At 35.8% G+C, this 1,126,206-nt stretch overlaps 1 protein-coding gene and 2 long non-coding RNA genes across 54 annotated transcripts; 2 read left to right on the forward strand and 1 right to left on the reverse strand.

Annotated features, from left to right (window-relative positions):
• Positions 1–10,598: 10,598 nt before the first annotated feature.
• LOC147653029 (uncharacterized) lies at positions 10,599–79,624 on the forward strand. Its single transcript, XR_015287019.1, has 4 exons — positions 10,599–10,939; positions 38,777–38,829; positions 63,890–63,941; positions 79,545–79,624. It is a non-coding gene; the product is annotated as an uncharacterized LOC147653029 (long non-coding RNA).
• On the forward strand, positions 11,164–15,781 carry LOC147653030 (uncharacterized). 3 transcript variants are annotated; one of them, XR_015287015.1, is made up of 3 exons: positions 11,164–11,248; positions 15,330–15,373; positions 15,476–15,560. It is a non-coding gene; the product is annotated as an uncharacterized LOC147653030 (long non-coding RNA). The 3 variants fall into 3 exon arrangements; XR_015287016.1 differs by lacking the exon at positions 11,164–11,248 and adding an exon at positions 11,838–11,876; XR_015287017.1 differs by lacking the exon at positions 11,164–11,248 and adding an exon at positions 15,123–15,184 and having other exon boundaries at positions 15,476–15,781.
• On the reverse strand, positions 16,526–860,321 carry TENM3 (teneurin transmembrane protein 3). 50 transcript variants are annotated; one of them, XM_086889894.1, is made up of 37 exons: positions 859,860–860,234; positions 814,258–814,420; positions 611,143–611,300; positions 473,392–473,433; positions 388,083–388,155; positions 366,079–366,327; positions 330,415–330,717; positions 315,564–315,842; positions 189,733–189,942; positions 153,544–153,781; positions 148,552–148,644; positions 134,274–134,512; positions 112,892–113,014; positions 109,171–109,385; positions 102,002–102,212; positions 101,366–101,467; positions 101,026–101,220; positions 99,485–99,685; positions 96,377–96,562; positions 83,061–83,087; positions 80,485–80,631; positions 72,806–73,022; positions 71,621–71,740; positions 70,965–71,226; positions 64,151–64,418; positions 63,441–63,584; positions 59,532–59,781; positions 59,060–59,080; positions 53,626–53,858; positions 52,885–53,039; positions 51,167–52,041; positions 34,981–35,156; positions 34,064–34,299; positions 28,339–28,635; positions 25,524–27,135; positions 23,566–23,696; positions 16,526–19,689 (listed from the first exon to the last, which is right to left on the reverse strand). In XM_086889894.1, the coding sequence occupies exons 7-37, from the start codon at positions 330,644–330,646 to the stop codon at positions 18,934–18,936; spliced, it is 8,451 nt and encodes a 2,816-aa protein (XP_086746020.1). In that variant the 5' UTR covers positions 330,647–330,717; positions 366,079–366,327; positions 388,083–388,155; positions 473,392–473,433; positions 611,143–611,300; positions 814,258–814,420; positions 859,860–860,234; the 3' UTR covers positions 16,526–18,933. The 50 variants fall into 50 exon arrangements, with proteins under 50 accessions (XP_086746020.1, XP_086746024.1, XP_086746025.1 ...); XM_086889898.1 differs by lacking the exons at positions 83,061–83,087; positions 148,552–148,644; positions 366,079–366,327 and adding exons at positions 445,482–445,542; positions 765,734–765,880 and having other exon boundaries at positions 814,258–814,423; positions 859,860–860,261; XM_086889899.1 differs by lacking the exons at positions 83,061–83,087; positions 148,552–148,644; positions 366,079–366,327 and adding an exon at positions 765,734–765,880 and having other exon boundaries at positions 859,860–860,291.
• Positions 860,322–1,126,206: the final 265,885 nt, after the last annotated feature.

Below are 1,126,206 nucleotides of genomic sequence, written 5' to 3' on the forward strand. Positions count from 1 at the left end.
ATGACAAATATTAGCCTCTTCAGTTCTCTGCTATAAATAAAAACCTATATAGATTCAAAGTCTTATTAATCTTTGATTTACTGTAGCCAGTCACCAGTTTAGTAGTTTTCTTATACTTTCATAGACAGCAACTTTCATATACTAGTGATACATTAGTGATTCTGGTTTTGATAATACTCCATCTAATCTAACCTTATCTTTTGAGGGTTGGTTGTAGAAAACTACATGCAGAACAGTGGAGAGATCCTTGGGCTACATGATTTAGCAGATAAGAAAACGCCCTTTGTCTTTGCTGTTTCACTCTAAATAGATCAGACAGCCTTTCCAAGTTTTAGTAATATAATTATGCAACATAGTTTTAAGAGTACAAATAGAGAAATAAGTCTCTGTGTTGTCACATTAGTATAAGAACTGAAAAAAAAAGCTTTCTATCCTCAGCAAGAGAAAGCGTTTTCATTCACTTTTTGAGAATTTGCACTTTTATTAGTATCTAAATCTCAGTGGCCACAAAGGGTTGTGTTTAAGGTGAACAGTAAATGAAATCCTCATGCTTTTCAAGCAGTCTGTCAAATTCTCAGTGACTTGGGAGATCCAGGAATTCGTGTGCCATATGTTAGTCCAGATGAACAATACCAACAGTATATTTTTACATAGCTAACATTCATGTTTGACAGCCTTCCCTAGTGTACTTTCTAGCCTAAGCAATATGTTCTCTAACTCTTCTCCCCCTGAAACTAATTCCTTTGAGTAATTACACTTCTTTTTTCAGTCCTGACCTCTATTTTCTCTTTTAATTTTGTCTGGTTCTTTTCTTTCCTGGAGGGCTCTACTTATTCCTGTGAAATTGTAGTATTTTGTCACCTCCACTGTCCTTGAGTCTTTCTTCTCTTCCTGATCCACTCATCCTTCACTAGTGCCCTTTACAAAACATCTCTCGCCATTTGTGCTTTGTGACAAAGAGGAAGGAAGACCCTTTCCATTTCTGCCCAGTTTGACCCTTGGATGTAAGCAGAACTGTATAAACTCATTGCTAGAACTAATGCCTCACCCCAGTAACTTCTGCAGTTCACGCTCTTGTGTTAAACAAGGTCCTGTAGCATCATTTAAAAAATGAAATAATTCAAAACTGAAACAGGCAGGTACTTCTTGTAGGCATTGTCTAGGTTCTAATTCCAAACTGTATTTCAGTGATTGAAGAATAAAGGAGCTAAATGCCTGACAGGTATGGATGGATCCTCTTGCTTGCACAGGTGTTGTGATGCAACAGACAGCAAAAGAAAACTAAAGTTCTCACATGATAATGATCTTCACACACAGATTTTCCCCTCTGCACAGACTGGAGAACAGCAGCAGCAGCCAGGGCTGCTCACTGTGAGGGCAGAGTGGTTCCAAGATGCTACTTTCTGTGGAGACCATTCCACTGAAATGGATGATGCTCTCCAAGGCTGGAGTTGCAACAAAGTATTTACTTAGCTGTAGAGATCATAATGTTCCATAGTTTATTTGAATTATTAAAATGAAATACTGCACAAAAATCATTATTTCAGAGCTTCAAAACACTTACTGACAATGTAGTCTTGGCAAAGTAAGTATGAGTCTTTCTAATGTATAGTTGTTGCAACAGAGAAAAAGGAAACCTGTGTTTTGTACTAAGCTGTGCTTTGCAGCAAGATAGAAGGCATCGACTCTAATATTGATTCCATGCAGATTTTTGTTGCTTTATGTTTTAAAAATACCCTCCTCCCCCTCCTCTCTCAGCAGATCAGATGTCACTTCACTTTCCTTTTCTTGAAATAACACTGGAAGCAGATTGTTGACAGCTTTGGGCTTCTGCACAGTCAGCATTACAAGAGAACAGTATAGACAGGAACAGAAGTCAAATGGCCTCCCAGGAACTCCAGCCCATTAAAACAATTGCTAAAGGCACAAGAGTACAATAAACATCTGTAGTTTGTCTCCCCCAGCACACCACATGCCTTTCAGTTTGCCTCTGCATGGAAAAAGGCTTGAGTGGTCTGATTGGAGCCAGATGTGAACTTGCAGAGTTCAAGGCTTTCCAGGGCCTAGATTTTGGTTCCAGGCTGAGGCTAGGAGTCCTTGTGAAGTTAGGTTCCAGATCGATGCCTCCTCAGACTTGACAGCCTTTAACAGTACTTTCTATTATTGGCGCTCTTCTGCTCTTTGCAAGCATTCTGATCTACTTGACAAACCTCATTTGAACTAAGTAACTTCACTGCAATGAAGAAAGTAAGCACCTTCCTAAGGTTCCCAGGGCAGGCTACCTACCTTGAGTCAGTCACTGGTTTTAGCTCATTTGGTTTAAAAATATGCACCTTGCCACATAATCATCAAGTTGCTGCTACAGAACATAGGAAGAGGAAAAGAATGCTACCACCAAGGATTTCTTATAACAGAATATATAAGGCAAAGATATCAAGGAGAATCAAGCACTGTCCTGGAGATGTTGCAAGAGAGCATGGATGGAAGCTGGATGACTGTCCTGGATGAACAGTGTCACACACTGGTGAGTTAAATAGGGAAGATCAGTGTCTGCCTGTTCTGAAGTTGCACACTCAGTGCTGCAGCTCTGCCATGCAGAAACAGTGTATCTTTCTCACTAGATGGTATTTCTCATAGAGATGATATTTGCAGGCACTGGAAATGATATTTACAGGTAGTGGAAATGCAGAACCAGGCAGAGTATGTGTGGAGGCAGCAAAGCAAATTAATGTAATCTTTCACTCTGCAAAGTTTTTGGTATAGGAATTGTTCAATCATACGGCTGATTCCCAAAAAACTGTCATGCAAAGAAGACTAGAAATAAAGAAAGAGAGTTTAGGGCTTCTATAAGATGCCCAGTGCAGAAATGAGATGAGTCAGGTTCCTAACTTTGCAATGAGGGGTGAGGGGGTCTTGTCAGCACTGCTGGGACAAGTTTAAGGGGATGTAAGCAGGGAGGGTAATCACAGCACTCTGGCAGGTGGGAAGGCATTGCAATAGAAAGGATGATCTGCACAGAGTGAGTTACTGCCAGATGGCTCCCAGCTGGGGGACTTAAGGAGACTGTGATCTGGTTTAATCAAATACCTGGCACCTTCCCCCTCTGCAGTGTCCAGAAAGACAGTCCTTGCTGCCAGTGGCAGAAAGAATCAGGACTGATGAGACTGCCTTTTACAAACATAGTCTGGGCAGTGCATGTAATTCTTTTTGTTGGCTTCCTCTCAGTGGCATTACCTTGAATATGAGGAAATTAAGGAGAAAAATTGCTATGAGCTTTGTAGGCCCTTTATCGCTTTAATCTCCTCTCCTCTCTGCCTTCTATTTTCCTGTCTCTTGTCATCCATCTTTGCAGAGACAGTGACCAAGTTAAGCTAAACAGCCTTTTAGATTTGTTTGCAATTGATTTCATTTCTGCTTTCAGAAACTGTTTGAAATTTTCTAAGTGTGTTATTTTCACTAGGACTGAATTTTCAATGCAAATTCTGAAAATGTTAGAACAAGAATTCAACACATCTACTGGACTTATACCTACTATACATCTACTGGAAAAATATCTGTCATGTCTGTGGGATGAAAAACTAGATTACATGATTTCTGTGATTCCCTTTATCAGGACACAAAGGAAAGGCAAGAAAGACTGCATTCTGGAGCACTTGCCCTTATAGAAACTTGAAATGGTGGTTGTTAAGCTTTGGTGTTGCAAGAGGCTCTAAAGTAACTGGCTGAGCCTTCTGGATAGTTAGTGCAGAGCCTGCAAGGGCTGTTTGTGTTAAGTTGTATTGATTGTCTTGTGTATAATTTAATAATGTTGAAGTCTGCTTTCTTTCCTTGCAGCTATAGACTGCATCTGTCCTTGTTGGAGTGTTCCCATGGCAATCGTGGGTTGGAATTGTATTAGTTTGATTTATTCAATAAATAAGTAGAAAAATAAAACAAGATAATTACCCAACAATGAATAGCTACCATATGAACACAGTGAAAACTACACCAAAGGCCACTGGCAACAGGCAACATTTCTAGTTTAAATGCAGTGCAGAGATTCCCAAGATAATTTTTTTGGCCTTCATTGGCCCTGTCTCTATTAGGTGTCAGGCTCTGTAGCTTACCCAAGTTTCACTGTGTACTAAATGTCTCTCCTGGCTTCTCATGTCCATTACATTGTTATTCTTGCCTAGGCAGTGGCAGCAGCTTTTATGTGCTCTTACAACTTAGTCTGTAGAGTAGACACATTTGCAGGGAAGAAAGCTCCCTCTTTCCTCCCCAGAGAAGTGGTACAAAATTCTGTGCTAATAAAACAAACATCTGTGCTTCAGCTGAGATTTGCTCTCCTAACAGTCCATTACATGGACATGCAGGCAGGCTGCTAACAGGCCCCCAAATCACTCAGGAAGTCAGCACTGCTGTGGGATGTGGGGATCTGGCTGGACTCTTGATTACCTTGGGGCAGATAGAGACATGAAACAAGGTAACCTTTGCACAGGGTATTGCACTGAAGTTTCTGCTGTGGAAGAACAAGGTAGGCAGGTTACTTAAGAGACCAGGAAGGCTTTGGTGGCAGCTCATAAGGAAATCACATCTGTTACTTAAAATACAGAAACATAGGTCACTTCTTTTACAATGTGGTTTGAGTCAACTTTCAAATCTCTGCTCAGAAATGTGAGGAGCCTGGTCTCCTGCTACAGTGGCACAGCCTTTGATGCAGCACCAAATGGGGAGGGGTGTAAATGCAGCAGTACATTCAACACTGACAATAAAATTTGACTTGGGCTTCCCCAAGTACTTGCTCTAAATTCTGGAAGCTGCTGACATCTGACCACTGCCAAGCACTCTAACCACACTGGAACACTAAAGGATCTTCACCATGACTCCTTGTACGTTTGGGACAGGGGTGTAGAGCAGGAATGGTTGTTTCTAAACAGTCAGTCCAGGGCTGCCTGCAGACTCCAAGGTGTGTTTCAGTCAAGAACAACTTAAAGTACTAAACTGCATAAAAAACGACAGGACAAGAAAAATATTTTTTCTGAATATTCAGTGTGCTGCTGATCAAAATGTGTTTTACAAGATCCACCCAGTGGTGTTCATTCATCATGTTAAGCTAGGCTTTTAATCAGAAGTAGATACTATCATCCCTTTGAAGATCTCTTTGTTCAGAGGAACCTCATGTAAGTGCAAAACTTCCTAAGAGCACCTGCTGACTGGCTGAAGACATGTCCCACTATGAAAGCTTCACAACTGCTGTTTGGAAACTGGCTTGAATGCGCATTGAAAGGCAGCTGTAATATAAGCTAATGTTTGAGGCTCTTGCAGGGAATTGTGGATCCTGCTTCAAACCTCATTCCATGAGAGTTACATCAGCATTCAAGTCTCCCACTGCTGTTGGTGGAAATGTTTTTGGAATTAGTGAAAAATATCAGAGCCTTTGTGGAGATGCTGTCTTTATGAGATGATTCCCATGACTACAGCATCTTCCCATAATTAGGCCTGTATAAACTGGAAGACCTGAGATGGGTTTCTTGACTCTGCTCTTGGCCTGCTATACCTGTAACTCTTACCATCTCTCTGTAAAAGAGAGATAAAGCTTAGCTCCTTTTGTACAATGTTATGAGCACTTCAACGGCACAATGCTTCAAAAGAACTAAGTTTTATTAGGAGCCTCTTCTGTTCTCACCTCCTCCTTGCCCCTGTGGTATGAAGTACTACAAGAGCTGTGGCCTTGGAAGGTGCCTAGGCAGTCTCAGGAGCCTCTCACTGCTGTTTCTGGGGCCAGCTTGACTTGCGAAGCAATGGTCTGGTAATTGTATAATTTCGCCCCAGCAAACTTTCCACCTAGGCTTAGGGTAATACCCCAGACAGATACTGCTGCAGAGTTATTACAGTCTGAAACAGAAGTTTGAGAGGGGGAAGAGTGAACAGTTTCACCTTGGTTTTCCCCAGAAGAGTAGCAAGAGAGTATGTCCTAAAATAAATGGCAAGAAAGCTCTTAGATGGTGCTTCTTAGCCCGAGGAAGTAATAAGTGCTCTTTCTGGGCATGCAGATTATCAAGATACCATTAACAAGATTTATTTGCTGCTCCTGTGAGCATGTGTAGGTCTTCTCAGGCATTTGCAAAGCACTTAAGGGAAAAGCTTGGTGGTCTGGTGATTGGAAAAAAAGGACCTTGTTATTTCCATGGAGGCTTGAGGTCGCTTGGAAATGGCAAACAGAAGCTTGTAACTTTGGTTACAGCTGGAGTTACAGAGATCAGTGATGCCTGGTCTTCAACCTGTGCCTATTCTTTTAACTTCTGGAGACATATTAGAGAGAGCAGACAGTGGCTGGGGGGCAGATGGATAAGAGATCCTGTACAGTACATGACTGCTTACAAGGTCAGGGCCTCCACCCTTATCTGCTCCAACCCATGTGACATTGCCTCCTCTGTTCTACACTCAGGTACAGAGGATTTCCTACTGCTCCTTTACTTGCCACTGGTGTTCTGTTTAATCAGTGACATTTCCTTTAGTTAATACTTCCTTTTATTTTTATTTTTCACTTTGTTTTTCCTCTCCTATTTAGGCTTTGTGTGTCACCAGCCTAGGACATCCTTTGCTTTTCCACCTGACCTGTGGCTTGGTACATACACCACAGCATGATCTTGAGTAATGATTTTAGCTTTATCCAGACAAGCCCTGAAGCAAATTCACAGAGCAAGGTCTTTTGAAGTCCCAAGTCTGCAATGTGGTGTGGAGAAACTGTTCCCCCGAGGGCCAGTGTCGAATCTCTCTAGTCAGGGAGCCAAGCTAAGTGGCTTTTCCCCTTATGTGCAAGAGGCTTCTGGTCTGGAAGACAGTGCAAAGCCAAGGTTATACTGCTCAAGCCATTCCCTCTACAGCCTCAGCCTCTCCTACTGCCTAAAAATATCCACGACACTAACAGTTTCATGGTGGGGGCATTGAGTTGGGATATATCTGACCATTAACCACTGTACTGTTCATGTTAACTAATAAATAATGGAAGGTTTGGACTGTAATATGCAGTTGTCTTTGTTTTTTGTTTTTTTTTTAACTCCTAACCTTGCAACTCTATCCATGAATTTCAGAGGATAGCTTGTCATATCCTAATTGGTCTTACAAATTTTGTACAGTACAAATGTTTTGGCAATGGAACTGTTTTGATCAAAGGTTGTATAAATCCCATTAGTCACAGCAGCTGAACCTGTATGAACCCTTTGATGGGGCTTGTACCACCTGAGTTCCAACAACACGATTACAGCTTGTACCTCCTGTGTACAGATACGCTTTTATTTGAGCTCCTCTGGCTGCATGTTCTGGTGGGGTAAGGCATGATGTGATCTGATGCAAATGTGTGGGCTGCAAGATCCGGGCTCAGCAGCCTTTCTTCACTATGGGTTGCCAGCTCCACATCTCCCTTTCTTTGTCACCTAACATCATATCTATAGCATTTTGGCTCAATGTTTCTTGCCTGCTCTGACTGAGAAATGAAAAAGGGCTCTGGAAAAAATAGTGGTGCTTCTTTACTGAATTGCAGTGATTTATGTATGTGCCAACAGGAATGAGGAAATGCAAACTCTTCCTGCTTCCAGATTTGCACACTAGCCACTTTGAGGGCACTGTTTTATTTCTTGGATTGTTGAACTCATTTGGCCTTGTACCTTGCAGCACCACATGAGGTATATCTTAATAGCCCTGAAAGGTATGGCATGCTGTGACTTGATTTTATTTACCTTTATGTACATATCACCACCATGTTTACTTTAAAATGACTGAACTTCTGCAGTTGCAGCTCCAGGGTGGTAAACAAGTTTGCTGAAAGGACAGTTAGGTTCCTATCATCTAAATCTGGAAGACCATATTTAAAATCATGGCCACTGTTCACCATTCCTTACCTTGCTGAGCTCATTCAGTGAAACTGTACTGGTCTTTTATCTGGTCTGTACTGGCTTCCTGCTTTCTTTGTCCTTTTTTTTTTCATTTTTTTACTAGCTTAGTGACTCTATTTGGATTTCCAGTGACAGAAGTGATAGCTATCATCTATTAATAATAAGAAAAAATGTAATTATGACAAAATACTTAACTTTGAAGTATATTTACTTTCATTTAACTGAAACTCCTCAAGCTCATGGCTGACTGTCCCAGTTCCCTGTGTCTCTCACATCAGCACTCCATCTGAAAAGGACACCTTGACTAGCCAGAAAAGGGACTTCTAAGGCACTACAGGTGTAATGAGATAAGTCAGCTTCTGGCTTATTGTGTAGTACTGGTCAGGCATTTTCTGTCAAAATGTTTTTATTTTCTCTAGTCAGAAGTCACTGATTTGACAACTGTTAGTGGAAATGTACCTATCAGTTTTGGCAGGCGAGTCTTCTCACGCAGGAGAATGAATCTCTGGAGCAGGGCAGACGCCTGTCTGCAGAGCATCCCGCTTCCCCTAGTGCAGCTGGCAACCCTCCCTGGCTCCTTGGAGATTGCAGTGCTCTGACAGCATGGTGACTTAAAACCTGGAGACTTAAACTTCTATCTCTAATGCTCAGATGGGGAGAACTCCAGAATGCTACTCCTAGTATGAGGTATGGCTAACTCAAACCTGAGTTAGTTCTATTTTGTGTTGAACTGAATAATTAGATATTTATTGGGCCACAGAGAGAGCAGGTGACTGAAACTGTTACCGAACATATACTTAAACTGGTTCTGGTCAGTGAGATCCTGCTTACGTCTCTTCTTCACACCAAACCTGACTGCACATTCCTACCTCTTCTTGGGCCTAGAGTCATGCTTGAAGGCATACCAGAGAGAAGAGACCCATGGAGAATGAATCTCCAGGAAGCAGGGCTTTTGGGTCCTCAGACTCCTAACAGGTTGAGATGCATTTAAGAGCTGGCACAAGTGATGGAAGACTTTGGCTGGGAAGAAGTGTGTGAAAGGGATATGACTATCCTTTCAGACAGGAGAGGGCAATTACAGTAGCTTAGCTAAAACCTCTCTAGAGCCTTACCTGGGAGTTATACCAATGTTTTCATTCAGTCTCAGGGGAGTGCATAGATACACCACTGTTGCCAGTAACCACGTGGTTAGCGTGTGAGCTGGAAACATGTAACACTCAGGCTCCGATTCCTGGTTGCAAACCTACATCTACTAGCAGCAAGCCCGAATCAAGAAACAAAGGGCTACTTCTGTATGGCTTGAATTCATAGAGATTACATTTTATCCAGGTGTGGAATCAAGAGGTCCATTTTCAATGTGCTTAGTGCTTTGCTCCCTTGTGCTCTGCAGTCCTCTTTCTCTCCCTTACTGCTGGACAATTGCTCTGTCAAACTAAGCTAAAAAAATCTTGTAAGACCAGGAGACTTGCAGACATGACGAATGGCTTTGCAGACATATTTCCCCAAAGATTTCAGTCCCAGGAGCAGGCATGCAGCTCGACCTTGCCTGGAGACAGTAGAGCGCATTGAGAAGGACTGTGCCTAACACCTTATTTGCAGAATGTCCTATCCCCCACCTGCAGCATGTGCTGCCCCTCATCAGCTGCAAATCACTAGGCACATCTGGTATGAGCTGTGGTCTGTACCTCCCAGATCACGATGAATTCACTAGGATTACTTGTATGTATAAGACTGGCAGATGCTACCATTATAAATATTTTCTTTTTTTAGTTAGGTGAGGTTTTTAGCAAGTGTAGTCTACATATTAATCTGATAGCCTCTCTGCTTCCAGGTACAGGGTGCAAGTGTCTACTGAGTTGCTGCAGAAGGTAGCAGGTATTTTGAGTTCCTTGCTAATTATTGCTTCAGTAAACAACAGCTGTTCAAATGCAGCTCAGCTTCTTGCTTTGAAAAGATTACAGTGCCCAAACTGTAGTCTGGTATTATTGAAAAAAAGAAAAAAAAAAAAAGTTATAATCATTTCACTCCCCTACTGCTACAGATTTTATGGGCCTTGTAGTGTGCTGTTATGTCAGGCATATTAATTGCTAGTGAGTCGATGTTAAGCAAATGAAACAGCTTTGTGCAGCGTTTGGACACTTGGATATAGACAGTTTAACAGCAGTCTTCTGGAGAGACTATGCATTAGTCTTAGATTATTTTTCAGCACTGGAGGAATGGCTCTTTCAAAGTAACTATAAAATGAACCATTGCTGCCATGCAATAGCAGTAATAAGCTGTTAAGGTACATTGCAAAGCATGAGGTCAGAGGCAGTATGTTCTTCCAGCCACCCAAGAAGTGTAATAGCAGCTAATTAGTGTAGTTCCTTCAGAGGCTACTGCTATTGCAATGAGAGGAAAGAAAGGCAGAAAAGTGCAAGGGGGACCCCACTGTTACTATCTGCCCTTTAGATGAAGGAGTTGTTGGTATTAACTTAGCAGAGGGTGAAGGCCTGACCCAGCACAGCACTGAGTGTCAGCGATGTGCTGTTGGCAGTGAAAAGAAAAATAGCCCTGTTCTCTACTCCATGCAGTTCCTGCCCTTCTGCTTCCTTCCTGAGGAGCAGGATTTATAGGGGCATCCGTCTTGATTTATTGAGGAGCAAAAATTACAAATTAACTTTCCAGGCATGCGCACACACATGCGTTGCTGCACAATTGCAGCCTGATCCCTTCCCCTCTGTCCCCCTGGCCGGGTGGCTCTTGCCCGGCAGCCACTGGCCAGGCTGCCAGCCCAGCATCGGTGCGAAGCTGTGGCAGTGTCCATGGCCACTGCCGGCCACCAGTGACCGTGGGCCGAGAAACAGGCTGGGCTTTGTTTGAAGCAATTGTTCCCTACACTGGGACATTTCACTGGCTGCAGATGAAAGCCATCTGAAAACACCTTTTGTACAGTTAAAACCAAAGAAACCCCCCCACCCCCAATGTATTTTACCAAATGCATATATAGTGCAGTCAAGCTGGCACCCTTTGATTGCCTTGGAGAAGGAACAAGGTGGTCCGAGCCTACTACTCGTCACAGGGTGAGCTGCGAGGGGAGGGCTCTGCTTTGGGGCGGCAGGTCGGGACTCGCCATCGCGGTGTGAGAAGGAGCAGGACCAAGCGCCTGCCAGCACCACGAGCAGCACCCGCTTGTGGTGCCGCCCTTGTGGAGCCGCTGCCACCGCCCAGAGCCCGCGGTGGATACTACACTCAGGGACAGGGGCCACTCGGTGGCACTGGCCCGACTGCCAGGCTGCCTGCCCCGCTCGGGTCTGACGGGCTCCGTGCTGCGGCTTGGCACGAGGAGCTGCTAGGGGACACGTATCCTAAGGCAGTATGTATGTACTCAGGTGTGTACGTACGTATGTATATATCAATTTATTTATTCATTTGTATTGCTGGAAATCCACCACAAGGAGCCGCACCCTCGGCGCGCCGCGGGCCCCACCGAGCCGATAAAATGGCGGCCAAGACCCCCCCCCTCCTCCGCAAGGGCCCCGCGCCGGCCTCTGCCGCCCCTCCCCTGCCCGCCAGGGGGCGCGCGAGCCACGGCCGGCCGGCGGTGCCGTGTCCCGGTGGAAGGGACGGCCGGGGCCCAGGGAGCCAGGCGTGTCCCGGTGAAAGGGACGGCCGGGGCCCAGGGAGCGAGGGGAGCTGCCCCGGCCGCCTAGCCCGGCCGCTGCCGCTCTGGGGGCCGAGGGGCGGTGCGCTGCTGGCGAAGGGGTGAAGTGGTTGCGGGAGCGGGTGTCGGTCCCGGGCGGACACAGTGCCGGGCTCGCTGGCGGCTGGGAGCGCACGTCAGTCCCTTCCCTTCGGTGTGGGCTGCGCTGGGAGGCGGGCCAGGAGCGGGGGGAACAGTTCTCTGTTGCCGGTGAGGCAGGACGGCAGCCCGGCTGTAGCTCCCGGTTCTGCACCGGGAAGGGACCAGGCGCTTCCCAGTGCACACCTGGGAGGGGAACGTCGGTCATTGAGGGCGAGGTGCGCTCAGGGCTGGTGCGGACAAGGTTTTACGATTTTAGAATTTTTGTTCGATTGATTTTTTTATTTAACCTAAACATTTGCCTCTGGATGCCTTGAAAACATAAACGTGGGCATATTGGTTCTGGCTATGTTAATAGAGAGTGAGGAGGTTTGTTTTAGTTAGTTTTAATAATCAGCTGCTATAAAAGGTAATAGAACAACATGTCTCTGCTGAGGAAACCGAGGGATGTTTTTAAATGCCTCAGCCTTGTACTTGATGTTTAAAGAACTGAAACTTTTAGGGAAATGTTTGTTGGCTTCGGTCTGTATCGACTTAATTTGGATATTTCAGGGTTGTTAAAGGGGAGGTGATAAGAAGACAAGCCTAAACCCTTTGGACTGGCATTTACCAGTTCTAAAGGTTTTTCTTTGATGTCTCCTGTGCAGCTAAATGAACGGTGCCATAATCTAGTTTAAACTCACATCACCTGCATCCATTACATGTGCTTCTAATAGCTCTTATTTTGCCAAAAGCTTTTGGAGACTACTCCTGTAGTCAGTTACCAGAATTGTATTCCCACCCACCTTCTCTTCCTTCCTTCCCTGTTTGGAAACACTTTGCTACAACGTGTTTTTTTTTTATTGTGAGGGAATTTAGACACTATTGTCATGGCACCCTTTTGTGCCTTTCATTTTTTTTTTTTTTTGTTTATTTTTTTATTTTTCCAAAACTCAGATTTACATGTGATGTCTCCTTGTGCTCTCTCCAAGGTTTTAATGGTGAATGCATCAGGATTGTATGCAAGAGTGGTATTGCTGGCACCATATGCAGAGATAACATTGCCTTCATATTTCCCTTGTTTAACAAGGCCAGTAATCTCATTAAGCTTCTCCACCCCTAAAAGCTCTTCATTGCCACCACTATTGTACTGGAATCTCACAATGACTTATTTATCCATTATGCACTCCTCATTCTTTCCAGTCAGTGCTTTCTTGAAGGCAGCTGTGTACCTTTCATAGCAAGATTTGCATTTCTTATTCTGAGATATTTTACTTTTGGAGTTGCCTGTATTAAAATGCATTTTGTTTGAATGGGCTCACTTCAGCGAGTGATCCATATTGTTCTGTATGACTGCTCTGTCCTAGCCATTATTTGCCACTCCATTAATTTTTGTCATCTGCAGATATTGGCGTGACTGATTTTTTTTTTTTTTTTTTTTTAAATATGTGCTTCCCCATCATTGTGTAAGTTGGTGACTAATACCTGGTTCTGGTATTATGATCTTGTACACCCACACCTTCCCCAGCTCATTTTTCAATATTGGTTCTTATCTGCAAACAACGGATGAACTTTTTCATGCATTTTTCATACTTTTTTTACAGCATTTCTAACATGCCTGTAGTTACACTCAGATTTACATTACTAACTGATCCTTCTACTATCTTTCTTTATGCTGTTTTGGTTTTATTTATTATTGCTGTAACTTTAATTAGTTTGTTAGGTAGCTATTCCTGTAATTTTAGTTTTAAAATGAATCCTGGGCTTGAAATTTGGAAATATTTTATTGCATTGGGATAACAATTTTCCCTGGTGCCTCTGTAATGCATGGCACTCACCCTGCTGTCTCAGACAGCTTAAGTGTGATTGAGTAACTAGAGCCAGTTGAAACATGTTGTTGCCTTCCAGCCTTGTTCTTAGTTTCTGAATTTCCTCCTTTTCCTCCTGAATCCCAAAAGGCTTTATTAAGACAGCTTTGTGGAAGCCATTAACTCTAAGCTGCATAATTATGTTACTATAGCATTGACTTATTTAATAGTAGGGAAAAAATTGTATGCACATCTAGAAATTTATATTCCTCAGTGTTGGAATTTTAACTTAGTAAATTAAAAGGTTTACTCAATTTACCTACAAAGTAATAGTAATTAACAGCAAGAGAGTCTACCTGCAATAAAGCAGGTTTTGTGAAAACATGTCACTTTAATGAGCTGCCATCATATTACACTTACTCTTCACCTTTTAAATTGCATACAAGGCTCTCACATACTTAAAAAAGGGGTGGTGTTACAGTTTAGCTTGCTTTCTTTAGAAATGGGGACCTGTATTTAGCATATTAGTGATGCATTTTATGTCATGCTTGCACTGCTTAGAATTGCATAAATTTGGGATTTGTGGTGTTAGGAATCAGGCCAAGGATTTTTTAAAAAAGACATGCATGCAAAGAATATTGCAGTTGATAATCCTCACACTGCTATTCGTGGGGTACTGCATGACTTCATTCTCACTGTTGCATTTCAGACCACCTAAGGGCAGCTTGTCTCTCTTTTGCTCTTCCTACCATGTTGTCTCCAGCATATCTGTTATTAAAGCAGGGCAGATTGTGCCAGAGCACAAATAGCATGTTCTTGTCCTTCACAGTGCCACCTGCAATTGCCAGTATTATATCTTTTGATTGGGAGAAGGCATGACAAACAAACCTTTCTACCACCTCCTCACCCTGAAAGGCCAAAGACACGTTTGGTGGTCCATAACAAATACTCAGGTTTCCGGGATGGGTGAACAGAAAAGCTGCATTTTTCAGCTTTTCATGGTACACTTAATTAAGACCTGGCATCCTTGTTTATGTTACTTCTGCTGAAAAATGGGCTCAGAGGGATGCACAGGGATTTACCTATTATTAGTATTTTGACTTTTTGAATAGGTCTAGCCTAAGTACTCACCCAGTTAAATTTGCCTTATGTGGTCTGTCTGCCACAAAGCTAAAAACTTCAGAGGTAAAAAATTAAGTCTTAAGCTTTTGAGCATGACAGCTATAGACCACATGTTCCTTTTTTTCTCAGGAGGAAGAACTGGAATGCACTCATCAATTAACTGTTTCACATTTTGTTTTTTATCACTTTTTGTTTGGCTTTTTTTGTTTTGTATCACTGAGCTTCAGCAACTTGTGTGTGTAAAGATCAATTTAGTTGTATAAAGCTTGTATATTTAGTCCTTAGGACTGATTGGCTGTAGATGAGAAGCTGATTAGTTTGGTGGGTTTGGATGTGGCTTTGCAGTTAGGGATATGTTATCACTGTGTCTGTGCTGTTCAGTTTATGCTGTGGGATGATGCTCTGTGCTTTGGCTTATTTTTAACCCTGGCAGCTTCTAATAAGTGTCAAATAAGCAGATTCTAATAAGCTGCTTAGAAGCTGTTTCTAATAAGTGCCTCTGCTTTGCCATCCCCAAAGAATTATGCATGAGTCTCTTCCTCTTTTTTTTAAAAGATTCTCAAGCTGGCCACATGTATAGCCATAGCTTGCCCTCCTGGACATAGCAGTATACCAAGGTATCAACATTTTCAGAAGCTTTTTCCTTCTTTTTTGTCTGAAAACAGAATTCAAACATTTTGTCATCTGATTCTCTGCAAACACAGCTTATTCTCTCATAGACAATTTAAACTGTTATTTTATGCAGTGTTTTTTCTTTTACAGCTTTTCAGCCATCACTCTGGAAATGCCTCAGAAGAGTGGCAGTGGTAACTGGCATTTTTTTCCCCCCCTTGTCAAATGCAAATCTCTCACCTCCCAAGTGTGCACATACAAAGATCTCTTACTGCCTTTTTTTTTTTTTTTAATAGCAAAATTAGGCCATAGTTAGCTAAGCAGTGACCTGATTAGTGCTGGATCAACATGTTACCAACTCAAGGTTGTCACTACAACGTGAGTGTGGTGAAGTCTGCCTGTTCCAACTAAAATGAAAGCAGTCTCTTGACGAAGAGCAGTGCTGAAGTCAGCAGTTTCTGCAAAGGGGCCCTAAATGCAGGTTGAAGGATCTCTTCTGTGTATATATGTAACTACCAGTGCCAATCTCTAATTCTTTATAATCACATACTTTTTGTCATGTTTTCTCTCTTATCCTCCTGAGTAAAAATAGTTCTAAGTGATTTTTTTGTTCTTTGGCTTTCCTTATCTATGAAAGATTTGGCTTTGTGATGTCTATTTAATGTTTTCTGTAAAGAAGACCCCCTGAGAGATCCCATGGAGTAATTCAGTTTGCTGAGTTAGCAGATGAAGCCATTGGATAGAGTCAAAAAAAGATACTGCCAACTGTGAAGCAAATGAATCAATACCAGTGCAAGGGGATCACTTTGCTTCTTCAATATGAGAAAAGCGACAGCACAGATGCAATATCTGACATACAGATTAAAAAAACCCAAATATAAACACACACACACACACACGTTGGGTTGGCTTTTATTGGAAAGCCTAGATGCAATCTATAGTTATCAATTTGTGGAAAATTCAGGACACATATAAAGTTAAGAAGGCAAATTAAAAGAACAATACAAATCAGACGAAATATACATCTTAAAATATCAGGATAGCATTTTGACTGGCATTGTCTAAAATACTTAGAATCTCCTTTCTTTTTTTCTTATTTTTGTAATATGCTTCTTTAATTATGCATATTTTTTCTTTAAAAAGATCTTTTGTTTTTATATTCCCCAAGGTCACTATTTCCTGCAGGAGCATGTCCAGATCACAAGTCTATTTTAGCAAGAAATAGGCTCATTATACCTACTAACAAGGCCACTAATTGGCTTGATTTGACTGTATCTAAAATGATCACCAACAGATACTATAATTTGTTGTTTATTGGTGCCAGAACAAAGGAGAAGGGACTGGTATGCGCCAAGTAGAAGATATATTTCAATGTTGACATGTTATACAAGCTTTTCATATTCAAACAGAACAGAAACATTGGACATAATTTAGAATATGAGCCTATTTCAACAGAGAGCACTTACAGCATGCTAAATACAGTGCTGTGGAAGAGCCACCCAACAGAACTGCAAACACCTAGCATTTTACATCTTTTAAAAAGAATATGTAGATCAATGACACGCCTCTGGGGTCTGACATACCATCCTCTCTAAATTTAGGGCCCTCAAGCTTCAAGGGTAAAAGTACTAACAACTAATCTGTGCTTTAATTCTAATAGATGATTAGCATTCATTATATGTGTAATTAGTTCTGTATGCTCTACCAAATACACACATACAGTAATAGCACTGATACTGTAGATTCGGTAGCGACTTGGCTGGGAGAAATTCGAATCTGTTTATCAAACAATCCTAATGTGCAATTTAGAGTATGTAATACCATAGACTCTCAGAATACAAAGCAGTTAGAAAACTATTTTTATTACATCCACTTGAACCATTCATAGTTAAGACACGTTCACTTACTATGTTCTGTCATTATAATACATGGATAGAAATACTGTGTATAATTCAATGAACATCAAAACCCCCAATTTTGTCTCATCTTAAAAATATTTATTTTTGTGGCTGAATTTAGTGCTCATGAGACTAAAGCTCTAAGAATGGTTTCAGCCAAGATGTAGAACAGATGCCATAGATGCCACCACAGGCTTCCTATAAGGAACCAGCTGCACACTTCAGGTCTTCCTGCAGCAAATATACTGGGCCTTGGAGCAGAGCATGCCAAATCTATGCAGTGGTGTGGAGATGCAGACTAGGCACTAGAACTGGACCTTCCTCTCCATCCCCAGGTTGTGTTCACAGTAATAAGATTTGATCTGCCAGCTGAAGGCCAGGAGATGAACCTACTGAACAGCCTGCCTGCCTAAAGAGCAATTCTGTAGCATCAGGTCAGAGGTACGCTGCTTCTATCTGGAGTTATTAACACCTAAAAGAGCTGTATTATACAGAAGACAAAGTTGACATAACTGGATGAAACTACATCATTTCTTCTTCTTCTTCTACATACAATTTGCCAAGCACCTGAGACACTATTCCTTCATTGTGAAACAAAGCTTCTAAAAAACCAACAGAAACCCCACCTGGTATGAATAAATGTCCATTTATTACATTAGGGCTGGAAAAAGACAAGGAAACCCCAACCTATTAAAGTCTTCCATCATACTAAATGAGACTTATTTGGTTACTGTGCCTTCTAACAATGACTGATGCAGTGGCACTGGCTTGGGTGACAGGAGAAGGAGGGGAGGGAGCTGTGGTCTGATTCAGCCAGCCACTTTGTGGAGTGTCCCATCCTATCAGCAGAGTGATAGATGCACAGCTTTAAACCTAATACAAAAATATTAACACTTTTGGACATTAGTCATCACTGTTATATCTCTACAATATAATCCTTTATACTGTACAGCTATAACATAAAAGGTGCAATTCCTTTTTCTTTAAAAAAAATCACACACAGCACATGTTTTTATCATTTTATTTTTAAGTATAAACTTTTTTAAACACTTTACATAAATTAACTCCTCTGAGACTAATATTTGATGTACAGTAAATTGTAATTCATATAAAAATCCATAAACAACTTGTCTCACATAATTTACAAAAAAATCAGGGTTTCCTTTGCTTATATGCAACAAGGATTCTACTTGCCATTTCCCCCCCAAGGCAAACCATGTTAGCATTGTAAAATCCATTATTAAATTCCCATGGTAGCATAAGTCACTTGTGCCAATGTCCTTTTAGAAAGCAGCACAGTTTAATGCAGTTGGGTTGTCTATAAACAGTAATTTTTGCCCCATGTTTTAAAATTAACAGATATATACCACATCCTATGCAGTGAGAAAGAGAGAGAAAAAGAGAGAGAGAAAGAGAGAGACTACTTCTCGTAAGCAAAGGTCAACAATTCAGTACTATTTGGAAACACTGTATGGGTCTGTATCTTAATTAAATACAGTGCCTCAAAGAAACAGCCTGTTGCAAAATCTGTAGGCCTTTTTATTTTCTTTTTTCTTCTTTTTTTTTTTTTTTTAATACTTTTCAGTCCAACTTGAGTGCAGCGATATGCATATGTAAACATATTCTTTAAAGCAGATCACCTTTAAGGTCATTGAGAAAAAAAAAAGTTTTGTCATTAGCAGTATCATTCTTCTGGAAGGCGCTCTTTTTGTTGCAGAGTCTGGATTGTGCTACAGAAAAAATCTGAGCGAAGATGTAAGCTTAGGCTCAAGTAGTAATGCAGCAAAACAGTTTGGTCTCCTTTTTAGAAGACACTGATACACAGTCTCTTTGGCAGCCTGAGCTAAGCCAGTGTGTTACCTCTTTCCTATCTCACTTTGTCTGAGGAACTGTATATTGTTAGCGCTGTCTGCTAATTCTGGATATTGCTCCACAGAGAGTACATAGTACCCATCGTATCCTTGTACCTTTCCAGCACTTAGCAACTGCCTCTTTTCTCCTTCTGTCCACAACCTGGCGCCTTCCTCTCCATCTCTTACTCTCTGTTGTTCTCTGGCCCAGGCACTGGAAAGAGCTCTTTGCCTGGCTTGCTCCAGTATCCGGGCCTTTTCCTCATCAAGTGTCATGCCATAGCGGACGTGAAGCGCTAGAGCACCATATTGCATTTCAACATCAGCAAACCTACGAGTCCTGCCGTTCACCACAGTGGTGGACTGGGAAACAGTGACATTGATGCCATTCTCCAGGGCCTTACGCCCACTTGTCAGCCTCAGTGTCCCAAGGTCACTCTCAGGGGAGGTGGTCTTGATAAAATAGTGCGTGTCCTTTCCCTCCACAGTGAAATGCAAGTTTTCTAGGTAGTAAGCGTTGTTCAAAACAGCTGCCACTTTTATGCAGTCCTCATTAGCAATGTTGAGCACGTTTGTTTGCACTTTGCCTTGATTGACAGCGAGCATCACCCCTTTGCCAATCAGAGACTTCACAGTGGCAAACCACAGCCACGACTTTTCTCCACTGGATTTCCGTCTGCTGACCTGCACTTCTGCCATCTTTCCCAGGGAAAGGAAAGCCTTTGCTTGTCTCGCCACTTGTTGTTGCACTCCAGAAATTGGCTGTAAACAAGAACAGACAGAAGTTTTACCAGCCATCTGTAGCCCCCTAAATGCCAAACAGCCAGGATTTCTTGGTGTGCTGCCCGTGGACAACAACAGGATATGCCACAACTGACAGTGCCAGGGAGTTAATTAGATCTGCATACTGCTTGTTCCGCTGAGTTACAAGATTATTTTGCTAATGTTCAGTGCTTTTACTCTTTGTCTCCCTGAGAACCTGCACAAAAATCAGCTTTAACTTCAGAGCCTACTTACTGGGCTGCATAGGATAGACTTGCAATGCCAGTACATAACCACAAGAATCACAGGATGGTCTGGGTTGGAAGGAGACCTTGAAAATCACCTAGTTCAAACTCCCTGCTGTGGGACACCTTCAGCTAGACCAGGTTGCTTAAAGCTCCATCCAACCTGGCCTTGAACACCTTCAGTGATGGGACATCCACAACTTCCCTGGGCAGCTTGTTTCAGGGCCTCACCACCCTCACAGTAAAGAATTTTGTCAGAATACGTAATCTAAACTTAATCTCTTTCAATTTGAACGCATTCCCCCTAGTTCTGTCACCACCTGCTCTTGTGAATAGTCTAAATAAACCCCATCTTTCCTATAAGTTCTTTCAGGTACTGGAAGGCTGCAATTAAGTTATCTAAAGCCTTCTCTTTTCCAGGCTGAACAATCCCAATTCCTTTCCTCATAGGAAGGAGAGGTGTTCCATCCCTCTGATCAACTGGGTGGCCCTGCTCTGGACTCATCTGAACATGTTTATGTCCTTCCTGTGCTGGGGACCCCAGGGCTAGATGCTGTGTTCCAGCTGAGGTCTTAGAAAGGCAGAGTAGAGGGGCTAAATCCCCTCCCTTGTCCTGCCGGCCCCACGGATTTTGATGCAGCCCAGGACATGACTGACTTTCTGGGTTGCCAGTGCAAATTGCCAGGACACCATGTCATGTTAATACAGGTTAGAGTCATCTTACTACAGTGTCATCTTACTGTGGTGCCATCTCTTCTTCTGAGCTTGTTCAAGTAAGATTCCTGTCTACCATGAGTGCAGTCAAACTGAGGAGATTTTTGCAGGTCATGAAGCTGTGCTTTAGAACTGGAACAAGCCTTTCTTTTCACTGAGTCAGGAGATAAGAGTCTCTCAAGTAGCCCCAGCCTGAGACCAAGCTGCAGGGAGGCTCTCATAATTCCTCAAGCTGCTAGAGAAATGAGGGAACTCAAACTGTAATGACAGTCTTTACAGTAAAAGAGAGAGAAGTTAATGGTATGGACCAGTGAGGTGGAATACTGGGGGACGGATACCCTTTCTTGCAAATACTTGTAGAAACTGATAAAAGGGGTTGTGTGCAAAGACTGTGGCCAATCCAGCTGTGTTACCTTCCATTTCACTTCAAGTATCAACCTCCTGCCTGAAAGAGCTTTTCCCCAAGAACTTCAGATGGGTGCAACCCTGAATACAGCAGTGTTTTGTCCACAGCTAGCAAAGACAAGGGACAACGAATGAAAAGAACCAACAAGCCAGTCGAATGAAAAGCTAGGAGAGCAGAATGTCATGGAAGAGCTGTGTGTAGCCCACTATACCAGATGCACTCTTGGTAAAAAGAGGATGGCTGGGGAATAGGACCTGTCAGTGTAACTGCAGTGGTTAGCCTGGACAGCTGAAAGAGCAGGAGCAGCTAGCGGGAATGGTTAGCTGGTGCACCTAGATAGCAGGGCAGCTCAAATTACAGGGTCAGCTGTGGTTGGGATGGGACCTCACAACTGTGCAGAATAGACACATCGGTCTAACCCTGGGTCTTAACAGCAACAAGCTGTGAATGAGCTGTACTGATAGAGGTGCAAGCAGACAGCCGCCCTGGCAGTTGCCTCAGCAGGAAACAAAGATCTAAATAGCTTTGGCTGCACTTTTGAAAATGAGTACTTAGTTTTTGATGATGATCCAGTTTATCTTCCAATTGACCCCTTCTCCTTTTAGTAAAATACAGCTTAAACCATTTGATTCACTGCTGACAAAGGAGTCAAAAACCTCTTTTGTTTTCCTAAATTTCTGGATGGGAGACCAAGCAGAAATCATTAAGATTCGTATAACCTTAATTCAGCCTTGCTGCTGATCAAAGCCTGGCAGAAAGTTTGCAAAGGCTTCTCTGTTTTGCCACAAGGGTAGCTTTCTGGAGGGGATAACTCCTGAGAGAATTATGAATTAACTTAGACTCTCCATTCTTCTTGAATGTGGCAGATTTTGGTCTGCATTTGCTAACAAGTATGGATTTCAGCTGTTGTAAATCCTACATGAAAGCTATTGAGCACAAAATATATTGTAGACAGCAATCATCAGTGAGAGCAGCAAGATGCTATAGCAACTTCGTAATGACAAAGTTTATTTTTAACATGTATCCTCAGAGCTCAGTAAAGCTCACTCACTCCAGAATGTTTCAAAATACCAAGTGTTTATTTCTGCATCCTGCTTGCATTTGTTTGTTCACCAGTGAATATCAGAGTTACAGCTTCTTCCTACCTGAGAATTTTGAATCTTTGTTTTCCTATCACGTGCTTCTTGGTCTGTCATGTCACATGCTCCTGGCATTCCTCATGCTATTGAGCTCTCTCCCAATGATTTTTGACAGCTAGCTGTCTGCTCTCATCTCTTTGACCAGACTGGTTCTGTTCCTGGTATGCCTTTGCTGGTGTTAGTGGATGATTTTATACTTTGGCCTTTGAGACCTAACTAGACAACCTCTGATAGTCCTTCACAGCCGTGCCTGATGACAGATCTCTTATCTCCCAGTACGACTGGAGTGCTTGCCATGCTCCTTCTTCACTGCTTTTGTTGCTCATGGGAGACACTAATCTCATGCTGTGCTCTAGTCTTTCCCTATTACTCAATTCCTTGCTGTTAAAAACTAACTAACTAACTAACTAACTAACTAACTAACTAACTAACTTCCTGAATGCAAAGGTAGCTTCCATATGTTCCCTTTTGCTGAGCCACTGTTCTAAGGACTTTTGGTCTACATTAGGTTGTAGGATTTTTAAGGTTTGTATAATTTTTAATTCTCGTAACATTCTCTATCATGGTTCTTGTAAAAAGAGATCTTTTTTTGACTACTTAGAAGGGATCACCCATTTTAATGTCTCTTAATTCTTCCTTCTAAATGAAAAACCATAGGATTTTTGAGGGCATAGGTCTGATCTTTGAGTAAGCCTAATTGTAAATACAATTTTCTTAAATAGCAGACTTAGAATTTACTTCCACATGCATTTCTTCCATTATATAAAACCATAGCAGGTTTTCAGAATGAAAGTTCTTTTTTTTGCTTTCAAAAAACTCTATAAGCACCTGAATTTTATACAATATAGTAGGTTTTACCTTAGGTAATTTCAGTTTCAGTATTTTATCTTTACATATAACACATGGTGTCCATAATGCATGGTTAATATTAAATAGAAGTTAAATTATAGTGGTGCCTGGTATGTGTTTATCACCTCTTCTGCATATTTCACTGTCTCTTTTTTACTACAGTGTTCAGTTACTGTCTTCAGGCAGAATGTTAGTACAAATATAATCTCTGTAGTTTCTGCTATGAAAATGGGACACCTTTAGAGCATTTTAAACTTATTTTCATTGATTATTGTCTTTTAAAATATTTATTATTGCTAAAAGCAAACAAAAGCTTATATAAAATTGTACCTAACTTAGCAAATCTGTAAAAAAACCCTCCACCTGTAATTTCTCAAATTCTTTTGAAACTAGATAAAGGTACTAAGTTTGGATTGAATTTAGCGAATAACTCTGGCTGTCAGCATTATCCATTCCTAATAAGATCTGAATAGAAGGGAACATTCTAGCTTATTCAGGTTGTATGTTTAGTTTTGTTTCTTACTGGTATGTCTTCCCATTGCTGGCTCTTCACAAGTTCATAAGAAGGTTCTGTTAAATCAAATTTCGGAACAGGGAAGCCAGGGATGGCATTGTGCAGATGGAAGCCAAATGTCACCAGCCAGCTGTTAACATCTGAAAGGGAATAATTATTAGAAAAAAAGAGAGAGGAAAAATATTAGAATTGTTCTGTATTTTGCAACCGTACCATTTTTACATATAATAGCTTTTGGCATAGTTGATTTCCTTCTGTATGGCAACAGCAAACCTATACCGGAAACTTACAGTTCTAAACTTAAAAGAAAATGGCTGTTCTATCTAAGATTTGCACTAGGCTCAGCTGAAAGCTATTGCAGGGTTCAGCAAGTCTGATGGCCTTGGTGACTTCTAGAACAATTATGGCAGCTCAATTAAGGAGAGATTTCCTTGTCATACAGCCTAAACCAACTGGAATTTCATGGTCAGGTTAAACATGCTTTATGTCACACCTCCATCATCAATGCTTTAAAACAAAGCCAAAACAAAAAGTACTGCAGATCACATCCTGTCCTTTTGGTGCATGTTATGGTAATGACTTCAAACTACTCCTGAAATAGCACCTATATGGCCAATTACCTTTCAAATGATTTGGCAGATATTTTTTGTTGATTCAAGAGAAATCTGCTCCTCTTCAAGATGATGTGGGATCGATGAAATGAAAAGCTAATGAAATGCATCAGTAAGCAGACAGGATACCAAATTATCATTAGATAACATTATTTATGATACATTTTATGTTCTGTTAAAAATAAATTAGGGGTGCCAGCAATCAGCTAACAATTGTTTGGCAAGAATGAGTGCTCTGCCTTGCTTCTGTTCTTTTACTCTATCTTCCACAAATTCAAAGCTTAGTGGTTGGCAGAGTGCTCCTTACCAAGTCTAATAATTCTTATTTAAGAAAGCTCACAGTATGTGGAATAAGGAGGCAGATTTTTCCAAAAATTAAAAGAATAAAAAAATATTTATCTTAAAATAATTTATAACATTTTCAAATAAATGATATGCCTCATGAGGCGCTGCATCTAAAACTGCGAGTCAGTCAAATTACCAATTGTAATAATAACCTTATATAAGCAGTGTGTGCCTGTGCATTTCAGACATCAAAGATGTTAAGAAAAGAACCAAAACTGTATTTTGAGGGCAATTTCTGAACTAAGTGCATGAAGCAATGTGCAATGCCACAAAGAATCTGATTCCAACTGCATGCCCTATAGCACATGCTGCTAAAAGAGGACAGATTCAGAGGTCTGTTTTTATTCTTACTCCCAGGCAGCCTGTTAGCAACCCACTTAATAGCTGCTGTTTGTTAAATAAATGCATACCCACTTGATTCCCAGGATGCTCTTCTAAGTGGTAGCCTCACAGCTCCTAAGTAAGTGGAGTTGAGCCCTTCCTGTAGACTGCAATGTCTGTGTATATTGGATTATTTACATCTAATTAAAATACAAAATATCAAATGTATCGGAGCCATACGTTTTTCCAAAAATTCTGGTGTTGTGCAGTCAGATTTCTGGTATGTAGAATAATGGAAAACACTACACATCACTAACTCTAGAACAACAAAAAGCATATAGGTTTTCTAAGAGTTGAGATATGAAAGTTAGCACATTAGCACCTTTTTTTTGCCAAAAGAGAAGTTCACTCCTTTTTCTATACTATTCTATTCCTCTGTCCCTGCACCTGGCTGTGTACTCATTACTTTGTGCTAGCCCTGGAGCTTATTGAGCAATTTACATTAGCAGCCTTGCAAAAGTCTGCCCTGGAAAATATCAACCAACTTCCAGCAAGTATTTTCTGTGATGCAGGTGTGTTAAAATGATCACAGAAGGACTCTTCCTGCCCTTGCTACCTACAGTCTCACTCCCTCTAAATTGGATGCCTGTAGATCCAGCATCTCTAAGCTACAATCAAGTAACCTCTTACCTGTGATATAATCCTTCACATCGTGTATTTTACTGGCCGGGTTGTTATTTCTAAACATGTACAAATTAAAAGGAGCTGGATCCTTCCCAATTCTCTTCCAGATTTCAATATCAGGTGTTGTCCACCGGCCTGCCAGTATGTCATAATCTCTTTCTCCAAAGTGGACTAGTTTGGTCAGTGGATCGTATAAGCCTCCATGGAATCCAATTACCAGCTGGAAGTCAAGGTTAGAGTCAAAATAGATCTCTCCATAAGCAGTGTATTGGATTTGTTTAAGCATGAGACCATTGCTACTGAAAACAGCGAGTGGTGTCCCTGTATTGTCTGATGCAATGTAAAACTCATCTCCACTGCTAATTTCCATGGCAAAAAGGTGTCCTTGTAGATCATAGTACAGAGATGTGATTTCAGAGCTTGAGTGGTTATATACATGAGTTATCCTGGTTGGGTAGGTAAGGTCTGCGTAAAAGAACTGGAGATGCTGCCCAAGGCTAGTTTTACTGGAAACTCGTCGCCCAAGTCCATCATAACGGTAAATCACTGTCCACCCACTGCCTTTGCTATAAACTCGAGTAAGGAGGCCCTTTGAACTGTATTCAAAGATTTCGGTACCCCTCTGACGCAGAAATCCATCTTCATCTAACCTGTACTGTACATCTCCTAGTCGAGTTATTCTGTCTCTCAGGTCGTACCGAAGTGGTGTCAAACGGGCGCTGCTGCTGGGGTTGAGCAAGTGCAGGTTGCCATTCAGGTCATAGTTGTATCGCCACATTATTTTTTCATTCAGATAAACTGTCTGGAGCTGACCGTCTACGTCATATTCGTAAGCATATTTTGTGGTGTTGGCAAATGGCCCGATCTTAATTTCTCTTTTCGTCACTCGTCCCATGTTATCATACTGAATTGTAATCCAATACATTAATGACCGAAATATTTCATACTGAATTTCCTTGATGCGCCCATGTGCATCAAAGTGTTTTGTGTACGTCATTACAGCTGTTGAAATGATCTGGTTAATATCGTAATATATAACTCCAAATTTTCCAAACTGTTCAACTTTGCCAGAGATATCATCAAACTGGTAGAGATCAATAGGCAATGGGGTTTCATTGATGACACCTTGCATGCTAGTCACTCTGAAGCTATTGTCATAGCTGTAGTCAAATCGGGCATTTACCATTCCGTCTTCGCTAAAGCGGAAAATCTGTCTGTCAATCAACGGGCCAATTTGTCTGTATCTAATGGTGCAGATAAAACCATCGCTTTGGAGGTTTACTGTTTTCAGGACTCCTGCTGTCTCATCATAAGTAAAACTAACTCTTGTACTATCATATAAAATTTCTGAGAGCTTGGTCTGCCGTCTGTACTTGAATAATACTCTTCTGCTTGTCCCCAGGAAAGCAGTTTGAAGGAGCTGCCCTTCTTCATTGTAGTCCATTATAACAGAAGCATTGCTTTCCGGGGGGTTGTATATATTCCGGTAATAGCCGATGGAGCGGATAGTCTGCATGGTATGACGAGCAACACTGGGCATGGTGACAGCAGAAAGCCGATCCAACAAATCATATTCAAAGATATACTGCCGTTGGCTATGGAGCAGAAGAACCATTGACTGAAAATTAAGAACAGATTTTTATCATGTGACAAATGGTGCAGTATCTCCCCTCCCGCCATATACCGATATTATTTCTTCACAAAAATGTGACATTCCCACTTGAGAAAATTATCTCCTCTTTAATTGAGTTATCATTGACCTTACATGTTGTTAACATCTCCCTGACTAATTTACTTGTATGCTTAATTGTAGGGGGTTCTGTAATTAGTAGTTCCACATTCATAATTTGCTACTTGTTATGACTGTATCACTCTTTTATCAAGCATTCACAGCTAAACAGCAGATTGTCAATGGATTCAGATAAGTAATGTTTAATATGGGAAGAAGTAAAACTGTCTTAGAGCCATTAACTCACGAGGAGAACAACATATGGGAGATACAATTTCTTCCCTACAATTAAGAGATGATTTTGAAGAATTTTGAATAGCCTGAGATCTCTAAATACTGTGTTCTTGTTCTGTAAGCTTTTGAGACGTAGGCAAAACAATTGTTAGATTATTTATATCAAAAGGAGCTACTTGAATTATACTGACATTTTCCTAATGTGTGGCTATTATGTATCATAGGTCTTGATTAAATTATGTCTGTGGTAACTAGTAAACAGTATTTGATGAGCAACATCTTCAACAGAAATATATTTAAATCACTAAAAGAAATGGATTCTCTTTCTGCATAGCAGACATGAGATCTCACATGGGTGACTTTCACAGATATTTCTAGAAGGACAGTTATCATTCAGCAAGTGTTACATATATATTGATTCCTGATCTTTTGCCTATCCCTTATTTTGATGCTACAACATATAGCAAGTACAAATTGACAATTGTAACTATTTAGAAAAAAGAGCTTTTCTTGGTAGTGAAAAAAGCCCACAACAGTGGAGCATTTGCAAACAAATTATTTTCAGTTGAATTGAATTGCAGATAGTCCCTGTACCTTAAGTGTTAAGATAAAAGGTAAATGCAGATGCTTCTTGTTAGTCAGTGGCCTAAATAATTTAGAAACACATCAATTCCTAGCAATTAGCTACAGCACGATTACATATCTGTGGAATGAAATATTCCCCTTGGAATCACATGTTGATACTTAGAATAATTGCAATGTGCTTCTACTACCTATTTTTTGCTTTGTATGCAGCAGTGAGGTGCTGCAGAATTTCTGCACATTCCAAGCATTTTTAAAAACCTGAGTGTTCTTTACCTTTTCCAAATATGTGTAACTCCAGGTTTTCCCATCAGCAAACACTCTAGACACTATCCTTCCCTGTCCATCATACTCTATTTTTTCACTAGTTGTGCCACGCTGTATGCTGCCTATTTGACCTGTGGATGAATAGGTAACATTGACAGCCATCAGCTTGCTGCTCGGGAGCCACAGGGTGGGGTGCCCTGACGTGTCGTAGGCAATCCTCAGCAGGAATTTACGGTGGTCATCGTAGATCTTTTCTGTCTTTGTGGTTCGATCAAAGTCAACTGAAAGGAGGTTTCTGCCATTAACCTTTTTAAAGCAAACAAAATGACACAATAAATCATGCTGTTCAAACCCCAGCCACCTTTTATTTCCCCAAAGTTAGCTATTCTTTAAATTCCATTTACAGTGATTGATTATGTGTAAAATAGCAACTTCTTGATATCATTTTAAGGCACTATATTCGTATCTCCCTCTGAAGGTCTGATTATATGAAGAGAGGACTCAAAATTTGTTGCAATGTGCTCTTCCTTGATGCTTAGTCAACTATTAAGAAAATACTGAAAGACGTGTACTGCAAACTTCTGTAATAAATGGGGTCATTTCAATGAACAAACTACTTCTTTTGTAGGCAGTCTGAAATATATCTAGCAAATTATTGTCAAAATATATCCCCAGCAACTGCTTTTCCAATTCATACAATCATGCTAAGAAAGAACTGAATCCTAGTCCTTCACAGCAAGCATTTTTCAAAATAGTAAATACAAGATCAAGATCTTCAAAAGCATGTTAGATCTTCAAATTAAGGTTAAACAGTTTTTAGAACACAGACATTCCCCTTTTGGATCAAATGAAAATTTAATTCAGTATACCATCCACGGCTGCAATGTATTTATAAGGCTGAAATCCTTAGCAGAGGATTGTATCTTTCTCCTAGTTAACTGACCACTTAATGCCATAAATGACTGAAAGACTACTGAATCACTGAAAAACAGTTAAAAATGCTTTGAAGTTTGTAAGTATTTTGATTTGAAAATAAAGCCTTAGCATAGATACATTTATGTTGAAAACCTTGTTATTGATATATGTAAACTACAGTGATGGGTACTGATTTCTGTGTAATTCATTTACACTGAAATCCACACTCATTCCTTTCAGTGTTCAAAATATGACAACTTTCAAGTTCATTGAATTAGTTGTCATTTTTGAATTTCTAAAAGGAAAATGTCTGGTTTTCTTTTGCACTGAATTAGTGTTCTTCAACAGGCCTTGAGGATTTCTTTGTTCATCTGTAAACCATTTTTGTTATCTGCTGTGTGTTTTTAAAGGTGTTCCAGGTGGGATGAAAAACTGGTAACTGAGTTTTTTTTCAACACTGTATTTTGCAAACATGTGGGAAGTAGGATAGAAATGAAGAGAGAACTATGTGTATTAAGATTTTTTTTAAAATTAATTTTCAAGTACCTCATATATACATTACAAAGGGTGAATAAAGATGGCTAAATAACAGTCAGAAAGGAACTAGAAAATAGATAGGGATACACCAAAGAAATGACTGGAAGATTTTTGCATTTTTTAGGCTGAATGTTCAAAACTCTATATGCCATGGATGTTGGTACTTAGACCCTGAGGCTGATAAACTTCTAAAAGATCAATATAAATTAGATCCTTTGTTATTGGTATAAAATGTATTAAAGTGCTGGTGATAGGTCATAGGCAAATAGGAAAAAAAGTTCCTCCAAATGCTCTGTTTTGCTCAGACTATTTATGTACAATACCTTTCTTTTTGTTAATATGAAATTGGCATGAGAAGAATCTGCACTATCAATTTAGGAAAAAAAAAATCACACTTTTATGTAAATCTCAAAAGTAAAGAACACAAAGTCTAGCAGATGCAGAATAGCTGTTTTACCTATTTAACTATCAAAAGTTACCTAAATAAAATATGAAAAACTAATGCTAAAAGACTGCTTCTAGAAGTAGTTTAAACTTAGCTGTGAAGTACTTCCATTTAACTCCTTTTTTGTAATATGTTTTTTACTTATTTTCAGAGAGTTTTTCTTTAAATTTTCCAACATTTAATATTAGCTCATTTACCTAAATTAATTTTTTAAATTTTCTTTATCTCTGCCTTTTTTTCCCCAGTGTCTCCCACATATGCCTGCACTCATCTCTGCATGTCCTTCCTTGCCTGTTTTGCTTCTTTGACTTTTTTCATTCCCTTTCTCTCCACCTTCCTTTCCTTATTTTACATTTAATTATGATTTTTATAAATTTTCTTGTCCACCTCTCAGGATTAGACACTGAAGTTAAAATGGACAATTCTGATTTCTGGACTGGCAAAGAAAGAAGGGTGGTTTTATGGTAAAGGCAGACGTCCAAGCAATTGTGGTTAATTTCTTGGCTAAGCACATCCTTCCTGTATAAATTGCAACAAAGTACTTAATCCTCTGTCTCACTGCCCTAGCTGCTAACTGGGATGTTAACAGCCTTTTCAGTTCCCATCTGTCTGGTCTGTGTAAGGGCAGGATATGAGGGGAAGGAAAGGAAATACCTCTTCTTCCATCCAGTTTCATGCTTTCAGACTTTGCTGACAGAGCTATTGCATTCAGGCAGGTGAGCTTTTGGTGAAATTCTGGTTGTGCTTGCCTAATCTCAATATAGAGATGGCAATTAGAGTAACAATGAGTTTTGGTGATATAACTTGTTTCATTGGGCAGTGTAGGGCTGGACTAACACAGCTAATGAAGTGCCTTCCTCTGAAGTGCTTCTAATTAACATCTCTGCTAGCAAAATACTTTTAGAGGAAAAGGTGAATATTTTTATTGTGTCCAAGATAACCACACTCCAAATACATTTGAAACCTCTGTATTTCATTATGATAGAAACTGTACTCGAGGAAACTTCCAGTAAAGAAACACTTAATGACACAAAACCGAGTCTTTTGACAGTCCTTACCTACTGTCCTGATATGTTTCACTAATTTATGTCTTCATCTATCCTCCTCTACTTTAATTCCTGTTTTTCTTTCCAGTGAGAAATATGAAATGCTTGATTCCTCTGTTAGGAGTAAAAATATATTGCTGTGTCTTACAGAGAGATTCAAGAGGTAATGTGAAAACTGGGGACCTCTGCATGGCTTGGAGTACATCAGGTCTCAAGAGGAGATGCCTCTTGTGAGCTCCCTTGTCTGTGTTACCTATATACTCAAGGGTGTATCCCTTGAGACAGAGTTCATACCAGCTCCTTTATCTGAGGCCTTTGTGAGATCCTCAGTACAAAGGCCCTATAAAGGTTCTTTCATGCAGAGGACTGGCAGGACCTTTGCCTATGACCAGCTTATAGGCCAAACATACAGCTCCAGACAAGAACTAGCAGATTGAACGATTACAAACCAAGTCAGACCAAAAGCAAGATTGACTGGAGACTGTTGAGTTAAGGAAGGGCGACATAATTCCTAATTAATTTCTTTAGAAAAATTACTAGTACTAGATAGAACTAATACAAGATAGAAAACCAAGCGTACTTTTTAACATTAGATACTGCATGTATATAACAGTGTCACAGAGATGAGTACCTTTACTGGCAATACATTTTGTCACTGTTTTTTTCTACATTTGTCTTTGCAGAAAAACGTTGATGACACATCTGTCTGTACAAAATGGAAATGATGAGCTCCATAAATTATTCCTGTTGTTCTTTCTCTTGTTTTCTTTTTCTGCTTTCCTACATCCCCCCATCCACCCCCAACTGACATTTCGGTAATATCTTTCCATGTAAATCAATTTCACAAAACATTCCTTTTTATTTTTTTTGTTTTCATTGCTGACAAGTTTATTTCCTTTTTTTCTAAGACATTTGTCTCTTATTAGCTCATTCTCCACCTGCCCTACTTCTCCCATTTCTATGTACTCTTTTAATTAGTATTATTTTATCCTTATATGTAATCTTTCATTTTCCCTCCCATCTTGTTAAACCTTTCTATTTTGTAATTTTGTATGTTTTTTTTTTTTTTTGTTAATTCTTCTAAGTTAAAGTTGCCTATGACAACTTCACCTCCACCACTTTTTAACTTTTACCTCCTCTGCACTCAAATGCCAAAACTTAGTGTCACTTCTGAGAGCTGCACCTTGGTTTGTTTCACTGCCAAACCTCTCTTGAGCTTCTTTTGCAAATGACTTGGCAGGTGTATTATACCACTGGGGTATATAATGACATGCCTATGAACCAGAACCACAAGGATGAACTTCAGAATTATGGCTTCTTTTTCCTCTTCCTTATGAATGCAAGATAGCTGCCACAGGTAGTTACTAATATATTTCTTAAATAGCTGCTATTGTGCATAGTTGTTCTTCCTTCTTGGAAAATAAATACATTCCTCTTGCAGAGAAAGTAGTAGAGAGGAATATGACCTGCATAACAGCATCCCCTCCTTTCTTTTCCCAGTGGAAGATAAAAAATATTTTAAGATTTCAAATGGCAAGAAGTCAAGTGGTCTGAGATGACTTACCTTCATTTTATACACTGCCTAAGCCTTATTTTAAAGAACTGAATTCAGTTCTAATAGTAAGTCAGACCTTTGATATGGTCTTGAAATGGTCTCCTGGCAACACAATTTTAAATGCTTAATCTGTGTTGTCTTTACCAAATGGCTGTCAGAAATCATAGTTTGCTTCCTACTTTTATTTCACTCACTATATAGGAAGAAGAAATGCCAACAAAATGGTAAAGACATATGTTAGAGGAATATGCCATACACATGCACACACAATTAAACCCCTTCTACTGGAAGAGTAAGTCTTAGTACAATTTTCATTTAAAATAAAAAAAAAAATAAAAATCCAGGGATCGTGCTAACTTATGGTAGAATAATTTAAAACAGGATTCTGAAATAGGTACATTAATTTAGTACCAGAAAGAAAAACAATGAAGGAAAGCAGCAAATTATTCTTTTTAGCCATTCCAAGCTAAACCAAACAGTTTAAATTCCATGGAGTACTGATTTTAGCTGGGGTATTTCTCCACAGAGGTTAGTACAGGGCTATGTTTTGGATTTGTGCTGAACACAGGATTGACAGCCTAAAGATGTTTTTATTATTGCTGGTCAGGGCTTCCCCAGAGCCAAGGCCTTTTCTGCTTTTGGTACTGGCACACTGGAGAGCAGCCTGGGGGTGCATGGAAGGTTGGGAGGAGACACAGCCAGGACCGGTGACCCCAACTGACCAAAGGGATATTCCAGACCATGTGGCATCATGCTCAGGATGTAAAGTGATGGCTTTGTCCTCCCAAGTCACTGTTACTGTGATGGGGCCCTGTGCTCCTGGGGATGGCTGAACACCTGCCTGCCCATGGGAAGCAGGGAATTCATTCTTTGTTTCACTTTGCTTGTGTGTGTGGCTTTTGCTTTCCCTGTTAAACTGCCTTTATCTCAACCCACAAGTTCTCTGGGTTTTCCCATTCCAATTCTCCCCAATCCCACTGTGTGGGGGAGTGAGTGAGCAGCTGTGTGGGTCTTGGCTGCTGCCCGGGTTTAAACCACGACACACAGAAAAGAGCAATTAATAAATAAAACAGCCAATAAATAAAGTAATAAAAACAAGTACTTCCAGATCTACAGTTAGCTTGTCCACAGTAAATATTCTGTGGTTGCTGGATGGCAATACCTACAGGAATGTATTTACATTTCCTCATTCCTTAATGAGAATGCAGTAGATACCACTCATGCTTGTGTGCTTACCCTAAGCTTTCGGCCAAAGACATTGACTTTTCCCTGGGCTTGCTCCTTCCGGAATCTCCACTCCACCAGGTTCTGCCCGTTCTCCCCTGGGAGGGTCATGTTTCTCTTTGCCATGGTGGGGTTGGCAGTGCCAGCCAAGACGTGTGGTTCTGTTTGGTAGTGTGAGTCCAGGCCGCTGGCGTACAGGATTCTCAGTGAGCCATCATAACCAATCTGGTAGCTATTTCTTAACTGATCTGAAAAGGACAAAAAAGGAATTTCAGGTCACCTACATTGGTTAAGACTTTGCCTTTGTACTGGACACTTTATGCAATATGTGCATCTTGACTTCACGTAACTGACCTAAAGGTAATAAAGAGCCAAGGTGAGATTGTTAAGAATAAGTGTATCCCAGAGGAGCAAAAATGCCTTTAGGACCTTTCATCAAAGTTACTTAAGCACCTAAGAAAGCCTTATCCTCATAGTATATTCTCTGGACTGGCACAAAACACATTCTCTTCTGTTTGATTAGGCATTTTTGGCCTAATCCTGTGCATACTATGACTATTCACTTTTGCAACGATGTGGTTGCTGGGATATTACATGATATTTTTAAGCTAAATACCACTTCATACTATTTCTGTACCTATTTCCCTTTCAATCCATCTCCTTTCCAAGATTCCTTTTTAATACAAGTAAGTATTCTATTTCCCATAGCTGCTTACAAAAGCTATTTGGTTGGAAAACTTAATGCTACTTTTGTTGCAACTACTGCTTTTCCAGAACAGTTGTTTCTGTATAGGTGTAAAACCATGTATATATCAGCCCTTTCTCCAGCCACTATGCCCCTAAAGTTTCACTTCTATTTGGAGCTGCTTGTACCACAAGAAACCAATTTTCAAGCCAGTATCTGCTGAGAAATCTTTTGTTTACAGTACCTTGAACCATGGTATAGAAAGAATCGATCGATGATAAATTGGAAGTGATGCTGACATCTTCCTCTCTGCTGGATGACTCAATGTCCACTGTAATGGCCCTTTCCATTTCCCCATGAAGGTTAGTGACGACTCCAGTTGGGAATGTTACATTTGTTAGACGGCCCTCGCTATCGTAGCTAAAAAAAAAAAAAAAGGTCCAGAAATGATACATAGCAGGAACAAATTGTTTTCACTTACAACTAAAATGAACAAAAACGCCAGCTATTCATATTAAGGCACTTTTGCTTTTTTTTGTGTGCATGGGATAGGCATAGCAAAGACTTCAAACATGCTTTGAAGTACTCAAAAGACTGCTTAACATACAGCAGCGTCAATGGTGATAGCAAGAGCAAACAGATGGATCTTCAGCTCTGCATATTATTCTTTGAAGTGTGACCAGATCCTGCTGCACATCTAATTCAGCATTTCAAAGGAAGCATATTTATTTGTGCTAAATTCTGTAGCATTCTGTACTCCCTCCCTCTTACTGGACTAGATTTTGCTGTTACTGTAGGAATCCACAACATTTTTGAAAAAAGGGTATCTTAATAAGAGTGTCTCTTAGGCCTTTCCTATTCAAGGAATATGCAGGACACCTGTATTCCTAAGTGCTCAACCTCCCATGTATTAAGATGAGCAGAATCTGGGGTAATATTTAATCTACTTAAGCTTCTTGAAGCTGGAAACCAGAACAGCTAGCATCTCTAACTTGTTAACTGCCTGCAAATCATGATTTGAGAATTGTGACACAAACCATGAGGTTTTGTTTTTTTTCTGTGTCTACTGGCATTTATTTAAACCAACAGCTGTATATCCACTTAATAGAAATAAGCAGATAGAATTTCTGTAATTGAAGTAGATCTTGGTACATGACTAGAGACCACGCTTACATCCAAACATCTATTTTGGCCACAGTATAGAGATAGGTAAAACACTGTGTGAGCTTTTGGTCATAAAGCTTGTCTTTAAGATTAGCTATTCCAGTACTAGAGTCTTGATTTGTCAGCCTAGGTGTTCAGCTGAAGGTCCTTGTTTTGAAGTATAGCCTGCTCATAGCTGCAACAGAGAGAAAAAGGCATCTGAAAGATGATTTCATGCCCACATATGACCTGTTTGCTCTCAGGAGTTTTCCATCCTTCTCCTGTGACCATGTAGTGGGAAACTGAACAATGCCTTAGTCTCTTAAAGTAACTAGAACATGACCCTGCAGGTCCTCACAGTGTGCTAGACATTTCATGCTGGTATTTATCATCAAAATTGCTCCTACTGGAAAAGAAAAGCAAAACCAAAAAAAGCCCCCCAAAAGCCCCAAGCATATCACTGAGGCTACAGAAACTCTTTCTGTTAAAATGAGAGAATTAATCCTAACAGCTGTAACCCACAACACTAACTTTCTCTGAACAGCATGAGTACTGCACAGCATTGCTGTAACTGAAAGGATTAAGTTAAGAAATGTTTTCTTCCAGTTTGCTTACTCTGTAGATTTGACAGCTTTTTGCATACAGTCATTTCATCCTTTTAGCACAGTTGATTTCCTTTGTTTATGTAAGACTTCCACTTAGCAACAGGCAAGAGAAAAAAAATGTTTACAAATCAGAAACCATACTGCAAGCCAGGGGAGTCAAGTGAGGAAACTTATTTTTTGAAGTTAAGTACATTTCAAGACAATGGGGTTTCTTCCAGTGTGTTTCTGTCCCTAATTGTGGTTTTTTTTCACATATTGGACTTGGACTTGGCAAGCTGAGATTTTCCATTTATGCAGGAGACCAAAAAAAACATACCGAAGTTCCTTTTGCATGAATGTGACTGCTAGCCTATTCATGACCTTCAGTCTCATGCCTCAGTTCCAAGAACTTATTTTCATGCACAACTTCCCTTTCCAACTCCCTGGGGAGCATATATTGTCCAATTAGTGTCCTTTTATATTTTCTGCTTTATGTTTGAAAATGGTACCAAATTCCTTTGTTGGGAATTACTTCCATCCTTTGATTGCAGTAGTGAAGTGCCGGTCTTTATTTCAAACAATGCTTACTAAAGCAACAGAAGGTAAGATTTCCCTGTAAGAACTTTTTACCCTTTTAATCACAGTATTTGTGAGAAACTAATTACCATATTTCTCAGTATACCACCTGAGCTGGAAAATGCTACACATCAGTAGTATTCAGTGCAGTGTGCGGCTTTAGTGAAGTATGCAGCACTGAACTGTGCTATCCTTCTTTTATGCATTCTTGCTTCCACATCATTATTTTTTGACTGTGCCTATAGTTCTTGAACTGGTTTCGTCTTTCACAAATATGGGAAGGCACATTATGAGCCTGAGATAAGCAGTTAATATTATTACAGTGGGGGAGAGTTCAAAGACCAGCAAGAAATCATGCTACACATTCATGTTCTTAAAAATATGACTTTAAAGCTGAAAGAATCTTAAAAGCCATGATTGCTTGGTTCAGGCATCCTAGTGCAAGAAGAAAATGTGACTGAGATGTGAAAGGTAAGAAGAGGATTTCTCACGCTTTTATAGCCAGGAACAAAAAGAAAAAGGGGAAATAGGCCTTCCTACAATTCACTACATATTCCATTTTATGACAGATTGCTATGTGTGTCCTTCATTTTGTTCACTGTATATCGAATACTAAACTTACTTTATACTTGCTATCTTTTTGCCCACAATCAAAGCCTTATCAATGCACAGCATAGCAACATCACTCATACCTTTGGGCATTCTGCAGCCATTTTTCTTATTACATTCAAATATCCTTGCATTCTGCTGCCAAGGTGAATTTATTCATCCAAGATTGTCAGTTTTAGACTGAGAGATTTCTTTTTATCTGCCTAGTGTTCTAATATTGAAATTGCCCTAGAAGGAATGAGATCTGAAGTCTAGAGGGCGAGCGCCTATATTTGCCATTTCACAGCCTCTTTGATCTTTTCATCCAAACACAAGCTCAGGCACACGTGTTTCCATGGAACCCTCTGATCTTTCTCCTTTGCCAGGCTCCACAGCAAAGACTTTCCACCAACCTCTTCAATTCCTCAAGAGTGAGTCTCACATAAACTTTTCAAGAATCTAAACCAGAAACTTGCTCCCTGGACGTGACCTTGTGTGCATTAATCCGCTCAGCTCAGCTCGTTTCTGTCGGCATTAATGCAACAATCTTCATATTTGGTCAATAACTACGAAGGCAGCAATGGGGGCAGCTGCCACCACTGCTAGCTGAAGTTTCCCTTAGATCAAATCCTTTTTCTTCTTTAGGATGAGCTGCTACCGCCAGATAGTTTTCCATTTCTGCAGTGAGAATTTCTCAGAGATAATGATTATCAGCTTCCCAGATTCTCGACCTTTTGCTCTTCACCTGCTGGAAGTCTCTCTTCCATTGTTCATCTCCTTCAGTTTTAATTACATGCCTTCCCAGACCATTTTCTGTTCTAGGCTATGTAGGACACTTCACTTTGCAGTAATAACTTTCTAGTAAGCTTGCCACAGATGGAAATGTCCTACTTTCTTTATTTTTGACTTGTTTCTCAAGTGTATTTTATCTTAGTCTGTAGCACATTTAGCTCAACCCCAACTTGCAGAGCACTATTAATGTTTTATATCAGAAGTTATTTCAATGTAGAATAGGGAGCTGTAGAAATAAAGTGTATAGTAAAGGCTGCACCTAAAGCCAGTTGCTAAGTTATGACTGATACTGTTTTCCCCAGACCTCTGCGGCACAATCCCTCAACAAAATAAATTCTATGGTTTTTTTTTTTTCAGTTGTAAACATGTCATGTTGAAGAGCAAGGCACATCATTTCCAGCACATTTCAGGTAACAAGACTTACAGTCCAAATGCATATTAAGTATTTAAGACTGGTTACAGATTATACTATTAGTTGGGATACTGTAATAGAGAAATGAAGCATGAATGCATTTCATAATATAGACATGCATAATTTTGACAGTAGAAAGAGAAAAGTACTGTTACACTTTCACTCAACTCACATCAGGTATTTCCTCTATGCATCTCAGATTACCAAGAGTGGCTAAAAAAATTATGAAACATTACCCTACTTGTTTCAAACTATTAATGGGAAGCCTTTTATACCAGAGTGTTGCTTCTTGGCAGGTAAGAACAGAAGGTTCAAGGTTGACATTCAGGAGTGCAATGTGTTGTTGTTTTAGGTGCATACCACATTGACAACATGCTGAAAAATCTGTCCTAACCTGGCAATGAAATGTCTCCCTTGGCTTGTTGGGGCCATTTAAGCTACATTTACATAGAGGACTGTTGTCTTTAACATTACAGAATTTTGGTTTCCAAATACATTCTTTTGTTTGTATTCAGCCTCCATAGTGCACTGCAGGTTTAGTCCCTCCCAAATGAATGTGAATTCAAAGTTGGAAAATTATGGTGAAGAAAAGCCACTCTAGTAGCACTCTGACTGCAAGCTCAACCAGTATCTAAATGGTTATCTTGCTGATCAAAAGGAAAGAAGCCCGTATCACATCACTTTTATTAGAATTTCATTACCTGTAGGGAGCATTCCTGTCCCCCATTGGTTTAAAATTTGGCATAGCAAGTTACTGGATGCTACAGTTCTGGCCACCTTTAACCATTATGTGGGTTTTAGAAAGAAAGAAAAAAACTTTCAACTTAAATGTAATGAATTTGTTTTTTTTTCCTTTACTCAATTTTTACATTACTTTCCTCATTCTGATATGCATTTTTGTTTTTTATGTGTCTGTAGAGAGACTGAATGAGCCTGCTAAGAATGAAAAAGGTGAAAATTATCTAAAAATGCATGGACAGAAATGATTTCTCCTTTGTTTTCATTTCTTATCTAGTCTGATTGAAATAGACACTTCAGGATCCATAACTACTCATTTATAACCTGCACATATTTCTTTATTTCCATACAGTACATTTGTATTTGTATCTTAAAAGGTTTATCATCTTGCTTTTGAATTCACAGTAAACCTGAAATATTAAACTATGACTTCCTTTGGAGATAAAACAATTTATTTTTTTTTTGAACCCCAAACAATAAAGAATATGGTATTATGTCTTCCTAATATTTTGTTTTGCTTAACAAGAAGAAAGCAAATGACAATTTGATATATATTAGTAGCTTGTAAATTATGACAAGTGGATTTTTAAAATTTTACTTTATTATTGTGTAAGAAGTGATAGGATTGTTCTTTTTCTCTTATCTGGAATATTGTTAAACATGAGAAAAAATGCAACCAGTGGGGTCAGCCGTGTCCTGGGGTGCATCAGGCCCAGCATTGCCAGCTGGGCAAGGGAGGGGATTGTCCCATCCTGCTCTGCACTGGGGTGGCCTCACCTCGAGGGGCAGTTCTGGGCACCACAATATAAGAAGGATATAAAGTTGTTAGACAGCATCCAAGGGAGGGCAAGGAAGATGGTGAAGGGCTTTGAGGGGAAGCCCTATCAGGAGCAGCTGAGGTCACTTGGTCTGTTCAGCCTGGAGAAGAGGAGACTGAGGGGAGACCTCACTGTGGTCTTCAACATCCTCACGAGGGAAAGCGCAGGGTCAGGCACTGATCTCTTCTCTGTGGTGACCAGTGACAGGACCCATGGGAATGACATGAAACTCTGTCAGAGGAGGTTTATGTTGGACATGGTTTATATTGGAAAAGGTTCTTCATCTAGATGATGGTCAGGCACTGGAACAGGCTCCCCAGGGAAGTAGTCACAGAGCCAAGCCTGACAGAAATAAAGCATTGTTTGCACAACACTCTCAGACATATGGTGTTACTCTTGGGGCTGTTTTGTGCAGGGCCAGGGCTGGGAGCTGGACATTGATGATCTTTGTGAGTCCCTTGCAACTCAGAATATTCTATGATTTTATGAAAAAAATCAATATTCTTTCCAATCTTACAGAATTCTAAATATATTAAAAAAAAAAAAAATCTTCCTTTCTTTCCTGCTTTATTCCTTTCCCCTCTCCCTCTTCCTTTTCCTTTCACTTGTCTCTTTTTATTTTCCTTTTCCCTTCTGTTCTGCCTAGCTCTGAGAAAAAGGTGGACAAACAGGAATTACAGGAAATAGGTGATTCTAGGAAAGAGCTAAATTAAACTACAGCCAGAATCCCAATTCTGGACAGAAATGCATATGCCTACTTATTTTCTAATGTAATTTGGGCAGAAAATGCAAACTCACAAAACCACCTAAGTTAGAAGGTCATTAAAAGTATTTGTATCAGCTGCATTTCTCTGTCCTGTCCAACCAACTGTAAGACAGCCCAAGCTTTTCCTGTTCCTTTATCTGATGGCTTTTTTCATGGGGAAAGGGTCTTTACCCTGTTTTCATCTGGAGAAATCTTATAAAACTGTTTGCACAGCTGGTTAAATAATTCAGGTAATGGTCTTATCTTAACAATGTGATCAGGATGAATTTTTTAGTCTGGGTTTAATGAAGAGATTTCCTCAGCTGGAAAGTGATTGACAATTTCTCTTTTCACCTTATCCTGTTTTAAGTGCAGTTCTTGAGGCTTTTTATTTGGTGTGTCTATTTTGTCATAATGTTAAAAGGACGGTTTTCGGTCTTTTTTTGTAAACTGGCATTCAGCACACCAGACGTGAACAATTCACTTAAATAGTCCTTTCCTGACAGCCATAACTCATCTGCAAAACAACATTTAGGCACACTCTAAATGAGAATCACTGCAGGAAATGTGTCTGTTGGAAAGGGAGCTCAAAGGAATGAATCAACACCTTTTCCCATGATAGCTCATTCACTCCCATACAGAGAAGGTTTTGATGCTCATTTTCCACTTCACTGCACAACCAGACAAACAAGCTGGAGTTCAGTGCTCGTGCTGCATTAGATTGACCACTTTCATGGCCCAATCCAAAATTACTTCCAGGTATTTGGAGCCAGGCATTTTGGGGGAGTGGTGCTTTGTGGAGAAAGAAGCAATACATGCTGAGGATGCCTTACTTTTTGCCAGAATACTTCCAAACTTCTCACTCGCTGCCTGTATGGTATTGCAGTCCTCCATGCTGTGCTGATTGCTGCAGCAAACACCTGCCATGTATATTCTCCTATGGAGCAACAAAACCAAGGAGTCTCTCCCAACTCACATATCTGACATGCACCCTACATGCACACATGAACAGGGTTAATGAAGCTGGTGCTTTCTGAAGAGAAGGAAGGACAGCTCCAGTGTATGTGCCTGGGGAAGGGGTGCACTGGGAGCAGAAGGATGCAGGCAATGTGGCTTACATGGGAGGCATTTTCAGGGATGAAGCAGCTTTCCAGAGCTGGGGGTGTGCCTCAGCAGCTCACACTCGAACTCAGTGGAGCCAATTCAGAAGCAATTCAAGGGGGCTCGTTCTTATGAACATGAGACTAAATACAGTAGCTAGGCTGTTATCTACAAGACCTCAACACTCATCATTCACTTTTCAACTTCCCTGTAATGGGAATTCACTGCCCCTGAGCCCTGCGGGATGCACAGAGAATGGATTCTGGATTTGCCAGGGTGTGCTGGCGGGCAGCTTCCCTAACCTCAGGGCTCCTCTGGGCTGCTGCCTTGTCTGTGTGTCACCTCCCCCACCTTTTTAGCTCATCTGTTACTGCACAAATAAACTGTGTGCCTTGTCAATATAAATACCAGAGTATGGCCTTTCAAATAAAAGAAATGTTGGTGTATATATACTTTGTGTGACAAATTGTTCCTTGCTGTAAGGTCTGCTTACACTGTCAGAGTGGAGTGTGCAGGCCTTTAGTGAGAAAAGGATGTAAGGCTGGTCTGTTTGGCCAGATATTTTTGTTCACAGAATAAGATGTAATGTTGCTTTTTTCCCCTTAATTCTTATTTGTTGGTAGGGTGGAGATTTTATTTAATTTATTTTTATTTTGAAAGGTAAAACTCAATAAGGCTATTTTTACAGGGTCACAAAAAGTGGACAGATCAACTTATTAAATTACATTATGTCTGAAAAGAAAATTCAGGAAATCAAAATTATATGGGTGTATTTTCTTTCCTTTTAGGGCAGTGTAATACCAAGATAGTAAACAATACTTGTTAGATTTAGGTTCTGTGGTTTAATTTAGAATAAGAACTTTATTCCTGAAGAGTACAAGTCACACCCAATTAATGCAGACTTCAGAAATAAAAGACTTTCCATTCCTGGGAGGGGACTCCTAAGGTAAGACTTTAAACTGCATGTCCCTTGTAGGCTTTCTAGAGAGCTGAACAGTCTGGCCTCACTGGGACATCAAGGAACACCAGATCTCTTGATGGGGCTTGAAAATATGTTTGAATATAGCATGACTAAAAAGAGAGATTAGCCTTTTCACATGTGGTCCTGAGTTGTCCTTCCACCTTCACCACACCAGGTTTCCTGCAAAGTGAGCATGAAGGAGGGTGGGCTGGCTTGACTCTAGCCTCCCTCACTTCTGTTTGACAAAAAAATCTAACATGGAACAAGAACATTAACATATCAATAACTGAACAAATGTTATTGTGAAGTCCTTCATAAAACCAGAAGTGAGACATACTTTCAGGAGCCTGGGCAGAGCTGACTGGATTGACAGTGCAGGACATTTATTTCATTAATACAAACAAAATTGTTTATTTTGTGGTACTATCTTTACTTCTAAGTGCTTTCTGAAACCAGACATCACATGCTGACTTTCCTGACAGAAATTAAAGCAGTTCTTCCTTTTTCCTACATGTAAGATGTAATAATATTGATATGTGTCTTCAGCATCCTGATTTTGATGTTTTTATTTATTCAATGGCTTCTCAGGTCTGCTTTTATTATGTAGCCTAGTTCTAAGGAGAAGAAACAGTAACATTCAAGAATGAAGAAATGGGTGAATGTCTATTAGATGAGACATACTACTGCTATCAGGGAAATTAGGGGACACACTGCAGTTCTCAAAAAAATTTCATATTTGCATCTAATGTTACATGGATTATTTTTAACATGGCTGTTTTTTCTATTAAACAGGATGAGTTTCAAACAGCAAACTTGTGCTCCAGTGTTAAAAGATTAAATAATATAATGCATTATGACATCTACTGTAAAGCTAAGTTACAGTTCTGGTTTAGAAAACTGTGAGACATAACCTCTATTCTTTAAAGTTGAAGATAAGAATTTAAAAAATGCATTGAATGATTTATTTTAAGAAGAAACATGGTAAGTCCTGTCAGCAAGCACAGCCATCTAAGTTCCTCTCAGAAATTGCATGTTGCATGAAACATGGTTACATACTTGTGTAGCATTGATGTATTCAGTGGAAAGTCAAAAAAACCCACAAATTAGATATATCAGCTTGATATTTTTCCCTACAAGTTCTCTTTGGTTAGAGAGCATACTTAGCTTGTTTGAATAGAAAGGGAGAGTTTTAATTGCCTTCTGGCCAGCCTTGCCTCCATGGGTTTACATGAAGATGTGAGAGAGGTCTATGGCTACTAGATCTTCAATTTGTGTCATATTGAGGAAGGAGAAACAAATATGCTTTAAGAGAGAAACATATGTATGTCATGCTGCATTGTGCCAGGCAATGTGGATACAAAGGCACTTATGCAAGGACTGCATATCTCAAAAATATTCCCCAAAAGACATTTCAGAAACAAATAAGAAGGAAGAGAATGGTTTTTGATGCTTGAGTATACATAGTATGGGAAGATTAAAGACACTGCACTTATATGTCATAGTTTGCACTCAAGGGTTCATGTGATTCCATAAAAGTCAATGCAAGAACAAGATAATTGGCTAAAAAAAAGTGCTTGAATGAATATGTACAGACACTACATTTTACACTGGTGAAGCAAGAAGCAGCAGCAGTAAAAGCAGAAGGTACCAAAGGCTGTTGGTAGTAAAAGGATAAAAATACCTAAAAAGCACTATCATTTTGAACCTCTTAATATACAGTAAAAGTGCAAGTGAAGTGACACTACTGTTGGGGTATGGTTTTCATTTGATCAAATTAAATACTTGCTTTTCGGCATAAGTTCCATAGACTTTTCTGTAGCCAAATTTCAGTATTTCCAGGTCAGACTCCACAAGTAATGTATTAAGATGAAGCAAAAGAAAAACTGCAAAACACGATCTATTCTCTGTTGCCAACTGTTGACAGTTACAGATGATGTGCTGGGTACTTGGGGAAACTAAACAAGTCCAAGCCAGAGGCAATATCTGACTCTGTATCACAGAGTTTTAGGGAAACCACAGCACGGAATGCATTGCTAATAAAAGCATAATATGCAAACTCCACAGCACACAGTGAAAATAGATTTTTGCTTGCAATTCTCTAGAGTCCATAAATTACTGTAAGGATTTCGCATTCTGCATGATTTCACCACCTTTCCAGAATAGCTGGAAAGCTCATTAATTTAACTGTGGGAGCAAAGTAAACTTGTAAGAACTGTGCTTGCTAATGTCACTCTCTTTGCTTCTTGTTGCACTGCCTTGAAGACAAGGATTGAGTGGGAGAGAGAGAGGAAGGACAAGACAAATGAGCTCAGGGCATGAAGTGTCGGGGAAAACATTGGATGGACTGTCAAGAGATACGAGAGGGGACTGCGAAGAAATTCACTGCTGGGAAAGGAAAAACCAGGAAAGTCAAACACACCTTAGGGAAATAATGGGAGATGTGTGAAGGAGCAAGATACAAGGTAAGAAAGTAAGGAAACATAGTAGGAGGTCTGGAGAGTAAAACAGAGTAATGGAAGAAAGGCAGTCGATTTCCAGACAGGAGGAGCCATCTTAGCCTGGATCAGATCTCTGCCTGCTGATACTGCTTCTAAAAGAAGAGGAAGAAAAATGAGAAAGCTGAAAAGAGATAAGGAACAGTGGATACTGGGATTATTTCATGTCTAAGGAGAGCACACTGAGCCTGAACCTTCCAGAAGAGCTTGACAGGGAAGGAACACCTGTCTTTTTACAGAAGAGCCTGCAGAAACAGCTGGGCTGTGACTGCAGAGGGACAGATCCCAGACACCCAACCCTGGGCTGACCAGGATTTGTTGCAGATCAGCTGTAGGGGAGGACTCCGTGTCTGTGCGAGATGGGCACAGCACCGAGCGCTCCCATGCGCACACAGACTGCAGCCCTGCCCAGCAGGTCTGCCCGGGCAGCCACGGCTGCTGGCTGCTTGTCCTGGAGGGATTCTCCCTCGCAGAGCAGCCTCTGCCAGTTCCTCAAGCAACCCAAGGAGCACAGATCAGCCACAGGCTGGCATGGCTGCCTGGCTGGCAACTGCTGGAATGCCAGGGCTTTGATGGAGACCCGGGCTCGCAGCCTGGGGGCTGGGCGACTGCACAGAGGCACCCACAAGGCTTTTTTAGGCATTTGCTTCTGGTATTTCAAAACTTAGGTCAAGACAAAATGCTCTTTCTTTTGTGCACCTAGCTTAGCTATCTGTATGTAAATTCAGAATGGAAACTGCTGCATAGAAATAATGCCATATAGGCTAGCTAGGAAGTGTCACTTCCAAAATGCTAATATGCAGATAATTAGTATAACTTTTAAGATTTATCTGTTTAAATGTTCATATTATGCATACATAATATGCAGTTATAGTTAATAGTTTCCAGCTCAGATATCTCAGAATTTTGTAAGAGAATTTGATTAGGCTGATTACTTTTATACCTTGTTTAATACTATAATTTCATTATAAAATCTAATCTGGGCAACTTCTAGCTTCATATGGCTCCATTGGTTTTTTATTATGCATGCATTTTCAATCATTTTTGTAAATGCTCTGTTAATATAATTTTTATTCAGCAGTTTTTGGGCCTCTGAAAACAGATAATAGTTACTATGAATTTGAGCAATAGTGCTTTAAAAAAGTACACATTCCTGAAATAAAAGGTGTCAGTTTTGATCAGTACATTATAACCCTTAGCAAAACAGAAATTTACAAATCCATATTGCTGTAAAGATATTAAAAATCCCCCAAGTCTGTAAGCAATGAAAACAGATTATATGATATCCTAAGTCATGCAAGCTAGTACTTACAATTTCACTGCAAAAACCAAAAATAATGTAAAAAAATATTTATTGTCAGTCCTTCCCTTCTTCAGGGAAAGAGGAGACTAAATAAAATAAACTATAGATTAATTAGTGTCCAGGCTAAAATAAATAAAAAAGTAAATTTCTTCTGGATCGGATATTAGTGTGATTTAAACTATGGAAAAAAGCCATGGGAAGAAACAAGACCAAATGCTTTAGAATGTGCCAGAGCACAATTGCCAATTTTTGGGATGCAATGTTTTTGCAAATATTTCCCCTTTCCACTGAAAAGTTCTGAAAAAGGAAAAAAAGATTGAATGTTGAATCATTTTCATAAACCTGTTCTCAAACTACTGAGATAGCTAAAATAGGTTCTCTGGATCCATGTTCCACTTATACAACCAGATTTGCACAGGAGAATAGTTCACAAAGCTATTCCTGAGTTGCTCCTAAGGCTGAACTTTTTTATTACAAAACCTACAGTATTTTTTCCTCTGTGTAGTTTCAGCCACTTAAACAGATTTGTGACAATCAAAAGATGAAAAAACACAGCTATTCTCAAAGCTATTTGACAAAAAGCATTTCTAGTCCATTGGACATTCAAGCAGTTGAATATTTTTACCTGTGAGTGGGAAGAAAGTCTGAATTCACCACGGAATATAAAATCTAGCACTTTCTCAAAATATTTTGAGAATTTGAGTAATAGAGTAAATAAAATACATAAATAAACTGTAATATTAAAAGAAAATGCATTCAGCAATGCAGTTGAAAAATTATGAAGTCAGAGTGATTTCATAGTTTCTTGGTCCTCACTTGATGTTTAAGGGATGCTTTTCCATTTTAACAAGGCTTCATTTTTTTCAATAGAAAACATTTAATCTGAAAATGTTTTAGTCCATCCTACCTACAAACCTGAATATGCAGAAGCTGAGATACACACTTGTACACCATGCCACCCCCACACAAACTCTTCTATGATAATTCATGGTCTCCATCTATTTTGGCAATAATACTAGAAACCTCTCGAAACCCAGCTTCATCAGATTTAATGCTACAAATCATCAGCACCAAAAAATCACAATAATACTTGATCTTAGAATAAAAAGTGGCAAAAGAGTTGTGGTCACTATTTTTCCCTTCAAAAGGGAAATATACAGACATAGGTTTGGTGTATGGGGATTTTATATTAAAAAGAAACAAGTAGCTATGATGGCTGAAGGATGTTTTTAAGAATCCTGTTTTGGCACAAAAAATAACGCAGTGCATTCCCCCTGCCCCTTATTCCCTGTAGCTTTACATAATTAGTATAATTTTTTCTTTTGGGTTTTAACTTGTACAGAATATGATAGAAAACATTACTGGAAGGGACCTTGAGAGGTCATGCAGTCCAACCCCTACCCCAGGGCAGGATCTGTTCTTCCTGCACTGGTCCTGAAAGATGTCTGATCTGTTTTTAAAGTCAGTCTATGAAGGGCAGGGGGTCACTATCATTGTTGTCTGCTCCAGGGCTCCAAAATCTTCACAGTGAAGCTCCTCCAAATGTCTCATCTGAATCTTCCTTGTTGCAATTAAACAGATTACTGCTTCACCATGGCTACAGGGAGGAGATAAATATCTTTACTTCTGCAAAAGCCTCATACACTTGCAAATTTGGGGAAAGTGAAATTGCCTAGCTTTTTCCATAATTACTTCAGCTTGGGAATTCTAACGAGACTTTGGTTGGAGGTAATTGTTTAGGAAGTGCATAAGCAGCAGCTTGGAAATAATACTAATACTTACTGAGGGGAATAGCCTGCCCTTTGGGCTCTCTGTAAACCAGCTGGACATAACCTAATTCAGACCAGAAAGTCTGCATGAAAGCAGATCAGGTGTGAAAGACAGCTATTTACATACTCAGGAAATAGCTATGTACTTCATGACACACAGTACCCTAAATTCTCCCTATAATGAAAGCTATAGACCAATCATCCACTGAATAGTGAATATAATATCCACTTTTTTTGTGATCACACAGACACCATTAAGATACATTCAGGAGCCACCAGCTACTGCAGTACACCACAGTAGGCTACACAGAAATTACAGACAACATGATGAGAAATTACTGCCCTGATTAAAACTCTAGGTCCTCAATTAGCCAATATGAATGCCAGCATGATTTAACGTGCCTGCTGTACCCAGCAGATGCCTTAATTTCTGCATGGGAGTTCACTGTCTCCCAAACCGACTGTCTTGCCCAACCTGCCTATTGGAAACAAGTGGCTGTGTCTGCCACAGTTAAACGCTGACTTTACCCTCTGTGGAAGTGGATGGCTATTCCCAGCCCACCTAAAGCTGTGCTTTGGTCTCTCAGCATACAGGACAGGGCTAACTCACGAGAAGGAGAACACTTGCCCTGCCAATACAACACTTTCTCATTCCTCTGTGTATCCTCATTGTACTTCTGTGTCCTCTTGGCAGGACCTAAAAAGATACACAGTGGATGCACCAAAGCACAGTTAAATATTACAGATGTGTGCTAATGCTTTGGGAAGGTGCCCGCTACCAAAGCCCTGCCAATTTACAGATTATTGTAAGACTACCTTAAAGCTGGCAGCAGTACCATCCCACCTGCTGATTTTGTCAGGGATCAGCATTTCTAGCCCTGTCTCCACTTCAGGACACAATATGCAGTGAAGCAGCACCTGCTGCTCTTGTTTCTCTGATGGCATCTATAAAGGCTGGAGAGTAGATACAGGTGCTCAAAGTCCTCCTGCACCCTGCCTCAGCCAAATGTACACTAACAGAAATATGAAGTTATCTCAGAACACAGATGTTTGGCTTTGCTGCCACTGCCTGACACTGGCACTTTATTTTCTTTATCATGTGTGTTGAATTGAAAGCTTTTTTTTTTAGGCCCTGACCTTGGAAGCAGTTGCTACTGCATTTCATCATAAAGATAGAAGAAAAGAAGAGGAGAAAAAAAATAAGAAGAAGGACTTACTGAATTTTCATGATGCCCTTTGTAATCCTGAATAGTTGAACTAGAGGGCCTCTTAATAGTTTTACTTATCACACTAGCACTACCACTCCTTCATAGACACCTTTTTACCCAATCTCATAATGTCTTTCATGTGAGTTAAAAATACACATATTTTTTCAGTTGGCAGAAACAACTGAAAAAAACTGTGTTAATTCTACATTGACCTTTTTTGAAATACTGGTTTCTGTTTTAAGCCGCATTTTTGTTATGATTTGCTTAGTGTATGAGTTGGCAGTTCATTTGGAGATTAAGTTGCCTATAAAGCCCATATGTGAATTCTCTGGTTCTACTAGTTTATCTATAAATTGTTATTATTTCCTTTAGTCAATATTATTGTAGATTGTGTAAAACGCTTTGCTAATCTGTCTGATATGAACAGGCATTGATGACTTAATCAGTGTAACACAGGCTAAAGCAACTCACTGAAAAGATTTTTTCTGAGGTTGGTAAAATTAAAAGTCCTACTGTTCCAGTAATATCTCTTGCTGTTGTGCTTGCACCTGTACATGCCATGGTGCTGGTGGTTTCTGTGTTTTCAATTGATTCCTACAGGAATGACACTTCCCCCATGGCCCACATTTCTTTTCTCAGCTTCCTCCATCTGCATCCACCTGTGTGAAAGCCTGCTGTGCGGTCCAGGAGATCCTTCCTAGGTACTTGCCACTGAGTGAAACACAACGTTTTACTACCCACCCAGATGTTATTTTTGGGTGAAAGACTATGCAGAAATGCTTTTACTTAATAAAGTAAAAGCAGCAGCGAAGACAAATTTCTTGTCAGTATTTGCACCAGAAGAATGTCAATCTAATGAGCAAGTGGGATGAAAATCTAGTTTTTGATGCAAATCTACAAACCCATGGTTGTCTGAGTTACAAATTTCTTGACAAGAGTGAAATGTTGTCTCACTATTATTTCAATATATAAAACTGAAGTTCAAAATAATGAATTCAAAATTATTCAGACCCAATGTTCAGAAGAAGTCAGACAAGTAAGACACAGGAAGACAACATGGGAAATTAAAAGTATCTTTTTTGTGCTTTTTTGTTATCAAGGGTCAACTTTACTGTTACTTCACCCAGCAATATTTCAAATGGTCCTGCAGAACTCAATAATAACTATAAGGCATCTGACTTTATTTTATGTACTTACTCAAAAAAAGTGGTCCATCCAGTCTCATCGCTTTTAGTGGCCAGAAGTCCACTGTTGCCATGGTAGGTAAATAAGACCAGCTCCTGCCCTTGTGCAGTCATGCTTTTCAAACATCCATTGGTGCCTATGGTCAGCCAGATGACTTGGTTATCAGGAGAGACCACTCTCACTGGCATCCGGTTGGGATCCCGCCTGATCCGAAGAGTATTCCCATTGCTGTCCGTTACCGCAGTAATATCATTGTCATTACTGTAGCTAAAATTGTACAGGTAGTCTCCGGTGACTAAACTCACAGTGTACTGGTGAGTACCATTGACATCAAAGATATACAGCTCTTGGTCAGTTGGAGAAGCAACTTCATAGAAGTTCATAGAATTCATTAAGGGTTTGTTCTTTGACACAGCCCGTATCCTAATGTTTCCCAGATCAGCAATATACAGGGTGCCATCTGGAGACACAGCTAAGGAGGAAGGGGCATTAAGTTTGGCATCTTTAGCATAGCCATCTCCATTTTGGTAGCAGTCACAGTTAACATCATTTTTGCAATCACACTCTGAGGGTATTCCAGCAACTAAAGAGATCTCTCCATCAGTTGTGACTTGTCTTATCCTATTTATCTTTTTTTCATCAGTTTCTGTAATGTAAAGCACCCCGCTGTAGGACACGGCAATGGCAGTGGCTGACTCCAGCGTGGTCTGGACAGCGTGTTTGCCCACGGTGTACTCCACCCCGGGGACCTGGCAGTGCATCGGCCTCCCCGCAGCAATGCGAACCTGACGGTTCTCAGTGATCTGCAGAACCACGTTGTTATCCAAAACATAAATGGAGTTATCCATTGGGTTTATAGCTAAATCTGTAGGCCATTCCAGACGAACCTAAACAAATAGAAGCGTTTTGTTAAACAGTTAACCATGGCAGAGTAAATTAATTAATTAGCCTTCAGTTTTAGACACTGCTGTAAGGATATTTCCCATCTGCTGTAAGTAATCACGACTGAAGAACTTGCATGAATACATGCAGCAAACTAAAGCTTTTCAGGGAGGTAAGGGGAACAATATTCGGGTATCCATTTTATTGAAAAGAAAGGCAGTTGCATTGAAACTGTAATACAGGCTGAGTTTCCCCTTCAATAAATGCAATACTTTTCTGTATCACAAATGCATAAATGACTATGGAGACAGATATCAATGTCTAAATACTTGTCAACAGTATTCATCTTTTATTCTTGTAGTAGCAAAAGTTACGTACTACCTTCCAGATTATGAAACACTGTACTCCATCCTTTGAACATACCACTATTGACATAGCCCTTCTTACCTACACAAGTTTTTAAGACAAATAGAAAAATGCAGGGGTTTTGTGTAAATCCTTTCATTCACTATAGTAGGCTAAGGATGTCAGCAATTCAGAAAACATCAACATGCCAAGATAGTTCTAACAGATATGCCATTCTCCAAGTATTTACTACCAGGCTTAATGTTTTCTGCTGATAGTTTTGCTGTTCTAAACCAAACTGAACTTTATGGGCAGAAAAATTGAATACAGCAGCAAAGAGGATACAGTGCAATTCACGCCTGTGGAACAGGTTGCTCTCTCCCCCAAACCTGCTGTTAAATATCCATCACCCTACACCTAGTTTTATTTTAAGGGGTGCAAAAGCTGCATTTCAGTTTCTATCTCCAGCTCAGCTTTCCAAATTAGCAGCAACTGAAAAGTACCTGGCTGATGTGCATGCTGGTATCACAAGTTAGAGGTCGTGCTGAGGTGAGATCATTGGAGCCAAGCAAAGTCGATATTATTCCATTCTGATCCACTTTTCTGATCATGGTCCCATCAACAAAGTAGATTAACCCATTCTTGTCTATTGCTATTCCTTCAGTGAAGCAAATAAAAATTAGGGTTTCTCTTGTACTAGCAGTGAATATATTATCCATAACTAAAGGTAAAGGTAGCATGTATACAGTGGAAATTGTAGGCAGAAAATCTGGTCTCAGGAAGTAGGTAGTAACACAGCTTGCTAATGTATTTTGCAAGAGAAACTGATATTCAGCATGAAATACACTACTGTTGATTGCATTTGCTGTTCATTTGCTTTTGTGTGTTGAAAAGGGAGTAGCTTTTAAGTTAACTTTAAATATGGGATAAATGGAACCAAAAGCAATGTTCATTTAGATATCCACTGCTGCCTGCCAAACACATAATATAAATGCTCTTATTGAGCGTTTAAAAATGGTCAATAACCACTCAAGCCAAATACTTCCTAAAAAAATCACCCCTAATTGGTTTCAAAAAAATCAGTCCCCTGTAGCTCTCTTCCTCTATAGACTTTCTACTTGGAAATATAACTCAAATCCCCAATTTTTGAGCCAACTATTGAATTCAGTAACTAAACACAATTATGCCACCAGCTCCAAACTTCTGTATTATTTTGAATGTTACAGAGGGAGAACTCTTTTTACCTTTAGGGCTCATGAGAGTTGCCTCTACCGCCTTGCCTCCATCACCACACCTTGCCTCATCGAATGGCAGGCACTGCTCCCCTGTTCCTCCTATTACCTCAACATTTTTGGTCAGGTCTTTCGCACCAGTGAGCGACTTGGGCCGATAAATCCTGCGTGTGTTTGTGTCAGAAACATACAAATCTCCCGTCACAGGGTCAGTTGCGAGGTAGTATCTGTGAGCTGGGTTGCTGCTGTAAAATGGAATCACACATTGCATATGCTGTAGTTAATTGCACCTAACATTGGATCAAGGAGAAAACTATTTAGTTCCTATGCAGTGTGAAGTAACGCAGACAGAGTTAAAGTCAATGGTGATGCTCCATGCAGGTAGCACAGGTCATGGCCCCAAAATGGTTTTGGTCCACATTTCTCATCTGTGTCACAGGCAGTCCAATCTAGATTAATCCTCTGGGGAAAGAAGGTCCATTTTGTCTTTGATGCTCTTACGCCAGTTCAGGCTCTCTCATTAGAGACTGTAAATGTCTCTTTAATAAACCAAATCAAAATACTGGAGTTTAAAACCTTCTGAGAGTTCTGGGAGCCCTGATCTAGTCCAAAATTTTGTAGCAGGAGCCCAGCCCTCACTTACACTTTGTTGGTATTATCCTATCTATTATAATTTGTATAAGGCTGCTGGGGTTCATGGTTTATGTAATTCATAAACAGATAAGACAGAGTTTGAATGATGAGTTCACAGGCAAGAGATAAGACATCATTCATAAGTATTTGTTTAATCCACTGCTTTCAAATGCATGATACGCATGATTTAACACATTAGGAAATGTCATCTCTTCCACCAGAGACCAAGCAGAGTTTTTCCATTCTTCTTAAGTCAGAGTCATATTTCAAATAACTGTACACATTGGCACAAAACTGCTAACTATACCAGCACAGTCTTTATTACAGTGAAAATATATATTGCTAACCATTTTCCCAGAAACGTACATTTTGCTTCTCCACTGGTGCCACATAATTGAGAATTACTGTCTTTTCTTCCCTGCTGGTGAAAAAAACAGCCCTGGAGATTACCTTTTGTGTTGATACATTATGATGTAGAAACTTAACCCACTGCAGTTGGGATTCCTGACCTAATTTATGGCATGAAGAGCTGAAATAAGGTCATGTAAATACATGAGGTAATTTCAGATGCTCCCCTCATGGACTGAAGCAGTGTCAGAACAGTCACTTCTGATGTTTGCAAAAGCACTGCTTAAACAGATCTACCAGTCTGGTGGTAGCCAAACATCTGTTCACAGAATGCTATACTTCACGTTTTGTAAATACATAACTGTGCTAATGTAACACATTTTTATGTACTGCCACTTGGAAAATGCAACAAGAGACCAACAGGAACAACTTGTGAACAAATTATGTCTTTTAGCAGGGACAGATTTTTATAGCTATCCAATTACAAAAACACAGAAAAAAATGTGTTGCATAAATAGGTTTTTATTTGGTTTTAAGACTTTTAACGTGTTGGTTCAGAACGAATGAAACCAAGTGAAACAGGCTAATGAAATCAAATACGCAGTGATTAGCACCTCTTAAAAAGCTCTGCTATTGCACTGAGCACTGTACAGCATGTCTGAAAACAATCAAATGCAGGCCTACTTTAAGTTTCTGTCTGTTACAAATCTATTATTGCCAATGTGCTAAATAGTTAGAAGGTATTTTCAAAACCTTAATTTATGCAGTGATCATTTAATATGATCACTAAGTAATGTACGAATTATTTATACCTCCAAAGACTGCAAATTAAATTATACCCATTTACATGATTACTTTGGTCTTTAAGAAACTTTGCAAACACTTCAAATACAAACACATTGCAAGATGTGAAATGTGCAATTAAATTTTATTTCATTGTAATTTAAAATAAATGATCTTTCTTATACTACTGAAATCTAAATTAAAGTACCTCTCTTCAACCCATCTAACACTGCCTCAATCATATTTTTCAGCCATCAGAAAAAGAAGTCATCAAATCAAAAAGTAACTAATTTATTCCTAACACAATTATTTATATCCAAAAAGAAGTTTTAAAGCTCTTTTCTTTATAAATATGGAGAAGTACATTCTAATTAATTCCAACAAAAAAGAAATCAGGGGATAAGTTCTCATGGTAAGTAGTATATCCTCATCAAACCAAAAAAATACACCTGATAATTTAAATGTATTTTCTCATTTTATTAAAAATCCCTCCAAGTTTGGAAGTGCATAGGATATTACTACTGAATCAATAGAAACTCTCCAACTTGCCATATGTAGATGTCTAATGGCTCCTTTCTGAGCTGATACAACAAGCTTAACCTCAGCATTTCTTTTCAGGTGAAGGTTAAACAGCTGAGGAGGCTTTAGGCAATAAAAACCCCCAATAATTTATGGGAGAAAGGCACAGTTTGGAGAACTGAATAACTGTCAAGTGAAAACTACATTTGTTTTCCTGGCAGAAAACATCCATGAGCACTATGCAGATCTCAAAAATAGTACAGGGATAAGCAGCCAGCAGCTGGAAAGCTACAGAGTTTATGCAATTTCACTGTACCCTGAAATGAAATTAAGCTTCTGCCTTCTACCAATAACAACAAATGCTAAGAAATGAAATCCCCAGCCCGTGACTTATTGACTCATTCAGTATTGCCTAATCACTTTCAGTAGCCTGCAAAACATGGAGTTACATACCCATACTGGCTCCTGTAAAGACATGTCTAAAAATTAACTTCTGTTCTGTCTATGCCAGATAGTAAGTGCTTTGAATTGAAAGAATCCACACATGTGCACAGAGCTGTAACAATCTATTTCCCTTTGCTTTTATCTTGCTTAGGCCAATCTTTTAATTCTTCAGCTCTCAGGTCACCTGGAGTATTCTCCATCTACAGATTTCTTTGAAAATACTCCTCCTGCTCCAGTCCCTGTCTTGCCTTCACTATGTGCCCTCTAAACCATATATCCCCTCAAAGCTGTTTTTATGTTTTGTTAAACTTTTTTTTCTGGCTCTCTGCAGATTTGGGATAGTGCCATAGCCTACAAAAGACCTCCCTGTCTTCAAAGTCCTTCTAAAAGTGACTTCTTCCGTGAATGTCTGTCAGCATTAATCACCCACAGGCAGCAGTGTGTATAAAGACATCATTTCAGCTTTGAGATTGAAAAAATGTGAGGTCACTGGTACATGAGAGGGGAAATTTTATCTGCATTCTCTCTCTAAAATAGAGTACAGGCTTCTTGAGGTAGGAGATACATCACACTGTGCTGAAGAACTGTTTATAGGCCAGGAAAGGTGAATGCTTGAATAGATAAGAGATCTGAACTAGTATTTAGCCTCCATCATTCAGTAGTGTTACTTGGGGAATGCATTTTTTAGTGCATTTTCTTCTAATACCTAGCAATTATCTTTTGCAAAGTAGTCTGTTGAGGGCTGTTCTCCAAACTGCAGTTTAAGTAGAAATCTCAGCAGTCTGAAAGGCTTGCCAGTGAAACTGGACATTTGCTCCCTTCTCCTCTTACAGGCCAGACAGATGTGCTTCCCTCTACAGCACTTCACAGGACTCTGCACAAATTCATGCAGCCAAAAGAAAGTATTTGGTCTCACAGGGTGTCCTTAGCTGTAGTGCCCATGGCAAGAGGATTTGGTGGATCCTAAGAGTTCACATGTCTTAAATAAAAAGCAGCTAAATAGAATAAAAAGCTGCAGGGGATATTAAGCATAAAGATCCCACTCTTGGCTTAGGAAGTCTCTCATCAGCAAATCTCTAAGGCTGAGAGTGGACACTGGGAAAATGTTTATGATGTGAGAGAAAACTCAGACTTGTAATAAATTGTGTTGGGCTGCACAGTGGGCTCCACACCTCCTGCCTACTGGGTCCACAACTGTTCCTGCAGAGCCAGTCCCCCACAGTCCTCTGTCTCCTGCCTCGGGAGGAGCCCCCACTTAACAGCTGCTATGTGGGCCCATGCTGTTACACTAATTTGTGTGGTATGATTGCAATTTTGCTACCCAGAGCTTCTGCATGTTTAGGCATGAATAAAGCAGAAAAGCTTCAGTATTCTCCCTCGTCAACTTCTCTTACATGAAGGGATCCAGTTTCTGAAAAGCTGCAGTTGAGGCTGTGACCACAATTCTGCCAGAGGCAGGAGGGGGTGGCACTACTAAATCACAGCAAAACAAACCTCAATACGCATCCACTTTTTAATCCCTTTTTGTACATTCCTCATCCCCATTTTAAGAATTATTACACATTCTATGCATTTGCCAAGACAATGTCCTATCTAGGTGCAATCACACCTTTGTGATACCACAAGTGATATAATTCTTTCAGTAGCAGTGGAACACATACAGACTAATTGCAGTAGTGAAACCCTAAACCCACCAAAGAGAAGAGACTGCCTCCGAGTCATGCCTGGAAAAAAACCCACAAAACCAATTCTGATCATTAGCACTGATGCACACACCTTATTTAGTCATGGAATTCTTTTGCCTAATAGATCTGAAACATATTTTTTAAAACATAAAACCTTCCTTGCACAGAAGTATGTCCAAAGAAAAGTGAATTTAAGAAAAAAAACATAAGAGATAGGACTCTGGGATTTGTTTAAAAACAAGGAAGGAAAATAGCAGCAAAAGGAGAGAAAGGTACCAATGGGCCTGCTAAACTGTATACTTAGCAGATCTGCCACAAAGGTTTGCAGGGTTTCATGTCTGCAACAAGATTTTAGCATGATTTTTTCTCCTTATCAGGACCAGCTACTGTGGCAAACCAATTCTAAGCATCCACCTACTCTTCTGTTCTTGCCATTATTGTAGAGATGCCAGGATGGATGAATACTGTACTACAATCCTCTGATTACTGTTGTTTCTATGACTTATTTTGTAAGTCTTGGTGTATTTTAAAATCTTAACTCCTGGAGTTGTGTTATTGTTATCTCAACTTTCATTATTAAAAGAAGCTCACATTTAAAGGAACAAATCTGTTAAATGAGAGCCTGAAAAGATTCAGCATCAAAAGGCTAATGAAATGAACTCCCTTGATACTTTTATATGCCATTCTCATCATACTTGGTGTATCTGATTAATGAGTGAGTTTTGATAGGATCAGCAGAAGTGCTGCTAGCAAGGAGTGAGCAGAGATGAGGGAACAGCAAAGGAGGGCACACACAAGCATAACAAGAAGCCTGACTGTGGACAGAGAGTGATGAGAAAAGAGGAACTCATCAGAAAGGACGATACAGCCTGACAGTTGACATAACTAAAACATATGAACTCATTATTTTTGAAAAATACTCCTCTTTTCTAGTAATACATCTCAGAAATGACTTGCCCATTATAAGCATTCATTTGTTAAAAAAGAAGGAAGAACAGTTAGAAAAATATAAATCTTCTTTAAGGAATGCTTACCTATGTCTAAAATCTTTATTTCTTGGTGGGAGCAAGTAAAAAAGAACAGAAAAACATTATTAGACAAACATTCAGAAAGGATGTTAAAAGATGAGAAGAAGGCAACATTTACATCTATCATTAGTGAAGTGGTGAATGATTGTCCCTTGTCCACTTATATTGACCACATACGTTAACTCATAAAATCTGCAGAATTATTACTTTGGGTAGATTAAACTCTCACATTTAGAAAAGCATAGTTAAGATATTTTAAGAGGATAAAATGTTTTCATTTCAGTTCTAAATACTTCAAAAATCTTTTGACTCAACTTTTGTTCCCAAAAGCATTCGCGAACTCAAACTTACACGATGTTAGAAATTCATTTAATTTCTTTGTTTCTTTTTATTTCTTAATTTTTTTTTCTTTTAAAAAAACTAAAATTTGCCACAGTAACTCATAACTGCAAAAGTCCAGGATGAGAAAAAAACATACCTTAGCTCCAGAACACTAGTTACATTTCCAGATGGGAATATCCGCCGAACGTAGTTGAAATCCCCCACGTACAGACTGCCATCTATCCCACAAGCTAAGGCAACCGGAGCCAGTAATTTATTACCATCAGCTTGACCATTACAGCTTGGACAGGAGATGCTGCGTCGTCTCCCGTTGCCCATAATGCTACTAACAACTGGGGGTTGCTGAGATATAAATTGATTTTCACCATTCCCTTTGTAGAGGATTCCTGCCAGATAATAGAGAAAAAAAACAAACCAAAACCCAATAACATTCATAAAAACTCTGAATGTATACACATTAAGTGATGCAAAAGTATTCTAAATATTCTTTTAGCTAGTTAGCGCAAGTTTAATGAATTTTTATTGTTTCATAACCATATTTTTCTCACTACAAAAAACAACTGTATTAAAACATCTATAGTTACATTTAGGTATACACATGCAAACATTAGATTATCTTGTCCACAAAATTTAGTAGAAACACTAAATATTGTAGCTCTTAAAACCCCAAAATATTTTCACTCACTATTTTTAAATGTTAATGATTTTTATAGTTATAATTCAAAATAAAAATTTTCATGCTGAAGGAAATGTAAAGCATATTAATGGAAGGAAGGTCTCTGTTTCTACATCTTTACAGTTTTGAAATAGCCCAGAAAGGACTGAAATTCTAATGTGCCTTATAAAAAAAGAAAAAGAATGTATTTGCAAATTGTATTCCTAAAGTCCTAGTATAATTAATTATGAATATCATGTCAAATGTAATCTGAAGTGGATTACTGTTGCAAATTGTAAATATTAATTAAAGAGCCACTTCAAAAAGTTGTAGATTGCCTCAATTTTACATTATAAAAGATTCTTTACTCAGCTCACAACAGAAGTGTTCCTCTGGCAACAAAGTCTGCCTCAATACCATATCTGCAGTTATAGGCAGTTATTAAAAATGTCAAAACAACAAAAAAAATGTGGTGCCAGGCCAACCTGCCTCTAAAACTTAATTCTGCTTCAAGGCATGAAAGAAACAATAATTTTGTGAAGACAAAGCAATGTGCCAGCGGTATTTTTCTTCCTTATAGCCTACGTAGGAAATATAAGAGGAAAAATGGATGCTTTATGTTAAATCTTCAGTCTTAGGGGAAAAAAAAAAGTATGTTAAAGTGTTGCCAAGACCCTCATTGTTCAAATCTCATGATGAATCCATTATGGTGTCCTCTTCAAATGGTCAGCTATTATGGCTCTACTTGTAAGTCACCATATATCTTTCCGTGGTATAATCCATGTAAACCACACGTCACTTTGTACTGTACAGAGACCTGGGTTTTATTGATTGCATGCCCAGAGTTTCATGCAGTTTAGAGCTGAGGGATACAGTAATCTTTTGAGAACTTTAGAAGAAATTTAAGATGTATTTCTCTTTCCCTTCTTACTCTCAAAGTGCACGATTTGTACTGAAAGGTAGGAGAAAAAATACTTTGCTTTCCTCTTTAAATGTTTTAGATGTCTTCACTGTTTCTCATGTTATAAAATGTGATTATAAATGTAAAACCAATATATATATGATAAAATTGGAAAAAATGAAAATGGTTTATGGAAATCTAATGGCAAGTAATCTAAGTAAGTAATCTAAATCAAAAGAGGAAGAATGTATTTTTCATGACTAGTTAAAGCCAGAATGCATTAACAGTACACAAAATCCCCTCTCCTATGATTACATCATTTATGACAATCATGGCACTATAATTTTACCTGAAATAGCTGAGTTCTACAATTTTCATCAGAGGAATTCTAGAAGTCAGCACAGTGCACTATTGCACCTGATTTATTCTGTCATTACCTTGAAAAATTGGTTCTTCACATTTCTCTTCTATTATCACAGACTAAAAGATGTACATTAGACTATTTACTGCAGTAGTTTGGATTTCTGTGCAAACACTGTCTGCACTCTCTTCTGAACAGATTTATGCATCTCATCCACCTTGTCATTACAACTCTCCACTTGGTTTATTCAATTAGACACACGACACTTTGAGAAGTCATTACTTGTCAAATGTACTCTTAAACATAATTTAAAGCCATCATCAATTTACCCAGTGAACCGAATCAATCTTACATATATATTTTTAATTATAGCTCTTCACATTTTTAGGTGGATTACTTTAAAATAATTTGCACAGGTTTTGTTTGTTTGTTTGTTTGTTTTTCTTTTTCTTTTTTTTTTTACCTTTTATATTACATACAATGACACCTTTCCCCTTCAGTTGGTTACCTTGTTTCCTTACCAGTCATAAGCACTGCTTTAGGTGTTGACTACTGTGTTACACATAATAACTGTGTACTAGGGGGAGACCTTCACGGGACATCAAGTACTGCAGAAGTGACTATCTTCCTGATAATTACTCTGGATTCCTCTCTTGCATGAAAATCCAGTGCTAGCAACTACTACTTTAAGCTGCGTGACTGCTTACTTCACCTTTCCTACATGCTTCCAGACAAGTTTTTCCAAATTTCTTCCTGTTCAGCATTGAGCTGAACATTGAGGTTTCCTAAGCATGGCTCCCTGTAAGCAGTTGCTGAGCAGCATGCTCAAAAAATATGCTTTGATGCCAAAGTTACTGTGCATCAGCAAATTGCAGCTGGAGAGAGGAGTGAGAATATGAGCAACAGCTCTGCAGACAGCAAGGTCTGCAGAAGGAGAGGGAGGAGCTCAGAGCCCATTCCCCTGCAGCCCATGGGAGAAGACCATGGTGAGGCAGCTAGTGCCCCTGCAGAACATGGGGGTCCATGATGGAGCACATATCCACCTGGAGGGCCAATGCCAGAGCAAGGGGATGTCCAAAGGAGGCTGTGACCCTGTGGGAAACACATGTTGGAAGCTCCTGGAAGGGCCTCTGGACACATGGAGAGTAGGAGCCTGTGCTGGAGCAGGTTTTCTGCCAGGACTCATGGCCCCACTGGAGCCATCTGCTCCTGAAATAGTGCACCCCACGGAGCATGTCCACACTGGAGCAGTTGTGAAGAACTGCAGCCTGTGGGAAGGACTCACACTGGAGAAGTTCATAGAGACTGTCTACTGTGGGAGGGAGCCCATGCTGGTGTAGGGAAGAGTGTGAGGAGTCCTTCCCCTGAGGAGGAAGGAGCAACAGAGACAGGGTGTGATGAACTGATCACAGCCCCCATGTCCCTGCACCACAGGCAGGGAGGAGGTGGAGAATTCAGGAGTAAAGTTAAATCTGGAAAGAAGGGAAGATTGTACAAGCTGCTTTTAAGATTGGTTTTCTTTGTCACTATACTACTGTGATTTGACTGATAATAAATTAAAATAATTTTCCCAAGTCAATTCTCTTTTTGCCCATGATGGTGAATGCTGAGAGATCTGTCCTTGTCCTTACCTCAGCCCATGAGCATTTTCCGTTTTCTCTCTCCTGTCCAGCTGGGGAGTGACTGGGTGGCTTTGATGTCCAGCCAGAGTCAACCCACCACAGCATATCCAACACAGACTGTTTGATGAATTTATTCATGCATATGTATTTGTAGGATACAGAAGCATGACATTTGATGTAAATCATAGAAACAAAGACTATCCTGAGGTGGAAGGGACCCACGGGATTATTTAGTCCAACTTCTGGCCCTGCAAAGGACAACCCCAAGAATCACACCGTGTGCCTGAGAACATTGTCTTAACACTTCCTGCCAGCTCTGACTGGCTTGGTGATGTGACCACTTCCCTGGGGAGCCAGGGAAGCTCAAAACATTTACCATTTACAGAATGTTCTATAATTTCCTTTTTTAAAAAATAACAGAGCTAATAGCAAAAACTCTGAATGAGAGACCTGAAGTGCAGAGCAGCAGAACAGTAAAACGAGCAAGAAGAAAATTAACTCCTCACCATTCTGAACATCCAATACATGATGCTTATCCAATGTCCAACCACCCATGTTGGAGGCATCCAGCTCATAACCCTGCAAAATGGCAGTCCGTTTTTCCCAGAGAGTTAGATCCAAGCAAGACTCATACTCGTAACCTACAGACACTGAAATAACAGCACATGTCCTCATTAAGTACAGGATCTCATTCTGAAGAAGAGTTTAAATAATATGATTTCTTTAAACTACATATATTCTTTTGCTCTCCTAGGACACATGAAAATTCCTACTTCTTTTCCATGTTGAAAATATTAACCAGAATCTTACATTATTAAAATATTTTTAGTTATTAAGAGTAAGTGAATTAAGACAAGTACAGAGGAAAGCCATTTTGTGATGTAAGTCAGACTGCTATTGTGCTTTACTTAAAGTACACAGAGTGTTCAGACTAAACACCATAATGTATTTTTAGGCTGAGAGCTACTTCATGGGAAGGAATAGAAGTCAAAAACATCACTTTTCACGTGAGTAAAAAATGGTTTCTTTTTCCTTCTGAAGGAATTTTTTCTCATAATTCAAAGCTTAGATTAGTGTTTTTTTAATATGTTTTAATATCCACTGATATAATTTTATTCTGCAAAACACTTTCTGCTTAATGGATACAAGAATTTGAGTTGTGCTTCCCTATGTTCAAGACAACATTAGAAGTGCAAAAATCCTCTGTAACACATACCAACAGCTTCAGATAATCCGTAGACCCTCTGATTGTATGCATCAGTTTTATCCCATATGAAGGTGTATGCTAGATTTGGGGATGCAGGGAACCATTTTTGGAAAAGTCTTCCCACCACTGCCACCATAAGATGAACCTTCATTAAATTAAATGGAATAACAGATTGGGTCATAGTAATCTTCAGCACAGATTTATATCCTGCAGCCCTGGAGCTCAAGTATGATAACTTCAAATCAGTTCCTGGTATTGTCGTTTCTTCATGAAGAACCTATACATTGTTAAGAGAAAAAGACAGTATTTAAATTATTTGGAAATTGAACAAAACAATGCAGCTATCACAAGAGGCTGCCTAACATATTTCATGACAATCCATTAAGAAATGTCATCTATATTTGGTCTTCATGGTTAAAAAAAACATAGATAAATAACAAAAATGTGAAATAAAATTTCATAGTTTTTCTAAAAGGTTAAGTCTAAGTTCATTATACTGAAGCTGTTTAGTTTGTACTTTTTGCTCAAGTGTTCCAAAATTGTCTCCTTTATTTTTTTGGGGGGCAAAGGAACCATGAGAAAATATTCCCAACAGATTTTTCCCGAAGAGGTAAAAAAGGATCTTTCACCTAAGCGAAAATTGACCCTTATTATGCTGCCACCCATGTCCCAACTAATAAAGGCATGAGTAATAAAGGCAGTAGAGCCTCTAAGGAGAGCAAAGCTTGAGATTTGGGGTGAAATGCCTAATTTCTCCTGTAGGAGCAAGAAGAACTTCCAGGTATTTTATTATTTGTATTACCAGTGGATTATAAATGCTTTAAACTAGAGCATTCTTCCATTTATTTTGAAGACAGATAAGTAGGATGCCTCAGGGAAAGTTTTCCCATATTTTCTGATCAATATTCACTACTCAGATATCAGCTTATCACTTTCACATTTCAGAGAGGTGGAATGAGTCAATTTCATTTTTAAAAGGTTCCTCCCCTCCTCTACCTTGTCATTTCCTCTGAGCTGAGAAGCTTTTGTGGGTGATGGATGGATGCAAAATGTTTCTGTGTAATGTGGATAAAGGCAGCCTATATTGTTCTGTGCCTCAGTCAGAACTTTAACACAGCAGCCAGCACTTGGAGTGAACAGCTACCAGGTATGCTGCTTTATTGAAACAAACAAAAGAAGAAGAAAAATGTACCTAGACACATTTATAAAGGCAATGTTTCTTTTGTGGAGAGAACAAAGGTTGCAAAGAATGCTGAAGCACAAGCCCAGAACCTTAGCGGTGTTACAGGAACACTCTTAGGAAGTAAATTAAGAAAGGTTTACTTTACTTTCCTATCTCCTGGTCCTGAAGTCTGAAGACTAAACACCATTTAGTACTAGTGGAAAGCAGACTCCAGGAAGAGCTGTGTCACAAATACTAGGCTTAAGACCTTAGTAGGATTACTAAAACCTGGCTAACTAAACAACTACTGGCTAACTACTAAACAAGTGCTGTTAGCAATCTATGCAAGAGAAATACTTGGACACTGCTTCTAAAAAATTGACTGTGTTAGGGTAAAGTAATGTGGTTGATTCTCAAGGAGGGCAACACTTGCTACACCATTCTCTACAATAGCATTTTTGTTGGATCTAGGGAAAGATTTATACAGTATTAATTATATCTACTTCCTTCCCAATAACAGTCACAAAAATTCAGAAATACTATTTTGACTCATTGTCTGGCATAATGATTTACATCTGATACATGTAGACAGACATAAAGCTGTTGTTCTCCACTTAGACTATAATAGAGCTGTAGGAAATAATGTAGGAATTGGAAAATATAAAACAAATGAAATTATGATTTTTAAATTCTTAATTCTTATTCTTTGAATATTTCTTTGTTCCCCACTAAGAACCTGCTGAAAAGAAGTGAGAAGTAGTCACCTTGAAGGAGGTGAGCACAGCCTCATTTTCCTTTGTAAATCTAGTCTGCTTTCCCTCAGCTCAATATACAGACAGTGTCTAATCCAGAGAACAGGCAAATCTTTTCTACATGAACAAAAACACCTCTCCCTAGAGAGGTAAGTGATTGTGAACACATTCCTTTTCTGAGACTTTGAAGGAAAAAGCACAAACCACCCAGGAGCAAAAGACAAATTCCTCCTCAAGACATCAGCAGGACTCTCATATACTGCACATTAAAACTAGTCTAACAGATGGAGGTCTCTGTAAGCAAGAAGAGAAAAAGAAATAATATGCTTGTAATAGGACACAATTTAATGGACTTCAGTGGTCTCCTGTTACGACCATTGCTTCTTTTACAACTGCAACTGTGGAAGAGCAGTGTTAAACACATAGGTGGTCTTCCAGTACTCTTGGCTGAGATAAGAGGCAATAAAGAGGACACCTTGAAGTTTCAATTTTCAAGAAATTCCACTGTGTATTTGGATTACTATCAAATTAGAAACTAGGACACTCATGCGGTTCTCAGCGAGGTTTGAAACAAAACCCAAACCCCTATTATTAGTTTCTGCAGAAGCCTCAAATGCCTGCTGGAAATCTGACTTACAACTTCCTTTTTTCCATAAAATATCCCCTCTAGTAACTTATTTTCTTGAGAACTTTAGAAATGCATAGGTAAGGTTACGCAACTCAATCTCTCTCCCAATCAAGCACTACAAAGAGAATTAAACAGTTTAATGTTCATCCAAAAAGGTAAATCATCAAGCACAGCAGAGGGCTCCTATGGGAGCCATGACAACACATCAATTGTAAAGCAATTGGGAAAGTCACCGGGAATAAAAGTCACATCAGGAATCACCAACACAACCAAGCTGTCTGTACTTCACCTTTTCCAGACTAAGTATCAAACTACCTTCAGAAAGGCTGATACCCTAAGGGGACTGAGTTATTGCCCAACCGCCAAGTTCTAATGGCTGACATTTTACTTATGGATGATCAAGCTTCTCTTAAGGGCAGCTATGAAATATTTGACTTGGGGGACTGAGATAAGGGTCACCTCAATTTTCACAGAGTTTGTTGTCCTGAGAGTTTGAGCTGGTGTCTGAGTCACATAAATTGTGCAAGGCTCCTCGTCTCTTATGGCCATCAGGACTAAAGCTGTCCAGGCTCTAGAATGCTTTCCTGCTCCAAAATATGATATGACTCAACTGACATGCTCTGATGGTATTCAAAACACTGAATAAGTAATTCAGTTAGGGGGAGAAATGCCTGCTGTGTTGCTGTGATTTTCTTTTTTTTTTTTTGGCAAATTGAACAAATTCAATAGAGGATTTGAGGACAAATTTCACAAATGAGTGCAAACTTTAGTCCTAGTGTCAGAAAAAGGTTGTTTGCTAGAAGTAACAGCTGAGCTGCTGCATTAAAATGTAACATGATCTAGGTTTGAGGGGGTAAAGATGGCATTTTTAGATACTGGCAACTGCTGCTATTACATAAAGGCTGAGATTAAGGAGTACCAAAATTATACTTCAAGTAGAAGCTGAAACTGCTCATTTCAAGACAGAAAAAATGTTTTCCTTAAAAAAACAAGCCTTCCCCTACAATTGAGGCTCTTAAATTAGCATTTAAATCAAGGAGAAATATAAAGGGCAAAAATACTTGTTTTTTCTAGACTTAAAACATGGTTTAGGTACCACAGAGAAGAGGGGTAGGAAAAAGCCACATACATGCAGAAATATAAAAATGTGTCTGTAACAGAATACAGAAAATGGTATACATAAAGTCTCAAAGAGAAAGAAAAAGAGAAGAAAACCATAAAATGTGCTGGGAAAGGAGATACACAAATTCAGTTCTCCATTTTTTTCTCAGCATGAACTTTACATTTTGATGATTTTAGGTAGGTGAAGTTAGGGTGCAGCATCCATTGAATACTAAGATTTTTGGATATCCTATTATATTGTTAGTTTAAATGTTGAAGCAGGTTAATTTCTTTGCTGAAAATCTAGCCATCCTGAAATTACCAATAATTATTTTCTTAAGTCATTGCAGTTCATATTTTATCCTGAATTCCTCTGGGTATATAAATTTTGCCAACTTCTGCCGTATACTGCCTGTAGTGAGAGAGAATCTGAGGAGAAGAACCTTGAATGCATCATTTGAAGGAAACATCCAGTTTTCATTCTCTCATGCATTTGAAGTGATGGAATCAAGAAAATCCGGACCTGCAGAAGGCATCTTGCAAGCACATGTAAGAGTGGATAACAGAAGTTTACGAGAGGGAAACCCTCAAATACTCAGTTTCAGAAGTGCTCACTGTGACTCACATGGGTTTCTTCCAGACCACATGGCAATATATGGAAAACAGATATCTTAGGAAATTATTAGGAAAAAGAGAGTAACAGTATTACCTAACACATAAAAGCAGCTCCAACTTAACCTGAACTCCCTCATCTGCATGGAGTTTATTGCCTCGTTCCACACCGATTAATCTCAGCTACTTAAGTCTAGGCAAAGCATGGTAACTTGCAATTAATAGCAGATAAAATCATGCCTAAGCAGTCCAAATTTAGTTAACATGCTATTATCAACCCTCTTGAGTAATGATCTGTTGGGTCTGTGATCACCTCTTTACCCACTGTGTTTGTTCTTTCCCCTTGCTTGCCCTTTTTTTTTTTTAAGTTTGCTTTCATGCCGCTCCTTTGGCACAGACTTTAATTCCCCCTCTGATCAATCTGGGATTCATAAGCCACTAAGTACACTCTTGGAAACATTATCTCCAAAGGATGATGAAGCACTTCAAGGGATGATGATTACAGCAGCACATCTTTTTCTCCTGCAGTACGTGATAGTGAGTGCTGTCACAGCACACGAACAGGGTGGCTAATACTGCAAGAGCACACTTATTTCTCTCTGCTTTCCTCCAGTCTCACAGACTTTAAACTGGCATTGCCTCTTTTTATATGAAAAGATCAGCAGCAGCTCCTCCGGAGCTGAACATACAGTTTTGAACAGAATCTGGTTCTGCCCATCTTTTATGAGAGGGCTAATTTTTTGGGGGTGGCAGATTGTTGAGTATTATGCATTTCTGAGGGGAACCTGATCCAAAGGGGTACATGCCAGTCACAGCTGTGCAGTTCCCACTTGCTGAAGCAGAAAATTATGTGTGGCAAATATATGTGTGGGAAAAGCAAAGAATATAGAAGAAAATACGGCTTAATGTTTTTTACACTGAACTGGATTTTTGCATACATAACAAGAGTACCATTTTCCCTCGTAATAAACCACCCAGCAGCACCAACTGCCTAGCATCCACTGAGAATATTCTTCCTTCCAGCTGATTTCCTAGGGAGGCAACTTGACCCAACAGTCCTGCATATCAGACCTCCCACCTCACAAATTTTGAACCTGGTAGACAATTTCAACCGCATTTTAAGTAACAGTAGAAATCTCTAAAGATAATTCAGTTCCTTTATGTTCGTAAAAAAAAGGGTTCCGGTAGGGAATAGTCAAGTTGAGACTCCTGTGAGAAAGAAGAAAAGGCTGAATGCAGTCTGTGGGGAAGGACTGGATGTGACAGACAGATGGAATTATGGCAGTGGGTGGGAATTAGTAGGAATCCAGACCTCATTAGTCCCTCTGCTCATGAAGTAACTTGTTTACCTAGACACTACAAGTGTTATTTTTTTAAATCTGTGTTTTTTGACAATCTTCTATCATAACTTTTTCTTGATTTATATCTAGCTAACCCATTTTCCATAATTTCAGGAACTGCATCTATCATCTGTTGCCAAAACAAGCAAATCAGAGATGTTTTTCAGTGGACTCTGTTTTGCAAATACTTTCATTTAATTGACTTGCAGCTATCAAAGGCACAGAAATGATAGTGAGGATAAAAGCAACAATTTCCTAGCACAGTCTAGATTTGTATGACTGTTTAGTTGTAATTTTCTGACATCTTTCCTTTAAACCTGCTCTTACCATGAATTGCTTAATGATTTAGCTGTTTTCTTAAGAGCTCTGCATGAAAACATTTGAATAAATTTTCTGTGTTTCTCTTGAAGAGGCAAGGACATTTCTTAATGAATGTGAAAAAGAATGCTCTATGTAATTATGACATTGTGGAAGTAGGGGCAAGAAAAAGAGAGAGAAAGAGGGAGGCAGAAGGAGGACTCATTCACTAGGAAAAGTTTGAAAAACACTGAGACGTGTATTATTCTTAATATGCAACTGAAATGCTTTAAGAACCAAGAGCCTATTCATTGTATTAATGATTATTATTTGAGATGGAGGAATTTAATACACCTATCTTGAAAAATTAATTAAAAAAAACATTTCATCTGTAGTTTTTCCCACTTAAATCAAGGTTTGGATGTTAAGTCTTACTTTCAGTATTACAAGTTCGGAAAAAGTTGATTAGACCACAAGCTCACTGGCTTGTCCTCAGTGTTGCAGAGAGTTCTTTTATTTATAAAAATCTGTGTGTAATGCTATTTACTAGGACTAAACAGATAATTCAAATTGTGTGTCTCTTTAGGTGGAAAAACACCTTTTCTTTTCAGTCTCTGAGGTGACTTCTAACAAGAGGGTAATCCTAAAAGGCCAGTGTACTAGAGTATGTCCTGTTTGTGGGCCAGTGCTTGAACACTAAACACATTCTGTAAATTAAGCGATGCAAACACAGATTTCTTGCTTTTCTTCTTCAGATGAAATTTTAAAAATCATCTCACAGAATAAATAAATTGGTCTGAAAATAATCACATGTTGCAAATTCCTGGCACTTACTCAGAATGACATTTTTGAACAGCAGTGCACTGTTTTCCTTTTGGTTGCTGACCACTAGCCTGAGATAAAATTTGTGTTTATTTGAAATACACCTTACCTGTGTCTCTGGGATGATAGGACTATCTTCAGGAGAAATTCTAAAGAAAGTGGATAAAGGCGATGACACTATAACAGGGTTTGGCCTTACAAATCCGCTTAGATCACAACTGGGAATGTCATTCTCTTCCTTCTTCATGACAAGGGTATCCATGACATAAAAGACATTCCAGGGAATCCATACTGTGTGATACTGTGTCAGGAACGGTGATCGCTCAAACACCAGTGTCAGAGAGGCACCGCCATTTGCTACCAAGTCAAACCTAGGAAAAAACCCCAAGAGGGCTAGCTAGTCAGCAAATTCCCAAAGCCACCCACAGCCTCTATTTTACTGATTGATTCTTCATTCCATTGTACTGCTCTGAATGCAGAATAGCTCTATTGGGAACAATGGAGAAATCAATTAAATTACATTATACTGCACAGAGAGAGCAGAGAATTTGGGATGCTGCGTTTAAATTAAGCAAGTCCTTCTACTTCTAAAGTATATAATAATCAGTATGTTTTACATTTTAAGAATGTACAAAGTACAACTTTAGTCAATCAGTCTGCTAATGTCTTTTTTTCCTGCTATTTTATTATCTCAGTTTTACAAGCAGCTCTTCAGTAACATCTTTGCTGTCTTTATGACTTATAAGCACTTCAAAAGGAACTTACATTCCATCCTGGCGAGTGATTGTATATCCATAGTCTGGATAGTGTAGGAAGGAAACATTGACTCCAATGAGTGGTGTTCCATCAGCAGTTAATACTTGGCCTCTTATGACAGATGCAAGACTGTGAAAAAGATGCAGGATTAAATTACCAGTTAGGGGGTTTTTGTTCTTGTTGCATGAATAAAAGCTAGTGAGTGAACACACACACATCCACCCTTACCCAGCTACCCACCCTTCTCCACATGATATCAACTATCATTTAAAAAACATTCCTCAGACTCTAACCCTTTTACAAGATCACATAATTTACACTGTATAAACAAATGTCTTAGAATCCACAGATAATAATTTTGTTTCAGTATGTTGATTTTACTTGGGTTTATTTTGTCTGTACTGAGTTACTGAGATCAGAAATTAACTGAAGAATTTTAAGAACTTATAAACTCTATAGGTTCTCACTCTAAGTCATATTTCTGGCAGACTCTTAAAGAAAAATGTACTTTTCAATTAGTATCAAAGCAATCTGTAAAGCTGCAGGGACTATGAAGTACAAAATTTAAAAGAGCAATAAGGAACATTGGTGCAACAACTTTTAATCAACTGCTGTGCCCAAACACATTAATGCTGTTAAATTACTGCAAACGCAGTAGTTCTAGTGTAAATCATCTTCTTTCACTCAGTGAGATCCCAGACACCTGCTTCCTGTTACTGGCTTATTTTCAGGTCATTACTGCTTCATAGAGCACCAGTCAAATAGTTTATGCAATTATACTGTCGTGCACTTAACAGTTCTATTACATTAATTCATAATTTATATTATTTAGTGAGCTCAGTTTAAAAAGTGCAGCTTTGCTTTTCCTTCTGAAGTGTTTTCATTGCTTTGATATATTTCCAACTGTGCTAGCCCAAATCAACTGGTTAAATAAAGATTTATTTAATCATTAATGAAGTGCCCTGTTAGAATACAGATACTAAACATGGCAAGTACCTTCTGGAACCTAGTGGCACTGGTAAATTGAATTTTGCAGGAAATGAGACAAAACAAGCAATTCAATATATTAAGAGAAAAGGTCTTTGCTCAAAATCCACACCAGAAATTCATGGTCATAGCAGATCTTCTCCTCACACGAACCTCACACTCTCCAGTTTCTTTTGTGTTCATGAGTACAAGATAAGTCATGCTCACCTCTTATTAAAAGGGCTTTCCCCAGGTATGACATGGGTGCTTTCTGTTCCGATGAGGAAACTGATTCGGTCATAAAATGCTTTGGCAGCTTGCTGAGATGGCGACTGCTGGCTTTGGCTGATGATATCTTGGGGATCAGGCAGTCCACGACAGTAAGGCTGGTTTTGGCAAGAACTCTGCAAACAGCAGTCAGGATCCATACAGTCAACTAGCCCATCTGTTGGCAGAAAGTCACACAAATGAACAAACTCTTCCTCCTGCCCCTGTGCACTGGAATGAGCCAGCCAGCAAGGAGATGAAAAAGTTATGTAGTATGAAAGAACACTCATAATTAAGATTTTAATGAATTCATTTTCAATTAAAGAAAGAGAGTTTGTTTCCTCTGAGTTCTTAAACTCCCATGGAAATCCATGCAAGCTGAATATACTCAGTATCATGTAAAAATGAACCTATTTATTCAATACTTTCCTAAAAACATGTTGAACAAACCAGAAAATGAAGGCACTGAGGCTCTACATACACTGTTAAGTTACAAATATTAAACATTTTAGGCAAGCCTAATTAGTTTTTATGTGAGGTTATTTGACTTGCTAGAGAAAAGAAACAAGTAACTCCCATTCTGCTGTTTTCCTCAAGTTTTTTTAGCAATATCTATACTGTAAGTACCTTTAAATATTTGACAACATGTATCAAGGTGGATTGCTTTATACCTTAGCAGAAAGATTTTGTTGCTAAAGGCAAGGCAATTTCCACAAGTTTTTTACATGAAAATGTATGAGAGAACAAAATTTGTATTTAACATTTAGATTTTATTCTGAATAAACTGATGGGAAATGCTGGCCAGTATAAACAAGATTTAAGCACATGGGTACTTTCATGCTTATGTGCTGAAATATTCCCATATGTGGAACATTAGATCTGCCACATCACTGGAAATCTAATTTGATGAAAGATTAAAATCAAGATCAAGTTGATAACTACTAATTTGCTGTAAGTAAAGTCATAAGGAAAATGAGCCTGGAAATGTCAGCTACAGAAAATTTCTAGATTAATGTGATCTGGTATCACAGAGCTGATAATTGTTTCCCCAAAAGAACAGCAAGACTGAAATAGCTCAAACATTTTATTATTCCATTTAGATTAGAGAGGGAGCTTGCTGCACTGAACTGAAAAATACACCAATGCAGCATTCAGAGGAAACCCATAACTGCTTGTCTCACAAAAGAATCTGCCTTTAGAGTAAAACTTCTTTCTGAAGGGAAAAATATCATCCATTCTTGTTCAATCATATGTTAAAAGAATGTAAGTAAACAGAGATCTTCTAAAGGTATTCTTCTAAGTATTGCTAAGCTACATAGATCAGTTAGAGGACTGGCAAAATAGTAAAGGAGTGGGATTTCTGTTCTTTCTCACATCTAAAATTCTTATTTTACTTGTCTGACTTTGAAATCAGTTCAGGGAAAATGAAAGGGCTGAAAAAAGCATCATTAAGTATATTAGAGTTTAAACTTTTTTAAGAGACAAAAGAACCCATTGATTTTTCCTGGGATGAGGATATGCCAGAGGGTCACATTGCCATTCAGATAGATACTGACAGGCTGGAAAAATGGGCTGACAGGAACCATGTGAAGTTTCTACAATAGGAAGTGCAAAAGTGCAAAAACCTGGGGAGGAACAACCTCCTGCACAGTAACATAGCTTTGTGGAGAAGACCTTGGGAGTCCTGATGGACACAAAATTAACATAAGCCAGCAACACGCCCTTGCAGCAAAGAAGGTGCCAACACCTTTCTGAGATGCACTAGGAGTGTACAGCTCTGTGTGCAGGCTGGGCTTTCTGGTAGAAGAGGCATGGACATCCTAGAGGAAGGTCAGTGAAGACTGTTAAGGGCTTGACGCATCTCTCCTACATGGAAAGGCTTGAGAGAGTTGAGCCTGGAGAAGAGAAAGCTCAGGGGGGATCTCATAATTATGTACAGATACCTGATGGGAGGGTGTAAAAAAGTCACCTTCCAGTGGTGCCCAGCAAGAGGAACGAGGAAATGACCACAGACTGAAACACAGGAAATTTGGTCTAAACAGCAGAAAAACTTTTTTTTTTTTCTACTGTGAAAGTAGCTGGATGCTGCAACAAGTTGCTCAGGGAAGTTGTGAAGTCTTCATCCTTGGATTCAAAACCCAACTGGGTACATACCTGAGCAACCTGTTCTAGTTAATCTGGCTTTGAGAAGGGGTGGGACTGGATGGTTTCCAGAAGCCTTTCTAGTCTCTGACTAGATTTTCTAGTCTCATTCTTGTAAAATATGAAACCCTTTCCTAGCTGAAGTACTTGTTGATTTTTACTCCAGAAGTCTGGATTAGTGTCAAAGCTGGGGGTACTGATGGTTAAGAGAGTATTTTTTGGGTATTATTTACTTGAATGGTCCCCCATGCAATATCTGGTGCAGTTGCCAAAGAAATGCTCAAATTTCTCCATTCATCTTTGTTAGTTTATAAAAAGCAAATGTACATCTGGAGTATAGTCTGCAGGTCATAAAACTGCATGAAATTGACACCTTCTGAACTAATCAGCTGGAAATGCATTTTTACAAGCCTCTCCACTAACATCAATCAGAGAAAGAATCTCATTTTCACCAGCCAAGATACAGGGATATGCTGTTTGTTATTTTCCTGTGGAGTTTATCAGCAACTTGCCCAGGCGAGTGACGGATGGTTATGAATCTGGCTCCTTATAACTTGAGAAAACATTTTTCATTCTCCCTCTGTACTTATGTGGCTAGACCTATCTAGTACCACTAAGTCAAGTACTCTATTGCACTGTGTGAAGCAGAGTAAAATTTTCCTTCAGAAATGGCTCTGTAAAATTATTGGTGAATTTTGTTTAGCCTGAAAAATATGAGACTTAGGTTCAACAGTGCCTTGTCAGTTATATCACTCAAATGTGACAGTGAAATTATAAAGAAAATAGAAACTCCTACAGGCAGCTGGGCAGCCATTATCAGTCTCAGAAGGCTATTTATATTTTCCTGTTCTAGATGTAAGTGGTTCTATATACAAAAGATGTTATAACCACTTTATTGTTTTCTTCCTCAAAAGCTAAAGCCTAGCTGTAAAAATCTTGACTAATGTTACTTTTCCCTTTGTTGCAAAATGTAATGAATTACATTGGAGCATGGACTGTAGATGAAATTGCTTATTTGGAGAGATTCATAAAACCATCAAAACTCTGCTCTTGTGAGACCCCATCTGCAGTTCTGTGTCCCGCTCTGGGGCCCCCAGTGCAAGAAGGACACAGACCTGTTAAGGTGAGTGCAGAGGAGGCCAGGAAGATGACTGGGGGCTGGAGCACCTTTCTATGATGATAGGCTGAGCAACTTGGGGTTGTTCAGCCTGAAGAACAGAAAGATCCAAGGACACCTTGTACATACTCCAAGTACCAGAAGAGGGCCTGCAAGACCTGGAGAGGGATTTTGGACAAGGGCAGATGGTGATGGGACAAGGATGAATGGCTTTACACTGAAAGAGGGCAGGTTTAAATTAGATATAAGGAAGAAATTATTTACTGTGAGGGAGGTGAGGCACTGGAACAGGTTGCCCAGACAAGCTGTGAATTCGCCATCCTTGGGAATATTTAACACCAGGTTGGATGGTGTCTTGAGCAAACTGGTGTAGTGGAAAGCGTCCCTGTTCATGGTAGGGGAATTGGAACTAGATGATCTTTAAGGTCACTTTCAACCCAACACAAGCTTTCTCCTCTCCAGTCTCTCTTTATGTGATTAAATAAGAGGAGCCAAGACAGAGGATCCTTGCAATGCATGTCTTAAAAATAAGATGTATCAGTAGGACTGTTTGCTTTTGAATGAAAAAAAAACTACTGGAAGGAAGAAAAATGAAGGGACAAAGTAAGTCCTGGGCAAAAGATCTGCCAGTGTCAAGGGGAGATGGTACCCAAGGACCTACATAAATTCCATCCTTGGTAAATAAGTTGATTATATATTTAGGAAACAAAAACCTCCATAAAGTGAAATTCAGTGCCTACACAGGAAGAATATAGTTTTGGAACTATGATGCTCGCCATTCCACCAGGGCAATTTTGGTGACTGGCAAACTAAGGCCAGAGACAGGAAAGGAAAGCAAACTGTATAAACAAATCTCAGTTATCCTTACATACCTCAATTTTATAAAAGGTTATAATGAATGCTTCATTCATCAAAATGACTGCTTGTGGGAACAGCTGGTCAGAAAAGCCAGAAAACCACAAACAGCCCTTGATTTATTCCTAAACAGTGTGCAAGGGCCTTGCTCAATGTTACTATTACAGTAACTCTACAAGCATACCTGTAGTATACTGAAATTCAGCTTTACTGTTGAGTGAAGAAGCCTAAAATATGAAAATGTGGGGCTCCAAATGAGTTCTCACTCTAGAAAGAAATATTGGAGCCACTGTGGATAAGTCCCATGATATATGAACTCAGCATTCACCAGCTACCATAGATGCAATCAAAAAGCTGAAGAATAATGGGAAGTGTCAGAACACAAGCCAGAGAACATAAGCATGCCACTGTATCACTCCTAGTTCAAGTAGATATCCCCGAGATTTCCTTAGCTTGGATTATCTCTGCACTTAGCAACTCTTCTGATATTCAAAACATTCTGTGGCAATAATTCCTCATTTTAATTAGCAGCCTGTTAGCATATGAAAGAAAATGCAAGTTCACATCTACCCTATTATAATGTTTTGCTAAGCAACTGCTATTAGCCACTATAATAGAAGAGGTTTAAGCAATCTTCAGGCTGAATTTGTACTATCCTGTGAGGTTTGCCAGGAACAGGCTGTCCTAGACTACGTAAGTAATTAAAAAAATACAGTAAGACTATGTATATTTTGCTTTATTACAGTATTTGTTTTCATTTCAGCAAAGAAAGAATATTAATGATCCCTTAAATTTTACTTGTGGAAACCTGTAACTATGCTAAATAATTGGATAGGACCTAAGACCCATCTAAACTAAGAGTAAACAGCAACTCCGCCTGTTTCTTATTCTTCCTACAGTGATAACAAAGCATGGCCCACTTTGTTCAAGTCTAATAGTGGCACCTCTTTTCCCCAAGAAGTTAGGCTTATTCCACCCACAGACAGCTCTGACTTCCCTCTCCTCACAATTTCATTAGGAGTTTAATTCAGTCTAAGATTTGCTTGATGCACACACTTTCCTTGTGGGCTGCTAAAATGTAAAGAAAAATCCAGTCAAGCACAGGGGAAAATAAAGAGTCAGTCTTAACAAGAATGGAAATTATTTCCAAGACTCTGAAAAATCTGTATTAAAAGGAAGGTAAGTATTACACATCATATGTCAATAATACCTAGAAGAGAAAATACTAAGGTATGCTTTGATGCCATTATGATTTCCTATGGAGAATTATTGCCATTGGGATCCTTAGGATGCTCATGTTCACAGAATTTGAATAATCAGTCCCAGAAAGAGCTAAGAATCAAAGGAACAGCTGACACTTTTTTAACAAACTGTGCTCATACTAATATATAAAATATATTCTACCCAGTGTAACCACAGCCTATCAAACAGGCAACAACTAAGATAACTTTAATTATATAACCACTGAGACTAGTGAGATGTAGATCACACTACCCACAGTCATACTATAAATTCATCACAAGTGCTCAGATAACCTAATCTCCCACGACAAACAAATACAGCAGAAGAGTACTTGCGCCAGAAGAATGCTTGTACACCCTGTAGCTGTCTGAAATTTTAATGGCTTGTGTGGAGATTACTGCGTTGATAGAAGGAAAGGAAAGTAATACTTCTTCTCTTTTCTGGTAGCTTAAAAAGGAGACTTTCTTTCACTAGTTTTGTTAGGTATAATTCAATTTTTAATTTATTTGTTAAAATTTGTTAAATTTTAACCCTTCTCCTCAGCCACAATGACTGAAGTGAATATGCACTGTACTGAAGCATATAAATTAAAATAAGAGAAATGCCATTGACAAACAGCATTATACAGAACAATCACAGCAAAACAAGTGCTTGGCCAACCCCTTCCTCATGCATAGTTCTACAATGATGTCCATAAAGGCAATATGAAAAAAGGAAATGAGAGAAAAAAATCAACAAAATATCAGCATTGTCTATTTTTCCCCAAAATCATTCTTTCTTCTTAAAGTCACCCTGTTAGATTGTTCTGCTCCAATTCCTTGTTCCTTTTCTCCACAAGAAGCTATTATTGTTTTCAGTCTGAAGGAGAAACTTCTTTTATCTTGTTCCATTTACATGCACTCCCGTTCACCTTCTTCTTCTTCCTCCTACCACTCCATTACCTGGTCCTGACTGTTGCTGTCATATGTCACATCTTATATGATCTTTAACATTTATTTAATCTGTTTAGTCTACTACTGGGCTTGTAATGTATATTTTCCCCCTGCATAATCTATTTTTTTTTCTTCAAGTTGTTCATCCTTCCACCTAGTTTCTCCTCCTCCACTCTTTGTCTCTCTTCATGTTTGCAGGTTTCTCTTTTTCCCTTGTCTTGTAATTCCTTGGCCCACCTGAACTTAATTCCCCAAACAAGCACATCTCTGCTGGAACCTGGGTTAGACTGTTTAGGCCCCTAAGTATGGAAAACTGCCTCAAAATATATAATATGTAATGGAGAAGGATGACAAGCCAAATGATGCATACATCATTGGATCACAGTTTTAATGGTGTTATTTTTTTTCTCAGGAAATAAACGCTGCTGTTATTTATGGTTTGTGATGCCTAAGATCCCAGCTGCAGTAGGGATATGACAGCAAAGAGTCAACCAGCAATTGCAGAGGCATACACATTCTAAAACAGAAAGACAAAGTCCCAGATGGCTTTATCATCATCCAGAGGCCCTAATGAAGTTTTTTATCTTTTCTCTGAATCTGAAGGTGTTAAACAAAAAGAATTGATGAGAGAAGGGGAAGAAAGACAGACAATAAAAGCATTATGCTGATCTAATATTGGACTGCATTCACATTTACTCTTGTCTTTGTGGTTTTTTTTTAATATGACTCTGGAATCAGGCTAAGTTACAGTCCCTCTAGCTTCCCTAGACTACAACAATAATCACAGATTGATTCCTTAGGTTAGCAGTCTTGCCTGCATCTCGCTGCAGATTACCTGTCACCTGAATGACAGACTGTGGAAAAGTAACAAAAAAAAAAGCATCCTGTCAGTTATGTGAGCATTCACAGGCTATAGAGACATAAGATCTCTGCAGGCTGGGTAACCAATTGTTTCCAGCAATTGCATCATAGTACAAAACGTGAACTCCCAGTTCAGCCTTGGGACAATTTCCTTGTGAGGTCACCAAAATTTTGAACTCCTTCTTTTTTTCCCCTCTACAACTGTTCACTGAGTTGAAACTACATTTTATTCCAGTATAAAAGAACACTGCAAGAAAACTAAGGTTTTCTTATCTTTTTCTAAGTACACATCTCACCTGTCACACGCAGCTTGTAAGGCTTTGCTGATATGCTGTAAAGAAGCACCAAAGACCATGGCATATTCTTACAGACATAAGCACGAGTCAAATGTGTGTATGGTTCTCATGGGCAGTATTTAATCACCTGATGGAAAAATCTCCATTCCTCAGCATGTTCTCCCCAGAGTTAAAGATCCAGTTGGTGTCTCTTACCTCCTTCATTGTCCTTACTGTCAGTGCAGAGAGTTTCCATGGCTACGTCACAACCTGCTCCCCTCCATCCTGGCTGGCAGACACAGTGCCAGCCATTTTGGTCCAGTGTGCATCTCCCATTGCTGTTGCACAAACCAGGGCAGCCCTCTGTCGAAACAGACAAAGAAAAAGCACAAGTGATTTAAATATTGTAATAATATAAAAAGAAAAGAAAATACAAACAAGGGACACTTACTGGGAACAGGCCTTAAGAACAGCACAAATACTGTAATTGCACATGGAGTGGAACAGCAACATTACCTGGGGAACGTAATTCTTAACAAAGTGGCATCTTTGATTGGCCTGACACTTGAGACACCACTTACCTGTACAGGCAGGAAATAAATGCACCAATCCTCTAAATACCTGCAGGCCAGACAAAATTAAGTTTGGTTTTTTAATTTTTTTTTCAAAGTAACAAGAGATGAGTGCATAGTGCAAACACAGCTGTGTAAAATGATACATTTTTCTGTGCTCATTATTTGCTCTATGCAGTATTGATTAATTACTGGCACAAATGATTAAACTCCCTGTTACTACGAACAAATCCCTCCAAATTCTTAGGCAGGAAAATGGGTATGATTTTAGGAAAGTAATAAAAGAGAAGGTTAACTTTATCTGGTCTCAGAGTTGCCGTGTATTCATGTGAAATTACAGTGCGTTAAATAATTGCACAAAGTATAGGCCAGTTTTAATGACTATACTTTATGCCAAAAATACATTCCTTTTCACAGAATAAGCAAAGCCCAGGAATAGTGAAGCAGCTTAGCATCTATTCTAACAAACATTAGGATTCAGGCTGCATACGGATGGGACAGGACCAACAGGATTTCCAACTTAATGTAATAGCTGTGCGTATTTGATTACTTAGGACGGACGAAATGAAATACCATAAGGACCACAATAAACATTGATAGACTGAACAAAAACACGGTAGTGACGTGCTTCAAGACAGATAGCAGAAAGTGATTTTTTGTGACAATCTCCCTAAGGCTTTTGTGCTGTTACCTTTATATCCTATCTTGTCTGCTTTTATGGCCAAGGAGGGAAAATTTGGGAAACAATTAACATAATTTAATATATCCAAAATCGATAATTGTTTTCAGTCTAACATTGCATTAAAAAACACAGTTTCTGTCACTTCCTAGTGATGAAATCTGGCATGCAGCCAACATGATCTGTATGAGGATGACAACGCTATAAATATGTAGATTTCAGTGCTCCTTATCTATGACTATGATAAGACACTGACAGAAGCAAGTACAGATATGGCACTAACTATCTTATGAGAAGGTGGCTACAAATCAGATATTTCTGGACACAACAATTTTCTGTAAACTTTCATCCAAAACCCCTAAGTAACAGGGTAAACCATTACTTTTTAGGACACCTGTCTTTGTCAACTAACCTACTGATCCATTTTGGTTAAGCTTAGAGTGGTTTTTCAGAAGTAAGTTGCTTTTTTCTTCTAAAGAATTTTGAATGTACTGACTGTTTTCATGCTTGTAGCTCCAAATTACAAACATTGAGAAAGGAGCTATAAAGGGTGCTTAACTCTTGTCAAATCACTTTTAGAAGGCAGAGAATCAGGAAAACATCTTGTGAGGAAGGATGGGAATGCTACAGTTACGGATGCTGTGCCATCATGCCAGGCTGAAAAAAAAATTAGTCTTCCTACTTTTATTCTTTCAGACTGCAGCTGCTAGTAATATCTGTTAATGTACTGAGATCTATTATTTTCTTAATATTTTTCTATTCAACTTATGGAAGACTTACATATATAATCGCAATACTGACATAGCAATTTAGGAGTCAACTGGGTACACTCAAGACTTATTGTGTGAAAGCCTGGATATTGCCATCAATATTGCCATATTCTAATGAAAAAACACAAGGAATAGAGGAAGATACTCAGGGAAAGAGGGGTAGGAATATTTTAAACATTTTTCTAAATCAATTTTTCACCATAACTGAAGATACAAGAATCTTTGCTGTTTCATGTTAGGCTTTTGCATCCTTGAACCTCATAATTCAGAATGTTGCATAGACTATAAAAGATTTTTCTAGACTCATACAAGATACAAGTCATAATTTCCTACAGATTTTCTACATTCAGATAATCAAAAGCTTAAAAGTCTTGGGAATTCTATTGATGTGTCAGAATATAAACACACTCAAGATGATCACTTTGCTTTGCTTCCTTAATATTGAGGGTTTTGTAGGTAGAGGTCCAATGACAAAACTAACAAAAAAAAGTTCCAAACAGCAAATGAATATTATCTTCAGTTATTGGTTAAGATTAAATCTAATACATGTATACAGTTTGTACATAAATGTATAATTACTGATAAAGTGTTACCATATAACAGAAGCAAAATTTTGAGATGAGTTGAAAGCCATATGAGTTATATATAAACCATGGAATGCATGTAAGAGAAGATTCTTCTGCCCAGACTAGTATGTTTTTAACTATATATTAATATAAAAAAAACCAAACCATGTAGATAAAGGCATGTCAAAGAGCAAATATACAGTACCTTTCACTATCTTATCCAAATAGTGAGCTTGAGAATTAAAAAGAAAAAAAAAACAGACAGACATTTCAGAAGTGTCACATGAAACAAGAATTGTTCAGAATTCACATGCAAATCAAGCAGGTGCACCTAACATGAGAGGTCTTACATTACAAAATGAAAATGTATTTCAAGGCTTTTAAAAATGCAAGAAATTCTCTTTTCAGCAAACATCGTCATGAATCAATGAAACTGTTTTAGAAAGTAGGCCTCCAAAAGCAAAAGGGAAGCTACATTTCTGAGACTACATTTTCTTCTGACTTCTCTTCACATGCTTTGATTTTTTATATAACAAAAATACAATCAAAGCTAGTTAAAAAATTCAATTTTCAGCACAATGTAAGAGCAATTCCTTAGCTTATGAGCTTCAAAACACTAACCATGTGGGAAGATTTTTGATTTGCAGGTCACTCATGACTGACAGCATAACCAGCACACTATCTTAATTCTCAACGGATTAACAGGATTTTTTTTCCTGCTTCAATTCAGTCACATTTACTTTTCTGAGCACACAAACAAAGTATGTAAAATAAGCTGTATTGTAAATATAGGGTGGAAGAGGGCATAGTGGGGTTAGTAGCATGATGATCCATTTCGTTTTGAAAAGCAGGTGAAAATTAAACTTAGGCTTTAGATGCATAAAAATAAATAGCATGGTATATACAAGAATAGGAAAACTTCTTTTGTAAGTTATGACACTTAAGATTTCACAAAAGACTTGAGGAGGCAGATGGATGAACGACATACAGAGCATAAGATGGATTTCAAGCAGCAGGGCCTACTTTTAATACATGAGACACAGCACAGATGGGCAACATATTCCCTCCTTCCTTCCAGGAAACAGCAACTGCAGTTGTGTGAAAGGGGTTAATGTCATGTAGCAAAGCCACCAGGTCCATTGTAGGTTACCAAGGCCAGCCACCTACGCCCAAGAAGATGGAAGGCTACGGACCACTGCAGCGGGGACACACCTAGCAGAGCCAGAAATACTGGATTCAATCCCCTGGTTTTGCTGGGGACAATGTCTCTCAACTCAGCCCTCATGGCCTCTCTTTCTTTTAAAATCTGACTTTCCTAAATCTCTGATGGATGACAGCCCCTGTCTGGCAAGTTCTCTGCCATTGCTAGGATCCCTTTGGATGGGCAACAAAGGCCTTTCCAGCTACAGCCTTTCCTCCAGTTTGGATGAACAGAAAAAAGCTACTCTGGATTCCAAGGAGGGATGTGATATATATCAGGAGGCACAGTCACTGCTAGAACTAAGAGGAGGAAATTTTCTAGTTCCTTTTTCTTGAAGAAAGTGTCAGGTGTCCACTACACAGCTCTTTTTTCTTTTTCCCTTATAATGGTATGGTTAATGCAAGACAAAGTAAGATGAAAACATCAATTACAGAACATTTAGCACAGCAGCAACAAACTAGGTAGCTCTTCACATTAAGCACAAACAAAAAGAAAAATGATACAGCTACATTTCAGGGTGGATCAAATTCTTCTCTTACTCATCCAGTATCGTTCCCCTTGCTCCTATACAGCTTTAAACACAGTGTAGTATGTGCAGAGTAAAAATCAGGCTTTATTTCATAAAATGAAAGTAATCAGGTCTGTCTGGGGAACTCATCTGTCCACCAGTAAAACATTAAATGCTCTATCCTCTACAAGTGTATGGATAGGTAACAGAACATTAAAACAACCTCCTAGGCAAGTGAAAACAGTCTCTGCTATCCCAAGCCCCCCCTACTATTTATCTTCAGAATCCAATCCTCATTTAAAAAATGCAAACAAACAAACAACAACAACAAAAACCTCCTAAACACAAGAGAGATTAAGAAAATGCTGTTTTAAGATTTTTTTTTATCCAGCAGTCTTATAAGAAGTCAGCTCCAAACCACAGAACTGTACTGCTCAGAAAACAAGTTCTACCTTCCAGCATCCTTTTACTCACGGTCAGTTGACGTTAAGGACAATGTTAGAAACTCTTTTGGTTAATATGCAGCATTGTAGAAAAACCATAAAGCAGAAAATTAAAGACAAAAAATTGTATAACTTTGCAGTGAAGTTCAACTAGCCATGCTGTCTTCCTTATCTTCCTGGCACCGCAACTGAAAGAGGAATGAACCTGTGTGGAAATACAAAATACAAGCCCTTCCCCACCTCTGTATATAGAATTCCAGGTGTGATTTGGAGCACTTCAGTAGGATGGAGCATCTCAGCAGCTGCTCCTTGGCAAGATATTTACAGATCTGGCACATAAAGGTTATCTTATGTCCTTAAAAAGTCTAATTACAGACCAGACAATATACCTACAAGAGTTTTCTTGCAGAGTTTAAGACTGTGCCATTTAAAATCTTGCTATTATCTCCAGAAGCCGAAGGACTTCATACAACTCCAAGTGGAAAAAAGAAAAACAAAAATGAAGGTATAAGCTTTGCACATTTTCTAGGCTACTCAAAGCCCAAGAAGATCCAAGTTGCATTCAAAATTCATACAAAACAGAATAGAAATTATGCCATCATGCCATCGTGTGTGGGTATTCATATAAATATGTGACAGATAAATGATTTTACAAAGAAATGGTAACAGTCAGGCAAATTCACATTTAACAAAGCATATTTCTTCACTAGTTAGAACCCTGACTTTTTATGAAAATGTATTTAATGCCTCCCATTAATTTCCTATCAGAGAGATATAAGTCAGTATCTTCCTTATTCATATACTACTTCCTCCAGGTATGACAGAATAGCCTAAGAATAAAAGTACATATTAAATCCATTTATTCCAATCAGCTCCTGTTTAAATCAGCATGAGTCATATACCCATTGATTTGATGTTCCTTAATTGGTACTTATAACAGCGCTTTATTCTGATTATTCTGTCATGTGGGATTACAATGGTGACATGGTTCTAAATGCTGTATAGCAAATTTATATCTCTATTAGTTTAAATCATTATCTTCCATCAGACATCTTTGCCCATCATAATCTTTGTAATCTGTACACTAGACTGTAACATGCCCCATGTTTTTGTAATGTATATGTAGGCCTGTTACAGTATCAACTCAATAGCTCAAGAGTCATGAATTACTTTGGCGTAAGAGCAGATTTAACCTCACAGCACCACCAGACATGAAGCAAAACCACAAATTAACATGACAAAAGCCATACTGACTAGGTCAGCCTAAATAAAAATACTTGTTTTTTGCTTAAAGTTTTTTTGGTTTTACTTTTGACACCTTGAAAGTATGAGTCAAACCCTTGCCTCCTCTCCACTAATACAATCAGCTTTCTCCCTTCCTTACTGCATTACAGCCTCTTCCTCTAAAAGAAAACAGAAGGAGAAAATAAAAAGAGAAAAGAGAACCAAAGTGGGGAAGAAAAGAAAGGAGAGATGATGAAGAAATTAACTTTAGTATTGGCAACAATGAAGAATGCTGTTTGCTCCTCTCGGAACAAGCTCTGCTTTGCTTCCTCTCCTCATCTCCCACAGCTCCTTATTGCAGTTCCCATTCCCTGGTGAACGACTGCCTAAGTATCTCTGCTGCTCTCACAAACTTCATGCTCTCAGATACAAATCCTCTACAGGAACATGTGAACCAGATACCTTGCATCAGTCACGTTTACACTCTACATAAGCTTGCACCAGGTATCATACAGGGAGCCAGCAGGTTTTTCTTGGAATAAAAACTGACCGTAAGTAAACTATGCTATGTTGTTACCATATTGTTTCCCTTAAGCTTTCCACATATTTATCTGCTTGTTTAGTGATAGAAAGTTTTAATATCATCACTTCTTTTCATTAATTTTTAGTATTTGTATAAAAGTTTGTTTACAACCCATATGCCAAAAACACCTGAACACATTAGAAGAATACCATGACAGTGGCCATGTCAAGCATCCAAAATTTAGGCAATGATGGGTTTATGGCTACCTGTGCAAGTTTTATACACTTCTTCCCTTGTGAATGTGCAGAGCTCACAGTCCTCATTCAGCACTCATTCTCTCACAAACAACAAGCAGCTGATGCCCTAGTAGCAGGCACACTATGCTAACCTAAACAAAGAAGCAACAGTTCTCTTTCAGACTTTCACCTTCCTCCGTAAGTCACAATTATTTAGCACACTATCTTCATACTACTAGGATGAAGAGAATACATTCTTACCTCATTTTACCAGTAACTAAAGCATAAAAACATCAGAGTGAGAAATCTCCATTCACTTGGCTATAAGCACCTATGATGTGATTCTCTGGAATACTTAGAATTATATAGCATTTCATACACAAACCAGCATTTTAAGCAATTCATACATGTGCAAATCTTGCTCTCAGAAAGTGAAGAACAGCAAGACAGCACTTTTTTAAAGTCTCTATTTGTGAGCAACTAACAGAAAATACATGTTAGAATCAAGGGTGGAATCCAGATCTTCAAAATCATCCTTAACCAGTTCATCCTGTGCACCAGTCTCTTCTTTTGAACATTACTTTTTACTCCCTGTGCAGCCAAGCAGTAGCAGGGGATGAAACACACACTTTATCAGTGGTTTTACAGGCACTTGCCAGTGGAAGAGAAAACTTACTGCAATCTTTAGGGAGAATACAATTTGTAAACAAGTTTTGGTGCTTGTTTTGGGGGAACTAGTACAAAACCCAGAGCTGACAGCTCTGATCTGACTTCTCTAATCTACTCAAGACTCAGTTCATGGTGGCCTAATCCTCCTGACATGGCTACCAGATCACCCTTATTTCCTCTCATTTACACCCAGCTACAGTTTATTTTGACATTTAAACCACCTTTTGAACATAAAACCATAAATAACCCTTGTAATATTTAAATCTAGCATATCTTATCCTTCCCACAGCAGACCTAGGGAATAGCACACTGATTCCTTTAGGTGACTGTTTCCCTCCCAAAAAATGACTAAAAAAAGCATGCATCCATATGCAAATTTGGAGGAGCTCCATGCCTCTACCAAAAAAACCTCACAGAAGTCCAGAATTCACAAAATTTTAAAGCTACTCTTGTACCCTGTCTTCAGAAGGGTTTGCTCATGTCAAATTCAGCATCTCCTGTAGTGTTTCCTGCCTGGCAAACTGCTTCCTAACTTGGATTTGTGCAGCTGATTATTCTTAAGCACGGAAGACAGCATTTGTTGAATTGCACCTTATTTTTCTGCATAGTCTGTGCTATTTGTTAAAGTAATTTTAAATTCTTGTCCTGTCTTCCAAAGTGCTTGGGGGCAGCAGGCTTTGGTATCATTTGCAAATGCAATTCCTTCTATTCATCACTGAACAGTACTGAAAGCACATGTTCTTCCACTGTAAGCAGCTCATAGTCATCATCCATTCTCTGAGATTGTAAGAACCTTGTCTTAGACATACCATATGTTCAGAGCATTGCTGCCAATAGAGGAGGATTACAAACACTCTCCCCTTTTGATACTTTTTTACTCCTAAATTTCCCTTTGCCCTTCTTGTAGAGCACATGGATGGAATTATAGTTTCACACAATTTTATTTCTTTTCCTCCTTACACAGGCCAAAACACTGCTGTCACCCTGAACTCACACCTTCTTAATCATTCATGCATTTTAAATATTTGCAGAAAGACCTGACTTCACTGCAATTTATCCTTTGCCAAAATTGCAACCGTTCTTTGCAGCAATCATTTATGGGATTTATATACAAAGGCATGTAAGCATATTATCCTTTAGATTTTTTTGTTCTGGAGACCATCCAAATTTTACTGTAAAGTAGGATTTCTAATCATTATTACTGGAAAGCTACATGTGTATTAGAATAAAAGGTTCAGTTACTTTTAGAATGTAGTAGGCAGGAAATTTGTGACTACTGGTAAGATCATGAGCAGTGTTGTTTCCTATTTAATATTAGTTTAGTTGGAAGAGGATTTAGAAGAAAGGGAATATGCCATTAAGGAGTTAAAACTATCCCAACGTGTACAGGCTGAAAAAATTCAAATGCCCATTTGAATCAACAAACTTGTGAAGACCTGCCTTTACATACAGGTAAAAACCTGACACATTGAGAACTGCATGAAAGATAAATTTAGTTTGAAAACACATTAGGGCATGGATCAGGATGGAAAGCATTTTTGTTTCCATCTTTCTCCCTGACTGAAAGTATTTATGGAATGTGGTTTGACCAGCATGCAACAATACAATGTACAAAAGCACTTACTCTCTGACCACTTCAGCTCAAACAAGCTGCAAAACACAACACGGCTTTAAAATTCTTCACTCAGAGGATTCTGATGCTTTCTGAAAATGTGCCTAACTTGAACTTCACATGTGGTCCTCATTTAAATGCAAATTAACCAATTAGCAATTTAAAGTATGCTAACAGTTAATTTGTATTTGAGATACTTGGTCTTGAAATGTGTTAAGGCCTGACCAATAACTCACTTTTTTTCACAGAACCAAAAATGTGTGCTCTATCTTAAATTCACCTGGTAATTGAGTATTTTTATGGTTACCAAATGTACAAATATTTGACATATTCAAAGCTTGGCCTGGCAAATTAATAACATGCCCCTCAGGCACAGGAAATATAAAACTGCAATTTGTTTCAAGTTTCATTAAATCATATGAAGCTGTGATTATCAGTCTTCTGGATGCCAAAAAGTCATCATTTCTTCCTCGTAGGCTTTTTGCTTTGAGGGTATAGGTATAAATATTGTTGTAAAATTCCAGCTACAAAGCAGTCAGGTGTTTTAAAATTAGGATTTCACTCACAATACTGTGGTGAACTAATTGATACAGGATATACTAAGTTTTGAATAATTGATTGATTTTATCTGATAAAAACTGTTTGAATGTCAAAGGTCATACCTTCATTCAGATATAATCTTATTTTTAAGATGAAACTTGTATTCGGGTATGATTCCACGAACCCATAACTAAAGGAAAACATAAATTTAGGAATTTTGATAATTAGAGAATATATTCATACAGAAGTAATTATGAAAATCTGAGGGACAAAAATTTTCAAAAGAATCTTAAAATTTATGAAAAATTCCTGTGCATGCATTAAGGCACAATAAATAAGTGACACATTAAACCTCTCTGAAATGTGAATATTGTCAGAAATTTAAACTTCCGAGAAAAGTGAGCCATGCTTGGCAATCAGCATCAGCACTGAAATGACAGTGGGCATCATAATACTGGTTATCTGTACTGTTAATGTGCAAACACAGAGGAAATAGATCAAGCCCTCAAACTGGTTTGTGATTTACTCTGTCAAGCCCACGTGTCAAAAATGTATAGTGTAATGATATACAGCCATATCAAGTTTTCTATAAGCATTTAGTTTAATTAACTGAAGGAACACATTTGTCTTTACTTGCTCTCTGATCTTATAGAGAGATAAAGTGTCATTTCCCTGCAGTCATATTTGAAATCTGTAGTATAAGGAGCCCTAAGCTAAACACGTGCTGAAGAGAACAGGTGCAGGCCATGCAACTTCTTGGAGGAGATTCTGCCTCAGCATTCCTCAACACTTTCTGTACTTCTGTGCTTATGCTGATCTGATCATGGTCACATGGAAAACCAGCACACTGATGCCTTTGTGCTTGTCCCCAGTCAGAAAACCATTTTAATCAGTCACCAGAACAGTCTGTGCTAACAGAAACACTTATGGGAAAGTGCTCTAGACTTATTTTTTTTCATAATTCTGCATATCTAAACCAGATGACATTCCTGATTTTCTGGCTAAAATAAATGCAACTAGAAATTCCTTGCTGAGGAAAACTTAGTTTTTTGGTTTGATTGATTTGAATGTCATGCTACTGTATTTCATGCAAAGAAAAAGGCTGAAATAAATAATTTGCTGTTCCTTGTTATTTTTTTTTCTCAACTGAATTTTAGGGGAAATTCTTAGAAAATAAACCAGTTATATCCCAGTTTTCATTGGGATATAAACATAAGCTGCACACTTCTCAGTGAACCACCACTGGCTTTGATTTTCAGTTCTGCATACCAGGTAAAGCAGCCTCATGTGGCACTCAAAAGTAGCATGGAAGTGCTATGATGCTAACTTTAGCCCTCCTGAGGGATTAATATGAATGCTTAATGGCATTAATCCACATTTAGCTCATTTATGTTTAACGATATGCTTTCCATGCATACATATACAAATATTAATTTTGGATTGAAAGATAATCATTCAACATGATAACAATTAAACAGCTGTAACCTGTCTTGTGTTAAGTAATGGAGCTGCAGGCAAGCTTTATAAACAGATGGTCTTACCCACCCATGCTTAATGTTAAAGACTTTTAAAAAAGAGGTGTTGACAATTCTGAACAAGAAGGCATAGTTTTAATGCAAATTGGCAAATTTGCAATTTAGATTATGCAAAAACTAATTTAGTCTATAGAAAAAAATTAGGCTGCATTGTAAAAGTGAGTTGTTACATAGCTCATCGATATAGCAGGTTCCCCACCAACATAATTATTTACTAATTTCATTCAGCTAACAGAGTTTAATGGAAAAGCAGCTGGAAAAGTATTCATATTTATGGGCTTCCTATGACAGTTACCTAATATAGTCATGGTACATGACAGTTATATCACAAAAAATAATAGACTTTCTGAAATAATATCTGTTCCAATCCCACAAAACAACTACTCAGACAGGAGAGGGTCACTGAAGTCATTGCAAGCCGGGACAGAAAGGAAACCAAAACATACTTTATCACAATTCTGTTAGGAAAACTTAATTACAGAGCAAATTTTCATCCAGGCTATCACCTGGGCACCAACTGTGCATCTGCTGTCTTGTATCCCATTGAGATGCAGGTTGAGCTTCAAGAAATAATATATGGATGCTCACCTCAGACCCATGAATGCCACTTGCAGACCAAATAAACAACTAACAGGTGATTTTCCACAGCTCTGCAGTGAACTGTTGATTTAACCTGTTCTCATGGGGATACAGGAAATTGTAAGACGTTACATTAAAACATTTCGGCAGTGACTGCTGTGACAGGACAAGAGGTAACAGTTTTAAAGTAAAAGAGGGTAGATTCAAGCTAGACTTAAGGAAGAAGTTTTGTTCAATGAGGTGGTGAAACACTAGAACAAGTTGTCCATAGAGGTGGTGAATGCCCTAGAAACATTCAAGGCCAGGTTAGATAAGACTCTCAGCAAATGAGGCTCTCAGCAAATCTAGTTGAAGATGATGCTGCTTACTGCAGAGGGGCTTGACATCTAAAGGTTGCTTCCAACCCAAACTATTCCATGATCCTATGATCAACTACAGTACTCCAGAGTGAAGAGATTATAAGCAACTTAGGTGCCTTAAATTATTTAGTTCTTGAAACATACATTGACTATATTTAGTTCAAACCTCTAAGATGCTCAATAATAGTACCAAGTTTTGAGTTCTGCTAATTCCTATTAGAGTCATTCATCAAAATGCTGAGTATGTACTTATCTCTGAACATCTTTGATATAAATATGTGGAAGTATGCATTCAGAGCAAAGGCAGTGGCTCACAAGCGTGGCTGACATCAGGTGTGGAATGGAAGTTGCAGTACCCTGTGCCAAAGAGCCATAATGGAACAGTGGATATCAATCTTGTCCACCTTACTATACACATTACCTCAAACAAATAGACCTCCCCTCCTCCCTGCCTTATTTAGTCTACTCTGTTCTCTATCAAATCAAAGTATATAAAATACATATGTATATTATTTCTCCAATCCAGTCTTGTCATCTTCAGCCTTAGGGAAACCCTGATATTTGACCCAGATAAGCAGATGTCTGAATTTTTTTCTGAACAAAAAAAGCATAAACCTTTGCAATCACCTACAATTTTTCTTCCCAATATCTTGAAGTATTGAAATAATTAAAAAAAAAAACCAACCAATGAAATAGGTATCTGACTTAGAGTAATTAGAGTTTCCTCTGACTAAATTCTATTTAAATATTTTGAAGTATAAGTAAAAATTGGCATAACTCAAGAAGCAATCTAAGATTTAAATGATATCAGAGAGAAATAAAACTAAGGACCTACCTTGTTTTAATAAGGAGACAGGTTTGGTTTTTGCCTTCGTTCTATGTTTTAACACATGTCAACTTACAATAAAAACAGTGGGCTAATTGAAAATGAGACTGGACAGATAGTGATCATTTAAGAATACATAAAAACTGTTAGCTGAGGTGCAAAATGTTTTTTTGGTACCATTTTGAATGGCATTCATGCTTTACAAAAATACCATAAATTCTTTGATCAAATGAGTTATAGATTCAGATGATTCAGTATATATTCCAGTTAGTGCCTCTGTGAGTAATGCATACACATCTGCTCCGTTTTGCATATCCAGACAGAGATCTGGAGGTCTATTCCTTTCCCAGAAAGTGAGTAAAGTGAATTGCCCTTAAGATTTACAGTTTCTTTGGAATATTCCTTTCTCAAAGAAGCTGTTAATTTTGGCTGTTGCACTTCATAGGGCTTCCAGCTAATAGCTGCAACAAAGAAATACATTTGCATTTCTAAAATACTTCACAGTACTGAAGCTAAATGGTTAATGACTTTTAGAAATAAGAAGGGTTCAATTGTTTATTTTTAGACATAAAAAGGGAGAGTGAGTAGGAGTCTTTCATACACATAACACAAATTATGCAAATATTCTGCTACTAAGTAGAGAGTTGTAAATAGCATAAAATGCCTGGGTTACAAATGGAGGTTGACAATAAAAAATTGATTTGCACAGAGAAACATTCTGAAGTCCCTTGTGTTTTGAAATCTATTGCTCAGAAAGAGCTACTACCTACTGTAGGGTAGATGAGAGAAAAGTGAATTGACTCTTCCTCTGCCAAGCTAAGGAGGCAGGAATTTTTCCCCCACTATGTTGAAATATTGTTGGAAATGAGAAATAAAGTGACCTGGCTTCTCTGTAATGTGGGGCTCCTGAAGAAAACAGCTCTAAAATAATAAATGTAACAGCAGGCTAAAGCCTGCACCTCATTACTTGCTTTGGAGGCTGTAAGGGCAATATAAACAAATCAAACTATCTTTACAGCTGCAGCCACAAAGTAAACACCCATTTAACGAATAAACAGGTGGGAAGACAGACCTGCTTGCCCAGTGCTGAGGAAAAACTTGTTTGTGCTTAATATGTTGGAAAAATTGTTCAAGAGCAGTTCATCCGTGTATAACTACAACCCTTGAAATGCTGCCAAGGTCAGCGAGACCAACAGCAGAGTGATCTGCTGAGTAATTGCTCGTTGGCAAGTTAAAGCAGTCAAGGGAAAGGCTTTATACTACTTCTAAATATTTACTTTCTTTTATTGTTCAGAAAGCAGTTCTCTCTGCACCTCTCCACTCTCTTTGTCAGCATGTTTTCTGAAAGCTCCTCAAAAACGTTAACCCTATTGATTCTCCCTGCAATTCTGCACATGCATCTTGATTACCTCTCCCTCATAAGTTTGAGCAATTTCATTAGTAAATAACAAGAACCCCAAACCAACCAACCAACCAACCAACCAACCAACCAATCAACCAACCAAATACATTTTAAAAATCAATTGTGATTGCTGTAAAAAATAATTCTCAAGTCAATCTTATTACTTTCACACCTGGCTCCCTTCTAAAAAAGAAAACCTTGCCTCATCTTCTGGGCACAATGATGTGCGTATTAATTGATACAGCTGCAACAGGCCCTCATCTTCCCTGTCCTCAAAGCTCTTACCACTGCTTCTTGCAAGCACCAAGTACAGCACCATCACCTGCCCCTCAGCCAGGGCTGCAAAATACCTGAGAGCACAGCTTGGGTTTTGCTCTTTTCTATATACTCATGTCCTTGGTACAGCTTAGCTGTGCTAACACATTCAGAGCTAGAGCCCTGCCAAAACTTCCAAGAAAGTTAAAATTCTCCAGGCTCTTTTTAGCTTGTGGCAAAAGCAAATCATGCTACATTCATATCCATCAGCTCCACTGCAGTTAGACTTACTGTCCTATCCCGTTGCTTCAGCTTCATCACTTCTTTTAACCATCTCTCCATCTATCTAAACACAGAACTATGTGGGGTTTTTTTACTTACTGGACTTTTTTTATTATTCAGATTATCTATGATTTCCTCATCACTCAGTGCTATGTTTGCCTTTGTCTGACCTGTGGCTACCTCTTTTGTTGCCAATTCAATCCACCTTAAAGTGCTTAGCCATGATGCTTCTCATACTTGGGAGATGTGCCCCATAAATACTTCAGTCACATGGTTACTCCTGTCACAGCCTCTAATGAGCTTCATGCAATGCTCTCCACTCACCAAAGTACAAACCAATCATCTCTTACATGTTAGACCATTGCCAGCTCCTTTGCCTGTGCTTCCTACCTGTTGTCATGCAGAAGTTTTTCTGGGGTTCTGTTGAGATAAAAATTGTGTGGATAGGACTCTTCTCCACTGTTACAGACCTGCAGCATCTTGCAAAAAGGGGAATTAGCATGGAAGGGAATTTCTTAGCACTACAGCTCCATGTTTCCTTCGTCCACCTATTTACATCCATGATTTCTCATGCTAGCTCACTGTCAAAGCCTGTGTAGCAGAGAAGGATATTCTGCTCTGTATGGGACATATGGACTGTAATAACAAGATTAGAAAAGCTCCATTTGGATAATGGTATAGTAGCCTCCAAAGGTTTTCAGGCACTAGAACTAACTTGGTTACAGAAACACTGAAGTTGTAATAACGATGGCTTCTTCTCAACCAGCTGTAATTATCTGCTGTTACATTATTAATACATAAAAAATTTGATAGTATTCTAAAATAGAACATTATGTTGACAAGAAGATAATTTTGGGCAGTTAGATCACATTTATTACATGGTAGAAGTGACATTTTTATGTAGGCAAGTCACTTTTTAGTGCTTCATCTCCTTAAAAGAGAAAAAAAGAAAGAAAAACAATAGGAAGCTTCATTTCCAAAAGACATAAAGCTATCAGATAAAAATAGAAAAGCACAAATCAAATAGTATATTTACCGTTCAAAATAAAAGTTACCTCCCCCTCGGTGAAAGGTAGTTAAAGGGAAAAGATTGAAGAGGAAATTCTTCCACCTTCTTTTCATGGCAAACTAGGTATGAAGAACTGATGAACCATTACATAACCATTTCCTTTCTTAAAATACCAGCTCTTTTTCACAGACTGACACATGCAAATATTCTGCTCGAAGAAACATTCTTCAAAGCATTACACTTCTTATTCAGACGTGGCCAGCAGCGCCGGCTGTTTGAATTTTGCAGCGAGGACAGGGTAAAGCATAGGCAGCCTACCAATGGTACAGTGCTCTCCGTTCCATCCCTGGCTACATTCACACTTGCCGTCCTTACAGGTGCCGTGCTCGGCGCAGCGGGGGTGGCAGGCCCGCTGGTTGCAGGCTGCGCCCGTCCAGCCCTCCTCGCAGCGACACGTGCCGCCCATGCACACGCCGTGCGTGCCACAGTCCGCCGAACAGATTTCTGCGGAGAAAGGGAGGCGGCAAGAACAGGGGAGAGGGAGGGAATATGTTCGTTATAAGCGCTAAATTTTAATTCAACATGTGAAGAATAAGAAAGGCAAAATCTTTGAAAGTTAAATCAAAGGAATTTACTGTGGAAGACATTTTCAGGTAAGATTCAACAGAATAGAGAGCACAGAGCTTTATCTCTTTAGTAATGCTCTTTTAGTTGGCCAGCAGACTTTAGCGATGTTAAAGCGTTCACAGCTCTTTTGATAGATTGAAGTAATTTTCAAGCATGCTTCTTTGTGGTCACATATGTCTTAAGAGTAACCTTTTGTATCTTAGATTATATGGCACACAGACCTACCAGAAGTTCCACTGTACTCACAGTGACAAAATGTAACATGTACCTAGATCACTGTCTGTTGTGAATGAAAATCTAGTATGACGAAGTTCAAATTAGCAAGGTTTCCTCTCCATACTCTTCTCCCTGCTTTCTTTCAAAGTTAAAATGTGCCATTTCTGACACAGTTTTCATTACAAAGAATCAGCCCTAGTGAGACAAATTAGCACTATGCTGACACACTGACACATCTGTAAAGTATAAAAGATCATTTTACTCTTTTACTTTCAGTAAATTTGTATCAGTGACAGCTATGAACAGTCTGGTTTCAATAATACTTTGTTAAAAAAATAAATCAATATACAGCAATTTAACTTGTCATTTACATATAGTAACAGGATCTTGTATCTGATAGAATAATTGAAAAATATGTTAACAGCCAAAGGTAGTCAGAGGCCAAACAACACATATTAACTCTCAGCTAGTACAAGATGATAATTTACACTGCCAGATTTTGCATTTACCGTTCTGGTTCATTTATTCAGACTCCAGCAAACTTTACTTTTGCTAAGCACAAAACAGAAAAACAAAGAGATACAATACAGCCTGAGGGACTTGTTTAGTTCCTTGGCATACAGCTGGCTGTAGCCCTGTGTGGTTCATAGAAATGCTTTATTTAGGGTTTTGGTGGTTTTTTTTTTTTAAAAAAAGGCAGCAAGTAGTTCAGTAATAAAAGATCAAAATTATTTTTAACAGTGAAAGAAACTTGCATTCAATACAAGAAAGGTTTCCAGTTTCCTGATCAACTGTGTTTTTCTCCCTGCTGTCTCAAAGCACTGTAGAACATTAAACACAGTATCAAGGAGCTGTGACATTTCCCGTAAGAAACAGCCCAAAACCTTTATGGAGAAAGACAGCTGTAATTTCCTCCTCCTTTCCCCCTCACCAACTATACAGCATTTTATATCTACTTTGAATTAAATTTTTGATTAAAGGATGCAAGATGGTTTGATTAACTTCAGAGTCACAAAACATCACTGCAGCTCTGAGAAAGAAAGGTTTATTTCTCTTCAATCTAATCAATTTTTCATTAGGGTGAAGGTGTTTATCAGCTTTTACCACACTAGCTTTGAGCAAGGTGCGTCAATCTTTGTAATGAATTTATTAATTAGAGTTAATTTAATTGAAGTGGAATTGAAGGGCTAATTAACGGACAAACTGCTGATGAAGATAGAGGAAAGCTCTGCTGATTTCAAACCTATAAAACCCTCTGATGGAAATAACTCATTCTTTTCTTCATCTAACAGCTTAACAACATGTTTATGGGTAAGATTTACTTTTTTAGTGTACTTCTCTGAAGGTCATTTTGTACAGCTTCAGCAAATAATCTGGGTGCTCTTACAAACATTCTTCTGTGAGTATGACACACTTGAGATATTTGAGATCAGAAACATTTTATGTTATTTTAATGACAAATTATTCCATGAAACGTAAGTAAAAGATGGAACATAACTGGTCATTAAAAGAAGCATAGAGGATGTGTCAGTAAACAGGGGATCCATGTTTTGCCTGAAAACTAGACAGGGTCTAACACAAATAACCAGTTTTAGTGCTAGAAGCAGAAAAGGATTTTTCCTTCTGAACAAATTTCACAGAAGACAACATTTTCTTCTCTATGTCACTTTTCCTTACATGTTTGGAACTCTATCACTCTCGTATGCATAAACCATTATGAAGTATCACAGATCCTGGTCAGGAAGTACATTTGTTTTAAAAAGATGGTTCTTCATGAAAAAGTTATATTTATTCATAAGCTGGCACAAACCCAGCTAGCCCATGTGTTCAGTTTTCATTAACAAAATGTCTGAGTTCTTAGATGAACTGGTATACGCAAATACATGTCTCACAGTTAGACATGATTTCTTTTTTGATATGTGGCTACCAAAGATTCTAAAAACTCATATTTGTCAAAAAGCAGCTGTCATACTTTATAAATATTTAGATTCTGCTCTCTGCGCTAGTACCTCCAGTTTTCTCCTTTTGTTTCTAAGCTCAGATGATGGTTTTAATAAGCACAGTTCCATATTTCAAGAAATTCCTCTGCTTCTTCACTCCTACCAACTCCTTCTATCCTGGCAGCCTGCACCCTGCCTCAAAAGCTGTTTAAGACTCATTCTTGCTTTCCCTTTGCCTTCAAACTTGAAGGCTATCTGTTTTTCAGGAAAATTACCTCAAATTATCTGTGGAGATTCTTAAAATGTCAATGTCCCTGGCTTCACTAGTGTAATTTTAAGTTCCTAAGTAGATGTATTAGGAAATATCCATACCATGCAAAGAAACATTCTGAACTTGCTTGCGAAATACCTGAAGTTATTGATGAAGGATATTAGCTAAAAGATACAAACAAATACATAGATTTTCAAATCCCTTAAACTCATCAATTATTTTGAACCTTTGAATCAATTTACAGTTCATGCTGGAGTCAACTCAAAGTGATCAATCAGCTCAGCAGGTCAGGTCCTAACACAATAATGTCGTTAAAATGCTGCTATTCAAGACACCAGCATTTTATAAAATGTCAGTGCTTTTAACTCTTACCATTGGAGCAATCTGGACCTGTCCAGTTGGGATCACAGGTGCAGCTACCACTCTCTTGAAGGTAGGTGCCATGACCAGAGCACTGGTCAGAGCACATTGTCTTCAGGATTTCACAGTTGTTGCCACCCCAGCCCGGGTTGCAGTGGCACTCACCATGGATGCACACACCGTGGCTGGAGCAGGCTGGGTCCAAGCAATCCGCTGCAGGGAGATGAGAAACATCAGCTTAAACCTGTCAATCCTAACAACAGTAATCGACCCATAGGTGCTAACGGCACCTTTGGGCTTAATTCACATTTCAAGACTTTATGAAATAGGCAGCATTGTATCCACCTTGAAAGTAAACATTAGTAGGCTGAAGCTGAGAAGTTCACCTTTCTTTCATTGCAACAAATGAGGAAAAGATGGAATGGACTAAGATCTCTTTGTGCCAGCCTCCCTTCTCTGGCTACAAAGTAAATCACTCTCTGTCATCACTTCTTGCATAGCAGCAATTTTCCTTGCTACAACACCTCCTTTTCACATCACCTTCTGATCCTGTAAATTTTGTGCATGCACATAAATGACATCAAGACAATTACAAGTTACTGCTGAATCAATGGAGAATCTTTACAGGCTTGCTCATTTTTCTGAATTACAGCAAGATTGGCTTTGGGTCTTGTGCAACTCATCTTGACTCTGCCTAATCATAATGTAGTAAGTGTTGGATTCTCTGCAGCACTATTCCCTGGTACAACTGAACCAAACCACTGTTATATAGTTTTGACAGCTGTATAGGACCCCCAAATTGTTTCAGAAATGAACGAGTTGCATACTGTCTATCTGTCTTAATTCACTTGTGCTTTAGATGATGAGATTTAATTTAGCAATTTGACTCAATAAGATGTTACACTTGTAGGGTCAATGGTCTGAAAATTTAATTCCAGAGACTTAATTGCATTACTTCGTATGTGGAGATCAATAAAATCAATTTGTTTGGGGAAGAAAATAGCAGTTTTTACTCCCTAAAAAAAATAGAATGGAAAATGAACTGCATTTTGCAGCACACCAGAATAAATACTATTATGCACATCTCTGGAATACAAGAATAATGCATCATTTTCCCCCCTGATGCATTTGAAACAGCACTTTCCACAATCTGGTCAGTGGAAAAGACTACTAACAAATACATAAACAATAAATTAACAATTATTCTATACTTGGAAAATTCAGTAAGAATTCCTATATACGTGTTTCATGTGCTTTCTTCTTAGCTGACTTCAGCCAGACAAAACCCAAATATACTGGCAAGCAAAAAGATTACATGCATGATACTTGGAATTTTCCCACTGCTTACTTGAGAATAAATAGAGTTCAATAATTCTATAGAGTTCAGTGATACTAGTGATTCCAAAACTTGATTTGTAGTATTGTAAAATGATTTTTGAAGAAATGGGGTTAGTGCATAACATCTAAATCTAGAGAAATTCATAGAGCTGAATGAGCCAGCTGTTAACCTGACCGACAACAGCTGGTGCTGGCATAAATATTTACGCATTTACCTTCTTCACAGTTTTCTCCTTTGTACCCAGAGTTGCAGGCACAAGAGCCCATGATGCAAATGCCCCGTCCCCCACACTGGGGATCGATGCACTGACTCGTAGGCACGTCACACTCGGTGCCCTTCCAGCCACTGTAACACAGGCAGCGTCCTTTGGAGTACTGCCCATTGCCACTGCACAGCACCGGGCAGGCTGCTGTGAAACAGAACACAGCAGAACAATCAAAGTGAAGATCTTCCCCAAAGCTTTATAAAAAAGAACATCTGAGATGTTGCTCTTCTGTTGGATTTGTCTTCATGCTTGCTCAAACTGACTTGAGAAAAGCATTGGATTGATTTACCTCTCGAACAATCGGGGCCCAGAAACCCAGGAAAACAATGGCAGGATCCAGAAACACATTCACCATTACCATGGCAATTTCGGGGGCATTCCACCACAGACTCTAAAAGGAAAAAGAGAAGGATAATTCACAGGTGCCCGCTGCGTGAAGTACCTATCATTTGAGCCACTGCTAACTGACAGCTTGTTCTCCCCTGGAGAAGTGTTTACATTTGTTTTGTTTGAAGAGCACGAACAGCTGTGATTTCCTACTGCTGATGCCCCCAGTATCTTAGAACCATACATTCCAACAAAAAGGCTAAAATTATGAATGTAAAACTATATAAGCTCCATACTTAAAATCTAGTCCAGTGCCATTTAACAAATACTTCAAAACAGCATCCTCCTTTCAAGCACTGTTTCACCTGTATTCACCTGAAGTATTTATGCCTTACACCAAGAAATTAAAACCCTTAAGCCTTAGATCGAGAAACTGAAACATATACTCTGTTTTATTCTGAGTAGCAAAAGAAACACATAAACGGAAAACCTGCAAAAAACAAAGTCAGATCATTTAATTATGAAAACCTATCTATGAATTCCTAAAAAACCTGACCCCAAGCTAGCATTTTGTAAAAGCTTTAAAGATTATGCTTACCTATAATTATGGTATTAAAAGACACCTGCTCTGCATTTTTCCCATCATTATAAAAGGCCAGGTGCCAGATGCCAGAATCCAAATACTGGATAAAACCTGCCTCGTGGAGACTGACAGACCTCGCCTGCCGTCCTGCTCGCTCCGACTCCAGCAGGTTGCGTTGCTCCCTTGCAATCAGCCGGCTGCCATCCAGGAGCTCCACAAAGTCATACTGCAAAGAAGCACAGACGGGAGCTTGACAAGTCATGGGATGACCGTGGCACCACCCTGACAGTATGCTTATATTTAGACCAAGAGTTTTCTTTTGGAGCAGGGAAACAGCAGGAGCTGAAAACAATCCTTTCTAATTTCTTTGCTCTTTCCTAAGCATTCAAACAAAATTACCAACTAGTTCTCATGTTTATTAGAATGACTTTTTCAGTAGAAAGTGGCCAATGAACCCATCACATACCAGGCGAAGAAAATAGCAATTGAAATGAGACTGCAGTCATGACTGGCACCTTAATTACAGGTGAGATCTATTTTCAAACTGTGTTACATACATATGGGATAATAATAATATCCAATAATAAATAACCCAATAATCTACTTTTCTTCATTTAATTTCAGATGAAGGATTAACTGCTCAATCTCCTTTTTGTACAGTCTGGAATTCTGGAGGAAGGAGAGCAAGAGCTTTACTTCTTAACACAGATGCTCAAAACAGGTGATGGAAAATAGAAAACATTGCAACTATCAAAAATGACAAACTGACCAAGCCCTATGGTACTTCAGGTCAATGGACAGCACATACTGTATTTTAACAACTATCACAAGGCTTGGAAAAATGTAGCAGCATCTCAGCTTTTAAAATAAGCAAATTCACAACACAAGTTTTTATGCATGTTATGCATGTTTATGCACCTTAACTAGGGCTAACGGCACCTGGAGGGATAAAACTGCTCCAGGCTCTACACTGATTTTACACTATCTAGAGTCTGTTCTCATGGCTTGAAAGTTGTTTTCTGCATGTTGAACTTGTAAAGATCAATACGCATACAGCAAAATTAAACAGGTAGGAAAATTAAAGAGCATTTTTGCTTGTGGTAGAGGGTCTCTGCTTTTACTTAAGACTGTTCAAAGTTTCACTTCTACTGTGACACATGTTTATCATATGAAGTGAACTGTAGCCTATAAACCATCAATCTTTCCACATGCTGAAGATCTCGCTGAAATTAAATTACATCCAGGGCCTATTCAAGTAAAGGTCAGCATGTGGAACCACTGATTCACCTGAGCTGGAATAAAATCTGTTCCCAGGACCAGAGGATCAGTGATTTTACACCATGACTTGTGACCTTCAGAAAGTGCTCCTGGGACAAAAGAAAATGATAGCCTTTGTCCTGGAACAAGGGTTTAAGTTCTTATGTTTTCAACTTTAAATTGCATGCCAAAATTCACTGGTGCTCCTCCCCAGTAATCAGAATCATCTTCCCACCAGCCAGGATGTAAAGGACATGCATAGTTAATATGACTCTATCAATACCTGAGACACTTTTCCAGCTATGTCTGAATGAGCAGAATAGAACGTAACGTGATTAGGATGCGCAGAAGCCGGTACCTCAGCAGGTTTGTATGTGCTGCACCACATGGAAACGAATGCAATCGTTTTGGAAGAGCAATTATTCAAAACTGTTCAACACTCTCATTTGTCAGAGAATTAAATATTAATCTTATTTTGTGAGAGAGAGAAAAGCAATTTTGGCTTTTTCTTACTCCTACATCTCTGGTGGCTTTAATACTTTTAAAAAGGGAAGGCTCAGGGAGCTCTGAGTTTTAGCAGGTCATACATAGACATTAATTATGACTTAGTAATTTGTATATGGCAAGAGACCACTTTTGTAGAAGGACAATTTCAGGTTAAAATTGTATTTTTGATACAGGAACAAGTGGTTACACCATTTGACTGGCCACTAATGGCACAGTACAATTCACTATTTAGTATCTGTAATGTAATAAGGACATATGCTGTTATCAGAACACCATTTTAGACTACACTTAAAAAGCCATACAGAGGGGAATTTAAATTTCATTCTGTCCCCCAGCAAAAAACAATAATTGATTTTAACTAACCCTTTTAGAGGATGCTTTTTTATATTTGGGACATGGTAACAAAAACAGACTGGAAAAATCTTCATAAGCATGACCATACCAATTTTATTTTCCTCCTATGAGGATAAATTTCCTTTATATTGAGTCTAAATGTGATGATTTGTCCTACTATTCCATACAGTTCTGCTTTAAAACAAAGCCTCTTTTTTATTCTTAAAAGTCTCTTTAAATAAACATATTGATTCTCTGGGTGCAATGGAACTGACATTTTTAGAAAGTGTCACAAAGACTTTCAGGCTTGCATTGATTGGGTTTTGAATGGACAGCCACCGTCAATTATTTCTGGTTGATTTATTTATGATTCCCCAGAAAGAAAACTATGCATCTCAGATCAGTCTGTGACACACAAATAGTAGCTGTGTTTGAGATTAATTTTAGCACCTAAAAAGAATACAGCAAAGCAACCAAAAATTCTGTCCTGAATACATCAAACCATTTCCTACATGCTATATCCCTATTGTTTTGGATTATGGGACTGAACAAGAGTTAAATTTTCTGAATTCTGTTACTGTTTAATAATAGAATTCTAAGCAATTGATAGTAATAGTTTATATATAATTCATATATATATATATATATATATATATATATATAATTCATCCTATTACAAGACAAGGGTGCAAACTAAGACTTCTTGACATCTCTCCCAAGCTTATTTCTATCATACTTTTATTATGCGCCCTGCAATGGTAGGATAATTGGTACCAGAAGTTGTACAGTTAGAGACAGATATTGACTATAGTGTCCTCTTCATCGCTGTCACATTTTAAGTGGGTACAAAAAAGAGGTGGAGAAACAGGCAAAGGGTACAGGAGAGAAGTGGAGAACAAGGTGGCAAATGTAAAAGGTAAGTTTTGCATTACAGTCAAAGGTGACTGGAGAGAAGGCAGACGTTGGAAGAAATACTGAAGGAGTAAGGAGGGAGCTAAAGAAAACTGTGCTGTGTGGTTACACATGTAGGGTATCACAGGCATAGGAGCAAGAAGGACAGGTGACATGGTAACTTAAATGCTGGCAGAGTGCAGGAAGTAATGAGTTCTCTATTATTTAATATGAGATCTGAAAATTCAAATACTGACGTTTGAGAAATAAGCAGCAGTTGCTCATTTGCATAAATTTTGTTATTAGCACTTGTCATTCTGTGTGACTAGAAGATAAGGGCAGATAGGATTCAAGAGACACAGACATGAAGTGATATATGTGAGTGAGATCCTACTTTTCAAAGTCCTCATGAAACAACCCTAGCTTTACACATCCAGAAATGGGCTCTGAGCCAACTTTTGTCATTATAGGATGAGATCTTTGAGCTATGGTAGACAGATTATGGAAATACAAGCTCGATAATTTAAAAGAAAAAAAGCAGACTTCATTAAGGCACTGAATGAAACCATCATAGTTAAACAGCTTTTATATTCTGTGCTGTTCTGGTCTCCACACCTTGGAAAGGTTGCATTTAAACTGGAGAACATTCAGAAAAGGATGTTCAAAGGACTGAAAAAGCTTTCATAAAAACAATGACAAAACAGACTAGAAAAAATACAACTCACTGATAACATTAGAGATCCATAAATCCAGGGTAGCATGGAGAAGAAATGAATGAGAAATTCTGCCCTGCCTCTTACAAAACACTACCAACAGTGTGTAAAACAAAAGCTCAAAACACACTGAGGAGTACAGTGTGAGATGTGTAGTTAAGCCCGGCTGCAAAAGTTACAGCTAAAAGCTTCCATAGATTCAAAGGTGACTATGCAAATTCACAGGAAAAAAGAATCTGTCAAAGATTTGTAGACAAATCAAAGACAGCATATTTGACTCAGCAAAGTCCTTCAGTGTAGCACGCTGGGCCCAGATGGTCTGGCCGGGTGCTACCTCGGAGATAATCAGCATGAGGTCCGAGGGTGGCAGCAATAAAGAGGGACAGGCATGAATGTGTGACCCGAAAAATAAAGATTTTTAATAAGCAAAATAACAGACATGGAATCCAAACAGCATATGGGGATGCACACAAAAGACCAGGGTCAAGGGTGTTACAATAATTTATATAACACAGGTTAGGGGTGGTGTTTGAGGGGAAGGAAGCAGTAAGAATTGGGGATTGGGAATATGTAAATTAATGTGACAAAATTTAACCAGTAATAAGAAGCCATAGAACATTGTAGCATGATTAACATATAGCTACTCAGGGGGTCTCATGGGTAAGCTTTTGCTCACCCCAAATACAGGAGATCCTTCTTTTCAGGGCCTGGGGCAAAGTCCTTTATCAACCTGACAGACTCCAACACTTCAGCCTTAAAACTCTGGAGGCCAAAAACTTATTGTGGGAAGAATAACTACGATACTATCATGCTGCTTTATTGACCTCTCTGTGTCTGCTCATGGCCACTATCACAGACAGAAGGCCAGATGGGCCGTTGACCAGCACAGACATTCATGTGTTTGTCTGCTATGTTCCTGTGACCCTTGGAGCCACATGAGTAGAGCTGCCTTGTCTAATGGACAGGATGGAAGTGAAGGATGGAAGTGGAATGGAAGGATGCAGTGAAGCCAAACATCAGCTATTAGTCTGTCCCTATTACCTATGCCCAGCTTGCAGTTAGAAACTTTTGTCAGTACAAGCCGTAAGAGCTAGGGATAGCAATAAATGGACTTATGCTTGTAGTCCCCCCACTGTTCCATTTCATTAGATGTCTTTTTGCCAAAATACCTTCTTTTGTTTACATAACCTATTTCAGTTAAATATGTATTTTACCAGGACAAGTTGTGTCTTCATCAAAGTCTTGTGTTAGGAGATTGTTGGAAAAAGGCCTAAATTGTCAAGAGGTATTTTGCTCCATTTTTTCCCCCACATGAAGGAACATGGTTGCAAATAAAACCCCGAGCGTTTACTGAAACTACATTTTTAGGAGATTACATATATGCTTTATCATAGGGACTTAACCTGGACATCACTGGGTTCAAGGCCATAAAAACATTCTGATAAACCTGTATCCTTGGGAAGCTTTAGCAGCCTTAAAACTAGGGCACTTCACTAGGGCACTGATAAGTAAGCATGCCTAATTTTTCAATGTATCAAGTGTCGGTCAATGGTTTGTAAAAGATACTCTAATAATATACCAGGCAAAAATAGGACAAGAGAGTTTGACTTATATCCTGGGAACAGTATATCCAAAATGCCAAGTAGGACCCACATATTACTCTTTCTGTTGTACCAGTAAACAGTAGTAAGAACTTGGAGTCTGTGTAACACAGAGGACAGGAAACAGGTTTAGTAGTCTCTGTGTTTTTGGATAAATAGCACTCCAATTTCAATCTTTTGACAGGATAAGGAATCAAGTAAAGATAATTTTTTTAATAGATTACTTACTTGCATAACTTCTCATATGAATGCATAGTCTAGATCAGCTTCTTCAGTTTCATTCATTCATGCCACACATGTATTCCCCTAACTCCTATTATTTTTTTTATCATTGAGATGGCATTTGTATTCCAAACCCCTATTTCAAATGGCTGATAACTTTCTGAACCAATTTTCTTTACGCTAGAATTTCATGTGGTTGTTGCCAGCCTGAGGGTGGGTGTTCATACGTGAAGGTCTGAAGAAAATCTATTTAATCATTATTATGAAGATCAAACTTTTAAGTAAACATGAGTGTACTTCCTGCATTCAGTGAAGTGTTTGTATTTTAATGGAAACTACAAAATGAAGTAAATGTAACATTCCATGACTTTAGCTGCTTTGCTGACCCTTTGTCTGTGGTTTGCAACTGTTAAGTAGCTGTAATAATTATTAATATATTAGTACTATATTTCTATATAGTGCATATTTTAAAAGTTATGCCTGGATAAAAAAAAAACCACCCAAAAAATTAAATAGTCCAGTAGCGTGAAAATCAAAATTTAAAAAAATGGGACTGAATTAAAATATATGAATTTTACAGTTATGGATTTGCTGTTAAAACTATGTATCAGATGTAATCAGTCAAGCTTTGATACAATTATGCCATTAGGTTGTTATACTTAGATTTCTGTCCATGGCAAATCCATACACACAAAATTAAAGTCACAAAGATGTTTCTTCAAATGGGGTAGAAGAAAATGAGCTAAAATACCTATTCAGGTGGAAAAATGGATCTGAGCCAGCACTTGGACAAATATTTTGCTGAAAGAAATTTAATCTTAGAGGGTTTTAAATCTTTAAAATAATATGAATACATATTGTATTCATATTATTGAAGTGATGCTAAAATACCATCTGAGGCACTGATTATCTATGTCTCCTGCCACCCCTGAAGACTGTTCATTCTTTTATACTTTAACTGTTCTATCACTAAGGCTAAAAAGTGTTTTTTTGTTACTAGGAAGTGTGACCATATGCAATAAAAAGTGTCATTAGAAACCTTCTGATTTATTCTGTTCCCCCTTCTGAGGGAAGGAACAGCATAAATCCCCTGGGACACTTATGAGCAATGTTTCAAGATGCTAGATGCCTAGTGAAGATTGTCACTTTAAAAACTCCAGCTCACTGTATCTTTGTAGATACATATTATACATTTTTTCTTTTACATTTTTATTTAGTGAGATGACAAGCTGTAAATACTGTAGTATTTGCTCCTCTTCTTCTTTAGAAATATCGAAATTTTCTGTTTTCAGGAACTCTCAACCACACCTTATGTGTGGCCATAAGATTCTGTATTAGTTTGCTTAGGTTTTTTAAAGATATGTGCATATACCAAAGAACAAAAAAAGTACCTATAAATTCTGCATGAAACAACTCCATATGTGATGCATCACTGATTAGGCAACAGAACAGCTCATAAATAAGAATACCCAGTGTCCCCATTCCAGATCCCAACACAAGAGCATTACAAATATTCTGGTTATCACAAGAGATCAATAAAGTATAAATAACAAAAATTAAAATCAGAAAAATGGAAAAAAATGTAATCCTGAGAGAGAAAAAAGATACAAAAGATCATGGTTTTCAAAAATGTGCCACTTTTAATGCAAGCAGATCTCACCTGAGTGTGTGAAGGTGGTAAGCCTTTTCGACCATATACTCCGATCAATGCATCTTTCTGAAGGGATATATTGAATTTTAGAAACTGTGGCTGATCAATGAAGAGTTGTGATCGCCAAAAAATCCCAGGGGGCACTTCTTGTATTGCTCTTCGGCCTATATCAAGTTCTCCAGAATCTATAGTGTTGTTTTCTTGTGCAAATCCTCCTAATTTACCTGATGGGTTAGAATAATAAGGAGATCAAAAAATTAGTGTACCTTTCTGGCTTTCAATCATCCTTCATATATATCTTCAAACATTTAGAATTACCTCAGAAAAATGTTAACTGACAATCTTTTTGAATAGAAGATCCCAGGAATTCAATAGTTTGGAAATAAAAAGGCAAAGATACCACAAATAACTACATACTAAAAATGCTGTAGCATCCCTAAGAAGGAGCATTATGGAAACGGTTTATATTCTATATTAAACTATTCCTTTTTTCACTAGCATTTTAACAGGAGTTTCTCAGAATAGAGTCTCACATTAAAAAAAAAAAAAAAGATTGAAATGCAGCATACAGAGATTTTAAGAATAACAGATAGATAAACACAAGTAGCCAGGAGAACTAATATAATCTTTTCTACATTAAATATCAGAGCATTTATTCAATAATAACAAATGCTACAGCTCTGGTTACCTATTTTTGGTTTTGTGCAAGCAAGCAATGCCGCATTTAAGCATCCAGCACATGAAGGTGAGGCTTGAGTGAAGCAATACAAAGAAAAATGGAACTGTCATTATAGTCTTGGAGTTTGCTGTGTTTTTATCAATTCATATTTCTTCATCAGCTAGTCTATTATAAAGATTAAACTAAATCCATTTGCATGTGATAAGCATGTTCATGTGATGTTCACTTGTTTGCATACAAGTGTTCTGAAGAACTGACAATTCAGCCTTGTCTTTTATGTTCAAATCCTACATTATTCATCATTTGATGGAACAAACTGACGCAACCTTTTTGCAAACATTTAGACTGTAAAAAAAACTAGATTAAAATCTGAAATGCCAGGTGAGGTCACAGATTGATCCTCACCACTTTTTGCGCATCCAAGATGAACCAAGACTGCTGTTGAATTAAACAGGTACAGAAGCACTGCTGAGAGGCCTTGAGTGGGAACTTGTATCACCATTGGAGCTATGTCACAGCGGCATTGCAGTCACTGAAAATGTCCCACAGGATTATCACATTGATCAGAGTGTTGTTGAGAAGAGACAGTGAAATATCTGATCTTGAAGAAACTAGTTTTTAAACACTTCAGGATGAGTCTAATGCTTTTCTAAATTTGGACTTAACCTTTCATAATATTAGTGTGTTATTCTAGAAGATGGATTTGTATTCACTATTTCAGTTTATTTAAGCATTTGTTTTTTACTTTTTTCTTCAAATTTAAGCATATTGTGTTGAATAAATTCACCCACTGATGACTGGTAATCACTAAACAATAAACACTTGTTTGCCATATTGATCTGCAACTTCCCCTATTTCTACATTTCAAATGAAAAATAACTGCCTTGTACTACTAAAAAGATCAGCTAGACAGCTTGAATAAGTGCCATTTATCAAATATATTAACCAACTTCCCAGGAACGCCTGTTTCTGGGGTTCAACACTCAGCAGATAATACACTTATAGACTCGTATGCTCTTCACTGAAATAAAGCTGGTTTTACTTTGTAGCCACATGCCCCTTTAGCACCCCAACACCTCTCTCAAAACTGTCAGTAGCTGTTTGTCACCCTAAGGTTAGGGCGTTAATTATTCTTTGTTCCCTGTTGTATCTCAATAAGCATAAGAAAAATCTTCAGAGTGTCATAATTTCTTTCCCATTTTCTAAATCAAAACATGAAATGTCATGTTCATTCACCTTTACTATTAGGGTTGTTGAAAATTCTCAAATCTAAATCAGAGGATCAGGACATTACCAGGGGACTAGAGAAGGGTGGTACTGAAAGTTCTTCTGCTGTCAAATTATCTGAATCAAGGCTTCATTGATTCTTCTTTACAGTTTTCAGTAACCAGTGTGATAGCCCAGGGGCCCCGCTCCTCACATTTCACATCTAGTGATCACACTTTCCCTTCTGCCTAGCTGGTCCCTCCTCTGTGGTTTAAAATGTGTACTCTCTGGTCTGTCTGTTGTTTAGTATTGATGCATGCTGATAAATGACCACATACCATATTCTGCAGAGGACAGCATTTTAACTGGGTGGAATTAACCCTGTTCTCTTGAACAGTATTTAAGGACATAAGGAAGGAAAAATGTATTTGATATCCTTGTTATTTATTTTTATTTTTGAGGCAGTGTATAACAGGTTTTAGTTTGCTAAAGAAATTTAAAAATTATCAAGGGGAAAAAACCCAATAAGCGTTTATAAAATATTTACAAAAACATCAATATATTTTATAAAAGAAAGTATATTGGCTATTGAATGCAGAAGCCAATGGGATGATGAGCTGTCACTGCAGCATCAATATTCATTAACCACAGAGTAGTTTTTTGCTCTTCATTCAAAACAAAAAAGAATAACACAGGAAATGATGATGACTAAGTAAAACTCAGGAAGGTAAAGGAAATGAGAAGAGAATGTCCTACTTGAAAAGTTTCACAGGCTTACAAAGATGACAAAAGGGGTAACTGAGCTATAACTTTTATATGACTTGGAGCTGTGATAACTTGAAAAATTTTCAAGATGTCAATTGCTGGCAGAGGCTTCCTCCTTCTCAGTGGTAAGGAGGTCAGATGTACCTTGTGAATGGGAAAATGGATTTTTGTGTAATGAAGCAAGCACTGCATACATCAACCATTTAAATCAAGTTTTCCATTCAAAACCTATTGATTTTGAAGCCTCTGTTAGCCAAAAGTGCACAAGCTCCTAAATGTTTTGAGAATCTTAAAGGGCAACATGGAAAAAGGTCGATAAAAAATAATCCCTTTATGTGGTTTGTATTTTAAAAGCTCTTCCAACAAAATTAAGAAAGTTTTTTTTCTCGCTTTATATATTGGTTGGATGATTCAGACTCAACATTATATGCTAGAGACTTTGAGAAAACAAATGTACATATTATACCTGACCTATAAAATTTCAGAGAGAAATTAAAAAAAAAAAAGAGAGAAGAGAACATCAACCTCTGCAGAGAAAAACCCGACATATTCCATAGTGAGGTCATCATGCCACATGAAGCTCCTCGATCATGAATTGCCTTCTAAGCACAGCTACGAGAGAGGCTTCAAAAACATGCAAATTATTCCTGAAGTACAACTTCTGGAGCAAAATCTTCAGAGTGGCAGGATGGTCCCAGCCAGCCTCAGCACCATCCTGCTATCTCTGGGAACCCCACAACAACAACAAAAAATATTATCATATATTTTAGAGTAAGCAGAGATTCTGCTTCTCTAGATACGATGAGAGCTCTCCTATCCTCATCAAATATCACATGTAAATACCTGTGAGGAATTTTGATTGACAGCTACCTTTCCTAGCAAGATCAGCATTATTGCTTAGGATCCATAGGCCCCTTCACATGCTAGGTAGGAGAAATTGTGTGTTCCTGTTTATTTAAATTACTATTACTTACAAATGTTCAGTTTTCACAAACTGTTAAAGTTTGATGATATAAGTAAGACACAAAGGAAGGAAATGCCCCAAAAGAAGGAAATAAAAAATGGTGTCATTTCACTTACCACTGTCTCCAGCAGGAACTGTTACAGGATGTGTTGGCACAGTATCAGAATTCACTTTTCCATTCTCAAATGTATCATTTTCAGTCTGCTGCAACTGCCAGTTGAGGCCAAACAGATGCATTGCTGGTGGTAGAGGATACAGGTTATTTGATGCTTTTAACCACAATGACAAATTGCACAAATAACGACTTTCCATGCTTTGCAGTGGAATAGCAACTCATACATTAAAAAAATTAAATTACATGAACAAGCATTTGCAGACTAATAGTTCAGCAATGGCACAAAGCAATTACTACCACTGTCCTTTAACAATACAGTGCTTTCAGTGAACACAGTTGACAGAAAGCTCACCAGACTCATTTTGAGTCTTTTACCGGTCCCAAATCAATGCTCAAAAGGATAGGCAGTAATTATGTTCTTTTCTCTTTTTTTCATTTTTGATCCTTCTGAAGAGGCAAATTTAAGTGAACTTCTAAATGACCTACTATAATAAATTATTTTCCCAGCAGATGGATCTGTCCTGGTTAGACAGAAAGGGGAAAGAAAAAATTCAGGAGGAGAGGAAGGAGGGTGCTGTGGGTGTTGCAGAGCTAACCTAAGACACGAGCGCTTCATGCTCAACCTCCTGCACAATGTCCCATTACATGCCCATTCCCCACACTAGTCTACAAAACGAGGCCGAGGCCATGAGCAGGTCCAGAAACACTGGGACACTTTGCTCTGATAATGGTAATGCATAAATTAGGTTTCTGAATGACTTAATTCCCCACATCCACATTAATTTGAAAGGTGATACCATTTTAAAGAGTTTAGCTAAGTTAATTATGAGACAGAATCAACCTTCCATAGCATTAGTGGGAATTTAAGGAACCTTGACCACCAGGGATTAAGGAATGAACTCAGCATCTAAACTTTTAGAGCAAAAATATGAAAAAAACCCCTATCTTAGTGCTATACTGTGATACTCTCAAGCAATTTCATGCTGCCTGTGGATTATTTTCTTCTCTTCCAATGTCTCTATAATGCCACCAAAATTAATTTTATTGTAATTACTCTACTCTTGGTGGAACATTGGTTTGCTCATTCCATGACAAGAGTTATCTGCAAAGCATCCAAAATAGTCTTTCAGTGCTACTAGTGAATAAAAATACTCTGGGAAAAAAAAATAAATCTGTAATCATGTATTTTAACTATTAGTGCAAAATATAAGGAAAATAATTCACTGTACTTTGTTGCTTCTGCTACTTCTTTCCCTCTGAAGCAAGATTATTGCTATAGTCAACATTACTAATTTATTCATTCCCTCTATGCAAATGACAAAAAATCTTCATCCCATTTGTTTTCATCTCTGATCTTTACATCTCTCTTTTGACCATGGCAACTCTTACTTGAGATGAACAAGCATCAATGGAAGTTTAGTTAGCCAGGCAATAAAAACTGCTGAATTAAGAGGTTGTCTGCCAGGTCTTTGCCATATAGCCTCCCCCTTACCCTGAGCAAAAGAAAAAACCAGAATGCAACTAAAGACCTGTTACTGAATACTTCACAGATTGAAACCCTCACTACAGATGACACAGTCTCTTCATTCCAAGTTTCTGACTGTACGATTATGCTTCTTTCCCAGACCTTAAATTGCCTGTCAAAACCTTATAATGTAGAATGTTCCTTGACCCTAAAAAAATCTTTCTTTTATCCCCCCCTCAACTCTTGTTAAACCATAAATCTAACCACCACCATCTCTGGCACATCACTAGAATTAGCCATTATTATTTTGACCCTACCTCAGCTGAAATCCTTATTTATGTATTAATCACCTGACAAGTGTATCTGTTTTAATATATTTCACTAAAAACCCTAGGGTCAAACTCTACTATTTGTTGCACTTGTTCATTTCACTGGCAGCAATGAAAGACTGCAAGCAGCTAAATATTTTCATGATTTAAACCCAGTACATTTCTTGTTTTCAAGTCCAGAGATCTAAATCACTCTCTTAACTTTGATATCTTCTTATCCCTTTTATTAGTTTTTCTGGAGAACAAAAAGAAAGAGACATTCATTTTGTAACTCTAGAAACACAGGAGCTTAGAACATCATTAACATCTGCTGGTGCTATGTACATGCCCTGTGCCTCTTCATGCACTGGGAGATCAGAAGGGGAAGCTCCAACATGACCTTCTAGTGATTCTCCTGTAATTCAAAACAGCTGGAATTTGAAGTCTTCAAAGGCATGGACTGTGGGATCAATATTGATTACATCAATATAACTGCAATTACTGCAATATAAGTGACAACTACCTTTTCTTTGTCTTTGTACTGATGTGACTCCCACTGCAGTTTACTGTCAAAGACTGGGAGTGTTAAGTGTATCCCTTAAATACACTATTCCTCTCTCAGCTTTGACAATGAACTAGAAACAAGTTCAATACACAATGTTTAATGAAAATGAACAGATGGATAGATGCAGCTGTTTCACAGATTGGGAATGTAAGAATATTTTTTAAGCAGATGAAAACTGTTGCTAGACAATTCCAATGACAAACTTACAGTGTCTACTAATACACTAAATAATTCAACTATGTAATCTCTTTGAGCTAGTGCTGTGGAATTTAGATAATTCTCCTTTCACAACAAACATGAAAACAACATGAAAGAAACAGGCTTGTTGCTGAAGTATCTGATTACAAGGCAGAACTTCTTTAGAGATGATGAACTTTAGAAACATGATTAAATCGAGATGAAGACAAGCTCAGGAACTACTCTGCCAATCAAAATTTGCCTTCTCTCAGCTGGGCATCAATATAAAAACAAACTTTATGTCCTTACCAGTCTTAAAAGAAAATTGAGTCTGTGATAAAAATTCTTGATGCTATTATGAATCTATTATGAATTTAGCAGCACATGGTACTGGTACCTCAGTGGGATGTCTGAGACCCTCAAGTCAAATGGTATGAACTAGTTCTGAATTTCCAAAGGGAGAAGGATGCAATTAGAATGCAGAGATGTACATGTTTATCTGATTTCCTTCAATGTAGAAAAGGATGCAAGCCTTCTTTCAGCTTTGGGATGGGGATGTAAGAGATCAATTCCCTTCTCTGTTTCTGTGTTTAGAGAAACAGTAGGTTTACTCCTTTTTATAAATAATTTGATATATAAAGCAAAACTTAAAGCACATTTGCAGCAAAAGGCATTTCATTATTTCCTGCTGCTATTTTTGTCCCAAATCTAATGTAAAAAAGTTTCTTGATTTTTGGATTAGATGTTGCCTGTCAGGTCTGGTTTATTCCAAATCAATCTGGAATTTATTTTGTGTTAGACAATGACAGTGAAGCCAAGAGACCCTTCCTAGAGTCACTAGTTCTGACTCCGCCGAATCTATGGGGATACCAACACAGGAATGACTTTCTTTCAGTACTGGTGTAATTTTGATGGCAGCAAGGACTTGTGTGAGAATGCCAGATGCCTCCAACCAGAAGGCAGGCAGATTGCAATGGCTGTGGTCACAGATCACAACTCAACCCAAATAATCTGCAGCTGTAAGCATAGATGAATTCTCAGGAGATGGGAGAAAAGACGGGTTGTCAAAATTCCAAATGTGTCCACAAACCCTAACAAAAGACTCCTTTTACTTGTATCAAGACTGGGATGATTGCTTCCATTGTGGAACAGGATGGCTTTTTAAGCAGAAAAACAGATGATGATATCTGGGGAAAAGGAGTCCAGGAAAGCTGGATGTGCTTTAAAGAAGGAAATCTTAGAAGCACAGGCGTAGGCCATCCCCTTGTGATAAAAGGTGGGTGGGTGGGGAAGATGATCCTGGGTGAACAGAGAGCTTTAAATGGAACTCAGGGAGAAAGGGAGAGTTTATTACCCCTGGAAAAAGGCATCAGCAGCTCAGAAGTACTAGGTGTTATGAGGCCATGCAGGGAGAAAATTAGGAGGACCAAAGCCCACCTTAATCTGGCCATTGCCATAAAAGACAACCAATGATTTTACACACACATCAGAAAGAAAAGGAGGGTCCCAAACCCTCCACTCTTTCTTGGAAAAACAGTGACAAAAGTTGAGGAAAAGCCTGAGGTACTTAATGCCTTTGTTGCCTCAGCTGTTAATAACAGGACCAGCTGTCATCAAGGTATCCAGTCCTGGACCTGGGAGACAAGAGACAGGGTGCAGAACAAAGCCCATGTAATCTGGAAGGGAATTGTCAGTGACCTGCTATGCAACTCAGGCACATAGATGTTCATGGGGCCAGGCAGGATTCACCTGAGTACTGAGAGAGCTGGCTGAAGAGCTCAACAAGCCGCTTCCAATCATTTATCAGCAGCCCTGGTAAATGATTCCACTCACTTCCAGGTCAGTGGAAGTCAGATGATGTGACACACATCTACAGGAAGGGCCAGAAGGAGCTTCCCTACAGACCTGTCAGCCTGACCTCAGAGCCTGGCAAGATCCTGTAGCAGATCATCTCGAGTGCCATCATGAACAGGACAAACAGGGAATCAGGCCCAGCCAGCAAGGGTTTACGAAAGGAAGGTCCTGCCTGACCAACCTGGACTCCTGAGAAAAACTGATCCACTTAGTGTGTCAAGGAAAGGCTGTGGATATTGTCTACTAAGACTTCAGTAAAGCTCTTAATACTCTCTCCCACAGCATTCTCCTAGAGAACCTGGCTTCCCATGGTGAGGCTGGGTGTATTCTTTGCTGGGTTAAAAACTGACTGGATGGGCAGTCCCAGAAAGCTGGTGGTGAACGGAATTGCATCCAGCTGGTGGTGGAATGGAATTGCACCCAGTGACGAGTGGTGACCCCCACAGCGCAGTTTTGGAGCCAATGCTGTTTAAAATCTCCATTGACAACCTGGACAAGGGGATCAATTGCACCCTCAGCAAGTTCATAGATGACACCAAGTTGGGCAGGAATTTTGATTTGATGGAGAGTAAGAAGGCTCTGCAAAGGGATGTGGATAGGCTGGATCAGTGGGACAAAGCCAGTTGTATGAGGTTCAAGAAGGCCAAGTGCTGAGTCCTGCACTTATCACAACAATGCCATGCTGTGCTACAGGCTCAGGGAGGAGTAGCTGGAAGAATGTCCATCAGAAAAGGACCTTGAGGTGCTAGTTGACAGCAGCTGAACATGATCGAGGCACTGCCCAGGCAGCCAAGAAAGCCAATGCCATCCTGGCCTGTATTAGAAATAGTGTGACTAGCATAACCAGGGCAGGGATTGCCCTGCATATTCGGCACTGTTGAGGCCACACATCAAGTGCTGTGTCCAGCTCTTTTCACTACAGGAAAGACATTGAGGTACTGAAGCACGTCCAGGGGAGGGCAATGAAGCTAGTGAAGGGACTGGAGCACAAGTTTTATGAGGAGCAGCTGATGAAGCTGGGGTTGCTTAGCCCAGAGAAGATGAGGTTCAGGGAGACCCTCATGATCCCTACAACCACCTGACAGCAGGCTGTAGTAAGGTGTCAATCTCTTCTCCCATGTAACAAGTAACAGCCCAAGAGGAAACGGCCTCAAATTATGCCAGGGGAAGTTTAGATGAGGTATTAAGAAAAAATGTTTTCATGACAAGGATTGGAAAATATTGGAACAAACTTCCCAGGTAATTAGTGAAGTCACCATCCCTGGAAGTGCTAAAAAACCCAGTGGATATGGCTCTTCAGGACATGGTTTAATGGTGAACATGGTGGTGGTGTTAGGTTGATGGTTTGTTTTGATGATTTTAAGGTTTTTTCCATTTTTAACTATTTCACCTATGATTAAATAGTTACATTTTTAAAATTGCAAATAAAAATTAAACCTAATTTTAATTAATCTTAATGACTTTTAACTTAATTTACGAAAAAACCTACCATCTTAAACCTAAGACTCTAGGATCTTCTACCTATTCTACTATTTCAGTCCCTACATCTATTCTTCAAAGTAATCTCTAGCTACCAAAGCCATGGTAGCTAGCATCTACTTTTGGACTGAGTTGTTTACGGTGGCATTTGTACTACTACTGGACAAATTACCTGCATGGCCAGCCTTTAGAGTGTGGTGATAGTCTAAATGGTGAGGAGTGCATTCCCTCTAACAGAGTGGAAAGAAGAGGTGTCAGAGCTGAGAAACTTCTCTTGGATCTGGGCTGCTCTTGGCATGAACATAGTACCAGCGTCTGTGTATGTGTGGTGCTGGTGAAGATGACTAAATTCACCAGAACAAATCCCAAACATAAAATCAGTAACCAAATTAATAGTTGGCTCTTGCCTTCCCCTTTCCCCTCCCCCTACCAAATGGACTGGGTTATTAAAAAATTCAAAACTCAAATTAAGGGAGTGCATTTGTACCAACAGCAGCCTTAATACTAACAAAAAAAAGTTATTTGTTGCAGACAATTGGGTAATCTTGCCATCTGTCACCACACAGTTCACTGAAGGATTTCTGAACCATCTTAAAACTGCTTTTTCAAGCTTGGTTGATCTTGTCTTTCACTGTGTAACTGAAGTCTACTTATTTTGATTTGTAATCAGTCTACAAAGCCTTCCATGTCTGTTCAATAATTAAAATAGCAACTAAGAATACATTTCACAGCAACTGCTTGAAAAAAACCCATCATTAGTTTACACTGTGTAAAACATTTTACAATAACCTTCAGAAAGAAGTTGGCCATTTGTTTGCCCCTTTCTCAAGCTAGTAATTAGATGCTTTACGCATTACCTTTGCAAGGCACTTGTTTTTGAGAAATACATTGTATTATTACCTCAAAATCCTCTCCAATACTTTCTTGCATCCAAAAGGAAATCAGTCCTTTATCAGTAGGTGGTAAAGATGGATAATTTATGTTACTAAGTGGCTGAACTAGAACTGTGAGGGTTGACTGCATACCTGCTGCATTTGCTGCCTTGCTCAGTATCTCTATAAGTTCTCTTCTGCCAAAATTATGAGAGGCACAGAAAAGAATTGTAACACAAAAACAATTAATATTGTACTGTAGCTGTTCTACTGTTTAGCAAGAACTGGACTTGTCTGAATTTGTTTCCCTCTTCTCATACACTTAAATGCTATGAGGATAGGACAGCTAGTTCACAAAGGAAATAGATAGGTATTAGCATAATCCAGTATCCAGTGTAGGTTTGAACAGAAAACAAAGTTTTCAGATGTGAATATACACACAATACTGGGGTTTATGACTATCAGATTTTTTTTTCTTTGTAGGAAAAGACAGCAATATACTGTAAAAGCCAGAGAAACTTATTTATTGATCTGGTCAAAATTCAAAGTTGTCTCTATCATAACTCACCAGGATCAACCACAACTTTTTCTAAAGTATTGTAAGTGACAAATATGCTCACATGAAACCCAAAGAGAACAGCAAACACTCTGTGAGCTGTGCAGGTGAAAGAATCACAGATGCAGATCATAAGGATGCACAAACAAAACCATACTCATACAAGCAGAGGCTTTATTCACAGAAGCAGTCCTACAGTAATGGAAGAGGCAACCCACTGAAGCACCAGTCAGAAGTGCCGGCAATTGAAGACCTTCCATTCTTAATATGGCAACTTGTTTTTTGCAGGAAAGAATTCTCAAGGTAACATGGCATTTCAGGAGAACAATAATTCACAGGTAAGAGGATTCTTTTAAGTGGAAAGAAGATGAAACAGAGTGTTTCTCCAGCTTTTCTTAGACTAGCGACAGATGAAAAATTAACACCAGACAGCAGAAAGAAAAAACACTGACTGTCCCTGAAGAGCAATCATTTCCTCAAAACCTCTGGAGATAAGGCCTATGGCATATGTTTTATGAACATAAAGAACTCAACACTGTAGGGGAAGTTGGCAAGAGGAACTGAAGAGATACCAGTGACCCTCCTTTCATTGTCCCATGTGTTTTACAAGGTATGGTAATCAAGTCTTATTATTCACGAAGCTCTCCTTGAAGATGAGCTCTTTGCTAAGTCATTGAACTCATGTTCCAGGACTGCCACTGCTACATATTTCTGGGTACTGATATTTTCAAACCATGACTTAAAAATTGCTTCCTTAAAATTAATTGAAAAATCTTTATGCACACTTGAACATAAGGAAAAGTGAACATAATCTATATTCAAAGCAATGCAAAAAGATTATAATTTAAACTAAGCAAATTGCAATTATTGCTCAATCTTGTTGAAGGATTATCTTCTATTTCATCTCCCTGTTGGCAATACATTTTAAAATGAAATATTTGAACATTGAAGTGGTTTTTAAAATTATCTTCCATGTATTTTTCTTGCAGCCATAATTAGAATCTAAACCTATTTTATTCTGAAGGACCTGAAGTGGACCAGAAGATGTGCAAAGGAACTGTCAGTGATTTGCATTCATTTGCTTTTTTCTAAGATAATAGGATACCTTGGATGTTGCTGCAGATCAAATAGTGAATTAAAAATAGTTAATTAAAATCTTAAATAAAATGAATTAAGAGTTAGAAAGATAAGTTCTTTATTTATTACTGTTTTTCTCAAATTAATAAAAATCCTGTTATTTCTAAATTTAAAATAACTTTAAAGTACATGCTTTTGAGCACCTTCAAAAGATTAGACACCAGCAGCATCATATAAAAGTTGCTGTACATATACACTGAATGTAAAACATTTAGTATAGTGCTATATGAAAAACTTAGCAATACCTATCAAGATCAATATAGTAACTGAAAAATGGGTATTTTCCCTTTTACGGTGAAGAGTTGAAAGGGTCCACTGATTTTACTGTTTTATCTGAAAAAAAAAATAAAAATCCAACCTGTCCAGTCTATTCCTCATTTTCTCTTGGAACCTTGTAACAATGAATTTGAAAAACATCAAAAAAATTGCCAAGAAAAAATTTAGCAACAAAGGTATATCAGCTATCTACTGTGGATAAACTTTCTGACTGCTAACCAAAGACGATTACACGGCACTTTAAAGTATTGTTGCCTTTGAAGTGTTAAGAAAGATGTGTGGTAGTCCTGGTGTAAATATTTTTACTATAGTCACCCCAAGATGGAAAAGTTATTCCTCTGAAAACTTGTATGGCTAGATGTCTAATTTCAGTTGTCAAGGCAGGGACTTTTATGTAACAATGGTCTGATTCTGTCAACTGCATTATACATGGCACATTCAAAGCTTTAGGGAGAATCCAGATCTCTTAAAACAGAAACAAGGATTATTTCTCAGTAGCCTCTCATTTAAATAAGATGTATCTATTGTGTCCTGTTTCAGATTTGCCCATTAATTCTGATGACTAGCAAACCTACTCCATTTTGTAATAGTCTCACCTATACCTATATAGCCTTTAGTATTATCCTGGGCTTTCTTCTCAACATAACTTTTTTCTTTTCTCCAGCTAATGTTGTTCAGTCTGAAAAGATGGTGAAAAATCATTGCAAGTACAGAAATGACAGGAATGATGGGAAAGTGCATGTTGGATTGCGGACTCTTTTGAGGCAAGGATGTTTTGCTCATACAAAGACAGGAAAACCATTCTGTAAATTTTGGATTTTTATCTAATACAGTCATAATAAATGATTTAAAATATTGTGGGGAAGAAGAAAACTTCCCTGATTTCCCAGGTTAAGACTACAGGCTAATAACTTTTCTGTATTCCTTCAGGGATTTCTTTATTTTATTGCCTCTCATTCTATAACTATTTCCTTTTCTTTCTTAAACTTGTTTTCTAGAAAAGAGTTGAGGCTCCTGGTTTTTATTATCTATTCTAGGGTTTGTTTTTTTTTTTCACAACTCCAACAGAAGTCCTGCTTTGTCCTTCAGATCACACCCCCACAGCATTAAGAGGAGCAATGATAATGAAACGTCTCAAAATTAATTGGAAACACCTTTCTTAGATAAGAGCATTGATGAAGCGATCCAACCATTTTTATAGTTCAAAAGCTTTATTTATTACAGAGAAACCAACCACCCCAAACTCTAACCCAACAAAACCACCACAAATCTCTTGAAGGATATAATTAAGTGGTACTATATGATCAGGCATAGCCTATTTGCATGTTGATGGCACAGAGAAGTGCAGTCTGATGAAAAGATTTATGAACCAAAGGAAAAAGAAACAGGGGCCAATTAATGCAATGTTCAAAGGACACACCGAGCTGGGAGTTTATACTATATAGTGAAACACTTGTGTTGCTTATTTCCATCTCATGACTGGCTAAAAAGATCAAAGCTTTTTTTATTCCATATTAAGAATGACAGAATATTACAGCAAACATGCAATAAGGATAAATGTAATAAGCTTTAATAAAAGATGATAATAAGGCTTGATAAGAACTTTTGGAATGTCACCAAATCTGAAATGTAAGATGAAAGCATCTGCGTGTAGAGATTGTAGTATGTTATTTGGAACCCCATGGAGCTAAACTGTGATTAGAACTCCATATTTTTCCATAAATTAGCTTTTGTTTTGAATTTCCTGCTGAGATCATATGCAAGTTGATTGAACGTGCAAGTCAATATATAGGTTTTCTAATCCTTTGCTGTTTTCTAGGCTTCATGATATCACAATTACAGCAGTCCACTTGTAGATCAAAGGTATATGACTGAGGCCAAAAGAAAATAACCTATAACCTCTTTTCTTCATGGTGATTTAGACCTCTACATGGTAATTGCCATTCACCTACCCGAACCATGCAATTATGTAGATGCATAAGCCAACCACTGCATGCAGATCAACTTGCAAGCCCACAGAATTTCCACTTGAATCCATATTAAAAAACAGAATGGACATGCTGAATTCACCTTCAAGGCAGCCTGTTTTACACAACTCTCTCTTACCTCAACACCTCCAGTGTAAATTTGTAAGCCACTAGGTATAAACACTAGGTGCATAAACAAATAATCGTATGCAAATCCTTGGTTCAAAACCCCAAGGTTTACAACAGCTCAGTCATTGCAGTCATCCTCTTATTGAAATATCACCATCACGCTAGGGACTGGCTATTAGATAGGGCATCTTTTATTACAGCATCATTAATATGTTTTATGTGCATTGGAATAATGTACCATGTTCCCCCACTAGAGTGAAATGTGTTTTTTATTAAACCATTCCTGTAAGCAAAGTTTCACTGTAGGTACAGGAAAAATATTACCAACAGAAAAAATAATTTACCATATATGATTTATGAAAGGAAACTGTGACATAAAGACAAACTGACCGCTAATTGTTTGTAAAGCTAGTGAATTGCTTGCAAGACAGTTTGTAAACCACTTCATATTTTGTATCAGTTATCTAAGCCTTGGAAAAAACAAGTTAGGATTACAGTTTCACATTGGTTTTTTTTTCCTCTTTAAAGTTAAATCAGCCACAACACTGCACAGTAAAATCTTACAGGTGGTATTAAGAATAGCCAGCCTTAGCTCTACAGTAACAGTCACTTACAAAATTGATAGAGAAAACCAACTACTCCTTTTAATGTGTAAAAAGACATTGGATCAGTATTAAGGATGTGTTTTAAAATTGTCCTCTACTTTTGGCTACAGCTGAATTGAAATAGCAGTAAGGATTGCATCTCTCCTTTTCGAATTTCATTACCTCTACACCAGAATACTAACAGGAGGTAGAAATGTAGTAGCCAGAGAAATAATTAAAAACCTGGGAAATAATTTAAAAACATAAATAAGCGTGAAAGCTTAGCGGTGTGAAAAGATTTGGAGTGTGTCAAACGAGGACCCACTGTCCAGCAAAAATGCCTCAACAAAATGGGGTGTGAGACTTGGCATTTCAAAGATGGAGAAGGTAAAACAACAGATAAGCTTGGAGCTTCTACAAGTGAAGATAAATTTATTGTACCCAGTTACTGTGTTACACCTCAGGAGACTCAGTGGTTAGCGGTAGGTTAACTCTGTGCAGATGGATATTATTTTAGTTTTCAATGAGTATCACTGAAATGAAAATACTACTCTTCCTGTACCATAATAAAGGTAACTTAGAAGTATTCTTATATTAAAAAACCCACAGGAATACCTATTTCTATACTTAAAGGTTTCTGGAACTAGCTAATTTTCCAAATGGCTGATATTCATTTTTATACCTAACACCACCCCCCCCCCCCCCCCCCCATTACTGCTTCCATAGAAATAGTAAAAGACATGCATTTGTGTGATCCTATTTTATCGAATGTTGTCAAACCCGCTCTGGTTTTGTTTCATTGGTTTTATTATTGAGGAAAAATAAGCTTTTGAAATGCAAATGTCCATGTCATCTAAACAGTTGTAGCACATTTCTTTCTGCTCGATTATAAAAGTACAAATGCTGCTAAAGGTGACAGTTCCTAAGAGACAGTGGGCTTGGTGGTTTTTTTGGTGAATGGAGTTGTCTGAAATGGCATCAATTTCCTGTCTACTTCAGAGGACATCTAACTTTCATCCATAATTAATCCCTGCAATGGGGTAATTACATCCATATAAAACCCATGTGTTCTTGTGATCTCAGCCATAAATGTAATATCAAATGGTATTACTTAAAGCTATGTTGGACACATGTACTTGACCTTTTTATTCTATAGTGCTTGTGTATGGAGAGGTTTACCAAAATCTCATCTAGGTCAGACATTTTTAACAGAATGAATATTTTTATAGCATTCAAAAAGAAATCAAGCAGTTCTCTTCACAGAAAAAAAACCAAGAAAAGATTGTAGTTTACAGAAAAGATGCAATTTATACCAAAACTGCCAGCTTTAATACATGTATTGTAATTCAAATATCACAGCAGACAGCACATGTCTAAGACCTGGCTTCTTTTTTCACAGGCATGAGTTAGAAATTAATTGAAACTACCAGCAAAGAAGAGAAGATTAATCCTATGTCCACAACAACTCAAGTAATCACCCAAGCAAATATCTGCTTTGCAAAATCTCTTAAACATAAGCATTCATTTGAAGTATTACACCTGTTTGCCTACTACTAAAATACACTACATGTTTACCTGGACTGATAAAATACAAAAAACACCTCTTAAACTTCTCTAAGCTTCCTCTTTATCGAAAAACAGTGCATTCTAACTGAGTATCCCGTTAGTCTGAAAAATTGCTAATATTTGAGAGTCTGTCAGAAGACTATAGGACGAGTGCAGAAGAACACAAATCTCTACAAAACTTGTTTGCAAGAGACTTGTAGAATTTTCCTGAAAGCAGCATCCAGATTTTGAAAAAAAACCATCATACTGCTTCATGATATGACATGTGGGATTTATGGGCAATGACATCACTATGTCACCTTGCAGATTATTACTACACCTCTTATATTGCCAGAACTACTGAGTTTCAATTTTCTCCACTGGGCAAAAGTGCAAGGGTGACAGGACCCTTGCCAAAAAGCTTGTGGTAAATCTTAATTTGCATACAAGCCTTTGGAGCAGAGGTGTGCCTTGACAGATTAACTTTTTTAATCCCTTGAAATCTTGTCAAGTTTCTTTTAACCTCCTGATTGTCAATTATATGTTCCTACATCCCTTCATGTGAGGATTATCTTTCTCAATGAACATTTTATTCTCAGTGCCACTAACAATAATAGCAAGTGACATCCACAACACCAATCAAGTACGAATTCCCTGCACTCCTGAAATAGTAATATGCTTTGCACTTAATCTGGAACACAGCTACAAGATCTTTGCTTTAAAAACATCAGCCAAAGGCATTATCCACCACGGTATTCTTGAAAGAGACAAGAAAGTGTATTTCATGTTTATGCTTCAAGACATAGATGTTTAGATTTTGTACTATTTCAAAAAGGATGTTAAAAACACCTTCATCCCAATAAGGTGGTAAAGCACAACAACTTCATTTTTGGACTAGTCATTCTATCTCTGTCTCCCAGTCTTGAAAGAAAGAATGTGGTGAATGTAAGAAATTACATTATTATTTACAAAATATTCCCACTCTAAGGAAGTCAAATTAACTCATCACCAATGCTGAAAACATTGTATGAAACTCATACAGATATCTAAAGTCATACCTTTGGGATACCAAGGAAAATAATTTGATCACATGTTAGAGCTGAAAACCTCTGTTATGCACAAAGTCACCGAAGTATGCAACCTGTGGCACTGATGTCTAGAACAACAAGCAGGCAGATTTTGCCAGGCCCAGAGCACAGCCACACGTGCTGGGAAGGCAGAGCCCTACACATGGCACTGCCATCAGGGACAGCCAGATTCTGGCTGGTCCTGACACTCACTGGTAAGAGAGATCTGGAAATGTTCCTTCTGGACAGTAGAGACATCACTGTGTGCCTAATCCAGAACCTCTTAATTTGAGAGTCAGCTACTTACAATCCCACCAAGCTTTAATTTTGCAAAAAAAAGACAAGGAACATTGCTGCTGCCTCCAAATGCACTAGACACATGAAACCTTCCCTAAAAGCCTCACAGATTGTTAAAATGAGTAGCGGGTCTACACTTTGCAAGAAGTGATGTACTTTCAACAGTGCTGGAGACACTGGCTGTCTTCATAAATCCAGATATAGGCACACAATGAGGGAGAACATGAGAATATCAATGTGGTTCTGCTAAGCGCATGGTGTGATCAGACAATGCTAAGGAGCCGTGCTTAGATAGCTGGCATGCCTTCTCAGAAAGGTTTACGTAAGGGAAGTTTCCCTGCTGTAGATTTTTGCATGATAGTTTGAATACATTGTGATAGGTAGATTTGGTAAACTGTAAAATCTCAATAGCACTTCCTTCAAATGATGACAACAGATCAAAGGGAAAACTTTTTTTTTTAAAGAATCAGATATATAAATATATTAGTTTACCTCATAGCTTTGTTTTGTTGGAAAAAACAAATGGGCTGAGAGCATAAACCTAGCTAACTGTAAAAATCTGCCACATATCTGTAGACAGGGAACATATTTCCAACCTACACACCTCAGTGAAGCTCCAGACATGGCTAAGGTCCCAGCAAAATTGAGTGAAGCAGACAGAAATGGGAAGAGAATGAAGAAAGCCAAAAGCTCTTGATTAAACTCTCAGTGACAAAAGCATTAAAATGCTCAACATTACATGTATGTCAAAAAGAAAAATAGTTTCTATAAACACATAATGAAAGGTAAGGTGATTAATGGCAATTAAACCATATTCTCCCTCATGCCTGTTAATTACAATACCTATGCTGGGTATTGTAATAAAAATTCCATTTAAATGGCATTATTAATTAAGCTGTTTTCCTTATTCCTGGCAGTAACTGAGCTTTACAAACAGCAGAATAATGTTAACTTGGCATTGCAATCAAAAAGAAATATTATATTGTTTTTTACTGATAAAGTAAAATACATTCTTAGGTATATTTAGTCATAAAGATTGCTTTAGTCACAAAATTCAGTTCTATAATTGCCAAGGCTGTAAATCAATTAGTTTTGGGGAGAGTGGTTCTGCCCTACTATGACTTCTAACACTGAATCCAAAGAAAGGGCAGCTGGTCCTCTGCAATCTGGGAAGAGATGTGAATGCCAGCAGCTGTCACACTAAATCCCAAGTAATATGTGGGAACCACAGAAAACAAACTCAGAAATAGCACTGAAGACATAGGAAATTAGCCTCAGCCTACAGAAAGAGACATTTTAATAATTTTTTACAATTACTTAAAACTGCAGACAGTTACACACTATCTTTCACACTTTGCATGCTTCTCAGGTGCCAGTCTCCTCTAATAGTGAAACTTGTTTGTTATTTTTCCTAGACATTTCCTTCTTCTCTTTATACCTAAAAATGTCTAAAGTTGCTTTAGTCTCATAAAGTTTTTGAGATAACTCTGAAGACAGTTGTCCATTGTTAGAAATATACTAGCACATAATGTTCAGCTTATTTTTAATATTTTGGGATGATGATAAAACAGTAACATTTTTAGATAGAAAAAAAGCATCAGTGCTTATTATAATAACTGCAGAATAAGTACAATGTAGCTATTTTTATACAGCATAGAAAACATGAATTATCTGTAATTATCAAGCATGGCTTTCCATCTAGTATCTTTTCCATTCACATTTCATTTGAAATTTGCATTATGATTGTATGATCATCAGTGTCATAGCAGAACCCAAGTTTTTCTACTGTTTCCCAAAGAATGAAGTATCAACTGAAATACATGTTTTCCCAGATGATATTTCATCTGTTAAGTCTAAATGTTAGCTTTCTTTTCTGTCTGAAATGGATTTGTTGAAGTAGTAAAAAAGTACTGATAAAGAAAGTGATAAAAAATGACAAAGGCAATAGTGACAAAAATAATCATGTGGCCTTTTAAATTAAATTAATTTTTTCCTTTTTTTTGTTTTTCTTCTTTTCCTACAGAAGAGAGGCCCTTCTGTTATCACTGACACATAAATACTTGCTTTATCACAATGGATAGCTGGCTGGTGTATATTTTTGTTCTGACCACTGACTGCTGAGATAAGGCTAACAAAATGATCAATCCCAAGTTACCCAAAGAATAAAATGCTCAGTGATTTGAAAGTATGACAGGTTGTTGCGAAGCAGCCAGGACAGGAAGGGCCTGACTAAATAGCTCAGGTCCTATTGTGCATTCAAATTATGTTTTATGTTCGTGGAAACTTATTTAGCAGACATAAGACAAAATTCATGACAGACGCCCACAATTTTTCAGTGTACAACTCTTCACGCTTAGTTGACGGAATCTGGTATCGTGTAGTTCCAGCACTGACTGAAGAACTGAACTGCTCCCCAGTTCATTTGCATGTACAGTGAAAATGGCAGTAATTTCTTGTATCGATTTAGACAATGTCAAGACAGTGCCATTGGCAATGGAGAATCAATTGCTAGAGCAGCTCCTGGGAAAGAAAGAGGGGCTCTGAGGTCCCCAAATTCTCATTAATTTCATCCATTAATTGCTGAATCCACACTACAGCAGAAATAATTAGTACAGTACAAATCAGTTTGTTAATACAGCTGGTCAGAGTCTGTGATATGTATCAACATATTGGAAACAACTACTGACTGGTTAGTACTTTATAATTACACAGTGGACTTTTCTGTTAGGAAAAAAAATCACATCCAGAAGATCTTTGCCATAGTAAAACCCAAGTAGACAAAGAAGATCCAAAAACATGGAATTGAAGGATGGTGGTTACATATGAAACTTTGACTTGGTGCTCATTTTTGACCTAGGAGGTGCTGTTCAGAAATTCCCTTCAGAACTTTCCTTTTTTTCCATTCATTCACTGCAAGTGATGGATGCTGAAGGAGGCAGTAAGCCATGGGGAAACAAAGGACTAAAGTTCTGTGTTATCTCTACATTGTAAAACTGAACTCTATGTCTGGCTTTCACATGGACTGTCTGTACCAAGTTGGTTAAAACTGTTCATGTCTATAAAGAGGTCAAACAAAGGCAGCTTCATTTTTCTTACTCTTTAATGGCTTATATTTAGTACTGTTCTTCCTAGTCTTCCAAACAGGGAAAAATGATTCTAAAATCTTCTTGTTGGGGAAAAAAAGGTCACTTTCTTTCCTTGGTTGTAAATCTGATTATAGACAGATGTTAAGCAAATGATCAGCTTAAAGAAATTCTGTTGTTAACGTGATCCATAAATGAGGAAGTTTAAATTCTTTACTCCCCATTTTGTAATCCATTATTTCAGGGAGCTTTTTCTTGAATCTTTTACTTTAAACTAGAGCTATTTTTAATTCCTGTCTTCTATGTGTTGCTACACTATCTTTTGGTTCAGCACTTGCATGTTTCTGTTGCTTTACTTCTTTATCAACCATTTAACAGTAGATTAAGCCTCTAAGCAAAGGACCAACATTTTCCACAACTCTCTTCTATTTCCTCTAAAACTTAGCAGGTCTAATTGACAGGAATAGTAAGCTTAAATATTCTGTGTGTTGCAGAATAGTTAAGACAGACCATGGGGGCTAGAAATGCAAGAATGCATGGGAAGACTTTCCTTTAGACTGAAATAACATTTTCAATTCCTTGTGATCCCCAAGACTGCATTAAGTGGCTTTAGAGTGTAGTGTTTGCACTGGTCTCTACCCATGCTGACACTCTCTGCTCTCACCTCATCTTTGCAGACTTTGTAAACGTAGGAGTCTTTCCTGTCAGAGTGATTGAAGAAGTGCAAGACGTACCAGACTCTTGATACAGCTCCTTCCTCTGGCTGGGCTAATTGACGGAGCAGTAATTGACTGAGCAGCTCTACAAAGGCAGACATGAAGTCTAGCAAACTGTCTCTTCTGCCTTATGTTGCCTAAGCAGAGGCAGCGAGATCTCAAGTCACTTTCTCTACCCCATACTCACTGTACCTAAAATAAGCCTGGGCATGACATGTTCATCTCTTGGCAATTCTGAGAAGGGCTGGGTTACACCACTACTCACTGGAGAGTGGTCTATTAGTCCTTCAGGCTGCAGCTGCCACAGTCACACAGTGGACATCAGCAACACCTTATCAACATGTACTGGCCTATTTTGCTGCAATCATGCTGCAAAATGGGTGATTTCCCAGCTCTTGACAGTGATACTTCATACTGAATTCCTTCTTTCCTTGTAGCAAATGCTACAAGGTGGTAGCATTTTCACACTTGTGGCAACGTATCTCTGTGAAGTTCAAAACATGTCTCAAACTCGCTATACAAAGGTGGCATGCCACCTCAGCTGCTGTAAACTTCATCAGAGATGCCAGGCCACTGTATTGGAGGCATGTCACAGGGTGCTAGAGGTCACACAATTCTGCAATCCTTCCCTTCTTTTTATGCTACAACCAATTTCCTACTCAGTCATTTCCCTTTCACACCTATGTTATGAAATGTGTCTCCTCCGAAGACAGGCTAAAAGTGAGCTGGGGTTGTTGAGCCTGAAGAAGAGAAGGCTCTGGGGAACCTTCTATTACAGCAGCCTTCTATTACCTAAAAGGGACCTGAAAGAGACCTGGAGAGGGACTTCTCACAAAGACAGGAAAAAGTGGAATGGCTTTAACTGAAATAGAACAGGTTTACATGAGATATTAGGAAGAAATTCTTTGCTGTGAGGTAGTCAGACCATGAAATAGGTTGCCCAGAGAAGCTGTGAATGCCCCATCCCTGGATATATTCAAGGTCAGGCTGTATGGTGCTTTGAGCAGCCTGGTCTAGCACAAGGTGTCCTTGTCCATGCCAGGGGGTTTGCAACTAAACGATCTTAAATATCTATTCCAACCCAAGCCATTCTATGAAATAGGTAACTAAGATGGAGTGCTTTTAACTTACATTAAAGATTTTTACTGATATATGCTTGGATGGCCTATTAGAAGGGGGATATATCTGATATTACATCTGCAGAGATGGGAAAACCACATATATGAATGAGTGTAATCCATTCGTGATTTTATGGACACGAAGTTCTCTAGAGAGCATCTCTGAGTGCTGAATTTTACATTTAGATTGCTGAGTTAGCTGAAATATGCGTAATATCACCAGTAGGCACTGTGCTCCCTACTGACTGTGGGCAGAGGAAGGCTGTTGTGCATTGTTTATTTCAGCTAGGATGTGAGCTGGCGTGTACCCATGAAATGTTGTACAGCTATCTTTTCTTTACAGGGTATGTGAATAAATGATGTGTGGAGCTTTCAGCTCTTGCTCACTGGAAAGCTCAGTTCTTTTTCCTGAATACAGAAATAGAGATGCATTAGACATGCTTATATTTCTTAATGTGCCTGTGGGAGAAATAATCCGGCACAGCTATCTTCCTGTGCCCCTCAGATTCATAAGTAATCTGGCTCTTTGGGGCTAGCAAAGTGTAGAGCTCAGCTCACAATCAGGTCTCCAGTGTTTTACTATATATATGGCTGTTTTTCCCTGCTTCTGACAATGATACTTCATGCTGAATTCTTTCTTTCATATTTATGCATTTATGTAGTAGTAGATGTTTACTTCTGGTGATTTATGAGGCAATATTACAGCGACCGAGCACAATTAATGTGTTTTATAAGTGGGATTATTTCAATCCCACTTAAAAAAAGATTTCGCGTCAAGACTTAATTCTAAACCACACCTTTAAACTCCTTGCACATTCGCACAAAATAACCACAAATCCAATGATTGAAGGAGGCTGAAGAGCAATGGTAAGGTCTACATTAGCATATATGTCTTTTGCTCTTGGGGCTGGCAGCTGAGGTGGAAAGGGTGCTCAGGGGGGTCAGCTTTGCTGGGTCAGAGGGGAATTTCTCCAGCTACTCAGCAACCCAGTTTCTTGCATTGTTCACAGGAGTTTCAACTAGTAAGAACTACAAAGGCTCTGTAGAGCTTATGCTGTATCTTGCACTGAAATGCAATAAGATTGTTTGAGCAACAACGATGAAGATTTAAGGATCTTAAGGCCCTCCAGGCTCTGATATAAATTAACACTGATTTTAAAAAGAGGGTAGGAAAGAGACATTGACTCTTACTGTTTTCTTTCCTCCACTCCTCAAGACTTTAAACTTGCGTGTAACCAATAATAAAAACTTATATTATATAAGAACATTATACTTCTATTTCCATAACTGTGGTGACCTAAACTTCTAATTAACAAGTCATTTAAAAGGAAGTCTTTGAAGATCATTTATGGACTCAGACATGAAAAAAATCTAATCTGGACAAAGATGCAAAGGAAGTTCGGAGTGCAAAATGATCCTGTTCTGTTCCCTTATTAAAGTCAAGGACATTTTCTCATGGCCAAGCAGTGCTCCTATTAACTGCCTAAAACTCAAATTATATAATATTTATAGTGAACATTTACAAAAATAATTAAGGAGACGAAAAAAATGAAGGAAATCTTCTAAAATAAAATTTGGAAAATGGAATTTAACAAACAAATAGAGAAAAGTTAATTAATTAATAATTAAAAGTAAATGAATTAATAATTAAAAGTGAACAACCCACAAGAGAGGAAGAAGTCTACATCTTCTCTGCATGTTGTCCTTTTGGACAATTATTTTCCCTATTTCATAATCAAACAACTGTATTAGACTTCTGCTCCAGCTCTATACACAAAAATACATGTATGTAATGATGAAATAAGAGATGGTTAGCATTTTGAAAGATTGTGTAAGCAATATTTCAGCAAATTGAGACTAAAAGAGTTCCAAAGATATCCTGCAAATTGTATTCACATAATGGAATTTTTACAGCCTATATTTTACACATACTTTTAGAAGAACTTGACCCCACATAATTTAATTGCAGTTCAAATACTTCTTCAAAGTTAATTCACTGACCATCAAGGTACAGAATGCTTGCAAAATATTCAAATTTTCTAGTTTCTCTAAATAGTTGTGACTTTTTATTAAATCCTTGTGGCTTTAATCCAAAGACTTTGCTAGTTAAAGGTTAGTATGTCACAGTCCATATACAATCCACCAGACATCACTGTTCATAGTGGCAATTATAAAAAATGGGACTCACCTATAAAGTAGGACAGCAGTATTGCCAGCAGCACTGAGACCCCTACAGCACAGAGTGCAGTACATTTCCAGCTACAGTACTTCGAAGACTTCTTGAATTTAAAAGCACTTCTGGATAGAGTGTTCCTAGGTAGTGGCCGAGTAGGAGGGGAATAAACAGAGCCGGATGCCATTGTGTACCCTGGCGTTGCAGTACTGAACAGTGGTGTGGTCCCTGTTCCTGTTTTGAATAGGAAATGCCTGTGAAAGAAAGAGCATATGGTAAAGTATTAAAGTAAATAAAGCTGGAGCGCAGGCAATCATAACTCTTGTTTGATGTTGCCTATTTTTCAAATAGCTAACAACATCCCATCTACAAAGGGTCATAGAAACAATAACTTGTCACGACACTCACACATAAAGAGACACTTTCCCTTTGAGTAAAGACCAAAGCCCCCCAAACATTAATAATACACTGGTATCCAGACAGTAAACAGAACTACCCAAAATACAGTGTAGCAGGGAGCAAGTCTCACAGTTTATCCAACAAGTAGGGACAGGCTTTCTGCTGCTGTTTATTTGTGTTGGCTTCTGCAACAGACTACAGGGAACTCCATTAAAAAGTCAATAATGAGCAATGTGACTGCAGCCCACACTACTTATCACAGCTTTCCTAGGTTAAGTACAAGGAAAACAGTAATCTCTCAGTTACAAACTTTTGGCAAGTTTTCCAAAAATAGTCAGTTAAAAATATTTTTGAGTGTGTCCTAAGTACTCAGTTAACTAATTCACATCAACGTGCATATAATCCTACCATAAACAGATCTGATTATGGATACAAGCAGCTAGTTACAGCCCAGGAGAAGTACTCTAAAGAAATATATTTACTAAGTGTTCAAGAAGACCAAAAACCAGCAACAGATATGAAAAGCAAAGTCAAAGTTAAGACACACTGTGAGTTACCAGTTTATTTTTTTCAATTAAAATCTCCAAAGGAAATATTACTCTCTGAGCTTCTATATGACAGAATCCCTTAATTTCAGTTCATGCAATCATAATTACTTTGAACGAGCCTCTAAAAATGGCACATTCCACCTGGAGTTTTTCTCCAGATACACACAGGCAAGTCAATGAACAACAAAAACCTGGTCCAAAGAAAGGTTTTGGCACCAGAGGTTTCCCACCAATTTGTTATGTTGGCAACTCTGTAGCATATAGCTTGCCCTCACATAATTAAGCCGAGGAAAATGAATACATTATATCTAAAAATGGTAAGAAAGCATACTGTGGAGACTTTGAACTTACCAACCCACAGCTGAACAGAACCAGAAAGCTGTTTGGGTTTTGTCATAGCTAAGAGACACTCATGAACTGCTGATAATCATGTCCTCCTGAAGGTAAGTGCATGCCTACACTGTATTTGCCTCCTCCCTGTCACTTATACAGCAAAGCTCAGGGGATCCAGCACCAACTGAGCCAGCTGTGCAGGGAAAAGCCTTTCTAGTTACACCATGTGGCAGTGTAAGCTGCTTCTTAGCTGATGGGACTTTGATTCTCTGGGGCACATGCTCAGCTTCTTGCATAGTAATGGACCAATTTACATTGTAGAGACACCAGAAACTAATTTGCCCCACTGCAGCCTGAGAAACATACCAGCAGTTGATAAACAAGATTTGTTGTTTACAGGTGATTTTGCTATGGGAGGTTAATGGATGAATTAGAACATCTTGGCATAGACCCTCTACTTGAAAATATTTGCACTACAAACATGATTCCGTGAAATATATTACATAGGTTACCTCATTCTGAACAGTATTAAACTTGATGGCAGCAACAACAGGTTATGTACTAAATCTACTGGTGCACAACAGCACACCCCAAATTTGTTTTGGCTTCTGAGCTCAGAGTACAATCAATAATCTCAAAAGACAAAGCCCTGGTAGCTTAAATCCTGTCTAAGAAGGTACTTCATTACAAGTTGTGACATTTTCAATGTAGCAAACACCAAAATAATAACTAGCCCTATGTAAAAATGTTTACAACAGCATTACTTTGATTGCACAGATTCACAGAATCATGTAAATTCATTAAGTACTGGTAAGTGCCTTATCCACTTGACCTTTATTGGTCTTTCATTCCTAGCTACATGTGGTAAATGCTATGTCCAGTTATATTTCACAAACAGATCCCAAAAACCCCACCAAACACAAAGGTAGCTGTTTCCCTTTCCATGTGCGATGTGTACTGTTTTGGGGAACAGAAGGAAAGCCATACAGTAGATACAACAATACTCTTCACATACATCAGCTTCCTGTTAAAAATAAGAAGCTGTCTGACCAGCCTGCAATTTTCACATCCTCCTTCTCCTGCTGTTAGACTCAACAGACTAAAAATGGGAATTGGCATTATATGAGCACTTGACTAGAACTCCAATATACTTTAAGTTTTAAGAAAATAGTGCAATAAAACAGTCTGCCACTGCTATTTTCCTTTTTTTATTTTCTCTGAGAAAGTGAGAACTGATATTGGCTTTGGTAGACCACAGACTACTAGAGACTAATCCAATACTCTCAAAGCCTTTGAGGAGTTAATCCCATGGATAAACTTGAGAGATGACAGGGATGGTGTGAACTGTCGTAACTGACAGTCCACCTCAGGCATCAAGGTAATGAAAGAAAATTGTAACTTTTATATGTGAATCTTAGAAAAATAGGTTGGAAATGACCCTTAAGATCATTGAGTCCAACCATTAACTCAGCACTGCCAAGTCCACCATTAAGCCATGATCCTAAATGTCACATCAACACATTTTGTAAATACCTGGAGAGATTATGACTCAACCACTTCCCTGGGCAGACTATTCTGATGCTTGACAATCCTTTCAAGGAACAAGTTTTACCTAATATCCAATCTAAACCTCCCCTAGGTGCAACTTAAAGCCATTTCTTCTTGTCCTGTGGCCTGTTACTTGTGAGAGCAACCCCCACCTGGCTACAACCTCCTTTCAGGTGGTTAATGAAAGCGGTAAGACCCGACTGCCACCCCCCCCCCCCCCCCCCCCACCCCCTCCCCGGCCAAAGCCTCCTTATCTCCAAGCTAAACAACTTCAGCTCCCTCAGCTGCTCCTCATAAGGCTTGTGCTCCAGACCCTCCACCAGCTTCACTGCCCTTCTCTGGACCTTCTCCAGCACTTCAGTGTCCTTCCTGAACAGGGACCCAGAACTGGAGAGCAGGACTCTGTTGCTTTACTGGGAATGGCAAAAAGCACAACACTGACTCTCTTGTGCGTTGAACAGGAGAGCAAGGCTTATTACCTCAGATCTTCTTTTATAGACCAATACGTGAAAGTCCAGAAAGGTAAAACTCTTATTGGTTAGTAAACTAACACATCACCATCATTGGTCAGTGGGGCTCACCACCCCTCGACCTTCTCTTGCAAGAAAACAAGAAACTGACCAACAGCACCTGCAAGGCTGTTTTCTATCTCTGAGGATTGTTTTGATTCCTCCTTATGATTTCCCAGGCCACTTTCTCAGGTGAGACAGAAATTTATGCGGCCTGCTTTTCCACAGGCACTGTGCTCCCTGCTTTTGCTCATATTTAACTATGTTAATATTAACATATTAACATATTAACGTAGGACTCAAGGTGTGGCCTCATCAGTGCTGAGTACAGGTGGAAGATTCTTTCCTGGTCCTGCTGCCACGTTATTTTTGATACAGGCCAGGAAGCCACTGGCCATCTTGGCCAGCTGGGCACATTGCTGAATCATGATCAGCTGCTGTCAACCAGCACTTCCAGGGCTTTTCTGCAAGGCAGCTTTCCAGCCACTCTTCCCCCCTCCCAGTAGCGCTGCAGGAGGTTTTTGTGACAGAAGTGCAGAACCCAGCACTTGGCCTTATTTGACCTTATAGAGTAGGCTTAGGCCCATTGATCCAGCCTGTCCAGATCCCTCTGTGGAACCTTCTGCCCTCCAGCAGATCAACACTCCCATCCAGCTTGGTGTCTCTGTGAACTTGCTGAGGGTGCACTCAATCTCCCCATTAACTGACTGAAGATTGATAAAGATTGTTGAGAACAGACAAAGCATCATCAGCTGGGGAAGATAGATGATTATTCTGCTCTGCACTGCTGGGGCCTCACCTTCAATACTGTGTACAGTTTTGGGCACCACAATATAAGAAGGTTATAAAGCTATTAGAGAGTGTGCAAAGAAGGGCCATGAGGATGTTAAAGGGCTTTGAGAGGAAGGTGTATGAGGAGCAACTGAGGCCACTAGGCCTGTTCAGCCTGGAAAAGGGGTGACTGAGGGGAAACCTCATCACAGTCTACAATTTCCTCGTGAGTTGAAGAGGAGGGTCAGGCACTGATCTCTTCTCTGTGGTGATCAGTGACAGGACCCAAGGGATTGGCCTGATGCTGTGTCAGAGGAGGTTTAGGCTGGGTATTAGAAAAAGATCCTTCACCCAGAGGGTGGCTGGACACAGGAACAGACCCCCCAGGGAAGAGGTCATACCACCAAACGTGACAGTCCAGAAAGTGTTCAGACAACAATTTTGGGCACATGGTATGACTCTTGGGCCTGTCCTGTGCAGGGCCAGGAATTGATTATCTTCGTGGGTCCCTTCCAACTCAGCTTATTCTGTGATTCTGTGAAATTAAACAGGACTGGTCCCAATACTAAGTCATTGGGAACACCACTTGTGACTGGCCATCAGCTGGATCTAGCTCCACTCACCACCCTCTGGACCTGGCCATTCAGCCACTTTTCTACCCACTAAAGAGTGCACCTTTCCACGGCATGATCAGCCAGTTACACAGCATGCTGTAGGAATTCAGGAATGTCTTGTCTTAGGCAGCACACAGCACAGTTCCTCACTTTAAGCTATTCTCCTTTACTATGAATTCCCATGAATACAATGCCAGAGTGGTTGCACTGTCTGGCTGAACGCTGAGGGAAAAAAAATGACAGAAAAGTCAGTCTGGCATCTTCACGTAGGTTAAGAAAATTTGTTTAGATCTCTCTATTTCTAATGAGTGGAGTTCCTAACAAAGTTGTCAGAGACTCTCCTGCTACATTAACTCCCAGTGCTAAGTATTTAAAGTGTAATGCTATCAGACTTGCACATCTTGTCTGCCTCACTGAGCCATGCCAAACTGTTCCTATGAGACTCTTAGAAGGATATGGTAACTGACAACAAATCCAAGCTGCTTCCAGATAATGCTGAAATTCTTATGCTCTTGAAATATAAGCCATTCACAAATGATTTTAATTATCAATATATCAATCTACCTTGTCTCTTCAAACTATGGAACTCAAATAGCTAATTTCTAAAGCCTAAACTGTTTGCACTACTTGACCAGACACTGACTTACAGGAAATTACACCATATTTCATCTCATAGGGAGCTTATAGCATCTGCAATAGTATCTCTTCCCTTCAAAATTGATCACATAACATGCACTTGGCTAGATCTCCACGTAAGCAGCACTTTAAATATTTTATTAAGCTATGAAGTACAAAACTTCAGTGAATCATGTTAATATTTTACAAAACAAGCCAGTTCTGTATTATTAAATAAATCAATTCAACTTTTAAAGCAAATAATATTCTACTTTTACATTTCTTTAATATGTATTTCTGCCAACTTTTTCAATACATGTTGCTATCTTATCTTATGTAGCTAATCTTAACATTTTAAGTGGAAGTATTCAGTACCTAACAAATCTAAACTACAAAATACAAAGTTATATCATAAACTAATCTTTAGATGCAAAGACAGTTGGGAAGTACCCTTATTTCACAATGGTTTTGCCCTTATAAGAAAAGACAGAAATACAGCGTCACAAACCACAAAGGAGTCAGCTCACAAAACAGAAGCATGTGAGTAAAAGTAAAATAATCACGTTTTTAATTTTACTCAGTACTCTTTAAGCACACCAAGTGTGTACTGGCTAACATGCAGATGGTTTTTTCCTTCTCACACTCGTGTGGGGAGAGGGCTCACAGCAAATCAGATTTTCTTTGTGCTGCCACTTCCTCTGTGGAAAATAAAACCAAAGCATTCTCCAGTAAATTCAGTAAACAGGAAAACAGAAGGGGGAAAAGAAGTGATAAAAACTATCCTTGAATTTGGAGAAATATCAAGTGAACTGAAAACTGTGTCTTTATAGAAATGGAGATAACTATCAAAATATTCAAGGAGAGTAAGACTCAGCCCAGAAGTCCAAGTAGTTTTACTGTAAGATAGCCAGGTGTCGAGCAACAGAAAAATGATTTAGAATAACTTTCTTCATGAAAGGATCGATGACAAGAACTTTTGACTGCAGTTTAGAAGAAAATGGATACTATGCATCAATGAATGCAATATTATATAAACACATCTGGAAAGCCCTAGACTCCAGATTGCCAGAAGCTGAGATATTATATAAATGAACTATCACCAAGCAAAAAGGAATAATACGCATTACTTTATAAATAGCTGGTCTCAATTTGAATAGTTATTGCATAATTTTAACATTCCTAATGTAATTTTCACATTAGATACATGACTTTTTCAGCTTAAGCTGAAATTGCTTCACCTTGCTAAAGAATAATTTCTATAATTTTGGGTATCATGTATATAGAATGCTTTGTAATACTTGGAAAATGTAAAAAAGCCTACCTTATAATTTAAAAATATTTGGCAGCATTTTAGTTCTGTTTTAAATGATTTCATACAGTGCAACTCTGCCAATAGAGTGGTGACTCACAAGGCAAGTATGTCACACCATATTAAAAGTCACACAGGACTTCCACAAAACTCATACTAAATATGGAATTGTGAGTAAAGGCCCAGCAAAATGGTTCTGTACTTTGAGTACATCAGAATATGCATCATATTTTATCATCCTGTCAATGAGATTGAATGGCAGCTATTGTTATTTTGTGCAACATTATTATTTAGTTGATGTCTACTATCAAAGAATAAAGGTCAATATTGCTAGGCCTTATTCATACAAGAACTAAACACTCCTCATCTTAAGAGCTATAATACCACTGATCCAGACTAAAATTGTATTTAGAATATATGTGTTTAAAAACCCTAAATCATTTCATCCTAAATCTTTGGATCTAGTGTATCATTGTACATTAACATCATCTGAAAAATATGAAGAAGAATAAATCTATTAATTTGATCATGTTTCTGAATAGAGAGATTCTGTTGTGAATCAGTGAAAAATGTCTTAGTGCTACTGCACTACAGGTTTTCTTGCAGCCCTGTCTCCTACGCTGTTCTAAATGCAATGTTTGGTCAGTTCCATGGCGATCCAGTTCACATGGCTCTTCCGATCCTTACAACCCACTTCTAGAAGACAACTGAGGAAGAACAGCTTTAATACTCAGAAGACTGCACTATAAAAGGCATCCAGTGTTAGAAATGATCTCTGGCCTGTACTTCTGATGGAGGTGTCCGTCTAAAAAGCAGTGTAATGGGTAGGATTCCTAGAAGCATATGCAGAACAACAGGAAAGTTAGTTTATTCCAAAAATTGTGGAGAAAGAGGTAACTTGTTTGCCAGTGAACAGTTACAACTAAAGCTTTGTAAAACTGTAACCAAATAAGTAGAAACAGGAATTACTGTAGTAGGGTAGACCATCAAGAACTACACCCTGTCTGAATGTGGCCAGTAGAAAAGGAGGGAATGAATGCCTTCCAGTCTGTTTATTCACTAATAGCTTGCTCTTTCTCTAAACAGTCCAAAACTCATGCTCTCACTGATGTCTTGTGGCATTTTGTTCTGCAGGCTAAACACGCACTATATCAAAATGTATTTTCTTCTATCAATTTCAATTTAAATTCAACGGATTATTTCCTCGTTCATGTATAATGAGTATGTACTGTTTGCCCCGCAGTACACAAAGACAAGTTTTTATAATACTACTGTTTGATTCACTTTATTTTTAGGGTAAAACACACAAAAGCATTAGGAACTAATTGCCTAAAGCAAAAAAGCAAAATTTAGGCTTTTTATGGGTCAGGCAAAGGCAGCTATGAAGATGAGAAACACTATTTTCAGATACCTGTTGTTTCAGTGCAGAATAAATCAAAACTGACATTTGGAAGTTGATGGAATGGAAAGTGACTTGAAGAAAGGTGAAAGAGGAAAGAAAAACTATCCTTAACATTTTTTGCATTTTTTTCTTTTACCTCTAGGTAGCAAAATATCCACATATATTTAGATATATCTGGGATGCTCTAAAATTTATTTCATGTAAACAAAAACTCCATTAATCTGTTTTATTTGACTCATCTCTTGCCCTTGCAATTTGAGAAAAACTGTGGACACAATAACAATCACCAGAAGAGGAGATAACTGTTGACTCAAAAGATCACTGTACTTTACTGGACTCTTCTAGCTAAGGCAATACCATTCTTTTTTCAGTAATCACAAATTAAATATTTTATGAAATGAGCACACCAATTTTCACATTGTGGAGCACAGGTTAATCTTCCCCCCAAACCAATTCAAATCTGCCAGTATCTAACTCTATTAAAAATTATCTATTTGCCTCTAAGGTGTGTTGAATCTGTGGATATTATTACATGAATTAACACATTATTAACCAAGACAAGGTAAAATGTCTTATGCATTCTGTTAAGGTCCTCAATTTGTTAGCCTGGATTCACTCCAAGGCACAAGAGGTAATAGCTACACCTTAGAAACTTGGAATTAGAAACACATGAATTGCGTTCTCCTAAGGCTCCAGAGGTGGAAAAAAACTTCTATCAAATGCACTTTGAGTGAATGCAAGTTAGAGAAATGTAAATTTCAGTGAATTTCTATTTTGGTGACATGCTTCTGTATCAGGACCCAATTGCTCTGTTTAGAATTCAATAGTATTCCTAATGACCTGGGTTTGATGTTTAATATAATAGTATTGTTGAATCTCTAGGAATAAAAACTGTTAACTATTCTGTTTCATAATGAAAAAAACCTGTGATTGCTCATCTGACCTAAAAACACCAGATTTTTGCCCCCCTAAATGGTCACAATTCATAATGCACCTATCTGGAGACAGAAGTAATCGATAATTATGCTTTTCAAAAACATAATGCAACCTTCTACAAAAGTCTGGCAGCACCAGGAGGCCAATGTAAGCTAACAAGACATAAGGGTAGCTGAAACTTTATTTTTTTATTTTTCTAATGTTTCAAATGGGCAGAATAGACTTTCACACAGAACACATCTCTAAGGTTTGGGAGCTCAACCTCAAATACATCATCACTAACACATGCAGAGATAGTACATGTCTATCTCTGTGCAAAGACCTAGCAGCTTATTTGCCATTTCCATACAAAGAGATCAATTAATCTTAGGAAAGTTAAAGAGACATAAATCCTGCTGCAGCTATTTTAGTTTGCTCCAGCTTCTCTCGTTTAAGATTTTGTTTTTGTCTCTCCCTGACTTTCCTGAACGCAAACCAGCTGAATTTTTCCCTCCTGGGATGGGTTACCATGCTTTTTGTTTGTTTCAAAACCTCTATGACATACATTACTGTCAGAACAAGGAGAAAACCATTAAACGTGTAAAAGACGGTGGTCCAAGATCGCGATCAATCATAATCCTGCAGCTACTGACTGGTGTGCCCTCTCTCTGCTGACAGACCCTATTCATGCTGGATTGGACTGGGTTCTCTGAGAGACCATGACCCTCACCTGCCACCTGACATTAGAGAGCTCTGCCCGATTCACTAATGGATAGATCACATCAATAAATATGATTCCTTGCACAGAGGTGAGGAAACAGAGAGAAAGAAAAGATTAATCTCTGCCGGCTGACATTATAGGAAAGATGTAAAAGATAACAGAAATTACTGGCTAGGTTTCATGTGAACTCTGGTTCATTGATGCATGAGATAAGCTTTCCCAGCAGGCTCTAGCAGGAATTGGATTTTTGTTTCTCTGTGAACACTTTATGCCTGTCTTCATCTTCTTTTAACATTCTTCTGAGATGAAACCTTGTAGCTGGTGCTACAAGTTTGCCCTTAGCGCAGGCTTATGACTGACTTCCATAGAACCATATGGCTGCATTTAACATAACTCCAAGCCAGCACAGAAACTGTGTTATGCTGTGAAATTGTCTTCTTTTATTTTCTGGGCAGAATTGCAGTAAAAAAATATCTGAGGAAGAAATAAAAGTGAAGTTCTGTTTCCTTGGAATCATTATTAATGCTATCACAATCCTGGAAAAACTTTCAAGATCACAGATGAAATGATGGTCAAAGTTTGGGGGAAAGAAAGAAAGAGAAGAGAGCTACTATCCATATGTAAAAACTGAGGAAACATCTGTGGGAAATGGAGATAAGCCTCTTTAGCCAGATTATTCAAATGTTTCAGAAAAGCACTTTACATATGGCAACACTTGCTTGAATTTGGCTGGGTTTACACCAAGGACCTGCCTTCTTAGCAAAATGAACACTGACATCCAAAAAAGAACAAAAGTCCTGCTAGGGCTAAAGTGTCCTCCTTACTGCTTGTGTGCTCTTTCATGTCTGGCTCCTGCAGGCTACACCTGCACTGATGGCTGCTGAAGGAATGGAGAAGTCAGGCACAGCAACCTGCCGCTGAAGCTTCAAAGAGCAATTCAGACAAGACAGTGTCCCAGTCTGCTGTGAACGTCAACAGGACATGATAACTTGAAGGACTAAATACTGACAAAAGCCCCAAACTTCCTCTCCTTCGGTGCACTAGAGAAAATCTTCCTCTTCATCACCTCTACCTTCTGGGTGGTACAAGAAAGAATATAGTGCTACAGGATGCAGAGGGCACCTGTTATCCTCTTAACTGATTCTGCAAATTCATATTCAGGCTGCTAGTTCTGGACCCCAGGGAAGGAGGAGCTCACTTCTGCATATCTGGGACGAAAAGAACCAGAATGATCAGATGGCTCTGCCAAGCCTGCTCTTTTGTGCTTGTCTCTGCTATGCTGCACTCTATGAAGATGAACAAGGGGAACAAACAATGCTAAGCCACACTTTGCAGAAATGAGCAAGAGAGTCCACTACAAAGAATGCCTTGTGCTGCATGGACAAGGGAAGAAACCTGGCTCAGTTGTAGCTACTCATACTGTTCATTGCCGAACTGTCTCACTACTTACTTTCCAAATGAGAGTGAAACTAGATCTATGTATTGCTGAAAAAATATCAAGTAGCTCTGTTGCCTTACAGGCTTCCTCTGGGTCTCTCAGAGGACTAGTACTTACACAGACTTCCACCTAGGTTACAATAAGTGACATAGTTGGTGATGTTCACTTGTGAAGAAGGCAGCAGTTGGGAGTGAAGTTGGCAGCCCTTCACTGCACTTTCTTATACCGAATTCTGTATTTCTGATACAATATTCCTGCTATTACAGTTCTCCTCTCTACAAAGGAAGGGAGAGCAGAGGAAAACATCTGAATTTTGCAGTGAGGACCTGAAATGCTTATGTGAGCAGTAAGGATTTGTATTACACTTCCTTATCTTCTCTGCTCTTCTGGAATCATATCCCTAACAAGACAGAGACAGAAAAAGTTGTCTCTGAAATGAGGCACTCAAACCTTATCCAGTTGCTATCTTAAATATTGAATAAGTTACACTTTTCAAGCAGAAAATCAAAGGAATGCAGAGCACAGCTACTCCTCCAATCTTTTTACTGCCCTTGCAATCTTCATAAAGCTGAAAGAGAACAATTGCTCAATGTCTCCAATGTTCAAAAGGAACATGGAGAGTATTTAAAAAAGAAATATGGTTTAAGGGAGACCCAGAGCTGCATTATGTAAATCATATTGAAAGCTTTCTCATCTGCATAGGCCATCACAGATAGAAAATCTTTGCTTTGATTATTTCTGGCTTCTGTCACTAGTAGAGCATATGACAGTAGCCAAGGTTTCTCCCCATGTTGAGTCAATCCTATAGGTAATGAGGTGCATACAATTCAAACGGATTCACAAATAATCACAAGCAGTAAAGGACAAGAAATTATCTCCGTTTTCATCCCAGATATTCAGCCTCTAGTCCTCTAATATTTCATCTGTCCCACCTTGCTTAACCAACAACCTCCATCTACCCATTTGGACACCAACTCTTTTGTACTCAGCCTCTTTCAGCTTTCTCCTCTCTCACTATTAAGTTTAATACAGCATGTCCTAAACTCAGCCCTCCTGAACTTTCTCTCCAACAGGTGACAAAAATCCCATATCAGCCTCCTTGCAAAGAATTCCTACTTAAATACAACAGGAAGTTTTCAAACCCTGCAAAAGCATGAAATTTTCAAAAAATGAGATGACATTAGAAAAAAGAAAATACAGAATACAGAAAAATATAAAAATAGAAAACACTAGAAAGCTTTAACTATCAGTAAATACAGTCATTTGCTGATAGTGAATCTTACATATTTTCAGATTTTGACACCTAGGTAACTTTGAGAATAGGACTATCAGATTAGGTAAAAGGAAAACAGACTTCCTACTTCAAACAAAGCTGATTTTTCAACAGGTACACTAATATATGTTTGTAAAGCAGAGAAAAGAATAAAGCCAACAATACATACCACTAAAATACATTGACTTTTCCAGTTGTCTTATATAAATAATGCACTGTGAATACATCTCTCAAAGCTATAAACAACTATTCTTTAAGTCTAGGCCTATGAAACATTAGAATTTCAATGTAAAATGTCTATTTCTATAATATTTTTTATCACTAAATTGTCAAATTCATTATATTAATATTCTCTCTGTAAGACATACAAATGAAGAAATAGTATATCATAATGTAATACATGCATGACATGAAAACAAAGAAACAAATATATAATGATTCTAGCTGTGGCGCAGTATGTTAGTGACATTGATAAACTGAATCTTCATGCTGATAGCATGTTGCAGTCTCAAATCTATTATGCTTTGGAATTGATGTATTATTATCTCTGGACAACTTTCACACCAGGAGATGATCCCTGCTAGCATAATTTTAAAAATGAAGGGATTACAAATAAGATAAATTTCTTTGTATTGTTACCTGAATTAGTCTCAACTAATAGAAATTTCATATAATATACTCAATTTGCTAAAATATTTACATTTGTTGATCCCATTACAAACACACAAAACATAAACCAGGAGCAGTTCTATTACCTCTGCTACAGCATTTATGCATCTGCACCAGCACTGTAAGGTAATTATTCTACAGGGAACAATAATATTTGGCTTTGTTCTATTTTAATACAGTATGCTTACATTTTTACTTTGAAGGCAATATATTGGGATCTTCTGGCAAATATCTGCAATATCTTTGAGTTTGCTGATAATGATTGACTAATTGAATTTAACATACCATGCTCTTCCTGCTGTTGATTTTAATTTGTGTCTAAGTGAAAGCTTAAGAGTTTTTGGGAGAGGCAGATCAATGTACTGTGTCAATATATATTACAGATTAATTAGTAGGCAACTGCAGATCTCATTTAATCATATAGCACATTGTCCCTTTTATGAAGTTAGGAGTTACCACTAGCAAAGCAGAATTTGGACATAAAAACCTAATTTTTAGTGGAGTTTAAGCAAACTAACAAAAAAGGTAAATTTATGATTAACAATTCAGAAATGGTACTGCTTTGTCAGGGTTTTTCTTCCTCTGTGTGTGTGGGTCAGAAACGAATTATACTGATTCGGCGTAAGAATGCCAAAACAGTTCAAAAATTCAACACAGGTTATTGACAAAGTTAAGTAGATATGGAAAAATTCCAAAATAGAAATTTTACTTAAATTGAAATATTAATTTATATGGAATTCTCTGTTTAGAGTTACATATTTATCAGCAGTTGCAATCTCAAAGTAGCTGGTAAAAATATTGGAGGTTAGGTATGTAACTCTTGTTAAATTCTTTGATTGTTCATTCTTTATGCTATATTAATATGTCATAATATTTCTAAAAGAAATACTTGCCAAGTAGTAAATGCATTACAAACTAAGGATCAGATCTGGCAAATGTGTAATCATGCAAATAGTTTGCAACAGCCTGCAGAATTGGGCCATAGAGAATTAATACAATGTCAATTGTATTCTTAAAGCAAGCAAGATTTGGCAGTCAAAAGTTTACCATTTTGTATTTACTGTGAGTCAGTATGAAAAATTACTTAGACAAATTTTTAAAAAATCAGACATAAGGATGAGTAAGTTTGTTTCAGATGTTTTCCTATTGCAATTTTTTTTTTTTTTTAAATCATACTTTGTCTTCTGTGTCAATAGTTAGCATCATGCAAACACTTAAGAGTCACATACCCATAACTGCTATCGTGATATGTTGGAGAAAACACATCCATCTCTATAAGGTTGTCATGACCATTTGCAAGGACTGCTTGACTTTCTAATTCTCTATACATAAAGATACAAAAAAATGAAATTAGAGGTGCAATTTCAAATTAAAAAACGGGATGATCCCACAAAAAAAAATATACTAATTATGTTGTGTAACTTATTTTGTGCAAAACAGAATGTGTATCTGCCTTCCATGCTGTCCTCTGAACTACACGCTGGATTGTAACCTGAAGACAGTGTTATAAGGCTGCCTTTAGGTGGTCACTACCCTTTGGTGATCCCTCATTTATGTGCAAGTCCTTGAATAAAACTCCTGACTGCTGCCTGTGGCAAGGCAGGCTTAAGGACTGAGCAGTACGTAGTGGGGGATGTTGTTCACTTAATGAGGCAGGATCAGAGATGAAGTAATAAAACTGAACTGAGACTATTAAAAGACAGTCTCTTGCTGGCTATCTGGCACAGCTAGCCAGCAAGAAAAATATGCAAAGGGCTGGCTACCAGAGTGAATTGGGATCTCATGTTCTGCAAATGACAATGCACAGTAGCAGGAGAGGCAAAGGAAGCATCACAGTTCCTGGTTCTCTCAGGGAACAGTGAGGAAATGAGGGAGAGAAATGAAGTAAGCCACTATGATTTTGTTTAGAACCGCATATTTCTTTTGTCCTGTCTAAACCAGGGAATGATTAATGTGGGGGAAAAATACTTGGGTCCATTCTTACTTCAATGGCTTTGTACCTCTGAAAACAGGAATGATAAAACTCAAGGAATACTGTGCAAATGCTACTGAATTCTGAACTACTGGTGCTTGCCTAAGAGCCAGGGGACAAAATACACAGCATGATCAAATTCCAAGTACTTAGGGTGACAGCAAGGGATATTTGAGCAGGAAAGATGCCAGAGGGATCAGCAAAAATCTAAAGTAAGACACTATTGACATCAAAGAAAGCTTATAAGCATATGGGCTTGGTGGTTTAGGATTCAAACAGATGCTCAGTGAGAACCCGACAGTGAGAGAATGTCAGAAGAAAACAGAATTTTTTTGACTTCAGTCTTTGAAAACAATACTTAATTTCTAATGTGTGTATATAATGATTGCATAATTATGGCATGTCAATTTTTCAGATGCATTCACGCTCTCAGCAGTCTAAGCAGAGTCCTGTTCCTTCAGCTCGCAGATCAGCAATGTGACACACCCACAGTGATATACAGGATCTTCAGAAGAGCAGGACTTTAACTCCATCCCCAGTTTCTGCCTTTATTTTGTACCATGAACATCTCTAATCAAGTCCATGTGTGAAAACCTGGAAGACTTATGGACTAGAATAGCATTGAATTTGATTAAACCAGGCACCGTTTTAGTGGGTGGAATGTGTAAAATAGATGGTTTCAGCAGCCTTAACCTCCAACAACATTGTGCTTTTGCAGACAATCAATCAGCCTCTACACAAATTGATTTAAAACTTCCCTGGAAACTATCAACACCCTTTCCACACCTTAATCAATATTGAAGACAACTGGATCATTAGCAGTCCACCCCAACAATGACATATATGTATGTTCATCACACTTTAGGAGTCTCTGAAGTCTTCACATTTTAAAATGAAGTTTGAATCAAGTTAACAGAACAGTTTTGAAATAACACATTCCAGAAAATATTTTGCCTATACTATTTCTGAGGTATTCCAGTATTTTAATTAAATCCTTCAAAATGCTAAAATATTTTCCAGCCATCGACTATTTCTTCAACCAATATCTTCTTTTTTTTTCTTGGCAAGATAAGTAGCTAGGTATCTGAATACAGTAATGTTCCTATGACTCTACTTTTAATACTAAGTGGTAAGAGAAGACTAAGTAGTATCTGTGTAAACTATGAAAAACATGTTAGTTTCTTGGCTAGTTTCTATAAAAAATTCACAGTCCATCATAAAAAATGCAGCCATCTTTCAAATGAAGTGTTTTTTGCAGCAAATCTAGTAAGAAAAAGCAAAGCTCTTCTTTGATTCACTGGCATGTTAGCACAGATTCTGAATAAAGTTATGTAATATTCTCAGAGATCTAGTCCTTGACTGGAATATGTAAATTTCTCCTTACCAACAAATTGATCTTTTACATTCAATGACTAAAATTTATGAAATACTTCCCAGGAAATGCACTAAGAGATGCTACCAGCTTATTTTTATCTACAAATTTATGAGTTCTAACATACTTTTCCTCTGTGCATCTCTAACATGCATAATTGATTGTGCATTAGAAAAATTCTGCACATTCAAATATTTAACAGAGAGAGTATTTAAAGAAATGATTTACTATGTGTTTTAAAATATCAGTAATTTAGGTCCTACCAGAACTCAAAGTCATGAGAATGTAACTACTGATACTGGTGTTCAAGAAATCATTATTAAAACTAATAGGTGAAAAAAACCTTAAAGCTCAATGATAATAAAAAACCTACTAATATTTAATTACTAAATCATCTTTTATCATATTCAGATATCTGACATGTAGTCATATATTTGGATGACTTTGGCTGTCCAACCAGTAATTCAAAGAACAAAATGGAAAATTTTTTGATTTCTTCAGAAGTTCATACTGAGCTCTAGTGCTGGATCCTCTAGTAGATCTACTGGATCTACAAATAAACCTAACTTACAGCAGTCTAGGGAACAGTAAAATAGTAAAGATCATGAACAATGAAAGGTCCTGCAGTCTGCAGGAAACATTATTCTACTTTTTTTTTATATATATTTTATTTTATTTTTTTGTTACTGTAGATTTTACTGAGCCCAAATAGAGGGAAGACAATTTCTGCCTCTGTTTGGTAATCTCATTGTCATTTAAAGACAGCATCAAAAATGAAAGAAGCAATCACATAAATCAATTCATTCAAGTTAGTTTTAGGTCCTCATAAACATTTAAGCAAAGAGTCTTTTTATATTTAAAAAATGTAAATTGGAGTTTCTGTTGGACATCATTGATCTGTAACCTCACAGTTCATCTTTTTAGCCAGTAACAGCAATGCTTCACACAAATGCATTGATTCTTGTTAATAGTACTTTGCACAGGGCCAAATTGCAGTATATTCTATTAAAAACACAGCTGAATCCAATATTATAGAATATATATCTTTTGAAATCACTTTCACTACTACTGCAGAGTGATAGGGACTAATACCTCCTTTAAGCTTTGCAAATATATCCCTCTCTCCTACGTGCACGTACACAAATCCAGCCAATTCACTCTCCAGCTACACGACAGCAAATTATATGTCATTTTTATGCCACCCCTCATCAGTATGAGCCTACAGAGCAAGAAAGATAGTTGTGTATATATGCTGAAACATATATCACATTCTCTACCTCTAAATGGCTGTCATCTAAGTAAAATTTAAAAAAAATAGAGAAGAAAAAAACCCCCAACAGTAAGCATAAACTAAAATATTACCGAAGAGGAAATCAACATTTTTTAGTCCAAGAGAAGGATGAAGGAAGAGACCTAACACAAATTTTTTAATATAGTTGACACTGAGCCTGAAAATCACACTCAATAGGGAACCTTAAACAAAAGGGGAAAAATCAATGACAAATAAGATGGGTTCAACACCTCCAGAGTTCCAACCAAGTAACACTATCAGAAAAACCATGGTAGTAGGGCTTTGTTAGCTTTCACATGAAATTTTTACATTTTACCTCATTCACAAGTGTTTAAAACTTGTACACTCAAAATACCCTTAGCTTGTCATCAGAAATATTTAAAATATGGAAAGACTTCACTCTGCAAAAAATACTTAAGGTTGGAAGTGGCATTCTCATTCAAGTAGTCCTACACCTTTATAAAGACAATAAAAATATGTATGGCAATAGAAGCAAACATGAAAGACCTTACCTGTCTACTTAAGATTAACTAGTATCAGAAAAACATCAAACATCCTTTTTCCCACTACAAACTTGTTTTTTCTATAAGAAAACTATTCCCTAAAGAACTAAGTTTGATTATGATGATGAAATCTCTTCAGTGGAATGCTGTTCCACAGTGCTTATGCCTCATAAACAGCACAGAAGAGTCCAAGAAAACTAAGAAAAGGAATAAGCATTCCAAACTAATAGAGGAGTTGCCTGAAACACCTATAGCACTAAAAACTACTTAAAAGAGAACCTTAAGGTCATGTATGTTTTAAATTAGTTAAAATCATCTTTACTTTGCTAAAAAACATAATTCATAGAATAAACTGAAGCGATTTAATAAAGATTTTCAAGAATTACTGTCAACTTCAATATAGTAATAAATGCTCAGTTTAATAACTAAATTGGAATATTATGGCATTCCTTAATAAAAAATTAGTGCTGATTGAGTGTTACATGAGTACTAATTAATCACTGTAGGTAAATTCAGCTCTTTGCCAGTAAGTCCTATCAATTTTTTTATAGATCATTCTGCACGTAAAAAAGCTAATGTCACCCTTCATATTAGCTGCTTCTTTCCTAGAGCCAGTTATCAATGACAAATTAATCATTACACCAGAACTGAGTTCTTTTGTCTCACCAAATCCTGCCACATTTAAAAACACCTAGCTTCACATAAGTATTTCTTTTAAGACACCAAGTACCAGAGTTAAAAACTATTACTGAATGTTATTTGACATTTGATCTGTATGACAGTAATATTAGACACATTTCTGGCAAGCAAGGCAAGAAATTTCTTCAAACAGGCAAAAGTCACAGATTATGAACAGGAAGGAAAATGCTTGTGTGGAAAAATTAAAATACTCTAATTACTCTGGAACAGGACTGTAAGGGAGCAGAGTGTCACTGAGGATTTTAGAGTGTGGACATATTTTTCAGGACTGAAAAGTTTTCAGTTTTGCTGCTGAATAAGGGGAAGTATCAGCTGCATAACATTCAGTTAAATGTTTTCTTTAGCATTGCCACAGTCTGTATGTAGTAGTACCCAAGTAATTACCTGCTTTCCAGTGGTGCATTACTGCCAAGCACCCAGCTGTCCTGCAGCTGGACTGACTCAGGTGTGGTTTGCAGCTCGGCGGGCAAAGCAGCCGGCGGGGCCGGACTCTGATTCCTCCTATTTGTCAGTGAGTTTCTATTAAGTGAGGTGATGGATGGGTGATGCTGTGCTGAATGTTGCTTGTGAGAAGGTGGCAAAGGCTGCAGGGTCGACTGGCCTTGGTTATTTGGAGGTTGTTCTAAGAAGAAAGAAAATTAAAGTTCATTATACAACATCTTGACATTTGCTACAACCAAAGCAGAACGAGAAATTCAATATAATCCTATCATCTAATATATTTGCATATTATTCTATTAGCAGACATTCAGTGACATTCTGTAAGAGCAAGTTTACCCTTGATACACCAAGTTCTAATTAATACACAACAGATGGTAAAATTGCTTTTGGTTTTAATTTGTTTCAGTTTTTTTTTTTTTTTTAATCTGGTTTTATTAACACCTACAGAAAATAGCATCTGACAGATCCCCTAATGTGCCTTTAGACTTCAGTTTTTTTTAACAAACCAACCCTGAAATTAAATGGGTAATTTCAGTAGAACACAAAGGTTTTCAAAAGGCATATAATCCCTATAATTATTTAATGGAGTTTTTTTAAGCTTTATTTAACTGCAATAAATTATTACAAGCTAGTTGCTAAACAGCAGTAGACTACTCTAGTTTAGTGCATTTCAAATAAGGCAGATCTGCACTATGATCTGCTAATAGATGCTAAGTATTCTTTAGCAGAAGGTCACTCTGTGAAGCAGATGTTGCTTCATGGATATTTAACAGACTGATTCACATCTGATTAGAACGTCAGAAGACTCATATACTTAATGACCGTCACATCCATTAGAACACACACAGAACAGATTTTCCAATTTCACACCATGCAATATAAATACAGTTTGGAGGAAGTCACAGGTGATAAGAGAGTCAGGCCATCATAACAAAAGGAAATATTTTCTGACTTAACCAAAGCACACGACACCCATAAAGCTTAAAACCAAAACCTCAAAACAGCGAAACCTGCAATCAAATACCTCCATCAATGTTAGGTTTTAACAATCTGATCCATAAAATCAGTGGCAAATAAATCATAAACATAGGACAAACCTTTTACAACACAATGCACACAAAATGAAAGAAACCTCGACACTTAATTTACCACAATTTAGCAATGATTGATGACATTTAAACATGTAACACTTAACAATTATGTAATTCAAATTCTAATGTATTTCCTACACCAACGTATCAGAACATACTTCATAATATAAATGCAATTCTTAAGCACAGCAGAAGATATAGGACATGCACTTTCCTCACAGTGCAAAAGCTTTCAGGTAGATGTTTAAATTAGTCGTTTGATTTCCATAAGCAATTCCCTTTTGGATCTGGTTATAACTGCAAATTTCTACATACTCAATAATAAAACTCTGGTACAGAGAACACAGGAAGAGTATTTCTGTTGAAACAATAACTTACAGGTGACTGCTACAAGATTAACTTAACTCTGAGCAATTTCCCAGGTTGTGAACATAAGGCAACATGAAAATGTTAAGAAATAGACAGAAAAAAACAAGCCTTTGGAATAATTTCCTTTCTGAGAACCACATTCTTCTTTCCAGTGATTTTATGTGGTTAACATGACTTTTGTCACAAACAACAGCAATGCTGAATCTCTCATTAAAAGAATGACAGCATTTATACTGCTAGTGAGATTTTCAACACCAAATCCCTAATTTTTAATGCAAAATTCCAGTCCAGAAAGGATACAGCTGATAAGCTTTATCCTCACCAACACTGACACAAAGGCTGTCACTGCACATGATTACAATCACTATCAAGGGCTTTAAGGCACATTTCAACAAGCCAGCTAAAGAAAGTTAACAGACCAACACTAGAGCAAAGAATTTTCCCCATGTCTACTTAAAATTGTATCTGATTTAAATAGCAAGATATTTATCAGCTGGTGCAAAATTAACTGTGGTCTTATATTTTGAAACATATAGGTGCATGTGTATATAAAAAATTATATACGTGCACATGTGTCTGTATAAGTATTTACACACACGTATATGCAAATATCTCCATATAAATTGCTAATTACACAAATTAATTACAAAATTTACAGAAAAATAAAAAAAGGATGGAATGAAGTAATATACATTAATTTGTTTTTAATCAGATAGATAAATTAATTAAAATTGTCCTTATGATCAGACTTTTCTTTTTTATTCCCTTTTAGATTCTCCTACCTGCCTAGCCTTTTTGGACAGTTTTGCCATGATCAGTGCAAAACCCTCCTCCATTGCAGCTCCTACTGGCTATGAAATGTTATTCTGACAGTCGTCTTGTTCATTAATTTCTCTTCTCATTTACAATCTCTGCTGAAAATCAATTTTTCAGTCTATCATTTTTAGTACTAAAGGTCTCGCACCATTCTCTGCTAAAGCCAAAGCAGAGGATTAATCATTATTGTTCTCTTGCACAAAGGAGGGTGTGAGTGCCAGGCTTGTCTCAGGTAGATCTCAGACCTTCCCCCACACACTACTACCCATGAGGAAGACGGCTACTGAAGGTTCTCTAAAGGGGTGTTTATATACTCCAGAAATAAATGCACAGATTTAATAATTACTCTGAAAATATGCTGAAAGAATGAAATTAGTTTAGTCAGACCATAGGTCAGCTATGCAGGCCACTACTGGGGATTTAGACTATTTCCCTATAAATTTACTGTGAACCAAAAGGCCCTTCTGCTATATAACATATAAACATTACAGACACTGAAGATACAGAAGAACATATAAAAGAAATTAAGAGAGGCTAGAAGGCCACAGCAAGTGCAATTTGGCAAAAATCACTTGTCTTCCAATCCCACTTTCTATGTCCTCAGAATGCTGACAAGTGACATTTTCTTGTGCCTGAGGGTGGCTTCAATTGGCAGGGAGTCTACAGCTTCCTCAAAAATGCCTGAAAAATCTGGAATGATTTATTTATTTTCTAATTGTGCGAAAGCTACATGTAGAGGTGCATTTAACAAGGTTAGTTTTTCCATAAATCAACAGAGCTAAAATCTATGCTCTGAATTTCCTCTGTCCTACATTGGCATTCTGAATGAGAGATCACTGAGGACTGCTTTTTGGATCTTTTCTTCAGTCTGCCAGATTTTCCCAATACACAGCTCTTCTGATTGCTACACAATTTCTAACAAAACCCTAATGTTGTACCACTGATTTGTGAGGAAGAGAGAATCATCACAATAGTCATGGTTTGAATTCAATTCTTAAGCTGGATCCAGATTCCCTTTTTTCTCCTTATGGAGTTAAGAGCTAAAGAACAGCTTTCAGTATTACTGAGGTTTTCACACAAAGCTATTGGTCTTACAGAGTAACAACCTCTCAACATCCCGGTGACACTGAAAATATTCTCACTGCAAATCCAGGGAAACTGAGGCATGTATATTAAGTGATTCTTTACACAGCTCTCCTGAGAAATCAGCATTACTGCCAGAATAGTTCCAGTTCTTGCTTTTCCTACTGAAGTAGTTTATAAGGACAGTGGGATGACACGACATGTACCTCATAAACTCTGCAGTACTGGACATTACTCCCTGTAATAATAGCCCTCCATGTGCTGCAATATTGAGTGTCAAGACCCTGCAACTCCTCTTTCCTCCCTATCAACCAGTTTGTTGGAAAACGGAAGTCCTAGAGGGAAATAATTCTTCCCCTGGCTACTGAAGAAACAGCAGCCCTGGGACTGGGCCAGCTCCCTCACAACAAACCATTAGAAGAAGCTTATTAGAAGAAAAAGCATTCAAATCTGATAAAGTACAATTGGGTTTAAATACTTAAAAACTATTCCAGAGAGATACAGTTGCTTTGCTTTGAATTGGATTTTAAATGCTATCTTAATTGATTTAATCTAAATGGGAGTGCCTAATTTACACTAAAAATAAGCAGATATGGGTAGGTACAGGTAGGCTTATGTATAAAAATGTTAAGTTTTAATTATAACCTTCCTGTTTGGTCTAGACCTAATGACTGTAGAGAAATCCCATTCATCTTACAGAGAAGGTTTCTGAAGCAAGAAGCAAACATAAACTTTGCTTAAAACTGGCCCAGCAACTAGTCTGTCAAAGTTCTTCAGGTACAACAAACAAACCCCACATTTTTGAGGTATTTGTTGAGTAAGTTAACATCAGATAGTTACACGTGTGACCACATGTACAGAACTTGGAAAAGACACAAGAAATTGGGCTGAAAGCTGTCTTACTACAATTACATGGTTTTTTCAAAACGTATTTAAATTGTTATTTACCCTAGGGAATCACAATGAGGCAAAGCAGCCATTTCAATTGCAGAGGTAAATTGTATGCAGCTCTGTAGCCTTTCACAAAACCTTTTTCTCTTTTATTTTGCAAAAAGTAATCTACATTTAATTAATTTTATCATTTAATTCTTACAGAATTTAAACAGCATAGAAGGAGAGACATTTATGATACCTACAGCCATGCGGGGAAAAGGAGCTAATTCAGAGGCAGAAAAGCAGACCAAGTATCCATGAAAAAAAGCAATTTGTTTTGTGTGATAATCTTTCTATAACAGATAGATCACTGAGACCTATCAGCTAGCTACTCAACTAAGAAAAAGAGAGGTGATTCCATTTGATAAGGATTAGGCTTTTAAACAATGTATAACTAATGTGAACTTAGAGTTTCCATGACAAACACAAAAGCAAAGTCTTCCATTATGTTATAAACATTTCAAATGTGAATAAAATGCTATTCAATATCTATCTCTACAAGGGTCTTAACTCCTTCTGGTCAGGCTGCTCCTTTTCTATTTTCTCTTTAGGAAAGTCTCTGTCATGGTAAAGGGAATTTCCATAATAAATATTAGAAGTAAGAATCTGGAGTAGACAGAATGTTTTAGAAATCTGGTAACAAAAAATACAACTTTTTTTTTGTTTGCAGGTCACTGGTCCCTGGTCTGCTAGCCCTTGATTGCACTAGCAGTAAAAAGTAATTTCCATAAGAACTGGTTTGATTTCCTCAATAAAACCCTTCAATGGACTTGAAATTTTACCTAATTGACATATGGTCATATCTCCAAAAGTACTGTAAGCAGAAGTGGGATTTACCTCAAAAGTCCCTGCAAATTGAAAAGAGTGGGTATTATGGCTTAATTATTCCTAGAGCTCCCAAATGAGCTCTTTTTTGAAGTACCTGGTTACAGAGGGGTAAGACAGGCTATCTGTACCGCTAGGGCCATTGCTTCAGGGATCCTGTGGGCAAGTAAAACCAATCACTCCAGAAGTCTCTGGTCTGGGAGCAACTTCCATGAGAAGCTGTATTTAATTAATGAAAACTTAAAGAAGGTTATGTGTTCAGAAAAAACCTGAGTATTTAAGTGTTCATTTGTAATTCAGCAAATCTGTCTTTTGAATGAACTACTGCTTCAGTTCAGTTTTTCCTGCCAGTGTGTGCAAGGCTCAGTTTCCTTTCTGATCATTTACTACAAGCAACAGGTGTAATTTAAGAAAATTTGCTGTATGTGCTTATTTTGTGGTTAATCTCAAGTATTTGCTTAGTGTTATTCACAACCAAATTGGCTTTACTCTGCCGACTGCTTTAAGGATCCAAACCACACTCAACCCAGGGACTGAGGTAACATAGACATAGAAACAGAATCAACCCATAGCCACTGCTGCTGACTTCATCTTGAGCCACTCTGTGCTCCTGTGCTACATACATGATGACAAGTGTAAGGAGAAGTGACACTTTGATCTAGACATGCACCTTGTGTGTGTGTATACTATTATAAAATGGGAAAAAGTAGCTTGACCAAAGTGAGCCAGTGTTTGTCTCCTCATCAGTACAATGCCTGTAGGGTCTGGAAACCTGTAAAGCTACCCGGGAGTGAGAAACTACCAGTGAATTTAATGCAGGATAAGCTCTGAAAGATTGTGTTGCATTGGTTATGATTCTAAGTTTGAGAAAAATAATATAGAAAACCTTATTTTTTTCATTTATATTACATGTTTTCCTTTAGACTCAAACATGACTTTACTTTTTAAAGAGAAAAAAAGACTTCTGTCCTGAAAGGGAAGAAAGACTTATTTGACTGTGGAGAAGCTCAAAGTGATCCCATGGTTCACATATGGTGTCTTTCTAAGACCAGACGATGAGAGAAGTAGCTGGAACTACCTGGAGCGCAGTAGGATAGTCCCTAACATGCAACATTGATGTTTAAATCACAGAGTACATGTTGGTAGTTTCCCACACCTTATAAAGACACTGTTCTTTACCAGTTAAATATACACAAGAAGAAAAAGAAACAAGTAATGCAAAAAACAGCTGGAAGCTTTAGGAACTGAAGAAAAAATACTTTTACCAACGTCTTTCAGCTGCGTTATCTACAGGAGCATTACACTTCCAAGTTAAATGTACACTTGTAACTTTGTCTTTCTATTTCACATCCACTGAGCATAATATTTTCCCTCAACATCTTCATACTAATAATACCTGTGCATTCTCAGCTGTTTAATAATTCAGCTATCCCTAATGTTTTATAACCTTGCTGCAGAAATAAGAAGTACCAGTTACTAATCTATTCCCAAAAACTTTGTGAAGTATATGAACTGAGCTTTAAACTTACTTGAAAGGCAAACTTTTTTGTCCCTGATATTTTTAGAATAAACAAGCTGAAAAGCTATACCCTGTACATGTGACCCTATGAAGATAGATAACATAACTTTCTGTTTTATGGCATTTATTTTGAAAATCTGATTAAGATAGATGTCTCCAGTTTGTAATTCTTCAATGTCATGTTGTCATAGTTGCCATCAGCAAGATGCTTTAAAGCCTTCCGATTAATATTGTATGCCAGAACTCAAATTACATCCTTTGTCGTTTAGTTCTTAATGGTGCAAGTGATATCTATCAAGTAGTGTTTTATGAAGCATGTGTGATTTTTATTACAGGCTGTTTTCACAAATCTTCTTCAGGTTTCATAAAGACTGTTCATGGTTCACAACAAATATGCCTTGCATTTAAAATCATGCCAATTCTCACTGGAAAATACACTGTGGATTTTTCAGCAATGTTTATTGATAGAACAAAACTCTTCCTTAATTTAAATCTGTATATAATAATCTTAATTGGCAAAGCAAAAATATTACTGTAAGCCCCTCCACTTTGCATGAGAACTCTAGAGTAAAAAACCCCTCCAAACAACAAAAAATATAATCATGTTTGATTTTCATAAGTAAAGGGCTATGTTTGCCAAATCTTCTAAGTGCCCTAATATTTAAAATAAAGATGGCACACAGGTAGAACAGAAAATGCAACATTCCCCTGCAATCCAAGCACAACAAGGATCTTAATTTGCAGCATCCATATTCGTAAAACAAGATACATATATAGTCAATTTTCTTCAATCTACTGGAAACCAGATAGTTAGGGGCAGCTGAAAAGGAATCTTAAGGCTGACTATTTTTAGTCAACCTGCATTTAAGCAAAAATCTGCAAAGTCAATAAAACTTAGGCCTTAGATGACACATGAGCAGAACAGTGTTTTTCAAGTATGTTTTTGTCCAAAGACTTTCCCTTGTTACCTAGTAGAGTAAGGCAAATACACTGCAGGAAGAAATCCTGCCCATTGAGAAGAAAGTGGGCATTTCTTCCACAGGTGGTGGTGAAAGGAAAAATCACAGGATTTACTTCTGAAAGGTTTATTAAATGTTGTTTCCACTCTCTGCTGTTCACTGTGGGAACGGAACCAGCTCACTTTTAAAGCATTTTTTCCATTAGCTGGAATCGATTGTCAAAGCATTCCAACATAAACACCTCCAGCCTGAAACCACTTCATTAACCCCTTCAGTACGTACGTAACACAGTCCATATTATGGCAGGCAAAATCTGTTTAATTTAACTACCATATAGTGATAATGTCTTCTTATCTGTACCTATATAAGGGCCCAGATAACAAAAGTTAGTTACAAAAGCATGCATGTGAGCATGAGCTCAGATTTGGAGAACAAATACCACGTGGATTAAGGAAATCCAGTGATGTTGTTACCATCCGTAAGGCAGACATTCAAGCAAAGTAAACTGGACTTTGCCAGTTTTCAACCGAACTGTGGAAGCTCAATCACCTTATGAAAGCTGAACCTGAGATAAATATTTCAGCTTCTGTGAAACAAGCTATAGCGGTTCTATAGTGAAACTAAAGCTAGCTCAGGAAACAATCTTCCTAATAGTGGCCTCTTTATCCCCAGAGGGACTTAAGAAGAAAACCGAAAAAAGAAAAATATAGAAACACTGCTAAAGTAAATTGAAATTTAACCTGGTGGGGTAACATACTTAGGATTTTGCTTTACAAGAAAATGAAATAAAACAGAGAATGATGGTAGCTATGCACAAAGGATGAACAAGAAGCAATAATAGTGTACTTCCAATCCTGCTGTTGTATTATACAAATGCCATCTCCTTCTAACCCTCCTTAACCCACATAGTAGTTAGCAGGGATACTAAGAGACATTATTTATATTCTCTTTTTAGGACCCAAGGTCTGTAAAACCAAACAAAATCCTCCACTGGCAAAATGTCACTGACTTATTTCCAACAATTTACCTGGATATCAAACTGGGAAAAGCTGGTATCACACTGTGAGAGAAGAGAAAATCTTGCTCACTTGAGACACAAAAGTGACACTCAGCTGATATCATCCAGAGATTCAAAATAAAATAATGCAGCCTTCAGTGGTGTGCTCCTGGCCTGGCTTCTCCACAGTGGGGTTCAGATGTTTTGCATGACTGTGGGCTTGGGTTTTTTCCCCCTACTGAGGTATAGCAGTCTCCTAGAGAAATAGTCTGTGGAGAGGGGGATCACCAAGACCACAGGCATCACTTAGTCATAATTTTTTCTAATCAGAGCAGATTTATCTTCATACATTAAATCATCTTTCCTTCTTATTTAGAGTCAGAAGTGAGAAAGTTATGCAAATATCATTAGCTTCAGACAATCTTCTTTGCTGCTAACTCATGGCAATCAGTGGAGAAACATGTTTTCAGTTAACAGGCCTATCAGAGAATTGAGGTTTCCATTGAAAGAAAACAAAACATGAAACAAAAATGGAAAAGTCCAGCTGAAAAACTTTGTACAGGGAGCAAGATGCAGCTTTCCAAAATGGTGACAGGGGACTGGAATTTATTTGAAAAACGTACAATTTGAAAAAAGTACATAGCCAAGACGTGCCTATAAAACTCAAGTGAAATGATGCAGAGCATGCCATTCCCCACTTTGCTCACCTTGCACCTTATTTTATACTAAATACAGACAGACACTTCATTTTGACTGCAAAATCTGTGATTTATAAATCAATGTCAAAATGAAGAACCATGCTTCAGCTGTAAGCTGGGTAAGTTCTAGAATAATTCAGTCACAAAGACAAGGTGCTAATATATGTACTTGTCTCATACTGCATATTTAACTGGAGTTAAATGCAGCTCCCAATGCAAAGCCTGATGTATGGCTTCTTAATAGATTTCTTAGCATTTTCAACTGTTAGATAATTTTGGTTCCTATCCAAAATCATTAATCCAGAGCGAGCTACGAATATGTTTTTCTTTGTCTTCTTGATTTTATTTCTTACCACTTCCAAGAAAAATAATTTACCATAGCTATTTATTTTAGAGGCATAGTTACTACTGTACAGGTTAAGGAAACCTAAACTCTTAAAACTTTTAACCTGAAAAAATACATTCATGAGTCATGATCGTGTAATGCTTACAGATGACAAAACCACTGCTGCAAAACCCTACCTTTCTGCCCAATAAATAAAATAGCATTTAAAGGTTCTTTTACTACTAAATGTGACTTTTACTGACATATGGCTGACATTCATGAAGAAGAAGCAAACCCCTAGTCTTCCTCAACTTCAAGAGCCAGAGGAAAAATTCTGTATTAAATAGGTCAACCGAAGTTTTTGTCATGGACTTGCAATAGTTAATGCCATTGAGCATTTTGCAAATTTACATATTCAAAAGCAGTTTGAAAGGCCCCTAAAATTAGATCATTATAAGCAATTACATTCTTTACCAATTTCTGCATGCTCAACCGTGGTCTGTGCACACAAGGCCACAGTAATAAAATCTGTGAAAGATAAGCCAGGAATGGGAATACACAATATAAAACTTCTAAGCAAAAACAGGTGAATTTGTTTCATCAGATTTGAAAGAACACAGATAAGAGGGATTTGTGTTTTGCTTTGGAGGAAATGAAAACGGAACAGGGGCAGTGACATGAAAACAAAACCATAGGGGGAAAACGGTAGAATTGCACAGAAAAGAGGTTGAATGAATACTACACAGAGGAGACCTCACAAAAGTGAAGAGATGAGAGGAAAGTTCTGAGAAAAATGAGAAAGCATATACAATTTCATTAGAAAAATCATAATAATCAAAGTTTTATGGAAAACTTAGAAGTGAGATGCTTACTCTGGCTTGACTTTAAAAAAGAAATTCAATCCTGGCCTCTTTGAGTTAAAGCAAAAATTCTTACAGAATGCAGCTTGGGCCTTAGAGCAAGAGGGAAATAAAGCAGTAGATTACCAGATGAATTCTTGTCTCCAAATCAATTAATTGATCTGTTATCAAGTATAAGAAATATGCAGATTATGAAAGACAGGAAAAGAATAGGGAACCAAGCTTCCAAAATAGCTTTTAAATACTTTTTCTCTTAACTGTGTCAAGGAAGAGAAATGCATAATAGGGGGAGGCCTCCACAAGAGCAAACTAAAGAACTATTGTTCTCTAATGACTTTAAATAAGCTTTTTAGGCTTACATGTGAATTAGAATTTTGCTCTTCCTCCTTATGAAAAAAAAACCCAACAAAACCACTCTTGATTTTAGTAAGATATTATTCTATTCTAATGACAATCAAATCTAGTTAGGTATCAATCAAAAGAACAAATCCATTGCAAAAGATTTCTTAAAAGGTATTCTGGGTTTCCAGTACAGCTGCTTCCCTTTTCAGTAGGAAGATTGAGTCATTAACCCTCAAATCAAACCTCAACTTGGAATTGCTAAGAGTTGAAACAAAAACTACCTTTCAACCTGACTGCCTCAGTAACTTATCAACAAAAGTCTCCCCTACCTAGCACAGCATTTTATGCAAATTCACAAATTCAGATGTATAAGTGGACATGGAGAGTGATTTAATTAGAAATTTGTATGTGTTCATTATTTATTTTGCAAGTGCTGTGAAGGACAGAAGTATGCTGAACAGCTTAAACAGAAAGTATTGTAATTAATGATAACGAACAATTTTGTTCAATATTAAACAAAAAGTTAGGGTTGAAAGTTTGTAATTTTTAAAACAATTTATAAAACACAGAAAAATGAGAAAATCAGTTTTTCTTACACCTAAATTCTTTATGCATTTTCATAAATGACTGTAGGCTTTGTCTTTCCAGTATATATTTTTATTATGTCCTAGCTGTGGTGCTGCTACAAAGCTGTTTCCAGCAGATGATCTTTCACATCAGTTTCCAGCTAAACTTTACAGCTTCTTGACCAAACATAGCTTCTTAAAAAAAACATGACTGATTCATGTCATAGCAAGCTCTTCCTTTTAATAACCCTGCTGTAGTTCTCAGACAGACACTGACAGAACCAGTAAAAGGTAGAGAAATCACAGCTCACTACCCCCTTTGATTTAAATAGCCAAATAGATAGTATACACAAAAAGATCCCAGAAGAGGAGAGCTAAAGTAATTATTCTGAAAATAAAGTTTTTGAAGCAATGGCGAATACACAAAATAAGCACAAAGAATATCCATCATGGTGCAGTGAAATGTGATGAAATCTCACATATATCATTATCAAATGCAAGCTGAATTCATTCCATGATGCTCCTGTCTTCCAAGTAACTGCAACAGCAAAAGAGATGTTGCTGCTTCTTCTGGGATAAGCAAAGGCTAAAAAAACGATCCATTACAGTTTTATGTTCTTCTGGAAGTACTATAGATTCCACATACTATTTAGTTCTTAAAAAAAAAATTGATCTGAAACCTCCTAATAGTAACCTAATTTCTACACATGCAGAATTTGCGTTTCAAATTACTTAATGTAGAGGAAGTGTGTAAACTCCCTTTAAACCTAACAGCTGTCATTTCACTACTAACAAATTTGGCAAATGCATTTCTAGGTAGGCTGGGAGAGCACTTGTGAAGACAGCTTGCTCACCATGTAACACTGCTGATTTATGAAGCAAGCTATGCTCCAGTCAAGGGGGACAAGATTTTACACAGGCACAGAGCCAGCAGAGATCTGAATGACTGGACTCCCTGAAAGCCTGCTGCCTTCCACTCATGGGGAAAAACCCCTCTATTTCTAGCATAATCACCCTCTCCACCTGAACATGTTTCCCAGGTCCATCTTCTGCCTGAACTGTCATATAGGAAAATATCTTTCTTTTTGTCTTCCGCTGAAACTGCAACACTGGTGACAAGGAACCCATGTGTGGGGGTGGTACATGATTGCAAGGGAAACAGATGGTCTCAAGCTGAGAAGTCTGGTATTTAACATGCTTTTATAACTACCACCGGGGGCTAAAACCAAACATTTCAGGAGGAAGAATTGTTTCATGGTAAGATCGCAGCAGACCATGTCAGGAAATCTCTTTTTTTATTCCTGGCATAGCCAGTGGTGTGATCACAAGCAAGTGAGAGCCTTTGTACGTCCAGCGGTCTTGCTGCTGAAATCAATTATGTGCCCAACAGCTCTTTGCTGCTCTTGAGATGGTAGATGTTCTATGCCTATATGTCCTCTGCTCTCAGACCAAATTTACTATGAGAAGTGCACAGGCAAATATGTTTGCAGAGAGGTAGCAGAAGGGAAGGTTTTGTGTTCTGCTGAGGGGTGACCACACTGCTGCCAGATTGGGGAAGGGGAGGGGATACTCAGAATACCAGATTTTTTTTTTCTGATATAGGTCAAGTTTCCACCACCTGTGGGTAGGGAAGCAGATGTAACCCACCCCACCTGCTCCCTACAGAATTCCCTGCAGCCCAATTTCCTGGCTCCATGCAATGAAGTGCAAGGTTTCACATGCATTACATGGGTTACATGTGGCATTACAGGAGAATGTCTTGTCTTCCACAAAGATAAACCACCAATCTCACAAACAAGGCAACATTTCTTCATTAAAAGCTACTGGGTCACTTTATAATATCAGGTGAATTGAATCTATTAGAGAGATTCACACTTTGGAAATACAACTCTAAAGAAAATAAATAAAAACAAACAGGAAGACTTCAAGGTACACTAGCTGCAAAAATTATCTCAGAAGCAAATGCTTTTAGAAGCTGCAAACATGTACAATTAGAAGCATTTTTGAAAGCTGAATGCCTAAATAGCTGTCAGCAACTTCACCAGCAAGTGTAAGTTATTTACAACAGCAAACAGACAGATTATCAAGATAACAGAAGCACTGATTAATTGTGTAGCCTAAACTGGCAATAAAACAGAGTAGAGCCCTGTATGTGTGAATATTTATTTTTAAATAGGTATGTTTCAGTTCCAAGTTTTCCTCTTTTAGTTGTTATCATTTAATAATAATAATAATCATTGAATAAAATTGCTCTTTTAATTTTTTTAAATGTTTAGAAGTAAAAATCTGACTTTGTAGATAGCCTCCTCAAGAGTCTATCTTTTCAAATCTCTGAATACCACTGAAATACGGAACAGAAACTAAGAGCTATTTTTGAGTTGCTACAACAGTTACAGAATAAGATGCTTGCATGCCAATATTCTTCCATAACATCACAAAGTTCAAGCAGAGATTCTAAAATATTTTAAAGCTCTCAGTATAATTTGGGTTAGGATCTATTAAATTTTGGTAAGTATACGGTATGTATATATATATATTATTCATGCCACATTACATGTATTATGTACTATTCTTTAGAGACAAATGGAACATCTCAGAGTTTTCATGTTCAGTGGTTTATATTTTGAACCTTTTTAGCTGTACAGAACTTCCGAAACCAATGAAGAATACTTTATCTTCAATATACCTACCGTATACTGGTTTTTACTGTGTGGAGTCCTACACAACAAGACACAAAAAGTGCTGAAGGTGAACCAAGTCAGTTTGCAGAAGTGACTTGAAGTGAAGCTGGCTTTAGATATTGCTGAACAAGGAAAGTGGCCAGTCCTTCATCTCTGTACTGATGCATGGATGATGGCAAGCTCTCTGTGGTGGTGGCCACAGCAATGGAAGCAGGCCAGCTGACAGTGGCGTGATACACCCCTCTGGGATGCTAAATTATGGCAAGATATTGTTGCTCAGGTAGAGAATGTGATTGTAAAAGTACCTCACAAGATGCTCTGTATCTAAGAGTTGGGGCACTGAAGAACACTGAAAGAATGAACAGGTGACCAAGCTGCTAGAATTGAAGTGGCTCAGATGGAGCTGGGAACATAAGAGTTGGCTATTTTTTTACCTTGATGGGCTAATGACACATCAGGACATTTAAGAAGGCATGCAACAGAGAGATGGGCTTGTGGCTAAGGGGCTGAACTTCAGTATTGATGCCATTGCACAGGTAATCCAAGAATAACATGCTCCATAATCAAACTAGTAAAGCAGATAAAGACTTTTTGGTATAGAGGGTGAAGGCTGAAATAATATGGGTAAACCTGGTTCATTATATCACACTACCACGAACCTGTTTCACCATGTGGCTACAATGGTGGAAATGACACTGAGTGGGTGGAAACATACTGTGTGACCCATGCCACTGGTTGGAATACTATCCTGGGCCTTGAAAAGCAGGTTTTATGGTCACACACAGCACCCTTGAAGGAACTGAATCAGAAAACAGGACTCATTTCCAAAACAATCTCATAGACATGTGGCATTGAAGGAGTATATCACATCCTATATCATGTACCAGACTCTGGGAAAACTGAATGATGATTGATGTTGCATGTTATATCTGGAATCCCCTGTTGCTAGCCTGCCCTAGGAACAAGGGGAGGAACTCACTGCAATGTTAAACCCTACAAACTGGCCCAAAAGGTCCAGGCGTAGAGTGAAATGTATTTACCTTTAAACTGTTGTAACCCATGATCTGGGTTGTGTTTTATAGGAATTACTATAGTATTAGCTAATTAAACCAATAAAGGAGAAGCCTTAAAAGAAGCACTTGCAATGAAACAGTGACCAGATCTGAGTTGCCTTTGGTGCCCAATGCCTCCATGCTGCACATCCCTTCTCCTGTCCTGAGTAACCAATAGAACAGATGGAGCACCAAGTCATGGACCAAATTAACTTGGTGGACATTTGTAGATATTTATGGACGTTTTACAGACACTTCGCAGGGGTGATCCATAGACTAAAGCAATGGTATCTCTATATTGCATTAAAGGTCCTACACCTAGCCTGTGGCAATCTCAGGCACACCTACACATTGGGTTGAGAGAAGGCCTGTTAAGAAAGACTTGGGGGTGATAGTTGACGAAAAACTCAACAAAACCCAGCAACGTGTGCTTGCAGTCCAGAAAGCCAAGCAAACCCTGAGCTGCATCAAAAGTAGTGTGGTCAGCAGGTCAAACAAGGTGATTCACTCTGCACTGGTGAGATCCCACTTGGAGTGCTGTGTACAGTTTGGTGTCCCAAATATAAGAAGGATATGGAACTGTTGGAGCAAGTTCAGAGGAGGGCCATGAGGTTGATAAGAGGACTGGAACACTGAAGACAGGATGAGAAAGCCGGGATAGTTTAGCCTGGAGAAGAGAAGGCTGTGTGGAGACCTCATAGCAGCCTTCCAGTCTCTGAATGAGAACTAAAGGAAAGCCAGAGAAGGTCTCTTCATCAGGAAGTGTAGTGGCAAGACTAGGAGTAATGGGTACAAATTAAAAGAGAGGAAATTTAGGCTAGATAATAGGAAGATTTTTTTTTATTTTGAGAGTGAGACACCAAAACAGGTTGCTGTGGGAGGTTGTGGATGCCCCAGCCCTGGTAGTGTTCGAAGCCAAATTGGATAAGGCCTTGAACAAGCTGGTCTAGTGGGAGGTGTCCCTGCCCAGTTTCCCAGGGGAAACTGGGACTAGATGATCTTTAAGGTCCATTAAAACCCCTTAACATTCTATGGTTTTATGATTATATGATGACCAATGGGGATCATGGTTAATGAGGATGTATTGAAATTTTTGAGAGCTGAACATGACTTAAATGGAATAAGAAGTTACAAGTCTGTTGGTTTTGGCCAGATTTAGAGTTTTCTTCACAGTAGCTGGTATGGGACTATGCTTTGGATTTGTGCTGGAAACAGTGTTCATAAATCAGCAATATTTTAATTATTACCAAGCAGTGCTTACAGAGGCAAGGCCTTTTCTGCTCCTCTCTAAACCATGCCAGTGAGGAGGCTGGGGGTGCACAAGAAGCTGTGAGGGGACAGCCAGGACATCTGATCCAAACTGGTCAAAAGGATATTCACAGACTAGGATAATAAGGATATACACAAAATAGGGTGTAATGCTCAGCATATAAACTAGATGCAAGGTCGGCTGGCAAGCCACTGTTCAGGGACAGGCAGCAGTTGGTTGGTGATGAGCAAAATTATTTTCATTTGCATAACTTGTCTTTCATGGGCTTTATTTATCTTCATCTTAGTTATTTTCCTTTCTATTACAATTTATTTTTTCTTATTGTATTTTATGTCAACTACTAAACTGCTCGTCTCGACCCACATGTTTTCTCCATTTTCCTGTTACAAATTCTCTTTCCGCCATCCTGCTGGGATAGGGGAGTAAACAAGGGCTGTGTGATGCATAGTTGCTGGCTGGGGTTAAACCACAACATGCAGCTACATGCTCAATATGCTGGAAGTCTAGATACAAGAAACTTATATCCTTATCCCATGAATCACAATGGATATACTTTTTCTAGAACCCAGCTGGCTGAGGTTGCTGGCATGCAGAAAGTCTACCCTTGGCCAGCAGACAACCACATGGATGAACATGTCCTGCTTTTGACTAGCTCTGACAATAACCTGGGGGGTGAGTCAGACTAGTAGGAAAGTATATAAAATGAAGGCACTTGCAATGCCTCTGGGCCCATGCCTCATTCAAGCTCAGAGACCTGACATAAATCTTGTTCATTGTTTCTTTCCAGTAGGAGCTTTGTAGCTTCTTTAAGTAAATGCCATTTGATTATTATTTATCATGTCTCCAAAACATTAAATTGCAGAAAAACACCACATCTGCCAGAGGCATGACTCTTGTTTTATGACTGTTTATATTCAATCCTCACCCAAATGTAGGCCATGGGGGCACTACTGAATATTTGTCACACTGTGAGAATACACATGAAAATTGTTTGGGCTATCAAAATAAATGACTCATATACTGAAGTGACAGATTATGCTACCTTCCCTTTAGGAAAATCCCAAGAAAGAGATTTGATGGCTGATATGCTGCTGCTCATGCCAGTGTTGTTTTCTGTAACAGTTACATGTACAGCTAATCTCATGCCAGTTTTCATAGTCACAGCTGGGCAATTCCTCAGGTTTATGTACAACAGGATGTGTGAACTCTTCTGACATGATAAACTTTCCAGATACTCCAAATTGCATTGTATTTCCTACAGATCTTGGCTGAACATAGGCAAAGATGCCAGATTTACTTTCCCCACAGTTAGCAGTTTGTTTAACAGTGGAAGCTTTTGCTAATACCAGTAGTCTTAAACAGCTTTATAACAGTTTCTTCTTACTGATAAAACCAGAATAATTCTGGTTACTGGTCCTTAAGCTGTAAAAGTCAACCCTATTTGGTTTGTGTGTCTTCTACATCAGAAACAGTTTTCTCTAAACAGAGATGCACTTTGAGTTTTTCAGTTTGTTCACAAGTTTGTTCACAGAGAACAAGAGAGAATGGCAGACTGGTTTCTATGCAGATGGGTTTGTCCCCATTTAAAGTATCCTCAGTGTCTATCAATTAGGCCATTTCATTAAGGCCTTATCTTAACCATATGTACCATTCCTCTACTGTATTTACATACCTTTTTTATTGTGGAAACAGGGAAACTCACACACAAGAATCATTACTGAGCAAATCAAATCTTACTTGAAAAGTAAACAACAAGAAAGAACATTCAAGAAAGGTAGTTACTAGGTTCAGTCTCACTACTACCACTACAGTAATAAGGTCCCTCTTTACTCCCAATTCTTTTTGCATCCACTTAGGAATACAGTGAGGAGCACACCTCTAGGAAAGACATCTGGTCTTACAGAATGAAGAATAAATCATGTTGTGTTTGATATTTGCAGTACTGTTACAGCTCTTGGAATATGAATATTTTACACCATACTCTAGGTATTTGTGCATATGCATACAAACTTACTGTTAATAAAAATATAAATACATGTCAGAAATACATTTTATTACTTTATGTATATCTTTTATACTTGTGACATGTCCTTACTGTTTAGCAGCACACAAGTGAGAAGTTACTGTGTCTGGTGTTGCCTGTGATAATTTACATCTCCCTAGGGATAAGGGTGCTAAGCTTTCTTCAAACCACTTATTCTTGGCACCAAAACTGAGCAATTACAGCTATGTCTCACACTTTGTCTTTTAAGGATGTGGCATGTTTATTACTTGCAAGAGAAAAATGACTCCTACAATGATGTTTTAAAATCATTTGGTTCAGACTAAACAAAGTGCTGTCTATAAAAGGCAAAGTTAAATTTGTATATAGCTTCTATCTTTATGGTATATGATCACAAAAGCCCCAGGCAGAAAAGTATTCCTTTCTTGTTCTTGCTCTTAGCAGTACAGAGGTACTACAGAAATTTCAATTAACAGTTTGGAAAAGTTTCCACAAACATTTTGCTTCTGTACTAACAGCTATTGGGTTTTGACCTAGAAATTATTATTTAAAACTCAATTGCAAGTATATATTGTAATGGGAAGTTTCAATCTTCAAAACTACTAGAGTAGCTAATGAGAGTTTGCTTGAGACTTTTAACTTGTAAAATCATAAACTTAGTCCCATATCGCACATGCCTAACATGTAAATGTAAAAATCACAGCAGCTTAGAAAAAGACCTCAAAACAACTACATGCACATAAACAAATAGGAAATTGGTCTTCAGCTGCAAAACAAAACATGTAACACTGAATGCATAAAGCTGTCCAGTAAAATATATTCATTGCATCAAATGAAGGATATGATAACTACAAGTACTTTCCATAAATCTGAAAAGCAATGTAATAGAAAACAAACAGCCAATAAAATATGAACAATTTGGAGAAAATAACTCAAGCTATTAGTTCAGAGATACAAAATTATATTGGTCTCATTAATCAGTTCAAAATGAACAGAAATTACACTCTTGGTGAGGTCTTTCCTTTACAAGGTAGTTAGTTCTGTAGAGTCAGTGTGTCTGCTTTCTATATACTAAGGAAACTACAGAAGAAAATATAATAAAAAAAATTAAAGGGTAATACAGATTTGAAGGATTGTAATAATGAGAAAACTATGACTTCTTTTTTTTTTCCCCACAGTTCTTCATGTGATTCATTGTAAATCTAAATATACCCTGGATAATTCACATTGTTCTATTGCACAGAATTTTATTGCACCATACACGTAATAATGACATACTGAATGTATTAACATATGGTTGACAAATATGATAGAGAAATTACTGGACTGATAAACCAATAACATAATCACAAGTAAAATTTTTGTAAGTTTCTAAAATATGACAGGAGATGAAAAAAAATTATAAGTTACTTTCCTTGTGCCTTAAGAAAACCAATTTAAATATTCACTTCCTTCCTTTAAAAAAAAAATAAAATAATAGCCTCTATGCAATGAAGTCCCTTAAAAATGCAAATATCTGAGAAAGGAAAAAACAAAGCACAATAGCAAATATGCAGACACAAGCACTCAGACATGTTGAAGATGTTTCTATTAGCATACAAGACAATGACAAAATACTGAAGAAAGAATGTTGAAAGATGTTTAGAACAAAATTGATAAAAAAGACTGACAAGGGAAGGACAAAGACACCTGAGAGGAACTACTGTCCTAGGACATAAAAGCAGCAGCTATCTTGTTCATTAAATTTTCTTCAAAGAGCAATTCTGGATTTCTTTTCTTGTTTGGCTTTTTTTCCCATTGGCCACCCTCCAGGGTGCCTCAGACCTTTACTGCCCATACCTTCCTTCCTTTGGAGTAGACTGGTCCCAACTACAGCACTAGAGCATAGGGAGAGACCCTGGGATTGCTTATTTATGCCATGGATGTTCATCCACTGGGCATCACAAGGGCAGCTAATTCCCTGAGACCACTGGAGCCCTCTTGAAAGCACCAGTACAACCGAGGGCTGCACTCTCATGTCTGGAGGGTGCACGGCTGAGAGCACCGTGCGCCCAGAGCAGGAAGGAAGGAACCTCAGGGCCCTCAGATGCTGCTGGACAGCCAGCTGGGGTGCTGGGAGGTAACTTTTGAATTAATTGCTGGACAAAATGCTACTGAGCTCTCTCTGAGGACAAGCATTCCTTCAGGGGTGGAAAACACCCTCAGGTGTGATCTCACCTGTGTGTAATGTGAGAGTTGCTAAGGCAGTGGTGTGTGTCCAGACAGGTTTTTTTTTTTTTGGTAAAAGCTTCCATACTGTAAGTAAAATCCTGCATGTTTTTTCCAACACTTTTAAACTCTTTTGTCCAACAGTTAATAATTCATCTCACATGCAGACACAACCGTGTCACTCTCACTGCAATCATATCCTGATGCCACACTAATATTATGTCCTTCCACTGATTCAAAAAATATTCTTATGCACAGCACTTCTGCTGAAGTCCTGCTTGCTGACTGCCTTTCAACTCTTGAACAAAAATATTTTCTCTTAACAGGATGAAGTGAGTATGAAACACTACAGAAAACACACTTCCTAATACCTCTTTCAGTAGTTCATTTATATCATTAATTTCTTCAGAGAAATTTGAAATTCCTAACTTGACATATGTCTGTTAAATATATGAATTTTAAAATATGATCTAATAATATTAACAACATTTGGGGGGAGCAAGATCCTTATTTCTGGAACAGATTTGTTTCTGCACCAATTGTTAGCTTCAGCTATTAAAATCTAGCCATTTGCACAATATTGTGTCTTAACAGCAGGTGTACAAAACTGTACAAAGTGGAAATAAAAATGATGGAGAAAATGGTACAAGAAAAGCACAAATCCAGATGTTAACTTCCACAGAGTGAGTGTAAAGAGCCACTTCATAACAAACTCACACATTAAAGACTATATTATTTCAGGTCAAGTGGATGCATCTCATCAAGAAGTCTGAAACCAACTACTCTATAGCAAAAATAGTCACATTTGGGGAAATTAGTGCCATTACCAGTACCAAGATCTCAATGATTTCAGCTTTTAATCCTTTTGTAAGGCTATTAAGGTAACCAGGAACACCTCAGTTTCCTGGAGCAGATGAGTAGCCTAGCACCCAAAAGGTTAATATTATCCTGCTCTGTTAAAACCACATGAGATTAATACTTTTCTGTATCTTCTGGCCTCTCTACAGCTGCAAATTCTCCCAATAGCCAAGGCAGCCATCAAGAGAAAAGACTGTGTGGTTTTTTTTGATCAATTTTCATCTCTTCTAATAGCTTTCCTGCCACAAGAGGGTAAGAAGGATCAGAAGCAGGCAGGATGTTAGTTTTCATCCCCAATTATAAAGGAACTACACTTTTAAGTATTCCTGTTTGTGTTTTTGCTGACCCTTCTACAGATGTCTGGACTATTCTCAGAACAGAAAAGGAGGGTTAAAGAAAATTCTGGATTAAAAGTGTTGTAATATGGATTAGATGCAAAATTCATATTTTTTTGTTTCAAAAACCATACACATTGCATAGCATTCCATTCCTTTAATGTGAAGACACTAATATTAAAAAAGAAATATGACATGGTTACTTTAATTATGTAGAACTGTAATTGGCATTTATTGCGTCGGGCTTCAGAGGGATAGGAGCATGGGGTGGAAGCTGATTTTTTCATTAAACAGCTGCCCCAAGGCAGATACATTCTGAACAAAGCACCTTTTCATGAGATATACCTGTCCCATGGAGGGAACAACAAAGAGAATGAGGAAGGGGACGTAGGAAGCCTGAACAAGGAGAGAATGATATGAAAAGAGTCCATTAAAAAAAGAGAAAAAAAGGATAAAAGAGAAAGTAGTAACTAGGATGGAGCGGCATGGTATGGTCTAATAAAGGTTAAATGACTTAATCAATAAGAAAAAGATGCTTTCAAAGAAGAAGGGCAAAAAGAGGGAATGGAAGAAATTAAAAGAGCACACTTAAAGGATAAAAAGGATTAAAACTAAGATGGAACAAGAGGAAAAAACCCAACACCCAACCTCTCCAAAGAATGAAAAGGAAAAGTCAAAAAAAGATCACATCCATGCGTACAGATCACTCCAGGGAGTAAAAGGCTTGTGCCTGTTTGCACCTATTTTATTGTAGATTTGACTATATGGCATTCCTCAGCACTTTTGACTGCTTAAGGAGCATTAAACAGATGAGTCATGAAGGATGAAGTTAAGGGCAGAGGGGTCCAGGAAAATCTCTACTTTCTCTTCTAAACTCACTTCTTCCTGCTTTGCCTCAAGGTGGCTACAAGCAGTTTGGGTCTGAAAGAGCCTGAAAAGAACATCTCCCTGCTTTTTTTCTTCCGAAGATGATGCATGGTATTAGAAAAAAATGTCCTCTAATCAGTTGCATAAGGTTCTAGTGAAATGGGGGAGTCATGCCTGCTCCTCAGTAAGACATCTGAACAATGTCAGAAATTGATATGGGGTGCAGATGAGCAGACTCCATTTTTCACACAGTTTTCCACTGATATTCCACAGCAGCAATGGAAATCTTTACTCCTACCATGGCAAACAACAACTACACCAAGAAAAAGTAATCTAGTTTTCTAGTGTGTTCTGTGGATTGAAATCAGAGGCCTTGTTGCATCACCACCTGGCTTCGCTCCTATCTCACGGTCTCTATTAACAGACAGTTATGGCAAGGGGCAATGCCCTTCCCTTCCAAGAACAGTATAATGGAAACACCACACCATTTTAGGATGTTAACCCTCAAAACCAACAGAGCTCTGCACTTGGAGGCAGAAATCATAGCAAAGGAGCTGTCTGGTACTTATATCAGCAGAGAGCATTGTTTTGAGTGGTGGAAATACTGCATCTGCATCTCTTCCTTTGCTACCCAACATCTCCAAAAGAACCAAATAGCACTAGAGCAGCACTGATACAGCAAAAGAGCACTGCATCTAGATATTCCTGTACTTCATACCTCTTAAGAGGTTTTCCCAAAGGCCATCTGCAAATGCCACTGAATTGTTTAATTCTTTATAACCACGGGAATATGCCTTTCACATTTCTTTAAATACATTTTTAGTTCTGTTGTAATCATGGGAGTGCAGTAACAGGAAATGGAAACATATGCATATATTAACTACAACTTAATTCTGCCAGGATATAAGACATTATTTGCACTTGTGCAAGTTGAGAGTCACTAATCATCATCACTAAGATGAAAGGTTAGTACATTGTTTATAGACTATTTAGTATTCATATTTGATTATTTCAGGATTAGTGTCAGAAAAATTATATACTACTAACCATACACAACCCCCCCCTCAATCAATCTTTTAATCATTCTCTTGATTTTCTTTCTGCCTTCAAATTTCTTGAACTTTTTGTAGAGGCAGTATCCTATCCATCACTCAGAAATACATAAATACACGGTAGTTTAAGATTACAGGTGCAAAATATATAGCCACTGTCTGCTTCTAAGATATGATAGCACAGATTAAATCTGGGGTAGCACACCATACAAGAACATCAACATTGCTAAAGCATGCATGAAGGATACGGAAGCTTCCCCAACCTCCCTAACACAGAACTGGTACTACAGGGTATTTTCTTTAAGAGATATGTGGTTTAAATGCCTAAGTATATGCATTTCATTCTTTATTAGTTTGAATTTTAACTCTCAAAGAATTTTATATACACAAAGAGGAAAAAACATCTTGTCTGTTGTGGCCATGATCATAGAAAGTTATTATATGATAATGAAGCAAAGCTCAAGACTGTTTCAAAAGACCTTTCAGATAAATTTATTTAACAGAAATATTGATCTGAGTATTACTAATGATAAAGGAACTAGGTGAATCTGGGCAGGCTGTAGTGTTTTACTTGGTTGTTATTCTGCTGGTCTTTCTCTACAAAACCAGTTGTTTAGAAAGTCTAGCTAACAGTACAAATCTCTGTAATAGGCCAAGGAAGAATTTCCCTTTCAGGCTCAACACAATGCAAGCACACTGGCTGATTCCTCCACCCTGCCTAGGAAGGTCCCTCAAGGCCTCCAGTCCAGAAAGCCTGCAAAGCAGTTTATTCTGGAGGGCTTTCTGAAAACTAGAAAGGAGTTTTAAAAATATCTAATACATCCTCTATCTCTGCCTTCCTGTTTACTGGCTTAGGTACACAACAGTAGCCAGAATTCACTACAATTAGGAGAGAGATCAAAGACTTTTAAATGGGACACTAGATTAAAATAAGAAACAATTCAGCCTGAGTGAGGAAGAGATCCATACATGATGCTGTGATGCATTCTGATGCCAGTTACTTTGAGTTATTCATACAAAACTATAAACAAAAAGAAAAATATTCTGCATTACACACCACTGATTAAAGGCCTTGAGGAAATAGATCAGGAAAGAAATCTAAAGAAAAATACTGCAGTGAATTTTGAAATTTTGAGAACCATATATTAAAAAGCATAAGGAACAACTTTATACTGTATCTCTTGAAAATGCACAAAAAATACTTGAAAAAGACCTATTATTTTTGAATTAGCCAGGTAAATACGCCAAAAATTCTGCATACATGAAGACACATTAAAGTCAAAAATACTTTGAAATTGAAAATTATAAGGTATCAATTATTGTTCCTATTGGTGGATACTTTTTTTTTTGAGCCTTACTATATATTCTGATGTCAACAATATTAAAATGAAATGCTCCTTTCTAATTTTTCAGTACCAATAAAAATAAACAGATCTTTGGACATGTATCAAACATTCGTAACAAACAACTTCTTTACTAACATACTGCTGCTTTAAGAAACTGTATCTTTCAGCTTTTCCATTTCTTTAACTCCCATCTACAGTGCCTGCTGGCAAATCAGCAGCATGTCGGAAAGGGGTGAAGAACATGAAGATATATACGTGTGAATCACATGAAGTCTGTCGCTCCCTCTATGTTATATAATTTTGGCCAGTAAAACAATGTAAGTACTTAGCTCCAAAACCCCATGTTGTGCATCTTGCCCCACTAGCAATTACAGGAATAGTCCAGCTGTAAAAACCTGACGGAGACGCTGTGCAGATTCAAAGAAGCAAAAGTGCAATTCATTAGAAGTGCTTCACTTGTTTCTGAAGCAATTTTGAAGCTGGTGTACACAGAGATGGCATGCAAGGTCACTCCTATCCTCACCTTTTCACCACTCAGCAGAGGACAAGCTACCAGAAAGTAACCCAGAGACTCAAGAAATACCACAGACAGTATTTTAAAGCTTTCCTGAACAAAATGTAGTACACAACTGAGAAGAAAGAAGGGAACATGCCACAAAAAACACCTTGTGGTCTCTGCATTTAAGAATGAACAGAAAAGCAAGCCCCCTCACACCAACAATTAGCAACAAAATCAAGGGAAAGCTTTACTCTTGCTTGAACTTTCTGAATGAACTAAAAGCCTCAACCAGCAGCAGCTGGTATTTTATACTCAGTGATAGCCAAGTCAGCCTCCTGTATATTTAGATATAACATGCTTTATTACAAATAAATTCCACCGTATGTTGGTTGAATAGCTACTCCAGTGTTAAACTGAAGCTTCAAGAAATGCATACGAAGTAATATTTAAGAGACCATTTCATTTGGAGTCTCCAGGTTATGGCAAGAATGGGATAAGTTTACTGCTGATTACTGCAAAACAGAGTACCTTTCAACAAAAAGATGAGTTGGACTAATGGCAAAATTTACAGTAACTGACTTCCTTTTAATTTGCAAGTATACTGCAATTACAGAACTTTGAAACCGAGGACTTTGTTTTATTTAGTTTTTTAAATGACAACAAAGTATCCTGTTACATAAACAGAGCTGTTCTTTGACACTGCAGCTTGCTGCTAACTGTTATGGGATTTATCTCCAAGAGAAGAATAGCAATAAAGAGACAAATTAATTCTGTTTTCTGTAACTGTAGCAGGGATACTAGTGTAAACACACACAATTCCCATGGAGAGAATATTTTTAGTCTTTTGTAATAAATGATCATCAACTTAGCAGACAGAACCATCCTTACTTTTTTTTTCCCCTCCCTCCCTCCTGGCTCAGAGAACATATCTCATACCTACAAATTCTAACGATTAATATAATTCTACCAATTACTTTGCTGCATTCCAGTATGCATAGTCAAGTATGTAATGCAATAAACTATGCCTGAATGGTCTGTTTACCCCAAAGCAAGTTACAAGGAAAACTCTTTCGCCTTAAAGGACTTGTCTCTTTGGAGCGTGCAGGCTGGCAAAAAGCCAAGGGAAGCTGGTGCTTAAGCAACCAAGACTGAGCAGTGCCTGTGTGCACTGCAATCTCAGCCAACCGCAGTAAATGTTATTGGAGTTTTTGTGCTGTAAAATTGCTGCTTTCATGCCCACTGCATCTGACAATAGGAATCCTTGGCCTTGCATGAGAAAGGAAGGCTGATGTGCCTTCTAGTCAGATCTCTGCATCCTTAAAAAGCAGGGTTTCTACTCCTGTGTACTCCTAATGGGTTAGTGACAAATAAATTCATGTCAATGCTACATCAGACACAGAAAGATACTAAATGGAGAAATCTTTGTGTATGAGACAGAAGAGCAGAAAACCCATGCTTTAAGCACAGTCATTAAGCTATTAAAACTATTGATAATACTTAAAAAGAAAAAGGATGTTAAAGGTGACAAATGTATAGCCTTTCCCTTTACAAAGCAACTTTGAGATAAGCTGCTCTCACAATCATCCAATGTACATTATTTTTTTTTTGCTTAGTGACTCAAAATCCATAGCACTTCTCCTATGAAAGACTGCAACAAGCATCTGCCAGCCAAATTTCTGAGAGTCCTGTTTACTTTCAGCAAGCAGCATGTTTAAAGCACCTAAACATGATCCTCCAACTTACAGCTACTGAGAACAGAGCTCAAATGGAAATCAAAAGGAATGAGAAGACAAATCGGAATTTTTTAAATTTTTTTGTCAAATGACCTTTTTTTGTTTTTCTCCAGGAACTTTTCAACACTATAGAATAAAACGTATGTTGCAGTTACATTACAATGAACTGATTCCTGTATTAACCCCCACTAGCAACTTCCATTTAATTCAACAGCAATTCCTCAGAAGCACAGAATCAGGCCATAGCAATCATTGGAACTATAGAATAAACTAGGTACTTAAAAACAAAGAAAATCAAGATTTTATTAAAATCTCACAATCTTCAACTCATTCTATATTTTTGGAAGAACTTTTGTATTCACAAATCCATCAAGGCTTGGTGAGCATTCAGAGCTCATAAGAAAGGTTTGCAAAACTGTAAATTCGAACTGTTGCCACCAAGTGATGAACACATGAATGTGTAAGATCTTGAGTCCTCCCTTTTTAAAAACGGCTTTTTTAATACAAAAAAAAGATTTTGTATTGCAGTACAGAGTTAAAAATACTGGACCTTTCCCCAAAATAAAATAATGAAAAATCAAAATAAAAGAGCTTAATGTGATGATGTGACACACTTGCATCTGCTCTTGATGTCACACAAGTTATTTGCTGTGCACTCACATAACATTTGCTCCTCTGGAAGTCAGCATAAACAGTACCTGGGTGAAGTCCTCAGATTTATAATTTATAATGAAAATAAATCCTCTATGTGACTGTTTCCTTGTCCTCTTACCTGTATCTGTGATCTGCATTACAGATTAATTTCTACCATAAATTTCTTACACCCTACTCTCTGCACAAGAGCAGTATATCCTCATTCCTGATTGCGACTTCAGGATTCTTCCAATAAACTGTGACAGAATTTAAATTCAAGCTCCTTATCTTGCAATTAGCAATGTCTGTTCTGTAATCAGGCAGTCAAAGGAAACGATGTGTGTGCAAGCACTGGCAAGAGGGAAGGCTGCATTTTTGACTCTTATGTTCATCTATTGCACCAGGTACACGTTAGTTCACTTCAAGTGAGCTGACATTTGGGTGCAGCATTCTTCCTTCAGTAAAACGATATTCTGCCTTTATGTTTCACTGTATTTCAGAATGAATTTATCTTCACAGATTTTCTTAAACTGCATGATTTTTTGTAATATGATTTTTGATGGGGAAGGAGGAGTGGAGGAAATGTCTCTACATCAGATCATATCCGCACTACGATACACAGTTGGCAGGTTGTCCCATCTGGCATGCATTCGAGTATAAAATGGATAATTTGTCACTCTGAATCCTTTGATTTGTGAAAAGGCCAAAATCATCTCTGGAAAGATATTTTGCGGCTAATGATACAGGAGGTGTGGGGGAGACTGTTCTTTGAAGGCTACAAAGGCCACAATCTGAAGAGAAATAATTGGGTCTTGGCTCTTCTATTAAGTAACATATTAAGAGATTGAAAACTACAAAAATCTCTGAAGAGCAAAACATGACTTACAACAATCAGATATGAGAAGTAATTGCCCACCACTTTGCAAAATTTGATTTTGGAAGGGTGAGGGTGAGACTGGGGAACTGTAATTCACTCTTGGCAAACAGACTGAATGCTTAATTAAACTGAACAAATGTACATTTTTGTACATTAAGGGAACAATGTTGACAGAAGTTTGGCTTAAAAACCAATGAAAGAGGATAAAAAGATGGTTTCATGAAATTGAAATCAAATATCAAAAAGAGATAAAAAATAAACTGGCAAGCATTCAAGACACAATTTTCAAGTTTTTAAGGCAACTACATTCTCCCCAAGCAAGTGGAACAGATAAATCTGTTGATCTATAGTTCCTGAAAGATATTTGCCTTTCTGCAATGTCTGACTTTGGGCCATAAGAGATTTATGTGCTTCTGTAGCCACCAAGGAAGGCTGCAAGCATTGCTACACACTGGCTGAAACAGAACTGTCTCTGGCCTAAAAAAAAAAAAGCATGTATTTTTGTAACATGAACTTATTCTGTATTTACAGAATGCTTGTCAAGTACCTCTATTCAGAATCACGGGCATTGTGAATTTATGAGTATCAAACATTTTTGCTTGCAAAATATTTACATGAGCATGTACATGCCCAGAAGACATTGGCAGTTTTCACTGAGAACTGGGAATCTTATTTTGTAATTTTGCAGGATATAAAATGGTCCAGCACGTGGGAAGGGAAAGTGACTGTTTTGGAAATGATTTATTGTGGAAGGTCTGGACATTTCAGAGTGAGGTTTGGGCTACAGGACAAATCGTTTTCTGTTACACGTGAACAGGCAATGCATTTCAACATGCAGGCTGCCAACACAACACACTTAGCCTTAGCTTAGTATGAAAATCTCTGACATAAACTACAAGCTCAGATGCACCCGATTTGAAATGCACACAAGCATTACTAGGAAATCTCCAGGAGGTTATCTCAGTCCACCTTCCCCTAACTGAACCTAGGTTTGTTCTCAGCAGTATGAGTTACATTTTTATTTGTTTTAATTTCATGTTACAAAGTGACAGAGCATCTGTCACTTCCTTGGGACAGGCTTTGATCTCTTAATGCAGTTCACAGTAAACTGTTAAAGTTTTTCCTAACTATGTGCCTAATCTTTCCTTGTCATATTTTCATCCTGTTACTTTTAATTGTATCCCTACACCACATGCAACATGTTTCATTCTATCCTTGGCTATTGGCTTCTCTTGCCCAGCAATTAAGAATTCCTTAGGCCACCTATTGAGCCGAAGTTTATCCTCTTACCTATTCCCATATAGTAAATACCTCTAACCACATAACTGTTTTCATACAAATATATCTCAACATTAAAACAAAGAGCAATAAGAGAATTTGACAGCAACTCTGGAAAAGCAAGATGCCTGAATTTCAAACTTAAATTCCATTGATGCTGTGTCTAGGAATCCCTCTTCACTGATATATATGTATACCCAGCTCAAACTGTACTTGTGAGTCAGACCATGTTGCAGATTAATGCCTAATTAAAACTCTCTATGACCATGTCTTCTTAGATTTTTCCAGAACACACTGCACTTCAGACCAGCTTATATTTTTCAACTATAATTTTATTTTATTAGTTTCTGGCTATATAATTAATGATCTTTCCTTGCCCTCTTCTATTAACATTTTGTCTCTAGTTAGCACTCAGAACACTTGCTATTTAGTATCATTGGGAAATTTTTAGTGCCATTTTTACTCCTTCTTCCATATAACTAACGAGATTGTTAAATAAAACCAAGATTGTAGCATATCCCCATGATATTCTTCAATACAACTCCTCCTAGTTTGAACTATTAGTCCTAATTTATCATCACAGACTATTTCAAACCAAGCAGGTCAGAGTTAATTTTGCAAGTAACATGTCTTAGGGCCAGTGTCAGAGCTGAGGACAAATTGTGTGTACTGACAAAATTTAATTTACTCTGAATTATGAGATAAGAGATAAAAATCTCATTAAACAATGTGTAAGACAACAATGAAAATAAGGCATGTGGATACCCTCAGAGATTCCAGATGACTGACAGTTCTGAGTATGATGAAAAGGAAAAGAAGTAAATATATACACTTCACTGAAAAAAAACCTGAAGAGCTTTTAAGCATTTAATCTCGTGACCTCATGTTTGTTTCCTTGTGTCCTAGAACACCCCCATACCCTCTCCTTTTGTTCCCCAATAATCTGAACTACTAAAATGCTGTTCATCTGAGCATGGTGCTAATAACACCAAGGTTGTGGGTTCAATCCCTGTGTAGGCCGCTTAAAAGTTGGGCTCGATGATCCTTGTGGGTCTCTTTCAACTAAGAATATTCTAGGAAATCAAAATAACTCCTTCTGTGAAATTACATGGCAGGTGACGGCCTGACTGCCAAGTCCTAGTTCACCAGCACATGCAGTTTCCTTTGTGGAATAACTGACAAAGCAGAGATGAAATAAGGACTGGGAAGTGTTTAGTAGGCACTAAATCAGGACTACCAGAAAGCCACATAAGGTAATTCCACATTGGCTAAGACTTAATTTGCCATGGGCCTTTTCAATATTCACAGGTTACTTCCAACCTTCTCACAAGTCAGTTGGGTATGAAGGGGGAAATCCCATTTTCCTCTTCCCATCCTCACAGGAGCTGCAAGGGACGAAAAGATGCCTTAAAAGTCACTAGCATCTTCCACTATCTTATGGCACAAACCCCTGTGTATACTTCCAATCACACCTCCATTTAATTTTGCTCTTGGTGGAAAGAAAAATGTCAAAGTGAGGCAGATTGTTTAGTTATGCTGGTTATACATGAATTGTGGCATCTATGCAGAAAAATAAACATGAGAGATGGAGTAAAAATCTGATGAGTAAAAAAACCCTAACAAACACCTAATAATTCACATCTAAGCTCTGTACATGTGTCTTTATTAGTGCCAAGCTTGAGCATTGGACACCTTTTCCCTCAGGTACTTGTACAAAAGCAGAGGGTTCAGAAGCTTCTTGGCTTCTTGACATTGTGTGATAATAAAAACAGTAATTTCTGTATGGCATATTTTTGTGTAAGCTCTCCCATAAACTTCTAATGAGTCACCGTGAACTAAAATCCTCAATTTATAGAATTACGCCACAGCACTTTGTGTCTGTAGATTGAGATGTCTTACATCCAAATGCAGAGAGTTCAAATATGTTTTCATTCAACCAGCTTTATTACATTATTTTTTATCTTTCATAAGTTTGAATTCAGAGTTGTGCTCTAGATTTCCAAATTTGTAGCAAGTCTTAGCCATTTTGAACTGAAAAGCCCATCAGTCTGCAATTCCCATGTGGCTGGAGCAAAATCTTGTTTATTGTGCATTACCTGGCAGATCCTTGATCAAGGACAACTGAAAACCAGTTTATACTATATTGAATTTTTTTCAGACCTTCCCAATAAGTAAACTATCCTCACTAACTGTTATTAAGAAACATGAGAACTTTGATGCTCAAATGCACTATACAAATGCTGCTGTGAAATACATCCTTCTCTATTTTGCATTTTATGGTTCTCCCATAATATTTCCAATTTAGGGGATAAAAATTCTCAAATCTGAGGTTCTAACTCAGACTCTTCCATTTCATTGTCAGCAGTAAGCATTAAATATTAACTATATCTCATCTTCACACTCTCTGCTTAAACTAAGAATTTAGCATTTTATTTCTCATTATATTAAATTCTGTGTTAAAAAATAAGCTGCTACTAATTTCAATAATTTCCCCTCCAAATTCTGATTAATCTATAACTTTACATGGAAAAAATGAAGAAACATATCAAGATGCTTAAATACTAAATGACTTCTATTGTTTATAAGCAGACTTAGTGACATAAGAAAGTTTTCCAACTCAATCACATTCAAGAATCCTTTCCTCCCAGCTCCCAGTCCACTCTACTCTCCCTCTCACTTAAACAACTGTTTCATTTCCCTGCACATGTATTCAGATGTCCCTGTTTCTTATAAACCATTTTGCTGCTCTTTCTAAAAACAACAGACTTAGTAAATAAATTGTTCTGTTAGCAGTAGGCAAACAGACTGACTGCTGGAACAGTTCATATACTGAGATGCACCCCAAAGAAGAGGAACCAGTAGACTTAATCAGAGATGCTATGTAGAAGAAGAGATATAACTGATGGTCCTAAAATTTATCTCCTCCTGAATTTCATGACTAACACAATTTCTCAGAGAAATTAAATGATTCCTATTAAACTGTCCACAGCAGCCCTCACTTGATCTGAATTTTTAAAGCTACTAGTAATACCTCCATGTAGACCTGCTTCTTGTGATAAGCATCTGATAACTCATTTTACTAATTCTCTTTGCTTTTGTAGCTAATTCCAGAAAAGGAAGCTAATTTCCATTGGTTAGAAAAACAAGCTAATCAAATCCAGCATCATAGATTAATAAAATTCTACACACATATTCAGGTCCTCTAAATTTTGAGTGAGCTGATCAAATAAAATACATTGATCAAATGAACTCATTCTAAAGGAAAAAAAAAAATTAGATGTTTGAATAGACTAAGAAGATGTTAATTTGACTTGCTATTCAAACAAAGTCAATATAACTGAAAGCAGTTCAATGACATAATTGTTTTCAGTCAGCACCTTTTTATCCCTAAATGCTTCAGCTGTGATCCCTCACCCTCTGCCAACATAATCACTGGACAAAGTCACTTGGAATATGGTACTGGACTTACTTTGAACCCATTATGATTACATAGCATTGAAAGCTTGCATGAAGATGCAAAAGAAAAGACAACTGGTGGAAAAAAAAAAACCTTCTTTCTGTGGAAGTGCTCCATTACTTACCATTTGAGCTAAAGAAAATGCAATAATCAAATAATAGCATACTAAAGGCCACAATTAAATGATATTGGCTTGATAGAATTGGTAGGACCCACATACTACAATGCAATGCTACACAACCATGCATATCATCAAGTAGAAGAAAGTTATAGCTACCTTATTCAATTCTGCTTTTTCCTGTTTTACAAAGAACATACTTTTTCACCACCAATAGGCCATCAGCATATGATATGAGAAACTAATCATAAGCAAATCAAGTAGATAATCCAAGCAATATTCATTTATGTGCTAAGTGAAAGGAATCTTTCTTCCAGTAACACAAACCCTCATCCTGCAGCTGATTGTGGAAATGGAAGTCCACTACCTGAGCATCTATGATCTTACCCAGCAGAAAACCAACAAGCCTGACTTAAATTATGGCAATCACTATATATACAGTGTACGTGGTTAGCAAGTTAAAGCACTTCTAAAAACAAGTTCAAGCTTGCAAAAGAAAGATCATTTGACAGCAGGAACTGCAAACACTTCTGCTACACACATACACTTAAGGGGGTGAATATTGGACATCTGCAAGTAGAGGATACGGGAGGGAACAGTGGGAAGAGAGAGGGAAAAGAAAAACGAGCACATACTTTCAGAGTATGCTGGGTTTTCCTCCTGCTTAGCAGAAGTCTTACAACGAACAAAGAACTCCTCAACATATACCACGGTGCTAACTCCTACTAGTAATCAAAACCCCTCTTACGTTGTTCTGCTAAAAGGCCAAGACTTGACTTGACACAGGATCAGATGAAATTAAATTAGTTTGTCTGGGATAAAACTGGTTAAGGAATATTCATGGAAGTTGGAAAACTCACTGGCAAGCAACTGTTCAAAATTTCAGAAGCAGCAATAAGACTAAAATCTAGAGGAATGATGAACACCTACTAGCTTTCTAAGAGATGCAAGCAGATCATCCAAACTATTCAAAATTTTTAGCAGTTTTGTCTTGCTTTTCCATTTTTCATTTATAAAAGAAGGGTTGGAGGATATAGTAATCTTCATTTATAAAAGAAGGGTTGGAGGATATAGTAATCTAAATAAATTGACTTATTTAACAAAATTGGACTACTTTTTGGTAGTGCATATATTTTCTAACTTTTTTTTATTTCATACTCCTAGACATAAAAGAAAGATAGCATACCCTGATGAAATGCATGAACATTTTTCTGAGTTCTTCACAGATTAAATACTGAGCAAGTTGAACATGCAAAAATAAAGTTAGCATAATTTTGAAGATCTTAATTCAAATATGTCAAATTCACATACATGAATGCTCTTAGCTGGCCTTTTAGACACAACACTAAAATTTCCCTCAAAGCTAAGAAGAGAAGCTCAAATTAGTGTTCTGCTTGGCAAAATAATTCTGTCCAACCAGCTGATGTGCAATCTGCAGAAAAATATTTCTGCATACTCCCTCTAGTGGTTCATCTGCAGGTGAGATTTTAACAATCAAAAGACAGAAATGGTTCTTAGACTATGAAGTGGCTTGTTCCAAGCTTTGCTGATGTACCTGAGAAGGGCTTCAAATTAAAAAAAAATATTCTTCCAGTCTGCCTACGCCAAGAAAATCTGCTCAGTCGTGCAACAAAAATGGAAACTTGTGGCTAATACATTTTCTCATATCAAAAGAAAAGAGGAAAAAAAGAAAAAAGAAGAAAAAAAAAAAGCAGAAAGGAAAAAGAGGAAGAAAAGAAAAAAAAAAGGAAAAAGGGGGAAAATGGGAAAAAGGAAAAAAAAGGAAAAAAGGAAAAAAGGAAAAAAAAAGAAAAAAGGGAAAAAATTGGAAAAAAAAAAAGAAAAGAAAAAAGTGGTTTCTTTGGGCATGATGTTTAAGCAGGCACTGGTGTTTAAAGTATGTCACTCCTTTTGCTTACTGATACTGGTTGTAAGGAAGAGAAGCATGGAAACATACATCTCAGAAGGCACCACTGCCTCCTGTCATCTCACAACTCTCTTCCTTTAGAGCTTTTTCCTCAGTCTTGAGTGCCCTATCCAGTAACAAAAATCCTGCTCTCCTTCCCCTAGGAAATGTACAGAATGGCTGGAACCTGCTGAGCTTGATGAGGTAGTTAAAGACAACTTCTACATTATTCTGAAGCTAAATATCATGACAGTTTTACTAACTTCAGCCTACCCTTTAAAAAGTACAACTAAAGGTTAGTCACTTGCTAAAAACTACATTACATAATAAATCATTAATAGCTACTCCTTCACATAAGCATTGCCTGTTAAATGACTTAAATGAGTTTTTGTATGTTAGCAGTTATTTTCTACTCTTGCTTATCTTACAGTAAAATAGAAACAATTTGCAGCATTTAAGGAAAAATCAGTTTAAAATACAGAGTCATTTTGATATATTTAAGTTTTGTTAGACAATTTCTTAAGAAGATGAAAAATAAAAGGGTATTTAAACTATGGACAAAGTGTCCTCTTCTTACCATGACCTGGGACAGATACTGGATTATCACCAGTCTGTACTAGATATGAGCCGGCAGTATAGTCCTCATCTGTATCAGAATCCTGAACTGGCTGGCTGGCATTATTACTTAATAACCACCTCTGGTTGTCATGGAGATTGGGTGATGGAGGAGGGGAGTGTAAATGTTCAGTAACTGATGGACTAGATGAGGAGGATGGCATGGGAGGACCTATAAAAAAATAAAAAGTATTTAAAATATGGGTCAAGATATATGAAAAACAAATAATTTATTTATTGTATCACCAAAAGGTGAACATTCTACTTCAAACAAGAAAAAAAGATGGACAAAGAAAATGTGACAATTTCCTGAAATAAACTGGTTTAAGTGCATTAGAAACCATAACACAATGTCATGACTTGATATTTCAATGAACAGTGTTTATCATACAGAGTTGCTTCTTTCAGTGGGACACTCCTGTCTAAAATCTACTAGTGAAAGAAAGTAATACAGATAACCAGGCACAGAGACAGAGAAACAGGACCAGTTTTCCAAGCTCACACATAGAGGGAAGCTCACTGCTGTAAATTTCTACCACAGGAGTTACTCTGAAAGAACTTTTAGTTTTCAGCAGTGTTTCTCAGACACATATGCTATTTAAAACCCATCAAAATGTTTCTCCTGTCAAACTTGTGTCCATCAGCACAAGTTTTAAAACATGCATACACAATGACTACATCCCATTTTTGCATCTTGAAAGTATCTGAAAGTCATCAGGGAGGACAACAGTTTTTAAATAAAGCCTTAGGATATGATAACAATGCATTTAGTCCTTCAGTGAAAAAATAATTAGGCCAGAATGCAACAGAGAAAGAGTTACCTAATCCACCCTGTGAATATATAGGTTCTTCATACTCTTTAGTGAGCACAGATCTTAAGAGTAAGACTGCTGGACTACTTTTTTAAAAAGTGTTGTTGCCTGTAGGTGGGGAATGTACCAGAATATGAAGAAGCTTTATTATATAATTTATGTTAAAACCAAAATTAGATTAATCTGCATGGTTATCATTCATAACTATAAATCTAATTTTAAATTAGAGGAAAAGGGGCCTTTTTCATCATATAATGATTTGGTTTTATGGCACTTAGTAGTATAGTTATGCTGGAGATGTGATGTGCTTCTCAATATTAATAAATCATACTGGCACCAGTAGCTTGAATTACCTTCCCTCCACCTCCCTTGTACACTGCTAGAATCATGCTAATTTTTTTTTCTTTCACACTCAGTTTATAGACCATCTTATGGTATCATATCTCTAAAACATGTTGCCAAGTCCTTACCAATTGGCTTCCTTGGGAAGAAACCTATGACAGCCTCACCACAAACTATTTATTTCATACTTCCACATAACATTTACCCCCTAGTGAACACTACAACATATATTATTACAATTTAAGATGCAGGTTTGGTCCTGGAAGGAAAGTGAGCACTTATTGTTAGTCGAGTAACTCCCATGTAAAACCCAAGGCTTATAATCAGGGAAATAAAAAGTATGGAGGAATGACATTTTACAGGGCTCAACTTGTGAATTTAGAAGCAGGGAGTGGGCACATTTTGTAGCTCAAGATAAAATGACAACAGGTTTTCTTGCTACACCTTGATTTTTCACATTGCTTGCTTCAGTAACCTGAATTTGTGGTTATTTGTTGATGGAATATTTAATGCATTATTTATGATATACTCAAACTGATTTAGGTGGCCATTATATTTCACTTTTTGAATAGTTCCAATAAAAAAAAAAAATGAAGTAGGGGTTTTTGTAATTTTTTTTAATCTTGGAATAAATCTCCTTTACTTGCTTTAGACCTTTCCTAGAAGAGAGCTACAGAAATATGTCCCAGATATATATGCACTGTCTGAAGCAAGTCAACATCTTAGTAGTATCTTTGGACTTTATATATAACACTTCTCAATATGCACCCTTTCTCCTTCTCAATTTACACTCATTTACTTTCAGGCACAACAGAGCCTTGATTGCACAAATCATAATCATATAAAATACCATGTTGTCTGAAAATGTGTCATGTCCAAGGTTCCATAACTGTTTTGTAAATTCCCTCATTTATTCAAATCTATTAATTGTCTCAGTGCTACATGGCTAGCTGAGACTGCACTGATGAGTAGCCATCCAGAACATGCATCACTTGGGTGCCCTGCTTTACTGAATTTCTCAGTTCAGAAAACACTGTGTCAGGTGTGGGGTGGAAGTGCAAGGGTATTATCAAAGCTCCCACCACTACACTCAGCAGGGACAGATCTCTGCTACTGCAAAAATCAGTTGATTAGGGCTGTAACACCACCAGGAAGTTATGCAACTTTTTATAAATACACCTAATTTTAGCAGACAGCTCTTACAACCGTAGAATTATTTAGATTGGAAAAGAACTTTAAGATCACTGAGTCCAACCTTTAACTCAGCACTGCCAAGTCCACCACTAAGCCATGTCCCTAAATGTCACGTCTACAGGTCTGTAAAACACCTCCAGGAACTGAGACTCAACCACTTCCCTGGGCAGCCTGTTCTGAGTTGTGATCATCCTTTCAGCAAGGACATTTTTCCTAATATTCAAGCTAAACCTTCCTGACACACTGCTAACTCATGTTCAGCTGGGAATTGACCAGCATCTCCAGGTCCTTTTCTGTCAGACAGCTTTCCAACCACCCTTCTTCGAGCCTGTAGCATTGCATGGAGTTGTGACCCAAGTGCCCAGCACCTGGCCTTGTTGAACCTCAGACAACTGGCCTCAGCCCATTGATCCAGTCTGTCCAGATACCTCTGTGGAACCTTCTACTCCCTAGCAGACCAACATTCCTCCTCAACTTGGTGTTGTCTGTGAGCTGAATGAGGGCACACTTGATCTCCTCCAGATCATTGATAAAATATTTAAACAGTACTGAGCCCTGGGGAACTCTACTGACTAGCCACCAGCTGGGTGCAATTTCATTCACCACCAGCTCTATGGGACTGCCAGTCAGTTTTTAACCCAGCAAAGAGTACACCTGGCCACACTGTGGGAAGCCAGGTTCTCTAGGAGAATGCTGTGGGAGAAAGTAACAAGACCTTTACTAAAGTCTTGGTAGACAACATCCACAGCCTTTACCTGACACACTAAGTGGATCAGTTTTTCTCAGAAGGAGTCCAGGTTGGTCAGGCAGGACCTTCCTTTTGAAAACCCCTGCTGGCTGGGCCTGATTCCCTGTTTGTCCTGTACATGTTGCATGGTGGCACTTGAGATGATCTGCTCCATGACCTTGCCTGGCTCTGAGGTCAGGCTGACAGGTCTATAGGGAAGCTCCTTCTGGCTCTTCCTGTAGATGTGTGTCACATTATCCAACTTCCACTAACCTGGGACCTCCCCTGTTAGCCAGGGCTGCTGGTAAATGATTTGAAGTGGCTTGGTGAGCTCTTCTGCCAGCTCTCTCAGTACCCTTGGGTTGACTCCCATAGACTTGTGGGTGTCTCAGTTGCACAGCAGGTCACTTGGAATCTTCCTTCTGCTCCCTATCCCTGTCTCCCAGCTCAAGGTGCTGGGGACCCTGAGGCCAACTGATCTTACTATTAAAGACTGAGGCAAAGAAGTCATTAAGTTACCTCAGATTCTTCCTTATCCTTCATCACTGTATTTTATCCCTTCATCCAATAAAGGATGGCTATTCTCCTTAGCCCTCATTTTGTTGCTTTCTTGTCACAAAGTTACATGGTCTGCAGAGAAAAAGGGAGCCAGCTATGACATGAGCCAGTTTTTCAAAAGAACCCTAGGCCAACCAGCTGGGACACCTATTTCTGTACCATTTCATCCAGAACTGGCAGATTTTTGCAGTAAGCTCCTCTTCAATTCCAAGTGAAAAGAGAGACAGCTATCTATACTGCCATTTATAGAATAAGCTACACATTAAGAAAAAAAATACTTAACACTTTCTAGAGGAATCGTAAATGATGTGCATGTTCCTTTCCAATTCTCTTTTTATATGGAACGAAAAGCATTTAAAAATATTTGGCAATATCCCCTTTTGAAGTCTTAACAAACTCATTTATAAATCATAAAAATCATTAAGTATGACAAAAGCCAATCAGATTGATTATAACACTTTTTCCATACACCTTAGAAGCATACAACACTAAGAATATTTCATTCTAAAAAAACACACAAAAATACAACTTCTGATTTTCTCCCCATTCTGCTTCTACTGGTATCTACCTAGCAAAACATTTGGTTGTTCTGCTTTGACTTTCATGCCCATGTTTTAAAAAAGAAAATGTTCTTGTTTTTAATAAGTGAACTTGATTCAACAGTAAGCTATTTTTCACAGGCAAATATACTGGACTTAATAGCATCTAAATCTCATGTTTTAGGTCAGTTATGAGGAAAAATACACTTTAATTTGTTGTCATTTTCATAGCTGAAAAGATAAGACTTATCAATGATGAATGTCAAATGATTAATTTTAAATTTTTAAATTAAATTATCTTTATGTACTCCAAAAAAATTATCTTACAGGAAAATGCAAAATATAGGCCAACTCCAGCAAGAACAGATTCAATATAGCAATATATGAAGAGGTGAATACATTTGCTAAGGATATGAGTCCCCAAAGAAAGTGAAACACAAAGAAAATAGGTTGTAAGAAGATCATTAAAAAAGAAATACACCTGAGCTAATAATGGATGCATTAAATACATATGTACAAGGTAATCACGTTTAAAAAAAAATTGCAGTGTTCTCTGCCACGATCATCACTGATCTAAAACATGGCACAAATCAAAAGTTTGAAGCAGAACTGATTTCACGTATAGAAAAGCTCAAAGGGATAAGTATGGTAAGTGCAACCCACAAAATATAGCAAATAAACATTGGGGAAGCCCAAATAAACCGTGGGAAGCCAGATTCTCCAGGAGAATGCTGTGGGATACTTGATACTTTTATCAAGACCTTTACTAACGTCTTGGACTTTAACAATGGACTGGTAGTAATGCATAAGAATTCCTATATTAAGTATATTAAGGCTTAACTAAGTCTAAAACTGAGCCTCTGTCAATTGGTGCTGCCCAACACCATGCGTATCAGAGCAGGGAAGGAGAATAGGGCTGCTGCAGAATTTGGGAAGGACTGGGGGCAGAGCAGGGCAGAGCTGTGCCTTCAACCCCAGAGCCTCAGGCACTTCCACCTGGCCACAGCCCCCAGTTTACAGTTAGGTACAAGCTGCCTTCCCTTAACAAACAAACAAACAAACAAATTGGCAGCATTTAAGCTTATTTAGGTGGCATTACAAAGAATTAACCCAACAACTGCTCAGCTTCATCATCTATAGGTCATCAATTGCTAGAGAAGCACCACGCTTCAACAGCAGTGGGTGCCTGGATCAACTGCACCTCCACAAGATGTATTTCAGAGAAAACAGTGCTAGACACTTTTGGAACATGGCATTTAGGAGACACGTAGGATAGGAAAGAAGCAGTAGTAATGACCTCCTGCTTGCAGGAGCGTCACTCTTGCAGGGTGGGTGGGCTGAAATAGATGACCCAGCGCTCTGAGGAGCCTTAAAACACATGCACTTATGGAATCTTCCCACCAGGTTCAAACCCTTAAAGCAGAGTGATTTTGATGGCAATGACACCAAGAAGAAAGAAAAAAAAAAAGTTTCTTTCCTATTCTTATTATAATTCAGATTTTTCTGAGCAGAATTCATGAAGCAACAAAAACTTTCCTGAGCTGAAATATGATCTTAAAAATGTGTAGTTTTCTTGCTTCATGGATTTCTTTAATGCAGAACTGTTGCTCATATATCTAGATTGTCCCTAAAAACCTTGCATTATCAACTTACTTCCATAAGATGCATTACAAGTTACATACTTCAAAAAGGTAATTTCACTATAAAACTTTGAAGACCCATTATTTTAATCTCAATCAGGTGCATAAATCCTATACCAAATTTACATACAGCTTCTGATGGCTGCTTAAAGCAATACAACAGTAGACAGTAGACAGCTCTATTTAGATTATTTAACTATGGCAGAGCAGTGCATTTTTCCATTCACAGTGCTGGCAGCCCTTGTCACTGAGACTGAAGAAAAAAATTCCTCTACACCTCAAGCACACAGAAGGAGAGTCTTATTCTGAAGTGGTAAAGAGATTCTTACTGACTTCAATGTCAGTAAGAAAATGGTATTAAATTACAATTTGCAAAGTAGATATCTCTTTACTGAAATTAATGGGATTTTTGCTGGTGAGTTCATGGAAATGAAGATTTCATGTTACATTAAATGGCACTACTATGTCATATAAATCCAAACCCAGACCCCACACTGTGGAAAAACATGTTATACATATAACGGATCACTAGAAATAGCTATATATCTCTATTTTGTACTTTGCTGCTCACAACAGGACAAGAGAGGTTGCTGGGGTTTTTTTGATTGTTTTTATTGGGTTGGTTTTTATTGTTTTTTTAAAAATAAAACTGTTTAAGGACCTTTTAAAACTTGGATGAGACAGACAGTGGTTTTTGAAGGTCAGAAATAACATGTCTTCTGGCTAAATTAATTAGAAACCAAAACACTTTCAAACATGAAGGACACTTACAAGACTTCTGAATCAAGCTGAGATGACTCTTTGCAATCTGTTCTAAGACTTCCCAGTGTGCTGAAAGCTGTACACACTCTTGTTAAAAAGGGCACCTATACCCTCCTAACAAGTTTACTGATTGCATCCCAAAATTTCAATTTCTAGTGTATCACATGTAGATTGACCCAAAAAAGCCTCTAAAACACCCAAACCCCTGCACCTGGTATGTACAACCCTTAACAACTGCATTTGGGACTTTTTCATCTCTGCATATAAAACAGTAAGTTAGTAATAAGTGAGTTTAAATTTTAAGCTAATTTTTCATTATGGACTTCCTGTATGCTCTCCAACCTGTATGACTTGGCATTGGTATTTATCTCTCTGCTGGATTCTGCAGCCTTCTGCAGCCAACCTGCAGTGACAGTTATCTCTTAATTAATACTCTACATGCAAGTGGAACTACCAAAAAGTGCTGTTGTACAGCATACAAAGAACAATTATTTATAACCAACACAGGTCTTTTTATTTACTTATACCAGAGTCAACCACTGTAGCGACTGTGAAGACTTCTCCAAGGAAATACATGCATAGACAGTCTTCCAAATATATACACGTATATAAAATAAGACTGTATAAATCCATCTACAGTGCAAAACATTGCAGTGAAAAGAAACTAGATGCCAAGAACTCTTTTAAAAATAAATGCTTTTAAATGCATTGAAATAATGCTTGTGATATACTGTGGATTTTTCATTTGTGTTTTGCTTTATTTGTAAGCATAATGGATAGTGAATGACCTTTTTACCCATGAACTGGGAGATGTACTTTCTCCTTCTGAGTGCTGATGAACTGTGCCTTCATGTCAGATGCAAACTTCAAACACAAATTACATCTACTTTTCCTGCATTTCCTCAAAAAGTTAGCACTTCTAAACAAAACAGATGCATTATGTTGAAATGTATTCTAATTCACCAAGCTGAAACTACTTCTATAGAATGTGAAAGCTAAAAGTTTGCAAGACCATAATCAAAGGACATTGATTTGAAAAACAAAAGTAATCCAAATACTGGCCTGAAATATTGTAATTTGGTTTTTTTCCTCTTGTAAGTATAGTAAAATAACCAGACTCTGTAATATAAAACTGGTAATTATCTTCTAAAAGAGAGTAAGATTTCTTAAGAAAAATGGTTATGCCTTAGAACTGAAACACATTTCTGAAGCAAACACTTTATGTTTTGAAGCATTTTGGTTTTTCCAAAAAGTTAACAGCTGCTGCTCAGCAGATTGTTAAATGAAAAGGAGTGCCCTGTTCTTACAGAGGTCAGACTGCATGACCACAACAGCTCTGTCTTCAATCCTGAGTTCAGGCAGTGCTGATTTTTGCTTTAAATGGGAGTTTTGTCTGTAAAGAAATTGCAGAATCTGAGCTTTAACTGTCAGACTATCCTAACCGAAATGCACAGCTCTCACTTCTCACTAAAAAAAAATGAGTTTTTTTACTATTATTGTTTTCAATAGGGATCACCTTATAAATTCAGTGCCAGGTGCAATGCAAAGGTCCACTCACCTAGGCAGAAAGTCCATAAGCTGAAGTAAAACCTCAAGCATCTCTAGTATCCAGGGTTTATTTTTTAGGAGCTATTCTGCTCAGCTCAACTGATTCTTCCAGTTTATTTTCCCCAGTATTAATTAAAAGTGGGCATGCATAATATTGGAATGCAACAGAGAGCTATTTTCAGAAGAGTGAAAATCTTCATTCTACTCAGAAAATCATTTTAAGTGATAGGTCTCTGTATTTTTAGAAAAACATTCCTCTTTTTTGGGGGGATGGGGGTGCAGTTTTGGACAGAAGCAAGCTGAAACCAATGCCAGATTGCAAAATATTCTGATTAACTCCTATCTTCATTTGAGACGTAGAAGTTCTCACATGAAAATGTCACCTCTCCATTTAGAGCATCTGCTGGGATTCAGACTCCTCTGCCTTGTGATGGGAGTCTCTTACAGCACAGCCAGGACAAGGAGACACCAGCTCAACTACCAACCCAGCTGTACAAGTCGCACACTCGCCGTTTTGGCCCAGCCAAGTACCACTTGCAACCGACTTGCAGGCCCCGGCAGCCAGCACACAGTAGCTGGAGCATCACAGCCAGAAGGTCTCCAAGGGCGTGTAGCACTTGGACTGTGCACTCAGGGAAGCTCCTGGGGACCTCATCTGGGTCCTGTGTAACTTGGCCACAGACCTGGCCCTTTCCTACCACCGCAGTTGGTGCTTGCTCAAGGGTGGCCAAGAGCTGCATGGTTGCTCTACATGCAGGCACATGTGCACAGCTGTGCACCTGTGCAATGCAGAAGGCACCCGTGCATGGCCAGTCACTTCTGCCTCAGTCAGAGCCCTACATGGCTGTGCACATCTGCCTGGGCCTGCTGCTTCACTGACCACTACATGGGGGCAGGGAAAGGGCGGGAGAGATCTCTAGGGTAGTAGGAATGTGCAACCAGTCATTCTTTCTACTTGCTACTCATCGATTCACAGCAAAACAAAATAAGCATTATGCAGTGCTGTAAGAAAGAAAGCAGCCCTTCTCAAAAACCTGCCAGGATTTTCATGTTCAAAAAACCCAAACTATAAACACGCCACAGACACAAGCTAAAACCAGGGAAAAAAACCCACCAGGGCTTTTTCTTTTTCCTGCATCTCCAGAAATGGAATCAAGCGTCAAAAATGGAGCAGCTGGCAGACACTATAATCAATGTAGGAAGGATAGCCACTCTGAGTCTGTCTTGTATTCACTCAGCAGTGATGCTGAAGTGTTTACCAAGTTTCCACTCCCAATCCTGACCTTTGTAAAAGACTAATTTTTCTGGATGCTGATACTCTTTCAGATGACAATTCATAAAGAGTAATCACCTATAAAAGTAACCTTTGAAGAAATCTTCTTTGTTCTTCCTATCCATGACTTTTTATTATTAGAGGTGAAGTGGATTGAGCCATGTCACATCTGGTTTATCATCCTTCCAACATGACTCAGTGATAGTCAATAGACTTCGTATTTTCACAGTTGCTCTGGGCTAAATTGGGGGGGCAGAAAATGTCTTTTTGGAATAGGACAGGAAATGCATTTTGAAGAACACAAGATAACGTGAAGATTTTTTTGGAAGGGAGTGGGAGAGAGGCTTCCTAAAGAGGAAATAAACCTTCTGAGAATGATTCCCAAATCATTCAGTTTTTAGAATCAGGTAATTTCCCACCCTCATTCCTGCCACTCCTGTAAGCAGCATAAAGGAGTGAAATCAAATACTAATTAACTAAATTTGGTTTTCTTAATTCTACTGGGTCCTATATGAGAAAAGCAGTCTAAGAAATGACAGGGATATCAGTTCTGCCTGCTTTTGGTACTAGTGTGGCCACTGCCATGCAGTCTGCCGTAAAGGGAACAGCATCTTCGAAAAAAAAATCCAGAGAACCTCTTAATGACATCAAATTGCTTCTGCTTGCAGACCACAGAATATGTCTCGTTTTCACAGAAGGAAACATAGCAATTTAAAGAGATTTTGATAGATGTGAACAAAGAGCAACAAACTGCTGAAGAAGAGTTCCATAAACCTTACTCACAAAAATAATCCTATTTTTTATTATTCACAAGAATCACAGAATATTCTGAGTTGGAAGAAACCCACAAGGATCACCAAGCCTGTCTCAATTAAATGGCCCATATGGGAATCAAACCCACGACCTTGGTGTTATTAGCACCATGCTCTAACCAATTAGTTCTTTAAGTGTGGTTATTTATGTCTCTGTGAGCTGTGATTTTTGGATTGTAGCTATTTCAAAAGACAGAGATGTGGCATTGCAAAGGAAGAGAAGAAGAAGGAGGAGAAGGAGAAGAAGGCAGGATACAGTGACTGCTGCCATCTTCACCAGGCTTCTGATTGCAAGCTGCCCCAGACAGTGGCACGTGCTCCCCCATGAGCTCTGTGTGCCTCTCAGCGCAGCTCGGCCAGCACAATGTCAAGTGGCCATCAGAATGAGCAGCACTACTGCCAGAGCCTTCCATCTGCACTAGAACATCATGCTGCTGCTCCCTGCCTTCTCCCAATAAACTGAGGCAAAGCAATAAAATTTCCCATAATACTAAAGAATCACACCATGCCTACAAAAGCGCACATTTAGCAGTGATAAAGGAGAAATCAGTCCTGCCAATGAAACATCAAACTTACCTAACCAGCGGTGATGTCTTGAAGGGTCTGAAGGTAACACTACAAATTTAGCTGTTTTTGTTAGTTCCTTGTTGCTTCATTATCAAAAGCTCTTCCCTTCCTGCAGCACTTTCAAGTTCCATTTCTTGTTAGGGCTTTTTTCTGCTACATTAAATGTAACTCCTTAACAATGGAATTTTGGGGAGGGGATGAATTAGAGAATTACCAGAAAATTATTGACTGTTGTCTCACACAGTACCACTCTCACAAGCAACGGGACATTTACTGGACATTGATGTCTCATTACATCTAGTATGTAATTTATTTCTCTGCTGGAAGAGAACTTATCAGTTTTGCCCATGTGGAGAAAATGTTTCTACTTTAGAAACAAATAGACCACCACTGGCAAGAAGCTGGAAAGCTTAAATGAAAACCCACTGCATGATCACTGAAGTCAGCTCACTACCAAAGCTGCTAAGGCAGCAGTGTTGAAATGGGCCAGAGGTGGCATTTTGGGGCCAGATTTTTGACAAAGCCTCGTTGAAGAATTACTTAGAAAACTGAGAATAATAAAATCTATATGGTACTGAGAACTGAGAGAAATCTGGACTCTGTATTTATGTGTCTCTGGAAACTCAGCGTTAAACAAAAACCCCACAAAGTCCCTTATTTTTGCCTCAATATATAAGCAGTAATGTATTAGCTGATGAGAAAATTTTGTCAAGTGCTACAACGTTGCATATTTTTAGTCACACTTCCACTCTAAGAAATTATTGCTATCTAAAATAGAATATATTTTGACTATTTATATAAACCCTTTATTTGATAGCTTTTAATTTTTTTATATTTTATCTGTGTTTACACTTGGCAGGACTGGATAAGTGCTCTAGTAATATGTACAATTTAAAACCATAAATTTAAAATAGGGTTAGTTATTCATTCAAGTTCAAAAGAATACAGACTTAGCAGTTCTTAAACAAATATACAAACCGCTCACATTAGCTTCGGTAGGTCAGAAAATGCTGAATGGAGGTAAAAAAATATCTTTGGCCTCAGACTAAACACAGAAAATTTCAGTCCAAAAGTGCTTTTCATAAAGTTACGAGCTGATGAACAAAAGGGTGTTCTAATAAAGTTTAATGAAATATTAGCTACAAAATCCAGCAGTAATATCATAATCTTTATTTCTTTGCCAAGTCGACCACTTCAGAATAGCAAAAACTGAAGTAAAGCAAACCACACCAGTTACTGTGAAGAGGTTTTATCTCAAAGAAAATAGAAAAGGACCAAAAGATTTGGGGAAAATTCCAAAATAGAGAAAATACTTGTTTATGCTTAAGTGGAGCCAAGGGTAACAAACCCTCTTTACCAAGCTGCTTCCAGAATCCTTGGGCCTTGGTCCAGGGACGAGGGACATGCCAGCTAGGACATCCATATCTGCCAGCAGGCAGAGGTTATCCATCTCTTTGAAAAGAGATGAAAGGAAATTGCTGTCTGAGTGCTTTGCAAACTCTGAGACAACTGTTCTTCAGCTAAAGAGTAGGATTGCCAGTAGAAGATGTACAAATCTCTGAGTTCCTGAAAAATTATTAATGTTGACATATTCTACTTTCACGATGCCCCCTCAGTACCAGTAAAAGCTGCCAGATGAAAACCAGTTATTACACAGAAAGCATTTAGAACAACTGGTCTGGAAGCCCTGTCCTGTAAAACTAAAATTCCCCATACACATTATGGCACGTGCTTTCCAAGGCTATCCACACCCTCCTACCAACCTTCATGACTCTCTACTGCCAAAACATCTACCAAAGTACTTACTGATAAGAAAAGACATGAACAAATTTCTTACTTGACTAGGCTTTTTTCTCCTCTAAAATAGACACTTTTTAACAGGTTCTTGGCCAAGATTACATGCCTCTTTTATGAAAGGATATAATGCAACCAATTATGAAAGCAGCTCCTGAGAAACCCAACTAATGGCTTGACTTGGTCTGCATTCATATCAACACAAAATAACTAATTTTATATGATGCTTGATAGTGCAGCACTATGTAAGGAAGAGATTATGCAGGAATACTTAAAAGACGTTCATTCTGAAATGATCACATGTCATAAAATGCAATTTATAAACATGGAGAAAAAAAGAAACACAGAATTGAAACCATGTTTACCCACATTTCATTGATTTTGTTCTTTGGCATGTTAATGCCTAACACACATACAGTATTCCAGTGCAGTTGCTGTTACTACACAGAACTTAAATCAGCCTCCTACTTAACGTCATGGTTTCTACATGAAGAGATAAAGACAAAGGATAGTCTTAGCTCTCTTGCTCAGTTATCTGAGATGCCTTTTTTTTGTGTTTTGTATGTATTTGCTATTTATCTTTGAGATATGGTAGTGCTCCAAATATTCATTCATTACATGTTTTCTGATGCAGCTACCACAGCCTGCAAAGTCAATTCTTGGTCAGAATCTTTACATGCACAAGCAGAAAACAAATCACAGGATACCTCAAAGTCAGATCCTGTGACTAGAGGAGGCTGTTAATCAATGCAGTTTAATACAAAGCCTTCTGCCACACTGATGGTGTGGCAGATTATATGTGCTGAGGTGAGCAGGCAGTGATATTAAGAACCATACACAAATTTCTTCTGAATAAAAATGATGCATCGGGCCGTAATATTTGTCAGCCTATACAAACTCTCAGGAATCCAACTTTCACTGCAAGTGTCTTTTTTGATCTATTTACTTCAGAAGATGTGGTATGAACGATAGCATAATAAGTTTTACTATGTTTTAGGCATAAATGACTCATACATCATCCCATTTGAAAGAAAAAAATCCTAACATGCAATACGATATGTTACTGCAGCTGCTCCATGGGAATAACAACATATCCATTTGGAAGGAAAATACATTTATGAAAATGCTTGATTCGCAGAAAAAGCAGCAAACAATTCATTAGAAACAATAATGCACAACTGCTTTTTTGATGTTTTTATGGTCACAGTGTCTTTTCATGGAATCTATTGGATTAAATGCATTCAGCTCTTCCCTTCCCACCCCCAGCTGAAAATAGTCTTCATTGATGTTATCTATAAAAAGAAAACAAAAAAACCAGCCTTTGAAGGAGGGGTTGTCATGTGAGTTGAATGTAAAGTTTACTGGACAGAGTGCATCAAATTATCTTCTTACTTCAGGCATCTCCTACCAGGATCCCAGTTTGAGAGCAGAAGTGTATGTTCTCTCTCCTGTTTGCTTTGCAAAATACTGTATTTTTTATCTTGCATGCCTCCTATCCCCTGCAAAGGTTATGAACTGAATGCTGCAAATCTGTCAGGCAACAAACCTCTGAGAACTGCACGATATATGTGAAGTCAAGGCAACGCCACCTGCACCTGTGACCTCCTAAAGACAAGGCTTCCCAATGTCTTGGCCTTCTCTTTTACAACTAAGGAAATCTCTACCTTCTTCCCCCTTACTTTTCCTTAGTCTTCTGTTTACTTAATGGACACTTTATTTTCCATCACATCACAATTAAAAAGCTTCAGATACCTTTTCTTTTATAAATTCAATAATTTATTCCACTAAAATACCATTAAAAATTATCAAGACAAGAATGTGTTGGCATGCTGATTGTAGCACTAGTTAATGAATTATGCCATTTAACGTAAACCACTAGCGTACTAAAATAAATGTATAGATTATTTACAGGACTTTGGGACATGCATATGGGATAACATAAAGACACAGGTAATATTGGCAATTGCTTACTTTTCAAGCAAACTCAAGACATGTTTAAAAACCAATAGGCTAAGTAGACACAGTTGGGCAGCTCTCATGGACTGTCCCACAACCACTCACCAATACGAACTGCAGACTCTTCAACACCAGAAGACACCCAGAAGTACCTTTATTCCCACCTGCTATTGAAGAGGCATCTCAGACGGTATCCCCAACTTTGGGGTGATGTAAGGGTGACAAATCAGCAGAGACAGCAGCTAACCAGAGAAAAGATACTTGAATGTTTTGCTTGATTCAGGCCAGAGGATTAAGTCTGTCTCCTACCTTCCAGGTGAGTGCCCCAGCTAATAAGCCTGCAGCTAATAGCACAGCAACTTGTTCTCCCTCTTTTTTTTTTTCTTCATTAAAATCTGAAGAACTGTGTTTAGTTCCTCATCAAGATGAATGCCAAGCCTGCTGAATTTTTCATGACACTGAATTCTTGTTCTCCTGCCAGCCCTAGTTATATGTGAACATTTCAGACTCCCTCAGGCATTTATTTTACTACAGAGTCCTGAAATACTTAAGTCTATTAAGACCTAAAATAAACAGGCAAAAAGGAGGAATCTGCTAGTTGTTCCTCCAGTCTACATTTTAGGTAGACAGTGCCTACACCACTGAAGTTCAGAAATTACTCTCAGTGTCACCAGTGAAATGATGGTACATTTAGCAACACACACATCAAGCCATGTCAGCTACCACAATGGGGTTCAGCTCCACACCACAGCAGGAGCAGCACTGTCTGCAGGCTGTAAAGATCCAGCCAAGTAGGGTGGATCCAGAAAAGCTGGATTTACTAAACTCACACACAATGGCTATTCTGCATGTGCATTACCTCTGGGTTTGTGCCCAAAGCAGTCCCTGCCTGCTCCCTTGCTGCCAGGAAAGAGGACAGCTTGGAGCATACTATGACTGAAGAATAATTCACACTACTTGGCCTTGGTTACCCTCGTCACCAAAAGCCTTTCTGGAGCAGAAAGCGTGCTGGCTGCGAGTTAGGCTGGCCTGATGCTGTGCATTGAAGAAGTGGGAGCTTGAGGAAAGGAGGCCAATCATCAAAAGATTTCAGCCAGGTCTTAAAGGGCAGCAGACAACTGACTGAATTAACCACGATTGCAAATCTTTCTGTCACACAGGCTGTGAGTTGTGCCTCCCTAAACTCCCTGAAAGAAAATTTATTTAGGGAATTTTTTTCTGAGTTATCTGGATTTTAAGTCACCTACTGAAATAATTTCACAGTCACTCCCAGTTTAACTGTGCATTCTGTAGCTGCTCTCTCAGGAGGTCTGAAAATAGACCAAGCTTTGTTGCTTATCTTGAGGTCTCTTACACACTACAGAAACTCCAAGAGCACTTCCATCCACAATGCTTCATTATTATTGCTATAATCATTGGGATTATATACTTAGAAAGGAAGCACAAATGGCCAGTTTGTGGCCAGAAAATACCAAGCCTGATATCAGATCTAAATATCCATATTGTTGTCTTAGAGAACTCCATGCAGGTGTGAAAAAGTATGTATGGATATACACAAGTCTTATGTTTGATAAGCTATGTACAAAGAAGGCAATGTTAGTACTAAATCAGCTGTCATGAACTGCTGGTATGGATCTACAGCTCATGCCTGTCCCTGGCGTATCTTCAGAAATCTCCAAAGACCAGACCATCCTCTACATAATGCCTCTTATCATCCATACTTCAACTTCTACTTTTCTGGTGGGTTTTTTTTTTGTTTGTTTGTTTTTTGTTTTTTTTCAAAGCACTTTGTCTCTTCTTCTATATCTATTTTGTTTAAAGCACACTTTAAAAACTCTCTTATTAAAGAGTTTCTCTCCTATACTTTTTCAAATTATTTTTATATAGCTGTTAGTCCTTAGGAGACCAATGCTCAAGATCCCTGTAATGAACTAGATTTAACATGGCTGTAATATGTCTCTGTAATCCTGGCAGGTGATGCTGCCTAAAAGCACAAACTAAGATGAAAGGCCTCAAAGCCTTTTGTCATTCAGACCTGTGAGGAATTTTTTTCCTCAATACAAAATCTGACAGCAGGGTCTTGCCAATGTCCAAGCACACTGGAGCGCTGATATCCAACTTGTTCTTTGCCCTGTTTCTGATACTGCCAAAATACTGCCAAAGAGATCTTTCAGAAGGCAAAACCAAAAGGATTTCCCTAGACAAATGAATACAGTGGGGAGAGATGTGGTGAAATCTTCCTGAAACCTGCAATTCTGTAAAGTGCACGTACTTAGCATTAAAAAAGTAGGCTTGGACTAGAACTTGGCAGTTCTTTTACACACTATTTCCTTGTGCTAGTGAGGAATTATGATTGTTCTTCAGTTTTCTGGTCTGTTCACAGTAATTTTCAAAAGTGAAAGACAAAAATCACTATCAAGCAGTCCCACGTAAGTGGGAGTAAGCAGGAGTGAGTCCCACGTTAACAGTTCTCAGTCCTACAGGTAAATTTTCATTTAATCTTTGCCTCCAAACTGTTTACATTAAATGCACATCATGTTAGTTCCATGTATTATTTGTAATTCATTTTACCTCATTACCTAGCGATTTTTGCCCTGTTTTTATCCCCGTTCACCTCATCTACTTTCACCTTGACAAACTGAAAATATGCCAATACAAAAACTGCTTCTTCCTATAATTGGCAAAGTCTTTATGCATAACTGGAAAAATGCTGCAATCCCAGTTACAACAGTATCCTTTTCTCATTCCTCCAATGCTAGCATAATGGAAGTATCAGCTTGAGTGGCGTGTCTGTGATGAATCAGATCTCATGCCCCTGAACGCCCATGGCAGAAGAAAAAGGGATTCTGTCATTTCTCCCACTGAGGACTGACAGGATGTGAAACACAGAGGAGAGGGAAGTCGGAGGATCAGAGCCGCCAGTTTTCCCATCATATGGGACTCTATAAAGGACCATAAAGCCCATTTCCCTAAGATAAAAACATAAGAACAGTCTCTTGCTCTGCCTCCATGGACTGAGTGGGACAGAGCTGTCCTCAGCAGAGCTCTGCAGTAAAATCATGGCTATGCTTCCACAGATACCTGCAAAGCTTTACTGCTCTTTGCTTTCAAGAAGCAAAAGGACCTGCTGTCAAGGATTTCACCTGCAATACTCCTCTGCCTTGCGGAGTAAGAACTCCACTTAAGGGAGTTAAGAGCTCAGAAACTTGATGGAGTCAACATTTAAGCCTAGTGTGACTAAAACCCATTTCCAAATCCCTAAAATCTGAATATATAATACAAACACTGAAATAGCTTTGTCCAAAGAAATGGTAGATTGCGACCCCAAAAGTATCCTTAAGTCACTTTTTTTATTCAGCTTTGAATGGGAGCCACATAATGAGGAATGTCAAATGAATATTCACCCAAAATTAAATATGACAAAAGCTTCACTCAGAAACCACACATGGTGCTGTCACACATTTATTACCCACGAGCTAAAATTTGTCTAATATAATTTAAGATTGACAATTACTGATAGAGGCCATACATATTTTCAATAAAAATAAATTGCCAAAATTAAAAATACTGCTTCCTTTCTAGAGGACCACGGTTTGAAATAACATCTCAGATTTATATAACTGAAATAACAACTCTATAAATTTTCAGGATTTAAAGAATTTTATTCTCTGTGAATGAAATCTGACAGTTTCTTCAACTGTTTGCATTATTCTATCAAACACCAAACAGAAGACTAGCATTTTTTAAATCTAGCTTTTAACAACTGATCTGGTTTTAATTCATGATTAAAATTATTTTTATTATCTAAGTGGGAACAAGGAACTGAGTGCTACGAAAGTATGGGGAAAAAGACACTAAATTTTTCTGTGAATGAAGTAAGAAATGGCTGGCACTAGACAGCATTCACCTGAGAGTGCAAACTGAATAGGGAGAATAACTGAATTACTAATGATTATCCCTCTCCACAGTGCCTTACTACCTGAGGTCTCCAATGTGGCTAATGTGCTGCCAAATCCTAATACAGGTTCCAGAGAAGCTCCAGGGGAACCGCAACCTGCAAACCTGGTATCTGTATGCTAGTGAAGTTAATAGAAACTATAATAGCGAAAAGACTAAGTGGGCCCTAAGTGGGGTCTAAGAAGAATCAAATTTCAGTTTTCATTAAGTGAAATCTTACAAAATTAACCCAATTCTTTAAATAGCTTAAACAAACATGTGAAACCAGTGATCCAGTCAATCAATTTCAAAAAAGCTTTTAACAAGTACTTTAATAAAGACTTTTAAAGAAACTAAGCACCCATGGCAAAACAGAGGTCTCTGCGCAGCAGCATGACTGGTTAAGAGACATAACCAGAAATTAGGGGTAAATGGTCAAACCTGCATAGTGAAGGAAGCCTACCAGTGAAATACCACAGGGATCTGCACTGCGATCTGCTCCTCTTCCCATACCTGTAATTGACCCGGAAAGGTAGCTGAGCACTGAAGCAACCGTTTGCAGATGATACCAATTTATTCATGGCACTACGGATGAGGGCAAGTGGTGAAGAATCACAGGACCTTATGAAATTGAGTGACTAGACAATGGAATGGTAAATTAAATTCAGTGTGGATAAGTGTAGAGTGATGCACATGGGAAAATATAACCTTAACTTCACATGTACTGTGATGGGCTCTGAGCTGAACATTATCGCTCAGGAGTGAGACCTTGAGGTTACAATAAATAGTGCCATCAAAATGTCAGCTCAGTGCTCAGCTGCCAAAAGAAAGCAGCCCAAATATTAGGTATTGTTAGGAGCTGAACAGGAAGCGAAGCAGAGAACACAATTATGCCACTTTGTAATGTCACTCAGTTCACACACTGTCTCTTCTTCCAGCGATATGTTTTGGGGACATGGTTCATCATTGAGTATTTTGCGCTTACTTTTACAGAGATTGGAGCAAAACAGAAAGCATCTTAAAACAGAAGAGTGACCTGTAATTAGTGGGACAAAGACAGCAGTTTCAACACGGTCTGCATCTCAGTTTCACAGGAGTTCTTCTCTGAGGCTGTATCCACAACTCAAAGAGACAGGGTCTTCTACGTACTTGCAGATAAACCATTCAAAAAGAGAGGTTGACGAATTACACACATACAACCAATGAGCTTTATTATAAGGCATTGCTATGCATTAAAAACTTAGCTACTGCTAAGTGCACAAGCCTTACCCAGTACTTGAAATCCCTGGGAAAGGACAAGTTTGAAGATTTGCCTTCGCTCCAGCAGTATACAGCCAACTAAAATAATTTTGCCATGTCATCTTGAAGCGACAAGGTTTTAAGCCTTAAGGGTTAGTACAAGTGTCCACAAAAGGGTAAGTAAAAACAATTTAAACTAAAAAATTTCCAAGTCTTGTGTTACTCCCTGCTCTATTTTCCTCCTTTTCTTCCCTATCAGACAGCCTGCTCAAGATGCTGCTGGAACCAGTCTTTTGGTGCTTGACAATAGAAAATCACTTTTACCTACTGAGGCCCTGTAACAGGGAACAACTAAATTATGTCTAGGCCTTGAGATTTCTAGCTAATCTCCACACATTCCTACTACATCTTCTTCTTGCTTTTATAAGGAAGGGTTTGCCTGTGTGCTAATGAGCAGTTATTACTTGTATCTTTGTCTAATTTTATGAGCCACGAGAATGTTCTGGTTTTCATTTGGATTGCTGCACATCAGACACAAATTCTGTCAGTAGTGGCTACCTACAGTGTACCCTCTATTCACTTCCATAAAATATTGTCTGTTTACTTCATGTATTCCCACTCTTGTGTTTAGGAGAAATATATTCTCACCACAATCTATAACCACCCTTTATAGTAGCTTTGGCTATCATGTAATAGAATAAATACAGAAAGACAGAGAATACATTGAAAGAAAAAGCAGTGTTGTGAAAATTAGTCATCACATAATTTTAAACTCATAAATGCATCAAATATGAACATGAGTATTTTTCAACAAGAAATGAAGCTATGGGGGGTATTTAATTAGTTTAAACTGTTAGCTAAGAGTTGCTGCAGATGGACAAATAACACATTTAAATCAGACCAAGTTGCAAATTATTTTTTGCCTTTGTTTTAGCCCTACATTTCACTAAAAATACCTTAGTGATTATTTCCATTCAAATGTTATAGTGTTACCCTATGAAATAAAGATGTATTTTTTTTTATTCTTTCCCTACAGCTGTAATTTTCTACTGTTGAAGTAATTGAAGTTTCTTTCTTTTTCAAAGACACTTTTCAATTTGTGGCGTCCAAGCATGTCTTAAAGACACATCATGAAGGACACCAGCAGGATGGGCTCTGGAAATGTAAGTTATCTCAACTAACAAAAAAGCCTCTACAGAAATAAACAGTATGATCTTAATTAAACCGGAATTAAGAAAGTGAAGTAAATATTAGCTGGTAGCCACACACTAAAAATTTCAGTTACTGCAAGTAAACGAGAATCAATCAAACCTCTCACATAATGCCTTCAGTATTCTTAAGAAAAGGCATAGAATTGGTGAAGCTGTGACAGGATGCAGACTGAACTCAAGGCAGGCACATCAACTCACTAACTCAAGCTCTGTGTCCATCTATCAGTTGAGACGACATTTCGGCAAGACTGCAGTTAACCAAAGAAAACCAAAATCAGGCAACACCACTTCTCTGTCTGTCTCTCTCTTCTTCTGCCCACAACAAATTAAGTCACTATCTGTCTCCTGAAGTGACAGAAGAAACATTAATTAATCACAGAAACCCTTGGATCACTAGATAAATCATTCTGTTGACCCCATGTTGTTTTTGAAGGGCAGGGCTAAGTTGCTGCAGCTACAGCTGCTGCCTTTGAGCACTGGCAGTAGCACTGGGCAGCTACAGATCACCGGCAGAACAGGTGAGGAGCAAAATAGCAGCCAGCCCTTTAAAAGCCCTAAAGCACCCTGAAACTTTAATTCTGTCGTGAAGTTAGAAAAGACTGAATAAATGAAGTTTTCAGAAAGCCATTCTAACATAATTCCTCATTACAAGTCTAATTACAAGCTGTCTTTATAATGCACACCTGACAACATCGTGAAAAGCGCTTTGCTTTAAAGGTCAGCAGAACTAAAAGAACAATTTGCTATTTATAGTAACAGGTGAACTTTTCTTATTTGGCTGCTTAAGCAGCCAACCCTTGAGTTGAATGTAATTAGGGAGGGGATATTCAATTTACAGTATCCACAAGTAATGATAATTACACTGGTTCAAAAAAGCTGTTGGTAAGCATAAGAAACCTTTGTAATTACATCCCGTTTCCAAAATTACTTGAGCACTGTGAACTCGAAGCATTTCAGCAAATGAAGGCCAAGGCTCATAAAGGAGAGCTACGGCACTTTAAAAGCTGCACTGTTTAACATAATGAGCCGCCCGACCGGAGGGGGATCGCAGAACGCGCTCCGTAACTCACCCCGACAGCCCACGCCATCTCCTTCCTGCTCACAAATATCCATTAAGAAAAACATAAGTCGGCTCCCTCACTGCCTCCTTGCCATCCTCCGCCAGCGTTGCTCAGCTCCCCTCGCAGAGTGGCCCCGGGAGCCAGCCCATGGCAGTGTGCTGGGCTTGGGGAGCCGGGCTCGGGCTGCCGATCCTGCCACGCTCAGGAGAGCGCTGGCGCTGCCAGCAAGGAAACGCCGCCGTGTCCTCCCCGCCGCCAGCCCCGCGAGTACAGCGGATCGGCTCGGTCAGCAATCCGCCAGGACAAGGTGAAAAATAAACAAATAGCCGCGTTCACGGCAGCCGCGGCGATCGCTCTCCGGAAGATTATTCAGGCATTATGAGGGAGATGGTATTAAACGCTGCCACTTGCAGCTTCACGGCTCTCTGCGTATTCGCATCAGCCTGGGATGAGCACTTAAGGAGTATCATCAGAGAGCTCGCCCAGCTGAGCATCTTCCATTATGTTTTTGTCTTAAAAGGAGATAGCAGGAACCTCTCTGCCTGACAGGCAAAAGGCTTGTCATAATTCATTAATAACACAGCCTTGTTCAGGTTTCCTTCAATGAAATCAGGCAGGCATCCTATGAAGAAAATGCTGAGCGAACAACAGCTTCTCCAGACACAATGCAATAAACTTGCCAGTACTTGGCACCATTTGGTGTCTGAGACAAGGATGACCAACGCTATTCGACAAGACCTGTCAGAGTCCCTTAAGGCTCCTAGAAAAGAAACTCAAAAACCCAAACAGTAATTCCTCAGCAGGATGCAATTCACTGCTTGGAAGCAAAAACTTCACGTTTCAGCTGCAGAGATAAATGTACCAGTCTGCTTTTGCTATGCTCAGGGTAAAGCTGGCAATTTACTCTGAGGAACTGATTTCATCCAAAGGGAAAAAAAGCAAGAAGAGGTGTGGTAAAAAGCAACAACTACAATATCAGATAACTGCAAAAATTAACAAGACTATCACTAGTCTTCCATCTTTTTTTTTCCTCTGTCTAGTACGCATCCATTCATACAGCACGATACACCTGTTATATTTAATTGAGTCTCATGTACTTCCTCCTAAGAGATCGGTTCCATCATGAAAAAAATGAAGAAAGGTACTCAGACTTGTATTTGATCTACTAGCTTTTCATACACTCACATTGCTTCACATGACAAAATAATCTAGTAATACAGCCAGTACATGCCATCCCAGTGTAGAGCATTTGTTATGATCCAAGTTTTAAACAGCCTTCAGCATAAAAACTTGTACTAAAAATTTTATATTTACTATGACAGGTTTTCTGGGTTTCCATTTGATTTTTAAAAGATGCTTTATCATCATGCAACAGAAGCAGTCCAAACATATCTAAATTAATTTTGTACAATTAGTAAAAGCAAAGAATGTACTGACAATGGTTAATTAATAATTTTAGAATATCTCTATTACAAAATCATCTTTTTTGTAATAAAGTAGGCTCAGGTAATTTGCAAACAGCACAACATTATAGCTTCCCTAAGCTCCTTAGTGTTTTACTTAGGCATGATAATTTATTTTGAGTGCAATATCTGTCATTAAAACTGTGGCTTATAAACATTATTAGAAACAGCTCTTATTAGCATGTCTAGAGATGGCTGTATTTGAGCAGAATGTAACTGATTGAACAGAAATCAATAAAGGTATTTAATGATTTCACGAGAAAAATAAATGACCCTCACACCCCTAATGGATTAATGTCACTTATGAGCAACACATTGCATAATGCTGACACAGAGCTACTCAAAGCAGTGTCACTTTTCATATGAGTGCCTTAAAACCTTATCAAAGGGAAACTGTGTTTTAATGCTATTTCAGATGCCATTTTTGAGAGGATTTTTACAATCCCATTTCATAAAGCAGAAAGCATGATCTGAATTGTTACAAGTAGCTTTTGTCATTGGCACATGTACTAGGTCACCCTCTGAAGTTAGCTAGTGAATGAAATCCTGAACACAGGAGGAGGGTAACACTTTGAAACATTACTCAAACCACTTGTTTATTGTCAGCTTTTATCTCTCAGGACACCTTTACCTTTATATCTGAATCTTCCACTAATTACCAAGAACATGCTCTGCTAGGGAAGGGAATCTGCTCCTCACGGTCAGTACTACAGCACGAGCTAGACAAACTGCACAGCTCCCCAGTACGCTTCTTGGGAATCCAAACAGAGGCAAGAGATAATCTAAATGACAGAGTAAATGCCATTAAATAAATGCTTGCCTCTCAGCCATTTAGGCGACCTCTCAGATCTCTTAAGAACATGAGTATCTGTCTGTCCATCTTCAATACACTGCTTTTTTATCCCATTTTACATCTATTCACTAAAAAGCAACCGTGGGTCAAAGCAAACCATTTCATGGTCTCGCTCCTTTATTTTCACTTTAGCAGACTGAAGACGAAAATATGCAGTATTTACTTGGTATTTCTTCAGTGACATGAAAGCTCCTTTTTGGGAAAGAAATGAGCCAAATTCAACATGTCACCATGCACTAAGCAGGCTTCACCATGACCAGGCTGCCTTTACAATTCCTTTATAGTAAACCCAAACATAACTGGGGGGAGCTGATGTTCGATTTTCTTCTTTGATTTGCCATATTATCTACCATAATTTTTTTTTGCGCAACGCGAAGAAGTGAAAATGACTTAAAGAAACCAAAACCGTTTTCCTAAAGATAATACAGTCCCAGCTTTCATACACAGTTTTCACCTGAAGAAATGGGGAAAAAACTCTCTTCAGATAAATCAGGGAAGCAAATGCAAAAGCGTTTTCTGACTGACTTGAACGTTTCCTTATTTCTCCCCAAAGGATATAAAAACTACTCCAGTAAATGTAGCATCATAATTGGCTATAATTGACTCCATCCTTCAATTTTTAAGGCAATCTATAAAATATGGATCGTTTTGTCAGCTGGGAGACAATTTTGTGACACCACACTGTTTATCTCAGTACAGTGATCTCAGCTGCACTTGATATCATTTGTTACCACTCAGACTACCTTATTTTGGCTGTAATCCTGCACCTTTCTACATTTAATGCACTGCACACTAGTTAGCTCCAACACCAAACGCTTTGAGTGCTACCAAAGGGAATTAATTGCTGAAGATCATTGTCATAGGGGATATCAGTAGCAACAATACAGCAGCAGGTGAAGCACAAGCAAGCAAGCTCTGTTCCAATCCATCAGTGTACTTCATGCTATTCTGTCATTCTGCCATCTCACAACTTACTGCACATGAATCAGAAGGGATGGGGGACAGAAGAAAAATGCAAAGTTTAACTGCTTTGCTGCTGTTTTGCTATTACGCCTGCCATTTTATTGAATTTACAGCATTTTAACGTAAACTTGTAACACTCAGGCCATAACATAACAGACTGTTATGACATCATAGCAGTTTTGCACCAGACTCTTATGTCACAGCACTATGATGACCAGTGAATGGAAATGACCACATCTGGCCATTTTTAATAGCTGAAATACTGTGAATATCTCAAAAAAAATATTGGCTTCAAACATAGTCTTTGAATGATAGATTTGGCTTCTCCTTCTTTTTCCCTTCATCTTTCAATAATTATTTTTATTTATATCTCCCTCTATATGCTGCAACACTTCAACTGAAAGCTAAGCAAAAGGATGATAAAACCTAAAAAGAAAAATCCAACTACAAATAGTCACAAAACTGCAGCAAATGATTGATAGAAACATTGATGTAATCCTGTCCATAGCAACAGTTTAATTATGAGCATCTTGGCAGTGAGCCTGCTCTATGTGTTGATTTTCCCCAGCAGAGAATGCCATACAATCCATCTTTGTGTTATGTGCTATATGACTACATGGAGAGGCCAATCAAAGGGCAACAAGGAACAGAAAAGTTGTACTAAATTACTGGGGTGATACAGGAGTAAGTACATTGACCATGAATAATTCCACTCTTGAGGATTAGCAAGCCTGAGAAAGAGGAGGGGTAGGGAAGAAATACCAGGAGGGTGCTACCCACAACATATTGTATATTCCTCAATTACAGTGATCACAGCATACAAGATGAATATACCTCTTCAACAAATGACATGAATTACTGGTACCCAGTTTAAACAGTCCCCTCTCAAACTCTTCCTCCCAGGATGTCAATTGTGCGGAGGAGCAGAGAAGCACCTTGGTGTAGCAGGAAAGCAGGTCCCCCACCAGGGACTCAGGGCTCAGAGGCCACAGCTACATGAGACACTGTAAAGCAAAGCTTGCCAGAAGCAGCAGGCCTGCTGGGCAGAGCAGCCACTGCCAAGAACCCAGCAGCCACGGGATTTGTGTTTTAAGGGTTTCGCTCCTGAACAGCACTACAACACAGCTAAAGCAGGCACATGAGAGGAGATGCACAACATCATGGGTGAGCTGCAGACTTCACTCCAATAAACTAGAGGGCAAGGAAGCAATAGTGACAACTGGCAGGGACCTTAACAGGAAAAGGCAGCAGTTCAGGCTTAGGAGGTTATAAAATAAATAGTGAAATCTGACTGTGACTGTTTCTCAAGATACCTCCAGGTAATTTTCAGACAGAAACAAAAAAAAAATATAATAGATTTGTAATTTATAATTAAACTTATTTCCAATGTCTGTGTTGGAAAGTTTCTTAAAAAAGCCCCGACAAAAATGAAAACAACACGTATCAGTCTATATACATCTGTAATCTATAGTGCTTATTTACAGAAATAAAATTTTAAAAAGTCCTTAAATTCCACACACCTATTTTTTTAAACAACATTTAGCACAATGTCTCTGAAACAGCAGTTTAAGGTTATACTATCCACTCTTTATTTTAAGGAAATGCTCTGGTAATTTTTAAGTGTGTGAACAAAGGTTTTGTGAAATCCTGTTAGGCTATTACATGTGGTAAGTAAACCATCCATCATTTCTGCAGCCTGGTGTCCACATTCAAAACTTAACTCAATAAAGACTCTTGAGTTTCTATTAAGGTATGAATATTTTATATCTGTAACCACATAAATCAGTAAGAACACTCATATATGTATATACATGGATCATAACATGTATATGTTTCTTTGAAGAACAAACCCAGAACAATACAGAAATCTGAAATAATGGCACTCTAAAAATAAGATTCCTAAAGTTTACAGAAATTCCAAGAGAAATACTGAAGTCCAACAAAAGTGTTGCTTCACTCAAAGTTGGGTTTTTTTGGCAGTTGTGTGACTGTTTCCATCTCCAAGACACTACGGCTGCATCGTACCATGAAAAAACACTGGGTTTTGATATTTTGAATATCAAATGTATGGGCAGGTCCTACCGACTGCACATTACCTGTGTGAGAAATTGCTTTTAACCACAAAGTATTAGAATCTACACAACTCTGCTGTACTTTCATGAGCTCTTCCTCATTAAAATTTACTTTAAACATGGAAGAAAGGGATTTGTGTGTTTGTGGGTACAACTTCATGTTCAGATCAATACATTATAAAAATCTATTAAACCACTTCAGTAAAATTTAATTAGTGATTTAAGTCTTGAAAGCCCAGGTATTTTAGCTCTGAATTCAGGTCTCATATTTCAGCTCAGATCACTCAAGAGGTACTCGGGATTTCTAAACAACAATGTACTAGGAAATGTCTGTACCTGATAAAAACTCCTTTCGTGCATCAGCTCAAAAAAATAGTGTTTGATCATCTCTTTACTGCACATTCTCTCATAATAAACACGACATCTTCCAAAATACCTATGTGACTGTACTGATCGAATAATTACCTGAGTAGAACACCCAGCTGATTACATTGAATATTCAGTTAACTTATTTACCCTTCAACAGCTAGAGAATACAACACAAGAGAAACCCAGAGGAACTCCTGGTTAACATGTTTTGTCAAGACATTATTCAAAACTAGACTAATATAAACAGTTACATCAGTCCTCAGTAAGTTTACTTTGGTATTTTCAGAAAAAGGTCATTTGCAAAATCTTCAGGAAAAAAAATTATAATTGACATATCACTGCATCATTCCAGGGTTTGTGGGAGTGAGGGAAAGTGGGAGTCTGCTCTCAGGCAGACAAATCCATAGCTTGTACAGCACTCTCGATGCAGGTGTTTTAGTGGCACTTTTATTTGTGACAAAGAACTTAAATACAAGAGTGACTGTGCTTTGTAAAAAAGGCTGTATTTGAAAATGCTTGATGGCATCTCTGACACACAGACACACATAAAAGTTTTGCAACTAACAAAATAATTCTTAAGTTCAGTACCAATTGCAAATTAAACAACTACATTTTTTTAATTAACCAAGAACTGAAGTAATGATTACAGAATACCTGAAAGTTCTTAATGACTACTAAATCTAATATATAAGTTTATTCTCATTTAATCTTTTATTACTTCTGGTGCATTACTTTAGATTAAAGCACACCAGTCTGGCTGAAAGCATTTTTTCCCTATAATCTGTACTGTAACTTTTTGAAATTGAAAACCTAAATATCCTCCCCCTCTCCCCCACAATGAGATGACTACGTATCAAATCTCAAAGCAAAGACTTTGATTTGTCACTTAAAAATTCTTAGCTAACAGAGAAGGCAGCAAACATCTTCTAGTTCAAAATAGTTATTTTGGTCGGTTTCCCAGTGGGCAGAGTTGGAAGCTGAGACAAAAAGCCTTGTAGAGGACATTAAGAAACATTAAGCCTGGAAAAATACTACTGACAATTTGCTAAAGTTGGACATACAACTGTCCAGTTATCAACCACATATCTAGGTAGAAGCAGTGGTTCAAAGTAAAAGGGGCTGTTCAGCGAAAAACAAGGTGCTTTTCCACATAGAGGACTGGAATGAAACTTGGCGACATTCTCTTCCAACAAAACCTGCCTCAAACAAGAAAAAAGCCCCCACAAAACAAGAAAGCCCTATGCACTAGTAACTCCCAGTGCTTCTGTTTTATTCACTGCTGTATTGAAGTCCAATAGCCTCTTTCTCCAAAGTCTCAGAGACCCAAGGGAGGTGAAGATGTTTCACTTTCTCTTTGCTGAAGTAGCTGAGAAGGCTTAAAGTTTGGGAGGGTTTCCTGAGTCACTATCATCCACAGTAGTATCTGATTACTCTGCCTGAGCTGGTTTTGATTAAAAGGTTTAGAAGCAAGCAGGAGACAACTGTAGTAGCTGACAGATGAACACTGATTCAAAACTTACCTGTAAGACACGTCTCAAACCATGTTAATTAAGTCTGACAGTGAATATGGAGCTTCTTATTAGGAATGCACAATGAACACACAGCCATGGGCTTCACTTATTTCAGCCAGGCATCAAGAAACTACACTTTCCTGTGGAACTTCTGGTTTACAAGATTAATCTTTCAGAATACTAAATACACATTATGTATTTTTATCAGAGTACAGATTCTCAATCAAAAACCAGTTATTTTGGACAACTGTGAAGCTTTTCATATTTACATGCTCTTGAATTAAATATTAAAATGGAGGTGAATGTTCTCAATAGGCAACAATTGTCTGAACTATCAGACATTTGATCATTTCTACATTACACAGGGCTACAGCACAAATAGTAAAAAAAATGCTGTTTGAGGGAGCCAGTGTATTTCTACAATTCATCACAATGCCAAATGTGCAAGCAGTACTTTGCATCCTGGGATCAGTTTAAGTACCTCACTGCAGTACTGAGCGCTACTAAGCCTTGCTTCTGATCACCCCAGGCACTGGAGTGAGCCCATATGAATGCCTTACTTTGAATCGGGGCAGTAACTTGGGTACCTCTACACCAAATTATTAGAAGATTAATTGGATCAACTCAGAGCAGCAATATGTGGAGAATCAGCAGCAAGGTAGACATGTATCAAGATTTATAAATTAAACTAAATTAAATTAAACTAAATTAATGGTTATACACTAAAACAGAGAAATGAAATTAATTTAAATATTCAAACCAGAATAGTGGAATTATGTAGTGTAGTGCAATTATAACAATAAATAAGCATGTAATTTCTTTTAAGAAGTGGTAATTTTAGAGACTTGGACCTTGTTTAGGAGCTAGCCCCTAAAGGAGAGGGTATCAAAGCTTTGTGTGAACTGAAATTGTGCTCCGGCTAGCCAGTGAACATGAAAGGATCAGCTCATCTCCATTATAAAACAAGTACTTAGATTGAGGGTCTCATGCCAATTATGGAAGCCTGCTAAAAATATGTCTGATTAAATAATAAGCTTTCCTTCCTCCCTTTCACAATCAGAGAAGGATAAAATATTTCTGCTCTCTCCAATTCCATCTTATTTAAATTAAAATACATTTAAATTAAAATACAAATTTGAAACACAAACTTCTTGTTTGAAAAAAAATGTCTGTGATGTGTTGGGAAGAAGAGACATTTATAGACTACAAACTATTATACCAGGACTGTGCTCAGAAAAAAAAATCTGCATCTGGCCCTGCATACTCCTACACTACTCGATCATACTGTCAAATTGGCAAAATATTGAAGGAGATAGAGCTATCCCTTGAAACACCAAAAGAAACCAAATTGAAACAGTATGGTACTTAAGCACTATGCTTATCGCTATTTCTAAATTTTAATTGTACTTCTGGAAGTTGGTATACTTGACAAGATTAGCCATCAATGTTTTTTGGGCTTCATTAATATCATCAGTGGAGCATTGTTTTTTTTAAGCCACACATTTTTTTGCCAGATATCTATTCATTTGAGCCTTTCAGCAAGCCTGGTTTACTATATGACCAGACAAGAAGACAAAGCTTGAAAGAAATAGATTATTTTCTTTTTTTTCAGCAGGCAAAAAAGCCTGCCTGGTTCTGCTCATTCGTCTCCTTTAGTCCAGCAAGCCAGAACAGAACAGTTTACTTTCAAGGTTGCATTAGTTTGGATTTACCATCTTAGGTATAGTCAGAAAATATTTTATGTTGGTTTCTGTTGCATGGACTGTAAATGTCTAAAACACAAGTTCTTCAAGGCTTTAACAAATTATTCTTTAAAAAAGTGCAAGTGAAAAGAAAAAAATAGCTTTCAAACTATAAAAGTCAGGCATAAATCTAGGAAAAAGAATGGAAATAAAAAGCCTCAAAAGCAGTGCTGCCTCAATCATAAACAGAACAATTCTTCCTCTATTCTGCAGACAGATCTGAGATCCTGTTTTATATATAAACATATCCCATATTCCACTCAGCTCTTCAGCTTCTGATAAAATTTCTTAGCACAATAATCAGAATAAAAATACTGGATAATCAGAATAAAACTATACTGCTCTCAGAAATCATTAGTATAATTTCTGTTTTCATATGTGAGCCTCCCTGCTTCACCTTTGCTTACATGCTCAAAGGTCTGAGCATGTATGCTCATACAGATTACCTCCTTCTAACAAGGTAATTGTTGCTTTGTTCATAAGACTGGGCAACAGTGCATTCTAACTTAGAAAAAGGAAAAGGAATTCTGGGAGATGTTGGTGTGAGCACAAAGAAAATTTAAAAAAAATACAGTGAACAAAAATGTAAAAAGAAAAAAATTAATATTCAAAATCTAAGTATGAGTCAATCCCACATTTACTTCCATGTGGCCAGATCTCTGTGCCTGTAGGGAACTCCATTTAATTCAGTGGGGTACACACGGCTGTAGCCATTTGCTGATGTACTGACAGTATTTCTTTTTTTTCCTCTTTGTCACTGCATTTTGAAAAAATAAAATAAAAATTTAAACACAAAATATAAACCCTCCTGTTCTTCCCTTCCCCAAACCCACCACCCCTGCCTGTTTTAAAGCTCAGCACTTTGAATTCTCCACTTATTTCCTCAAGCCATTTGCCAAAGATCTGGATTTGCAAGAACTAGCAAAACATGCAGCACTAGGGAAAATTTCTAAACACCGCTCTTGTAAGTAGGTATAGTGAATCTTTGGAATTTTTAATTTTGAAAGCAGTGGTAATTATTCAGGATTTAAATTTGTTCCTTTGGTTTGTAACCCTTCATTCTGACAGGATTTGCTTTGCTGTGAAGTTCACTGCTTGCTTTACTTTTCTGGTGAATAAATACAGCCCAAAGACTGAAGAATAATTCTAATTTACAGAAATTATATGCATGAGAAAAATGCTGTTAAACAGAACTATTTCATTGTCATTAATATCCCAGAAGCAATATGATGTATAGAGAGGGGCTCTGTTCAATTAGAGAAGCAGAGACATGGGTCTAGATGGACCTGCTTCCTTTTTGCCTTTTTAATGCCATGTAGTTACCACCCAAACTCCTACCAACACACACGTGAAGATGTGTGTGGCCAGGTTGTTAAAACTGAAAACAAAGGTTCAGATCAGCTTGATCAGCTCTGCCTCCAGCCTCATATGGAAAAGACACAGATGTGTTTTGTTAAACTGAAGAACAAATTCCTCTGTTACACAGTCGACAAAAAAGCCGGGTATTAAAACAAAGCATGAAGCCTATAATTTCAGAAAAAAATAACATGCTTTACATTTCTTACCTGCAAATCATTATTTTTAACATTGACCAATATTCTGCAAGTGGGAAAAAAATAAGTTTCAGCCATGGCTCAGTCTGACAGTGGCTTCTGCAGCTCAGGTGCACAGCAATCCTGGTAGATGCTGCTACACTAAGATTGTTCCCTGAAGCCACAAGAAGCCACTGGCCTGCTGCCATACCATAAGCCTGTCAGACAATGCCAATACTGGATAAAATAAGATGACTGTTACTGTAGGCTCAATAGACCTAAACAAACACTGATGGGCACTGCTAAAAGCTTGAATATGAAATTGCAGCAATACCCTCCCTTCAGAGAGAGGCTTCAGCAGAAATGCCTTTTCCTCTTTTCCCTGTTCTTCCTCCTCTTTCAGTAAAACAGAATTTAGATAAATAATTTGATGTATTATATTGAAATGTATAGAAAAAGCTTTCGTTTTTAAACATGTACATTTCAGTATATAGGAAGAAATCATGTAGTGTTATCTTACTTGCAATTCTCCCCCAAAGTATCAAAATGATTCCTGACATGGATGCAAACACAGGCTGACATAAATTTGGTTTCAACCTTTGAAACTCGGTGTACTGTGGCCTCTCTAAGCACTCATCTAAGTATTAAGAAGGGAGACACTCTAACTGACAAATATATGAAATGAATAGATAGGAATCCTCCTTTTCACCTCAACATTCAGTTGTGGTTTCTGAAGGTAACAAGCAAGTGTGTGCTTCTCACATAAAATCTTATCAATCTGCAGCAGCCAGGAAAGAAGGGACTGTTTTTTGTTTCTTACAGTCCAAAACAAAGATGAGAGAAGTGATGCTAAATCTATGTTGCCTGCTTTAAGAACAGACATTTTATTTTACCTGCATTTACTATAATTTGATATTACTGTAATTAGAAAACTTATAAATTGGAGTAAAAAAAATCAAACCAAATTACCAAGTTAGAGTTATGCAACAGTATTAAATATGTCTTTTTTTTTCCAGTATGTATCCATTTCTGTGACAATCAACCCAACATCACATATTCTAAGAAACAGTATTTTGTAAATCTGCAGCTTTAGACAGTGTGTATTTTGAAGTGCACCAATATTAAAAGAATGGCACTACAATACTCCTGTCTTGGTTTTTGCATCAAAACCCTCTTTCCCGAAGACATTAAAAGTCCTAAATGCTATCCTCAAGAGCTCCTTATCTTTGGAGGAGTCACTTCAGTTACAAAGCTTTCTGGAGGTGCTATAAAGCCTTCCTCAGTCATCAGTCTGAAATATCTCAGAAATGCTCCTGTTTGCCTATTTAAAATATATTGATTCCAAATGTAATCCAATCAGCATTACAGGTTATTTTATATAGTTTAAACAAAGAATTTCAAAATTATCTTTGGAAAATGTTTCTAAGGAACTACACTGAAATTGTTGGGGGTTTTTTGTATTAACAATCATGAAAATTTTGAGGATTTCTATTCTGTCCTGATTTAGAATGAAAGTATTCCTCCTGAAATATTAAAGCTGTTTTTTTCTTTAGTACTACTCAGAATAGTTATGAAGATTATTTCTGCTGCCTGATAAGCATGTAACACACTTCAAAATGTAATGAAGAAGGGGAAAATGAATTGTAGTCTAGTCTGCTTAGAAGTATACACCTCAGGCACACAGTTACATTTAAGTCACCTGCTTATACACCTGGTAGGACTGTGATTCAGGCGAGAGCCACAAAATCTTGCATACGTTTACAACGGGAATTTCTGCACCTCAGTGCGAAAAACCCCTACCTTACGTGCACGAGAACTCACAGAGGTCCATGTTTTCACCACCAAAACTGCAAGACTTTCCTCAGTTCTGCTACTGAATATCTTAGCATTATCTTTATCTTACTCTTACTGAATATATTGCATCTCCAGGCCATTTGCTACCCACAAATGAGACTGACCAAAATCCCTTGAGGCTCTCAAGCCCTAAGAAAGCTCTGACTGCCTGAGGCCATCGGCAGATGTATTGCCCTGGATGCATCTGAGTGGGGTGAAGAGGTCATTGCTTCCAGCTGTTCAATGCCCAGGGAGTCAGAGGAGGGGGGAGGGGAGCAACACCCCTAAACATCACACCACCACCCTCATTTCCTAACCCCCAGTGTCAAAATCACAGGCTAAAAAGGCTTTGTTATCTGAAATGCATGAGGGAGCTTTTGGACAGGCCGGGTTAGGGAGCAGCTACCTGGGCACTTAGCTGGCACACAAAGGAAGGCTTGGACTGGCAGCTGGCAGCAGAGACCTTTTACGTGGCTCTGCCGCTGCCAGCGGTACTTGTCTGACTGCAGCCTTCACTGCCAATGACACAGTTCAGCACAATTCCCTGTTCATTCAAATCAGCACCAGGAGAGGAAACACGACCCTTTTTAATTATTCAAAGAAATCCTTTTCCTCCTAATAAAAGCTGTGACACTTAAGACAGTGCTAAATGCGAAATCCGTAGGACCTTAAAATGACAGTAAGGCAGAGCACGTCCCTGGCATGCTACAGAGAGCACTGTCAGTGACAGAAGAGAAACTGAGGGCTGGGGCTGCTTGCCTACGCCTTGGGAGAATAAAAAACCAAACAGTACACTCGAAGTCAGAAGTCGCGTGCAAAAGAGTCAGAAAAATAACCTAGATCTGAATACTGCCCCATGCCCAAAACCAGAAACAGTATTTTTTTTGTATTTTCATTTTTGCAAGAATGCAAAAAAAAATATATGGCTAATCTTCACCAGAATTTAAAAAAATATTTAGAAACTGGAAAGCATCAAGTTTGTGCTAACAAGTATTAACAGTGTTAAAACAAACAAAAGAATTTCACATGCACTGATGATTATTCCATGTTTTATTTCTTAAATATGAGATACAAAATCTTTGCAGACAGGCTACAGTTATGACCAAGTATCTGTCAAGATCAGAGGCACATAACAATGTTACTATTTAATGTCTGCAGTAATTTTAAGTGTGACACCATCTAAAAACACCATCTGACTTTTTGTTACTTTTCTCATGGAATTATGCACACCATGGTGTAGAGACACTACAAAGTACCATAAATTCTGTTTCTGTAATGACTGTATACATACAACAGAATAGGAAAGTGGGAAAAAGGCTGAAAAAAGGGGAAGACAATAAAATCAAGAACAGCTGTGAAAACTCAATTATACATTGCAACAGAACAAAACCTTCTGAATTTTCTCATTAATTGATGAGGGAGATGAAATAACATCACCAAGACTGTTAGATACACCTAAAGATTATATATGAACAGCAGATATCCATATTATATCAGGCATTCTCTAAACTTACTTGTACTTGAAAATTAGGGTACATTCAGCCACCATTTCCTATACAGCAAGATAATTTTTTCTCAGTAATTACCTGAATATATGGCAGCTGGGATTTTAGCAACTGAAATCATACTTTTGTTCCTGAGAATTATCAGACGAGAAATTCAATGTACTGCTAGAAGACGCTGACGTTCTCTTTGGGCTGTTATACTGCAGTGGCTAAGGAGTTTTGACAAAACAGGCCCATTATTATTTAATTCCCAGAAAATGCAATTTGGAAGATGAAAAGAGGACAAAGAAAGAATAGGGAAAACCCACAAAGGTTTGGTAAATATCTTGAAATAACTTTATAGACATTTTCTACCTGAAAAGCAGATATAGCTTCAACAATTTTTGTGAAGTTAATACGGAAATGGTTGCTAAAATGTGGTTTCAAAAGAAAACATTTACAAAACAGTCATCCCTCTAGGCAGCAGCGCCTCTCAACACCTCCAATAATCCTACAGCTCTTGTTCAATAGCCCTTCTCACCTCTGAGCAGGAAGCAAATTGTGAAGTTGAGCGGCACTGTTATGGGACAGTACCTGCTGTGCTATCAGCAGACTTCAACAAATAATTAGAGCTGCCTGCAGCCATCCAGCACTGTAAAGGCTGCCACTAAGTCGTGTCGGTGACACTTCCCGCTAGTGACTGTGCGGCTGAGAAAGGGGCAGCTCTGGGAAGTTTCCAGACTGCTGCCCTCTTACCTTGTTCAGAACATGTTTCTGCCGCAGTAGTTAAAATAACAATGGTCCCTAAGGTCTTGCTGACTCTGGTAATGCCACTCTTTTCTACGTCAGTGCCCTTGAATGCGTAGTAGCAACATTGGGAGTGAAAATGTCTTTACGCAGAAGGAAACAAGTTTTCCTTTCATTACCCCATATGAATTGCACCAGCATCTAAAGCACTGCATTTATTTGCCTCATCTAAACACAGTCAAACACATACAGAATCTATTGCCAAAGGTCAAGTTATGATTCTTACTTTTAATGAACACAAAGTTGCTGAGCCCTCTAGGATAGGATTCCTTCAAAGGAGCCATTCAAGTCTGCTGTGCCCAAAACACAGGACCTAATTCACTCCTAGCCTTAAGTTAAGCATATTTTGAAGTCCTGTTAATTTAATTTCACCCACCTGCCACCAAATTAGAGAATTTAATGACTTGAGCATGACACAGGATCTAGACAACAACAGCAGAAACAAATTTTCAGCATTGGTAAAGGTTCTGGTTAGACTCCTGTAAAATTTTTGTATTATGTCCAGTATCAACATTTACAACACATAAGAGGGAAGGAAAAAAGGAGAATCACACACAAGGTTTTATGATAACAACTGCTGATGCTTGTTTTCTTTATTTTCTGGCCTTTTAATTTTCTCTCAGGTTTCTTTGACAAAGATATTCCTCTATTCAACTTATTTTAGCTTACTCAGAGATATCATCTGATCTACTTGCATTTCACTGTGAATTTTGGAGATAAGCTAGTCACTGAAATTATAAAAAGCAGAGTATCAGACATCAGAATAAATTAAATTAATTCAAATAGAAAATAATTAAAAAAAATATGTAAAACAATCAGTCATACACAAGAAAATATCTTCATTTGAATGCAGAAATAGTCAAATTTTGGCCAAACTTGAAAAAACAGAATAAAAAAGTTAATGGTAGTTAATCTCCAATGTTATGGAGATTTTATGTGTGGTTACTTAATAGTTGCATTACTTAATAGTTGCTATGCATCAAGACAGTAGTTTGAAGCAGAGAAAGGTTAGATAAAAATATTATCAAAATTTTGTACTTGTATCTTAGCAGAGAGGTTCAACAGCCATATTGAGTATAACACCACAAAGTAAAACACAGTATTTCAATCATACAGGATAAAAGGCATGCTGAGAATGACTTGTAGCTGGGAATGAATACCAGACCTTTACCAGTACAGAATATTATTGAAACACAAATGTTCACTTCAACATACAGAAGTGAGCAGCCAGCAATCCTCCTGACAAAATCAAAGAAACAGATGCATGAGAAAGCTTCATTAATTTGGAGTCTGAATCATAAGATGCTCCAGTTGTATACTGAACTCTGCATACATGTTCTCTAAATTTTTTATAAGCTTTTTAAAACAAAACTAGGAAAGTCCGCAGATACATATAAGAATAGCTTATGAAAAGCCAGATGTTCCAATGCACAGTAACATAGAAAAACAGAGCAGAGCTTTGACCCTCAAAAGCTAAATAATACAGAAAACAATGTGAATATTTCACCCTATGGGGACAAGTTAAAAAAAAAATCTTCAGTACATACAGATCTTGCTGGTAGTCAAATCTAGCTCCTTTTTGCAGTCAAGTACTTTAATTTCTCCATTTCGGTCAGAAAGTACTCATCGGGATATACTGAAGTTTAGTACTTTTAACTTTTAACTTAGTACTGTTTTTACACACAGAGACCCAGATGACAAAAGAGCCATGCACTCACTGGCAACAATCAAGGCTGCAATGACACTCAACACCAAGAACACAATGTGAAGAGCACAGGAACTGTGCATGAGGTAGACACACAGATCAGTACAAAATCAGGTATAAATTTCCCAAGACTAAAATCCTTTATTCAGAAAAGAAGCAAGACTGCAAAAGAGAAGCATCTCATTATGTACGTGTTTAAACAATATTAATGATGCAGACTAGAAGGCTAATAACAACAACTCCCCCAATAAAATCCCCAAATCAAACCCAAGATTTAAACAAAAAATAAACCCCAAAACAAAACATCAGAAACAAAACTCACAGCTATCACAAAGGCTTGACATACTTGGGCATACAGAACTTAAAAAAGCTCACACCCATAAGATTTTCCTGCAAAAGTAAAAAATGCTTAAACTAACAGGAATTTTTCTATGTCTGACTCACTAAAAAAGATTGAGCTTCCCATTGCTATTCCATAAAGAGGCATAAGAACAAGCAGATGCAGTGATAAGGTACCTGTCCCTTCTGAGAAACATGAGGGGTGCAGAAAAAAAGAGCAAAGATAAATATTTAATGAGATGACCAAGTCTTCGATGCCATAAGAAGTTCAGTGATTTGTGCTGCTGCTTTGTTTCTTTTCAGTGCTTGTAGGTCTCAAGAAAAAATAGCCTTTATGTTTCTGATTAACTCTGAAAAGGGAAACAAAAGCTCCAAGAAGATAACCCTTAGGGCACTACTGACTGAGTGATTGTCAAGAGCAAAAAGTTTACTTGAACTGTTTTATATCTCCCCATTCAAGCTAACAATGAATACACGAACACAAGGTTCACCTACTGACAGGAGTGTGGAAGGGGCTGGAGGGAGTCTCCACCAGGGAGAAAATGAAATGGACAACAACCCAAGATGCAAATAATTTTGGGGCAAATCAACACATTGTGTCTCAACAGCTACTTTCCAGTGAGCTCTGCCACACTCTGTAGAGGTCAGTAACACTAGCTGATTCAGAGATAAGAAAAATACATGGAAACACATGAAGGACGCCATGGAATTGTGTAACACCATCAAGAGTGATGAAAAAAGCCAGAGAGATTGGACCATGCACATTCTTAAGTATTAATAAAAGTATTAATAAAATGATCCCAATTAATATTAAATTAATAATTATTATTCCAACCAGTCATGGAAACTAAACCAAAGAAGCGTAGAAGAGTGACACCATGATGAGCTAGTGTGGCACACTGCTTCACTGGACAAAGTGGCGGTGACCCTCTTTTGCTTTGAGAAGATGTCAATTTGAAAATATGGCAGTTTAAATATTAAACCTTATTTCCTTAGTGATTTATTTGAAGGACTGGGAAAGTGAAAACAGAGATAACAAAACTATATTTTGCAATAATGTATGTATGGAAGTTGATGTAGAACATCATAAAAATGCCACAGTCACATGTTATCATAAACAACTAGATTATAAGACAGGTAATGCTTAGAAGCCCCAAATAAACAAAGTACTTAAACATTAAATAGTGTTTTCATGAAGTAAGATACTATCCTTGACCACAGAATACAAAATGTTGACATACACTTCATGAAAATGGTGATGCCACTATGCAGTTGCCATATATAGGAGACATGACACTGAACAGAGCACACAAAAGCCAGCAGCACGGACAGACTGGGTCCCTTTCTGACCAAGAGCAGAGGATGAAGTGCTACACAAAACAGACATACAAGCCAGGGAAACTGGTCAGAAACTGTTGATACTGTCATAAAAATGCAAAAAGAAACTAACTATATTCTTGTTAATTTTATGGAGCAGAACAATTCACTTTCTAATGAAGTGGGGGAAGTTCTTTAGGGAATTCCAAGCAAGGAGACCCAGAAAGACAAAATCTTCAAAGCCACACACATACTGAAGCATGCACCAGAGTATGTGGGCTAAATAACCAAGTCAACTTGAGCAAAAATGCAAAGTGAATCATCTACCCACCTCTGCACAGCAACAGTGCCACAGGCCCATGCAGGAGGTTCTCCCTGTCTTGGCACACTGAAGTACTCCTTCAGAAGTAGGAGAAATCCTAATGAAAACCAGTCTCTGCTGTCCTTCCAAGGCCCATGTCCCACCAGGCTATGATATGTTACTGATGTTGGTGTATAGATTTCTACTCAGTGTACATTTTGTATGACTGAATTCAGTAGTTCTCACATGACAGATCCTTCATCATCAGAGTGCATTGTGAAGATTTTGCATTAGGGACCACAATAATCTTTACAAGTCATTACAAATAAAGAATTTCTCTTCCCATAACTTCTTCTGTTCAGGCAATGCTAAAAAAAACCTGGCTAGGCTCAGGTAATCTTATCTAAACAAATTTTATTCCTGGGCAATGCAACTGCAAGCAAACACAGCCCAACTTCTGTCTGTCTACCCTGACAGACAGAGCCTCCTCCTGGATGGGGCTCCCCAAGGCACCACTGTTCAAAACAAGCCAGGTTGCAGGGCTATCCTATTGCAATGGCCTCCCCCTTGTGCCTTTGTCCCACTGCCTTTGCTGTGCAGCACAGCCACAAATGGCACAGCAGACGCTCCCCTTGGAGCAGTTCACTCCACACCCCAAGTCATCCAAATCAATGCTTTACCACCAGACAGTGGCATTTTAATTCTAGCTGTTAAATGCAGTAATTTGAATCAGCATCTGTTTTCAAACAGCTACAATAAATTTGCATCCTCTGTCTGGAATCAGTTTGTACTGTTGCCAATTTGACTAAAGTCAGTAAACTTTAGCTACAAAAGTATATTTGTAGCATATTTGTAGCACTGGTATACTCTTTATTTGGTAAAATACAAGAAAGGGTCAGCCAGGAATATGACCTATAAATTTCATTCTCTTTAATATTTTTGAATATTACATCTGAAATTACTATTTTTTTTTAAATTTAGAAGTGAAGCAACAAGCTTCTATAAGCTACAGAAATATATTTAAGTATACGGGAAGGGCAATCAAACTCAAATCCATACCTACATGCATTTTCTTCTTCCAAATAAGCCAACCAATAGTTTGGATGAAGAGAAAATAGGAACATTTGGAGTTTTACTCATGAAATAAAATCAAAATATGTTATAGCGGTATGTGATTGAGTCATCCTTCCCTGTTTTACATAGATCCTTTCCTTTATATTACAAGCTCTTCATGACAGAGCTGTACCTCTACATGGTTGAAAAGTGTTTAGTACAAAGAGGTTCTAAAAATGTGTGGAGACTTCTGTGACTACTAAAATATTAATGTTTTATACTTAATTTTAATATTTAATATTAGCAATATCAAGAGCAGCAACAAATATCTCTGTGGGGCTGTCACAGGTGTAATCTTAGCAAGGGAGGGAATGCTCAGAAAGAGGAAAGACTGGATTTTCAGACACTCATGCTTGTAGGTCCATCCAACCTGCATAGTGTCTTCTTGGCACCCTACCTGTTGTACATGGCAGCTGCCACTGACTGTATTTCACACAACAAATGCAGGCTTGACAAGGTCTTCACTGGCACTAGACAACTCAAAAAAATTAAACAGGAAAATAATACCTATACTCAACTGCACCATATGCGCTGGTGAAAGTATAAGTTTCAGGTTGCTTTCTTACCATTAGGTTAATTCCATCCACTTTTTTATACAATTTTATATAAACAATTTTTTATACAATTTTATATAAAACAATTTTTTTATATTGATATACTTGTAAGGAAGTTACTGAATGTCCTAATTTGATCTACCCAAAGTGAGAGAGGGTCATCATGTGCTCAGCTGCTCCTCATTCACAGTTCAGGATATGGTGAAGCACATACTGCACTTAACTCTACAGCACAGCTTCCACGTTCAACTGAATCTCACATAGAGGCTACAGCTTTAAGTTAGAAAGACACTAAATTACCCCTTTCCTCTCCTTGCTTTTACACATGTTATTTCTCAGTTCTGTGTCCAGTCTACTATTAAAAAAATTTATAACTTAGACAACTTTCTCCAGAGAAATGCTATTCTTTGTTCTCCAACCTACACATTTTTTTTCAATATATACTGTAATTTCCTCCCTTATTTCTATTATTACTGGATATATATCACTTCAGAAAATTTTCTTTCCTTTTCTGCTAATTGCATCTCTCTGTATTTGCCAGTTCTCCATCTTCCTCAGCATATAGACTTCTTGCAAGAATCCCTCAAAAACATCCTCATGCTTATGCTGAAACACAAGGCATTGGAATGAAGATCAACAATTATAATGCTGAGTTCATAAATCCACCCTTAATCTAACATTTAAGAATAATCATATTCACCATGAACACAAAATGCATTAAAATTGTAAGCCTGAGTTAAAATAAACTGTACTGAATTCCTGACTTAATTTTATACTGGAAGACAACAATTCTTGCATGAAGAAGACTTTAGCTTTACCTTACTAAATGTAGGATACAATTTCCTTGTAAACAAACACAACCTGCCATAAAAGAACTAATTATTCCCATATCCTATACTGAACAGCAACCTTTACAAAAAATATTTCCCAATAATCCCTAAGGGTTCCCCAAATGTCACTTCATAAGCATAATTAGAGAAATAGTACAAAATGCCTCAAGGTCAGACACTGAAAAATACAAAAAGAATTAAAATTTCCTCTGGTGAAGACAGTTGGTTGGGATATAAGACAGGTCTAAACTCAGATTTGGTATTTGGAATACGTGACTAACCAAACAGACAAGAGTGGAAAGCTGCACAAAAGATAGAAAGATGGTCATCGAATTAAGGAAAATGGAGGAAATAGTTGAATTACAAACTTTTATTCCTGTCTTTTTCTTTGTCTGTGGTCAGCTAAAATAGTTAATTTAAATTTTATTCCAAAGTTCCTTGACTGAAAAACATCACTCACTAATTTTCCTTATGACTTGATAATAGAACAAAGAGTTTTCAATGCCTCAGTATTCTGTAATCAGTACACTGCCCTTTCCATCAAAAAGAAACAATGGCACATTTAGAGAGCAGTATATTCAATCCTGGTTTAGGTGTTACACAGAAAACCCCCTGAAAATTAAAATAATAAAAAGACATAGTTATAAGTAGAAATGGAAAATAAGCATATCTGTTTTAGGCAGAGATTCCTAGGTTTATTACTAAAGAAAGTAACTATGGCAAAAATAACATTTTTAACATCACAAATGAAGAATATTACTTCCATTTTCAAAATAAATGTGTCCCCCAATGCTTTCTCCAAACATTCAAATCCCAGCTTAATAAAAACAAATGGCATCCCTCATTTCCTCAAAATTGATATCCAAAGGCTTGCTGTTCTAACAGGATACAGGCACTTTGAAATCCCACAATTATGTATTCATGTGCTAGAATTCATACTTTTTTTCTTTCGGCAGATGTGGGGAATATAATAAATACATTTATAATTCTAAATTTTCAAGACCTTGCTTTTGAACCATCAAAATAGCGTAATGGTAGATATTAAAGGCCACTGGAAATATCACAAAACCATCATAAAGGTGAAATCTTATTCCCTTGGTATGAAATCTCCATAGTCATTTGCAACCACTTTCAGTAGCAACAAGATACTAATTATTCAGTTATGTTTGCAATCTTTTTTACCCAGTGAAGCTACAGGTGATTTCTGACAAGGAAAAGGATTTAAAGAGCAGCTCCAACAGCATACAATAGATGTTTCAATCCAAATTAAAAATATTGCAGATTTCAAATAGCTTGAACATACAAAATTCAATATATAGCAGAGAAAATCTTTGCACAAGGTGCTTCCAAGAGCTAGTAAACTGAACAAAACATTTTATGTTGCACACATAATAAGTGTATATTCACATGCAGCCAACTAATTCCAAGGCCCCAAGAACCTATGTCTTAAAGTGACTTTTAATTTTCAAAATGACTCAGAAAAAAGAAATAAAGACTTATTTAACATTAATAATTGAAGCTGTACTGAATTTACCAGACTAGAAGGAACGACTTTTTTTTTTAATGTATTAGTAAGTTTTACTAAGAATGTCCCTCAGGCACTTTTTCCTTTTCTTCATTTGACTGCTAGGTGGTAGTCAGATGCATTCAGATCTCTCAGAGAAACATTTATAAGGAAATGACATTAGCTTTCAGTTGAACGTGAAGATATATCTGGAATTTCTTACTTACCATCATTTAGTGTCACAACCATTCAGAAGTGAGATCTTTTCTATCACCGATCATTTAAAATAATACAATAGTGTGATGACTCCTAAAAAAAAAGTCTCAATTTGTTTTGTATACCACTGAGGAAAATAGTTAAGTATGTATTTGATAGCAGGTATTTAGCATAAGAAGTCTTCTAATATGCATATGTACAAGGTCTGGCATAACATTTACATCAGACATTCTCAACAGCCTGTATATATTTAGCAATATGACATGAGATGATCACCATCAGCAGTCTCAATCTGACATTTAGGAAGACATTAATAGCAACACGAGGAGCACGACAAAATTGGGCAACAATAATAGAAAAGTAAATTGATGCCGTTATAATTAGTTTTCCCAAAATAAGTCCATCTTTCAGTCATACCCTTCTGTCACTACACATACAAGCCCTTCATAAAGGAGCACTAAATTTGTTGACTGTTAAACATGCTACAATTAGGGCAGTTAATACCAACAAGACTAGGGATCCCCATATTACTTTAGTAATATGGGGTAATACTTTAATAATATTACATATTACTTTAGTACCCTGTGTACTAAAATGCTTTAGTCCTGCAAGAAGGCCTTCACCAAACACTTCAGGATGACACCCGCTGACAAGCATTTTCCCTCTGGGGATTCATGTCAAAACAGAGTGCTTTCGGAGATTTAACTTCATAAAGAGCTGAACTCAGTAAAATGGACATTCAACATAGCTAAAACACAAAATAATTTCAGAATATGTAATGATAAAAGTTACGTGTCACAACAAACCTCACAAGCCTGCACTGCTGAGCACCTGTGGGGCCGAGATTTGCACTCTTCACCACCATTTGAGGCCACAGCAGCAGCACTTGGTGTACAACAAAAATGTGGCCCATGGAGGCACTAGTGCTGTACACAGACATTTCCTACTGACGACAGGGAATATTCAAAGCCTTTTGAGGGCACTCAGACTTGAGGTGGTTATAGACACTGCCTGGGCAATCCCAAGATTTTCTTGATAGGGAAAGGCCTTAAAGAAATGCTTGTCTTGCAAGGTCTTCCACCTTTGTACAATATGGGCACTCTGAGCCTATCGAAGCTTCTGAACGCCCTCCTCCTTTTCTTTTTTTTTTTCCTTTTAAATGTGGCTTGACAATACAGCCAGTGATCCATTCCAGAGCTGCCATTTCAAGGAGATGGTGCATTCCTCTCAAAATGGAGGGCAATGTCTGCTTCTGCAAAGCTGCTAAGAGCCAGCAGTGAAACCACCTACAGCACAGTAAAATATTATGACAGGGAATTTGTGAGATTCTTTCTCAGATAACGTTAGATTTGGTTACAAAAAATGGCACCAAAAATTATCACACAGAAATCTAAACGGGCATTGGCACTTACTAAATGCTTCATGTAGTGAATGTGGGAGCATTTCTGAAATGCTGCCTTGCCAATAATTCCCCGTGCACCAGCAAAAGGGTCTGGTAAGAGTTTGTGGATCTGGCAACCTTCACTCCATCAAATGGCAACCAGCATTTTTCATGCTCAATGTTAGCCTGGAAAGAAGCCTCAGAAATGAAAGCAAGCTTGTTTGATTTAACCTGGTTTCCTAATCTACTCTCAGCAAAGATTAAGTAAAAGGCAGGCTACTGTGAACCTGCAGTTTATCTGGATTATCTACTCTCTTTACAAATAACTTCTGTTTTATTAAGAATTAACTTTTACACATAAAGTTGCCTTGTTCATCCCACTAAAAACAAGAGTTAATGTCTATGTTTTACTGAGAAACAGAGTGGATGATTCACTACAAACCAACAGTCAAATAAAAACAAGTTAAACAAAAATTAAAGTATTAAAAATTACACTTTTTTCTTGTTTCTTAATTCCCCCAAACGCACCCCTCAGTTCAATCAAGTTACATTTGAAGATCATTTTTTGACAGCATCTTATATTAAAATTGTGAAACAAAGAGTACTGTAGAAAATACAAAATTTTATCTGTTGATAGTAACCTTAGCTTTATCACTGAACAGCCATCTCTCCACGCACTAAAACTGGTGTTTATCTCCTATTAAATTCTGAGAAACATTTTATCATATTCTTTACACTTGATATGCATCTCAGCAAGGCTTATGAAATGCAAATATTGTACCAAAGATACTCTTTCTGTTTGCAGAAGAGGGATCCACATCAGGTATTTCAATGCCTTTCTTAATATTATTAATAATACATTCTCAAAACAAAAAATTAGTTTGCATGCTGACATATCACACTCAATTCTTCTTCCTCGTCAGTAAAACTAATTAAATAGTTGAAGCTAAATGATACCTTAAGACATTTGCTTCTTTGGGCATTGTCTGTTTTGAAACAAACTGAAGATGGGGACATTCATACACTCATTCAAAACTCAAGCAAGTGTGAGACCCAGCACCAGCACAGGCTCAGTGCCCAGAGGCCATGTGCTGTCCCTACCCCCAGGGCTACAGGTGCACATCAAAAGCATATCCCTGTGACACTGGTAACATGAGGCCTTTCTGTAGGGATTTGCTGGCCAAAAAGCTGTACAGCCTCACACCACATCTAACAGCTCGCCCTCTTCACAAAACCACAGAACAAACCTAACCTCACAAGCCAAGTTTCCAATCAATTAGCAAGAGCCTGCAGTAAAACAACTAAAATGCAGAATGACCTTACAGAAATACTGTTTATCAGATAAACCTTATTTAAAACAGCCATGGTAGGTTTGACCTGATGTTCTCTACTATTAATCTCCCCTTTCAAGTATCCATTTGGTTGGCAAATAGCAAAGCTGTATTACCATAAATGAACACATCAGGAACACGTGTAATTCTTCTGCCCAGCCTTTCCTCTCTGGCACACTACAGGATTACATGGGATCTCCTCCCTGAATTTTGGCATCTCTCCATCTTCCTTGCAAACTCACACTATTGAAGCACTAGGAGAGAGCTGGGATGACTCAACATAAACCTTTTTGTTTATTTAAAAAAATTCTTTAAAAAAATTCAGCTGTGAATTCTTTATTGCTTCACTGTCCAGTTTTTCCCATCATTCCCTGGTTTTATTTAAGAGATCATAAAATCACCATAGCACTAAAGCTGAGGGCCCAACAATAAAGAGACTCTTCTGAAAGCAAAACATTTTGTGTTTAGTTTGTTGGGTTTTTTTCACTATAAAAGTTCAGGCCTTTAAATTCTCATTCTTTCAAAATGCTTCCTCATGTCTAACTCGTGAGTAATCAACAGTGGATACTGTATGACACCCACATGGCATCTAGCTCTGCCAAAGTGACTGCAGACTGTCCTTTTCCATAGGGCTGTATGCTACAGAAACCTGAGCAAACACTCAGCTCTGTGAAAATCAAGAAGCTCAGCTCACTCTGCTCTGCAGACTAGCTATTAAAGGAGCCGTATTATTTAGAAGTGTTTGCCTGCATGCACCTTGTGCAGCTGTTTGAGAGGTGTTTTTAAGGAGTATATAGTCTCTGAGAGAAGGAGGGCAATGAGATTGAGCAGCAGAGCTTTGGGGAGAGGAACAATGACAGCCCAGACTGTACTGCAGCATGTTTTTCAGGCAGGACTATGCTCCTGTGCTCCCAGGGCACAGTTGCAGCAAGAGAGAGAGCAAACTCACAGGGTGTCTGGGATAGAATCCTTTCATTTTTCTGTGGAGAAAGCCACTACAGCTGCTCAGGCTTACAGACTATTGTAGGGATTTTTTCTTCAGAGCAATTGCACAAATGTGCACAGTAAGCATACTGAGGCTCGAATAAGAGCAGGACAAGTTTGCTCTCATTTTCCACTGGGTATCCTAAAAAGTAAGTGACAAATGCACTGCAAGTCAGCACCGAAACCTTCACTTTCACTGATACTGTGAGCACCAATGAACATGTTTAACTAATACATCTGTGCCCTATGTACATCCCAAGTGCAAGGAAAACACCTCAAAGAACAGGAGACTTAAGGGAAGCACAGAATCAGATACATCTCTGCAGAAACTCAAGCCAGGCACCAATACTTCAGCTGAATGCTAAAAAAGATGCAAAACAGGATGCAGGTTTTCATAAGATCACAGGTATTTGACATCAGTGCTACAATGGCTGAAGTACCAGTTTGAGACTGAGCTATTTGCATTGCCTGCCACCAAAAAGAGGTCACCCTACCCTACCTTTCACCTGCCCTATCAAGCCATTCCCACATCCCCCTCTTTGCCCTTTATTACCCATCTATCTGCAACGGAGAACTGATTTGACTTGCTAACCCAACAGAAAACTACGCCCTTTCCCCACCATCACCCTCCCTGCCCCACTTTCTTTTTCCTTCTGTATTAAGTTTTTTTGCAGTGAACTGTTGGCTCAAGACTGGCTACAGCCTTAGAGAATGACTCTACCCCTAGATTTAGGGTCCCAGTGGCAGGAACAATTTTCCTCTTTTATCCTCTCCTGTCTCTGAGTACAATCGTTGAAAATCCTGTCTATTACACTCATATTAGGAACTGCTGTGTAATGGAAAGGCTTTGAATCGTTGACAAAATCTTGTTCAGCTTGCAAAAATGGTGCCCCTGCAAATTTGGGTTAGTGATGAACTTGTTTGTTCTAGTACCCTGTGGTTTGCTTTCCTTACACTGGCAGTGTAAGTGGGGTCTTTGCTAAAATTTGACATAAGCAGGAACCTTAATTCTTACCTAATGCTACCAACTAGCAGGACAGAGTAACAGGACAGTGCCTGGTAAGTCTAATGCCTTGGGTAGCCTGCATGTCTGCAGAGCAACTAGAAGCAGAGGATGACAAGCTAGAGAAGCAGTAACAAGTGAGTAAATAGCCATCTAGAAACTAAAGGAAAGCCACCTTAAAAAATATCCTCAAAGATACTGAAGTATGACATTTTTATTCAGATCTATGCAGCACTGCAGTTATTTGGGGAACAAGCAAAGTTCAGTTGGTTATCTTCATGTTATAGCACATCACCAATCTTATTTCTAAACAAGCCCCATTATTTTATTTTATGCAAGTCAGTCTATTGCTCTAAGTCAGGTTTTGCAGCAAAAAAGGAAGCAATAACAGAATAGTTCTAGAATTGGGATACCAAAATTTTAACTGCTCAGATACATGATTTATGATTATTGCTCTTCCTAGATACAGACTTTCTGCAAGACATCCTTTCTTTTGAGGAAGGCAAAGGTAGCTGGTTACAATGCTAAGATGCAGTTCTCATAATTAGTTATAATGTCCATATCATCTCTTCAGATATGGTCACAGGCAATTCGAAATTTTGAAGTCAAAAAGAATTAGTAATTGAAACATTGCAAGGTTCATAGTTTTCCTGTAAGAATGCAAATTTAATTTTAGAATAAGTTACTTAGTAATTATCTGAAATTTGAAAAGGATTTGATCCTTCCTCACACATCAACTTGAAAGTGCAAAGAATAAAATGCATGTTCCAGTGTGAAGTGCCAAGGTTCTGGTTCCCCAAGATAGCAAGTAAGCTACCTTTCATTTCCTAAATCGACATTTTCCAGCATTGGTGTCCACACCAATACTGATTCTGGATTAGGAAAGGCCAGATCTGAGCAAAAGAGCAGTAATGGTAAAAGGAGATGCACCAAACATCCCATCAGCACTGACTGTGGATTAAGTAGTGAGAAACTTTAAAGTTAATCCTGCAACCAGTCTTTCTCTTGCTGAAGCCAGTATGTACAACTCTCACACAACAGCCTAAACATGGCTTGTTCTCTCTGTCTGCTGACATGCACTGCAACCAAGCCAGGGTCTATGTGAATTTCTGCAGTCCCATAAATTAGTCTGTTTTCTAGCAGGGCATTGAACTGAAATGCAGTTTGAGGGGGTTTTCTGAAAATGAATTCAGCCTGTCCCTCAAGTTTTCACTGAGCTTGAACCAAATTAACAAAAAAGTGATTATCTACTAAGACAGAAAGAAATGGAAAGGCAGGCTAGAGAAGAGGAGACATTGGTGCTCACATCTCCCTAAAATTTGAGGTGCCCCACATCTTTCTCCCTTTAAACCATCATAGATTGCTTCAAAAATGTCTAGTTCATATTAGAAAAAATATGTTTCTAGATTTTTTTTTAGTGTATATTTACTCTTTTTATATATTTTTATTATTATGTATTTTTATATATACCAATATTTACTACATATTTGTATATATAGTGTAAACCAGAACTAAGTGGTTCAGTGCAGTCACAGATAAGCCAAAGCCAAAAGCACTGCTGGCTCCAGTGAGATGGTTAAGAAGCACCAAAAAGGAGTCCAAGTCTGCAGTGAGGAACAAAAGAACACAGCTTACCAACAAGCAGTCAAGCAAACACATAAGTCCATGGGTAAAGAAATAAGGAATTAACAAATCAGAGCAGATACGAACAAGAAGGGATAGGAAAATTAGGAAGATTTCAGAACAAGGTATGTGGGAAAAAGCACCCTGCCACGAGGCCATTTCAAGTGAGCTTCCAGCACGAAGTACGCTGGGCTGCACCTCTACTCTTGTGGGGTTATCCCTCCATTGGTAAGAATGCACAGTTCACAAAATATAATCAGGGAGTTAAGCACAGCTCAGAAATACACAATCAGCTGCCCTTTAGTGAAAAGTCACCTGCCCAGCAAGACACCAGTAAGGACAGAATACAAAAGGAAATGGTATCCCAGAAGTGGGGAAAAGTGGTGTAAGGTGTTTGCTCTTCCTGCTGTGTGGTATCTGGAAACTACTTGGTTCAATATGAAGAAAATACAGAAGCTATTTTGATGTTTGTTATACAGATGGTGTTTTTGTATTCAATTAATGAATGCATAGCATATAATCATATTCACTGTAAGCCACATGCAGGGAAGAGGTTTTAACTTCCAGATATATTTCTATTTTTTTCTCATTTTAAACATGTTCTAACAATTTTCACACAAATACAGGCCAGCCCACTGTGCTACAAAATAATTATACAATCTCCAAAACAGCACCTTTTTTTCCAGCTACTTGGATTTGTCTTGGTTTTGTTTAGAGTTTTTTTGAAACAATGATTTAAAGAAATCAAACACAGACAAATCCTCCCAGAAAATGTTTTCATAATAGAGGCAAGTAATGCCTACACCAAACACATCTGAAACAGAGTCTGTCAGCAACACCTCTCTCAGCTATGCCAACCACCCCGAGAAACAGCATGCACAGCACAAAGCAGCAACACAAGTGTCCATGGATCACCATTAGATAAACTTTTAAACCCAAATACTGCACCCTAATTACAGCACAGGAATACAAACTTCAGCTTTCCTCTTCCTCACCCTTGGTGTGCTACAACCCTCCACCTTACCCCAGGAAGCCAGCTGAATCAGAGTTAAACCAGGATTTAGCTCAGAGGAGGGTTTTTCAGACTGAAAAGCCTCAGGGACAAAACTTAGTTTGAACTGCCAATATAGTGGAGATCAGCCTTTCAGGGCAGTATATAAATTGGGATAGTGCATGCAGGAGAAAATGTAACATGCTCAGTTGCTCTCTGCAAGTTTTAAGTCACTGGAGCACCCCTACAGCAAACTCAATATATGTAAGGAGGATAGGGTAATTTATTAATTTTTACCTAATTAATAGGTAATAAAATAAAAACCTCTTTTGTCTGACAATGTCTCTGCATATGGCTACTGTCAGTATTTTCTTGGTGTAGCTAATTGGGTTTTTCCTTGCTTAAAAATGCCACCATGGAGTTCCCAGGGAAAATAATAATAATGTGAAACAGCTGACAACATATCTATGCCTAAGAGATTATTATTTGTTATAAAAACTGCAAGAAATTGATAAACATGCATATGATGGTAGACAAGTTTTCATAATAGAAATGGATAAAAACTCTAATGACATTTCTGAACAAACATTTATGCCAGTAAATGTTCTACCACAGATATAACTATATCAGCAGCAGAACTCAGTTAAAACAACAGAAGAAACAAAATTATTTCCCTGAAATAACATGCTTCTACCACTTTGAACAGTGCAGGGCCTGTCAATACACCTACACCTCACCTGCAAATATTTTGGGAAAAGTAAGCCCACAACTTGTGTTCCTGTCACAGCCTTGGTCTACCACAAGTGAGAGCAAGCAGCTTAAGGGGTTTCTTCATTGTATTCTTAAAATGTTTTTTTCAATAGTTCTAACCTCATAACTTCTTAGAAGAAATGATCCACTGTTTCATTATGAAAATCTATCTGCAGTAGCCAGTGAGGAGGTTTTACAGGTTGAAAAGGTGCCAGAGTTCTAACATGTTCTTGATATGTATCATCTGTAATCAAAATTCTGTTAATTCCACACAGTAGTAAATACATAATTTTGCAGTATTGCTGTAAATTTACACAGGCTACTAAACCACAGATTCTTCAACAATTTTAAGATTGTTCTTTGATATATTCAAGAATAAAAATGTTGTCTACTCAAAATATTTCATTTGACTAGTGTGACTTTCTGATTAGCTGCTTTTTTATACCGATTCATTCAGGAATATTGTCATTACACAAAGCCTTTTTAGAAATTGCGAAAGAAAAATATTTTTCTGGTCCTAGGAAACCTACACATTTAAATTCTATCATTAATAATGAACATAAATTTATTACCCATTTTCCATTCCTATTATAAGAGCTTATTTATTTTATTGGCTACAGATGTGATTTTTAACATCTTAACATGTAAGATATGAGTTTTAACATCAGTTACAGACAAGTAGGAAAGATACTGTTCCAATGACATTTAAATTTTAGTAGGAAATACAGGAGGTACATTCCCTATCAAGCATATCCCATTATATTTGTTTTACCAAGTCTCTTGGGATTAAATTGTTCAATATTGTCTAAGGGATTGCAAGACTACTGTTTCCAGTGTATTTGTTGTCATAAATATTGTACCTATTTGTGATTTGAAATGCAACCACACTTGCAATCTATTGCTATCTAATAAAAATGCTGGTAGTCAGGTGCCTAATAGTTTTGATAGTATCTTATTATTCACACATTATAATGCAAGTAACAACTTGAAACAATCTTTTCCCTTACGTGAATGAAGGAGTTTAAAATACCTTTTACCATTACCTTGTTTCCTGCAAACCTGGAATTTCCAAAGGATTTCCAAATCCTTTCTTCATGAGTGTTTCATGACAGCAAAAAAAACACAACCCCACATTTGTGTGCTTGTAACCAGTTACAAAGTGTGGAAGACAAAAGAGGGTGCCTCTGAAGAACACTAACAAGTCTGTCAGTAAATGGCTTTTTCCTCAAGGCTTTCATAGAATGAAAAGAATAACAGTTCTCAAATGCTGGCCATGTGAAAGGTACCTGCATTTAACATCACCATAACACCTAGAATAAATAAAGAAACATTTTAAGAGTTCACAACCGGGCCAAGAAAGGTATTAGACATATTTGACACACACTCTATATCTGTTCCAGGGAACTCTACTGAAGTAGACAGCACTTCAAACTTTACACGCTTGTAAAAAAGACATAAAAAAAAAAAAAATCTGATTGCTAGTTTCAAATGCACTACCTCTTTAAAAACTGATTTTCTCTTGTGGGCATGTAAAGACCTGCTAGTGTTACAGCTGCCACATAGCAGGGAATTTGTCTAAAAAAGCAATGTGTCTAGTCATAATCTCCTTCTGAAACATGAAGGTGCTCATTTCTGATTTTATTGCATTTATAATATTAAGTTATTATAGCATTCCTGTGCTACATCTGTCATTTCCACTATGCACTCTGTTTCTCAGGCATTTGTAACTTAGTGGTTTTGATTCACATCTGTCTGAAATTTGGTGCATTAGTCAGCTTGCATATAAATTTCCTCTGAAGAAATGGGGAAAATTAAAATATTTGGATTTTTAACTTGTGAGTCCAAGATATTTTATAAATATTAATAATATTTCAATTTATTAATAATATGTATTCAGTAAGACATGCCTTGGTCTAAAAGCCTAGATTAATGGTTTCCAATCCAAACTGTACCAGGACTATGCTGGCCCCGTGCGACTAGGGACACTGAGGGGTATCTTTCAGACACATGAACGCAATATGGATGGCTCTCAAGGAGAGAGCAGATCTTGAAATGATCTTGAAATAATTCTGGGAAGCAATAATCCCTATTTTGCAATAGAATCTAGAAACTACAAAGATTCAGGCTTCAGATCCCATCTGTGACATCCAACAGGTTTCTTAATTCAGGTTGCACAGGGAATTCTAGCTGATACTTAATACACAACTATTATGGCAAGTCTTATTACATATATCAAATAGCTTGTAACATACCCCAAAGTATGAACACATGCAATATGTTCTAATAATGTCTATCACTTTCTGTATCCAAAAGTGAGTTCATTAAGCTCACTGGAACTCTAAGTGTAGTCTGAATAACCCAAGAACTGTTATTTTATGAGTCATGCCTTGGCATGGTTTTATCTAGATTACGTTCATGTTTTCTGTTAGTAGATACTCAATAACAGATATTTGAGTATGGGTATCTGAAGTTACAAGTAGCTAACAGCAACATCTTTCATTGTCTTCTTTGTGGCATAACTCAGTAAAGTACAATAATAAAATATCAGGAAAATAAATATATGCAATTGTCATACATAACATATATATGAATTGATTTGATCCTGGTTTGCTTATATGACAGATGTTGTTTACACTGATTCCGTGAACACTGCAAGTACGATCAACACTAAAAAATATAAAATTTTCTATACATTTTATTACAGGTTAGGCTTATGTTCTTCTTCAACAAGGTTATACTCTTTCCCTGCACTGGTACATCAAGTTATGCTGCGTATAAAGGAAAGAAGCAAGTTTGACAATGTGGAAGAGCACAGCAACCTAATAAAATCTGCTTTACTAACTATGCCACAGATACTTGCTAAACTCAGGTATTTCAGAAAAAAGTATACAATATTATTGTTAATTTGTACATCTATATAAAATATACTACTGTTACATTTTCCCAAGTGATCAGACCAGTAAGATAACCTTCCTTCCACTAAATCCACAAAACTTTCACCAAAGAAGTTTCTTTTGAAAACAAAAGTCTGTTTGGACAGAAGGCACGTTAACTGTGGATGTGCACACACATCTGCCTCAATGAAAGACCTTGGGTCACCTCAAAGCATGACACTGTCACAGTGACAGCAAATTGCCTATTACCTGTTTATCTGTGAAAAGTAAACAAATACTTTCTTTCTGCTTCATTGTAATCCTACTGAGGTGGAGAAGAGCTATCCAGAATTATGATAGGCAAAGGTAGTAGGTCTGTCTGTAGAATTCAAATCAGCATTTGAGTGAAAGGGAGAGCCACAGATTGCTGATTAACAGATCAGCTGGTAGAGTCCACTACTTTACAAAAATATGCATCAGAACTAATAATTTTCTTTAAACAATCAACAGTGGCTTTTTAAAAGGAGATGTACTTCCATCCAAAGCATAAGCTGGCTAGGTCATTCCTCTCCACAGCAAGACATTTAGCGTGAGTTATAATTGACTTACAACAGAGATGAGTGAATTTCTTCAGGCTCTTCATATGGGTAGCCAAAAGGGACTACTTAAATGCTTTTCAACCAACTTAAAATTTGTAGCAATAGGAATATCATGGTACAAAGGTTTATGACTTTTAGGATGTTGAGTACATATGGGAAAAACTTAATTCTGTGAACTAAAAAACATCATTGCATGCATTTAAATCCAGCAGAAAACACACCAAAACATATCTTGTTACTTAGTTATCTCACTTTAGTGAAGTGTGACCATTAACATGAGTAACACTATTTTTACTTGTCTTAAACAGTATGGAAATGTACATGAAAATGAGACAACGTTGAACATTTTTTCAAGCTGATTTCACTGATAAAGGAGCAACAAATTTGGCAAGAACAGGTACAGGGAAGGTAGTTATGCATGCAGCCTCTCAACTAGGCTGAGTGCTGAATGGGAACTGACATTTCATATTCTTGTGTGGTTTTCTGTTTTTCTTAAAAGCAGTTAAAAAAATTCACTATCCTATATTAAGAGTTATATGACAAAAAACCTTAGAAGCAAAAGCATAATTTAAATGTTCTTAGTACAGGAAGTGAATCTGTGGAATCAAGAATTAGTAAAATGGAAATAACTACTGTCTTTTTAAAAGAGAGTCTCCAGGTTAGGATCACTTTTTAAAGGGTTCCTACCTGCCCTGGCCTGACTGGCCCATACAGAAATCAGTAGAGAAAAAGAACAAAGAAATCCAGACCTAACTAAAATGGTAGTGTGAAAAATATTCTGAGATACATATACTGGGTGACTTTGCTGTTAAGTTTGCAGTGTTATGCTGGAAGTGTTAATGGCTTCTGTCAAATACAAATTTATTTAGAGACAGAGGTATGTCCTTTGTTTTCCATTTCCCTCTCTTCCCTACCATAAGCCTCAAGCTCACTGCTTCTATCTGCACTAACTCAACAGGAGCAGCTTAGTGCAAGCTTGAGGGTAAACACTGGCAAAAAATCATCAATAACTTGTAACTGATAGCATTCTTCCTGCCTTAGTTTCTGGCTAACAACCAGTGCTCTCCCAGATAACACCCACACAGTTCAAGGAAGGGTATGAACCACGGACTGCTCACAGGAGGCTGAATGAATGAGGACCCCAGGCTGCTGCTGAAGCACTTGTGCACATCAGTTGTAACAGAAAATGGACCTTAGCTTGTTCCCTTTGCTACCGTACACAAAGACTACGCATCTATCTCTCCTTTACAATCTACTTTTTCTCTCTGCAATGAAGAAGAATGGCACCTGGCTGGTTTCTTCTTTCCCTTTCACTGCCCTCTTCCACCATGTTGCAAAATTTGGAAAACCAAGAAAGGAGGGAACACCTCACAGCTATAGGTGCTAGCCTGCGGCACACCATCCTGAGCTGCAGGCAGCTCTCAGCAGGCAAGCGGAACTGATACCTTCCAACACTTCTGAAGTATGGCTGCTCTGCCAGGCTTCTGGACTTATCAACATCCATGGCCTCTTCCATTTCAACACTCAGCCAGAATCTTAAAGAGCTGCTGTGTTATAGCCACGAGCACAAGTGGAGCATCAGACCGCAGAATGTAGGGGACTCCTTCCCTTGGCTAAAATTCAAGCTATACACATGCATGCATATGCTGTTCCAGACACAGCTCAGTCTACAAATGATGTTAATAAAGGTTATAATTTCCATACAGACTATACCAAATAAACCTACTTTCATGAAGCGATGGTAATTCAGTTTGCTATAGGACTCAGTATATTTTTGTATTTCTTAGTAAAGATCCCCATGTACTCTTGCATATTGACCACATTTGGCTCAAGAACACACATGGAAACTCCACACACATAAAAAACTACACATAAAAGGGGAAATAATAATCAAATAACTGATTCTAACACAAGCTCTGCTGCATATTGCAAAGAGAAACCAAACACTCAAAATGAACAATTTGTTACCCATTATTTTACGAGGTACAGTTACACTACAGGAAACAAAAGCAGATAATATACAAGCAGAATAAAGAATGTTCAGATTTGCCTGGTGTCACCAAAATCATTGCAAATAAAACCAACTGCCTCAAAGGCAAAAACATAACTTTGTCTGATGTAGGCTTTATTTTTATTCTTCTTTTTTCACCTCAAGTAACTGGTTCTGCTGCCACGGCTCTATCAGCAGTAAATTAGGATTAGGTAGAAAGGACTAGGATGAGGGGGTAATGTAAAAGCTGGAGGGCAGAAATGAGAAAAAAGAATTGAAAAATAATACACAGGTCTCTTCTGTGAAAATCTGGCAGAACTGCTGAGGAATAACTCAAAATACTATCCAAACACCACTGATAGAAAAATCATCAAGGGAGAAAGGTTTACATCCAGAGATGGAACCCACTGACTGAAAAGTCTGCTTAAGGTTCCTTGACCCCAGGGGAAAAATAGGGTGGTAAACACTGGGGTCTCATACAAATGAGGAGTAGCAGAGTTTGCAGAATAAGACGGACTGAAATCCTCTGAAGATACTCTTTCAGTGTTATGAACCTTATTGTATTCTTTGGAGAAAGGACAGCTGTTGGAAAAAAACTCTCCTGGCAACAAAATATGTGCTCAGCTCCATAAACCAAAATTGTCAAGGAGGGGTAAAAGTAAAGGAAGACAGGGTAGGAAAAGTTCTTTGAGGTACTTCCAGTCTGAAAAAAATACTTTAATATTGTCAATACTTTCAGCATACTTGTCAAGGGACAGTGAGATCTTCAGCCCAAGATCCATCACCTTACTGCTTGTCTCTTGCTTGGTAGGAAAGATGCTAAGATTCAGGATCATTACAAGACAATAGATAGGCCTAACTGTGTGGCAACCTTCCTGAAGTCATCTGATGAAAAAGACAGTTTGACAGAATTACATTTTCAAGCTCTGACTCTATGTGTCTGCCTTCAAAAGGCTTGTCTTCTGGTTGGGCATATGGAAACACACACACATACATTCTGCTTTATGGCAGAACATGATTGACAAGTACAAGGAGAGAGCTGAGGAGGAAGCAAGAATAATTAAACAAAGAAAAATGTAAGAAAATTCTTTAGACTACGAAGGCAAAGGGCACTTCTATCATATCAATGATTAGATCAATAGGCAAGTCTGTGAGGAACTAGGGGGACTTGGCATGAGTGAAAGGAGAGATTCTCCATCTGGATGATGGTGCTTCATGCTGAGAACACAGTGACTCTACAATCCTGTGCTAAAGACCACACCAAAACATTGCTGGCAACTTTGAAATCTTAACTGCCCAAAGTAACGTGTCCCAGAGAAGCACTGCAAACCCAAGGGTAACGTGCTTTCTTACTGCTATAAAACTGGTGAGGAGAAAACTATTAGATGCCTTCCAGCTCCAAAGACAGAGATAAACGATGGGAAGAAGAACCCTGCTCTCTTCTTAGGAGATCACCTATGTGTTGAAGAAAAAGAGCTCATAGGTTGCAAAGTAGAAGTTAAAATCATCTACCTTCAAAATGGCAACATATAATCAAAGCTTAGGAACAAAAGGTATAACAGCCACTAAACAAACTACCACCAAACAAGTAATACTTGTTCTTCAAAAAATGGGACTTCTATGAACTGTGCTATTTTCCATAGCCTCCAGGATGTTACCATTACAAAATGTGTCTTGCTATGCAGCTCATTCTTTGGTCCTTAATTCACCTTACTGCATCCAGATACATCATCCAAGTCCACAAGGTCTTTAAGTCTTGCAGGTGGTTCTTCAATGTGACTATGCTGCATTTTTTCTTTCTTTTCATCTTTTCTTATAAAGCATTCCCTCTAGTCTTCAATAATTTTTAATGCATTGCTATGAGTCTCAGTCAATTAACCTATAACTTCAGGTGGTCAAAATTCAGGTTTTTTCCTGAAGATCCAGTTTTCCTGTTATTGTCTTGTATTTTGTACATTTGTTTTAAATTCTCTTAACAATTATGCCAATGCCTAGACAGGGAACACTATAAAAAGAAATATCTCTAAGTTCTTTTAAAGGCCAAAAATTTATTTGTTTTTTAAACTGTTTATTTGAAATAAGTGTAGTTTTACACAAGTGAAAGAAATCTTTCTTGAATGAGAAAAGACAGGTAAAAAAAAGAGGGGAAAATGTACAGTTGACATTATTTTGATTAAATACTTGTATTAACATGTACTTTTATAAGTTTTTAAGACATCAATACTGACTACCATTATAAAACACAACTAAGATAGAAATTTAACCATTAATTATATATTTTCTAAGCTATTTGTTTCCAGTTTAGCCACAGGCCTCCCAAGGTTTGAGTATCTTTATAAAAACATAAATGCACACATATTCAAACAAATAACGTCCCTGCTGCTAAGGCTGGAAGTTGGCTTGTCTGTCCTCATAGTAACTTAAAAAACAGTTTAAAAAGCAGTAGAGTAATGAATAAAACACAATGATTATCAATGAAATCCTTAAAGGCAGGGTTATAATAATTAATATAAAGGTCACCTTAATAGCCAACTTAGAGATATTTCTAGATCTCCCAAACCAAAAGATAAACTCTTCAGCAGTAAAATTTGCCAGTATTAGAAAAGTTCAATTCATTGTTCAGTCTCTAACTCGTTATCTGTAATTAAGAAAAATCAGATTTCAAAGCAACAAGAGAAGACTGTGATAAAGCTATTTGAAGTACACTCTGGCAGGGATAAAGCCAGCAGAGAGGTGGCTGTCATAAAATAGCCAAATGGCTTTTTCCACCTCTATCAAGGTCACTTTACTGATGATGTGCTCAATAAGATGATAATGCATTTAACCACTTTCCTTGCATCTCACTTCGACCTTACTGCAAATCCAAATGGCCTTGTTTAACTACCCTGGCCTTTCAACATTTCCCTGAACAAAGATAATTAAGGAGATATACTGCCCCCTACTATCACAGGAATTGAAAGACAAATAAACTTTTAAGAGCACAGCCAGGTGTCTATTGCATTAATGTACAATGTTTAAGCAGGGGGTAAAATGAAATAATGGTTAAATAATTATAAAAGGTTAACAAAGTTAACTTTGCTACGTAAGGCAATTCTGTTCTATTTAAAATAAAGAACATAAGAGGCTTTCCAGGCTACTTTTTACAACTCCCTGGACAAGTCTTTGCTTTAATGCAGTTTCTGACTTAAGAGGAAAAATGTTCAGCAAAAATTAACAACTGAAATTTCTGCAGATTTGAAACTGGTTATATTTCATACAAGGGTACAATAATGTTTTATGAAAAAGCAGGTCTGTATGATTAAACCAAAAACTGCTCTAAAAAAACATTTCCATTCCTTTATTTTTCCTTTGTGTGTGGTCAGGAACTGTACTAGAGGTGAAAATTAAAGCAGTTTAAAAATTAGTTTGGCAGTTATGACAATTTGAAAGCTTAAAGTATGGCATTTTTATGATTTTTAAATTATGAAAACCAATCAAATAATATCATTACATAATAGCAGTTGCCTTTTTTTTTTTTTTTTTTTTTTTAATTCTGATTAATATATACTCCTTTATTCCAAATAGCTCTCCAGGACACTAATTCTTCTTGATACCAAGAAAAAAAAGCCTCATGTCAATAGCTCTTGGACTAATAACTGAAACAGAATAAAAATAATAAAAAACCTAGTAAAGCAGTTGGATGTTAGTTATGCAGAGATGCAAGAGATCATATTTTAGATTAATACTTTTTTCTCTTATATCTGTTTTTCTTTTAATCATCTTAGAAATATTGCTGCATAGGTCTGAATCCCCTTCAAAAGCAAGAAAGTGGCAAAACAGCAAGTTGTATCAGAAAGATAAAAACATGTAACTCACTGTTGATGTGACACTAGATATGTTAGCTTACTGCTACTGCCAAAATTGCTGTTCCTTTGTCACAGAAAACTAAGTATGCAGAAACCCTGTCACATGTCTTTAATCAGTTTCATCATAACGCAGTTCTTCAGAAATTATAGCAAACCCACCTCTGCCATTTTGTCAGGCCACCATTACTTTGAGTTGTAGATGTAGTTTGTGCAAATTTCAACACATTCCTGTATTTGTCTTAATCTTTTGCTGTAACACTTCTTAATGCAGATTCAACTCCTGAATTCTGAATACACCAGAAGTTAAATCTCCTGTAAAACTACCTTCATTTAGTAAATACAAAAATCAGTGATTACAGTATCAAAACCATGAAGTTTGCAATGATTCATACAGAAAAGCTATGCAAAGTCCTTTCTGCTGTATATAACAAGCCATAAATAAGCCTTTCACTCTGAGCTAGAATGATTTACTGTTTCCGGATATGAGAAGTCTACCTTTTTCTTGCATCTAAAGGACTTGCTTCAAAAACAAGCTACTTTACAGCAGCTCACACAAAACAATTATTTTGTTTGAAGTTTGGATAAACAGTGGCCCCAGTCAGTCTCAAAAGACAACTACACACCTTGTTGTTACCTTGAGTGAGTCCTGAAGTTTTCATGTATAATTGCACTTTGAATTCCTCAATCTTACACGAAGAAGATGAATGACTATTTTCTACTCATTCAGAGTATTTCAGCCACCTACCTATTCTGTTCAGAGTTTTTAACGTGGGTGATGCTTTTTAAAGGAACACAAGAGCCATTTTTTCCACTTGTCCTTAACATTTAAAAAGGTTAACTTAACTGGAAAACTACAGAAACTTTTTCTTTAGTGCAGTTGTTTTATTTCATTCCTATTTGTTGTTTTGTATAAAAATCTTCAAATCTAAAAGACATATACATCTTCAAACCATTAGTGAGGTCACTAGCTCACAGCATCATGCTCCATACATTACTGAACATACAAAAGCCCTCTTGCTATTCTGAAATGCATAAATCTGTAACTACTTCTGGAAAAAGTCCTTCAAACCCACACAGAGCGTAGCCTATAGACACATTTAGAACGAATATAACCAACAATAAGACCTTTGAACACATGCAGAAAGGATAGGGAAGTTAATGTTTTTTCTTATTCTGGACAACATTACAGTCCTATTTCCTCATATCATCACTCAAATGTCTATGTTGAACGAAGCATACATATTACGACATTTTATTTTGCTTTGTTTAGTTCAACAAGTGAATTGGGAAGCAATACAAGCTACAGGAAGAGAAATTATAAAGTCTGATCTCACAATTGCTTATCAGACCATTTTGGTAATTTGAAAAGTCATGTTAAATCTCCACAGATGCACGTTAGAGCTGAAAGAATACAGCTCAAGACAAATTCCCTAAGTCCATTTGAATCATATACTGATATTTACAGATATTTCTAGATCTCTCAAGCCAAAGGATAAACTCTTCAGTACTAAAATTTGCCATTTTATAAAAGTTAATTTCAATGTTCAGCCTCTAACTTGCTATCTGTAATTTTAAAAAATCAGACTTCAAAGCTGATGGGTGTATGGCAGTATTCTTATTGAGGTCCTGTAGAATGAACACACATCTGACATGACATTTTATATTTTTTTATTTCATCAATTATCAATTTTTCCTAGACAGCTACTACATCAGCTGCTTTTCTTCAAACTGAAAAAAAAAATATATATACCCCACGTGTAACTTCTTGTGTCAGAAAGATTAGAAAGTAAAGATGACAAGTGAAAGCCATCTAAACATAAAACATTTTTTAAAGGTTCAATTGTTGTAGGTTTCTTGCTAAATTGTAACACACCCTTTTATAAGTCCTTGAAAAGAAAAATACCCTTATACTGTGAAATATGAGGCCACTTTCCACACAGGATTGCAGAAAGATTAATCAAAAAATTTTATAACATCTCACTTATAGTTACTGAGCTGCTTGACAGTTTTGAACCCCAATCTGATGGATGAAAAAAAGGTAAGCTAGATTTTTTTTCTCTTCTTGTTTGAGCACTTTCCCCTTCCTGGGTTTTACAAAAATACTTCCGCCAGGATGCATGAAAAGATTTACCTTTTGAATGAAGGAAAAGTGCACTCCACCAGCTGCGTGCACACCACCTAGGAGTTCATGGGAATAAACCCAGCCTATCTAGTGCCATTATACAAATTACAAATTCTTATCTTAATGATAAGAATACTTAACATCAGGCAATTAGATCCTTGTGTCTATTAAGAAATAAATACACTTTCCAACAGACAGGGGACTCTTGCCATCTTCAGTAACTTTCCTACACATTTGCAGTGAATTTACTCTGTGCACTGGAGATCTTAGAGGAGAGAAGGTACTTCTCTTCCTCTGCCTCCATTGTTCTCTACCTTCAAAGCTTCTAACAAACAGCTCCAGAGCAGCTCAGCCTTTGTCTGGGAGTTTGGTAGTTCACATCCTAAGTTTCTTTCTCTATTGCTAAAATATTAGAAGGCAAGGTTTTTGAAAGCTTTCCACAGGATCAGCCAGAAAACAGACACAAAGTTAACAAAGGGCAGCTATCACTACAAAGTGTCAGGTTTGTTTACTGGGGCAGATCAGTATTTCCCCAAATCTTCAAAGTTCAGTGTTTTGTTTAATAAACTGTTAAAAAAAAAGGGCAAATGGGCTAAGTAAGGTGAACATAAGCAAAGATAGTTTAAAATAAAACACTCCACAGACAGATGGGTAGTTCAAATTCAGATTCATGTGGATGAACAGGAAAACTAAAACGTAGTGTGCACAAAAACTGCAATGGTATCTTCATGCACTAGAACACAGACATTATTTTAAGTAAATTTAATTGCTGACATACCTTTCTCAGTTTTTTTTTTCCCCAATCCTTCCTTAAAGTCTACTCTAGCAATTAACAGGGGTCTCCGGATGGCTCAGTGAAATATTTAAAGCTGAAGAACAAAAGGTTTATTTTAAAAATGAAAACCTTGGCTTGTACAACTCCAGACATGAATCTGCTTTCAATTACTGAAAGTATTTCCACTTCAGTGAAAAAGGATCAAATCTTCAACTACACCATCTTTAGGCAATGAATTTGATTATATTAAGCTTTAAGAATACAGAATGACTTCGTGACATAGCTGTATATTCCATGCGTATCGTATATTAGGTACACAAAAAAAAGAAGGAGCTGGCACTTTAAATGAGAAGCAGACAGAAATGTGTCTGCTCACAGCAGCACTGTACTTCCATACCAAAGCTCTGCTTTAGGGCTGGTTTTTTTCTTTTCTGTTTTTTTTTTTTTTTTTTTCAGGTGCCCACATAGATGTCAAAGATTACACTAAGCTTTAAATGAAGGATTTTACAATCTTTTAGAAATTAATCTAGGCTGATTCTTCCCCCATACTTTTATTTGCATAATTTGCACCGTTGTAAAGTTACATTTTTCTTTCTAGACTTTTGAACGAGCACAACCTCTTCCACATCCCCCCCGGTGCCGCAGGTATCGCATCCCCTGGGAAGCACGACAATCAGAGGCACTTTATACTTTTCCCATTACGCGATCGTAACAGATTCGGGCGAGGGAGCTCGAAGGCTTCACTCCGCAGCGAGATGCGATACCTCAAATGCAAATTACGCAAAAACTTCTCATTTCTTACATCTCCGATTTCGCGAATCTCTCCTACCGCATCCCAGCCAGACACCGGGTCGGGCTCTTTCAGCAGCACGGCCAGACACACGACGCGAGCGGTTCCCTCCCGGCTTAGGCACGCTCGGCTGGCAGGGCGGGCAGTGCGGGCCGCCCGCGGCTCCTCGCAGCGCTGCCCGAGCCGCGCAATGAGGCGGCGGCACCGCCCCCGGCCCGCCCCGCCCGCGCCCCGCCCCGCGTCCACCTCGGCCGGCCCGCGCGCGCCGCTCCGCCGCCGGCCCCGTCTGCGCCCAGCGCCGCTCGCCGCCGGCCCGGCCCCACACAGCCCGCGGCGGCGGCCGGGCCCGGCTCCGCCTAACCCTTTCGGGGCCGCGGCGGCGGCTTCGCGGAGCGGCCGCCGGCGCGTACGGCCCGGAGCTCCGGGGAAAGGCAGAAGGAGCCTTCCCGGCGAGCGCGGAGCCGCTGCCGCGGCGCCGTTCGTACGGCTCACGGGCAGCGCGGGGCCGCGGGCACCCACCGCAAAGCGGGGATTTCCCGAGATGCAAAATAAACTCCCTGCCGCCCAGGGTACTTGGTATATCGGCGTAAAGTACCTGCTGCGCCCTGCCGTGCAAGCCGCCGCCGCAGCCGGGAGGCACTCGCTGAGGGAAGGCGGCTGCGGTGGGAGCCGGCGGAAGGCGGGCTCGCGTGTGGCCGGTGCCCGAGGAGCGGCGCGGCTGGGCAGCCGGAGCGGGCCGGGACCAGAGCGCAGCTGTGAGCGCGCAGATGTGACACCGGCCCCCTCATCACGCACCACCTGGGCTTTAATTGAAACAGAAACACCTCCCCCTCCATTTACCACCGTAGGAGACAGTTTTTCTTCGTGTCTAGAGAGGCATGAATATAATACACGCTGCTTACTTCAAAACACTCGGCAGTCTATGATCAAGCCCTCCGCTAATGAAGCCTTTGGAGTTCCAGCTAGATCTGCCTGGATGCATCGTAGCTATCAGATAAAGCTATCAAATAACGGATGCAAAATTCAGCATTCATATGACTTACCCTTTATTTCTGAAATACTGTAGAGAGCAAGGAAGAGCTAGATGCCTGCAAAATACGCAGATACCGATGTACTCAATCAAAATAGAAAAGCCAATTTTCGGCTGGTAATTCAACTGAAGTTGGTGCTTCTGTCTTTAGTAAAAGAACCAGATTTTTTTAATTTTTTTTTACTACCCCCTTTTGGAATGTCGGTGGGAATGATAACTCCAACTGCATTCTTAACATCAATACACAAAGACCCTTCTGAGCTTAGAAAATGCAGTGATATGTAAGAATTTCTACAAAACTTCTATTATGGTTTTCTTTTTACCTTGGACCTTTGCTAATAACAACTAACCTCACTCTCTCTCACCCTATTACAAGATCCATTGCTGATGTAGGCCAAGTTATCACAGCAGCTGCCCAGGAGCCACATTGTGCCAAAAATCAGATCAAGACATTGCTAATGATTGTATAATACTTCCAGGGAAAATAATACCATTCCAGAATATGTTTTCAACGCTGTTATGTAGAAGGCTGCAATAAAACCACATGTTTCAGATGTATTATTCATAAGAAATTTAATACTATCCAAAAAGCTCACACAACTAGTGCTCATTTGCAACTTCCTATAGAAACAAAGACTATACAGATTGAAATAGTAGAATTCTGTGAAATGGGGGGCAATAATGGTCTAAGTAGCCAGGTCCTGATGAGGGCAGTCATGGCTGGCAGTGGGGAAAAATACAGACAAAATTCCAAAGCAACAGCATTAATACTACATCTTGTCCAGAAGCTCTTCAAGTCAGATATGCAACATAGTATGTGTGCTTTGACCTAGCACAAGGAAGAAACTTTAATATAGTCAGCGTTGACAAATTCTGCTCAGGTTTGAGGGCAGTTTGATAAAAATGGGAGGCTTTTTGCAATCCAAATTCTGGACAGACTCCTATCTGTGATAGCTAAAAGGCCACCCAAAGAAAAAGCTAGGAGATGAAATCATGAACTAGTATTTCAGTTTAAAGAAACAAGTTTCTAGCAATTCCACAGCAACATTCATTTTCTCAGCCTCTCTTCCAAGGAGTCTAGTTGCAATAAAAAATCACAAAAATATGATTTTCAAAACTACCTGAATGGAGTACCTATAGATAAACACTTTCTGCCACTGAAAAACCTACTAAGTAATTAATTACTTCAGTAATATATCCTTTCAGATCTTAAAAGGAGGAGGAAGGGGAACTGGATGCTGAGAGTCGGCTTGTGTAGAGCTTTAGAGCACATTTGAATTTCTGCCCTCAGAGAGCACCTGTAATTGCACTCCCTCTACAGAAGACTGCCATGGACCTGTGAAGGAAGCAGAATACTGGGTCCTCTGAGAGCCAGATGTTATGGAAGAAAAGACGTATTTAGATAATCCCTATTTTCAAAAGAAAACTATTCACATCTATACCTTCTGTATCGTTTTTCTACAAATATGTATCACTCTACATTCAGTAAATGAAGACTGCACCCTATCAAAAAATAGGACCTGGATGTCACTGCAGCACATCCACTTCTCTCCATTTTCAGCCAGCTGCAATGGAATTTTCCTTTGCTATGATGCCCCCTGTGCTGAGATTCCACTGTCCCATTAATGCCAGCACCAATGATTTATGAAATCTATTAGGTGCAACACTAAAGACATCTTGAACATAAATGTTTGCTTAGGAAAATATTTCTATGGAATAGACAAATGGGGGTTGAAGCAAACTCCAGCACAAATACACAACTTTATGCCAAACAATAGAAAGAAAGATCAAACAAAACCTTGGGGGTAGCTGGAGGGGCTGGGGGGAAGAATAACACTTGTGTTTAATTAATACAAAAAAGGAGAAGCAAGGAAAAAAAATTATTTGGTCAGAAGGATTATTGCAGTAAATTATGCAGAGCATTAACCACTGAATTTGAACCCATCTTTAGTCTTTCTTTATTAATAAGTCATTATAGTCTTTTTCCTTAATGTGGAATAAATTAGAGCCATGTTAATCCATGAAGCTATCTGCAGGTACATTTATCACTACGGTAGCCATTTTTTCTCTCCTTTCTGGAAGCTGCATTTCATGGGCAACAAACACTCATTCCCTGTGATCTCAAGTCATGGTGGCCTTTTCAGGTCACCAGCAGGGTCACCTAAAAGCTTACCTTTATTTCAAAGAACTGGAAGGTACCACACAGCTGGCCTATGTGACATATGTGAAAGTATTTCTCTTTCACTCTCACACTCTCTCTGTCATATTGCCACAATTTAGATCAGTGAAAACAAGTGAGCTAAGGGCCTTGCTGGTATGAAAGGGTGAGGAACTGCCAAGAGGATGTTCTTTGTGGGAACTCAAAGCTTTTGGAACTGATTCCTCTTCCCTGATCCAGAAGAGCTCAAATTTTATGGCCTTCATAGCATGTTGCATAGTTCATATTTTTCCAGAGTGCATGAAGACAGAAGAATTGTGAATGTGGTTAGTTTCTGGAGGCAGAGCTGTGTTTCAGCTTTTAAACTGGCTGGTTTGCATTTGTCTGAGGAGGGAGGCCCATTGCAGCTTAGTCACAATGATTAATTTTGATATTTTCATTTGAATCTGGTCAGATATTCTGGAATTTAAAGGTAGTAATAACATATACACTCTCTGATAAAGATAGGTATTATCACAGAGAACTGACACATTCCATCACTCATAGCTGATGCCCAGAAAGGACTTAAGAGGTTCCACTGCAGGTGACTCTGGGTAGTCATTAGACCCACATGGCCCAGGTGAAAGTAACTGTGCTCCTTGCAGCACATAACTCTTCAGTACTTAATGTTACCTTCTCTGAGTGCCATCGTGTCTAAGTAGAAAATTAATTGTGCCTGTTTCTCACGGCAAATGAAGGCACAAAGGTGACTTGTCAATACCACAAAAGGAGTAGCATGGGAGAGGGAAACATGATACTTCACATTGTCTTCCGGGGTCTACTCTAATCACTGAGCTTTTCTTCTGATCAAAATAATCAGTTCAGCTATTTATCAACATTTATGATCACTGACTTTTATTAAAAGGGAACAAACACCTTTTTAGCCAAATACTCATTCCCCTATTTGAATAATAGTAGCCTAAGTGCCCTATTAAGACATCCTATCATAAATACTCAATCAGTGTTACAATCAGTTCTAAGGAGATATTAGGTGTACTTTAAAGAGATAGGGTTGTCTGCATTACAAGGAAGTAAAAATAAGAGTGTCCACATAGAAGCTGAAATTGCACAGCATCATTATATCACTTTGGAAACCTGTTTTCCTTACAACCTTACAAAAAAAGGTATTAAGTTACGAAATTTAAACATTGCCTAAGAGAAAGATTTTTGTCAGATAAGGTATCATTTATACTAGCAACATATATTCTCATATCTGTTTTATAAAACAGACTTGATCAATCAAAATAGTTATAATATAGCTTTCTAGTTCTGACTGGAAATGTATTTTTTCAAAAAAGGGGCAAATTCATGTTTGAAAGTAAAGTCTTAGAAATACTATCTGATATCAACAGGATTAGCAGTATAATATGTTCCCATGAGAAAGCACATGTGCCCAAATGTATTTAATGGAGAACATCTTGTAGTTCTTAAGCATTTAAATATATGCTACATTGACTAGTTTTTCTCACAAGCAAGGATTAAGATGAGCCATTTTTCATGCAGTAATGATGCTGATTAAATTAGAACAGACTAAGACCATAATGAGCTCACAGATTCAGTGTTGAAATCTGAAAACAATGATTTTTTTTCCTTTTTATGTTCAAATCTGAAAACAATAAACTTTTTTCCCTTTTCATTTATATAGATAAATCCTAACTCTATTTTTTATAACCCCTTCCAAGACTGCATCAAGAATTTTGCAGTTTCAGATCAGTATTTCTCTAAAAATGCAAGTGTAAATTGTAAGCAAGTAGATGTAACTGGGGTAGGGCAAGAGCTATTGCAAAAATACAGTCCTTTCAAAAAAAGGATTAAATTATGACACATTTCTTGAATGAAAATTGGTAATATGTGGGGTTTTTTTCCTAAGAAGTGACCCAAAACTACCCACTGTACATACATACTGTGATTTTTGAGTGCTGTGTAGATTCATATATTGAAGTAAATAATGTTCCTTTGTTCCTTGTCAAATTTCTCAGCAAGCTCAGTGCAGAGCAAGGCCAAGTATGAAATGCACATTTATGTTTATCAGCACCTAGATTTTTGCTCCCTAACAGAACTCTGCCCTGATTAGAATCATCCTACTCTACACTAATCAGTCATATATAAACGTATGGCAATGTACAAATTTACAGATGGAATACCTCCATCTTCAAAATCTGAAATATGAAAGACATAAATATTAACCACAATGCTTTTCATAGTACTTAGATAGTTGTTAGATATTTTTTTTACCTAAGTGTTCAAATACCTACAGTACCAGCCAGCCAGCAGAGAAAAAGGGCACATATGTTTTGAATGATTAACACAGTTCTTGAAAACAAAAAGCACACATGCTTTCTATATCTTATAGTACAGCTAAGTGAGGAGGAGGAGAAGGACATTTTCATGGGAAGTTCTGTGGGATTAGATGATGTATCAATGAGCCTTTGGAAAGAAATACCTCACCCCCCCCCCCCCCCAAAAAAAAAAAAAAAGGAGTTAATTCTATTTGTTTCAGAAGAAGTGCTATATGAATAACAGTAAGGAGATGAAGGGATAAAAAATAATGCTCTAATGTTTTCATGTCATTTACCTAATTTTTGAAGAAAAGGCAGTAGTAGTTTAGGAAAAAGTTTAAACCCTCCACTGAAGAAAGAAGTATCCAAATGCAATCTGAACCTTATATCTCTCTTTAAACTGAACTCTCTATGAATCTAAAACCTGTTTGTATTTGTGAGACTCACTTCAACACATCATCAAGACCCTGAAAAATCCTAAAACACACAGTTGCATCCCTTCCTCTCTCAATTTATGGTACTGTTTTCCCATTTTTCTCAGTGACCTCTATCAGCAGCTGCTACTCACTGTCTGTAAAAGAAGGCAAAGAACCCACTGCTTCCATAGCTAATGCTCTGAACTGGAGACTGAGTGTCTAATCTTCATAATAAGCAGCTTCCAACTGACTAAGTTTTGATTTACATTTAATACTTGGGTCCACAGCTCTAAATCCTTCTGGATTACTGGATTATTTTTTTAATTAAAAATTTACACTTTTTGCAAAAAGAAAAAGAGTAAGATATTTACAGCAAATGAAAATGTAACTGGAAGAAAAAAGAGATCAATTTGGTATGTAAACTCCTGACATACAGGACATCTCTTAACAAACAAGGTATGTACAGACTGTTTGGAACAATCCATTTAGAGTAAAATGGTTTTGTATAGAGGTCTGTCAAAAAGAATTGGCTTTTGTGAACAAGCTACCCTATTGTGAATCTCTTAGAACTGGTAAAGACCACCAGCAGGGCAATCCTATCAGAGAATAAGTTTTAAGAAAAAACACTCTATTCTTGATGATAAATCTAGAATTTTATACCTCTAGAAAATTTTAACTTGTATGCTGATCATATTGAGAAAAAGAAGAAAAAAAAAAAAAAGAAAAAGAAGGTTCAAGGTACTTCTTTGAAATTATATCTTTAAAAAGATATTTTAAAAATAGTGGCACACACACATAAAAAAATCAATATCCGTGTGATTCTCACAAAAAATATTTCACATATTTCTTGGAATAAGCATTATACTGATCATGACACAAAATATGTGGCTGGGACTGTGTGTTCAGCTGCTGCCGTCCATCTTCTAGTTTGTCTTTTTATTACGGGAAAGATGACTGAAAACTTGCTATGTCATTTAGCAATTTCTAAAATTATGCCATTTCTTTTTTGCTCAGTAGAAAGTAACCATTTATTTTCTCCTAATTACAGTTTTTCCTCTCTCCCTATACATCATAACTCTGGGGAAAAAACCCAACCACCAGAGCAAATTTTCTTTTTACACAGTTGCTGCTTTGGCAAGATCAGAAAAAAAGTGTCATCCTTTGGGTAAGTCTGTCAAACAGATTTCTTACATACACTTTGAGAATGTTCATCTAAAAGTACTCTATCTGCACTTCTGTATGCTTATATGACATTTATTGCCTTGGAAAGGTGGCATAAAAATTATTTCACACTCCTCTGACACCTGATGTGAGCCGTAACCCTGCAAGTGGTCTATATACAAAATGGTTATACAAACTGTACATGTAAAATAAAATTAATAATTTCCAAAATATTAAATTTGTTTTATATATACAGGAAAAATGCTCTGGGCTGCTGTTAAGGAGACACCTTATTACATTTCCTTGGAGGAAAAAAAAGAGGTTTTCATGAGGCATAAGAATAGGGTTTATATGCACTTTGAGTCCACTCAGAAATGTGTACATAAACAAACCTTCCTGTGGTAAACATTTCAGCAGAGGATGAATGCCTGGTGATAGGTGTGTTGTTAGGCACAAGACTAAGTGCTGCAGGGCATCTAGAATTGCATTTATAGCACACCTTGAAGTGATTTGTTGGATATTGATTGTCCTAGAGAGAAGGTGATCATTTTCTACATTTGACCCAACACATCTAATATTTGCCAACATGCCAAACTGCTAGTGAAATGATTTTTCCTTGTATCAGCAGGCATTGCATATTCAGAAATAGACACTTTCAAGAATTTAAAGTTTTCATTTACTTAACAGGGAAGAAAGGAGAAGAAAATATTTTTTACTTTATATTTTGTGCTCATGCACAGAGCATGAGCTCGGGTACCACAGTTCTTAGAAGAATCACTTGGGCTTGACTTTCTTCAAGCTAGGCTAGCCATTGCATAAGTTTCCAGAACACAGTATTTATATATAAATTTATATATATATATTAATCAGAAATTATCACATGCAATACTCCCGAAAGTCTTTCTTCCCATTTTCTTCCTCATAGTCTATTTATTTGCTTGGCATGCCTCTGCATAGATGTCAGACCGCCATGGATTCATGTGTGTTCAACAGATTCAGAAATCACAGTTTGGCTCTGTCAGTCAGTTACTATTTTCACAGCAGCCAACTTTATCACTATCATTTCCTAATTCCATCATCTAAATGATTTCGCTAACTGCATTTCACTAAAGACCTTCCCAGAAGCACTGCCAGATTTGCAAGCTTTGGTGTTATCTGCCAAGAGAAGGAACTCAAAAGTCCAGCTGAATTCTGTCATAGAAGAAGAGAGCTTAAGAGCCCTTAAAACATGAACAAGTGGTAGAATATTAAGCCTAAAAAGTATTTCTCAAAGAAAACCAAGAAACTAAATATAATATGTATATATATAGAGGGCATACAAAAGCTAATGGAATAACACAGGTTTTTAGAGTCCTGATGAATCAGTTCAAGCCACAGGAAAGACACACCCTCCCCCTCCCTTCCCTCCTTTTCCCACCCACCCTATGCTGATTTAAGAATAAAGCATGCAAAGTGTAACCCTGAATGAAAAACTACATGGAAGACTAGAGCTGCATTTAGCTCTGATAATGCCAATGTGACTGAATCAATTTTGAGGCCAAAAATCTGAGAAGGTCAGAGCCCAGCCTGCTAGAGAAGGATCAAAGATAAGGACAATATTCATCAAAAATGCAAATTTCATTGCGAAAGTCCTGAAGATAATTTAATTTATGAAATATATCCTAAGTATTGGTAACTGGGCAGATATAGCATGACCAGTGTCTCAGTGTCCAGGCTTCTTTCTACAGCAGTGTTTCCTGAAGTATTTTCCCACATGCACTCAAATTGCCTTTGGTTCACCCTGCTATCTATTATACTCCAAGAAACATCGTCAGCCTTTTCTCATGAATCTGGAAGTTCCCTTACTTTGGGATTACTCTTCCTTCCTTCCAGTTTGCTGGGAATGCTTGTGCTTCCTGAGAGTTGAAATACTGATCTCACTGCTTTTTCCTATTATTTGGCTGGTAGGGTCAAAAGAGTAGAAAAGTATGAAGTATGGAGAACAGCTTGTTCTTAAAATTGGATGGAAAATCTCACAAAAAAAAAAAAGAAGTTAATTTTATTACAAGAAATATCTCTAGCCCACATTTAATATCTCAATTCACTTTCTGCAGTTATGTTGTTCTCACATCAATGTGTCCACCACTCAGAGACCCAAATACTTTTTCCTACAACAGAGGTGATACGTACATACACAACTCACTCATTTATCCAGGCAAAGGCAGTGATGGTTGAAACATGAACTTCAGGAATTGCTGCCATCAGTTTATCCCTCCCTTGAATTGCCCTTCTCCATCTTGTCCACCTTGGCGGTAACTTTGAGGGAGTGATACAGAAAGTCTCCAGTAGAGCTCTGTGCTGAAGAGCAGAGTGCTGATACTGGAACTTGTTTTGAGACAGGTCCTCAAATATGGTGCACTGGAATCTTGGTGTTGGAAATCCTTTTCTCTACTTATGTGGCCTCCCAGAAATTCTTCTGAAATTTCCCAGGAGTCAATGCTTCCTGCAGCTGGACCACAGGCACTGGTAAAAATACTCCAAGGGCTATGTAGAGGCACAGTGGCACTTGCTGTGATTGTAGGGGAAATGCAAAGTGGACTTATTCCAGAAAGAATTCAACTGGTTGTGGTTTTCAGTTCTTGGTATAAAGGAAAGGGATTTGTTGCTATCCATGTTACACAGGACAGCTCGATGGAGAGTGCTTAAGCATGTCACTACATGATTTCAATACCTTGTCTAAAACTATTATACTGTAAAGCCTAGCACAAGAATTTATCAACTGAAGTCCATCAGTATTCTTTGCCTTTTTTTGTGAACACTCATACTAACATCCAGCACAAGGGTCACATTGCTGTTTAAAACCCACCTCTACTAAAGTAAACACACCCGACACTGATAGATTTCCTGAAGTACCCTGAGGCAGAAGCCGTTTCACAGATGGAAGGAAAAAAAAAACATGGGCAAAGGGAAAACTGCTCGAGAGAGAGAATTTTGCTTCAGGTTTTCTAAATCCTATCATCTATATTTCATTCTGGAAAATTCTCCAATTAATAGAGATATTTTCACTATTGTAATAGCTTTCTTCCCCCCTGAAGCATTCAGAAGTTGATAAAGTTGGACCTTCTGCTTTGCTGAAAATTTTGCGTGCTGATTAAACAAGTTTAAAACATGTCCCACTACAGAGGAAGAAGTAGTACTGGTAGGAATAGAGTATTTTAAAATTTAACAAAACCGTCCAAGAAAATCTATCATACAAAACAGTGTCTGAATATCTGAAGCACTTAGTGATGAATGTGTAACTCCCCCTAATGGATGCATATTTGAATTTATCTTAAAAGAAATGTCAATAACTGTAAATCCTAATGCTAAAAATAATAACACCACTGTTATATCACATTCACCTTTCTGGCTTTTTAAGGGATCTCTTAAGTTGTGCATCTGTGACTTACAATAAACATTAAACTACTATTAGCATTTGTTTTCTTAGTGAGTTTATTATATAAAGTATTAAATATATGTGCCTTTCAGCATGTTTCTAAGGTACACTCAGCATTTAAAGTTCCCTTTTCCCTTAAATTATCTTCTATCAGTCATTTCAACTTCTGTTTTAGCTAAATGTTTTCCTGTTTCTTAAAAAGTCAGCAAATTTCTATAAAAATGACAGTGACAGGCCACAGTGGTTTGGATTTTTTGGTATAAAGAAACACTTCATATATGCACAGCTGCTGGTAATGAATGCAGCATGTCTGAGGCCCAATCTTGGACAATTTCCTACATTTCTGACTGCAGTTTCCTTGGCAAAATTTCTGAGACTATATTATCTATATATCCCAGTATTGCAGCCAAAACTTTTCAATAAAATAGTTTGGCACTGTGCACTGCCTTTCAGTAGTCTGTCCTCTCAGAGTTAGCAACTTTTTAGTAGTCTTTGCCCTAAGCCTCTTCTAACAACAATTTCTATTTTTCTATTTTTAAGAAGCATTATGTTCTACACAACCACCCTGTTAAGATACAGCAGACAGATTAAATTATTACATAATAGAATTCCTGCTCTTGAAAGATGCCAGAGTGACAGCATCAGACACTAAAATTACATTTGTCCACTGCCCAGCTACAGTAAACAGCAGCAGCAGCAGCAGTGGGGTTGTTTTCAAAACTCTCAAATTTAAGCTACTGGAACACTGAGGGTAAGTGAAACTCTGGACCAAGACTTCTGGTAAGCCTGGATGTTGCTATAACTGGTCTGGTGATACTGTAATCAAGTGGTGTAAGTAGGGCTGAGGTTCAAGGCTGGATTTTACACAGGTCAGACTCGCTGAAGGAGACAGTTAACAGGGCTTCTCATAGTGGGGAGAGACTCCATCTTACTCTGCTCACAAAACGAGTTATAATCTAAACACAGGTTTCCTCCTAATGCAGTGAAAATGCAAAGAAAAATGCAGCAGTCTGGAATGAAGCTATGGGTGTAATCCCAAGTGACTTTTCCTAGGTTTTTATGGTGTATTGGAAAGGAAGTTTAATAAAGCTGGTGTTGTTCTTTTTCAGTTTTTCGGTATTAAATGGGACATATATATTTTCTGTTTTTCTTTGCAGGAAGTAGTTTTTAGCAAAATCTGCTCTTAAATAGGACTTACCCAGCTGTCAAATTCTACTCTGTAATGCCAACAGAGAGAGATTCAAAACGATGGACGAACATGTTGTTAAAATAATTACATTTTAAGGCAAAGATAGACATGTTCTTGTACAGCAAAAAGGACAAAAAATAAGCTCATGGGCAAAAAGATACAATAAAGTATGTCTACCTGTACCATTGACCATCATACAGAAATATTTCTAACATTGTGTAAGAAGACAAAAGTTAAAAATTAAGTACTCAGAAGCAACAATCTGCATTATAAACCAAGAAACACAGAGAAGATACTGGGGAGAACTAGAACTATAACTGAAGTAAACAGCTACAAAGTGAAGCCTAGCACAATAACAAGAAAGAAATAAGAGCAAGAATATTTTGCTGCCCAGGAATTTTGCTGATTTCAAATTTAAATTTAAAATGTAAAACTAAACAACTAATCTTACTCTGATTAATTAATTAATGTCCAATCTTATCCTGGATTATTTAATCTAATCTAAAAAAGTAACTATTAGTAATCTTGTGACAGGATAATTCCATCCCTTGTCAAAAAAAACAAACAAACAAACAAAAAAACAGACTCTATGAGCTAATGCATTTAAGTAAGAGTCAGTCTAACTATGGTTATGAGTGTTGAAACATGGATTTTCACATCTGTCTTATCTGTCTGGACAGTCAAACTGCCAGGGCCAGCCATGACTGAGATTTCCTTTCCTCCCCAACAGAAAGTATTACTGAGATTTGTTTTGTATGTTTGACAGAGAGTAAATTACACAGATGTAGGAGATGCTCTGTAGATTTGTGATCCTTGTGAAAGAGGTTAATATGAGTCAGAGAACATCAGAGTTTAGGATATATAAAAAATACAAATGCTGTCAGTCATTGTCTTAAGACAATAGCACAATTTTGATTGTTGGATTTTCTTGAAAAACATCTTTTGTATTACTTCTGGGATTCAGTTCACAGTTCAACTCCAGTACACAGCCCTACGGATGCTGCATTCATGCCTCAAAATACATTCAATTGTGCAGTTGATTATTTAAAGCCACCATTCACTTTTCAGCACTTGTTGGTACAAAACCACTTTTGCATTGTGGGAAACATAAAAGAGGAAATTAATATCTTTTCCCTTTAATTTTGTTTAAAAAGAAATAAAAAAAAGGAACATCTATGTCTTCCAATCCTCCAGACCCTAATATTTATGGCCTTATAAAGTACAAAAGTATGGACATGTGTAACTGAAAGGCTTTAATGCTACTAAACATTACAACAAAACATAGATATCTTTAGACTAAATTAATGCAATCTCTTATAGTAACACTACATAAACCACAAGTTAAAGCCATGATACAATAACACACAGTGCAGCACTAAAATGACAGCTTCCACAAGTTCATGCTTGTGGAATACCTTGCTCTCTTCAGATATTTTCATGTAGACAAATACCAACAATTTGGTCCCTCCTGATGAAACTGGTGAAAGTCTAGTGAACAGCCACTGGGATGATTTAACTATTGGAGAACCTGCTACATGAAGAGAAATTTGAAGAAAGGAAGTGGGCAATACAGGGAAGAGAAGACTCATAGGTCTCCCAGTACCTAATAAAGGTCTCCAGTACGTTAAAAGGGTTCAGTGGGAGGATGGAGGAACTCTCTTCACAAGGGCGCATGGTGAAAGAACAAGAGTCAGTGGGGCCAAGCTGCTTCAGGGGATATTCTGTCTGGATGTTAAAAAAAACCCCAACAAACTAAGAGGTGGGATTGGGATCTGTCTTGATGAAAATTATTTCAAATAATCTCAACAAAATACCATACATGCAGAAGGAAAAAAAGTTCAGTCATACTGCTATCAATATGCTTCATTTGTTTACCTAGGTACTTTCCTTTACAAATTCATGTGCTGCTAAAGTGATCTGAGAAGCAAAAACTGATTTGGAAGGGTTTGGGGTTGTTTAAAAGACATGGTGCAGTAACAAAACCACTGTATCTGTAGCTAGAACTGCAAAGCAAAGCAAATTATATCTACTAGCCTACATGCAGATAAACTTACAGGATGTCCTAGATTCACCTACACCTCTTTCCTTGTGTTGTGATAATTTACCAGTGAAAAGTTTAATTTTAATGGAGCATATGGACTGTAATAATGTGAATGTTCATTTTATTTCTCTCTGTGTAAAAGAGTAACAATAACTCTTCTTTAATGGGTTCAACCTACATTTCTCCTGTGGTATAATATGGGAAATGGGGGAAAAAAGACCATATAGCATAGTATATGTAGAGAACTAATGACAAAGCATGATTAACTGATAAAAACAGCTAAGTGACGGGCAGCAGAAATTATCTCAGCTCTACCAGTTTACTAAACTAGTTTAGTTTGCATGTACAGGTATACAGCATTTGAAAAGAATTCTTACATCATAATACTGAGAAAGCTCATATCCAAATGTTTAGCTGCAAACACTACTGCTCTAAGTTTCATTTCGCTACAAATAGACACCTAAATGTATATATACACACAGAAAAATATGTATGTATTTCCAGAGCTCAGGAGTACTCTTACATAACCAAGTAAAAATGGAACTCTGCTTGCTTTGAGACTGTTGCCATTCCTTTCCTCAGTGAATTACATCATCTCTTTTTGTCATGGGAAATCTCTTGATGCAATTCAGGAAAAAAAACCAGGCAAGTCCTTTCACATGAAAAAAATTTGCATGATAGAGCCATATAAGCTCACAGCAAGGGCAGAAACACTTCTGTGGGTACAGTGGCTCAGGCCACAGGCAAAGGTAGGTCAATATGAGACCCAAAGAAAACAGTAAGATGATACAGTTATGCTGGATATGCTACAGGAGTTGAGGATGGGGATGGAGGATTGGATGAGGATCCTCATACCCAGAGGATGAGCTCATATTTCACTATTCCTTCCTAAACGCTCTATGAGAAGAAAAGGAGAATCCAAGTTCACCCAAAGCCTGAACCCATTGGCAGGGTCTTACCAGTGTGAAACCCTTGCACCAGTGAGATTAACAGCTGTATAAATAATGACTGCACATCACTATAACACTTTTGCAGAAAATTAAATGTATAAAGCAATAATATTTAAATTTAAAAACATAAGAGGAAAGGTTATATTTACAGCAGTGTACTAATGAATTTGTTACTTTATTATAGAATGGAGACAAATTTATCACTTGCTGAATCATATTTTGTATTACTGATTTTGAAGTTACTGATTTTGTCTCTATTTTAATTTTTAGACTTAAGATAAATGAAAACATTTAATTCTCAAAAACACAGAGCTAAGTTGAGTTTTCTAACTATAAAACTTGTCATGGTGTCAAAACCTAGGAAAATGCAAGAATGCTGTCTGGTGAAATATAGATAATTACTGTGGCTTGACAAAACTAGCAGAGAAGAAATAATTTTAACATTATTTCTTCAGTAGTTCATTATTTCTCCAGAGACTAAGTGACTATTATCTTTTAGGTACAGGACTTGGTGCACATCCCAGCAAGCTTCACAAACCCTCCAGTATAATTGTTTGAACAGAGCTTACAGTAGAACAAGTTTATTTTTAATTTGATATAGTATTTGTTCTCAGTTATAAAGTGACCTTCTTATTTTAACATAATATTGACCAATACTTTCTAAACCTGAGGCTGAAATTTCAGATACCTGGAGGTACAATTACCACCATTGCTCCTGCCTTACTCAAACTTGTGATGAACAATGAAAGAAACAAAGCAACTTTTAATAATCTCATAAATTCTATAGCTGCTTTTAGATGACACAGCATTGACTCATAATTCATCAATGTATATGGGATGACTAACATACAGCTATCTCACCTCTAAAATGAGTGTTCCAGTATCTGACAGGACAGAGGAGAAGTAACCTGGAAAGCTACAAACTTAATTCTTAAAAGCTACGTATTAAAGGCGTTATGGATAGAAAGACCATAATTTTCAGTGATTTTATTTTCTTCACCTTCCCTAATAAAAGTTCCTTTCTGTATAACCTGGTCAGAAAGATACTTTATACCAGACAAACCTTGTGAGCTAGACTTGGCTGAAGTCAGCCACTCTTTCCATGGCTTGAAAATTCTAACTGCACCCAGAAAAAACAAGGTAACAGGCTGAGCTGCTTTTCCTCGGATCTCTCCTGATACCGTCAGATTTACCCAAAGCAGATCAACTCTGGCACATTTCAGCGAACAAAGCTTGTGAAGTCCCATGCATTGCTCACACATGCAGGAATATCTGTTCTGTTTGACAGCAAGCCTACTCAGCTGGGAGCCTACCTGGACATCAGCAGTGCTAAGAAAGCTTGTGGGAAGAAAGGTGTCGTCCTGAAATGGCTGAACCATGGTTAAACAGAAACAAAAGAGTAAAGGAAAGAGGCAATTATACTCTCAAGCACAAGATAAGTTAGCTTCAGACCTAATAGCCCTTCTCTGTCCTGTTTAATGACTCTTTCCTGCTTGATCCAAGTACCAGAGCAAAATGGTTCTCTTTCTAGCTTGAGACCCAGTTTCTGAAGGCTGGGAAAATAAAGGTGGAACAAATAAGTGAACAGTGAATTCCTGTAATGCCTCGTGCATTTCCCTAGGAAAGGGAGGCCAAATAAGAAGGTACCAATGGACAATTCATGTACTAGAAGAGGGAGCACAGGGGTCTTGGGGACACTATCAGTATCCAACATAAATTTGCATTTATATTTTGACTGGTTAATTATTCATGGAAAGTCCTGTTGGCACTTTTAAATTTTGGTTTTGAATTTATTTCCTCCTTTCTCTGTTTCACATCTAATTTTGTCATGTAAATACAAACTGCAATGAGAAGGTACCTGCAAGCACCAATTAGATAATGCAAAACTAAATCACACACTTCCAAGCCTTCCGTAAACCTTAAGCATTTTTGTATTACAGTTATGCCAGTCTAAAGCTGCCAAAAGGGGAGGTCCCAGGCCTGCCTGTCTCCCTCCCATCCCTTTTGTTAGATCAGCCTGTACAGCTGCAGGATGAGTTGGTTCAGCTGGCTGGTGATGTAAAGTAATTTCTTTCAGGGTTAGGATACAGTTCCATTAAAGCTGACATTAAAATATTTATTGCTGCTGCAGTTACGTCCATCTCCAAAACCTGCCTCCTGTGTTTTGTCAACCGTGCTGTTTGTCTGACTCTGCAGGGAGCAAGTTCAAGCCACTAAATCTTTGGGAAACTATCCAAAGAATTTTGGGGTAGAGGGGGTGGGGAGAGGATCAGGGAATAATACTCTGCTGGCTCAATGGCCTCAGCTAGATCATTAAGAATTTGGATGAAAGCCTGTCCCAGTACAAAGAAGTAACAGCCACTGCATAGCAAGACTCAGGATCAAGGAGGCAGCACTGGCACAGCCTATCCTGCCATCAACCATCACTCCTGCATCATCCAGTGAACTGACAACCTCTGTGTCTGTGCAATTAAGTGCTAAGTCTGCAAAAGAAATGGCCCCTGCCTTTGTTTGGAGTCAAGTGGGATAGGATCACCCGCTTTCAATGGATATGGATATTGGTTTTGATACTGTGGGGGAAAAATTGTTACATCAATAGATCAATATCAATATGCAATTCAGCTTTTTTTTGTTTGTTTTTAATCTTTTGAATCAGAGATTTTGTATGTTTATATTTGATTGAAAGAAAGGGTATAGAAAAGTAACATCAAACAGCTAATAGTTGGAAAAAAATAGTGGCCTTAAGAGTTTTTTCTAATGAGGTCTTATTCATTTATTCAACTGGAATAATTTGGTAATAATTCAAATTATGATTTATTAACCCTTATCTGGCAAAGGAGTTGAATGCCATAAATAACTCCAAAAACCCAAAACCCAGCAGTGAATCAAAACAGATATTAAACGGAACTAAAATGATCCTAAGACAGCTGGATCATGAAAAATTGTTCAACTCAGAGAACATTTAAAGGTTAGAGCTCTATTACAGGTAAAAGAAAGAAGATCATAGAGAGAGGAAAAAAGATTAATATAGTGAGTACCTGGTGCTTCTTTTATTCATTTCATTTTTACTGTAAGGCGACCATTTTGCAGATGGTCTGAAGTATCACATTCCTTACCACCTCAAAAGGTTCTATATCAATTATTCTAACTGTGGCTGTAAAAGAACAGCCTACAGACAGCTGCTGGAAATAAAAGACATTATAGAAAAAGTTTCCTAGTATCTTTCTTCATGAAGATTTTTAAATAAAAATTCAACTGTAACATGGCATAAACCTTGGCAGGTTTATGGTCTTGCATGCTACAAATGGAAGCCAGACTCAAAGATGCCACTGCAAGCACGGAGAACACTGGCCACAGAGCTACCACTAGTTACATCTCTGGTTTGGCTTCATTTTAGGAGAAAAGATAATGACTAAAATTTCTGGCAGTGGGAAATCTTTCATAAAAGCACAGAGATGGTTTCAGTGGTTAATTAGTCTTGATGCTAAAATGCAACGGAATGTAAAATGTTAACGTTAAAATTTACATGAATGATTTCCACATCATTTAGTCACTTATTTTGCCAGAAAAAAAGTCAATCTTGTAAAATTATAAATTGTCCGTATTTATAGAGCATAGGGAACAGCACTCTCTTACTTCATTCCTTTAAAAGTTTGCCTGTGTTAGATAACTGCATAGAAGTCAGCATTAACAGCTCTTTTAATATTCTTAATGGAACTTTACTCTAAATTGGCATCAATGTTTGCAGTCTTAACTCATCTGCTTTATGTCTACCTATTGTTTCACTACATATTTTTCCACTCCTGAATGAAGTTATCTGTCTAGAGCGCTTGAAAACATCCAGTACTAATAGCTGCAATTTAATTTTTCCATGGAAAAAGTAAATATTTTATCATATGATCTAATAGACTCTTTTCCACCTTTTCCTCCATCTAAGTAAAGAAGATAAATATTTATTGAAAACCTCAGCATTTTCTGCCTTACTCAGGGGAATTCTTCTGGTTTTGTCTAGATTTGGTTAACGTTATTTGGATTCATTCAATTTCATTTTAACAGCTACAACAAGAAGCCAAACATCTGCCCCTTAAAGGAAAGAAAAAAGAAAAAAGAAAAAAAAGCCACCAAACTTTGTGGTTGTGGCTTTCTCCCTAATTTTTCCTTCTGCTTTTTCAGTGTTCTGAATTTCTTAGCTGCTACATACTAATTATCATCAAATTATGCTTTCCTTCAGCTGTTTTTCAATACACATCCTCTCAAACTGATTTATTTAACAGGGCTTTTTTATTTCCTGTCTAAGGCAGTTTTCAACACAAACTTGAAAGAATCGTTTCAATTTTGGATTTGGTATTATTTTGAGCTTTTAAAGCGTGTTTTTAATTTACCAAGAGAGATTTTACATTTCAGTTTTCCTGGTTTTCATTTTCGTCTATGTAAGAGTCATAAATTAATCTGTTCTCTCATCTAAGACAACACTAACTGATTTTTTTTCTTCTTTTTTTAGCCATCACTGTACATTTAATAAAAAATTTACTGCATCAATATTCTAGATATCTATGATTTTTTCTAATGTCTGAATCATTTCAGTACTGTCAGCATAAGCCATACAGAACATTTAGTCCCCACGATAAGAAGTATTTTTTTTTTTCTTCCTATTGGATATTACAGGCAGGTCCTGAGAGAGTCATATTATCCCCTGGTGTTTTATGTCATAGATACTTGATCAAGTTCAACATTGAGCACAATTTCAGAACCAACCCCAAATACTTCAACTCATGCTAACATGCTCTATTAAGTAGTGACAAAAAGGTGGAAAAACCCAGCTTGGCCGTACAATGCACTCTTTCAATAGAAACATTTTATATGTTATTTAAATTGTGTAAAGTGAAATAAAAATGACAAGAAAAAATAAGTTTGTTCAGTGAAACAGCAATTTTAATCAATGTCATAAATAAATTGTCATGCACCTTACTACAAATATTGGCACTCTGCACTGTGTTATTTGACATATTTTATAATCAGATTGTAGTTCCCTATAAGACACACACAAACTATGAAGTATAGATATTGCTGCAATAATGTTCCTACTAAAATGCTATTTGTATTCTTAGCATATTCATTTTTCTTCTTAATAGTTTATTGTTGATTTTTCTTCTACCTTTATTTGATGTTACTGAAGTGTTTTTATTTATAGACATTCCTATTTGCAATTTTGGAAATGTTTGTAATTTGTCTTCTATGTATAATGTAGGTGAATTATATTTGTGACTTCTGTTGTAAGTACATTAGTTTCTATATCCTATACTTAAAAAGTAATATCCTTAAAATAAATTTTCCCTTCATCTTCAGACACACCTGAATGTTATTACATCTATCAGCATATATGGGCTTATTTTTTGCTTCCTTAAGCCGTTAACAGTTCAAGTAAGGCATGGCTTTCTTGTGTAGCCCTTCTACAACTATTGTGTCAAAATGTATTTATTTGTATTTATCTATTAGTGAAATAAAGAGAACTATAACACAATAAATCAAATGCAGAATGCAAGATTGTACTGCATTTCAAAGAGCTGGCAAGTGAGTGGAGAGATGAGAAATTCTCCCCACAAATTGTTAGCAATAGTCATTTGATATCAATGATTTACTACTGTTGAGAAAAGAAAAAAAAAAAAAGACTTTTTCTCTTTCACCTCTCACTTCCTACTTTTAAAAAAATATCAAATGTTCATGTTAACACATTTCAGACAGATAGAGTCTTAGCATTCCTCACTGGCATCAAACAGATCACTGCCAAAATGATGAGACAACCATGCAGTCAAATGTGCCATCAGGCTTGAAAATCTCTGCGGTCAGCAAACTTTGTTGTACAAAAAGGCTGACCTTTACTATCTTATTATATTTTATTTTTAAAGAAGGGTTAATTTGGAGATCTAAAATTAGATTTAATGAGGTCTTTCATGCTTCTGGATGAGATGCTGATTTACGGGTTGCCACCAGCAGGTGCTGAACAGAAAAGGGTAACTTGTTAACTTGGACAATGTCAAACTGGTTTAATTTGAATGAAATGACATGAAAGAAATTAGTTGAAAGGCTCCAGATTGTTTTATAATGCTTTTTCACAGTGCAATATCCCCTCATAATGATTTTAATGACTGAAAAAATATAATAGACACTAGTTACACGAGTGCTAATTTAGTAATGTTATATCACATGATAAAAAAGGTAAAGGTGTTTTTCATTCTGTCTGAGTATTAAGAGGCTGCGATTTTTAAATTCCTATAAGGAAAACAAATCTCATTGCTCAGTAAAATCAGTGGGACATTAACAATAATTACTATATAACCAAAGTAACTATGGTAATTAAAATATAATAAAAATCTGAAACTTGTATCTTGATTCTTGAATTTCTTGATTACTCTTTGCTTTCAAAACCAGACCGGGTTTAAAAACTGATGTGCTTAAGGAAAAACTTAGTTACTTTAAAGAATGTGCTACTGTTTTGTAAAATGGGGACATGCCTTCCTTCCATTTATTATATAAACATCTTTCAAACTATACACATCTAAGGATGGATGTCTTCACACAGATGCTGAAATACCTGACTTGGCAAGTATGCAAGTACCTCTGAGCTGCAAAACATCAAAGCATGTTAGCACCGTGCTGTACCTCTTGACAAGGTCTATTAGTCTGGGTGAAGCTCTTGGCTAATGCAGGCAGACTTCTGCCCCCAAAGTGGCACGACTGCAGTGTTAGTGTGGAGCACACAGATCCATCAGCCGGGCTCTGCACAAGCTGCCTGGCCCTTCGGTTCGCCCAGGCACGGCTTTCTCTGAAACATAGCTGTGCTTTGTTTACTTTTACAAATTATGTAGTGAAGAAGACACAAATCAGACTTAAGGAAATGTTTCATTTTAGATAGAAACCTAGCAAAATAGCCCATGCTAGAATAGGTATGTTTTGTCTCAGGTTTGCTGAAATAGGGCAAACTGGACCAAAAAAGGCTAGGAGCATGCAGGCTTACCCTCACTGCACAGAACATAGAAAAAAGCTGTTACTGTTCTCTCTCCTTTGCTTCTTTCCTGATTTTCGTTGTCTTTTTGCGTTAAGTCTGGCTCAGTAGTTCCATTTCACAAAGTCACCTTTCACCTTCTGATTACTAACCTGCTTGCTCTATGACATATTAACAGAGCAAATCCATGGCCAAAGACAGATATAATGGGCTTATTGAGGAGGAAGTCACATAAATGCTTTCACATCGACTTCCTGCCTGAAAAGTATGATGAGCTCTTTTAAAGAGCGGTGTGCTAAGTTTAGGCCTGGAATTTGGGGCTTACAATATTTGGAAAGGAAAAATAGTACCAAGCTGTGAAACAGCAATCCTTTTCAGTTTCAAAAGTAAGTCTAGCTAATTAAATTATGCCCTAGTTCATAAATCTTCTGCCCTGATGGACTAGAGGACTATACCACATTAAAAAAAACAAACAACAAAGCCCAGAATTATCAACCAGGAAGAGATCTAATATAGATCTCCACTGGAAATCTATGCCTTTAAGGAGCTACAAATACTTCAAACATGGATGATTTGATAGGATTCACAAAAGAAAAAGATTAACTAGGTGCAGATAGGTCCATAAAATTGCATGTTAAAAGCTTGTAGCAGGGCCTAGTCCCCTACAAATTGATTAGCATGTTAAACAGTTTAAATATTAAACTTCAAGTACAATAATACGAATCTACAAAAAGCCAATTAGTTAGGACACTAACTGAAGGGGGAATAAAGATATTATTTTATATGAGCATCTACTGTTCTTGAGAGTTGAACATATGATTTAAAAGAAACTCTATGAATTCTTTCATATCAAATCGTATTTTACTTAATAAAGATTGTATTGACACAGCTTAGGAAAAACATATTAAATGTAATTCTATACAACCTGATTTTATATTTACAACAACCTGTATTTAAACTGCTTTGAAGAGGTCTGCTATTTGGATCATGGTTCAGGACTTCGCAGATGTCTCTCCTGGAACTTTAAAGAGTCTTACAATGACCACTTCAGATACTTCAGGAGTTATAGGCAGTTGTGTCTGACGGTATCTTAAGTTTGATTTGTAGTTCCCTCAGTTAAATTCAGCCATAAATACAGATAAGATAATCAGCTGCATGGTAGACAAGAGTCTTTGGTGACTAATGCTGGTGGAACCAGTGAATAAGCAGGTACAAACACTGGGTGTTACCGAGCGAGGCTTTCCAAGCAAGGCAGGTCAGGCACAAGGGACAAAGGAAGGGAAGAGGACATAATGATTCTGACCTGCAGACTGCCAGCTGTTGAAAAACAGAACTGCAGTGCTTTCTATAGGTAGGCAAATTGCATTATGACTAAACTTGCTGATTTCTGGGAATGTAATTTTCTAGACTGTTAGGGCAAAATGCTACAACTCTGCTATAAGCTGCAAGCTGCACTTCCTGCAGCCTTTCTATCAAAATACATTGCATTCTGTAATAATAGCTCAGAGAAAAATCATGGAAACAACTAATGGAAAAATGTAAAATCTGTCCTTGTCACTAGTTTAGAAGCATCCAAAGGACACACTCCATAAGTCCACCACCACATGCACAATAGCTGTACAAATGTTTTGAGATAAAAACAGCAGTTCTTGTATTTATCTTTTTAAGAACGAGAAACCCGTAACTGGGAAAGGGCAAGGGAGACAAAGCATGTTTCAGGTACACAGTGTCTCACCTTAAGACATCAGATGCACCAATGTGCTACTCAATTTTAGAACAAGCTAACATCTAGTGAATATTAATTCAGCTGATGTGAATTCATATAGAGTGAAGAAACTTATGTAACTGTGACAAATTTAAGTCTAATAACATACTAAAGAATCTTTTCTTCCACCTTCCAAAAATTGGTATATTCTGGTGGCTAGAGACCAGATGATTTTTTTAAACTATCTGATATAAAAGGCACTTTTCGAGGAGGTATGTGTAGTTTTCAGCCTTTTTTAATTATTTTTTTTTTTTTTTTCACAGAGACTTAAAGAATTTTTCTGTGAAGATGAAGATTCCTATACAGCAAATTTAATCTTGCCAGGCTTAATTTTCTTGGTTAGCTTTGCCAGCTCTCTTAAAAGTCATCTGTGGCCAGTAATTGAAAAGTGCAGACTGCCGAGTGGAATCAGCAGTCCTGAGCGGTACATTGTAAAAGCAGGTGAACTACGTGAGAAAGCCTTGGCTGGTTTTATTACAACTTGACTTTCAGAAAAGAGAATTGTAAAACCAGAGCTAAAACAGACCTTACCTAGGGTGAGGGATTGTTAAGGGGGAGCCCTGTGTAACATTGTCTTATTACAGCATGCTGATGAAAAATACACAGGAGGTTGTGAACCAGCTTTGGACAGAGTTTACATGGCCACTACATGCCTGAACTTTCATGAACTTTCAGTATGGTTCATATGCAAAGTTGCTCCATGGTAAATATCACTTCCCCAGTGAACTCCCCAGACAACAAATTTAAATTTCACTAGTATGTAGGAAGGGAAAGAGAGAGTAAAAGAGAGGAAGAAATCTGATGGTAACTAACATGCAAACTAACCTGTGATACACGTTTCACTATTGCTCCCATATTCATCTCTGTGAAGCAACATGAACAAGTACCAGAGAGAACAAAAAACTTGCACATTTGCAATATAATAACCTGCCCAAAATGATAGTTGAGGGCTCTAACAACACAGGAGACATGAACTTTTAGCTGAGGAATCATGGATTTCTTCAAACAGGCACACAATACATGCATGTGTACATGTATATATTTTATCCTGCACCTTCTCATGAATGCCAGCTATCCTTATTCAGAAAGTACACCATGTTATTTTCAGGGGAATATGGATAGTAATTCTCTGGACTCTCCAAAAAGGTTGTTACATATCCTGTCTACTCAAGATACTTACCAGGAAAAACCAGTATGGGCATGTGTCTTTGTGCAAGGTGGAGCTCAGGTATTTGAAAGGAAATGTAAACCAGTCAATTGCTAGATGACAACAAACTATGGAAAATGCATAGGAGGAAAGAAAACAGTTCATTTTATCCCTATCAAATATTGTCACTTGTGACAGTTTCTTGAATAACACAATTTTCTTTGGCAACTGACAGTTTCCTTGATCTCATTGTACTCTCATTGCCAATACTACCCCCTAAAGCTATGCCTCAAAATTTAACTTCAAAACGTCTTATCAAAATAATAATTTGTGAGCATTTACAAGAACCCCATCTACCCCCAGTATTTACACAAACAGTATTTACAAACTTTGACACCTCAGAGAGAAAAAGAGCTTCTAGATTTTGTATATGATAAAGTGATGTTTCTGAACCTATTAAATATACTTCAGATCTATAATGCTCTCCCTTCAGGATAATAAATAAGCTTGTCTTAGAACACTAACAAATGAACAGGGAACCACTGTACCACCTTGTGAAATACCAGACCCCACTGTGAAAACAGCAGACTCACTTCTCTTTGGCCAGTAGATAGTGTTAAACAGTTTCCAAAAATATGGTCTTGTGCAGGCTGAGTGCACTAGTATGGTGTCAAAACACCAATTTGATGTTTCCAGGAAAGTATATTAACAGTCCTATATATGTATCAATTAAATACTGATATGACAGAGCTATCCCTCATCTGTGCCCAACACTACACACTGAGCTGAATCTACAAATCTAAGCCTTTTAGATGGGCTACTAGATTGGCTTTACAGAGAAGTTGGTACTTCACACAGCTGTACACAACTGACAAAAACACCTACCAGTTTAAGAGAAACTATCTCTTCTAAGCCTTTTAAGAGGAAATATAATGAGTTTAAACTGCACATTATTCCCACACTGATGTGCGTGAGACACTTCACATACTCCTTCCTACTCTGAGTTTAACATTTCCTTGAGGTAGGAATACAGTCCTGCACCTTGGACTTTGAATATTTTATGTAAAAAATGCAAAACATGTAATTTGTCATTGATACATCTGCATTCTAGAGAACATGTTCCACACAAGCCTTTTAGAAGTGTTCTCAGATCTGTTGGGGTTCTCATCAATTGTCTGATTTGCAATATGGAAAGATGTTTTCCTCCCCCACAGCAAAATATGCCATGATGAGGAACTCAACCTACTACCATGCCTTTCCCAAGATTTTGGGAAACTTTTTTTAAGCTTTAGTGATGCTCCTTCAAAAGCTGATCGAGAGCTTTGCAGTTGGATATGGTGTCTCTTCTGGCGCAAGACTGAGAGTGGGGGTTCTGGAGACAATGATAATGCAAATACAGGGACAGAGTTTGCTATCCTGCCTTACTGAAAAAAATCGAAGGTGTCTTTAGAACTTTAAACCAGAGAAAAAATGTTTGAAGGATTTTAGTGCCTGATGCTGAATCTCTCTATCAGATCACAGAGCTGTTTTTATGGTTTTAATTCTCAAATTTACTAATTGACATTTTATGTTGCAATAATGAATTCAGTTTGTGGCCACACATATTCAAGTCCTGGACTTTCCCTGGGTAAAGATTTTTCTGCTTAACATTAATACTTCCAAAATAGATGATAACAAACTAGATGTTATAGTGACTAAAAGATGTGTTGTATGCCCAAAGGAGTAAGATTCAGCAAATACAAAAATGAAGTATAATTAGGTGACCAAACCAAGCATCAATATGACCATCTTACAATTCAAATAGAGATCTACTTATAGCAGACCTCAAGGCCACTTTGACAAAGAAATATCAGATGTTTCAGAGAAAACTGTATAGAAGTTTTTAGCATTATAGAAAATCACAGTCTAGGCAAAGATTGACCCTGCATCAATAACTTTGAATTGAAGGCTCCTGGCCTTGTTAAAGTCTGTGTTCCGGTTTGAAGACTGTAACCTATGAATAAAAGAGACCTCCATGGGCTGAAATCAAAAGTATTTTTCATTACAGAGTCTCCAGTTATTGAACACAAGTAATATGTACAACATTAAATCTGTGTGGTTGTAAAATCTGATTGCAGTCTCTAACAGAAAACACACTGATCTTGTCCTATGGGAAAAGTAATAAAATACAATGATGTTGAACATTTATCAATGACCTTTCCATTCATAAAAAGCTAGGGGTCTCAAAGGAATCTTGCAATAAACTTGCATATGAGTTTATCTATTATCCATCACTGGGGGGAAAAAACCCAAAGTCAAAACCTTTCAAGCTGGGAGAATATTTTACTAATCTGTTCCAAGTCCAATGGAGCAGAAGTTTGCATGCTCTAGCTGTAATATTTTGCTCCACCAGAACAGCAAGCTGTCTGTCATGGGTCACTTATACTGCTTATCAACAGAGGGATGCTGGTTCACATATTCATATATATCAAAAGTCAAAATCTCCAGGCCAATGATGCTTTTCACCTCCAAAATTGCATCTTGAGTTTTATGCCAATCTAACAGGCAAAAATGAAACAACAAAATATAAGGCCAGCGAGTACGTGATAAGGAAGTTCTTGATTTTACAGTGCCAAAAAAAAATCTAGAAAAATGAAATGAGCATATGAAATATCTTTGTAAGCAGAAAAATCAACACTATTTTTAAATAAGGAAAGCTATTCCAGCCAACTTTTCAAGTAATTGGTGATTTTATCATTCTGTAGATTTAAGAATGTAACATGCTGTTTTTCTCATCTTTGGTATTTCATCATCAAGCCCAGGAGAAACATTTTCACCAATTAAAGAAAATATAATTTTATTAAAATTTGTGGTGTCTACACCATGACACCTATGCAGCAATTTGTCTGCAGTCTGTGTTAGAGGTAAGCACGCACTTAGGGAGCACATGTAGCTATCTAAGAATGCCCTCATATGGAATGTAATTGTAAGAGAAGATATTCCAAAAAAAAGTATTTCAAACACCAAGAACAAATTTTGCTTTTGAATCTGAATTACTACATTACTGCAGGTAATTCTTATGCCTAATTCTCTGTGAGATCAAAAAGAATCTTGCGTGATAAAAGGTGGATAGCACAAAAAATAATCTACAGCACAAATAATGGAACAGATTCCTGATGCCCAAAAAAGACTTTTTGGTCATATTTCATTTTGACTTTGATGGTATTATGATGTGAACAGCAGCCAAACTAATTAAAATATCCCTTTGGTACAAACAAGGATTTTGGCTAAAGAAAAAAATGTCCAATTAATATATGTATATTTTTCATTCTATGCTCAAGACCGTTTGTGATTCTTGTAACAAACAGGTTAAATTTTCATATGGTCAGCTGTAGAGCACTTTCTACACATCATTTTTCACTAAAAAACCATTGCTAAGTAAGCTTTTTATTATACTGGTACTAGAAATAAACAAATTACCAGATAAAAACAAACCATAAAAAGTGCTGCATACAACAGAACATTTTACTGGTATTAAGAAAAAATGTTGAATGTCGAAAAGCTCCAACTCTCAAGTCATTTGTTTCAACAGATATTTAAAATGCAAATGTATTAAGATGGGCAGTTTAAAAAATCACTTACATGAAGGAACTGCCAAAGAAAGAATTATTCTTGTTAGCTAGCCTGAATATTTGCAGACACTTGCACATGAACAGTAGCTTATAGATTCTATTAACCATATCCAGATGAAGTTTTGGCAGACAGACAAGGCAGAATCCATGCATCTCAATATTTGTATAAATTTAACCCGGTAAAAAACACCCATTAAAGAACCCAAACTGGTCTAGTATATGGTTTTCATACTTAAGACCACAATCCGAACTGATGGTTGAATAAATCTCAGAAACAATTTTGTCCCAACATCTCTAGTCAGCTAGTATCACTAAGCTCATCCGTTTTACAAGGCAATCTTGTGTTTTAAAAAGTGCACAAGGGGTGTGCTTCATTTCTGGACACAAACACACACTGCATCATAAACAAGTGAATGAGAGGATACTTCTTATACCACTTACATGGCACAAGGATAGTGCTTGGTGAGGATTTGACTATGAAAGGGTTTAAAAAGTATTTCTCTGACTTCCAAGAAATGTGCTGACTATCACACTGGATGTTTTTGGGCAGGTCTCTATCAGCCTTCTTTATTAAAACTGTTCTTTCTTGCCTAAAATACTTTTAGTCACATGTGGCAATTGTAGCATACTCCTCCATACCCATATCGTATCTGGATGACACTCCAGGAGTCTCAAAAGTTCCTTGTTAAATGACATACCTGGGTTCAAATAAATTTGGAAAAAGAGGGGTTTAATACATACATGTATTAGATATATGTATCTATGTGTCAATAACCTGCAGTCATTTTTGAGGGTTGATAAAAGACAGAATCAGAGAGGGCACTTCCTTCTAATTTTGCTAGGAAGTGTAGATATGCTTGGAACACTCAGATCCAAAAGAAAAAGTCCTTTATTATAAATGTAAATGTTCAGGTGTCACTTTACAACCCCAGGCACAAATTCCTTCCTGGATATTACTTCTGCAGCACCTTCTTGGCTACATGAGTGATGCTGATGGCTCAGCCTTTTGTGAATATCAGCACAAGACATCTGTACAGGCAGTATATTGATACACTGTTAGGAAGTGCAGGCACCTAACCTGAGGCTTTGGATTCAATCCAGTGACAGAGTATCCAAAAGTCAGATGCAGGACTGAAACTGGATCTCACTTTTGTCCAAACTTGTATGTAACACTTATTTAATCATTAGATATAATTTGAAAAAGCAAAGCTATGTTTTCACCTCTGAAGATACTTCTTACCTGCTGAAGTTATCGTATGCTTTTGAAATCCAGGAGCTCTCCCAACTGCAGGCAGATTTAACAAAAAAACTCATAACATACAAAATACAATGTCAATTTTGAAACCTTATAGAAAACAGCTTTAAAGCTAGAATCAATAGAACTCCCTTTAGGTGGTTTGTACTACAATTGTAATACTAGTTGGAAAACCTGCAAATGCACCCACCTTCAACAGCTGTGCTGCTTTTCACATTCCATATGTAATAGTCTTTGAAGGCACAGGAGGTGTTTATGCAGTTTGTATAGGTAACAATCATTGCAGGCAAAATTCTCTTGCTCTTTTCACCAGTGCAGAAAATTAAAGAAAAGCCTTGCAAAGCCTGCCCTTGCTCACCAGCTGTAAGAGGAGAGCTGTGTGGCAAAGGTCTGCAAAGGATTTTGCACCTTCCTGGGGGATTCAGAGAGAGCCTGGCAGGGGGGCAGAGAGGAGCCTTTCTGAGGGAAGCCAGAGGCACTAAAACATGAAACATGAAGCATTTCTCTATTTGAAACGTACAATGGCACAACTATTACTGTACACAAGGTGTGTGGCAATTCTGCAGACCCTGATCTGGTCTCTGGGGAAGAATCCTCTCTCTTACTTTGTTCTTGATTCTTACAGACCATCTTTGCATGAGTGGCCATGAATTTCAGACTAAAATTTTCCTAACTAAGCATTTAAGGGGTTAATTTTAAATATGGATCTTTTCAGTAGAGGGTTCAATTCCACATTCTCCCTGCTAGGATGCTGAGTATATGCCAAGCATTTATCCATTTGTTTCAGAAGTGTCATATCAGGAATAAATCGATGTGTTAAGAATTGCCTGATAATGTTGTTGTGGGATTAATCTTACAGAATAGATCATCGGCACGGCTACCTTTGGCATTCTGTGTGCACAATGTTCCATTTTAAGCATGAAAAGCCTTCTAATGCCAAAGTAGAAGAGCCATATATTGAATGATCTGCCACCATTCAATATTTAATCCTGCAATTGAAGCCACTAAAGGGATACAGAAAAGTAACAAGATGAATGAATTGTGACCTTAAGTTGCAAAAAGACAACCCAAACAATTTATCTTTCTGGCCCGTGGTGCATCTGTATCCAATACTGCTATCACTTCTCTACAGTTTGGGAGCTGTAGATTGATCAATGCCACATTAGCAAAGTACCTGAGAAGACAGCTTAGCAATTCAGACAATCCGCTGCATATGCTTTAAGAATATTGTGTGTCAATTTGGCTTATCCATAGCTGAAAGTAAAGGCTTCTTAATAAAAAATCAATTCCATTTTCAAAAACACATTTCTAAACAACAGTGGCAAGGTGACTAGAAATAAAGCTTTTGCTAATCAACAAAACGCAAATAAAATACTCTGAAAATCTGGTCAGCCCAAAAACCCCATCACAGATTGATGCACTTTTAAGACATGCTAAGAGATTATTTTACAATTTATTTTTCAAAAGAAATGTAATTATTATTAATTAATCAATACAATATCAACCACTATAATGAATCATTAATACAAACAATTGCAACTAAATATTAATTCTCAATATTAATTATTACTATTGATGAATGAATTATTATTTTTTAAAAATTAAGTAATTTTTTTCTTTTGTTTCCTTGCAAAAGAAAAAAATAATCAATACAATAAGCACATAGTGATACCAAGACTGATAGAGCTGAAGGCCATTAAGACCACAGCAATCACCCGAATCTTTTGCTCATGTCTTCTGTCATAACCAAAGAATTTTTGAAGGTATGTGCTAAGGTTGATGTGGTAGCACTAGCTAAACTCATAAACTAGCAAATAGCCCATGACAACATAGTGGGAGACACACAGAAAACAATTAACAATGATTATCACCGATTTACCTGCTAAGAGTAAATCTCCCAAATCATGAGAGAAAATACAGCCATGCTTGACTTTAAGGACAATTTTCTGTCCATTTATTTCATGGTATCTAATTGGAGTTTGTAAATTAGCATCCCTGCTTAGGGGCAATGCTTTTCTTGACTGAGACTATTGCTCTTTATTTATAAGGTGCCAGCAGTATTTATTAGCATGCGTAAGACACAAATTCCAACCAATCTCATCAGGGAAACATTCTAAGATCTCTTAACATTAAACTAGTCACAAAAAGTCTGGTGTGTGCACTTTACTGCAGGTATTCCAGCCACTCTGTCTTTGTAGATTAATTTAAATAATTTATAAAAATTCACAAAAGCACATCTCAATCATTATTTCTAAATTTGGATTTTTACAATTCTGTTTTTCTCTCATAGTAATTCTTGTGCACTGAACTAATTAATTTTTTTATCTGACTAAAACTGATGTGGTAGTAGAATGGGAAAGCTGAGTGGTCCAGAGATGGTTGTGCTTGAGTGATTAAGATGAAACCTTTCTTTTTCATAAGTATATTTCATTTCTGCCCAGATCAATGGATCAGAAATAAACAGAATTAAGCGTGCCTAAAGCAAGACAGAATGTTATTAAAAACGACAAAACAACTTCTCTGGTTTATAGTATTGCGTTACTGCAACATAAATAAGAAGGGAACAAATTATGTTATTCAGTGTATATTGATCACTCTCACAAGAGACAATGAGACTGGTATGTAGACATATCCAGGTATAACATACTAGTTAGTTAATGCTAATTTTTAATGACTGCTCAGGTGTTTCATTATTCATACTAATAATCTGTAGGTGGAGAAAAAATAGTTTCTTAAAGAAAAGTATATTCTATTCCTATAATATTTTTTCCATAATTATCACCTTCTAAGTGGTTCTGTTAAGCAACACCAAGACAGGAATATGATCTAAAGTCTAGTAAATTAATGCAAGTCTTCTACTGAATAAGGTGAGATTGATTAACAACATTGTGGTGGGTTTAGCTTACAAACACTTACAAAATATAAATATGTACTTTATTTAGTAAAACAGTACTTTTAAAGTAGCAAAGCTGCTGAAGCAGCTTTGACTTGCAGTCTAAATAAAGTACTGTCATTTTTTAGGGTGGTTTTTTGCCCACCAGAACATGTCTGAACAGCAAACATTCACTATTTCCATCCTTTTTTTTTGTCTGTCCAAGAATTACCTGGGCAAGCTAATCTGTGATCAGCCAGCAGTTTCTCTTATAGTTCACTCTCTACTGTGTATGCACGTCATTCCATTTTAACATATATTAAAATTACTTATTTATTTCAAATATGAAAGAATTAGTAACTGCTGTTTTCTTTATGAGAGGCAAACCAAAAACTTGCCTTAAGCTAAAAATTGCTTCAGTTTCTCAAATGATTGAGATCTTTAACTGTGTTTCTATTTGTTTCTGTTTTTCCTATTGTGTTTCTATTAGCCAGGTTTCTATTTGGCTTTGGGGATAGGCAGTATGAGACTTACGCTTATATGAGGAATCTCCTCTGAAGTGATGTTTGTTCTAAGAGTGTTGGAAATCTATTTTAAAAATGCTGGTTTGTAAACTTCATTCACAAAGGAAAAAGTTGTTAAGTTTTGAACACAAATAAAAACTACGTTAATGAGTAATGATCTCTTTTAAAGATTTTTGTTTGGTCTTTGTGAAGCCAATTATAATTCTGAAAATTGTGGAAACCCAAAGTAATCTAATGTGAGTTTAAAAAAAAAAGATTATTTTGGTTTGAAGATGCATATTTAAACTCTTCATTAATTTCAATGCAGGATTTGTTGCCTTTACAAAGAATAAAATCTCTTATAGTTGCCAATGCTACAAATTCTTCCTGGATCTAAACCAGATCTGTTCTTTCAGGTGAATTCTCTCAGCTGCATCAGTGCAACACCACTGAGAACTCCTTTGGGAAAGCAATGAAGAGTGGACTTAAATATTTACTTAAAGCTACCTGATTTTGTTAACTTATATGCAAGTCCAGGACAGACTAATACACAATTCAGTAATCCAAAGCTATGTTAACTTTGCAAGACCAAAGGTTTATAAATGAGCACTGCCATTACTAATCAGAACTGTAAGCACAAATAAAGCTCCCAGCAGTTGAGTCAGAAACAGTCATTTCACAGAGCCCCTTTTCTTTTTGGAGCTACACATCAAACCTCCACCAGAACACCCAAGCCTCTGCAGAGGAATTTTGAATGCCTCTCAATGGCACAAGTGGTTCACTTGCTCGATCTAAAGAGAAGGATGTATCATTCTTTACGTGAGTAACCAGTTCTGTTCAATGTTGATACTTATCAGGTTTGGTCTACTATTTTTCAGATATGAAAAGCTTTCACAATGCTCTCAGCCTCCACGGAGCCTGAATGCTGCTGAACAAATGAAAAACAATTCATGTTATCATATCCTGATTCTCAAATCATCATGAAGTCTGCAAGTGCCCCATAATCATTATCTCAGCTTTTTTTTAGTAATGAAGCATTGGTGTTTTCACAGAAATAAAAGTAGCATTGTAGCATGTGAAAATCTGCACAGCATTGTCCCCAAACTTAGGGACACAGAGCTAGAGAGTGACTGCACCAGCTGGAGTTGGAAAACTCTGTCATATCAGGATTAACTTCTAGCCTTTTATTCTACCACATATTTTCCGGCATACAGAAATTCTTTGACTGACTGTAACGAACCTAAAAAGCCCATTTCTTTTGCTTCTTCTTTAGGAGAATTTTTACCTTGCTTCCCAATACCTCTTGGTGCCTCCACAAAGTTTAAGTGGAGTCTTGATAGAAAAGAAGAGAGGAGGCACTGAACATTATAAAAGTTTCTAGCTGGTAATTCTTTTTTTAAACATATGGATAAAGAATGACATAAAACTCTATTTAGACTCTCATACCTCTAGTTTTGGGGGTTTTTTAATGTTACATATCTAAACAAATATATTAGGGGCGTCTTTTAAATAAAGCACTATACTGGTTTTGTATCTGACCAATAAATATTGCAAAGATCCAAATTCACTATTGTACTACTTGATCTTGTGAGAGTAGTACTACTGAAAATAGTAATATCAAGTATTCTGTAATTCTGTGACATGAGTCTTAAATGTGGATCAGAAAATACAGATATTTAAATGATATTTAAATGGATATAGATCTGTATGCATGTATAAGACTGCATTATGCTTTGATTTTCCAGAAGTGGACAGGAAGGATCAAAGAAGCAAGTATCAAAACGCAATGTTTCTAGGCATTTCTTACTGTATTTATTCAGGGAACCAGAAGTCAGATTTTTATTTCTCTTAGCCAAGAAATGCTGAAGAAGTATTATGGTTTCTTCATCATGTTTTTCTAGATTTGTGGAGCAGCTTGCCTTTGGGCTAAAAAACTTGGCAAAAACCTATACTAACATATTACAAAGGTACAGGTAATGGACAAGAATGTTTCATGAATTTCCCTTCATGAAGGGAAAGAACTGTTAAATGTACACACTACAAGCTGAGATAGACATTAAAAAAGACTGATACTGGTAGTAGGTTGAAAAGACATCACTAGCTTAAAATGTGTATAAATAGGAAAATATGTACCTCATTATACTTTTAATTATCATTATTTTGAGGAGGACATGATGTTAACAAGCTCAAAATATGTTTCAGCCCAGATCTAAGATGCAGAACTTTTTTACCTGGTTATGACAGAAAAAACAGCAATAAAGTCTCAGAGGATTCCTTAGAGAATTAAAAAAAAGGGGAAGAAAAAAAGAAGTTTAAAAGCTTTGCCTTTCTTAAAAAATGTGTTTCTGTTGACTTCTATTATTTACACATCTCAGTGACTCAACAGCATCACACAGATAAAGCCCAAAGGAAATGTAGCAGTTAATAAATTATGAAGCCATTCTCCTTTAAAACATCAACGCTGGGCAATACAAAGGCCTTGCAGGCCATGTCAGATGCAAAAGGTTCTGCAAATCTGAAAGAGTTATCGGAGCTGGGGAACAGCTGCCTCTGCAGATCCCAAGGCCCACCTGGGATCCACTTACTCCAGCCTGTCATTCTCACCGAGTTTAATGCTTATCCAGTCAATGAAACATTAGATGAAGCTAAAGGATACATCCCCAAAGAATCTGACTTATGCTTTGGGAAATGACCTTTAAACAGTCACCTTCTGATAGAAAATTAACTACAGCTCCCTGCATCTGCAGAAATACCTAGATTTGTTCCTAATGACACACATGCACTATGTTGGCACTCTTTCTGCTGAACTAACATATGCATGTATGTATTTGTTTGCGTTTCTTCGCATTTCATATTTTCACACTTCAGCACATCAGGTATTAGTTGCTAAGGTGAATAATTTAAAATTATAGCAGTCAGAGGTTTTGCAGTGACAACGGAAAGCCTAGAAACTTATTTGGGTTGTCGGCTTGTTTTAAAAATCTATCTTGCATTGCCTGTGGAAGCATTTTCTTAACTCTTTTGTTAGTAGAACAACCAAACCAATTCTCTTATTTTATTAAAAGAATGATTTTATTAAAAGAACAATAGCCTGGGTTTGATGGCTACTATAGTGAGGAACATAATAAACAACCATTTAGGATCTTAACGTACCAAAGTAAAAACTATGTGTATGACATGGAATGGAGGATATGTTTGTGAAACATCATCAGAAGAAATGGCAAAAAAAAAAAGGCAAACAAGCTAGAAACATACTTTAAAGCAAAACAAGTGAAAATCAAATTAATGTTTTATATTTGCAATGGTCCTGACTCCTGCCTATTGCTTAATATTGTGCAATGGGAAAATAAATATTGATTATAATACTGGCTTTTCAGAAAGGGCTCTCAGACCTAAAAAACTGAAAAGTCATTGGCCATACCACAGTCACCCCCCACAACTGTTCTTTCTTAGCTTGGACATGATTCACAGGGTTCCAAATTTCAATTGCTTGGCAATTACAACCAGAGCAGAAAGAAGCATGTCACATGCCAAAGGTGCCAGCAGCACATGGACTTGTACAGGTGAAGATCCATGTCCAGCTCCAAATCATCCTCTTATAAGGAAATGGCTACAATAACATTTCCAACAATGTTTAGTATCTTACATTACACAAGTGGTAGAAAACAAGTTGATTAGAAATACTGCTCTAATAACTTTGTACACAGATATAAGAGCTCTCTCTATTGGTCTCCCAATTTTTACTGAACACCACAACAATTCTATTCTATCACTTACAAAACTACATTTAATTCTATTTGGAAGGCTGTCAACATTACAAATAGCATATGAAAGACAGCAGACCACACCTTCTAACCACTACAAGTCTTAAGACTTCAAATGAATGACTTTCTTTGAAGTAATCCCTGCTGGAATTACAGTACATATGAATTTCTGTTAATTTTTTGCTATTTTCAGTTTTTGGAACAATTACACTTCAATAATATTTTTGCTGCAAAATATACATGTTCCCTTCAGTATCAGTACTACCTTTAACCCTTTCTTTGCTCCACAGCTTTTTCAGATTTTGTCAGTGGTGGTTGCTGTAAGGGAGGAGGGTTGTGGTTGATTTCTTTGGTTTTGCTGCACTTTGTTAAAAACAGATTTATCCAACTTCTCTAGTGTAATTTCTGAACATCACATCCAAACCAACCTGTGGAGGAACATTTAAGAAAAAGAGTACAGTTTTCACTAGGAAAATGAAACAAAGAAAAAGCATATTTCCTCTAAAATTATTTAAGATCCTGGTCCAGACACACAACTAAATTCAGGTATAATGTTTTTTAATGCTTCCTCTACAGTCAAAGACACACACACAGAGTTAGAAACATTTCACCTAAAATCAACCTTGGCATCTACATCTGCCCCAAAATACTTGATCCACATTCTAGAGTTCCTCTCCATTGATCATGAATACATAGATTCCAATCAGACAAATTCTCCCTGAGCTAATTTTGCCAAAAAAGATTGACATTAACACATGAAGAACTTATGCTTATGAAGTACTTCTGGATGTGAAAACAAAGAAATCACTGATTTTTTGTTTTGAAGTATCACAAAACAATACAGCAATAGCTAAAAGGAAGAAAACCCCAAACCAGCTGGCATAAATCTAATAATCCAATGACCAAAAGATCATTATTCTATTTTTTTGTGGTAAGGATGGAGCATATAAAAGTTACAGTTCATTGAATACTCACAGAAAAGACAAAACTAATTAAAAAAGTAAAAAAAAGGGTGTGTTTTTGGGATCTTCTAACAAGATCTGCTGAAGAAGACAAAATTTACAGAGAACTCTGAGAAATCTGGGACACGAATCCCACGTATACTGATCCTTTAATTCAAACAGATTACATCCATCTGCTTCAGTGCATTTGGAAAGCGTTAGTTAAGCATATTAAACAAAAACACCTATCAGAGGTACTGTGCTAATATAGACAAGGAATCCATAAAACCGCACAATTCAGGAATGCTGTGAGAGAATGAGATGGTATTTAAAAAGAGGGGGAAAAAGCAATGCAAAAACTGCAAGTGGTTTCAAACACACATCATCTTTACCGACATCTTACAGCTTAAAACCAAAGAAAACACAGACTATTAAAACCAAAGGAAACACATATTCCTAAAGAGAAAGAATAAAGGAGACAGATAAACCAGTCAGAGCTGCTTTTATTATTTTTCATAATAAAATCATTAAATATTTTTTAATATTATCAAGGTGGTTTCACTACTGCTTTAATAACACTATTTCTTAAGGCAATCAAGAAATGCACAATACCTATTTGTATGTTTATAACAATATATGGAAACAGATAGATGTAATTTCTCAAGATATTGTATTTTCTCCATATACCTTCTCCAGCCTCAAAAATGACAAGCTAAGAGCAGTTTATGCTTTCATTAGGTAAGATTATTTGTTATAGAATTGGTTTTTTCCACATTTTACTGACAATTTTTGAGATACACTTCCTGCTCCAGAAGCTGAATACCAAGTACATATTGTGCGCTAAATTTGTAGCAGCTTTAAGTGACGTTGGGAAAAAATGTATTCACTTAACTGCCCAACTTTACATTTTGAGTTCTTAACTGGGGTTTTGTCACATCCCTTATGCACAGCAGACCTAAATTATAAAGCATTGGCCCTGAGGAGCTCAGCTATTCCCCCGACCTGCACCTCACTCCTAGATTGATCTTGTCTGCTCTATGCTATATATCATGGTATTCTCACCCTATGGGCCAAAAGAGACTCATTATCCACCTGAAAAGCAAAAAACACAGCACACTTCTAAATCTCAAACTGATATTTGCATGTCCTTGTTATTTCAACAGGAGCTAGGCAAATTCATTTCAAGGATATAATTATAGTTTGAGAGTTTCCAGAAACTCCCAGCAGATTTGACATTTCCCCCATTCATGGAACTGAACCAGGCTGGCAAAACAAGAGCCACTTTAAGCCTCTGACCACTTGCAAATTTTTCTTCCAATTTACATCTGCCTCAAAAGCTATACTGTACACTTAAAACCAAAGCAGTAATTCTCACTCTATGTGTTGTCATCGTAAATGACCTCACTGCCCAATTTTCAGTCCAATTATTGTCTACCTACTAGCCACCAAAACCACCCTGCTGCTGAGGAGCTGTAGCAATGTACCTCAAAACCTTGCATTGATTTTTTCCGGTTTTTGTTTTTTTTTTTTTCCTTATTGGTGATAAGTGGATAGATCTCAACTGAAATAGATCACTTCCCATTTTTTACACAGCCAGCACATTTTATCTAAGAACCAGATACTAAAATCTTCACATTTATCTTCACATGTGCCTTCTACCTGCCTGTGAACTACTTGACAAGCAATTCTTAACTCCTTAGCTAAAAGATATGATACTTTTAACTTCATATATACTTGCTTTCCCTATAACAAGTGCCTGGCCCAATTTGTAACCCCCTATTTACATTTCTGCAGCACATCTGAAGAAGGGCCACACCATCACCTGCTTTGTAGAAATGCTGATGAATTGCGACACCTTAAAAAAAAAAGGGTTTAGAAACACTTCAAAACTCACCGATAAAAGGTGTGAAACAGAAAAGCTATGTTTGTCAATATGGAAATTTGGAAAGAGGATTTATAAAGTTAAAGCAATCCAAAAGATGAAACTCATGAAACATGCCAGCTTTTATACAAGGTAGATTACAGTAACATAACAAGGAGAGAGGAATGGCAATGCAAGGCCAAAGTAGAGGATCACACCATTTCAAGGGCTTTTCACTTGCTGTAAGACTGTTATAGGAGCCTATCCATCAAAGGTAGGCATCAGCCAAGGCATTACAGCACCAAAAGACGTTCCAGCACTATTTTCTTGTACAGGGGATACAAAAGCAATGGCAGAGAAACCATTCTGAGGTAATCAGTCTCCCACTGAAATCATGAGACCTGACAGGTCTGATAAAAGCAAAGTCCTAGTGCTCATGCCAAAAGACACCAGGGGGAAATGAAGGCATTTCCTCACTTTGAACTTTTTACAAGCTTTCCAGGAGGCATCTGAATGCTATAGAGCTATTATAATGTCTTTTCAGGGCAAATATTCTTTGCATAGTAACCTGAAAGAATCAAAAGCATGCAGATTCTTTTTGCTGGAAGAAGAGCTCAGGTACAATTACATTATAGTATATAGAATTTCAGCTGCATGTTTTACAATTATATTGATTATATTAAATAACAAAGTGCAAGTAATTCTTAATGGATGACAAGGAGATAGATTGTGGCCTCTGTACCTTAATTCTGACCTTCAAAATTACCTTGGACACATTTCTAAGGATATTACTAGCTATGATCCAGCTACTGAGGCCATGTCTTATGTAAGTTAATTTTTTATACGTGACTAACAACTATACCATCATATAATATTGCCGATCAATTGCATGTGAAGTTATTATTCCAATTCTTCATTAGAAAGAGAATTGTCAGCTTTCTCATCTTACAAACATGCCTGAGTTTCTTCCTTTTCTCAAAGACTGTGCATACTTAAAACTTCTCCTACCTGAGCTTTAAATCCATTTACATCTTCAAGCATAAGTATCAGCCCCCATTTCATCAACGGTCCAAACCACCCAGCAGCATTTCCAATGAATTCTCTCTCTTCCATTGCTTATGCCCTGTTTTCTCAGCACTCATCTCACTTCTCCTGGCCCACTATAGTATTTCTGAATGGTGGTTGGCTTGAAAAAGCAGTGGAAAGAGATTACACTGGGGTATAGTACTGGGAAAGAGAGCTTAGTATAGGTAGCAATTCCTGCTCTAGCACTTTCTCTGTCTTCACATTTTCATGTGTTTCCCCCTACAACGAAGGAAGTGGGAGGAAAGTTACTGATTTTGCCTAACTGTACACTGATGCTCATTTATAAATACACTTCACAACATTTGCATATTTGCCAGCAGAATCTTGTAAAAAAAAGATTTGTTGGTCTGAGATTATTTTTTTCTCATGTTAATATAGAAGTTTGGGCTGGAATCTAAAATACAGCACTTGGATGCCAAGTAACCTGGCAAATTCTCAAACCAGCAGGTGTTTGAGAAAATAAATAAATTATCAAAACAATTCTCAACAGTCCAGCTTGTGAAAGTGTTAAAAATAACAGATATGCATTGTTATTAAACACTATTTTAAGAGCAGCTAACCAAGACAGGTGGAAGATGCTAGACGTTTTACTTCTGTCAGCTTTCTAAACATGACTTTTTTTTACACATTGTTTATAGAAATCTGTAGGGATAAGATTCACAGGAATGAACAAGACAGTGAGAAGAATTATCCATTCTTAATATAACCCTAACCTGGTCTGAAAACCTCTGGGAGACAGATTTCACAGTCTTCCCAAGACATCTCAAACAGTGCTTAGCTACCCTAACGCCCAAGCAACATCTCTCTTGCAACAATCAGCACATTATTTCTTGACCTGCTGACAGAATGACCCACACTGTTGTTCCCTGCCCCTTACCATCAGCCTCATAGGTTCCAGGAAAAGCAAAGATTTTTTCCACCAGTTTCCTTTATTTTGAAAAAGTCCAGCAGTTAGGCCATTGTTTCTTCAGAGGAAATACTCTGCACTTTTGATTTAAGCTTATTCTGTTACTTTTCTGATGTCTTGGGTCCAAAATTTATTAGTTTGTGACCCATAGTGGCCCTATAGGTGAGGCCTTACAAGTGCTGAGAGATGCAGAAGGAATTGCTCTGTAATTATTTCATATGACACTCAGGCTTGCATCCCAAAAATTTTTTTTCCTTTCCCTTCAAAAAATTACTTTGTGGATTCACATCTATGAACAATCCCTTGCAGTACTTAGTTTCTTTCCTACAGAACATCTGCCAGTCAAGTGGTTCTCCCATCCTGAAAGTGTGACTTAATTATTGCTACTTCAAAATTGAATTGCAGTTTATTTACTACAGTTTCATGCTCACAAGCCCAGTATATGAAGACTGCAATGCTTATCCCTTCCAGCCAAGTGTTTGTGGCTCCTCCTAGCCTGGCACTGCAAGCAAAAGTTAATAAAACTACTCCAAACATTCAAAGACCTCCACGAAAATATTGACCAGGAGTGAAACCCACCTCTCCACAAAACCTTAGCCCTTGATTGTTTCACTGGTAGACTGTTCACCTTTCCTCTGCATATACAGCAGTCTGTAATTTTGTTGTTCCAAACAAAATTTTGTTGTTTGTTTTTGTTTGCGGTGTAACACAACATGTAATGGAAGTGAAAACTCACTCATGTGCTACATAAAAGGGCTGTTCTCACTAGTGCATCTGAAAATTCTCATCATTGAATCATTTAGGTTGTAAGAGACCTTTAGGATCGTAAGAGTCCAATCACAATGCTGTGGTTGCTTCTGCTTTTGCTAAGTGGAATACTTAAAATACTTGATTGAAACCTTATATGAAGACAAATTTATGAGAAGTTTGGTTTGTCTCCAAGGCTGTAATTTCAAAGAAGTTCATGATGTTAATAAAGGTGCAAGTGATAATGGCACACTAATCAAAATCAGTAAATAGGCAAGGGTTAGAACCACACATCCTTTAACGTAATGGAAGCAGGTAACCTCTGTTTTCACAGTTTGGTGACATTAATGCAGTAATACTGAGTAACTGCTGACAATTAGCCAGAAGATGGAGCAGAGGTCTAGTAAGAAAATTACTCCCTGATGGCAAAATATTGAAAATTCAATTACACTCTGTTTATTACAGGCCTACATTAGGAACTGCATTCATAATAAAGACCTTGATAATATACAAATTAATCACAGCACAGGGGAGTGCTTCGCTAACTTTTTTACTCCTAGATGCATTCCTCAATATTGAGTTTTTAATAAATCCAGACACATCAAAATGCTTTCTATAGCTAAAGCTTTTTCAACTAAAATTCCTTAAATATATTAGTATAATATGTGAATAATGTTCTAAAAGACTAGATAAATCTATTACAGGTCTTCGAATAAAACAAGGTGTAGATACTAATTTTTAAATACCCTTCAGGAATTACCGAGATCTTAGAATCCTTTTTTGTGCTTCTGTGAAGTGTGCTATCATGTGAACATCATGAAAGTCATATAGACTACAGAACTGAATAGTTTTCTGCATATAATCACATTAACATATGTGAATACTTTTTTCCCACCTGAGACAAGCCAGCAAGTTGAAGGCATGCATATCCAATTTCTGCAGATACTGCAGATCAGTTTGAAGTGATTGAACAATCTAGTTCCTACTATTCGAGTTATAGCAATTACACAAAATGCTCCCAAGAAGAGTAGGTATTTATAAATTCATGCTATGACAATGTGTATTGGATACTGCTGAATAATTTAGTTTCTGAATGAATTTAGTCAGCACTTTGTTTGGACTTTTAATAGTCTATTGCCTACTTTAAAAACTTTTAGCTGCAAGTTCTTCAGCACAAAGGCTTTAAACTGATGTATTTCAAATCTATCTATATGCTTACTGATTTTAATTGCATTTTGCCAGGGAAAGCAGTAAGACCTGAAGTGGAATAAAAAAGTCCATTGTCTTCACATTTAATTTAGCCATATATGTTACTTAGGAAATGAAAGCTCTAGGAAAAAAGTACCGAGCACACGCACAGTACTCCACAGGTTAGCTGTCTCCCATTTGCTTTGAGATTCCTATGGAAACCTGGTGTCAGAGCTTCACCATCAGACACCGGAGATGAGAAACTAGTTCCTGCCTGCCTAGAAACTCTATTTGTTTCCATTCCAAATCTCACTTGTAAAATCCATCCTCTTTAGGGAGGAAGTCTCATGATTTCTGAAAAGGGATTCCCTGAATCTGCAAGGCACGGTAACTCATGGTGGTGCTCAAGCCACTGACATTCAAGGTAAGCCCAGATGAGTGGATCAGACAGGACCTCAGCTCTGAAGAGTATGCCCCAAATACGACACACAGTTGCACAAGAGGTAACTGGTGATACCTTTGGTGTTTTAAATTTTCTGAACCAAAAACTCTGCAGCCTTGTCCAGCTAAACTTGGACACTCCTATCACAATTAGGGAAAAAAAACAAAACCAACACAGAAAAAGAAATTATGAATTTGGTGTTCTCTTCTGTGGCCAATGAATCTTTCACACTGCCCACACAAACCCCTTCAACAGCCACACCTAAGTCATCATTTAACTACTGTGAAAATGCAGAATCCATGGAAATAAGAGTTTATATGATAAGATCTTCTTTGAGGCAGACTCCTTCCTAGCAAAGATGAGATGAATCAATGTTTCACCCTTTTAGCTTTAAAGTGTGTTGTTTTTTGAGACTTGTACTCTGAACTGAGGCATAAAAATGAGAAGCAGAACAATTTGTGGGATAGCCTGACAAAGTTCAAAAACTGGAAGAAAGACTAGGCAACTAGTATTCATCCCAACATCGCTCCCCTTGTATCTAGTGCATTTGATGTGAACAGTCACAACCAGTGAAAAAACCAAAATATTCACGTGTCCATGGCATCCAACCACCAAGCTTCATCTTGCTCCATTAAATCATTCTGATCCATAATTTCCATAATATCAGTCTCTTCAGGTGGTACCTGGAAGGTCAGTACACAAACTCAAGCCAAATCTGTAGATGTTAGGAGTGAAGCCTTGAAAGCTGCAATACATACATATGCATGCATGATTTCACACCTCCAGCTATAAATATTCACAGGACTGCACTTTGCGCTGCCAGTCTGCTGACTGGTGATGACTCCAACCAAGTCTATAATCTAGAACAGTATGAGTTGATATGCTACAGCTCATATGAGATTGAGCTAGTTGATGCTGCATGCTTTACATTCTGGCAGTGTGAGTCAATCTGCATAAGGATTTGGTCCCTCCTCAAGCACATTTCCACAAGTGAAATATTGTAACGCTTAGCTGTCTGGAAAATCCTTTTATTCCTTTAGTCCCGTGTTACACACCATGCAGTGAAATTGCAAATGGAATACTTCTTGAGGAAGTGAGTCTTGCAAGTTAAAAAGCTGTGCATCAGAGGAGTTTGAAGAATGGAAGCACCAAAATGAGAAGGGCTAATAAGAAATGTATGGATTTATTGACTCTTCAAATGTAGGCACCTGACAGGCTAAAGTCATTCTACATTTCAGAATGAGGAAGTACTATGAACACAAGCATTTTCTCTTGAATTCTGCTTCTCCACAGCCACTTCTGGTTACAGCTGACGTTTACTATGGTGTCAGAGCAGAGAGCAGAGAAAGGCAGTGCTCTGACCAGACAGGGTTGCTACCTGCACTGTTAACCCTGGCTTTGCTCTCCACAGTTTCAACTGCCAGATTTAGGGCAGACATTTCCTTACTCTACAACAGTCCAGCTCATCTGGTGGAGAGAACAAACATGAGCTGCAGTGATACACACATGTCCAGCACATGTAATGGCAGATGTTCTAGAGCCAGCAGCTACTTCAGCTGCCCCAGTACCACATGGTAGAATGCAAGCCATGTTGGACCCTCTGTCACCAGTGGAATTTGAAGGGGTTTTCCTTTTCTTAATCCTCTCCAGGAAAAGAGCAAATCTCCATCCAATATCCCTGCGAGGTTGAGTGTGCAGAAGCACACTGATACCTACCTATGAGTCCAAAAGTGCAAGCACCTGCCTCCATTTCTAAGAATCAGTGGCTGACTATAACGTGGCACGTTCATTTTGTCCAAGAATGGAATCTGGCTTGTCTCCCTGATAACAAACTCTTCCCATGCTTCTGGTGGAATGGGAGAAGAGAGGAGGAAAGGCCATTGCTTCACTCAGACGTGATGAGACCAGTTCAGACAGTTTCAGGGAGTTGATTTCAACTCCTCTCCCTCATAATTTGTGCATCCTATGAGAAAATATCAGGCACACTGAGAAAGGCAGTATGTGCAGCTCGCCAAAACAGGAGAGGGAGACACTTGTGCCCATTTTCCAAAAAAAGAAAATTAATCTGTTACTGAATCAATAAAATTTGAAGCCTCAGGTTGAAGAGCCCTGAACAAGAGATAAGAGAAAATGTAAAAATGGTACTGTAGAGGAGTGTGAAAAATGTCAGTACTTGATCTAAGAGCACTGATATAATCAAAAATCAAAAGAATCAATTCAAGAAGTTCGTAGCAATTTAGCAGAAGCCTGTACAAGAATACCAGCTCAAATGTACTCTGCTGTAATGGAAGCATTACAGCATGTAACTGAAGAAAGGGCAGAAACACAACCTCTGCTTTTTTTACTCCAGTACAAGTAGATAAAGAACACATTTCCAGTAATAACAATTAGCAATAACAATACACTTTAAAAACATATGAAAATATTTGTATTTATTCAGAATGTGCACACATAAGCATCTTAAAATGCTTATCATTGGTGCATCTCATCTGAAAGTACCAGAAGTTGTCTAGGTTTTTGCACCCACCTTGGTATTTTTAATCATATGAAATTTAGCGAGATTACTTGCAGGATTCAGAAGCACTTCTAAATTTATACAAGTTAGGCCCTTTGTGAAGTTACTGCAAATACATTTTTATTTTATATATATTCATGCACATACGCATCTATATATATACAAAAATATTCCCAACTGCTTCAAGTTCAAGAAGTTAAAAAAAGGTAGAGTTAGTAAATTTGATAGAAAATAAGCAGTATGATGCTCCTTTATAAGTAGAAAAACAAAACCAGAAAAATTAAGCAGTGTGCAAATGCAGATACAGCAAATTAGTGACCAAATCAAGATTTCATTAAAGTGTCTCTTACTTCAAAGCAAATGCTTTGAAGGCTTCCCACATGTAAAGTTCAGAAGAAATTGATAAGCAGAATGAAAGACACTAGAACTGGAGTTTAGCTGAGCTAACAGTTGTGCTTTAGTAATTACAAGTGATCAGCACACAAAGTCTAACGGGTCCAACTTGAACTCACAGCAGAATACTCAGCACCGATTCAGGACTAAATTTAATGGACATAATGAGCCATTATCATCACATCCAGAAGCATGGTACATTTTCTTTGATTATTTCCACAGACTATCCAAAACTCAAGTCCACTTAGCTTGTGAAGTCTGATGAGAGCACAGCCTGAGGTAATACAGACACAAAAACAACTCATAAAAGATTAGGTCAGCTTGATTTAACAAGGAAAAATAAAGTAGAACAACAGTGGAAAAAAAGATTGTGGGTTTTTGGGAGGGGAAGGATTGAGGTTTTTTCTGTTGTTGTTGATTTGGTTTTTTACTTTTTGTTTGTTTCTTAAGGCAAAACAGCATAATCACACATTTGGACAAAAAAATATTACACTGTCTGGCTTTTTTACAGGTTCCAGAAAGAACCACAATAAAAGCAGAATCAGACAACATGACAAAAAAAATTCAGAAGCCTTTTTTTGGTTTTTTTTATGACCAGGAAATATTTCTTTCCATACCTTGAAGTGTACTAATTCTACTTTAAAATCAAAAAGAAAACTGTATTTTCAAATAATTAAAACTAAATGGTTACTTCAAATTCATATTATAAATTCTGCATTAACCAGAATCAGTAGGAAACCAGTTCCCCATGAGAGATTGTCTCCTGTGTTTACCAAGCATAGATACCTTTATCATTGAAAACAAAAGAGAAATCTCTCAGTTCAATTAACTCTCCAGCTTCAACAGAAGTACATTGCAGTAGAATCTTTTTTAAAGGAATAATTTATCAGAATTCTCTTTAATGCTTTTTTCATAACATTGAAATACCTCAGAAAAGAGGATGAAAAATTCAATTGTGTAGAGCTGATCAGAGGAACAAAAATCCATTCTGAATGAAGGTAAGCTGATTAACTTTTTTTTTATAAAAATCAATGCATTTGATACTGGAAAGAACAAAGAATTTGTAAGGAAACAAGAAATGAACTTTTAAAAAAGCAAATTACTAACTCAAAGTAGACAGACTCTGTTACCATATTTTCAATAATGTTATAGTAGTTTAAGTGTGTTCCCTAAATCCCAGAAGTGCAAAGATTACTCTCTGGATAAGGAAAATATTAATGTTGACAAAGTGGACAGCAGTATTTTCTGGGTAAGTTCCATTAGTAGTTTTAATTGATATGTTACATTTGGGAAAAAGGTAAGAATTCTAACTTACCTTTTCAAAAATGGATCTGAGCATTTGTAACAACTGAAAATGAGTACTGAAATCTATATATGTGTCACAGAGCCATCCAAGCCACACTTGACAAATAATGCCTTGTATCATGGGGACGCCAACATTATTCCAATTTAAGTAATGTTGAAAAACAGCTAATGTCCAAGTTACTAATCTTTATGAACTCCTAATTGCAGGCAGCAGACAAAAGAATTATTTTTACCCAGCTGTATTTTTTATGTCACGGGGATTGTTGCATAGGAATAGAAATAGGCATATGAACTCTCTCTTTGCTGATTTCTACTCAATGGCTAATGGCCAGCAGATCCCAGAACATTCTAATAAATTGCATTTTGGGCTAAGACAGGAACACTCACAGGACACTGAAGAGCCAGCTCTTACAAACTGTATTCCAGAGGTTTACTAGGATGATCTACCAGATCCTGAAAGCTTTAAAATACATTTTCATGCGTACAGGAGTTGCCAGTAAATTTACCAGAAAACCAGCATAGCTATTTGATACTTGAAGCTTTTCCTTTGAAACTAAAAATCTCGTGGCTACTGGTTCTTTCCACTGCACATATTCTCCTGCTGTATTTTGACAGAGAAAACCTCAATTTTCAGTAAAGTACAGAAAGCAAATGAGAAAGAGGGGAGAGTTAGAACCACAAAAATGTGAACCCATTTGTCCATCCATCCATCCATGTCTTCTTTGCAACTTCTACACAGGACAGATATAAATCCAGCAAATGCACCGGCTGAACAATCCTAAGGCAGGGACTTCTGGTAAGATCCCCATCCTTTTGCAGCCCAGAAGGAATCAATGGAAGACAGCTGAAGCACAACACAGCTAATCTAATGAGCAAATGTAAGCCTGGAACAATGGACTTTTACACTCAGCCCACTTCTATATCAAGTCTTCCTGTGAATTTAGTCAACGTTCTCTATATTAATTTGATTTTTCTGGGAAAGATTTTCAATAGCACTTCAGTGATTTAGAAGCGCAAGTCCTATTACAACTAACGAGGATGTGAGCTCTCAATCTCCAGGGTGATTTAAAAAAAAAAAAATCTCACTCTACCTGTAGAACGGAAAAACAATCATTACTTTCTGCCCTCTAACTACACTGATACAAGGACTAAAGGGAATATTCAGCACTGGCCCTGCGTGAACTCCTCACTTTTCCAAGACTCGAGAGGCTAATATAACCTTATCATGACTTCAGGTCAAAAGATTGAGTCTAATGGACCAATGGAAGGAATTAATTTCAGAGCTCAGGACCTTTAATTGAGAACAGATGGTGCCTAGTCCCTATAAATTTAAAGTCTGGGGCCTGTTAACAAAAGCATCTAATCTCATCTCAATTGCCATAAGCAGCCAGGATCCAGCAATATTGAGTTTACAAAACAATATAACAATCTCCTAGAACTCTTCTGAAAGCAAACAAGCAGCAAAGACAGTTAATGAAAAAGACGTCATATGTTCTCTGCAGCTAAAGTAGTTAAGGGAACGAGCAGCAGAATTCCCCAGTGAGTGCAGCTTTTAAGCAATTTTAAATAAATCTCCTTACAGAGAATACAGCAATCACACAATGAAGAACTTAGCAGCTTGAAAGGTTCTAGCTAAATCTACATGGAAGGAGACTGGATACTATCTATTTAACCAAGGCCATATTCCTTCAAAGTCATTTTGACTCAGATATCTTGTAAACTTTGGATATTCGAAAAAACTTCAAAGATTATGAACTATCTTGACAACTTCAATATTCATCTTCAACAGCAGGAAGAAAAGACAATTCTGAAACCTTCTTAGAAAACTAAATTTTGCCTCAAAGTATCTTAGACTTTTTTTTCACTTCTGCTACTTTTCTTCAAACTGCACAACTGACCAACACAGTTCAGTGAAACTCACTGCAAAAAGAAAGTCAAGTTTAGTAGAGAAACAAAACAACCTAAATTCTTTGGACTGTTTGCCACAGGTGCAGACTGAGACTCCATAGCATTAGTCATCAGCACTTATCCAAAGCAATTTATTTGTAACTTTAAAGTCGTTTATAGAAATATTACATTAATAAAACCCCAGTGACTGGGGGGGAGGAGGGAGGAAAATCAATCTCTCCAGCATACAATAATTCAGTGGCAGATGTGAAACACCAGAATAACTTTCCCTTACCCATGCTCATGACTGCACATGTTTTCACTGTGAAAATGCTTCAAAGTTTCTAGGTCATTTGAAGAAGAAACAACTGGTCCTCAGCCCTGTATGTTTACTCTAAGAAGACTATGTCTATGACAAAAACCTGTGTAAGACAAGGTGTTGTAAGGATGACTACGTACATATATATATATATATATATATATGTATATGAATCTATTTCACCATTTCACCACAGGGACAAAAAGCAACCATGAAATAGTCAACTAGAAAAACAGTCTGTGGTCTGTCTCTGCTCTGTCGTGGCCTGACAATCCAGATCCTGGGTTTCCCAGGTCAGTAGCTTATTTTTCTATTGTGAATACTGCACTAGAGATGACATTGCTCATATTTTGTCTCAGTACCTAGTCAGCAGCCACAGTAGCCCAGGGAGGGATTGGCCAGCAGCAGTATGGATCTGACACAGCAGCTGCACAGAATCATCAAACTCTGAGAAAACTGTTATCCATTATGGATGTTACTACAGCAGTTATGAGATACACTCACCTACTAAACATAAATGTACATTTGTAATTTAATCCATAATTCATTTACATTGTTCACCCTTCCTAACTGGATGCTGTGGGTTCATAATTGTAAAATCTAAAAAAAACGAAACAAACAAACAGAGAACAAAAACCAAAGTAAGAATTTTGCAAATTTCCATGTACTATACAGAAACCTGGACTAAACCACAATGGTATCAAAGGCATTTTCACTGAAAGATTTCTACGTGAAGTGCAAAAAACCCCAACAATTGTTATTCCTGGTTTCAGTGAGCAAAAATCACATTTCTTCTCTACAGGTGAAAACAATAGATAGCTAAACACCTGACATAATTTAGGAAGAAAATGGTATACAAAATGAGGGGGAGAGTGTGGAATAGAAATTAAACCCACAGCTTCTTAACAAGCTTCTTTCCTGAGATTTGAGACTTCATCCTTTTCTTACCTTTAATCAAGAAAAAAAGCTTAAATTTTGCACACAGATCAGGCAGCATATTATCGAGCCCCAAAATGTTCTAGCTTGAAACTTAATTTTATACTGAATTCTCATCTGTATCAAAGCAAAAAAACCTTTATCTAAAAAACATCAAAGTAAGTCTTTACATGGTTTTATTAGGAGTTAAAGAACTCTCTATTTCAAAAGCTTTTGCATCTTTTTGTAAAAAAAAAAGAAAAAAAAATCTTGACAAATTTTCTCCAGCTGTTATTTGACCAGCATACAAAGGCTGTTACCTATAATTATTATTGATACTCTTACAATTGCACACCTTATATTTACTTTAAACTGGAAATCATTATTAGATTATTTCTCAATATGACATAATTATACAAGGAAATGCAATTAAAATCTTATTTCAGATCAAAATTAGATTAAGCTTAAAAAAACCTTCAAAACAACTGAATACGAATAATCCTACTTTTTATATAGGATCACTATTACTTAGACTTTATCTCTGCCATTCATTTGGTTTTAGCTGATGAGTGTATAAATATCTGTGTGTGTATATACACCCCCCTGCACCCTGCCCCCCCCCAGTATTGACATACAGGAAATTAGGGAAATAGTAGCTGAGCAACTTGCTTTCTAATGATAACCAAATAATCTCACAGCTTTGACAGATTTTTTTTTTCCCCCTCCTTTTTATTCCAGTAATAATTACATCTATAAGACTGATTCAGCAAAATTGTTGCTTTCTAATTTATTAATTAAAACAATTTACTGCTACCACTGTGATTTTTTCATGGACATCAAAACCACATTCCAAATCAAAACAGCAGATCAGCAGTTTACAGATGTGAAAACCATACATTACTCTTATGGCAACCTCACATTTAGATCCTTTCACATCCAGAAGAACACATACGGTTATGGGGAAATGAAGAGCAGTATTTTTATATCAAACTTAAAATAAGGAGAAAAAAGTCTATGAAAAGTTAGCCATTTACAGTTATAAGAATAAATCAGTGTATAAATATTAGTAATAATATTAAATTGCAGAACAACATTTTTATCTCCTTAATTTTATCAACATTCTTCCTGCTGACTAATTTTTGGGTTGAGTAAGATACTTGACTCACAAAAAAACAAAACCAGAAAGGAAGCGAAGAATTCCTATTGTGCACCCACTTCATCAGGGACCAACAGCAACTACAGCAGCATTTAAAAATTGCTTTGGAAAATACATTAGATGATTAAATATCAGCATGGTCCCCAGTAATCTATTTCTCTGAGTTACTTTTGGAATGGCATTTTCTGAGCTAACTTCTACTTTTTGCTATTTGCACAAGTGCTTGCCTCTGGTCCTTTTTGCCATTTGTGGCCTTTGTAATCACCACAGAATCTAAACAGAACACACTAGGTGCAACAGGCTGAGCTCTCTCCCAATCTCTTTTAGTGTTGTGTATTTCAAGCTTCTGGTTGTGCTTGTTAACCTTGCTCCAGGCCTCCAACTGGCTGGCATTTCCCTACATTTGGGAATGTAGGGAAATGCCAAAGCATTCATGGAGACACACCACTTCTGTCTTAGCACAGCACTGAGTGTAGCAGCCAGATTATTTCAGTAGCACTATATATGTATACAAAGACACTTTATAAACTTGTGGAAGAAACCCTCACATACCACAGAAAACAGCACTTCCCAGTGACCACTGTGACCTTGAGGTGATGTCTACCCAGGAGGAAACAGAAATGTTTCCTGTCCATACAGGATGGGGATGGGGAAGCCAAAGCTCAATGGCTGTTGAACAGCCCTTGCACTGCAGAGGAAGGTGAGAGCAGTTAAGCACCACTTTTCCAAGCTGGACACACACAAAGAGCAGGGGCCCAAACTTGCAGCATCCACTGGTGCTGGCAGAGCTGACCAATGTCATTGGAATGCCACTGTCTCATTCCTTGAAATGTAATGGCAATGGGGGAAAGCTCCTGATGACTCCTTAGAAGATAAAGGTTATGTTATCCTCAAGATGGGCAAGGAATATATGAGGAAGCTGAGGCAGTCAGCCTCACCCCAGTCTCCCAGGAAAGATGATGGAACAAATACTGATGGAGTTATCTTTCCTCTATGCTGGGATAAACCTGCAGGAAAAGAAAGCGAATGATAACAGCTGACATGTGTTTACCAAAGGCAAATCATACCCAAATGACCTGACTGCTTTCTATGAACAGTTAATTGTCTCAGCAGACAAAAGGAAAGCAGCAGATACTGCTTCCCTTGACTTTAGCAAGATTTTCAACATGGTCTCCCATAGTGTCCTGGTAGCCAAACTGGAGAGAGATGGACTGATGGGTGAGCTGCAAAGAACATTTTGTGGAAAGCTGGTTGCATGAAGAGGCTGAAAGTTTAGTGTTTTTCAGTGCAAAGCGCAACTCTTGGTCAACATTAATGGCATTCATGGGAACATCATTGGGACAATGTTGTTTTATGTCTGTACTACACTGAACATGTTGAGAATGAATAAGATGAAATGTGCCCTTAGCAAGTTTGTGGATGACACCAAGCTGGAAAGATTGATCAGCACACTGCAGGGCAGGATTGTCTTTTGAAGGGATCTTAACAGGCTGTAAGAATTGGCCGAAAAAAGCCTCAGGAATTCTGAAGGCAGAGTATCCACAGTAACAGTACTAGCTGGGAGCCTGCTGGAAAGCAGCTTTGTAGAAAGGACCTGGGCAGTCAGCGTGGACAAGCTCAGCAGTGTGCCCTTTCAACAATAAGCCTAACCACATACTGGGCTGCATTCAGAAGAATGGAGCCAGCATACCCTGGGAAGTGATTAGTCCCTTTTATTCAGCATCTGAAGGCCACATCTAGATGACAATATTCTGTTTGGGGCTTGCCAGTATAACACTGATAAATTGGAATGAATCCAGTGAAGACTTCCCATGATGACTGGAGTGCTGAAGCATACAAATTGAGGAGAAGCTCAGTGAGCCTGAAAGGCAAAAGGTACAAATCTAACTTTGGTCTTCCATTACCCAATGCAATGGTCCCAACTGCAACAAGGGAACTCCAGTTCAATATAATGGGGGAAAAATCAAAATGAAGTTGGTTAAGCACAAGAACAGTTGCCTTGAGATGATGTAGAATGTCTCTTCTTGTTTGTTATAAAGCATAAGCTTCTCTGGTGCTTGCCATCTCACTGATAAGAACGGTTTCTCCTCCTTTCTCTTTGCCACTTCTGGAGTTGTCCTGTTTGTTTTTATGTTCAAGAACCATACCCATCATCAATGATTTCTCATGCATGTATCATAAAAAGCCCAGAAGTTGTAGACACTCTATAAATGCAGGACAAAATTTATTTATCTAATCCTTTCTTTAAGAGTATAAATATTAGCTCTGTGATCAGTTACTCAGGTAGCAAATGCTGAAAACAAAAAACAACCAGAGGAAAACATATCAGCAATAGTCTTCTTTCATTGCTTCATAATAAATCAACCCCTCTTTTCCTTTTTCTTAGAATTCATATTTCTGTACAACTCTATTTTTTTACTGATTGTGTTTCAATTTTATTTGTATGCCTGGACCTCCCCAAGGTCCTTCTGAAACATCTTCATAAGCTCTTTCTCTGAAATTTGATCTTCTTTCCTTTTTCTGCATGTTTTTTTCCCCTTAAAATTCAGATTTTTTTGAGAAATACTGAGATATGACAGTTGGTCTTTAAACACCTCTTTCGCCACTCCTTAACATTAGAAAGCTTAAGAGCAAAGAGTGAATTCTCTGAAATTTTCTGCTTTGTTTTTCCTTGAAGATCCCAATTCTAATTTTATTGGTGTTAGCTGTTGCTAAAATTAACAATTCTGCACATCAGGAAATCTGTCCAAGTGTTGCCAAAGAACCTCATCCTCTGGCCTGGTAGTCTACACCAGACTCCACCATAATTAAGATGGTCCTTTGGAATCTCATGCCTTTCCTTAACAGCAAGTTCAGTGACAGTCAGATCTATGAAACCCAGGAGATCACACAAAATTACTGCAAAAAGGTCAGCCCAGATCTTGTCTTTTTGGCTACCACTGGTCAAAGGAATTATGAAAGTGATTTTCCCTTGCATTAACAATTAGATTAACTGAAATATATCCACAGGACTGCTATCATAATAAAATCTGAAAAATGGCATAACTATAGAAAACTTGTAATATTTGAGAAAACCAGATAACTACTTTTGTTTATGGATTTCTGTTCCATGTCTCCATAACCCAAGAAAAATTTGTATGCCAGTTAAATATTAAATATTATTTCAGAGCTGACTTCTGTCAAAAATAAAACAGATTGATTTCCTGGTTATGACATTTTTTGGCAGCAAAGCAAGATTTAGACATATTGGCATGCTTAATGAGAAGCAGACAATTTCTAGATGGAAATCTGTGGGAAAGAGTGAAGAAATTGTAATTGGTGATATAGCAGTAAGATGAGGATTAATTCACCAGCTATGTGGCTGGTTTTGATCAGTAGGCTCAGCATTTGGCTAGCAGGTGCAGCTACTATTCAACAGGCCTCATTTAAATCAAGTTTTGTGCCTTAGCATAAAGAAAGATGTTAAATGAGTGAAAGCATGTGACACTAGTTCCTGAATTATGTACATTATTTAATAATGCAGAGTTCCATTATATGTTATAGATGAACTGGGTTAGAGACAACAGGTTAAAATGTCTTGACAAGTATTTTACCAATGTATTTCTTGGGTTTCAGAGATCTGAATGCCAGTAAATTCATCATTCTGGAAGGAGAAGAGAGTATTAGGCTCACCAGAATTCTATCTTCAGAAACTGTCTGAAGGAGAGGAAGCAAGTAGGTACCCATGCAGCTAATAAAGTGATATTTTCTCTTTATAGGAGCCCTCAGCAATAAACACTCTACCAGCAATATCTACTTTTCTGTATCCATGAAAAATTGGTCTAAGTTTCAAACCATTTATCTAACCAATTCAGAGTGACTGCCTGAGGCCATGAACTTAACTCCCTCTCTCCCTTTATTCTTTTTATTCTGCTACATCCTAATCTCGTCTGGTTTTCTAACAAACACCAATCAGTGCAAATTTTTCACTAAATAAAAAAATCCTCACATTCTAGTGCCATCAGAAGTACCTTCTGTGTGCCCAGGTAGTTTTTGTGACTGTCAGCTATGTGGCATGCATGTATCTGGAGTGCCCCACCCTTTTTCAGAAGCACATCACTTCTACCTGCAGAGGAATAGAAGGCGACACAGACTTGACCAAAGACTTAGGTCTTATATGAGTGACCTTTCCAGTCAGAATCATTGCCACAGCCTGACTTTCAGGCCAACACACAAAAAGTACAAACAAAACGAGTTATATAATTTTACAGGGAGAAATAAATAAATATATAAATAAATAATAAGGTGCTGCACTTCTGGAATAACTTGCTCAATTAACTTTCATGTTTTGGTTATTAACCTTCCGATGTCTCATTAAGTCAGGGATTGCAGTTTAATGGGTTTAAAAAATAATTTAAATATAGAAGTGGATTCTAAGATACCTTAAAAATATATTGACCCTTTAAGCAAATGGGCCATTTGAAGCCTAACTACAACTTCTAGCTGATACTCTCCTGGAATATTTATCCAGTTTAAAAGACAAGCTTTAGTAATCTTAGAACAGCTTAACAACATAAAGTTACTGGCAAGCGTGTAAGAGACAGCCGGCTTGTATTTCAAAGCAGCAGCTCCTAGAACAATTACCAACATAAATTTCTTGATGCAGCATTTATGAAATAACTTGCAATGAGAATGTAGAAGAAAGCCTGAAAAAGCATGTGTATACTCAGTGTGCTCCAGCTGATACATCATACTGTACGTGACACTGGTTGGTTGCCCAGATTAACAGATGCAGGCCCTCCTTCAGGGAGGCTGACATGACAAATCTCTCAGAATTTGATGCCAAGAGTCATACATGGAACTTGAATGAAGTCAAAGGAAAATATTTCTTTTCAGAATTAGTTACTGAACGATATCCTAAAACAACCTTTGACGTGAGAATCTATTAACCCTATGTTTGGTACATGTTCTGTTGCTCAAATAAAAATTAAAATATCTGCTGGCAGTCACAGTGTGTTCATAGTGTATTTAAAATTTTGCAACTTGATCATGTGCAATATTATTTGTTTAAAGAAATTTCTAAACCTTCTGAGATTATGTAAAAATTTAAGTAACTTTTTTAGGATTTCAGAAACATACTATAAAGATCTTGACACCTAAAAGGTTAGTATTTTCAATAAACTGTTTCTTCTTACTTACTGAAATTATGCAGCAGAATTGCAAGTTTTGCCTTCCTGAGGGATATGCAATCCACAACTATTTCAGAAGAGTAAATATATAATAATTACAATAAAGGAAAGGAAATGCTATTTTGAAGTTGAGCTTCTCTTCCTGTCTCATTGGCAGGAAAGAAAATCACAAGTACATCCAGCAAATTGTTAATCCTGAGATCATAAACCCATAGGATAAGTCAAAGTTCTCATCATCTTGACAAATCCAATTAGCTCCAATAAGGCCTGATTATGGCAATGGAGTATTTAAACAGTGAGTAGTTTTACTGGGTGAACAGTGGGATTGCTGAAACACTGATGCCTTTAGGTGAGTATGAATTTGTGATGCTGTGTTTTGCTCATCACCAGTTGCTCCTCTTCTACCTTACAGGTAAACATGATGCATAGAAATCATTTACCTGTAAAACAATTATATCAAAATTCAGTTAGGAATCTTTCCCATGCAGCAGAGGGGGGTGCAGTACAGAGGACTTGTTGTAACTCTCACTTTGGTTGCAAAAGCTTATTAGATTTGACAGATTTTATCAGTATACTGGCACAGCTATTAACTTTAGGCCATAAATTAACAAAACTTGCACCTGCAGTTTAGTCCTTTGATTACAGCACCTGCACCTGCCAGGGTGATACCATTTCCCTGGCTTTAAATTATATTTTCTGTTCTACTGTGAGCATTAAACGTACTGAGTTCCAACAACGTGTAAAAAGTAATTTCTCAGCCAAGTCTTCCATGTTCAGTGGAAACAAAAATTCAGAGAAAAAAATACCAAAGAAGATTAAGCTTTTCACCATTTTAACATCTCCACTGAAATGGTGACCCATGACAGAGTCCATGGTTATAGATGTTTCATAACCCTAGGGAACTCTCAAGCCATCAAAATTTCATTAGCTTCACAGCAGTCCCAGTACATTCTTAAGTTGGACTGCTGGCCTCCCTGTTAATAAATAAATCAACTGTAATCCTTTTTAGTGGCTAAACTCCTCGTTGAAGTTGTATCAAACACCAGACATTCTTTGCACAATTTTAACCACTGCAGAATAATGCATTTTTTAACATATGCAGTCTTTTCACACATGTAAAAACAAAATACTCTAACTTGCAGCTGATGGAGGACGTTTTGGCACATTGTAATCAGGTAACTTCCTTTCTAAAAAACTGTACATATAAAATTCATTGAAAAGTACACCAAACTTGTGGTACCTCTGAAGCAGTCAGCAGTACCTTTTTGGAAACATAAAGAAACAACTTCCTATGGAAATAGCATGTGCATGGATGTATACATAAAAACATATTTTCAAGAGAACCAGGGGTTTTACAAAAGGATCAAGAGAATTTGTTTTACCACAGACCTTTCAAAATCACAGGACTGCTCAACAACTTATTCTGGATTGCTCTACAGAAGAAATATCAAGCATTATCACACAGAAACGCCACTGCTTAAAGGTGGTAGGCGAGTACTTCTGTCTTCCTCTTTCAGAACTTGCCTCTGACTCAAAACAAGTTTTCCAAGCACACCTGTGAACATTGAGAGCTGTCTGCTCAGGTACCATGTAGCATTAAGCCCAAGAGAAAAGGAGGGTCCCATTTGAGACAGTGGTTTTGCACAGGCATCTTCATGTAGAAACAGCCACCAGCAGAAAAATATGTATGAATTAAGCAAATTACAACTTTGATGTTGCTTTGTCAAACATAAGTTAAAATAATAAATAGGAAGGAGTAAACTTTACTGCTTGTAGTTTAAAATAAAAGTGCATTAATTTTTTAAGGATTTCCATACATACATACCTACATAGCTGTTTCCCACCATGTGTTACAGTCACTGCCGGAGGATAGCAATAAAATTGCTCTAATTTTTGTACAGCCAAGCGGACAGGTTTAATAAAGTAATAAAATGACATGTAGACATGCAGGCAATAGCCATCACTAATTTTCATTGTTACTCATTTTTCTTTATTCCTCTTTTGAATTTTTCACATAGAAAGTCATGAAGTTAATAGAAGAATTGTTTTAATTCTAGCAAAGCTGAAAATCTTCTGCAAATAAAAAGTCAAGATTGGTACATTTAGCATTTAACACCACATTAGATTCTGTTCATCACCTCAAGAGGAGGTAAAAAAGCTTTGAAAAGCTTTAAAAATTAATCAGTTAATTGTATTAACCTATTTTTCATTTAAACTCTAAGACTTAATATACAATGGCCATACTCCACATTCTACAAAGCTGCAAAGATTTTTGTTGCAGATTTTAATTGCACAGTAATCCAGTCCCCCAGACACATCAAAGGCCACATGTCCCTCTTCACCACAATTCCAATTGCTCTCATCAGCTAAGAAGTTTAAAGCACAATCAAATTTCTTTTTCAATCGCATGAGCCCTGTTAATAAGCTATTCTTTGAGTTCACTCATCCATTCTAAGATTCTGCAACTTCTCCAAGATGTCTGGAAGAACAGTTTACAATGAAACTTTTCAATGCAATCTAGCCTGGGGAACAACTTTATCACCACTTAGCTGTTCCCCAGAGGATTACAGGTGACATGGCTGGAGATAATACAGAACTAATCTTTTTTTGTGAAATTCTTTCAAAATTGCATCTAGAGCATCACACCCCAAGGTTGCATTAGTTAGGACTGATACTGAATAGGGACTTTTATGGTTAGAGGAGAGGAAAAAACAAAAACAAAGAAGGTAAATAATTCAAGGCCATTTCTTTAATGACTTAAAATTACTGAGAGTCAGCCAAAACAGCAAACAAACATTAATTTATATATGGGCATGTATAAGAACTTACCATTTTCACTGTCGGACTTGTTTTCGTGTTCGGTATCAGTCAGAGTGAGGGCTGAGTTGGAACGGCTCGACAGACAGGAACTGCGCCCTGATTTGACCCCCCTGCCCCAAAGTCTCATGGCATGCTCTGGAGACATCACTCCTTCATTTTCAGTATCAGCATCTGACCCTGCACTGATAGAGTAACCTCTGTGGGGGAGCCCCATTTCCGCACAAAATGCCAGTCCTCGACGAGCTGCTGGTTCACAAACTCCTAACTGCCTTAGGGTAAAATTCTGTCCTGATTAGGGGAAAAAGAGATAACAAAAGATGAGAAAGTTTTAATTATTTTATTTTAAAGAATTTAAAAGTAAAAACTCTTCATGTGTATAATTGTCTCAGATATCACATAAGGTGTTTTGTCAAAACTCCACCTGCATTACAATCAAGTGGATTCTTTTGTCTCCAGCTCTCCTCAGCAGTATTTTGTCAACGCTTAAACACATCAAAACTGATCCTGGGTAGCAAATAAACAAACCAACCTCCTAACTAAGAAAAGCCAATTCAATACATGAAAGGATTAAAAAAAAATTATCAACTTTTCATTTTTTAAAAGAAAAATTATTTTTTCAAAGCATAAAAGCACTTAACAGGGTATTTGTCAGGATTTTTACTTGGTTGGCTTTGGGGAGGGTTTGGTCCTTCTTAGAGGCCAAAGCAAGAGGCTATTTTCCCCATACAAATGTCACCTAATGTGGCAATGGAAAAGCTAAACAGGAACAAAATTCACCTGGTTTTAATTTGATTTCTCTGCCCTACTTTAATACACAAATAAACAGAAACATGGCCACCTGTTACTTGCAAGTACTGCAGTAAAATTGTTATATTTCATGTCACTGTATTTTGAGAAGCATTTTACACTTTTACTGCTGAAGCAGAGTCTGTGCATTTCAACATACTTTTAGCCTGTTTTGGGGCAGAGCAGGAGACATAAGTGAATCCCAATGATTGTATTAATAAATTAGGTGCAATAAACTTGTGACACTTCAATAACTTAGAGTGTCTAAATTATGCGACACTCAAAAATGACTGCCTTTTTAATGGCTGTGTCTTCGTCCTACTTTTATGTCTGTAGATTTAAGACATTTTATGATATATAGACACTTGGCAAGCTCCTTTGCATATCTATAATACTTTTCCACCCTAGCCCACAATTATTTCACAGCTCTGAGAACAAATTAGGATACACATTCAATTTCTGAATCTGACAGGCATCCTAATTTCTCCATAATTAGTCATTTAACCTAAAAACATACTAGCAAGACAATTAAAGCTCATAATATGTTAAGAACAGAATTCTATACATGAGAAAGAAAGATAATTGCAGAAGTATGAATACAGAAGTGCAAATAATTCCTGAAAAATTAAGAGTTGATGCATTGGTCAATGACGTTTTAAAGTGATCTGGTTAACTATTTTATTCCTTCAGTCACCTGAAGCTGTTGCTGCAAGTTTCTTTGCAGTCAGAACCATAAATTAATTCTGACAATGACTTTCATAAATAATGAAAATTAATTATTACAATTAGGTACAAATCAAGCTACTTATTATGCAGCTGTGAATAGATATTTGAATGAAAATATAGCTGGGGAGGTAAATATAAAGGAGTATCTATGACTATGTCTGAACAGTGTCAAGGGTATAAGAAAGGGGATTATCATGCTCACTGATAGTGTCTTGCAATTTTTTAAAGCTGTCATGCCATGTGAATTTCTGGGTTTTATGAGAGCTGAAACTAATCAGTGAACGAAACAGGCCAAACAAACCGCCCAGTGGTAATAGGGTCAGAGCTGAAAGTAGTAAAGTGTCTAAAATGCTTATTATTTTGCATTTTTGTAGATATATACTACGGGTGACAGTTTAGAATGCTGGTTTATGCATTTGGTACATTAGTATGTGAATCAACATTTTCAAACAGTTGCCTAAAATGAGATACAAATACAGAAGCCTCTGTGCATGTGTATGCATTCAGGTGTCTCTACACACATTGGAGTAGATAAGGTGTAAACACAGTTGCACATGCAGCATCTTACTTATTCTAAAAAGAGTGTTTTGAGAAGCAAAATGGAAAGGAACTAGGTATTTTGACCAAAGACAAGATTACTTGAGTCAGTAACAAAACCGCTGTTGACTTCAATGTGACAAGGTGTTAGGGCTACGGTGCGCACCGCCTCATGGTGCTGAGATGAGTTCAAGGAAGGATGCAGACAGACACAGCTGCTGCCCCCTGAGCCTCAATCACAGTGGATGCAGCAAGGGAGAGCTGCACCCTGCAGCTCCCCCAGCCACCTGCTCCACACAGCCCCTGCTCCCCCCACTGCAAAAACGCCCTTTGCAGGCAAAGCAATCTGAAAAGACTATTGCGCACACACACTCCTTTTTTCATCATAACCACTTAAGAGAAGCTACCTGAGGCATTCCAGAACATCTTCAGGAGCTTTGTAGGAGACTTGGTCTCAGGCATAACATACCACCTATCCAGTCATGGATTTTTAACTTGAACTCTACAACATCCTATCTCCATGTAAAATATCTTTTTCCCTCTCTTGTGAATGGTAAAAAAACCCCTCACTGAATGGCATTGCATAACCAAAACAGAAAAGGGGGGCAGGTTTGAATACTGTCCTCTCATCCCATTCAATATATTAGAGCTTTTCACTACACTCAGAAGTTTTACAACATAGCCCAGAAATGTTGTAACAGCTTTAGAATCAGGCTATATAATCTTCTGACCTAAAGCCTTCCTAAGAGCCTCACTAAGAGGATTGTAGTACATGTAAGTTGCCTACACAAATGAAAAACCAAAACAAAACAGACCCCAAACAAGCCACAAAACCTAAACTGAGAAGCTGACATGGAAAAATAAAATGTTTATTTGTGTAGGAATTCAAAAATTCAAATCCCAAAGGAAATCATGCACATGTGATAGAAAAATTTTACATCGTCTTAAGCTTTTTGAACAATGAAAACAGGAAATCTTCCAGGATCCAGGGGAAGCTGAATACAGCTGGGATGCAGACCTAGTGGGTAGCAGACTAGTTGGGAGCTTTTACCTGAGAATTAACAACACTATGAAATCAAATTAAAAGCTGAAAAAGGTTGTATGAGCTCAGTGAGAAAAAAAAGCATGAAGTGAGGATGTTTGTCTTGTGTTCACAGACTTTCTAATTAATCTTTCCAGACTGACTTCTGTGTGAGGTATTTACTCAAAGGTTTCTTACACTTCAACATTTGCACTTTCTCCAACTGACAGTAAGTGCCTCAAGAGTTCATAAAGACTTAAAAACAGCTTGGCCATTGTATGAACCAATTCCCTGAGAAAAAAATGGAGGTACACAATAAACATAATGCTTTGTGTATTTTTTTCCTTCCCTTTAAAAAATGTATGAAGTATCAATTAGAAACAAAATTAGGCACAACATTTCAATGAGACTTGTTCTGGAGACACCTTTGAGGGTTTTGGACTATTTGGGATGATATGCCATGAAGTTAAATTTTAAAAACTGACAATAATACTGTTTACTACCACTCAGCTATTAGATGCTGCATTTCTCCTGGCTAGGATTATCAATTTACGGGTATTGTAAGGATTGCTGACATCCTCCATTTGTGCAGACAAGAGCAAAACTAATGAATTAAAACTCTCAAATAACTTCCTAAAGCTTGTGCAGAAATCACTGTTACAGCATTTGCCAACAGGAACCATACATGCCTACCTGTTATGCTGCAATTTTCTGTGTAAGCAATGATCCATGTAGGATTGGTGCATCTCTTTAATTACATCAGTTATAGATATCAGGATATCAATATACTTTCAATACATACATGTCTATATAGAGAATTATTATTAATTGTAATTAATAAATTTATGTATGCAGAATGTATATAATAATAAGTATATAATTAATGTGAATATATATATATTTTTCTGCCAGAATCACACAGGTTCATCCATAATCATCCATAAATGTAGGGGTTTTTTTTAGTTTAATCAAATACTGCTATAAGACAGTTTGACATATTCAGAAATGGTGTAGTTCTTTATAAAGCTGTAAGTTGAAGGCTGCAATTAAATGGAAACTTGCTGCACTCGTGCTACATTTGTTTCCCAGGCCTATTTTGGGGAAGTCCTTCAAAGACCTCCATAAAAACTTAAGCTTCGAGTTAGAAATGCTATCTGTGGAAATGGGTTTTTGAAGAGGACTACTAAACAAAAGAAAAGGTCCTGTGGTTCTTCAGTTGTCAGTGTCTGCTTTAAGTTGGATCTATACTAAATATAAACACAGAGATATTATCTTAAAAACCATGAAAAGGTGAAAGAATCAAACAGAAGGAACGAACAAAAGTTGCCAAAAGAAAATCTGTCAGCATCTCCAGCCATCCGCACTGTCCTTACTAATTCATTAACCACTGATAAATTGACAAGTCAGGTTTTAGCAACAATAGACCATAGAAAAAAAATCTGAAAAGCCTCCAAAGCACCTGCCTAGTTAGCATAAAAATACACCCAACTCCCATAGCTTTTAAACAGAAGAATTATAGTGTGTCTTTGCTGACTTTGGTTTTGTCCTAATAGGACGGACATAGTACCAAAAAGGCAGAAGTCACAAACACATAAAATTAATATTTTAAATTCCATTCAGTTTGGCTTTTGATAATGTTTCATGGCATATCTGCCTCTCTGCATCATTCATTACTTGTTACCCTTTCTAATCTATTCTTCCTTTGTATTTTACCTTCTTCTACCTGCCTAGAACACATTTGAAGCATTCAGAAATCAAACACATTTTCCCTATAATCACTATGTGATAATACATGACAAAATTACTTACACAAAACATGGTAAAACTGTGAAACATCTAGAAGCTGTACAGATGCAAAACAATGATCATGGTCCTTAGGAGAACCAAACTTCTCCTTTACATTTCCTTGACTTGCTACTTAATCCTATTTTTTTTTTTCAATTAAAAGTAGTTCTGTTTCTTTAGAAAGCAATGGAGAAAAAAGATCTTTCTCTGGTTTTTATTTTCTGTCTGCAGATTACTACATGCAAATATATCCTGAATAAAAGAACATTTATTATATAAGCTTATTGTATAAGCAGCACTGGTATCAAAGTGTTCCTGCAAGGACTGTACTGTTTTCTACTACTCTGATATGGAAAAAATACTTCCTTTTTACTTCTTATTTAGACTGTATATAGGGGATACATTTCTCCTATTGAAGCTCTTTATGCAGAGCTCACACTTACAATGAGGTCACTTGTAAGGAAATGTCTTGAGAGGAAGAACTTGGAAATACTTGTACAGTAGGATAAAAAATTTTCTGAAAATTAAAGGATAAGGATTTTTTTAAAAATTGCAAAACAGATACCTGAGATGCTCTAGAAAACTCAGACAAGGAGTGTACAAACACTATCTCCAGAAGTCAGGATGTTAGGTGGGTAGAATGCAATTGCACAAAAGAGAGAATGACTAACAGGTGTGATACATCCATTCTGTCACACAAACTTCACAATATATTTGGGAAAAGGGGGTTTTCAAAGCTGTACGTGCAGAATTCTGTTTGCTAGGATGTAAGAATGCAGTGAAGACTGACAAGTAATGAGCTTTCCCTATGTTAACATTTTCTTTCGGATTTGGTGTAGTATTTTGTTGTTATTACTTCAGCCTGAATTTGGCTTTTGTGAAAATTATCCGTGAAATTCAAACCATCCTAAACCACTGTATCACATTTTCCTCCTGTTCTTAATTCCTGTGTTTTTCTTTTCACTCATCACAACCATCTTCCTTGTCACCTTTTAATCTCTTTTTCTTGACCTTTCTCCTCTATTCACTTTTCCATCTTAACCTCCTTTTCTTGTCATTATCTGATTTAGAGTGGAGCTGTAAGATTCATATGAAAGACAGCTGCTTCTCTAATATATCCAGTAAACTACATAATAACAAAGAGCGTTGAAATACATTAAATCACACCAAGTGTGAATATAATTTTCAAATGCTCATTATTCTCAAAAAACATTAATCACAGTTCTCACATCCCTTGGGGACTTTTAAAAGCATTTGGGGACATAAGTCATGGTCTTGGTGACTTCTGAAAAGGTTAGTGCCAGACACCGTGAATTCCCTGATAGCTCTACTTGTTGTGATACTCTTGATAGAAGAGCTTTATGCAAGATTCAAAAGCCAAGTCAATTATTGGGAAAAAAAGTAAAAATTCGCACATATATATTTGCATATTTGTGGGAAACGAAGTACTTCAAACTTGATATGTGTTTTTATTAATACAGAATCACAAGGAAACACTAACTGAAAAAATAGCCTGGGAAAGCTTTTATTTTCAGATGTAGGGAAGATTTTATGTGTATGAAATACAGTCATCTTCTTGTCATTGGTCTACCAAATTACGGTTCAAACATTCAGACTCTCCTGTGCAGTATGGGAAACTCATAGTTTTATTCCTTGTTAGGCCTGAGATGGCTGATCTACAGTCCTAATCTTCAGACTAGAATATAAGAAGCACTTCTTAAACCAGTATAAGGATAAAGGGCTGTTGTTCATCAAGCCCATCTGAAGTTACCACAGAATAAGATTAAAGCCAGCTGAAGATAATTTCACAACTGCACAATTCAAAGCTGCAAAGCAAACATGTTCCACTAAATAAATTAATAATTAAAACATTATGGTTCCAAATTTGGTGATTTTATATTAAAACCTGATTTTATTACTATGATTATACAATATACAAACTAAATTAAGAGGAACCAGCACAGCTGTCCTAATCATGGGCTGCAAGAGGGGGGAAAAAAAGGATTTGTGGATTTAGAAAAGAAATACAACTCCATGAGCAGAAAATAACATCTTGATTGTGAGCAGAATGACAGTATAGGCATTTCAGGCCTCTGTCATAATCTTTGGATCCTGGGACCAAAACATCAACATTCGAGCATCCATTTATTACAAAATAAGAATTACAAAAAGCCTAAATTTGATAGATGTGAAGAAAATATGACCCAAGGGTAAGCAATGTAGAGATGATGGATATCCAGTCTGCAAGGCGCCTACAAAGATCTGACAGGTATGAACTGCCACATTAAGGCCAGTACGGTGCTAATGACATCCAGCTTGAGATGGGGAAGGAAGGAGAGGAGGAAGGAGGCAGCATGAAGACATGCACACAAACTGGAGCTCAGGTTTACTGCTATTCCTCCATACAGGGAGGTAAGAAAACTCTACTATTATTTATGCCTTTCCATGAGGGAAAAGCATATCTGCCACTACAAGTGACCAGATGGGCTGGACCCATAGGGATATGTCTCTCACTCAATTAGTTCAACAGGCTATGAACGGGTACAAATTAAAAACCCAACATGCCTCTTTGAATCTGCCCATACATTTCAGTTTGTGGAATTTAATATAGAAGTATTCTACATGTATGGGAATTGACTCTTCAATGTATGGACAGAATGAAGTGCTCAGACCATTGCTGTAGCTAAACTGCAGCAAAAACACAGAACACTGACCCAAAAATTTCTACAGAAATGAAAAACCACTTATTCCCTCTATCACTTACACCTCCTGTCACAATTCCCCAAAAGGCTTTCCACTTTGTGAACCCCCATAATAAATGTAGTGTAGCAATGTTTTAATTTAGATGTTCTAGCAAAATGCCCATTATGCTGAAGACATGAAAAGATTTATCGCTCAGAAATACTTACAGCAGTATGAAAAAAGAAAAGAAAAAAGAAAAAGAAGGTAGAAAAACAAAGCTTGAAGGAAATGTGTTCCCTAGGCTCTGCCATTTCCTCCTTTTGCTTTAATAAGCTCAGCAACACCAAGTACTAGCTCTCTAGCCCGTAAGTTGACACCTTACAAACTAATTTCAGAAAGCATCAAGGAACTTTCTGAGAAATTATCCCCATTTTACATCTCTGCTTCACTTTATGCATTTATTTGCCGATGATGGAATGAGCAATCACTCACAACTTGGCCTCCAGCCCTGACTCTCAGCCCTAAGCACTAAATCAACAGACAGGAGAGACAGGACTCTTCAGCCTCTTTCCTTCCTCCCCTCATCCCATCTCTAACTGCACACTTTTCTAGCTTTATCCTCTCTGTAGATGTTAACATACTGAAGACATCTTTCATAGCCATGCACAGGATCCATTCATCTCCCCAGTCCACCGTTTAGTTTTTATTACGAACAGAAGCAGCACATACATCTCAGTATCTGAGCTATGGAAAGATATAAGAGCTGTTACAGACCCTCTACAGTATCTTCCTTTCCATGAGGCTGAAAATCCTCGTGAAGGCCTCTTGCTCACCTTATAAATCTTTAATCATTATGATCAAAAACTTAATTCTCCTATTTTGCAACTGGACTAGTTGAAGACAAGGTTTCTTGTCTTCAAGACTCTATGGACTTGCAGTGGCAGTGTAGAACTGCCTGAATAAGCAGTCTGCTGCCAATAACCAAGGCTGATTTCTCCCTGGAGAATCACAATTACCCTTTGTCTCTAGATCTGTAGCTCATCTACAGGCCATGACCCACAAGGGGCCAATTTCACCTAGATGAATACCTTAGAGCATGTGTGCATATCACTGAGCATGAACTAAATATACTCCTAATCAAATAAAAGTGAAATGTTTTTCTTCGTACTACTTTGCAGCTAATAGAATAACTCTAAAAGTCAACAGATCCTTATCACCTGGAACCTGAAAACCAATTAACTTCTTATTGTTGCTTTAAGAAGTTACCAGTATAGCTATGAGAGATTATAATGCTACTTAGCACTTACAGTGCTTTTCATCTTCAAAGCATTTTACAAACATAAACTAATTAATCTTTCCAAAATGCCTGTGAGGTAGATAGGTGTTATTATTCCTGTATCACACAAGGTAAAAAAGAAAAAACACCTATGGCAGAAGGTTATGTGCTTAGCTCAAGGCCACAAAATTATCCAGAACATACTGGCACCGTATGCTGCTTACAGAAGTTACCCACAGAAATCAGGCAGACACTGCAGGTGGCCATGTTTTAGCATAACAAAAAGGGATCTGTCATGATGACAATCAGGACACATCTTGCACTGCAGCCAGGAAACATAAAACACTAATTCTAATATCTGCCCTAGATTTTGAGAGACGGCGCTTGCAATGTCACTGAATGGTAATTAATTTGCTCATTGGGAGATCAAAAAGTCACTAATATATTATTTCATGCCTTCATATAACTAGCTTGCAAAGCAAGCTGATTCGGTTCTAGTGAGAAGCACTCGCCTACTCAATAGGCAAAATCAGCTCATCAATAAAGCCCAGGTAGAGGAAAACAAAGTTCCTAGGTGTCTGTTCTTTCAGTGCTTCAGACAGGTAAAAGTACTCAAGCTTTAGGTTTAAGAACATGACCATTTAAATCCTTTCATCCTGCAGTCGACATTTACGGTGACTAAAAAGATTAAACATTTTGCTATCCAAATAATTCATTTTGGGCAGCTACTATTTAAGGCAATAGACTTTGGAGTCATATTACATTAGCATAGTAGTTGCAATTAAGGTACTGGTTTCTAAGGTCTTAAAAATGTATCCTTGACACTGTTTAATATCTTATGTTATAAAATAAAATTGTCAAAGCATATAAATCACTGTTTCAGGTCCCTCTTTCGCTGAATGGTGATATTTTTCTAGCACCTAAATCTAATTTTCATGGGAATAGCAGCTGAACAATAGCTGCGATAGATCCACACACTGTAACATACTGCACATGGCACTACTTTTTAGCACCCAGGTATGAGTTGTCCAGCATACTGTGAAGGAAAGGAATTAGTTTTCTTTACTTATTTGGTACATTCACCCTCTCTGCTAGCAGCTTCAAGGAGGTATTAGGTCATTTAATCTAATTTAGGCACTTAAGTATTCCAGAAGAGTAAAGACACAAAAGTGTGCATAGGAATGGTTTCTCCTGCAATGAAATGAAATTGATCTTGAGACTTGGCTGACAGTGAACTGTTCTGATTGATAAACACAATCAAGTCATTCTCACTGCCATCTAAGAAGACCAAGTAACTTTACCCACAGTTTAAATCATATTTGACTCAAAACTTCCAGAAAGTAAAAATTTAACAAAATCTGCACTACCTCCTCAGGTCTTCTAATAGAAAAAGGTGTCTCACAGCTCAGTTTTCCAATTTACACAGTTTGCAAACAGTGCTTGATGATTTTGTAAGAAAATATGAACATGCACAAATCTACACTGAATTCTGCCACCCGTGCTTGTGGGTCAGCTTCTGTTCCTGTGCAAAATCTCACTGACATGATACATGGATCTCTCTGTAGGGCCACTACAGCACTGTTCTGCTATTACAAGTCTTTGGATTGGAACAATGACTAATTGAGAGATATTTAATAGTCCACTCTTCCCTTTAACATGTATCCAATGGTAAATAAAACTGTTTTTGAATGCCTGTGTTTTTCTTACTAAATTAATACAAAGTTTTTCAGTTATGGTGAGTCCAGGTTTGATATATGATCTCTTTTCAATTATATTAATATTGTTAAAATATTACCTCAATTTTTTTTCCAATGCAATTTTAAAAATACTTCCTATTTTCTGTATTTATACTGTCCTTCCAACCCACACTGTAGTCATGCCACGCTTTCAGATATTTTTTGCATAGCAGTCTCCTACGTACTTAATATCACTTCATACAGGAAGTGATATCAAATTTCTAAACACAGGAACTTCTCTCTGCACAACAGAGAAATTCAACTTTATACTGTCAGCTTTAATCTTGAATTGAGCAAGAGACTTGGGTGTAATGCAATACACAATCATAGAATCAGTCACAGAATGGTTTGGCTTGGAAGGGACCTTAAAAATGATCTAGTTTCAACCCCTCACCAATGGCCCCTGTCTAACTACAAGCATTTAGATTGCTGAATTCAATTAGAGAAGTACATTTAAATCAAACAGAAAAGAACATTGAAATCAGGCTACTCTGTATAGCTGGATACTTCGAAGTATATGAAAACAGGTGTCATCTTCTTCCATAACACAGGAGACTATGATATCACAACTTGAAAGAAAACAATCTTTCATGGAGCTTCAGCCATTGTCAAGCATGAGATTAGGTATCTTCTCAAAGATTAATACAAACTTGAGTGTCTTTCTTGAAATTACTTTTAAGAAAAAGAAGGCTCATGGCCTCTACTTACATGGTTGTCCTGTGAGGTTTATACAAAGAGAAAATATATAACTAATTAAAAGTTCTAAAAATAGTAGGCTAATTACTCATCATCTGAAATTTTTAAAACAAAACCATCTTTGCAACAGGTGAAGGGTCTTGAGAAAAAGATGAGACTGGTCTTATCGCTCATGGATGTTAACTGGAAGCAGCTAATGTTTATTACTAGATGGAGTTCCAATTTCCTAAAACATCTTACTTGCTCTCCTAGTCCTGTCAGTTGGGTTTCAACAGTAACAAGATAGTCCCCAGTTATACAACAATTTCACATTCAAATGCTTTACAGTATGTTTTAAATGATGTTTTGAGAATTATAATGATAACATATATATTTTGGGGATCATATTTCTATTTATGTAATTAATCTAAAGCAACAGAAATTCAGCTCATGAGGAAAAATATCATTAGACTGGAACAGACAGTTGGAGAATCTCCTCTCCACAAGAAAATATCTCATGGAATAAAGCTACCACAAAATAAAGCACACCTATCTCTAACAGCAATATTCTAAATTCCTACCACTGGATTTTGGGAAAGAGAAAGAATAAAAACGGGTACTGAAACAACTCAGGAAGAAGACACATGACAGTTCTCATTCACTAGCAGAAAGCTTTCCAGGGATTTACCCTAAAATATCAGGCATAAAAAACATACAGACATTTTAAATGTGACTCAGCAGTGCCCTGGCCAACCATGTCCTTCATCAGGCCCAGCGTTGCCAGCCGGGCAAGGGAGGGGATTGTCCCACCCTGCTCTGCACTGGGGTGACCTCACCTCGAGTGCTGGGGACAGTTCTGGGCATCACAATGTAAAAAAGACATTAAACTGTTGGAGAGCATCCACAGGAGGCCAGTGACGATGTTGGAGGGCTTGAGGGGAAGGCTGAGGTCACTGTGCCCGTTCAGCCTGGAGGAGACCGAGGGGAGGCCTCCTTGTGGTCTCCAGCATCCTCATGAGGGAAAGTGCAGGGTCAGGCACTGATCTCTTCTCTGTGGTGACCAGTGACAGGACCCACAGGAGTGGCCTGAAGCTGTGCCAGAGGAGGTTGAGGCTGGATATTAGGGAAAGGTTCTTCACCCTGAGGGTGGTTGGGCTCTGGAACAGGCTTCCAGGGAAGTGGTCACAGCACCAGCCTGACAGAGCTCAAGAAGCATTTGGACAAGACTCTCAAGCACACAGTGTGACTCTTGGGGTGTCCTCCACAAGGCCAGGAGTTGAACTCAGTGATTCTGAGGGGTCACTTCCAACTCAGAAGAGTCTATGATTTTAATTCCTTCACATTTAAGATACTTGAGAATCTTGCATAACTGCTCCAGTAACTTTCCAGCTGACACTGGAAATTTCATATTGTTGTTCTACACATGGCAAAAAGTGCAACACTGGTCATGATTAATTTTTTTAATTAATTCCCAATTAAATGTATTTATTAAAGGTTGCCTTTTTTATTTACAGAATAATTTCTTGTTGAATTAGGAGGCTGTCAATTACACTGCCAACAAAGCCACATATCTCAATACTCTTTCTAGGCAGAGGGGAAAAAAATAACTCACGGGAAGCATCTTTTATATATTATTTAAAAATCTTTGAAATGACCTTGAGGACCTTTTCCACAAAATCCTTCCAATGCCAGAAGCTGTAAATTCTCAGTCAAAGATGAATCAAAGGAATATATTACCTAAAACAAGCCCTTTATTATCTCACCCTATCAAACCTGCAGGTAGTCCCCCAAAGGGGCAAAACCAGTCTGCAGTACAGGAAGCCAATAAGCCATACAAAAAGTATTGAAAGAGTAATGAGGAAAATTAAATGGGCACAGAAGACAGTGCTGAGACCACTGAAAGGTGAAGAGGATATTATCCATCCTAAACTGCCATTTTAGGTCTGTAGACAGGCAATTTATTGCATATTGGGCAATAGGTATTAGCTAAACACTGTGTGTTTTTCTGAAGAAAGTGAAAAGGAATAAAAATCAAGTCCCAGCGCACCATCATATGTGACATGCCAGACCACATAACTTCTTCCAGTTCGTTATTGCTATTTTAAAAAGAATAATATTCTAGTCATGCAACAGTTTATGAATTCATTAAATAAATGGTGCCTGTTCTGACATAATTTCATCCCTAGTACTAAGACAGTACCTACAGTACAGGTGTTAGAAAACTTCCTCTTGATTTTACCTCATTAAAGTAATGATTTCAAGGTGGCTAATGACTTAAAAACTAGAAAACAGTGATAACCTGAAGTTTCAACACATCACAGAAACCAAAAACAAGCAGCAGAAAGTAGAGTAGCAGCAAGCCTCAGTTACATGTGCATAAGAGAAATATTTTTATTTCCCTTGCAAACATTAGTCGGCAAAGAAGTCAACACCATCTGCCCAGCTCTAATTTTAATGTAAAGTTATTCTAAATGGAACAGAGAAAAAACATCAATGGAGAAAATGATTTAGATATTCTAAAATTAAAACTAAGGACTGTCTCACCAGAAATACGATTTCTAAATCTACTTCTGTTTCTGCATAAAATAGGAGATAGCTTCAAACAGAAAACTGAGTCATAGGTTCACACAGCTCTTGGCCTAGAGCTTTATCCTTTTAGATAGCTGGGCTTCTGTACTCTACACATTCCATAACTTTTTTTTTTTTCTCTTTACATTATGTAGCCTAGTTGTGGAAATGTAGAAGTATCAATTCCAGACCCTACAGTTTTGAATCCAAAAGTGATGCTTAAGTGCTGAACCGTAATTGTTGCTGACTTCATTCACACAGAATCCCTGAAATCTAAAAGGATCTCTTGAGATCATCTAGTCCAAGCCCTCTGCTCAAGCACAGTCAGCTGCACTAAGGTGCAAGGGAACTATGTTTAGTGAAGTTTTGAGCATCTTGATGGATATTGAGACTTCTCATGTCACTCCAGTCCTGAACTCAAAAACTCAACAGCAAGCTTTAGCAACCTATTACCATCTGGTTATATATCAGAGATAACCACTAAAAAAATCATTCGACACACCCAAATGCACAAATTGTGAACTAATTTACCTTAATCACTGAGCTGCACTCTGCTACTGCTTTTTTAAGCTAAAATATAAAAGCACAGAGCTAACAAATTATTTGTATGCTCATCCATACATACTATGTTTCCACAAATCTATTTGTAGGGCTTGGCCTTCATGGAACACTTGTATTTATTTATTTTTTATTAATTTTTAGATTATTTACAGTTTTAGCTATACTGGAATGGCAAACTTTTGGGCAATCTATTAATGAGCCAAATAACTTGGGGGGGTCTATTTTTAAATTGTAAGGCCTGAATGCTTCACACTTGATTCTGCAATATTGTCACTGACCCACTGCCCAACACAGGCCATTTACTTCCTGTCCATCATATGTTATTTATTCCAAAGATGGTACACAATGCTTCCCCATCTCTGTAAAACATTTATGGAGATATGAGGGAAGTATACTATGTGTGTAGAGTATTACCAAAACTGATGAAACTGGCAAAGTAACTCTTTTGCAGCAAGAATGCCTTGGAACTAATGAGTCATACACCCTGAAGTCAAACATCTTGCCTACCTTGTCTGGTATACTCATCTGCTTCTCTGTGGACCAAATCTTTTACCCGGTTTCCATACAGCAACCTAGAGGAATCATGATCAAAAGCTTTCAAGGTTTCACTGGAGCTGTAAGACTTCTGAGTAGGCACTCTGCACTCCTCATTTTCTGCAGAAGAATTTGTATAGCGACGTTCCTTGTCCCGTCGGCTCTTTGTTAGGGAGCAATAAGGCCTACGTTCCTTCACATCCATACTTCATTCCTTCTCTGTGCACATCAGTCCGGCTTATTTGGAAGTCTTCTCTACATTCAGCTTACATTCACCTATAATAAAATTAGAAAGACAACCACTGATATGTTACAATGATCTCTAATTGCTGTAATTGATCCCTAACTGCCTGGAACAGAAAGAAAGATCTGCTCAGCAATGGGTGAGAAGCACTTCTGTATGACTTGCCAAAGTCCCACGCATGAGCTACCCAGATCTAAAACATTAGCAGAAAAATTCTTGTGAAAAACATCAACACAATACGACTCATTTTTATACAATAGGTTAAAAGATCAAAAGCAGAGAGTGATTGCAGCAGAAAATAGTAGTTTTTCATCTTCAGGAATATGTTAGTTCCCTAAGGTCTGTCTGTAGGTAAGCCGTTTTTTTCTTTTTCTGAGAAACCAACATGCTTCAATAGTAAATACATCTTTCTTCTGCTTCTTGGAAACTTGTGGTTTTAATTTTTGGGGTTTTATACCTTTTTGTATACTTCTAGGCTTCTATAATTTTTATTGTAATTTCTATTCTAAGAAAATCATTCTCATCAGAGAACATGTACACATAATTTCACTGCAAGCTACATAAAGAACAGAGGTGATGTGCAGGAAGGTTTATCCAAGCCAGTATATTTTATGTAAGCTGTGCTAGAAGGCAAGAAAGCATTTGATTTGTAAATGACAGTCAGCAATTGTTTTTTTCCACCTCAAGTTTTTATGGAATATTACAGTAAAAATAATATTTCTATTACTATTTATTTTGCTATAATATTTTATTCACGTATTTTTCAAAACAAGACTCTTCAGTTTTCAAAACAAGATGTCTCAGTTTCATTTCTACTCTCAACCAAAATATCTACATTTCTGACAGAAAGAAAGCTTGGAAATTTTGCTTTTGTTTTTTAAAGAAAAGTGCTAAAATAAAGTTAAGAATATAATTTTTATCTTTAAACATCTGAGAAAGCATAAGCATATCACACAGCAACACATATCACAAAGCAACAGCAAACTCCATTTGCACTCTTTTCAGCAAAAATAAGGTTGCTTTATAACTCTTCACTTATTTAAACACTTAATGTCAAACTAATTAGTCACTCTTTAAAATGTTTCTAGAGAGTATTTACTTTACTACAGAGCCATAATTCAAATTTGTGAACAAGAGCCAGTCCTTTATCATCTTGTTTCACAATTTTCCAAAAAGTTTTTTGCATTTCTTGGCCTCTGTGAAGCTCAGTTTAGACTCAAAGATAAAGCTCCAAAGCCTTCCATTTAAGAAAGCAATCTTCTACTTTTATACTTCCAAATTTTAAGTGGTTAACTGAAATTTTTTACATGATTTAAAAAAACCAACTTTTTAAAACACAACAGTTTATTAAATTTATGACTGTTTACATGCCCAGGTAGCACACCTTTCTAGCTTATATGAAATACTCAGATTTTATAACATTTGACTTACTAATAAATGCAAGACCTTTCCAGGAAAAATCAGTTTACTAGACATATTATAAACTCCGGGTTTTATTAATACTGAAGTGAATTGTGATTTTTAAACGTAATTATTAAAAAGTGGGAATTCTTTAGTGGTGTATAAAGCCTATCTCCCCTTTCATCTAAGCATGTCAAGACTTTAAAGGGCCACTAATTCCTAGTGTCTCTCAACTGCACCATGGGAAAACTGACACACACTATCCACCATCAAAGAAGAAATAATTCTTATTTCTATCCAAGTTTCCAAAATCCTCTGTACTGTCAAAAAAAACCTCAAAACCAAAAAAAAGCCAAAACAACAACAAGAACAAAAAAGCACAACAAAAGCCAAACCAACAACCCAAACTCTTACTTGCACAATACCAAGCTAAAATCCTCAAAGATTTAATCTATGCTGTAGCATGAAAAAGTACTGATCTGCTTCCCACGGAAGTCAATGAATTCAATAAAACTTCAAAAAGCATTTCTCTGGATTATCTATTGCCTCTCCAGGCAAAGAATGAAAAGGTTAAAAAAATGCAAGCTGTTTAACAGCACCACTTTATGGAGACACTTCAGCAGTGATTATCCTGCCAGAATAATGAGGACTACTGGATTATTTGTGGGCAGTTTTGAAAAAAAAAACTAAAGTAACAACAAAACAAACCTTTTAGGTTTTAAGAATGTGGTCTTTTTGAATCTAGCATTATACAAAACACCTGATTATTTTCAGCAGCCTTTAACTTAAAAAAAATTAATAGTATCTCTCAGCAAATCTTAGGAAACAACGCCATCAGGCTTGTGTCTTTGAATTTATTTTATCAGTGAATTAATACACATATTTAAAAGAAGACAGAATAAAAGCTCTCTTAAAGATCTGTCCATAAATAAATGTTCTTTACTGAGATCCGACAAGCAGAAAGGGAGAACACAAATACATTTGCAGAACACAGAAATGAATATCAGAATTAATGTTTAAGTAAGGTAAGTAAGCAGTGACAAAAGGAGACTTGCAGATGGCTTTACTAGATCTTTACTTGTCCTATTATTCATCACCCCTTCTTTTTCCCTAGAAAACAATTCTCACACCCAAATGAGAGAAGTATTTTCAATTATTGAGAAAATTATTTTAATGAAAAACCAAACTGTCGTTTACTACATCTACTCAGCTCCTTTCTTTGAAAGATCACTACTAAAATACTAACAAGATTTCCATTCAAATCTTCACAGATTTAAATGAATCACTGCTGCACAAATTTCATCATACTTCCTTTTTTTCTTCTGTTTCATATAACATTAAAGTTGCATCTCAGGGTCTTGGCGAGGATAGCCAAATGCACAGCAACTAATTTATAAAATCAGATTAAAATCTTAAACCAAAGAGAATTAAATTTATTTTGTGATGTATTATAAAACACTTGCCTTCATCTGCAAGGAATTTTTTCCCATATGTCAATATTTATGGTCTATCAGGTTGCTTCACCCCAACTAAATGAAGTAATTTTCATAGAGCAATATTTACAGATCTATTGAACTACTAACACACTCACAAAAGGATGTCAGTTCAGCCGTGCTGTAGACTGCTGCATGCGTTATATTGCAATGCTAATGTCAAACAGCCGGCATGAACTGCAGAAAATAATAAAAAAAAATTTCACTGGTGCATTCCACTACTTCAAGTTTCTGTTTAATATTTTTGAAGGTATAAATACTGAGGATGTTCATCTGTGTCACTGGGCATTGGGGTCTCCCACGACCTCTTCAGTGATCTCTCCAGTGCTGGGGGCTCCTGGCTGAATTTCACAGGGGGGTGTTCACTGATCACATGGCTGACATGTCAGCTCTCATACAGTCATGCTCAGCCCAGCTCTCTACACGTCTTAGCTGACTGCAGACTCAGAATCTACTTTCCCAGTCTCACTCCAAATTTTAAAAACAGCTTGAAACCTTGAGATGCCCACTTTAAAATTAATACTTAAATATTTTTTTCAACTTAACTTAGAAGGAAAGGAGAAGCAGAGAAACAATTCTTGTTGTGAAAAGGTCATTGGGATCAAAGAGTTCATTCCCTTATGTGCCAGGCTACACTGTAGACCTCTGCCATCATTATTAACCCCTTTAGCACAACATTTAATTACCAAGTCTGATAAGTTATGTGCAATTAATAATTAAAACAAATAAACAATCAAAATTTCTTCTTTTACTTTAAGTGTTGTAGAGACACCAAGTGTAAACACTAAAACAGAGCACAAGGCATATTCACACATGAGTGTCAAAGCTACCACAGGAGCTTCAATGACTGATGTCTCACACACAGACAAAGCTGACTGATGTCTTACACTGCATTTAAAACTTACCAGGAAAGACTTTCATCAGTTTCTCTTATTGCAACATGAAATAAAGTCAATGTAGTGAAAAAAAACCCAAAACAACCAAATAAATCAGTTACTTAACTTTTTTCAATAAAAACCACTAGATACTTAAATTCTACATTGCAACACAGAAAAGTACTACAGACATTTTTTAATTGGTAAGATGCAAAAAAGGCAAAGTGTTATTCAAAAGACCCGGGTACAACTTTAGCATGCCTGAAGGCATTTAAAATGTTCTGGAAAACTATTGCATTTCATTCAACACCTTGAACTCTGAGCCCTCAAAGGGTTGTTGCAGTTTGGCAGCAGGATGGCAATCGTGCCTAAGGTACACAGTGCTCCCTCCCCACCTCTCACTTGGAGAAACTTCTCCCAGCATTAAACATGATTCAATGAACATCAATGTGCCTGTGATTCTAATATTCCTCTGTATTTTATGTCCTTTGATATCTAAAGATCTACAGAAGCATGAAATAATAAACAGGTAAGAAATAAAACATGTTTGGTGCCAAAATGACAAGATAATTGTATAGAAAAGATGATGTCACTCTTTGGGTTGATTTATGGATCTACTATAGTCCCTTTCAACATCTATAACCATTTTAGACATCTCCAAACATACAAAGCAAAACTGGAATTAGTTCTAAGAATAATGAGAGCATTAATATATACAGAGCTGGAATAAAAAATGTTCAGAAATGGAAAGATAAAATTTGTACATTTCTTTGTTCCAGGGGTACAGTAAGACAGTTTGAAATACAAGAAAGCACAAAGGAAATCTCAGTCTCAAGGAGAAGCAGCAGCAAGGAAAGCAGCATGCTGTTGGAGCAGAGCCCTTCTTCCCTCCCAAGACCAGCAAAACTGAGACAGGGAAGGAACTTACATATTATATATCACAAACTTCCCTCCCAACATCTAAATCTAAAAACTTAGGCATTCCAAAGAATCATAGTATTCCTAGCTGCATAAACCTACATTACTATTGAATTATTGTTGTTTTTCTTATTACCATTATTACAAAGAATCATTGATCCTTCCACATCGACTCCTAGGTGAAAGCACAATCTGAACACTTAGATGGGGACCAAATCTGCTTTCATGATTCTAGATAAACACAAGCAGTACAAGAACCCTAAGATTTCTAGGAGAAGAAGCAGGCTTGAGCTTCTATCTTGAGTAAGAGCAGAGGATTTTACAGGCTAGGAGCTAAGACAGTGCCTATTCTCAGCATTGACAACAGCTGCTGAAAATAGCATCTAAGTAGTGCTGTTTGACAGATACATGTCTGCAAGTGCCATTATTTTTATTTAATAATAATTTCCTTTGTACCTGTAATTGTTGACCAGGTAAAACTAATGTAAATATTGCAGTAGTTACAAACTGCACCAGGTATAATATTTAGCAGCCTCTTAATAGCAGAAGAACAAAGCAAAATTAAACTGATACATGTTAACAAGTAGATTAAAAAGCTTAGGTAAATATGCAAAAATTAAGAAAATCTTCTGTCCACCAAAAAAAACTTCACAATTCGCACAACTAATCACCCATAAAACCTATTACAAACAAATACTAAGAAAAACTCAAAAAGCATAAAAGAGTGATGAAATTTCCACTCCAATGGCTGATAAAGTGAGATATGTCAGAAATCAACTGAGCTGGAAAAATGACACTTTGAAGAGGTGCTTAGGATGATCTGTAGCCATGGTGTGCCATTAGTCAAACTGATGACTCTTAATACATGGACATTTCAGGTCATCATATCTAGAAACTCACTTCTTAATATAAAAAGTCTGTCTTCCAGTGTAGAAATTAGAGGGAATACATCCCAAGCCAGCCTTCCTAAGGGGGAGTGAGAAACAGATGGCCTTTCAGACAGCTCACATACTAAAATTCAGAAGCCTCCTTAACTCATTAACTGATCTTTTATTTTAGAATCAAATTAAATCAAACAAACAAAAAATCCCAGCAAAAAAACCCTAACAAAAACACACATGCAAAAAAAGTGTAATTAGTCAAGTAAAAATTATTTTGCATTTTTCTGCATCAGGGGAACAGAAGACTTATATCCACCATCACAAATTGATGTAATGTTAATATAAAAGATACTTTAGATAGTTTATCTAAAAATCTTAACTACATTAGAGACAGAATAAACAACAAATAAAAGTACTCTATGTTCAGTACAGAAGTTTCTTGCAATAAGAGTCAGGAAAATCAGCCAGATAAAGAGCTCTGCAGCATCCTGGTCAGTCGCAGAGATTGATGTCTGTACAGCAATATTGGTGCCATTACTTAAAATTGAAATCCTTGGGAGTTGAGGGAAAGAGAGAAAGAACACCTCATGCTTTCCCTCACATGGGCAGAAAGATGTAATGTAATGATGGAGTCAAGGGAGCACTTCTCAGGATTGCATTTTCTTGGGAGGGTATGAGGACCATACAGCAGCAGTTGAGATGGAGCTACAGCTATCTCTGCATGCCAGAAGCCCCTCCACAGCAAGGCTACAAACCTTGGCACAAAACTGAAAATCACCCCAAGCTGGCCATGCAGATGCAGCCTGGGGCTGTGCTGGTTATTCAGGCTCTGCAGAAAACCCACAGCTTGCAAGGTGGGAGGGCTGAGACATTGAACCAACTGGAACAGACTCTTCAGAGGAACACAGTACAGGGTTACACTGACAGTTTCTGTTCCTCCTTTAGGAGAATGGTTTGCAGGAACTATCATGAACCCTGATTTTGAGCAGAAGCATCTACCTCTAATTTGGGGAATATGTATAAAAAGCGTTTTATCTCAAAGGGCTGAAAAAGCTAAGTGAGAAAGGGAACATGAAGATCAAAAGAGTATAATAATATGGTGTGCTCCTTTAGTAAAAAGAAGGGTGAGAATATGTGATGAAAAGACAGAGGGAAAGGAAGTCAACAGAGCAGAAATGCTGCAGTATGAAGAAAAAATTAATAACAAAACAATCTCAGGACATAAAGTGGAGAGAGAAGCACTCAGTAGCACTCATTATGGCACCACTGGGGAAGACAAGAGACACAGCAAACCTAGCAAGAGAAAATAATTTAAGAGAAAAAACAAGTGGAGAAAGAGAACAAAGCAAACTTCAGAAGGGAAGAACTTTGTGACTCATTTACTTCAGCATGAAGTAATAAACTTGTAGAGTCAGCACTGGGCAATTCATTACTCAGCAGCAACTAAAAAGGCCCAAGTACTTCCCTCTATTCCTTTAAACTTGAAATTCATCCTTTATGCCATCATCTCCTTCCCTTCTCATCTTTTGCACACTCTTTTCCCATCACTGTGTTCTTACTCAACCTATCTAAATATTATCTTGATGTATGCAAGCATAATTCCTTCTTGAATCACATCTCCCAAATTTTCTTTTGCACATGCTCAGAGCTCTTCCACAGAGTCCTATTTTGTTGTGGAACAAATCTACAGAAATCTAGGGATTTTTTAAATTAAAGTAAGTGGGATGGAGAATTTGAGAAGAACAACATATAACAAACCATGAACAGCAGCAAAGGTGCTACAAGTCTCCAAGCAGGGAGCACAGCATAGTCATTTCTGCACTTCTGTTTGGAGAACAAAGCTATCGGTATGTCAGCTTCACTATCCGAACAGGCTGTCCATCATTCAAGTCCCCCTTCAACAACTCAGAGTTAATTTCAAGCAATTTGACAGTAGTGAGGTTTCAAAAACAACACACCTCTCAAGTCACTATAAGGGAAATGAAGTATATTACATGTGACATGCAAGAGCTGGGCATACAGTCACAAGGCTGAGCTGAAAATATTACTGTGAAGGTGTCTGGAAATGAAAGGAGGACCTGAGGAAACTGTAACAAGAATGTCATTGAGGACACACGGGAGAGGGAAGAAAAAATATAGTTAAGTGTAGTTGCTGAAGCTACTGCTGTGGTTGCATGACATAGGATACACATGCAAGCATCAGCTGTGGTTTCCAAGTACAGCTTCTCATAGTGAAAACTGAAATTCCACATGAACAGGAGACATTCATAAGATTTTTCCTTACGATATGGCAGGTAACCAGATTTTTAAGTCCCAGTGTCATTATGATGAGGATACTCTTGCAGCCTAGTAACCTGGAGAATTACTTAGTGACTCATCTCTATGAAGAATGACTAGTAAGATTTTCAAGGCATACTGACAATTGTTTTAATGCTCAAGAACTCTGTTTTCTTCAAAATTATCCCCTTGTCCCTCTGACTTTCTCAAATAGCAACAAATCAAAACCACACAGAAACAAACAAGAAAATTCCCAAACATAATGAAAAATTCCCACAGAAACAAGTACTCTACATTCATATTGTCACAACATTCACTTACTACTCCTAATGCAGTAGTGAAAAAAATTATTTACAATTGCCGCCATAAGATGTAGAAAAGCACTGTTTAACTTGATTATGTTCACGTTAGCAATGCCTACTACTGTATTTAACTATCCCATCTATTCAGATGGTATCAGCTGTCATGTGTTCCTCTATACTCCCCAGGTTCCTGCTTCCCTCTCTGCACAAGCTGTGTCCTCTTGTCACAACCTCTAATTCTCTCTTCTTTAGCACAATCCAACATCAGCAGACAGTAAAGGCTGGAGGTTGTTTGCCCTGCTGGATCTCTTCCTTTCTGTAATCCCTGTTCTAACTCTCTTTCAAAGCATCCCTTTCATTGCATCAGATTTTTAGCCTTACCTTAAAGGTCATACAAAAACTTTTTGTCCTGTAATCACCCCATTCCACTCTTACCTCCCAGATTTTGTCTCCAGTTTCAACAGAACTAAGACTTTGATTAGGGCAAACAAAAGAATAATGCATTTTTAAAATAAGTTCTTTGGCTAGCTATGTGAGACAAAAAATTTCCCACAGTAATTAGTAATTGTGCTCAAAGGACCACAGTGCTCTCTGGAAGTGTCCACACAACCTACTCTAGCATGACCCTACCTGACTGCCAACCAAGATCCTCTCTCGTAACTACTTAAAGAACAATTAACCCTTAATAATGCAAAACCTCCTTCAGGAAGCTGGGGAACTAGGACAAAGGACTACCTCCTGCTGCCCTTCTCTCACCCTGCTGTGTGTTACCTGTAAGGCACCTGGCTGTGCTTCCACATCCTGCCAAATTTCAGCAGTGGAGATGAAGCTGACCTGCTGCTGGAGAGCCCAGTGACAGCACCTGCACTCACATGTCACAGAACCAAGTTCTCAACTTTAAAATACGCTTCACTGCCAAATGATTCCAGTTTTGCAAAACAAGCAGAAGCTTCTACAGGAAGTACTGAGCACCTTCATATTATGCTTTTGGAGGAAGTTGCTTCTTTAAATCCTTTAAATTACCACTTCATGTAATACTCAGAACTTCCCAGTACACACATTGATTAAAAATCCTTCTAATTAAAGTAACAATTTACTTCAGCAACAGATCTGAAGGTGACCTTTAAAGAATGGGCCATGTCTATTGCTAACAACATAAATGAAAATTTGGTCTCCAAACACATGGACAATTAACTGTAACTGAAAAATGAAAATATTACTCAATTAACAACCAAATCCTTTTAGATCCAATAGGAGTTTGTAGAGCAGTTCCATAGCTCAGTCACACCAGAACTAAGCAATATGTAATTGTATCTCTTATCAAGAAAGTTTAGCGAGCAGAGGTTCAAGACAAAGCCAGGAATACTGAAGGCTTCCATTCATTTACAGGACACAGAAGGCACAAGCAGAAGAAGGAAGAGAATCTTTCCTACAGGGACAGTCAAGATGCCTCAGACAAGTCCATATGGACTACATGGGTGGATGAGCAGGTAATTTAATTTGTATCCTGTTTCAAATATTTCTAATTCCTTTTCAATATGAAACATAAAGTAGAACATCCATTTTTTTAATGGCCTTATACTTAAAATGAAACTACTTGTGATTTTCCTATTCTATATTTAAGGACAATAACAGCAGTTCCAGTATAGGTACTTCCAAGCATTAACTTTTTGTTGAATTGTCTAGATACTTGAGATAATTCTATGGGAATAAAAAGAGGGCATGAGATGCATGAAAAGATAGGGTCTAGAAACTGTCTTGATCTACACAATGCTGTTGAGGGACTTATGTCCCTCCTAAACTGAAGAACTCTAGAAAAGTAGGAAGGAAATCCAAGGTGAAGTTCTTAAACTACATTAGCTATGTTCAGAAGAATTTAGAAAACTTTTAGAATTGATCCTGAGGGGTGGTCCAGGACTGAAGAAATGCAGGCATTAGGAAAAGAAGGAAACCCCTTACATCTGCACCTGAACTTGGTGGCATCAAAGTTTGTCTCTGTATTTGCACAGCTCAAGAACATGCTTAAAAATGCAGTACTTAGAGATCTGGTCTGTACTATAAAATTCTGGCAGCAGAGTTGAATTTACTAGAAGTCATAGCTTAAGCTAGCAAAATCTATTGTGCAGATGCAGCGATGCTGACAGAAGAGTGCACTTTTAAAACCACTGATGTAGATAAGCTCTGAGACTGGAGCCTTTCTGATTAATATCATAGGCTCTTAACGCACCCAGGTGAAAGGATGAGCACACCCAGCAGGGTGAATGAAGGGGTTCAGACTGCTCAGCTATCATTTCTGGACATACTCATCTTCCAGGGAGGGCTCATTCAGCTGGGAACAATGAATGTGCTACTCCACACCTTCGATTCATACCCAGACTGCCTGGTAGTGCTGCACTGAGCTGCCACATAGGGTTAGCAATACAATTTTTGTGTTGAAGTTAATTGAGGCTTCCAAGAAGCAACCTTCAGAAAGAAGAAGATTTAACAGGTCTTCTTTGCTAGGTACTGGGAGAGTTTATCTTTCATATGGAGGAACATGAGAGATAAAGGAAATCTTAATATTCCTTCTTGTCAAATAACTGAATAGAAGTATATGTAATCAGAGAATTCTTAAATACAATCAGCAAGCAGTGCAAACAAAACCCAGAAAAAATACCACAGCTGTAGCTGAGAAAGACAGACTTGTACTTGAAATATGCTCATGGAGACTACAGCAAAGAAGGTAAAAGAGAGATTGGAAAGTTAAGAGACATTTTATAGCTCTGTGGAATGACTAGACATATACCATCAGATCTTATCCATTTGCAGCTCATAATGCTTAAAAAGGTTAATTGAACATTACAAAGCTAGTGAAATGTGTATTTATATGCGTACATATAAAAATAGCTGTTTTATATATATGTGAATAAAACCACCAATGAAAGACATGCTGTGGGGAAAGTATCGCTAGTAGTATTCTTGTCCTAAACCTAAAACAACAAAACCCACTATATGTAGCCAACCTAAGTCAAGACAGCTTGGTAAATAAATATGTACCTAATCTAACTCCCCTTTGCTTTCAGCAGCTTCATATTCCAAAACACCAAAATGCTGATAAATTGTCTCTTCACAAACTTATGGTAAAAGTGACCAAACCAAGACCACCAGGGAGTATTGGAGAGACAAAGCAGGAATGTTCTTATACCTATGTAAGTTAAGTTTTTCAGTAGTCTCTCTTCTATCTCCCCTGAAGAATAACAGGAGATCCTCCCCATCAAAAAAATAATGTGTATAAGTTTTTAAATTTAGGTTCCAAAGCCATTAGTAAAATGTGCAAAATACCATTGAGGAAAAAAATTCTATGTTGGTTTTGGACTTTGAAGCTAGAAAAACATAAACTTAATTGCTTCAAAATTCCTTTTATCTATTTAGTCAACTAAAATAAAATTTATTATGGGAGCAAACCCAGCATCACTAAAAATACTGAAATGTTGATAATTATGTATTGCTCTTTATTTCCTTACCTGTTATTCCCTCAGGACTATGTTCCTCTGCACCTAACAGAGAAATTAGAAGCTTTTGGCAAGGGTGCCAGATTTATCAGGGGCTGCTGCCTGATTTCAGAGAAACACTATCTATCAGCAAGTCAAAAACATTGCTGTGACTCTGCATCTTCCATCTCCTATTTAAAGCATTTATTTGCCTTTCACAAAAACATGGCATGAACAACAAAACCATTACAGGCTGGTATGTGACTCTGATTTAAGAGCCCTCACTGTCCTGCAGAATTATAAAATTAGAGATCATGCCACAGTGATTCAGTAACAGCTACCATATATGAAACTAATGAGGTAATACCTTACCTTACCTCACCAGGATGTCAGTCCTGAACACTTGCACAGACCAGTTCAGTCTGTGCCATGCTTGAGACAGGACACAATACAGTTTCCTTAGAAAGCAGTCTGTCAGTCTCAATTTCTGAATTCAATTGAATTTTTGAATGCCTTATCCATAAATCATGAAGCAGGTTGGTTTCGTCAAACAAGACATAGTTCAGAGTCACAAAGTACCATTTGCCAGAATCCTGGTGATAAAATTCTAGAATCTGGGTCTTCATGCAACCGTAGGAAAAAAAAAATACTTGTGAGGCTTTTGAGGGAGTCTATGTTCTCCCTATGGACTGAAGATGAGACAAACTGGATTTGTCAGATGCTTAAAAGAAATTCAGTTTAAAACTTATTTAAAGAAATAGAATAAACAAGAAAAACTGTTATTTTAAAGAGCAAAATGAGGAACAATAGTAACTGTAATAGCCATGCCCTCCCTCCTCTCCCCTTTGCAAATGTTCTCATTCAAACACTCATCCAAAATGACCAACCCTGGATCCTGGCACTCTGCAGCCTAATGGGCCTGAGACCCCCGTGGATAATCTCACCCCTCTCCTGCTGAAGCTGGGTCTTGGTGCAGCACACAGGGTGGTTCTGAGGCTGGGGGAGCAACAAGGAAGAATCTGATAAGGTTTGGAGAAAATGGGCTGTACAGCATTAGCTTATTCTATCTTCTTTGCTTTAACATTAAAAAAAAGACCTTTTTAGCCAGATTTTATTAAGTTTCTGACCTACAGCTATGACTTCAGTCAGTCTGTTTTGAGTGCATTTGGTAGTGTTGACCGACACAGTTCTCTCAGACAGAAAATACAAGACAGATGCTCATGATTTTAGAAAGCTTTAATCTAATTTTATTTCTATATATGAAGTAGCATAATAAATAGGATTCTTGTCAATGCTGGTGAAAGGCCAGAGGCTTTGCACTGACTGGACAGCACAAGGTTTCAAGAGCTGTCTGGGCTCGTCTTCACCTGTCTGGTTTTAACAGTTGCCAGGTGCTTGAGCCATTATTGCCTGGCCTGACCCCAAAAACACAGAGGGAACGTCTGCCACCCTGTAGAAATAGTCACTGGGTAACAGGAAGAGCCCTTTCCGTCACCTGAGGCTGGGGAAGGCTTTGAAACAAACCTTAAAACCCAGACTGGGGCCTGATGCAAATAAAGCAGGCTACAAAAAAGCCTATAGAAACAGCCCTAAGTGGACAGTGGACCAACATCAAGATGCCAGACCCACTGTGAACACCATGCTCTCTGCAGTGAAAGGCACAGAATGCTGGTGACTTCATGGAATCACCTCCCCACCTGTAGTTTTATTTCCACCCTCACAACCCAGAGGAACAAAAATTGCAGGAACTTGGAAGTTCTGTTTAACACTCTTAAGTGTTAAACATATACTTATATACAGATACTTATATGTTTTTATACATTCTATGGAATGTAACAATGTTGAAATATTAACTGGACCACTAGGAAAGTCTCAGTTCATTATCTATAGCATGTGCCTTTCAAGTTAAGAAGATTCAGAATTAATCTACAAAGCACACTTTCCCACCCACAAGGAACAGTTTTTAAAAGCAAAGAGAGAACTGTAGAAGCTTTCGAAGATTTTTAAAAACTTGGTTTCCTGAGAAGTGTAGACATTAACTTTCCAGTCCCTTTGCACTGCTTTTCCCCTAATTTTTCCATATGCAAACCCTTTGTCTTTACTATCTTGTAGTAGAGAGTAACAGTGAGAATGGATGCAGCCACACAAGCTCTCATTTGGGCAATAGCATCTGAGTGATGGGAGATGTGTAACAGGACACTAATGACATGCTAAATCATGGCATAATAATTACACACTGCATCCAAGTTCCTACTTTCCAGTTTTATAATAATAATAAGCATCAATATTACAGAATTCAAAAAGGAGAAGAAACTTTAGAGAATATGTTACTAAATTTGACTTGTTGAAACAAAAGAATTTTAAAGACTGTATCATTAGAAGCTAACAATTTTGAGGAAAACATAAACAGGCTGCATTTTAGGTAGGTGAAGCTATTCACAACATCAAGAAAAGCATTACCTTCCACTGTGTATCAGTTATAACCACGACAATCTTACTATCTTTGTTTCAAATTCATTTTGCTATTATGGATATTAATTCATTTGTTTAGATAAATGGGTAATTTGTATATCTAGTAATTACATTATGGGTCAAAAGGCCTGCTTTATAACTAATACTAATCAACTCATTGGGATTACTCACTGAAACAGCAAACCCTTTTCACGGACGTTCTTTGTTCCATTACTGCGTAAGAGCTGTGATTAATATTAACCTTTATTTCAACACTGATCCTTACAAAATTCAGAAGAAAATATTATCTTTCTCGATTCTTTTGAAGAAAATGCTGTTTCTCCTACAGATCTTAAATATCCAAATTCCCAGAGACTGTTTTGTGAAATGAATCCTTTGATGAGCTTCAGAATAAGGCATTTTAACAAAATACTCAACCCCGTCTTGATAGTCTGCTGCTGCCACTGTTGCTAACGATTATAAGCTCCCAGTACTGTGAATAATTCAGAAACTCATCTGTTCCATTCAGTGTAAAGACAATGTTGAGAGAAAAAGGCCACTTTTTTTCCTCTTCCAACCACTGACTTATGTATCCCAGCACTGGTCTGATCGCATGATACACCTAGTGTTTGACATGCATCCCCTGACAGCTTCTTAGCAGCAGTTAGTCTGTTTAGCTTAGACTCCAGAAATAATAGGAGCACAAAGGACAGACAAGTTTCTGCAGTTATACACACACTAGCAGCACTCACATTTGCAGTGGCTCCTTCAGATACTCCATGTACAGTGGGCCTAATGCCTAATTATAAAATAGACAGATGACAGCAAATGTATTGTAACCGGGCAATCTGGTACTGATGCACAGAAGCAGTAGTACTTGATAAACATTTCTTAAACAAAAACATGAGCAGTATAATCACCTGTTTCCCAAAGACTAATGATTGCAAACACACTGCTCCAAGCCTTTTTGAAACACCTTTAAGTTCAGTTCTACTTCCTTTTTAATCTTGTGATTAACAAGGACATGGAAGGCTGTCAATATGTACACATACAACATGCAGTTTTACTTGAAAACAGTATCTGTCTGAGCAAGACAGACTCATGCAACATAGTATTTAAGGGATTAATCACTGTTTACTTGAAACTTCTCCTCCCTTCACATAAATAACCTTTTTATTTTCCCAAGCAAGCTTACTTTAAATACATAAGCAAAGAATTTGTGTTATAGTGAATATTTCATCTTTCAAAGAAGATGAGTTGAAACTCTGACATGGTACTGAATGCATCCACATGCACTGACCCACAAGTTTCTATTTAACCACAAGAAATGCTACAGTATCCTTTGACCCCAAGCATTTTTACCCATCTCTTTCAATCTTTTCTTCCTTTGGCTGAAATCAACTCAATTGTCAAGAAGATGACCACCTAAATGCAAAGGAAAGGTTATGACACTCCTTGAATAAAAGGTAAAATCTATAAAAACCCCCAACAAACAAAAAACTTACCCAACTCCCTAAATCCTTAGCGTTCAAATAAGGTCTAGCAGGTCATGGATTGTTACCTGGCATCTTTCCCACGTTTCCTTCTTCCTCACCAAATAACTTTAGATACATCCCAATGTCAAATTTGGTCTTCCAGCTTTGCTGAAGGATTTTTCAATGTCTTCACTACTGAGATCAATGAACTCCTCTCTCAGGCTTCAGCAGAAAGAAGAGCAGCACTCTACTCTGAGGAAAGTAACCTTTGTCCCAAGAGTCCTTCTCTCAGAACCACCTCCCCAAATAAGGCTAAAAATTATAAATTAAAAAAAAATTAAAAAACAACAACAATCAAAAAAGCAAACAAACTCCCCTGTGTTTGAACTTAGTTATAAATTTTGTTTTAATGCTTTCTTGAGAGAAAATACCACAAATAGGTATTTGTCATTCTGACAGCAAGACAAAGCCTCTGTTTCAAATTTAAAAGCTCCCTATCTTGAGTCTATCGAGACTATCACAAGCATGCCAAAGAGTCAAAAATGGTTATAAACTTCTCACCTTAAAAATGCTGCCTGTCTGCTATCTCCCACTGCAAACATCCAGTGCAAAACTAAGTAATCCAGACAGCCGTAAAGCAATTCTTGATCATTTTTACGGCCATCTCAGCATCTCTCAAAAAAAATTACATTACTACCACGTGAAGTTTTGGATTATGACAGGTACTAAAAGATTCTAATCAACATGCAAGCTCCTTTGCACAGGAGGAAAACAAGATATTCTTTTTTGTCTGCTAAAGAGAGCAATTCAAATACCTGTTTTGTTCTCTTGGTAGCATTTACATATCTATTTATTCTAAATGATACAGCAATTTTAAGAGAAGGGTTTTTTTTCCTTCAGACAGGCATCCAGCCTGAACATCCCACATACAGAGAGAATACTGGGGATTGTTAGGCTGCTCTTCTACCGAGTAACAGAGCAGCTACTGCACTTGCAAATGGGAATCAGATGAACAGCTGTTCATGAAAGGCAGCTGCAGGCTCTCCTTACCCACACAATCTACAGAATCATGGAGTCATTCAGGTTAGAGAAAACCTCTAAGATCATTGAGTCCAACAGTTAAGGTACTGTCAAGTCCACAATAAAAATGTGTCCCAAAGTGCCACATCTGCATTCTTTTCAATACCACCAGGGATGCTGACTCAACCACTTCCCTGAGCAGCTTCCTCCAGTTCTTGACAACCCTTTTGATGACAAAAATTGTCCTAATAACCAATCTAAACACTCCCTCTGCCCAGCACAGCTTAAAACTTGAGGCTATTGCTTCTCATCTTCAACATACTTCAGCAGCCTTAGAAGCCAGCCTGACTCCTCAGGACAAAATACTTCCCCAAAGGCCACAACAGAATAAGATGACCAACATACAGAAGATATATGTAGAAATTCATACCACACATTCGGAAAATTATTGCAGCTATTTAGCTTTTATGAACAAGAGACAAAAAAAGCATGATATAGAGCTCAATATAGACTATATTCAACTCATCATTAGGCAGAGTAACTCCTATTTACACTAAGACTTTTAACTAAGAAATTGAAATAACTCCCTTATTCCAGTGTTTTGTCTCAAGGCAGTAACAACCAATAACATCACTATACTCTGTAAAATTGCTGGTGATATTCCATTTTGGAAAGGAAGTCAAAAGTTTGGGTTTCTTACACATCTGCTGGTGAAGAGTGAAGGAAACCTGAGCAGCAGAGCAAAAGAGGCAGTTAATTCAAATTAATTTATACCATTAGGTTTACCTGTCCAGTTCAGAGCCCTGTCCTCTGGGCTGCTGTGATGAACACAGATAAGTAGTGCTTAGTAATATGGAATTTTTTTTTTTTTTTTTTTTTTTTTTTTTTTTGTGGAATTGCTTACCAGCAGTAATATTCAAGGCATACCATATTGAAAAGGAAGTCAAATAAAAATGGAGAGCTAAGGATTTATCTTCAGCTGTAAAGAAATACCAACTGGTATAATGACTGCCATGTACAATACCTTTATTGTGCTATATGCCGCACAAGTATCAATGCAAATTATACTAAGAAAAAAAATAAAAATCAATCAAATATTTCTAAATTGCTGTTAAAACACAGCCAGAGTGTACAACAGAAATATTCGTGAAAGACTATCCATTTTGATACATTTTTTAGGTTTTTGTATTTAAGTTATTGCCTGAGTGCAAGAATCTTCTAGGAAATATATACACAACTGTCTGTAACAAATCAAACCAATTAAAACATCTCAGTTGAAGGTTCATTCCTAAGTGTAGAAGCAACAAGAAAACACAGATGAATGACGGAAAATACCTACATGAAAGATTTGTATTGTTACCAACTTTACAGTTTGTAAGCGCTGTGAATGTATTAGCAACATAAAGTCTTAAAAATATATTTGTACTTGTTACTTACGAGATTCCCATTGCTTCCTCCTAATATGTTCATATTGTGAATTGTGTGCTAAAAACCAGAAGAATTTCCACAAATTAATTGCTTGCCTCTAAGATCATTAAACATTACTGGTAGCAGTAGAAAACACTGTTCATTAATTTTTATTGGCGGGCAAAGGAAGGAGGAAGAGGGCACTATAGTCCAGAGCCAGAGGAAAACAAGCATTAGATGAAAAAAATGATAACATATGTATTTTTTGGAGTGTGTACACATCCATACACCACTAAACCCACTACCACTTACACGTATACTCAATCTTACTGCTTTGAAGGGCCTAATGTCTGGAACAAAATTACACCTACATTTTTCAAGGTCACACATGTGTGAGTCAGGCTATCACTGTGAAGAATTTGTTTTTCTTGTTGAATGATTCATATTCCAGTATTCCAATTTTAAGTAAGCTTTGACAACTCACCTTAGAGTGATTAGTCAGGATCTCAGAATTTGTGATGAGTATTTAAAAATCACCCTGTTTGAAACATACTCTGTAGGATCTATAATTACAAAAGCTGTTTCTTTCATAATTATCTCCCATAATAATTTACAGTCCACATGCAACTATGTGATGTTTACAAAAAAATTCTTGAACAGGACGGTAGGAAAATGTTGAAACCCCCTAATATTTTTGTATCTAGCTGCTCAGGTTCCTAAGGTGCTTCTCAAGAATTTTCCAAACATACTTCTTCATGACAACAAAACAAACCTTGTAGAAAACAAAGATTAGGATTTATTGCAAATTTTCAATTTTTAAAAGATCTATTATAAACCGCATAAAGAACACATAATAGCAAGCTTATTTAATGTAAAAAATACTTGCCAGTGAAGTTCCATTGGTGTGTAATGCTTTGAGACCCATGTTTCAAACAGAGAGAGCAATCACAAATCACACCATTCACTAAAAGATGCAATGTGTAAAACATGACTTGAAGAACTCTCTTGGGAAATGTGAACTATTTAAATATATAGAAATTTACCTTTATGTGCCAGAAAAAGCCCTTCTCTTCCAGTCTTGGAATCTTTACCAATTTATATACTGTCTTCACTGATTTTTCTCACAGCAGAAGCTGGAGGAAGCAGAGTTTCCCCCCTTTCCTCCATAGCAAGGTCAAGGAAAGCTTAGGTCAAGGTTTGTTAGAAGCCCCGAAGCCAAGCTCACAGAAAAGGGGATGCCAGCACTCTCTCTTCCTACAGCTCTTCTCACTCCATGTATTCTCCAGGTTTCACTACTAACTACTGAATTTAACTCAGGTAAAGAGCACAAAGATTTCAGGCATACATTACAGATGCAGAACCCAATGGATTTGTTAAGAAGGTGGCTTTTGTTTAAGGGTTGCTGAGTTCAGTATCCCTCACTACTTGCTACATAAAGCTTGTTCAGTTTACAAAAAGGTATGCTTTCTCATTAGTGATCTCCTAACTTTCCCTTTCTCTTCAAGGCAAATGATCTGAATGAACCCATTTTGATCATATTCTGAGAGGATTAACACCATGGGTTATAGCTACCATGTGTCACCTTGCAGGGAGAAAAGGTAACTTTTAAGGTTTCTATCAGCTTCTTGAAAATAAAGTTGAAGACCAGACCAGTCACCTGGTCCTGAGTATTCTGGGTAATTGGAAAAATTTAAAACTTTCTTCCTTCATTCAGAATCTTTTGATCAGCAAAACAACAAATATTTTACAATGTTTATCTTGGAAGACCTTCTAAGATAATAGTATTACCTTAGGAAAATCTACTTCCTCCTTACAACAACGTTCCTTAAAAAGAAAAATAAATCACAAAAAGGAACAATAACATAATTGAAAGGAGGTACAGGAATTTTTTTCATGCCTAATTATCTTCTAACCCTTCCAAACTGAAAAGTATTTGAGAATATTAGGAAGACTTAAGTATGTAAATACAATAAAGCACAAGCAAAAAGATCAACTAATGGGTAAATCTGAATTCATCCTATGGAAGAATTTTTTTTTTTTTTCCATTGACTCAAAAATTTGATAATACTTGAGAATAATGTTCTGGAGACTTCTGCCAGAAGGCTGCCTTAGAGACAAGATGTTCAGATCTTAGACTCCAAAGTAGCTCTGTAGCTCCTTGAATTACAATGATCAATTTCAGATTTTTAAAAGTAGCAGTAGTTGTCAAGAAATGGTAAAAGTACTGTTTGTTCATCCATACACACACAAGAAATACATATAATACTCTGTTGATACAGTGGAGAATACTCAAATGTCTGGTTTGACACATTTTTACAGTTCTCTCTCTTCTAGAGCTTTCAAATTTCTAGAACATTTTCTTATAGAAGTAAAATTAACATGACAAAGACATTTGATAAAGTTTCTTCAAAAATAGGCTCCAAAAAATCTAAGTTGGTGTGGTGCAATGGGAGAAATATTCTCAGAGAGAAAGCAACAGACAAATGATAGCCAAATGGGGTACAAATAAATGTTTTCTCTACGGAGATTAGTCTCACAGAGTTATGCTGAGAAAGCACCAACCTGAAACTGAAGATGTAACTATTCATTGTCTCTTACAACTAAAGAAATTGCAATTTCTTCATACCTCTTCGCATTTGAGTACAGAAGGAAGCAGAATAACAAACCAGCTGAATGTTTGGCCTAACCAGTACCTTTGTTCTTACACCTTTGAAGTAGCACAAACTACAGCATTTCTTAATTCAAACTGCAAAACCCACTGCCAAACGTGGTACCTTTTTTCCTTTCTACCCAAGCCACACATTTGCAGTGTGTTATGAAGCAGCTGTACACCAGGATGAGAGAGAAAATTAGCTAACTGATTTTGCTGGGTTTGTCTTCCATGAGTTGACAGAAGCAGTGTACGAGGGAGAAAAAAACCCCTGGTTTCACACCCTCACTCAGAATAAGGTTCTGTCCTGTGAAAAATTTCAAGATACACAAGTAGCAAGCAGGTGGTTTAGAAAAAACAGTTAAAAATGAAAAATTGCTTAACTTTGACCTTTTTGTAAGGAGATTATAAATATATTTTTTGCAAGCTCCTCAACTCACACAGGTTCACAGTGGGTCACTGAGCGGAAGAGTTTCCCCATGCTGAATACCAGAGCTGGTGTGAGGAGTGAGGGAAATTGCACAGCTCAGGGAAAGGTCTCTTTTGGTGGTGGACAAGTTATATAGTTTGGTTCCTTACACAACAGCATATATAAAAGAGTGAACATGGCTAAATATTCCATTAAAATTGTTCATAACAGTCACAAACCACTAACTTTTCTGTATAAAGTCAGGAAAATTAATGAAGACTAGAATATAACTGAAGAAAATTTGAAAACCTATAGGTAAATGAAGACTATTCACCTGCAGAAAGTATTTTGTTTAGCTTGAAAAGCATATTTACCTAACTCACAATGTTGCTGGTTTACAGTTCTGTATTGCTCATTATTTGAGACATACAGAATAAAAAGAGGTATCCACTGAAAAAATACTTCCATCCCCACACTTCCAAAGTAAAATCTACTGCTTGTAACCTCTTCATAATAGCTAACTCTTCAAATCTAATTTTTTACTTCAAATATTTATCAAATCTTATGTTCACAGATACAGTTCTAAAGAAATCACTTTCATATTAAACATTTTTATTTACAGCAACTTCTGTAAAGCAGAGAATTTTACAAGGAATATATTGATTCCGAGATAATAATAAATGGAAGCTGTGTTATCTACGTAGATTTTTCTCAGAAATAGGATCAAGTGATAAAGTAGTGTTGTGATTTGTAAAGGTCACTTCCTGGCAGATCAAATCAATCTTAATTTTGAGAATGGTGTAAGATTAAAAAAAAATTCAATTTCTACGTGCTGGATTCTTATCAATACCTAGCTTTAAAGAGCCAATCATAACTGTAGCTCTAATTAAGATATTTTGATGAATTCACTGTATTAACTCCTGGTCCTAAGATAGAAAACTGTGCTGTGAACAGTCTGTTTGCAGCAAGGTTATCTTTCTACTCAGATATATTCTGTCTCCACATCTACCCTAGCTCCAGTATTTTTTCCAGTATTGTACTATTTTTACTTCAAATAGAAAAACTGCACACATTAAAATAAAATAAAAAAAATAAGCAATTAGAAAAGCCTATTTGCATTTGGATTTAGACTATTTTACAGTACTCTGCAAAGTGCATCTTGAGCTCAGAGAGTGAGTTTAAAAAACAAATCTTTAAGCTTAAAAGAAAAATTCAGTACAAGATAAACAAAGGACAGAGGACTGCTCTATCTCATTTGACCCGCCTAAATATGTTTCAAGGAGAAATGCCATTGAAATGGACAAACAAAAGTCTATGGTTTAAGAGAAATATATGTGTTCTGTCCCTTTGAAATTATTAATTATTAGATTTGGGGGCCAATTAGAATTTTGCCAGCATGAAAAGTGTCAGTTCTAGTTTCTTAATTTCATGAATATTCAGAAGAACACACGTCTGAAGCGAAACTTACTCAGACATGTCTATTTTGTATGAACAATCTAGCAAAATACTTGCTTTACCACAGCCTTTAGGCAAAGGATGACTAGAGAGACTAGGTGACAAACACTGCATATTTAATTTTTTTAATTTCCCCAAGCTTAATGATTACTTTAATAAAAGCATTTTGCTGTTCTTTGTTAATAAATATGCTAGAAATATTACATACTAGAAATACTTCTACATTTATAGTCCATATGAAGCTTGCTGAGAAGTCTGTCTGAGTCTCTTGCACGAAGACTTTTAAAGACTTTTTCAAAGAAAAACTAAAACTGCTTATGGATATCTAATAGCATAACTGTGAAACACAAATACCATCCAAGAGTCTTTCCTTTTAAAAAAAGTTTTATGCCTTCCAGGAAAATATGTAAATTTTTTGTAAATCTAGTAATCAATAGCAACACAGACTGTTTGGTAGTCATTGATCCTTGTCACAAGAAGGCAGCAAGAACACTAAGATTGCCGACATCCTTTTGTCCAGAGAAGGTTTATTTCTCTTGCATAGTTGCAGATCCCAGATGCCCAGGTGTGGATGCCAGCCACACATCAGGAACCAGCAGTATGTCACAGTCATTTAGCACCTTTAACTTTGTGGAAGTGAAAAATATTGAGGTGTCTTTAGCCAAGAACGCGCCAAGTAACACCTGCCAAAGCCAGAGCATTGCTCCGAGTGCAGCTGCTGAAGATTCTCCAGTGATCCCGTCTGCAGCATCTTCCAGCAGATGGAAACACGCAACACGCAGCTGCTGGCTGCAGGAAAAGCTCTCGTCCGTGGAGTAGAAAGTGAAGGACAACAACAGCTTCTCTAGAGCTGAGATGCTGCTCACACTATTGATGACAAAGTGATGGCAAGGAGCAAATCTGCAACGCTGCCACCTACAATGTGCCACCTACAAACCAGAAGGAGGGAGAATGTGTTCCCAAGGACAGAGCAGACACTGGGTAGGAGCAATGCAAGCAGCCTGGGAAGCTGAGCACCCACCACTGTATCAAATCCCACAGTGAGAGGGGGCTACCTTGATGTGCATGATGAGCTGCCTTGACTGTCAGAACACCTGTCTTAGGGAAACAGCAAGAAGGAAGAATAAGGTGAGAAAAGAACACAAATGAGCCAGAAATCCAACAAAAGGGAGGAAAAAAATCCCTAATTCAGAAACAAAAAAGGGCTGTCATTGATCAAGAGAAATCAAGTTCCAGAAAAGAATAAGGGAGGTTCAACTAACCACTAGGCCAGTTCAGCTTCCTCTAGGCCAGTATTCACATGTAGAATATCCCAATCTAGACCAATAATAATAACAATAACAGAATAAAATTAATCACTTTTTCCTCTTTACCCCAAAATGTAAAGTCAGCATAAGCCAATATTCCAGATAACAATACAAACTCACTTAGTAGTCATATATTAAACCTAACATTTTATTTCAAAGTAAGTCACTCTTCAGGTAAGCCTAGTGAAAATAATAACGGTATGCCTACACTGATAGAGATATCACAATTTCATACTCTTATGACAGAAATTTTTGACCCCTAACTTCTATTCCAAGACAGCTCTTAAGGATAACCTATGAGTCTTGCCTTTATATCTAAATAATAAAGAAAGTACTGTCAGAGCCATGCAGGGTCTATGTTAAGGATACTTAAACTACTTTTCTGTTTAAAAGAACATTCATATTGCAAATTAGAAGACTAATCCCAACAATAACTTCTAATAATTACCTGCCTGCACTGTGACTACTGAGATACTAAATCATATCTGAAAAAATCCATTCAAATCTCTGCATATTCATAAAATATTGAAATACTGTATACGATTGACAAAATATTAAAGTGGAAAAATGTTCTAACAAAACCCAAAATTTTAAACTTTCAAACAAAGTAAGAGACTTTAATGTCTCTCAAAGGCTTCTGGATAAAATTTGTCACTTGTACTTGAAAATTTGCTAACACTTAGTAAAGGTTTAGACAGAATTAACTTCAAAACGTAATAGCTTTCAGAGCTATTCTCTGGGCAGTCAGTGACGTCTAAGCAAATTTATCATGACATGTAAACACCATTTTGGAAGGAACTGGTTTTCCTTAGTTCACATTTGAAGCTAAAACATTTTGACTGAAACAAACACAAGCTTCCAAATAGGCTCTGACCTTTGCATAACTGATCACCTCTTTTTAAGTTCTGCAGCTGTAGCTAACAACACGTTAATGAACCAGTTGCCTGTATTCAACAATCTCCGAAATGCCTCAACCCTTGACACTTGAAAAAATCCCCACACTTTTTTTGGTTGGAATTTGATGGTAGGAACATTATATCAGCTCTACAGATGTGACAGCTGATACAGTGTCAATACAGGTGTTCAGAGCTAGAGCTGTTGTTGCTGCTCAGCTCAGCTATGGGTATCACAGCACCACAGCTCAGGAGTTGCTCCCTTGTCTCTTGCACTTTACTTGTGATGCAAACTGGCAGCTCCCACCCTACTGCAAGAGCCAAACGCTGAAGGACTGTACGAAATGTCATGTATGAATCACAGCAAATGCACTTACACTTTAAAATCTAACAAATGAGAACAACCACAAGCAACTTCAAAATTAAGTTTGAAGAAAATTATTCACCCAAATAAGATGATAGAGTAGCTACTAGAAAACAGCCTAAAGAAATATTTTTAAGCAATACATACGATATAAGAGCTATTAAAATTCGCTTGACTCATGTAACTCATTCACTGACTCATAATGTGCTAAAATGAGAACACTGAAAGTAAAATATACCACACAGCATATTCAGATTATGAGTAAGAGAGAATGGTTTCATATTGATCCCTGAAATTAATTGGAAGCCAGCCAAGTTATAGAACAGTCAGAAAAAGAATGAATGCTTCTTTCATACAATGCAAATATAGAGACAAAGAAGGGATGAAGAGAAATGAAACTGTCAAGACAGGAAGTTCAGACCACAGGGAGGGTACTAAAAAAAAGTGCCAATGTTATATATAGTAAATTACCTTTCCAGGTAGAGTAAAAGTATCAGTTGAGAACTTCAGGATCAAACACACTACCAAGGCTATTCATGGAAAGTCTAAATCGCAACTATACAAGAACAGTTGATTTGTCCCCAGGAGAAACACATTCATGCGAAGTATTTAGAGGGAAAGTCAGAACAAGCAGGCAAAGAGAAGAGAAGAGTCATTAAAGGTGTCAAGGAATATGTACAGCTGAAAATCACAAGCACAGAATTGTCAGTCAGCAGCATAGTTTAGACCCTGCGTATAAGTAAGAGCAAATGGCCAGAAAGTGACCCCTGTGAGAAGGACCCGAGAGAGAAAGGGTCTTGTCACGTAAGAAATGAACAAATACACACCTTTTATTTTTTAAGAGATGTGTAGAAAAAATGTCAACAAGAAAAGGATAGGGCAGGGAGTTGGATGAGAGATTTGTAGAAATACAGTAGTTATATAAGGAGGAGAAAAATGAAAGAAATAATACCTGCACAGAAACTGCACATATTCTCTCCCAGCAGTCATCATTATCCTGAGCTAGGTCCATCTCAAACGTAATTTCTTAACAACTATTATGGAAAAGACTATGAGTAAAGTCTAATACTGACTATCTTTTTACTACCAAAAAGTTGATGATAAAAATATTCCTTAGCTGGAGGAATTTTATATTAGGTCTTCTAGAGACATGATATCTAAAACTTTTATTAAGTGAGCAATCTAAGCCAACTCTTAGAAAGCAAAGCAGCAGGCAGACTAGTACCTCACTGCAGGTTCTGGGTACATTTACCCATTTATTTGCATTACCTAACTAGATAAAAATGACAAGACAAGAATATCACTTGTCAGCACGTATCAGCTCCAAATGGTGCTGCACATTTCAGGAATAAACTGGAAGACTCGATAAGTGTCTGACTAACTAGCAACTCAGTCTATGCCTAGGGTTCTTCTCAGAAGCTGAACAGTTTCTAGATCATCCCCTTGCTTCTCTGAAACTAAAGATTTGATAGAATATGCATACCATCTGAGCTGTAATCACAGGAAACACTTCACAATTAATTATTACTTACAATATAATCTCATAATAATAAAAAAACAATTTATGAGAAAATGGAATGACTACCAACTCACTCAAACCTGCTTAACACAGTAAGAAAATAGTACCTGTTTTGTTAGGAAAGAAGTCTTAACTAACAGCAATTTTTGTTTTAAAACTATTTTGTTTGGTTTTTTGTTTGTTTGTTTTTGTTTGTTTTCTTTTTACTGTGTAGATATTGGTTGAATATTAGGGGATGCTTTACTGCCTGGAAAACAGACTCATGTGACATCCATTTATGGTGTATGTTTGCTTGGTATGTCCTACACACAGGTTAGAGGTGAAAGTGGGAGAAGTCTCTCCAGTCTTGCAGTTCTTACATGAATTAAGCCATTAAGAGGCCATCTTAACGAGCATGCCTGTAAACTCCTGCGTCCTTTTGCCAAAGCTTTGCATTCCAAAAAACTCACAACAAAACAGAACACTAGAAACTGCCTTTTATTACTGAGATCAGGAGAACTAAAATAACAATTGAAAAAGAAAACAACTAAGAAGATAAAAAAATAAATGAAGATTTAAATGTTTTAAATCACAATGATGCATCATATGCACATCATTACAAAGAACACAGAAAAACATAATATCCTAATATTACTATAAGGATAAGCGTATATGTTGTGACTTAAAATATTTTAATTCCATTGAAGCAGTTCTATAGCTTTAAAACCTGCTGCAATTTTGCATGGCTGCTGCCTTTTACTTTCTTCAACATGAGGTGACAGATTCTGCAGAATATTTACTTACTAAGAACCTTGGCAGAACATGCAGGCTCTGATTTTATTGTAGGATTGTAACTCCATATACGCATTACCAGACCTTCTGCTTAGAATCATGGCATCAAATACTACAGTAATCTCAAGCAAAGTTTTTGTTCAATTGATTTTTCTCACTGTCTGAACTCCTCTGCTTAAAAATCTTGATGCTTTGGAGCATCTAAAAATTGTTAATGTTCAGTACACAAGACATCTCTGCTGTATTGTCAGACCAAGACTCAGTGGCTAAATCAGAAATACAAATACATTACAGAATACAGATATTTGTATTTTACAGGACAGATTTTTAATCCTGCCTCAACTGATAAAGACAAACACATGCTAAGTACTTATGCAAAAATCTAACATATAAATAAATGTTCAAGAATATATTCTATATATGTACCTGCAAGTTACATATGTAACTGCGCAGACATAATACTCTAAGAATAATCTTACAATTAAAGATTAACAATGTAGATTTAAAAAAACCAAGATGAATGAATTAATATTGCTCATTTTCAAGTTTTAAACAGTGCAGATTTCCAAGCCAAACATGAAAGCTGGGAATGGAACATGTTGCTCTGAAAACACTGAATAAACCAGCAAAATGGGGAAAGTTTGTTAAAAACACAGATTGCGTCATATGCCACAAGCAGGAAAGTAGCTTTGCCAGTGTTTGAAAACCAGCAGCACAATGACAAATAAAACCCAAGTTTCTTTTTATCAAATATTCAAGTCAGCCAATCTTGAGAAATGAAAGAATAACTCAATTATCTTTCATTCTCAAATCACAATGGAGAAAGAAATTTAGTAAATACAGGGATCAGTTTATGTATCACTAGCAATAATTCAGCAAGTCTTCTCTATCTAAGTGTACAACGTTAACAACTGTTTCATATTCAAATTGAAAAGGTTACTGTAAAAGGGAGTAAGGAATGTATCTAACATTTTCACTGATTTTATTTACAGTGTTTCTTGCTGAAAAAATGTCTGCATAACATATAGAGCTTTGCTATTAACATACCACAATTCTCCAGTTTCCTTCCTGAAAAAGCAATGCTTATCTTACAAAAAAACAACCCTAGTCTCCCTATTTTGTACCAGAATCTCAACAGATTCCTCAGTCAAATACATCAAAGACTCTCTTCTTCCAGGAAAGAGGCTTGAGAAAAAATAGGAACAGCAGAAAGTATCCCTTTCCCATGTTCTCTTCATCTGTGCCAGTGATTTTTCACAAAGCCATGCTTCTAATTAAATGGACTGTCCAGATGGGCATTCCCTGTTTTCTGGGCAGCTTGAGACCATAATGACCTGGTGCTAAAGCCCTTCTGGCTTCCTCCACAGCAGTTTCTGTGGTTGCACTGTGCCATCCATGCTGCAGGATCCACTAAAGCACACGGGAACATTCTCAGCCCAGCTCTCCTTGACATGGTGGCTCCACTCTCCCCTGGCACAGCATACCGATTGGCAATGTGAACCAAGAACTGGTAATGTCTGACTACAAACATGGATGTCAACTGCTGACATAAAGAAATCAGATTTATGGAAAACCAAAGAGAATGAAGACTGTTATCACCCATCCATCCCAATAAAAGCACCTGCATCCACATGGGAAAGACAACTGAACAGTCATCTGAAATATAAGTCATCTTTCACTTTCCATTGCCCCCTGCAGAGGAAAAGCAAGTTATTCTTCAGTTCTAAAAGCTTTAATTGAGGAATTTCCTAGATATTTGTGCTTTTAGTTTGTTTACTGTTTGTTTTTAATCAAAAACTTTCTGTCAAAATGAAGTGGTAAGTTGATTCCAAGATAATTCTGTTTGAATATCGCTACATTATTTTAGTTGGTAGTCAGCCTACAAAAATTCCAGTTATTCAAAGAGAGAAAACTAGCTTGAGAAATAAATACATTAGTAAGAAACAATCAATCACAGAGAAATAAAACAGAGGCTAAGAGAAGGATGGTACTTTCAAGGGAGGAAAGCAATCCACAGAAAGAAATCTACTTTAATAACTACATTTGCCAGAAAGCATGGAACTAATTATGGTTCTAATATACATAATGCATTCAGAGACCTCAAGTAACAGACATTACTACCTGGCATTTCCAGCCCAGTTGTTGAAGTATACTGATTGTAAGCATAAATGTTCATATTACGAAAAAGGCAGATGGTCTGCTTCACCAGAAACATTACAGTCTGACATTTGTTATCAATTGTACTGATTTAATACTAATGAGAGTAAATGGAGACAGATTTGCAAAAATCTGTCTCTTGGGAAGATGTATGTGCACCTTTAAAAATCTTTTATTTCATACTTATCATGCTGTGGTACCAAGAGGAATAATGATGTATTTTAATATACAGCACCACTCTGACATTTGCACAGAGTATTCAGGCCAGAAACCAAAACCTACAAGAGAATAAATTTCTTCAGGAAAAGAAGCAGAGGTGGTACTTCAGTAACTCTGCCACAGCAGCAAACAAATCAAGATTAAACTCACTTTTTATGATGTAATAAATTATATCCAGTACTAAGGCTTTTGTTCACAAGTGCAGCAATTTGAAGATATGCACAGCAAGGGTAAGTAATGCTTATTCTCCAAACGCCAAAGTGTTCTGCTCTTTCTCAGTGTGTCCTGCTGACTGCATGCTCACTGTGGGCAGGGGAGAGAAGGAAGAGGCACCAGGCTCACCCCAGGATGATGGACTACCAGGAGCCCTGCACTGCCAGGAACCCAAGCCGGGTTAAGCAGCACAGCCTGCCCCATCACAGTCACTGGCTGCGTTACGGACAACGGTATAAATCAGAAATTCAAACTGAGGAATGTTAAAGAAGAGGCATAAATTATCAGTGCTTTCTCAAGCCTAACACTTCTCCTTACACTTGTGCTTTATGCAATTGCTTCAGGCCTTTAGAACCATTAAGGCTGGCTATGTTTCTCATAACAAAGCAGCAGTGAAAGTGTTCCCTGTATGTCAGTGTCTGGTCATCAGCATTTCTGTGAAATGACTACATTATCATCCTCTCAGATTTTTTCTGTTATGAAATGCCACTAGCATTCCTTGTCCAGCAAGACACACCAAGGCAGGGATGCAGAGCCTCTACAACAAACCAATATCACAGAATAATTGTTCTTGTTTGCCTTGCTTGTTTTGTTTCCTTCAGACACTTTCTTTCCTGTTCCATCTCTTCTGCACCACCATAGTGTGATCACACATACAGTGATTCATTACTTTCTCATTAATAACAGCATTAATTCCATGGAGATTTCCAAGTTTATTCAAATGACTTTTAGTACAAGCACAATTTATGACTGAGGTGTAATGACACAGCATTATGTTTCAATTAAATTGCTTCACTTCAATTTACGTCAGACACCGGAACTTGAGAACTGATTTGGACAGACTAATAGTGAACACCTGGATTTCTTCTTTTATAGCCAGAACTGTCAATATGATCATTCACTCACTATTTCATCGAAAGCCAATGCCTGTTCATTATCCCAGGTTAGAACAGTAGGGGCCTCATTATGAAGCAAAATTTTATTTTTTTTCTAATTACCCATGTACTAAACCAAATAAATAAATTCAGTAAAGAGGTGTTAAAAATAAGCCTTTTAGCATAACCTTCCTATAAACTATTGATAAAAATTAGATTTAAGTGTATTTTTCACTGCTTGGAAAAACTGATTTCAACTAGATTTCAACTATAGGCCCTGTGTACCTAGGGTCAGGCATTAAATATTGCATTTTCCCAATTTTGTTATATTTTATAGCAAAGACATGGTCATTGCCAGTAACTTCTAAAGTAAGATCAAAACCAAGATTCTATTCCTTGCACAGATTGCTGTATTAGCATACTGCAAAAAAATATATACAGTACTTCTAGCAGAGATAAAAACGCCTCTGGTATGAAGTCAAGAAAATTTAAAGTAAAGTCAGCTGTACATGCTGTAACACACTTTTTCTGAAGCTTCTACACTGGAACACAACACAAATTAACTGTCATGTTTAAGCAATTATCTTCTATCAAAACTATCAGAAAACTAATTTACACAAGAGATACAGTAGATGCATTTCCAATTTTCCCTCTAGCTTCCCCAAGACAGTGCAACTGATCTAAACAAATACAGTCAATCACTTGTGAGAGTGTGTATGTGGGGAAAGAGTGCTTTTTAAAATTATTATTTATTCTTAAGTAAAGGGAAGAAGTGTCATCTTGCCTGTAAGGGATAGACTGGAAATACAGAAGAGACATCAGTGAATGTTTTATGTATAGGGATGTTATCCAGATCAATATTCTCTTTTTCATTATAAGAATTTTTTCTCACAGAAAACTGATAGTACAAATGGGTACTACTCAATTTTCCAAACAAGCTATTTACAGGGTAAAGAGGGAACAAAATGGAGAGAAAAAAAAAAATTCTATTCAGCATCCTGAAACTTAATTTACCTCTTGTGACCTTGAGCAAGATGTCTTCTATGTCACAAACCATAGCATCTAGAATGTGAACCATATCAAGCCTGGGTTCCTAATCAAAACTTATAAACAAATCAGCAGCATCAGGCAAGAGGAGAGGGGACTGGACACCGCAGATGACACAAACAGAGGGGAAACAAAACTTATTTTTTCCTCTGTTCTTTCTAGTAACTCTTGGAGAGCTACAGCAGCAGAATCTTCAAATCACTTTTTTTTTTAAGTACAGGGCTGAGTGTTACTTCCACAATTTTCATACTTTAAAGTGATTTGCTGTAATAAATTAACATACACTGCTTCATATATGCCCTTTTTTCTGCATGCAAGATGGCAATTCCACTAAAATCTACTAAAATAGCAGTGCCTATTTTTGAAAAGTTACTAAAAAAGCACAATGCTCAAAAGAACAGTCTTTTTGTTACTAAAAATATGTCTTCTGGAGATATGAACTACTTTTCCTCTCATATTGTTTTTTGTTTTTCCTCAACCCTTCCTAAATACCATCTCAAAGCCTTGTGTTAGCATTGGTATTGAACTTAGGGCTTTCTGACTAAGAACAGAATATGAGTAATTTCTATGCCAAACTTCATAACATTAAGCTACTTGTAAATTATTTCTTTTAAATTGGATCAGGCACTTAAACACTCGCATGGCCAGGCAGTAAATATTTTTTCAATTGCTAAAGAGATACAACAGGGTTTTTTTTTTTTGGTTTTTTTTTAAATCAAAACAAAATAAACCCCACCAATCCATGACCTTTCTGAGCAAAGACAACTGAAGTCAACTGTACATTTTATATATTATTTAATTAGGACCTATCCCTTACTTCATCATCTATAACCCTGGCAAAACTCTGGGATTTTTCACATTAAGAGGACTTGCATATCTATCACTGTCATCTTCTAAACCAGAAAGGTGTATATGTATTTCCACAATAGGATTAAGATTACTTTTCATGAAACTTTTACACAAGGGCAGCAGCCCTATGTTCTGCTGCCTCTAGCCAGGTCTGTGCCCAGCCCTTTTTCCCGTCCCAAAGTTTGGGGTGTCCCTGTTACCAAGGCTCACCTGAGCTAAATATTTACTTTCACCAAGTCAGTTTTAAGATGGGTCTGTTCCCCTGCCTGCATCTGCATTCATCCCCTCTAACAGGCAGGCAGGACAGGGACAGGCACAGAGAAAGACTCTGACAGTGTTCATGAAACCATGATCCTCCCCACATAACCTGGCTTCATTATCTGAATACAGCAAGAATTACACAGTGAACCCAGACCTGGAAACTGTTTCTGATCCAACAGCCACTTTTGCTGAAGCACTCATCTTCTTACAGCAAGAACACCATAAAAATTTTCAGAGGACAGACAAGCATTGCTCTTTCTTGTCTGCTCCCGCTCTTCTCCTGTACTGGTGACCTCAAGCATTTACCAGCAACATTCAGGACATAAGTCAGGTGTCCATACAACATTCAGTTTGGAGCCTTGATAGCTAGATTTCTATTGTTTATTTCTCATTCTCTTTGCAACCAGAGTTCAGCACCACTACCAAAGGCATGTCATCTTTAATGATACAAGCTGGAAAATGTCACATTATCATACTGGTCTGAAACTTGAATTTTGTGGAGAGTGCAAAATAAAAATTCAGTCAAGGGTAGGGAAGCTGAACAACAAGACAGTAATTGTTGACACACATATATATACATATTTGCCACAAAAATCTGAATGCAGTGGTGAAAAGCAGGAGATGAAGGAAATAAAAAATGGATCAATTACTGCCCAGGAAAAAAGTGCACCTTGGGAATAGAGCCTATGACAAACAAGCTCACTAAACCAGCAACTATCTGAATACATTTTTTCCCTCACATTACACAAGCTAAGACAATATTGTAGGCTTCTTCCTGCTGAAAGGCCACTAGCAGTTTGGAGTAATGAAAACCCTTTGAGAGACAGTAGTTGTAAGGCAGAATTACAGAGGCTTAGCGGATCTATCGGTGATTGATGAAAAACTGAACATAGTACTAATAATGTATTTTCAGGTCTTATCATGTGTGTAAATTCATAAAGGGAATTCAAGGGACAGTTTTAGACAGACTCAATATTTCTGTTACAAATAGGCATATACATTATGAAGCATCCTCTGGCTGAAAGGCAGATGTTTTGTTATCTGAAAATAGTATCTCAAGTTATGTTTAATCCTGTCCAGTCACAGTAATTCTTGCAATGATTTTCCTTCCTCTTTTACGATGGGGAAAAAAATCCATGGTCTTATTGGAGTCTTTAAGCAAAAATTACATTCTGGCTCCAAGTGTTTTAGCTTGATTTTTCCAGAAGGAGGGGAAAAAAAAATTAATATAAAATGACTAAACAGAAAACCATAAAATTTGAACCACATTGTCCAAGTCCTATCAAATTTTGCAAGATACTAGATGTCTCAGATATGAATTTCACAGAAGTTAGATACCTTTCAGAAAAATAGGATGCAACAGTGATTCTTGAGGAAGAGCAGCCACAACTTTTCCCCTTTTCCCTTGAAGGAAAGGCAATCTACTTACTAATCAAAATTTACATTCTATTTGTTGAAAACACAAGCATGACATTCCTAATACACCCAAAAAAACATTGAGAGAGACTAAAATGAATGGCACACTTGAGGAATATGGCAGGGAGCTAGGGCACCTGACAGTGGGGACTAAAATATATAGGAAATGAACCTAGAAAGAAAGTCAGGTTTAGTAGGTTTCAGTAGGTCTACTACTCATGAAACAACTCCACAGTTATGGAGTATTCCCAAGTCATTGCACCTAAGAAAGAAAACCAAAAAACAACACTTGAAGAGGAGATACATCTAAAACATACACATAGATAACGTGAGTAAGTCAATACCAATTAAAAAGAAGGGATGAAAACAACTGCAATTATTATTGTGACTGGATAGTTTTAACTCTCTCGGTAGCATGCAATATAGCAATATAGATTTGTGCTGAGGTGCCTAAACAAAAGACAGAGCATATCTCTCTTTGTCAAAATGTCCAAGTAATACGATAAACATTGAAATAGAACAGTGGAGAAAACCTTCTACCATTTATTCCTCATATAAATAGATACTATTTGTATATGTAGACTGTAAGCACATATGCATCCCTTTAAAGACCTGGCTTTCAAAGTAGATTTCATTTTTTTCCCTGTTCATCTAAGAAGAAAATATCATTCAGAGAAGTCAAATAAAATAAAGAGAATAACTGATGCCCCCCAAAATCAAGAGCAGATACAAATTATTGTTGACTCATATTGTAAATTGCCTGTCCACTACTAAGCTTTTAGAGTAATGCAACAAGGAAAAAAATGTTTTTCAATCACTGCCATCCATCAGCTTGGTAAACAAGTAAAACGTATACTCTGCCATCTGCTAGCTATTAGTCTGGGTAATCACAAAATATCATGTAATGTAATCATAAAAAAACACTATTATTACCTACTCTTTCAATTTATAAGCAAATATTTATATCTGTCAAATGATTTTATGCTAGCATGAAGCTTGAACCTTCTGCGCTGCTTACCATCAATCTAGTCGTCAATCTAAGATAAGTCTGTCTCCTGTTCAGTCCTCCTGCGTTTGGGAAATGCTCAGCATGGCAGTGCTGTATTTGATCCCAGAAGAAACCACATGAAGAGAAGGGTCAGTAAATGATCCAGCTGCCAAGGACCTGAACAGTTTGACAGCAATGGCTATGTCAGTAGTCTTGCTCTTGGTCAGACTGGCTTAGATGGTCAGAGTAATCTTGCTCTTGGTCAGATTGGCTTAGATGCTGCCAAGAAAGAAGAGAATTCTCAGTTCTAGGATTATTTATTTCTGCACTTTACTCTATTTACCCTTGATACTTTCAACATATCTCCATGAGAAAGAGCATTAGAAAAGTCACGAAGCTTTCTTAAATTGCCTCTTTTAAAGGTATAGTAGAAATAGCTGTTCTAAAATGCTTAAGTCAGAGGAATAGTGCTTTTTTCCCCCAGATTTCCCACCAAAATTATCCATTAGAAAGCAAATACATTAGTAGGAAACTGTGCAGTGAAACTAAAAAAATCATACTGAATTTTTTTTTTCAGTGATATGTACTATTAAAATATGTTTAAACAATGGAACTTGATCTTGTTCCTAGAAATTTCTCAATAAACTGAAAAGTCTTCACATAAAGGGACATTCACTATTTTTATTAGCTCACAGAACTTGCCAGAGCTATTACACCATCAGACCAATAGCAACAAGAGGTCCAGTTGGCTAGAGCTAACACACTTATTCCTTATTAACTATTTAAATTTATGGCAGAAAACCAAGTATTTTATGGCAGGGAAGACTCTACTTAAGCAGATTCTTTTTCCCACCAGCTAAATGTCAAAACCAAAGGTAATTGTGTGACACAGAAGCCATTATTTCAGCTGTACATGACTCTCATTTGTTCCTGAAGGTGATCCTGTGCCAACTTGAGGGCTAGAATCTGCTCCTGCAGTGACACAACCAAGTGGAACAGCATACCAGGGGAATACCTGGGGTGCTGGTGGCCTACCAGGTGTCACAGTAAATTAAAATGGCAACTTTTTAAAGATAGATCTGCTGGGCTAAGACTGACTTTGAAACTCTAAATGGATATGTCTCTCAAGCTACAGAAATATCTTTTCTTTCTTCAGATCAGCTGTTTTAGGGCTAATTTCCATATAATCGGTCAAAAACCTTCATTTTCCTTCATGCCTTGGTCAGTAAAATTGTCATGTTCCACAAACACTATCAGTAAAACTTAAAGGTACAGTCCAGGATCCCAAATCAATTAAGAGTGTAATAACACAGTCACAGGGACAGGAGAGAGGTTATGCTTTTTAAAACACAAGTATGAAGTCTGCAGTACTAGCAAGAGCAACCTTCTTTGCATCATGGGGTAAACACCTGCAGCAATTGGGGTTTTCTTTGAGCAATAGCCACTCAGTCTGGCATATGGTGCTGCCAATCCAGTTTTGGAGCCCTTTAAGTAACAGAGGTCATCCAAACTACTGAAATAAGGAGCAGACTCAACCAGATCTCTCAAACACATCTGTCTCCCAAATCTAAACTTGTCATCCTTTTCCAGGTGTTTGTTAAATATTTCTGCAGTTTGTATGGCAGACTCTTGCAATGGAGAGGAATTAGGAGTTGAAAACTCACATTTAAAAACTATATTATCCATGCTGCAAGGTGACCATGAAAATTATGGAATGAAATGTGTATGATGGCAAGTGAGATCTTGAATTTAAAGCTAAATATTGACACAAACTGAGAGATGCTCATTTAGTTTCATGCATTTTGATACAATATTTAATTACGTGTTTGCTGCAGAATCCACGACTGTTGCCACAGGAAAACAGTAGCAAGATTGTATGTGCCAGCATCACTCTCTCATTTTCTCACTTCCTAAACTTTGTGTGTCTATTATATTTGATTTTGATATCTACATTTATTATATATAGTATTTATGAAATTTAAAAATTAATGCTGTTATAAAAAGTATACATAGATAACAGAAAAGAGATAGTGATTTTAAGATGGTTTTCAGTCTAGGAGAGGTTTCATTTCTTAGGAGATATCCTCTTAGACTATTCAGCTTGACCACTAATGCAAATTTTTACATCAGTGACTGAAAATGTAAAGGAAATCTCTAAAAGCAAAGGCATTTCCTTTTTTTCTGGATCAATTCTGTACTTATGCCATATGCTATATGACACAAATAAGGGAATTTAGTGATTCACAGAAACAGAAGACTTCAGTAAATGATTGCACAATATTTTTCAACTAGACTGGCACAAAGAGAGAGATAAGTGGGAGGGGAAGGGCAAGAGAAGGGAAATTAAAAACCAAAAATTAAAAAAAAACCCCACAAACAAACCAAAAAACCCGACACCCCAATGACAAACTAAACCTATGCCAATTTAAATTCCCTCTGCAAAATTTTAAAACAGGCTCTTTCCCTAAAGGCACATGCCTCTGTCACCCTTATAAAACACAGGGAAAAGGGAATGTCCCAAGAGAGGAACATACACGGATATGTTTACCCAGAGAAGCTGACTGACTTACATTAACCATACAGTGTACAGTAAAGTCATAAAACAGTTTGCTGTCTTTAATTCTATACTTTTTTCAGAAAAAGATACTTTTCACTTCTTTACAATACTTTTTATTTAGTCTATCTAGGTATTTTTTTTTTTAGAATTCATAACTTCTGATCACTTCAGAAATTTTAAGACCAACTCCAGAGAATCACACCCAAAAGGCTCAGTTTGTAGCCTTTGCTGGTGGCTGCAAAAAGAATGCAGAAAAATGCCTGCTTGGCCATTTTTCCTGCTGCATTAATACAGAGGGAAATTTAGCTCTGTCAATGGTTGACAAGATAAGCTGCCAGCACTCAAACTAGACATGTTTACTAGGCTAACAAGGCAGCGATTCCCTGAACAGTGGCAGCAGAGGGGAGCACTGTGCTCTCGTCTAAAGGTACAAACTTGACCTCAACAAGAACGACTGCTCCATCTGCCAAACTAGCCAGAGTGAGCTTAGGCAAGTGCAAACAAGACAATCCTGTCTTGCACCATGTCAGAATGGTATGGGTAACAGACATACATGTCAACATAAAACTGCTTCTGGGAAGTAAAAAAACACAAACCCCGAGGAACAAATTGCTATCGACTCAGAATTGTATTTTGATCTTGTACTGGGCTATTGGATATTCCAGTCATTGATTTATTGTACTGTTAAGCCATAACATATTTTGAAGACAAGGAAACACAGGTACTTGACTGAAGAGATGGAAAGTGGGATGTGATGTGCAGAGCTCAGCCACCACTCAGGGCTGGAGCTGAGGAGAAGTCACAGCAGCAAACTGCACAGCAAGCTGTTAATGCCACAGCTGAAGAAGAAGTGATGAGGAAATAGGATATGGTGAAGTAAATGTAGAACTAGAACTCCACTTTCTCCTTCCCACACTGCCAAGTGAATCTCCACTAAATGTATTACATTTTACTCATGATAAGAAAACATAATTGCCACTTGAGAATGTGTATCTGCAATAAATATCAAAGCATATGTATTTTCTAAGAAAGAAAAGGCAGCCTAACCAGAAAATAAATTATAGCTATTAATTCCCCACCAAAATTTCTGACGTAATCCATTATATGCATGATATTAATGGCTGTGAGTTCATGACAAGCAGATATTGCTAAAGCAGCCCACTACTTTTAAGTGACAATGCTCTCACTTGAGACATCAGCTGGGGAGATATTAATAATTCAAGTAGAGTTTAATTTCTTACAATGTAGTCAATATTTTAACTATCCATAACAAATGGCCAAACAAGATTTTAACCCTACAACAAATGACTATGCAGCATTTTAACAATAAATAGCTAACGATGGAACGCAACAGTAAAGTATCTTCCCTAGCTTTAGATGACTAAATAAGGAAGATGAATATTGAAGAGCCTTGGATGCAAGATCAGCACACCTATTCATATTTTCAAGAAATATAAAATCAAAATTATGCATAAATTGAGGATTTCCTTGCATATCCTTTAAGATACAAATAACACAATATTATCAGGAAAATTTTTTTCTATTCAGCATTTCACATTCAAATAAGTATTTACTAAAAGTTTAGGTCATACATTAATAATATATATGACTAGTAATATAATTACTAGTATTAATATATTGATATTAATATAATATATTACTATAATTCTAAATAATATAATATATTATTTAAATAATATTTAATATATATTATAATATAAAATTAAAATTATATATTACTGTAGTAATATAGTATAGTATGACTATCTAAAGGAAACTTTTTTCATACAGCTAAATCTTAAAATCATCAACTGGTTTTGTTAATAACCCAAACTCCACCTTTCTCAGCCTGGACTCACATAGCTGGGTGGAGTCCTTCATGTACTGGATTTCCATCTAAGACTATGTATGAACAGATAGATACTTATGTACCTGATAAAAAAATAAGAATCAATAGAAGATTAGCAGCAGGATTGTTGTAAATGCTGTTTGTACAAGCACTGTTACACCAGCAGATATCAGAAGGGTATATCCAGGGATTCTCAAAAGTCCAAATGCCTGATTCCTACCTAATAGAAATAAGGTCTTAATCCTTGTCTCTTAAAAAGAGATTATTACTGAAATTCAGAATAGGAGCTGTGCTCCCTTTTTCAAGGCAAGGTCCATTCTTGGCAATTCAGTTCACGCACTTTGGGTTCAAGTGGCTTTTAACAGGATCAAAGACCAACATAAAAATGTAACTGTACCAGGTACATAGCTGTTGTTTACTTTGTCCCTTGCAATGGTGATCCAGTGACCTACCAAGTTAACCTTAGGTGAACAGAAATCTGTAATATTTCACTACATCACAATCCACTCCAACTTCTACATTTATAGTACAGAGAAGACCCATTTCTACTTCTAGTATGAACAGGTATTAAGGGATCGTAAAAAAAAAGAAGTCCCAGAAAAATAAATCACAAAATTTTCTCTAAAAAGATATAATGTTAACAATATAACAGGTAACAATAATGTTAGTGTACTTCTTACAATATTTTTTAAACAGTTTCTCATTCAAGTGGTCAAAACTTGCATGGATGGGTTTTTCTGACACATGTTTGGAATGACTGGTGTAACTCACCAGTTGCAAGTTCCCCTAAGTCAGGAAAGTATACTAAACACACTGGTTTTGCTTTAAAAATATCTTTCTAATGTAGCACCTAAAGATATATTTTGGAAAATACATACCAGACAGACTACATAAACACCTCCTCTCTCAACGCTTTCATCGTAATTCACACAGACAGCACCTTAGACTTTCGAAGACATTTGCTATGAGGTATCAAGTAAACTAACTTCTTGTTCCTGAAAATACCATTTGCAGCAGTGACAGCTTTAGTTCTTTACACTTCATTAGCACTGCAGCCAAGTCCCTTTCTCCAAAAGATAGAAGTGTTCATACAGAAAGAAAAATAATTTTCAGAGACCTGAAAAGTGATAAAACCTTTTGGATAACTTTATCTTCAACAACCTATGTCATACAAAAAACTGTGTAATTTTAAAAGCTCCTGATTAGATAGAGGGTTAATGAGAAAAACCCTACACCTTCCCACTTTCATTTTCCCTTCAAGAACACACCTAACAGCAATTTCATGTTGTAACTACATAAGCAACTACTTTCAGACCCTATATTCTATAGAGTATATGCTCTCCTGGGAATAATACAATTATCAAGCTATGCAGCTTGATGCACACATTACAACTGGATCATTTTGTTTTTTGGTTTTTTTCTGAAGACAGAAAATAATAGCCCTTTTTAGAGGTGCAAAAACCAGATGGATGCAAGTGCCTCATCTCACCATTAGCCAAAAATGAAGACTCCCATTACGCACTGGAGAAACAAAATGTAAATGTATGTAAACTGTGTTACAAGGTAACAGAATTAAACATCTCATGAGTTACAAAACATTCCCTTGCAGCTCCAATACATCAAAACAGATGCCAAAAAGTAAAATCCTAACACTGATTTAAAAGCAGTTCGGTATTCTTAGAGGGCATCAGTTAAAAGCTCTAGATCAAAAACAAACAGGCTTGGTATGTTCAATTAACCTGCATCTTACCCAGAAGTAAAAAGTGAGACACCCAAGTCAGCATCAAAATCCAAAATCTACAAAATACACTGCAAACCCCTTCCTGCAGCTTCGTAATGAGAATGGTTAAGGGCTGGAACTGCCTGCCAAGAGAGGCTGTGAAATCTTCATCCTTGGGGATTTTCTGAGTTTGACTTAACAACACCCTCAACCACCTGATTCCTCTCTGAAGGAAGCCCTGCTTTGAGCAAAGGGCTGAACTAGATGACCTGAAGAATACCCCTACAACTGTAATTATTCCCCAATTTACCATATCACACACTGGAGAACCCTTTAATGAGACACTAACAAGGGCTGATAGAAGTACAAAATATACATTCATGACCTGAATTATGAGTTTCCCAAACAATAAAATAAAAAAAAAAAAAAGAAAAAAATAAAAAAATTATATGCTACCCTGAAAAGGTGATTACTAGTCAAAAGTCAGATGGAATATCTTTCAGTGAACTAATAGAGATGCACTATTCTGACAGTGTTAACAAGAAAGGACTGCAGGTCCCAGGAGCTTAAGGCTCTGAAGAGACTTTGGCACACTTCCCTCTCCTTGTCCGCACTGGCAAGCGTCCCCATTCTTCCCTTAAATGAGGCTTTGCAGTAGAGATGATTAAGCCTCCTAGTAAGAGTCTGACCTCATGGAATCCTGTTCACTGTGTGTGCAGCGCTTCACAGGGCTCCAAGACTTGAAGGCATTCTAGATTAATCAGCCATACCACGAGGAAAATGAGTGAAAAGGATAGCTGCAAAACACAGTGATTCCAGATTTGGGTTTTACCTACAGATAATGTTAAAAGAAGTATACGCGCATGCGAACAAAACTGTAAAGGCACGCTCATTTCCCTGCCTCAGTTTCCTCAATAGCAAGAACAGACTGCTCAAGCCAAAGCTATTTTGCATATCCAAGCATCTCTTAAAATAGCTTTTTCTTGTCCTAAGGGAATTTCTCAGCTCCCTTGAGACCATGTTGAATGTATTTCTCCTTTCTCCAGGTATTTCCCAGTGCTTTGGGAAATATTGCTCCTATTAGAAATCTTAGTTCACTTTGGATGACAACCTGTAGATCAGACTCACAAATGTCTTCTAAAACTCTTAAAAGATGATTAACTGCTTCTGAGCTCAAATGTGAAAAATCAGTCTAGCCAGCAGCTATTCCTCTGTAAAAAATGCTCCTTTCAATAATAATTTTAAAAAAGGCAAGCATCAGCATCATTATTAGGACTATACCAGGTAAAAGTTTTGCACCCGATCACTTGCAGGTTCTATTTCTCATCATGTTTTCAGCCCAACATTTGTACATTTTCCACAGTCTGGCATCAAACAGAATCAATATGCAGAAGACATGAGATTGCCTGACACATCACAGCACCCTTTCAGCCACACACTGATGAGACTTACATGTATTACAGAATCTAATGAAGTTAATGAAATTTTGTAACAATTTAAATCAAAGTCGCTTCTACTTCTGTCCATCCCCTTTGCCACCTCCACAGAATTCCTCCCTTGCACTGACATTTGAATGACTGCAAGGTACACAGTTTCAGAAAGAAGTAACAATACTGAAGGAAATAAGAGCAGTCAAAGGTTAATATTTGCTCTGCACAGCTTTCTGTACCAACCTTGATTTGTTTCATATAAGCACGGGCAAGGACACAAGGAAACAGCACAGCCCTGCCTTACTTCTGCTTAAACAACAACAGAACACCAGCCTCACAAATGTCAACTACGGTTAAAAAAAAGCCACATACAACTTTTTTTTTTTTTTTTTTTTTTTAAAGTGCATCTATATCAGCATCTCCTACCTGAAACACAAAATCATTGAATATACTGTGCCTCCATGATTTTAAGTTTTTCTGTAAGTATTTATTGACTTCCTAATCGACAATTTTTTGGCTGAATTTCAAGGCAGCTTATTTTTCCAAGTTGAATTGGAAGATTTTTAACCCCTTGGTTTACACTGGTAATTGGAGGTTAGGGAAAAAAAACCCAGACAAATTTATTTTATCCATTACAGAGCCAATCAGAAAGAATGCCTATAGTCTTTGACACAGTAGTTTTCCCTGAAATCTCTAATTCTACTGCAGCTTATTTTTTTAATCTTTTCAAACAGATTTTTAGAAAGGAAACTTTAAAAGGTTAATGTCAATCCCATTATTTCAAATAGTCTTTACACAACTTAAGAATGTTGCCATTCAGTGTTGCCCAGGAATCCAATTAGACTCCAAATCAGAGTATCCAAATTACAAAAGCACCATAAAACCTACTGTGCTGCTGCTAACAGCATGCTGGATGATCATGTTTGTTATGCATTTTAGGAAAAGTTAATTCTCATCTAGTTTATGTTGTACTATAGTCTGATTCCACCTCCTCTGCCCACAACTTAGCTTGCACAGATATTCTCCTTTACAACAGTACAACTGTGAAGTCCCAATTAGACTGAATAAATCTGCATGTGATATTTTAGCCATTTCAAAATATTGAAATAATTCTTTGAAGTACTGTGCAGCAACATATGGTATTTTATCCTGTTTCATCATTTGTACAGAATAACTTGCAGTGATTTGTTACACAATATTCTGAAATACTCTGCAGCTGTAGTCTGCAGGAATAGAAGCTTTCTCCTTTTTTCACTACTTATTAGGATCTCAGAAATGCTTTAAAAAACTTAGCAGAAGATCCACTAATAAGGATAACAGGTTCTTGACAAACCAGCTTCTATCCAAGAGGGAAATAGATGGAAAACAAGCAGTTAAAAATGAAGGTGTACAAAATTAATTTTACTGTTTCTCTTTAGATACCTATAGCTCTTAAAATAATATAAATATTGGAATTAAGGAGATGGGTATCACCTAGAGATATTAGCATGCTGGGAACTATGTGCAAACTTAATTTCATTAAAAGCAATGTCTGTTACGCTTCCCACCACCACCACTTTCTTCATTAAGAAGAGCAGTCAATGACTTGCTTTAGCATTCAATACACATTGGATGCATGTGTTCAACTGCCTTGATTTTTTAAAAAAAATATGAGCCTAACAGAAACTCAATGTGATACATCCACACCAATGCATTCATTAACAATCTTCATTTAGAAAGTACTTTTTATGTACTCACACAGCAAAGGGAAATGGTTTCTGCTCCAGCCCATTCGCTCATCGTTTCTATTCCTGCCTTTGCAAATAGAAGCCTGCAATTCCTTTCAGGAGTCCTCTGGAGTGGAAAGTTCTATACTGCTGTTTCCAGGCATCCCTGCATGCTGCTGCATGCCACCTCCAAAATGCTATGCACTTTTTCCTTATATACAAACTGAAAGTGCTTGGCACCATGGTAAAAAAAGGCTGACATGCCCTTAACACACCTTTTTTAGACTTCAGTTATTCTTTTCATCTGTCTGCACTGTTAGGCTTTAGAGGCCGTGTGATTTGCAAGCCATGAGGACGTTGTGGTTTGTGTAGCAGACAGATCTGGGCAGGTTGGCAGCTGCAGGTAAAGCAGAACCACTGCCCGATCCCTACGCCTCTCCCCTGTGCTTGATGACAATTATTCACAGTAGCAATACAAGCAGACTCACTAAAGCAAAGCTACTACAGTTCCCAGCCCAACACATTCATCCACAGTGTTAGTAACTTCCCAGAATATCACTGAATGAAAATCATTCCTTAATGGCAATGCAGTCAGTCAGACCCTATACTACATGCTGTAATTATTAAATCATTCTGTAACCATAGATAAGAATAACTGGATAATTTTAATAATATTTCAAACAAAACATAAAAATGAAAATTAAAAAAGTGAACACTGGTGAATATACATGTTTAGAATATAGTTTACAGAGAAGCTATCTAAGCACTGCCTATGCAGATAACAAAGCCTTATAAAAATCTGGAAAGGATGGTGTGGAAAATGCTAGTTAAAGATACGTTAAAGATAAAGATATGTTAAAGATAACATAGGGTCCTAGAGTTCTAGGAAATTAGCTGTAAATGCATATAATAAGTTAAAAAAAAAAAAAAAAAGGAAAAAGAGGCTTGTCAACCTTATCAAAGGAATCTGAGATAAAGCAGGAGGGACAGAATATTCTTTCAGGTATTTCTATGATATTGTTCAAACTGTCCAGCATTCCATAAATTAATCCAAAACACACATTCCCTGTTTATTTACAGATGCATTATGATGTGCTTATTCTAATAGCAACCTAACTGTGCACATGGCAGTGCATGTAAGTGTGGTTACAATTTCCAGTGGTATGAGTCCTTTGTGGTTACCGACCAAGCAATGAAATTTTATTACTATAGTGATAAAGCTCATGTATGAATCTTACAAAAGATGAATGACCTCGTTTTTCCTCAAAGGGGAGTTCCACTGTTACAAGAGCGACGGCTGGCAAAATAATTATGCCATCAAAAGACTTAACTGATTCAGCTGGAGCTCAAGATCTGTCAGTAATGCTGCTCACGAACGCTACTGAAAACGCTTATGAACCTGGCAAAAATGGCATTAGAAGACTGACAGTTTTTCAGACAGATAATATTCCAAAGAAATCTGGGTGAAGTTAGAAAAAGAAAGAGTGAGAGAGACGATTCACCTGATCCAAAGTGAAATTTGAAATTTATGTTAAAAAAGGATACATTCATATACTGGCATTAAAAATTGTTAAATTCCTAAAATCCTGTATCTGGAGAGGTATCCATCAAGCATTATAAACAGGAACAATACTTGTTTTAAATGGATTGCACATTTAAGCTTTGAAATGTAACAGTTAAAACCTGCAAAAAAATACCATGCATTAGCTCTTCTATAATAGAATTTATTATAATGGCAAATTCTACCATGCACAATGGTGTACTTGGAATAGTATTTCCAAGGAACACTCATGTATAGATTTAAGTTACAACCACTGCAACTGAACACTCCCAAATTAAAGAAAAGCTTACAATGGTGTTACAAACAAATAAGAAACCCACTTGGCAGTTACTCACAATGAAACATAAATTATTCCCCCCCAGTTTACAAAAAGACACAGTTATAACATACAACTAGGCAGAATGCTAAAAAGCTACTTTACAGGTATTATTAACAGCAATATTCAGCTTTTTAGGATCAAAGAATAACAACACTAAACCCTCCCTTAAAGGTGATTGTTTCCATTGTTGATAGGTCAGCAACTGAGATTTCAAAACTTTACCTCTGACTAGAAGATATCAAGTCTTTTTAGGTCATGGGGTCCTACATGAGGTCTCTCAGAAGAAAGCATAATAGTCCTAAAATAACAAGCACACACAGAGGTTTCTCTTAATTTGCCCTGTTGGATTCCCATAATAAGTGCTTAATAGCTCCAACCCCAGAGCAACTCTGCAGTCATCAACAAGACCATTTACCACATGATTTAGCAAACGTATTTCCAAGACTTTCACTTACATGTGCTATGCAAAATTAGAATAGAAATTAATGTAGGACAATTTATGAGTGATGTTATTCTGGGATTCACAGTTCTTTGCTTATCAGATCCACAAAAGAATCTCAGCTTCCCAGAAGCATAAACAAGCCACACAGTGCCATCCTCTTCCTCACCATTTACTGAGCTATGGCCAACCAGTCCAGGATTGTGCCTTTTCCATTTCCAGACCATTTGGGATTTGGGTTTGAAGACAGACAATGAAAAAAGTAATAAAATGTAGTGACATTCACATAAACCCACAGTGAAACTCAACTGTTTGTAGTATCCAAACAAAATATGCAGCCACCTTTCACAGAACGTATTTTCCTTACCCTAGATTACTGCTTCAATCTGGGAACTGGAGCACCATGCAGACTTCTGAGTAACAGCTCAGCTAATTGCCAGCTTTGCCTTCCTCTGTACCACCACTAGCTAAGCATTCCAAACAGCAGGAGGCACAAATGTAAGGCTAGCTGAAATCAGAGGTACCTAGAAGATTGCAGAGACTATTTTAACTGATGGATGAACACTGTTTCCTGGCTCTCCCACTCTACCTTTTCCATAATCTTGTATGAGGGGAATGTATGACCATCATGCAAACTGAGAGGTGAGGGCAGAACCCATTTTAATGGCCTCTCTTGTCCACCACCTTCTCCACACTTAACAATCCATATAAATTAAGTCCATCCATATAGCTATTTATATATTATTCCTTAAAGAAAGTAGACTCCTTCAACAGAGGACACACAGCTCTAGCTCAAGTCTTCGCAGTACTGATTAGCTTCTAGATCTTGCAACCTAAACTTCAGCTCAGCCTTGGGGTTGCTTATATTTTTTTAACCCCTCTCCCTCAGCTCTAAGGCAATGGGATCTACTCTAACTTTACATATTTTTCTTTAGTGAAATAACAGTCATGGTCAGTGCATGCTCACCACCCCTGGTTCTATTTAGTTTATTCCTCCATTCCACCAGCAGTAATTGAAAAGTATCCAAATAAATACATTCATACAGAATGATGGTCTAATACTTCAAATAAGGAAGTGTTTTCAGAAGAGCAAAATATTCTCTTTTAACAGACTGCCAACTGATTTTGTTAAAATTATTTAATTCTGACCATATTCTAAAAGATTGACAATTAAGTACAAAAAAGTCTTATGGTCTTTTCCATGATCTCATAAAAGCAAACAAAAAAAGATTCAGTGGAGTTTGGTCACCATACAAGACCTAACTTGATATAACCTTCTGTGCAGGCAATGAATTGCTGATAGTTACCTTTGTAAGTAAAATTCCCCAGGCAGTGCCAAATCCACCTGGCACAGCTTCTGCTGGAGAGGAAAGTAGCTGTTTATTTCACACTAGGAGTCTTCAGAAGATTTTAAAAACCCACACTGTCCAAAATGACACAAAATGGAAGGAAGTTGGAATGGTGGTGTCTCCCTATGTCCCCAGAAAACTCACACAAACCTTCAAACATAAGTTGTATTTTAGACATATTTTTATCATCATCTTGACATGTGTGCTTGTAGAAACAAAAGAAACGAAATTGTCTTAGTTAGTTTTTATTCTTTTGGTATGTCACCTTTCACAACTTTTCAAAGACCTCTCATTACAGCACTGAAATATTCATGACTAGAAGGATGGAAGAAAAATCATCAACAGAAACCAGACATGATTTCTATCTTCTTCTCTTAAAAAATAAAAAAAAAGTGAGCAAGCAGGAGATAGGAAGCAACAGCTTAACATCAATTAATTTGTTTCCAGAGAAATAATAGAAGTAAATAGTGCAAGATGGGTAAATGACTGAGCTGCCATCTGCTTCTGTACTCAGCAGCACTTTGGAAACACAGAGACTACAGTGAAGTGTTTTGCAAATACTGCAGTAAAGAGGGCAGTGTGTAAACTGAGGGGAGTGAGGCAGTAAAGTAAAACTGATATCCGCTCATCTGTAGGAGTTTCTTATATATGTGCCACCTTTCTAAGCAGAGAATCTCTTCAGATAATGTAAGCCCCACGTGTGATCTGGATCTGAACTCACCTGTTTGACGCACCTACACCTGCTGATACGCAGAACTACTCACACAGAATATTTATTTTGTCCAGAAACATTCCCACTACCTCAGTAGATTAACATATACCTGCACAGAGAAACATCTACAATTTTAGTTTCAATTTCCTTAAAATACAACTAATCTGATTACAAGCAGACAAATAAAACAGAATAATTACAGACTAAAGAGGTATAAACACTAGCTTCTTAGCTTTTTGGAAAAGTATTTTTCAGCTACTTTTTTGATGGATTATTAGCTGATTTACTACATGTGCTATCAATACAGTTACATACATATATATATATATATATATTTATATAATTGCAAAAATTTATCATTCAAGGTACAAATTCCACTCAACTGGCCACTGTCTTAATGACCGATAGAAAAAAAAACTGCCAACATTATATTCACCCATCAGTTTCTTACAAATGGCAATTGCCCAAGGAGCAACTTTTGCAACTTTAAGCATGTTAGTTATGCACTTTGGCTCCCATTGCTTGTCAGTTTCAGCTTCCTGCCACCAAGATATGACACCAAGAAATCCTAACACCTCAGAAATTACAAAACACTGCTGAATCACCAGCATCACAGAGGAACAGAGATGCCTAAGTGCACACAAGCACAAAAAAAACTACATTAAAATTAAATTTTAAGGTACTCTTAAAAAATCCTGAAAATTCATCCACAGGCATACCATATTTAAAATTTAAAAAAAAGAAAAAAAAAAGAAAAAAAAAGAGTGAAAAGTAGAAAATGGCTAGGAAAAGGCATTAGTACATACAAGTACAGGAAGCAGGAGGAATACAGCAGAACACACTTGGTTTCTTTTGTCTAAGTGCTCATATGCATCAGAGCTTCTACGTCTCTCACGCAGAGCTCCTTTTTCTCACACCACTTCTCAGGTTCTGTTGAAGCACGTCTCCTGCTTTGTGTTTGTTTTCATACAAAATACATATATACTGGACTTCTAGACAAACATGAAGATGACTTTTATAATTTACATCAACTTAATGATCTCCTTTATCTCATGTCTAGACAACTGTAAGAATTACCATTTCTGAATAGTGCATATTCACTCTCTGTGAGGGAGTAGCCCTGGACTCCCCTATGATTTTTCTAACTACAAAGAAGAATCCCATTAAAATGTCTGGTTCAGAAATAATGACAGAATTTCTAGACAGGAAAAAAAAGTCACATTTTATTTTTTGAGCTAAAAATTCTAATACGAATATTAACCTTCAAATCAAGATATTCTTCCCTGCCCTGAAAAGAATTAAAATAAAAAGAAGTGTCTCAGACAGTTCAGTCATTGATTATTAAGGCATTTACAATGTGTACACCTGCTGAAAGCAAAATTGGCAGAGTCAACAAATCTATCCAAACAATCTGGTGACATAATACTAAATTGCTACTCAAAAAATTCACCACATGATGTTATCTCAGAACCTTTCAGTTTAATTGCAATTAACACTACATGAATAGAGCTGTCTAGGACTATGACCACCAAAGCTTCTAGAATTATTCTAAAATTATCCTTTTAGCCATAGTTTTCAAGGTAAAGCTGTTTAGACTTAATCAAGTGAAGTAACAAAAATATTAAGGAATTCTGGGTTCAAGAACTGGTATGAGAAAGCATTAGTCATTAAAGAAATAAGTACTTCTCAGGGTATGCCAACCCTGAAAAAGTTAAATGCTGGAAGGTCAGCTTTAGGTCAATGTACACCTGATTCTCTACACTACAACACAGGAAAACAAAGCTCCCAGGCTCCTCTGTGAGAGACAGCTAGGGCTATCAAAGAGACATCTGCAGATTTCTTAACAGACACACTGATCTAAATCAAACACTCCTGGATGCAAATGGAGCATTAAGTCAGATGACTTATGGAGAAGTTCTAAATTTATCATGGAAAGATAGCAGCAGCTTAATTAAGGCTGTTATCAGCTTCCACTATGAATATTTGCTATCAGCTCTTCAGTTCTCGCCTCAGACATCTGACTTGATTTAGCAACTAATACACATTAAAGACAGAGTTCAGTACTTATAGGAAGGTTATGTACAAATACACATTTGTCAGATTCCAATTTTCATATCATTTACCATTAATTACTTATTTCTTCAAGTAAATTTGCACAAAAAATAATTATTTTGAATAAAGCACACTGATTTTGATAGTTTAACTGGTGATTCTAGTGACCTGAAAAGGAACATTTAGTTCACAAAGGCATTCATTGATAGCTACACAAGTTTGTTTTATTAATTTAACTCCTAAGATTTTCAATAAGCAGAATCAAGCATTCAATTTGTGAATACTTCACCTTTTACAAAATTACAAGGGGTCAAGAAAATTACTACCGGATCTCTCCGTACTGAGAGTTACGTAAGCTGCTCCTTTGTTCTGCAGATAACTGAGCTCTGTGTGTGAGCAGTGTTCTATCTCCAACATTGGCAGTGCACACATAATTGCTAACCTGCTTCCTTTAGTTAAGGTTCCTTTAATCCTTAAAGTCGGTCATTTCTCCACCTTTTCTGCTTCATCTTGCCAAGAAATCCAGGTGTTTACAAAATCAGATTACAATTTAATAAAAATTTGCACCATTTAAGTGTTCACATAACCTAACTCCAAAAAAAACCAAAAAAGGCAACTTGAAAATGACTGAGATTTTTCCTCTTCTATAGCATTTTTGCACCCACTTTGAGCAAAATGTGAACTTAGCCCCTGAAGAGCCAGTAGGCTGCACAAGACAAAGAAAAAAGCTAAGTACTAAAACACCATTACAAAATTATCATTACTTGGAAACCAGACATGATGTCCCAAGGTGACACTGAAAGTAAAAAGTCAATGGTGGATGTGGCCTGTTCTATCATAGCCCTGCTGTCAGCACATTCTCTCTAGGAGCAAAGAAACGAAGGTGATGTATTTGTTGCAAACCATGTTCCTTAAAAAAAACGTGCCCCAATCCTTCAAGGTGATCTATGAAGCCAGAGATGCTTCAGGCAAGTACACAGGTTCTTCTTGCAGTGAAAAATTAGCATGCATGAGATCACACTGTAGTCACACGTTCCTTGTAATGTTATTTGCTGACAGTCCTTTAACAATTTTAAAGTTTCCCAAAGAATATGGGTGTTCATCATTAGCCTTATCAGCTGCTTATCACTGGTTTTGCAGTGCAGCAGTTACAAACAGACAAAACAAACATGACAGAAACCATGGGAGGAAAGAAAAAGAAGAGCTTTTAGAATAAAACCAAACCGAAGTACTTTTCAAGAAGCAGCTAAATCTACCAAGTGAAGATTGAATACTCGCTCATCACATCATTTACAGATCCCTAAAGGAAACAATTTGCCACTGTCAAACAACACTAAGCAGTCGATGGTAACATCTATATTTAGGCTAACTCTTAATTATAAAAGATGGTGGCCTTTTTTTTGGCCCTGAAATCATCTAAAAAATTCATTTTCTGGAGAAGGTTTTTATTACTCAATAGGGAGAAAGTAGTAACGTGCCTTTGCCAAGTAAAATTATCAGCATATTGGTCAAAGTCAGAAGCTTCCCAAAACATTCCTCTTCTGTCATCTGCCACACCAGAAAAATTAGCGAACTAATGCAATAATAGCTTAATGTGGTCTTGCCAACACAAGGCAGGTCCCACACTGATTTCAAGGGAAATAACAGTGGTGTACAAGAAACCTTGAGAGACAATAAATTTCTGAAAGGCAATAACAGGTCCTTGCTATTCTTGGTAGCTTTCACAACATCTGGCTCATGATACCTATAAATCACCTTTAAGTAGAAAGCCTCACAAACCTGCCTAAACCTCAGACCCAGAAGACCCCGGATCATGGAATAACAGCCTCCTCCTGTTAGTGCCTTCTATATTCAGCCCTGCATTGAAAATATTCTTTAAAGCTTCACTGTGATGCCTCCTTGTAATTACAGCTGTACAAAACAGAAGCCATTTACATCCCGTGCTCCCCAGACCACCCGTGTCAGAAACAAAGGCCTGGGGCTTCCCATACGCACAACTACACAGCGAGAGAAGCGCTGCGGGTTGCAGCCTGCCCAGAGAGTTAGAACGGACAGATTCCTACGCGGTCCCGTCGCCTTGAGCACAAGTACTATCATGCTTCTCCATTTATATGCACACAGTGTTTAAAAAAAAAAAATAAAAAAGAAAAAAAGAAATCCTTAGGTACATCAAACTTCTACCACAGCTCCCCACTCCGTTTGGCAAAACTCTATGAGAGGTTTTGCACTGCATTGCTTTTTGCAGCCAGATGAGGAGGGATTCAAACTACTTTGCTATGCCCTGATCTCACTCTATTTCGAGGAATAAATTGTTAATTTGTTTAATTTTTGGAGATACCACAAACTGGTACCTGGAAGTTACAGAATTACACAGAATTTTTACCTCTCTGCCTGAAGTCATGTAGTTGTTTTTTTTTTCTACTTTATTTCAAGTTTTAGATAAGTCAGAATATAATTGAAGACTCACAATATATGGGATTATTTAAGAACTTTTATAAAGACACAAATAAAAGCTAACCTTTTAAACTTGAATGACCTGGGAAAAAAAAAATCTCTTCTATGCTTAAAAATCTCTCCAAAATATTTGGGTTTTCCATGCAAGCAAAGGAAAACAAAGGAGTTAAAACATTTTATGTAACATTCCAGTAAAGGCCAAAAACATGTATTTCTTCATTTTTGTACTCTCACATCTTTTGTTACATCCTCAGCAAATACAGCAGATCTCAGCAAGATATTTAACCAGGCTAAAAGACACCCTGATTGAAGTTTTGAGAACAAAAGCAGGCTGAAAACATGTTCCACTTTGTATTAAAACATTCACTTCTTCATTGTCTTATGTGATTCATACCAAATTAAAAAAAAAAAGAATTTAAGATACACAACATTTTCAACATGTATTTCTGAAATTGTTTTTTTAAATTAAAAATAGCTGATTTAATTTTCATCTGTTTAATGAATCCCATCAGTTATTCATACATTCTTTATCAAGAATCAATCAAAGTTATGCTTGAGAACAAGGACAAAAAGCAAACAGGATCAGGAGTACAGTAAGATTTCCTTACACTAACAACAATCATAAATTATTTACTGAACTTCAAAGCTTTGAAACTGGTGATGAATATGGTGGGGAAAAATAAGATGTGTTTGTTTACTATCAATTATTTATTACATATGTTTTACAGTATAAGATGAAGAAAATAATAAAAATGTATTGTGCTCATTTCACCAAAATTTACTGTTCCTTCTATCCATTCAGAGATTATGAATGAATTATTTGGTAACTTTGTAATAATAAGACATGCAAAAAACCTAACATGTTAAAAAAAAGAAAGATTCAATCCATACTTTGCAGTAAGAAATGTACATCTATATATGCAAAACATTACTCAAGACTAGGGAAAATGAAGTCCTGAATCAAAAAAAAAATAGTTATATAAACCAACTCAAGTAATAAAACATTCAGAACCGAGAATACAAACGATAGCTGAACTAAATTCAGTTCCAAACCAGACAGATCAAAGAATTAACATGTCAGTCCCTCTAAGCAAAGCAGGAACCAAACCAGCTGAGCCATGAAAGGTCCAAATTTTCTAGTGATAGGAAGTAAATCTGGGATGCCCAGCTGTATGTCAGATAGCTGCTGTTTTTAATGTGCCTTAGGTCAGACTTGGTAAACTTCACACTTCTAACCAGTGCTGTTTGTAATAGATTGGATGAAACACGTTTACAAAAGAATCAATAAATGTAAAGACTGGAAAGAATTAGAGAGGCTTGCAGGCTTGTACCTATTGTCTGGGGGAATTAGATGTCAGTTTGAGCACTATAACTCCAACAAAGGTTTCCTAGTTTTAATTTACTAGAACACATAATGGGCTATGTAGAAGCTGGGAAACACCCATCTGTCCGAATATATTACTTAACAAACAGTTTAATGAATGTTACAAACATTATTATAGTCTGGCATACTCTTCTGCTCATTCACTCCTACTTTGCAATCTTATCATCAAAGGGCACTTCTTTGTGAGGCTGTTCCACCAAGTCTCAGAAGAAAGAAACAATGCAAGATGCTCAAAACATGGATCTAAAAAAATTGCGAAGAACAGGAATGCTAAATAATGAGTGATACACAGCCTTCTAATCTGTCTCACACAGCATATATTATATATATAAATATATATTTTAAGAAAATTTTCCATTTGTAAACTACCATATAAAACAAATGTATAAAATAAGACAAGTAAATAACTGTTGGCTACAGTGAAAAAAAAAAAACAAAACAACAAACTCAACCAAACAAAAAAAACCCAGCCAAACCAAAAACCAAAACACCACCACCAGGATTTTCTAAAAATTTCTAAAAGACTGCTGGTGTCAGAAAATATAGCTCAAGTCTAGCTCACATAATATCTTTCCTGAGGTGTTTCAATACTTCACCTAGTTCTTGTGAAATAGAATATCCATACCTTTTTCTAATTAAATTTTCACAATTAAAATGATTTTATACAACAGCTCAATCTGACTTTACTTCAAATGTGCAGCCTAAATAAAAAAGACAACTTCTGTATTCCAATAAAAGAAATAAGACACAAGGTATAGTTCAACACCATGCCAAACTTCAGTGTTTACCTTTGATATTCACAATACATTTCCCCACATTATCTGATATATAAAGTAGAAAATAAAGAAACAAAGATGAACAAACCATCCATAAGCTTCTCCAAATAAACCATATGGTCTAGTGTTCCAACAGACAAAATGAAATTTTAAACACAATAGGATTGTTTAACGCCATATTCCACTGGGTAAAATTGGATACAGAAGGTTGAATTTCTCCATCCCAGGTTCCCTTTTCAAACCACAAACTGTTCATGTGCAGCTGATAAGTACAGTATCTCTGAAACTCCCTTTATAACCCAGTGCATACATTGAAACAATCACTGGAGTGCATTTTTTCCCAGGGAAATGTGCAAAGAACCCAATTTCTAAAGACAGAAATGTATTCTATCACAGGGTTTTGAATAACAAGTTATTGAGTTCTTGTTCTATCGTGATGGGAAAGTCTCACTTGGGACTTTTTGGTTCATTTGACAAGAAGTTGTTATTACTGTAAAGGCAAAGGTATACATATATCTACATCACAAAGAATGTCCTTGTTACCAAGTAAGACTTTGTCGATATTCCTAACCCCAGACAAAGAAAAGCATAACCTGTATTCATTCTTATGTATTAAATGCTTGCATGTTCAGATATGAGAACGTTGCTGCATGTGTCTCACTGCTGGTAGACTTGGATTCCATCCTGTCAGCAACAACCTGTGTGGTTGATGCACTCACATGTGCTTCAACCAGTACAAAGTGCTGCTACACTCCATCTACAGCAACGTGTATTTGACATCCTGCTTTCTTCTCATTTAAATCTACTTTAACAACTTGAGAGCCTTGTCACTTGGACAGCCAAGTTCATGATTTTTAAAGAAAGTTCACTGCAGGCAAATCCCAAAGGGATATTTGAGTCTCTCTTTTTGTCCGGTCACATCAAAAGAAAGCTTTAAAAAGGGTTAATTGACGCTTTAAAATAAAAAGGAAGTGCATTCCACAACAGAAGCTCCTGTTTATGCTCCTTTGGTTCATTGTAGAAATCTAGTTGACAGAAATTGGAATGAAAAGCTTAAAAACAGCTATTCCTAGAAAAAGCTGCCTTAGAAAAAGAGAACACACGATTAACATTTTGGTATATCCTTAGCCTAGTAAATGATAGCATTCCACATTACACAGTTCCTTCTCTGGAAAGAAATCTTACTGAAATTTATATTTCAGCATATTTCTTGATGTCTAAAATAACACAAATTTAAGTAGTTAAGATGTGAAAAAGTAAAGTCAATGCTTTATTCTCTTGGTAACCCCCTACCTTCCCCAATAAAGGGAGAGTTACTACTGCTCTTCTATAACTGATGAGTGCCCAGGTTTTAAAACTGAGGTGCAGGGGCTGGAACTCCAATATTCTGAAAGTAGGCAAAACCCATCTTCAATAACGTTTTTTTCTCAGTGAGAAACTTCAGGGAAATACTGTCCTGGCAAAAAGTGTGATTGTCCTTGCCTCAACCAAAAACTAGATTCCCAGATATACACTCCTATAAAAATCATATCATCGTGGTTACATAACCAACCAAATATTTAAAGTAGTTTTTCTGCTTCCAGTGAGAGAGGGAAGAAACACACTTATTCAAAATATTTGCCAGCTAGAGCTGGGTAAAGTAGGAAGTTCTTCACTCCAGTGGATGAAGGGTAAAAGTTATGTAACACTGATAAAAGATAAGCAGCTTTTGATAATGACAGCTTACCTCTAAATTAAAGAAATAGTTGCCTGATCGTTGCCAATGTCTCACAGACTTTCTTTCACCTTGCAATAGATTCCTATGGAAAATGGAAAGCCAATTATTGAAGAAGAATTAACCAGAAATGTGCTCTTTCTCACTAACACAAAATTACAATCAGACTACATATTTTTTTTCAAGTGTTTCAGTGTAAGAAGTGTTCTCCTCTATGAGGAGAAGAAAGCAGTCCAGCAAGAGCTGCAGGATGAAAGCAGCTGCTTTGGTTTATGCTCAGGTTCAGGAAGAGAGGAAAAGGGGTCAGTGGACAAGAACAGAAAGATGAAGCAGTCTGCTCCTACTTGCTAGCTCATCCTAAACCAGTAAGTATTTACACCAGGGATGGGCAAACAACCTGCTCGGGATACTCAGAGAGGTCATGGGGTCTCCATCCTGCCGGGATTCAAGACTCAGCTGGACACAGCACTGAGCAACTTCATCTAACCAGTCCTGCTTGGAGCTGATCAAGGACATGAATGAGGAAACCTCTGGAGGTACCCTCCAAACCTAAGTAATTATTCATATACAATCAGAGAATAATTTTTAACCAGTTGTTTTTCTAGTCATACAACCTCTGCATTTAGGCTCATTGTACTCCTGCCAGAGCAAATAGCCTGAAGAATATGGCAGCCTTCATAGCCCATGAAAAATTAATAACTCACTGGCACATAGCAGAAATAAGTAATTTTGGAATTTTCTGATACCCAGAGAAGTAACAGGCTCCAGGACACCTGAGATATGCTGGTTTTTTGGATACAACAATTATTTCTCATTTAATTTTTAAATATTAGAAAAGAAATAATTTTTGCTCTGCACATTCTCCAGAAAATTTCCAAGCTAGTATAGAAGCTGATTGATTGCTTTCTCTAATTATAAATTTAAGGGTGTCACTAAATACCACCCTAGAGAATGGTTCCATATTTTAGGTACCCCTGTGAATAATTTCTCATTTTTCCCTCCTGTAAGAATCTCTATGTAGCATGTAGTTCAGCTGCAAATCTTTACTCACAAGTAGATTTTCTATCAATGTATTTCCACTGCTAATCTAGACTAAAAAGGCAGAGCAAAAGAAACATGCGTCTAAGAGACAACAACTTAAATTTAGCACTAACGTGACAAATTTTTCTTTCCACAAAATTAAACCTGTCAGTCCACACCTGTTCATGAAGATGGAAACAACTCAGTATTCCAGCAACTTCTATTCCAGCAATCTTTCAAAACAAAAGTCTAGGCTTACTATGCTCATCTCCAGTACAGGAATCATTAACATAAACTATCTCTTGATTCATGAGCATCACAGCAGGTGAGACATTACTTTCTCCCATTCTGCACTTGCAGTTGATTTTTCCATGTTTATGCTGTTCAGATAGACAAGCAGTACGGCACATTCAGCTGCAAACCCCTTCAGAAGCACACCTGACACTGCTTTAGATTAAATACTTGCTGCAAGTACCAGTGTGGGATACTTTGTGCACAGAGATCCATAAGACTGTACTGCTGTTAAGACATTCACATAATTTAGCCCATTTGAGAGATTTTTGAATGCTGGTGCCCAAGCCATTTATCATACTACACATGGTACTGGTACAGCTAATCAATAGTATTTGTAATTTAGCAAGACTGAAACAGCAATCCTACAGTCCAGAACAACAAACATGGCTTGCTTATGCACACTCAGTTATGAAGGATGAAAAAAAATTTTTTTTGCTAATGATGAATTAACAAAGAATTCTGTTTTTTAAATGCCATGCAGCCCACATAGCATTAATTATTGCAATCCTCATCTGAATTGACATCATTTACATAAGACAAATACCATACTTCATTATGGCCTAACTAAAATTTTAGAGCATTTTCTTGACCCAAATGGCACGTTCTATTTTTGTCAATTGCGTTTATTAAAAAGAAGAAAGCAAATTAAGACAAAGTAGCAGGGGAAAAAAGTAATCTTAGAATGTTCAGGTAGTTTCTGTGCTGTAGAAACCACAAATGCCAGATTTTCTTTAATTATTTTTCTCCCCTTATTAAACCAGCCAATAGACCCTATGTTGGTAGCTGTCCTAAGGAATCAATTTCAACTCTTGACACAAAATAGAACACACTAGGACATTTAGCAAAAATTCAATTATATTATAAAACATTTTAGCTAACAAAGATAAACTTTTTGCATTTCTGTTCCCATTTTACAGCTTTATCAGCATTTTAAGGAATCAAACAAATTGTCCTTATTTTACTGTTTCCCAAAATCTAAAGACATCTACTTAATGAGCTAAAACATTTGCTTGCAACCCAGAGTAATCCTCACGTCCTAAGAACCTTTCAGATAAGGTAACTCTCTCAGGAGCCTGAAAATAACTTTTTTTAGTGGTTATCATATTTTCTGATTTGCAACTTATCACTGATTATTTTTCCTCTACTAGAAAATACCCAAACATTGGGTCTTATCTCTTAGCCCTACTGTATAATTTACTGCCACAAAGATAAAACCACGTAGTTGATCTACTCACATCTCTAGCTCAGAGCTATAGCTCCTTATCACACGGCTCTATACAGCTCAATGTATACAAGAGCAGCAGCCCAAACCAATTACTGTGATATCAACTACTAGATCTTTCTACCTAAGAATTCCAAACCCCACCCCTAAACTTAGATATTGGTTACCCTATGCTCCAACAAAGCAATAGAAACAAGGTTATTTCTTAGTTCTGATCTATGTTTTCAGTAACTGATTTCTGTGAAGCCATGAGACAGCATGTGAAGCTTGGGGTTTGGGGTTTTTTTGTTTGCTTGGGTGTTTTGGGTTTTGCTGGGTTTTTCATTTGGGGAAAGGAAGGTTTAGGATTTTTTCAGTTTGTTTTTTTAGTGTTTTGTTTTTTAATTAAACCTTTTCCTTTACAGATAAAAATAATTGTTTAAGCATGGCTATGGTTTCTCCATCCCATATCAACACCTTTTAATCTCTTACACTATTATTTATAATTGGTAATCTAATTTTTCCTATAAATGCCTATTTTTCATCTCTGGGTTATATCAGTGAATATTTCTTTTCTCTCATTATACCTGTTAGCACAATGCATCAAAAAGGAGAAATCTATAAGTAGTTATCTAACATACATATACTTATTGGAAGTTGGTTTAAGCTTAGTGTGTTGTTTTAGAAGGTCAATACTGACTGGGATCAAACACAAAAGTTATTTGTATTTCCACTTATTAAAATAAAGTGCCAATAAGAAGCAAATGAAAGACAAATTTCTGATTGCAAGGACTGAGGTGTTAAACCTAAAACTACATAAACTACATTTAAACCAGCAAGAAACTAATTCCTATTCAATTTATGGAATTGTGCTATAAATGTCACACTATTATTCAGCAGAGGGCATTCCACTGGTCAGATATTATTACACAAGCCATTTTAGCCTTAAATTTGTATTCTAAGGGGCAAAATAAAGAGCATGTAACCAAAATTTAAAAAAATAAAAATAAAAAAAAATTGCCATTGCAAATATATTCTCCTGAAGTAATTCTCAATACCATAGGGATAACTCTGAACACACACACAAAGCAGATTTATCTTCCACAAGCATCAGAACACTTGACCAGGACTGGGACCATTCCTTTTTCATAAATGGAAAAAACAAGTTAAAGATAATTTTCATAAATTCAGTGGCAGGCATGAAAAGAATCAAAGTCCATAATTAAAATACTTTTACTGTATTCTGCAAAGAAAATGTAATATCTTTAGATGCCAATTAACTGTTTGATTTTAAATATTAATATTTATTTCATATGAAACCTGCCTAATTTTACCCAAATGACAAGTAAACACTGAACAAACCTGATATTTAACACTCCCTTCCATGCACAAGAATTCAAAACCAAGAATGTGCTAGATGCAAGAAACACAATATCTTGAAATTGTGTACTCTGCTTTTCAAAATATAGAAGACTTAAATAGAATTGGTTTCATATAAATTGAACATCACCCATCTCTACCTGAAAGGCCTAACGTCTGTTACTAGTTCAATGAAAGTACATAAAAGAATAAACAAGCTGCCCAATACATCTTGGGGTATGTTTATATCAAGATGGAAACAATTTAAAATTGGAAATAATGTTTATTTACATCATTAATATTCTATGCTTGATTTTCTTTCTTATTTGTAATTTTTTTCTTTTAAATCATCTTAGAATGTTTTTGAACAGCTGGTTCATTCTCTTGGTTCACTTTGATATCTACATATTTGGAATTTCATACCCAGAGTTTTTCTAGAGTATCCCAAATTAATTGACACATTTTATTTCTAAATCATCTACTTACCAAATAAACATGACTACCTCACATTAACTAACTACATAGTAGCAACATGTTAGGCTAGAGACTAATTATTCTAATTATCTTAGGGTTTACAGCTCAGACAGATTCTTAACTCCTTATGAAATCTCCTGGTTTTTTGCAACAGTGCATACTGAAAACATTGCTGTTTTAAAAAGTTAAGCCATAGAGAATATTTTTGTGCATTTGCCATAGGCAAATAGTATTTTCTTCTGGACAATTTGATCTTGCACTGTAAATTGTACACACAGAGCATGTTTCCCTCACAGATCAATTCGGTAAACGGTAGCACAAAATTTCTGAAAAGGAAGGATTTTGCTTTAAGATCTTCCACATCGTTATTTTTTTCACTTACTTGGTCAGAGAAGACAACTGGACACTTACAGCATGCAACATATTTCATTGCTCTCCTTTTGAAGGGCACAGAGCTGTCAGACCATGGGTAAGAGCAGTAACAGATTTGTAACCAAGAAGTACTTTATCTTTGAGAGACCACTCAGAAAACATTAACTAGAAAGCAATGGCTAAGAGGACTTTTTTGTCTCAGTAAAAATTAAAGTATTTTTGCTGTCTGTGACTGCCCTCAAACTCTGACCTTATGATCAGAAAGTCAGAACCACCTGAGTAACTCAGTAGCTTTGGTCAGGTTCACGATACAGCCTCCACAGTGCATCACTGCAAGGATGGAAAACACTTTCTCGTCAAAAAATCAAATGTCTGTGGACTGTGCTGTTTATTCTGCTGTACTGTCAATTTAAACCTTATTACCTTCAATTAACAGCTGAAAATGACCACATACATATATGCAAACACACATACATTAACATGAGCACGCTATGTGACTCAAGCATCTACTTGGCTCAAGTAACCATTTAAAGAATGTCACTGAATTAAATCATTGCAACGTGCACTTTGGTTTAATTTTCAAACCTTTTAGTATTCATTTTCATGAAAGAAATGAAAGTAGGTTTTTACAGAATACATAAAGGATAACAAAAAATAAAGTGCGCACAGCAGTCTGCTTTATTCCGCACAATTGGCTAATCTTCGGTACAAAAGCATCGTTGAGATGTTAATCAATTCAGATACACAGCTTTACAATAAGAACAAAAACTAAAATAAAAAGAGTAGTGAACAGAAGAGTTTAAGAACTGGAAACCGATAAAAAGCTCTTATAGCCAGATATTCCACAGTCTAAGCTGCAAACCCGCCTTAGTTACCTATAACCATGTATGATCACTGGCATTGTGAAATTCTGTATATAGAAAACAGAGCAGAAGTGTCTTAATGTACAGCAGTGCTAAATACACCAAGATTAAGCACTGACAGCAAATCCTGAGATGCTGTAAGAGTTTTTTTTATAGCATAAAAAATTACTATGAATAATGGTCTTATTTGTATAAAGTTAGGAATTCTATAGATAATAAAAATAAGTCCATTTGTTCTAAAACAACTTCAAAGGAATATGGTAAAGGCACCTCTTTGACCCTCAGAAAAATATACCAGCACATGGAAGCAATTTCAGCCCCAGTCTCCCCAAAAAAATAAACAAAAACAAAGCAACATACCCAGACACTAAACAACCTGTCACAAAGAATTTTAGTCTCTTCAAAAAGCTCTTTAATAAACTTGCCTAGCAAAGGTAAACATCAACAAGGTAAAGCTAAGCACTATGCCCATATCACTTAACCCTCTATTTCAAACCAACAACCTCACACTATTTTTGCACGCCCTTGATACTTTTTCTGGTCACTTCCAGTGTCCTCCCACCTGCTCCTGCACAAACCTTGTTTAATAGCAGAGCTCTGTTGTCATGTGTGGCCGTGACTCTGAAAGACCAAAGGCTGAAACAGGGGATATCAAGTACTCTCCTCTACTAGCTGTTAAAATCTTTTCCACTGTAAGGGGTTGATATCCAACATGCACTTTCACTACAACTGAAAAAATATTTTAACTTAAAGTAAAATAAGACCCAGGCTTGTATAGCAGAGAGAAAAATCCAGCTATTTTTTGCTACATGAGTCATACATTAGATTCAGTTTTCAATTTGAGATCATTACTACCCCTAAACTTAGACTATGCAAAGCAAGACACAAAATATCTCAATCATTTCAACAGAACATTGAACATAGATACCCCATTTTGAATTTTAGAAGTCTACTTCCTGAAGGCAGCTTTCCACTCTCTAGCAATATTGTATCATTGTTTCATTGATACTTAAAATACGCAGGCAGTGTGATGATTTTTTTTCAGTGTCAGCTTCATGCATTCTGCCTTGAAATATCTATTTCTTATATCTCATCCTTCAAAAACCAGATAGAATTCAAGTTTCTACTTGGGACCCATGACCTTCTACTTCACCCATCCCTGCGTACTTGCTACACAGTGTCAACACCAGCCAAGAAAAACAGTAACAATCCAAACTCCTTGAGCTTGACTACTTCTAGTATTTCTCTATTGGGAAGTTCCATACCTTTTCTTCATCTCAAAATACTTATTCTCAGAAAAATATAAGCTAAAATTTCTGCCACTGTCACATTGCTGAGTCTGTTCTTGAAACAGACTGGCACTTTTTCAGTTCCTGAGTATCTCTAGGACCTTCCGTCTTACCCAAAACATGACAGAAATCTCCCCCATCAGAAGGGTTAAGAAAATGTCAAAACTGACAGTATGACTCAAAGATTACAAAAAAGGGTGGGGAGAGGAAATTTTCATGCCTTATTAATACATATTAAAAAAAAAACCCTCTTGTAATTACTGAGTTCTGTGCAGCACAAAGGAAAAATTAAATATTGTCTCACAGTCTGCTAAGCAATTTCTATATCACCAAAACCGTAACATGCTACAATAAATTTTATTTAAAGACAATTGCTTTTGACAGATAAGAAGTTAATACAGAACAATTTGAATGTTACTAATTTAAATCCAATACATCACAAAACGTACCTTTTATCAAAAATTCCTACTATGGAAACAAAATTTGTGTTACAGATTCAAACACAGCCACTTAAAATGTTTAAAGTTGTACACTTCATTCATGTGCATTTCAGCCCTTTGAAATAGATCATTTTTGTACTGCAGTCGTAACTGGCTGCTGTCAGATCTATATATTAGCTTCCTGCTTACACTGCATATGTCCTTTCAAGTGGCTAAATCGGGGATCATGCTTTACAGTACTCACACTTAAAACTGTTTCATGATTCTCAGTATTAGTGCTAACATGTAAAAAACAAACAAACAAACAAAAACCCTACAAAAAAACAAACCCCAAAAAACCCCCACTCAGGAGAAAAAGCCCCCAGGAAATAGAATACTTTAATAGCCCGTTCCATCATTACTTATATTGCATTATTTATAAAAACAAACCAAAAAAATCATCTCCTAAACTTTACATGTCAGATAATCAAGCAATAATAAACAAAATAAATTAGCTTCTGAGCTTTAAGATACTTCTGTCGAATCTCAAATATCTAGAGAGCAGGTCTCATTTCTGTTAGATATGGTTCTTTCAGCTAAACTCAAACCACAAATCACAAAATACTTGGTCAAACCTATTTATTTTATTGAGTCACAAGTGTCTTTCTCTTGAGGTTCTGACTGAAGACTTCTCCACTTCATGAAATCAGGCTATAGGTAGCTAGGAATCTGTGCCAGATGAGCACCAAAAACCTCCCCTCCTCCTCAAATACCAGTGACCCATTTATTACTCGCATTTCCCTCCTTTTCACCTTTAGTCAAAATGGTTTATAATTTTCTCTCTGATCAATACATTTTATATGACCAAACTTTTGTCCAAGTCCTTTCCCTCAGGCTAATCTTAAGTTCAACCTTTCCTTGAACACTCCATAGCACTTATTTTCACCTAATTGAACTCAGAAATTTTTACTTTTAACTACAATATATATTAGTGAAATACAATGAAAAAGCACAACTCTTTGAAGTTCATTTTGTGATGTGTTTTGATGTGTTTCAGCAGCAGAAAAATATGGTTGCGCAACTAAATTTCCAAGAGTATTAAAAAAACTCCTTTTTTATTTTTTTTTTGTCAGTCATTCTCTAAGTTTTCTGAAATGGCACTGACCGTGTTCTCAGTAATCACCTTCTGCTAACACACTATCAGCTACTTGTAACTTTTGTTTTTTTCAGAGAAGGTTTGCAAACCAAGATGTGCCAGTCAAGCTTCAACCAGCCTATTCAGGAAAAGAAAAGGTAGCAGAAATGATAGGAAGAGTGAAGTGTCACTGGATTATATAAAACACTGCAGGCCACAACTAATTCTCATGACAGATGGTGAGATTGTGATTGGCAGGTGGCAGTGAAACAGGGCCTCAGCATTTACAGAAGATAATGGAAAACTTCATAGACCATTTGTGCTGAAAATGCTGGCCAAAGCTGGTGTAAAGCCATCGCCATCATGCACTGGAAAACTTCCACCACCGTCCATGCCAGTAGCTCTAGACAACTCTTTTCAGAAGCCACTGGCAAAGGGGAATTATTTGGACACACTGGGCTCCTGACTACCAAAAGTACTGATACAACCGGCACCGAGGTGTGGGCCAAGTGGTGTGCTTTGAAAGGCAAAGCATCCCGCACGCCTTGCGAGAGGTTCATCATCATCAAACCTTGACTTGTATGATTAATTCAGCACTGGCTCTTAAAAAGATCACTGCTTGCTCCTTGCTTGCTAGCTATAATGAAAATATTAAGATGTCAAACGTTTATTTTGTCATTTGGACATTTTTGGTACTGACAGAACATTTTCGAGAGGAGGTTGCTCCTTCCTGGAGGGCTTTCCCGTTTGTAACTTTAAATCTAGCAAAGAGCACAGAAATTTCTTTAGTATTTACCTTTGAGATAATACTTTGAAATATCTTTGGCATGGTTAAACAAGAAAAAACCCAGATCTACAGAATACCATCAAGGACTCCAATATCGTCTATGCTTTCTACTTTACACCATGCTGAAACAAATCAGGGAGCAGCATGACATCCTGTTATAACAATTCCCCTAATAAATATTTCTATTTCATAATATACACTGAATCTTTATTCCAATCCAAAAGTTATTTTTGATTCTGTTATTTCCTTGTCACTATTATACCTCTAAAGTATCACTTGTAGTATTTAGAACCTTCACACATCTGTATTTAGAAACATTCATCTCTTTTCATAATCTTAAGATATGAAGTTTTTTCTTCTTAGCCTAACCATTTACTGTAAGAGAGAAACAACACTCAATCTGTCACCAATTTCATGCAATTATCTTGCCCATATTAGACCTGATTAACAGTTAAATCTAATAATTTCTATGCTCTCTTCCTTTTGAAGACTTTCAGTATAACTACACTGTTTACATATTTCAGATTTTACAATAAAATGTAGAACAAATATAAAGTATTCCTAATGAGTCTCTGCTTAACTCGTATGTGCCAGGCACAAACAAAATCTTGGAATTCTAAAGAAAACAGCAAAAAATTCTGCATTTCATGGAAAAATCACATCATTTACAATGTGAAAAAGATAGCTTAGGGTCAAAAGACAGCAACAGAAAATTGTGATTTTTGATGTACATGACTGAAATACCTATAAAATTAAAAACTGCAAGTCAGATAAGCTGCATCAACAGGAAGCTCTATAAACGGTAATAAAAGTAATCACTATAATTTTTTAAGTCTCCGAAAGACTGTATACAATAGCATGGTGTACTAAGACTAAGAATAATCTCGTCTCAGAAGTTTATTTAGACAGTACTCCAGTCTAAAGAAATATATAAAGATGTGAATTACTTAGCTAAAATAGAGGGAATAACCATTTGCTCATCAGGGGAATCAAACAGTGACACATTGTGTAAATACTAAGGATATCATATATCAAGTTCTGGAGTCAAACTGTTTGGATCACCCAAATGATGTGTTTCCATGTAAAAAACCTCAAAAAATAGCAGAGAGAACAATACTGGAAAAATAATGCTGTTGTAATACATTCATACTAAGTCACATTATTCAAAGAAACTTGTGATAAAAAAGGTTTTCTAAATTTGCCTGATCATTATTATTTTCATAAAGGTCTGTACTTTGTTTACTCACTGCTCAAGTGCTAATCAGGGAAGAGAACTTGGATATCACCTCTAGCTGAAAAAAACACTAATAATATTTCCTGTTTGCAAGCTGCAATGTGAATATTTTGGACACACAGTCTAAGCAGGGCTCACTATTTTTGTAGCTGTTCCTTTTGCTCCTAAGCGAGCCAGGTCTTGTGACCCACTTTCAACAAGATTGAGAAGAACTCTAGTAAAAAACAATGCCAAGTTGTAAAAGCTGACAATTGGAATCAGCAGAAAAGGCCAAACCAACCTACCAAACGCACACACAAAAAAATCCATCATTTGATATGCTTGAGAAAGATAACAATAAATTTATTTGTTTAGCCTTGACATCAGTAGTTCTGAACTCCATTTAGAAAATGAGACCCAAAGTGTTTTCATTAGTGGCAATGCTTTCAGAGTGAGAACCTGGTATAATAGAATTGCATCAATGCAGTCCAGGTAAGTCTGGTCTATGTGCTAAAGGAAGTTTTTTTAATTTTAACAATGTACTGTCATGCCATGTATGCACAATGAAATTTTAACCCTGATGTTGGAGCTATACTCTCACCCTTTAAGAAGGAGCACATTTTTACAAATACTGTTCTTTCTTTAGTTCTTTTACACAAAGATCAAAGATTTCTACAACATCCCTCTGTGAATCAGAAATCCAAACCACCTTTGCAATATTCAGTTTTCACTGCAAGAAGGTGCAACACTTTAAGTTAAATTCAGAAAAATCCAGGACCATGCACTACTGACCTGCTGAGGTTTTGGTTCAACTTGGCTGTACATTGCAAGTGGGTTTGACTGAGCAGGCATTATGTAAATGGATGGACTTAAATAAAAGGCAGCCCCTCATGTATTAATCCAAGGCCTGGGGTGCTTTCAAAGTAGGCTGGAGACAATCCCAGACACCTGGTTTTTGAAAGACCACCAAGGGAATATGCAAGGGGAGAAGGGGAGCGAAGGTCAGTAAAAGCAGCCTGAAATAAAATTTAACTAAATTCAAACCTATTTTAAAGCATCTGGGTCAGCAGCCTTGAAAGTTTCTTTACAGTTATCAGATGCTGAAATATGCTTTTCTATCTTAAGGATACAAAATGCTTTCCAAAGCAATTCATATTACATGCTTCAGGATTCAGCAAGAAGTACTACCTGGAAACAAGATGTTTTTAACTATAGGTTTAGAACGCATTTTGCCTTGGCAGCTTCAATGTTTACAGTCCCTCTGGAAAAGTGTCAAAAGCAACTGTGCCATTCAAATTGGGGAGATGCAAATCTGAAGAGCACAAACTTGGCTATCAGATGGAAAAGCTACTGCTCTATAATCATGAACAACCAGGGGTTTAAGCTAGGCTGGGCAAATGAAAAAACATCAATATAATCAGCTATCCAATACTCTGTTTCATTCAACTGTCTCTTCTCTCTTCCCACACTACAGCCTAAAGTAGGTTCTCCAGAAACTGTCCATAAAAAAATTCAAGAGAAAATCAGTTCAATCTTTTTCTTTCTCCTGACTATTTGCTTTCTTTGTAATTTTTTTAAAGTGCTTTTCTTGAAACTCAAGTAAATAGGAGCAGACAGAACATTCACCTTTTCTTCTCTCCATGATTTTCTTTGCCTCAAATTTATTATACAATATCCTTATCTATATGCTTCTCCATGTTACTTTCCTTCCACAGAATTGATTTTCAGTTATTTACCTCTTTTTGCTGAATTTCTGACTCCTTTCTCCCTATCCTTTTGCTATTATCCTCTCACTCAGCTTCCTACACATTCTCCATCTGACGCAGACATTTGCTTGCCTGCTTGGTTCTGCCCTCTGGCAGCTCTGGGGAAGTGGCCAATGGCCATCCATGTCAGCTCGTGACCAACAAGCCATCCAGCACCCTGGCAGCTCCGCATCCATCACGGCATCTGCTGCCTCCCAAATTGATGACCCAAAGCCAACAACTCCAAAATCAAGGAAAGGATAAGGGGAAAGCTACTGTGAGGAGAGGATGGTGATGTCAATAAAACGAAATTTTGGAAGCCTATCAGAACTATCTGGTGCACTGCCATCCATCAACTCCTAGCTTGCTATGGGAAAAGGGTGCCACCTGGTGCCCACTCCATCCTCCTCCAGCGCGCCACTTAACCTGCACTTCAGACTTTTCTGGCCATTGTTCTCCAGAAGGTCACCTACTTTCCTACTACGAGTCCTCAAAACTTAACATATTCCTAGAATCTCTTAATCTCATGCAAGTTTTAATAGACTTTGAAACATTTTCCAACTTATTAGACACTGAAAAGAGCAACAAAAAAGCAAGTAATGCCCCAAATCCAACCCATACACCTGAACAAGTCACCAGGTAGGAAATGTCCACTATAAATCAACCTGATACTTCTTGCTCAATAATTAACTATACAGCAGGCCAGGATCCTCAAAGGATAAGAGAAGAGGAAATAAAATCACTAGATCTTTGCTCTAGAAAACCTGTTTAATAAACTAAGGGTTTTCCCCATTACTTTGCTCTTGGTCTCTACTACACTATACTCAGCTAAACAGTCATTTTATTTCCCATGGTGCTGCTCACAGCTACCACAACACAAATGAAAGCAGAGGCAGTTAGATTCTGATTCTTTGAAACAGACATTTAATAATTTCTTGTCTGTACAGGATGCTTAAACTACATAAAATACAAGGACCATACTGGGTCCAAAGTAGAGTTTGTAAAGGTTTTTTGGTGTTGTTTTGGCTTTTTTGGTTGGTTGGGTTTCTTTGTTTGGTGGGGTTTTTTTGTTGGTTTTTTGTGTGTGTGTTTATTTTTGTGGGCTTTTGTTTGTTTGGGGTTTTTTGGTTCGTTTTTTTTTGGTTTTGTTTTTTTGTGTTTCGGTGGGGTTTTTTTTGGGGTTTGTGTGCATTTGCAGTGAATAAAAACCTTAAAGGGAGTATCCTAACTGGCTGGAAGACGCTCTGAGACTGTCTCTGAGTTGGAGAAGAGATACTTCCCCCTTTTATTTAAAACACCCAGCTGAAATTCAGCTTTATGAGATGTGAATGCTTTCTATTATTCCAGATTTTCACATCTCTGCTTCTCTGCTTTCCTTGTCAGCTCAGTGGCTGCAGCCTAGAAAATGCACACAGGCTCCAACAATTGGCAACTTTCATCTTCTGAAAGTGTTTAGTACTAAGTACAATATTCATATGTCTGGGTGAAACATAGTTAAAGGAACAAAAATAAAACCCTCCCTATTACTTATTGCAAAATGGAGTTCATACTTCATTTGTCACATTGAATTGAATCACTTTTTATTTCAGAACTCCTTTCAATTTAAAGACAAAACATTTCCAAGTATTTATTTGCACTTAGACTAGTTCTTGATGTAGAGCAGCTGGCTATTTTGTGCCATTTCTATATCCATCTTCTAGCTACAGCATCTTGAGTGATAATGGGAATATATTTAACTTGGTTTTCTTATTACAGTTGGGTTGCAAATGAACTTCAACCCATAGATGCCTAAAGAGTGCTGTTTTAAAACAAAGTTAGCAAAAAATACATATATTGCTCTTTATTATCAGGAAGATTGTTTTTCCCTTTTGTTTTGATAATTCAAATATTTTAAACTAGTTTCATTTAGGAAGGAAAAAAAAAGGCAAACCACCAAGAAAATTTGCATTTTCCATACTGTTAGCCTAGAAAATAACTTATTGTTATTAGAGCTTAGAATAGCCTTTCACTGAGGCCCCAGTATAATGCTATTTAACAAGTTGGCATGTGCAAATAAAACATTTTCATGTTACTACACTACCGTGTTCTATGTTTTAAGCTTTTAATTCTGTATTATGCACATATTCACACTTACACATACAGTATTGAGCTCTATAATTACATATAGATTGCCTGCATACATAAGTATTTATAAACACACAATTATGCATGTAATAATACTACAACATATTTGTTCTCATAAGATACTTTTAAAATACGTGAGAATTTCAGTATGATTTCTCTGAAAAATAAAAAACAAGCCCAAAATAATTAAGAACTGTACCCTAATCATTGCTGTAAAATAGAAACCCTAGAAGAGAAACTGACAGGTTAACTCATAAGATATGCCTGCTAAATTTAACAGAAATACCTACTTTTTTGAATTTTATAGGGGAGGTAATTGGAAAAGCAGAGAAGTAACTGAAAATCCTATTCCTTAAAGATGAGGCAATTTCTTCCCAGGCTAAAGTACATATTCCTTTTTAAATGTAAATGTTTGAGTATCTCTCTTCTAGTTGTGAAGTCATTTATCCCTCCCAATCAGACCACAGAGTTTCAAAAAGATAAATATCATCAAGTAAAAGGATGTTGACTGTTCAATTTCTTAGAAAGTGCCATTCTCTATGCTCTGATTAGTCATAATTTCCTGACCTATAGGCTGATGAAATGATGAGTAGATCAGAGAGAGCCCTTTTATGGAGGAAACACGTAAGATCCTGAACATTTATAATATAGGTGAAATTTAATTTAGAACAACATTACTAGCAAGCAAGATTGTAAACCACTGCTAGGAAAAAATAAGCTGTTTAGAGTGGAAGTGAAAACAGAAGCTCTGCTCCCCATCACTCCACTGCAGCTAATAACATGCCAAACTCCACAATTATCTCTTGCTTTAATGTTGTTCCCATAAGGAAATCCATAGGAAGAGCTGACAGAAGATTCCTTGCCAGGGCAACTTCTTTAGAAATGGCAGCCAACCACATCCAAAAGATAGAAAACACAAGATATTGTTCAAAAAATACTCATTAATCATTATAGTACTCTTTAATATACTCTTAATTTAGCAGTAATAGTTGTGTGTAAATTATTATATATATTACATTTGTTAAAACTGAAGTATTACTATTTTCACACAAACAGCTCCCAGTCATATCTTACAAAAGCTAGGCCTTTAAAAATTAATTTTAAAATAAAAATTAAACTAAAAGTCAAAGCAGCAAATACTAAGCTCATCAAGAAAACAGATATCACTGTGATTTTTTCCAAACCATATAAAAGTCCTGAGTCCAATATAAAACATTTTTATATATTTTCTTAATGCAATGTATAACAAGCATCAGTGAAAACACTGCTTCCATCACTTAAAGATTTACACAGCCTGTAATATGGTTGACTAATAAGATTCTATTATAGCTACTGATTGACTACTTCTAAGAGGGTTTCTTTTTTTTTTCTTGGAATAAGATCAAAATGCTTGCAGATTTCAGATTGCTATTAGACAAAATAATTATATGCTAAACTAATTACAACTAAAGCAAAACCCGACTTACAACTAATTAAATTTTATTGCATGAAAATAAAGCATAGTCCTTATTTAACACCAGGGCACAGCTATAAATGCTTATGAACTCACCAGTCTGTGTACTAGTGCCTAGATCACACTGACAAAGTTGGAATGTGTCATGATTTGGACAGCAAATAGCTCACTTAATAAAGTAATTCATATGCAAGACAATAAAAATCAGATCAACATTCCTAAAATTGTTGCTTCTACTGCTAAGAAGCAATTCTAAATGAGAAATTCTCCATTAACATCCTATTCCATTCCCATGTAGTTCTTCATTGCAGTTTTACAACACGGATCAGGTTTAAATTTCAGGAGTAGATAAGCAACTTACGAGCTTAAGTTCAATTATCAAGGCTTAGAGCTAGATCCTTTTAAAAAGCCTATTCAGACCTAAAAAAATGCTGACAGGCAGCTTCCACTGAATATGAAGTTAGATATTTCCGTTCTAAATCCCATTATTTGACCAGCTACTATAGGGCAACAGTATTTTTAACTTTAGCAGAACATTAGCATGCTTGTACAAGATCAATGCTTTAGCAGAACAGAGCAAAGCAAGATGATGTAGACATCAAGAAGGAAGGAAGGGTGAATATAATCTCAAAGAGCAGAGAAAACAGAGGTTGAAAGAACAGCTGAAACCACCAGACACCAAAGTTAAGCAGGAACAGACTATAGCTTTCTTCTGGTTTTACTGACCCTTTCCAGAATGCTGAAAAAGAATGTTTTCTCTTGTTACTATTACCATGCTATTTTCTGCTGAGTCCGTACCTCTGCTAATTTTTTCCTGCCCTTCTCCCCTTAGGAGCCAAGGGCACTACACCATACTATTGTCTCAGGTGCTCATTGGTCTTTTCACAAAATCCTATAATTTTCAACAAATGTTGCATAATTCAGAGATCTCCTTAATATAAACATTTCATTAAATAATAATAACAAAGCAGCAAATATCCATCAAAAAGATAAAGATGATCTTAAAGGCTCAAAACGTAAAGGCAAACCAAACTGTCATGTGTTCCATGTGTAAAATGGCTGAAACTGTCCACCCCTTCAAGTCATGCATATCTAAAATCAGCTTCCCACTATAAATATCTTTTATTTATATAAATGTTCTAGGCCATGACAAGTATAAAAGCATCTTGCCTTTCCCCCATCATGTAAAATGTCTCATCAGACTGCTCAAACAGAAAACAGAAGGGAACGGGCTAGCATTTAAGCAATTTTATGAACATGATTAACCCTGGTTTGCAAAGGTATCTCTAGTCTTTCCTTCTCTCTCCAAATATCTCATGCTGTAGGGCACTGCTTCTCCTCCCCACCAAGCCACCTGGACTCACACACTATGGAAATCCAATACCTTTGGAATCTTCTCCTGACTCCAAGTTTATTTGAAAGTGACTAACAGGTTCAAAATTATCACAGGGGGACTGATACACATATGGCATGACTGTGTAAACTCTTTCTTTAGAAAACTAAGCAAAAAAACTTGAAAAATTATTCAAATAATTAAAAACAAATAATAAAGCATACAAAAAAAGAAAAAAAGAGTAGATATTTGACGAGCAAAATGTAATATAGAATTAAAAAAAACAAGCAAAAGAATAGGGAAAACAACAAAAATATGAGAAGAAAAGCAATCGCATAAGTGTTTCAGTTACACCTATTCTTCATGCATATGCTTCTCATGTTTTATCACATTTCACTAGAAAAACATGCTGGTTTTATCTGAGCAGAAGAAAGGCATCTAACTATTGAATAAGTAGGGAAGTTAATAAAGCAGATATTCTGAAACAATTTTATGCATCAATGCACTTGCATAACAGTCTTTAAAACATAACCATGATCCCCTCCCTACTGAAGATTTTCATCAGCTTGGTACAACTTAACTTATTTGCAACAGCCAGAAACCACAAGGGGCTTGCTACCTTAACTTCAATTTCCTAAAAAATGTTTACTTTCTTCCAGATGGCAAGATTAAATTACATAAACACTGTCAGCAAGTTGAATCCTCAAATGTATTCATTTCCAACACAGAAGCTTCAAAACCATCTATAATTTTGTTACTGATGTTTGGAAACAGCTGTAGCTGACATGGCTGTGTGTTGTATATGTCAGCATTAAAGGATTAAATGTTCTTAACCCCCGATGGAACAAACCTGCTCTATTAGCAAGACACAGTGTAAGGTATGTCTGAGACCAGTGCTACAACAGGAATGTCTTATTAGTTCACCAATAAACAAAAGAAGTCAAAGATGATGTAGTTGGTCTTTCTCCAGAGAAATGCTGGGGAGAAGGCTGGAATTTAACATATACTGATATTTTTAAATATCACGTGGTTTGTGGGCCATATTAAGTTTACTCTCTAGCTACAAAAAATATTTTTAGATAGTTTTATTTTTATCAATTTCTTAAAATATTTTTAAAATAACGTCATATGATTCTACAATCAGAAAAAAATAAAAGAAGTTTTATGTTCCAGTCTTGTGTAGGTTTATGTAAAAACAATATATACAAATGATGTATCACCTGAGTAAATCCAAGTGTATACTTGTGAACAGTCTTCCTTGGGAAGAGTCCTTGATATGACTGAATGCCCCACGTACATGAGTGAAATCAAAACTGTGCTGATGTCTTCACCTAAGTCAGACAGGCCAAAGGCCAGCAATCAGCTGCAAAGCTGTGTACTTGAGTTTTCTTGTTATAGGACTGAAGAATGGAGCAACAGCTTATGACCAGTAGGAAAAACCCCAAGCATTGTGATAAAGCCAGGAAGGAAAGTACACACACTGTACACACTTTATCCTCACTGAGCACATATAAAAGTCTCAAAGCCCTGTTCTATACACATTCCTGACCCTACTATTTCATGGCATTTTCACATTAAGGTGAGTAGGAGAGGATGTTTAAAAGTAATGTTGCAATTTTCTTGCCTACACTTGTTTAAAAGAACTTCCTTCATAAAAAATGCTGAATCCTAAATTGTCCACACCAATGGGAAGCTTCTTTCCTGCCTGAATGGAAGCAGGGGGAAGTGCCATTGCTGCGGGAAAAAATGGAAAGCAGAATTAAAAACAGCATATGAGCCGCATTATTTCTGGTACCTTATTGAAAATGTTGTGAACCCTTGAAAAAGAATGAGATGATAAATTAGGGCTGCCCCAGACAGTTCAGCACTTCAGTAGATCACATGGAGAGCTTGAAGTAATACCAGAGATATTTTCCCATTGCAGATGACATGGAATTTTTTTCTCTTAAATATTTCCTGAGGTACATTTTAAATTCAACATGTTCTTTCATTAGACTTTCATGTCTTCCCCTTTTCCCTTCATTTTCAACTCAGTTTTGGCTATTGCTAGAAAAACTCTCCTGCTTGTCTGCTTCTACCCTCCACTACCAACCTCTTTCATAGAGCTGTGTGAGGGATGAGTAAGAAATTCATCTTTTTCCCCATTTAAACTCCATAGGCATTGCCAATCCACCTAATTCCAAACCTAAATGAGATTTAAGATTTCATTTCCTCACTTTAACACATGGAAGATCCAGGTTGCTCCTTTTGTCCCATCGATTTAGGGTATGCTTTGGCAGCAGAGACGCTGAAAGCCGTATTCTGGGGCATCGAAATGAACATCGGCGGGAACAGACTGTTCCATCAATTTTGCTACCACTTTCCCACAGATGCAAGCTGTTCAGTGCCCTGCCATTGGGAGAAAGTTGTCCTGTGGCAAAACACTACATACAGTATGATAAAAAAAACCTCCATCTTACTTGAAATTTTAGGGGGTTTTGCACATCTGACATATCACACCCCAATTATAATGCATAGTAACAATTTGGAGGAAGAAACAGAACAGCAAAATGGTGGAACAGGTATCTGTAAAATGATTATTTTTTTCCTGTAAATGTTTACATACTTGCATGCTACATGAATATGCAAAACATTTTCTTAGTGACATAACATTCTAAAAGGAATAGGCTGCTGAATTACAAAGACTAGCTTTGTTTCTTTTCAAATTCAATGTATCCCCATATCTCATGTATTTCTGCAATCTAAGGTAAAAAATTATGTTTGCACAAAGTATTTTGAAACAGAAAAATGTAGACTCTGCAGAAGGCACCGACAACCTGATTTACAAAGAAAACAACATATAAAATGACCCCTGTACCAAAGTTAGAGCAGATGCACAATTGCAAGGTCATTCTCCCATTACTGTTCAGACTAGGTCAGCTTTTGAAGACATATTACTCTGAGCACGCTTGCTGCTGTGACACAGACCTCACAGGCACAAACCTACCTTCGCACCAGACAGCTTAACTAAAATGTCTGTTCTGCTTAGGAAGGACACAGCCTCCTACACCAACACCCCAGTACTTACATATCTGTAATCTGCAATACCAATCTTTTGCTTTATCACATCATCTAGCCAAACACCTCAATTCCTCACATCAGAAGGAAATCTTTTGGTTTCACTAAAATCATGGGGACTGAGCTGCATCATTACAATTCACATGGATGTCAGCAGATTCAATTATCTGGTTCTCAAATTTGGTGAAGTCAGTCTGTAAAGCCATCCAATATAATTGCTTGGCATCAGTACCAGAACAGTGTGACTTCTCCTCCTGCCCACTGCATTTGTTAACCCCACACCAACTGAGCAAGTTTTAATCTCCATCCTGAACACACCCACTCCTTATGCAATAGCAGTAAGGAACTCCAGCTCATGGGAGTTTATTGTGCAGCGCATAAAGCCCCTCTAGGCAAAGTCTAAAACAAGAAATAACAACAACAGATAAACAGGATCACTAGGTATCATGTGTTTTAAAGGAAAGAAGTATTACAATAAAAATTGCAGTAAAGCTAAATGCTAAAAATCTCTCTAGTCAGACAGATGTTTTGTGCCACTTTAAAATAAGAAAGGCTCATGAAAATCAGAAAGCTGCTAAAAATGACACTAGAAAAGTAGAGAAAGTAATAATGATTTAAATCAAATTGGCACTGAGTCAGAGTGGCCTACAAAAGTTAAATTGGAAGAGCCACAAAATAATCTAGCCATCTTTATGGACAGATCAAAGCCAGCCATCTCAGTCCACAAAATGTGGATTGAGCTGACAGTAAAAGAAAGAGAAAGGACATTTCCAAGAACTGAAAGTCAATGTTTTCTTTTCTGGAGGACAATGCATTAATTCCAGAGCCTTCTCAACAAAGACCCACAGACCAAGCAGTAGGCAAAGATGCAGTTTATGATTTACAGTTGATTATGAGCAAATGATTCTCTTTCTAAAGATAGCTTAAAAAAAAATAAATTACTTCCTTAACCTTACTTTTCCAAGTTGATCCAAGGACATTGCATAACTGAAAGCACAGGAAAGGTGAGGGATGAAACATGCTCTCTTTCCAAGTAAATGGTCCTTAATCTCACAAAGCACAGGAGGCTTTGGAGTCTAAATGTTTTACACACTAAATGAGTATGCCTTTTTCATCTCAGTTGTCATCTGAGAACTTTCTAAACATTCAATGAAAACATCACCCGATTGGGAATTTTCTAGAGATGTTTTCCCCTTTTGGAATAATAATCCTGTCTGGTGAGCTGCATCCTCCACCCTGAGACTTCTCAACAGATACAGAGTACAGACCTGAAAGAGGCTGAGCACTGCACACCATCTTCCAGGACCATTCAACCGGGAGCTCAGCCACTTCCATCCAGCCCCTTTCAACCCAGCACAGCTCAGCTCACACTGTTTGAAACCAGGTTAACATTAACTACTCCAGTGTGTAAACTGGTATGGGTAAAAACACATTAGGTCTCAACAATACACACCTAGACTGGAACACCTCTTAGTTTGGATTCACGAGATGAAACAAAAAAATGCCATAATCGTCATTGTCTAGTCTTCTTTGGACTGGTTTGTGAGTGAAACACACTATTCTATGTCATCATCTTTTCTTTCAACACTCCCTTATAGAGAAGTATGGTCAAACTCCAAATGCTGTCAGTATCTTTATCTTTCGAATGCTTCTTTTTCTTGATAACTACCTCACCTCTAAGAAAGCATCAAAACTCTTTTAAGAAGTAACTATACGTATAGAAGTAAGCTTTTGATGCAAAAAGGTAATCCAAGTCATACAAGGTCTTTACCAGGTTATAGGATTTGGTAAAATATGTTCATAATGCTGTTAATGTATATTTTTATACTCTTAAGAAAATGGAATACAGTAATTTTCAACTCATTTTAACTGTAATCTATTACAAATCCGTGACGCCAACTACCTAATAACAGTTCTAATAAAAGATGAACAGTAACATCAAAACAACAGACTTCTATTACCCAAGTTAAAGGACATGAGCATTAGTGTTTAGATATAAAACATTTCTCCTCAATGACTTCTTCATCTTTGATTCTTAGCTTTAAAGGGTAAGGTGCAACTAAGAAAAAAACCCCCAGCAAATCTACATTCAAAAGGCATATTGTACACCATTATGGGAATATTTTTGAGACTACTTAATTTAAGCCCATGTCTGTGCTACCATGTACACTTTAGAACAATCAGTGTTTTCACTGATGGCAGCAGCAAGGAATTGATAGTATTAAAATGTGTGAGCTGCTGAGCCTGTCACCTAAAGTTATTAAAAACATGGTTAGTCAGCACCTTTAACTTCATATAGAACCAGCGAAGTTTTTCAAAGAAATTTAATCACACTGGAACTAGGAAGCAACAGTGGTGATGATTTTCAAACAAAAGGAATGGAGTCAAAACATCTTCCCCTTTGAAACACGGCCATATTTAAGGACAGGCAACTCAAAACCACAGCTTGATACACTTCACTTTATACAGAAGTACAGACTTCCAGAAAACTGTAAGACAAATTAATGCAAAGTCAAAATTATGGGAAAAAAGTCAAAATTAGCCAAAAATGAGCCTATAAAGAACATGATTCCTCCATACCACCTAAGGAAGAATCAGGTTATATGAGAGGCCTTGCTCTAATGTTCTTGTGGTCCTACAAGCAAATTGTCTTACACTGTCTCAGTGCTCAGGTCTGTAAAATAAGGGTAAACTCCAAAGGTTTTATGAAAAGTAATATGCTCCACTGGTAGCTTCTAGACATGAACAACAGAAAAGGGTTTGGAGTGTCAGTTGTATTTCAACCTGTATTGACAGCAGTTCTTACTGTGGGGACAAGCATGCAAGTGATTAGAGGGCAGGCTCAGGTACCCAGACACACAGGAATAATCTGCTGAATTACATCAGAAACACGGTGCGACTTACAGCCTATAAGAAATAAAGATTTTTTTTAATCTATTATATTTAATTTTGGAACTGTTTCCTTTGACACATGATTTTCATTTTATATTTCTTCCCTTTACATGTGTAAAACTAGTGTCATGTGGACCACAATCTGACCCAAAGGCCAAATTGGCAATTGTTTCTCTAGAGAAAAGCAAAAGTGTAATCCAGAAAGGCACGCACACCTTTGGCTTCAGATTTGGGCTAGGAAAGTGGTAATGACCCTTAAAAGCAGATGGTCATGTTTTTCCAGCCTAGTTTTCCAGTATCTATGCATTCATGTTGTAGATACATGTTTTAATACCATATAATCCCTTTTAAAAGTGCATTTCCAGCCCTCTTAGAAATTTCGCATTCCCAGCTTCTGCTACAAATTCCTTCTCCTTGCGTGCCAGCACTACCAACTGCACTGTGGCACCAAGAGACACTTTGCAAGTGGAGTTAGCAAAGACTAACTCAAAAAAAAGGAAAAGGAAAATTAACTTCAGAGGAAAAAATATATATGTGTGTGTATGTGTATATATATGCATCTGTGTCTCCTTAAGACAGATAAATTCTGGCTCAGCCCAAAGGCATACCAACTCTCATGTCAGTACCAGGAATGAAGGAAAAGGACACTTCTGGCAGATTAAAAGAAGCTGTAAGTTTTCCTATTCTCAGATGCATGCCCTAAGCATCAGGCTGCAATGACACACTCCCCCTTCTTTGCCCTTTTCTCATCCAATGAATCTGTTGTTCACGGGTAACAGAACAGCCCCAACAGGAAAAATAAAAGCATCAGCATCATAACCTATAGCTAAGTGATGATGACCTTCTCCAGGAAAAAACAGGAACTGAGTTGTGCTGCCTCCAAACAGCAAGGCTGCACAAGGCATAACCATAAGTCCATCACAGAATGCAGAATTACCTGCTGTCACATTAGCTGGTACTAAAGGGAAGGGTTAAAGTGTGAAAAGCCCTATGATCCCTTTATATATCCATGTCTAGAAAGAGAAATAGGTGGGCAGAAGGAAAAGCTATATAAATAGCTGCATCTCCTCTCTTTCAGGTTTGTTTCTCAGACAAAGCAATCAATTGCAGGTTAGTCTTTCCTTGAAAACTTCAAAAAGCACAAACCACCTATACAGACATTGATAGCACTGACACTACTGACAACACCTGCTATTTCAAAAAACTCAAATACCAACGTACATAGGCTAAAGCAATCAGCCCTGTTACATCCTCTGTAAACAAGTGGCAATTGCCATGACATCCCTCTTGCTGCTGGAGAATTAATGCAATTTGAATACAGAGCAAGGGAGGCATAGCATGACTTATCACAGAATGGCTTGGGTGGGAAGGAAACTTGAAGAGCTTCCAGTTCTAACCCACTTGTCATTGACAGGGACACCTTCCACTAGAACTGGTTGTTCAGAGCTGCATCATCCAGACTGGCCCTAAAGACTTCCAGGGATGGAGCATCCACAACTTCCCTGGGCAATCTGTTCAAGCGCCTTGCCACCCTCACAGTAAAGAATTTCTTCCTATCATCCAGTCTAAACCTACTGTCTTTTAGTTAGAAGCCATTCCTCCTTGTTCTACATGTCACTGTTCTACATTCTCCTTGTCACTACATGCTCTTGTAAAAAGTCCCTCTCCCATTGTCCTGCAAGATGCCTTCACGTACTGGAAGGTGGCAATTAGGTCACCCCAAAGCCTTCTCTTCCCCTGGCTGAACAGTCCCAATTCCCAGCCTTTCACATTTGATCATCTTGGTGGCCCTCCTCTGAACCCAGTATCATTGCTTTTCCTTCCATAAAATGATATGTATGGTACATACATATGGTATAAAAACAACCCCACCAAGCAACCATGTGGTCCTACTATATGAACACACATAAAGTTATTGGAGGGGGAAGAAAAAAGGTAGTCGTGTATTTCAACTTCCTCTCTTTTATTTATGGTTTGTCTTGGTTAGGTTAGCCCCAAAGGTTTTCTGCTGTGATGCTGAGCACAAAACAGAGTGACTCACAGAGAGTAAAACACATGCGTTGCAGACTGATTTCTAGAACCTACTTCTCTCCTGTAGGTGTTTCCAGTTTAATAAGTAAGGAAAATGTAGGTGGTGTGCTACTCCCTTTTTTAAAACTAACTAAAAATGCAGTCCTATCCTCCTTGTATTCCAGCCCTACACCTACACCACTATGCTGTGTCTGTCTGTTGAATTGGGTCAGTGCTACTATCAACCCAGAAAAAAAAAAAAAAAATTATAAAAATTGAAAATTAAACATTCAAAATCCATTTTAACTACACTGCTGCTCTGAATTCAGTATACAGTCAAACTAACAGCTGAGTTTACAACAAGGGAGAGGGCAACAGAGAGGACAGGATGCAAGATGGCAGTTTTTTATTTTTAAAGGATGCACTGACAGCTTATAAAAGCTTAAACTGTTAATCAAACCAACACCTCACTGTTTTTTGAGACAGTTATAAACCACCACAGAGGAGACAAAAGAACAAGCAGCTCCTGCACTTGTCACCCAAAAATTGTATAACCCGTCTCCTGCAAGTTGAAATTGATATCTAGCAGTCATTTTCAGCCATCAGGGAGAAACGTAACGGGGCTGAGTGAAGCAGTCATGTGAATGGCACAGGAGAGCAGGAAGAAGAAATATTAAGACCAAGCTTTAAGAAACCCTGGTACTTTTGATTTGTAGGATATTAAACTAAACTAAATATATTGGTAACGTTATGAGGTGGGGGAAAAAAGTCCACATCTACTGTCTATTTACATTTTTGAAAATATCAGTGAACTAGAACAGTTTTAACAGTTATATGCAGTTAACCCAATTTTGTACATCTTCTCATTTAAAATTGTTTGAATTGCATTTAACAAAAACATTCAAAATACCAGTAGATAGAGTGCTTATCTGTTTATAAGCAAATAATTTATAAAGCTTTTCCCCCTGAAACAATCCATATTAAAAACATGAAACCTTCTACATATTTGAAGCAACATTTGCTTCTAATATGCAGTTCCTGTATGTTAATGTAGAAGCCAAAGTCCTATTTTAACCTGGGGACAATATTCAACCTACAAATCATTGATGAAACAACAGTTTTGAAACATCTATAATGTGATTCCTGTCATAATATTAAAAATATTAATTTAAATTATTATTATTAAAAAAGCAAACCTGAAAATAGTTGCTTTAGTTCCAATCAAAGAAACCCTTAGCTTCGTCACTATTTTTACGTGCTTTCATAGCTGTTGATGCAGTTTTGGTTGAGGCAGCACGTATGAAATGCCGTCTGTTTAGCTTAAATCATTAAACTGAGACTATGCTTAAGGCACCTCAAAGCAGAGCTACTGCAGAAAGTGTCCGGCTTTCAAAGCACTGGGGAGAAGGTCATGACATGCCTTAAAGACCTTCACAAAGATAGCCCGTTTGGGTGCCTAATCTCAGGCAGACAAGATCCCTTATAGGCTGTTTCATTTCTTTTCCTCCACGGAGTGGGTATGACACTGAAGCACAGCAAAGAAGGTCCTGCAAAGAAACCTCCTCTAGGTTTCATTCAGCCTCTTGGGCTCACTGAGCTACAGCCCACACGGGATTGTAAATGGGCTTAACAGCAGTTCAATGCGATACCTGGTGACGTAGCTTTCATTTAGGCTAGATGTAAGCAAAGCCTCTTCACAGGCAAAAAGTGATGGGCTAGTGGGCTTTTTTATTATTTTTTCATTAATATTAAAAAAATTAGTAACTTTAAAATTAAAAAAAATTGCAACTTGTTACTCTTGTATATTCTTTAACCAACCACACAAAAAGAAAACTTTAAAAAACCCCTACAGATTTGATTCTCATAATAAATAAATAAATCAATTAACATCATCCTTAATCCAGTCTCACAATAAAAACCTTAACAAAAAAAGCTGTTAATATGGTTTTCTTGCATGACGTTGCACTTAAACAGCTAGCTATTGTGCACTTGTTATAAATCAGTAAACTTAAATTCTTTCAGGTTAGTAGGGTGTAATAATTAGCAGGTGTATAGACTAAAATGAAGCTAGTTTTTACTTAATATTTAAATTAATTGAATCAAGTTTCTAGTGCAGGAAAACTTACTGCACCTAACAATGATTCTAACATGGAGACTCCTTTTTATGCTTGTCCACTCCCATGAATCCTCTTGTTAATAGGAACAACCTTACACAAGCAGAGTGGAAAAAAAAAAACTTACTCCTACAACAGGTTATAAACACTTACATTTGTTCATTTAAACAGATTAAAACACCAATAAGATTTTACTTCTGAGCCTATTAAACAATTATTTTTGGAAGTGTAGTCAATAGAATCACCATTGGCAGCACTGAATTTAGGTGTGACACCCAAATAGTGAATGCAGAAGGACTGCAAGGAGTGCAACCAAAAGGCTTGGAATCACACAATAGTTTAGGCTGGAAAGGACTTCTGGAGGTCATCTTGTCCAAAACTGTGCTTAAAGCCAGTCTAATTAAATCAGGTCTAGTAACTAGTGCTAGCAACAAGTCTTAACCTTAGGAAGCTGGAAGCAAAGTGCTTAATGGGAATGGTCCCCAGAACAAATACATCTCTGGTCTTAACTGCTAAACCATGCCCAAGAATTGTTTGGGAGTCCCATGAATCTGTACAGATCGAAATGCCATTAAGGAAGCTCTTTGAGAATTAAGCCACACAGATGACGGTGTCCCAGCACGTGGGAAAGTTACAGCGCTGTGTTTAACATGGTAGCACAGGCGTAACCTCACTGTGCCCCCTTTTGGACAAGTGCACTCCTTTGTGTGGCTCAGCAAATAAACAGTTATTGGATTTGCTTGTTCCAAATGCTGGGAGTGGGGGTGAAAATCATCCTAAATACATTTAACAATAAGGTTTGGCTGAGGACTAGAGTGCAGTCAACCCATTCTGTGCTTTATGGGCTCTCCATAAAAACTGAGCAGTTCATCAACTCATTTCTAGTCAAGTATTTACTAAAAAAAGAACACAAAGCAAAGGTAGATTTATACCAAAGGTTACAGGCAGAGTGTGTAATCCCGTATCAAGAAAAAAAAAGAAGAAAACACATGCTGATTATTCTCAGACTTTCCTCTGAAAGCAATGAGACTAAGCCTATAGACCACTGATCACAGGGACAATGCCTATTCACTACACAGTCTCATTGAAGTCCCTGAAACTACCAACTGAACAGATTATTTAGAGGTTTTCAAAACCTGACTCAATACCACCCAATTTCCTATTTCTATCTTAAATTCACATTTAAGAATTCAGAAGATTATCTGAGTTTAAGATAATCTGTATGTCCTATAGCTCCCATGATAAAAATCTAATCCTTGTAATTTACAAATCTTAAGTACTCACAGGTTTTTAAAAAAATTAAATAGTTTTTTATTTTCCACTTTCTTTGAAAAGTAAGGTTTTCAAATGAAAATAAAGATTACTCTACTGGCATTTTAATTCTACCCCAAATAAATAAAAACTGATATAACAATAATTACAGCAAAGCAACCAACAGAAAATTTCGTATCAAATAAGCAAATACAAAATATTCTGCCCTAGATCCTTGAATGAATTTTAATGAGCATCGCCATTTTGATTGAATGAATATTTTATTTTGGACCTCAGGAATTCTACCTCTTGATGACAAAAAAATTATGGAGAGAACACAGGAAACATTCCTACCCACATACTTTTTTTAATTACAGTATTTAAAATCTCAAACAATGTTAAAACACCTTATTTAAAGAGAAAAGCTTATGTATAACCCCCAATACATTACATTTCTAGTACTGATCTGCACTGATTAAGTAAGAGTTGACTTATGCAGCTAATATTAAATTTAGAAATTAAATACATGTCCATATTGTATGCAGCCTAGCTGGAATTCACTAGATTAAACATACTAATTAATTTGGTCATGGTGTGCTTTGTATTATAATTCAGCACTTATTTATGAGGCCCACATATTCAGTTTACTGAATTTAATGTCTGCACTGTTCTTAAACATATGATTAAAAGTGCTAACATTTTATATTAACCCTGTATCACTCCACAATTAACATGAAATTATCAAAAGAATAATAAAAGCAGCTATACATTTTTAAGCTACTTAAAACATTTCCAAATGTAATTATAACTATTTCATGCTAAGTAAGAGTTGATATTTCATTTTCATGCTAAGATACTCTTCACTCAAGAAAGAAACTAAAACCCCAGCTTTTCTAATCACTTTTTACTTCTAGGTTTTCTGTAGAGCACAGTCATTCACAGTTGTATTCCTGAGTAACCATACTTTTAGATAGATTGGATTACCAGGTGGGTCTTTTTTCATACTCTTATCAACACACAAATGATTGAAAAACCTCCTGATAGGTGATAAGCATTTCTGCTCCCAGCACTCACTGAGGTGTCACTGTGGACTTCAAACCCTAAGTTTTTTGACACTGGCCTGTGCTGAAATCATGAACTTCTGCAATTGTCAGACAAATGAGGGGAAAAGGACAAATCCTCCTGTAATTTTGCACTGGATGTTTACCAAGTCAGTCCCGAATGGCCAAAGTACATGCACGCACAGATACACATCTATATTTTTAAAAATCTGCCAGGAAAGCTTTTCATTCATCTGCCGTTAATTTACACCTAACCCAAAGTAGTAATATTGAAGATTAGACAATCCAAAACATGTGTGACTGGATTAAGGATGATGTTAACTGATTTATTTATTTATTGCATTACCAGCAAAGCAAGATATGAAAAATACTTCCCACCATCTATACAATACTAAAGGGCACTTTCCACCTAAATTTTTGATTTTCTAATTAGTTATGGATGAAGGGATATCAAATTTGAGGATTTCACATTTATCAGCTTTATCCAGCAAATGCAACCTAGAACTCCTCAGCACCCTCAATTATCTGTTTATTTGTCTGGACTAAGCTCAATAATTTGCAGTGGTTGAGAATTTCTCCAGTTCCTTCATTACTGTAAAAATTCAACATTTCTGCCTTCCAGCATGGGAACAATAGTGAATAAATGCTAATTTAGTAACTGCTGCCTCAATGTTAAGACTTCCAGTGACTGTCTTTGTTGCTAAAGCAATACACAAACACTCCCAACTTGTAACCAAGATTTCAACCAGCTGATTTGTTGGAATATAGTATCTTCCTTCAGTTCCAGTTGCATAGGTTTGGATGCTGCCACTCAACCTTTTGACATTGAAATCAAGAATCTCTCTTAAAAGGAGTAGGGAGACATCAAATACTTGAATATATTCAGTAGCATGAATAAAGAATGTCTTCCTTTAAAAAATCTGATTTAATAAAATGAATTATTTTCTGCTTTGCCAAGTTTACTAACAGAATAAGAGGTTTTTTCTTTTAATGGAAAAAACCCATCTGAATCATGATGCTTTTGAGAGGCACCAAAGCCTATTCAAACAAGCCATGTATTTTATAAAAGGAAAGAAGTAAACTGCTTATAAAAAAGAAGAGGAAAAAAAGAGTTAAAATGAAATCTAAATTTAAAGTGTTTCATACCTACATGTTGTGACCCAGAAGGTAAATGGCAATGTCTTCACTGGGGTGAGGAGAGCTGTGCTGGTTTGCTTTAGCTGGGCATGCCCTAGCTGCACAAACCTTCACAACAAAACAACTCCACCTACCCCAGCTTTCTATAGGCGTAAACTACAAAAAAGCTGAGGGAAAAATATTAGCAATACAATTTGGTTTTGTTAGAGAACTGTGGTATTTGCTTTTAAAAAGCTGCTTTACACTCATTAGTCTCAAGTATTACATTGTGATATTTAAAAATAAATTAACAATTTGCTGTGGCGAGTAACATTTTATATATTTGTGTTAAAAAGATGTATTATTGCTCCTGTCATTAGATTACAAACTTCTTGAGACAAGTGCTGGTCAGTTTATCTATGCGGAATCCTAAGCATAAAGTTTCTGTAGAATTTCTTTAGAAAGGTCAGACAAATGTTCAAAGGATTATAATGAGAATGGATGAGGCCTTTGAAGGACTATGCAGCCTTTCATTTGCTAATCTAAAGTAACACTTATTAGCAATGATGATTTCTTCAACCACTACATAGTCACCCCTCTCCATGATCCAGTCAAAGTGTATCAAGGACTTCTATGATTTAGGAATCTATTGCTGTATTATATTAAATCATGTGGTGATTAATTTCTTTCCCCCTCCTCTAAAAATTCTCACATGCGACTTTCTATTCAACTCCTGCCAAGAAAAATGTTTTAAATCTGTATTTTACCAATTTTACCCTTGACAGTTTTCTTAAGACACTAAAAATTGTCAAGACTCAAATAAGGAAATAAGACACATTAGTTCCTTTGTAGGTTGGCTTAACCGCTGTCAAGAATACTATTAGAAATTCAATACAATGTTGAAAAATAACACCACCAGCACAACTGATTTCAACACGATGCATTCTAAGTTCCACACCAAGACAGCTTTTACAATAATAACTGCTGCTTTTCTGAATGTTTTTCTATGCTGTTGCAGGAATAATATCTTAAGATTTTTGCAAGCTGCAATTTTACACTTCTGTAATTCAGATGCAAAAGAGATGTGTAAGTATTCACTCATGAAATTTAAAAGTTTATAGAATACAGATTTTAGACCATCATTATAAAATATATTCTCCTTTCTTTTAAAATAAATTACTTGAAAGAGTAAACCAAGTTGGCAAACCTGTTTTGCAGTAAAAATTTCTGCAATCATTCCAGAATTTTGCCAGGGATGGAATGGAGGTATGTTGGGGGAAGAATGAAAAAAGAGGCATAGAGACTCTATTATTATATAATTATAATCCATAGCTAGTGAATGTTAAAATTTTCATTTTAAAGATTTACTAGCAGTGTGATAAAAATATAAAAGCCAGGAAAGTAAACAAAAAACCCCATCTCTTCTCAAGCTGGAAAGTCATTTTCTTCTATACACAAAGATTGAACTTGCGTTCATGAACTCCTACTGTAAAAGTGAATCAAAGTTACTGTACCTTACAGCACGCATTTCAGTTATTAAGAGATTTTAACACAAGGTTCTACTACAGCCTCCCAGATCACTAGCACACGACAATCCAGGTAATTTGCTGATTTTAGTGGATATGCAGAGTATGTTAATCAGTGCTGAATTTAGTACAGCACTTTGCAGTTTCTAGTTTACTGTTTTGCTTTCCATACATCTAGGCACTAATGTTTGCAATTAACTTTTTTTGTAGACACAAACATACACACCAAGTATCAACAACCTCAATCTGTTACAGACTCAAGTTGTAAAATTTAAAATAATTAGGTCACCTAGGCTTGAACTCATATGTTGAATTTCAGTCTAAATTATAAAAGCACGCCTACTTCTTTGCAAGACTCACAACATATATCAGCACAAAACAGTTCCAGACTTAAATTGCTTTTCAACCTTGTGTCATCCAAGCATCAGCTTTGCATAAAATGTATTTTAAAACAACAGTAAATTGCCCATAAGGTGAAAGTGTGGAACACACAGACAGACTTGCATCTAAGAAGGCAATCAGAGATACTGTTCATGTTGTACTCTCCATTTTATTATATGTTTAAGGTATTATTCCCTTCATATTTGTTCAGTAGCAGCTATTTCAGTTACAATATTAAAATGAGCCTGTACAAATAATGTTTATTCCATAAAGCCAGACTGAACTAAAAGGTGAGGAGCACTTAGAGCCTGGTATTCATAAATATTTTGTAATTTTATTACTTCTGATCTGCGTAGGATCAGGAATATTTTTATGCAGTGCTTCAGTTGCAACGTTCTGTTACTGTTTACATGCATATTTGAACTAAAAGACTGATGTAATTAGTCCAATATGAAAACTTTAAAAATGTACTGAATGCAATTAGCACATCTTGCAAGAAACATATAAATAACTATAATTTAGATTTAAATTACTATCCTCATAATAGATGCATACACCTATATCTTCCTAGAATTGTTTAGCATTTTCAGAGGTTTCTCATATTTTATTTTTTTTAATTTGGCCTTTTTAAACTTATTTTTCTCTCACTATTGAGGAAGCATTTTTTTTCCCTAGACTTTAAATGTTTATGCATCACACTAAGCAGTAGTGTGTTCGCCTATTGGTTAAGAATTAAACAGTGGTGAAGCTGAGACCGAAAGGTGCACAGACAGAATGTGCAAATATTTCACTACCTACGGAAACAAGTACAATCCTTGTTACTTTTAAAAGAGAAAAAAATAGCATTGGCATGTCTTTCAATAATTATGCAGGCAATATCCAGTGGGTGTGCACCTTGCATTTAAAAGCCTTCCGAGTTTTGAGTTCAAACGCTAAAGCTGGTCCTCCAAATAATTCAGGAGACATGCATTGTAACAGCACGTAGTGATGCACAAAGACACTGTGCCTCATACTTGTCACTTCAGACTCTCTGTGAAGCCAAATACCACAGTAAGGGACACCATTTAATACTAATATAGCATTTTGGTTTTAGGATTTTTGGAGTTTGTTGGGTTTTTTTCGCTTTAAAAAAAAAAAAAAAAAAAAAACAGCACAGAATTTTTTTCTAACTCCTCTGTCAAGCTTGAGTCAGGCCGCAGAATGGGCACCTGAGTCTCCTGACCCTGTATGCAAACTCCTGGAACCTGTAACACTTGTTTTCTAACAAATCATCTCTGGAGATGGAGCAGGCTTCCTATCAATCACTAACAAGTTAATTTCACATAATAAGGCAGGTTCGGATGCAGACTGATACATTGTGAAATGCTGTATCTAAAATTGATTAGAAGAGCACTCAAAATGAATGCAGCCCTCCAAACCACTTCTTTGCTCAGAAACATTAATCTCACTTATAAGGAGAGCTTCATAATGGTAATGCTTGGTATGAAAAAAGTATGAAATAAATCAGGTTTTATAAGACACAGCAATTAATCAGTTTTAGAACTAAGGCAAGGCTGTTAAAGCGGCACATTTTTACAATGGTAACTTCTTTAAAGCCTGTTACCCACAAAAACCTGAAAGTTTAGGGCTTTCTTTTAATTGCTCAGCTGACAGTGTGAACCCCAACTCTAACTCTGGGTCCCTGAAATATTTTCTACAAGCTAAAACTCTTTGTAAATAATACTACCCTTTTAGAAAGATAAAGCATTTATTTTAAGACACTCTTCAGTCTAAGAAGAATTTCATGCAGGTATCCTGAAAGGACTTACTTAATTTCACTAGTTACCCTGGGGTAAAAAATTAATTTCATCAAACCAAGAATTTTCTAATAAACACACTAAAATGATTTCTGGTAATATTTCTTCTACGTGATACTGCACAAACGTGCAGGTGATAAGCATCACATTATCACTACATTTACTAGAACAGAAAAACCTTACAAGTTTACATGTATTCATTTAATAGAACAGATTCTACAGTAAAGTTATTAAAAGAAAATAATATTATATAGATGTATTATTTGTATTAACAATCTCTAACGTGTAGTACCAGTATAGTTCAAATCAGCCTCTAAATCTTACACAAGCGCAACTTACTTGCGTAACATTTTGAAAAAAATATTTTAAGGTTTTGCTATAATAATTTTGCTCCATAAGAATTTTATGTTCTCTTGTATGCTGACAGAGAGATGAGTTTTCTGTAATAGAAATGCAGCATTAAATACAGTATCACTATAAAAATAAGAGCAGTTCTGACCCGAAGCCTTAGCATCTCTGGTCCTTTAAGTCTGTACAGCCACAATGCCCCTCCACAAACAGCACCTGATCTTCAAGTTGCTGGGCACTCTCAGCTTTTATTGGGCCCAATCCAAAACTGATGCAAGTTAGTGGGAGATTTTGCATCAATCTAGAGGGGCATCAGTCTGCACAATGTTCACTGACTTTAACTGAAGGTAAAGGTTCTGAGTATCTTACTGAGCCAAGCCTATAATCTGCTAATTGTTGGGGCTAGGAGATGACAAAATATACTTTCAGGTTATTATTTAATTTTCTAATATTTTATGGGACTTTTATAAAACAGATGTTTATTAAAGCGGTCATTGTGTGCTCATTTGTAACTTTAAATCTAGTTTCTAGTAATATATCCTTTTAATCTCTTTTTTTCCTTTGAACAGAGAGTAATTACTCCCAGCTCTAAGAGATTTGACTGAAGTACCAGTCTTAAACTGCTAACTGGATTATGAATGTTATTTTGGTTTTTCCTCAAAACATGAAACAAAAGAATCTCAGAAGAGTCAAGTATTTCTTATACCAAACTGCATCTTTTATCTCAGTGTTTGCTCCATTGAACCCCTTTCCATTTTTAATCAGATGTATGCATCTAATATTTCTGTACTGTTGGCTTTCTTTTCTCTCCCCTAATATACTACAGCATTGAAAATAACCCAGCAAGTTCAAAATAGCAAAGCTTCAGAATTGTAAGGTAATACTTTTTCAAACCTGTTATATTTTTCAAAATGTAATTGATACAATTTTCATGTATGTTCATACTTACATAGGGACCCTTCTTCCAGACTATTCTTGTATTATATAAAAGTACAATTCATGAAAATGTTTCCCTGCATACAGTATTAAACTAATCTCCTAGATGTGAGTGCAATAATAATTCTGAATAGCACTTGGATTATTTTAGAAAGGAAGAGCAGTGGTATTTTCAGAGTGTCTTCAAGTGTTTTACAATTAACTTTTCTGTAAGACCATAGACAAACAACATTTATACTTCAATATACTCTTTACTAGATTGAATTTTAGGATCCATACATTCAGGGAATAGCTCTATAACTCTTCAGTGGTATGCCTAAGGAAGTATATATAAAATGCAGGGGTAACAGTCAAATAAAACCAAACAAACATTGAACCAAGGCTTAGCTTAAGAGACACGTGATATTTAGAAAGTACAAAAATAAAACTGTTAAAAGTCTCGTATAAAAATATTTTAAATCTAAATATTTAAACGAGCCTACATCTACATGATACCTTATAGAAACTGCTCGTATTAAAAAACTTCTGTGATCCCATCAAGATGGGAGTTTAGCTATGTAATCTTTTTATGTTCTTTGCTTAAAAGCAACTTCATAACATAAAACTTTCAAGTCCACAGAACAGTGGATCTGCTTACTACATACACGTGAAGAAAACCTCCACCAGACATCAAAAATATTTGGAATTTCGCGGGGGAGACCACCCCTTTCTCTTCCCAAACTACAGTGACATACAATTTCTTTGGTCGTCATGCGTTTTCGCTGCACAGCAATAGTTTTCACTACAGTTTACTAACTAGAGCATTACAGAGGCGAGCCTCAAAAACCCCGTCCTTTAGCAGGAGGGCAGGTAGCAGCTCTGGAGCACGGACCCCCCCGCAGCTGTCACCGCCCGCCGCCGCCTGACAAACGCGCTGCCCGAGGATGCCGGAGCCGGCGGGAGCGCCCCGCACACCCGAGGTAACAAACACCAAGTTCCAAACCCACCACAAACTTGCTCGGACGAGCTTTCGCGTCTCCGCCCGCGCCTCTACGCTCACCGGACAGGAGCGCGGACACTTCCGTTTATCTTCCGAAAGTGAGGATGCCGACTTGGGAAAGCAGCGAAACTGTTGTGGTGCCCGGTCCCACCGCCGCCCCGCCGCCGGGAGCGCGCTCAGCCCCCCCGGGAGCGCGCACACCAGCAGCCCCAGACCCCGCTCCGAGGCCGCCGAGGCCAGCAGCGCTGCTGCCAGATCCAGTCCCCTCCCACCCCCACCCCCCGCTCAGTTTTCCGCCCGGCACCGCGGAGTTTCCACCTTAACTTGCGTCCCCGACCCTTTCCTCCAGCTCCCCCGCGCCCGCGCCCGCGTAGCCCTACCTTGGCGCCCGGGCGCCCCGCGACTCCCGCCCACAGCCCGGCGAAGGTCCCGCCGCCAACGGTGCCGCCGTGGGGGCGCTGGGGAAGGGAGGGACGGAGGGCCGCAGAAACCTCCGCCGGCCCCCGCGCACCAGCCCCAGCCCGGGCGCAGGGTAGCGGCCCCGGCTCCCCGCTGCCGGCCGGACAGCCGCGGGCGCGGAGCGCAGCGCGCCACTTACCGCGGGCACGCCGCGAGCCTCGCCGCCTCCGCGCCCCGGCAGCAGCGCGGGGGAGAGCGGCGCACGCCGGCACTTTGTCAGGCCGGGCGGGCGGGAGCGGAGGGCGGGCGGGAGCGAGGGGAGGGCCGGGGGCCGGGCGGGGGGAGGGCCACGAGTTGCTGCCCGCGCCCCGCGCCGCGGGAGCTTACGCACCCCGCGGAGCTCGCTCTCCCCGCCTCCTCCCCCGCCGGGCGGGCAGGGAGTTTGGCCCCTCTTCTTGCGGGAGGGGAGGGCGAAGGTGCGCGCACAGCGACGCGCCGGGCGGGGGAGGAGCGCGGGGAGGAGCCGCCGCCGCCAGCACCTACTTTCTTCCTAACGTGGGGGACCCGGCCGAGGGCCCCGGTGCTTCCCCGCGCCGCCCCGGGCCGGGCCACGACCCGGCGGGCTGCGGACACTCAGGCCGCTACCCCCCCGGCCCCGCCGCTGGCGTGGAGCGCCGTGGCGCGGCTCCCACGCTGAGCCTAATCAGCGCATCCACGACGCCGGCGGTGATTTAGGGGTCATCCGCGAGCGGCACTTCAGGCTGATGAATGGCTCTTGGCCGCTGTCTGCCCTGATGAGGGTGTCTGCGTGCTCCTGATTGCAAACACTAATGAACTTACACGGCTCCGCTGCGCGTTCCCTCCACCCGGCGGGGCACGAAGCATCCCTCTGCTGCATTTTGTTTTCCGCGGGGACCTATTTATTTTTAGCAGGGGAGGGCAAGAATTTGGGGAAATAATCCGCAGCTCCCCGCAGCAGCGCCCCGCGCCTGGCCGAGCAGAGCCGGCGCCGCGGGCAGCCCGCCCGCCGAGGCTCTTTGGCGCTGCCGGCAGCCCGGGCGCGGCGCGGCCGCCCGGCAAGGCCGGAGGGTGCCGGAGGGGCTCCCCGGCCCGGCAGCCCGCCCCTCGCACGGGCACCCGCAGCCCCCCCGCCCGGCCTTTCCGCCGCACCCCGGCAATTTTCGGAGTTGGGCGGGAGCCGGGTGCCGAGTGACCTGATTACAGCTTAAACATCTGCTTTTAAAGCCATTTCTCCGTGGTGTACAAAGGCGCTTCTGCTTATTTTTCTCCCTGACTCCTCAGCAACCTCTCGGCTCAAAGTAGTAGCTGTAACTTTTCACATACTGAGATGTTACCTACCTACCTATCTAGGACCGCTCTCTTTTTACGCCTTTATCCTTCCCTTTTAAACTCAAAGGCGTTTCGCACACGAGATGCGAAACACCCGGAGAAGTCAGACAGATGAGCAGCTTTGAACGTTTAGCTGGCTAGCCGCTGCAGTACTTTGATTTTCCTAACTTTATCCACCACATCTCTGACTCTGTAATGAAAGATGCACGACTGTGTTATCTTAAACGCTCCCAAGGAAAACCCCTATATTCCTCTGTCCTGAAATAACTGGAAATATCTCCTAACCATGGAAACGTTACTGCAGATGTAACCAACGGGCATTGCGAGGGGGCTGTCTAAGATCAGTCCAGCAGTTTTCTCTCACACGTCCGTGTTTTACCCCTGTGTTTTTCTTTGTGCTTGTACTTTGCCGGGCTCGACCCGAGAGACAAGGTGCCTGGGTATATAAACCGATTCGACAGTGCTGAGGTCAGCATGTGGGAATTACAGCAGGTACAACACACACAGAGCCAGCACCACACAGCACCGTTATACAGCAAGTGCAATAGAAAACCACAAATGTTTCAAGCCTTTTTAAGTGTACAGCCAATGTGTAATTAATAATATTGAGCATACAGAAAGAAAGAAAACAGAAGTACTTTATAATGGAAATGGCGTGTCTTCATCCTCAGAAAAGTTGTAATAAAAGTAATTACTTTTAAATACAGGTTTGCAAAAGTATTTTGAAGATACAACAACTAAACCAGTGAGAAAGAAATGAATACTGTCTACTGATTTTGTGGGTGGCTCTGAAGTGGTGGCATTTCATTTCAAAAAGTAGGAGCCAGAGACCTCTCTAGAGAGATTTCTGTGCAGGTAAGTGCACAGACAATACAGGTAGAACTGGAATCATCATGACCTTGTCCTTCAAATAAAATATTCTGCAAAGGGTTTAGTCCTTATAAGAAAGCACTCGAAGTGCGAAAATGGGAATTGCACAAAATTTATTGTTACAAAACGCCTATAAGCTAGCCACACAGGAACAATCAACCCTGAATTTACGCCAAATGCTGCAATTGTTGTTGCATATTATACAAAATAGCATTTCTGCTAAACTAAAAGCAAATCTTGTAGACTCAGGGTTTTACAATTTTTTTTTGGTTTTGGCTTAGAGTGCTAGCACAATATTTAAAGTTACGTTTTGCAAATGCGAATTTAAAGCTCCATATTTTGCACTACTACTTCATCCATTTGCAATACCTTTGCTAAATCCATTCATCTAGTACTAATTTGAACTTTTTACTGCCCTCAAATACACTGAGTTAAGATGCTGCTTTATTATAAATAGAAAGATAATGTGCCTTCCTTGTGCAAAGCCCACTGGATAGACAACAAAAGTCTACTTATTGATATACATTTGAAGTTCAGAGCAAGTTATTTTGGTACTCTCAACTTGGACACCACTGCAGTGGCAATACCAGGCTTACCAAAATTTAATTAGATTTCAGGCTTCAGAGTTTAAGTTAATTTGAAAAGTGTGCAGGCACATTTGAGTTAGAGCTTTGTAGGAAACTATCTTCCTAATGTCAACTATTAAATGTGACTAAACTCTCTAAAATCACACGGCAGTCATGCCTTACTCTTTTGGATTTTTTGGATTTCCAGTAAGCTCACTATTTTAGTACAGAAAGAACAAAAGGGTATGCGTTCCTCATCGACTTAGAGATTTTTTTTTTAATTTTTTTTTTTTTTTTTTCCAGATGGGTCTATCAGTAAATCTTTTTGGATGGTTGGTGACACCGAGAGGAAAGAGCAGGACGTTCTCTGATGTAAGACAAGCGGACTCCTGCACTAATCTACCAGTAACTCCAAAAGACGACACACTTTCAAGACTTTGTCACGTTCTTTGCAAACTTCCTAAATTGTTCTTAACGTGTCCTCCCGTACCTAAACGGTAACTCGGGCTTTGCCGGGCTTATCGGCACTTTCTGGTTCCAGGACTCCAAGCTCTTTAGGATACTCACACATCTGAAAAAAAACAGATCTCAAGATCACTGCATTGTCAGCGGTCCTGGATCTACAGCTCATGGAGGAAGGAATTCTTTCTAACCATCCATTTTCCTTCGGGGTAAGAGTCAAGATGCGCTTTAGTGCAGCTAGGTAGGGATTGCCTCTGCGTAACAGAAACAGCTAGCAGCATTATCCTGGCTCAGGATACTTCGTAATCACAACTCTAATTTAAAAAAAAAAAAAAAAAAAAAAAAAAAAGAGAAAAAGAAAAAGTCCTCCTTAAGTCCTCCTTTCGACTCAGTCTTGCTGGTTGGTCATCACATGGCAACAACTGTCCCGATGAGTTCGCGCGGCCAGCTCCGCGGCTCCTGCTCCCGTGCGAGCCCCGCGAAGGGACGGAGCTCTCAGCCGCTTTCGAGCTGCCGGCGGAGCCGCCTCGCTGCCCCGCCCGGCCGAGCCCGCGCACCCCCCGCTCAGCCCCCGCGCCGGGCCGGGCCAGCTCCGGAGGTGACCGACCGGCCGCGACCACGGTGTGCGCTAAGCCCCGGGGAGAACCGCACCGCTCCTCGGTGGGAACGCAGAAACTTTGGGAAGAAGGGGCCGCCGTGCGGCCCCGGTGTCAGGAGGCAGCCCCGGGGCGCGGGGCGCAGTGACGGAGCGGAGCGGCTGCGGACACGCGGAGCTGCGCCGGGCTCGCTCGCTCCGCGGGAAGGGCTGAGCTGTCTCGCCCTTCTCACCGGCAGCAGCAGCTCGAGAGGCACTTTTTCCCCGAGTATCGAGTTGCGGTAAAATTGTAAAACAAATATTCTAATCTGATCACTGACAAAGCCATAAAATTAAATAGCTGTCTGCAGAGGGAAATATGTCTTAATTACCTTAATTAAAGCAAGATAGGGCCTTACACACGTTCATTTTGATGCCACTAAATGTACTGATTATCATACAAATCAACCTTTAAATGGGGGTCATGCTTTTCCACTACATTAGTTTGTGTTCCACTGCATAAAACAAAGCTATATGGGAAGCTGACCTCTGGTGAAAATGATGCACTTCAGCTGCACGAAACTGCTGACCCTCTTCATTGGGTCCTCGGGAAAGAACCTGAAGGAGTTTGCATACGATTTGGAATACAAAAATGCCTTTCATATTGTGTTAACACTGCATTAGGAACTACTGCCTGAGCTAAACTTATGGCCTTAAACCGAAGCACATAATCATTTTAATCACCTTGTATTCATAAGTAGGAGCCATCACAAAGCGCCATTATTGCCATCATTGTGTGAGTTAGTACACAAGGCCATGAAAAATGTAAGATTTGTGTTTGCTGGTATAACACTTTCCCAGTAAGGGGGTAACTATCCATATTTTCCTTTAACAGGAGGAATGCAGAATATTTATAGCAATTCAGGAATCAATATACAGTCCTTACATGTACATACAGAAGTTTATGTAATTAAGTCACATTCAGAATTTATGATGTTTACAATAAGAAAGAGGCCTTGTTTTACCTAAGCTTCATAGTCATAATTTACATTTTTGTTTTCCTTTCTAGCTTTCTAGCGAAAAGACGTATTTTAAAAAATAATAAGAAATTCCACCAGAAAATTTTTCAGATTTAGGAAATGTACAGAAAAGATAATTTAAAGAAAAGCACTTTGCATGAGGAAAAAAGAAACCAAAAGTGCTTGTCTGGTTCTTTCCTCTTCTTCTCCTGCGCCATGTACTCCTTCTAGCAGAAGACATCACTAACAAATGCAGTCTGGGGAAAATACCTCTCTAACCAAAAGCTCTAATAGCAATCTGCTATTTTATTGTGATAATTTGGATGTTAGTTGCTCTGACGTGCCAAAACAGAGATTTTATTAAAATACTACTAGTTAAAAAAAAACCAGCTTAGGCTATTAGTAGTAAAATATGTTGCATTCAGGATGACTGCTTTCATTCCTGGAAGACAAAAGTTCAGGCAGTGGAGTGGTAACAATCTGTGTTTGTTCCTTTCTGCTCAGGAGAACTGTTTCTAATTGATCTGGCATGGAATTTAGTTGGAAATGTGTATGTTGCAACCTAAGCACAGTCCCTGTATGCTTTGTAAAGTGATCACCATATGGGCCTTATTTGAAACATTTGAAGGTTTTAGCTATTAACCTTGTTTAAATTGTGCTGTAAATTCAACTCCCTGAGCTGAAAAATACATGTAACTGTGTGTATATCTACGGATACATAAATCTGTATGTGTCTATATGAATACAGACATACATACAGACACATATATGAATAAACACACGTCTACATCAACAGTCATACATACCCACCGACCATTTTAGGTATCATGAACATGTGTTAGTTTTTTGTATATTATTTCCTATTAATAAAGGTACTAGTTACATATTTAGAAAATCTGCTGAGTGGAAATATTGTACTTAAACAGACATGGCTGATGTTACAGTCATTTTCTGTAGATGACATTTTAATATTTGGGAGTATTTTTGCATTAATTTTTTTTGTGAAAAAAATATGCCCAGATCTATTTCCACAGATCAGAATATTTTTAAACCACCATTCTGATGTCACAGATTTAAATGAGAAAGCCCAGATAAACTAAGTTCTTTCACAGAAAACTCTTAGGAGACAATGGTTAACTGTGATTCCTTCAATGGTAGGGCCAATCATCATATTTTAACCCTCAAAAATCTTAATAGTGATTTCTTCTTCTGAATGTAAAATGAATAGCTAGGCTTTGTTACAGGTAATAGTGCTAAGTTATGAATGCTGATGGTCTTCTTGTACAGCCTTAAATTACATTGAAAAAGATACAGTTTCTTTAATTAAAAAAGCTGCACTGAACTAATCCCTCTAGCTGAAAAAAGAAAAGTTTTAAGCAATCTCTTTCTGCTCTGGGAGAGAAAAGCAGACAATACCATAACAGATCAGAAACATAAGCTATAGTGTGCAGCCAGGAGCACAGCAGGGAACTGAATACTGCTCCGACTGTGTCATTTTTTAATCCCCCATCCCAGTTTTCCCCGTCTGACCTCATGCTGAGATGAAGTTATCACAGAAGACAGCTTTACTCTTACCAATGAATCCAACCCTGGGTCTGTATTATCCTCAGCAGATCAAAACACCGCTTTCATCAAATAGCATTATCTGCATAAAAGGCATGCAATTGCCTGATAATTTCACCCAAACTATGCTATTCATTTAAAGGACAAGAAGAGAAATGTAATTCATTCCTTTTTTTCCCCCTGGAAAAGCTAACTTATACTTCACTCATGGGAACTTTTCTTTTTTTAACATGAGATCTCAAGAAGAGGTCCATTAAAAGTTTCCCTCTGGTTTACAATTAATTGTTAGAGTACCCCTGTGCTGTGTGAGTGACATAAGTGTAGTTATGCAGAAAACTGGCAGCGAGAATTCACAAAGCTTGCTGTAGCCATGATACTGATTCCATTAGCCATGGTGCTGCTAACCCTAATAATCAAATCATATATGGCATAATTGTAGCAGCCTACAAATAAATAGTAGCTGAAGGTGTTTACAGGACTTTCCTACAAATGGAAATTTGAAGTCTAATAATTCTGCCCTAGCTCAGAAAGGCTGCACCACAAGATCCTGAAATAACTTCACTAATGCATGTGTTGTTTATAAAAAAACATGTACATATATTAAAAACGCATTCTGGTGCCTTGTCTTCCAGAAAGGAAAGCACACAATACTATGGCTCATTGGTTTCACTGATATACACAAACCATTAAAGTCATGACTGAGGTGGGGCAGATCGCTCCAAGTGAGTGCTGTTACAACATCTCTTGTACTGTTACATGTACTTTGCTTGTTAAACTATTCTTGCTATTTGTCTGTTTGTAAAGGGCTCATGCATATCTCTTCCACAATACAAAACCCTTCAAACCTAAATATAAAGTGTTCTTTTTTAACTTTGTTTTCTAATACTTGTTTGAAAGAGTAAAGATACTTCTGTGTTGGAGTCTTGTGTTTTCTATGTTGTTGGGAAGAGGTTTACTTGTTTCTTGAATTACAGTGTTTATGTTCAGCACCAGAAATAAGCGCCGATTTGTATCTGGCAGAAGGAATTCTCCCTTTCTTTTTCTAATAGTACAAAGGCCTTGGAATGTCATGGGATTGCAAATGCTAAACTGAGTACTTGTTGTGGCCTAAATATTGCCTACTCCATACAATGACAGTTACTTTTCTTTGGGACCACTGGACAGGTACTGTCCTCTATTCAGAGGATAATTTTTTTTTCCCCAGCATGTCTTTGATACTTTTTAAAACAGGAGTTCTTTGAAGTGGCTCAGAGGTTTGGAATCACAGGAGTTGCCTCAGAAGAGCTGGATTATTGAGTCTTACACAGGCACATCACACATTTACCATGGGGCCACAACCTCTCTGTGTACATACAGACCCTATGGAACTTTATACTATAAAAAAATACCTGTTAAGTTCACAACTTTCTGTGTCTTTTCAGCTTCAAGACAGAACCCTTTATTCCCCCGATTTCACAAAAGCTTTGGATGTTTCAGTGCTTCTTTATAAAATTAAAAAATATAAACATATATATATTCACTTTCCCTGCCAAGTGTTATGTTACTTTTTAATGGAAACACTTTCCTATCATAATTTATGGAGGACTGTGATGCAGAAACTCTGAATCTGAAAGCTTGTGTCCTTTATTCAGCTGTATGAGCTAATCAGAGAAAATAACTGTGGTTTTCTTTTTTTACATAACTACTTCTCATATATTCTCAGAACATCTCACTTATGGCAATATAAATGGTGTATTATTATTAAGGATTAATGTATGCAACTATACTTGGGTTTGGATCTGTGTTCATCAGCATTATTTCTTATTTGAACATTGTTTGTAGGTTTTATTATGTGTTTCCATGGCAATGGAATGTAACTTCATACTGAAAGATTACTTTTTTAAAATTATTTGTTGTGGTTGAAATGGCTTGTACCCCTAGAGACTCATACCAAGATTCTTGTGGGAAAGAAAAAAGCATGGGCTAAAACTGCTGATTCCCTGTTTTGATATGCTATTATGCTACATATATTGATATAATCACCTGTATTGCCCCACAGGCTGTTAGCAACTATGGGGTCTTCTTTCTATTCCTGAAAAGCAGGACAATCTGATGATGGAGTAACTTAGGAAAAGGAGGAGTGAGAGCCAGAAAGCAAGATGTTAGCTGCCCTCCCTCCAGGCTTCATGGTTCCTTCTTACCTACAATTTTGTGGAGCAAGGGCACAGATAAAGGGGAGGTCAGCACTAGAACCACACCCCTGTCCAGGTACCGTGGATGAAGATGGAAGAGTATGGTAACTCCTGGTTTACTGGGTAGAAATCTCATTTTAATCCTTCCCTCTGTTGCCAGTCCAGTGATACTAAGGCAGCCATAACCAAGAGTTCTGTTAATATGGCATGTTAACTGCATCACAGCCTATCAGTCTAATCTTCTAAAAAATTACAAGAAATATAATGCAGAAAGCCAATCCTCTAAAGAGAGATTTTTGTTTAGGAAAACCAAGGAAGTAAGACAGGAAAGCACTGATAAATACACACAGCAATCAAAAACTTTGGCACAGATGCTAATATTGATGCATGTGTACAAACTTCGTTCAACCACAACTCAATTTTTTAAAATATATGCTATATCAGGATGTACACATTATCCTCATTCTGGATTTCCAAATCTATTTTGCTCAAATGTGTTTATTTTTATGGTTTGAAAGAAGTTTGCAACACATTAAAAATAGAGGGGTTTTCTGCTCGTTTGTTTTAAAAATTGAAATAAATGGAATTGAATATATAGAGTTCTTAAAACACTAGAAACTAAATATGGAAACTCCAAATGTTTTCTGTGATAATTACACACACACACACACAAATTGTCTAAAATATAATTCTGACCTTAAACAGCAGTTCAGAACAGAATTGACTTCAGCCACTTCAAGTGATTTAAACTTGAATTCTATGATATTCATCTCAGATGCAGAACATGACTTCCAAATGCACAAACACCACAGTTTGAGTGATGTACTCTGTACTCTTTTACATATTTCACCTGAGCATTAGAGAACCACCAACAGTTGATACAGTTTTGAGAGTGATACAAATTTGGACTTCTGTAGTCCCTCCCATCATATGCTTTCAACCACCTGTTTGTGTTTTCTTTCAGTTGTCTATTAAGCACAACATATATTAGTTGAGGTGATGTCAAAACACCTACAACTTCTGGATATATGAGTTCTTTTCCCTTTTTACCAGAATTTAAATGTAGAGGAACAAGGAGGATGACAACAGTAAACACACTTTTGCATTCTCTAGCTTATTTTCAGCTCTCATCTCCTACCATGGCAGTACAATATTTGTGCTGCTGATTTCATGGCAGTGTAATTGCACAGAGCATGCCTGATTCTGCATTTCTTCTCCTGAATTACATTGGATCAAGATCACATCTACAAGAGTCTGTTCACCAAAGCTTTTAATAGAAGACAAAATGGCAGGATCTTTTAAAAGCCAAAATTGTCATCAGACCATTGAACACCTATGATGTGTTGATGATATCACAGCAAGTCCCTGAATTCAGATAAAAGAGTTGAATCTTAGAAAATCTAAATCCCAGTTCAGCACTAAGGCCAATTCTAGCATTTGCCAACTCAGAGAAAAGCTGTACTACCATTCTGTGAACAGGTCTTACAACAAGGCAAAATGGAAAAGGAAATAGTTCTAAGTAGCTTCATTTTACAACATAAATTTTCTTGGAGGCTTTCTAAAGCACACAGCTATAGTTCCTCTTTCTTAAATATTCAGTACTTCTAGAAAGTAGTGAAACCCGTTGCATATGCACATTATAAAAGTATAGCTTTTCTGTTCTTACACCAGTCATAAAGAAATGGAAAATGATAAAGAAGCAGCAGAAGAAATCTATAGCTCATGTGCTGGCAACACTAGACCTCTGCATTTATATTTTTCCATTATAAAATAAATAGTTCTCAAAAAAAATCTCAGAACAATAAACTTGTAGTGTCTGTCAGAAAGAATTATATCATGGAAATTTAAAAAAAATATTTAAAAAAACACCTATTGATTCAGTTTTTATGTGGCTTCTGACTTTCTCTAGTATTACTGCCAAGGCTGTATTTGTACAGCCTGCCACTTTGGCCATTTTGGGTACAGTGGCAATAGCACTTTCTTCCACTGGCAGCTTCTTCTCTAGTAGCAAACTTAAGCTACTCATCTTCATTTTAAGGATCCTCCAATTGCCCTTTTCCATCCTGCCAGTCACCGCTTTCTTCCTGTCAAGAGCTCAACACCCATGTCATACTGGCATATGATACCAGCAGCTGTTGCCAACTCCTAAAATTCAAAATACTCTCTGCCTTTTTTTTTTTCCCCCCCCATGATTCCTCTCATTCTTGGGAGAAACTTTTTGTAGAGATTTTCTTTCCCAGGCTAAGTTCAAAAAGCTTGGACAGTATTTATGATTGTGCTGACCAGTACTCCTTTTGTTGCTGTGCTGCCATTAGCTGCACTGCCTTGTTGCTTTTGTTTAATGCTTAGATGGTAAAGTTCCCTGGAAGCAGGAAAAGTCTTTTTCCATTTATGCTACATCTAATGCAGCGTGTCTGAGAGCTCTCACAGTCTGAGTGCTCATCGAAGCCATGGCAATACAAATAAGTAACATCACTGCCAATAATCAAATTCACACACCACTTCCTTTGGTAATTTGATAATAGGTTCTGTGTCTCTGCTGATAATATTCCTCATTTTTCTGTTTTCTATATGTGTAAGGACTACTTTGACTTTCAGGAAGTGCACCTGGAATGTGTTAATCCTCATGGAAATTCCAAGCTATTTTAACACATATACTTAGTGCACCCTAAAATAAGATGTGATATGCAAATAGCAGTGAGATTTCTATATCCATCAATAATCAACCAATGACATTAATAATCAAGGCTGCCTATTACAATGCCCCTGTAATTCTGTATCCAGCTTTTAGATACAAGGGTATTCTAATGATCAAATACTTAGCTTTTGCAGAGGTCAGTCTTATTCAGAGGAAAGATAGTTAATCAGTATTTAGATTTATCCCCTACAATCAGTAGATTTTTCCTTACTCCATGCCACCAGAATTACACACTGAATAAGAAGGGGCAGGACTTTGATGATCCCTGTGGGTTTTTTCCAACTCGGGGTATTCTATAATTCTATGGAAACATCACCATTTCTGTCACAGGCAGCTCTGTGCTACTGTGGAGATGATGTTTTAGTATTTTACATAGAAAATAAACCTACTGGGGCTCAGAATTCAAACTCTAGAATTGTTTGAATAGCACAGAAATTTTGTGTGCCTACTTTGAAACCCTCAAGTAGGCCTGAGACAGAAAGCAGTGTGCTGCACAGCACTGTCAATATTTCTAGAAAACAACTAGCCCAGTGGAGCCAACTGTGAACACTGGGCTTGAGCTACTCACCCCTAACCACATAAAAACCTTTAGCAGATACAAACTGATTGCTGTGTTCTTCAGGTGACATGTTCCTTAACCAGGAAATCACCTTTTGCCTTGCAATCCATCACAAACCTACAGTAATATTTTTCAACTCAAGGAGAAAAGATTCTAAGAAAAACCCATTTGGTACCAACTGGTGATTCATTTCTACAGTGGGGCCACTCTGTGCCTGAGGCAATTGCTTAATTAAATCATGTAACACCACCACAGAAATAATATTTTACAGGCACCCACAGCTTGCTGTTTCTTACTTGTAGAATATAGTTTTGCAAATTTTAATATTAATTTACTTTATTCTTATAACTTATGAGAAAGAACCGAAAAAATTAAAAACTTGTTTGATGGATAAACATTATCTCCCACAGTAAGTACTAAGAAATTTTAGCCTTTGGTCAATAAATCTTTATCAACTAAGAAATCTATATCATGGTCAACTAATGAAAAGAAAAATCTCTCTATTCTCCTTCTATTCAGTTTCAGCTGTCAGTTTCTTTTAAATGCTTAGCTTTTGAATATGTTACAATGAAATAAATATCAAATTTCAGCTTGAAACACCATTCTTAGGGGGAAAAAACCCCAAGCCAAATCTGAAAGTAAAATGTTAACCAAAGTTAAACAATCAAATTGAAGGAAGGCTTTTCATTTTTTACTTGGGGGGAAAAAAAAGTTAGCATTAGCAAACTCTTCACACTCTCTTTCCCTGGTAACTTTATAACTCTCCATTATTCTGTTTCAGTTCTACTTGAAACAGTCTTCTTCTCTCTTTATTATTTCTGTTTGGACATCAGACTAAATCAGTGATCACTCAGTCAGCTTCCCTGAGGACATTCACTGGGTCTCCCCAAGTACATCCCCTCCTGTTCACACATGTCAGACACAAATCCACCTTACTCAAGCTCTGGACTTTTTTCCACAGCTTTGTCCACCTCAAATTCCTATTAATGCTCTCTCATACTTGCAGTACTCTCTCTTCAGTTTTACACTTTAATTGACCACAGGAGATGTGTGGGCATCGGCTCACTAAAATATGACCGTGCTGGGACTAGCAGACAGTCTACAGTTGAAAAAGAAATCTCTTTTTATTTTAAATTCCATTGCTCATCATCAAGTGTCCTTTTAGAAACTAGGCAGAAGGGCTGAGATGAATTTTTTTCAATTTTTAAATAAGAAATACATAGTTCAGACAGTATCTTCAGAAAAGTCATCTTCCAAAGAAGACACTTCTTTCCCAGCAGGGGACATTATCCAGTCCTTAGCTCCACTGTCCCTCTTCACTGCTGCTGGTTGTCAGGTGGTAAGGTTTGCATTAAAAGAAGTTTCTGCAGTGTACCAGTATCAGTGAAGTGATTCAACTTAACCTTAGCTCTTTGAGTAGCCCTTGTGGCATCATTCTAACCCATTTAATTTAAAATAACCAGAAAATGAGTGGAAGATTTTCTCGGACCATTTTAGCCGTCACTTGACTACACAGAAGTGACTTAAAATTTTTCTCTTCTGCACTAACTCTGAATGTTGAAAAATGGGAGGAGGTGGCCTAGCAGAAAATAGGTTTAATTTTTAATGTAATTGCCAAGAAAAGGAAATGAAACATTTTAGGAAAATAGTAAAATTTTTGAAACTATTTATTGAAAAACTGTTGGTTTTAAACCTTAATATTTTATGTATAATCTCTCACTATTTCGACACAAACTCTGAGTAGAATATATTGTATATTCAGATGCAACCCTCCTAGCAATGTTTCTACAAGTGGTTAAAAATAAAAAAATAGAATAATATATATTCTGTATTATTATGAAAATGTCTAGAGGAAGACCTGAAGGAACAAGAGGAAAAGTATCAGCAGCGCTTACAATCCTGTAAGCAATGTATCTAACCACATGCTAAAAATGCTATATACTTCTCTCTGCTAGTGCTTTTTATTCTCCTGATTCTCCTTCCTAGTTTTGTTTGGCCAGACTGTTGCTTTGCCCTGTGCTTGTCAAGGAAAAGAAGCGGATGTTTCATTATGGGGCTTTCTTTGATTAGCTGTGCTGACTTGTGAGTCTGAGCACAATCATTGATGAAATTAGAGGAAACATGCCTTGCCATAACCAACATGCTGGCTGATTCTCACACTATATTGAATGCTGCTTAAATTTGGCCTCCCTCCACTTATGTCTGAATTTCCACTTTATATGTGGTATAGCTTATAGTAAAACAAGTAGATATCAAGGATAACAAGCATGAATTTTAATATTTGTTACCAAAACACCCCCAAAAGACAGAAAACCCAAAACAAACCCTTCCTAAACAGGAAAAAAATTCATTTAGAATAAAGAAATAAATGAGTGAACTAACTCAGCTTAAGAAAAAACTAATTAAGTTAGTTCAGAATTTCAAGCACTTAGGTTAGAATAAAATTGTATGGCTTTACTAATCTCATTTTGTACCAGTTACTAGTTATTTCACTTGTACTAGTGGCAGCCAGCTTTAAAAAAAACACTCAATAAAAACCTATCCAAAAGTTATGCTGAGGAAAGAACGAGTTTTTAAATTTACATTGCCATGGCTCCATTAACTATTTTTCCTACTTCAAAACATTTTCCTAAGTTTATGGGAAGGAATTAGTCACCTTTCCTTGTTGCCATTGTATAGAAATGTCAGTTACAGCTGCATGACTTTCCATCAATGCATTAATAACTCATGGTTGTGTATTTTTACAGTATATATTACCATTTTATAATGAAATGCTAAATATTTTACTGGTATCTGTATTTTGCTGTGATTTGTACTGAGCACTGAGCACTTGCTATGTTTCTATTCACTAGAATATTTTATTTAAATGAATTTTTAAAATCACCCATTGCTTAAAAACAGTATTATTATTTTGTATACTTATTGTCTTCCTTTCATTACTGTGACCAACATTTAGTCTGCTATAGTGCAATATCATGGATAGTGTAGGACTTTAATCCATCTTTTATTTTATAAATTAAGAACAGGTTCCGGACCTCTCTTCCCTGGAAAGTATTTCTGTTTTAACTGTGTCACCAGTTGGTGAACTTCTCCCTTACAGAATAACCACTTTGGTAGTAAGTTCTCACCAACAGTTTTATTGCATTCTTTTCTCCACTCTGCTACATCTGTTCTTAACTGGATATCTTAAATTTGACCTACTGTCCAGTACGATAACTAAAAAAAAAAAAAAAAAGAAAAATGATACACACAAGAAAGTCTTACTGAATCACTTCTCTTGACGTGTGAATTTTTTAAAATCTGAAATTAGCTGCTAACTGAAATTACATTGTTATACTTCACACTACACAGAACATAGGATGCTTGCTTCCATGCTCATAGCTAAAATATGGAGTGTGCCTCCTTGGCTCCTCTTACGCTAACACACAGCTATGATCACCCATCAGGCAGGCTTTCAGCACCTAGAAGTTTAAAAGGCTAGAAGCCTCTCAAACATACATTGCAAGTGCCATGCTTTGGTATTAATAAAACTCAAGATCTACTTACAATTTCCCCCCTCTAATTATTCAATGTATTTTTCATTATATATGATTTTTGTTTATTGTTTGAATTCCTCACAACTTGGTTAATGAAAATTAATGAAGCATTATCCTTGCATATTCTTTGTAGCAGACATTAGGATTTCATCAATAAAATATGTGATTAAGAATAAAAGTTTTCTGCCATCCAAAAAACCCAATGACAATATTTTTTTTTAATTTTTTCCTTACACTTGTGTTTTGTGTGAAATCCTTTTTTAATAATATTATCAACATTTGGCCTAACACAGATTTATTTTTTAAACCCTGCATATATCAATCTAAACACTAAAAATTATCAAATTTATTCTAAGATTTTCATTAGACAATTGGGTCTTATATTTTGTACAAATGTGCAGTTTCTTCTCACTGTCAGGATCCTCTGCCCACACTGACATTTCCCACAAAGAAGACCAATTAGTGTCCACTTTTGTTTCAGTTATTGTGTGACTACTTAATCATGTTCCAGCCCAGAGATTCTCTATAATTTCTTCTCACGCTCCCCTCCCACAGTATGTTAGCACTGATGAAATTTTCTTTTGGTATTGAAAATTGAAAAGAGGACTCAAGAAATAGTAGCCTAAATCCTCACTTTCTCACTCACTAAATCCTAGAATTCTCACTTTCCTAATCCTAAATTCTCACTTTCTATTCTCACTTTCAGCAGAGGGTCTTACACAACACCCATCACTAAATCGTCTTATCCAATTCTGGGTCGAAGTGCTGCCAGGTTTTTGGATTGACCAAAATTTTGTTTGGTCAGATTTTGTTGACCAAATCCAATTAAAAATTCATCAAAGTATTATTCCCAAAGGCAAAAGTCTATGTAAGAGTACAGAGATGTGGTTCTGAAGATGTGCTCATATTTCACAGGACAAGAAGAGGCAATACTTTAAAAACAGATGGCCCCAAAATCAAGATACACTGTTCATTCACATCTATAATTTAAAGCAAAATCCTATCATCTGGCTTCAAAAGCCAAACGACTTTGCAGCTACCAAGGTGGATGTTTGGGTAGTTGTGGTGGAGGTTATAGAGATTCCAGAGATTTACAGCAAAGCACAGATAAATGATATGTGCAGCCAGAGTGGTGTGAAAAAATGCATTGGCTTTCTGTTGTTAAGACTGATAACAAGCCTTTCTTTTGATGCTACTTGTAAAATACCTTCCAGAGAAGTTCCTCAGATAAAATATTTTAACAATTCAATCTGAGGCTATAAAGACATGTTTTTTAAAACATCCATATTGAGATAAAATCCTTAGGCATTTTTTCCCCCCCTGGGCAAATGGTCCTGTATACTGTTGTTACTTTGATCAAGTGCTGACTACAAGATATAAAACATTGTTGTTGGTTCCAGATTAACTAACCTGGAACAGATTCCCAACTGTTAAATGCTGACATGCAACTGAAACAGCACCATCTGTGTTAAAAACCTACTTTATAGATGCAATAATAAAGATTGCTAATGGAAATTATAATGTGAAAAAAATATTACCTAGTAAGAAAAACTGTAGGTCATATGTCAGAAACAAATTATTCATTGATTATGTCCACTTTTTGAAAGATCCAGTGTTGTAATTTATGAGTTCTGAAATAATACTTTCTTTATATTTTCCCAATTGTTTGTACCTTGATTTGAAAGTGTCCTGGTGACAAATATCGACAAAAACACTCCTCACTCAGGAAACACCTCAGAATCAGCAGGAAAAATGATAGTACTTTTGTGGGATCATTGTACCTGAAAAGAATGAATTGGTATCCTATGATAGCAGAGCTAAGGGATTCTCTGCATATCCTGACTTCCAGAAATTCATTTTTATTATTACAAAAAACAGCTTCATAGTTAAGCTGGAATTTTTTGTACTTAACTTTCACTCAAGGAACAGAAAGAAATGGGTACTATGTCCCAGCACTGTTAGCTATTTTAGAAGGTTTGAGCTGCTTTCTGTGATTGCTGCCTCTCTAAAACCTACAGAAGTTGTTCACAAAACTAGATTAAACCAGATGAATAATGAGTAGACATATGTAAAATAGGACATGAAGTTAGACAGCCACTCTAAATAACTGACATAACACAGAAAATCTGAGAGGCAGAGCTAAAAACTGGAGTCACTTTTCCCTACCAACCACACTATAACTACACATACTACTAAAGTCAAACTTAAGACAAGTGATGACTGCCATTGTGATGAAATTATCAAATCAAAGATGGTCATATTTCCTTATAACCTTAAACTTCTGCAATTAGAGCTCATCAATATATCCCATGTATATTTTGGAAGTTATTTTTAGGGTTTTTTTTTTATAATCTACAAACTTATGAAATATCACGTCTGTTTAAAGCAGTTCTGGAAGTTGCAAGTGACTTTAAATACATGGTTAACAAATTAACAAAAATAATATAAATAACTTTCGTGAGGTTTTTTTCTTTTTAACCCTTTGCTTATTCTTTTTGTTTCATAATCCAGGTATAAAAAAAGTAAAATTGATCAATGTGTTTCTCTGCAGAAGAATACATATATGAGCAAACAGATTTAAGTGATGCTACTGCACTGAACTTGGAAGTCTATGGGAATGCACAAAAAGGGATTTTGTCCAGTTCCCAAAGGCTTAGCAGGTAGTGTGCTGCAGTGTTGTTTCCTGTTATGCACATTTAATTGTTTATATGAATACTCTGTAAGACTTTTTTTGTAAGAGTGAAGTGTTATGAACAAGGCAAACTAAACTACATTTGCCAAATGAAGCCACATTTGTCAAGAGAAACCCTCCCACATTTTGCGATACATTATGCTTTCATCACACCTGTTTGTATATCCACTGATTCACAGATTCAATATTTTGTGATTGTGCTTCAGTTTTTAGTGAGAAATAGTCCAGTTGAACAGCATAATTACTTACATCTCTGTCACTTCTTACGTCATACTTCCTGCTTTAGACACAGCTACATTTTATGTTTTCTAGTCATTGGATTTATAGTAACCTATCTCTGTCATCAAAGGACGGAGATATCTGTATCTACATAATCTATAATTATTATTTCTTCAACAATTACTTGCAAAGTTGATGCAGAATTTCTGCCCAAATGACTACAACTATGTCATGAATATAATTATTAATTACTCCCAATATATAAAGAAAGATCCTGGAATATAGGTCAAACCAAGGAGTCTCACTATTTAGGAGAACACACCCTCCCTTCCCCCCCAAACCGCATGACAATATTATCATTTTATTTCCTATACTGGTCTTTTCTTTATGTTTTATTTAAAATGTTAATGGAGTGTATCTGCAATTCAGATAATTTATCCTTAAATCACTGTTCTCCAGAATAATGCACTGTGAGCACAGTAATACACAGGCAAGTCCTCTTAAAGAACATGCATCAATTCTCTTCCCTTATGAAGCACGCTGCAAATGCCCTCTAACAGGGCACAGCAGCATTACATAAATCATCTTATATGAAAAATTAACATGACATCAAATATTTATAAATATTAATGTGTATGTTAATATAACCAAAGCTGTAACAAACAATCATAACCTTGCCAAGTTTCTTAGGACAGGCGCCGCTGATAATGATATCCATTATCTCTGGGGGAACGCGCAATTATGAAAGTATACATGGGATGCTATATTGTTATCTGCTTTTAAGTTCATCCATTAAACACTCTACCTCACACTGGATGTTAACCCTCCTCTTAGCTCTTTGTCAGGTACTATTCTAAGTATTTACACATCCATTTGAATGAAAGATGAACAACTCCTAAATGTGTACGATTTCCCTACTTCATTAACATATGCATCTAATTTCATATCACACATTCCTTTACTCTATGGCAACTACACCTTATAATGTCTGATAGGCACCTAGGCTATCTGTCTGTCTATGCATTTATCCCTCTGTCCTGTGCATAGCATAGCTCTCACAGGAATTTTCAAACTCCTTTGGTTTATCTTTTACCATCCTGCATTTATGCTATTATGGTTAAAGCTCTGATGCTATTTCCAGTGGAAATTTAATTTTTTCTGGATCAAAAATCATTGTATAAAAATTAGATTTACACCAAAACATAAAATATAGTAGAATATATTTCATCATAATCAAATTTGATCAGTTGCTTGGAATTTCAAGTGCTTTTTATTATCACTGCTTACCTACCGTTGTAGTGACAGGAAATAAAATTTTGAGCCAACACCACAAAATTAACCATGTTTCTCCAAGAGACAAGACTGAAGGTTTTGCAGCTGTGCTTAGCACACGTGAAAAAGAGGTGATGACCCAGAAAAATTCTTAAAAGTTTTAATGTTCACACCTTTGGCTAAGTGATGCTGATTACCATTTACGATGAAGCCTTCACCTGAACTGAACAATGAGTTTTGACTCCTTTTCAATACATAGATTTAAATACATATGAAGACTTCTTCCCATTACTTATTTTTCAAAGATCATAATAAATACAGATTCAGTAAAACCAGCCACTGAAATACTAAATGCTGTGAATATCCTTTATCATTCCAGACAAATAAAATAAAAATAAGCATCTTTACATAATAACATTCTCTTCCTTATGAATCTTACCAGTACTATTATCAAGTGTGAATACAGCAAAGTCCATTTTAGAATTGTTTGGGAAAATGGGCTTTTAAACACAGGCTTAACAGTAATAGAATATTGCTGTATTTATTTCACTGAGGAGCCAGTCAAGGCACAGAGAAGGTAAAAGATTCACCCAAACTGGGGGAAAAAAGGTGTCTAGCTCAGCCAGGCAGCACCTGGAAGCACGGACTGCAGTGACACCATGTCCAGTGCTGCTTTGTCGCACAAACCCAATGTCCTCCCAGCGTGGTTACTTTTAAAGGCTCATCTAAGAAATGCACATAACTTGTGTATGATGGTTGAATATCAGCCTAACGATTCATCTTAGATTAGCAATCTATGCAATCTTAGATAAGCAGTCTAATTTTATATTTAAAAACAGCAATATTTTTAAAATCTGGAAAGCCAGCAGTTCCTAAGGGAGCAAGTGTCAGGTGCTTGCTTTTTAAGAACTACCTGGGTTTGGATCAGTCACTTAAGTCACTTAAGGTATGTTCTCAGTTTCACATTGGGCACTCTGAAATGAAAAAAAAAGCATGAAAAGAAAACCAAGAAGGACTTTTTTTTTCTTTTTGGGGAGGAAGCAAAATAAAATAAAAATACCTAGGTTTTAATGAAAACATGGCCTGAGGAATTTTGCCATTTAAAATAAGAACATGGATTGTTTAAATGATTATTTTCAATTCCCTTTTTCATTGGAATACCCAGTGTAAAATAGGGAAAACAATCCTTTCTATTACATTTGAAACCAGGCAAAACCAAAAACTGAGCCTGAATTTAGAAAAAAAAATTACAAAGTACAACCTTTTTTTTTTGGGGTATTTGTACCTTTAATTTTGTTTACCAGTTCCTAAAGGAGAGAGTAGTAATAATCCTAAATTATCCAGGGAGATTAAGGTAAATTTCTTTCTCTCTCCCCTTTACCACTTCTCACATTTATTCAATTATTTTTTTAAGGAATGGAGGTGTAGTATAAATTCAGGATTTAAAGATTCTGATTCAGTTACAGATCTCTGGAAAAATTAGGGTTCTTTTCCCTGAATTTTATGGATTAGTAGGATTACTATCAGTTTCACCAATGTAAAAGCTCATTTACTTTTTGTTTATAGGAATACTTCACAGTTCATGCCATTTGAATTTTTTATTATCCATTAAAGTTTAAGGCATAATTATGTAAAAATAAACAAACTTTTTTTTATAAGATCATTATTCATACACCTTATGTTTTTAAAATTGCAGGTAAGAAAAATAATTCAATGCACATCTCAGATTAATTGCATTCTATTGGTCAATCTTTAGCACAATATGAATACAAATATTTTTTAAATGAAAAAGAAGGCTAAAGAATAAGTAATTATGTATCAAATGTAAATCATGACATAAATCAAAGTATACAACGGCATAGGCACCAAAAGCAGAATTTTGTTTTCATCTTTGTCTCCAGCTAATATTTGAGTCTGCCAGATTATTTGCCTTTCTGATATTATTACTTTTTTGTTATAACCATGCAGTCATATATTTATAATTAATTCTTTTTGTAAAAAGGGTGCTATTAGTGTATCTGTAAGTTAGATGCAAGAGATTCAGATTTCAGAGCCCATGTTATCTCTCAGGATCAGAAACCAACACTCATGGAGTGTGAAATACAACCCTTTTTCTCACACAATGATGGCAATTTGAACAGAACCTTTTTGCATATGCAGCTTTAAATCTCTATTTATGAAAAGTCAATACTTGTCAGGTACAAATATCACCCTTGACTGAGGTTAGAAACCAGCACTGTAGTTTCCCTGTCACATAAAGTCAGCAGTACAGTTTTTCTGAATTACTTGTGTAGTTCCTACCCTTTCTTTCAAAATACTGAAAATGGAGAGTCAAAACTCTTTGGTGATTTAAATATAGTAACATCTAATTCTCACAGAAAAACAAGAGAACTTGGATTTGGTAGCTCCCACATGTTCCTTAGTTTTGTGAAAGGCTAACATCTAGTTGAAATTATTTTCTCTGTATCATAACAAAACCAAAAATTGCATTATATTCTTTCTTTTAATCAAGTCTCTTTTAATGCCAGAGTCCTACATAATAATTTCCAAATGAAGAAATACCATATTTCTGTACTCTATATACATGTTAATAATGCAGCCATTTTACATAAAGAAATCCTACTTTTACATAATATATACCGCCAATATTCTTGTATTAATATTGCCCATGTGGAAATATAAATGGTTTATCTAATTTTACTGATAATATTCAGTGTTTTTACTCAAAAAGACTGATTGAAAAAGCATTAATTTAAAGAATAGAGATTAATTAAAAATTGGAAATTTACTTTTAAAAAAGGTTTTGATCTTTCTTACTGATGCAGTGATGATTTTTAAATTTCTTATTAATTTCCCTCTGAACAAAACTGTGTTATTTTTAAAAATATCCTGTATACAAACTGTACATTTTTTAAAAAGAAAAGCTACAAAAGTGATAGCTAAAGATATACATATTTTCTGATCCTTTTGCAATCTCTTTTCATCGTAGTGTTGGAAAGACCAAAGCAATTTTTCATACAAGTGTGCACAATGAAAAAAAAAAATACTGAAACTTCCTTCTGAATGAAGAAGACCTCTATTAAAAATCCTTCAGAAAATTCCACTGAATCTATGGACTTAAAAAAGAGAATAATTCTAGAATACATATCCTTTTCTAATGTGGACTGTGGTACCTGCATGACTAATTTAGTTATGACAAGAAAACAGGTTATTTGAGGCATGAGGAGAAATATGGATTTCACTTCAATGAACGGAGAAACAGCTGGTCTTTGTGCCATAGTGGATTTTACTCAAAAACCAGCTAAAACTGAGCTCAGGAGGGAATAAAGGATCTAAGGCTGATGAAAACTAAGCATGTTACCAAGGTGACATACTTCAGCTTGGTGGCACAGCTGTACCATTATTGAAATATCCTAACTCAAACAACTTATGGTGTGCTGTTGCTCAAAAGACAACCAGCTCTCTCCACCTGAGAGACACTAAGTTGATGTAATTGCTAACAGAACATCACAGTGGGCAGAAAAGGATGTGTGTTTTGCACCATAAGGAATTAGGATTGGGATGAGAAAAAAATTCAAAAAAAAATAACATTTTTGATACCTTCCTCATATTATAAACAAGCTAATATTATACTTCCATATAATTACATTCCTAATTGTAAAATAATACTTATGAAGTTCTTAGTGCCAAGGAACCAGTTTCAAAAGGGAGAGTGTTTTCAGAGAGATGCCTTAGTCATAGGTTACCCAAAGAAAGGGAGATCAGCAGTTTATCATCTATAAGGCAAAAGATTTAATCCAGAAGAGCTGGGAGGCTGGACATAGGCAGTGAGAGACCTCAGTTCCGAATAAGAGAGCCAAGGGCTGTAGTCCAGCTGATTAAAGTCCATGATACCAATCTCTACTCTCTTGCTAATAATAGTGTTTTTAAATTTTATCTGTGGCATTCCATTAGCACAAGAACTTTGTTAGCCATAAATACATGGTTTAGTAGAGGTTCTAGGCTTGTACACTCAAGTAAATAGCAATCAGATAAATGAAACGAGACAGGATTCATGTATGTTTCTTCCTTGATGGTTTCCAGTTTCCTTCTTTTTTTTATCAGTATTTCTTAAAATATTTCAGGCCTCAGACTTTCTCAGGTAACATCTAATATCATTCAGAACTTGACAATGTTTGGTGTAAGCATACATTACAAGTCATTTTGTGAATGAGGATCTTTCTAGAGGCACCCAAAATGAATCCTTACAGTTACATTCCTGCCTATATGCGATCAAATAATTTGCTGATCATTTTTTTGTTGGTCATAAAAGGCAGCAAATAGTAGAAACAGTGCAGAGAGAAATATAGAGAAATTCTTTTGAGGTAGTATTCATGAAGTCAACATGGTTTTAATTTCAAATGGCTTAAAATTAACAAAGTGAGGTGTTTTGTTTTGTTTTGATTTATTTGTGGTTTGAGTCATATTTACCTCCACAGCATGACTAAGATTTTTCAGCAGATTGGAAAGGAATGAAAAGGATAAAGAATACCCAAATTTATTTGAGTCTCACTTCATCAATGTTAATGACATTTCACTTCTTTCCTTTAGATCTGAATTTTTCTTTTGTAATCTAGATCCATTTTAGCACTAGAAGATAGATAAAAAAATTTTCATTTGAAAAGCATTTATCACAGCTATTGCTGACTCAACCCAGGGAAGGGCACTGCCCTTCCTCCTGCAGCAGAGATGGTGCTTCAGGAACAGTGAGTTATCCTGCTGAGATGATGAGTTTCTGAACAGCAGTCTCCATCAGCCAGCCAAAGCAGCTAGCTAGAGTCCGGATAGGAAAGTAAACAGAAGTATTGGGGAAAAAAAAATAAATAAGAGGGGAAACTAGATTGGATCTAAAAAGCAGCATTAATAATGCATAAGAGGGAAAATACACACAGGGAAATTTCTTCCGAGCCCAGCTATATTGCCTAGTGACAGACTCATTGTTACAAATACTGCAGAATTTCCCCCCTGCTCCAAAAAGGTCGTAGTTTAAGTTTTCACTGCAATCTGAAGTAGGACTATGTCCATATTTCTCCACATCAGCCAGCAATAGTAATGCTGGGAACATGGAGGGGCTGTGGCAAAACCAAGGGCAAATTCAGCTGTTGTGGGAAAAAAAAAAAGCTACAGGCTAGGACTTGGGTGAAACTGGAAATGCAGTTCCTGAAAACTTGGGAATCTCTGAAGTGTAGGGTTGTCAAAGACCCTTTAACCACAGACAAGCTCTTTTTGGCTGTACATAAAAAGCATGTACTTAGAGGAGCATAACTAGAAATGTAGGGTTTTAAAATTGCTAGAGAAGATCCATATATTTAAGAGTTTTGGGGAAGAAGTGAGGCTAGCGCGCAAACTTCTGGCTTAGATGATCACACTCAACCCTGCCCTTAGGCTCACTATACATTGCCTGCACATTTGCACAGAGATTACTTGAACATCACTTAAAAATTAGTACTTGCCTCCTTTACAGCCTTCTTCTACAACATTCATTACCTCATGAGTTTCAGGAACCATTTGTGACTTGAAGCATTAAGATACTGTAACTATGGCGTTTCTGCTGCTATACACACACCAAAGTGCAAGAATACTTCTGTCTCTTTTCTGGGACACTCATAACCCCTCTGTCTGGCCACGGAGTATCACACAGAAGCTTGATAAAATGGTAGATGTGAAACCTACATTCAAATCTTCATTTCTGCAATCATAGGAATAAATTAAATCAATAATACTTTCTATGCCTTTTTAATTTTTTTTTTTTCCCTGAACCATAGACTGGGGAAAGGAAAACAGTTCTGAAAGTTTTGCAGTCTCAAAACTCATGAAAACCCTGTTCTCAGCAGACCTGTAATGCATCAATAGTACAGTGTTTAATCTCCAAGCAATTTCTCAGTGTCTTGATGTATAAACTCAGTGCAGAGATGAATAATTCTTTAGGTGCTGAAATCTGTTGAGACTATGTTGAGCCTTAACAATTAAAAATAATTCTTCTGGTGGATGTCCAGAAGCAATTTGGATCTCGAATCAGTATTGTCTTTATGCATATCACAGCACAAAAGTACTGTAAAAAAGTAATTTTTATTACAAAGCAATAAACAACACCTTTTCCCTAATGACCCTGACAAGTAATTTTCTATAGATTTACACTTGAGATCCCCGCATGAAATTCTTTTGCAATCAGCATAACGATATACAAACAGAGAAACTCAACATTTCTTTCCCCTAAAGCTCAGCCGCTTGAAACGCTGAAGTTGTGCATGGAGCACTGGTGCTATTTCTCTATGGTTACATCAGATTTAACCGTGCTGCAGAGGTCAGCTTGGAGCATCACAATGACCAAGTACAAGTTTATCGTAGCAAAGGTCACGCAAAACTGTCCCTGCATTGAGAGCTATTTTGTCCTCCTTGTTTATTAATGCTGATCTATCCATACTAATGGATTTAGCTTGTAGGGGCTGGGCAAAGAATGAGAGTCGCAATTTCTCAGTTTCCATTCTTCATTAATATCATCTTCAGCTCCAGCATACTGGTACAGTACACACTCAGAACTTATAGGAGAAAGGGCTCCAGTGTTTAGCAGGCACATGTATTCACTTTGAGAATCAAACCCACTCTGCAATGTGTTACTGCTCATGGCTATCAGTGGCATTATACGTTAACAAAGAACTTACCTTAGTAACATCTCTTCAGACTTCAATGTCTGAAAGTGACAACATAAAGACAGATGTTTACTACATGAAAAAAAAGTTTATTTTAAAAACCGGTGGTATATTTAGAACAAAAAGAAAATATGTTTAGATATCAGTAATGCAGTCCCTATGCTTAGAAAGCTTCCAGTTTGTTTACTAAGTGCTGCAGAATCCTGAGTCCCACAAGAAGGTCCATTAAAAGCAGCAGTAATATATAGATCTGTCAGGTAAATCTGTGCAGATAAACATCTCAGACTGAATACTTATTTTTATAAATCAGGGGAATCTTTGCATATGTCGTGCTCTGCATTCCTGTCACTACAGCTAGGTAATTGAATTTACTAGCCAAACCCCTAGAATGTTCTTACAGAAATTCCCAAAGCAGAAGTGGTAGTTCATAATTTAATTCCCAGTGTAAATCCATATAAATTATATGTTTCAATGTTAGACGTTCTTTCAGGGAAAAAAAAAAAATAGCCAAAACCCCCTCAGACCCCAAACACTTTCCCTTGAATATCTATTAATTAAAAAAAGAAAAAACCAGGGATCTCATATACCTGAGTAACTCTACATCAACAGAGAATAAACTCTTGATCCTAGTAACTGCATATAGGCAAGCGGGAGGAGAAAAGCACTCTAGGGATGACTGAAGCGCTGGAGACAAAAAAAAAAGGATAAAAATATAAAACTATATTAATTAAAAAGAAATAAAGAAAAAGCCATTTGATAAGATGCTCTGAATGGTGATTTTTGTAAATGACATGTTATCGGAATGCAAAACCACCAAGATCAACCTGACAGTGCCTGCAAAATGGGTTCTATTAACACAGAATTGTAATATAATATATAAAAAAAATTTGTCACATCAAACTCATTGCAGTGTTCAGTATTATAGAAGTGAAAGATAGATATTAAAGAGAAATCGTTTCATATCTAAGAAAATTTAAGACAAGTTTGAATGTTTAATTTTGGATAATAAAAAGGTGTCTAAAAGGCAGTTAGAAAATTAAAAAATAAAATTCACAGTTTGGTGCAACTTGATTTTAATAAATAATGGTGGAATAGTTTTCCTTTGTTAGAATATAGGCATTAAAAAATTAATTTATGTTTACTTTGTTCTCTTTATGTTAAAATTTTCTATTTAGCTACTAAAATTTTGGGCCTCTCTAGTTTCTTGTGTAATTTTCTTATTTTAATTTCATTTGTTATCTGAACACATGTAGATGTGCATTCAAATTTTTACTTGTTTCACTGTTGCCTATTGACAGCAAATACTCTTTAACTCACACTGCGTATGTGCAATATTCAATATTTGTATATTAGATAGCCTAAAGTGTTGATAGTCTAGAAAGTTTGATAAAATTTTAACTTCATGCATCTTTTTTGCAAAAATGTATAAAAATGGAAAAACCAAATATGAAAGACAAAGGATCAGCTTTTAATTCCATGTACAACATTACCACACATGTGTACAGAATAAACACTTCATATGAATTGCATTTCAGTGCTTTGCAAACTAAAGTAATATATGCTTTTCATTATTTTACTAAAATTAAAGAATGAGCTTGCAAAAGTATCTTTAAAATTTCATATTGTTTAAGCTTGTTTGGGCATGGCAAATCATTTCAGCATGATGAATGCCTGTGCAGCAATCAGAGATACTTATAGATCCTGCAACACTTAAATTCAGAGCTAAGAGAAACAAATACTCTAATTTTTATGTGAGCCATTATTAGAATTTACTTCTAGGAAATCTGACATACTATGTCCTATTGCTTTAATATAAGCTATTTATTAGAAAAATATGTTTTTCTCTGTGTTACATGGTGTTCACAGCAGCAAAAGCAATTGCATAACATTGCAAAAGCACAGAGGTACAGCACACATGCCACTGTGAGTGAAGAGAAAGAATTTTTGACCTACACTCGGACAATCTAAAGAAAAAAGGCTAAGTTAAGAGACCTTGGGAAATCCCACTAAAAAATATCAACAAATGTCTTTTGTGAAATGGTTTTAAAAGCAGTTCCTATTTTTACTTGAGAGCCACATAAGGAATTCTGAGTTTTACAGGCTGTTCCTTCCTGTTGCATTAGCCATTAGCCCAGCTTTACATCAGAATAAGCACATTGATTTTGCTGGGATTTTCACCAGTGCTGAACTTGGTGCAGAGATGGCTCAGGACTGAAAGATAACGGCATTCATCACCGAGGGCAGGCAGCTCACCACAAAAGTGAAGGCAATTTGATTACCTATTACAAATGCTGGAATTTCAGAAAGCACTTCAGAGATATAACATATCTCTTTCCTTCATATTATTTGTTAAAAACAACTCTTTGCATTCATATTGAAAGAAAATAAAAAAAAGCACTCCAAACTGATCATTCCCTGGAATAATTCTTCACGCTTTTAACATTACACTACAGATTTGGAAGTTGCTGTGGGTCTCAGACTGTAACAGGCTTTCTGAGCTGGTCTCCAATAGACTTCTCCTTTTCATTCACTTCTGACTGAAAAAATTGATGAGATTTTATCTGTTTAATGGGGAAAAATATAGATTAATGTCTCAATTTTAAACCAAGTTCTTTCTGCATTTACTAGAAGCAAACTAATCCTTATTTCCATAGGTTTCCCTAAAGCTGCTTTCAAGTTACCCAGAAATGCTGAAGTATCCTATTTAAAGTGTAGGTCACTTACTTTTCATGTATTTGTACATTTGGTGGTGATGGCATGTGTGTGAAAAACAGTTTTAAAGTAGAAATTCTCTGCCATGCAGAAAAAAATATTATTTATTCCAAATACATATTATGTATTATATTTTATACAGATTAAGTTACTTTCTTTTTTTTAGATGAAGAAAAAGTATTAAATATTTTAGAAAAAAAAAAAAAAGATAATGCTTTTTGTTTCTTTGTCAGTAAGCCTTAATGTTAAACTAATCATCAGGGAGCCAAACAGACAAAGTTTCTTTCATCTTGGTGTCAGCAATAAACAATCAATGATAGCCTTTCTTTCTGGTAGACAAGCACTTAGAATAGGAATGGAAAGCTCCTCTCACTTAATAAAATAATTATTTTTCTAAGGGTGGGAGAAAAATCTGGTTTGTATATTTGCTCTTCTCTTTTAGCAAGCACTTAGAAATAAACGCGTAATAGCCTATTTCTCGCCGACAAGAATGTATCTCAAGGTGAAATAAAATGTGGAACTTCCTATGGGATACATCCACTTTGAATGTTGTTGGAATGCCACCTTGATACTTTATTACAGTCACATTTTCTCTTATTTTTTTCCCCTAGAGATGAAAACTGTCTCTTTCTTTTGCTATCCTCGGTAACTGTCCTTACGCACTTGTGTGTTAGGTGGCAGAGATGGCTCCTCTGTAGTGCCTGAGTTTTACAAGGAAAAGTTATTCAGATGGTGGTTCTGTTCTCTGTGGTTAGCCAAAGGATGAGCTGTATCCTGCATGATTTTCTTCATTTCAGGGAAGCAGAGCCAGCAAATATATAAAGCCAAAAACTCTACAAATTGAAAAAAAAGTTCTGCTGTTCACTATCCAAATTTTTTTATCTTGAAATAGTCCTCTGTGCTGCTAGAATTGAGAATGATACTTCATGTACATGCTGTTATCTGACTACTGAGTCAAATTTCTCATAGATGCTCAAAGACCTGCCTCTCGGTTTCAAGTACAAATTCCTAAGCCGTAAGCTGAAAGCACACACAAAAAAAATGTTTCTTTGCCCATTATTTTCAATAAGCCTTGAATCTGTGAGAGGAATTGCAGAAAATTTGCCAACTATACTAGTGAGGTAATTTTCTTTCTTTATTTTAAAACCAAAGCAAAATAATTGAAAGGTTTCCTCCAGTAAGTTAATATAAAAACTCAGAAAACATGATCTTTAATGTTGTATCTTACTGAAAATCTGGGCATTTAGAGGATCTTAGTTAAGCATTGCGATGGTACAGATAAAGCAGATAAAATATAGCTTTTGCATTCAGCATACCTGAAATACACACCTATAGACAAATAAATGCGGCATACTACTTTTACCCTCGCTCATATTTCCCCACAAAATTCCATAAAGGAGGAGAAATGTTATCCATGTATTCAAGTTTGGACAATATAGATTTTTTAAGTTAAAAATATGAAGTATACAAAGAAGCATCAATGCAAAATTCTTTTCATCATTAAGTGTAACTATTCAGAATACTGCAGATTAGTAAATAATTAGTCCTTTGATCTTGTTCATTGGGTTTTATCTGACTCATGCTAAAGCTGTCAACTGTTACACATCTAAGAAAATATCATCATATGCATTCACTAGAATAACAGGACAGACTGAAATGAGTAGTTTTAGATAATTTAATTAGGTTATAGGGTTTTTAATATAATTCAGTAAGTATGTGAACTTTTAACTTGTGTTAACTCAATTTCCTCATGCTTTCATTTACCATTTGTTGAGGACATTAAAGTGATTAGCCAAAGTCCTTCCAGCTCTTAATGTTCTCAATAAATTCTGGTTTAAATTGACTGTCACTTTCTCGCTATAATAAAGTAGGTATTTGACATCTCACAAGGAACCTGACTACTGCCTATTACATTTTCTTGAAGAAATTTTTTCTAGTTCCACAAAATCAACAGAAATATACTAAAGATTGTAATGAGGAGCAGAGTAGGTAGATGAGTTGGACAAGTAAATTCTCAGAGTCACATAATTTTGATTCTTTTGGGAAGTTAAAATGATACAGCATGCTTTTTGTTTGACAAGCTATAAAACACTATAATCATATTTAATTGTTTTGTTACCAAGTTATTAGCAGTTTCTGAACTCCCTCAGAAAAAACCAAAATATCCAGCTTATTAGAAATATATATTCACTGTGCTGCAATACAACTGCAATAGCAATGCTCTTTCTCTGTTGGGTTCAAAGATCAGAGTGGGCCAAGTGCCTCGAAAGTCAATCTGCTAAACAGCATAATGGCACACCAAAAATTCCACAAATTTATGTAGAAAAACCTTTGTTTATTTATTTATTTTTAATTTATTCAAATTATTGTAAGATATATTCATTACTTGGTCAAGTAAAGATCAGGAATGACATATAGAACAGAAAAAGAGGAGATTCATAGCTCTAATTCTTTCACTTCCTTATAATATTATGTATTCATATCACAGATATGTATCTCAAAAATATCTATATTTTGTAATCATGGCCCACAGACCACTCAAAATGTTTACAGAAATAATAGTGTGCTAGACCAGCATTTTTTGGAGAATGGATTCTGTCTTCATCTGAACTCTGCATACTGGTGGGGCTTTTTCCACTATGACTCTTTTTCTCTCTCTCTCTCTCTTTCTTTTTCTCTCTTTCTTTCCCTCTCTCTTTCTCTCTCTCTTTCTTTCTTTCTTTTCCTCCCTGTCTCTAGTCTTCTTTCTCCAGACCCCAGCACATCTTGATCTGGTTTTCTGCCTCATTGCAACGCTTGTGGTCCTCTTCATTAATTTCTGATTTATTTTCTCCAAGACAACTAATTTTGAAAAGTGACAGTCTTTTGTCTTTCTTTCCTGGTTACTAGATCTTGCTAACACCAAGCAGAAACCTTCTTAAGCCTCTTGTTCTGGGTTCTCCAAGGATTCAGATGACAAACAGCTGTCCCCTGCAACAAATCTTTCCTCTATGGATTGTCTTAGTTTCTTTTGTACTGTGCTATTTTTCAATATATTAATCAAGCATAAAAAAAATAGGAGCCTCCAGTTAACTGCCTATATTCATACTTGGTTTCTAGGATCCTACTGTTCTAAAACACTGACCTCAATGGGAAAACTTGAGTGTTAAGCACTTTTCAAATATCAGCACTACTATAAGGGGTTTCAATCCAGATTTAGAGCCTAAACTCAGCTTGTCTTTTTTTTTTTTAATTTTTCAGAACCCTGCTCTAGTTTTTCCTCATGGTAATTTCTCCTGAAAAAGTACTTTGACACCAGAAATTTCTCAATCACTCTTATACCATTATCCATTCCCCATTAAAAAATATAAATTCCTATTCTCTCACAAAAAAATGTTTTTATATTCAATATTTTTATAGTTCCAAGCTTATTTATTTTTATGTGAGCCATTTTTCTTTCACACCAATACAAAAGGATCTGCCTTCTGACATCTATCTTCTCTCATTCTTAGTTTCATCAACAATAAAATTCGTAATATTCTGTATGAATAAAATGCAACAAAAAGAAATGGTCTTGTGTTTTGTCTTCCTCCCCTTCTTTTTAGCTCATACAGCTTTAGACCCGAACCAGTATTTATCCAAATATTTTGATATCAAGGAGCTGAAATTTCACAGAGTAATTATATAAATAAAAGAAACACTATTTTGAAATAAATCTATAAAATAAATTCACAATGTGGAATGGAATATGCACATATATTTTCGTAATTGTAGACTTTGGGAACATACAAGACTTCTAACTGTCTGCCTGCTATATTACTGTAGTAATAAAGAGTCAAACTTTAAAAAGGCTGCAAGATGTTGTATTTATGTATTGAAGTATTTAGCACAAGAAGGATGTAACAGAGAAAGGAGATTTACCTGCAAACACAAAAAAGAAATTGAATTAATGTGATTTGGCCGCATAGCAGATATTTTTTTATTTTGCATTGAAGTTTTAATTTGGGCAGGATTATAAGGCTCAGAACATATACAAGAATAGATATTTTAAAATATATTAGGTAAAATCTGGATGTGCCAAAATTCGATAGTGTCCTTTAAGCTTTTTTACTGACCTTACTTATCTAATTATTTTTATTCAAATCTTCTATATTCAAATCTTCTATATTTTGACAGCAAGCAGAATTTTCAATTGCTTTATATTTTCAAGAAAACTCAGAAAAATCACTCTAAAAATTGCTTTAAAACAATAAAAAAGTATCACATTTAAAATTGTTGATTGCATTCATAAACTTAAGCTATTATTTTCCATTTTACACCATGGTCCTTTCTTTCCGCTTTTCTGTCCTTTTTTCTGCTTTAAGCAGAAAAAAATTGGACTATCAATAAATCCTATATTTTAATTCTCAAAACATGCATTTCAGTTGAAGAGGACTTAGAGTTGGTTTTTTGGCCACTAGTATGTCATCCGTTTACCTGGATGGTCCATTTTATCTTCAAATCTGATTGTAATTTTCCATAACCAGATCTACTTTTAAAGAATGAAAATAACCTCTCCTGTATACCATGAAAACAATGAAGTATGCAACATCTGTAAAATGGGTATAGCTCCTGCAATTTTCCAATAGCCAGAGAGAAAAGGATACTAGGAAGGTATTTGGAAGCTTTCTGTTCCTGGTGACTCTGATGGCTGGAGTCTGTCTAAGGAGACCTTAATAATTGTAGGGATTCAGAGTAACTTCTGAGGACACAGTTCTGATGCAAAGATTCCAGATCTGATTAAGTGTAGAGGACATAGGACTCACTTTATAATGGCAACTAGGTCAGAGACTTTCAGAAACCATCCATCCAGCAAACAAAAAACTCTGCATACTGTGTAAGTGAAAATGAGCTTGGATAACATAAAATCTGTGAGCATAATGTTTATCAAAGGGGAAAGTGCTATTCCTCCACTACTGAAAAGCTGAATTATTTAATCTTAAGAGGTACCAAGTTTTGCGCCAATAATGACTCAGCAGTTTTTCTGGATTTATGCAAATAGGAATATATAATCAGTTATTAGAAACAGCACAGAAAATGTGAATCCTCATGAGATGAAAGATACGCTTGAAATACTGCTGCATACAAATCTGACCCATATTTCACTGTGAAAATATTGTTAATAAAGTATACCTGGCAAGTGTGCAGGTATTACTGTATCAAATAAAATGGTATGAACAGCACCATACCTGAGCTTGGGAACAATGCTGTAAAAGAACTGCCCTTCCCTTTACATCTTCCAGGAGTGTTTGAAAAGGTACATTTTTTGTAAGACAGAATACAAACCTAAAGTATTTTGAGACAAATCATGATGATCTTTCTGTCAGAAAGAAATTACGTAAGTGTAACACACCTCTTAGAGGTAGAATGAAATACACTGTTTAACAATATCTCTTTAACAATCACTTCTCTGTAAAAACAAGATGGGAAAGGGAGAACAAGCTCTTTCTTCAGGTTACAAGGAAACCAAACTTCTTTCTAAAATTCAAGTAATTATGTCTTGTCTGCACAATACTTGTGACATGAGAGGGAATCTACCATGTCAGTTTCATGACAGCTGCATCTTGTCTTATAAAAAACGATGGACTTAATATTAAAATCCTCTAACATATTTATATACGTATTTGCCTTCTGCTATGCTTCTCTTACACTCCTGACATTTCAAGAGTTCTCTGCCAGATCTTACAAATGCTCTCCACTAAAAATAACTGCTGACATTAGCAAGGGGCATGCACTAATCACATTCAGAATAGGATTTTTTACATACACTTATTAGTACTTTATAATTTTTGTAAACATCAGCTCTGGTTGTTAAAAGTAAATACATTCCATAGCTGCATTTAAACAAACAGTTCAGCTATTACTGTTGAATTATTTTGACACTAATATATTATGTTGGAGTTTTGGGTTGTTTTGTTTTTTACCTGAAATAATCGCTTGCCTATCTGATTTTCAGCAAGTGAAGATAATCGCAGACTGCCTCATTATGTGAACAACTCAGTCTCTAAAGAAGAAAATCATGCAGGTTACTGAATAACACAAAACTGGCTTCTCCTGAAAGATGGCTTCTCTCTGACAAAGGGAAATAAAGGCTTATACATTAATTTCCTACATTCATCATTTAAACTTCACCCTAGGGTTTCAGGAGCCCCTCAGTTCTAGCTGTTACACGAGCTCTGCTCCTGAGCCTTGTGGCTCTGTCCAGTTGTCACACTCAGATTGGCTTCAGTTTGGCATGGTTTGGATCTAGTTGTATTACACAGTGATGGAAGAATTTTTTTTTATTTTTTTAATGGCTTTAAAAGAGTATGGCTGCTAATCAGTCACTAGGAGGCTGGGGCCTGTGTCCACTAAGAAAAAAATTCAGTTGGTTTGCACCATATGTTGGAGTTTTCATGCACTCTTCTAGTGGATCCTGGTCCTTCACCAATGTGAGATCTTTGTTACTTGTAGTGATGAGCTTCTACGTTATTTACCTGATACAGGGGAGAAGGAGCATCCAAATTACTGGCAGGCTGGCTGAAGACACTATTCATCTGCTGTGAGATATTATGGAAGGACTCCTGTAACTTCCTGTATAGACCCCCTCTAATATTTGGTAAATGAAGTAAATAAACTTCCAACCTGCTATTCAAATCCATCTGTTTTCATCTCAGTCTTCTGTATATCTTAGTCAATGTTTCAGTCACAAATATTATAAACAAGAATCACAGATATTATACATAGAAACTTAAACACTGAAATGAAAAAAAGAATGCTCTTCCTATAAATGTTTGAACAAATCTGAATGCCATTTTTCAAATATGAGATTTTTAATTTTTTCCTGAAAGACCTTCCTAATTCTCCTCTAATCACATAATATGACTCAGAAACCTCATGTTATGTAACTGCACTGATCCTAAGGTGAACGGGGTAGCCACAGGGTGCCATCCAACAGGAAAATTCCTACTCCAGGTAACAGAAGGGGTCCACATGCTGTCAGAGTTTGGTGGTGCATATCTGGTCAATAATACCATATATATTTTTAAAAAGCCTGCTTAAGTAATAAGGGATTGTCTTTCTTAGCCCAGAGGGAGAGGCAGCATAGAGGAAGTTCAGGTCACTTAAAATAGAAATATTTAACCCATAACACTCATTCTGCCATGGCTCCACCACTGCTGTTGCATCTCACTCTATACTATTCTAGTGAAACCATACAACTTTCAGTACCTATTAGAAGAGCTGAAAACAAATTAAAAATAATAAAAGGTGGGGGTTTTTTTTCTTTCTTTTTTTTTAATCAGGAAACTATAGAATACATGAAAAAGGACTGTCTGGTTTCATTACCTTTTTCTGACAAACATTTTCTCATTTCCCCATTAAACAAAAAAGAAACCTTATTATTACCTTTGTCTAAAGTTAGAGTTCCTGAATTATAATATCTCATTTGCTGCAGAACACATATCAATTACTAATTCAGATTCTGAAAGTGAATGAATTATCACATTCTTAAATGGATTTTCGGGAGATTAATACACCTTAGTTTCCTCTTCCCTAAATTTAGGATACAGACCTTCCTTCCTAGCTGTGTTCCTTTAAGAGAAAAGATATGATTTGTGCAGTCAAGTAAATAAGATGTCCCAGGGCTGTCTGTTATCTGAAAGTGTTAAGAACTACCATAAAAAAAAAAGAAATCTGTCACAAAGAGTTAAACTGGAGGTGAAAAATTTTATGTAGTCTGTAACATGTGAGAGACCATTTCATTTTTACATCAGATTCTGTCCTGTACCAACAAAGTTACATATAAACATAGCTGAAATGAAAAGCATTTTTAGTTGCCTTCAAACTGGAAGAATCTTCTTGATGGAGCTGATCTCAAAATCATTTGAAGTCCAAAGTGTCTATGCAAAACCATTAATCTCAGAATGTGTCTAAACACTATCCTGGAGACAGGCTACAATTTACAGTTCTCCGTGACAGGCAAATCACTGGTAGAGCCCTGTCATTTAACCCCAATGATTTTTTGGTAGGCATGGAAAAAAAGGCTTTCATATTGCCCTGTCACAGAAGGGCTAAAGAATATGTCAACACTGTATAACTTTACATAAAAATTAAAGCAATATACAGGTACTGTAGTTATGAAAAAAAAGATTAGCAAGGTGGACTTTCAGATCAGTGTAATTGATAAAAACTCACTACATGAAGAGAACTTTGGCATTGGGGAGGGGAGAGGAATATGGAGGTGTTTTTGCAGCAGGTTTTTGCTCTATGTTTTTGAAGTGCAAGATGCTCTCTAGTTTTGTATAGACCACAGAGCAGTTTCAATCTCCAGTTACCTAATGGTGCACGTTTTCTAGCACCATTCAGCATAATGGTCAACCTTAGATGATCAATAAACACAAATCTTGTCAAAATTCTAAAAATCCCAGCTGTCTTAAATTTGGATTATGCTTATTTAAAGAGAACAGTCTCTTTGGATTTATAGTTTAGGTGCTTCTCTTTATAATGTGTTTTACCATCACAAATTGAATTCTATGTAACCTAGAACCCATCTTAAAGTTTACAGGTATTCCCAATATGTTTTCTATACAGAGTTAAATGTATAACACTGCCTTCATGCACATCTATTTAGAAAATGGTTTGTAAAACACAATGAGCCAAAGCGATTACTCGTTTTAGTTTTGCACCTGGTACACTACATTTGCATTTGAAAAAATTGTTTCAAGGTGAGAAATCATACTGCACACCTGCCATCATTGCAACCTTTTTTTTTTGTGGTGTGCCAAGTAATTATGTTCCCATTGTGTACAACTCCTTGTTTACAACTGTGTTCCTGGAAAATTACCTAACAGCTATCACTGCTGGGTGATAGATAAAATGAATGCCAGAGAGACACACATGGAATTCCCAAAAGTAACCTGGTGCTTCCTAACTTGCTCTGCTCTGCCTGCAGAAAGACTTCCATCAACTTTGAGGGATATATATATAAAAGTTATGGAATTGCATTTTTCCTGCAGGTCAGAACTAGCAGAAACTTACCAACAAAGAAGACCTGGGGGAAAACTGTGTGCTTAGGAAACTGGGCAGTGTGGCCTCAAGAGTGGCTATAGGTAGAGCCAGCCCAAGGAGACACACTGAATGTGTCCTGAAAGCCATGCACTTCTCATGCAAGTAGAAACCAGTGTAAGGATCAAGGAACAAATCCAGGTATTGGAGGGAGGAAGAAGAGAAGAGACTTCTAGTTCTACTGGTCAGTGTCTGTGACTTTCAAATATATGTTTTATCTTCTTTATTACTCACAGACATTCATAATCACAAACCTGGTCGTTAACGCATCAGCACCTGAATTTGGTCCATCAACACTGAAAAATTCTACTGGACTACAAGATTCACTACATTCTACTCAAGTCTGGCCAGATACTAGTAAAAATTATATAATTTTAAGACTTTTTTAGATGTAAAAAAAAAGAAATGTTGCCCACATGCTCACAAATAACAGTATGGTTGGACTCAATCTATAACAGCTCCATATTTCTCTTCTCTGCCAGGGGGAAACATATGTTAATGGAGCTCCTATTTGGAAACTCTGCAAAACTAAACTCTGCTCCTGTTATGAGAGAAAAAAAAGACAAAGGCCTTCATCCAAAACCCATGAAAGCAACAATGGCACAAATGGGAGGACAGGAGCCAACGTGTTTAGATTCAATATTCAGATTTAGTAGGCAGAGCAAATTATTTAAAAGAAGAATAGATGAGGAATAACAAGGGTTTTTCAGTAGCAGTGATAAGCACATAAAAAAACCTCTGACCATTAATTCATTAGCAACTGCTCATTCAAAGTTAGTTATCCTTGATTAATGATAATAGTATATATTTTTAAAATATTTTTGAGGGTTTTAAAGCTATCAGTACTAACTTAGATAATCACAAAGTTAACTACTAATTTAAAAATATCAGCAGCATTGTGCAGCAGGTGAGGTATTACCCTTAAACTAGTAAAATGTTATAATTTTTACATTTGTAAACAATCAGTTTTCATAGCAACTGCCTGGCATTGTGCCTTGCTCAGAGAGCTTTGTACAACATACCTGAATCATGTAAAACCAAGTTGTCACACTGTGTCAAAAATCAGTATTTTCTTCAAAGACTGAGAACTGAAGATTGCGTGTAGAGGGACTGATAGCACTTGTAAATGACATAGCTTACAGAAGACATCTATTAGCATTTCTGCATACTGGTGTAATCCAGACACCTCAACTATGATTATCATCATCATTGCAACATATTGCAGTTCTGAGCCTTCCCTGAGCACTTAGTGTTGCTGAACTCAGACAGAATGTTCGCTTATCTGGACAAAACCCCATTAGGGCCAGGGCCTTTAAATAATTTTAATTTTCATTTTGTAGAATGTAACTCCTGAGTTCTATCGTTCTATTTTTCACAGCTTCAGGTCTTCTGTGTGCATGAAATTCCCCACTATAACCTTAAATTATTCTGTCCTTCTGGTGTTCAGTGACAGTCTCTGAGGCTTGAGCTTTATTCTCCTTCAGGGTTCCTTCTTCTTCTAAATACTCATCATCCATTGCATTCTATAAAGAGAGTTCCCAGCAGTAGTTTTTAAAATAAAAGATAAAATGTTCAGTATCTGAACATTTAAGGCTCTAGTGTCAGTACCTGGAATGCCTCCTGTTGACAATGATGGTTATCACTGGGGGCAACTGAGATCTGTTCATTCTGAACTGTCTTCAGAAATCAGCCTTATCTGATTGTTCTTTCAGATCAAAAGAAATAGGAAGACAAAGTAAGCTGTGCATATTCTTTCACTCTGCACTTTGTTGTTAAAAAAGGAGGAATCCCACTAGGACCCATAAACCACTTTTAGATATCACTAATCGTTGCTATGGATTTCTATTTTTCCATTTATTGCCAGCTGACTTACTGGATTTTGATATTTTAATGACATAGCACACTGTTAGGAATTATTGTGAAAAACATATAACAAAACCTAGATAGACAAAAGAGAATTTATTGCTTGAAGGGAAGCAACATGTAATTCTCAGCATTTACAGCTGAGATTAAATAATTTTTTCCACATGACAGATATGTATTCAGTAACAGAAATACCTGTGGAGTCTCCAAAATCACACCTGGAGCTTCCGTACTTAGGCATGGTTACACTGTTTTCAGATATTTGTGGAAGGGAGCTTGTATTGCCTCTTAAAGCAGGTTCAGTCTGAGTCATTAAAGTCATAACTGCTTTCATCAACTGCATAGTGAGCAGGAATACAGTCCTCCACTTTATTTTATTTTCCTTTTAAAAACAACATAGGTAACATCGTTGCTGACAATTAGGGTGTGAAACACTATGTATCACAGTTCCACCTAAAAATCTAAATTGTAGTCAAACTGTGCAGTCACATTGAGCTTCACATGTGCTGCAGTTGCAATTATTTGGGACTTTCCCAAAACTCAGTAGTACCCTGTTGAAGATCCCTACATTTATACAAAAAAACATTACTTATGAGACTAGCGAATAACAAATTAAAAAATTAGCATATATTGTATGGTGTTTTGTAGTGTCTGACACAGCTATTATCAAGTATAGTACAAATTTAACATGGAGTTTTGTATATCTGGATTTTGATACATAATTTATATACTACTGAAAAATTCTTGGGGAGTCTCAATTTAGCAAACCAATTCCCTAGTTTCACCTAGGTTCATTGACTTGTATCATTCAAATGAGCCCTCCTTATTTTTTTTTTCTCTGTTAAGAGGAAAATCAGATCAGTCACCACCTTACCGACATCCATAAAGATTCTGTTCACCTTCTGCTTGTCTCACTATAATGTTAAAATGTATGTTGTGAACAACATCATAATTTGTACAGTAGGCTCAAGCATACTGAACTAGTGCAAAGCCTCTTGATATCTGAACTGATATCTGAAACTGAGACCAGTTTGCCATCAACTCAGAAGTGTAGCATGCATGAAAATGTTCTTTCCTAATGAAGAATATGGCTCAAACCTCTTTAGAATTAATCTGGAGGTCAGATTTCCCTTTCAGAAAACCCAGCCCTTCCTAGAGAGATTGTTAAACTACATTGGAAGATCAAAAATTCACATGTTTTTTCTTGTTTTACACAAAACATACAGAAATCACAACTTATTAAGACAGAAACAGAATTCTGGGGGAAAAACAAAGTCCTTTGTTCTTTCAAGAAAAATACTCACTTTGTTCTTTCAATAAAAATTGAACTCTACTAGCTTCTGGTTCAGCTTGAAGTACCAGCTTCAGGTTTTCTTGATTTCTATGCTTACTGACTTAGCTCCCTTGGGCTATTGAAGTTAGATGGTTCCAACAGACTAAATACAAAAATCACAGTACAAAATCTATCACAAATTAGTCTTAAAAAGTTGTTCAAAGAGTCATAACAAACCACAAGGAAAATATTTTAGTCTCTTGAAGGAAAATAACAAAATGCTTTTTGAAACAATAGTTCATTGGCTTGAAAAGAGTTGTTCTTTTTTATCTAGTACACTACTCAAAACACCCACGCCCTAATTAGTTCAACTGCATTCATAATATGTGACAAACCCCAAGTTCTATTCAATTATAAACATCTTTCCTGAAAAAATGTGTAATTTTCTGCATAGTAAAACATTTCTATTCTACTATCCAGTTAGTATAATTTTTTTACAGATGGTCCTATAAGACAGTACTGAAGATCCTGGATTGTGTTGATGTAGCACTTCCCTAGGCACAGTGCTTTCCTGCACTGCTCTGGACTCTGAAAGGGAACCTGTTATCTCTGCTAATGAACCGAGGGAGAATCCTGCCCAATCAAGACAGAAATGGTTCCTCAGGACAAAGGCAAGTTTTTAAGTTTTTATAGGGAAAAAAAAAGGAGAGAAAAAAAGGACTCACAATATCATTTAGGCTGCAAAAGACCTTTAAGATCATCAAATCCAGCTGTTAACCCAGCACTGCCAAGCCCACCACTAAACCATGTTCTTAAGCACCACATCTGCAGTGATTATAGTTCCCAGAACACTTCATGGTATCCCTGCCTTGGTGAAACAGCGCTATCTCTGCAGCTACTGCCTCTTGCTTGTGGCTGGGCTAGCAAGTTGTGCTGAGGCTCAAGAGGTCAGGGTGGGTGTTTGGGATAGCGGCTGTAGACGCAGAGGGCATCAAGCAACTGAACACCTTGTTCAGAGAGTCTGCGGTAGGACTCCTGAAGGGGGAAGAGCAGCGAGTACCAATTGCCACCTTGATGGTGCACGGCCAGCAGTAATGGGTGAATTGAGATGCTGTGATCCCCCTCCACAAGATGATCCGTGAGCTGGAGAGCCAAGGGGTGGTCAACAGAACCCACTCACCCTTCAACAGCCCCATCTGGCCTGTGTGCAAATCTGAAGGAGAATGGAGATGGACTATCGTGCATTGAATGAAGTGACTCCACCTCTGAGCTCTGCCGTGCCAGATATGCTGGAGCTCCAGTACGAGCTGGAGTCCAAGGCAGCGAAGTGGTACGCCACTATTGACATTGCTAATGCATTTTTCTCCATTCCCCTGGCAGCAGAATGCAGGCCTCAGTTTGCCTTCACCTGGAGGGGAGTGCAGTACACCTGGAACCGACTGCCCCAGGAGTGGAAGCACAGCCCCACCATCTGCCATGGACTGATCCAGGCTGCCCTGGAAAAGGGTGAGGCTCTGAAACATCTACAGTACATCGATGACATCATTGTGTGGGGGAACACAGCAGCAGAAGTATTTGAGAAAGGAGAGAAAATCATCCAGATCCTCCCGGAAGCTTGTTTTGCCATCAAGAAGAGCAAAGTTAAGGGACCAGCTCGAGAGATCCAGTTCCTGGGAGTAAAGTGGCAAGATGGACAGTGTCAGATTCTCACTGGTGTCATCAACAAGATCACTGCAATGTCTCCACCAAGGAGCAAGAAGGAAATGCAAGCTTTCTTAGGTGCCACAGGTTTTTGGAGAATGCACATTCCTGAGTAAAGCCCAATTGTGAGCCCTCTCTACCTGATCACCTGCAAGAAGAACACTTCCCAGTGGGGCCCTGAACAGCAACAAGCCTTTGCCCAGATCAAGTAGGAGCTTTTTTTCCTTTTTTCCTTTGATCTGTTCAAACCTGCTCTGGACTGAAAACCCAGAAAAAACCCAGGAGCTCATTCCTGTGGGTCCACTTTCCAGTGCCAGAAGGACTGATAAGAACCTGAGCGAGCCAAGCTACACCACATGAAAAGGACTTTTCTAGATTTGCCATCTTATTGAATAGAGAAGTTTTATTGTTTAATATTATTCCATTTCTGTTAAATAAATAGGGTTTTTTACACTTTTCTCCAAGGAAATTTTTTTTCCTGAACCAGTTGGGGAAGGGGCCACTTAAATTTGCTTTCTGGAGGGACCCCATTCAGAGGTTTTCTCCCAAATTTGCCCAAAACCAGCACAGGGCTAATATCCACTTTCTGCTCCAGTCCCAAGAGGTTCAGGATCTTGATTTTATGGCAAAACAAGAATGTGTTTTAGCAGCTGGTTTCCACCTGAACTTTACCAAGGAGTCATCTCTTTACTTTATTCTGCTATTAAACAGGTTAATTTAGACATGCTCAGGAACTTCTTAATAACCTGACAAAATTAAGCTAATTACTGATCAAACATCTCTGGCCACTTCTGATTAAAAATATGTTGATTGTGATGATAACAGACTAAAATTTAATAGCTTTAATATTTTATTTGGCTTGAGAGATTGAATTAATAAATGAATACATCTCAAGGGGAGGTTTTCAACAGGGGCTGTGCACTGGAGGTATACCAAATTCCCCATGACTAAGAATGTTAGAAAAGTTTTCCTACACATGGTGGAAATCTGACCAGGAGAGGAGAATCCTAGCTCAAATCCACATTTCCAGAAGTATTTACACAAAACCCTGGACTAAATCATGATCCTTCCTCCTACTGCTCAGAATTGGAGCATATAGAAATTTTTCCACTTTCAAGGAAATATTTTATAAAGATACAAACTAGCACCATCACTAATCCCATCTTGGACTTTGAATGGGAAGAATGAGAAGTAGTCTGTTCAGAAAGGCAACTATGTCCAGGAATTCAGGCCTGTGAAACTCCCAGGCTCAACTTGATTTGCATCTCAGGCCTCCAGAGGGGGACCTCAGCTTTGAAGGCAGAGAAGATTTCAAACTCTCCTTCAACCAATTACTTAGCATGGCTAAGATTTCTTCCTGCCTGACCAATAATTTCTCACATTTGCTATGAATATGCCGAACGGTTCAGTTTTGATAGAAATATGTAAAAATATAAAAACATCCATCCAGTGACATGGTGACTGACTGATTGCTGGGAGAAGATGACAGTTCAAAAAAACTGAGTATGATACCTGTTTATTTTTTTGAGGACAACTTGAAAAACATTATTTCCCCTGGCATGCCTCTCTACAGCTCATAAATATAAATAGTCTGATAAAAACTTTATAGCAATTTTCAGGAATCATACTACATTTAAACAGTAATCACAGAGATAGTTAAATGTAGAAAAAAGCAAAACCTCAAAACAAAAGACTAAAGTACGTGTAGTACCACCAGTGAGATGGGAATCATCTACTATCAGCTGGGAATTCACCTCTGATTCTCTTATCAACAATGCAAGGATCTGGCATGCTGCAATATTTAGTGCACAGACAGAGTTAAGTTACAACAGGAGAGAGTAAGTCACTGTAATCCATACCTACTAAAGGAAAAATTCCACAGATGTCCAAAAAATTTATGCAACACAGCAGAAACTATGAGTTCTTTGTACTAGGGTGAGAACATGCAGTCTTAACAGACACTCAGCACTCATGTATTTTGTCATGAAGGGAAAATAAAGAAAGATTGTGCCAATAATAACTTCTACCATAAAACTTTATCATCAGAGCATCTATTAAGTATAGAAATCTCTACTAAAAACACAGCCTTTAATATAGCACACAACACCATTTGACTGTCCTGAATACAATTAATACAAAATGCTAGTATTTAAGCCAAAGAGAAGATGAAAATAAATGGTCACAAAAAAAGTAATGATAAAAACTGTGAGCAAAGACTTTCATTGAAATTAAGCCAAAATCAATAAATCTGTACAAAGCATTATTATTTACCATAATAAATGCTCATAAGGTAATGGTCTGGAAGAACAGGGATTTAAAAATATTAAAAAATTGCAGGACATAGTTGAGGTTTCTACTGAGGACTTACAGTATTGGGAACTGCTGACAATTGCAGAAACACAGACTTACTGGGAATAATACTACAGGGCTTACTTGGCCAATGAAACAGACCTGGAAGTCATTATGGGGAGTACCAAAACAACCCCAAGAAGAACCAGGTGCATCATCACAGGACAGCTGCTGCACCAGCAGCAGGAGTACTGAAGGGTTGATCACATCTTTCAGGATACATGATGTCTCAATAGTGTACCAGCCTTGGAAATCATTTGAAGCCATTACCTGTTCATGGCTTCAGGTGTACTGATGTAGAAGAAGAAAGGAGTTAAATTGCATTCAAATTTTTTAAAAAATAATGAACTAATTCACAGCATAACTGAATATATCTGATGCTAGCTTTGTGTAAGAGAAGTACAATCCATCTTTTGTGTAAGTATTTATGAGATCTTGTATGTGAGCATTCACTCGGCTGGGTATGCCAGTCAGATGGAAGATACAATGGCCTGGTACTTACTTGGAGATCATAAGAATTTTTAAAAATTATCTTTTGGAAATAAAAACTGAGTTCACTTAGTGTTAAGATCATGCCTGTGTTGCTGTCCTCATGTAGTCGAGATCATTCCCTTTACTGAGCAGGACACAGTAAGTTACAGGTAAATTTGAGAAAGCTGCAGTAGGGGAAATTTAGATTTATAAAATCAAACTGGATTCCTTTAACCTGTAATGGCCAAATTGACAATGTAAGAGAACATTAGTCCATTTTACAAAACTAGTTTTGGCTTTCAGGTCTTATCCAGGGATACATTTGTGTTTCTACATTAAAGCAATTCCAAACAGTAGCAGGTACAGATATTATGAAAATAATCTTTTAGTTTCTCTCTCATAGGAACATTAGAACACACAAATTCATGTTGGCTATTTTTGTTTAAATACTTATTCCAGGATAAAGGAGAAGCACTTTACAGTATCTGAAAAGAATTAGAAGATATGACCACTGCTCCCAAGTTTCACATATTTTACTAGAGTACCATTCATACATCCCTTCCAAAGTGGAAAACAGACAAAATTAAATGCTAAAAAAGCAAATGATTAAAGCAATGTATTTCAGTAGTGTAGATATTGTGATCATATGTCTGTGGCAACAAATAGCCAACCAATAAATATTCTTAAGTATTCAGCTGAACCAGAATTATAGATACAACCTAGAACAAATGATGCACACCTGCATTCTCTACATGCAATTTTACATTCTGAAATGAGCATAATCTAATCTAATATTACTTAGTCACAAACCACATTTGATTAAAACAAAAACAAATTTAGGAACATATCTGTAAATATATTTAAAACTATTTGAATAAACGGCGCTCTGGAAATTTTTCTGCTTATTTCTCTTATGGCCATAATAAGATCACAGTAAGATTAACTTTTCTGATTTTGCTAGGAAAATCACATTTAGAACCTACAAAGCTTTGTCAGTAAAAGCTGTTTTACCTACAAATACAAGTCCTAAGCTATATTTTCACAATGAAACAGTAAGGAAGACTAATACTGCATTGAGGAAGTACATTGAAACATGAAAATTTTCCATCCCTTCCAGACCTTTATTTTAATATTAATTAGTTAATACTAAAAATAAAAAAAAAGAAAATAAAATAAAAGAAAGAGCTAGTCAGTTGTATAATATGCAATATTAGAACTGCAAACATCTTTTCTTGGTAATATCTATTATAGTTTCATGAATGAGATACCATACCCCCCCACCCCCCCCTTACTTATGCCTTCCTTTTGTCAGATACAAGGAAAAACTGTATTACTCAGCAATTACAGAACACAAATTAAATATGACAATGTAACTAGGAAATGAGAAAGGGATAAAAGCTGGTAGAAAAAAGTCTGATAATGAAGCCTCTAGTTCTGATGACTAAGTGATACAATATCTAAAGCCTTTTACAGAGTATTGAGATTTTTATTCTTTTACATAGAACTAGAGAAAGTGAGAAGGGGAGGGGGCCACAGGAAGAAGAATCTGTGGTCTGTAAATGATCAGCACAAAAAATAAATTATAGTCAAGTAACTGAACTTTTCTGATGTGTAAATTGAATCATTCCCTCACGCTGATGTTTTATAATTAAAAAGACCCTTTTCACTGTGGGAAATTTTACTGAATTTTGTATTAAAAGAAGAAACAAACCATCAATCAGGAGGAGGTAGGGGAACTCAAAGAGCTCAACCTATTAAACTTGAAGAGCCTAGTTGAATTCTGAATGACTTGCTCTAGGAAACTGTAGCTCTTTTAAGGCAGCTACTGTAAAAACATTAATGAGCAGAACACGTTTCTGATCGCTGTTCTAAAATCTTTTGTAGTCATATAGAAGAACACACACTCCATTTGGTGTCACAAGATGCAGAATATGGTTGTAAATGAACTCTTTTTGTGAGGTTCACAAGCTATAAATTACTTGACTTTGGTTACCATTGAGAAAAATCACTGAGCTAAAAACCAAAGGAAGAAAACCCAAACTCCATGTGCTTGCTCAATACAATGCAGTTTCTAGGTACGTACTGATCAGACAGATTAAGGTTTGCTTGCAGCCAGATTGCTGCAAAATTCAAACTTTTTTGAGTGGACATCATTTCAGAGTTCTGGGACCTTATGTACTTTCAGCTGAGTTGAGATCATGGCTACAAATTACATCTTAAAATTATTAATCTAAAGAGAGGCATCATGAAAAGCATCACAATATAGCACACATAGGCAAGAGGAGTTTCTTGTGGAAACTTGAGAATGTTCACAAGAGATTCAATAAGTAATTTTGAGAATTTTATGATTTATTCAATTATGTTTTATCCTTGATAAGTCTGATAACAGGGCAGAGGATTTATCATCCTGGATATCCCTTATTGAACAAGCCATTTATATTTGTTAATGTTTGTGCTTGGTGAATTTCTCGCTACTTACAGTTTTTGCTGTTATTGCAGCAACAATGAGTTAGATACAGCGGCATAAACTACTGATAATGGCCAAGTCAGTAGGAAACTGTATATACCGAGCAAAAACTGGCCTATTGTAATTTTGCAGCTTGTTGTACTCTTTCAGTTAGACAATGGGGTGCCATTTTAAAAACACCAATGCAAATCATTGGTCCCACCACAGCTTGAGGCTGTAGGTTGTTTCATCTTACCTTCACCTTTCCATGTGAGTGGATCTCTAAAGAGCCAGGAATCTGCAATGAGAACAGATTATGAAAGTTTTGGTCAAACGTTTTTATTTTGTAATTGTTTAATGAACATTACAGAGTACCTCAGCAGATAAAAAAATCAAGACAGTTTATGATAGATGATAATTATTTTCTTCATTATTATTTTCCTCTCTGCATTGTGACAGAGTGGTCATACACTGTGTATCTTTCCTAGGGTCTAAATGAGATGCAGTTTATTTGTAATAAAATATTTATTATAGCTACTGCTGGACTGACATGTTACTACACTTGTAAAATGCAATTTTATTTCTCTGAACAATATGGAAGTGTTGATTGCATGTTGAACACTAAATGTAAAAATGACATTTTGGAGATCTATGTTCATTGTGCATAATTTCCTTTCACATATGATTCCTTCAGGTCACACATACGTGAAAATGTTCTTTCCGCTGCTGTGGAAAACAGATCATGTATTCTGAGAATTTAAGAGAAAGGCCTACCCAACTCCAGCACAGCTGACATGAATTTTCAATTGCAATTTTGTTGATGTATGAAACAACAAATGTATTATAAATCCCACCGCTATAGCTTTCGTAAGCCAACGTATTTAACAGTAATAAACATAAAACATATGGAAAAGTTAATGATTATTTTTTAAAGAAAAACAAATATAATGGCTCTTAGAATATATACAAAGAGATATTTTCAGACTGTATTTTCCATAACCACTGCAAGCTTACAGTGTTCTGGAGTAAACTGTAAAATTATTTTCAATTTTAATAATCAGGAAGTTGGGAGTATTTCACATATAGGGAGGGAGCTTTAGTAAATGAAATGGATACATGGAATAAAGCTCTTTCCACTAAGAAAAGTATCTGAAAATCTTGTTTATTCTTATCTTTCTCACATTCCACTAAAGTTCACATTGTAATATCTGCCAAAAAGGGAAGGAGAAAAAGGTACAGTATATCTTGAAATGAACAGCCACAAATTTTTGTTTCTAGAACTCCTCTCCAAACAAGAATCCAAAGAGACTACACAATTTTTCTCTTAGCCTTTAATGAAGCTGTGATTTTGCAAGTGATAAGAATAACTACTTATGATGATGTTTGGAATGTGTGAAAAAAAAGAGGCACACTTCCTATATTTGTGTAAATGCTTTTTCCCCAGGACAAAATATTTTCATTTCATTGTGCTGTCAGCATTTTTAAAATGTCGTATAAAGTTGCATTTCATACCTATAATTTTTTTATCTCAAGAAAAATAGGTCACTTGTCATTGGACAGTGGTTGGCTGCATGGAACTTGGCTGCCAACCTGGGTAAACCCAGAACAAGCAGGAAAGCAATTCTAAATATTGTCTCCAAATTTCTGACAGGCAGAGATTAAGAAGATAAGCATCTTGTTTTTAACTTCTAGAAAACAGGGTAAATATTACATCAGATCATAAGACTGATTTTCTCTACAGCCTGAAAAGTGGGTGGATATTGGATGTGTGCATCCAAGTTCTATCTGAACCATGAAAAGCATTTCCTACTGTATCTGTAAATACAAAACTGGATAATAAAACTCAGTGAAAACTCTCCCACTCATTACTGAGGCACAACACATGTCTCTCTAAGTTTAAATCCTGGATTATAAATATATTTTTTCAAATATCTGTGCAGACATACATACAAATAAATACACAGCTTGACTGTACAGACAATATAAATGTGAAAGAAGATAAATACAAAAAATATAATTGTAGCAATGTAAGGGCAAGGTACTGAAAATGTTCTAACGCATGGTGAAGAGTTACCACTTCAAGTCACACCATGTGAGAAACCTTGTGTTTGGCATAAACACAACCACAAAACAAACAGACTTGTACCTAACTTCCCAACTGAGTGCCTAAGCATTCTTATCTGTATCATCAGAGTATCTGCATCATAAATCTTAACAAAGCCTGCCCTTGAACCCCAGACAGAAAAGAGCTTGAAGGCAAACCTGAAATATTCATCCTTGTGTTTTCTATTTATGTTATCACTTGCAGGAGTAAGTTCTAAGCTATAGATTTACAACTGTTAATAAAAGTATTTTAATTTAAGAAAATGCAGAAAACTTTCAATCTCTGCTCTCTTGAATTTTTCCTTTTTCTAGATTGAGATGATTTTGTGCTCAAAATTCTTCTCTTCATGATTCAATTTCTCAGGTGCTTAAGTGTCCTGATTCATTTGATGAGCATTTCTGATTATATTCTTAGCTTTGCATACTTGAAAGTCAAGCTTGGTGACACTCACTGCCAACACATTTAACTCCCTTTGATGCTCTGATCTTCATTTACTGGAGCATGATCAAAGAGTGCTGCCCTCAGAAACATGGGAAGGAAAACTGAAAATAGCAGCCAAAAGGCAACAAATAGCAACACAGGCTCATCGCTGATCAGCTCTTTCTAAGGTGCTCAGATGTGGAATTCATCAGTTTCACCTGATTGAGTCCAACTAAACAGTGGGCTGGTTTTAAAAGGATATGTACTCTTGCAGTTTATCTACAGTAGCTCAGCTCATGCACAAGCACTCACAACAGACCTTGGAAAAATCTCCCAGCATTGTGGAGGGCACTGGTGTGTAAGAAAAAGAAGTGTTTTTTATCAAAATCTGTAAATGGACAATCTTCAACAAGAAAATTAAAATTGCATCCAATTTTTCCCAACTAGGTTCTGGAGGAAGACAACAGAAATTAATATATGATGACTCTGGTTCAGGCAACAGGGCAGCAACATGGCGGTCTCCCCGCTGCTGCCTTTGCAGAATGCAACAGGTCTCAATACATCTAGAACACATGGAGTTAGGCAGTGATGTTAGTGTCTAGCAGATAACTAGACAGTGATTCTTGCTTACCACCTTACCACTCATCAGTGGAATATTTATTACACATTCTCAGATGGAACCTTTCATCCCAGGGAGAAAATGGAAAATAGGAGAGATGGAAAACATCAATTCTATTTAATGTAAAAAAAAAAAGACTCAAAAAAGCTTATAAAACTTTACTGTGGCCTGTCAGATAAAACACTGAAATGACCCAGTACATCCTATCTGTTTGACTATCAACTTTAAAGATCTACCAGCTTGGAACTTGAGTGATTATATTGCTGTGTTAACATATAAGAGAAAGTATATATTGTTTTGAACTGAAGAAGAATGCCATCTTCCTTGGGAAGAAATATAGAAAAATAGTTTTTAGTTTCAGACACTGAACTGCAACTTCATTCAGTTTTGCTCAGTTATATGTTGAGATGGTAAAAACAGGTAGTGAGTTTCCCCATATAAATGTTCTTTCTCTGCCTTTGTTGATAAGGACTCTTAAAAAGCCAAAGTAACAATGACTCAAGTGTTTGTAAATTGGGGAGTCAGCCTAAGGTAGAGCTGATGTTGTTCTCCAACTACCATGTCACAGAAACTAAGCAGGTAATTACCTTCTCACAAATGGGGCCCTCATAGAACAAGTTATGAGGAACAGAATAGATAGGGCTAGACACCAATCACCAAACCAAAGAAGCATCCTGACAACTTCTGTGAATAGCCCACTTTTCTGAGTTATATTTAAGCCACGTTCCTAGATGCATCTGGGAAAACTCCTGAGCCACAGATAATGTAGAGCATTTTTATTTACTAGTTTATTGAGTTGAATTATTGGCAAATTGATCCAAAGTCCATAGTAATAAACTAATTATAAACAGCCAAAAATTGCAGTTCTGTGGAGAATAAATAACACCAAGTTCTCAGAACCAGCCTCGTTCAGTATAAGTGGATGGCCTTTACAGCCTGTCATGGTAAAAAATAATCTGTTGCCATAGTCCCAGAGGTGCCAGGAGCCAGGGACCACAGTGGTAATAGAAGCTCTGATGTAAAGGACTATCTAAAACTGAAAGGCAGAATGGCAACCTGAGGTCTAGGAAAATGTATTCAGATAAAATGAATGTAAAAATTACAATAAAAATTCAAAAAAATTTAAATATTCAATTTTTAAAATAATACATTCTAATAAATAAATAATTACATATTTAATATTAAAAAACCCAAAAACCCACAATTAAAAATATGGTTATAGATAGATATTCTGTGCAAGGTGCTCTAGGATGACCCTGCTTAAACAGGGACCAGATGGCTCACTGCAGCCTCTTCCAACCTCACCCATTCTGTGACTCTGTGATATCTATCTATCTATCTATCTATCTATCTATCTATCTATCTATCTATCCATCCATCCATCCATGTATAAGACTGACTATAATAATAAATTTAGTTTATAGAACAAACAAATAAATGGAAAATATGCATAGAAATCTATAGTTATATATAACTATTTATGTCTTTCTATTTGTATAAATATAGTTTTATACATCTTCAATGATATATAACAACATGTAGGATTGTTCTGTACAAAATTCTTATACTGCTTGTGTGAAAAAAAGCAAACACTCTGTATCCACATATTTTTGTATAACCTTGTCACAGTAAAACCCTATAACAGAACAGTATATTAGTAATTATGATTTACCACCTTCTACACAAAACCACATTTTTTATTTAATTGCAACAGAAGTATATCTGTATGGTCTCTATGGAACTTCAACATGCTGTTAATTAATTTGGTTATTAACAGTGATGTGCATTCACTAGAGCTCATGACACTAAATTTGAACAGTTTTGAAAGACAGCCTTGGAATATGCAACATTTTAACCTTAACATGTAATTACTTATAAACTATGTACTTCACTCATGAATGACTGCTGGGAGTTTTCCATAAAGGTTGTTTAGTGCTTTTTCTATGCCTGCAATACCCTTTTCCACAGAACAGATTCTTAACATATTATTTTCATGTTCACAGTGCTACTGGTAAAACCTGCTGAGATGCTATGAAGATGCCAGCTACCTGTCATACATGCTTAAAATAATTGGTATCACAGGAAGAGTAACACAAGAAGAAGCATCATTAAAGAACAGGTCTCTCTGTGATATAATGAAAACATATGTTAAAAGTATGTGTAATAATTAAAGCACTGTGCATCCGTCTTCATATCAAACCTGGAACAGCTGAAACTATTTGTAAGTATGAAGTTCATGCTACAATATTGGCTCTTTTGAACAAAAGACCTGTTTCTTCAATTATATGTTCACACATATCATGCAAATTTTTCCCTTTATCCCACACGAAGTCCATTATCCAAGCCAAAGAGGAAAAAAGACTATACTTTTACTATGAAATATCTACTGGATTTTTCTTAATAAAAAAAAAAAAAGAGTAAAGCATGAAAACCAGAGGGTAAAGGGAAAAGAGTTTAAGAGCACAAGGGATATTTAATTGCTTAAATTATTGTGAAAAAGACTACAATAATTTATACAATTTTATTAGCTTTTCAACAAAGCTCTGATAAGCATAAACCAAAAAATGTTCCTCATCTTTTCAACATGGAATTATTTCTTAAACAGAAGAACATTTTTTCTGTTTACATGGAATACAAATATTTTTGCTGCTGATGCCATTATGTGGCAAGGTTGTACATGCAAAAGTCAATATATATTTTCTTGAAAAGTCGAAAGAGGACTGCATATGAGAAGGCAATGTTGAGGAATATAAAGACTGCATCTCTACATTTACTGTACTTAAAGTTGTATCATTTTAATTATTAAATGCAAAAATATCTTTTCTGCCCTGACCTTGATTACATTTTCTATAGATCATGATGAATATTCACATGAAGACAAGAACAGCCAATGTGCATAGAATGATGTGATGAGCATATATGACCATACATTACCACTGAATGCTTAGCAGAATAAATTTTGGCAGTTTTGAGAGAATATATTTGAAATGCAGTTGTCAGAGAATTTTAGTATTCTAAAATGTCTAAAAGCACAAATTACTGTCAATTAAATGGGGTCTGGCTTTTAAAGGAACTTTATTTCATCACTGATTAATCAAATAATTACTTTTTCAAAGATTTTTGAGATTAAATTCTGGCCCAGCAAAAGGAGTGTTATTAAGAATAGACAACAAGAAGCTGAAAATCATGTTTTGCAATACCAGGATCCCTGCTATTAGACTCCAGTGTTGATCCAAGCCCAGGTATGAAACATGAAGTGTTTTTTGTCCACTCAATCCAGCTCCTGGCATCACTTAAAGTGGTGCATTGATTTCATCAGTTCCCATGTTTAAACCTTACATATGAACACACAGTAATTAATTCAGACTCTTAAGGGGTATTCTAAAATGTCAAACCCTCTTCTTCCATTCCAGATTCACAGGTTGCATCATTTTTCTATTATGCCATATCTATGTATTATATCTGTGATATCTGCTTAACTATTTCTATTGAACTTATAAATTGTAATGAACAGCAAATATCTTTCAAATCATTAAATTGGTATTTGGTCATATACTTCTACCAGCTTTGCAAGTTATGCAGAAATATAATCACTGTCTGGTACGTGATCAGGTTAGTATTAGGTAAGTTGTAATTAGAGCAGAAAATTCAGTAAGAACTGCTGTCATATATTTTAGATGTAACTTAAAAACCTCAAATAAATTAAAATGAGTAGAATACAAGAGAATGTAATTTATTCTTTTCAAAGATTTCTTGCAACAGATGTCACAAAAGTAATATCCAAGTCTAAGTTAGTTTTGAAATATACAAAGTAAAGGAGACCTTGTTCACTAAGCCTAAAGATAACCACCCTAGGCTAAACCTGTGTGTGGTTTTGGATGCAATGTCCTTTGCACTTCTTTTTATTATTAGAGTCTTTTAGGAGTGTGTAAATCAGTGAGGATGAGAAAAGAGGGCTAAACCTTTAAAGGTTTTGACGGTCTGCTCTTCAACACCAATAACTGGATTTACTGAAGGAAACCAAGTGAGATATTTAAAAAGCTTATGCTGAAACACAAACACATGCCCCAAGCATATATTTTAAAATCAAGCTTTCTAATAGTACTTTGCAAGGATGTAAATCTTGTCTCCAGATTATTTTGGAAGTTTTGAATAAAGTATGTAAAAGAGAGTAGGCCTTTAAATCCAAAAAGTGCTTTGGGGGAAACTAATGCTCTAGGAAGATATGATTACTGATAGAAAACATTGGAATATAACTGCTCTGGTCAACCTTGGACACTTAATGACTAAATATCAGGAAAAAAGTCAATATTACACCAACTGTGCACTTAACTATGGTGTTTCTGTGTTCACATAGAGAACACAAAAATCAATTGTGTGAGAGATACAATCCTTTCAGAATTCAGCCAATGCACTCATTTATTAATGCTATTGATTACACTGAACTAAATATGTAATATGAAGACCTGCCATGTCAAAATGTAGCTCACAGTTTCCAGGTTAAAGATTTGATTTTCTTCTTTATCTTTCTTTTCTTTATCCTTTAGACAAACTCTACTAATATAAATTGTAATTCTGTGAAGAGATCTATGCCAGTTATATTTCTATAAGTCTGCAGAAAAGTGCTTGGTATTGCCTTTTACTTTCATACTTAAATATTTATACACAGAAACCCCTTTTCTAAGATCTGAGACAAGATGGACACAAAATATAATTGCAATTAGAGATATGCTGAGCTTCCAGAAAAAATATGTCTGGAGACTAAGTCATGAAGAATACCTGCTGATTCCTAGGTAGTGCAGGTACTTAACTCACCTGCATGCTGTGCGTCTAGTTACTGTTTGTATTTCACAGGAGAGATCTATTACCCATATCAATAGTGGGCAACCAATTATAAGCAGAACATATTACTTCAACTATGGTAATATTTTAGGCTTCAAGTGGCAGATCACGATGATGATCTACAATAATTAGAGCAAACTGACAACAGCTTATGCATGTGTGTGATTCATCATAAAAAGTTATGTGCAAAAAAATCAACATTCACTGCCACATTAGGCAGGCTGGAGCCTTCACCTTCTTCCTGCAGTTTGCACTGACAGGAACACTGAAGACCAACTTTTATTGTTTACACAAAAAGTACTAATGCTTCTGCTTATGAATTATGATTTTTACTGGCAGAATTTCTATTCTCCTAATGGCATATATACCTTGTGTACATCTCTAGGGCAAAACACATTATCATGAGTAAAATACCAATAGAAAAGAAGGCAAAAATTATAGTGTTTATTTCAGCGCAAAATGCATCTATTTTGAAAAACTTCTCACAGACTATATCTAATTTATGGTTTTTTATTGGTCTGAAATAGTTTAAGAAATTGATATTTCCTGTAAAACAAAGGAAAATCTGATTAACCTTTTCAATACAGATTTAATTAATACAGGCAAGAATGAACATGTAGAGCTGGAATGTAGGAAAACAATCACGTTTCAAAGGATTTTTAGACCAGATTTCTTGTTATGTGAACATCCAGCATTGGAAACCTAATACAGGTGTCTGCACTGAAGTATACAGAAAACACATTGGCAACAAAGCAATTACATTCAGTGAGACAATCTCTACAAAATCAAATTTTACTCTTTCATCATCACTGAACTAATTGTGGTGGATACAGTCAAATGCCACCAGAAGATCTAATATACCTTAAATTTCTTTTCCTACAGGTAAGATAGAGATTTCTGTAACTAAAGGTAGGTATTTTAGTAGACTTTCTGATCTTTATATTTCAGTCTTACTAAAAATAAGGTTTAGAAGGATATTTGAGAAAATAGAACTTGATTTCTGGATGATTCTTTTATGTGCATTTGGATTTGAGGTATCTTCAAAAGGCCACAGAACTGTTGTCCACAGTACAAATGGCATTTCATTTCTTCATGTATAAAGATAACATCTTTCATTATTAGTTTGATTCTTCATTGATGCTAATGGGTTTTTCTGCTAATCTGAATGGTATGCTTAGACATAACTATATAATAATATGCAGGAACAGAGAAGTCCTGAATATATCACAAGTCTAGCAAATTTAAAACCCACACAAAACCTCCAGAAAACCAATAGCGCATCAGATCACTTGCAGTCTGAAAACTGACATTTAGGAAACATGTGACACTAAAAAATAGAATGAAAAGAAATTGAAGGGTCAAAATGAAGACAATTCAATTTTTTTACTTCTTGGTGTTTATTTTGGCAAATTTTCATTCAGCTACACAGTAATATGGAAAAATTTGATCTAACTATCCAGGTCCCAAGTATATGCCATATAATCATATAACGGTTTGGGTTGAAAGGGATCTCAAAGAATCTAGTTCCAACACCCCTGCCATGGGCAGGGATGGCACTCACTAGATCAGGTTTCCCAGGGCACCACCCAAGCTGGCCTTGAACAGATCCTTCCTTATCATAATGATTTTTAAAGATATTCTCTTTTCCTTTCACAAAGAATGGGGAATTAAAGATTATTTATTTCAACTGTGTAGCATGGCAGGGTCAGTAATTTTATATCACTGCAATTTACCATTTCTCACCTCAACAATACTAATTAAGGGTACTTTAAAAGGTTCATCGTTATTGTACCACAACCTCCTTTATTAAAAAGGATATGGGGGACTTCTCTGGGAACACAATTCAAGAGTCCTCTGGGATAAGTTTTTCATCAGGGAGAGCTATTTGTTTGAAACAGATGTGAATGGTACACAGAAGAAGGAGTGAAATGGTGCAAATAAATACAACACAATCTATGTGGGAATAAATACCCCTTTCTATACATTCAGAACAGTAGATTCTAAATTCTGCTTGAAAAAAAGAGTACAAGACTAATTGTGGCTAGTTCTCTGAAAGCACCAGCTTGCAACCCCAGTCAAAAAAGAAACATTAGAATATCAGAAATTATTAGGGGCAAAAAAACCAAATTCAACCAAAAAACAGAGCAGTAAACTTTTTTTTAATGCAATAAATATACACACTGTATCTTCATGTTTTACACTGAATTTCTGATCACTATATCTCAAAATGTAAAAAAAAAAGGATAAGATCTAGGAAAGAGGCAAAAAAATGCAGGACTAATATAGAGGGATGTTGAAGTCATTACATACAAGAAGATTGTGGAATGAACCAGAGTCCATGAGTTTGAAAAAGTATACCTGATAACTGAAGAAGGATATGATAAAGGCCTATATAAAGATATAATATATGGAGTACTCATTACTATGATATTAGAATAGGAGTCTTTCAGTTTTAATACTACAAAGAGGTTCTCACCAACACAATGGTTTCCTGAAGAAAAAATATAATTTAATTGTGCAAGTCACCATCACAGGCTGACACACTGCAAAAGCATGAATAATTCAAAAGGTCTAGTGGATTCATTAATACATCTTAAACACAACCTGAGTCTGACCTCTGACATAACAAGACTCCAAGCCACTGCCTGCCCAGTGGTGGGAAGGTATACACAGCAAAGAATTGCCTGGATATACTTCTTGTACTCTTAAGAAATCTCTTGTTCTACCCAATGTCTTTGTATCTCACGCATCAAAAGCTAGACTAACCTGCCCCTCTGTTTAATAAAATACCTGTTTTCTTTCTGGAAATAGGAAATACAGTAGCCCACATTCATCACCATTAGTAAACTGATAGGATGCCACGTTAACTGAGCTCACTGTAATAGAGGTAAGATATGTAAGGAACAGTCTGAAGGAGAGATAGCTGATGGAAGTGGTGAAAGCCAGACACGGATGAGTTTCTCAGAGCCTGATTTTTCAGTTATGTGATTTAATATTTTCATTAGTGGTCTTGCTAGGAATAATAGTAGGAACATGCTGATGACATTTATTGATGACACAATGTATGTAGAGGTGCTCCAATACAGAAGATGACTTTTAGATTGTACAGGAAAGAATGGATGACCTTGAAGATTGGTGTAATAGAAATGGGATGAAGTTTAACAATAAGTAACTCAAGATTATATATAAATGGTATTTCTGTTAGGAACTAACAGAAGCTTAACCTCTGGAAGCAACTGAAAAGAATCAGGTATAATAGCTGATTTGAAGGCAGCAATACACCTTCATGTAACACAGGAAAAGCTAACAAAACAGTAAAGGTCAATAAATTTTCAATATTTTTGACTTATGCTTTCAGTTCTCTGTTTTATCCTGAAACTTCCACAGTTTGATATATTCAGATTTTCTAATTTTAAAGTGCAAAATAATCATCTCCAGTGTCATCAATAACGCAGTAACTCGTTGCTCATATAATCAGCACACAAATCTGAGAAATATTTTTTTAGGTTCTGCTAGACTTCCATTACTGAGAAAAGTGTTTTTCAATACTGAAAATCTGAAGACAAGGCAGATCATATGAATATTTAAAAAATGCTGGTTTTTTAGAGATAAATCTGAATGTCATATAGAAAATAATTTACCATCTGGAATACTTATGGCTCCTTATGCCATTTGCCTTGGAATGCTTTTTACTTCATAAGGAAATCCCAAGACCTATTTTCTAACACTAATGTATTTTTCAATGTCATCACTTTCAATTGCCATTTCCATTATGACAAGTGATTTTATTCAATAAATATTAGATGCAGAAGAAGTTTGAATGAATTACAAATCACATCACTGAGAGGCAAACAACATAAAATTGTTTTTTGGTCATGGTATATCATTTGCATGTTACTTAAAAAATCTGAAAGTTCACCCAAAACTTTTTGCGAGAACTACGGAGGGCTGAGGTGCTACTCTCAAGTAGTCTGATTTATTTCATGGAATTGGCTGTACATACTTGCTCTGTTCTTATACTCTTACTATGCAACTTCTTCTGATAGTGGCTTTGGAAAAATATTTCTGCAAAATCAGATCCCAAGTTCAGCATAGCAAATGCCAGATCTGAACACCTAAATTTACTGATGGAAACTCAGCTCCTTCCTCTGATAGTGTTGTGTCTGGAGTTTAGCTTTTCGACCAGAAAGTGATTAAGCCCTGAATGTTAGCAAAAAACCCCAAGAACAAGCTAAAACTTTCTAGTTCTCAGGGCTGTAATGAATTGAACTTTCAAGGAATTTTGTTATAAACAAAATGTTTATATTGAATGTTCCTATGAGACAGGTCTCCTTTAAAAGTTGCCTTTAACGTAAATATTTGATATTCAAACATTTGTCCAAAAAAACCCCAGACACCTACTATGTTTCTTTGACTTATTATAATTTATATTTAAAATAATAATGGCACCCAAAGTGAAATTTCTTATTTTCCATTGAATCCTCTGAATCAGGGATTGATTCTTCAGTGTTTACTATTTTTTCGTCACTAAATTCTATGGTTTTCTGAAGAATTGCTATCAAAAGCAAAGTTTTAATTTCTGAAGAAGCCCAGACACCTTTAAAACTCTCTATATTTGTACAACTTTAAAGTAATGCAGGGCTATTTTCACTGTCATAAATTTGTATGTAATCCCATTCTGAGCAGTCTTTATAGTTTATTGATTCTTAGACTGTATGAAGATGCTGGTTTAAAATGGAACTATCCAACCAATAACATAAATAAGACATCAATTTTTCTTCTGTGTATTGCAAAACATTCATATTGAATCTTAAATGTATTTGGAAAAGCAAAGAGCAAACACAGTCTAATCTACTAAAACCACAATAATGGTTTGGCTTACCACATTTTGTATAAGAAAATCTACAGAATAAAATAATAGCCCTGTAGGAATGCTGTCAAACACTGGACATACCTTTGCAAACTTTGTCAGATCAATAAAGAATATTTCTGGAGGAAATAGAGTGAGGAAGATGTTCTGTTAAACTTCACACAGGTAGACTACAGGCAGATCAGCAATGACACACCAGAAACTCAACTGAACAGCCAATGGTGTGACTTATCTATCTCCAGGGGTAGTTCCAAAAACCTAGATGAGGAGCTTCCCTCTTGCTATCAATTACACAGGTTCTCCCAATTACATCAGGAGGTGGAAGCAGTTAACTTTGTATTTAAATAAGAAGGCTGAACCTAGATCCTAAAGCCAGACAATAACGCGTGGATGACACCCTTATATTTTATTCTTAATATCACTTGAAGACTCTAGCATTAATTTGTGGCTATTCTATTGATGTGAGAGACACAAGTAACTGTTCTAGGAAGTAATTAATTTGTTATGACCAGAACAAACTTCCTTTTCACAGCACAGCTTAAGATGTCATTCTGTCTTTTTTAATTACCAGCTAATCAGCCAAAGTAGAAGTGTTTTACATTTCTAAAAAAATACTAAACATTTTGTTGTTCAGTATGTATCTGACAAATGAAGAGAGAAAATGTGAGTGGGAAAAATCTCAATGCAGATTTCCAGGTAGTAGTTTCTTAAAGATATTCAATGAATAAAGTTTAACATCTGTAGTCAGGAAAAGAAAAAGAAACAACTAATATTCCCCCTTCCCCCTCCCCGATAAAACCTTATCAAAATGCCTATTAAGACAATGAGAAAAAAACTAATTAAAGTAAATTAGCTTAATGTGCACACGCTGGATAAAGACAGATCACTTTTAAAAATCCAAGAAGATAATGGTACCCATTTGGGATATGTTTTTGGCATTTTTCATATAAATTGGACAGTTTTAGAGGATAAATATGGTTAGAGAAGTCCTTACAGGCAATTATGTCTTTACAGTGCTGGTGGCTGACATCATAAAAGTATAATTTTAATTGCTATTAATTGTGTTAAGTCTACTTTTATTGAATACTTAATGCCATCTCTGACAGTTGTTGTAATTTATGTACTTTAATGAAACTTCTTAGTAGAAGTTTGGACTTCGAGGGTCATTTCCACTATGTTCAAAATAAGGCATTTCATCAGCTAGGGAAGTGCAGGTTATTAAGATGCTGATTTTTGCCTTCTCAAAATTTGTTCATTTTCATCAGCCTTATATGGATGACTAAAAAACCAATTTTTGTCTCATGTGTTAAATGTATCAGAACTTACTAAATATTATTATAAGAAACTGATATGGCACAGTTTTGTCATATGAAGAACCCTCTCTGTTTAATAAGGAAATTGAATTAAGAGAAGCTGATGAATGACTAAATGACACTAAATTTACATTAATATTTTGCCATTTGGGAATACAGAATGGGTAAAATAAAACCTTGAAATCTCTTTTGGCATTCAACTATAAAACCACCCATGACTAACTGAGCAGGGTTGTCTGCTACAAGAGTTTGAACCAAAGATTTTTGAGCAGATAAAATAGCAGAAGAAATGCAAAAAGATTAACCATAGTAAAAAGCTAATACCATAAGTATTTAACAACATAATATTTGCAAAGCAGAGAAAATGTTAGTGACTTAAATTTCTGTACTAAAATTCACATTGCTCTACTATTGCCAATAGTTGTAGGTGTTCACTGTTCCCTGTGATTAGCATTATTAAATTATGAGAAATGAATTTATCTCTATCACTGCTAGTTTCAATATTTGTGAATTAGTAATTGCACCAGCAGCACTAATGAGACAATATATCTATTGTGGCTCTTCTGTCTGTTAACATGCCTATTTAAACTAGAGCATCATTATATACAAGATGAATTATTGAACTGGGTAGGAATGTATCTCAAAGAATTTCCAGACTGGAAATCGTAGCCTGTTGTCAGCAATATGCAAGGCTTACTTAAAAGAACAGACTACGAAATAGCTAAAACAATAAGAAAGGAAAATCAGACAAAATATACCTCTATTGTTTTTTTTTGGCTCCAATGTCAGAGGACATTACAATTAAATTCACCAATGAATCTTGTAACAGAGGGTTTTAAGTAACTGTGGATTGAGATTCTTGTGTGCTAGTTCCAAAGAGATAGCATAGAGAAACAAAGCTACTGGCTGTTTACCATCACATTCACCTGACTATCACTGAATTACGTCAAGAAGTGTTACAACTGGATTTTTATAGTCCTGCAGGTGAGGTAACTATCTTTTAATTTGGTCCTTATTGCAAAACTATGTGAAATTCTTACAGTTAATTTTTAAACATCTAAGGAATGGACATCTGTTGCTTCGGTTAAAAAAAGCACCACCAAAACACAATAAACCAGGAAATGTTAGAACATTGGAGAGACAAAAATATCTAAAGGTTGAGACGTTTTTATCTGAAAATCAGATGAAATTTATATTATTTTAAAATTAAAAATTAAAAATATTTTAATGCTCATTACAATATCGGTAACAGATGTCTTGAAGGCAATACTTTGTAGATGTAACAAGTTTTTCCTGACCTATGGGTTATTGCTTTATTGATGAATCTGACTACAAAATATATGTACCTGAGAGCTGTAATAAAACTTAGAGCAGAGTGGGCTTTAAGATTTGCCTGAAACTAGAATGTTTGATAATGTAAAAAATCTAGTTCTAGGGATACTCAATTTGAAGGTGACTCTTAACAGAAAAGGATTATTTCTGTTTTTCAGTAAAAAGTTTTATTTCTTTCTGAGTTATTCAGTGACTCACATGTTACATTTGCACTCAAAGTGTTTAATTCCAAATTAATCTAGGACACCAGTTAGTTTTACTTTTTAATCCATATCCACACATTTTTACCTGAGGACACAGATACCCCCTGCTCACCACAGATTTCCTATTCCTGAACTGCTTCGTTGGTATTAATTATGACAGTTGTCTTCATAGTAGTAAAGTGAACATTAATGTAAGATAAGACTGTGTTTTTGCAACACATATAGAAAAGACATTTAATAACAGATTTTAATCTGCTTCAAATGCTTTTTATGTTATTTGAGCAGAAGTTTTATTTGAACAAAGTCTTATTTTTCAAATCAACTTTAACCAAATATGCTGGAAATGGAGCAGACTATTATTAAGCCTCCCCTCTTCTTCCCTGCCTCCAAGAATATTTCCATCTTTTGTCTTTTTATTTCTTTTTCAGCCTCTACTACATTTTCCCTTTTTTTCCCCCCTCAAACTGTTTCTCAGTAATGTACCTATTCATATATTTTCCATTTAATAGCTGCACATTTATTTACTATTTATCAAGTGTTTTTGTGAACCATCCCCTTTTCTATCAAGCAGTCTTCCAAACAAGAGCCTATTAGGTAATGGTTATTGTAAGTAAATGCTTACTTGGGTAATTATTTTTATATTATAAATTGTGGAAGCTACAGTATTTTCCTGTAACTTATCAGAATTGAAGTCTCCATTAGTTCTAACAAGTTTTATACAATTTTTGTCATTTGCATTTACATAACATGATTGGTCCAGATGATAGAATTAAAAAAAATATCTCTAGGAAAATTGATTTCATGACATATTACCGGCAGAAAATGAGACGTGGAAAAAAATCTGTGTTAATCAGCATCAAATTTTTGTCTTGGAAAATACAAATCCAAGGGTTTACAGTACAAAGTTTCTCCTACTGAACACACTTGGGAAACCACTTTTCCATTTTAAGCTATTTAAGATTTTAATTTTTATCTTTCAGTTTCTCTGTGGAACTAATGTGGGCAGAATTATGAGAATGAAACAAGATGCATGTGAAGATGAGAGATGAATTTCCTTTTCCAGTCTAAATAAATTAATTAGGTTTTGGTTGACTATATGGATCACAGTTCATTTTATCTTCTCATATCTATCTGTCCACAGAATATGTCCTCAACAAAACTAATATATGCTATCCCCAGCATTTAAAAAGTCTCATATCCAGGATTTATGTTAACAGAAAGGACAAAACTAAGAGGTGAAAGAAATAAATACAGACAATAGCCTTGCAATCCAGTTTTAGAAGTAGGTATTTAGAAAAAACTGTTGCCAAGCTGTAACATTTATTCTATTTAACTTCTCCCTGGGAATATTCAATCTTTTATTACAAAGTATTGGAAGGAGATAAATCCAAATTTTGACCTTCTAGTTCAATTAACCTCTCAATTATATTGCTAATTTAAGAATAACCTGACTGAATCAAATGGAATTATATTAAAATAGATGTAATTGGGAGGAGAATCAAATACTGTATTTGTAACATCCACGGTAAAAGCCAATAAATTCAAGTCAAGGTTGCAAATATTGCTGCTGGAAATCATAAAAGTGGAATGATCTTCCTCAGTTGTGGTAGAGACAAGAGAAGACAAAGGACAAGGCCAAAGGAGAGTATGAGGTAAAAAACTTACTCTGAGGGACTTGACAGAATGGGAATGGCGCAAGGGAACTGGTGGAAGATCAAAACAGAGTTCAGAAAAGTGAGAAAAGATTAAACGGAGCCCAAGATACTTTGTGAGGATGACAGAAACATGAAGGGGACGAGAGTTAGGAGAGGTAGACTGGCCACAAGTAGTATTTTAATGACAGTAAAAGTGCACCAGTGATAGAACCATAAAACATGACAGAAAAGGAATTAACAAAAATATGTGGGTCTGTTTATCCTAAAGGTTGGTCTGAAACACAGGAAACAGGATGGAGGAAAGAGGAACTCAGGAATGACTAAGTCTATATCTGAGGTGCCTACAGCAGTGGGGAACTATTGCATTCTTAACACACTTCACTGAGTTTTTGATTTCTAGGATATGCAGGGTGAGACAGTGGAATGCAGGGAAAAGTTCCTTATACAGAGATATTCACTGCAATACAGCTATGTCTTTATTTTTCAGATGGAGAAGGAAATAGAGCAGATTCTCAGGAAGGTATTTTGATCCCAGGGGATGTTGATCAATAGACAAGGAGAGGTATGTTGGAAACCAACCACCTAAATCCACTCAAATGTCTAACTTAAAATATAATTGCTCCCTTTATACCCTACTCTCCCCCCCCCCCTTTTTTTTTTATTTAATCAATTGCCAAGAAAGGTTTGACTTTTACTTGAACTGAGATTGCTACATTAAAGTACTTGTGCTCTTTTGCAGACAGACCAGTTACAGCTGCATGGTGCAAAATGAGTTCTCACTTCCTTCCCTGTGCCCTCCTCCAGTTATCTCCCACAGACCTGACATGTCCCAGACCTGGGGGGCTCCCAGGTTTACCAGCATATGAACTCAAGGTGTTAAGAACAACACGTAGGACATGCTTCAGATTCTGCTTGTGGCGCAGTGAGAGGGATGGACATGGAGCAGTGCTGCTGACTCCCCCTTCTTGACAGCTTTGGAGTGGTGTTAGATTATATTGCCAGTGTGAAGGGAATATGAGTCACTGAGAAAAATCCTGAAGGTGTGCTCATCAGCAGTCTTTCAGTAAGTAAGCCCAAATATTGATAATTCTGAAAAGAGCTGATTTTACTTATTTTTTTAGTTTATTTTTAAGTAAACAGTCACTAGGTTACTCAGTCTCCACATGACAAAACAATCAAAGAAGACATAATTCAATATTGGGCAGTAAAAATAAAAATTAGAAGAAATAATGAAATCCATCGTGTTTCCTCTTTTGTTTAAAATCTCTAGGAAGCACAGAAATCTCAGCTTTGTTCTTTGTCCATTCTTGAAAAGCCTGTCAAATAATAGAGCTGAATCTTCACAGATACTAAGATAAACATCCATAATAATGGTAACAAGAGCATGCTGTCATGTATCTTCTGTGAAGCATAAAAGTTTAGTACATTATTTAAATGCTTGTTTATTGCTTTAGAGATGACATTTCTTGATTTTGCAATATTCAAAGCATTCCAATTGTTATAATTTTTTATTTGCAAAGTTTTTCTCCCATAATCTTTTTATTTTCAAGACCTGTAAATGCAACCACTAGTTGCCATGTAAGTAAGAAGAGAAAAAGAGGGAGTGTTTGTGCTTCTAGGACTGACACCTATAACTGAGGTTGTCCACAGGGTAGAAATGTGTCTTCTAAAGTGCCTAAACTGCCAGAAAGTCTTGTAGCAGAATGGGAAGGGTCACATGCCAAAGGACAAAAAACCCAGCTGGTGCCTGTTACTCGGTGGCCCTGATCCCAGCATGGCAGTTCTGTTTCTCCTGCATTCGGCAGCTGCCTGGGGACTGCACCACCCTGCTCTGCGCTCCTCAAATATTCAGAAACCTGATAGATACACAGCTGTTGCCATCAAAAGTAAAATTCATCCTGGGCTGCCTGCCAGCATAAGGACTATGGCATTTCTAAAGACCCACTGAAACCTTCAAAGGCTTGCACAATACTTAAGACCTTGTAGAATTTGGCTGAGACAGGCTAAGAGTGCAGCACTGGAACCAAATTATTTCTTCTAAAACTTGTGAACATCAGTAAGGGAAGATTTTAAGGTCCTTTTATTTAATCAAATTTACACATTTACACATTTCAGGGTAAACAATTGCTTTTACTTTTATTGATCTTTTGATTTTATTGATTTTTATTGATAAAAGACCTTTCAAAGTTTTCCTTTCTGTGTCATAAATATACAATACAGTGTCAGTGTACTTGTTTTGTTTGTTTCATTTCTTAATTGTCAACAGACAATGATAGAGTATTTGGAAGTTCACCTATTTTCCACCAAAAATGGAACAATCTACAAGACTTTAGCTCTGTGTGTGTGTGTATGAAGAGAGAACAGTTGGAAAACAGTGGGATAGAAGAAATCCATATCCCCATCTTGAAGTGATAATTTATATACTGTATGTACTAGGTGAACCTTTTATGCTATAATTATTACCAGAAAATCTGGTGGAAGTCAAGTAGCATGCTCTGCTAACAGGTAACTATACAGAACAGCTGTGTCCTGCCAGCAGATTTTTTAACATCTTACACATTCTGTGTTTCAGTTTTCTGACTTGCTAAATGGGAGAGGCAGTGCCAATGCATCCTCAATAAAGGGTTTGCTGTGTACAGATAAAGAGCCATCTGCACACTGAGTATTGGTTGGTGCCTGGTCAGTAACAAATATGTGGTTCTTCAAAACTCCCATGGTCCATGAAAGGAAAATTCCATTCAGAATACTGTTAGAAGAACAGAGTTAATACTGATAAATGTCAGTCAGGTGGCAGCATGCTGTCTGGTTCAGACAAAATTCTGTTTTGACATTGGATCAAGGTGTGAGTGGAATAATGCCGAACCATTCAGGCAATTCCAATAAACTGCATGAAAGACAAAGGATATTTAGTCTGTTTTCAAATGAGATCTGTAGTTAAGAACTTAAATGCTATTGTTTTCCAGGAGTTTTTTATATGATGCTATTATCTTTCCCCTAGTTACTATGACCTATCATTTCAGTTTTATGATATATATTTTTCTTTAGTTCATTAAACACATTGGCTACTCTGAAAAACACAATGTGGAGGACTTTACATTTCTCCTTTTCCTCATATTTCTTTCTTCTGTGTTATAAATGTGCCTATTTTTTTTATTTATTGTGTGCTCATAAATCAATACATTTGTGCAGTAATAAAAATAACTTATTGTAATGCTAACAGCTCCAAAGGACTCCTGACTATGAGTGGCATTGTATTTAATTCAGATCTATGTTCCATTCCCCAACTAATGGCACACTGTGGATTATAAAGTGATTAAAATTGTTGTCAAACGGGCCTCCTGTAAAGAGGGAGCCCAACTTCTTTTCCTGCAGTTGGTAGATATGCAGGATCTATATTTGATTTTCAGAGTTAGAAAGCAAAGAAAAGTTAGTGTAGGAATAATAAGCCAGGAAATGATGGAAAAATTGCCTTTTTTTCCCCCAACGTCTCTAAAGAACAAAACAAAAGAAGTAAACAGCAAAAACAAAGAAGGAGTCAGTATTGCGGTTTTTTGAAGGTTAATGGAAATACAAAGAGATTTGCCTACAACTACACAGGAAAACATTAGAAGAGGTAGGAGTAAAACTGATCTTTGTAGTCAAGTCTCTAGTGTCTTTATTACTGTATTTCTAGCTTTGGTTCCTTAAGGGTCATTGGATTTCTATCTTATTTTTTAAAATTTATGTTTACTCTTTTTAGTATTGCTGAAATTTCTCTTTATAATATTCCTGAGAGATATGCAGACAATACATAGTACTATTTTTTTGAACTTCAGCACTTTTATGCCACTTCACAAACATCATATTTCTTTAATAATGAAGGGAAATTATTAGGGAATACTGGCCTGATCTATTAATTGAAGATTCAAAAAAAAGAAGATGAAGTTGATTACTCTTTGTCATGGCTTTTTCTAAGGCTAAAAAAAGCCTAAATGACAGTTTGGAATCGCATTGCAGCTGATTCTGAGTTTGCTACACCGGTGCATAAAGGAACTGCCACACAGCAATGCTTGTTAATTCTAGATAGTGTTACTGTGTATCAGAAAGCTCTAAAACTCCAGAGACACTTTTCAGAGAAACTGTAATCTATGCAAGTTGTGGTGAAAGAGAAATGGAAAGGCTTGCTGTCAGTTTTGGCTTTTTGGCTTTCACTGTTCTAAAAGAAAGAGATCTAAACAACTGTGGTCAATTAGAGGAAAAAAACTGTTTCTGAGAGTAACAATACACATGGGTCCTGCAATACAGTCAGCTGTACATCTTTGGGTTTCTGTGTGTTGATGTATCAGAATATGTTGAGTGCAACAAGCAACACACAGATAAGGACTGCCATGACCTATTGTATGTTTATGTTTCAACACCACAATTCCTCTCTTATCACCCTACAAATCTGGATCAAGGGATAACTTTAATCCATCAAATTTTGTTTTATCCACTTGTCAGCTTTTTTGTCTGCAGAAAAATATTATATACACACTCAACAATCATGGTAAAAAGAAAAAAAAATCTCCTGGATACCACCTTAAAACCTAAGCTCCCTAAGGTTTAACTTTGAATCCGATATATCTGTCAACCTCAAGCAGTTTTTAACACTATCCATGGGACTCGAGATTTCCTCCTTCCCCTCACAGCTTTCTCCATGAGTCATGACATCCCTTGTATCTGCTCATATAATGAATCTTTTGAAGTTTAGATGTCTAAGCAGCTCTTCTAATAGACACTCTAATAACTGAAAAATAAATCTGTTAAAAGGACAGGTATTGCTTAAAGACTGTACAATTATAGCCACATGTTTTATGAACCCTTAGCAAAATAACTTCTGGGGAAAAGGAAATTTTACCTCCCCTTCTAATGAGGACTAAACAGTGCATATTCTCAGGGAAATGGTGGACATTTCAGAAACAAAAACCAAATTAAATTTATGCAATGGTTCTTAGAAATACAGTAGAATTTAACACCGGGATTTTTCACTAAATAGGTCTCTGCTGCTCCCCTGCTCTTAAGTCATGCTTCAAGAGAACCTGCAAAATGGGTTGAGCTAAATTATTTTCCTAACTTTTTACCTATCCTTCTATTTGTCACATTCAAATGAGGCAGCACTCATGTAAGAACAGGAATAATCACTAGGGAAAGAAAGTATCAAGGAATCCAACTTAGGCACAAGATGGTCTGGATTCAGTTTCAGCTTTTGATAAGATTTCTTTGTGACCACTGCTGAATCTTAATACTTAGGCTTCTCAGGATATCAATTATAAGTGACACATGAGCAGGTCTGTGGAGCATAATCATCCCATTCTTATAGCCTTGTTAGCTTAACATTGTTCCCAGGGAGGTATGTGCTGAAGAAAAGTTGTGCCATGCATATGTATTCTGCAAAGGTCCCTGAGTTCCAGCAGGGTTTCATATTCCCTTTTCTTGCTGTAACTTCTCTAAATGTACCACTAGATTTAGGACAACACCCATTACTGCAGAACCTAAACATACCGAAGCACTGCTGCATAGAAGTTAAGATTCCAAGATCACTTAGGACTTGAAACTGCTACAGGCCCTGGTGTCACTCATGAGTACACATTGGAAGATGGGACTGAGAGAGTTAATGTGTACTTTATAAAACTTTGCTGTGCTTGTATATGTTAATTTTCATGCTTTCCCACTGAATGTTTTTCCTGTATCTGTTTATATTGTGACCTGTAGCTAATGCTTGTTTTCTAGCTGAAAGCCAGCTAAGCCTCTGCTGGTACTTGTCATATGTTGACAGCATTCAACAGTTCATACAGTATCGTAACGACTTTATAGAGATAAGAGGGGAAATATACATCTGCATTCATTTCTCTAACTTAGATTCTCTACCTAGATTTCAGTGGTGAAAAAAACTTGAAGAAAAGAGAAGGAATGAAATTGTTCTTCATAGACACATTAGTGACAAAAGAGAAAGCCCCAACAAGCAATTTCCTCAGACTGAAATAGGTGTCAGAATTTTAGACAGAGTCATCAGGTCCAAAACAAGCAGATGAAGGGATGAGACTCAGAACAACATGTAAGCCATGGCTGACTAGCTGAAGAAATAGGGATAGCAAAATCAGCCTTCAAACTTCACTGGATCCTCTCATAGTTCCTGGCATGGGTAATACTGAAACTGCAGCTTGTGACCTGAAGTCCTTCCTAGTGCCCTGCTCAGTACAAACCTTACTACTATGAAACTTTATGATGACAGATATAGTTTTATATTTTCCTTACAAATGCTGTTCTTTTAATGCCTCTGCTTCCTAACTGCATGATTTATTGAATCTAAGTTCCATTAACTTGTAATTTTTTTTTTCCTGCTGAATCCTTAACAATTTCCTAAGGACTACTCAAGACAAATGGGAACTCTGCTTCACTGTATTTCCTCATATAGTTTCTGTTGTTCCTTTATTATTTAAAAATAGTTACTTCAGAATAACTAATTTTTCAGTTAAGATTACTGGGATTAATTATCTTTTGTGCTGTACATTGTTTAATTACATCTGTGTAAATAAACACAAAAACCTAGCAACTCTAATAGTCGCTTGTACTGTTTTCAGCATTTTATGCATCTCTGCTCTGATTCAAATGGCAGAGCTTGAGATAGGAACCGGTTCTATTGATGCCACTCCTTGGAATCTTCACTTCCCCTATGCTCACAAATGAACAAAACCACAAAGAAGATATTATCTAATCAAGCAAAAATATTGGACATGTCACAGAGAGAAAGCTAAACCACTCATATTGACATTGAAGAGACTGCTATTTTTTAAAATGAATACCTATGCATTATGGATAATATTAGTGCTTTCCATTTGATTTTTTTTTAAAACATTGGCTAAAAGTTATTGTTTACATGCAATTCTTAAAATAGTATAGCAAAAAAAAAAAGAATAATTTTAGTCACGGAAAGACTTAGAACAAAAATATTTAAGATCCTCAATAGTGTTTTTACAATATTATCGCAAAACAATGCTGCAACTAGAAAAATTAGCTTCAAAAATTACTTAATTAAAAATAAGATTAAGAATAAGCACACTGTGATAAACAGTTTCTGTTAGCTGCAGAGTCCATCAGAAGGAGGTTTGGAAAAATAAGCAGAAAGTTGGCTGATTATTAGTTATGTCTCCATAAAAATAATAATCACAAAAAACATAGAAAAGCTATTTAGATAATTTTATGCAGGTCACCCCTGAAGTATTTTAATTTTCAGTGTTTTCTTGCTTCACACATGGTATTTTTTCCTCTGGCCTGTGCAACAGGAAGGTGCCTGGAATTAGAGGACTGACATCTGAATGATAGATAAGATATGCTTGGCAAAAAGTCAGTGCCGCACAGTTCAAGATCACCAGCGGTACTTTGTGTGGGCTCAGCTCTGTGCTTTGAATTCATTTTGGAATAGGTAATTCTTCTTTTAAGATAAAAGAGAAGGCAATACGAAGTAATATACACCCACACATTACAGCTAGACTCATCTTAGCATAAACTTTATGGCTATGTTGCAAAAACAGATTCTTACTCTTATTCCCTCTGAAATTTGGAGAAAAAGTCTTTGAGATTGTGCCAGTTCCTGGCAAAACATCATGGAGGACAACCAGTAATAACACTACTTACAGCTACCAAAATAGGTAATGTAAATTGCAGAAATAAAACCAACTACTGAAATTCTGATCAAAAGTATTAGCTTTGATTCTTGATTAAAAAAAACCAAAACAACACAAAAAAACCCCAGTGATAGAAATACAAATTCTGTAACTTCAGATATTGTTAAAAAAGCATTATTCTAATAACATCTCACTAGACATAGGTAGAAGATTATCCCAAAAAGAGAAACTTGAAGAAAAAAATTATAAACATCATCTCTGTAGTTCTCGCTGTATGAAAATGGAACAGGTGGCATTATGTCCTGCTATAACATATTAACATGAAGGCAAAGGACAAAGGAATGTAACTATTTTGAAAATTAATAGTATCATAGAAAGACAATGGAAGAAAAGTATTTTTAGGTACAAGTTCCTCTCCTGATGATAAAATAAGGCAGTGGTAAAGGGAACATTTTAGTATATAAATATATGCTAAAATGTTTCCTTTGCCACTGCCTTATTTTACATATATATAATATATATAAATATATGTATATATATATAGTAGAGTATGATTATGCTAAACTATTCTTGAAACACATAAATGTTTACTATTTTTAATTATTATTAACAATGTCATAAATACAGCTGACAGCAATCCTAATAAATATACATTTAATTCTCCTTATTGAAGAGAACAAATTATTCTCTCTCTGAACGGGTAGATAAGTCTCTAAGACACGATATGCTGGATAATCTAAATACTAAAAAAAATGTTTTAAATGTAACCTGGTGTTCTTCCTACCTCTATAATCAAAAGCACACAGCATATTATCAGAAATTTCTTAAAGGTATTAAATTTTTAATTTTACTCTACTTGGAAGTCAGCTTTAAATTTGAGGGGAGAGTTCAGAACCTTTATACATCAATATGGAAGCACACAGGTTTTTGCCTAGAAATCAGTAATGCCGAACAGTATAGTCCTATTTCATTGCTGAAGAAGAAATTTTATATCCAGTTATATTTCTTAAGATCCAGCATACCAAAAACATAATAGGATATGTTTGAAGTAATCCATAATAAAAATTAGCACACTAGATACACAAATACCTCCCATTCAAACTTGTAATGAACTTTCATTAGATACGAGACCTGTGCCTTGCTTACAACTGGAAAAAATGTGTGTCCAAAAAACTAGCAATAAGAATTATTCTATTCTTAAAGAAAACACACTGTTGATCCAATTATTTTGAAATAGTGAGCAGCTACAGATAATTGCTTAGATATACATAGCTACAACTTGGTGCTCTGTCATGACTTCCTCCTGGAGAGACCTTTGTATCCCCCTTTGGCTGAATTACTCTGTTGGAATGATATTCACAGGAAAGGTGTTATAACTAACAAGAAGCTTGAAAACTTTTCACAGAACTGGAAACAACAGGTGGTATTCTGCAGCACCATCGTCAGTAGAAAAAGAAATCTCAGTATAACACACCAGTGGGGGAAAAAAGTCTAATAAACCAAAAGTTGTCAACAGATGTTCTCAGGTTCTTATAAAAGCTGCTCCTGGACAATACACACATAGAAGAACGGAAGTTTTAACTTTTCTGTTAAAGTAAAAAAAATTAAAGATGTTGAGAAACTTTCTCACTGCTCAAGCAAATATCAGCCTTCCTTGCTTGGACATACCAATTTCCCATAACTGTGCAAAGATCTGCAGCAATTCTGCAATATACATATTGTTTTGTATCACTAAGTTGAGACCACAATAATCAGTTCACTTGCAACTTGACTTGGATTGAAAGTATATAGACAGAAAACAGTTGGCAGTCATAAAATGTACTAAATTGCTTTGGAACCTGTTCTGTTCTCTCTTACTCTTGACCTGCTGATCACACATTGTGAGAATCTGGTTGATTTTGGAAACCTGTTCTATTGACAAATCATTAAATAAGTGTAAAGGCACCAAAGATTGCTCAGTAGTGGATGTGTCATTTCAAGCAATTTGTTCTACTTATTGCAAAACATTTTCCCCCAAGATTAGTATTAAATATACAAAAAAAAGAGGAATGAAGAGCATTTATTTCCATTCCTAAGATGCTATCAAGTATACAGCAAACTATAGCTACAGTGTGCACATTTAGAAATGTGGTATTTCCCTGATACAGAGAAAAGAATCAGCCTTTAGCACAAATGCTAAAGTAACTGATGCTCTTCTGAGAGCCCAAAGATTTAGACAATGAAAATACACCATCCAGATGTGTAGATACTTCTATCTATACAGCTTTTTATGGCATCAGAAGAGTCACAGCTAAGAAACACGCTAAAATTGCCAAACCTGTTAATGACAGAGTAAACAGTGGTCATAGGATATTCTAGATCTTTGATCAGTTTGATTGCCTAAATCTCTCAGATTAAAAAATATTTTATTTTTTTCCAAAAGTTGTACAAGGTGGCATAGTTTTTATTCTAATTGAATCTCCTGAGATTGTTCTTTGGAAAGGAATAAAATAGGAATTTGGAAAGAAGTTCAAGTTACTTCTGCTCTCCAGTGTCCACCCCTGACACAGTTTCAGTGTAATTATTCTTAAATAAGGGCAGTTATTATGTGAGCAAAACCAGAATAAAATTAAAATTAAAAATCTGAAAAAAACCCCCCAAAAACTCAAATGATCCATTTACTCTCTCAGCATTCACTAAGCCAGTTTCCTCAGAGGGTGATTAGCTCCAGTGTAGCAGAGGTTGAGACAGTAGGCTATTTTCAATGGTATCTACACTCCTCAGTGACTTCCTTGGATGCTTAAATAGTCAAGACTGGTCTCTAAATGTAAGACATTTAGAACATGCAAAAACCCCATAGACTTCCTAGGAGCAAAAAACGTTACCACCTTTCCCTAGTGTGGGATGCTAGGTTCAGAGTAAGTGACATGTTTAGCTGTCTTCAGATGGAATCACATGCTATCACCTTGCTGCCTGCTCTTTGCTGTATAAGTCATGTGGCGATCCCTGGGGAATCCTAAACCTGGCTGAGGTGTCTGGAGCTGTGAATGTTCTCCAACACACTGGAGCAGTACTTACTCCAGAATCAGAGTATAACATAATCGAATTGGCTGCTCTAAAAGAAACTAAAGACAGGACTGGTCAGTCAGAGTTAACATAATAAGAACAATCATAATCATGATAATGTGAGAATGAAGCATAAGCTTACAGTGTTTTCTCACAGAAAGAGTTAAGCAGATTTGCTGTTCTGAAAATGACTGCAAAACATAACCACATCAGGAAGACGTGATTCTAACTCACCCACCAGGACCTGCCTTAGTGGTTCAATTTCTCAGCAGGCTTGTGACACTGGGCAATCAGCATCTTAATGACTGCAAGGCCCCCCTGCTTTCACCATGCTATCTTATCTGATCAGCACAATAAAGACGCCTGCCCTCAGTCTTCTACGGAAAAAAGGAGGCGGGGCAAAAATAATGGCTCCGACTAAAGTGTTTCTTCTCTCTTGTGCCTCAATGGCTCTCGTTTATCCTGTCAATGAAAAAGCTTCCTGCCTCATGCCTAATAATTGTGTACTCAGTAATAAAGTGCATTACCTTGCTCTCCTTTGGGTGACTGATTTACATTTTTTGCAGGCTTTTGTTGATCTTAGCAATCTAAGTATTGCAGAAACACATGAAATAATTAAAATATTTCTGCTTCTTTTGTATTACTGTCAGTGGCACAGCTGCTCATTTCTTCATATCCCAAATATTTAGAATTCATCTTTGCAGATAGCATGAAAGGGTTCACTACCTCATCTGTGGAGGGTGGCAGGAAAGAAATTTCTTTCTTTAGCAGCTGACATTTTTCCTCATTATTTTACTTCTGCCTCTCAAGCATTTGTAGTTACACTGACTGTGTTGCCTGACTTAGTTTCTTAGCACCTTTAAGTTTTTCATCTTCAAAGACTTCAGGGTTCCTGTAAATGGGCCTGTACCCCTCAGGATATCCAGTAGGGCTGAGGAGGACCACCAAAGTACAGCTTATATATGAGGGTGCACTAGAAACATAAAAGACACAAACCATCCTCTACTATCATTCATCTATTTCTTCATTAATTCCCCTTATAAAAAGGGAAAGCTATATCCTCCTTGTGGAAGAGAGAAAGTGAAAAGCAAGAATTTCTGCATCAGGTAAGAGACAGACAGAATAAACTTTCTTTCAGAAAAACACAGCTTAAAAAAAAGTGGTGGTGGGATAATACTTCAGCCTGGCATCACAGTATCTCTAGAACTGAAAGGAGAAGAAACTGTAGCATCTCACTCAAGAATTACTTGGGGGTGCTGTGCCACCCTCAAGTTCAGAGGTTCAGCCTGTGTTCTGAAACTGTTTAATGGCTGACACAGCTCTCCTTTCTGTTGGAACGTGACACCAATTTTATCCCCAAATGTTCTTCCATATTATTTCCCCCATGGTTCTTACCTTACACTGTGGATACTGAGGTGTATTAGGCAAAGACTATTCCTGTATTTTCCATTTTTACAGTTCATTCAAGCCAGAAAACCAAAGCAGTATAATAAGACAAATACTTATATATATAGACAGAGATATGGTCATTATAAGGCTGCAATATTCAATTTTGTCACATAGAATATGAATGAAATTGCTCTTCATATGCCAACCTTCTAGTCAAACTCTTTGTAAAGTACTTGTACTTGACTCAAAGATTCCCACAGAGGGAGACAAAAGTAAAAAATCATTGCAAATGCAAAGTAAACTCAAAATTTCAAAATCCGCTTTAATCAAACTTTCATCATCAATTTTTTATAAGTTACAATATATGGCAAAAAGCTGAGACTCACCAACATTAAGCCATCTCTACTTATTTACCTTTGAATTAATTAATTTTCACTTATATTAATTTCCCTTGGATCGACCAAAATCCAGAATTGCTGCTCACGTTAGGCAAGTAGATCTAGAACAATCACAAGACCAAGAAGTCATGATAGGATGTGTGACAGAATTTCACTGAAGAATGAAATTCACTGAAGAATGACCTGGTTTTAATTTTGTGTTTTCTTCACAGTAATGAAATCTGGCTCCCTTTTTAATGATATGTGGAATATACAGTGGTATGATATCATGCAGAAAAATGCAGTAGATTGAACTTAAATGGCTCTTTTTCCAATATTTCCCAAAGAATAATGTCAATTTTTTACTTGAAAATATTAAGCAGAAGTGAATAAAACATCATAATTAAATATCAATTTAATATAATCCTTTCCCAAACCAATACACTTAATAAGAAATAACAAATAATCTCCGAACAAAACAACACAATCCTATCGCAAGTTAAAATTTCATTTGGGATCTGAGTCCATGAAGGACAGAATAAAGAGGAAAGATTAACACTTGAAGTTGTAACAAGTTTCATGTATTACTTTTCATCAAAAAACATCAAAAGCACCACTGGACTTAGTGGCGTTAGGGAGATCAGTTTTTCCAGGGTAATGTTTTATGTCAACACAGCACTAGGAAGTACATGTGCTTGAATCATTTGGATGTTAGAAGCAGTTGATCACCATCTTAATTTAAAGCATTTCACACTAATAATAAGTGTTACAAGCCTGTCGAATTATTAGGAAATTTAACTCATTGCATTGATATTTTTCTGCCTATCTGAACAGAAAAGAAAAAAAACAACTTAGCTTTAATAAGCATTTGATACTCACAGAGACACAGGAAAATTACCTTTTTGTTTGTTTGTTTTGTTCTTATACATTGCATGTATTACAAAATGAAAGACATAGTTATCACTAGGGTCTGACCACAATTAATTTTGCAATTTTTGATCTAGCATCTTGCTGAAGCAGCTTTTAAAAAAAATAAAAGAATGCATGTTAAGGGGAAAAATAACAGCAGTATTAATTTGAGTGTGATACTGCTGGTAGCCCAAACCCTTTGTATTCTAAATATTTTACACACAATAATATCCAGTTTTTGTGCAATGTGATGAAGAACAACAAAGTAAGAACTCCTAAAATGAGCATCATCTTTGTGCAGGCTACAATATAAACATTTTCAAATGAGTATGTGCCTGACTTTGCAGACAGCAGTGTATGTGTTATCCATATAGGATGTATGTGCTTTTTCAGTGTAAACAGAAGAAAGAATGAAGATGTTCTATGAAATATGTGTGTAAATTCTGTAAAAGAATGTTTTCCCACAACTTTAGCAAGGCATATCAGCTATATTTAAAAGTTACACTAATAAAAATAAATGCAATGTACATATTGGCTTTCTACATGATTCCACAACTTGGAGAGGTCTTGGGAGACTTGTCTGGCCTTGCAACAACCTTGTTTACAGGCAGAGATGAAGCAGTAGCCCGTGTTTGTACACACTGCCTGTCCCACTGACCTTCAGAGAACTGAGGCCACTGCCAGGAGCGCTAGACTACAGCTCTTTCCCTCAGAAAATTGATGCTCCTATACAGCCTCCCTAAGGCTGGATGAAGAAGAACATAATCACATTGTTAATCTAGGTAATCACCTGGGCTTTCGTGATGCAACTGGTGTTTGCATTGGTGATGTCAGAGGGAAAATTTTGAATTGCATATTTAAAAATAGACTAAATTTGCCTCACTGTCCATCCTATGGATTTATTATATTACTCTAGCAGAGCTGGCAAGGATCAGCAGGAAAATATATTAGTTTGAGGATGTAGAAATGATAGAGCTGTAGCTGGTCTGATGGCAACTGAAGTTAAAAACATTTTATGAACAGCTTCCCCAGGAGGAAATCATCCACAAAGATGCATATTTTGTGAAGTAACACAGTCATTAAGAAAACTTTTGGTGTTTCCCCCAACCATGCCCATTCCAAAACTAGCAGCTGGATAGGATTTCCACTTCACCTCACACATGAAACAAGAGCCCGATAGCACAGGTTCACAGGCAGTGAAGTGTCTTGGATCATGGGATAGTGGCATGTGATTTTTAAGCACCAAGTTTGTACCACTCATTTAAACAATGAATGATGTATGAAAACATCTCTAAGTCCAGACTGCCACAAAATTTGCTTTCTGTGCACTGCAGTAGTAATGCCAAGTAGAGAACTGCCCACATTTGTTAACCCACCAGATGCAGGAGTACATAACCTACAACAAATGTTTAATATTCTTGATATACCATTCCAGTCAATGTGGTGGGGATTAATGTAAACAAAAAGTCTAATTTGATTTGGATTTGAAAACACAAATTATTTAAGTCTTAAAAGTGAAATATGTGTTAACAAATAAAAAATTAAAAATAATGTGATAAGTATCACATTTCTAATTACATTCTTACCACAGGTTGTGCTCTTCCAAAAACTCTGACCGTAACAGAATAAAGGTGCACCTCTAAGGAGAGTTATATCCCATGGATGAAACCATGCTGGAGCAGGCAGATGGGCCTGCAGGTCTGCAAGTAATGTTACAATTCATGGCAGAGCAGGTGAAAGGAGAAAGAAACAAAGAGCAGCAAAAGGAAAGAGCTGCTGCAGACCCATCTCCAGGATCACCTGCCACATCACTGAAGGGAACAAACATAACATGTGACATCAGACTCTGGAGATGAGGAAGCGGGGAGGAGAGGTGTGTGGGTGAAGGTGAAGAGCTTGCTCTAACATTTTGTTTGTCTTCTCTCCTTCTCACAACCAGAATCAGTGATTAAAAGCTTATGTTAATTGGCAATAAATCAAGTGAATTTCCCTGACTCAAGATTGTATCTGTGATAAATACCCAAGATAAGAAAATAAAATTAATTCTGAGCATGCAACAGAAGATTGAGAATCATACATTTCTTTAACTTTCCACTGTTTTAAGATCATACAAAATTAAGTTTGGTACAATATTCATCTGTCTGTATGAAATGAAATGATTCAGGAAAACAGCCACAGTTGGTTAGATGATGGAGATCTGTAAGAATAAAAATATTTCTGTCTTATTCAAATTTATGGTTAGAGATAAAGAACATTGTGGTTCCACATCTGCCATGCTGATATTTGTGAAACGGTTGACTCAATTTTAATATTTGCATAAATACTTGTAATCAAGTTTATAATAAATTACATATTCTATTTTTAAGACATCCTCAGTGATGTGGATTAGCCTACCTGTTAACCTGCACTGAGTCATCTATAATGTCTTTAGTAAAGCTGAAGTAAATGCCATTGTGTAGAAATAACATTATTTGGTCTACTGTTTAAACACGGCCTGTAAGATACGTTCAGTGTCTGAACACTTAATGTGTTTTGGGATGAATAAGATGGATCATGCCTTGTGACTAAATGTCTATGGTAGATCATACTGTATGGCCAAATGTCCCAAGCTGGTGTCCAGGAGCTGGAACAGCAGAGTTTTAGTGGCTACTCTGAGACAAAGATTTGACTAATATCCTGAAGTCTTAGAGCACAGCTGTTAAGAAAGCAAAACGGTGACTTGAGATGAGAGATTGCAGGGAGGAGATAGCCAGAGGGTGTTCACACTCACCAAGGCATCAAATTATCATGTCTTGGTGAAGAATTTATCATTAGAGAATAGGAACAGATAGACACAGGTCTGGGGACCTCTCAATCTTCAGCCTTTCAGGAAACCTGCATCCATTTTTTACCTTCAGATAACACAGGAATCAATATAGGACTATATTAAGAGAAGGTATAAGATAGCACATGTTATTACCTTAGCAATTACAAGGACCAACTGTTGGGCTGAATCATGCATCTTACCCTAATTACAGTAAAGGGAATAAGATGACCCCATTAGAGATAAAAAGACTATCAAAAAAGAGCTTGTATATTAAAAGAAAAAAGGAAAAAAGCCAGCCGTTGCAAACTAGCCAAAAGAAGAATTTGATTTCTGGCTTGGACAACTTTATATTGTCTTTTGGATTTACTCATTACCTTGAGATAATTTAATTTAACAATGGCTTGGATAATTTTATATTAGTGATAAGGTTTCAGAACTGACACTGTGTTCATCTGGCACTTAACCCTTCTTTGTGAGAAAACTTTTGATCTGCAGATGCTAACTTTCTTTGAAACTTTCTGAATTTAGTTAAATAAGACATTCCATTATGGCTTCATTTCCTTTTAGCAATCTTGGCAGTAAATAGTCACTTTTAAACATGAACACTAATTGCACCTTTTTTTTTTTTTGCTTTTAGTATTATACTCTTAATCCAAAAAATGCACACTAAAACATGAATTTTCCATCTCTAATCTGGGTAACCTTGATCTACATTTGTGCATCACATTGTATGTTTAAAATAAAAAAATAAATATCTTCTAAAATCAGTTACTGGGACACTCTACTTCCCTTGAATTTTCTTGATTCCCAGGTGCCATCATAGAGGCCAAAAGGGGGCTTTAAAGGTAGAACATTTCATGGTTCTTAATACAGTGTCTTCTAACGTAAATGAGATGTAATGGTCATTGATGGTTTAGAAGATGTCTCAGTAAACCAGGCAGTAAAACGAACAGCATGAGAGAAGGAAGAAGGAGAGAATCGTGTTATTGTGTCAGTGAAAAATACTGGCTGTACCTTTGAAACTTGTTTAGCCAGACAAATGCTAGGGTTAAGTACCAGCCTAACTGGACAATGGTTTCAGATATTCAAGAGCTCAAGAATGGTGCTATTTTGGCTTTTTAGACATATAGAGAAATACCTTGTTCTAATCTTAAAAAAATCACTAAAACCCCAACAAACCTCCATGGTACACTTCTGATGCTAGTTTTTAAGCAGGTTACTGGATTTCACTGGAAAGCTACTATACATCTATGCATGGTTTAAAATAAAATTAATAAACCAAAGCATGGGTTTTATGGGGTTTATCAGCTTGTGGAAACAGAAACTTAAGGTCATGTCTACACTTTCAGACAGGACATCTCTCCAATAATCTAGAAAGAGCGAGTTTAAAAGTTTCAAAGAAATTCTATGGGAGGCCCTTGTTTCTTGTAGGAATTATTTTATGTAATGATAAATTTAACTTTTCTGTCAAATTCCCAATGACAAAAAGATATGGTCTTATTTTTTCTTCCTCCTACTCATTCAAGCCACCTAGTAAACTAACTGGGATTATCTGGAAGCAAAGGAGTAACCTGATTTCATCACACTACTGACCATATCAAACTGTATCACGAAACAATTTTTGTTCCTAAATGATGAGACTGAAACAAATGTATGCTCATTAGTAAAAGAAATCTGCATGCGGTGATGAATTCTAGACTTTAAAAAAGAAAATAAAAGTGTTTTAAAATACTTTCCAGCTGGCTGTGGTCTTGCTGAAAATAATGTAATCTCTTTAAATATTTCACAGTACAAAATGGTAGGTTACATGCAATCTTTTGTGATTTCTTAGAGGAAAAAAATGTACTTACTGCATGCATATTCCATTTTTTTTCTTTTTTAATTGAAGAACTGACTCAATTTTGCAACCAGTATTCAGTGATCTTTACAGCAAGATTTTTTGCATGGACTTTTTAAAGCAATATTGTTTTTCAAAACAGTAGAAATATGAATAGTAATTGGGAGCTGTATCCTGTTTCCTCCCGCTATTAATCTCTATCAGTGAATATGGTAAACATAAATGATACTCCATAGGCTATGATCAGAGGACTTAGTAAGAGCTGTTTTAGTTTCTGTCTTGGTAACCTTAGGAGATTATTTCAGAGTCTGAAAAACAAAATTAAAAGTACAAAGAGATTCCAGATATTATCTAGTTTTGTATAAATGGAAATCACTATAAAATTTAGAGTTATTAATTAACCAACCTGCAATCAAGATACTGATGACTCTTTATATGTTTCAAAATACTACAGAACAACGAAAGTGCAGAAACAGAAGGTTCTCAGTGTACCTTTATTAACTATTGTTGAGATGGAATTCTAATTTTTCATAATAAACTGTCAATCCCCTAACAGCAGCTAAAAAAAATTCCTAGTAGACTTATCGTTCACATTTCCATTATTTTTTTCACACTTTCCAGATATCATTACCATATAAAATAAAATGTTAGTCTTTAAATTTATCTTAGACTTTCTGAACAATTAAACATAGCAGTACATTTTATTAATTTGCAACACTTGGGGTTTTTTTATGTCTAAAATATAAAACTGAGAATTACATAACACTATCAATTCCTCTACTAATTTCAAAAAGATATCATAAATCTCTCCTTTCTTTCCTCTCTTGTATTCCAATCCTTAGACAGAGTGGCAACCAGAATTATGGTTTGTTTAGAAGCCTGAGAGACTCTAAGAATCTCCTGGGGGAAAACTGTGTGAATTACTACTAGATAACTAAAGCTGGAAGCTAAGTTTAAATCTGCCTCTCCCTCCCTCCCCCCCTGCCCCTACCCCACTTTTTTTTTTTCAGTGATATCAGATGAATCTCTCAGTTAAGACTGACTGCATCACTCTATCAGGTAGTCACCCAGGGCTTAATCCTTACAGAACCATTTCACAATCTGTCTCTTGGACGAGACATTCAGTTCACACCCAGATGGCTGGCACACTGAAAATCAGTTGAGAGGTGAATTTTAGAGTTTAGGAAGTGAGGAATAAGACACAATCTCTAACACACACTGGCTTTAAAGAAAGCTCTCTTCACGCAGCCCATTTCTAAAAGAGAACCTACTAAATTCCCTGGCCAGTGCATCTGTTTTTCTGCAAATGTACATGCTTATTTGAGCCAACATGTAAATGATGGATCATTTGTTTAGTAATACAGAGATTAATGTTAATATGTACCGTAGAAAAAGTGATGATAAATAAAATCAAAATGCCACTGGTCTAACTTTTAAAGGAAAAATACCCAGAAGTATCTAGGAATATTTCTAAATCACACATTGCAAACCAGCTAATTTGGTATAAGATATAAATTCTGATTAGCTAACCAGGGGAAAAAAAAGAAAAAAAAAAAAAAAGCCCTATCCAGAAAATGGCCTCAATTTTATCTCACTTTGAACTGGATTGTAAACTGGCATGGAGTACTGCACGTAAAAGCCATTTAAGTACAATCAAAAGTCATTTTCATCAGCACGGATGCCCCAAATTGACCACCATAATGTGGTGGATTAAATGGATCTTGGAATTAATCACATATGAAAGAAGTTCTCTTGAATGGTGGAATCACATGGAACCTCCACCTACTGAGATGTTATCAATGAACTATTCGAACAGCTTTCTAAAATGCTGAAAATAAGTCTTTGTCTTGTAATATTTTTCACTCACAATTATGTTAATGCAGGCAAATATGGCAAGGAATACTAACTGTATGCAATTAACTATTTAAAAAGGCAAGTAACTCTGGCATGGTAATGTCTGTCCAGTCAAAATGAGGAGGTTTTAGTTACCTCTAATCTTGCTGATGAAGGATTTGATTCTATAACATAGGACAAACAAAATGAACAATGGAAGAAAGAACCATCAGAAAGAACTGGTAAGGAGTACAGTCATGATTTCCTCACTGTTTTTCTCAAGCTGCAAAATCTATTCAAGCCGGGGGATTAGAAAGCAAATGTCATGTTTGCAAAACAAAAGAGGAGAACGTCCCCAGAATCATAGCGTGTATGAATAAATCTAAATCTATTTGAACTTCTGTGCAAAATCTATAGTGAGCTAATGTAATTTCCAAGGTGGGTTGAAGAAACAGAGCAGTGTGGTAAAGTGTCATGTGAGTCAATACAGAATCCATGAGCATTGGTCATTAGGGGCAATGGCATGGAGGACATTAAAAATATGACCTTGGCTACACAGATTTTATTTAAAATTTAAATCTAAAGAGTAACAATGCAATCATAATTTAAAAAAAAAAAAAGTTCTGTCTAGATAAGATTCCATATGTAGTAGATATAAGTACATAGAGACAGAAGGATATTGTACTGTTTGTTTTACATATTTATGATCTTTATAGAAATTAAGCTAAATGGCACACATGACTGCTGCAAATTATTGTCACCTCTCCTTTTTTCTTGAGGGCACTATCATGCCTCCTACAACATATGCCCAGTGATATCCCACAACATTTTCAGAAGATTCAGGAACTTTCCTGCTCCCCATACATGTTTCCCCAGAGTTAACACTTTTAATTTTAATCAATCCTTTGTAATATTTTTTTTCTGAATAAATAAGAATAGATCCAAAGTGATTTTTAGTCTTCCTCTAAGTCTTTGAAAATTGCACCTTGCCTGTGTTGGGAAACAAATACCACCTGTACCAGGAAATTTGACCTTATGCCAAAGAGAAAATTTCTAGAGAATGAAATTGACTGTCAAAACCATAAAAGAGGCCAGTGGCTAAGGGAACCATGTGGCAAGGACTAAAAGTCCTTTCTCTCTCCTTACGTAAAACCAACTGAATACCACACCCATGAGGCATGCTTCCCTATTTATCAGGATGCTAACTATTTATACAATGTGTAACAGTTCTGACATGGAGTGAGAAAGACCATCACTCAAATAATGGAGAGCTGTTATTTAAGGCATTCCCAGTAGGTTTATGTTCCTGATTTCATTATTCTGCGATGAGATTTGGAATATATGTCATTGGAGTTATTTGGAAAGCAAAATGAAGAGCAACAGACTTTGAGATATTGACCATGAAACACAATAAAAAGTCAGGTACAATGTTTTAGACCAAAGTTTGACCAAGTCCAAAGTTCTGCTTCCCGTGTTGGGCATTAATAGGGCAGTTGTACAGAATTACTTTTTCCAGATGACTGGATTAGGCTCCAGCAATTTATTTGCCATGGTCTCCCTGAGCAGGGAGTATTGCTTTCTGTGTGCCAAACCTTTGGCATTCCATGTATGCCTTTAAAGTTGGAGAGTTTTTACTTTTACTATAATGGGAAAAATAAAATCCTGATATATAAAGGAAGAATAAATTTCTAAAATCATGTTTGAACAAGGTTGAGGCTTTCACATTTGGGAGGTGTTGGCGTCAACATAGCTGGCAACTAGATTCAAAGCTAAATTTAAGAAGCATATATAATGTCCTAGTCTTCCATGAATATTTATTTACAGGAGAAAAGCTGAGCTCTTCCAACTCTACAACTGCTGTCATCTTAGTGAGGGAATCCTGTCTGAATTTTCCTCTTCATTGTAAGTAAAAATCTCTCCCTACAGTGGAAAAGGATACAATCTTGTTTTTGTAATACTGCCTTTTATTACTGTTTTCTGTGACTGAGAATAAGTAAGACCAAAATATCCAAAATTACATTATTTAACCTTCTGGCAGCACTTCTTTTTAGAGCAGAGAATTCACAGTTAACTTCCGGTAAGAAACATGAGAACATTCATATAAAGGCAAACTCTTACTTTACAGTCAGAATATTACAATTTTATTAGGAGAAATTAAAGTAAAATAGATTTGTGTAAATTAATTTTATATTCTACTGGTAACTTGAAAATCTCCATAAGGCTTTGAACAACGCTAGATCAGATAAGAAAAGATTACCTGCACCACAGAGGGAAATCACATATTTTAAGAGACTTGGCTTTAATCAACTAATTCAAAGTTAGATTTTATTAAACCTTGAGTTTTTTTCAATCAAATAAGCTTAACAAAGAGAAAAGTGCTATTCCATTTAATGCCCAAGTACACTGTAAATGCAACAGAAACACAGTAGATCTACAGATTGTAAAAATTCTGTATTTCAAAAAATGCTTTCAATATCACCAGTGAAAAGGTTAGAATTAAACAATTATTTTTTACCAATTCAGAGGTATTCTTTTTCCTCTAAATGTTCACTAACACACTAACTTTATACTACCAGTAAAAAACCCAGTTTTTCATGTGATTATGATTTGTTATTGATTTAGCTGTTTAAAGATGGTGAAACCTCTGAAAATTTTCTTACAGTTAGGAAGTTTGTACTGCTCTTTTCCCCCTAAATGATTCTCCAGTGTCTAACTGGGATTAATCTTACTATTGCCTATTTTCTGTCTAACAAGGAACTCAGAGATTATGTGTTCTTTTTTTCCTGAAGCTTGGAAGAACCCAAGTATTTTTGAGACCTCTAGCCCCTGTCAAATTTAGTTGAATCATTTGTATTTTAAAGTTATTGAGGAGGTGGGAGAGAAGTGGAGAGAAATCCTCAAGTACGTAATGTGACTGTAAGACTTTATATCCACAGAATATAAAGTCTAAATAAAGAATATTTTCAGTTGAAAACATAAAACAAATATATAGTATCACTTCCCACTTTTGGATTGATAGAATTCAGTTATATCAATAAAATCATATTTTATTGAGGCAAATACAACTCTGATGACTGCTGACAGCCCCCCTTATGGAAGAATTCAGATAATCTGGAGCTGGCACATCCTTCCCACTCACCCCCATCTTCCTAGGATCACACACAGTACGTCAGACATTTCTTGGCAGGGTATTTTGATAATCCCGAACAGACCAACCTTTTGGAGCACTTCCAGGCAAACATGTTCTGAAATAGCCTATTTCTAACCTGCTTCCAGAAATCACAAGAACATTGCAAATCCAACCAGGGAATTTAGCTCCATGTTTTTAAGTAACCAGGTTTTGGTTACCCTGAACAGCAGAACTACCCTGAATGCATAGAGATATATAACACCAATAGAATCCAGGCACATTATTATTTTGGATTAATTACTTTTTAGTTTAAAGAACTGATACTTTCTTCTACCTTTCAACATTTAATATGTTTAATACTGCATTTCAAAGTATTTGATGTAAACTATTTTGATGGTTTATTTTAAAAAATGATCTCATTAAATATAATATTAAACCTAATATAATTAGTTTTCAGTTTGTCCTTATGCATTATCTAGACAGGAGTAATTAAAGGATTTCACATTATCACTTTATTCTGTTATATACTTTGCACTATCCTATTTGCACATCTTTCTATTGATATGAACACTTCATCCCAAAAAAACTTTCTGGTTATCTATTAACTCATCTCCTTACTTGCATGGTGTTTAGACAAGATAAAATAGAGGCTTCAGAAATAATTTTGTACCTGGTCCTCATCCAAGGTATGATTTGGGAGTGTAAAGTTAGTAGTATCTACTAAAGTGCCAGTATGTAGTAACAAATTATGACTGAGGCAAAATAAAATAACAGTAACACTCCAAAGTTTTGATTTAACCAAACAAGCATGCAAAAATTAGAAAGAATCTGCAAAAGTGAAATTAGAAATAGAAACTGGTCCCTTTCCTGTTTCAAGTTTTCTTCCATTCTGTCTGTATTTATAATATAAAAATCAAACAATACAATATGTAATTTTTCTTTTCTGTGCAGGTCCATCTTTTATTTACCATGCATTACAGTAGGCAAATCATCATTTATTTTCTCATTCAACTATCATCCATAAGAATAATTTAAAACCAGCTAATAAACATTATGGTTTGTTAGAACTGCTACTGATTAAATCTTAAGAGTCTAAAACATACAAATATAAACAGAATGCAATTAGAGCTATTTAAAGAATCCATTTTTAACTTAGATTAACCATACTTTCCATTTGCCAGGGATAAACACTCATAAATGAAACCCATTGCTGAACAAGAAGCAATTACTTCAGTTTAAAATATTAATACATATTGCCTTTTAAAAGTCGAGGAAAATCATTTATGTACTGTACAATACAAACTCAATTCATACTGAGAATGAAAATGGGATGGCATTCTGAATCCTAAGTGAGCTGCAACCATCTTTGAGGAACAGTTTGTTCATGTCCATTTATAAGTCCATTAAACTCTGTTCTTCAGTTGGTATTGTTCCCAAAATAATAATGATAAAACACATATACATGGATATTGTATTTTTAAGCTAATTAACCCACCCAAATTTGTCAACTAGCTCTCTGGCAACAGCCCTTATTAATATCTGAGAAATGATAGTAATGCAAACTAATTACTGATGTGCAGTGTACTAATTCTAGATCTAGTAGACTCTCAAATTAATTCCTGATTGCTGGTCTAGATATGTACACATAAATGCATATACATAAATACATATATTTATATGCACATCAATATGCACCAGGACTAATAGGTATATGTTAGATTTTAGTAACTACTTGATTATGAGATACTTCTAAGTTCTAAAGACAGCTGAATTCAGGAAAATAGTTTTCTACTTTGATGCTAAGATTTTCTTTTGCTTAAACTATTGGGTTTTTTCTAAGCATGGTTTTATAAATTGCATTTAAAAGTGTAATTTTGAGCTATACCATACACTCTTATTTCTACTCATTAAAGCACTGAAGAAGTATTAAGGGTTCTGCATTCTCTATGGTCAAACAAGATCCCTTCAACCAGACTGGTGATGTCTCTGATGACCAGACTGTCAGATGGCTCTGACAGTACCGCAAACAACCCTTTTATTATCAAGTGGTAGTGTGCCAAAGTTGGGCACTGTGGCAACAGTTGAAGGTTTCAGCTTCAGACTCAGGACAATAAGGACTGTATTTGCATAGAGGTTAGAATAAAATTGATTACTGGTATTTTAAACCAGATTTTTTGTTAATTCCTCTGATAAACTGCCACCTCATATGCTATAATTTACCTGGTTATGTAGTTCTGAACTACACTCAAGTGTATCGAAACCAAGCATGGGAATTTATAGAATCAAAGATTCATTAAGGTTGTAAAAAGCCTCTAAGATAATTTGATGATACAACAGTAAACCCTAGAATTTAGCACCACACCCAGTCATTTCTTGAACACCTCCAGGGATGTTGACTCCACCACCTCCCTTGGCAGCTCATTTCAATGTTTAACCACCATTTCAGTGAAGTAATTCCTCCTGAAGTTTCATTCCCAACCTCCTCTGGCACATTTTGAGGTAATTTCCTTTTGTCCTGTCATTGGTTGGCTGGGTGAAGAGACTGAACCTCACCTTGCCACCTCCACGGTGGGCCACATAGTTGTAAAGGGAGATCAGGCTGGTCAAACAGGACCTGCCTTTCCCAAACTCATGCTGGTTAGCCATACCTGATCTCCTGGATGCCCTGTACATCTCATCTGTTCCTTAGCCTTCCCTGGCACTGGAGTCAGGCTGTCAGGCTGCAATTCCCTGGATCCTCCTTAACAATCCTTCTTGTAGATGGGCACCACACTCTGGTCATTCGGGACCTCCCCAGTTAACCAGGATTAATGACAAATGATGGAGAGTGTTTTGGAGAGCTCTTCCACCAGCTCTGTAAGAACCCTCAGGTGAATCCCATCTGGCCCCATAGATTTACGAGTGTCTATATGACACAGCAGGTGTGTAACCACTTCCTCCTGCATTGCAGGGGGTCTATTCTGCTCCCTGACCAGCTCAGGGAACTGATTGCCCTGGTCTCTCTGTTACAGACTCAGGCAAAGGTGGCACTTGCTAGCTCAACCTTTTTCCTCACCCTTGCAGACAGTGCTCACCTCCGTGTCTGACAAGGGCCTCATAATTTACTATGTCATGATCTACTGTTTTAACAGTTTTACCAATCCCTCACTCTGTGAAGTCACAATTATAACAGATATAAAAAGTTGAATAAACTATGTTTCTATTCTCTTTGAAGTGATATTTTAATGTTTATATTTAAGTGTATGTTAAAAGACAATTAGCAATTGAGCAAAGTGAATAATTAATTATGTGCAATTAGAGTGGAACTGTAGACAAATAGTACCATATTTCTGGAAAATTTCAACAATGTGATAAATTATGGCAATTATACACAAAGTAATAATGATTTTCAATCAAAGAATATAAATGAGAATATATTCTGTATTCACAACAATAAAAGTTCAATCTGTTTGCCTGTGTTTAAACTGGCATTCATATACAGCCAAACCGTTATTATGACTCTTTTGATAAAACACATTTATTTTCAGCACTACTTGGTATCATTCACTTTTGCATACCTAGAAACATTTCCCTCCAGAAACTCTCAAAGGGCTTTGAGGATTGTCCTCAGTTCAGTCTTCTAAGATATTTCAGGACATGCAACCCCTTACCTGACTGCCTCGTGTCACTGCAGTCTTGTACAGCATGATGGACTGCTGAGGAACCTACAGCTGAAAGGAGCCTTCATACTCCCCGGTTGGTGCCCCCCTGTAGCAGAGCGAGTCTCTTCCCATTGCTTATGAACTTAACATGCCAAGCTCTCTGCTGCAAACACTGAGGAAATATTCGCCACAGTTGTCTCCCTGCACTATCAGTAACCTTGAGAAAAAACACGGCACTGAGTAACGTCACCAGAGAACAAAGTTTTTGCAGGAATCTGAGCAATCATGCCTCTAAAAGCCCAGCAGTTATGTGAATTTTGGATAGGGAAAGGTGACCTGGCATTTAAAAGTACGAGCAAGCACCTATAATTTCAGAAGAGCAATGCAAGGAGGCACACACAGGAGACAGTAATACCCACAGAGGGCTTGGGCCAGGTGAGGAGTGACCCGGGCCTGCGGGGCCATCGGAGGGATCCAGGGGCCGGGGCACCGAAGGCATCCCGGGTGTGGGTCCCCAGGGGCCGGGGCACTGAAGGGATCTCGGGTGTGGGTCCCAGGGGCCGGGCACTGAAGGGATCTCGGGTGTGGGTCCCAGGGGCCGGGGCACTGAAGGCATCCCAGGTGTGGGTTCCGCCGTTCTCCCCTTGCTTGCTGGGAAAACTGCTGGGCTTTAGCAGCCAAAGCCATGCCGCAGGCGAGTGGTCGGGCCAGAGTCTCCCATTTCGTTTCCCGAGGCACGGTTCCGGGGCAGCAGTGCCCGCCGGGGCCGCAGGGCGCAGGGGAGGCCGCCTCAGGGCAGCCCAGGCCGGGCCGGCCGGGATCCCCCGGGCCCCAGAGCCCCCAGAGCCCCCAGAGCCCCCAGAGCCCCCAGAGCGCCGAGGGCGCGCGGCCGCCGCTCTGCTCGGGGGGAAACAAAGCGCTCCCTGCTCCGGCACCACGTTGGTTGAACTGCAGCCACCCTTGAGCACCGCTTGCGTCCTGCTCGATCGTTCAGACCATCTTTAAATAATATTTAAAAGCGGTCCCAGTCAGTACTATAACTGCCCCGTATTATATGTCAGCACTATAGATAAAAAAAGAAATTTGAAAGGAAACTGTAGAATATGAATTGAAGCATTCATTCCAAAAATTTTACTAGTAAAGTCAGTTTAAAGAGATGTACAGGAAACATACGGATAATTTTCTACATATTCATAGAATTTACCTTATTTTGATTTAAATTTCCTGCCCTGTATAAAGATTATATAAACCATAGTTTGGATAATTTCTAAAATACAGGTCTAATAGCTACTGTATTATTTCAGCTACGTGACACCTATGAAGCTAGAAAGCTGGGAATGCAAAATATTAGAATTTCTTTTTAAAACTAAATGAAAGACTTCTAAGTAAAAATATTTGCTGTTAACACAATATGCACAGGACAGATGTGGCTCAAGCTCCAGTCTGATTTTTTCCTTTAAGTAAACAAGAAATACATAAATGTGCTCAAATATACCTTCTCCCCCCTTTTATTAATCTTCTCTTTTCTTTAGTGTGAGATTAAATTTTTTTTTTACCTACAAAAATGACTAAACAAATTACAGGAAATTAGGTATTGTTGCTTGTTACTACCTTTATACTTGTAGTGTCCGTAAAGGAACTTAGGAACTTTTCGGCTACTCTTAACCAGTTAAATGAGAAGCTAGAGTTATCAAAACAAGACACAACTAAATGTTTCATAAACTCAGACATCAAGACAGAAGAGATGCTATCCATGCTCTCTCCATGCATGACTGTGGCACACATAGAATCCAGAGAGGAGAAATATTTTTGGGGAATCCTTAATCCATTGTCATTCTTTAAGGTTCAATCCTACTCATAAGGTTGCTCCTAGAAAGTCTTTCTGTATGTCCAGTGAAAATAGGACATTATGGAATAATTACACCTTAATTCAAAGCAATCAAAATTCAATTTTTCTTTAGGAAACTGGTGTGCAAGTCATAAAATTACTTCACCAAATGAAAGATGCAGTTACATCTGCATTTTGAGTTTACCTACTGGATTAAATTTTTCAAGAGAAATTCTTAGTCATGAATTCTATATTTCTAACCTGCCTGTGGAATTTGAATACTCTGAAGTAGTCTCAGAATAAATCTGAGATAAAATTATGTAATTTTATCCTTATTTCTTGCATGATCCATTTTTCCCTAAGTTATACTTTTGTCTCTGTTTTTGTTTTTAGAAAAAGAAGTTTATTAGAAAAAAATGTCTTATGTTTGCCCCTTGTTTCATAAATTATTTTTATTGCTCTTAAAGCTATATGAGCTTTTCATTTTTAGGGCATTCCCTCAAAACATACTCTTACTTTCTTTATGAAATCAGCCTCATAGGAGGAATGTTTTTATCTTGTTAGAGAAACCAATAGACAGTAATGTGTTATTTTTACCTAGGCCATTTAAATGCTGCCTTTTCTTGGGTTTTGTGCTGTGCTTGTTGATGACTGCACTTCCCTTCTTTGTTTTCTGGCTTTTCCTAATTTTCTTTCACCACTCCTTTGCTGCATCACAGACTTCTACTTTCTGTCCTCTTCATAACCAAGTTTTCATTTTCCAGTCCACATTTCTTTCCTGGTAACTTGCTTTGTAATTTTTTTTTTTTTTTTTCTGGCAAGATCTGCATACCTCAGTTATTTGCAGCACAGGCTAGATCAGATACCAGATATTTAAAAAGCAAAAATATTAGACTTCTTTGAACATATTACTCCCTTTCTATGTAAGATGCCAGTTCTATTTACCAAAAAATACTTAATTCTAATGTTCCACTCCTCTAAATCATCTCTCTATATCTTCTCAAAAGTATTTGAATCAGCAAATTTACATTGTGCAGATTTCTATACATCTGTCTAAAGCAGAAAAAATTATTCATCTTTCACTTTTAGCCATAGCACCAATTGCATCTCTCACGCTTCCTTTCAGAGCCCAGTTGCAGCCCACCAGCTGTTCCACATCCATCAGGCTTCCACAGCCTGAGAACAGACTTTATGTTGCATCATTTCAGCCAGAAGGCCAAAACAAAAAAAATCTTTTTATATAACCTGGAAAATATCACAAGAGGAAAGCTCAGCTGCACCAGTGGAGGTCAGCCAGGGAGAATAGAAAAAAAACACAGTGAGTACATATTTATGTCCTCTTCATGAGGATCAGGGCTGCCATCCACCCCACATTAAATACATTTATTTCCACAAGATACAATCTCCGCTAACACAGGCTATTTCTTCCTGATATCTGTGAACTCTGATGAAAAGGTATAACATCTGAAAAGCTGTTTTTGTAAACCTAAGAATATTAAACAGAACAATTTTTTTGTACAACTATTTTTAAGAAACTTATTTGTTCTGCAGGAGATTTGTTTTACCCAGTTGTCACTGGACAGACACAGACACTGGGGTGAGAGCTTAAGCATAGGGCCATGCTTCACCTCACAGAACAGAGATTCTCTACATTAGTTAAGGCCAATACAAAAGAGTGAGAAGGATCCTGGCTGCTCCTTCTCCTCCAGAAAAGTGGATCAATAGAGACAAGTGTTAACCATGTCCAAATGGGACCTTTGGATTCTGTACATGAAGAGCAGCACTGTTGACATCCAGCAAAGTTGTGGGAGTTATAAAAAAAAAATGGTGTGTGTGTATTATACAGGACACTTACATTCTTTCATTCTTTTGTATTTTTTTATTAACTCCCATGAAACTGTACCATTAACAATCCTGTGTTACTTTCCTCCTAGTTATCACTGCAGCTGATTGCAAATATTATTTTACTATTCTAATGTTATTTTACTATTTTTACTGGAACACAGCCTTGAAAGCACAAGCACTATTCATAATGCAGTGTTGAGATTATTAAAGACAGAGATACACAAACACAGTGAAATATGAAAAAAATGTATTTGCATTAATTTGTGGGCTTCTGTTCTGTAAAAATAAACTTTGGAAGTCTCTTAAAAACCTCTTGTGTATTCTCAGAAAAATCCTTAACTCATTATAAGCTGAACTGTCACTTTTATTATTGTATGTATTAGACATTGCTTAAAATTAAAAACATTAATCAGAAAACTGCTGTCCTAACCAAAGAAAATATTTCCCGGTCTAAAATTCAAATATTAAATTATTTAGTTTACAGTCTGGGGTGTTCACAAGATCTGGATAGAGTGTGCAGTGCCTTTGTGTCACTGAATGCATGTGTACATGTATTGCAAGTTTTATACTGGAAATTGCAGAATTCTAAAATTGAAATAATGCCAAATCTGTGGCACATGCTATTAAAAATATCTTTGCAACCATCATGAATGGAGAACATTTCTGGCCAAAATCCAGACGCTGTGGGATAAATCTGGGCATGTGAGTACAGAAATCTATTCACATACAAAGGACTCCAGGGGCAGGGGCTTCACTCACATATATAAATAATGCAAAATCGTTTTTCTTAGAGAAGGCGGAAAGTCCTTATAGGGACAACGTTGGTTACAAGACAGTTACAAGACATAATAAAAATTGTTAATTAAATAAAAACAATGGCATTTCCTTGGGATTACTGCCTGGCTTCTGTGAGTATCTGTGAGACAGATAACCCCATTCAAACAGTAATCAGTGATGCATAACTTCAGACATGAATATTCCTCACTGAATATAAAAGGATGTCAACAGAGTCACACTTCTGTAGACTTTCTAAAATCTGTTATAGTTTCAATGAAACTTTCCACTGCTCTGAATTGAATGGCGCTGCAGGAAGGGATTCTCAGTCTCTCAGCTTATTAATCTTCAGGTAACTGACAGGATTTGGGTGCAGAGTTATTTTCACCTCCTCACTTTAAATATGGAATAGATAGGCACTGTGTCCTCTTGTCAGGTATTATACAGACAGTAACAGAATTCAAGGCTAACTATGTCCGTTTTAAAATGTGACTTTTTTTTTTTTTTTTACAAAAAGGTGTTACATGTATATATGTGCATCTGTGCCTTTTAATTGTTAGTAGTAAAAAAAAGAAGTTGTATCCATCTTGAAAACCTCTTGCCTTCCTAGAAAGAACTGCATATAGATAGTGAAATCAGATAATAATTACATCTGAGCTGAAAAAACTAGGCTTTTTCCTGAAATAATTTAGAAGACATTATTTAGAAATAAGACTCAAATCTACTTTGATATGTATTCTAGATAAAGAAAACAAATTGAATAAATATAACAGTGATACTTGTGTGTTTGTTTATGTTTTCCCCCCACTTTTCTATTCATCCATAAAATAAAATACTGTTTGAAACTTCCAGCACATAAGGAATCGTCTGAAGTCCTTGTAGCACACAGCATAACAGAGTGGGGAGTAAAACCATGATCACTGAGAGATATAAGTGCTATAGAAAGATTGCAGATAAAGAGGCAAAAGGATCTTATAACATTTGCATAAGGAGTCCAGTTACTCTTTTAAGCTTTTGATGTTCAAGCACATGTCATTAAACACTTTATGTCGCTGTCCAGACCCCTCCTACACAAGTTACTTGAAAGAAAGGTTCCTATTTTTCAGGAAATTGTTCCTTTTTTTTGTGACTTACTTAACTATATTTTTTCATCCATTTTACAGTTACCATGAAGAACACTAAAACTACAGCTTTGATAATGTTTAATTTATGCATAAACATTATCTTTCTGTATAAGACATATAGCTTCAGAATTTAATCAGACCTGTCCTCACAGCTATAATTTTTTTCTCTGTAGTATTGCATATAAAAATAAAACACACTCTCTCTGTATAATGCTATTTATATACTTAACACCGTATATAATTTTAAATGTACTATATAAACATATATGTATAGTATGTAAGTGTTATATGAAAGCATAATCCAGTGTCTTCTGGAAGCCAGTAAGAATTTTTTTTTTTTTAATGAGATGATTTACTAATCCAATCTCTTCTAGTATTTACTGCTTGTTTATTTGTAACTTGTTTTTTTGGTTTTGTAAGATGACTGCATTAGAGGTACATATATCATATAGTACAAGTCTTCAGCTTCATGGCATTTCAGAACAGAAGTGCTGCTTCCAGAGGTAGAGTGGAGGCATCAAATACAGGACCTTTACAATAAATTGCACTCTTAAGCAACCCTGCCTTCTTCTAAAATATGCTTCTTGTGAACAAATTAAGGCTTTGGTAATTACAATTTTACATTCAAATTCTTACAGAATGTACCAAGATAGGGTTAAGATCTGATTATCGTGAGTATTAGAGAGATGCCTCTTCTTGAATTAAGGTGCAAATGAGATCATATGCTGAAGTCAGTAGAATGGATTTTATTTAGCAGGAAGTGTGAGGTAGAAAGGGAGATAGAAGGAAACAGGAAAAAGAAGGAAGGGAAGAGAAAGAGAGTGAGAGACAGATTATGGGAGCAGTATCTAAAATACCAACATCCAGCACCTCCCAACACAAATCAAACATAGCTTTCACCAAACCACTAGCAGAGGCTGGCCCAAATTTGTATCTCTTACTGCCAGTTCCTCAAATATAATGCAGTCTAACTCATACCTCTACAGCAGAGATTCCTGAATTGTTTTTGTAAGAAACATGTGAGATTCTCTGAATGTCAGTTTGATTACTGACATCCTAGAAGTCATGTTCTCAGCAAGTTTTACATAGATACTTGTGTTGGTTACTCCTGTCTCAGTTGGCAGTTCTTAGAAGGGTCCATAGATATAATTTTACATAAATATCAGTTCATGCATGTACTGCCTCCCTCAACAGGACACTGAAGTCTATACAAACAGAGAGTGGGACTCAAAGATTAACAAAAAAAATGATGAAAATACTGGAAAGGATGTATAGTAGAAGGAAATACAATTTCTAAAGTGGTGTCCTTAAGCTTAAGGCAAATCAGTTACATACCTTGCCTACAAAGATGGCCTGAGTATCAGAGAATACCTTGACAACCCGCAATCTGCTGTTTGAAGAGAACTACAGGTATGTTACAGTTAGAGTAAAGAGTAATTGTCAAGTATCCCAAGTATGGAGTGAGAAAATTGTCTGGTGAAAAGCCCAATTTAATTGGTGGTACAGAAGACTTGCTTTGCTCCCTGGGGAAAGGGGGTTGGGGATGGCAGTGGGGTGGAGGGTGTTGAACACATTTTACTTACAGAGAAATATTTGGGGAAATACTAAAGAGGTAATTAAATATTTGTTTTGAAACTGGATGAAAAGCTATCAGAGTATATAAAATTGAATGTAAGAAAAACATCCCTTAAAAATTATCCATGTCTTTATTTAGCTGTTGCATCTGAAACTTTGCTTTTACTTTTTTGTAATATTATCCTATACCTTTAAACAGATCACCTACCATAGTACCTAGGCAAAAATGTTTGGAACAAAACACAGTGAAAAAAGAAGACAAAGTAAATTGCTTTAGTACATGTATGTATATCTATGGTTATATACATACATGTATATATATATCCATTGTCTTGCAGGGGAGGGGAAAGAAGAGTAAAGGCACCATCTATTTGTGACTGCAAATACTAATGTGTGTTATTGGAAATGAGAGAGGAAAAACATTTCCAGCCTTCTAGTTTCATGTCACTGATGTGAGGGAGATAACTTGGTAAAATGTTTTACTATATTCTTGATAAAACCTACCACTTATAAAAAGTCAAATTCACTGCTGCAGCTACAGATTAAAGAGATGACCTTAAAAGAAGAATTAAAAAAATCTACTTCCCAACAGTCATTGTCTTTGTAAATATGATAAACTCTTGGTCATTTGCTCACACTTCCTGACAGAAATAGGATAATGTTACTCTTCAAATAGTTCTTATTTTTCTTTTACACCTATTGATGGGTTTATCTCCTGTCATTCAATAACGGATGACTTTTCTAGTGAAATCAGTCATGTCAGGCCTGCAAATACTAGCATGATTATGGGGGATCTTTGCAACACAATAAGGAGTGCTCTGGTGTTAAAAGGACTTTTTAGAACTTTGCAAAATTGTTTCTCTAAAGTACAGTTGGAATGAATGGAATTGATTTTTATTTTCCTTCTGATTTCTAATAAATGTGTTTAGTATAAGATATTTTGTAGCAGTGAGAATTTCATGTAGATGAAATGTAAATTCAATTATCTATGTATATACATATAGTACAGTTGTGTCCCGACACAAGAAGCATTTTATTCCAACTGACATGATTAACTATGATAATCTCAGAATATAAACCTATACATATGCAACAGCACACTAGGAACAGAAAGCAAACCTTTGCTTAAAAAGTTATTCTAAAACAGCTGAGCTGGTTCAAAATGTGTATTCAGGATTAAAGAATTTCTGCATTCAAGTAAGTATGCTATATTCTCTTTCAAAAATTCTGAAGAATCCAACTGGCCTCTGTGTGCAACCAAAATTCTACAAAGAGTTTGGTTGCACAATCTCCATTTCTGCAAAGAGAGGCTCTGCAAACATAATTCTCTTATCTAGGCTTGTTCTTTGCTGCACTTAAATTCAATTTACTTTAACCAAATTAATTTATTTTTATGCTGGTGAACTTGATACCAAAAACTGGCTTCTAGATTTATTGCAAAAGGAGTGGAAGACTACCAGAAACTGGAATTTCTTGCATAAGAAGAAGGAGGAAAAAAATATAGGGACCATTTTAGTCAGTTTGCAGCCTGTGGTTAAAACAAGGGAAAAGGGATTGACTGAGTTTTTTGCAGGAACCTGTCACTCTTGGAGACAATGTCCCTGCAACCAGCAAGGGTGATGAACTACCACTGAGTGAGGAACTCAGCAACATCTGGGAACTGGAAAGAGCTGCCTTAGCAAATCTTGTTTGCTATATTTTTGATGGGTTTATCACTTGCCAGTTGGTAATGTGTAACTCTCGCTCATTTATCACCTCTCTGATAATACAAGACTTTGTCCCTGAAAGACTGGAATCTATTCAGGACTCTCATTTCAAAGTGAGGGCAGAATTATGTCTGAGAGCCAGATTATAAACCTGAGTGAGTGGGAAGGATATTACAATGATGTTTACAGTTTTGGAGCCAAAGAAGGAATGACTGGAACAAAAAAGAGGAGTTCGGCTTTCAGGAATTTCAAAGTGATAGAAAAATAGGGCAGAAAAATCCAGAACTTGTCAAAGTTGGATGAATGGAAGACTAAGGTTTGCAAATCTCTGACACTAAAACAGATTGGGGCAAATAATGAGAAGCGGGAAAGGTACAGTCTTTGGCTGCTGTGAAAGATGGGTGAAGAATAGACCATTGAAGGAGGCACTGACAAAAGGTAGGAGTGTAAAGGGAAAAGTCAAAAGGACATTGTGTGAGACAGAAGACCCTGACAAAAGTTGCTGAGTTTTCACTCTGCTTTTGCTGAAACTATTATTATAATGTGTGGAAAAGAAAGACAAAGAAACTGAAGAGAGAGAAAAAGCTTCAGCTGGGTCTGAGAAATGTTAGATGGCAACAGTACATGAAATTACTGGGACAAGTGGTGTCTTTAAGAGCAAAAGAGAGATTTTTGTATAGGTGGCAGAATGAAGGAGACGTAGAGCAGAAAGTATCAGGGTCACAGGAATATGTTGGCTTGATCTCCTGTTTGAAATCGTTGGTAGAGAAGGAAGTGAAAGGAATTAAAAGTAACAAACAGCCAGTAAGAATTGCTAACATGATGTTTTACTGTAAGTAAAATTCCATGACTAAATCTTACAGATGAACAAAATGAAATTTGAAAAAGTCACACTCACTAATCTTTCCTGTGAGAATGTAACGTGTTAGCCTGCACAGCTTTTTGCAAGGAATTCTATATAAATATTTCCAAATCCTATTATTTTCCTACTGTAGACTGACACGTACAAAGTAGAAGAAAGAAAAATGGTTACAATTTTGTTCATACTGTAACTCTGTAAATTGTATTTCTTACTGTCATTATTTTGGAAGGTATTTATGAAGGATTCTCTTGGCATCTTAGTAATTTTTTTGGATTCCTTACTGTGCAAGAGATGATGCAAAAAGGAAGCTACCATGATGATGTTGGAAAGAAGTTCACTGTTTTGAATTCATTTTACAGAAAGTAATTTTACAAGACTTCAAAGACTTTAAAATACAAACTTATAGGGAAATCAATATGAAGTTGTGGGTACTATTTTCATCAAGAATCTGATTTAAACCAAGGAATAAGGAAATAGACATACAAGAACAAAAAAACGTGGGCTTTATCCAAATGAAAATAGCTACATGTTGACACAGTAATGACAGCAACATGTTTACAGAGCTAAGTTTGATTTGCCTTACTTCAGTCATGATGGACAAAATCTGGTTCTGATTTGCAGAACTGCTGCTGAAATCTCCATACTAACACATTTATGTGGTTTCCTGACTATAGCTGGCTCATGTCCCACCAATTTAAGGCTGGGCAAAGTAAGCTTGCACCTGTCAGGTTATATCCATGTAGGCGGTTTCCCAGTCTGTATTGCCGCGGCTTGTTATTACTGCATGCCTTTAACATTAGGATGTGTCACGTTACATTATGCCTACAACATGACATGATATAGAACTTTATGCACTGCTATTGATAGGCAGCAGCAAAACTTCTGACTGAACATAAACCATTCAAACCCAGTTTATTGCAGCAGACTGTAAGAGATGTGCAGTAAGGTATTAGAAGACTACTCAGCATGCTGACTAGTCAAAAGTACTTTTGGATAGTTCCATGTAATTCTAGTTTTCAGATTTCATTTGTGCTGGCTCAAGGGAGCAATCTCTCTATCACTGAAAAACACATTCAGCATAAGTCGGTTCCTGAGAGGAATGTCAAATATGAAACCAAAAAACAAAGCAAAAAAGGTCCTGCAATACAGCAAAGCAGATGTGTCTTGATGAATTAAAAAAGAATTGAAAATAATTAAATTACTACAATGTGACTGCTAATATGGTTTACCCTGTATTTTTTGACATAAAGGTTGCAAATGGATTGTCACAGTAGAATATCTGCTTTACAACACACTGTGTAGAACATATGTTCATTTTAAACCTGTGAAACTCAGTTTGTGAAACTGGCATGTACAACATATGAACCTTAGTGGGGTTAAATAATCTGCTATATATATATATTCCTAAATTAACAAAAGACACCAGCTATGAAAAATATGTAAATGGATAATGTATGTATCATAGAGCATTTTGGACTACTTACTAATTCCTTTTTATGTTGTGTTGACATAAGTTTACCAATTAAAAGCAGGGAATTAATTTTTCTTTTTATTTGAAAGCTCACTGCTTTCTGATCTTCATTGGAATGGTGAGCCTAAAGCAATAACCACAGGAAGGAAATGCTATAGGGACCTCCTGCAGCATATTGTAGAGGCAATGGCACTGCATTTTAATTCTATATTTTGTAGCAAAATTTCCCCCTGCCCTGTTATGTTTATACCCTCAGAATTTTAAAGCCACCACAATTTACCTAGAATTTTTAAATCTTGTACTTTATAATTAATAATATTTTGTGCTTAGGTTCAATCATAAGTACTTTACACTTGCTGAACAAACTGTAGTAATCATTACAGTTCAAAAAACATACTACTTTTAACCCCTTGTACTAATCTGAATAAAACTACCTTCTTAACTATTTTCCAAAGAGTAAATACTTCTTATTTATCAATATAGAATTTACATGCTTTGTGGCAAGAATCTCTTGGAACAAGTTACAAAACCAAAAAAAGTTAGTGACAACTATATTGAAATAATTTACTCCCTTTCAAATTTTAAAGGAATAATTCCTTGATTAATTCATATGTGGAGTTTAGAATATATTTTCTATTTATGAACTACAGCTGAACAGATGCCCACCACAAAGAGTTTTCCTAATGTGCCATGCAGTACCACAACCTGGGGAGTCAGAATACACCAGCTTACCTTGCAAGGGAAACAGCATGACTGAGGAAGTCCTTGAAAACAGATGTTGTTTCAACTAAAGTTTCCATGCTGATGGTCTGTGTTTTTGTGGATTTTTTTTTTATTTTTGTTTTTTTTAGTTTGGTTTTTTTATTTAGTTTTTTGTTTTGGTTTGTTTTGTTTTTTTTTTAATTCAGAAATTGTCCAAGGACAATGCTCCAGGTAATAACTCTCTTTTGGGCTTACAGGAAGCAGGTCCTTTCTACTGATGCTTTCAGTTCTTGTATTAACAATATTAACATTTAAAAAAAATCATAAATGCAAATGTGAAAGGGTAAAATTGTCATTAAACACTTACCACTTTATCTGAATTACCAGAACAGAATAACAGAGGTATTTAACACAGGCTTTATTATAAGCAAAGCTTGCAAGATAGGTTTAGTAATTACCACCTGGAAGACGAAGAGGTATTACCAAAAGCAAATACCTTGGTCCTTTGTGCTCTGAAGATACATCTACCCCTGCAGCTCATGTTCTGCCATGCTTGGGCCTTGGCCTTTTGCTGACTAAGCTCTAACTGACCACATTTCCATAACAAACACAAAACTAGATGTGTTCCCCTCAGTAGTACCTTGACATCAAAGGTAGAAAAATTCCTTACTTTCCGTATTGTTAATCTGTTTTCACTTGGCTGAGTTACTAGAGTTCTATAAACATCGTTCTCTCATGCACAGTATTTCTTTTATAGAAAGTGTTTTTTACAAATTATCACTTGAAGTTTTATTTGTACTATACACATGCACTTAGTTGAGACTGAATGGAACTTTAGATGATCTGATTTAAAGAACAAAAAGTAGGGAGTGTCTTTAGATTTTCAAATGAATCTATTAATTTTGCTTTTATCTGGAATTATTTCAGCTAGATTTATGATTCCACTTGCAGATATAATGACCTGAAATATAGTAAAGAAGGTTTCCCTGTAATCTTAAGAGTCAGCTGCAATTGCATTCCTTTTGCTTTTCTGCTGCCTAAACAGAATAGCAAAAGCCTGTCTTTGGTCCCCTCTCCTCAGAAGGTAACATAATTTGCCAGCCCTGGAACAGGAAAAAGTGTCACTGAAAGCATCTCCCAGAGCTCCCCAGGGCCTCTTGCAAAGCCTGGAAGCTCTTTGCTATCCCCATGGCAGGCATCTGTCTCCAGTTCAAGGCACTATTCTGCCCCTCCACTGCAGTCTAGTGTGCCTGAACAGAGCAGGGGAATGACGCTGCAGGGACGCCTTCCTAACCCACAGCAGAGTCACAGGGCAGAAAGAGCTGAGAATGTGGAAGTAAATGAACATTCAGTATGTGTTTAATTGCACAGTTCTCACAAAGTCTCAGTAAAAGATCCTTTGAGAGCCTTGTTACTTTTTTTCCTTGCACACGTGTTCCTGCACTCCAATTTCTAGCAACTCATGTCCTGGGAAAGAATACTCTTTCGCAAATGACTTCTGAGCTGTTAAAAGAAAATATTAGAACAAATGATGCTGTTTCATCCCAGCAGTGAACAAACTCGTAACACAGGTCAATTTAATTTTACCGCAGGTAATAGTATGATTTAGCCATTTCTTTGTTATGGAATCCTGTCAGCTTGAACCTAATTTTCATGACTGAAGTATAGTTTTTGAAATGTTTTTGTTAAAGTGTTCTGTTCTTTACTGAGATGCTCAAGTCTACTAATTAGTGAAATATGAAGCTCTTGATACAATTGCAAAGCTCCTGTTAGTTTAGTATAGGCTATTAGCAGTATAGGCTCCTTTTTGGTGCTCAACTTGATCTTCCATGTCACTTCAGAGTATGAGCTCCTCTGTCAAAAACTGTGTTTGAACATTCTACATTAGAAGAAATTGTACTTTTTGGCCAACATGCTCTTAAGCTTAGAATAACATTTAATGTTATTTGAAGAAGCGTATAACTAATGAAAGCCAGCTAAGAATTTGACACAGAAAAGGCTTTATAAAGGAAATATATATTTCTGAAATCATGAAAATGATGAAAAATAATCACGTTAGTTCAAAAAGTTATGATATTGCATTCATTAATAATTAATTTACTGTTAAAATTTAAACTTTACACACAATGACTAGTGAATATTCACTTTCAATACTTCGGCAAAGAGTGCCTTTAAAAGAAAAGTCTTGGCATAAAGTTACTTAGGTGATAGAACAAAAATTGTTCTGTCATAACCTGTCAGTCTCAGAAGAGGAAGTTTTGGATGAATGGATCAAGCATAGGACAGTTTTGAGCAGCATTGTGACGTAATTTTGGAGCAAATTTTTGGCTGAAACTTAGAAGTAATTTCTGACTATCAGCACCACCAGGTTTGGAAATAATCTTTCAACGAGAAGAATGGGAACAGGTAATCTAATGACATTCAGATACCACTGGGATGGATACACGAAACTACTGTAAGATACCACTGCCTATGGTGGCCTGGATTTGGGAACTCAGAAGATCTCTTCCTGGTCTGTGTTTCTATATAGTTTTACTGCCCCTCCTTAGAGTGAAAATTCTTTTATTAGGAATTTACACTGATGTAAAGCAAATCCAAGGAAAATTTTGGTTTGCTGCTCAATGAAGAGGATAACCTACAGATTTGTGATATAGTAAAAACAATTTAATACATCTTTGCATTAGGCTTCATGAAAAGATCAACTGCAAGCAGACACAACTAATGCCAGCAGAAAGGGATAAGATCTTACTATGTAAAAAGAATAGGAAAGGTTACATAGTGCTTAAATAACATAGATATTCTCAGATCATCCATGCTGATAAACTTAATTCATCTTAGGGAATTTAACTGATTAAAATAGACTCAGAGGGCTTTGTGGTCTTTGAAAAATTATGGAGGATAGATGAGATGCTGGAGGACTGAAAAATAGCAAGGGGATTGCTATTTTTAGAAGGGGGGAAAATGTATAGTTTGATCTACTTCTTTTCACTCTCTGCTAAATCCAACATTGTTCAAATACAAAAAGGAGGTGTATTTATTACATTTGTAGATGTCATTCACTTGGTGAGACTGTAATTATCTTGAGGAGAGGAATTAAAATTCAGTTATGTCTCATATAGATTGAAGGGTGGTCTGGGGAAGAAAAATGAATTTGCAGCAGGGACAAATAAAAGGTATTACCGACAGGCAGATATACCCTACTGCACAGGTATGGAAAGGGATCAATTGATTAGGTAGTAATTATTTGGAGAAAGATCTCAGGGCTAAAGTGGAAAGTGATGAGTTAGGAATGAATATGACAACAACCTTGCACTATAAAAAAGGCAAATGAGAGAACTGGGATATATGAACAACAGTATGACTGAGAAAATAGCAAGCACTTTCCTTATGCTCTTTTCAGAATCAATGGTGGCTCAAGCAAGACTGTGTGCTCAGATTTGAGTGCCATACATAAAAGCAAAAAGATAGGTTTGGAAATATTTCAGAATACAAAGACCAATCTAGAAAACATGGTCTATAAGAAAAGACTGAAAAGACTGGGGTTGTTTAACCAAAAAAAGAAAAAAAGAAAAAGAGAGAGGGACTGAAGAAGCATTTTATAAACAGAAAAAGCTGTTACAAACCGGAGAAAATAAACTGTCCTTCATTTCATGTGGTGAATACAAGCAGAGAGAATTCAGTTAAACTGCAGTAAGAAAGATTTTGCTCTGGCATCAAGAAAAAAGAAATTCTATTGGAAAGGATTAGGAACTAGATTCTGAAGTTTGAAGTCTTGGAAGTAAACTCTGAGGTCCTCAATCAAGAATGACAAGGATACAGCTAATTCTGTTTCAGACAACTGGGATGGAGTAGATGCCCTGTCAAGGTCCCTTAAAACTACTTTTCTGTGATTAATAAAGAAAGATATGAATATGGTTAGAGTAATTTACAGGAATATACTGCAGTAATTAGAAAAGTGTTAAAACACTTTCTCATTTTAATTTTTTTTTCATTTATAGAGTCAAATCAAATCAGTTTTGTTCTTCCAATGAACATAATAAGGAAATATTTCACTATCTATTTCCCAGTAATAATATTACACATATAAGATGTTTCAATACTCCTATTTTACCTGAAGAAAAGGTGATTTTACTCAGACAGTATCATTGGGTCTAATTCAGTGTAGACAGAAAAAATGATATAAGTATGAATTTGGAAGAAGAAAAATTCAATGTGTACTGACCTGATATTAGGCCTTTGTGTTGCCTAGCCTAAAGAAATACCAGCTTTTATAAACAAGTAAATTTTCACATTTAGAAATACTTAAAACAGTATTTTAGGTTCCCTGAAGTACTTTTTTTTTTTTTCCCTTTTCTCAGAACATTTTATTTCCAAATAAATAAAATAGATCAGTTCTTAGTATCCTGAAACCAAAAGTCTTATATAGACTTAGATGATATATATGAGCTTTCTTCTGTAGAAGTCAGTCTGTTCTACCTTTGAGAAAACTTCCAGTGATCTGGAGACTCCCAGAGGCAGAACAGATACCAGAGCTGTCCACATGGGGAACTTAACCTTTAGTAAGGTAAAGTGCAAGTTTAGTGCATTAGGCTCACTAAAGTACTCACTCCCCTGTGTGAGCACTGCTAAGTGCATGGGACGGTCTTCTGCTTTGAGCCTAGACTGACAGATGGACAAACGGAATGCATACAGATGAACCTAATTTCATTAGACAGCCAAGCTAAAAACAACTGAAAGGAAAATACAGTGACTAGATCCTGGAGCTGCCAAAGATTAAGGGCAATATGCAGGAATCAGGAACCACTTCTCTTCATATAGAAGGAAAATAGATTTTTGTTTTTCTGGTGTTAAAAGATTTAATGAACCACAGATCAGTGTCACTCCTGGTTAGATCAATAAGGAAAATACTGAACCACTTTACCATTGTTCACTTCTGTAAGAAAATTGTGCATTCAAGCATTCATGGACTAGAGATAGAACATTAAAGGGATTGTCTGGGACTTTTTTCATCAGCACAAAACATAACACATATATAGTTAGCAAAGCTAAGTTATCTTTTAAGTGTCTTTTCTATTTCCCATAAAGGAAGAGCCTCAAAAGCACTCCCTTTTTGCTTTCTAACAATCAAACTCCAATATCTTATTTGCTGGGCTCAACAGAAGCAGTGTTTAAAAAGTTTTAGGTATTGAAGGATCAGATAATAGCAAATCTATTAATCTAATTTAAATTCAACATGCATGTTAATGCTTTTCCAATAAATGAGTTACACCATGTAGATTCAGTTAACCAAGCACAGGTTTGGGTTTTTTTGATTTTTGCTTTTTGATAGCATTTTAGGGTTACAGTCACAAATGGCTGTTCTGGGTTTTCAAATATCAAGAAGGAAAATTATCATAGCAGGAAAGCAGTAAAACCATAAATTGCTAGAAGTTAGCACAGAGTGTTGCTTCAGCAGGTTGGGCATTATGCCCAATGAGACTGAGTGGCGCAGAAATCTACTGCCTGTGATATGTGCTGGCAGCTGAGGGATTTAAGAGAGGCTTTTGAATGCAGCAAGAGGGAAGGCTTGTGCAAGGAGAGGGGACCAACTGAGGATACTGATGCAGGGTATGTAATGAATTACAGATACGCTTCAACTCCTTGTCTCAGGGTGACTTTTACCACCTGCTTACTCAGTATTCTGCCCCTTCGCTTTCTCCTGCCACAACAAAAATTCACACTTGCCCCAAAGGAAAATCTTTTTCTGTCAAAGTCCTTGCAGAAAATTGCTCCTGCCACACATGCCTTCTTTCAGAGTCAGCTTCTTTAAACTCCAATTTAAATTAATATATTCTGTAATCAGCAAAATCCACTCCAAATAAACATCTTCCTTAGATCCTAGATTTATCTACACTTGGATTTTGTCTGCTTGATACATATAGTCTAGATATTTAATAGAGCTTTTGGTACCTTTCTGGTTATGCCAAAACTCAAAATCAGCCTCTGCATCTCATTCTTTCTTTACCATACCTTTCCAGGCAGTTATTTCTCCATACTGTTTTTCAAGTCCTTTCTTTCCCAGCTGTTCTTATCTTCCATGAAGAAAATGTCTTTTCTTCTTCCCATCTTCGTCACATAATCATTTTGAATTAATTATTTCAGATCTTCCAATTCTCAATTATATGAAACAATCACTAGTTTTAAGAATGTTCTCTGAAAGTTCAGAAATGATTAGGCAGAGTATATTGAGAGTCTCATGTTACCTGCAGACAAACAGGTACACTGTGAAACAAGCTTAAGACTTTGTCATGCTCATGAAATAGCTTTGTTCCTCTGTGGTATCTTGCTTTCAGGTGCTACAAAAATGCAAGAAGCTTTACTGACTTTAGTTGATAGATCTGCATTTAGGAAAATGCAGATTTAGAAATTTGAATATGCCACATTTTCTACATGTATATAACTTCCCATAAACATTATTTCAGTGATTCATTTTTCATGGTAACTTTCACTACATAAACATATTTCAGCATTCTTTCTACACTTCTTTCCAATTTCTTCATGTTTCTATATCAATGTAGTAGTAGGATAAATCACTAATATAATGGAATGAATCATATTTATGTTAAAAATGCATTGCTTTTGCTTCTGTGAAGAAATTTCATTTTTTAAAGAATGTGAATAGATCTTAAAAAGACATTAAAATACCATTTAAAGTGTATAACTTGGAGTATATGAGAGAATCCAACCTTTCTTTTCATTTTGAAAAACTGATGCATTTAATCAAAGGTTTAATTCTTTTTAATGCTTCAATTTTCCCAACTTTTCAGAGTGGTGTTAGAGCTGAAATGCTGTGAGCCAGTGCTTTACACAATTCCATTGACACAGCAGACAGTTAAAATAATGTCCTTTCACTTAACCACATTTAACTGAGATAAAGCAACACAAGATTTAATAGCTTCCAGCAGTGCCCAGTGATGGAGTGGCTAGCCCAGATTGCAGCAGCAGGTCACAGGTTCATTCTAAGGGCATGGTTCACATAAACCCTTTCACATGGTAACAGGCCAAAAGTAGATTTGATATGACTTGAAGCAACTACATCAAGTAGCTACGGTTGATTATATCAGCTCTGGATTTGGCTGAAAGGTAGACTAACAGGAAGAGACCATGTAGGATCTACTCTAGCAGTTTTCAGCAGTCCTACTTTAGCCCATGGATGAAGACTGGGACGCAACTGACGTCAGAAATATTCCTTTTCAAAGAAACAAAGGAAGCAGAAGTCATTTACCAAAAATTAATTGTGAGTGGAAGTAACCTTAAAAACGTATTGTGTACACATAATTTCACTCAATAGCATGTCCAAAATAAAGGAAGCAAGAAGATTAAACAGTGCTAAATATTATCACTGATTGTCAAGATATATCATGTAACCAAAATATCATGACCAGCCACACTCTTCACTGTTCAGAGCCAGTGATGAGGGGGTAAGAGCAAAGAGCTAGGTTGTGATTACAGGGCTCAGCAGCTCCTTACAATGCTCAGATTTTTGCCTATGTGATGAATATTTCAGATACATCCTGAGATCTTTACATTCTTCACTGACAAGGAGACAAGATGCATTTTGCAACTGCTAAAGATTTCTGATTGGCACATATGTTGAAAGACTAGCCCAACATTGAAATACAGAGTGTTCTTCAAAAGCTGTAGCCATGAAATATTTATTCTTTTCTCTTTCACAGAAATGCATTTGATGACTATATGACATAAAGTGCCACTAATAGCTCTGGACAAAATTATATGGCTCTAAAGACTATTAAACTATTATTCTTGGAGGGTGGAAAAGGTTTTATTTGACACGTATGATCACAATAGTATTAGCAAGGCTTTGTTTACAACCTTCCATGAAAAAATGTTGTACATTATCAAGTGCATTTTCTACTGGTAAATTCAAATCTGACAATCACAAATAGCAACAATGATATTTGTGATCTATTTAGTAGGTATTTTATCTCACTGTACTCTGAATGGGATGTTTATTAATTTTTAAAAACTTTAAGCATGCAACTAAGGGCAAGTGAATACTAATGACACTGTTCAAAATATGTTTTGTTTTTATCCAAGAGTATATATTTTACAGAGCACAGGCAAATGAATCCCCAAACGTTATTTAAATCTCTGAAGTCAGCTGAAAAGCAAAGACACTCATACATACATAATGCCTAGCATGACAACCTGAAAATTATGTGAAAACAAAAAGGCTCCTTTGTAAAATTCTAACTAAAAATTTTTGATAAAAAGACCTAGATAGCATTGCTGGAGCATAGAAATCATATTATGAATTTTACATGAAAATTTGTAGGACTGTTGTATCTCCAAATATTATAAAATACTAAAACCCTTAGAAAAACTTAGAACCCTGATAAAATACTAAAATATTAACAAGCTAAATGAATACAGTTATCATCCTGTAAACCACATTATCTCAGTGCCCGTTTACAATCATGTGTTTCATAAACCTCCTGCTACTGCAAATCCCTCAGTTGTATTTGCCATTGAATTGCTTGTTTCTCATCATTAGTAGTTGAAGAAATGCAGAATAGTCATGTAACACTGTCTAAAATGGTCTAAAAATGAATTTCTGAAAACACAGATTACTTTTCCCTTACAAAGGGATAAGTGCTGTGTTAAATACTTTCTTTTGCCAGACCAGCCAGGAGAAGGGTAAAAAATCAAACCAAAGTAAATTACTCAGTGGCATCTTGCCCAAATCAATCACAGACATCACTTTTTAAATAGTGAGCTGAAACTTGCAGACTGTATTTTAATACTCATGAAGAATTTTTGTTTTGAAAAGTCACTTTGCTTAAAATACCTTTTAATATACTTAGGCAGTTGTTCGAATCTTGCATGTTGAGTGAAGTATACTGCTAATTGTGAATATATTCACCTCTTGAAAAAACATAGAGGGCTGCATGAGTCTGCAATTTAAAAATGGCATGCCATGAGGAAAGGCTATGCTACAAAATGAAGTGACAGCAAATATTGCTTCTTCTTCTTGTTCTCTGAATAGGCTGCTAGATTTACCGTGAATATTTTGTGAAAGGGGCAACATTGATGACTGGAATTTGCCCCATAACTTTCATTCTTTCATAATACCAGGCCCAGGTTTTAGGTTACTAAGATTTGTACATGGTTTAGAATTCATATTTGGGGAGTAAATATAGATTTTTATTTATTTCTATAGACTGGAAATGTATTTTGATGACGAGCATAACCACAAAATTTCATATATCTAGATCTATACATGTACATATCTGTAGAGCTGTAGCTATATATATCTTAAGTTGCTTTACTATTCTAATGTAAAATAAATGGCCTATTTCAACCACTATTATATTTTACACAGAATAAGAAAATCAGCTATTTTCATCTTGCAAGGGTCTTGCAACAGTGTGTGAATGTCTTGAACAACTAAACCTACTGTACCTGCAAACTTGAAAGGGAAAGGCAAAAGACAAGGTGGAAAGGGTGGACAAGAGAGTTTGTTCAGGAAGTTCTCGGAATGCTTTTTTTTTTCCCCTTTTTTTCTGGTTTGTTTTTGGTTTTTTTTTTGGTTTTGTTTTTGTTCTAAGAGCAAAAATGAAATAACAGGCTCTGTTAGCAAGCTAAAACAATGCAGCTATATAAGAGATCAAGCCATAGAACTTGAGACTCACAAACTGCAAGAGAGGTTTTACTGCAGGAGGTAGGAAGCGGCCAGCTGGCCTAGCACTTGCTTCACCAAGAAACCCAACAGAAGAGTAAACATTTATGGTTCCATCGTGGGGATGGAGTAATTAGATATTGTATGTTTCCCTGCTGTTCTTTTTGTTTCTGCTTTCGATAAAGTACTCTTGGCTAAGCCATCTGATTCATATTTGCAAGGAAAGAAAATTAGCTGACTGAGCAACAGAAAGACTATTTTAATTTCCCCAATTTTCTGTGTGAGTGTTTGAGTTGCTGTTTATTACTCCTGAAATTTGAGTCTGGCTGTTGTTGCTGCTGCTAATCATGTAGCTAAGTAGGTGAGAGGGCTGGTCCAAATGCTGGTTGTGAATGATTGCTCATAAACAAGCAGGTGAAATTCAGGTAGTGTGTCAAACTATAAATCTACACAAGTACATGAAAATACCTAGGTAATGCCCTTCAAGGACATTACATAGGCATGTGCTGTATGTGCTGTAAACATCTCATTTGATAATTATCCATGGAGTTTAAGGTATGTATACTGTAACATTCAATTGCATAATTTTATTTACTGTTTTACCAAATGGCATTCTCTGACAAATATCAAGGTTTGTAAACCTCTGTAATACTCTTAAATCTTCATGCATCTCTTGTTACCTATCATTCATTAATTGGTGACTATTTTGGGATGGTATAGAACTTGCATAAGAAAGTCACACTACACCTATATATATGATGAAAATCTAAATATATGTACTACTAATAAGTGGTTGTCACATAACGCAGTATCTAATCTATTGATTTTGGTAATTGCTATGATACACTTTAACACAGTACTTTTTGGATTTCTGGGTGCACGTTCAGCACTTTATCCATTCTTTTTGTAAATTTAATTTCTTATATTGCTTCAGTTTTGCTATTTACTTTGGCAGAGGAGCAATGTGGGTGACATTGCAAAGACTCCAAAGTCAATAGAAGATTTTTTCATTCCCACTGTCATAGCATCAGACACTGCTACTCTCACAGATGACTCATTTTTGTGATAACTTCAGGATTCACAGGTGGCAGCAGAACCACAATACTGGTGAAACATCTAGATTAACAAAAAGAAAAAGAAATTCTACTTCAGGGTGCCATGCTTTAGGCAGTATAGATTTTACAAAATTGCTCTAATCTTGGATAGGGAACATTATGCTTCCTACTTGTGTTGAACATTCTGTGCATTGCTTGACTCACACACTTCTAGAAGTCTTTCCTGAAGTTTGTTTTGGACTGTGTGTTGCGTGAAAACCACACGGCAAAAACTTGATATAGGGAAGTAGACACTGTGCTCGCTGATGTAAGAAGCACTTCATAGCAGCCAAAGAAATCCACTCCTCTGTGTAGTCAAGGGCTGTTGTCAAGGGCTCTGAGTACCACCAGCAATTAAAACAGCCCAGCAGAAGGGAAACACCGCAGTCGAACTATTGGTGCTCATGTCCTGATGCCCACACTAGGCATTTCATGAAGTGGAATTCTAGAGGTAGATTAGCTCCATGGACTGGAGTTGGAGTGCCTCAGGTGCATTTTGGTGCATTGTCTAGCTTAGTTTTAATTCATTTCAGGCATACTGAGTAGATACTGAATATGAATCGAATTTGAACACTGGGAAGGTCTGATAAGGAGAAAATTCAAAAGCACACATCCAGATCTGAACAAAAAGCATTAGTATAAATACCCTCAATCAAGAGCCTCTACAGTGATCTCCCTTAATTTTCACTACTTTTACTCTGTTTACAAGATTAATAATACTTTTCTTCCTTTATAGTATTAAGCCTAAAAATCTCTATATAGTTTTTGCTTGAATAATATATCCATGATTACCTCTGGACTGCAAGAACAAACAATTTTTCCTAGGTCTAGTTGGAATAAAAGACTGAATATACTATTAAAGTGCAGCTGCTTGATTTCTGAGTAGCTTGATGGAGACTGGCCAGAATGCAGGAAACCATTGGTAACTTCCAGGTGAATTTAAATTTTCAAGCCCTCGTTCACATTTCATTCAGATAAAAAATGGTCTCCAGAAAGCCTTAAATAGGGATATTTATTTATCAAAAATGTTCATTTTTCACTCAGTTCACCTTTTTGGCTCACTCAAACATTAGACCAAGCTCTGTAGGAGAGGAGTCCTTGCCTCATTATTTTCTGCATATTCCATCTGACATACCAGAACAGTGAAGATCCACAGCTCATTCTTGGGCATCCTCCTTCCCAAGGTCTTCTAAGCAGAGGCAATGAGAGGAATCATGTGTTTTTCATGACCGTCTTACATTTAATTTCTTGTTATGTGACAAAACTGAGATTTACCACATGTAAATCTCACACATCTTATAAGATATGTGCACCAGAACACACAATGTCAGAGGACAGGATTTTAACTAAGCAAAGTTGGTCTGTACTAGGAAATCAACAGCAAGGAATAGCAAGGTGAAAATCCTGCAATTAGTCACCAATTTCTGTGACTTATCTCAAAATTTTCTATTTTTGAGTCACAGTGGTTGTACATGATAATTGCAAAGTTCTTTGATTCTTTTGCTTGCTGTGCTCATGAAGGCAGAAATACTCTGTCAGTGGCCAAACTTCTGTCTTCTACTTCCATAATGAAGGACTTCCTTTCTTTTCTTCTTTTGCCTTTCTTTTTTTTAAAACAAATATTTTAATACCAACATGTCATTGGCCACAAGAAAGGCATATGCAAATTGACAGGGATGCATCAAATGGTATGATTATACACACTTTTTGCTTTGGGTAAAACCTATTATTGCTTACTTTGTAAAGGGCATGCTCTTAATAATATCTAACTAACATTCTCCCCTTTCAAAGAGTAATAATGGGTTATAATTTAAGTTTCAGTTAATATTTATTGTGACTGATACCATATTAGTGATAAAATCAGTAAGTCACTGCTTTTAAAGACACCTACCCTTACTGAAATATTTGAGTTCCTTCTACATGAAACGAATAGTGACAACCAAATCCCCAGTGGATTGCAAAGAGCCTCCGATATTTCCTCCAGTCTTTTAAAGACTCCTTATTTTCCTTTCTTTTCTTTTTGGCAGGGATTTATTAGGTGAAAAGAACTGTCACGATAACACAATTGTGTTTATGATGGAAATGTCTTTTCAAAGAAGTGCATAAAACTCTAGACACATCTGCTGTTACCTAGATTTTTGCTCTTTCTATACAGAGATGCCCTTGATTTTGGACCTTTTATTTTTATTTTAGATTTAATAATCAGTTTTACTTTACAGAAGAATGGGGTTATATCCATCAAAATTAATTTTCATAATTTAGCTAAGAATAAATCCATTCATAAATGGATTGAAGATTATTTTGAATGTCAAAGCTCCAGAGTGGTATGGAAGCTTAGTGAAAGTGAACACAGTCTTTATATGCAAAGATGCAATAGTGGAAGTGCTCAAGTATCTTCAGTGTCTGTCTTTGTCTATAGACTCAGCCTCTGATACAGTGAGAATCTTTATTCCAATTCAAAGATAATAGATATATGGCTCAGAATGGGAAATTCTTTACCCAGCAACATTTTCTAGAGAGTTGGAAAGGAAAAGAATAATTTTGAGATGCTTATGAACATCATCATTAAAGTATAGTAAAAGCCCAATTAAACCTTGAAATGAATAAGATTTTGACCTAACTTAAAAAGTGTATACTTTTGGATTTTGGATAAAATTTTGGAAAAAAAATTGGACAATTTTTCTTGATTTAAACTTGTGATAATCATCTTTATGTAACAGCTGAGATTTTCATAAGTGTACTGGTATTCTGGGCTTCTTCACAGACAATGAATTGAGTTTCAGAATGACTCCCTCCCCCCAAAAAACCAAACCCAAACCAACCAACCAAAACAACAAAAAAAACCTGCACCAAACCAGTGGAAGCTTTTCCTTCACACTCTGTCCTCAGATTAGTTCTCACATGTTCTCAGAAACCTCCAAAAGAGAAAAACTTGGAACTGAATATATATAATTTTTGATTATTATAGATTTTCTGTACCCAATACAATGAGATACATATCTCATGACTGTATGTATTGCTGAACACTATAATGAACTGTTTCACTGACTTTCATCCCCTCTGTCGAATGGCAGGTTAGCCATAGAGCCAAAAGAGAGTTCACAAAAAGGTGAGAGCAGACAAGAAGAATAGAATCTACAGCTGTCTAACTGCACAGGAAGACTGTAGTGAGCTTCTTAAAAAGAGCTACACCCTAAGAAAATTTGCAAAAAGAGATATATTTTAATTAAAATTTTTACTTCATTTATATTTTGGAAATTTGGAAACAAATTCATTAGGTAAAGAAGATAAAAATTTCCTGTCATTTGTGAAAAAATGTTAGCTATAGAGACCAAAACTGAAGCTGTGTATGAAAACAAAATTCATTAATAAAGACAAAATATTAATATTTTTTGGAGAAAGAGGATTGATAAGCTCCTAACAGATTAGCAACTTTTTCTCCCATGCATTTTCTCTACTTTTGTACCTCTTTCCTAGTAAAACCTGCTAAGTGTAAGGAATTTTGGTATCTGTTAAAGTGAAATAGCATCATCTTCCTTAAAATAAAAAAAAAAAAAAATAGAGTTTTCCTCCAAAACTAATTCTGAAGATTAGCTGGCAAAGGTCCAGGGCAGCTGAATTCAAGTAGCATGTAAGAAGAAAATGAGGCCTTAAGGCCCCCTAACCTCCATTTAAAACAAAATCCTTCCATGGGGTATTTATTAATCATTTCATATGTAGATAATCCTTTGCAAGTGGTAAAGAACTAGAAATTAGAAAAAAAGTAAGCAATAATACCACTGGGAGTCATTTACTTGGGGTTCACTTACCTAAGATTACTACAATTATTAAATATGTTGGAAAGAAATAATGAAACACTACATTACTTCCACAAAAATGTACAAATTATATTTCCTCTTAAAGAAATTGTTTGAGAGATATAAAGGACCATTATGTCATGATTTAGCAACAATTTACTTGCAATTTAAAAGCAAATTAGATTCATACACTATCATTTCTTGCCACATGGATGGCAAGAAGAAAAGCAACACCCCAAGAAAACAAAAAAAACACCACCCCTCTATGTCCTAAGAGAGACTTTGCATTTTTAGGTTTCTAAATTAATGTATTTTGCAAACAGTTTTCCTAAGAGTATGTGATAGCCCAGTGATCTTTGGACTGCTCTGGGCTGCCTGAGGCCATATTGCCTTGCAATGTTTCCATCACAGCAGATGATGCTCAACAAGGTTGTAATGCTCTTCAGAAGAAGTTTTTTAGGAAGAGCTGTGCCATACTAAAGAGCTTTGATTCATGCTGCAAATTGGAGGCACTGATATGAAATAAACTGTGACTCATGATCAGTCAGTGACCGTTTCCATAACCATTATGCCATCAGTAATTTATCAAGGTAGTATTCCTGATGTTACACAGCTTGGATAACTGAGGGACAGAAATACATGCTGTGATTTTAAAATGCGTTTCTAAGGACACTTCTTACGCATAATCTGCATAAGGATTCATAAATAAAGTAACCTATACCATGCTCTGGGCATTTAAAGATCAGCCAGGACTGTAATAAACTTTTAACAAAATCTTTCCCTAGAAAAAGGTGATATTTTCATTGGAACATTTAAATGAAAATTTTCTCATCAGATGGTTCATCATTATTTGCCAGTGTGGTCTGAAATGAAATAACTTGCTGTGTAAAGCAATCTGTCAAGGAAACTCATATTAACTCCACTAGATGCTTCAAAAATATATCTATTTCCTCTGTTATTAAATATCTACCATAGCTCAGTGATTTTTGTTTGCTTTTTATTTTCTTAACAGTAGGGAAAGACACCGTGTATAAAAGCACCCAGTATTTGAAAAATGTTCTCTAATGACATGCTTTTTTCTATACAAAACCGCTAATAACAAAATGATCTCTAAATTGCCACAGTTACCTTTATGTCTGGCATAAGTAAAAGGCTAAAATACATACATATACAACGTGGATATGAACTAAGTCAGAAAAGTACTCTTTTTGGTATTCACAATGTCTAATTTATGCATTTAACTTCAGGTCTCTAAATTGGGAGCCAAGTTCTGCAGGCAGCATAGAAAGAGACAGGCTGTGCCACCGCACAGTGTAGAGTTTGAGTACTGGAATGAGCTCCTAGAGCAGCCTCCCTCTCTCCACGGCCTATGGAGAGCTTAGTGAGGCTAACTTACACACACCTTAAATTAGATACCTAAAGCAGATGGACTGAACACCTGTCTTTGTTTTCCACAGAATTTTTATTATATTTGGCTTTGCAGAAGGTCTTTTGCAACAGCAGAGGATTTTGCTGACCTGACCACAGTACTAAAAATTGTAACAGTGACCTGATATAGCTAAGCTCTTTCCAAGAATTGTCTCTCTTTTTCATTTTTAGTATCCAAATGGCAGGTTCATATTTAATATAAAAAAGAGTATCTTGCTTTGATCTGTAGTTTCTGAGCTGTCCCATTTCCACAAAATACATACTATTCTGTGGGCTCAATTTCACTGCACTATTCAAAAAATAGTGCACAAAATCTAAATTAAAGAAAAATGAATGATTTTTCTGGACTTAAAGAAATGGGAAAATAGACAGATACTACAAAGCAATTTTCTCCAATGTTTTTTGGCTAAAATGCCAGAAATTTTCTATGATCTTTACTTTACTTTACTTTACTTTACTTTACTTTACTTTACTTACATTTACAAGTCTAGATATATTTTTGATACTCCTTACAGCTGCAGGTAACACATTTAAAATAACTCTATATACAGACTCACAATATATCCTATCTTGTTGTCATGTCTTTTTCATACTGTATAAATTCAATTACATTTTTGGGCTCACTCATATACATACATTAAGCAGTCCAAATGATAAGAAAAGGGAAAACAACAATTTGAAAGGGACAGGACATAACAAGTGTAGACACAACGACCAAAAATTTATAAAAGATAAGTTAAACAAGAGTAGATAAAGGCTGTATTACTTTGTTCTGCCTGTCTCCAGACAAGAAAAGGAAGAGCTAGTTTTTGGGTCATGGGTAGAAGTAGGTAGGTAATCCCATTGGTGCAGGGAGGCAGCCTGCATTCCAGTAATATAATTTAACTGCATAAAAGAAATTCTTTTAGAGTTTGAATTTCATTTAGGATTCACACATGCTAGAATTTGACAGAAAATTCAGCAAATTTTCCAGCAATTAAAAGAGTGAACCAGCCACCATGAAATTGGAGGAATTTACAATTTGGAAAGCATTTTGTCAGGGAAGGGATGTACACTCAGGGTGACGGGTGCAGAAGGGGTCAGCTACATTTCCTGGAGGGGGAAATGTTATAGAGTTTAACAAGAATACAAAGATGACGTATCTTAGTGATTAATAGAAAATTTCAAAATTGCTGTAGTGAAAATAATGGGGCTCTGTGTAAAGGAAACAGAACAGTTCAGTACCGTTAAGAGCAGCACCAATTTTAGCTGGATGTTTTCACTGGTGAGCATGGAGAGCTTTAAATGAAAAAAATACAAATCAATGTACTTCATACATGCCTGAAATGGGCAGGCAGTTGGGTGAGATGATCATAGTAGATCTCTTCCAATTGAAATTATCTATTCCATTCTCTTCTCTCATGTTTTTGTAAAATTGAAGGAGCTGCAATGTTCTGCAGATAAATTCAGTGCTGCCACTGGTGAAGTGTTCTTCATTGAACATTCTGTAGTATTCCAGGAGCTTTTAAGCTCTTTTTAAGCTCTTAGACAGCCTTCATAAAACTCTATTTAAATCAGTTGACCTCTCTACTAGAACTCCAAATAATGACCTCCATAACCAAAAGGTCCCAAATGTTCACGACAACCCACCACTCTTTCAGGGACTATTTATTTCACACAACTCTTCCTGGGAATCTTTTACTTATTTATTTCAGCTGGCCTTTAGATTACTCACCCCTTTTTGGATGAGGTTATTGATAACAAAATTTAACATAGCCTTTTTAAAAAAAAGGAATGTATTCTTTCTATTAAAGTTCCTCTGTCAATGTTTTTATACTGCTTGGAAATGAAAAAGACATTTAATGCTGACTATTACAGTAAATAAGCCTATGATTTAATAAAGACAACAAATATCTTTCTCTTCTTTATGAAGGAAAAATATTCTTCTCTAATGTCTTGTGATCTGGGCTGGAACTGAATTTCTGTGACAAATGCACACTCATTATCTGCAGAGATTAGAGATCTACTTAAAACAAATCAAAACCACTCAATGTATATGCATTGGTTTTACATACCAGTGTGTTGACCCCTCTAAGAGACTGAAAGGTTTTGAACTCCAGCACTGTCACTTGAACAATAATTTAAGATTCCAATAATGTCAAGCATATCAGAAGAACATGAAAAGCTTGATGTGAGCCCTTGGGTAAGGTGAATAATAGAGACATGAAATTGTTGAAGGAGAAGAGCTTCAAGCCACAAGGAGAACAGATAAATAAATGTGTTTGTTTGGGGAACAAAATGATCAGCCAGGCCTGGTGCAGAATTTTGAAAAAGACCAAACTAAATTACAGATGCTTAGTCAGTCTAGTAAACTCTGTGTGCTTTATTCAGTGATAAATAGAATGAATCTACACACAAAAGTATTACAATGCTGTTTTACTCAACCAGCCTTTTTTTATGGTAATCCTAAAATATTTTCTGCTTTCTCCTGTTTCTCATGTGATTCTACTGAAGAGAGGATTTAAGAGAGGGTATTTCAAACTAATTTCCAAACATTTATTTTATTGAAACATAACACTGGTAAACTGAAAAAGCATCCTGTCCTCTTCGGTTTAATGTCATAAAATTAACAATATATACTTGAAATGTCTAGAAGTCAAACTTTCTCTTGAGAAAGAGACAAGAATATCAGACATTTCTGAGAAAATGCAAGTGCTACTAAAATGTTGAGACAAACTGCAAATTTCATATACAGAACCAAGAAAAAATTGTGGGTGCTTCCCTAATGTTTCAGGTTTGGAAGCTTGTTTCTTTTAAAAAGCCATGCAAAGCTGCAGAAATAATCCTCTACATCCATCAACTGGTTTGATTAATCTCCTAGAAAAATCTCAATAATGATCCACAGAAAATTCAGACAATATCATACAGGAAGGTCTGGAAGAATAGAGAATACATCACTTTCAAGGATGACACCACGTTCCATTAGTTTGAGTTTGCCTTGACTTTTTAAGTGGCTTTTAAAAATATTTCTGAATTTTTAAACACACTAGAGAAAAACCACAATGCTTTTTAGATGATAAGTATGTAAAGCATATTTTTCTGTAGCATAATTGAAACCTAATTAATCTTTTCCCCTGGAGATCTCTTAGAGCTGAGGGTAGTGACTATCATAGAAAGAAGACTCAGTAACAAGAAGCATTTCCATTCACAAATATTTCCTCTGGAGCATCAAAGGAATGTTTGGAAATACATTACAACAATTTGACTTAAATGTTTTGATTATGCATTACTCATGCCATTTAACCTTTCTGTACCTCAATTTCCACATATATGAGAAAAAGAAAATAATATTTACTTAATATGCTCACATGGCTTTTGCAAAAATATATTAATTAGTATTTGAGCTATACTTGAGAAGATATTATATACTATCTCAACTGAAACTTTCATGAATCCTGAACACTGCCTTGGGAAATAATGTCAATTTTTTTTTATTGGCCCTTAATAAGATGTCACATTCATATGAAAATGATATGTGAACATATTTTACTGGAGAAGGGAATTGAACCATTTTTTATTTGTCTCTTGCCCTTAATAATATTACAATATGAGAATAATATATGAAGAAATGTTATTTGTGAGCAGAAATTAAAGCATAAGTGTATCTGTTAGAGAATGAATGCAAAGCCATAATTATCTGGCAACAAAACATGTGCATGGGACAATCAGTGAGTGTATTTAGATACTTCTAATGCATTTACTTTGCTATCAGCTCCTTCATATCACACATTATTAGTTAAAATAGCAATACAGATTAAACTGTCTCTGCCATAATAAATTCCTTCCTGCTTCAGTTTGTTCTGTTCTGCATTTGAGTTTTCTAGTCACACAGAAAAGGACTAAGAAATGTACTTCAACTTTGTTTTGGATGTGTTACACAAAACCCCAATACCAGTGGCTGTGAAGACCTTTCTTTCTAGCCCAAAAATGCACTGCTTTTAGATTCATATTGAATCTAAAAATAGATTTCTACTGGAAAAAGTGGAAAAGAGGTTCATACTTTCTGAAATACACAGGTGAAGACCAATATGTGCTCCCTACATTTATACCTGTGAACATGGCCAGAATTTCATCACCAGAATGTAAATATGGGAGGTTGTATCTGCCAAGCATTTAGTCACATTATCACTTAAACACTTGTAACTATGCCAGAAAAATTGAAGATAAAAGGATAAAATGCATCTTAACTTTTACAATATTTTTCTAATATAAAAACTGTATAGTAATAATAATGAGGCTTGAGTCAGTGCTGATAAAATAGAAAAATATTTCCATCTAAGATAGAAAATAACAACTTTTAAAAAATTGAAAAGAAATTATTTTCAACATAGATTTTTCTACAGAGATTTTCACATTCATCCTTCAAAATTTTCAGTTTGTTTGACAGCAGGATTTGATGTAAAGTTTGGAAATATATTTCAAACTCTAGAATTATTTATTTTGGTATTGTGGCAATAATTCTCAGTACTACTTTTGGCCTACTTTTTCGTACTTCAATCTTTCCACTTCCAGAGAAGGAGGATATTTTTTCCTTCCATTTCATTTATTTATTGTTTTGGTGTGTGAGGTTGGTTTTTTGCGGGGTTTGTTTTCTGTTAAATTATTGTGAATGAGCATTCAGTTACTTTAACTTTTTGAAAAAAATGGTTGAAATTACTTTTATTTTCAATGCATTTTTAGCCACAAGAAGGAACTTGAATCATTCAGATATTGTTCCCCAAACACAACAGAAAATCAGAAAAATTTCATAACCACTTCTGTATCCCTATTAGTTGGAGATCAGTGCTCAATACCACTGGTCCATACAGGCATTTATATATATTTTGAATAAACATAGAAACACATGAAAAGAATTATGCCCATATTGCAAATAATTTAAAATATACACGGATTTCTTTTAGCATGGCAAGGAGCACTTGTTAAGTCACAGGTACTTGATTCTCATACTTCTCTATGTACTCAGGAACATCAAATTATAAAAATTACTCTTCTCATGTTATATACACTTCCTGCCTCAGTGCTTCCAACTGGTCGGCATCTGCTCTTGGGTAACACTCAAGTAGTAAAGTAGTGCTGGCCAAGAAATACTGCACATCTCAGAGGCTTTTCCTGTTTATGAAGTGGTTTTACCATATCTGCTTTCAACAGTCTTCTAGACTTGCTCTACAAACCAGCAAGTACTGATGACTCAAATACATTTCTTAATCACTATAGCTTTACATATCTATTGATATCAAAATATTACCTCAATAACTAAGAAAGAAGTGATTGTAAGACTGCTGCTAAAAATGAAATTTCTAAGTGTGGCAAATCTAAGCATTTTTAAACTTACAGGCCATCTCATTATAAATGTTACTAGATTCACAATGAAGTTGGTAAGTCAATAGAAGTCTTCTGAATAATTTTCAAAAAAACAAATGGCATTTGATGTGGCTGATTTTTCCCCCAAACACAAAAATATCCCTGTATTCATCTCTAAACAAATTATTTAGATGAAAACACCTAATTCCAAGGTACTATTCTTTCACTTACATCTCATGTAACTTGCCGTTTTTCATAACATAATAAAGCTTTTCTGTGTAGTTTTGTATTGAATGTGTTGTTAAATGTACAAGAAGAACTAATGAGGCTGCCTAGGACTGACAGGTTCTAAGAAGACTGGTTTAGTCTTTCATCTACCTGAGATACCTAACAGAAATATAAGGTACTTTGCTGCATGATGGGGACTTTTTGCCCACAGTTTTTCAGATGTCATCCTGAAATAAACATGCCAAAACTCTGCTTTGCTGACTGCGTCATCAGAGCTTGCAAACGCTAGCACTTCTCTGACAGGCATTGTGAATCACAGTTATTTTTTCTCCCAATGTCTACGAGGTCTGCCACCTGAACTGGCATAGTCTGTAAGTGCCATCAACTTCTCCTCAGGGCTTACAAGCTATATTTGCTCTTTCAGAAGAATCTGAAAATGTTGTGAACCATAACTATGTTTCTGAGAGAACTTACAAGTTCTGCCATCTGTGCCTGCAGTGCTTCAGAGCATCATAATATGGATATGGAGATATTTTCATCATGGGGTTTACGATCTCTACCAGCTGCATCGGCAGAGATTGTTAGTGCTGTGAACCACAACCATTTATCTCTCAGCACAGACGCCTGCTTTACTTTTTCATTAATGGTCTATGTCTGTTTGACCACTGTTTTATATACGTGTACATTTTTCAGCAAAAAGGAAAGCAAACAACCAAAATGATCCTTTAAAGCTGATCTTTAATCACTGCAGATCTGGATAATTTCTAAATATTTATGGAAGCTTAACTATGCCTTGTTTGGATCAGTAATTTATTGTAAATGCAATTATTGTGAGAGCCATATCACTTGCAAGCCTTTCTGTAGTCTGAAAAAGCTGCAGCTCTTGCTGCTATTCACAGATACTGAGAAAGTATTTTGTTTTATAAATATGATATTAATTCTCTTTATGCCGTCCTGGCATCTTCTGACTATCTTTGGTTTAGATCATGACATGAAAAAAACTTGTCCTTATGAAGGAAACTTTTGCTCTCGCTATCTGTCATGAAGGAGTTTTGGCACACGGTAATACATCACTACTTTCCCTGCATTGGCCCTGGGAAAGAAATGTGCTAGGTGTCTATGAGGAGTAACAGCAGATCCAGATGGGTACAACGAGGGCTGCGTGTGTCAGAGGGGAATTTAGAAAGAAGCTCTATCTTCTCCATATGTTGACAGAGAAAGAAGCCATTGACATGCCAAGAAGCTCTTGACTGGCTGTCTACATGGAGAAGCCAGGGATATAAAGGAAAGTAGTTTGATATTTTACTACTGATGTCACTGTGTACCTGTTGCATTTCAATATACAAGTACAGGAAACATATAGAATCGGAAAGTCTAGTAGTAACATGTCTACAAATTAACAACTAATGAATTTTCAAATTACAGTTTTGAAGATACTGGGCTTATATATGTATAATTATGTGCCTGTGTGTGTACATCAGCCTGACCTGACACAGTTACATTCAATTTAATTTGTCTGTGATGAAGTGCCAAACCAGAAAAACCTTGTGGATACATGGAGTTTTAAGGAAAAGGCCTTATTTTTTATCAGTCCCGTGGAGACTGGTTTGGTAAGTGGGATTTTGCAGATCTAGCCTCTGGGGCTGTCTGGCTATGTTGGTTGCCCACAGCTAGGGACACAAAGGGCCTCAAAGCATCCAGGCAGAGAATCTGGCATTCAGTGGTTCCAAAAAGCAATTTAATCTGCCTCCTGCTAATTCCACACCTTCAGACCAACTTTGAGTTTCCTTTGTAACGTGGGTTTTGGAAATCAATGAGCAGACTGATTTTGGGAAAACATTTACTTAGGTTAAAGGTAATCATGTTGGATTTTCATAAGAAATGTAGAGCATTCAAAAATTAAAATACTGAAGTCAGTTTTCCTTATTTAAAAATTTATCCAAAGATTACTTACAGATTATGCTGTTGCTGAAATTGTGGAGGAGATGCAAAGTTTCTGTATGAAACGAAGTCTTAATTTTTTTCTTTACCAAATATTAACAAAAATCCTTGAATTTTTAGCATTTGAGCTATACTATCTAAACCACAGAAAATAATAGAACCTTGTAAGATTAACTACTGCTTATCAACTAATACCTATCTTGCCTTTTAAAAAAAAACAACTTGTAGCTTTGGATCAGTGTTGAAAACCTACATATGCTAAATGTTATATATAAGGCAAATCTTCAAAGGGAAAACAGAAACATCAATACTTTATAACCCTTATATGTTGATTCTACTATAATATTTACTGAGCAGTCTCTACTATAATAGACTATATTCTACTATTCTACTGTAATATTACTGAGCAGTGCCTTGATCCACATCCACAGGAGCATTCCAAATTTAAGTTCTACTCCTATTTGCAATGTACCAAGTCAGATACTTTATACTTCCTTCCTTGCTAGTGTTAATATTTTAGCAACTTATGTTTACATACATATGTTTACGTGTCAAATCACATTATTAATACTTTCAAAAGTCTATTTTTGTAGCTTTACTGCTTTCTGCATTTTTTCTGAATTTTAAGAAAAGGAATGCCAAAAGTTTTGAAGTAAACTAATTTGAAAATTTGCATTGGTGCTTGTTGATTTTTCATGCTTTCTTTGGAGGGAGGAGTATGTGTTGCTTAGACTAATACTAAGTATTCCCCTTTCTGAATCAATACATAGCCCTGGGAAAGACAAAATCAAGATCAAAATTAATGTGGAACTGCACCTGCTTCTTGGAAGTAGGTGGCATTTAAGCTGAATTTAATCTTGGTATTTACATACAGAGAGACAGCACACTGGCAAAGAATCCACATGAACATGGTCCAGGTATCTACAATTAGGGGATCATTACTAAACCAAATTATTTTCATGAGTAAGTGCATCTGGCCATTATGCCATTGTTTGGAAACCTGCAGTCAAATCTGTAAGAAAACTGGAAGGAAACCTGTAAATTGCTAAAAAAACCCCAAACAACTTCATCCTAATTGACTACGTATTGGGCCGCCTGCATGATTTTCCTTTTTTTTTTTCCTACTATGAATATGACAACATTTAGAGGGCTTATTGATCCCCAATACTTAACTGTTAGGTCATATGAGTAGCAAATGAAATATGATATAAAATATGCAAAATAATAGTACATTAGCCTAAACAACACTAATAAATTGCAAAGCTTAGCATGAAATTGAAAATCACTAATGGAGCACTGTGCAGTTTGTTGAAGCAATGAGCAGTCAAAGAATCATACATAATGTAACAGTACAATTGCTAACAGCAGGTTCATAGAAGACAATTTAAACTTATTTTTTATGGACAAGAGGAATTGATCTTTGAAGCGGTTCCTAAGGAGATTCCACTTAGCCCGAACAGCATCTTGGGATTGAGTTCGGGTCTATCCCTTGCATCAAATACATATTTATGAACTTCCAGAAAACACTGATTTAAATTACACATGAGATTATGGTTTGTGAACTTAAACCAGAAGAGGTAAAAATATTAGCCATGTGGAACTAATACCTGAGACTGGTACTGAATTCTATGGTTATGACAGTCCTGCAGGTTCCACTGAATGATAGGTCATATGTAATAAGAGCCACTTCTTAAAATTCTTGGGAGTTACAACTATTAAAAGCTATGAACGCAAAGGATGAATATGTTCCAAAATCATGATATACAAGATGATATTCTATTTTCTCAAGGCCATTTACATGAAAAATCAACTTATGTTTAATGTAGTTGGTATCAAATGCACTTTTTCAAGGAACAAGACTGCTTGACAAAATGCAAGTCTTTGCTATGCACTGATAGGAAAAGTTCTCACATTTGTGAACATTCAGGGGGAAATTTATATCATATTAGTTTTTTTCTTTTTGCAGCATTTTCCCAATGAAATATTAAATTTAATGTTTTCTTGCAAAGTAAGTCAAAAAGGTTTTATAAAATTTAGTGTGCCATAAGATTGGATGTATTTTCAGTACATTAAAATTAATTAATTAACTGAAAAGGCAAATGTGAAATTCTTATGAGATCGTATGCAGAAAATATTTTTGTCTGCTAAAAAGTATTGTAATTGTACTACAGAAGCTGTTCATTTTAAGTTATAAGCAGTCAATATTTTCCTAGAGCATGGCTCTTTTCTTCCAATTAATTTCAACCAAGTACATGAATCTAGGCCCTTTCAAAGCTGTTATTTTGCACTTGGTGGTTATGTAGGCACAATCTCTGGCCTCATTAGCCTATAGGTCTTTTAGAAACTCTGAAAAAATCTGCAGAAAAATTATGTACATGAAAAACAGAGAGCTGGCACTGGTGGGTCTTTTGTTTATTAAAACATAAAGTATTGAATGGTGGAGGCTTTTTGTATTAATAAAGTTTTGTGGACAGATTGTTACTACTTAAGCCTAATCATATAATTAATAAACTTAAAGCCACATTTAATTGAACAGCAAGTAGGTTGCCAAAGAGCAACAGTTCACATACTCACTGGGCAAACAATATTGTAGTTGCATATGTTGAGATCTGAGGAATTGTTTCCAAATGTAGCAAACACAAAACTGTGCAACAAAAACTCCATCATCCTGAAGCTCTCATTGATATAAAGGTGGGATGGCTGAGGGCATGTGGGCTCATTGCTACATTATATTTTTTGATTGCTCTTAAAACTATAAATGCCATATCCTAAGTACTTCTTGGAGGAAACAGTTCCAAAATTACATGGATAAAATGTTTCTTCTCTTTCTTCTGAACATTCTAGAGGTACTTTACTGAAGATACAGTACATTAAAGTTTTGTAGTATAGCTCAGCAAGTATCTTATGACTTCAGGGAAGCAAATGACAACCTACAAATTTATAGTCCTGTCTCTGTTAAAGACATAGGCTCCAATTTAAAACAAATTTCTCATAACAATAATTGAGGTTAAGATGTTCCTCCATACTTTAATTTTTGTCAAAATGAGATATAGGACAAGCAACTTGCAGTTTTGAGCATGAAATACAGATAAAATACTTCACTTGTGCATCAAAAAGTGTGGCAGTAATTTAACAAATATTGAATTTTAGGGCTTACTCTGTTCAGCTCTGATCTCACTACCAGCCAAAATAAACTATTATTTTATAGTCTAAATTTAAGCAGTATTCATGCTCCTCAAGATGCATAGTATAAGAACTTTATAGCTAAGTCAGATAATAGGTCAGATAGTTTTTAATCTACTTAGCAATAATATGGCAATGAATTTTTTTTTTTTTTACATGGCTTATTCTTAATTTTAGATCATTAAAGTATTTTCACAACCCGTGAATCTGTCTTTTATTTTTTATTTTTTAGGTCCATTTTCTGCCTGGGTGTCAGCAAATCACAATTTCACAACTTCCTTTTCTCCTAGTTTTTATATCAAACAACTATGAATTGATGAAAAGTATCCTATTTCCACAGTATTCCTCTCTGATGCTGGTATTCAGGGTTTTTTTTCCCTCTGGGATAAACTTCCTATCACACAGTGCAACGTGTGATACAAGGATGTTAAAATTTTCAGAAGAGACTACATTGGGAATTGGCCTCTTAGTTAACAATACCTGAATGAAAAGAAACTCCCTGTAGAAAAGAAGAAAAATAAAGTATTCCCTCTTTCTCTCATCAAATAAATAAAATCATAAAAATGAGAGAGCTGACACTGAGACTGTGTTTTGACAGTGACACTGAGTCTGTGTGAGACTTTCACTCTCAAAATACAGCATTTGGAGAGTGAAAGTAAGTGGGCTGATGCTGGCTTGAGGAGACTGATATGGTAGAATTGGAAATTGAGTAGCTGAAGTGATATGGAGGATCCATGATGAGGCATGGGATGATACTAGGGAAGAAGAAACCAGAATATCTGGCACCTAACATATCAATTACTTTACCTTAGGCAATCTTGCTTGTCCCCATTAAGTAGAGTAGTGAGAGAAGACAAGTGAGTTAGCAGCAAGCTGACACAGCCACTGCTGTTCATCTCCTCTCTCAAAACCCTTGGGAAGGAACAGCAAAATGACAAGCAACAGGGCTCAAAATATGCCATACTGCTTTACTCAGAAAGAGCACAGACCCTTCAGAAGTATTGCTGTAGACACCACCATGGCAGGGGTCAGGAGTGAGGTGGGGCCTGTGTGTCTGTGCGTGTGTCTTTGGTCTTCAGTGAATATTGGCAATCTGTGCTTAGGCTGGACCAGCATTGCAAGCCCCAATGTTTAGAAATACTGTATATCTACATTTGGAATATTCTCATCAGATTTGGTCTTAAAATATAAATGAGACAGGCTAAATTAGAGTCAATCAAGATCTTCCAGTGCATTGCCACTTCCTCCCACAAATCCTAAAAATGGTCATCAGAATATGTATTACACAAATTTTAAGACGTAAAAAGTTGGAAATAGTTTTCCTTAAACTGCAAATGAAAATATACTTAAACAAGAACCATTGTTTGTCTTCAAAAGAAGAGCATGGGAATTTGGTCCAGTTCATCAGCAGCATTTAAAAATCATCACTTACTTCTGAGAGCTGAGCAAAACCAAAGCTTTGATCCAACAGGTTTCTTAATTTAAAAGAGTCTGAATTCTCAGTAGCTCAGTTGTAAGAGACAGGAATGCTTTCATGGAAGAAGAATGCTTATTAGAACATGTACCATAACCTAGAATATTTGCAATAGCAAAATAAAAGAATACTGGAAGAACTCTACCTCCTGTTACTGCTAGGCTTAGGTTAAGAAGTAAACACCAAAAAGTGCAGTAATGTCACATATGTATTACTTCAAATTTTATGTATGTTTTAGGATAGTTTCATGGCCCTCTGAATTTATCCAATAACAATAACCAAATATTGCCATTTAGTAATCTCTAACATCTGTATTTTACTTTGCTCTCCTAGTAGTTTTCATCATAAAGACATGAGCCATCAATAGCTTACTGGTATGGAATAGATATGAATATCAGGTAATGCAATAAATCTGTCAAGTAAAGCAGTGAAAGAGAACCCATAAAAAAAAAATTAGGGTAAACATTTATTTGTTGTTTAGGAAAGACAGTACCCCAAAGCTATTTTAAATGTGAAGGAGTCCCCCTCCCTTCCTTCCTTCTATTCCTTCTTCCCTCTCTCTCCTTCACTCACTCTGAGTCTCAGTCTCTCTCTCTGTTCTCTTCCCATCCCCTCTGTTTTTTGGTCAAAATTGTCAGGATCCATCAAGAAGAATTACTAGCATATGAAAAATCCCGTTCCTATGTAACTTCTTTTTTTATTCACTCTATAGTAGTTCTGTATAGTTTTACTGATACAGTCCCCTGCTTAATAAAAGACAGATCCCCAAATTTGTGTCACATTTGAGTATACAAGATATTCTGCTTGAGCTGCAGTACCTATTGAGAGAGAAGTACGAATAATAAAAAAAAAATTGATATATCAGCATATGTAAATACAATAAATGCATGTTACATTATTTTATAATCATTAGCCCTCATGACCCCTGGGAAAGCTCTGAAAATCATTAAAATAGATGGAAAGAAGTACTATCCTTAAGAGAACTCAGAATACTTACTTGGTACACCCAAATATATGGTGATTCAGTATGAGAAATCATACTTCTAAAAGATTTGTTTCTTTTTTGAAATGCATTTTGCTTCTGTGAAAGGTGCCAAATGGGCATCCCTCAAACCCTGAGCCTTGCATCATTCTCATTAGAAAAAAGCTACCCCAATTTCCCACTAGCGTACATAACTGCTGCCATGGAACTACTATTTGTGACAGTAAGACAACAGCGTAGTCTATTCAGTGCTCACTGATTCTACCAACAGTGCAAGCTAGAGTGCCATTTGTGGCATTAGCTTTTGTGGATATAACAACCTGTCAATTAGAAAGTGAATTAAGAAATTCACACAATAATCATCACATAACAAGCCTCCGTCTAACAAGCCTAAGCTGAGCTATTTTCAAACTAGAAAATCAGAGCCTCTGATCTAGAGCTGTGTGCCATGTAGATATCCCAAATGTGTTCATCCGATGATGCATTTGTTCTTACTTCAGCATTCAAATATGATAGATCCAGATCTTGTTATTTCTTTACCATTTCACTGGTGTCACACTCATGGTTGCAGGTAATGAACAAACACAGTACACAACAAGGGCAACCACCAAGATATCACTTTTCTTCATTAATTAACCTTGAAAAAGGTTAATTAGTTTCCATTAAACTTGTCAATTTTAGCTGGATATAAAAATATACAGATGATAGCATTTTTAAACTTGTAATGAACAACCAGAAACTGATTGTTTCTGATTATTAGAAGCAGCTGACTTTGACCATCCTCAGAGTAGCTTTTCAATGGCATGCTGGAGCCACATTATTACCATAACTACTGTAATCATCATGACAATAATGATTTTGCTGAAACCTAAATGTGTGAAATTAAGTCTTTAACAACTGTAAATCTGTCCAACAATAAAGTCAATGAAAGGTCATTACACTGTGTACAAGAAGGATGTTGCATTCAGATGATACATGGCTGTATTGCATCTGTACATTGGCTTCTTTGGTGATTTCATAAAGAATGAATGATCATGATAAAGTATAATACCAAATGGCCTCTGAGCTCAAGTTATTATAATGTAGGAAAAAATCTACACCATATTTGACTTACAATCAAACAACTGAGCTTATTCACTCTTTTAAGGAAAGGTGATATTACAGACAATTTGGTAAGTCACTCTAGTATGACAAGCGCACATATGTTTATATGTTAATTTAATCCACTTGGATCCTCATACACAATCAGAACAGGATATTTTATTAAAATGTCAGCACTTCCAAATCAGAATAAAGTAAACTCTGGAGGTAGTGAGGCAGACTTTCAGCCTGTAACAGTTGATCTGCACTGGATGCGATTTTGCTTTTGGTTCTAAACCAAGCCAGAAAGTACAGAGAAGAATAAAATACCATACAAGTAAGAAGAAATGGCACTCTAAGCACTGTGTAAATTTCAGGAGAAGATAAAACTCTACAGAGAATCCTAACCTGGTTTTGTTTTACCATTACTGTCTTTGCTTCTCTGGGAGAGGCCTGGCAATAGAGGGAGAATATGCTCTATTAAACATAAAATACTACAAGAATGTGCTGTACAAATAGAAATGACTAGGTCCTCCCTACCACAGCACTTACAATCCTATTAGTCAAAGACATCATACTGAGAAGCTTAAGTATGAATTAAGATGTTGGTGAGACCATCCTGACAAAGTATGATAAAAGAGGAAGATACAAGGAGAAGCCCTGACAGAATACAAATGCAGTATAAAGCTCAGATATGAAGAAAATATATATGTAAACAAAGAACAACATGAAAGTAGATGAGAAAGAAGTTTTCTGTAATGAGAGATTGAATCCCAAGTAACAGAAAATACAGAAAATAATGGGAATGACCTTGACAAGGCAAACAAAGGTTATTGAAGTCAGACAAGGTTAGCATGAACAGCATTGTATCAGGTTTTATGAATGTGGCAAGAGCCCAGTTTGTCCCTGCAGTAGCTGAAGTTTCTGTACCTTGCTTGCAGAACCAAAACCACCTGTGATGGTCTTGGGAGCAATGCATTTGCACCCTCACAGTGCAGGCAGGCTCAGCATTTAATAAGCTCTGCTGATCCAGCTGTGCAAGGAGACAGCTATGTCTTTCTCTATGTCTTTCTTACGGTCAATCTGGCACTCAAATAAATAATTGGGAGTTGACTGAACTTCAATGTCAAAGATAAGATCTCTAGATGTAGATATAAACAAGAAGTTAGCGAAGCATGCAAAAGGAGAAAGTGAATAGAAAGTGAAAAGGAAGAGAAACTACTGACAGAAACAACATTTTGGGTAGATGAGAGGAGCTGATTTGATGGAATTTTTAAATGCTTAAGTACCAGTCAGATTGCGTTTCTAAGCTTATGAAGAATGACATCTGAATTCATATATTCATAATAAAAATTTATATCTGAAGTGCACAAATGCTGCAGTTCTGGGTGAAACTTTTTTTGTAATAATTTGCTTTTAAGCAAATAACTCAAAGGTAAAATAAACACTCCTGCAGATCACTGTTCAATGGCAATGGCTAATAATTCAACTACCTTAACTGAAAGAATGTGTCATACACTGAAATACATCACAATGTGTATCAGCCTGCTAAGGGAAAAGATCTCTCAGACTGGAAGATTTCAAAACAGATGACAAAAATATTGTAAGAGTTTACAATGAAAAAAAATGCCGTAAAAGCACCTTTATTGTCCAGAATTCAGTGGTGAATAATAATAGAATATTTAATTTACATTCCTTCCTCACTTCTGACAAAATGCAAAAATTAAGATGCATTCTTTCTATTCTATAGTAAGCCTGTATGTATTGCTTCCTCATCCATGGAAAAGCAACTTATACTTGTGGTTGTAATTTTCTTTTGTATTCTGGTTTTTTGACTCCTCACAGTGAGGACTATTCTGAATACCAGAGAAATGTAAATAGTTTTAAAGAGAGATACTGAAATCTTGTGCCTAGGACCTTCAACCTGGTATCATCTGATGACACAGAAATCTCAGGATATACTATTTAAAAAAAAAATCAGTCTTCATTGTCATAACTGACAAAAAAACCCCAAGAAATGCAACTGATATAAATGGAAGTCATGCTGGAGAGCTAGATACAACCCTTGCAATTACTCTTACTTCCATCATTAAATATCTTGTTATGTTACCCTAACTATAATTTAGAGAAGTAAATATTATTCTTAGAGAGTAGAATTTGAATTTTATTTTTTTCCTTTTAAGAGGAAGGTGTCTGCTGGTACTTCAGTATGTAACACCCCTGCTTCTTGCTCAGCTATCAGAGTACTACAAATTCAAAGAATTTGAATAAGAATACAAACCTGCACTTAAGTAGGTTGATGTCAAAACCTCCTTCTAGAGGAATTCCAGCTCCCTTGACAATACATGAACACACACCTTTAAAGCCATCTTAGTTGAGGCAAAGGGGGTTGGGATGATGATCTCCAACCTACAATGTGGAAGAATCTTTTTACTTTTGTTTCAAACATAAGACACAGGACCCATAAATGGTCTCAACATATTTAAGAGAGGATTCACTGGAAGTTGGAAAAAAAAATTAACGGAAGGTGAAAAAAGTAGAACAAGTGACACCTCTTTAGGGTGAGAAGGGAAAATGTAATTGTCATATTTGAATCCTTAAACACTCTCCCTGCTTTTTTCCATTACCTTTAATAAAATGGATGCTGAAACCAAGATGTAATTGCCATTGACACTTGCTCACTGCTTACTGTGTCTTGCTCTGTTTTTGTCTGCCTGTTTAATTTTTACCATTGTCAGCTCTGATACTGAGCAGCAATTAGCAAAATTCACTCTGATCTGACCTCTAGCAAGGGAGAATGTAACCAGTTCTCCTGAGTAGCAGGGAAAATGGATTCACAGATAACCTGGTAAGGGCAGTGTTTGGCTGTACTGGAATAGACACTGCATTTTGACTTATCTGCAGAGATTTGGAATGATTCTAATGACATGAGCAGAGAGATTAGGTCAACTAGAGGTTAAGGTTTTTGCAAATCAGAGGGATTTCAAAGAGGGAAAAAAATATTCCAGCACTGGAGAGAGTGAAATCTAATTGCATATTCTATATAAGTATATACTTTAATTTTAATTTGTATTTTACACTAAAGCAGTTACCCACAGAAATCCTAGTCCAGTCTTCCATGACACATATCTTCATCAAAGATTCTCTACAATAAGGATACTAAGAAAAAGAATAGGACACACTGCAGCATTGACTATGGGGACTAAGGAGTGGCTGAAAAAGCAGCAAGCAAGACTGCGACCTTTTCCACTTCTAGTGAAAAAATGAGAAGCAAAGGATTAGTAGGGGAGCATGTGAAAGTGGGTTGTATGTTATATAGGCCATAATACCTCAGGGACTCCAGAAAGAAGGGAATTTAGGGAAAAGAAGTGATTCCACTCATGATGATTCAATTTGTAATTACTCCTTACATGAATTTCCTGAAGAGAAACAGACATGTTTAAATAGAAGGTACTTTAGAGGGGATACATCTAAAAGCAATGAGATGGAATTGACTAAATGCTATAGACAAAGAAAAGGAAAATTATGCCAGTGAAAGTCTGTGTTGGTTGAGTGGACAGTAGCACCTCATCCTATCTCTGCTAGGATATCCTAGTATCAAGGATTACAGAAGAACGTATCACACTACATTGAGAAGCAGGACTTTTTTCCAATGAGATTATGATACATTACCTGAGGCATCTAATAATTACAACAGACTAAGCATTTAAGGCATACTATACCAATTTGGTACAGAAGAAGACAATGCAAACCAAATGTTCCATCATGACTCATTATGCATAATACAAACTTCAGACACTAAGTGCATTACATGTAAATATTAGCAGCTCAAGCTGAGAGATTGATGGAAAAGAATTAATCTAAGTGATGGCTAATCATATTGCCCTTATTTTGTGAAGGACTACATATGTCACCCTCCAGGCAATGGAAAAGGACATTCAATAAATCTCACAAGAAGTATCTGAGAGGAACCCCTTCTTTTCTTACATGCTTTATGTTGTAGCTATCAAAGGGTATGTACTGTCTACATTCTGTTTAACTATCTGCCTATAAGCTGAAGCTTTGATCAAAACAAAGTGGAGAACAAATATTTCATTAAATATAATAGCATTAAACCTCTTTAATAGTAGAATTCTCCCTGTATAATTTGTGATTTTTTAAATACATCCCCAGTCTCTATTTAACTGTTGTTTAATCCAATCATATTTTAGTCACTATAAAAGAATTTGTGCTGAGGATCTCCAGATCCAACTTAGAATTAATTTGGTTATAATAAGATGGTAATTTTAAGCAATATATACTTTTTAAAACCAGCAAAGCCTCATACTGTCATAACAAAGAACTATCCTAATCTTTGCCCCTGTGTTACTGAAGAGAGAGGTAGATAGATCTCAGTAGGGTTTCATTGAGACACTACAGGTCTATTTAGAATACCTTTATTTTAAAATGTCTTAATATAACAGTTTCTAAAATGCATCATTCCTCAAAACCACACAAAAGCCATCACTTCAAAAGCATCTGATTAATCTGAACACAATCAAGGGCATGTGAGATAGCTGCCATTTAGTGCAGCCAAAGCAATCCATGCCAACTGCAATAAACCCATCAAACTGTCATAGAGTCAAGCTGTGAGAAAAAGACAACGGAGATTACATACAATAGTTTCCTTCAGTGGTTTTATAATTTCAATTTTTCAAACATTTCAAGACTTTCAATACTTACAGTAGCAATCCTTTAGTATAGAATATTTTCCCTGGAGTTACTATCAACAACTTAGCCTATTGGTTTTTTCCCCATCATTGAATCAAGCATATAAACTCATCAGACAAGAAACATTGTGATTACAGTTGTATATAAATTATTAAAAGAAACCCAAACAAACAAAGCAGATATTTAAGTACCTATTTTCTTTGATACGTGCATATAATTCCCGTTAAAAGGACAAAGTTTATATAGTTGAGAAGTACAGTATTTATATAGTTGAGAAGCCTGAACTGGATACCTAAAATTAAAACAACATTCTTTCCTTCACCCTGAAAGCCAATGACCCTCTGGAAAAGAAAATAAAAGGAGACTTAGTGATCATTACACTAGACATGATCATGTCACAAGACATGAGATATTAATTGAAAAATGCATTGTGTTCATTATGACAATCACAAAACATAGAGAAGGATGACACTCAAGATTAAGGAAATTTAAGACAAATTGTTCAAATTTATTTAAATTGTTCTTTTGAAACCACTACATTATTTATAAAAATCCTTCAGGCAGATGGAATATTGGAACCTCAAGGTGCATTTTCCTCTCCACAGATGTATTTTATGCAGCACAAATGCTGTTGGGAACTTTGCAGCACACTGCAAAGAGTAAGCTAGTGAAGGACAGAGGGGCACAACATTGTGATTCTCTGCTCTGCAAAGCTCTTGGATTAGCTCTATGTTTAACCAAGCCACTGTCAGATTTCAGAGCAAGAAAAAGACAGTAATGAGGATAGAATTTATGAGCATTTCCCAGACTGCATCTTGCTGGGCTTATTACTTAGCTGACTAAAACACATGTCATCTCAACCTTGAATACATAGTGGCTATGTCAGAACACTGACCTACGTTTGTGGTGTTAGTTCATCTGTGTAGACTTAAAAATGCCATATTCCCTTTCAGCCAGGCACCACTGTTAACCTACCTTTAACAGCATTTACTAGGACATGATCTATAAGCTGTCTATGAATAGCCATGTAAGAATAAAATAATTTTTTTCTGTGTTATTTTTCACAGAAAAAAATATTTTTTTATTAGTTTGATGGGAGAAAGAGGTTTCTAGTAATAAAGGCTGTGTGACCTTAAGATGGTTGGACTCTGACCTGCTGGGATGTAAACAGGCACTCAGATGCAGCTTATCTCTTTCTTCTGCTGAGTGATGATGAGAGTTCTTACAAAATGAAAATTGTAGAAAAATTACCCAAAGTTATTATGGAGAGTAAGGATAGTTATACTCAACAAACACTTAAGCACCAATTTCATTCTAATTATTATGGTTTCAACCATAATCCTGAACTACCATCATAGAGGAAGAAAGCTGTTCCAATTTTTGCTCTGGGTAGGTGAGGGTAGGGGTGGTAAAAAATTTGTCTCAGAAGTTCAGACATTTATGACTATAAAAAAGACAAATAGCACAAGACAAATCCACCACCTTCAAATATTTCATAATGAACAGTGCTATTATTTAATTAAAGCAGTTACTTCTCAGAATCATCTAACATTACCATGCAACCAACAATTAGCTGAGAACACAAAAAGTGCTATACAGGAATCCCATTGTAAAAAAGGGTGAGACAGAAGTTAGAAAGTAAAACACATATCTAAGCACTTCCGTATAAGTAGGGTTAACAATTTCTCTGCCTGAATTACTGCATCCTTCTGGACCATGGTAAGTATTACATCAGAGCTTTGTTTTGCTTATACAATGTCTTATTTTTTTTTCCTCCTTGCTTTTCTTTTCACAGAATGATTGAGGTGGAAGGGACACACAGAAGTAGTATTGAGTCAAACTCCTGACCCTGAACAGAACAGCCTCAAGAGTCACACTGTGTGCCTGAGAGCATTGTCCAAATGCATCTTGAACTCTGTCAGGCTGGTGCTGTAACCACTTCTCTGGGGAGCCTGTTCCAGTGCCCAACCATCCTCTGGGTGATGAACCTTTCCTAGATAATATCCAGCCTAAACCTCCTCTGGCACAGCTTCAGGCCATTCCCTTGAGTCCTGTCACTGGTCACCACAGAGAAGAGATCAGTGCCTGCCCCTCCTCTTCCCCTGACAAGGAAACTCCAGTGTCCACTGAGGTCTCTCCTCAGTCTCCTCTTCTCCAGGCTGAACAGACCAAGTGACCTCAGCTGCTCCTGATAGGGCTTCCCCTCAAGGCCCTTCACCATCTTCCTTGCCCTCCCTTGGATGCTCTCTAACAACTTTATATCCTTCTTACATTATGGTGCCCAGAACTGCACACAGCATTCAGTGAGGCCACTCCAGTGCTGAGCAGGGTAGGACAATCCCTTGCCCAGCTGGTGATGATGGGCCTGATGTACCCTGACACATGGATGGCCCTCCTGGCTGTCAGGGCACTGCTGACTCATGTTCAACTTGCCATCAACTAGGACCCCCAGATCCCTTTCTGTGGTGCTGCTCTTCAGTGTCTCATTCCCAAGTCTGCATATTCAGAGTTGCCCATCCCAGGTGGATGTGCAAAATCTGGCACTTTCCCATGCTGAATTTCAATATGGTTGGTGATTATCCAATCTTCCAATTTATCAAGGTCTCTCTACAGGGCTTCTCTGCCTTTGAGGGAGTCAGTGACTCCTCCCAGTTTTGTATCATCTGTGAACTTGCTTAGTATCCCTTCTAGTCCTGCATCCAAGTCATTTATGAAGATGTTGAAGAGCAAAAGGCTGAGGATGGAGCCCTGAAGAACCCAGCTAGTGACAGGTCTCCAGTCTGATGTCACCCCACTCAGTGTAACCCATTGTGCCCAACCTGTGAACCAGCTGCTCACCCATCGCATGGGGTGTTTATCCAGCTGTGTTGGTCATTCTGTGGAGAAGGATACAGTAAATGACAATATTGAAGGTTTTGCTGAAATACAGGAAGATGACATTAAACTGGCTTCCCTTCAGCAACTGGTGGGTTACCTTGTCACAAAAGGGAATTGGTTTTTGATATGCAGGACTTTCTCCTCATGAAGTCATGCTGGCTGTGATGTCTGTGATGACATACAGACTGTATTGTCTTTCAGGTGTTTTTTCAATACCTCCCAAAACAATCTTCCCTGTAACCACCAGGCACTAAAGTGAGACCGACAGGCCTATAGTTTTCAGGGTTCCCTTTCCTGCCCTTCTTGAAAATCAGGACAGTGTCACCCACCTTCCACTCAGCTGGGATCTCTCTGGATTCCTAAAATCACCCAAAAATCATCAAGAGAGGTTTTGTGATGGCATCAGCCAGCTCCTTGAGGATTCTTCAGTGAATCCTATGAGGCCCCATGGATCTGTAGGGATCCAGCCCAAGCAGCAGATCCTGCACAACTTCAGGGTCAACTGGGAGCTGAACATTTTCACAGTCATAGTCCTTCAGCTCATGGCACTGAAACCCACTTGGTTCTTCATCCGTGTTGAAGACAGAGGCAAAGAATGCATTAAACACTTCTGCCTGGTCCCTGTCCCTGTCTGGGAGGTGACCATCCTCATCCTGTAACAGTTATTTTTACACTGCCTATTGCTATTGAGACATTTGAAAAACACTTTTTATTGTCCCCCACATTTCTGACCAACTTTCTTGCTTATAAAAACATAACCAGATTATGAAATTTCTACTAGAAATAAGAATTATTTGTAAAGTATTAGAAAAAGAACCTGTAACTGAATTCTTTTTGTGTGGGGATGAGGAATATGATAAAAAGCTCCTTAAAAATATGCTTTAAATTGACCTTTGAATCTTGTTTAAGTTCTTGTCTTGTATTTTTAATTTGTGATAACTGTTTTCTCTTTTTCTATTTATCAGCTTTCCTAAGGTTTTCACACATTCAAGACATTAATCTCTGATTCTGTTATTGCTGTTGTATTTTTTCAGTGACATTATACAACATTATTTAAAATTTGCATTGATTGAAGAAAAACACACTGAGTAATAATTTAAGGAAGGCTCTTTAGAATTTGCATATTCTTTTTCCTCCCTTTCCCACATTCCATTATATTCTATTCTAGCGATGATCTATAAGTAATGCAAAAAATGAAACTATTTACCTCTACTTGCCAAAAGATTAATGAAACAAGAGAGAGCGGGTATCTGGGCCCTTCTATTATTTGGCAAATAAGCTTTGATGAGAGGAATTCTGTATGGTGGAGATACAACTTTTTCTAGTTTCTCAACATATTAAAGCAATTACAGTTAAGACTGGCTATGTACAAAAACATATATTTTAAAGTAATAAAAATAGAATTGAAGAGGAAGGAATGAAAAAATGGAACGTTACCTGATTTTTCCTTCATTATATGAATATGATTTGATAAAGCTAGTTTCCCACTTTGAGTTATAATCTTATAATGTAAATAATTTTAAAATTATGTAGCTATTTTGGTCCTCATTGCTTTTCATTTAAAATAAGCATTTTTAATGTCTTTACTTTTTTTTTGAAAGAAAAGCCCTTGCTCTTGTGGGAGACTTGCAACTTACCAGATGTCTGCTGCAAATACAACATGTCAGAGAGAAAATGGTCTAGGAGGTTCCTGGAATGTGTGGAAGAGAACTGCATGACACAGATGGGGAGAGAGCCAAGAATGGAAGGCTCTGTTTGTGAACAGAGAAGAACTTGTGGATGATGTGGTGGTTGGAGGCCATTTTGGGCACAGGGATCATGGAATGATACAGCTTTCAATCCTTGGAGAAGGAAGGGGCTCAGCTATGAGCTGCTAATTTGGACTTCTAGGGGACAGATTTTGGCCTCTTTAGGACATTGATTGACAGAGTCCCTGGGGAAGCAGTCCTGAAGGGCAAGGGAGTCCTGGAAGGCTGGACATTATTCGAGAAGGAAATTTAAAGGTAAAGGAGGAGGGAAATGCAGGAGCAGGCTGCCTCCATGCAGCAAAAGACAAGCCAGTGGGGAAGAAGACTCTTCTGACTAAACAGAGGGCTTTGGCTGGAACTTGGGGAAAAAAAGGAGAGTTTGTGACCTTAGGAAGATGGGGTGGGTAACTCAGGAGGACTACAAGGATGTCATGAGGTTATGCAGGGAGAAGAGGGGAATGGCCAAAGCCTAGCTAGAACTTAACCTGGCTACTTCCGTAAATGACAACAAAAAAAATTACTAAAAATCAATTACCAACAAAAGAAGAGCTAAGGAGAATCTCCATCTTTATTGGATGGGGAGGGAAACACAGTAACAAAGAAAGAGGAAAAGACAGAGGTATTTCATGTCTTTGCCTCAGTATTTAACAGTAAGACCAGCTGTTCTCAGGATACGCAGCCCCCTAAACTGGCAAACAGGGAAAATGGGCAGAATGAAGACCACATAATCCAAGGGGCAATGATAGTGACCTGCTACACCACTTAGACAAACACAAGGCTATGGGGCCAGAGGGGATCACACAAGGGTACTGAGGGAGCTGGTTGAAATGCTCACTCCTTTTCCAACCTAGCTATTTTACAATTTTTCAATTAGAATAGTATTTTGTATGTGACTATCTGAACAAAATAAGTACTTTGTGTCTCATATAAATTGTTTTTTTTTTAAAACCCACTTTCTCAGGAACAACAAAGGGAAGAATTTTTCAATTGGCTATTTGAAAAAAAATGTCTGATAGAAATATGTTAAATTTTATTTATATAAATATATAAATTTATTTATATAAAGGATTATATACTGATGTCAAGAAAATCCTTCCAGTTTAGTATCACCACAGATTCAGTTCACACTCTGGTTTGTTTTAGTGAGTTTCCATACTACCTGCTCTGAAATTACCAACAGAAATACATGTTAGAAAACATGAAGTACAAGTCTCCAAAGTCTCTGACATTCCTTAATCATTCAACTTTGCACAGAACAAATAGAAGATAAATAGGGGAGAAATAGGGTGCACTTTAGCAAAGCATATATGTTGAATTTTTAAAAAGAGGGTACTCTTCTATATGTATGCTATATGTTATAAGTATGGATGACTATCATCAGTGGAAGAGCAGGAATGAATAAGCCCCCTGCTCTCAGAAGAGGGGACTGGCAGAACACTGGAAGTTAGAATTCTTTCTGACAGGTTTTTCCGTAAGCTCAGTTTCATAAGATAAGTGTACTTAACACATTTTTAAAAATTAGGAGAAAAAAAAAAAAAAAGAGGATGGCATATTACAGGTAATTCTGCAGCAAAACCAACTGTCTTCCTCCAAATGAAATGTGGGTGATTGTTACACCTTCTGAAATGATCAGGAGGTCTATGGGTTACATATTAGCTTGAGATATTCCAGTAATCAAAAGCACAAGTCTTCTCATAGAGTACCTTCCATTCAGTTCACTAGAATCACAGTTTGGCTCAGGAAAACTGGGTGAGCAATGAGAGCAAAGAGGAAGTTGTCTTTTTATGAAACACATTTTAATATGCACGGTACAGCTTGTTGGGTTGCTAGAAGTGCTTCTGCAGGGGGTGGCCACAGTGGGCTGCACTGGCTAACCTCTCTGGAGCCTGGATAAGAAGGTACAAATTAGACCACTTCTACCCCCAGCTGTTCTAATCGAGGGTGGTGCTGGTGCAGAACTGACCTCAGAATTAGGGATCTGTGACTAGCTTTCTGTACTGATGAAAGGGATTATGTGACATGGATGCTCATGATAGCAGGGGACTGTGGTTAATGGCAGGAAGCTAAAAATCCAGCCACTCAATTGGGCCAGTGCTTGTCTGTCTTTAGGCTGCAAGAGAGGACATGTAAAGAAAACCTGTGAAAATATTTTGTGCACACACAAAGTATGATTATGATTTAAAGATGATTATAGCTACTGTCCTACAAGGTTATGCATTGGTCTCTGAAAAATTTTTGCCAAAAAAAAGCTGTCTTTTTTAGCAATGTCACTTCAAAACTCAGGCTTAAATTTACAAAATTCTGATAATGACATCTTCAGAGCATTTTAAAAATTAATGATTTTAAATTAAAGTATCTTAATATCAATTTTCACTATAATGAGTGTGCTGTGTTTACCTTTGTTAAAGAGGATTTGTGCTCCTTTAATCACATACTGTGAAAACCTGTGGTCTACTTTATCTCTGGATACAACCTCTCTGATTGCAGAAAGGATTATATTTCCTACCATGCACATATTCAAGACATCAAGAGTGACAGTGTTTTTAAGAAACAAAAAAAAATAATCACAGAAAATATGGATCATCTGGTTAAATTTCTCATAGTGCCACTGAAATAGAAACACAAGAAACACATACTTTAGATAAAATTTTGCAGCCTGGAACACTTCATATAGAAAGTAAGCAAGTTCGAAACACTATCTTTTTTAATAAATACATGTACATTTTCTTTATTTCTTCCTTGCATTCTTTTATTTTCTTTGATAAAAACAGGGTTTCCAGTTTTGATTAATATGAACAGAATAATATGGAAAGAAAACTACATTTAGAGTTTATGCTGCAGATGGAGCACCTGGTCTCATGACTGAGAAGAAACACTACTGCCCCAGGAAAGAACATTACCCTGCACCTCAGTGCCTTGACACCTCCCCGATTCTTCCCCCACCATCAAGGGACTGCTTAGATGGCTCCAGCCAGCTGCATCTGCTCAGTGCCCACCATCAGTGGCCCCACTCTACTCATCATGACAAGGACTACTATTTGTCTATCAGTAAAAGAGTATGGAAATAGCAGAAAATTTGTATACTGCAGTCAGCTTACTCAGTGGTGTAAGCCTGGCGATATTAGAAAAACTTTCACTTAAGTTGAAGTGAATCCTCCCCAGTTCAGTCTTCATGATGTATGGTGACTAAAACCTGTTCCTGTTGTGTGCAAGTTGAATTTGCCTTTAGGCACAGCGGGCTTACTAAGATTTAGTAATACTACTAGCAAAGGTAGACAGGTGCTGCCCGGGAAGTCCAAATCAAATAGGTCTAAAACATCTACTACTCCTTCTCAGCATGAAATGATAATCAGGATATGTCATGCCTGCACCCGTCTTATTTTCTGTGAATAAAATGGTTCGGCTACATGAGCAGAGAGCAAAAGAACAGGTGCCTATGAACATATTGTCCTCCAAAGGCACAGGAATAACTGGACTGCCACAATGCTTAGCAAAATATAAAATACAGTTTGAGAGTTTTAGAGCCTCTGAAAGCATACCCTGGAACACTGCTTTTTTTACCTCACAGCTCTTCCAGCTTTGTGTTACAGAGAAAAACAATTGTTCAAGCTTCCCTCTGCACCATATACCCAGTAATAATTCTGGCTACTAACAAGAATGTAGAATATAGATTACAGTACTTCCTGTTAACATAAACCTAGCAAAATATTTCTTTCACTGGCAAAAATTTTAATAGCGCACAAAAATAACCCCACATAATTAAAACACCCCCATATAGCTTTGTGCAAAGGGCAAAGAAAGGAGTTTTATCGCCTTCTCTTATTTTGTAAAGAAATAAGAATATAAATAGGAATTAAAAATATTAAAAATAAAAATTGACTGATTTTTTGTTTCAAGAATTTGTTTATTACAGCTTAAACAACAGTGGCTTTCCAAACTGTTGCTAAAAAGCTTCATGAAAATTGTTTGTGTTCATCAGGATTAAGATTTGCTCCTTTATAAAGTATCTTTTATATTAAAATGAAAACTATTTTAATGGGGACCTAGTAAAACCTACTCTAAATGAAGTCAGTACATATTTTTTGAAAGCTCACTTTGTAAAAGAATTTACTTCATCACCATTCTCTCAATGCAGAGACATGATTACAGAACTGATCTACAGTTAAAAGATTCAATCTTAAATCTAAGTCTATATATCTTAAGTCTATATACCTTGTATTATGCTGACTATTCAACTTGGAGGAATTGTGTTAATTATGATTATGTACTATGTAGGTTGTGACAGTAGACAGATATTTTAGATACTGTATACTGCTGTCATTCATGCCCACAGTGAAAGAGAACTATTGAGTACTGCTACAATGACAATATACTGAATGTAATAAACCTTTTGGTCCAACCAAGGGACTTCTTGTTTTCTCTTGTTACCTCTAGAAAATAGAATGGATTGTTAGAAGACAAAAATAAAAAAGATGATTGCATGTAAATTCTCTTGTAGGAGAAAACTGTGCACTTTCAATATCACTGAATACTAAGATTCCTATGCAGGTGTTATTCTTTGATTTCTAATAAACAGAGGAAAGACACCTGATTTCTCACAGAAGCATTGTTAACCAGTTAAAATTATATTAAAGATCTTCTAGAGCTATTCAATTGTAATATGACAGATCTTATATATGCTTGTTTCATATTTAGAGCACTATATAATATTTTTCCAGTATTGATATTTTGAAGTGTTTTAATTTTGAAGCATAATTATCTTTGATCAGCAGTTCTGCAAGACCTTTTCTTTTTTAACTGAGAACACTGGAAAAAGATGTCTTTCTCCAGATGAATGATATCAAGGATCCGTTCACAATATTAATAAGTTTCCGAAACTCATTTAAAACATCATATGGTATATATTTGCATTGCCTCCTTTAAGAGAAATTAAATCTTGGGTATCTATGGAGGAATGAAAAAAACAATTTACATCTGAACTGGAAGAAAAGGAAGTGTGTCTGTACATACTGTGAACATTTGAATTTTACGATATTAAAACAAGATTGACGTGAGCTTGAATTGATTGAGGTTTTGAAATATTGATTGATCAGTTGATTGACTAGTTTATTTTTAGTCTACTCCTAAATACTCCTTATTTTTACACTACTCCTTTAGGCAGGTGGCTCCCTTCAGTCATTTACTATAAAAGTGCAAAATAATAACAACTTCATGCTGTATCTCCAAATTCATACAGTTCAACATTTCTTTTGCGCCATATCTGATATGGTGTGCAGGTCCTTCAGGCTCTCTCATTGTGAGATTCTACAGAAAAAGTAATCATTTGAGCCACTCATGTGATAAACCAGCACTTGAAACACTCAAATGTCAAGTTGTTTTCATCACATCGACAGCAGGTCTTAGACTTAATCTTTCCTTGGTTTATGCCACTACTTTGCCTTTCCTTTGCTGCAAAATGTGAAACTGCCGTGTATATGCTAATGGAACTGTCTTGCCCATTAGTTCTCCAATTTCATCTATATTACCCTTCACCTGTTAGTGAACAAGGCAATGGTGCATATTATTCTCCCCTCGATGCACATCCCATTAGACTTCAGTGGAGAATACACCCCCCTTGTGTGTAACCAAGATGAGATTCATAGAGATTTCCATTTGTGTTTACGAGAGCATTGTTTCTTTAGTATTGAATCTGTGTTTTTTATATTCATACAAGACCCACAGACCAAGAGTTTGGATCTGATTCCAGCTTCTCTTAAGGTCAAAGACCTGTGCATCCATAGTTATGGCTACCTTCCACTGTCTCCAGAATATGCAGCATTCCTTCCAATGACATTGATGAATTTTTAAGTAATACCAATTTCTTATCACAAGGTCCTTTGCTACAAATTGACACCAGGTGACCACATGCTTTTAACAGTCAGTATATTTTCAAATACAAGATTGCATAAAAAAAAATTCAGAATCATAGACATTTCCTTGTCCATATTTATAATTGAAGTATCTTCTATAGATGTAACTTAATATGTATTTCTGTTCATATAATTGTATGTGAACTTTTGAATTAAGTTAGCTAGCAGTCTGATGAGTTCAATTAAAGTTGATGATACTGCACTATTCTTTACACTATACACTTTAAATACTGCTGTGAATTAGCACTGTATGCTTTCCAAAACAACATGATATAATATGATGAATAAAAACATGCTTTAAAATGGACCGAGTGCAACTGACAATGACACTAAGTTCTGTTCTTTGATAACAGCAGGTAGTATAAATAATCTGTTTTATACTTAAGGATTTGAAAGTCAGTGCTATGAAGAGATAACTTAACTTTGTTTTGAACAGCCTCTAAAATCTAAGTCATTATTGCAACAGCCTACATTTTCAATGTCATGTTGATATTCAGAAATATATATTGTTATCTACAAACCTCTAAAACCAAGGAAGTGTAATCAATTTTTTTTACCTGTGCTTGGGCACTAGAAGACATGGTAGATTTTCAGTCCTCTTTCTATAACTCTTGTTAAAATATTCAGGTGACCCCAGGGGAAGTGCTATACTATGGCTAATTTGAACCTGTTTACATTAGAAAGTGAAAGAACTTTTTGTATCCTGTTAGTCACAAACATTTCCTAGTCTCATCCTGTCACTTCCCTGTGGGGGTTCCTAGTGCCATTCTTGAGTGTACAATACCCAGCTCTGTTGAATGGCTATGCTGATTGCTTGCTTCATCCTTTTCATCTTTGATTAAAGTCTGAATACAGAAAATTTTTTACATGGTGTAGTTTCAATTATATAGGGACTACAGAAATTCAGAGGATAATCTAAATTCTAAATTTAATGTTCAGCAAGTGCAACCACGGAGGAAATTCCCCCATAAATTACAGCATATTCATAACAGTGTATTTTTGGTGACTGAAGAAGCATAAATTTGCTATGTATTCTGAAAAGTGTTTATAACTTGGATTTGTAATCTAAATTCAGTCTTTGACTGAAGGCTGACTTCCAAATGTGCCCTCAGCATTAATGCAATTTACTGAAATTAACTTTAGAAAAGGTATTATAACTTATTTTTAAAAATCAAGATGAATTGTAGTTTACAATTTAAGAGTATATTCATTTTGATTTGCACTATTCTGGTTTGAATCTTTCTAAAATGTCATAATCTGGGGATTTCATTTTTTTATTAAAACCATAAACATTCCGGCTAGACTTTTTAATTCCAGATTTACAGATATAATGATGTATAATGAAAAATAACAGCAAACTACATGCCATTTGTATGAAGCTCAAAGATTGTTTCTCAGCATTTGGACAGAATACTTACTTCAGGCTTACAAGTATTAGGAATCTGCAAACACAGCTCTGAAATACCTAATGAGGTCTCGGTGACCTAGAAAATGCAGTGTGTGGAAAGCAGCTTGAAACAGTGAGGTCTGTTCAGAGAGTAGCAAGCAACGGTTTTCAGAGAACAATAATATGGGTATGTTTGTCTGTGTGAAAGAATGAAATACCCACCCTTTCAATTAACATTGAGTTGATAGGAATTAGGAAAGCAAAGTGAGAAACTGAGGCTCGCAACAGTTTTTATATTTGTAAATTCCAGTACCCTTTTGTGAGTGCCTAAGAGAGAATTCCATGCTTCATTAAAAAAAAGAGCATATAGCCTGATCTTCAAAGAGAGGGAAGGACGGATAGTAGAAGATGGAGGAATGAGAAGCTGAGAGCATATCTGCACAAGTGCCTGCAGACAGGCCTTGGGTAAATGTGGCCTAAAGATCAAGGTGATTGCATGTGAGGAAACTCTGAGAAACTGTGTAGTAATGCATTGCAAAGCTCTCAGCTCAGAAGCTAGACTGAGATTAATTTTTAAAAGTTGCACAAGTTCTTTTTAGCTACATACATTTTTCTATTAATGCTGTTTGAACAGAAAACTGTTCAGCATCCCCAAATGAAAAATTGCATATTTTTTTTCTATTTGTTCTTCTGGACGAAATAATTTTTTTCCAGAACTAGTCATCTAGATCAAGTAAGTTATTTTATGTAAACAGTGAATTGCCTAACAGTTGGAAAAAATATCTGAATTAAGTGTGGAAATAGAGCAATTTAACGTCCATTTTTGAGAAGTTATTTATGAGTTATTAGATTTCCTTGACTTGTTAGGCTGACATTAATTCTTTTTAGTGCAGTAATACATTCAGCAAAACAGTATTTGAGAGAAAAATACTTAAAGTAACCCAGAAAGAAATACACCATTTCATTAAATCAGCCATTATGCACGAATAGGCTAAATAAAAGCCTATTAACTATTTTGTTGATAGAGAATGAGATCACTACATTCAGATCTTGAAGGAATGGGTAAAAGGGAGATTTTTTAGCCCATGGAAGGCAACATTAGTAAATATAAAAGACTCCTTAGAACAAAATATATATATGAAAAACTGAACATCTTACACACAGACATCTTACTGTTTCTACCTCACAGAAGAGGGAACCTGTGAACAGCAATTCTTCTGGGAATTTATGAAGAATGATTACAGTTCAGAATATTAATTTCCCCATCTGCTTTTACAGGCAGAGATGAGTTTTACTTAAAGCATAAAGGAGAATTAGAAGATAAAGCTTTATTAAATTGCCTAGAGAGAAGGTTGAAGATCCCTTGCTAGATTTAGGAAAGCAAACTATAGATCCAAACAAGCTCAAAAACTGAATCTTCAAGCAGGATTTGGACTCCATTCAGTTCACTGAATACACACACTAAAAACTAGCTTTTTCTCCAACAGGAGTATGTCTGCTGGAGGTTTTAAAGGGGAGATAGCTATAGGCCAAGGGGGGACCATGTTAGAGTGAAAGAAGAGAGATTTAGGTAAGAGATTAGGAAACGAGTCTTTGCTCAGAAGCTAGTGAGGCACTGCAACAGGCTGCCCAGACAAGTTTTGAACACTGCTTCTGTATTCAAGACCAAGCTGGATGGAGCACCGATATAATGGGTGCCTTGCCTGCCCATGGTGGTGTTTGGGGAGTCTGCAACTAGATGCTTTTTAAAGTCTTTTTAATGTTTTTTTAAACTATTCCATGTTTCTAGATTCATTATTGCCTATTTTGACCAGAATTAAATTCTACACTTTCCAAAAAGGATTAAGCAAACCTAAAACAGGCATGATATATAATCTGCTCTGGCAGAAGTAATTGAGAGTGTTTATGATTACATGTGCTTCTATTCTACTACATAGGACTGGGGAATTAAAGGTGAAACACACAGGCAGCACAATAAAAGCCTCTTTCCAGAAAATTTCAAGCTTGTTTAACAAAGATACTCTTCTTGGCTAAGAAGTAATTTGTGATGGAAGTATTTGGAAAAATAAAAATATAGCTCATCAGTTTAGTCAACAGACTTGAGTATTCAGCTACTGCCATTTGGTATTTGCAAATTTTACCAAATTTAAAGTTTCATGAGCAAAGCCACTACAAGTTCTTCCAGCCAATGATTTTGTCATTGACTGTGGCCAAAGGTATATGCAGACTTTAAAGGTGTAAGAACAGATTTACTAGGAAACTATGGTTTCATGACAATACAGTGAATCACTAGTAAGGGCTACTGTTTTCATGACAAACCACTCTTCATTTTTCTTGGGTTACATCTTGAATTCTGTTAATGCCAATATCTAAGTCAAATACCTCTAAACAGATAAACAGATAATAATTAGCAACAAAATTGAAAAGATTAGGAGAAAAGCTGACTGTAGTTTATAAAATGTTGAAAGAGATACTAATAAATATGATTTTAATATTGCTATGTTACTGCTACTTGGAGCAGTACAAGTAGTTGCTGTGACATGGATTTCTGAAACTTTCAGTTCCCCAAAATTCCGTGTATTAATATACAGTCAAAGTATGGAAAATATGTTACATATAAAAGAAGATAAATCGTACAAAATAGGTATCCTATAAATATAAAAGTACACTCCATGAATTTCAATTTTGCAGGCAAAAAGCACCCAACAGAAGAATCACACTTAAAAAACTGTGATTGTGGAAAAAGGAACTTAAACTCTTGATTTCAAACCATCAGAGTATGACTATTTCCTTCCATAAACTCAGGAAGCCTGATGCAAAGCCCCTCTTTATGCAACCTATTTCTTGAAATTAACTATTAACCATAGAGTAGTGGTAAAAATAGGCAATCTTTGACAAATTGGTGTATTTTCATAGCCTGCATGGAACAGGGAAAACAGCACGCTTTACATCTCAAGAGCTCACAGAAATCCCTCAGCAATACTCAGGACTGCAGACACTTGTCTCAGCTTCAGCAGAGACGTAGGTCCACCTCACAGGAACACAATGACCATAATAGTACCCATCACAGAAGTTATTCTCCTCAATTGTAGAGGCACAGTGAAACCATGGAGCCAAATCTGAGCTTTCAAATGGCTCTAAAATTGCAATCGATGAGAAATGTTTGTGCCATAATTTAAAAGCCAAGGAAGGAATGGCTGCCCTGGTGTCAAGACAGCATGTATACACTATTAAAACTAAAACATCTCACCTGGAAAACTGAATTGCTTTCTTTGTTAGACAACAAGCTGCACTAACAACTCTGATATTTTCCTGTTATCAGGGATCTTTTATGGAAGTACCAGATCAAACTTTAAAACTTTCTAATGAAGGTCAGAAAACAGGGAAGAATGTTGTTTTGTAGGAAGTGTTTAATAATATCCTTCTGGTACATGCTGATATAATTCTTCTGTTAGAGAATTGAAAAATAGAAAAAACATTGTCATTATAACCCCAGTCAGCATAAATTATGGAAAATTATGCTGCAATATGTCTGGTATAAGCTTCTCGCTGTAAAATAGTATCCTTCTTACTCATGAAGATTTCAGGAACCATGTTTTTCAGGCTTTTCAAGAATAAATTTAAGGATACTTATTGAAAAGAAGCTACAGAGGGCAACTAGGAGAAGTAAATCTCTATAGACACTGTGCAAATTATAGTATGGAAATTATTTAAAGATACCATATTGGAAAAAAACCAAACCTGGTGCATATTGCCAATCAAAAAAGGGTTAAAGAGGTTATGACAAATAAGGAATTACACTTCAAATACTTGAGATCTTATTAGAATGACTAAAATAAAAAGAACAATGAACTCTGGCACGTTAAATGTAAAAGCAGAACCAAACAGTCTAAAAAGGAAGTTTGAGGAACAACTAGTAGAAAAGATATGCAATAATAATAAACCTTTCTTAAAATGTATCAGGAGAAAGACACATGCTGGGGATTCTTTAGTGACAGATTATGAGGATGATACAAAAGAACTGTCAGACAACCTAAGGTCATTCCAGAAAAACTAAGTTAATTCCCAGCATTCACTGTGGAAGAAACTGGGAACAATCCCTTGCTAGCCACCGTCTGGTTGAGAATCATCAGAGAATCTGACATTACAGAGATTGTAGAATTTATTAGAGAACACAATGAAAAAAATGAAAGGCAATAAACACCTCAGGCCAGATGGTACTCACTAAAATTTTGTAAGAGAACCCAGAGGTGAAATGTATGTACTATTAATGTTAGTATGAAATCTCTTCATTAAATCTTCCTTGATTACAAAGAAAATGAAGGAAGGTAGGAGAAATCTGAGGAACTGCATGCCTATATGCAATCCTGATGTCTGTGCCAGGTAAATGAATATTCTGATTAATGGTCACATGAACAGACATTTTCTACTTGGGAAGCATAACTTTGGGAAACCTTGGAGCTCTTTTGAAGGATCACGTCTATGATCCACTTGAGGTACAGAGTGGTCCAGTTGAGATAACATGAATCTCCAAATGACTTCTAACACAAAGGGCAAGTTAAGGTTAGCAGCAGAAAATGACCAAGTATTAGGAACAGAACAGAATGAACATCACTGTACTATTTTCATTGCATCCAAAATAATTGTTCCCCCATGCCGTGAATACCACGTGTCTCCCCATCTCAGAAATTTCAGAAAGGTTCAGAACGGAGTTCAGTAGCTATGAAAATAGTGGGAGCATGCTTTTGTGAAGAAGAACAGCATAGCTTAAGGTCCATTTATCTGTTAAAAGATGTATTTATGTGGATTTCAGAAGTTTACATCAGAAGTCTTATTGAGATGGTGTGGATAGGGACTGGTCATCTCTTACAAGAACTGGGGACCAGTAATGGAACTAGAAGATACACAGGCTATACATATGCAAAGTCCTCATGGGCTTGAGGGGAGACTGGAAAAGAGAGACAAAAGAAAGACCCAGAAATAACAAGACACACACATACGACCACATCTGTCTCTGTACAATTCTAAGCTTAAAAGAGTTGGTAATTGGAAGAATATTAGGGAATGAATGACATGCTTTGCATAGCTCTCCTCCCTTGTGTATCCATCTGTGGCCACTCTTAGTGGTCAGAGGTTAGATTGAACCTGATCTGCTGTGGCCATTGTTATACTCTGAAGAGTTAAAGCACTTCCAGAAATGTGCCATACAGGAAACAACCTATATTATCCCATGCAATTTACATAGCTACCAGCCTCTCTGATTCTTGCAAGCTAATTCTCCGGTTTGAGCTATCAAAGAGCAATCTCTGCTTTCTTTAATAGGCAAGTAATTCCATTAGCAGAAAGTGTTTTATTTTGTTAGTTACTGTATTGCAATGATATGATAGGTCCTTACTCCCCTGGACAGCTGTGTAAGTCTTCCAATTGCTTGCACAGCTGAGCTATTACAATTGTACAAATATTATTTATTTGATTTTAGGGACATTTTTAAAAGTAATTGTCAAACAATGATTATGCTCTGATTAAATAAATACTGCTATTGCAGGACTAGTTAGGGCATAATTTATGCAGTGAATAATTTGTAACAGTATCTGTCATCCCAAATCTGATTCAAACTCTGCATATATTTGATGGAAATCCATCCTAACATCCTTATTTTTTTAGTGTATTAGACATTGTTTCTAACATTATTTTATGACAATCACAATTACTCTAAATAGCTTACTACTTTATTGCTGAAAATGGCAACATGTATTTATTCAGCTTTTTACTTTAAAATCAGCAGGCTATCGTTTGCTTTATTAATCAAATCCAACCTTGAGGATTATAGCCACCAGTTTCAAGTTTATTTAATTGGTGCTACTCAGAAAATGAGAACTTAGTAATTCAGTTACATTTACATTTTTGATGAGCTGCTTTTTTAAAGACCTGATTATATTTGGAAAGAATAGAATTTTTTTGTTTTTTGGTCCTTTCTCACTGCATATAATATATCTTACAGTATTCTAAATCCATTTGAAATGTTATTTGTTAAATACATACTAAGTGTAAATACATACTAAGTGTAAAAATGAATTATCAGGTTTAGGAATTAAGGACAAAACATTCAAAGGCCAAATTATTCAGGGAAGTTGCTTAAGCATGTCTGATGTAGATATCAGAGTTGCAATTGCTTCTCAGCAGAGAAGAATGTTTATTAACACAAAAGGATAGAAAAGAGCTACAATTTATTTCCCAAGACTCCTCTTCCCAGTACTGCTGGGTGCTGAGACACCCATCAAGGGTGCTTCCAATTTCTCACAGATTTCCTGCAATTTATAAGACAGTTACTGAGGTACTGATATGGGTAAATAAACTTATACAAGACAGAAGGAACTATTGCTATGTCCTCATACTAGTGTGAATCCATAAGAGTAGATTTGTAAGTTCAGCAGAGGATACTGAGACCCCATCACACACCAATACATGTTTCAGACTCTGTTATGGACTACCTGTGTCTTCTGTAGTATTTAGACCCCACAGACTAAACATTTAGGAACTGGAGTAGATAAAGCATATTGCTAGAATATCTCCAAATTTTGTTTTAATCAAGACATACATAGTTCATGTGCTGTGAGATGCTCTGCAACAAGAAGCCAAACATTTTATGAGTGGCAGGAATGAGATAATTTAGGACTCCCAGACAGAAAAAGATGAAGACTGAGCTCATGTACATACCAAAAAAAAAAAAAAAAAAAGTCTTCATACTAAAATTGATTCTTCAGTGCTAGCTGTGTATTTTACAAGAAAGCAAGATACCCCGCAAAGATCTGTCATGCTCTCTGATCCTGAGGTTCTTCAAAGAACAGTACACTTAGTACTTGCCTGTATCATGGTGATCTCTAGTTTCAACTTTGATACCTGCTCATCAGCCTTAATGGTAACAGTCTAGTGTAATAATGAGTTTTCTACGGCTGACCAGTACCCAAATGAATGCTTCATGGTTGTTTTTTTCACACTGCCAAGTTTTCCTGTACAATGCTTATATTACTCTTCTACAATCATCCAGGCATTTTGCTAACTCATTAAAATAAGCTTATACAAGAAATTAACAGCTCTTTGCCAAGCACTACAATTATCAGAAACAGGATAATGTTTTTCTTAGAGATGTAAATCCAGGGAGAAAGTCATAAAAAAAAGAAAAATAATTTCTGGATTCTCCTCATCTCCTCCGATCAATGGTAAACCAAAAAAAACCTTTGAGCTAAGCTGCTCTTTCTTCACATTATGCATGGAAAATTTCTCCCACTGATCTATTAGTTCAGGAAATAGGAAGAGGGAGATGAGTATAAACTGTTTTTACATTTACTAATAGCAGAGATCATGTGAGAATGCTGCAAGCTGCAAGTCTCAAATATATGCTTAAATAGAGAGTACCACAGATCTTAATTTTCCCAGATCTCAGCACTACAAAGGAAATGAAAAGTACAGTGAAAAGCATTAGGCAGGATGTTATAATGGAAGGAATTGAGGCAGCAGTACTATTCATTGCTAAGCTCTGGGTTATTTTTAAAGGAAAGGCTTATATCTTCTGAGACCTGAAAGCAGCCTGCAGCCCGCTAGAAAGAATGGAGAGAGATAACAAAGTCCAGACAGGATACTTTGATTGACAGCATACAGACTGGTCACAAGTTCCGAAATCATAACCAGTATTTCTCTCATATAAAGTCATATGGAAAAACACAAGACTTGCTAATAAAAGTTTGAAGAGTTTGCTTATGAGAACAAATTAAAAACTAATGTGATTAATCATAATTGTGGGGTTTTGGTCTTAATGGCATTCTGGCTGGGGTTGAAGGACTTCTTTGTGAAATCTATTTGCTCATCCCTTAATAACAATGCTGGAATACTTTTGCTGCTTCACTTTGGAATTAACTGTGTTAACTCCTAACCGCAATCTAAAAATATTTACAGTGACAAAATATATTTTCATAAGTAGAAGAGATATTTTATATTTTAGGATAATGAAAAGCAGAAAATGGTGCTAGGTTCAAGTTTAAGCTCTGTTATGACCTTGGGTAGACTCAATAAAATTCAAATAAGCTTAAGGCTAAAAAACCACATTAGTAGATCCAGTGTAACGCAATTCTCCTTAAGTAGCTCTATACAACAGCAGCGGGAATGAACCCTCAGCCTACTGCTGTCTTTTTACTTCCACAAATGTCTCATATTAAAAAAACATTTAGGTTGGATAAGACCTTTTAGATCATTCAGTCCAAAAACAATTAACCAAGCACTACAAAGTCAGACACAATACCATATTCCTCGGAGCTACATCTACACATCTTTTCAGTACTTCCAGGATGGCTGTTGCATTCCGCAGCTTCAGGATCATGTCTAGAGAAGCTAGAGTTACCAGAAACCAGCATGGGACACCAACAAGACGGGCTTCTGCTCATGAAATCATTTATTCAGCATGGGAACAAACTTAGATCCAGAGACAGAGAGCCCCAGAGGTCGGGTGGTGGGTTTTGAGGGACAGAACCAGGGTGGAGTTCAAGGTCAGGGACCACTAGGAACACAGCAAGGGAGAAACCACAGGGGCTCAAACCCAATCAGAACTTTGGGGCTGCCACTCCATGAGGGTCTGGGGTGGGGCAACTCTTCCAGGACTCACAGGGCCCAGCCCCCGAGGCAGAATTCACACTAGCAGGGCTTTACAGCCATGCCTCTCACTTTAACAATGCTTATCTGAAACTGAATCTTTGCCTCCCTGGTGGGTGGCACCTCACAGGTGGTGACACAGCATCTTCCCTAGTCAGACTGTTCCAATTCTTGATAACCCTTTTGGTGAAGAAATTTTTCTTATTATCCAAAATGTAAACCTCATTGGTCATTTCATTTGGCCATTTCATTTGTCCATTTCATTTGATTCTTTGGCTTACTTGGGAGAAGAGACCAACCCCCACCTCTTTACATCATCCTTTCAGGTAATGTAGAGACCAATAAGGTCTCCCCTGAGCCTCCTTTTTTCTAGGCTAAACAACCCCAGCTCCCTCAGCCACTCCTCATAAGACGTCTTCAGCTTTGGTGCCTTTCTCTGGACATACACCTCAGTGTCTTTCAAGAAGTGAGAGACCCAAAACTGAACAAAGTATTTAAGCTGCAGCTTCACCAGTGCCTATCACTGCCCTGATCCTGCTGGCCATGCTATTTCTGATCCAAACCAGGATGCCACTGGCATTCCTGGCCACATTGCTGGCCAGCTGTTGACCAGAACCTCCAGGATTTTTTAAAACACACAGCATTCCAGCCACTTTGCTCCCAGCCTGTAGTGCTGCATGGCCTTGTTGAGAGCCACATACAGGACCTGGCACCTAGCTTTGTTTGACCTCGTACAGTTGGTCTCAGGCCATTGATCTAACCTGTCCAGATCTGATCTGATCTGATCCAGCTCTGTAGAGCACTCCTACTCTCCAACAGACCAACACTCACACCTAACTTGGTGTGCCCTGAGAACTTACTGAGAGTGCCCTCAGCCCCCTTGTCCAGATCATGGATAAAGATATTAAACAGGACTGGTCCCAGTACTGTGCCCTGGGAAACAGTAGCCAGCTGGATTTAACTTCATTCACCACCACAGTCTGTGTCCAGCCATCCAGCCAGCTCTTAACCCATCAAACAACCAAGCCATGAATAACCAGTTTCTCCAGGACAATGTTGAGGGAATTAATGACAAAGGCTTTACTGAAGTTCAGGTAGACAATATCCACAGCTTTTCTCTCATCCACTACGTGGATTACCTTGTCATAGAAGGAGATCAGGCTGGTCAAGCAGCTGGTCAATCCATGTTGCCTGACCCTGATCACTTGTTTTTTCTGTATGTTCCACATGATGGAACTCATTTTATTCCTTCTGAATTATCTGATTCTTTTTGTCTAATTTTAGATATCTATCCCTACCGCCATGATTTTATGTTCATATAGTCTGGTGTAGTTCTACAAGAACAGTTTTTGCCCCACTTTGTACTCAGGTTTCTGTCACAATTTTATACCATTTTAAAAAGCCTTCTAGACACATTAGAAGAAAAGTGGATAGAAAATAAGGAGAATGTCAATTTAGTAAAATTTAATAATTAGATAGATACATAAATTTTGTGAGATTTAACCCCTATCTGTCACAATCAAGTATTTATCTTTTTTTATTGTCTTCTGAAGGCACAAAGATTTGCCTCAGATAATTGGTTACAACAGTGAATCTACACTGCAAATATGGAAAAACATAAAAGTCGGCCAAAGCACAATTACAGTGTACATCGGAAATGTCCTCTTCCTATAAATCCTTTGAGAAGGATAAGGGGAAAAAAGTTTTCCAATAGCATGTTACACACAAAAGCGCAATCATTAAACTGAACATGGGCTACAAAATTCTAGATTTTTTTGGTAAAAACTGGACTTAGTTATCTCCATAAGGAAGCTTAGAGACTGGCATGGCTGCCTATTTGCCAGCTTACAAAGAGATGAAATAAGTCTGCTGCATCATTATTATAGGTCAATGGAATATAAGCCAAAAGCAACACAGTATTTAGGAAATGGATGCTGATAATAAAAGAGCCACTCTAATTTCCTGTGGAGATCTTAAATTAGCTCTTCCCATACACATACTGGTTCACGCTGATAGTTCTGCAAGATAAGCACTTTTACTTACTTCATTGGTAAGTAACTGATTTTCTTCTTAGAGAACAAAAACTGTTGCATTAATATTATAATTGTGGATTTATGCAGCAGAAAAGGCCACCTGTTTGTTTTCTGGTTAAAAATATGCCTATGAAGTCAGAGAAAACAGCCCCATTTCTAGATATAAAAAACAGTAGTTTGCAGATCAGAGACTCAGTTAAATACACAGAATCACAACAGTATACTTCTTGAAAAAATTCTCATTTCCTGCATCTGAAAGATATTCATTGCCTTCTACTGCCAGAGCTCGGGTTAGACGAAACATTAAAAGGAAATACATAGAGCATCATAGACAAATATGTATTTGAAGCAATTATTTAAAAGCAAATAAAGTTTGCAAGGCAGATCAGACTGCAGAATTTATAGCGCTGTTAGTAACCTCACAGTTACCAGAATCATATACTTTACACAAGATTTTTCAGAGAAAAAATTCCTACAATATCTTTAGGCAACAAAGGCTACTTCTGGTCATCGTGTGAATTCTGTGTGCTCAAACTCTGACACAAACCAAGGATTTTCTTCTTTGTACTAAGTATGGGAAAGCCTGCTCCTTTGAGAATTAGAATAGCTTTCGAAGACTTCTGATTTAAATTTCAAACTCTTGATCATAGTCAGGGAGCAAATGTTTGTATCCTGAAATTGAAAATTGGGTTCTTTAGCTCTATACCAAGTGAAAATATTAAGCATTTTGTTGCATCCACTATGTGAGCCAAGTTCCCCACTGTGCCTTCAAATCCACAGTGAATGAACCATATTTGGATCTGCTTATCAGAAGGAGACATTTAGAAAGACAATGAGCCTGTCCTGCTAGACGGAGACTCCTGATGCTTTTAGATAGGCCTGTGGTGAACTGCAAAATGGGGCCTAAAATCAGGCTGACATGGTCGCTTAACAAGCTGTGGTATTAGCTGTTGGCTCAGAGAATTTCTAGTGTCACCCACAGGGCTGATGATGGCAGCCATCATAATTAGAATGCATGAATCAAAAACACCAGGTGAAGATTTTGCCTTGGAAGAAAGAAAAGAGAGAAGGAGGGAATTACCATGCCCTTTGACTACTAAGCTGCTGCATGCAGCTGGATCAGTGACCAACAGTGACTGGGCGGATTATGCCATGGATATACTTGCTGTAGCCTTATACTTCCCACACCCAGTGGCTGTCAAAGCAAATGCTGTGAACGACTTCAAAGGAAGTGATACAAGAGGCTACATGGGGGAGAAAGGTAACCCCACTAAAGACCGTGAGGGTGGGGGTAGGGGGATGCATCCAGGCTTTTCTTTGAATTTAGCAAACAATTTCTTTTAGAATTGGTTTATTTTATTAATTCTATCATTCTGAATTCACCCCAGAAAATGCAAAACTCTACTGTTTGCTGAAGTGGAAAATCTATGTAATCTTAACTGATATGACCTTGAAAGGGATTTGCTGAACTTTTGTACGATTGGATTTTTCCCAACCTTTGTAGACTCTTGATTTTAAAATCTCCCTAACAAAAGCTCTGCCAGGAAAGCTGTTATTACAAAGATGCTTCTCAATGGGGAGAAGTGGGCTAATTGCAAGCACTTCAGTGAAATAAAGGAAGGTTTTGCAAACAACTACAGAATTGACAAAATGCACCACATTGCTGTTAACAGAAACTATGGGGGAGAAACATCAGAAATGGCAAAGACATCTAATATAAATAGATGCTGTGAGACTAGCTAGAAGAGGCTATACAAGATTTCAGATAATTCATAAACAGTAATTGCTCGTCTGACCTTGATGTGACTACAGAAATTCCATTAACTCACAAATCTTGACATTTAATTACATACTAAAAAATATTCTACCATTTATTTTGACAGGGTCTACAATAATCCTGCATTCGACTTTTATGCATGTTTTCAGCTGCTTTTCCCACACTGCAATTTATTCCCAAAGTCACAAATAAAAGCTGTAATACAGACTGTACTGTTACCTAGGAAGTACTTTAGTTCTTTCTAAAATTTGAACTCAAATACTATAAAAAAGTGGGGCTCACAAAGAAACGACATCCTTACCTGTTTTATGCAGTTGAACTGAACTGCCCTATGGATCATTCACCTGAGATAGCAAAAATTCACTGAGGAAGACTGCAGCAAAATATTTTACAGAGCAGTTTAAAAATAGACAAAGAATTGCAAGCATTATATTAATAGATATTAAAAAAACAAGGAAAAAAAAGCTTACTAGATTTGGAAATGCTATAGTAGTGTTTAAATAGTAACAATTTAAAAAAAGTAAAGTAAAATATAATCCAGATAATGCAGCCCAGATGACAATTGGTGTGATGAAAAATGCTCTTTTAAGTCCTAATGAGGAAGGTTTTGGGGTTTTTTTTGTTCATGTAGTCTAAAAGAAGTAGACTCTAGGGAGGTAAAAAAATACTGTATATCAGTTGTATTGTCATACTTTAGAATTACTGGACTATAGAAATATTTAAAGTGTTTTCTTCTATCTTTATGGAACTGCCAACAAGAGCAGGATTTTTTCCCTTTTTATACGTATAGTTGGACTTTAAGGCACTTGACTCTTCTACATTAGTTGCCCTATCTATATCTACCTACTATTTGTCTTACCAATTCCAAATAACCTTATAAAATCTTTTAACTTAAATACACTAAATTTATTTTCCTGCCTCAGAACAAAAACTAATCATTTTACTGAAAATTTCTTGACCTTAAAGAATGATTTCACATAATCAATTGAATTAAAACAAAAAAAAATTAAAAAGGGAAATATATTAAAGCAAATATTTTAGCATGTCATATGAACCAGTAAATATAATAGTTTTCAAAGGCAGTCTGATTATATATCCACATAATTCTACATATTCTATCTCCAAACTAATATGAGAATAATAGGTGAAACCAATTACTTTTTTTTTTTTTTTTTTTTTTTTTTTGTGTGTGTGTGTGCTTTTTCTTTGTGTTTTTTTTGGTACACTCAGCAGTCTGGCAAAAGAATTTCTGGTAGTTCCTTATTGCAAAAAAGACATTAAGACAGAATTCTATAGGATTCCCACAAATGTTACCACTCATCAGTCTGAAACTTGGTCATAAGCTATATTTAAAAATATACATTGAAAACATAGTATTCTACTTAAAAGATTCATATTAGTGAATGTTTGTATAGATACATACTATGACATAAAAAACTGCAAATGTAGTATTTTATGGATTACAAGATTTATTATGCTCCATTATATTTCTCAAAAGAAACAAAAGATTTACACTTCACAGCACCTGCATACATACATATATATACACACGTAAAAACACTAGTAGCTGTTTCTTTCTGTTAAAAATATGGCTGAACATATAGATAAAAAAAATTATACTTAAAAAACCTGAAATCTTTACTTGATTTTCTTTATTACATTACTCTTCTATCTTCTACTTTTTGGTAGGAGATACATCTTAATTTTCTTTTGTTCTTCTTTGAATCTGTTATTTTGTAACAGATACTCCTTTCTGAATCACTGAGAAAGGAACCATTGACTTCTGCACTGACTTCCAGTGATCTTTTCCCTCCAGTCCATCTGAAATCATTCTCAGCACACACCTCTTCAATGAGTATTTATACAGTGCCCTCTATTCTCTCACTCTAACAACCTATATTTTCTGATTTGTGAAGGATCACTCTCCAGCTATAGACCCCTGTAATGCTCTGCCCAATCTTGTCTTGGCTATTCCCTAATTCTGTGGCACAACTGAATAAACAAGCAAAAAAAGCAGGTTTTTTGCCTTCTTATTAAAACTTTGCTATTAGCATTGTCAGCAACACTTTATCTCTCCTTTGACCAGTTCAAATCATTATATATTATGATAGCTCTATTAACTTCAATACACTTACTATTCATGCCAGACAAGCTCTTTGTAGGTATTTAATAGGAAACATTAGACCAACAAAGAACACAAAGCAAATAAAATTGTCTTTATTCCCCCCATCACATCAGTTGCATTCTCAAAAGTAGTTTCCAGCTATCTAACATCCTGTTTCTTTCATTCCAAGTTTACTGTTCTTCAGACTGACCCCAACAATTACTAAACACCCCTTCTATTCGAGATCAAATCCTTGTACATTCTGGGGGGAATATAGCAAGTTTTCAGATTTGTTGTTGTTTTCTGAACACTTTGACACTGCAGCATATAAAATACCCTTATCTGTACAGTATTTTTTGTATGCAATTATTTTTTGTTTTTAAATACATAGTTTGACAAACTTTTCCTCAGCATTTGGTCCCTTACATTTCACTGGCTCTTGGAACTCATCTCCCAGATAAAAAATGAGGGGGTAGACATTAACTATATGAGATTAGATACATAAAGTATAAAAACAGGCATGTGATTCTTACTGTTTCACCGATTTTGGCACATTGTAACAAAAGCGTGGATGATTAACATTACACTTTTAATTTTTTTCTCCTACACTGTGATCTTGGAACTTCTTGAGGAGAAAAGAATATTTAAGGCTTCTTCCATTGTCTTTTCAATGTGGTCATAGTTGCTGAGATTGTCTGCTCCATCTGCTTAGCCTGTTTGACTGTCCTCCAAAATTCAAGCCCCTTCCTGACTTCATCAGTCAGCACATACTATGGAATATATTAGTGACCGTCCTACTTCCCTCTCAGAAATTAAAAACAGGATGGAAATATTGCCCTGCAGATCCTTTTCTCTCTGTCTCAGATGGTGAGGGAGAGAAATAGATGAACGCAGTTCAGCAAATTTCCTTGCTTTTCTCAGCAGGGAGGCTTCCACGTGGTCGAGCATAGCAAGAAACATGATTTCCACAGGGCCTCAGGCAGCAGCCAAATTTCACAGCAGGGGATGAATCCACGGCCACTTCTGAGTCTACAGAACGGCACATAACACAGCCCTCTCATTATAAGGCTGGACAAACCTCTGGAGACATTCTGCTGTTGCCATATTAACAAGAAATGAGTGGTTTGCTTATGTCACAGGAGCACTCTGTTAAATAATACTGCCTTGTATTATGCATAGTTGTATGTGTGCATTTCTCTTCTGATAAGGCACAGCGGAATCAAAGGGAGAACAAGGATTTACTGTATGAGGCTTCCAGCCCCATGTGCAAGGCAACACAGCTTGTGACAGTCACAGTGACATCACCGAGCTGGAAAATAAATGTCAGCTTGAGGTTCAGCTTATTTTTTAGCTTTATCTTTCAGAAGTTGCTCCTACCACTTTCATGTAATTCTCTAGTAGATTTCTCACACATTGAGTCACTTTTAATAGATTTGAATTTTTTTGATCTTCACTAAAGTCTACTCTACTCCTTTGAGAAAAATCTTATTACTTTGAAGATATTTTTCTGCTCGCCTGCACTTTGAAATTCTTTCTAAAACAATAAAAACTCTAAATATAAATTAGTCTCCTAAAATGACCACATAGGTAGGTTGATGATCATTCACTATGCCATATAAAGCCATAAAGCACAGACTGTATGACTAAAGATTGGTAGACTGTTTAATTTAAAAGCACTAAATGTGATGTCTGGAAGAGAAATATACATATCTTGGTTCCTTAAGAATAAACACTTAAAAACCACAAATTAAATCAAAACCATTAGGCGGTTGAAATTGGTTGAAACTGTCCATGATACTTAAGAAAAATTTACAATTAGAAAAAAATATGTATTACCAAAAAAAAGTTAATAGGAATATGTACAATGGAAAAATACTATAGTCAACACAGAAATCTCATTTATAAAAAAATAGTTTCATTCTGTACTTAGGCAGAAATCTTCTTGTATACGTGATCATGCTAATGAAATTAGTTCCTTTTTGACAGTAACTAGAAATAATGTTTAACATAGTTCTTAAACCCATCATTTTAAAATCAGAATGTGAGATATAGTAGAAGAATTTTGAAAGAATTAACTGAGGAACTTGCAATTTTTTTTTTCAGTATGTGCGAGAATTAATTGGGATGAAATTTTAAGAGCCCACAGTCAAAGCAGTAACATGTCTGTGAAATAATCTGTTGGGAATTCCTTGTAAATATGGACCTGTGGCCTGTCAACATGCCAGGTAAAACTCTAAAGATTTAAAGGTACTATAAAAGATAAGAAGGAATATAATGCAGCTGATTTTAGTCAAGAAGGGTTTTTAAAGAATAGGCTTTATCAAAACAAAACAATGAAATTTTCATATCTTTGCATATTTAATTGATAAGAATTTTACTGTGAATATAGGAGGCTTTGACTTCAGTGATAACTTGATAAAGAAGAGAATCTTGCTTGCTTTATACTATAATTTTGACCCATAATTAACAGAGAAAGCACTTGTTAAAAAATACATCTTAGAATGAGAAAAAGGAAGCCATTACCATGCAGATAGTATCTAAATTTTTACTTTTCCCTTTATCTTATTACTTTATAGCAGCGTACAATGGAAAAAAAAAATATGGATTCAAACATCAGTTACGTAACTAATCTAATATTTCTTGACCAATCTTTATACAATAGCCATAAAAGCATTAGAAATGAGACTGCAATCATTTAGTCTTTGGCTCTCAATGGATTTGTTGTACTACTTGTACTTCATGATATTTAAGAGCTACTGCAAGTGTAGCAATCAAAAACTGTCTAATGATCAACCCATGACACTAACTTAATTCATTATATATCAGATGAAATCTTGCCAGGCAACCGAGAGCATACTTCAATTCTCCAACATTTTTCTCATATTTCTTATGCCTAGAAACCTATGACTGTTTTCTACCTAGACTTCAGCAGGGACCTCATTTCTTAATTTCCTGCCCTTTCAACACTTTTTTGAAGTTCAGTAAAATTTAGCTAACTCAGCTCATAATGATATTTTAAGAAAGTAGTGTGGACAAATGTTTTTATTTTATAGTTTAAAGATAGATAGACCTCAGGTCTATCCGCCCTTGATGATCCCTTTTTATTTGCAAACATATTCTGACAAAGAATATGTTTGTCAGAAATTTTAAGTATAAACATAAAGCACATTTTACTTAGATTTTATTATTTTTAAATATTTCTGTCTGGTTGAATTGCAGTATTTTTCTCAGGATGAAGACTAGAAGGAACTCTATTAATTCCTCTAGGAACAAAGGACAAGGAAAATTAAATAAAGTGAACATATTATTCTACATATTGTAAAGGTAATAAATTGACAGTGTAAAAAACCAGAGTTTATCACGAAGCCTTCACCTTTGTAGAATAACATTAAAGTGTTTAAAACAAGAAAATAGTTAAGAGAAACTTTGAGGGTGAAAAAATAGGGAAAATGAAAATAAAGAAAAGCAGGGAAGATAGAAAGAAGGCTCATGAGTCTTTTCCTCATTTTACCCCTTTTTGTTCTGATGTTTAATTGCACAGATAATTGTTCCTTTCCTATCAAATTATAATAAACCATATGACAACTTGTTTTTTCCAACATCCATTACAACAACTAACCTATATTTCCAGCCCATTAAAGTCTACAATACACACAAGTGAGAAGTGTGTACACTTTCTAAAACAGCTCTGGTCACTGTAGTCTGCTAAGAGTATAACAGTATTTTCAAATATATTTGAAAATATATTTGGGCAAGTGCTCTACAGAAGCATTTGGCTACTGGGTTGTTCTTAGTGCATTCTGAATTGCCACTCTGCAATCACAATCTGAAAAGTATTCCTGCAAAACATACAGATAGAAGTCTACGGAAGTAGCCTCAACAGTTATCTCCTCTACCTTTCTGTTCTTAAAAAACAATTTACTACAAATAGAAAAAACCTGTTCATAGCATTTAAATAAATACTTTCACAAATTGAAAGAAATATAAGGTGCTAAGTGCTGAAGACAATTGTACATTTCATAAAAAAAAGTGCCTCTAGCTAATCTCTTTATTAAGTCTGAAAAAGCGAAACATGCAGTTGAGATTTTGATTACTATTCAGAATTTCATATTTCTTTTTTTCTTTTCTCCCTTCTAAGGAGGAGGAAACTATATGCACCCTTGAGTAACCTTCCTTTTTCCTTTTCATACAATTTTCACAGAAGAGTTGACCAAAATGGACTTTAAGAGTCAAGGTAAGGATGTACATCAATTTATGTAACATTATAATATTTTGCATGATATTCCCTACACATGCCAAACATTATTCCATTTTCTGACCTCTGATACATTTTAAGCAGATGTCTTCCTTGAGCTGTCTACAGTGATGCCTAGATCTTTGTCCTGAGAGGCTATGTCTAATTCAGAGTCCTTCAGTACATAAAGGATACTGTAATTCACTCAATGCAGTGTGTGCTGTTTCCCTCTTAGGGAAGATGAATTTCATCAGCCACTGTTGAATGTATTTTCATTTGATGTGTCAGGTTCATATGGTGCTCTTCATAATTCTCCTTAGTCTTCCCTAATCCATAAAAACTTTCACCATTGGCTAATACTTCCTCCTTGGTAAACTGCTCTGAGCTTCTAGGTTTTAGCAGCAGCGCATAGTGCATAGCAGTGCATTTAGGTGCAGTGCATATTCTGGAGAAAACCAGTTGTTAGCATCCTTCCTGACATTCCTTTCTTTTGTTATTTACAGTAAGCTTCTGCCAGATAACATGAGGAAATGAAGAGATTTCCTTTGCATATTTATGTAATTACTCCAGAAAGATTCTTAAAATCCTCTGCAAAGTCTGAGGGATCCATGCTGAAACTTAGTAATAGTCAAGACTACATGTTAATAGGGATTTCATTATATATTCTATAAAAAATGGCATATATTTTAGTACTAATCTTTTTATCCCTTATTTTTTTTATCAGTAAATCTCTTTGCATTGGGAATTCTACACTGCTCTGGTGCTTGTGAACACCCTAGTATTCTGAAGACAGTACCGGAATTTAAAAACAAGTTTTAAATATTTTGTCACCTCTCACACTGATGGAAAACTAATCAAAGAAAGAGAATGTGTATTAAAACCCTTGAATTTTTTATTACATTTCTTTAAATTGAATTTTCTGAGGTTCTAATAACCACATATGGACCTCGGTTTTGTAATTTTCCTTACTAGTGAAGGAAACATTGACTTGACAACAGAAGAATAATTTGAAAATCTTTGAATATTGAGTAATTTCTGCTGCCATCAATGGTATGCAGGTACTTAGCTGTAAGATATCCTTGTGAAAACCAGCTGACTTTAGCACCCTATTACAATTGAAGTTAATGCAAATCGCTTATGCTCAATATATTATCAAAACAGACAATGAATTTGACCAGAACTATAGATGCTTTTCACAATGGTTTCTGATGTTCCATATAGAAAATTAACTGGTAACATGAAATATCTGTCAAATTTTGGAAAGCCTCCAAGATTTTTTTTTCCATTTTGCTTTTCAGTCACATGATAGCTTGTCTGAGGTTTGCTTTGCTCTGTTAGTTCTTACTTGATGTAATAACTTCTTTTGAGATTAAGATCTGGAATTAAACTGACACTGGTAACAGTCTCAGAGACATTTCTATGTATGTAGCTTTGGTGATTATTAATTAAAGTCATATTCAGTTCTGACAGTGTTTCCACAATGTTTTTAAAAGCTCCTAAGGCAACTTTGGAGGAAAAATAGACTGTCTAGTAGTCACAAGTCAAATTCTGTGTCTGTTGATGTTCATTGCTGATTTGCATGCCAAAGTTGCACTAAAATCTATGAATGTGAGACACAGAGCAGCACTCAGAGGATGCTCATGGAAGCAGACAAAAATAATTGCCTACCTGTATCGGTCCTTCAAATTAGTAGTTTAGGAAAATGATCTTATGATCTAAATGATCCATTACCACCATGGGTCTGAATTAATGTCCCCTTTTTGGGTCATTTTACAGCTTCCTTGCTAGTGCTCCTGGCTTATATCGCTAGTGACCACATGGCTCAAGGAAGAGAAATACCTTTATAATCGAAAACCTGTTTTATATACCAAATTGAAGTCTGAATAGCGCAGTCATATGATTGGCATGGTACTATTCTCACAGATGAAGATTTGCTGAGGCTGCCAAGAGGCAATGTTAGTGCATGAAAGCTTTTCTATTAGATTAGAATACCAAATCCAGATTTTCAAAATGGCTGCATATTCCTATTTTTAAATTTATGTATTGTCACTTGAAATAGGAGACATTGACTGATCCCATGGTGTACAGTTTTGCAATGAATGAAACTAGAGAGGGGAAAAGAGAAGCTGAATACATACAGCTCTGGCTTCTGTAGTAACAGTGATTGGGCAAAAGTAGTGGGGGAGAGACACAGCACTCTTAATGAAGGGACCTCAACCTTTCTGCCTTTGAAGAAAGATCCCATTGATTGTAATTCTGCTAGTGATTACATCGACCCTGAATAAAGTTTCACAAGCATGACAAAGATTTCTGTTCAGCATCACCATTGTAGCTTGTTTCAACTTACTTTAAAGCTGTTCCATTTTTGTGAAATGGCAATTTCTCTACAGGTTTGAGAAATAGAAAAGTTAATCAAATCACTATAACTCAAGTAAATTTTTATGTTCATGTAAATCTTCATTTCTACATAGATTATAACATTTAAAATAACATTAGAAAACTAAACCTGGAAAATTAGAATTCACTGTTACACTCCTGGTGAAAGCTTAACTTCGGGCAGCTTATATTGCAAGTCAAATTATTTCTCTTCTGAGGTCTTTGTAATTGATAACAGAAGTTTCCAGGAAGTATGAAGCCTCCTCTCTATGTTGAAGTAGTAAGGCATCTTTTGCATATGTTTTACTGACATTTTTATTAGCATTTATCAATCTCTGTGCATACATCCAAATGGCAATAAGCACCAATTTAATTTTGAACATGTGTTAGATTTTAATCTTAAATATCAGAAACAGTGCTACATGCTTTTTATTAAGGTTTTGAGAGGTAATCCATTGTCCCTGTGTAAAAATGTTATTTTAAGCTTATTTTAAGAACTTTCAATTATAATACACAGGAAATTACCAATAAGGTAACTTTCTTAAATCAACTCAGTAAAATTCATAGTGAAAGTGAAAAAAAAAACAAATCAATATACAGCTGTGAATAACTATCATGAAAGCTTAAGTACTCTCCAGATTCAAAAAGAACTCATTAATGTTTGGATAGCTCTACTGATGGATGGCAAGTAGCTTATTATAGCTAGATAATGGCTATAACCTAGATATTATCTGAAATAGTTAAACCACACTTTATGTCTTTAGGAAGGATACTTCAGCTCCATGAATGAGCCAACATTGTTTATTCAAATGGGAATATGTTCAGCAGCCAGGAAGCAATGCAAGAGGATGAAGTGTTCTCTATTGGATTAGAACACCTAGATAAGAATGTCTAAATTTCTTACTTTCCTCAATGTATATGTCTCTTCTTGATTTTTATATATTACTTTGCTATGTGATTCACTCAATTTCCTGCTGTCCAACACCACAAAAAAATACTAAGCTCAAAAGGCTGGAATTAGAAGAATTTTTCTTTTGGGTTCAGAGTGGTAAGAAAAGCTAATTGCAACTCTGACTTCCTGCCCACAGAAAAAACATGCCCTCTTTCTACCCAGTTAGGTGAGCCATTTAATGCTTATACTGCCACACTGTATTTTAATGTACTTTTACCATATTTAACTCTCAAAAAGGATTTTACAAAATGGTTCTTTCAAATATCTAAGAATATTATTTGTCTTTAGTGGTTTAATAGATAAACAGAGTATGAATTTACATTGTTTATAAATCAGTATACAAAGATATACCATACCCATACATTACTTCATGGATTTTTTTTAAAGGATTTTCTTGGGTATAAATACAACAACTGCAGTCCTGGATGAATTGAGATTTCTCCTGGAGAAACTATATAGCAGGTAGAAGACTACAGTGAGAAAAAAATCTTAGTGTTTCTGCAAGGTGAAAGATAGGAAGTCTAAAAAATAAAAGAGGTAAAGAAGACTTCAAAGGGAATTCAATTAAAAAAAGACAATAAGGAAGGAGATAGAGATAGGTGAAGTGGAGAAGGCAAATTTTTAATTGGAGATGCATTAAAAAATTAACTGCAATTTTTAATGGATTAAATTATGGTAAATTACAAGCAAGACTGCAGATTATGTCTTTTCAATTAGAAATACATTTTCTACAAACTGGCAGCAGCAATGCAGGCTTGGAATTTGCCCATATTCTCTCCATTACCTTTGCTTGGAGAAAAAAATATTAAAATATTGAATGTCACATGTAAACTGAGGAATTTTAAAATACCTAGATTGGTCAGAATACTGTATGCAATTCAGGTAAAGAGTCCTTTTTGGTCAGATACTGGACACAGTATTTTACACTGAACATCTCTATTCCATTACTAATAGAAGCACAAGTTTCTAATAAAGTAATACAAATGCCAGAAGATCCTTTGTGATGTTGTGGTATTTAAAGATTTAAGTAAAACACCAATGCACTACTTGTTCATCCACACAAACACACATAAGTACAGAGAAAAGATTAAAAGCTAGCATTGTTGGATGCTTGTGTGCGCATACACATGCACACACGTGCACCAGGTATGTGTAAAGGGAGGAGAAGCATTAAAAAAAGGATAACATCTGGTTTCAAGATGAAATGCTAGTTTAATGTTCAAACTCTGAGAGAAAATTACATTAATTAAATAAAAAATACAATGGCATATTAGCGATTCTGCATTTAGATAAAAGCCATGGTCTAGTCAAAATATAAATAATGATTTACCTACGAACTCCACTCTGTGAGACACAATTAGATATTAAACAGGTCATTCTTGCACTTTAAAACTGACTAGCTGCAGATCAGAAGACATTTATAAAATTCACAGATAAAGTCATTCCTTACTGCCTTTAGATCTGCTGAAGAGCTCAGAGAAAATAGAAATGTTCTTAGATTTCACAAATAATTTAAAGTTCTCCCTTTATTTTTTCTCCCTCACTTAATTCTGGTGAGAAGGCAATTCGCTATATGGATATCAAAATGACTGTTGCTAAAAAGCAACAAGATATTAATTTTTATATGACCACAGTTGTACAAATCTCAATAAAATGCAGAGAACTAGAAGAGCTCGTGGTTATGTAATTTATTCTTCCTGTTTACTCAGTGTATTGGACAATGGTGTCACGGCATGCTAAACAAACACAATACAATCTCACTCATTTTATTCCACACTGACTGTTGTCATGTTCTGAAGAACACTCAAAGACGGAGCTCAAGAGCAGTAGTTAAAAACGGCAACTGGCTGTCAGTGGTGTAGTTTGTCATTGTTCCACAGACAAAAGGCAGACTGTCACAATAAACAGCATTTATTCATTTCAGATTTGTGGCTTAGGGCTGAGGAAGGGGAGGTGTCATTCGTAGTAATTGTAAAACACATAAATAATAATAGTAGTCTGCAAATCATTTATCAAAGAAAACAGTGGGAGTTGGCAGTGATGGAGGCAAGAAAATGGATGCTTCCAGCACAACCTAATTTACAGCTCTTTTAAAAAACGACATTTTTTCTTTCATAACAGTAAAATGTAATGTTTTGTATTAACTGCTTATGTGGTGGGTAAGCAAGACAGAACAACTAAATCATGATTTTAATGACTTATTTTAAACAAACCGCTGAGTAGCTTTCTGAACATGATTACGCTCTTAGCTGCTGTCAGTTTTACTAACCTAATGTCACTAATTAAAAATCATTTCATATTGATATTAGTATCACCTCCTCTAGCTTTTTCTGCTTAAAAATTGCATTGGTTTAAAGAAATGATACTTCCTTGTGAAATACTCTGTGCTGGTATTTGAGTAGAAGAGACTTTAACTGAATGCTTATGTCTGTTTTTCAGGATGACTCTCAAATCCTAGTAATAAATTTCTACTAATAATTTAATGGGCTGAAATTACAAAGCAAACAATTTAATGTTATTGAGGTTGTAATTAATATATTTTTTTTTATTTGAGTGCAAATTTTGAAGCAGCCATTATCATCCTTCTCTCTTATAAACTCCTGTTCTGATTTATAAGGCTGAAGTCCTAGCTCAGTGACTTATTATGGATTATGACATCCTCAAGCCAACCCTCTGAGGATCTGCAAAAATCTGGGAAGAGCCATGAGAAAAAAAAGATACCAGCAGCTGAAAAATCTGTTCCAAAAGGAAGCTCCTTATTTACTACTGCATGGTGAAAGTCCCACTTCATCTCACAACCACTCCTCCTGCAATGATAATATTTATTGGAGAACTATCTCTTCTTGCGTACCCAGAAAAGACAGATGGGTATGAGTTTTTCTCTGGCGAACCACACAATGTTCACCAGATGGAAACAATGCTCCCTGTATAGTTTCTCAGGCATTTTCGCCTACAAATCCTTCCCTCCCAGCACGTCTCAAATGCTATCAGGAACAAGGGCATAAAAGGGCTAATGAAAGGACAGGTATGTCAGAGACCAAATTTTGTCTTTGTTTCAGAACTGATCTCTTCTGTGAAAAATCTTAAAGAGTTTGCCAGAGAAAGAATAGAGTGAAAGAGATGACCTGTCATGAAAGAGTGGAGTGTCATATCAGTATTTCAACCAGGAAATGTTATCACAGCTGTTACTACTGCTTTGGGTATAGCAGAGTAGAGCTCAGGAGTTGCAAGAAGCAACATGTCTGGCAGTGCAAGGGTAGCTCACTGAATATGGGTGCACATGACCAGATCGAAGATAAGCTTTGGCATTCTTGCCTTAATAAGATAGCATTTTTCTTAACTGATTTTAGAGTTGAAAAATATGCTAGGTTTGGCAGTCAGGACATGAATTTATAAGAAAGTACATGTAAGGCTTTACTTGTTTAATAGCTATAACTACATTAAATAAAAAAAAAAAGTATGCTAAAAAACAAATGTTGAAAAACTAATTGTTAACAATCTTCTAGAAAAGATTAGTAAGAATAAAAAATAATATTAAAAGGTTAAACTTTTTCTGACTAGAAATGGCAGCTTTGTATTAATTGTAAATAAATAAGTACAAAAGGCGGGTTTCAGTCCTTTTAGAAGGGACATTTTCAGTCCAACATCAACTACACTGTTCTACTCTTCAATTAAAGTGAGACAATTTCATCTAATCTTATTGCTAAAAGCAACAAACAGTAACTTGAAAAATTTAAACCAAATTTTTTTCAAAATTACTTACTTTCTGTGAGAGCAGTTAGAAATGTAAGGGTAACACTTCTATAGTCAGAAAAGATGTATCTTGAAATAATGAAAATATTCTTACCTATATTTTCTTGCTATTGATTTTGGAGAGGTTGTCTTGAACTTTTCCCAACCCCTTTCTGCTCTTCTTGAGAGAATTAAATACAATTAAATGTGGGCACCCAGTACTACTCTTTTGGGTTTGGAATACAGTCTGACTTCAGCTTAAAATGAGAAACAAAGTATTCATATTATGTCTCTCTCACATGCAGCCTACTAAGATCTCTAGCTTCCTTTTCTTGTAAAATTTCCCTCTCCTTTTTTGTTGCAAAAACCTGGAATGCTGTACTTGAAAAGAATGAATTTTGGGGTGCATTTCCTTGATTAACTTTTGCCATATGAGGAATCTTAAAAATTCAAAGTTATTCTTCTGTAGTCTTCTTAAAGTCAGTCCTTTTTACTCAGGCATGAAAGCTAATATATTAGAATACATGATTTTATCCTAGGCTCAGTCAGGTGCATGTTGTTTGTCTCATCCTGTACAATTACTCAGAGTGACAAACACATGCAATCATTAAAGAGTGATGACAACCTTTATTCTAATTGCATTAGTACAGCAGCTCTCTCAAATGAAGGGAGATTTCCCATAACAGGAACAGCTAAGCACAAATGTAAATGGATCAGCGGTGTCACTCATAAACGATGATCATGGCCAGCATCCGACAGTGGACAATCACTCACGCAATAACACAATCACTCTGCAGTTAATGCATGTCACTACTGATTTGCAGGGAAATTTTTGAAACCAGAATTTGCATGGTCTATTTGAAACTTCCCTGAGCTGAATACCTAGCGTTTAGCTTTCTAGTGGGAGTTGTGACAGTAGCACTGCTCACAGCAAACTGCCACTGTCGTTTGTTCTGCTTCAGTGCTGTTTGACTGTCACAGCCTGTCATGTAGGAAGAAAGCACCGCATCTAACCCCCTGTGACAAGGTTTAATCACCCCTATTACTCCTATTGGCTGTTCAAGCCACCTTGGGGTGTGCAGCACACAGTTATAGATCTAAAAAATCCTTCCTTTATAAATGGAAAGGCTAAAATCAGGTCTGAGTCGATCAGTTTTCTAACACAAAATCGAAAGGAAGTTGAAGTATTAGACAAATAATATTAATGCAATGCTTGAGATATTTTTTTTCATTTTCACGTCACTAGGAATACTAAATTATTTATTTTACTTCATGATTACTTTTTTTTAATGGATTCCAGGTATCCAAATTCTGAAGGTACTGTTATTTATTTCTAGCAATTACTTTTAGAATGGGGACATATATGCAGGAGTGTCACATTTGGGATTGATTTTTTAGGCCAAAATTAAGTGACAAAGGTAAATATTGTATCACAATGTATATCTGCCAAAATGTGAATGCTAAGTCAATGAGCAAGGGAAGGAATGCTTAGAATAAGCTTTGTACAAAGGAAAAGTTGAACTTAAGTTTTCCTCATACAAATTAGCATGACTTAATTACAACTTCATATATGCATGATCTATCAAAGGAAATAATTTCGTTGCTGTACTACATGGAAAACTGTATCTTCAAGATATTTTTAAAAATTTACTTTATGAGACTGCAGTCCATATTTTTTATACTTAAAATATACACATGGGTCAGCAACTGAGACTAGCTCATCTGGTTAGAGCATGGTGCTAATAACTCTCCTGGTCCTTTTCCTTCAGCTGGCTATCTTAAAGTCCAGGTAACATACACCAAGAATATTTTTGCACATCAACAAATCTGTTTGCTTGAGATAGTCTTATTATATCCAAGGTCTATTTACTGGGACAAAAAAAATTATTGCAATAAGAAAACATAATAACCTGTTGTGAGTTTGGCTTTAGTTGAGTTGGTCATCTGAATTTATGAACTTCTAATTACTCCATCACGCTAATTTTAAGCCTGATAAATGATTCTAATGTGAGTCTTTACAATGGGAGATTCTTATGCTTAAGGTCATCATTAACACAGGTGTTATTTCAATTAACATGTATTTGTAAATATCACATTTGTTTTGCAGAGACTGGACAGGAAACGAGTTATCTGACAGAACAGACAAGTTGGTCAATAAGATAATCTAGCACCAGAATTTATACCCTTAGAGCCCTGCTTTAGCCCAGTTCCAAAAATATATGAGCAAGTGCACATCCTGCAGAATCAGAATAAATAGTCGTGCTGGTTTCATCATATAGCTGCAAAGATTCCTAAAAATTAGGGATAAAATTTTCTAAAAGACAAACATAAAAAACCACTTCACTGTCAGGTAGACCTATCAGTACTCCTTTTTTGTTGTGATTAAAATGAACTATTTAATTTTAATTTCTAACTAGTATTTCATTTGAAATAAAATATAAGCTTGGGCCAGAGCATTTTAAAACTTGCAAAGAGCATGAGAATGTGCAAATGGGTGGAAAGTGCATTACATAAGGGCTTTAATTTTTCATGAAAATGCTATTGAAAAGGAAGATTTTTTTTTTTTTTATAAACACACTTATCTGTGTTTCTGACCACCTTAGGGGAAAAAAACCCATAAACCAAATTCCAGCTGCCAATGAAGTTTCAGTGTTCCCTTGATTCTTTTCCTGAATGGCCAAATGCAAAAGACCCTATTCTGTGTAAAATCAGTTTATAGTGCTGACAGCAGCTTGTGTAGACTTCTAACCTATGTTTTCACTCCCCCAGTCTGATACTGCCAATTCGATTAACGTTACCATCAGTCTTAGAGCTTTTTCCATTATTAAAGACAAAACATAATTTATGTTCTCTTACATCTGTCAAACACCTGTAAAATATCACCTAGAAATAACCAATTATAGCATCTATCCAGCTGTAAACAGATAGATGGGGGTTACTCAGCTAAGCCATCATCAGAACACTGCATGCCTGTACTTACGGTTTGTTGCAATGCCGGTTCATCAGCCAGAGGTTTATGCTACACATGTGCTCCTTTATACCTTCTGTCCACTAATTTGACTGATGTTCTGTTCCCCCAATTTGTTTATCAGCACTGAATGACAATAAAGGATAGGTCAATGCCACACTGTACTTACTTTCAGGGTGAAAGTACTGTACAGAAAGAAAGTTCATGGAATTTGAATCCTGGACCACCTATCTGAGAAACCTGGTTTCTTGAATTGCCCACTCACATAGAATACTTTCAACAACTTTCATAATTTGAAAGGAATAAATGGTTTTGGTACTTTTTCTGCCTCAAGGTGTGGCATTGACAATATCACAGATAAATAATAATCCTAAACTTTTAGATCCAAGTTTTCTTTTTTTAAATAAACCTACAAAATATTCTAGGCAAAGATATGAATCTTTGGATATGAATCATAATAGCAGATTTTCACATCAGGTATTTGATTCCATCTCTGAACTCTGAAGCCTCTGCAGTGTGAATGGCAGCAGGAAATGGCTTTCAAACTCTTCCAAACAGATGGAATAAAATCTGCCAGGTTATTAAATTACTACACAACTATTTTTAGTTTCCATTTCTAAATCCTTTTTTTTCCTTTTGTCATATAATATGTCATTGCTAATCAAACATCAGAAGCATTACTATTTTGAAAACAGAAGCTTGAAATGGCAGTTTATTATTCTTTGCCCTGAACATTTTTGTTGCTGCTTGATTTTACTTCTAAAACTATGCAGTATTTATACAGATTTGTGTATGAAAAAATGGAGGAAGTAAAAACATCAGTATATAGGACTTACAAGCTTTAAAATTATTTTGGTGATGAATAATTGCTGTGAATCCTTATCTAGACTTCAGTCTAAGGTTAAAGCAAACTGCTGAAAGCTAACAAGTAGATATGGCCTAATAACTATGAAAAAAATGCAAATGCTTTGACTGTCTGTGGTGAAGCATATCAGAAGTCAAACATAGTTTATTTTTGATGAATTCTACTTAGGAAGAATAGGAAGCTACTCAACTAATGAGAAAATTAAACCAATTGTTTCCTCCTGTGAACTGTGTCATAGTGACAGATTTTCTTAGTGTACAAAGAATCTTTCGAAGGCAAATTTCCTTATAATTCAAATGTTATGGAAAAAAAAATTCTCTTTGTTCATGTACTAACAGAAACACCCACCCTTTTCTTACATGAGATCTATTATTACCGCTACATCCAAACTGCAGTACAGAAGTGATGATAAGAAAAAAGGAGCATTAAACACAGTCTGCAAGTATTATCATAGCAAATATTGCAACACTGAATGGAAGTATATTAGTTGTAATGTGATTAAGTCAACTGGCAAATTCTGTTTTTACTTAACGATAGCAAATTTCAATATGCTAAGGAGTCAATCTTACAACTTGCAAGTTGCTCCTGTGTCTGATTTTCAGTACTGCGTCAGGCAATAGTCAGCCTCAGATTGAAGAGGAAAACACAACTAAATAAAAAAAAAGCAGAACACATAGAGAGGTTTAGATTGGAGGGATACGGCACAGCAGACCTGTGACATCTTGAAGCTGTATTGATTTACATTACTGCTGCAAAAGCAATGCAAAAGAATGAGAAAAGCCTCTATATTTCAGTTCAGTTCTATTGCATCTAACAGGTATGAAGAAATAGTTTTGGGATTTTTTTTTGATACCCCTACCATGACTGATGTCACCAAGCTACAAACAAATAAATGTATCAATCGATGAAGCTTCTAACTTCTCCCAGTTAAGGCATGGAACCTGCTGAACTTTTTCCAGACAGGCATGTAAACTGTGAAATAACATTATAACATGGCCCACAAGGTATGATTTCTTAACATATTTCTTTGGGAAATATGCATTGTACGTTTCAACTACACGGTGTTTTCTACCTGCACCTTATAACAGATGAAAATGCAGAAAAGTATCAATATTCATCACCTTTTTTAACACTTACAACTATTTACAGTATCTTTGGTTTTGTGCTTTGTAGCAAAGGAATGTAATGGGAGGTCTTTCACAGTCCTGTAGTTTTGATTTCTTATTGACTTTGCTTTTGAAGATGGGGAAAAGATAAAATAAAATTTTTAAGAAAGCATTTGTCCTAAACATGAATTTGAAGGGCTCTATAAATGATGTGCTTTTTGAAAAGTTGTCAATAGGGAGGAATGGGAAAAAGAAAAAATGTGTTTTCAAAAAGAAAAGGTGAAAACAAAGCTTACACTAAATGCAAGGCTCCTAGGTAAGGGTAATTTCACAAAGCCATTTCTTTTCATTGGACAGAACTAGACTACAATTCAAAGTAAGAGTTTAGGGAGCGTTTGTTCCTTAGAACTGTATGTTTTCTGTTCATTTTAGGAAGGAATGGTATCAAAATAGTGTCTTTCAAATATCTCAGAAACAACTGTGTTCAAAGTTTATTTTCTTTAGAAATCTAAACATAATATACTAAATAGAAAACGCTCTTTTTCTGTGATAGCCTTTACAACTTAGTAGTTTACTAGAGGAGCAATAAGGTATAGAAAAATTTTAATACATATTTTTAAATTTAAAATGTAATATTTAACAGTTATTGCAATATGATATTGAATTGTTTAAATTACAGCATAATAATTCATTCCTGCAGCATTCAGTGGCACTAGGCCTTTGGCCTCTTGCCTAACAATACACAAGACAAGAATTATTACATTGTAATTCACACCCTGTCATGCCTTATTGCTTAATTAAAGCATAACCCTTCATGACATGACAAGCAATTTGACTATTACCATAATAGATTATTATCCCACCTAACTTATTTTAGTTTTACAAATCATTCTTTTTTTTTTGGTACATGCACTGAGAATTATCAGAACAAATACACAGATGTGTCTTTATCTGTAAAGTGAGAATAGGTTTAGGAAAAACAGCTAATAACACAAAGCCGTGTTTTCTATTAGAACTATTGCTTGAGTAAACTTAGGCAGTTCTTTTTGTCTTCATTTTGCTTTGGGAATTAAATCCCACAATACTTTAAAAATATTAAGACTCAATTCTCAGATTAGGTGGTTGCCTATTTATTGTGCTTAGCTACCTAAATGATAAAGTTTTACTATTTTGATGAATTCTAATATGGCACTAAAACAACAATGTGGCTGATGTTAGAGTATCTTTCAAATTCTAGACAAGGAAGTTGCAAGTTTAATTTTGTTGCAATACAGCAGTTAGCTAGTCTGTGTGGAACATTATGTTAATATATAAAACATATTTTTCAGAAATATCTCTTTGAATCACTTTCTTACTAAGGTCTCTCTCTCTTCTTGTTTCTCAGACTGAAACTTGGTATGATAGAAGAGGTAATCTGTTATTAAAACAAGTCTGATTACAACTGAAAATTGACTACATGAAATTCCTCTTTTGTAAAAAGTCAATTACAAAACCAATTGACTTAAGCAAAACATTATTGCATGAGATGAAATGGAAAAACATGTCAACAGCTGTGAAAACACACTTTAATATTCCAGCTTGCATTCAAAATATTTTAATTACTAATTCATATTTTATTAATGCCTTCACATGGCCTTCACATGTGCAATACAACACAGCCATTTGTCTATGAATAATCCTTTGGTTTTGGCAACTACCAGTTCAAAATGAAAATATGTAAACATGGAACTCTGCAGCTTTGTGTGAACACAACCTGGATTTATTGAGAAGATGCATAAAACATGCATACAAAACAATTTTAGCATGGAAATTATATATACCATACTTAACAGATGTCCTACCAGCTTCATATAATATCAAGGTGCAATTTAATGAGGTTTCACTGAACTCTGTATATCTTCAAGGTGACTGGGTTGTCCCTGGAACTCTCTCTGCTGTAACTATAAAATTTCTATGATGTGACTGTGATATAACTGAAACAGCTGCAGCCTTTGATCATATGCTGGCAGTTTATATACAGATGCAGAATGTGTAATAAGGGCACACTTTATTAACTTGACTGATGTTCTGTTATTTTACTGGTTCCAAAAGCCAAAGGAGACTAGGCTCCACCATGTTACCCTGGGAATAATTTATTGTTGCAGCTATTCAAAATGAAATACCTATCATTAATGTCTAATTGATTACCAAAAGCAAAAGGCATACATTGGCCTCAGTTGATCTGACATTTGCTACGATCTTTAAAGCTGCTGTTATAGCCAGAACTACTTTTTTGAATTAGCACAAAATACATTTTAGCTACAGTTTAAAATTACTGCCAGCACTCTGAATGTATGCGAATATCTCCTGTTAATAGCTCTTTCTACATATATACAGCCTAATGCAACTTCCAGTGAGTTCTTGAGTATAAAAGTACACAAATTCTGAAGGCGTGATAATAAAGTTAGACCTTGACATGCTAGTGGCTGTATTATGTTGTACAAAAGTATCTTTGTTCTCTTTAACAAGTTAAAACATCTTTTGGTTCTACCAAAATGTTTTAAACAATTCATCTTTATCAAAGAAGCCAAATTAGAGAAGAGATAATATGCACTCTAATTTGGTTATTTGAGAAAGTTAAATTGCATGTGCAGCAATTAAGAGAATAATTTACTCAAAACCTAGATATTTTGCCTCATGCATGCAATGAATATGGATATTCACAGTAACATTACAAAGTATAGGTAAATATAAAAATTTGCAATGGGTTACTTTGGACAATGTTTTTCACAAAGAAGTTAAAATTAACATTCTCATAGAAGATCTAGTAGTAGTTTTGCATTAATCCTACTAGTATAAAGTTATTCTAAATATGAAGAGCATTTAAAACAAATACTTTTCTAATGATTTAATTTTTAATTCCTACTTTATTTTTCCTAGCCTCCATTTATATCTCTGTAGTCTTAACTCTAAATTTAAGTTTACTTTGTCCTTATATTTTAATAGAAGAAATAAAAAGGCCTGGACTCATAAATCATTCTGTACTCATACTCCCAGTGTGCCCCCTTCTGTAATCTTGTGCAGAAAATACACATTTTCAGAACCTTTTGAGGCACAAAGGGAATGTTGCAAAATTATTGTACTGCTTTGATGGGATGGCTCTCTCTCCAGGACCTCCCTTATGTAGTCCTTGTTTTAGTTTTCTTTTCTTACCCTTTCTCTATAGCCTTTATGCTGCAGCTGAGGGGTAAAAAATCTCAGCAAGTTAAAGAGAGCCTGGACCCCACAATATGCACATTTACAGTTTCCCATGGATCCCTTAATCTAGCTACAAACAGCTAGACCTGTTTCTATTCCAGTTTTAAGCATATGCCAGTAAGCATTTATACTTTAATCTTCTTCAGTATGGACATTCCCCAAGAAAGTCTAATTCCTCTAGCCTCCCAGCTTAACTCCCCTCCCCCAATTAAACTGCTGACTCCTTTTTAGGATCTTAAAGGATTCTGAAATATGTCCAATTTTTTTCCCCCCACACCTTGAGTACTTCCCATTTCTAGAAACAAGCAGAGTTATCAGAAATATATAAACATTGAAATGGAATGGATTTTTTTTTCATGAAAATCTGATGCCTATTTCATGAGATTCATTTTCACTTACATTTTTTATAAGTCACCAGAAATTAAAGCTGTAAATAAGGAATAAATAAGCTAAAGTGTTCTAAGTTATCCAGTCAAAAAAACATTGTCAGAAAAGTATTCTGAGACTGAAAATCTTCTTACTGTACCATGGATTACTTTTTAAAGCATAGATAAATCTTCATGTATGCATATGTTTGGCCTTCTTTCCATTTTTATTTTCCCCTTTGGCTGCATCTTGTACTTCCTATATACCATTTGCTATGCAGTTGCTCTGCCAAATATCCCTGATAACTTCCAGAACTTGTTATTCCTTTTCACCTACCGTGTTCTTCTCAGCACCTTTTTGTGGGCTTCAGCTCAAATGAAAAGACTGGACTTTATTCAATGACTTCATCTTAACTAACCCCGGAAAAATATGCAGTTAAATTAATTATAAAGAAAAGTTTATTACTGAAGTACTAAATTGGATCTAGAAAGAAATAATTTCTTTACAAATATTATAAAATCTCTGATACCGACTGTGGGTCAAAATTAAGAGAACATTTCCAGAAAAGCCACTACTCACCCATTGTCTTAGTTCACACAACTTCTATTCAGAAAGTATATATTGCTATACAACCCTATTTATGATGCAAAGCATTGCCCACTGAGTTAGAAGGTATTCTTTTTTTGTGATATTGAATATTGTGCCATTATTCAACTGTATATGAATTAACAAAAACTGTATAATTGTCATAGAAAAGCAAATCTTACATCTAAAATCTGAAGAATTGACTCCTATAGTTAAAAATGTTCCACAGTTCTGCAAGATTTCATCCCCCCTCCCCGCCCTCAGGAGAATATAGATGCCTGAAAAATAACTGTTCTTGTGCTCATCTGTTCTCCTACCTTTTCTGATGAGATGGCTGCAGAAAAGTGTATAAATGGAAAGCTCAATTAGTGCAATTTTTGTATCCTTGGATGTCAATCATGACTGTTGAGAGGTGGGACTTTCAGGATCTCTGTGCATTAATTAAGAGCTCATCTCAGAAGAGTAGTCATTACACCTAAGGACCAAAAATAAGTTTTAATTAGAGTCTAGAAGACAGTGTGCCATCTACTTATAAAACTAGTCCTTTAGTTAAAAATGAACAGCTATGGGACTTTATTAGTAACAATTCAGAGGACATAAATCTACTTCTTGCCCTTCAGAAGAAAGAAATATTCTTGTATTTGTAGGCCTGCCTGGAAAAACTGGACAAGTTCTGTAATACTGTGTGCACACACCACTCAGATTTCAGCCAGGTTGTATGAATGCCAATGTGATTATTCAACCCTTGTGAAATTACTGATGCTAGGCTGATGTTGAGGGAAGGCTGTTACACAGCTGAAGTTAGATTGTATTTCCCTCTCCTAGCCCAGACCGGCTCTGACTGCGCGTGCAAGAAGCAAACCAATGCAAACTCAGCAGCGGGGCCAAGTGGGCGCGCACAACGTGTCAGTGCCTTTCACCGCTGATACAACACGTAGGCGGATTTGGCTGGCCTCAGACATCTCAGGGCTCAAGAGAGGTTAGAAACAAGCTGGGCTAACTGGTGTCACCTGCCCATCTTTCCTCATGGCATGACTTATCTGAGAACAATCAAATATTCTGCCTAGTTTTCTCTAGGGAAATAAAGTATTAATAATTGATTATATCATTTATAAATTTTAAGGGCTGGTCTGGAAAATAAACATGTCAGCTAATAACTCAGGCATGAAAAGGGGTAAAACTTAGAGAAAAAATAAGTTTACATTCCAGAGAACAAGAAAAAACCTTGTTTGGCTATGGCTGAAATAAGAAATATAATGTATTAATTAAAAAAAATCAAAACAGCACTTAGATTGGACTAGGAAGGATGAGACAATACAAAAAACCACAAACAAGCTCCAACATGAAAATAAAGAAGAAAAAACAGTTATAAAAATGGTCATAAAAATTCAGTGGTATAAATATTGTAGTTTCTTGAAGGACACAAGTTACAATATACTTAAAATTGTATAAATAAAAATTATATAAAGGTTATTGCACAGAAGAATGAAGGGAAGGTATGTCAAAAAGAATAATATCAACTATGCATCCAGGAATAGTAGAACAAGGATAATGACCTTCTTCATTGCTATTATGTTTCATGGTCTTTTACTAAACTATCTGTAAATACATTTAAGAGACAGATATTTTTATGAAACACCTCTTTGAGAAACATATACTATAAATTTTCAATCTAATCAATATACCTGAGAACTAATGAAAAACAACACGGAATTTAACAGCAAAAAAAGCAGATGCTATTGCTGGTAGATTGCTTAAATTGTTTTATTCTAAATAAGAGTGAATTATGAAATTAACATTATAGTGAGGGAGAAATCAGTCTTTTAAAGACATGCAGAAAAATGTGGACAATAATTTACACTAATATCATTCAGAAAATGTATGTCAATGCCATTAAGAAATATTTTTAATATTTCATGCCCAAATGAAATTTAATATTTGTAAAGAAATTATTTCTTGTAAATTTTTGCAGCCAAGAATTTTTTTCTAGAGAGTAGGCACAGAAACACTCTCCAGAATACCGACTTGGAATATTACTGCTGTATTTACTGGTAGATTTCAGCAGGCTGCTTTATCAGATATGCTGGAAGTACACATCAATACATTCTGGAGAGTGTTAATACTGAAACTTACTACTTAAAAGTTCAACTTTCATTCTGCAAAATAGTATAGTTGCAAAATGGTATATGGTACTGCTATGAATATATGCATACTACAAAATCTGGTATTTACTTCTCTGTAAGTTATTTTTCACATGATAACAGATTTCATGAGAGGAAATGTTTAATATTGGCTGACATGATGGGTAGGTTGTTTTAAATGAAAAGAAAAAGGAATTTATCCAGGACATATTACTTGCATACTCTGAAAGAAAAGGCCTGAGTCTTGCTATCTGGGCTTTCCTACTAGTAATATATAATTCTTTTCTTATCAGCTGTTTCTATTGATTAAGAAAATATAATAGATACACTAAACTGCAGAAGAGACAGAGAACCTTTGTTCCTCTGAACAATTATATAAATTTTTGTAATGGTTCAATTTGTTGTTATTCACAAGGGACAATGCCAAAAGCTGAAGCAGAAGACTAGCAAAGTACAGACTGCATGTTAGCAGCATGGTGCCTTCTCAGTCCTTCATGTTTCCTAGTTTGCCTCTTCTGAACTCTTACTCCAATACGCTGTTTTGGAAGCCAGCCATAAAAGAGGCTAACTCAGACAATAAAATCTGGGTGATCTACTGAACTGTGACTGAGATTTGTGACCTGCCTTCAACTGACTCAGATTCAACTACAAGACTTCTTACAAGCATCTCTCACCAAGAGTCTGGCAGAATGTCAACACAGTTGTACTAAATATTAGACACAAAACTTGCTGAGAACCACATGGTATCATGTATCGTCATGAAAGTAACTTAAAGCTGGATTAATTCACAGGAAAAGAATAACAAAAAAATAACAATTAGAAAATGTTTCTTACAGTGAAGAACGTTATATAGCAATTAAACTATATTGAAAGGAAACTCAAAAAAGAGGAACAATACTAAAATAACTTCAGGTGCCCCCCTGGCCAACTTTGAACCCTTCACTGAAGTTTGAAAGTTTGATGCCTTGTCCAAAATTTCCCCTGTGGTCAACAAAGAAAGGGAAAGGCACTTCAAGATATCAAACCAGACTTAAAAGAGCTTCCATCTTTACACCTGTTGTAGTGGGAACGTTGAGCATAGACTTGGACACGTTGGTGAGTACTTGTATTTACTTAATCTAAGCCTAAAATTTGTTTTTCAGTGGTGTCTAGTAAATAAATTTCAGCATAGCACTGAACATTTATCTGTCATAGTTTCTGTTTATAACTTCTGTTTTTTCATATCTGTTTATCAGTAGCATCACATTTAGATGCTAGTGGAGATAAGGGCAGGGATTTTACAGTTTCTGTAACACTAACCAAATGCAGATGGACAGTACTGTGCAGAGGTCCTTATTCCTATTGATCAGTGCCTTTCCTGCTCCCTACCACAAAATTAATAACACAGAAAAGTACCAATATTTTCCTATAATTGTATTCATTGTCTCTCATATGGTTAATACTTTAGTCTCAGGGGAAAAAATAATAACTTTATCCTGATTTAACATCGTTATTTTTTCTTTCCTAAAAGAGAAACCAGAATGATGAAAACATTGATCACCATAGACGTGTTCTTTCATTGAGGTTAACTAACATTTTAAGAAAATTTCTGAATCTCCTATAAAAAACAAACTTCAGTGTGTGATCAGAGCCCAGAAGCCTAAGCACACATTCTTAGCTTTCAATCTAGAAACAGACTATGGGGTTGGAACTGGAGTGCCACAGTTTATTCTTTGTTAACTGATGAAACATTTAACTGATTAGTCTTGAAAAATAAGGAATCTGAAATTCCAGCTGAATATCAATGTGCTCACACAAGGGGTGGAGATAAGCCAATAAATATAATATATATCTTTTAACCCCATTGAACATTTCTTGTCTTCAGTAGTTTCTGCTGAAATTGTGACAACAGAAAAATATTTATGCAAGAACTATACAGAAGTGTAATAAGGCACTGGAAAACATAAAAGTATAAAGAAAAATGAATTAAAATTTAACTGAAAAGAAGTAGCAAAACAAGCAGAGAGCAATTTTTCCATGGCCAGCATTGTCTACAGAGCCAGGTCTCTTCCTGAAATCCATCCATTTATCATACAGCATTGGAGTCACTTTGAGAATGATTCCATTGTAGTCAGCAACACCCAAATTGCAAATGGAAGTTATTAATCAGACAGCAGTACCACAATGTTTTCTACTGTCAAAACAACAACCACTGCTGACTAATGAATAACAGAAGAGTTTGTTTTAAATTAAGATACACCTGTATGCAATAACTTGGGTTTCAGCATTTTGCTGCCTCATATTGGTACACAATTAACCTTTATATTTGTTAACTTTTTCCTAACTTTCCTGATCTCAATTTCTGTGTTAGTTCACAGGACCACAGCAGAAAAGAGAAAAATTATTCAAATTTTTTTTTTCTTTATTATTGATTGGGAAATTTTTGATTTTTTTCATTAAATGCTTACATTTTTAAAAATTGAAGTTAAGAACATCATAGTTTTCATTAGAATATATTTATATTTATAATATGTCTATATTAATTGTAATAAAAAAATTCAATAATTTTGGGGAACACAGAGGCAACATTTTAAAAATATTTTGTGCTCTTTAACTGGGCTGGCTGATATCATTACAGCTTGTTGGATAAAACTTTCTGAGGAAAAAAAATCATCATGGATAAAATATAATATAGAAATTCCAAGACATAATAAGACAAGAGTAGAAGAACTACTAATTGCAAAATTCCTGGCTGTGTGATTTCAGCTTGATTAATGGGTTTCTTTCACTTATTGGAATTTTATGATCAAAAAAGGTATTGAAATGTTAACAAAAATCTCACAGAAATGAAGGGATCAAGGCAGCACTGGAAAAATGGTGCAGGTGAGATACTGAGAATGAAACGCTGTGAAAAAACAATTGAGATTAAAAATTAAGTACCTGGGGTTGCCTAAATTTGAGAGAATAGTATGTTTTAAGCAACATCATGCTTACTTGTATTGAGTTGTGCTGCCATGCTCATAGAATCGTTTAGGAGGGAAGGACCTAAAAGACCACCTAATTTCAACCATGGGCAGGGACACCTTGTTGGCACCTCTACCATTTAGAGAAGGAAGTTATCACCTGGAATGTATCTCCAGAAACCTCCTAGATTGCTAATGCTCTGTTATGCTGTCCCTTTAACAGATACTGGGGTAGCTGAAGTGCCCCATGAGAACCAGGCCTTCTGAGCATAGGACTGCTTCTATCTGTCTATAAAGGGCCTTATACATGTGGTCTTCCTGGTCAGGTGGCCTGTAGCAGACCCTATATAATGTCACCTGTCTCTGCACTCACTTTATCCTCAGCTAGCTTTTGGCTGACTCCATCCCCATCCAGTTCTGAGGCAGAACTCCATTACTCCAGCTGCTCATCGACAGAGAGGGCAACACCACCACCTCCTGGCCTTCCATATATGTTCTTCCTAAAGAGCCTATATCCTTCCATTCCAACATTCCAGTCACAGAAGCCACCCCACCACTGGCAATTTTACATGCCAGTAAGATCATATCCCTACAGGCATGCACATGTCTAAATCATTGTCTATTACTCGTGCTACTTGCTCTTCCATAGAGGCATTTAATTGTGCCCCCAATGAAGCCGACTTACTGGCTGAAGCGGCTGGAATTCCTCTGTGCTGCTCTTCATGTGCTCTCCTGCTAGCCTGTGATACCTCTACAGGATTCTGGGCATCTATTGCCAGCACTGGCATCAAACTGATAGAAGTAGAATGGATTAAAATTCCCCTTCCCTATAAAGTTTAATTCAAAGTCTTCATCATCTTGTTAAATGAATGAATGAAGATGCTGTTGTCTTCCTCTGACAGATGAGCTCCATCAGCCCCCAGCAGACCAGGTTTTTCAAAATGAGTCCCATGGCACAACAGATAAACCCCTGGCTGTGTCACCATGTGTCAATTCACTGGAGTCAGCCAGCCCTTTCAAATGCCTCTCCTCTGACTAGCAGGATTGGTACAAAAACTACCCGTGTTCCAGAGTCCCTTACTGCTGCTTCCAGGATTCTGTAATCCTTCTTAATACTCCTCAGACTGCTTCTGGCTGCATCACTGGTGCCCATGTGAAACAACAGCAGCAGATAGCAGCCAGGAGTCAGTATATGGCTTTATAATCTCTCAGTGACATCTTTGATATGAACTGCAGGTGAGCAATACATCTCTCTAGAGAGCACTTTAGGTTGCCAAGTGGGTGCCTCCATAGCTCTCAGAAGAGTCACCTACTATTTCCTACCTGCAGCCTCTTCTTAGCTGCACTGTTGCATAGGAAGCAGGTTGGACTGCATTACTCAGCCCCAGCAGCTCTCCTGAGGTGACTGGTCTTTCCTCTTCAGTTTGCAGAGTAGTAAATGGATTCTGTAAGGGCACCTCAGGCTTCAAGGAATTCTCTTTCTCCTGCTGGCCCTTGCCATTGCAAGCTTCCATTCTTATGTATTACTGGCCCCCTTCCTACGGTGTGTGTGTTGCTGGGGGAAGTTTTCAGCTGTTTGGCTGCAGGCTCTGGGTTCCCTGCAGACTGCACTTGGAAACAGCTATTTAACTCCTTCTCAGCTTCCCTGATGTTATACAGCCTTATCACCACCTCCTGCAGCTCAGCCACCTGCATGTTCCACTGACCTGGGCAAGTGAACCTATTGTGATCAACCTTTCCTGTACTTGTGATGTGTTCCTGCAGGGAATGGATAACACATATCTTTTTAGGGACATACTCTTTGTAACTTTGATCTTTGTCACAAAACCTTACAGAAATGTATCACTGAGACAAAACCAAAATTTACAGTTGGGCTCACCAGGTTCACCCTATCAGAAAAGGGAGCAGTGTCCTAATATCAGGACTAAGAACAGTAAAGTAAAAGAAGAAATGGTGCATAGTCTATCTGAAGGAAACACTTGTAAAGGTTGTATAAAGGATGAATAAGGCACAGATTGACATGAAACTGGAGCAAGAATTTGAGAGCATGGCTTCAGTCTGAAGTTAGGTCAACTGCCATATTCAATCCTGCCAAAGTGTGGGTAAGGTTTGTCGCTTGAAATAGAAGCCTACAAGACAGACCGGGGAAGAGACCACAGGTGCAGTTTGCCCCTGTACTGTCATCACAATAAATAAGGTTATCTGTCATGATCAAACCATCTGGAGAAGTCCTTTATACTGTACTGAATAGATGTTATACATTTATTTTAGGTTACAAAGAGTGCTCAAAATAGCACTGATTTGCAAGGAGTAGTCTGTGTCCTATAATAAAAGGCAGTATCACTGTACATGTGCAGGCAAAAATTGTAGGAAAAATTTTAAAGCCATTTTGGAACTAATGATTTATAAGTGATAATACACAACTTTAAAAAAGAAAAACAGATGACTGTTCAAAATGCTATATAGTGCAGCAGTCTAGTACTGAAAGCAGTGATCCAGTTACCAGTGTCTGGGTACTTACTCCTTTTTAGAGAAGTTCTGTGAAACAGAGGCCGGTTTCATCACCATATATCAACAAGTTGTATTATAAGAAAAAAATATCTACCCTCCAAGAAGCAAATTCACAAAATCCAACAAACAAATCCATCATTTTCTTGCCAGTAAGCTATACACTCAAGATTTGCAATTCAGGGTATATATGGAAATCCAGCTGATCATGGGATTACCTGTGCGTTGCCCCCACCGAGAGAGTCAGGGATTTGATTTTAGAGAGGCTTTAAAGCCCAGGAAAAGTAGATTCACACCTTTTCCTATAAACCCAGAAAAAGTTGCTCCACCCCCAAAATGCCTCACCAGGTGTCAGCACCAGGTGTTCTGCCTTTCTTGTGTTGTAATTCATTGTATTCTGCACTAACCCCTCCTATTACATCCCTATTGGTTTGTGCCCCTGGGGCTTCTCCCTTGCTTAACATAGAACCCACCACCCTGCCTCGGTTCGGGGTTCTCTGTCTCTGGATTCAGCTGAGTTGGTTCATGTGTTGGTCACACCACAATAAATGGGTTCCTGAGCTTAACCAAGTGGAAATGCATCTCATTGATCTCCCATGTCAGTCACTGGTGGGTGTAACCTCCCTGGACGAGAGCCTGCCACTGCAACAGGCTGGGACAATTACCTATAGGACAAAATTAATTGCAGCTAAAAGAACAGGATCTGGATTGAGCTGTAGCCTTGACCTACCCTCCTCCTTCTGCTATAGAAAAAAAGCTAGGTTAAAGAGCATTTTTTTTCAGAAATCTGAATGATCATTATGTTACTTTTCTACTGCTATCTCTTTAATTTAGTGCATACTTGGCATGCTGCCTAAACATCATAATAGGAGAATAAATGATAGGTATAATTTCTTTCCTGAGAAGCAGACAGGTAGATTGAGAAATATTATCTACTATGCTGATAGTCTACAGCGTGTGCAAGTGAAACCAGCACTGAAATTAATTCCGGTTCTTTTGTTTTCTCCCTTATGGCCTCTCTTCTGACAGACTCAAAATCCCCTCAACTTTACATATATAGAATATGAGGAACCACAACACATTCAGTACTCTGAGAAAAATCTGCCTGTCTTCAGTTCTCCACATTAAGTCCAATTCACTGCAAAAAGCTCTTGTATCAGCATTTCAGTCTACAATCAAAAGGTTGCTGCAGCCTTAACTATAAACTTTGAAAAAGTATCTCTTTCTCTCTTTCTATAGCTATCTGTTCTCTTCCCAATAAACTTGGCACATTTCTCTGCAACACCATCTTTTTGTGGGCTGCAACATATGGGGCTTAATAACATAGCATCAGACTGCAATTTTTAGCCCAGCCTTTCCTGTTCTGCTTCATAAAATAAAGGTGACTGCTGCCTACCTTCAGTGACCCTCAAGGAAAAAAAGAGCACCTTGTCAGAGATCATATTCTAACAGATGAGCAAACCTTCAAAACAAATATGGTATCTTCAAACATAAACACATCTCACACCCTTAGATTTAAGCATACAGTTTAAGGCAGTTTAACTTACCAAAGATAATAAACCTAAAAGGTTCCCTGGCTTTACAATCAGGAAGATCAAGCAGGGCTACCACAGCTTTTCTGTGCTACTATTTAGCACCTCTAAATCAAGTCACCAATTGTTGAAGATTTACCTAAACCACAGTAAACCAGAGTAGCAAATGAATACTTTCCCTCTTGGGGTGGCTGGCTGATGCTTTATGGGGTGGAAAGTAAAGGCCTCATTAAAGTTGCTTTTCTTCACCAAGAAAAGCAAGTCTGGGTAGGGTAATACCCTTAGAGTGTTGACAGATAACAAAAAGAAAAAAACAACCAAACAAAAAAACAACCCACCAGACTTTGCAATACAGCCATTTACTGCACTGTAATGATCCCTGGATCACTGGGACGTTGGGCAAGACATGAGCATCTTTTTCTGATGTTCACCAGCTGATTTAGCTTGATGAGAAATGAACCTGCACCTAGGAGATTTCTTTCTAAGTTGCAAGCTGCAATTTCAGGTTTCTTTGCATCTATGGGAGCATATGCCCATCTCCCTTTCTGGGCCACATCCATCACTCATGAATCTTCTTTCTGGAATCTGAAAATTCCACCATTCATCTCTATTTTTTTTTTTTCAGTGGTTGGGTTTTGGGTTTTTTTGGTTGTTGTTGGTGGTTTTTTGTTTGTTTGTGGGGTGGGTTTTTTTTTGTTTGGTTTTAATTTATTTTTTTAAATTCATTTTCACCTGAGTATTAAAACAGGAAAAATTATTAATTTTCATAATGTATAGAGTTGTATATGCCACTTGTACTGACCACCTTTATAATTAGTCTATGCAATGCTGATTAAATCCCCTTTGATTTTTGAAAAATACCTTAATTGAAATATTTTACTAGAATTAAGTTTAGGCTGAGTTTTTTTCCCCCCTCATCTGCTTGAACTGAGCAGTGCAGGAACTGGAAGACATTGGCACACAGCCGTCTAGCAGTACTGTCTTCTCCTCTGGCTGCAGAAATATCCTTTAGCAAAATATATGTCGTAGAAGGCAGAAACATTTGAGTAAAATTGTTGCTACTATCCTCTACTCATGCACATTTACCCTACAAAGTTTGGGAGTAGCATTTCATGGGCAAACAAGTAGCAAACTTAGTACTTTAAAAATTTGTTTTAAAAATTACTTCTAATAATAAATATGCTTTGCTTACTTCCTATTGTTGATAAACATCGTCACAACCCAAGGTCAAACTGGTACTATGTTAACTTTATGTCTTTGAAGCATCAGTGCTTAGTGGGAAAGAGTTTTCTGAAGGCTTCAAAAAAATAGAAAAAAATTGTCATCAACCTAACTTTGCAAAAGTGTTCAAATTGAACCTCGCAGTCATTTTTATAGTGGTAATCCAGTTGTTGACAGTCAAGCACCACATTTCTGGTTCAGAGGCTACCCCATCCATGATTAAGGACCACATCACTACAGTTTCTGTTGCAATGCAATCATGTGGATAAAAGATATTCACTAGAATTGTGAGTTTTCTTTCCTGTATGCTATTTCTGTATAGACCTCTGTGTCTAGACAATGCAGTAAAACATCTAGTTTACTCTTCAGATTCAAAGTAAAAGAATCTGAACAATGATGGTGAAACTGTCCTTTTAGCCAAGTAATGATTTGCAAAAGAATCTCCTTCTCATCGTTAGAGACAAATTTGTAAACTGTCTTCTAAGAAAACTGAAATAAAAATAGCCTCATAAGAGTATTCAGTCTGACTAAAGCAGCATCCTTGTGTACTAAAAGAGTTATACAACATTCAGCTTTCTATTTGCACCAGTTAAATGTGTAAAGCCGTAGTAAAATAAAACTATATCTCTGATTGCCTATGCCCTGTAGCAAGTGTGATACTGTTTTTCTGTGTGCACGACACTACATCTGCTTACTGTATGTAACTAAAGAAAGTGTTAACCATACTAAACTTTCTGTTGATAATTCTAGCAGGCTGGCTTGATTTATACTTTAAAATATGCACATATTTGTTATTACACTTCTCTTATTCAATCATTATCTAAGTCAACAGAGTGATCTTCATCAAGACAGCTTGTATTTATCACACTTCATGTACTTAAATTGTATGTCACCCTGTTAAGTAAAGTCCAAGGAAATTCTTGATTGATTCTTAAGTTAACCATATGGTTATTTAGCAAGTCAGCAAAAACGAAATTCATTACCAAAATCACTTCTATGTAATTATTATTAACTAGTATTGTTCTAATGCTTATTTTCTGTAGTCCTTGGTTGGGTTAAAATGGCAATGGTAATTTAGTGATCACTGGTTGTAATATAACCAAAGTCCACTAGTGTGTGAAAAAGGACACAAATCTCAAAACAGTTCAGAAAGCTTGTTTTCTGACCACCAGACTGAAATAAAACATGATTGTGACATTATGTAATCATGTATCTTTTAATGAAACTCTAAGAAGTGAAACTAAGCTTTTCCTTACATGCTGGCCCTTTCCACCAGAATAAAGATAAGGGTAGGGAAAAAAAAATCTATATATTTTTCACAACACTTAACCATTTCCAGTTTTTCTTTTGTAGGAACAGGAACAGCTCAAACTAAACTAAAAATAATTGCAAAGAGTATTACTGCAGTTGTAAAAGTAAACCCTGAGAAATTAGATTTTTCTTTCTTGGGTACCTGCATTTTGATATATTCTTATACTGTTTTTCCCAAAACTCTTCTGCCTCACTGAGCAAGGATGTGCTCTGGGCGTGAAAAGGAATCACTTCATGAAGGGTACTGTTAGTCATTAGACCCCTCTCAGATTTCTGGCACAAGTTGCAAAATGTGAAATAAAGCAAGCAGATGCTAACAGAAGGACTTGTCCATTTATTAAACTTGTGCTATGTAGGAATGGATTCTAGATCCTGTCATAGACTTCCTACAGGGTACTGCATATCCCCTAAAATGTATTCTCAAAGTTGATACGAAGGGTTGTATTCACTGTTTCTGGGTCTGTGGAGCTGTCTTGAAACTTAGTTGTCCACTTAAAGAATAATGAAAATCCACAACTTCGAACATTTTCATGGCTGTAATATTAAGCTGTGCCATGAACATAGACTTATATGATTTTCTGCACAAATAGGGTTTAGCATCTTAAACTGTACACTCGGATCACTGGATTCTTTAATCACTGTGACTGTTTGACACAGAATTTTAGGTATAGCCTTAAAACAGTGTAACTTCCTGGACTTCTGATTCTTGCTGAGGCTTTTAACTTCAAGCTAGGCACTCAAAATTCTCAAACATTTCTGTCTGCGAGGTAGAAGGGAAGCATTAACTTTTAACTAGCTTGTGTATGGATAGACAGACTCAAGACTGACCTGTAGATCAAGATGGAATGTCTGCGCTGCCAGCAAAAGAGCACAAGAGCATGATGTAGTTACTGAAATGTTAAACTCTTATGAGGCCAGTTTCCTGCGCAGTGCCATCAGAATCACAGTAGAGGTGACAAGAGCACATTGATAAAACCATAGTGGACTTGGGAACTTTGAAGCACTGCACTTCATGGAATAAATGTGAATAATCTATATTAGAATTCCTTGTAAATCATGCATTTTGCTTCTGAGTCTTTGACCCAGCTCCATTCATCTGCTCTGGCTCTTATGACAGCTATAGATAATAATCTCCTGCCCCACAGGTGGAGTTTGAAATTAAATTGATAATCCTGAGTGGAACTCATGTAATCATGATGAGTATCATGCAAAAGCTCAGAGGATAACAACTATATTGTCCAAAATGCCTTGGACTGCTTTTTGTGCCAGGGTGATTGAAAAAGCTATTTGGTCAACCCTGCCTGTCCCTGTGGTCTGAATCAGGGATGATCTGGAAAAAAAGAAGGAATCATGTAGCTGAAGATTGATAGCATTTGATAGATAAAAAAACACCTAGTTGAAATTTACATGGGCAAATCTAATATTTGTAACTCCTGATCACTTGATTTTGGAATTACTAAGTTTTGTTGTTTTAGCTCTTTTCACTCTGTTGACAACTCTGTACATAGTACTGCATGTTCCTGCTGCCATTAGACTTATGCAAGAAGAAAGAAGAAAGTAGAAATCTCCTACCCTTCCTATATTCTAAGAAGCTGCACAAGAGAAAAAAAAATAAAAAAAAATAAAAAAAAAGAGATTTTGATATATTTTTTATATATTTCAGAATTGGCAGTGGTGCTTTACCAGTCAAACACCTACAGGTTTTTAATTACTAGTCATTGTAGCTCAAACTCATTATATGTCAGGTCCCACCTGAGGTGATATGCTTACTGAGTCATTCAGCATCTGGTTGCCATCACTGAATAAAAGTGAATATCATCTGGATTTCAGAGTTGTTTGATGGTTAAAATTCTGCTATATTATTTTTAAAGTGGATGTAACACTTCAGGGTTTTGAAATCAGCTTGTTAAATTAGCTAAAAATTAATAAGAAATCAGTATTCTGTCAGCTTTCTCTTCTTGCTTTGCATACATGAGGATATCAAGGCACAATGAATATATGTAATATTACCCTTGCAAAGAAGAGTTCAAAACACATTGGACAGTGCTGCTTGTATTCAAAGCTCACCCTGCAGAGGGGTTTCGTATTGCATGTTCTGGCTCTATTGGCTGTCATGAAAACAGAAGGTTGCTTACTGACACCTCTTTGAGGATTCTGACTCTAAAAATATTTAATCTGAAATTAAATGTATTTAATTTATCAAATATCAGATTTATTTACAAAAATACCTTTTTGAAAGTCATTATAGATTCTTCAAGCATGTTCAGTTACTTTCAGAAGAATGACTACTTTAGTATTGTCCACTTAATTGCTAAGTGATATCCACCGCAGGAGAATCTCTTGTGCAGTGGCAGCTAAGGTGATACTCTTCTTGCCTTTTGTAATTATTTGAGGTTTTTTAGGTTGTGCTGAGAAAGACTACAAGGATATTCAGTGCAGAATGTTACAAGATGGAAAGGTACAGAATCAAAGACTTGCCTGCAGGCACAAATGCCCCCTGTTACAGCAGCTCTTTTTACTTGCACAATTAGGACACTTCTTTGAGCCTGATAAGGTTTCAGTGTACATCACAGTATTTGTATTTTATATTTATACCCTGTGACAGGGTATATCCATATGGAATGCACAGAGCTAATTGGTTCATGTCCTAGTATGAAAAAGTTTGTTGATGTCTCTTGTGATGAAACTGTTGTGCAGTAAAATTTCCCCTTATATAGAGGAAATACATACACAGTTAAAGCAATGAGAGAGGACGTTGCTAGGATGTTATGGCATAGCAAGCATATTATTTTCTTTAAGTGCCCTCTAAAAAAAAAGATAAGATGGAAAGGGATGAGAGCGATAACATTAAACATTTAACAGATTCACATTAAGTTTAGACTTTCTCACCTTCACGAAGAACTAAATCTGTATAAAATGAAACAAGACTTTGTTCTACATATAGTAGTTTTCAGATATCTGAAAATACATGTTCTAGTAGCATGTTCAAAAAAGAATATAACTGACACTACTAAGTTTCTGTTAAAAGAATTCTGTCAAGATAAAGAAGAAAGGAAAGAAAAAGAAGCTGTACATCACTGGTATGTGGTGTAATTAGCTGTGGCAGGTCTTTAATTGTCATAGACAAGAAGACAGAAGCTACTTATATCAGTTTTGTGGACTATTTATATACCAAAATCATCATGACTCCTGAGCTTGTTAGAAAAAATTAAATTTCACTAATGAATTCTCAATTTTTAGGCAGATATCATATCCTGAAGCAATTTTGACCGAAGTCTGTGATGCATAAGTGAACTAAAGTTACCTAAAAGAAAGCTGAGAAATCCGTTTAGGAGAGGAAACACCACAGTAATGTAGAATAGGCTATGATGGTACCTGTTTTCTTGCTTCTCTGTGTGCAGGAGCTGTGATGGAAAAAGGGGGATTTCTGCTGGAAAAAACCAAAAAAGTGGTTCAAAAAGTAACTGGAAAAATGGTAAAAAAATCTTAGTGTTATTACAGTCTGATAGTTGCCTAAAATTTGTATGTTTCCAGGTAATGAATTTATAGAAATGGGCTCTTAATCTTTGGAAATATGCAATGAAAGCACTATGTGAGCTTTAGAGGATGTGTTGGAAAGATTTCTGAAGTTGGCTGCAAAGATTTTTAATTCCGCTTAAGTAGCTCATACGTACAACATGCAACATGTATGTTTCTATTAAGAGATGCACAGAAGAGACAAGAATAACATGAAAAAGGTGAGCATATTTCTTTGAACCTCAGAGACTGGGAAGTGTTGGCAGGGAGAATGGGATGATGCCAGGGGAAGGGAGGATCTAAATGCCACTTTTTGGGCTACATACAGCTTCAATAGGAAACAAACTCTTGAAAAACAGATTCTACTATGGAAGAAAATAGAGGTGTGAACAAAAGTTAACTAAAAGAACTGTGAAAAACTATGAAGGAACCAGACACCAAGAAGTTGTAACTCCTGCAGATTTCAGAGATAGGATCTTTTATTGAGGTAAAATCTTCATTACCTAAGGGGAGAATCTGAAAGCAATGCCACACACAGGGTGAATGTTCCAGAATCTTTTGATCTGTCTTTTAGATACTTTTACAAAGAAAACTTTGATAGGCTCTTGATGTTCTAGCCAAAGATGTCACGACAAACTCTGAAATAATGAAAACAATTTTATAATCTATAGTTTACAGAGATGAAAGCTGTACAGTTTTTACAGTAATATATTTGCACATATACTTCTCCGATTATTCTTGTGCTTTTTAGATGTGATCCAGCAAGATAACCAACAAAATAATTACAAGAATGCTGGTGCCTGCATAAATTCCTATTTACTTAGAAGTCAGCAGGAAACCTCCAAATTCAAATTTACGCATCCCTGAACACATGATGTGTGTTGAGGGATCAGAATCAAATTAAAGCTCTAAGTCACAGTATCAGAAATGGCATACAAGCCAAGGCTGTTTATCTACCAGAGTTAGGAAAGATATATGTTAATAGTCCAAAACCGAAAAAAAACACTGAAAAAACCAGTTTATTTTTTGAGGGAAAATATAATTATATCATGTTATATTATTTGCTGATGGAAACCCACTTATTCTGTAACGCTGCCATTTATACAGTGTTTTTTTTTACTTCTAAAGTTGTTTTTTGTATAGGCTTTAAATTAATAAAATAGTCTTTGCCGCTACAGTACAGTGAAAGCTCCTTGAATCGTTATAGCCCTCAGAGAAATCTGATAGAAAATGTGGTTATGAACTTTCTGTTTTATTTACAGTACAATTAAAGGAATTATTGTAGTTGTTACAGTAGTATACCTTTTATAATTTCATAGCTGAAGTGAGATCTTGGATAAATAACAGCTATCTAGTGCACTGACTGGAGCCATTATTTACTTTTACAAGCTATTGATTACCTTATAATTCAAAAAAGCAGCAAAACCACAAACTAGCTTGCAAAGGACATCAATAAAGACTCTAAATAAATCTTATGGCCAGGTACAGGTTCAGTGGGTATTTCTTTCATATAATACTATTAATACATATTTACAAATTTATATGCAAACCACTTAATTTTCAAGATACCCTTTTTATGCCAATCCATGTCTGGTTTTCATTTTTAAATAGACTAGGTAACTTTTCCCTCAATGCACTTCTTTGTTGCGTTTGTAACAACAAAAAGTAATTTTATATGTACTTGTGTTAGAAAAATAATTTTTAATATTTTTGCTTTGTTTTTTCTGAAAACTCTGCAGCTCACACAAACCTGACGGTTTTTCAATAGAGTGAACATGTTCTTAGCATGAAATGAAATCCTGTATGACTACAGTGAAATTACTCTCATTTTTTGATACAAACCAAGGCACAAAGAAGGTTTTCACTGTCTGGCAATAACTTATAGAGCACTTGTCATTGACAATTCATGATTCTAAGAGTTATCAAACTCGAATGAAAAACAAACTGCAGTATTTCCCTAGTCCTGGGGATCTGATGCAACAAAATCATTGATAGCACTGGTAAGGAAAAAAAAGTAGATAAAAGAAGAATCATGAATCCTTTTGTACTTTCCCTGTAGAAATTATTTCATATACTAAAATGTAATGCTTCTCAAAATACTTATTAAAATCTTTGATTGTAGCATCTAGTGAGAATAGAAAGAGAACATTGTCCATATTGTTCCCCTTTAAACAAATGTAGCTATTAAAATTTAATAGATGAAATGTTTTTGTGTTTTTCAGAAATTCTAGATGATGAGCACAACTACTTTTATGTTGAATAGGTTATATTGAACAATTAAAAAGGACTTCTGCCTCTGAATTTCTGAATCAAAAACATAAGAAATTATTAACCTCGAAATATCTTTGTCCATCTACCATTTACATCAACACTGCTATTACCATATCCTTCTGTGGACCATACCCATAAAATTTCCGACTTGGACTAAGGCAAACTGATTTTCTACTTGAAATGTGTTCAAAACCAGAAGTCTTGAGAGAAATTGCATCGTCTTCAGCAGTTCTTTGAACTTATCCAGAAAAGGTCCAAGGATTTATTTTGCAGGTCCTTGACAATTCACAGTGATTTTTTTTATCTTTTTCTTTTTAAAGGGTGTCAAGGAGTCTTATGTGTCTAAAGAGTTTCATTTTGATCCAGTTACTTATAAATCTTAATTTTTATATAATTTTAAATAAGAAATTTTATGATTTTTCCCTGCATTTACTAATTAGTAGAAATATAGTAAATAAGATTATGTTTTTGTATTTATAGCCCATCTTTCTTTTTTCATGGCCATCAGTCTAGACAGGGTTGCAGCAGTACAGTCAGTAAATTCAAAGCTAGGATTTCAGCTGTGCCTTACAGAAGTTTCTGAATGGCATCTCTGACACTTGTATAGCACTAAGTATATCCAGCCACTTTGTTTCAGCTTGAGCAAATGCCAAACTGTCTCTGTTGAAAATTTTCTTCCTCTTTTGCTATGGTTTTCTGAGAAAGATTCGCCTTGTCAGGACAGAGGGACAACAAAACTACAGCAACATACTGCACAAACATAGTTCCTACTGAAACACATGATTCTCCAAATATGAGAAATTTTAAAGAACTATTTAATAAATTTAATAAATTCTGAAGAAACAAATAAAATTTTCAGTTATCCCAATCTTATTTAAATATCCTGGATAGCATCATTGCCATTCTGAAAGCGTAAATTCATTTCATGCATCCCAACCCTCTTATTAAGCACTTAAATTATGCCATGCATTTTCTGGCAGAGCATATATTTGACACTTGGCACCCTCCAGGTCTCCTTCTATATAATCTATTCACATGTCCATTTTATACCTTCCCAAAATCACTATTTCTGTTTTAAAAATATTTCTTAATGATTCCTCTCAGATAAAAATTGATTCTGTGGTCAGGGAACAATCAGATAAAACTTTCCCTAAAATGCCACTTGAGTTCCACAGGCTTGGTAATGTTCTCACATATTACCCTTTCCTGCATTCTGACCTAAAATTTCATCTGTACCATTAGAAGCTTTAAAAGTTAGTCTCCAAAGGTAAACTATTACATACCCTCAAATTTCATCCTATAAAAGGACATCAATATCATGAATCCTGCTTCCAAGAGTGGAGGAGCTGTGGGGTGACAACATTGGAAGACTATCCTATAAGATGCTCACAGCCTTCTGCAAGTTAGAGATTTTTTGGACCACGGACAATTTGAGTATCTAAAGCAATCCACAGCAAGACATTCCATGTAATACAGACTCAATCTACTATATTATATTAGTTAAGGGTACTACATTTTTGTAATTTGCATTTTTATCTGGAAAAAAGTTCAGTTCTGCAGAACTGTATGCATCTATACAGATATTTATAAACTGCAAACTGCACACTGGACCAGGCTGGTGTAGGCAGTCATACAAACACTTCATTTTCGATTAAGATGCCTTAAATTAGCCTTAGGAAATTTATGCCAGAAGCAATTATGAAAGGAAACCCTTTCTAGTTCACCTCCAGCCTTCATTCTTCTACATACCATAAAGCCAAAAGCAATAAATGAATGGCATAACTATTCAGTCAGCTATTGCCTTGGTGCCTGTTGGATTTTTATTTTAACCTCAACAATTTCTGAAGAATTAGCAGGTGAGAATTGCCAGATATTTCCGTAATGAAATCTATTAAAAAAAAATAAAAAATCCAGACTCTCTGAACCCTTCTTGCCTCTCTCTTTTATAAGATTTTTGTTGATTAAATTCCTCCTAGAAACACGATGTTCTATTGAATGTTGCTAATGCTGAATGACCGCAGGTTGAATGCTGAGAACAGTTCATGCACAGCAGAGATAATGTTTTATGCTGAAAAATATAAACCTTCAACACACCACTCCAAATAAAAGCAAAGAGCAAACCCTTTGAGTAAAACTGAATTTAGCAGCTGCTGGAGAAACCAAAGGACATATATCAGAAATACCTCATTCTTGATTTTTAGACATTACTACCTTACTTATTAAGTAGTGGAGAGAAACGTTGGCAGAGAATATTCTACTAGCAGATGGCACTTAAGTTGGAATTAAATACTGCAAGAGTATCCCATTTGGACACTATTCAAGAATGAATGCTTCCATGCAAGAAATTACTTAGTAAACCAGGACTTCTCAGGCTGGAAAAGAGATGGCTGAGTAGGAATGTGACAGAAGTTCACAGGCATGAATAGAAATTAATCCAATCCAATGCCTTCTATACAAAAAAATATTATCTTGTAGGTGAGGGTTACTAAATGCAAAACAGACACATCTGCATCTGAAAAGATGTAAATTCTGTCATGGCTCAGTATCAAAAAAAGGATAGATTTTTCAGAAAATGAGGCACTTAGGGGAACACAAACTAAACCTCCTCAAGTGAATATATTGTAAACATTTCTAGAAATGCCATATTGAGAAAATCTGTGAAATACAAGAAATTTACTTTATGTTTGAGTTACTAACAATCAGTATTTTTGTGTCATAGCTCTATTACTTTAGATATGTTTAATTCTATTGCCAATTCTGATTGCTCAGATTACATTAGCCTCAAAACAGAGGTGTTATGCACCTGACCTGCGTGTGATCTGGTACCATCATTCACCATTTTTAAGGCAAATGATCACTCTATACACACAGACCCCATTATAATTTAATAAAGATTTTTCATAATAATTTATCACATTTTCTTCAGCAATGTTAAATATTTTTTCCACTCTCACACTATTTGTTCTTTGAATTTAGTGTAGTTTTGCTTTATCTGAATTATTCTGTACTGTTACCCTAAATAATCATGAACTGACTAAATTCTACAACAACTTATATCTAAACACAAGAAGCCTGCAACTAATAATGGTATTGTTCTGTGGTATTTCAAAAGAAATGGAGGTATTTCCAGTCACCTTTGACAACCGCATTTTGAAGAAATTATACTGCTGTAAATTCTTATTTGCTACATATTTGAGATGTGATGTGAGTAGGTTTGAATCCTGAATTTTGTTTGACTTTGCATTAATTTATTTTCTGTAAGTTGCAAGTTAAACCTATTTGAAAAACTGGTAAGAAATCACTTCCATTACCAGTTGCTCTGTGAAGATAGATTTAGATAGATCTAAAACATTCACACCAAAACTATAGTTTACTTTACTATTCTTGCTCTCTGAGCTTGCAGGTCAGTAAGATCAAGATTTTGAACAAGTACAGGAACACAATCCTATTTCCTTAGTAGCACTCAAACTCTGCCTTTTCCTAAGGAACACCACAGCGATTTCTAAAAACTCTATCAGCTTAACTTTTGTGACAGAACAGAATCTGCCCAGGCATTGAACAAAATTGCGTCTTTGGGCCATGAAACATGTAAGAATCTCTTCCTCTGGAATCCCATCAGTGTGTTTCTAAAACTGCTCAGTTTTCACTGAAGCTTACAAGGTGCAGATGGAAATGAAGATATATTTATCCTAGAAATTTCAGAGCACAGAGAAGATACAAAAAAAAATTCTGAGATATGGAAAAGGTATTAATTAGAAAAAATACTAAATAACTATTAAGTAAAAGTATAAAACTGTCAACTTAATCAAATATTTATCCAATACAGTCATAAGCAAACTTACATGGCAGCACATTTCCTACCACATCTGCAAATGTTTGATTTAGTATACTTTGTTGTGACCTATGGCAGTGCTGAAGCAGCTTAACATTATCAAAACTGATTTGTTTCAGGATCAGACAAACTATATAGAATCTAACCTTGCTATACAGGTAAAAGTACTTGCCCTTGGATATTACTTAGCCTGACCACAGGGGCTTTCTGGAAACAGCAAATGTTTTATAAGTGTCAGCTCATGGCTAAATCAATGTTTATGCATTGATACCTTTGAATAGCAAACACTTGCTGCCTGCAAGCTAAACAATGTTTTTATCTGTTTGCCTATTTCTGGTCCTTCAACCACAGCACAGGGTGTTGCAAATCGCATTTAGTAACAATTATCTGCAGGAATTTCGTGAAGAGGAAAGTAGCATGATTAATGAAAAGTGACACACAGAGATTACTTTGCTATGCCAGTTGCCTTGGTGAATGGGTGACTGCTGAACTGAAGCCTGACCTTTGTTACTTTTAACGAGGTCATCGTGAATGCTAAATGCTTGAAAGATTAGCCACTACAAATGTTCCAGTACTACTTAATGAAGCCTTCACTAATGAACTCCAGGTAGCCAGTTAAATATAATGATACAGTTTTCACCTTTGAAACAAAGGTTGAACAAACCCCTCCCCTCCCTTCCCCCCAGAAGGGTTTTCAGTCAAGGTGTTTAAAAAACAACCTTGGAACTCAGAGCATGTTTTCTTCACACACAGGTAAGTAAGAGTAAATTTAAATAAACCAAAGAGTTCAGCTTTTAAGGAATTTTATACCCAACTACCTACTGGATAATTGCTCATAACTATAATGTTACATCTCATCTTCATCCTTATACAGCAGAGGGGCTCAGTATCCTGTACTTTGCTGTATACCTGTATTGTTAGAAGCTCTTAAGTTTTCAATCAAACTAACTGAACAAGCATCAGACCACTTGTAGTAAAGTTGTGTAAATGTGAGATCAGCCTCATGGTAAATAGCTATAAAATAAAACCTCTTGTGGGATTAAACATTTCTGTTATTGTATTGACTCATATTAGCTACCTGTTAGTGTAGGTAAATGTGACTAAGTGAAATTGAGAATGGAAGCTTGAAATCAGATCTTAAAGTAACATTTTACTGAAAACACATCAACCCTGACTTGAGGAAAATAAAATTAAAAGAAAAAGTTTCAAGATTATGAATAATTGCTTTCACACCCATAAATGCATCTTTGTTCTCTGTGGGAAATATATTTGACCATTTAATCAGGCAGAGACACCATCACCTTTTTTGTACTGACAAAGTAAGTCTCCTGCTATGAATTTTAATTAAATATAAAACTGTGAAGGCATAATACCAGAAACGGAAGAATGCAAAGTATGTAAACAGACAGGTCCAACAGAACACTGCTGCAAAGGTGTATAAAAAAGGATGGTTTCTTCAACCAGAATCTATAGAAATATATGAAGTAGGCTGCTGGTTCAGTGAAGTTCATCACATGGTGCATGAAAATAGCAGGACAAAATCGAGTCCAACAAAACTCTCTGCAATACACCACATACTTTGCTTGTACTAGTCCATCATGATTCCTCTCCACCCAGTGAACAGAAACAACCCTGCCATTATCTGCAATGTCTCCATAAATTACCAGGATGGGAGTAAGGGTGACACAGATTTCAAGCCAATAATATTTACAGGAACATTAATTAATGAGCATATGCAGGTCACAGACCTGAGGCAGTATCACTGATCCCATTCCACACTGAGCTAAGAAATTTATTTCTGTTAACCTCTACAACTACTTGAAAAAAGGATTTGTCTAGGCAAGGGTTGGTCTTTTCTCCGGGAAACTACTGATAGGACAAGAGGAAACAGCCAGAAGGTGCCAGGGGCTGTTCAGGTTGAATATTAGTAAAAAACTGTTCACTGAAAGAGTGATTAAGCATTGAAACAGGATGCTGAGGGAAGTAGTGGAGCCATTCCTGGAAATGTTCAGAAAACCAGTGGATGTGGCAATTCACTATATGGTTAAGCGGGCACAGTAGTATAAGGTCAAAAGTTGGACTTGATGATCTTTTACAATTTTAATGCTTCTATGATTTTATTATTCAAGGTTAAGAGTTGGAACCATTCAGAAGAAAAAAAATTTGCCATAAGGTTTGGCTTCTCTCTGTTTTTAGTAGCAGAGAAAAGAACTGAAAGCAGATATTATGGTTTGTAAGTAGGAAGATCACCTTGAAATTATCTTTCATACCAGAAAACAGTGAAAGACTTTGAGCATGCTATATCCAGAGATTGCTCTGCATACATAGAGTATTTAGTGCTTCATGACAGGTGTATCAAGACAATTTTACACCAAACTAAAACAAAAAACCAAGAGAGCAAATGCAGAATTAGAAACATTATATATGGCAAAAGAATATTTTTTTCCACAAGGCCTCAAAACTCGGATATTAAATGATGGGATTTTACTTTTATTTTAGCATGAAAATCTTTACATTTTTTCATAAGCATAAAATCTACTGTAAAAATCTTTTCAAATTAACCTATGAAAAATGGTTATATGGGACTTCTATTTAACAAAATGCTTAAAATATAAAAGAGAAGGCTTCTTACAAATGGTTGTAAAATGCCTTGAGAAATTTCTTAGCACAGGTTGCACATCAAGATTCTGAGTTATTTACTATTTTTCTAGATTAGAAGTAGGTCTACTCCTTAAAATTTCATTTAGAGTTATTTGGCTTGCAGGAAAAACAAAAAGGAGGCTGCAAATTTGGAGTGATTTGCCCAAACCTTGATGTTGGTGCAGGGTTTAGAGAAGTAAGAAAGCAAAAAGCTCATGCACTTCCCACTTTAGAGCAGAGAGGAATCCAGGTCTTAGTAGAGCGGGCAGAGCCTGATTTTAAGTTTTCCTGCACCAGCACAGGAGAACCACTAGAGAGGGTTCTCACAATATGCCTTTCTACAGGCCTGCAGCAATTCCTTCAAGTTTCAGGGAAAGTGTTGGTCTTTAAATTGTTACTCAAATGAAGACAGACTGTTCTGGGGCTCCTATCTATTGAAGTTCTTTATGTTCCTAATGTGAATGTGCCTAAAATTAATATTACAAAGCTGTAGACTTCAAGGTCTGTGGCTTTTGAACTTTAGATTCTGAATGTACATTTAGGTTTTCTTTTTCTTTTCTAATAACTCAGATCTGTATTTAACTGGAAAGAGAAACACAATGGTTTACTTCATACAAGTCTTAGCACTTGTACCACTGGCAAAATTATTTAATCTCTATTCTTTTCATTTAAAACCTACTAAAATCCCCCCCAAACCCCACAATAATAGAAATATGGATGGCCAGAGACCAAGGGAGCACATTATTGTAATTTGCTATTACCTTTAGCTAATAATCGTTATAAAATTTAAGTTAAAAAAATGATAAATGGGATATTTAATCCTAAATATGCCTCTTCTAATATACATTAATATTTTAAAACATATTATAATGGTAACAGCTTTGGAAGTTTAACATTACCGTCTGGTGCTGGAAGCCTATTGAGATGCCTTTCTGCTTACTGAAATGTTGGAGTGGAAAAGCATGATCTACAATAAAAACTAACTGTGTAGAACAAACACTTATTCAACAATTACTCTTTTTGGGCAGTTGCCTGAATACTTTTGTTTGAGAAAATTTTACATTGCTGATTATAACTGTGATATCTCACCTCTTAATACATTTTACAATTTGTGCATAACAGTTCCAAAGGAACTTGTAAATGACAGTAAATCATAAAATTCATTTTGCTTTGCATCAGTTCATTCATCCATGTTCCAGCTAATCACCTCATTTCAAAATTCAATAAGCTTAAATACCTGGATTTATGATGCTTTGTCAAAATTAACAAGGGAATATCAACAATGTAGAATTAGAAGTCTATTTCAACTTAAAGACAAGCACCTAGTTGAAAACAATTAAAAAGACTCTGCAGCAATAATTATATCCACAGTGTATGCAAATAAAATAAATTAAAACTGATTTTATTTCTATTTTGGGAGATTGCAGGAAACACTAAAAAGCTTTAATTTAGTCACTTAAAACAATGAAGTTGTTTTGAAGTAAAACTTTCAAGAGAATGAATTGAGCGTGTACTAAATTTGTTAAATTGTACATAAAATGTTCATGTAGATGTATTTTTAAAAGTAGACTATTTCTATTTATTATTCCAGAACTGCAATAGACCAGAAAGTTTTATATTCTGATAGGCAACATTTTATTTATAAGTTATCTCCTGTAATAATATATCTAAGGAACTCAATCATCCTATCATATCATATCAAAATGGAGAAATAAAAAAGTGCAACTGACATTTAAAAAATATATTAACAGTAGCATTTAGATAACACATTGTCTTTTTTAAGACTCAATAGTCTAGAATTCATCGTTTATACATTAATTACCTGCCACAAAAGTTTTGGATTTTTTTTTTACACCACCGTAGGTACTTTACAAATTACCAGAAGTTCTGCAAGTTCTGGAGACTTGCATGCATGTTCAGTATTAAAAAGGAGCTTAAGTTTTATTTGTGGAAATAACTGTGACAAACCCGAGTATTTTCTTCAATAATTTATCATCTGTTTTTCAGATTCTGTGTTGCAGTGATTACATTTAGGATGCTAATTCAGTAGGCAAAACTGCAAATTAAAGAAAACAAAAGAAAGAAACGTGCTTGTAGTAGTGTATAGCTTTTAGGGAACAAACAGAATTAAAAAGAATGAGCAGGTGATAGAATTTATTTTGAAAGGATTTAAAACCTGCAAATTTTGTTACAGTTGAAAGGTCTGCAGTCCTCTTTGCTTCTTTGATGAAGTTCAGATGTAAAACAACTAAGGGTAAAAAGACACTAAGCCATGCTGCATATTTTCTCTCCTATTCCTGTAACTCTTAATCCACAAAAGGCTGTTTTTTATAAAACACATGAATCACAAGATCTAGCAACTTTTTGGTGATTCTCGGTAAATTATTTCCTTTCTCTTTATAGGTGTTTTTTTCTTTCTTTTTCTGATTTATTTCTCTGAATCTGAATGAGCAATATTCCTTAAATGAGTATGTATGTAGACAAATAAAACCATACATGTTATGTAAATAAAATCAGTAGTTCAAAACATTGCATACATTTAAAATCAAATCTTTCTCTTTCCCTCACCAAGTGTGGGGTTTTCTAACCAGATATAAACAATGCCATTTTCCCTTAATATCTTCTTTCATCTCCATCTAAGCAACTGTATCCTAACCTGGGTTTTTTACTTCTGAATATGAAGAATGGAGACATCAAAGTGTTCTAATGAGAACTATCAAACATTTCAGTAATGATTTGGAGAAAATCTGTGAAAATGTCTCATTGTATAAGGTATTAATGTTCATCACCACATTTTATATCTGATAAGATAGGTTTCCTATCAGGTTCTAGCCTTGCTGTCCCAAAAAAGACATTTGGGAAAACACCAGATATTGTACTTAAGATGCATATTCAAATAATAAAGGTTTTCCCTGTGCACTATTCAAATCCTCTTTCATTTATAATATGGATCATGGAGAAAAGGTCACTCATAATAGTATGAGTTTCTAGTGCAAGAAAAGGTATTATGGATGCTAAATGCAAGCAGCAAGCAGGGAGCACAGTGCCTGCGGAAAAGCAGGCCGCATAACTTTCTCAGTCTCACCTGAGAAAGTGGCCTGGGAAATCACAAGGAGGAATCAAAACAATCCTCAGAGATAGAAGACAGCCTTGCAGGTGCTGTTTGTCTGTTCCTTGTTTTCTTGCAAGAGAAGGTCGAGGGGTGGTGAACCCCACTGACCAGTGATGGTGATGTGTTAGTTTACTAACCAATAAGAGGTTATTAATAATAATAACCAATAACCTTTCCAATAACCAATAACCAATAACCTTTCTGGACTTTCACATATCGGTCTATAAAAAAGATCTGAGGTAATAAACCTTGGGAGCTCTCCTGTTCAACGCACAAGAGAGTCCGTGTTGTACTGCCTCACCTTTCCCAATACAGTGCGACAAGGTATGAAAATATTCATGTTGTTATCTATACCTAAGCAGACATATGCAAAAAATGGAGACATCTTTTGGTACTTTTAAAATCAAACCATATGTTCTATGTCTTGAAGGAAAAGAACACCTATGTTTAGATCTTGGTGATCATTCTTCATGATAAAAAATGTAATCTATATTCCTTTGATGCAGTAGGGTGAAAATTGATATTTAAGCAAAGGATATGGTTGAATGACTGTTAAATGATTCTAGATTATTTTGAAAAGACAGTATCATTCTTTGCACAGAGACAGAGACAAATGTAGTTACTCATGGACATTTTCAGAACCATTGTACTCTGCCCAAGTCTTCAGGAATGTATATAGAAATGCTTATAAAGATTTAACATTTAAAAAAATCTTAGGTCCTGAATTTAGTAGGTATGACAGAATTTCTGTCTTCTACAACAGCAGAATTATACACTAAATCTTTAAACTAAAGGATTGAGGTTGCAATCTGATTGAGGTCTTCTGGTTGTGAAACAATGCTATGAAAAACAACTTGACTTATAAATACCCTCTGGAGCAAAAATGTCTTTTTTTCTTTAAAAAAAAAAAAAAAGGAAACTGTTATACAACCATCAAGAGATTGTAAAGCTGGAAATACTTTTATTCTACATGAACCTCTCAGTGAATTCTCAATTTCTGAGTATAATGTTAAGATGTTTTATACTAGAAAATGCATGTAATTAAGAAAATGCCAGCCACATAAACAATGTGTGTGCAGGAATGGCAGCGTTTTCTTATTTTATTATTCAAAGGCAATTGTTGTGGCACACAGCTGGACTTGCTCTACTATGGGGCACACCGATGAGCCATTGATGGAGAAGAGCCAAGAAGGATTCAGGGCTGTGAAAAGGAGAAGTGGCTTGGAAACAGAAATGATAATCCTTGTGTTTTTCAAAAACTGTCCAGCAACTTCGTTCTCCTGTGATCTCCCGCTCAGTGGCTGATGACATGCTTTTAAATCCCGAGTGCTGCAGTTTCTCCTGACTGCACACATGCACACATTGTCACAGGTCCCTCCTTCAGAAAAAGAAGTGTTATCCCATTGTCCATTTTACAACAGGAAATGTTGAAGTCAAGATGCTCAGTGGACCAGGGTGACATTTATGGGTCAAGATGCACATTCAAATGCAAGCTGATTTTCACAGCAGGGATGTGAGACACAATGACACCTATAAGCAAACCCCTAAGCACTGTTCTGAACAAGCATTTTTTCCCTTTTTTTTTTTTTTTTTTTTTTTTTTTTTGTAGTTTGCTACTGGATACAACATATCAGTTGGTTTCTGAGGAGAAAATAACTTTCAGGGATTTCAGTAACATGAAAAGAGAAAGGAAGATTTTGGATTTCTGTCATCCTCTTGCAAAAAAATGCTGAAATTTTACTTGCATTATTTGCACTATTCGGACAAACTGCATAGAAGAGTCGGACACTTTGAGATCCAGCTTGTGAGTTCTCTGCCACTTGCTTGTTAAGTCTGTGTCTTGCTGCTTGGTCCTTTCCACAGGATAAATTTATCTGATCGCTTCAGGTTTGTAAAATAGACAGACTACTGGTAACACTCTCGGTAAAAGCCTTGATCTTTACCTAATACAATGTTTTTGAAATCAAAGGATCAAAAAACAGGGACAAATTGCTGCCTGGAGGAATTTTCTTTTTTTTTTTTTTTAATTCAAAAGATTTTTATGGGAATTTTAGAAAAAGAAAACAAGGGACCAAAAGATTAAAATCTTGGTAGTGAGGAAGAAAAGGTCTCTACTTTCACTTTTGAGATATTGTTTTGATTGGGTGTTTATTAAAAAAGTGGGGAATTGAAGAAACATTAATTTATAATCATATCAAATAAGTTATTTGCAGGTGGACCTAAATAACTTTAATATAACTAAAACCCGACTTGGGAAATAATTCTATCTTTTTCCTATCATGAACGTAACTTGTGTTTAATTAATCTCACATTAGGAACAGTCTCCCTTAAACCAATTTTGGGATCAAATCGTTTTGAAAGCCTAACTGAGGAATCTACAAATCGCTTTTCAGAAGTTCTCTAGGAAATGAGTAACTCAATTTTCTCACTGGCTTTCAATAGACCTTGGACACTTCCAACGAGTATTAGATGCTTAAAGCTTTTCTTTCTAAAAATTATAATTTTTAACTTATAGGTTATACTAATAAATAAAAAATCCTTATGAATGTTAAATTACTAGCTTCCTTTTTACTTCACTATGTTACTTTTTCAGTACTCATATATTTGGTTTATTTTTTGCTGATATGGAAGCAGAATTATGAGTAGCTTATTTTCTAATACTCTATGGCTTTTGATAATGTTTTCAATATCTTGTTTGATTGTCTAAAGTCACAAATTTTCTATGAAAATATCAAAATATATGCAAGTAATTATTCTCTGAGCATTTCACATTTTCTCATCAGTACTAAAATAATTTCTTGCATAAGTCCACTAATCAAGGAGTATTCAAGGAAATAAACCTCATTTTTATGAGTAACTGAACAGTGAACATAGAAATGTATTTCAAAAAGACAAGAATGTAATCCTTATTGTGTTCACAAAAATCCATATGGTAAAGAAAAAAAAGGACAAACCTAATCCAATTTAAAAACTCTAAACTCACAGAAAATATGATTTATAACTTTGTTGCAAGGATATTACTCAATACTAGTTCCACTTGCTCTATTAGTATATTTTTCCTCACAAAATAGAGATGTTAATTAATAAGAAACTCAAAAGAGGATTTGAGTGTGTGATATAATTATTTTCCCTACAGAAAGCCCACAGAATGTGTCAACTCTCTTTTTAAAATTATTGCACCAGGAAATAGAGGATAATTATGTTGGCAGCAGTCTTCTTTTTTCTTTTAGGTCGAGCAAGATGTCATGTGGGAGCAATTGCCAAACAAATTCCATGATGAATTAGATGACGTAGTATGTAGGAACACTAAAGAATCTTTCACATTGTAAGAAGTTCATCTCTGCTTCAATTACATGTAAGTGGGAAAGAGGGGAAAAATAATTCCTTGTATACACACTTCAGTAAAAATGCATCCAGTGTGGCACTGGCAAGTTCACCGGCTTCATGGGAACACTTTTTGCAGAACAATGCTGGTCATTTGGAGCTGGCCTGCCAACATTTCTGCATAAGCTTATCGGTATTTGAGTCATTCCACCACTTGGCATCAACTAAATTCAAAAGACTGTTCTAACAGTAGACTTTATTGTACTGAGACTGCACAGAACAGTAAAACTAGTTTGTCCTCATGCAGCAAAGGGCAGAGTGACTCAGAATATGCAAAGTGATTCTACTTGGTTGATTTTCATTTGTCTCCAAAACAAAAACTCTTAATCACTAAAATGTCATGACAAGTCAGACAAATGGTAACAATTCCCTCGAAATGATATTTTAAGTTAAAGCTCATCTGAGATAGGCCCACTAACAGATGGGGAAATGTTTACAGGATTTGGATTGTGCTTTATCTACAAAAAAAAGGAAAAAGGAGAAAAACTAAACATTCTGTAGAGAAAACCTGAATTTATGAAAAAATAGAGGGTTTAAATTAATGCAGGTGGTATGCTCACAAAACGCTGAAAACCGCATATTCATAGATACATATTATTATATGAGATTATAAGAGATATATATTATCTCTCTTCCAGTACACTGATATTGGATAGTCAATTTACATGAATTTTATTTATTCAATAAATAAAATACCAACATTTGCTTAATTCACCTTTTTGCTTGTTTGCTTTTATTTTACTTTTTTAAAATTAGATGTGTTAAATTATGTAGTGCTAATCCTTTTCATAGAGTTTAAAAGTGAGCAGGTTTTTTTTGGTATAATTTTTGACACAGTAACTGATTTTCCAAATGTGTTTTGTTGTTGTTGTTGTATTGCTTGTATCTGGTCTGGTGGGATGCTCTTTATTGGAATCATGTCTATGAGGGATAAGAATTTGAACAGGATTTGTTTTTAGCAAATACATTGATATGTATTTTTTTTCAGTAGTCTGAAAGCTCTCAGGAGTAGCTCTTGGTAGCATCTTTACTTGTAGAGAGTGACAGATTGGAGAGATTCAGAGAAAACCAAGCCTGAGAAGTAATACCATGACAGGATAGACTGAACTGGACTAGCTCATCTACCTGTTTTTGCTTTCTTCAAGACAAAATTGTTCCAATAGGAACTGTAACAAATACATAGATTCACAAAAGGATGCAGACACACAGCTTCTATTGCCTAGCTTCCAAATCAGATTCAAAAAGCTGAGTACTAAGGATGTACTAGAAAATTTAGCAGCCACCCTCTTGCGCAAAGCAAGCAGGAGGTGAGGCAAAACCTGAGAGCCACCTGGTTGTGTTGGAAATCAAGATAGGCTTCAATACCTGATCTGGGGTCTGAGAGGCACATTCAACATACAGATCAAGATTCAATTTTTCAGCAGGAAATCTGCCAGAGAATGCAACACAGGGAAGAGTGTGGGGAGGCAGCGGGAGCATGGCTGCATTCCCAAGGCAGGTCACCCAATGCACCCAACAGCACATTCACAGCTGGAGACGGGTGGCCAGGACACTCAGGTGTTGGCTGCAGGTCAGGGCAAAGCATCAAGCCATGTCCCTAACTGGTGTGAAAAATGAAAGTGCCTGGTGACAGGATGAGGGGCAGGCAGGTGTGTGGCAGCACTGGTGCAGGAACAAGGGCCCTGGCTGGCGCCGAATGCATCCTGTACCTGTGAGTGTGTGGTGTTGGCAGGGTAGGAACAGTGAAGCTGTTCAGCCCCCACAGGGTTCTGACAGAAAGCTCATCTTAAAACTACAGAAAGAGGTTAGAGTGCCATTTGACACAACTTACTCATTATAACAGTGACCCAAGAGACAGCATACCTTAATTCAGCAATTTCCTCTCCTAAGATTAGCAGAACAAGAACAAAAGCAATACCTTCTTCTCCTGGCAAAGTAAGGGCTATGGGTGTGTTTCTAAGGCATCAGTGTCAAAAAAAGAGGAATCAGCAATTGTCCAGTCCTATGTTCCCCTGCAAGGGTTTTTGGTACTTTTTGTTTTTGGGGTTTTATTTGCTTGGGTTTTCGGTGTTTTGCTTGTTTGTTTGTTTTTTGTTTGTTTTTTTGTTGTTGTTTGGTTGGGTTTTTTTGTTGGCATTTTTTTTGTTCTTGTTCTTTTAATAGTCAGAGAGTTTTGAAACCAGACTGAGGTACCTAAAAATTTCTGGTGTTACCAGATATATGCAAAAGATGAAGGTAACAACTTCCTAAGTTTAGGATAAGCAGTAGAGCTGAGACAGAAGCAAACACTGAATCAAGCCCCAAAATTGCAAGTAGAGAAGAATGAAAGTGAGAGAAAATGATACTAACATCAGCATGAGAAGAATTTCAGAAGCAAGAAGTGTAGGAGAAAGCTGGAGTGACCAGCAGGTTCCTATTTCACATATTCTCCATGATGGGTCCCCCTTCAAGTCCCATTAGAGAAGTAATACTCTGTAAGAAAGCAAATGGGCATGTAGACAGCAAACTTCATTCCATCTCACACTGATTTTTACCGTACTGTGTGAACTGAAAATGCCTTTAAACATAATAAACATATAAGCTTCTGATCTGGATAGCAAGCATAGTACCTGAGGAATGAAATGGTTCCCATAACAGTACACCAGGCAAAGGCAGCGGTTTACTTCAGAAAGGCTTAGGTGTGCATGCTTATTAACTACAGTGAAAATGTGAATAGCTACAGAAGTTACCACAATTATTTTGTTTATAACCTATACAGATAGGTTATCTACGACTATATCTATCTACTACTATATCTATCTACTGATATACTATTTCTGACATATACACTATTAGTATAGAAAAAAAAAAAAAAATGTTACGTGTTTTATTTTCTTACCAGTTTTGCACAAACCTTTCCTTGGTACACTAGAAATTTGTAATAATAGTCAGGGCCCGGTAAAAACTACTAAATTTTCTTGCTGCACACTTTGGACAGAAAGTGTGTCTATTTCCCAGCACAGTTTCTTGGCATCTTCCCTGTCAGTAAGGAAAGACAAGATAACAGCTCTGGGACATATTTCTTTCTGAAAGATCTACCTTCCAAGAGCTACTAAGAAAGGACACAGGAGAGCTCACAAAGTTTCTTCTACACACAAAAAGTATTTGAACTCTCACAGAACTGTGGCTCCTTAATCTAAGGCTTATAGGGAATTTACAAAGGGCACATTCCCTTCAGGACATGCCTGTAATTCCCATTATCATCAATGGGGGTTATAAGCAAGTCGTAACAAAGAACAAAACCTTGTGTGTTAGCACTGCCCCTGTTTAACAGTGTCTAAATCAATAGCAATGATTTGACAGTTATACTTTAAATATATTCTGACTCATTTGAAATTCACTTTGCACTTAACTAATGAAAGAGTACATTTTAATCCCCCTAATGAAAGTATATAGAACAGCCATTGGAGCCCGAGCCAAAACTGACAGTCAATGGGAAACTTCAACTCAAGAAAACTTTGGATCAGTCCCTTATTAAATAACACACAGTTCATGCTCACTAAAAAGATTGCAATGTTATTCTGTTGCTTAACCTGGCAAAACAGAGCTGCTGCTTTAAAAAGAAAGCTTCTGTATACCTTTATCTAGACTTAAGCAAACATAGATAAAAACAACACTCAGGAATTTAAAAATGCAGTGTAACTGTGGGAGAGACAATATATACTGAAGGAACTTAAAAATGTTACTATCTAGTGCCCTGTGCACAACACACTTCACCCAATACAAGCTCTAGTATGTTTCTAAAAACAGAAAACAGTAAAATAAACATCAGTCTGAAACAGAAAAAATCCCAGACCTTGGAGTAGACAACCATCTATAAAAACACATACAAAGGGAATGGAGAATTTTATTACTGATATAAGCAATTTTCCAAGCTGTCCTGGAAATGATGAGACACACTGGAATGTGTTCACACATGAAATTAGAAAGTTAGAACAGATTTACAATAGAAGGGCTCTTCTGCTGTCTCGGAAGAAAATCACTGTCCTTCTGGATATGTCAATAAATACAGCTATTACAGGCTGCACAGTGGCTAAGATTTTCTTAACAGGATTCCTCCCCAAGGTAACATGAACACACAATTCCCAAACAATTTCCTATCAGAATTTAGTCACAGATGCAAAGATGATCTTAAAACTTCAGTGTAATTTGGGTCAGGTTTCCATTCAACCTGCATAAAAATGTACACAAATTCTACAAATTTATTTCTAACTAGAGACCTGAACATCATCTGAAATACAAGCAAGATCTCTGATGTTTCAGCAGTAATCAGACTTCAGTTCATGCACTTATATTTTCTGTTATTATCTAATGTTTCACGCCGATTTAAAAAAAAAAAAACAAAACACTTAAGTTCACAGGCTGGAAAAGGGAAGTTAATACTGTTCTTTAAACAAGCAGTTTTCAATCTGTGCCTTCAAAATGAAGGTTTTGATTCAATTCAGTTTAAATAACTGCTTTATTCCTTTAGAATTATTTTATTCTGAACTTTTTGTTTTGCAGAGAACATTATCTACACATGTTAGGAGACCACTGTCTATAAATTATGTACAACATAAATAGTAGTCTATAATAGCTCTACTTAAATAAACATGTATTATTTATAGTGTCACAGGTGAAGTACTAAAGGAAATTATACAATCTGCCATGAATCTTCTTGCAAAAATAACTTGTTCATGCTAAACATGTGTTCTTTTCGTATAGTTAAGTATGGGTTCTTTTTTTTTTCTTGGGCAATTTGGATACTTTAATTAAAATTGTAATAAAATATATGCAACATTAATAAAATAAATGTAATAAAAGAATAACATTGCTACCTTTTATTCACTCTAGGGTAGCTGTGGTTCTTTCATTTAAGCCCTTTGCTCTTCTTACATTATATACAATGGAGAAAGTTCTGATCTCATTTTTGACACCTTTTAAAACACTGGAACTTTGTGAACATTGTAGGAACTACTCCTGATCTACACCACATGAGACAGTGACAAATGAGGTGTAGCTTTTCTGTACTGGCTTCTGTTGTTTCTAGTTCTAAATCTGTGCTGTAAGCTGAAGTAGCACACTCAGTATTTAATGCTTTAAAATGAAGGCCAATCAATATATTTGCCCTGTATTTCTGCTGAAAACCATAGCAGCGCTTTAACAAAGCAAGGCAGTTTCTCTAACATTCCTGCTATTTCACAGAAAGAAAATGTATCCTGATTAGTTTATATCTAATTTCACAAATTCTTTATACTCTCAACACTTGTCATTGTTTGTGATAAAGAAAACCAGGATCAATCAATTCAAAATGGGACTAGAGTACATGCTCCTTAAATTACATTATAGATCTCTTTCCTGTTCAGAGGGATTAATGTATCAGTATCACTCTGCAGTTTGGGGCACTAATAAGCTTGAACTATCAGGAAAGCAAACATGGCAACAAATTGGTTTTGTTCAGCTGCTGCCTTCATGCAGAAACTGAAAGATGAAACTTAGGAACATGCCCCCCAAGTATTTATGCATGCTTACTAAAGATGCTTGCTTATTAGTTAGAAGAGTACAACACTTCATTCACAAAGAGTATAAATCTGTGAATTTGGTCCATTTACTGAGAATTGGAATACAAATATCAGCTCTTATAAGAAAGCTTCTGGCTTTCTATATATTTTATAGCTAAAAAACCACCTAGATTTCTTACTATTATTATTAACATGCTACATCTCTTGTTTCTAGTACCCTTAAACATTAAAGGGCTCAAGGCTTGTTATAGCAATCTATAGGCACCTCTCCAAGTTTTTGGCACATCTCTGCAAGTGAGCAAAACGACGGAAATCATGCCATGCAGAACTTGATGTGCACATCTGGAGCTTTCCAGATCTGCCACCTTCAGTGTTCACCCAATCACTTACCTGTTATCTAAATTTAAAAATGTGCTATTGGTTCAAGGTGCCTTATTCTGGATGCCAACTGCACAATAAGATATTTGGTAGTTTTCCAGCTCAATTTTCAATAATTGAGAACATCGTTTTGGGAAGTACATTTATAATTATACTGTTAAAAGACATCACAACAAATAATCTCAAAGAATGCAGTTAGTTCTTCAAAGTCAGTAAAATCAAGCTCTTTTGCAGTGTCTTCTAAGAAGTGTAGGAAAGACAACATTTAGCCTCATTCATGTCAGTGAAATGATGTCTTTGCTATACTCTTACTCTCTGGCTATTGAACACAACTCAGCATTTTATCATCATTTCAAATGAACCCCATTATGAAAATCCAGGAAGCAAATGAACCCAGTAACATGAATACCCATGTGACACCCGTTATAAAAACAGTTGCAAAAATTAAATAAGAATCCATTTTTCTTATCCTGGAATAATCTCTATTTTTTAAAGAGAGAATAAAGAGTAAAATGATTATGTAGGTAATATTGAAGTTACTGTTGCTGAAAAGTAATGCTTCTCATCTGAAATTTCATGTAGATAGTATGAAAAAACTATCACATTCGAAAATTTAAACAGCATTAGACATGTGGAAGAATTTTATCTGCTTTCACAGAAAATGTTTCATGGGATTAAAATAATTCAAAGATTCATCCAGATCCATATGGCATTCATCTGAGTAACACCACCCCAGCAATCTTTATGATAGGAGAACATGGGTTTTAAATTTCTGTAGGGGAAAAAGAAAATCTAATCCCTCCATCTTGGAGAACACTGGCTACGCTTCAGGGTTTTTTCATTTCTAGTACAGCTTTCACATAAGCTGGTGAAACAAGAAGACCAAATCACATTGCAGATAACACAATCAAATCAATTAGTTACACTCTCTTTCAGAGACTTACTTTTTTAAACCAAAGCTTTCTGCACTTGTGTTAGCATACAGTTAAACAAGGCAGCAGCATGTGCCGAAGAGATCTTTGCTTGGATCTGTCTTCTAGGCTGTCTCATAACCATAATTTCCTGGTTTCAGCTGGGATACAGTTAATTTTCTTCCTTTTCACTGGTACAGTGCTGTGTTTTGGTTTAGGATGAGAATAATGTTGGTAACATACTCATGTTTTAATTGTTGCTGAGCAGTGTTTACACTAAGCCATGGAATTTTCACCTTCTCACCGCACCCTACCAGCAAGGAGTCTGGAGGCACAAGAAGCTGGGAGGGGACTGAGTTGGGACAGATGACCAAAACAGGCGAAAGGGATATTCCATACCATGTGGCATCATGCTTATATATAAACTAGGGGGAAAACTGCCTCAAGGCCTCCGCTCAGGAGCTGGCTGACTGGGCATCAGTCAGCAGGTGGTAGGCAACAGCATTGTACACCACTTGTTTTGTATATTCTAATTATTTTAACATTATTATCATCATCATCATTATTTACCTTATTAAACTGTCTTTATCTCAAGCCATGAATTTTACTTTTTTTTCAATTCTTTCCCCCATCCTCATGTGGGAAGGAGTGAATTGAGCAGCTGTTTAGCCACCTGTCAGGTTAAACCAGAACATGTGTTTAGCTAGCCCCAAAAGAGACACTAGTCTATGCATCTCGAGGGAATCCATACTATCCACTTCCTAGTGAGGTCCAAAGTTTTTATTCACTAACACATTACAGCAAATGCAAGGCCCCTTGTCTGACGTGTACATACATGCCTATGATCTCCTATCTGTAACACCAGGGGCTGTATTTGTGCCTCACTCTCTTGATGTCTTTAGGTCTGTGAACCCAATATCTATTCCTCCTTAACCAAGGGTTCCCTTTAGCAAGGAAGTAGAAATCTCTGTCATCTTCCCTTCCACATTCTGTCTCACTCCCATCCTCATCCAGCTTTTGATTTAAAACTGTCCACTACCAAAACATATTTTTTCTTTCAGCCTGACAAAATGTTGTTTGTCTGATACGCTGAAAAGCCTTGAAAGAGTGCAACTGAGGGCTATGATTAGCTCACAACAACCCAAGTATAAAAAACATAGTTCTGCTGTATGAGAGAACCACATCTGTGATCTATTTTCCCTCTTTTTCAAGTTTTATTTCTTTTTTGAACCAGTAAGGTTGTGTTCACTGACACCTAGAACATTTCCTGAAACCTGGAGCAGATTTGATTCAGAAACACCCTTATATATAGAGGTATATAATTAATCTGAGTATAAATTTAGCCAAATATTACAGCTAAAGAAACATACCCAAGAAACATCCCACTGCTAGCCTCACATGAACTGAAGCTGAACAAGGAAACAAACACTTTTCTTTGTTTCATATTTCCTACAGTTGAATCTATAGCTTACATAAGATAATATCCCTACATTTGCTTTCTTGTTCACATATGATTTACAAGCCTGTAAATATATTAGGAAATTTAATTGAAGATGATGTGAATATCAAAGATGGTATGTGGACATTTGCTACACCTTTTGAAAGAAAGCACTGAATAAAGTGTATCACCATTAAGCAGTATTAGCTACACCACATTGTGCTTGCATCCTTTTCTGAGAGGAACCCAATTTCCCTGTCTTCATGACTCTCTATTGCTATCTCCCAACAGTTATTTTTAAAAGCAGCAGGAACCTTGTTAACACAGTAGTGTGAATGCATTTCTGAAGAATCTTCTGTTAGACTAAGAAATTACCTCTTCTCTTTATTTGCTATTCTAATATTGCAGCAAAATCTCAGACAGTAAAAAATTTCCCCAAAAGTGCCCTGAATAAATCCCTTAGAAATCTGCTAAGCCAGGTTCAGTAATGGCTACACATTGCTACAAAATCCAAGAACTTTTTTTGGCATGGATACAGCATTTCAACAAGAGTAAATAGTTTAGAACTCAGGCTATTTTCAAGGTCATTATTTGTTACAAATGTATAGTCAATTTGGTGAATTTTACCAATTTCCTTAAATCCCTAAAAGTCAGAATTCATGTGACAGTTTCAGCCTTTAGATCTTTTACTCCTACACCCTTTCTCAGAAAACTGTAGATGAGAATTCCAAAAGATAATATTTTTTTTCCGGCACAATATGACAATAAAGACTCAAAAGCTGTAAAATTCAACAAATCTCAATATACACTGTACTACAAAAATCTCAAGATGTTAATAAGCAATCTTGTTATTTCTCCAGACCAGTGAAGCTTATCAGCAGTAATTACTCTCTTTACCTATACAGTCCTCTCTGCTACAAAATGTGGTCTGACAGGGAACAACAATATATTGGTTGTGTTAGTTGTCTTTCTTTTACTGTATGTGAGGAACACATACTAAATACTATGCTTCATTCAGTTCGGTAAGAAGAGGGAAAAGAAGTCTATTTAAAAAATAGAATTTGAAATGGCCTGGCCTGACTGGAATTACTGTGTACAATCTTTGCTGAAATAAGGCTGTTGATTGTTCTATAGGCTGTGTGGTCTTTCAGTTAACAGCAAAAAGTGGTCTTTATGAAAGATTATCTGAATTAACAAAATGTGGTTTGCAGCAATGATATAATCACCCAGACACATACATAATCATCACCACAAAAGACGCATTAAAATCCCAAATCCATGTTTGTTGAGCTAAAAAGATGCCTGGTTATCAAAAAACCCCTCAAGAAATCAGAAAACAAAAGCACACAACAGGGCTTTTGGTCTCTGCATCCATGGCTATAAAACCCCAAAGTTTAATATATTATGCATATTAATGGGAAAGGACACAGAGTAGGAATAAAATACGGGGAATTTTTGAAAACTAAACAACAAACCAGGAAGTTTTATCTAGTGAAAATGTTTTGCAGTGCTTAAATTCTGAGGTACATATCTCAATAAAAATCTGAGAAGTCAAACCTAAAACAAATTCCTAAATTCCTCAACACTGGAAGGCTAACTGTTGAAAAAACTTATTTATGCTAAGAATAAACATATGCACACTTCATAATGTTTCAAATAAAATATTATTAAGAGATTTCTCAGCAATGAATAAAAATCACAGAAGCAATAGGAGACATCTGGATGAGTTTAGTCTGTATAACAGTTTTTGAAAATTTATTAGAAAATTTGTGGTCCTTTATACCTATTGTAAAGGCTCCTCTAAAACTAATCAGAAGTGATAATGTGAATGAAAAGTTTAAGAATTGAGTTATTAAATTCCCTCTGAATGATCTATTATCAGTTTGATAGGCTTACAAGATACTGAAGCAGTTAATAGGGAGTTGAGCATGTTTAAAAACAAAAGATTTGTCTGCCTGATAAAGCACAGCTGCAGAACCTTATTGCTCTTCTGAATGTGGATCAACACGAAAAGAGATTTCCTCCCTAGTTTTTAATATTTTATTAATTAAAAAAACCCCCAATCTTTCTTTGCTTTCATTAAGCGTGGAAAAGTTTCATTAATATAGAAACCACTGTAAGCTTCTGGCCCTTACAACAGTTTTCCCATGACAGCAATAGTGACATATCAACAATCAGTATTCTGCATCCTAATGGTGGTTTTCAAGCAAGCCTCATAGTTCAGATGGGGGCAGTAAAAGCTTATGCTATCCCTTTAAGGCTTTCTTGATGTCTTTTGGCATTCTCCTATAATTACAGCTTTTACTGTAAGCACTGTACTGAAGGCATTGTGTTGCAATTGAGTCCTTTGAAATTATTTGAGATCAGTGTAAATGCCACTTTTTAAACAACTAAACTGAAGAACATTTACTTTCCTTTAAGAATACAATCACAACTAGAGCAAATATGCAATTAACTATCAAAATAAAATGCTGGTCAGGGAGATTTGGACAATTTTCACACAATTGCATTAACAATAACTCTGTCTCTCTCACTTTCCAAATTCCCTCTAAAGTCTCCAAGGTAAAACAGATTAGACTCACACATTTATTATAGTTGCAAAAAATATGTATAATGGAAGAAAAGTACTAAAATTGCGAGCTTTAAGATCTGAAGATACTAGGTTTGTAAGAGAGAAATATCTAAAATACTGGTACTGTATGCATGAATGGAATGCCTCAACATGTATGAAACATACTGAATAAGGATTTGCCAGGAAGATGGAAAGGACTGAGCAGATGTGCTTTGTACCAAATGATTTTCATATTTCAATGTGACAAAATAGATGAGCCACATAAAGCTTAATTTCAGTTGCAAATTGCAAGCTGGAATAAGTTCCAGAATAGTAAACAATTAGCTTCTTTGTTTTCTTTTTAATAAGACTAAATTACCAGATAATATCTGCTGGCATCAACTTAGCTAATAAAAATCTGTTTAATAGGATTTGCCATTTTTTCAGTTGCTATCATGATCAGCTTTGCATTTTGATTATCTTTAAACTTTGCCTCAATTTTCTCATAGAAAAGCTCTCAGTAGTAATTGCTTTAACATTTATTCCAGGTCAAGTGGTTAAGTATGAATAATGATGTGTCAAAAATGTACAGTAGTGCTGTCAATAGAGCAATTACCATTTAGCTAGAGATTATTATGGCACAAGAGCACATTAACTGGGCACAGTAAACAGAACAACAAAGAAAGAAGGGGCAAAGGGAACAAACTGATTTCAAAACCTGCCAGTGTTATATAGTGTGTTACTGCCAGATATTAGTTATTACATAAGAGCAATTAAGTCTGCAATCAGCTTCACTCAGCAGCATTGGATTAGAATGTTTCCAATTATAACAAGAAGTTAGAAGCACGTTTCTAGAACATTAGCTTTTTAAAAATAATCTCACAATAGCATTGTTTCCCCTTGCACATTTTGCATTGCTGCTTGGAAACTGATTGCCAACCGGTGTTGTGCTTAAAGCTTACCCAAGCCACTAGGCAGTACACTAATGGAAATACAGCGTATGTCTCTCTCTGGTCACTGGTAGTGGTGCAAAAGCTAACATCTTTTCCCACATGATTTTATAATTTGCAATATAATGCATTACTGACTTACCTGAAAAAAAGTTTAACAGAGAGACACATATCAAGATGTGTTTTTCTTCAGCCTCTAATAGCTAGCAGTCATTTTGGTATTATTCCTTTAATTACAGCAAAACTAAGAAGTTCTGCCTACAAAAGCTATTTGTTGAGATATATCTTTAAAAAGACCTCTAATCCTATTAAACACATGAAAAGTACAGTCTGGCAGGGCACAGGAGTGTGTTCTCTTAAGAACTGTCTCCACCAAGAGCAAAAGCCATTTGTATTATCCAGTCTGCACACACTGGCTCAAGAACTAAGCAACCTCTAGAAATTCCCATGTTAAAAATCTAAGTGCCATACAGTCTCCAACTTAAAGTATTCAAAAGTCAAATATAATATATATATATATATATATATATATATATATATATATATATATATAAAATCTTGTTTTCTGCATGTCTTATTACTCTACCTCTTCCTTCGCTTGGCAAGGGACAATTACAAGTCGATTCAAATGGGCAAGTTGCTTCAATTACCTCTGAGTGGTAATTAGAAAAATTCATGACATTCCACTACGATTGGGTCTAGAGAGAAGTTGGAGGCACTCTTTACCCAGAGAAATTTGCATATGTTTCACAATTAGATGACATTAGACTTTACATAGAAGTGGTGATACAATTTCATTAGCTCATCTCTGTACATCCTTTATATCTCCAGCTGAACAGAAATTATGGGCTATGTTGTGTTCTTAAAATGAGAGCTGACCTTGGATGCTGCTTCCAGATGAAAGCTTTACTGCATATTCAACACCTGTGAAATTAGGTCTGTCTTTGAGCTCCATGTTTTGGAAGTATGAACGTTCTCCTTATATCCAGTTAATAATTATTTTAGTCAACCTTCACTGCCAAAAAACCTAAACATTGAACAACCCAAACTGGAAAAGATAAACATGTGCCTTTATCAAGGAGTGCCATTCAGTCACTTCTTCAAAAAAATCTAACATCACTTTGAACACAAACTTTAATTGCAGATGAACTAAAGCCTCAAGTTTTCCCTGCTTCCATGGCTTTACAGTCTACTTGTGACACATTCTCTGAATGTGTTTCTCATAGAAGCTGCAACTTTTCTTTGGCCCTTATGAATTTCCAATGCAATTTCTGTCTTCTTTAGACAGTGTCTCTAATAAGCACTGTGATCTAATGACAAGCATCTTCAAAAATCATGCAGCCACACAGAGAGTTTTTGAATCCTGATTATCAGGATAATATTTCTGTTTTCACTGCTGAACTTGAAGAGATTGCTAACACAACTTACACAATGAAAATTAGGAAAACCAAGATGTACACAGATATAAAATCTATGAAAATTTAAAATTAATTTTTATGTGGATTGTTTTATGTAGGATTGTTACCTATTGCATGACTTGTATTCCAGTATACTTTAATACAGTGTCTACTATATTGTAGTAAAAAATAGAGTTCTATTACAGTCTTCTCTGATTACAACTTTTCCTCTACTAAGAAAGACATCAAGCGGTCTATTCTAACCTTCAAGATTTTTAAAGAATGGAATACATTTGTCTACTACCCTCATAAATAATTTGAAAGTAGCTTCTATTTTGCTGGAATATTAGAGAATGTGATTCTCTGAATCAGACTCAGGACTGAAGTATTCATAAACCCTTGCAAAACAGAGAAAAGCACAAACTGCCATTGAAAGAGCTAAACCCCATAATTGTATCCCATACATCCCATAGCTCACTTCAGTCATGCATATAGGTTATATGAGTGATGACAGAAATAAAATCTGGAGCTCTTTGGATCTGACATAAGATTTCATGTTGTGGCCTTCCTCATTAAAGGAAGCTAGAGAGATTTCATTCTATTGATTGAAAATTAATTAAAAATATTTTGTTTGAATTTAATTATTATGATTTGAATTATTAAAAAAGAATAAAATTTGTCTTCCACCTTGCAGAATCTATCATAAAGAAACAAAATAGATCAGTACTAGCAGAGTTGGAGTCTCCTTTAAAGAGACTTGAAGAGTTCTGAAGGAATATACCACAGAATCACAGAATAAGATAAGTTGGAAGGGATCCTTAAATATCACCGAGTCCACCTCAGGCCCCAAAACTCACACCATGTCCCAGTCTCAAAATCTGTTACCATAAGAGACTGCATTTATGCTAATCAAAATAAGTGAGAGATAATTATAAATTGAAAGAATGGTTATAAAAATTACAACTGGAAAATGTACTGAACTACATTAAAAATTCCAATAACCAATTTTAATTAAGAATAATTTTCTAGATCTTTGCATATTTTTTCATATTATTCTGAACAGACAAATGTTATGGTAGTAAAATGTATGGTAGTATTTCAGTATAACACATTCAATCAGAAATTCTAAATCTGAAGGCTAAACTTGTATCCTTAACAAAACTGGACTTGAAATTATTTAATAAATGAAAAATTAAAGGCAGACATATGCCACGATGAAAGCACTTCAGACTGGAAGAAATATAACATCTCCAGATGTTCTCTAAAGTTGCCTACCTGCATTTTTCTGTGTGTGAGGTGCTTTGCAAATATAAAAGGAAAATCAGGCCTTTTTCCATACAGAAATAAAAATTAATAATATTAATGACAGATGAAATTGGAAGCTGAAAGAACAAACAGGTGTTTGGTGGATGTTCGCACAGATGTGGTGATGCGGAAAGTTTGGGAAGCTGTAGAAAGTCTTCTCATTCTTTTTCTCTTGACGACAAAACTGAAGGATATAATACAACCTACAGTAGAAAAAGGTCTTGAAAGTGCTCAGAGCCATGTAAATGAAAGATTATGAACTCCAACTGCAATAATAATTTAGACTTTTATGGATCTCTAACTCCCATTGCAATCTTGGATAGCCAGTTACAGAATTAGGAAATTGAGGTAATTTGTGATCTCCTTGTAGCACACTAGAGACCAAGAAATGTGTGAAATACTGACTTTGAGATATTTTTTTTATTGGGACTTCTGCTTCTGATTTCCCTCTAGTATTTATTAAATAGATAAAACAAGCAAACAAACAAACAAGAACCCACAAAAACCGTAATTTCCCTAAATATCTATGAATAGGCTGTCAATAAAAACCCTTACCAGAAAAATCTGCCATTATCCTGAAATTTAAGGATTGAAAGTCTTTGTAATCTAACCCATTTTATCCTATTAATGTAATTGCAGGTGCAATTCTTCCAGAAAGCCCTAATCCTTAAAAAGAAGAAAAAAAAAAAAAGGAGGATTAAACCATTTCATTAAGTAATTTGCTTTTTACACTTCAATTTCAGTCAATTTCAGAGGTTTTAAATGTGGATTTTGATTGTTCATGTGAATCAAATCTAACAATCTCTCATCATATTGTAGGTCAATCATCACATTGAATGAAACAATGAAGACAAATCATATTTAAATAAATATCTAGATTATATAATGCAAAACTGAAGAAGATAATATTTGTCTCATGGTCAAAAGTTAAAAATTTAGTAGTAGTACAATTTTTTTCCTTTCTTCTGGACTAAGCAGTAGAACTGGATTTCCTGTGGCTTTATTAAAAAGAATTTCACCTTTCAGATCCCTATGCTCATGAAACAGTAAAACCTACCCATAAAAAAATCACTAAACATCTAGATCATTACACTTCTTGCTTTTATCCTCTCCCCACACTTTTGTATATCACAGGATCTAAGATCTTCAGGTGGGAAAATACTTCAGCAGGTACCCAGTTCAGTCTCCTGCTCAAAGCAGAGCCTGCATCAGTTTCAGACCACATTGTTCAGAGTTTTGTCTAGTTGGGCCAGAGCTCCCACAGGGCTATTAAATCTAATACGTGATTCTTCTAATAGAGGAAACTTTTCTTTATCTAGTCACAGCCTGCTCTGCTTTAGTTTATGACCGTTGTCTCATCCACTGTGAGGAGCCTGCCTCAGTTTCTCACTAACATCTTGTAGGTATGGACAGGCTGCTATTAGCTACCCTCAAAGCCACCTCTTCCTCCAGGCTTAAAAGTAATAAATTCCTTAGCCTATCCTCATAGCATCTTTAAAAACAAATGTTTACTGTCATCTCACAAGGAAATTCATCATGAGAGCAAGTGGAGAGGGGCAGGCACTGATCTCTCCTCTCTGGTGACCAGTGACAGATCCAAGTGAACAGAGGAAGTTTAGGTCGGATATTAGGAAAAGGTTCTTCACCCAGAGGGTGGTTGGGCACTGGAACAGGCTCCCCAGGGAAGTGGCCAAAGCAAAAAGCCCGACAGAGTTCAAGAAGTGTTTGGACAATGCTCTTGGGCACATGGTTGTGACTCTTTGAGATCATCCCACGCAGGGAGTTGCAGGAGTTGTCCTGTGCAGGGCTTTGTATATTGCTTGTTTTTCTGTTCATACTCATTAAAGAATTATTTCTGAGAGCAGAAGTTTTTTTAAAAATCACCTAGAAAATTCCTTTAAATTCTCTGAAGAATTTGGAAAGCAGCATATTAAAATGTCCTGGGGTGACTTTACCTTTAAGATAGCTTTGGGAGCTAGGGAAGTTGAAGCTGCTGGAGGCTGATGGGAGTTTTTCCTAATGACCAATTATTGGTCATTTCTGTGAACTGGTGGCGGTTTTAACCATTGAGAAGTGAGATAAACTTGTGAACACCACCTTAAGATGTAAGGCCAGGATTCTCTTGTTCTCTTTGGTTTCTGGCTTCTGACGAGGTAACAGGCTCTGTCTCAGCCTCCTCCCCCGCCTCCCCAGGCCGGACAAGGCCGGGAGAAACGGAGCCTGCTGGCCTGGCTTGGTTTGCAGTTTCTGCTGCTGGACTGAAACCTGACACCATGAACATCTGCAGCTTTTCCAAGACTTTAACTCTTTTACTACCTGGATGAGACTTAAAGATTACTCCTTTTTCTCAGAGAGAGGGGAAGAGAGAGAGAGAGGGATAATCAACATGAAAAAGACATCATAAAACCATCAAAGACAGTGAAGAAAAGAATTAAGTTTTAGATAGGGAAAAGAGAATAAGGAGACGCTTTAATAAGCTGAAATATTTTTCTGTTAAAGCTATGGAGATGGATAATAGTGTTCTGAAAAAAACCCTCCTTTAATTAATGACAGAGTATATTGGGAGGAATAGAGTATTTCAAAGTGTGGATTTTAAGCAAAAGGTGGAGTAGTTGTGATACAGTGAGGTGCTGGAACAGAAAAAGAGAAGTAATAGTTGAAGATTTGGAGCCGTTGAGAGGCAAAGAGAAAACTTCTGTTTCCAGGGTGGCTCACACAGACAGATGAAGAGAACTTTTGCCTTTGAATAACTCATCCTTAAAAATGACATCCCATCTTGACTCATTGACCCATAACACCCCTCAGAGTGATGTGAAATGGGAGGAGACAACTGATGGCAGATTTTTTCTGGGCAGCTGGCATCAGAGAAATAGAAAGCTATAACAGAAATTGTTTTCTTGTGAGAAACTCCATAGATCAGCAGAAGAAGACTTCTGTTTCTCTACAAAGACTGATGGAAAGACTATAGCAAGAACTGGGACTGTTGTAAACACCAATGTTTTCTGTCTCTATGTTGTCATGTGAACAAGGGAATGGTGGGTAGTGAGGAAAAAAGGGTTTCTGGAGGTTTTATTCTGGTTTTCTTATTCTTGTAGTTCTTGTTAATAAACTTTCTTTATTCCTTTTAAGTTTTAAGCCTGTTTTGCTCTTGTTCTAATCCATATCTCACAGCAAGAAATAAGTAAGCTTTTTAGTGATTTTTTAGTTGCTGCTTTAAAACCACAACATCTTCTCTGGTGAAGATGCATACTAATATTCAAAAAATCGTACATTCTGTTTGTAAAATCAGTGGTCATATGTACTTCTCAACTTCTTCCTAGTTTTCTCATTTTGGTTGCTGATCCACGGACAAACTAATTTCAATCAGTCATCCAGACCTAGATGCCTTTGAATCCCCCTCTCTTTTGAAGAATACTATCATGCCATTCATGTACCCCATTCTCAAATGACTTTCCAAATCTAATTAAAAGGCTATAGCATTAGATAGAAAGACAGAGAGCATCACTTCAGTCAATATTACTGGATTCAGCAGGATGTAATAATCCTGAACAAAGTCCCCTCAACCACAGGAATTCTTAACAGAATATTTGCATCATTTTGGCAATAAAACTTAAGCTTAATATCACTACTCCTATGAAACAGGAACTCTAAATACACTCTTGCTGTAAAAAAATAAAATATTTGAATAGATCAGAAACAAATCAATGTGTTGGGTCGTAGGTCAAGATGCAGGCCAGCATGCATGGAGTCAGAATTCATGCTTAGCCTTGGTGCATTTTTATAACAGACTTACAAGATCCCAAAATGTGTTTGAACATCAAATGCATTCAGTGTTAAGTACCTTTAATCTGGAAAACTTCCCAGTTTATACATCTGTCCCTCTAGCTTGTACTACACAGCATGTACTCTGTTACCTTATGACTAACATCTTTAACAAGAATAAAAGTGTATCAGCTTGCAAGTTGTAATAAACCAAGAAGGGGGAATAACACAATATTAAAAGTCTGTTTAAAATTCAATGCATCCAGCCTTGGCAGGTGAAGAAGCAACTTCACCTTCTGTTTTTGACAGCTTTTTCTCACATTTCATTTTAAACAGCAATTTATAAATTGTTTGACCCTTTTCAGTCAGGCATGTCTTTGAGTAATATAAACTGACATGCATATTCTGACTGGAAAATGGTTCTGCTGTGATAAAAGCTAAATTAAATAAACAATTAAACATTTTAGTTCTTTCTAAGTAATAGCAGAAAATGAACAGAAAGCGTACCTGAAACCTTACTGACATCTAGCCCATTTTTTATAGTCTAGGGGCCATTCTCAAGACTATTATATGTTGCAGAATATTACAGAAATACCAAAACAGATGCAAAAGAAACCCACTATTGTTTCTTACCTTGGCAACAGATTACTTTGAAAATTATACTTTTAAATTTAACATCAAAAAAATGATTTATTTTTATATTGGAAAATCAAAACCTCCAAGCGTGATCTTTTCCTAAGAACAAAATTATTTCTCTTCACATGAAAAAATACTGCACATTAGTTTATTTTGTATTTTTAATTCAGAATCAGACATGAGATCCACTACTGTTTCAGGTCTCTAAGTCTGGATGACTGGAGCTTGGCTTTAGGCTTGCAAGAGTCAAAAATCATTTTAAATTATCATAGGCATCAAAATGTTCCTTCAGAAACATGAGAATCATCTATGTGTTCAGCTTTGCAGACTTTGAATAGTATTGTCTATAGTTATTTATATATTTGGCATATATAGCCTTTCAGACTCCTTTGAAATTGCCTATAAGTAACACTTTTTCTATCCACTTATTATCTATTACATCTATTCTGAAGGACAGTACCTCTGGATAAGGAGAGTATCTAGATGCTACAAAAATAAGGTACCTGAAGAGAAATACACAGTTCAAAGTGAAGGGCAATGGTGGAAAAGGGAGCTTTTGTCTATGTTTTGCAAAGTGTTGAAAACACAGCATATATTACAAATGCAGCAGCCACTAATACTTCCTAAGTCATGATTCAACAGTTCCTGGATGTGATCCTGGAAATTACTCTGTGAAAGCAGATGCCTGTACTCATATATTTCTTGCAGTACTGGGAGTCTGCACCTGAACAGACAATTGCAACTCAACACATTTAAACAAAGGCATATTATTGTTTAGATACAAAACACACAGTAAAGACTTACCCTGTAAATTACAGTTAAATTATCATCTCTCCTGTGAATATACACAAGAGGAATATGTGGAACTTTGCAGTTTGATCATCTGAACTCTTAGAAACCAGAGGACAGAAAGTATATGTTTTGTTATCAAAAAGAAATTGTGAAATTGCAAAATTACGAAAAACAAGGTGTTGAAAATGCATCATTTTCATCACTTCTCTGATTAAAAGTTGGATTTATGGTTTCAAGATCACAGTAAAAGCCTTTAGTTCCTGTGAATTTCAAGTGTGCAAACAACTTTCATTTTGAATTAGCTTATTCAAAGCCATTTAATTCACTTTACACTAACATGGGACAGCATGATTATTTCTTCATCCATTAGAATCCCCTAATATTTGGCCTATTGGTCATTTATAACCCTAAACCTAGATTGCAGCTATCTTCCAACAAGGCAGTTAGCAGCAGCCTAGTCTTCTTCAGATCTTTTTCTCCTTCCTAACATTACATGAGACTTTTTCCATAAGGAACAGGCTACTGTACTTTTCCATTGCTCCAGCCGCTGCTTCGGCATGGATCACAGAATCAGCCACAAGGTCTGGGCAAGATTTTAACCCTTTCATTACCCAGATCAGACTTGCAGATTAATTCTTTTTTCCAGAGAGAGGGGAAGAAAGACAGTGATCAACATGTAAAGAGACAACATAAACTATCCAAGACAGTGAAGAAAGGAATTAAGTTTAAGAGGGGGGAGAGAAATGAGGAGATGATTGAATAAGCTGAAATATTCTTTTCCTAAAACTATGGAAATGGACAATAGTGTTCTGAAAAACTCCTCTAACTCATGGAAGAGTATTTTGGGGGGAATAGAGTATTTCAGTGTGTAGATTTAAGCAAATGGTGAAGTAGTTGTGATCCTATGAGATGCTGGAACAGAAAAAGAGAAGTAATAGTTGAAGATTTGTGGCCTTTAAGAGGCAAAGAGAAAACTTCTGTTTCCAGGGAGGCTCACACAGACAGATGAAGAGAACTTTTGCCTTTGAATAACTCATCCTTAAAAATGACACCCCATCTTGACTCATTGACCCATAACACCCCTCAGTGATGTGAAATGGGAGGAGACAACTGATGGCAGATTTTTTCCGGGCAGCTGGCATCAGAGAAATAGAAAGCCATGAAGAAAATGGTTTTCTTGTGAAAAAAACCCATAGATTAGCAGAAGAGAACTTCTTTTTTTCTCTACAAAGACTGATAAAAAGACTACAGCAAAATTGAGACTGTTTTAACCACCAAGTTTTTTTGTCTGTATGTTGTCATGTGAACAAGGGAATGGTTGGGTAGTGGGGGAAAAAAGGGTTTCTGGAGGTTTTATTCTGCTTTCTTACCCTTGTGGTTCTTGTTAATAAACTTTTTTTGTTCCTTTTAAGTTTTAAGCCTGTTTTGCTCTTGTTCTAATCCATATCTCACAGCAAGAAATAAGTAAGTTTTCTAGTGATTTTTTTAGCTAATTCTTTAAAACCGCGACACCATCTTGCACCAATTAATAAGGGCAATTGCTAAGTAATACGTAATTTTACAGCTGGCACTATTATAAAGGTAGGTAATTTTTCAGATTTCTTACAAACCTATTACTTCTTCTTAGCAAAAGCTCTTAAGACACTGATTAGAAATTGTAACCTTGTACATTTTATGAAACATGAATTATGTCCCTATTGTGTTTCTAAAGAATGAATACACTACAAGATAAATCTAAACCAATGAAATTAGAATTTAAGGAGGGATAAATGTTAGAGAATCCACTTAAAAAGATGTATTTTCATGACAATTATACTAAAACAGAGGTAATTTTTGAAGGGTATTTCAAAGTATTTTTCTGAGAATCTGATAGATCTGTAGTACATTGAGAAGTAACACAAGATTAATGAAAGTAGTGTATTGCTTTTATCAGCGCCTATGAAACCTGACAGTTGCCATCTCTCTAAAGTAAATACAAAGCAGCAGATATGTAAGTCATTTACTGTAGCTATATTGCTCCTGCTAATTTATGATGTAAATGATTTAGCAATTACTATGAACACTAGAACCTTAGGGAGCAGTTGTCCAACATGTTTCCCTCTGACAAGAGTCATCTATCTTGCTCTTGATGTGTCAGGAGCTTTAAGCAGATGCATCATAAACCAGCTTTGTTCCTGTGGCTGACCTGTGGAAAATCCTATGTGTATCAATGGCAAATAAAGCCCTTAAATTACAGAGAAAACTCTCACATAGTTATGAAGCTTCAATTTAACAGTAGAAGCCTGCAAGGGGGAAAAAGTAGCTTCCAGCATCTGTGGATCTCTGTCTTTTTCTCTGCTCTTGAACATTTTTAACATCTTAAAATATTTTGATATACCCCTAATAGATGAGATACAAGATACCGGTTGTTTTAAATGCCCATAACACTGAAGGCATTTCTGTGATGCTTTGAAAAATAAGACTCTTCAACATTCCTCTTACATTCTATTTTGTTCATAATGTTCCAACTGTCTCCTCACAGAGACAAGGCCAAGTACTATTAATAATTAATAAAAATGCTTCCTTTTAAATGGCTTCATTAGTTAAGCAAAATTGATGGATATGTGAAAAATAAAAAAACTAGTTATACTAAGTGAAATACTGGAACAACCATAACTGCATTATTCTATGATAACTAAGTTTTATATATATATATATATATATATATATATATACTAATAAAATTCAGTAGGTAAACATCCAAATTAAAACATGACTGCAATATTAATAGAAGTTTTATGTCTTCTATTACAGATGAACAGCTTCTCTGGACATTAACCTAAGACCACAAGAAGTGTCATGGTTTCCAGTGAAAGAAAATGATAATCTGTGTTTCTTCATATTTAAGGCTACAAAATTATAATATAAAGTTTCAAACTAATTACAGATTATTTCCTTCCATGGGGTACATTGTTTAACTCCTATACACTGCATTTTAAAGTTTTAGAGAAAACCTGTGTAAAAATTACGATGTTCATATAGAAAATGATCTGTTGAGTAACTTCCAAGAAGAGTCATTTCTGGAGGCCTCATGAAAAACTGTATTTCTCTAAGTTATGCAGCTAACTGCTCTTGGTTTCTTCAGCTTTAAATTAAATTCAGACACCTTTGGCATAAGTGCATCACAAGGAGGCTGTCAAAATTTTAATTAGTAAAGAAGATAATTTTTACCTTGGAAATACATATTCTAGATATTTGGAAAGAGTGGGTACTGTATATGACAGTCTCTAAATCGCCTGAAGTATGAGAACTTCAGTTCAGTTTGTAATATGTGCTAGAAACACAAAGCCAGCACAGATCACTCAAATTGGCAAATCTGGTTCTCTAAGTTGCAGGCAACAAAAAAATATTTTTTCTCATTCTGAATAGACATATTTTTTCAACAATTTTTTAGAGTCCACAGACTTTTCTCAATATCCTCTACTAAATTCAAGACCTGTAGGAAAGACCAAAAGCTACAAACATGTAATGACACAAAAAGAGAGCAGGAGAAAATTCAGGACATTGTCAATGTAGAAAGTTACTGTAACAATTATAAATCAGTGAAATATCACTACTTAATGTCTCTGAGAAATATTGCATACTTTTTAGAAAAGAGAAACAAAAGCCCAAACCTCTCTGTTTTTACAAAAGTTCTTTTCTGCCTTCAGTCTAATCTATTGATCTTACCTTTTACAAAAGCTATTTCAAAAGCTACATATTTCAGGAACCCCAAATTTCAAGAAATTGTGATGTGACAGTATCTCGCCAGCCTGAAGATCAACCTGTCACTTTTCTTGTCAATAGATATTTTAGTTTTTCTGTTTACATTAATTTTAAACCCATTAGTGCCTTTCAACAGTGAATCAACTTAGCTTGACCCTGGAAGGTATCAAGTGAAGGTCTACTTTCTGTTACACTTTGACAAAAAAGTTTGTTCATATCCAAAGCAAAATCCCCAAGTCTTAGAACTTTGCACCATAGCCATCACAGGTCATGATTTTGGACAGGGCATAGCTGATTGTAAGAAAGACAGGTCTCTACAAGGTGAATTATTTTACATGAGATACGACCAACAGCAGAAGAAAAGAACATTAATTCAATATACATAAATACTTTGTCATATATGTGAAGACCAACTAGTAATTTCAGACAGCTACTTCAAGGCACTAGAAATAAAAAAAAACTAATGCCATCATAAAAACTTCCAAATGAAAAAAAGGAGATAAAGATCCTATGTACCACTGTTAAGCTTTCAGTATCTGATTTGTAAAATTAAGAAGTCTAAATGAGGTTTGTAAGATCTGTTTAAAAAATTTAAAGAGAAACACCTCAGAGGGCCAACAGATGACTATAAGACCTCACTGGGAGGTTTAAGTGGTTGCACATACAGCAGAACAAGACTTTCAATTCAGGATGCACCCCTGATTCCAGAGTGAGGGTGAAGTGTAGTACCATGTGGGCATGATTAGGCTGCTATTCTATACCGTGCACAACATCAGTGGGAGATGTGGTTTCAGGGTGAAGAAAAGGGAGCGCACCCCAAGAAGTGCTGCTTTGCACCCCTCTCTCCAGCAGGAATGTTGCCAGGATCAGCACTGCAGACCCTGTCCTCTGCTACGGCTGCCCATCCCGCCCATCCTCTACCCGTTCTGCTGAGATGTAGTTCCAAGGCATGGTGACAGAAAGCAGCAGTGGTGTGAGAAGCATCATGTGGAACTGAGCAAGGAGGTGAGCCCAGGTGCAGCTGAGTCCAGCCCTAGCTGAAAGGAGATGAGCTGAAGGGAGCTGAGGGGAGACACCAGTGCCAGAAGCAGCCATGCAGAATGAAGTCCAGCATCCGAGGCAGCAGCAAGGCAGGACATAGACAATTGAGCTTTCAGGGGTTTGAGTGTCATTTTTTTTTTGTTGTCTTGCCCTCAGGGACTGGAGAGCTGGCTGTGGGAACAGCTGCCATCTTTGCCCTGGGAGCCACTTGGACAGAATTTATGGGGAGTGTCTGCCATCTTGCCTTGTCCCTGCAGCCACAGAGAACTAAATTGAGGTGAACACCTTTTGTGTGTAAAACATTTATTTTGTGTGCATACTTTTGTTATTAACATGGCTGCTGTTACCATGTGCTTCTTAGTCCATTGCTTTTTGGTTGCAGTAAATTGTTATCTCAACCCGTAATCTCTGCCTTTGTCCCTCTCTTACCAGCAGGAGTGAGAGGAAAGGGGAGTGGCTTATTTGGAGTTTAATTTCTGATGCTAATTTCTGGTGTTAAAACCACTAAATCTCCTCAAATTAGAAGCATAAATGACCTTCTCTCAGGAGAACAAGGATGATTTCTTTCATTTAGAATATTCCCAGAAGAGAAGCAAATCATAGCATTAATTTTCCCTTTCTCCTCCTCCTATTGTCCTTCACCCTATCTCAACTGACCAATAACCAAAGCACCCACCAAAATATGGTGAGACTATATTTTAGCCCAAACTAAAAATCATATTTTGTCTTTGAAGGAGAGCAGCCAAATGATTACCGGGGCATCTTTTTTCCCTCTATATAGAAAATGGCAATATGGAAGAGTAAGAAAAAGAAGTATATGATTGTGGAATTCATTAATTTGAGCAATTCCCCGTTTCCTCCTCTGTGCTCCCAGGACTATTTATTCATTTTACATTAAACAATCACTGGAGGATATATAAGGGTTGGAAACCCATGACTACTCCTCTTTCATCTCCTGATTACTGTCTTAGAGAACTAACTCATCCTTCCTCTCTCTGACACACAATAATTTATTATTTTCTGCAGTGTGACACAGCAGAAAGAGTTTTATCAGTAAATCTATCAAACTGCCAGTGTTAAGAACTCAGAACCTGGTGGTCCTCCCATCTGAAGAAAGGAGTAATTAATTACTATTCTGCTGGGCTGAAGAGAGTGGAAGCACTCATTTTAACTCCTACATTTTAGTGCTCTTTTCATTTGATATGGTTGTGGCTTTCTGTGAATCCAATCATGTCAGCATGAGTTAGACCTGCAGTGGCTATTATAACTTACCATTATTTACTAAACTCTGACAACTCTGTATTCCCTGCTTCCTGCTTACTCCCTCCACTCTATCCTGACCTGTTTGTGTGCTGGATGGAAGTAGAAAGCCAGAAGAAACTAGAAGAGTTTTTTCGTGACCCAGACTCTTGGATGCTTAGTGAATGCATATAGGACATATCACACTAAAAAAGGGTACCAAAGGGAAAAAAACCACATCAAAATAAATAAATAAAAAAAAAAGCTTTCTGTTGGAAGATAAAATATTATGCTTATTCCTAAAAAAAAAAAAATACCATAGAAGTGACCTAGGACACTCATAACAAAGGGAAACTATGCAGAAGAGGCATTTTGGGAACATGAAGGAGCAACAAAGATTAGTAATAGTGCAAAGTAATACCTAGTTATGAACTATACAGGAAGGACAGATTAGGCTGAAGAATAATAATATCCATGAGTGTCATTAATCCTAAAAAAATACATTAATAATTTCACTTCAAACTCATACTTCTGCTTTACAGCACAAATGATAGCTTTCTTTAGCCAACTCTTCATCATTTTATTGGTTTTTTTACTGATCCCACCTTTACTGATCGTTTCCGTTGAGGCAATACATTAAATGTTGTCTTGAAGACCCTACAGATCATATCTATCACATTTGCCTTATTAAAAAATGAAGGCTGTAAAGTGTTTCTTTAAATTAAAGCCCCACTACATTTTATACCATCCTCAGGTCGATGTTCATGCATTCCTGAACTACCCTTTATTATTTTTCAAATGTTCTCAGTTTAAGAAATTTCTCCTTTTCCTTGGTGTTTTTAAATTTAGATGTAAACAAGTCTCCCACCTGTTTCTTGTCTCTTTAAGGCTTCAGACCAGGCAAACTGTCACTTTTATGGAGAAAGTGACAGTTAAGCCAGTGACAAGTAAGCACATCTATGAAAATATAGCAATACTTCTTGTAGTGAGCTGTGGTGTAGGTAAAAGTACTAGGTTCTAAGTTATTGTATGAGGAACAAGCTCTTGAACTCTGCTAGGTGGTGCCACTTATGTGCAGAGTCTATTCACATACATCTACATTTTATTCCAACGATTTCTGGGGCCAGTCCCTTTTTATTTTTCCACACCTAATTGACTGGGAAAACTAGAACACCATAATACAGCATTTGACTCTGCATTTATTTCACACTATACTTATATAAAGAGACTTAGTGCCATTCCTAAAATAATCAACTTTTATAAGAAGGGTGGTACCATGCATGGGATGTGCTGCCCAGAAACTTCCAAGCAGGTGGCCAGAAATATATTCTTTCATTATCTGGGGCATTCCAGCTCAGCATTAATTTGGATGATGAAAACCATGACTAAAATATTTACTGTCTCACATCATATTGTGTGTCATACAGTTCAACAGATTAATTAAAAACCCTTGTAGTGGAGCTGCAATTTTTTTTATATTGTTCTTATTCATTCAGCATTGTGCATGAGGGATTTTCTCAATTTCCCAAATGACACATAATAAACACTTTTTTGCTGTCACCTCTAACCTGGCATTGTTAATACTACATGAAAGTATCTGGAGCTATTGTTATTTTGAAAGTGATTTATTTAAATATTTAAAAATTCTTTCTATAGATATTCTTTCATAGACAACTTTTAGATAGTTGGGCCTATCAAATGTTTTGTATATTTGCAGAAGTCCCAATAAAGATGAATGAGAAGATCCTCCAAATACACTGATGAATGTGAAATACAATGAAAACAACCAGTAAATGTTGTTTATAATTGCTAAATCATTACATATTTTTCATTCAGTAAGACATCTGGGGCTTTTCATTGATTGAGAGAGAATACTGCATTACATACATTACAAAATGAGATTTCATGAATTCTAACTGAAAAATGCCTTAAAACCAGAATGATTTAGGGAATCAGTCTATGCACATTCCATAAAAACAAGTAAGTGTAAAGTTCTCTTTTAATGTGGATCAAGCATTTGCTGACAGGCTGTAACATATTCTTTGGTCTACATGCATAAGGGAGCCATTAACCTTAGCACTGGTCTCCAACAACCAAAGAATAACCATCCTAAAAATCATCCTGGGAAGGAAGCTAATTGTGGCAAGATTGATTGGAAAGAAGGAAGTGTCTGGAAATACAGAGCATTTTCTGTAAGAGAAAGGGTGCTGTAAGGATATATATATAAGGATAGGGCTTTAAGAGAGAAGAGTAAGTAAAAAGTCCCTCATTTTAAAAAAGGTATCTTCTTCAGTCAAAGGTCAGGTCATGAAAGTGCAAGACAAATAATGAATCAGGTGTTTACAAAAGAAAGACTAGACATGCTCCAGGAATTTTTGTAAGTCAACAGAAGTAACATGAAAAGGAGGCAAGAAAATTAAGCTAAAATTGCATAAACATAGGAGAAGACCTCAGAAAATGAACTATTTTTTTCTTAAGTCTTTTATGCTTCCTGTCCTATTATTATTAACAGTTAATAAAGGAATTCTAGGTCTGCTGGTTGACAAAACTTGGGATACAAAGTATTCTGTAGCTCCCTAACATGCAGGACTGGTCAGCTGGAATATCAAGTTTGGCCTTGTCCACAGAAGATTAATTCTACTTCATGGGTTGCAGCTAGACTTAGAAATGTACATGTGCATTTAAGAATTCTGTTGTGATAAAAAAGTCAACTGTGTCCAAACTACAACTATTTATTTTCAGTTTTACTGTCAGCTTTGTTCAGATGGACAGATCAAAGTATTAGGTTTGCATGTCAGTGAGTGACATCTACAGTCAGCAGTTTTCCTCACAGACATTCTCAAGCTAAAGAGGTTGTGTGTTTCTGGGAGAAGGCAAGTATCTCTTACAAATCACAGGTGGAAGGAGATTATAAGAAAGTCCAGCTTAGTCCTTGTAACTGCTGGACATCTGTGATAGCTGTATTGTCACAAAATGATTCATGCTCCAGGAGAAGAAAGCTATTTTATATGAAACACTGAGATGTAACAGCAGAGATGATTCTAAGATTTACCAACATCCTAGACTTTATGATTCTAAACCTGGGGATAAATAACAGCTTGCATAAAACTGCTAATATTAACAGTGTGTCTATTACTAGTTTGTATCCTTCAAGTTTTCATAGCACAACATCTTGCTTTTCATATAGATTATACATGACAAGAGCTGTAATTTAGGTAGATATTTGGGGTTTATCAATTTAGAAAATCATAACCTTTGAATAATAATGAATGAAATCATACTGAAAAGACCTATTGTCTACATTAGTATCTCAATATTGCAATTCACCTACTCTGCAAAATACAAGTTTGTACTGTAAAAAAAGCAACAATGGAAAATAAGTCAGATACTGTCCCCATTGTGTCTGGAAAGAATGAGGAAGTGAAGATGTTAAATTTTTTTGATCCCTTGCTCACATCTTACCTAAAGGATCACTGAAATCCATAAGCTGTTTCTAATTAGTTTCTAATGACCTGAGAGTTCTGCAGGTTTAGCATCTTCTGTATCTCATTTGATTTCCCTTTTGGACTAAAATGATATCAGGAGGACTAAAATGAAGATAAACCACACCTCCATGATCCCTCGGTTATTGGACCAGAGACATAAATACAGGAAGGGCTAAGGGTAAAGACCATCATGATCAGTAGTTTTATAACCTGTATTCACAAAAAAAATACAAGAATGATTGCATAACCATAGAGACTATTGATTTACTCTGTATAAAATTCAAAGTCAAGTCCAGATGGTTCTTTAACCTCTTGAAAAGGATTGCAAAAATGTTGAATCTTTCTTGGAAGATTCAGTAATTAATCCACTACACCATAAAAAAGTATTTCAGCAGCAATCTCTCTCAGGTGTGTTGGCGAAAAAAGGACTGATAAAGGACCAGATTCACATTTTTTTGTTCATTAATTAATTATTTGGTATCCTGATAAATTTAGCAGTTTAGGAAGTGATCGAAGTAATTAAGAAATTGGCACTGACTTTGGAGGAAAAATCCTCCAAGGTTTCAAAGATAATTAGCTAAATATTAAAGTAATCAAAGTGCTGTATTTTTAAATTTATTGATAGTAATATTTGTGAATTCTATGGTTATGTACCTGTTTCCTATTTGCAAATAAATGAAGAGTGGGTAATGTTAGTCCTCAGTAATCCTTAGTGCAACATTTTTTATTTGCTTTTCCAAATTTGGACTCATTATAGCTATATAATTGGTTATATATCATACTAAGAACTCATTCAGTTGTAAGAAATCTCCACATATTTTAACTTAGAACTGCCTCATGGTGATGAAATAGACACGATACAAAATTTCAGGGTTGTAAAGCAAGGCAGAAAGTCTTTGAAGAGCTGTTGAATCTATAAATCTCACAAACACTCTAAAATATGTCTTAAAAAAGTGACCGAACTTGTCATTTAAAAGGAAAAAAATACTGTCAATATTACATGCCATGACTGAGATGGTAAAGTCACCATGATTAAAATGGAGTAATTCACTTTGAACTAACTCTAGTTGACTCCTCTAACGTGCCTGAGGACTGTCTGTGGCAAGCCCAGAGGAAATCTTTTGTGCTTCAGTAAGCAATAAGCCTTGCAAATCATTATTCTTTCAAAGACTAACATAGGGGATACCAGTAATATTTGGGCTTATTCTTGAGCCCCTAGGTGTCAAAGGTACTAATTCAATACGTAACCTTTTAAGGTTTAAGATTTCTATTGTATGATTTATACTATTTCCCTTTCTTAAAACATAACTAGGAGTGTCTCAATGGAAAAAAACAAAACAAAAGAGAAGTAGCATTGTTCGGTAATCCACCCTATACAAGAAATAAGAAAAATATTCTCTAAGCAAGTCACACAGTGAAATCCACTAAAAGCAGTGTTATCAATAAAATCTCCAGCTAAACTATATTTTATGTTGTTTCAAAGGCATTGACCACACATTATTACATATTTTTGTTTTGTTTTGTTTTCTGCCAATACCAAGCAATCTGTTACAACCAGCTGCTTTGTAATCCTTCAGTGGCAGAACTGTGGTGGGATTAAGAAGCTCTTGTGGTTCTTGTACTTGCTCTGCAGTGATAATCATGCAACTTCCATCACAAGCATACAGACGTCTGCATATCTTGCTATGCACACTGTAAACAGCAACCCCATAGTCCATTGCTCCTTCTGGGGAAATAACTGCTTTTTCAATTCATCTTGCATCATATGTTTACAGGTTAGTTACTGTCACATCTTCCATTTCTATAATTTTTAAAGATGGATTTTTCAGCTTTGTGTGAAATGAATTCCAGCATTCATGTTATAAAGAATGAGTAGGTAAAACTTTAAAAACTTAGCATAGCCTAAACTTTGACTATACCAGATTGCCAAAGCCCAGAATTAGTCAAGTCACTAATGTAGAAGTACTATAAATAAATGAAAATACATACTATTCCCAGTGAAGTTGTGGATATCTCACCTTGGGAAGTGTTGAAGACCAGGCTTGATGGGGCTTTGAGCAACCCAGTCTAGGGGAGGGTGTCCCTGCCCACAGCAGGGGTGGGAACTTCAGATCCCTTTGAACCCAGGCTATTCTATGATTCCATGAATATAGTTGCAACAGTGCCTTTGTTATATGGAATCCAAATAGCAACATCATCTCACATAAAACTCACTGATGAAATAGCATTAGATTTCCAGGAGGCTATCCACTCACAACAGGGACTGAGTGAGACCTATATTTACAGATTTATCCTATTCAAACATACTGGGCTTCTAGAAGCAACTTATCAGTCAAAGATAGTACTCCATTTAAAGCTGTTGCAACATTAATGTTGCAGCTTGTCTCCATTTTTCAGCTAAATAGAGGTTTTCTTTTTCACATCACATAAAGTCCTCAACCAGCTCAGGCCTTCTAATAAATTGCTAACTCTGTTACAGTTTATCTTCTATTATGCGGCTTGTTACTTTAGTAAGACAGGAAATTAAAGCAATAAAACACTTTCAAAATGATAGGGCACTCTCAGGCAGTCATTTTTCTTATGTTCCAGTATTATTCTTCAAAAGACCTTTTATGATACTAATATTAAATTCTTTGAAGTCTCAAGAATCTGTTGAAAGTGTTGAATTTCTAAGATAAAATGCTCAAATATTGCATCTACTCATGCATTTATTAAAACTGGGAATGTGGGATGGAATTTTAAAAAAAAAAAAGCACAAAATGCAATGCAGCTAAATAATATATGACCTGATACATTTTAGATCCACATTAGAGAGTACAATGTGTGGAAATTTGATTTAATGCTAAGGAAAATCTATTTTGCTTTTGTCTCACCTTACGTGGCCAAATGCACACCAGATGTGGTCATTCAAATAAAAGGTTGGTAACTGCACACTGAAGCACAGAAAACCAGACAAATACTATAATGGTCACTTATTCAGCGTGCTCACATTAAGGAAATTGAATCAAGCTTATGAAACTATGCATTCTTTATTAACCCCATAGAAGAAGGTCACATTGACTGCTCTTCTAATGGAATGCACACTAAAAAGATTGAAAGACATCATGTGAAAGAAAAGCACAGAAAATGCTAGGTCTCCAGATGAAACATTTCCAAAATGAAATTAATAAAAATATTGAAGGATTAATCTCATTGTAAAGAACTAAATACACAAAATTACATATATTTGGAGGGGGGGAAAAAGGAAAAAGAGGAAATGGGAAAGGAAAAAGGAAAAGAAAAATAAAGAAGGAAAATGAAGAAGACAGAAAGAAAAAAAAAGGAGAAAAAATATAAGTAAATATATAAATTATACAAAAATATAAGTAAGCTAAACTACCAAAGCTTATGCTCAATGTCTGTTACGTATTAAAGATTGGACTCAATGATCTTACAGTTCTTTTCCAAGTTAAATAATTCCAAGATTTTGTCTTCATTATAATATCAAATATATAGTAGAAGTAGAGTCCTTGTGTACTAAGTGGGCACAATGCAGGTGTTCAATTAGGAAGCCTAAGAGAAAAGTGAATATTCACTGTGTAGATTCTCTGCAGATTTCTCTATGATTTAAAGTTCTGTATTCATTTTCCATTTCACTGTTGCTATGAATTAATTTTCCAGTTTCACTTGATCTGTTTTGTAGAGAGTTTAAACAATCTTTGGTGGCAGTTCTAATTTTGTATATGGACACTTAGCGGTATGTAACAATATACTGTTAGAAGGTCCAACGTTGCCATTCTGATTAAAATTTACTGGTTCAAATTAAAAATAGGTCTTCTACTTCTATACATGAAAGAAGTAGAAACTAAGTGTAAATACAAAAGGTAAAAAAATGCTATTTTTTCAATTCCATCTAGCTCTGCAATGTCTACTTTTTCCTTATTTAGCAATTTTTCTTTTTTTTATGTATGTTTGGCTAGAAATTTAGTGGGCTAAATCTAAGATAAAACCACTCAATAACTTATGTTTCCTTTCTCATTTTTGACACATTTCTTCTCTGTTGGAATTCCAAGGCAATCAACTACCTGGGGATATATACTTCTTCAGAGATCTCTTCTCCACTATATCAATTAACTCAAAAGCAATTTTGGATACCTTCCAATGTACTACCACCATCTGGTCTCCCTTAAGCCTCACAAGCTGGGGTAGACTTGAATTGGTCTGAATGATGGTAATTTTCTAAATTATTAACAAATTAGGCATGTTCCTATGCTGTTTCCTTTCTTTGATTTATTAAGAAATTTCCTAGTGACCTAAAGGATCCTTGGGAATATTTTTAAACATTTAAAAGCAGTCCCCGAGACTGCATGGGAATCACCTGACTCACTGCAATATGATACTATTCAAGAGCAAGTCCCTTATGATTGTGATGGAGGAATCAGGGAAAAATGCATTTCAGTTCCCACCTAATCTGTGAATCTACCTGTAATTTTTATGTAAAACAAGATCATGAAGCAAAAGGTCAAATCATTAGTCTCCTTCAATATAGAAATGAGAAATAGCTGGGTAACATGAGAGGCCCAAAGAAATAGAAGGTACTTCTAGACTTAGTAATGTGAAGACACCCATGAAAGAAATTTTCCAGGATTATAGAGTGGTCCACCTGCAAAGTTAGTAAACTTCCAGCTCTGTATGTTCTTTTTTTAATCAATTAAGATGACATACTTTTTTCCTATGTTTAAGTTTTATAGCATGTTTACCACTTGATAGGTACAGGAATGTAACTTAAATATGGCATGTGATTCAGGTTTTTCTTTCTCTGCCCAGGAGAAAAAGTCTTCTCAACACAAAAGCCCTTCTGCGTTTATGTGAGGGGAGGAAAGAAGAAAAGTAGAAAAAGGTCTTTTTACTTTATTCTATATCCCATTCAGATATTTTTGTTTAAGATGGCAAGGCAATGTTGCATGCCACACACTGACCTTGTGTACTTCCCTGTCTGTTCCCAGATGGCTCTAGGTTGTTGTCCTTTACCTTTTACTCCTTATTTTTGCCTCTTCCTACTGTCATGTATAATAGATTAGGAATCTCTTCATAATTACCAATCCCTCAAGGCCAGTGTGTCTTCTACCACCAGATCTGAAAACTGCACTTTAATTATGCATTCAGAATTGGAAAAACAACTGTGACAATAACATTACCAGTAAAATTATGGCATAACATGAGAAAAATTTGCTCTGCTACAGTTTGGGCTCTAAATTGTAACAGCTTCAGCATATACACTTTTACAAGTACACTTCCAGCACTGGAGATTTTGTTAGTAAGAGGGAAGTCTGCTATAGGAAATTATTGGAATCCCTATAGCCTGGAAACCCAATAGACTCATTGCTAGAAGGCATATAAATTCTAGGGATTCTGTCATTGGCCAGAAGCCTTACGGCTTGGTACTGGGGAAACAAAAAAGTAATCTTGGAGCCTTTCCTCCTAAAATATGATATAATCATTGTCCATTACATAAAACTTTGGTTTTAAAAAACAGTATTGTGCATGAGTACAGATGTGCAAATATGCATGTGTAAACACATGCATTTGGGTGTGTGTGTGTGTGTGTGTGTGTATACATGTAGACAGTCATACTACTGTCAGAGGTTATGAAAAATCATATTTTGGGTTTGTTCTTTGATAGGTCCTTTTGAAAATCCCTTTCAAAGATTTAAGAACCAAGCACTGAAGAAAATTATCCTTTGCTAAATAGGAAGATACACTAAACAGAAAATTGATGTGTAAATGTTATTATGTACCACATACCCTGAAAAGATAAATCTTAAGTGAGATATGAACCCAAAGAAGGATTTGTGTTCTATGTCCAAAAATAAGATAGAATGGGAAAATGAATCTCTGAAAATCTGAACAAAGAAAAAGGGAACGTAAACCATCAGAAATAAACTAAATGTGAGCTATGCCCCTCGTTTTGCTGGGATAATATGAAGGCAGTGAGGTTTCCAGCTTAGAGAAAATGGCTGTGAGCAAGAGGATTCTTGGTTCTAATCCCCAGTGAGCCAACCCCAGGCAAGTCATTCAGCTTTCCTTTGCTTCAGTCAATCCAGCTTAAAACCACAAAAAGCAGGTCCTCAGTGAAGCCAGATTCTGCAACTATGCCAAGATATCTCTTGGGCAAACAGACAGGGGAAAAAAAGTGTAAGAAGCAAACTACATAAAGAAGGGGGGAAAAGCGTTCTTAATGGTTTGCAAGAGGTTAAACAGAGGCCAAATATACCACCATGCTAACATGAAATATTTCCTAACAGAATTTGAGATGTTATGCTAGAGTTGGTACAATTGCTATTGAGATTTCTCAATTTATGATACTGTACCCTGCATAAAATATTTACCATACTTTGACAATAATTTACCATCAAGAATTAGGACCCTTCCAGAACTACAAATATTGGAAAAATACATTGGTAACGTAAGACATTAGAATTTTTAAAATACAGGGATTTCTTCTCAGATAAAGTGAATCAATAATTCAGTTGTTCAGCACATTCCCCTCTGCCTCCAAACATTTTACTAGAAAGATGAATATGAGAATAGAATCGACAGCTTTAGGGTGTGATACACAAATAAAAGATAATGAAAACTAGAATTAAATTCATGGGCTGCATTTGTTTTCTCTGCATGCTTAATAGAGTCTCCCATTGTTAAGGACTCTGTAAGTAATCATAGATTTCTTATTTAGTCTACTGGAAGAAAAAAATGAGGTACTATGAGGATTAAAATGACACAAATTATAAAATAGATAAAATATACATTCATGGGCTACTCAGTCGGTATTTTTTCTGCCAGCATGTAAAGAAATTATAGATGCAGTAAATATTTGAGAAATCATTCTCTTTACAGCATTATGCATGGAGTTGTCAGTTTTCAGCACTGAGCTTTGTTGATTTATATCAAATACCTAATTTAAATATAAAAGGGATAGTTACATTTATAGCACTCTTGAGTATTTAGGAATACCTACTGATATTGCAGCTCTTCTTTTTTTTTATTCATATAAAAGTAATCCCTACAAATAAGTAGGAGCAATGCTAATCAGCAGAAAAAACAATGGCCATTTTTTTGCTTTTCTAACACATTTCATTACAACCTGCAAATAAACAGAGTAGCCAATGTACTACACAGAATTAATTCTAAACATATACTCCAATTGTCCTGATGAAGAAACTGTTAGGTGAGAATGTCCTATGATATGCACTACTTTGGCACACAAAATCATCCCTGTGTTTCCTCTAACTTGAGAAAACCTACTTGTACTCAGTACATCTGTGCTGCAGTTTACTTAATGAAAATATATTAAAAGGCACTTTATGCTACATATTGAAAACAAAATTTTGAACTGAAGTATTGTCAGTGAAGAATGAGATTAATTTGCTTCCTTACAATATTGATAGGACACCCTTTGCAGTAGGAGTCCAAGCATTCCTCATACTTTGGATTTTTTTTCTCTAATCTGCTGGAAGATCACTGTAGGCCAGTCATGCAAATCAAATATTTTTTTCTCCCAAGGAAAGCAGTGAGGAAAACAAAAAAAAAAAACAGCTGTCCTATGACATTGTAGTGGGGGGAACAGGTTTGGAAGGAAAGGATGTGGAAAACTGAAGTGTGGACAAAGCAGTTACTCTCCCCCACCAGCACAGTTCTATGGGAATATACTATGTTGACAGCTGGCATAGACTTTTATCACTGACTGCAAAGTGAATGAAATATAACCAGAGAACCAGCTGTCGTCTAAAAGAAAAATAAGTGAACTAAAAGAAATGTGTAATTTTGTATACTTAGATGTCTGCTAGGAAAAGTAAGAACTTAAATATCTTAATTCAGGACCTGGTAACAGGTCATACAAAATCTCTGCCTCTACTCTTTAATCTGTAAAAAGATACATGAAGACACTTCATCCATTTCTTCATGTCAAATAATTACAGGATTTTGAGAAAGGTGTGCAGTCAAGTATCCTGAAACCAAAATTGTCTGCTCACAACGGGAAGAAAACCAGTTGTGCAGCTGCAAATCAGGAAATGTCATGCTCGCTAGGTATTCTCTGGGCCTCCAGCATGTCCCAAACCAGTGAATCCCTAAAAAAGTTAAATTCTTCGAAAAAAGTTTGCAAGATTTTAATCCTAAGGTTTAATCCTTCTTGGGAAGAAAACGTCATGCTATAAATTTTAAAATGTTTAATTAATTCTGTATAAATGATTACATCATCTCCTCTCTAAGATTCTGTATTGTACATAATTTAGAACTCAATTTTTGACATTTTCCTCTCTTTTTTTCTATTTTAAATGCAGAGCTATACCAAATCAGAGCCATATGGAACAAAAAGTGCTTTTGAAAACTGTCTTAACAGATTTGGTTCCAGTTGATCCAGTCCTACTCCAGGTTAAAGACTAATCATTTTCTCACACAGTGCTGTGTCAAGTCAGAGTTTGGGGAGTAATACATACCTCAAGTTATGCTTTCATGAGGCATTAAAAAATACCTTGACTTGGTGTAGTCCTAGTGCTGCCTAAAAATGTAACATAAAAGTATTCTGGCAAGCGTATATTATAATTAGAATATATTTCAGTAATAAAATTAATAAAATATGAATAAATTGTTTGGTAAGTCACACAACTCAAAAGAAAGGTAAATTTCTTTCTCCCTCCTTCTAATTTTAAACTTGGGGCAAAGCAGAATGTAATTATTGGTGAGGATAAAAGAATATGTTCATGTCTGCTAAAGATGCCACATGCAGGCATCTGGAACTGCTTAATTATCTTTCATTCTGTATAGGACTGAAAGAATATTTTCTGTTTCTAAATCAAATCTGTTCAGACATGACACATGCACTTGTTCTCATCAAGGATTAAGTGCATGACAAGCTTGAACTTTTAACACCAAATACTTCTGAGATACAGGAGAGCAAAAGAAGGTCACAACACTTCTGTAAAACTGAAATATGTAAATTTTTCACAACATTGTCACTTAGAATTGATTCCACTTATTTTCTTCAACTTTTCAAAGTAGCCCACCATTGATCTAAGATTAAGAATGTGAAATAACAAATAGAACATGCATTTCCTCCCCTTGAAAGTTAAAATGGGTGAAAATAAGCCTTGGAATACAGTAGTTTGTGTTAACTTCCCTTGTGAGTTGTTGCTCAAACTACAGTGCAATAGCATCTGATCTGAATTCAGAGGCAACAGCCAGATATCATCCAAGACTAAAATGGCACATTTCAGAAAAATGAAAAGCCAGATACCTGCTCTTCTAGCTCTTTTCAGAAGCTGGATGCACCACTGCTAGCAGGTAGGGGTACTTTTTGTCAAATGAATGACAGTGGTGACCAAGAGGCTAGGGGTAAAAGAGCACAAATAAATTTATTGATACCTCAGTATCCTGAACAACAAATAGGAGATTGTTATAAAAAGATGTCTCTATTGAAAATTAATCAAATTTCCCATGTATTCAATTTTCTATGATGCTTTTTTTCCAGTATGATACTAGCTGTTAAATAGTAAGAAAACATATAGCTGGATAAACATTTGAAACAAAATGAATTAGTATGTAAAAAAATTTGGTAACTGTAAAAGCCCACATTCAAAAACAAAAAACCACTACCACCACCACCAAAAAAACCCAAAACCCACAAAAACCAAACCAAACCAAAACAAAAAACCCAAAAAACCCAAAAAGCAAGCAAACAAAAAACCAACAACAAAAACCAATCAACCAAACAGTAAAAAAACCCAAAAGAAAACCAAAAATAAAACAAACAAACAAGCAAAACCCCACCCCAAAACAAAGCAAACCAAAAAACCACAAGCTTTCAGGAATTCTTGATTCAGAGCACTCCATTTCCCCTAGGCCCCTGTATTACCTAGGTGTAGATTAGTACACAATGGCTCATCATTATGATTTTAACTTTCAAATCAACTTTTTCTCCACTTTCCTTATTTAAGTTTTCCACCTCCATATAAAAAATAAGGGGAAATATGGGTTATGAGCATTTAATTAGCCCATGCTTTCCTGTTGAATACTATGGTAGCTACCAACATTTAGACTGTGTTGATAAATGAAATAAATTGGTCACTTAAAGCTAAGGAGGATGTAGTAGTTCTAACTTTCAGCTTTTCCAAGGAGTTCTAACTCTACCAAAATGGGCTGTAACTACTAATCCTGTAATTGTGCAGCATTTTTAGTTGGCACTTAACAGGGTGATTAATTTGAAATCTGCATTTGAAAAAGACAAAAAAAAAGGGAAAATAACTTAGCAAGATCAGAAAAGACTGATGAATTGGTAGAATAATAGAACTAAGTCTATGCATTATGTGTGCCAGAGATATAAAGCTCAGTGGAATTTGGACTGAAACATGCTATGATTTTGGTAATTTTTTTATTGAATTCATTTAGCTACAGCCATCAAACTTTGTACCAGAAATCAGCTAGAAACATTTTATGGACTTTTTCTCAGACACATGTGCCCATTCCCTACTTCTTCAGAGATGGACGACTTTCTTTCCCCAACTTGCAGCACTCTTTAACGTGAATCCCCTACTGCATGCATTCACAATAAACTTCTGCTGTCACATTCCAGGGCTGCAGGATCATGTCCAGGGAAGCCACAGTCACCAGTGACTGATGTGGGATTCAACGAGATGGGCTTCTGCTCATGAAACCATTTATTCAATACAGGAACAAACTGAGCTTAGATCCAGAAACAGGGAGCACTGAACAGAGACAGGCTTGTGGGTTTTATGGGTGGAGTTTAAGGTTGGGGTCTCATAGGAGCATAGCAAGGGAGAAACCCCAGGCTCACAGAACCAATCTGAACACCCTGGGCTGCTGCCCCACGAGGGTCCGGGGTGGGGCAACTCTTCCAGGGCTCTCAGGGCCCAGCCCCTGAGGGAGAGGGTGGAATTTACTTTTCCCGTGCTTTAAAGTTATGCGTCTCACTTTATCAATGCTTATCTGAAACTAAATCTATGCCTCCCTGGGTGGGGGCACTTCGCATTCTACTTTTCTCTGTTTAGTGTCACAGAACTCTTTTTGCACTGCAATTAAGATCTTCCATGACCAGGGCAGCAGGAGTAGGCCCTGCTCCTCCAGAGCTGCCCCACATTCTCCCTGCCTGAGGCCAGGATTTCCAGGCTGAGAAAATACAGCTATCATCAGTTCCCTGTCTGGACATCCATCCATGCTTGTTTACCAGGGGTGCAGCCCAGGAGCTGAAAGGGAAAATCCTCTCCTTACCTCCCTGCAGTTTCCTGTGTGCTGTGAGGGTGGGAAGGCAGGGCCTGGGTACCTCTGGGGCAGAGGTACCCAGGGGGCAGAGCCCCCTCCCCAGCGCTGCCCAGAGCGGCACCAGGCACCTGCCCCCTGGGCTGGGAGGAGTCCATCCTGCAGACACCCTGGTTCTGTGCTCATCTGTAATTTAGATGTTTTAATAAAACACATCCTGAGACAACAGAAGCTTCCTGGAATCCCTTTTTTGAGCCCAGTGTAAAAAAAGTGGGTGGGAAGTGGGACTACTCCCTTTCAGATCTGTCATGACTCATGGCATATGCATGTTTTGTATACTTTTTTAATTTTGACATCTGTTGTTTATGGAGGCACTGCTGAATGTCTGTCTGACCATTGTTTCTAAGTCTGCTGAAGGGCAGAGTATCACTCATTGTCTTTCTTCTCCTTTGCTTTGAGATTCAAGCAGTGCAAGGCATGTGTGTTTACATCATGAATGACAGATAAAAATCATCAGCTTCCATCTTCACACTGTTTTTTATCCTCGTGTTGCTATAGCAAGCATGTGATAGGTAATTAACTATGAGCATAACAAGAAAATATTACAACACCAATTCATCAATGTACAACACTGAACATGTAACCAAACTTCCTCCAGGTTTTCTCAAACTTGTTTATACAGCTAGAACACTTCAAGAAAATCTGGTCCCTAGAAGTTTTCACTTAGAGCTTCAGCAATCATCAGCTCCTTTTTCTAGCTGACATTCTCCCTACATAGAATTAGATAACAGGCTTTCTCAGGGTTGAATGTATTCATGGTTTATATGAAAGGTATTGTTACTTTATATGAAAGGAGCAGGAGTGTGAATCAACTTTTTAAAATAATGGAGTGACGACTCAAATTTGAAGGACAGCCCACTTGGCAACATTCCCTAAACTGACTTAAAATTATATGGGTAGGTCAAGGAAAGCATTATCTTTAAATTAATATTCATAAACGCAGTGCACAGAAAATTTTCCTTTGTGCTTCCTTTACAGTTTTAATGGCCCTTAATTCTAAAACAGAAATATGGAAGCAGCACTGGAAGAGCTCTATCTTACATGCACTGGGAGTTCTATATGAGAGGCCAGATCTCTGATTGTTTCAAAGGGAATATTTTTGACAAGATTTCTGATTTTGTAGTGCTGTGCTGTTCGTTTTTATAAGCTTTTATGGCTGTCAGCATACTGATTGTTCACACTGACACAAGGTTTATACAAATAGCAAATAAGAACCACCAGTATATGAAGAAAATATAGCTGTTAGATTACAATCAAAATATTATGAAATTAGTCAATCTTTATGTAGGGATTTATATAACTTCTGACTATCCAAGTTTTAAGAGGGAAATTTCTGAGGGAGCTGGGCCAGTTTAGCCTCATGAAAAGATGACTGAGAGGGCATCTCATTAATGTATACAAATATCTAAAGAGGGGTGTCAAGAGGATGAAGCCAGGCTCTTCTTGGAGGACTAGAACAATAAATAGAACCAATAGAACCAATAGAGCAAGAGGCAATAGGCAGAAAATGATTCCCTGAAAGTTCCACTTGAACATGAGGAAGAACTTAGCTGTGCAAGTGACCAAGTACTGGAACAGACTGTCCAGTCTCCTGCACTGGATATATTCAAGAACTGCTTAATTTTTCATTTTGTAGAATTGTGCTCAAGGATTTTTCTCCTTTAGGTAGGTTGGACCATATGCCCATTATGGTTCCTCCCAACCTGATCCATTCTGTGGTTCTGTGATGTGCTCTAAAAGTGTCACTACATAGAAGTTTTAGAAAATCCTGGTCAAGGATTACATTGAGTAAATTTACAATACAAGCTGAGAGTAAAGTACATAATTGTCTGTGAATAAGTAATAATTGAAATGCTAGTTTATAAAAATAATTATCTAAATGTGTAGTTCTTTCAAATTATTGTTTAAATGTGACCATAAGTTTGTTAGACATCTGTATAACACCTTCTTTATTAGAACTATGAATGACTAATAACTGTCTGCAATAAAAAAGCTAATTGCTACTAACAGTTAATGGATATTAATTTTGTGTTAGTTTGGATTCAAAGATAAAGGAGTACTTTCTAAGGAAAAAACTCCATGCTGATTTTTCTTGTCCATCATTGTAAAGATGTAAGTATCTTGTCACTTACAGTACTTGCAAGTAGAACTGTCTCCTCTACTTGTGTACGCAGCTTCTCTTCTCAATAAATAGCTAGCTCAACAGCCATTTGATAATGTAAATTTAGCACCCAATCTGGCTCCTACCTCCATGATATATACAGTATCCTGTATAATACAAAAATTGTGTATTTTTGGTTACAAAGACAATCAACTTTAAGGTATGAAATTTCTCAAAGACACATGAGAATATAGGTTAAGAAGTCCTCTAATGTCCAAGTGTATTTTCTGTCAAATAGCTCCAGGTATACTGCTTGGCACATAGGCTGTCAACTTGTGCAATACAAGTGTCTACCAGTTTTCATTCACTAAATGCAGCTGAGATACTGCTTTTAGTTGATGCCAAGTTTAGTTGTCATATTCTCCTAGTTCATCAACTAAAGTGATCTGTTTGAATATTGGTCAAAAGCTTGGCCTAATTTTCTTTTGGAGATGGGCTGGATGATTCACTTGCTTGATCAGCCTCCTTAAAATCCTCCAGAAAATTATGTGCATACTCTTATTGAAAACCTATGGCAGCAGATACAGATATAGGGGGAGGCTAATGATTACTTCCAAGGTGTTGAAGGGTTGTGGTAGATTTACTGCAGGATCACAGAATGAACAGTTTGAAAGCTAGTGGAAAGTGCCCAAACTACAATTGTTCACTCCCCTTAACATGTAGACCTGAAAAATTTGGATAAGGCCTTTACATGATAGCATTTCTACATGATATAAAAATAACTAATTTACCTAACTCAGCAACAGAAGATGATACTGATTGCAGAAGAGAACATTGTTGTTTCTAAACAGAACCTTAGAATTAAAATACGTCTGTTATAATTTTTTCTTCTAATTTTCTGTATTTAAAAAAATAATGCTCATGAGAGCAGTCTCAGCTACAGCTTGAAGAAAAACTGATTTGTTTAAAAAGTGGTAAATATGTTCCACTTGTTCCACTTGTTTTAAAATTTGTTGTACAGTGATCAGTTTGTTGACAGAACATCTGCTCTTTTCATTCTCTGCAAGCTCAAATCTGTATTCCACTTCTGCTCCATTTTCAAGATAGAATATCTTGACATATTTTTGGCTCTACAGTCATATTCAGTGTCAAGAGAAAGATTTCCATATTTATCTGTTGCTCCTATGAAGAAGCAGTCATGGAACTGATCTCATACATGTTTTCCCCAGATGTTAATTCAAAAGCTGAACCTCACAAATTTGTACAGAACATCCAAATTAACTTGAAAAGTCATCAGAGACTTAGATTTTCCAATAGCAGGACACAGTTAGAAGTCATTGCTACTTTGGGATAAGTTCCAAGGCTGTACAGAACCAAGTTTTTGAAATGTCAAAGACTGCCTATATAATTGAATTAAACAAGGTCAGTGAGAAGTCTTAGGCTCTGGAGCTTACTAACATTGGTATGATGTTAGTAAAGATGTAAGTACAGTCTATCTAAAGAGTCTGTGCTCCTGAATCACTTTGCAGTCCCACATTGTGTTCATGTGGTCCTTTAACAGAACTGTGTTTCCTTTTCCAGCACAGAGGGTCAGTGAAGGCTGTACTTCTGCCCCTTGGAATGCTGCTCTGCTGTCAGGAGCCTGGGGCTGGTGCTGCTGGCACACAGCAGGGTTTCAGGGTGCCAGGCTCGCTGCACCCTGTGCAGCAGGGCTGTTGAAAGCAGTGGGAGCTGAGCCCTGTGCAGTCTGTGCTCCCTGCTCACCAGGTCTGATCCCTGGTTACAGAGGGGCTGTACACAGGCATTGACCAAGATTGTGATAGCCTCATTTTTCCCAATAAAGATAAGAAAAATAAAAGTGTATAAATGATTAGAAAATGCAGTGTTTGAAGTGTTTTTTTTTTTTTTAACTTGTCAAGAAAGTATCATTTTATTGAAATATTAACCTCTATGGGACTTATTAAAACCAAATAATAGTTTTTATAATTGCTTTCCTCTTCCATAAGAATAGTTTAGATTTCTGCATAGTGTAGTAAACTTCATCCTTAACCAAAATGAGAAACTGAGATCTAATTTTTCAGTACCAGTTTTATGAAAATATTTGTGGTAATGAAAATTTTCCAAAATTGTTAAATTGTTATTTGTATTTATTTTAAATATAAGTTACAATTCATAAAGTAATTCCAATTTCAATTTGTAAAATTTAAAAAATAATTTTAAAAGGAAAAATCAATACTATCAGAATCTCTCTTTGTTATTAAAGGTTTTCCTTGGCATCTCACCTTACTTTTTTATTTACATTCAAAACACGTATTCTCGAACTGTCATCAGTTTCATGATTAAATAGTCAGCATCCAAAAGGGAAAAAAGAATTGCGTGAAGCATAGATCCCAACTATGCCTGAAGGATCAAGCACTTCACTGAATATATTGAGTTTATAGACTTCTTCTAAATCTAAATGGATGATCTCCTCACATTGCTTTTTATTTAATAGCTCACACTGCAAGAAGATACAGGACAAAGATTCTATTTTGTCTTCTGCCAAGGAGCTATCAAATCCACATTTCCCAAGTTATCACCATCAATCTACTATGCTTTTTTTATATAAGGACTCTTAATCCTTCCTGTTGTAGCAATTCTACTGTACATGGATAAATGGAAAATCAGAGTGATAGAGAGAAGTTAGAATGAGAATACATTTCAAGCTTAATGGCTCAGCTCCTCAAAACCTTTCCACTATGGGGACTAATTAAAAAAGTTCCATGTGGCACTTATTAATTATTGGTAAAATGCATAAACAAATTTCTTTCTAAAAATTGCAACTCCCTGTACAGAAGCTTCAGCCATTACGATGGATTTTTATCATCACACTCCTGCATTCTCTCTGCCCTAATTAATATGCAATTGTTTCATGCAAAGTAGACTATCTGAAACAAGACAATGGGAGAAATTCTGTCTTATGATATTTCAGAGGCTGGTACTTAGACCAGTGCCCAGAGAGTGGAAGGTTCACATGTCTGTCTATCATCTCCTCAGAAGTTTTCTAATCATTGCATTTGCACACAGAAGGTTACGTGAGGCATTAGCAGAAATGTAATTTTCAATTCCAGCTCTCCCTCCCTTATTGGAAGCTCAGAATACAGTTCAGAGAATTAATTCTATAAATTTTGACCATTTTTTAATCTATCTATGATGAGGCTCCTCATACTTCAAGGGAGACTGGAAACCTTTAAATAGTGGCCCAAAGGAATAGAGTGTTTGACATGAACCAAATTACTCAGATTCAATTTCACCAGTATAAAAGATTTAAGAATATGAGAATATGCTTACCTTCAAATAATTATTGACTTAAAATAACTATTGACTTAAAATAACAGCATGCATTATAAACAGTAACCTCAGGAATAAGGATATACCTTGGCTGCTCATACATCTCAGCTGGATATTAGATTTTTTGAACACATAATTAGTCTCTGAAAAGTCCTCCAAATCTATAAACTTGAAGTGTTCTTAAAGCAATATTTTTGTGCTCCTCCTGTTAAAGATGGCAACCAGAGTCCCCAAAACAGCCACTCTGAGCCACCTCCACTTTTTCTAGCCAGAAAGAATGATGGGATTTTGTTTACTTCCTCCTCTCCTTCTGTGTTCTTTGCTTACACTGAAATACCATGTGTTACTGTGAGAGATTAAGACATTATTCTTCTTTTCTTCCTTGAAGCTGCTTAATTAATATTTCTACCAAGCTGTTTAATTTATCCTACCTAAGGCTGGCTTCCTCTATTACAACCTTCTAGACATGGTGATAAAGCTTCATACATCATCTAATGAGAAATATTGCATTCTCAGTCTCTTAACTAATTCAAAACTATCACCTACTTAATCAATTTTTAAGATAAGTTAGGGTTTATATTTGGAAAGAGTGGTCACAGACACTAACCTGTGAAGACAAACTTCAGAGCTGCAAATCCTGAAGAGCTGCTTATTCCTAAATACAATGTCTGGAGTCCTGCTCAATGTCAGATTTAGCATAGTAAGTACTATGACACATGATTTCATATGAGATCCACAAACATTAGAATTTGTCAAAGGTGGATTTTTGCATGATGACTTCTGTCGGCTCTCCATTCAGTACCTGTGAATTCTCTTTGGGAACATTTACCTCTGCACGGATTGGCCTGGGGAATATACAATGTAGTCAAGCACAACGGGGGAAACCAAGCTTGAACAGATGCTGAAAAGAGGATCAGAGTAATAGAGTGCCTATCATAAAAAGGATGAGTAAAAGTACTTATCCTCCTTAAGTTAGCAAAATAATGGTTAAGACGACATACTGTAGTTAAGAGGACATGTAATCACTCCCTATAAATAATTATGTTTGAAAAATAATTATATGCCACGAAAGGAGAAGTCCTACTTAAACTAAAGGCCTCTGTTGGCAGAAGAAAAGTGTTATAAATTGTCAAATTTATCAATTTTATTAATTGAATGAAATTAGGCTGGAGATCAAAAATATTCTTAATGATCAGACAGCAGTGATGATCTGGAACAGCATCCCTATAGCAGTAGTAGGGTGAAGAAAAATAAAGTACTCAGAAGTAAGTTCCCATTAAGATGGAGTCTGATCTATTTATGAAAGTTATACAATTATACTGAGTAACAGAAATAGGCTCCAGTGAAAAAAAGGATGTATTTTCTATCCTATTTTTCTGTTGCATCTAATTGCTCTACTCAGGACTAAAAGTTCAGTATAGCAAGGTTCATTATATTAGTGCTTCAGTTCTCGATATGTCTCTCAGTGCCTAAAAAAGAATCTGTTTTACTAACAATATTAGTTATACATGTTTTCTCTCTTTAGATGTAAAGATATTGCAAAAGGGAGAACTTTTCAACCTGATTTACTTATCCAGTTAGGGAAAATCCCAAGGACTCTATACATATTACTTAGAAATAAATCTACCATCTCTTATTATGTCAGCTAATTATTTCAGTGGGTTTTTTTTTTTAAAAAAAAAGAAAAAAAAAAAAGCAGATGGTGTTAAAAGTCACAACTAAAAAGGATAAAATAAAAGTAGGCAGCTTTGAGCATGAAATGCTATTAAATTAATTTTTTATGAGAATAGAAATATTGAAAAAGTGAGACCTAAATTTGTGGCCTCTATGTCAGAAAATTAGCTTTTGAGAGCTGGGGAAGAGAATGTGGAGAGGAGGTAGAGTGGGATTTTTTTATCTGCATTTTCTACAAAGATCCCTGACAAGAATATCTATTAACTGCCTAATTTGCATAAACCTTCCACAACTTAAGCTCACGTAAGCCTTAAGCATTTAATTCTGAATCATCTTATTCAGTATTTTTCAGCACCACATTTACTCTTCAGTTCTCTCCCATTTTTTTACAGGCATAGTGGTGGTAGTTATTTCCCTGTAACAGTGGTTAAGACTATCCCTTATGAAGTTTTCTGGAGTGACTGAGGTAAAAATAAAAATGTTCTGATATTTTCTCCTGGGAGAGTGTGAGCAGCTCCTTTGGCTTAAACAGGCTTTAACTGCATCCCACAGAGTGATGCTTCATAGAGTATTATTAGTGTGATCAAAAAGAATGTTATGAGGAGAAGCTGAATGCTAGCCAATGTTAAGCACCACATGCATATTTCTCATCTATATTTTACAAATTCAGAAATTTCAAAGTGGAGTCTATTTTTCACAACACTGTCCTCAGTATTTTTGCTGGTTTTGCCTTGTTGATTTTTCTTTTTAATTACACATTTTCAACAGTAATGTGTAATATATAAGGCTCACAAATTTACAAATTTACACAGTAACAGAACCAGATGCATGAATTGACAGATTTTGTATTAAAAAAGGCAAGATATCTTCTGTAACCCAAACAGTGCATCAACTGCAAAGGATTTTGTTGTGATTTCTAGGACTGCTCAGTTTAAATAATTTTGAAGGAATATTTAAAATCTGCTAGAATAACTGTACATTATTTCTTGATCATGAAAAAAAGGGTAACTTCCTAGAAAATCCAACAATTCTGGTTAATATTTGGAAAATATTCTACCAATATTTTGAAAACATTCTAATTGTTTTATGTGCAAAAGAATGAGAAGAAATATTTTTTCTTTATTTTTTTTTTTTAATTATAGAAAAAACAGAAATATACCATGAGGTTTGTATTTTGGGACTATGGAGATGACAAATGGGCACATTTCATTGCAACTCCTGAGCAATTCATCTGTCACCTGGTTTTCCACTGAGGCTCATTGCCACAGAGTAATCCTTCTTCTAGCAGTCATACAAAGTTTGATAATCCATTTTTCCTCATTATCAAGTTGATTTCTTGTGGGATTAATTTTCTCACACATTATCACATTATTTAGAAAACTGAATTCTAGTTGTAACAATTACATGTGAAATTCTCTGGAACATCTGGAATCAAAATGGACAAAATTCATCCCTCGACCAGCCTAACTAGCATCGCTGAGGTTAGGCCAAAAATTAATTTGACTCTCCAACTTCAGGAATAACACAAGCAATGTTATTAGAAGTCCCAAGTTATTATTTGAAATAGCAATATAACCTGCCAGTCATCCTTTATTTATGCCTTTTATGCTTGCAGTAAAATCTTTGAAGTGATTCCCATTCATTGGAAGCCACGAAGGGTAACTGTTAGATCTGACTTAAATACCTTAAATAAGTCCATGTCTCATAAAGAAATGTTACTTTACTTGGCTAATCAAAAAGATGCTGCTCCATGGTGAGTACAGCTGAGTTTTTTGGGCAATAAATACAAGAGCTAGATGTTAGTGTTGGATGTAGATGTACGTGTTAGCATTGTTATAAAGGAATGTCAGCTTAAAAAGAATTAAAACTTTACAGCATGATAGTAAATCATTCAACTGACTGTTCTGAATAAAAATTAAATTTTCATTGAATTGTCTAGAAATACAATGATATATGTTTTGCAATAATTTAAGTAGCAAAATATTAAAAACAGAAATTTAATGGATTAAATATAATTTTTTCCATTCTAGAGTTGTTGAATATGTCCATCCATATTTATAAAATAATTTGAAATTAATATATTCTGTCATGATCTAACCACAATTTACAGTAGCAAGTAATTAATTTTATTTTCTTCCTTCCATTACTATTCTGCCAGCTATGTTTCAGAATACTCCAGTTAAGTGATTCAATATTTTATATAGAATAGATGTTGGAAGAGAAAGACCTCCATCTTTTTATTAGCTTCTCTGGAGTGTCCCAATCACTGTGTTTGACTTGAGATGGACTTCTGAAGACCTAAAGAAACCTTTGGACACGCTACATAAATGGGGTCAATTCCAGGTCCCTTTATGTTGGTGAGGATTTAAGATTTGCTCTGTCTCACAGTATTAACATACTAAGTCTAACAGTTCCACAAAGAAGGCATTAAACTTGTTAGACTTTTTTTCTTCCTTCCCATTATGTTTTAGTCTATTTTAAAATTATGTTTTTCTGTGATACTTCCTTCCATATATTCTTCACCTTTTTCTTGACTCATCTGCTGCATAGATATTTTCAAGTCCAAACATCTCATATATAACACCTTTTTAAGGTGCTGACACGTAGTTAAAGCAGACATATCTAAATTAAAGTTCAATGAATTTGTTTTTTAACTAAATAAGATGAGGTAAACAGGATATATAGTGAGGAACTGAAGATTAAAACAAAGAATCAATCTTTTCTGAGACAAACCTAATAACTAGCTCCAAAGGCTTTCACAAAATATTACCTTTGAAATCACTCAAAGTGTCTGAAGTATTGTATGTGTCACTGATGTACTTGAAGTTCACCTAAGTTCACCTGCACCTAAGTAACGCCACCTTACAATTGAGTATAATGCTTCACTGCTGTGCTCAGCAACAGGTATTAGCAACCTATGAATCAAATGCATCAAATCCTTTTCCCTTCCCTTCCCTTCCCTTCCCTTCCCTTCCCTTCCCTTCCCTTCCCTTCCCTTCCCTTCCCTTCCCTTCCCTTCCCTTCCCTTCCCTTCCCTTCCCTTCCCTTCCCTTCCCTTCCCTTCCCTTCCCTTCCCTTCCCTTCCCTTCCCTTCCCTTCCCTTCCCTTCCCTTCCCTTCCCTTCCCTTCCTTCTTCCCTTCCCTTCCTTCCTCTCTCTTTCTTTCTCTTTCTTTCTCTTTCTCTCTTTCTTTCTCTTTCTCTTTCTCTTTCTCTTTCTCTTTCTCTTTCTCTTTCTCTTTCTCTTTCTCTTTCTCTTTCTCTTTCTCTTTCTCTTTCTCTTTCTCTTTCTCTTTCTCTTTCTCTTTCTCTTTCTCTTTCTCTTTCTCTTTCTCTTTCTCTTTCTCTTTCTCTTTTTCTCTTTCTCTTTCTTTTTCTCTTTCTCTTTCTCTTTCCCTGTCTCCTTTCCTCTCTCTTTCTCTCCTTTTTTTCCCTTTTTTCCCCCGTGGACTTTTTCCCTCCTCCCATTCTCCCCATGAATACAGAGTACCAAAGTGCTTCCTGTTCTGAGCTACAGGACACATGCTGGGTGCAGCTCTTGATGTTTGCTCAGCAAGGGCTAGAAGTAGGCAGCACAGTGAGTTAATGGAAGAATAATTTAAAGTGAGCTTGGGTGGTTGAAAAAAGGACCCACACATTGTGGTAATAAAGGCTTGCCTTTTTTGTTTCTGTTAGTAGCTGTTGATAATTTCAGATCTTTTCTTTCAAAATCTGCTTCAAATCAAATGTGGAACAGCTAAGTCTATTTAACTCTTATCTGTCACTTTTTTGATAATTTCTGTTAATGTTACTCTATGCGTATTGATGATAACTATACAAAGAATAATTAAGTACAGTTAAGAACAGTAATTTGGAATATGTACATTTATTATTGTAGAGATTTCCATAAATTATTTTAATTTTTCTTCTGCAATAGAGAGTAGCATATTCATTACAGCTGCCAAATAAATCCAAGGACAAATTATTTTTTTTTTTTTCTTTTTGTATTATTATTCTTTCCTCTTTGTATTTTCTCTTTCGACATTAACCTTTTGTACTCCAAACATATTTTAAAGCATAAATGTTCTGATACAATAGTGAAGATGGCATAGTCAATATTTCTGTGGTCAGGAATCAACAGATTCTTGACTTAGCATATCTTTTGCTTCACATAAACAGATACAGATTTGTATTTCAGAAAATTATTCTTTTTATATAGTCACTTAATAAGTCCAGTGCAGAGAAACCCCTTTTCTTTAGTTGTTTATCCTTTGCCACCTCTTCTACCACCATTTTATTCTTCCTCAAGTCTCATTACAGATAAAAACACCCCAAAGTCAATTTGTAGTTCAAATAGGATAGAAGAGGTGAGGATAGAGATGTGCAGCTTACAACTTAAAAATAAGACATCAAATGCAGAGATATGGACATAAAAAAAGTACCAATTAATCTGTTGACACTGCTCAGTGCACTCTTTCCTGAATGCTTAAGATTCTCAAAACAATCCACAGTGTTCTCCCTTACCATGCTAGGCTGAGGGAAGTCAGTAATTACCAGGAAGAACCTGATGATAATGGTCTCAGAATTTTTTTGGTCTTCGGCAAAACAAACATGAGAGTGCAGTCAAAAACTTCAGTCGTGAGGAAAAATTAAGGAGAAATTTCTTCCCTCCTGGTAAAATCTCTATCTTGCAACAAACTGTAAAAGGAAAAAAGCTAGAAAGAAAGATATCTTTGGAAATTGGTAGTCCAGTTGGTTAAAAATAGCTTCAACAATTTCACAGAACAGGATATAATGTGTCTCCTTAGTAAGAAATGGACAATGAAGTTATCAAACTGCTAATGAGAAGGTACAGGAGACGCTGAGTTTTTCAGATACTCTTACAATAAACTAGCTCATTTCTTACATGAGGGAAGGACCATGTTTGAGACTGAGGGAATACTGAAGCTATTGACCATTTGTTTCTCTACTGGTTCCAGCAATGCTTTCCCTTAGCACTGACTTTTTCTCTCCTAATGGAATGGCTGCTTCTCCCTAGGGATCTTGTTTGTGACGGTTTCAGTAGTCACTAATCAACATGCTCGCATTACAGGATCCTTATGGCTCTCTCAAAAGGATTCATGTGATTCTTAACCAACAATATTAAAATCATTTGCAAATACAGCCCAAGAGAGGAAATATATTGCTTTTTAACTCTTGATATAAAGTGGTGGAAATGGGAATTCAGAACTATTTGCTCAAAATATAAAATTTTGTGAATGAAAATGAAAAGACTAATTTTAAAAATTAAAATCCAGAAAAGAATGGATAAGGTTGAAATTTTATGTTTAGAGTGAGGGTGTTTTGTTGTGTGCTCTAAAAATGTGAGAATCAAATAAAACAACATATTGATCTGAATCTCTCTTGAAATACAGGCACAAAAAAGAAATCAGCTTCCTTATTTGATTACATCAGCACTCAATTTTCCAAAGTTAACAGCTCTATTGTGTATATCATCATCTCAGACTTTGAAAGAGATCTACTTCTCCTCTAATTAGCTGTGTTTTAGTTAAACATGTTATGTCTTTTACCTTGAAATTTCTGACATGCAGACTAGCAGCAATTATTTCTCTAGGGCTTTTTAATCCTAACAATTAGTATTTGCAATCACGGTCTTTATGTGCTGAGCTATATTTTGCAAAGCATCAAATACTCCAATTGTACTTTTAGTGTTTTATGTTATTTAATGCATGCTTTTTTAATTTTTTGGTTTCATATGAAAAAAATGGGTTTAAAAAATCTTGGTAGGAAGGTGCTAATCCAGACTTGAGTAGGCTAAATTTTATCCCTAGACATACCTACACATCTGGAAGAAATTATGGCTTTCAAGCCACAGGTTTTTGATAGGCAAAAACATCTATAGAAATGGTGATGTAGGAACAATCAGAATACTAGATCCAGATCAAGGAACCAGGGCCCAAACAGGTAATGAGTTATATCCACACTTAAGAGTAAAATATTGTCCAGTGTTTTTACTGGATTTTTCACTTGGAGTTCAATTTCCCCAGGAAGACTTTATAACTAAATTCTTACAAAGAATATTGCATTTAAAGATCAACTTTTCCTGTTTAGACAGGAAAAGTAGGAATAGACACCAAAGACCAATTGACATTTTATGTTAGAAAAGCTGTGCTTACACTGAAATGCTTTTAAAAATGCATAAAAAGAACTTAGAAACTTTGGTGCCAACTAAAAATGCATTAGTTATTTTTTGAATTATCAAACTGCCAGTGTTTTAAAGGGGCTTGTAAGTGCTCAAAAGTATTGCTTATTTGGCTTTCTATGCAACTGAAGAAGAGAACTATATAGAACACATATGAGCACAACAAAATTAGCACAGCTTTAAGCAACAGTCTAAAATCTTCTCCTTCACTGCGACAGCTTACTAATGAGAGATTACTTCCAAAGGTCATTACTGGAAATAAATTCACTAGGAAAAATTAATCTGTTGATGCCCACATAGTAAGAGATTTCAATTATTCAACCATTTTATTTATTACCTAACCTGTCATTTAGTCTTGCTGTCCTTCCTTAAAGAAGAAATATATATTTAACACACTTTACCTTCATATTTAAGATGAAGAATTAAAATCCCCATATCATTATTTATTTCCTATCCACTGGACAAATTAAGGAAACATCTGTGTATAATGTTCTATATAACTTGCTGAGGTTTGTGAACTATTAAAGAGCAATGGTTCTTGTCCTAGAAAGACTAGATGAATGCAGTTCTTTTAGTTTAGTACTGTGCACTCTTAAAAGTTTGCTTTTCAACCCTGTAGTATGCTATTTGCCAAATTTTTATAGCTTTTGGGTCTCCCACTAGATTAGCTTACAATCAGGAAATGTAGCATGTCAAGGTACATCTAAAGTATTCCAGGACAAAATTTACTATTTTTGTTGCTTCAACTTCTTGATAAGAAGAATGCCATTTTGCTCCTGGCAAAATCTTCTTCCCAGGGAGAAAATTAATGTTGTACAAAGCCACTTTTCTCATCCTTATTCTTGTCATACTAAACTAGCATTAGATTAAAAAAAAATAGTAGTAAAATACCATTTTTAATGAAATTTGACTGTGTCTCTACCATGTCTAGTACTACAGGTTCTTCGCCTGCACCTCTAACCTTGTTAAAAGGGCCTCTAAGTGGTTAAATATTGGTTTGGACTCTAAGATTTGAAGCTGCAGCAAGAATAGTATGGATACAATATTTTCCCCACCAGTCTGCATTAAGCTTAAAAACTTTGAGTAAAAAGTCCTTTTCTGTTGATATATCTGTTGGTCTTAAACCATTATGCAATTTTATATCATCAGCAATGTGAATTATAGTTTACATTTGATACAAAAAGAAAGCTAGAAATTTTTTCATGATATCAGCATGGATAAATTTCACATCCACATCTGCTAAGACTAGAGTAGTGAAAAGCATACTCTTCAGAAGATATTTCTCTTTAACAAGCACTATGAAGGTGTCCACCCATTTTGTCTGGGAGAGACAGCAGCTTCACAAATATGGCCTAGGTTTTGGATTTGTGCTGGAAATAGTGATAATACAGCCTTGTTTAGTTACTGCTGAGCAGAGCTTACACAGACTTAAGGATGTTTCTGGTATTCACGCCTCCAAAAAATACCAGCTGCTTTTTGGTTTTGGTGGGTTTTTTTGGTATTTTTGGGGTTTTTTTTTTGTTAGGTTTGTTTTTTGTTTGTTTTTTTCAGTTCTATATCAAGTTGTTTCCATCTTTATTAAAGGATGTTCTAGCTGTATTTTTTACCACGACACTTTTTTTCCTTCTTGTTTGAGTTTAAAAAGCATGGTTTGATCAGAGGACAGCAGTTATGCACAAGAGACTGCTCTATGCTAAATTAGAAGGTTTCTCATGCCTTATATTTCTGCTTCTTGATTGGCAGGATGTGTATTTTGATTTTTTATTTAGAATCACCTGTCTACTGTATGTGAAATCTAGTTTTCAAAAATAAAAATTCAATTTAATGCCATTTTAGTAAGAAAAATGTTACATGCGTAGAAGTTCTGTGGCCATATTCATCTCAAAAGATCAACTAAACTTACTCCCTTCAAGGTAAAAGTTTTCCACCTGTCAAAACAACTACTACAGTATCTATATTAAGGTCAGAGTTCTTGGTACCAAGGGTTCAGCCATTATTGTTTCAATAAGAAAGAAAAAAACGAAAAAAATGTGAAATTATTTTAAATTCAATTGGAGAATTTGAAGCCCTTTTTAACATACCTGCAATTCAAACATCAGATAAAATCCTCAAAAGTTGAGATTGTAAGTTCACAATAAAAATCCTTTAGATTCTAATATTTAGAAAAATATTTCAGCTGATTTGACCTCACCCAGAAAAGGCTGGTAAATATACTGAGTATGACAGTAACAGTAATGTGCTCAAACTTGTAGCTACTTTCAGACAAACACATCCTACTTCTCCAGTCCCTTAGTATTTTTTATTAATGATAACAAAGCATTGGATTCTATTTATTTTGCTTTCAGGTCTCAAAGGCATCATACCTTTCTGATTTTCCAAATGGTTTCAATGTAAACAGCAGTAATCTGTGCAGTAATGCTCATTCTAATCTTGGAATATTTTTATTGTTCAACTCTAATGGATCTAATTTTCACTTTTAAAATCTTCTTTTACTTAGGACAAGTTTGTATGTACATAAGTAGTACACAAAGGTCCTTTATTCAAAAAGAAAGGGAGAGCTATAGTGCAAATAAGAGTCATAGACTTCTACATGGATTACCCCTAATGATGCTTATTACAGATATGAAAGTAACATCAGGCCAGTATGAGGTGACTCAGTACCAGACACTTCACATCAGTTACAGAAGTTTGCATCAAAAAGAGAATTATAGAACCATTTTGTTAAAAAGAACCCAAACCCAACAAACCAAAACTCACAGGATTAATGACACAGAAAGAAGATACTTTTTTTTTTTTTTTTTTTTTTTTAACAAACAAGCAATGAATTTTAACAAAGCAGTTGGCCTTTCTGGACATGAATGTTGGAGGTCCATGTTTGAAAAGTTTAAGAGGCAGCCTTGCCGCTCTGATAACAAAAAGGGTCTGCCAAACTAAGTCATGGCAATTATCCACACACCATCAGTTACTTTTCAACTCTGTTACAAGTCAAGGGGCTGCGTGTTTCAACACTTTGTTTCCTTCCCTGTTTTCTCCTCTAAACCAATTTTTAATTAACAGTTCCAATCATTTGTATTTGATGTGCTACACAGAAATAGGCTTTATAAAATATCCTCCACTATATGACTAGGATTACAAGGATCATATAAATTAAAAAATGAAACATCTGCTTTGGGAATATACTTCCTAACACATAAACTAGAGCTTTCAGAGCCACAAGGACTAAACACACCTTTCAAAGCCAAAATGAACACTGATAAACCTTCAAGGTTTGCCAGGTCTGCAGGGCTCTCTATCTGAACAGATGGATTGGTTGGTACAATTTATGAGCTCTGCCTTTTTCTTTTTTTTAAACATTCCTTTTCAACAGTATACCCCCTACCCTGTAAACAAGCCTCTAAGCACAGAAAACAAAAAAATGTATTTAATAGCCCCCTGTTCAGTTTCATTATTTACACCCTTCACATGTACTTTCCCAGCTGAGTAATGCTCTTTGATGATTATATCTCCAAAGAACTTTGCTGTGATCACGTAATATGCTGTGGAACCATAGATAATCAATCAAAAGGACAGAAACAGAGAAAGCAACTTTCTGACTTTTTAAAAACTGATTTAGTTCTTATGAAAATGCAAAATTGACAGCTTCAGGATTGGAATAATCTTTCAAAAGATGAATAGGAATGGTGCAAATTATACAGTATTAAAGCAATGTGTTCTTCCCCTGAAGGGATCACTTTTATGAGCAGAAGATGTCTGTCTCCATAGTCCAGTGAGTCAAAGTCCTGACACATTTCTTGATTACTAGTATGGGAGCACCCTGGTAGTGGTTTTGTGGCACTGGCATTAGAAAACTGGGTGTTCTGGGAGTACAGACATCACCAATACATTTCATCTGCTGTACATCAGGAGGGTTTTTACACCTTGAAGCTGGTGAAATCACAAATTGTGACTTCCTGTCCTCAAGAGGTGAAGATACTTTTACCTCTAAACATGGTCTCATATGGCAATACACAGATTTGGAATTTGGTCTAGTTTAGCCTTGAGTTACAATTTATTTACATGAAGAATTTGTATTGCTACTACCAAAAATTATATGAAGCTGCAAAAATGCATGCCTTATAGGCTTGTAGGATGAAACCCAGTATGAGTCGTAAGGATCGATGACGCATCCTTATAACAATTTAAGTGTAAGAATAAAAATAAACAGTAAAATAAATTTACAGTGATTCTTCACACTAGGGTAATTTAGTCATTACTATTGCCACGAGGACAATTTACTGAGTTTCATTTAATAAGCGTACTCTTAAGTATTTCTAGTTATCAATGCCTAAATTGTATTTTTAAATTTTCTTTCTTTTTTCTACTCCGCCCCTTTAATTGTATTTTGTTCTTCATCTTGTCAGGAAGACTTAGGGCTGAACAGTCATAGCTGCAGCTATTCACAGCTCAAACTCAAAGTGGTATATTAACTGAGATGAAGTTCTTCAAAGTTTCACTTGGTTTTAGTTTTACTCCAAATACTAACACATTGTGGGCAAAGCAATAAAACTTCTCCTGTCCCACTGACCTATCAGTGAATTTTAAATGGGAGTGGGATAAGCAAAATAACTGATTATCTAATTAATCTGATAAGGGAATCACTAGACAAAAGAAATTGGAAACTAGAAGTCTGGGTAGGGCTTATGCTTGGAGAAGACAAGTGGAAGAAAGGAAACATAAGAAGTTTCTTAAATGAATGTGACTTTAAATGCAAATTCTCAAGATGCTGTATACTTAGTATGAGGTGTTTATATTTTTGTAATATATCTTGGTTATAGGAACTAAAGTGAAACATACTTTGGTAACTCTACCAAAGCTCAAATCTCTCCCTCTTCCCACTGCTGTCTCTATAAAACCAGAATGATCACAAAGCTTGCGAGCTCTTGAAAGTCTCTATTTAGTTACCTGGAAAGTGCCAGAGAAGGATGGATTGCATCCAGATGTCAGGAATAAATCCAGTTTTTCAGGATCTAGTATCTCAGAAGACAGAGTACATGTATACCAGCCAGTGTGTGCCAGAGAAGCAGAAACAGAAATGGTGACAGGAGTCTGCACAGTTCCAGTGTCCCATAAAACACACAGGTGTGACATGATGAAATCTGAACAATGCATTTGTGTGAATGTCAACCACATTGCCCTTTAATATTGGCTATTCAGCCTGTGTGGAATTCTTAGTGGGCATACTAACAGATCTTTCCATACCAGTTATCCACAAGAAGAAATATAATTACGGTTGAGCAAAATAGTGTGCCCACTTCCATTTTACCATTTGCATTTAAAGCACAGTACAGTTTATGAATATCAAAAATTTTGTACTCATTCTTTATGTACAGTTTTGAACTATTTTTATGTACAATCAAGCAATACATATGTGGTTTGCATAATGGGTCACAAGTAAATACTAAAACTATGATCTTTATAAGAGATACTGTTGTTGAAAGTAGTAAGTGATATGATTGTCATTTAAGAGTAAGAAAAAACCAAAACAAACCCCACTCGGTATAAGAAAAGCTGGCGAGTTACAACAGACACACACAAATGTAATTCACAGTAAATCCTACAGGACATGGCTTAAGTGCTGTAGAGTCACTCAAGCAGCATATTACCAGGGCAGAGACTCAAACAGATGAATCCTGCCTTGGCCCATGGCTGCTCAAATTGTGTCTTTTGATTGATTCAGAAAAAAAGCCCTAGTGGCATATGCTTCCCATTGAAGAAACCTATTTTTTTTAGCTGTTAAAAACTCCAGAGAGACATGAGTAAACATGGTAACATATGCAGCACAATTTAAAGTGTGACTTTTATTCACATTTTAAGAAAAAAGCTTTAAAACTTCTTTGGATGCCCAGGGCTTTCATGTTCAAAATGCACTGCTGAAAATTCAGTATAAATGGAGTCTTCGGTGTGTGTAAATTGTCAGTGTGACAAAACAAAGAAAACATATTACCATTACATCATTTCCACAATATTCTGCTTTTGAGAAATAAGCTTTAGCCTATGCAATTTTCCTTTAATCTTATCTTTGCTTTCTTGAGCTAACTGATACCATCACTTCTTTCCAGGGGTAAATTCCACTGTAGCCAGACTCTCGTCTACTTTTAACTCAGTATGTACAAATTTAGTTGTGGCTGCTTTTTAATCTGTACCTTTTTAGTTATCTGCTCTGTCGTTCCACAGAACATTTGATCTTCTTCTAGGAATTGTTGTGGAGAAGTAGTTTCTCTACTGGTAGAAACATGCCAAAAAAGCCAGATGATAAACTCACAGATGAAAGTGAACAAGCATTTTCCCCATTTTACTACTACCACATAATATCAGTCTTTGTAGGCTGTGGTTACACACATCTTGTCTCAGCAGAGACAGTATTAAGCAAATCATAGAATCATAGAGTTACAGAATATGTTGAGTTGGAAGAGACCCAACTGGGACCATCAAAATCCAAGTCCTTGCCCTGCACATGACACCACAAAGTCACACCATGTGCCTGAGAGCATTGTCCAAACACTTCTTGAGCTCTGTCAGGCTTGCTGCTGTGACCACGTCCCTGGGGAGCCTGCTCCAGTGCCCAACCACCCTCTGGGTGAAAATACTTTTCATTATATCCAACCTAAACCTCTCTTGACTCAGCTTCATTCTGTTTCCTTGGGTTCCATCATGGGTCATGAGAGTGAAGAGATTGGTATCTGTCCCTTCTCTTCCCCTCATGAGGATGCTGAAGACTGCAATGAGATCTCTCCTCAGTCTCCTATTCTCCATGCAGAACAAACCAAATGTTCTAGTTGTTTACAACTGCTAGATTCTGGGTTTTCAGGTGCTTCACTGAGTCATTCTCCCTAAGGATGCCAACTGAATCAAGTCACAAAATAATGATATATTTTATTATTCTTGTCAGGAAGTTGTTTGTCTGCCAAGTGGTAGCCGGCCAAAAGTAAAAACTTAACCAACTCCTTCCTTTAAGAGACTCCTGTTCTAGGTGTTCAGCCCATGTCTAGGTTTACATTTACATATATATATATATATATATATATCTACTCCATTTATTATTTGAATAGGTAGTGCTTCATTGGAAGTCTACACAAAGTTGTTCAGCTGTCCCCCTGCCCCCCATTTTTAGTCATAATCACAAGAATTGTGCTCTCCTTGCCTCATTATCTGTTTTTGTTGTTTCATTATCATTTCATCCTCTGGGAGTCGAAAAGGTTAATGCAAGACCACGTCTCCTGATTATATGTGTCAGGCTATCCTACAGATGATGTGCTGAAGTCATGGAATAGCAACTCTGCACCCTCTGGTGTCAGACCTTTCTAGTGTGGTCTGACATAACCACTTAGATAGGGATCAAGAACAGTTATGGGAAAGAAAAAGCAATGAAACATGTTTGGGAATAGGTTAAAAATTGCAACAGAAAGTTACATTCCTCGTAACTTTGTTTGACCCATTTATGTATGCTTTAAGCATTCCAGCTTGCTATGGAAGTCTACAGCTTGTAACAAGTTAAATCAAGGGCATCTTTTTGTGTTCCATTTTAATAGCCATTGGAATTAATTCCATCTGCCTTTGATTTCTATTGGATAGTTCAGTATTTTTTTAGAAGTACATCCTGAGTTTGCTGTTTAATGCTTTATTTTGAAGAAATTAATACTTGCTTATGACTATTATTTAACTCCTTACAAAAATAATTAAAAGAGTGCTAAATGTGTACAAATGTCTTATTCCAATATGCCGATCACAATGTTTATTCTGTTTTTTATTTGCTTTTATTTTAAGTTGTGTAAATATCATTGCCTCAATGTCCAGGTGAGCAATGTAGTATCATAAATTCTAAAATAAGGATGGAAAGGTATTTTTTTCATAGTCAAGATTTCAATCAAACAATTAAAAACCATACTTGAAGCACTCCCTTACTATATTCAGGAATGAGACATACCGGACAATGAAACATTTTAATGGAACAGTGCAGAAGAATTTATTTACCTTCCACTTTAGCAGAAGGACAAATAAACTTTTACCATGATTTCTCTTGCCAACCTTATCAGTGTTTTGTGATCAGCTGACTTATCCTTGGGAGGCACGTCTGCCTTAAGTTAGGTTAGATGAGTCTTACCCTTGAATTCACATAGAATGCAAGATCAGGAGATCTGCATATGATCCCAAATTAGCCACAGATGGTATGTGATCTTCATTTGCTATTGTTTTTTCTACACAAGTAAAAGCAGTATGTTGGAGAAATGCAGTCATACTTGTCTAAAAGTCTGGCTTACAGTGGGAATAAACTATCATTGTGTGAAAATGGTTAAATTCTATCAAAAACACTGTAGGAGGTTGAAATAAAACTAATGGTTATTTAAAAATGAATGCTATGAGATGCACTTATGGAAGTAAACTAAAGTTTCCTGTTTGAAGCACAGTGTTAGTGATAATAAACAGTAAATAGAATCACCTCGCAAAGAGACTCAGTTATAACGTCTTGTGTTGTGCAAAAAGCTTGCTTCTAATGCACAAGAATTTTTTCAAAACATTATTTAAACATGATTCACATTACATAAAAAGCATTTGAGGGGGTTTTTACTTTTATTTGTGTTACGTAAAAAGAACTTGTTGCCATTAAGGGAGAAAAGAAGATTAAAATATTAAATGAGCCCAAACCACAAAATTATCACAACAAAATGATTTATGATAGACAAATGGGACCCCAACCCCTTTTTTTCCTTAAACTTCATAATTATATTTAGTGAGAAGTTAGTATTTTTTAAACTCTTTGCTTCTTCAGGCTAATCACTTAAGAATGCTATGCTTGTAACCACAGATATAGCTATGATCAATTATTTAAAATGCCTTTCTTTTCTCCCCCATGTTCTATTTTTTTGGTAGAATTCACTGTAGCACTCACTCAAACCCTGCTGGTACAAATCAGTTTTCATGGAGAGAAGGTGATTTACCACTGGATGTGCTTGGCCATCTGCAGTTTTCCAGTCTAAATATTTTCTGCAATCCTCCTTTGGCACTTCTAGCAAATATTTTATTTCCTTCCATCCTAAACACATCTGTGGGGTTGACAGTTAGTCCTTATTCTATAAACTCTTAGATTGACCTGATGTTATTTGTCCTTATGAGGAAACTTTCCTCTATACCTGTTTAAATGATGATACTTCTAGCAGCAGGTGATTTTCTGGATTAAAAAGAAGTCATGTTGAGCGATGACCTCCTAGAGATTTAGAATAAACCCCACAGTTTTAAATTTCCTAGGGCTGCAAAGTGAAAAAGGGAACTTGTTCTGACAAGCCTTACTTCCAGGAGCTTGCTGCTGCTGGGAACAGTTAGCCACAAGAATTTCAGGGGGATGGATATTCCAGGGTCCATAGCCTGCAAGAAGGTATGTGGGCAAGGGTGTGGAAAAGTGGTTAGACTAGAAACTTGTCAGTCTGGTGGAAGAAAGGAGACAGTATTTCTACTACCATATGTAAGGATAACTGAAAATAAAAAGACTTCAGTATTGTGGAAAAAAAAAAAAAGAGAGGATATAGGAATTGAATTTGCTGCATTCCCTGTTTCAAATTCAATCAGCAATTACCCCTTTATGTAGCCATAGAACCAAGTGAAAGTAAAGATGAGAAGATCATACATCATCCAAATGAGGAAATGTAAGTTGTTTTTTTTTGTGGTTCTGGGTTGGGTTTGGTTTTTTTTTTTTTGACTGTTTTTTTCTTTTTAATTTATTTTTTTATGCTCCTATACTGCTACATACAGATCTAAGGGTTAAACAGATCTATAGTTGTTACTCTAAAGTATTACTCTGGCTAGCATGTTTTATATCAAACAGAATATATAGTATCCTTTATATTCAGAGCATACTATTGACTAAGCAGCTTTGTACCTTTTTTCTTTCTATTCTAATTGTCTGGCAAGCAATGCATAGAAGCAGAACAACAGATTCCCTAATGTTTAATAAAAAAATGCCCAGAGTATGGAAAACATTGTTTGTTAATAGGATATGTAGCAAAATACTTGAATACAAATAGCATTTGTATTCAAGTTCCATGTCTAATTATATTTTAGAAGACTTAAAAACATTGACATTTACATTCCTTAGTGAGGAATACCCAGTTTGAAATTTTACCACAGAAGCTAATGACCCTATTAACTCTAATTTGTTTACTCACCAGTCTGGAACAGTTTCTTCCACAGGTACCCCTTTGATGTTCAAAATTAAGCTTCCTAGAGGCTTGAGAAATTAAATGCTAAAGGAGGTCAATTATCCAACTGTTGCCTTAAAGATAAGGACTGCCCCTCCCACATTGTTTTAAAATTATTTTTTCTGATGAACACAAAAAACCCCATGATTGCTAAACACATGTCAGGCTCTCCCACAGGTTTGCTAGGACATAATAGGCAGTTCTAAGTTTGGTCATTTAGGAGAGTGCCTAATTATATCAGGCAATACAAAGACACTATTGTTTTTTTTATTATACTGAGATTTAATCTTTAATCAAAGTGCAAAATGTAATTAATTATTATTTCATAGTCTGTACTTTTGAGTTTTGAATTTGCATAATATCTCAAATATGACCTCCAGCAGCTCCTGATTAGCATGAGCCACCTGCTATGGCAAGTTTAATTTTTGTATTTATACAGAATATACTTAGTCATAGGCTTACATTTATTATTAAGTAGTTCTACTTAGTACTGTCCATAAGTATTGACAGTATGGTCAAACCACTGTAGGAACAGTCTTAGAAAAGGTAATAAAGTTTTCTATTTGCAAGGAAGCATGAAATAAAAAAGGGTCCATTTTTCATGCTATGGTGTGAGAAATAATAATAACAGTAACAGTAACAGTAATAGTAATAGTAATAGTAATAGTAATAGTAATAATAATAATAAAAGTGATAGTCAGCTCAGCTTATTTTGCAATTACAACTGTTATCTCTGCAACCATGCACCAAAAGGGATGGGGGTATTGTTTCAAACACTGAAGACATCAGAGGATTTCATATTCTTAAGACATTTTCCTGAATGAAGTACTGGGTCCCACTGAATTCTTAACTAACAACAGAACATGAACTCAGAGACTACCACTAATCATTTCTTGCTAGATACAAGAGGTAAAAGCTGGCACCTCATACAGAGAGACAATAGCCATTTCCAGAACAGGGCTGATGCTAAAGGATCCCAGCATGCTCCTAGTCTGGACAGCTACAGCTGGGGAGGCTATAATGAGTGCAACCCAGACCTTGCTGAGTGCCTCTCTCCAATATGGAGCAGGTTCCTTAACAAGTCATCAAGGAACTACTACAGCAGAAAACTCCAGCGAGTTTCTGCTGGCATTGAGTCAGAATAAGGCTGCTCATCTAAAGTACAGAGATATGGTATAAATCCAGTAAAAAAATCCCCAAACTAAAATATGCACCCCTTAGTCACCCCCTCCAACAGCAAAACCCTTTAGAAGAATTCAGAAGACAGCGATGCTTTCTCTGTGTTTAAAGAGCCTCAAGAGGTGCCAGATGGCTAGTCCCTTTTCCTATCTTTGTAAAAGAGCATCCAGTATGTTCAGTCTTAATTTGGTTCAGAGTTTTCTGGTGGATGGGACAAGTCAATTCTTTTGATGAGAAGAATATTTATCTTCTGACAATATCATGTGTTGGTGGTATGGAGAATCACATCACTATCTCTTTTCAAAAGAGTTATGAATCCAAATCCAGCTACAGCTAGTGGGTGAATGACGTCCTTCTGAAAATGTTAAGTAAATTCTGGGAAATCAGGCATGAAAATGAACTGCAGATAAGGAAACATAAGGCTAAGGGATTCTGAGAAACCCTTCAGCTCTCGTACAGCAGCTGGTGGTTGTGAGAAAGAAAACGGTTCCCTGTAATATCGCAGTGCCATAAGGAATCATGTGGGCTGTATTGGTTCCATCCTAAAGACTGCAGAAACTGACAGGAATGTGTTTGGTATTTCTTCAAATTAAAAAAATAAAAAATAAAAAAAAAATAAAAATATATATATATATATATATATATAATTGTGGTAAAATGCATAGTTGAATGAAAAAGGGCTATATACAGTATTAATAAGAAATGGAAGATTCCCAAGGCAGGTTTTTTTGATTTGAGAGCCAATGATGGTTCCTAAGAGAATGGAATTTTGCACTGAATTCAAAATTTGGTTTTGAATTGTTCATATTTTGGGATTTCAGGGAGTTTTGGAATACCAAGTTTAAATGCCTGTGGAACATGTTAGTCTTGTGAGAACAATATCTGGTCAAAGGTTTTCTTTAATTGTGTGAATTGTATAAGTGAAAAATAATTGTATGAGTTTCCTATTGTATGATATTCCTTGTCTTCTTAATAAAGATAATAGTTTAGTTGCTTACAGAACTTTATAGCTCTCCAATACAGAGTTATCTAAGTTTTTATTGAGCTCCAAACTTATTTGTGTAATGACAATGTGAGTAAAAAAAAATAAAATTGTTTTCCTAATTTCACACCAAGTAGGAGATCAAGTACAACAGCATGTTACACTGTTGACAATAGAACCAAAATACCAGGGTAATGTGAGGTGAAGATCTGCAGAATTTATTTGAAATTCAGTAAATGTCATTTTCATTCCAGATTGGGTACCTTCTGCTTCTTTAGAAAACCCTGAACTAGGAGTGATTGGAAGTGTGACTATCAGAAATATAAAATCTCTAGGAACTTCAATATGTTGTGTTTCCTGCTGCTTAGATTTAGCTCAACAACATCTTTAAATCTTAGTGGTTCTGGAAGCATATTTTATATGCCTACCTGTATGGTAATCTCAAGAATGCCAGTGCATAACCTGATAAAATAATATACAGAAAATCTGTCTTTTCCCTGCAGTTTCGATTTAATTCTTCTTTCTTTCTGTATGAAAGGAATAGCTTTGTTGCATTCCATCTTTTACTGAAACTCTTGTAACTGAATAGGCTTTAAATTATTTATGGAATATCTTAGTATACTTATAAACTTCGGAACAATATTGACTTGTATGTAATATAGTAATATGGTACTCATATGAGAGTACCAATGAGAAAGTAAACTAATAATTTGCTGGAGAAGTAAAGAAAAACGGCTGTGTTCCTTTGCAGGTATTTTAAATTTATAGTTATCAGACCAGGGACACTTCAAAATGCCATGGTTTCTAAAATAGCCACTTATTTTCAAGGAAGTTGTGACCATCATAAACACTTCAGGTTGATGTCAATTCCCTAGCATCATAGCTGTCTTCCCCTCCTCTTTTAAAAGCAGCAAGATATGTTTATGTTTCACTTTTTCCTCTTCAGTAAATAAAATTGGTCCATATAAATTATCCCAAAAGATTTCCTAGCATATATTGTCTCAGTAGCATATAGGAATTTCAAATAGAATTGAATCTGGTCAGGGATGCCAAAGACAGGAGGAAGGGCTTCTATAAGTACAGACACGAAAAAAGGTATTAAGGAAAAGTTAGTAAGGAAAGTCTAAGGAAAATGAAGGCCTGCAGCTTAATGTTCAGCAACACATGGAAGAAGGTGAGGTATGGAATGCCTTCTCTGCCTCTGTCTTTACAAGGAAGACTGTCCTTCAGGAAACCCAGGGGATAAATATGGAGCATGGTTGGAGTACCCTTGGTGGAAGAGGATCACTTGAGGCAGTACTTAAGGAAAGTGGATGGGGATTCTGATGATATGCATACAGGAGTGCTGAGAGAACTGGAAGATATCATTATGAGACCACTCTCAATAATCCAAATAAATGAATAAAAAATAAACCCAAGGAACTACAGGTCAGTCAGCCTCACCTCAATCCCCAAGGAAGTGATGGAGCAGGTAATAATGGAAACCATTTCCAGGCACTTGAACAACAAGAAAATCTTCAGGGTTACTCAGCAAGGTTTCCCCAAAGGGCAAGTCAAGCTTGACCAACCTGATAACCTTCTATGACAAAATGACTTGCCTGGTAGATGAGGGGACAGCAGTGGATATTGTCTTCCTAGACTTCAGTAAGGCTTTCAACACCTTCTCCTGTAAGATCCTCTTGGAAAGGTTGTTGAACTGCAGGCATGAGTCCACAGTGGGGTGGCATTGTTGAGTCCACGTATGTCCAGTTCTGGGCTCCTCAGTATGAGAGAGACATGGATAGAGTGGACAGAGTGGAATGAAAGGCTACAAAGATCATTAGGGGATTGTAACATCTCTCATATGAAGAAGAGCTGAGAGAGTTGCACTAAGAAAAGGCTCAGGAGTGGATCTCATCAAAGCATATAAATGTCTGAAGTGAGAATACAGAGATGGAGTCAGGCTCTTTCCAGTGGTGTGCAGTGACAGGGTGAGGGGCAGTGGGCACAGACAAACATAGGATACTCTGTCCAAACATGAGGAAACACTTTTTTTAGATGTGAGGACTACAGACTACTGGAACAGGGTAACTAGAAAGGACTCTCCACCCTTGGAGATATTCAAAAGTCAGCTGGACATGGTCCTGGGTAACTTGCTCGAGGTGGTCCTGCTTGAACAGAGGTTCAGACAAGATGTTTTCCAGGGATCCCTTTCAACCTCAACCTCAAATCAATTCTGTGATTCTGTAAAATACATGCCCATTTAGATATCCCAGAACTAAAAATTAGCAGAAGTTCACAATGAAGTGAGCATGTCTGTGTTTATCTCACTCAGGAAACTTCAAAACTATAAACACGGAATCAATTGAGAGCACCATGTGTGTGTCTCAGCATGTACCAGCCAGCCAGTAATGTGCTCAGAAAAAACCCCAACAATCAAACACAAGCCCAGACCTCATGTGTTCTGCAGCCCTTACCACAGGAATTTACAACTCTTTCAACACTTTATTGATGACAGATTAATAGAAGAATACCTCTATAATGTAATTTTCTTTCTACAGCCCCTGGAAGTATATGGGATGATTCAAAACAGACAATAGTTCTCTTTCTGGTGACAAGATAGGCAGTGATTTAGCTCCTCAAGGCGCTTTGCAAGGCCGGAATGCCTCTTGCTTTGAAGAACTAAACACCTGCAAGTTCTGGTAGGCAATATGCAGAAAGTGTAAGAATGTTACTAATATGGAAGTGTGTTACAGGGTTCTCACCCATTCATACGGCTTCACAACAGTCCTCTGTGGGGGCTCTAATGCCTATCCCTAATCAAAGATCTTCATGTAGCAATTTGGATCTCGTCCAAATAGGGGGTGTGTAGGAGAATGTTGCAAGGTTCTTTACAAGGCAATGACCAGTTTTTCTGTTTTCCAGCATATAACAATTAAATACTACTGCTCCTACTTCGTACAGTATTTTCTTTTATAAACTTCCATTGGTCTAAACATGTATTTGTGCACACATGCAGACTCAAAATCCCACACAAAATCTGCTGATATTCTCAATAGCTAAGAAGCAATAACACCGTTACAAATTGAGGAAGAACAGTTTTCATTTTAAATTGTCCCAGGTCTCAAACTCTGTTCAAACTCATATTCTGATAGTGTGCATGAGTATTTCCAGCTCTTGTTCATCACTTGCTCTGCTTGGAAACAGGAGCTGACAATGAAAGCACCTCCTCAACAAAAATTATTGCACCACTGCTCTTCATTTGAACAAAAAGAAAAAGATGCTGAGATCAAAAGAATAAAATAAAAGGTTAAAAGGAAATCAAACTTGAAAGAAGGAAAGAGAACAGTTAATTGGAGGGTCTGATTCAGATGTGTTCTTGCAGTGCTCGTTCTTAATTTACTATCTGCTCCTCATCTCAGCACAGCAGTCTAACAAGACTTCCACTGCCTCCTCATTTCCCCCCTGGCTGTGCCCCTTTTTCAGACCCGTGCTCAGTGTTACAGTATTCCCCCCAGCTTTTTTCTCCTATATTGAGCTTTGGGACCTTTATACATTCACCATCATCCTTGTAATTCTAGGGCACCAGACTTGGATGTCGGCACTGATGGCCTAAGGATTAGAATATTGTATAAGGCAAGTTTCTGACTTCAGTGCTGTGAACTCAGTGCTAACACTAGGGAGACGCTTACAAAGGCATAAACAAAAGAGACAAATCTACACAAAGAAACTGTGGAAAGGAACTGGCAGGAGGAGGGCAGAAAGAACAAATCAAGGTATTTCAGATTAGTGAAAGTGCCAGAAAAGTGCCAGCTGACTTAAAGGTCTCCAAACAAATGTGAAAATTTACATAGCAAAATTTAACTTGTGACTAACTTTATTTAATGTATAAAATTTTAGAATATCAGTATATAAAGCCAGAGATTTGTTTCAAACAGTATAAATGAAAATCCACATTACTGCTTTGTTGAATTACTCAGAATCAGCATCTTTTGCTTTCAACAGTTTCAGGCGTTATAGATGCTGTATACCTACCTACAGAAAGACTTCCCAAAATGTTTGCTTTGAAAGACAGCATTGCTGTTTTTTTCAGGTGCCTCCTTTTCTTAAATAAACAAATCAACAGGGGACGCATTCTCATTTATCCCGTATCCTTCTGTTTCTGCATGCTTCCAGTTGACTGTAAAGCTCCTCAGTTCCAGAGACTACACAACTAAAGCAATAAATTCTAAACAACAGAGAATATACTGAAAGAAATTGTAAAATGTTAGATTGTTGATGCTGATTTGACTTTGACTTGAATTGTATCTTCCTGTTTTTATTGCTGTCCTGCCCACAAAAGTGTGGATATAAACTCTTTGACTGTCCTTGATGTCAAAGGTGCTTTGTGACTCAAAAAAAGAAGAATATGCTGCCTGCAAGTGAAGTGAGTAAGTAGTGGTTTGACCTTCCTGTTATCGGGTGGACTACATGAAGACAGAGTAAACTGCATGCAACATGGTAAAAATAAATCAGAAATGTTATAAAACATGGAATAGTACATTATTTGTCATAATTCAGATTTCTTTCTGGGGACCATTAGCAGTCTAATACCATCCCAGAATGTCACCTTTTCTAACTGGGTAGACACTACAGCATTGTAAAAAAGAAGGGTGTAGCAAATCAAATGTTATACATAAAGGTTGTTCAGAGCATAAATACTGAATTAAATGGCAAAATAAATAAATACAATTTCCGATTCTTTAGCAGCCTTTACCCCACAGTCAGCCCTAAAACGCCTCACAAAAGACAAAATGCCCACTTCAGTCATGTCCGCTGCTGATCAAATTGATTCAGAAAAAGACAATATTTTATCCGTCCTCTTTGGAGTTCAAGTATGAATGGTGAAGCAAAAGAGAGTGAAACTGAGGGAAACATGAAAAGCTTGATTTGTTAGGACCCCTGCTGTCTGAAAAGAGATCAAAGCTCAGGAGGAGGCTGTAAAACAGCCGAATGCACTGCACAGAAACATGGCCTGTGGCAGCTGCTCTGGGCACGCTCTCACAACACAGGTGTACCTCCAAGTCTGCTCTGCCAGCTGAATCATGGGACCAGGCTACCTCTTCTCCTTCTTCATTATTTCAACTGCAGTCACTGAGGAGATGTGAGCTCCATCCATCACAATGCCCAAATTCACAGTGCGCAGATTCAGCACAGGCCTAATTAAAGCTTTTCCTTTCATTTGTGGAGATAATTAGACTTTCATCTCACCAGGAAGCTTCAGAAAGATCTATTTCTTTCTTCAATAAGAGCTACATCAAACAAAAGCAGATTTTAATCGCCTTTTCTTTGGGGCATGAGTCAATAATGAAAGATGTCATGGGTAACAAAAATTGTGTGCAGGGGGAAAAAAGGAGGGAAAAAAGACCAAGCTATGTTCTTTAATTAACACCATGTTTGCAAACATCATTAATTTCACTCATTAAAATGATTTTTATCTACAACTGATTGTTGATAAAACAATCGATTTGAACATCTCATCTGTTTCATGCTATGCAGGCACCCATCTGCTCTGCTGTAAAGCAGGAAGAGTGCAGACTGTTGAGCAACATGTGAGAACAATAAAAAATGCATATGTGTGTGTCAGGGATTTGTGAGGCTCACTGCAGGGCAAGGGCCACCTTTTCTCAGAACATCTATAAAAAATGACTTGGTAGCAGGCCAAAGGACAAAATGTCACAAAGATCAGAAGTGCATAAATAACAAATGAATTAATACGTGCAGGAAGAAAGGTTCCATCTGTGTTGGGATGCATCAGTAAACAGGCTTGGAAAAATAAGGAGATTTCAGACACATTTAACACTACATCGTGAGCTGCTCTGACGTAGTATTAGAGAAGAGACATGTTGAGCTTACTGCCTTTGCCTTTTCCATCAGCAGTGGAACAGAAGCATCTTTTCCTACTACCTTTCACACTGGTGCAAGGGGAGAGCATTTTTGGCTCCAGGCCCAAGGCACATTATTTATTTATTTAACCATTTGACACAGTGCTTCTGTACGGGCTGCCTGATGCGCAGGCTCACAAAGAGGGTGTAGCTGATTGTCTGTGGGAATTGAAGTCTGGCAGTCTACTCTTCCACCCTACAGCTTACAGCAATCCCAAAGAACTGTTAGGCTGATAGCATTAAGACATTTAGTGCAGAGAGAGCTTGTTTAAGTATTGTTTTAATGACAATACCTGATTTGCAGCAGGCCTGAACTGTTTTTCATACTGGAAGAAACACTAGCAGTAAGGATGTATTGCAGCAGTGCAGAGCTCACTGTCAGTGTGGTTAATGCCTTCCTGGATAGGGTAAAGCATCATGATTCATCAGAATCATATCTGAAGTTTTTCTAATGGCAAAATATCAACAAACCAAAAGAATAGAGGATTAAATGTACATTACTGAGCACTCTGCTGCTGTTGTGACCTGCCTAGGAAACCGATGAAATGAAAAGATTTAATGGAACCTTTTTAAAAGAAAATCTACAAACATCCTTAAATCTCACTATGTTGATTCATAGTGCCTTTATGCAGTTAGTTCTGGCATATGGCTGTTGTTTGGGAAATCAAAGTTTGTAGGAGCTTGACAGACATTTCTTCTTGATGCATTGAGCCAGTAAGATCCCTGGTGAGCATCCAGATTCTAACAGAGCTGCACATGTCTGTTCTCATGACTGTAAAAGATGGAAGTTTTTCCTGTTTGGGTTCTCTTTTCTCAAGTTCACTCAGTCACTTAAAAATAAAACTGCAGTTTTCTTCTGTGTATCCTACTTTTATGTTAATATGCTCCCTCCCCCTAGTAAATGAGGACTGTTTTTATTTTAAATTATGATAAAAATATATGCACATGGCACTGAGTTTATCCATTCTGCTAGGATCTAGTAGCTCAATGTGCTTAAAAAATCTCTTACAGCTCAAAATAGAAGTTTTAACACAGGATTTTCCCAATTCTCCTTGAAACTCTCCAAAAAAATTTGAACTTTGTTATGTTTCAGTTAATTATCATATTTTTCCTGTATCCTGGGCCAAGATTTCCTTCCATTCATGTCTTTTTAACCATTTACCTCAATGGAAATCATATATATTCCAAGTTATAGAGCAGTGAGGAGAAAACTCCAAATAGTAAATATTTATTGAAAAAAATACTTTGAAAAAGAAAATGAAAAATGGTGAAGTAGGAAAAAAAAATGAAAGAAAACTTTTGAAAGTTTTCTGGGGGTGATATTCACAGCTTCAAGGGAAGATAAGCTTTTCCTATTTTTTTTTTTTCCTTTTAATTTTCTTTCTCTTTAATGAGCATGTTGCATGCAGAAGGAACAGTGACTCATGGCCAGAACTCTGAAAGATCCAATGGCACTATAGCTCTGTCAAAGTATTCAAACCACAACTTTGTCTGAAGTGGAATTCTACTTTGGAATGCTTGTGAACTCCCTCATTAGAATATACTCGTGCCTCTGATCCAGTATTTTTTAAATAGGAAACCATCTTTCCACTCATCCCAACAAAAGTTAGTTTATACAACATAAATATATTGCTTATACAGAGAATGTAGCTCATCTTCAAAAGTGAAAACCCTAATGAAGCACCTATAAAGATCTTTGCTAACTACCTAGATGATACTGCTGAGCTACATAGGAGGAAATTAGAGGAAACTTTCAACCGGATACCAAATTTGCTCATCACTTGTGGTTCAGATACTTTAATAGGTAGGTCCTCATTTCATAAAAGAGGACAGGGATACAAGGTAGGTGACCTGCCAGAGGAGAGAAAAGACAAACAGAATAAACTGTTCTCAGTTTGAAGGGCAAAACTGGGCATGTACTCCAGCATTGCTTGTCTTAAACTTCAATAGTCTGACCTCCCCTACTGCTATGAGCTGGAAGAGGAAGAGACAGTTGCTTCTCATATTCTCAACAAATATAGAGCAATATTTAGTTTCTAAAGAGCCTGTCACACTGTCAGTGGTACTGGGACTGAGTGGGCACAAAGCTGTTGCTAATGAATAGGGAGGCTGGAGGCAGATGGTATCCAAATGTAAGAAAAATGTCACGAAATGATAGAATGGATGAAGAACTCATTTGCACAACCCCTTCCAATCAAAACATTATCCTGCACCACTCTGTCAGAGGGAAATCCATTCCAATTTAACAAATACATGAAATACTATCCAAATAGCCTAAGGACTGGACTTTCAGACTTCTCTACAAAGAGGAATATATATATATATTATATATATATATATATATATATATATATGTGTGTGTGTGTGTGTGTGTGTCTGTGTCTGTGTATGCATTTACCTACGCACTCATAATAAAACATGGAAATGGCAATGTATTTTTTGCTATTGTGTTTTTCTTGAATGAGCTTGGACAGGTCACAATTTCCACTTGTTAACTCAAACATAAATGTAAATATATAGGAGTATAAAAGTTCAGCAGGTAAAGAATATGCAGGTGAATGCATACTTTGTTTTCATAAAAGTCCAAAATATGATTATGATTTTTCCTGCAATTCATCAGTTTTATGAGATAAATATTTGATTTATACAATGGAATTCACAACAATGAATGATCATGAAGATCTTAAAAGTATAAAGCTTGACTGATGATCTGGTTTCTCATTCCTGCACTTTGTGCATATGCAGTCTCAGAACATGAAGTCCAAACTGTGCATTGTGTATCTGTGTGTGTGTATTCTGTGTGAAACCACCACAAACGGGCCGTATATGCTCACCACTATGTTTAACACATAGTGTTAAACAAGGAATGTTTCTGAGTCCAACTACTGTGTTTAACAGGTGGAACATTCCTAGTTTCAGAAAGAGCTTCAGAGTTACAATACTTGCTCTCATTTTGAACTTAAAGTAGTCTGAAGTGCATTGCTATCTCTTCTTTAAGAGTGTGCCATGCGAAGCTTGACGTGAAGAATGTTTAATGGATGAAATTAAAAATACGTAATTGATGGTCCATTTATCAACTCCAATTGAGACTTAAATAGAATATGTCATTGTTTGTGTGTGTATATCTCATTCTAAAAAACTGAGGAATAAAGAAAAGCGATACCTAGATGACTAGTAAATTCGATTAATGACTTATACGATAATCATACTTTATGAATGGCTTATTAGCAGTGTAATGAATTATGACAAATTTTCATGAAGACTACTATCATGTAGCACACACTGTCTTGTTCACAAACATACAAATGAAGTGGGAATGTGTCATTCTTGATGAATTATTGAGTGATTAAATTGTCTTTGTATGAGAGTTTTTAGACATCTGTACAAGGGTCGTGTCCAATAGTATAAGTTTTTACATGCACATATCCAACTCCGAAATAAGTCTGAGATTGATTATCTTACTGTTGGATTAAGAAACTAACAAGCAAGCAAACAAAAAAAGACTGAAAAAACAACTGACATCAGGCTATATTGTTTTCAGATTTTTCCACTTCCCTATAAGACAACAAAACACAATACTTTGGAATAAAAAAATATACAACTGAATAGTTATAAGTCTGTGGAGAAAAAAAAAAAGTTTTCTCTTTTTTACCTCTCATTTAAGCTGTGCTCTACTTCTTTTAGGGCATGACATATAAAAATATTTGGTATAAAAGTGGTATATGCTTTCTAAGCTCTGAATGGAAGCACACATTTTTAAGTGTAAAGTTAACTGATCTAAATAGCATAACAAAATCCCACTAAAAACTCTCCCAAACCCCTAAACAAATAAACAGAAACAACAACAAAAAACAAAAAACCCCAAAGGTCAACTCAAATAGTCTCAAATATCGGGCAACAAAATAAATGCCCTGAACAGCCCAGGATGTCTACTAGCAGGCAGAAGTCACTTTAAATATTTCACAGGTGGAGAGCTATGTACAGAAAAAAACAATCAAATCTTTAATCACACTTAATTTTTAATGTAGACCTGGAATTCAATAACTTTACACTTCTAAAGAATCTTATATAGAAGAAATGAAGTGAGCCTATTTTAAAGCTGAAATGGCTTTTCTGACTGAAAACTGGAAATTATGATCTCTAGTATCCAAGTGTCAATGAAATCTAAGTGCCCACCAGATTGCTGGCCCACCCATAGATTATTAATGCACAATTAATCTACTAGGGCAACTGTAGAGTGTCATTTAGCTTCAGAGCCCATAAGTATGAAACAGCAACACACTGTGAAATTAATGGCAACACTTAAAGGTCCCATTGTTATTAATTCATTTGACATTCACTGTAATCACACTGGTCTTTAATGAATTCATTTGGCATGTGAATATCACATGTACTTTCAAACGCACTCCAGTGCAAATCAGTGTTAATTGATGTCCTGAATTGAAATAGTTTATCTCTTTGTAACTTTTAGCCTGCTATACTTTTTTTCAAGGGTGTTTTCCTCAGCAAAATTTACACATGGCATATGCAAGCACGTGCTCTTATAAGAATTGCTTTAACTGGATGTCAATATAGCATACAAAAATGACCAAGCAATCATACATTTCTGAACCTCTGCAGTAACTTGTTCTACAGCAATAAACTCTAAACACTGCTGAACTTTGGTAACCTCCTCGTGCCACATATCCTGTGGGTATTTTCAGTTCACTGTTCTCCACAAATTGCATGTGAATATCTTTGGCTTATGTGAAAAGTGCTGTGGCCAATGGTTATCATCTTAGGGAGCTCAGTTTTATTACAGGAGCTGGATGTATTTCTCACCCTGCACCCAGCAGCTACAGCCATGCATATGGATAATGTCCCTAAATGTATAATTTGAAATCATCTCCTTCTTTTATATGTAAGCACTGCTTCCAAGAACTGTGGGGTGCTGAGAAATTCCTCTGAATATCACATGCAAGCAATTAATCTGGAAAGATTTAATACATGAGTGGTACAACAATTCCAACTCAGTAGCTTGTCCTAGACAAAATACTTCAAACTGGAAAATCCTCCATGCCAATAAAAGAGTATTACTGTTATGATTCATGAAGTTGTTGACAAACTTCCTCAGATAGCTAGTAACAATCTTCATATGTTCTTGTTCCCCAGAGAATTAAGGGAGTCTCAGGGGTGCCAAAGGAATTTCTGATGTCATACCATTTCCTAAGTGAAATACCTCTTTTGATCTGTACGTAGCATATCCAGTATATCCATGTATATATGCTTTAAATTAGCACAGTATGGGACCATGGTGTTTGACATCGCATTTGTTAGAAATTTGTAAGCCATTCCTGAAAACAGCACAAAAGCAAAAAAAATATGGCACGCTTGAAGATGATATCAATGGCACTATATAAATACTAATATTGTATCAAGTACAGGTAAATGAAACTGAAACACATAAAATAAGCACATAGTGAAAAATGCTTAAAATTTGTGGTGGCACTAATTTTTGGTTGCCTCAGAGGGCTTGCATTGATTTGCAAAAAATACACGGTTAATGTTTTCTCCAATTCCAGACCTTCTTGATTCTCAATAATTTAAACAAAAGTACCCCAAATTGTGACATAAAGAAACATTTCAAGTATCTCTACTTGGGTTGAAATATAAGTAAACAGAAAAGAGGATCCACTGATTTAATTTTTTGCAGTGTTACTATCTGCTTGGCAATGAAGGTACTTTAAATGTACGGGGTTTTTTTCAACTAATGTTTCCCATAAAAGTTTTCTAATTTTTCTTTTGTATTTTATGTTAAAGCTAGAGAACATTATTTCAAGTTATTCAAAATATTTCTGTAGTACTAACTCAGGGGATGCAGAATATTATAAAATTTGGAAATAATCCTGAAACTGCTTCACAGAAATAGTGTCAGAATAGTGTCTACTGGACTTCTGCTGCTGACATGCAAGACTTTTCTGAGATTTCATTGCCAAGGAAGTCCCAGTGAATAAAACTTTTTTTAAGAATGGATAGAGACACACCAATCAGAACCACAGATCAAGAGTTTCTGGCCACATAGTACTGATTTAGGTTAGTATTTGTCTTCCCTCACTTTCTATAACACACTCAGAATGATAAATGTACTCTAAATGGAAAAGCATGATTGCTGAATCTTCATCACTTGCCATTAATATCCTGGAAGTAAAGAACATGTCTTGATGTCTATGTTTTATTCTATTAGGCATTATTTTATTTGAACAATGACTGAGTTATGCTCCACTTTAGTTCAAAATTTTCATTTTCTTAATGACTTTTGAGAAATGAACATTTCAATAAGCTAGCACTTTCCCATTGTCAATGATCCTTCCCCTAAAACCACAAAATTGTCAGTCTTGTTTCACACCACCCTGGAGCAGCAATATATACAATTAGGTTTGTCAGACACCTTCCGTTCTCTGAAGCAGGCAACTGAAATCTTAAAGGGAGAGACCGTGAATTTTTTGTCATTGAACCTTTGAAAAACTGAAAAATTGGACATGCATATGGGCACGCTGCTAGTCTCTGGGAATTTCAGTTTGCTTATGCTAACTACAGGTTTGTTAAGAATTTCAAAGCTGAATCATCTAAAAACTGTATACATCAAGAATGTTGTAGCCCAACATCGTAAAAGAGCCAGACAGTACCTTCTGTTGTTTTTTTAAACACTTAGGGTTGTTCTAGGACCAGGTATGAATAAGAGTATTTGTCTCATTAGCTCTTGGAGAGAGAGGAAAAAGCTGAGCCAACATTCTGACATATAGAGGAATCAGGAAGACTGCATAAACCACATTTTGCCAAAGGTGATGGATTGTGGACTAAAATTCCTAACCCTAAAAAGCGTTTTCACACTTCCTGACTCACTTCTATAACACCAGAATACAGGATGTGTGTAGACCAGTTTGGTGTGTCCTCCCCATTGTTATTAATCCACATTTCTTTTGTGCAATGTCCTTTCTTGTTTGCCTGGAACTGGCTTTGCAATATTGCTGCCAGGGAAGATGGGACACCCATGTTTCAGTGTACAGATGGTTCAGACTTACCTACATTGCAAACTAATGACAAATGTTGGTGCAGGTGGAAATTCAGTGTCCTGATGAGTTTGCTTAAAGTTCTTGTCTAAGTTATATCCTGACAGGATAATACTTCTAGAATATAATTTACATAGGAATCTTGATTCCTGTTGTGCTATTAAAATGGGTAAACAGTATTTATGGAAGGGATTTCTACAAAACTTTCTACTTTCCTAACTAACGAATGAAAGAATATACAAGAAAAAAAAAATCCTGACCTCAGAATGTTGAGTGATCAAAATATGAACTTCCAAAAATTGAAAATCTGTACAAAATGTAAGACCTCAGTGATAATGACAGTTATTCACACCAAGCAAACAAGGAAACACGATAATATTTAAGCAATGCAGCACAGTGGTACTATCAGTGATTCTCCAAACTGAACTGGAAACATGGTCACAGATTAATGAGATTATAAAATGAATTTAACAAGCTTATTGTTATCTGAATGTTTATCAGAAACCTCTGAGGTTTTAAGAATTGCAAACCTCTAGCAGTGCACCAAGTATTCTACATGAAAAAGATACTGGCTTTGATATCACTGGAGAAAGGTGGAGGAAGAAATTGGATTCTTCAATGGCAGAAATATTCCCAGCTCAGCTGTTAGGAGGATCCTCCATGCATAGACAACATTTTTCAAGAGTGATTTAGCTCATGAAATTTTTGCTGCACCTTATCATGAACCATAAAATAATAATTTTAGGTGTAAAGACAGCATAACATGCAGACACTCAAATCAGCACAGATGCAAAAAAACGCTATTGTTTTCAATATTAAGTCCACTATTTGCTTCTCATCTCTGCTTAAGCAAACCTATAAAATAATAAATATTTTGATCTGTGGAAAAACTGTTTATAGAACCAAAAATTGACTAAGAATTATTAGATATTTGCTCTATATTACCCATCAATATCAACAATAATAAGCACTGTATGCTTATTGCACTTTTTTGAAGTTAGCTGCTGTTCCTGTTCTATACAAATCGAAATACAGAAAAAAGGTAAGAAAAGTGGCAAGAAGACGCAATTAAAAATGTTCCCATTAAACAGATGGAGGACCAAAGGCCTTATAAGATAAAAATTACTTGCTTGGTGTCACATTGTATGTCTGTGTCAATGCTTCATTATTTATAAAGTTTCAAACAGAGATGGTGACAGAGCATAAAATTCGTACAGATAGTAAAAAAACCCACAGATTTTCTATAATTAAGTATAGCATACAGTGGTGTAAATATTTCTTCTTGTTGGAGATGAAAGGATTATATTGCTTTGAACAGTGTAGTATCTTGGCAGTACAAACAATTACTAGATACAGTAAGAACAGGGAGGCAACATTTGGAGAGGGAGCATTTTTCCAAGTAATAATTAAAATAGTCTATTCCCTCTTTAAAATCGAGTTTCTATGAAGATTGACTTTCAGTATTGTCAAAAGGATACAAAATAGTTGCCACTAATTTATAATATTCAGGCTTTCTCCATTGCTCAGACTGAGTTATCTAGATCCTGTCTTATTGCTGCAATACCCTTGTGCTCTCTTTTAGTAATACTATCCTGATTTCTACACCTTTCTTCTTATCTTCCTCCTTCCAAGCAACCTTTTCTTCTCCTTCCCTAGTCCTCCCCAACAACTTCGGAGTACTTTGCAATTCCCCTTCCCAAATACCAGAAAAAGGCACAGAGATTGCTTTGGCAGAAAATGCGAATGGGGACAAATATTACACGTGAGTAAAATACCCATTTTCTCTTGTGCACAGGTAATGAAGATTTATGAAGAAATTTATGAAGAGAGGAAAGCCAACAGGTGAGAGCCTAGAAGGCGATGTGTTTCTCCACCTAACCTCCACATGTGAACATCCCCCCCAGCCAGACAACATGTGCAACTTGTAGGCAGAATGCTGTGGCTGCTCCTACTCTCTACATCTCCTCTCTACAGGCCAGGGAGCCCTGCCCAGTGTGGGTGGCCAGGCAGGACACCTTCACTGCTCTTTGGCCTTCAGAGAAGCAGAGCATCCATGTACCTCCTCAGGTGTATTTCAGACTGGAATGACCTCAAGTCTAAATAGCTTTCTTTATGGAAACAAATATGTGAGGTGTATATATCATCTAATCTCAGGATCTGCACATTTGCTGTAATTTAATGACCTATTTGTTTAGCTCTGCAAAATGCAGTTGCCTTTCTAAAGATGAAGTTGCCAGAGATGGCCCTTCTCTAAAGTAATCAGTTCAGAAAAGATCACATTAAGGAATTAGACCTGTTATTAGTGCCTTAATTTTTTTTTAGTTGGATACTATTTTTTTCACCTTATTAAGAAGCAGGAGGAATGTATTAATTTTTATTATCATCCCATGCTGATTTAAAAAATTTGCAAATAGAAGGATTACAACCTTGAACAGGGAATAAATGACTATTCTGACTCTTAGATTAAAGCAGACTTTAGAAATTCCACTGATTCAGATATCTGACATGATTACTGAAGAGACAGTGTTGTTGTTTTCAAAAGTTTAATCAGCTTCACCTTAGGCAAAACAAGTAAGATAAAGCTAAGAAACAGGTAAACACACTGTAGAGTTTGTAAAAATTATTGTGTATTATTTCCGCCCCATCTGTCTGCATTATGTTAATAAGAAGGCATTAAACAACAGAAGAAAATCAGATGTAAGAACAAGAAAAAACATTTTTACATGGAGCTTGGAAATTTGACATAAAGACGGTGGATAATAATAAATTACTAATTGTTTTTACACCATGTTTATTGAAAGCAAATCTAGAATGTATTTTAGTGCTGTCTTGGGAGGAATGATTTCAGCAATACTTTCTTATAAAAATAAGTTCATAGAATTTCACTGTGTGAACCAAACTTCTTCATTAAATTTTCAACACTACAATGTCTTTCTAGCCATTATGCCCGTATAAGAGCAAAGGAACTGGAAATGTATGGGTATACATAAATATACATACATATATATGTATATATCTAGTGGGAATTTATGGAAAATGCAAAAGATGCTCAAAAGCAGATGACTATTAGCATAAACTGTACAGTGAGATGCTCTGCAATATCTCTACCTTTCTTGCTTCTATGTGCATTGAACTTTTAAGCTTGCTGATTCTGCCTTGGGCAGAAGTGGCACAAACTTAAAAATGGAAGATAAAGCAGTCTTATCATTTGATCTCATTTATTTCAGGTGCCATTGAAGTAAAACCCCATGATCTTCTGGAAAGCTTTACACTATTTAGCTTATTGTAAGGTTGAGAAAGCATCTATTATGTTCTAAGGTAGAGAGACTGTTACACTCTCCTTGTCTTTGACTTGCCACATGCAAATTCAAACGGAAAGTTCTTCTATTAGAAAAGCGAGAGAATTGCCTAATTGTAGATGAAAACTATCACAAGCCAGGAATTACATATCCACATGCTCTTTACTTATTTTATCACATTTGCTTGCATTCTCTTATCATACTGATGTGTATATTTGTAGGAAAGACTGGCAGCAGCAGAAGGGCATGTTAGTTTTTATTATAATGTTTGTGACTCTAATGATCTTTCATGACAACAAACTTATTATATCTACAAAGGAAATTACCTTTCTTCAGTAACAGAGCACCGTTCTTGAGAACACCAACAATATTGTGATATCAAGGGCACTTTACCGACTCAGTAGTCAGATTTTAAACCAAACGAGCAAAATTCTCCAAACCTTATGCAATCAGCCTGTTTATTTTCGAAAGCTAGAAAAAAAAGGGCAGGCTGTCCCATCATAAAACTACAAAGTGGAAGAACATAAAAATAAATTTTTTTGGGGGAAGAAAACAAGAAACCACCAGTTTTAAATTTGTGTACTTCCATGCCATAAGAATTTCAAATAAATTTGAATTGAAATTTATTTAAATTTAGCTGAAACCCAAGTTGAAGTAAACAGCACTAGTATCTCAGGCTCATGATGATCTAATAGCTTGGAAAATTTTAACAAAGCAGCATGTAAAAGAGATATTTTCCTTTATTTTTTTCATGGTGTTCTGTTTCTATAGGATCTAGGCTTTGTAAATAAGATGGATCATACCAAGGATATTCTCTGGTACACCAATAATGTAGGAATGGTATAAATCACACTGTCTTACTTGTTAGACTTCTGTATGGCTTCAGTAGCTGCTCAGCTGCTCATACCTAGCTTGAAACTTTACAGTTGTTTTCAGGGAAGGTTCTTTAGTTTTGCCTATTTACTAAATGTTTAACTTAAATTCAATTTTATGTAGAAAAGCTGGATTCATTCAGGGACACAAAGCCAAGGCAGTAGCTAGGGCACTTATCTGTAGTCAGTCTACATTGGCAGCAGGAACAAAAGTAACAGGTGAAGGACAAGTAAAACTGACACCAGCAAACTGGAGTCAGAATATTCATCTGGAATGATCAAATATCTATTCAGATTTCTTCTGTGTTGGAAGAAAGGCTTCAAGGAAATTGAATTGGTCTTCCAAAACGTCAGCGACCAGCAATCAGACAACAAAGGAAAAAACGGTAATTTGGAGCACCTTCCTTTTCCTTGTTGTCTTTTGTTTTGTCTTTTGTTGTTTTTTTGGTTTCATTTTTTCCTGAATTGTGCATTACATTCTGAGCAATTTAAAATTCACATTAAAAAGTGATCTTCAAGTTCCAGTGTTTCCTAAAAGGCCACACGCTAGAAGGGTCATTGGGACAGAGAAATCCTTCAGCTAATTTTTCATTTGTGGGAATATTAGATATGGTCTCTAATCTGGCAGTTCAGGGAAGCCAAAGGTTGAATTTGCTGAGTCTGCTGCAAACTTCTGGGGCTACCCCAATATGACACAATGCTTTAAAACAAAAACAGATTAATAAATATTGTAAATTTTCTATGCTGAAATCATGCTTATCATACTTACTAATCAAGCTGCTTTTGCAGATAAACTGTGCACTGTTGACTCATCAAAACTTGCAACCATTAGTAGGATTCTTTAAACATTTCCTGCCTAACTCTGCCTTTTCTAGAAAAAAATATATCACAGATGACTACTGTTGGGAAAACAACTCTGAGGTATATGGTATGTTTAAAAATGGAACTTGTGAATTTTCTGATGTTACTTTACATCTACATAATTCTTCAAGTTTCACTACATTACTTCTGCTTTTCCTGTGCTACTTCCCTTCTATTTTATTTTGTCTTGTTTATCTGATTACACACCCAGCATCTCCCTTCCCTTCCCTTCCCTTCCCTTCCCTTCCCTTCCCTTCCCTTCCCTTCCCTTCCCTTCCCTTCCCTTCCCTTCCCTTCCCTTCCCTTCCCTTCCCTTCCCTTCCCTTCCCTTCCCTTCCCTTCCCTTCCCTTCCCTTCCCTTCCCTTCCCTTCCCTTCCCTTCCCTTCCCTTCCCTTCCCTTCCCTTCCCTTCCCTTCCCTTCCCTTCCCTTCCCTTCCCTTCCCTTCCCTTCCCTTCCCTTTCTATTTCTTTCACATATACACTGCTTGAGATGGGTTAAAATTCTCCAGGTGCTGTATTTCTTTGCCTTTCTTTGAAAAAAAAGAAAAAAATAAAATGACCTTTTCCTTGAAACAGCAAGATTGGAAACTAATCCGCTTGTTACAGTCGAGATTTTGACCTGCCCCCTAAACTGCACATTGACTTCTAGCTCTGAGAACTGGTTTTGATGGTGATGTGTGTCACTTTTTTGTAATGCTAATTCAGGCAGAAGCCATTTATCATTTCTGAATATAGAAAGTGTCTGGTGTGACACTGTGCTGACTTATTCATAAAATGATAAAGATCAAGAGAAGCAGTATAGCTTAGCCTACAAGCACCTAGACCAGGACCAGAACATCTACTTTCCATTCTTGCTTTCCTCTATCACTACAGGAAAGACAATTGTTTTCACGTATTTTAATAGCTACTTGCTGATAAAAAGAATAATGTAAGAGTAAGAATTATTAATTTTTACAATAAATACTGAGGTAGATCAAAATCTGTTCTCTTGTATCTTTATTTTATTTATCCCTTTCTTTAACAGCATACAAAAAAAGGCAATAATAAAATGAATTTTTTTTCCCCTTTTTCTCCTTACTAGAACAGACATAATACCCCCACATTTATCAGCAGATTTCTGGGTTCCCTGGCTTCTGTGCAAAAATCTCACATGGGAATATTACTACACCCAGACTTAGGAACGCGGAATGACCAGAAAATCCATGACCAGGATAATAGACGGGTGAGAATCCTTTCAGATAAGACACCAAAAAGAAAATCCTGTTACTTTTGAAAAAAAATCCCAGTACATTTAAAATAAAAAAAAAAAAAAATTAAAAGTTTTAATAAAACATATAGAGTTTAGTTGAATTCTATAAGACCTATGTTTTTCTGAAATATAGTAAAATTAGTGAGATCCACGACAACCTTCTAGATGACCTTCTAGGGATATAAAATTTATGGCTCACCAAAATTTACACATTAGGAATACCTATTACAAATACTCTATGATTCCTGGGGCCAGGGCAATCCACATGGGCAGCATGGCAAAAAGCAGTAATGTCACTGCTAGTCCAGCATGGTCTAGCAGCCAGTAAAAGAGATGCAAACTTACTAGCAAGTGCTTTGGATGAGTGTGTACTGACATGCTGCTGATGAGTTGTAATTTGTTGCAATAGCTATATATCAAACCAAAATGTTACTGACAGATGTGGAGAATAGCAGCCACTTCCAACTTGTGACTTGGTGTTCGTGCTGTACCAAGCAGTGATATCAAAAAGGAGGAGAAATAGGAAGAAACAAAAATCTGCTGTTACTAGATGTTTGCTATTTCTTAATCTGAAAATTTATGGGATTGATCCAGATTGAGATATTTTATGAAGTGGAGAAATACAATAATGCCTTACAGTGTTTGAGAATTTTGGAAATAAAAGTATTTTCTGGGTATAAAATAGATGCTAATACTCATTTTCTGTCACGTGTTTCGGTTTCATAATGAATACAAATACATAGGATTTCATTGTTCGAGATTTTCTTTATTTCATCTTCAGAGGATACCTTCAATATATAGATAGTCATGTATCTGTACATACATACATACATACATACGTACATATGTATATAAAATTTCAGAATTTACCCCCTGGGGAAAACTTCCATAAAGGAAATCTCACCCTTTTTTTCCTTTGGTTTTTTTTTTTTTTTTTTTACTGTTTAAATCAGTATTTTGCAAAGGTAGGTAGTAATCTCCAGTATTCCTATCATTGCTTTACTTGAATTCAGATGTGTAGGCAATTGATTTGATTACTGCCATTTTCTTCTAACTTTTTCAAATACAGAGAAATTAATTCATCTGTAGGGCTACATGCTCTTTTAAAATATATTTCTGATCTTTATATAGCAATGTAGTTTAAATTAGTACCTAATTCTCCAAAGTCCACAATTTAGGACAGCATAGAATCTACTGCAACAACTAATTAAACACTTACTGTAAGGTTAAGTTTTTCATTAAATCAATAGGCCCCTAGTGTCAGTTACAAAGCCCTAATTACTATGCTGTAAATTTAGATTGAATTTGAATTAAGGACTGATTTCAATCTAACCACAGCATGTAAATATTGTAAATTACCAGAATTACAGTTCAATAAAATTGAATGGATTTCACTTTAGATAAACTAAATGCAAATGAGCCTGAGGAAAAAAAAAACAACCCACAAAAAAAAACCTGCAGAAATTTTCCAAACATCTGCACAAGAGACTTAGATGTGCAGTCTGTAGTACGCTGCTTTGGCAAAGAGCATGCCAGAGCTTCAAAATGCTGCCACCGTTTACTCTAAAATGTTTTAAATATTTCATTATCTGTTCTGAAAATGAATAAATTTAATCTCTCCCAAGTGATCAAGTAAAATGATGGCTAATGTGCCCACTTACTGTGTTGCTTTAGTTTGATGACTGTATTGTTGTGCTAAAGCACAGTATGAAATCAGGTTATCAGGTTATAACTGGCAGGGATAAAAAAAAAAGCAGTGCTGGGAAACACAAAACAACCCATTTTCAAGGCATGAATCATGCACTTTGAAGACTCAAAACAAGTGTAAAAATTACAGACAATGGCACTCTAATCAAACGAGTGCAAAATTGAAAATAATTGGGAGATTGTGGACTTTCATTCACCTTCAAACAAGCACTGTATCCACAGGATATTAATAAATTTGGGAAAATAGGCAATATGCTAGGTTACACAGAAAATGAAAAATCAAAAATGCCTATATTGAGGGTCATACATATGATTATTAAGAGCTTTCTACTCCCCTGCTTATGTTATTTCAATATATGCACTAAAAATTCTATTAATAGCCTTAAGATGTCCTTAAAAATGTTAATTAAAACAATGTGTATTTTTTTTACACTTAACACTTCATTAATACACCTAAATAGTAGAATAATAGAATTTGACTGAAAAAATAAAATACATTAAATTAATCTTGTTATAAAGGCTCAGAAAGGGCAGAGATTAAGGAAATGAATGATAATTTTAATGATTGTGTGCTTGAGAGATGCTGAACATAAACTCAAAACTAGAACATAACAATGAGTTAATAATGATCCTCCTTCAAGAACAATATCCATTATTCTAATTTCTACTAGAAATACAATTATGCCACCTGACTCTTCAGAACAGTTATGGTTTTGTTTCTTCTTTCAGAGTACATTTTATGGGGTCTTTGATCTGTCCATGCCTCACAAAGTTACACAGTGCCAATGCAGTTTGTAGGCACCTGCCGTGTGTCCGATAATTTATAATCTGACAGCACCACACTTTCTGAAGCTCTTATTTCCTGTGAGAGCTAAAATTACATCTCAAACCACAGAATGTTTTAATGACTTTATGTCATCAAGAAAGGTAATAATACTTCAGCTCAGCTTCATCAGCTGAGCATGGTAGCCAAAGGTAGCAAGTAATTTACTACATGTGACCTATGTAGGCTTCTCACATTAGAAAAATCAAACCATTCTCTGAAGTGCTCATCTTACCAGTCCACTGGAATGTTAAATTACTGACTGCAAAGGAAATGATGCTTCACTTAAGTCTGGAGTTTTGCACAAGTGGAATGAATGGGCCAAGCTGCAAAAAGCCCCGAAGTAGATAAGAAAAAATTACTTGTGACACTTGCCAGAATAGAAAACACAGTATAAACATACCTCCTACAGCAGGTACAGTATATTGCTAAATACAGGAAATATAGTACAATGAAATTTTATAATTGTCCTTCATGTCTTATAAGAGGTCCTTTGTTTATCAGGTTTCCACATTCATGTTATACCCTAGTGGATAGAACAAGGTATTTCCTGATGTGCTTCTGCTGTTCTGGCTCCCATGCTTACTCCTAAGGCTGTAAGAATCAGCTCTCCTCCAAGGTCTCTAGGCTGGAGCAAAGGTAAGCAGGAAATACTAGTGATTGCTGAAATAATGTCTACCTATTAGAACTCACAGAATCAATAAATAGATGGAACTGCTTGGATCTTGCTTTCTAAACTGCACATTATTTCACCTTTCCAGTTCTGGAATTTAGATAAGTTAGGAAGATATATAAATTTGTGGGGTACAGCTGGTTTTGTTTGAGATAATTTGTGTTCATGTTCTGTAAAATTATTTTTCCAGTAAAAAAGTCTAGGGACTAGTTAACACGTGATGAAGTTGCCATGCTATAGGTTTGCAGTTTGACAACTGATCAATGTTTTAACAAAAAATATTTTCAAAAGTCTAGTGAAATAGGAGACTTCTTTCAAACAACAACTAAGATTACAATTTTATTCTTGCCCAGTTTAAAGGTTAATGACAATTCACAATCAGCTTATTAACAAGTCTCAGCCTCTTGCAGAAATCTTTGTCACTGAGAATGGTGAAGAATTTCTGATTTTATTCTGCCTTATGGAACAATGAAATTAAATTGAAAATTTTATTTTTCCTGGTCTTCGTAAGGTTATAGCTGTCTGGAACTACAGTATCCAGATCTGTCATTCCTTCAGTTAAATAGAAAGTTGGCTATTACACATTAAAGATTCAGTTCGTGTCTGTCTGAGTGATATGGGAAAGGCATAATTCCAATAAATTTAGTAGTCTATGATTTGGACCTATATATGCAAAGTCATCAGGCCACATAGTGTATAAGCAAACACTTTCTTACAATTATGCCCATATTTAACACCTGGAAAAATGACTGCCTTACGGAATATTTGAAGTTTGCCATTGTATTACTGTATAACATCTGTAATACCTATAATTAGAACCATACAGCCTAAATACAGTGAGGATAAAGTTGTTTATAGTGTGTAGATTGCAGAACAGAAGCACTGAGTTAAAAAAGGGAATTAGTAACTGAATGAATTCTTAATGGTGTGAATTCTAAAGTGAAAATTTCAAAATAAAAAGGTTTCAAATACTTAGTAATTAATTTGAACTATTAAGTATAATAATGAATATAATTAATTATATTATTTGATGAATCATAAAACAGAATCTCTGAGTAATTTAGATTGGAAGGGATCTTTGTAAGTCATCTAGGCTGATCCCCTACTCCAAAGTTAAAACTTTGTTTTTCAGGGCTTTGTTCAATCCAGTTTTGAATATCTGAGAACCCTCTCCCTCAGCTTAGCCCCTCTTGCATGGTAGAAAATATACATCAGTTGGAACTTTGCTGCTGACCATTAACTCTTGTCCTTCTACTCTGCACCTCTGAGATTCTGCTCCATACTCTCCACCATGATACATTCCGCTGAGAGAGGAAATTAAATCTTTCTCTAAGCCTTCTCTTCTGCAAGCTGGAGAAATTCACTTTCCTCAGCTTCCCTTTGTACATCACACTCTGTTATTCTCTCTTGTAGCTGGGGGACAGAACTGGATGCAATACAGAGGAATAATCAGTCTCCCTGGTTCTGTTGCTCCCCAGTATATTATAAGCTTTCACTGCTACAAGGCAATACCAAAACCTAAACCTTTTTTTTCTGAGCAACTGTGATTAATTGCCATTTATCTAGATGTGGAAAAAAATGGCAAGGTAAGTGACAGTAACTTGACCCTGTTCTGCTTCACTTATCAAGCACATGATTTTAGTTAGTACTGGGAATTAATCCCATAATTTTTACTGCAGAAGACCTGAGTGTTTTTAGTACCACATCATTAAATATTGAAATATCTATTGGTAACACAGTTCATAATTCGTTTTATGGTTATAAAGTCAATTGTTCACATTCTGTGAAAAAAATCTAGCTCCAAATATTCCCTGACCAGTGAGCATATAAAACTCCAACTATTGTTACTGGAAATACTAGACAGCATGCTTGGAATGGTTTTGGAATGCTAGTTGGAATTACCACTGCTTAAAAGTAAACAAACACCCAGAAGTCTGGGACAAAGGTGGCAATAAAAATACTAGTTTTTCAATGTATTTTTACAGTTATTATGGATTGAATTAAAATATATTTTAGCATAGGCATTAATTGAGCACACTGGCAAAATGTACTGATGTTCTTTTCTGTCAGCTTTGGGTTATATATGCATTTTAACATTTAACTTCACTGCATGCAAAATCCAGAAATGAAAAGTGTGCATAAAAATATACAGGGCATTACTTATTTATATGTAAAACCTTTATTCTATTTTGTTATTTTAGATTAAATCCCGTTTCAATTCTATTCTCTCAGGGAAGCACTAACAGTTTGAGCTCAGCGTGAAAGCCATCAAACACTTGAGCTGAAATTTAGATTGGGCAATTTTGCCTGGTGAAGTAGAAAAGGACATGTGGAATGGCAGAGAACAGAATGGCTTATGGAAAGGCAGATGTTTTAATAACTTGTTGTCTAGTGGGAGCCTCAAATATCTAAATTTAAACACTGCAATATATTAAAGTGCATTGCTGTCAGGGAGGGCACACTACCTTATGAATCAATGTGCATATCTATCATGTGTGCAGACTTTATAAAAAACATATTTTACAACTGAAATTAGAATTAATTGGGAGATGTTAAAATTATTATCTCAGAGTGAAAAATTTTGCTCAAATCTGTATTGCAAAATGCATCAAGTCAGAGCCTGGGTAATACTCATTCTTGAATTTTGACTTGAACCTGTCTTCCTGTGTGACTGTATTAAACAAATACTTGAGATCTCCTGCCTACTAATATCCTTTTTGTTTCAGCACAGCAATCTCCTGTTAATTTACACTATGTTTGAAACAGTATTTGTCCTTCAGCACATTGCTGTGGAAGAATGCAATGGATTAACCTAAAAAAGTGTCCAGAAAGAAGCTAGAAACTTCCTATATCAAGTTCTTTACGGAAAAAAAAAACTCTCAGGATGTCTGGTAATAGTGAGTTACTCTAATTCACCCTGGCTGCATAATTTACGATCTTGCAGAATTAAGATGCCTAGGGAAGAAAAATTTTATTAATAAGCTAGCTTCCCATATGTTCATGAACAACTGGGTCCTATTAAAGAACAATGAAGGCCCTGTCACTTGACTTTTGGAGATATTACAGCAGTATTTATAGACTGTTTTGTGACACAGAACTCCTAATTGACGTTGCCTTTCACATTTGTAATCCTATATGCTGTCCCCCTTCTCTAGAAATATCAGGCTATATTTTACTTATAGCTATTGAAAATATTTCAAGTATACCATGAAGAAAAATAAAGTAAAATAAAATAAAATAATAAATAACAAATAAAATTAAATAAAATGAAATAAAACCTATTTTAAAATATATTTAATACTGAGTGTTTCATTTATGGTTTATTAGACGTGTATGCATTAAATAAAAATACATGGAAACATTTCAACAGATATGGTGTCAAAGTGAAACTGAGGGTAGTATTTTATGAAAGTTAACGACTTATATACTATACTGGAATGATTTTAAAGGTCATAAATTTATCTTTGAACTGGTATTTACTTGACAGTAATTTTGGGACAGAGCCAATAAAAATCCGCATAAACAAAATGAAATAAAGGCTTGCAAGCTTTGTGTCTCTGCTCATTTTTGGTGGTATCTTTAATTCTGTTTTAGGGAGTGGATTTCCAGTTAGGGTTAACAGGGCCTGTTGGTTAAAGAAGAAATAAAGACTGACTGTGTAAGCTTAATGGAATATTCTCATACAGAGATCAGGAAGTCCTTAAGCAAGATATTTTTGCAGACTAAAAAATAAATTAATGAAGAAAATTATTTTTCCATTTTCTTTCTTATTCTATTTTTTCCCCCTTTCTTTTCCCTACTCTTATCTAGGTCTCTGATGTGCCAGGCTAGGTGGATTTCGGGTCTGGCCATTCATGTTCTTATAACCCAGTCTTAGTAGATACAGTGTAAGAGCTTGCACAGGAATCCTACGAGAAGCACAAAAAAGCAGCACTGTGTTGAAGCAAAGACAAGGTGACAAAACCATAGAGGCTGAGAACAGATGGGAAACAGAATTTGTGACCAGGTTGTACAGTCCTTACAATCTATTAGAGACAATCCTTGAGGATTTATCTAGTAGTAGTAAGAAATAGTGAAAGAAACTGCGTATTATAAATACACCCTTCGTATACCTTTGCTCAAGAGGACAGAGCTAAAAAGGGTCTTAATGTCACTGCATAATCTTTCTGTAAACAGATCCCAATCATTTTGTGCTGCATTGCCTTCAACTGAGAAAGCAGACTAGAACTGCTGCATGCCACTGATCAGCACAGACTGCAGCTGGAAAAAGAAAAACTGCATCTCAAAGCTTCACTCCTTCTAACCCTCTTTTGTTGGATGGGAGTCAAGTGGGCAAGATTACATCCAATCCTCTTGTTTCAGAAAAAAAAAATGTTGATGAATTAAGAAGAACGAAGCAAGTAAATGTGTGACAGGTATTGTGCAATAATAGCAACCATAATTACAAGCACCTTAGTTAAACTAGCTCTGAAACAGCTAGGACTGCATTTGGGAGCTGCTTGAATAACATTTTCCCCACTTATCCTCCATTTCAATTTAATATTCCTAGTGCTAGTGTTGCCTATATCATCAATGTCAAAAACTAAAAAGTCTTATCTTCAACTTTCATTCCAATGCTTCAAAAGAGCTTTGAATTTGCATCTTACTCTAGGGAAGATGTAGTTTAAAAACATTTTTGCCCAGCTTGCTCCATTAATTTCTGAGGAAAATGCACCTACTGCTGTGAATATGACAGTTCTCAACCTTGGTGTTTTTACAGGATGTCCCTCCCTAGGGAACAACCAACACCATTCTGACTTACCCTGCTGGAACTGCACCTCCTGCTGGGTAATCAGCTACTGCAGCACTAAGGGAGAGACCTCAGTATGATTAACTGGATGCCCCTTGTGAATGCTAAGGAAAAAGAGAACTGCAAGTTTTCTAGGGGGAAAAAGTGCTTTTAGTAATCATCTGTTTCCAATTCAAGCAGCTAATTTACAGTTGCATAGAGTTGCTCAATTACCAGCAGCACTTAGTATTTTGTACATCTCAGTAAGCTTTAACTTAAAATAATATTCATTAATCTATGAAATACATTTTTCTCCCAATTATTTCTGTGAGTCAAAAACAAAATTAATTTTGTAATGATTATCTGACTCAGGTAAAGCTGATTTTATATTACTCTAGGCCAAAGCCACTGACAAGGGCACAAAAAGGATTATTTTTCAGCAGTTTTCAGCTCAGCTAAATCAGCAGATAATGCCATCTATGATGCACAGTGATCCTGACCTAAAGCCCTCCTCATTGTTAATGTTTCTCACATCTCAAATATGCCTCAATGGCAGAAAAATATTCTGTAGCCATCTTTGAGCATCAAGAAAAAAATAATCTTTTAGAATTCTTGGGATTTTATGCTGCTATTTTACTTTAGTTGTCTCCCAACCCAAATTGCACTATCACATGAACACAGTATATTTTATATATTCAGTGGTGGTAATTTGGTGTATGGCTTTATTGTGTGCAGACCATAAAATAAAGATGCCTGAACTCCTATTAAAAAAAAAACCAACAACAACCAAAATCAAAACCAAAGCACAAACCCCAGATGCAAAACAAAAGAAAACTAGTTTCTCTGCCAAAAAGCAAATAAAGCAAAAAAGCTTATCGTTATTGACAGCTATTCACAACAAAAGCAGTTTGTCTTCATCAGCAACAGAAAAGCATGTGAACTTTCAACTGAAAATATAATTTACAGCTGAATTTATTGTTTGAATTTTTATACCGTGGCATTTGAAGTGAATTGTTCTTGGCTTTAAGAGATTTTTAGTCATTAGTTAAAAGAAAAACTAATTTTCTTTACAGAAGTGTTAATCAATCATTTAGAAACTGTTTAAATTCTATCATTTTTGTACTTAAGTACATATGTTAGTAACAGGATACCAGTTGGTATCCTATGGACAGTCTCCATTTTTTCCAAGCGTTCTCTTCAACCAAAGACTGCAGGACTTTTGATTCTGCTGATTATTATTCTGATATTATTATGTTGATTGTCATCAAAACCATCTGACAAACAGTAATGAACCTTACAAATGTTTATCAGTAAGTAAAGAATTATAGTTCTGTTTTGAACCTGAGGAAGATAAGATACATAGCAGTTAAAGAAGTTTATAGGATATTCTGAGTCGAAATAAGGCCAAAAAACCAAACCTTTTTGTGATTCTGCTGGAAGATTACTCTAATAAATGGGATATAACCAAATATTGTTAATGTTACAGCATTAGAGAGTTATTGGATTACTCCTTAAATGTAGTTATTTATTGCAAAAAAAGCTTTAGCTCTCAGTAGGAGGCTTAATGTACTATGAAGATACCATTTTGCTCTTTAAAACCTTGTTGAAAGTGTTTCTTTTGCACATTCTATGATACACACACACAGAAAATCTTAGCCATACCTAGTCTGTAGCTGTCTGAGGCCAATTCCTATCACAGTGACCAATATCTTCTTGTCCCCTTGAACTTTGATATCTGACTCTGACTTCCTTTGACCAGCATGCTTCATTTTCTCCTTGAACTTTCCATATTCCCAGCACTCTCCCTCCATCTCTGGCTTGGTAGTCAATCTATCACCTTTTGGATATTAGGCAGATACAGAAGGAGGGTAGAGGGCAGGATATGACATGCCATTTTCTAGTTCCTTTACAGCTGCTGAGCAGGAGGCAGTCAGACTCTGACGCCTTTCTTGCTTTTCATGCTCAGGAACATTGAATACTTTGATACACAACCATGCAGTTCGACTTAAAGAAGTTGCTTGTGTGCTCCTGTGTCATTTATACAAGACAGTGTAATAATAAAATGATCAGTGTAAGATTTGCTGGTTGTTACATGCAAACACATCCAGAGAAATGCTATGTAGGTATAGATTCTCTAGACTGTGGCAATAGTAGTAATAGGTATCATCTTCTGATGTCAGATTATGATTATTATAAACTGTTTTAGAAATAGTTTTTATGTGAATTATTAAAAAAACCCTCTGAAATCATGTCTGACCCTGCTTTGATCTGGAGGTTGGAGTAAGGACTCCCAAAATCCCTTGCCACATAAATTATCCTGTAATCTAAAAAACACCATGATTTTCTCTTCTGAATCTGGTGGAGACAAAAGCAGACAGTCACTTCTTTCTTTTGCACTGTTAACATGTCCACATTTCATAGAAACAGTACTTCCTTCCACTCTACATAATTTGGATATGTCTTCCCCCAAATGAAAGAAATTTTTTTTCTCTTCCTTTCTTCTTTTTAGCTTACTCTCTTTTCTTATTTTTTATATCATATTTCTCATCTGTCTGTTCTAAATTCTCAGTTGTTCTGCAGCTGCAATCCCCCATTTGGTGAGTAACTTCAATCAATCAAAACTCCACTACTAAGACATGTTTCATAATACATTCTTATTTCTGGTGTTCACTAAAAATTCAGTTTTGGCTTTTAGTTTTTATCTTATTTACACATTTTATCATCTGTTTGATCATTTTAATTTAATAATTTTTATCTTTGTTTCCACTGAATTCCCTATATGAAACAACCTCAGAGAAAAAGCCCATGCAGTCATTGCTCCGTGGTAAATAAAGAGCTGTTCCAAATCCACTTATTCTAATGTTCATGGAAAATTACCAGAAGATAATGAGCAAGGTGGTAACTGGTCATATTCTGTTTGAATAATAAAAATAAAGTGGTATTTTCATTAGGTTTTCTCTCTGCTCTGTTCACTGTCTCTGCCTGTCAGATGTGATGTTAGCATGTGTGTTAAGCTTTCTGGTACGTGGGCTGTCTGATTTTGGAGAATTCACACCACAAAAGAGCTCTGAAACTTACAGTGATCACTAAACATGACTGCATTGCAAAAACTATAATACAAATTAAAAACAAATATATATATTTATATGTATATATATAACAAAAATATCATGGTTCACAAGGTGAGGAAAGATACAGACAGGCTATAGAATAACAGCAATTAGTCCTTGGAGACAAAAATTATATCTGTAGATAAAGGCAACAATTTTCCAATTATTTTATGCTGATCATTATAAAGAAGTTGGTTAAAAAAAAATCCTACAAAAAGAGAAAAATAAATAAAATAATAAAGACAGTGACAGCACAGTGAAATTAATGTATTTCTTAGTCAGAGATAAACTTACACCACCAAAGGGGTGTATCATAAAAGGTATACTACATTAGATTCATAAATAAATTTAAAGGAAAAAAAAACAACCCTCATGTATTTAAAGCTTATGTATTTGACACTTCTTGTCAACAGAATTCATTAAAAGTCTGGGCCTGTGTCATAACAGAAATTAAATGTTTGCTTACTCCTCCTGCAAGAGCTAGAAACATAAGATATGCCACCACTTGTCAGTCATTTCAGGGTCAGCCAAAAGCCAGCTGACCTCCTCTGAGATTGCCAGTCATTTTATAATAAGTGTTTATTGATAATCGTTAAATGGATTATAAAAAGCATCAGTGAGTAAATAAGGATAAACATATGCAAATAAAGTTATAGGTTAAGATGAAAATATTTTGATTAGGTTGGACATAGTGGCCTCTGTAGCCCTGGATCATGCTATTATTTCATCATTAAGATGATTATCCACCTAAAAATGGTGAGTCAATTTAAATTATAAATGCATTTACTCCTTTGTAAACTGTTTTCATCCTCACAGCAACTTCTGAATGGCACTACAGGTTTGTTTTGGTTTCTGACTCATTGATTAAACAACAGCACTGTACTACATAGCATTTAGCATCTCGAGCAGGACTGTGAACACAGATTGCTGCAAGTCAGCTTCCTTCAGAAGAGAAGGAGGGCCCTTCTCATCACTGATAGCAGGCACAGTAGGGCTCTACCTCCTGTGTCTACACTACAGCTCTAAAATCACCTGTTGATCTTAGGCACAGGGATATCTGATGGCATAATTCCCTCATGTTCATAAGCTCTATACGGTGCTTTGCACTAAAGGTTAAGCAGCAAGGGCTGCGTAAACGGAGAGAAGGTGTTGGCAGTGTTCTGAAGATATGTCTGCAGTTGCAGCACAGACACTGAGTCAATGTCCAAGTGGGAAGAGCAGTGAGATCGTGTAAGTCATGAAAGGAAGGAAAAAAATAGTAAGGAAAAGCATGGAAAACATTCAGAGCTGGTAGAGTAAATTGATAAGATTTATAAAATGCTGTGGACTATGTGATAAAAAAATCACACTTTATTGTTTGCAGCCTGTAAAAGCTGGGGACAGGGGGGAGGGAGAAATTAAAATCCTCATTTTCTCATCACATACTTTCATAAATTACTGATAAAAAAAAATTAAAATAAGTTCAATAAGGTACTAGAAATGGTGCAGATGGTGCCCCACATCAGGCAGGATCAGTTATGGCTTAAGCTGATTTTAATGCCCAGTTGGAAATAAGCTTTGATGTAGAAGAAAAGTTCATGGCTTGACTCAGAACAGTTTAAGAAAATGACTAGTGAAGGCTAGATCTGTGCAGATGTTTTTACTCTTTAAGCAGCCCTAAAAAAAAAGTGAACTTCTTGCTAACTCTCATATGAAATATCAAGGATCTTTCTTGATCATACTGCAGAAGTAAAAAGTGTTTTCCCTTGTGTGGAGAGAGAAGCAAAACACCAAAGAATCCTAAGCTAGGTGTCACTGCTGAAAACCAAGTCTTCTAATTTAAACAAGTTCATAAAAATAAGATTTTAATAATTTAACTCAGAGAAATGCAATAGCCCATCTCTGCTCAAGTAATGCATTTGTCTGAACAAGAGCTTGGAAAAATTACAGGCTTGTCTGTTGCACCTGTTTATGGAGCATATGTAAGTGATTTAAAGAAGGAAAGAAAACATTTCCAGTGACACATTTTATGAAAAACAAAAAATAAACTATGAGAGTGTTTAAAAAAATTGCATACAGAGCAAAAAAACCCCAAACCTCTAGGGTCATAAAAATATCTTAGCACTATCATGTTGTATTACTGTTAGTTGCAATTTCCTAAATAAATAGCAAATACTTTGGCAAAAAAACAAGCCAAATCAAACCAAACCAATATAAAAATGTGGGCTGTTTATCTGTTTAATTATGGATAATGTCAACAATTTTATTACTGTTTTATTGTTTCTCGAACTTTTCCAGTGGTTCTGGAAAATGTAACATAACTGCTGCTTAATTGCACCCTGCCTGATTATGAAATCAGGCTTTTTTAAGGAATACAACACACCCATAAGTAATTTCATCAATTTTCCTTCAAGTTAAATAATTACAACTCAAATACCCCACCTTGTATCAGAAAACAAAAAACTATTAGTATACCTATATACTTCTGTGAAAATAAATATACATGTATTTTGTTGTGCTAAAGTATGTTCAAATTCCATATATGCACTCAAGGGTTGAAAATAGACTATTCAATGAGGTTTTTTTTCCAGAACAAATAAATCTGTGGGGGAAAAGCTCAACAAGTACTCTGAGATACGCAAAGCACCAAACAAAAAGAGGTTGAAAATACAATTTTGCCCTTGATGTTTCTAGTTGGTCAGTCCCTTGACGACTGTATCTATTCTTCTGAAGAGATGCTTACTGAGTTGGTGAAAATGCTTTAGCACTTAAGCATTTTGTTTCCACCAGGCTGTATCAGGGAAAATTAAATTAGGTTTGGTGCTAGCAATTATTCCTTCCTATCTATGACATTGCTGTGTATTGTTTTATTGTAAACAGACCAGGAAAAATTATCCAAAGCATCCTAAGGAACATGAGGTCACCCCCCCATACTGGGGGTTTTTTTACAGTACCATTTTGTGCGGTACATCATGTACCACATGCTACTGTGTACCTATTCAGTTTTTTGTACTGAATGTTAAAAAACCACAAAGATTTCTATAAATTCACATGGCATGTAAAGGATAAGAAAGCAAATGTACATTGACTGGTTAACATACCCAAGAAAAGGGTAGGCATATGGTAGCAAAGCAATAGGTGGTTTCAAAAAGAGAGTACTTCAGGCAGAAGAAATTACTTATGCTGGGAAGTTAAGGAAGTGACTATACTGATGTTAGAACTGTGGAAACATTAAATATGAATGAAATGCAGAAATAGCTTAAGGAAAGGTAGTAACAGGCTAGAAGCAAAGGATGTGACAGAAAAGAGCTCTGGGAATGAAGAACAACGGTAATAAAAGAGACAAAGAGGTAAACTGACAGAGAGGAACATTTAGGATTTGTAAATGAGCTCTGCCAAAAGAGAAAAGGAATGTTCATTGGAGTGGAGTCAATGAGTGACAGGCAGAAGAGAAAATTTTGTGGAAAGGGCAATATAGAAATCTACAACAAAAGAGTTTTAAAGGATTCTAGAATCAAAACCTTTTTGTCGCCTCTACTCTATAGATTATACAATTTAGAAAATTAAGAAAAAAGATGAAAAATAGGGAAAAAAACTGAGTCAGAAGAAATGAAGGACATGGAATGAAATCAGAACATTACATCAATGTTTACAGTAATTTCCTCCTGTCAAAACAAGAATTTGGATGCCTGAGGAAGAAGTATGCAGTTACAAAAATTGGTTTTATCCTGCAGAAGATAAAAGAACAATAATCTTGACAAAAATTGCTCTCATTTTCCAGGACAGAAGAAACACAAAAGCAAGCTGTGTGCTGAAAGACATAGAATAAAAATTTTAGAGAACAAAAATTATGGGCCATGTCATGTACTTAAATCAAGACTGAAAGGTGAAATTGGACCACCAGCTGGAAGTCCCAGTTTGGTCCACTGAAGGACTCCTAACAGCCTCAGGCATGCATTTCTTATACTGGCCCTCCCCTGCCATGATGCTTATATTAATTAAAAAGTTGAGCTACAAAACCCCACCCTGACTATATCACTTCTAATGAAGGCAAATATCCCTACATCCCCATATCCCTACCTAATGAAGAAATCTGTAAAGTTCCTATATTAAATGTCCTTGTTTTCTAAAAGACCAATAGTTGTACAGCTGATGTAAAGAGAGATTCCATTAGACTTCTTTCATACACTGTGGAGTACTTAAGTGAGGATGAGACCATTTTCTTATGCAGGAAATAGCATACCTTTTAACATTTTTCTTCAAGGTGGAAATTTTTGCTTTTACCATTTGATATTTACTCCTGCATTTTTGGACAGCTACAATCATAAACTATCTTAAAATGTGTAATAGTGTATTTAAGCTCAATCACTATGAGACCAGCAAGCCAAGTAAAATGCTTGAAATAGGTAATTGAAAAGGACTTGTTTTTCTGATGTAAAACAAGCTGAGTGAGTTTAAATAGTCTAAATAGTCATTACAGTCTGACTGTGATGTGTTCTTTCCTCCACACTTGCTGCAGCATTTCTTGTATTATTATAATGGTTTCTAGAGCAATAAATTACAGGCACAGAACCAACTGCTGAAAAGTGTAGGCGGCTCACACAGCATGATGCAAATCACGCTGTTGGATACTCTTCCTTTGTAACAACAATTCCACTAAAGCACGCGTGATTCTGCCCACCATAATGCAGTTTTGCTACACAGCACAGTTTTTTTCTGTTGGAGCAATGGAAATGGAATTTTCCATTGTTAAGGCCTTAACTTTGCAAAGTTATTTTGGTGCTTGAACTTTGCATGCTTATCTAGCATTCTAGTAATTGCATGTACATAAAATAAGCCAGTTAACGAATAACCAGTTAACGAAAGATATGGTCACCAGATTATATATTCACCAGATTATAATAAATCAGTGATTTTTCAGCCTAATTCATTGTGAAGTGATCAAAATACCACAAATCCCCTCCAAATGAGCAAAACTTAGCAAATAGAAGACATAGTCCAGGTCATTGAATGAAGTAAGGGATAGCAGTAAATGGTTGTCCCCTAAACCAGATTTCTTTCAATTATGAGAAATTATTGATTCCAAAATGCTACTCTGCCTATTTGAGCAAGCTAGATCTTTGTATTTTTAAGGTATTGTGCACAAAGTATATTTACATCTTAATTTGATCCAAATGTAATGAAACATAAAAGGTAAAGATATCCTTTTACAAACATCATTTAACTACAATAGAAATATTCTTAGAAAGTGGGAATCAATTTTTGCACTACTCAAAGATAATATTGCTAGGGATCATATGAAATAGAGACATGACAGAAAGGAATTGAAAATACCATGCAAAATTTGGCAGCTACATATGAATTTTGAAAAAAAAATTCAAACTGGCTTCACTAATTCATCTGGAAAAGACTTTTATCTGGGAACATATGGCTTGCAACTGTCCATAAAGCTCTTACTTTGCACTAGAGAAGGTAACATTTATGCCATCCATCGTGTGTACATTTAAATAAGAGAGGCACATGTAACGACATTTGGATGTGGGAGAAATCACAGACCAACAGGCAGAAAGGGACGTGGAATGTTCATTGTCCGTGTTCCTGCACTGACAAGTTGCACCTAGTACAGTGTACAGCTACAGTAGAAGTGGTTTTCTGAGGTAATAACCAGAATTCTAGTATGCACACTTCTTTATATGAAACCAAACCCTTTTCTCCTCTCATTCTTCAGAAATCACTTGATAGTTTATGCTCCTGATTTTGTTTTTTTTTTGGTGGTGGTTATTTATTAATTTTTGAGCATTTTACGTAAGGGCTCCATTCCCATCCATCACTGATTCATCAATTCAGACTGAATACCAGGAAAACACAGTTTAAAACACAGCTTCGTGGCATATTCTTGTTCTTTTGTTTTTGTTTTGCTGACAGAATGATAAGATTTTACAATAATTCAAGTAACATTGCTATTCATCACTGAAGATTTAGATTTTAGCAACTCCATAGTGCTGTAGCAAAAGCATCTTCCACAGCATCTACAAACAGTTCATCACTGTGCTGGCAGAAGGAAAGGGAAGGGAAGGTGGTATTTTAAAAAGAGAAATGGGGCAAAAGATGTAGTAATGCATATTCTGGGAAAGACCACAGGCTGAGCCATCTACATGTTATTTTCAGTCATTCAGCAGATACCCTGGTCCCGCTCTTTTCTAAGTGCTAATTTTATCCATTTTCATTGCCTGTTAGGTTGTCCTATTTACTGATCTTGTCATAGCTGCCATATTCTTTTTTTTTTTTTTTTTTTTTTTTTTTTTTTTCAGTAGACACTCCTGAAAGATACAAACTTCCTCTAAAAATGTCTTGTGCATCTTCCTTTGCACCTGCTTTCTGAAATTTCTGTATTACCTTCAGAGGCTTATGCTTTACCACAGTGATAGTACTTGTTGGAACTGTCAAGAATACGTGTCAAGATTATATTCTAAATTGTATTGATTACACTGTGTGACACATAAATGCTTTTTTGATGTTTGCTGCTTATTTTTTCAGCTCACTTAGAAATTATCATGCAGTTCGTCTTATCTTCTGTTAAGGACTTTGATGCAAAGCCATAAATACACCTAAAAGAGTTTATTTTCATTAGGAAATGATAAATTCCTAAAATGGACTTTGTAGTAACACTAAGCAATAGCTAGATATGTTGTGATTTGATATGCAATGCCTAATACATTGATGTATTTCAGCTGAAGTTTAGCTGGTAATTTACTTAATTTTGTAATATTATGTAGAATAGACATGTGATGCACAACAAAAAATACTTAGAAACATTTTGAAAAACCCTTCAGTGTACTTTTGTGGAATCATGTCCTTACAATTTATAACATGTGAAGAGTACAAATGTAATCATTATCTACAACTGGTTTATATTATCAGAATAACTTTAAAACAATCCTTAAAATTACAGGGCTTACTGAAGTTCTGAAAGCTGAAAACCTTCCTCTGTGTCTAAGGAATATGGATGGATGGATATGAGCAATTGTGATCTTTACATTTCTCCAGTGATCATCCTGCTGTGGATCTCATAGTGTAATTTATGGCAGGCTGCAGATAATTCAGTTTGTTCTGGTTGCTAACAGATTTAAAAGGTTGGTACATCATCCATAGATCAGAAGGATATAAGAAATCTTAGTTTTAACTTCAGCTTTTGCCAGGCTTGAGAAAAGTCTTAAAAATATCTTCGAAGTTTTAATTATCCACTGATACATTTGGGGCATGGGGTGGGGATAGGGAAAGGGAAAAAGAGGCACTTTGTGGAAAGGAAGCTTTCCCACTGCAGTGTGAGCAGTGTACACTATCACACATCAGCACACCTGCACAGCACAACAGAAACTGCTGCTGCTGCTGCTGCTCACAACACAACGCTTCTCTGGTGACAAAAGAAGCGGAGCAGCCACTCTCCTGGTTTAGCTGTTCTGCTTTCACAGCCACAGTTGACAAATGATGAGGCTTGATGCATTAACTCTACCCTTGTGCTATTACTAGGTGCTAGAATGCTGAAATGTAAACAATGAAGAAGAAATAAAAATAGATATCTGTGTAAACACATTTAATTAATTTTTGAATACCAAAAAGCAAATAAAATTGTAGATAAATCTCTATTATTATGACTAACTCCCACAGACACTTTTCTTATGATTTCTTGATTTGGATAAGACTGCCTGTCTGTATTTAAAAATTAATCCTTTATAAATAAGAAAGGTAATTAATTAATTAAAGTGAGAATAACCAGGAAAACATTTAAAGGGCCATGCTTAATGCATCCTATTGACACAAAGACCTTTATCAAAGTTCTATTATGTTTTGGAATCCTTGAAAAGAGAAGTACTAAAATTTGGAGATGTTGAATTCTGACAAATGTATTTAAAGGGGGAAAATAGAACTGCTTGGTTCTTTGGCATCACAAATTAAGATAACAATAAGATACTGAAATACTAAAAATAATTACTTTATTTAAATGAGAAAATGATTAAAATATTACTACCAAAACCAAGGGGAAGAGAACTGTGAAGAGTCACTATTATTTATAAATGAGAAATGTTTACATTTGTGAAACAAACATAGATTCCTATATTCAGGTTTGTCCTCTCTCAATCACCCAACACCTAGCAATAGTAAAAACAATTTTTAAAGGAAAATACAGCTGCAGACCTTATTTTTTTATTATTTTAAAATATTAATGTTAATTAATTAACACAGTGCAACTCAAATTAAAAAAATATCTGGGACAATAATGCCAAAGCTGCCAGTCCTATAGAAAGAGGAAAAGCAAAAGAAACAAAATTTAAAATGGGGCAATTTCAATTTTCCATGTGCTCTGAGGAATCTATGCAATTGCTACAAAAAGATATTAGAAAGACAGGAGGTGAGATGTTCACTTCCAGATGGAAATTCACAAGAAAATATTTAGGAGTGCTCAGCACTGACGTACAACAATCTAGAAATGGATTAACTCACTGAGACCATATGGGCAGAAAATAACTTGAGTTCTGTACGCCAACATGAATGTGGTTGGGTGACAAGAGAAACAGAAGGGCAAAGAACTACTGAAAATAACTATGACAGAGTGGTTTATAAAGCATGAGAATAACAAAAGGTCATTGTCACGTAAGTGAAGCTAGTAAGATTTTGCAATCCCTATAGAAGGTATTGCCACAAGACCTGGGAAAATTTCCTGCAGTGGACAGGGTTCTTACAACTGGTGATGAAAAATCTTTCTTATATTCTCACAATGATCATTGATCGATAAAAAAGCCAGAAGAGAATAACAAAGCTGAAAGTTAAATAATGTAATGTTTAGACAACTGGTGTGCAGTATGGATTCAGACCTCCTTAGAAGAAAGCTTCTAATGCAAGATGTTGAGGTATGGTTCTTAAAGCACATGACAAATAGACTGAACTGGGGGTCACTTAGGGGGTCTATGTGCAGGTATTTACAGATAGCAAATAGCAATATCTAAGACAAGCTGTTTGAAATGTCTGAGGCCTAAAATCTCAGACCATAGGAACAAAATGAGGCTCCTCCTGCAACTTGGCATCTTATCTCTGAGAACATCTTTAAAACTCAAGGCTACAAGCCATTTTTTTCCCCCAAAATTGAGGAAGAGGACAGTCTTTTTTTTTTTTTTTTTCTTTGCAATACTATTTCAGGAGGATACACTTCTGTTTAATGCATGCTCTGTTAAGAAAAAGTGTGTCTGTTTATTCAGGGAAATTGCCCTAGGGAGAGGGAGGAAACAGGGAACGTAAAGGTGCTGACAAGTAGTACTTTAACGTGGTTATTTCATAGAAAAACAAGAGTGGTACATGCCAAGCCTATTTTCTTTTTCCAGCTGTACTGCTTTTGTTTTGAGGCCAGAAATTTAAGGTTTGTGGGGCTATTTTGCCATTTTGATGGTTCAAGGAATCTTCAATTCTGTTCTGCACTGCACATAATTTTAGGAGATGAACAATTTCTAATTACCCATCTCAATCCAGAAATAGAATGTATCATCTAGTATCTTCAGCATTCTTTAAGAAGTGAGATGTAACCCAAGAAGCTTTGCTGGACTGATTGCCTTTTTGGCCTTGGATAAAACCACGGGATCCCTAAAAACATGTCGGAATTAGCCAGTTGCCAAGATCAAGGCATTTTTTCATGCAAAGAAGTATAGGCTGTTGTCATTTTATGTCAAAAAACCCAGCGTATTTGGATTTAAGGCCCCTCCAGAGTCAGGAAGTAACTAAGAGAGGAATTTCTGAAATAGGTATTGGACACAGAAGCCTAGTTTTTTCCTAAAGAATAATTTGGGTCCCTTTATCTCGACCTTGGTCTAATACTTTAACATGCTATATTTTGAGAAATATGTTTCAGGAAGTATTGGACAAAATTATGTATTCACCTATTTCTATTACATCCAGCTAAGATAGCAATCATGCCTGTGAAAGGGGGCAGATTAAGCTTGCATAAGTTTCTGAAATTGCAATGTTACTGGGTACTAAGCAACAGGCATCTAAATACTTGTAACCTGGTTTCTTTAGGAAACAGATAATTCCCTGAACAGCACCTTTGTAAAAGGATTTACGTAGTTTCATTCTAAATGTCTAATATCTAAAGAATTACAATAATATAGCTAAATTCATTTTACTTCTTCTACAGAACTGGGATATAATTTTGGTTCTCTCCCTGCTACTCAAACATCTATTTTCAAGAGGCTTTCAGGAAAATGATGTCAGATTCCTATTCCTCTGCTTTATTTGTCTAAAACTGATCAACAGTTTTGATATATTCAAAGCATTATGTAAAGAACTAATATAAAAGCAAAAGTTACTTAATATCACCTATTTGATGAAACCTTGGGAGCTTTTTAATCCATAAAGTGGCAGCATGTTGTCCACAATCTTACTTTTTTGTGTGTGTGTCTCCTGTGCATATCAATTAACAGTTCACTGTTAACAGAAGTGTGAAAACACACAAAGCAAAGATAATTTCAGGTGACAGATTTCTCGCTTCAGGGCTGTGCATGAAAAATTTAACAATTCTTAGGTAAGCATTTATCCTAAAAAGCACTTTCCTGTGTAAAGGCTATGCCTTAAAAGGAATTTTAGATTCATACCATGTTTGCATTTTATAACCTTCATCATTTTATATTTGATATCACTCATCATTCTTATTTGTGCCTAAAGTTTGTATCTTTTTAAGTATATTATAAAATGTTCCATATTTATATTATTTCTCTTTTGCAGTAAATATTTCAATTACTCACCTTAGCCCCAAATATTTCATCTAGCATGAAACATTTTAAACTTTGAACCAGATTAAAAAAAATCAGATACAGCTAAGAAGAATAAACAGTTTCCTCTTGTTATTTTAACAACAGTATTTATTCCACTTCTGAAAATACCAAATTTCAATTCAAATTAAAATTGTGATTGAAAACAAAATGTAAACAGAAGTAGAAGACTGGTCCTTTAAGCACACATTTGCAAGGACATACACAGCCCATAGGATGGGTATCCTCTGGTGAAGGGAACCTTAGTTTTTCAATTTACTTTACTGATTACAGGGAACATATGCCTGGTGTGTTTCTTTCTACCAATTAGTTATCCAAGCAAGGACCTTCCTTATGCCACGGCTGCTTGATTTCCCTAAAAGCCTTTGACAAGGGTTTTTCATTGAAAGCCTTTTGGAAATCCATATATACACTATTCACCAGATGATGAAATCAAAAGACATTTATACACATACTTGGATTTTTTTAATCTACATTTAATTAAAAAAAATATAGACTTGTCTAGCAAAAAAGACTGTTCACTGATAAAATCACCATGCTTTGTAGTAATGATCCGTAACATCTCTGTTTTAAATTTACAGGCATCATATATCAAGAAAAAAAGTATTTGGATGCACTATCAGCTCTAATAGAGGTGTGAATTTAAAAATTATACACAAGTCAACATCTAGAAGTGACTATAAGTAGCTTTTAAATTAACGTTAACTTTAGTATAGTGTGGGAAATCTCATCATCATTTTGGTTAGGGAAGAATAAGCTTTTAGTATGCAAATTTGTAAGAAAAACATTTTGAAGAATTGCATCAGGTTAGAGATGTAAATGAGGCCTAAAATGTCTCATTAGGTTTTGAATTGCCCTTATCTTTTGTTGCTATTTTTTGTTTTCTAAGCATTATGAATCTTGTGGGCTTTGGGGGTAATTTTCTTGCTTGACTAAACCAGTAAGGGTTTTTCCAACAATGAATTATGAAATGCTTCTGCAAACTCAATTCTGCATGGAAATAGGTATTGAGTAGAATAGAAGTATATAGTTTTATTTATTGAGTATTTCTCAGGTTTGTCATCTAACATTTTTGATTTTATTTCAAATGACACAAGCAAATTCTGTAACACATTTGGTGTGATTAATAATTTATGTTTAAATTGAATCCAGATATCTAAAGCTTAATACAATGAAATATACATAAAATTGATCTCTATAGAGAAAGAGACATCTGAAAATATAGAATGTGAGACTTCTTTATTATAAAATGCTTGGTTGGTAGGCAAACCATTTAACCTCCTGTTTTAAACAAAAAAGCTTAAAAAGCTTGCTAAATATATCCAGTCACTCATACTGTGACTTATTGTACAAAATCCTTTTCTCTGTTAACTTTTTACCAAAATGAAATATTTCATTGCCATGTACTAATGTTGGTGCAAATGTACTTTGGTGTATTTCACATTATTATCTTGACTTCTACTTTAATAACTTGTAATTTTGGAAAGTCTACATTATAGAAATGATATCCTGAGGTATTGATTACTTTTCCTTATTACTCAAAATAACTAGTCTTAGGACAGTTCATGAACAGAGTATGGCATATGCACTTGTTTCCACAACTAACAGTCCCCTAGACAAGTTAAAATAATCTGCTAGACAAATTGAACTACTTTGAACTAAATGCAGGATGATATCACAATAGGAAAGGGCTTATTATGTTTCTTATATTTTGTGTTTTAGGGTTTTATGAAACTGTGTTTACAAAATAGCTTGAAATGTCTTAGATGACACAACTGCAATATGGAAAATTAGTTGATACATTTCTTTGCAGAGATAAGAGATCACCCATGTTATGGCAACTAGCAGAAGGAAAGCTTAAGACATTGCCTAAAGTGAATTAAACTGAGTATTGCTTCAAATGAGAGCTTCATAAGCCAATTGCACCAAAACTCTTGTCACTGAAGAGTTCCAATGGTTCTAATTAGTTGTAGCTTTGTATTTATGTTATGTATATACTTATCTGTGTTTTCCACTGACACACATACACACACATCTAACACATGATGGCAAATCTATCTTTCCCAAATATTTAACTCTTACCCATCATCTTCTTAAATGAAATCAGTCCACTCTGTGAGTAGTTCAGATGTTAAATGTAAATATTAGATAGCAGTGGCCAGTGATGTAGTAGACAGGCTGGATTTTAGTGCAATTTTTTCTTCTTTAGAGGCACTAATCCTGTTTCTTCAGCAAGCAGAAGCTTTCTCATTGATATAAGATACTCAGTGGATTTAATTTTCCCCCCTTTTTTCTTCTTCTCTTCATGCTTAGCAAATAACTTGGAGACTTAAATGAAAAATAGATATGAGAGATTACAGTAACTTCTATGACTCTGGCTAAGTGATAAGAAATGGATTCTTTTTTCTTTAGCTAATTGCCCACTTCAAGGAAAATTCTAACTCCCATGAAATCTTTGCCTTGGGACCATGGTATAGTAGGAATCTAAGAAATGTACATACTTCTAAGTCAACTATATTGAGAATGTCTGAGTGATTTTTGAAGACTAAAATCATATGATGGTATAAAATTTTCCATTTGTTGCCTGAAATATGCTGTACCACTTGTAGGTACTACATCTAGAGAGCCTGTGCTTGCTGCTTGGCTATAATGGAAAATGAAATTTTATGAATATATATTAATCCTTTAATGGTGCTGGAGGTAGATCAGCTAATGTGAAAACAATCAATACATACTCTCTGAGCTACAAGATGTAAAATTACAGCCCTTCACTTTCTAACATTTACTTCTGTTTATAATTGCATTGCAGAGATATGAAAAGAAAGAGGGAAATCTTGTAATATATGCTTAAAAATGGTCCTTTGAAAAATTTTACTACTATTTGAAAGAAATTCCTACATATTCCTACTAATCTTTAAATTCTCTCTCTGACCCTGTTGTTGTGGGGGATGAGCAAGCAGCTGAACGGTGCTTAGTTGCTAGCTGGGGTTAAACTAGAGCGCTGAAACATATTCATATATTCATATAATTACATACAAATACATAGATATACATATAATTAGTATATCTTCTAAGCACAAAAATATTTTTCTTGAGATAAACTTGTAATGATTCTTTCGTATCATTCAATATAGACAGTGTCTTCTGCGGATAGAGACCTTTATCTTTCTGTTGCAAAATCAACTGCTGTTGTTCAAAAACTGCTAAATATATAAATTTTTGTCACAACCCATAGCTTGGCATTCTAATTTATCTTACCAAGAATGTTGTAGGAGCCTTTTTTTAGGTAGTGTCCAATCTTATTTTCAGATTTATTTTTCTCTTCATGAGACTGATCTTGTGAAATACTACTTCCTACTTAGAGATTTTCTGCACATCAAAATACCACTGGCTACAATAAAAGTTGATTTTTTGCAGTATGCCTGAGTAAGCATATTTCAAAGTAAAAGCTGCAAACCACCATGCTTTGCAGTGCATGTGCTTCCTATGCTTGCCTCCAGTGCATCCTTTTATGAATTAAAACTGAGCTTAATAATGTTATTATTATATATTTTTAAAAATTGAAATAATGATATGATGCTTTCACAATTCATCTCCAAACTTACTGATAACTATTTCAATGTTTCAGCTTGATACATGAAACAGCATAGAAATCAGAAAATAATTAGAAGCAAAATTCCATTTTGCCAATAAGACTACTATATTTACACTATATTTTTCCAGAAGAATAGTCATATTTTCACAAACAGGACAGCGACTTAAGGTCTATGATTCCAAAGCCACATACTACACTATATTTTGGACCAGAATGTACAAAGGTTTGGAGACTGCTCAAGTAAGGATGTGAAAATCTGAAGGAGACGTGTTAGCCCGCCAAACACGAACTGCATGGCAAGTGGTAGCTGTTCCTCCTGCCATACACAGGATGCTTTCCTCTGCTTTTTCCCCAGATTTCTCACTGAATGCCCTTCTTGGTTCTGGAAAGGACAGGGGTAATTTTTACAACTGCTGTGAAGGGGCATGGCCAGGACCCAGAGGTTATTTTATACCGCCTCATATCATTTCTGGGGGTGGGGGAAAGGGACTGTCTTCTGAGGAAGAGGGGTTCTTGTGCAGTCGAGTAAATGTGGTGGAGGGCGCTACCTGGTGTGGTGCGTTGTCCTTGCCATGTGAATCTGTTCTCTCTCACTCCCTTTGCCATTACTATTGCTGCTGCTACTGTGTTTCCTTGTTTCATTGCTGTTCCCAAAACGTTGCCCTTATCTCAACTGGTGATCTTTCACTTATGCACCTCCAGGTCTCTCCAGCTTGCCACATGGGGTGGGGCGAAGGGAAAGCAGGGAGTGACAGAGCAGTGCATGGCTTAGAGAGTCTCAGTGGGGGCACAGGTTTGGGGAATATCGCTCCTAAACCACAGCAATGCTCACTATGTGCTGGAAAGAGAAACACACCTACTCTAGTAATCAAAGGAAAACATTCTGTACTGCCATTAAAATTTACATACCTCAAAAATAAAAATAGAACAGACTAGGGGAAAACAGGCACTGGTGAGTCATGTTTGCTTTGTCAAGGTTAATGATATCAACTTGAATTCTGGGGTTAGTAATACAGTATTCTCAGCAATAGATTCTTACCCCTAAACTTTATGCTGCCTAAGCCTAAAGAGTGAGAACTTCAGGTTGCATTAGTCATTGTCTTGTTTTTTTGGGTGAATAAAACAACCCTAGGTATTAATTTCATATTAGGCAAAGACTTCAGGACTCCTGTAATTTTTGACCAACAGAATCGTTTTTGTAGAGACAACACACATATATAGATACACTAATTAATTCAGAAGTGGAGCTCACTGTGCATCTGTAGGAAATGATTCACTTAATCACATAAAATATAGTGAGAATGCTCTATTTTGGATAATAAGAAGCAGAGATACAGATGAAGGATCCTTCAGCTTGATATGTTTATTATACTGAACATTCCTTGATGCCTGCTGTTTCAGTATTGCTACAGAAGCATGTGAACCTGTTCACAATAATCACACTTCACAGTCTTTGTTCTTGATATTCATCAAGGTCTGCCATGTTAAGTCATGTTTATACTTGTCACAAGAAATCTACTCATAGGAAGCCTTAGACCCACATGCTTATTAGAATTGCTGCCTGACTGGTTCCAATCCATTTTTTCTACATCCTTACTAGTAGTCATCATTTTCAAGCCATCAAGTAGAAGCAGGAGAATTTCCTTCTTTCTTACTCAAAAATTAATTGTATCTTTATCTTCCAACTAAACCAAATGATATTTAACACTTTTACTACCCTCATCTGTATGTCTTTTAAATTATTTTAAAATCCAAGTTTTAGGCATATTGACAGTGCCCATCTTTGTGTCTTAAAAGCCAAAAGCTTTATAATTTTCCTTATTTTTAGAAGTCTAACCTTGGAAAATATAATGGGTTGGTTTATAATGGAATTTTAGTAATGTTAGGAAGTTGAATGGATGTCAACCAGTATTTCCAGTTGTAGTGATTATTTTTACAAGGTACTTTGTTTTGATATGGACCAAACATATGGAAGTAACAAAAGGGATTTTAATCCCATATTGACATAAGAAAGTGTTATTCAATTTTTAGTAGCATTCACATTTGAATTTAACTAATAGCTACATAAAAATACTTTGCTCTAACAGAGTAAAAAAATATTTACTAAGGTTGGTGAAGACTCTCTATTAAGTTAGATATTCAAAATCCAGTTTTGATTGTTCCAACTGACCACATTTACCTAAAGTGGTATCTTCAGCCTACCAAAATCAGGACAGATGGACTGCCAGAAATATGTTCATAACAGTTCGTCAGATATAAGCATACAATTTATAAAAATGATACAATTTATAAAAATATACCAGTCATAAAAATTTGGACAGATGTGTATCATCTCTAATACTGTAAGGAAACACTGTTCCCAGTATTTTTATGTTAAATCAGACAGCAAATTTGATTCCTGTTTAAGAAATGCAGTCTAACTATAGGAATCAGGAACATTAAAAACATTTTTTTAATATGCTGAATTCAATTGGAAAAGTGTCTTTTGAGATAAACACTCCAATTGAAATCACTGTTATCATTCAAGGTAGCTTAAAGAAGGCAGACAAATTCTCAGACAGCAACCAGAGGACATATGTAACTAGATAAGAGGCAAGAGGTGAAGGATTATGGTGTTAATTTGGTAACATACACATGAATCAGCATGGGTTTTCATCTATTCCCACTGTGAATTTTATTCTTTCATCTATTAGATTCACCTATTGTAAGGGCAAACGCTAGTAAAAAATTTATCAGTTAGACTGGGAAAAGAAGAGTGAATTTTGCTACAAGATGTTCTTAGAAAACATGAGAAATACTCCATTTATTAAAAAAACCAAACTGGACCAAAACAAAAGGCCCCACAAAAACCAAAGCCAAATCAATCCGTATACTTTAAGGACCTAGGAGCTACAAGCAGTGGGATTTATTCCCTTTTGCCTTCCCCTTCGTGTTTTTTTCAGTAGCTGTACATTACCTATGCTCCAAGAACCAGCAAGAATTTTAAGTTCAACTACAATTTTGCCTTCACAACACAAAAAAAATGCTACCTGAACCGGATTCATAGCATCTCACGTAAGCTCAAGGATATTCATATATAACAAGCTTTCTTGGAGGGGGCTAGTTTGATGTTGTCTAATGTACCTGCTCAAAACAGAGATTCTGAAACAAGATATCAAATTGTTCACTAAGTTAGCAGAAGCTGGACCTTGTAAAGCAAAAGCACAGTCTCTCAGGGAAAGAGTTTGACTGTTGCATTTGTAAGCACCCCTTGCTGGATACAGTCAGTCAAGGACTTGTCACAAGCTGTAAATGTGCTATGCTTTTACTGACACCATCTCCAGCAGGGGAAAGAATATACTGATAGCCATTCTCAAAGGATAAGATGTTTTAAAAATATTTATGAAAATAAACAGAGAATACTACTAACTTTCTGATACAAAGTGCCAAGTGTTTCAAAAGGGAATGCAGTTTCAGATCATATTGCTAATGTTTGTTTTCTTAAAATGTTGACAGACTGCTCAAAACCTGGTGACTAAACTGGTAAGATTTATCATAAACAGTAAGATCTGAAGTCACAACAGAGGAAGCAGCAACACTATACAGAAATAGGGAAATACATGAGATTCTGATCTCATTAACTGACTAGATGAGAAACTGAGGCAATTATTGGGTAAAATGAAGTGTTGTTCAGGTAGACCTTATGTATTCAGAGCCAAGAGAGCTATGTGTAAGAATCATGTCTCATTCCATAGACTGTTCAGGAACAGCAGGCACCTACAGTTCTGCTGCCCTGTGTGACCTTAGGAACTCCTGACTCACCGGAGTGGAGAATCTCAGTTCACATTTCTAAGGACACTACTGTCAAGTGAGCATCTTATTTCCATGAAAGGAGCCTTGGTTGCCTGAGCCTTCACTGCAAAATGGATATGCTTTCTGCATATGAAATAAAAAGGGGAAAGAAAAAAGTACCTGAAAAATCATTTCAGTGTTTTCCCCATAATTATTCCTGAATACTGTGGTATTATCAGCATAACACTGGACTCAAGTATTTCATTCCAATTTTTTTAAACATGGCTGTTATATCAATGTATTTCACTGGTCTAGCTTTTTCATTTTTCCTTATTATGGGATTTTTTTTTTTTTAAAATCTGTGGTATATGTTTCTGTTTCTCCTTGAGATAAATAGCATGTATAATAAAATTATTTTTTAAAAAAGCAACAGAATATAAAAATTTGAGTACAAGAATGGCATTCACTTGTTTCCAAAATCATAATTTTACATGCTTGGTAGTCCTGGTAACTGCAAAACTGTTTCCTCAAATTTAGGCGAAACAGTTTCACCTTTGGCAAACAGAAGAACCTTAAAAATTCTTTATTGTAGAAGTTTGACAGTATGAACTAATTTGAAGGGGGTGATAATATGTCCCTGTCCAAAAGTTTAAAAATTTAAACTACCTCACTTTTTACAGATCACAGTTTCATGTAACTAAATAAAATGAATCTATCTAGGAAAATGTCCTTTTGGCTTTGATAATATCACCTCGGATAACTTTAGAAATTTAGGGAAACAGAAGTAGTGAAAGATTTTGCTTATTACTGACCTATGCTGCAGGTTAGGTTGGAATAGAGTCTTCTTGTTAGCATGAGAACAACATGACCTCCAAAGTCGTGTCCCAACGTAAGAAGCTTTACTGTTCTAACAGACTCAGTAATAGGTAGGATTTTTTTTATGAAAACAGTGATCTTACTACAGCCCCTGGTTGGACTGGTGTTATCACAGTATAAATACTATTTATACTGATTTAAGTACAAACACAAGAGTGAAATCTGATAAACTTTGCTGGAACTTCCTTACAGCAACCCAAATGGAATTCAACTACAACTTTATACTGTACATGAGCTTGATGAATATATTGAAGAACATGAGACTCAGTGATGATTCTTTTTCTAGCCTCTGGTGAAATACTACATATCAACAGAAAAGGTACAACTGCCAGAGAAGATTTAATAAAACATGAACACACACACACACTACATATAATTGTACGTATCTGTGTATGTATGTTTATCTATATGAAAAGAAAAAGAGAGATAAACAGGCAATAGTAAGAATGTAAACATCAGTTCATATTAGCATGTTTACCCAAAAAATGAATGAGTTCGCCAACCTTTTAAGTTTTAAGTGTAACTTAAGTGACTATAATGGTACCACTGTGATGGGTAAGGTCCTTTTATGGCTATTTATCTACCTTACAGCACCTAATATCTGTGTAACAGTACAGGGACACTATATTACTATACACAATAAATAGTCATTGAATCAATATAAAATTAAATCAGGACGTAAAAGTATGATATAGCTAAACTTTGAGTCATTCTAACTCATATCAGTACACTTCTCCAAAGGTATCTCTAAAGCTCACAACTTTTAGGAATATTTTTGTTTCTTTTTAGTGGAAGAGGGAGTGCACTTACTGACCTGATAAAGCAGTTTAAGTCTACATATTTATAACAAATTTTGCTCTTCATTTGACCTTACAGACAATGTTTTGGATGTGATAACAAAGCCAGGGAAGAAGTGTTCTGTAGTACCTCTCAACAGGTTATAGAAATGACAAATGGAATTGTTTTCCAAGCAAAATAAGCTTATATTCCTTTCCTAAGAATGTACTGAAGTTGAAACAAAATGATTAAAAATTTTACTGCCAAGGGACAATTAAATTGGTCAAGTAAATTAGGCTTAAATTATGTTTGATAAAGGGTTGGAAGCATGACCTTATGTGAATCAGTGATTTTGCAGATTAGTTTTTACTTTATAATCACCCAAAAACAAATATAAAGAATTACTAAAATAATGTTATGAATTTTGAGCTATACTTTGTTTATGGTACATTCTTAAAAGAAGAATGAAATTTTCAACAGTATATTTTTTAACATTTGAGATCACAAAGTACCTCAGTTTAATAAAGAAAATATTTTGTATGAGGCTAATAGAGATTTAAGAGTATTTTTGATAGACTGTTACAATAAAAAGATCTATTATCTGTTATCTTCAGTATTTTGGTAGTCAGAGGTTGGAGACAGGTGACATTACAAAACTTATAGTTCACAGTAAATTTAAAAAAAACACAGTAAATTTTTTTTAGCAGAACTGTGAAACTGAAAAGTTTGGGACTATTACCTAGATGAAGAGTCAAAACAAACAGATAATAAAGCAATATATTGTTCCTTATCAACAACTAAATCTTCAAACTCCGTATAGTATGACTGCAAATGTATCCTAAACAATCATGGATGAACATCAACCACCTCTATTTACTTAGAAAATTAAGTACATATTTGCTTCCTCAGGCAGTAATTCTTACCAGAACGTGCAAATAAGAAAAAAATGTCATGAAATCTTAAACTTACCACTTATAAACTTTAAGTAAATCTCTGAGCTATGCTGCACCATAGAGTACGGAAAAAACCCAAAAACCTATGATTGAAATTAGTTTCTGGCATATGAAGTAGAACTGTGCCTTCAATCTACAGTAAGTGAATTTACAGCTTAGTTGAGTGAATGTAGCATTTTAACATCATTTTGCACATTTAAGAATTGCAAGACTGGCAACCTTTTGGGTATTTTGATCACTGGCACACAATACTTTGTGTTCAAGGCGAACCTTCATCCAGGATGCAAAGCTGGTGCTGAATTATAATTACCTTCAAAAAGATTGCAAGCCTGTGGGTATTAAGCTTTGCACTCACCAAGCTGAACCAGAAAGATTTATGCAATCTGCTCTGGGACCTGACACTTATTCATACAGTAGATCAGATAAGTGCATTCTGAAACCTTGAAGTTTATTCTCATCACAAGTTTTGCATATAAGGACTCAACCAATAGACCTTTTTTAGTGCTGATCAAAAGCACTTCATTATGAGCTCAAGCAAAATCACTGTACAACCACACAAAAAAGGAAAAAAAAAGAAAGGAAAAGGGAAAAAAGAAAAGGAAAGGGAAAACCTATAAAGTTTTTGTTGTCTTTGCTCTTGTTTGTCTGGAAATACTTTGTCAGATATGTTTGCTTTCCAATCTCGGTCTATATAAATAACAGAAGACATCTGAATCAAAATACAATAAACCATATTTTTCTTAGCTTTATGTCATCCATTTTCATCAGAAAGCTAAATAAGCACAAACCAGAATTTGTCCAAACATAATAAAGATTTTAAAAGTAATGAATTAAAAGATTTTACTGTTCATTTGCAGTTAACCAATCATCCATGCTGAACTGGATTTGACTCAGTATTGACCCATGGGATACATCTGGGGATCCTGGACTCCATCTAGACCTCAGTCACTGGTCACAACCCTCTGGCCTTGACCCGTCACCCATTTTTTAAGCTCACCTGTCTGCTCATCCAGCCCACACTTCCACAGCTTCTTTATGAAAGTATTATGGGATTCAGTGTCAAAAGACTTACTGAAATCTAAATAGACAAAATCTACTCCCTCTTCATCCACCAAGCCAGACACTCCATCACAGAAGGTTATCAGGCTGCTAATGTCAAACTTCCGCTTGTGAATTAATGCTGACTTGCAATGGCATCAGCTTTAATGGATGCAGCCCATCACTGCTCATGGACTTATGCACATCCAGATTATTTAAGTATTCCCTGAGCTGATCCTCTTCCACTGAGGGTACACGTTTCCTGCTCCAGATTTACCCCCTGGTTCCCAGCAGGTATTTCTGAAGGCTTTTTTACAAGTAAAGACTGGGTCAAAGAACGTATTCAGTACTTCAGCTTTCTCCATACTATCACCTGTACACTGTCCCATTCATCACCAGTCTCCTGATTTCTCTTGTCTTCCTTTTGTTGCTTATGTACCTGTAGAAGTCCTTCTTATGGTATTTAACATCTTTCACCAGATTCAACTCTAGCATAAACAATAGCCGTGATGTTTCAGATTTCATAAATCTAAATATCATAGGAATATCTATCTAGTCTAGAATTATACATTTTTTTTCCCCCTTGTGGTCACATCCAACAAGATAAATTCTTGTTTTCTAGATTCTAAAATTCTAGAATTGTGGACTGTTCTGATTCATCTAGCTTACACAGATGATCATACGTGCAAGTTCCCTTCTGTGCACTTTTTAGACGGATCTGAAAAATATGTTCAAAAAGCAAAATAAATCTATTGCTAAGGTATGAAATGTATCATGGGAAGTTTTCACCGCTCTCAGCCATTAATTCAGAATGGTGATTTAAGTGAAATCTTGAGCTTTTCCACTACCTCTTAAACTGCAATTTTTCCCAAAGCAGAAGTCATTTCTCACTGCTATCTTCATGAATTCATGTTGCTTTTCATAAGAGAAGAAAATCTGTGAGCAATATCAGCTAATTTTTAGAGACAGAGAATAATATTTTTATGGTAACTTCCAGCAGAGTCTGCCAAGAGTGCAGGAATTCAAAACAACTACAAAATCTCTAACTTATATAACAATGCAAGTCAGTAGCCATTAAGCTCAATAGTCTAATTCACTCTTTGAGTTCAAATATTCATTATTTTTGTCAAGTGCTTATTTTGAAATATATGTTTTCCCCTATTTGATTCAGAGTGCTTGTATTCTGTAATTTATTTCTTTGATGTTCACCAAAGACTGATAACTGTCACTGAAGTATGGAAGATGGTCATTTGAAGGAAGCATGTTTTGATGAATAACCTCTTCAATTACTTCTATGTAGTAATATCTACAGATTCATACTACATATTTACATTTCTTCTAAAAAAGTCTTCATCCTTAGAAAAGTTTGGCATAGCTAAAGAAAGCAACTAAGCACCTGGTGTGTAATACCTCATTTTGCATAGAAAACTGGCAAACTGGTTTGCATGGTACTTTATTTGGAGTTATTTTGGGCCCCAAAGCAAATACATGTGTTTTAGTGGCAGCCCAAATGACTGTTTTGTCACTGTGGTCTTGTATACCAGTATTAATAACAAATACCACTTAAATATATTTTTTCTGCTGAAGTTGAATGATTACAGTGATAAACTATCTCCTTTACCATTATTCTTGATATGTGTCAGATGTATGATGTGACAATTCCTTATTATTAGCAATTCCTTGAGAGTGAGATCACAGAACAGAAATTGAGTCATTTGTCACTAAATCAAAAAAAGATGCCTCCATTATAAAAATGGATGTCAAATTTTACATGCATCAGCTGCTTAACTTAAGAAAAACTATAAGCTGCAGAAATCCCTAGAAGACATCAGTAGCAAACCAAAATTTAGATTAACGTAATAAAATAGTAATCAGAACAAATGCAAAGCCAAGCAAGAACAGCCACCCCATCAAGAACTAAAACCACACATAAAAATGCAAAAATAAACAAAAAATCCCAAAGACTCGAAGAACAGAGGAAATAGGAGGAAAATTAAGCTAAACCATCAACTTAACAAAAAAAAAAAGAAAAAAGCTCCACCAAATGCAAAAGACATGAAAAACCAAACCCAGCTGCCAACAACCACTGCATAAAAAAATAGTCTAAATTAATGTTAATTTTGGTCATATCTTTCCATTAAATGCTAATTTGAGCTGTGTGTGTTTTGGGATTGTGCGTTGCATGTTTTTGCAAATAAATTCAAGGACTGCATCTCCTTCAATTTCCAGAGACTGAGTTACATAAAAAGGACTAACATAATTTTCTAGTTCTATGTCATTATTTGTAGCTGATGATTTCTTCTATTTGATTATTTGATTACATTACCTTGTTTGTGACAACGAGTAAGTACATCTTGATTAGTATGTATTAGGGATGAATGATTTACAGGTTAGACAAAAGCTGCCTTTTGCCAGTCATCATCTTGAAGACATGATCATTTATGGAGATAAGGAAAACGAGACTTGCAGGGACAAGCAGTATTTTTATTCAGCTTAGTGAGAGCTTAGCTGCCAAAAGAAGCTGCTGAACCAATAGAACAACTCCTGGTCTTGTATTCCACCCTCTTCAGTACTGTGTTAGCATTGAGCGCCTCTGAACAGAAGTAGTACTTACTAAAATGGCAGCAAAATCAACCTGGGTAATTTTCTGCCTTTTAAAATTGTTCAGTGGCTCAGAGAGGAACATAGAAATACTGTAGCTGATGAAAGGGCAGACAAGTGCAGTGCAGAAGCTGGGAAAGAAAAAGTAAATGAGGGAGCAAAGGAAGAGGAAAGGTAAATGATGTCCCCTCTTTTTGCTGAAAGAGAGAACTCATAGCTGGGAAAAACCAGAGGCACCTGCATCACACGCACCATTCTAAAGTTCTGTCGCATTTATTTAACTCATGTATTGAGAACAATTATATTTAAACAACATTACGTTTTCAAATAAATCTGACAGTGGAACAGCCACATTTTTATAAGTAGCAGGCTACTAAGCAAGTCTCCAGAGAAAAATCTGCTGAATTTGAAGAGATACATGCAAGATCCACTCCCAAAGTGTCATATTTTAAATCCAGAACTTCATGTTGATGTGGCCAAAATAACTGTCCAAAATCAGTCACACCTTAGTGTGGCTGAATACAGCCTGAGGAACTTTAACAGTTGTTGGTATATGTGTTGAACATAAGCCCCCTAGTCCTCTTTTCTAAAAACAGCTTTATTTTCCTAGCTTCATTGCTTTATGCCAATCTACAGGAGCTTGAATTTGGGAGATGAGAATAATCATTTTAAACTGAGAACAGAGCACAGCCCGAAATGTAACAAATTGTCTTTGAATACAACTTTAGATCCTCAAAACCAAAACAATGATATAAATGTTAGGAAGTCAATTTACAGTAATATGCAGTGCTATATCTTTAAAGAATCCAAGATGAGTCATTCTTTCTCTTTCCTAATGAAAATGATGAAACTCTTTAATCGAGATCTTTGTCAGGAGATGAAATTCATGAAGAGGGGGAAGGTGAAGAAGTATCTTAAAGCTACTCATTGATCTCCACTGTGTGTAACAAGTCTTGAAAGATACTTTGATAAAATAAAATCACTGTGGCATCGAAAAGGCACACTTATGTATTCCTATGATTATCATTTCTATATAAGCATAGAGATCTGTAGGGTTTTTGTCTTTGCATATTCCATATTTAATTCCTTTTGTAATTAATTTGACACAAAGCATTATCTTCTTATGAAATGTACAAAAATTAGTAATGTATTTTTAAAAGTAAACTAATAAACCTACAAAAAGCCTCAGAAAGAGATGAAATGAAAAGAAAATCAAGTTATGAAAAGAAAATGAAGTTGAAATAGATGCTTTATAGTCAGTCTTTTAAGAAATCTGACAAATGGCAACACTATCATTTTTTCTGCCTCTTTTTAAAGTGCTTTCTGTATGACAAAGATCTAATAAATAATAGTATATATATATATATATATATATAGTATATATATATAAAGATAAACATATCAATTTAAAACTCCCAATGAAACTTTGAAAGTCTGAAAAATGGTTCACAAATTCAGAAATTATTCACAAATATTACAGAACACAGCTTCCAGAAATCTGTAAATTACAAACATGGCAGTGGCTCAAATAGTATGATTACACTTTTGCAGAAGTACTATGATTAAATATGATTAAATATTAAGCTGTTCATGATTAAGGTTATTTATATGTCTCAGAGCAGAGGCAATGAGATCAAGCAGCTGATCAAATCCTTTGATTGAGGACACAGCACTTAGGCAAGAATGACCAACTGCATGACAGGGATTATTTTGCTGATAATTATGTAGAAAGGAATATGAGGTATAGAAGATCACAGATTCACATAAGTCAACATACATTTCACTGCTATGAAAAAAGTAATTGGATTTGGAACTGCAATAAAAGGTAGCTTGCAATACATAGGAAATCAGTTTTCTGTCCTCTCTGTCACTGGAAACACACCAGGTGCTTCTTGGGTCCAATTTTAGGAATGTAGCTTTGTGGAAGATACAGCTCAGAAAATTATAGGAAGCATGGATTTAGGGGAAAAAAAAGAGACTGCTGAAGGATACATGAATGAGGGGAAAAGAAATATTCTTTACAGTCTTGTTTAACAGGGCAAGATTTATTGAATTTAAACTGTAATAAGAAAAACTCAAATTATGCACTATCAAAAAACCTTCAAACTATGATTACAGAAAGGCATCATAAAAATTTGTCAGAGATGTCAGAGGTCTTTAGAAGCAAGTGAAAAAAATGTTTGACAGGAATGACTTTAGCAGAGCAGATTTTGCCTTTGGCAGAAGATTAAATGACCTCTTGAGATACCTTCAAGCCCTGCTTTTCTAAGATTTAAATAGCACCTAGAAAGTGAATACAATTTTTTTAAGATCACCTTAGAAAAGTAAATGAAAGGAAACTAAAGACATGGAATCTTTGATAATAAGTAAAAAACAAACAGCTCCCCCCCGCCAAAACACTCCCCAGTTAAAAAATCCAATAGAGGTATAAGAGTTACCTCGACAGTTGTATCATTGTGCTTTCTGTGATGATAAAATGAGTTATACTATATTACTAGAACAGACTTGAGCAGAAGAAATACAACATTAGCATGTGGAATGCAAAATTAATTAATCAGTCACAACAAATGTGGCATCTTGGAAGCAGAGTTTACTAGAATTGCTACCTCCAGCTATGGTTCTTAAACCTTATTAAAAAGTTAGACTACTTTGATAAATCAAAAATACTCTAGCATGATTGAAGCAGACATTGAACTCTGTCTTGTCAAGTAGGGGGGTGTGAGAGAGACAGAGAGAGAGAAAGAAAGTGACACAGTTTAAGTAATCTGGTTTAAGGGACGACAGAGCAAAGACAATGGAAAAAAGAAATGTGCATACTTTGGCACAGCTACTGTATAGAAAACATGGTTTTCTGTTTTGCATTGCAACACTGAATTGTTTTACAATTTTCTCTTGAGATAAAAGTTCCATGGGGAGTAGTGGAGAATGTAGTCTAATTTATTTTAATGATCAGAGCAGTCAATTAAGTGCCTGCACTTACAAGAGAAGGACTTTTTATGTCTGGTCATTTTCTTCATAAAGATTTCTCTAAACATTGGATGACTGCATTTGGGAAATGTGAGTAGCCATTATTCTCTTAATGACTACGAAATTCTATAAAGTATTGCTATTATGCATCCTTCAAAATAAGATTCCTTTTTGAATCCTATGATTTTTACAAAATCCCCATGCTTTATTCCAGATTTTGCAATCTAGATAACATAAACATGTTCTTCTTAAGTAACTACTAGCTATAGTCTGTTGAAACAGGAAAACCTATTTCTGAAGATTAAAACAAAATAACAACAACAAAAAACCTAACAAAATAAAACAAAACAAAAAAAAAAAAAAAAAGAGAGAAAACGTTATTTTTCATCCCAAATGCCTGGAATGGATCTATTTTGAAAAATTTGTTCACATTTTTCTCCAAGTTTTAATGGAAAGATATAATTGAGAATGGTAATGTCCTTTAAATGGTGTTCAATATAACATCAAAAAACATATAAAAATAATATCGTCTTTGGTGAAAAGAATGAGAAATGGCGCTGTTGAGAATTTCAATCAATAAGATGCTGGCACTGACAGGCAGTTACCTATCACCTACTATGGCATCTGAGAAGATTAACCAAACAAACCCTTACCCTTGGAGTCCTTACAGTACCTCTTGCAGGCATGGGAGCTGCAGGATTTAAAGTAGGCAATCAAGAGAAACTGTGAGCCTTCAACTGCAACAGACTTCAGTACAGTAGAGCAAATCCTTTTGCCTCATCAATTTTAGAAAACAGATGCTGCAAGATAAGGAATACATAGGTGTTACAGAGATGTCTCCCTCTTATTTTCTTTCTCATGCCACTTGCCTTCACACTGTTTTTTTTGGTGATGCTTTGTTGTAGCATGTCATATTCTGCTTCTCCCTATAGCTCTCTCTCACTGTGAGGTTTGCCTCAAGGTTTTCCCTGCTTTTTCTTTCATGCTCCTATAAATGTACCTCAGCCTTTGTAACTATTTAATCTGTTTCTCCAACATGTAAGTAAAATTAGTGGCTGGATATATAAGTAGATATGTTAGACTGGAATTAGTTATGTTAGACTAGAATTATCAAGATATATTTCAGTTCTCTTATTACCTGATTATGTCTTTCTTCATAAAGCTACCCTGCTTTTTATCTTGTTACATATTTTCTCTTCAATCCCATAGTGTCCTATGATGCCTGTATGTGTTATGTCAAAAAAATAGAAACCAAATGCAAGACTCATCTAACTTTCATCACAGTAATGTCAAAGCACTCACAACTACCAGTGTAAGAAAATTAAGATGAACATGTAAATACTTATTAATGCATTTAAACTAAAATCAAATACCTTTTATATCATTTGCAATTTGAATACCTACATCATTCAGAGAATAGACTGTAGAATAGTTTATTCTACATATAGACTATGGAGTACAATATCTTTCTCAAGCATTTATTATCTGCCTCTTGATTTAAATAGGTTGCACTAGAAAACTTGTGGCTAAATAATTTAAAATTATCATAAATTACAAGAGAATGAAACTGAAGTAATTAAAGACATTTAACCTCAAAGCTATCTGGTCTACCTATAATTAAAAACATAACAGTAACACAGATGTGAATCTGAAACAAAGTCTCACCGTGTTTCTCTCCCTTATGACTTTTAAAAGTAGCACTCCTTACAATGAAACCACAAATATCTGGGAATATAATGGATTTTAGCTGCAGATTTAAATATTCCTATTTTCTAGATGGTGTAAAAAGCTTTCCTTTGCACAGCTCCTTGATCTCAATTGCAGAATACATTGCTTCAATGACAACTCTATCAAAATAAAGAAACATCTGTATTTTATAGACATATATATTCTTATATATATATTCATGCACACACACGCACACACTATATATATATATATATATATATATATATGTGTATGTATATATATTTATATATATAAGTCCTGTATATATATATATTCTTTTTTTTTTTTTTGTGGGGAAAAGAATGTGTGATATCTCATGTTAAGAATAAATCTCAAAACACATATACAAGCACCTTGATTCAGTATGGCAAAAAATGTGACTTCTAAATTTTTTTAGCATTGTGTCAAGTCCAAATAACTTGGTAATTTTCAGCTGACATAAATATATATAAATGTGGAATATATAACTAAAATATACTATATGGGGAAGCTATTTCCTGCTGAAGGGAAGCAGTCTAAAAGTTTTAAAGATACTTCAAATATATGGCATTATTAATATATTAACAATAAAGAAAAATTCCTTAAATTTCATTAAATTATTCTTCTAATGCACACTAAATAGTAAGTGATGTAGGAGCAATAATAATTTTAAACCTAAACATGCCTATTACAAAGGCACTTAGTCTCCATAAGAGAAAAATTATGCTTTAGAAAATGGATTTTAATCATCAGTGAAATTTCACTCATTAACAATTACTCTGCAAAGCAATAATAAATCAGGATGTTTGTTTTTCATAAGGAGACATTTAACGGAACTAAAATATTGCAAAGCAACACTTACATATTGCGCCATGAAGGAGGAGGGAATTTAACTTTCTTAAACAATACAATGTTTCAGGTTTTTTTTAATTTCAGCATTCCTTATGTGAAACATTATTCAACTATATTAACAGTAATCTAATTAAATTTTAATTGGTCAGATTCTGGGTTGCCATACAATTTTAACTGGCTGAAGTCAATGGGATTCTTAGGGTATTACAATGCAGAAGTGAATTTGTTGCATATTTGGTCATAATTATTGCAGTTGTTTACAGGCAAATGTACTACTAATAAATAAAATTATAGAAAGATGACTGTTTCCATTGCCATTTAAATATTCTCATGAAAATTTAATATTTTTATGAAAAAAATTAACAGAAATTCATGGTAGTAATTTTGTCAGGTCTCTTGGACGTTGCTGAAAAATGTACTTTATTTCATATGCACAAAGGAAACACAAAGAGCAACTAGTTATGGTAGCATTGATGATGAACTTCTAGTCATAAATCAGGTGCAATCTTGCTGTAAGAACTTTATAATGTGGTCTGTATGCTGGCAGACCGATTTGAAATGGCAAAGAAATTAAAGTTAGAAAAGAAACACAGATAACCAAGGAGTATTTACATAGACCACATCCTTTAACAAAAGCCAGCTACTGTATCAAATAAGGTACAAAAGGGTGTACTCCAAAAGAAGTGCAGGGGGACTGGGCTCCATTTGGGCTGACAAAGAGCAAGAGGAGCACACTGAAAGCTAAGATGAGATAGGGAAAGTAACTCACTAAATGGAAGAAGGATTTCTGAAAAAGAGCTTTTGTTTCAGTCTTGACTGGAAATCATAATGGAAAATAGAGTCTATTAATTGTATAAAAGGAGTAATGAGACAGCCTTGGAAATGACAGTACATTAAAGACCTTTACTATTAAAAAATATTAAAAGTAGCAGAACCAATAAATTCAACCTATTGTACTAAAAAGCTTTAGCAGTATCCTAATATTTAGCTGTTAAATGAAGTATCAGAAGAGTAAATGGTACATGAAGGGAAAAAAAATGTATGTACTGCTGGGGAAAAAAAGCAAAAACTATTTAGGAATAGTGGATCTGCTTTCAATGCCTAGGAAATTGCTGGAATAATGAAATCTTTTTTATACTAACCTAGACACAAGCAAAAATATTAAATTATATGGATTTATATAAAACAGATTATACAAAACTAAAAAATATTTTTCTCAAGAAAATTTTTGGAAAAATAAATTTAAGGAGACTTAAAACTTGATGTTGATGATGCATGTAAAACAATCTTCTCTATGGTATTACATAAGACCAAAACCAGAATCACACAGCATAAGGATGTCGTGTTGCAGATCTGTCACAGAAATATGAATGTAATAAGGGATGATCTGAAAACATGGCAGGCTAAAATACAAACAGATTACAGATTAAACATTTGGTTTCTAGCTAAAAAGTATGAAGTTCATGAAGCTCCTGTTGAACAGCTCTGTGTAGCCTTTGCTAGGAGACTGGTTCTTTCCAAGTGAAAGGCACACACACTACAATAACTGAATTCCTATTAAATAACTATTTCAAGCCGAAAGTGATTACAGCTTCCTAGAAGAAAATAAAGCCCAGTGCTAAGGAAAGGGCTGCAAAGCAACAAAAGAACCTTCTATAAGTAAGCATACTCCTGTTGCAATCATATCTAAAAATATGTGGTTCAGCATGTGCATTTCTTATCACTAACACATATCCAAAAGAATTGGAGTCAAAAGGTTTGTTTGATTCCACAAACTTAAATGAGATCTGACTCTTTTTATTAAATGTACAGTATAGATGCTATGTTTTTACTTATAACAAATAGTAAAAATTCTTTGGAGCATTTTCTTTAACCTCTACAGTGGCAATATATTAAGCTTTGGCAAAGTGAAGAAGTCTAGGCACCTCAAGTGGGTTGAAAATTGAAGTGTTCTTGTTCTAGAACTAGATTTTTAGTTCTAGAATGCCTGCTAAAATATCCTGAGGTGCCATGAATACACAAAAATGCCAAAATGCTACTGAATGCAAGTATGTGGTGTACATTTTTTTCATACAGACCTAGAACATACCCTGTCCTGAAAACGTCAGTAATTAATTTGTGACCCATCTTGACGAACTGCAGAATTTAGGTCACTCTTTAAAGACTTAAAACTAATGAACTGGTCAAAACAAAATATGAAAAATCTTGTGGTGTGCCACAGAGTGCTTCCATCTGTCCACCCCCACACCCCTTCCTCATGTAATTTACAAAAACCTAGTGTAATAATCAATATATGATTATCTGGATGTTTAATTTAGAGACTAAAAATCTCGAATCTGTTTTTCCCTAGTCCTGTCACAGCCATCAAAGCTATCCACAAAAATATCTATACTGAAGAATGGAATGGATGGGCCAGATAGCAAAGGCAGACACAGGAAGAAACATGATGATGTATATTAGGAATTTGCATTGCTGAAGAAGAGAGGAAAGAGAACTTAAAATTCAGGTCTGCCTTGTAGGTTCCTAAGTACTTGATTGTATCCAGCACCTTTCATTATAATCCTGAGTCCAGTTAATGATAAAAATATATTAAATTTACAGCATCCATCAGTAAAAAAACTATTGTGTTTGATTTGTTAGTATCATCAGATAAGATAGTAAGTTATTTTTCACTTATTTCTTTCAACTTTCACTGTGTTTTCTTTGACAACAGCCTTGTTCCCTATTTTAAATCACTAGAGTTCAATTATAATCAAAAGACAGGCATGAAAACTCAATATGTGGACTAAGCCATGCACAGCACAAGGCTAAGTCTGTATTACAAAGAAAGCAGCATTGCATTTTGGAGAAATATGTGCTTTGGAAAAGTAACCTAAGCACATAAGGAGGCATGACATCACAAATTCACAGTGAGCAAGGTGTGCTCTCCACGAAACTAGAGAAGTCCTGTCTACATGAAGTAATTTTTTCTCACTCATAAATTAAACAGGAATATTTCTACATACACAACTTCAGAAAAGAACAAAAAACAGAACAGTAAAACAAAAGCAAGGAGATTTTGTGCACTTTACAGTAGTCTCTTAGGAGTATTTTCAGTGCTTAGTCTCAGTTTATTTCTGTATCTGAAACACCTAAATTTTCCTAGCAGTAAGTAGTACTATCTAGAGAAAATATCCATATCCTTCTATTCTTTTCATGTTTTCTCCTAAAAATACTCATATATCTCCAAATATAATATTAAACTTTATAACCTGTTGTGTATATCAAAAGTAATCAAATAACATCCCTGCTAACACAAAGTCCAGGAAAATGGCCAAATGCAATTTGAACAATGTAACTAAATTTTTTTGGAAAAAAGGTTTTATGCTGAAATTTGATTTAATGACATAATCTTAGAGGGAATTTTAGTCTTTAAAATACTATTTTCCCAGGATGTGACATCAGGTAAAAACTGGATCTCTGGACTGAAATCTTTGTTTTAATGTACTAATGAGCAAATTCTGGCCCATCTTCTTTCCATTTCACTAGTTGCATTTTCAAAGTTGGGGTGACATAGGCTGTTCAACTGCAGTTGCTATCTCTTGCTTTCTGCCTAGAAATTAATTTTTGTTATCAACTATTATGGTTTCTATGGTAAATCTAACTTAGGATCTTAATGGCTGAAGCAAAAGCAGCTCTCAGCCAGGAAATTAAAAAAAAACCCCGGGTGGAATACTGGCAAAAAGTTTATATTGGGAGCTTTTTGGTAGCAAAGCCAGACCTCAGGCAAAAGTGAGTTGTCAGATTTTTGATGTTACCAAGTACTCAGGTTCTGTTTAGTAGCAGAAATGGGAAAAAACAAAACAAACAAACAAACAAACAAAACCAACCAACCAAACAAAAAAAAATAGCTCATTACAAATGACTATAGCTTACGGACTATAGGTAGATTATTTTTAAACGCAATTTATTCTTTCAGTTTCAATCACAAACTTACACCAACAGCTATTTTTGTGTCTTTGCAAGGGAAACACTGTGAGACTTATTGCATAAAAACACCTAACTCCAAATGCATCTAAATATAAAAAAAACCAATATCAATGAAATGAAGAAAGGAGGTATAGTAATTTGAAAAGGAAATCAGAATGCATTTGTTTACAGAAAAGCTCAAATGGCTTCATTTTCCATAATCATGCTTTATAATCCTTTCCTATTTGCTATGTCTCCAGTTGTGGCAATACACAGGGTAACAAAATCCTCCAATTGGTTCTTCTGTTGTGAATTTCAATTTAAGTGAATATTAAGTATTCCTCTATAAAAATTAATGCAATATGAGCATACTTAAGAATTTTTCATTTCCCTTCTGAGGCTGTTCTTGCTCTTTCTGTGATCCTCTTGGTTGTGTAAATTTGGGGACATGAAATCTTGAACTTGAAATGAAGACCTGCAGTAAGTATCTTTCTTCACCTCTCTCCTCAGTCCCTTCTTTCTTCCATGCATTTTTACCTCATAATGGCTAATTCAAATTCAACTCCCCTTTCAGTCAGTCTCAGTGACAAAGAATTCCACCACTCTAAGGACTTGTTTTTACTTCAAGGAAATGTAAATGTGGTCATTAGTTTAGTATATAATATAAACAGAGGCAGACAGCAGAAGGAGGAAACATCACTGTCCTGCTGTTTGCCAGAGTGCATAATAAAGCCATGATTTCTCTTCCTGTGCTTCCATGCAATGAGAGAAGACAAAAGATTAGAATTCTTGGAGGGCTGCTTGTTGTGGGTATCTTTTTCCTCCTAGGCAGAGAAAGATATTGCCTGTTTCATGCCCAAAGCCCAAAAAAGTGAACTTTACAACATGACTAGTGTAAAACCTAAATGTAGGCCACATGGCAAGCCTCTGATTATCTTCCTTGCAGCTGGGAGATGTTTAATGTTCTTAAATTGCATATGAATTCTTCCTAATAGATTTGCTCCTTCTATTACAATTTTATCTTTAGAAACAACAACTATTTAGAACACAGTGAAAATAAGCTTTTGATTACTCTTTTGGAACAACTCTCACACATGGCTTATCAAACTAAAATAAAACTCCTAGTATAAACAACTTTTTAAAATGTCATTGAAATGTCTTAGATAAATAAAGTGATAGTGTAGACTTCAGTAATTTCAAAAAGACCCAGTCATTCCAAGGCCATCTTCTCACTATGACATGATGCATGATATTTCTGAAGCAGCAGAAAAAAAGGAAAGTATTGCCTGAGGAAGTAAAACTGAGTCACTTTTCACACAGGTATGCTATTTCATGACTGTCAGGTGGAAACTCTTCAGGATTAATGCTTTATAATTCCCATATGGTTAATGCTTTAGAACTTCAAAGTGTAGTAGAACATTTCAAATTTTCTTCAGCCCACGAGGAAAAACCTTTTCATTGAAAGTTGCTGTCAAGTGAAATCTTGAATTTAATACTATACAACTGTTACACATTTTATTATGTTATGTTATGAAGATTAAAATTATGCACATGTACAGTTATCTTGGTAAAGTGAGTTTGTTTTAGTATAATAAACTGTCTTGTCTTAGACTTGAAAATTACCTGAAAAAAATATGTTATTCTGTACATCTTTTATTATATTTCATGAGAAAACTTTACTAAGCTATTCTTAGTTTAAAACCAGTATTTACTTATGTATAAATATGTCTTCTTTTACCAATAAACAGAAATATATAATTGCTTAAAAAGATTAGTAATCTGAGAGTATTATGAAGAAAATTACGTTAAAAGCAATACATGGTTCCTGAGGAAGAGACTTAAGCAATTTAAATTTGAATTCTAATAGTGGCAAGTCATGAATATAGAATTTGCCTCTCTTAAAAAATAATGTGTTTGCTATAAACCCATCCCTAGTTATCTAATACTTCAAGATACAGTGCATTAGCACCCTCTCTGAATCTGTGTGAAGCTGGCTCCCTTTGGCAACTAAAAGAGCTCTTTGAACCATAGAACAGATGTAATGAAAATTGGTTCCATTAAATGCATCTGGCAAATTACAAACTGAAAAATTAATGCACCATACCAAGACTCTGGGGGCTATAATGCACCAAGGTGTGGTTGCCGGATGCTAGCAGTTTTTCTTGCTCCCCTTTTACTTCAAAATAGAAAGTACAGTATTTTATAAATATGCACTAAACCAGGAACTGAAACTGTAACTACAACACAAATACTAAAAGCAGGCCAATAAAAACAATGATATTGGAAGCAACCTCCACTGCTACCCTCCATATGTGCATGGCACAGCACAGAAAATACTAAGGACATATAATCTTACATAGGCAATGTAATAGAAGAAAAATTGATGAAGGACTAGTAAATTCAAACATAACTTCTAGCTCTAAATTTTCCGTAATCTCTAGATTTCTGGAAGCTGGGGAAAGTAGTTCTGTTCTTTTCCTCTTTTTCTAAACATCTGTGGCTGAGTGCAATAAGAACAACAGGTTAGTTTAATAGATTCCCTGAACAGACAATCCTGCCTTTGTTCAAAACCTGAATAAGCATAAAGGAAAGGGTGGATGTTCTCAGTTGTTGCTGTTTTTGCAAAATACTGGAAAGAAATACTGCCTCAAGAATAGAAAAACATTCATGAATCCAATCATTTTTCCTTTGTGTGTGAATATGTTCAAGTAGACTTATGACACATGCTAAGAAGCCAGTGGTACAGAGATTGCAACAGAGGGTTCTACTGTAAGGAAAAATGCTATTACGTACATACACGTCATACACACATGGCAGCAAAAATCTGTGAAATTGATTCTGTTGTAATCTGAAGCATCTGTCAGTCTACCAGCACTGATATTTCCTGACAATTCCAGCCTGCTTCAGGATTATTGCTGTATTTCAAGACTTTCTAAAATGCAATGAAATTTAAATATTTTTAAATAGTACCTTACTGCAGCTGGCACATCTGCATGTCTGTGTTTGTCTGATACTGCATTTCTGTATGAGCATGATAAGGTGCAAAAATGGCTCCAAAATTAAAGGTTAGTAAAAATGAAGTCCAAGGGAACCAAATTGCTAGGTGACTTTCAAAAACTAGTACATGAAAGCCAGTGGGTAGAATGATGAATTTAGGTGTAATCAGGCTGAAACACCCTTTACCCAGAAGCGCACAAAGAATGCTCACAGTTTGTGGACTTCTGCAGTCCACTTGATTTCCTGATTTCTTGGTGAATTTTATTCTTCAGTGTGCATGTGAACACAGGTACTTATTTGCTAGTGCTCATAAAATGGTACTTCTATTTCAATGTATTTTCCATGTGCCATTGGTTTGCTTATTGATTTTGGTCTTTTCTAATAAAGCACGCATTTCAAACCATTCAGATATTACATCTGCCATGCTTAGGTACTACCTAGCCTCAGAGTATGGCAAAATAAATATTTTTGTAAATCATCCAACTGTTTTGTTTTTTGTTTGTTTTTTTTTTTCATTCCCTTTCTTGATTCTTCATGCAATTGTTTATGGTTTAATAACTCTGACTTTATTACTTGGAATTCATATTTTTCTAGGCTGTCTCATGTTTTTTTCTTCCAGAGGTCACAAAGCCTTTTAAACACCAATATGTATCTTCTGTTGATAATGGCTATCTGGTCAAACAATCTGAATTCACTGCCTTGCCAAATGGTGAAGCTAATTCCTTTAAATGATGAATTTCTGGAATATAATTCCTTATAATATGCTAATCATTTCTCCCTGGAGGCCATCATATCCAGTTTCAGTCATAATGAATTACAGGTATTAATCAAAATTAGAAACATCATCAGGCATACTTGCTGAAGTATAGATAAGTAAGAAATATATGGGTCAGTAGATGGAGACATTTAAAAGCGACAAGCATTCAGTTTAGCATGAAGTTTAACCTGTTGTTATGTCAAATTGATATACAAAGTACAAAAGGTGAAATAAGTTTGGAAAACTAATTTTTGTATCTTCAAAAGCAGACTACAAGGCTATTTTCTGAATGAATTAGAAGTGAACATGCCCTTTAGCAAGAAAAGAGGGAAATGAGCAAAGTGGATTCAAGCTGAAGGATTCCTTAAGTGACAATATTCCAAGCAAGAGAGCCCTTACTCTCAGTCTGAGATAAAAATGTGCACAAAGACTAAATTCCTGGCAACTGAATCAGGAAGGCATATCCAGCAAGTGTCTTCACAGACATGAGGACGGAAGACTCTTCAATTTACTGATCAGACAACTAGATTAATTTCAGTTTTATCTGTCTATCTATCTATCTATCTATCTATCTATCTATCTATCTATCTATCTATCTATCATTTATTTATTATCTATCCATATATCTATCATCTATTTTGCAAAAACATTTTAATTGCAACATTCATTTGGATCACTGTAAATTAATGCACCATACACTTTGAATTTTGATTTGAAAGTAATGGCACTTATCCAAGGTTATCATAAACTTAAACCCCAAAGTTACAGCTCTCATTTGCAACAGCCTGGAACTCAAATATTCATCTCAAACTTTTCAGATGACATGGAAGCAGCATAAAGCTGTTTGCAATATGTGTGCACGGAAGGATGTACCCACAATCCAACTCAACAATACTAAGTAAAGAGTACTGAGCAAAGAGAGTTCATTCATATAAGTGAAGTAAATGTCTGTAAATGTGGGAACTCCAACAGAAGGTTCCATCTTCTCCCTTACTGCCTTGTGCTGACCATCACAGAATGGCTATGGTTGAGGGAACATCTGAAGGTCACCTTGTCTTAGTCCCTGTCTCAAGACAAGGAATGACAGAGATCAAAGACATCATTCAAATAAACTCGTAATAAACTGTGATTTGAGAAGAGAGATGCATGAAAGAAAATGTGCTTCATAAATAGTACTGAAATAGTGTTTTAGCAGTTTGCTAAAAGAACAGCTTCTATTGAATGACAATTGAGGTTATATAAATTAATGAAATCCAAACTCTCTGTGCCTTTTATTCACTCTGAATGGGGTTGATAACAGAGACCGTGTAGTAAATGGAACTTCTTGAAAATGTTTCCTGGGGTTTCTTATTTGAAAAGGTAAGAAAATTACAACTTACTTAATTAATTAAAGGGAATGAGTGTTCAAAAATGCCTGAGACAAACCTGCAGCATTTGTTGGAAAGCATAAACTCACTCTAGACCTGCACGTAGCTGTTTTTTTTCTGCTAACTTTTCAGACTTCTAGAGAAAATCCAGTAAAAAACAACTCCTGTTCATACTGTCTAATAATAATAATAATAAAAATAATAATAATAATAATAACCAGTACAAAAAGCTATGAACCTAAACAAAAAGTAAATCTATGTTTCTAGAGGAAGCTATTGCTCTGATATGTAATTGTATGTCTGATTTTTGGTATAATTTTAGTCAATACTTGCATTCTTTCGTAAGTTTCAAATCGGATGGAAAGAAATTATTAATTTGCATTTTCTTAGCCTCTGTCTCTAATTGACTGCAAAAAAATAAATTTTCCTCATAGTTTTTAGAGACTGTTCTCATTCTTTCCTCTAATACACTCAAAATCAGCTTCACTGGTAACAGTAAAAGGTTTAAGCAAATTCTTCTAAAAGAATTCATGGATACTTGAGTATTTAACAAAGAATCTAAAATGATGTGACTCCCTCAACTTTCTTATTTTTAAAAACATTAACTTGACAATTAACTAACTTCTTCATAAATTGCTGAAAGTATGAAATCATAATATCATTCAGTATGTTTACAAAAATCCAGTTCATAGCATTTCCTGATTCTTAAGTGAAAAAGAATACTGTAGAAAATGGATTCAACAATTCTTCCACAAAAATAATTTAGACAATTAAGATGTTTTCTGCTAAAAAGTAAATTTAAAATAACCAGTAAGTTCATTTATGTTATGAGTGGATGGAAATTAAAGCCATATACAAACAGGCACAAGAATACAGGACAATACTTTAGGAACCATGCACAACTGTTCCAAAAAACTGTAGAGAGCAGGGACATAAAACCAAACTAAAATAAAACAAAGTAAGAAAAGAGCCACTACTTTTAGCAGGAAAAAACTCTGGTTCAGAAGTGCACTGAAGCCCTTTTCAGTTGTTTAAGCCACTAATTAGTTTGAAAAAATAATAATGCATTAGTACTTATAAAGTTTTCTAAAATGTAATACCAAAAGGGAACAAAGTACATGTTTTCTGGTGGTTCTATAAATGGTCTATAAATCAGCTGCTCCTTCTCAAAAAAAAAGTCAATAGGAAGTACTGAATTCAAAAATACATCCACTGTCACTAAATCTGCACACTTTTTTTTGAGTAAATGACATTGACATTCTCTTTACAGAATCGATAGTCCTACTGATAACTGTTTGATGGGGAATTAATGATCTTGTAATAAATATTTCTAGAACCAAGGTTTAGTTACAGATAGTATGTATAAATAAGTATAACAAGATAGTAAGTATACTGAATTTTTAGGTGTCAGTTCCTATATTTATTTAGTTCCCATATTCATATTCTTTAATGCCATTTATATATATTTATGCATGCAAAATTTGAAGAGATAATGAAATAAAATCGATGAAGTATGTCTACCGCTACAACCACACCAAATATAGGTTATAAAAAAAAGTCCAATTTCATTGTCTTTATTCCTATCAAACCTAATGAACAGAACAATTCCACTCTTCATTTTCATGTAACCCTCTGAACATGAATGCTGGGGGTTAAGGTACAGGGGAAGAAAGATAAAATAGTGATAATAGAAATTGTTTAATAAGTAGCAATTAGGCATTGCATGAGGCAGTAAATACTTCCTTCAAGGCTGTTCATTACATTTCTTACAGGTTTTATCTTAACAAAATGAATCCTAGAACTCTCAAAAATGAAAATAAAAAATTTCATAAACTACAATTGCTGTGATTTGTACGGCATCATCCTTCACCATTACTTTTTATACTGGGTCATCTTTCTGCCATTATTTTGAGAACTAGGAATTAATGTTGAACCTATGCAGAAGATAGAAACCACTCTGCCTGGGTGTTGAGAATTTCAGTGCAGGTGCAGCGCAGGTCTATTTTTGAGAAACAAAATCAAAAGATAGATCATTTCCTCTCAAGCTATGGATCACATGCAGAGCTGCCTTACATCTGTCTCAGCAGACAAAAAGCAGTTCTCTTAAGGGGACAGTAGGAAGATATGCAAAGCAGTGGATAATGTGTTTTCTTTTAAGCCAATCACTTGACTTTACCACTGTTGAAATTCCAAATAAAAGTGCTCATATATCTGTAGGAGAATGGAGAGATTTAAATTTAGCAGTTTCATTTTACATTGCTCAATTTCCTTTCTTTCAGTCCATAAACCAATTTAAGGACCAGAACTCTTTTAGTAAGGTTAAAGAACTCTTAAGATATAAATAAAAAATAACTGGTTAATGGATTAATGTGATCTTTCTTCACTTCAGATAACACTTTTTTGCTAAATCAGAGCACATTACTGAAAATTATGACGGTCCATCAATTCCAGTTGTCACCTGCTTCAGGCAGTGACCTTTAACTGGTATCTCCTATGAGAAAAAGCCTAACATGTACCTATACTGCTGTACCATGATAATGGAACACTCTCCAGAGGCAATTATTTTATATCCTGAAGCAAAATGATCAATATATCTCCCATAACTTTCACACAAACAATCTTACACAAATAAAAATATTTATATTTAATTCTTGCTGAACTACTTCTGCTTTTACCTCACGGATGGGGGCAGAAGTCTATTACTAGCAGTAAAAAGCCTATTACTTAGCAGTACAAATTTCCTCAGATATTTTATTTATCAATGCTTTCTTCTTTTATGTACTACAGGTAAGTTAGAAAAATTGTTGAATATATTCAAATTCTAATGATGTGGTCATTAATTTTACTTTCTCAGTAATGGACCAATGGATATTGGTCAAAAGTGTTTTTGGGGAAAAAAGCCACAAAGTGACTAGAAAAGACAGTTCAGAATTTTAATTAAAAACAATAAGAGTGAATACAAGGAATTTTTTTTTAAGTTTTCAATGGTAGCATCTCTATTTTTGAAAGGTTCTATTGAAAAGTTATAGCTTTCTTTAAATAACTAATCCACTACTGTTTGACAGGAATTCTCTGCACAAGAACAAACAGTGCTATTTAAAATTTTCCCTTCTTTTCCTTGTTTATTTTTTTCTCATAATATTATTTTGCATTCATATGGAAAATAAGAAGTACAATGTTTACTTTTTAAAAGAAGATCTATGATTTTATGACTGTTCTGTGTTTTTTTGAAAGCTACCATTATAAACAGGATTGCATTGCAATGTAGAGTGATTACATTTTAACCATTGGTGGCCTTCTGAAATATACAAACAGTAGGGTATCAATAAAGAAGCTTTCACTTCACGAACAATAATGTAATTATTAATGAGTTGAACTGATTTGCAGAAATGCGATACATTAACAAACACACATGAGAATTACTGAGGAAAAGGCAAGCTTTTTAAAAGGAATATTGAATGACAGAAGACAAGTCGGACAGACCATAAGAAATCACCTTGAGTCAAATGACAGAAAATAAAGAGTGAGTGATTTGTATTTCAGGGAGAAGATTTGTGACAGTGTTGGGGTATAGTATCTGAATAGAGAACAAGAAAATCAAGAGTTCAGGGCAAATAAAGCTCTCATTAGATGTAGTATTTCTACCTTCCCATTTATAAATATTATTTCATCTTTAAATGATGCTTTATGATAAAATTTGTTATGAATCTAGTAAAAAGACTAGATTCAGCAGCCTCCAGAGGACAAGCAGCCTGACAATAAGGAGAAAGGAGAGGAAATTCAAATGAAATATTGATTACCAGATATTAAGAAGAATGGTAGAAGAGAGTAAAATAATTTCAGTCACCTCCACAAAACTGGTCCCAGGTATGAAAAAAATGGACAATGAGAAAACACTTTTTCCTTAGGGGAATAAAAAAACCTGGTGCACTATGGCAGCCAAAGAAGCTCTTTAGTAATTTTTACCCTTATCTTTCCATCAGAGGAGTGGGGTAGTAAACAAGTAGATGCAGTAAAATAGGAAGAAGAAATATCTCAGGCAAAGCATGCAAGCTTAAGTTAATAAGACATCTGAGGTTAATTAAGGTTAAAGAACAACGGCACATTGCCAGGAGTAATTTTAATCTTTTTGTGTCTGTCACCTAGAAGACTGCAGAACACTAACAGACTTAGCAAATGTCTGAATCTAAGATACACTTCTGTGAAATTCAGAAGTAACCAAAGCAGCCTCATGTGCCTCTACAGAGTTAAGATCACAAGGATGTGGACCAGCATAAGGGTTTTACAGCAACCCAGGAACCCTTGGCAGGTGGGAAATTTGCTTGTTAGGAAATATATACCTAAATTCCTAAGTTTCACAGAAAATTAATGGCATACCTACAGTTAGTAAGAAAATGTAGTATTCATGTAAAGAAAAAGATATTCAAAGTTTTCAGCATCTTTACTTGAACATGAAAATACAACAAATTAAGTAATAAGCTAAAAACACTAGAAAAAAAATCTAGTTTTTGTAACTATGGTTCTAATTAAAATAGAATATTAAAGAAAGTTGTAAAACTGTTGCTTTATAACACCTTATTTCAGACACAGTATGGTTTCCTTTATCAAACAAAAGAAACATTAGGAAGTAAAACAGAAAAAAATAACCCCAAAAAGTGACAGGGAGCAACTGCAGACCACTGCCAGTGTCATATTTCTGCTCCCAGAAAGCAAACAATGTTTACTTGGTTGGTCTAATAGACAGAATCACTAACTATGCACACGTGCACAAAGGGAGAAGAGGAAGTCAGTCACATAGAACATAACAATCCATTGGGACACAAGGTCACACCAAGTAGTGTTACAAAGAAAATCCTTCCAATCAGGTTGTTTTGAAATAGCTTGTGCCCTAGTGGAGACTAGTCAGTTTCACAACAGTGGCCAAGTCACTAATTCAATAAAAAGAAATGAAAAATTACATTTCCAAATGTCTTTTTCTTCCTCACTGCTGCTACTTAGTGCTTATTCTCTGCAGTTGAACAAACATGGCAATGGACCAAAATAAATGGGAGTACCACTCACTGCTGTCCTCTTATATATCAAATATTTGTATACATTAACATGGAACTGGAAGGATGTATTACATTATGATATTTCTTGATTTTCATCTATCTTAAATATTCTCTCATTTATCCCTGCATTGCTTTAAAAAATATGTAATGCTATTGTATTGATACACATACATTTTCCAGGTAGTCATATAAAGAGAAAATGCAAGGCAAAAAGTCAAATTTGATACAAAATTTGATACGAAATATAACTGCAGTCTTGTAAGAGAGAGGAATAACTACAGGAATTTAATTTTTTATATTTTGTATATATTTGCATAGATTGCTAAAAAAGTAAAGAAATTAACATTTTTTTTAAAAGCTCCTTTATTTTTGTTTCTACTTATCATTTGTAAACATTCCTTGATCCCGGGAATTCTCTTGAATGTATTTTATACATATATCTATATTTATGTGAATGAATATGGGTATATGATTTGTTATAACCTGTGGAATAACAAGGGAGTTGCAGCTGTTGAAAGTGCTGGATTTGATGGAAAAAGCAGGAATTGTGCTGACTAGCCTATGGTCCTTTAAGACACAGAATGCAACAGATATGTGACAGTTGGTAATTTAGTTCAGTTAAGTGGAAGCCAGAACAACAACAAGACATTATCACCAACAGAATATCACCACAATCTTAAAAAAAAAACCAAAAAAAAACCCCCGAAAAACCCAATCATGCCAAAAAGAAAGTACAAGAAAATTAAGAGATGCAAATTCTTGTGATTTTAAGTCATGGAATACTTAAATCCAATACAAATAGGAGATAGGAAAGACATAATGCGGTAAACTGCATTTTAAGTAAGAAGAGCAGTTAAAACTTTTTGGTCAATGAGCAGTCAGTGACAATCATTAGCACATTTCACTCATACTGCAAGTTAGTGTGGCCCAGGAAATGATAATCCTTGTAGAGAGGGCTGGAGGTTTTCTTTATGGATTGGACTCTGCTGCTCTGTGCACTTGGGCTGTCAGTTCTTTCATCTGTTACTGTTAGTGGGGTCTGGATTTCTCTTTTTTCTGATGTCTGCGTGATATACAGGTAATAGAAAAATGTTCATACTATTATGAAACTGGATTGTTTGCATCTGAATGAAGTCTTAGAAATCTTTAATCACCTGATTGATTTAGAAACTTATTCTCACTTCTTGCTGTCTATATTTCCCTGTAAATCAGGAAGATTGTTTCTAGGTGCCTGTGCACAACCTACATGAGATTTGTTAAGATAAAACAGTGCTTTAGGATTTAATAGAATATTATAGAAAAGCAGGCTCAGTAGCTAGAACAACAATACAAAATTAACGATCCATAAATTTGTGAAAGTGCATCTGTTTTGTAGACACTATTTTAAGAGGTGTATCATTTAAGAGAAATTGCAGAACCATTATTTTGGACACAGAGTTGAAGGTCTAAATGCTGAAAGGAACCGCAATTTCACTCCTGTACAAAAGGACTCTCTACCATCACTTGAGCTGAAATTCTCCATACAAACACACTTTCTTGAATCACACATTTTTCCCCTGGATTTTTAAAATTCTTCCTGTTTTCCTATCTATCAACATGCTTTGCAAGAAAAGAGTGTTACTACCCACCTTGATGAGCAGCTATGAATATCTCTGATGAAGGCCAGATAAACCTTGACAGAAGGATCTTTCTGTAGAAAAGAACATTCCTACCGTTCTCTTTTGTGGGAAGAATGTCCCACTAGGTTGGGACACCCAAATTTTCTTGCATATCAGAACAACTCTGACCTCTGTGATCAGTTTAAAACTAGACCACACACAGCCCGGCAGCAAAACTGTTTTAAATTTAAATTTCTAACTGGTTACAAGAACTGTGTTGTCATACCAGTGGAAAAATTTAGAAAGTTACTTAAGAATGGATAAACTGTGTGGTACAGCTTGTATGGTAACCAACAATGTACGGATTTAATGAGATGAAAGATTTGAAAGGGTTATTTGCAAACTGCCTAATAATAAGTAATTTTCGATGTCTCAAGGCCAGTCATAGGGAGAATGCAGTTTATAGTTTTATAATCTTTGTCACATGGTGCCCTCCAGCAAGCACAGAATGGGTCCTATTTCAGTTGTTTTAAAAGACCTGCATGTTTCAGAATAAAGTTGGTCTCAGCATGTTAAAACAGCATGAAATACATTCCCTTGCAAATTGTTTACAGAAAAAATGTGTTTATGGAAATGTATCACTGATTAAAATTACCAAAGGTAAAAGACTCTCTCTGAGTCTTTTAATTGTATTTTTTCCTAGAGAGTGGCTAGTAAGGATGCTATTCTAAACTCCCATGATGAAAAAAAGTGTTCCTTTTCTTTGAACTACTGTTTTCCCTAACTACTCTGAAAATCTAATTTTTTAAAAAGCTAACACTCCCTTGAACAAAATCAAACTCTACTCCTGGAATTTTGGTCTTGTTAACAGGCACAGATCTTTTGTAGCTTGAAAACAGAGCTTGTCAGAATTTTTTCTTTAAAAACATCTTTTTAAAACAGCTAATTTGATTCTGAATATAATTGTTTGTGCTTGTTCTCTATGGAGTCTGAACACAGAAATCCAAGTAGTGAAATCAACAGACCAGAATGAAAGGAAAAGTCATAAAGTGAATTGAGATCTCAAATATAGTTCTATTCCAGTTAGTCAAAAAGTTGTCAATAATATAAAAATGTTGTCTTTGAAACAAGAACTTTTTACAGAAAGTTAAATACTTTACTTGTAAATTTCTTAATTTCAGCAGCCATAGATAACAAGAAGATAATGTAACACAATTACTCAGAAGTTCAAAGATTCATATTAGAATAGTCTAACTGGTCCTGTTACTTTTCTGAATTTCATCTGGGAACTGAAACACAGCATTATTCACTGTAAGTTACACACTCCATGTGTTTTTTATATTTTAATCTGTATTATCAAAGCAGTAGCAGAAGTCAGCTTTGCAACAGGTTCTCTTTAGAGTTTAGTTGAAAACAAGGCAAGGTATGAAAAGGGGATTTGTGCCCTGTGTCACAATGCAATAACATTGCAAAGATCTTTTTGTTTGTTTGCATCCTTTCAACACTTCAGTCACATCACGGAAGAGCCATGTGGAACACCTTTCTGCAAAAACCTTCCGAGTAAAAACAGCGTAAAAAAATCATTAACAAAAGTGTTCACATTGAACTGACTGAACTATGATCTTTTGTCATTAGAAATATTTGACTTTCATATTTTTTAAAATGAAAGCCCTATTTTCTTCAAAATAAACATTCTTTACTCCATTGGATTCCATCCAGATATAAAAACTTTGGAAAGATCTGTTTCAAATTACTTTCACTTAGTTTTCAGTTGGGAAAAAAATAGCCACAAAAGTTATTTTCACAACTGTATTCACAGATTGTCTTCTAAAGCTGTTTGTATTCTTCACACTTAGCTTTTCTTAACTGTCTGAATCTTCTGCCGAGAACAGAAGGGTATGGGTATGGGGAGGTTATACAATATGGTTGTTAAAAGGAATAAAGGCTCTGCTCTGATGTAAAAAAAAAAAAATAAATAATGCTGCCAGTCAGAATTCCTTAGTGTCTTCTGACACACACATAATCTCTCATCTGAATTTGGAGGAGCAGCATTATTGCAAACTGAAGCTAATTGATGCATCTTACATTCTCAGTACTAAGACACTTTCAAGTAAACTACTAAATATACAAGATTACAAGTTCGCTGAATCAGAAGAACCTCAGCTTTTGGTATGATTAAGTTTTAATTGTATTTTTCCTTTGGGATCACTAGTAGCTAATAAGCTCATGAAAATAGGACTTTAAATAGCAGGAGTACTAAAAGTCACTCCATGCACCATATTTTGATATGCTTGGCTGCCTAAGGCATCCTATTGCCTGCAGTTTCGAGAACTCAGTTTTCAACAAAAAATCTATTAAAAAAACCTTAAGAATTTTTTATTTTTAAAGGACAGCTGGCTCAGTTCATCATGTACCTTTTTTGAATCTCAGAGATGCTGGTACCATGTCTTCTTACTTTTACTGTGATTTATTTGTTAGAAACACTTTGTGACTTACAAACTCTGAATCACACACTTCTTGAATTTAATTATATGCATCTCACTCTGATAACAGTGATGGCAGTGATAGCAGTGAATAGGGATTGCAGTTATAAGCATTAAAAATAATATTTAACCTTATAAATACTCTTTTGCTTCATTTTTTGAGATTATTTGGTCTTTCTGCTAATGAATACAAATTTGTTCCCACCCTTTTCTTAGCCGTATCAGGCAACTGAACTGTAGAATGTGTTTCTCCCAGAATAATGAGCAAGGGGAGCTCCAACAGGTATCTGTTATATACCCATCTACAAAGTGTGTCAGATCAAAGATGGAGGCATCATTCTGCAAGCAAAAAAAGTGGAACGCAGACAATCCCCACATCTGTGACACAAATCAGCATGACTCAAACAAAGCTAACTCCTTTCTCACAAGAATTTACTATTTTTTTTTGCTGTCTCTAGGTGCTTCTAAATGGAGGTAGCTAAAAACTTGGCAACTAAAACAGGCAGATTCTATACTGTACTGCTTGAAAATAAATTACATTATTAACTGCCATTTCAACTGATTTGAGGGAATTAATTTATTCCTTGTACATATCCTAACTAATGTCTCCTCCGCAAATTCAAATAGAACTTCTATAATTTATAATGTTTACTTTGTATGATGAGAAAAAAGATGTTACTGAATAACTTAAAATATTATAACTACATTCCTGTAACTACATTTTTGCATTGAAAGTAATCAGAAATCTTGTACACAAAATCAAGTAAAAACTTTTTCAGTATCTATAAGAAAAATCTATCAGATTGAGGAACATGGCATTAATAAATGAAGGACATCTGAAAATTCATCAAAGAGTTGAATAACAAGATTACAATATGACTCTAATTAATTCATTGACAATAGACTTTACCTTTTCAAAAATTCATAATTTTCTAAAGTTCTATCAGAAAGTTGATACTGCCTATGACAACCGAGATGCAGAGGAATGACTTACAGAACACTGATGCTAAGGACTTATTAAGCAGAGAAAATAATAAAGTACTAATATATTGAGCTTCAGAATGAATTGTGAAAATTCCATGGGCTTGCAGGCCCCATGACACCTTAACAGGTGCAACAATTATGTATGGCACAACTTGAGGGACATACTAGCCACTCATCTGTGAGCTCAGCAGTTTTGATGAGAGAATGAACTGTTAATTAACAGATATTAAGATCCTAACTTGTCAAGCAAAATTAAACTCCAGGGAAGAAGCATGACTGCCCATGAGACACTAAGCTATCAAAACTAAACCAGGTCCGAATGAGTGAATGACTCTTGGAAACAGTGAAAGGAATATTTCTACTGTTTAATTTTGGTTATTTGGTTAAATGTGGTTCAAAATACCCCATGAACACTCAGTTAATTTTTTCTCTGAAGTCTCTGAGATACAGCTCATGGATATGATATTTTGCAAAAGGCCATAGATCCACATTAAGTCTGAACTTCTGTTATGAGGTGGTTTTCTTTCTCTTCTCTCAAGACTCTACTGCATTTGACATCCCATTGATTACATTGTAATAGTGATTTGAAGGACAATTCCACAGCTTGAGAAAATTACCCTTTCTGAAGAACCTCTATATCACAACTGCTGCCCTGTGCAAATGTCAAGAAAGCACTTCCTTAGTCTGAAGACAAGAAAATGCGGTTTCACAGAATTTGCCTAGACCGAATGCATTTCCCTCACTGCGAAGGTCTGTGTGTAGCAGTGTGTGGAGAAGCACACAATACACACACACACAGCGGCACGAAGATCCATCCTCCTGTATGAAGTTGCTGCACCATGTAGCACTGAAGGGAAAACTTGTAAATGAGAAAACAAAGTTAGTCAGATGGCTTCCACATATAGAAAAAATACTAGAGGTTCTTTTCAGCTTTCACTTCTAAACTCAGGGATTTGACAATTTAATTTTCTGAAATAAAGTCTTAGAACCTGAAAAGTCTAGGAGCCTCAGTGTCTCAGTGAGACATTTCTTTTAATCTTTTTCTTTGGAATGAATACTGAAATGAAAATAAAGTCCAACAGACATTTTTCTTTATTTGATCTAGCCTGGATTTTCTTTTAGTTTGTAGTTAGATGGTTTTGGTTTTCCTATCTTTCAAGCTCAATATCAGAGCAAACTATTTTGATTTTTTAAAAAGCATATGCATGAAATAGGCCAGGAAAAAAACCCCAAAACAACTTCTATTAGAACATATGATGAGAAGCTATGTCCATTGGCTCATAATGAAGAAAAACCTCAGCCCTGGCATAAGCAATCAGCTGAAAAAAAAAAAAAAGATTATTTTTATGTGCTTCCACAATGAATTGAATTGCAACTGGTCTGCATCTCTGACCTAAGTGTTCCTTCACAAGATAATTCAGAAGACAGAAAATGTACAAAACTGGGGTGGTGGGGGGAATAAAATGGAACATACTGATTTTTTCTGCTTTTATTTTCTTTAATCAGTAAACTGGTAAATTCCTTTTAATATTTTTTAAAAAGTCATAAATTTGAATCATTGTTTCTGCAGCATTAATTGTGGATGTTGATTATTTGAAGTGTTAGTTCACAGACAAAATAAGAAATTGGATTCTTTTGTGGGTTCTTCTCAATACTTGTAGAATTGTATACAACTACAATAGGATGTGATAAAATTAAAAATATGTTTTTACTAAATACCTGGCTCTCTGATATTCAGGAATTAAATAACACATAGTCACACTTCCATTTTAAAATAAGCACTGAAATTTGGAGAAAATAAAAAAAAAAATAGTCCACATACGAATGTCACTCAGTCTTGTCTCTAAAATGTTTCACATTGAACTGCCACAGCCAAAAAGAAAAGATCTTTAAAAAAATGAAGGAATGTTTAATAGATTTCAGTACAAAACTAAGTGAAAAAACCCACACCTATTGAAGACCTGTGTTTGTTCCCACATGAATGCAATTCAGAAAACTTAAGGGAATACTGAGATCACATCTAGCAGGCAAAAAAACAGGCACACATACACACATTAAATGCCAAATGCTTATGTATAACAATTTTTCATGTTTTTCAAATTACATAAACAATGTAAAGACTGGAAAACCAATATTCCATTAATTGGCAAGTTAGGTCATATAAAAAGCTACAAAGGAACTTCCTCATAATGCAGTGCAAATTATGTTGCCAATATTCATCTGGAGGCAAAGCTTCTCTCTAATTCGGAGAACCAGTTCAAACCTTTCACCAGCTCAGATCTAGGTCTCTCCACAGCAGGAAGGGACAAATCTGCCAAACTGTGTTAAATGAAATATGATTATTTGGCTGCAACTCTTGCTACTAAGGCAGAAATTCACGTTGAATAATCTCTGTTTTCCTCTCTTTTTATATCCTGTGTACCATACCACCTGCAGGATCATAAAATTCCAAAATTCTTAAATTCAGTTTTCATCTTTGTGACTGGGGAGGAGGGGAATTGAGGTGAGAGGGAAGGAGTATTACCAAATGATTTACTGAACTACAGAATCCTTCTCATTCAAATGACAAGTAAATTTTTAGTCTCACTTTTCAAGAAAAGCCTTAAACTCTCCTTTATCCAAAATACTTCAGACCAGGGCTTTTGGCTTTAGTCAGACATAAGGATTGCCAACTTGTTAAAAATTCTCTCTGATTTCAACTTGACTGCCTCAAAATGATCCCATGTTGCCTTTTATCTGAATGATTATGTCTGAAAACAGCAACAGCAGAAACTCTATGTTATTTGAAGGAAATAGCTTTAAGTAAAATAGTAAGAAAAAAACCCCATATGACTACATTTTAATTCTCTACTCTTTTAGACATTTTCTGTACAACTCAGTCTTTGAAACAGGTTTCTGCTGTATGGATATAAATGTGCTCTATTTCAGGACACCAAACTTCAACCTCCTTAGTTCCGAAGTTTGTCAAAATTTTTCTTAAAGCATGCAGGTAAAAATACCATCTATTTCTGCTTCTATGACTCTTCCAAGAAAAAGAACTAGATATAAATAAAATGAAAAAAAAAAAAAAAAAAGGTGGCACAGAAGAGGGACAGTGAATGAGACAGAAAACAGGACAAAATGCTGGGGCCTCAATAAGTTACCAGATGCTACTGAAGAAAGACATTATTCCAATCCCTCCTCCCCTCCCAAAATTAAACAATGATAGAACCAAATAGAATATTTGGAATGAATAAATAGATCATTGTAGAACAGAGAAAATTTAAGATGAAAGAATTATCTGTTTATGTTTTCCTGAGCAGTGGGTATGTGGCATGGAAAAGATGAACTCTTCTTTGTTCTGTTTCCTTTGTGCCCCAAACAAGATTGAGAGTAAAACATGAGACAGGCTGGTCCTATGGAAAGGAAAACTGCACATGCAATCCGTCTATTCACTGAAAACTTAGGGATAGAGATTTCCTGCTGCTGAGGAAGATGTCATCAATTCATAGGGGAAAAAATTATACAGCAGCTTTTTCATTTGCGTTAGATGAACACTGTCAGAAACTGAGCACATGAACACAGAACAGATGAGCTTCTAGGTAGCACTGGAGTGAGCAAGCTACAATATATAAAATGTATCAGCAGCAATTCCTCTAGCTCAAAATATATTATATATATACACAAATATATATAGCATATATATACATACATATAGTGTGTGCATGTGTGTGTGTGTGTGTGTGTGTGTGTGTAAAATAAATTAAAAAATAGAGAGCTATAGATATATAAAATAGAAATACAGTCAGACTGCTTAAAATACACATTAATGTCCTGGACTTAAAGTTTTACTTAGAGGTAGGTGTTGTGCATTTATATGAGCAAACTTCATTTGCTTACGGCTTTGTTCCTTCCTTTGCTGAATATTTTGCTCTCTGGTACTTCACAAAGTACTCATCTGACCTAGGCCACCCTCCTTTCATTTTAAAGCTTAGTTTTCCTTAGCAGGGTAGCCACTTTCACAGCCTGTTATTTTACCAGGCAGCTTAGAGTAGAAAAATGTAATCTAGACTCCAGCATGTCAATAATGGAGTCAAGGAGTGCCATAGCTTTAAACACAAGAATGAAGTTTCATCTGGTACAGGAGTAATTATGAGCCCATACAGGGAAAGAGCATTGATTAGGTTTGCCATTCTGTTGTCTGAAAATAGGAATGGAAAGCATTATGGAAATTATTTTCTATTCCCATGAAAATAACCATGTAAGGATTTGGAGCATTTTCCCTACACATCTTTCAAAATGTTTACATTTTCATTTTAATTGGAAAGCAATATTTGATATAGACAACACTGTCAAACTTTTGAAGGCCACCTTACAAGTCAAGAACACTTTTACTTTCTACTGAAAGCCTTTCAATGTTGCATAGCATACATATTCATTTTTGGAGACAGTTCAAAAGACAAAAGAGTATTCTTATAGATCATTTTAGATGAAGGCTTTACATTTTTTTTAAAACATAAATTTCAGAAGCTATGGGCACTAACAGAAGTGTGCACAGCTTTGTATTTGTAAGTCATGTAGTCCAGGCTTAGGCTTTCTTAAATTGCATTTTTGAATGGATGTCATAAAAATACAGTATTACTTTTGAAAATACATAAATCCATAGAAAGTTCAAAATATTTATACAGAAATATTCCAAAATGCAAGTCTGTTTGGACAGCTTTTGTATTACACCTTATCTAAAAATAACTTCAGAGCTAGACTAAAAAATACTCTTTAAATTATCTAGGGGAAATGGACTTTTGTTAACAGAGGAATAATTCCCAAAGAGCAACTACTGTGCTGTTAGAACTTTTCTGGGCTTGCCAGTGTGGGCATCTGTCACATGAGTTTCCCCTTGCTACCCAACAAATGGCCTGAACTTAATTCAGGAGGGAACATCCAAGCTGTCAAGTCATACAGAAGCTATTTATGATCACCAAGAAAATAAACAGATATATGCAAAAGGCTTTATATATTTTCCCAGTCAAAACACAGTAATGTCAAAAGCTTAAGTATTAAAGGAATTTTTGCTCTTTGCATGTAAACCATGAGAGAAAAATGTTTCACTATCTTTGAATGAAAGCAGTAACATGATGAGGAAAAATAATTTAGCACTTCCTCATATTTTTGATAATCCATGCATAACTTCTGACACCAGCAGAGGTGTTATTCTTGACCAGATTTGAGTCAGAAGCAAGCAAGAATTTGTAGGGGTATTTAGCAATGAACATATTAAAGCAAGGTCATCACTTTTGGCAATTCAGAGAGAAGTTTGTCATTCAGTTTTAGTATATGTGAGAAGAATAGCATCATAAACAATACCACCATTTTCGAGACTTATCATGTAGCTTCTAAGACACATAGTGTGGAGAAATTACATAAAAATATGTATGCTCATAAAGAAACAAATAAACACCCCCCCCCCCCCCCCCCAAACTGCAAACAAAAAGAACACAATCATTACAATTAAATACAAGTTTCAAGACTTCCATTTAGTATTTGGGAATTCACACCTATGAAACCTACACAAACAAGTATAGAAGCCTGTTTAAGGCCTGTTAAGGCCTTAGACTTATAAAATTTGACCCCATACTAATGTGCATCTCTAAAATCAAATTGTTCTGTGTCAGTAATATTCTGTAGTCACAGGTTATTTCAGGTTTGGAAGACATCTGTAGAAACTGTTTTGAAGTACTGATTTAGCTATCTTTATAATTCCTGCAAATAATTAATAGTAATTTCTATTATTAATATTTTCTCCTCCAATTTCAATGAATTCACCATCTGACACACTTTCATGAAGAATGTAGTAGTAACCACTAACTTAAAAATCAGCACATTTCTAGGTTTCAATACCCTACTTATACCTCCTTAGAAGAAAGACAACATGGCAGCAAGTAATGCTGTGTGCTTCACCCTGTATTCGTAAGAAACACAACTCAATTGAAATCTAATGAATTTGTATTTTAACATAAAAAATCTTGGGAACTGAAAAGCACCATTTCTCTAAAGTTTAAAAATGTTATGCCAAGCAAATGCTAAATATACCACCCAGGTTATGGGTATCCTCCTGAATACAGCAGAAATCCTAATTATGCTGATAGAATTAAATTAAGCCCAGTGAAAAGCCATCTTTATGATGTACAAACAATAATGATATATTAATCTTTACAATTAGAAGCATAACATTGGTCAAGACAGACTAATGTTTTGAAGTAGTATGGTAAATCTTATTTCTTATGATGTGTTTCTCAGCTCTTTAAACTGTTAGACTTGGGCATAGCAAAAACCTTGATTATACACAGAGTACTAACTGCTTAATTGTAGTATTTACAACCATCAGGCTTTCTGACATGCATTATTATTAACCTGTGATATTCATGGCCATGGAAGCTTTTAGAAGAGCTACAAAAAAAGGAGATGAAAGCTAAGAATAATTTCTATGGTATATTATGTCCTCATCTGTTCATCCTATCCTACCTAGGCAACACAAAATAGAGGCATCTCAGACAGAAAATTTCATTTCTTTAGGGGCATTCTCACAGACTTGATGTTAATGGAGGAATTAGACCTGACTTCTATATCAGTAAATAACTGATCACTTCTGCACTAATCAGTGAAGAACAATAGAGACTGCACTGGATCAGGCAGTGACAATGCTCTCACATTGTGACTGGTCCCTCTGACCAATGACTCTAAGTTCAAGTATTTGTTTCTTTAGAAAAGAAAAAAATCTTTGCTGTGCTTTACAAAGAAGATAAAATAAAATCCAAGAAACAACAAAAAATCCCCACAGAACTACTACTGCTACCAACTGGAATTGGACATGAACTGGAATTTGACAGAAATTTGTATCTGAGTTTAACTGGCAATCTTGGGAAACTTCCACGTTACTTTGAATGTGTATTACAAAATAGCTTGAATTAACTGGTGCTGGAAATAGAGTGAAAAGTAGACTCTTGGATTATGAGCCGTGGAGCTAACTCAGTACTTGATGCTTAAATCTGACCTGTAAGTTGGTATAAACATTAAAAAACAATATGTGAAATATATTTACTTGTTTTGAGAACTGTTGTTAGGGGAAAAAACTTTGCTCTGAAACTTTGGAGACTGCAAACTGATCTATGTAAGTAAAGATGCAGGTCTAACCAAATTCTTCTACAGTAAGGGAAGCTCCTATGCTTGGTCTGGCTACAAAAGAGGTGACAGGACTTTATCAATACCTTTATTAGAAATGGATTAGGAATATATTATCTTCTTTTGTTAAAGAAGGCTCATAATCTTATCATCAGCTGTATAGCACTGGCACACAGGAATAATCAACAGGATAAGAAGAAAGATCATGCTGCAATCTTTACTTAATACACATTAGTTCACACTACAATTACTAGTTGGCTACCAAGGCAGTTACTTGCATTGGTAACTGCTTTAAATTTAACAGTTTACACTAAGACACTTGACCATGCCCTCTTCTATCCACATAGCAATAAACGAGGCAGACTATATTCCCAATTCTCAGTTTCTCTAAAAGGATGTACCTGAGAAGTTATAAAAAATTTTGAAATGCACAGTGATGTGAAAGAGTTTTGAGTATAGAGACAAGCATCTTAAAGAATAACAGTTCAGGAGACAAATAATTTTAAACTTACACAATAACAATTCCAACAATTCCTTGCAATGAGCTTGAAGAGTTCTTTACAGACTCAGTTAAGTAAAGATTCAGATACAGACTTTTCAAAGACTGTAAAATTTCTAGACACTTCACGTAGTGCATAATACCTAGTAAGTGTGAAGAAAACTCCAGGTGGCTGTATGATAAATGTTAAATATAAGAAAGTCCAGGGGAAAGCCTCTGCTTCTGTTTGAATTGCAGCCAAGTGGATCTTTCATAAGAAAAAGAGAGTTAGTGATGAAGTTCCCTTACATGCCAGACATCTTTGAGAGGGGACTGGCAGTTCCTTGAATCTTTCAGCTTCTGATGAAAAAGGACTGTTCTTGTAAGGTCATGTCCTCATTACAACATTAATTTTTGGAGATTTGTTTCCAGAGACCAAGTGTTAAGTTTAAGAAAGAAAAGAAGTAACTTAACTTCCTTCAGTACATGAAAGTCAGAATTCTCTTTAGGTTGAAGCTTCAGATAGATCCTACCACTTGTCCTTATGGAAAACAGTGCAAAGGAATTAACTATAAGAGTTTGAATCTCAGCTGTCCTTGTTGCAGAGGAGAGATCATAAAGGCTGTTTTCAGAGATAAATGCAGAAGACTTCATTCAAAAGATTCAAAAGGCTGTCACATAAGAAGATAAAGGACATGAATTGTTCGTCTTTGACAATAGGCCAACTATTAGTAGCCTAGCATGATTTGCAGGGATTTCTGATGTGAAAACTGAGTGATGGAACGTCCTGCAGAGTGCGAGTTGCAAAGCAATCTCCCTTGTGGAAGCAAGCAGGTTACTGAACTTCAGTTTAACCATTTAGGTTCTTATATTTTAAATAAGGACTCAGCATGAATCACTTTTTTTTTTTTCAAATATATATAACATTGTTATCATAAAACTCCTATTGTCTCTTAAGGGACTTGTCTCTACAGTCTCTAAATATAAGATTATATCTGGTCTGAAGTGCATATTGTGAAAACAGTTTCTGAGAAGATGGCATGGCCAGAGGTTGGACTGTGTAGCTCTGGCCATACGTGACTCTATACAAAGACTGTTTGACAGATATACTCGGCTTCCACAGACACTGGAATTTTGACTGGCAAACTAAAAACCTGCAAAACACTAGAAAGAAAACATAATGCTTGTTTCTGTAAGAGGGTAGAACATAGACTTCTCTAGTGTATTTATACATTTATACATTATATATTTTTTAAATTGAAGACAGACTTTGTAGTGCTGATAGCATAGGTGCCAGGGGACTTGACACTAACCTCAGTTATTGAACACTGGGATTCTGATTGCTTTGTCTAGGCAGAATTTATATCATAAGAGCTATAGCCCATATAGATGTAATCTAAGAGAAATGATTGTTCTTGGTGAGAGCATAACAGAAAATCTTGGGGTAGAGAGCGTGGCTGAACACAGACCTATTGGGTATTACATGAAGACTTTACACAGAGTAACATGTTCTGAGGAAGTGTCTTCTTAGGGCAAGTGCTGTGACTATAGGTCACACAGTGGTGTCAAAGGCATTGACTGGTGTTGTAGAGACAAATTTACTTTAGAGTAGGACAAATTCAAGGTATCTCCCAAAAACTGTTAAGTCAGGATATGAAAATAACCTATTTCAAGCAGTAACTTTTATTTTTGTAATTAGCAGACCCATTGACAACATGTAATTGAAACAAATCAAAAAGAAAAGAAAAGGAAATTTACATTAGAAAAACATCAAATTTTTTAACATCTCCTGGAGGAAACAGGTTAACTTACTTCTTCCTATAGCAGAAGCTTACTGTAGAGAACAAACAAAGAAAATCTCTGCATGTTCTCCCGGCTTAATCTATATTCTTGTTTAGTTATAGTGTCATAAGAAGCCAGCCTTTACAAAATGGTCAAAGCAGGATCCAGTAGAGAATTAATATCTCTGTTTACAGACTAATGGTTTTATTTTTAAAAGAAAAAAAAGAAGTGGTAAGAAGTATCCATTATCAATTGACATGATTCCAAGAAAAGCTTAAGGAAGAATGAACTCTGTTCATGTAAGCTTGTACTTTTCTTGTGTTTAGGACCTGAGTTCCAAGGGTCCTCAGTACTGACAATGTTTCTTCATGATGTAGAAATAGAGGAAGAAAAGCTCAAGGAATGAGTCCCTCAACTTCATTTCTACATCAGTTTGTGGAGAGACAATTTAGCAGCTGATGAACAAATAGCATCTTCATCAGCACTGCTAAATTTTTAGGCCATGTGCACTGACAAAAGTGCCTAATGTGTGCATGCATGCAGGGGCAAAAGAACTTAAATGCATCGGGATGTTCTTAGATTTCCTCTGGAGGACTTCTGTGATCTCAGAAAAATTACAACAGTTTACTGATACTAAAAGAAGGTGAATTTAACACATGATGCTATAATTTTCCTTTCCACATGCCCATAACTTAACTGAAGTGCTTCATGTGGCTTTGAAGTGGCTCAGATACCAACATCTCTTCGTGTCCTGTTCTGAAGATGACATGACAGAGTTAAGAGAACGGATCAAGAGACACCACTATTTTCCCTGATTTCTTCAAAGAAACTGGAGCAGGTTTTTGGGGAGGAGGGCTTCAAAGGCTCACACAGTTTCAAAGACACATGCATGAAGCTAGGAATTTAGTTTGGTTTGAAAGCCAAGATAAGAAAAGAAATGATGGAAAAGAAGATAGATAATGCAGAATTATCAAGATGCTACAAAGAAACAGTCGACTAGAGCAGACTTCAAGAATCAGAAGAGGAAAAGCTCTGATCTGGCCATGCACTGAGGAATTAAGTTGAAAGAGAACCTTTGTTCATTATGTGGACAGTATGCAAAAGCACATGGCTTTGAAATGTTCCCTCATGGATACAGCTTACAAAAAAGCTCCATGACATGACTAGGACAGTGCTACCCAGAGTCCAGTATCAGCAAACATAATGTAAAATTTAGGCTATTTGTCATCACAGTTGTTTACCGCAAGAGAGGAATTCCCATGTTTTGTCTTGACTGATCATGTTTATAAAAACATCCTTCCAAATGTCTGACTTTGTTCAAGAGTCCCTTCCTTTCTTTCCTACATGTACCACATTGACAATTTGTCATAACAACACTAAGCAAGACACAATTGCAAGTTAAATTATAAAAGTACTTTCTTCATAAAATTATGCATATCTGTGTGATTCTGAAAGCATCAGGCTTTAGGATCACATTCCAAAACAAATAAATTCTGCTGAGAAATTAGCTAACCTCTTCAATGGAAGCAAAACCAATACTCTAATTGAGCTACCTGTAAAAAAAAACCAAACAAAACAACAACAACAAAAACTGGAAAGTAAAGGCAATACACAGAATTTAAACTACAGATGTCAAAATGCCATTATCAGTTTATGGTGATTTTACAAACAGATTGTAAGAAGGCAAGTGTTTACAATTGTTTGCATGTCCTTAATTGTATTTTTAAAAAATAATTGTTTAAAGTTCTATAAAAGCAATGTCTATACTACATTCAGAAATACTAATACAGTTCATTGAGAGAAGTCAATGAGAACTCATTTAAAATACAAAACACACAGGTGACTGGGCTGAAACAGATTTGTGCTGTAATGCACATCTGTGGAATTTTGGAGAGCCAGCTGATGGGCTGGCTTGTGAAAAGTATGATGGAGTTGACACAAAACCCAAGACCAGTGACAATGGTGTGACAAGGAATTAATTACAACCTTTCTTTTGCCTCAGGCTGAATTCTGAAAGCACTGGTAACAACATGGAACATCAATCAATGCATATGATAGTAAGAAAAGGGAATACATGTAATTTTTTAAAATATTTTTTTCATTAAGAATATGGGATGTTCTAATAAAAATTATCCTTGTTACTACATAATAAAAGGACAATGAAACAAAGAGATTTCTTTAAGGTTGCAAGCAACTAGTTAGAAGGAAAAACAAAACTAAGAAAGAATGACTTCTAAGGAAAGTTGTAAACTACATGACACACATCACTGCAGAGCCCATTTTTAGTGGCAAGGAATTTTAAATTATTACCATTGAATTATTAAACATAAAATATTCATATATATATAGAATATAAATATTATATATATTCATATAAATAGATAATATTATATATATTATTATATATTATATACTAGATATTCATATATATAGTATATAAAACATAAAAATATTAATATAGGTAGGTAGCTTCTTCTTTGAAACTGTATGAAGGATATGTATGCATGTAGGTACATTTTTAAAGAGATTTAAGTAATTTAAAAGATATAAATTCAGAGCTGTTGTTTTTTTCTGAGAAGAATTATGCAGACAGTATAAGGGAAAATTGGAAAACAAAAGAGAGATATGTAACAATCGGTACTAGAAATTATGGATTGTCTTTCTTAGGCATGAAACATGGGAAAGCATATGCTATATACAAATTTTGCTTACAGCCGTGTGAAAGCCAAATATTTTTGTTCTGATGAATGTTAAAATGTTATGAGCATGTCTTACAATATTTGGATTTAACACTTGTTCAGACATTATTATTAAGAAGTGCAAAGTTTTTAGCAAGGTAGTTCAATTTTCTTCATTATGAAACATTTCAGGTTCTGGGTTTTTTATTGACTATTTGAATTGCTGTACTGGGAAAATCACTCAATTTCTGATGCTCTTGCCAGTTTACACCTCTTGTATTGCAGGATAAATGTACAGCAATTTGGTATGTGTATTCACTGGCCTTTATTTTACAGAGTTCATTTTAGTGCATATATATATAAATTTGTACAGCACTTGAAATTACCAAAGCAAACCTTGTTTGTTTGGTTCTCAATATAATGTTTGTTCTAATTCCGTAGCAGCTTCATTAAAGGAGTAGTTTCAAACTTTTACTAAATTATAGTTAATATTTTTGTTGTATCCACAGAAACACCTTTTTTGTTTGTTTGTTTGTTTTTTTTTGTTTTGTTTTCTTTTATTTCCAAGGGAAGACAGACTGAACTGTAGCCATGGTAAAAGAAAACACATAATCTTGAGAAACAGTTTTAAATGAAACTCTCAATGTTAACACAGTTTTCGTTTTCTTGCAGCAAAGACTCAGAAGGATTATTTCCTCTCTATTGAAATTGTAATGAAAAATTACATTCTTTTCTCTCTTTTTAATCATTGAAATAACATGAAGCTTGGTCCTTCCACATGGAGGATAAAAAAGAAACACTGCCTTTTTCTGCTCACTTTTGCAGGTGGATTGGGTAAATGAAAGAAATTAAATAATTCAAAAACATGCAACTGTGGACAATAATTGAAACAACCACTTTCTCCTCTGGTAGATTTTAATTTTATTTGTTATTTCCTTTAAAACTCAAATACTAATCAGGATGGCACTACTAAAACAACATTTTTGTTTCTAATAAGGTGGCTGTATTGTCTTTAGCACAAGGCCCAGTGGGTGAATTTCATTTCCACTGAGTGCTTTTTCAAGGGCTAAAAGAACCCTGTCCATAACACACATATTATCAGTACTTTGGTTGGTATTTAAAGGTATTACACACCCATAATTTTTAAAAAAAAAATAATATTGTAAAGGTTCATAAATTAGACACAAGAGTGGTATGGTGAGAAGAGACTCATTTGACACAGTCTATCTTTGATAGCTCTGGTGAATCAAGAAGAGTCCACTGTTACCTCAAGAAAAGGAGGTACCTTCTTGTATTCCATCCCTTTTTGGGATGTATGCATTGAAAGAATCAATGTATCCCTAGTGAAACTAGACAAAATAATTATCTTTGTTCCACTACATGAAGACACTGTATTTTTCTGTGGATATTCTGATGCTCAAACCCTGGAGAAGCCTCAAGTAGCTTTTCTTTTCACATTTCTGCTTTGCAGGCAACAAAAACAATAAAGAGTGGTATAAAACAATTTAGGTACTTATATTTAGCTACTATGGCTTATAGCATTGTATTCTTGAAAACACTCAAGGAATCTTAAACACATCATAAAGGAAAGTGTCTTGTAAAGATTATATCATTTGCAAAGTGACAGGGAAAGCTGGAACTACTTCATTCGTAAGAGCAGAGCACAACCTGCTCTTTCCTTTCCAATTTGAAGGTTAATTCAATTTTGATTAGTTTGAAATCATACTTTATATATAAATTATTTAGGTTTCATACTCTAGAATTAACATTACTCAGTGTTATTAAGATGTACTTAAGTGGCTTTTCTTCTCCATTATAAACAAAAATGGTAATTGTGTCCACAAGATTATGGTCAAGTTGTGAATGTGACAATAATGTAGTTACTGTGTGCCTCATCTCTCCCTCCCTGTTCTTTATCCAGTAATACAGTACAAAATCAAAGGAAATCATTCTGTATCTGAACGCAGCAGCAATATCCAGCTGAGTCAAAAGAAAGCTCCATTGGGCTGGTAGGCGGGTGGAGAAAGGCTGTGTGTAGGTTGTCTCCACACTGAGTCAAATTTTATTCTGACAGAGAAGAGTTGAAAAACCAAGAGACATTTTATCTTTCTTTTGTTCACCCTGAGAGCCTACAGTTCTCTGCTAAATACATTGCACTCTGTTCTTTGCTATAAATAATAAGAATGCTTTAAAAAAAATAAATTAGGCTAGAAGACCACAAGAGGATAGAAGAAAAAGAATAAATTACTTTTATTTAGAAAATTGTGAAAATAACTTGCAAAGTTAAATGTATCTGTGCTTACATGCCTCTTGCCAAGGAAGTCATTTATAGATGTAAATATGGAAAGATGTATAATTTTGTTTTTAGTCAGGAAGGAAGTTGTTTTAATGAAAAGTAGGAGACATTACCTGATAACTAGGTAATAGTAGGACAAGTGACCAAATACATATTAAAAAATAACATTATTAGACTGTCATGATAGAGATCTCAAATTATTTCTGTTGAAAGTAAATTAATGCTTGTGGTCACATGAAAAGCACTGATCATTTTACTGTTACTTTGAATGCGCATATATCTCCTGAAAGGTAATTTCTTATATCTGTATTTTGAACTGGGACAGATCACTGTTTCAGAAAATCTGGCCATTAGAAGCATAGAATTTACTTTTTCCTATTATTGTAGTAGTCAGCAACTGTCAATGTTTTTAAAATAAAGTAATTTAAGACAAAGGAAAAACAGAAGTGAAGAAAGAAGAAGCAGGGAAGATAGAGAAAACAAAAAGTATTCTTCTACAAAGCATGACAAGGTACTTTCTGAATTATAAGATGCAATGCATTAGATTTGCTTAATCGAGATATTTAGGTACTCATATACTCTGAATTTTTTACCCTTTTTCTTCTCATCTCCTCTCAGCCTAAGCTGTACTAGTATCAGACCTAGAACTGTTGCAGTTTGATTAATTTGCTGCATATAGTCACAACTGCACATTTAAAAATCAGAGAGAAACATTAATTTTCAGTGAATGGTTTAGTTTTAACCTGTTTTGAACTCAATCAGAGGCTTCAACATCTGCAGTGAGCTCTGAAAATTTAAAAATTATTATTTTATGAAACAGAGAAGTCACATTTTCAAATTAAATTACTATACTAATAATGAATAGGAATTTTCCAGCTGTGTTTTAGATAACTTTGCATATTTTACAGTATTTTTAAGAACACTAAGAAACTGTAATTTTGACATCAAGGAAAGTTCACACATTTTAAAAAGTGATTGTTGTATAAATTGTGTGTCACAAGCATCAGTAAAGGACTGCTGTGAATTTTGTGATTGAACATGGCTCTTCTATTCCAAAGGGTCTGTGTAAAACATTTAAATCCTCACACACAGTGACTACCATTAAAGCATCAGTTGTGTTTGCCAAGCGTAAGTGATGTGCCAGAGTGTTCTGAGATCAGAGGGAACAGAGTATCTTCAAGTCCAGCTACCAGTACATGATGCTTCCTTCTGGCCTTAAGCTCCACTCTTCTGGACTGACATAACCTGAGCAGCTGCACCAGCATGCGACACATTAAGCAATACTCAAACTCATGTTGGATAATCAGCGGAGATCTGTAGCACACACTGAAGAAGGATGCACCACAATGCCTACCGCACTACCTTGAAAGTGATGAATGTTAAAGACAGTTGTGACTTACTAACACACTGTAAGACAGTGAAGTACAGTTTAAGCAGAAGTAGCTGAGTGTGGTCTCTAAAAGTGAATGAACATTTCCAAGCAAATTTCTCCAGATAATTCAAAAATGTCACTTCCCTTTCCTGGGAAATGGCAACTCAACAGACAAAAAGCTTGCTGCAACACTGGGAAATAAATTTTGTCAGGAGACAAGGAGGTACTTTCAAAATATGATAGTGGTAATATTATAATTACTATTATAATAAAAACACCTATGCAATGTAATAGAGGTTAAGACTAATAAACTGTTCAAAACCAAAGATCAGTCATATAAAAACACTGCTACTGATGTTGCTGTATAAGGGTAAATATGTAGCAGTGAATTTCCACTGGGGAATTAAGCCAATGCACTTGCAAAGCCGTCAGTGTGTTCCCATCCAAGGAAAAGAAAATGGTGAAATTTCAGAGGCATTATGACCAGTTTTATAATTTCATAAAGATTATGAGATATTTATAGATAGCAAACAAGGGAATCCAAACTAATGTTTTTCATTCAGTTGAAGCAATAAAACTACCCAAGACAATTGAAAATATCCTTTTCTAACTTCTGGAAATATAAGTTCCAAAGTTTCTGAAAGAATACCTTAGTTTAAAATTTCACAGCTGAAGAGAAGAGCATGACACAAATATAATTGGGTAAACAATGTTCCAATATAAGGTGTTCAAATTTTCAACTTAATTTTTTTTTTAAAAATACTATGTTCATAATTTAAAAATGGTCCTCTCCAGATTATATAACGAAAAATTTAAGTAAAACAGATAATGAAAATTTGTTCAAAATAAAAAAAAGCAGGTTGTATAATTTCATTACATAAAATGTTTGGGGTTTTTTTCAACACTAATCATGTCAGTTATGTAAAGAGCTTGAAATGCTCTTAAGCTATTTCTCCAATATATATTTTTAATGAATATACATACTTTTTGTTACAGTTTAGATTAATTTCTAATATTAGTTTTTAATCCATAATGGTAAGTAAGTGACAATATTGATTTGGTAACTGGCTATACACATTCCCAAAGATGCCATTAAAATTATGAGGAAACACTGTAAAATATTGAGGGGAACTTTGCAATAGCTATAGCTAAGCTACAACAGCTTTAGTTGTGACATGCTAAAATACAGAATCATTTAATTGGGTTGCGACAAAGATAGAGGAAAATCATTCAAGTACAATCAGATGTGAGAGAGGACACTTTGAATAGAAGCCATGGACTAGCCCTGTCCTTTTTGTTGAAACTAAACTGCAGAGAACTATACTCCTAATGGTTGCTTTTTACTTGTTTCCTTTTGCAGTCACAAATTAGTAAGCAGAAGCAAATAACAGAACAAACAAGAACTGAAAATAAGGGATTGATTTACAGCAAAATAAAATGCAATAGCTAAGCAAGAGAAGAGTAGCTGCCTTGAAGGTGTATGGTATGCCAGTGAGAAAGAACAGCAGCTCTAGTTGTAGCTCAGAGAGACTTTCAGAAATGACACTGGCCCACCTGCTGTATGTCATTTTACAGCAATTCCACAAACATTTGAATACAATGGAATACTCATCATCCTCATGTAAAATGGATGACAAATCTCCTTCTACTTAAATTGCATAATAACATGAGCGGAAATAAGGTAGGTGGTTTTTTTTTCCTACAGTTTGTATAAAAAATAAAACAGCTAGAAACCCTACACCTAAGTTACTTAACATGGTATATTTGGTAGGATTTTTGATTGTTGGAGGATACAATGTAAATAAGGGGAAATTTCATTTCAAAATAAAATAAAATTACAAAAATAAAGTCAAAAGAATACCTTTTAAGTGCATAACAAAAAAATCCCTCTTTTACCTTGTGTTTATCAAGGGCATATCCTATGAGGAAAATAGGCCCCCTATCAGAGGGCCTGTAAGACAAAAAAAACATTGAAGCTGGGAAAGGAGCATTTCTAAAAGATGAACATAAAAATGAGCTATTATGGTCAGATTTTACAGAATGCAATCTATTACTGAATCTTAAAATGTAGATCAGATGAAAGAAAAGTGGGAACTGTGATTACAGTTAGACTTTTGGAAATCATCAAAGGCAGAATCTTAAGTCTACATGGCAACTCGTGGAAGCTATAATAAAGAAGTTTCTTGTATTCCCACAGATATACACTTGGTACAGATAGGAATTTATTATTCAGGAAAGAGGGGTCAAAGAAGATACCTTCCCACCGGGATCATGAAGGGAGGGTAAATAAACCTTTACTCAAAAAGTGTCACTACCTTATAAAAACGATTTGAGAGTAAAGCTTCCAACTCTTTGAGGAAGGATTCTGTATTCTGTGAGGAGATATAAGAAGCTTTCAATGTTCATTCTCTGTCTCTCTAAAGCCAAGTCCAGGAACTTCTAGACCACAGATCACAAAACATTTTGAGTTGTAAGGGACACACAAGAGCCATGAAATCCAACTCGTAAGTGAATGGCTCATAAAGGGATGGAACCCGCTCCTGTGGTGGTATCAGGACCATGCTACGAGCAGCTGTAATATCCAAGCACAAAACAAAAGGAGAGAAACAGGCGAGTGTGTACAACCCTGTGCCCCACAGAGGTACTATGTCACAAACTATCTGAAAAAAAGTGACTGCTCTATTTTTCACCATTTAAGAAATTAAAATAATTAGGTTAAGAGAAAAAAAAATTTAAAAAATAGCTTAACAAAATTAAAATTAATAGTTCCTCCTTTCTATATACCTACTACACTATATCTTTAAAGTACAAAATTATTGCCATACATGTGGAATAATTATCATATGATTACAGACACGAAGAGGGAAGATCGCCTCAGTTTTGATGTAGAGAGGTATCAATGCTGAATTTTCTGTTACCTTATATATTTTATTTTTCCTATATATGCAAATAATAGTAATGCAAAAATCCACATCTCAGCTCTCTATGAGAAACAGACACAAATCCTTCTTTAAGACAGCTTTAGATTCATTTGTTCACTTCTGTGTAACATAAAATTTTTGACTTTTTCGTATTAGATTTTACTTTACAGTAAAGCCTTAACCATTTTGGTATTTAAAAACAACAGAACGTAATCAGATTACTGAGAATTTAAAAGCGTTTTCATATCCCATATTTTGCATGCATTTTTAATAACCATTTATTATTACTGCTCCGTAATATGGAAATCCATATTATTGTTAATATTGCACAAATTCACAGCTAATCACATTATAGCACCAAAGGAACAATTATAGTATGTGAATGTGTATAAAGATTAATATACATATCCTAATAAATCTCAGCTGACCCATTAATGCATAATGGGCCCAAAGGAGGCCTCATATCCTAGGTATATAAATGGCACATTTCATTCCCCCTCCCCTCCTTTCCTCATTTTGTTTTATATGTACAAACTGCCATAAAAAGGAAAATTAAGCCATACAAAACCACTCTGAAACATCAAGAGGCTAATCAAAAGCACAAACCACTTTCTTTTCTTATTATACTACAAGAATCACACCAATATTTGACATGCATGTACAATGAGGTGGGTTTTTTTTTTTCTCTTTCTTTGGAGAATAAGGCATCTGAGATAGTGGACAGGCATCTATCCCACATGCACTCTGCAACGAATAGCTATTACAAGTGGGTTAAGGGAGGAACTTTCTGTTTTAATTGTAAATTATAATGGCTTGTTCTTGGTTTAGGGGTGATACCTCCAACTGTTTCAATTAAATCTCTTGTAGTTTAAAATGAAAGGAAAAAAGAGACAAATGATCCTTTTTGTTATGTAAGATATGCCTTACAATATCACTACATAGTGACAACTCCTTGTCCTCCTGTCACATCCTGTCCCTTAGACCATGCTGCAGAAAAGCAATTTTCTGCCTCAAAAGCACTCTATTTTTTAAGTTTGTCTCTGGGCAATTTTCAGGTCTACTAGAGCTGCACAACTGTATACAGATGAGAAAGACCCAAAATAGGGCAATTTATTTGATTCCTCCTCTTCAAAACATTTAGCTGAGATTGCATATCCAACAGAGAAACCCCAACAAGAATATTCAGAGATGACCTGCAGTGACACACATCTTTTTTCCACAAAAAAATTTGCATTAAACATCTTCTCCAGACTTCTCAGATAGTCTAGATTTGACTTTTGTTTAATATGACCTTTAACACAAATATTTCCCAGGATATTAGCAGCTAATTTCTTTTTTAAAGGATACAGTAAGAACTCGACAGTTAAATAAAACATTTATGGAGTTTTTCAGAGAAATATTTTTTTTTGGTTGGCCTTTCTAGTATATATATATATATATATTTTTTAAAAATTGGAAAAAAAGGTGTGCATTTATTTGAATCCAGTTTCTCTCTTGATAGAAAGTAAAGAAACATTTGGATAGGAAAATACATCTTGCAAGTGTGGAGCTGCTGGGAACTTAGCGTTTATCAATGCCTGAAGCTAGTTTGACCTCAGTATTCCCCTGGTATAGCTCTGCCCTAAAACAGTAAGGGCGCTTCTCAGTAGAGCAAAGGCCTTGCCTTTATAACCACCCTCAAGTTGAAAACTATTCTGCCTGCATGGAAGTTTTTAAGGAATTAGAATGGCTTCAAGACCGGGACCTCAGTTTGCTATGAATGTAATCACTAATGTATCATCTGAGGTCAAAACTCAACAATGGTTTTGATACTTTTCATGCACTAAATGAATTTTCAAATCTGAAAACAAATAAACCATAGATTCCTCATTGTTCAAAATCATGCTCAAATTTGGTATCTAGTTTTTAAAACTTTAAACCAGAGTTATAGCACATTTAGCCCTGAAGACATAAAATTACCTACTTAATTTCTCTATTATTGTCTTTTTAATTGATATATATGTCATAAAGTATGTCTATAAACTTATATGGTTCTGATTAGACTCCATCAACCAAAAACGTAAGTTTTCTTTGCTAATATGATAAAGATCTTTAGTGTAAATGCATTTTGAATTTTTATTTACCTGTCATGTCAGTATATTTAAAAATTAACTGAGATGGAAACAGCCATTTTCTTTCTTCTTCTAAGGTATAGAAATAGGTTTGGATTGGAAGGGTCTTTAAAGATCGTCTGGGTCAAACCCCGCTGCCATGAACAGGACACTTCCCACTAGACCGGGCTCCTCAGAGCCCAACCCAGCCTGGCCTTGAACACCTCCAGGGATGTGGGCTCCATAACCTCTCTGGGCAACCTGTTCCAGTGCTTCACCACCCTCACAGTAAAGAGTTTCTTCCTCATATCTAATCTAAACCTAACCTCTTTAAGTTTAAAGCCATTAGCCCTTGTCCTATCACTTGGCCACGAAGACAGAATCTGGCTCTGGTTGTGTCTGTCTGATTTTGCCTTTTATACTGGCCCACAGAGTCCGTGCGAGCACACACAAACTGAATTGCATTGGAAATAAGAGAAATCTAGCATTAGCAGAATGGAGAATTTGATTGAAGACAAATCAAATTTCCAGATATGCCTAAATTCATGCTTTAAATTACTGGGGGGAAAATTTGTTAGCACATATTGCCGTGGAAACATAAGAGAGTAAGACTTTTATGATTTAGTCCTTTATGCCTGTAAGTGCTAATGTTGCCTTAGATTCAATTCCTGAGCTAGGACAGTAAAATGTGGTAACACAATTGTGTATAGTCTAACAGAGACAGAGATGAATAAAACTGTTAAGCATGTAAACCTTGCAAGTGGCTGAAGTGAGACACTAAAAGAAGAATATAATTCTTTTAAATATCTTCATCTCTGTTGTCTGCTTTAGGCTGCTTGAATATTCAGCTGTGCAAGAAACTCATTAATGTAGATGTAGGTGGCTGGCAAACCTTCCGTTTGGTTGCTGGTAGCTGTCAGCTGGTCACAGCTCGCTGATGATTCAAAAGTCTAAGTGCAAACTGATGCTCCATTCATTTTTTTTTAACAGAAATGCAATGGTTATGTCAATCAGAAGTTACCAGGAATAAAAGCAACAACTAGTCCTGAAAAAAACCCGCAACTCTCTGGCCTTAAATTCCTCATTTTTGCCTAATAATTGCATTCCATTTGTTTACATATTTTTTGCTGTTTCTGTATATATAACTACCATGTATTCAAAAAGAGAAATATCATTTACACCAAAGAGTCACAGGAATTACTTCATATCAAATCTGATTATTGCCAGACCACTTTATTAATGTACATGTAAAGTTTCTTTAACTAAGTCTTACACAGTCAAGGGTCCAGAATATCTTTAAATCATGATTTTGTGAAGCAAACAGAAAAGCATGAATAGAAAAGCTGTAAATCTGACAGAAAGAGATTGAGTACAGAAGGAAAGAAGCCCTAATTGAATGATTCATGTCCCTGACACGAATCCCTGGATTCATGTAAAGCAGAGTGCACTGTAGGATATAGAAGGTATCTTTTTTCCTTACCAGTAAAGTTAAAAAAATGAACAAACAAACAAACAAAAAAAACCCACAAAAAAACAAAGTTGAAAAAAGTGCATTTGCTTCCAAAGGCTTGTATCTATAACATACATAACCAAATAAAATCTTAATTCTATTTTATGTGAGTTTTAGGTAACCTTTGTTAAGTCAACATTTTCTCTGTTACAAAAAGTCAATCTCTTAAATTGAAAGGTCTTTTTCTGATGACTGTTCAGTAAAAAATGCATGAGCAGTCCTTAAAACTGGGACTAGGACCTCTCCCTTCTTCTCTATGGAGACTGTACTAACCACAAGGCTGCAGTTGTGTTCCCTCCTTCTATTCCCTTTCATTTTCTAAAGTTTCTCAACATTAGTGATGAACAGAGGAGACTTCTTTAAGAATGGTGTCTAGACTGTGTGTCTAAATGGAACTTGTTCAGAAGCTTGTTTCCCTCATGATCCCCATGGTGGGACAGCCAATGCCTGCCACCAGAGACACACAGACTGACATAGCAAGGACATTCAAAGGCTACGAATGGCAGCTAAGCTAAAACTTTAGTTATTAATATGGGCACCCTTAACCTTGTGAATGTTCTCACATTTACTCTACTTCTAGTCAGCTGCAACTCCTGCTCTGAAAAAGATGCCTCTTGGTAGCCCAAAATGATGAGATTTATGGCACATCTCACTTAGGGCATGACTCCCTTTTAGCATTTTATGCTGAAACTTGTCACTTAGTTCACATCACATAATACAGAGTTGGGTGACAGTCCAAGTAGCAGATACTTGAAACCTAAGTGATGTCATCATTCTCTATGGTACTCATACACAAGTCTCTTATTACAGTTGCCCTAAAATCATAAAATTCACAGTTTCTTAAGTACAAATCTTTAGTTAAAAATGCATCTAGTCCGGACTAAAATTAAGAATCAATTTATTTTCACATAAAATAGAAAGAAAAAGAGAAACAAATAAGAGAAATTAATGAAATATTTTCTTCCCACCTCTTGCAAAAAGATATCTGAATAACAATGACTTAATTTGGATTTTGCTGTGTAATTGTAACCAAGTAATAGGAATTTATGCATAATAACTTTGACCTGGATGTTTGAATAGCAGATCAGACAGCTACCGAATTACCTGAAAAGTATTACCACATGAATAACTTGTGCTTCCTAAATGCTGTCACTCAAAAGGCTTTTGGCATCTCTTCAGAGCCCTCTCATTTACTTCCTTTACACAGGAGTAAACTTAGATTGCCTCATACTTTCTTAGAGAAAATAACAACAGCATTCAGATTTTAAAGTTTTCCTTGTACTCAAACAAATCATATAATCAAAATTATACCTACCTTAGAAAAGGAATAACTTATGTTCATGATTTTCATGCGTGCATATTTGTTCTATTTTGTCAACAATGTGCTAAAAATATTTTTTTATGACACATCTGAGGAATTGCACATGTTATTCAAGTATTTACCAGCATTTTTGTGACTTCATATTTGTATGACTTGGAATTATTTCTTAATATCGTTTATCTCTGAACATTTCATGCAAACAGCCACTAACAAGTCCTCTCAGTTCTTATTGGTTAATTAGACTTTCACATGAGCATTTGGAACAACCTAGATAACTAATCACTGTAAAATCTCAAGTAAACCTCAGTAAATCATTTAAACATTTAAAAACCTTGGAAAGAGAGAATCAATTTGTTTTAGCTGGTATTTGAACAAACTAAATATCTAAAAAGGAATTAAGAATCATCGTAACATTCACAAAAACTTGCTGTTTAATTAAAAAACCCCAAACACTTGCAGAAACATTTTTTTTAATTGATCTGTCTCTCAATCCCAATCTCAGCATGAGGACTCCAGCTATTTCTCGTATCTTTTTTAATGCCTGTATATTTTAGCCTTTCCTAAGGCTAAACCTGCAGTCTGTATGCATGTCCTGTGTCCCTTCACTTTGTAAATTTTTAGCTGGTTGATTATCAACTGTTAAGCAAATTGGAGAAAAAACCCCAAGTCTTAAAGATAATTAAGACTTTTAAAAGTTTCAAGGAAATCTAAATTAATATCCCCAGGGACAGGAGTCTGGATAGGAGCTGGCTGGTCTACTCAGCATTCAGGGAGCTGCATACTAAGCATAGCTCTTTTGTTTCTCAGGCAAAGAGGGTAATAAGGGGAATAAGAAAATCAGGGTTGCAGTTGAAATTGGTGACCTTAGAGTACAAAGAAAACAAGATTTCCAGAGGAGAGTTGGCTTTATTAGTTCTACCTCCTTAAGCACCATGTATCTGCTAGTTGGCAGACTACATAACTTTTCTGTGATCCCAGTTTCATCAGATTCCTAAGAATTCAGATACAAGAAAAAACCAGAACAAAACACAACTAACAAAACAAAGAAAAAACATATCAATTGAAAGGAAAATGTGCATTATTTTACAGAAAAGTCATTTACTTACAGGAGAGAAACACTGTTTAAGAGTAATGTCAGTTTATATTTCTGGAAGTTAATGCACTGTGCACATTCAATGGATATTTGAACCAAGCTGCATGGAAGTGTCTTCATAAAGGTTCAGAGCTATAGGCTTCCAAGATACAAACTTGCCTCTAAAAGTTCTGTGCTAGAATTTACACTGGTTTATTTTCCAAACTTCTGATAAATATCTGTGGTTTTAAGAAAAACCTTTAAAATACTCAGAGGTGGATTAACCTCACTCTGACACAATAGGTTAAAACCAAAATGTGTTTAATCCCACTTTCTTCACATAGAGGGAATACTTATATTTATACAATATTTAATATATTTATCACTGTATGACTCTCATTTTTTTTAAATTAAGCCCCTTTACCCTTTGCAAAATGTCAAATTTGAACAAAATATCAAATATGTGCAAAATGCAATAGAGACAGCGAATTGCTGAATCTAGAACCATCTGGTAGATCACACTAAAGCACATGGTCATATGAAAAAGAAATTAAAACAGGAAAATATAATATTAAAAAATATTAGCATCCTTGGTCACTTCTTTCTAACATGGACATAGTCAAAAGTGAAAAACGCCACTTTTTTGGATCTAACAGATACGTTATGTACTGATAAATGGTAATGATTATATCCTTTCTGGTAACATCCTAACTTCTAAAAAGCTGCTTCACTCTCTTATTGAGGATAAAGCAGTTGCTGTGCTACCAACAGAACTTATGATCACCCAATTACCTGTTATTAGTATACCAGCTGCTCTTGTAAAATTTCAAAAAATGTCATAATAACTAAAAATAATGAGTTGCGAACTGTCTATATGAAATGCCTACACTTGGAATCTGGCATGGAAAGAAGAAGAAAATCAGGGTCCTTAATTGTTGGGCTGTGTATAGTTCTGTCCTGTCCATTTTAAAAGAAAACAGTTACATATGCAAAATATCATAGTATTATCAAACAGCGAGTTATTCCATAAAGCTACTGTAAATTGATAAAACATTCTCTAAGTATATGAAAAATGAGTTGACAGAGAAGTTTTAAATGGAAACAGAGTTAAAGAAGGTCTTTCTTTAAAGATGAGTGCTCTCTCACTGCTCCATATTTTCAATGGTATGCAACCTTACCATCATATATGACTGAACTAAATATTACAGCATGTGGCTTGGAGCACCACAATGTTACTAGATGAAAAGCTGTAGATAGTGTATTCATACTTTGCTTTTTTTTGAAACTGTTATTACAATGATTCCATCCACGACTGAAGACCTACTTCAGTTCTAAGAGATTCACACAAATCCTCAAAATCATTCCTGACACTGATACCTTTTCAGCTGTACCCAAATGCAAATCCCCAAATTACTAAGTACCCACAACTCCATCACATAGTTGATACTTAAAAAAAGAGAGAACACTGATAGAGCATACACATTTATGGAATTCTACTAATTTCTTTCCTTCTTCTTTCTCTTTGTTTTGGCCTGATTATGAGTAGTCACAGAAAGTAGTAACAATTCTAACACATACTTGAGGAACTTATAAATAGCACCACTGTCCACTTTTAAGTAGAGAGATAGATATAGTAGTTACAGCAGCCTCTCCTTTTCCTGAAAATATTCCATTAATCAAAAGGCATTATTTTATTAGGCTGATGACATAGCTCCTATTAATATTTCTTTTGAAGATGCTCTGGTCGTTTCAATTGACATATTTCAAGTACCCATATGGTTAAGAAAAAAAAAATAAAAAAAATAACATTACTTCTCATATGGTCATAAATGATACATCAGTGTTGTCTGAATATGAGATAATTGCAATACATAGTTAATACTGAATGACAGCTAAGTGACTTTTCTTGTCCATGTCTTAAGTTTTAATACGTGTAACCAACAGTTAAATAATTTGCAGTCTTAGATCCTGCACTTATTTACAGCTTCCAAAGTGTTCTAAGCAAAGTTAAATATTTTTTGTATCTGTTGCTGTACATTATATTGTTATGTTTTATGATACTGTAATTATTCCTGAGCCATGGGTGACTATTTCACTATCTACACATATAGTCTTGAGACTGAAAAATTCTCTTCACCTCAAGCAGGTTAAATCTGCTGTGATTGCCTCAAATGACCTGAAAAGTTTTTTCAGTACTGAACGATGTAACTTAGCCTTATGGAACTATTACAGTTACGACATCATCCCTGGACTGCCCTGAAGGTATGAGAATTTCTGCAGTGCTGTGATTTCACTCTAGGCATACTTCCCAAACCAGAAGGATCCCAGAACAACGCCTCTAATTATCTTCTTTAATTCCTACACTTGGGAAACTTTCATCTTGCCATGTATTATGAGAAATTTATAGCATTCCAGACCTCTTAGCCATGAGAAAGTAACAGGAAGAGAGGAAAAAATCTTGTGTGCTCTCAGGAAATATTTCTCTCTGCAAAATAGTATTTTGAAAGGCTGGTTTCTTATAGTTTGAATAGTTAGCACATGATAGCTTTCTAAAAATGCTTATAAGTCTAGAGAAGTAAGTGATGTTAAATAACTCAAGTTATTATTTTGAGAAAGGAAAAAAAACCCCACAAGCACATCTGCATATGTGGGGTTTTTTTAAACTTCGAGAAAACAGAAACCCCTCAGGTCAGCACAGCTTTTTGAAACAAGTTTCTTTGCACGAAGGAACTGCTTTCCCCATGTGGTCACTCACCAATATTTATGAGGGAAGGTCACTTGGAATGCCACCAGCAGATGAAAAAACAGGAGGAAAGGAGGGGTTTTCTGTCTTCACTGAGCTGGGTGATTCTGCCAAAGTGATAGCCGACATTGACATTACACAAGGGAAAGGTTGGTGTAGTCTCACAGTCCCAGCTCTGCTGCAGAAACAAAACAAAACAAAATCAGAAATAAAAACACATGTGTATACTTTTCAAATAAGCGTAATTTCAAAACATTAAATGTCTGATCTCTGGAATATAAATGACACTTTAATATTGGCTTTGAAATAGCTATCTCAAACCTACTTTAAAAATAAAAAGACCCCTATGAAATCAAATGTTCTTCCATAAAATTAATCAATCACTTTAAGGGTTTAGTGGAAAGAAATGGCCATAAACATCTTATGTGCTCAGCTGGTGGTAGAAGGCAGACAAAAATTATAATTCTAATAAAATATGAGGAAAAGCTGAGATTTGAAGTGAAGATTGCATGCAGAATATATGGCAGGGAATGACAGGAAATTGTATAGGTGAACGTGGCCTACGGAAAACTTAAGGGTAAAATGTAGGATTAATGAGAGGTCCCCATTTATTTTTTTAATTTATTTCATTTTCTTAGCATCTGTGTGAATTTTTTACCTATACGTCTTATACGTCCTAAAAGAAAAAACTGTGATGAATAAATAAACAGCTCTAGAAATCTTCAATAGGGTCCTTTACCTTGCAGGGAATATTATCACTGGCTTTTGATACAATTTCTGCTGCAGGGAAAGACTTTCAAAGCTCAGAATGCTGAAGTATTGCCAGGCGCTCAAAGACCCCCTGCTGTGCGCGTCAAACTAAGAAATCTCTCTGAACTTGTCGAATTAAAAGTCATCTCTCTCTCTCTGCAACCCCTGCATGAGCTGGGAAGCTCTGTCCTCATTTTTTTAGGCCTTCCACGATAAACAAATGGAGCCTGAAGCATCTTTATTCTTTTCAGGCACATAATTAAAATTCTTTTAAAAATGTAATTGAAGGCAATGAATTTCAAAAGGAGGTTCTAGTTAACAATAAGGCTAGAACAGTTACAGTAGGCCATACTATTTTACCATTCAATTTTCCTTCAAAGGTAAAAGCAAAACAGCTTGTTATGATTCTGGGTTTATTATATATATATATATATATATACATATATATGTTGGGGATTTTTTTGTTAGTACATCAATAGTTTGCACCAAACCTAAACATCTCAGCAGGATTTATGCTTTCTGGAATGTCACAAAACTTAATTACTGAAAGAGCAAAGAGAAGTATACTATCAAAATGTGAACAAAGCAGAAAGTATTCTTGGTTTCTCAAAATCATTATTTATATACCCCCTAAAAATTAAAGAAAATACTTATCAAAGTGTTTGTATTTTCTTGGCAAGCCTCTTTCATTAACTGTAAATATTCACAACCTTGCAAATTTTTAAAAATCCGATAATGCATAGTATGGTAATTTTCTGTGATGACTATTACTGTAAAACATTGTAATGACTGGTTACAATATGTATGTTTGATGTTGCCAAGGAAAGAGCAAGAGCAGATATAATTAATGATTTCAAATGAATATAAAAGAAATGAAAAAACTATCTCCCTGGATTTGAATCCCAGGGATTATCATACAAAATTAACTTAAAGAAGGCAGGAGACAAGACAGTAATTCAGAAAGTCATCTCTAAGGTGACTTCCTAGAGAGCTTAAAATCTAAACCAATTTTATTTTTAATATCTCTTTCAGAGTGACTTTCAGTACCCCTCTCTGTTGAAAGCAAAAAGATTCAGTTTTCACCTGTTTCCTCCATGCTGTGTTTTAAAAACTGGTACTTCTGGCTATAATGACCATATGAAATGTATTTTTTTAGAGCTTTTCCCTAGAGAAGCTTGAGATGGAAATGTTTTAAGGAACATTATTTACAATTCTTGTAGCAATAAAAAAAAAGCCAAAAACAGTGTAGCAAGGATGCACTGCTCGCACAACTTCTGGGTAGTACTCTGCCTCTGATAGTTATGATGCCTCTGGGAGACCTGAGACAACACAGATAACAAAGCTGCTTTTCATCCTCGGAGGGGGAAGCACAGTATGTGTTCTGCATTGGTCAACAACAGTTCTGCCTAGTAGACAGGTAGAAAAAGGACCCAGTCAGCTCAACTGGAAAAGGCAATGACAAAGCAGATCTAGCAGCAGCAAACTAGGGCTTTGACTACATCTTCAAGTAACACTCTTCAAGTCAGATATTATTTTTTCCTATGTTTTTTGGTTTTCTTATGTTAAACCTGAGTGCAGCATATGGCACAGCCCATTCCAGAGGTCAAGCTAAACAGGCAATACAGAGAACAGTGGACCAAGGTTGACCCTCTCTATTTTCTGCAGTTATCTCACATTACATCAACAGGTTTGAAACACTCACAGTCCCACATGACTTCATTTCACACCCAGAACGTGTAACATACAACTTTCACAGATTGCACAGAGCCCACCCATTATGCTTCAATTGAGACAAAATTCATAACAAATAATGGTTACATCTTAGATCCAGTAAAACACCATCCTGGCACAAGAGCAGCATGACCAAAGGCTATTCATATATTTCTACCTCTGTATTGCTTACATGGGCGCAGTCTTATCATTAAAAACAATCAAAAGAATAAGGCAGCCCCTACTAGGCCTTGTATCCTTATTACAGAAAAGTGAACTCTTCTTAGCCTTCCCTTCAGTAAACTAGGGAGATTTATGACAGTGTATTTATCATGTTTAATTATATGCAGTATCTTAATTGCCATGCAATCAGCAGAAAGCAAAGGAGTAATCATCAAGAAAGATGAATGAATGAGAAACATTAAATAAATAAATAAAAAGTAGGCAAATTAGTATTTTTAAACTTCATTACTGCTGTAAAACGGAATTAATGAAAGCACCATGATTATAAAAAAGAATGCGTCTTTCACCACAATTTTTTCTGTAGAATGTGAAGGACATTGGACAAAACATAAGAAACAAAAACTGCAACAAAGAGACAGTATCTGATATTTAAGAAAAAAACAGTGTGATCCAGCATGAGAATTTAATGTCTGTTTGCAGAATGAGTAAAGGCTCCTTTAAGTTCACTGAGCACTCACTGTAAAGTTTAGGGAAGATCAGTAGCTTAGAAAAAAGTGGCTACTGAAATATCAGTCACATTTATGAACAAAAGTGATCAAAGTCTACTTGGCTGCTAGAGTGTTTTCAGTTTATTCCACTGCAGTACACATAATACTTGATTGAAAGGTGTGTGAATATAAGGCACCCAGGTCTATCTATTGTCACTGGGTCTGAAAGTCTCATTTGTTATGTCTGACTTCCTTTATTGATTTCTTTTTTTCTAAATAGAAGCTGAAATAATTTTTATAGCATTTGGGAACACAAATGTTTACACTATTTACAATACAGGAAATTTAAAATACAATAAATTCACATTAATTCCTTTTTCTCCTCCAAGTTAAAATTATTTAAAAAGCTGTGATAAACTAAAAATTATTCAAACTTTGTTCCCACTCATATACTGTTACTATGACAGTGATGTTATACAGACATATCTTACATTCTTATATGTCTTGAAGATTTCAGACACCTTTTTCAGTGAAGAAAAAAACCTGCTTTTCACATCATTGCCAAATAAGAGGTTAATGCATGTAATTTATTTCTTCAAATGACACTTGTTGCTTATGAATGCCTACCTCTCATATGCTATAAAACTAATGTCTAACTTGGGCAGAAAGTTAGCATACCTATAGTAAAGCTCTCCAAGATAGTTTTGATCCAGTAGCTCTGTATTTTGTAGACAGAACAGTTGACAGATGTTGCCTTGATAATTTGGTTTGAGGTAGTGCTATTTCAGAAGAGGGACTAAGCAAATGTAAACCCAATTATGATGTCACAGGAAGAGCAAGGCAGACTATTTCAGCTGTCCTCTCTCTTCTCCAAAATAGCCTGATTTCCATATCCTAAGACATTTTATAAAACACTGTAAAAAGTTATTGTGCATCAGAATTTAAAGTTTTTGGAGATTGGAATGCTCCTCTGTTTTATTCCTGTGTCTTGATTCTTTATATTAATACAGACATTTGGCTTCTTGACTGTACTGTTCAATCATATATTCTGTGATTACAACAAAACAAGTTTATATGATAGACATAAAACAGAGATTAAAACACAGCAGCAAGGAATTCTTTAGTAAAATTTGCTATCTAATGACAAGCTGTATAGATTTAAACAAAAAAACAAAAATACAAGCAGAACCTTATAAACAGGTTCAATCTCCCACATCAATACTGATTTTAGTGTTCTATATCAGGTATTAATCACAAAAAAAGAAATAAAATCAACAAGTATTTTACTTTGCTTTTTTCTATCCCTCTTGGATGTGGGCAATATGATGGCCTCTACAAAAATCTTAAACATTAGAAATTGTCCTCGAAATTACTTGAAAATTGAAATTAGCATTTATTTGCACGATATAATAGTAGATGCTAATGAGGAGAACAGATTAGCAATAAAATAGACCCTAAATTAATTACTGTGCACCTAATCCAGCTACTAGGATCAAGATCTTATAAATAAGTTTAGAGTAGAAAATGGAAAAGTTACTTCTTTTCTGACAATTCTGTTTGTATATAAAATTGCAGTATTTAAAGTAACTGTTAATGATATGACAGAAATCTCTGAGCAAAATCTTTCTGATGATTTTATAGAGGACCTATTAAGCAAGAATTTCTTCAGAAGGAGGTGCAAATACATAGTACAGAAAATCTGGTGGTCTTGTCACAAGGGCATAGACAAAACCAATAACACTTTGCAGAAAAACCTAAGTCTGTGTCAATGCAACTTGTTCCTATTCTAGCTTGATGTATTTAGTGTTTTCTTTGGGTTGACTCTCTTAAGAGTAATCCTCCCCTATCAGTTGTGTAGAAGCCCCGTGACCCTTAATTCCTGCTGCTGTACTCTTAAATGGGAGCTTGAGAACGAGGTAAGAATGGACCCACTTCATTTTAACTGCAGAATTTTAAAGTCTTTGAAAAAGGCCAAATTAACACTGTTATAAGTCTGAGTCATGCATAGATGAAATCTACTCTGTTTATATAAGTGTTCTTTAAATGGTAAAAATCAATTGTAAAAGATTCCTGCACATTTAATCTCTACACTGCTATTCATTCTCATAGTCACAATACAGCAAAATGGGAAAACAACTTACAGAAGAACATACAAATACAAAAAATAAATTTTTGTATTTTTTTCCTTAGAATATATTAACAAGCACTGTCGTTCTTAAAGTATATCCACAATTGCAGTATATTTTCTTCTGGATATATTCTATTGTTGCTGTTAAATTTGGAAGTTCTTTGAAACAAATTACTGTGGCAGCCTCACCTACATGCAGTTCAGAGCAAGCCACTGATGGCACAGAGTGTATCTGTCAAACTCAGTGCTTAAGAACAGAAAAGGAAACTGACACAGTTATGACAGGCAAACTCTTTATATCAGCAAGAACTTTATGTTGATTTTTTCATACTCTTAGAATTCCTTGTTACATGCTCATGTAAATAGGACCACAATAAAAATGGTGAATTCTGAAATACCTCTGCAGATAGAATTAAGACTGGAGAAAATTATGGAGAAAATGGAACATCTTCTAAAATTATCACATTTTCTACTACAGTGCTAACATTTTTATTGAAAATATGTTAGCATAAAAGATTACTGTATGTGCTAAATTAAAGCATGTAATATCTCACATTAGAACTCAGAAAGAAGTGAATTTCTTGAGTTGAGATTAATAAATTAAATATATGGTATACCTACAGTATACCTATGCACCTACAGTGCATTTAGTGATTTTTTTTTAAAGCGGTTTGTTGTAAATTTTAATTTTACAGAAGTTAGAACTCAGTTCCTAAATCCCAGCATTTTCACATATTACTGAACTATAACTGTTCTAATTTCTTGAAATCCAGCCATCTTAATTTAGCAAATGACAGATGTTTGGAAACTTCTTCATGTAATCATGTAAGTTCCAGAGAATCAACAAAGAATAAAATTCAGAGGTTCAAATCTTATACTTGCTGTATAATGCATTTATAGATATGCTTTGCTTTAAGGGCTGTATGTTTAATACTTTTGATCTTATAAACTCACCAACTAGATGCATAGGATATATAATGTTATATCTTGTAAAATTAGACTTCTTAACAGTTATTTCTTGTATCTCTTAGGATATTTCTTATATTTTAAAGGAAAAATGTTCATATTTGAGTGAAAGATAATTTTGGGGTTTTAAATCGATTTTAAATTGTACAGGGAATAAACATAAAGCAGAACCACGTATCTGCCCTTAAAAATCCTGCAAGTTCATGATGTTGTTTAGGGGCTTAGGTGGTAGAACAGATTTTAATGTAAAAAAAACGCTTAGTCACTAAGTACGTAAGACTGGCTGCAGTACGAGTGGATTAGTTACAAGCACAAATTGAAATCAATCACAGATCATGGTAAACACATTTTCTTTTGAGAGTATTTCCACAAAATAACTTGCTCAGATTTACATGTGGTAGAGTCTCACTGGCATTATTTTGGCATTTATTTTGTTTTCATTTCAGTTTGCTGCTTTGTTTTAGGTATGCATATGCCTGATTATATGGCAGCATATAATTTATTGACACACTATAATGGTAATGCGGTTGTCATAACTTCATGTTATGTTGTATGCGATAATTGGAAACAAACATCATGTACAGTGAGGTTTTAGTCAAAACTTTCTTCGTAGGGGTTGGAGGGTTCTGTGATCCATGATGAATGGATGCATACAGAGTGGATGCTCTGTAGGGTTCAGTGTGCATTGCACATGGGATTAGCCTTGAGCCTCAGCTCACCCATTTGCCACACATCAAGTGGTTGGCATCCGGTTCTTATTCAAAATCCACTTCTTCAAATAATCTTTCATTTAGAAAGTGTATAAAACCTGAAATAATTTTCTAAATAAAGCATATTAAATCTAAGTACTATGTTATTATAGAGTATATATTTTTGTTTATTTTTATCTAGTGTCAACAGATGTAGTAGGGATCATGAAACACAAGCATTGATAAGCTCCTTGTTTAAAGAGTAATTCAGCAGCATGGACCTCCATAACTGTAATATAGAAAGAAAACTACTATAATTTTATTTACAGTTTTGGGATGAAAGTAGAAAGAAACAAGACTTCAGCAAATATTGAAGTAAAAGACATTTAAGGACAAATGGAAAAGGAAAAGAAAAAAAGAACCATACCAAAAGGAGATTTTTCGTATTTGCCATTTTCTGTTTTCTGTAATGGCAGTATGACAGATTCTAAGTGAGCTAAATAGTTTTATTTTTAAACCAGAAACATGATAGATTTCATATTGGCTTCAGAGAAAGTTAAGGTGAAGATGGGAGTGCAGAGAATTATGATATAGAGAAGAATCTGGCTAGAGTTTGAAGGAATATTTCTAGTGGAGCTCTTTAAATGAGGTGGAACTTCTGTAAAAACCTAATGAGTCAGGTAGAATGGAATGTATCAGTGTAGGCAATTTACAAAACTTTTTTATTTTCAACATATATGAACAGTGAAAGTTCTTACAGGAAATGCTTTATGAGTTAGTCAACTACATTAACAGAACATAACTAAATGAAATCAAATGTAAAAATGCAAAATTCAGAGTCATGCACATATGAACTAACAAGCAGAATGTATGCATTAAGCATTGTGTTTATGAACTGAAAAGGTTGAAAATATTTATTCTGTTTAGCCTTCACAAATGTAATCTGAGAAAGAATATAATCACTATCCATAGTGTTAAACAAAAACTGGGGAAGAAACTAAATTCAAGGTGTGAGAATAAATGTATATAACTGGCAATAAATAGCACAGGTGAAAACTCAGAGGGAATGTTCTAACCACCCAACTGACTTGTTCTGGATTATTAATACATTCTTTAATACTGGAAATTAATCCTGACCAGTGAGATTCATTTATAGAATGTCATTTCCTAAGACAGGAGGAACTTTCTTAAGGAAGAAGACGACAGCAGAAAAAAAAAAAATATATTAAAGACACTCTAAAAAGACTCATTTTCAAAGGCACCAGGCATATATATTGTGAGGCATGATTTCTATTTACACTATTAGGCACCATAGATGCTTCTATATCAGGTTTCAATCCCCTTAAGAGCTTGATTTAGACTGAGATATCAACTATTATTTTTCTGAGTATTAGACTGCTCTTTATAGCTAACAGCATGTTTCTTTTAGCATTTGATTTCTTCACTCAATTCCCTTATTTTCTTTACAACTTCCTGAAGTTTATCTAGATCCTGATTTTTTTCTTATTTTCATGAAGCTGATTGTGTAAGAGGTAGTGTGGTACATTCTACGCCAAGAGTAGAAAAAAGTGTAATTTTAGTTTCTTCTTTGTTCTAGGGAGAAAATACTTAGCATTAGCAGGTTGGTTACATTCTCCCCTTTTTCAGGTTCATAAATCATGACAGGGCTATTAGAATAAAATGGATCAAAGTGGAGAGACTAGCACCCTAAGAAACCTGCTGTAGACTGTCCATATTTTCTAATTTTAATTTATCTAAGCAACTGAGATTTTGTACATTAAAAGGTAAACAAACTTTGCTAGTAGTTAGTCTCTATGAACCAGAAAAAAAAAATGGAATATTTTACTTCCAAAATGACAGCATTAAACGATTGTCAAACTACTGTTTGCTCATTTTCCCTGTTCAGCTCATCATACTAAACCTTTAAATCCACATGAAGTTAGAAAAATTCTTCTTTATTCTGAAGTACTGGAATCAGACTTTATGATTATAGATCTGTATTATTCCTCAGTCCAGTTCTTATTATAGGATTTGGAATTGAAATTCCAAGTTTCCTTAGGAGTAGTAATTTAAAAACAAATTTATAATCTCAATAGATTGTTGGATCTTTTTCAGCAGGAATGAGTTCTCTCTCCAGATTACATTCTAGCTGAGTGCAGTAGTTGGAAAAGTTGCACTCTCCCACAATTCATTATCCCACTTCACAAAATTATTTAAGACTCAGTACTTGACCTTTGTGTATTCCAGGACACAGCAATGTATCTGTGATTTAATGTCCATTGCCCTGTGTTTCACTTTACAAAATTACTTTACTACTTGTCAAAAAGAACATGTGCTTAACTGTATTTTACCAAACCAACAGAAAATAAGGACTATAAAAACAAGTCCAGGTATACCTGAAAATCTTAAGAAAAGAGAAGTCCATAGTGTGTCCAACTGCCAAAGTCACCTCATCACCTGCATTCACAGCATTAGAAGCGTAGAACCCTTAAGGCTGGAAAAGACCTTTATGATCATTAAGTCCAAACATCAGCCTAGAAACATTATCACTACCTTCACCATCAAACCATGTACCAAGTTGTAGCCACCATTTTTTGGAACACTGCCAGGGATGACGACTCCACCACTTCCCATTGAAGTCTGCCCCAATGCTTTACAACCCTACCTGTGAAAAAATTACCCTTAATACCCAATCCCTCTTCTCTGGTGAAACTCGAGGACATTTTTCCTCATCCTGTCACTTGTTTCCTGGGAGAAGACACAGAGCCCCCCTACCCCACATCAACCTCATTTCAGTTACTTATAGATAGTGATAAGGTCTTCCCTGAGCCTCCTTTTCTTCAGGTTAAACATAATTTAGGGCACCTAGCCCTGTTGGATCTCATACAATTGACCTTGGCCCATTGATCCAGGCTGTTTTGATTCTTTTGTAGAGTGCTTCTACCATCCAGCTGATCAACAATCCCAACCAACTTAGTGTTGTCCGTGAAGGGGAATAACTGCTACCTCTTAGTTAAACGTTCTCATTCAGCACAGCAATATCCATGGAAGAGGTCAATTCATGTGATACAGAGTACTGTAAAATTACAAGTTTTGAACACAATCCCAAGTTACTAATTTTCAATATCTGCATTTCTTTTAACTAGCACATGTTTGAAAACTAACATCACATTATTAAACTAAGTATAAAGCGTATTTTAAAGTAGTCTGTGCTGGTTGAAATTGTCTTTCATGAATTAGAGACAGCCAAAATATGGCATCAGGACGGAACACTGGTGATTATTAAAAGAATTTGATTTTGACACAGAATGTTATATTTTTGAAGCACCTTGGGTGCTGCTTACACATGGAAGTCTGAGAACAGTGGCAGTTTTGCATTAGCTCTATCAAGATTTTATGCATTTATTTATTTAACCAATAGAAGTATCAAAAAACGTAGTTTAAGTATTACATCCCTTGAATGTCGCAATACAGGAAATAAAAAAGTACATAGACCATTTTATGCTAGAATTCTAACATTCTAGGGGTGTTTTTTTCATTTCTTGCATTCTAGCTACTAAATATCTGATATTCCTGTCTCCTTCTTCACAGCTGATGAAATGTCTTTCTGTGCAGTGCTGCAGAGAGAAAGTTCTCTATAAAGCAGTAAAAACTGTTTGGGTTTTGTGGAGAAAGAAAGAAAATCAGTAAACAAGCTAACAGAAAGAGACTACCAGATAGTCACATATGTCACTAAACTGCAATATGTATTTAACCATTACAATTCTGATTTTGAAAGTAGAAAAGTTTCATGTACAAACTCAGACATCCATCTATGTTAGCAGTGTTTCCTTTTGCTAAAGTTTTAGAATATGATAAGTACTTGCAAGAAAAAAAAAATTATGATGTGTGCATATTGTCAAAATATTTCAGGTCAGAAAAGGCAGAGATGAATCCAACTTTAATAAAGACTACAATTTTTAAGACTGTTTTACAGAATCATATACTGTATCTTTACTTAGAAAGTTAAGACCCAAAACATTGCAGTTTTTCAATTGGTCTCATTTTTATTTTGTTATATTTTTTGCTTTTCCTCACAGCTTGACTATACATCACAGCCCTCAACTGAAGAAGAAATTGGCACAGTGTACTATCTCAACCTAATGGCTAGGTTATACACGAGCAAGGTAGTGTTAAGAACAAATTACAGAAAAAAATGCTGAAAATACAAAAAGGTCCCTATGATTTATATGATTTATTACACAGAGATTGTTAAATTAAATTCCATACCATACATGAAGCTGAATTTCTCAGTGGCTAATTCATATGTACTTCTCTATACTCAGAACAATACTGCAATATTTATATTAACACTCAAACAGTTTCTTGAACTACTTTTTCTTTTAACATTTTACATAATAGCCATGAAAACAGAATCCTCATTTTACTAAAATAATACATGCATAGAAGTTTGATAATACTATGTCTTTCTTAATTCAATGGAAGGCTAGACGTGCTTACATATGTTGAATCAGGGCAATTGAAATCCAACACACAATGAAAACTCTGTATTTTAAAGACAATATAAATGGGATACAAACAAAAAATTATTTGCACAAATACTTTAAATATTTAATTTGAAAAATTAGTGCATACATGATAATTCAGATCCTTTATAACATGCTGTAGATATTGATGATGAACTTAAGAAAGATCACTAAATTCTTCAGCCAGCTACACATGCAGCTTGATCACTATTTCTTGCATGGAAAAGAACCCAAAACTGTATTTTCTAGCATATTCATAAGATAAGAACTTTCAAGCTATTTCTTGGGTTGCAATTTGTAAATATGGTGGTGGATTTAATGCACACCTTTAAAGCACAGAAACACTTTTCATGACTTCATAGGTTAAAAGAACAGAACTCCCAGTTTATTCACTAAGATCAGCTTAGTTCTTCTAGCCAAGTACAAAACCATTTGCAACCATTTTTAGCAGACAGGGTATCAGAGTCTTTCCCCCTTGCTGATGAACTCAGATTGAAAAAATCCATATTTTTCCTAAAAATGGGAACTCATTTAAGATCTAGGCAAACTTGCCCCTAATAATTTTCTATTAAATTATTATCAAAATTATCAAACAATTATTAAAAAATATTCTGTATCTAGTGTGTGGCACATACCTCCTAAGAACAACACACACACCAACATATATTTCAAATGCATGACGTTCTCCTTCATACAAAATCTTTTGACTGGTGTAATTCCATATAATACATCATATCTGCCAGTTTTCTCTTGATTTCTAACTTCTCCAGCTTACTCTTTTTACTACAGCCTGTGAGGTTTACAAGTACTCACAGCTAGAGACACAGCTGTGAGATTAGCATCACAACCCATGAACAGCAACTCAGAAGCAATTTCTTCTGAATTGTACAGCTGCACTGAAATGGAACCAAAACACATGTACTCTTAAACTAACTTGCTTATTAAGATAAATACAGACAGAAATGAAGCAGCTCTAATAACTCCTACCTCTATTTTATTTATTTTTATATATATATATATATGATTAGTAGTACTCTCATGTGCTTTGACTGCAATTTATTATATGCACTCCTAAATATTACAGAATCACAGAATGAACTAGGTTGGAAAAGACCTTTGAGATCATCAAGTCTAATCTATTAATATTTCAAACTGGAAGTACAAATACATTTCTAACAGCAAATTATATTTATCACTAAATAAATGATTACATTTAAAACTATTATCATTTAGAGGAAATGTGAAACATTGTTCTGAAAAGCATTCCAAGACCCGGGGATGAAGTTAACTTCAACAACTGATAAAGCATGGTATTAGATGTGTTCTGAGGTGATATCAAGTTTCAAAGCCAGCACTATTAAAAAAATTACAAGGATGGCTTTTTTTACAAGTAGGTAAGAAATGGTCCTTTGTAAGGTAAATTTGAATTTCTAAGGGTAATCACAAAAAGATTTAACATTCCAACTTACATATTTTTTTACATATTTTTACATATTATATATGGATACAAATACAAAAAATTGCATGCATATGGATGCAAGTAAAATGCCAATACTGCTTTTGAATTTAAGTGTGTATTCAATATTCTGCACATAGTTTGAGTGTTCCTTTCACAGTTTGTGATAAATACTATTAGGGCCTGTGCATCTGTATGGCAGTCTTGATGTACAGTTGAGGGACAGAAATATGTCTTTATTTCTTTAGATCTAAAACCTCTTGGAAACTTCCAAATCTATTCTGGTTCTCCAAAAGTTCTCCTTTGAAGACTTATTTATTTACCAGAGTATGGTTTACAAAACAAAATCTTTCACGGGAAGTCATTATTTAGAGTAATTTCTTTTAATCCTGATCTGATGTGAACACAACCAAGGTGAAATACTTTGCAAAGTAACCGAATCAAAACACTGTATTTCTCATTGGGCAATGTCTTCTTGAATTGGAGACTGGCAACAAAGGGAACTTTGTGGTTGATGTCTATTACAGGCTGCCAGATAAGGATGAGTGTTGATGAAGCCTTCCTGCTCTAGCTACAGGAGGCATCAGGCTCAAAGGCTCTCTTCTTGCTAGGGGACTTCAACCACCTCAACATCTCCTGGAAAAGTAGCACAGCTAGCTGTAGTAGTGGAGTGGGGAGCAGCCCTGCTGAGAAGCACTTGAGGGTGCCGGTGGATGAAAAGCTGTACATGAGACTGCAATGTGCTCTTGCACTTTCAGAGAGCCAATCATATCCTGGCTGCATCAAAAGGAGCATGACCAGCTGCTTAAGGGAAGTAATTGCACCCCTCTACTCTGCCCTCGTGTGACACCGCATGGAATGCTGCATCAGGCTCTGAACTCCTCAGCACACAAAAGCAGATCCAGAGGAAGACCACAAAAATGGTCCAAGGGACAGAACACTTCACCTAAGAGGCCAGGCTGAGAGAACTGGGGTTGTTCAGCCTGGAAAGGGAAGCGTCCCAGGAGACCTCATGGCAACCTTTCTGTATGTAAAGTGGGCTTATAGGACAGCTGGAGAGAGAGCCCTTCTTACAAGGGCTTGTAATGAGAGGGACAAGGTGGAAATGGCTTTAAAATGTAGATGGGCAGATTTAAATTCAATATTAGAAAGAAACTCTTTCCTGTGAGGGTGGTAAGGCACTGGAACAAGTTACTCAGAGAGGTGCTAGATGCCCATCCCTAGAAGTGTTTAAGGCCAAGTTGATGGGCTTTGAGCTACCAAATCTAGCTGAAATGTCCCTGCTTGTTCCAGGGGGGGTTAGACTATTACTTTTTAAAGTCCCTTCCAGCCCAAACTACTTCTATGATTTCATGAAGATTTTCAAGTTAGTTTTAATGGCCTCAGGCACTACAATAGGCTATTTCCAATTCAGATTACAGTAACTACCTGTAACTGAAAGGAATCAGACAGACTATGCCTGCCAGAACTCGTAAGCCTAGAAATTGTAGATCTGGAATCTGCTTGACGGCTATCTAGAAATTCATATGTGATGTGGAGAAAGTCATCTAGCAAAACAATTCATTGCCTTTTCTAATACAAATATTAGGGAATTTAAATGAAATTAGGGGGTCACACACTCAAAACAACCAAAAACTTAAAATCCCATAAAAAATTAGACTGTGAATGAATTAGACCCATTGATAGAAAAACAGTTAGCAGTGAATTTGGAAGTGGATTCAGACACCTAGTGGAAGGAGGCATGGAGCTATAGATACATACTTGCATGTTTCCATATTATTCTATAGGTTTTCATAATTGATCAAACACAACATTGTTCAAGACAGAACTTTGATCTGATCTCAGTACTGTAAGTTTTTCATGTGCTTATGCTGTACACCTCAGTTTTTCCTATAACTAAACTGCAAAGATGTATCAGGAGAGACACGGTCCTACTGCTATCCTGACAGAATGCAAGTACGTATTTTACCAAATCACTCTGTATTTTCATCATAGCTGTATTTTCAGATGCAGCAATTGAAACATTAGATTCTTCCTAAACTGCATAATCAGAAATCAATTTTTTCATTACTTAGAAAATCAAATAATTCAGTGAAAAGTTTCCAATTGCAAGAGGGGACAGGGGTATGGTGAAAATTATACATTAACATGTCATATCTCATGATATCATTTCAGGCATTTAATTGTAAACCAGTCTGCCTCAGTATATATTTTACAATGTAAGACTTCATCAAGTATTAGGTCTAAAAGCTGTGTGATTAGATTTGTTTAACATTAAGAGGAACCTTATGATTTATTAATCCTTGTTACTTTTTCCTCTACCTAAAAATATATTAATTATAAAAGATCACATTTGATTTCAAACTACCAGACTAAGCTCAATCTTAAATTGATATGTCACCTAAGGTTACACAGTATTAAAGACTAATTAAAAGCAGCAGAAAATTATATTCCAGTGTTACAGAATAACTCCAATTAATTGACAAGTGTCCATGCCAAATAAGCAAAAATACAGACATCTGTGTCCCACAGAAATAAATAATTTTGAAGAATATGCAGAGTGACAATAAACAACATACATATATCACACGTGATAATTTGTTGCTCGATCATGGTCATATATCAAAAGATTTAAAATATTAAACCTATGCTTATTGCTTTTCATAAAAATTACTGTTTTCCTTAGGTCTTTTGAAAATAGTCACATACACTACTTCAAATGAATTATTTTTAAGTTTCTTAAAAATACTTGCTAGCTTGGAAGATCACAGAAATATCTAAATATTTAATTGATGAAATAATTTCTTTAGTAATCATAAATGAATCAGAAAGAACACAATACCTCTTTAAGAATTTACTTTTGTTATTTGTTATTTTTTATTTGGTATTATTATTGAACTTTCTCTTCCTGGAAAATGGTATCATATGGCACTAACTCCTCACCTAATTTTTTTTCTTTTAAGTCTTTTAAGTTTTCTTCTGATGTAAAGCTATTGATGTGCATCCTACAATCCTGTTGATAACCTATGTAGCACCTCATTAGGCCATACCATTTCTTGACTCACAAGAAGAGCAACATAAAGAGGATATACTGTTGTACAGTGCCTCTCTGAATGAGACCTTTAGTGTGAAATAAAAAAAAAACCCACATATTTTTCAAACTTGCCAAGTATTTGAAGGCACTGGTATGAATGAAAACACAAATGTACCACACCTTAAGGGATTGTGGATCAAAACCCTCTTGGGGTTTGCCCTGAAGTTCTATTACCAGCCATCTCTTTTAGTTGATCTTTTCAAATATTGGAAGAATTTTTTCAACTATCTAAAAAAATCCTGCCTTCAAAAGATCTGTAAAGACAATGTTATGTCTTCAAGTAATAAAAGAAGTTTGAAATGGTTTCATCTAACAGAATGGGTACTTTTTTGTAACATTTTATAAAAAAGTCTGTAACACATTCCTGGTGAGAACTCTTATAATCTTTGCTATGTACAAGATTCATAAATATCAATGCTCACATTTATAGGGACAATGCCATCACAATATGTTTAGGTGAAACTTATTTTTAGATAAAAGTGCTTTATAGCTAAAATAACAAAAAATAATCCTCTTTACTTACAAATGTGTATGTCATTCTGAACAGTGTGAATAGCAGAGCTATAGAATGAAAAAAGAATTAAAAAAAATTCAGAAAATCTAGCTTCACAAGAAAAGAGGTGCCAGAGTGATTAACTTGTTTTGTTCATTTAGCACTGGGAATATATACAACAAACCTTACTTGAAAATGTTTACTCAATCAAAACCATCATTAGACTATACTTCCTGGGTAGCATGCAGAGTAAACTAATGCATACACCATCTGCAGGTGCTGATTGGAAATCTCTGTTTAAAATGGAAATAACACAAACATTCTTGCATCGAACCACCCCCTTTATACTCTAGAACCAGTGAATTCCAGAGGGACAGAGAAATACCGAAAATTTAGCATCCATTGAAAAATACAGGCTGAAAAGCAAAGAAATGGAAAAAAATAGGCAATACCAGAGTTATAAATTCTGGATTTTGTAGCATATTATAACAATGAAGTTTCCCAAGCATTTGCAATAAGTACAAATTTAAACTAGATTTTACAGGACACTGTTTCCATATAAATACTCAGGTTTACTGCTCCAGCTCTAAGCTCATTATTCCTTAATGCTGGACAAGTCCATAGATGTGGCTTGCAGAAATTTTCATGACATAGAAATCAAAACAATATTTTGTTTGGTGAAGAAAGGAAGATGTTATTAATGACAAATTATCTAAGTATAACACTGAGAACAGAATAGTTCTCTCTGTCTTTGACAAGATAACCTCAATCTGCACAGAAGTGGGTATGTTGCTATTACTATTGCTACGCCAAGTCCTGCACTTGGGTCAGACCAACCCCACGCAGCCCTACAGGTGAGGGGAGAGTGATTGGAAAGTGATCCAGTGAAGAAAGACTTGGTGCTGCTGCTTGACAACAGCTGAACATGAACCAGCAGTGTCTCCAAGCAGCCAAGAGGGCCAATGGCATGCTGGACTGTATCAGAAAAAGGGCAGCCAGCAGGACTTGGGAAATGATTCTTATCCCGTACTCAGCACGGGTGAGGCCACATCTCAACTGCCGTGTCCAGTTCCGGGCCTCTAATTAAGGAAGGACATTGAGGTGATGGAGCAGCTCCAGTAAAGGGAAATGAAGCTGCTTAATTGTCTGGAGCACAGGTGTTATCAAGAGTGGGTGAGGGAGCTGGGATTGTTTAGCCTGGAGAAAAGGAGGCTTGCAGGAGACTTTATGCTCTTTACAATTACCTGAAAGGAGGTTGTAGTGATGTGGGTGTCAATCTTTTTTACCAGGTAACAAGAAGACAGGATGACAGGAAATGGTCTGAATTTATATCAGGGGAGGATTAGAAGAGATATAAGGAAAAAAAATCTTTACTGAAAGGATGGTTAAGCATTGGAACAGTATGTCCAGACAAGTGATAGAATTACCATTCCTGCTGTAGATTTGGAAACCCAGTTTAATGGTGAAGATGGCACTGCTGAGATAATTTTGGACTTGATGATATTAAAGGTTATTTTCAACCTAAACAATTCTAAGGTTCTATGTAGCTATCAGGAGAATATTTCATACTATTTTGATCTGACATTTTCCTCTGGCTGAAAAGAAAGAAATTTGCTTTAAAAACACATTTATGATTCCAGTTCATTGACATTCCTCAGAGACTGAAAATTTAGGCTTGCACCTTCAAAATATTGACCACAGTCCTATTACATTTAAAGTTCCATTTGCTAATTGCTTAATAGATCAGTATATTTATTAGTTTAACAGACAGGAAGGTTAAAGAGTGTCAGGAAGTTAAGTAGAAAAAAAGTCATACTGTAACCTTTATTTCTGAAAGTTTTCAAATAGCAACTATTCTGAACATTTGAAGTTATTTCTACTAGCATGCTTTACAGACACAGTTAAAGCACACAAAAACTACAGTAACCCTTCTAAACACCTTAAAATTTCAAAAATCTCAACCATATTCCTATTTTTGAACATGTGTCAATGTGATTATTGCTAACTCATGAACTTAACAGAGAAAACCACTGTGTGCCTGGACATCTGTAGCTAAGGTTCTCATCCTTTTTTAGGGTACAGAAAGCAGTCAAATCCTAGCTTTATGGGCAGAATAATACTGTCTACAGTACATTGTTTTCTACAACTCAACAAAGAAGCTAAAAGTCAAATATCTTTTTCATTAAGTAGTTTTTATCTACAGTCAGGATACTTCATGTGAAAAGGAATGTCCTCAGTAAACACAAAAGGTTTTCTAAGTTTTAATCTGATTACTTCTCCTTCTTAACTTTTATGATTTTGTATCTCCACCTCTAATAACTGCACAAAGTGTATTTAGTTCGTCTAACTCTTCTATTCCAAATGGAAAGTGTATCCAGCATTTTAGTACTGATATCATGAAAATTTGCATGTTTTTGCTGTCGTTTAATATTGGGACAATATCTGTATAACATCTGTAGTTACTGGACAGTTTTTCAGTTTTCTTCTTTGGATACGACAGAATCTAATTTTCAAATGCAGGCAGTGCCATGACTAACAATGGCTTTTAACACTTTACCATTATAGCATTAGAATTATTGTAATGAATATCTAAGTAATGAACATTTTCTTTACTACCTGAATGGTAAGCCTTTTTAGACATTTCATCTCCACTTTGGGGTCAATGTTGTTGTTTCAGCTGGCATCTGAAAATTTTCCTTGCACAGCAGAACTCTGGTTTTTATTCTGTTTTTAACACATATTTCTCACTTGAACACAGTAAAGTCTGAATTGAGGATCAGTTTATCCAGATTTCTACATCAGACAGTGGATAATGATTGTTGTATATAGAAGTATTTATACAGTCATTCTTCCCTAGTATGCCTTCAAAGCTTCTGCTAATCCCTAGCACATAAAATCCAAAAATAGAAATTATACTAATCCCTTTCTAAAGTCATCTATGGTTCTGGCCTCCATGACATCATCTGGAAATGTGTAAGAATTTAATTATGTCATAACATTTTAACGAGAGATGCTATTTATTTGGCTTAAAATTACATTTGTTTCACTACCTGCCTGTCCCCTTTGAAAAATGCATACAAAGTATTTCAGAGTGTGGATTTGTTTACTAAAAGTCTACACTCATGTTGGCCATGGCATAATTTACACTAACCTTATGGATGTCCTTTTCCTCTTCTAACCTTACCCCTGCATGGTTACTGTCATGGATTACCTATGGAATGGAAATTTTAAACAAAAAATTTCTACAGAATTAAAAATCAGTTGAAGTGGTCTAACTGTACTAGAAATCAGAGCACAGACGAAGAAGTGAATCATCCATGATTCCACTCTGAGGTTTTACTCTGAATAGGACTGAGTGTATGTGTTCCTGAAAAGGGATAAAAAGCACTAACACTATACCCCCAATGACCAGTGGGCTTTTTCCCACTGCTGTGCTGGCTCTGGCAGTGAATGTGGCTAAAGAACCAATCCTTATTTCTTCAATATAATCTTTGTAACTGTTATTTAATATACAGAGAAATAATTACTACACTGGCTCCTGAAAGAGTCATAGAATAAGCAACATTATATAGTGCACAGAGGTATGAAGACATGTTTCCTTGTTGTGTGATACACTATGCAAAGAAAACAGAAACTCTAAATGCTGACTTGCTAACCACAACAAACTGGTATAAAATCACTCTCTGGACTGAAAAAGAAACCTAGAATTAAACTGAGTAGTCAAAGAAATTTGTATAGGAACTTCTCCAGAAAAGAGCATCCCTGTACTTGTGCAGAAACTTAATTAAAATGAGCACAGCTAAGAAATTCTGTCTATTGACAGCTGTCTGTAGTAGTCTACAGAATCTCCTCTGAGGAGGTAGGCTCTAATATGTCTCATGTCTCACAAAGTAATTTCTCATTTAATTTTCTATCTTTTGTTTTCATTTCAGTACTTGATGCATAAAAAGAAGAGAAATTGGCCAGCACCTTCTCTAAGGGAGAAGGGTGTTTCCTAGTGATCTCTTCTAATTCTCACAAGTAGCACACAGTGATCATTGCTCCCCATAGTCTGCCACTATGGGAATTATCTAGCTTCACTAGCATTCTTTTCACCAAACTTACAAAAGCTGGCTGCCTCAACCTCACTTCCCAAGTCATCTCCCCTAAGCTCCTCACCTGTCTTATAGAATGCATGGAAAGTCTGAGACCACCTTTTTAACTCCTTTTCATATAAAAATGATGCCCTGAACCTACAGCTAACAACACTGGTATTTTAAAATCTTTCATGAAATGCAGCACTAATATGTGGATGGGATTTCTATGAAATCCTGCTTTAAAATTGTCCTCTTGAAGATCCTTCCAAGAAGCAAAAATAACTGCAAATCAGAGGCAAAATCAGCACCTTCCTGTATCATCACTTTCTTTGTATCGAATCTTCCTTTAGCCACTTGTGAGTAAGAACAGTACTGCCCAAGGGGAACCACTGCACTTTCTTTACATTATCATTCACTCATAATATTAAAGTCAGACATATTTCATCACTTCATAAATTGTCAACAACTTAGCTTTTTTTTCCTCTTGACCTTCTAACTCCCTTTATGCTGTCCTGTATCATCTCCTCTCTCATCTTACCAGATTTGACAAAGTTCTCTCCCTCTTAATTCAGGAACAGTCCTTCCACTTAAAATGAATGAATCTCTAAAAACCCACAAAAACAGGAAGTGAAAATTATGGACCAATTGACTCCTTTCTCACAAATCTTCAGTTAAAATTTCAGAATAAATGCAGCTTCTACAATAATATAGTACCTCTGGTTTCAGGTGGTGGTAAGTCTTACCAGTACCACCACATTTTCTGGTGGTTTGTGTTTTTTTTTAGAGCACAGACTTTTCCTAACATTTCTCCTATCCCAAATATTCAAGCTAAAGGAAGAATGATTCTGTAGATGTATAATAACAGACAGTTATGCATTGGAGGTGGATTAAGCCTCAGGTCTGTCAGGTTATCACAGATCACTTTCACAGGTAGTTTAAGACAAGACTTTTGACTGCAGTGGATTGACCTCTTTCCCTGTTCTGTTTTCCTGTGGGTTTAATGCTAAGTCAGCTGGAGGCAGTAAGGCTGACGATTTGGATTTTATTTTCCATTGTTCACTATAGCTGTAGTTGGGCTTGGTTAAAGAATTTTAACTTAAGTTTCTAGACTTGTTAAACTAATTTATATATATTGAATAATATGTAGGAAATGATTCTGTTCCTTGGGGAAAAGTGTTACAATTTAATTTGTTGAAATACTTTCAATTCCAAAAATCCTAGCATAATTAATTTTTTTTCCTAACACCCTGGCCTGTGTTATTTCCTTCTTAGCTGCATAGTGTGAAAATTCAATTGTTTCAATATTTTTTTTCATCTACAAAATCTTTCTGATTTTCAAACTAAAAACTAAATTCCCCTGGATTCCCCTACTTCCAGGCTCTTTGGCCAAAATTTCTACCCATCCTACCAAATGTAAGAATAATCATCATATCAGGCTGTGTATCAATACATTGTTCCAAGGCTTTTGGAAATATCACTTCACTTAATCAGTGTGTCAATTATTGTGTCCTTTTAAAACCACTTTATTTGTTTCACTCAAATATTTTACACTAGGACTACAGATTCTAAAATCTCTTGAAAATGACCCTTGTGATGAAGACTTGATAGAAAGTAGCAGTGCAATTTAAAACTACTTCTCTCTTAAGATTAACAAACATCCCTTAAGGGAAAAAAAGTAAAAAAAATACAGGATCATCCAAAGATCTGAAGGGTTTGATACTGATAGGTTTGAAAACTTATCAGAAATTCATGGAATAAAGCCTTCAAAATATAACCTTCAGCTTGGGAAATCCCTGAGCTGTGGACTGTCACATGCCAGAAAGTTTCATTTTATGCTTGATCTGTTCTTATTTTTCCTCGGCATTTTTGACTGGCCACACTATTAGAGACGGTGTATCAGACTTGGAGGTGCTTTGATCAAACTGAAAACAGCCATTTTCTCATGTAAAAAAACATTTTGAGAAGATTAACAGTAAAAAAAAACCCACTTAATTTTGCATATATTATAAACCGCATCAATTTACGTTAAAATTTACTAGGATAAAATGATATACCTGATTTCCTACTAACTTGCTTCAGTAAACAGCAGTATTTAACTGTGAGGCTTATTGTTCCATTTCCTGTGATGTCAACAGAAATCTCATCTATTACCAGGGGTCAGGATTAGGGCGTAGCAGTGAAATCATAACAAGAGGCTCTTTGCTGATATTTTACCACTAGGCGAAAATCCAAAAGGAAACAGTATTGCCTTACTGTGACTGATGATAGATTGCACTTCAAAAACCAACTAGGCAAACCAAGTTTTCAAGACAGAATGAATATTATTATTATCTTAAAAGTTTTAATTTTTCTCCCTGAGCCATATTTAGCCCTTTGGTTTCTGAAGTATTAGATGCATGAAAGTATATTTTAGTAAGGTATCACTTCACTGGTAACCCCCATAACCCCCTTCTCCCTCTCCTCAGACAGATGCATTTGTAAGTATAGGGTTAATTCCTAACAAATTTTCTAACATTTAATGTGCAATTTCAAGTTGTGAAATGGTTCACTTGAAAATGAAGTGCAATATGTATACATTCTAAAATCTATATTGACTGATAAAAAAAATCAAATGCAGTTGTCTTCTCCCAGCTGGAAAACAATATTCACTGCATTACAGTTTTATATATTTGGTACCTTTCAACTCCCATTCTCAATGCGCTGTCTCAAATCTAATGATACATCATGGTGAAAAAACACAGGATATCTAGACTGACTTTCAGATCAGTTTGCTGTTTTCAAGTCTGTTACTATTACATCTGATGTGTTAATGGGTAGGAAGAGGAGACAAAAATATAGCAAATTTTGTTCTTGCTTGCCATTTTTAAGTGACTTTAAAAATCTGAGTAGAAGCTAGCTTAGCTGCCAGGGAAAGCATCAATTTTTTTCCTTTGAAACATCTACTGACTAATCTTTCAGTCAGAAAGTATTTTTCAAACAAACCAATAAACTATTATCAGTTTAGCTAAAAGTGCTACCAATATCTGAGAAAGAGGATTTTCTTTTTTTTTTTTTCCTCTTCATAGTTGCTTATAAAGCATACAAATAGTTAATAATTTTGGTTTTGGGAAAGGGGCACTTAGAAAACTGGAAGCTCAGAGAACAGACTGAAAAACAATGCAGTCTTTAAAAATGCCCAACTGCTCTCCTGCAATTAGCAATTTTCTCACACTGGTCACTTTAACTCTGTGCAGTTGTCCCACTTAGTCCTACTGATCAACTGTCAAATACAAGAAACAATAGACTGCATTCATGAATGCAACATTTCAGGCGTGACCCATCTGTGGTGCTCTTCCATGCTCCCACTGGCGGGAAACGGTTCAGAGCAGTGGTCCATTCCCTCACTGTCCGAGAAGTTGGTATGCATCACACACCCCTCATGATTCCTAACCAAATATAGTCATGCCAGAAGAATTCCCTGATACTGTTTCAGTAAGATCAGCTACATAGCTTGCTTTGTGAGACCTGATTTTATGAAACTATTCCAATTACCTGTTTGGTAAGTTAGTTTGTTGCACTACCACCAATAGTGCATTTACATGGGCAAGGAACCAAAACTGAAGCTATTAACATCCTAAGAAATTATGTAAATCCTTCTTCAAAAACCAACAATGAAGTTTTCATTAGATCACCTACCAAGGGTAATACTTGAATTTTGAATATCCACACAAGGAATTAGGACAAAGGAGTCTTCCAACAGTAACAAAGAATCCTTTTATTAAGCTTCAAAATGGGATTGCAATGTAGTGTCTACTTTCTTAATAAGTTAACAGAGGGTTAATAAAACCACGCTGTCACCCATTAAAACTGCAAAACAGTCCCAGCCTGATGCTGCAGTTTTTAAAATTTCAGTCCTCTCATATCTTCATTTAGAAATCTATCTCGTTTTACGTACTGGAAGCCTTGCTAACACAAATCTTCCAATGAAGTGAAATGCAACTACAAATTCGTTACCAGCAAGAGGATCTTCAGCTTGCTTTTTTTGGCAGCAAAATAAAAACAACAAAGGAGAAAGATCTAGGTTTTCAAGTTGTTAAAAATACTTCAAGTATTGTCTTTGTCTTTAAACAAAGATGCTTAATTCTGAAAGTCATACCTGTACTGCATTTTCTCCACATTGTTTTGGAATATTAGAGGTATTTATAATATAAAGGCTTAAAGAATAACTGCTGATCATGTGGCATGACAGAAATCATAAAAAAGGCCTCTAAAAATGCATCTAATATTATCACAAAGACAAGCAAGTGTTCACGTATGGGGAGTGATGCCACAGATAGATAAGGTAGACAGAAGTATAAATCACGTGTTTGGAATTGTAACATTTGAAAAAGATAAAATGAAAACCTTTAAATAATGATAAAATAAAGGTAGGTGAGACTAGAAAAATTAGTCTTAAGATGGCAATAATATTTAACAGTGAAAGTGCATGGGTACCAGGTAATGTAGAAAAAAAACCCTGAGAACTCTATGTTTTATAATACTCATGTAAAAGAGAATTGGTTTGCTCAGTTTTATAAATCCTAATACTACCTAACTACAATGACAGTCATTATGTGTAAGAAATACTGTGCTACTAAAATACAATTACATAATTATAAAGAAAAAGATCTTGTAAAATAAGTATTTTTGTATCATCAGATACGACAAAGTGCAGGCAACCCTGTAATTTTCATTTTTATCAATATTATAATACTAGAAAAATAAATCTGGCAGCATACTGGGAAGTGCTGGTATCTCCTAGCACAGTATGTGTCAGGCTTGCATACATGCTGCAGTGGTGGTGAATACTTATATTCTAAGTACAATGTGCTTTTTATGTGTAAAACTCCCAGCAAACACACAGAGGAACACCACAGTGAATGTGCAGAGACCTGCCATGCTGAGAATACATTGAGACCCCTGTGCTACCAACCAGGGCTGGCTGACAAGAAGTGTATACATGCAGACATCATTAAATATGCATAATTTGGATGTGTAACTAGTTTTAACCACTTCCAAATATTCAGGACACTAAGCAATTTATACATACAGTATTGTTAGTGACTTGTGTCTGCTATACAGCAACACACTGCTACATGCTTGAATTTTTGTGAGGAGGCCTGCAAAGTTCCATTGAGTCACTTACAGGAATTATGCTTAAAAATTTAAAAATGGAACATATATCGATGTTATTTGTTGAATCAATCATGATGTTTAAAGGCAAATTTTATACTGTGTGCTGGACTCTTGTCACTTCTACAGTTAGCATATCTGTTGCTTCAAACTCATGTTCTTAAAATTCTAGTTTCTACAGGAACTTACATCGTACCAATACAAAGTATTCTCCCTAAAATTCAGTCTCGAAATACATTAATGCTATCAAAGTCTTTTTCAGAGAGAAATTTACTCAGGCATCAGTTTAAAAAATGCCTCTTTTAACTTAGCAAAAGATTAGCAATTGATTTCTTAATGGGTTCTGATGTGGAAAGATTTGAAATGATTATTGCATTCCACAGAAAAAGTGGTTAAAAAACAATAGTAAATAACCTCCCAAAACCCATTCAAATATACACTATATGAATGAAACAGGAACTCAAAGGACACTATAAAAATCTTTAAGAAATTGTAAATTATTAACAAATAATAAGACTTTGCTTACTTAGTGTGTATTCATGACATTCTTTGCTTTAATAAATCAGTCTTCAGCTAAGACAATCTGAGATATTTCAGACAGTGAGAGAACTGTTCAAATGAAAAATCATTGCTTTTCCAATTCTCTTAAAATTCAGATTTTGATGACTGGTGGCTAATAAACATCACAGCAGTCAGAGGAATTTAAAAATCTCAAAAAATGGAACTCCTGTGGTTTTAATCTACTGTTTTAGAAGTTATGATATCATTTTTTAAAAATTTAAATATCTATTTTATGATAGAACTTTGCATTAGGTAGCATACTGTCAATAGATTTATCTGCATTAAAATGAAAGGAATATCTTGTGGCTCACAATCCTGCAAACCCTTAAATAAACATTTAAAATATACCAAAGGCATATTGGAATGCATAGAACTGCTCATATCCTAGCATTTTGCATGCACTTAAGTATTTCCTAAAAGAGTGGCTTGCAATTTCAAATCTTTAATTTCTTCAATGTCAATCCCAATTTAGAGAAAAGTGTTTGTGAACTGGTTTTACATTATTCTTAGTAAAAACCCCCAAACCCTAACAACTATAATAGGCAAAAGGCAACCCTCAGATTGGAACTTTTTTTAAAAAAAAAAAAACCTAAGAAAAATTTAAAATATCAATAATCAGCCTTAAAATATAAATAAAGAAATTAAGCACTCTCTTAATCCGGATGGCAGTTGAAAAAACCCAAAAACCTCAAAACCCCCATGAAACTAGCAACCAAATCCTGCTCACTTAAAACTGCATTTCTAGCAATATGTGCTGAAGTATTAGAGTGAAAAAGCTGAAAGTAGCCATAAAAAATAGGTTCTTTTTTGTAAGTAAAAAAGCAGAAAGTTTCAGAGCTGCTATTTTGCAAATGGTATCTAATTAGAGACACTATCTCAATAATTTAAATGAATTTTCTTTTTCTCAAGTATTTCTCTCAAATTTTACCAAGTAATTGCAATCTTTCAAAGAAGGACTCATTCAAAGAAATTAAGAAACTTGGAAGTTTTTACCCCAGTGCTCATTTGATTTTTCCAATAAACAGTGGCTCTAAGATTTACAAGCTAGATAGGTATTACATATATTTCTACCCTGCATATCTTATGGATTTTAATTCTGTTATTTTTGGGAAATTAAGTATCTTTTCAAACTGAATGCTATCTGGGTACATCCAAAAAGTGAACACAGACTGAAGGTGTCAATGAACATTCCTGACTTCTAATATAAAGGAATGGTTTGTGGATTGGTGTTACAGAGAGGAGAGCATGAATTTAAGTCATTTGGACTCTGGTAAATAGTTTTCATTTTAAATACTGAAAATCTGATTTTCATTGGGCTGGAAGAGTACACATTTCTTCTAGAAATCTTTTCCTTGTGTGAAGTACAGAGTTCCTGCACAATGCCAATATGACTTTATAGGGCATTTGGTGGCAAACATCAAAGAAGGTAGCATACCACCGTGGTTGTTTCAACATGATCTCTACATAGTTCTTAGGTTTATTAAAAAAAAATTGCCTCAGGTAGTTTTTTCTGACATCTGCAGACACTTTCAATCTTTAATCAATACAATTCAAACATCAATCCCTCAGATATGTTATCCAGAAATGGCCACTTGTACAAGGTAAACCATTCTAGGTGCTACATAAATCTAGCTTTGAAAGAGTATATAAATTCTAATGGTCCAAACAAGCATGTCATATCTGGGGACAAACATAACAAGCTTCATATTATACCCAGGCCTTTGAATTTATTCAAATTGGTTTTAACCCCAGCAAGGAAACTGAACTACAGATAAGCCACTCTCCTTCCTCCATCCCTTTGGGTAAGGAAAGGACAATAAATGAGAGAGTATGAACTAAAACAACAATTTACTAAAAGCAGAATGACATCAGTATTAATAGCAAAAGTACACAAAAGAGAAGGTGTTTTACCAGCACCTGGCATTTCCTGCTGGAAACACACCCTCAGTGATGATGTGAGTATTGTGGAATAAACACTGTGGTCACACCCACACCATGAAAAAAACTTCCACCGTCTGTCTCTGGAACCAGATTGTCCCAAATAATGGAACTTCTGAGACTACTCCAATAGACAGAGTAACCCATAAGGCACTTATTAGTAAGGCAGAACTTATTACTAATGTAGGACTTATGTACAGTTTTAGGATTACCAAAATGGCGTAAAATTAATCTTTTGCTCATACTGTGTTATAAACTGATCCCATATGTAAAAAACCCAACATGAACATAAGAAGCTAGAAAAGTGAAATAACAGAAAGAAATATCTTTTATCCTAAAGAGAAGCCATTAATTTGCAAGAGGACTGAATTCACTTTTTCATGACATGCACACTCAGTGAAATGAATGTAACATCTCCAAACCTATTCCACATAGAAATTAGATTATTCTATTTAAACATTTTACTCTATTAAATTATTTTATCTAAAAAAAAAATGCAAAATCCCTCCCCAAAATGTGCTGACTCAACCAACAGTGTACCTTAGAATGGCAAATTCAGACCACATCAATACTTCTGATGTGCTGACAACTATTTTCAGTCAGTTTATTTCCTAATCAGTCCATTACAGAACTACTTATGGACTCATTCATGTGTAAAAGTGACAAAATCTGTGTTCTGGTTGTAAGTCTGAAAGTTTAATATTGCTAATTTTATTAGATGCTTCATCATTCCATTGCCACAGCTAATCTAGATTTTTTTTTTATCAAGAAAAATATAACAGGCCAGATATCACTAAAAATACAACTCCTAATAAAAAAAAAAATGCAGTTTAACAAGGCACCTACACAGATAATAATTTCTTTGAAAATGTGACTTTCAATTCCACTTTTAAAGTATAAAAAGCTAAAAGAATCTTAATGTGGAATATTTATGGAACATTTATTGGTTGGGAAGTGTGTGAAAAATACTGACACAGATGAAACTACCAGTGTTCCATAAACAAAGATACTAGTTTACTGTGGATGGTTGGCATAATTATGTTGATAGGAGTGTTTCATGAGGCAAAAAGAGAACTTATATTGCAATCTACTAATTAAGAATGAAAGTATAAACATAGTAATTCGATTAAAGATAAAATGGGTAAACTTTTAAAGCTCCTAAAAGAAAATTTTGTGTGCAGGATAGACCTAAGAGTGTAGGCACAAATAAACAGCATAGTTTTTGCAAACAGGATACAGTGGATTATACTTCATGTCTTCTCAGTTCTGACATACTTCTGTTATTTATAGCATAGCTGAAAAAACAAAATAGTTGCAGGAATATTCAATGTGATTTGAATTTTGAGACCTTAGAGCAAGACATTTAGTAAGGATTCACCTCACAAAAATGAATAACATGACTCTGTTCTTGACCAAGTTTGGATTAGTCCTGTTAGCTACCTGAGGGAATGTTTGAGAGGTAAGAGCCAAAGGCACCACAATCAAAGGAGAGCATACACAAGAAATTCCTGCTGCTGTTTCATCTTGGTGTGAGATATAGAATAGTCTCTTCTGTTCTTTTTTTTTCCCCCCTCTGACAAAGGGAAGATGAGATATGGCTACATATTTAGCCATTCAGAGGAAATTGCAAAATTAAAAAAAAAAATTATCACTGTATTTAAAGTGGAGTAGTTCTGTTATATGTAAGGTTAAAATTTCATACCCCAGGACAAACAGCCCAAGCTGATGTTTGTAAGCACTCAGTACATGTTCCTGAAATTTATTGGCCCTGATCAACTTCTGTAACTTTGTACATGGAGACCTCTGTAGCATCAACTACTTCCACATGCTAAGTGGGACTAAAGTATCCCTGGGAGATCTATGCAGAGTTTTAGAAAAGTGAAAACTGATTAAGGCAAGCAATCAGCAGATGCACTCTTGTCAGCTCCATTTAGCAATATCTTTTGCTGTTATTTAGCCAGCAAAACTTCCAACTCTAATTCTTAGGACAGCTTTAGGGTAGGAACACTTCTGAATGCATTGTTGCATCTGAATTGTGCTATTAAGGAACTGTCAAAAGAGCACAAAAGAAGGATGCCTTGTGTGAACAACAGTAAGGCTTTGAGTATATACTATACACATTACAACTTCTAGGTTCCTCCATTTTCTTTAAATATAATGTCTTAATAAAATATTTACAGAGCAAAAGAATTAAAAAAATGAGAAAAATCTTCACTTCATAACTCTCCTTTTTAGAAAGTGAGTGAAATGTGTAATTTTATGATACAAAATTGTGCAAAGATCTGAAATAAATTAGTAAGTTTTGTACTCATCCTGAAGACATCTTGACCTGCTCACTAAATCAAGTAAGCAATCTCTGGCATTCAGTGACACTAAGCCTTCATAAAAGGCACATGCATATTCATCTTGGTTGTGCATATGCACAATGATAGACATAAACTATTTCAAATGAGCAATTGTTTGTGTAATATAAATATTTTTCAGTACAGGTTCTGGGATTATGACTACAGAAATATTTAATCCTTTTCATTCTTTGTGCTACATGGCAGTGGGGACAAATTGAAGTGCCTCTTGCTAAACCTGAGTGTTGGAAAAAGTATCCCTGTGCATCAATAAGATCATCTCTTAATAGAGCCAACTGGAGCTGCAGAGAAAAATCTCTAACTTCAGCTTCCCTGCTTTTACAATCAAACTTCAGTCACCCCATTTAATGCTTCTGCCAAACTCTCACATCTATGGAGACATACAGCCTCACTGCGTTCCTCAGCCCAGCGTCAATGCAAGCTGTCAATAAAAGATAGGTTTGCCAGCTGTAAAATACAGTAAAAGAGCTTCTCATCTAGCTCTCTCAACAGACCAAAATCCTCTCCTGGGGAACTCATAAAATCTTCTGGAAAGTTATAAAACTCTTAATATACCGCAGGGAAAAATCTCCTACAGACAGAAGGATTGGCAAAATGACCTTATAAGCTTTTACAATCTATGATTCCTATGACACTTTTTTTGAAGTCAAATGCAAGCAGCTACTTCATTTTCTGCTGTTGTTTTGGAGTTCACTTACTTGAAGCAAACAGAGAAATCAAGTAATAACCAAAAGCCCTTTTCCAGTTCTACAATGAATATCTTTTTTTGCAGGTCATGGAAATTACAGTGTATTGTCAATATTTCATACCACGCAACAAACATATGTGCATGCAGACACCCACAATATGAAATTTCTTTTATCTGTAACTTATCATCAGAAAAGGATGAGCAGGTTGTTAGAATAACGGAAATACGTTATTTTGCTCTCTTCAAGACAGTTTTAGTTTTGTTGAGTTGAAGAAGCTCTGCACTTACTCAACTCTTGTTTAGCTAGGAGTGCAGAATACCTATTCACCAAAGAATAATAAAGATGAAATATTACACCTTTACTTTGCAAATAAACAATGAAAGAGACAAGTTAAAAAAACAGCTTTCAAGAAATTTTAGTTTTCTGAAGGAAGAAAGAAGATTATCAATCAGGTTATTAAGCACACTAATAGGTAGGCTTCTTCCAGATGCAAAAGAAAACTAATTCTAAAATCAAGCCTGAATATTAACAAGCCTGAATTACTGAATTTGCTTTTCATTGATAAGTGTTTTGGTACTCTGTGTGTAAACAAATAAATACTAAAATATAATTTTTCAAATAAATGTTTTCATAAATATGTAATATAGTGTGCTTATTCTAGACTTTTGGGAAAAATAAAAGTTATATGATAAAGGCTCAAAATGGATGAAAAAGCTAAAGCCACCTTCTCTATTTAATACACAAAAGAGTACTGTAAGGAAAGAGTATAAGAATACTGAATATAAAGGAAACAATTATAGACCTCATAAACATACACAAGTATCTGAAGGGAAGTTGTCAAGAGGATGGTGCCAGACTCTACTTGGTGGTGCCAAGCAATATGACAAGAGGCAATGGGCAGAGACTGGAGTGCAGGAAGTTCCACCCGAACAGGAGGAAGAACTTCTTCACTGTGCAGATGATCAAGCACTGGAGCAGATTGTCCAGAGAGGCTATGGAGTCACCATCGATGGAGATTTTCAACAACTATCTGGACACAATCCTGTGCCATGTACTCTGGGATGACCTTGCTTGAGCAGGGAGACTGGACCACGTGACTCACTGTGGTCCTTTCCAGTCTGACCCATTCTGTGATTAAAAACAGGCTGCTAATATGTTGATGTTGGAAAGGTGAAAACTTCTGAACAGCTGAGTAACCTATTCTTCTTAAACCTTCTAGTCATAGTCAGTGTTGTTTCACTCTAATTCACCACATGGGATGTATTAGCGAGAACCTCAGTAACCCCATCCCTGTGATCAGTTGTACCAGTGATAAAAATATGAAAGATAAAAAAAGAGAAATGGTCTCAGGGTAGAAAATAAGTCTTGAAAATTATTTGCTGAAATATATTTTGCCCTTTCTGTATTTTTATTAATCATAATTATTCTTTAATGCACATGTGTTACATAGAATATTGCTAATGTAAGATGCACATGTACAAAAAGAAATCATTCACTTCTATAAAACTTCTTTCTTACTGTGACTTAAAAAAATTCCCATACATTATACCTTCTACCATAACTTAGAAACTATATTTGAATGCCAGGTTAAATTTAGATAACACAGCATCCACTATCATATGGTATGGAATAGTGCTATGTAAATAGGATGTCAAAGACCTAAGTCAAAATATAGCCATATGCAAAAAAGAGGCGTATGCTCTTTGGACATATGAAAGAGAGACTGGCCATTGAAAGAGCCATTCAGAGAGCTCTGACATGTGAAATCAATAGGATCTGTGACAAATGAGGGGAAACACTTCTCTAACTATGTATAGTAGTAACAAGCCATGTAATCAGCTAGGCATTTATCAGCCAGCAGTGTTAACTTGTTAACAATACCTTTTCTGAAAGGAACATACCAATTCAAGCAAGTACTTTGGAAAGCTGAATTTCAAAACCATATCTAGAACAAAAGAGTTCCCAACAAGTTTGTTTTGTTTTAATCACCAAGGTATAGGTGTAAAAGTGAACATTGCATGGTATTCCAGGTTACAGAAAAACCCAAAGGACAAGTTTCACAGGCATAAAAAGCTGTCCAAATTATTTAGCTCTGCAATAAACTGAACTTAAATTTCAAGATACTATGAGATATAAAGGTGAATTTATACTTCATAAAGGTTTATATAGCCATTGTGCTGCCTCCGGCAGTGGCCAGTGATGTACCTGGAGCAGAGTAGCATAAAAACACAGCACACAAAGCAAAACTTCATAGCCCTACTCTCCATGGGAAATGGCAACCTACATATTAGGAATTTCCTCTAAGTCAGACATAATATCTTTAGATTTAATACTCAGAGAAATATTCTACTATTCTTAGTTGTATTTTGAAGCATTAAAAGCACCGCAAAAAGACAGCAGAGTTTGCATTCTGCTGATGAGCTGCCTGCATTTGTTGCACAGTGCTCTTGGTAATTCTTTGCTTGGCTTCAAAGAGCATTTGTCAAACACCAGGTTTTCTTTAAAAAGGCTTACAAATAATTCATTCCAGTCTTTCAGAACTGGTATAAAATCCAAAAATATAAGACACAGACACTAAAAACCTTCCCAAAAAATAGGATTTGAAATACACTTAATGTTATTAAGGGGCAAGCAGAACTAACCAGAATCAACACTGTAAGAACCGTGGTATGAGCATTTTCTGTGCATTCACATAGGCAGGGGAAAAAAAAGAATATGCCCAGCCATGAAGGTGAACAAAACTACCCTGCTATTCTTAATTGCTACTTCATCTCCCCACTTTTCAGCAAGGTAGAAGGTATTTTTCCAGTAGCAGCATGTGGTTCTATGACAGGCTCCGCAGGCTGTGAGTTTTGGAGACTCCTTTATACTGGGATAGTGCTCAAACAGCTCTTTTCAGACACTGAATTCTCAGAATCTTCTCTTCTTTATATAAATATTTATACGTACACACACATATATGGAAGAATAAAGAGGGCTGTAGATTGTTCTCATGCACTGTACAAATCTAAATTTTATTTTGCTAAATAACAACTACTATGTCAAGACATAAAATTATATTTTAATATGATTTAAAAAAATGAAGCTACTTGATTCATTTGATGCACTTCAGGTTTTGAGGTTTTTTTTCTTTCCATTTCTTTGTAATCTTATTCAAATTTTAATTTCAAAATCAAACTGTGAGTCTACAAACATAGACGTATGTGTCTTTTTAAGATGAGACATAGAAGAAATTGAAAGCACAGAAGATCAGCAGCCACTTTTCATATGTAACTTAAAATAGTAATAAAAACATAGGTCATTTGCCTGAATTTGGAATCAAAGGATCAGTATAAATATTTGGACAACTATCTAATGTACAGATATCTGTTAAAGCTCTCAAATGGCTGTGGTGCAAAAATAATTAGATTTTACAAATCACAACATTGCACTATTCCATTGAATAAAGAAATCAAATGCTAAAGATATAAAAACAGAATTATCCCAATTTTCTTTAGCAATAGATATGTAACCTAGATCATTTGCACAAAAGAGTGATGTCTGAAAAACCAGTCCTTCATTTCAGGGGTGAGCCAGGGAAACACCTTAATTTAAGAACTTTATATGTTAAAAGTTTCTTTACAGCATAAAAGTACAAGCAATATTTTTCCTCTCTTGCAAATATAGAAAGAAAAAAATATTATATAAACCAATAAACCCACAAAAATAAATATAAAAACATCCCACCACTCTGGGTCAAACTGAGACCCCCCTGAAGATACTGATCTTTAATAGAAATGCCTACACTGTATATAGTACTGCAAGCAGATATTGTTTTAATACATTTTATCATCTCTGCTCCTCTTTTGCATTTCCAAATTGAGCCCAAGAGGCCCAAGATCAGTCTGTTGATCACATTTTTTGTTGACCAGTATTTTCAACTTGGTGTAGATTTTCAAACTGACAATATAATTTTGTGGCTCCTGTGTTTTCCTACTTCTGTTTTAATTTATCACTTGAAGTAAGTGCACTTGGTGGATACTTATCAAGTCTCTAATTCCCTGGAGGGCTACAAAATACAATTTCCATGTTTGCTGTTGATGGCCTAAATATAGTACACGTGAAAAGGAAAATGGTCTTAAGCTAGTGGGTAAGCTGTCCATAAAATAGTGTCTCTAGGGGCTGGATTAGAATAATAAACAAAATAGATTTTACCTCAGTCGATTTAGATTTCTAAAAGATTTAGTGCAAGAAACCTGAGCAGTCTAATGATATCACTTTAGAAATATTCAGTGTCTAAATGTCTGCAAAATATTTTGCTACATGCTATACCCACTTGACAATATTCCACAGCTTTATTCCTTTTTAAGACATGCTCTTTTTATAAAATCCTTACAAGTGTTAAAAAAAACCCCTAAAAACTTAAACCAGATAGAAAAAAATGCTGTTCCTGTAGGGTTTTGCCATGAAATTTATCACTACTAAAAATGTGAAACAGCACATTCCCATGTTTTGCTGAACACATGAATTCCCTCAATTTGATGTCTTAATTTGGATTAATGAAAAAAAAAATAGAGAAAAAAACTTAAGCTTGAATTATTGACATATAGCTAAATTTTTCATTTCTTTAAATTGACATTATCGATGTCAGAATGCATTGCAGATATTTTGCAATGTCAGAATTATTTCATGATAATGAAATATTATCAATGTTTCAGAAATTTCTTTCTGAAACATAAATTTCTATTTTATTCTTGAAATAACTTTTCTGTTTCATATTTATTTTATAATGATTCAAAATTTCTGGAAAATGTGACCAGACATCAGGTGATTGTAGACAGAACAGGAACAGTGAAATCTTCTGTAAAGATTACATTGGTTTCCTACTTGCCTTTACCTCAAGGTTGAAAATCAAATAATCAATATAAAGTCTTCAACTTTATATCTTATCTCAGATCTATCTTTAACAACACTGTGACCCAAAGGCATGGGAATAGAACTAGTTCAATACTGACCCAGATGAAAGAATGGCATTTGCTGAATCATGAAATTTAAATTCTGTACCTGCTAATTTTTTGGGAAACCTCTTTTATACATCTCCTGATGGATACTACAGATGTGAACAACCATCATAAGACATCACCAATAGCATAAGCTGATTTAAAACATAAAAAGTTTTGCCCTTCAGGATTTTTTTATATTCTGTCCTGCACTGCCTTTGGCATAGGAGCATCAGTGAGTACACAGCAACACCTTTGTCTGCATACAAATAAAGAAACAAAGACTTCAGAAGTGCTGGGACCCAAATATCTTCCAAAGGGTAGAAAAATAACCTGGATCTTCCTCAGTGACAGCAGCTATGCTATGTGTAAGAAGCTACTATTTCCAATAGTCTGTAGAAATCTAGAATTTTCTCTATATAATTATGAAAACAGTGAGGGGCACTGCCAGCAGCCAAGCTGTAATAATTTTTCTTAGTTCCCCTCCGAGTTCACACTCATTACTTTTCAGCACATTTGAGTAAATTCATTTTCGTATTACTGTATTCATTGAAAATAATTTTTAACCACACGAATAATGAAACTACAGCAGAAATATAAGGTGAACTGACCAGTGCAATCGACTCAGTGACTATGCAAATACTTTAATTTTAGGTTACCTCTTCTGACTCAAGGACTACACACTTGTTCTGGAGATGAAATAATTCAATCACTCTGCTGAAACCCTGATAATGCTGAGGATTTTAGGTGGTTCATTATCTTAGAGACTCTACAAAAGCAATACACATTTTATTTCAGAAACAAGATTTGTTGAAACTGTGAGGTAACAGACTCTCAGGCTCTCTTATGACACAATCATTAATATCTCATTAAGCTTTCTTTACTATTTTTCACTTTCTTTTGTATTTACTTGGGGTCACTAAAATAAGCAGCATCTCTGTTTATCATAATTTTTATTTTTTCTTCATTGAAAATGTAATTCTACATAAGTAAAGGACACGATATTCTCTGAGTTGAGAGATATGCTGGCAGATGAAATCTGCTTATAACTGCCAAACAGAAAATTAAGCCTAAACTCAAAACTTCAGCCCTCAAACCAAAACAACTGATGTTCTCAGAGGTTTTTTTTTGAGAAAATTTGTGTGATCATTTTGACAACTTTGAGATTTCTATTACACTTTCATATTTATTTTTGATTCTTTAGAAAAATGTTTTTACATTTGTGGACAAATTGTGCTCTACCTGTTCCTAATTCTGATTTTCTGATTCTGACTATACTCTGCCTGTAAAGCTGTTTGTGCTTGAATCCACTCCTTGGGTAAACATTCATTTACTTCTCATGATGACATTTTAGAACATCCTTAAAAGCTGTTACCTTAAATATAATTAATAAAAAACAACTGCTTAATCGTGTTATGCAATTAAAATGAAATTACTAGAAAAATAAAAAATGCTAGTCGTCTTCTCAGCTTGTTCTCTGGGATTCTTTCATTTGCTTTATGAACATTTACATGTTGTTGTTATTTGGGGAATTTTTGGTTCATTAGTATCAGGATTTGATACATGAAATAGAAACATTTTTTTAAGAACTTTGGTGTGCTTATGAGTAATTTAAATCAGAAAGCAAATTATTTGCTATTCCTTTAACTATATTAAATAGGGGTATTTTACCAACCTTCATCCAGCCATAGCAATTTCCTGTGCAATTTAAAAAAAAAAAAAAAAGGATTTTCTTTCACACTTTTAGAAAGACGATGCCTCCTGAAATTATCATTACAGCTGTGCAGCAACAGTAAGCCACTCTCAAAAACCCCTCAATAAATCTGAATAAAATACCCCAAAATGCAGCATAACAGAAGTTGCATTGTGTACATCAAATCTGAAAGCAGACAGTGAAAGGAATGCCCTGCAAAGGCTTTGGGGTCTATCCAAAACTCCTTTTTTTTTTTTTTTTTTTACTAGCAGACTCTGTACAGAAATTAAGACATGTCCTTTCCAGTCCTTTCTTCCTTCTTTCACTCTATGACAAACTGTTCTCTATCCTCTGATTAGAAAAAAGCTGTGATACCTCTGCAGGTTCCCTACAGCACAGCCTTACTGAAGCCCACAACTGATCCAACAGCATTTGTCATCTCTGCAGTATACTTGCTGTAATTCTCCTCCTCTGGTTTTTCTTTCAAACTAGATCACACAAAGAGTCTTTGAACAAAATAAGGAAAACAAACTACTTTAACTGAGGGAAAATGACACATAGGTATTAAGAGCTATATATAATTAATTGCTTTCCTCAGGCCATGTAAAATGTTGTTTTGCATAAACAGCCTTTGATTTTTTATTTTTTTTTGCTAATAAATTGTATTTCATCTGATCTTTCAACAACCAATTTTTGCTTCTTAAAAACACCAAAAATAACGTTTCTACCAAATATTTTCAAGATGGTTTTATTATGGTTTTGTTAGACTTCTAGATGAATTTTGATTTGAATGATTTATTGATTCTGTAGAATTAAATTGGAGGAAAATTTTCTCTGACATTGAATTATTTATTAATAGATCTATCTTTTATGATAACTCCAGCAACAATTTTACCAGTGGCACAGAATCTAACATAGAATTTACTCTTTATTTGGGAAAGTCATAAAAATAAGAAAATTTGATTCTTGTACAAATAAGCCAACCAAATCAATCCTTAATTCTGAGATTTTAAATAGATCAATTTTGCATCTGCATATAAATCCTCCCTCTCCCATTTCTAACTCAAACATTACTTTGTGATTGTTTGCTCAATTTAAAACTTAAAGGATTTTATAGAGCTCCTTCTCTCAAGCATAATACCAGCAAATTATTTGGTACACCAGCACAATATATTTAAGTAGTCATCTTTCATGCCAAGAGAAGAAAATTGCTAAAATAAAGAAGAAATTGGAGACAATTACCATGGTTTATCAAATAATAAATTCCAGTTCTAACAAATAGTGGGGAAACACTGAAAATAATGTTGTGAGCTCCCTTGGGACTTTTATCTGACTTATTTAATATATTTCCTTTGCTTTAAAATACTACTGTATTGCTTGGTACAAGCTTTTTCACAGCATAACCTGTGTGTGTGTGTATTTATACATGAATGATGGAAAAAGAGTGCATAAACAAGCATATTCTAAATGCCTCCTTCTCACTATAAAAACTGTCAAAATTCAGAAAGAACTGAAAAATACTCCTATCATAATTGGAAAGATGATACTACTTTTTTTTTTTTTTCTTTTGCATTACCAATGTAATGTCTTGTAAAAAGGCAAAGTGAAAAAAAACTGAAGGAATTAATAAATTAATACAAGAGAGAGAATTTGACTCAATTCAGCTTATTTTTCTCTATTATGAGCATTCTGGCTTTCTAGTTAATAATTTCCTGTCTCTCTAAGTTCAGGTCTCACCATATGCTATTACTGTTTAAGAGAAAAAACCTACAACCCAGGTGAACACTGCTCTATGTTGTTTTGTGTGCGGTCTGTGTTTTTTTGAGGAAGACAATTATTTGTATTCTGTAGCAGTGGGGATTACACCAGAGGGCAGAACACAAGTAATGTAATACTGGAAGTAGCCATGTGAAATATCAAGTGGACTATGGCAATTCTGATTAAAATTCAGGTTCAAAACTTTCAGAAATGTGGGATCCATCAGTTTCCTGATATCAGTATATTTAGCTGATTATTTAACTGTCTTAAAAGCAATGACATAATTTTGGAAAATGTAAAGTTAAATATTTCAACACAAATAGGATAATGATTGCTTGAAATTGCACTTAGATTAACGTGTCTATGTTGTACAAGATCACAACTCATAAATTAAATTACTTTAGGTATGTTTTGCAGAACTAGCCATGACACTTCTCATAGGTACTCGTAGGAGTAGACTTCTCATAGGAGACTCTCACAGAACAAAAAAGATGAACGCAGATAGTCTTTTTTCTTGAAAGATGTATTACTTTAAATAGGAACTTTAGATATACAGGAAAAAAACAATAAGACATTAATATGACTACCAAAAAGACAATTTAATTTCAATTTTATGCTACTATTACAATTAACACACATGTAACACCATGTAACACATGCAACACCAAGACCTTTAAGTCAATCCATCAAGCCCATCTCAATGTATAATTAAAGCACTCTTCTAATTAGTTACTTATAAAATATAACTCTTTCCTTAAGAATGGTCATGAGTATGTTTTGCATCCCATTTTTGCATCCCTGTCACAGGTCTGGCTTTAGCTGTGTGAGAAATTAGCAGTTTTTCCCCATGAATTGCCTCTTAAGACAATTCTTCAATATATGCCTGATGCCTGCCTTACAATTAAGAGTACCTAGAAATAGAAAATCTAATGCTTAATTACGACAAGCAGAACCAAGTGTATTCCACAAATTGAAAAGAAACACTGTTGTATTGCTGAGCCACCTTCCAAATGGCAACTTTGTAATATTATTTAACATCAACAAAGTTATTTTACTTTAATTTGAACATCACTGCAGCTGGGAAAGAAAAAACCAAAACAACAAATTAGGAAGAAAAAAATAGAAAAAATATATAAATGAATAAAATAAATAAATATAATATCATATATATATATAAAAATCTAAAATATAAACAAAATATAACTAATTACTGTCTGAAAATTTTCCTCCATTAGACCTGCAGCCTTCATTTCACTTCATGAAATACAACTTTAGTGACTACATATGGCTTGTAACATAAATTAAATTATTTGTATATGTTATTTGTCTTTAGAATTACATATTCTATTTCTAAACCTATTGTGGAACTATGATAGGTGGTCAGACGCATTTGTAATATACTTTAAAGAGGAATTCAATTTAGTCTAAAAATAAAGAAAATAATGTCTATATTTACCAATGTAATCTATATATATATAAGACTCATTTCACCTAATGCTCCCATAGTACAAGAGTAAATGATCCCCAGCGCAGTTATGGAAAAGAATTCTAGGCTTACCTCACAGATAAGTAACAGTAACTAAACTAACCAGAAAAATCACTAACTTTTTTCAAAGGCTTAAAATATGTTTCAGCTTTAAAAGAGCCCCCAAATGTTTAAAAGCAAAGAAACTTAAAACACTGAATTAGAATTTATGAAGGAGAAATAGGAACAGGAATGCTTCTGCCTGAGGTGCAAAGACCACATCAGATGCAAAGGACTAAGAAAGAAAACTGCTGGGTTTTGAATTCCTCTAAAGAGAGAATTCTAACAAAGCAGAGGCTTTGCTCTGTTTCCCATAGGTTGTAGGTTTAGAAAAAAGTGGTAAAAGAGGGAAGAATCACTGTTCCTTATGACAGACAACAAGGACTTAATATGCCTTCTCATTATTCCATATGCCACTATGATTTTCAAATTTCTTCTCTCCAACTTTAACAGCAAATCAAATTGAGGAGTTTATGGTAACTCCAATTGTGTTCACTTAAAATATTTTCTTTCATCCCAGTTCTGACCTCTGGAGATTTTAACAGACACTGTTATATCCCATCCAAGTGTAGTCTTTAAACTGAAGTAAATATTTCAGAACTGAGAGTTTAATTTTAGTTTACAGCTCCTTAATTAAAAAAAAAAATACTACATGGTAAGACTGTGAAGATGTATTAAGCTATATGAACTATATGTCAAGAGAGATTGCATGCATACCTGCATTTCTGAACAGGCTTTAACAGTGCTTAATTAGTTTGAAAAAACAGCTTATACAAAAACCAGTTGTATCAGCAGCACTTATTCCACTGGTGGATTTAAAAACATAATGAATACAATGTTTTTAGAAGACAAAAAATCTTCATATGGGTCACTCATTTTGCAATAAAATTTCAACTACCTCTCCTTACATTTGGACTTCTGCATTATGACATAAGCAATACAGCAACAACAGTTTGCTTACACGTTGTATTATTATGGTCTATGCAGATTACTTCTACTTTAGTTACAAAACCAGCTGGGAGGGAACAAGAAAAGACCTGAGACTTGAGAGGCATCATTTCACAGAAAGATGATATGAATTTTGGAGAAAAGCACACAAAATTCCAGTTATGAAAAAAATCTACCACCAGATAATACATTAACCGAACAGAGTTAAAGCCCTCCCCAAGCTCCAATTCTTCTCATTCTTTTACTGAGGGAAAGCAACATATTTCTGGCTCTCAGCTATGAAGAAAAGGGATGGCAGCTGCACATACAAAAAAACAGTGGAACCTATGTGAGTATTCCATCTTCCTGCCATCCACTATTCTTTGCTACTTTGTAATGTGATGAATACAATTTCAACACCTGAAGCACACACTCCAGCAAGATTTCCCTAACAGAGAGAGAAACTTTGGAAGAAATAAAACAGTGACAGACACATGTAAAACTGTGACAAATATTAGGCATTTCTCTGAAGGGGATGCACTTTAAAAATACCAGAAAAAAGGGAAACGCCGTATCCACACATAAGAAGAGAAGAAAGGATGACCCTGGGAACTACCAAGGTGTTAACCCTACTTTGGAAAAATTTATTTCCCCTCTAGGAGAAAAAAAAAAAATCTTTACTGTGAGGGTGGTGAGGCATTGGAATAGGTTTCCCAGGTAGGTTGTGGATACACCATCCCTGGAGGTGTTCAAGGCTAGGTTGGATTGGGCCCTAAGCAAACTGTTCTAGCTGAAGGCATCCCTGCCCACAGCAGGGAGGTTGGAATTAGATGATCTTCAAAGTCCCCATCCAACATTTCCGTGATTCTGTGTCCTGAATCACACTTCTGGTAGGGTCTAAAAACACCTGTTCTCATCTGTGCAACTTGGTTTGTGTTCTTCCTGGCTCTAGAAGGATATGGGTCAATCAGAGATTATCTTTCTCTGTCACCTGATCCAAGAATCAAATGCACATGCACGCGATCTGCAGATCAGGCCCTCTCCAGGAGGCAGTACCATGGTATATCAGACCAGGCATATAAGAGGAGAAGGATTTTGCTTGACATTGAAATCCTGTCATTACCTGTACACAGGGAAATGATGACTGACTGATGGATGATTGACTTAACAGTACTTTTTGAGCACAGGCCCAGATAATAAATGTGATTGTAGGATAAAGAACAGAAGAAGAGGCACAACTACTGGTAAAGGAGACTGTCATATCAGTCCTTGCATGATAATCCAGTGCCAGTGGAAATCAGGATGATTCTATTTTGCATCTCATTATCTCCAGCTTAGTCAGATGAAACTGTATCAAGAGGATTGCCTCATTTCTTACAGTGACTGCACGGCCCTGGAAAGCTCCATTCTTATAGTAAGAGGTAGAGAAGGGAAAAAGAAAGCAGGTATCTTCTCAGACCTGATCCTTTTCTAGAAGCTCTGATAGCCCTTCATGGCATCAGGACATGAGTGATCAATGTAATTTGGCTGCAGTAGAGCAGCTGTCTGGTTCTGAAGTCAGATGAGAGCTCTAGAGCTGATCCCCTTGCCCAAGGCTTGAACCACAGGCAGGATTTTGGACATGAGTTGTTGAGGCAGCACAAACACCCACAAAATAAGCTGAAGTGGGATGATTTGTCCCAGAGAGCACAAGGTGAAAAAAACCTTTATAGAAGTCACCAAATACTACGGACGAAGAAAAGATAGTGAAAGAAGTAGGACTTATTCTGTCTCAGTAGAGTAGGCAAACAGTGAGGTAGGAGCTGAAGTGATCCATTTTGCACACCAAACCCTTAGCAAACAGAGGAGAGGTTAGAGAGACCCCTGTGGATACTGAAATAGAAATCTTCCTTCTTTGAAACTGTGAGGCATAAACATTCGCCTCTGTAGGAATGTATACATGACTTCCTGAAAGAAAATGCAGTATATATCTGTACATCTGTGTTCTCACAAACATATACACATATGAGATCCAAAATATATCTTGTTCTGTTAAGTTTCTAGAAATATTAAGACATAAGATCCAACCAAGTCAAAAGACTCCCCCAAATTTCACAACATATTAAAAAAAAATATATCATCTCTAACTACAAAGAGGAAGAAATAAGATTATTCTATGAAGTGGGTTCTTTTAGCATTACAAGAGAATGGTAGCTCATCAGCACATTAGCTGTGAGCAAATGTTCATTTGCCTTGCCTTGAAAGTGTTTATAAACCATGACAGAACATTTTACTACTAAATTATAAGTGCCTTAAAAGTAAAATAAAACTTCAATCAATTTACTGATTTGTACACTTAATACCTATTTATTCATAATTCGTATACTATCAAGTTTTTTAAGATATATAATAGCACTTATGCTTCCTTGTCAAAATTAACTAAGCAGTCCTTTCTCTTTTAATTTTTAAAGAACACACATCTGTGTAGACTCACATGAAAACTGACTGTACAGGACACAAGAGGAACTGCCACACAAAGGATGACACAACAAGGCTTCTACTATATATTTTATTTTCAGAAATAAGTAGATTTTAGACTAAGCCCTAGTCCTTCACCTTTCAGGAATTTGATGAAATCTATGCTAAAAATCACTCCTAAAATTGTTTATTTGCTACTATATTCTTTATCAAGACTAACAGACTGCCAGCATAGCTGATGAAACACAGTATCAAGAACTTGAGGCACCTGAATCACCATGCCATAAAATAGAAATTGTTTAAAGTAAGAATGCTGTTTTAATTACACTTTCAAAAAATGTATAATAAACCTGATTAGTCCTCAGTGGAAAAGAGTGAAATTTGTGTGCCATAGTGGGGATATTGCTAGAGCACAAGGCTTATGAGGAGTAGCTGAGGGAGCTGAGGCTGTTCAGCCTGGAGAAAAGGAGGCTGAGAGGAGATCTTATTGCTCTCTACTACTACCCAAAAAGAAATCGTAACAATCTGGGGGGTCAGTGTCTTCTCCCAGTAATCAGGACACAAGGAAATGGCTTCAACTTGCACCAGGGGAGGTTTAGATTGGCTTTTAGGAAAAATTTGTTCACTAAAAGGGTTGTCAAGCATTGGAACAGAATGCCCAGGTGGAGTCACTGTCCCTGGAAGTGCTCAGAAAACATCTAGATGTAGTGCTTAGAAACATGGTTTAGTGGTGAAGATGGCAGGGCTGGGTTAACAGTTGGGCCTGATAAGGTGAGAGATTTTTTCCAACCCTGACAATTCTATGATTTTTATGATTAATTCCTAATGTTTTTGCCACTGCAAGGAAGTGCAGAGTTTATATTGGGCATACAGTAAGTTTTGGAACATAAAGATAAACCTGTATGAACAGATTGTTATTGTTATGGGATACAGGACAGATGGAGTGGCAATCTGGCATAGGGTTGAGACTCATAAAACTTTTTTTCCCCTCCTTATGACCCTGCTGTCACTCACCTGCAAACAGCTGCCACCGTGGGCAGGGCATGGAGAACTTTCCAGAAGGGCAGGCAGAGAGGCCAGAGCAGTCACAGCCAGGTGCCCGGTATTCAGTCCCTGGCTGGTAACCGGGGGCCCCCAGAGGCCCGGCATGACTGGAGGGACAGGCCACTGAGCGCTGAGGGCATCGGCCTAGGCGCGACAACTGACCTCTTAAATCTTCAGTGTACCTAACAGCCTCTCACTAACACCAGGCTCAAAGAGCTTCATCTGGAGGCTTAATGGCCCACAAGTCAATTCCTTAACTTAATAAAACAGGAGAGAGCCATAGGCCTTAGACTACAGGGCAGTCCCTGTCAGGATGCTGTGAGCAGTCAGGTGGCTGGGCCCTCTGGCTGGCCGGGGAGCGCTGCCGTGTAAGCTGACAGGAAAGAAGACAGGTTGCCACTTGAAGCTTCCTACCTTTCAGCAGAAATGTATAGGAACTGACATGCCTCCTCCAAGTGTTTCATTTCTGATGAACGAGCGCGCGCATACCAAAGAATGACGCTTCACTGAAAGCTGACTTCCTTGAAGTGTAAAATGTCATATGGAAACAGAGATGTATCAGCTGGGCAACAATATGAATATGAAGCACATAAAAAACTTAGAAATAATTTGGAACTTTTTTTTTTTTTTTAATAGAAAAAAATTTAGGTCAGAAAGTCAGGTGACAACCTACTTTCTGACTATTATTTTTCCATTAGAAAATATAATTTGATTACTGTCCTCCCCTAACTCTTGTTTTGTGTCACAGAAACACAGAGGGGCTATTCCTATCAAGTCTAAAGTATGTGTCTGGGGTTTTTTTCATGAAAGACAAGAAGAGAAGAATGTAAGGGCAAAAGCAGATTGACATTTAAACCATATTTGCAATAGTGCATGCCAAGAAATGGTGAAGGAAAAAGTGAGCAAAAGCCAGAAATGAGATTTTTTTTTAAGAGAAGTTCAGAAAATATAGTGGCAATATGTTCTAATTGCTATTACATTGTTCAAACTAAGAGCAAATGCTATGAAGTAGGGCAAGTCAAGAAAAACATAACAGAGAATAAAAAATGCAATGGTCATTCAGTTAAGGGCAATAAATTGCATCTCTGAAAACTCGTCTGTATCACTCTAATACAAGGTGAAATTTTACACTACAGACTTATCTTCTATGCTCCTTCGCTCTTAATCTCAGAATACCATATTTTTTGAAGGTTTGCATTTTGGTTTATGTTGGCTGAGCTAGATATGCACATGACTATTACAAATAGAAGCAAAGGGTTATTTATTTATAGTAATTTAATTCTCATGCATGTAATTTTAAATATGAATAATTCTTAAAATACCTAAACCTGGAATACCTAAGCTGAAGCCAATCTTCTAAAGCAGGAAAAACAGAGAATATGCATAATCAAGCTGAAAGTGCATCAGTATCAGTGAGATCTTTGTGGAGAGTATCTGTGTTGCTTCTATAGTGATATGATTGTTCTACTTCCAAATATTTTACAGGAATAGATGAATTTAAAAACATGATTATTTATGCAGGTAATTTTCTTTGTGTTAACTGTACCAATAATTAAACAAATTTTAGAATAGAATCAGTATCTCTTTTAGCTTTAGTTCTAATATGACAAAATGACAATAGCAGAAATTAAATTCACACATCGAACAAAGCCTGTTTCATGGTTTCTGCACAAAGTTACTTAATGTGAAATAAATTCACTTACATATTAATGAATACATAAAACTGATTGCAGAAGTATTATGACTGTACATGTTGAGTATTACACTGGCACACTCATCACATCATTCACTCACTGAAAATGGCATATTTGCAAATATTCCTGCAGTTTTATATTCTATATGATAAGTCTATTTATCATTCATTTCTTCTGAGATCTATGGCTCTAATATATATTTGACACAATTGATTTCTATACAGCCTATTTTTCTAGAATTTGTTATTTTTTTTAAATTTAAGATGGGCAAGACCAAATTTTAAATCTTACCGAATTTAAATAAAATGTCTTTATGATATTTGACACAGATGCCACAGGATGTAAAAGTGAAAAAAACCCCAAAAATGTAGGATTTTCCTCTGCCACAAAGCTTTCCTTTTAGTTTTCTTACTTTTTTTCCAGACTAGTTTTTACACATTAAACATGCAATACATTAGATGGGAGACATCTTTTTTTGTATATGTTTGTTTTTTTAATGTCTAAATCATTACGACTGCACTCCTATATAGATACTATTTTTATCCTTGTTTTTTTTTCATTAACGTTTAGTTGACATCCAAATCCAACCCATATTGCATAAAAGCAAATTCTTTATCAAAGAGAATTAAAAAAAAAAAAATCTATTCAGAATTGGGAAACCTCATCCATAATTTATTCTTGAAATTAGACAAGAAACATCTCATAAGTTAGTTGTAAACCAAACTGAAAACAAATTCTATAATCATTATTTTTCTGTGTTTTAGAAAAGGGCATTTTGGCATTCCTCTGACCAACCATATATTCTTGCTAATAAGGACAGTACAGCCTTAATGATCTGAAACTCGTTTATCTGGGAGACATAAGATTCAGTCACACAAATGAATTGTTGATAAACTAGGGTCATTGAGCAAAAGATCCTGCAGAGTCTGTAAGCTCCACAGGATGGAAACTCTCTCCTGCAGAGTCTTTCTTCTGAGAAACAAGTAAACTCTGCAGGCTCAGACATTTCTGTACACAATATTTTAAACACAATAAAACAGATGTATTGAAGCAGTCCCGACACACACCAGAGTTTGAGATAACTATGTTTGGTTATCACAGCTATACAGTCACATGTGTGTTGTGGTTGATTTGTTGACTTTATTTCTAAATTAGTGCTGCTAGTTCATTTTTAGATTTCATTTTACATTTCTTTAAGGATCCTTCCTGGCTTTTTTCCCCATTTTTACTTAGACTAGACTAAAAGACAAAAATCTAGAATAACTTCTATTATGAAATGCTTTACTTCAAGAGGTAAATAGAGGCATGGATCTGTTACCAAGTCAGAATTTGTCTGCATTCCCTACTGACTTCTCTGTATGTTCACAATTTTTATACAAGGGCAGCAAAAAACCACTTCACCTACAATAAGCAGAAAGCAGCAGCGTCTGCAAATGGCTGAAAATGCTCTAGTAACATAAACCATATATTACATTAGGGTACAATAAAAAATAGTTCTATCTTAATATGAATTATTTTCCTATAATTTCAAAGTATTTAGTTTTTAGAGGAAATAGAAGAATTTTCCTGCAGGGATGTCTGAAAGTAGAGACATCTACTATTCTAATACCCTATAATAACCAAGGTAAGTGAGATTTAACAACTCTGCAGGACTTAAGTTTATATCCTGCTTGGAAATTATAAAGTAGAGTTGCAGACAGCCCTGTCTTTTTCCTGCAGCTCCTGTGAAAGTGTTGTGATTTTTATTACATACTGAGCCTTTTAACCACAACACAATGAATTTCCGATTTTGTTGATCATGCATTTTAAGAATTTAGGAGTACCAAAATCATAAAGGACATATTTTGAGAGATTTAAATCAGAAGCTACTCACTGAGAAGCAAGAAGAAATAACTAAGGATGTTTTGCACATGCAGATTAATTAAAAGTGGCTTAAGGTAGAAAATATTTCAATTAAAACAGAAACTGTAAATTTTAGAGTATTTCTTGGCAAAATCTCTGCTCTTTGCAGCTGACCTATTAATTCACATAAGTAGGAAAGAAAAACCTCCCATGAAATTTCAGAAATAACTGATTTTTATATTTTTTTAACAAATTACAGTATTTCAGTGTGTCACAGAAGAAGCTAAGGTGATCTAACCTATTTTAGAAGTGCCTGAGAGTAAGTTTTCTGCCCAGCTATTCAGCTGCCATTTCAGGCAGCCTGCAGAAAGCAGGTGTGGCTTTGTCCTTACTCAGTCAGACTTCTCGTATTCCATTTTACAGAATGGAATTTCAAATGGAATTTCAATTACAAATGGAATTTCAGCTGTGAAACCTGTTACTTTAGTATAGGCCATTCTCTTTATCGTTTTTACTGGACCAGTACCTCAGATTCCTCCCAGGCATTTTGCACATGAAGAGACAACAAATGGAAAAAGAAGGGTGACAACTCAGCTGACAGGCTGGTGCAGCACTCTGGCCACAGAAAATGCTGGCAGTGACAGAAGGGAGGGGGAATTCAGACGTACTTGAGGCAGACATGAAGAGTGATGGTAGGCTGAGTAGCTGAGCTGGGTAAGGGCAGAAGTCATGTGGAGGTGGAGCAGACTATGCTGATTTGGAATTTGGGGATAGGAATAAATAACTAGGCAGATAAATAACTATGCTAGGCAAAGCACAGGAGGCTAAGGAGAAGAAAGAACAAAGCAAAACTGACAGTTCTAAATGCGTTTAGATGAGTCAGCAGCACTGATTGTCACACATGCACACAAGCACATGCAGACAAACACATCTATACTGCAGTGACATTTTTTAAAGACAGAAATTTTTTGGTCAATCTCCCGTTGGATTTTGGAACACTTCAACTGACAACATTACAGCTACTCCTCTATCAAGGAAGACTTCTATCTGGAGCATTTTATCTGAAAATCCATAACTGTATATAGTGTATACTAGGACAAAAGTGGCCCTAGCTTTAAAACAGTTTTTAATAGCGATAAAGCTAAAGATTGGGAGAAAAGACTACTTTTACAATTCTGTAGTGTTATAATTTTTTTTTTTTTTTAGTAAGGGGATAAAATAAAAACAATACCGAGACTCAATTCCAACTGAATTCTTAAAGGACATATAAACTGAATGTAATTTTTTTGGTAATACTTTTCCTTTAGACTATTTGCAAATACCTGAAAATGAAGAAAATAAACTACTTATTATTCAGTATATTTAAACAAATTATATTAAACAAATTTATACTACAAAATATACGAAAAAATTAGAATTACAGAAAAGATTCACCTCTTCTAATAATGGCAGCAACACAAGGAGCTATAAAGAAACTATTCTGAGACAGTATAAACCAGTGTTGTTCCCAAGCAGCTGAGTCTTTGGGATGAAACCAGTGGGAGTTACACTATTTACTTTAATGGAGCTATGATTTCACTCCTTTTTCATAGTAGTTGTTTTCTAAATTGCTACTTGTATTCACTTATCAATTTTCTTTAAGTAGCACAGTATTTACAACAGCAGCATGTAGTAGCATGAATTGGGTTAGCTGCACTCTTGTGTTCTGGACTGCACTTGCAGTTAACACACCAGTGCCACATAACCATATGTAATCATATGGTGGTAGAGACAGCAATTTTTAAACATGCTTTCTCTCTGAAAAGAAGTCCTCTAATGTCCTATAGACTTATGGATCTTCTGCTGGCCCAGAGTCACTGGTGGAAGAAAATAATGAATTTCTACCTCAACTGCATCCAAATCTAGTGAGAAGCAAGAGCATTTGGACAGGAAGTCATTAAAGAGTGCCTTAAAAAGACACACTGTTAGCAGAACTTGGCTCATAGGTTTTGTTTTAAGAAGAAGGGAATACAGACACTAAGCCTTAAGAGTCTTAACCCCTAACTACAATGTATGTCATTGCTATTTGTAAAAATTGTTTACCTGAAGCCTGAGCAATTGGTCTTGAAGCAACTGAGTATATTTAAAACATCTCCCTTTCCCATCAGACCTGCTAATTACATTTTCAGTTTATCTCTTACATTTTACTGAGAATGTCTCTGTATAGCTGATTTCCTCTGTATTAAAAAAAAAAAAAAAAGAAAAGTGTTTACTATGATAATAGATATGATGAGCAATTCATAGAATCATTTAGGTTGGAAAATACTTCTAAAATCACCAAATCTAAACATTAACCCAGCACTGCCAAGCTCATAACTAAACCATATCCCTAAGCAGCCCATCTACGCATCTTTTACATACCTCTAGGGATGGTGACTCCACCACTTCCTTGGGAAGCCTGTTCCAATGGCTGAAAGCTGTTTTGATGAAAACACTTTTCCTAGTATCCAAATTAAACTTTTCATGGGACAACTGGAGGCCATTTCTTGTTCAATCCCTTGTTGCTTGTGAGAATAGACCTACTTCACTATAATCTTTTTTCACGTCATTAAAGAGAATGATGAGGTAAACTGAGCTGAACAATCCCAGCTCCCTCAGCCACTCCTCATCACACATGTGCTTTAAACCCTTCACAAATTGTGTGGTTGCTCTTTGGATATGCTCTAACACATCTGAATTAGGAACTCATAGTGATCAATTTACAAGCGTCTATATTTATGCAGATTACTAATTTTTGCTTTGGATTATAAATTATTGATCAAAATTTTAAAGAATGTAATGTTGCAGTCTTAGGCAAAAGAGTGAAACACATAGAAGAATGTAAACCAGGGAGCGTATTTTGTAGAAATTTGGATGTTGTCTAGATCAGAAGTGATGAACTACTAGCATCTCTGCAAAGTTTGGTAGTGGCAGAGATTTGCACTGGTGCTGACAATGCTTTATAAAATTAATTTGCTACTGCTCTCAGGAACGATTTGTTCCAAATGACCTTTACTGCTGAAGAAGAAGACAAAGAAAGGACATGGGATAAAAATGTGGAAATGAAAACTAAGGTCAAATAAAACCTGCTGAGCATCACACTTTCAAGTCAGTGATAGGCTTTGTAGAGATCACTCCATGACCACATGAATATATAGGATTGGATGGGCCTTGTAATTGGTCTAGCATGTAGCCTGCAAATTTCTTAAAGCAGATGCTCAAGTAGATTTACATGCAATGAAAGTTTTACATAAAAATTCATCATCTCCCTACAGTCTTTCTGTTGAAACTTAAATATATATTATAAGATGTGAGATGATAAGAGGTTATTTCTCTTTTACCTAAATGGTTTGTGCATAAGAGGTAAAATTTCCCTTTTACCTAAATGGTTTGTGCATGCAAATTTTAAACAAATGTAAGAACACTGGCACTCATTCCTAAACAATCTTCCAGTCCATTGCAGTAAAAGCAACATAATATAGATTAAGTACTTATTTTTTCAGATTATACCTAATAACCTCTAAAGTAATTTTCAGTCACAGTTCACTGGAGTTAATTTTAAAGCACAATATTATAGGCAAGGTGTCTTCACAATTAACTAGGCATTAAATACAAATGTAGTCTGATATATATTGAGTAAAATATATGCAAGTAAACTCTTGCAGGCAAATGAGAATGGGCTTATTAAAAATTAAAAATGAACTCTCTGTGTAGGTGTACACTCAGCAATGCACAATATTACATCCCAGTTGATATAGCAGAGCAGATACATTTCAACAAAGTTTATGTCACTCTGAAAAATATTCAATTAGAAGTTTTTTTTTGAACAGCAACATTTAAAGAATTTTTACAAATTGGTCATCTCTGGGCATAGTTTACAGAAATTTTTAATATAGTAATTTATTTTTGGAAAGATGCAGGAAAATAATTTCAGATAATAGTTGGATAATTTCTGGGAAAAAAAGGAAAATGGACAGAAAGTCATCCTTTGAGCTCTTATATTTCTTTCATATCCTTTCATCACTAGCAGCTTTACTCATTAAGATTTAGATGAAGCAGGTTAATTCCTCCCTGAGGCTAAAATAACTTAAACCCAAACTCCACTATATATGTATTTAACTTTGTAAGAAATAAGTTTCCCATTGTATTTGTAGTTTCTATTACCATTACTAAGCAAAAGTGTGAACAGAATCTAGAATCATTAAAAAGGGGGAGAACCATGCAGAAAAGTTATTTCTCCATCAGACTTATTATCCACATATTTTACATAAGTTTTAATATAACTGTATTATAGAAGAAATTACACTGAATTTGTCAAATTTTAGAAGGCACAGAATTTTACTTTAATGATATGGTCAGTTATTGCTTTACTACTCTAACATTTTAATGATTCAATAAAATAATATTAATAACATATAACAGAAGCTCCCACATATGTTAATTCCAGTTGTTTATTTCCTGCCTCAGAAGAAAAAGAAGTATTTCAGTAATGATCATGACATTTCTTCCATTTTCTTCTTATCTTCTTACATCTGACTTAGAGGGCAATACAGGAAAAGGTATAAGTTATTTTAATTTGTTAACTACAAATATATGTATATGTTTCTTAACAAATGCTCAGTTTGTCCTCAGCATATATATTTCAGTAAGAAAACTATTTTAACTATTGTAAATACAAGGCTAACTGGAAATAAGTTTGTGGGTTTTTGTCTCTAGAAAAAATTTGTTATAAAGCCAGTAATCTTTCTCTGGAATGTTTTGCTTTTCCTTTGACAGTTCTGAAAACAGACTTAGCTTGGCTAGTGAACTTCTGGGTCTAATTTAATTATGTTGTGAATTGGTGTGAAAATTTGCTAGGATATAAATGAAACTCTTTAAAGCAGTCTCAACAAGGGAAGCATGAAAGAAGGATGTCCATCAGAAATGAGTTTTCTGAGAGGTTTGCAAAGCTGACTACAAGAAGGTTTTTCGATGCTGTTTTCTTTCTACTGCAAAAAATCTCATACATGCCTCTACTTAACATATGAAAGAAGGAAAAAAATATGAACTAAAGCTGGAGGATTGAAAGCAAAACAATACTGTACTGCTTTGTACCCTAGTCTGAGGCAGAGGCTGCTTGAAGACTAATAACTGCTGCAAGCTTGAAACCTCTGGGTAGTTTTACATTTTCAAATGTTCCCACAGGGTAGGCTCCACCTCACAGTACTTCGAAATGAGGGCTATGCTTGAAGACACAACTATGCATTAAGCAAGGAGTGGCAGAGTAACATCTCATGCATTGGACACCTCTGAAGTATCTGTTTTAGCTGAATCCTAATAGTTTCAGATGCAAATGCATCACTTGAAACAGAAAACAGTAACCAAGTATCAATCCTGCTAACCTGAGGAAGCAGGTGATATTTTCTAGGTTATATTTGAAACTGAATTTGTTTCATAGATTAAAAATTCTGGTTTATCTTTTAATTTCCAAATCACAATACTAGATAAGCTAAACAGAAGTGTAAAAAAATGCCTTCAGATAATGGAAGCAAGCTTACCAACAGGAATTTTACTGTATACATAACTCAGGATACCTTATCTCATCAAGGTAAAAGTAACAGTTTCATAATGCCCTGAGGCTTTAATTACTAGTGCTGTAATAACTCAGTAATGAGGGAATTTGGTGAGTACTGTAAGAGGTTAATAATGGGGGAGTTTGATACCAAATTAAATATTTTCTCTCAATCTCTCTTGGTGACAAACATAACTGAAAAACCAAGGAAGAACCATAGCCATTCCCAGATCAATGGAATACTTCCACCATCATATCTATCAAAAATGTTTAGCTCAATGAACAATTATTAAAATTTCAAAACAGAAAAATTGGCAGATTTTTTAAACACTGGAAACATGGTGGTTTTGATCCACAGTTATCACAGATGCAAGTACTTTATCTCACTTTTCAATGTAACTGACTTTAGACACTGCATTGAGGAATGAAAAGATATATAGATGGTATTGGTGAAAATAGCAGGAATAATCTGTCTACTCTGACTCAAATAGTAAACCAGAAAATTCACTGTTTCTGAAAACAGTGCAAAATTATAAAATTATAAAAGAGTCATGCACAAATCACTGCCTGACTAAAAAACTATTTTAAGATGAAATAAAACAGGACTTCCAAATCAGTTTTCATTCAAAGGGGAAATTAAATCTGCATCTCTTATAGTTGCAAGAACTTGAGAAATACAAAGGGGTTCTAATCAATAATAATAAAAAATTACCCTACCTGTAAATATATAAGGATATTTACCTGTAACTGTCTTCTGGTGACATCTAAATATGAGAATGAACTGAAAAATTTTAATAAAAGCACATTAATATAATTGGTGGATGTAGAATGAAACAGGTCTGGAAGTTTGCTTCACTCAACTAAGACATTTAATAGCTTGTGTGGGAAATAGAGAAGATTTTAGAATTTTGCCCCCAAACCCCAGAAGCAAAGCTATATTTCTTGTTCAATAAAGCCATAAATATAGTTATACTATATTTCTTCTACTTTTTCCACTTTTTTCCACTCAAGATTCTACATCATGATTTTCTTTATTACAATTATCACCATATGAAACTACTACAATGTAGGTTAACGAAATGGCAAAGGCACAAAAGAAGTACAATTATGCATTTCAAAAATATGAAATCACATATAAAGTTAAAGAATTAGGGTTTCAGATCTGAAAATCTCTATTAGGATAAATTATATAAAAACTAGAGATCTAGTGTGAAAGATAACAATTTCTGTCTGACCACAGGTATGGTTAAATAATATAGTTTATATGTATAGATACATAAATATGCCTTTCTAGGAAAGAAAAAAACAAAACAAAAAACCCAAACACTTATCATCCAGTTGTTGAAATACAACAGAACTTTAATATATGAGCACTTCTAATATACTAAATGTTATTGAGATGATAATGTTGTATTTTCACTTCCCCCCCTCCCCAAGAAACATCTACTGCCAATTTTGAACACATTTTGTAAGAAATATAATTTGATTTTCTAGAATGCAAGCTTATACTAAATTTATGTCTTGCATTATATGTCTGGCAGTTTTTTGGGGGAACATTACATAGCCATTTATTAACAACAACAAAGTCTGTTTTATTTCTTTAAAAAAGTATGACTATTTAGACAAATGTCAAGAAGGATGATAAACATTTCTATACAAGATAGACATGTGCTATCCTGTGAAAGATAATTTGGGTAGTCAGCAAATCCCTACTGGCACAAAAGTGAGGAGACACTGGCCAGAAAGATCTGTCTGGTTTTCAGAATGTGTAACACTTCTCTTAGAGAAATAAAAGGGTCTCTCACTAAAATCTTAGCTGTCACATTAGCATTAAATCAGTGCCTGCCAGCAAACATGGTAAAAGGTTGTTTAAGGTTCTCATTGTAAATACTATTTTTCTGAGAGCTTAAACAATGCTACAGAAAAGGGCTCTGGGTTGAAGTGTGGAATATTGCATATCTCTTAAAAAGTGTGTCTTTAGGCAATTATTTTTTAATTCCTTTACTGAGATAGGTCCTAATCTTAAAAGCAAAGCTTAAGTGAAAGCAATAGGACACAATCCCTAAGAATGCTCAAGCACTGAGCACACAACATGCAACTTGCAATCTGATCCCCCTTGCTGGGATCCCTGTCAGAACCTGGTTCCTGAGAATTCCTTTAAATTAAATTGATTCAAGACTACAACAGTTTAAAGACATTTTATTTGGATTAAGAGCTGAATTCATATATTTCCATGAGAAAACTCTTCATGAGTATTTATGCACAGGCATTTCTCCATCTTTCTATTGTAAAAGAAGAACCAGATGTACCACTGAGAGACCAATCTCCACTGAATTAATCCCATTTCCCTCAAGGACAGTCCCAGAACAGCCACCATGGAGGTACTTAGAAAAGGAAACATCAATATCAGTCATAAAATAAAAACTGTGAATATGAACAAAGTCCTTAAAAGATCACAAAAGCTGAAAGATTAATACACCAACTGAAGAAATGCTAGAGTGACATCCAATCTGCAAATGTACAGAAAAAAGACAAGCAAATACCATGTATCTCTTGAAAAGAAGAGCATTATTGCCTGAAAAAATACAGATTAACACATCAGATTAAAAAGAAAAACCTTCTCATTATGTCTCACCTAGTCCATATCTGAAATTTAGGAGTGAGCCTAGACTGCACTTCTATTTGTGCCACCCTATAACCAATACTACAAACCACATAGAGAATGTCCCCAAAGTATGTGCGAAATACAGTACACTAAATTGTTCCTAAAGATTGGCATTTTTCAACAAAAAAAATTCAAATACTGTTAATTTTGTCATTCAAACTTTTAAATTTCTTTTTGTCACCTCTCAAGATAGTCAGAAACAGAATTTATCCCTTCAAGAAAAGACAAAATAGTGTTTTAAATAGTGGACCATCTATTTATCAAAACCAGAATAGAATGTTCAATTGTTTTAGAAAACATTGACCAGCTCTATGTGTTAGTAATGGTATATCTACAAAATTTTGAGTCAACACTTCCCTTTAATTTCAACCACTGGAGTTCAGTATCTCTGCAAACAGGGTCATAAGCCCTTAATAGTAACTTGAGCTAAATACTTGGCATCATTACTTAGTGGAAAAAGCCCCAAAAAACTGTAATGGCATGTTATGGAATAACTATAAGGCAGACAAGACTACTTTTAACTAAGTATCACTACCCTGTAAAAAAGAGTTAGTAGACCTCCACAGAGCCTAAGGTCATATCTAAACAGAAAAGAGCTTGATAACACTGAAACCTGGAAAGCATACAAAAATAGCAAAACTAGTACTGAGAACAGGCTTATCTGGTTTACTTGAATACTTCAACATGTTAACTTAAACATTATGCATCTGAGCATAATTAGACCTGATTTGAACTATTAAAAGTTTAATGCTGCAGTCTCCTTCATACAGAAGCAGGAAGCTAACTGCTGGGTGAAAGGATTTTGCCTGAGAAAGGGATAAAGATACTCCGACACTGGAAAGACAGAAAAGATTGCCATACAAAAAGAGGACAAAAATGTCATTAACACTTCACAAGCAGCAACTGCTGAGTTCAACAAGGTGCAGTGCTTGCAGTGACTGTGCTGGTCTGCTTTAACTAAAGATATTGAATTCCTTGTTAATACATCAGTTGAAAGAAGGTAGTTTGCAAAAACATTTGTTATAATATTTTTATTTTTCTGAAGTAATAAAATAAATTTTAAAAAAATCTAGGGTGGTTCCAAATAGTTTCTAATTCTCTCTGTCATAGGAGCAAGTATTTCATAAGTATTAACATTTGTTTTACTGATGCACTACTCTATCGCAAAATTTAATTCATTTTAGTGTGAAGTAACAGATAAGAATACCCCAGCCTACATGTGACCTGTAAAATTCAGCAGGAAGGGGAACAATAAAGACATGCATAGGTTAAATCCAAGGTCAAACATATCAGCAGAAACAAAGTCAGAAGTTCATAGATTAGTTGAATTCTTATTAATTAGCGTGACATTGACATATTTTGTAAAACTACAGGTGAAGATTGCTTGCTGTGTAATAATGTATCCTAATAACTCTCAGTGGGAACATCCACTTGAACGAGAGAGGAAGTGAGGAGAAAGTGAATAGTAACAAATTATTAGAAAGACAACATTCACTAAACAGTTATAGGAAATTCACAAATGATACATCTTAATGACTAGTGAGGGTGCATTTATCTCTCACCTAACATTGCAAAGGTGCTGAGACCTAGAAGATGTAAACTGCAGTGAAAAGAAATTTTAATGAAAAGTTAAATAGTAGATATAAAGAAAAGTGCCTTCTGATGGATTTAAATATACTGAAGTCCATATTGGTTGAGTTAGTATAAACTATAATACAAAACTCAAGTTGTAAATTTGATAAATATGCTATATTTTGGACAAGTAAAGATGGCTTTTGTAAAAGAAATTATTACTTTGTAGACCTACTGAAGCACTTTTTATCATTCAAGAGACAGGTGAATGTGAGTGATTTGGTTGTCTGGAGTTGCTCAGTGGGAGTCCACCTTGGATTTGAAGAAGATTTTTCCTAGAGTTTCTCAACAAAGATTATTATAATAAAATAAGCAGGTAAGAAGGCAGACATATATAACTGAGACTTTAAAAAGAAAAGTAGTAGAGAGTCAGAGTAAAGACCCAGTTCCTGAAATTTAGAGACAGTGTTGCTGGACTTTTTCAGAGTTTTTCTAGGGCTTGTGCTGTTCAACATTCATAAAGTAAACTGGGGAGAGGGATGAGGGCTGTTGAGAAATGTTCCTGATTCGTGCTATTTGAGTTAGCCAGGACAAAGACAGACAGCAAAGAATTCCAAAAATTCTGTACTCACAAGCCTGAGTGACAAGGCAAAACAATGGTAAAATAAATTCCCTACAAAAAATTGTAAAGTGATACACAAGAGAGGGTGAGGGAAGGTGGGAAATTTAACTTAGTGGGCCTGGAGCTCAGTCACCATGGAGAAATGAGCCCAGAGCTGCATAACCATTTAATATTGGTATTCATTAAAAAATGAAACTAAGAAAGAAAACTTAGAAGAAGAAACTGAAGGAATGATTTTGAAATAGTATAAACACAGAACTTCTCACACTTTGAAAGCCATGAGTAGCATGCAAAATCCAAAACAGAGCAAGAAAGACGAACTCTATACAGAGTAGGATGCTTCTCTTGAAAAGACAATCTCCAAAGGATATAGATGAGGCTCACAAATCACTGGTGGCATAAAGGGAATGGATTCTTTACAGCTCGATCAAACCCAATGCAATGTAGATTCAAATTAAGAGAGAAGAAATCACATTCAAAAAAACAACAAAAAAAGTTCTTTAAGCATGAAATGAACAGGGTAATAGACTCATGCAACTCATACCTGTTCTAAGATTTAAATAGGTTTGTGGGAATAGGTTCAGGGAACCAAAATACAAGAAAATCTTAATCTTTAGAAACCACAAACAGCTGATGAAATTTCATCAGCTAAAACTGCTGGAGGCTGGATAATCTAGCTCTAGTTCTTACCCTTCCCTGGGCATATATTTATAATCACTGCCCAGAGACAGGATGATGTCCAGATAATTCTTACCCTAATCCAATATGGGCATTCTTTTTTGTTATGTTTCCCCTAGTCATTACTTTTAGATCCATGCCTGAATTGGACATGGATGCCTTCGAGGCACCTAATTCTGTTGATATGTGATACATTTAAAATACTTGCTTCCCAGTTTTGGATTATTCTTGGAGGGCAGAAGGGAAGAAGAATCATAAAATGTAAGTGCGACAGGACTTCACCTATAAACTCAGGCATTTTTTATTGGATGCTGCCTAAAATGTCAGAAATTTTTCATGCTTTTAGGATAGTGCAATGAGTTTTTTGCATTATCATGTCCACAAAGTATCTTGCTTCAAATGCTAGTATCTTATATGTGAATCAGTAGACAAGTGCAAACATGGAATCTCTCTGAAAAATTAACAAGTCTCCCGAGGAGAATTGCCCTTTGCTACTGAAGAATATGTCCTGGCATCAATTGGAATACCAATGAGACTAAATGTAACTTCCTCTAAAGCTTTTCAAGTGAAACAACATGGCTTTATCATAGCAGTAAGTAGTAACACTTCATTTAATATGTACATTAATTATTGCTGAATTATAATGGATTGTCTAAAAAGTTGTGTAATATTCACATTAATACTAAATGAATTCATTATGATGAGTGTAATTACAATGAATACTAACTAAATTAATGGCAGCTAGACATGCTAGAACAAGTGTTACCCATTTACTTGACGTGTTCCAAATGGAATATATTTTGTTAATGTATTTGGAAGAGTAGTGTGAATAGTTCAAATAGTAGTGTGAAATAGAGTGTTTAGCTGAGTTTTTTTTTTTTTTTAGTATCATTGAACAAATTATTTTACTTTATGTTAGGCTTCTATGCAGATATATATATTTATGTATTTATATAATGCTATCTGAATCAAATAAAAATAGCAAATCTTCAAATCAGTCTTATGCTCCTGTTTGCATTTAGTTTCACTTATACACATATATGAATAAAATGCATGGTCAGAAAAACAGGAAGTCAGGAAACAGACTGTATGTATATGCTGATGTGCCCCAGTTTTGCACTCCAGTATTCATTCTGGTGTGCACTCTACAGATCAACTGTGTTCCAGGGAAAGCCTGATGTCAGGTGGTATGTTTAGCATGCTTCTGCATTTATATTTCTTGACCTGTTGGCCTAAGCCTTACATAAACTATTCTTGCCGATGGCAAAAGAAATCTGGCTTGGGAATTGTATCTGTAGCCACATGCCAGATGTCTCACAGGCTCTCACAGAGTATTAATTGTTCACCAGTTTTCAAGGAAGAATACAGTTTTATCCATAAGATAAAATTTTAGTGGATTTAGAAAAATAAAATGGGATGCCTAATTCAACAGGGGAGACAGAGTTACTTACAATGCTCTTTTCAATCAATGGAATGTAATTTCGCTGCCATCTGTGAAAGCAAAGCAAAAGAAATATTATTTCACATAGGTCACAGAATTATAAGACAATTATGTACAAGTAAAGAGAGTATAATTAGATGTTATAGTACTAATAGGCAACTAAAATATTTTTATACTTATTCTTCCTCTACTTTGATTCAATACTTTGATTCAAAGGCAACATCATTGACTGGATTCCTTCTTTCGCACTAACATATCCAATACAGCATAAACTGGAAAAAACATCCATTGCTTTGTCCAAACAAAAGAAGAAGTGGTGGATTAGTAGGCCAAACAAGAATTGAAAATGCTGCCAAACACTTGACAAAACATCAAAACACAGCTTGATCCTTTGTTCACACAACAGAAGATACAAAGGAAAAAGTATCATCCTTTAACTTTTCTTGTATTGTATTTCAGAGGAAGATGAACTGTAGCCTCGCGGCAATCGCTAATGCAGTGTTTGTATTCTGTGTTGAGATAATCCACTTGGGTGCTGCACTGGAGCTCCCTGGGCTATTCTGACACTGCATCCAGATGCTACGATTTTGCTTCAGTGACTCCAGAGCAGAGCCAATATGCCTTCAAGCAATGTTCAAAGGGTTAGGTCTTGATGAACAATTAAGGCACTCAGAAGTGTTTCTGAACATCTCTGACTGGTGCTGAAGTGACTTAAGGGGCCTTAGTGTGACATTCAGGCAGGGAATATGTAATAGAAAGATTCAGTTCCATACTCAAGGTGTATGTGGATTTTGCCACACTTTTTTAGGAAAAATAAAAAAAGTACAAGTACAAAAGAAAAATATTCATGATTTTAACTTCAGTATATCAGTTCTAGAAAGGCTGAATATTTGTCTGCTTTATATAAACCATTTTAAAAGGCCTAGTAAGTAATATTTTATTAAAGTTGCATTTGTCATATATACCCACTTTCTTGTTCGAGACTGAAATAATTTACTGTTTGAGCACGACTTTTTTAAGTGAATGTGCATTCCTGTAGAATCATTTCATAATTTCATTGCATAATTTCACAGAAAATAAAGATCTATATACTTCAGTGTACTTCAGTAGTCCAAAAATCAAAAGCTATCTAACTCAAGCACTGAGTGTTATTATTCCAACTGTTAAATAATTATGGGATTGGAAACTCATTTTGGAAAGTATCATTCAATTAATTGGAGAATAACTTAATCTATTAAATGCCACAAAACCAGAGAAAGTTGGATGAAGGCTCCATCACATCCACAACACAGGCATAGAAGCAAAAAAGTAGAGCAAAAAACCTGATCATCTAATGCAAAGACAAGTAATAATTTTTTCATTTCTTACTTATAAAGAACAAATAATCATAATTTCCTATGTTCTTCACACTTTTCTGGTGAATAAGGCATAATTTAAGCTATTTCATTTATAATTTCATATTTTGAATTTTCATTCTTGAGATTTTCCTTGGTTTTGAGAAAAATAAGCCAGGGGATGTTCCCATGTTTGTAAGAGTTTCACTTTCGGGCTTGTTTGTTTAGGGTTTTATATTTGATTTGTTTTGGTGAGGGTTTTTTTTGTTTTGGTTTGTTTTTTTTTTAAGTTCCTGAGTATCAATTTTTGCCTTCTGATATGAGATTAATTAAGAAAACAATGTCAGGTGGCATGTGCCATTGAAGAAAGCTTTATCTGAACAATGACAGTGCATGATTTAGGTTGGAAGACACAGATTTGATACAGAATACGAATTTACCAGGTAGGAGTTAACTGTGGGAAATCTAGAGAGAGAAGATAAGACTGAGGGATGCCCTGAAAGAAATGTTGTGGGGGTGAAAAATAAAAAAAAAATCACTGCAAAAAATCATTTTATGATCCCTCCAGCACCTTCTCCTCCTTTGTTTCTTTAAACTGGGCAGGACAGAAGAAACACATCTGAGTTTACCTGCCCTGCTCATTTCACAGTCAGGTGACAGGTTTCATCAAGCCCTGCATGCAGTGGAGAAGTTGTTCATGTACTAAAGCTTCATACCTTATATGAATGGAGAATCATTTTAAAGATTTTTATCTCAGATGCTTGTTTTGAATAATGCTAAATTCATTTTTTATTATTTTGTGAAATCCATAAAGTATGAGAAGATTCTTAGCTATGAAACAGAAAATGCATAAATATTATTATTTTTTTAAAAATACCATTTTTCATATGCAGTTTAAATCTAAGAATGTGAAGGTCAAAGGAAATAAATAAAGACTAAAGAATATTTATATTTTATGATTGTTTTCACTTCAAAAATAATTTTCAGTCTTAAAAATAAAACATTGGCTAAAATATCCTAATTTCTCTATAATGGAAACTAGGTTTAGTCTTACAGACTAAGAAGGTCCAGCATTATCAAGAAAGACAGATGATTAGTGAAAAACAGAATTCAGGATGTTCTATTAGCAATAGCTTTTGCTTGAGTAATGCACTATATCTCGCAAAAAGGTCAACAAGCGAAAAAAATTAGCAAATACACCTGACTCTTCCAGAAAAAATGTTCATATGTTTGGGTGTTCTGATTAGAAGTCTTGCAGAAAAATGCATTATTTTGGGAGAACTGATACGTATGAACAACTCTGAGTTCAAGTATATCTCCTATCAGCATTTAATAAAAAAAAGTACAAGCAACACAAATCCATCAGATATTTCAAAAGTCTTCTCATTTAAAGTGAGGGCATCAGGGCTGCCTAAACACCTACTATGATATAACCACTTTCTAGGACAATTCATGTACAGAGAATATTTCCTTCCCCCATGAAATGCATGGTGAATGTCTGTGAATATGTGTAATGAAAAAATGAATGGATTTCTTTGTTATCCTGGATAAAATTCTGAAAAGGAAAGCTGAAGAAAACTAGTCATGAAGGTTTAGGAAACTAGACTTTATTATTGGGCTTGTGTCTTGATCATTCTAGTATATGAATTCTCCATATCCCTTGGAGGAGGAAGGACACTGCGTACTTGACCATTACTCCACTGATATATAATAAAAGCTTGGGAAATCAAGATTAACACCAAGTGCTCTTTCTAAGTAAGGAACAGCACATTACCACTCTTGTCCTTCATTACAGCTCTAAAGGAAGGAAAAACCATTCACTAAATTAAGACTTGGGAACTCTGGATTTCCCAACTGATACCAGAAAACCTTCTGTGTGACTCTACAGATTTCCAGTGTTTGACAACATAATCTGTATCTGTATACTACTGCTGGGACATTTCCTGCAAGAGATCAACAGCTGACCTTTGCAGGTAAGATTTTTCTAGCTTCATTTTTCCCCACCAAAAAAAATTTCCTACACTTTGTTCTGGCTTTTCCTCACATCCCCTGGCAATGTAAAAGGTAGAGAAAAATGACTCAGATTTCATAAATGGGCAATGTTTCTTTTGTATTGATCCTTGTGTCTGAACTAAGCACTCATTGCCAGCAAGTTCTACTACTCCTTGTTAACAGAGGCATGCTAGTTCAGCTCAGTACAGGTTCTTGAATTAGGAAGTGGCAGGAAAAGTGGAAATCTATGCAAGAGGGCTTTAAGTATTACATAAATAATTTTCAGTTAGATGTTTTAACATAAAGGGTATAGAAAAATAAATCAGTCATCTTCTCCCTACTCTACAATATCCCTGCTATTAAACTAAAATTACACATTTAGGGACAAAGAAAACCATACTTTGATTTCATTTGAAACTGTCATAAATATTCAGGAAATATTTGGGAACAAAAAATGTGGGGAAGAATTATTCATCTACGTTCCCAAAAATAGCATTTTTCTCCAATAATTAATTTGTATACTTGCCAGAGACATAGGAAACTCTGCAGAAGCAATTTAAGCACAAAACTAAAGAACTGGAAATGAAAGATTAGTCTTACTCACTCTTTGTAAATCATTCATGAAAGTAAAGAGAATCCCCCCTCTCTTCACTTATTCAATAGCTCTGCAGTTAGGGCCTCATCTGATATACAACGTGGGACAATCAGGTTCAAGACCTTGTCTCCACATTCTTGAACCCACATTTTCACCTTCCCAAAAGAGTTCTTCAACCAGTGAGAAATCTATAATTGGCTTCTCTCGATCCCCATGGAAAAAGCTGTTCTGCATGGATTATTTAAATACTGAGTCAAAGAGAGAGAATGACTCTTTGGTCTGATGGTTAAAGAATTCACTTGGGAGGCACACAGCTCGGTCAAAGTAGCAGTTCAGATAGTTCAGGTGAGAGCATATCACTGCAGAATATCCACTGGTTAGGTGATTTCCCTGGAAGGTAGAAAATAAAGCTTTAAATCTCAGTCAGGGGGAAGGGGTTGAAATTTAGTGTCCTATATATAGGAGTTATTGCATTAAAAAACATATGGTGAGATCTTCAACTTTGCGGGGGTAGAGGTGAGTGGGTGGAGATGGGAAGATAAAGAAGAGAAACAGTTGTTATCTCTTCACTACTACTTTTGTGAATCTACTCCTGTTCCATAAACAAAAAATAAAACCACCACAAATTCGGTCTGAATTTTGACAGCTTTTTAAATTGTTAGCAATCAATTTATTCACTAACTTATATTCAGATAATGCAAAAAACACGTTGTCTTCCTTGCAGGCTCAGATTAGACTCCCAATTAAAGACAGGATTAAATTTTTTTGCATGTATGAAGCTGCCCTGTATATATAGTGTACATATAGAGAGTAATCCTTGTGAAGTAAGGATTAACTGCTATTTAAGAACTATTCTATGAATTACATTCTAATATTCTGCACAATGAGATGGAAATATTATAGTAGAAGCTCACTTAACATTTCAAATTGTGCCATTCATTAGACTTTTTATGAGAAAGGAATGATCATACTTTTTTCCTTTTTTTTCGGAGATCATATCTGAACACAAAAGAATTCAGTATAATTAATCAGGAATGAGTATCTTCCTATTTCTTATATCATTGTTGTCTGCCTCCTAATTTAATGCAGTGTTTTATATTTCACTTATTATATAGGGTCTCCAAATACACATTTGATTCTGTTTTATGAGAAATCATTTTATTGAAAAACAGAAAAGTAAACCCAAATTCCTGAGTACTTGCACTCAACACTGATCATTTACTTACCTGAACATTAAATAAAGATTTTTGTTGTTGTTTATATTTGAACAAAGCATTATTGACTAACAGTACTTAAATATAATTTTTCTTTCATTGTCACTATTTCTCTCCTAAAACCTACATGTTTTTCTGACAGCATTGAGAAGTTCCAGGGGTATCAATGACAAGTTAACTGGATGTAAATCTTTCAAACACTAAGTGGGTTTCAACAGGAAAAAGGTTGGTGAAGTTGAAAAGTTAATCTAAAAATACCTTTATACAATTACTCCAATAATTTCATTTTCCTAAAATATAAATGTTACATATTCAGAAATATTCATTCTTTGGCCACTCCTACACAGTATTATTGCCTGCTGGCCTCTAAAAGCACACACAGTCACTATTTAATTCTTAACAAGAATGCAAGCATAGCTGCTGCTTTCACACAGAACTTTATTCCACAATATGAGTGCAGGCAAAAATAATAAAATATCTTCAAATTTTCCAGCTAACAACAAGAGCAAATTATATATATTTTTTTAACTATGTTTTTTTCCAATGAATATGTTCATTTGCATAAATTTTGCTTCTTGAGGGAAGTCTAACTTTTTATGATTCCCATGTTACATTCTCCCCCCAGCAATTCCAAAAAAGTGAAACATCTTTTCCAGTTAAGAAGTTCACACATTTTTAATTAAATGTCTTGGGGGAGGGGGAATAAAGTTTAAGTGCTGGAAATTCCTAATTTTCAACTGACTCAAAAGAAAAATAATATAAATCTGCTTTATGAGAGTATTTTAGACCTGTAATGTAAAATGAAGAAAGGTCCTGTATGCTGATAACATTAATGTTGATTTTATCTCAGATATATAAACAGTAGGTATTCTGGGGAAAATCATCCTCTTATGACCTTGGAGCAGGTGTCAGTAATAGTGGGAATTGTTATTTGGATTTTATTGACTACTGTACCAGATTTCTTACAAATATACAGTGGGATAAAGGTACTTTCACATAAAGGATAACCTGACAAACCTGTAGAATTTTGTTTCAAATACATAACAAGTATTTTACAAAAGAAAAATATTATCAAGTGGGCTTCTAATATTTTTTAATACATTATGGATGAAACTGTAAAAAAATCATAAAACAAACTGTAACAAAAAATGTTTCTCATCATGTCATTCAGAAATACTCATAAAGTAAAAATAACTTCATGCATTCAATATGTAAGCAAACTGTAAAAGATTCAGGCTTTGCTAATTACTTCTGTAAAAAAACTCAGTTTCCAAAAGCACTGTCTGATTTTTCTATCTGCTTACTACTGAAAGATAATTCACCTACACTTGCTTCAACTCCAGCATCACTGAGAGAAAAAAGCATTAATGGAAAACTCAGTGCCAGGCAAGGCAGCTTCCATCACAGAAATGAAAGTTTATGGTTGAATCCTCCATGATCAGGATTGGGAAAAAGATTTTATCAGAACTAAGAATCCCATACATCAACACAAATTACACCTACACCACTTAGCCAGGTTTTAGCATTGTATTGCTTTTGTTGTTTTTTAACTCTGAAATAGAGAAGGACAAAGTAAAAATGTACAGCTCAGTATAAAATTATGCAGACATTTTTGGTGAGAAATTAGTTTAAAAACCATATCCTTTGTGACTAAAAAATAATCAGATAAAAAAACCTAATTAAGAAATGAAAGCTAATAAGACAGTTTGGTGGTACATTGCACCATACTCTTATCCAAAATTTTTCACTAATTTGTACATATGAAAAAAGAAACTCAATTATTCCTGTGTTATTGGTCTCAATCTCACATCATGATTTAGGCAGTGTACCAGTACAACTAACTTCAATTCCATTCCTCTTAATTATGTAACATTAAACTCAAATTATGTTACTTTCGTTGCTGAGAAAAGAGGAAGGAGCCACTGTATTTGTATTGTCATCTCATTTCCAGGCCTCCTAAGGCTCTTTTTTCTTAAAGCGAGAAGCTTTCACAATCTTAAATATCAGTTTTTATTTCTTTAATTGGGTGTTTCTATCAGGACCTTTTCAGTGAACTCTTCACATTTTAATATACTTCTGCTTCACTACTCTAGCTGATTGTTTCAGAGGTTGTGCAGAACATGTTCCTGATCTTCACGAAAGCCGCTTTCAAGGTCTTTCATATTCTGCCATAATCCCCTAGTAATTACAAAGGCTCTCTTTGCAACAATAAGCAAGTCTGAGAGTAGTTCTATAACCCTGCATCACACATTAAATTGTTCTTGGACATTTCAGTTAAATGTGCTTCCCTTGAGCCCCCAACTTGCATACAAAATCTGTGATATGCCAAAACACAAGAACTGAAAGGTTATGACGATGGTAACTGTCTCTATACAAAGCATTGATTAAATGAAATACAAAACACAGCTTGGATAAAGGCTTTAGTTGGGGCACAGCTAAGTCCTCATTAGAAAAGCAAAGTTGACAGAGCTTAAAAACACTTATTTTATGGCTGATAATCATTAATCATTTTTACAGATCTTTTTCTCCTCTAGGACTTTAAAAGTGCTTTTGAATGTTCCTCTATAAGTACTCATACTTTTACTTTTATCTTATTTTTTTAGGGAAAAACATCTCTTCCTGTCAAAGAAAAGACCCAGTCAGATTTTTGACTTAGTTGCAACCATTGCTTTCAGATATATGACCCATGAGCTATAAGAAGTCACCTTTCCAATTGCTGTACATGTGTAAAGGAAAAATGTACAATAAATATCTTAAAAATTAAAAAATCCTCTTTGCCCTCTTGTGTTTTTCATTCTTTGAGTTTTCCCTATTTATTGCTTGTTCATCAAGACCATAATCATGTAAGTTTTTTATATCTTCTAAGGGCTACACCAAGTTCCATCTATAACTCAACCCAAAAATTATAAGGGTCCGGAATAAAGCAAACCACTACCTTACACCTGCCTTAGTCTGAAACGCTATAGAAAAAACTAAACTGCTTTATGCAGTTTGCTGCCAACACAGCTGACTTAAACTATGTTAAATAACATGGGATAAGAATACTCTACCATAAAAATGATCTGACAACAGTCTCTACTTTTGAAAGGTCATCCATAATGTCAAGATCAATTTTGTTTAAAAGCCTGTGATACTAATTTCTGATGTTGTGGCAGTATTAAAGATGTCTTCTGTTACCTGTTACCTTAAATTTTCCAATATATGCTATGTTTTTCACTCAGTAGAGGAATATAAAAAGAACTGGGGAAGTCAATATCTATTAGCAAAAATGAGACTAGGGAACTGTGCAAATGATTTTCCAAATTCTGTGAGTGACATCTGAAAGAAAAGGAACATTTATTTTTCTCATTTCTTTTATTGACATGGTAAGCTTTAACACTGATACCAAATACAGAAAACAAGGAGGAAAACTATTCCAGTCAGATGTTCCTCACTTTTTGCTTAATAACAGAGTTCTTTCAACGATCAATTATATGGAAATCTTATCTTTGCATTTCAGCTTTACCTGAAGGCTATTTAACCCCTATTTTCCAGGAACTCTCTTATCTTTATTACTATAGGCAGTTTGTTGATAAGTATGTTTCTGTCTCTCCTGATGAAATTTCTTATTACTTTTAATAAATATTCATATACTGAATGAGACAGAAAAAAAATCATTCTATTCCCTGTTTGTTGAAGCAATTTACATGGGAAACCCAAGTTCTAATTACTATGCTAATGAATATTTATATATTGCATATAAAGTGAAAATACACCAACAAAGGCAATGTCTGAAGGTGTTACAATTAAGGTACTTGCAGGAAAGAAGAGAAGATGCAGGTTCAAGTGAGATTTGCCTTCCCCTTCAACATGTGATCCTGTTATTTTTTTTAAAAGATTTTCATTGAATTAAATGGGCCCGATTCACTTCTTTAATTCAATTCACAAATTATTTCTGAATTTACCCATTTTGTTACTTTCATCTAACTTTGCTGCCTTTAAATTAATTTAAAAATTAAATATTTATGGTTTAGGTATTCAAGAAGACACACTGCTGCAAGTAAACAGTTTGGAAGAATTTCACTGTGTTTCTGGAAACAATTGTAGGTAAAAGCTATATGGAACATTCACATTTTAATTTGATAACCTTCTCTTAGCAGGTGCAAACTTTGAGTTCTGTCTCCACTCATAGTCACTTTATATTCATTTTGAACCAAGAAATTTTCACTGCCACGAGCAGCATCCTATTCCCTAAAAGCCCGGAAACCAGTGCATACGTGCAGTGGTAGAAGGCACTTTGTAAAGCGCTACTTAATAAATAAAACAAAGGCAACATGGGAATGTATGGTTGTTTCACTATAGTAGCCTCTCCAGAATGCATTATATTTTAGTAAGGGTAGGACATAATCAATCAGGGATGACAATAATTAGGCTTGTATCAGAAAAAGGCAACTTCCCCTTCCTCATAAAGCATGAATGGAAAACAATAAGAGTTAGAAAGTACTCCAAATGTATAGAAACAAGGAATGTATATGACCTTCATATGAATAATTAAATGAGTGCCCATGGGCTATGTACATCTAATAGTGATGCCTTTGCTTTCTTCAGTAAAGCAAGTATTAGGGTCTGAAACACGAGGAACAGTGGTTATTTAGCCTGGAGAAAAGGCAGCTTGGGAGAGATCTTATTGGCTCTACAAATTCCAGAAAGAAGTTTATAGTAAGCTGGGGATCAGCTTCTTCTAGTGGCAACCAGTGACAGGACAAGGGCAAATGGCCTCTAGTGGTACCAGACAAGGTTCAGGTTGGATCTAAGAAACAAATTCTTCACTGAAAGAGTGTTCAAGCATTGGAATGCACTCCCCAGGGGAGTGGTAAAGTCACCATGCCTGGAAGTGGTCAAAAAAGACTGGATGTGGTACTTTGTGATATAGTTTGGTTGGCAAGGTGATCTTGGAGGTCTTCTTCAACCTTAGTGATTCTGTTCTATGATTCTATGCGTACTGGATTCATGCAGTTAAATTATGTTAGTAGAGATTAGTTAGTATTTCCTGTTATGATGATTTTAATTTTTAGGTTTGAGAACATGATAATTATGCAGTTTTATGAAGCATGGCATTCAAAGTGAGATTAAAAAAAGGGGAGATCAAAGAAGAAGACCCTCTGTACAAACTTCCCTCTTCAGCAATGTAACCTAACACTAAGCCCTTTCTTAAACTTCAATTGCATGGAAATCACACTCTTAGGATGGAGAAAATAGCAAATATTTTACCTAAATGGCTTTTTTTGTGTTCCACACTGGAACACAGGGTATACTAAAACAAATTGCATGAAGGGATTACTACAGGAACATTGTCTATACTTAAAAAGCTTATTCACTTTCAAGTTGTATGCCTATTCATCATAATTAATTACAGCAGCTAACTTTTTTGCCATCAGACTTATTTACAACTAAAATACTGGCATAATACCTTGGAATGGTATTTCCTGCAGATACTTTAAATTTTCTATGGATTTAAATAGATATAACTTTCAAACACTGAGTTAGCTAAAGATAAAAAAAAAGAGCAATTATGGGACCAAAAGGTAAGAAAAAATTGTTAGCAAACCTTCACCTGCATCATGCATATAAAATTCTTCTCCACAGACATCCACAGATTTTAGACTGGATATGAAACTAGATATAATCATTAGATATTCCTTGGACACCCATGTTATATTTCATGTAAGTATCCTCTTACCCATTAAAATCCTCTACCCATTAAAAATAAATTGAAGCTTTCAGTAACTCAAATTTTATCAGGATTTCAGACATAACCTATTAGTAAGAAGAGAAATTAATCATTCTATTCAAAAGACTTAAGTAAAGAATTACATGATTTTATACAGTGCATATAATCAGCTTTGTATTTCTGTGAAATGGCAGGAAAAGTAGGTGATGGAATATAGGAACCTTACACATGGTTCCTGTAGTTTAATTTGTACTGATGCTAGAATATGGTGGTTTGTTTCTGTTCTTCTAAACTCATAAAGTGGATGTATGGTCTCTACATCCATTTTTTGTCTGGCTGTGTTTTGCTTTTTGTTTGTTTGGGTTTTTTTTAGTTTGTTATATTTTTGTAACATATTCACGTATCCCAGAAAACTACCAACTGTCTGCCACAGTGAAAAGGTAAAATCAATGACAATCTGGTAATTTTCACCCATTATTGTCCTATTAAAATTCAGAAACTTATCACAAAATGATTAATGAATTTTAATCTTCCAACTCAAACACTTAAAATAGGAACGCCCCCAGACCAGCTTTCTAAAATTTAAAGATATTAATTTCAACTTCAACTGTACTAAGTGGTGTCTCTTGTGGTCTAGTTATTGGTAAGAGAGAAAAAGGTCATGTTCTTACAATTTAAACAGTAATGTATAAAATGAAATACCTGTGTTTATACACAAAACAGATAAACATAATCCCTACTGCAGTTATATTTACATTATACCTATACGCAGAGACTCCTTCATTTATTTGTAAAGATCTGTCTGGAAGACTTTACAAATTGCTATTTTATTTATTCCTATCACAGTGTCTGTGATGTTATTTCTAATTTTCTTCGCTCCTGTGAAGCAGCATACTGAACTCTTAAGGGAACAGAAAACATACAAATGCTATTACACTACACATTTCTAAGCAGCAGGAAGTCTGTAGTAAGTGTCAGAGATTGATCACAATTTTATTGCACATATAAACAGCCACTACCAGTTGTTCTGTGCCAAAGGGTCATAGTATGCATCATCCATGCTGTATGTTTAACTACCTCAGATTTGCAGAAAGGTAACAGCAATCTTAAATTACTGAAAACAAACTGAAATCAATGAAATATTTTTGATATATGTGAATCTCCAGAGTCAGAATAAAAACTCAAATCATACTTCTTTCAACTGGAATGGAAAGGTGAACCTAATATAGGAAAACATATTTGAACAGTGAAAACTACATGCATTTACACAAATGTTTAAGATAGACACGTGTGCAACTCTAACTGGATTCATAAGCTAAATGCATGTATGCCACAGATTTCAGACATGCACTATAGAGTTCAAGGGCATGGTTTTAACCATTAAAATGTATGAGCAGTTTGCTATCAAGCACTCTGTAAAAGTACTTCATTCACAGACTGTGAAAATTGCACGAAAACTGAAAAATTTCACAATTTACACTGCAGTGATACTATATATTTTGATTATTTTTATTCATTACAGAGATTATTTTATTAATAAAAACTTAAGAATGAAAGCATTGAATTCATACAAATGAGGTACACTTCCAAGTTATTATAATAAATTCCTTACTCTAGAATATCACCATTTCTGAGATCAGCTAGGATTCTCAAACTAAAAAAAAGGCCACTGCATGGTGCCAGGCTTTTATGAAGTCATTTCTTTGTGCAAAAGAGCTTTACTGCAGAAAATAAGGAATTTAAAGTAATTATAGAATCCTATTAAGATACTGTGAATTGAAAGTATGTGGATATAGCAATTCTATTACATTTTCAACAAAACAAAGTCCTTTGAGTCATAGTTTTCTTATCCCTCAACTTATCTAAACATCTAAGTGCATTTGAAAGCAGTATCACATGTGCATTGGCTGTTACAAACACATACTTCTGAGACTGTCTCACAAATCATGTGAGAATTTGTCTTTCTGATAGAGTGGTTTTCAGTGACAATTACCTCAATTCCTATCCAATATTCAGCATACCACTAAAAAAAACTCACTTTAATTATGAAAATATTATATAGTTATCTTTTCTCAAACATTATCAAAGCTCTAAAGTATTTCTCAAAATATTCACCAGTGAATTCAGAGATAAGGATATTTATAAAAGAGATAAACTCAAAAGAAACATTACCTTCCAAAAAATAATTTTCCCTCCTGTAGTAAAAAGACAACATAAATTTAACTAAACCAAATATTCAATAGACAGGTTTTAAAAATTATAGTCTGCTCTGCTTGAAGCATGTTCCTAACCCCATTAATATGAATGAAACTTAACCATGCACAGGAGAAAAAGAACACATTTACTGTATGTATACTTGCTCTTTGGAATCTTTGAATATTTCATTTCAATAAATATATTTTAGAAAGATGTCTGGTTTATCAGAACAAAGGCTTTGGTTTCTGTTTTAAAATTACTGAGGCGCAAGATAAGACCAGAAAAGTTCACCCGGCCATGTATATTTTACTGCAAACATGTCATTTTAGACATCTTTCAAAGATGTATCTGGATCTGAAAAGCAATCCTATCGAGGCATTCTTTTTTCCAGTGCTCATTGACATATTCATGTAATGTAAAATCAATCAAACCCAAAAAGCCCTTAAATAAAAACCAAAAACTGAACTAAAAAAACCAACAAAACCCAGAAGCTACCTACTTGATATGAAAATATGAGGTAGCTTTATTTTGTTTTCCTGAATCTTCTCTGTTAAGAAAGTTCAGCCTTTTTATTTATAATAAAAAAACCTAAAAAACTACAACAGTATCAATGTATAGATTTATCTCATTCATTTAGGGGCTATTTGATTTAGATAGAGGAGTAAGTGAAGCCATTAATAACCAGTAGCTGTTGATAGGAGCAAGGATGTAGTGCCAATTTGAGGATTCAAGTTTCAGTTTCCTGAGGTGTGACATGGAAGAGATTTGCTCTTCCACAAAAGGGGTGACTTTCAAGTCTCTAAATACCTTTCAAAACCTAAGGATTGCAGAAGCCTCCAATTTTCAAAATTATACTCGTATTTGATACCTTTAAAAATCTTATATATTACATAAACAGCTGTTTTATCAAAATGGAAATGAGAGAGTGATAAAATACTAGAGGTTGGAAAGAAGAGCGAGGTCTGGAGGTCATCAAACAGAACCTACACAGAGCAGAGACAGCTTAGGTCTGGTTTAAGACATTTTGTGAACAAACAGGGTTCTGAGCATCTCCATGGATAAAAAAATCACCAGCGTCTCTGAACAGCCTAGTGTAATTTTTAACCATCCTCACAGTGAAACTGCTTTCTACTCATCTTTGGTAGAAATATGCCTTCTTGAAATCTGCAGTCTATCCTTTTATGATTCAGAAGATACTTTGAGAACAACAAGGGTGCATCCAGTTTATATGTGTTTATTAGATGGAGCGAGCAGTACAAATCTCCACGTAGCATGATCATGTCGTGTAAATGAAAACTGTGAGTCAAGATGAACCTATCATTTTATTACATGCACCCTATTTGTTGTATAAAATAAGCACTCAGATATTCTTACATAAAAATCTTTGCTCTAATACATTTTGAACACAGTCTCCCACATCAGCATTTAATATTACATGCAGTATTGGTAAAACATATATCAGTTGTAATTTTTTATGTTAGACAAGGAGGATGATATTTTAAAAAAAATGTTAAAATTAGGAAAAAAATGCATATGAAAGTGGAAATCAAAGGAGTAAATAACTCAGAACATTTGCAGTGGGGAAGCACCTGAAACTTTGCAGCTATCGTATCAAAGTTGTATATAAATTTTTATGTTGTTACTTTCTTTTTAAACATTGCTAGCTGATCAAATTCAACAATATTTTGGCAGCCTAAAATTACACTCTTCTGACCTTGACATTAGTATTCAACAGCACTGATGAGAGAATGACAGCTTCTCCATCCTACTGGGTGATCTTGCAAGCTTTTACCTTGATGACTATGGAGTTTCTGTCAAATATGCTTACAGCTGAATGATCACATTCTCTTGAATTATGAAGTGGCTGAAAACTGTGCTAATTGGGTCCATATTGATGTCACTCAAAGATTAAGTAGCCTTAATACTTTTTGAAGTTAGATAAATACTTGTAATTTTACTGCACATTAGCTGTAACATATATTTGCCCTGAATGAATCATTTACACTACCTACAGAACACACACATAGTATTTCTGAAAAATGTTTAGAAGTTTTAATGTACTATAATTAGAAGAATAACATTTCTAAAAGCGAGGAAAAAGCCCAATTAAGTACAAATAAAAAAAAAAAATTGCAGTAATAAGTAAAAACATCTGTAAGAACTTGTGTGTAGTGCCATGGAATCCAGTTGAATTAGAAATTAGAAAGACAGAAAAAATGAACTGTAGTGTTTCCTTATCTGGAACCTGGGCTCTGGAAAAGAATTGCACTGTTCTTGAGTACACTGAAGAATTATCCTGTGATACTCTCTTTTAGGCCATTTCTCTTACCTTCAGTGAGTCGCATTCCCAACTTTTAGAATAAAGATCAATGAAATTCAATAGAAGAGCATCGAGTTGTGCCATGGATATCTTTAGTCCTTGAAGGCACAGCCATCTGCTTCAACTACTCAGAACCTGAATTACAAGTATTGCCAAATCTATAGGAACAGTTATATAACCAGTTTTTCTCTTACAACCTTGGATTACATAACCTTAGATAATAAAATAAAATTTCAAAAGTACAAAAATGAGCAAATGCATTTCTTAGCTGTAAGAAGCAGCAGCTCAGCCATTCTGTAGCTTGCCCCTGTAATTTATCCAACTTCTGACATAGCCTGAAGATTTTTTAAAAACACAATTTCCCTGCTTCAGTTGATTAAGTGATGTTAGCCATTTAGACCAAACACTTTCAACATCTTGTTCCTTTTATACCTTAAATGGATTATCCTGTTTTTCTTTCCCCCTCTTTATGTACAGTCCTGAGCTAGGAACTGGTATTTCCCATGGTATAAATGATATCTGTGCCATTTCCTTCTCCAGTTACCTTTAAACCTACACATGAATTCTATTACAGAGCTTAACACAGCTCTGATTACAGATTTCTGCCTTTTTGTCTTTAATGACATGACATATATATCCTGGGATTTTAAGAAGTATAACACATACATGATTTATTTTTCCATACTGTATCTGAAACCAATTTAATTTCTGCTGTTGATGGAGACTGAAAGACCTACCATGCTCATTAAAGTGCATGAATTTGTAGAGCAAATACACAGCTTTAGTCAATGCTGCTTATCAAACCAATAAATCTTTCTCTAAAACACCTTTAGACAAGTTTAACCTGCCTTTTGTTGTTTTTGTGTTCCTCTATGACTTTTTCTATATACAATGCAACAATTTCTAATTTTTTGACCACTTTGATTTGCATGTAGAAAGTTATTTGGGCCTACACTAGTCCTACACACACTTTAGAGTAGTGCGAAAATGTTAAAAAAAAACAAACAACCAAGCATCTGATATTCCTTCATATCTCTCACACTGTATAAAGAATATGTAAGATTTTTACCATTTTCTTTTTTACCATTTTTTGCATAACTTGTGAGATCATTTTGCATACCTTTGCAGTTTATACCCTAGAAGGTGAAGAAAAAGTGCATCTTCTTATATAAAAACAGGCAGCCTGTTTCAGTCTGGATCAAAATATTAGTGCTTTGTTAATTTATTAGTAGCATAAATGGTCTGCTGTCCAAAAAATTAGGGCATTACATATTTCTGAAAAAGAGAGCAAACAAGTGATAAAAATCAAATATCAAAATTTCCTGTATCTTGTAGGGAGGTTCTCCTGTATCTAAATAGTTATCAGCATCTCAACTCAACAGCAGCTCATGTATAAAATGAGACTGAATGTTTTGTTGATTTTTTTTTTAAAAAAATGGAAAAAATGCAGAAGAAAAAGCAGAAATGAATGAATTAAAGTCAGCCTGGCTCTTCTAGGTTATTTCTGGCATAGTATATACAACAGTGATTACATTTTTTCACTTTCCTTAAAAAACTTATTGCCATTTAATAACTACACTGGGAAACAGATTCAACAGCAAAATTAGGGGTGTAATCCAAAATTTAGAATAGGTTTTTCTGTTCACTTGGATGCAGGAAAGATGAACACTTTTGGACAGAATAAAAGAGAACATCATGCAGAGTAAAGAGGATAAAAACTACTTGAAGAGCCAATGAGGACAGGCCTGAAGATCATTTTAGGGGCAGAGACCATCTGTGACTCTTTAAACTTAACAAGAGTTATTCAGGATTTTAGGGAGACATATCTAAGCACTTGGGACCTAATCTCTCCAGAGTTAGCATACGTGTAGTTTCCTCTTTTAAAGAACTGAACAGGCCTTATTTTCCTAATTTACAATGTGGGTACTTACAGTTGAGGTGTTGACCTTTAGAAGAGCAGCTGGAACATTACTCAAAGAGAAAATCTTTGTGGTACCTCAAAGGCTTAAATCCAGATGCTATCTCCTTGGAGAGCATCCAGTCCAGGTTTTCAGATGGTTAGGGACTGATTTATGGATAACTGAGAAATTAGATGAAAATACCTACTGGAATCTCAGTCAAAATTGGGTGACATTCTTCCTCCAAGACAACCAGCATTCCAAAGTCCTTCAAGAGTGATCATACCAGCAAAAATGAAAATCCCCAACCCAGTTCATGATCCACTGGGCATATAAAATCCCAGCATGGAATCTGAGCACTGTTTATTGTAAGACAGCTCAGAATCTCCAACTCCACAGATGGCAATTGATTGTTCAATACAAAATAATATCAGAATCACAGAATGGGTAAGGTTGGAAGGGGACACAGTGGGTCATCTGGTCCAACCTTCCTGCTCAAGCAGGGTTCTCCTAGAGCACATGGCACAGGGTTGTGTCTGGACAGTTCTTGAATGTCTCCAGTGAGGGAGACTCCACAATCTCTCTGGGAAATCAAAGAAATCAAAGAAATCAAAGAAATTTTTCCACATGTTCATAAGGAACTTCCTGTACATCAGTTTCTATAAGATTAATTGTCAGGCAATAGCAATCCAGGGATTTACAATACCTTCATGCTAAATTTGGATTCCTGTAGTCTAACTAAACTCTTGTTTAGGTAACAAAATAGCATCCTTATTTCTTGCTTTTAAAATTTATTATTAAATTAAGTATTTGACTCCCAGCACCACTAAAGCTCTAAAGGTTAAGTCTGTATAGCTCACTTTAATTAATAACATGTTCTTGCTATCACAGACACATCTCTTTTTCTGTACAATCAGCAGCTTTCAGGTTTTTTTCTGTATTATCTCTATAAGACAGCTTGATAACTTGATAATTTGTTAATGACATAATTGCTTCTTATAAAATCTATCAAGTCTACTAACCTCTAATTGTTGCTCTCTGCAGCTGATTTTGAAATTGAACTCAAGAGATTATATTGGTTATTGGAAAAGAGCCAGATGTTCCCATTGAAACTGAAGGAAGAAAAATTCACTGATGAAAACTTGTCTAAAAAGATATTGGTAGATTATTTCATAAAAGATTTTTTGAACAGGAAGTCTAAAAGCAAATTTCCACCAAAATTTAAAAAGCTACACATTCTAAAATACTAGCAGATGTGTCATAGACCTGAAGTTAATTATTTTTCTGGCTTTATTGTTATTTTTTTATTTTAAGCTTAACACATAATTAAGAAAACAGCAAAAATACCCACTGAACATTTTATAAACCGCTTGAAACTGACTTGACATGTCAAAATAAATTCAGTATTAAGTTTCCTTTTTTTGTGTTTATATTTCTCATTTTGCTAATAGGCTGCAGTGTATCTTGTGCCCCACTCCAGTTAATGTCACATACACTACTGTGCAGCAGTGAGGTGAAGTCCTGACACAGTAGGACTTGATGTTATGGACCACAGCTAAAGGATGAGTTCCCTTACAATCCTTTCTCCTTTTCAGTGGCCTAAACTATTAGTTCAAAATTTTATTACTTTAGAATAAAAACACATAAGAATTACTGCTGCATTCAATGGTTTGACTTCTTTAAAAAAAAGCTAAAAGAAACCCAAAAGCAAAGCAAACCACTTTGCCTTGCCAAAAAGAGCCAAAAACCAAACCACAAACAAACAAAACACAAAACCAAACCAAATCAACCTCCCCCACAACAAAAAAACAAAAGCAATAAAAACCCACCACATTGCAGGTATTTACAAGTAGCAGCACATTCATTTTGAAGAAAAATAACAGACGCTGACAACGTTTCATAATACAAAGTTGAGTGATGATACACCTGCAATAATTTTGTAGCAAGAGCCTCTAGAGTGGATCCACCAGAATCTGTGTAACCAGAAAGAAATTCTAGGTTTCATTTTAAAACATTTGAACTCAACTTGCTTTTGTTCAAAGCAGCTGTATTGCTAAAACAGAGATTATAAACCTACTTGGCAATGTAGTTTTGTCTCCATATAAGTAATCTAAAACTGTTCAAAAATATTTAAAGGAGTCTGATTCTGAACAGTATCTTGGCAAAGAAAAATTTTTAAGTGCTTTCAGGTGTACCGACCTGTTCTTTAGACAAACATAAGTTTGCTATTCACACCAAGTTACTGTAAAGGCACCATTGTGGAACAAAACCTAATATGATCCAGAAATAACTTGATATATCCTAATTCTCATTGGTATCTTGTTAGAGAAAACTTTAATTTTAAATATTTTTGTCACTTATTGGAATGTATAGTTACAAGGCTGTGTTAGGTGTTGATTATGAATGTTATCTGGACAACAAAAAACTGGCAAAATGAAGGAGGAGTAAGAACCTAGGATGCATTCATGTCAAAAGTAACTTTGAACTGTGATACAGTCTCCAAGTCAAAGCATTTCCTATTCACTAGCTCGTAATGGCTCTTTACTTAACCTGGAGATGTTTCATCCTCTTAACTTCTAATTTTTTCTAGAACAAATCTGGATTCCTAATCCTGCACTTGGATAGTAAAACTTATAATCTTAGCTACTGCAGGACCTACTTAAACATTTATTGGATGTGTCCTTCAGTGTTTTAAAAAAAACTCCAATATTCTTAATGCCTGAATATTGCAAAGCTTTTTAAAAAGTTTAGACTACAAAATCATCCAGAATTTGAAACTGATTTTATTTATCAAAAGGCAAAAAAAACCCCGTAATTTTATTTTACGAATCTAAAAAGTGTTTACGACTTCAAGCACAAACTGGAATTTACTCTGAGCTTCCTGCAATAATACCATGCCTTCTAGGAAAATTAAAATGAGTATTGGTACCAGGACTCCTTGCTGGTTTTACCATATTTCTTGATAATCTGCTAGAGCATATCTATCTTCAAAACAACATTACATTTCTCAACATGACTGGTCAAATTAATATATTTTGTCCATGAACCAAAAGCATTACATCAAAAATTGATCTTCAGGCCATTAGTTCTTGCTGACACTGGGGTTTTCCTATGCAATGACTTCAACATATTGTCCTTCTATCCTATATGTATCTTTTTACCTTGGTTATACCTCATTCTTAATAACAACCATCTTTCTCTCAAATTTTAATAAAGACAATGATGCAGTGAAATTTTGCTGCTCTAATAAGCTCTGAACTGTGACTTAGTCTTGTCAAGCAGCAGCTGCTGCTGTCCTTAATATACCAGCATTTGACATCTCCTCAAAAAATCTTTACTGTTACAGAGAATATGAGCCAAATACTTCTAAGCACAAAATTTCTTACAGCTCAATGCCATTTGGAGCTGGTTCTACTGGGTTTTATAAAACTGCAACAAAAACTACCACCCATTTATACTCACAGATTAACAGAATAAACTGAATTTTATATCTACATGAAAGACAGAATGGCATTTCTGGATGGGTTGAACAACAACAAAAAATTATAAATATTAATCTTTATTTCAATCAAGTACATAAATACATAACTCACAAATCCTGTGCTGTCATCCTCTTGACTTCTATTGTAGGAATCTTGAGCATTTATTTGTGCTCTTATAACAATATAACTCAAGCATTACTAAAATAAGTGGTTTTACCTCTTAGCTGATTATGAGACTCCTGGGGGAAAAAAAGATAAAAATAAACTAAGCTTGGGAGGGGGTGTTTTTGTTGGTTTGTTTGGAGGTTTTGAGTAGTTTTTTTTGTTTGTTGGTTTGGTTTTTTTCTGTTCATAAAATCAGAATATAACTATATATAACTAAATATAACTAACTTGTACTACAGATGCTACTACAAAACTTTTGAATTAAACTGAAGGAAGACTTCCTGAGTCCCCAAGCCAAGTGTCTAAATCACAGAATATCAATAAAATTTAATGTTTTGGAGGAGGAAGAGTTTCTCCCATTAGCAAGGAGTCCTTCAGACCTTGATATTCCAACAGGTCTGTGAACAGTAGAAAGAACAGGGGGATCCCTGCAGGAACACGAAGAAATTTGGTTTGTGTTTCACCTGCATTCAAGGGATTTTTCATTTCAGTCATTCCTTCCTGACTCCAGCTACTTCCAGAGTCTGCTAGATTCTTCTTAAGATAATGAGCATCATAAGTCCAGCTTTGCTTTGGAAAGCATCTACATTTTCACTTCATCCCAGCAAAAGGTCTAGAAAAATCAACCTATTAGCAACTATTAGTTTGCTTTCTGGTATTGTTTAAATGCTTGAAATTTCTTGGCTCTACCCCAAGTTAATTAGTGGCCCAATGTCTTCATAAGCAAAAGTTGACAATGATATAAAATGAGGTGAGTAGTGATCTGTTAATTCAGCAACACTTCAAAATGACTGAACATGAATGAAATGGTAAATTGCAATTACATTCCTAAGAGAGTACATATGAAATCCATATTAATACCACATTAGTTCATCATGACTAACATTATTATAGCTAATACTAAATGATAAAATAATGACTACCTACTTATAGAATTAGCATTTCTAATCTTCCTCCTAAAAGGAATATAATTATACTTCTCTAGAAAGAATGCAAAGATTTGCCTACTTAAGTGATTATTTAGGCACAAAATATGGGTTTCAGCTGACTCAGCATGCATAGCCTCATGTAGGGTTTCCTGAGGTAAACAGCACAGTGAAATGTTCAGGAGTCAACTTATTGAAATTTTGAGGGAAAAATTGTGGTTTATGTTTTTAATTCAGAAAGAGGTATTTGTATTCCATTCTAATATTTAGGAATCAATATTGAAGATAGGAAAAATTGCATAGATATGCTTTATCCTTTAAGTAAACTAAATTAAGCATTTTCCATGGACTTCATTTCACCCATGAACAATTGGATGTAGAACAACTTTGTCCTATAAGTGTGTACAAACCTCAAAGAAACTGAAAAAGAGTTAAGACAGAAATTAAACACATGAACAACAGAGGCTAACAGACACACTTGGGGACACTGGCCTTCCACATACTGAAAGTTTCAAAATTGCTTTTGCAAAAGGATGAAAGTGATTGCAGGATTTTTTTTCTTAAGGGCAACGTTTCATCATTTCATTTGCTTTCGATAATATTTATGTGTTACATCACAGAATTGAATCTTATGTGTGTGATGGCTTTAGCAAGGAAATTTTTGTATTAATAACCCATGACTAAAATGAAACTGTGTAAAAGAGAAGGGGGAATGTAAGAAAGTTATATGAATTTCCTTCAAGTGGGATACTGCAGTAAAGCTCTGAGAACATTTAAAAAGGCTGACTCAGAGGAGGCTTTCATAGAAGCATCTCTGAGGCTATAATTTTGTGTAATTTATGAGGGACTTAACAGAGCGACTAAGAAGAGAGAAAACATGAAAGCAAAAGGTAAATTTAAAGGCACAACTTTTGTCTGAGAAAATTGTTTATCTACAAATTAAAAATGACAAAGGTGTAACAACCAATCCATCAATATGACAACCTGCCGTTTTAGGTTGTTTCTTTCCCATACTTAAGTAGAGATGTCATTAAATTGTTAAAAGGAAAAATTATCTGAGCCTCACAAGCCAGTTAATGATTGTGATTTGCCATGTCTTTATATGATGTATTTGTTATCATGACATATTTGGGTCAGAAACACTGAGGAACACAGGCTGCTGTTTGGTAAACAATTTAAACTAAAGCAGTCTTTAAAGTTCTACAGGGTTTACAATATTTGAGAGAGCAATTAACAGCATGTTGAACCACTCTCAAACAATCATACCCTTTCAAGCTGACTGTCAACGTACAGGCAGTTTAGGCATGGATCTGCTGTGAGCAGCCTCTGTGGCTCTGTCTGTGCAGTGTCAGGAGCAAAGCTGGGGGTGGCATGTGAGTTGGGCACTGCATCAGAAGTCAAGGAAGCTTCAGGCTGCATGACAAGAGCCTTGTGTTTCTTACAAGGTCCTCACACTTGAACTGCAGAACTATTTATTCATTTGTTCTGAACACTGTTAAACATAGGAGTGTTAAAAGCTTTCTACTTTCTACTAAACCTCCTGGGAAAAGGCCCACTGTACAAGACAAAAGTGCAACTAATTGCATTTAAATTAACATAGATTTTATACCTATGTATATATGTCTAAAGATGCATTTTCAAAATGACAGGATATGGTAATTAGTCAAAGCTAGTTCCTGTTGAAACAATACAGGAAATCAACTATATACTAAAACACGTAAGTAATGATTTTAATAGTTTTTGTACTTAATAGTTTTGTACTTCTTGGAAAAATGTAAACAGCAGAAAAAACTGGACTAAAAATGAGATGACATTTATATATCTGTACAAAGACAGGACTTTGCACAAAGGGATGCTCTCAAGGTAATGTGTAATCTAAAGCTCTTGACACATTTTCACTCCTGTGAACAGTGACAGTCTCACTTGGAGAAAACATAGGATTTTTTTCCTCAGGTTGCCTTGACTCTGCTAGTTTACTTAAATCACCATCTAAATGAAATACTCCAGCAAGCTCTTTTGCAGAGCATAAACAATAACAACTGTTGTCAAGAATTCCAGCAGATATACCAGGAACAGGAATGAACCTTCCCACCCATATAAGCATAGAAAAGTCACACTCAATTGTTAATTAGAAGCTGAAAACAGGAAGGTTTCCTCTGCTTCCTCCACAAGAGTAAATACCAGCTCGCTAGGAGGTGAGGACCCTGAAAGGGTAATCCACTCCTCTGTCACCCTGCCAGACTGCTGCTGGGGACTCAGCACCTGTGTCAGCCTTACTGAGGTCTGGTGAGTTAACCTGTAGAGTACTCTGCCTTGCAGAAGCTGTAAATACCACTAATTTCATCCAAGCTTTTCTAAGAAAATCAAATGGCCTTGAGACAAGAGAGAGTCACAGCATGTACTTTATAGTGAATCTCTGCTGTATCAACAATTTATTAGTACTTTCACATTATTTTAATAACTATAAAACCCCAAGACGTAAATAAGATAATCAAAGTGACCGCAACATTTAATTACTTGAAATACAGGTGCTAAAATTATTTTAGAAAACAAAAGCATAGACTCCAATCTTTATATTGGTAATTTTTCTATTCCATCTGCTTTCACAACTAAGCACTTGTGAACCAAAAAGAATTACAGACCACAGAGTAAAATATAGAAAGCTTTTGCACTCTTTTTCTTTTAGCTATTTTCATCCATCTTAAGAATAAATTAATGATCCTTTAACCTTTTCTCACCTGCAATTAAGTCAGAAGTTTTACTGATTCTGAATAGGCTTCTCAATAAATGTAGAAGTTAAATATAATAAATATAATATATATATTTATATAGTATATAATAAATATAATAAATGAAAAAGTTAAATACAATAAACTCAGTCAGAGCTATCAGTTTTGTACCACAGATATCTGAGATTTTAGAATGAGGGTCTCAAGTGATTGCAGGGCTGTGCTCAAAGCCTGTATAAACACATACAGCCTTTGTGAATCCAGTTGCCAAGTAAACTTTGCATATACTTCTACTAGACATGATAGTAAAGACAGATGCCCAAAAGAAGTGGAAAGAAGATGAAAGAAAGCACAAATACACAGAGCTAAAATGGTCAAAAGCAAATGGGAAGTCAGTTTGTGCAGAGCATGGGATAATAAATGAAAGAAACCAATTTTTGAGCTGTTAAAATGTTGAAAGGAGCCTGTAATGAAGCAATTTAACAGTACCAGTGGGAAAACTTTAATTCTACCTTTGTACAGTACTGTGGAATTAGAAGACAGAATAAGCAGTACTAAAGAGACGAATTCTGATGAAATTAATTTACTCACAGTCCATATTGCTCTCTCATCCACAAAAGTGCCCAAGTACAGACTCATTAAGGATTAGCAAAAATGGTTGTGGGGGAAAAAAAAAAATAGAAGAGATCCTCAAACTTACGTTCATGGTAATCAAAGTACAAATATAAAATCTTTCCCTCCCACTACCAAGACAAAAGGAATTACAAAGCCTCAGAATAACAAACATTAGCCAGACTAATGGGACTCTTAACAGGAAAGAACAAATGATAGGTACTTTCGATTGCCATGGAAAAACCAGGTAGCGTTATACATATAATGGATATTTGTAGTATATTCACAATGGATTACAACAATATTAAAGTGTCATTTTATTCTCCATTTCTTATCAATTTATTGATAGGTAGATAAGCATTTAGTCAATTCTGTTTGTCAGTTACTCAGTGGAAATATATTGAAAATAAAGAAAGCAAAATGAATGACTATTTCACTTTAGTTAAGAGCAGAAGGGATTTTTCCATGCAAAACAAATTACTTATAAAATGTAATACTTATTAAATGTACCTGTAGATCCAGTGAATAGACAGACAATTTGGTAATAAAGGTAAAAAACTGCATATGGGATGCAGCTATTTACACCAATGAAAGCATTCCAACTGTAGAAAAAAATCTAGCAAATAATTCTATTCTTTCTAATTGGCTGAACCATATATCTATAAAATGGACCATCACTGAACTTGGACTCAGATCCTCAAACATATGTGTGTAGGAGTTGGGTGACTAAATACCTTGCAGGAGCAGGCAGCCTCCATGTGCAATATCTAAATAAAAGTAGAAGGGTAAGGTTGATTTGTTTTTCACAGATCTGTCATCACTTTACTCCCAACCGTCTGCATAACGAAGTATATGAGACTCCCTTATTCACAGACCCTTCAAGTTTATTCAAATAGGATGATTACTGCTCTATCAGCTGTCAGAAAGTAAAATATCTAGGAGAGACCTGTTTGCTCTTTAAAAATAGTTTTCCTTCCAGAAGTATGTACAAATTGTGTTTTACAACCATAAGATTAGAAGCAATGAACAAAAAAAGAGAGCATACTGTATTTTAAAGGCATTACTACTGTTACTAGCTGGCCAAGAGCAATGCCTGCAGTAAAAGTAAGGTAATTTGTGCTTTTGGTATATTTTGTGTTGATCATTTAAGTTGAAATAAAGGAAAAGGCACAACATAAAATAAAATTTAAATTAAAAAACAAAAAACAAACCCACAAAAAAGCCAGCCACCGAGCAACATAACAGCTAAAAGAAAGAAACAGTGGAAGGAAGGAAAAAAACTTTCATTTCAGATTTGCTTCTTGCCATTTTGATGGCCAGGAACAAAACAACCACAACAGCAAAGCTTGCAGTGTTAATTATTGACTCTTCTTCAGAGGTAGTCACAGTGAACTTTAAATTATAAATGGTCTGTATAATTTGAAGAAGGAGATGAATAAGGGGTTTGCAGAGGATGTTAGAAAAAAAGATGCAGCACTTTGGCAAGCAAAACAGCTAAGGATGCTCTATTTGATCAAAGTGAGAAAACCACTTATGCCAAACTGTCTGCTTTGTTTATAGTCATTGCCATTCTCTCACATCATCTGCCTTCTTGCATTATCGTACTGTCTACATTTTTTATTTACTGTTGAATGATCAGTGAATCAGCACCCAGTGTATTTTTCTAAGACAGATTTATTTAAATCTATTGAGTTCACTAACAGTTTTCTTAGGGCAACTACTGCAGTATCTTTATGACTACTAGTCCCTTTACTCATAACCAGAAGTGGACTGCATATAAAGAATAACCAGAGTATGAGATATGAAAAGGATTATGAGAATTCCATGTCAAAATGGACACAATCCCCTCGTATTATGCCGTAAAAAAATAATGGTATTTCTATCTTTTGGGCAAGGATAACTTTTCCACCACATAATAAATTCATTAGCCTTCCTGACCTCATCATTCCCACCTTAAGTTAGATATAGAATCAAAGAGGAGAACATCTGTTTGACAGCCATATTTTCAAATTCAGCTTGTTACTGGTCCATTATCAGTTTAAAATTTATTGCTTGAGCACCACCTCGTGGAAATTGTTATAATTGCGAAATTTTTCTCAAATTTACTCATATGCATATATGTATGACCAAAATAGGCAACAGTCATATGTAAGCAGACAGAAAAATGTTTGATATTATTGTAATTAATAATCGTTAATTTTAAATAACATTGGTATAATCAATATGAATGTAAATATTTAGTTATAGATAGAACTGTTCCTCTGAATCTGTTTCAAAACACAGTAATACATTTTAAGTAATTTCATGAAAAATTTTGTTCTCTAAAGGACCACATTATTTACTAATTTTTCTAGATAATATGAATTACTATAGCCAAATAGGTTTTGCTGATTTATTTAATGTTGCTATGTTGATTGCACATGTCAACATACCTTGTATTTTTATTACACATAAAAGTCAGTCATCTCCAGTTATTTTGACAATAGCCCCTGAACATTTAAAATAAAGATACCTGACAAACTATAATATATTTCAGGTGAGTTTTTAGTTTTTATTTATTAATTTTACAAATTGTTTAAAATATTTGGACTTCAAACAGTCCAGAATTTACAACTGAAATAACTGGGTCACCATTCAAAGCATACTAAGATAACTGCCCATCTGAGATAAAACACTTTTTAAAGCTCAGGATAAAACAAAATGGAGCCAAAAATAAAACACTTGGAAGAGGAATACTACAGTGATACAGAGAGTGATCTCTTTCAGGATTTTTTTTTTCCTAAAAAGAAAGAAAAAATATTCTGACTTGAATCAATATTTAAAAAAATATTCAAAGAAATCAAATTTCAAACAAAGAATTAAGAGAAAGAGATCAACATCTTATTTTACTGAATTGCAATACAGTCATGTTTTTCTTATAAGCTAGTCAGCAGTTATACATTTCTCAGGAAAACCCCAAAACATTTCTTCTGTCTAAAGAACAAAGGTAGCTGATAAATTTTATTATAAGATTTTTGCATTTACTTTCAAACATTGTATATCATCTAAACCCAAAATGTGACTGCAGTCAGTCCTTCCGAAAGGACTGATCCTAGGCAGCACTAACAGCTGAACATCTGGAAGGCTTTTTTTGGTCAAAGACCTTAAGACAGCTTTTGCTACATACTTATACTCATTTTGGCTAGGACAAGGTAAAATTTCTTCACAGGAGCTGGCAAAGAGCTGTGCGTTGGATCTGTGCTGCAAACAGTGTTGATAACACAGAGATATTTTTATTATTGCTGAGCAGCACAGAATCAAGGCCTTTCCTGCCTCACACTCCTCTCTACCAGTGAGGGGGCTGGGAGTGCACAAGGAGTTGGGAGGAGAAACAGCCAGGACAGCTGATCCCACTGACCAAAGGATAGTTATATTCCCTTCCATTCTATATGGCATCATGCTCAGTGTACAAAGTTGGAGGGAAGGTCAGTGAGGGAGACACAGGTGAATGGGGACTGGCTGTTACCGATCAGGTGGTGGTGACCAATAGTTTTTGTCTGTATCACTTGTTTTCTTGGCGTTTATTTTACTCTTTTTTTTTTTTTTTTTCTCACAACTTTGAATTATTTTTGCTATTATTTATTTTTAATTAATTTAATTACTGTTTTTTATCTCAACTCATGAGTTTACTCACTTTTACCCTTCTCATTCTCTTCCACCCAGCTGGGCAGGGAGTGAGAGAGCAGCTGTGGAGGACTTGCTTGCCTGCTGGGGTTAAACTACAATAATATTTCTAAGATGCTGCCTGTATGTGCAATAAAGCAGCCATAAAAGTAGTATGTTAAATATGGAATATATATTGCTCAAGAACATGCACAGAGTGTAAAGTGTTTGCAACGTTGCAGATTTTCTTTCCTAGTTGTCAATAATGAACTCTTACATATCTGTTCAGTTAGGTTTAAAGCAAAACCACCTTGTTTTGTCCCCGGATATACTACCAGAAAAACACATGAAATACAACAGTCTTTCTATCAGTGCAAATCAATATAAATATCAAGCATTTAGTACAAATCCATTAAACTTTCCCATCTAATTAAATTAAACAGTTGTATACTAGCCCATCAAAATAATCTTTAAGTGGTTATATTACTTTCCACAAGATAAAATAAACTAGAAGAGCAGCCCTACTAAATATTCAAGGCAGATAATCAAATAGATAATACCACAATTGGTAGGTTTTGTAACTTCTGCTGCCTGTTGTACCACCATATTTCAGTTGTCTTTCCATTAAAAACATATCTAGGGGTCTAACCACCCTCAGTTCCCCTATTTTCACTAACAATAATCCTAGCTCCTCCTGAAATCATCTAAGTACCAAATCTACAAAAACTCTGGAAAAGAATGTTTAAAAACACTTTGATATCCCAGGTCACATGAATACAGATGCAACTGCTTAATGTTTCTCTCAAATAAGTGTTTAATTCTCCATAGTTAATATTTCTGCTACCAACATTCCAACAGTAAGTGTATCAGTATATAAAAAGTAGTGGAATTAAAACAGCAATGTACATCAGTAACCTAAAATATACAATTTGTAAAATATGCATTACTCTGTAAAATCATCACTGCCATTGTTTAGATTTAGGAGTCCACAAAAAGCTGTACAGGTGTGGCAGGTCGTGTCCTCCCCCTCTCTGCCACACATAGCTGGTGCATAAAGAAAGGCCCAACAAGGAATCATCTCTGGTGCCAAAAGAGCTCTGGCCTCTGCTGAGAATCAACATCTTAGTCTGGAGAGCAGATGAGCAAAGAGATAGAAGAAATATTCTTGACTGAAAGACACTGTTTTACAAACTATAAAACCACACTCAATTATCACAGAGGCAGAAGCCTCTTACACCCTGAAGCGTTCAAGATTTCTCCCCAGGGTTTGGACGCAAATTCTGTGGTTAGTTTCCTGGGAATTTAGGGAAAGAATCTTGATGTGTGCCCCACCAACCACTGGATGGTAAGATACACTGAATCCTAAGTTATATTATTTCTTTGCCAGCTGTAAAATTAATAGGTATCTTTAACCCCACACTGTATATACATACTAGTAGTCCCTTTTTGTCTTTATTCCTGTGTAGTATATAGTTTATTTAATGTCTCAGGTCTGTTAGCTTTGTGTCTATTAAATAAATAATTCATTCTATAATAGACCAGATCAGACATTATTAAAGAGCTTGCAAATGAGAGTGGGTTTTGGGGTACTATCCACCTCAATAAAATTACTGCCTACTGCCAGAGGCCTGGACAAAAGGTAGGGACTTACCCAAATGCCCACATCTAGTTGTAACAACAGGTAACTGCTTTACTACCGGGTTAGTATTTAAAAATATGCACGAAAGTTTCTGTTAAAAGCAATAGGTTATGATACATTCTATACATAAAAATCCCAAATATCCTGCCTTGTCTAGATGTGCATAGGTGTCTGCATCTGATGGTAAAAAAGGCAAAGTCATCATTAAAGTACTTTGGAATCAATTTATAAAAGAAGGAATCAACAGGACAGGTAAATATAATTTTACAGCACTGTTAATGAAGTCTTAAGGAAAGATGGCGACACTATTACTGGCTTCACAGCTGTTCCACACACTGATCAAAGTTGAATGTCAGAGGAATTCTAACCACCAGATCAAGAATTCATTAATAGAGGTTTTTGAATAAAGTGCTTTCAGAAATCTTCCAACTTCCAAAAAATGTTGTTATAGGGAATAAACAATACATTGGCACTCTTAAATTAGTTCCATGAGCAACAGCTTAAGTGTAAAGTCATGATAATGTAGTTTGCATTTTAGGTTTATGCCACCTAATTTTCAAGGCTTTATTCCATGTGGATGGATTATATCTTCTGTAAAACATTTCCTTAAGCCATTTAGGCTTTAAAACAAATCAAGTCATAAAACTGCTGGTCAGCAAGTTCCTTTCAAAGCTAGTTTCAAATACTTCTAAAGCATAAACTGTGCTTGGGGAAATGAGGGAAAAACTACTAGAAACTGTTTTGCCTGTGTCCACAACTACAGAGTGTTGTCATATATTAAATTCAAAATCTTCCAATTTAGCTTCTTTCTCAGCAAAGGCCAAAACTACTGACTCCTCACAGGTTAGGCAGCACCCATTAAAGGGTACAAGAGGAAGTGCAAAGTGACCTAGAATCAGTGGTATCAGTGACCTTTCTTGAACATGTAGGGAATGGTTTTTTTCCCTTTATTCTGAAAGGACAAACACACTTACAGTCACTTTCAGCAGATTTTCAGTTCTTCTGGCTGAGTGGACATGCCTTTTGATTCCACACTGCACCTCGTGTGAGGAGATTGCCCCTGCATGATAACAGGTAGGCTCAGAGTCACACTAAGGATTTTGAGATTTGATTTCAGAGCTTTTTCCTGAACTTGCACAGATGGTGTCTGCCTTTTGATCCACCGGCAAATGGCCATTTGAGTTGAGTATTCAAAGCAGCTTCATGCGACACCTGTCATAGCACTTTGTTTGATAACACTGGCTAGGGAAATTGTTTCTGATCAACCTAGCTGCTCTATGACTGCAGGTCATATTTGCTCAGGACAAGGCTATACTAGAATTTTGCAAACTTTTGAAGCAAAGTTGCCACTTCACATTCAAGTCTGATTTATATTTTAAGTATGAGAGAAAAGGATATTTTTTGGGTCTTGTCACTTGCAACAAGAAATGTAGAAATGTATTCTTGCATGCAGGAGCATACTGCACTCCAGCTCTGTTTTTGCTACAAACTGCATAAGCATCACCCAACTTTACAGAAAAGAATATTTTACCCATCACCATCTAATAAGGATCCCCCAGTGTTGCAATAAACTTGCTATGCACTGCATCTATCAGAACACACATAGTGTTCTAACTGCTAGATATAGATATTTAATTAGCAGAATTTCAAAGTTATCTCTCATAGTTTGTTTCCTGCTAGAGAAGAAAGGCTTTTCTAGATTATTATAAACTATTGCCTTGTGATGAGGTATGGTCAGCTATAAATAATCAAGGGCTAATATCTTTTTCATTTTACTCTTCTTCACTTTACAGAGAGGTTTGGAGGCATGTCCCTAAGCAAGTGTCGTTTCTAACTTTAGCAATCTTTAATTCTGCTTTTGTACCAAATACATGAAATGGAATGATGCTCACTGTTATTAAATACAATATTTACACATGAAGTAAGGAGTGGCTATAGCTGATATAGCACTGGCTCCTGCTGGATTAAACTATCATAAAATGTTTTATCATAAAATGTTTTGTCATCCATGACATTTTGAATTCATTGAGAGTGAAAAATGTGGATCCAGATCCACATCACAGAGATGATTAGCAAACCGGTAATTAAGTGCAGCTTCTCTTGGTAACTCAAAATTACTGAGTACTAAATGGGCATGTAAATTTTAGTATTTCTAATCAAGTAGTGTTGGGATTGCACAAGAAAGTTATAAAGTCCTAATATTAAGTCATCTATATGACTTTTAAAGGTTCTACTTTCCAGTTTTACAAGCGATTAATTCACTCAAATGGCAATGTAGAATAAGATCATACTAGTTTTACATCTTCAGACCTCAGCTGAGAAAAGCATGTGGCATCAGTGCAAAAGGAAATTTACAAAATCCAAACAGGTAAAATGAAAGAGAAGGCTGCTGATTCTTCTTTCAATGCTTGATGAATTAAAAGAAAAAAAAAAAAAAAAGAACTTTGGTTGCTTTAGAGTTTCAATCTATTATTCTCTTTAAGTTTTCAATTTGGAATCAAACAGTTACATAAAATGCCCTTACATGCTTACTGTTGCAGATATTTTAATAGGCTTCCTCACTTTCTTTTTTTCTTGGTCCAATACAGATTTTCCCAAAGTAACAATTAGACATGTATTCCCATCATGCTAAAAAATCATTTAGCTCACTGTGTTAGACATTAGGGAAGTTTTATTGCTATAATGTCTTCATGCAGCTCATATCCTCCTGCTCACATTTGAATGAGCTTGCAAGTTTAACCATCTGGGAATGCCACTCCAAGTAAATTATGTTAGTAAAGACAATCTTAGACCTTTTTCAGTCTTTGATTATCCTTATGTGTTTGAGAAAGAGCCCAGTATTCTCATCTTCTACAAAAAGAAGGTGAAAGACTGGCTACATGTATTTGCATCCAATTCCCCTGTCTTCACACTTTGTGCAAGACTGTCTGACTAGACTTTGCTGGCATATAGGTGCCTCATCTTGATGCCTGCAAATTGTTAAATGGCAGTATTTTCTTTCCAATGTCCATGTCATGTATAACAGCAATTCTTTGCTAGAAGTAATAAAAAAAACTGTATTATTTTCACCGGTCTTAGACTGAGGAAAGTCAGTGCTTTAAAATTGTGATGTAAAAACATACTATGTACCATTTTGGTAAGGCTAATAAAGGTCAAGAGGACAAAGTCAGAGAAAGTCAGCCACAGAGTGATACTATTTAATACTTTTCTTTCCTTAGCATGATATATGAACTACTCTGTAACTTACAAAAGGAACACTATGTCTTAAAAATTTCGCTTTCCTTAGTAGGCTGAAGTCTTTTTCTGCACAAGTACTAATATAGTAAGCTGAAATTTAAGATGATCCTTTTTCAGTATAGCTGATATCCATTTTAAACTTTGTGGAATCATCTTATTACTAATAAGCATATTCTAGTTGCAAATGCATTATGATTTATCAAAAATCATATTGAGATGGTACAAAATGACATTTTTACAGTCTGTTGAGTCCCCTAATGTCAGGATTTGGGCAGATAAGCAAAAAAAGACAGGTTCTATAGTGCAGTATTTTACATTTCACTGTATAAGACTTCATGTATTTTGCAAACTTACAATGCTAATAAGAAATTAAAGCACTGGGACAACACTGAGATGAACAAAACTTCTTCCCAGAACAGCTAAAAAGAAAAAGGCTAGGGCACGAGAGCTAATGTGAACCAAAATCAGGCTTCATTGTATGTGTAAAGAACTTGCACTCATAGGAATCTTCTCAAAATCTACCACATATTTAAAAAGGAGATACTTTTTTCCAGTCAATTATTACCAGAGTTAAATTGAACTGTTGCAATCTGAGCATCAGACTGAACTCCAAGTACATTTACAATATGGTGCTGAGGTAAACTGAACAAAATCACTTATTTTCTAAAATTAAATGCCTGAATTTTGTTAATGACATACATACACTTACCCTACCAAGCAATATCTTTACAATTAAAATTAAGTATTTCCTATTAAAAAAAAAAAAAAGTGTTGCATTTTTAAGATAACTGATAACCTGTCTTAATATGAATAATAATTGAATTTCATTATTCTTAGCTAGAAACTACCTACATTTGAAATTTGCAACTGCCAGACACTTCTCCTGGAGGCATATACACTCCATATAATGGAAAAGTATGCCAAGTATTTAGATGCAATAGAATGAAAAAGTGGAATTCCTAGGGTGTATTTCAAGAGTGCTCCATCTATACATAAGAAATTAATTAGTAGTGCACCAGAAAATAGTGCTTATGTGTACGTATATATTCCATATTTATTGTAGTAATATTGTGTATCACCAAGGGAAATTACACACTGCTGAACACCTGTTTTACATAGGGAGCCACTAAGATCTGCATTTATATGTCTCAAGTTTATTCTCAGGAAAAAAAAAAATACCTGAAGAGACAATACCTTAACCCCTTATAGTAAGCTTCATGTAAAAGGACTCATTTAAATGTTTTTAGCAGACTCACAGAACTTCCTTGCAAGCTACACCCAAAGAAGAAACCAGAAGAGGAGAAACAGAGAATCTTACTGGTACTCATGTTTAGTGGCCAGTAGTAAGTACAGGCTGGAAGGAAACTTCAACTTTGTGAAAAAGCCTTCTGAAATAAAGGTTTAGCAAAGCCTTAATGCTTGACAAAATTGATTTACTTTCATTTATTAGTAAGAATTATATTTAAATTGATTTTTTTTTCTTTAATTCTGCTTTCATTTTTCAGAAATGTTGGCAGAGAAAATTATAATAATTTTAAATATGATAATTTTAATACATAAATAAATGATAAATTTAAAATTGCGTCCACATCACTTCCACATCTAGGCTAACAGTGTACAACTAGAAGATCTAAAAACTAAAAAGGTCTCAGAATAATAACAGATAATGACCAATGATCTTTTACTGCAGCAGCTTAATTTTTAATAACTATGAATTCAAAAATATATATTTTGGGGATTTTTACATATTTCCAATACAACTAAAAATGAAGGATAGCTTTGAGAAAAATTCAGATGTGAAATAGATAAATAGCAAATTCCTTTTACACAAATCGAAGACAATTCATGACAAGCTAAAGGCCAACTACCCTCTTTCTTGGTCATAATATATATACACTCATAAAGTATCCAAAAGTAGATTTTCCCTCTCTCCATAGTAGTTTTTCTACTCCTATCTAGACAGTGGGTTTTATTAGAAATCAGACCATCAAGTAATCTAAAAGCACATATTGAATTTAGGCTCTATAAATTAATAACAAAGAAAATTTTCTTTGTCTAGCCATTCTGACAAACTATATTCCTTTGCCAAGTACTGAAGTTAATAGTTATTGAAAACACACTTTGCCTTTAAATTAGCAGAGGTTTTGGGGTGGAACTGCTCTGTTTTTTATGCTGGTTTATACAAATGCAATAAAGGACTATAGTGTTTTCTGCAAGATGTCAAATTGTGAAAATTGCACTAGATACTTGTCCTCTTAAATAAATACTTAGATATAGTTGAGGCTTTCTTTACATCTTATATAGATATAGAAGCTTCACTGTTGCCAGAAATTAATCAACTGGTAAATCATGTATGTGTACATTGTCAGTAGATTGCTAGTTCTTTCACTGTGTACATTATAAAAAGAATTAGAAACATGTGGATGCTTTCCAGAAGCATTGGCCTAACACAAAGTGATGTGTTAAGATAAAGGAGCCAGAACATTTCAAATAAGCTGGAACCAGCACAGCACCCATCACCTACCCATGTCAGGTCAACGGGCATTGCAAATACAGCTTTGCCCTCAGCTCCTATAATGATTAAAAAGGGTAAATGACAGTGTCATTGATGAAAACCATGATACATTTGGTGTTGTTTCTTCACATTGCAACCCCCCAATCACATAAAACCCATTAAAAGGAGAGGCACGCTTCTAGACTGACAAACAAAATATCCATGTCAGAATAACCTGCCAGGAAATGTCCATATGTTAGTATCACTCTGTCTCTGGTAGCCAACCAAATCTGAAATTCATGGGGAAAACAAAATCATCCTGCCCCATTTCAAAGCTTCTGCACGATGGTTTTTCAAAAAATATAATACTTTAATAAAAATATTTTCAAATTATCTAGATGATTAATATGAATGCAGAGCACCTTTTTTTTGTAACAACAATGTAGGAATCTGACTAAAGATTTTTGTGTAATTTTAAATAGAGAGATACTCACTTATGACTCTTCTTGCAGTGCTTACAGAATGTTCAAGATAATAATAAGACTATATAACTAATTATTATGTTACCTAAATATGAAGTCAGAGAAGATTTAAAGGAAGGATGAAGAGAGGTGATCCAGACTGCCTAGCACTATGGAAATTAAAGATAGAAATAAGAAAGGGGGATACAAATAGAATTGCTTGTATTTGTAATAGAAAAAGATTTAGAAAAATATGAGCAGTATCTTGCTAGGATGACTAAAGTGCAAAAATTTGCTAACATATTCTTTTTGTTTGCAGTAATGTCCTCCTCTTAAGGCATCTATTTCAAATTAACAAAATAATTTTGAAGCTTGATTAGACTGTAATTATATCCTTTTGTAAATGTAATAAAAGGAGATACAATTCCAGTTTTTCAGTTTCCCTGTAAGTTTTGATAATATTTACAGATGCAGATATTAAAATTCCAGTAGAAGAGCTCACAGTATTTTCCAAAAGGCTAAAGAAAAAAACAAATTCTTTGATATATTTCCACAGCTTCTTGTTGCTACCTACAGTTTACAAACTATTAAGTCAAACTAATTGTTTCTAAAAACTGGGTTGATCAGTAGCGATATGCAACCAATTTAGAAAATAATGACCAAGATTTTACAGGAATCTGATGCATTTACATAAAACTTAAGGAAACAGCAGTGCTACATTTTAATTTAGGAAAACGTGTTACAATGAAAACAGAGAACACTGTTGTGTTCTCATTATCTCAGTGTGCTTGTGTTCCTGAGACAAAAAGAAGTATTTCCATAGACTATCACAAAACTTTAATCTCTGGAAATGTAGCCCAGCATTAATGCCCCCTTTCCGTAACACTTTAGATAACAAGAAGTCCCTAACTTTTGATATTTCATGAAGATGGTACATAAATTTGAATCTTGTTTGGTTTTGGGGTTTTTTCATTTGTTTGTTTAAACTATAACACACAGCATTTTACCCATCTCCTTGTTGTCTAAGGCCTGAAAGATGCTTCTGTTTACTTTCTTGCTAGAAGCAGTCCATAACTACATGTTCTAAGTGAGAGGGATCTCTGCAGGAACAGCAGCTGGGGTTAAGGCAGTTTCTCAACAGTGGTAATGCCGCCTACATATTGAAACAGTAATACCAAATATTAATCACTGTTAACATATAAGGTAGCAGGCTCATAATTTTCCCAGCAATACCCCATGCTGTTAGCAGGTGCTTTTCCTGCTGAGAAGAGGTTAAGTGGATACTGCTGATTCAGTGAGGCAGGTGGATTGCTACCTCTGTTGCATGAAAGGGAGAAGGAGTGGCTCCCTAGGGAAAGACAGGATTTTAAGATTAGAACAACCATTCCTACCAGGGATGTGTAGGTACAGCCTAGCCTGGGGACAGTCTTCAGATGCATTCTGTTGATAATCTGTTAATAATGACTAATCTCCAGGAAGAGAATTTACACTACAAGCTCTGTTCATTTTGCTTTTAAGTCTGCTCGCATAGTCCATTAGGTGATAATAGCAATTGGAAAAATAAATACATCTCACTAAAAACAACCGAAAAAATAAACTTACAGGATGCAAAATTAACATCTAGACCTTTCAGCTTCACAGTTCTATATATTTTCAGCTGTTAGGTGCTTGAAAAATAACTAGAACCATGAATGCTAAGACTGATGTAATTACTTACAGTACTCAAGCTCTAATGATGTGTCACGGCATGGATAAGCACAGATAGACAGGTGAGAACAGAAATCAAGGCATATGCCTCAAGCTCATCTCTGTGAGACTGAGCAGGTATGACTCCAGGTAGGCAGGCATAAAATCTGGCTTCTTTCTGGTTAGCTTCATGGCAAAGGCTGAAAAAAAATCACCAGCACGAGATAACAACATACTGTCCTGGTGAGGATGCTCAGTATTGAAAAACAGATGGACCTTGTGGTGTATGCGATGTTGCATGCATTAACTACCACAAGGGTAGCTTGGTTATGCCCACTTATGCTACAGCAGCCCAGAAAATGAATGCAGATAGATGTTTGGTGGGAAGCCTATGGAAAAAGTGAGAGAAAACAGGAAAGCAGCAAGTCTTGTAGCACCCACTACAACTCTGACAAAATAAATATAATACATGCATCACATTTCAACTACTGTAAACATCCCTTTGGCACGCTTAAAAATGTCACATGAACTATGCAAAAACTAAAATCCCCTTCTTAAAATGGTGTGTGGTTACAGACAGCAATTCTCCCAATTAAACTGTTATAACCATTACATTTATATATTGCTGTTGATTCAGGAAGGCCAGCCTACACTTCAGGAAAAGACAATCAGATTATGAATGGGCAAATTCAAGAGGTCAAAAAATCACATGCTTTATAAAATACATTAAGTAATCATTTGTCCTACATTTAATTACTTTAGTGGTATAGTGACAATGTATAGGCAAAGACTGGAAAACTAATTATGAGAGAGAAATCTTTTATTATTATTCCAGCCATCATCTCTGCTAACTTTCTTTTAAACTTTGCATAGGTGCTACATTTTTTTTCTTTTTGCCATTCACTTGTTTTTCATAAACAGCATAAAAGAAAGCACTGTACAATAAATGTTCAGTAGCTCCTGGCCTTGAACAGCTAATTTACCTAATTGTGTATCCCTTGTGGATTTTTCATCATAATTTACAGATCTAATTTAAATACCTGAACAGATTCATGAAATACAATTTGAGACACATCTATTCAGCTTACTTTAAAAACTTCTAATGAATTCTCTCAATATGTAATTCTATCTTGAGCACCTTGATTTGAATTAAATATCATTGAACAAGGTGTTCATATTGAATATAAACTATAATTAGATGAACAGTAACCTTTAGCATGATAACGGGTTTATTCCCTTTTCTTTGGAAGTTTTAATTCTTTTCTATGTTCTTTATTTCCTACCTTTTTCTGAAAATCTGCCCTAAATGTGAGAATTAAGATTCATCAGTCCCAACTATACAAAGGCTGGAACTATTACATCTTCTCTTTAAACACTAAATATACCCTCCCACTACTGTGCCACCAATCAGCAGCACAAAGTTGTCTAATTTACTACAAGCAGTGAAATACACACAAATACTGTGATGGGACCAGGCTTTTCACAGCTATCCCAGATTCCCTCTGGCAGTCACACTCTTAACACCCAACCGAGGTCCCTTCACAGCTGCACTCGCTGTCTCCTTAGGGGCTCGACCCCAGCTTCCCATAGCAGAGCCTCAGACGTCCAGATCCTTAAAACAATTTCATCTTGGGGCAATAATTAAATAAGAGAATGACAGCTCGATCTGGTGCTTCTGGGATGGAGCCCTGAACAAAGGAATCTCTGGGATTTTAGACCTGGTCACACCACAGGTCCCCGGGCCCTTGTTGTGCCAGGGGTCAGCAGTTCACAGCCTCCTGCTCGGGCTCTCAGCTCCAGGACTGAACCCACAGCTTGCACTGCAGCTGCACCCCAAGCTACCTGCACCAAAGCATAACTCAGCAGTCACCGAGACAGAGCCATTTTTCTGAGCCTGCACACAACAGAACTTGTCTAGCAAGCCTCTGAAGCTAGAGACAATAGGTCTTGTGTACACACTGCTACAAACGCTAATGCCACCTAAAACCGGAGATCTTGTGCTGAAAGGAAACTTAGTGTAAATGTTTCAACCAAACTGAGAATGGGCATGTGGAGTCTATGATATGGATAAGATCAATCTAGTCCCAGTAAGCAGGTTTTACGGGTTTTTTCAGTGGTGTTGACAAAGATTAACAACAAAAACAAAGACTATGCACAACTCAAGTACAGTACAAGGCTGGATTACATCCCAAGTGAGGATCTGCCATTGGGTTGTTGAGAAGTTAACAGAGGAGGCATGCTTAGCACTCTCTTTCATGCATTTGAAAGGACTCCTTGCAAAGCACAAGAATTATTTTCTTTATTTCTTTCTTTAGTGGAAATGAAAGGAGAGAAGCAGATTTCAAATCCCAGAAATACTCCCTGCTCAAGTCTGTCTCAGGAACAGTGCAAAAAAATACGTTCTTTGGACAAAAGTCTGTAAGCTTAGCTGAAAGCAAGCAGTGCTGTTCTGAACAGTCATGTCAAGAAAGAATAAAATAAAAGAATATTCATAAATTATTGTGATTATAACTTTTGTTATAATCCTTCTGGTTAATCCTCTTATTTACCAGGTTGGAATAAACTTTTATCTATAACTTCTTTTATGATGAATCAGAAGCATTAGGAAGCATAATCGTATGAATATGATAATAATTACATTTTCTTTCTATACCTACAAATATCAATTCACAGAATTGCAGCAATAGCTCTATATGACCCTTTTTTATCATAGGAATACTGTTATATTGTATTGATTCCATAATATTCTGCATGAATTTTTTCTGTGTCCAACTGTACAAATTTAACCACTAAAGAAACACAGTTTCTTGATAAAGCAAATGAATTAGAAACTTTTAATCTGTTGAAGGAATAAGAAATTATTCCTGTAATTTCCTATCAGTGGTCTGTATAATTATGTCCTTCAGGTAAAAATTATTAATGGAAAATAATATTTTAAAAATTATCCTGATTCTTCCTTTGTATTTGACAAGTGACCATTTTTCACTTACTCTTTCCTGCACCATGAGCTCTGCATATTTTAAACACTGTAATAGAGATATATTATGGAAAAATATTAAGCACGATTACTCATAACTGGAACAGAAGCTGCAACATGCTGTTTTAAATTAACACACTATGCCCGTAAGGTCAAAAGAATTATAAACTTTACAGTAAACCGTGACTTTGCAACCTTACCCACAGTGAAATTCTTCCCAAAGCAGAGCTCCATGGAGGACACTACTTTGAATGAAAATAAAATGTTCAGTGCTTTTAAAACATCTACTACACTTTGAGTAAGCCCAAGCAAAAGCTCAGAATCAGGCACTAGAGTTCACAAACACTCATTTACTTCAGCTACTTCCCACTAATAACTAAGTTTGAAAATGAGTCAAACAGAAATGGAAAGCCGAACAATTAAGATTCTCCCCATAAGCCCATCTCTATCATTTTATTAAAGGCAACTGGGAAAACCCATACTGAATAACTAATTCAAAATTATATTTGTAGAAAACAAATTAATGTAATAATTTTCTTTCTGAAATTAATTTAAATCTCTGTGGATGTTCCTGCAAATTTACTCTTTACTATGCATACAAAAAGTTATGAAAAGCCTTACTGTGCTGCTTTAGGCACAGATTCATTGCTTCATTGTTGACTGTAATGGCTATTCCCATCCAGCAGGCTTGCTTTAAAGCAAACACATTTTTGTTCCTATGTTTATATCAGAAATTCTGGATATTGCTCAGCTGTCTCACTAGACTATAAAATGAGATAATTTCTAAGCCTCATTAACGAGGATGAGTAAATCATACATTAAGTTCCAGTTTTTCTGTCTTTTACAATCTTATTTCAATTTCCCCCAATCACATGGCTGGATCATTTTTTACTTTATTCTGTATTTTCAGGAATAACATTTTTAACTATTTTTAAGATGAAAAAGAAGATATATTAGTTTTAGTAATAAATAAACCAAGCTGGGAAACATATTACCTAAATCACAATCTAAATATACAACATATTCCATACAATAAATATTTAAAGACAAAGTAGTCTTCGGCTCAGCTCTATATTTACTTCTGCTATATCAGACCTGAAGGCACTGATCAGGATGCTGTTTTGTGCTTATGAACATTTCCTTGCTACCAATAGGCTTTTGGCTGGTTTAGTTTTTTATTTTTTTAACCTAACTTCTCATTTAGTATTTAATACTCTACATACTTGCAGGCAAGGAGTTATTTATGTTTTTCCTGAATTTCTTATTGAAAGGTCTCCGTATTATTATGCAAATTGAATCAAAAGAACTTAAACCTTTTCTTCTTAGGAAAAGCATATATTTACTAAGACTTAAGTAGATAATGGAATTTACTTGCTTTATGCAATTCTACCTCTAAAGTAAAATATAGAACTTCAAAAGAATTTTCTTACCACACCCAAGCAAGGAGAGGAAATGCATTTTTTTCTCTAGTTACTGTGAGTTGAGCATGGCTGATTAAAATGGAACCTGAGAAAACTGTGAGCAGGTTTAGATTAGATATCAATAAGAAATTCTTTAATATGAGGGTGATGAGGCACTGAAACAGGTTTCTCAGGGAAGCCCAGGATGCCCCATCCATGGAAGTGTCCAAGGCCAAATTGGATGGGGCTTTGAGCAATCTGATCTAGTGAAAGGTTTCCCTGCCCATGGCAAAGGTAACATAACTTCCAACATAAATGATTCTATCATTCTATTATACAAAATCAAGAATCATAATGAAGCAAAGGTATATACTTCAAGACACCAAAGTTGTGGGGAAAAAAATAAAATTAATAGATTCATTACTGTGCTAGTTCTGGCTGGGGTAGAGCCAATGTCCCTCACAGTGGGTGATATGGAGGTGGGTTTTGGGTTTGTGCAGAACACAGGGTTGACAACATAGAGATGTTTTTGGCATTGCTGAGCAAGGCTCCCACACATTCAAGGCTTTTTTTGTACTACCATGCTGGTGAGAAGACTGGGGGTGCATGGAAGGTTGGGAGGAGACACAGCCAGGACCGGTGACCCCAACTGACCAAAGGGATATTCCAGACCATTTGACATCATGCTCAGGGTGTAAAGTGGTTTGGAGTGATGGCTTTGTCCTCCCAAGTCACTGTTACTGTGATGGGGCCCTGTGCTCCTGGGGATGGCTGAACACCTGCCTGCCCATGGGAAGCAGGGAATTCATTCTTTGTTTCACTTTATTCGTGTGTGTGGCTTTTGAGTTAAACTACCTTTATCTCAAGCAATGACTTCTCTGCGTTTTACCCTTTCAAATTCTCTCCCTGATCCCGCTGGTGGGGGAGAGGCTGTGTGGGATTTGGCTGCTGACTGGGGTGAAACAATGACAATTATCTGCCAACATTCAGATTTACATTACTAAATACTATTTATCTGTGTAAACACAAGTATTCATCAATTCCTCTGGAATTATGAGGTAACATACTCTGGCCATCTGAAGAAAAACACACATCTTTCTTGGCCAGACTGGGGGCTGATCCCAATTACTGAAAAAGAACTTTTCAGATCATTAATATTTTTAAATTAGCACAACATACTTATGTATTATTTGTCATAAAACCACTAGTGTAGATGACAGGTCATGATTATTTATCATCAACTTGAATCTTTTAAACATATGACTTTCAAAAATGGTTCTAAATCTAAACTACCATCTTAACTTAAAGGCTCAGTTTGAATAGTCAAATGCAGTTGGAAAAAAATCAGTGTTTATATGATTAACCTGAACACTTAAAATTCTGCTGGAATTGCAGTTAATATAAAAAGTAAGTTTCAAGTTAGCTTAAAGGTGATAAAGTCAGATTCCTTTGTTAATAACAGTAGCTTGTTTTTTAAATTATTCAAACCAAGCCTACATGCTGATCTTCATTCAGATGGAAAGACTGATAACATAAAAATAGAAAGCTCAAATAAGAAATAATCACCCTTTGAAGGTGGAGAGCAGTCTCTTTGAGGTGTGCGAGACTTACTTCAGCTTGTAATCATTAGAATGTTGATAAAGGTGAAAATCAATAAAGAGACCTACACTGTCCCCTCTAAGATACTTCTATTAATTAGATTCCTGGGGGTATTTAAGAAGAAATAATATTTCTAACAGCAATCACTTTCTAAGTTACTGCTAAATATGAACTACACCAGCTTGCAATGCTGCTTTCTATTATGTGTCTATTTACATTGGATAAAAAGTGAATCAGAATAAACCATATTAATTTTTACTTTCAATAAACTGATCACATTATGCCACTTTATTAGGCAACAATCCAGGAATCTAACCCATCCCATCTTCCCCTCCCCATTCTTTGGTTTCAATAAATGGAACAATTTTAATTAAAATATGTTGAGTGTTTGTGGATAGACCCATTACTACAATTGTAGGGATTAATCTATGCAAAGAATACAAAGGAAAATAATTTAAAGACAAAAATAGTGAATATACCAAAATATTGTAATAAAAGTTTGATAGCACAATTTTTCACAATTGATTGATTTGGACTTAAGTAGAACTAAAACTGCAGATACAAACTTCTTGCTGACTCATGACTTTTGAAAGCTCTGCATTTGATAAATGTCATGTATTTTTGGGTTTAAAATGTTAAGAAACATCATGATGAACAACCACAAGTTTCCCTCCTAATATCTCCTATATGAGAAGATAACACTGTATGCACTCTTCTTGCTGTACTCACTGTATGTTCCTTTCACTGCTACATCTCTTAGAGACTGAAATGATGTGGAAAACGGGGAATAATATCATCCTTTTATCTATGAGGAAGACAAAGTGCTTTACATCACTTAGAAAGGACTTTATTTAAATAATCCATTCCAATCTGTAATTTGAAACAAATATTAATTCTACACAAAAACTGCTAAATTATTAGAAAGATGAAAATAGGAGATTTAGTCAATTTGTCTGAGGTTTTACTGAGATACTCATAATTCGCATCTAACCAAATTGCTGAGATTTTATAGAAAATGCAATCAGGCATTCAACTGGTATTTCTATTTACTCCAATGTACAGTGGTAAAGGTTTCTTATTTTGTTACCTAGAGGAAGATTTTCTATTTTTCTGCTTTCTACTGGGAGTTTTGCTTTCCTTCTGTAAGTCCAGCAGTGAACCACTAGGATGATTATGTGGCTGGAGCACGGTGTACAAAGAGAGGCTGACAGAACTGGGTTTGTTTCGCCTTAGGGAAAGAAAGATAAGGAGGAATCTTATTTGGTCTTGAACTACCCAACAGGACAGTATAAAAAAAAGACAAAATGCACAGTGAAGAGCACTGAGAAAAGGGCATATAGGCCTCAGGTACAGCATTATTTATTTTTATCCCCCCAGGGTACAGCTATGTTACTCGTTTTAAGATGATATTGAGTACCATGCACTATTTATTGTCTGTAAGGATAGACTTCTAATTTCTTAGCAGGACTAAGAGACCTCAAACATGCAGTGCATGTGTAGTATCCTCCCCTTTATATCCTGTTTCTCACTGTAAGGTCAACCCCTAAGGAGGTTCAATCCCTAAGGAGACAACCCTAGCTGGTAGGAACAGAGAAAAATATACCTTATTTACCTCTTTTTCTGCTCACACTAAGAAAGGAGAGAATTTGGGGCACTGCCCTGAAAATCAAAAGGCTTCAATATGACTCTCAAAGCAAGCTTTATATTGTTATGTTGTATGCATAAGCTTAATTTTTGGACATGAAAATCAACAATGAGGTCAAAAGAACTCAAAATCGCGAAATGATGCTCTGCCTGCACAGCTGGATATCACATCTTCTCCTTCTTTTTCTGTTTTCCACGAGTTCTAACACCCAAGCAATGTAAGTTTAATGAAAATGCCACAGCAGAAAGCAAAGGCAGCTATGTGACATTAAAAAAAAAAAAAATCCTTATGATATCTGTCCCAGTAAAATCAGGTTCACTTATCACACAGATTTACAGCTGCCTTTCACAGACTTCATCATTTAGCAGGGAAAGAAGTCCTTAAGTAGGTTTTAGAGTTTTAATGATAAAGGAACTATAAGCAAATGAAACCTTTGCTGTTTTGCCATAATAACAAGAGCAGAAGACATTGGAAATCATTAGAAATGAAAGTAAGCTTATATATTATGTTGATAAAATCTTTTAGTTAGAATACAATGTTCTTCATGTTAGAATTGGCACTATATATATATAATTATATTATATATAATTATATAATATATTATATATATTCATTTTTGTAGAATATTTTTCATTCATATCATAGTTTTCATAAGAGCAGAACAGACTTAATTATTTAGCTAAAATGCAACAATATGCTCAGAATACTTTATCACAGGAAAGATAATATTTTTTTCATTATTGTGTTATACATGACAAATTTCTCAGGCCTGAAGCTCTCTATTAAGAAGTTGTCCTTATGCATTATATAAGAAGAGTACAAAAATAATTTTTTTAACCTTTAGAGATTAGAGACTCCTAAGAAAATATTTTCTTGCTTTACAGTGCACTTCACAGGGGAAAAAAGACAGCCTGTTAATCCATTGAAATTTGTGATCCAGCAGAACACAGCTTCAGTTTCTGTGAAAGCACCATATTTGCACCACAGTTTTACAACAGTTTCCTAGATACCTGAAACCATCTTCCATGAACAGCAAACTCTATTACCTATGTGAACAGATGAAGCCATCGGAGTATGTGCTTCATATTATTTATTAGACTTCCGTACAGCAAACTTCCTCACTTCACACAAACACCCCTGGAACACCTATTACCAGCAGCCTAAATAGCTCACAAAGGCTTTGTAAATTTTTAATTAAGGTAAAAGAACATACTTACAATAGCAGTTCATTCAGGCATTTCAGAATTCTGCTCTTAAGCAGTTTGATTTGTACAACCTATGCAAGTTTAGCCCAGCCTACTGTAAGGACTTAAAGAGCTCAGCTGCCTGTCTCAAACAGGCTGTGGCTGAGGCCACAGAAAGCCTTTTCCATGAGATGAGCAGAGAAAGGAGAGACAGGGCAGCACTGACTCTGGGCCTGGCAGAGGTGAGAGCCGGCTGCCACCACCAAGACCACCAAAGTGCCCCCCACCCCAAATATGAACTGAAACTTGGACTGAAAGCTAAGTCACTGCAGTGGGAACTTGAGACAAGATAAAGGCGGTTCTGTCCTCCAGGGGTTATCTCAGACCTGGGGAGAGGTTAACAAAGCTGGGGGAAAAGACAGCATCACTGAAAACGGACATAAAAACATGGAGTTTATGGGCCACAAGGAAAGCCAGCTCAGCAACTGTGCTAATACTACTCCAAGTATGAAGTGTCTTTAAATACAGGAAACCAAGTGTATAATGAATAGTGCCTATTGTCAAGAATCAAACACCATTTACAAGCAGAGGGATTTCCTGATGAGAAGGATGTGAGGTTGTTTTCTGATTCTAGACCCCTGCATGGATTGTATGCACAGCTTCAAGGTCCACTCCTCTTCTCAAAAAAAGCAGTGCTACTTTTTAACCTATAGAAATTAAATATATTACACTCCCAAGGCATATGACTGGTGTCGGTTAAGAGCATCAAATACATCAATAGATTACACAGACTTCAAGACATATGTTTTTTTATTTGATTCAGCTGGCATTCAGAAGTGTTTTTTCTTTTCAGTGAAAAAAGGAGCAATAACAGAGGAATAATCTAAAAGTACTTACAAAGGTGAGTTGATTTAAAATTATATATAAAATTTTAATTAAAAATATATGTGTAATATTATAACTCACATATTTAGGGATATTTTAATTTGAACTGCTTTAGGATGGAATTCTACAATCTCACAAGTCATTAAGGAGCCTCTGACATTTTGCTCACAGATTTAGTTATAGCCTTTTAATTTGAAAACTCAACACTGAAAAATCCTCATCAATTTTTGTTCACTAATGACACAAAGCTAGCAATAAAGGAATATTTTCCATGATTGAATGTCTATAGAGTTAATTCTTATGTTTGATTTAAAAATTTCAAATAAAATTAGTCATGTCAGAAATAAACAAAAATTGTAAAAGTAATTAGATTACATATTTCAAAAATGTTGGGAAAACATGTAGTACTACATTAAAATGTGTCCTAAATATTTTATTCCATGTGAGAATCACGTAATTGGTTTCTGGATCCTCATTTCTGGAACAGAAAATTATCATTAAAAACATGTTTTAACTGTTTTGAGGGGAACTAGAAACAATAAAAAAAGGTGTGAGAATTCTTTCTATAAAACTTTGGAATCAAATAGGTAAAAATGTTAAGAAATTGATAAAGAAAATAGTGATTACTAAGGATAAGAGCCTACAGCTTACACTGTTGCTAGGTACACTGCTCTTTTAGAAACAGCTCATGGGACTTCACTCCTGGAGTCAGAAACACAAATCATCAAACAGCTGATTGAATTATGCAGAGAGTTCCACCAGCTCAGGCTAAGGAAGACTGTAACTGGACAAATGAATTTCAAGTGAAACAGATCTGTAAAACAAGCCCATGTGTGTCACTTGTTCTATTAAATCCCCATAAACAAACTTCAACCATAGTGGAAAGTGCATTTCAGCCACAAGAGAGAGCTTGAACACTTGTGTGAGGAAGGTTCAAAAGGTTACTTAGTGGAATCCTGGCCTCCAGTGTTTGGAACAGATAATCAAAAATCTAATACTTCCTCCTTACTCTAAGCAGTTGAACCTCTTTGTGAAGAAGTCTGAAACCTAGCATGGGGAAATTAAACATTGGTGTACTTTTAGATTTATTTTTAATGTTTCCCAGGCAACTGAGAAGAAGTCAAAAGGTGCAGCATGCCAGCCAGGACATTACACAGATTGAAGAGCAAGTTATTTACTGTTTTTTACACTTATATATATCATGGTCAGGATTACAGTCTACAAGGATATATATATACACACACACACACACATATAAAATGATATGTGATGATAAATGAAATAAATTAACAATTTTTTCATTAAAAATCAATACAATGAAATACATGACTTTCCTAGTCTAATTCCAAAAATAATGCCTCATTAAAAAAGTCTGATGAAAATCATGGTGAATAGAAAAGTAGTAAGATTTTCTGCTAGGTCTTCCGGTTTGTTTTTTCCCTTGAATTTAGTGTTGTTTGACCTATCTTTCCACAGAGCACGCCTTACAGAGAAAACTCTACTCTGCAATAACAGCCAGTGAACCTAATTACAGCGCAGGTGGGAGGTGAAGGGAAGTTACAATTTTATTAAGTATAGTTAGATTTAATTTTAGAACTGGAAAGAAAATTTAACTTTCCATTCTCTTGAGCTACCTGAGAATACTGGAATATCTTCAGTCATTTAAATATGTCTTTATAGGGTTTTGTTTGTATTTCAAATGTCATCACTGTATAACAGAACTATACACACACAGAAAATTGGAACAGAAGGGATTATAAAAAGTCAATCTGGTAACCTACATCCCTTCTAAGAGCAGATACAATCTAACTAGAAGGCAGGTACTATCTAACCTTTCTGAAAACACCTTCTTTCCCAAAGAGCTTTGCACTTACCTTACCTTGGTTTTATCTAAACTACCATCTCCTGGCTTTCTTATAGGAATCCCACCTGAGACAGTATCAGCTGCTTTAATAAATTTAATATATGTGAGATCCAGCACCATGTTTGAACCTAGAAAGCTCATTATTCTGTAACAAATTCAACCTCATATGGTTTGGTCTGAATTATTCTTGATAAAGCTATTTTAGCTGTTGCTCATTTCCCTGTAAAAATGTAAAACAGCTGAGGGTTTTTTCCCAATTATTTACTTCATTAAAACTGACTAATGTGTAATTGCATTTTTTTTCACTTTTAAAACACTCAATTCTGTTACTTTCAAAACTACCATCCATCTTTTCTAATTTACAGACAACTAACATTTCCCTCACATATATTACCTCTTAATTTAAAAGAGGTTTCTTTCCACACAAGACCATTTTTCAACTCATCTATTTATCATGAATTTTGAAAGAAAAAAATTGGTTTAGTAAGAATAAATCATTTGAGGGTACTTTGGGTCTTTTACATTGTTTGAGAGGTAGACTAAAAATCCATTATTTGCACAGCTTGAGTCATGCATCTTTGTATTATTTATATACATATGTGTATACAAAATGCAGCAAATAAAAATATTGCTACGCCTTATAATACAGGAGAAAGAATCATAATTGGTGGTATTTGTCTCAGAAAAATATTTGAATTTGTAACTTCCTTTCAGACAAACTCTCTAAAAGGGTTTTTAAAACAATAGCAGCAGTGCAGAGGGATGCAGCTATTATGGACCTGATTTTAGAAGTGTTAAACATGCACAGAATTATAAGAATCATTTATGTTAGATACAAAGTCCACAGAAGCTTTAGATGAGAAAGATTTCTGAAAAAAAAAACAGACACAGGACCATTTTTGCACTATTATTTAGGACAAAGCCTTGACTAATAAAATCAACTTTATCTGGGGAAAGGAATATGATTAGGTAAGCAGGATGAGAACAAAATGTATTTCTTTCTAGAATACCAGAAATGTGCTGTTCTGTGCTGTTTTTTTCATTTAAAAATGCAAATAAAGAATTCATGCCCCTTGACCACAATTTTCCATAGATTATCTTTCCGTTTACAGATGTTAACTTTACCTACTGTGATCCTTAATGCTGAAATTAAACTGGAATTCTGATGAAATGCTATAGTTGGATTTCAGACTGAAATCTCTTCTGCAGTTGTTTTTATGTCCTGTTTACCCTGACTTAGCAGGGAATCCAGTATTACCAACATACAGGAGATCATTTATAAGATTTCTTGTACTCTTACAAAATCTTTCGTTGTGATACCAAATAGCACTCAAGGTTTGTTTTACACAACCCCATGCACCATTTACTTGGAATGAAACAAAATCCTTTGCCTGAAGACTTAGTAATTCACGGAAGACAATTCAGGTTCTTTCTGGGCATATCAGTGTTATAGCGCTTAGTGATAAAGGCAAAATATATTTCCTTTTCCAAGGAAACGGAAATAGAGAATAAATGTGCATTAAGCATTGTAAACGTAGACCTGGAGTGTGCTGTCAACTCAAGTCACTATCTAGTAAAAGAAGTGAGTCCATTAAAAAAGCACTGGAAAACGAACTGAATTTAAATCTGATCTTTTTCCCAAGTGTATCTACATGTGCCTGCTGCAGCCAGCATCGGGGCTATGCTGTAAATATAATACAGTTAAAACAATCTAAAATATAATTCATATGATGGCTGTCCTGATACATACAAGCTGTGACTCAAAAAGCAAGCTCAGTGGACTGTTCCCATATGCTCCCCTCCTCTGCATCAGCATCAGATCTTTCCTGAACTGAGACCAGTTTGGGAATTGGTAAAACAAAACTATTCCTTCTCCCCTTCTTTCTCGCTTTTTTCTATTTTTCTTTCATTCTCTTTTGTCTTGATTGGACTCTCATTTGGCTAAAATGGATGCAGCCTAATCAGTCTAAGAAAAGCATGAAGTTGCAGGCAGGAGTGGCATGGCCATGAAACACGTTTTAGTAGCTGTTAGCAATTTAATCAGCTTATGGGTATGTCAGTCCTTCAGTTTGCACTTCCAAGTTCGAGTCAACAACATAATTAAACACAGACTCGAGATGGACTAGCTATCCAAATATGTACTGTTTCTTAGCTGGATTTTACAGCTTATGATGAATTCTGTAATTCTGTAGCGAGGAGATGCCTGTAAATAATTTTTAATTAACCACATTGTCATTCCAATAATGAGTTTACCATGGTTATAGCAATGTGCAGATACCTTAGCCTCACATCGTGCAACTTGAAAGCAAAGTAGAGGGGGATGGGATTTTTTTGTTGTTCTGGTTTTTGATGTCCTTTATTTTGGCAACTTTAGAATGTCTCTGTTTTAACATCAAATAGTTTAGATTTAAAAAAAAAAAAAACTGTCCAAAACTATGCCTCAGATACTAAGATCAGCCTGTTGGTCATTAGTGTAGGTGAACAAAATATTTATCTACTGCCTCTGTCATTCAATCGGTGTTAAAACAAGTGCCACTCCAAATTGCCATTATTGTCTCGATTACAAATACTTTCACTGATGATGTGTGATTCACATGCTCAGCTCTTCAAACCTGAAGTTCAAGATCAATCCCCTTAGCACTTAAAAAATCTTCAGATCTGCCAAGACATGCAGTACCATTGCTCCTCATAACTTCATGCCTGACATAGCACAGGATCCTTCAAAGCCAGCCTTGAAGGGGAATAATGGAAAAACAAACAGGGTGTTTGCCCAAGGCACCAAAATTTGGGAAATCTGCAGTGTTTTATTCAGCCAGCTACAGGCCTTTCTGCTGTGTTCTAGGAAGCCTCAAGGCTTCACACTTTGAAGCTGCATCATGGTACCATGACATGGGTAGGAATCAGGATGCCTCAGGGTAGCCTTGAAGCAGAGCAAAGACTCTTGTGGTAAATAAGTATAGTGGACACAAATTTATAGCTACTGAGTGGTGGCCTGAAGAAAGCAAGGTGATTTTTAATGGTACCAGAAATAAAACTTGTCTATAAAATTCAGAATTTACACTTGCTTGAAGAAATGTCTAATTTGAGGGTATCCTCATCCTGACTGCTGTAACATTTCACTTCTGAAGTCCAGAGCTTAAATCAATTTTACCTTTCAATCTGCTACTGAATGCTGAATTTTTCCATCTCAAGGCACTGAGAGAACTTCAAATTGAGGTTATGCTAGAAACTGTTTTGTTCAGTTCACTAAATTCAGTTAATGAAATCCTAGAAGGTTCTTGGCTGAGCTATTCAAAGCAGCCTCCTGCAAGCATCACTCCCTAGACTGCTTGCCTTTTTCATGAGAGCCAAATTACCCAGGCCCACCAGTTGTACCATGTCTCCTCATACGTGTGTGGCTTTGGACCCAGATGTCTCCTTCCCTATGGAAAAAGGGTTAATCCTAACTAATTCTCTGCACAATTTAATTCTCTACACAAAACTTGCTGACATTTCTGACAACACAATAGAATTATATTGGCAGAACAATTACAGGCTTTGCACCAGTCAGAAAAACAAAAATCATTGAAATTAACTAACTTCAAGGTAGTCTGGATAAACAGAACTATTGAAAGGATAGAGTGCTAATGAGTAGTGCTGCTATAGAATTTAATACAGTATATCAAACCTTGGTTGGTAAGCTTTCTTGCTACAGCACTGATGTACATTTGCTGTTTTCTTTAATTAACAAACACACTGTATACATGCACAAATTCAGAAGTGGAAAAATTACTTCATAAATACTGGGGAAAAAAATAAAAAGATAAGTAATTATATTTCAAGAATTCCCTAGTCTACCTTAAGAAAATAAGTGAACTAACAAAATTTAAGGGCAAATACTAAAGTAACACTGCTATCATTCAATGAAGCAAAGCAGTGGCTATAGCAGCTAAGCATGGTAGGAAAGAGACCAGAGCAAATTTCTCATATGTCAGATGAGCCCCAAGGTACCATCATATAGCTGACAATCACTGTCTGCTGAGTGAGTTTGTATGGTTCATGGAACATCTTTGTCTCCATTGCAGCAAGTGGCATTAGTTCTAACACCACAATTGGATCAGGGGAGAAGTGCCTTCCCCTGAAGAAACTCTCTGGTAAATTAGGGACACCAGAAGCTGTGACTAATGGGATGCACCAAATGCTGTATCTTGTGATTTGAGATGCAATTTGAGCAGTTACTGCCATGTCCTGTTTTCCAATAGAAAGGCAGTCTGTCAGATTTCTCACAAAAAGATTTTGCACAAGGGACAGTGGAGAGCAGGAGACAGGCAGTGCCCATATCCCCAGATCTTTAAGGAGCTCATGGCGAGATCAGGGCATATGAAGTTCTCTTTACAGGTGCTGTGACTTGTATGTCACTGGTAGGAAAGAGAGGCTTTGTCCAGTTCTAGCCACTACATCTTGAAGTGACTCTGTCTTGTCATAAGCACATGGAGGTAAGCAAGTCTGCTGCCATCCAGGCTCCAGCCCCAGAAACAGTATGGGAGGAAATACCAACTTCAAAAACTCAGGCATAAGAAAGAGTCAATTCTTGTTACTGTGGGAAGACCCCAAAGAATACAGAAAAAGAAACAGAGAAAAAAAAAAATAAATTGTGGGGACAAAATTATGTAAAAATAATGTTTCAGAATTTATACTTTTTAATTCAGTGCCACCATTAATATACAGGTGACTGTTTAAAAATTATATTTGAGGACTGCATGAAGCTATTCTGAAAGTGTGCAACTCATCTAGCATGGAATGGAGAAGAGAAATAAACACAACTGCAGGTAAGAGAAATAAAAAGGGGAAAGACAATTATACCATGAGAGTGGCTTGCAGTAAGGCCTAGACAAAAGTCACAACTTTAACGGAATTGTCTAAATAAGCATCTCTCAAATTCTTTACCCATGTATAGGAAGAACTGAATTCAAGATTTAAAGCATTTTTATAGAAAGCATGGCACTACAAAAGGCAAACTCAAACTTATAATCAGAACCTCCAAGAGAGCTGACACTTTGTGTCAGATACTTCATCCCTTAACACACTAGATACACTGGGAAATAAAATAAATTCAATTAACACCACTATCTAAACTGAAAAAAAAATACAGTGCATGCGAGAATATCCAGAAATACATGCAAAGCTGTAGATACTAGGATAAAAGGCTGAAACAAACACATTTATTACAACAGCATGTTGACTGCATGTGAAAATACATCTGGGATGCAGTATCTATCTACACACATATATATACACGTACACATTCTCTTCTTAGGTTTCACACACAGAATCATCACATTCAAGATGGTTGTTTCTACTTGTGTGTCTACAGCATTACTTGGAAAAAATCCTGTTCCTGTCAAAAAACATGACTTACAAATACAATTCAAAAAATTGTATTACTTTTTAATGTGTACAAGTAGCTAGAAAAAAATTACATTTTTTATGAGATTATGAAAAAACATCAAGTTTTTTATGCACCTATAGTTGCACACAATAGAGTAATGCAGACATGTAAATGTAAATATGTCCGATTTTTGTATGCTCTTAGTACCCATTTTGAATTTTTTTAGCTGTAAGTTCTTCAAGGCAGGGACTTTTGCCTTCCCAGTTGTTTGCCAAGAGCAATGCAAACTGTTTGCTTAACGTTAAGTAGTAATATCAATTAGTAATTGAGGTTGTTATTTTAGTAACTTACATCTGTAGATGAAACACAACATGTTTTGGCCAAAAAATGTATACAGATAATGATAACAGAAAATCTACTTCACCAGCTGGAAATAACCAGTGTAAGTAATCAGAACTCAATGAACACTGATTACAGATTAATAATTTAGGTTGTGGTTTGTTTGGTTTGGGTTTGGGTTTTTTTTTTCCTCCCAAATTTTTTGGCTTTGAGTTTTGGTTTTTGATTTTATTTTTTTTTAAGAAAAACAATGCTGTGATCAACTACACTCCAAAAAGTCACAAAACTAAACTAGAAATCACACTTTGTAGAAAACAATATTCAAATACAAAACTCAAAACAAAGGTTCCAAAACCAAAATAATGTAAAAAGGATCTTCTCAATTTACATTTCAAAAAAAAAATAGCAATTGCGGCATTTTTGTATTGCTATCTGCAAGGAACAGAATAGCTACCAAATGCTAATGCTCACAAAGTATGCTAGAAAAGAAACCCTTTGTACTAGAGATTTCATCCCAAATCTGCAGAAATTAACAAGGTATTCTCTGTACAGACCAATGTTTTTTGGCACATGCAAAGAACATCCCTATTCATGACAACAACTTTATCTGCATCGCTAAATGTAGCGATGTAAACGCATATTTACATCCCTAAGCATAGTAAAACACAACGACTTAGATGAATGAAATCATGGCATGATTAGGCTGATAGGCTGAGAGTTCCCTCATGGTGTTTGCCTGCAGGGATTTGACCCCAAATATCTATTATAATGCAGTATTATTCACAGCAGCAAAACAAGCACAAAAACATCAACAGGAAAAATATCTTCATCTGTTGGGAACTACTAAAGTCTATCCACATCTCCCAAGGTGGAAAAACCACAACTTTATCTTCTTCTTTCAAACCTATTCTAGATTTAAGTGCCATCGTGGTGTTAAGGGGGTTTGTTAGCTACTATGGAGGTGAAAGCAATTTATTCAACATATTTGTTATGATTGTACTTTAAATAAAACTGCCCCCTAAGACTGCAAAAGAAGTAGCTATTTTCCTACACTAAGGAATTTTTTATTCAAAGACCAATTTGCATTTTTTCCTCTGAAATCAAGATCTCCCACCAATTATTTACTGTATTATTGTCAATAAGGAAAGGAACAAAATCAGATAGGAAACTTGGATTTCTCATGAATTAATGAATATGATATCACAGAATTTTTCACAGAATCACAGACTATTCTGGGTTGGAAGAGAGCCAGGAGGATCATTGAGTCCACATCTTAAGTGAATGGCCCATACAGGGATCCAACCCATGACCTTGGTGTTAGCAGCATTTTTCTCTAAAAGGTTTCTAAGAACAATACAACTATTTTAAGTGTAATGGGCTTGAAAACCCATATATTCTAAAAATATTTATTTCTATTTTCTCCCAGTCAGCTTTGAAAAGCAACATAATACACAGAACTTCCTGGAACATTTTCTTTTCCTCTAGCCAGGATTAAACATCTTTGTAAGAAGACTACCAAATGTTTATAGATATATATACACACATATATATGCATGTATAATCTTCAATTGAATTAATATAATGGGCTGTTGAGTGGCAACCCTCATAGTTCAGCTGATGCTTTTTGGTCCCCTTCTTTTCTTACAGAAATACTGTATTATTTATTAATGATTCCTGCATGACAAAACAATCTGTTGAATCGATTATGTTTTTCATTTACTGCCTAGAATCAAGATAAGCTTTAGAAAGACATATCTAACACATAAAGACAACCTTAATAACATAGAAAGATGCAACCTCTAAATACAGGGCTCAAAATACATATTTTATAGTAAATTTGAAGTCTGAACTACATGCTAGAAAAGGGATGAAAACCAGAGAAATTAAAAGAAAATTCTGAAGGAAATGCCATTTTCAGACTGAAATCTATGCTATGCACTGACCAGAAAGTTTGCCAGAAAATATACTTGTAAAATCTATTTGAACAATTTGTCTGTATTAGATGGGTTAGGGAGCCACAGATTGTAACAAGAGTGGAAAAAAGTGTCACAAATACTTCATTCATTTCTTGTATGAAAATACACAAGACATAGATAAATACAGCAGTTTTATGTTTTACACTTAGAGTACTTCAGTAAACAAGATAAAAGTAGTATCTTTTTAGAACTGAAACTGCACCACTGTTTTCCTAATAGAGTCCAATGATCTCTTGACATTTTGGCCTAACACCCAAGCACCATCATCTAACAATTCACATAGCCTCTTAAAAGACCATCTTTTGCAATTAAATAATTTAAAAATGCAATACTTATCTAGATTCAATAGAAGATTTTGTCATTACTGCTAAATCCTTGTTAAATCTGGTGGACCATTAGGAGTATACTGAGGCAAACCCCAGGCACTGACAATCGCAGATTGCTTCTTTCATCTAAAAAGCAGCTATAAAATTCTTGTGACCTCTCATAACAATAGCCAAACTTTTAAAATGCTGAACATGATCAACTTGGAGGAATGTTTGCTTCAAAACACAAAGGAAATCTAAGACTTTCCAAGGATTTTTAAAATTACAGAACCAGTATGTGTACGGCATACACATATGAAAGACAAAATCTGCATGCTGCTCATATTATGCATATACAAGTTCTGTTTGTTCTCTAGTACCCAAATGCATGTTCCAAATCCCTGTCTCTTATGAATGTCCCATTAAAGGCAGGATCATTAACAGGCTGGCTTACTCAGCGGGTTAACAGGAAGAAAAACCACAACACCCCATAGAAGAAACCCTCGGAACTGGTGCTTGCCATTTGATATGAGCAATCTAACAAACCTCCACGGTGCTGCTGACGTGTCCCTGGCATGGATCAGCACCACCATGACACCTCAGAACCAGGGCATGATTGTAATTCTAGCACTGCCTCCCCCGCTCCTGTGCTTCTTTTCAAGAGCAGCATCAGTTTATAGATTGAGCTGTTCTTCACATACTTACAAGTCAGACTACAGAAACGATTCCAGCAAAGAGGTAACAGACTTATCACATTTGGTAAGGATGACTTCCTCCTGGCACACAACACATCCAAGCTGCCCACAGTTTTCCCAACATTTTGTGAAGGTGAGAGGAAAAAAAAAAAACCTAAACAACCCAAAAAAAAAAGAAACAAAAAAAACCCCAACAAAACAGAACACCAAAACCAAACAAACCCCCACAAAAAACCCCCACAAAACAACAATGCAAAGCAACCACCCCCCAAGCCTCAACAAACACAAACCAAAAAACAGTCCTGTAAAAGCCAACGTTATTTATACTCAGTCTTATCATGTTTTATTTAAAGATGTTTCATCAAAATACAATTACATTTTTAAAAGAGAAAATGTAAAAAATGAAAAGATGGAAAAAACCATATTTGTAAACTGAATTAAATTTGTCAAATCAATAAGAAATAGGAATGAAGACTGTGAAACACCTGATGAAACAAAACTAGAAAAAGAACCATATTCCCTAAAGGAGACAACATTCTAAAATTTTAAATAATTTTCCTGTGCTTACTGAAAATAACCTTTCACAACAGAAATATGGTGAAGTCAACACAAGAAACATAAAGCAAATACCACATCTTAATGAAGAATCAAACAGAACACAAAACTAATTTTATCAAGCTCTAAATTTCAGATAAAGCTTACATTTTCATTTAATTGCCTTTACAGACATTAGAGTTCAGTTTTAGAGACATACAAGAAAGAATTTTATGGATTAAATACTAAAAATAATGCTAATTTCTATGGTTGCTCCTGAACTACTTGTAATAATCAATTTTTAGTAGTAGTGTTGCATTCCTTTATGTGCTGTTTCACTGAACTGCATATGGCAGTTTTCTTACAAAATTATTTCCTATAAGTTTTCTGCTTCTGTTTTAACCTTCAGTCACACATGCTGCCATACCTTGTCACTCCTTTTTGATAATGGACAGGTTTCTATTTAATTAAAGAAATTGAAAGTATTATATAAAGTTGCTGCTAAGAAACAATATTTTTTATGTTTCTTTATATTACATAAAAGATACCGTCTGGTGCATTTGTGCATTTTAATATGAAATATTGGATAAATAAAAATTAATAACATTAAACTAGCTTTCAAACAGCTAAGCAGCAAATGGCTTCTTACTTAGTAATAATGATTTTATAATAAGAGAATTATTTGTTATAGTTCAATTTTAACATTTGAAAGTTATACATTTTGAAACTAAGTTTTGGCATTAGCTAAATCTTGTATTGGAAAAACCCGCCTGATAAGATGAAGAGACATGTCCATATTTCTTTCCAGGGGAAAAAGTTTGGTTCAGAGTGTCCCTCTTTAAGTAATGAAACAAATATGATAAATCTTGGTCATACTCTACTGAAAGTAGTAAATTATGCTTTGAAATAGTTGCACAGAATTTGATAGTATACATATCTGGTAAAAAAAAAAAAGCATCAAAAAGTCTACTTTACGCTTAAAAAGTGTAGATCATTTTAAATTAATATAAACAGTACTTTACATAGTTGCTTCCACAACTATTTTCCAAGGAAAAATACCTGTAAAGTCTGAAAGTGGACAGAGTTTGATGCCAGACACTAAGGAGTTTCTCTACCTAGGATTTTTGAGTGCTTCCTTGGCCCTTAATTCCGTATTTGTCAGATTTTAGCCTTTTTTTCCCTCTATATTATGAGGCTTTTCTTTACAATGTACAGTTGTGCTGTATCAACTGTCTAATTCAATCTTTTCCTGTCTAAAGCTAAATACATAATTCTGACACTTGGGATCCTACCCTTTCCCATTATAAAATGTCCCTTTTTGGTTAATAACTATGAAATATTAAAAAATATTGTATAAACAATGTTTCTTTGCACAAGATAAATGATGGACTATCAGATGTCTTTTTTGTGGCAAAATATATAACACTGACTTAGATGAAAGTTAAGAAAGAAGGGTGAAATAATTTGCATCAGAAATTGCTAAGAAAAAAAACTTCTTTCTGGAAAAAACCCAACTTTTCTCTCTGAAAAGCTAAGGTTTGACAAAAATATACAACATTTTTATTATTCTGCGTAACTATCAACCAGGATGTGCATTTTTGTGTTAGTGCTATTTCTGCAATCTCTACAAAAAAACATGTTTTTACGGAAAAAAAATATTAGTAGAAGTTACACTGGAGCATCCCTTGAGATGGGAGAAAATACCTTCTTTAAAAATAATCTTAGGAATGAGGATTAAAAAGATAACTTAAAGCTTCATTTCTTTTATCTTATCATATCTGGGCTCCCTCATAGGCAACAAAGTGATAACTACTGTCAGAAAGAAAAACATACTGCACCCTTCTTCCAGGCTGCACCCTTTTAGATCAGTTGATGGAGATCCAGAAAGGAGGAAACACATTTTCTTCTTTTTAACTACCACAATTCCCACATTAAATGTTTGTAAGTCTACAGGATTAGAATGTAAAAATTTGTGCAGAATCCTACAGGGAAGGGCACTGAGTGTTGGTGAGATGTATGCACAGAACATAGAAGAGATCAGAAGGTGAGGCTGAAACTGGAGAACTGAAGACCAAAAACATTTTTTTGACTGCTGCTCAAAGAACATGTGAAAAATTACATGGTACTTGTCAATACTGGGCTGTGACCCAGAGGTGTGTGATTTTAGCTGTATGTCAGAGAAGGTGGTCCTGGGATACCTGTAAAACAAACTGTGAAGAGTAACGTTCACTTTATTGAATTTTATTCAGTGTTTGGCAACTGTTTCTAAAGAACAAATTGATAATATTCTTGTATATCTCATTTCAAAACAGCCACATTATGTTGTGGATTAGTTATCCACCATAACACATTCTCAATTGTCTTTTCTGTCAACAATTTTGTCACTGTCATACACCTGGAAGTGTACTTGGGTTGTGCCCTATTAGCCTCTTCACACTGAACAGCAGATCAGTAGAATGTAATTATCTGTAAAGTGTTTATCAATATGAGCTAGGATTCTACACACTAATGTTTTATGGAATCTGCTCAATTTTTATGGTAGTCGTATCTACTCTTTCTGCTCTGGGAACTGTTCTAAAATATTAATAAGCACTGTTTCTGATATCTTGCCAAAAAGATACAGTACTATATTTAATTTTTTTAAAAAAATTATATTAATCCATACGAAAGAAAACCTGAACTTTGCATAATATCTGACACAATTATCTAGTTAGCATTTCAGTACAGAAGCAGAAATACTGTAAAGACAAAATACAACAGCATGGAGCCATGAATCCCAAAAGATACAATTTGGCAGGTTTAAACTAATTCCAAATTTTATTTTTTTTCCCCAAAGAAAAATTTCTGGTAAGTCTTAACTGCATTTCAGGAAAAATATCTAGGAAAAACAAATTCACTTAAAGCTGTAGATACATATTGTTGGGCCCCCTGGACAGCAATGAACCAGCAATGTGCCCTTGCCTAAAAGAAGGTAAATAAGATCCTGGGCTGCATGAAGCAAGGTACTGCCAAGAGGTCAAGGGAAGTGAGCTTTCCTCTCTATTCAGACCACTTCCCAAATGCTGGGTCCACTTCTAGGCTCCAGATCACAAGAAAGGTGTGGAGCTACTGGCATAGTACAGCAAAGGGCAATTGAGATTATTGAGAGACTTTCACAGACCTCTAAAGATGATTCAGGAAAGCTGAGAGAGTTGCTTCTGTCTGAAAAATGAAGGGTCAGTGGTATCACATCAGTCTGTATAAATACTTGAAGAGATGTTGTAAAGAGAACAGAGCCAAGGTCTTTTTAGTCATGCCCAGTGACAGGACCAGATGCAACTGGGTCAAACTGAAACACTGGAGGGCCCCTCTGAATATAGAGGTAGGTTTTATCATCCTGAGTACTGGAACACAGCCCTCAGCAAAAGGCTTGTGGATTCTCCATCACTGGAGATACTCAAAGGCCATCTGGACACGGTCCTGAGCAACCTGCCCTAGATTGCCCTGCGTGAGAGGTATAGAAACAGAAAACCTCCAGACATCCTTGCCAACCTCAACCATTCTGTGATTCTGTAATACTGCCTTTACAAATGAAAAAAAAAAAAAAAAAAAAAGTTTGTTTGTCTGAGAACTGAAAAGATCGTTAACTTAATTATTAGTGGGTTGTAAAACCTGTCAAGAGGAACCTTATCTACCTTGGAAGCTAGGATTTAATTAGTTATCAGCATAGACTTACAATTATTTTAGGGGAGGAAATATTTTAACATATACTCTAAAGAAAAAAATTTAGTTTATCTTTATTAATAATATACTTTTTTCCCTTTATGCACCTACTCTTCCAACACATCACAAGAAGAATCTGTATAATTTAGTAAGCTAGTTGGCATAATAATGAATTCATATGAGTTAGATATTTGACAAGTTTGTAGTTGTCATTAAGCAAACAGAAGTAACAAAAAGCAACTAGGAATAGTAACATAAAAACAAACAGTAAAAAAACGCCACAGCAAAATCTTTACAGCTTCCAAGACTTATTTAGAACTTACACAGATGACTGAAGATGGTTTTCACAAATACTTTCTTAACAAGCTTCTCTAAGTAGTAGAAGGGTTTTGATTCTCAAAAGAATTGATTTCTTAGTTTAAAGCATAGGAATAACCCTTCTAAAATCTAAGTAACCAAACTAAGAATATATGCATACACACATGCATTAGGCATATGAACAGAGATATAGGAAATGTTACATTTTTTTCATGACTTAGACCTATATTTTTCACTATGAACTACTAAAATCAGTCAACTTATATTAAACATTTCACTTCTTTTTGCACCTTCTAATACTGCTATTCCTCCCTTAAATGCACATGACACTTAAAAGAATGGTCAGGGTAAATAAAAAGTGTTTTCTTTTAGGATAAAATGTATGCATTTACTCCAAAGCACCTATTTGAAGCCCTGCCTCAAATTATAAATTCTATCATTTAAATATTACACACAATTACAATTTATGTACACAAAACCCCTTGCAGTCACTTTATGAGAGAATTTTTAAAAGTAATTTTAATATTTTCCTTTTATCATTAGCAGTAGAGTCTGTGTGCATACATAGCATTTATAATTTGATAAGAAATTTTTTTTTTTCATAAGCTTTCAAAATTAAATCTTTTGTGGCTGGGTCTGCTTCTTAAAAAAAAAAAACAACAACAAAACAAACCAAACAAAGCAACCCCAAAAAATACCCCCACCAATGCAAAAAAATGCAACAAGCCAAAATGATGCTCGTCTGACCAGCAGGATTTTCCAGTCTCATACTGCTTTAAGTTTGAAATATATATCTTCCTCTTAGAAAACATAACCAACAACCACCACCACCCCAAACAAAAAAGCACTTTTACAGAGATATAATATACAAACAGATTGAGAAAGAAATGAAGGATTTGCATTAGAGCAAGGAAAATATAACTAAATTAAATTCTTCTGCCTGTAAAATGACATCTTTTCTCTAAACATTAAGCACTATACCAGGGATCCTAAATTATATCAAAGGCAAAAGATATCAAAGACAAACACACACAGTACTTATTTTTCTGTCTTCTTTTAGGCATATGATTATTTACCACCCAACAGGTAATTATCCACTTTTCCTTTATTCTAAGCATCTATTCACTCCTCTCGAGTATGTGATTTGCATAAAGATGATCTCCTGGGAGTTTTGGCTCTATCTTAAAAATCGCTATCAATTTCTGTGTAATCCAGCTGGATATGAAGCGAGATATGGCACATAGACGAATGGAAATGTAAGAAGCACCAAAGCGTGAAAGAAAGTCACCTTGAAGGGATGATACTGCAGCATATTTTGCCTAAGGTTTCATAGCTACATTACACATGCATGTTCAAAATATAAACTGCCTAAGCATAAACTCTATGAACAATCACCTAACAGAGAAGCTAAACATTTCCAGAATGTACATCCTAGCAAGGTTAACGTGTAAGTAAATTATGCCTTACTGATAATTTGGGGCTTTTTTTCACTAATTAAGTTGAAAAATAAACTCCTGCAGATCGCTAAAATAAATCTGGATAAAAATTGTTTTTTTCTGCAAAGGGCATCTGTATCTAATTTGACATATAAAGGCTACAGCATGTTGACTATCTTCCTCAACCACGAAGAAAAAGTATAAGGTTATCACTTTTGATTAGTAGTTTTAAACCTCATCCTGATGTTATCCTAGAATGTAAATTTCTCTGATTTTGGTTGTAAATGTTATCTCAGAACTTCACTTAGTCTCTTCTGCCCCCTTCTGACCCAAAGACAGGTAGGTCAGCCCCTTCTGCAAGTAATGCTAGGTGATTTGTTTAAAATATATTTCTCAGAAAAAATTCAGTACAGAATTCCCCACATAAAGCATCAAAGTTCAGATTTTTTTTAATGTAAAAGAACAAAAACTCCAAGGAACTGAGTTCTACACACTCCCAGCAGAAAAAAATGCCTTTTTATATTTATGAACAGAACATTTCAGAACAGAACATTTCAGAACCTTATTCAGTTCTTGGGGAACTAACTTCAAGTATTTAAAAGAAGCTATTCCTCCAACAGGGAGGAAGAAGAGGTTGAAATCTTAATATAAATCTTGTTACTGAGACAGTAATTCATACCTAATGATGAAAACCCTATGGATTTTAAAAATGAAATTATGAAACTCCCAATGTCTAAAAAACCCCCAAATCCTTCTAATGATTAACCATGGTATAATTTGTCTTAATACAAATTCAATGGCTTCAACAGATTTTGGTCTTCATTATAAAGGGCACATTGATGACATTGAAAATACAGACAGATACAACTGCATCAAATAAAAAAAGCAAAGCTGAAATACTTAATTTTCTTTTCATATGTTATCCTTCATCATGTAAATGTTTAATGAGAAACATATTACAGATATCATGGTTATTTAATTGCTTTGTAAATAAAATAACTATATAATGGTATATAAAACTGTGCCAAAAATCTTATTGTTTAGCAAAATGAATTATTCATTCTCTTCAGAAACTAGAAATAATTAAGAAAATATTAAAAATAGTAAAAGTCACTTAGCTCAATATAATTCTAATAATTCTGAGACCTAACTTAGAAATCAGGGATTTATTTTTTTAAAGATATACTGATTGTAAAACTCAAAAAAGAAAATTGCTGTGCGTAAGATAGATGTCTACGTGTTTCTTTTACAAGTGCATAAAATACTAGAAAAGGTATTACAAATATTTAGCCAGAGACCAGAGGGTAATGTTTATACTTTCCATCACTAGACAAATGACCACATTACAATATAGCTTTATTAACACTTTTTTCCAGGTGAACATGTATACCACGGTACATATGTCATACAATATGACTTATTTTAGAACTTGAAAGTATAAGAGGTTTAATGATAGTTATTGTCTTACTGTAACATAAGGAGAAAGTAGTCTATTGCCTCAGACATGTGCCACACGTCCAGAGTTTTTCCACTTGTAATTTTACTCCAGAAAATTGTGAACTTCCCAGGTAAAGGAAATACAAGCCTATCCATAGGCTTTAAACAAACAAACAAACATATCCCAAAACAAAACAAAACACCCCAGAAATTTTCAAACTTACATGCTGGAGAGTTAGCTTTTCAACACAGCCCTGTACATAAACATGCAGACCTTTTGTTCTCTCCTTCCTTCACAGAAAAATTGTCTCAGAGTGCTGAGCCAATGTGAAACTTATTCAAGAATATTGTACTAAGAATGCCACAAAACCAAAAACTGAGCATGCTGGAACTACAGCTTTCTTTAGCACTGAACATCAACCCAAATGGGAAATAATACACTGCTAGCAATTCAGCCAGCGGTATTAGCAGAATAAAGGAACAGAATTTGAAAGATTACTGTTGAATGAGATAAAATATGAAATTTTAAAGCTCTTTAAATAGTGAGTTTCTTGCTGTTAAAATTTGCTACAGCTAGATAGCAAAACAATTACTTTGTGACAGATTGTGGGGAAAACAGCAACTTTAAATAAAGGCTAGACAAATTTAATACAGTTATTTGTCTCTTTATTTCCTCCTTTGTATTGTCACACTTTCTGTGTGAGTGGCTGTCAGGAACTTCTATGGACAATAACACAGCAACAAAGGACTACAAAACATGGTGTTTCTATAAGTGAACTACCAGTGGACATGCACAATGCTTCTGCTTCTTTTATAAAATTCCTGTTAAGAGTTGGTCCGGAAATAACATTTTGCCTTTTGAAAAGAAATAAAAATCACCAATGATTCCGCTCCTCTTGTAAGCTGCTGTTTTAGGGCACATCAGCCTCTTTTCTTGAGCTCTGCAAGAGCAGCTAGAGATTTGTATGTTCTCGGAAACACCAGTCAACATTTTATAAAAAATCCTCACCTAACTGAAAAGTTAGGTAAAGACAGTGTGATGGATTTAATAATATTAAGTGGTCAATAACGTGTCCTATTTCTTGGAATTAAATTCGTTATTTGCCCAAATATCTTGCAACAGTTGTCTGTGTAAATTTTCTTTCCTGCTGAAACTACAGACATTTCCAGCATGTCTTCTGCACAACGTGAAAAGTTTTCTGTGTTTTGTGAGTAGTAATTTTTCTTTTTGGTCCATTCTTTTTTTTATTCAATTGGAAACCTCAGATGATGTTCCTGTGAGCATGAGTTATGTTCCTCTCTTATAGGTGCTTTCCTCGAAAAGAGCATGAAGGTATGCTACAGCTGTCAATCCTAAACACGATTTAAAAAGCATTTTTATGGAAGGAATGAGGAGTTCTAAAGGGGGAAATCAGAAGAGCTATGCAAACAGCACAGATAGAACAGTGTTACAGTGAAGAGCCAAAATGGACTGGGAAGGAGTATTTCAGCTGTGTAGCTTGAGAGGGTTTCACCAGGCTCTGGAACCTGAGCTTGCATTAACCCAAAAGCTGTTCTGATCCCTTTCTTGTGGCAGAAAATTCTCAGCTGCACAGAAACACCCACCCACTAGAGAATGGAGAACTACTCAGCAACAAAACTATGCATAAACCCCTCCCAAACTTTAGGGCCTTTCTTTTTGCATTTACTCCCTGGAAATACACCTACAGTAAAATGCTTGAAAGTCAAGCTAAATCATTGCTGAGTTGATGACCCAGAACAGTATGTGATATTGCACATGCATGAAGTATGAATGGCAGAAATGACAGACTGATAATTAGCAACAAAGAATTATATAAGTATGAAGATTTCTGTACTTCAGGAGAGGAACACAAGTACAAAAAAAATAAGCCAGTTAGGAGTCTTTCGCAAAATAAGGTGTGTAAGGTGAAGGACAAGATCAGATTTAATAGATTTAGTAAAGGAAACCCTACTTTGTTAGGCTTCTGTAAACAACAGAAACATTTCATTAAATTGTAAAGTGGCAAATTGTAGTTTACTATAGAAAAAAAAGAGTGGACTATTCATTAGTATTTTTTTTAAAAAAACTATACTGATTTAGAACTTTTTTTAGATCTGTCTCTTCATATTTTAGTTTTTAAAAATCATAATTAATATGCAGTAAAAATGGAAGTTCTGGTTTTATCATAGACAATTTTCAGTTAATTTTGATCAACTGTGGGACAGCATTGGTCTAGAAGTCCCCCTAATAAATGCAAATAATTCTAATATTTTTTACAATGGCTAAATGTGATAACTGCTTTTGGAGGTGATGAGGGTTTTGGCAGTTTTTTGTTTCTTTATTCTGAAAGTGAACGATACATTTAATGAACAAAACCACAGACACAAACACTTAATCATGCTTATGGGGAAGATTTAGAGATATGAAAGAGATGAGAGAATTCTTTTTATCTAAACTACTACTTAGACACTTTTCTTTAGAGTATAATTTTATAAAAATTGAAAAAAAATTATTAAAAAACAATTTTAAATACAGCTGCAAGATTCATATCCAGAGCACTTAGTGTCTCCAAGGGAAAACTGTCACTACCGTGGGGTAATGTCCAATCTCCAAAAACCTAGCCATACTATTCAAGAATTTTTCAGACACTAATATCTGCAAGACTCATTGGACCTAATACCTGTTCCTTGAGCCTTTATGGTCAAGAGGATGCAGCCATAAAACAGATCATACCTTCAGTGTATGATCTTTAACAAAATTCTGTTAAGTCCACTGCATCATAAAAAAACATTAAATACAAATGTCAGTTGAAAATCAAAAAAAGAAAGAACTATGCAGTTAGCACCTTCCTTTACCTCCATTGAAATACATCAGATCAAAAGAAAGCATGCACTTTTGAAGTCCATTTGTTTCTATTCTTTGAGACTACATGCAACATTTTTACTCAGACCTCTAAAGAACATTGAGCTACAGCTGTTTTGCATGAGCAACACTTTAAATAAATGATTCCATTTTTTACGTATTACTCCATACTTTGAATGGGCCATGTATTTCACACTTCTTGCCTTGTTTTTAATTCTTCGTCTCTAAGTGGCTTTATCTGTGAGCTTTAGAAGCTCCTACATTCACGTTTTATGGTTCAACCCATTTTCTTTTCCACCTTTCACTAATGTTTCTTACACTATCTAGAACTGTATATACACTTTTCCTGTATATAGTTTTACACTAAGTACCAGGCTATTCTACAGAATTGTATCTAAAATTTAATGGGCAATTCAAGCAAATCAGATGGGCAGGATGACTAAATTTCTCCTTGTTGCACAGTAAGAACTGACTGAGCATAACGCTAAGGGATCCTTAATAAAACAAGAAACATTATAAATATCAGTACTAACACTGCAGAACACATCATACCTTTAGCACCCATTTAGACAGGTGGTTTATCATGACTTCCCATATAGTCAAAAGGTAAAATATACACTTCCTCCAAACAAAGACGCATGGAGCTGTTCCCAAATGTTCTTTGTAGCAGATTTATTCTGTCAACAAACACAATCCCTTGAAGCAATTAGACACTCTCAACTGACTCTGCTTCAGTTTAGGATGTGTAGTTCTTGGATCAGATTAGAAAGAGGAGAAGAGCTCTTTCATAACCAAGAGCTATAGGTTTTATGAGACACACACCTAACAACTACCATCTTTCTTCAAGCATCCCAAAAGCAAGTTTTGAAAGGACAATTAAAAAACAATAGAGCACCTGAGGATATTTACAGAAAACTCCTTCCAAGTATCCATGTTCAGTGGGAAAATGCCTTAAAGGAAAAGAAAGAAACGTAACAAGTAGACCATGGAACAATTAGATGTGTGCACTGGTGCCATGATGTGAATAATGATGGGAGGTTAGCTGCAAGTAGAAGCCAGCTGATGAGCCAGAGATGTAAAGTGAGAAACAGCTGGCCGGAAGAACAAAGCATTGCAAAGCGCTACATGCAGGGCAAAAATCACATTTGTCATTCCCATCAGAAATGGAAACAGCAGTGTTTGGGAGGATGGATTATCATGAGTGATTAACTACACTGCTAGAAAGAACACTATTTAGAAAAAGTAATTGGGAGTAGGATACATTTTAGATAGAGGAACTCAGAGCAATCATAATTATCTGGCACAGGAACAGGCTGGATAGCAATATTGCAAGTAGTAACTGAGGAGAAATTATGTCAACAACCCCTGCAAGGTGTGCCTGCCAATTTCTCAATATTAGTCGCCTATAAATACTGAGCAATACTTATATATTGATTGAAATATTTTATTGGTCATCTCAAATCCAATTTGACTTATTAAGTAACAAATTTAAACTATACTTTTAAAAAGGCTTTTGAAGTTCTTGGACAATTCAGTTCATAGTGGACAATTCAAAGGAATGTTGACAAATACCAAAACACTGACCGAAGTAATCGAGAACTCTTGTATTAGAAGGAAGACACAAAACTAAGTTCAGTGGCTGGAAGTTGAATAAAAAGGGGACTAAAAGTATATTCTATAATGAAACTTTCTAATCTTTCTAGCCATTCTTGTTACATGTCTTGAATTGCTTGGAAGTCATTTTAAATCTGTACCAGATAACTTTTCAAACAACCTTCTCCCACAGAAGTCTTGAACTTACCAAGGCAGCACTTATTGTAATTTATTGGTCTTTATTAAATAATGTTTATAGCACAAGAGTGGTTCTTGCTTTATGTGGTTAATTCAAACAATGATTTTGTTGTTAGTTGTGGGTTTTGTGTTTGTTTGTTTTTTAAATAAACTCACTCTCTAACTGCTCATTATTAAGCGTGTATTATGACCAGTTTTGGAGTCTCCAGTGCTAAGACAGACAAAATGGAGGAAATCCACCTGAAAGCTACCAAAACAGTCAAGGACAAAGAAGCCAAGAGAAACAAAGTTGTTCAAACTTCTCCAAGGGGAAAGCCTGTTGATGTTTACAACTACACAGTGAAGACTAAATGAAACACCTCTCAAATGCATAGCAAAAGTGTGAGAGGCAACAGACACATGTTAGAATATGGTAAATAGCTTATTCAAAGGGAGGGCAGTTATACATGGAACAGGAGCTAAAAGATAACTGTGCAACATCCATCCTAGGAGACATTCAAAAATCCAATTGTGCAAAGCCTTGAACAACTTGACCCAACTGGCCCCACTATGAGCAGGAGGTTGCCTGTGTGAGCTGACACGGGCATGCAGCCAGAACAACCCCAAACCACTGCTAAAATGCAAACAGTAAATTTCATTACCTCACTGCCCAGGGGATCCTGGAGCAACACCCAAGTGGAGACACACAGGCAGGAACAGAGGCCCTGTCGGGCTCAGTCCATCCCGGCACACAGCGGCTTCTGTCTGCACCCATTTATTGAGGGTCCACACACACGTGCTTTAGCTCCGTGCTGTGACCTCCTTGTGCTTTCATGAGCCCTGAGCTCTGGTATCTCTCCCAAGACAGGGAGCTCAAGCACATCTGTGAGAGTGCCTCCAAGTCTCTGCAAGCACCTGTGTTATCTCCAGACAGAGATTCCACTTCTCAAAACACAGAGGATAAACAACAGTAGGCATAATATGAGTTTTCCTTCACTTTTATTCTCAAGGCCTCAGCACGTCCAGCTGTAAGGCCACTTAAGACAATCCATCATCCTCCTGCTTTTAACCCTTTTTTTCCAAACAATAACCATAGGTCCCTTTCAACCTATATAATTTTTATGATTATAAGGTTCTAATTGGACTCACTGAAAATGCTGCCACTAACTGGGCTTATTGAAAATATTGCTATCCAATGTAAGAGTTCAAGTTGTAAACCTCATATAAGAAATTTTTAACGAAAGCAGTAATAAGAGCTTTTAAATATGTTAAAATTCTAAATATGAACCACCTCAGTGAAAGTTTTGCTATTGTTTATGTTCTATTTTTTAAAGGCTGAGATGTCTTCTTCAAATTTTTTCAAAACCTTAAAAACAATTAATCACAAAGATGATAAGGTTGGTAGAGCATGAAAAAGAAATGCACATTTTTTGTTTTTCTAGGAAAAGGCTCATATATATACCATCCAAGTAAACTGAAGAACAATTTTCAATGAAATCATTGGTAATGCAAAGCTTTCTCAAGTAGTAAAGTTAAGTAGTAAAATATTTGAGTTATTTTTATTTTCATTAACTCTTCTCTTTAATTTATGCAGCAGTAAAGATAAGGAAACTTGTATTTACCAGATAAAATAGTCTGACTTTAGAAGCTGATTTAAATTGAGTTTAAAGCTTTTTATATCTTCGTTTACTATTCATGCATCAAGGCAAGCGTTCAGCAAGCAATCAACATATAAAATATAAAGGGAAAGTACTAGAAGTAAATCATTTAAAGACTACTTAAGACAGCAAAAGCATCTTAGGAAGAAACTGGGAGTACCTCTGAAAATCTCAAAAATTACTTCCTAAAAGCTAGAAAATTACCATATGATAAGGTCAAGAGTGCTAAAGTAGATAACACGTGTTTCATGAGAAGTGTGGTTAATGTGCAGCTGGGTTTTTAACAATTCTTTAAAGTATAAGCTATGGGGTAAGAATTGGTGTATTTAACTGCTCTCAAAATATGACAGTAATTGATATAATAGTTGAAAGGTGATGCACAGTCATTCAAGTACTTACTGAGTAAAAAAAAAGCTTGCATATAACAATTTATTTTTTTTTGCTAAAGAACTAAAATTTAGCAAGCATCTTTAAAAGTCTGCATTATTTTATTTTCATTATAGATGTCCAAAACTTCTTTATCTTCACTTAATAGCTTCATCATCTTCACATCTCATCAAAAAAATGTCTTGATTTCTACACAGACATTTACATCAGACTGTCCACAGCACCCTCAAGTGTCCAGGAAAAATATTTGGAAAATAACATATTTTTGTATTATTTGTGTCTCCAGTGGTTTGTGAGCTCACATGTGCTCACAAATAACACAGAAGATTTCTTAGCAAAACAAGTGACATGAAGTGTTGGGCTGTGACCATCTATAGGTATCCAACAGCATTTTGGCCAGCTGCTGACTTTTGCTAAAAATCTGGAAAAATTCCACAAGAAATCTATATCAGAAGAAATTAAAAGCGGGGAAAAATTAAGTATTACTAAAAATTATTAATTTTAAATTATATTTCATCCCAGGGAAGCAGAACATGTAATTCTCTCCAGTGGGAGAAAATGAACTGCATGTAAGAATGGTTCCTTCATTGGGTTGTACAAACTCTTGTCTTCATTTCTGGAGAACTCCTCTCCTCCTGGAAAGTGTTGGCAATTTGATGGCTGTTAGCTGACAGACTCCAAGAATTAGTATCTGAGACAGCGTGACTGAGGCTAAAACTGCTGACATGGTGAACTAGGATTATTTGCTGGGCCAATGTAGACCTATTCAACTTTCAGAACACAAAAATCACCTCTTAATTCTCAGTAAATCCCACTCCTTGTCTTCTATGCTTTGAGACTTCCACCATTTGAAAAACAGGAGATAAAAGTAGGTACCCATGTGCACTGTCAGGCTTGATGTGATTAGTGAGCAAGCCACAGTCTCCACAAGAAATATATCTCGCTTGTAAGCAATGCACTTCAAGCAAATAAAGCACAGAAACAACAATAGCAAAATACAGTGAATTTCAGTATAAAGAAAGAAAATTACTTTTTCAGGTATTAATTTATGGCAATCATAAATTAGGGTTTTATATTACCTAGGACAATAAATCTCATCGCTGCATTTATAATTTTACCAGAAAAAAAAACCCCAAACAACCAAACACTAATGATATATACGTATCCTGCCATTAAGCCTTAGATATCACTCAACTCTCACCTCTGTGTTCACATTCCCCAAGCTCACACTTGACACTGAATTCCCATGCAATGCCACTGATCTTAAAAAAAAAAGAGGGAAGACTTTACCTATTTTTCTCCTATTTGATTAATTTCCATCAACCTCATACAAAGTTTGAAGGGGGTGGGACCACAGCTGGGGTTTCCACTTAAGGTTTACAAAAGAACAGAAGTAAAAAGGTATATTTTTATAAAATAGGAAAAGAAATATTTCTCAATTGTATAATTAAGTGTTGTACCAACATGGTCCCAAAATCCACCTCCCCTACTTAATGACTTTTTGAGATGCCTCTGGCCAAAAGAAAGAGAGAAAATAAAGACAAGATTTAGAAGAAATTAAGTGCTTCATCCTTTCCTAAATGGAACAGACGCTTTCCAGCATATATCATTCCAAAGCAGCACATAAGGCAGGAGTGTTACTTATTGGCAAAACGACTTTAAAAGCATTGCTCATTTTTCACATGCTGCCCACACCCAGAGGAAGAATAGTGACAGAGCACTAAGAAAATTAATCCCTAGATGGCAGCGCTACTCTGTTATTTTTGCTGTGTAAATCCTTCCTTAGTCTAGGAAGGAATTGTGGTGGTGGTTTTCCTGTTCAATTTCTAAATGGATTTGTTGCAAGCATCACAGGAATGAGTTCACTATCCCTATTAATTGTACTATTCTGCTCATAAACACATATACCACTCTAATATTTACCAAGGTTGCCTGCATATTGTTTATTTTCATATTTGTCACAAAACCATTGCATCTGTGACAATTTGCATTTTACAGAAATACATTAGTCATAAGCTGCAAAAGACAAATGAACAATTTTCTAATAAAATAGAAATAAAACTAATTTTATAACCTAACCTAAAGATGCACGGAAGAACAAAGCCTCATACAGCACAAGAAAGCAGATTCTTTACAAGGACTATCTTTTCCTTTCGTTTGTGACTTTCTCCCGGCTCTACCCTGCCTTCCATCGCCACCTCCTGACACGCACGAAAACAGCAGCAGTGCAAGGCAATGTCAGGAATCTGTACCTGCCATTTCTGCCTGCTGTGTGTTTTCCTGTTGGCGAGCCATAGAGGAATATTTATAATTTTTCCCCCGGCCAGTGTTTAAAAGGTTTGATTTAGACGAAAAGCATATGCAGCTGGCTGGTATTACCTCTAGCATGGCAGCTCTCCATTTATGAAAGAGTGTCTCATTGGAATCACTTAGCTTCTGGACACAGCACAATGCAGGAGTCTTGAGCAGCAGACACCAGCTCCGAAGTTAAAATTTAAAGTAAAATGGATAACTGAAGGTGAGAAATGTATGGTAATTATGACTGAGAATAAAACAAAACTTTTTTATAATGACAGCTATTGAGAGGTTTGAGCACTTGGTAATTCTAAAGCGCATCATATAAAATAAATACTTATTTTGCTGAATAGCAGCATTAATACCAAAACACCTAAAAGTGAATTGAAGGGGAGCACTAGGCACTAGCCACTGTGCCAGAGCGTAACATGTACAACAGGACTGTTCCTTAACAATTGTACATCAAGTTATAACCTCTCAGGGGCTAGCTTTCTTTTATTAACATTTGTCAGAAACAGGAAAGAAATAAAACATGTAAAATGAAGACAATCCAAAGCCCATTGTCATAGAGCATCTTCACATGATGAAGCTGGGAATTACTGTAATACTCTGAATGCTGTATTTATTCTCAAACCTAGTCAGATAATCTTCCAATCATGAATCTAAATTTCTCATTACTTCTCTTTCAACTTTATATTTGAAAACAAGGTTGAAATTCAAAATACGTAACTCAGAGCTTTTATATTTTTATTTAAGCATTATATGCATTAGTATTGCTTAACTAAATGTACCACTTCATAAACATTATATATGAGGATGTGGGTGTATGTTTGGTTGTAGATTTTGATGAGGGTTTTGTTTGCTTTTTCAGGCTTTCCTGTGCATATTTCTTCTCACCTCCCATAAACTTTGCTACTCAGAGTAGTTTAAAACTAAATGGAGCTTCTAGAAAACTCAATCTGCATGACATACACAAACCCCATAATTTCTAAACTACAAAAACCCCACTAAATGTAATTTATGTCTACACTTAATATCTAATATTTGCCTGATACTTTTATGCCTTGGAGTTCATCAAGTCAGAAGCTGCTATATAATATTTAAAACATTAAGGGGAAGCATTTCTTCTACCAATTACCAGCAGTAATAGTACATGGCTTAACATCTGCAACCGATTTGCATCTATCACCTAAATTTATGTTAGAATCATCATATTGTATTTAAATAGGAAAAAAAATATTTATACATTGCAGAACTAGAAAACAAAATTTTTCAGGTGCTACTGTTCAAAATATAGATATACACTTGCTTCATAAATTTTCAAAAAATGCACAAATAGATTTTCACCAAATTGGTACTTCAACAATTCATGTATTTCTAAAAAATACAGGGTCTTCCCCTCTGCCCCTAATTTTCCAAGTTACATCATGTCTTTTTGAAAAGAATAAATTAACATAATTTCTTATGGTTACATGTCCAAAGAAATAGGTGACACATGAGATCACTCTTTGAATAAATATTTACAATGCTTTGAAGAATTCCCAAAAGGAATTGCAATTGCAAAGTCAGCTACAGTAATAAATGAGAGGAATGCTTCCTATACTGTACTTATGGTGTGCTTGTGCTCTGTCAAGCAAACTGAAATAGCTGAAGATCAAAACAGAATATAAATCTAAGTGGCTGAAGACCACATATGTAGACATTTACTGTATAAAGAAAAGGGGTTTGATCTTAAGTGCTCATTACTATGCCTCAGTGGACAAGAAGGTCTAGACATTACTCTTCTAATTTAAGAATTAAATTTCAAGGAACGGAGGATTAGCTAGCAATTCTAAGTATTCATCCTAAATCAATTAAGAAAACGTGGATTATTTTTTAATCTGAAACTCTCCAAAAAGAAATTGCAAATTCAAATATTTAACAAGTTTTCTTAGTGTAACAGTACACATATTTTCCTCCTCCAAACTGATCAGGGATAAGTTATATTTATCTGGGTAATTTTCTGATTAATCTCTTATTTTCTGAGGATTAGACAATAACTTTGTTTGCCAGATCAACTACTTGAACAAATTTGTAGACTTGAAATTAATTGCCTTTTTTCGCTAGGCTTTATTTACCATTTGTCAACTTGTCACATGCTGTATTGAGTTTACAAGCTGCCATTTTAATTTAGATTCCTTTATGCATAGAAAATTGAGTTAGTGTATACATTGACTTACACTTGTATTAATCTTGCCATGTCACAACTATACAAAAGCAAAAAATGAGCACAGCAAGCAACACATAACCACATATTTTCTGTTGTTTTTAAAGCCCTTTAAATAATTATTGGTCTTGCTTTAAGGGAAAATAAAAGACAAAATATGAAAAGGGGAGTGAAAGAAAGTTCATTTTTAAATGCAGAACTACATAGGCAACACTAGAAAAACATGATGTCTTCTTCGTCAAGCTTCTGAGATTCAACTTCAACTAATTAGACATTCAGTCTCAGTACATTTTACGGTAAACACTATTTGATATAGAATACTGATCAAATTAAAAAATAACACCTTCATCCATCAGCCACAGTACTGAACATTCAGAATAAAAGAAAAAGAAGTCAAGGATAAAGGAAAGACAGATACAAAAATGCCTCAACAAGTCAGTGAGAGACACATAAATGCTTCCCCAACCCCTCCTTCTGCACAAAGCTGGACAGCCAGCTGAATGATTTTGGGACATGTTGGGCCTCATGCCAGAGCAATGCATTTTCTCACAGCTCTATTTCGTAACGCTTTCCTGCTCCTAGAGTAAGTCATTGTCATGGTTACAGAGAAAGGGGGTGGAGTACTGTCTATTTGATACCATCCCCACCATGGCTGGGGATATGGTGTGGGAAGGAAGAAGCCACAGCTGGAAATGAAGTTTGCCATTCTGCCTGCCTGGCTCCTGGCAGGGAATATGTGGGACCAGGAGTCAGGGCTGTGTTGAAGAGAGCCCTGCTGTGCCACCACCCCCAAGAGACAGCCCTGGCACTGGGATCACCACAGTTGGCATTTTGGCAGCACAACCCCTTGCTAAAATAAATCAGCTTCCATGTTTTTGTTATATCCTTGCTTTCCATTGCTTTTTTCCTTCCAGGCTGGGAGGTGAGGGAAAAAGCTAAGCTGTGCAAGTTCTGTTGTCACACCAGTTTGCGTCTTTGCTGGCAACCACATCAAGGGCTGCCTGGATGTACCTTCAGTAGTGAATCCCTCATTTGGAGGTACAAAAGTTTATCTCTCTGTTGTACACTCCTTTTTATTAATTTCAGTGTGGCTACTGCTATTTCCAGTAAATTGTTATTCGCACTTCTAATCCCACCTAGTGTTTCCTCCATTATCGGAAGGGGGTACTGGAAATGGAGCAGCCTGAGTGAGCTTGATTTTCCAGCTGGGTTTAAAACCACCATAGTCATATAGACTCAATGGCTTGGAGAGACTAGACACAGTCATTTTCAGTAGGTTTGCATAGTGTAGTGTACCAACAGTCTATTTCTCTACACTGGACAACAACATGAGGCAGGTAACTGCATTTCTTACAACACCTGAAGGCTTCCACCACTCTACAGAGGCTGTACTGCAACTTGTAGAGGCTGTACTATAACTGATAGATTCAGCAAGAATTTTTACTTTGGCAGCACTGTACGACTTGATATTGTTAACATCACATTTCCCAAGCTTTTCTCTGTATTCTCTTCCTACAACAGTTATGAAAGCATACTCCTGTTTGTCATTAGTGTAGGCAGAGGGCTGTTCTGACATTGCTATTCAGTTTTGGTGCAGGAAGACAGCTGATATCTTAAACACTTTGCATGCTGCTTCTACCACTTATCCACACACACAGATTGTAAAATACTGACTCAATGTTAACTTGCTTCATATTAATTCTGCTCTCACAGGAAATCCTACACCATGCTATTCTGTAAATCAGAAGATTATTGTTTGGCTGCTGCTGGAGTTCAGAGTCAAGAGGTGTTGTAAGAAAAGGAAGATTTTTTCCTTCAGAAGTTCCCACCATGCAGAAGATCTAAAATTGAGAACGCTTCCCAGGATCAAGTTAAAAATCTAATTCAAGAGTTATGAAAGGAGGAAGGTGTGTTATCTCTCTGTATATTATCCCAAGAAAATAAAAGATGATTCAAATTTAAATAAATTCTAGCAGAGGTCTTCCTAGGGAAACTGAGACATAAATATAAGTTATGGTTACTAATTTGATGCCATGTGGCATTGGTAAAACCATTTTGCATGGATCCAACCAACACACCAGCTTTGGTCCAGAGACCTGAGAGCTCTGCAGGTGCTTTTCAGGCTTCTCTGGGCTATCTGTGACTCACACCATCCATTGTGAACAATATTGTGGTATTAAAAAACCCCAAGTGCAGCAATGCTCTTTGGGATTATTAAAACAACTGGCAATGTAAGAAAGCACCTAGCTACTGATCATGGAAAATAATGAAGTTGTATCAAGTTTTCTGCATTAAAAAGGCTGGATTTTTGTTCTAGATTTCGCAGCACTTTGGAAGACGACTTATAATTCTCAATGTATATGCTGCCACCATGTCTGTAGACACTTTCATTTCAGGAACTAGCATATAACTCATCTGATCCTTTAAAATCCCTGTAATACCTCTCCATTTGGTCTGCATCTCTGCTTCTCTCTTGGTAATATAACTTTCTTTTTGCTACCACGGAAGCACATTTTGTCAATAATACAGGAATTGGAAAAGTAATATACAACACAGCAATGAAAGTAAGTGCAAATAATTAGAACCACCTCCATCACAGAAAATAATCTACTTGGTACCACTGAGCATTTGGAGTTCATTCTCATTCAAATATATTTTTCTGAGAGACTAATCTCTTAATCAGGCAAAACACCACTGCTGTGAAATACAGCTAGTGGAAAAGAAGCTAATAAATATTTTATGTATTTTTACTGATACTCTATTTGAACAACTTAAAATAGATGCGAAATGCACGGTCATTAAAGATCTGTTATGATATAACTTAGATTTAGCTCTGTCCTTAAATAATATTTCAGAAGTGTAGTAAAAGCAAAACCAAATCAAACAGCTTCTTGAAAGCTTAGAAAAGAGAGAGAGAGAGACATGCTTGGATACAAGGGGAAAAAACCTAACCAAATGCCATACAAAAGCACTGCTGTGCTGGAGGAACAAACTAATAGTTGCTAAACATTTATTTATTTAGATTACCAGGAAAAAGCTGGTACATTGGGCTATCTATTCTCTGTGTAGTCCTTTCACTACATAGGAAAACAAAACAAGGGTTTGAATGTATTATTTAACTCACTACCTATGCTCTATGTTTATTAAAATCCCTCTGCACCACTTCTTTCAGCACATACAGATAACTATAGAAGCAAACCCAAAGTTTCACTACATCCCCCTGAGACAACTAATTTAATGTGCAATAAACCCATGTTGTTTCAATGTAACTCAATGTTTCACTCGCTGAATTCAGCAACAAAGTTGTCTTCCTTTTCTCTCACCATAACCCCCCAGCTCTGTGTGCTGTGAGGAGTTACCCCCTGGCTACAGAGGACTGATAAATGCAACTTCCTGCACAGGGCATTCTCATTGTCTTGAGCCAAATAAAAAAATCAGGATTGATTGAGATTCAGTGCAGCTTAAGCATCAGTTTAAGTAAATCACGTTTTTCTTCTGTTCCCTCGTTATAACAAAACAGCTGAATTTCTGTACAATTTATTTTAGAAAATAGTCTTTAGAAGTACCCTTTTATTCCCAATTTTTACCAGAAATGGTGAGAGAGAAAGAATACTGGAGGAGTAAAGAGAGACATGAAAGGAAGGAAAGAAAGAAAAAAAGGAAGAAAACATATCATTAAATACAGTTGAACTTCAGGATTTTATTATACAATTGTTATTACCGTTAAAACCACTGTTTAAATTAGATCCATATTTTTCAAGTGAGTAGTCAGTGTCAGGCTAATATTTTAGGATGATGCTCATTAGATGTTTAAAATTAGTCCCTCACCACTAGCAGTATTTTATACTTTTATCTTGTACAAATAAACCTGGACAGCATATTAAATTTTATCTGTGAATATTGTTCTGATATCCATAAAACTTTAAAATCCTTCAATGTTAAATGAAGCCTCTAAGGTCTCAGAAATATTCAGAATCTATAGTTCCACGTAAAATCAAGAAATTGGATAAAAATCAAGAAAACTACTCAGCTTTCACTACATGTTTGCCTGGGGGAATGAACAGGGTGGAAAATTTCAGATGACCTCTTTTTCATTTAATATCATTGATTCACAATAAATAATATATACTTCAGTGTTTTGTCCTCTCATTTCCCTTCTAGATTCCACAAGGTGGAATATATCAGATTTCTGTCAACCAATACTTTTTTAAGTTAATTTTTAAAAAGTTGTTCTTGCTTAACTCTATAGCAAAAATACTTTCCTGATTCTATTTTACAGCCAAACCTACTCACATCCAGTGAAATCAGAAAGCAGTTTCACCAATGTTGAGAGTCATTAAAACTCAAGACACACCTATGATTCAGTAAGGAAAGTCAAGACTTCAGTTTTTAGCTAAGACTTCATTTTACATAAATCCTTTTAAAATACAGCTACACAAAGTAAAACTTACTTCCTTAAGGAGTTGTACACGAGACACTGAAGGTTTATGTAGAATTCTCTGTCCCACCCAGCCCAGTAAGAGGCCTTGGAACTAAGTGAGAACATAAGCGATTAATGACCACGTTGGAGGATCAGTCTGGCAAAAATCTGATTCCTTGCTTAGCATTCATGAACAAGAAAAACTTACAAAAGTAATTATTTATTATTACACAGATCCAACCACCTATTACCAAAGTTTTTTTTAGTGTCAAGTTGTATTTATTAGGACAAGCAATCTGGACAGTGAAGTGCATAAAGCCAATATAGTTAGACAATATATGTGCTATCACAGACATACAGAAAATAATTTTTCAAATAGTTAGAACTCATACTGATAAATGATTAATAACTTTGACTAGCTTTCAAAGAAGAGAAGGTAGAAGGCTATTTGAGTTTTGTTCTTTTGGTTTGTTTGGATTTTTTTTACAGTTTTAAAAATATGGGGCATATAGGCATCTCTAAAATTTTCATTGGGTTCAGGGGTTTGTTTTTTTCAACATTTGAAAATCAAGGAGTTGTAAAGACTATGTGGTAAGCAATGTAATGGAATAGGCCAATCTAGAAGGTACAGGAGATTGTCTTGTAACGACATTGCTCTCAAAGTATGATTGAAACATGCTTTTGCCCAATTATTAGTTCCCCAATGTGGGTAATTTGTTAGAATTGTTTTTAATATTTTAATAACTGAGTTGCAGTACATGATTGCTATCAGAGATATTAAGGCTCTGCATAATTTTTGAGAATTCAAGTATGCATACTGAAGTTGCATTAGTTCTTGCTTCAGGACATTTCATTTATGAACAAAGATACTTGTAAGTACCACAACCCAACCACATTTGTGAAAAACAAAGGAATCATCAAGTATTTCATTTAAATAAAATATATAAGAATTGCATGCACAAATCTGACCTATTTACCCAATTCAGCATTTTCTAAAACATTCTGTGCCAGTTCTGAGAAAAGAACGAAGTTCAAAGACACCAACTTTTTCAGGGCCAAATAACAGGTATTCTCATTTTTGCAACCATATGTAGAGCACATATTGAGAGGTCAACTATACCATCTCCTAAGTTAGGATAAACACGTTTCAGTCAATTCTGTTTACTTCTTTGCATGACAGCAATTTCCAGGACAGAAAGCTCATTGAGCTTCCTGTTTTCTTATTTGTCTCCCCCAATTAGAATGGTTAACTGCTTCCTAATATTTGGTACCTCAGCATACCATTAACCCTATTTTTTCCCTACTATATTTTAGTGTCTCAAAAATATTTTACCCACATTTCAGTTATTAAACCTTTGTGTGAAACACTTCATGCTCCACACATATTTACAGATCAGTGTATTTTCTAGACTAATATTTTGAAAATGGGCATTAATTTTTTAATTTTTCTCCTTTTTTTTTTAAATTGTTTTAAATATCATGCATTATTTAGAGTGATGCTCCCTCCTCGATACTTGGAAATTACTATTCTTGGGAATGTATTTTGAGATCAGATTTTCTGTATTTCAGAATCTCTGCTCAAATAATTGATTTATCATAATAGGTCAAATAGAAAGGTTCAGCTGCTAGATGCAGTGTATCAATTCAGGCTCTCTATTAGGCCTATTTATACTTATTTTATTTGGGTTTATTTCTCTCTGCATACTTAGGAGGACAGAATATCAGAATTTAAATTGGGTCTTCTGATTTTCTTTTTTAGCATGTATAAATCAGTAAAATACATCTAAATTGTAGGGACTTTTTCAATATAATTTCCAGGTGCTATTAAAAAAAAAAATTGGACAAGTACTAGATTAAAAATTTTCCAATTTGCAGTTCAGGACTCTCTAATATGTTTTTGCTTATTGCATCTGCGCAGAAGCAATTTCTATTTTTGCATTGCATAATGTCTCTAGTTAAACCTCCTTGAAACTTTTGCTTAGTCAGTAATTGTAGAAATTAAGTTTTAAATAAGTTGCCCCTAACTGTAATGGTCTGTGTATAATTTGGTCCTGTGTGGCTGGGTATAAACTTGGAGCATTCAGTATCTTTTATATCAGCAACTGAGTTCACTTAAGTCACGTGTAAATATGGTTGTAGAAACACTCAACCACAGACAAAAGATAAACATTTAAATATTAAATATTTTTATGATACAATTTTCTCTTTTAAATGTGTATTCTTACTGTTTCACAAAACACAAGTTCAAAGGAGCACTAACAAACTCGAATTCAAATGTATGCTGGCAAGGACCAAAGTATAAAGTGAGATTAGCTCACAGTTTTTGAAAGAACAGGAGGAATATTACGGAAACTGAGTTCCTTGCCAATAATTTGCGGACACTGTATTACAGTCCTGTCATTCAATTATTTGTTTGTGCTGAATGTGGAACTTCAAGACTCAAAAATTATCTGACTCCTATATTTTCCCATGGTCGTTGCAGTGCAATTGGCAACAAATTTTGCAATAAATCACTCATCTGGATTAGCCACCAAAACAAACCATTCCAAACCAGCTTCACATCTTTCCAATCATGTTGTCTTTTAACTCTTGCATGAAGCAATTCAAGTTCTTCATTTTGGCAAGGGCTAAAAAGCTACTGAGATCTTGAGAAATAGAGATTCAGAATGAGATATTACTTTTACTTTTTGAGCATGTCCTGAATAAACCCACTGTAATAAATTCTAACTGAACACAATGTGGATTAGGCATTTTTTTCAATGAAAAACAGGTGTTGGGCTAGCACATACTCTGACAGACCACATGCCATGTTAGAATGGAAGAGTTCATGCACAAACTACTGAGCAATACGATTTACAAGTACTTTTAGCTACAAGAACTTTTCTGTCTCATTGCTGTCCCAGAGACGTACCAACAGAAGATGTTGAAACTATGATTTCCTTCCCAAGTCTTATAGCAATAAAATGGCAAGAGACACATTGGGCACAAATCCCAGCACTGTGCTAACTTTGAAATACCTACTAAATAACAATGACTATAGGCAGTCAGAAAGAAAGTGTCATCAAATTTTTCAAATGTGTAAAGTCAGCAGTCTTTTTCTAGCTATGTTCTCAAAATGATTAAGCTGTTCCTCTCTGTTAACACAAATAAGACAAAAATCAACCTCACCCTGACACAAAACAGACCAACTATACTAAAATAAAACTTATACTTTTAGATCTAAGTTGTTACCTGAGAAGTCTCAAGATCCTACTTACAGCTGTAACAATTCTAACAATTCATAGAAAGGAACGTTTAATCTCAAATATCTTATCGGACATGAAGGATCTTTAAATTATTGAAGTCCAAGTAAGATACACAAGCTTTAATAAATGTTATAATTTAAAGTGACATTCTTTCAATATTTGTCAGTAACTTTCTTATTAAGGTTTAAAATGGGACATAACTTATATGTTAAGTGGTGTGTCAGAGGATTTATCTACATGAACTATTTTAAAGAGAAATGATGAAAATAAAAGATAATCAAGAAAAATCATGCCATGCATCATGTAGTTCTTAAAAGTATTTTTTTAAGGCACAATGATTCTGAACAGGATTTCAGTAAAGGATAAAGTCAATGTTGCCTTATGTAATGACCAAAGAGGTTGAATTTCTACACACAACACTGAGTGTATTCAGCAGTACCAAAAATCGTAAGTGAACTAAATCATCTCCACAGTTCTTTACCAAATGATACCCCATCAGGATATTTTTGCTTCCTTACATAGAACAAATTACTTTACTAAAAACAAACCAACAAACCTTATATTATGATTTCTTTTATTGTTTTATTCTGTGAAAAGTACTCTGTCCATTATGGCAAAAAGGAATCTTGCATATTCTTATCAAAGTAAGTCTTAGAAAACTCCATGAAAACATCATACCAGCCTTGAAAATAGACTTTAGAAAGCAAAATATGTTGGGCTTGTTATATTATGTGAACCACTGCTGTGCATACTGATGAAGTTATAAAAGGATAAGAAAAAATAAATTTCTTTATTAAAACATTGTAAATTCAGGTTTGTTGTTAATAAATTACCATTATATATTAGCAAATATATATATATATGTGTGTTCCATATATATATATATATATATATATATGGAACACACACTACTTGAATCCAGCACTGTGCTTTAAGCCTGATAAAAAGGAATGAAGTTGTGTTCTGCGTTTCCCCTGCTGGGGGCAATATGACTCCACTTGTGCTCAATGAATTATCAGAAATTGCATAGAAGTGGAAAAACTCAGAGCATTTTAAAATACTACACTAAGTCCCTGAAGAACTGCAGGGGCATTGGGACCAAAAATGTCTTAATGAGGCTTATCAGGAACTGTAAATGTAAAGAGTCACTTCAAGTGGCTGGAAAAGGCTGGGTAGAAATACTTCAGTGTTTTTTTATTTTAACTTGTGTCACAGAAGGAATAAAAATAAAACAAAAACCCCACCACTCTAACTAGTAAAACAGTCAAAGATTGTGCATATCAGCTATGATTTATCTACAATCTTGATACCATAACCTCACAAAATAATAATAATATATGTCCTCCAAATCTTTGGCAAAACTGGTATTTTTGTGAAATTCTTGTGAAATTACATTGATAAAAGAAAAAATATTGAGGTGGGATAGGAATAGATGAAAACTAATGTGAGCAGGTATATGTCAGATGAAAAATAGGTATTGGAAAACTTTCCAGTTACATTGGTGATTGACAGTTTATTAGTACTTTTTGCTTAAATATTTTGTTGTCAAATCTAGGCTTACTTATTCAAATACATTAAAAAATGTCCCATTTTACGTAGTAAAGAAATTGCAATTTATGACAGGCCCTAGTGAAAGCTGCATCTAAACACATAACTAAATTCAGTTACAGCTATTTAGATACAAATTTTTAGTAATCTGATTGTTATTTTCTGGTTTATTGTGAACTACAGCTATGTGCCTACATATAACTCCTAGGAAGATTTTGATACCATTTCACTGATCTTTTATTGTCTTCTTTAAGACTGGGCATATTTGGGTTTTAACTTCTTTTGTTTCTCCTCCAGGTTCTTATAAACTCTTCTAAACTTAATTTTTAAGTTTTTTATGCAACTATCAGCCTTCACACATTCCTGAACAAAATAAAGATGCTCCAGCGCATTTCCAGGAATATTTAGCTGTGGGGAGGAGAGTTATTATTTAAATATATTAAATTAAACAACATTTTAAAAGACTGTGGAATGTCTGCTTGTTTCAAATTTGACAGATTGGCTGAACTCCACAAAAAAATGAATGAAAAAATTAAGTCCATCTTCCCTTGAAGCACCCTCTTCCCCCCAAAAATCACTCACGCTTCACATACAGAGGTCCAATGGTTAATCACGTTTCAAATACTTTGTATTAGCTAAGCTTTCTGTTACTTAGGCACAAATACTATGTAAAATGGTTGGTAGTTTACCCATGTTCCAAACAGTGAATTGAGAGGAAGTGAAGATCAAGATATGCAGCACATGAAACTGAACTAATTTTTAGATCTACTTACTTTTAAACTTGTATCCTAATCTTACCAAAAAAAAATAATTTAATCCTCCTTTCACCAAACACAACAGATCATCCTTACATTTGTTGTCTTTACAAGGCTGGGGAATTAATAGTATGTTCAGAATCACAGAACAGTAAGGGTTAGGAGGGACCTTTGAATATCATCTGTCCACCCTCCCCACCCCAAAAGAAGGGATATCTTCAACCATGTTTTCATCACAACATCATATTACCATATTTAATTCAGATGATGGACAAAAATCTTGAAGGTGTTATTAGGATAACAGCCTCAAGGAGAATATATCCTGCAATATTTTAGACGAGCTAAATCATTGATCCTTAATAAACTACTTTTTTGAGGAAAAATAAGGACAAAGTAGTTCTCTGGAAACAAAGCAAAAGGAAGTAGATACTTTATTTTCTTTCCAAATTCAGACTGTGGCCTTTTTGAAAGGTTTGTTTTGGATTAAATGTGCATAACTTACATAATAACTGCTCCATTATTAATTTTTTCTTAGTTTTTTTTTTTTTTGTAAAACCAAGTGATAAAACTCAAGAATTTTAAGGCAAATCTGTTGCAGTCTTTTTGATGAGGAAAGCAAGATGAGGACAAGAAGACGAATGACATCATAACAGTAGCACCTCAATTACCTCATCTCATCTCTTCTTTGCACCACACAAATCTGCTTTCTGATATTTCTACTACATAAGTATTAGAACCTTCCTTTGTTTGACTTTAGCTCCCTGGAAGTTACTAAACACATACATGCAATTTATTAGTAAAAAAAAAATAAAAGAGTCCATTTTCCCTCCTCCTTTGAGTCCTATTCTGCTATTCATTTCCTACTTCTTTGCCATACCTAACCTTGTTCTATTCCTTCCTAGTACTAACTGGATCACTTCAAAAAGATGATTTCACTAAGCAGAATAGCTCAGAATTTCCCCAAACTACAATGAATTAATGTGGTGCTAATGAGTTATTTTATTATTTTCTGAAGGTATCCCTTTTTTTATTGGGTGGGGGAGTAGAGAGGCAATTGCTAGATTTCTGAAAGCATTTTCCAGCTCAAATTAACACAGAAAAATACAACTTCACAACTGATTATTTCAGGTCAGGTGGAGATGACAGCTTAAGGACCAATGGGAATGTATAAAAAACACTGGCATCTTCTCTCCTTCCACAGACCAACATTTCTTGCTGAAGGCTCTTAACTGAACAGAAACAACTTTTCCATAACAAATACCTCAGGCCACCCTATTATACATTCCAGTGATTTTCTATGAGAAAACCTGCAGATTTGGGGTTCACTGCCTTCCTCCTACTGACAGAGAGACAGCAACATAAAAACAGGTGCCTTCATGAAGACATATAGGAATGAGATAAATGTCAGCTGAGACCTTGAAGATTTCAGTCTTCAGAATACTCTGACACATTATAAACATTAAATACTCAGGTCCACTGGAGAGTTAAATTAACTAACCTAACTCAGTCATTTGTTTCTATGCAACAAGCTTTTTATTGTCTTCTCTCCTACCTCCCCCAACATGCCAAAACTTCTAGAAGGTTACTTTTAAAACAGTATAAAAGATCACTATATTTTTTTTCATTTTAATGAAATTAATATTATGCAAAATTGTCATTTTTACTATTAGTTTTGACAAAGAATGCAGTGTTTTCTCTATTAAAACAAAAAAAGACAAACAGGCTGAAAGCCTATAAAGACTGAAAACAAGGAGCTTATTCTCAAAGACCTCTTGGATAGTAAGGAGCATCCTTTCAGTTGTCTTACTTACTACAACTTCATATAAAAGAAAGTTTCCAAGTGACCAAATAGGGCTAAGTAAGAAAAACGTCTAGAGCTAATTAAATTACTATTTAAATAAGTTGCAAGTTAAAAAAAAAAAAAAAAAAATCTGCAAAGGTAGACAGACAGCAGTATATAAAACCAAGACCAAAAGATGACTTGGGCCTCAGGGCGGAGTATGGTTAAAAAAAATAAAATAAAAAAAAAAAAAAGAGTGAAAGTGTCTTAAAATACCTCCACTGCTAAAAGAACAGAGGTCTTGCTCTGCACCCTTTCTCACCTACCTTTGCTGTTATCCTTTTTAGTTTAGTCTGTTCCCTGATGTACCAGGGATGTCAGCATAAACAGCATGTGAAAAGATCATCCAGAACTGCCTATCAGCTCATTTGCCCAAAAATTATAATACTAGAGAAGTCCATAGCCCATGATGTCAGATTAAATATCAACCAGGAAACTAAGGTTTTAAGAAAATGTTTCTAAAAATACCAAATGATAATTAATATTTGTATTTGTAAGAACAAAGAAAAAATAACTTATTAGAAGTAAAAGCCAGTCAAAGACAGAAATCACTGACACTGTCACTTCCACTTAGATTCTCCTTTTCCCTCAGGCACTGGGACAACAGCCAGCAGAAGGAGTGACAACATGGGGTGCACCAAAATACAGGTGAATTCATCATGCCCTGCCTGCATATGAGAAGGTTTGGGTGCTTCCTCACCAGCATGTGCATTGTAGGGATAACTCCAGCACTCAAAAAGCATTCACCTCCAACACGAGGCATCTGTAAACAGGGGAAATCTCAACTCTGGAAGAGGAGGCGTGTTTGTGTTCCACATGTCCTGTGAGGGAAGGAGATGTCTGCCATGTGGGAGCTCAGGGTGATGGGGAGTTGTACTTTCATAGGCTTTTGAACTATTTGAATCCCAGTTTGACGGTACGTGCATGAATTGCTACACTTTGGCTTTTGGGGGGGAAGAGTCAGTGGGGTTGGGTTTGGTTTTGGTGTATGCTTAGGTTTTTTATTCTACAACATTCCACCTGACAGGGAAAGACAAATCCAGACCTGTAAATGAATTTCACACATAAAACTTGGACCAAGCTGCAGTCCCACTACAGCCTGACAGTGAGCTGGTAGCAGCCAGCATTCCATCTTTTCTTTCATACATTCTACTTCAGAGCTGGTGCCAATCTCCAATGTCCCAGTGAAACATTGCTGGAATTATTTCAGTGGCAGAGATTAAACCAACCACTGTTGAGCGTCCAGGTACTTAAATGGGCCTGAACACACAGAACTAACAGAGGTGATGCTGTCCCTGGTTCATGTGAATCAATACACTCTTCCAGAATTTGGATGACAGGTCAAACTGCTATGCCACACAGTTTTAATAGAAGCTGAACCCTCCAACATTCCTTCAAGAATGAAGCAGCTATCAGTTTCTTTTAAACCCACTGCCAATAAATATATGCTACCTTATTTTAATGATTATGTTCTATGATAATATTCATGCAACACTTCTGATTCATCACTACCCTTAAAATTTAAGACCCCTTTGTAATGACAAAAATGTTTGAGATTAATTTTAGGACAGGTAGTCATGTGAGAAAAAAAAATTATTAGAGTCCACTAAAAAGTCCTTTCAAAGCTCTTCATTGCTCTTCTGAAGTGAAACCTTGTCTCTAAAATATATGCATGATGCAACTTGGTGTTTGCTGTAGTAGTAGACTAAAATGTGTGTGTGTGTGTGTGTGTGTGTGTATATATAGCCACACTTGGGCCCTACCTAGTATTATAAAGACTGAATTGAAAAAATATGGGCTTTATTATATGCTATTTTAGAGTTGGAATTTTTACCCTCTGAAAGTGAAGCTTCTAAAGTCACTCTATCTGAACTTCTCCATAGCTGTTTAAAACATTTCACCTCATTTTTAATAAATACTGAATATTTATGATATTGAATTTCCCCCATCACCAGTTGAACAGGAAGCCTCAACTGAGGAACAGATTGAGAGTTAGCTCTGGTGCTTAGGTTGCCAGTTAGCTTGCAGGATCCCTAAGGAGCTTCAGAATATGTTTTCCCTCACCTACCTGGCTGAGGAGTGGTAAGGGAATTAGCTAAACATGCTGTCAGGAATTTAGAAAGTGCAGGGGTAGGAACCTGATGGTGCTGTGAAAATATTTCTAAGGAATTTTAGAGATGTGGATAGGATCTGGACTTACTGCAGCATATGTTACTGCCTGTAACTAAAGGGAAAGAGCAGTCTTCAATAATAAAGTAATTTAATAATTTCAAAATGGATATTGAAGGTAAAATTGTTCCCTGAAGTCATCAGACAGCCAGAACACATTAAAAATGCCACACATTCCTAGCTCTGCTTCCAAGAACTCCTGGTCCACATTTATTTTTTTCCCCAAGCTCCTCTAGAGGAGAACACACCCAGAAAGTGAAGAAAAATCATCACATCAGCTCTTATACCTTAGAGTTTGCAGTGTCTCTGTTCAGAGAGTCTGGTCCTCACAGCAAAGACAATGCTTTAGAAATCCTGAAGATTCTGTGCTAAAAAAAGCTTATGTAAAGAATAACCAAGTAGCTTCCTTTTAGATAATTTCTACTGAGGAACCTTCTCTAGTGATTACATTATAGTCTGCAGTAAATAATTACTGCATTTTGGGTTCAATGAGAAATAATTTTAGAGAATTTCTTCATAAAGGGAATTAATCAGGCAGTTTAAAATGTTTTTAATAAGTAATTAAACTACCTTTGTTATTTAAAATCTGAAATAATACACACTAGGCAGTACTTAAGAGGGATCAGAACCTCTGCTACATTCTCATATTAGGGATCATGCTAAGCTGCTGAAGTGTGTGGGTGAAAGTGCATTGCCCTATGTCTCTAGTGTATGAATCTTGCTTTGAAAATAAAAATAAAAAATTACAAATGGTATTTGCTTATGGGGGAAAAAAAGAAGCTCCTTAACCAAAAAATATTCAGGAATTTTCTTGCAAGTTGATTTGAATAAATTGTTTTATGAGCATTGTACAAACACTGGTTCTATTCAACAAGTACAGAAGAGTTGAAAAATGTATTATTCTGAAATTTAAAGCTAAAAAACATTTTAAAAAAATCAAATTTTCTTGAAATTATGTTAAGCATCTACAGAATGACTCTCAGCATAGCTACTCAGGAACCAAACTGAAAGAGATAAGTTTGAATACAATACTGTAATTCCTACACATTAGAAAAATGCAACTGCATTGCATAAGAAATTAATTTTCTAATTTTGAAGATGACAAAAAATTGGTCAATGCTAGAAGGAACTGGGAGAGCACACAAGTACCACCTGAACAATCCATTACAATATTCCTTTGGAGATGTCAGAGAGCACAATTCCTGGCATTTTTGGGTGACCAGGGGTCTGCAGGATGCCAAGTTCTATCCATGAAAACTTACTTAGGAATATAAGCGCTGCATGCTTGGGAGCTTAGGACTCTTTTCCAGCTGTGTTTTCAGGATTTTTCAAGTAACTGGCACAAGCACAGCAATTGCAAATCCATTCTTCATGTGAATTATCAAATGAAGAGTGTATGATGAAAGAACAAGGACTGAAAGCAGTGTCCCCCTGCACAAAGGAAGATGTTCCTAGATCACCATATGACAACAATCATGCTCTTTTCTAGGACTATGAACGCCAGGCAGAGGCCAATAGGATGAGGGTCAATACGGCGAGACGCTGGGCTGTGACCACATGTAGGGATCAAACACTGAGTAGGTTTGTCAAGTACGATGGAAAACAAAACCTCACTGAGAACTGCCAAGTCCATCACTCTTCTTTGTCTTCCTTTTCAAAAGAAAGGGGGAACCAGTTTTTCTACAATATTTTGGCTTTCAGATACTGCAAACCAATCTTCAATGCTGCAGCATTGTGTTCTCTCATCTGCTACAGCTATACATGAGTTTTATTATCCAGCTTACAACATATTCAAATAAAAACAAACCAACAAAAACCCCAAGCTTGGTATTTTGGACCAGATCACTGTTCAATGTTAGAACACAGTGCTTAAACACAAGGTGTGGTTCTACGGCAGTCTAAGACAGTGCAACAGCTGCAGCAGTTCTGCCCTGCTGTCTTTCTTCCTTTGCATTAAGCCTTGTGGACTCATAAGGATGTAATATCTCAGCACAGCTATTATAGACAGGAATAATAAAATAAATAATTAATCTGAAAATATGCTTAGCATGGTTTTTGAGGTACCTGCCAACTCAGTGCCATAAAGCAACTAAGCACAGGAGTAGAAAAGCATTTACAGATGACACATGCAACTCCCATTCATCTCTGGTAAAAAGACCAAAGGCAGACAGCAGACACAAGGATTCCTGGAACAGCACTTACACAAAGGAACTACAGATTCATTGCTAATACAGAAGGACAGGTATGAGTTTGAGTAAAATAGAATGAAACATTTGGGAGGAGGATTTTTCTAACTAATCTCACCACTAACCTCACCACCATGCCCCACCTCCCCCCGCCCACCAAAAAAAAAAAAAAAAAAAAAAAAAGAGAAAATGTGTTAGACCACAGTATACAGTCAAAGCATAAAAACTGATGGTGAAGCAGAAACAAGTAGAAACAGTTTAAAGTCCATAATTTTTGAAGTGGACATAATTAATCATGGTAACTAGAAATTTTCTCATACACGTCTTTTCAAATGGAAGAAATTGAAGGCAAAAACAGTAAAAGCAGTTGAAAGATGACAGGGAACATAGACATTTGGTAGCATTGCAGCAATCCATTTTTGTGGTAAACATTTTTGAGGACTAGTTCACATGTTGTACCTAACTGCTAGAAATGAACAAACAGAAGGCTAGCATTAGTAGGAGGAGCAGAAGATCAGAAAGGACTTGGGAAATGAAGGATTTTAGGAATTTGGGCTACCTAGGTTTATATGCTGATTGTAGCTGGGGTGAATTTAGTTTTCCTCCTAACAGCTAGGATAGATCTATATTTTGGATTTGTCCTAAAACCACTGTTAATAAAAAAAATATATAAATATATTATTACTGAGAGGTGCTTATACAGTGTCAAAAATATTTTCTGATTTTTTAATCACCCCATCAGTGAGAAGACTGAAGGTACACAAGAAGTTGGGAGAAGAAAGAACCAGTACAACTGACTTCCCTGACCAACAGGATATTTTATACACTCTGGCCTCCTGCTCAGCATATAAAGGTCCAGAAGAAGGAGCAAAGTGGGACATTTGGAACGATGCCATTTGCCTTCCCAAGTCAATGCTATGCACGGTGAAGCCCTGCTTTCCTGGGGATGGCTGAACACCTGCCTGCCAATGGGAAGGATGGAAGGAAAGCTTGGTTCTGCTTTGCTTGTGTGTGCAGATTTTGCTTTCCCTTTTAAACTGTCTTTATCTCAACCCACAACTTATCACTCTTACTCTTCCAATCCTTTACTCTTCCAATTCAATTCCCCCTCCCATCACAGTGAGGAAGAGGAATGGGCAAGCAGATGGGTGGTACTCTGTTGCCAGCTGGGATTAAACCAGAACTGTCTGGTTTGGATCGCAAGACACATTTCAGCTAAGGTCTCTCTATGAGGTAATACTGAGGGCAGATGAATGAGAATTCAATGTGCACAATGTAGAAAACAGGGGGTCTTTGTTTTCTTTTTTTTTTTTCTCAAGCCATTTTCCACTTTTTGTGGTGCATTTTTAAGTCAATATTCAAATACCTTCCAGCTTGAAGGAAGATTTGTCTCAGTAAGAATTAGAATCTTCAGATGTAATAGAGATATTACTCTATAGGGCAAGAAGTAAAAACCAAAAAATTGTTGTAGGATATGCCGTACAACTTCAGTAAAGTAGGGGTTAGATTAAAACAAAAAAATCCTGAAAAATATTTTCCAGTTGAATGGAATCAAAGTGCATTATGAAACATACATAAATAAAGCAAGGTTTAGAAAGTTCTAGAGCGACTTCTATACTCAAAGTTTGAACTAACTAGGAAGGAGGAAAGAATTCAGAGAAGTAGGGAATTCAATGCTTCATTTTGTGGTTATAGACTTTGGAACAAGCTAAACATTCGACTCTTCTCTAAAAACAAGCTTTCTGCTTTTCATATGGGTTGCACTGACAGCTGGGGTAAAAAGAGTTGTTTTAATTAAAACTCCACTCTAGGGAAGATCTTGTAGAACCAGCATCTGTACCTGGCCTGATGAATCTCCAGTAAACAAACAGACGGGGGTTTAGCACAAGCATCAGTATTTTAGAGGATTACAAAAAGCAATTTTGCTGGTATTTCTGAACACTCTGAATATAAAGCAGATGTAGCTTTGTTAGAAATAGCACTAAAATGCAACTGTTTCAGGAGAAACAACTGCAACTGAAGTAAAAGCTGCCTTATCTGTGTATTTGTTAAAAACATCTCAAAGTGCATGGATATAGTACATTAATCTCTATCTCATAATACACTTTGCACTAATCTGACTGACACTAGCATCAAGTTTAATAAATACAATAACAGAAAAACAAATCTAAAGACATTTTCCTAAGGGTAAAATAATAATTTGGAAACAATTGTACTTTTTGTCAGCTAGGAGTACTTCTATGTAAGAGTCAGCATTTATTCAAAAACCTTCCAATTAGGCAACAAAAGATAGCTGCATTAAAGCAGAAAAAAGTCCAAAACACAACAACAAAAAGCACAATATTCCCTGCCCCCCCAAAAAACCAAACCAAAACAAAACCCAAACAAACAAAAAACCAGAACATGCACATGTATTTAAACACATCCTTAAAAGATGTATTTGAAAAAAAAAATCTGGGAATATGATTGTCTAAGAGTAACAGATTTTACTACTAGTATCAGATAACTTCATACATTACACATTTAATGACTGTAATTGAGATGTTCCAGTATTTACCTATTTTTCTATTCTGTTTTGAGCTACTGATAGTCTTAAAACTTCTCATTTTTAATATGGTTCAGATCACAATTCTCACACCTGGAAATTATCTGAGGCTGGACTTCTAGTCAATATTTAAAGCACTCTGCCTTGTCACAATGGAGGATTTTTCTTAAGAAAAAACAACCTATAAAAAAATATCTTCCAACATTAAGAATTACAGACATCAGGACCTTGATAACACACTGACCAATAAGGATAAACAGAGCAATATCACACAAAATGCCTCTCTCACAAGACCCAAGGCTTTGTGAATGAAGTCCAGTTACAGGATCTGAGTTTGACTACAGAAAAACATTGCAGAGTAGTATTTTCAGGTTCCAAATGAGAAACTATCTGGCATAAAATGCAGAGTAGAAGGCAGAACACTCTAATAGTACAGAAATGTCAGAGTACATTTAGTATCCAAACAAAATCTTGTTTGTTTTAAATTTAAAAGCACAATCTGTCAAGATAGCATTATTAGTAAATAACCAAAGGTAAGAGTAAATACTAAAATAGTAGTTTAGTTTGAACATGCATTATTTCAAATACCACTCCTGTTCATTCAACACCAGCAGAATAAAAAAGAAAATCATAGCACAACATACAAGAAAAATATTTGATTAAAATACTATATATATGTTCACTCTGCTACTTATATAGGGCTCAGCAGGAATACTGTTTTCAACAATAATGTTCCTAGCAATATAGCCTATATTAGGCTAAAGCACAATGTAAATAATATCATGTTCTTAAAATTCCACACAAAAGTATCAAAAGATTAGGGATGCTCAGGTTCTGAAATTACAGAAAGCATATATTTGAGAAGAAAACCTATTGATGTAAATTTGCAGTGTCTTCAAACACCACATCTAAACATGGTTACTGTTTAAAACTCAGCTAAAAATGCTGGCATCTGTCTACTGTACAAATGAATTATAGATGTACATGCAAAATACATTTTTATCTTGGTTATACTAGAACTTGTTTGAAACAGGTACAATGGGATAAGGCTATAAAGGTTGCTGGTAGATGGATGCAGATATGCTTGCAATATATCAAAGCCTTCCTATTTTCCCCACTGATTAATGTTGAAAAAGATGGAGCAAATAGCTTCATTATGTTGAATACCATTGAACCTCAAAGTTCAGAGTAAATACTGTTGGAACCAGGAAGCAAGATTCATTGATACATGCTGCTTTGTCATGTATTTAATTTCTCCCAATATTACTTTCTTTCATTAATGCAAACATGAGACATTCATGTTTGCTCGCTCTAATTATATACAACAAAAAATGGACAAAAATCCTTTTTACTGTTATTTTCAGTGGAAGCCTTTTTCCTCTTTTAATAATGCATTTTCCTCCTGTTTCCCACTAAGAATATTATCTATTTTTCAAAGTACTCAAGGTTACTTATTGAAGGGTATAGTTGAGTCCAAATTTACCATAAACATATTTCTTGATAGCTGTCAAACTAAGTTTTCTCTACTCTGGTTTTGGAATGAAATGGAGACATTGCCAAGAAAAATGTCATCCTATACTTCTATACATATAACTTTGCTAGACAGTGTTTTTGTTAATATATAAAAACCCACCAACCACTGAAAGTGTACCTTCACAGTGGGTGTCTGAAAATAAATTCCTGTTTCATTCACAGTTTGCCACTAAAAAAGCAACTACTCATAACATGAAGTAAAAACTGAAAAGAAAAAGAATACTTAAGTTTACTTAATAATAATACTTATTATATATATTATAATATAATTGTTATAATATATATAATTATATATATATTATAACAATAATACTTTAATAAGAATATTAAAGTTATACTCAACTTTAAAGCACAGTTTTTGGAAGCTCCCATACTTCATCATGAAACCTTAACACCATCAGTTTTAAAGATGACTCCTGCTTTGATCCTGAGATGAGCTCGGTCGGTCAGAGCATGGTGCTAATAATGCGCAGGCTATGTGGAGTCAAACATTGCACAGGCCATTCACTTGTGTTGGACTCAACGGGCCCCTTCCAACCAAGAACAGTCTGTAATTTGGTGTAATTTGCACTTCACTATATACACTAGGGAAATCAGAAATACATGTACTAGTCTGGCACCTTTCAGTCAAAATAAAACAGTTTCTATTCCAAATACATAGAAGGGATACAGATATCTTTCCAATTTTTAACAGACTGCAAATAGCTAGACCTGTCACATGAAAGTATGAACTGTTTTCTTTTTCTGCCAATACACTGTTATGCATAATATATTAATTTTGGTTAAAATTTACAAGCAGAATGCAGCTGGTATTTACTATAAATAAGAACTAAATAAATTCAGGTGGTGTGAGAAAAAAGAAGTTCAGTGGTTTTACAATTTGCATGATTACCAGTGCTAAAGCACATGCATGATGATAGCAATGGAGTCCCAAACAAGGGAGGAAAATAAATTTATATATACAGATGTGTGGGGGGGTATTTACATGCACCATGCACATGCATGCAAGTGCATTTTACGCCTGCTTATGATTTTATAGTATTTAGATGTGTTGTTCCTGTTTCAGTTTAGGAGAATTCAAGGCAAGAACACCAAGATAATGGAAATGACTGTTGGAAGCCTGCAGAAATCCATCTCTATAATTTCCACTGGCCATTCAGGAGGTGTCATAACTGTTCAATTTGCTGCCATTCTTCTTACATCCCTGTCCCCTAAATTAGAATAAAGTGAACCGTGGGAAGAAAAAGATTAAACTGCAAATAAACCATGGTTATGCACAGAGGAAAGGAAAAAGTGGAAAAATTACATCAGAGACCAGATTTGTAAAAAATATAAAGGGAGGGGGGGGGGGTCATGGGATATTATGCTGTTACAGCTGAAAGCATATCTGATGTCTCAGAGGTTCAGAATTGCTAGGGAGAGATGGCTGCTCTTCATCATCTGCAAAATCTGGACATCACTGCCTACAGTGATCTGGTACTCCAGAGAAATTATAAATCTAAACTATAAATTAAGATTTTAATAGCATTTTCCATAGAACATTTCTAAAGAATGCTAAACTCATGGCCTTACCACACATATTTACTTCAACAAATCCTCTTTACAGGATTTAGTCAGTCACCACTATTACCTCCTCTGTATACAGTCTGAAGCAGAAGTCTTCATCATTCAGTAACTTACATTGCCCTGTAAATTTCATCACTACCTGAGAAAAACTAGGCAGTTTATGTTTTACTCAATTTGATATTTTAAAAATTTCTCAGCCTGACATGTTATACAGGCATGTATCACTTCAGACAGAAAACACAACACTGCATTACAGCTGTAATGTTGTCTGCAACACCAGCAGAAATAAATTGAGTGTAAACAGAAGGGAAAGCACACTGTCTTTTAGATCAAGCATAGTAAGTCACAGCCAAAGGTAGGAATTTCCTGTGTGCTGATTTTCATGGTATTATCCAAGTATTTTCATGCTACATTGATATAAAAAATATTCTGCAACATAAAAGTTGCCTTTTCTTAATAGTTCATTAGTAACAGAGGATTCCAACAGTTTCAGAATATTAATTCCTAAACTCTAAAGAAATAACCATGTTTTCATTCTTATGTTTACCTATCTTTGTGACTTTATGCATATGACATGTATGTAAAGTTGTATGATGAATACAGAAAGAGCACAGGTTAAAAGGCAATTAATTATAATGAACCCAAGGCAGCACTCACTCTGTCCCACTCAGATTTCCACAAGGTTGTGTTATCCCCATGCTTTCCTATCATGTACATATGCATGTGTCTGAAGTGCTGAAGATCTTCTGCAAAGATATATGTTCATCCTACTCCTAGCCAGGAGACAGCAGTCCAAAAAGTGTGTTCTCAAGCCATAGTTCTATAACCATTAATACTGGAGCTGTGCACTGCAATACAGATTTGATTTGTATCAGACGTGAGAGCACAACCACATTTTCCCCTCAAATGAGATGGCGCAGACAATATAGTGTCTGTGATAGCTTTATGCTCTGCCCTGGTTACATGAAGCTATAGTAGAGCAGATAATAGTCAATCTGGCATAAAGCCTAACAATAATGTTGACTTGTCAAAATTCCCAGAAAACTGTTGAGGTAGCAGAATATGTTTGTACCGGATCATTGCTTACCATCATGTAGCTGCAACATTCTTGATTAGAAGCGGGAGCCCTAAAGCCAGATTCAGTCTGCTGTTGAACTGTGGCCTTGGAACAGCTTATCCCACCCAGCTGGAGGACAGTGCTGAGCTCTGGCTTGCTCAGGTGAGCCATTTCCTTCTGCCTGCCATCCTCAGAGACCAAATCTCACAGAAAGCCAAGGCTTAAATTTGAGCAATAAGCTCAAATTGCAATTGCAATAAGCAACAAGCCACTTCTTGTGGCTCTTAATTTGTGCTAACAGAAAGCACGCTACAGGCAATTTCACAGGTAAAGAGTTTACTGCTTGGTTTTCCTGAGTTACAACAATATGTCTAATTTACCCTGATAATTTAGCTGTGCAGAAATTGAGGCTAACAAAGTGGTAAACAAATGAACATTTATTACACCTCACATAACAGCTGCTTTTCCCTACACAAAATACTACTGTGCTTTATCAAAAAGGAAAATATCACTTCCTTTTTGGATGTCACGGACCCTACAGCTAGCCCTGAGAAGTCTTGCTAAAGTTACACAGATTCACATATAAAGCTGTGAATAAGCTTATCTTGCATGCACTAGAAAGAAATGCTTACACTTTATGGCAGTTAATTTCAAAAGTTCAAATGCTCTCAAAGGGAGCAGAGATCACGTGAGTAATTTGATTGTATTACCAGTAATACAATACCAGTGGGCTTTAAATCAGTACCAAAAAAGAGACTAAACCAAGTCTCAGCCATCCCAAGGCCTTACTTCAGTCTATGTTCCTACTCTTAAAATGAACCATAATTCATCTGAGAACCATGGGTTAAGGGAATAATGAGTAATATCACAATGAGAAACTAAATTTGGTCTTTTCTAGGTGTAAAATTATGTGTCTATTTTTTGGGGAGTGGAGTTTTGCAGCAAAACAGGATTATATTTCCCCAAATAAAGGACTTAAAAATTGAATTTAGAATAGGCACATTTTTGCACATATGTTTGTGCGCACACATGGTGAGGGAACCCTGGACAAGGCAACATAAAGCAAGAGCAGTTTCGTAATGCAATAAATTTTCTACATGAAAAAAACCTTTTGGACATGATCCCAATTTGGAATCTGACTGTTTTTTTTCCAAACATACTTATAGGCTCCCATTTAACTTGCTGCCATTATTTAATACTAATATCTGTTACTACTACTACTACTAATCTGCTAGTAATCTGTTCTGGTGGCTGAAACAGTCCCCAAAATCACATTTTCTTAGTGAGCAATTACTAGTACTGTGATTCTAACACCATGCAAGTTCCCAGAATAATTAATTCCCCCTGAGGCAAAGTCCCTGGTTGCTATTGTATTAAAAAAAAGAACAAAAACCTTTCCTTGCATTTTGAGAACTTCAGGTTGAATTCAGGTATTGCCGTGCAGCACTTTCTACAAGCAACACTCTTTGGAACATCCCCAATCACCCTAAAAGAGCAGGCTGCATATAACAAAGTAGGGTGAGGGGAGTTTCGTAACAAGAACTCCAAACAGAGATTGAAGGTTCATAGAAAACCTTGTATTGCCTCAAACTTACCAGAGTTCAAAGGCAGTAGTGAGTAGTGGTGTTTTACAGAGCCAAACAAACACAGAACAGAAGTGATTTGCCTGAAGCAAGACTGATAACAAAGCACAAGAATGGAATCAAACACCATTAGTTTCACAGCATAACAAGAACTGCGTGAGTTCAAACTTATCAGACATTTCTGACCGAATGTATTCTGAAAATCACTTTTCTGTCCAACAGAAACCTCTCTCAGTCACATCCACAACATCTACTACAGCAGGCTAAGTGCTGCAGCTCATCTGGCTATTACTGTCTGACCATGTCTCTGCATCCACAGTGGTACGTATAGATACAAGCCTCTAAAACCAGATAACTATTATATACTTATTTCTAAGGTGAATCAATATTTATTATATTTGGCTAGAAAAAGTGAAGAACTGGGGAGGAGAAAAAAAAAATGTAAAAGCCTTCACACAACTGCATTTGAAATACTTCAAACACCAAGGCCAGCAGTTACAAGAATGACAGTTTTAGGAAATAATGTTGTATGTCTAGATCATTTCACATTAGGTGGAAATACTCATCACCACAGACATTGAGGCAGACCTCTGTTTAGCATAACTTCAGATAGTTTCAATTATTTTTTTCAATTTGATGAAGATTTTTCCCTGTCCCCCTCCCCTCCATTGATGATACATGGTACAGAAGAGCTTTATATTACAGCAATAAAATTGGCCCTATTTTCTCATTAGCAGAAGTCTGAAGCAACTTGCATGAACAAGTATACATCACCAGCCACCCTCCTATATGAAAATATTTTCTGTGCTTGCGTCACTTCACTCCAATTCTTTATTTTTAGACTCAGTCTTCACATTGAGAAAATCCTTAAGTATAAAAGCTGCCCTGCAGAAAGTCTGGCACAATAGCTCTAAGATGGAAAGAGCTGCATTCAGCTCTGTGTGGTGAGCCTATTTTACCTACATAGACTTGTCAGCATTATTAACTATTATAAGAACTATTGTTCTTTATCAAAAAGAACAATCAACGAGGTATTTACAAGTTTTATTTTGCAAAAAATTATGCTTTTACATACTGCAGTAATATTAAGAATTATATCCATGTAGATTAATGACTAATGAAATTATGAATAACTGAATATATGAAAAGCATGAAAATGCTCTTTAACAGATGTTTCTACAGAACTTATTCTATTGTCAAAAAAAGAGAATCAGCCTCACGCACTTTCTGCACAGATAAATTCCAAAAATGAGGTCTTATTTTCCCCTTAATTTTGAAAAGTAATGAGCCCTGTTTGATAATGCAGTCTGTGTCTTTTTTAACAATCTGCATGTGAATCACTTAAAAATATTCAGCTTCATTTAACATGACAGCTCAATAATTTAGATGCCGACTGTTCTCACTTTGAATACTTGGAATTTAGTAACACCTCCATGGTTATACTTACCTGTTCTTACTTTAATGAGCTTAGCACAAAACATATTTTAGACAAACTTAGTGGTTTTTAAGTCCATTTAAATTTTAACGAAGTGATCTGAAAATCTGTACCATCTATTCAGTGAATCACATAAGGAGAGCCTTTCAATGAAGAAAATTCCCAAGTTTACCTTGGCTTCCAAAGCATCACACATTCTAAGATACAATACAGTCCTGCAAGCTTTGTATATAATTCTAAAAACTGTTCTTGATTGTGTAATAGTTGACTTCTAGAATGTTGAGTCTGCCTTGATGTCAGAGGAGAGAACCTCTGAAAATCCTAATTATTGTATAGGAAATACTGAATATTTTTATATCCTCTTTTTTTTCTTTCTGTGCAATTTCTCTAACAGGGAAGATTATCCTTCTGTAAATCCCAGAGGCTCGCAAGCAACAGGGCTGCTGAAATATTTAAGTGGAAGAGAAAACCTCTGGTTTGGGTTGAGATACCTACCATAAGTCTTGGAGTAATATTCCCCAAGTAACAATCTGTAGTAGTATAATCTGAAGTCCCCTCACGAGTATAAAAGTGAACTGGAGAAACCAAAGACATAAAAAGGAAGAGAAAATGAATGCAAGAAAGAGAAAACTAAGATACTATACAAATTCATAAATTCTAATACCTTTTTATTTTGTCATGCAAGCTTGGAACCTTTTGAGACAATTAGAAAAAAAGTTGAAATCTTATCTGAAACAAGCAGAAATGTAAAGGAAAAGTCTAATTGATCTATACCTATAAATCTTTCCATAGAAAGGGTCATTTCAACATTACAACTATGAAGAGCAATACAACCCCTTGGGGAATTTTTGTAAAATAATTTAAAACTATGACAACAATTATTTATGAAAGTGTGCCTCATTGCTCCTTGAATCATTTCTACTGGTGTATACAGTTAACCTCAGATTTCCAGAACACTTCAACTGATTTAGAAAAAAACTCCACTCCCACGAGAAACAACTGCACTATATTATACCACTTTGTTTTCTCATCTAAATGTAGTTCTGAATTGCTCTGGAAAGCATTTCTTCTCATGCCTGTTTGAATATGCTACATTGCAAGACATGCTTCAAAGTACAGTCAAGTGAAATGATTGTTGAAAATCCTTGAATGTGTCAAACAATATGACAAAAGGATGCACTTATTTAATCTTGTGTAATAAACATGAACATGGTAATGCACAAGCACAGAATACACATGATTTTTAAAGCTTAAATATCAAGAAAAATGTTTTCCTGATTTTAAAGGGCAATACTCTAATTCAAGCTGATTCATAATCTAGAAGAAAATATAAATTTAAAAAAAATACTTGAAGTACAAAACATCTGGAAGAAATTTACATTGTATTTCTACTAATAACCTTTGTAATACTTGTGTTACAGTGAAACAGGTTAAAACATTTTTCTCTTTTATTAGAGGTGCAGGTATCTGATTTGCAACCTGTCTCCCACTGAAGAATATCCATATATCCTATTTTAGTTTCCCTCAGGTACTAGAACCCCCGGCAGCCTAGATAACTGAAATGATTTTAAAGAACCTCAATTCAGATTTCAGTCACTGTTATACTTCAGACTCAATTTTAAGGAAAAGCTACATACAGATAGGAGAAACAAATAACTTCTGTAGTTTTTTGGTGTTGAGTAAATTAGAAGTCTATATACACATAAGAAAAAATGAATTTGTTGTTTTGGGGAATTAGCCTTTGTTCATGTCTTCTACAAAAACCTAATTAAATCAAATGTATATAAATGCTGACATTTCTTTGAATGACAAATCTCTGAATTAACCCACTAGACTTCACATAAGTCTGAATCTAGTGTTTTTGTAGTGTCCAGTACAACAAATCTGGAAGCAGGGAGATAGACCCAGGAACATTTCAGCAGGGGTGCAAGTCACTGTTGAAGCCTTTTAAGCACAATTTTGCTGGTTGAGCCTCCCTTATCATATAAGCTGATGTTATAACTAGTCGTGGGCAACAGCAGCTATAATAGAATAGTTATTTTTATAAGAATAAATATAAAATGATGAGAATTCACAGTTAGGAAACAATAACTGCTAACAGGAGTGGCTCCTACAGACTATACTATTATCTTGAGATGATTTTGGTCTGTTTAAAGCCTCTGCCCTGCCAAACCATAATGCTAACTTGTTTACAATAAGGACCAAGAAACAGATTGCTCTATACATCTCTTAAAAGCCTAGATGTGCCCACTTAAAGTGTCAAAACCACATTCACAATATTTTCTCGACAACTTTGAAAAAAGGCCTTCATTTTCTGTATTGTAAACATCACTCTCTGCATAAATAGGTTTTAGATCAGAGATGTACAAATGATAAATTTTCCTATTCAGCACACCCATTGACCAATAAGATAGATGAAACAAAGATAACTCCAGTGGATGTGTAATGGAACTTGTAAGAGTTCAATTATCAAATACCCACATATTACTTTTCACTCATCTGAAAAGGACACATTCAATTCTACAATATGTGAGGTATGTTTGTTTGGATTTTTTTTCCAGTAAGCCCTTAAATCTTTTAAACTGGATGACAAATTTCAAGTTAACATTGCATTCAGCATAAAATCAGAAGGCTGTCAAAATTACACATTTTCTCAATATTTGCAAAAGAAAATCTAGCTGTTTGTTAATCTGTTCCCTTCCCTGTATACCTTAGCTGCACAGAAAAAAATCACTGTGTGACTTGGACCTCATTTTCAGTAGGCTTCATATTTAGCTTAGCTTATTATGGAAAGAACATAGGGTATATTTTGTTTTTTAATTACATCAGTGGAACTTAGTTAAATTTGGACATTACAACTGATTATCATCCTCAGACAGCAGAGAAATCCTTTGTAAAGAAATCTTTCCAATTTAATGTTTTGGTAAGCAGGGAAACTGCTAACAGTGACTCAATTATCAGCTTTTCACATAAACCCTCCACTGAATTCCATACTTGGGTGAAAATCCTATCTTTAGCAATATCTTTGTCTCCTGAAACCTTTACCCCTTTACTTGACAAGTAGCTTTTCCCTCCCTGAAGCTGCTTTATTTTCTTGGTAACTCCTGTTCTTTTGCACTGGGAGTTGGTTTTTCCACTGGTATAGTGTTTTAAAGTTATTTGGTCAACATGGATCTCTATTATCTCAGAAAGAGCTTGTTAGACAACACAAAAAATATTGAAACTCATGGATCTAAACAACTGTACTATAAAATCATATAATAGGCAGTGCATTGATGATCTTTCACTTCCACACTTGAAGCACTCATTATGCAAAAGTTGCAAAAGTTAAATATTTGTGTTCCAACACCGCCAAAAGGCAACTCAGATTATTATAAGTAGACCATTTTACAGTGAGTTCAGCCTCGTTTACCATAATTACAGTAAGGGTAAGTGACAGAAATACTGGAAAAAAACCCACAACTTGGTGTTCATTGAAAACTGCTGCTCCTCTACATCTGTTTCAGAAGACTGTCAGCATTCTGTATTCTACTTCTCTAATATTTGTCTTAAGACACAATTCTTAGCTCTAAAGACAAAATGCAAAGAAACAAAAGCATTTGGATATTATTTGTATTAATAAATAATGTATTTCAAAGATAACCTAATATATAGTGTGCCTCTAAGGAAGTTTTCAAGTAAATTATATTAAACTAGACGCATGCTGCTGCAGTGTATCCTCAAACACTGTATTAATTGATAGAGAAGGTAGATTGCCTGGTGCAAACCACTGCCAGTATAAAAACATACCAGTAATTCAGGAATATTCTGGAAATAATTTTTAGTTTGCTAAAAACTTTAATAGGAATAAGAAAAAAAAGGCTTCTTAAATTAGCTCAGCTAAAACTGTAATGCTTTTGGAAAATATAAGGCATACTTGGCTTGCAATTTACACTCAGGTGTAGGTATTCACATTAACTTCCATTGATATCTGCGTGCACAAGCTGTTGATAAGCAGCATCTTATGAAAAACTCCATTACTTGTGGACAAAATCCAGTACAGCTCACCAGCTCAGTAATGCAAGGTCATTCTAATTACCTTCTCCAAACTTTATTCTCCCCTCTGTGGCACTAGTAATCATGAGGACACTTTGAAATGCTGATGCAGCATTATAATGATTTATTTTGAAATTGCTATATTTAATGCTAATCATTGGAACTGCATATTGGATATTTGCTGAGGTTACCTTTAAAATGACATACTATGAACAAGAAAGTCCCCTACACCTGAAGGCTTCATAAGCAGTCCTGTAACTAACACTGAAAAGAGCTGCAAATCATTTCTAAAAATCTAGCTATTGGGCTAGTTTTCCAAATCAATCAATCAATCAGTAGATAGTGACTACTTGTTCTTCCTATTGAAGCAGAGGACCTTGGTGCAGACCAAGTGCAGGCAAAAATACTGTTTTGTACTTAGCATATCATGTTTCATACTACACATCATCAAAAGCCATCTTTTCTGATCCCCTGACTTCATACAGTTCTCCATCCATTTGACATGTGCTAAAAGGTAAAATGCATTCCACCAGATTAAGGTCATAAAAGTATTCCTGACTCTGAAAAAGGCTGAAAAAGTGTAGACTGTTTTACGTACAACTCCTGGGATGCTTTAGGGAAAGCACTGTCAGATGATCTGAAGAGATCAAAATCTCATCATCTAACTCAACATTGTGGCTAATAGCCGAGCATTAGAAATGACAACTAACACACTGTAGCATGATTCCCAAAATTGTCACTTGATAACAAAGGGCTTCCAGAAGGAAAACAGCATTCTTTATGCATTTTTACTACAGCAATCTGAAATAATGTTTTTTTGTTTGTTTGTTTTTTTTCCTGTGGTAATAGTCATGTGCAGGGAATCAGAGGTCTGCCTTGCCCAGCAAATTATCTTCTCCCCCTCCATGCAATTTGGCCTAAAGTAGATGCCTGGCAAGTATATATCAGAAAATATATATCATTCTTGCCTCAGTGCTTTCCCAACAGTCATTTTCATTTAGAGCCTTTTCTGATTTGGAAATGTTCTCTGGGTTTGAATTTTGTGTTAATTACCTCACAGCTCTTAGGGCAAAGTTTCTTTTATGCTAATCAGCACATGGTAATGGAAGCAGAAACTGATATTAATTTCAAATTTTATAGCTAATATTATGACTGCAATACATTTGTGTCCCATTCAGTTTTGCAGCCAGCAGTGGCTTTGTTGGTACAACATGTTGCCCTTCCCAAAACAATGTCAGTTGAAAATTTCCAATAATTTATATGTTCCAGTCTTCCTTTCTGTGACAAGGGGAAGCAAACCAGAATGAGTTGATTTGTAATAGTAAATTGCTTTTATGTGTAAAATTATCAGTTAAGAACATTCAAAATATGACTTCATTATTTACATACTTTATTTAGTGACCAGTGCTCTTTCGTCATGCTTACAACTCTAAGTCAACAATCAAAATTTCTTTTACTGCTATATATAAACTCTTTAGTAGCTTAATTCCATTTTATTTGAAGACAAAAAGCCAAATTATTGTATTTCACTTCAATATATTTGCCACAGATTTCCCTGTGTCAGAACATCGCATTTTCCTTAATTAGGAAAAGGTTCCCTTGTTAGTAGAGTGACTGACTGCTCAGCTTTAGCCAAGACCTAGACACAGAGACCCCCAGAGGCACATGTAAACTTCAAGCCTGAGCCTTCATCTCTTTTGTGACCAGAAGGTCAGCTGTAACAACCAAAGCTTATTTGGTTACTTAGAGTAAATTGTCCTCTTACATAGGGCATTTCTCCCTAATGAAGGGGCTGGAAGCGAGCCCAAGTCACATGCAGAAAGCAGCTGCATCACTAGTTAAACATGTGTATCATCAGAACACCAAGAGGCACAAAGAGTTTACATGGTGGACTATTGTGCTGGTAGAGTGAACCTCCTTTCAGTCAAATGAAAAGTGAAAAAGGCTTACAGGAGAACAAGCTGCAAGGACAATTCATCTCATTCACTCCCTATTTGAAAGAAATTCAGTGTTAAAGCAAAGAAGTAAAAAGACAGAATGGCCAACAAATCTGATTCAGTCTTCAGGACATACATGGTCACTATGTAATCTAGAAGCACCTATATCTGAAAAATTTTAAGTCAGCAATCATACAAGAATTTATGTTGTGAATGATCTGCAAAAATACACTCTCAGTAGACAGGAAGATATCTCATTTTCTGCAGCTATCATACGTCTTATCTATCTGCCTCTAGATGGACAGATAGGTTTACCCAAGTATGTTTTATACATTCCAGATGCAGTCCTCATTTGATTTACTTTTCTAGAGTTAGCTGAACAAAGTACAAGACAACCGGCTAAAAATTTTATTCCCATTAGAACATGAACTCAGCTCTCCTAAGACTGCTAACACTTTGCTCTCTATCCCATTAAAGTTGCAGCAAATGAGCAGCTTTTTGAAGGAAACTATGCCAGCAGCTAAAATAATCAAGGTATACATGAAAGTGATAAACCAGAGGAGAATAAGACAGAAAGACATTACTACAATTCTGATATTTAGACCAACTGATCTTCTAAGAGTATCTTTTATGCTGGTATTTTCTTTGATCTACCAACAAGATTTTTGTTTGTTCTTCCAGCTTAATGTGTTCTGGGCTAGATGAAGAGCTTTTACTTATGACTCATTTGTGGAAGTAACCCTTGAAAGCATGTTTCCCAGACAGTCATTATCATTTTGATTACATGCCAACAATGCTTCCTTATGCAAAAAAGGTCTAAACTCACCAAATCCAAAAGCATCACACTCTTATCTCAAAGCTCAAAGGTTGAATAGCATTACAGAACATTTTTCAGTTACTGTTTTACAAAACCTTCATCTATGTGAATTAGAGTACACCAATTACTTTATATCTGAAAGTAAAATAAAAAAATGGTCTCAAAAATTACTCAAAATTTACTGCAATTGAGGAATGTTTATTTAAATGTAGTGGCATTCTAATTAAGGACTCAGGTTGCTGTACTCTGGGTCTATCTGTATCAGGTAGGCTTTTCTACGAGCACAATACATGGGTTACTATGGCAGACAGAGGAGAAAACCACTCTGGAAACATCTAATGGATTATTCAGTTTCCTAATATTTTTGAGATGTAAGAAGCACATTCATGTCAACACCATGACTTTCATATTAGTAGATCTTCATCCTTGAAGTAATCTTCGTAATTTTTTGTTGGTAAACAAATCAGTACTTTTAAAAATACAAAGAAACAAAAAAATCCTACTCAAGTTATTTCCCCATCCTCTGACTCAGGATGAGCAAACAAAACAAACCTTGACAAACAGACCTGAGAAGTGGACAAAAATATTAAAAAAAGGGAAATAATAATTCTAATAACTGTTATCAGAATGGACAGAACTTCAGAGCACAGGAGATGCAAGATTAAATAAAAGGATTAATTAATTCTACTAACTTACTGAAGTAATGATAAATTATATCCTTTCAAATGATGTATCTATCCAAATTCTGAAATTTAATGTTTCCCTTTCCAGGGACTATAGTTATTTTTCTTATTAAATTTTTTTTTGGTTTTTTTAGGTCTCTTACTGATCAAACTTCCAAGAAGGCACTTAACCTGATTTTAGAGACTTAGATTACATCATAGTCTACTGCTTTCCCTTCATATTTAAATATAAGGCTATTACTCCAATCAAAACCAACTATTTAGTTTTCTGTAATGTATTGGAAATACAATATCCCATCTAATAATAAGCCTTCCCCAGTGGAACAATGAGTATCCGTAAGAATGGTCATCTATAGAGATGCCCAGATCATGGGCTGTCTGCTGTTCTTTCTCTCCTTCAAGCCATAGGGTATTTCTACAAAGGCAAGAAATATAGCTGGACACAGAAAACACAAATAAAAGTATATCCTTAATCTGTGGAGCAATTCTCTAAAGGGCTTTTTAAACAACATGTGTTAGAATAGCTGAGTTTTCAGGACAAAGTACACATGGGCCTCCAGGTGCAATCAGAACTGGTAAAAGAAGTAGACAGAATAGCTTCACTACTTATTCACCACCTATTATTTTGCACTGTCTCTCAAACATTGGAATATATTCCTGAAAAGCCACCAAAAATATTAAAGCATAACAGGATATTTATTTTTTTTTAATTAATTCTTTACTGGTAGTAAAACAAACATTTCAGTATTGTATTTGTGATAGCAATTGAGTCCTCTCCTTTTTAGTCAATTGACAGAAGTTCAAGTGATTAAGCAGAAAATAGATCTTTCTTAAGCTACTACTGTGAAGGTTTAAAATTTGTTTGCCCCTCTGCTGGAACAAAATATCATGTGTACTTCTAGCTGATACTACCTTCTTTGACATTTCCTCACTGCTTAGTTGAGAAACAAATGATATGTGTTGGCTCAATAATATCACAGCATGTGGGGACAGACAGATTGACCAGCTAAAAATAAAAGCAGATATTGAGCAAAAATAAAACCAAACCAACAAAGCAGTTTGCCACAAAGCTTTAAAAGGAAAGCCTAATTTTTCCCTCTTAATTTGTCTAGAAATTAAATCCCAAGCTTTCTTTAGAAGACACTTAACTGTTCCTCCACCCCCAGTCTCATTTCAATTTAAAAAACCTCAAAAACAAAAACCCCAAACCTGAGCACCCCCAGCATACTTCAAAATATAGCATCATGTGATGTAGATTTTTCTCCACAGAGAAGACTGTCATCAGAAAAAAAATTAAACAATTCTATGATGATCAGGAGATATGCAGTTTGCCTTTATGTAAATATTTATACAGAATCCTTCAAAAGTTCTGCTGCTTTCAAGTGTATCAGACCACTAACAGTAAATAAAAAGCTCTAAAAAACAAGCCCTATAAAAAGAAATTGACCAAGGAAAAGTTATAAAGTGCTTCCTAAAATGCTGCATCCTACCCAGCCCAAGATCTTCATATTGCAAATTAAAGCTGATTCTCCCTTCAAGATCACCAACTCTCCCCCTTTACTTAAAAGAATAGTTAAAAATTATTCAACATGTGTTTCAATTTGTACATACACAAAAAATCACTGGAGGTAAGTTGATTTAAGAATACTCAGAGTATTTCTTTGTTAAAGGATTTAATTAGATCTCAGTTTGTTGTACCACAGCTTGTAGAGGTCTAAGACTGTTTAATTGTTATTGAGAACTCACAGGTAGAGATGAATTTAGGAAAAGAGGTGGGGACTTAATACTACATTCAGAAACAACCAAAACTACTCTTAACAAAGCTTTGTAATGACACTGATTGTTACAGACCCCTGGAAATACTACAGGGCTTACTCCTCTGATCTTGATCAGACATTGCCCCAAGCAATGATCTCCTGAGGTCAGAGAAGCCCTCAAGCAGCAGCACATTCTGCTTCTGAGTGCAAGACTGCCTGTCTCCCTCCAACAATCCTTACTCAGTACCTAATGAAAACTGAAGGCAAACTGGAAGCTAATAAAAGATATAACCTTCCCAAATCAATCCCTTGGTACTAAACACAACAACTGATATAAATTTACTTTTATATTCCATCTTACAACAGGTATGCGTTCAAAATTCATTTACAAAGGACATAAAGCCTTAATGTGGACGGCAATTTCCAACTGCGTTGTTTTGCATGGAGACTGTTAAAAGCTATTAAGAAGAGCAGTGCCTTCATGAAAGACAATGAAGTCTTTTTCTTAAATTATTGTTGATGGCATACAGTTGCTTATTTTTAACCTTAGCTGCAAAAACCCAAAGCAATAACCTAAAAATAGCTTATTGTGAACTACTTTTGTACCTTTCAGAACACTGACTTGTTCTCTGTCTAAACATTAATTTTCTGCTTTTCTGGTCTCTTATTATCCATTCAAATATAATATATAATAACGTATAATATAAAATATAAAATATAATAAATTTCTCTTTAAAGGTATAGTAACTCTTCCACTTCAGTTTCTAATAATTTTAATAACATGAAAAAAATTATTTCATAAACAAAATGATGCCCATGCATAACACTGAGAACTACAGCCAACTGAAACAGAAGCCTTTACTCCAGTTGGGTTTTCCTTCTTGTGAAAGATAACTAAATATTCTAAGGAAGAGCCATCTGATCCACTGAGAGAACCTACTTGCATATAGTAGTGGTAATAATATAATATAGTAGTGGTAATAATATAGTGGGTGGTAATAATGGCTTCCTGGAACACATTTAAGGTAAACATCAAACACTTAAAAGGAGAATTTCTTCATTAAAAAGAAATTAGAACACCTAAGCACTTACTATTATTTCCTGGCAGTAGAATCTATGTTCTCAACGAAAGCATGAAGCTATAGTTCGAAGTTATTGCCTGTTAAGAAGTCAAAACAACAAAAATATATTAATTTAATATAGAATAAACTTTGAATTGCAAAAGCTAATAAGAATCTTTTCATACTATAAATAAGAAATATACCCACAATAAGGTCTATGTCTCTCCACCCTCTCCTCCCCACACTAATTAAGACTCACAAACACAGGACAAGTGGAATTTATGTCTTTATGGAGACACTGTCACAGAATGAGCCAACAAATTCTGCCTTGGGACCATAGAAAAATATTCAGAACATGCACAAACCAAACATAATGGAATGAAAAATATGCCCTAATACATTCTAATACTCCAGCAGCAGACACAAATTTTTACAATATGGACACTTTCACTTATAACTGGCAAAATAAATAGGACCAGATACTAAAGACAGGCATTAGATATAACTCTGCTGACTTTTTAATACATTGAAACCAATATTATGGTATCTCCAGATTATCACTTATTCCACTGGATTTATCAAATGTATCAGATCTGAGAAAAATTTAAACCTGATCACATTGACAATGCTCATTCTCATATATCAGCTACAGCAAGTGATTAAATAGCATAAAAATAGTTTCCTACACTGATATATTTTAATTTTGACATAAAAAAGGTGTTTGCAACAGAAGGAACAAATAAACAGAAAGCCAAATCAAAAAGCATTTTTTCTATGATTTGCTCAATCTTACAGGTAATCCTACTTGTATTTTCCCTTCCATTCCAAATATCAATTTCAAGTGAAATAACAAAAAAACATCAGTTGTATTACATATGGACAATATCAGGTCTTTAGGATTCATGAAAGTAGTTAAGTCCACAGATGCTTTCTAAATCAGAAGTTATCTCTGAATTCTTAATGTGACTCCTTACATGCCAAAGTAGAATGAATAAAACATGTCCATGTGCCCTTAGCTATTGAGATCGTACAACTGTAGGAGCAATATACAGATAAAAAGTTGTCACTCCAGATTATGATACTTCAAAGTAAATACCTATTTTCACTTATAAAAAATCACAGTTTTAACTATTGTTCCATTTCCTAATTCTCCATAGGAAAATTCTATGATTCTTTAAGAAGAATGATGTTTTGTTCTAAATCCTACAAGCATTTTACATATTTCATATTACATACAAGCTGAGATTTAATACTAAAAGTGAGACACAGATATCCTGCAACAGAAATCTTATTTGCAGGTTTATCAAGAAATTATTTAAGGCAAAACTGCAGGTTTCACTTCATGTGGCCTCCAGATCAAAACAGGGAAAAAGGAAATTATACCATGAGACCTTTGAATAAAAGACAGCAACCAAGTTTGGAGCAGCAGAACTTTGGGCAAGTGTCAGGAAAATTGCATGATAAGATTAAATAAAAGTTAGAAATTGTTCAGCAATGAAATAAAACTCTATTTTATTATATTTTTCACTACAAGAAAAGCTAGAAACAAATTCCAAAGTGAAATCACATTTTGTGTATTTTAAATGCCAATATTATGCCAAAGCAGTCTTTTTAAACATAGAAGTCATGAAGTCATCTTTTTTTGTACAGGTTGGAAAACACATAATATGTAACAAATCACATCATACACTCACATGTTGGTTTTTTTTCCAATATTACTCAGTAGTTTTCACTTACATCATAAAACTTGGACAATTTAAAGATTCCTGTTTCCAGATTCATTAGATCATTAAAACGGGATGTTCCGGAACATGTTGATATGCCAGAATGCAAGATAAACTGTTTCTGTCTCAAAGCTTGGTTCTGTTTGTTTGTTTGTTCTTAATATTCTCACTTAAAAGAGTTAACCACAGCTGTGAATCAAGAGTCAGATGTAATTCAATGTATGAGTTAAGAAAGGATAGCCTTAGTTCTCCATGATATTAGTAATATCTGCAACAGAATTCTTTGATTCTGTTCATTTCCTACTTCCATTAAATAATGGAAAAATTAAAATACTAATTAAAATATTAAATTGTGTATATATATATTTATAAGGGCCTGATACATAATATAGATGGTAAAGTACGATAATGGTTAAACTAGGATTAGGAAACCAGAATGTGTTCCACACTGGCTTATTCCATTACAGTCTAATAAAAAGCCTAGACAATCTTTAAAATAATAAAAAATTACACAGAAGTGCTAGAGGAACATCAGCTATCAGGGGCAATTAGGATTTTCTCAAAGGTAAGCTTGAATTCAGTCTCACTACCAACATGTGACAGCCACTCAAATTGTGCAGTTCAGATAATCACATGGGCTGTTTTGTCATTACGTAACACAACTATGCTGAAGAGTGACAATTCTGTGTAGAGCTGTAAAATGAAAACCTCAAACCCCACAGCTCCTAACCTGTAATTCACTACTGTTTAAACTTTGCAAAATTAATAGTACTAGTACATTTCCAGCTTGCCTTCTTTCCCCTCCCAAACCCTTTGATTAAGGCATGGAAGTTGTAGTTTACTCTCTGTGGCTATCAAAGACCATTTGTTTGCACCTCTGAAAATATATGCATGTGTGTAAATATATATATATGTATATATATGTGTGTGTGTGTATATACATACATACACACACATATATATATATATATACACACACCCCAATTTCTCTGAAACCACATCTGGACTCCCGTTTTCCCTCTCACATAAAAAAAATGAGTTTTACACCAAGGGCAGTATTAATTGAAGTTCAAATGTTAAAGACAATCATAACATTACTAACCAGAGGCACAAATTGAGTATCTGTAGGTGACTGAATTAATCATTAAGCAATCAGAGGGACAAAACTAAGCTTAGCTACAACAAATTCCTGAGTAAATATCAGGATTTGTACATAGTGATTTGTACATAGATTTTGGAATTGCAGGTAGAATTATCTTTTTTTACATTACATCTAAGGGCTTATATAACGATGAATATAATTTTTATAATCTCCAAATACACTGGAGGGTAAAAACCCCATGATCACTCATTTAAGCTAAATTTTCTAAGCTGCTATGTTTAAAAGATAGGTAGATCATATGGCTGTAAATTATTTTCTTTCTTACCATGCAGTAATTGTTATTTATCCACTATGCTGACTCTAAATACTACATTTTTCCTTTCCCCTTTAAGAAAAAAAAACAAAACAAAACCAAACATAATGGTAAACTCACTGAAAAGTTTCTTGATAAGTTGAGGATATCTGATCAAAAACAATCAAAAGTGCTCTATTTACTTCATTTTTAAATTATTTTTCATAAATTTTATAGAACTTTCTGTTTAAAGAGAAAAGGTAGTCATCAGTGTATTTTGTTCCTTAGGTGTTTTCTTCCCTTTTGATATTTTTTTAAATTAAATAAGCAGATTTGGATGGCTGTTTCTAGTCAGGTAGAAGGCAAGGTAAAAGCATAACCAAAAAATAACTTTTAAGAACAAAATCAAATATATAACTTCAGAATAAGAATTTACTGTTCAATACTATGTAAAAATCTACAGCTGATCTGTATATTTGATCACTGTGACTTACTAGTGATAAAAACAAAGAAAAAAAAAACCAATGAAAACTACTCTAAAAAAATAAAACTGGTCAGTTTCCTCCAAACAGAAAATAACATTTCATCAAGTAAGAAATACAAACCAAACTATGGGAAATTACAGGCTGAACTGTAAGAATTTACTCTTATTTCTTAAATCTATGTCCTCCAAAATAATTGCTTTTCACAACTAATGACAATGTGCAACAGAAACCGTGTGACTATTGGAGGTCTGTCTGCTTTGAAGAGCGAAGAGATCAGGTGTCAGCAATTATTTATTAGCATATCCAGTCAAGTAATGAGCTACATTTTATTCTTTTTGAACAGTCATATCACAAATTGCTCACACACCACATCATGTGTAATGCCAAGTGCAATGTAAGACCTGCAACGTGCTGGTACAGATGCAGTAAGTAGTTACTGACTGGCAAGGCAAATGGAAATGATGCATTGCTCTAATAGACAAAAACATACATTTGCAACATACTGAAACAATGGTTATTATAATTAAAAGGCCAGACTATTTCCAGGATAGAAACCAACATAAAGAAAAAAGTTAAAGTGAAAAATCTGAACATATCTATGAGATTTGGGCAAACTGAAGAGGAAAATTGATTGACACTCCACTTGCTGACTGAGGAAGAGTGAGATGAGAAGGAACTTTCAAAAGAACCTCACGCTGACTATATCAAAACTATTTATTGATTTTTACATTTTATTGGCCTTTTAACTAACTTGGCCATTTGGAATCTAATTTTAAAAAATCTCATTTTATCTTATTTTAACAGGCCTGAATCCCACACCAACCACATGAACAGCAAGACTTTTCTCACCCAGGGAAGATGCAAATCTTCAGATTACAGCAAGTGAGCACACTGAGAAACATCCTACCTGCCAAGTACACCTTCCACTTTAGCTTAAATGTAGTAGTGCTACAAAACACCTCAGTTTCAGCTCACTGTGCTAGGTAGAGCCGGCACAAGAGAAACTGGAGCAGGAAGAAGTGTCTGCCAGTGACTGGTAATTATAAAGGGCTGACAGGGCTCGAGATACCGAAGTGCACACAGCACTCTGTTCTGACAGCCCTGAAACATACTGTAAAAGACAAGAATTAACCACAGAATAATCAGTTCCTTTCTTCATGTCTGCTACTGGCAGTACCTCTTGGCCAGCAACCTACTTGTGAGCATAACTTGCTATAAAAACATACACACAAAATCAAACAGAATAAGCACAAGTACATTCATATCAATTGAAAGTTGTTAATCAATGGTATGTTAATTCACATTTTGTCTGAAGGGATATTTAATACTGTTGGGAGATCCTTTTCCATAACAATTGTATGAGTACACTTCAGAACAAAAGCAGAAAAAAAATACTGCTTTAAGGAATATTTAAGGAGGAACTATATCTAAAAAGCAGTAGTAAAAGCAGATAAGAGTCATTGAAAGAGTTCTATGGAAGTCTGTTTTTATACAGTGAATCATAAAGAGGTTAAACTTTTTTTTATTATTCATATAAAATTTATCATATTTATATCAGCAACAGTACATTCCTAGGTGATAGGACACTGAAAGGAAAACTTCACTGTATTTCTGACTCAATACAAGCCTTGTGCTTCAACCAAATTTTACATCTACTCATTTAATACAGTCCCTCAATCACAGTTCATTCACAAAAGCTCAAAGACAGGGACAGAAGAACCTGAAATGACGGGGCAAAAACTTGTGTATTTCTGGAAATATATACATTGGTAAATGGGAGTAACTAAAACTAAACAAACAAAATCAAGTAAACTGGACAGAAAACCATAACTTTTTAAACAAACCATTGTCTAGAAAAAGGCTTGGAACAGGAAGCACATCCCTCGTACAATACAGAAAACTGAAGAGAAGTGAGGTCCTGAAGGTTATTAACTCCCAAGTCATATATTAGCACAAAAATCTCACTACAGAACTGTACCTGGCCCAACAAATCCTGCACTTCAGGGACAAAGCTTACATTACTGTATGCCCACCACATCACTAAGGCAGATGTATTATCATTTTGCAATATCATCCTATCATATCCTGCATATCCTATCTGTGCACTGCACAGAATCATCAAGATGCAGGAACTGAAACCAGCAGTGGCATGCACACCCAGTAGTATTGATATTATCACCCTGTGTTGGGATGTTCCTTGTTTTGAGGCCTTTTGTTTGGAGTCTTTTCATTTTTTGGAGGGAAGACAGCTTGTCTTTGGGTAGGTTTTTTTGTCTTTAGTCAGAATGTGGTACAAATAAAATTTAGAAGTCACCTACACCAGTAAACACACCATAATATACCACAACACAGTGCACCCCCTTCCTTTTTTCTCCCCCTCACTCTCCCCTAAACCACCATCTGCTTAGTATTCCTCTGCTACGGAGAGTGTATGAACTACAGTAAGGACCAAGTTTATTGCTTGTTTTTTTTTTCCTGGGGTTGAACCTTTTAACCAGTAATACATTCCCAGAAGGAGAATGACTCTTCAGAGAACCAGACTTCAAAGACCGTAAATTAAAAGAATCTGTTAAGTTCTAAAGTCAGGAGCCATTAAAGTGCTCGTGGTGGGTTGACACTGGCTGGGTGCCAGGTGCCCACCACAGCTGCTCTATCACTTCCTTCTTTGGCTGGACAGGAAAAAGAAAAAAGAATTAAATTCTCATGGGACAAGATAAGGTCACATATTGTCTCTCTCACTGCTTCCTCCTAAGGGGGAGGACTCCTCACACTCTTCCCTCAATCCATTGTGGGGTCTCTCCCATGGGAGACAATCCTCTATGAACTACTCCAACATGAATTCTCCCCACAGGCTGCAGTTCCTCAGGAAATGCTCCAGCATAGATCTCTTCCATGGAGTGCAGTCCTTCAGGAAGAAGCGTCCAAGACAAGCCCCAGTATGTTACAAGTCCTGCCAGAAGCCTGCTTCAATGGGCGTTCTCTCCATGGATTGAAAAGTTTGTCAAGAGCCTGCTCCAGCATGGGTTTCCCACAGAGACTCTGTCAGGCATCCCCTGCTCTGGGGGGGGTTCCACCACAGGCTACAAGAGGATGTCTGCTCCAGCCCTGACCTCTGTGTGCTGCAGAGGCACAGCTGTCTCACCGTCGTCTTGACTGCAGGCTGCAGGGGAACCTCTGCTCTGGTACCTGCAGCACCTCCCGTCCCTCCTTCTGCACAGCTCCTTCTTGCTTATATTCTCACTCCTCCCTCAGCAGATCCAACTTGGAGCTGATTAGCATTGGCTCTTTGAGATTCAGGGGCAGCTTCTCACAGAAACCATCACTGTAGCCTTCTCCCTTCCCCCACTTGTTTAAAAAAAACAAAAAAAAAACAAGGCAGCCCACCACTACTTTAAAATAAAGCTTTTAAGTATTGACAATTAAATAATACTTCTGAAAAAAAATAAATAAATCTACTGTGTAGGTTAGAAATCTATAGTATGTTATTTAACACAGGGTTACAAGAAGCAGTGGTATGGTTAGCAATAATTAGTGGAAAACAGGAGTCTGAAGAAGAAAGTTCATCTTTTAAAAGCATCAAAAAAGAACATATAAAGAAATTTCTCTTTCACTTCTCGTCTATCTGACACTCACAGAAGAGTTCCTATGCCTTTGGAAAGTGGATTTTTCTTTTTAAAGTGCCTGAAACAAAATTTCTTACAGGAAGACTAATTGGTGTGACCCAGCTTTCTGTGCCCACCATTTGTTTTTAATAACTTCCAAAGTCATAGACATCAGTATTAATTGGTATTTAATTTTATTGCTTAAGCTGCCTTTTAAAAAACACCCAGTTTACAGTTAGCTTTCTAATTCAGTGTCTCAGGTTTTTCTCCACCCTTCTCCCACCAGGTAAATATTTGCTGGCCAAGTGGCTTTTCCCAGAATGAGACATCTGCTTATTCTGAAACAACCTGCAGTTGGAAATTCTGCCCAACAAAACCATCGCTTCCTGTTAAAAATAAGAATTCTTGCAAGCTTTCAAACAGATTTCTTTGCTTAGGCTTGACTATATCATAAACCAGTCTAACATTTCATACAAAAGTGAATTGCAAGTGAGTCACAGGAGAAAGCATGGTTTAGTAATTTGTTTCAGCAAGTACAACTGGTTTGCTAGTAATTAGAAGACCTTTAAGAACGGAACTGGCAAAGCGTGTCATTCTTTTTCTTCTCACCTTAACAAACTCTCACTGAGAGATACATAATAAGAATAGAATGAGGTAAGACAAGAAGATGAGATGTGGGAAAATGGGAGTAGAAGGGAAATTAAACAGATGGAACTGGAAGGAGAGGCAGAAGCAGAAATAAACAGTAAGAGAAAGTGCTCAGAGAGAAAGACACCAAAATGTACGAAAAACTAAAAAATATAGGAGAATTAAAGAGTTAAGCAACAACATTAAAAAATGGGCTAGAGTAGGTTTCAGCTGGAAGGAAGGATGAATGTTACAGAGCACAGCTTAATGCAGTGCAAGTATAAAAGAAAGCATGGTAAGAATAGCAGTTGAAGAATCAACAGCAGCAAGGCTCCCTATGCTTCATCTACTCATAAAGGCTCAGAGCTGGCTAATCCAGGAGAAGGGAACTGTTCATAGAGTTGCCCAGCTGGGGAAGAGCTCTCCTCACACCACTCATTCACATCTACGTTTATGATTTTAAGAATATTGCACAGAACAGCCCAGCACAAGTTGCAGAAACATCAACTTTAGCTTCTGTAGCTGACCTGGCAGCACATCTGCCGGTGCTGCTTCTCATTTACAGTTATTTGCTATTCCCAAAACATTTGTTTGCTTAACAGAACAAGCTTGCAAACAGTTACTCACTATGGCAGAAAGCACAACTTAAGAGCACCTTACCTTTCTCCTTACACTGACTTCCCCTCTTTGCCATGCCCAACACTTCAGTGCGAATCTCCATCAGCAGCCTCAGACTGCACAAAGCCAAGAATGTGTTCAGAATGCTCCTGTCTTGAGCCATTTGTACTTGGCATGCCTTACTTGCCAGCATACTTTTTTTGTCAAGATCTTCTGCAGTTTGGAAAAGCAGTATCTTCGCCTCTGCCAGGACTAGTACAGGAAGACAGGGTAAAATGAGGGAGGATGCAAACCTCCCTCTAAGATTATCCAGAATTTGTATTACTAAGCTTAATAAGGCACTTGGATTTATCAGCCAGGCCCACACCTCTCTAGCTCCAGAATCACAGAGGTTTTCTTTAGTCTTCTGCTGCTCTACACCTTGGAAATACTTTGATGCTAAAAGGACATCTTCTGCTAGGCCACAAGGTGTGTAGCCCTGGTGTTTTTAGCTGACTTTACATGAGGGAACATGAAGGCTTATCGAGGGTTTGAGGTTTTTTCCTGTTTGGTCACAGTTCTTCAATGAGCAGAATCTGGTGCATATGTCTTCCAATTCCTTTTCTAAATTTCTCTTTTCTTCTCTGCTAGTTGAGATTCCCCTCTATTTTGCAGTTGTCTCCACAGAACACTGATGATCTGTAACTATATCATCTGCCTGTTTTCCTAAGAAATGCTACTACTTTGCTTCATTTGTTTTCAGAATGTAGTAGACCTCATCTAAAAAACTTAAACAGAACCCCAAGTGACCTGCTAGCCTCAGGGCTGTCCCGAGCTGTGCTGGGATCTGCCCTTCCCAGGTGTGCTCAATCAGCCCTGATTAGCACCTGCTACTCGCCCTCCTTCTCTCCCTCTGTCCTGCATTTGCTGCAAACTCACCAACCTGTCCCTTAATGCCTGTTTGATCTCTCTCCCCTTGGCTCTGCTCAGCTGAAATACTTCTGAGGCTTCCTGCACAAAAAAAAAACCCAAAAAAAACAAAAGCCAACCAACCAAACAAAAAAAGGCACCCCACAAATAAATAAATGTGAGACTTTATACTAGATGGGCTTTGCAATGGCTTAATCTTGAAAAGATGTTGGTAGTGGTGTAATAAGCATTTTAGTTAGTATTGTAAGCCTGTTTCTGTAGCAGAGTAACAGTTTTCCCAGTCTTTTGGGAAAAGTACTCTTGTAGAAATCAGCTGCAGAGTGCAACCAGCAGCAGCAGCTGCAGAGATTGCTTTGCAGTTACCAGGATATTATGAGACAATGATTTTTCCTTTGATACTGCACTAACTCTAAATTTTGAACAATGATCTGGAACAGCCTTTCTGCCCAAACTTCCATTTTTTCTCCTTTTTTTTTCCTCTCACATCTTTTCATTATTTTCTAAATTCTATTTTCATCATGCTTTTTCTAGTTGGCTTTTTTTTTCCTGTATGTATTACTGAATATCAAACAACTTATAAAATAAAGAAGGAAAAATAAAATTATATTTTTTAAGTCCTTACTCTATTCATGATTCTTTTAGCAACTTTTTTGTCACCTGGGTATTTACACTGTCAAGTTCTTTTTTGTTTTTATATAGCAGACAGGAGTGTAATAGCAGCAGAACTATAATAATAAACAGTTATGTGCTATTGTTTTTCTGCAGTTATTTAACACAATAATTACCAAAGTAATAACATTAATGGCTATCTCCAGATGCTTTGCTGAGAAAATTGAGACAATAATGAGAAGTATGGCTTACAATTAAACAAAGTGAAAATTTATTGTTGGGAAAGAATTACAATAATGACAGGGAAAGTTGTAGCATTGCTCATCACATTCATTTCTTTTGATTTGGATGTAGGAAGGCTGTGGTTTCAGATGTCACTGGAGCTACCAACAGGGGAATTAGCAGAAGCTTGATGAATAGACAACACTAAGGAACTGCATTCAGCAATGTGGAAAGCTTCTTATGATGATGATGATTTTGATATAGCCTTTGACTTATTTTAGATTAGCCACACACTTAACTTCGTCCACAAATAGATCTTTGTTCATTTACATATACTTTACTCTTGCAAGTTAAAGAAACAGAGTGACTTTTATTTCTATTCACCCCCCCACCAGAAAAAAAGAGAAAAAAAAAAAAGGCTGAGGTTTTGCTTCCTTGTCAATATCACTTAAACAACTGTGTTTAACTTTCCTTTTCCTGAAGTATTCAGAGAAATTGGATTACTACATTATGCATTTTCTAGGAAATTGATCTTATCTCACTTGCTGATATCCCATTACAATCAGAAAATTTAATAAAGATTGCTCTCACAGTCAGATTTAATGAAAAAAACACAAACTAAAAAAACCCCAACCAATAAACCCCTGTGTATATTTCCTAAAGTAGTTTATATAAATGTTACTTAATATCAGTTCCAGTGAATGTTCCTTTATTTTACAAAAGATGCAATATTGCATACTCTGTCCATTGGAAGAGGATTTATGTTTTTAACATTTATCTTTTTACACATTTTAAATGTTTTCTAGGATTTTTTTAAAATTCTTATATACACTGCTCCAAACAGACTTATTTCAAAATCTTTGTGGTTGTAAAAATTACCTGTATTTACCTTCAAAAATTAAACACTGCTGGTAAAACGGTTCAATGATGTTTCCATTCAAAGAATAAAGGATACTGATGATTATTTTTTAACGCTTGAGATAAGATTAGTGACTGCATCTACAGTAACACAAGTTCCTACACTATCTTGAAAATCTCCAGTTACACTGAATGTCGATGAAATAAATAAACACCACCACTAAGCTGTTAATATGCATGCAAAAATGTGATACTCTCAATATTTTCTGAGATTGGATAGAGCTTTTATAATGCCTCAGTTGTCCACTGTAGCCATTAATACCCACTATGCAATCATACTCTGACTGGACATGAAATAGTATTAGTTGAAGGCTTTGCTTACAGAGGAAAGTGAAGAATCAGTTCTAGGGACTTTGTTGTTATTATATGGAAATATTCTCTATTTGCATTCTTATCAACTTCTCTTGCATATAATAAAAGTAATAATTTTGCATTAAAAAAAACAGTATGTAGTTTGTGTATTAGAGAGAGAGACTGAAGAGAGAGAAAATGGAAAAAAAAAAAATAGTTGGGTTAGCAAATGAACATGAAGTGATTATTGTAATGAGAAAGTTTCAAGACATATGCACAGTTTTAGTAAATAAAGATATGCCAAAGATGTTAGTTCTAGCACCTGAAATTTAGAAAAGTACTTTGCAATTTTTGTCCATTTAACATGATTTTAAATTATATTGTATGCTTTAGAGGTGCTTTGGAGATAATTAGTGAAGTAAGTAATGCAAAGGTAATTTTCCTGAACGTTGTATTTGCATTTATCCAAAGTGTAAACAATTCTTTTTAAATTCTGCAAATTACACTGGCTTTGACAAAGGCTTTTCTGCAAAAAATATCTTTTTTCACACTCAAAAGAATTTTTATCATAAATTAAGAATTCCTTCTGCTCTCTCATTTTTTTCCCCTCATATTTTTCTTTCTCTAATTTCTACAAAAATATTAGCAAATCTTGGGAGAAAAACATGAATTATTATTGCCACTGTCTTTTAATAGGTAAAATATTTATTAAGTTTTAGAAGTATTATTTTATAAAAGGAAATACATAAACATAGTCTCTAACTTTTGGTCTATGTTCTCAGTGTAATTCTGGCTGAGTGTTACCTTGCATGAATTCCTCCTCTAAACCAGATGGCACTATTTTACTTCACACTCATAACCTTTTGAATTCAGCAGCTTTATTCAAGGCACTCTTATTTGGCATACTTAGAAAATATGAAAAGCTAGATCAAATACATTCTGCTCCTTTATTTTTAAATGCCTTAATTATTAACTTGAAAGCAACTTTTATGTTCAAAGAATGAAAGTTTTTAAGGAGCTTTTCTAGTGAACATCAGCTTCTTAAAAACAGAGGTCATGTCTGGAGATTAATTCAATTTAGGTTTCTAATCCTGGACTCAGTTACAAGACGTCAACCAACTGTTTTCACATCAGTAGGTTAGGAGGTAACTGCCCCATCAGTTTTGTCAAAGAACAGAAAGGATTGTGGTATGCTAAAAAAAAATTGTTCTGCTGCACATCACGTGCACTGAAACAGTGACGTTCAGAAGCACAGATTTTGATCAAGATGTAGCAGCAGTGGATTAATTCAGCAAACGGCTGGTTACAGCTCCTGACTGTATCCTATCTGAACCATACTGATTAGTTGTTTCAGTGTCCTCTCTGAGCATTGCACTGAAATGAACAGTGTGCACTCCTTGTCAGGTGCACCCCAAAAGGTGTCCTCACCAGATTTCATACATATTAATGGTTATTCAATCTCATGGTTTGACTGTGGCTACACCTCTTCAGGAGATTTAGCCTGTGAATCCTTAGGGATTAGGGAATCGGACATATGAATGCTGTGCAAGTGTGATCACTAATACAGGCTTAGAACCTTACTAGAAAGCATTGCATTTATGCTCACTGATTTTTTTCTTTAGGAATATATCAAATTATTACACAATTTCCAGGTAAATCTTCAAAATACCCAGATCTTTCAAATTAATCATAGTAACCAGAGTCCATGTATGTTTTTTCTTTTTAAATGTGAAGGGCCTACTTAAGATACATATCAAGAAGACAGATACACGATCAGGTGAGCAACATCATCTAACAGAAGATGATCTTTACAATATCTCATCCAACCAAACCAACCTTCCAACCCAGGCCATTCTATGGTGTCAAAAAAACGGTAATTCTTCTAAACTTCCTGAGTGTGAAAACTGAAAATAAATAAATCCTATATCCTCCCAGTGCTTTTCTTAAAAAAAAAATAAAAATTCTATTATGCTTAAAGAATTTCTATCTGTCACTGTCCAAATTGAATGTAGGGGAGGCCATTTTCAAAAAAACAACTCCAGAAACATCAGAATCAGGGTGAGTTCATCTGTTTGGTAAAAAGTCTAGCATTCTCGTAAGTCTGCTTTCTCTATTAAGACTTTCTCCTAAGCAGTATAGTTTAGAATCATTAATATTCAGTGTCTTAACAAAGGCAAACCAACATCAGTCTTCTGCTTTACTCCTTCTCCATGCATGATAAAGCAATGTAAAAACCAACAAGTCTGCTAACGTGACTCAACAAAGAAAACAGAAAATTGCTTTTGATTTAGTACAATTTAGCAAAATTGTTTCCTGTCCAGAAGTGCCTATGCACACCCATGAAAGCCCCATTAATATCTTATATTTGTTTCTAAAAGAATAATAAATTCCAGCCATTTCCTAGAACTTCTTCAGAACATTCCTGTGCTGACAATAGGTTTCAGAGCCTTTCTCAGGACTTAGAGACATGGTAAATACAGGCTGTATGTACAGTGCTCAGTGCATTTGCCTGAGTTGAGTGAACAGCTTTGCCCCCACCCATATTGTTAAAGGTTAGCAAAGCAGCCTGGTGCACCCAAAAAATGACCAAGCTGTGGTGGTAGCGGTGGCCCTGCACACACTCTGTGGTGCACTATGGACCTGAGAAAATAATCACCCTTTTGTGTTCACCTTTTCAGCTCAGTATGCCCACAGAATGTAAAGGCAGCAAACTCCTTCAGTCTTATTTCTGTAACATAAACCATAGGGCAGAATACAGAGACAGGGTCTGTGGTGGCCTCCTTGCAACACATGTCAGCTAAACTATCTTGGAATAGTTAAGTAAGCCATGCTGAATCCTCTCTCATGTATAGGTACCTAAGCTCCCTGACTTGATATCGTGTTTCTAAGCACACCCACCTCAATGTGCGAATGCTTTCTCAGCAGGGAATGTGTTCTGTATTTTCAGGATTCAGGCCTCTTATGGGCTACAACTGATATAATTACCTGTTCAAACACAGACATTTGTGAACACACAGACCTGCTCCTTTACATGTTTGGTTTTGCTTGTTTGAAGTTTTTTTCCATTGCTTGGGTGGGGGTTTTGTACATGTGTTGTTTGGTTTTGTTTTTAGTTTTCTGAAAGTGCCTATCTTTTTATCTCAAACACTAAGGGAACAAGCAACTAAGGGTTGAACATCTCCTATCCAAGCCATATGAGCTAATATCCACTAATGCAGCAAAATATGTCCTGTTTGTCTCTGTGGCTCAGCCTTTTCCATTCAGTTGGGTGGTAGACTTTTCTGTCAAACCTAGCTCACTTTGGATTGGGATAGAGCATTTCAGTTCAAACACATCAATCAGTCTCAAGGATGAGGTATAAAATAAAATAGCAAAGAAAATGACGTATAAAATAAAGTAGCAAAATAAAAACAAAGTGAACAAAAATACCACAGTTATCACTCAAAAAGAAATCAAGGAAGAAAGTGGTATCTAACTAACTTGTTAAATAAATAAATAAATAAATAAATAAACATTTCTACTACTACATCTTCTAAACCAAGAATATGGGTATTCTCTGCATTCTGAGTATGACCTTTGCTCTGTGCCAATGAGCACTTTTGGAAAAAAATTAAGAAATCCTAGTTTTCCTGATATGTCAGCAAACTCTCAGATTTGAAATTCCTGATAGAAAGGGCTCAGAATGCTCAAATATTTTCATTACCTTTCTTCTTTAAGAAAAACTGGTGGGGAATTACAAACTTGTACATCCGCAAATCGACCAACACATTTATTTCCTATCCTCTTGGATATCTAAACTTGAAGTAGTTTAGGTATTTCTTTCCCTTCTCAAAAGCAATATACAAATAGCGGTGCATGTGTTTATACATGCATTTAGAAACTATAAACATAAAACACACACACACTCCCCCCCCTTGAGTGTTTCTACTTTATTAACTTCCCAAGCACAGAGGGCCACACAGAAATATAAAGCCACTTTTCCATCTCATAATTATGTCTGTGACCTTTGTTCTTATATGAAATACCCCATGATAACAAATAGGAAATGTATGCAAAAATAGAAAGAAAAAAATCATAACAAAAGAGACATAAACAGCATAAAGTTAAAACATGAGGGTGGTAAGGAAAAGAACAAACATAAGAGAAAAAGAAGAAACAGAAGTAAAAGATTTTAATGGACAGATCATAGGAATTTAACTGATTGTGACTGAAGCATCTCTTTTCCTCTTCTCACTGTCTCTCCTCACTACCCAATTAATTTGTTTGTCTAAAACTGTATCTTCGACAATCAGATAATAAGATGGGAAATGACGTAAAAGTCATAGAATCAACTGGAAGTTTTTAAGACTGGATTAAACAAAACACAAAATATGACAATGAAATAAAAATCTACAAACAGGAATCGTGAGTGGCAGGAATTACCCTAAGAGAAATTAGAACCAAATCTGAAATGAGAATATACTCGTATTCCTGAAGTAAGTTTAGAAGAAGTAAAATCAGGGCAAGGGCAACTTCACTGCAGCTGATCTTGGAAATAACTGGTGGAAATGTTTGGTGTTTCCACCCCTAGCATTCAGTTATTCACCTTTGATAGTTTCCCACAAATTGAACAGATGACACAGTATATCAAAAGCCAATAAAGTACTATATAGCCAGAAATTAAGTCTCTTAACTAGTTCAGGATATGCTGAAGCAATTATGATAATGACTCATCATTAAAATTATTCTTCCTTTTTGAAGTGGCCATAGCTACAAACAGCTTATGATTATCTGAAAGTACCCAGCCTTCAAAAGAAAGGGCAAAAGTATTATTGTTTAAGAAGTCAATTGAATGCTCATTGTGCCTTTTATCATCACCCTTTCCCCACCTCAGAAGGGTTATTTCCTCCTTTGTCACCTCATTATTATTCCATAGTGCAAGGTTCATTGATTACAATCAGAAGAGAAACTTACAATGAAGTAAATTATTAGTTTTTATTCACAGAAGTGTCTAGACTTGCAATAAAAGTTGCAAATAATATGCCTAGGCTTCTGAGATACAGGATGGCAGAAAATTGCTTCATATTGCTTAATCTGGAAACATTAACATAATGGAAGACAATCAATAAGTTCTAATAATTACAGTAAAACCACACAATTTCCCCAAGTAAAACATGTGCTTTGTGTGGTATACAAATAGCTATCCTGTCAAATTCATGCTTACTATCTCTGTAAAGCAACTCATCAGAAAACACAACTATCTTTTTATGCTTTTGAGGGTACTTCAAAACTTCATTCTGTAATACCAGCAGTATCAGTTAAAACAAGGTCTAAGAGCAAACAATTGCAAGCTGGAGCTGAGATCATTCCCTCTTCAGGTACCTGAATAGACTGAATGAACTTCACAGGAACAAAACTCCTAAACTCTGTACCATGTGTAAAGAACAGCAAAAGAAAAATATGTTCTACAGGGAATGCCTGGACTTTGCAATGGCTGGAACTCCCACTGCCCTCAGTGCTGATGGATGGCTTGTGGACACATCTCCCAGAGAAAGGGAAGACGGTTTCTCATGCCATTAAAAACCACAGAAATATCTAGATAATACCTTTCTGGGAACAAGTTTACAGTGTCAGAGATTAATAAAAAATTATCCAGTCTTTTTCTCTCAATGCAAAAACTTTGCATCTCCCATATTCTTCTCACAGGTACCAAGGACATTTAGTGGTTTTATATACTATGAACTATTACTTTATTATAAAAATACTGCTGGAACAGTCTAGTGATAAAAAGACTCACCGAAGTACCCCTAATTTTGATGAACTGCAGTTCATCAGAAGTTACAGTGCAGCTAAAAATAGAACACTGTGTTTTATCGTTTATATGTGAGCTGAATGCTGAAGCACTTCTCAAATGCACAAGCCTGACTAGCTCCAGGGCACATTAAGAGAAGAGACACAGAAAAAGAATTAGGATTTTGGCTTACAAGTGCATACCACATAAATGTTTCTTCCAGGCCTGCATAAAACTTTCTAAATGTGTGAGATTATTCACAAATAAGTATTTTCATGTAAGCAGGACTCATATATCTAAACTGAAGGCTGTCTCACAATTTTCAACTGTTTTTGAGTTTGATCTGTAATTTTGTCAGTCATTTGCCTTACTGGCAGAACTCCTGTGTGGTGTATACACTGTCAGCTATCACAACATAAATGGATTTAAAGATGCTAAATAGTTCTTTAAATACAGATAAATTAAACTACCAACAGATATGTAATACACCTGATTTAGGAAAGCAAATCTGAGGCTGAAAGTGGCAACAACCTTCCAATATTACAAATTAGCACAGTTTTGCTTTGGTCACTTTCCTGCTACAGTTTTCTGCTACAGTTTTCTACAGTTTGCAGTCATTTGATCTGAAAACAACTTGGTTCAGGATTCCTCTATCCACACTATTCTAATCACTGTCTTGATCTCCACTAACATATGCATGTGGATGACCCAAATCCCTTCACATTCTCAGCTTTGCAAGAGTAAAATCAAATAAAAATAAAGTGCTTATTAATGAATCAAAATAAAAAAAAGGAAAAGCCCTAGAACCTTTTGGCTATACTGAACCCTTACTGATTTAAAGAAATGAACATTTAGATTTTGATCCCTATCTCCTGCTATTTGAACTAACATATTAACACTGCAAAGAAGCTTTGGGCTTGTTTTTTTTTTGTTCTTGGTTGGTTTTGTTTTTTTGTTGTTTGGTTGGTTTTTGGGATTTTTTTTTGGTTTGGGTTTTTTTTTTGGTTTTTTTTTGGTTTTTTTTGGTTTGGTTTGGTTTTTTTTAATGTGAAGCAATCACTACTGGCAGAGGGGACATAATTATAACAAAAACTATTAAACTAGTGGGGACCCTGAATTTGGCTGCTACATAAGGAATGGTCCTTAAGAAATACAAACTCTATTTCATGTTAACTTACTTGTTAACAAACTTTATGCTCATAGAAGTCCAGATAAATGGGGCAGCATATTCCAGTACAATCATGATAATAAGAGAAGATGAGAATCTGGAAGGCAGACAGTAATTGTTACTTGATAAATGGGTGAGAAAAAACAAACTACCTTCCAGTGTTTACAGAGTGCTTACCCTGTTCTAGTTCAGTGCACTCCATTTAAGATTTCACAGAGGTTGGACATGGACTGATGTATGCCTAATCTTATGTTTGTGTGTCTTTTCACAGGATTTTAATGGACACATCATAGGAATTTAACTGATTATGACTGAAGCATATCTTCCTCTTCTCACTGTCTCTCCTCACTACTCAATTAACTTACTTCTCTAAAACTATACCTTCAACAAACACCAATAATAATTTGCTTTTATACACCCTGCTGTTTGTAATGGGGTGAAATTCCATTTGAACTCAATGGAAGTTTTGTCTGAGCAAGAACTGTAAGATTTTCTCCCTGATTTATAAAGCACAATTTGCCCAATCATCGAGATGTTATTTTGAAAAAAATAAAAATAGATTTTACAAAGCTACTCACAATTAATGGTATTTAACAGGCTACTATTGTCACTAAGACTATATTGTTAATCTTAGAGCTGATGGCAGCAGGAGCATTTGATTTCTCAATTTTTATGACTAACTTCAGTCGGGAATATTTTGCCTTTTTTCCTGGCTATGTCTATTTTGCAGACTCCTCACAAGTTAACAAGACCGTTTCTGAAGAGTGATCTCTACAGGTTTGGTCTTCAAAGCACAGTAAAACTTAATTTAATCACAGCTTCAAAATATCATACAATAAAACTAATTTAATTACATTTAGCAATGGCCACTGGTCTCATTAAAATGCTAATGAGGCTTATAATTATTAAATTCCTTAATGATTGTTAATAGAAATAAATGAAAAAATAAAGCTTAAGCAGAAAAGCAGAATGCCCTCAGGTAATTTTTCTTAGTGACAGTTTCTGAGGATATAGTTTCTTTGCAGCATTCAGAAAAAGGCAGATTAAAGTTTGAGGTAAGAGGATATAAAAGAATACAGTTATAGAATGCACATGTAGCCAATCCAGTGGCTCCACTTTAAATATATTTGGTATAAATTCTCCTCATCTGGAATACTTTAGAGTATTTGTTTTCATGTCATGTGCCAAACCCAGAAAAACTAAATGTGTATCTAAAACTGACAAAGAAATACTAATCAGAATAAATATTTTTCTGACCTTTTTTGTAAAGTACTGTCACAATATTGGCATCTATATTAAAAGAATCATAACAGAGAATAAAAATGGGACCTGTAAATACTCAGAGACAGGGGTAAAGATTACTCTGCATTCTGTTTGAGAAATGAGAGCTATTTGACTTAAATCAAAAGCAGTGCTGCACATACAATTGGCAACGAGTTCAAAAGGCACCGTTCACGTCTGCTAAAACATAAGCACATTCCAAAACCTCAAGAAGCAGTTGTCATTTGGCCCAATGTGAAGCAGTCTCCCCTATCCCCATGCTTTGACTGCTATTCTTCGCTCCAGGGGCGTCAGGCAGACAGCAATGTGAGCAGCTCCAGCTCATAAACACTGAGCAGCACTGAGCTCAGCCGCAGTAGCTCACTGTGTGCTCACTGCAGGTGAGGAATTCCCTGAGCTCTTATTATGGGACTTTCAGAGCCAGCAGGCAGCCAGGGAACTCCTCCCGAAGGCTTATGAATAGTGACAAGGAAAGAAAACAAAGGACCAAAGCAAATGAAAACCAAGCAATGAATACTCATTTTAGAGTCCTCTAAGGTGACTATGCTGATAAAAATGCCCATTGAATGGCTTTTTTAATCTTACAGTACATTTGGGCCCTCAGGACATAATGATAGGTTATAGCATATTCCACACATTCTCATTATTTACAACCAAAAAGGAAAGGCACAGCCTTACCAGACAGAAGCAACCATTGGCACTGGAATGGCTGACACTTGACTTTTCCAACGATCAGGCATCATTAAAAACCAAAACCCAAACCCTTTCACAGCTTCAGAAAATAAGTCTGCCTCCTTCTCATATCCATCTTTTATAAGATGCATGCATATATTATTATTTCTTCATTCCCACAAAGCACTGTTTCTTGCTGAAGTACTCTCAGTCATCATCCTAATCAAGAGAACATTGTCACACATCAACACCTTGAGAAAGCGGAGAAAAAAGTTATAAAATCAAAGTCTCTGTGCCGGTAGAAAATAGACTAAAAGTCATACACATTAATTTAGCAGCCTAAATCAGCAGCTATTAAAAAAAATAAAAAAAATAAAAAAAATCACTATGGGAGATCAATGGACTTTGAATTCACAATTCTTCACTGTTCTACCCTCATCTCCAAACTGTTAATTTTTCTTAATCAACCCTAACACTTCCTATGTCAAAGTTCACTTGACAACAAAATGTAACACTGATTGTCATTTTCATCTCAGAGGTGTGTTTAGTCACTTTACATACATCTTGTCATATGTCTTTCTCGTATTACATTTTTGAAATACTGAAAAATAAATGGGCTTGGGTATGTGCCTAGTCAGGAACTACCAGAATCCATTTTGATTATGCTACACTCCAAACAGAGTTTAAGTTATTCTATTGGAGAAAAGCATTAGTTAATGAAGACTTTTCCAGGATATCCTACTGGACTGTGAATAATTCAGTCACTAACTTTATTCATTTATAGCAGACATCAACTGGAATTGCTGTGCTTTCCTTTAGCAATTCATATGCAGAGAAAATTCATAAAAATAGATTTATTCATTTGGTTAGAAGTTATCAGTAGCTTTCAGATATTTTGACTTTAACTTCTCAAGGCAAATGCTAAGAAATCGTTTGGAGCACATGCCGAATGACATATTGCAGTAAAATTAAACATGCATGCTTTTGCCAATCATATTTAGACAGCTGCCCAAATAAAAACTAAAGCTTTAAGTAATAATTTATGTCTTGTTCACAGCAGAATTAAGGAATTAAACAAGATGTAGAGTTTCCCTTTCATTAAATTTCTGAAGTTAATGAACGCATTAATTTCATATAGTTTCTGAAATTGGAAAAAGGAAAAGATGAAAATGGTTTTTCCCAGTCAGTTGAAAGGAAAAAAAGAGAGAGACATGGCATTGTTGAAATAATGTGGGAGGATTGAGACTGGATAATCAGAAAATCTATGGGAAGGAGGAAGATGAATCAGAGTGAAGACAGACTGTGGTAAAAATTTAGTATGAGATACAGTGGAGGAATAGGAATGTTGATACCCAAGATGTCCTCAGCTGTGGAGAATCTAAGTTGATCAAACAAATGCAAGTGTTCATAGCAGGGAAAATTTTGCTCTTGTGGGCTAATATACCAACTGCCACAAAGAAGTAAACAGAAACTTTCCATAGCTTAAGAAAAAGGGAAGTGAGGATGAAAACATGAAATATTTTGAAAATTCAATTAGCTCAAATTAAAGACAAAAAATTTAGAAATCGATGTTCATTTCAGGTGTTAAGAATGTGAATAAGTTACTTCAGAAGAATTAAAAAGAAGCCTGAGATGAGAACACAGATGGCCCATCTCATAGCCAAGGGCTTCCCCTACTTAGAGCCAATATAAGGTTCTTCCTGCTCCATCATTCTGGCATGTTGATTTCTAAGAAAGCTTCTCTTAGAGACAACATTTAATCCAGTGATACATCTTTCATTTATCAAAATATGAAATTGCTTGGGATTTCTTAAAACATAATTAATGTATAAAATCACCTCAATTATTGTACTGCCTGTCTCTTGGCCAATTTATCTTGCTTCAGAGGTCTTGTACAAGAGTGCTGTCTTCTGTAGTTCAGTGACACAGAGATCCTAGCATAGGATCCATGTGGTGAGAGGAAAAGCACACATAATGATTTAATTCCAAAAATAGACTCAGCAAAGCTGAGCAGTAATAGATTGGCAAGTAATTACATTCTCAGTAAATATATGCAGCTAAATCACATTCATTTATGTGCAGAAAGCTCGTATTGTAATTATGACTCCTCTAAAAACCTGTGTAAATCATTTGTTTCAAATCTTAGATGAGGCACATGCCTTTGCATTGCCCAAGTGCAGCCCTTAGCAAAAGATTCAATTCCATTCTAAGAGTTTATATCTTAAGAAATGAACAAAAAATAAGCTGTTGCATGTACTGTCAGGAAGTAAATAAAATTAGGTTGAGGTATTTTCAGGGGATATATAGAGATATTATATAATGATACTTTGAAATTAAGAGCTTAAACACACTACGTATTTGTCAGCGACCATCCACACAGAAGAGTACAAGATTATTGGAAGATACTGATTCCAAGACTTAGTTCCTTGCTATGAGGTTTTTGTTGCTACATTTGATTTAAATTGCTAAAATAAGATTAGATTTTAGAAAAAAAATCTTTAAAAAATCTGCAAGTGTTGAAACTGAAAGATACAGAATGTAGTCTTGCTTGTAGGAAAACAAGTGGTAAATATTTTGATTTCTACTGAAAAAAAAAAGTAAATAGTTAAGAAAAAGTAAGAAAAACAGGAAAAGGGAGAAATTACAAAAGCTGTAGGATTTTTTTTGCCCTCTGACCAACATACTTCTTATAATAACCTGTCTTCTTCTAGAAAACTGGAAGTTATGAAAGAGCATTCCATTTACATTCTGCACTAGGAAATATTCTGTAGCAAAGATAACAAAGTATTAAACTGAAGACTAACTTCAGAACCTTTAAAACACGTCTGCATGTTTTTGAGTGCTTTTTACCCAGTAGCAAACACTTTAGATTTGAAGTCATGGATCAAAACCCTATTTTTGAAAGCACTAGACCAATACAGAGCAAAAAATATCTGTCTTGAAAGCATATGACAAGGCAAGTAAAAGTGCAAAGGAAGAATGGAAATCTGAGGGGAAAAACCCTGCTATTAATATACATTATGTTACATCAGCAGCCTAATTATTGTCAAGTAAATATAGTGTGGATATTTATAGAAAAGTTCCCCCATGGAAAAAAAACAAGGAATTGATCTTTTGAAAATGTAACAAGAAGGCTATAGAAGTTGGCATCATAACATGGCAATTATTTTTGTACTCATACAAGTGTCTGTCTGAGATCCTTCAGTTCTCACTGGCCTAGTTAGCACAGCATCACACAGCTTCAGTCTGGAAGCAGCATGCCTGCACTGCTCTGTTTGAGCTTATGAGCCCTCTTTCCCCCCTGTGTACGTGAATGTCTTCACTTTCAATCTAAATTGTTGCTGCCTGAAAGCTGTGCCTATCCACTCAGAGCTCTCCTCATTGCTTCCAGCACTGTTTCCAGTTCACTTGAAACTTACTTGTACCAAATATCCACAAGATCCATTTGCTGCAATTGTAAACCTGTCTCCCAGTTTCCGTGTAACTTTTACTTACTCGAGTCTTCGTCAGAGCACTCTTGACATGCTGACTCAGAATGACTTTTAGTCAGTGTCTGACTGAGAGCCAGGGATGAAGGTGTCAGACACTGATAGCAGTTCCCTAACTGCAGCTGGGAAAGGAAATATATTTATAACATGGGGTTACTCTGGAACAAGAGGAGGGGAAAGAAAGACAGAAGGCATCTCCTCAGACAACCCTGAGACCAAATTTTACCATAGGTGTAAATAGATTTTTGTATTTTCACATCCACTATTAAAAGACTTGTTCAGACTTTCACATCTGTTAAAACCAACAGTTATATTCAAGAGAGTGTTATAAAAAGTGCTTGGTCATTTTGTCATTTATCTTAGAAATATTGTTTTGGGGTTTTTTTTCATAGCTAAAAGTGGCATGATGGCCTGGCAGTGTTTAATATACACATTTTCCATTTCTTTATTTATTTGTATATGTTGAAAACCTATTTCACTGTAAAAATTCTGCATTTATGTCCCTTGATAGATGAGGGTGCACTCTAAACTACAAACTGTCTTGTCACATACATTAGTCCAACTCTTCAACTCATTCCTTTCACCCTGTATAACATTTTAATCTTCTTCCTTATTAAGGAAAATCTTGAAATTTGTGCTGTTATAAAACATTATGAGCTTGCTTCTACCTCTTGTATCATCCTCCATGAAAATATTAATGACCCATCAAAGTCTTTGGATAGTCTACTTGTTAGCTCCTCTTCAGTGTAAGACAAAGTCCAGAGTTAGCTGTCACTCTTTCTTTAGCTCAAATTCTTTTCTATATTAAGTTGCTTTAACTTGCATGTTTACTAATTTTCTATCAGCAGATACTTTCATTGTGTTCAGTGAGGCATAGCTATAATAAATGTTTTGTTGAAAACTGCATTGAAAAAATCTATCTGCTTTTTCCCATCTAGAAATTGTTTCAAATAAATGCTGTGTATACAGATGTGCGCATAAACTCATTTTATTGCAGTTTACTGATGGGTCTCCAGGTCTAAACCCAGCATTATTCTTTTTCATTTTAAAATGGTATGTCACATGTCTATCATTTCAGTGGTTTTATGGCAGAACATAAACCAAAACAACTGGCAAGTATCACAGAATTCAGGTATGAAAAACATGCAAGTGCAATTTCATGCATCTATGTGTGTATATATACACTTATTTTATGATTCATATTTTGAAATTTATGGATCTTTTAGGATATCCAGAGAGGCAACACTTATTTTGAGAGTTGCTACAATATGTAAAAATCCCTGCTCTAGTACTAACATACAGAAATTATGATGGAGGCAGAAAAGATGAGATTTGGTCATCTAGCTTAAAGCAAGTATCCAAAAAAATGTATCCATAGAAAAATAGGACTCAGAAATGTAGGCTTCTGTAAAACAACATGCAGATCATAATGCAAAAATCCCATACTAAATATAATCTAAATACGATTATGCCCAAATTCTCAACCTCTTATGAATAGTTTTGGGGGGGGGTTGTTTCTTGGGAGGGTTGTTTGTCTTCTTTCACTCAGCACAAGAGTATACGAAAAGCTTTAATTCGATTTAAAGTTTGAAGCTATTTCCTAACACTTGTGAACATTTTAATTTTTACCAGGGTATCTTGAAGATGTCTCAGTCAAGCACAGCAATGATATTCAAAAAAGACAGATCATAGAATCATCATGGTTGGAAGAAACCTCTAAGATCATCGATTCCAACAGTTAACCCAGCATTGCCAATTGCACCACTAAACTGTGTCCCTAGGCAAAGCATCTACGTGATCTTTGAACATTTTCAGGATGGTGAAACTTACATTTCCCTAGGAAGACTATTCTAATGCTTGACAACTCTTTCAGTGAATAAGTGAATAAATTCTATAATATCCAGCCTAAACTTTCCCTGTCCTCGTGTTCTACCACTTGTTACCTGGAAGAAGAGGCCGACTGCCACCTGGCTACAGCCTTCTTCAGGTAAAGCATTTTAAACTTTAGATCTCCTAATGTTGCTTCTGTTTAAACACTTCACTCAGTAAGTGAGCAGACATCAGCTTGGATAAAGAAGATAAAATGTATTATGTAATAGTTGGGAGAAAACACAATAGCAATAACCCACTTACTATATTTTGTTATGCTTCTATAGAGACTAAAGAACAGTATTTTTATTTTTAAACTCTTTTATCTTCTGCCTTTTCTAAATTTGAGCTCGGCTTTATGGCACAGCAGAAATAAAAAACAGTACTGTGTTCCTCATTCATCAAAGTATTGAACATGGATTTATGTCAGCAGTTGCATTCAAGTCTATGGCTTTAAGACAATGTTTAAAAAGAAATATATATACACATGTGTATAAGTCAGCATCTTCTGCCAATTAACATATGAAAACTTTGCTAAGAATTGCTCCTATTATAAACAAAATAAAATTGTTCAGGTTTGCTATTTTTTTTTTCAGGGAAAGAGGGCATGGGAGGAAATCTCAGCTTTGCTCTAGTGTATGTGACTCCATGCATATGATCATTTTCTTGATATCTCTGCACCAATTTTAGAACCAACTGAGCAGAGTAAAAAAGTACTTTATACATAGGCATGAAACAAGTGCCTACAAACTCATTCTTAAATTTCTACTTTTTAGTTCCTGGTTATAGTTGTTCAGGGAGGGGGTTGTCCATTTATTTATATACTTCTTAGACATTGTAAATTAGACACAGTATATAAAATGTCATAGATTGAAAAACTAATTTTTCTGAAATTTGGTGTTTCTTTGCACATTTAATGTGAAGCAAGACATGAACAGCCCAAGACTAACTTAGTAGGAGGGATTTTTCAGTACCGTCCTTCAATGCCAGGGATAGAAGTCATCAGTTCTAGCCCATCCTGCTAAAGAAATAAATTTTCTAATAGTTATTTAGAAAATTAGATGAAAAGAGAGAATTATCTCAGTTTAAGCTCCTAAAGGCAAGGAACAAGCAAAAGCAAAGCTCTTACTTACAAGCAGACTTAGTGAATAGACAGGGCAGAATAAGGATGAAAATTAGACCACAAGAATATTCTTACAAGTGAACCTTGAAAAACTAGAAGACAATATTGAGATTATGGAAACTTGTACCACCAATTCTTTTACCATGTTTATAGACACAGATTTGAAAGGGGGAATGTTTCAGTAGATCAATGACAGCCATGTCAGACATTGAAGACAGGTGATACCATAAGGCACAGTTTAATACCTGCCTTCTATCCTGAGTAGTTCACCAACATTGGTTTGTTTTAAGGATCACAAACCAGACCTCAGAGCAAATTTATGAGATGCAGACAAAATAGGGGAGTTATTAAAGAGCAGCCCAAGGATACTTTCAGATACCATGTGAGAAGTAACTAATGTTAATATGATGCTTTAGCTTTCCTCCTGCCTGAAATAATCCTAGAAATAATTATAAGAGAAGAGATTTAAATAACCATTTCCCTCCCACACTTTCTATTCCGTTTTGACTGAGAACCTCTTTACAGACTTGAGTGCTCTCTGATTGGACAAAATCTAGCTGACCTTAGTAACATTTTTAATACAAACAATGTATTACAAATTTGTCATTTGTAATACAAACAATTGGAATTGTGTACATCACAGTATTTTATTGGAATATAAACAGCAATATTCTAAATTACTTTTTCATAGAGTATCATAGTGCTGGTTAACTTATCAAATCTCTACACTTATCTCTGCCCTATCTAAACCTGAGACTACTTTCACCACAACTTTAGTATGGTATCTGACATATCTTTTCTTCATAAATATAATCAAATTACAAAACCTGTACCAAAACCCAGGAATTTAAGTGAGGTGGTATTGCAAAAAAAAAAAAAAAAATCCCAGGTACAGCAGCAGTATGCACTCTTTTGGTTGAAAGTAGTATTTTTTAACAGTAATCTTGTAATGAAAATCTACACTCCAGTGACATGGAATAGTCCAGAGTTTACAAGCTATAGAAAAGGCCAAGAGTTAAGACCTTTTTATCTATGTGGGAAAGAGAAGTTTATTTATTATGCAAGAATTATATTTATTTTAGAAGTATTGTATTGTCATTGTTACAGTGTTGTTCTAAGAGACAATACAGTACTTACCCTGTGGTCCTATACTTCAGCCACTCAGAAATCAGATTAACTTCATGCAAACTGAGGGGCAAGTACATTACTGTTCTCGCATAAAAAGACTTTCCCTCCCCCCAACAATTTTTTACATCATAACTGAACTCTGATGATCAACATGAGATAATAAGAAATACTTTGATTTACAATTCCATCCTCTGACTTTTAGTCTTTTCTCAGCTTGAAGTGCATTTTTGGCATTTAGATGATGCTAAATCATCTTCCACAAGTACCCAGTTACAGTAACATCTGTCAGGATTTTGTTGGATAGTCAAAATTGTCACAGCAGCATGTACTGCTTCAAGCACTAAAAGCATCAGACAAGTCTTTTCCTGGACTAGTAGAAAGTGCTGGCTTCATTGACAAACACTCCACAAACTGTAAGATGCAGTAATAGCAAATAATGGTCTCTTCCAAAAGGTTCCATCCTTTGGTTCATCCCATGTGGGAACTTGATCATGAGTGCATCATCACAGGTATGTCATGAGGCTGTAAGACAGCTTTTATGATAAGCTTCATATTCTTAATCATATTTAAAATATTAAAAAGACCTAACAGTAATGCATTAAGCTACAAAAAGGGGTGATAGGATGATATAGGAGAGGAACTAATTTTTCAGACTTAGAATATTGCCACTTGTGCTAATTTCCCTTGTGCTAATTGATGTTGTGCAATAATGAATTTTCTAATACAATAAATTAAGTAGACAAGCATTGGTTGACATGGATAAAGTACATATCTTTTTGGTGAACATCTGTCTCGTTATGTACTAGATAAAAATAATTTCAAAAATTAATAATTCAGTAAATATTTCAGTAAGGTATTTTAAATTTTAAAAATTGATTATAAAATAAAGTATATTTTATATATATGAATTAATAACACAACATAATAACTTAAAGGGTACTGCTCAGCAGTTTATTGTTCTGTGTTTGTACAAAACAAAGTGTTTTCTGTTGCTCAGACAAAAGTTTCCCTGAGCTACAGAACAACTTTCAAAGTATCTTACTAATATCAGTTTCCTGCACTCCTTGTCTCTAGAAACACTGATTTCTACAGAGTGCTTGTTCCAGACAAGTTCAGCAAATTTTATACAGGAAAAAAAAAACAAAAACCATCTGTGAAAAATGTAGGCTGCAAAAAGTGTATATTTAGTCTCAAATGTTGTATTTAATAAATGAAAATTTCAAATGGGACTCTGGGGACAATTTTGAAAAAAAAAAAAAAGAAGAAAGAAACTGTCCTTGTAAAACTGTAAGAATACACTTGCCAGTGAACTGTGGTGATTAGTTCAGACCTCTGGATTGCAAACATAACCTAATCCCTCTGGTAGTACTTTAAGAAATGTGATTACTTTTTTCTGTAAAGGAATTAAATATAATTACTATTTATAAAAAAAGGTAAACCAACTGAATACTCAGCTGCAATATCAGCTGACATAAATTTTATCCTTGTTATAACTGGCTTTCTTCAGTTAATCTCAGTCAGAAGGTCACTCTTGAGCCAGGTAACTCTCAATATCATACTGGGTCCCAAGTGTGTTTTATGAGAGGTAAGCATTAGCCTCAAGGATTGAAAGGATCTTCAGTTTAGGTGAATTAAAAACTGTAGTCCAAAATGTGGATATAAGATCAATTTAGGCTACCCCAAAGCTATGTGAGACACAGGATTTATAGGTTGCTTTTGGTTTTAGCTGTCCAAATTTCACCTAATCTGTGAAGTAGTTACTGCAGCCCTTCCCCAGAGTTTTCTGTTGAAATGTGCTTTGATGGAGCAGTGCTCTGCTCTTCATCCATTAAACATTTCATCTTCAAAACTACATCAGCATCTAGTCCTTGGGTTACAGGAAATCCCAAGCGTATCTACAAATATATCTACATACATATGACAGTATGCAAATGATACACTTTTCATTAAAGAATGGCCTTTTTTTTTTTTCCAACAATATCAGTTTATCTCTTTTTACATTCATGTATCAGCTCAGAATTTAAAAAGTAAATGCTGAGGATTCCCCATGGCCACAGCTCTCCTTCCCTCTGTGGAAATCTGTTTCTAAAATAACTCACATTCAATTACACAGGTCACTTGTGATAGTGGCTTTTCTTGGTGTGCCTGAAGAAAAGTCTGCAGTATTTGAACCATAAAAAATTATGCACCGTGTTTCATTTTAAAGATGTGCCAGATTAACAGAAGGTAATTGGGGTAGACTGAGAATGGTACCAGCTGCTTATTTGCAAATGCTATAGACACCATTTATTTTTGCTTAGAATTTCTATTAAGTACTTTCCTAACAACTATTATAGCTCATTTTTCGCTGTGGCATCCCCAACTCAGTAGTCCTCATTTTTTGCTTTTTCTTGCACCAGTTAAACTCATCCCTTCTACTACTACATTTAATAATGCAACTCTTCTCCTACCATTTTATGTAAGGAGAAACATGAAACATTGAGAGAAGGTTTAAGATGACTTTTCTCTTTGTAATATGCTCCCAGATTTGAAACCAGCACAATTCCAGTATTATTAAGTTTATCTAGGTCGAATATTAACAAAACTACATTATATAAATCAGTAAGAAGTTTATATTGAGTAGCGTTTTAGAGGGAGGACACCACAGGCAGCCCCTCCTCCTAACCAACACACATCATTAATTATATTTGTACAGCTCCCTTGAAGTTACAGTTTTAGTATTAGTTTGGGGGTTAGAAACTAGCACATGACCAGAATGATAATGTAAGGCATTATACTTTTCTTTTAGCTACATGCACAAAAGATGAAAACTGGGTCATTTTGAAACCTCCTCAGGAAATGATATAGTTTTACACACAGTGAATTTTCTTGACTCAAATTAGATGTATTAATAATAAAAGATTCTATTTGACTTGAAGGTTCTACAACCTTGACTACATCTAACAATACACACCACATCAACAAAAGCTGTTGAATAGCAGCATCTTTTAGGTAAAAAGAAAAAAAGGATCACCATCAGAAAACTTTCTCACTTCTCGTTTGTATTGAAACTATTTGAAACATATCATCTGAGCAGATTCTCAAAACTCTAAATTATGGATCTTCCTTGATTATCTCAAAGATTTTTATTTAATATAAATTTAAGCCAGAGGAAATAAGATGCCCTGTTAATATTGTATCAAATATGCAATTTGCAACGGCATTCCTTTATTAAAAATGCCAATTATAATTCCACATAAAATTTAATTGAGGTCATTACCCTCTTGACAAGTTATTTCTAAATTCTTTCATCTAATAAGATTTGTTATTTTAACATTTTCCACATCAACGCTTCTTTCACATCTATATACTTCTTATGTATTTGTAAGGGTAATAGAAATTACCCATCATTTGACTGTATCATTGTGCTATTAATAAGAAAGCTATCTATTTAACTGCTTATCAGGGAGATGATATTATCCTTTATGTGTAAAGTTGCAAATATGATCCTCTTAAAACCATAATTCATTACATCATAATTATATATGTTAAAATATTAGCAAGGAAAAATTACACCAAATTATGAATGAATTCTTAGGATTGTTTTATTTTGAAGACTTGATTAAAATGCTCAGGAAATGTATCATCTCCAAAAAAATTCTTACATTGGGCTCACTGCATTATTGCCGTGTACCTCACCAAGTTAAATATGTGTTGCCAATTCTTTATGAAGGCACACGAAGGAGGTCATATTATTCACTAAAAGACCTTAACTACTTGTTCCTATTTTATTCAGAAATAGTATATTGGTCAGGACAACTAAGATTATTACCTTGGCTGTTTCCTAAGCCTCATGGGATGCTTTGCTTCATGTAAATGCATGTAGTGGAGGGTACCTTGTCTGAAGGGCGTAAGAGTTTCCTTTTTAACAATAAACTTGCCTTAGGTATATTTGCCACTGACATGCAAGTAGTCAGATATTCAAGGCAAAACTAATTTTGTTTTCAGTCCTTCAAATGTTTAATACATTTGGGAAGGTCATGCTGAAGTTTAGTATAAACCAAGATCTAGACTGAAAAAAAAAAAAAATCTAACTTCAATCAACCTAATCTAAATATATTAATTCATATTACATTATTATGCATTTAAACCCCAGGGAAATTAAAAAGAGGGAGGGTTTTTTTACTGTATTTTACTAACCATAGGCAAATAAAAATAGGCAACAATGAAAAATTTGGTGTCATTAAATAACATTCTGTCCTGTACAGTTATTGTACTGTGAGCAAGTCACACCTTAGTGTACGCTCATCTAGTGGAAACCACTGTTATAGCGTAAAAAGAGTATGAGATCACAGAGCAGTGTTTCATGTTTCGAGTTGAGTACTTCCACTTCCAACACAGAACAAAGTGCTGCCAGTGTTACACTCTCCATGATAAAACAGGCTGAGTCTTCCCCATTGCCTCACAGAAAACTAGGACAGTACACTTGTTTCTTCAACACAGGACAACCTAATTTTATCCTCATGATGGGGATAACTGAGTGAACAAAGTAATGGGGTCTTAAGTGGACCAAGTGGAGCATATAATTGAAATTAACATCCCTTCAGAAATTTTCTCTTACCTATAATTAAGATCTTAGTATGCAAATAGCAGCTTATGACCTAATATTCCCTATGTGTCACTTTCCTGATTTCTATTATAAAAGAGAACTATTTCATCTTCTAGAACAGACCAAATAAATAAACCATTCTGTCCAGTTAGGATCTCAAAAAGTAGGATGGATGTACAGAAGTGTAGCTTGCTAAAGCTTGCAACTCACCTGGCTTGGACTGGATTAGCTTATTCCCTAGATAGCTATCCCCCATAACACAATGCCAATGTAAGGTATCAAAAAATCAGGAACATTTTTATGAAAAATAAACACACTGATCTGTGATAAACAAAATAATTACACCATGACCTATTTTATTTGCATAAACTTCCCTCTGGAAAAATCTAGTCTAAGCTCACTTACTAGGTTCAAGGTTCTTCCTCCTCTGATCCAGTGATACCACTCTACCTCTTCTGAGGATAGGAGTTCTAAGAAAAATAAAATAAAAGTAAAGTCGATGAGTATGTTTATTGAAAACATACTTTAGAGTCTTCAGGTTTTAGAATGTTAGTCAAAATGGGTAGTAACATGCAAAAGTAACATTTGAAGGCACCATACCTTCCAGTGTGAGAACCAAATGCACTGAGGATGATTTTTTGCATCATGTGACTTGGTTTTTTAATATCTTTCTGAATTTCCACAATTGTTTTTTCTACTATTAAAACATATCTAGCTTTCGTAACAGTCATCACTCTGTATTCTTAAAATGGGAACCAGTCCCCTTAACAATCTATTGACTTTCAGATGCATCACAGTGAAGAAAAAATACCTCATCATTTGTCAACTGTCAGAACTTGATCAAGCATACCTCAACTGATAATGTCAGAAACTTGCATGATCTGTTAGGTATGGAACATAAAACTTATGTTCATTTCAACTACTCTGTGAAGCCTCATAAAATTTTGAGAGAGTTACACTAAGCTAATAATATATTGCTGCATCAATTGAGCCAAAAACATCCATGAAAATGCTCCTTTTACATGGTCTAAAGCCTCCTGAAGGGAGAGGAGGGAGAAGGAGAACTGTGTTTTTCAGTGTACCTTAAGTAATGAGATCAGAAGGGCTTTGTGCAAACACTAGTATTTGCCTCCTTCTGAGGAGACAATTTGCTTACTGGGAATGTATGAAACTAGAATGCTTGAGTGTCACAATAACTGACTTGAAAACACCCAATACTTGAATATAAGGAGTTTTCCTTACTCCATTATGTGATTTTATAAACATGTTTCAATATTTTATAGTTTCACTTCCACCGGGTTATAAGGAACAAGCGGGTGAGGAAGGTCACATTGTATCTCCCCTAGATTGCCAGAGTGGTTACCACCTATATATAGAAGGTATTATTTTAACTGAGAATATAATAAAGCAATGAAATATATAATTTCTCTACCAAAATAAATATATTTTTTTCATCTAATTGAAGGGACAATTCATTTTTACTAGAAAGTATTTTCAAGCTATCAAATCTGTATTATAGTCTTTCACAAAAATTAACAGAAACTATATTCAAAACACACAAAATTTTACAAACTCAATTACAAACATCAGTTTATAAAATCCTTAATATTCACTGAATTTGGGAGGCTCATTCCACAGTTCTCCCAGGGAAGTAAGTAAAAAGATGCAAGCTAAATAACTTGCCTATCCAGCCCTGGTGTTCAGATCACTGAATTCTGCTTCATTCACAAACTCCATACGAACAGTTCTGAGGTAGTTCTTGGCACAATCATTTAATTCTATCCTAAATCACTGTGTTCAGAACATAGGGGACTTATCTGTGCTGAATTTTCTGTGCTGTACACTACCAAACAGCATTCCTAGACAATTTGTGTAGAAAAACTCCTCATGATTGTATCCTGTTGTCTAGTTCTCGTATTTTCTAAAACCCACATAAGTTGCAAACACAATGTGGACTCTTCAGTCGCCTTTATTCCTTCTCCAATGAATCTGGGACATAATTTCTGATTGTGATTTAATGAGTTCTGGCATTTTCAACACAGAGTTGGGGCACAGTGAATTATCACTGGTGTCACAGTTTTACGCCCAGCTAGGGATGAAACACCATGCAACCACTTGCTCAATGGCCCACTATTCCTTCCCCTCCATCCTGGTGGAATGGGGAGGAGAACTGAAGTAAAACTTGCCATTTGAGATATGAACACTTTAATAATTGAAAATGCAATAACGGCTAATAAAAAGAATAATTATAATAATGATAATAAGAAGGGGAAAGAGCCTAAATGATGCACAATTTCTCACTGCCGACTGACTGATACCAGACTCCCCTTTCAGAACCCAGACCGACCACCTTGCAGGCAATACCCCTCAGTTTATATAGTGGGCATCACATCCTCTGATGTGGAATACCCCTTTGGTCAGTTTGGGTCACCTGTCCCAACTATGCTCCCTCCCAGTTTCTTTTGTGTATCTCTACTGGGAAAGAATGAGACCAGGAAAAAAAATGTCCTTGATTTATGATAAACGTTAATTAGGAAAAAACCCAAAAGATCAGTGTGTTATTAACAGCATTATCATTCTGAATCTGAAGCACTGTAACAGCTACTGAGAAGAAATTAACTATCCCAGCTGAAACCAGGACAGCTGGCCAGATGAGAATGCTCGCCTATGTCCCTCTAAATTAACCTGGGGCTCGTCTCTCAGAACTTTGTATTCAGTATTGTACAGCTCCCAGGTCTGATAATATCATTGAAACAGGTTCTTATGTGGAAAAATGCAGGAGGCTGATGATGACCATAGTATTATAGCAATTATGCATTAAAAAAGCCTGATGGTCCCACAGCTGAGACACAGTGATGGCCAGTGACTACTCCAGTTCTGTAGCTTGCTGGCTCAGATTTAAGCCAGGGTGTTACTGGGGACAGGTCACATAAGCCTCAAAAATTACGAGGTGGCTTTAGGTTGATCCTGTGAAAAGTCAACCACATGTTGGCTATTGCCAGAGTCCAGTATCCAATCTGAAACCCTCTCATAAATATCAGCATGTCCAAGTTCACCTCCTTGTATCTCTTCACCAGGTAGAGGTCAGCTGCTGGTGGGGCCCTGATGACGGCTGATCCCTGCTATCAAAGGTGTGTTATCAAAGGAGTACGCAAGGACAAGGCAGGGCTGTGTACTCTTGAGGTTTTTTAATACTTAGCTAACAGAAACTTGAGGCTTTGGACTCAGCCTTCTGGTAAATGCTACATTACACTACCATTGAAGTTAACTAAACAGCTACACACAAAAACAAACCCGAAAGAACTACAGATATGTGTTCTCTTTCCAGCTGAGTTAGGTAAGAATCAGGATTTAAATTGCTTGTTCTCCTCCTGACTTTTAAATTTGTTTGCCTGCCTCAGCTTCAGCAAGAGGACAGAAATACTTTTAACCAGAACACTCCTTGTTGTTCCCTTGCAATTTGGATTCAGTCTGCTCTGGGCTATGAAGCATTCAGAGCTCAGGTCCCTATGCCAGGTTATTCTCCTAGCTCCAGCTGCTAGGTTGGTATGAAAATGAAGTGAACAAAATGCCTGTCTCAGTCCCAGGGGATGTCTAAATGGAGACAGAAAAGACAGTGACAATTCCTTTTACCTCCATCTACTTTCAGTGGAAGACACCTTAGCAGTGTATCACTTAAGTGTAAATTAGTGAAGGAAAGCATTTGGGTAGACTTAATTCCTCTGCTAACCTCAGGTTTTCAGGGTCTGTTTTCTCCACCATTAACTAGATGAGAAGTTTAAGTGCATTGCACACTGTGCAGTGGTTGTGTGTAGTGCCTATATACCGCATGTCAGGAACACCTGACCCCGGTCCTGATACTCCAGTCGAGCACTGCCTCACTTACAGGGAAAGTATTTCATGGGAAAGTATTTCAGCCATGAGCATTGGAAGTATGCACAAGCCTGGAATACCACTTGCACTGAAGCTTCCACTGATTGCAAAAAAAAGTAGACATTTTAAGAAAATGATACTCATGACCTATTGAGATCTGTGTTAGCTTTTATTCTCAACTTGCAATCAATCTCACCCTGAAGTCTGCATAATGCTTTTCCATATTTTTATATAATCCATTAGCATATTGGTGCAGCGATGAGAGGGGGAAAATGCACATTTTTTATTGAACTCTTAGAAAATATTTTCTCCAAGTTTGCTTTCTTGTTTGGAGATGCAGCCTACTTTGGAGAAACCGTGAATGGAGAGAAAATCTTTTCATTTTTACCTCTCAAAGAAGTTTAACCACAAAAAGTGTCTGTGCCTGACAGACACTTGCTTTAAAATAGGAATAATTCTTCAGGATAAAGGGGGACAGCTGAGCTTAAAAACCATCCACACAAAACAAGAAACATATTACAAGAGCTTGTTTCTTTCCTGCTTCAAATGTTATGACAAGTCACTTTATCTCTCTTGTGCTTGTCTCTATATATGTGAATAATATTTTGCTACTTCACAGACATTTTTAGAAGTTGAATTAATGCGGTCACTGAATTGGAGTAGCCTGTCATTGTTTAAGTTTGTTACATTGCTTCAGAGAAGAAAAAAAAGCAGAATCAGCAGCAACTGCACCAGCAACAACATTTACAGCATATATAATAGATGTAAAAGCACAAAAGTAATTAAACAAATTCTGGAAGTAATTTTTAAGGAGTAAGTGCCAGTCTGAAGTACTTAATATGTTTTCCGCTTTGATGGAAATGAGAATCTCAACTGAGGGAATAACTGGAGCAGGCAAGAGCCATCTGACAAATAAAGGAATACAACCAGGCTTGCTGAACTTTGGAGGAAGCACAGACAGAGTTGCAGGGGGAGGCAAACAGCTGTCTGCCTTCTATGGGTGACTTCCAGATTTTCAATAGCTAAGAGGAAACATGGGTATCTCAGAAGTACTATCAAGGAGACAGATGCCTTCCCACTCAGCCAGCCCAGGATGTGGGGGGTATGGAAATCTGGAAGAGCTGTATCTGAACATGAAACATTCATACAAGAACATCCTGCTTACAGTATAGATCTCTACAATTCAACAATGTAATTGAGTGGATGACTCCTAAATAGTAATGTTTTGTCCTTCTAATAACCAAAAATTTCACTTGTCTCCATAATTAAATTGTAACCAATCTTTTATTTATAATTCCATTTTAGTCAAGTCTAATTTCATATTAAAATAAAACCCCTGATCCAGGAAATTCCTCCTCTATATTTAAGAAAGATTTTCCTATTTTAAAATATAATCACAAATAGATCTTTATTCATATTAATAAATGAGAAAAGATTGATATGACAATAACTGGAAGCTAAACTACATATTTAATAAAATTATTAAAAGGAATGTGCTGTAAGTCAAATATTTGTTCTACAGAGATATTCACCGAATTACTCTGGAGGTAGATACTAGTTAACAGTGAGGTGGAAAGAAGTGAAATTATTTCAAAATTAGGTATAGACCACTCTTTTATCTCAAAAACTAGAAGGGGGCAGAATTTTTTTTTTTCCTTTTCAAAAGACTGTACTTATACTATTAAAAAAAATAAAAGGAGATCTACTAGGAGCACAGGCCTCTTCTCATTCCTCATGGGAGAAGAAAAGAGAGAAAGAAGGTAGGCTGCTGGTACATAAAAGTAAAGATCAGATAAGAAATCCTAGTCAATATATTTTTTCCTTCAGTCAAGCTATTTTTAATACATACAGCCCTGTCTCTTTCTAGGAGACATATGTTATTGGAAAGATTAGTTTTGCTGTACCTATTGCTTCTGCCAGCCTGCATCAAAGTAAATTTAGAGATGTGCTGACAGTCTAATACTTGCTATCAGGTTCTACCTGTAGATAAGAGTTGAAAAAAAGTCTGTTGAATTTTTTCACAATAGTCAAATGCTAGTATGAGGGATATTAAAAAATAAAAATAATAATTAAAAAAAACCCCTTCTGATTTCAATGTACACAGTGATAACGTCTGAAGTTATTTCCCATTAGTTTTAAAATTAATTACCTTGAAACGCAATGTAAAATAAAAGTATCTGAGCTGTTGTCCAAAATTAATGAAATGCATTTACATAAACCTGATTCAGAAGATTTTCATCCATAAAGGTGTCTGGATGGAAAGTAGCAAACATTAGCTGGACAAGAAAAACAAAGGATGAATATGCAGAACCCTCACCATCTCAGATGTGCCCAGTTCTGACTTTTCCTTGCAAAAACAAAGGAACAAAACCCTTTTCTTCCTTCCTCTTCAATTTCAAACCAAACAAACCTAACCAAAAATACTGACACATCTCCAATTTCAGTTCTTCAGAGAAAATGAACATGCCATATTTTTTCCTGTTTCTCAAAGCAAATCTGGTAAGACTCCCATGCAATATGAGGGCATGCACAACTCCTTCCAGAGCAAAAGTTATCTTTCTCCAAAGGAATTTAAGGGAATGATCCAAAGAATGTGGCATAGTTAAGGGACAAATTTTCTCTAGTTCATAAAAGTATACCAGGTATTGTAGGGTGTGTCTGATATCAAGACCAATAATGAGCTAAGGAGAACAGGAAGACTTTTAAGGACTCCTGTGAAATCTGTAATGAATTAAAATACAGTTTCAGCAGTGACTCAGGTGTTTGAAGGACAGCTGATGAATTTTCTGCATAGACAGAGAAACCATATTGAAATTGCTGTCATGAAATTAATGAACTCACGTTTTGTTTTTTATATGGAAGCTCTAACCCATGAGAAACACCTAACTTTGCACAGACTTCCTGTGCAAGATTTTCAAGAAAAGTGGAAAATCCATTTCTAAGATAACTAGTGTCTGTTACAGAAATAGTCTAGATCTACGAAGTATTGCTTATACCAATTTACAACCCCTTAAGGCTCAGCCTTGGCCAAAAATATTTCTGATAAGTAAACAAACCAGTAAAAACCAAACAAGAGCTACAAATGTCTGGCTCATAAACAGAATATTCTCATTGATTCTTCTTAATTTTCCTGTGCATGAATTGTATGTTTCACAGCTAGATATAGATGTCCGTTATTTCTCTCAGAACTCATTTCTGTCTAATATACAGGTTACTTATCTATAGACAACAATTAATAAAATAGACTGCAATAATGTAACACTTGTGTGATTTTTTTAATATGTATTTTTTTCCCTCATAAATTTGCATGCCCTTGCTCTCTGAATTTATTTTATCATCAGTGTAAAAACAGCCACTCTTCCGTTACACAAAGGGTGAAGGTTCTCACAGCTACAATTTGAAAGAACAGGATTAGCGAGAATAGCCCAAAGTAATACAGAATATTTCTTAGTTTCAGTCAATAATGTTAAATAACATCTGGAAAGTACAGGATAATATCTGAGAAGCAAATACTGCAGGAATACAGCTTGTAATAAAAAATAGTCTGAGTTTCATGAGATTTGAAAAGCAACTCTCATCACTTTTATTTAAAATTCAGGGAAAAAACTTCAGAGTAATACCTAGAAGTCCAATTTCTGCATTTCAAGAAAAAAGGAAGATATGACTAGTAAAAAAGGAAACAAAACATATCCATAAAGGTTCCTAAGCATGGAATGAACAGGGTATCCAAGAGGCTTTGCCACATCCACTCTTGGATACAGTCCAACTTTCTGGGAAGACCTTGAGCTACTTGGCCAAATATTGCCATTAGCCCCTCTTTGAATAGTGTCTCACAGTCCCCTTCTGGCCTTAATTATCCTAGCTTTCTGTGATTCTAATGTGCAGGAAGAGGTGGGTTTAAGTGCTGTGCTATGGGTATAATGTAAATACCTACAAAGTGAGCTGCATAAAGAACCTACTCGTCGTTTAAGTAGCTAGGGGTATCAGAGGTCCTACAGACTAGCAACCCTCTGAATGAGTTACTGAAAGGTTCCCTCTCCTGTATTTTCTACTTCCTTAGGAAAGGTCAAATCACTTAAAAGATGAGTGACCTTCAAAGCCTATGCAAGGTCACGACCTCCATCAGAATCGGAGAGGAAATTTGAATCTTGCCATCCTTCCTTTAATGAATTATGTGAACTATGATCTATTAATCAAACAGAAGAAACACTACATTTTTTTCAACATACAGAAAAAATAACTGATCTATTTACAGCATTTGCACTGATCCAGCATCACCCAGGGAAGTGACTCAAAACAATTTTAGCAGTTCAGAAGAAAAACCCTAGGAAATAATGTTGTGTATTTTTCAGTATACTTGGATAGCTGTGAAGACAGATAGTCTTTCACTGACAGTTTTCTTGTAGCATATGGTCTTAAATACACAATTAGTGATGCCTCACACAATTAATGGTATCTTAAATTATATTTTTATATTGGTTGTACTTGTGTGCTTACTCCTGGAAGAAACAGAATGCTCCTTAAAACATCAAGGTTTAGAAAGGAGATGGAATTGCTTTATCTACAAAACAGACACACAGATATAATGTAAGCTTACATATACAACCCAAATGAGCTATAAGATGTATTTTGGATATTTAGTATTTTATCTCAATTTAATCTACTACAAAAATACCTCACACACACCTCACATCAATGGAGGCATTTCTCAAGAAGATAAAAAGGTTGGCCACTGACTCATCTGACAGATATAAGACTAGAATTGTTCAACAGTATTTTAGTTGAAATCATCATTAGACAGCTAATAGACTCAGTGAAAATCTCCATATATTAAGAGAAAATCTGTTCCATTTATAAATGAAACAGCTGTAGATGATATATACAGACACATGAAGCTAGTCGATTTCATACACTAGGCCTAAATTATGTTAATGAATCATCCTTCAATGTTATGCATTAATGTTAAACATTGTTTTATAGGTGTGACACTATTTACTCTGAAATGTACAGAAGACAGAAAAATTAATATTTTTAGAAGTGAAGTCTGCTATTAATATTTATTTTAGAAATGTTTTCCCATTTTCCCTAAAATAATGGAAAGAACTTTCTTAACTTTCAAATGAGATTGAAATGAGGTTTGCAAAGGGGAAGTAAACAAGCTGAGTTCATTAGACATGAAAGTTTTCTTTGAGGACAGTAATGTCTAGCTATGAATAAATTAAAATGATTTCAAATGTGCTATCATAATTATTATGACTATTATACATCAGCAATGTGGAATGACCAAAAGCATGCATAGAAATAAAACTTTGTAGCTTTCTCTTTTCTTGGTAGAAACTGAAGTGACAAAATATTCACTGAAGGCTGCAATTACCTTACTGTGGATGGAATTATTCTTGTGTAAGTAGGATCTTGATCAGCTCTAAGAAGTAAAAATATAAGCCAGGAAATTCAAGCTTACTATAAATTGTAACAAAAGCACAATTGATTTGTGAAGACCTACATCTACATTGCAAATCACCCACATCTGGATAAGAATTCCAGTAACTGAGCATACACAACTTTAAGACAATATCTCCAAAAAGCTGAAGAAAGAGTGGCAATAAAGAGATATAAAATGTATCTCAGAGAAAATGTAGTCTTGGGACCATAACATAGAAAACAAACAAAAAACATCTGTTTTGTTTTGTTTTATTTCTTTTCTTTTAAATTACTTCTAAAGCCTTTCCTGTAAATTGCTATGTGACTTTTTCTTACAATTAATTCTGGAGTCAAAGTTAAAAATAATTCATGCACAAGTACGTTATCTAATTGGAACATGCAGTTACAATGTTTGACCTTGAAACATTTTGGTAGAAATAATCAGAAATGTAGGTGGTTTGACAGAACAAGATACAAGTGGCTCATTATCATACACTTTCTCAGTGTTTTATACTTACTTTTTGATGAGTTCAAACAGGGATTTGAATATAAAAACGTGGGGATGTGTCCTATCTATTTGTGTTGATTAAGTTTCAAGATTTTCATAATACATTTTTATATGAGCAAACATTATTTGGAGCAAACACAATAATTACTTTCTCTGGTAAGTCATGATTCCCAAAGCCTTTGAAATCATTTTATAGGACTTACAAACTTTGGAATTATTTCTGTGCATCACCTGTAAACCTTTTAATCTCATTTTCACCCAAGTTCCAGAGTTAAGCACATACTCCACAAAAATATGTGTCTGCCTCTCCTGTATACAATATTCTACACTGTACATGCAGGTGTGCATATGGATAGGTGTGTATAGAAAATGTATGTACTTTGCAGTGCCAGTACCTGCATCTTACCTACAATTCCATCAGTTAAACTTTAAAAATAAGTATCTCTCATTTTTAACAAAAAATACTCTTTTGAAATTGAATATGAAATCGGAGAAATAAATAGGAATGTGAGAGTCCAAAAAAGAAAAACAGTAAAAGCATATTTCACATTATTATGACAAAAGCTGCAATTTTAAAAAACAGTGTTATTTAATCTTCTAACTTGTAAGAATACAGGGAGCCATCAATCCATACGAATAGGAGTTTACTAGTACATTATAAATAGTATATTATGGTCTTTCAGTCCTTACAATGGCTGATTGATTAATAAAATGCATATTGTCTGAGAGATGAACAAGACGTTTGGTAAAAAACTCACTTTGGCAGTGTAGTTTCACTGAAATGGATGGCTTTGCCCTGCATTATAGTGGTGAAAAAAATCTAGACACTCTCTTTTTTAACTACTTAGAGTACATAGAAAAATGTGGTTTATGTGCACCTTCTCTCACTAAATTTTATTTCTTGTTTTCAAAACATAAGGCAACCAAAAGCTGTAAGAGTCTCTTTCTTCTTTTTCTTTTTTTTTCTGCTAAATTACTCTGCAGTGAAAGCACAGTGTTACCATATGCATGCTGAAAAGCTTTTCCAGGTGATTTGATCATAAATGAGAGTGTTTAGGGATGGGGGTGGGGAGAACAGATGGGAGATACCGATACTGAGAGTTTTCTTATTGCCTAAATTCTGTGCCAACATGGTGCCAACATGAAAGGATTTATTCTATCGGACCTTTTCGTTCAGCTATGCACTTCCTGTTAACTGGATCAATACCCGTGTCTACTAGGAACTGGCTTAATATTCTTAATGAAGGTTCATTTAAGGTTCATTCTGGTTACAAGGTAGTTCTTTTCTCATATTTTATAGAACTTCTTTTACACCCTGTATTCATTTGTAGGTTGTAAGTGATCTTCATTTAAGATTTGTGTTTGAAATCTGGAGTTGCACCACTAAGCAGTGAACACAATGAATTAAAAATAGTAATAATGCTCAAAGAAATTTTATTTTTCTTTTATCACCTTTAGATGCATGTGCACTTTCATTTCCTTCCAGCACTGCCGCATACCAGTGGCAAGTCCATTTTCTGAACTTGCATGGAAATACATCTAATGTTACAGCAAATCATTCTCTCTAAAAACATATCCCTTTCTTTGATTTTAAATGGAAAATCTTTCTCTGTTATCCATCTGAGCAAGGGAAAAGGATGTTTTAACTGGAAAGTAGGACAAGGCACCTGAAGACATCCATACATTTAAACTCTTAACTATCAGCTAAGAGGACTAGTGATATCTGGTTCACCAATTGCAATTAATTAAGTCTGCAAAGTTTGAGGGACCTGAAATTTTTCATAAATCAATCTTGTATTAAAAAGTTAATCACAGTCTTGGTTCTGGCATATACAGTTGAAACTTGTCTATTTTGTATTTAGTACCCTCTCCAGTCAGACTACTGTTCAAGAGATAAAAAAACAGGATTCAGTTTTTAGGTCTTAAACATACAGCTGACATTATTTATCACAGATCAAAGAAAACTAGTACAAAAAGTACATCTCCAAAGTAGCTTTTCTAACAGAACAGAAATCTGAGTGCATACTGGTTTTGTTTTACTGTCTGTCATTATAAACTACCATGATGTCCTTTGAAACTGAATAAAATCCATCAAAATGCTTCCTGTGAAGAGATCAGTTAAACTGTCAATTTAAGGGCTGATCTTTGGATGATTAATAACAATTCTGATGTTATCTTGGGTAAATATTCTAAATTGAGTAGATATTATGTACTATATATACACTATTAGAGGAACAGAAATAGCCTGAAGTTTCACAATTCTAGTAGCATCATACAGGGAAAAAAGAAAAAAGGAAAAAAATGCAGAAAATACACCACCTAAAAATGCATTTTGGAGGATGGAGGGATCCACAACTTATATTGACTATTTATTTTTTTTCACTTTGTTTAGCAGGTAGTAAGGCTTGAGAGCCATAACTTTGACTTTTGATTTCTATGGGATTTTCTGGTTCTTTACAAGAAGGAACAGATGGCAGCAGCATAATTTTTGTAATATTTTCAGTCTACATCTCCTTATTTGATAAGCATTAGTTTAACTAGTCACAGTAATGTGTAATAAGTGAATTTCTGTCTGTTGAGAGAGAAAGCTTCATGATTTCATATAATTTTCATGATTTTTTGACATTAAACATGGGTTGTGGAAGTCCCTGACTTGAATTCATCAAATCTTGGTGTCTAACAGCTTGATCCCTCAAGAAAAATTAAAAAATACCATCTTACTAAAATCTCTAAATTTTTATATTTATTTATACAGAGAGAAGAAAAAAAAATCTTCAGACAGCTGGATAGGAAAGCACACATACACTTTTGCTGTTAGTTGCTCAAAGTAATAAAATATTTTTCACAATGCTGAATGTGTTCCTGGCATGCATCAGCTAACAGTAGAACTACCCACATTTTTCAGTCAATATAAAGTATTCAATACTCAAAAGGTAAAGAAAATGTTTTACCTAATCTACCTAATGTTTTTCAGTTTTGAAGTTTTTTTAATCCTTTCTGTTGTTTACAGCAACATTTTATTTTATTCTATGTACAATTCCCAGAGTACAAACATAAAGATGTAAGTATAACATGTTTCACATAAAATAAAATATGGCTTAAAACATGCCAAACGTGACACTCCCTGTACTGATATAATTTATCCAGAAAGCAAACAAGAGAAAGTAGCAATTAAAATGCCACTTCATTAAGAGAAAATAAATCTACCCTGAACATCCTACCTTCTACAAAATTCAACTCCACAGTCTGAACTGAAGTACACTGATGATAATAACCTCAAATGCATAATGTTGGGGTTTTTTTTCAATGATATTTCCACTCCCTTCTGAAGGATAAAATAAGGCTATGTAAATAAGTCTTTGCTTGCAGAACAAAGATGGAGTGTAATAATTTTAGTACTTTCAGACTGAAAGAGATAAATGTATTTGCAGCACTTCAGCAAAGTGCTCTAACTTCATAGCAAATACAAGCTCTAGAAAACGTATTGTTTTCCCACCTTGATTCCATAATTCCCAAGAAATTCCTATGAAAAGAGTAAAAATTTAATATTTTTCGACCATGAAATGACACAGTTACTCTTTTCTACATTACTTCTAACAGCATTAGAATTCAACTTCTCTCTTGCCTCCGCATTCTAACATTAAAAGAATTCATATGTAAAACATATGTAATGTACTACTTGCTCTTCATAGTTCATGGCTTTTAGATTACTAGCTAGTTCTAAAAAAAAAAAGTGGCTGGAAATAAATATAATGGGATGTTTGGAAGAAACATTTACACTGTAAATGGATTGCAAAGTTAGCTGCCCACTTACATGGACCATGTCTTTTTCTTTATAGCTACCATATTTAATCCAATCTTTTACACGAAATATTAAATTTTGTAATTCTCTAAGAATTTAGGAGAAGAATTTAGTTTTTCTCTATTGTGGCACTTTACTCAAAAAAAGAAATCTAAACACTTCCAAAACTTAGTTTTCTTTATTTGATATTCATGCAATTATTTTTAAGAAAATCTTGCCTCAAGACCTAAAATCAGTTTATTGGGCAGTGTTCATTTCTTATAAGAATAACTTACTATATTGGATAACATCCATTTATTACTTGAGTTTAATTTAGAATTTAATTTCATTTTAATTAAATTCTTCCTACATGTTCAAGAGACACATATCTAACCTCATTCAACTTCACAAATGACTTTGTGTTAACAACCAATTTATCAACTTTCTCCATAAGGATTATATATAAAGAATGAATACACAAAAACAAAAGGTGAAAGAAAGACAAAAGCCATTCAGCAATACTATGACATGCAAAGGGGGAAAAACAATTGTCTCCTTAATTCACCTAATCTAAATTAAAAGAATTGATGACATCTGTTTATATAGAAGATACTGTTTATTATTATTTAACCATACTGTTGAAATAATGGTGGATAATAAAATCAAAAGCCACAGAATAATGACTTTTTATATTTATTACATTTAGCTTTATTAATTAACATCATTAATCCTTAAAACTTTGTTTTGGGGTACACCCCAAAGAAAACTCCCTATTATAAAAACATGAGAGACAATATCACAGTGCAGTTGAACAAATAAATCATGTATGGCAGCCAAAGAAGAGAAAATGTTAAACATTAAGGTGCATGTTTTTCTTAGATCACCAGCAATTCTTCTCACAACATGCCAACTGCCATCATAGTGTTACAAGTTGTTGTATAAACATTGGAAGAAACAGTCTGAAATTTATAAAATTATAATCATCATGCTTCAAGCTTTTATCATGATTTATCTTTTACATCTCTCAAACATTGTGATGGAAAAAGTTTAGGAAAGTGTGATCCAGATTTAGAATGCATGAATTCCACACCTATCATTCTGTTTAGACCTTTTTCTTTGCTTTTTCTCACAATCATACATTTGGCCTACATTATTAAGTATTTACCATAAGTATTTACCTAAATCTGGACTTTATGACAGGAAGATTAAACAACTGAGAACTACATCAAAAAAAGATGAAAACTGTTGATAAACTTGTAGTAAGGAAAATGTCCCAGCAGTACAGATGACCCAAACCCTAAAGAGGTTTATGAAGTAAAAGCTTGAAATATTTAATATCTGAGAAGATGTATGGGATGTTGTTAAAACTACTAAAGGTGTTTTCATGTCAACGGTATCTAACTTTAGCAACTGTGAATTTTGAAATGCTTCTGCAGCAGAAGCCCAAGGCCAGACATGATAAAAGGAATTTTAAATGTCATGAATTGGATAATTTTAACAACTGGATCTTACACTCCTTTATTTACTTACTCTCTTCATACCTTCATCTCTTGGCTTTTAGCATTTTTGCAATCATTTCTAGAAGATAAAAAAAACATAAAACTAGGTTCAAAAGCAGTCATTTTCTCACTTCTCTTTCATGAAACCAAATATAACATGCCAATTTACACTCTGGTTTTGTTCAAATGTCTTTATGTGCCTGAGAAGTAAAAGAAGTTTCAGAAGTATATTTTAGGCAGTCTGAAAGAATATCTCTTGCTTTCTTTTCCAGACCCCTTCATCACAGTCTCACCTGAGGCTCTGGGTACTTCTGCAAAGAAGGTGAGCAAAGCCCTAGAACTGAATGGGTCAGCAAAAAAAGAAGTTGACAATACTGCAAGTTCAGCTGTGGGAAGACCAAAGGGACAAAATGTTAAAGTGAAAGGTAACAAATTACCTCAGCTACAAGACAAATAAAGCAACCACCTTCCCTCCTATATCAAGGAAAAGAAACACAGACACAATAGTAGGAATAAAGGAATCTTTCCAAAGCACTGTGGCAAAGTCCCATTTCCAAACCAGGAGCTGTTGTCTTGTGACATGGAAATGTCTTTCTAGTGGAATAGGAAATGGTGGCAGGTTTTTCTCAAATGTTACCATGTGTGCCTTCTAGAAAGGAAAGCCTTGCTGAGCTGGGCAACCCATGGGAAAAGAGGTGGCTGGTTACAAGGGTGAATAATTCTGCTCTTACATTTCTAGGTTAGTTTGTAATCTCTCAAAGAAAGGCACAGTGACATGGCTGTGAATACAAAAGAAGAGGACTACATAATGTGTCTAAATGTGTTTCCAGAAATCACAGAGTCATGGTCCATGGTTCTGCATTACAGAAAAAAATAAACCAGAAGCTACAGAAGCAAAATTTGGTCAAGGTGCTTAGAAAGCGAAAAAGAGGCTCCCTATGCTAGGTTTCCTGAAACTTCTCCCAGAATGCAGAAAACAAGACAAGACAGACATGTTATTGAGGATGAAAAGTAGAAATGTATTTTTGATTAATACAGTGAAAAAAGAACTATAAAGATTATCAGAAAGGATAAAGGAAAGGAAGTGAAGGAAGGGAGGAAGCACATGCAGGAAGGTCAGGCTTCCCTTCAACTATTATGAAATCCAAGTTGCTGCATTTTCATATGAAGAGGGTTAATCAAGTTAAAAATAGAAACACCAGTGTATATTTTAGAAGGTCTTCAACCAAGATACGCTGAAATTTGTTGTACTCATGATGTACTCAACCACCACAAAGTTAAAATATTCTGTATCCTAAAGCAAAGGTTAGGACGTGTTGAAAATATTCAAGCAAGAACCAACAGATAATTGTCAGAATACATTGACAGTGAAATAGAGGGGAATGAAACAATGATACATGTGAAGTTTAAGAAATAAAAAAATAGAACTATTATATGAGATTAGCTTTTCTTAAACAAGGCTATTGATAAAATAATCAGATCAGAGGCTGGAGGAAAGGATGACAATCATTGGGATATTAGTACTAGGAGGCATGGTGTACAGGTAAGACAGAAGAGGATGTTATTATTGAATAGATGCTCTTTATCAGTAATCATGATGCACACACTTCAATATATCCTTGCAGGAACAAAACCAAAGTAAATACCAACAATAATAAAATCATTATGGTTATACTTGATTTAAAAAAAGGACACTATAGTAAAATGTGAGGACTTATTCAGAAGGAAAAAAATGCAAGTTAAAAGCTGAATTTTTAAAGGTGTAGAAAATACACAAGAATAAAGTTCTCAAGATTCAGAATAACTGCAGCAGTGCCACAAAGAAATAAGGAATGTCCAAAATGAAACTAATATGGCTATAAATTAAGGATAAAAATGACAATGAGAAATCAGAAGAAAAAGTGAAGCTGTGTCTGGGTTAGGAAAGGACAATCATAAGTTCTTACACTTTCAGTGAAGAAATGCAAATGAGACAGGCCATTAAAAAGTTTGCAGAAAAAGTATAAAAGCACAACTCTCAGAAATAAATCCTTTTTAAAGCACATCAGAAGCAGAAAGTTCATCACAATGCCTTTAAGGTCAACAAAGGATTAAGGTATAAAACAAGCACAAACAGCCAAATGGATGTTTTGCATCTCAGATGACCCAGAGGCTGGGGAGCTGCATATATGCCAAATACTTTTAGAGAGAACTTGGAAAGGAGAAAAGTGAAGATAAGGGTCAATGGAAGAGATCACAGAATAAATACATGAATCAGTAGTAACAAAACACTTACCTTGGACAGTATTTATTCAAGTTCTAAAGGAACCCAAGGATGAAAGACCTTAACGATTAATGACAGTGTGTTAACTTTCACTTAACACTGTTTCCATACCAGAGGCTTTGAGAATAATTAACCAGGTGAGAATTTTTAGCAGAACTCCAAGGAAGACCTGGAAAACTGCAGACCACGAAGATGACATTTGTACCAAACAAACTAGTGCAAATTACTCTGAAGAAAAGTATTAAAAGGCACCCAGATAAAATAAAATGTTATGGGCAAGAGCTAGCTTTTGAAAGGCAAGGAATGCCCCCTAGATTGACAGGAACATTTTAAGGAATGAACAAACCATAGGATCCATCCTATCTGGATGGATCCCATACTTAGGCTTCTATATGATATGTAACTTCCTCAGCCACAACTCATCAAAGAAAAACCAGGATCAGGCTGTTGTTTAGAGAAAAAAAGTCTCATGTAGAACAGTAATTTTGTGAAAGTATGGCAAGAGAAAGTATGGAGTACTGGTGAGCTATCACAGAGGAGAGCATTACTAATTGAGTTGCACAAGATTAAGGAGTAAGGCCTATGCTGTTCAAGAGATTCACATCACAAATTAGCCAGGAAGTGACTTTCCCCAGTAAACAAAATCTTCTCTGAAACTTCTTTTGTTAAGCAAATGCCTGAAAACATGTTTGTTCAAGACACTGTAAATGAGCTGGGAATCTAGAGATCTTGATGAAGCAGCTTTCATCTAGAAACAAGGTGGTGGGGGATATTCCCTAATACGAAAAAGGAAGTTCAGATTTAGTTAGAACAAATGATCAGGTTTTTTGCTTTCTATTGCCCTCCTCTGTGCCTGAAGGTGGCAGCATCAAGATGCTACAAATTTAGCAGTTATAATCAAACAAAACATCAGTTACTCCTAAAATTATATTTGATATGCAATTTAAAAATGAATAGTTTAACTAACACATCCTAAAAGGGATACATAGATAAAGTGCAATAGGCTATAATAAATAATTTAAATTAATGTCTTGATTATTTACTTGGAATCATGCAAAATAGTTTCTCAGCAATAGTTTTTAAATAATAAATGCAAGTTACTATGCTTTAGATGATAGATTTCCTTAAAAACATATTCATAAAGTAAAACTTAAAAACTTAAGATTGTCTTGTATTTATTACATCTGCTCATATCCTGTTGCATGCCAGCATGCAGAGAGCATCACCTGCTCATTTAATTTATCACTTTTAAGATCTATATGTAATGCAAATACTGCTTCATCTCTTCAACATCTTCAACTGAAGCGTATCTGGCATATTTCATGCGGTAGGAGATTTGACACAAATTTTGGGAAATCAGACACATGGCTCAGCACAGCTCACATATTAGAGGTTTGCAAGCAAATGAGACAGGGGTGGAAGCAAACACAGAGTCACTTTGGCCATTTTTTCTGCTCTAAAGTGGATATATCAAGACTAAGCAGAGAAGTGAAAATGGAAAAGAACTTGAGCATTTATGTCTTTAGTTTTTTTATGAAAACAGAAAATACTGCTTCCATTCAAAATCCCCTTCCTAGAACAGACCACTCTTGACTATGAGCTTGCAACAAGATTTTGAAATTATGTTAAATTGTGCCACTTAATATCACATTAAAGAGGGATAACAATAAAGTAATTTTACAGATGTTTGTATATAAATCTAGAAGGTAATACCACAACATTAGTGTACAACTATGTAATCACGGATCATTATAATTAACATAAAAATGTCTTTGTAATGGAAAGATTAGGACATCCTTTCTTGCTTATTGTCAAACCACCTAACTCTCATAAAATCCCAGTAGCTGAAAGTTGTTAAAAAGTGTGAAATTTTAAGGCAAATTATACTATTTATATTTGCTATTTCTGACTTGCAATCGTACAAACATCATGGGAATCAGAATTCTGAATTGAAAATACACCCCTGAGTGTTCCACACTCTGAGGTACCCTCTAACATAGTCAAAAATATAGCTATGCACTAACAATGTGACGCAAGTGCCAAAGACCACTGCATGCAGTTGAGCTCAAAGAATGTGACTTATTTCAGCTGAAGGAGGTAGATAAAAAGTACTATAAAAAAGTAGACACAGTCTGAATGGTACAATTGGGAAGTGTATTTTGGCAAAAGCATTTTGTAAGTAAAAAAAACCGCTTAGTTCTTTAAGCAATGTGGTTATATTTTAGAAAAGGACCTGCTGAACTCCAGCTTAAGAATCAGCATGACTCATGATGTGGTGTTGGCAAACTGAACTTCCATAGTATTTTTCAGCATTCATTACTGTAAAAGTAAACAAACCCAGAATTACCACCTGACATTAAAATCACACAATTCCCTTTAGTAAGGCTGTCAGTTCAATTCCCTCAAGCTTTACTATCATAATTCATTCTGTATGAAAATATCATACAGCCAGGCTTTTATTTAAGCTAAAACTTCTGGAAATAATTAGTCATGAAGGCTTGCAAATTTTCCCAAAGAAAAATGAGGTATAAAACATTGTGCCTATTCTAAAAATGTTATTTAATTTAAGACCTCTAAGCTTTGAATCAAGGACTTTAACTCAGCAGATAATTTCTGTGCTAAGGTTTTTCATGTGAACTAATTATTATTTAATCTGTCTGTCCTGAAAATTTTTTACAGAATTTACCTATGTCCCATGCTTTTAAAAAAATAATGTTCATAGATAGGAATATTTCATTTAACATCTCAAAAGATTAAAACATTATTGTTGTGCTTTCAGACCTTTCAAAAATATCCTTCCACACCCAACAAGTACAAATACAGAATCCCCCAGAGCTAGAAGGAATCCTGTAGCCCATAGAATGACACTTCCCACGATCGTCTTTCAGCTACACCCACTGAGGGAGGAGCCATATACTGGAAACTTTTGGTACTAGTGGACTGTGACTCTTGAGTTTACCACAAAGCTGATAAATATTATAAAGAAAAATTTATAAAGAAAAAATATTCCTTTTTTTGAGTTTTTGGGCCTCTTATAGTTTGCCTTTCTCCACACATCCTCAAGTCAAGGAATGAATACAAAGAAATCAGCAGTAACTGATATAATTGAAATCATAAAGTCAAGCACTCAGGCTGAGTTTCTGGTTGCCAGCACAAAATTAACTAATCTACATTGCTAAGACAGAATATCTTAACTACAAGATCACATACGCTGTTTCTTAAATTATTAAATTTTTCCAGGACACTGAGTAGATCTTCTATAGAATCAAAGCACAGTAATGAAGGGAGTTGTTTGCTGTAGGACCTCTGTCTGACTTGTTATAGAAATGGAAACAATATAATATATAAAATACAACAGAATGAATAAAAAAAGCACAAAAAAGAAGAAAAGGATGGCTTCCTGGCGAACACTCTTGAATTCTATCTTGTGGAAACAGTTTATTTTCCTGACTTCAGCAATTGAGAAGAGCAGATTTCACATGCTTAATTATTACTGCAGTCTCTTTTATTTTTCATTACTATTACCTGATGTAGTGAAGTGAACCCACTAGCTTCTCTCTTACAGAGGGAAAATGGAAATGAATAGAAATTTTCCATAAAGAAAGCCTTATGTAACACTCAGGACTCAGAAACTAAGCAGTAAATGTTACCCACATTATGGACGTCTGTGACCTTTCACTCTCAGTAATTCTGCTTCCTTTCTACAAATTGGGGTTAATTCCACCCCTCCTCCAGAAGGATGTAATGAAGATTAATTAGTGTTTGTGAAAAATTCAGATAGTATATTGATGCACACTGCAGAAGAACACTTGAGGAAATGAATCATTTCTTCTTTACAGCAGGAACTGAATAGACCAGAGTAAATAATATATGGGACAACGCAATGAACAATTAGGACAAGAGAAAATATTGAAAAGCTGCTTATTATCCAAGCAGTATTTACTGTGCATATTCAATAAGAAAGGGATCCTGTAACTGAAGATTGCTCTAATCCAAATTCAAAAGGTACAAAGTAAGAGTAAGCAATAATTCTGATTCCTCCCCTTCCTGATCTGCAAGATCTTTACAAACATAATAATGTTCTCTTATATTTCAATATAGCAACGATTATACTATAATGCTATTTTTATTTTAACAGATTGAAATTTCTGAACCATTTTTAGATCCAATAATTGAAGACAGAATGAAATATCTAATTACTATGTTAAGAAGCCATATTGACTCCACAGAAAGAGATAGTGGCTAATTCACTGTCAGACGTGGAATCAGAGCCAATAAAACCCCACTCTTCTAGGCTGATGACTGATGATTATCTCTCACCATCCATGAGTGATAACATTGCAGAATGGAAAATACGCAAACTCTATTCTTTGCTTCAGTGGACCACAAGGGAATATAAACTATATTTAAACTGGAATATAAAAATAAGCATATAATTAGTACAGCATTTAAAATAAAGTATTTTTAATTACTGTAGTCAAAAGGTGAGACTTATCTACAATCATAGGGAGCACATTTTCTTTCCTGGACTCCTGTTGTTACGGACTATAATACATTATCTGGTAATCTTCAACGCTTACAAGCTGGTAGTATTTAGCAACACACAGAGCTGTTAAAAATGTTTTTAAATAATCTTCAGTAAATGCAAGTTTCAACTTTTGCTCCAATTTTCAGCTTTCTAATAATAGAGCATTTGAGCCTTATAAATCTTAGAAATCTAATTAGACAATGTTAAGTTCTCTCTAGCTGAAGTCACAGATGTTTCATACTGGGAAAATCAGCAAGCCCCAGGGTTTGTTTGGTCTAGTATAGTGTCAAATTTTCATGGATAATTTAATAGCTAATAACTCTAATTCTTTCCCGTAAACCAAGAGAAGATAAATAGTAATTGCTCTAAAGCCATAAAATCAACCCTCCAGGCAAAAAAAAAAAAAAAAAATCCAAAAAACATTGAGGAGATTAATTTCTGGTACTTAGTGTTTCTTTATTACTAATTGTCCCTGAGTTGTATATATCTTACAATGTGAAAGAAAATGCAAATAAATCCACTGGATTCATACAGCTGAGATAGAAATTACATCAAGGGTGCTGTATGTATCTTTGATCTATTACATACACTGACTAGATGGTAGTGAAATAATTTTATTTCTGCTTTTTCTCAGGCTCTAGTAACAACAGTTTGTCGGCAAATCCCAGATTTCCTCCAACAAAATAGCAGTTTCTATCTAAAAACAGTGATATTTTCTGTATTACTCTTTTTTTTTAAAAAAAAAATATTTCTCCTTTGCAAAATCATCAAACAAAATATAATATTTTTTATTATTTAAATAGAACTAGACATGCAGAGGTAATTATTCAGTTTGTATTTGAGAGTATGCATTCTGTGAGAAGACAACTTGATATTTTTCTGAAGAACGTCAGAGTAACATTTAGCTGCTTTTCAAAAGGCTGGCAGCAGGGTGGAGTTTATTTATTTTTATAAAATCATTAGCCAGGTCACTGTGTGGAATGAACTGGGTACATCGGTTTACCAGTGCTCTGTCGCAAAGGTTTCCCAGACTCTTTCAATTGGTCATAGATTAAATGACCAAAAGACAAAACTAGAAAGTTATAAACAACACTTCTTCATCTGTTTCTTGTTACTTCTATTTCTATTACTCGAGAGAAATGTATCACAAAGAATTTTAAAGACAGAGGAAAAGAAGGCAAATTATAGGGTTAATAATAAATAATCTTCAAAGTTGATTAATGCACAATTGAAAGAAAAATAAAATGTCCAAAGAATATCTAGTGATTTAAAGTATCTGGAAAAAGTTCACTGATTATTTTAATTCAATACTCATATCCTGCCATAAAATCAAATAAGATGCACAAAACATGCAAAAATAAATGAAGAATAGTTTACAAAATGTTCCAATACCATTATGTATATTAATCTTTAATTTAAAACAGCATTAGTGGTTATTGTTTCCCAATTTCAAAAATCAAACTATACAGTTCAGAAAATGATTAGGACAACTGCCAAGTACATTGAAAACTCCCTTAGGAATAGAGATCAGAGACAATGAGTAACACTATGAAAACATAAAATATAACAAACCAGAGAATTTAAGTACGAAGTTCTATTCTCCCTCTCTCTGTGCAAAAACAGTTACTTAAATAACTGCGTGATAAAAATTATTTTAAGAGTTTATATGACAATTTTTTAATATAATTTTTAGATTTTATGTATGTCTACACTATCTAGCTATGGAAGAACTTTTATTTGCACAAGATAACCAGGTAATGTCCCAAATATATCTGTACTTACTGATGTCATTTGAAGATGTAAAATACAACATTATTCAGCCACTGTGCCAACAAAAGGCTTTTTTATTTTTTTAAAAATTTAGGTAATGTCTATATAATTGGTTCTGAAATATTTGAAAGGTAGAAAAGGTTTGTATTTTCTTTTGTTTTTAAATCATGTTTAGCTCATCTTTCTTTTGTTTTCCCAAAAGCAGTAGTAAGTTTGATAAGCTGATCTTCCTAGGACATGATAAAAAAAATGTAACATATACACACACACACACATATATGTATATGTATGTGCATATATATATATATATATATATGTACACATCTACATGTACATGTATATATGCACTGGATGATGGAATTTTTAGCCTGGGGAAAAGGCTATGTTCAATTGTTCTGTGATACACTGACAGAAATATTGTCCAGGAAGACAAAAAGTAATAGAAATATTACTTTGAACTTGCTTTGACAATGCTCTTGTAGTAGTTGGGAAAAAAAACAAAAAATAATGGGGTGAATCTTCTTCCTGTATGTATTCTCAGATGCTGAATTAACATACAAGACTCAGAACAGAGTTGAGGAGCTGCCAAAGAAGTCTGGAAGTCATCTGCCAGGTACATATACCCCAATAGGGAAAATTGAGACTTAAATCATGTTTTTTTATTTGTGAACATTCTGCATTTATTCACAGTAATGAATTTGCTAAAAGTTATTGAGTACTGTGCCATTTCAACTGGAAAAAAATTTGTTTTTTCCTTGCAATTCAGAGGGATCTGTCCCACAACATACCTAGGAATATTAAACAAGGTCTTAGTCTATAAATACATGAGTATCCAAGTATGTTAGTATGTTATTAGTATGAAACACTATTTTTTTTCTCTTATTAACAGATCTTTTTGGAAAGAACAACAGAATTACTGGCATGCAATGAAATTAAAATCAAATGCAATTCACAGTTCTGCAAACCTTCACAGTAGTCTACAGGATAATTTTTAATGATATGTGACTATGTTCTTGTGATGTTTTCTAAATGCTCAGCCTCAAAAGCAGCTTGTTTATGCTAAGAATTCAAGACCTTTACATTATTTTTAAATTAAATCTAACTTGGGTAAATTTGTTTCTTTGTACAATACATTGCCTGCAGGTTTAGGTACATAAATAATTTACTGTTTTAACAACACATGACAGACCAGCTGAGCTGTGGGAACGGTGTGCACAGCAGATGAAAAGCAAATCCAGCTAATTTATATGGCAACTAAGGGATAGCAATATACCTTTTTTACCTTCTGCTTAAGGTTGTACACACACTCAGCTGCTGTGCCCCAGTATACATCCAAGGGAGCACATTGGTGTCATTCTCCTGAGAGAGATCTTGTGCCATCAGTTCTGTTCTGGTTTTCCCTCTTACAGAGACCATGTCACTTTACAACTACTCAGGTCTTGCAGAAGTAAATATCCTAACCTGACAACATCTGTCTCCCTAATTCCAGGTGACATGAAAAAAAAAAAGTATTTTTTTGAAAAACAGATTACTAAAAAAGCAGTAGAAAGGAAAATAAAATGTGAAAGAAATCTAATTCGAAATTGAATCACAAAGAACAAAGGTAATTGCATATTTAAATTTTTCCCTGAAAATACCTTTCACATTGCCCATCTTCTGTAGTTTTCAAAAGTATCTGATCATTGAAAATATTTCTTTTTTGTTAGTCCTCTATTACAGCTAAGGAATGGCCTTCTAAAAGATGTATTCATTGCTACTGGCCTACCTGACTCCCAGAAGAACTACCTCTCCAGCTGGCTTCTCATCCTCTCTGCTTTACAAGTATTCATCAGGAAGTTAACCCCAAACCAGAGCAGACTTAACCTAAAATTATTTTAAAAGCTATTGTAGTTGATATATCAAACAGGTTTGGTTTTTTTTAGTTCTGGCAGTCATTTATATTCTTTTTACTTCTCATCTGCTGTGTGATGTGGTATCTTATCAACCCTTGAACTTCTTCTGGTGCATAGAACACTCCACTGAAGTGTTGTGTGAAGGTATTTCTTGTCACACTGAGGATATTAAAAGAGGTTCTAAAAACTTATATATCTATGCATTTTACATAAATAATGATGTAAGTTTGTAAAAAAGTTAAAATCATCAATTACTTTTCTTCAGCATTTAACATTGATGATCCTGCTGTTCCTGGAGACACAGATTTCTAGAATGGCTGGCAGTCCATTCATCCTCATCCACTGTTCACATGTGTGTGGGATGTTCTCCCTCTGCAGAGGGACTGGAGAGACAGAATGCAATGAAGGGCTGATGGACCTAGAACTTGCCTGGGAAAAGGGACTGCAAAACATGCTGGGTTTTGGACACTCTAAATTTGCTTTGCTCTACATTTGCCCTAGATGAGGATCGCCTGCAAGTCAAAGGAAGGACATGCCTTACTCCCCAGCTAAGGAGCTGTTACCAAATGCCTATTTTGATTTTCTTTCCTGAAAGATATTCTGGCAGTAATCCCTCACCCATCACTTCTTTTGCCTTTCTATAAATTGCATTAGGAGTCTTTGTCCTCAGAAAAGAATTAGACCAGCATCTATGCAACTAAGATCTAGGAAGAGAATTTTCCCGTCATAAGTTGTAAAAAAAAAGTCCATTGAATGCAATAGCAGTTTTTGTTGGGCAATTTTCAGGAAACAATTTGATTGCTTTGAAATTATTACTCTAGAAAAACTAATTGCTTTGTACATATATTTTAAATACTTAAAAGCAATTAGGAAATAGACTTCATAGGCAATTTTAAAATTTAAAAAAACTAAACCATAATCATTATTGCTATAAGGCATTTTTGCAAAAGTGCACATTCTTGTTAACTGCTAAAGGAAGTTATTCTTCTAGCTTACCAATTTTGTGGCTTTGAACAAAGTCCCAACATTAATTAAACCTAGCTGGCATCATCAGGTTATCAGGTTATACTATAAAGTGAGTGCAAAGTGAATTTTAACATATCAGTATCTACAGTTTATTATTTTTTTATTTTCAACGAGTCCTCAGAAAGCCAGATAGCTTTGCAAAGTATTAACTGCCCTTTGCTCATTCCATGTATCTCTGACTTGGGGAACTTCAGAAGGCACCAAAAGACCATGTCTGTAGGAAAAACAAAGCTCCAATCAAACCAAACTCTTGCTCATGGTCAGGGTGTTAACAGGTACACAGCAATAGAAAGTTTATGTTTGTGTTGTTTAGGAATTATTTTAACTATGCATGTTCTCAGCCTGTTCTCCTCATTCCTTTTCCCAGCAACAGCAGACAGATGTATCTGGTTGCATAAACCTGGAATTTACTTTGTCCCCATACCAACTGTATTAAGCCACGAAAGCAGCATGCACAGACACATGCATGCTTAATCATATTTCTTTGCTCAATTATAGCTTCATTTTTAAAGATACACATTTTCTGGTTTTCTTAAAGCTTTTCTGATTTTTTGTTCTGTTTGATTGCTTTTTAGTGTTTTTGGTTTGGTTTTTTTGTTTTTTGGGTTTTTTTTACATAGAGATAGAATAAGCAGCAACAATCTAAGTTGGATAAGTTACAGTAAAAAATGTTATAAAATGTTATTCTACTACAGAGGGTGATATACCAGAGCAGTTTTCCCAATTTCCCCAGAGCAGCTTTGAAGTACCCTTAAACTGTTCAAGAATCAAGTGGACCTGGAAGTGAGAAACTTAATTCAATAAGACCTGCACTGAGCTTGAACAAAAATTCTGGAGCTCTCTTCCATACTCAATTATTCTACGAAAGTGTGGAAGCATTTGGCTATGTATTCCATTAAAATTATTTTACAAGATCTGAAACTGCAGATATAGGGTGAAGAGGACAAAGTATTAAGACTTTAGCCTTGCAATGAGTCCAATCCACAGAGAGATTTTTGGTTCTCAAAAATCAACAGTTCTATTCATTTTCTCTTGAAGGCAAAGCACATAAACACAAATTAAAACCAATACTCCTTCTTTCATCCTAATCAGGAAGACACATAGTCTAGGTCCCTCTTTGCTGTCATGAATCTGTGGCAGTTATTTCTGCATTTGGCACCAGTAAAAGTGAAACTAGATTTTAAGCAGAAAAAGAAAGTGATTTTACTACCTCTATCAGAATTCTAGAAAGCTTTTCAGGCCATGAATGGTTATTTCAAAGATGCATCTAATAAAAATCTTTAGCCTAGTACCACATCCAATTGGGATTCACAAAAAGAACCATTCTCCATCAGTTTGCATGGTTTATGTGTCTTCTGTTCAGTCTTCTAGCCCCTGTGAATACTCAATCCCTGTTTAGTTTATACTCAGATTTTAATTTGTGACCAAAAAAACAAAAAAACCAAAAACAAATTAAAAAAAAGACAAAACCAAAAAACACTGAGATGAAGCTTTCTAACTTAAAACAACCCCGAGTGAGTAGAAAAGTGGATAATGCTACACTGCTCTCCTCTGATTCCAAATTGCTCTTTTGTCCTGTTTCTGCCTGTGGAAAAGCCCAGATCCCAGCCTGTTGCACTGCCAGTCCTTGGGGCCTCCCACAGGAGCCAGGCAGTTGGATCCATTGGGGGTCTGGTTCTAGCCTGCTTCAATCACTTTAAACCTGTTAGACTGTGAAGTACTTCAACAAAATCCAACTGCTGGATCCTTGGCTTTGTTAGATATACTCAATAGGCAGAACTAAAGAGTTGTCTTCTCATTTCCCACACAGCATCATCAGCAATTCTGTGTCCAACATAGTCTGTATTTTTCAAGCTTTAATATGTACTCAAAATATGTAAGTTTACATTTTACTTAATTAAATTATCTATTCTCCTATGAAGTTTTTCATTCATTTCTTAAATTAATTTAAAAAGCATGTAGTAAAAACAGCAGTCAATTCTATCATTGGCTTTTCAACACAACAAAGAGCTTCACTATTGAAAAAGCACCATGGATATCACAGTGAATTGTTTATTTGCCATACAGCTAAAACATAATTTTGATATATAAATACAAAATTATATAAAAGCTATCTAAAACCTCAGTAATTAAAAATTTCAATAATGTATAAATTTTTCCCTAGGACAAATAAAATGAGTTGTCTATATCTAGTTACTTACATGTTTATCTAGCATACAGAACTCAACAGATGAATGAGAAATTTGGTCTCCAAAACTATGTTTTATCAAAATAAAAAATACTAGTGGGAAGCTATAAAATGTAATTTGTAGTAAAGGGAGAGAATAATTAACTAGCAAACCTGAACATGCCAACCTGCTTTTCTATCTATTTTTACTGAATATACCTTCAGGTTTGATTTTAGAAAGCAAGTAAATATGACTGTGAATCATCCTCTCATAACATGAGTTAACCCAGTTATGGCTTGTAAATAGATCTCACCTGTTGACAGGAAACTAGGGATTTATATCCACTTGTGGTTGCTTTTGCTTAAAACTTAGAACACTGGATGCTTTATCAGTAAATAGATACATTCCAAATCAAGATATATGAATAATCACCCTTTCACTACAAGTGTTCACTACTTTACCTCTGATAATATAAATACAGGTTTTGTATTTTCACTTGATGATAAAAGTAGTTGTACACTGACTTCAAATCTATTCTTTTAATAAGAATGTATTAACATTGGTGTCACTGTTTCTCTGTTGTAGCCACGACCTTCAGCTGTAAGCTTTATGCTGCCTGACTGGTTATTCCTGTCCGATGATCTATAAAGAAATCCTGTATTACATTTGTGTTTGGGCTGAAAAACTTGTTTTTCCTAAAACACAAAAATTTTTTTTGATGGTAATGTCTAAATATGAAAAAAACACATATAAAAGCAATGTGATATTCTAACTTGGTCAAACAGGGGTTTGTTTTGCTGTAGTTCACACTACAAGGATATTACTAGCTCTTCAAATGCTCTCTCATTTTACAAGCCAGAAAAACCCATGAAAACAGATAATTGCTCAGCAACCACTTCTGTCAATCGTGTTGTGCCCTGTGCTGATCACCATAATGCCACAACCGTGTTTTGCTGCTGCCTTCAGTGGCATTAGGCTTATGCACAATGCTCGTCTGCATAAATTGTCCCCTGTTGACTGGCACAGCTCTGAAAGGACTTCTGTTGCCAACAGCTAACAAGCTCTCCCTTTACATCAAGTGCTAGAGGCCCATGTGTTTGAAGTGGAAGAGTTCTTAGATCTCAGATTTGTGAAGCTTGTTAAAGCTTTTTATTAAATTCAGTTAATTTCAGAACTGCAGGATGTTAAAGTTATTGTTTTTGCAATCCAATGATACAGTGTTATTTTCTTTTTTTTTTTTTTCTATTTCCATAATACTTTTGGAAGCTGAACATGAAAATCGTGGTGCGTATTTTCCCCATATATTCTGCAGTCCATGCCAAGCTGGTGTTATTTATTGACTGGGGTTGTTTGGACTGTCTCAAATTAGGGTAAAAATGTCTTACAAGCATGTCTTTTGATTGCACTGCAAGCTGTTATAATAAAAATTAAAGCAAAATGTGTTTAAAAAGGCTTAGATACAAATCAATATAGGGGAAACAAGATACACAGATTTTCCACCATACAGAAGGCAACGCATCTGGTGTTGTAAGAAAAGATTAATATCTTAACAAGTGAAATCATACTGTCATTTGCAGAAAAACAAAAAAAATAATGCTCAATAAGAATTGCAAGAGATCTTCCCTAAAATAGCAGTCACTGAGACAAAATGTCAAAATAGCATAAAAATACACAGACTATACTTTTATCACTTCATTTTACCTCATGAGATTTGTGGTATGACAAATTAGGGTGACATTACAGTTTCACATCAGCTACCATTTCCAGAAGAAGGGAACAGGGGGTGGGAAGAGAGGGAGAGAATTATCTTTCTGACACCAATATTTGAAAGGTGATTTTAAAATATATATGAACAATTTCATTACTGCAAGTGGAAAATTCCTAAATAAGGCACATGTGCATATTTTTATTTTTTTTTTATGAAGAGTTTGAAGTTCTTCTTTTTGTCAGATTATTTTAATCTGTGTCATGGACAGTGCTAACAGCTGCTTAGTAATTCAAACAGGACACTGCTCTGTGAATGTCACATCAGGATATTGACATTTTTCTGGCAGCTTAGATATTCCCAAACTTCATATTTAACATCATGATGAGGTATTGCCTTATCACTATGTAGTGTCTTCAAATAGCAGTCCACAGATTAGAAAGGATACTTGGATTTAAATACAACTAACAAAAGAATGCTCAGATATTTTGTATTTCTGTATTAAAATAACCAATTATGGCAAACAATGCTTTTTCATACCAAAATTTGGGTAAAATCTGCTTTGAATTCTACATGAGAGATCAAACACACCAGCCCAAGCAAAAGAAAGGTGAGAATTAACGCTGTGTTTCACCATCATGAGGAGTGCTGCTGTCTCTCTGAACTGCACACACCCAAAACAGGAGGGTGCCTTTGCTCATTTTGGGAACCTTGCTGAACCTCCTGAGATGTCTGGAGCCAGTTAAAAAAGAAGGAAAAGGTTCATGGCTCTTCACCTGCAGTTATATGTGTACACTGTGGTAAAACTTTCCAGTCTTAAATCTTTTTAATAGGATTCAAAATTTCATATTTATTTGAAGTCAAGTATATTTAAAGAAAGATAGCAAGGACAACAGTGCACTAAAAACAGATATTAAACTTGTTACAGTAATCACAAACTACATACATACAGAGTTTAAGTGTTCTTTGGGCCAAAAGGTCTTCACTTCAGGGCACCATCTAGTTGACTAACCCTGCCTGGCAGCACATATTTTGAAGATAGAAAAACAATTTCTGCAATACCCCTAATTTTACTTCTCCTTCTTATCTAGCTAAATAAGCTATGAAGCAAATCTCTAAGGATAGGAATACATAAAGCAGGAAGAATGAAAGCTAAAACAACATCCAGAGTAAAGAAATATCATAAATTAAAGAATTAAGTGTGAATTTAAAAAAAAAAACACAACAAACTATCAACACATCACCAACTTTATTCAGGATAATACATAACACATTACACAGCTGTACAAACTATACTTTACATTTGGTATCTTTTGTTTACTTGAAAGCAACATTGCTAAGCTTGAGCTGCAACTATATATGAAAAAAACCTGATTTTCAAAGATAAAGGTGTTACTGAGACCGGTTTATCCAATAACACCAGGTGATGGTAGGTGAAAGTGAGTTGTTAATTTGTGAATTTCAATCTTATATGCTTTTGCTTACAATAATGAATCTAATTAAATACATTTTTCTTAAGTTACATGTGAATGAAACAGCCATCTCTGTAAGTATTACAATATTAAAACTCCTTTCAAATAAATTTGTCTGTGTCCAAAATGATGTTTAAACTCTCTGCAACAATCAAAGCTACAGCTGCAGATATTAAAGGTTCTGTCAGTCTTCTAATGCCAGAACCTAGTTCTGCTGTAACAAAACCATTATGTCCTGCACCAGAAAAATGCAATAGCTTGCTGAGTTATGAAATTTCAATTTCTCCAGCTGAAATCCTTCATACATTGTAATCCAATATATAATGCTAGTTCCTGTATCATCACTGACAGAACTGCCAATCTCTTGGTACTTCATGAAGTTTACCATGTAAGCTATCAAATAATTAATTAACTCATCTGAAAACTATTTTATAATGTGGCTTTCTGAAAGAGAGATGAAAAAAAATTCCCTCTTTTGGTTATTTGATTATTTCAAAATCAGATTTAAGTTATCTTTTTGTTAAGCAGAAAAAACTTAGTAGAGTGATACCATATATGTCTACAGAGCTGAAAGGTACAAATTTTAACTTTAGGGTTAGGAAGATTATGAATCTGGGTTTCCCACATCCCAGCTAAAGGCTGGAATTGCTGAAAAGCAACAAAAGTATAAATCAGAATAGCATCTGTCTTTATGGCTGTTTCTTAAAATACTTCCTTTGCTCGTTCAAGGAACACGCACAGCTGCTTGTCATCAGTAAGACACTCCAGGTTCCAGATGCTCATGAGAAAAGTCACTAAATGCTTCTCAGGAGCAACAATTCAAACACATCCTAGTGCTGAGCATTTCCTGACTTCACATCTCTGCACGGTGAGTAGATATTCTGGTGTATTACTCTGAGACAGGCTGCAGAAACCAGTCAGGGATACAAAATTACTTATTCTAGTCTCTATGATTTGTTTTAGGAGATACACTGTCTCCTAAAGGCACACTCTCTGCAAGGCAGACAGTAGAATTTGCTACAAAAATGAAAATATGGAAGATTATTTTACCCCTCCAGTCTGTTAGTGCCTGCCTGTTAATTGAAACTGTATTTTACCAGATAACATGTAAACAGTTCACCTCACAGTGATAACTGGAATAATCAAAAAAAATTATTTTTAGTAAAGTTTCAAAGATTATAATGCTTAAACAATGTATTAAATCTGAATCTCCGTGTTCAATTAACCATTAACTACACAGATTAATCCTTAAAGAAAACACACCTAGTTCAAATCCAAGATACGAAAATTTTCTCTGCTAACATCTGGTATGAGATTTACTGAAAAACATTCGTCCAAATAATACTTTGCAAGCAAAGCAGTTGTTTTGAAATCTTTAGGTATTTCCCAGAAATTACTGCAACTGAAATTCCAAGATGAAAACATTTTTGTCATGTTAACACCACATCAACTGCATTTATTTTGGATTAACGCATTTAAAAGTTGTTGTTTCCACACTGTACAAGAGCTGTTTCTGTCATTCATAAAGATGGATGGTCAACTGAAACATAATCAAAAATGAACTAATTCAGAAGAAAGAAAAAAACCAGTATTTATGATCACAACACTCATATAAAAGATGATGCAGCAAGAGTTAGATATAAGGATTTAGAGCTCCACAACTTTCCTGGTCAGGGCAACAGCCATTAAAGACCAGTGCTCTCAGAAGAAAGGTAAAGAAAATTGCATGAACTTTCAGCATATTTTCAAAAACATTTAGGAAGCTTATACAAGCCAACCGAGAATAAATGCCAATCTCAAAGTAAAGCACCTTGATGCTGAAGTGTGAAAATACATATATTTTTACTTTCCTGTACTAGTTCATGACAATATGTGGTAAAGACAAGTATGTTATCAATTGTAAAACAGGGAGACTGCAAAAGACATGGAACATCTGGAGGATCAGATAATAAAGCTAATATGCATTGATCCTAATTTCCACATAAGAAACAGGTTCAATTTCCTTATAATAAGTCAATGGACAAATTGAAATGGTTTCTTTAAAGACTTATGTGATTCTAGATGTAATGTAAAAATCAAAATTCCCTAGATTTTTGGGGTTTGTCCCATCCCACCTATGGTACTTTTCACCAGCTCTCTGCAAGTGAATTACAAGTATTCTACAACAACAATAGTCAAAATTACATTCTTCAACCGGTATTAGCGTTTTTTTCCCCACTTACATTATGTATAAGTTCCATTCTTAACCTTCAGGTATAATTGTAATTATCACAACACTGAGACAAAAACAGCCTATGGTGTCACTCAAACAAGAATCACCACAAAATAACAGAGTACATAGTTAAGCACCTTCCAAACCAAACTCTCAGAACACTTGGAGTGACAATTCAAACACTAGAACTACTAGAAAAGATCTATGTGAGGTATTTCAATAGAAGGGATAGCAGAATTTGTATTAATCACAATTTATGCAAAAAGAATATAACACTCTTAATAGCTATTTCAACATTACTGCTAATATTATGATTTTTAAAGGATTTTAATTATTTTTATCCTTTTTATTTCTTATTATATCAAAACTGTTTACTCTAGATCTACTTGACCCCTTTTTTGCTCTTAAGGTTCAACTCTCAGTTAACATCCTCAAGCTGCATACTGCAGCCATGAGTATAGTTTACACTAATACTTCTTGAGTTAGGCTGAGCCAAAGCCCTCACCAACATCCATTTCAGACTTGACTCAGTCAAGAATTTGTTATCTCAAAGACATTGCATGTCTGAGTCATTTACACTCTTTAAAGAAGGTCTGCAACTCTTCTCTTTGGAAAAGAAACTAATACCACAGAACTCTGGAAACAAATTGTGGCAGAATAATTTGCCATCACCTGTAACTCAGTGTGATCACAGTTCTCCAAGTGTATGTGAATGGTTTCTACAACAGAAGACATACTTCTGAGGCATGAAGGTAAGACACACCTCCAATCTACATGAATATTTAATTATAGAACACTGTGCCAGGTTTTTCGTAGATTAACTGAATCATCTGGCTACTTGTAACATAAACTCTTTCACCTTTCTACAAAGTTCGAAACTCTACTGCCATTCATGCTTTTCTCTGTTACAAGATCATGCTAGCCAAGAACATCCACATTCATCTAGTCACATAGTCACACAGTAGATATAAAACATTATCTTTCTTAAACTCAGTGTTCTTGCATTACATTTAAGGTAGGGCTGTGTCAGTCAAGGTAAGATTCAGACTTTAGTTGTAAAACTATAAAAATACAAATATAGGAGACACATTCTAACCTTCAAAAGAATTCAGAAGAAATAGGTTTTTTGTAAATAAAAAGTATGTGCTACACAAAAAAGTAGTAAAACTCATAAAGGTGGCAATTTTCTAAGTGTCCTACAAAGCTTATCAAATGAAATTTATTACATCCATATCTGACAGCAGAATTTCCAACACTTTTATGTTCCAAGACCTTGACTCTCAAGAAGAAGGGGAGTAAAACTTACCCTCTTTCCCTCTCCCACTTTGTTGCCATTGCTGCCTGTGAACTTTTTGCTATTGCTCTGTATTACTTCTCACCTAGATGCTCCTTAAAATCCACAGGAAATAATACAGAAATTTCAGAGAATGCAGAAATTAGTAAGTAAGAAATCCCAGTTTTTGCAAATATCTTGGTTACAGAAAGGAATGATACAAAAGAAAATAAATAGGAAGATAGTACTGGAGTGCATTCTTGCATTTAAATTCTATTTTGCATGGACACCTGTCGAACAGGCTTTGAGGAGTCAGGCAGTCATTAATCTGATTTATATCTTTGAAGAAGGGGCACATGCTCCTCTCATTTGTTCCACATATTAGCAGCTAGTGAGTAACAAACCAAATCACAGGATACTAGTTTAGCTTTGTCCAAGATGCGTAATTTGTTAGACTGCAATTCTTCTGTAAAGAGTTATTTATTTCTCACAATCCAGTTGGCTGACATCTGGGGTTGGCAACACCTGACAGTGCACTTAATGAGTTCACCAGTGTTTCCACTGGAACTGCTGACTTTCATAACATTACATTTACTGTAGGAAAAAAAAAGTACAAACCTGAAAGCAATGAATTAAAAAGGTCAGTGAATTAAATGTTACTTCTTGTACTAATACAGATAGTCTGTAAATGGTACAGAGAAAGGAAGACAAAACTTTTCATACATGAATTTTCACTGACATATGCTTACAAGAATACTTATTTAATAACATTTTCTATCAGTTTAAAAAAAGATCTTTCCTGCATGAACTTTTTTATACAGTTAATAAGTCACAGTCAAATTAATTTAAAACAAAATAGCTGTTTTTCCTGTCTTTAAACATTACTTGACCTTTATATTCCTGGTCAGCAAACATTTGAAAATAATTCTGTTGTTTGACTGCAAGCCTGAATGATTGAAAAACAAATGGGAAACAAGATTTTCACATTAGCTGTAGGCTTCCTGGAATATGTGCTCATGCCGAAGGATACTGTCAGCCTAAACTGAGTCAAGGCTTTACTTGAAGGGTACAAGAATCACTGACAAGCCTCATTCAAAGCAGCTTAGCAAAAGTGTGAGGACCTACAGACGCTGGTCTCCTTGTGTTTAGGGATCAGGCTCTTATGCTTCTCCAAGTGTATCTCTGCCTGCCATCAGTACTGATGCCATCTATACCTATTGAGGAAGATAACAGCAGCCTAGGACTCCCTTTTTTTTTCCCCAGAAAATACATCATTTTATAGTGTTTTGTGCATATTTGACTCAAATATGACTAAGAAAATATTCTTTTAAAAGACCTATCTCAAGTAAGTTACACTTTTTCCTGATTTTTAGAAACCTAAATATATTTATGTAAAACAATTGGTGCAGTCATAAGTGATAAGAGTTTGTTCTAAAGGATTATCTGCTTTGTCCTAAATGGCTTGTAAAAGGTATCAGCAAACTTTAGCCATGATGATAATTCCCCTACATCTACAGCATTTTAGCTATGATGATAATTTTTTTCCCCCAAAGGACAGAAAATAGCAATAACTCTATCTATGGATTCTTAACATTACCTATTATATTCTAAAAATTATTGAACAATAGAAGAGAATCTACAATTTGTATCGCAAAACCATTTTTCATGTATTATGAATTCTTCTGGACCACCACTAATATGTGCCGTAAATATGTTATTGATTGTGTGTACATTATTCAAAACCAGTAGTTTCATAAAAATTGAACATGAGAAAAAATTCATTTTTTCAGATGTGTTTTGACAGCTCTAAATCCCACTCAGGATGGAAAGCATATCTGGAGGCTCACACATCAAAAGGAAAACAACATTCTCCATTTAGGAATTAAACTTCATATACTTTTATATATCTTTATGGCAGCAGCAACAAACATTTTAGAAATCTCACAGGGGAAAAACAAGAAAAGCAAATAAACAACAAAGACTACGACACAAAATAAGTTATCTTTAAACTATCTTTAGCAAAGTTTAAGTTCTGTGATGAACATTTTGATGCTTTCTCATTGTTGAAGTTTATTATGAATATTTTCTGTAATCTAACATCGACAAATACAAAATAAAATTAGATTTTTATATATTAACATTTAAAGATATGAACAGCCTTTTTTGACACTGGAATTTTAAATAAAATCAGAATTCATAATCAAGGACATTTTCAAAGTCACTTTAAAACTATAATTTCCCACCATCATTTTACATTATAAAATGGAATATTCATTTGAAGAAACTAAATATAGGCTATCTCTTTATTCTTTCTCATTCTAAGGCTATCTTTGGTATCAAAAATGCTCCATTTACCCGTAATTATCTTTTCACACAGTGTTCCCAGATGTAGAACTCCCAAAATGCAATTCTACTCATCGCATCATGGTTGTGAGGAAGTTCGAAGCATATTAGAGATTATGGAATGCATTCTTTACTTTTTATTGAAGTATCTTATGAAAACGTGTACACTGTGATTTAGCACTTAAGCAAATTACCTCAAAGACAACATCAAGTTTTTCACCAATAAAAAAAAAAGAAACCACTGTGATTGATGGTATCGGAATTTGCTATCATAGGATATATTTTTCTGTTGCCACACTCTTCTTAGTCTCTTAGGAGAGACAAATACTCTGTAAAATCATGGCAGCCAATAATGGCTTTAGATTTATGGCACATTTCATACTAAAGGTCTACTGAGAGTTCTGTATAAAAGAATAAGAGACATAGCATCATGTAAATGGCAAAATATGCAAAAACAAACAACAAAAAAAAGGCCATAAATAAGTTTACAGAAGAACCACCCACACATTATTATTACCAATGGACATGCAATTGTTGTTGCACTGCATCTAAATTATGATTATGCCACCCTTTAATCTCCTTGGTATATAAAATCAATGTAAAATTCAAGTACACTAATTATTTTTTTTCAATAGATTCTGAGTATTTTCATCAGACTTAATATTTAAAATGGCTTCATTGAAGTAAATAAATGAGGGAAATAGTACTATTCCATCAAATTTTCCTGAGATATTCATGGAATTATCTATGGGATCCCTACACAGGTACTGTGCTGCTGCATTTGAAAAAAAATTTATTAAAGATTGTAGAACTCATTAAGTGCCATAATATGTAAGCTTATTCAGTAAATGCAGATAAATAACAAAAGCCTTTACAAACTGAGAAAATACATGACAAAAGGCAAACTATTGCTATTCATAAGAATGAACTAGGATAGTCAGGAAGTCAACCACCCAGACTTTACATGTCAATAGCTGAATATGAATGATTAGCAAAGAAAGAAGCCTAATTTAGTGTGTTCCATTTTACAAGACAGACATGGCAGAGGAAAGATTTACCTCATTATTAAAAATAACTGGTTAGTGCCTATTAATCATAGAAAAGTACAGATGAAGTTACAAAAGAAAAAAAATATACATTAACAGACAAAAATGCTTAATGAATTTTTACTTTATAAGTGGAAAAGTAAAAACAGTGATGAAATATGACCCAGAAAATTAAAAACCTAAAGCTTAAAAAAATGAATCGCATAAATTAATAAAAACTGAGTAATGAGCAACATCCTTGCACATTTGATATAGATTTGTGCATAACACCTGGCCTGTCAGGTAAGCCCCTCCTTTACATGACAGACTGGCTATGAATTATGTGGAAGTCTGTAAGGCACCACCTCCTTGCCTTTCTTTATATTTGAATAACTATAACAAACCACCTCATAGTGAAAATGCAAAAGAAATTCAGATACCTTTTAATTATAAGACTACACAATATTTTTGCCTCAGAAGTTAAAATAAAAATTAAAAAACCTAATCAATTCAAAAACCTGAGGCCATTGTTTTCTCCCATATTTTCCTGAGCAATGTTGTCTTTCACATGTTCAATTGCAAAGTTTGTGTGTAGAATTCAAATGCATGCTTTCAATACTGTGTTCCTGAAAGAAAATCAATTATAAGCAATGCTTTGTGCAAAGAAATTGAAAGAGAAATTTTATCAGATTTTCTCATATTCATGTAATATATATGTATACCTCGGTCAAAAGGTCAGCATTTGCACATGTACTGCAAGATGAGACACAAAATGAAAGTCCATTCAATATAGAACCTTCTACTGCCAAGACCATTGCTCGCATACAAAATGTTCTAGTTTTCTCCACTCACTGGTTCCTATGAAATTTGCAACAATTGATTTTAGTAGGAAATGCTTTTCTGTACATATCAGTTCCCCAGGCCATTAATAAAACCAGCACACATCCACTACAGAGTGTATATACAGTGGGCTAACAGTGTCTTGGTAAGGGTAACGAGCAAAATAGGAATTGCAACAGCTCCCTAAATGATTAGAAAGTAATATAGAGTCCATTGAAACACTGGCTATTAGAAACCAAGCTGCCTCTTTTCACATGGTGATGTAAACTATGAAGGAGAAATGGGACACAGATTTTCTCTTGTAATACTGAGGGTTTAAAACTAGGTTTAATGATTTTATCAGCTTTTGTTCAAGGTAATCTATCCCCAGTTTAGAGGAGGTTTTGTCTGGATCACATCAGATTCTATTTGAGACTTGCAGCAGGAGATGAGTTGGTCTTTACTTTTTCTTCAAGTCCTAAGAGTTCGTTTTTGACACCATTGGTTTTTCTTCAATATCCTCAGGATTCTTCCTCCAAAATGTTTTGAAATGGTTAACCACTTATTTTCAGAACATTCTTTCAAATAAGATATGAACACATAGATAAAAGAATAGGAGAAATTAAAAAAAAAATTACATTTTGTGAAGTCATTCTAATGTATAATTAATGATGAAACAATCTTCTTTTTATGGGAGTTGTAATTAATTCTCAGAAAATTGCAGATAACCATGCAGTCCCATTTTAAAGGGGAAAGAAAAGAGCTGGGAAAGGTTCAACAGATAAAAAACCACAAACAAATATAATACAGCAAGATGCATTTTATAGAGCTCTACTTATAGTTTTCTTATTCCACCTCTCTCCCCAATTACTACTGAATTTATAGCTGGAAGTCAAGAAATTGTAGCATCTGCATATTTTGCACAATTAGCAGTGATGTGTTATAGATAAGGGGAGGGATTTGCACGTACCCTAAAACAACTTTGTCACAAGAAAAATGAGTGCAGCACAACGCCAGAAGAAACTAGTGCTCTAACATAGTGTGGATATAAAATATAACCTCTACACACTGACTTAGTCACCACTTGAAAATACAAACGTTTGTATCTTGTTACTTGTGGTAACCTTAATCTTAGTCAAACTCTGTCTTTGGTTTGATATTGAAGACCTGCGAGAAGTGACTGATCTTGCACTGCAATCTCAATATTGTTCATATATTCAGCAGTCACTTTGTTGCTTTCAAAATGTGTTTCTATGTTGATAGTTTTAAGGTGAAGCATTACTTCAGTTTCTACCCACATCTTGAATGACTGTATATTTAAGTTGCTTTTTTTTTCTAAGAGCTTTCTTTGAGAAATAAAAGCAGGAACACTTGGAGAATTCACACTCTTATGCATAGAGTAAATCATTTAAATTATAGATGCTCTCTATGGAAAACAGAACATATTTAGACCTAAGGCATTAGAAAAGAAAGATAGGTACTTTAGATTTATATCCTCAATAGAAAATACTTTGAATTTTTCAGGCAGAATATACTGCAATGTCTACTATTATATTACTGTTTCCTGTCAATGACTACACAGATTATTCAGTCTGCCCAGAATGAAATACTGGATGTAAGATCATTTCCCCAGGAGGAAGATAAAAAACGGCTAACTTTCAACTCTGCTTCCCATTCACTGTGAAAGTTAGTTTGTCTCTTACCTTGACATGCTTTACCTTGTACCATTTACTAAATTCCTTTTGTCTTGGCTAACAGCTGCCTTGTGTTAGGGAGGGGAGTGAGCATTTCCTCAAAACAGACACACCAAAATCACACACTTGAGTCCTAGCTGTAATTGGCCATCAGGACTACATGCTGGTACCTTTCCAGTCTCACGAATGTGCACACTGCCCCATTTGCAGAAAAGAGCCTTGAGTGTGCCTGAATTCTACACACCTGTCCTGGTTTTTCCTGGCATAGAATTTATTCTTCTTAGAAGCTAGTAATACTAGCTTCATGTAGAAGTACTAACTTCATGCTGTGTTTTGGATTCAAAGGGAGAATGTTGATAATCCACAAATGTTCTGGTTATTTTTAAATAGTCCATACCCTAAGTCTAGGACTTTCCCATTTCCATGCAATATTGAGACAGCTGACCTGAACTGCCCAAAGGAATATTCTGTTACGTAGAATGTCATGTCCAGTGTATAAACTGGGCTCAACAGGGTTGGTCACAGCTTGAGGAAAGCCTGGACACCAGTCAGTGGGTGGTGAGCAATTGTACTGCTCATCACTTGTTTTTTTCCTGTCTTTTCTCTCTTTTTTCCTCTCCTTTTTATTATTATCACTATTAGTTGTCATAGTAGTAATACTAGTAGCAGTTTAAATGATTAAACTGTTCTTATCTCAATCCACAAATTTTAGATTTTTTATCCCCTATTCTCCTCCCCATCCCACTAGGTAGGGGTCATACATGTGGTAATGTGCCAATCAGCAAGCAGCTGAGTGGCATTTAGTCACTGTCTGGGGTTGAACCATGACAATACCATATATGTGTGTATATATATCCCAGAGCCCACCAGAAAGAACTTAGAAGTTGTCCACAACAGGCTATTTGGGACCAAGTGCAACTGCTTTGGGAGGAAACCTGAAGAACTCATGTGGAATATTTCTCTAAGTTTATACTAAGTGGGAGAGGATTGTACTAACTTCCTCAGGCAGAATGACACCACCAGAAATGTTCATGCAATATCCATAAGCAATAGTTAATTATTAGAGAATGGGTAACACATTATTCCTCCATTTGTATTACATGATGCCAGAAGGAAAACTGTAGATTTTGCAAGCACACTGAAGAACAGCAAATTAACAAGAACTTTCTGCATACACAAACCTTGACTTTGTACAGCTGCCACAACTGTCCTTGATTTCAGTCTAAAGGAGAGCCACAGATTGAATTATATGCTGCAGTTTTACTCAGTGATACATTTAGCTTTTTTTTCTCATCTATGTTTTTTCTACAGACAAACAGCTGTGGGGTTTATGGATAAGATTAAACAACTGTAACTGCAGAAATATTTTTTTCCTCCAAATTTACTGCTAACTATGACTATTTGGTCTCTCAGCCAACTATAATTATGATACTGTTCTCTAATCTGTGAATTTCTATAACAAGCATTGTTATTTAGAGTGAAAGTAATAAAGATTTGAAATCACAACTTTTTGTATGCAGTCTTTTGAAAACATTTTCACAGAGATTTTGTGATGCTTTGATGTATTCTTTGATATAGAAAATAACTCAGTAAAAGGAACCACTGTCAATCCAGTGCAAGATAGTAACAGAAAGTTTCAAAAATAAAACTGCTTTGGATTCCTCACGTGATATGTACCCCTGCCACCCCTTTTCATTTGCCTCCTTAATTCAATACTTTGTCTAGATCTTTTAAGTATTTTGATACTATGATGTTCTAGTAGCAATAAATATCTTAGATAGAGGAGAAGAATAATAGCAGGGAGATATCAGCAACAACATACCTTTTGAACTCAAAGGTATCATTTTTGGTGCTTATTGCTATATTACTGGTTTTTTCTGATTTAGCCTGAATGTAACACTTCCTTTTTTCATTACTGTTTTTGAGAACAGCAAGAAAACTTTTATGAGCCCCTTTCACACTCTGTAACCATTACTTCAGTAACAGAATAATGAAGTTTCTAATCAGTCATGGACATATAGATAAAGAGAGATTTAAGTTAGTATGGAATTTCACTAATACTACCTGAATTTCATTTCAGGTAGTCCAGACATCAAACTATGTTTCAAAGTTGAGGTAAATTTAAAGGGCAATGATAAAAGTATTGAAATCCAAGTCTTCTTTATGCCTGAAGACAAAATTATTGTTGTCTTTGTTAAGAAGTTATTCTTTGATGGCTTTATTATAGCATTCTCTAAACTCAACAGAGGAAACAAACCCCCAGGTAACTGAGAAAAATACCAAGTATAAAACCTAAAGGGTTAAATATAGCTTTCAAATAAAAGGTCTGAGTAAAAAGGCAGTGCAGTAGTAAAATCTGATCCCATGTTTTAACATTACTCCAGGGAGGAAGCAAAAGCAACTGTTTAGAAAAAAAATATGAGTTCTGTTCACCAAGTATGGAGCTTTCTTCACATTAAAGCATGTTGCTGAAAAGAGGAAACAAACTTGCAGAAAGAAAAAATTTGATATAAAATATTAAATGTAGAAAGTTAATCACTTCTAATAGTTCAAATTACTTAAACTATATATTTTTTAACCTATCTGGGAATGTGGTGAATTCCAATCAATGTAAGTAGCCCGTGGTCAAAGAGAGCTTTTATCTTTTATAGACTCTTGCTAAACTACAGCCTTTTCTGTTGCATCCTGACCTGCAGGTTGAGTGATTTGCCTTTATCACTTTGAGATTGGATTTCTCACTGAACCCTGCACAGGTCTGCCTACTACGCTCTTCTGCCACCAAAGTGCAGTGGCAGGATTTATGTCCTCATTCAATGAAAAAAAAGTGCCCAGCACCCCTGAACTGAAAAAATAAGAAGTTAAATATTAATTATATACTCATTTAGGGTGTTGCAGCAGACCTGGAAATCTTCTATTATTTTGTTGTATCTTGAAGGTTATTAAAACATGAATTCTGATCTAACTCTAGAAATAAATACAGCAAGCAATCTCCAGACTTTGGTTTGGAATATGCCATTGATTGGTAATCTGTCATTTGATAGATACTCCATCACTTTTAGAAGGAATTTGGTATACATTTATATGAGACTGTTTCTCAGTTTAAAATAAAAACATTACTTTAGAACTAAAATCAGTGGATTCCCACCAACAGTTTCAAGAGGCTTATAGTGAACATATACATATGGCTTGATCATTAAACCTGTATTTTATCTAATAACTCTGGAAAGTCTAACAAAAGAGTATCCAAGTGAAAAAAACATTGAAAAATAAATTCAGAAATTGGATTGAAGTAAATACTACAACAGTAAACACCATGTCCAAATTAATTGTTGCCACTCTGTAGCATTTCTGTTCTGTAGCACTTCATGAAGTCCAGTGTGGTTATGTGGACCTACAGAGCATAGCAGCTGTAGGGGTGACCAGGGCTGTTGGCCCTTAAGTCATGTAATGGAAAAACTGGAATTGAGATACTTTTTATTTGAGCAGCTTTGCATTTTTCTCTGATTGAGGAGTGATTATGGAACACTAGCCATTAGTACACCAAAATTAATTAAGAAATAAGAACAAAAGTAATGAGCAGAACAATAAAACAGCTTTTAGCTCCAAAGACTTAAACTGTCTAGGCAGCTGGATGAAATTCAAGCTGTTCCTCAATTTACAACTGCACAAAATGTGTGCCTATGTGTGCATATGCTTTAGGAAGCTGCATTTTTATAAGAAGTGATTCTGATGCACTTTATAGTTTGAAGTAATCTGATAGGTTTAAACATAGAGTAAAGCATTAAAACTGAAGCATAAAATTTTGTTAACTGCTGTGTCCTACACAGGCAAGAAAGAAGGAAAAAAATGGTTTTAGTGAGGACATAGAGAAGAAAACATGAATCTATCCATAAGTTTACAACTGATCTGCTCTGGAAAACAACCTTGAACCTTTGGATATGAAATATAAATGATAAATATTTGTAAATATAGAGGGAAAAACCACACTAAACCAGCATGACAAATTCATATTAATTTCTCAATACAGCAAAGGACATTAAAGCTTCAAAATGAAAGCAATAGCTATTAAAAGACAAATGGTTAGGACTATGACTTTATTTCTGCTATAGACATAAAATAATCAGAAAACAGAGAACTGGAAAAGTTAAGATTTGCAATGATATAATGAAAACAGGTACCCCATTTGGTTTAAATGTCTGACCAGCTACAGGTATAATTCAGAGAACTTAGTCTTTGAAAAAGAAGTCAGTGAATGCAAATGAAGAAGTGCTGTAGAATACTTACCATGGAAAAGTGTAGAAAACATACAGCCACCCTAGGTTTTAATTTTCTCTTGAAAAGCTGAGTTTTTTCAAGCTTTTAAATTATAAGAAAATCTTTTGGATTTGCATGATAGCACAATTGTGCTTGCTGCTTGGAAAAAGCTGGTAGTCTTACACAGAGGAAAATATGGTGATATATCTTGTTAGCAAAGGGGTTTTTTTTTAAGCTCTCAAGTTTCTTACCATCTTCCTTAGCAAGATATGCATGGTCTATACATAGCAAATATTAATTTTGGAAAGTATGGTTTTCATAGACTTCTATTTGTCATGTTTTTGGCTCCTGACTTTTCCATTGGAAACTACATTTTTGATGACATCTCAAAGTTTTGATCTGAAGGAAAAGTGAGTCACAGTGAACAAAGGCTTTGGACAGCTTTGTGAGAAAAAAAAAGAAGAAAAAAATAGCCATCAAAATAAAATTAGGCTAATGATACAATTAGTTGCATTTTCTGAAATTTAAAGGAAGGTATTCAAAGTGCAAAATATATTTGTAAGATGCACTAGAAAGAGACATTGTTGAAAGATGAATAAATAAGGACTGGCAAGGATATGAAATATCTAATTGTAGGATGGTGAAATATCCAGAAAATCATGTGTCTAAACAACTTTCTTGAACAGCAAGCCCAGGGGCACTACTGTATAAAGTCCAAGAGACTTCCTTCTTAATAAAAATCTTGAGCAACATAGATATTAATTAAAAAGATATGCTTCCAGGCAATAAGAACAGAAGAATCTTTTAAGCAGGTATCTTCAAAAATGGTACTAGCAAGGTAGCCTTAAAATATAGCACAGAATATTAAGGCAAGTACCTTCATGAGAAGTGCAAGTGCAGGGAGTTGTGGCAGTGACCCATTTGTCAGTGGTCTAAGCCCATGAGTCAAAGCCTACAATGTCAAATTTATGAGGTTACTCTGGCCTTTGTTCACAAATACAAACATTTCATATCTTTATTTACGGGAGGCATAAACCATTTATTTTGATTGCCCCAAAGCGCCTGACAGCTTCCCTAGTCTTTTGAGAGAAAAGAGAATTATTTTTCTGTTACAAATGTATCCTGGAAAAGAAATGAAGTGCAAGCTTTCTATCACTTAGACTGTGATTAACTTGCTTACAGCAGATTTTGTGTTGCATTTCATTTGCTCAGGGCTAGTTTCTGGCACTGTCAATTACACTGAATAATACAGAAATAGTTATAGAAATTACATGATTTGTTAGAGCCTTTGCAAGTGACAAAAGCAGCATGCATAAAACGGCCTTATATTCCTTCTGGTTCCCTTATGGGGCACAACATAATGTAAGGAAGCAGAACAACTTAAAGCTGAGCTAAGTTCCCTTTCTCACTTCTCAATGGCTTTGCTATCTGCATTCACCATCTTACTAGGAGCTGCAAAGTAAGGTAAAGCAAATGCAGGTGTCAAAAAGAGATGAATAACGTGTGAGCAGTGACTTGTGCTTTAAAGAATGAGTGGCTTCAGATCTTGGATCCTGATGACCAGTTACCTTATTAAGATATGCCACATGTTACAAACATTCAGAAACTTTGATGTCTTTCAAGAAGCTGTTTACATAATCCAAGCATCTCTGTAGTTCCATTCCACCCAGAATATACAAGAAGGTTTTCACAATCTGTGTGGAGATAACTATACCATCATTTTAGTGTCCAGATATTCTCTGAGTAGGAAAAATGCAAAGCTATGTGACTAGAGAAGATTCACAGTCTCTTTCTATTCTTTACCCTCCAGTTGCACAATACTTGTCTGAAATGGCCTTCTTTGAAAATAAGACTACTGGATAAAATCATTGGCACGTTTTTTAAAGAATGTGTGCATTTGAAAGATTATTTTCCTCATACATAACACCATTTGCTGAAAAGGTCTTGAACCTCTGTTAAAAATAGTCTATATATATATATAATATTCATATATATATATATATATAGTATATAATAATTCATTTTGTCAGGAATCTTCAAGGACAAAAATAACTATTTACTCTGTAAACACACAGAGAAGCCTGGAAAATGAGGCACTGTTCTTGGTAGCTCTGGGTAATCTATAATTGCTTCAAGTATATAAACAGTAATTTAATATTTGCATGGGGGAAAACCTATAACAAGCATATAAGTTACATTACTAATTCATTAAAAGATTAAAATGTCTCATCAAGATCAAATTAAAGCCTGTTAGGGTTCATCAGCACTCTTGGACACCAACCCTCAACTACAGTTAGCAATCTGCACATATCATGCCCCACTAACAACCCTCATTTATTAGTGAAAGCTTTTACTACCACAGCTCCATAGGCAGAGATAGGAGCTGGCTCTCAGCTAGTGATGGAATCAGGGTGAGGAGGGCACATGCTTTGCTACCAGGCTTTTAAATTTGTCTGGGATCTTAGCTTATGAGCCAAGCTGTCTTCAAAATAAAGACTAAGAGATAAATACTTTCTAAAGAGTGAAATAACATTCAGGTACTGTGACAACGAATACACTGGATTGTCCCAAGCATTGTGCCTGGCTGAGTAAGGAATACAGCAAGCTGACTGTTATCATGCCAGAATGTGATGGCTCCATGTAGAAAACATAACCTTTCTCAGTGAATGTAAAAAAGAAATTTCTGCATGTATTAATATGCAAAAATCTATATGAAAATCATCGAAAGTCAAATAATTTAATTCTGCTGATCCCTTTATAAGACTATTACCAACTCACATAGTTTCCTTTCCTCCTGTAGTGACAAGTTTACAGAGAATTGGTAATTTAGACATACTGGAACAGATAAAGCTGACTGATACATGGGACATACATTCCAGGTTGTGAAGTCAGATAGCACAATGAAATGAAATGAAATAATACATATGTTCTTAGAAAATACATTTCTCAGAATTTTTGAAGATAGACTGCTTCCATATTTAGCTTACTTTTAATTCTGAGAAAGCCTAGAAATTTTATATCCCTTTTGGGAAGTAGGATCTTGGCTAGCAGAAGCTGCAGAAGAGGTACTGAGCTCTCAACTAAAGAAAGCAAGTATAACACAAGAATATTTACATTTAAACCATTTTCTAAATAAAGACAAAATTGTTACACTTCACCAATGTGTGATCTTGCCCATTTTAGAATTAGCACCCTTTGATTTCAGGTTTATTGGCATTTTCTGATTTTATTCATAGTATGAAGATTTTGATGCTATATTTTGCTTTGACTGCATTTAATTGTATAGCATTCTCTATTTTCACTCTGCTGTAATTTATCTAGATGTACAAACATATCTCACTGCAAAAATATCATCTCTGGAAATTTTTATGACCCGAAAAAGAATATTTGGTCATGAAATGAAACCAACTGTACATCACATAATGGGGAAAAAAAATGTTGACATTGAGAAGCAATAACTTGAAAGATTAAGTGCACCATTTTATTCCAATTATAGAGAAAGAAATAAACTAAATCTATGCTGTGCAAGCTATGGCACAGAGAAGTGTGACTAATCAATCTATGGAGAATTTTCTATATATTGTCACATTTTGTAACCATTTTCTGCCCTCTGTATGCAATAAGAATTTCCATTTCCTCACAAAGTACACTTCTATCAGTTTCTCCTTTGAGATTCAAAAAGCAGTTATTGACAAAAAGTTTAAAAAGCCAGGAAATATTTTTTCTGATTTTTTCTTGGTTTTCACTTCTTTTTTTTTACGTTAAGGTTGAATAGCTATTAAAGTAATGTCCGTGCAATAGCCATAAGAAATGAAAAATTGTTATGTTCTCAATTATAAGCAACATTAATTTGTCTACATGTGTGTCAAGTGTTTTTATAGACCTTGTCACAGAGAAACCTTTACATTTTTATATGTAAGGTACCTCATTTCCTGTGTCAAAATATTTACAAAATGGAATGAAGTTCATGTATGAGGAAATACAAAAAATGAAAAGTGCATTCAAGCTCATTTGATGTTTCCTCTGGCTTAAAAAATGTCATTACTGAATCTTATTTTTCTGAAGCAACTGCATTCAATTCAAAAATATCCTCCAATTTATGTCTATAATCAATAAGATAAAAGATATAAATAAGGTTACAGGCATATATGAAAGATATTTTCCTGTTGTTATGTGTTTTTCCTTGACAATATTTTATATTCTTTCATAATTAATATTTCATTTCTAAAAGTATCTTCCATTATTCAATAAAACATTTTTAAAAAAATAAAGTTGATGTACAGACATCAGTTGATACATTTGATAGTATTATCAATGATGCACAAAAACAAGATATTAAGAATTTCAGTCCTTTTCTCAGCAGAACCATCTTCTAGTGCTTGAGTGAACTGGACAGTTCATTCTCTAAGACAGGCTTCTTTGTTTGTCTGGTGGAAATGCTTATTTTTGCATCTGTATCCACCTGAATACATCTTCAACATCTCCATTTGATAAAGTCCTAACATACTGCTGGTTTAGCCAAATTTATATTTTCCTTTCCACCACAAACTTCATCATAGATGGCCAGTTATTTAATTCAATAAAGCAAGCCTAAGTTATATAGTCCCTATACTTTATTTGTAAAGGACTTTCCATAGCAAATGAAAAGGTTTTATTATTTGCACTCTCTTCAGTGAAGAAAATGTTCAAGTTAAATAATGCAATTAAAGGTGAGAAGAGAGTAATTTTCTACATACTCTCCCTGGTGATTTTATCAGTAGGAGTCCTAAACCTTTAAACACTTTCACAGTAGCAATCTGTTCATTTATCACTCGGAGGTTTTATTTTAGCAGTCATTACAACCTTCTTCAACACACTTCTTCTAAATGTCATAGGCCTATAGGAGGCCTGACATATACCTAAGATACCAATTCTTAATTCTAACGACTTTAACAAACAGTAGTTACATTGTTTGAAACCAGTGGGGCTCCACAAGGTTTTGCTTAGACTTTTAGCCAGTGATATCCTCGCTAAGAAATGTGTATTATTTTTCTTGCAATATAAAATTCACAGCTTTCACAGAAAACAAAGAAAATACAAAGCAGAATTTAAGTTCTATTTGCCATCAATAGCTGATTAAACATTATCTAAACCATTCAAATAGAAAGTTATTATTTACTGATACATAGATACAAGTCCTATAGGAGGATCATTATCTGCAGCAGCTTACCTACATCATTAGACTGATGCTGGAGGCTGAAAATCGGATTTGCATTGAAAATATTCACAAGTTACAGAGCAACTGTGAAAAGTTTTCCATTAAAAATTTAGATTACTATTATACCCAAAAACCTTCAGATGCAAACAAATAATTTCCTCATAATTCTGTAATTTATGACATGTAATTCTAGAAGGTTTCTGGTTTCAGTTCTTAATTTATTTTTTTTTTTAAGGTTTTTGTGGTTTTTCTTTTTTTAAATTAGGACAGTTGGATGCCTGCTCTAGAAAAAACAAGGAATTTCAACAAACAACATTCTCCAAAATGACTTCAGATAATTAGCCCTGTTATTTATGACAATTCCTGTATAGTAAGTACTAAAATATAACATGACAGAATAAATATGAATCATAAATCCCTGGAACAAAAGTCTAGACCTTATAAAAACTCAGCAGTTAGCCATTAAAGAAAAGGTTCACAGAAGTGCAATGGATTTGAAAATGCCTCAAGTTAACAGACAAGAGAGAAAGATAATTCCTAAAAACACCTTATTAATTCTATAATGGAATCCCAAATGTTAGATTAAGTTAGTTATGAACTTAGACCATAACCTCATAACTCAGATTTAAGTTTTGGATGGATGACGCTCCAAGGAAAATGATAGCTTTATTATACATATATATATATGATTATTACTGGGACATCACTTGCTTATTCTGTACCTTTTCGTTACATTCTACAAACACCACTGGTTCATTAACAACAGTGCTATCTCCCTCTGAGCTCCCCCATCTCTGCTTCCATTCAACTACTCTAAGCACTATGGATAGCTTTAAATCTTATTGCAGAAGTAAGAGGAAGCTACTTCAAATTAGCTGACTGATTCTTGTTAAAGTAGCAGACAGGAGCTAAGAAGGAAAATAACAAAAGGGGAAGAAACCTTCCTTCTTGACCTGTGATCCAGCTGCCACAGTTGGTGCAAAATATTTCAGAATGCAAGATCTGCCTGACTTCTGAGCTCATGGGGAGCCTAGGGGTCATGCCATTCAGGGAAGATTGATCTCCCAGGGTCATCCAACTCCCACAACTCAGATGGACGTGGAAGCTGAGAGGTCTTCCCTGTCAGAGTAGCAAGACATTGCTGAGTTTCTAAGTGAAATCTTGCAATTATGAGAGGGAACTGCTGTCTCTCAGGTGAAGGAAGGTTTTCAGAACTAAATGTTGGATGTGACATAGGACTCCATATCTCAGTGCTCCCACTGAGATCAGCAAGATCTTGCTTCAGTTTAGCTGTAGTTATTTATAGGCTCATTTTTTCCCCAGATTTTCTTTCATTTTGAGCACTGTATATAGAGAAAAAAATTAAATATTGGGCACCTATCTTGTCTTCTCCTTCTTCAAGAAAGGAAAATCATTGTTTTTAGACTGGTTAATATTGCTTTAATCTGCAAACATTTGTTTGGAGTCAAGATAAGCAAAGGGCAACACATGCAAGCCTGAGGTGAAAGAATGATTCAAAAGTTATCACCTCCTTCACCTCTCCATTTTAGACTCAGGTAGTTATCTTGGAAACCAGACTTCTAAACTATGATGATAAACACTATCATATTTAAAATACTATGGGTAGGTGATGTCCACCCTCTCCACATGCCAAGGCCACTAAAGACCTGCAAGTGCTTCAGAGACGGTTTTGCACAGGCATGGTGCTTCTTCCAGTGGAAGCATCAGTGCTGAGGACTATTAAGGACAAGACAGTCCTTCCCTTCCTCTAACCAGGTCATAAATGCGCCAGACTTTTTTGAAAGTTATATGTCAAGATGTAGATTTCTAAAGATATGTATAAACACAGATATACAACAATTAAACATCTTGGTAATGTCTATATCATGGCTCTATTGTAATTTCTTAATGGCTGTCTCTACAGACAGTACAGTGTATTATTCCATTTTGCTTTTTTGACCTCTGTGTTGAGCCTTTATTAATGAACCTTATTTTATGCTTTGATGCCTTCATTTTCATGTGACTTCCTTCCTGAACTAAAAGTGTGCAAATTGATCTAAGTTGTTTCAATGAAGAGTAGACGTGAGTCAAACTTTCAGCCATGATAGGGACTGTGAGTATATTCTAAATAAACCCAAAAATGTTTTTGTTATAAAATAAGTAACATACTTGTGTCTATAATGCTTTTATGTATTCCAGGTTTCATACTGCACACTCTGTGAGGCTAAATGTTGGCCTTAATACTAAATTAATGTCTATAAATTATCTTAGACCAAATATTTGGCAGAAAAAAAAAATTAAAATATTAGCAGAATTGGGAGTACTTTTCCTTAGCAGGCAATTCTTCTGAACACAAACTTCTTGGTAGAAGTAGCAAAGGAAGTGAGGTCAGATATATTCCATCATCTGTTATTTCCACCGACTGAGGTGAAGGACTATAAACATTTTTTCCCAGTTATAGCTGAAGCAAAAGTAAATTTCACTGATATTATTAGTAGTTTTGTATTTTTTTTGATGCTTGATTATGGCAAGCTATAACTCTTAAGCAAACTTTTATATTTTTTTCAGTAGATTCATAATGCTTTGCTTTCCCACAAACACTTTTCCTTGATCAACCTGCCGTCTTCATTTTTTGCAAAAATAGAAGTAAAGATGCTTGTGTTTGAGAGGAAAACTACTGAAACAATGAACTGAATATATCCTAGAGACTCAGAAACAGGAAAGAAAAGAAAATAAATACTCCTCCAAATCAACAGTTTTTGCCTTTACAGAATGTCATTATTTTTTAGGGAATCATGGATTTTTTACAGGACAATGTAATATAAACAAAAAAGAATGATCCACCTTATAATTATGAGCTGTGGGCAGCTCATAATCATAATTATGGTTATCTCTCTTCAGATATATTAATAGTTGCTTTGAAGTTATTCTGTGGTCTAAATGAACTATGTGAGTTCATTTAGAACATATAACATAAAACATATGGAAGACTAAGAAAAATATGAAACATTTTTCAATAGTGAACATAAACAAAAGACATTTTAAAAACACTGGATGAATTTAAATCAAGAAAATATGAAATACATTTTAGAAGAAAATCTACCTGTCTAAATATAACTTATTTTTATCAGCCATGGAGGCTTTGAATATATATCTACCTAAACATTTCAGTATTACACTACAGGATGGGTAGATGTTAGACATAAGAGAAAGTTTTAGTATTGGACTTAATTTCCTGTCATAGCTTCCTATTTTTGATTTCAATTGCTCTCAGGAGTGAAACACAGGGCTTTTCCTACATGGACATATTCCACTTCTTTTCTAAGACAATAACTTCCTATGACAAACAAAAAGCCAACCAAGCAAAAAGTTTAAAGTATGCAAAAGGACTTTAAAGCTAGAGACTTCACTGGTAAATTTAATTTTGGTATCTGAAAATGCAGATATGCTTTTAAACTGCCCTCTTACTCTTTAAAAGCCACATGTAACTTACTCCAAAATCAAGAAAATGCCATGAAAGTTCTACAGCAGCAGATCTTTGTATGCCAGTAACTGAAAGAATGGCAAAGAAGCATATAAGTAGTATATAAGATTCATAGGCATAAGAGCTGCTCTGATCTTGCACCATTCCTATCAAGCATTTTAGAACATAGGAAGTAAAAAAAAAAAAATAGCTTGTAGTGACTGATAAGGAATACAATTGTTTCTCAGGACCAGTAAAATTATGATTTAATGACTTAATCTTTTGTGAAGAAAGATAACTCTTTAGAAGAAAATGTTATTTTATGAATGATTCTTTAATACTTAATGTGCAAATTCCTCCATACACATTTTTTAAAAATAAATGTTCTTTTTCTATCAAATTTTCTTTTTTGTCACTAATCCACCTATTTAAATATCCATCTACAAAAGGGGCTGAAAGAGGATCTGGGGAGCTACAGATAAGATGTGTGGATGTGGCATTTAGAGACATGCTTTAGTGGTGGGCTTGGAAGTTCTGAGTTACACTTGGATTTGATGATGTCATATGCCTTTTCCAACCTAAATAATTCTATAATGCCAATCGTGTTTGAATATTTAGGATATTTTTTATCATATCTTTTTATTAATATGTATTTGGCATCTATATTGGTGGATTTAATTCCATTTGTTCTTTTCCGTAAAATAAAAATCCTTTAGTAGCAGTACTAGTATTTAAATCCCAGGTTGCAAACTGTTCTATTAGCTCAGCATAAATCTACAACTGCATCAGTTCACTACGAAAGTTTAAATAAATTTCCTTCTTGATAAATATTTGTAAACTCACATTTAGGCTACAGAAAGCAATTTACCCCCCAACAGTTACATGCTAAGTGATGCTTAACATCAGGTAAAACTTGTAAAATGGCTCCATAAGAATGTAGCTTAGTCAGGAATAAAGCACTCTCATAATGTATTGTGACATAATTAATCAACCAAAGCTTAAAAAAGAAGTCTCCTTTAAAAAAAAAATACAAACATCACACTGTCCTGGCAATTCAAGCTGTGGTTGAGGGACATTTTATTATAGAGATATGAAAATCTGGATTTTTTTCTTTTCCTGTACTATCAGGAACTAGAAGGCTGTTACCACTGCAAAGCATTCAGCCATGGAGCAAGACAAAACAAACTGCTTCTCACCTCATCCAAGTAGTATGGAAAATCAGGCTATGAAAAGCCAGTGCCCAAAAAGGAGACAGAAGAGTCCTACATCTTTATTCAAACCCAGGGAGAGAGCCCACCGCGACACACACCACGGGGTTTTCTCGGCCATTCAGAGGGTGCAGCTCCTTTCATCCCAAACTCCCGGCCCCACGGTGCCCTCTTCTCTTCCCCACTGGCTGAGCTACTGGGAAGGTCCCACCTATCACACATCTCCCCTTGACCCTGCCATTTTACACCAAAGCTCAGAAACTCAGGTTTGTAGAGACCCACTGTTCTGTTTCAGGAGTCAGGCTGTCGGGGCTCGGTAACAAACCTGCTGCTTGAAGCCAGTAGAGACATTAAAATCCATTTCAACGACGTAAACACCCAGACCTTCACTCATGGAATTGTTTATAAAGACTTAAGCACACATCTTCCCTCTCACAGTAAAGTGTGCTATTAAGTTTAGAGGGAATGATATGTCCATTGATTTTATGTCATGGTCTTCACGCTTCAAGAAAATGGAGACGGACAAGATCTCCTCCAAAAGTGAACTGTAAGACTTAAGGTAAAATGTGAATAACCAAGAATAATGAGAATGGAAACATGAATAATTCTAGCCACCTCTACATTAGTTTCATAGAAAGATCTGAAGAGATCACTAGCTTATTGCCACAGATAAGAAGCAATCAGAGCTAATAAATCAAACTCATGTGTTCATCTTTATTTCTAGCTACCCTACCCTCATGTAAAGCAATTCTACACCTTCTTCTCAGAGATTAGAAATTCACTGCTGATTTCCAACTGAAAATATTGTACTTTTTATTAACAAAAAAAATTCTTTGTTAATGCACAGATTTATTTTCTCTCTGTTGGTAGTGGATATATCTTCTCAACTCATGCAGTGATTGCATTTCTTTTTCTCATGGCTGGTCATTGGCATCCTCTGACTCATAAAGATAGGCCTTCTTTCTTTTCTTCCTTTTTCATTCTGAACCAGAAGGCTTATAACAAGTTCTAACAGAAATTTCGTCGTCACTCTCTGTGTAACACTGCACTTCACAATACCATACGCCCGTGCAAAACATTCCGACAACAGTGTAAAAAACGAAATGATAAATATTCCCTGTCCAAATTCTCATATGAGATCATTACAATTTACTGTCCCTTAAAAAACATTCTGTTTAAAACCAAACCTTGGCAGAATTTCTGTTATCCCATGGCTTTTAAACCAGGACATCCTGCCTGCTGAAAAACCTCTCGCACAGTGAGAATCACATCCAGCATTTGGAACACTTACATGCTGATTACGCAGGAGGAGAAAAAAAAAAAAAAAAAAAAAAGGAAAAAAATATGTACTACCATCGCTATTTCTAGAAGTCAAGACCTACTAACAGTTTTACCTCGGTGGTAATGGGGGTGTTACGGAAAATTTCCAGTCTGACCATACACGAGGCTCTCTCTCGGGCACATTCCCAAGACCAGAGACCTCCTCGGCTGGGGCCGATGTCCCTCCACAGCGGCGGCTCCAGTGACCCGAGGGGTTCCCGCTCGCCTCCCCGCACGCCCCACACTCTCAGTCACACCGGGATTCTCACCGCCTCCATCCCGCCTTTCCCACGGCACAGCCTCCCGTGTCTCGTTCCCTAAAGCCGCTTGCTCACGGTGCAGTAGCACAGAGCGGCCCGAGCCGGTGCCTCCGAGGAGGGATCCCCAACAAAGGATCCCCATGGCTTTTAAACCTCCCCCGGCCAAGGGCACGAAGGTGTCGCTGTCCCTGCCGAGCCCTCGGTCCTGCCGTGTGTGCCGGTGCCCGCCTGGCAGCGCCGCAGGGCCCCGGGCCTTTGTGCTGCGAGGGGCCGGCGGCTCCAGGCCTCTCGGCGCTGCTGTCAGCAGCCGGGGCCCGGCCTGCGGCCTGAACTGCAGCCCCGACACCTGCACCAGGGCAGTCCTCAACAAAGGAAACCCGAAAAGGCTGAGACTGCTTAGCCTTATTGAAAGAAATGGTCCAGCGACAGAAGATATGTGCTAAGAAACTGCATAACCTTGTCCTGAAGACTTGCTCTGTGTGAGAAGTCCTAGTTTTCAAGTATGTTGATCGTTGCTGCCTGTCTTGAAGGGATTACACTGTAAGAAAAAGCAATTCCACCTCTGAAAAATAACTTGGATTGCTAGTTTGCATGGTAACATATGTTTAGGTTAGAAAAACTTCAGCATATCACTACAGTACATTTCATCATCCTCTGTAAAGTCAGTACAGATGAAACCTCATGTGGATTACTAGTTACTAAAAACATCCTGAACTGCGCTGAGATTTAGACTCAGTGTATACCCTTCACACTCTATATAATATTACTGCTATTGTTCAGGTTGCTGTCTTGACATTTTACTGCAGCTACAATCCTGAAATATGTACTTAGAGCAGACTATGAACTACAGAGTTCATAGCATAACAATTTTTGGTGCAAAAGCGAAAAACAGTTTTTGGATAGACATCACTCAAATGGTTAACATGTAACTAGAAAGCACTATCAGAAGCGCTTTCTGACAGAAAACTATTGCAGTTAAACAAGGAGAAATCAGACATGTGGCACAATGAAAGAAAGGAAGCAGTAAGCAAATGCAGAAGGTAACAGTGAAGGTGGGAGGGTAAAAGGAGAACCAAAAAAATGAATTGAGAGATAAGCCAACAGGGAAGCCACAGATACCAAGAATGAAAACAGAAATATATGCAAGAATTTAAAAAGCAAAAGAAGCCAAAGGAAAATAAAATAAGTGTTAATAAGTGTTAATTAGGAATAAGAAACATTTAAAGATTATCACAGAAAAAAAAAAAAATGAGAGGCAGTATGAGAAACAGAAGATGAAGAAACATGGCCTTGGGCTCAGCGCTATTAATTTCATTACCAGTGATCTGCCAGTCTCTGACTTTTCTGCTACAAGGCTGTTCCTGCTCATTGCAGACTCTCCCAGAGTAATGTTAATTTTCAATGACTCTCTAGGTTTTTTGACTGTAGGACTGCAGTTCCTGGGGTTTGGTATTGCACAATTGCTCAGAATAAACTGTGTTTCACTACACTTAAAAATATCTGTTTGGGGAATAAGCAGATTAGAAAAATGACCCAAACTTCTTCTATATAGCAATACTCTTTTTCCCACAAAGCAAACTCCACATTTTATAAAAATACTTTTTATTTTATTTATTCAAGACCACTGCTTGCAATGCTTACCCTAAGTGCTTCTTCAAAGAATGCATTCTTTCTGCATCTCAAGTAATAATTGCTGGAAATTCTTCAAATCAATTTGCAAAACCTCAGGCTAAATGTTCCCTCTAAAATGGTGGAGAATGCAGGTGTAATTTGGAGCCTGTTAAATGAGACTGCAACAGTTTAAAAGACAGCTAAATATAGTGTTACACATCACTGTAGTTCATTTCAGCTGGAGTACCAGTTATTCATATTCTATTACTCATAATTTCAAGCAAGTGGAGGGAAAAATTCGTTGACCTTGAACAACCTCAAATATATTTGGTCTATAAACTTTGATATATCCTTCCTTCTGACTGCAATACCTTTTTCAATGTGCAAGCTCTTTTCTAAGAATAATAAAAAATGACCATTTCATCAAGCTTTTGAAACTACTGAGATTGAATCTTTAACTGAAAAAAGTTCACTATAGTGCATGATGACTAGTATTAATTACTAATTTTATGCAAAATGACATGGCAAATTAATTAGCGATGAGCTATTTTGGTGGATATATGCCAAACCTCAGATTGTTTTGGGCAGAAGTAGCATGGCATTAAATATTCAACATGCTGTGGGATGTTCTGGTTACACTGGTCAATCATTAATTTCCTCTGATCCCTAGAAAGTAATTTTTGTTGCACTCAGCTGTAACTGATTGCGAACAGCTTTTTTATTCAGGCTGCTAATGTACTTTTCCCCAGTTGCTTTCCTCTGATTGAAACTGTTTGTAGTTACACACTTTATCACATGGCACAGGACCATTGCTTTTCTGTGAATATATACTAATAGTCATTTAATATTATATGTTAATATGATTTGCATTTATAGTGTTATTCTAAAAGAAACACTAGAGGTAGAGCAACAACAAATATTTGAAATGATTGATGGAAATCAGGGAAAATCACAGATGTGCAAAATATTTATTTTCATCTGTAATAACTAAGAGTAATACCAATATGTTACACTCTAAGCAGAAATAGCTATTAAAAGCAGAATTCTTTGCTTCAGTCGGGATATTGTAAGCATTCATTTTGTGTACATTTGTACTACCACACTATTGCTATAACATTAATTATTACCATTGTATTGATTTGATTCTAAATCTGGGGAATAGCTTTTCTTTTAAGTAGTCCTCAAACCTGCCCTCAACAGATTTCTGGAAGAAGAAAATGTGCTTTGCAGCTTATTTTTTTTCCATATTTAAAAATTCTGATATAATGGAAACCAATCTATATTTCAAAATAGTTTAATAATTTCGTTAAATCTGTAAAACAAATAAGCATTTGAGTGTTAAATATAAAATCATAAAATCATGGAATAATTGAGACTGGAAGGGTGGAATCTGGAGATCACCCTAGACCAACTTCCTTGCTCCAAGTATGGTAGGCTAAAGCAGGTGCACAGGGCTCTGTGTGTTCCAAATATAGCCAAAGCTGGACGCTTTTTACTTACCAAACGTAATTTAGTTTTTAAAAGCTAACCAGAAAAAGCATTTATTTGACATGTAACTTATGTCTTGTTTTTACTATTTTTCCTATTTTCCTATGTAGTCATAATGCAGAACATTATGACTAAACCTTTATTATTTGATCATGAAAATAAATTCAATTTATTACATATCAAAACAGTAATATAAAATTCTGCAGATATTTAGGAAAAAAGTAGTATTTCTGCAATTATGCAATGAAAGAATAAGTTGGTATATATTTCATATGAATACATTAAACTTGATAGGATATTACAAAATATGTATCATAAAGCATTCGTTTTCATAAGCTTAGATATACTTCAATTTCAGCTTCTCTTTCCAAGTAAACCAAGTAAAGTTTCAGCATAACAATATCTACGTAGATGACAGAAGAAAGAGAAGCCTCTCTAAGTAAATGTCTCTGTTACAGTGCTTACGTCAGCAGTGACAGATGGTCAGTTGGCATATTAAGCTCTTCTCTCACTCATCACATTCAAGTGTGAGTTTATGCTCTAAGACAATTTTGGAATCAGAACCATCTTACTTTCTTTCTGAAGAAGGAATACCTTCCAAATTTCCAGGTTCTGACATTGGAAATACAGTTTTGTCAGTCTTCAGATGAAGCCCTTCAGTTATTACCTTCAATATCTCATAACCACTCCTATCTTGTTCTATTATAATAGATTGGTTCCTGAAAGTTATCACTAGTTAACTTTTTGCTTTTTACTTCAGCCTAACTTCTTCACTCTGACCTTCAGACAAAAAAAATAATACATAAAAGAATGCATCTATCAGTCAATCTTTTATCTTATCAAAAAGATAAATGCATGAAAGTTAAAAATTGAAACTTTTTTTTATATTTCTGTTTTTAAAGAGTTTAAAGCTTTTCTCGACAAAAGTAACATTAAGTGATGGATACAAGAAAGTAGTGGCTTTGTTTCTGATTCTCTACCGTTTATATCCCTTACTTTTTCTGACTATTTCAAATTTAAATACATATTCATGTCATGTAGAATTTAAAACCTGCTCACTTCAACTAATTGTCCCACTATGAAAGTGAATGTATTTTACTATTTTTGAGATCCAAATAAGATCTGGTAGGACACTCAGTAAGCATTACTGAATTAATTACTGAATAATTAATGATAAGGAATGAGCTAAAACTCAAGATATTTTTAATTTTCAGATTGCTTACATACCTTGTGAATTCTTTAATTCCCTGACAATGTCAAGATTTTAATGGACTGCCACTTGTTCAAAATGTAAAAAACTTGTTAATGATATCATATTCACCAAAGTAGGCCACTTTTTTTTCTTAATTCTTGTATGTACTAGAATATCCATGGAAGCAAATTGTTTGGATGACATAATTGTCCTTACTTAGAAAAACTGGTAGTGATATGGGTTACCATTATTATATGCAAATGTTGAGTGCACTGGTGAATAATCTGAATATATTATTATTGCAAGTTAAAATACGCATGAATACATTGATTTTCTTATTTTACTATCATCTTAATTAGATACATGGTATATTTCAAAAAAATAAATGTCCTTTTTTGTTGTGATACACATAAAATTGCCACTGATTTATTAGTAATTTAACATAACAAAATTAACACAGGAAGCTTTGTAACAACAGCATGAAAATATACGCGCTACTTGATTATTGAGGATATCCATTTGTGCAACATTCATCATTTCTCTATTTCCACACTGTTCAGCTCTGCAGTTCAGGCATTAGTTACACAAAGATTTTTGAAAATGTTTTGGTTAAAATTCTGTATTTTTAAGATGTTCTAGCACACATTCTAAACACATAAAAGAAAATATGTCAACACTATATTTTCCTGGATTTCTTGTCCATCCTACTAGCTTTTTCTAACAATTCCATCTCCACATATAGATAAGTAAACTTTTTTTTTATTCTATTTGCCTAATTTTTTTTCTCAGCTTAGTAAGTCACCAGGAAGCTGCAGCATGCATAATGTGGATCAGATCCTGTCAACTACTATTCCAGTCATATTTGATTCCTTTTGGATAAGTTCCAGACTTCACAATCCTAGAAGTCTTCTTCTGAAGCAATTCAAATCATCCTTTCCATCATGCTGCTCCAAGCATGCAACTGGCTGTCATGACAGTGACAGCTGTTTATCTGCTAACCCTGCTACCTTTCTTCTACTATTGTTCAATAGTTTCAATTTGGGAAAAATTCACACAGTAAAACAGATATGTTAACCACTCCAAAATCTTTTCCCTAGAGATAATGACATACTCCAAGTGTTATTAAACATGAAAAAAAAAGTTAGAATACTGGGAAGAGACAACATACATCAGTACTTTCTTTACAGTACCAAATATTTTCCCGGTTTCTAGTCTTGTATCAACAGATTTTTTACTGGATTTCCCCCCTGCCCCCTCCCCAAAAACTGACACATATTGTATCTCAGGTTTTTGGGTTGTTTTTTTTTAATTTCTGAGATGGAAGTATAGAGGCTTTCTTTTTCTGTGAGAATAAGGATTTCTCTAGTTCTCTAGAACAGCTGTAGGAATGACAGCTTGTAAAATCAGTTTTCATTGCATATGAAACACCAAACAGATGAAACATTTGAAGACAGCATTTTCGTTAGTGATGAATGAGTAACTTCCAATGAATAATTTACTGAGCAAATTGAGCCAATTTTTCTACTTTCACAATATAAACAAGCAGATCACAATTTTCTCATTAGTTGAAATCATTTGCCAAATTCTTGTAAGTTGTACTTGTAACAGAACATTGATTATGAAGGGATCTCTTCAAGCCCTCCACAGAGAAGTTTCTTTTGTTTGTGAGATAGCTCAGAAGGTAAAGCTTTTGCACTGAATGGATGAGTGTGTAAGCATTTCTGGCAAAAATTATGAATGTGGACTTCAGTTTTGTTTTGTACATGTTTTTATGGAAGAAACAATGCATTTCACCTTCTTTGAACTTTACGTTTTGGAAAAATCAGTGGTACATTGCATACTGCAGAAACAAGAAAAACACCAGTAAGCACATCAAATGAACCTTTAACATCTGATTTCTGTTTCTTTTCTTTAAAGTTATGTTGGTTTCTTAAAAGCAATACAGATGAAAAGAAAATTAAAAGCTGATGAATCACACCCAGTCTCATGGTTATCTAATCTATCTATCTATCTATTTAAATGGTATTGGCATAAAACAAAGTCCTGACATGGCCTGAAGAAGGTTTTCTATAGATAATCTCTAATTAGATAATTATATTATAAATAGATTTTTATTTTTTTAATCCCGTATCTTTTTTGATGAAGCCAGCATCATACCAAGAGTTCTTCACTGGGATAGCACATAATAATATTAATCATGAAAACAAAGCAACACTGAGTGGTGTAAGTGTGGAATGAATTCAGAACTGACAGATGTCAAATAAGAGCTGTCATCAACAAGATCAACATTTTTAACCAGCTTCTGTGGGATTAAATCATAATTAAATTACCAGAACTAGGGAATGCTATTGCATTTTTCATCAATAACTCATGATAAAATACAATGTTTGAAGCAGACTAATGAATGATTAAAATAAATGATGAACAAGAAGAGATTAGCAAAGACTATACAGAATGCATATAATTTATTAAGTGCCCGTGCCCTGGAAAGCAGTGATTTTCTGATACAGTCTAAGGCAAAACTATGGCAGAAAGGCACAGTTTTAAAAAACATATATAAAAAAGGACATGCTTAGACTAAATGCAGCATAAAATTTGTGACACTAACACAACAATACTGAATGCATAAAAATATTAGTGTCTTATATCTAGTTAAATAGAAAAAAAAACAAAAGCAATTGAGTATGGAAAAAAATGCCTTAGAATGAGAGAAAGGAAATATTAAAGAGCTAACTTATTCAGATTATTAAAACCCACAAATACAGTTGTTTTCTTTCATCAACAAATAAATACTTTGCCTGTATGTCAAAGAGGATTTAAACCTATTTAAGGTAATATCATCCTCTTGGAAACATACGCCCTGGTAATACAGAGATTCAATTACGGAGAGAATCCTGAACTGAAAGCACTGATACCACTAGCCACAATACTAGTGTGACCAGAAACAAGATATTTTCTTTAAGACTCAACAGCAGTGGAACACTTCCATATGCTCTTAGGGAATAAATTTTGAGATCTGTCTGCTGTCCAATTTTGACTCCATTGGAAGAGGAGGAAGACATGCAGAGGTGATGTCTTCTGGAGACACCAGGTTGGAGTCTTCATGTCAGACAGGAGCCCACATGAATTCCCCAGGAACTGCTGATGTGTTACCATTTACAGATGGCAACCAATTCCAGTTCTTTGCAGGAAATTCAGAGATATTGAATGAAATTCAAAGATAACAGCTGGCTCAAGAGAAAACAGAACTGTGATTATCTGCTCTGTGCTTATAATACTCAAGCTTTCAAGGCTTGAACAGAAATAATTCTAACCAAGATATCTAGCTACAGTCAGTTGAAAGTTGAATGTAAAGCATGAACTTCAAAATAAAAACCAATTGACCATTGGATAAAAGTACTGAAAAATTAGATTATCTGCCCCTTCTTGCACTCAAAGTAAGACTGGATACCACTCTGGAAAGTGTATTTTGGCACTCACATTATGCTTTTGTGAAAAAACAAGCTATTATGCTAAGATTTGTGGCATGAAAGTGCCATCTAAGAAAGCAGTTAGACTACCTGACCATTAAATATCAGAGGTTAAATATGAGCAATATCTATTTCGTTGCCACCAACCCCATTTAATGTCATGCCACAGGTTATGGTCCCAACCTTGGTACTTCCACAGTAAGATCAGAGTTGTGCATGAGTGTGAATCTGACTTCTGCCCATAAATGAATCACATGGAATAAAGCCAAGTCATCAGTGGAGCTAAGACTAACTTCCATACTGTACTTTCCAATCTTCTATATCCACCCAGATTCCACAGAAAGAGCAGCACAAACAAAACACAATGACTTCCTTTGGTGTGAATTCCCTAATACACAATACATTTTATTCTACATGATCCGACCTAATTATAACGTTATAGATTTACTTATACATCTGAATAAATGGAAAGAAGATTTCTTTGGATAGGCAAATAAAATGCTGATTCCATTGGATGCTGATTTTTAATAATTTCTGATTTTGCAATGTCTTCATGTGCTACTGCATCTTTAACAGAGCAATGAAACAGAATTCTAAAAGTAATGAGCTGGTACAACATTACATAAATCTCCTGCACTGTCACCTTTTCTGCACACATATGTTGAAAAGACCATAGAGAAAGCATCTGTCAATAGTTATCCGACAACCTTAAAAATAAATCTGCAATTCACTAGCTGTGGTAATCAGGCACTACAAGAAAAAAAAAATAAATCAATAATTAATAATGGATGCTGTCCATAATTTAACTAATAAATAACTTTCTTTATTCAAAAATGTAATTTGAATGATTTCCATGTAATGGAAATAGATATCTTTAATTTTGCCAATCCAGCTTGTTATCACAATGTCTAAGCGTAGGCTTGTCTGGATGCCAGACAGCATACAGACATTGCTATGGTATGTCTGACTTCATTGACACTTCCCTACTCTGCTCTAGGACAAAGCAATAATGTTACTAAAAGTGTCACCAGAAAAAGATCACAAGTGACAATAACATGTAGAAAACACAAAGTTACTGGGAGTAACTGTTAGGCAGTTGGAGTTTAGAATATTTGTCGCAGAAAAAGAAACAAGTCAGAAATGGGGGGGAAAAAAAATCAAGCACTATTTCTTAAGGGAGGTACTCTTTGGATTTTTTCATAATAATCATAGAAGAGTCCAGGATATTTGCATAGTCCATAGATATCTGCAGATGCTCTTCTATCCTCTTTACAAGGGCAATGTATGAGTTTATTGTTGACAGCCTAAAAGGAAGAGTCTGGGATATCTGCTGAGACAGCAGAGTGAAGTGGTTTAAAACATGAGTATTCCAAGCTGTACTTTTCTGAAAAGGGATTATTAAATGTTCTGGAGCCACAGAACCAGAGCAGCATGAATAACCAAAACCAAAGCCACACAAAGCCAAAGAATGGCTTACAGGAGTTGAATACAAACCACATGTACAGACCCAGGCACACCAACACAAATCCTATTTGCCACCAAAATAATTAGGTTGTATAATATATATAATATATAAATAATATATATAGTGGTTACTTGCAATAATTCTAGCTAGTAAAGTAATAAGATACACATCTTGCATCAAACATTAGTAGCTTATTAGCTACTAATGTAAAGTACAGTAGATGACACAGCTGATGATAAAGAATTAGCTGTCTGAAAAAAAGTAAGATTGGCTAACAATCACAAAAAATATTAAACCTGACTCAGCTACCTGGAAAATTATAATGCATGAATGAAGGTTCTTGAGGCAGTCAGCACAAATGAATGAAAAACTCCTTCCTAGACCAAAAACAATGCATAGCTGTTGCAGTTCCAAAAAAGATTACTTTTATGTTAATTCATCCTGTAAGATTTTTCTTTTAGCAAATGTTTTTTGGAAAATATAAATAGCTACTGACTTCCAGGATTCCTGATATAGTAGTGCTTTGGTAGTGATTCCATTAAAACTATTCAGATCTTATACCTCAGCTGTGGTTTCTGTGCATATCATACATATGGCTGCATACTATCCATATGATCATGTCATTGCTGTATTCTGTATCAGCAAGGATAACCTTGAAGCACATCTGCAAAAAGACTTAGTTATGATGGACAAGAACACCTTCCATCCCATTCTTTTTCTGCATGTTGATTTACAGTTGCCCTTCCTATATTCAGTTTAATTTTACCTAGTGCTTCCTGGCTAGGGGGTGTCCTGTTTCTATCCAGTGTGTAGTACAGTCATTGAGCACTGAAGTGGAAGAGATTCGTTAGGGAAGAACTTTGAAAAAGGAGAGAGTTTAGAGTTCATTTCCTTCAGTAAGAAAGTGCAGAATTTACTTGAAATTCTTCACATAAGAGGATATAAAATCCCCAAAAGGCAGACATCTTACCCCCCAAGAGAATAACATTGTACTACTCCAAGGAAAACGAATATAACTTTTTTAAGAACAGAAAATACTTTGTTCAAAGTAGTTAAAATGAGAAAGTTCAGACATCACAAGAGTAGCTTCATTCAAAGCAACTTCTTTGCTCACCTTTAATTTTGTGCTATTACAATTTGCTCATCAGAAGCTACCAAAGTGCATTCCAACCTAAAATCAAGTGTCAAAGTTTTATACAGATTTCCACAAAAGTGACTTCAAATTATTTCTTTGTGTGACATGTCAGTAAATGTTAAATATACATGTTATCTGAAAAAAAAAAAAAAAATCCAAACTAACACTTGAAAATGAAAGCAATAAAAATTCCAACAGTACTCCTGGAGAACTTTGAGTGCTATAAAGTAATCTTGAGATGAATTGAATTATTCTTGTTCTACATGATAGATAATTTAACATATGCATTAAAAGTGATAATGATCAGAAATGTGATTCCACAAAATTGACATTTATGAATGTGTGGCTTCTGAGTGATAAGAAGAAACTTTGCATTAGCTGAAGAAATGAATATTTGAACTTCAGTTTTAAATACATATAAGGCATAATGATGTTTAAAAAATAATAATGTTCAGGAATTTATGCAATTCCCACTTTGTACAAAAAGAACATCATTATCTAGTGTTATAGATGGAATAGTTGAGATAAAGTCCTGCAAAATTCATTATCCAAAGTCCATTGGTAGTGCTGGAAATGGAGCCAAGCTCTGGTGAATTGTTAACAGCAATTAATATTACTGTGAAGTTGTTGGCAAAACCAGTGTAAATAAAGTCCAGCTTTGATGTTGTATGATTTGTGTTAATATTAAGTGTTTCTCTTTTTACTTCTGATTTCCCACAGACAAAAAGATGAAGAGTTGAATAGACATATACTACAGATAGATACTGAATTAAAAATGACACGTTACTTGCACATGGGATAGGAAGTTTGCTTCTCCTCTACTGTCTCCCTATCCACCTATTCCTGTCCCCCTACAGGCATATTTATACAGATCCCTAAATATTGGGATTTTATTAATCTAGGAATAAAACCAGTATTTATTGTGGAAAGCTACTACAAGATTGTCTGTCTTAAAAAGTGAGAAATTTAAAAAGTGACATTTCTGTGTCATGTAATAGTAAAAAGTACCAGACAAAGGAAAAATACCAATTAAAACATTGAATGCATCTACAGGTTGAATGTGGCTGGAACTGTCCACAGAACAGTCAAGCAAACTAACATTAGAGCGGAAGGAAATGTAATGGAAAATAACAATTGCCCCATTATTTGATAAAGTCAACAACAACAATTGGTATTCTCATTAAGATTTATCTATGATGTAGCGCTAATGTTCTACCTCCTTGGTCCTAAGTAGGCATAGGTGGAAAAGAAGTAGAAACAACAAAAGTAGTCAAACAAACTAGTCAGACTACTAAATCACCTAATAAATAATTACTTGCATACTTTGGCTATATATTGTGAAGAATAATTTATTTCTGCAGACAGTTATGACCATTTAGCAAGTACAAAAGATGCACTCTGAGGTAGGTATTTTAGCTACTGCAAATTGAACAGAGCAATGAACTTGGAAAGCCATCTGTCTTCTGAAAGGGTCATACATTTCCAGAGATTTTGAAATGTGGATAGCAGATTTGGAGAACCATGAACAGATTTTTAGAAACTGTGTTGAAAACAAGAGCATGTTTTAAAAGTAGATTCAAAGTCTTCAAAAAGATGTTTTGTGTAAGAACTTAGGGATCTTGACAAACATACAACCAGAAATAGAATATAGATATTGTTATTTAATTTTCATATTCATAAAGTATATATTTGTTACTGAAAGTTAAACAGACTATCATCAATTAGAGATTATTACTGGTTTATGAAAAGCTTTTCCCCCCTTTTAGTAACACTTTCAATACAGACACATGCTTTCTAATTATGGTGCTTCAGGTCACATCCTTATTTTTTCTTCTGTTTGAACTATAGTTTCAGTTTTGTTCTCCCAGCAAAAATTTGTGGTCATATGATAAACTGCAAGGAAAAGATAGCAAAAGCAGGGGATCTATCATAGTACAGAAGCAATGGCATTGTCCATAAGATATTACAAATTTCTCAAATTAACTATTCACACATTATACTAGATTTTAATTATTCAAATACATGATGAATTGCAGAAAGCACTATATTAAAAAGATACTAAGTGAAATAGTGACTGCAGTTTTGTCAGAATTGTTTTTATTTGTATATGCATTGCAAAAAAAAAAAATTAGTAAAAAAATACTTTTCTGTATTGGTGAAATTGAAATGCAAGGTGCTTTATCTGAGAAAAAAAACCCTAAAAACTAGTGTAGCCACTCCTCACAGTCTGAATTGGATTGATATTGAAGTCTGATTTAAGTTTTGTTTAGTAAGTTGCTCTACTTAAATATTATTCTCAAGATCTTTATTTACTCTACCAAGTAATCATCATGGATCATAATCAACCATTATCTAAGCGGGAACTGTGTAAGTCTGACATTCTACAGAGGCTGAGGCCCTTCTCATTCACTTAGCTTAAACAATTAAAACCCATTTTTAAGGGAACATACTGATTTCTTGGTCAACACTGTGTCATAAATTACAGAATGTGAATGTGGTTAAAAGTGCTGAATGAAAAATCCAATGGTAAGAACAGTCATGGAATTTTCATTCATTAGAAAAAGAGGAACTAAACTAGAAATATATGCTCTATATCACCAATTCATTTTTCTGAGGAAAATGCCTTCTAGATATTCATGTAGCTTGGGAATCAGAAGCTACTAAAGTGTATAAAGCATGCTTTTGAAATTTGGCATAGAATAGGAGAAAAATCTCCTTTTATCTTGAAATACATATTTCAACTGAGAAATACAAAGCATGGAAGACAAAGAGAAAAGCAGACTGATAGCTCTGAGAACAGACATTTCTTCTTTTTCCTTTCCCTCCAGAAAACAGTTTTGACCTTTCCTAGACTAGAATCAAGAAATTTAGTCTTAACTAATAGTATGTGAGAAGTTATTAGTTCAAACATATTTTTAATGTAAACCTTCAATGGAAATTTTACATGTTTTTTAAGTGAAAAAATATATATAATATACTATATATATATATATATATATATATATACTATAATAGTATAGATGTTTATACTTTCTTTGAGTTTCATGGGAAATTCACCTTACAATCCTAGATTATATATGTTCTTGTATACATTTGAAATTTATTTGGTTTCACCCCACTCCAGAAAAGACAATCTAAAATAAACACAAGTTCTAAGCAAAAAGATACCACGTTTACATTGTCTGGGAGTGCAAAGTGTGCAGTGAGTTTAAAATAAAGAACTAGGTACAAAGTAAGTCTTACCGATTATATTTGTAAAAAGCATCTTAACTTTTCAGTTTCTTGGACATTTTCTCTGGTGTCCATACAATGCTTTTCTACTATTACTTATTTGTAAGTATATGTATATATATTAATATTACATATTTACATATATAAGTATATGTAAATATATTTGTATGTTGGTAGAACTGGACTAAAACAACTTCTTTGTATCAAGGAAAAAAAATTGTACATTGTTATTTCTAGGCTGTTACTGTCAGAATAGGGCTACTAGTACATCACAAGCATCAATGCAACCAAAGATTCAATTACAAATATGGGTAATGAAAAAGCAACAAAAATAAGAAAAAGAATGGTATTGATGGGAATGAACACTTTACTCAAATCCATTCTTAATGACAAAAGGCAAATATAAGAGAAGCACACAGACTCTATGAGCAGAAGGCACTTTCCTGATTATGCGCAGGCTACAAAAATCAATCACAATTCCTTTTATACAGTGCTCAGTATTGCAAGCAGTAATGAAAAGATAAAGAAGATCATGATAAAAGGAAATCAGTAATTCTGATCTGAAGGTCAAACTTTTAAAAATTGTTATTGAAAAGAGTATTCCAATTTTACTGTTAACATCTATTTTAATAGATAAGAAACATAAATATTGAAAATAGTTTTCAGTGTTTACTTACTGGAAGCATAGAATGGTTTGGGCTGGAAGGGACCTTAAAGATCATCTAGCTCAAATCCCCACGTACTATAGTCCATTAATTTTGCTTTCAAGGAGTTTTAAAAAAACTTTTGTAGTCATAATTCCATGAAATGGACAGTCTAGTTCATAAAGAAAGCTTAATTATAGAAATTAATATAATATTATTGCAGAAAGATTTCTTCATACTTTAGATTTGGTCCTAAAATTTATGGTATTGTAAGTTTAAAATATTCCACCTTTATTTAAGGATAATTGAGTCTTTGTTGTAAAGTTTCTAATAAAATATCAAACATGAAAGAGGCAAACATTCATTCTTTTCCAGCTCTGTTGTTTCTTTCTGAAAAATGCAAATTGTCTTGGATCTTATTCATCTTTGAGTCACTGCTTTTAAACCAGTGCTTCTCAGCCATTCTTCTAGTCAAATCAGCTGCACATCTTCAAAGTCTGTAGGATGCAATCCCTCTCAATCAAATGCTGTCACTGGATAAAGGAAGGCGCCTTACTTAATAAAGAAAACTGAAAACTGTGTTTACAGCCAGTTCAGGACATCAGAAATGACTGTGAATAGAAAAATCTGTAAATACAGAAGTAGTATGGATAGCCCTGTAGATGTCTGGAACATTTCCTGTGGCAAAAGGAAATTGCGTGTTGCAAATTCCTTCTTTTATCCATCTCTTTGTATTTATTTTTCACTGATACTGAGAAGTTTCTAAAGTAAGACGACTTAAGTTTGTATTGTTTCAACATACCTTGATTTATTTTTTTTTAATTCCAACACAATTTGGCTAAATTTAATTTTAAAATTTATTATTTAATTAAAAATATTAAATTTCATATATTTCAGAGGAATATTCAGCTGAACTTTCATATGAAGATCCCATAGTGGAGATTCTAAACTATTCCAATGGACTTATTAGTCATCAAAAAACATTTTTGCTATTACGTAGATAAAATCATATTTCAATTCTATACCACTATTTCTCATCCCATTCCCAATATAAATAAAAAATTACTACTTTCCTTGTAGAAACTCTTTATTTATGAGAAAAATATTTTTTGCAACCGTTTCACCTCTAATCTGAAGTAAGATTTTCTTTCATGTCCTTCTCTTAAGTCATACTTTCTGACCTCTAATCTTTCATTGTGAACACAGGAACTAAGCACTCCTACTCATCAGAAAAAACAATTATTTTTTTTACCTATGTTGAATATTTAGCAACTAGAGGATGCCTTTATGTCAAGGAAATGTCATGCTATTCAGAGAAATTCTGGTTTAATGAAAGCATCCAAATATCATTATGATTTCCACCAGTGACACCAAACACCTTATACAATTAAACACCCATTATTCCCCTTGAATACAGAAGATTCTTGTCTTATATCATTATATTTTTATTGCTTTAGGTAGGTTTACTCACTAAAAACATGCCACAATTTTCACCTATGGGAGTTGACTTAATTATTTGATTATTCTCTAAAAAAGGAAAAGAAAAAGCATCATATGATCTCACAGCTTCTTAATCATTGTAGTGCATTATAATTTTAGAAGGAAAGATAGAAAATTGTTTTGATGTGATACTTTGTTAAATATCTGTATTTAAAAATAGAATGTGGGCTGACTGGCTTCAATTAAGTCTCCACAGGAAGTAGAGACAAAATAATACAGAAAATACTACTTTCTTTATGTCCAAGATCATATAAAGCCTGTATGCAGGCAAAATGCCTGTGCTCATGCAGAGCATCTTGCAGAAGCAGGACTTAAATTAATGACTGAGGCTCAGTGCTCAAAACAATGAACAATTGCTTTTATTGTACTTGTAGTGTTATAAGATGGAAGAGAAAAATACTTAAAAAATGAAAACGACTTTTTAAACAATGTACTGTCCTGAGATACAATAGATCAGAGTAGCAAGTGAACTGTGGAAAGAACTGCAGGGAGATAGAGGCACACTGAGTTTTCCATATTACTATCAAAAGGAAATCCTTGGAATCCCGTTGAGGGGAGGGTGAATGAAGAGAGAATGTTTCTGTGAATATATATTCACAAGGAACTCTAGACTTCACACAAGCTCTGATAAAATACTCTTTATCCACCACTCTGCAAACAAAACATACTTCAGAATCAAGTTGCTATTCTTAGCAGTTTAAAACTTTTTTTCTATTTTCTTGAGTTTTTACCATTTATATACCTATTATTCAGCATATTAAGAATGAATCCTAACCCAATTACATTGTTAACACTAGTGAAATTAGGTAGAGATATGCCTGAGCTGTAAATTTCAAGGGCAACTATGAATTTCCTTATTCCATGATCTCATGTTTAGAGTTAATTGAAGCAGCAGGGGATGGCATTAAGGTTACACATCTAAGCATGACTCCATTTCTGCCAGTTACTGTGCCCTAACATTACTAACTCTTTTAAATTCCATTGTCATGAGCTTTGTTCTGTAACTCCACTAGATAGCAACTATCTGCTTCTCATATTCCCCGTACAGTTTCTTATCTCCCACTGCACCTCGACTGCTGTGTCCAGTTCTGGGCGCCTCACTGCAAGACATTGAGGAGCTGGAGCGAGTCCAGAGAAGGGCAAGGAGCTGGTGAAGGGTCTGGAGCACAAGCCTTGTGAGAAGTGGTTGTGGGAGTGGGGCTGTTTAGCCTGGAGAAAATGAGGCTCAGGGGAGACCTTATCGCTCGCTACAACCCTCTACAACTACAACTGCTTGAAAGGAGGCTGTAGTGAGGTGGGAGTTAATCTGTTTTACCAGTTAAAAAGAGACAAGAGAAAAAAGGGCATTGAGTAACATCCAAACAGGTTTAGATTGAACATCAGGAAGAATGTCCTTGCTGAAAGGGTGCTCCTGCATTGGAATAATTGTCCAGGGAAGTGGTGGAATCACCATCCCTGGAGATAATTAAAAGACATAGAGATGTGGCACCTGGGGATATGGTTTAGTAGAGGACTTTGTACTGATGGTTGAATGCTTGGATTTGATGATTCCCCAACGATCTTTTCCCACATTAACAATACTATGATTGTATGATCTATATTGTACCCTAGACCTTGGAAGATTTTCTCCCAAGTTTTATGAAAAATAAAACTGTATGAAAGTTGCATGAAATATCAAATGTTCAGTTTACTAGAAATGGTTTTTCTGTTCTCATTTCTTGATAAAATTATTTTAAAAGTCTCCACCAAACAAGCCGTACATTCATTCACACTCTAACTCTTTTAAAACTAAAAGGTATTTGCCTGCCCTAAGGTCTGTATAACCATGAAGGAATGAAGGTAATTATAAAAAATAATAAACAATATTTTTTATTTATGATTATTGATTGAAAATTGGAAATAAACACTTCTATTTTAAAGAAGATACAGTATATTCTAATATCTTTCAAAGAAATTAAATATTTAAACATATTTATAATGAAAAAGTGGTGCAAAAAGAATACGTAAATATTTATGTGTGTCAGAGAATGATTTTTTCCTAATATTACCCTATATTTGATACCTCCTTTTGATAACATTCCTCTCCAATCTCCTTACTCTGACAGCTGGTTCTGCAATCCATTAGTATATTGACAGTGTTTATCTTAGAATGACTAAAATTTTGTCAATTATGTCAATTTTCATAAAACACAGTCTTTAAAGTTTTATAGCCTTTCCCTTAAAACAAACACAAAGCAGAACAAACCCCCCAAACCCAAAAAAGCACAATTTGAAGCTGAAAATAGCTACAAGGAATCTAAGTGTTGTTTATTCCTCTAACATTTGAAAATAAAACAATTCATAGTTTTTAAAGCAATTTATCCTGGCAACATTTTAAAATTTTCTTCTATCTTTAATGTCTTCTCATTTTTGTCTTGATAAGCCATACACTTCAATTGTGCCTCAATTTTACCTTTTTTTTTTTGTAATCAGGCTTTTATTAACAAACATATATGTTTGTCATCTGTTATCTGTATCTCTGTTGACAATTTTCCCACTAGTAAAATTCAGTAAAATTTCAAGTGCAAGTCAATGAGGTAGAAGTTGAGTGAGAGGCTGAATTTTCACACGTTTCTGCCCAGTCTCCCTAGAGCCAATTATCCAACGTAGTTCCCATACCGTACAGGAATCAGAATGCTTTCCTATATTTACACTGTCACCATACAAGATTGTTCTTTTTGTGAGTAGGATACAGGTTTGTCACAGTCTTCCCCGGCCTTTTTCCAAGTCAGGTAGCACAAATTGCTCCTGTCCATGATATAATTTTCATTAACTGAAGAGTTGTTAAGATTTTTTAGTGCTACTCTTCCGTATCAGTCACTTTAACAGTTGGAGTTTTCCTTCCGTATTTTTTTCTTCCTTACTCTGTTTCAAAGCTCCAAAAAACACAAATAGATGTTCTGAATCTTCTAAGCAAGAAGTTTTATGATCAGTCTATAACAAGTGAAAAGTCATAGGTACTCTGTGAAAACTCCATGTAAATCATATCAGAATTACTGGATAGAAAACTGTGGGTAACTACTAGGGGTAATGCTACAAGTAAACACACCACTCTGTTAATAATTCCTGATAGTCTACCAAGGGAGTTACCTAAATATTTACTTTTGTAACAGCTGTGAAAGCTATCACATTAAATAACCTCAGAAAGACCTGCTTTGCATATCTGCTGAAAAAAGAATAGACATTTCTTGAAGGTGAATAATTGCAGAAGAGTCACATACAAATTTTGCTTTGCACTTTGCTAGTAGTGGGTTTGTTCATACAGAAAATGACCCCAGCAATTTAGAACTATTGCAATGGACTAGGGAAGACATGGGCTGCTATACACAAAAGGAGCTCACTGACATTTGTCAAAAAGCATATATGATATTTTGTGTTGGACAGCAAACAGCAAATCAATTGTCAGTTGTACTTTGGCAGCTGTAACCAGATTATAAGATTAGAAGGTTAATTTGCAGCTTGATTTGTTGTCTGAAAACCTTGTTTGTGAGTTTAACATCTTGGTCACTTCAGAACGCATTGGGCTGGAACAGGCCATAATGTCATTTACATGCTGTTGGCATAGATACATTTTTCCTCAGCAGAAACGATTTCAACATATTAAGTTATTTTATTTTTAGGCAAACTGCTTCAAAACACTAATTTGCAATGTAATTTGGCTGAATGCAATCTACACTTGTAAACACTCTTGTTCTGCCTTTGACTGATACTCATTCAGATTAATATTTCAGATATTCTGGGACTTTTAGTTTCTGCATAGCAATTGTTGGCATTCTTCCAAATGTAAATAAAAAGCCATGTGGAACTTTTGAAACTCATTCTTCATATCACCAAGTCTCAAAATGTACTTTGTATCTAACCACTGACACAGGCATTCAAATGCTCTCAACATTTCATAGTGGGCTTCTACTTGGCTTTGAAAGGAAGGTTCAGCTGCTGTGCTGTGGGCAAACTTTTGGGATTGTTTCTGCTTTCCTACAAACAGGAAGAGATGGAGTGGAATCTTCCAAATGTATTTGATTCAGGCTGCCACAGTTATCACCTAAATTCAGTTGCAAATGCTCCTCACAGCATAGTGCTTGCTTTTTTATTTTATTTTTTTTATTTTTTTATTTTAATTTCTGTATCCTTTAGGGAAACTAATGAATAATATATATCTATATAAAAAAATAGTTGTCATTTAGGCTCCAATATGTAAGCTAGAAATCTACAAAAGATAGTTAAAATTAGTGAAAAAGAAGGAAATTGTCCTAAGATGATAAATAACACAAATGCAATGACTCTGAATGTTCTCATGATTCAACTACTTAGTTTTTAATACTCACTAGGCCACAAAGGATGAACACTTAAATATTTTATTCTGCCCCATCTGTTAAACAGTATGAATATTAACAACATTCTCTCTATTCTATGTTACATATGTAAAAAATAATAATTGCACTGAATTTATCACTATTCTCCAAATCACTTCTCACAGAATAAGCATTCCTTGATCCATTTCTGTTATGGACACCATTTCACAGTTGTGAAATCAAAAAAAGAAAATACTGTCAATAGGACCAGAACCAGCAAAAATATCCTCAGAGATTCACAAATTACTTTGGGATATTAGTTATTCATAAATGTGGACAAGCTACAATGGAAAATTTAGGCAATACCATGCTTACATAAACTGATGATTTCTCTGCTTCAGATTCAAATTCGTTCTCCCTTTTGAAATTATCTCATACTAGGCAGCATAAAAAAACCCTCTGCAGAAAACTTATATGAATATTTTGCAGCTGATATTTTTTCATGTTCTTTTTCCTTTTTTTTTTTTGTTCTGAAGTTTGAGGGTAAGGAGACCTCAGCATTTGAAGAGGGACTGTGCTATAATGGACTTCAACTTCTTTCTGTTACTGAAGTATGACAAATATGACTGAAACTATTGTGTAATAGTAATCAAGTTCTTAATAAGGCAAAATTCCAACCAAAAATTATCATACTTCTGATGACCAGTTTAAAAATTTGAAAAATTAGAATTTTGAAATTTATAATTACTTTTTAACCTTCCTGTGTTGGAACTATCCCTATTGTAAAGTCATTCTCCACACTGGATAGCAGTCCTCATTTCCAAACATGAAGAAACATAAGTGAGAATTTAAAGTATAATAATCATGTAGAATATGATATAAAAGAACTTACCAACACTGCTTTTCATCCTCAGCCCAATATTTTGCAGTCTTGTTAAGATCACTTTTTGGTCTACTTCAGAGCTATGAATGCAAAACTCTCATACTTTAGAGGAGGATTTGACTGTTATTTCATAGTCTTTATTTGCAGTAGTGAAATTCCAGTATTGATTGCTTCTAATGCTACAATTCAAGTGGCAAAATGAAGCTGTTTACCTTCTGTCTGCAGAATTAATAGTGAAACTATTTAAGAAGAAGAAATGCCTGTGTTAGGGATGCTTTATCTCATTTTTAGGTGGAATTGAAAATTCACAGTTAAGCAGTGGTAGAATAATGAGATTTCATGGCAGATGTGGTGCTGAGAAAGACTGGGCCGAGGTGACACTAAGATGAACTCAAATCACAAAAATTACCTACTAGAATCTCAGGGAGATGATAAATTATTTAATTTGTTTTGCTACAATTAATAAAACTGTGGTCAGTTTCTACTACAGTTCATTAAAGTCTCATTTTTTCATTTGTAGGTGACCTTCATATTATCTTGACCATGTTAAGGTAAAGATGCATTTCCCTCATGTCTTACTATCCATTACAGTTCCACAACCAAATTCTTCTACTGCAAGGTAAAAAAAATACTGAGTGTAATTCTGAAATATATGCATTTTATTTGTCTATCTACCTTTTATTTATGCACTATAAAAAATGTTCCCTACTTATTACTTTGTAGCAATAAGATTTTGCAATTGCATATATGGGAAAGATAAGGTTGATTTGAACTCTACTACCAGAATCCTGATCTATTTGCAAATTTTGCAACCAAAATTATGAAATTTAATTCCAGACTATTATCAATATAAGTTAAATCTACAAACAACCCACATGATAAAAATAATTAAGAGAAGTTAATTGTCAATTGTGTCTGTTTCTGATCTTTAAAATGTCCCCTCATATGTTTTTAAATGAAAAATAAAAAAAATCTCCTCACCTAACCTGACATCTGAGTACTGAACAAAGGTTAAAGTGAAAGTTCCAGTCTACCTCTAATGTGGACCTGAAATGTCTGCATATTAAGATTCCTATTTTCTCCTGGTCATTAGAAGGGGAAATGATGTAGGGTTATATAGATTTATTTGGTCTGTAGGAAAAACGATGTCACATGAAAATAGCTGATATGTTTTTCTCCTGGAGAAAACAGAACTATAGAATAATCAGAGAAATAAATTGCCAGTGTTGTAATGACATCCCTCAAATATTAAAAAAAGCAACTTTGTAGTTGAGACTGTGTTGGTTACATTTGCAAGATATAGAAAGGGATTAGATTTAGGAAATTTAGCAGCAAAAATAAGTAAGGACAATCTTGATAAAGATGGAGAGAAATGCTAATGCAAAGGCCCAAGAAACCAAAACAAATGGAAAGATTCTGTGGATTTTCTTGGGTTTATTACTTTCATCCATTCATATAGCCTTCCCAAGTTTCAGTTTTTTATTTTTACCTGATGTCACAATAGTTCCCAAAGCTTGACTATAATTTCTACAAGTTATAGAAATTTATAGCAGATTTAGAAATCCCAGCTGGAAGGTGACACATCAAATTTCATATTTCTGTGCAACTTTGGAAACTTAGAAGGAAGAGTAACTGGTGCCTGAAGGAGAGAGTAATATCATGAACTTGTAGTATCATATCAACATGATGAAAAAGTTTACAAATGTTAAAAGCAGCAGAATACTAAGTGCTAAATACTAAACCATGTGCTTTAGAGTTTGCTTTTTTAGGATATACAAAGCCCTTGAAGATGCTGTTTGATACAATGACTTTTAAAAGCCATAATGAACCTCTTCCCTCAAAATGTCTGCAACACCACTGTAATGAAGACCAAAATAAAATTTGTATGAAAGAAATATACATATTCATATATTATACTTTAGGTTTTAATCTTTACCAACATTTAGTTAGCTGCCCATTGCCCATTATCTTTTAACATTTCTAGAATGAAAACACAGACAACAATGAAAACAGCTATATTCATCTACATGTTTTCATTCACAATTTCCAACTGAGTGAAATGAAGGAAATCTATGCTTCTATTTTTCACATTTTAAAAGTAATACATAAATAAATTTCTGATTGCACATGTAAATGTGGTTTTGATCCGTATACCTAGCATCATGTTTCTGAACAAATTAAAATCAGGAATTATTCCTATTCCTGCTCCTTTTATTCAGGGACTTTTCATCCCCATCTGCAGTGGTGAAAACAGTACCATGTTCCCAGGAATGGCTCAGGAATTAATAAAATATCACAAATATCTTGAGTTGTAAGGGACCCAGAAGGATCATCAGGTCCAACTCCTATTCAGGTACCTTTCAAGCACCACGCTAACCAGTTGTCTGCTGTCCCACATGGCACTGGTGAGACTACACCTCGAGTACCATGTCCAGTTTTGGACTCCTCAGTAGAACTGAGACCAGGATATACTGGACAGAACCCAGTGAAAGGCTGAAAATCTCTCCTCTGAGGAAGGGCCAAGAGAGCTGGGACCATTCAGCCTGAAGGCTGAGGCAGGATTTTGCCAGTGTGTACAAATATCTGAAGGGAGGGAAGATGGAGTAAGGCTTTTTTACTGGTGTTCAGTAACTGGACAAGTGACAATGGGCACAGACTGGAACACAGGCCCTTTTGCCTGAACATATGGAAACACTTTTTACTGTGCAGGTGACTGAGCATTGGCACAGGCTGCCCAGGAAGGTTGTGGAGCCCCACACCTGGCAATTTGCAAATGCCATCTGGATTTATATCTGGGCAACCAACTCTAAATGACCCTACATGTGCAGGGGAGTTGAACTAAACATCTACAGAGGTCCTGTACTACCTTGACCATTCTGTATTTCTGTTACTATCATTTGGAAGCTACAGCTTATTGCAGGTATTAGCAATCAAATAATCAAAGAAGTGATTATCTTTGACAAAATTAACCTTTTTTAAAATCCTGTTAAATGCACTGTTTAATGCAATATTAGTGTGCTAAAGAATTAATGACATACTGTTCTACTAGTCTGCAAATGCAGTGCACTGGCATTAATTTGATGAACAGAAGGCAGTGACAAATTATACCTTTCAAAATTTCAGTTCTTTGAAAGACAGTAATTTTTTAGTGTGTGTAAAGTCCTAGCTATGGAAGTTTTTACTAAAGGAAAGCATAATTTTCTAGGAATAAATAAAAAAAATTAAAATAACCAATATTTTTAAAATATCCCACAGTCAATAAGATTTTAATTCCAGTTAACCAGCCTCAAAAAAACAAAATGCATGGGACAGTTTTCTGTCTAGTTTGCTCCCAGAAACTGTTAGTGATCAGTCTCAACTGTGGTTTCAACATTTTTACCCTCAGTTTACTAACACATACTTCAAGGTTGCAAAAACTAGATTAAAGTGATAGCCCACTGAGTTGCTTCAGGCTAGAGTTTCAGCTGACACAAATCATCTTTCACTGGACACACTTTATGGTTTCTAACATAAAATGATTCTTTGCAAAGCCTGTGCTTGCATTTTACAAACTATCATTAAACTGCAGTACTTGTCTACAAGTTTTCAAGCAGGTACAATAAGACTAAGCTTATCTAGATAAAATGCTCTAGTTGAAATTGTGTAATCATATCAGAATTACTACACTTCTAAGAGTAACAGCACACCAAATCTTACTTGTTACTTTTTGCATGGTGCACTGGATTTATCAAGTAGTTTTAATGGCATTATTGATTAAAAAAAACCCCAAAACCACTTAATAAAATTAAAGGTTAAAAGTAAGTAATATACAGAACTTCTCATATTTAGTGGTGTAATTTAAGTATTAAATATATAAATGAAGCATATATATATATATATATGCATGTATATATATACACTATATACTATATAGTATATTACTATATATTATATATTATATATTGTCTATTATATATTATATATTATATATTATATATTATATATTATATATTATATATTATATATTACATATTATATATTATATAGTATATATTGTATATTATATATTATATATTGTATATTATTATATATTATATAGTGCTAGTTTTGCATTGATTGACATTTAGTGAAGAGGGAATAAACCACCCACGAAAATGATATTTCTGAGAGAAGCCACTAAGAGTTTCTTCTGTGCCTGGAAGAAAACAATAGCTGGCTAGTTCTGAGAACTGACAACCTATTAAACCATTTAGAAGCTGGGTCCGCCTCTGTGAAATCCACATTTTAAAAACAGGCAAGCCCAGGAAATCTCTTTCTTGCTTCTGGCCTCAAAAGGTAGCTGAGCTCTGGTGGGGCTGGCCCCGCTCCCCCGTGGCCTGCACAGCCTGGCTGGGCCAGGTTGGGCCCCAGTGGCTCCCGGGCAGGGAGCGGGATGCCATGGGGCCCTGGCCAAGGCTGGGCTAGGCCACAGTTGCTGACACCTTGCTGACACCAAGCCCTGCTCCACTATCACTGGCCCATGCCGAGCTGGGGGCTGCTGGGCAGCGGGAGCGGCTCTGGGCCAGGCCAGGCCCCCTGGCTATGGCCCCCACTGCCAGCGCAGCCTGAAATCCATCACTGTGTCTGCGGTGGCCACTGCCCATGACCACCTGCAGGGCTGGGCGAGATATCAACCCTTTCACTGTACAGATGAGACCTGCAGACCTTGATCCTCACTCAAGGGAGAGAAAACGACAGAGTGATGACAGTAATGTAGGAAGACAACATAAAGACACCAAGGTCAGTAAAGGAGTCAAGTCCCAGATGGAAGGAGAATGAGAAATGTCCTATTAATGGGGCTGAAAGCTCTTTTGGTAAGGGCATGGAGATGGACTATGATACACTGAAATATCCTCTTTAATTAATGAGAAAGTATGGGGGGGTGGAGTGAGTATTCAAACTGTAGGTATGAGCAGAAGCAACCATAATTAAGCAAAGCAGCTGTTGAAGTACCTGTGATCCCATAAGAAGCTTGAACAGAGAGTGATGAAGACCCTTTGCCTCCAGGGAGAGAAGAAGAATGCCTCTGTTCCCAGAGATAAAGATGATTGCATGAGATAGATGAAGAGAACCTTTGCCTTTGAAAAAAGGTTTATTATTATTAAAATAATATCCCATAAGTTGACATGGCCCATTTATCCAGCTGTGGTAAGGCTGTGAAAATGGGAGGAGTTTCAGGATTGCAGATTTTTAACCTGGGCAGCTGCTATTCATGGAAATGAAAAGCTGTGAGAGAACAGTTTCTTGTGGAGAAGTCTCCTTGCCATGAGAGAAACCTTCTCTCCCTACAAGAACTGATGAAAGATTATTGTAGAAGTGGTAACTGATTTAAAATCCTAGGTTTTGTCTCTGTGTTTTCAGTTGGGAAAGAAAAGAAGTCAAGCAGGGGGAGGAAAAGTGTTCTGAAGGTTTTATTCTGATTCTTTTTATTTCAGTTCTGGTAATAAAATTTTCTCCATACCTTTTAAGTTTTGAGACTGTTTTGCCCTCCTCTTAATCTATATCTCACAGCAAGAAATGGGTAAGCACTGGTGATTTTAGCCAGCACTAAACCCACCATAGTATTTAGTATGCTGCCTGGGAAACGAAAAATTGACGAATTTAAACCACTACATACTACATACTATAAAGTACATACATGAAATACTTCAATATAAATGAAGTATTAAAAAAAGAAAAAAAGTTAATTTCTCTACACATTCAAAGAAAATAAATCATATAGGTTACAGTGACCATTATATATGTCTTGATGACAAAAGATTTGAGAGTATTAGTTCTTTATTAAAATTAGTGTTAATTTTAAAATAGCTTTAAAATATAAAAAAAATACATATACTACCTTCAGAACATGTTGAAATTTCATAAACCTGAAAAGTAATATATTTGATATACTGGTGTACATTCTTTTGAGATAAAAGACAATTCAGAAACAATTAGGGCAATCAGCTGAGGATTTTGTGATTTTATTAAATTTTTATAAAGCAAAGAGTTTTAAAGAAGCTAGATGACATTTCTGAAAACATACTGGAGTACAATAGACCTGATTTGTCCAGACTTTCAATAAAATACATGGACTTACATTTTCATGACAGATTACTGACTAAGCCAACTCCAGCAGCTTCAAGGGAACCATTTTGGACGTATCATATTCATTCTGTAATGACCTGTGTTTCCTTTATAATTTTTCTCAGACAACCTGACAGAGTTACCATGAATGATGCAAGATAGTCATTCAAGTTGTCAGTGTTTTTAGGCAGACTTCCAGAGCCCATGCCATTCAAGTCCTCACAGTCAGTCATTAGCTGAAGACAGTTCGTGAAAGGAACTATTGACATCCATAGAGGCAGTAAGCAGTAACCAGTTATTGAAAATTTGTAAAAGGAAGCTAATCAAAACAAGTGCAGTGCATTTGTATATGTTGTTAACGAGTGTTTATATATCCTGAATTTGCTAAAATGTGTTTCTTTGTGGGGAAAAAAATCAGCAATGTCCAGACACAGTTAATGATGCACTTGTCTGGTATTATGAAGAAGTGTACAAAAATGTTAGTAATATCTGACAACTGCCATTGAACTTGTAAATTGACACTATCTAAAAGCTGTGATTAAAAGTCACTTTTAGTTTTCCTGTTTCAAAATGTTTTATGGTTTTGAGACAAGATTATTCTGCACATCAGAGTTAATTATAAGAATAAGCTCGGCATATAATATCTTTCTATCAGAAGCACCCAGTACTTCATGTAAATCTTCAAAATTTATTTTAAGCAGGTACATATTAGGATGAAGCTTAAGATATTATAGATTAAGTTAAAAATTTCATTATTGCAAGTCTACTAATACTGGTAAAGGATTAATGCATAATGTTTATTTTGTTAAAATGCCTTTATTTTGGAAGCAACATATTTATTTACATTTTAAAAACCTAAAAAACAAAACAAAACAAGAAAACTAAACATCCCTCCCATTCCCCTCAAACCCAAAACCTGTTAGTGCTTGAAATCTTGACATTTTGACATAATAAAATAGGATAAAGAAATAGCATAGTTTAAAAACTGGTAAAATTATGCAATAAAAAAGACTAGCAAAACAAATTTAATTATTATTAGGGCAGCATGGTTGCTTTTCACAAGAAATCCTACTCCTCCAAACTGTTTGCCCAGTCGAATAAAAAAGAGAAAAGAGAATGAGAAATAGAATGTGACCACTAATGAGGATAATATTCTGTAAATTAAGATGTCCTGTTTCTGCTCTCAGTGTTAACACTAACGTGGCTGGTGACTTTGAAGCAAAATCAGTTCAGTCTATTACACAACAGCTTCACTACCCATAAAACCTGATATTATTTTTCCCTCTTCTTCCTACAAGATTTTATAATAATATTATACTGTATGCTAATTACGCTAAGCATATCCATGTTGTCATTTACAATCTGAATGGGCAGGAAATTTGAGGTTCTTCATCAAAGAATATGAAAAATACAAACAGTGTGAGTGAATCATAATGGACCTGACTCAACAGTTTGATGAAGATTTACAGTCATTCCCTGCCCCAAATTATTTTTTGAGGAGACATTTATCCTTTAAAACATTATTTTAACAGATTCTCAGTTGCTACCCTTCTGTAATGGAAGAACACCATATGTGGCAATGCTCTAGTAACACCATACAAAGCTCCCCAGGATCAATATAAATACTTGAAAAACAGTGTTATCAAAATCACTTAATGATCTAGAAATGCTTTTAGATCATATTTTAGATCACCTTTGTTGTATGACCAAATCAAAGCTCTATTTTCTAAATGAAACAGTATTTAAACAGTACTTACAGACTTCAATAGCTACTTTACAAAGTTCTGTGTTCATTTTACATAGAAGCAGTTGGGAGATCCTTTATCTAAAAACCCAAATCCCTTCTCTTTAAAAGTTGCTTGAATATTTATGTGTGCAGAGACTTCCATAATTTATATTTTTGACACTAAGTCATTATATGACCCACTGAAAAAGCTTAATTAATTGGATAAGAATAAGGATGAGAATCTGTAGATTCTCAAATTATTCTAAATATGCTTTAAATATTTGAAATTAGAATTTCCAATTATAATTGTACATGTCATATTGTCTTCTCTAATTCTATTGTTCGTTTTTGAAGATACAGTTTCAGCTAAAAAACTGCATTGATGTGAGCTGAGCTCAATTAGCTTCTGATGTTCTGCCAAATTGCCTCATTACCTGTCATACTAGCACACCACCGACACTTTCAAAGCTGAATTCTTTACATACACATTAATCTCTTTCTGCAAGAAAGTCTGGTGAGTAAAAATACAAAATTAGGAATGTGATTTATGCAAATTATTAGCTACCTGATGAAAAATCTAGATTAAAAGAGGTGATAAGTAGGGATAATTTGTACCCCATTTTCTGGTATTTAGAACTGTTTCAAAGAACTTGCTAAATCCCACTTAAGAGTTTTAGACACATTGGTTGCTCAGCAATTCATGAGTATTTAAATAGCAAGCAAAACTCACAAGTGCAGAATGCCCACAGTTCCAATTGCTTTTGCTTAATACCCCCTGATTTGAAAGATCATATAGAAGTGAGACATATCCTCAGCTGTGGCATTAAGATCCCATGAAAAAACTGTTGAAGGTTTAACAAGCCTGCAGATCCATTTAAATTTCAGAATCAAAAAGACTAGGTTGCTCTCAGATATTTTCCTGTTCATTATGTAGAAGACCACAGTGTTAAATGGACAGTTTGGCAGACTTACCTTCAGTTCATTTGGCTGAATCAATATAGTAAGGGCATTCCATTAGGAAAACAGGAATCACCCTGCCTTAGAAATATGCTGTTCTGTGTAACAGAATTGTGGATTTGTTGAACAATACTACTTAAAAGATCACCTTCCTCAGATTCAGTCATAAAATTCTATGTGCACTCCACTTTCAGAATAATTTCTTAGTTTCTGAGGATATGGACAGACAAAGACACTGTTGGGAATATGTCTCTTGGTATCTTTTAATTTTGAATAAATTCTAACTCTTTTGCTAATCTACATTTTGCAGGAAAGTATTCCTATCACAGAACTGATTTAAGTTATGCCTTGCAGAAATTATATAATGCAGTTCTGTTTTATGGAGCACTGACAGAAGGTGATTGGTCTCCTAACCTGGGTGATTAGGTAACAAGAATTGTAGTGTGCACCTTTGAAGGCAGGAATTACATATTTTGGACACGGCACATCAGATGGTTTTGAATCACCTCTCTAATCTTTTAATTCTGATCATGCCCATGATGATTTTGTGTATTTGAATAGATCTGTAAAATGGCCAATAATCAAAACTCTTTTAATGACTTAAAAAAAAAGAAAGCTCATATTTTTATCTGGATTGACATAAACAAGTATCTCATAGGAAAAAGGTTTGAGAAATTTTACTCTTACAAACACTGGAGTTTAAATCCAAGTCAAAACCAACAAAACCTAACTTCCTCAGGGCAAATGAAAATATTCCCAAATTCTACATATTCAGAATTACACACATTAGAAAACAATACTTTTTCATCTATATCCTACTACTCTAAAGAGTAAATTCTGCATACTAAATAGAGATCCTAATAACTTTCTAGAATAAAACCTAGGAAAAGAACATGAACCAAGGTTCCATAAACAGTGTGAAGAAACTGGATTTTAGGCCATGTCTGAGTTGAAAATTTTTGGTTATTTTTTTGGATTCTGCCAATGAAAGATGTGACTTGCAACACCTGTTATTATCCCTGTCATATGAAGTGCTAATATCAAAGATAAACTGAGAGGTAATAACCATTATTTGCTGCTAATGTAAAATATTATGGCAATGTTCCTAAGACCTCTAAATATATTTTTTTCTTGAGGACAACACAGTTCAAATATAAAGAAGAAATCTATTTCGTTGAAATGTGTTTGATTTCATTTATCGAGTACTGGTCCAAAAGTTCTACTCTGAAAACTGATAATACTTACTCTGTATGAATAAATGATCTCACCATCTAATTTTGGAGGATTTAGAGAATGATTAAATTTTCAAATTGAAAACAAAGGAAATATATGGATATATTTTTCTTCCATTCCTTGCTAATATTCTCGACAGCAGTGAATATTTATTTGTCTGTTGGAGGAAGGTAGAGGTTTACTTAGTACTGCAGGAGCATGAAATAGGTTTATGTAATTTCCCAGTTAAATCCATACCAATTTGGAGCTTTAGTGTATTTTGACACAGAGGTCTCACAAGCTGTCTTGTTTATTTTTAAACTTCCATTGATTGTAGCTTCTAACTGGAAGCTTGAAAATAATCATTTTCCCAATATCCTTTTTGGTTTTTTCCACTTAGCAGATATTAGACTCTCCCCAACCCTGGTGTTTGAGTAAGCTGACATTAGAATTGATGTCTCTAAATTATAAAATAATTTTAAAAAATAAAAAAAATCAAACTAGGTATAGCACCTATCTTGACAAATATCTTAACACACAAGAGATCAAACACAGCACACTAACCATGGGAATAGCATTTGTTAATTAATTGCTGCTGCAAAGCCAACATGAGGAGCACCAAAATTTGTGGATTTCATTAATGTTTGAAAAACTTATGGCTTTGTTTGTCTGTTATTTTGGGGAAAAAAAAAAATAGAGATTGAGTGCCAGGTCCAAAAAAATATACCTAGAATTTGGCAGATTTTTACCATAAGAAAAGAACAACTTTAATTTACAATGCCATCCATCATTTTAAAACACAGTACACTTTTAGGTAATGCAAAAAAAGTTTTTGGCTCACTCCAAAATCACCACATTTGATTTTATCATTGAGTGTGTGCATTTATTTTTATAGATATGTACCCACTTTACATACATATTAATTTCTAACAGTTATAACTATCTATATATTAATGCATTACACTTAAATCTCGTTTTCCTAAATACATGCTTTAGTTTTCAGACCCTTGCTCAAAATATGTTTTCATCTCCATGAATATTTATCTCCAGAAAAGGCATGTACCTATATCCTATCTAGTCTGACTTACTTATTTTCAATAGGTCTTATCATAAATATTCAATGAGACTCTATTTCAGGAATCAAGACTGTAATCTGGAGTTTTAGATCTCTACCACGTGCAGAACTCTGTATTTCAGCTTGGATGCATATGTACTGCAGACAACTGCTGGAGCTCATATTTGCAAACATACAAGAACTAGTTAGGAATATGAAGGTCAGGTGCAGTCTTGGCTGCAGTGACTGTCAGATAGTGGAGTTCAGAATGCTGAGATAAAGGAACAAGGTAAAAAGCAGGATCACACCCCAGGATGGTTAAATGGGTCAGATGCAGACTAAGGATAAGGAAAAAGTTGAGGTGTTCTTCCTGGAATTTACCAGTAAGGTCTTCCTTAAGAAATTCAATCCTCCTGAGAACAGTGGGAAAGTCTGGCATAATGAAAACTCACTGCTAGTAGAGAAGTGTCATGTGAGGGAACACTCGAACTACTGGGAACCATGAGCCAGTAGAACAAAATGTAAGCTCCAACGAGTGCTGAGGGAGCTGGGTGATGTCACTCGACAGTCTTTGAAAGGTGGTGGAAACTGGATAGCATTCCCCAGGACTGTAAGAAAAAAAATGTCCCTCCCTGTCTTCAAGAAGGAGAAAATGGAGGTTCCAGGAAAGTATGGGCTAGTCAGCCTGAACTCAGTTCATAGAGTAGTGTTAGAAAAATACATCTCAAAATCATAGCCAAACATATTTAAGGACAAGAAGGTGACAAATCCAAGCTACCCTGGATTTAAGATGAAGAAATCGTGCTTGACCATAATGACAGGTAGCTATAATGACATTACTGGATTGGTGGACACAGTGGATATCTTAACTGTAAGAAATCTTTCCAGTCTCTTACAACAAAACACAATGGTCAAACACAGAAACACAGGACATTTCATTTAAACATAAGAAAAATCTTTTGTACTGGAAGGTTGATCAAACAGTGTTACAGGTTTCTAAAAGAGGTTGTGGAGTCCCCATCCTTGGAAATATCTAAAACCTGACTGGATATGAACCTGAACAACCTGCTCTAGTCTAGTTCTACTTTGACAAGGGAGATTGGAGCAGTCAATCTTGTGAGGTCCCTTCTAACCTCAACTGTTCTGGGATGTTTTGATTCTGTGAATTGGTAGTAAACCTCACTGAATGAGAAAATCTCATATGTCTCATTAAAAGCATGGTATATGTCATATGTGAATTATGGTGGCTATTACAACTTCATGGGTTAAAATGCCACTGAGGAAAATGATACCAAAAAATATGATATTTAAAAAGACTTTTAGCTCTGTCAAGAAAATTGTTTAGTAAATACACTGAAAATATTTTTGAAACATTTTTAGAAAAAAAAAGTGCAGTGTTTAAAATTGAAACTTATACTCCTAACAGAAGTCCCATTAATGGTATTGAAAAATAAAACTTAAAAATTGATACTTTTCAGGTACAGAAGAAACCAATCAGAAATTGAAAAAGTGAAGAAAAAAACACCAAGAAATCTGAGAGTGAGAAGCTATTATTTAAAAATCTGCAGATATATAGAATGTACAGGTCTGTAAATAAAATTTTACGTCAGGCATATAGTTTCAGATGGCTGAAGTATTTCTCTTTAATATTAGACATTTTCCCAAAAGAATGCAGAAAGTAACATACAGATCAAACACAATTAAGATGCCCTAAAAACCTGTCCCAAAGTTACACTGTTTCTCTTGGTATTTGTCTTATACTAAAATCTTTGTTTCATTAAAATAAAATAAGAAAAAGATTATATAAAGTAAATATTTTACTTCACACTTGCAGTCTGGTTTTCATGTTGTTAAGAAGATTAAACACTGTTCACTTCTTGAGTGCCTGCAATAATTTCCATAGTTTTTTACTTCAGTAAGGATAAAAATACAAATTACTCATCCTAGCCTCACTAAGGCCTATACAGAATATTCATAACCATCAAGAGGCCTGAAATCATATCCTTGCTGCCCTATGTTTTAAGTTGTCACTAGGCATAAACAGGGTGAGTAGGGTCATTGAGAATCTGTACTTGCATTTACAACCACTGCAAGAAATAGAGATTGTGAATATAAAGCTTGTGCCCCAAGACACCAAGAGAATGAGGAGCATTATGGTAATGAGGTATAAATTCAGGCTTTTTCTAACAACTTCTGGTCTCTGAACTGTGGTAATTGAACAAGTTTTAAAGTCAAATATTCTGGGTAAATTCCAGATCCTTTGTTTCTTTAAAGTAGTAAACAATCCTCCTGGCTTTAGATTGTAAATTTCTATTTGCTTCATGTCCTCAGTCATTGAAAAATACTTTTGAGAAGGATTAGGTGATAAACTCTATTGTATTTAATGGTGTACTGATGCTACATAACATAACATTTTACATCCAAGGAAAATAAGTCTTTGCCACACACTGTCAGGAAGGAAGTGATTTCAAATACAGATCACCATAATTTCTCGTTATACTATAAAAAAGGCAGTGTAAAGGAATTAGTAGTCATTGTGATATGCTAGTGACTGTTGAAAACAAAGAATGTGAAGCCAAATGGACAGCTGTTGAATTTGATATTGGTCAGTGAATTCTCCAGTATTTTAGAACAATATAGTAAGTACATTTATGTTTTCCATTCCCTCGCAGTGAACTGGATAGCTAAAATAGTGATGTTCTTTTTTTTTTTTCCCTACCTTTATCTTCAACTGCATTATAGTAATTTTCCTGAATAAACAACAGCAAATCAAAAGTCACCAGATGGACGGAGCCATCCCCATCTGTATGGAGTTTCTTTATAAGAATGTAATAATTTTTAAGCATAATATTAACTCAAAATGACCCTTCAAAAGGCAGAAAATATTGTAGAAGATTATGAATTTAAAGCAAAATCAGGAAGACACTTCCTTCATGTATATACTCATTACTTGTACAAATAAATGTCTGCAGAAAAATCAAAACCATTAGCAAATGAATTTTATATCTAAAGATAACCTTTTTTATTGTAACCAAATGCTTTGTACTAAAATTAAACAGTTGTAATGGAGATTCTGTAAAAAAAAGAAAGTAAATCCCAAGGTCAAGCAAGAGTCCTACAGAACTTTAAAAATATTTGGTGGTAACTGTGCTGAAAAATCGCAGCTCAGTTTTTAATTGGGGCCTAATTTTTCCTGTGTTTAAAGTTATGGCTCCTCAAACACATAATTCCACAGCAATGCTGAATTTTCTAAGACACTGAAGAGACTGGAGTTTCAGATACGTAATGTGTTGTGGAAGACCAGGAAACAATTGTCTCTCTCTTGAATTACTATAAAAATCCTTGTTAAGACTTTTAATATATGTGTACTTCTGAAGTGATGTCATTGTTTAATTTAAGGGAAGGGCAGAAAGAGAACACAAGAAAGGGCATGATTTTTTAAGCTGATCTTCAGGGCACTCAAATAGCCAGAGCAAATTCTTGGCCCTTGTTTCATCTTCAGGACTTTCAAAATGCACTCCAACTCAATTAAAAAGTTTGAAAAATGCTACACTTCAGAGTTGGTTATGAATCATTTTGTATGATGCCTTATACTGAGAAATAAGTTACGCCCTGCATTTTTTTTAAAGACTTTGCAACAGCTAATTTGTCAGAAAATTCTGGCAAAAGACAGTTGAGATACAGATCTGTGGCACAGATGATAGTGGTAAATGATGCTGACAAACACTCGATGACCTACAGTAGTTTGATAAATGTCAGAGAATCAACATTCTAGGATGAATGGTAAGAGACAAATTTACTTTTTAAAAATTCACACAAATCAAAGAGGCTTTTTTTATATCACTTTCATTATGTACATTTTTAGACAGCATTCAGTTGTAGATATTCTTTTCTACAGTTGAACAGTCAAAGTGTTAAAATTGCCATAACTAGAGCAAAGAAAACATTCCCTCATTGTAGGTAGCTGAAATTCCAGTGTAATTGAGCTGTGGTCCATTAAAGAATATTACAGACCTGAATGGAGAGATGGAAAGAAAACAAAGGAAGGAATACATGAAAGAAAACCCATCTAGTGACCTTACTAGAAACAAAATATAATAAAATTGGGAAAAATATGATTGATTGCTTTTTGATTCCTGAAGCCAAAAATACAGTATTTGTTCCTGTGTTACAATGCAATACTTTTTTTCTTCCAGACTTTCAGTGTAAAGCCGGGAATGGTTTCACTTTTAGTAAACAGTAAATACTGTTTCCCTTTTAGAAAACAGTATAATCCAAAAAGCATGATCCATTTAATGTTAAGAAACAACTGGTTGTCTGAATAATAATTACAGTTCAGACCAGTATGCTATGTTCCTCTTCCATATCACAACATTGCTGCTATTATTAGTAGAACACATTCAATAACTTTCACTTATTTCATAAGGATATGCTAACTGCTTAACACTTCTAAATTCAAGAGCAGTTTTTCTGGCATGCAAATCTAAATGTGGGAATTTTGGCTTAAGCATAATTTTATTCATTCATTTTAAAGGAATTCTGCATAATCCAAATACCGTTGTTCATTTACCACAGTGCAAAAACAAGTGTGTGTCTCCCTCCCATCATCACTTGCATAATAAACTGCCATGTATTTTAACTGGAAAGATTATGCCTTGGTTAACACAGAATTTAAATACCTTGTGATGTCATAAATTTTACAAATGATTAGGACCTACTTGATTTAGCTTTTGGTTCACTGTGCACAATTATGTTATGTAATGCCCAATGTTACAGATGTTTCATAACAGTGCTATCAAGAACTTGTTCTTTGAAGACCTGCCTATGGCCTTTCACTAAAATGGCTTGAGGACTGCAGACACAGCATGACAGCAGAAGCTTTGAAATAAAGGCACAGATTGAAACCAGAAGCTTAGAGACAACTCAACCACAGTCAACTTCTGGTTATTGGGGGGAAAAAAAGTATTAAGGAAAAACAGTTTCAAGGGTAACAAGCAGATGAAGAGCAAGACCCATGTAAAACACAGCACGTACATACAGTGGCTGAGAGCATGCCAAAAAAACCCAACATAAAGTTCCCGAGGTGCCACTGAAGAAGAAACCATATTCGTAAACATTATAACTCCTTGAAGGGAGGAAGCTCCGCACAATGAAAATCAGCCCTCTCCTGCTGGAGGACTTGGGATGGTGATAACTCATGCCAACCTTTTCCACTAAGACAGAAGCCACCAGCCTCAGGAGCCAGGGTGGCCCTGGACAGCTGAACATAGCACCAGGGAAAGAGGTAGATACTAGAAAGAGATTTTTAGTTTTAAGCAAATCTAATTAAAAATAAAAACATTCCTATTATAAATGGACTACTAATAAGTCTTTGAACAAATTTTTAAGACTTGAACAGATAATAAATTCTCTGCTTTGCACAGCTGGTATGCTCCTTTGGCCTCACATAGTCTGCAGCAGGTTAAGTAAAGGAGTCTGATTGAGAACTCACACAGTCTAGTCTTAGGAGACAACCAACTGGCTGTCAGAAGCAAATTTTATAAGAAAAGAACTATCAGGTTGTGAACAAAGTCTCTGTACAGAAGAGAAGGAAGAACTTCTTACAGAGAAGATATATCAGCTGTGAGAAGCTCACGCTTTTAAAGCTACAGAGGAAGATCATAGTAGAATCATAAATGAAGCAAAAGCTGAACAAAACAAACCACATAAAAAGGGGATGGATATGCCTTTACTATTTACAGACTACTGGAAGAAAGTGATCTTTAAGCTCTGCATGTAATGCATATGATATAATCAGATTATACCAGTGAAAAGAGAATTTCATAAAAAAAATAGAAAGCTAGCAAAGTATGAAAAATATAGGGTGAAAATATGTTCATTAAAATAACAAGATAACAACAATTTTGATGCTGTATACAACATTTCCTATTAGTTATTAGAAGGAAGGACCATGCAACACAACTACAGAAAGCAGTTCTTGGCAGACATAAATTATAATGAAATGTGAAGGTTAATAGACACTTTGATGACCAAATCTCAAACCACAATATTGATTAAAAGCAATGTGCCTGCGATACCAGGAAGTAAAAAACACTACTTCAGAAGCTACAATGATTGCAGGTACCATTCTGTGTGTGTCACAGAATTAGAATCAGAGGAAGAGGGTATGGGCAAGAGGATAATGATAGACTAAACCTTGCATTTAGGCAATACTCTGAGAATTTAAGTCATACCCTATGTCTGAAATAAGCAAATCCCTTCACTTTTGCTTTGCTTTGATTTTTATTTCATGCTTAGTTATGCATTATGGCTCGATTCCTTCCTGACAGACACCCTTGACAGCTTACATAGTGTGCTGAGTTGTTCTTACAACCACCAGTGAAGCAAAGATACACTATCTCTGAAACAGACGCACGACTCTGAAAATAGGACCTCCAGATACTAACAAGAGAGGGAAAAGAAATCTTGTTTTCAGCTTTAATTTGTTTTACTCAGTTGAAACGTGATAGAATTAATAAGAAAAGATAGCATAAGATTCAAATGTCAAAACCCTATAAACCAAAATATCTCAGGCATGCATTATTAATCTTGTCTGGTTTACCAATTCAAACCTGGGGTAGCAAGCAAGAATCCTATTATGCAAAAAGAAGTTAAAGGAATAAACTGGATAATGTAGAGGTTTTGAAATGCAGCAAAATTACAGTTGCTTCATTACCTGTGCTATTAAATAGTGTCTAATTACATAACAGTTCTGCTTTAGCAATAACAATTCTTATCTCAATTTTAAGAGTGGCAGGAGTAAACTTTTTCAGTTGGGTATTTTATTCTATCTCCTTAAATCACTTTGACTGGATCACAGAACTTTGCAATATTAATACCTTTTTTTTTTTTTTTTCCCCCCAGGTAGAATAATGTAATATTTTTAAATTAGCTCAGAGTTCAAATGTTAAATTATGTGGCATAAAATAAGCATAGCTTGTCATTTTTCTCTGATACATTATTGTGTTCTTAGGTTACTGACAGCTACAGTCCACAAATTGCCTATCAATTTGAAACACATTACACCCATTTTCTCAAGCTCTTTCTATAAATGAGTATACAGAATCTTAAAAATGGTGTACCAGCAGGTTGAACTGTGAAATAACAGAATGCTCCAAGACACACGTGTAATGGTAACTGAGGATAGCAGAGCATTTCAAAGAGAAACTCTCATTGTACAAGATAAAGAACATCCAAAGGGGATGTCTGTAAAGAAAAATAAATTTGAAACACTGCCAAGCCCACCTTTAAACCATGTCCTCAAGTGTCACATCTACATGATTTGATTAAAATACCTTTGGGGATGGTGAATTAACCACTTCCCTGGACAGCCTGTTCCAGAGCCTGAAAACTGTTTTCTTGTAGAAAAAACAAGGGCCAGGAGATTTAAGCACTATTTTTTCCTGGAATATGCAGCAGCTCCCAAACCAGTTTGCTGCATAACACTTGCTGGAACTCAGGCACATGACAAGATTCAGACATGAGTATATGAAAATGCACACATCCTGAATCCCAAAGATAGGAGGGATGGTGGTAGTAATTATACAGAGAGATTAAATAAGCAAAACCCCAAGTAGAGAAGATCAGTAACGTACTTCTGCTTACTGACAGAAACTGTTACTTTTTTCTCCCAATGCACTGTAGAAATTTAAATTTTAATCTCTCAACTGGTATGCTAAAGAAAAGGCAGAATAGATTCCTGTCTTTTCTTACTGTTGGGCAAGTGAGATTAGCAGAAGAATTTCTATAGTCAATTCCTGTTCCTGAGTAGAGGATTTATGTAAATCCAGCTAATGAGACTAAGTTGTCAGAAGCAGCAGTTCATATTTAAAAAAAACCAAACCAAACAAAACAAAATCCTTCAAATAGAAAAAAAAACCAAAAACCAGCAGAAGCTTTGGGATTTTTGGGATTTATTCCTATTTTATAAAATTCCAAAAGAAGTGATTATCCTAGTAAGATACCTTATTTAATAGATAAGGAGTGATAAAACATTTACAAATTTTTGTACAGTTCTCAAGGTTAGTATGATGCTAGACTATGCAAAGTTCAGAAAACAAAAGAAAAAAAACAAACCCTGAATATTTCTTCTCTTTGAATGAGTCAGGATAAAACCATTTAACTGCACATATTTTAGACTGATGTCACTGAATCAAGTAGTGTCTGCATGTAAAGATACCACAAATAGAAAGTAATTGATTTTTTTGCAAATCTATTTTTTTTAAATAGGATTGAGTGTCCAAGAACAGGCCAAGGGAAGTTCACTTATCTAATCAGTGAAAATTAATGTAATTTAGTATATATTTCATGTAAATTACATATTGAATCCATATGCATGGCAATAGACCCAAACTCTAATTCTATCCTCCAAATTTAACCATTGAGCCCAAATCAGTTCTTTCTCTTCAGTTTACTGTGCCTGAAATTTTGATTCAACTGGACAGGAAGAAATTAGTGTTGCCTGGTATAACTCTCTACTAATGACTCTCACTAGATGAAAGGTAAGAATTTCTGTTTGCATGAAAAACTTGCCAGGGTCCTGTTATAGCCAGTCACAGGATTCTGGAGTACAGTAAGTAGAATGCATATTAATTGTGCCCTTCAGGGACAGATCTCCTATTACATTTTTAAAAAGGTAACTCCAGTTCCATATCCCAAAGAAAGAAACAAGAACAAGGTTTAGTCACTTGAAGTAGCATAGTCCTAAACAATGAGAGGATTAGAAATCCTGTCACTTCACTGTCATTTTCACCTTACCCTAGGATTTCCTAATGACTAACTGTAGGTTAATGTCTGCTCCATACATTCTTGACTTTGGATCTCATTCAGAGGGGTTTAACTCTTTTTCTGGACTATATAGGCAATGTAGGTGTCTACAAATGGTTCTGAGTATTAGCTGTTGCTATGTCTAAGTGGGTTTATGGATCCTGCCTGAAATAATTTTGTCATCTGGATGATGTCATCTCCTAAATTGCATAGATTTTTCTTGAAACTAGTCTTCTGAGTCACTTCAGTCCTTTGAAGAGCATTATATAAGTCATTCAAGAGATTCTCCTGACCCTCATCTCTTTTTCATCACAACAGCTATTTCTGTTTTAAGGAAAGAAAAGTAGTCACATAGATGAAAATGCTAGTGGTGGGAATTGTATTTTTTCTCCTAATAGAAACACACCTGCTTGACAAATGAGGTTTTAAACAAAACGGATGATACATGCTTGAATTCATAATTCTTCCCAATGCATAGGCAAAATAATCTCAATTGAAATGTTCTAGTACTTAGTATATCTCCTCTAATGAGAAAACAACTTAGGCAATAAGCCATGCAATAAGTAAATATTTTGCATACATACCCTCAAGGCACTTCCATCACATTTTACCAGGAAGAGCAATTTTTAAAGTGCTCAGTATAGGCAGGATTGGCCCAAAACTAAATACACACAATTGGTCAACTGTGTTACAGAAATAGGCATGAAAACAGTACTTACTTTTATTTTTCAATTTTTGACTGAAATTCGGAAAAAAATTATCAACTAGTATTTTTTAAGAGGTAAAAAAAAATCTCTCAAATTGATTTATATATTGAAATGGCTACAAGCTGCATCAACCTAATAATGCAATTCTGAAGGATATAAAGCTATCTTCTTTGGAAATAATTGCCCTCAGGATTCAGCTAGCATCCCTGAAGTAATTCACTGCAATGGAATGTATTCATTTTGTTTTAAATTATCTCTAAAACTTTACATGCCCCAGAATTACAGAAGGGGGAAACTCACATTACTATAACCACCCGTATAAGACAGAGTATGCCTATCCTTCCATTCCGTGCACTCATGACATAATATGAAAGAAATAAAGTTGGTTTTGCCCTTTCCTGTCCCTGTAAGTTGATTGTAGCACTGCTGTCAACACAAGTTGTACTCAAGAAAGAGTGCAAGATTCTGTTTAATTCTCTTCTAAGCATTTCATGTCAGGCTTGAAAGGCTCTATTCCTTTTGTCTCTTGTCCTCATTTCCTATCACGTATGTGTTGTGTGCATATGTTCACTGTATTTGTGTAGGGAAATATATCTATATGTGTCAAAACTTAACTGGATGGAATACACTACTTTGCATCTGGAGACTTCATAGAAACAGTACTCATTTAAAGTGCATCCTAAAATAAACTTCATACTTGGGAAATAACATTATGCACAAATTAAAATCATGCCTTAGCTATACAGAGTAGCAAGAATTGATGGCCATTTTTCTATCCCAATTAGAATAATTTATAATATACAGTACATCCTGTCAGATACAATGTGCTGACATCTTTACATGAAAGGACAAAAAGAGTAATACATAACAATAAACTCCCAGGACAGCATCAATTAACTCTGCCACACTAAGCAGTTCTTCTTACTTATCTTACTGGAGTGGCTTATTTAATAAACAAAACAAGACTTCTCAAGAGGATTGAAATGTCATTAGTTCTATTCTTTCTTTAACCTCCTATGCTGAATAGGGCGCTTTTTTTTTCACTGTTAGATGTACCTGTCAGAAATGTGACATGTATTTTTTCATGCTGATACTTTATGTCCTTCGATGATGATTCTCCTAGGCACCCTCAGTGCCATTCAAATAGGACCTTGGAGTATGGCACCCTCTCTTTCCCCTCCTTTGTGATTTTTTTTTAGCATGCTTCTTTTAACTCTTCCATATTTTTCTTTTTTTTTTTTTTTATTTTTTTAGTTCTTTTTTTCCTGCTTTTACTGAAATGTTTTCACTCAGCTAATACTATTTCAATCTTGGCATGATCAAAGTCTACTAGAGGTACTTGGGAAAGTAACAAATTACCTCATCAATTATATTTTTATATAAAGGCAAAACCTGAAAAGAAAAAAAAAACTTGGCAACAAATCTGCACACACAGAAATCATCAGCCATTTTATTATATGATTTCCTTCATAATTTCCAAAGTAGAATAGACTACTCAAAATTTGGAGTTTTGTTGTGAATCTAAGCATTCCAGATGTATGGGAAGAATACTAAAATAGGGCTAGGTAGCACACTGAGGCATAAGGAAAGTGGCTTCCTATATCTCACAATGTCCTGGGATTTCAATCAATAACAAAAAAAAAAGAAATTCTAAAAGAAAGGACCAAAGCCAATTGTTTCAGGAATATTTCTGGGACATAAAACCATGCTGGAAGACCTTGGTCAGTCTGGGAATACAGCATATTCTGAAATGAGCCTTTGACTTTTTGTCTCAGCTTAGATACTCCACCTACATGTTTTTGTCCCATAAATGACCAGTACTTGGAAGATATATGGCACAATCCCCAAAAATCTGTGGAACTTTCTCTGAACTTCTCCATTAATATCAGTAATTAATAAGCTGTGTTTTGGGAAGACAAACAAATTATGGGATATTTTTTTAAGGCAGGGTAGAAAAGTATAGATAACTATTAATTGATACGGGATCTCTTATCCTGTCAGTGTATGCATTAAAACATATGCAAAAGTGACATGTGACAGGTTCTTAAAATACCCAGTGTTTTAAAATAAAGTAGGCACAGAGATGATGACTAGAACATTAATTACTGCTCTTTCTTTCTCTCTGGTTAACAAATCAAAGTTTAGGGCAGACCACAATGTCCTTGTCATCCTCTCTAACTTGATGACATAACAATAACAATTTTAGTGAAAACTTGTCTTCTGTTACCTGTGTCCTTGAGAGAAAATAATATTTTCTGTTAGGGTGGAGAGAAGAGTTTGAAAATCAACTATTTGTTACAGGGGATGTAGCTGAAGAACAATAAAGTACCACAAAAAGAAGTCTGAACATAATATCACACAGAATTATTCTCCATAACTGAATGTAAACCAAATGTATTCTAAATGTAAAGAGCTCTCAAAATTAATTAAATCTTTGAAACTACATTCAGATTTATATTTCTTAGAGGAATGAAAGAAAATTGTATCAAGTTAAAAATTTTCAAGAAGTGAATTTAGAAAGCTTTCATATTGAAAAAAAGAATCCTTACCAAGTTTAATTTATTAGTAGCTTAACAGTATTCTTTTAATCTTGTACAAAGAAAAATACAGTAAAAATGCTGCAAGTTTTTAATATTTTATTTTCACATATGGATCCCTTTTGTTTCTGCAGTTACCAAAATAATTAAGCTTATTTTTTAATCAGGAGTAAAGTGAAAATTTTTACTTTATATGTAAACAGTTTTATGAACAGGAAGTCTATGTTGATTAATGCCATCTGCAATTCTTTATCAGCCAGATAGTCAAAAAGAATTAACATTCTCCATTTTCCTTTCTGATAAACCAGAAGAAATGATCATTTGAAGCATTTTTCAGGAGGTCCTTACCTTTGAAGTCTAGCTGTTTCTTTTGACAATGTGTTCAAACAGGGTATTTACCTGTTCAAAGAAGATAAGGTATTATTAGTGATATCTCAGAATACCTACTGTAAGTAAACCACATTCAGTAGTTAGTTAAATATATATGGATTACTCTTAATTATGTTCCCCTCTGTGTATTTCTCTGATTCTCATCAAGGAAGCTGCAGGGTTCATGAAATGTGATATGCTCTGAGAATTGGAAAAAGGTTAAAAGAAATTATTTCAATGTGATTCGAGTAGCTCCTAAGTGCTGACCTCCCACTTATTTTTGCATTTATGGGCAAAACACCTTTATTAGTCTAAGCATGTTTCAATACTTGTTGTAAGTGCTAGTGATAGAATTTTCAACAGTATCTGAAATCCAAGTGACTGTGCTTACAGAGAATTTTGTAGTCCAGCATTTTCTTGTGTCTTTTTCCTTTCCTCACCACCTGCTCTCCCTTGATTAGCACCTTTGTTTTAAATTCTGATGGATCAAGGCCATTTTTTATTTCTCTAACTGAATATTGTCTTGCACAAAGCATTCTGAGTCAGAGGTGTTATAACACTGAAGATATGAAAATAAACACTGTGCAATTTAGCTTATGGTACTGTTGTATGGTGCATACAAAGACTTAAGAAAAACATTTACTAATTGCTTGTATTACCTATTTAACAATCTATTTTTAAAAGTTTGCTAAATATTGCTCATCAAATAACTTATTCTGAACTTACAAATTCAGGAAACATACAGAGAAACAAATCTATTTCCAGAGCTAAAATCAACTTATCCATTTTTTTTCATGACTTCAGTCATCACAGAATACATATTTTGTAGAAATCTCGCCTTATTTCCTGTTAGGCTGTAGCATTTGGAGGCATATCCCAGCAGAGTGGAAGTCTTATAAATGCAGCTTTCTGATAAGAGCACATCAAATTTACTGTCTCACTTCAGTGCATATGTTGTTTTTCATTTCTTCTCATCACTTTAAAGGTACTGTAATGATAACTGAAGCATTCCTTTTGCCTTCAATGTGAAAACATGAAATAATGCCCCCAAGATTGCATATGCAGATGATAGCAGTGTTTTACTCTATTTCAAGAGCAAAAATTTCAGAAGGAGTCTTTTGGTAAAAAATATGTTTTTTTCATTTCTGCCATGAACAAAGTTTTTAGTGACAGTGTTTCCAGAAAAAAAAGAAAAAAGTAGTTGAGTGGGAAAGTAAAAGGAGGGATGAGGAAAAAAATATTATTTGTAAACATAAGGAACAAACAAAGTTTTTTACTGTTTCCTACACTATTTACTAGACTTGTAAGAACCTTCATACATATGTTGTAAAACAACTTGCTGCTAAATATCTTTTAAATTTAAAATTTATTTCAAAAAATAAGTCACTAATCTTTAGTAAAAAAATTATTATGTAGTAAAAAAATATGGCAGATTTACCTCTGTGGGTAAAAGTGGGGTAGAAACTACTCTGTGTCAGTATGTCAGCCTTTATAATCTGAAACACTGAGAAGTGTAAGATAGGTAAGAAAAAGGAGCTTAGCTTCATTTAAAACACTGTATTAGTAATTGGAATGTCATGAAAAGGTACATTGCATTCTCACCTCTGCTCAGTAAGTTTGACAACCAAATATTGGCAGAAGGACATTCACCATTAAAACCTGTTCATGATATAATATAGCTTTTGTCCCTTATCTGTGAAGGATCCATGACTTTAGGAATGTCTATAAATTTTTACTGCAATAACATAATTAGCTACTACTGAATATTCCAAAATAAACAGAAAATACTGAGCTGAAATTCCAGACAGGCACAAATGATGAAGACAAGTGTTAGAATTATAGTTTGAGGTATAAGCACCATTTCAAAAGTTTGAGGTATAAGCACCATGTATTTCTAAATCAAGTCTTTTTTCCTGCAAACCTTAAAGAATATACAAATGTTTACAAAACACAAATGTAGAAATTTATAGATTATGCATTTCTGATGAAGTTTAAAATCTTCCTATGGAAGAAAACATGTACTTGTTTATGGACTTAAATCAGTAATCTTCTACTCTTAGAAATTCTCCTTGTATTAGCAATGGTAATCTGAAATGGCTTCTGAGCAGATAATTCCTTATTTTGGGAATTGCAGAATGGTTAAATTCCTTATTTGGAGGATTGCAAGATGGGATAGCTACATACATTCTCAGCTGTAAGCAAAGCTATTCTGTCCAAAGGGTTATGTGCTAAAATAATACATTGTAGTCTGAAGGATAAGAAAGATAAAATCATACAAACATATGACGAAAAATAGCCTAGAAAATTCACACTTATTTGGGCCATTTTCTTATTATAAAGGAAGACACCATTTTTAATAAAAGTTACTTCTTCTTTTTGTTCAGTTGCATACTAAAAGAACAAAAAATTCCATTTATTTTCAACTGCTGTTTCTTTTATTATTTGATACTGTCACTGATGTTCTATTTGGGGGTGTTGGAGTTGATTTTGTAGCAAACAGAAAGGATATATTTACTGTAAATATTGACTAATCTTTTGCCATTGTCACTGTAAGGAAATACGACTGTTCCAAACTTGAGCATATGTTTTGATTGTATGGGCCTTTTCATCACACAAGCATATGCTACTAGGTAAATATAGAGCTGACACATCCTTGCATTATCTAAAGTGATTAATAGCTATAATTATGGGTGGCAAACATCTATTCAGGCATTGCTTTTTGAAAAAGATGTTCATAAAACTGAGGCCAGAGTAGATCTGAAGATTGCTAAATTAAGTATGTTACCATGGTAGCCTCTCACTGTACACTGTATCAGAGCACAGTGAGCAAAAAGACCTTTCTAAAACATTACCAAGTTCTTCTGTCTTTAAACATTTTGATGAGTTTTTGAAGTGTTATTTCAGAATGTGTTAATCTGTAATACTCTTGTCAAATACATTCATCTTGCTTACTGTGAAATGCGAAGTCTTCTAATGTATTTTAGAATGCAGATTTTCTATCATGCCTGACTAAACATCGAGGAACT

Source organism: Cyanistes caeruleus, chromosome 5 (genome assembly GCF_971803275.1).
Source record: "Cyanistes caeruleus chromosome 5, bCyaCae1.hap1.1, whole genome shotgun sequence".
Classification (NCBI taxonomy): Eukaryota; Metazoa; Chordata; class Aves; order Passeriformes; family Paridae; genus Cyanistes; species Cyanistes caeruleus.

What these genes read in the sequence shown, in the direction of transcription:
- TENM3 (XM_086889892.1), bottom strand. Translation starts at nt 330,646, where the DNA reads ATGGATGTGAAGGAACGTAGGCCTTATTGCTCCCTAACAAAGAGCCGA. An exon ending in AGGAGAAAACTGTGAAGAAG is followed by an intron (nt 99,686 to 101,025) that starts GTAAATGCGTAA and finishes ATCTCCCTGCAG; the next exon opens with CGGATTGCTTGGACCCAGCC. An exon ending in AGCAATGGGAAGACATACCA is followed by an intron (nt 19,690 to 23,565) that starts GTAAGAAACAAA and finishes TCTTGTTTACAG; the next exon opens with CCAATTTCTGGAGTGCAACA.